The sequence below is a fragment of the Mauremys mutica genome, chromosome 7 (assembly GCF_020497125.1).
Source record: "Mauremys mutica isolate MM-2020 ecotype Southern chromosome 7, ASM2049712v1, whole genome shotgun sequence".
Classification (NCBI taxonomy): domain Eukaryota; kingdom Metazoa; phylum Chordata; order Testudines; family Geoemydidae; genus Mauremys; species Mauremys mutica.
In genome coordinates this window covers 15,913,684-17,067,116 of record NC_059078.1, presented here as the reverse complement: position 1 = coordinate 17,067,116, position 1,153,433 = coordinate 15,913,684, and the positions used below count along the sequence as shown (strand labels likewise).

The 1,153,433-nt window shown below is 40.7% G+C and overlaps 1 protein-coding gene and 2 long non-coding RNA genes across 10 annotated transcripts; 2 read left to right on the top strand and 1 right to left on the bottom strand.

Moving 5' to 3' along the window:
- The first annotated feature begins 162,336 nt into the window (after nt 1–162,336).
- Nucleotides 162,337–185,614, top strand: LOC123373941. Its single transcript, XR_006580945.1, has 3 exons — nt 162,337–162,410; nt 182,203–182,313; nt 185,451–185,614. It is a non-coding gene; the product is annotated as an uncharacterized LOC123373941 (long non-coding RNA).
- A 174,484-nt stretch (nt 185,615–360,098) lies between these two features.
- Nucleotides 360,099–1,150,695, bottom strand: GRM7 (glutamate metabotropic receptor 7). Of its 8 annotated transcripts, XM_045025646.1 has the most exons (13): nt 1,150,675–1,150,695; nt 1,133,533–1,133,588; nt 956,168–956,313; nt 714,197–714,413; nt 625,943–626,084; nt 619,877–620,031; nt 567,450–567,590; nt 539,229–539,429; nt 531,570–531,709; nt 482,138–483,073; nt 418,073–418,319; nt 408,118–408,210; nt 360,099–361,215 (listed from the first exon to the last, which is right to left on the bottom strand). In XM_045025646.1, the coding sequence occupies exons 3-12, from the start codon at nt 956,183–956,185 to the stop codon at nt 408,140–408,142; spliced, it is 2,268 nt and encodes a 755-aa protein (XP_044881581.1). In that variant the 5' UTR covers nt 956,186–956,313; nt 1,133,533–1,133,588; nt 1,150,675–1,150,695; the 3' UTR covers nt 360,099–361,215; nt 408,118–408,139. The 8 variants fall into 8 exon arrangements, with proteins under 8 accessions (XP_044881581.1, XP_044881582.1, XP_044881583.1 ...); XM_045025647.1 differs by lacking the exons at nt 1,133,533–1,133,588; nt 1,150,675–1,150,695 and adding an exon at nt 1,143,098–1,143,166; XM_045025648.1 differs by lacking the exons at nt 1,133,533–1,133,588; nt 1,150,675–1,150,695 and having other exon boundaries at nt 956,168–956,315.
- On the top strand, nt 955,903–959,059 carry LOC123375058. The gene is made up of 3 exons (XR_006581302.1): nt 955,903–956,322; nt 957,000–957,232; nt 958,765–959,059. It is a non-coding gene; the product is annotated as an uncharacterized LOC123375058 (long non-coding RNA).
- Nucleotides 1,150,696–1,153,433: the final 2,738 nt, after the last annotated feature.

Below are 1,153,433 nucleotides of genomic sequence, written 5' to 3'. Positions count from 1 at the left end.
TGGAACAAAGATTATGGTAGTTCATTAAAATGACAATTGCAAGTCCAAACCCTTGACGAAAAATTATTGTTATGGGGGAAAAAATCAAACAGGATGCCTCCTCAGATCAGAAATTAGGTCAGAAGCAGAAATTAGGGATACCAAGAAGGACATAAAGTGCAGTTCTCAGATAACTGGGACTAAAAATCCCTCTGTCACACTTTAACACTATTTACCACTCAGGCACTCATTCTGTCTCTGGCCTACGGGAATACTTCATTTCTTTCTCTGTTCTACAATGAAAACCCATCTCAGTTTAACAAGAGAACTCCTCAAGCTTCATTAAAAATGCACGATCATTCTCCTGGGTCCTAGTCATGGACATCAGTAGAAAGGTTCAAAGATTTCTTTTTCTTTAGTGCCATTTGTATCCTTTACTTCACCTGAGGAACAGCAAACTCTCTTTAACCACTACTTCATTTTTCCATTTGAATCTTTACATTATGTCAGTATAGAGATTGTAACTGACAAGTATCAGTACCATGATTATCTTCAGCAGCACCTGAGATCCAAACCTCTCAGAGGTCTCATTGCTTGACTATCCTCTTATTTGTCCAACTTGAAGTAAGCCTCCCATTGGCCCCATTTGTAATGTTCAACATATAGCACACATACATAAGAAAGTGGTGACTTATTCATGCTAGAAACCAAATCTATAGCATGGCGTATAGGCTGACAATATCAAGCTGTAAAAGCAACAAGATGATCTAAAGTATTGGAACTGACAGAGAGCTGGTAGTATTTCTTTTGAAAGGTTTAGTGGTTTTAGAAATCTCTTCCGGAACTAATGTATACTTTTGGTGAATCACTGCAGTAAGTAAAGTGTAACACTGAAGGTATATTAATCTGTTACACAGGGTTCCTTTATTTCTAAAGCAGAAGGAGTCCTCCGCTGCTTTTATGACTGTCAGCATTATGCAAAGTAGGCTTTTGCAAATTCTTTGAAAACTGATTGTGACCCTGGGTTGCCTTGATTTAAAGGGATAATGTTAAGCTTAGCCTCCAGACTTAGTCTTTTTTTTCTCATATTGTAGAGCCTAGTCCTACAATCTTATTTGTGTGAAATTCCCATTAAAGTCAATGGGAGAGTTGTCTGTGTTGCACCAATGGCTTGCAGAATCCATGTGGGTGTGGGTATGTACCCCTATACGGTTTCCCCCTAAATAAAAGTACTATCTTCTCCATCAAATAAACTTTGTGAGGTAAGTTTGGCCCTCCGATGCGTATAAACAGCTTTCAGTTAGCCAGATGGGAGCTTTCCACTTGTATTTGAAGGCAGAATCGGCTCAGTGACAGCAGTCCCAAGAGTGGTCATGAGCAGCTATGCGGTGACAGTACATACCTTCTACTTCTTTCATTACAAATGATGCAGAAACAATCTTTCTTTCGGGCTTTCAAGGAGTTCTTACAATATTATTACTCTACATGTTAGTGAGAGTCAGTGACTTGCAGGATTAAGTCAAAATCATTATAGACAGAGAATTTGCTGTTTTCATAGCATCTGAGCTACCTTCCAGTGGGTGCCCAGACATCATTCCTAGCAACATAAAGACTTACAAGGAAGATTCACCGGCATTCAAACCAATGGTAAAAAGATCTCACTGTCATAGTAGCAAATATAACATGCTGGTGTCTTGCTACGGGGTATAACAATGAGGAAACAGGGCTTAATGGCTGGCATTACCCGGTGGTGCTGTTGAACACATGCTTTCTTACAGTGCAAGCACATTTTTAGTCTATTGGAGAAAGGCTGCACTGTCAGCTTGGGTTAAGCAAGGCTCTGGAGAGGATCTGTTAGAGGACCAGGAGAGTGCTCTCTGTTTTGGTCTCTGATTGGAGTTAACTGGTGAGACAGAATTGTTCCCTGGTAACACAGGCACTGCTGTTGGGTGGAAATCATCCTGCATGCCAATTGACCATCTTGTTTCAGGACTGGCATATTTGTGTGAATAACACTTAAAGTATACCCAGGCTTAATGTCACTGATTTCTCCTCCCTAACCACCACCTAGCAAGGCCCCAGCTGTCTGCTACCACTCAGCAAGGTGATAACGGGGTTAGAATATGACACTGGTGTTACAAGAAAGGGGAAAATGTTTGAATATATTTAGGCTGGGCTTTTCAAAGAAACCTAAGGACTGAGGAGCTCAAAACCCTTTTGTATTTCCGTGGGAGTTGGGTATGTAACTTCTTTGGGCTCCTTTGAAAATTTCAGCATTGGTTAATAAGACAAAACAAACCAACTACCACAGTTGTACACAGAGCTAAATATTTTGCTGAACACTGCAGGGGCTAGCCCCTGTGTTGTGCTTATTTATGATCTGTCGTATTAAATACCGTGCAACAAGGATTTCATAAAGTTCTAGTACATTTCTATTGAGAAAAACCATGGTTATCAGAGTAACAAAGCTTTTTTTACATTGTAATTACATGATGCGTCTCAGAACTCTTATTTCTGTAGTTAGCTCTCCATTGAGAGCTCACATATCTGGAGAGTATATGCATAATGTGATAGGTGTACTTGCTATAAAGTCTCTGATTCAAATTTAGGACTTAATTCTACAAGCAGCTCTGTATATCAAGGACTGCAAATTCAGAGTTGCTTACAGGATTGGGGGTTTAATATTTTTTTTAAAGGGACAACAGAATTGTTGACTGTGCAATTTCTATTTCTACATTAGCTTTAATATGGAGGGCATCCATCTGGCTGTATGCAAAGTGCCTACAAATATTACAGTCTACTGCTCAAATGGTTCTTTGAGGTATTTTAAACACAAACAATTTTTTTCTATAGGTTTTTTCCTTTTCCCTGGCAGGAAAATTGAAGTAAACATGCATTGAAAGCTTATTTTAAAAGCCCTTAAAGTTAATGATGGCTAATAGAAATGACATGACTTCTGTTCTTCAGTTTATTTCAGTGGAGACAAATATTACATATGTAATTATTTGAATGCCTGCTTCTACTTTTAAAATATTTATAATGTCTTACAGCTGTAAATGCTGGTAGTTATAGACATAAGCATTTCAAGGTCTTTGGCAATAAAGAAAAGGGCACAGTGTCTTCAATTATTAATAACCCTCTGAAAGATACTGTATGGTTTAACTAAGTTTCTTTGCATGATTGGGTTAAAAATCATTGCAGGCAGTCTTGCCATATTTAATTCAGTTTCATGTTTCTATTATATTTTACCAGCATAGACAAATATCTGGCTGGGCATTTCATTTTAACTATAAAAAGCTCAAATCTCCAGAGCAGCTTCAACAAATTGTTGCATCGAACAAGCATGCACCCACTTTCCCACACAATTATGCATTTTCTGCACACCCAGCGCTAGACTGCGAATGCTTTCCCTCTATTGGTGAGCAGTTAATTGCTCAGGTAATCCTGTGGAGGTCAATGGTACTCATGAGGCACAATCAGACCCAGATTTTGGGTTTATTTTATTGAAGACCTAGTTTAAACTTGGTCTAAAGAGTAATAAAAGCCAGCAAGTCACTCAGTGAAGCCCTTGTACAATTCTTCTATATTTCCCCTATCACAAGGTGGCTTGCCCTTTACAGGAAGATGGGTCTCAGCCCCATCTGTGACACACCCAACTCCCTTCTAGATGGGGAACAATGAAGGTTATATGACTGGTGGGTCATGTGATCCAATCAGGCCTCTGGGGTAGATGAGGGAGAAGGTTGCTATGACTGGCATAGAGCAAGAAGGCTCCCGTGGGAGATCCTGAGAGGAAGATGACTCCTCTAGGAGACCCTGAGACACCAGGAGCGAACTCCAGCTAGGTAAGGCATGGAATGCCTTTGACCCTACTTTCTCCCTACTGTGCACCAGCAGGGATAGAAACATAGCTCCTTCCCTCCCTACTCCTTTCTATCCCCTCCTCTCCCACTTACCTTAGGGGCAGATATCAGGTGAAGAGGCTTGATCTTCCCCTAATGCTGGAGTCACATCTGAGAAGGGCCTTTTACCCAAGGCAAAACCAAATGAAGGCGATGCCAGCCTAGTCCAAAATGAGAAGTAGAAGCCCTATTCTTTGTTGCCCTAACTCCCTGTGTCTCAGTTTACCCACCTGCAAAAAAGGTACATTATTTGATTCTCTGAACACCACCACAAATTAGGCAATTAGCATTTGAACACTGTGAGAACCGTAGATAAAGAACACTGCAGAGCTGAAAACTAATTTACTACTGTCTCTCTAGAATAAAAGAATGTAATAACATAAAAGTAATAATCAAGGAAACAAACAGCACCAGAAAGGAATGTTCCTACTGTGGCACCCCATGAGTATGTCATTCCAAATATTCTAATCCTTAACTATAATGTTAAGGAGATAAAATGCAATGGTGGGGGGCAGGGGAAGGGAGGCAGAGGGGAGAACAGTAGGGGGGAACAAGTGAAAGCTGGCTAGATTCTGGAATTGTTGCTTGTATGCCCTCCAGGGGACTGCCATAGACACGAGAACAGCACATTCTGGTACTGATGACATTTATTGGCTTTGACAAGGCATCTGATGGTGTCCATCAGCAGCCCATATAGAACACTCTAAGCACACTGTATCTGGAGTAAATGACAAAATAACAACTAATATCAGTGGTGGCTTTGAGAATGGGAACCTACATGGTGTAACAACAGAAATTTAGCTCAAATGATATGCAGGGAATCCTCTGTCAGAAGGGATTTGTGCATTTTCATAAATGATGCAGTTTATTGCCACTGACAGGTTAATATGCATGTCATTAGTAGACATGTCTATCTGCATTTCATGGGGGGAAAAGAAAATTGCTGGTATACAAGACACGAGATAATGATGTTGCAACTGCTGGGAAATAGGTGAAACTGGTCCAAAACACAATATCTGGAAACAAGAAATTGTGCAATAAAAAAAGCAAAGCACAGTGGAAGTGAACTGATAATAAACAAGGGACCTCCTGGCTGTTCCTTGCTCATAGTTAAATGAAGATGGCTACATCTAGTAGTAAAGTCAAATTAATTGAAGCAACAGTGTACATAGCAGGGAAGGAAGCAATTATTTTTAATAGTATGTAAAAAATTCTGGGCTAGATTTTGCTGACAGGCAAAGGGTGATGAGTATGTGGCACCATCTAGAAGTAGCCCTGTTAGGCATTGTGATGCAGATACTTCTCTGGGGTACAAGTCCCCTCTGACAAGAGTAGGGATTTGTTGCTAGCCTATACCACCACGAGGTGAGCAGTTTTAGCTGGTGTGGTAGACTCCCTACTCACCTGTTCCTCAGCCCTACCTACCTACCTGCTCTAAGAAGCCTGAGCAGGACCATAAAGATGTGAGGACTGTTGTGTGTGGTCGTGTAGTACAACCTTGTGAATAAGAAATAGGAGCAAGCTTGAAGGCAAAGCTAAGCTACATTGTACCTGTAGCTTGAATCTGAAAATTAGTCAACCGAAAAAGCCTATGGGGAAGAAATTGATCTTAGCAGCAGATATTAAAGAGCTCTCTTCCTAAATTAAAATACTATGAACAGTTTATTGTGTGAATTTATCAAAAATACGGTAAAAGTATTTCTTGTTTTTCCAGCTTGTTAGTATAACAAACACTGTAGTATCGGGCTAACAAAAAGAGTCAATAAAAATTACATTTTAAGAAGACAGGCCAAGTTATAAATGGGCCATCGAGACCAAACACTCCTTTCAACACCAAAATTCTCCTTTCAAAACAAAATTAAAAAATGTTGGCAGGGATCAATGCCAGGGAAGATGGTTTCTTCTAAACATAATTCTGTTAATGGGATTTCAATTCCCAGGTCTTCAATACATAATTTACTTTTATTACATAGTTTCTTTTGTTGTCTCAGAAACATTAAATTTAGGCTTTATCACTGTAGATATACTAACGTGGCAGGATGAGTCTTATGTTGATGTTTGATGTTCCGTTCCACTTAAGTTCAATGAAAGCTGTATTTTGGATACAACTCATTGAATGTGTGGCTCAGCTCAATTATTACATGCACCTTCAAATGAATTATAGATTATGGCTATTCTGCTCATGAAGAAAGTGATTTTTTTCACCCACTGAACACATCTAGGATGTGTTGTTGCCACTTACGTTATCTCTAGTGATGCTGCATGTCTTTGTCTTAACAGAGTTGGCTTTGCAGCACAGTGCAGGAAATATAAAGTTTAGTGGAATTATAATCTTCTGAATAAATCAAGGTACAATACGAATTTCTACATACTAGTTGCAGAGGAGAAAAGTATATGTCAAACTTTTCATGGAAATGACAAGGTTCATTCTTTCTCCTAGAAAGAACAAAGTACTAAAAAGTAAAGTTCAGATGTTATGGGTCAATTATTAGTGGCATCTGTTTCTGTAAATAAACCAGTTAATGAGTGTAAAGTCCTCCTGACACAAAACACTTTAAAAAACCAACAGCCAATTATTGTAAGGTACTGAGCAACCTTTGCAGTGTCCGGATGATGTCAGTGGGCAGTGAGGGCCCTCAGTACCTTGTAGTTTCAAGTACTAAGCTTGCAAAGCTAAGCAAGAGGGAGACTAGGAAACAGAATTAATTCGGTGGCAGAACAAAGTTTTGCACACTTAGGACCCAGTCTTGAAAACCCTTACATAAGGGAGCAGCCTCACAGAAGTGAGTAAGGCCCTGATACTGTTCTCTTTGAAGTTAATGACAAAACTCCCATTGACTATAGTCGGGCCTTAAAAATGTAGCTGTGAGAGGGGTAGCACACCCACAACTCCAGTTGAAATCTGTAAGATTCCCAGGTGCTCAGCACCTCTGAAAAAAATATCAGCACTCATGTGCCACACTTTTATCCTTGTAGGGCCAACCACTAGGAGACATGACACATGCACAAACACTGAGCAGGAGAATGATCTAGATTTAGCTGTCTTAGGTTTCCCTATAGGACCTATCACCATACTGTATAAGCCACATTTAAAATTTTATTGTTTCATTTTCAGAAAGACTGGAGAAACTGGTGGCCAGGTTCATCAGGATCTGGTCCTATGTGAGTACTTCCTTTTAACAGAGAATGCAGCAGACACATTCAATGTAAACCTAATTCTGAAAGGACTAAAGCCGGTCTTCTGTTTAGAATATGGGTCTCTGAAATAACTTCAGCTTCAAGAACAAGTGAGAAAATATGCCAAGTATAACCTGGTACAGGAGAATTAGATGACTAGTGGATGATGTAGAATCAACTCAAGGGCAGAAATAGCAGCAGAAGCCTGAACTAATACAGGTCCATTGTCACTCAAACATGGGAATGATTCTGCAAACCCGTATAAACATCTTTTGAAGTAAGTGTTTTGGAGAGGAAAAATAAATCTTAAATTTCCTCTGTAATCCACTTTTCTGTCCTTATTATGTGGTTGTGCATGAAAGAGCTGAGATAGAGCCCGAATGGCTGATTTTATTGTATATTGGAAGAAGAAAACTTTGATCTCTCTCCACCACATTAACACTCAGCTTTGGCACTTTTGCCCATTTGAACTACACAGCTGGAGGTTTCTCCTATCAGTGCTTGAACAAACAAACAACAGCAAAGATGTTTCAATAGATTTACCTTGAGTTTGTTCTGCTGCACTTGACACCAATCAAAAAAGGTAGCTTGCTCTCAGCAAATGACAGCTTTATATATATATATCCCTGATTAGCAAAAAAAAATTACAGTTGTGCTTAAATCTGTATGCCACAGTCTAAAATGGTGTCAATAATATAGCTCCACTGGCTTTAATGGAGCTATCGATGCTGATATACATAAGTTTACATTGTACATAAGTTTTCTGGCTCTTCCTTTGTTTAAAGGTTGTTATTTGTATTACAGTAGCACTGAAGGGCCACTTCTGCAAGGTGCTATACAAACTCATAGGAAGATGTTGTCCTAGATGGTGGTTTGTTGTGGCTGCCTCTTGTCCATTAGAAACAAAATTCTGATCATTGGTTTATTTCAAATATACCACTTTACAATAATCAGATAAAAAATTTGTATTACGGTAGCACCTAGATCAGGGATCAGCAACCTTTGGCATGTGGCCCGTCAGGGGAAGCCGCTGGTGGGCTGGAATGGTTTGTTTACCTGCAGCATCTGCAGGTTCAGCTGATTGCAGCTCCCACTGGTCGTGGTTCACCGTTTCAGGAAGTGGCAGCCAGCACATCCCTCAGCCCATGCTGCTTTCTGCAGCCCCCATTGGCCAGTGGGAGCTGTGATCAGCCAAACCTGTAGACACTGCAGGTAAATCATCCCGGCCTGCCAGTGGCTTTCCCTGATGGGCCACATGTCAAAGGTTGCTGATCCCTGACCTAAATGATCCAACGGAGATCAAGACTCCATTGGGATAGGCACTGTACGAACACAGTGAGAGATGGTCCCTACCTCAAAAAGTTTATGATCTAAACAGATAATGGAAGGTATAAAATAGTAAGTATCCTTATCCAGATGGAGGAATTAAAGTACAAAGAGATTAAGTAAATGCCCATGGTCACACAGGATATTTGTCAGAGCTAGGAAATGAAGTCAGATTTCCTGAGCCCTAGCCAAATGCCTTAAATACAAGGCCTTCCTTACTTTAATGCTGTTTGTGCAGATTACCAATTCAGAACATTTATACTAATGTCTGCTAACTTTTAATATTTTATTACATGGTCTTTGCTCTGCCTTTTCAGCCTGGACATCTCAACTGTATACCCAAGCTGTCTACTGTTCCTTGGCAAATAAACCCTTATGGATAATAAATATCTATTACACATAATTTAAAGTGAATAAATCCCATGAAAGGTAATCACACTGTACATAAATTTACTAACTGACCTCTAAGACAGCACAACTTCTTTCTTGAAGTTTAGAATATATACTTCCACTTTCTTAGGTGCCACATTTAATTTGCTTTTACTAAGCATATTAGTTAAGATATCATCGATTTGATACTAAGCACTTATCAGAAAACCCTCTTCAAAAGTAAGTAACTTTGAAATTTTTATCCTCAGATAAAACAAAATTTGTTGTTGGATTTTCAAAGGCAGCCCCATAAGCTTTGTATTTCTGACAAAATGTGGGTTCGAAAGTGCTATAATTAATAGGGCACTAAACTGGAGGACAAGAAACTTGGCTTATATTCTTTGCTCTGACACTTGCAGGCCATTGGGCCAGTCTCTGTGCTTCAGTTTCTCAGTCTGTAATAGAGATAATGATACTTACTCTGCTTTGTAAAATGCTATGTCAGAGGTAACTATTATTTAAAAAAATATTCGAATACTCCATACAGTATAACTGCATGCCTTATTTTGCCACCGTCAGAAGGTAGCAGAATTAGATGAAGTTTTGATCTCGTGGTTAAGGCACTGGGATGATACTCAAGAAAATCTGCCTTCAAACCTTGGCTGTGCCACAGAGACTTCCTGTGTCACCTTGGGCAGTCATTTGATCTGACTCTTTCACATCTGTAAAATGGGGATATTTCCTTTCTTCCCACCGTTGGTCTGTCCTGTCTCTTTAGATTGTAAGTTCATTAGGGCAGGAACTTTATTGAGTAGTGTATGTATGTACAGAACCGAGTACTATCAGGCTTCAGACTTGAGTGGGGAAAGGGATGAAGGTATCAGGGAGGAATGCCCAGGAGAGTTTCAACAGGGAGAAAGAAAAGATTGCCCACTCCTGTCTCTTCCCCGTTTCTGCCAAGCAAGCGCAACCCCTTCTCTTTACATCATGAGAATAAAACCAAACACACATTACAGTAGATATGGGTGAGGTGCACGGTGATGCGTAACTACTGTTATCTTTCTGGTCTGAGTATATTAATTAAAACAAACACAGTGGACCATATGTTTGAACTGGTCTATAAAATTGAAGACCTAGCTTTGTGTACCCAAGTTCCTACAGATTAAGAAACACTGAGTGGAAAATGTGGTTGCACGTAGTGAGGCCCCCTACTCACTTGATTTGAGTAAACCCTGTTTGTACATCTGCCCCAATGAATGCTTCCAAACATGCAACTTTAGACATGGAAAAACTATGGCCACAATTTTAGATGGAACTTCTGAAAAAATAATCAGATTACTTTAATAGCATTTTTCAAACTCCTGTTGAACATGTCATCATACTGATTCTGTGTTGGTCCTGACACAAGACTAATGCAATTGCATGTGACAGATCAAATGGCAGGAAGAGGTAAGCCCCCTGGCATTTTCTTTATAACTTACTTTAAAAAATATAGATTTTATTTTTAATATCCCCGTGGGAAAAAAGCAGGTGGAATGTTTTCTGTCAACATTGTTCTACATGTGATCTTGTTTAGTGTTCTAAAGGAAAAGAAATCTCCCACCAATGTGTCAGTAGGTGGTCCTTTTTCTCTTCTACTAGAATGGGACTGATGTCAGAATCTGTCATATCGCTAAATAAAATGATCACTAGGAATGAGAAAAATGCTGCTTCTTGATGGGTCAGATGTCAGCTTTGACAGCAGTAGTAATAACTTGCAGACATTGACAGATGAATAAAGGATAAAGCGGGAGAACTTAGCCAGACATAGCAGTTCTGACACCATGAAATGTCACTTTGTTTGATTAAAATGACTGGAACATTAGAAACTGTTATAGTTTACTAGTTACTTTTTTCCTCTATGCTAAACTGAACCAGGAGTTTAGCAGAATATCTCAAGTTCAAAGGGATATTTAGTTTACAAATGCCATCCAGGCAAAATAGCTTTTTTAAAAAAAAAACTTTAATGAAGTTCTTGAGCCAGATTCTCCTGTGTCAAGACTTGCTTGATGCAAGGGGGAGGCTGAAGTAAAGGTCATTATGGAGCTGATCAGCGCTCCATGATTCTCAAGCTGCAGTGGGTTTGGTTCTGTCCCTAGTCTAAATTAGAGGAGTCCCTACATCCTCTAACTTACATCATCTGGCTCCAGTCCCTAAGAAACCATATACCAGGTGAGAATTGACAAAGTGAGATGTATGCTTCACCCTACCCTTGTCATGCTTTCTACATTGAGGTGAGGGAGACATTTGGAACCGTAGCTGTAGCAACCTGCATGGAACTTGGAGGGAGGAATACAGATTGCAGGAAGGGAGAGTTTGGAGAAGGCACCAGGAAGTCATACTGTGTGGACATGGCATGAATGCTAACTGCAGTATCACTGTAAATAATTCTCTTGAGAGAGCTGGTTAATTTTTTAAACATGGAGTCTTTTCATGTTACCTAGTTTGCATTATATGACAAGGAGCTGGCTGTTCTGGCTTCACACCAGCTGTGAACTTTTCTACCTTGGGGAAATTCTCAGCTAAGCAACATGCCCTTCTGCAGCACAAAAAGGCCAGAGCAGAGAGAATCAGGCAGGTCCACCCCTCCGACAGGGACTCAGGGACCCGCCGCCAAAGATCCTGGAGCCGTCCCTTGCCTCGGGCGCAAAAATTATTTGTTACGGCTCTGTTGTTAAGGCAGGTGGCACCAGGTGGCACTGTTATACATAGTCTTCCAAATTCTCTTTCATAATGTATGAGCAAGTTCTTAGTCGTAGAAGACATGCTGTGTTTTTTGGCTATGTGAGGTTCTGGTGAAGACAGTGCTTCTTGGAGCGGTAGCTGTATGAACAGCACAATAACTTGTTCTCTGCCTTTGTCTCTGAGTAAAATCAATCATTAAGGCAGAGTTGCTTCCTTGGAATTGTACCTTGGTATTGGGCAGAGATTCCTGAGAGAGAGGATTGCTCTGCATGCCATTTGACCACCTTTGTGACAGGACTGGTGGTGTGTAAACAAACAACTTACACTTAGGCTATCCCCAGACTCTGCATCACTGACTTCTCCTCAAGTTGGAATCCAACCTCCAAGACCCTAGACATCTACAGATAAGCAACACTGCTGTCAAAAGAATGGGCAACAATATTAATTAATGATGCAAATTGATTGTCCGTGCCCCTGTGCTGGCTAACTGCAGTATGTGCAATTCAGTAGCTCAGGATTTAGGTAATCCTTAAATTTAATTTATTCCTTTAAACCTAAAGTAACGTTACAGGAAACTTGTGAAGGAACTGGACAACTTGGAGTGTATGTTAGACTACAGATTTCTGTGTTCTTTTTCATGCTTTAGCCAATGGAACTAGCTTAAAGATATAAGGAATAATACAGGAACCTACAAGCCTGTATTCTGTGAGGCATGAGCTTAAGCAGTTAGCATAAGATTTTGAGGCTCATGAACTTTGGCACAGATAGATGGCCTGACAGTCATCCTGAGTTTTGGGGAACTGGGAAAGGCATTTTTAATTGGGAAGTTCGTATAAAATAGACCAAGTAACCATAGGAACACTGAACTGGTACTAGGCTTGGATATTTTAGGATAAAATGTTGGCAAATTCTTAACTGCAAACTTACTTTGGAAATGAATTAATTTATATAGTAATAAACTAGGGAAATACAACCTAGATGCAGCTACTATAAGGTGGGTGCATAACTTATTGGAAAACTGTTCCCAGAGAATAGTTATCAGTGGTTCACAGTCAAGCTGGAATGGCATATTGAGTGGGGTCCTCAGAGTTAGGTCCTGGGTTCAGTTCTGTTCAATATCTTCATCAATGATTTAGATAATGGCATAGAGAGTACACTGATAAAGTTTGCGGATGATACCAAGCTGGGAGGGGTTGCAAGTTTTCTGGAAGATAGACTTAAAATTCAAAATGATCTGAACAAACTGGAGAAATGCTCTGAAGAAAATAGGATGAAATTCAATAAGGACAAATGCAAAGTACTCCACTTAGGAAGCAACAATCAACTGCACATATACGACATGGGAAATGACTGCCTAGGAAGACATATTGCGGAAAGGGATCTGGAGTTCATATTGGATCACAATATGAGTCAACAGTGTAACACTGTTGCAAAAAAAAGCAAACATTATTCTGGGATGTATTGGCAGGAATATTGTAAGCAAGACACAAGAAGTAATTCTTCTGCTCTACTCCACGTTGATATGGCCTCAGCTGGAATATTGTGTCCAGTTCTGGGTGCCACATTTCAGGAAAGATGTAGACAAATTGGAGAAAGTCCAGAGAAGAGCAACAAAAATGATTAAAGTCTAGAAAACATGACCTATGAGGAAAGATTGAAATAAAATCTGGAGAAGAGAAGACTGAATGGGGGACATAACGGTTTTCAAGTACATAAAAGGTTGCTACATTGGAGAAAAATTGTTCTCGTTAACCTCTGAGGATAGGACAAGAAGCAACGGGATTAAATTGCAGCAAGGGGAGTTTAGGGTGGACATTAGGAAAAACTCCCTAACTGTCAGGGTAGCTAAGCACTGGAATAAATTGCCTAGGGAGGTTGCGGAATCTCCATCACTGGAGGTTTTTAAGAGTAGATTAGACAAACACCTGCCAAGGGTGGTCTAGATCCGTGATGGGCAACCTGTGGCCCGCGGGCCATATGCGGCCCATCAGAGTGATCTGATTGTGGGCCATGAGCCATTTTGCTGACATTGACCATCTGCAGGCATGGCCCCCGCAGCTCCCAGTGGCTGCAATTCCCTGTTCTCAATAGGAGCTGCGGGATGTGGCGGCCAGCATGTCCCTGGGAGCTGCGAACCACGGCCACTGGGAGCTGTGGGGGACCGTGCCTGCGAATGATCAACATCAGCAAAATGTCTCATGGCCCGCAATCAGATTATTTTGATGGGCCACATGCGGCCCGCGGTCCGCAGGTGGCCCACCACTGGTCTAGATAATACTTAGGCTCCTTGAGGGCAGGGGACTGGACTAGGTGACCTCTCAAGGTCCCTTCCATCCTACAATTCTGATTCTATAAGCTCAAATAATTCCTGTACTAACCTATCAGATAAGGGGACTCCAACACTAGTAGGGTGAGGAAGTACAAATAAGAAGGTGGGAAGAAACCTCTAATGAATATTCATTAGGCATAGTGGCATCAGTGTAACATATAAAAGTGGTATCCCAGGCTGTGTGCTTGAGGAGGGAAAGATGTAGCCTTTGAGAGGTGACAGGATGATGGTCAGTGGTGATGGTGATGATGATCTGAAAGATAATGGCTAAAATTTCAGGTTGTTCTGCAAGGGATGGTGTGAGTATGGATGTTCAGATGTACAGTCTGTATTATCTATATCTTCCTTGTTGGGTTAGAGTGTTGGTGACTTGTAAAGTGTATTAATAAAACTATTACAAATGCAGAAGGGTTTTCCTAAATGAGAGTGTTGCAACCATGCACACGGGGGTTCCCAACTAAACAATACTTTTCATAATACTAGGTCTGATCTTAGGACAAGAACCTATCAAACCTCAGAGCGTTAACAGGGAATGTTTAAGTAATCAGTATACCTAATACACAATCCATAGATCAGGCAACAACACTTTGGTTTCCCTCTCAACTGAAGACTGACAATTAATAAATGGTGCTAAATATGCTACTTTACTTAGACATGGATCCCTTCATGGTGTGGCCTATAAATATGAAGTTCTGGCAAGCGGCTAGAAGGCTATGATGAACATGAGATCTCAGATTTCAGCTCCAACACACCTTATGCAGCTCACTCATTTGTTTCACTCAAGCAAATGAGTATCTGATTGGGATCTATTTTCACGTTTTCTTCACAGAACAATGATGGAGGAAGCTAGATTCCCATTTTTAAAAAATCACTAGTTGCAGCCACCTTTAATCATGCTGACTAATTCCTTACTTTCTGAGTTGTGGGACCACTTGCAGAGTAAGCTCCTATACAATGTAGCAGTTATGAGCAATAATCACCTGTAAGCAGATAACCCAGTGGGGTTCTGTCTGGCTTTGCTCTTTCAAACCAGAGTAAAACTGCACCAGTTCAAATCACAGTTGTGTTTTGTAACTGTGCACTATGTCTACACAAGTGGTTTACACCAATGCTACACTAGTTTAGCTACAGCAGTAGCTAAAATTTCCAGTGTAACAAAGGCTTTAGATGCAAAGGTGATAGGTGCTATCTGAATACTAGATCTATATGGGCTACAGATTTCAGCTCAAAATGACCTAGGCATCTAAATAGTTAGTGAATGTCACTTATAAGATATGGGTATCAAGCTGCTAGGATTCCCATCTACTTGCAATATTCTTTCAGGTGTCTCTAATTCTTCCATCCAGAAGTGGAAAAAAACCTTTATTAAAAAAAAAGTAAGCAAAGAATGGTGACACATGCATTAGATTATATAACACTGTTTGATATGCTTAACTTAATTTAACACAATGCATATGTCATGTTGCTTTAGCGAGTTAAAGACATGGGCTGTATCTTTCCCTGAGGGCTCTGTGTCCAGCACAACGTGACATGAATAACATTAGAAATCTAACGTGATGCAGTGGCTAAGATTTGAAGGGAGATCACACAGCCGTTTTGGATAGGACAACTGCTACCAGCTTGTACATGGCATCTTGGCTTCTTCAAATAGTGCTGTGAAAGTTGAGTAAGACTTAGTAGGATTGTTAGATGCTGCCCTACTTGTAAAGAAACTTTTAATATTGTGCTGCTCCTTTTGTTAGTTGAATTATCTACTGGAACCAATCCTCCTGCAGGAAAGCCCAGTGAAGGAGGCTCAGGGGGAACAAATCTCCATGAGGGTTTCAGTGAGGAGTTTGTCCCTATTCAATCTCAGCACTTTTAGGCTTACCCTGGGATCCACAAGCAGTCCGGGCCATCTGCACAAAAGTCCTCTGCTGCATCTCTAGGCCCCATTATGTCTTTGGTTCCTGGAAGTACAGCAACATTAGAACATACTACCAGGAATTGCCCTAAGACTACTTCTCTCTAATACCAAGCATATCTCCTGGAAACATCTATTTTCAGGGCATGAGGATCAGATGAAAACCTTCAGCCTGAATCTCCTCCCACTTAAATTTGTCCTCCACAGGGTCACACACCATGGGCTCCTTGGGGTAGCTGGTGAGCAGTTGGTTTGGCAGCTCCTCAGTGTAACTGGCACACGGCAGGCCTGGCAGCTCCTCAGGATAATGGGTGAGTGGTAGGCTTGGCAGCGTCTCTGGGCTTGGGCTAGCATCAGGCATTGGCTGATCTGGCCAGTCCTCGGGTCGGCCACCGATCACTGTGGTCTTTCTACCGGGAGGTAGGCCACAAGTGCCTGGTCGCTCCGGTGGCTGAGTTCCAAGTAAGCTCTGGGGTCGGGCTTTTATACTTCCTGTCCTGCGCCTTGACCTCTGAGGGGCGGATGCAGGGTTGCCGGCTTCGCCCACTTTGGTGTCCAGAGAGGCTCGTCCCACTCCGGGGTGGCGGGGAACCAGACTGCCTTGCTACAGGGACCCTGGCAGCTCCAGTCAGCACAGCTGATGGGCTGCTACATGTCTGGTCAGTGGCGTAGTGGGGCTAAGGCAGTCTCCCTGTCTGTCTTGGCTCTGCATGGCTCCTGGAAGCGGCCAGTATGTCTAGCTCCTAGGCACAGGGGCAGCCACTAGGGCTCTGCGCACTGACCCTGCCTCCAGCGCCATTTCCACAGCTCCCATTGACCAGGAACTGCAGCCAGTGGGAGCTGCAGGGGTGGCACCTGTGGGCGTGGGGAGCACACAGAGCCCCTGGCCCCTCCGCCTAGGAGCTAGACATGCCAGCTGCTTTTGGGAGCGCCTGAGGTATGCGCTGCCAAGCCGGAGTCTACACCCCAACCCCTTGCCCCAGGTTGGAACCCCCTCCTGCACCCTAACTCTCTCCTGGAGCCTGCACCCCTGCCTGAGCCCTGAACCCCCTCCTACACTCCAAACCCCCCATATCTGGCCCCAACCCAGAGCCCTCACCCCCTCCCACACTCCAACCCCCTACCCCAGCATGGTGAAAGTGAGTGAGGCTAGGGGAGAGCGACCAATGGAAGGAGGGGGGATAGAGTGAGTGGGGGCATGGCCTTGGAGAAGGGTGGGGCAGGGACGTGGCCTCAAGGAGGGGGCAGGGCTAGGGTGTTCAGTTTTGTGCGATTAGAAAGTTGGCAGTCCTTACTGTAGTCCCTACATATGGCCCAGTTGTGGATGGCTCAGATTTTCTCTGGTATCACTCCTTTCCAACAACTTACTGTATAAAATAACATGCTTGCAGTAATGCACATGCACTTTATTACATGACTAGCATTTAAAATGTAATAAAATCTCCCACTTAACACTACTTCCTAAACTTTTGTTAGGAAACTATATGGATACTGGGATCTAATTATTTAATTCTGGATCAGATCATAAAATCTGAGGCTCATTTTCCTGATTTAGTTTGGGTTACAGCTCAAGATACCACATCTCTTCAGAACATCTGATTGCACCTTTTCGGAACCAAAATCTCATGAGGACAACTCTTCAGACTTCAAATCTGAATCTTTGTTCCATCTCTAGTTAGGAACTCTCATTGATTCCCTTAGCAGTCTGTAGCATCTTTAGTTAATTTCTGTGGCAATTTCGTTGCAACTTTGGGAAACTGTGTACCCTTTATATGTTGTCAAATTTCATAGAACTACAAAATGGCAACTTAGTATCAGGCACATAAATACAAAGTCTAAAATTCATTATTTCATCAAGTGTCCGAGAAACTATTGATGTTAATTTTTGAAATTTCAAAGTACCTATTGGTCAAACATATCTTGGCTTGGAAATTGTCACATTTTCAAGGGAAAGGGGACGGATCACTTTTTAAGATAAATTTACAAGATGTTTTTTTTTGTGAAATTGGCCCAATCTTGACAACCTCTCATTTTGCCTTGTAATTATCTTTTATGTTTCTAGTGGGAAATACCCAGCTGGTCTAATAATCAGACTGGCTGAATTATAATCTCAGAATGTTTTTCAATTCCCAGCATAAGCAACTGTCATGCAGATCGCATTACGTTGGTTTATTCAAATACACAACATTGTGTTCCCTTTATAACAACATCCACGCAGAAGACTAGTAAACAATTGATATCCATGTAGCAGTAATACTAGAGTTACATGTCTTTCGCTGTAAGTATGCAATCAAGCTACTGTTCCCTGTTCTTTAACAGGGCTCATGGTTCCATATTTACACTTAGGAGCCTTGTATGACAACAAGAATAAATAAATCTTTCACTTTTTCACAATTTACTGACATGGTTGATAGTAGAAACACTTCCCCATCCAAACCACACAAGACTTGACATTTACATTAAGTTCCTTAACTCCAGTGGAGTTCAAGCACAGAGATATATGTCTGTGTCACTGTTAGTCAGACAATGCGCTGTGTTCACTGATGCCCTCAGATTCAAAACTCTCTCTGTGCTTTAACTCAGTCGTTCTCAACCTTTCCAGACTACTGTACCCCTTTCAGGAGTCTGATTTGTCTTGTGTACCCCCAAGTTTCACCTCATTTAACAGCTACTTGCTTACAAAATCAGACACAAAAATATGGAAGTGTCCCACTATTACTGAAAAATTGCTTATGTTCTCATTTTTACCATATAATTATAAAATATATCAATTGGAATATAAATGTACTTACATTTCAGTGTAGTATATAAAGCAGTGTAAACAAGTTGTTGTCTGTATGAAATTTTAGTTTGTTCTAGTGCTTTTTGTGTAGCCTGCTGTAAAACTAGGCAAATATTTAGAGGAGTTGATGTACCCCCCTGGAAAACTTCAGGGGTACACGTACCCCTGGTTGAGAACCACTGCTTTAACTCACTTTTCTGTTTGAATCTGAAGAATGACATCAATTTCATGTTGTTGTGCCAGATTGTGGAACCCTTATTCATATCTGTGAGCATTTGTTTGTGAATAATCCCATTAAAGTCAGTGCTCCCCAAGGTGAGCAAAGCTTCTACTGTCTGGCCTATTGATCGTATAACATAAAGAAAAATATGGGGCCAGAGTCTCAGCTGGTGTGACTCCTAAATTTGGCCAACATTCAAGTTCAAGGAAACTTAACCTATAATTTACTGAATCAATTTATACCTTGTTTGTGTTTTTTTTGCTCCTTGTAGGCAATAACATCAAAAGAAACAGGTCTTGCTCTTTGTTTTTTCTAATAGAAATGAAGCACAAATACACTCCAGTAGGAAAAAAAATTCGAGTAGTTAAAGTGACAGCTGAGAAAACCTCCAGCTGTCTGAATTTAGAAAATAGGATCAGATCAGAGCAACCCAGCTTTTCCTTGTATGCATATTGCTGAAGGGCAAAGAAGTCATTGGTGTGCACAATTAAACTCAGTAATTGTTTCTGCAATGATTCAAATAGTCAATGGGCACTGCCTTGCTGTAAGCCAAAGTAAACAGCCAACGCACAATGTTGTCTCTAACTCTCCATCTTACAGAAATGGCAAATAAGAGCTACATGCCCATCTTTAATGGGTAGCAGAGCGAGGCAGAGGCAATTCTTTGATGGAAATTGTGTGAATGGTGCATAGAGCCCATGTGGCACAGAGGGAAGTAAATTCAGGTCTGAAGTGTGGTGTCTCCAGATACTGCTCCCCTCATCCACCCATGAGTCCTTCAGAGCCCCTGCTTCACTGTGTGGCGTCCACAGAATATCTTTCTTTGAGATGGAGAAGGAGGTGGCTTATCAGAGGTGGGGGAGGAGCTGGGGAACAGGCTTCTTGGAGAGCATGCTCACCTCTGAACTCAGCCATCTTTCCACTAGTAAAAGTTGTTGTGCAAATGACTGGTGCTCAGAGTAGTGTTGGTGTCCACTCTGAGCTTTGGAGGTGGGAGCAGTTGTAGTTTGGCTTATCAGTGCAGAAGAGAGCAGGAGTCCATCAAGCAGCATGGAGAGGCTGCCTTTCTGGAAAGATGCAAATAAACTTATTTGCATAGGATAGGCTCAGGCCCAACAGGTGGAGGGCCCATCTCTCTTATACCACCTCCTCAGGGCAGGTTGCAATATCACCTCTTGGGGCAAGGGGGCTTTGTGGTGCTATAGGTGTACTTTTCCTTTCCTTGGGCTTTTCTCTTTGATAGGAGCACACAGACTACAACCATTAAAGGGTCCTAGCTATACTCACCTAACTCACCAATTCAGTGATTGGCATTTCTTTTGAGAAGGTGGTTGATCAACTAAATGTCTTAAAACTCAACCTGCTTTTAAGGTGGGTTGAGTTAGGGAATGTCTGCGGAATCAGTCTGTGGTTGTAACTAAAGATGTCCAATGTGTCTTATGTGGTAAGATATGCCTCTTGTCTAATGAGTTTTGGACAAGTTTCCATACCATTTGATGTTTGCCCATCACCGGTGGGAAATCACAGCATAGAATGAACACTGCTACCAAACCAACAAATAGCATACATCCTTGCCCTTTAAATTTGTCCTGTGCTGCAGGAAGGGAATGCATATAAATAAATATTTGTAAATATTTTAGATACTTAATAATGTAACTCAGCCGGTTGGCCAGAAGGAATTTTAAAGGGGAAGGCTTGGATTTCACATATAGATATACAGAGCAAAATTGCAGATGCCACTCTTTAACATTTTTGCTTTTCCAGTCATTTTCAAAAAAAATCAACAAACTCTGGAAAAGTCTCCCCAGTTTTATTTTGTGCATTACATTTTAAAGAGAGCTGGCAGCAGGGAAAGGTAAGTCATATTTAAGAAACTCATCAACCAAGATTGTAACAATTTTGTGTAAGTCACAGGTTTTTCTTAATGAGCGTGAGTAATGCAGAATGAAAGTTGTGCCCGAAGGACCGCAATCAGCTAGAATATTGAACTGGAAAACAGAATGTAAATTGGGGGGGGGGGTTGTTGTTGTTTTATCTAACATCGTATGGCTATTACTTATTATGGACCATATCTTTTTGTATAGAGAAGGAGTATAGACAACTACTATTATGCAAATACCTTGAGGGATCTGGCCAACTGCATTTCAGTTTGAATGAATCTTTCCAAGATATGTATGTTACTACTCTGTGTACATGGTAAGCTATTGGCTTAAGAAAAAAAAGCTGCTTCCACAGGTTTGAGGGCCCTACCACTTCTCTATTTTGATCACTTATGCAGGGTTAGGTTTGTGTTTTTAAAAAGACACTATGAATCAGGGGCATTGAGTACTTTATTTTATTTAAATGACCCACTGTGCTAGTCTCTGAAGACCTGACTTTTAGAAAGGGTGTAATTTTGCATCTGCATATAACTGTGCCTGAAATTAAAGGTGGAGAAAAATACCAGCACTTAGGGCCTTAACCAATACATTTTGAAGTCAGTGGAAATAATGATGAAAAGAGTACCTCCAATTGCCTTAATGTGTCTGCACATCGGGTTAGCTAGAAGCGCATGTGCTAGCATTTGCACACCAAACTAACGGTGAAAAGTATCCATACAGCTCTTAGTGGGTGAAAAACTACACAAGGAAAAATGAAGGGGAGGTGGAGGCCACTTGGTAAATCAGGCCTTTAGAATTTGATACAAGGCTTTGAAGAAGTTGTCAACTAAATTTGGGTGAAAGATGGGTGGAGGTCTGGGGGTGGCAATATCTAAAAAATCCAGAGCAAGGTAACTGCAAACTGTTACCAGCTGATGACTGTTTGTGGTTTAGTTGACCTCTTCATTCCCGTTCCTAGTAGAGCTATGTCCATTCTATAATACAAAAACCGCTGTAACTGAGGCTTTTGTTGGCAGTAGCCATATTGAGTCATTCTGGAGAAGCTTTCACTGCTTGCTGCTGGCCAGTGAAGAGAATTTCACTTTCCAGTGCTGCTCAGCTGGCACTTCCATAAATACAGAATTATTTTAACACCAAGGCGAAGAAACTGGTAAAGACAGGGGCAAATAGATCCAAACAAGAACATTATACTCGTTTGAGAATTACACAGAGAACTACTACATGAAGTGACATTTTTGTATTTCTAGACAGAGTCCCATCCAAAAGAGAAGTTATGCCCCTGGTGAATCTAGTGTAAGTCCTGTACTGCACTTACACAGCCCTCATCACCATCTGAGGACCCTCACAATCTTTAATGCATGTATCCTCCTCCTCACTGAGGTAAGGCAGTGCCATAGTACAGAGGGGAGGCCTGAGGTACAAAGGTTAAGTGACTTGTGCAAGGTTACACAGGAAGTTTGTGGCAGAGTTGGAATTGAACCCAAGTCTTCCAGCTCCTAGGCTCGTCCCCAAATCACAGGAGAGGAGAACAGTACTCTAGAATGGAATGCCAATTATCATATTCCAGGGAAACATTATCCTCAAAAGTATTGAGTTGTAGTTTCCAACTCTGCTTGAAGCCAATGAGACCTCGGTGTGCTCCACCCTCTGAAAATCAGACTACGGAATGAATCTGCTGTATGCTCTAACTTCCATCACAGATATGAGGAGTCAAAGGACAAAAGGGGCCAAGCTGTGAGTTGCTGAGCATCTTCTGTGAGGTGTTGAGTTCCCTCAATTCCCACAGGTTTCAAGTGGTCATTGAGGGAGTTCAGGGAAATTTGAGGTATGTGTGATCTGCCCATTTGGATACAAGTGAGGGTTCTAGAGTCAAACATACTGTGGCAAGTGGAAGCAGACAAAGCAATACCAGACAAAGGGTTCAGCAGAGCTCCTCTCAATCTTAGGAGCTAACAGTAACACATATTGCTGCAGGGACCATAAGGAAGAAAAAAGAATCCAGGTGATCTAACTCTCCATTCTGAGATTTCGATTAGTATGGCAGTCTTTGTATCCTTGTAACATCCCATTTGTGGTCACTCTAAAGGATAAATGGCTTTGAATGTATCACAAACATTCATATTGTACATGAATAACTGAAAGACTGAAGTGGACAGGTCAAAGATGTAAGAACATAGACACCTTGAAAAAATGTCATTTGATTTTTAAGAGCTATTAACGTCACCACATTTTCAAGTATATGAAGAGCTCATTTTAAACTGTTAATTTTGAGCTGTTCATGATGTTTTTTAAATGCCCAGAAGACCTGTGCAGTAGTTTTACAAATGGGAACTTGACCAGCACAATGATAACCAAAGTCAGCCCTAGTTTTTACTTCTGAATGAACAGTACAGTGATTTAAAAAAAAATACCCCACAGTAAGGGATTAGTTTTCATTTAGTGTGGGAATTGGGAGGAGTTCGCACTTTTAAAATTCCTATCATGGATAGGACTGGAACAATGCAGTTTAGAAAGCACAGACATAATGTCAATTACTACATGGTTAATATTTAATTGCTAAAAAACTCTGCATGATTATTTGGTTTTATAACAGCCCTTTAGATATCACTTTTTGCTTACTGGGGGCCATCACATCTGGAACTGGCTTCCGAGTTCAACCATGAGGCATGAATGAATTTTTCGGGAAGATTCAAGTTCTAGAGCCTAGCAACATTGCTTTGTCCTTTAATTTTTCTGGTGAGGAGCCTCTTTGTACTTCATCCCTTAACTGATGGCAAATACTGAATAACAAAATGTGTACAGCTATTCTTGCATGATCACTGCAGTGTTGGGGCCATGTCCAACATGCAGAAGAGGGTACCCTGCTACAGAGGTTTATAGAGCTGAGGTTGAAGGAAGCAGAGCAAGATGCTAACCATGATTAAGGTTGGAAGATACACTCTTGAGAGATTTAGGAACCCTAAATCCTCCCATAGTGGCTTGCCAAAAGAAGATTTGCAAGACACCATTCAAAATGGAAGTCCATTCTACACACCAGCACTGCTACATCATAGCCATGTTAATCTGCTGCTGCTGTACAGCTATTTTGGGTAAGAACTGAAATGAGAGAAGATTTTGAATTATTTAAGTCTGGAGCTAGTTGGTGACTAATTGTCACTAACATCTCTAAATGAGTAAATACTTTGACAGCAGTTATTTAAAATAAAAGAAATAAAATAAAATGCCTATCGATCTCAATTGCAAAAATCCTAGAGACTTCAATGGGGAGCAGCAACAGGGCATTTCCAAAGGAAGGAAAAAGGAATGTCTCAAGAGTGGTTAACTTGACTGCCATTCAAATAGCATTCACTGAGGTCTAGCTCTTTTGCTTTCTTGGAAAGGTAGAATTCTCCCTCAGCTTCCCTTCCCCCTCACTCCTCAGTCCTGTCCTTGCCCGGATCATAATGTAGGAGCTTCTGTCGGGCTGGGGATAATGGTGAGAGCTCTCACCCTTCCCACTTGCTATACCTGCCCCATGTAAGTTCATGTGCTTCTGCAAATAGAGGGCACAGGGGGAATGATCTTACGCAAAACTGTCTGCATTCTGCTGCCTTGAGACTGTGTAGACAAAAGGAAAAGCTTTCGGGGTAAAGCTAACAATTAGCACTGCTAATCTGAGATCATCTGACTTTGGTTTTGCTCATCCCTACCGTGTTTCAGACTGCCAAAGACTCAATGACAGTCTTAGGAAGATACAGGACAGCTAAATGAAGTTTTAGTGAGTGGCTAGACAAGATGGCAGTGTGATGCCACTGTGAACTCTCTACTCCAAAATTCCATTAGGAGAGATGTCACGGCATTTATATTTAATATACACTCAGTGAACTGTTCTGGCAATAGTGAACTGAATCTGGTGCAGGAAATTAGCCCATTGACAGCTGCATGCCAAGTGTCGAGTATAAATGCATCTCTGTCAGGGAGAGTAGGCAACTTTGTCACCCTTTCATCAGATGTAATTGAATGCCTAGAGAGGTGGTAATTACAAATACCATCCAAACTGCACAGACTCATTTGTCTTTGTTTATCATCAGAGCAAGTGTATTGATCATCCCTAAAGCATTAAATCTCTCTAGAGAGGAACAGGAAGGTCAGATTAATAAGGCCTGACATACATTGTAAAATGCACTTCCCTGAATGGCAGGCTTGGAAGTGGCAAATGAAATTCTTTTACTAGTCACTTAACCTGATAGTGTAACCCTGGAATAAAGCATCCCTAAGACATGCTTATTACCAAGCTCTCGCCTCATCCTTTGCAGCTGTCTGTTGCATGTCATCTGTGTTAACTTTATATATGTCTTGCGATCTAGGGTACTCTACAGATAACAAGCCTAATTTCAATGGACTTACACTAGCATAAAACTGGTGTGCGGAATGGTGAATCAGGCCTGATAAGCAAAACTGTATTACAGACTTGGGGCTTAATTATGGTCTCCAGGCCTGATCCAAAGGCTACTGAAGCCAAAGCCAGTGTGCTTTGAATCAGGCCTTTGGTTATCCTGTTGTAAATAAGGAATAACTCAGTGGAAATCAAGGGACTGGTTCCTGATTTCCGGTGGTATAAAGGAGAGCAGAATTTGGCCCTTGGGCACTGTTTTGCCTCTGTCATGCACAGCTATGTGTCTATGTATCCTCAAGCTGCACAATGCACGATCACACCACATAGCATTCTATCCAGCCTTTGGGTTCTACACCCACGTAAAGGTGGTTGTCTGTGTGTGTGTTTTTGCAGGCTTTAGTGGTTTGTAGATAACATGGAGATTAGACTGGGGACACTTGTTGTCCCTTCTCTTTATTTTAGCTATTCATAGGGAAGTGCCCCAGCATACACACAGTTCATCGCATATGAAATTCTGTTGACTTTGGGGATTTACAGCAAGGAAAAGTCACCTTCTCAATTCCAATGAATGAATACTACATAGAGAAGAATTCATTTACAGTTTCTCAAAAGCCTCACATCTGGATTAGTTCATATAACCATCTAAACATTTGGGTATTAGAGGCATAGGCAAAACTGCTAAGGACCTGATCTCACATGCACAGGGGGCTGTGTAAATTTATTCATGTAAATAGTCTCAATAAAGTAGATGATTCAACTGTCTGCTTCTTTGTATTGTGTCTGGAACGTACATTAAGCCAATGGGACTATTCATATGAATGAAGTTTCCCACTTGCTCTCCACCAAGAATTTTCCTGATTACAGATTCTCATGAACTTTCCAGTATTTTCCTGTGCTTGGCTTTCACCAAGATAGAAATATTGGGCCAGATCATGTACACCATATAGGAATGCCTTTGCGGTTTTTGGCACAGTATCTCCACTTCCTCTCCCCTACAAAACCATGACGTTCAGAACTCAAGAAGTCAGTTTTTACAAGTTCGCAGAATCTTTTTTTTTAGAGCTAGAATTGTTTGGGTTTGAGTTGGCATGAACCGTAGACCAATAGACCAATTGGTGATGTAGCACACCTGTATTTTTTTTTAGGACAAAGGATCACATAACTTTCAGAAATTACGTAATGTCTGGAAAGTTGTTTTTGAGGTTTTTCTCTTGTATTTACCACTTCTGTGAAAACTGAGGGGCAAAATTCAAGCGGACTACTGTTAATCCTTAAGTGCACTTTATACTAACATTGCAGGTGCTTGGTGAGAGTTCAACACCTTTCTGAATCTGGCCCTATAATTGTAACTGTTGTAAGGGTAACTATAGTATCTGATGGTCAAATGTAGTGAAAAATCCTGAAATGCATTCCCTCCCCCGACCAACTGCCTACATGTTGCAGATGAAGATAGATTGGAACAAATGTACCTTTTTATCTCCTGTGAACACAGTTCAGTGAGCAGTTTCTAATAATCTAGACCCCAATTCTTCACAATTGAAGTCAATGGAAGCTTGTCCATCAATTTCAATAGACACGGGATTAGATCCCTAGTAAGGGCACTGCAAGTTGCACACATGCATTTTTGATTTGGTAAATATATTTACCTTATATGCAAAACAGCGGTAGAATCATGAGAACTAAGCACGATCACCTGCCATTGAAACTATCCTTCAAGATTTGATCTTCAATTTCTTAGCAAACTGCTAACATAGTTCTTGGCTTGCAGGATTCCCTGTCAATAATTCTGAGACAATACATCATTAATAGAAGCTTTAAATGAATCTTTAATCATCATAGAGAAAAAAAATCTGCTCTTTTCAGGTACAAAACAAGTCTAGACTACATAGCAGTTTTCAGGTGGTCTTCTTAAATTTCCACAAAGTTATGGGACTAGTCAAAATTGGCTTTATATTGGAAAGGGAGATTCGGTTTTAACGATGGAATAGTTTTCAAACCTTTATAATAAGAGAGAGCCTTTAATCAATTCCTTTTAGCCTCAAATTAGATTTTCAGGCATGCCAATTAATAGAACCTTGTTTTCTAAAGATATAATCTTTCCTGTTTTGAAAGCTTGACAGATCTAATGCTTTCAAATTATTGAAGCTGACACGCCTCCTCAAGAAGACTGTTTAATCTGTCAGATTCTTTTCTCCTTTATGCTCTCTATCATGTAGTGACTTAACTGATTGGGAGGAGAGGGTGGCTTTTTACTTTAATCCATCATTTAAAAAAAAAATTTTTTTTTACCTGTGATGGAATTCATCCTTAGAAAGATGAGAGCTAATTAAAAATGTCCAATATTCTAAAAGATGAAAGGTCTGATGGAATGACGAGCTGGTGTCAAAATCAACTGTGGATTACTTTTCACAACAGGCATTTAAAAAGAGATGATGCCCTTGCATGAAACAGCCTCTTAGATTGTGCTGACCCTTGGCTTACAAATAGTGCATCATTCCAACTCTGCACCAGCTTAACATTCTGACTAGTCAGACATTCATACCTAAGGGCGAGAGCTAACCACTAGCTACCTCTTGGTGGGAAGAAATTTCCCCCATTGGCCAGTTTCCCCATAATTTTCTTCTGCAGAGATTCTTCCTTTTCAGCTTCGGGTATTGGCCATTGCTGGGAACAGGAGACTGGATCATATGAGCCACTTGTTTTATCCAATCTGGCTTTTCCTGTGGGAGCTAGATTTTAACTTAAGCCATAGCAAGTGGGGTGCGCAAGTAGCACAAATGTGCTTGTAAGTCACAGGGAAGACAGAGAAAATAAATATAAAAGGCAAGAGAGTACTATTATAGACATAGGACAGAATTCTCTACTCGGGTTTTGCATCACTGAATAGATACAAAGCAGCCAGAAACCAGCTGCAATTGACCAGCAGAGAATTTCCAGGTCAGAGGGGAACTCCCTTCAGATCCAGAACCTCTGGTCAGGGTTCTGTGCCTGCTTATTCTCTGACCCCAGTCGGTGTAGGAGCAGAAGGAGGTAGGTAGAGGGTATGTCAGGGTGAAGGGTGGGTGGTGGCAGAATTCCCTTACACTATGCCTATCCTTTACTGGTGCAGATCTATTGAGAACCATGTGTCAGTGACAATCAGCAGTTCTAGCTCCCATCAGGGCTAGCCTGGCACTGAGTATTCCCACACCACCCCCATACATTGAGCAGAGCTCTGGCATAAGAGAGACTCAATCCCCTATAATAGAACATCCAGCATGTAATGGGTCTAGGAGAATCAGTAACAGTTTCTCTTGGCCTCACTGATTCAGGATTTAGACATCTTATAAAGGGATCTAAGGAGAACTGGGCCTATTTAAAGAGAGCCAGGTTATGTCATTACAACTTTAATTATCCTGACTGGTTGACTTTTTTAGAAATCAATTAAACATTATTACCCTGTTGTGAAAAAAAATATTGTAAATTTGCCAAGAAAAAATGTGCTAGTTAAAATTTAAGGCTATAAAAGTGCTATAGCTATTTCTAAATCTTTAGTTTGTACATATCTTTTTCCTGCTGAAAATGGGGAAACGTTATGATGGGTATACTTAATAATACAAAAAAAATTAAAAGCAAATTCTGGCAGAAAGTTGGATATAGTTTAGTGGTAACGGTTGGGAGTGGAGAGATTTGCTGTGATGAAAGGTGCTGTGTAATATTTCTAATTCCCTAAGCCATTCAGTACTCCATTAACTTTTTTTGTTCTTTTACCTGCCCACAGGAGTGCTATAAATCATGTCAGGTTTTCAGAGATACTGAAACACTAACTTCCTGTACCATTCTCTAAAGAGGACATTCTGAAGAAGCATCAAAAAAGCATTTGGTGCTTTAGGCAAACAAACAAAAAACACCAAAAAAGCAAGAGTAAAGGAAAGCAGCAAATTATGAGAAACCTGTCAGCTCATTATTTGGTACATTTTAATTTATAAATTGGATTAATTGGTTTTATATTAGTATGTTTCCCCGAGACACCTGCATTCAAGTCTGGATTTCATCACAACTGAAATTTGGTTTTGTTCAAGGCTTGAGATAATTATTCTCTTATCTGAACTGATTCACCCATTCCAAGTTTATAGCTTCCCTGAGCTGAATGAAAGCAGGTTATATAAATATTCATATTTTTCTCAGCCAATGATTTAAAGTCATGTGTAAGTGTTTTTAAATCTCAGCTCAGCAGATCATATAAAAGTGTTTTTATTTCATATTTTGTATGGATCATTATAGCAGTGAATGCTTCCCTTCATTACAAAGAAGTACAGTGGGTACTCCAGGAAGAGATAAAAATATAAACTAAATTATGGCATTTAAATAAAACTGGATTTTTTTCTGCTCAGAATGTTGACTTTTTAAAAAAAAAACAGAACTTTTTGTCTCAAAACAAGCAAAAAAATCCAGTTTTTCTCCAAAATTATTTGGTTTGGGGATTTTTATTTTTGATAAAGTAGTTTTCAGTGGGAAGCAGACACTTCCCAAAGAAAACTTTTAAATTAAAAAGCAGCCTTCTGTTACAGTGGTTTTGATAGAAAACTCATGGCCAATCCTGTTGTTTAATGTAGGATGTCAGTTTTGTCTTCTGTTTAGATCCCACCCTTTGGATATGATGTGAAACTAAAATCTTAATTTTTAGATGTTAAAGATCCCATGACACTTGAAAAAGTATTTTCCCTGGTGACATTTCAAGTTTTGATTCCCATGCATTTTTACATCTCTTCAATCCAGCTGCAGTGTCAGGTGAAAGTGATATGGTATTCTTCACTTCCTGCCCTAAACTAAAGCTATTGTGTAGTACTGATGTACCCAGTTAAATGGGGGAGGAGGCATATACTGCGCCCCAGATGACTGCATTTTAGCTGTGGATAAAATGATCTGTATGTATAGGACATGATTCATTAGCCCTTACTTGTGCAAATTCCCACTGAAATCAATAAACTATTCAAATTCCTTTTACCTTTCATAGTCATTCGCACCAACACGGTGAGTACAAACCACTAGCCTTCTGACTTGCTATTGTTTTATAACCCACTTTGCACTGGTGCAAATGACTACATGAGGCTCAGCCGAACAATGGTGAATCAGGCATATAGTCTGTAAAATTCAGTGAGATGAAAGACATTACATGGATATATGATATTGTCATCACTGTTAACATTGCTTTTCTCTGTGCTTTTGAATATAATTTATTGATTTCAATAGGAGTTTGCATGAGTAAGAGCTGAATGTTTTAATTTATTTTACAGACTGTAATCATAACATCTAAGTGACAACTGAATAAGAACCTTATGATTTGGCTTTAAAATATTCATATAGCTAAAGTTCTAATACCTTATATAACTCTGATGGATAGACATTAAAATAATGAAAAATCTACAGCAGGGTAGCTAGTTCTAACAGGACATTATGCATGATCAATGTAGCATTTGTAATTAACCAACAAACTATGCAAACACAGACAAACCAAAGCTTAATATGCAATTGTTTACTTTGTTCTGCCTTTGTCTCATGGCGGTATTCTTAATCTACAGCATCTGCATGTGCAACAGCAAGTAGATATCCCACAATAAATTACTCAAGCTATAAAAATTCTACTTATATGTAAGGGTTAAAATATATTTTAGAGTGACTTTTTAAAAATATATTTTCCAATTACTTTCATTTCAGAGATACCATTGTAGAATGTAAAATTTAGTTGTCAATTCCCACAACTGTTTGCTAGCTATGTGGTGAATACATTGGCGATAAATAATTCAATAAATTTGCACTGAAATTGCACTCAGTTGCTTTGTTTTTTATCAATCTCCACATGAAGATTGATTCACATTATAAAATGGAACACCTTCAATAAAAATCAAATATGCTTCTGATAATGTCATGGAACAGAATGTATTCAAAATTTTTTTTACTTTAGCTTTCTGAAAAGCTGTCCATTGTGGAAAATCATAAAAAGGTAGGTGCAAAGCTGAAAAAAAAATGGGTATCCAGTTGGAGGGATCAGAGAATGTCAAGTCTTTTATAATAAGGTCACAGGGAGACGCAGCTTCTGGATGTTCTGGATGATAAATACTGATATTCCCATATTTTTGAGATGTTACACTAATTTATCCCTGAACAGAAATTGGAAACAAGAATGGTCATGTGGGTAAATCACAGGTGCTTGATTCTTCTCATATGCTGGTGTAAATCAGGAGGATCTCCACTGAAGTCAATTGGCTTCTAGTGGTGTGAAAGTGAGAAAATAAAGTCCTAGGCCTGAGAGTTAGCCCCCAGCTTGGCACTTCTGAACTCTTGAATTCTTCCGTAAGTTACTGTACCTTGTATTCTTGTTCCACAGCCTCAGATTTTAAACTACGGGAATAGAGCCTAGATGTCTTAAGACAAAATGGCATATCCCCCCCATAATATCTTTATGGAGGGTGAAATTCAGCTGTGCAGAGCAGCAATAAGCCCTTTGACAGGGATTCTCTCTCTTCTGTGTCTGTATAGTGCCCAGCACAATGGGTCCCAATCCCAATTTGAGCCCTTTGGATACTAGTGTATTGTAAATGCTTAACTACAACAGCTACATCTCATGGCCTATGCACAATGTAATTACTACTGAAACCCACAAAATAGGACTTCAGTGATGCATGGACTTTGCGTGAAGGTATCGAATCTGGCACAAAGCAGAGGTGGAAAAGACTTATTTCCAACAACATCAACCAAGCAATGCCAGCAACAATTGCTCCTTATAGCAAAAGAAATCAGTTGCAATTAAACAGTTGCATTGTTTTCTCAAGTTTGCATCATTCATTTCAATGTAATCTTCCAAAAAACTAGTAATTACCATTGTGGCCATTAATAATGGCTTTAATCACTTTTAAAAATTTCACAGGTCTCATCCTGCAATTTTCTAGAGTAACCTTGATGCACTCCTTTACTTTTACTTTTTTTCCAATTAAATTGGCGTGTTCACAAGTGGACTATAATTGCTTTAGTTTACTAGGAAACGGAGCTTTAGGTGACCTGTTCAATTATTACATTTACTAAGCATACTTAGCATATTTTGCCTTGTGTGGGGAGCATTATAAGAAGTCAAGGGGAAAAGCTAAGCTGCTGTCCTCAACCAGACCTTTAACTTCCCTGATTATGCATCTGCATCTAGTTCTGTTCAGCTTAAAGGAGTTCAGGCCCTCAATTATGAACATCAGAGAGCTAGAGTAGATTGCTCTGTGGGAGTCAACCGTGATGGGGTCACAAAAGATAGTTTTTGGGAGTTGAAGGTAGACACATTGAAATGATATCAATACAATACCATGTGGGTAATCCGTCTACATTACTCCATCTGTCGCTTTGTGAAGCATCTGAGGAGGCTGAAATGCTTTAAAACATAGGTTTTATGGTATGTCAGGTTAGATAAAGCTACTCCATCCCTTCACACTGTCATGGAATGTTATTGGTTTTTTAAATAGGTAATACCAGTAATAATAGCACTTTACAAGAGAAATGGTGGGAGTGAACTGACAAAGGAGAAACATTACTGAAGAAAAACAAAATGATCAGATCCTCAGCCAATGTAAACTGGCAGCTCCCATGAAGACGGTGGATACCTATTTATACTACTGAGCCCCATGGAGTTGCACTGACTTTTACCAGCTGAAGTTCTTGCTCAAAATATACATCTGTGTAATGATTTGTGGATAGGCTCCTAGGTACTACTTTGACGAGGGGGCCCTTCTTCCCCTAAGCCACATGAAAAGCACACTCCAATCAATAGAGTTGGAGAGAAAGCAGGTCAGGTTTCAGGAGGGGAATTACTTCAGCTTGACTCAAGGACTCAGGAATGCAAACCAGGCCCAGGCTAGTGTCTCAGCATGCAACATTGGCCACTCAGGACATTTAATAAAGCTCTCCTTTCTACAGCCCTGCCTGGTGCATCCCTTCTTGCTAATAAAGCTAGTCAAAAGTTTTCCCCTCAACTTTTCTGATGGAAAATTTGGGTTTTGTACAAAATGAGTCTGCTTTCCTCTGGTTTTCAAAGAAAACCAAACTGTATTTTTTCCCCAGTTTTCAGCAGTTTGTCTGAATTTTAGATTGTTGGCAGTTTTGGGTTTGGAAATGTATTTCTATTGGGCAATAGAAGTTTTCAGATGCTGTTTTCCCACTTCTCTTCCACCCCCCCCCATTACCTTTGTATGCTTGTGCATTAAGAAACTTGATTAAATTGCTCAGTAAGGGATGATGGGGTGGACCTTTCCAAGTGTTTATACTTGTCTTAGAAGAGAGCTTTGTAGCAGCTGCCCAAGTATTTTATAATATGTGTATCTAAGCACTTGAATTTAGAATCTCAGGCTCCTGGAAGTTGTTAGTCAAACTCCAAAGTTGGTTCTAAAACTATGAACTGCATTATGCGGATGAAACACAAATACCGGTGTGCCAAAAGGACAGTAATGAAATCCCATGTGACTGATCAGCAGCTGAAACTGTCATTGAAGTCGATGGAACTATGACAGTTTACACCAGCCAAGGATCTGCCCCTAGATATATAGAGTACACTTGCTATAGCCAATATACAAGCAGACTCACATCGATTTGCTGCTACACACACTTCCTCTGGCCCCTGCTACTGCATGCCCTCCTGTTTTTATGAAGTGCCTCCTGCCAATGTGGCTCTGTAAAATTTCTGATATACATAATCTTAGTTAATCAAAGACTTTGTTTGTTTTAAAATGTTTCATTTTCATCTCTGTGGGTATCCAAGCCTGACTTTATTCTACAATTTTACCAACACAAGAAGCACTTACTAGCACATTTGCCCTTTGGAAGATCATGTTGCCTTGTTAGTGGAGCTGGACACTGGGATAGGGGCATTTAACTCTATGCCTGTCAGTCTCTGTACTCTCTTAACCAATCAAACTACAATTTACCTGCCAATTGTACTTTAAATTAAACCATGAATGATATGAATGCTAATCTGAGATACACCAGTACATTTTGTGCTATTGTAAGCCAGTTACCAGAATGCTTTTCCCTACTCATGAGTCTCTCATTGAAACAATAGCTAGAAGTTCTTCATGCTTAAAATACTCAAGGGTTTTTTCCCCTTGACTTTGGACTGTGGATTGGACCCAAGATGAATGAGAATTATGTGCCAGATCCTCAGATGGTGCAAATGGGTGTAGTGAGTTACACCAACAAAGGATCTGCCCCTACTTGTTCAAGTAACTGTATTCTCTGTACACTCGTTAAAAAAACATCAAATGTATATTGTGAGCAAGGAATAACACAAAAATGCAGACTAAAATACACAAAACGAAGCTGTGGGAAGAGCATGTACAATGTTTACTCAGCTAGGAAATGTAAAATGATAAAGAGAATGATGGTAGGTGTTTGATGCTTGATGATTACCTGTTCTGTTCATTCCCTCTGGGGCACCCGGCATTGGCCACGGTTGGAAGACAGGATACTGGGCTAGATGGACCTTTGATCTGACCCAGTATGACCGTTCTTATGTTCTTCTTATGTTAACAACTTTATTTGCTATGAGGATGTGAGCATAGCATCCTTGCTGCCTCTTTCTCACCAACAGAAGTTGGTCTAATAAAAGATATTACCTCACCTACCTGGTCTCTCTAATATCCTGGGGTCAACATGACTATAACAACACTGCCTACAATCTTTGTCAAACAGACTCAGGAAGTCTTTGTTCATCCAAATCTTTTTTGTACAGTGTATTTTGTTCCCTGAAATTAGCAAAGAAGTTGTTTTGGTCACTCAGTGATCCAAGATGAATTAAGGATACTATGTTTTTTTTTTAATTAACAGTAATGGGATGTGGGCATATAAACATTCTTTGTGTGCACATTCCTTCTCATGTTGTTCAAGGATTATGTAAGTACTATTTAAATATTTTACAAACATGACTGTTAGACAATGAAAATCTTTTAAAACAGAAATTCACATCACTTTGTGTGTCAGTTAAGTGTCTCTGAATCATCCTGGTTAGTCCATGATTCTGTCACTGGGCAAAGTGCACAAATAAATGTTTTACATTTTTCAGCTCTGGGGAATCAGGACTAATTATACTATGCAAGTTACCAGCGGAAGCGCATAACAGAACTTCATTAACTACTTCAGGCTTGTTCTACTCCTTGAAAAAAAAGCTGTGTCCTATTGAAGTTATCCATGGCTGTATTTGTACATGCTAGATAGTATCCTGAAGTTAGATGCTGCTCATCTTGGGCTTCGAAATTAAAAATCTACAGCCTACTATCAGGCTCTAACACTAATGGGCTGCTCTTTGCATAATTTACTGGCAATTAATTATCAATAATCGTGTTCATGGCATTGCTTAAAGGCCACCCAAGAATGGCACTGTACAATCATGGACTAAAAGGTCTGCCCCCAAATGCTTACAGTGTAGACAGACAAAGTAGGGTAAAGGGATAGAAGACAAGCAGAGTGATCCATATGATCATGGCAAATATGTTAGTTCTGTGCTTGTTTTGGGTTTGGCTTTTACTAGGAGGGGATTAGCTGGTTGGAAGGACAAAGGAAGGGAGTGGGTGGCAGGGAGCTGGAGACCCTATTGCTGGATCAATAGCTAATAAGTACAGTGGATTCCCCCCCTCCCCCCCGACAAAGACAATCAGTCCCTGTTTCGACTGCTTCCTGGAGCTGCTGTGCCAACTTCAATCTCTAGTTGGCCCCTCTCTGGTGTTTCTTTCCCAAAGGCCACATGTCTGGGAGGAGGAGGGACACTGCCTAGGGCCTAGCACCCCCAGAGATCTAGTAAATCAGCAGGTAATCAGAAAAGACTTGGAAGTCATAGCAGCCAATCTTTCCTTAATCTCTACCCTTTTGTTTTTTTCAGTGATACTCTTTGTGAAGATTAGGGTGGTGGGGGAATGATTAGATCCATCCCTCTGGTAAACATGGCTACCCGCCATCGCTTGATACTTGATTGCATTGGCCTCGTTAGCACTACAAAAGTAATTTTCCTCCTTTGATATTCACCCCTTCTTGTCAATTGTTGAGAATAGGCCACTTCCACCTTAATTCATTTAGCCTCATTAGCACTGACCCTCCCTCACTCGATAAGGCAACTCCCATCCTTTCATGTCTGTAATATTTATACTGCTTTCTGTATTTGGCACTCCATGCATCTGATGGAGTGGGTTATAGCCCATGAAAGCTTATGCCCAAATAAATTTGTTAGTCTCTAAGGTGCCACAAGGGCCATGAGAAGTATAGGGCTTATGTCATTGTAATTAGGCCTTCAGCTATTGGCTGTATTGTCAATTTCATGGCGCCTGCTATGAAATTGACAAGAAAACCAGGCAGCTAGAGCCCAGTTGGACCCGGCTCTACTAGAAAGCTGGGCAGCTGGATCCCGCTTCCTGCGGATGAGAAGCCCCAGATGGCTTTCCCCTGCTCCCAGCGGGGGATAGGGAAGCAAGAAGCCCCAGCTTCTCCCTTGCTCCTGGTGGGGAACAGGGAGGCGAGAAGCTCTGGGTTGCTTTCCCCGTTCTCCCAGCGGGGAATGAAGAACAGGGGCCCCGGGAGCCTGTGAGGCAGCTGGGCTCCCAGCAGGAAGCTAACAGTGGAGTAGACATACCCCAATAAGATCCTCAGCTGGTGTAGTTGGCATTGCTCTATTGGTTTTGATGGAACTATGCCAATTTTTACACCACCTAAGGAACGGTCCTACAGTGTTTATTAAGATTCATGCTTCCATCTATAGCATTGAACATGTATTATATGCCTTTTCATAATTAAACTTCTATGTTTTGAGAACATAAAAACTGAGATTATTTGGTGTCACTGCATATTTTTAGTGCAGTGTAAACATATGTATACTCATGACAACGGCTGAGCAAAAGTATGAGCAATGTATCTGGCACCTACTATTATAGGATGAACTTACATTGAAGATGACAAAACTAGAGGGGGCGGGGCGGCTATATACTCTTATTGGTGAGGGATATTGGTAGTGTAAGGAGCAAAAAAAAGTATGGGGTATGAAGATTAGTCTCGTGACAAGAGTTTTCATTCTCCTCTACTACTCCTGATGAGTGACTCTGAATCTCCAAGTAGGATGATGGTTCAAGAGATGTGCCTTTGTGCTCTAGATAATTGTAGCCTCTGGGGGCTAATTGTTCCATAGTCCGTAAAAATAGAGAAAGTGTTGTCATCAATGGCATCCATCCTAAACTAATGTGAATAAATTTCAGGTTGCAGCTTTGGGCAATAAGCAGCAAGAATAATGTTGCCCTCGCTTTGCTAAACCCATTCAGTGAAAACAGCTTGAGTAGCTCTTGAATTGCTATATATAAATAACTTATGTACTCAGCACAATAAACATGCATGACACTTTATAGACAAGCAAAAAACAATATCCCTGCCCTAAAAATCAATCTAGTAAATTGAAAAAGAGGGATGTTGAGAGCCATTACAATAAATTAGCTGTTAGGAAATGCAGATCATTGATAGGGAAAGCTATAGATATCAATAGAAAAATCTGTGCTTAGCAGGGTTAAGGCCTGTAAGAAGGACCTTTTATAAAAGATATCAGGAGCAAAAGAAATCCCCGCAATGGTATAGGTCTCTCACTATAAAGGAAAGGTAATATTGTCAATGATGTGGCAAAGGCATACAGAAATATCTATTTCTGTATTTGTAAAGAAACTGGATGAGGCATTCACATCTTACAGTAATCATCAACTAATTTGTGTTCCAACAGCTGCTAGATTGTTGTGCTGTCCAAGGAGCGGACCAGAAGACAGATTATGATTCTCAATCACAGTGTGACTCCCAATGTATCCCTGCTCTACAAGGGAAATATCTTGTACCAGGCCTATGCTGAGGGCAGCAGACTTCCTCCAGTGCACTGGCATAGCTGTGCTAGTCAGCTCATTTTGCAGGGAGAGGGTACAAGAGGGTGGAACAAAGGCTCTGCCCAATCTCCATCCCATTTTGCCCACTTGCAGCTCCCAGAGGCTTCTGTCCTCCTCATGCTGCTACCCATGAACTGTGCAATTGGAGCGAGGTAATAAAGGGTGGCTTGTGTCCGTTTACTCCCTTGTACAGCCACAGTCACATAACAGCATAGACTGACAGATGGTGACAAAGAAGCATAGACTCACTTTGATATCTGGGGACCAAAACTCATAATCACAACTAACAAATAATTAATACTATGTTCATTTTATTAACATCAGCTGTGTGCTTGGTACTTTACAAGACATAGCCGCCCCAGCTGAGTGAGGAGGAAAGATACTCATGGTAATAAAAGAGAACCTAGCAGCCATCATGTTCTATGTAGTAATTAGTGTGTGTGTATTAAAATTTCCTGACCAATGCTAGTAATATCAATCTCTCAGGATAAAATGAAAATATATTGTACAGTAGATATAGGAGCTCAGATACTGTCATGAATACATCTAGAAAGAGATTAGATGTAATCTAAGTAGGATACAGTACTGTTGAATTCACTACAATATCTTATTTTTGGCTTACCTTCTTCAACTTAACATTGTCTGTGTCTCTGGTTATGAATCATTGGGATATTATGTGATGGTCTAATGTTAGTGCAATACAAAACTTAACAAGAAGTAAGTACCAGCCTGAGATAACAATGAGTTAATGCAGCCATAAGTCATTTAAAGAAAAGAAACACAACCCCATGTAAGAGCTTGTTATAAGATGGTAATTTGTTTGTGACTGTGTCTAGCTCAAAACCAGCTACTGTCTCTTCTGCTGAGGTGTTTTCAGGCCAATTTACTTGATTCTGTTTGTTGTATTCATGTGATTTTTAGGTATGCTTTGAACCTGAGACCCTTATGACAGCCAAAGACACTGCGAACAAGAAGTATGATTAGTAAGTGATTTATTTTCCAATTAATTCTGTCAATGCACCCATATATTACATTGAAGGGCATGGAGAAGATATTATAGGTGGGACGAGTAGCACCACTTTTTATTAAGCTTGCCCAACACTTCCCAGGATACGACCCTGTTCGCATACAGCAATCCTGCAATGCACTGTTCCATGCCACATATATGTAGCACGCAATTGTATTCCCAAAAGAAACAATGTAAAAATGGCAAAGTGAGCATTCTAGGTTAATTGTCTCTCTAGAAGCTCCAAATGACCTCTGCTTCCCAGCAAAGAGACACGTTCTGCAGGCTCGGTTTGTACCCTGGCAATGAGCTGCACACAACAGCTTGCTCGGAAACAGGAGTGGCTTGTAGAAATGAACATCAGAAACTGCTAATGTTGAGTGGCCTCACCAATTGTACAAAGCAGCTAGTTCTTCCTAATATAGTTAATTGATTTGCATCCAAGCACATGCTCACTTAAAGGGTGCCAGAAAAGACATTAATAGATTAATAATGATAATAACAACAACAATAATATAGTATTCACTATTTGTGAAACATCAGCAGTGTGCTGACACAGAAGACACAGAAGAAGACATAGGGGTTGATATCCTGGCCCCACTGAAGTAAAGGGGAGTTTTGCCTCTGGTTTCAAAGGAGTCAGGGTTTTACCCATGGTCCCTGCACTGAGGAGCCAAGAGTTTACGTAGACACAGCACACATCCCACTGAGTTCCAGAGAGATTTCTTTGTTTTTGTTCTCTCTGTTTAATAGAATGGACCAGATGCTGCTGTTATACTAGTTTAGACCTGCACCCCTAGTGCAAAGCTACCCTGAAGCTGACATAATTGGGTTAAGGAGTATGCCTCACAGCATGGGGATCTGTGTGTTGTGTGGAGATGCCACGTTGGCTCCTATATCATTCACCCCCTTTGGGTTGCTGTAGAGGGTACACGGCCATGGCATTTATATGCTTAAGTGATTCCCCAGCTGCTGTGGCAGCTGAAGCAGCTTACAGCATCCCTTGGGCTTGTCTAAGGCCTGGTCTACACTGGGCGGCGGGATCGACCTAAGATACGCAACTTCAGCTACAAGAATAGCCTAGCTGAAGTCGACGTATCTTAGGTCAACTTACCTCACGTCCTCACGGCGTGGGGTCGACTGCTGCCACTCCCCCGTCGACTCCGCTTCCGCGTCTCGCCTCAGTGGAGTACAGGAGTCAATGGCAGAGTGATGGGGGATCAATTTATCGCATCTACACTAGACGCAATAGATCGATCCCCAATAGATCGATCACTACTGGCCGATCCAGCAGGGAGTGAAGACGTACCCTAAGTTGTACTGAGCCTAGGGTGTCTATACATCCTGTCTTGTCCCTTTTTAAGACCCGTCCCGGCAAAAGTGGCCATTTCCTACTGACTTGATCAGTTGGCAAGAGCAAATGGGACAAATGGCCACTTTTGTCAAAAAAGTGGGGTATGGAAGAACACGCGGGGGATGAGCGGCAATGCCAACACCACACTGGGGACAGGCAGGGCTTGGGTGAGCAGCGAGGCCAGCCTCAGCCTTGCGTGGGGCGGGGGGCTTGGACCTGCCCGGGGCGGGCAGGGGGCTCGGGCCGAGCAGTCCTGTTTTCCCTTTGGGAAATATGCTCACCCGAACCCAGCCTAGCACTGATCAGCCCAATGTCAGGGAAATGCAAAGGTGAATTAAAGCAACCTTTGTGATCCACCCCCACCCAAGTGGGGCAGAGTGCTTTTTGGCCACTTGCTAGTTTCTGGACCAATGCATCATTTCAGAGTGTCACAGGGCAGGTCTACACTACGGGGGAAAATCGATATAAGATACGCAACTTCAGCTACGTGAATAACGTAGCTGAAGACGAAGTATCTTATATCGAATTACCTACCGTCCTCACGGCGCAGGATCGATGTCTGCGGCTCTCCATGTCCGCTACCGCCGTTCGGGTTGGTGGAGTTACGGAGTCGACAGGAGCGTCTAGATGAGACGCGATATATCGATCCCCGAGCAATCGATTGCTACCCGCCGATACGGCAGGTAGTGAAGACGTACCCACAGTTAAGATCACCTTCAAAAGGGGGTTTTATGCTGGACAGTAACAAACAAGTGTGACTCTTATTTTTGAATTTTATTAAAAAAATAACGTCCTGTATTTAGATTGTAAGGCCTCTGGGACAGGAGCTGTGTGTTTGTTGTGAGTGTCCAGTTCACAGCACAATAGGTCTGCGGCTGCTATGTGCTACCGCAGTACAAGTAAGTAAGGATAGGATTGAACTGGTGAATATGAACCCCTGGGAGATAGATACCTATACTCCACACTGCATAAAGAGAGCCTGTGAAGGAATATGCAATTTACCCCCTAAAACAAACTGACGTGCAACCTGTCATAAAAGGTCTAGAACCAATAATGCAGCTTTATGGAGAGATGCTCCTCAGTATAAAAAAGTTTGCTTTGCTTCTGGCCGTAAACAATCAAAATAAGCATCTTTTGATGTAGCCCAGGGTGAATGCAGCCTATTTTATTTGCTGCTTAAGAAGAAATCAACCAACCAACCATTGTTAGGGTGACCAGATAGCAAGTGTGAAAAATCGGGACGGGGGTGGTGGGTAATAGGAGCCTATACAAGAAAAAGCCCCAAATATCGGGACTGTCCCTATAAAATCGGGACATCTGGTCACCCTAACCATTGTAGATACAAAGCCTTCAATCTAAAGCAACTGATTCTGTTACTTGTTAGATAATCAGAATAGAATGACAACATTTATGGTATGTACAAAGTCTTAAGCGTAATCCTCACCTAGGGAGGTGTTCAAATTGCAAACGCAGTACTTTGTAAAATAAACATATGCATGTGGTCAGCATCTTGGTGGCTGTTAGTTCTGCGTCTGATCTCAGTGTTTAATTTGGTGGTGTAGAAAAGCTAACTCCTTAGTTGTAAAGAGGCTGGTTGCAATGCCAAGTACTTCCATACAGGCTGCATTTGATTTGAGAAAACGTTATAATTATAGTCACCACCACAGTAACAAATATGAAGGGAAGAGAAGATTGGTGTAGCTCCTGGTAAGAAACACTGAAAGATAATAAGCTGATATGTTGCAGGAGGCTGACAGTCATAGGTTTCACTGCTGGCTGAATGAGCACTGTCTGCTTTTTCAACTTGGTGTGCCTAGGTTTAATGATCAGATGAAATCCACTCAACCCTGCTGAGTGAAAAATGAGAGCCACCTCAATTAAAATAGTTTTTTTCAGCGTTTATTTTGTACATTTTAATACAATGCTATTATTGCTTAAAAACTACATATACATGCAGGGCGGGTGCAAGGATGTTTCATGCCCTAGGCGAAACTTCCACATTGCGCCCCCCCACCGAGCCCTGTGGCAGCTCTCCGCTCCCCCCCCCGCCCTGAGGCGCCCCCCTCCCGCGGCAGCTCCCCCCGGCCTGGGGAGCCGTGCGGCAGCTCCCTGCCCCAGCTCACCTCTGCTCTGCCTCCTCCCCGAGCACGCCGTCGCCACTCCACTTCTCCCACCTCCCAGGCTTGTGGCGCCAATCAGCTGTTTGGCGCCGCAAGCCTGGGATGGAGAGAAGCAGAGCGGGGTGCGTGCTCAGGGGAGGAGGCGGAGCAGAGGTGAGCTGGGGCAGGGAACGGTTCCTCTGCGTGCCATGCCCCCCTTACTTGCTGCAGGCGGCCCTCCCCATGCCCCCCCTGCCCCAGGTCCCTCTGCCTAAATGCCAACAACGACCGGGGCAGCTGAAGTTCCGGCCGCCACAGTCGCTGCCAAAGGACCTGAAATGCCACCCCCCCAAATGCTAGCACCCTAGGCGACCGCCTAGGTCGCCTAATGGGTTGCACCAGCCCTGTATACATGCAAGAAAGATAAGTGAGCAAGTTTCTTCTCCTGGGGAAGAGGTGATTGTCTTCAAATCTCTGGTTTCTGCTACATTTGCCACATATCTTCTCCACTTTCTTGCAGTCCATTTTCAGAATGGAGAAAGGTAAATAATAGTGTCACTATTTAACATATTCATAAATGATCTGAAAAAAAGAGGTAAACAGTGAGGTGGCAAAATTTGTAGATGATATAAAACTAATCAAGGTAGTTAAGTCCAAAGCAGACTGCGAAGAGTTACAAAGGGATCTCACAAAACTGCATGACTGGGGAGCAAATGGTAGATGAAATTCAGTGTTGATAAATGCAAACATAATCCCAGCTATATATATATATAAAAAAGGATGGGGTCTAAATTAACTGTTACCACTCAAGAAAGAGACCTATGAGTCATTGTGGATAGTTCCCTAAAAACATCCACTCACTGTGCAGTGGCAGTCAAAAAAAATGAACAGAATGTTCGGAATCATTAAGAAGGGGATAGATAATAAGACAGAAAATATCATTGCCTCTACATAAATCCATGGTATGCCCACACCTTGAATACTGTGTGCAAATGTGGTTGCCCTATCTCAAAAAAGATATGTTGGAATTAGAAATGGTACAGAAAAGGACAAAAATTATTAGGGGTATGGAACAGCTTCCATATGAGGAGTAATTAATAAGACTGGGACTTTTCAGCTTGGAAAAGAGACGACAAAGGGAGGATATGATAGAGGTCTATAAAATCATGACTGGTGTGGAAAAAGTAAATAAGGAAGTGTTATTTATTCCTTCTCATAACAGAAGAACTAGGGGTCACCAAATGAAATTAATAGGCAGCAGGTTTAAAACAAACAAAAGAAAGTATTTTTTCACACAATGCACAGTCAACTTGTGGAACTCTTTGCCAGAGGATGTTGTGAAGGCCAAGACTATAACAGGATCCAAAAAGTACTAGATAAATTCAGGGAGGATAAGTCCATCAATGGCTATTAGCCAGGATGGGCAGGGATGTTGTCCCTAGCCTCTGTTTGCCAGAAGCTGGGAATGGGTAACAGGGGATGGATCACTTGATGATTACCTGTTCTGTTCATTCCCTGGCATTGGCCATTGTTGGAAGACAGAATACTGGGCTACATGGACCTTTGGTATAACCAAGTATGGCTGTTCTTTTGTTCTCATGTTCTCATTCCATAATTTTGCACAGACTCAGTTTACCGAGTTACCTCATTTGTGTGCCTATATATCTAACCCCCTAATTAAAACCTTCTCATGCATATATCACAACTAACCTAAATTAATACATTTTTGCTTATCCTGCTAAAACTTATTTTTTTCTTATTTTCTGTCTATTTCTGTCAACCCTGAGGGTTTCTTCCAGTTATTTGTTCTTCTTCTTGGTCTGTTTTTGTGGCCTTGAGTTTTTTTTTAATTGTTCGCTTTTCTTGTTAGGGAAGGGGGAAGAGGAGATGGTGCCAACAATTATCTCTTGATACTGTGTTTCACTCTCCTATTTGCATAGACCGAGGGCTTTACAGATAAGGTACACAAAAGGCTTACATAACCCTGAAGCTGTTACAACTAAGTTCTGAAATGCTGCATCAGCAGAGATGCATCCAAAAAGCAAAAATTCCTTCATCTTATAATAAATAATTTCTAACATTTAAAATTATATATATATATATTTGACTAAGACACAGTTCATTAACTTTCTGTCTGCCCTTTGTAGAAATTTACACTGTACATTATGGAGGGTTAATAACTACATGAGAGCAACCTAAATCCAGTCTGTTCTAGATAGTTAGATTATGATAATTAGGAATGAAGACTAAGTGTTCTCACAGCTTCTAGCTGGAGTTGTAATATCTGTAGTGGACAAAATAAAGATTGACAGGGGCTGTCTCAGCATGGAAGCCTATGCAATTATAATGTGAGTAAAAGCTGTAAATAAAAGCATTAAAACTACTTAATGGATTTTCATCTTTTATATTGTAGCTCAGTGTGAAATATGTTGCTGAAAATTAGTTTGTGGAATACTGGTTTCAAAAACAGAAGTTGTGATCAAGTAAGTTATATGTATAATGTAGTCCTAGTTAAACCTACTTTAAGGTTGCAAAGTCAAAGCACTCAAATGTAACAAAATGCCAGAACTAAGGTTGCCCATGCACCGTTAATTTGCCCCCTTGCACATTATGATAGTCTTTAAATAGATCACACACTGTTTTTTCAGTTCTAATTTTCCCACTCTGGACCTATCTGTGACATTCTGTCCCTTGGGGGAGCACCCTGTAACCCCCATATTCCTAATTTTTATCCAGTAGTGATCTTACATATAAAGCATGCCTTTTATGTATCAGGGGGAAGGTTATGATCTGCTGAAAGTCATTTCTCTTTCCATATATGTGTATCATTAATGTTATGAAATTATGACAATTGTGTTGTATGGTTGTCACTAAAACATGCTGTGAGTTGGGGAATCAGCTAGATATTAACTCCCCAGAGGCAACAGCAAGGAAAGTAACCAACATCTGGGTGGGGTATCATTCAACCCATCAATAACCATTGTCCAGCAAGGAAGCTACAGTGCAATGACTCACCTGCATGAGGCCACACCACGAGAATTGCTCAACCTTGCCTGGAGACTCAGCAGTGCCCTCAGATATGCCTTGACTTGTGCTCCCCAAGCACATGGGTCTGAGGTTATAAAACACAGTAGCCACATGTGGGTCCTTTCTCCTGCCCCCACATATGCTGCAAGCAACAAAGACACTAAGAAGAAGACTGAAGACTCCAAATGAGGATACTGGCCCAGATTTAAGGAACAAACCAGTATATTAAGGACTGAAATATCCAGTGGAGTGAGAAAAACTGCTTAATCTAGAGGTTGCTCAGTCAAATATAGTTGAGAGTTTAGACTGGGTGCTTACATTTTCTTTTCTTTTGGTAACTAACTCTGACTTTTTGCCTAACACTTATTGTCACTTCAAATCTATCTTTTATAGTCAATACATTTGTTTTACTGTTTATCTTTACCAGTGAGTTTGTATGAACTGCATGGCAAACATGCTTAGGTTTTGTAAAGGCTTGTGTATATCCACTTTCTACTGAACACCTGGTGAACCAATTAATAAATCTGCACTGCCCACCTTGAGCAGTGCAAGGCAGTATATTCCTGAGATACAGTGCTAGGAGCTGGGGGGATTTGGCTCTGGTGCCTTTCTCTGTGTGATTCATGAGTGGCTCTGGGAGCATTCATGCAATCTAGCTGGGTGTGGGGTCTCCACATGCGGTTGTACTGAGTGATCACAGTGCCTGGAGGGGTTTGCTGCTGGTCACTAGCAAGGCATTCTGAGAGACAACCCAGGCTGGGAGAGAGTTAAGGGGGCACAGCGGTCCCACAGCCGCAGACTGCACCCTGGAGATCCCATCACACTGTCATCCCAGTCGTCCCCTGCACCATAGTCCCAAGTTACAGTCTCTCCTCCAAGACTCCTTAACTAGCTGGTCCCAATCTCCCCACCTGGCTCCTCATTTGATCTTAATCCTTATTCTGAGATTTAAAGTGGAATTTAAGTGAAGCAAAGACATTATATTCGTAATCTACACAGGAGTGAATGTCACTTACTCTTACTTGACATCTTGCATTGGTAATTGTCTTATGCAAATTACCACCCCCAGCAACAGCTATGTAAATAAAGTAACATGAATTGCTGCTTGAGAGCAGTGATCGTTCTTCTATCAACAGTCAGATAGTTGGTTTATATCTCCCTTTTTGAGAGACGCTCTTCCTTTTTTAGCCAAATAGTGCAGTGCTTTAGTCAAACACAAGTTATTAGAACTTACGATGAAGACGTAACTGGGTGAAATTCTGTGGTTTATATTATACAGGAGTTCAGAGTAGATAAGGTAAAGGTCCTTTCTGCCCTGAGAATTTCTCATTCTATGAAAAACCTTCACCCCTCCTATTTAAGGCTGGACATTTCCAAAGGACCTATGGGAGTTAGGCGCCCATCCAAGTGTGTCAGTTGCTTGACATTGAATAGGAGTTGGTTTCCTATTAGCTCCTTTGAAGATCCCAGCCTAAAAAAGATCTGTTAAAATAAATAATTGTATTCATGCATATCGCACCTTTCTTTCCAATTTATGTCAATGACCTTTATATATTAGACCTTATAGTTATGTAACACAACAAAGTCCTGATCCTGTAAGGTGCTAAGTAGTTCCAGAGCAGTGCTAAATAGCCTGAGCTCTCACTGAAAATCAGTTCACAGACTTCAGAGTATAATTATGTGTGAGACACTTGCTAATGCCAAAAAAACCTTTTTTTTCCTAATAACTTCCAAAGACCTAGAACAAAACAAATCATAACTTTGATTTTGGTATTCTACCATGTCCTGTGTATACAACACACTAAAGAGGCTAGTTTGCTCAAGATTATGCAAACACTTACAGAGGAATCCTCAAATTACAGAACTGACCTATGGAGGCATTGTTACTGTGTGTTTGCTGTCGATATGGCCCTCATGCCGTACTTGTTGTTCCTACTATGGAAGGCTCATTAACCGTGCATTACTTCACCCAACATAAGTTCGAGACATTCAGCTCTGCTAAATTTTTATTCTTAGGTGATTAAACTTCTATAAATGAACCCTGGAGGCTCCTTCAATAACATCCATAATCCAGGATTGTCTCATGCCCCCTTTTAAGCAGCATTCTCCATTAAAATCCATGGAAAGTGCTGCTTAACAATCAGTATTATGAGATTGCCAAATATCTCACTAATTCTTAGTTTATAGGTGAGGCATTGTTTTCTTTTGCTGTGTGCCCATAGGTCAAAATCCAGGCCTTTCTTCAAAAGTTCCTGTAAATAGTGGTTTCAAATGAAATAGCTGAAGCAGGGTTACATACTGCTAGCACATTCTACATATATGTCAAGCAGCTGATCCTGAAAACCCTAATTCATGTACATATAGAAGTCAATGAGATTACTTGATTGTGCAAGGTGTATATGTATGGAGGGAGGTTGTGAAAACAGAGCCCCTACCTATGTGGGGAAAATGGTTACTCTTCTGATTATGTTTTCTTTCTTTGTCAGGTGGAGGTGGGGAGAAATGCAAAGACCAGCTGTAGTGCTCTGCAACCCCTGAAACTAACCAACTCATTCACTGGCTTTCATAAATCGTAAAATAAAAGACAGCACCAATGTTTAAATTTTCTTAAAAATTAAGAAAGAGAAAATTTTGCATTTAATTAGCAAAAGTATTGAAATCAAGCTGACCCACCCCAAGAAATAGAGGTCAGACTATGTAGGATGTAAGTCATATGAGACCGTCACCTACAGTATTTTGTTTGATTAAAATCCATATTTGTGATGTTATTTACAGTTCAGTGCTGTGAAATCAATTACTGAGAAGCATTGCAATTAAGACAGGTTAACACTCAATCTAAGGCACTAAACCCATACCGTATAATTTCAGAGTACTAATCATTGTAATGCTAATGGCTATTTGACATCTGTTCAATGAAATTGTGCAATTCTTTTTGGTATCAATTTACTCAGTAATCTTTTTTTTCTAGTTCACAAAGGGTACTGTGCTTCTGATCACAGTAGAGTGAAGCCTGAACAACAATAATGGTGTTTACTTTAGTTCATTCTTAATCGTGCTGTTTCCTGTGTTTTCTGCTCAAATTTGCCATGGATAGAACTAACTCCTTTAAGACTAAGAGAAGATACATTTTTATTAAGTGCTTCTGTTCTTGCCAGTGACTTGGGTTCTATTCTGGCTGTGCCACTGACCTGCTTCGTGAGCATGGACGAGTCATTTCACCACTTGGTGCCCTCCTTACTCTGCTTTGTTCAATGAAGACATGCTGTCTTGTACCCTGTGACTTTGATTTTAACACAACATTAAAATATGAGGAAACCAAACACACATGCACACTAGTGCTTTGTTAGGATCTGGTGGTTTCTGAGTAGTGTAGGGGTACAACGTCTATCAAATGTTGACCCTATACAGACACCAAAGACCACACCCACCTGTCACCATAAGTCCCTCCCCTGGGTATTACTTCTGGGGCTGAGACTGACATGTGACCAGCAGCAAGGAGTGGAATGTGACCTCCTCTAAGAACCCTCCCACCTCCCCCTGCTGACCTATACCAATTGGAGTGGGCTTCAGCACTATAGGCCCTCCTGGAAAAGAAATGTGTAACAATTAACATAGATATAGCACGAGAGTCTAGGCCAGAATCCTGATCCGGAGTTTAATGGTTGACCAGTCAGCACCACTACCCACAAGCCCCATCACTTTCAAATAGCAAGCCTCTGTGTGTGACCCCCCTTATAAATTAAAAACACTTTTTTATATATTCAACACCATAATAAATGCTGGAGGCAAAGCAGGGTTTGGGGTGGAGGCTGACAGCTTGTGACCCCCTGAGGGGTCCCGACCTCCAGTTTGAGAACCCCTGACCTAGACAAACTGTTCAAGAGGACACCGAGTGTGAAGAGTGTTTAGCTATATGGATTTAAGAATGGCCCTTGGCATAGAACTAACTAAGCCTGTCATGAGCATAAAAGAGTTATATGGTCTATTGGATGCATTTCTGTTTATCCTATCCTTAATCACTGTCTTGGGGAGAAGATTTTTGAAAATTGTGAGGGCTATCTTATACACGCACCAGGCCACTGGCATCATGACTTTGTGAATTGGACTTCAGAAGATATAAACTGCCAGCTCTGGGCCCTGTGTGCTAACCTGCCTTTGGAAAGCGTATTAAACATTGTTATTGCCATAGGCTATGCAATTCAATGTCTGTGCTTATCCCAAGAAAACTTAAAACAAGGGGGGAGACCTTGGTAAATGCTGTGCAAAGCACTAGAGACCCTAACAGTGTTTTAAACAAAATTACTAAACCGAAGGATACCCATGTAATGCATTATACTGTCTATCTGATCCACACAAAAGTTACAGAACCCAGCTTAGGAAAAAAATATTTGTAAGAAATCTAAAATGATTAAGTTAGAGAATGGAGAAGGGACAAATTTGATCTAAAATATAATAAAACTTGGAATCTGTAAATAAAAAATATCTATTGAAAAGATCTTTGTTTCTGTTACAAAGTCTATGTGACTCTTAAATAAGATTATTTTTTTATTCAAGGAGATGTAAGTCTTTTAAATAAAAATAGTTTGTGGGAACCTTGCCATTGTGTCTTTAAGAAGAGAGACCTATTTACAGCAAAAAGCTGAATGCATGTAGTACAGTGATGGGCAATGGCTAACTGCAGCCTCCTATGTAGCCAGGTTACCCACGTTCTCCAGCTTGGGACATGTGGCCAACCATGTCTTTGGATATGTTTTAAGTGGATGTTTTTATGTGGGGTGTAATAATTTCTAGCCCCTTCCTCAAAAGTGATAGGGCTTTTCAAAAGAGGCTATGGAATATTCTGCCCATGCCAGCCCTGTATAACATGGAGGCCCCATGATAGCCAGGATAGGCATATCCAGCCTAGGCTTCGTAATAGTTTCTGTAGACATTGGGGTCCCTGTAATTTTTTAGCGTCATCATAACATGTTGCTTTTTAAAAACACTGCTCTCTCTGGCAGTGCAGGTGGCGTGTCTGTTCTGGTCTGTCCTTATTTCAGTGCTGATGGTGTTGATTGTAATGTTTACTAACGGGGGTTAATGCAGTTTATCATGTGTGATGGTGACAAACTTGTTCCTTCCTCAGATGAAGATGCAGCATAACAGGGTATAGAAAAGTCCTTCACAAACTGATGTGTGCTGAGAAGAGAATTTTTTTAACACTGCAATTGGGGCCCCAACCCAATATATTTGCTTGCTCACCTCTGGTAGAAAATGCATAAGCAACATCAGAGGTTTTAAATCTAACTTTTCTACCCATAAAGTTGTATTTCGTGATCACCACAGGCGGTCCTGGATGACTAGCTAGCGGTTGTTCATATGATTCCGTAATTTGTTCCAGCTGTGCAGGTATTGTATTTTCACTTACCCTGCATCCCAGGATCCCGAGAGATCTCAGGGCTTAGCTAGCTGTATTGTAAAGTTGGGACTGGTGTTTTGCGGGGAAAATCCCAGAGCTGGCATTGCAGGGCAAAGTGATGTAAAAACCACCATCTCTCATTTTGATAGTAATTCTTTTCTTTCATGTCTAAATGTCAGAGTTGCGAAGCTTCCTCCCAGTTGTAATGGTTGAGGTGGCTTGACAAGTTTAACGCCAGTAGCTGCTTTTTTCTCCTCTTTCCTTTCTGAGCTAGAATGTTTTCAGATCTGCAAATCCTATCCTGTTTGGGATTAAGTTTTTTGTAATACTTTGGGGTAAAAAGGCCCAGTCAATCCCTTAACTTGTATATTGATTAAAAAATTACATGGGAAAGGCATCCTCCACTATGTATAGCTCAATGGGAAATGTTTGCTCACAACCTTTTTCAAATGCTCAAAAGTTTTAGATATGTGACCCCATGGGGTCACCTTTTCTAAAAGAGGCAAAAATGGTTTTATTTTAAAACTGTCTGCATAAACCATTATCCATGCCTTCAGAAAATGTGAGTGGCTAACATCAATGGGTCTGGTAGGTATAGCTGTGTGAAAACTTTGATTGTAACTCTTCATAAATTCAGGTAACGTGTGAATGTAGTGAAGAGTGTGGTGGGATGTAAAATATTTCCACACCTTAAAATTTAAAGTTCTGTTAAAGTTGGGGCTGTGACTTCATTATTTGTAAAAAAAAAAATGGTGAAGTTATGTCACTTTAACAGTTTGCTTAAAGGTTTGTTTAAAAATTCTTTTCCCAGTTCGGTTTGTAATTTTTGAGTACACAATCTTTGCTGAAAATAGTTTTAAAAGCCTTGAATATTTCACCATCTGTCTTGTCTTGCCCGTCCAGGAATATTTAGGTAAAATGTCTGTTGCTGGTGAGATGTGTAGTGGGGTGGTCACCCCACTCAGGTCCAAAGGGGTTAAAAACAGCCCTAGGATGGGCTTGTGGCTGGAGAAAGCAGCTTTTAGGCTGGGCTGATTGGGGGAAGTGGCTGCAGCTGGGGCCATGCCCCAAACAGACTCAGCTGGCCCTATAAAGGCAGGGAAGCCAGGAGCAAACAGTCTCCCTCTGCTTGTAGTGGGAGAAGGACCTGGCTGCAGGGCACTAGAGAACAGGGTACCTGAGTGGAGCAGGGCTGGGGAAAGGCAGAGGAGCTGGGGAGCTCTAGCCTGGAAAGCCCCAGGCTGTGGCCTAGCATAAGACCAAGAGGTACTGGGAGTTGCAGGGGGCAGCCCAGGGGCAGGCAAAGGCAGCAGGTCCAAACCCCTTTGCCTATGATGAGTGGCTGATACTGCAGTCTGCCCCAGTGAACGGGGGCTAGATGGAGACTGGGCAGTAGCTGAAACTGAGGCAAAGTGGGGATAGTGGGTTGGGGGTTCCCCAGGGAGGGGACACCCAGATTGGTGGGGGACTGCCAGGAGGCATCACCCCGGTTAACAGAGCACCGGGGTCCAGGGAAGGCACAGGGGCAGAGGACAGGAGGATCACTGGCCTGCGGAGGGTGCTCCTGGCTGGAAAAAGAGCTAATTTCCAGAAGTCACCAGCAGGAGGCACCGCAAGGGTGAGTCTGCATGTCTACAAGATGTATTAAAAGGTAATAATTGGAGATATACCAATCTCCTAGAACTGGAATAGACCTTGAAAGGTCATCTAGTCCAGCCCCCTGCCTTCACTAGCAAGACCAATTTTTGCCCCAGATCCCTAAGTGGCCTCCTCAAGAATTGAACTCACAACCCGGGATTTAGCAGGCCAATGCTCAAACCACTGAGCTATCCCTCCCTCCCAACTGCTGTTGTGTTTCGAGAACTGCTGTGTATCTACCAAATCTGCCTGCCGTTATGCATCCACATCTGAAAGGACAATCTTGTTTCTTTTAAAACTTATTTGAGCCTGTTTGTGTAAAATGTATACATCTTGGCCTGAAAGCCAAGCTATTACCTATCTTCTGTTCAAAGTTTTAATATGCGTCTTGGCTGCTTGGGGAAAAAGTGTTCACCTCTCCAAAGCACCCATCTTCTCCCTCCTTCCCCTTTTCAGAAGAGTCACTGAGGTAGCACTTTCATCTCAGGTGGCCAATCATCATCAGAGCTACAAGGAATCTTTTAGTTCTCCTGGAGGTGGTGAAGGAGACCATGTTTCCTTCCAGTATTTCCACAGTTTCTGAAAAACATGCTCTTGAAACAAGATTCCATCTTTCATACAGCAGTCGGGCTTCTGGGGGGTGGTGCTGCCAATGGGCCAATTGTTAAACGCCACAGATTGGTACACAAGGGTCTAGGCAGGAACTCCCAATCAAAATAAATATAGCATATTTCCCTTCAGGGAGGGCCTCCAGGGGTGAAATCCACTGTTGTTGGTGGAGTGTGGTGGAGGAGTTTATAGAGGGGTCACATGACCTTTTTTGGACAGGTCTCCCTATCCCAGATCTTGCCCTAATTTGTCAAACCCACTTTTGGGGACATCCTATGGGGATGAAATCCACTCTGATTGGTAGTGTGTGGCAGGGAGAGTTTGAGGGCTCACATGCCACCCTCTGCTATGTACATCGGCCAAACTGGACAGTCTCTAAGGAAAAGGATAAATGGACACAAATCAGACATTAGGAATGGCAATATACAAAAACCTGTAGGAGAACACTTCAACCTCCCTGGCCACACAATAGCAGATCTTAAGGTGGCCATCCTACAGCAAAAAAACTTTAGGACCAGACTTCAAAGAGAAACTGCTGAGCTCCAGTTCATCTGCAAATTTGACACCATCAGCTCAGGACTAAACAAAGACTGTGAATGGCTTGCCAATTACAGAACCAGTTTCTCCTCCCTTGGTTTTCACACCTCAACTGCTAGAACAGGGCCTCATCCACCCTGATTGATCTAACCTCGTTATCTCTAGCTTGCTTCTTGCTTGCTTATATATACCTGCCCCAGGAAATTTCCACCACTTGCATCCGAAGAAGTGGGTATTCACCCACGAAAGCTCATGCTACAAAACGTCTGTTAGTCTATAAGGTGCCACAGGATTCTTTGCTGCTTATGCCACCCTTTATTTTCAGTCACATGTCACTCTTAGTCCTCAAAATGGGCAGGGCCGGCAAGATCAATATTTGATTGATGTTGTACCTCTTGACTACTCTGTTGCAATACAACATAGGGAGACCCACTAGAGAGCTGACAAACTACTTAGAGATACTATCTTGCACACTATCTGCTCCCCTGCTTCAATGAGTATTCTAAAGCTTGTGGCACTAGATCAACTGCCCTGTATGAATCTTCATTTACAAGAGCTGCTGGCTGAAGTGAAAGGGAGCTGCAGATGTTCAGCACCTCTGCACATCAGGCCCTCAATAGACAGAGGGCAGTTTCCTAAAAATCAGCCCCCTTCAAGGAGTATCAAATTTAAGCACCAAGAAACTGAGGCCTCTCCAAATCACTAGGCACATTAAAAAAGTAAGCCTCCAAGAAAACAATATGATACTGCCTACTCAGGTACTTAGTTAGATACACTTATGAAACTTATTTTTGTATCAAAGGTGAAAAATGAATCATCTGCTTTTTTGTCACTTTATAACTGGCCCTGGGTATTCCTGTTTTAAGGATGGATGCCTCTTTGTTTTTGCAATATGATACCACATTGTCCTTGAGAGATAACAAGCTAAGATAAAGAGTTATTATTGAATTTCTTTGTCAGACTTCTCAAATACTTCTGTACAAACTTCAGATTAAACCTGTTCACTTCCATGGCCTTTCTGCCTCCTTCACCTGGGGTCACTATTACAGAGGAACACAAAAATAGCTCTTTTGATTTGTCTTGTATATTCTCCACTCCTGAATATCGCTATTTGACAGTTTTACTACAAACACAAAAATTGGCTCAGGTTTGCCCAACCTTTCAAAACTTTTGAGCAAACCTAGAGTAAGACTTGGACAAGCTTGGATTGAATTTCAGGCAACCACTGAATGGGAACCATGCATCAGCAGAGATTGTTTGAGTTTGTAACATTTTGGTTTCAATCTGAAACTCAAAATACTGTTAATAGGTGCAGTCCATGGGTGAAAGGTTCACCAAACCCATGTGAATCAAACTACTGAGTTTTGCACAGCTGTAGTCCTAATGCCCTATCTCTCCTTGTTCATACAACTAATCCTGTAGTTCTATCTACACTTTGAAGATCTACCATCTTGGAAGACCCATCATGGTTTGATCTTGCAGTGTAGGTGAAGCAAAGTATATTTTAAACTTAATCATGGAATGTGCCAAAGCCTTGTATTTGGCAGAGATTAGCTAGTCACAAAATTTCAGAATTCAAATGAACTTTCAAAATTTTTGCTTATGAAATTAAAAAAAGGAAACAATGTTTACATTTTTGACCATCTCTAGCAGGGTTAAAGTACAGTAAAATAAAGTTTGGTGCCATCTACTATGCAAGACAAACCCCATATATCATTTTTTCTAGTTTCTTAACTTTGTGTTATCCAATAGGGTAGGTTGTCAAAGGCTTGTCTTAGGCAAGACCAAAATGTGTGAAGCAATTGAGAATGCAGACATACTTTTACCTGCTTGTTGAAACAATTCTCTCATACCTGTAAAGATTCCATCATACCAGCCACTCGGGAAGAATCACAAGATGCAGAGTGATGTGGTTTAATCAGGCTGCAGCTTTATTAACTCATCTAGGAAACACTGAGCTATACATCATACAGTGCAGATTCTGTGCTCAGTCATTCCCACTTGTTTGGGAGGGATGTCGTCAACCCTCCCCTGTCCCTGCCTGTTGCTTTGACCCTCACCTCTGAGGATTAAGAGAGGTTGAGGAAAAGCGGGGAGAGAGGGGGCAGTTGTTCTCCTTACTGTATCTGACATTAGGACCCTTTCCTCAGCTTTTATAGGGGATACCTTCCCCTAAGTCCATTACCAACTCTGGCTTTTCAGGGAACCGGATCCCTATGGAATGAAGACCTGCACTGGATGTTTGCCACAAGGAGGAGCCAGAATTAGCTCTTATGTCTCCTTCTGACTCAGTCAGGTTCCAAATAACGAACAACTTCCCCCCTAATATCAGCCAAAAATATATCAACTCCCCATTTGCAGGGGTGCACCCTATTCTCCCTAAACTCAGGTACCCAATACAATATTTCCTTATGGGTAATTACTGATCTTCCCCATTCACGTACAAGTTTAGCCACATCCTGATTCAAGCACATTCTGGCTTTGTCAACTTGTGGAGTCTTGGCAGCTGTTACCATATCCTCCACTGTAACATTACTGACCAAACTAATCATCTCAGGGAAGAGGTCCTGGGTCTGCCTTAAAATTTCACTTCGCTCTGATGACCAAGTCAACCCCCTTAAAAAATTCCCAAATAGTTTTCATCAAGTTGAACAATTCCTGTGTCTTCCTTCCATTACTGTGTTTTGTTGTGGGAAGAGTTGCACTTCATTCATAATTCAGAATGAAGAAAATGTCCTTAAGGTAGAGAGATAACAGAGTTTGAATTTTGCCAGTGTTTTCTTTGTTCAAGTGAATCATATTTCATTAATGACATGGGTTTTCAAAGGACTTTCCCATATAGTTACCATTTTAGAAGTGAAGCAAGTATCAAAATCACTGATGTCTAGTCAGTTTTCAGCCAACATGACACATTGATGGACACATTTCAAGCTTACATGGAGCTCTTCAGGTCTGGGAAACTTACTCAGAGTGTCACAGCTAAATACAAGATGAACAGATTGTTTAGCATGAGTATTTCAAAGGACCATTCAAGGTGAAGTGGCCAGTCATAGGGAGGAAAGGAAGGGGAGGAGGTGAAAAAAGCAGCTGGGGGGATTGTTAGTGGGGTATAGATTGCTGTAATAAGTCATAAATCCAGTGTATCTATTTGGGCTGTGATTTTTAGTGTCTAGCAAAGTTATGAATTTAAGCTCCCAGGCTCATCAGGATTAAATTCATAACTTTGCTTCCCCCCACATTCCTTTCCTCTCTAGTGGTCTACACTACGAGTTTAGGTTGAATTTAGCAGCATTACATCGATTTAACCCTGCACCCGTCCACACAACGAAGCCTTTTTTACTTAAAGGACTCTTAAAATTGATTTCTGTACTCCTCCTCTGAAGAGGGGATTAGCGCTGAAATTGACCTTGCCAGGTTGAATTTGGGGTAGTGTGGTCACAATTCAACAGTATTGGCCTCGAGGACCTATCCCAGAGTGCTTCATTGTGACTGCTCTGGACAGCGCTCTCAACTCAGATGCACTGGCCAGGTAGACAGGAAAAGGCCCGTGAATTTTTGAATCTCATTTCCTGTTTGGCCAGCGTGGCGATCTGCAGGTGAGTGCAGATCTCATCAGCAGAGGTGACCATGATGGAGTCCCAGAATCGTAAAAGAGCTCCAGTATGGACCGAACGGGAGGTACAGGATCTGATTGCTGTATGGGGAGATGAATCCGTGCTATCAGAACTCTATTCCAAAAGACAATGCCCAAACATTTGAAAAAAATCTCCAAGGGCATGAAAGACAGAGGCTATAACAGGGACCCGCAGCAATGCTGAGGGAGGGTCGACTGATGACACGGCTTACAGAAAATTAAAATCAACAAAGGGGGTGGGTTTGCATCAAGGAGAAACACACACAACTGTCACACAGAATGGCCCCCTTGAGGATTGAGCTCAAAACCCTGGTTTAGCAGGCAAATGCTCAAACCGCTGAGCTATCCCTCCCCACACTATTCCAGGCAGGACTGAATCTCCATTAAACTCTTCAAGGTGCCCCTGACAGACCTCACTGAAATGATTGTCGGCTGTTGATTTCACGGAGGGAGGGATGGGGGGAGCAAATGAATACAAAACAAATCTGGTCTCTTTCTTGTTTTGATCCACTCCATCTCTCTTATACATCTTAGGCTGGCAGCAGACGGTGCAGTACGATTGCTAGCCATCGTCGTCTCCTGGCTGCTCACCAGAAGATGGTGCAGTACGACTGCAGGCAGGACTGAATCTCCAGGAGATGAAACTTAAAAAGAGAATGACCTGGAGTCACTCCCATTTATGTCCAGGCTCCCCTGACTGACCTCACCGAGGTCGGCTAAAAGAGTACCCAGGAGACAACAATGATGGCTACCAATTGTAATGCACTGTCTGCTGCCAAAAGGCAATGAGCTGCTGCGTAGCAATGCAGTACCACATCTGCCAGCACCCAGGAGATGTACGGTAATGGTGAGCTGAGTGGGCTCCATGCTTGCCATGGTATGGCATCTGCATGGGTAACCCAGGAAAAAAAGGTGAGAAATGATTGTTTGCCGTTGCTTTCACAGAGGGAGGGAGGGGGGCCTTGATGACGTACCCAGAACCACCCACAACACTGTTTTTGCCCCATCAGGCACTGGGATCTCAACCCAGAATTCCAATGGGCGGTGGAGACTGTGGGAACTGTGGGATAGCTACCCACAGTGCAACGCTCCGGAAGTCGACGCTAGCCTCGGTACTGTGGTCGCACTCTGCTGAGTTAATGGTCTTTTATACAATCGACTGTATAAAATTGACTACTATAAATTTGACCTAATTTCATAGTGTAGACATACCCTATGACCGGAGGGGTGTTAATGGGTCTCTCTCACCAACAGAAGTTGGTCCAAGAAAAGATATTACCTCACCTGCCTTGTCTCTTTAATAGCCTGGAACTGATATGGCTACTGCAACATTGCATACCTTGATGGGCAGTCAGTGTTTTATAAGTATCTTGTGCTGGTGGATGAGTTCATGCTTAATTATCGACTAATTGTTGGGTTTTTAGGGCATATTGTTATGAATTGAAATAGTTATCTAGGAAAGCAGTTGTGTGTGCGCGTTACCCTAAGTATTTGATTATTTCAGAAAATCAATGAGAATATTCACGTTTAATGCTGGGTATGAACCTAGTGCTTTGCTAGATATGGGGTCTCAGGACTCTACCTTGCAAAATCTCACTCACACTAGTTCTCCTTACTCAAATCAAAGTCAGTTGGAATATTTGCATTGGTAAGGACTCAGGACTGTGGTTTTATCTAGCCTAAGGAACCCTTTATACTATAATTTGAGAACTGATTTGTAATTATACCATATAAGAAGGCAATGTCTGAAAAGAGTTCAACTGCTCTTTCCAGGATAAAAAAAATGTACTGTATTGCATTAAGAAAACATTCAAAGGGCAAAGCATCAAGTAGTGTTTGACTCTCTCATTCTGTATAATAGTCACTTTCTGTTGTCTTGAAAAGCTATGGCTTTGATGTGCAGTGCATAAAAATTCTGCATTACCAGTGTGGCTCCTCTTTAGTTATTTTCCAAGTGATTTGATTTCCTCAATAACATTATAACTACATGGAAGGCTAACAAGTTGTAATTAATGTAGTCAGACACTTTCTTTTGTGACATTCTAGAATGTGAGTGACAGCGGGATGGGGGGAAAGCAGTGTAAAATTGGATGCTCTAGGAAATTATTTTAAACATTAAAAAAACCTGACAACTTCTTGGCTCCCGACTAACGTATTACACTGAAAGGAAAGAATGAGAGCCGTTTCATATAGAAAAATATGGTTTTGCCTTTGCTTTTTGTTGTGTCTGTGGGGTGGCTTTTAAAGGGAAACTTATTAAGACGACAAGTCATTAACCAAATGTTGTCAATATACATAGGATAAAAAGTACACATACATTTCTATTATAGAACAAAGTCTAGCAGGAACAATTCTGATTTACATTCCAGTCCCTGAGATTATGGGCATGGCTACACTTGCAGATGTAGAGCGCTTTGAGTTAAACCAGCCTTCGTAGAGCGCAGTAGGGAAAGCGCTGTAGTCTGCCCACACTGACAGATGACAGCGCACTGGTGTGGCCACATTAGCAGCTCTTGCAATGGCCACAGAGAGCAGTGCTTTGTGGTAGCTATCCCAGCGTGCAAATGGCAGCAAAGTGCTTTTCAAATGGGGTGTGTGTTTAGGGTGGAGTGTGACAGGGAGTGTGTTGTGTGTATGTGAGGGGAGAGAGAATGGGTTTTGGGGGGGCTGAGAGCATGTCAGCATACTGTCTTGTAAGATCAGATAGCAGCAGACTCCCCCTATTTTTTCCTAACAGATCTGCTCTACGAATTATTTAGGGGAAGTTGTATGGTCTGTTATACAGGAGATCAGCCTACATCAGTGGTGGGCAACCTGCGGCCCGTGGGCTGCACGCAGCCCATCAGTGTAATCCACTGGCGGGCTGTGAGACAGTTTGTTTACATCGATCATCCTCAGGCACAGCCGCCCGCAACTCCCAGTGGCCACGGTTCACCATTCCCGGACAATGGGAGCTGCAGGAAGGGGTGCGGGCCGCAGGGACATGCTGGTCACCGCTTCCCACAGCTTCCATTGGCTGGGAACGGCGAACTGCGGCCACTGAGAGCTGTGGGCTGCTGTGCAAGTTTAAACAAACTGTCTGGCAACCCACCAGCAGATTATCCTGATGGGCCGTGTGCGGGCTGCAGCTTGCTCACCACTGTACTAGATGATCAAAGCAGTCTCTCGTGTCTTTGGAATATGTGAATCTATAAACCATGTTTGTTCTATTTGTGCCTCTGGTCCTAGCCCACAGCAGGAAATGCAAAAGCAGACAGGTCCATTTAAAAAGAGTGTACTGAGAGGGCACAGCATGAAGAACTTTGCATAGCCATGAGAGATTTGTTCCATAGATAAATAGAGGACTCCATTCTCCAGGGCTATCAATCGGGCAACTTTTGGCAGGACTAAATTCACAGGTCTGATATGTATTTAAGTGTTTGGAATATCAGAAAAGGTTCTCATTTGGTTTAAATTTTAGGGGAAAGCAATTCAGATTGTTTTTATTTGATCTGTACCTCTTCACCCATTCCTAGAATGGTAACTCAAAGCTTTTACAAATATGCTTGCATTTTTTGCAATGGCTTTCAAAGTAAAGATCCTAATCTAAAATTTCCCCCAAATGATGTGCAGTTATGGTTCACTCTCTTATAGAGATAAACCTGAGCTGGGTAGCCTGAATACAGATCTGGAACCAAAACTTCCCCTAAACAAATCTAATGTCCCGGTTATAAAATGTTTGGTCTTACTCCACTTCATACTTGCTTTATTTTGATAGTCCTGATGTAAGCTGTCCTACTTTTAGAGCGGCCTCATGTGAATGAGCTGCTGTTCATACCACTCAAGCTACTAGAGCTATTTCCATCAGGGTGATTTAGAACACCCATTGCTCTGAGGTTTCCCTGATGGAGAAAAACTCTTTTACTAAATGGGAAGTGTGGGGAGGAAATTAATTGTTTTTCTAAAGCATTTGACGAATTGAATAAATGGATTTAGTTCTGCTAAATCAAGTATTAATATTGCTTGGGCACCCTGATCTATTTTGTTCAGAAGCCTTAACGCGGTGAATAGAAAATTATCAGACTCTTGGGTAAATTGTGGTTTTATGTGCTGTGAAAGGCAAGATATTATGCAGCAGCAGTAATGAAGAGACCTTGTAATTTTTTGGAAGCCATTCCTCCAGGAGTTCAAGGAAAGCACAGGAGCAGTGGATCTGACTACACTGTAGGAAAGGGGAACCTTTTGTGTTGCTTACAGGTTGGCAGGCAATGGAGCCAAACCTCTTAGGCACATCTTGTCTATACCATTAAGTAAGATTATCTCGAGCCTGTGGGAGCAAGAGGCACTGGACAGGGAGAGTGAGGAGCCCTGGTCCACTCTGCACTATGCTGCCATGGGCTACTTATGAGATGGAGCCAGCTGGGTTCTCCTGCAGCCCACTCCCCTTGGAGTCCCAGATGATCAGGAGTTGGCTAGGGGGGCTGTTATGTGACTCCCATGAAGAAAGGGAGGCACAGCAAAAAAGGTTTGGGAACCCCTTATCTAAAGAGATGTAAACCTGACCAGTTTATGTGCAGGTGTTTATGGGTTTCTACTTCATCTACTCGTCCACTTAGAATTTGTACCATGTTTTACCTGCTTTCCCGTTTATGCTCCATGTGCCAAATGAGTCAGAAAGAGAAGATGGCATCTTTTTTTTTTTTTGCCCTTAGTCTTTCTATGAACTCTGTGGCATCTTCACCCATCCTCTGCTTTGTTTCTCCAGGTTAACAGCAGCAGGCAACTCCATCTGCTGCTCTCTGATGACCAGCCCTCTGGCATAGCTCTGTGGGTTGGGGATGTCAGCCAGCAAATCCCTCTTGCTGTTCTTCTGCCTTCTGCCTTCCACCTATAGCTTTATTGAGGTATCTCTAAGACACCCATTTCCCAATCGAATTAGGCCGCCCTGCCTCACTGGGCTTCTCACTCTCAGATTCTCCTTGGTCCTTTATAACCAAGGTGCTGTCCTTCCCTCTTAACTGACCAACCTGGGAGTACCCATTTTGGTACAGGGGAGCTAGACCGTCTTCTTTCACAAGGGCCAGTATCACTCTTACAGGCAGAGCTGGCTCCAGGGGTTTTGCTGCCCCAAGCAGCCCCCAAAAAAAAAAGCCGCGATCGCGATCTGCGACAATTCAGCGGGAGGTCCTTTGCTCTGACTGGGAGTGAGGGACCCTCTGCTGAATTGCCGCTGAATAGCTGGACCTGACGCCCCTCTCCAGAGTGGCCGCCCCAAGCACCTGCTTGCTAAGCTGGTGCCTGGAGCCGGCCCTGCTTACAGGGGTTCTCTGGCACCAGGACAAGAGGAGAAATTCTTGCCCAATCTTTCTGCAACTGGTACTTGAAATCCAAGCATCATCAGTGAGTTATATGGGAGGCAACTTTACAATCCAGAACACAGGCCAGGCAGGGAAGAAGCCATCGTTGATCTATTTATCAGTGGAAGGGAAGAACAGATTGTGAATGTGACAGTAGTGAAGCCTGGTATCAGTGATGACAAACTGATACCAGTGGGGCATAGAGGTGAGTTCATAGTCACAAAAGAACAAGGGAAGTAGATATTATTAAAAAAAAGAGGTAAGCAATCTAGGGCCTGATTCTGATCCCAGTCAAGCTGCTTTAAATCCAATATAATTCCCATGGAATCACTGCGGATTTACTCTGGTGTAATTTGACATCAGAATCTGGTCCCTAGTAAATAAGGTGCAATGGGAAGTACTGCTAAAACTCAAGAGTGAGGAAGAAGATTAGAAAAGTCTAAAAACCACAATAACAAAGGATGACTAGACTGCGGTTCATCATTTAAATTATATTACTTTTGTCACTTCGAATTTTGCTGCTTTTTCTTTTGCCTTTGAATACCATGGTACAGCTTAAAGTAGCCTAAAAAGCAGCATGCATAATTTTTGTAATCATATGTTCTAGCAGCTGCATCTATAACTCTTTCTTAACAGAGGTTTTACCTCCAGTATTTTTTTAAAATATCATATTCTAAAACTCAATAAAAATAAGGTTTAGGTAATGTGTGTACATCAGCAAGGATTCAAGTCCTGCAGCTAAACCCATATTCCCCAAAGAGCTATTTATGAACAGTGTTATTTTAACCCGTAGGTAAAGGTAAAAACAAATGTTTGGCAATATTTATATTTTGCACCCTTGGGAGAGATGATTAAGGGGCTATTAGTGCTAGTCTTTTAATCAGTTTTAAGTTAACACTATGGAACATTTTAATTTCCTAATTTGTGCTTTTAAATGTGACGTTCCCTATCGGTCACAAGAGATTTACAGTTTGGTTGGGTGTGGGGAGGAGGATGCAGGGAGAATAAACAACTACCAGTTATCCTTTTGATGGATCTGATCCAACATCCAAAATGACAGAATAAAATCATGAGCTACAATGTGTCTTCAGAGTGAAATGCAAAGCATGAAAGATTTCACCATAGTCATTTGATCAACTGTTCTGCAAATCTCTATCTGTACTAGAGTCAGAGCTGCGCAAGCCATACTAATGCTTGATTTAGCAGAACTAAATCAATTTATTCTATGCAAAGCAAATTCGTTGGGCCGAATGTACTTGCCTGATGTATGCAAGGAGTCCCCTTTGATTCAAAGAGTTCAATGGAACTGCTGTTTATTATTATTATTAGTAGAAGTAGTAGCATTGTGCCAGTAGTTTACAGAATGGGAATGGAGATCACAGCCTAAATTAGCCATATAGGGTGACCAGATGTCCCGATTTTAATAGGGACAGTCCTGATTTTTGGGTCTTTTTCTTATATAGGCTCCTATTATCCCCTCACCCACTGTCCTGATTTTTTTCACACTTGCTGTCCGGTCACCCTATAGCCAAAGCACAACAAAGGATAACAGAAGTTAGGGTGAGAGGAGATACTGCAATATCCTTCCTTTTGGCCTTGACAAATACAACCTTGCCCCACTCGTATGCATTCAGAATGCTTCTGCAAAGATCATTTTCCTAGCCCATTACTGTGTCCCTATCACCTCTCTCTTTGCATCCTTCTAAGGCTCCCTCTTCTCGAATGCCTCAAATGTAAACAACTTGTCTTTACTTTCAATGCCCTTTAAGGTCATTGTCTGTCCTTCCTATCACCTCTCATTTGCTACTGAGATGTTAACTCTCACCTGCAATTAGCCCATGATGCCAGTCTCCATCACCCATTTGTAAATTTTCTAACAAGCACCTTTGTGCTTTTGCCCATGCTGCCTCCTCATGCTTGTGAGGAGTTCCTTGTAAACATCCACAAAGCTACTTAATTATCCATTTTTAAAACACTTCTCAAAACTCTTCTTCACATTGATGCCCACCAAAATCTTGACATTGGTTAGGCTGCTGGTGTGCCAAGACTACAGTTGATCATGCTGACCAATGTTGTCTCACTTTTTCCTTATACTCTCTTGCCTGTATGTATCCATCTGTTATCTTTTGTCTTACACTTAGATAGTAAGCGCGATTATAAGGTCTTTGGGGCAGGGATCATCTTTTTACTCTGTTTGCACAGTGCCTAGTACAATGGGGTCGAGGTCCATGGTTCCTAGGTGAAACGGTAATACAAATAGTTAATAATTGAGCTGTGGTTTGGTAATAGACAATTTCGGTCCTTTCCTGCTCCCGATGAGCTCTGTAGCAATCCCCTGTGGATTTCAATGACAGCTGGATCAGATTCCTAGTAATATAAATATATTTCCAATATATTATAAGTTAAATCTGAAGGAAGAAGATAGTAAGAGAGGATGTCAGAGGAAGGCTAACCAACAGGAGACCTGAGGATGGTGTAGGGAAAACAGGATGTGGCCCAAAGTATTGATCAGCTATAAAATAGGATTTAGTCAAGCCAGAGATCTTGACCATAAGTTTGCATTTAGTGCTTGACCAGGGTAGAAACAGGCATGATCAAACCCAAACATTAAAAAATATAAACACCTGAAAATGTTTACAAACTGACACACACAAGAAACCATGAACATATTTTGAACTGAACTTGGAAGGGTTCAACTAGCTTTACTACTGAGGCCATTCCAAAAGGATTTAAAAATAAGTACCTGGATATTGGATTTTCTGTTTATTTTCAATGAGTCAGTGACTTTCACTGGGATCAGAATAACCAGGTTAAACTCCAAGGGGACATAACACAGCTTGTATAGCAATTTATATTACGAAACAATGCTTGGACAAAGCCATTTAGTCTGGGTAATATACTCATTTTCTTTGATCTTTCTTGGTACTTCATTTGTTATTCTATTATGTATGTGAGTTCCATGTTAAATACCTTTTCTCTTTATTTGTATCTAGACAGTCTTACCTTCCCCCACAAGAGTGAAATGTTGCATTTGGTGATCTCATTTATGTGCAGCAGAAAGAAATTATTCAGTTTTCATCTACTGCAGAGCCTGTTGCTTTTAAAAAGCAGAAACACAATGGTAGTGGTTTTACTTTGCTTTCTCCCCCTCCAGTGCCTGATTTAAAAGATGGTAATTACAGTATTTACCAAGTAATGTATTACTTGGTATTTATTCGTTACTAAGTAAATTCACCATACTTAGTAGACAGCACTCCATCTTTAGTACAGGAAATAGCATGGTAAATGTCACAGGGTAATAACTGTTGAGCATTTAATTCCTATCTAATTTTCAGCACAGTATTTGTAAGGTAGCTATCATCTTGCTGTCTAAGTGATGATTAATGATAGTAGAGGCCAAAATAATTGCACATAAGGACTGCAGTATGAAGTAAGATAGGTGAACTCTCATGTGATGCTGCTGTAGCTACTTCTTTATTAACTATGGTTAGCAAAAGGTAGTGTGGGGTTTTTTTGTTTTTGTTTCTTTTTAAGAAAGAAAAAGAAAAGAAAAGACCGTTGAAGTTCAATCACTGTATCTACCTGATATTTACAGGTCTGAATTCAGGCACTACATTCTCAATTTCAGAAATGTTAGCTGCCTGTCTCCCTGAAAACAAACTATATGGAACATGTCTTTATATCTTCAGAACCAGGGGCGGCTCTAGGCACCAGCAAAACAAGCTGGTGCCTAGGGCAGCAAAATATAGGGGGCGGCAAAAGGCTGGGGCTGGGGCCCCAGCTCATCCTGCCGCTGTGAGCCGAGTAGCAGCCCGGCCCCTGCAGCCAGGGCAGGGCCGCGCTACCGGCTCCGCTTGGGGGAGAGGACTGGCCCCTTACCGGTAGCGCGGCCCCGCCTGGCTGCAGGGGACGGGCCGCTCCTCCTCCGCTTGTTCACGCGCCGGTCCTTTAAACAGCGCTGCAGCCGCTTGGCTGGGAGGGGGGGTGGGAGAGCTGAGCTCCGCCCCGCTCAGAGCCGCGTGTTGAGGGGGCGGGGCTGCGAGCTCCGGGCCGAGCGGCTCCTCCCCTGACCACACGGCTCTGAGCGGGGCGGAGCTCAGCCCCCTCCGGAGCCATGCGGCTGCAGCCCTGTTTAGGACCCGGGCGCACGGTGAGCTGGGGTAAGCAGCCGGGGCCAGGGGGGTGGCTAAGGGGCAGGGAGTCCCGGGGACACTCAGGGGGCAGGGAGGGGGCACAGGTTCTGGGGGGGGGCGGTCAGGGGCCAGGGATGGGGGGGCTGGATTGGGGGGTCTCAGGTGGTTGTCAGGCACCCCCCAACCCCATTACCCCCCAGGCCCAGCCCTGACCCCCAGCTCCAAGTCCAGCCCCTCTGAGGTGGGCACCCCCCAAACCCATCCTCCCCACCCAGCCCTGACCCCCAGCTCCAAGCCCAGCCCCTCGGACCTGGGCACCCCCCTGACCCCATTCCCCCCACAGCCCTGATCCCCAGCTCTGAGCCCATCCCCTCTGATCCGGACACCCCCTGACCCCATTACCCCCACAGCCCTGACCCCCAGCTCCAAGCCCAGCCCCTCTGACCTGGGCACCCCCCGGCCCCATCCCCCTCACAGCCCTGACCCCCAGCTCCGAGCCCAGCCCCTCTGATCCGGACACCCCCCTCACCCCATTCCCCCCACAGCCCTGATCCCAGCTCCGAGCCCAGCCCCTCTGATCCAGACACCCCCCTGACCTCATTCCCCCCACAGCCCTGACCCCCAGCTCTGAGCCCAGCTGCTCTGAGGTGGGCACCCTCCGACCCCATCCCCTCCACCCCAGACCCCCAGCTCTGAGGCGAGCCCCTCTGAGCCGGACAACCTCCGACCCCATCTCCGCACAGTCCTGAGCCCAGCCCCTGTGAGCCGGGCACCCCCCAGAGCCCAGCTCCCCACCCAGCCCTGGGCAACAGCAGCACCACCTCCAGGCAGTGACAGCCCATTGGCACCAACCATCACCATCACCCAGCGACAGCCCATTATGTAATTGCAAATGTATACAGACCAGTAAAGCATTTAATGTTTTTAAATAATGTATTTGGTGTATTTTCAAATTATTACAAATTAATTTTCACTAGTTATTTTTTACATTTCCAAATACATGTTACTATAGTATTGGGGGCCCCTTCCATAAAAAAAAGTTGCAAAATTGCTTTGCCCCAGGCCCCCTGAATCCTCTGGGCGGCCCTACCCAGTGCGTGTGAGGAGCCGGGGAGGGAGGGAAACGGTGTCCCCTGGAGCCGAGCCCGGGCTGCGATGGCGGTGAGGGGCTCCTGGAGTGTGTGAGGAGGTGAGCGGCCGGCTGGGTTTGTCGGTGCTGAGCAGGTAGCCCCCCAGCCGGAGATCCTCGCCTTCCCTCCTGCCAGGGCTGGGCCAGGGCACCGTGAGGCTGAAGAGCAGCAGGTCCGGGGGGCTCTCCAGGTCCTCGGCCGCCAGCATGTCGGGGGTGAGGGCGGTGAGCGCGAACTGATCCACCTTGGCCACCAGCAGTGCTGCGAAGCCCAGGGAGGGGGCCGTGTTCTTTGCGCCACCCCGTAGCCGCGCCACCACCTGGAAGTACCCCCGCTCCGCGCCGCCCAGCAGCTCCACCCGCGTGGGGACGGAGTCTCAGCTGGGCCAGGGCTCGGCTGCAATGTGCTGGTAGCAGATCCCACATTTGGGGGGGAGCCCAGTGCGGGGGCAGCAGAGGGCGTGAGTGGGGGGGCACTGGTGGGCAGGGGGGTGCTCATGTCGGGGGGGGGGGCAGCCAAAAATTTTTTTGCTTGGGGTGGCAAAAAACCTAGAGCCGGCCCTGTTCAGAACCCTGTATGATGAAAAATATTGATTTCTGCTGCCACATAAACAGTGAGACAAACTAAACTTGAAACTAGGACTCCTTGAATTCCATTTATCTCCCAACCCAAGCATTGCATGGGTAGGCTTTATGTTGAAGTGGGGAACATTTTGAGGTGATAGAAACAAGACCCTAAATCTACTTGCTTTTTTGTTTAAAAAATGAGTTGCCTTGTTGCTGTTCCTTCATAACAATCCCCAACTTTGACTTCTTGACTTAGGCATGGCTCATCCTGCCTATCAGTTATCATGGACACTGGCTACTCATGTCTCTCCACGCTGGTGGTAATTTCTAGTATCCTTTAAAAAACAAACACAAGAAAATTGTCCTGTTTTCACTTATTTTAAAAATCTCCACCTACTTGAATTAGGCCTGTGAAGCTAGTAAAACTCAATATAAATAGGAGCTTCCTGTCAGGGTGAAATTTCTGAAGTACAACCAAATCAGATGCTAACATCTTATGCTAATGTGCCTGGGATTGTATTTACCAATGCCAAGCTTTGAAGCAACCAGTTCAGTATACCTTTACTAATAATACTTTGCTGGTTCAGCAAGATGGAACCGCTTTCTTGAAGTTCAAGCATTATGGGCTGATTACCTCTGCTGTGATACTGTGCTGTGGTATAACTTCAAAGCCAAATAAGAGAGAATCCAATGAAGATGTCTATAAAGAACCCAAATGAAAACACAGTGGTCAATAAGACATTTGAAACACGTGATGAGAAGCTGAAGGATAATGGTTTCTTTATTAGTCTAGTTCTGTTTGCAAGATATTGAAATCATTTGAGATAATAAATAGTTTAAAAAAGCATCACTACTCAAGCAATCACTTTTGTGATTGTCTACATGTCTCAATCTGCCCTCTTAAGGTTTTCTTCATTTAATGCATAAAATAGTAGTCTAGAAGTTATGCCAAATGGGTAATGTCCAGTAAGCACCACAGAAGAACAATTCAGCTTCCTATAAAGCTCAGCATGGAAATGTTTTGCAGCAACTAAATCTGAATTTATTGCTGTTAAGGCTCCAGCTGCTATGGTGACCATCAGCTTCTGCTACTAGTAACAGGAAGTAGAGCTGGATGAACTACTCATTGCAAACATTTGTTAGATATTTAGCCCCATTTTCTGTTGAGCAAATTGTGTATCAACCAGTCTTGACGGTCTTCTAGCTTATTTGTGATATTGGCCAGGATAACTTTCAGACTATGGGTTGTCTGGGATCACTTCTCTTTGACGATTTATGATTATTCATGGTATAGGCTGACTCAACTAAGTCCCATGGTGCTATTTTTGCTTCCTGACCGGATGGCTGAAACTTCTTAAACAGGAGAATGATGAATAATTAACAAATTGAGAAATGTAAACGTGTTTTATGATCACCAGGTGGAAGGCTGAATATTTGCAAATAACAAATACAATCCCCCTATATGACAGCAAATTGAACTCTTACACACTAAAATATGTTAAAATAGTTTTTTTTTCTATACAACCAGATCTAATAGAAGAGAAGAAACATTCTCTTTGGCTTTGTAGGATGCTAGGAGAGATGCTGGGCTTGATTCTGATCCCTTATAGGCCTGACACTGCAGATCCATGCACCCTTGCAGAATCTCAATTTAAATGGGAATCACAGGGTTCTGTGTTAGCAGGATGAGGGCCTCTCACTATTTCTGCACTTCCACTCCATTGACTTCTATGGAGATTCTCCTGATTTGCAGTTCTTAATAACTTTGCTTCAGCACATAGGGCCTATTACAATCTACCCCATAGCTTTCACAGTATTTAGGGATCTTCCAGAATAAAAGATGGCATATACATGTAGGCTGGGATTTTCAAAGGAAGTTAGGTCTCATTTAAAAAAAAATAAAAATAAAAAAGCCCTCCAAGTGGGAGAGATGAGTCCAGAAAATGTGGAGTATCTGATACAACTCACTACATGCTAAAGTGAAGCTAACCTTGCCATTCACTCCCCCCAAAAGCTTTTTATCAAAATCTAAACTTATTACCGGCAATTCACTGTGATCTCATAAATGATTACGGTCATGCTCACTTTAAGTGCAAAACATCTGTCCTCACTTAAGAACTTTTCTGACACTAGTGTGCATTAGAATGTTTTAAGCGTGCACCCCCCCATATATACACACACACACGTTTGCATCAGCACAACTGCACAACTGGAAGGCATGTATTTGCTTATACCTCTTCGTATGCACATGTGCAAAGTTCTGAATGCAACTACTGTATTTGTCACCTTATGTTTATGTAAATTTTGAGTCTTGGGCTGCTAGCTTCAACTCTGAACACAGTGGGCCAGATCCTCAACTGGTATAAATGATGATGTCAATGAAGATGTGCCCATTTATGCCAAATGAGGAGCTGTCCCAGTGTCATCAAGCCCTCACTCATATTCAATATCTTCTGAATTCTTCTAAATGTAGGATGTTTTTTATTAGGCATATTATGGTCTACAAGTCATTCTAAGAAAAAACAGATTGCCTTCACAAAAGGATTATACAGCAAGAGACATGTCCAGGTTCCAGAGTCCATCACACTCAGTGAAATATCCTGGGGTATGTGGTTTGAATAACTTTGTACATGTTATTTTTCAATCCTTTGTCCAATCATACTTTAAATATCCCAAATGATGGAACTTCACCCCCGCCCCCATTAGGCAGTCTGTTCCACAATACCTGTTTAATACACCTTGTGATTAAGTTCCCACTTCAGGTTACTTAAGTGTCCTCACTTTATACCATTTCCTCTGCAGTGGTCAAGAGTAGCAATATATATTTAAATCTTAATGAGTTGTCTTTTATTTTAGTGCATAAATATCCAAGATGTGATCAAAGCAGTCATCCTTCTTTGATTGTATATTGCATAACTGACAAAAGGTTCAAATGTAATTAGAATGAAATGCTCAATGAGCATAACACAGGCTTTCCAGAAGGAAAGAGGCACATTTAAGCAGTTTTGAGAGTTGGATAAGCACTATAATTGTAGTATATTGCATTCATAATTGTTAATTTGACAATTTAAGCATGTTACTCTAACTTGTAGAGACGTTTCACACCAGTATGTGGATCAGTAACTCAGTTGAGTGGGTTTGAACTAAACAGAACAAAAAATAAGTTTATTTCTAAGAAGCTGTTTAGTCCTAAATATAGTAATAAATTGGTGAGTGTGTATTGTGCCTGTCCCTCTACTGGATGGAATCAGAACAACCCAACTGCATCATAGGCCCTGTACTGCAAAAAGCTAAGGAAATTTTTGCTTTAGCTCAAGTTATTGCATCCACTGAATTTGAAGCAGTGAAGTTTTGAGTGGCCACAATATGCTATATTGTAAAAATCATAAAATTCAAGGTGGCTAAGGACTTGTTAAAAATCATAAATTGTTTGAATAAAAGTTGTGCAGAACATTAAATTTAATTTAGACATGAACCCTATAAGCAGGAATCAAGACTAATCAGCTTGCGCGTCAATGAGATTTTTTTCATTATTCATTCAAATCTTTAGCCAGTCTATTTCTGTTCTTCATTTAATAATGTCTTCTGAGCCATGATGTGTCTACTTTTGCTAGCCTTACTAACACTAGTTGAAATTCACCCCTCTGTAGCACAAGGCATGATGGGGCTGAAGTGGGACTTAACTGGTACATTGGCCTTGTGTTAACTCTGCACAAGGACATATTTCACTCACTGAGTAGAACTTTACTCAGGGAGTAATCCTAGTGAAGACAGTGGGACAATTTTGAGAATAAGGTACAATTTATAATCTGATCCATTACTGGCCAAATTTTGCAGCCCCCTAGGCAGATAAAATTCCCATTGAAATCAATACAAGCCATATATTTTTAATTCCAAATACTGCCCTACATGATACACTGCATGAATACAGTGAGTTGGGGAGGAGAGGGGGGAAGAGAGAAACTTAGAACTATGACTATACTGTGAGAGTAAAGAGATGTTGGTATATTATTTTTATACTTAAGCAGTATAAGTGATAGGTATTGTTCAGCCGGAGCCCTTTGATATGCAGTAATAACATTAATTTTATATCCTTTAAAAAAACCTCTTTGAAAATGTCTATTAAAATACTTAATTGCAAGGTGCTTTTTCTTTTCTTTCATTTGCTCTGGAACATAGTGTTCTTTTTCTCAGAATCTGCAGCATTTGTAACTTTGACAGCCCATCCTGGAAAGGGAGACAGTCAAATGGTACAAAAGGGTAAATAGAAGCGGGAGTGAAATCCATTCAAAATCTTGAGTTGGGGAGGTGTAAGTAGGTTAACTTTTATTTATTAGAGGATTTGTAGAACTTAAAAAAACAATTGACTTTCTGTAATTTAGAGTAAGTACTTGAAAGCTTTAAGTTATTTTTATCGATTGCAGTTATGCCTACTGGAGGGCATCATAGCACAATGGAGGCGACTTTAAACCGCACAGAGGAAAGTTAAGTGCCTCACACTCATTGATTTTTCAATGGGAGTTCATCCCCTAACTGCCCTTTTTTCCTTTGAAAATCTCCCCTTAAATGCATGTTTATATTTGCCCTTTTCCTAGCGCTGCCTTGTCCTATGGGCTCAATCCTGCAAAACGTGGAAGTTTCTTGCCCAGATCTAGCATGTGCTTAACTTTAAGCAGGTGAGTAGAACTGAGGAAATAGGGCCAAGTGGACAGGGCATTCACCTACCACTTGGGAGTGCTGGGTTCAAATTCCTGCTCTGCCAGAGACTTCCTGTGTCCCCCATGGCAAGTCTGTGTGTCTCAGTTCCCCCTCAGTAAAATGAGGATAATACCACTTCCTACCTCCCAGGAGTGTTGTGAAGATAAATACCTTGAAGATTGTAAGGTGCACAGATATTACAAACATGGGGGTCAAAACAAGTACCTAAGATAGTCACTTTAACTCAAATTGTTCTAACTTACCTGCTTAAAAATAATCATGTGGGTAATTAGTGTGCTGGATCCGAGCCAGAGCACTAGGCAGTTTGCAGAATTGACCGAGTACATCTTGGATTATATACTTAATGGATAGTCATATTTTAGGAACCTGCTGTATTTTGCAAGATCATTGGATGTTATAATTAAAGCTTCCTCCTAGGACATTGTTGTAAATAATGGTATTATTCTAATGTTTGATTCTGCTGAAAAATTATATCTCAAGGTTTGGGGTTTTTTCAAATGAATTTAAGGGTAATCTGTTGTGGAGAGAGAAAACACTTGTCGTATCTCCTTTGCAGCCTATTTTAAAACTCCTGATTAGGTGCTCTGCTCTAATGATGTCTCATAAATTGAAGACACAATCACATCATTACATTTATATTTTTCACAAGACATCTTACAAATGCAATCCTAGGTAGCCCTTCTGGCTAATTACAGGATGAAAAATAAAAATACTGCAATAGGCAATAACATAGTGCTTCCCCAAAGCTAGTCATTTATATTCACTCTGCAAACACAGCCAAATGGATGCCAGCATTTCAAGTTTTTTGTGCTTCTGTTTGTTTATGGCCCATCACTATTCTTTAGCAAGAATTCCAGTCATATCAGTAAGAGTGAATATCACTCCCATATCCTACATTAGTCAATTCAAATATGCAAGCATTCCGAATAAATAAAGAGAAAGATAATTCATAATTAAAAGAATCATAGGAATTTATATGCAATTTAATGCCAGTTTCTTTAAGGGTGTTCCTGGTCCAAATTATCAACCAGATTCAATCAAGTCTTCAGTTTTGCATGTCTACTTTTGAACATACAAATAATTGTGCACACGAAGTGTGTCATTCATAGACTCCCTGAGATGTGCAAGCAAAATAGAACATGATTGTTTAGATATGCACAATGGGCGAATGCTCCAATTTGCAGGCTCTGTCGGTTACATGAGTCTATGTGGGAATGCAAAAATGCAGGCAGAGGCTCAAAATGTAGGCCCTAATCATCAAGTTGCTTAATCTCATACCTAACTTTAACCATATGATTGGTCTATTTTCAGGGTCTATAGTCTGTGACTGTGTATGTAGTGGGGATTGGGGATGGGGATGGTTGTGAGGGTTGTCTCCCTTTCCTCTGCTAAAAGCAGATGGACATTTCCCCCGGGGATTTGGAAGGAACTCATATTTTAAAGCAAAACACCACCACTATTGACAAGTTTATGATAAAATTGGACTAATTTCAAAAAATTGAAATCAAACTAAAAACTACTCCCCTCAGATATCAGGTTTTTGGTTTCCATTCTAATTACTGTACATAACTTCAGCTGATGGACCTTCATACATCCAGTTGAGACAGACATTAGGCGAGAGGTACTGATAGTATCTACCCTCTGCTGGTTTAGCATTGCTTATCAGTGTCACTGTTTATGGATGCTGAACTACAGAGCTTAGATTCAAGGGAACAGCCCTAGTTAGGGTTAAGGTGGACATGAAACTTTTGGCTTCAGGACAGACGAATTCTCAGTGGGTTTACCTCCATGAGTACGGCTGGTCAAAAGTTTTCCATCAAAACCATTCTTCAATAGAAAATTGGGTTTCTAACAAAGCGAAGATTTTCATGGAATCTTTTGACTTTTCATTTAAAAAAAAGCCAAAAAATTTTCAGCCAAAATCTGAAATTTTGGGGAGGTTTTCACCTGAAAACGTGTTGATATTTTTTTCCAACAAAAAGTCAAAATTTGCCATGAACCCCACTGTGACCGGATACATCTCAGATGGGGGCAGGGTTGGAAGGAAATTGGCTGCTGTGCTTCCCAGCTAGAGATGCTGACAGCTAATGGAATGCCTTCCCTTGTAGGAGGAGGACCCGGATCCTTAAAGAAGTGGAATGAGACTGAGACTTGTACTGAAGCCCCAGTGACTGCTGAAGGGGATTGTAATACTTTCAAAGCCCTTTGAGTTAGATGACAGGTTTCAGTCGCCGTGTTAGTCTGTATCTGTAAAAAACAGGAGTAATTGTGGCACCTTAGAGACTAACACATTTATTTGAGCATAAGCTTTCGTGGGCTATAGCTCACTTCATTGGATGCATAGAATGGAACATATAAGAAGAGTGTATATATACACATACAGAGAAGGGGTGTGTGTGTGTGTGTGTGTGTGTATATATATATATATATATATATATACACTCTTCTTATATGTTCCATTCTATGCATCCAATGAAGTGAGCTATAGCCCACGAAAGCTTATGCTCAAATAAATGTGTTAGTCTCTAAGGTGCCACAAGTACTCCTGCTCTTTGAGTTAGAGAAGCCAATATCCTGACTGAAGTTGTCTACAGATTTTCTTTTTCTTATCCTTTATACTTTTATTTAACCTCATTTGCGGACTGAGGACTGTTTGGTTTTGCTTCACCTTGAAGACTGCTTGGGGAAGGAAACAGCCCGGAGGCTTCAGCTGGTGGGTTGAGCACCAACCTACTAGAGGGAGATGTGCCCATGGCACCTGCTAGGGTAGGGGTAATTGGCATACAGGCTTATGGTCCCCACAGAGCTCCTGAAGTGGCTGCTCAGCCAAGCACAGATTTGTGACACCTCCTCACCCCTGTTTTATGACCAGCTCTAGTTATGAGATTGTTACTGGGGTTTGGAGACAGCTGCACACCAGCTTCTGAGCCAGACCCATAAGGTGGTTCTTACACACCAAGTCTAAAATCACTCTCTAAAGAACTCTTGGGAAGGAAAGGAAGAGATAGCAATGACATATGCCTCTGTTTCTGAAAGATCTGCTCTGAAAGGATGGCCATCCTGTGGGACAGACAAGACTCCAGGATGTAAACCAGGGAAAAATAAAGCTGAGAAGCTTTATTCCAGTATTGCTTTGATGAGTTCTATTTGAATTATCCTGAGGCAGTCACTCTCTGAACCAATCATTGGTAACATAAGGTACAACTAGCAACAAAGAAGTTAGCAGCCTGGCAGGGCTTTATGAATTCATCCAAAAAATAAAAGATAGGTCATTTGCACCATCTGCTGCATAAGTATCAGTCAAAAGGAGGACAGCTGAAACCTGGGGCCATCAATACTGAAATGCAATTTAGAGGTGAAACAGCCAAGTAAACAAAGTGGCTGGGTGGCCAACAGACTGAGACTACTAGCAAGAGAAATGAGCAGACACAGCTGGTCGTATTTTTCAGTTTGCTTCTCAGTTGTCTCTCTTCCTTCTCAGATTTTCAGCACTGCTCACACATGGACATGTTTATAAAAGGAAAAGGCACAACAGCACAGTTTCTAGTGTCATGGACTCTTTGTGCCCGCTCATTTTATGGTACGAGAGGGAAAAAAATGACACCGCATAATTGTTTTATGCCATAAAATGATGGGCATAGAATGACCATTGAACATGTTTTTCCTATTCACGGGGCTGGAGTGAGACCGCTGCAGAAAGGATCAAGTATTTGACCAGCATTGCTCTTTGAGCCCCAGTTTACAAACTTGCACAAAGGATATTGACATGCAAATCGTTATATGCTCATGTAATCAAAAGGGGGCTATTACATGGAATTGTTGGAGCTGTGTTCATCAGGAAAATGCAAAAATGTCTGGGTGTCTTTGCATGTGCAACTATTAAAAAAAAATCTGGTTCTTGGTGTGATAGCCAGGACTCCATTCTTAGAATTCATGGCACAGTGTTGCAGAATAAACTGAGTTGAATTTTGGATGGCAAATATGACAATTATGCATTCATATAGGCATTAGTAAATTTGGGTATTGGTAACTTGTAGTCAGATGTCCACTAAAAGACATCAGGCCAGAGTTTGTCACCTTCACTCACTGATTAGCCCTATTAATTGAAATGGGACTACTTTCAGAGTCATAATTACTCCATTGGTCTGATCCAAATTACAGTCAATAAAAGTGGACTTTGGATCAGGGCTAATGTGAGTAATGGTGGTAGGAGCTGGTTCACACACTTGACATTCTGACGTATGCAGTATTACCACAGAAGAAATTGGGATATCAGAGTAATGTACAAAAATATGATTTTTTTAAAAATTCTTGTTGAGACTGGAAAGCTGAGATTTGTGTAAGCCAGAGAGAAGGGAATTGCAACAGTCAGAGTAAGAGGCGCTAATGCCTGGGTGTCAGGAGAGTCAAGGAAGCTAGAGGTGATGATGGGAGCTAGTGCCCTTTACTGCCCTTATCAGATTCAAATGGAATAAAAAAAATGGAAAGTGAACCTGAAGCCGGTGGAAGCGCTTCTGCAGTCACAGGGGTAGAAAATCAAACTTCCGAGTGGAAGAATTGAAAGAGAGGAATGTGTGGGACTAGAAAAGCTTGCTTGTGTGTTAGCGTCTATTCTGAACGGATATACAGATGAACAAAACGCTGTAGGCCATATCATTGTTATTCTCCTCCATACCATCCTCTCTAGCTTCCAGACCAGACACAGCTCATGAACAGAATGTACTGTACAAGTGAAGAGGGGAGGGGAGAGAAAAGGGAGAGACCGATGAGACCAATAAAGGAAGAGGCCTACTGTAAACAAAAACAGCTGTTCTACTACCTTCATCAAGAGTTGATTGGACCATATCTGAGTCCTTCAGAGAATATGAATAATCCAATTATCACCTACACGTTAAAAATGCAAAATAGGGGTGATGTTTGACAACATACCCCCCTCGATTGTCACTCAAGACTCTTAAAAGACAACCCCCCCAAAAGATAGAGGACTTCAAAGAGCACAAAGTAAAAATTTAAAACAACTAATCAAGGTGAGTGGGAGGGAGGCATGAATGCAAACTGACAAGGAAAACCTGGTGTTCAGAAATAAGAATATATAGCCCCTGTCCACCATTTCTTCTTGTTTTTATTACTATATTGGTGGTATGGTAGCACGTAGGAGCCCTAGTGATAGGCCAGGGTCCCATAATGCTATGTGCAGTACAGCACAGGACAATGTTGTATCTTTGCCCCTTCCTTTATCTATTGCTAGTTGTCTTAGGCTTGGACACAGTCTAGCTCTATCTGCAGCGGAGAAGGAGGGGAAAAGGATGCCTCCACACACGCACACACAACTGCTCAGGAAGTAGGTGGGGAGAGGTGAAGAGTAGGTGCAGATGTGGGTTCCTGCCACCAAATACTGTACAACCACCAAATACTAACTGGGAAAACATGCGACAACTACAGGAAATTACTCCTTCCACAATAAAGCAAGGATGGCTCAGCATGCATTGTTTCACTGAAGCACAGTCCTTCCAGTGCTGCCCCTGGTAATGCAGAGACATCCTGCCTCTACCGTAGGTACACCTCTACCTCGATATAACGCAACCCGATATAACATGAATTCATGTTATAACGCGGTAAAGCAGTGCTTGGAGGGGGGAGGGGTACGCACTCCGGTGGATCAAAGCAAGTTCAATATAACACGGTTTCACCTATAATGCGGTAAGATTTTTTGGTTCCCGAGGACAGTGTTGTATTGAGGCAGAGGTGTAGTTCAGATATCTAAAGTCAGCCCTGGGCAAGCTATTTAGAGTATGGGCTGTCTTCCTTTGTGTGCAACACCTAGCACATGCTGGGCACTGCCATTATACACATAATAATAGTACACAGTCATTTTCTCTGAGTCATTCCAGAAAACAAGACATACAGATCAATATAAATATCTGGCCCTTTAAAATTCCTCTTGGCTTTCAGGTTGAATTCCACTGAAGTCCTGTAAAGGAGACATTGTAGGAAAGGGGGAATTTTAAAGGGCAGAACTGTACACATCCTGTATCTGTAGAATAAGTTTTGAATGACACAAACATTCATACATTTTGTTTTCAAATAATTACATCCTACACTGACAGAATTATCTCTGATTGAAAAACTAGCATGACAAACAGTAACTGAGAGAGAGTGTAATATTTTAGCAGTTCAGTGAACCATTTAAAACAGGTATTGACTTTCTATGTTACCATAAATTGTTATATGCAGTAAAATAGGCTGTGGGATTGGATGATTAATGGTGAGCGCTGCTGCAGGCTGAATTTGAAACTTGGCATCTAGAAATTTTTATTAATATTCAATGATCTTGATAATTGACATCCTTGTTTTTGTGCTTAGATTCAGCATGCACAACAGATGACATGAAAAGATACACACTCTACAGGCTCGTATTATGCAATTACTGATTGGGCAATAGGGCAGGAAATTTAATGGTTAGCTCACTACATCTTTCATCTATGGGTTGGTTCTGAAGCACTATGAGGCAGTATTTGAGATGAAAAATGATGTGTAAATACCCATATCACTAACTTGGGTGATTTTGTAAATTCCCAACTGGCACCTTTCTGCAATTCTAGGCACCTAAATAGGTTTGTAAATCTCGCTCCAACACACTAGACATGGGCAAAGCAGGCACTACTTATAGTTTATTAAAACCTTTTTGTAGCTTTCAGAGTTCGCAAAATGAAGGAAAGTTCTTATCTGAGCCTAATCTTATTCTAAGACTTAAAGTTTAGCAAGACTGTGTGTCAGTGGGGCGAGGGGATGTTCTGATGTCTTTTGGCTGATATTTTGCTGGGTTTTAATGGGCTTATACAGCTCTTTTTATATCTCAAATGTGGTAAGTGAAGGAGATTAAGTGCTACTTATTTTTCAAGTCAACAATCACCCTTGTCTGAGAGGCAGGACTAATGAGGCCATCTCTTTGCTCCCAATTCCCACTGTAACCCTGGTGAGGTTTTGCTGATTAACCTCAATGCTAGACATCAGGCCCACTCTTGTACTTAACTGAAATAACATGAAAGGGTCACTTTACTGCTCTCAGGCAGATTACATTAGCGAGCGTGTTTGAGTGAGTGGGAGGTTTTGGCTTTGCTTATAATTTTTCTATTAGGTCTTGTCTACACATGCAGTGGCTTGTAGAGTTTGTGCAGCTACATGCCATAGTAAAAAGCAGGCTGTGTCCACACTGTGGAGGGTAGCTGCACATGTTAGCAAAAACCTCTGGCATGGGGGTGACAGAGAGGAAAGACTCTGGCAATAGGGAGGTAGCGGGATACCGCACTGCTAAAAATAGCAGCATAGACATTGGAGGCACTGCTTGGGTATGTAAAGGGCTCATGTTCTACATCTGATCAAATCCAGTGTATGGTAGGGATGGAACCGGCCAGAACTATCAGCCCAAACCAAAACCCTTGTGTTTTGGAACCATTTTGACCAACTCTTCTAAAGGAAATGTAACTGATTTAGCTTGATATTGTAATTTTTAAATGCCTATTCTTCATGCATTTAAAAATCACTGTTATTCTCCAAGCTTATTAATAAACTCTTTGAATCTTAATTCTTTTTTATTCCTCCTTTACATAAACACACCAGTTTCTCAGTTTTGAGCTACTCAAGAGAGCTGTGTTGCTAGTGCTGAATTTTTATGTAAAAATCAATGAAGCGTGTACTTTGTTAAACACATATAAAATATGGATTTTATGAACAGGCAGAAGGGAAAGGATGGAGCAAATATGATTCCCTACCAGCCGATGAGACTGTTAATGCAAAACCCTCACCACATCCCTCCCCATAATTTTTCTTTTCATTTCGGCACTGGAAATGAGGAGGAAAGGGAGAGAATGGGAGAGAAAGGTGGTGGTGAAACAACTTGAAAACTAAAAACGGAAGCATTTTCTTCTTCATCTTCAAAATCCAAAAAATGGGGAGGGTGTTTGACTTTTTTTTTCCTTTATCAAAAAATCTGAAAAATCTCTATGAAGAAGGACTTCTTCAAAAATGACAAATTTTTTTTGTTGAAAAAAAAATGTCAAGCAAAAAAAAGATCACAACTAGTGTTATAAAATAGTCCTTGGACTAAGAAATAGTTACTGGAGTCTGAGACAGGACCAAGGAACTGAAATTAATACTTGGAATTTATTTGGAAACAGCTACAGTTTGGACAGAGGTACTCAACCTTTTCCATACTGTGACCTCCCCACCCATCGTGCAACAGAAACAATAAGATTCAGGATCTGCCTCCTCAGGGCGCTGGAACAATTTTTACAGTGGGGGTGCTGAGAGCCATTGAACCAAACTGTAAACCCTGAATATATTGGAAGCTACTTCAAATGAGGGGGTGTGACAGCGCCCCTTGTTCCAGCCCCTATGCTCCTCCTATCTTTCCATAAAGAAAGAGAGGCTTATTTTGACTCCCTGATATCATCTGAATGATGGAGCTTCCTCCCAAAATCAGCCTTCATATGATCTTTCTCATCCCAGGAGGGCTCATACATTCCTAATATAAAGCTTAACCACTGTTCTGTATATAAGAATCTTGGGAGTTGCAGCTCCTGCTAGCAGTATGAGAACTGTCATCTCTTCAGGATGGCAAAAAGGAGAGGAGAAATAATACCCTGCTGTGTTGATCTCTGCCTCGGTACCAGTCTCACATCCATCAGTGGTTGTCACTGCAGAAGCCAGTATAAAGGTGTCCACACATAGGAAAAAAATGTATAAATATAATGAAAACCAGTAAGGGTCCATTTTTCCTACAGAAAAAGGAATTGAATTTCTCAGGCATGTGGCTGGAGGTTGCTGATTAAACATAAAACAATGCTATAAAAGTGGAAGTGTAAAACAGAGCTGTGCTCAGAAAATGTCTCTCTGATGAGATTTTCTCTTGTAAAACTCAATCTAGTTTCATGTATTTTGCCTATAATTTCATTTTCCTCCCTGCTCATCTCATCCCTGGCTTTGCTGGCTCAAGTTATACAGATGAACTTCCTTTGGCACATGCACCACATTAAGATATTAAAAAAAAATGGAAATTTCCTAAAGAGCATGGAAAGCGAGAGACGACTGATGGAATAATGGGTAGCTTGCTCCTCATTTGTACATGTCACTGTATGTTGACAAAGATCAATAGTTTCTTTTAAAGATGGCACCTTTGGGAACTGAACACTGCAGGGTATGAATAGCTGACTAGATTGTGTAAGTGTGTCTGATATCAGGCTGCATTGAAATCATTGAAACACCACCTGGTCTTCTTTATTGTGATGGGTAACACACCAAGATAGAACTATATGACAATCACCCTACAGTCCATCGGAAAACTAGATGTGCAGAAAAATATTTGAAAAATGAGGGTGTTACATAGATATGATTTGGAGCATTTATTTTAATGTTCAGCTCTTGCTCATTCCCTCCATCTCCAAATTTATCTTTCTCAGTCTATTCAGCTGTTTTAATGATGTTGGATACTTTGATTGCATTATTGTATGCAGAAACAGGCCTGCAATTTCAGAAATAGAGCTACCGAACTGCACAGTATTGTCTGGAGTAATAGGTGTTAAGAAAGTCTGGGGGTGAGAAATAACAATTGATTTAGAAGATTTAGTTCATGGCATGAGAAAAAGGGCTAGAGAATCTACTTCAAGCCTGACACAGCCTTTCAGGCTATTCCAAAGAAACTTCACTCACTAAGGTCTGGAACAGGATATATCATAAGAATAATTTCTCATTGTATAATTACCCAGTATTAGACAACATTTGCTAGCTTCTGACAGGGGCAGATAGAAATTAGAAATGAATTATTCAATAGATGCCATTAACATCACACTATAAACTCCCCAAACTGATCAGCATCGTATAACATACATGTTTATTTCTGAAGCTGATCATGTATTAAAAAGGTTTTAGAAAATAAGTATTTCTCCTAACGAGTTTCATTTCAACAGTACCAGAACTTTAAATGGATGACAGTCACCCTGTCCTACATCTACCATTTTGTATTTGCAATTTGAGTCTATGAAGTTATTATAAACCTTTGCCTGCTTAATCAGGAAAAAGTCCCCATTGAAATAACAGGCAATGCACAGAAGTTTAGAAATGGGCCTAAACCAAAACTCTGGATTCCAACACTCTTGACCTATGAAAAAGCTTTAGGGCTCCTCTAAATTATGCCTTGCAGGCCATGGCCACACCCTTCTCCTTCTGGCCTTGCACCTCTACATTACTTGCCATGCCTGCCTGTTTGTCCCTTATGCTGGGGCTGGGAGGGAAGTTGGCTGTCTCTGTATCACTCAGAGAGATTCCCCTTGCAAAAGGAATCTCCAAACAAGGAGACACACCATCTTTCCTTCCCCTGTGCAACATGGGAATATTGCAGAGGGGCCAGAACAGGTCTCAGGAATTGAGAGCACAGTGTCTAAAATGGGATGAATATATTTTGCTCCTCCTGTTGGAAACTTATCATTTGGAACACCTGCTATGAATTTTATGCTGGCTAGGGACCCAATCAAAGAGCATTATTTTTAGAGTTCAGCATTTCTTCACTCTTGTCAGTAGATCAATTATGAAAACTCAGTTTCACCACATGGAGCTTGGGTCAGCAGGTCCTGTCTGAAAAAATGACTGTAGAAAAACAAAAAGGGTTTAAAAAGTAGAAAGTGTGTGTCAAAACCTGTTGAGGCTCCACCTGTGCTTAGGGTGAGAAGCACTTTAAATTCAGTATTCATTTTATTTTATAGGTGGGGACAATGCTTTCTCCAAAAGTTATAATTCTGGGAAGGCAATAATGCTGTGGATCATAGGGATAGTCATCAGAACCAGGTATGTGTGTATGTGAGTGGATGTTTTTGCCCATATGTTTGCTGTGCAAAAAAAAAAGCCTATTGCTTCTTTGTCATTTTTTTCAATTTACCTTAAAGGATCGTTTAGTATAGATTTCTGTAGGTTTGTTGCTTCATTATTTATGTACCAAACATGAAAGAATTTGAGAGGATGGATGGTCTTCTGGTAGAATAAATGGATAGGTCCTCCGGAGAACTCAGGGTTCAATTCTTGGTTCTGCCATAGACTTTCTGTGTGAACCTGGGCAAGTCATTTAATCTGACTGTGCCTCTATTCTCCATCTGGAAAATGGGGATAATAGTTCTTTGTCCCCCACCCCTGTCCATTTGGATTGCGAGCTCTTCAGGAAAAGGAGTGTCTGTTATTGTGTTTGTACAGTGTCTGCATAATGAGGCTATGTAGTCAAAACAAATAATTATACTGATAATATGCACATTTTCAGAACAATTGTCCCCTTTATCTGTCCTCTTTTTTGTTTGTTCGCATATACCTGGCTAATTTCCATAACCCAGTCTCCCTTTTTGTCTCTGCAATTGAGAACACAGTTTAGGCGATTTCAATCATAAATCAGGTACTGAGATGTCTAAACGACCTTAGCTGCACCCACAAAAATTGTGGGGGCAAATTTTGGCCCTTCTGAGATTAAAGAAACTATGAGCATTGCCTTGATGCTTAACAGTGCATCTGAAATCCCAACTGATCAGACTCATTTGCTAGAAGGAGATAGACTAGTTTGATATTCATTTCTGACAGTCCTTAAATCCCCAGTTAAAAACATCACTTTTATTATACAAACCTATAATTCCTCCAGACTTTTTTATGACTTATTTCACTCAAAAATCTGCATTTTAATTAGATATTCTAAGGACATCAAACTCCTAAAACTTTCAGCAGCTCATGAAGATTAGGGACCAAATTATAGCTGTTGAAAGTCCATTAACTTCAGAGGAGTTACACCAGCAGAGAATTTGTCCTAGCTGTTCTCATTAAAAAGCTCTTATTTCTGATTGCTAAGGGAATCTGAGCATTGCAAGTACCTACTGCTTGTTTATCACCTGTGCATATTTGTCAACCGAAGACCAGATCTTTCCATTGATCTGAGGAAACAGGATTATATTTCTAAAGAACACAGCTTCTCAAAGCAGGAGATTTTGGAGTACTGTGATGGGGTATATACCCCACACTAGACAATGAAGGGGTTAAGGAGCTGCTCTGAACTCAGCCAGCTCTGTCCTGCCACACCTGAAAGACATGCACAGGCTGGGAGGATGACCATAAAAGGGGAGCACAACAGCTCACTTGTTGATAGACCAGGGAAGAGAACAGACCTTCAACCATCCTCTCCTGAAGAGAGGGCTGAGGGAAGGCAGGGGCTTCCCAGATGGCCACAGTCTAAAGGCCCCTCACTGAGGGCCAGATCCTGAAACACCCTGAGAAGAGTGTTCCTGTCTATCTCTCTTACCAATTCAGTTTATTTGTGCTCATTCTCCTTGCCTTTTGTTCATGAATTACCCCAAAGGGGAGAGTCTTTAAGTGACCTGGGCAGAGGGTCAAGTTGCAGAAAGAGACAGGCCACCACAGAGGCGGAGTAGCAACTAGAAAGAGATCCCAGTGGATAGAGAGAGCTGCTACTCCATGCCCAGCCATGTGGAGATGTCACCAGTGAGCTCTCAAGTAAGGAAGACATTTATTTGATTTTTTTTAGTGCACTTTATGCTGCATTTCGCATGTTACACCAGTTTGTGTCAGTTGCTGAATATTAAGTAATCTGACATAATGACATCTGACAGGATGCTGCAGGAAAGGAATCTGAAAATTTAAACTGCCTAAAGGGAAAAAAGAAGCTGATTCAAAATTTTGTGCAATATTTTTTCCAACTATACCTTGCACCTTGCAGAAAGATGTGGGATGAGCTTTCAGTAACTTAGTTATTCCACTTGTAAATTTCAGAGGTTGAGATTGTAACTTGGGCTGTACAGATGTGCAAGTGCACAAGTGCCCCTCCATAGGCTACCTGCACACTGGGTCCAGCTGTAGAGGGCTAAGAGGATGCTGCTCCCCTGTTACTCCTTGCTGGGCTGGATGATCGGGCAGTGGATGTGAAATTTACTCCCCAATATACCAGTAAAGCTGAGCAGAATACTTACTGTTCCTTCTCTTGTGGGGCATCACAGCTACACACAGCTTGTGGCAATGCCACCATCTAGCCCTCCTGCTCTCCTGAAGAGTAATCCCAATTCTAACACTAACAATGCTTCTCTTTTTGGCCTCAGGTAATTAGCTCAGAGTTGCTGAGCACTCCCAGCATCCATTGACTTCACCTGGATTTGTAGGTGCTCAGCACTACTGAGTCAGCCCACTTTAATCATACTGTCCCATCTTCCCCATTTGACGAAAACAAGATGACGATATTTCCCTACCAAACAACTGGGTTCTGAGGAGAAGCTGTTTAATATGCTCTTTGAGGATGAACAGAGCTTTGATACAGCAAGTGCTAATTGCTATTTCCCATGTGCACAAGTAAGCTACAAGATGTGGGGCAGAGCATATATCTTCAATGTCTTCACATTATTGAACATAAATCTATAGAGTCTGTATTTGAGGAACTTTGGCTGAATGTGTGTCTGGAGCTGTTTTCCTGAAACCCTCCTGTCATGAATAAATTAATAATAAAAGGGATTTTATACCCACTTTCAAGGTGGCTATTTCTGAAGTCCTTCATGACAAAGGACATTCCAGAAACACAGAGCTGCAGAAAGCAAAGTTGTGATTTAAATCACTGCCCATGCTAGGAGCCGGTGTGGTGGTGCAGTGTCCAAGGAGGAATTCTCAGAGATAGTGTTTCTGAGACACTCCTCTGGAAACAGAAACACCGACAGACCCTTTGAAAGGGTACAGTCTGCCCTTCCTCAGATACTTGGTCCTGTACAGATGGGGGTCAGGCAGGTCCTTTGGGTTTCTGTTGCCTCCTATGACACGAGAGATCTTGGTCCTTCAGCATCAGGGGCCTGATCGAACTCTCATTGAAATCAGTGCAATGACTCTCATTGACTCCAAGGGAGTAGGACTGGGCCCTATGGATGAAATCCTGTCTGATCCCATTAAGGTCAGTGGGAGTTCTGTTATTTTCTTCAATGGAGCCAGGATTTCAACTCAGAAGTTAAAGGACCAGATTCTCTGATGCTCAAAAGGGGAAAGTCTCCTGGTGCCCTTTCCTTCCACTGCTTGTCCGGATGTCAGTGCCAGATACAATTAGTAGATGTTGAATCTGCAAGCACCAGACTGCAGTGGCCCCATATCCTCCAAGATAAAGGGTGTTGAGGGAGTGAGACATTTGGTTAGGTGATTAAGACAAACCCAGATATCATTGTAAAGCCCTACTGCATCAACCTTGTTCTACTCCTTGGAGATTGTGCCACTACACTTGCAATGCTAAGTATGCAAACATTCTGGGAAATTATCAGATATTCCTTTCTTTTCCACTGTACTACTTTAAAATGCATCAACTAAGTCTCCAGACTGCACAGTAGGTATTTTTATTATTATGATCATGATACCTTCAATTTAAATCTTAGGACTGAGTTATCAATTAAATTTGAAATATGATAAGAAAAAACTATAAATTCAAGACTTAAAGTTGATTATTCATAATTGAGTTACAGCTCATTTGTATAAGTCATCTCCAGACCATCTGTATAAAAGCAGTGCTAAGTTCTGACCACACCAAAAAAAGAAAAAAATTGTCATTTCTTTCCTGTTGGTTCATTTCTAGTTCTAGCTTCCCACTCTCCCTCTGAGATATGCATATAGGGAGTAAGCTTTCCCACCTGTCCCATTATTTAATTCTCTGACCCTCGTCCCAAATGTCTGGATGCATGACAGATAATATCCCATCTTTAAATCTTGACAAATGAATACTAATATTGATAGAAAAGCAGTATAGATCTGCCCCAAAGCTTTGGTTAGAGTACGTTGCAGGAATCAGAAGGGAGACGTTGTCTAGCGCAGTGGTGGGCAGCCTGCAGCCTGCGGGCTGCACACGGTCCTTCAGGGTAATCTGCTGGTGGGCCACAAGACGGTTTGTTTACATTGACCGTCCGCAGGCACAGCCGCCCTCAGCACCCAGTGGCCGCAGTTCGCCACTCCCGGCCAAGTCTAGGGATCACTCAATTCCAGGGATCACTTCTTCAGATGAGGTAAATAGTCATAGTTCCATGCCTATGTTTGTTTGTGAATCTAATCCATTAATGGTGTTTATGAATTTATAATAGAGAACATTTCTTATAATTTACTATCGCTACTATCAGAGGGGTAACCGTGTCAGTCTGGATCTGTAAAAGCAGCAGAGTCCTGTGGCACCTTATAGACTAACAGACGTATTGGAGCATGAGCTTTCGTGGATGCCCGAAGCTCATGCTCCAATACGTCTGTTAGTCTATAAGGTGCCACAGGACTCTGCTGCTTTTATAGCTACTATATTTTCCACTATTTGTGTCCTACATTTTCTATTGTATTCATATTGTAATGGGGTGTTTTTATACCCCTAAGTAATGCTAATTTCTGAAATATATCAATTGGTTCTGAAATTACTTTATGGAATTTTACCTATACTTATTGCATTAGGAAAGATCATTTCTGATTATGGATTAGCAGCCTCTGCTGTATTCATATTTCATATGTATATCCATCAGTCAAAAATACCTGATAGATAAAAGCTACAATTGGTAGATGCTCCAAAATGTTATAAATCTTTTAGCAAAATTAAAATGACCGGTGGAAGAAGCAACGAGGGTATTTGGTCTGCAACAGCTCTGTTTCCATGTAGAGTGGTAGGTACTGCTACGGGACTTTGGAAAATACATTGCCAAGCTACTGCTTAGAATATTGAATTAGTTCCTCCATTGAGGTTAAAGGTATTAAGCCAAATTCTGCTCCCATTGAAGTCAACGGGAGTTTTTATAATCACTACAGCTGGACCAGAATTTGCCCTATTTCTTCATGTCTGTGTGTACATTTTTTATGACATACAAGGCCTCCTTTTCCATTTCACCCAATTACTGCTATCCAAGTTGGTAATGGGGTAATTTTCATCACATCAAATGCACTCATAGACATCTCTCGTCAGAAAATTGTGGCACATCTATACTACTGCATAGATAACAGGGTTGAAGTGACCTCCTGTGTCAGCTATTCTGTCCATCTGAATCACAGTAGGATCATTTCAATGCTTGCTAAAGCATCACTAATATCGCTGATTCTCAAGCCTCGCACTGAATATCTTTACTGACATCAAATCTTCAACCTTTGTTGGCTGCTAATTCCTTGGCATTCTCTAATTGTCAGTATGTATCTTAGCTGCATTTATTCTTTAATTATCTTGTAGGAGAAAAAATGAGTTCATGCCATTGTTGATAGGAGCACCATGATATTTACCCTCTTTAGCAATAAATATATTGCAAAGTCCTCAACCCTATTAATTTTTGATGATAGAGAATATTACATTTTGAAGGTTCTAGAATCTGAAACGAATACATTTAAATTCATTACTTATACACAAACCACATCAACAATCTTAACACTGACTTGATTTTTGCTATTACTGTGGCAATAACAATTCTGCCGAATTTCAGTTTACTGACTTTCAAAAATCCAATTTAGGATTAACGTGAGAGCAACAAATAATGTGAAAACTTACTTTGAAATTTTGGAGTTTTTGAATGTTATCTCACAGCACTTAAGAAAGAGATTTCACTGCAGGCTTAAAAAATCCATACATCTCAGAGAAAAGAGGCAAGCAGTTGACTATTAAAGCACAATTTTACCCAACTGTCAAGTTGAACTGGGTATCTTGTTTTATTGCAATCTGATCATTGCAAGCAATACTTTCACATTAATACACTGCTTAATATTGATGGATATGTTACTGGATCCAGAGAAGATAATATTTGTCACCAGTATTCTCTTCTTAATGCTCATTGCAGTTCCATGTTTTTTGGTTAGTTACAGCAATGATTCCACCTTTTTTATTTCCTCAAACTTGATGAACAGTACCAGTGATTTGACCTGGAAAAATGAAAACACAACCCATATGATGGGGAAAAATGATCCAAAACATGGATATTCTATACAAGGGTGAAGTTTGGAAAGCAGCAATGGCAAAAAAGACCTAGAGGTGATAGTGAACCGCAAAAGAGACCTGAGGTCAGATCCTCTGTTGGTGTAAATTGGTGTAGCTCCATCAACTGTGGACTTGTATAGGGATAAGGAGAAAATAGAGGCAAATTGCTCAGTATGGAGAGGAATAAATCCTATCATAAGGGCATGTGAGTGTAACCATTTTTCTCTGGATACCTTTCCCTCTCTTTTGTGGAACTACCTTTCTAGCCTCTGCAAGTCATTTGTCACAGCCACAGAGAAAAACTGGACAAGGCAGGAAGCTGCGTAAGAGGCCCCACTCTGAGCAGCATGCTCTTTTCCAACTTCAGCCGCTCCACCAGGAAAAGTCCTGGAGAGCAACCAGTGGTTCCTCTGAAAAATCGAAGGGGTCTGGCAGTTATTGGCAGCATTTGGCTGTTGACCCTTCTACGCTGCAATGGTTGGTGGGGAGCTGGAAGGGAGAGAGATCAGAAAGCTACCTCCTCACAGTTGGGCAGGATCCACAGAGTTTAGGCTGAGTCTCTGGAGATGCTCTGCCCTCCGCACTCCCTCCATTTCTGGCTGTGGGGGTTGGGATTAATATTCAGCATCCATTGTAGCCCAAGAGATTGTACCTTATTGTTTTTCTTGGCTTTTTGTGTAAAAGGGAATCATGTGAGCTAATGTGATTTTGACCAGCATGAATTTGATCCTGCAATATGCTGAGCCCTTTTGCCCTGATTCAGCAAAACCTAAAGTTATACATGTGCTTAAGAAGTGGTCTGCTGGATTGTGGCCAGACTGCTCAGTGTATTACAAGGCAGACCCCTTCTTCAGAGCAGAGAACTAAGCCTCTTTCAGCTTTGGAAGGGACATGCCCAGTGGTGAGCTGGAGCAGGTTCCCACAGGTTCTCAAGAACCGGTTGCTAAAATTAGACCTCCGTGGAGAACCGGTTGTTAAAGGGCCAGAGGGTGGGCAAAGAACTCCAGTCCATGGGCCAGACCATCCTGTTGCTCCCAGGATTCCCAGCTGGGGAGGCTGAGGCTTCCCCGGCCCTTCCTCCGCTTCCCCCCAGCTGCAGCGTGGCCAGCTGCCGGCACCAGATGGGCAGCTCAGCTGAGCTCTGGAGTCGTCCTGCTGCCACTTTTTGAATGGGCCAGCAAGGTGTGTGTGTGGGGAGGGGAGGAGGCAAGTGGGGCAATTGGCCCAGGCCCCTGCAGGGGCCTCCGGCCCCACGACGATCTCTCCCTGGCCCCTCCCCCGCTCCCCCCTTAAATCAGAACTTTTTATACAGAACCGGTTGTTAAGATTTTGGCAGCTCCTCACTGGACATGCCTAGAATAATGCAGTCCCTTCTGAAGTCCTCATGCAGCTGGAAATATGTAGTCAAATTGGAAGAAATCCACAGATGAGTAACAGGAACAATTAACTGACTGGGGGGGAAAGACTTGCTAAGATTATAAAAAGAACCAAATATGTAGACGGTCTAGATGCTGATTAAAAGAAAAATATCAAGGAAACAATTCCACTGCTGTAAACTCCCCTGAATTACAAAAGAACTAAGCCTTATGCCGAAATATATCAGTGCACTTTGGAGTAATGATTATTCTGTGACTTTGAAATAGCTTCCCAAGGGAGATAGTGGAAGCCCAATCCACTGAAGCATTTAAAAAGTCAGATTTACGCTGTTGTGAACTGAGTGAATGTGTTCAGTACAGTGCTTCATCCCAGGAGTTAAAAAGTATTTACAGGACTATTGAAGAGAGACAGGATGGCCTTGGTGCTAGTACAGGTCTGTGTTCAGTCTTGTGTGGTCTTGGGCAAGTCACTTAGGCTAGATTATGAAACCTTTACTGAAGCTGGTGAGCATTTATTCACATGAACAGTCCATATCTTCCTTATGTATCAGTTTCCCCATCTTCTAATGGGGATTATAACACTGACCTACCATACAGGATACGTACAGGTGTGAGTTCATTCATTAATATTTGCAAAGCAATTTGAGATCCTTAGATGGAATCATATAAGTGGAAAGCCTTATTAGTAATGGGTCAAATTCTTAGCTGTTGACTCACTTTCTATTTGTTCTTTATTCAGGCAGATTCCAATTGAAGACAGTGGGGGATTGTCTGGGTTTCATGTATGCTTGCTGGGTAATATCATGAAGGACTCCATGTGTCTAAAAATAAGCTGGCTTTTTATTACGAGATCAACATGCAGAGATGCTGCAGCTACAAGTATTCTGACCATATGCACACCAACTTCTGGTTCCTCCTCTTAACTCTTCCCTACTGTAACTTGTGCTCCTCCCTTCAAGTTTGATGCAGGTTGCTACAGCATAAATAAGGATTACAAAAATAGAGTGAGGCGTTTAGGACTTGAACAATGATGATGATCAGAAGTAATCCTAGTAATACAAATGACTAGTAAATTCCTCGATATAATAGTTCTGCAGAGTAAAGACCTTCATGATTCTATGTGTTTAATAGTCTCATGTCGGTACAGTACAATTCTGATTTCATTTAGAACCATAGTATGGTTCTATAACAAACCCTCTTCTCCTCCAAAGGACCTGATCCAAATCTCATTGAAATCAATGCAAAGATACCCCATGACTTGGCCTGTGATATTTGTGAGCTATACAGAGGCCTGCATTGTGATCACCTTACACTCTTTGATGAAACTCAGAATGCTAGTTGTGCGATTCATAACAAATTACTGAAGTCACTGTTGGGAGGAGAATTGAATTATCTGAAAACAAGAGAAGTGCTCAGTAATGCAGCTAATGGGAGAGCCTTATTAGCTTAGCCCAGTGTCTGCTCTTTTGAAATTAAATTTCCTGCTGCTACTCAGAGCACCCCAGAGATGAATGGCCAGGATCTGTGATCAGTTACACATTCATTGCATTCAGTGTAAAATGAACACAGGATATGATGTAAATTGCCATTATACTACTGACCTCAATGGAGCTACACCAATTAACATTAGCTGAGATTCTGACTTGAAAAGGTCCAAAAACATGTTGAGAATCACCCGCAAGTTTTTTAAATGATTTCGTCTACACAGAGTAAAATGAAATATGGGTGTTTTTAGCTTGCTTATCTCAAAACAGGAGTCAATACTTTCTATTTAAGAAGGCACTTTAGGAGGAAGGAAAACGCAACCTAAGTTGCCACTGTCTAGCTGAAATTACTCTTGCTTACAAAACATTTCATTTAAATGAGCCTTTATAAACAACTATGGTCTGGTTCTACAAAGATGGACACCATTACAAAACCTCAAGGTAGACACTGATCGAATCAAATGACAATTTTTATATGCTTTGACATTTGTCTAACACTATCTCTGAAACCCTCTTTCAAGTTTTAGAAAGTCACCCATCACCATGATATCTGAGACCTACCACTGGGTATTCAACATCCCCTTGTTAGGACATACCTGGATGTTTCAAAATCTAAACAATGACATAACATGTCTAATGTTTGCTACTATAAAGTGTATCCCATAATCATATGTTTCTATAGTATGATTGTAACAACACAGCACCTTATTAGTTCAAGCTGGCCACTATGCTTTAACATTACAAGTAGACCAAAAGTTTTCTGTTTAAATTATTTTGACTATATTAATATGCGCAAAGAAAAATATTTCAGCCTATGAATAGGAAGTTGTGAAATTAATTCTATGTAGAATTGATCCAGTTACAAATTGTAACTGTCATAAGCAGAACCCCCAAAATCCATTACATCAATTTATGTTGTCACTTGTGTTGAAGACATCTAGTGCTGATGAAAATGACATTACAACATATTACTGCCTATCTAGTCTCCTACTATGAACTACACATTTTTATGGTGATTTAAAAACACTTGAATCTACACACTGAATACATTTCAAAAAGTCAAGTCTTATTCCCAAGGGAGTAGTTTTCTAAGGAAAGACTCTTGGAAACTCTTAGGAATTTATGACCCAGATAAAGCAAGGTCATATACATGGACAGATACATTTATTTAACAAGACTTTGAAGATATGGACATGATCAAAAGTATATACTGCTTAGTGAATGTTAATGTTATTCCCCAGCTTATTTTGACATAAGATCTATCAAATCTCCCATTGACTTCAGTAGAGTCAGGATTTCACCCATAGTGAAATCAGCTGAGTTACAAATAATGGACAAGACTGTTTCTTGTACTATATACCCATCCAGAGGTGTAAGGGGGAGTAAGACCAAATGGTGGAGTACAGGGGTGATGATCTGCATTGTGAATCACAGTATGGTCTCTGTGTGGCTGCTACTCCCTCTCCTATGGTGGGACACTGCTAGGCAAGGCTGGGGAATGTGTATATCCGGGGCTTTGCCTACCTTCACTCGATGCATTAGCCAACAGAACTGAACCAGTGCTGATGAAAAAGTGATCTGCTTCTGGTGCTGTCCAGCAGCAGATTAATTCTCGCTGGAGGAAGGCAGGGAACCAAGGGACAAACTTGAACTCTCAGGATCACAATTTGTTCTCTGATCTGCTTCTGGGACAATTCAACTAGATGTTTCTGTGTACTCAGAACAGGGGTTGTGATATCTAGTCCCATACAGGAGGTTGTTACTCTTCTGATGTGAAATGGAGAGCTGCCAGAACAGTAAAGCAAAACCTAAAGAGGAGCCACTGAAACAGAAGTGAGAGCTGCTTTGGAGATGAAGAGCTCCATGAAGATAAGTTTATCTGGCAATGGTGAAAGAAGAGAGGAAGTGAGGTGTGCGGAAATGTAGATGGAGCTCCTGCAAGAGGCTGGGAGAAAGTGTACTAGCAAGAGTTTGATCCAGTTCAAGGTATGGAGTGGGAGACTCAGCACCATGAAACATAGAAGAAAAGTGGCCCAAATTCAGATCTGGATTTTAACTGTCCCCAAAGTGCAGAGGCGATGAGATCTAGGTTTTATTTCATCTCTTTAAATCTGTTCCCTTAAAGAACATCAATATCCCCTCCAGGTAGCATACCAGGTGGCAAGAACAAAAATGAAACTCAACTAGTGCCTATCTCATGACAGATCCAACACCCCAGCCCCATGGTTTTGACCTTCCATGCCCAGGGCCGCCGAGAGTGGGTTCGAGCCCTGGTGAAAAAATTTTTTCGGGTCCCCCGGCTAAACAGGATGGGGAAGCCGGGCCCCAGGCCCCCTTCCAGACTGCCGGGCCATGGTAATTTGTACCGCCCCCCCACACACACTTGTCGGCCCTGTCCATGCCATCTGTGGGCAAAGCTTAATCGTTTCAGCTGTGGCGAGATCAGATGTGCTGCTAATGATTGTAAGTGGGCCTTTGTGATTCTCTGTTCTGCTGCTGTGGCCTATTAGAAGATGTAGATCATATCCTGCAGGCTGCATCTATTGATAAGGGTTGCCTGGTTCCCTCATGGACGTGCACAATGCCCTTCCCTCTGTCATTGAATGGGTTAAGATATTTTGTCTAACATGTGTGACTTGAATGTCAGTGTAAATGCAATCACAATAATAAAATAAAAACTCATTATAATTTATGTATTTATTATGAGCCATAGTGTTTGTATTTCTGTTGTAGTAGCACAGTGAGGCTCCAGTATTGCGCACACAGTGAAAAGGCAGTCACTACGCCAAAGCTCATCCAGTCAGAGCTGGAGGTAATCAGAATCTGGATTTTGGCACTCTGAAATCCAGAGATAAGAGACGGAGGTTTGGTTTGGTTTCATATATGCAGTGGTGATGCTGCTGCTGCTGTTTGTTTTAAGAGAGAAAAATGCTCAGTTATGGGGGTTTAATTCCATCTTGATTTTTGTGTTAAACCATTTAATTCATGAGAAGTCATGAGACTACCATAACCACTCAATAGAACTTCGTCACAATAACTGTCACTTAGCTGTTTTTATTCTGTGAATAATAAGTGACTGGAGAAATAGCTAACCCATTAAGATTTCACGTTCTTAAATATAATGCACACAAACCTATTGTGTTTATTTAAAGTAAATAATATCTTGATTGCAAACTCTTCAGAGCAAAATCCTTGTGTTTATTTTTTTTGTGGTAAGTGCCATGGCCTTTGTGTGTGTGTGTGTCTTTAAATATGTTAAATAACAATACATATATGTCTGGCTCTCTATTATCATCGCTACTGCTAAGGCATTTCTAAAGTGCCCATTAATGTAGAGTCTAGACACTGGTTGTAATGCTGAATTATATTTCTGTAACAATAGTGAGAACCCAAATAAATCCCTAAAAGGCCATTAATATGTCCTCACATAATATATAAACGTTGAACTATAACATTAAGAGAAGATACTCTAATCCAGCATGAAGCAAGGATAAAAGAATTCAGCATATATCATGCACGTGTTGGTTTTTAAAAAAAAAGGACCCCCTCTTGCAGACATTTCCTGGCACAGCCTTAAGGCATTTCCATACCAAAAGTTAGTGCATAACAAGCTGCAATGTAAATCCACTGTGCTCCAGCATGCTGTGCACTAACTCCTCAGTACAATTTCCCTAGTGTACTTTGTGTATTACTGTGTTTTTTGTAAGGCAGCTTCTCCATGAGCCATAGATTCCATAGTCATCAAACTCATTTCATGTGTTTTTAAAGCTAAAGGGACCATTATAATCCTTGACTCTGCTGTCCCTGTGTAACACAACCCTGTAATTTCTGAATCAAGCCCATACGTTCTGTTTGGCTATAGCATATCCTTTAGAAAGACTTGATTTAAAGTCTTCAAGTGCTCAGAATCCACCACAGCCCTAGGTAAGATGTTAAAGTCTATCTGGATTATATATTTATCTCTACTGCAGTCAGAAAGGAACCAAGACATTTTTGTGTCTGGCATATACACACACAGTCAAATATACAGTGCTTTTTCTCGTGTAATGGAAGTCATGGAAAGATTTTAAATGTATTAAAATTCTCTCAACCTCTTCATCCCCTGCTGAAGCTCTCTGTTTCTCTCTCTCCCCCACCATTCCCACACAGATTCCGTTCTCCAGTGCTTTACTCAATCTTCCTTCCTGTTCAGATAGGTGAAACCATGTGATCAATGAACAGAAACCATACCATCATGACCAATCACACAGTTTTAAAAGCAAATTCCATAGAGAGGCTACTGGAAGGGGTGCTTGTTGCAAACAGTTGCTGAACAACCCATTGGGTCAAGAAGTGTCTAAAAATCCATCCTCCAGCAACTGTGAACAAAGAAATCATTGAAAATCATTGGGTAGGAGAAAAGGTCCAAAGCTGATAAATAAATAATTCAGCATGAATAGTTCAACCAGTTACTTGTCCCTTACTACTATCTTTGGTTCATTTCCCATTCTAGTCCTATTTTGGAGAAGGGCGAGGAATGGATTCGCTCTTTCTTTCATTCATGTGTTGTTACTAGCCTTCTGATGGTCTTTACTCTGGCGGAGTGTGCTTGATTTGGCTATTGCTTTTGATTGCATTGTCAATGTTTCCATCATTAGTGTGCTGTACATATTTTTTTCACCCCTTGAACTGGTCAATAGAGCATATCAGCTGTATTTCACGTAAACTTTAACCTATGTGGAATGCCGGAGGTAAACCGCATCCATCTTCCTCCTAGGGAAAGATGCCTCACTACAGTCCTGGACCAAACACAACTGCTGCAGTACTAAACATGACTGGCCAGCTGGAAGTCTGCTCAGGGGCTAAAGGGAGCTTTCCATATGAACATGACAAGACATTTGCTCAAAACAACAGATCTCAGAGCACCAGGCTGGCTTAATATAGAGCCAATGTATTTCCATCTGTTCTACTTCTATCAGCTTAATTTCAGATTAAACATAATTGCTATCTAAACCTGTAATGGGTTTACCCTCATCTATTGCTCCATTTTCAAGAAGGTGGATCTATGCCAAGAAATCTCTTGCCTTTGGTGCTATTAACTATTGATACATGAATTTTGCTCAGACCCGATTGGGATCTAAGTGGTGATTTCCCTCTGATGTTTAGTCTGAGCAGACTTTCCCTTTGGCTGGTAGTGGCTTACTTCAGCAAGTGATGATGCCATCCAGAATCTCTTCCTGATAAGGTGTAAATGCTACTCTTGATCAGAAAGCTTGCTATGTGAATTGGAGTATGTAGTTTACATCAAACTTAACTTTAGCCTGCTTTGACCTCAGTGACCTCTGGGAGTTTGACATGATTGACTTTGGCATTCAATGGCAAGTACACTGTACTTCAATTTGATAATTCTTGATTGACCTTGCATTACTCATGTAACATCATATTTATGTTGGATGGCACCATTTTATGAGGTGATGTGACACTAAGTAACACAATGTGACATTCGAAATGCAAAATGGTGCTCTGTAAATGTGACATAACTTGTTCAACATAAATATACTCTCTTAGCTAATCAGCGTCCAGAGACATTGTTTCCAGTCTAGCAACTAATGTAACTTAACAGACAGGAAATCACCATAGCAAACAAAAGCATTATTGCCTTCTTCGGCTTGAAGCTAGTGAGAAGTTATGGGACAAAACAAAGTTCGCTCACTCTGATGAAGGAGCATGAACACTTTTAACTGGTTTAGAGAGAGAATAAAACCCAAAACGTGCATTTGGTAGGTCAAGGCAACCTTATTATGCTATTTTAAAAGGCTGCTCTCACTTTCTGCAATTGTGCTCCTATTCTCATCTATATCACAGGACTCATTGAATCCTGAATTAGTGCTATCAGATTTGCAGCATGAGCTCAGAAGATTGTCTGCTGGTTCCTTTCTTTTTTCTTTCCTGAGATGGTCTCTTGTATATTGTTTACTCTGTCTCTATACTTGTATATGTGTAAGTATATGAACAGTAGAGTTGGTAGAAAAAATGCAAATTTAAATATTTTTCTTAAATAAACAGACACATTTTGAAAAAAAAACTTTCAAAATTATTTCAATTTTTGAACATCTATCCAGCGTGTTTCCTCCCAAAAAAAATGAATTTGGAAAGTTTTTTTTTCACAAAATAGGGACACATTAACCCTATGATTCTATGATTTTTCCTGAACATTTTTGCAAAACCATATTCCCACTTTTTCAACCAGCTCGGGTGTGTACTCCAATTGACTTCAAAGATAAGAACATAATTAAATACTATGCTGGATTGGTACCATTAGGTAAAGGCACTCAAAATGCAGTACAGAGTCCTACACAGACATGAATTTATTACCTTCACAACATCTGTATGAGGTACAGCATGTAAGTAAGCCCAGATTTCACTAGTAGGGAAAATGAGGCATGAACACTAACTTTTAACCAGATCTCAACACATCCTCCAATAATGAAGTTGCAACTTCATGCTGTCACTCAGCAAGTCAGAGCTGGAATCATAATTCCAAAGTTCCTACTCCCCAGTCTGATGTTTATGTCTCTAGTTTAAAAGATATTATAGATCAGGGGTCTGCAACCCGCGGCTCCGGAGCCGCATGCAGCTCTTCAGCCTCCTTGTTGTAGCTCCCTTCGGCCTTGACAAAAGAAAAAAAAAGGAAAAAAAACGGTTATTTATTAATTTAATTTTTTTTATATATTATTTTATTTTTGTTTATTTTGTTGCACAGTTATCTTGGAGTTCGAGGTGATTCTTTAACATCGAATTTTTAAAAAGTTTTTATAATTTGTCAATTAAAATATGAGTCACATCCACGTCTATAGCCCTCGCCTTTACCTGCAGGCGGCTTCTTGAGTGTGCGACCCCCGCGGTAAGCTAACCATGAATACATCCCAAAAAAGAAAAATCTCAGAAGAAAATAGAGAGTTTAATTCTGCATGGACAGATTCCTTTGCCTTCACTGCCAACAACGCTGGCTTACCTGTGTACTTGATATGTGGCGAGAAATTAGCAAACAACAAAAAATGTAACGTTGAAAGACATTTTCAAAACAAGCACTCAGCATTTTCTGAAAAGTACCCAACTGAAGATGGGCGAAAGAGAGCGATTTCGGAACTACTACGGAAAGTTGAGCAGAGCAAACATACTTTCAAGAAGTGGATCAACTCTCCAAACTCAACTACAGCTGCTAGTTTTGTGGCAGTCATGAGATCGTAGGGAGGGGAAAGCCGTTCACAGACAGAGAATACATGAAAGAATTGTTCATAAAAATATCAGAGCATCTATTCTCCGAATTCAAAAACAAACAGGAAATTATTCAGAAAATTAAAGAAATGCCTCTCTCTGCAAAGACTGTCAAGAACAGGACCATTAAAATGGCAACAAACTTCACCAGTAAGCAAATTGATGACATCAATTCAGCTCAAGCATATTCAATTGCCTGTGATGAGTCAAGTGATGTAAACGATATTGAGCAGACAGCACTGTTATGCAGATATGTGAACTCTGATGGGCCGCAGGAAGAACTGATTGAACTCATACCGCTAAAGGGCCAAACGCGGGGACAGGACATTTGTGAGGCTGTTTTGAGTTGTCTAAAAGCCAAAGGAATAAACACCACTAACCTGGTGTCAGTGTCTACTGATGGTGCACCCAGTATGAGAGGAGCACAGAAGGGCTTTGTGAATTTACTTCAAAAGTCGCTGGATCGAGAGCTGATGACGTTTCACTGCATCTTGCACCAAGAAGCACTGTGCGCTCAAACATTCCCCCCTGAATGCGTGGAAGTGATGAACCTCGTTATTAAGATAGTGAACAAAATAATTGCAAACGGGTTAAACCACCGACAGTTTTGTTCATGGTTACATGAAGTCGAGAGCGCATATTTGGATCTCCTGCTGCACAACAGAGTTCGGTGGCTGTCAAGTGGAGACGTGCTGAAACGCTTCGCTGCTTGTCTGGAACATGTGAAAACCTTCTTGGAAAGCAAAGGCCTCAGCTATCCCGAACTGGGAGACCTCGATTGGCTGGAAAAGTTTTATTTCATGGTGGATATGACAAGTCACTTAAACACGCTGAATAAAAATCTCCAGGGAAAGGGAAGCACGGCCCTGCAGTTGCTGGAGGAAGTTCTGGCGTTTGAGCGCAAGATGACAGTGTTTGCCAGAGATGTACAGAGAGGTACGCTCTCTCACTTCCCCTCCCTGAGAGAGTTCAAAGAAGAGAACAATCACATAAATTGTGATTATTTACACCGTGCAATTATGACAATGCAAGCTGCATTTGGAGAAAGATTCAGCGAGTTCAGAAAGGAAAAAACCACTCTGTCCTTCCCTGTCACACCGCTGGACATCAACCCATCCCTACTGAACATATCCGCATTCACAGGGATAAGTCAGCCCGATCTTGAAATTGAACTGGCCGACATAGCGGATAAAGACTTATGGGTGTCCAAGTTAAAAAGTCTGACAGCGGATCTCGAAGAAGTCGCCCGTCAGAAGGCCACTCTCGCTAAAGTGCACAAATGGAATGATATTGAAAACCTCCGACAAACTTGTTTTTGAAACATGGAGTGCCATTCCCGACACGTATATGAACATGAAAAAGTATGCATTTGGAGTCCTGTCCATCTTTGGCTCAACATACTTATGCGAGCAAGTTTTCTCGAGCATGAACTTCATAAAGTCCAAATATCGCTCCCGCCTCACAAATGAGAGCCTACAGTCCTGTGTGAAGATCAAAGTCACATCTTACAGCCCCGACATAGGGAAGATCAGCATCGAGCTTCAGAAACAGAAGTCACATTAAACAGGTGAGAACACTAGCATTTAATAGGCTATTATTATTCAGAAAAAAACATTTATTTCAGACCCGGAGCTGATGTAGTTTTTTATTGTATGTTCAGGTGCTTCGGTTGATTGCTGGCCGAGAAAGAAACCCGAAGAGGATGAGAGCACACTGAAATGGACTTGTCAAAAAACGTTCCTAATTTTATGTTTACTTTTTTAAAACTGCTAAGCTGCAACTATATGTTTTTTTATATTAAAGTGGGCTACGTTTTATTTTAATTTTACACAAATACGGGAAGGACTCAAAAAGGCCTGCATAGTTCAGTGTTTAATTTATTTCAAAGTAGGCCTACACATGCACACTGCACTTCTGTTTGTTGTATTCTGTTGTTGTAACAGGTAAAATTAAAAAAAGATTAAAACTTTTAAAAGTTTATAAGCAGTGTTATGTTTTGCGGCTCCAGACTATTTTTCTTTAGTGGAAGAGGGGGCAAAATGGCTCTTTTGATAGTAAAGGTTGCTGACCCTTGTTATAGATTATAAAAAAAAAACCACACCGAACATTGAGTATTTTGTTTTCCTGTAGGGTCAGTGTGTGAATGCTGAAGGTTTTTTTAAGTTATTTTTATTAGAAAACAATGTTAATAAATGCATGCATGTAACCAAAATTATAAAAACAGAACACTTCTCCAGAGTCTCAGTATTACTTATGAAGCTTTCCCTGCTCTGCACAGTCTCTGACTGTGTCAAACAAGGAAGCCTCTGGCTACCGTTCTGTGAGCTGGCTGGGAAGAATCGTATCCCTCTGTCTTTGCTCTGGTTGGGGGAGTCAGGTGCAGATGCTTCATGGAGCACTGTCTGCTGCCTGCAGTTACAATGGGAAGCATTTTCCCCTCCTCTTTTGTGTTTTTTGTGTTATTTTCCTTCACATTCTTTCACTTTGGTGTTGCTCATTTCTCCACAGGCTCGAGTCCCTCTGAAAATTGATTTGCTATATTTTTCTCTCAGCTGTGGGACGGACACAAAATCACTGACATTTCCTTTTCCCCACCCACACTGGCCTCAGTATGTATTAACTTTGAATATCCTTAAACTAGTATTGCTTTTATTGCTGTTTCTCATTCTTGGTACCATTTGTAGGTCATTCTTCACCAGCAAGGCAAAAGCAACCTCCTCCTATAGGCTTAATTTCTGTGCTTGTTTTTCAATGCATTGCTTTTACCTGAGCCTGACCAAAGAGGGGTGGGGGGATAACCAGTATCTTTGTTTACATTGATTTATTTATTCATACTGACAAGACACACACAAAAATCATCAGTAAATTATATTATTTCTGAAATTAAAGCATGAAGAATTCTAGCCTGGACCTAAAGGTAACCAATAGTTAAACTGGAAAAACACATTTTGTTGTGGTAGAAATAGAGGGTGTCCAGTCAGGGGCGGCTCTAGGAATTCCTCCGCCCCAAGCAGGGCGGCGCGCCGTGCAGGGCGCTCTGGCGGTCGCCGGTCCTGCGGCTCCGGGGGACCTCTTGCAGATGTGCCTGCGGATGCTCCACCGAAGCCGCAGGACCAGCGGCCCCTCTGCAGGCATGCCTGCGGGAGGTCCGCCGGAGTCGCCTGCTGCCCTCCCGGCAAAATGCCGCCCCAAGCGCGCGCTTGGCGCGCTGGGGTCTGGAGCCGGCCCTGTGTCCAGTGGAAGACATAAATTGGGAAAGTTCCAGCTGAGTCATGAACTATGATGAGTCATTTAGTCCACCCTCAGCTGAGCACAGGTCAGAAGGATCCTTCTGTATGGCTATATGGCCAATAGAATGGCTTCCAACTTATAAAACTGCATTGCCATTCAATAGTATAAGCAGAACTACAAAGAAACAGGGGGGAGGGGAAGGGAAGATGATCAGAGAATAAAATGAGTGAATCACAAAAGGTGCAGAAGTTCCATTCAGGTAAGGTTGGAAGCTTGCTTATCTGAATAGCTTTGAACTGCAAATAAGGCAGAATATCTTGAATGATTAGGCTTTTTCATGCAATTTCTAACTCTTCTTCTGAGTCAGAAAATAGTTCAGGAACAGATTTTGTTGTGGTATTTTGATATTTCCACTCTGTTTTTCCTGAAACTAAAGTGAGAAGGAATTTTGTTTTTAAATATAAACAATTAAAGGTTGGGTTTGGTTTCTTTTGAGCAATAGGCAGTTTAAGCCAGGTCACTCATCCCTCATGATGAAGTAGAACATAAGAATGGCCATACTGGGTCAGACCAAAAGTCCATCTAGCCCAGTAGCCTGTCTTCTGACAGTGGCCAATGCCAGGTGCCCCAGAGGGAATGAACAGAACAGGTAATCACCAAGTGATCCAGCCCCTGTCTGCCATTCCCAGCTTCTGGCAAACAGAGGTTACTGACATCTTTCCTGTCCATCCTGGCTAATAACCATTGATGGACTGAAGGATGAAATACAAGGATGAAGACATCTTAGATTTATCTGTCTTCTCTTGAAGAGGAATTAATGAATCCAGCAATATGGTGGGATTTGCCATCAGCCAGGTTGTACTTTCAGAAATAAACCAAATAAGATATTTATTTTCCTTTGTAAATGAAGAAGGAGCCCTCTCTGCCTATCATTGTCCATCTGCCTTTAATGTGCCTATCACTATAATATCTATGTGATATACATATAATGAAAACAGCAACATTTCTATCCAAAAGGAAAGTACTCTTCATCTCACCCTCATTATGCTGGTTTCTCTCTGGTGGTTATTTTATTATTATTATTATTTATTATTTGTAGTACAGTAGCTCCTAGGAACCTAGGCATGGACCATGACTCCACTGTGCCTGACTCTATACAAACACAAAACTAAAAGATGATCCCTAACCTCAAAGAGCTTACAATCTAAGTATGAAACAGATGGATACAAACAGACAGATGGGGGAATACAAGAAAACAATGAGACAATATTAGTCGTCATGATAGGCAGTAGTCCTCAGCACACCAGTTGCCAACCATTGTCAGGTTTGTTTTAGGCATCATGGAAAAGGAGAGTTTTAATATTTTACTTTTATTTTATTGACTGTTTCAGTATCAAATGTTGCTGTTATCAGGGAAGCCCTGCACAAAGAAATGGATCTTTCCTTGTCCATTGAAAGTCGCAATAGTTGGATTTTGTTCCACTAAGAAGATCCTGCCTTTGACCACTGAGAGTTTCACCCTGGTCTTGGTTAGCCATGACATTGTTGAGGAGTGCAGATTTTATGGCTGTGTGCTGAGAGAGGGGAAAGCCACTGAGATGCAATGCTTTAAAGATAGGAACCAGAGCATTGAAACAGAGTTTACACCTGTTCTCCAACAGATTGAGCTGACATTTCCTGGGGCACAGCCATTCAAATCAATCTGAATATAGCAAGCTCAGCTGGTTCACTCTATGGACTGCCATGTGACATGTCCATTACATTTCATAGCATGTTGGAATGTACTGCCCAAACTGTGATATTTCATGCTTTATGCCCCCTTAGGGCAACTGGGCTTGTCAACATTTTCAATGACTGGTGATGAATACAGTTAAAGGCTTTGTGTTGACTGAACCATTAAACAGCCACCTTCCCTGGCTTACTGATGTTCAAAGGAATAGCCAATAATTCAACACATCTAGAGAATAGCAATGCCAGAGGTCTAGACTATATTACCTGCTTCTACCTGAGGACTGTGCTGAAATACTGATGGATCATAGTTAAAAAGTGTTATTTTTTGTTGGAATGATTTAATAGCAGTTTTACTGACAGGGACTTTTTTCAAGAGAACCATATGTTTCTGAAATTTCCATGTTCAATATAACCCAGGGCTGATGCTTCATTTCCAAGTATACTAGCTTGCCGCAAAAAGTTACCAATTCAACAAATCCACTGCAAAATCGAATGTTACATTTAGAATAACACAGTGCCCCTTAGTGGTCACTTATTGCCTAATTTCCTTTGCTTGATGGTGTCACAGTTGATATGCAAATAATGTTGGCCACCAGAAGTACATAATCAGATGGCCAATTAGTGATCAAATGTTGGCTTCTTGAAGTCTAGATAAGTCAAGCCAAGAATTGCAGACTCAAAGCAGGGAACAATGTAATTATAATAAACAATTTATCAGTTCTGTTTGTCAACCAAAGTTCTGGACACGGATAGCTCCTGGGAACAGATGCATCCACAAGCTGCTTATTGTATACAGATGTCATCACCTTAAAGCAATGATAAAGAGGTCATACCAATTATGGAAGTGTCAGGCTGCTCAAATTTAATGTTAAGATACAGTGAACCATTCTGTTGGTTAGATTGCATATACAAATACATTTTTATTGATTATCACTGAACCACAGGGCTCTGCCTCAAAGCACCTTAACTTTAGAAAATATCTTTTATTTAGTTTTCTAATATATTAATATAATATATTTAAAAATAAACTTCACACTCACATGAACAAACACAGAAAGGCACGCAAACACATGGACACCCTGAAACGTTGTGTAGGGACCAATCCTCAGCTGGTGTAAATTGGCGTAATTTTCTTGCGGTCAAAGATGCTATGCCAATTCACACTCGCTAAAGCTCTGGGCCCAAATTTCTATACTGTCTCCTCAATGCACAGATCCAGAAAACACTTTCTGAAAAGAGGGAATTATAAGATAAAGAGAAGATGATAGTTTGATGGTGATAGCTATAACAAATTGACATAAGGCTTGTCTGCTAGGCTAGTTAGTGCACAGCAGGCTAGTGTGCTGTACAATCACACCCTAGCTTGCTGCACACTAACTAGCCATATAGACAAGCCCTCAGTGGCAAACAAGAGTGGTGCAGGGTTACAGGTAATGAGGCATTGCCAAGTAGAAGTGCCATGCCACCCGAGCTATGAAAAGTCTTGGGAATGGGGCATAGCAGAGGCTCTAACAGGAAGATGGGAGTAGATAGAAGTGAGAGGTATAGTGGATATGAAAATCAAAAAGGTATGGGGGAAACATAAGATAAAGAGTTTTTAGAACTGGACTCTGGATGGACAGTAAGTCAATGAGGGTGATAAAATGTACTCTCATTATATGCTGTTGGGGATGCATTTTAAAGGCTTTTCCAGCTCTAGAATGTTGTTTTCTTAACTCTCTTTCGTTTAAATCCACTTAAATGTGTCATCCCTGATCATATTAACAAACTCACTGAATATGTTTTTCCTTCTTTATTGTGTCTTTTGGCCCTTTACTTTCCTTTTCATGAGGTGGGCTTTTCTTATTTGTTTGTGGTTTTTCAATAATAATCCAGAGTCCATTACAGTTCATGGACAAAATATAGTCAGGCATAATAAAATTTACTGCATAAAGTAAATATATCTGGGGATTTGATATTATATTTTCAGGCTAAAACTTGATGGACCTATAAACATTTGGATCTCCTATAATCCAAAGACATTTTATAAAAAGATATTCAGAGAATGTCGCCTTTTGGATGCCTTCTGCCAAATGTCAGCCCGGTTTTCATTTCTGTAATGACATACTCTTAAACCTGAAATCTTTGCAGACTCTTAACTACAGTGGTACTACTGAGCATCTATAAAACAATACATTCCCATTTATTGTGTCAATATTAATGGTTAGCCCATGTCTCTGCCAGGCTGTCTTTTGCAATCACTACGAGTAAGCTCTGTTGAACTTTGCATCTTAAATTTAAATACAACAGAGGCCATTATGTTTTACTGCCAGCATAAACAAGTATATGATTTACTTATTTATTTGAATTAATCAGTATTGCAGACAATAACTCTAGTCAAGCAATACATTGCCTTGATGTCTACTATGATTCTGAACTAGCAATTGCAAGCTAAATCGCTTCACAACTAAGGGCCTGATCCTGGAAGGCACTAAGCTGCTGACATGCTTGCTGATTTCTACTAGAGATCTGGGCACTCAATGTCTGCAGGGGAGATGATTCATTCAGTGAAAGAGTTAACTGGGATTTGCTACAATATTCAGTTCCAGAGTTGCTTTAGTCAGTGTTAAACATTGAGAAGAAAGATGGGTTTGTGGTTAAGGCACTGGATCAGAACTCAGAAAATCTAGCTTTAATTCATGGCTCTATCTGTGATGTTTGAAAATGTCACAATCTCTGTGTCTCTCAGTTTTCCTTTTCTCTACACTTTTGTCTCTAATGTACATTTTGATTCTAAGCTCTCCATTGGTGGCTCTTGTATGATCTTTTTGTACAGTACAAGGCCTAGTGTGATGGAGCCCGGATCTCAGTTGGAGCCTCTAGACTCTACTGTAATACAAATAATGAATAATATCTAGACTCAACAGACATTCAATCCATTGCTCTAAAAGCTAATGCTAGGAAGGGGGGAATGATTGATTGCTCGTGTAGCTGGAAAGGTGGGGAATTTTCTCATCTGCAAACTTTTCTTGCACAAGTCAACTGGTCAGCACCATTCACTGGTTGGAGCATTTAATTATATTAGACATTCTCAAAATAAGTGATTACTCGTGATATGTCAACACTTCTGACAGCATTGATCATGATGTAGGTATTTTTTAGTTAATCAGAAAAATACTTCAATCCCAAAAGTCCACATGCAGAGAGTGAACATGACACAAGCAAAGGACATATATTGTAACAAAAGCAGAATTTAGTATGAGATTCATTAGATTGCAGTTTTCCACATATGTGCCACTTCAGTGGTTCACAGCGTGGATGAAAATAAATTAGGAGCTTCTGAAATGTATAAGGGTGCTGTTTGTATGATAAATAATTCAAAAAATTGCTGTGTATCTCTTTAAAAGTTTGTTTACATGGACTTTAGAATATGAGATAAGAATTTTTTTTCAAATTGATTTTATTCTGTTCTTTTATTTTTAACATTTCTTCATTGAAATGAAAATACAAAGTGTAACATACAAATTCCTGTCAAAACAAACAGGACTTAGATTTTTGTAAGCATTATGCCAGCCTCTGCCCTCCCTTATTCCATGAGTAGCTCTGTTGAAATGAGTGGAACTCCTTGTGAAAAAGTCTGACCTAGAGAAAGAAAGTAACTATTTAATGGATTTATACCATTGTATCTTGTCATTTTAAAAATAGTTTAAAATCTTGTTATTTATCCACCTGTAAACTATAAATTTATTAGAAGAACATTATGAAATCTCTGGAGTCCATTCATGTACCTATGGGACTGGGTTTCTGTTTCATATATAACATTGCAAAGAGAAAAAAAAAGAATATGAAGAAGATTCTCCTTGGGAAGGTGAAGAAACTCTTTGATTTCCCCATCAGTATTAATTAAAGGTAGAAAATAGTACAAAAAAACACACCAAAAGACATTTCAGAATATAGATGAAGATAACTCCCCACTGCCTTCCCCTGGAGAAGCATACATGTAATATATCACCAGAATAAACACTTACAAAATCTTAACTCAACATATAGGTTACCCCAGCTAATCAGAGTGGAAAACTTGCTGAGTAGAGCTGGTTGAAAACATGTCCTACAAATTTTTTTAAAATCTGTTTTGTTTGTTTTTTAAAAAATTAAAATTTCAACCAGTTGCCCAACAAATGGGGCAAAAAATTGTAAACGTATCACAGAAGATTTTCCCATTTCTTCTTCCAATGTTCAAATTTCCAAATTTTGTCAAGATTTGAAATTTCAATCAGCTGTATTACTGGATCTCATCTTGGGCTAGTCATTTCAGTAATAGTCACTCTACTACTGACATTTTCCGTGGGGAAAAATAGAATCCAATATTGTTTCTTAAAGAGCTTCCAGAAGCTTATGACATGGTGCCTTTTCCATTTTTTATTAATTTATGTAATATGAGCCACATATTGTGACAGTAGCTTACTGTGAAACAAATGATTTCTAGGCAACAGCGTAACAAATGTACAAATAACGTCCTCTTTTGGCTTTTATGACCTCTTATTATTCTCTTCTGGATTAAATGACAAGTCTCATTGCACTGACTAAAGTAACATATAGCTTCTCTGTTTTGTAATTTAATACCACAGACAAAGGTGAGTGATGTTTCCCTTTTAATACTCAGTATTTGGAATGAAATGTAGTCAGTCAAAAGACATGTGGTAACCTGGCAAACAGATTTGGGGGAGAACATTCCCAGCACAATACATAGCACAGAGCAATACCATAAAGGGATCATTAAAGCACCCATGGGGTCTGTACCACTAGAATTAAGATAGATAGTGCTCAGACTCTATAATTATTATCTGCACTGGAAGTAGTGCCTCTGAAACTCAGTCTTTATCTTTTATATTACAGTAGCACCTCAAAGCCCTAACCAGCATCAGCAGCCCAGGGCACTAGGTGTTGTACAGATATATAGTCCCTGCCCCCTGAAGAACTTACAATCTGAACAGGCAAGACAGAAAGGGGTGGTAGAGAGGAAGTAGTATTATCCCCGTTTTACAGAGGGGCACACAAAATGAGGCAGAGAGTGATTAAGGCCCAATCCGGCCAAGCACTTAACCATGTGCTTCACTTTACATATGTGAGAAGTCCAATTGACTTCAATGGGACTACGCGTGTGCTTAAAAATTAAGTACATGCTTATGTATTTTGACTTGCCCAAGGTCTCGTACAAATTCTCTACTGGAGCCAGGAATAGAACCTAGATCTCCTGAGTCCTCATCCCTATCTTAATGGCATGATCACCCCTTCTCTCAGGATTGTGGTGCCCTTATGCTAGGTGTTGCATAGACACAGAACAGGACGGTCGCTGCCCTGAAGACTCAAAATCTAACTTAAAGGAAGAAAGTCACAACAATGGGTATAGCACAGTAGGAAGAAGTGGGGGAGGGAGAAGGGAAACAGCACTAAGAGAATGTGTTATCATAGACCATCAATGTGCATACCTAGATGGATGATATTGTAACATGTAATTAAACTAGGAACTACCTTACCATGATTAATAATATAATAAAATCCTTATAACAGCTGCCCAGGTCTTGCTGCTATCGTTAAATGCATGCAGGCACTTACACCATCAACCACTCTTTCCAGGGGATATAAATCAGGCATAGAAATTGAGTGCACTGCAGCTTTAAGCAGGGCAAATCACAAAATAGTCGATGGGGCTGCATTTAAGAAAAAGTCTCAAACACATACATAGTAAAAAAATAGTTATTCATGGAAAAGACTCAACTTGTATTTGGATTTGTTTCAGTCTTTGCGAGAAAAAGGTGTTGAAAATAATCCCAAGCACAACAGACATGATAAAGTAATTAAAAACTAAGCCACGTTCAGATTTGACTGTGGATAGACCAGCAATCATCAAATGGTAGGATGTTAAAGCAACAACGGATGTTGTATCCTTAGACCACCATGCAAGGCACATGAACCAGCCCAAATCATTGGGTACTAATGGGGGCAGGAGAGGAATCAGTCCCTCTCTTCAGGCTGCCAATGAACTGCAAAATGAAGGCTGGCATGGGCTCTGCAGGGCTCTTCATGGTGGGGGGAGTATGGAAGGATCCATGTAGGAACAGATCAGGCCAAGAACTATTCAACATGGGCAGCCTCCACTTTGAGATTTCTATTTGCGTGTATTAGAACAACCCATACAATGTGTACGTGTGTCTGTGTGTGTGTATAGGTGCTATTAATCTATTACATTTCGGGGTTAGATTCTGCTTGTGACAAATCAGAGCTGACAACTTAATTCTTTATTACAGAGAAATCGTAGGACAGAAGATGTGTCTTTTTGTTGTTGTTTTAAACTTTGAGTGAGGATTATTAGGTGCCAGGGTCCATCTGTGCTGAATGATACCGCAAAGAGGTTAACTCACTAAAGCCACTGTTTGACTGTCATTTTCAACAGGAAGTCGATTCTGAGTATCTGTAAATTCCATTCCATTAGAGGCAACTTTCAATATGAGCTTCATTCTTGTACTACTTTAAACATTCAGATATAATGATGTTACTGTACATGAATCAGCAGATCTCCAGTACACAGGAGGAAGGATATTAACTTTGAAGTAAAACGCTAATAATGGGATTCAGTGAATGATGAAAAAATACTTAGGGTATTTATGGAACACATAATTAAAGTCTTCCCTTAATGATGTAAACTCTGTAAAATATACTCAGCACCTGTTAACATATAAATCCAAATGTTTTGCTGTTACATTGCACCTTTGGGCCTAAGAAAAGCATTTATTTAAAAGGAAAGTTGCATAATGTGCTGACAGCAAAGCTCACCCACACTGCAATATCCCTTTAGTCAAGGACCAGGGTCAGTGTGGGCAAAACATGTTCAAACACCATCCTCTGGATGGTGAGATTGGAGGGCATACATTTTCAAAGCATCACATGATAGATGTATGTTCAGATGTATGGTTTTATATTGGTTACTATTTAACCAGCTTTGTCTGTTCATCTTTCATGCCTGAAATCTTATATTTTCTAGGAGGGAAAAAAGAATGTTTTAAATACCCTATGATTTCTGTCACAAAAGACTTGAATTTTTTTCCTGATAATGTTGAGCCCTCTATATTTCTAGCCCAGAGAATGTGTTACTCTCTTTAAAACATATGGTTGCTATAACTACCAATCTAATGTGCTCCTGACTTACTATTTAATATGACATATGGGCTTAATCTAGAAGAGAGCTTGTAATATAAACTCATACACATATCATTAAATATACACACTGAGAATAAATCAGCAGTGCTCTATCATCTTCATCTGAAAAATGCTGCTACTGCCAGTGCAGGACCAAGCTGAGGATGGATCTTCACGGATTCTTCTGCTTGGGTAGAAGTCTAAAGAAAAAGCCACGTTTGGAAATGCCAGATCCTGTCTGGTTTGCATATAACTTAAAGTCCTGAAGATGTAATAAAGGTTGGGTTTTGAGACACCTGAAGGAAAATGATTAAAAATGCTTTGCCTAATAATAGTCATAGCAAAGCATGTTCCTGGAAAGTCTCCATTATTGCTGATGTTTCGTTCCAAAAGGAAAGATTTTCAAATGTGCAAGTCACTGCCATTTGTATCTTTCAAAAATCTGCCCTCAAGAACACACTAACTCCAGTATTTGTATGGGGTCTTGACAACTGAACGCATTTCAAGACTTCCATATTTTCATGAAGTGAGTTAATAGTCCTTTGACCCTTTACTTCCAGAACCTTGATTACAATGGGTTTGAGATTAAATTACAATCTTCCCCTCGCCCCCGCGAATAGTGTTATAAAGAAAAGTGTTGATTTTGGTTGTCTGTTATTTGTGGTTATATTATTAACAGGGAGGAGTTTATGTTCAACATTGTTTCATCTCAAGTTGACCACTCAGCTTTTCACTTTGGGCCCAACCTTCAGTCTTTGCTTGTCTAAGACTTACCTTGGGTCAAAGCCTTGACTATGGCCAAAGTGCACCGCAGTACATGGGGGTGGGGAAAGGTGACACAAAGGAGGTTTAAAGTCAACTTTGCTTACCCATAATCCTCCTGCAGCTTTGTGAAGTGCCAGCCCCTGCTCTGAGTTTGAGCAGCTTTTGAGGCACTCTGCAGCTATCCTTGGCGTCAGGGCCGGTGCAAGGAAGTTTCGCCTCCACCCAGCTAACTCCGCCTCCCTGCAACAGCTAACCCAGCCCCCCACCTGGGGATCCCGCCATCCCCCTGCCTGGGGACCCCCCCTTCAGCAGTTACCCCCCTGCTGCAGCTAACCCCACCTGGAGACACCCCCCCCCATCCACGGCAGCTAACCCCGCCCGGGGAGCCCGCTTCCACGGCAGCTAACCCTGCCTGGGGAGACGCCCCCCCCACGGCAGCTAACCCCACCTGAGGAGCCCCCCCACTCTGCGGCAGCTAACCCCGCCTGGGGAGACTAAGGAAGCTAACCCCACCCGGGGAAACTACCCCCTGCGGAAGCTAACCCCGCCTGGGGAACCCACTCCAGCTCACCTCGGCTCTGCCTCCTCCTCCGAGCACGCCGGCGTCACTCTAATTCTCCTCCCCTCCCAGGCTTGCGGCGCTGATTGGAGGAGACTTAGAGCGGGGTCTGTGTGCTCAGCGGAGGAGGCAGAGTGGAGGTGATCTGGGGCGGGGAGTGGTTCCCCTGTGCCCCCCCCACCCGCCGTTACTGCAGGCGGCCCTCCCCGCACGCCCCGCCCCAGCTCATCTCCTCTCCACCTCCTCGCCTGAGCGGGCTTTTAGGCGCCCTCAACCACTAGGTGCCCTAGGCGGACGCCTAGTTTGCCTAAGTGGTTGCACTGGCCCTGCTTGGCATGATCAGAAACTAAAGCCAAGGACAATGTCCCATTTCCCTCACTAAATGAAAGCAGGGTGTGCCACATGAGACTCTTCACTGGCTCTATGCCACCTGATGATCACCTGTACACGGAGTGAACTTCCTGGGTTTGGTTAAGCCAGTTTATATTAGTGTACTTTGTTGTACAAATGCATTTAGCTCATAGGCTTCAATGGGAGTTTTGCCAAAGTAAGTTATTGAGAAATGGTTGTGTCCAGTATTTGCAGAGGTTATCTCCAACTATGGTGTAAACAACATCATAAAAAATATCATCCTATACGTTCATTGTTGTGTTAAAACATTTTAATTGCAATGTCATAACTACTAGGGTATGATTGGCCTGGAAAATCTTAGAAAATGTGCAGTCACTTTCCAATTGCCAAAATATTGTTCGTTAAGACTTATTTGGCTGGAAGTTCCTCTGCCCTGTGAACATATGAAACATTTGTGTTGACCAAAAACATTCTGCTCTAATGGAATGGTTATGATCATCACATCCTGCTCTTTAATGAAGCACTGACCTTTTGCTAAATCGATAGTTGTCAATATTTCCCAGGTTAGTTGTATGCACCTTATGGGTACATTATTTCCTAGTAATTTGTTAAATTAGCTACTGGCTGTATTCCTGATTGTCTCAAAATAGAATCACTTGATGCAATTTAACCTTAAAACCTTGCAGAAAAAAAAGTAAGTCACAAAGTGAATCTTCCCTTTCAGAGATTTCACCTTTGTTAACAACATTAAATTCAGAAGTATAGACTAAATTAAATAACATGCCATTAGTAATCTTAAAGGGACATACATAGATAACCAAAATGTGTGTTTTGGGGGGTGTTTGTTTGCTTGATTAAATACCACAATATATTTTTTAAACCTTTATCTCGTTTATATCATGTAATGTTTCTCTCTGTTTCAATAATGCATTCACTGGAGAGGACATGGAAGCTATGGAAATACCCCTTCCCCAATGCTATGATAGAACTCATGTAGTTTTATGCCTGGACCCATAATTAGTACTCTCTTTCACATGGCCACATTTCTGTATCATACCGTACATCTCTCTCTTAACTGAATCCATTTTCATCATCGACAACATTGCTTGTAGAACACCATTGCTTATCTACAGCCTTACAGATATTAACTAATAAATCCTTTCAATGCCCTTGAGAGGAATGATGGTCTTATGGTAAAGGCACTAGGACTCAGGAGATCTGGGTTTTGTTCCCTTTGTTCTCTTCCTCTGTGACCTTGGGAAACTCAAGTCAGATCTCTGGGCTTCAGTGCCAAATCTGTAAACTGAGGGAAATAATATTTCTTTTGCTTAATAATATTGTCGGGGCAGGGATTCAATCTTATTTTCAGTGGTATCTTACATGCCAGTATTGGTCAGGGCCTCTATGTGTTATTGTAATATATAAAAAGAAAAATAATCCATGAGATAGATAAGTAATTAGATAATGGAATACTGCCCCCATTTTATAGATGGGAAAACAGAGGCAATGAAACTGTGGTGATACCAATTAATCTGTTGCCAAAGCCAGAATTAGAAAATAGGAATTTCTGGCTCTCTTTCCATGCTAAGTCTATTAGCCAGGCAATGTTGTCTCTCCGTGTTTCAAAGCTTATCATTTTCAAAAAGACAATTTCAACCACCAAAAGAGAAAGATATTTAAAGAGCAGTTTTTCGGGCCATCTTTGGATGACACATTGGAGAAATGAGAGTTTGCACCTGAGAATAGATACAGTACAAATGAGTATCTCGTTAATATGTGAAATTCTCAGAAATAAAGATGTCACTCTGGAAGAACACCTACTGAAAATGATTACTGTGACAGGAGAGTCATTTGAAAGCATTCTACACTTTTCAGCACACCTCATGTCTTTACAGATTTACTTGTTTGTTCATGCACACATTCAGAGTTAAGCTGTCAAAATTGTCAAACTGTGAAAGTCATGCAGTGGTAAGCCTTTTTAATGCTTGACGAAGTGTGCAATCAGAATTATACAACATGACTAAATTCTTTCTTGGGATATGTAAATAAATGCATAAAGAATAACTTTATGTTTAATTCAGTTGTTCCTAATAATTTGTTTGTATGAAAGGTAATAAAGTGTAATGATTGTTAAATTCATAAATGAAGCTAATCCCTAGTATGCCAAAAATATGGAAAGCTTTCGAGAGCTTTTGAATCTAAAGCTTAAATTGTAAATATATGGCCATGCTTGAAATTGGAAGGATATCATTCATAAAAGGGCTATATTGAGTCTTTACGTTCAGCCCCGAGTTAGAGTGGTGGGAAGCCCTGATTCAGCAAAACTTTAAACTTCTGCTTAAAGTTAACCAGGGCCCAGATCCGCAAAGGTACTTAGGCACCTGAGTCTGGGTTTCAGAGCCTAAATCCAAGTTTTGGCTACACTGCAATCCACAGATCACCTGCAGGACCCTTTAGAGACCTAAACTCACTAGGTGCCTACGTTTTCAGGGTAAAAGTTCCCTAGGTGCCTATGTTTCTGCCTCTAGGCATGCACACTGCATCCTCCTCCTATGCATCCAGACACTATCTCCTACTTAAGCCCCAGAGCGATGCACAGACTGGGGAAAGATAGATTTTCATCCAACTAAGGGCCTGTTCCAGTAGGCATGCTCAGAGGCTGCCTACTGGAAGAAGTCCCATGCAAAATCTGGCCGGAGGAGGAGATGATGGTGGTCATTTTATAAATTTTAGCCCAGTGATCAGAGCACTTGCTTGGGATGTGGGAGTCCAAGATTCAATTTGCTTCTTGGCCTGGGGAGGGATGGGAAAAGGATTTGAATAGGGGGTCTCCTACCTCTCCGCAGGAGAGTGCTCTACTGAGCTATGGGATATTCTGATATGGGGTTCCCTCAATCTCTCCTGTTGAAGGTGTTCCACTGTGGATGAGTGATGAAAGAGTGGGCAAGAGAGAGAGTAAGAATGTCTCTGTGGTCAGGCCACCCTAGGTCTGGTCGCTGTAAGCCAATCACCGTTACATTATTTATCCACAGCAGAACAGCTTCAACAGGAGAGATTGAAGAAGCCTCACATCAGAATATCCCATAAGATCAGTGTGTATATTACCATCCTGAGACTCCTGTTCAAATCCGTTCCCTGCCCTTAGACAGAAGGGGGAATTGAACTTAGATACCTCACATCACAGGTGAGTGCTCTAACTCTCAGGCTAATAGTTATAAAATTGGCTCTTCCTCCTCCAGCTGTTTTCTGTGGAATAAGGTAGGTGCCTAACTCACGCCCACAAGAAGGACCTAAGCCACCTGACTCCAGGTTCCTGTTCATGCATCACTAAACAGAGATGGCCATCTCCCTGCAGCCTGGACTTAGGCGCTTAGCTCCAGGAGAGGGACAAGGCTCAGTCCCCTCCTTTTGGCAGTACCTCCAATTCACTATGTTAGGCAGCTCCCACCTAACGTGCTGGTTTTTGTGGGTCACATTCTATGGCACCTCTCTCTCCATTCATTAGACAAAGCCGTGAAGGGCCTAACTCAGGCTTTGTGGTGTTACTGTGATTTCCTAGGTGCGACAACGCTCAGTGTTGCAATACCTAGGTCCCTTTGTGGAATTGGGCCCAGGTACTTAAGTCCCACAATGCCATTTGAATGATCAGATTCCATAAAGTCAGGGGCGGCTCTAGGATTTCCACTGCCCCAAGCACGGCCGCACGCCGCGGGGGGCGCTCTGGCGGTCGCCGGTCCCGCGGCTGCGGTGAACCTCCCGCAGGCACGCCTGCAGATGCTCCACCGGAGCCGCGCGACCAGCGGACCGTCCACAGGCATGCCTGTGGGAGGTCCACCGGAGCCACCTGCCGCCCTCCCGCGGGATGCCGCCCCAAGCGCGCGCTTGGCGCGCTGGGGTCTGGAGCCGGCCCTGCATAAAGTGACTAATGGGTTTAAGTGTTTTTCTGAACAGGAATGGCTTTATGCTTGTGTTTAAAACTGAGCCCAGACTTATGCTTTGCTAAATCAGAGCCTTACATTGTATCTGAGTTGTGCTATCCAAGTTTTTATGTGTCCACTCACTTTCTCTAGCTCTATAACAAGGACAAAATTTCCCTATTGCAAGCACTCTGTATACAATAGTAGAAAATCTGAAGACTACAAACTACTACTTGACCAATATTTTTCAGATTTACCAATACATCAGTTGTGCAGAATGTTTTTCTGTTTAAGAAATAACTGGGCATGGTAGGGCTGTAATACTGGTGTCAGTTCTAGCATTGTGATCCTAATTGGTCTGCTTGTTATCCTTCTGTGCTGTGTTAACTTTGCTGGGGAGGCAATTACCAATAGCCTCTTCTCGTTATTAATTATTATTGTTATTCCCATAATTCACTATGTGCTTTCCAAACAGAAAAGAAGGTATATGGCTCCTGCTCTTAGGAGCTCATAATCTCCAGACCGGCAGAGAATAGGGGGAATGCATATTATATATACACAGAGTATTGTAGATATTTTTATGTGCAACAACATGTGTAGAATTTGACAGAACCTAATTAGAAACTGATTTGTTCTTTCTAACAAGAAACAACAGGGATGGTTTGTTGGTTTGTTGGTTCAGGGATGGGACTCTAGAGCCAATTGAGTGGTGGGGACTTAATTTTCTTTCCAACTTTAGTTATTGTAGCGGGGTGAACACCCGCTCCAGCCCGGAAGGGGTTGGAAAAGCCATACAGAGGGCTGGGGCTGCGGAAGGGAGCAAAACCCCGGCTGATTGGCGGAAGTGCCTGCAGCTGGAGCCATGCCCCAAACTGAGCAACTAGCTCTTATAAGAAGGCCAGGGAAGCCAGCAGCTCAGCAGGCTCTCTCTGGTCTGAGGGGGAGCAGGACCTGGCTGCCTGTAGAAAGGCACTGGGTGTGAAGCAGGGCTGGGGAAGGGCCAGAGGAGCAGGGAGGCTGGCAAGCCCCAGGCTGTGGGGCCTGGTTTCAGGACCATAAAGGTACTGGGTGACAGAGGAAGGAGTGGCTTACACTGCAGTCTGCCCCCAGTGAGTGGGGGCTAGATGGGGACTGGCAGTAGCTGTACACTGAGGCAAGGTGGGGATAGGTGGGTGGGGAGACCCAGAACCAGAGAGTGTGAGGGTACTGCAACCCTGAGGAAAGGGGCATTGGAGTCTGAGAGGGACATGGGGCTGATGGCATGTGGGACATCCACCTGCAGAGGGTGCTCTGGAGCTGGTAAAAGAGCTAATTCCTTGTATGACCAGCAGGAGGTGGCGCAGGGGTGAGTCCGCTCTGTCACAGTTGTGAACATATCTTTGTGCAACAGATCTTTGGCATCACATTCAAGGTGGGATAAAAGAATTCCATCAAGGCATCTATCCATCTCCTTAAGGTCTTTGGAAAATTGCAAGGAGCAAAATTGAGCCTGGAACCATAACTTTAGGTTTTATGGGTTCCTAAGGTGAGGAGGATGGATGGATGGATGATGTAAACTACCCCATTTTCCAAAAGGGGAAAAAAATTGTCTATTCAACCTTAACTATGCAGTGTTGGTATAGCTGTGTTGGTCCCAGAATATTAGAAATAAATGGTGGGTGAGTTAACATCTTTTGTTGGACCAACTTCTGTTAAAAAAAACAAGCTTTTGTACATACACATAGTTTTTCTTCAGGTCAGGTCAAATCTGGTGAAGAGCTCTGCATACGCTCTAAAGCTTGTCTGTTTAGCAACAAAAGTTGGTCCAGTGAAAAATATTACCTCATCCACTTTGTCAACCTTAATTACTCATTTAGCCAATGTCTTTTGGCTCAACTACTTAGCACCTGTGGTGGAGATTTAAGTCATTCAATTCCATGGACTATAGTCAATGCAAGCTGCAATTTGGCTGAATGTTTAACCTCATCTCAAGTAGAAGATTTAAGCCTCTAATGGCCATATATGGACTCATCTGGTGTGCTGTATGGGTTTTTGAATAAGAACTCCACTTATAAAGTGGTTAGGGGTGATTTATTGACCATGACATCTCAGAGGCAGACATCAGGAAACACAAAATGCTAGATGTGATAGCCCCAAAATTAAGTAAGAAGGGCCCTAGTATAGAGGAAACAGTGCTTATATAATTGTCATGTTGACAATTAAAGACAATACCATGGGCATGTAAAGATTTACATTGTGAAGAGATTTAGAGCAAACGTATACATTCAATCCTCCCCAATAAATGTTTTGGTTTGGGAATCTCGGGCAAGGTTTAAACCAGCATAAGCAATTGGAGTCAATAGAAGTTGAGACTGTGTAGCTGGAGGCAGAATTTGGCCTTCATAGGTGTAAGCAACCTGGAGGCATTGTTGAGAGAGAATATCTGGGGAATGTGAATTAATACAACTAGTCAGTGTGCTTTAATAAAAGGTAAATCTTGTCTGACACAATCTGGACTTGTTTTTTGGCGGGGAGGAGATCAAATGAGAGAGCTGTCTGAGGGTTTTTCATTTCATTTAGAACTTGGTGTCTGGCTCCTACCAAGCTTATACTTGCACTGTGTATTAAGCAGAAAAGAAAGAAATATATATTGCGCTTCTTTGTTTTCGTCTAGAAAGTTATGTCCAGACAGAGATTCATTTCATTCCAACATATTAATCTGTACTGAGTGCAAGGTCCTATGCTACACTGACAGGAAAGGAGCAGAGTCTTGCTTTTTTTTTTTAAATGCTTCTTCATAATTCAATCTAAACACAGGGGGACTGATTTTCATTTTCATTCCAATGCAAAAATAAATCAATACATAAACAAAAATTAGTTTGCTGCTAGGGTATTTTTTAATGTCCCTTCTAGCATAAAACCACCAGTTATTAGAGATAAGACTGAATATGAATGACCCTAAATTCCAGGGGATATTAAAACTCAGTTCAGTGTCCACTTTCCACAAATGATCCCTTCTCTTCCTAACAGACTGTATCCAACAACCTAAATTTGGGGTGTTGTAAATCTAGACTTGGGTACAAATATTGGATCAGATCTTGCCTCCCCGCCCCAATCCACTCCCTTGTTGGCAATTTGGAAGGAAAAAATAATTGGGCAGGTGGATGTAATGGGGTGTGTACCTCACCCAGGTTCTGAAAGGGTTAGTGTGGACCTGAGCAGCCAATCAGGCTACCTGGCAGTAGCAGAAGGGTGGGCCAGTCTTAATTAAAGGTGGGTCCCAGCTGGGAGAGGAGCTGGATGATTAGTTTAAAGAGGGGGAGTTTGGAGCCAAAGGGGCCTGCAGGGGGACAAGAGGAGGAATTCACTCTCAGGGGCTAGATAGTGGAGAAGAGGTCATGGAGGGAGCCTGGGGTCCTCTCCTAAGTAGCAAAGTCTGGCAAGAGGCCAGGAGAGACTTGGAGCCGCCACAGGGAGTGCAGCAGGCTTTGGTGGTGAGCCTGAATAATAGGGCATGATCTGGACTTCCAGCAACAGAGCAGTAGGAGGTGCCCAACTGAAGAATGGGAGGACAAAAGGGGGTTTGCTTTTGTACTTCTCGTTTGGAATTTTGTTGGATGGGCCATTTGCAGGTGTGAAGCCAGTGAATCCTGGCCTGAGAGAAGAATGAACCTAGAGGGTCTGTAGAGTGAAAGCTTGGAAAAAGGCTATAGTAGGAAGAAACCCAGGGAGGTAGCAGGGGAATAGACAGACCTTGCCTGCTCATTACAGGGCCCTGGTCTCTGATCCTAGGCTAGACCCTGCAGATTGAGAAGTAGGATACATCACAAAGAAGACATAAAGCTGCCTTTGCCCACCCCTCAGCTTCTCCAAGTGCTTCTCTGCTGCTCCTGAGGGTTGCACCCATCTATTTACAAACTGTTTTAAATGACATCATAAAGCCATGTATGCAGTGTCATCGTAGCTGAGCTCTGTGTGGCTTGGAAGCTTGTCTCTCTCCCCAACAGAAGTTGGTCCAATAAAAGATATCACCTCACCCACCTTATCTCTCTAATAAAGCCAAACAGTAGAACAATAACTCTAAATCATTTCCTTGTTTGGCATTCTACAAATGGGCATTAATCACTTTCCGTTACACAGTTTAACCAACCAGAGGCAGTAGCAAGTGTTTGCATTTTAACAATATTCATGCCTATAAATGCTAACTGTTAGTCTCATCTAATCTCATGCTCCACTACAAGCTAAATTGGATGAGTTTTCCCCTTAAATTACAGGAACAGAGCAGAGTCAACTGACAGTCTCCTAGCAAAGCTCAGATCTGCCTATGTGTGTCTGTGGGACTCACTCTGGTTCTTTTCCTCTCTTGGAAACTAGGCTTTATTATGACATTTAAATCAGGTTGTAAATAGATGGGTGAAACCCTCAGGTTCAGAGAAAGCAGTTGAGTTGGGGGCAAAGTTAGCTTTATGTCTTCGTTATGGCTAAACTATGCTCGTTTATCCTCACACCCCGGTAGGTTTTTAGGTTATACCTACAGAATGCTGCATGGTATTGTGTCAGCATAAAACACTCATCACATTGATGGTGCCAGATTGAGGAGAGAGGAATATTCATAACAATAATAATTGGGATTAATGCACCGAATCTGAGTTAGATGGGTATGCTGCTGTGTTCCACCCCAAAGGAGGCTGCATTTCAGTGGCTGGCACAGTGTTCCCTGTATACAGTCTATACAATGGTTTGAGAGCCTTTTAGAGGAATGACTGTAGGTATGTAACTATTGACTATATTATTAACTTGTCCCTTTTCCTTTCCTGCTTAAGTGGCTTTTGTCATGTCACCCACAAGAACAGCACAATGGCAATGCTGGCTATCCAACTATCATACTCCTTTGGATGGACACTAATGATAGTACTTGCTGCTTGTTGCTTTGTCATCCATCACTGAATGAACTCTTCAGAAAAACCCTAGAAACGCTGTTAAGTATTTGAATACCTTCCCACCTTAAGTTATATAAGCCATTACTTCTTTAATCAGCCTTTTGTGTTACTCGAGTGACTGCTTGCACATTCTAGCAAAGTAGAAGCAAAGAGAATCAATTTTGTATGGCTAAGGAAGTATAAAGCTGAAAAGAGGCTTCATTCCAGAAGGTGGGAAGACGGATATATTTTTCTGTAGAATTCCATTAGAAAATGTATCATGCATTTTTAATAGACTCTAGCTGAATTGCTAGAGGAGGTTATTCAGAAGACAAAATAAAGCCCAAACTGTGGCAAGAATGCACTGATAATATGTGAAATATCTTGCATTTATCTGTCACTGTACTGAAATGCCTTACCTGCTTTTCCATTAGATAGAACTTGACTCTCCTGAAATGAATAATTAAGGAATTACTAACTTCATTGCACTTCTTTGTGGGAAATCAGTGACAACTCTGAAAACAAACTGAATTCATCCTTCAAAGTCTGCTCCCACTTCTGTTGACTCAATGGCAAAAGTCTTGCTGGTTTCAAACGGAACAGCATCAGCCCCCCATAAACTGCACAGGGAGACAGGGACATTTGGGAGTTTTTCATAGGCAAAAATAAGCTCGGGGCCTTGCTCTCAAACAGAAACTTGAACAGATGTACTCATTTAAAAAAAAATCTCCTGTATTATAAGACATCTATGTTTGTCTCCCTCTGAAGCTTTGGGTTGTGACAATCACAACCTTTTTCTCATCATGACATTGTTTCCAGTTCACAATTGTTTCCTTTTTTTTTTCTTTTTCTGGCCACCCTCAGGTGACGTGACAAAATGGGCCACACTGATAACTCCAAAGCCTGGCATTTGCAATGTATATAAACCAGGACACTGCAAGCAGCTTCCCACCACACCACCCTGCCAATGTATCTCAGACCTTGTCTTCCCTACTAAAAAAAGAATGTGAGGTAAATAGTTCTATAGACCCTCCATGGTTTGAACTCAGCAAGTGTCTGTTCTTCACTGTGTTTACCTCAACACAGAACGGAGGTTAGTTAACCCAGGTAAAAAAAAATACATATTTTTTAGCAAGGAAGACTTCAGTCCTGATACAGAGGGTAAAGTGATGGCATGCAGTTGGCACAGAGCTGGTGCTAGGCGTAAGCAGACTAAGCAATTGCTTAGGCCACTGAGCAGATCCAGGGGGCCCCCTATTATTAGTATATGTTGAGTGTGTGTGGGGGGAGGTGGTAAAATATTCCTGCTTAGGGCCCCCAGTGGGCTAACATTGGCATGTATTTTCCCCGCTCTCTGATAGAAACAGAGGCAGAGGCAGATCTCTCCCTCCTCTTTGTTGGTGATGTAAGAGTTCCTCTTTCTCATTCAATCTACTTAAACCACCATGTAGAGGTTAACATCTATGAAATCCTCCCCTCACCAGCTCCCTGCTGGGAGACTTCACTGGTCAGAAGCACTGCCCGGGATTCACCCTGGTCAGTGGGAATTTTGCCATTGACCTCAGTGTGGCTAGGATTTCACCCATGGAAGTCAGGTAGAGGTGTATGTGAACAACTACTGTAGTATTTCTAGCCCAACGGGAAGATGACTCTACTCTCATTCTTTCTCCTGCAAGAAGCATCAGCAGTTGAGTGCTAACTATTAGCTATTACAAGGAGAGCATCTATAACTATCTTCTTACATAGAATATGCAGGGGAGATGTTATAGAAAAATACAGCCGTGAACTCCATTCTTTAGCCAGGCTCCTTGCGCTAACTCCACATAATCCAAAGTGTTTATCAATAAAAGTTACAGCAGTGTTGTACTGTTTAAAATATATTTCCTTCCCTTATGTGCAACATTGCACAATTGCCTATTTAAGGGTGTGTGTTTGTCTTTGCCCTCCTCTAAAGCAGCAGCTATTGGACCCAGGTCAGAGGCAGGGTGCTGGATTATATAGATTGATGACCTAATCCAGCATGACAAATCCTCTGTTCTTTTGTGAAGTGACATTTTAAAATGGGCATTTTTTTTTAAATATACACCTGGCTAAAAATCAAGTGACCTACAGCTGGCCTTCCCTGCACCAGTGCCTACAGTTAAAACTTTGCTGCTCTATTTTTAGCAGGGTTCAGGTCAAATAAAAATAAACCCAAATCTTTGCTTACACTTGACCCAAACATGGATTAAATATTCTTTAGCAGGTCTAAAAATTCATCTTGTGTTTACGTGCCCTTGAATCTCAGCTAGGACTGACAGTGGAATAATGGAAGAGTGGAACTGATACTCTTGTTGACAGCCTTGGACAAGCCAAGTCCTGTCCTGAATGATCATGGAGAGTGAACTTTCCTACAGGTAGGTTAGTGGACGTGATGAGATTAGAGACAGTGCATGAAGGCTGGTGCTGCAGCTTCTAGGCTGTATGTGGTCTGTAGATGAACAGTCACCTTCACTCTCCAGGACTGTCAATCCAGCAACACCTTTCACCAATTCTAAATGTACTTACATTTTAAAAAATGGGGGATAAAATATCAAGTTGTTAAAAATGTCACTTTGCATTATTCGTCTATCACTCACAATAAAAATATCAAAGATCAGGAGTCTGAGGCTGCTTTTCCGTAACAGTATCTTGGCTTCACGTCCCAACTTTCAAACCTCTTTCCTGTTCACCCAATTGACTGAGCTAGGTAGCACTTAGATCAGCCAAATTGCTCCTATTGTGTGCATTAAAAAAAAACAACCTACCGAATTAACCAAATAAAACATTTATTTTAAAACATCTCAGAGAGGCTTAAAATAGCTGTTATAGGCAGAGCATCTATTCTTAAGTTGCTATCTTACACTGCTCATCCATTCATAGGTTCAAACCTCAGGTTGTGTGAATGTCACACCTCAAATTATGGAAGTTTATTTCAAATGAGTCACCGAAGAGTTTGATGATGATTACTAAGACATCCTGGGTCCAATAGACGAATCACAGTGCAATAAAATCTTCCTCTTAATGAGTGCTACCAGTTGCCTGGGTAAATCCATCTTTAATGAAAATCATATTGAAGAATACAAAAATATTTTTACTTGTTTCTGTTTTTAAAGTGATTCTACATTATGATGAGAAATCCAGTTGCAACCTCCTTGATTAAACACCACCTGGATTGATCTCTGACTGGAAATTTAGTTTATGTTCACCACTCACTATCTTATTATGCCACCAAAACTTTTGGTGACCACATAGCAGTCCTGGGTAAACCCTCTTCATAATTTGCCAGTCCTTTATCATAATACGTCCATACCAAGAAAGCCACTGAAACTGAACCAGTGTTAATGGAGGTGGTTGCTGGGTTAGGATCCCAGTATCTTCATTTCTGATCTTTTCCTGTTACTCTAATGTGGAACAATTGATGAAGAGGATAAGTGGAAAATGTCAATTTGCTGTTCTTCAGCCTTCCTTAGCATCTGACACTACTGTATGTAGAGTTGGAATGCCCTTGCTTCTCTAGATCTTCAGCTTTATAGCAAGTTTGATGTCACAGCATCTCCAGAGTGACTTCTGTAAGCCTGAAATGTGGCAGCTGCTGGTATAGGATTGTCAGAATCTTTTGATTATCCTGCAGCACAGGACATAAAAAGTAAAGTGTCAGATACTTTAAAAAATGATTGCTAGCTAATGTGTTTAGATTGCTAACTAGGTATGAATTGAATGAACTGGAACAATTAAGAACCCCTGTTGTGTCCATACTCCTCAAATTTGGAAATCTTTGAGGTTCAAAACAGGTGACTAACTTCCTTTCTGTCATATTTATACTTTTGATCATCTCTGAATTTCCATGGTTTTGCTAGGAGTAGACATCTCACTGGAACTATGCTCTCAGAAGAGGATGGAGTTTCAGCACTTAGTCTACACTTGTGCAAATTTCATCTGCACTTTGCTTGTGAACACACTAGCACTTCTGTGTTCCCTAGAAATAACCAATAGCCTCTAACTGTAAAAGTATTTGAATAGCTTGTGAACACAAAACCTAAGGGTTACATGCACAGAGGTGACAGACTATTTACAGTCTAGATTATATAATGTGAGTTGGTGGGTACTCATATAAGGCATTCTATTGACTTCTGTAGAAGTACTCATGTGAATAATTCCTCACTGTTTTCAGTAAGGGACGTATAATGTAGCCTTGTGTGTATACAAGTATCAGCATGCACATATATAAAGATATACCTATCTCCTAGAACTGGAAGGGACCCTGAAAGGTCATTGAGTCCAACCCCCTGCCTTCACTAGCAGGACCAAGTTCTCATTTTGCTCCAGTTTCCTAAGTGGCCCCCTTGGATTGAACTCATAATCCTGGGTTTAGCAAGCCCATGCTCAAACCACTGAGCTATCCCTCCCCCTCATATATTTACTCCTGTCAAGGAAAAATCCATGTTTGCATTTTGCACATAGGGGGTAAAATCCTGGCCACACTGCAGTTAATGAGAATTTTGCTATCTGGCTTCCATGGGTGAAATTCTGGCCCCATTGAGGCCAATAGAAATCTTGCTGAATAGTTACTACAGTGTTTCTAGTCCAACAGGAAATCACCCTCATTCTCAGTCCTGGAAGAAGCCATCTTAACATTCAAGTGCTATTCCAAATTGAACCAAACCCTTTCAAGGGTCTCCCTCTCCCATCTTTAAGGCAAGAGTATTTGAAATGTAAGCATATTCTCCATTCATTAATTTAAACAAAAAAAAATCAATATAAGTGAAACAATTTTGAGCAAGTGCTTAGTGATTCATTTAAATCCATGAAGGCAAAAGTCTGCTAGTAGTTTGAGACCATTTAGTGAATTCAATTACCTGTCACTTGTCTTCTCTTAATGCAAAAGTTTTAAAATATTGTATTTTAAAACTGTGGTGCAGATGCTGAAGGGAGTAGATGAGACAGAAATTCACATCTTAATCAGGAATAAGTCATATACTGTACAAACTTGGCATAGTAAAGATCTTTTCTCCAAGTTAATTAGGTTATCATGGACTAGAGTTAGATGATTGAATGCAGAGAACAGTCTTGAGTCTTTGGTGAATAAAAAATTATCCTTGTTCTCCAAAATAATGAAACTGAGGAAATGACTCCTGTAAACTGGTAATGAAATGAGCTCTGCTGTAATGAATAATACTGGAGTTAAATCCCACGTCATTAGAAAACACTAGATTTAGAGGAGTCAAGTGCCGCTTTCGTTAAGGAATTTATATGGGAGTCAGGATATGAAGTATGTATGCGCTTTAATTTAAAAAATCTGTATGCTAAGCTTCGTACACACACAATGAAATAGCAATGTAGTTCATGTGTAGTCATCTGAAGGCAAACATTTTTCCCCTGGCTTTTACTTTATTTTTGCACTGTTCAGAGAGTAGAATTATGAGCTAACCTGTTCCAGAAGTTAAGCATACAATTGGTATTGGGTACCAAGCAGGATCCTGGCAATAAACTTATCTGGTGATTTGTTTGACAACAGATAACCAATGACCCATCAAAACCCTACCATAAAAGCTAGTGATACTTAATGTCAGTTACTCACTTTGACAGTTCAAATACCCTGGCTCTGAGGAATGACACCGAACGACAATGCTATCCAGATAAAGCAACAAAATATCACAATGTTAAAGTCAAGGATTAAAATAACAAACAGAACTGCATGACCAAGATTCTCTAATAAATGCCATTAAACGAATGTTGGTACTTTAGCATATTTACATAGAAGGAATGCTAATATGGTGTGGACCATGAAAAAAAGAATGACGTATATATACAGTGGAGTATGATGAACAGGAAGAGGTTAGGTGTGAGGGGGGAATGACAAACCCTGAGATTCCAGAACCCTGAAGAATGAGGAAAAGGGGGTTAATCCTTATTCTTTTTTGATGCAAGAACTGGTGAAGTCTGAAACCATTTGACTTGCAGAGCCTGATGTAGTTTAAGCTAACTTTAGGCACCTGTGTTTGAAGATGTTTAGCACCTGAAGAAAAGTGAGGAGATGGCTCATCCAGGGGTTAGGGTGGTGGGACTCTGCTCCCTGCTCCACCACAGACTTTGTGATCTTGGGCATGTCATCTAATCTCTCTGTTCTAATTTCCCCTCTGCCCACAGGGGTGTTGTGAGCTTAAATGCATTATAAATTGTTAGATGTTCAGACACTTTGGTAATAGGGGGCCTTATAAGTACTGGAGCTGGAAAAGTGGCATGATTTTTCTAAGTTTATTGGGTGCCCTTAATCCCCAGAGATGTAGGAGTTATCACTTAGCATCTTTAAAATACAATCAACACCAGTTTCAACATTTTCAAATGGTTGAAAAGTAATTCAAATGAATGAGGGGGGAAAAACAGTGGAAAACCTTCAGCACTCTGGATGCCATAACTAGTTCACAGTGTGCCATGCAGAGTAACATTTAACTCAACAAATATGCTTACAAAAAGTGATCACATTCATGAGTCTTTTCGTTAACTATAGTTAATTAATGTCTAGGTATATACAACAATAAGAAGCCCAGCAATTTTTGGACCACACAGACCTTTTTTCAAGGAAGTTTCTGAGATGTCTCCAATCTTGACAGTAACTGTATGATACATTTTCTTCCACTGCTGAAGTTAAAAAAGAACTGTGTTCAAAGTATTGGTCACAGCTTATGTCTGAAAAGTGACTGGAAATTGATATTCCTTGACTCCTTTGCTGCACTGAAGGATCTGCTAGTGCTTCTCTTTTTGAGACATTTGAATGCCAAATTTCAATGTAGCCTCTAAGAAGTCATCCAAAATGTAAATGTGTATACATGATTCAGACTTTAGAGTTAACTGTCTCATCTGTCAGTACAAAAAAATCCTTGGAATTTCTAAACGTTATAGATGACAATTTTCTAACTCAAAAAGTGTTGCAGCCAACACAGGGGAATTCTATACGTGACCGAGTCTTGACAGATAAAGAGGAACTGATCACAGAAGTAAAAATTAATGGTAGCTTATGTGCAAGTAATCACGGTTTGAATCATATTTATAATGTGCAAATAGAATAGAGTCCAAATCAGTAATGTATACACGTGCTTTAAGGTGGCCAGTTTCACAAAGTGAAAACAATTATCAGCCAAATCAGCTGGGAGGAAGAATTTAAATAAGAAAAAATGTGACTGATAATTGGGAATTGTTTAACATCACTCTACTAGAAGCCCCAAAAGCCACAATTGAGGAAGCAGTCCATTTTGGTTAAACAACTAATCCGGTTTTGGGGGAAAGTGAAGTCAACTATTCTTTTAAAAAAATAATGTAACAAATAGAAGGAAGGGGAAGTTTATAGTAATGAATATAAATCTGAAGCTAGGAATTGTATAAAATTGGTAAAAGAAGCAAAAGGACACAAATAAGTCTATGGCCAGCACACTTAAAGACAGTAAGAAAGATTTTATAAAGTATATGGGGTGGGGGGAGGGAGAGTCTTGACAATGGTATGGAAAATGGTAAGGAAAATGGTAGAATTATCAATAATGCAGAAGGTTTCATATTTCTGTTCTGTATTTGGGGAAATAGAAAAAGATAATATAGTCTCAGCATACAATATGATAACACTTTCCATTCCACTAGTGTCTCAGGAGATAAACAGAAGCTACTAAAGTCCGACATTTTTAAATCGGCAGATCCAGCTAGCCAGCTCTTTTAAAACTCTTGGATGCAAGTTGAGAAGCTTGCTGGATGGTTAATGTTGATTTTCAATAAGTCTTGGAAAATCAGTGAATTTCCAAAAGACTGGAAGAAAGCTAATGTGCCAATATTTAAAAAGGGTAAATGGGATGACCTGGATAATTATAGATCTGTCAGCCTAACATTGATCCCAGATTCTTAAACCTTGGGTCAAGTGCTGTAGCTATCGTAGGAAATCTCACATTGGTACATAAGAACACAAGAACGGCCGTACTGGGTCAGACCAAAGGTCCATCTAGCCCAGTATCCTGTCTACTGACAGTGGCAATTGCCACGTGCCCCAGAGGGAGTGAACCTAACATGTAATGATCAAGTGATCTCCTGCCATCCATCTCCACCCTCTGACAAACAGAGGCTACGGACACCATTCCTTACCCCATCCATGAATTTATCCAGTTCTCTTGTAAACGCTGTTATAGTCCTAGCCTTCACAATCTCCTCAGGTAAGGAGTTTCACAAGTTGACTGTGCGCTGTGTGAAGAACTTCCTTTTATTTGTTTTAAACCTTCTGCCTATTAATTTCATTTGGTGACCCCTAGTTCTTGTATTATGGGAATAAATAAATAACTTTTCCTTATCTACTTTCTCCTCTTTTCCAAGCTGAAAAGTCCTAGCCTCTTTAATCTCTCCTCATATGGGACCCGTTCCAAACCCCTAATCATTTTAGTTGCCCTTCTCTGAACCTTTTCTAGTGCCAGTATATCTTTTTTGAGATGAGTAGACCACATCTGTACGCAATATTCAAGATGTGTGCGTACCATCGATTTATATAGGGGCAATAATATATTCTCCTTCTTATTCTCCATCCCCTTTTTTATGATTCCTATCATCCTGTTTGCTTTTTTCACCGCCTCTGCACACTGCATGGACATTTTCAGAGAACTATCCACGATGACTCCAAAATCTTTTTCCTGATTTGTTGTAGCTAAATTAGCCCACATGATATTGTATGTATAGTTGTGGTTATTTTTTCCAACGTGCATTATTTTACATTTATCCACATTAAATTTCATTTGCCATTTTGTTGCCCAATCACTTCGTTTTTTGAGATCTTTTAGAAGTTCTTCACAGTCTGCTTTGGTCTTAACTATCTTGAGCAGTTTAGTATCATCTGCAAACTTTGCTACCTCACTTTTTCCACCTTTCTCCAGATCATTTATGAATAAGTTGAATAGGATTGGTCCTAGGACTGACCCTTGGGGAACATCACTAGTTACCCCTCTCCATTTTGAGAATTTACCATTAATTCCTACCCTTTGCTCCCTTTTAACCAGTTCTCAATCCATGAAAGGACCTTATCTCATGACAACTTAATTTACGTAAGAATCTTTGGTAAGGGACCTTGTCAAAGGCTTTCTGGAAATCTAAGTACACTATGTCCACTGGATCCCCCTTGTCCACATGTTTGTTGACCTCTTCAAAGAACTCTAACAGATTAGTAAGACACGATTTCCCTTTACAGAAACCATGTTGACTTTTGCTCAACAATTTATGTTCTTCTATGTGTCTGACAATTTTTTATTCTTTACTATTGTTTCGACTAATTTGCCTGGTACCAGCGTTAGACTTACCGGTCCATAATTGCTGGGATCACCTCTAGAGCCCTTTTTAAATATTGACGTTACATTAGCTATCTTCCAGACGTTGGGAACAGAGGACAATTTAAAGGACAGGTTACAAACCCTAGTTAAGAGTTCCGCAACTTCATATTTGAATTCTTTCAGAACTCTTGGGTGAATGCCATCCGGTCCTGATAACTTGTTAATGTTGAGTTTATCAATTAATTCCAAAACCTCCTCTAGTGACACTTCAATCTGTGACAGTCTCTCAGATTTGTCACCTACAAAAGCCAGCTCAGGTTTGGGAATCTCCCTAACATCCTCAGCCATGAAGGCTGAAGCAAAGAATCCATTTAGTTTCTCCAGAATAGCTTTATCATCTTTAAACGCTTCTTTTGTATCTCAGTCATCCAGGGGCCCCACTGGTTGTTTAGCGGGCTTCCTGCTTCTGATGTACTTAAAAAACTTTTTATTACCTTTTGAATTTTTGGCTAGCCGTTCTTCAAACTCCTCTTTGTGAGAGTGTTCTGAAAACTAAATGTGCTGGGTCATCATCCAAGACTGCTATAACTTGAAATACATGCAGAATTGCTGGTAAAACAGAACAGGAGACATGCAATTCTCCCCCCAAGGAGTTCAGTCACAAATTTAATTAATGCATTATTTTTTAACGAGCATTATCAGCATTATCAGCATGGAAGCATGTCCCTGGAATGCTGGTCGAAGCATGAATGGGCATATGAACGTTTAGCATATCTGGCAGGTAAATGCCTTGTAATGCAAGCTACAAAAGTGCCATGCGAATGCCTGCTCTCATTTTCAGGTGATGTAAATAAGAAGCAGGCAGCAGTATCTCCCATAACAAGAAGTAGGACTGAGTGGACTTGTAGGCTCTAAAGTTTTATACTGTTTTGTTCTTGAGTGCAGTTATGTAACAAAAAAAAATCTACATTTGTAAGTTACACTTTCATGATAAAGAGATTGGACTACCATACTTGTATGAGGTGAATTGAAAAATACTATTTATTTTATCATTTTTACAGTGCATATATTTGTAATAAAAATAATAAAGTGAACATTATACACTTTGTATTCTGTGTTGTAATAGAAATCAATGTATTTGAAAATGTAGAAAAGCATCCAAAATATTTAATAAATTTCAGTTGGTATTATATTGTTTAATAGTGTGATTAATTGTGATTAATTTTTCACGGTGATTAATTTTTGTGAGTTAACTGTGATTAATCAACAGCCCTAGTTTTTTATCACAGTGTGGTAGACATATCCTGAAAGGTAGGAGTTACGTAGGAGATGAAGGGGAGAAGATTTGAAGCCTTCTTCACTCTGTTGCTTTACCCAAGGGCCTTCCAAATAGTTGTCACCCATTGCAGATGACCTTTCGGTACCTGTAAACCCAAGCTGTTGGTCACCCTGCTGTAGCATAAGTAAACATTGCAAAAGCAGGTGTTCTGAAATCCAGATCTTCTCTGGTGTTGTGCTAGCAATGAGGGTTATTCTCACCCCTTTATTCAGGAACTTCCTGGAGAAGAGCAGAATAAGAGATGCCAGCAGATATAGCTCTGCCAGACGAATAACAACAAGCATGAAGATGTTTGATTACCCTAGACCTCAATTTCTTCAAACAGCTCCCTGCATTCTTTGCTTTATCCTAGGTGAGGAATGTCACTCTGGAAAATTAGTTTGAAAATGAGGTCCTTGTATAGGGCATAAAACAAAGACTCAGTTGGCTACCTATCACTCGCATGCTTTACTTAACCTTTGAAAGTCATTTTTATTAGTCACAAATAAAAGCTTGCACAAAGGCTTGACATTGTTTTCCTTTCCCCTTTGTTTAATGCCCTTTGGGTACGAAAAGACAACTCTGGTTCAGGCAGAACTAATAGAGACTTCCCCAGGGACAGGGCATTAATTTTCTGACACTGAGATAAACAGCTCAGAAGCCTCAGAAGTTTGAATTCCATGTGGGAAAAGAAGCAATACTCAGTTAGTTTGAATGTGACGTTTGCTGCTAGCTGTACCATTATTGCTTCATTTCCATCCTCCTGAGAGAAAGCTCTACTGGCACTAGCAATGAGATCTGTTCTTCCATCTGCTGCAGAGGGGGTTACAGGAACATCTGTCAGTGTTCCTTCACAGAGAGTTTTAAGTCGGCTTCTTTCTTGTGTTTGTCTTACCAAGGGTATTTGCTTTCCAAATAACCAGACATCATCTCTTCATCCACATCACTGCCATTAGCCTATTATAACAACCCAATGCTGACTTGAGGCATTTTCCAGTCAATAAGCTGAGGATATATGGTGGGGAGACAAATCTGAGTGTGATGTTTCCATTATCGCCATCTATCTGCCTTCCCCTTCCTATAGCATTACAGCCTATGCTATTGTTTTGATTTTAATATTCTTACGGTTACTGCAGTTTGTGCAACATTCTTTTCAGAAAGTTAGCACGTATATGGGCAGCACTGTAAATGCATTTTGCCCTTATGTTCCAGAACCATCAAACGGCACTGAAGCAGACAAAAATAAGTAGCATTAGGTAGCCTCTGATCTTTTTGATTAACAAGTTGTTTCATTTTTTGAGTTCCCTGATATGTTAAAATTGGCACTTCTGTTAGCACAGGAGAATGGGGAAGAAAAGTCATCCCACTGCCTTTCCTCCACATGTTTCTAAAATACTGTCCAAGAAAAGTATATTGTTTCCTATCGCTCTGCTATAGCAAACCTGACATGTCCTCTAGATTGTTATAGTCCTAGAGCAGTGTTTCTCAAACTGGGGTTCCAGCACTGGCTAATTTCCCTATATCATAAAAATTAATCAGTGTTAACAGAGGGGATAATATATATATCTGGATGTCTCCTATTATATTTCTTTGGTTGTGTTGGGCATGTAGATCATTGGCAATTGGTTAATTCTTTCTCCTTCAACAGAGAAATTATCTCAGCTGTTAGCCCTCATTGCTGGAATGCCACATAAACCGGAAGTGGGTGGGCTCAGCTGAAGGGAATTAGTCTATCCTGGAGGCTATAAGATAAGTGAGTTCTGAGGTGTCTCCCACTCTAGATTATGTTGGGTTGAGAACATTTTGGGATGAAAGGAAAATGCTAATGATAGGAAACTTATTTGAAATTCTGTCTAGGAGAGACTCTTTTAAGTTATGGACCTGATATAGGAATTAATGGCTCAAATTCTCTGGCCTGTGTTATGCAAGAGATCAGACTACATGATCATAAGGGTTCCTTTGATCCTTAGAATCCATGAAATAAGTTCATGTTCACTGAATTAATTTTTGTTTGTTTTTTTATTATTTCTTATTTGAACCACAAACCCAAGAGTTCTGTCGCCACCCCTTGTCCTGCTTGAGCTTTCACATAGGTATTCCCCAAAAGAGGATTTTATTTGGTTATACTAATCTATTTTTTAGCATAGATATTCCAAATGGTAGTCTGGCATATACCCAATGTGCCATCCAAATTGCACTGTTTGGTCAGTAATGCATGCTGGCTACACTACACACTCATCATCAGACTCTTTTTTCACTCTTTTCCTAGCCTAGCTGAAACCATTAGAGTATGCTGTCCTTATTTTGCTTTTGGATTTAATAATTATGATGTAGCATTAGTTACCCTAGAGGGACAGTAAACCAAATGGAAAAGCTTTTTGTTGCACTCCATTTCCATTTAATGGCGTCATCCTAATTGTCTGTGGATATTTTTGCCTGACAACCAGTGTGCATCACTTGAAATCCTGACTTGCGCTATGTAACATTGCATCTCATTGTGTTAGTTATAGCCTGATGTGATGAGATGCAACAAACATTACAATTTCTAAATGATTAAATGCAAAGCCATGGTATATGTCATAAATTCAGGGTGACACTTCAGAATTACAATTTGCAGTGTCCTTTTAAGACACAAACCTATCCTGAATACGTACCTGATCCAGCAGATCCTAATGCTATTATCTATGTGCTCCCCTGGCTCCACTGATAATTGGCAGCCTATATATTTCTGTCGTTTGACTATAACTCCTGAACTAAAATTCAGCTAAAGCAGAGATCTCATAATAATCTGAGTAGCTGAAATTACACATCCACCAGAACACATCGGTTACTGGTGCGATAACGTTACTTTTGCACCTAGACTTAATTTACTAGCTGTTCCCTCCTAAATGTATGCTGCAAGTATCCTTGGCCAGTGCTTGACACACACAATCAGTATTAACATCTCACTTTTAACCAAAGTGATTTATTATAGTAGTTACATTTTAGGAGAAAAGAAAACAAGATCTAGAAGTAGCCTTGCTGGAGTTAAGATTTGCCAGTCTTTGCATTTAATAATAGCTGGGGCTTTCTCCACAAGTCTGTCTAAGCACCAGGAATGTACTATTTCCCCATTTTACACCCTGTACTCAAGATCCTATGTCTCTCAGCCACCATCCTTTCAGTAAAAAAACTTGGCTGGAGCCAAAGCTGTTGAATTATATGAGGCATTCCATCACCTTGCAAGAAGTAATCACGGTGTTTCTTTAGGGCCTCAGCCTTCCCAGCTCAATGATTGTCATACCAGACCAAGGAATCAAACCCTGATGCTCATAAAGGAAATACATGAAACAAACCATTCTGTTAATGCAGAGATTCTCAAACTGTGGTCTATGGACCGATGGCGGTGATCCAAGGAGTTGGCTGGTACATAAAAGGTGTTGGCTTTTCAGTTTCCCACCCACTAAATCTCATTAAAGACAACTACAAATACATAAAGTGCTGAAGACTAATATTACAATTCCGTGTAAGTAATTGCTGTAGTTTCCATAGAGGTGTTATGGCAATTGGAAACGGGAGGAGGAAAGCTGTGTGAGAGGAGAGATGTCCAAAGGATAACATTTTTATTGAATGTGTTCCACTCTATAAATTCACCCCATCCCATCAGAAGGTCCAAGAATCCAACTCACCTCTCCTAAATAGCAGTGAAGCATATAAACCACTACGCCACCATGCTTTTTGTATCCATTTGGGGGAGGGGAGTGGGAAGTTCCTATTTAAGCCAGTATTTCCTTTCTAAATCTAATTTGGAAATGATAGGTTACACCATAATCTTCTGCAGAATATGAAAGAGGAAAGTTGTTTTCACCACACTCGCAAAAGAAAGTTATGCTGATGACAGGTCGTTTAGCAGCATCACATCTATAATCTTCTCTTTGAATGTAATAAGTATGAAACCTGAGCCAATTTAATCAGATCTTAGTTTATGAGAGAGTAAGTCGCAATGCTTATGGTTTATGCAGACCTCCCATAACACATGTGTGACTGTGTGATCCTTCTCTCCTTTTGGGAGAGAAGTAGGTGGATGTGGGAGAAGGTCCAGTAGATAGTTTCCAAAGTGAAGTAAGTTTGTGGAGCATTTAAAATCCAGAAAGATAATTTATAATTGAATGTAGAAGTGGTTTAGATGTGACTGTAGATGACAGAGAGTGAGGGATAGCTTGTTCCTTTCCCCATAAGGCTGGTTTCGCAAACTGCACCTGAAAGATCCCCATCCCCTGCAGAAAGCATATGATGGTTTTGCTGCTTTCTTCCATTTCCACTAAAGAGGAAGGCTATAATCCCAACAGAAGCTCCAGTAGAAGCTGCAACAGGAATGATACAATTATAGGGTTAGAAGGGACCTCAAGGGTCACCTAGTCTAACCCCCTGTCAAGATGCAGGATTTGTTGTCTCTAAACCATCCAGGAAAGATGGCTATCCAGTCTCCTTTTGTAAACCTCCAGTGAAGGAGCTTCCACAACCATCCTAGGCGGTCTGTTCATTGTCCTAATGTTCTTACAGTTAGGAAGTTTTTTCTAAGATTTAATCTAAATCTGCTATGCTGTAGTTTGAACCCATTGCTTCTCGTCCTGCCCTCTGTGATTAGAGCAGTGTTCCTCAAACTGGGACCAACGCTTGTTTAGGGAAAGCCCCTGACGGGATGGGACAGTTTGTTTACCTGCCCCGTCCACAGGTACAGCTGATCGCAGCTCCCACTGGCCACGGTTCGCCATTGCAGGCCAATGGGAGCTGCTGGAAGTGGTGCAGGCCAAGGGATGTACTGGCTGCCACAGGTAAACAAACCAGCCCAGCCCGCCATGGGCTTTCCCTACACAAGTGGTGGCCCCAGTTTGAGAAACATTGCGCTAGAGAGAACAACTTTTCTCCATTTTTTTTATGACAGCCTTTCAACTATTTGAAGATTGCTGTCATGTCTCCCCTTAATCTCCTCTTTTTAAAACTAAACGTACCCAATTCTTTCATCCTTTGCTCATATAGCTTGCATTCCATCACTCTGATCATCTTTGCCACTCACCTCTGGACCCTTTTCAGTTTCTCTACATACTTTCTATACAGAGGTGACCAAAACTAGACTCCATCTGAGGTCTAACCAGCACTGAGTAGACTGGTATTATCACCTCCTGTGACTTGCATGCTATGCCTCTGTTAATGCAACCTAAAATTGCATTTATTTATTTTTTGCAACAACATCACATTGCTGATTCAAGTTGAGGTTGTGCTCCACTACAACTCCCAGATCCTTCTTAGCTGAGCTGCTGCCAAGCCAGTTATCCCCCATTTTGTATTTGTGCATTTGTTTTTTCTTCTCTAAGGGTAGCATCTTACATTTGTCTTTGTCAAATTTCATTTTGTTGTCTATAGCCCAGTTTGCACCACCAGCCAACCTGGCCATTCCTTGGTAGTACTATCCACATTTGGGGTTAAATTAGCCTTCTGTGAGTCCTCTACTGAAAAGGCAATTGCTAATATCTTGGGCCACTGTGATCCCTCCCCAGATGCATTTTCCATTTCTAGTGTTCATGCACCCTGGTTTACTCCAGTAGAAACCAACATTAACTAAGAGTAAATGTAGCCCATTATATGTAAAGATTTCTGATTACCATAAAAGAGGTTATTATTACCCATAGTCTGGGTTGAAAGTGATTAAGGCAACAGTGAGGATTGCATTTCGGCAGAGGCAGGGTGAAGGGAAGGACATATTCTGGCAATGGGTTGGAGGTTTTGACAGGCAAACGATCAGGTACAGTAAGACATGTGAGGGGAAATGTTCAGTTCAAGGTAAAGGGTGATTCCAAAGTTTCTGACCCTGAGGATAAATTTGAAATCTGAGTTAGGAAGAGTGAGAGAGGAATCAAGCCCCTACAAAGATAGTACTTTTTAATCCAGAAAACTTCAGGCTTTGAACATATTGATGAGAAGGATGCATCTTTGGAATACAGTTTAGTAGTAACTTATGTCTATAAATACACTAAATTCTTTCCCTGCAGAAATCAGCTGCTGAGATAAAAATACTTTACACTCAGTTCACTATCTTTTCTTATCCCAGGATATCAAAGTGCTTCACAACATTATCTAATTGTCTCACACTGCCCTTGGGACTTACATAAGCATATCTACAGATGCTATATAAGAAGTAGGTATCATTGTTAATATTACTTCATCTGGAGAAACTTGGTGATGAGTCCTATATTCTCACCATTGGAGTATTCCTGAGTAAAGGTCAAAATATATTCTGGTGGAAAACTTTGGGATCCTTTAAAGTGATTGTTTTAAGACAGGGGCTTGCTGAACCGTTAGATGAGAAGGTGGCTTAAATGCACAAACCTCTTCTGTGTTTTCTTGAGTGCGGAAAAAACAGAGTTCCCCTTTTTTATCCATTGTGTTCTGAAGAATACCAGTCACTCTTTCTTCCTATTTGAATTTACCCCATTATAGATTTCAAGAGCTGTATAAGCAACATTCAATGTTTTACACTAAAGAATGTGTTTAGGAACTGTGATTTCTGTGAAAATGCAATGCTATTAGCAATGTACTGTAGAGACGTGGATGAACAAATATGGAGATAGACACATCAGAGAATACAGGCAGTCACTAGAAGAGAGATACTAATTAAAAGTGACAGCCCCACTTCTGCCTACATCCATTCTCATAAAATTTGCTGAAGAGAGAAAGTGAGAGTAAACACAGAAAGATAATTTATCAAATAATATCCTGTATCAAAGACCAAAGCTCTATACCATCAAATGTGCATCACTGGAAACATAAGGGTCCTGATCTTTGCTGTTGTCAATCATGTAACTCCACTGAAGTCAATGCAACTGTGCCAATTTACACCAGCTGAGGATCTGCCTCACAGACTGCAGTAGCATAGCAGAGAATCTGTGCCATTCCTAATTATACTTCACTGAAATGGCAGTGGACAGAGACACAGACACACCAATATACACTTTAAAAGAAAAGATTGTCGATTCAAATTTCCCAATAAATTCCATCATTACTAATGGATTACCTGGCAGCATCTAATAGTAGCTATAGATCCTGTCTGTAATACATTGCCCTTGTTTATTCCTACCCCTTTGTGTTGTACCCTTTTCCCCACCCATATTTCTGTTAGCAGTGGTGCATGTTTCTATGGCTATTGTGAAAGCAGCGGGGAGACCAAACACTTCATTGTTTTCCGTTACCCAAAGTAAGGACCAAGGAAACCTTTCCATTATTGTTTGTGTGTAGTGCATGTCAAGCAGGGTATTTGTCCTCTAGTACATGAGATCATCATAATCATGTTCTTGTGAAGGGTGACCAGATAGCAAGTGTGAAAAATCAGGACGGGGCTGAGGGAGGGCGGTAATAGGAGCCTATATAAGACAAAGCCCTGAATATCAGGACTGTCCTATAAAATCAGGACATCTGATCACCTTACTCTTGTGTCTCAGACCTCAGACTCCATCACTGATCACAGTTGCCATGACAAAGGAGTTAGGACTTTGTTAGTATTGCTGCTGAAGAAAAGTCATGAGGAGAAATAACATGAATAGCAGCTGCCAGAAGCTAAATATCTCCCCTTCCCTCACAAATAGGTCTTCAGCCTGCTTATTGGCAATTCCTCCATTTATGACCCTTTTCCTCCCACTGAGAGGAACTCCTCTCAGACCATCCATAAAGCTGCTCTAACAGTACTCTAGTAGGTAATACTTTCATTTTCCCACACTCCTTCCTGTCCTCACACCATGTCAAGACCAACTGGGCAAATTTATTCGGAATACCTGGGAGGAAAAAAAAAGTCTTTGTGTTTAAAGGAAAGGATCGAGAGTCTCAAATCTGGGTTCAATTCTTAATTCTACCACAGACTTCCTGTGTGACTTTGGGACATCACCTATTCTTTCTGTGCCTCAATTCCCAACCTTCAGCTTGTATGTTGTATTCCTTTCTCCTACCATTTGTCTGTCTTTCCTGTTTTGGACACAAGCTATTCAGAGCAGGAACTAAGGGTTAGAGCCTCTAAGTGCTACATAATTATACCTAGATAAGAACATAAGAATAGCCCTATTGGGTCACACCAAAGGTCCATCTAGTCCAGTATCCTGTGTTCTGACAGTGGCCAGTGCCAGGTGCCCCAGAGGGAATGAACAGAACAGGTAATCATCAAGTGATCCATCCCCTGTCGCTCATTCCTAGCTTCTGACAAACATAGGCTAGGGACACCATTCCTGCCCATCCTGGCTAATAGCCATTGATGGACCTATCCTCCATGAATTTATCTAGTTCTTTTTTGAAACCTGATATGGTCTTGGCCTTCACAACATCCTCTGGCAAGGAATTCCACAGGTTGACTGGGTGAAGAAATACTTCCTTTTATTTGTTTTAAACCTGCTGCCTGTTAATTAAACCTGCTGCCTATTAAGGCAGTTGCACCACTGATTGGGCTTCAAATGCATTCTGCTTTCATTTTCATAAAATTCACCATTTAATAGCCATTTGAGAATCCCTCCTGTTGCTTTCCCCTAGATGCTTCAGGCTTCACTTTTTGAACCCTAAGCCTTGCTCTTATAAAAGGTTCATTCAAGAATTTAATGCTCATAGAGAGACAAGGTAGGTGAGGTAATACCTTTTATTGGACAACTTCTGTTGTTGAACGAAACAAGCTTTCAAACTACATAGATAGACCTGTTCTTCGGGTCTGGAAAAGGTACACAGATAGTCAGGACTAAATACAAGGTGGAACACATTGTTTAGCCTAAACAGTTTACACATATTGGAAGAGACCATTCGAGGTGAAATGGCCAGTTAACATCTCTGCAGTCATAGGACAAAAAAAGGTGGTATGTGGCAGAGGGGTTGGTGGGTAGCAGATTGTTGTAATAAGCCATAAATTCAGTGTCATTATTAAATCCATGATTTTTAATGACTAGCAAGGTTTGAATATAAGTTCCCATGCTTGTCTTTTGGAAGTGTTGTGCAGGTTTCCTTTGAGGACAATGACTGAGAGATCAGATACGGAGTAATCATTTTGAGATAAGTGTTTGCCTGCAGGTGATATGGTGTATTTTATAGTCATTTTTCTGTGTGAGTTCAACATTCCAAATCTTCCTGTATTTTTTTCTTAAAGATGTATTGGTCTTCACATAGGGTGTCACTGAAAACTCCCTTGGATATTCTTTGCTATGTGTGTGAACAGTATACAGTGTCTGACTCCAGACTCATTATTTGTCCTGTGAAAACAAGTACCCTACTTTAAATAACTTGCATCTATAACAGTAAAGAAACATTTTTTGCTAAACATGAATATTCAAGAGGAGAATGATTTTGGAGAGTCTTGCAAATTGACTCAAAAGCTGATATATTGTATATACTTCCATTAGTCTGTTATCTGAAAAGCTTTTAAAACAGTGTTGGATATTTTTATTTGTTTGTTGCCAAAGACCATTCGGTTATTTCTTTATACTCGGGGGATTTTGAAACTGCCGCTGTAAGAGATTACAAAAAATCAACTCAAGAGAAAACAATTTTTTTTTTAATTTCCCTATGTGGTATGATCGTCTGGGCAGGAAACTAAAATTTGTTCAGGGCCAGTCAGACTATGAAATGAATTCCCATAGGAATTAAGGACCATCCCACACCTCTGCACCTTCTGTGTGCAAGGCACACTTCTTCAGCTCGCCTTCTCCAATATAATCACCTAGGAGAATGCACATTAAAAACAAAATAGAACTCTCCCACACAATACCCTCCACTGCACGCACAATCCTCCCTTGGGGAGATGATGAGAGCGAGATTAAACTGCACGTGAGAGGTGCTTGAGTACTGTGTTGATGTGGGTGGTGTAAGAGCTTAACTAGGATAAAATAGTATTTGAAGAGTTGAGAAGATAATTTAAAAAAATGTCCACAAAATAGAATATCCCATACAGGCTTACTGGCAGGAATGTTTACAGACTTGATACATTTTAAGTTAATATTAGAGAATATTTACATAATGCAGATTCTGAACTTGTAAACACAAGTACGTGGGCCAGAAAAGTAAATTTAAGAATTATGCTCGGTAATAAAAATGGTATTGTGTGACCTATGGTAGGTGTCCAATCAAAACTAATCGACAGAGCTTACATTTCAATTGGAATATCAAATATTTATAATGAACTGCTTGCAAACAATCAACAGAGCAGGGATTAAAAAAAAATCAATAGTCTATGAATACATTTGAATAACAAATTTCAGAATATCATAAACTGTTCTGGATAGCAAAAGAGGAAAACAAATCAATGACTAAATCTCTCATTCTTAATTATTTGTTTTGTTCTATTATTTAAGAAAAACTCCCCAAGAATAGAAATTAAAAAAAAATTAAAGAGATCAGTTCTGAAATCACTGAATTTATTTACTGAACCTTATTTTCATAAGAGCTGCCTGATCCAGAAAAAAAATTTGGTTCCCAAAGAAAATCCTGGCTGTAACAGACTTAAAATTATATCTGTCCTCTTGTGGTCCTTACAGTCTTTTCCACATTCCAGAAGTTATGGCGTCTCACATCCTGATGCATTTATCTCCTCAGTTCTTGAGAGCAGGCAATCCATTAATATTGCCAACAATCCTGTGAAGTCTGTGGAAGTTTAGCATAATCCTGTTCCCCTACCAGCTCAGAGAGCAAGATTTTTGTAAATCTCAATGGACTACCTTCTCCCATGTATGAAACCAGCAGGGATAGTTTCAAGGAGATTGCATCATTCATATGCTGGGTAAGGCTGGCCAAGCATACAAAAATTTTGGCCTGCAAGGCTTAACAGAAAATCCTTAATTAGAGTTACTGAAGGCTTTCAACTAATTAGGTCCAGTGAAGCATATCAAAGAAGAGCAACTGTTTTTATCCTGGATTGAATTGGGCAAGTCACTTAATCTCTCTTTGCCTTGGGTTCCCCTCAGTAAAACAGAGACACTTCCTTTCTTCTGTCATTTGCCAGAGCCTGTCTCTTAGTACATGTGCATAGAGCCCTGAACACAATGGGTCCTTGATCTTGGTTCGGTCCCTGGGCACTACCATAATATACATAGTTAAGAACAAGAAGAATCTGGTCATAAAATTCTATAATAATAGCTCTAATACTTCAATATTTTTCTTTAAATAATTTTTTATATTGAACTGTATAAAAATTAGATGCTGTATAGGCATGTAGATAATGTTTTGTTTTTTCTACATAACTCTGGGAAACTTCTCTGAATGCTAGTGAAAGCAAAAGCCATTAATTTCCTTTGTCACATGTATTTTAGTAATAAACCTCACAAAGGATATTTTTATTGGCTTTGGACATTCATTTAATAGAAAAATATGCAAGATTTGATCCTCAGCTGACTCAAATTGTCATAGCTCCATTGATGCCAGTGGAACTATGACAATTTACACCAGCTGAGGATCTGCTCCCTGGTAGTTGTAAGAGTGACAGACTGCATGGAGAAGCTATCTGTATTGATAACACTCCTCCTTGGCCAAAGTTTTGTCTGACTCCTATTTAAAAGAATAACTAAATCAAATTCATTCTCATTTTGTAATCGTTTAAATGTGAGGCATGGAGCAACTGGTTGGAGGAGTTCTTATTTCAAATAATTTGTCTCCCAAATAAAAACTATTTCAAATATTTGCTGTGTGCATATTTAAATACAAAATTGTGTCCGCTGTCCAGACATATACTGTAGGAATGTGCTTTCCCTCTCTTACCAGAAAGAATTTTTTTTATTTAGTTCTTATTTTGCCTGGTCCAGTCCACTCCCAGTAGGATAAATGTCAGCCTTTATTCTCTAGCAACTACACTACACTTTTCACTTGGATGACTCCACAGAAGGGATGTGCTACCCATGGGATAGCCACCATCTTGCAGGCTCATAGACAGAATATAAGTGAAAATAGAGTCATGGAGCTGAGTAAAGCCCACAGAAGCCAGGGAAACTGAAAAATAAGGCTGTTGTTTATCGGTCCCCTTGTGCCTAAGTATCATGTGGAATCTTAGAGCAGTAGTTGATCTGTAAGCAATCTAGGGGTATTCTCTTTCTGCTGCAAAATACCTAACCAGAGTACAAATGGCTATGTGTGGAGTATCCATTTAAGTTCTATGCTTTTTAAACGTGTCTTAACGAGCACAAAATTTAAAACTGTCAAATGACATTGCTTCATTTAACTGGATATGCTGTGAATCAATGGAACCATTAGATTAATACATGTCTTGATGTTGAGCTGTGCTACTTAGGCCAAAGCCACTGAAGCCACTGAGCCAGACACATCTCCTGGCAAGGTTCTCAACTAGGATCCTTTTCTATTGTTTTCAATGGATGTTAATAGTAATAATAACTTGTACAGCAACTTCCATCTGGAAATCTCAGTGCATTTTACACATACATTGTGAACAGAACTTTGCAGCACTCCTGTGAGGCAGGCCAAATACTATCCTCTCAATTTTACATGTGAAAGCAAATGAGGCAGAGAGATTAAGTGAGATAGGGGCCTGATTCTTCTCTCTCTTACTGATCTAAATGAGGTACAGCACTAGCACACGTGCAGCATAACTCTTCTAACACGAGCGCACACATACACACGTATTTTTTTTTGTTTTCAGGGAGAAGGGTGGAGGTAAAGGGACTCGGTTAACAAATCCTGTCCTCTCTCCTTCCTGCATCCATCGGCATCCCATGTGTGGGGCTAGGGGGGACAAGAAATAGGAAGCCCATGCAAGGGTTCCATAACTATAGAGAGGAGGTGTAGGATGGGTAGGCTCACAGACCATCTACTGTCCCCATTCTGCAGATTCTATGATATGGGGAAGAGTAGCCTTTCCCAGTCTCCATTCTCTGTAGAACTCCTCACTACATGACCCTGTTTACATGAGCTGTGGGTGGGGACAGGATTCGCCACATATGGTGTTGCATTATTATTATGATCTCTAGTTTTGATGTGCAATACTTACTACTGTGAATGTCCCTAACTTTAATGATCTCAAAAAAGAGGGTAATTACATTCAGATTCCTGATACAGATGGGCAGAATAGACCCCACTCACTGGTGTGTTAGGGTCACTTTGTGCCAAGTCCAAAGCAGACCCCAGCCTAGCTTAATTGGCCACTGGTGTATTCTCCATGTGTTGCAGAAACCTACTATGACCTTCTGTCCACTGTATGCAGCAAAGGAGGCATGGTCAGGACTCCCTTACCCTGGCAGATTATTGGCTGCAATAACAGCCCCTGGGGGCCATTAGCAACTGACACAGGTTAGAGCAGCCTTCAGGCTGTTCTAATTTACAGCAATTACTGGACCGACACTCTTGCAGCCCCAGGATTGGGGAAGAAGATACAAAGGAAGCTACATTTCCTTCCACTCCTTGCTACTGGGAATTTTCACCAATCCCTTCTCAGCTACACTAGAAAATGTCAACCCATGTCTTTACTCCTTTTTGGAGGCACTTAACACAAATTGGTTGAAAGCAAATCGTAGTAGTAAGGAAAGTTTAGTCCATCGAGAGAGGCTGTCTGTAAAGATATATTAGAAGAAACTCCAAAAAATTAAAGAGCCGGGATTTGCTGGTACCAAACTAGGTATCTGAAAGTATCTTTGGTATGATGGGATCTAATTAGCTCACTGCCTAGTGAAGTAAATCAAAGGAGATGGGTTATATAAGCAATCCTACGCATTGTGGGCCTGAACTTGTGAGCTGCGAAATGTCCTCAGATTCTTTTGTTTTCAGTTGGAGTTGCAAGTGCTTTGCTCAGCATCCTGCAGCACCAGGCCTTGTATCATCAAATGGTTAGTCAGATGGACTGTATCCCTTCATGGTCCTATCACTACCCCTGAGTATAGCAGAAGGGAAAGTCTGTCAATATCTTGGATAGTCAGCAGCTCACTGAATAATATTTCTGAGGAAAGGGCGATGTTTTCATAAGTATTTTATAATGTAGCATTTGTTACAGAGAACAAGGAAGAAGAGAACTCTTGAATTATTTCTCTGCGGGGAAATGTTTTCCTAAACAGTGTATCTGCGCACTGGCATCCTAATGCAATTGTTTCTTTGTTTTTCAAAACAATTGGTTCAGAATATATGGAAAATTTTTGCTCTTTCCTCCAGCAGCAGAACTACTTGTAGTGGGTTAGCGTATGAGAAATACCAGCAGAAAAATGATTGTAATCCAAATCTGATCTTCCCCAGTCTCTTCTCTGCAATAGGCCCTTACTTCTCCAGGAAGTACATCAGCCTCATAGTGAATTCGAGAGGGAGCTAGCATGTGTTTCCCTGAAAACATTAGGGAAAGACATAAAATAAGTCACTGAGCTTCCTCTCCAGAAGATGACTCAAGGCTAAGGAAAGGATGAAGCTGGGATTTGCTAGGAAGTAGTTCTGTGAGGAGGGCTGCTTACAGGACACTTCCTTCTGTCCTTTGAGGCCTGGTGGGGAGACCTTCACCTCTGCAACTGGAGTCCCAAGAAGAGGAAGTATGCGGTGACCTACTTGGGGTTGGGGTAGGGAATCTTCACTTCTCCCCTTTGAAGGTCCCAGGGAGATCTCTTCCCCTCCCCCTGTCCAGCAGGGTCCTAGAGACTGGAAAGATAGGGAACATTCAGCCAGCAGTTGGCCAATGAGCCCCAGCTGGCCAGGCAGGTCATGGCACAGCTAGGAGCACACATCTGTATTTCTGTCACTTCTAACTTGTGGTAGCAGCAGCAAGGGGAGGGAATGAGCAAATGAATACTCAAATAGCATAAAGACTGTACACAATATTAGTCCCTACTCATATATTTGAGTATGGCCAATATTTGTGCTTGTTTGGAAAATGAATTACTGGATGTGCCATTCCCCCAAATTCAGCAGCCACAATAATCTAACAATATTACTGATGCATCCACTTTCTGCAGGCTTTTGGGAACAAATACCTCCATTAATGCCTTGATTAGAGAACCATTCCCCCAAACTATCAATAGCAGTGTAAGTACTAAATAGGTTGCAAAGCGATTACTGAATGCCAATTCACTGGATAAAAGATGCCAGGACTGAGAGTTCTATATTTTATATGCTAGAATGAGATTGTCTTCAAAGCTTCAGTTGGAGCATTCATTTTGCCACTGGAGGGCGTTATGGCCCCAGAAAACAGAAAACTATTTTGTATTGATACAACAATCGAATTAGCAGGATTTATAGAGCTTTAATCTTATTTAGAATGTAGATTACTCCACTTCATTTAAAGTAGGGGGAGGAATGAGGCAATTTACATGTGTTTGTATATTTAGCATGAATTATGCAAAGATAAGAACATCTCGCTGAAGCTTTTGAACACTCTACCTGAGTCTTATTCACAAATTTATTGCAACATTATCAGACACGTTAAAAAATTTGAAGCTCAGCATGGGCCTCTGTAAAATTCAAGATAATGTGAAATAAATGCTCCTTCTTCTCACAAACACATAAGGTTTCTTTATTTTTCTCTTCCACCGGCTGCTTTAAAACAAATATGAGCTGATAATGAGACCAACCATCCATTTGATTTTGTTCAAGCTTTTTGCTTCACTTTTTAGTCACAAAAACCAGACGCTGCTCTCATTTTTGTATTTGTAAGTTCTTTGTGGCAGGGACCATCTTTTTGTTGTATTTGTACAGCACCCAGCACAATGAGGTCCTGGCTCAGGACTGGAGCTCCTACATGTTGCCACAATGCAAATAGCCTCTCAGCACCACCATAATGCCCATACACCAGTTCTAAAAGACTCTGCCAGAGTCCAGGGAGGAGGAGGATTTATCTTACAGAAGGATTGAATTTGACATGTGGACTGGAATCCAATATCAAAGGGGTAGCCGTGTTAGTCTGGATCTGTAAAAGCAGCAAAGAGTCCTGTGGCACTTTATAGACTAATAGATGTATCGGAGCATGAGCTTTCGTGGGTGAATACCCACTTCGTTGGATGCAATTATTGGAATCCAATAATTTCACTCCTTGGGACCCTCTTTGGTTTTTTTGAAAAAAAGGTGTCCAGTTTCTCAGTTGTAGCAATGAGGGTGTGGGGAGAAGGGCTTAATTAGGGAACTGGTTACAATTCCCACACTCTGAGGCCAGCCACATCTTGTTTCTTACCAGCCAAATCCCTGACCCAGATTGCTCTAAACCATGCCACTTGGCAATGGCCACCAAAGGTCATTGGCCATCTTAGAACCATGTTCTGGCAACATCTGCTCACTCCTGCTCCCCTGCCCCAATTCACTTTCTATGGTGGCTCTGCAACCACAGAGGACTTTTCCATGTTGGGGGAATCCCTAGCTAGGGAAATGTGACCACTCTCTGCTGCTTTTGTGACACCTCAGCAGCTCACCAGGAGCAGCGCAAGCTTGAAAATTTGGCCTTTAGTTTTCTTACTCATCCTTTATCATCCTACTCCCTTAACTTGGGAGATCAAAAGGCATGTTATGGATAAAAGTCACTGTAGCAATGAATACATGTTCGATATTGTGAGAGGAATAGTTTGTGCCTTGTGCAATACTGCAACTTGTGATGAATCAGATGCTCTCCTAATGACTTCATTCCGATTTCTCTTAAACAATGACACTGATTATGTTCTAAACCTGTCTGTGAATGCCTGCTCTCCCCTTTCTCATCAAGCCACTTAATTTCACTACATTTTTAATACTATGTATTTATTTTTTTACTATTCCTGATGGGTGGTTCCAAATGCAGTTTAGAACATATTATACCCATTTTGTGGGTTTGCCAACATATCTTTAGTTAACTGTATGAATGGGTTGGTTATTTGCTTCATCGCCTTGCTCAGGTTTGTATGAATTGGTGATAATGCCATTTCTACAGCTTCTTTGTGACACCATAAGGGTTGATTACACATGTTTTATGAGATGAGCCATATGAACCGACCCATGTGTCTGCATATACTCCACTAGACAGATGAGTTGGAGACTAAGGGCTTAATCCTGCTAATTGCTTAGCATTTCCTGCACATACAGAGCACTCTTCACTCCCCTTGCAGCACCTGCTCTCCAGAATCTTGTAAAAGGTCCTCCACACCTTGCAGGAATTAGGCCCTGTGAATGACAATGTCATAATCCTAATGACATCTTAATACTATATTATGAGACTAGCTACTGTAAACGGTTCCATGAGGTATTTCACATCTGGGCAAAATCTTAATAAGGGCATGAAAGCTATGACTGAAGACAACATATGCCTAATAAATGATCTCTGCATGTACACATTGGAAATTGTTGCGAATTTCTGCTATTAAAGGGGGTTAAATCCATATTATCAAACCAATGGCACAATCTGTCAGTTTTCTGTATGTACTATATTTTCCAACAGCATGCACCTCCTGGACTCCTCAAAACAATACCAATATTTTCTCAAGTGTTTTATCATGAAGAAAAGGTAAGCTAGCATAAAGCTGAATTGAATTCAGATGCACAAAACCAAAGGGCTATATTAGAGCCATGAAAGCCAGTGGAGTTATTCTGGATTTATAGTGGCATAATTGAGAGCATACAGTTATCTGGCCAAAGTGCTTAGGGATAGTATTGATTTTAAATAAGAAATTAGAAGTGGAGTAAAATATTATGGGATGAGAGTCTTTACGAGTTTCTGATGTTTTCTGTTTTCCGCCAAGTCCCATTCATTTTGTTTATGCTGAATTACTGCAGGGAAACAGGCATCTTAGAGTTTTATGATCAGATTCTTTGATAGGATCAGTTTTTGTCCTAGGTTGCTGTTAAATATCCAGATAATTCATCTTGTGATGGTTGTCTGTGAGCGTATAGTGAGAGATTGGCTGTTACAGCTGCCTTTGCTTTGAAAAATAAAGTCAGAAAAGGCATTATGAGGGTCACTGGTGAGGTGACAAAGTCAGAAGTTCCAATCTCTCATTTTGGATGAGATCATAATTCATATGCACCTTAAATTTTGACCTCATTAAACAATAAAGCTAAGAAAGACTGATATATCTGGGAGATTTACTGACCACTCTTCCAGAAGATGTGGGCTTTGTCACAGCTTAGTCCAGAAATGCTTCTGTGAACTATTTAAAAAGCTATGTGTAAAAAATAAATGGCAGGTCTCCACCAGTTATCTCTGGCCAATAACAAGTTGACTTTAGGCTTCCACATGAGTCACTGGACTTCCTACAAGACATGATGGGATAACTGAGAATTACTGTTCAACACATACATACACTGTACTATGCCTTATAGGTGGATATTGCCCTTTAAACCATACATTATCAAGTACTCTGTATGATCAAATAAATTACTCTGAGCTTCCTAATACTCTTAGATTACCCACAATAGAAGGCTGATTTTGTTCTTATTTTTAATTATTCTTCTCGTAGTGAGCCTTTGGAAGGCAATAGAGGATGGATACTGCTTTAGTGAAGCACCTCTAGTGATTTTAGTATGATGCTTTTTTATATGCTCACGCTGTAGCATTTGGGGACAGACGATGTGAAGGATAAAGAGACTTTATTAGTACTTAGGGCAAATCATGGCTTTGTCATAAGCCCAGTACATAGACCTGTGAGTAGTTGTTCTGCCCCAATAGCAGATTAGGAAGGAGACTATGACTCAGGGTCACAATTTGTGTCCAATTTCTCCTACCACTTCCTCTGGGGGGAGGGATATATCCATGCTAGCCCTATTCCCAGCAGAGAATACGTTTCTTAACACTCTCGTGCAGCTGTCCGGGCCAGCTCATTGTGTGATAGTGCCAATGCTTCTTCCACGCCCCTTCCTACCCACTCCCTCTCCATTAACTATTCTAATCCATCCACTCCTACTCATGGAGGAGAAGCCAGAACAGAGAATTAAGAGAGTACCTTAATGGGTGTGCAGGATGGGCCATTTTCTGGCCCCTAGAATAGAAAAGCAGCAGCAGTAGATACTGACTGGCAAATATATATAATTTCCTGTCAATTATTTTTGTCAATGGGTTCTTTTTTCCTCAAGAATCAATGAGAACTCATCCAAAGTATTGATATAGCCTGGGTACTTGAGCAAGGAGTAGAATATTTGGGGGGAGAAGAGAGGGTTCCCTATTTCAATAAGGAATATGGCTTTGATGGATATAGTACCTGCTATAACTTTGATCACTTTCAAATCTATTTTACAGGCAGTGTACATCTTGCAAAGAAGTAGTCGTTTACAACTAGGGAAATCAACATGTTTAAAGTGATAGCATATATTTTCTCAGGCATTACAGAAAACTAAGTTACATGAACTCTGGGCCATGCAACTGCCTGTCAAATATCAGGGATTCAAAATTGAAAACTCAACATTTATGCAGAGGTGCTGCTCAAACAGCACTGATTTAAGTGAGAAGAGACAGTGGTGACATAATCCTGAAATGCATTTGCATTGCATTTTCTATATATAGCTTTTTCTTCTCTGAGGAACCAGTTCGTCTCACAAAGACCCACCAGGAACCTCTTACCTTTTTTTCTTTACTCCTCCTGATCCCATCCTCCTTCAATATACTGTGCTTCAACCAGTCCCACAATGACAAAGGTGCAATGAATGAATGATTCAGTGATGATGCTTAGAATGTGTCTAAGCATACATAAGTTGGCACAGCCTTCAAATGTTCTTTGCAATGGACCGTGCAAAAAACGTAACCTTGTATCAGTCATGCTCACCCTTATGTTTTTTTTTAATTCACCAGTGCCCATTTTATCATTCACAGGGGCCACTGTTGATAATTCCCAACCTTTTGTTGACTCAGAAGATAAAAGGCCTGATTAACTCCCATTAAAATCAATGGATCAAGACCTTAAGGATTAATTCTTCTTTCACTGGCGTAAATCAGAAGTAACTACACCATGGGGGTTATACTAGTGTAAATTATAGGAGAACTGGGCCTCTGTACTGGGGATACAGGTCTCCAGCATGACAATAAAGATGGCCTTTTGAAAATTATTTACAGCAGTTAAGGGCCACATTGTCAGATATACATGAGCATTTTCCTACTTCCGATAATTTGATACTTAATTTTTTTCATCTTTGGGGTCAGACTGAAATTGTGGAGTCAAGTAGAGAATCACAGGTATCCTACAAAAATAATACATAATTTATTACTATCTTCATATTGCCATTTTTTGTTGGATAAATTCCACAGACGCAAGATACTTTGCACTGGATCTTTTAAACCAATGAACTTTCTAAAATACACTGACATTCTGCTTCTGAGAACAAAGTGCAAAATAAATGAAAAACCCCCACCTCTGTAAATGCAAGTACTGAAAACTTAATTTACAAATGCAAACAAGATAAGCTGCCAAGTTGCCAACATAGTTATCTAATTTGTTGACACAGAGATCGCAGGCAAGATTCTTATTTAGTTCCATACATCTACATTTGTTTGCCATCTGATCAGAACTGTAATCCAGCTACCTCAATCTTAAAGAAAATTGCTCTACATTCTTCTAATTTTTAAAGCCAAGTTGCAGTGTGTGTGTTTCAAGCTCCATCACTGACATTTTCTGCTGGCTGAATCTGTTTACCTTCAAGGCACCCTGCAAAGACTATTTGTTTTTCCAAGCATTTGGGGAAGGTGGAGTTCTGGTGGGTAGAGTAAACTTGTTTGCTCCGTTGATTTGAATATTAAGTTAGTTGTGTTAGGGAATTATGTATGTCTTTATTTACAGTCTATTATTATCATCCATTTTAAGAAAATTGTGCACCTCTGTAATATTTTAACTGAAGCCTAGATACATTATCTTGATTCTTGGCTTCAGGCAAGAGAGCTTGGCATTGCTCACCTTTGCCATGACCTGATCGAGGGGCTGCCCTGCACTGATCTGGACCCCAGGGCAGGTTTTCCCTCTAGAGGTTATTTATTTATTTATTTTATTATTTTCATATGTTAATGTAGTGTTGAAAAGACCTAATGAAATAAGCACACTCACTCTCATAGGAGCACTGTACCTCACCATTAGGAATTTGGGGCAGCATAAATCTTCTTATGTTGAATTTCATCTCATGTGGAGAGTTATAGCCTTCCCCAACCTCCTTAAAATTGCCATTTGGCCAAGCCACAAAAAATCACTCCTTTTAATCGTCCCTCTCAAGTCATTCTCACCAGCCACTTAATCATTTTGTTGTTTGTCTCTGTATTCTCTCCAATTTGTCAAAATGAACGGCTTCCAGCAATTGGTGGCGTTGAGAAGGTGGAGGGTGTATTTAACATGACAGTTATCTGCTCCGCAGAGAAAACGGATTTGTTTTGTTTTTCAAAGAAATAGGGCTTTATATTTTCATCAGATTAAAGACAAGACTATCCTGCATACTTACAAGATATTACACAGAGCTACTTTCTATTGCAATATTTGTTCTTTGCTTTATTCTTCTGTTGCATGCATCTGATGTGTGTGGCAGAAATATAAGTGTTCGGGTTTTTTTATGTTCTGGAAAGTTATTCATTTCTCCATAGCTTGAGCAAAGGTTTGGCCTCACTATTTGCTATTTTCCTAAAGCCCATCCCATTTATCATCACATTTCACTTTAGATAAATACACCTTGAAAGCATTTTCCAAATTAAATGTCAAATAAAGAATTGCCTCGTTGACTATTGGGGTATAACGCAAATCACTAACATAAATGTGCATCTAGAGGAGTACTGTCACAGTGAAAGGTATTCATTCACTGGGGAGAAGTCTAAAATTATTTTCTTTTCGGAAAGGAAGCACAATTTGAATGATATTCCAATGTTATATTACCTTGACCTCTGGCAAAGCTACGAATTGTGATGAAATGCAGCAACTGTGCATCACACTTTCCTAATGCACCGATAGGCTTCACTTTGATTGATTTATGGCAAGCAATAAATACATTTAGGAAACATCTCTTTTACTAAAACCTGCACAAATAATCATCTTTACTGAGTAGTACTCTGCCTGGAGATCACATCAAAAGGTTGTCCTCCACCTTTATTAGAAGACCATCTGTTTGATCAAATCTCGTAAGTGGTTGCTTAAATCACATTTTACTCTATTGCCATTGACTAAGCAGGCAAACAATTTAATATATCAGTATATAAACCCTCTTTCAATCCTTTGTCTCCATGATATCTGCATCTCATCAGCATCTAATGAATCAACTCAATTTCTTACCTACCTTGAAAGACCTTCCAAAGTTTCCATTACATTAATTTACCTGGCAGGTTGGTTTTTGGAGGCAATGAAGTCACCAAGGGCCTCATCCAATGAAATCATTGACATCTTTCCATTTACTTCAATGGCCTTTGGATTAGGTCCTAATGCATTCCAATCTTTTGACCTCAATTTGGTATTTAATATATTGGGGGAGGGGAAAATAATCCAATCATTGTAATGTATTGCCCTATATTATATTAATAAATCTCTATCCTCTGCACTGGGACACAACATTCTATAATAAGTATAGGATGGTAATACTCATAACCTTCTTCAAAATTCGTAATATAGCAGTGTCCATCCTAATGGCTTTCATTCTTTCAAATATTATAGCAATTTTTAAAACACCCAATCTAATACCAAGTCTGCAAACATTTAAATGACCAAATAAATCTCAGGCAAACCTTCATGCTTTCATTCTCTTCGGTGTCTAGTTCAGTTTCTCATAAATTTCCTGAACTAATCCATTCAGTTCTGGACAAAGGTCATTGCACAGGAACTATGCAGGGTCATTTTAATTTAATTGAAAGCTTTTGACATAGCTTTGGTATCTGAGCTCAAACACCATAGACTTAATGCTGAGTGAGCCCAAACCACAGCCTTGACGCTGTTTCCTTTGTCCTTCTCTCCCACCTCCTCCCGCCCCCCAGCATTTTCAAATAGATTCATTCTGGATTTTCTCTGGGTGAAGTTTTCCCTCTATCTGTTTTTAATGAACCCCCTGAGTTCTGTGCTACGTTTTTCACTTTCCAGCCTTTCTGTTAATGGCACAACGTATCTTTGCAATTTAACATTAACGCATCCAAATGGCATTTTGCTTGTATTTGCCACTAAGTATGTGTTTTTGTCTCTAACACTCTTTGCTCTAAAATGCCATATATGATCATCTGGCTTAGAAATAATATCTCTGTCTCCCAATCTTCATAAACCTGTAACCCAAAGCACCTTTGGGTTTAACATTTTTCTACCTAGAGAAAGGCCTGCAACTAATGACCCCTTAATGAGAAATTTGCAGCCCCAAATCAGACTTCCACTTCCACTTTGTTACACCTAGAGAATGCCATGCAGTAAATTTTGGTATGACTGTTATTCATACAATTTTTTTAAAGCCAAATGCATCATTATAATATTGTCTGAAGGTCATGGATTTTACCCAGCATGAAATATTATGGTTACCCTGAGTCAACAAGGACAAGCTAAAAAAAAGCGATCTGTCTAACAACTGCAGTTCAACCGCTCATTAATACTACACAGAAGTCACACAAAAGATACCCCAAACATACTAAAATATTTGTGTGAATGAGGTCAGAGGAAAAAAGAAGGATGATATAATTCAAAGTTTCTGGTCATGCAAATACTTCATGGGCTATTATCCAGAGGCTCATGTTCATTTCAGTTTGAGTTATGGATGCCTTTGAAAATCAAGCCCATTTACTGTTTGTGTTCTTTCAGCTCCTGATTCAGAAATGATTTCAATGGGATGTAGTCTATTTCCACCAGGTACTGAGCAACCATTGCTTTGTGTGGAAATTAGAGCACTAATCATCTCTCAGGATTTGCTCAGCAACACTTTGCAATATCAAGCCCTACGACTTCTAGATAAAAGCCCTTAGTCACAAATATCCTCAAAGACTTCATCCTTACACTGGGGTATTTTAAAAAGTTCCCCTGGAGCATCTCCATTTAGAAGACCTCTTCTTTGTTTGAATCCCAAGAAAGTGTCTCAGCTCCTAAAAACAGCATATCATTAGCTCAGATATTAGTTCAGGAGATGTATTAGTTTAGGTAGTGGATCGACTAGTCATGTGAAAAACCACAGTAACATGCAAAGTTTTAACAAACTAAACATATTTTGACCGTGTTTTCCCATTAAATGCTTGGTAAATTTAATCTAATCTCTGCACAATGTTTTATGTTTCAAATACAGCATTTGTTGGGTTGTGACTTACTTTTTAATTAAATGTTACGTAGTACAAGGAATATATTTTAACAGTTCAACTCTTTTCACAATGCTAGATAAATTAAATATTAAATTATGATTAGTTTATTATTAAGTGCCTTTCATCCTCAAGAATCCCAAATTGCTTTACAAACACCCTTTAGACATTACTACCCTACTACTGGAGAGCTGCCGCATGCAGGGTGAAAAATGGCAAATACTCAGTACTGGTCTTCACCACTGCTCAGCACTTTAGGACAGGGAGTGATGAATATCTTTTCCAGCGGGGAATTTTATATATGGAGAGTGTAATTATATAAGTATTCTACTTAAAATTGGCTTTCAGAGAATGGCTTGAGAGCTGTGATTTGAGAGGCATTGAATTTTGATTTCTTTCCCGTAGGGTTATTTATCTGTTAGGTTTAGTGTACGAATGATATATCATCATTGCTATATCATAGCAAGATATTTTAGACGGGGATCATTTCTAGACTACTCACAATTTACCTGTAACTTCTATTTTGTTATCAGTTACTTATGAAAGAGCTACTGCATCCTGGCATTTTTTTTTAAAATTGGCATAGATTCTCAACTGGTGTAAATTGTCATTGTTCCACTGAAGATTTCAGTAGAGCTATATGACAGCTAACACTAGCTGATGATCTGCCCTATAAACCCTGATCCAAAGCCCAATTACTCAATGGGAGTCTTTCCATTGACTTCACTGGGTTTTGAATCAGTCCTAGTATTTTTTTAAAAGCCCATTACCATATATTTTCCTTTCCAAGTTTGCTTAGTAAGGAAGATTTTATGTTCAACAAAAGCTCTCTGTTTTGTAAGCTGTTTTCTCCTTCCGTATGATTGATTCAGTAGTCTCAAAATGGAATGTTCAGGATTTCAAAATTCACTACCATGCAAGAGGAATGAATTAATCAGACAGGACAGGCAGGCTAATTATAATGGAGAAAGCCTCTATTTATTTCCAAGTATCTTGTTAATCAGCCATAATGGAAAAGGAAATAGGGAGAAATGACATGGCAGTTAAGTGAGTTTTTGGTAAAATATATATTTAAAAAAATTAGTTTAAGTGTCTTTAAATCACGATAATGTAATTTAATTTAATCCATTAACAATATGTAACTTGATGTTCTTTCCCATTATGTTTTCAACAAAGGAAGTAATAAAACGTATAGTGACAAGTAGATAATGTTTCTGTTGCAGACTTACTACCCAAAGACATGACAGTATTTATTTGTTAGCTTTAGTTTGCTTTGATATTAGATTATTTTTTTTAACTAAAGGAAGACTGGGGGGAACAAACTACAGGCAATGTTTTACTGAAGTCTAATCTAATAGGTTACTCTCTTCCCCCATGAACTAGAAAGAGGTTGGATGTAGTGTAAATCAAAGCAGAATTTGGCCCAACAGAGATATATAGCTGTGACTATTTTCTCACCCTTCCGAACTACTGTGTTGAAACACAATAACTTTGTACATAGATCAACAGAAATAATCAGTTCCATACGGTATATTTTAAAGTTAATTTGGGACAGAAAATCCTTATTTGATACTTTACTGATATTTTACAAAGAGGATTTATTATGTAGGTATGTAAATACTAATACTCACCCGTGTACTCTCCATTCATGGCTTTAAAACTGTAGAAGACTGATACGTATTGGAATTACCTGGGCTTGAGGACAGCATTTGTTAGTTGAGTTGGGGAAACTGCATTGATGCCTCTCATTTTGGAGGAATATGCCCCTCATTTGCAAGAGAGGTGCACAAAATAGATATGGGGTTAGCTCCTGGGCTGCTCCTGGCTCTGGCCAACAGCACTTTGTTCCATCTGCTTACAGTGATAACAGTATAGCTTCTTCCTCTGATGCACACTTTGCTACAATCACCTTTGCCTTTGTCGCTTCAAGACCAGATTGCTGTAATGTGGTCTACCTTGTGACCAGGGGTGGCTCTAGGCATTTTGCCGCCCCAAGCACGGCACAGGTAGGCTGCATTCGGCAGCTTGCCTGCGGGAGGTCCACCGAAGCCGCGGGACCAGCGGACCTCCCGCAGGCAAGCCGCGGAAGGCACCCTGCCTGCCGCCCCCACGGTGCCGGCAGAGCGCCCCCCGCGGCTTGCCGCCCCAAGCACACGCTTGGGGTGCTGGGGCCTGGAGCCACCCCTGCTTGTGACCATTCAGAAGTTGGAACTAATGCAGAATGCTGTGGTCCATTTAATTAAGTGGAGTTGCACACAGAGCCCTGGATGGGCGCCTATTCAGAGTTCCTTTTTTCTAAATTTATAGACATAATAAATAATTGTGGGAAATGAAATGATAGGCTTGTCAGCTGCAATTGGAAAAGTGAGGGGCTCCACCCTCTACCCCCTCACAAAATGTCACCCAAGCAATGAGTGCACATAGAAAAGCCCCCTTTTAAAAAATGCAGGATATTGCAATGCAGTATGTGGCACAGAACCTGAAAGAGGGAGGTGGCAGTAAATAGAGAGCTGCTCTGAATTATGCCATCAGCAGTCATCTCCCAGGGACTATTCTGTCATCCAGAGTTCACCAGAGTACCGTACAATCTGCCCCATATTCCCCACATCCCCTGTTCTGTGTGGGGGCAAGGAGCAAATGATGTGCAGCTGGCCAGGCTGGCTTTATACCACCAGTGGTTTCCCTACATCAGAGCTATCTTGTTACAGAAATATTTGGTTGTTTTGCAGTGCATGAGCAGCATAAATCAGCCCATAGAGCTGAGGATCCAGATATTTGCCCCTGGAGATATTTAACAAACGTTCCATTAGTCTTCATAGCTATTTCCATTGGATTGCTTTCCTGCAGTTACTTTTCCTAGGGTTTTGTGTGTGTGTTTCCACTGGGTCTGCTTCAGACTGCTACCACCACAAAACCTAACTGTACCTATCTTCTTTTATATGAGAGCTGTAATTAAAGAAATATTCTCCACCCATCTCTAAGAAGGAATTTTAAAAAATGAATAAAAATGCACATTCATTCCTCTGTCACTGATTCCAGTAGCAGTTTTTATTGAAAATAACAAAAGTAGGTGATGGGGACGGGAAAGGAAGGGAAATTATGCCAGGAATATTAACAAAGCTGTTTTGTCAGAATTTGTTTTGCACTGTAAAGCTGATTATCCTAGGGTCTTGAATATACTGAATCACAGGTATTGTAGAACATAATTTAATACATTTTATCCCATTCAAACTACCTGCAGGTGAATTATATGATTACCTCTGACAATTCTATTTCTCTGCCCATTTCTGTGTATGGCCAGGGTCTCAGTGGAATTATTGCTATTATTCTATGAAACAGCAAAGTTTGCAATGCCAAGTCCCATCCCAGAGGATCAACTGACTCTCTTTCTCTGCAGTGCTACTGACTAAAGTGTTTCATTATCTTGGCACAGAAAGCAATAATCACAGCTTATGAGAGCTCTAAACAGCAAAACCATTCTTCTTTGGATATATGTTAGGCCCTAATTTTGGCAAAGATTTCTATGTCAGCCAGACTCCATTTCAGGATCAAGCTTTCAGTCTCCACTCAACATACGGCAGTATTTGCTTTTCATTTAGAATCTGTTTTTGGAGGTTTATGTTTATCAGGTGTGATGGAGCAAGGCCGGATGGCTACAGGAAAGTACTCAGGAACAGGTATGTTAGCCGCAGGCTAAGCAAATCCCTAGTACCTTGGGAACCAAAATGGCAGTTGCTCCAGGATAATTAAGGCACCTGGGGCCAATTAAGAACTTTCTAGAAGGCACCAGAGAGAGCTACATTGATTGGAGCACCTGCAGCCAATCAGGACAGGCTAATCAGGGCACCTGGGGCCAATTAAGAACTTTCTAGAAGGCACCAGAGAGAGCTACATTGATTGGAGCACCTGCAGCCAATCAGGACAGGCTAATCAGGGCACCTGATATAAAAAGGGGGAGCTCACTCCAGTCAGGGGTGGAGGAGCCAGAGGAAGGAAGTGTGTATGAGGAGCTGGGAGTCAGAGACACAAGGAACTAAGAACTGAGAGGGTGTACTACTGGAGGATTGAGGAAACACCATACAATCAAGCAGCATCAGACACCAGGAGGATCCTATGGTGAGGATAAAGAAGGTGTTTGAAGGAGGCTATGGGGAAGTAGCCCAGGGTGCTGTAGCAGTCAAGCAGCGGTTACAAGTAGCACTATAGAGACTGCTGCAATTCACAGGGCCCTGGGCTGGAACCCGGAGTAGAGGGAGGGACCGGGTTCCCCCCAAGTCTCGCTACTCCTAAACAGACATAGGAGGAGTTGATCCAGACTGTGGGTTTCATCCAAGGGGAAGACCACTGAGGGGAGGAAAATCCGCCAATAAGCGCCGGACCTACTAGGGGAGAGGAGGAACTTTGCCACACAGGATATATGGAGTTTACTGATTAGAAAAAATGAAGTGTTAAAAATCAAGCTTTGATCCCCTTAAGTTGCATAGCGATATTTACTAATAAGTATCTTATGAGCTGGAAATTTAATCTTACAGTACTTAAGCCAAGCAGTCTAGGAAAATTATGATTAAGGCTGGAATTATGGGGAATCAGAATGAAAGGGTAACATAAAAAGGCTGAATTTATTTCTACTCCAAATAAACCAAACTTTGGTTGAATACAGCATTTCTTTGAAATAATACTTGTGGGAAAAGCCTGGGCATAGATCAGCAAAGGAGTTAGAAGTATTTGCTCACAGAAATAGGATATTAAAACAGATAAGAACAAAGAAATGTTTTGGTTTGGTTTTTTTCGTCAGAGTGCCTGACATTGGAAACTCAATAGGCGGTCCGTTACCTGGGACACAGGAGGATTTTCTGCTGTTTCATGGGGTATGTATACAGATATTTAAGTCACTATTGTCCACACTCCCCACCTGTAGCATCCTGGAGATGCTACACTCCTATCTACTCTACCAAGACAAGTTACAGCAACCTAAAGGAGTGGAAATGTTACCATGTGCCTTGGATTACTAATCACAGAGCTTAAATAATAATTAATGAACAGTCAAAGCAAACAGTCCATGAGCAACCTAGGGGCTGAAATCCTTTGGTAGGAACTATTTGGCTAATCCATATGATACACAAAATATATTAACAGACCTCAAGATTGCTTTGAGAATGAGTCACTACCCCAACCCAGGGGCTACATTTGTAAGCGAGATTGACAAAAGAGAAGAAGATGGTCAGATTAATGAGGCAATGCATGGCAGCTGTCTAGTGTGTGTTTCTTCACCACAGGCAGCATGCTACAAGCCCAGATTCTCCGACCTAAAGATTTTGTGCCTCCCTGCTCTTTGATGCTGCTTGAAAACGCTATAGGAGGCATTTTTTCTGGCTGTTTTCTGACCTGTCCTCTGGCATCAGGCCCTAGCTTTGGTTGGTGAAATTTACTTTACACAGTTGCAGTCTCAGTTACCCCCTCTTCCAAAAACTCTGGAGATTGCATTTGGACCCATTGTGCATCCAAAAGACAGGTCTGATTTGCAAATTGTTGAGAAATTTAGCCCATAACATTTTAGAAAGGTATCTGAAAATTGAGATAGCTCTATTATTAAGGGACTGAAGATTGTTTTGCTTTCACCTCTGCAACCAAACCATTAACATTCATTTGAATTGGTGGTTTTGAATGTGGTTTTTCAGGCATTAATGTCCTAGCTTCTTCCTCATTCACATTTGTGCTGCAATGTTATTCCTAGAAAAATGTCTTTTAGGAGCACTGCTTTGTAGAGTCAACAGAAAAAAAATGATGGTGCTACTGACAAGGGTCCTGAAAAAAGATAAAGTAAAACAAGATTGTGCATTTGTGTTTTATTCATATCAAGCCATATTTTAAAGTACCTAAACATATTTTCTAAATATACACATTTAAATACCCATGATCTTGGTGCCTCAGAACATAGATTTTCATTTAGAACTCAGACAGACACCCTAGTGTCTGGCTTGCAAAGGTTAAACCCCTTTGCATGTATAGTGCTTTCTTTTGGAAAATGGAGCAAATTAAGAGCCTAAAAATACATGTCAAAAAATAGAGCATGTGGGGCCATTTTTGATCATTTTGTTCATAATGCTTAACAGTTATTCATTGTATTGATTACTAGTACTATTAATATTATAGTAGTGCCTACAATGCATTAGCCATTGCCCACACTCCCAGTAAGATTCAAATAATTGGTTAGAAATGAGCAGCTGAACCGTCTTTGATCTAATCATTGTCCATATGTCTTTTAAAAAAATAAATAAAAGCGTGATCGTGATACTCTGTCCATGTTTTGACCACAATGCACCACTTAGGAGCAAGACCAAGGAGTAAGGTCCAGCTTAATACTTCCCCCCAGGAAAGTGGAGCTACCAGCTGGCATCAAGTGTGGCAGCTGGCTCCTACTCCAAATGTCCCACTAGCTGGTGTTGGAGGCTCACTGGGCAGGGCAGAGTAGACATATGCCAATTTTCAGTTAGCTTATGGTGCCTAGGGTACTTTAGTAAGCTGATGTAAATTAGAGAAGTCCCTAGACTGCTCAAACTTCTACCAAGCCCAGTGCATTTGAGAATCTAGTGACTGTAATTGGGTTCCTGACTACTCCTCGTGCTGAGCGAATTGTGGCACAGGGATTAAATCTGAGCCTAAGTTTTTACAGGGCTGAATACACAGTACAATGTCTAGTGTTAAACAACTGAAGAAAAATAAATGATTATCAGCTCCAAAGAATGTTCTGATATTAAAGAATGTTATTGGTTGTGCTTATCCGGACATTTTCCCAAAGCACCAGTGCTTACTTTTCTATCAATTAACTAGATACTTTTAATTGCTGAAACAATCATGACAAAAATCTCAAAAGAAACCATACTTTATTTTTAATTTAGTTTTCAGGCGGCATGTCGAACTGTCAGTTTCTAGTCTTCCATAAAGCCTTCAAACAAGCACAAAGGGGACAGTGGTAATGGAAGTTTCCCAGCACTGCCCCACATTTGGTCTGTTATAAAGGGATCACTCAGCCTCTTAGAGTTGGTGTGGCAACTTCCACCTTTTCATGTTCTCTGTATGTATATATAGATATATCTTCTTACTGTATGTTCCATTCTATGCATCTGATGAAGTGGGCTGTAGCCCACGGAAGCTTATGCTCAAATAAATTTGTTCATCTCTAAGGTGCCACAAGTACTGCTGTTCTAGCAGAGAGAGCCACTATAGTCAATCACCCCCTGTTTCCTCTGCTAACATTGCTAAACATAATAGCAGTTAGGACCCAATGGGGAAGTGGTTTTGTAATATGGAAAGCTTATCCACTAGGGACTGGACTGAGAGCACTAATTCAATTCACGTACACCATCCAAACAGCCACTGGATGGTAATGGATTTCTACTCAGTATTGACCTGGGCTTTGCATTGTAATTACTTTCCATTTATCAATAGCTCTTTATCAGACAGGGACACCCTTTCAACTAAAATGCCAGAATATGTACTAAGAACAGTAATGAACTACAAACAGAGGTGAGTCTGAGCTAGGATGACACAAACTCAATCATAATAGACATTTGAATTGAGATATTTTTAGACAATTTCTGTCATTCAAAACACCTAGTGCATTTTTTTGGTAAATTAATTTATACTGCATACTAAAGACTAAAATGATATTAAATACAAGCAGTATATAACTCCTACTGTTTCAAAGTGATGCACATGAGTTTAGCTAGGCAGATCCCAGTGATCTTTATTTTTATCTTGCATGTCATTTTTTAATTTTAAATGTCCTTTCATAGTTCCTTCATTTGACCTTAGCATCTTTTTTCTTCAGTCTCCATTATATCCAAACAATACAAACCATCCTGAAATGCTGAGAAGCAGTTACGCTGACTTATATTAATGTTGGTATTATCTAGAGGCAATCTAATTTTTTTTCAAATTTTGATGAAATTTAAAATTTTCAGAAAGATCAGGAGAAAATTTGAAAAATACCCCAAATGTGTTTTTTCTGTCTTTTTTTTTTCTGACTAGCATTTCTATTATTAATCATCATTATATATTTATGTGGTACCATACATTTACAATTAATACAGCCCTTTAGAGAAGTATGATAAGACACATTCTCTGCTTGGAAGAACCAACACTTTCAGGGATGGATTCGGTGTGCAGTGGGATGAAGTATAAGGAGTCCCTCACACGCGCACCTTGCACACGGTAAGTGGAATTACGAACTCTTCAGTCAGGAAAGCACAGGGACAAGTGCAAAGTGAAAGCCAGGCCTCCACTGCTTATGCTCGAGCTGGCCAGAAGCAGCCACACCCCAAAATGGAATAGTAGTACAAAGATTCGGAATAACTGGCAAATATGTAATATCCATCTGGTTCGATGTAACAATGTAATGTTACCGTGCTAAAATAAAGGTAAATGCACAAGAAATGAGGCTAACTCTCCTTGAGTTGTTGTTAATAATTCATATATCTCCTACTTATTGTATACACTTTAATGATTGTGATAGAGTTGAGATATATGATACCTTTATTTTAATTGAGAGTGTTTTGTACTAGATGCTGTGAGGCTTTCAAGGGGAAACATCTGCTTAGCATCAGTATCAAAAATAAAACTTTCCTTTTGATGTATTTTACCTCTTTGCTCTCATGGAAGATATTAGATGATCTGCTTTCAGTGAATATTAATGAAGTAAATTATCTCAGAAAATATCCTACTGTGTTCTAACTACAGGAGCCAACATGCCTCATTAGACTGCTGTTGATTAGAAATGTTAAAGTGGCTTTGTCTTTCTTTTAATTTTAATTAAAATAAATTTGATAAGCTATATTAAAAAAAAAAGAAAAATTACAACTGGTTAAATCTCAAATTTTTTTAAGTTAGAAGAAAAGTATCACTTTCTTGTAAATAATTGATTTGGGCTCAGTTCTGCCACCCTTCCATCAAATTGTACCTGATGTGTGAATAGCGCCATTGATTTCAATTAAACTGTTCATGGAGTATGTTACCACTCAGTGTGGATAGGGGTTGGCAGAGTCAGAGACCTTGCTTAGCCTGCTTTTTCTTTTGTTGCAGAATTTCACAGCAGCCAAAACCTTGGTTAAGAAACTTTCAGTTTTGGGGTAGATCCTAAGGAATCAATTTAAAAGGAGTAAGCTACATACTCTTAATCAAAGCTGCTACTTACATAGAAAAACAGACTGGGCTTGATTTTGCAAACTCAATGCATGCAAGTAGTCCCATTGTTTCCACTGGGAGTAATCACATGGGTAAGGACTACTTCCACGAGTAAGGCAAGCAGGGCATGATCTCAGAGAAGTTGTCAGGACATGATGGCTTTTGTCTCTTAATCTCCATGGAGAAGCCAGTTGATATCCATATTTATGAGAATCTGGGTGATTCTAAAGCTGGCACTGTCATTTGAACAAAAATAGATGAATCCCAGTTCTACAAGCCCCATGTAAAGCATGTATGTATGATACTTGCCTTATATATCTATATGTTCAAGACCTTATTCTATTGTTGATTAAGAATGAGCACATCTTACAAGAAAAGCCAAATGAAAACATCATCCAAGAAAATCTGTACCCCCAGAGAGAACAGTCTGGGGCAGAGTCTGTCCTGGAGTCATAGAATCAGAAGCCTGGTCTATACATAGATTCTGTACTAGTATAACTGTGTCACTTAGGGGTGTGATTTTTACTGACATGACTATATCAGCACAATGCCCTAGTGTGGCTGAAGTTATGCTTTATACAGGAATAGCTTATTCCCTTTCCTGTATGGAAATAGCTAAACCAGTATAAAGCACCTTGATTAGGGCCTGGTCTACACTGGGGGGTGGGGTCGATGTAAGATACACAGCTTCAGCTACGGGAATAGCGTAGCTGAAGTTGAAGTATCTTATTTCAACTTACCTCCTGTCTTCACGGCGTGGGATCGATGGCCATGGCTCCCCCTGTCGACTCCGCTACCGCCGCTCACCCTGGTGGAGTTCCGGAGTCGACGGGAGCGTGTTTGGGGATCGATATATCGCGTCTAGATGAGATGCGATATATCCGATAAACCAATCGCTACCCGCCGATCTGGCGGGTAGTGTAGACATACCCAGAGATATAAATATTTCAACAGTAGGAGGGCTGTGCTGATGCAGTTATGCCATTACAGTTAACTTTCAAGAGCAGACAAGGCCCTACTGACATTAGTATATACACAGAGGCAAAACTCACAGACAGACAGTAATGATTCCATTGCGATAACAATAATTTTTTCAAGCTAAGAGAGTATTTACAATTTGCCTAACTCTATCAATGCTAGCAGTCTTTCAAAACACCGCCGGTTCTTTTAGCAAGAATTTTGCTTTCCGATCTCCTTTAAAGCCAGGCCATTTTGTTAAAACAACTTATTCAGGCATTAGGTAAGACAAATTTACTGTACACAATCTTGTTTTAGCAACCAGGGGTGAAAGCTCACTGTAATAACATAGCATTGGCCCCTACTGTCACCAGATGCACAACATATTAGAGCCAATTATAATGTTCTCTGAATCAGAGGCACACAAGGGAAGTGGAGTGTTAGAAAGTATTTAATCACAATTTCCTTTGGGGTTTAGAGACTAGGCAAGGGATAAGATTCATGGCAGATTACATCTTTTGTTGTGGGTGGGATCTAGGCAGATTAAGTACAGCATTCCTTGTGGTTACTTTTGTTCTCAAGATGTAGATTTGGGTCAGAAAGACTCTTTAATGCCCTAATAGAAAAGCATGATATGATATAGGAAAGCTTTACCCATCAGTGGAGAAGCAAGAAATCAAGCAGGCTTGTTCTCTCTCTCTCTCTCTCACCCCTTGTTAAATACATATAATTAGGTTAAAGTAGCTCTTCACATTTACAAACCAGAAGTGAAAGGATGATCAAAGCACAAGAACCAAACTCAGGAAGTCCATGCCTTAGGGCTCATTCCTATGATGTGTGGAACACTCTAGCCCAATCCTGCAAACCACCTAAGCACATGCTTAACTTCAAGCATGAATAGTCCCATTAAGTTCAGTACCAAAAGCCCTCTGCTGGGGATGTTACAGAACTACTGCCCCCCTGGGGAGCACTGGAAGCCATTCTGTCCTAGGGGAGGTGCATCTGCCCTTCATGAGGTGCAGCCTGATCCAATTTACCCACTGGTCTTGCTCTGCAAGCTGGAATGGAAGGGGCCACAATCAGGGCCAGGTCTTGCTAGTAATCTATAAAGATGGTGCTTGATTACGTTTCTGACCTGTGGTGCCCAGGGCAGCCCTCACTGGAAATGTCAAGGTCGGGACAGGCTGCACAAGGGAGAGTAGATACTTCCAAGACTGGTGGGTAACACTGAAGTTAAACTCCCCAACCAGTCACAAACTGTGCTTCTGATCTCCCAGGCTGGTTACCAAGAAGCAAAAGAGAAATCACTCAGCCCCCTTTATTGCATTCCAGTTCTCTGGCTTCCAATCAGCACCTGGGTCCAGAACAGTGAGAAGTTATTTTAAACTCTGCTCACATATACAAAAATGTTCTTCTGACTGCAAAGGGTCAGCCACGTTACCAGGTCAGTATAGGTTTGGATTGTACCAAAAATACCATGTTGCCAGCCAATCCTTTAGTGTCTAAACTAAAGTTTTATTATAAAGAGTGGTTCTCAAACTGGGGCTGCCGCTTGTGTAGGGAAAGCCCCTGGTGGGCCGGCTCGGTTTGTTTACCTGCTGGGTCCGCAGGTTCGGCTGATCGCGGCTCCCACTGGCCGTGGTTCGCCGCTCCAGGCCGATGGGGGCTGCGGGAAGTGGCGGCCAGTACGTCCCTCGGCCCATGCCACTTCCTGCAGCCCCCATTGGCCTGGAGTGGCGAACCGCGGCCAGTGGGAGCTGTGATCGGCCGAACCTGCGGACCCGGCAGGTAAACATACCGGCCTGGCCAGCCAGAGACTTTCTCTACACAAGCGGCTGCCCCAGTTTCAGAACCACTATTATAAAGAAAAAACAAAAAGAGAGATGTTAAATGGTAAAGCAGTCACATGCATACAAAAACTTCAGAGTCCATATATCAAGTTCCTAGCAGTATTGGTGAGTCTGCTGGCTTGAAAGTCCCTCTGGAATACATCCGCAGCTTGGATGGGTCATTCAGTCCTTTGTTCAGAGCTTCAGTTTGTAGAAAAGTTCCTCCAGAGGTAAGAAGGAGGACTGAAGAGAAAATGGAGAAGCAGGAGCTGCCTTTTTAGAGTCTTTTGCCATTCGGCTTGTGCTTCCTTTGTTTCAAACACAAGCTGCCCAGCAGCACATGGCTTGAAAACCTTGGAGTTCTGTCCATAGGCATGCCTTGCTGAGTCATAAGGTGTATCCTTTGCCTTCCCTCAATGGTTCAATTGTATAGCTGCAGGTGAGGCAGTGTGGATGCCAAACTGTCTGGTGGTATCACCCAGAAGCATAGCACAAGTTTTGTAATATATACATATCTATAACCCAAAATATAAAGGTGATACAAACATATACATGAGATTATATTTGGCAAATTATAACGTTTTGGCAGATATCTTACATGGCATATCTGGCATAACTCATTGCAATTTTACAATATTAATATTCATAATATCCTCAGGTGTCACCCAGATTCCATACAGCGTCACGATGTTATATGGGAATGTGTTGAAATGTACGTAGGCCCTAAAATCTATTTTCTAAAAATAGGTTGCACAATAGTCAAGGGAGGCCTGCTAAATCTGAGTGACGTGAAGTGAGACAGCTCAGAGACAAGTTAGAGATATAAGTTAAGACATACCCCCAGGTCACATTGCAAACATGTTTTGGTCCTAACTGGTTATTACAAGTGTTTTAGATAAATAGTTAATGTTTAGGCAAATGCTATCTAGATTGACAGTTATTGATATGGTATTTATGCAGATGCTAATTAAGATGATGTTAAATAGTCAATGAGAAAGTAGAGAATATTTAATTATAGTGAAATGGTGGGTTTAATGTTCATTAATTAAGGGACATGTGATTATAAAAAGCGTAGCACGCTAGTTTTAGAGTCGGTGTGCCCATCTACCATCAAGGCACTGTTAGAGACAGAATTATACCAATTCTCCTCATTTAGACTGATCACCCCTAAGTGCATAATTTCATCTTAGAATGTGAGTATCGATACAGTATGTGGTTATATTGTAATGCCTGTTTGCTTAACTCAGCATTAGATATTAAATAAAGTCTTTAATTTTGTCACTTGTGTTATTCACAATTCTCCACTAAATTAAATTAGCTGTAACCACCTTGGAGGCTCAAACCTTAAAGAATTCAGTTTGGCTTTATTTCTTATTTTAACCATTTAATTGGGAACACACACATCAAAAGTTGCATGCTCCTTCCCAATAGCACATAGACTTCAATTCAGCCAGTTTCTTAGCAATGCCCTGCCTGCACCCCTGTGGAGTAAATAAATATTATTATCCTCATTCTTGAAGACTATCAAACTGAAGCACAGAACACTTAAAGCCACATTTTTTGTAAGTGGACCATATTTGGGGGTATCTCCATTTTTGGGGTGCCTTTTGGAGGCTCCTGAGCCTGATTTTCAGAGATGCTGAGTGGCTCCAGCTGCAGCCAACAGTGTTCAGCAACTCTGGAAATCAAGCCCAAGGTGTGCCAAAATGGACATCCAAAATCAGAAGCTGCTTTTGTAAACGTTGGCCTAAAGTCACACAGAGATGCTGTGGTGCAGCCAGGCATAGAACCCACATATTCAGGAGCCCTGCCCTGCGTTTTAATGACTCGGCTACGATCCATCTTTTAACCTTATTACTTATAGTAGGGTCACATGAGAGGCTTTTCACACAAACAGCCTCAGTCCTTGCACCGAAAGAGCTTATGGAGGCCAACTAAAATTTGTCCCATAGAGGACAGTCATTATGAGGAAGGATGAGCTTGTGGATAAAGCTCTGACCTATGACTTAGGAGATCTGAGTTCAACTTCTGGCTTGTCCATAGCCCGAGGGGCGGCTCCAGGCACCAGCACGCCAAGCGCGTGCCTGGGACGGCAAGCCACGGGGGGCGCTCTGCCGGTTGCCGCGAGGGCGGCAGGCAGGTTGCCTTCGGCAGCATGCCTGCGAAGGGTCTGCTGGTCCCGCGGCTTCGGCAGACCTCCCGCAGGCTTCCACCGAATCTGCGGGACCGGGGACCTCCCGCAGGCAAGCCGCTGAAGGCAGCCTGCCTGCCGTGCTTGGGGCGGCAAAATACCTAGAGCTGCCCCTGCACAGCCCTTATCTGTAAAATGGAGATGATATTATTTCTTTTGTCTATTCTGTCTATTTAGAGTGCATGCTCTTTGGGGTAAGGACTGTCTCTTACTATGTGTACGTATAGTGCTTTGGAGCCTTCTAGACACTACCATAATACAAATAATAAGCAGTAATTCCAAGAGAGAGAATGAATAATGAAACTATTTGTTTACAGCTTCATTTTAACCCTATTTTAAACTTGGTTCATTCCAACAAAGTAGAAACAAATACTTGCTCTTTTATCTCCACTTGAGTATTAACATTTTGGAATTTAGGGTACTCTTGATAAAGACTGTATTCTACTGAGTCCGAGGCAGATGCTCCACTCTCTGAAAGATAATTTTGAGCAGCAACCAGGATGTGAATCCCTGTTATTGTGCTACTACCTTAGTGTTCTCTCTTTGGCATCTCCTTATTGAGATGAAATAACTGTTTAGAGAAATGGTTCTACACCTTTGGTGATTGCATTATTGAACCTCTCAATAGTTTTCCCCTTGTTCCAAATCCTATTCTCAGGCTTTGCAGGAGCTCTGGAGGCAGCATTAGAGTGTAGGCATCTGCGTAGCCAGAATGAGGTTGTTTGTAACTGCAAAGCAAAATGGGCCAGGTGTGAGTCTAAAGGGTATAGCACATGTTTTCCACCCTAGGGCTGTGCAGGGATTTGCTCGCAAGAGTTTTAAACCATGAAAAATGGCTCATTATAGCCCTGAGAGATAAGCACTTCCATCATCAAAACATGCTATGTAAATGTTTCCACTTTCCATCATTTCTTCCGTCCAACTGCTGTGCTCCCTTTTATTTTGATGCTTGCAGGTACTGTCCTGCAGGGATTGAAAACAAATTTTAGAGCTCCCTATCTGTAATAGGATCAGCCCTCTAGGCAATAGCTGTCAATTAACTATACATGGGGAAACAATAAGGCAACATCTCCTACCTAATAAGTAACTATTTATGTGCAACTGGCTGGGGTTCAGATTCTTAACATCAGTAATCGAAAGGATGTCATGTGGCATGCGCTAAATGGTTATGCCAAATGTGTTATAATGGCAAGCCAAAATGCTTATGCAATTAGTGCAGCCTTGGCCAATGGCCACAACCAGCAGATGTCTTGTCTGAATCCTCAATATACTTGGAGGAACAGTACCTACAGAAAAAAATAACAGATTTTCTTAAATAAGAAGGAAATGTTGCATTTCAATAACTTTATAACATTCTGCACATATAGGGCCAGACCTTCAGCTGGCATAAATTAGCATTACTCTTCTGAAGTCAATGGAGCTAGAGTGATTTACAGCCTCTCCTGTATAGTGCCTTTCATAGAGCTTATAACACTTGAATTGATTCAGCTTCACAATACTCATATAAGGAATGATTGATACATATGGGCATGCAGTGTTGAAGTGCCTGGCCCAAGGTCACAGAGCCAATCAAAGGCTGACCTGAGATAGAACCCAGTAGTCCTGAATCTCTTGTGCTACATTAGATTACATGGGTCACAGAGGAGCAAGACTTTTAAGGGAGATGCTACAGTGCATCTCATTACTTTTGTAACCTTTGTTGACAGTTCTGCACATATCCTCTTTCTGAAGTGCTTGCTCAACAACCAGAATCCACTTTAGCTGTACCCATTTGGTAATGCTTTCATAAATGCAGACATTCTCAACATATAGTATTGATTATTATTGGAGCCGGACATTTGCGATGAAAAGAAAAGGAGCCAAATGTGCTAAACGTATTGATGACTTTGTCCTATAATATGTTTGACATATTGCTGGAAAATTGATGTTGTGCCTATTCTTTATTTGCTTTTGCTGCTGAGTTCCAAAATCAACCAGCCGTAGGTATTTTGAGGGTCAATACTAAATAATGGGAAATGGATAAATACAGCTGGCATGAGCAACACTGAGTGGTAATATGAATGGAGAAGAGAGAAGGAAGGATGTGTAAAATAGACTGTGGCTTTTAATGGAGCCAGTGGACTGTTTTTAGGCCCTGCTCCTGTTAAAGTGAATTGTGGAGTTTTGCCCTTGTCTTGAATAACAATATGTTGGTGGTGGGCAGGGTGGAGCGGGAGGAAGAAGAGGGGAAGTTTGTACATTTCCAGTGTTTCTAAATTGAGAGTTCATGGCATTTTGTAACATTTTACATTCTCTCTACAATGTCACTGAAAATGACGTAGGGTAATTCTCATGTTTGATACTGTGGCTGGATGTTCTGTACATAATGCAAATGCGCTGCATTGGATGGTGTATTTACACATTTCATTGGGTGATCTTTGCACATTTTCTACACCGTCTTACACAAAGGGTTAGAGATGGTTCTGAGAACTGCTGGAATAGAGCAATCATCTGTTCAAAGCACCAGATAAAATTCATATTAAACATTGGTGTAATTTATAGACCATCTGAGTTTACTTGTTCATTCTTGGGATCGAAACTAAACCACAAGTAGAAAATTAAAACATATCCGTTCGGTTTTGTGTTTCTTGAAAAGGGAATTAGATGTTGTATAAACTATGATCTGGCTGTACTACAACAGAGTTTGTTTTCATAAAGTGGCTTCAGGGTTTAAGGCATCTTGCAGCTTATAAAGTAGATTTTTAAAAGAATATATTGAGCAGTGATTCTACAGGCAAACAGAGTCACCATTATCGATAACCTAGCTACTCCATAGACTGGGACATCAGACTTACAACAGTGAAAAGAGTTTGCCAGGAATCTTGAAGCCACCAGAAATCATGAATCTTTTCAATTCATGGACATCACGAAAACACAGGAAAGGTTTAAGAACCTGAGCTGAAGTTGTTCACACAGCCCTCCCAACTCACATACATACCATTCCAACTAACACCAGCCCTAGCCAGAGTCCTATCTGCCAGCTAGCCCTGCAAGCCTATCTTCATATTCAGATTGGCTGGTGACATCAGGAAGAGGAAGTCCAGAACTTTTGGTTGGCTTGGTGATCTGACTTCTTTATGATCCATGCTTTTAGGGATGGGTGGCCTCCTAAGCCACCTCCTCTAGATCTTCTCCTTTGGCCTTTTACCCACCCTCCCACCATGAACTTCAGGGTGTCTATCCAGCAAGAGCTGCTGCCTCATCAATCCATAAATGTTCATCAGGAAAGGCCCGTAAATCCCAGTCCAGCCCACAATGCCCATGTAATATCCATTTTTTTCCTTTTCTCATCCGAGCAGTATTGCCAGACATAGATCTGCAGTGCATGTAGCAATGTATGGATTTATGTGGATTCACAGAAGGTGAGTTTTCAGTTGAGTGACTCAGACTCTTCATGCCAAGCTTGTGCTTGGAGATCATTAACTATGACCCAAATATTTAAATATCTGTATTTTCTTTAAATCCCAATGCACATTTTCAAAGTTAGAGTTTTTTGCATATTTTTGTAATACTAGCAGTATAACTAACTTGAAAGCCCTGCCTGAGGTCAGAACTCTCATTTTATATGCAGTAGACGATTTGGAAAGGATTACCATGCCTCTGTAAAGCTCATATTTTCCTGCCATTTGTAGTTGGCATTTAGCACAGACCATCATTACAGTCAGGTTAACAAAAGAAGGTAGTGACTGGTTTTGCCATTTGGATTTTGGCTTATTGCTAGAATTTTAAAGAGGGCCGAGAAATATTTTAAGGAAAATCTGACACACCTTATGCAACCCAGAATGGTGTGAATAGTTCTAAATGTGACAGAATTTGTGCAGTTTTATTGTGTCGGAAAGGGGAAGGTTCCGGATTTGTGAGCCCAGGGAGGATTAATGACCGCAGAAATAAGAATATAAGAATAATTATAAATATCAGTCCAAATCGGTGAAATTAGAGACTATGTTCCCAATCCACAATAAATCAGCATAGTTCCATTGAAGTCAATGGGGCTTCTGTATGTTTATTTGTATTAACAGGATTGGAGTCACAATATTGTGATTTCTAAAACCACTCATATGACCTCCAGCTGGAATGTCAATTTACAGCAACTCAGCAGCTTTCCCTTGAGTCTTTCCCCCTGTTTAAATGTCACTGTAACAGCTACCTATTCTCTTTGACTTATAATTAACTCTTTTAATTAAGCACTTGACGATGGATCTTGTGAAAAATTCTATATAAAATAAACTGTATTGTAAACATGCTTCTTACAGTGATCCTTTAATAAAGGATATTGCAGTGTTTCAAACTCTTCCAGTCTCCTTTCTCAGTTTCTGAATCTGCCACCCTTCTTCTTATTCAGTAGTACCCATTGAAGTCAATGGGACTTCTCATGAATAAAGTACTTCCCAATGGAAGGGTGGCAGAATTGCACAGTTAGGACCCACCCCTACATACTCACCCCTCCTGGACCTATACCATTTGCAGAGTATTATGGCATGCAGTGCCTGTTTACTTCTGCATATCCATCCCCAGCGTCTGCCTGTGTAAGGAAGATTCTTACTTCCCCTGCATACGCATGGGGTTCCACTCACAAACTAACCTTAAGGGATTTTCAACATGGCCGGCTTTCAGCTATCTCAAGGCAGTTAGTTAGCTCTATTACTCATTCAAATCAGACCATGAAGCTGAGGCACTCAAAATTTTAAAAAAAGCAACCTCCCCCACACGCCTATGTTTTTCAAACCCCCAAAATAAGACAAAAACACTTTAGTTACAATTTTGGGAGAAAGTTCAGGAAGCTGAAGGTGTCTCTTTTTTTAACTGAATTGCTTGACTACGCCCCTAAATTATTTTCTGCAGAGTATTTGCAACAAAAGGTCCATAAATAATTAATCCTAGGCCCACAAAAAAGCATACAACAGCTAAAAGCCCTGCATTCTGCCATATGTGTCCCTTACTGTTGGCAGAGTTAGAACAGGGCCATTTATTTAAAAAACAAGTCTCTAATAATGCAGCCACTAAATGTATAAGCACATCTGCTTGCACGGGTCAATTGACCTTCGAGTACCCCACACAATCTTTGGACTCTGTACATCTATCTTCCTATTTGGATGCACTGCTACCTTTTTGTGTGTGCCACTGCCCATTGTCACACACCAATAAAGATGCATCTGAACGTCACAAGCAGTCTTTCTGGGGCCTGCTGGAAACCTGATCCACAGAATTTTACAAAATGATGCGTCTCTCCTGAAAAAATTCTAGATAGAATAATATAAGTGCATTTTGCGAGCAACAAATGATAGGTTTCGTATGCTTCTACTCATTGTATTCTTGCACCTTGGGATGAGGGAATAACATACATTCATCTTCAGAATCACATGTCAGAAAGTTATTTCTTTTATTTTCCCTTGTGCAAAAATATTTATTATGCCTTTGCATCAAAGAAATGCCGCCCCTTTGAAGAACACAAATAGTTAGCGACTGTAGTGTAATGGCAACATGAAATTATTTCTGTAACCCATGAAGACACAGTGACAATGGATATTATTCACTGTCAATTGGGTCTCAGAAAGTACTCTATTAAATTGGCTGCTGAGACTCAGTAATGGGTTTAATTATTTAGGCACCTTCACTTACAATATAACTCAGTCCTTTGGCCAGCAATCTAAAACTCCTTCTGAAGAGACACAAAGATTTAGCAAATCACGTGAAATATCTGTTTAAATAGACACTACACAAATGTATAAAGGATGTGTGGTTTGCAAAGCAGGCATTCAACCTGCTGCAGTGCATGTGCAAAATCTTGTTTAAGTAATACAGATCAGTTCTTCCATTCTTTTTGATATGCAAGCTCCCAACATCCCCCAAGCTTCTTTTAATCTCTGCAAGTTAAAATAGTTAATATACATTCAGAGTGATGTTGTTAATTTTGTTTATTGTCATCATCAGTTTGTGGTTGTGCCACGTGCAGGGTGATGTCAGGTTCCAAGCTGACTTGAGCCAAATGTAAATGAAGCTCAGGTGTTCACAGGTTTAACTCAGTTCAGGTGCTGTAAAACATGGGCAGCTGCAACTGATAGCTGATTGTTGATAAATGGAAATCATTAAAAAAATATAGATTTAAAATGCCACCCGTGAAATGGATGCTAGCTATTTGTTGCTAGTTAATTCAGCAGTGTCACTAGGTAACAAAGAGCGATTGCTCTGTGTGTGTATCATTACATAGCCCGGGGTAGAGTGTAAAACATTAATACCTGCTCTGTGGAAGCCTCACAAAACTATTTAGTGGGCACCTCTTTAAAAAACGGAGCCAGCTTAGTTAGTTCCAACTCACAAAATGACTAGTGATACGGGCTATTTGTTTCCACTCTCTTAATTCTTCACGAGCTAAGCTATAGTCACTGCAGCAGTTCTCATTGATTGCTTTCTAGAACTTCGGATGACTGATGAATGCAGTAATGCCACACTCTCCCCACAAGAGCTCAAAGTGAGAGGGGACCTGCTAAAGGTGAAGAAAAATTAAACAAGTGGAGAGGGAAGAAAGGCAGCTCCTGTTGTTAATGGTTTATTACTGTTTGAATCCTGTACTCCACTGGTTCCACTTTTTTCTTTCAGTGTTGAATTGTTTGCCTGACTTTTACCCTTGGTGACTTTCTCCATACCATGTTGTTAGTCTCACAAACCTATAGCTGCTCCCCTACACATTACCAAAATGCCATCTCGGTGGAGCTTTATTTCATTTAGGATTAGATACAAAATATGTCTTGTGTATTTTTCTTCAGTTTCAATTCATTTTAACTTTATTAGTTTACTAGTGCATCCCAGGTCAAAACAACATCACGTGCTGCTCTATGTAATTATACAATCTAAAGATATTACAGATATGCACATCACTCAGTCTTTGAGAGGAACCAAACGTTGGTCAGACCTTCGACTTGGGAGAAGCATCATGTCACTACACTTCTCACCAAAGTGCCCCAGAAGATTCTTCAGACTACCAAAGAAAATCAATGTGTCTGCCAGAAAAGACCCCAGCAAACTAGAAAAGTTGGAACAGGCACTGGAAACTGCATTAGTAGAGCACAACACAGATATTGAGGAAAACTGCCAGAAGCTCAGAGATGTCACATATAGTATGGCATCCAAGGTTCTCAGTTTTGTAAGATGGAAACTCCAAGACTAGTTTGATGAGAATGACCCTGAGATTGACCAGCTATTGGAGACTATGCACAACACATACAAATCCTACGTTTTGGACACAAAATCAGCAATGAAGAAAAGCAGGTAACATCAGGCCAAACAAACACTACAAACCTGATTAAGTCTATTGAAGAACCTCTGCTGGGAGCAGAAAGCTGTAGAACTGCGGGAAGCGAATGACAAGCATGACATAAAGACCTCCTACAAAGGTCTCCATGATGTGTATGGCCCAAAATCCAGTGGTACAGCCTCTCTCCTCACAGCAGATGGTAACCAGCTGCTCACAGACAAAGGCAATATTCTCTCTTGCTAGTCTCCTGAAATGTCAATCAACTATGTCTGATGGAACCATTGTCTCACTCCCACAATATCCTGTCCTGTGTGGATCCTTCTTTAAACGGGGTTACTAATGTGATCAAACAGCTGTCCATGGGCAGGTCTCCAGGCCCCAATAGCATTCCACCTGAAGTGTACAAATGTGGAGGTGCCCACGTGGTCAGGAAATTCAGCAGCTTGTTCAAAAGAGAAATCAAACAAAGAAATTTCCCAACATGTAGGTCTTTGTTAAGAAAACTATAGTGTATCAAATAACAAAACTCAGAACATGGTTTAGAATTTTATTGTAAGAACATTTTTGAAGATTCCACTGAGTACCTAAAGTTTTGAAACCGTCCATCTTTGGTTATATTTGACTATTTTCCATGGCTCTTAATCCCCTTTCACTTTTCTCGGTTCCTGGTCTTATATTGAAATCCATAGTCCATAAAGTGAGACCAGTTCAGCCCATTCATAGAGTGAAGAAGTTGGAGAGGGAAAAGACCTATTACATTCTCCAGTCCATCTTTCTGCCCAGAATAGACTAGTGCTTTCTAGAATACATTGTGGAATATTTTATCCTAGAGATCAGTAACCTTTGGCACACAACCCGTCAGGGAAATCCACTGGAGGGCCAGGACAGTTTGTTTACCTGCAGCGTCCGCAGGTTCGGCTGATCACAGCTCCCACTGGCTGCGGTTTGCCATTCCGAGCCAATGAGGGCTGCGGGAAGCGGCAGCCAATACATCCCACAGCCCGTGCCACTTCCCGCAGTGCCCATTGACCTGGAGTGGCGAACCGTGGCCAGTGGGAGCCGCAATCAGCTGAACCTGCAGATGCTGCAGGTAAACAAACCATCCTGGCCCTCCAGTGGATTTCCCTGATGGGCTGCGTGCCAAAGGTTGCCAATCCCTGCTTTATCCAGTATTACTTTAAAAATCCCACGCAATTAGTGCTTCTGCCACCTCCCTTGGGAAATGATACCACAATCGAATACATCTCACTGTCAGAAAAGCTTTCCTGATAATCAACCCCTAATTTTTCTCTCTTCTTATTCGATTACTGTTCTCCATTTACATCCCTGTGGGGCACACTAAGTAATTCATCTCCCTTCTTGGTGTTAACGCCTTTGAAATCTCAGTCACATTTTATATTAAGGTTCGTTTCTATTAAGGTTATCTTTACAAGGGGTTAAAAATGATTGCTAGATGTTATAAAAAATTACAGACATGAGTAGTGTGTGCTATAGGTAGTAATAAGCACATCAGAATGATGATTATGAAAGATGTTTGACTCTGTGACAATCTATTAAACATTTATTAAAACGTCTAATAATCATTTACTATCCCTTTACAGGCTATTTATGAATGAAACCTTAATATAACCTGTGACTGAAATATCTACAGACTCTTAACATGTGTCCACTTATTAAGTGCTTAGCCAAGCTGTACATACTTAGGTCTTTAATCATTCCTCATCAGGTGGGCATTCTTTCCTAAATCAGTCTATCCAGCTCATTTATCATTTTTTGTTGCTTTCCTCTAAACTCCTTCCACCTTCTACAGTTTTTTTCCACTAATGTGGTGTCCAGACCGAAACAAAATATTCTAGGTATAGTCACACTTGTATCATTTATGCAATATTCTCTATTCAATACCTTTGAGAAAGATTGGTAGACACAATATATTGTTATATGTAACCATTTCAATTCAAGACACACCTTCATTTATATTTTCTTCGGCACCCTGGTTTTAAGACTATCTCTAATTTGGAAATGTTGATAGAACTTGTTTTCAGTTGTATAAAATCAAATTTTCACTTGTCAAAAGATATGAAGTGACTTTGTTACAAATAAATGTTTCAAAAATATATTCACTGGACCCCCTTCTGTTTTGTACTTTTTGTAGATCACACTAGAACCCAACTGGAATGTTTTACACCTTTTCCTTCTTCTTAAATTATATGTATCAGGTGTTCCTCATTTCAGTATTATCATTTTTTTACATTTATAAGATATCTTTCAACTGAGTTTCATTTGTCAGATACAAGAGAAGTACTATTACAGATAGTGACTCACATTTTTTCCAGCAACTTTTATATTTTGTCTCAACGGGTTCCAAAGACTTTTGGAAGCTTTACATGCCACTGTATTCTTTATGTGTCCACACAAAATATATGACGAGGTGTGCCAAAATTATGAGTCAGTTATGCAAAACCACCTTAATGGTTGCCAGTAAAACTTCTATACCACATCATCAATATATTCAATTCAGCACATGCCACTGCCATGTAGGTTACAGGTATGGACTATTTTCAGAATGGTTTAGAGTCTTTTTAAAAATTGTTATTGGGTCTTAACCTCCAAAACCCTATTTTACTTTAGTGTCTACTAAAGTGTCACAACTTTGAAGTCTAGAGTCCATATCCGGGCTAGAACCAGGTGCTGGGTCCCACTGGGAAGCTGGGCATTTTCCTTTTCGAATCATAATTTGGCTGATCAGAATACACACATATGGCGTTGCCATGCATGTGTAATGTAGGTAGCCCAAACTCACGCCGATAAAACATTTCTGCTACACCTCACTGTCATGAGCATTGCTCTATAACCGCTGGTCCCACAGTTTATCACACGAGTCAGCAGTTTATCACTTGGATAACAACTTCACATGGGGGGGGCATAAAAATGAAAATAATTCTTGTATGTATACCATCACACATCATCTCTTTGATCTTGATCAGTTGTAATCTTGGATTCATGCCTATATGGGGCACAATTTTAGTCCTAGTATTTATTCTAGTGATACGGCAAGAATGATGTTCCATTTAACTTTATTTCAAACCACCACTATGAAAGGCCAGTATACTCAGCCCTGGTAGACCTATTTTTCTTGATCAGTTCTTGGTATGAGTTAAAACATTTAATTAAAACTGCATGTCACTTATAAATATTTATTTCTTCTTCAGAGCATCAGACATTAATTCTGAGGATCACCAGAAAGCTTGAACAAGACCTTCAATAAAAATTTAAAGCTGCACAGCTTACAGTTTCCTGATTACTCAAGAATAAAATATAGGGTAAGTCATGAATGGACATTAAGCACCGAAAACCTCTGAGGACCAGGTTTGCTTGCCTATCTGTGTAAAGAACAGAGGAGACATGTCCATCTTGTAAATAACTGAGATATATTCAGAGCATGCTATGGCAAGAATTGGAAACCACTGCACCTAATATATCTCATTATGCTTCCTGAACTATGAGGTTTGGATTAAATTACATAAATCAGATACTTTGTAGGCTCATTAACATTTTATGATACATATATAAAGTCGTTCCTGTTGGTGTGATGTGTATTATGAATTTGTTTTCTTGCTTCAGCCACAGGCATTGAGATGTTGTAAGACTAATAGATTACTTCATTAACTTCCAAGTTGGAAAGTGCTTACTTTAAACATATTGGTGATCTCTGCTATGGTGTTTTTTCTTCCCAAAGGAAAAGTAGGAATTGGGAACTTGCTTCTCCAATCTATTTATGCTTTACTTTAAGGAATAAAGCTGATATTGTCAAGCAACAAGAAATTCATTCAAAATACTAGTGATAGACAAACAGAAAATCTGTAGGTTCAGTTCAGATAGAGATGGTATTCTGAATTTTGGTTCAAATTTTGGCCAAACTTTTGAAGATTCTTTTTTTATCTGATCTGAAGAAGGGTTTGCTATTCTCCAGAAACTACCCTGTCTCTTTTAATCCCCAGGGGTCTTCCATAACATCCACCTCTCTGTCAGCAAGGTGAAGAATCTTTCATTACTCACATTGACATTCAGCAATACTTGGTAGTCTTCAATAAGCACAAATCTGTGTTCTCCATACGCTGCTCTGCCACAGAAGTACATTCACCCCACCAAGAACAATAATACAAAGCCAAAATGAAAGCTATTTTCCCTGCAATAGTAGACATAAATGTTTATAATTTTTCTAATGAAAGTGAGGTTTTGTGTACCACAGGGTGAGTACATACTAGGAGGGCAAGCATAAACTTGTATGGCACAAATATAAGTACTGCTCACTATTCTGGTCTGAGCTTCAGAGGGTTTCCTTATCTCACACGGTGCTGAAACAGCTGGGGAACTGGTGGTTCCTGCTCATTCCAAATGTTAGGCACATATTAGTATGTTATGTGGCAGGCAGTAAAATACACCTTACAAACTGCCAGACCCAGTCTAGGGTAAGAGCAGAGGCTCCATTGGATTCTCATTCCTGGCCTCTAGATCTTATGGAACCCCTTCCCTGGATCTGGGATGGTGACAGTGGTGCAAGTGTGAGGGAGAAGCATGGAACGTTCTCTGCTGCATTTAGCAGGCCTCAGCTGCAGAAGAGAATCTGTCCATGATATCTGGGCATAGCCAGTCCGCAGTCTGAAGCAGAGCTGTGCAAAATACTTGCCTTGAAACTCAAGCCTGCTCTGATTAACGTATTTCTACACTAGAGCCCAACCTCATGAGAAGTACACAGATATTACGTGAGAATTGTAATCACCACACAACCGAACAACCATCCAAGTCCTCAGATGGTGATGGACATCAGTATAAAACCTAAATTGAATAGATGTGGTTTTCTCCGCCCCACTTGGAGAACTCCTGGAAGGTATTCCTTTGCAGATTCAACTCCAGAAAGTGTTTCCTTTGGTTCTAATCCCTGTGAATCAAATACTGCAGGGTTTGTACAGCTTTGGCCTAATCATTAACATTTTGTGCAAATGCATTGTGCATATTCCTTTTCTTTAGCTATTGCTAAAAAAATCTACATAGTTAATTTTATGTAACCTTTTAAATAAATGAAATAAAGGCATGAGCACGAACAGCTCTATTCTTCAAAATCCCTCTGCCAAGCTATACTAAACTCTGTTAACAGCCCAACTGTTTGATTCACTTCCACCTACAGGCTGTCTGTGTATAGGTTATAGATCAGATGATTTATTTTTCATCCAGTTATTTTTCACTGTGTCCCACACAACTCTGCTTCAGGGTATCACTGAAAAAAACTAGCTCAGCAAGACTCAAAAGGGGATTAAGCACATGAAGTAGAATAACCTCTGAATTTATATGAGCTAGGCTGAACGTTATAAAGGCTATTGAACCTCATGCTGCAAGGCATCAATTGGAGCACAGCTGGGGTCAGGAAGATAACTAGCACTCCCCTCCCCCTTGTAAAATATCATAATGTGTATTGTGATTTATTTTCCTTTCCTTTAAATCTGCATTTATAAGTCACTGTTGAGAAAAGGCTACTGGACTACACAGTCAACTGGTTTCTTCTATTGTAGTTCCTCTGGTCATTCCTTTAGGGTTTTAATTATCAAACTAGCATCACCCCATGATCATTTGAGTTTCTGCCTCATTTCTTCATTAACCATTTTTCAGAAAAAATGTTCAACTTTAGTTTTGGGATCATTCCTCTGTGATGCAGTATGTCACACCTGGTTGGGTCTCTCAATAGCCCCGTGGAATACACGCTTTGTGAAAACAGGATTGGTAATGAGGGAAAAAGAGAACACAGACAAGATCATTGATGCGGGAGGGGGCATGCTCATGGTAGACTTCTTGCTGGTAGGGATCTACAGTGCAGATTTTGCCTGCAGAACAAGCAGAAACCATTGAGTGAAAGAATCTGGGTTAGTATTTACACTTTTTATATATAGGGTTGGATTTTCGGAAGCATTACGCAATGACCTAACTGCTCCCATTGAAACAAATGGGAGCTTTACCATTGATTTCAATGGGATCAGAGATAGGCCAAAGGTAAGTGCTTTTGAAAATACTGTCCATAGTGAAGACAGTAGAGGCAGATTTTCAAGGGTGCTCAGCATCCACAGTTGGGCTGCCAATTGTGCTGGGTCCTAAACTCTTTTGAAAATCTGGTTTTACGAGTATACATTTATGGCTCAGTCTTGCAAGAAAGCCCTCAGTATCTGTGACTAAGGTCACTTCATTACATTCAAGGGAAAGTTTTATGGTTGTCAGGTTCAAGCAGACATTTATTAATTGAGCAATTTATCCTGACCTTGATGGAAACTATCACTAACAATCTAATACATAAATTTGATCATAATATTTCAAGACTAGACTTACAAATGAATTGCATTTATCTGCTTTTGACTGTTTTTCCATGGTAGGGCTTTTTAAATCTTGCACGTTTTCTTTCCTATTTGCACAGATGCATATATCATGCTGAGAACAATGCTACACCTAATTTGCTTCAGCAAATGAGATCAATTAAAAATAACTCAACAAAAATGATACTGAATCTTCAATTACTTCAAGAAGATGAAGAGCCAGACATACAGTAATTGACTTGTTCATCTTCTTGTCCTTTAAAACTCTGACATTAAACAAATTTTATCCTCGGATTTATTCATGAACTGGTATTTGCTGTTTATTATTTGCATTCTGTGAATGGTATCCTAAGTCATGTGTTATGATTTTTGTTCTCTGATTGGGTGACTTAAACTTTGGAAGAGGGAGGAGCACTTTTCTGTTCACAAATGTTACAGAAGTGTTCAATTAATCTAGTATGTGAATAACAAAAAAGGTTTTGCAAAAGGATTATGAGAGTATTATTGGCATGTATAATCTCCAGAATATTTGTTTCATTCCTACATTAATGATGACTTCCATTTGAGCTGCTGGGTGCATAGCACTCCTGAAAATTAGGCCACTTATTAAGTGTCTAATTCGTTACTTTGAGAATGCAAGTTTCAAAATACCTCTTTTATTCTGTCTAAACCACTGAAGGAGTCTGAGAATTTATGTTCAGATGAAATCTGATCTCCTTCCTAATATGTTCTACCTTGGTTGTAATCTGCAAAACGTTTCACAATTAGGGTCCCAGTCCTACTCTGTGCAGTTTGGACTTCTGAACCTATGCAAAGTCCCATCTATTACGGCATGGGTGCAAGGGCCTACCCACAGTCAACAGTTTTCAGGATCAAGACCCCAAAGTTTAGATGTCAGTCTAAAATGTATCTGAATTGGATGGTTATGTCAAATTGTCTGTGAATTGTCATAAATCTTTGTCATGGTCTTTTGGCACTAGGATGTCCATGTTGGCTAGAATTTAGGAATACAGAGTCAATTAAAAATGTGGGTATAAAAGTTTAACCAAAGGCTTTCAAGTTTCTCTATTTGAATAATGGGCGAAGATTACCAGTGTGTGGGTGGGTGGCGGGTAGGGAAGTGAACGCATTGTTCTGATCTGCCTTTTCCTTTTAACCAACTCTTGCATAAGGCTATTGTGCCTTTACCTCTGCCTCTGCTGCATTTTAACACCTCCTTCCTGACAGTAGCATTGTGTGGGTCCCAAGAGGGTATTATGCTAAAGAACAATCTTATAAATATAGATGAAGTAGCTACCCTTCAGACTAAGGAAAGTGTGGGTGCACTATACATTATGCCTCTTTTTTTACATTTGCTCAGACTTATTGGCAGTGCAATTTTTCAATGGAGCAAAGCAACACAAACTATCAAAATAAGCAGCATGGCACAGTCAAAGGAAATATATCTTGAATCTCTAAAATAGGATCCTGCCAAACTCCCTCTGCTAAGTTCATTTCCACCAATAAAATTAGCAACCCTCATGTCACTAATTAGAAGGATTTTACAGAGAATGCACATTTCTAATTAGTGCTATATTACACATGCTACTAATTCACAGTCAAACTCTTTTTGATGAATAGTGAACAGCTGTTCCTGATAACACCACGATATTGATCTTCTTCCTTTTAATTTCAGGAGACATTCTCCATTGGGTTCCTGAAGGGTCTCTACATTAAGATAGAAGAATTAGGTCAGCTTCCTGGAAGATCCCTGAGCTGTGAATTATTTGGGCATTTTATCTTGAAAAACAAAACTCATGAGAAGGGACAAAAGCAAATTACATTTACATACAGTACAGTGGTTTGAGCACGGTAATGGAAATCAGACATTCTCAGCACTGCCAGTGACTTAGTGGGAGTGACTTAGAGAAAGTCACTTTGCACCAGATTCTGAATACCTTCAGTCAGGCTGATCAAATATCTAACTCCAGGATCTGGACTAGTCAGAGTGGTAGAGCTTGTCTACCAGGGGCACTCAGGAAAATTAATAACAATTAACTAAAGGTGTGAATTTGAAGTGGATTAGTTAAACCACATTAAACCCCTGTGTGAACACCCTCATTAAGAATTCAAGTGGCCTTAATTCAGCTCAGTTTAATTCATTTCCAAAGTGAATTAGATGCTATAGGCAGATGTTCAGTTCATGTAAATTGTCATAGCTCCATTGACTTGAAGAAAATCTGCTCTCAATTATTCAAGCTCAGTAACGTTATCAGAATATCACTTAAAGGGCCCATTCTATGAGGTGTTGAGTAGAAATTATTTTTTTCCCATGAAAAATTGATTTACAAGTGTGGTTTTGTAGATATTTTAGTTTACCCACAATTTTTTGAATGAAAACCTTTTGTGTGTTTGTGTGTAAGTTTCCATTTAATCTAAAAGACATTTTCCATCAAAAAGACATACTAATGAAAAACATCCAACCAGCTGAAGTGTTCAAAGCACCTTGGTCTTTAACTTCATTGCCTCTTTGTTCCACCATTTTACATGCATACTTTGTCTGCCATTATGGAGATGTGGCAAAACTTAATTGATGAATAGCTATTAAGGTTTTTGAAGTCCTTGGATGAAAGGCACTTTAAAAGTGCAACATTGTATAATTGTTTATTCAGATAAGCATATTGTGGTCTTCTAATTCTATTCCTAAATTCATGTCTTTTTGTTCAGTTCTAAAGAAACATTTCAACCTTCACATAAAAAGAAAAAAAGAAAAGGCTTTTATATTAGATGGGGGATGGCACACTAATTAGAGATGAACCTTCATCAGAAAACAGAAGTATTTCCACCAGAATAATTGTAAGACTTCTCTCTTGTTGCAGTCAGTGTAATCTCGAGGTCATTGCATATATCTGCTTTCTTTGATCAGACAATTAGGGGTTATCATTTTGATCCATGAAACTTCCAAAGTCTATATGTATTACATAAAACACTTCAATTTATATTCACAAGTCCTAGATTGGATTTCAAAAGCTTCATATGAAAGATGTCTCGCCTCAGAGAAAAAATAATGTGGGTCTAGAGATGTGAGTAAATGAGTTTGTTTTGGGACTTTGATTCTTGCAGATTCTTGTTGGTTTTTTTTAACACTGTTGAATATCTGTCATAATCTCCTATGAGGTATCAGGATCACACAGGAAATCTATTTTTCTGTCTCTTATAACCCAAGTGAGATGGTTGCCTTGTCTTCACTGGTAAAAAAGGTGTATTTTTTTACCTCAGGGTAATTCATGCACATGAGCTATGAAGAAGTAAAAACACAGTTAGGACCAGGGACTTTATTTCTACTATTAATTCACCGAGGTCAATACGTGGAGAGGGGATAGGGATGTTTACCTTATAGTTTACTTCAGGTAGAACTAACATGCCTGGTCTTCAATGTGTTTTTGACTAAGCATAGCAATGAAGACCATGCCACCAGCTCACTTTCATTGTAAGAGACATGACTGTTACCTTCAGGTAAAAATGCATGTCTTTTAAGCAGTGAAGACAAGGCAGGCATTTCAGTCTCACCTTGAGACACACCCACTACTCCTCATGCAAAGTGGAGAGATGATCTTGTGGTTCAGACAGTGGACTTGGAACACGGGGCTGGGGATCAGTTCCTACTTCTGCCACAGACTTCCTGTATGGTCTTTAGAAAGTCACTCCATCTCTCTGTGCCTGAGTTTCCCATCTGTCAAGTGGGGTAATAATATTTACTTTTTCCTACCCTTCCTCTATTATGTCTATTTAGATTGTAATCTCTTTGGGGCAATAAGTTTCTCTTACTTTTGTTTCTGTACACTGGCTATCACAGGGCACTGATCTAGGTATTACTGTAACACAAATAATAAATACTAATAACTGCAATCAGAAGTTCATTTTGATACCTTAAATATTATAATATTCACAATGCCAATATTACCCCATCGGACACCAAAATCAAACATCTTTAACAGGAAAGTAGTCTATTCGTATATCTTCAAAGATATTTTTATATATATCAGAAATGATCATCTTTTATTTCCTTACGAAACTCATACAATAAGTACCTGTGTTTTGTGAAAGCAGATGGTGACTTTTTTCGCTTGAGTAGCTGCAATTGACATGTCGTACCTTGAACTTAATCAAGTGCCAATCTTTGTGAAAGCTAGAAACAATGAAGTGAAACATCATTGTTTGCACATCAGTCAAAACGTTTTCCCCTACTTAATATGCTTCTCCTGAGTGAATGCTTTTGAAAATGTGACTAGTGTAACAACACTTCTATAGCACTTTTCCTGCTCAGATTGTTCTACTTACATTAACTAAATGATCCTCCTCATAGCACCCATGTTAGGTAGATAAGCACGCATTGGTATTATTCAATAAATATTCGTATTGTGGTCACAAACAAAACATAACTATTGTCACTCAAATTTTGTACCTCGAGATAGAGAGGCATCGAGTTTAAGTGATTTGCACCCTCAGATATGCAGAGGCAGCATTGGAACTGTGGAGTTACTACCTCCCAGTCCTCTACGCTAACTACTAGAACCCTCTTTAAAAGATACATGGCCAAATTCCATCCACATTGATGCCCATTTCCTCAGATCTTCTGCTGGTAGTGAATGGCATAGCTACAGCGAATTCAAGGGAGTCATGATCATTTACCCCAGTGGAGGGTGTGCCCAATGTCTTTCTACATGTTACCAAACAGAATTGAGAGATTTTGATTAATCGTGAAATTGTCATTTTCTGAGTTGTAATCCTGTCTAAAATTTAACAAATTACATGGTGAAAGATGATAGTACAGTGGGATTGATATTTTATGTGATTCTTGTCAGATCTTGTATGATCTTGTAATGTCAGACTTTTTTTAAAAAAAGGTTCTGCAATAGTCAGTGTGACCCTGTGGGATATTCCATTGGCAAATGCAATAAAAATCAATGTTATTGTTCCTACGATGAAAATTGAGACTTTTTGAACAAATATCTATTTTCTCCAGAGCTAAGAAGATACCACAACATGTTGAGTCTGGTTACTGTAGATATAATTATGAGAATGAAATGGAGTACCAAAAAAACCACTGCCCTGTGGGTTCCTTTTTGAGGGGGATTAATTTAATCATTTAGGGATATTAAGCAGAAATTAATTTCCCATGGTTGTGGTGGCTTAGCAGATGGAGAAGAATGCACAATGGAGTGTCTTTGTTGATGTTTTTAAAATAAATATACCTGTTATGTGTTTATATTACAAAAGCAAAGTCAAATAAATGCACAGACAAGCTTCACTTGTATTATTGAGAGTTCCATTGTGCCATGATCTTCATCCCAGAGCATTAGACAATCTTTTAGATATCCTGTGACCAGGTGATGGAGTGCTTTGAAGATAAGGAGCAAGACTTTGAACTTGACTGAAAATTATATGGAAAGCATAGGTCTGATGTGCTCACAGTAGTCTGTGTTGCTGAAAAGACACACTGCAGCATTTTTACTAGTTGGAGTTTTCAAGCGCTAAAGGTTTCATGACCAGGTATATTGCATTGCAGTATTCTGGCAGAAAAGTGATGAAGACATGAATAATTGAGGGGAGGTCTTCATCCGCCAGAATGGAAAGGAGACTCCTGGCCAAACAGAGATGATAGAAAATATTATTATTGACTATTGCTCTAGCTCTGCCTCTCTTCATGCTACACTATAGAGATTCACCCTAGAAACTTCTCCAGTTCTCCTTTCTGGTTTCCTACTACCATGTTTAAAAAATACATGTCCTCACTGCACTCTCACCTATCTTTGCATCCACAACCTTTAAATGCATCTCCTCCTATTTCTGTATATGGTTGGGAGCTACCCATGGTCTGAGGGCTAATTCTTTGTTCACCTGAAAGCCCCATTGAAGACAACAGGAGCTTTTGGTATGTAATTGACAAACCTCAGTGGGTTCAGTGCTTCACCAACTCATCCAGTCATTTAGCGGCTTATTCAAATGCATCTAAACTAGATGTCTTTGGATAATAGTGAGAAAATGATTATAGCCCTGACTGAACACTGAAATCCAACATTTCATTGGTTGGTTTAAAAAACTCTTGGATTCTTTTGTGCTTATGTAACATCGACAGACCACCGGTCGTCAGTGGGTGGGATTGAACTGGGGACCTCTGGAGCTTAGTGCATGAGCATCTACTGCATTAGCTAAAAGCCAACTGTCTCTTAGCCAATGATATAGAGCAGACTCCTTTAACACTCTCTCTAAGTGGTCTCAGTGCCACTAGATGGAACAGAACGCCACACCCAGGAGGTGTGTGGGTTACACTTACTCAAATTGTTCCAAGCAGATGGCATCTTACCAAGAAACACTTTTGTATTAAACACACAGATATACAACTAACCATACATGCCAAAATAAAAGATCTAAGCAGTCAACTTGTATTCCGGGTTTTCTCCATTTCACCTGTAATCATGTGGATGTGCTTAAGTTTCTAAGATACCACCAAACTTCATACATTTAATATTTTCTGATCCTAAAATGCTGTTTTGTTCCTGAAGATAGGATTCTTCAGAGTTAAATTCCATATTGAAAATGCCTTCATAATTATTTTACAAGAAGCGGTTAGCAAACAGCTGGAAGGATTTTGTTTGAGGATTTCCAACATTCCAGACTGCCTTCAGCATTTTAGATCATACAGATTCTGCTATCTCCCTGGAAATGACACATCTATTTTTGAGGAATTACTCATACTCCAAGCCTTACTTTTCTGCACTGTTTGCTACGGCCAACAAAATCAATGTAACTCTTGGAACAGTAAGTGACAAAAAATCACTGTAAAAGACAAGTTTATCACCTGGATGTGACTCAATTTCTGTTCACCAAACTAGATTTCTTCAGGTAAATTATGGATAAGTAATCTGTGTGCCAACTTGGATTTTGACATTACTATAATAGTATTAAAGTTGAGTGCCTCAAACAAGCCAGTCAAAAGAATGAAACCTTGCTTCTTGAGAAAACGTTCAAAATATTTGTTAAATGTTACAATTGAAAAAAAAAGACCTTTACATTGTTCTAGTGCATTTATTTACAAAATATTATGTGCAGAGGGACACACATAATCTCTTAGCTAGAAATCTTTACAAGCAGAAGCACAGTCTGTTCTCAGAGGAATAGAGGAACTTTGGCACTATAACATCCATTTGAAAGTTCAATGGATCCTGAATTCTTATTGGATAATGAACATGTGTACGTTATATACAAGCAGGCTTAAAAGGCTTAGATGAAAAATATTTCCATTGTTAATAATTGAAATGGATAGATAGGAAAGTAAGGAAAATGATGCTTGAAAACTTATTAGAGTTTGATTTAAGGCTATTTACATTGTATATTTTAACATATGATGTTGACAATTTGTGTTTTAATGGTTATAAAGCTTTAACTTTTTTAAACTGTCATTAAATAATTATTATCTGGCCACCACCTCTGTGATTTCCCACAACTGATAATTTAACTCAATAAAAATAGGAAAAAAATGCTTAAAAATAAACTTTGATATAATTAGGTAAAATTGTAAACATACTAAAAGTTAATTCTGCCAACCTTATATACAAGGTATTGCTCTTGTGGAGTGATGGACTGTGCCCCACTGACGAACTTCTTGTACCATATACCTTGTCCTAGTATCCTATAAACATTTGAAACTAGATCAAATAAAATTTAAAAAAGAGAGTCACCAGAGGAACTTGCCGAACTTAGGATATGTATTTTTAGCAGCATCACAATACCCTATAGTGGATAGAAAATTGGCAGTGACCATATGGTAGTACCTAAGAAACCAGGCTATAGCAATATACAACAGTAGACAATGAGAGGACAGTATCAGTCATTAGCTACATCACAGCCTATAGTCTTCTAAGATTTCCTTCAGACCTTAAAGGACAGGGTAGAGGGAAAAGGAAAAGCTGGGAGATGTGGAGCTAAATTAAATGTACTCCTATGAAGGAGTATGAGCCCATTTCTAGTGACTAATTGTATCAGTTTTGGGGATTCTCTGTTGCCAGTGCTTAAATTCCCACCCACAAATCACCCTCTAACTCTAGCCTGCTATCCTGTACTCCAACAGTGACTGGGCAATCTATCAAGCAATCCATGCCTGTTATCCAGTGCCAGATTCTGGCAGTCAGAGGTTTGGGAACATCTGAATATGGGGTTGCATTCCTAATCATCTTGGCTAACAGACATTGATGGGCCTATCCTCCATACATTTATCTAATTCTTTTTTTAACCCAGTTATACTTTCAGCCTTCACAATGTGACCTGACAATGAGTTCCGAGGGCATTGCGTGAAGAAATACTTCCTTATGTTTGTTTTGAACCTGCTGCCTATTAATTTCATTGCATGACGTCTGATTCTTGTGTTATGTAAAGGGGGTAGATAACACTGTGTTATTCACTTTCTCCACACATTGATTTTATAGACTTCTATCATATCATCTCTTTGCCAAGCTGAACAGTCCCAAGCTTTTTACTCTGTTCTCATATAGAAGCTGTTTCATAGCCGTAATCATTTTTGTTACTCTTGGGCAACCAGAACTGCAAACAGTATTCAAGATGTGGGAGTATCATGGATTTTTATAGTGGCATTATAATATTTTCTGCCTTATTTCCAATCCCCTTCCTAATGATTCCTAACATTCGGTTAGCTTTTTAGACTGCCCCTGCACACTGAGCAGATATTTTTAATGATTCCAAGATCTCTTTCTTGAGTGGGCAGCTAATTTAGACCCCATCACTTTGTATGTAGAGCTGGATTACATTTTCCAATGTGCATTATTAAATTTCACCTGCCATTTTGTTACCCAGTCACCTAGCTTTGTGAGCTCCCTTTGAAACTCTTCTCATTCAGCTTTGGCCTTAACTATCTTGAGTCATTTTGCATTGTCTGCAAACATTGCCACCTCACTGTTCACCCCTTGTCAGGAGTCTACCCTCACTTGAAACTGGGCGGTTTCAAAGTGAGGACCCGCATGTCTTCCCCCACCCCAAAATCCTAGGGTAGGTCTCCCCTTCGGCTGCCACCACCCGGTCAATTCCGTGGGCCGGGACACCCCTGTTTCCCCCCTTGGGAACACAGATCAATTCACAGAGGAGGAACCTCCCCCCTCCTCCCTCTCTCCAGCCTGCTCTGGAGACAGAGGTGCCTGGATTCAAACGCCTTGAATCTCTACACACAGGGAAGCAGCCCACTTCCCCCTCCCCTTCCCCTGAATTTCCCCAAGGGAAGGAATTAACCAAGTCCAAAGAAAAGAAAAGAATTTATTAAAGAATAAAAAGAAAATACAGAATCTCTATGAGCCCAAGCTGGACACTCATAGGGTATAACCTTATCAATCTCTGGAGAGAATCCCCTCTCCCCTTTTCTCAGTAAAAGCAATATCAGCAAACAGGAATAAAGCATTTCCTTTAGCAAACACACAATTGCAAATATAGAAATCAAATCATAAGACTAATTTGCCTTTCTAATTAATACTCACTATTAATTAGTAGAAACTACTCCAGGAGAACTTGGGGACATGACTGTCCTCTGTTAAATCCAAAAACAGTTCTCTCACAGACAAAGGCTTCCCTCCACAGAGATTTGAAAAAATCTTATCTCTGATTGGTCCTCTGGTCAGGTGGTCACCAGGTACTACATGTTAACCCTTTACAGGTAAAACAGACCTTAACCCTTAACTATCTGTTTATGACACGCCCCCCAAATCGCCAACAGTGGGAACTACTGGTGGTGATTTCCTCCTAGCACTGTAACATAAACAGATAAACAAAACACATGCACTATTACATATACTACTAAGTATGTAAACAACAAGATATTTGACACTGAAGAACACTTTGTATGTATTTGAGCGGACATACTTGGCAACGTCCTTGCCCATCCCCTCCCAGTGGAAGGAATGTTTTTAATCTGTTTTTGCTTTGTTGACCCCAGAATGCCCACTGGGATGTCAGGGCCCAAGCTTAAGAGCTTGTCCCAGTACTTAGTTGGAACTACCAACTGTGTTTGAGGATGCTGGCCTTCCTGGTGTCCACCAGAAAGAATGTCCTTATATAAAAGTCCTTGTTTTACAACAAACTGGAATTGGGTAGAAGAGCGCGGTGGGTTGCTGCGTGCCGCCGCCCAAGCTTTCTTAAGGCTGTCATCGGCTTCCTGCTCAGTCTGGAACTGTTCCCTTGAGGCGGGAGACACCAGTTCCTCTGGGAGCGATGTAGGTGATGAGGTTGTTTTCATTGACTGTGGACCGCTCTCCGCTGGTGCACAAGGTGATATTTCAGGCTCTGGCTGAGCCTCTTGGGTAGAGTTGTCTGCTGCTTCTGCCAGTTTAGGCCCGTTGGCGCCCCCTGGCGGTGGAGTTGCAAGCGCTGGCGTCAGTGCTGGCGCTGGTTCTGCCGCTGGTTGCTTTTCCAGTTCCGGTCCTGGGACTGGATGTACTATGGCTGCTGTAGTTGTTGGCATGGGATCCGGTTCCACCACCTCTGTCTGGGTCTCTGGTAAGACAGGGTCCTGGTGGATGGCTCAGGAACAGGGATGGGAGTGCCTGCTTGTTTGGCCTGGCCGCGGGTGACCACTCCCCCCCTCTTGGCCAGCTGCACATGGTTGGCCAAGTCTTCCCCCAGTAGCATGGGGATGGAATAATTGTAATAGACAGCAAAAGTCCTTTTTCCTGACCAGTCCTTGTACTGGTCTTCAGGGATGCTGTACCCATGGCAGGTCCTTTTAACCTTTTTGAAGAAGGCCTCAGTGTCCTCACCTGCCATGTAGGTGGGAAATTTCTTGGGATGGGGAACAGTGCCTTCTGGTGTTGGCCACACCCCTCTGCAGTCAGTGAATTTTATGTGTGGCTTGCTGGTGTTGCTTTTTGGTGCTGGTCACACCCCTCTGCAGTCAGTGAATTTTATGTGTGGCTTGCTGGTGTTGCTTTTTGGTGCTGGCCACACCCCTTTGCAGTCAGGGAATTGGTTTCCCCAATTCCTAACCCTCTCTATTCCCGAGAGACTGAATAGAAAAGAAACAAAACCTTTTCATTTGCAAATGTGTAGTTGCTGTGTGCTGATATACTGAGAAAACCAAAAAAAACTGGTTTGTCCTGTTTCTAGCACTTGCTAAGTACCTCACAGTGGGGTCCTTTCTAACAAGCCTCCTAGAAAAACTTGTACCTCTTTCCTAGCTGTTTTTAAGCAGACAGAAAGAAAAAAAGGAGAAAAAAGAAAAGAAGAAGGAAAAAAATCCTTTTCTAACACAGCCTGTTAGAAACCTTATGCCTCAGCTAAACCCAGCTGAAAATCTGTTTCAAAGTGTAGTAAATCCTCTCGGAGATTTGTATTGCCTGGCTCCAGAGGATTTGAAAGACACAGGGAAAAAAAATCTGGCTGGAGGGTTTGTGTCTCCCCCCCCAAACCTGTTTTCCCTGTTGGATGGGAATGTACTTTGTCGAGCACTTCCCCCCACCTTAGGAATCCTGAGTGATACCTGATATCACAAAGGAAGGACACACCTCTAGGGAAGAGTTTTTCCTCAACATAGCCAGCAGAGAAAAAAACCTCCTCCTAACCCTGAAAACTGCTTTAACTGCCTTTTCCTCAAGCTGCCTCAAGCAAACAGAAGAAAACTGCTTCCAACAAAGCCTGTTGGAAACTAAATTGCCTCCAGCCAACCTGGCTGAAACTGTAAACTGCCTCTGCTCTGAGTTGCTGTACTCAGCAGCCCAGCTGAAAGGCTGCTGCTAACAATACCCCTGAGAAAAATCTGGTCTATTCCTGAGGGATTTGTGTTCTCCTGTCTTCTGATCCTTTCAAAAGACACAGGGAGAAAAAAAAACCTGGCTGGAGGGTTTCTGTCTCCCCCCCCAAACCTGTTTTTTCCTGTTGGATGGGAATGTACTTTGGCGAGCACTTCCCCCCACCTGAGGAATCCTGAGTGGAACCTCGTATCACAATGGACGCAAGAGGGCTTTGTAACAGAAAGCCCTGCAAAAAACTGAAAATACTTCTAACCCTGAAACTGCCTCAGAGTGCCTCTGGTAGAAAAGCCTAGCCTCTCTCTCTGGGTCCGAAACACCACTGCCACCATGTCAGGAGTCTACCCTCACTTGAAACTGGGCGGTTTCAAAGTGAGGACCCGCATGTCTTCCCCCACCCCAAAATCCTAGGGTAGGTCTCCCCTTCGGCTGCCACCACCCGGTCAATTCCGTGGGCTGGATTCAAACGCCTTGAATCTCTACACACAGGGAAGCAGCCCACTTCCCCCTCCCCTTCCCCTGAATTTCCCCAAGGGAAGGAATTAACCAAGTCCAAAGAAAAGAAAAGAATTTATTAAAGAATAAAAAGAAAATACAGAATCTCTATGAGCCCAAGCTGGACACTCATAGGGTATAACCTTATCAATCTCTGGAGAGAATCCCCTCTCCCCCTTTTCTCAGTAAAAGCAATATCAGCAAACAGGAATAAAGCATTTCCTTTAGCAAACACACAATTGCAAATATAGAAATCAAATCATAAGACTAATTTGCCTTTCTAATTAATACTCACTATTAATTAGTAGAAACTACTCCAGGAGAACTTGGGGACATGACTGTCCTCTGTTAAATCCAAAAACAGTTCTCTCACAGACAAAGGCTTCCCTCCACAGAGATTTGAAAAAATCTTATCTCTGATTGGTCCTCTGGTCAGGTGGTCACCAGGTACTACATGTTAACCCTTTACAGGTAAAACAGACCTTAACCCTTAACTATCTGTTTATGACACCCCTTGTTCCAGATCATTTATGACTATATTGAACAGCATTTGCCCCAGTACATATCCTTGGGGGACCCTGCTATTTACCTCTCTCCATTGTGAAAACTGACCATTTATTCTTACCCTTTTTTTCCTACCTTTAGTCCTTCAGGATTAAGGGACTTAAGTGGGAAGGCAGTTTGAACTGTTTGTTCAGTAAGAACTGGCTTGTTATTCAGGTTTCTGGGATCTGTAGAGTAGCATAATCTGGTAGTGGGAAAATACATTCCTCCTCTCTGGTCTTGTTCCTCTAGCCTGTGCTGACTTAGAATCCTTTCATGTTGTGCCAAATTAAGACAGTGTCCCTCCCGCAGTATCAGCCATATAAGTAGGCCCAATCCTGCAAGGTGCTGTGAACATCCTGAGAGCTCTTGACCACCCACAACACCCTACGGTGACAGATGAGGGTCCCGGCACCTTCTAGGTAAAGCCTTTAAAGTGAATTCTCTAGACATAGCATTTCTTTTAGCATGATGAGTTTCCTGTGCGCCTTCAAATGAAAGGTGTTTCCACTGCACACATCAAGGAACAGTTGCAGATGTTGCCTACAATAAAATAAAGCACAAAATGAGAACAGGAAAAATAGCTAATAAATAAAAACAATTAATGTTGCCCTTTGAAAGGAATTCTGTGGTGTGTCTAATGTAGTTAGAAAGATTAGACCGATCTTGGAAATTCTTCAATACAGGTGGACCACTTTAACTGCATGGACCCCCAGTAAGGTCAATGGGGCTCCATGTACATACAGGGATCCACCTGCATGAAATAAGATGCAAGGGTGGTGGGAAGAATCATTCCTTTAAACTGTTTATCTATATGCCCTCCATCCAGCAAAGCACTTAACGTTTAAGTACATGAGTAATCCCATTGGCTTTAATGGGACTACTTATATTGCTTCAATAAGATTTGACTTCCATGGGACTATTCATGTGCTTAAAGTTAAGCAGGTGCTTAAGTGTGTTACTGAGTCTGTGAGCGCAGCTTGGAACCATAATCACTCACAGATTGCAAGTCCACTCTCTTGGCAGAGAAATCTGCAGCAAATACATTTTTGAGCTCACTGGAGCTGAACAGCTAACTCATGAACTGCTGTTTACAGCGGAGAAGTGTGTATTTTGAATCCCAGTTGTTGACATTAAGTGCCTGTTCTTATTTCTGGCTTTAATCTGTTGTACATGGATATAAACATAAATTATAATGATTTCCAAAGAACTAACATATATTTATCTAGGCAGAGCTGTACGTTCATAGACAGATACGTGCACCCACTAATATCCTGTAAGGGTGAACGCTGCAAAGTTCTGAGTGCATTCAAATCCCAGAGATATTAATGAGATTTGAAGTCACTCAACATCTCTTGGGAAGTTCCCAGTTCCTTGCAGGATTAGGCAATTATAGACTTTATTTGCTTTCTGGAACACTATTATACCTTTCAGACAATGGCTATTCATAAAGAATGTTAAATACAACTATTTCAGCCTATATCAACTGAGCACTAATTCTCTATTTAAATTAATATGAGGGTTTTTGGAAAAAAATTCTTTGCCTTCAGAGATACGTTTTAAGAAATTAAGGATTTTTAAAGCAGATGTTTTCACCTTATCTAATTTTTCCCCATTTAGAGCTCTCAGGAGAAAATATTGGGAACATTTGGAAATATAATGCGTCAGATATACTGGCACTAATTTACTCTGGCAACACATACAATGTGCTCATTTTTTAAGCCTGAAGTTTATGCATAAAGTGTAAGAATGTATTACCAAGCTCATATATACTGCAAATGGATTCCTTCAACTGACAAACTGCGAATCAACAGTACAATACCTTTTCCCTCCTGTGGAGCTAGAGCATATCCTTCAATTGCCTCTGATAATTTCTGATAGATTTTTGCCAGTACAGAACATAGATTTAGCATAGTATTAAGGTACAGTAAGTTATCAGTACGACCATCTCATTTTGTTGCCTATTTATACAGGGTTGGTAAAAAAACAGTCTCGATATTGCTGGAAATTCTTTCTAAATATTTAGGGGTATACATATTTAGGGGTTGCCTGGGTAAAAGATGCTGCTTCTGACTGGAATGACCACAGGAAAAGGTCTTGATTCAACCCTGAGTTATGGAGGCTGCTGTCAGGGCAGCCCAGAAAATAGTTCCCTTGTGGATAGAAAGTCCACCTGGAAGGGAATTGTGATGGTAGCCTCTGCTCAGCTGGGAGGCCTCCAATTAGCCAGGACAGCCTGAAAGTGGGTGATGTTGGATAGAGAGAGGGTATGGATAAGGTGGCTGGAGGCTGCATATTATCGTAAAAGCATGAACATGACCTGACTTCTGCTTGGGAGGAATCACATCCGGACACAACAGCCACCACTTGGTGAACTTTTTTTCCCCCCAAACCTTTTTAAGTGATACCTGTTGTCAGTTGACTTGCATGTTTGTGAGTTCTTTCAGCGTGCTTTCCCAGCTCTGCGCAGATAGCTGGTTCAGCTGAAATGTTGTTGCCTGGGTAGTGCTGTTTAGGCTGCTCAGGGCTTCTGTCCTGGAAGCTTCAATGTTATTAGGAGGTAGTGCAGCATGTTAGTTCAGCAGACTTTGACGTTACTCATAAAGAAAGACCACAGGCATGGTTCAGGGACAAAAGCACTCAGCCAGGTTTATTGCTGTCAAGACACGGTCCTAGCGTCCTGGCTCCATGGTTATAGGTATGCTAACACCTGAGTGCTCTGTGGCAAGAAACAGCTCAGTCAATGACGGGACTCTCCACTGCCCCCTCAGCCGAACAAAGAATTAAGGCAAAGTAGCCCTTCATTTATAGACGAAAACAAATAACTAATATACACAACCTACATACCATCTCACATATTTTATATCATCTGTTTGTTACCTCTCCTTGTTCCTGATATCTTAGACAAAACATCCCAATTCATTGTTTGGTCAAACCATCTTATCTTGTGCTAGATTGGGACGTAGCTGTACTAGCTGGAATATATTTACATAAATATCTAGTGCCTAGTACACTAACAATTTTGCCAAGTTTGTGTACTGGACAGTGAATTTGTAAACATCTGCTTTAATACCTGGCCTGACTTTGGTTCACAGCCTCTGGGTCAGGCCTCAGATCTTTCACCAGGCCAGTGCTCCCAACTCTCTCTCTCTGTCTCTACTATACTACATTAATGATCATCATTTTGATGTTTATGTTTCATGGATTCCATGTCTATATCTTTGATTGAATAAACTCCACACTGCATGGGTGCAGGAAGGGGTTAATTCTCCACATGGGTACAGGGGCCGAAGCTAGCCCTCCCCTGTCCCACAACACCTGTCAGCAGCATAAAGGCTGCAGGGGAAGGCCTTCCAACTGATGCTGCAGCCCTGTGGCAGATAGGTTTTGGAGGATGGACTGGGCAGACCTGACCTAAAAGCGCTAGTAGCAGCAGATTATAAAGGAAGCTTGGATGAGGCTTTATGTTTTCTTATTGTCAATACATTCAAACCCCAGAAACACTGCTCACAGGTGTGTGGCCTCATACAATATTTTTTTGTATTTTGCTTAATAAATCTAGTTTATTCGTTTTCACTGAAAATTGCCTTTATTTCCTAATAAGAGTCAACTACAGACCAAGGAAGAACAAATGTACAGCCTGAGGGGAGAGCCCAGTGTCTGTGCCTCCTTTGTAGTAAGCTGCATCTGAATACAAGATGGCAGATCCCTCTCCAATTAACGGTGATTATCTCTAATCAATGGTGCAGAGAACAAATAATCACAGATCCAAGCCACCTTGTGGCCTCATTTGCCAGGGTTCAGCTATTCTAGGCAGATATCTATAATTGGATCTGCACAAACACAAAGCCAGCACATGTATCTGACACCAGGATTGGAGATGTAACTTTGGACTGAACTGTAGAAATAAAATAATCTTTAGATGATGTGACCTGAGAAAGTCACAGAATGTTCTCCTTATTATGGAGCCATTATTCTGCAGCAGGGTCATTTGCTGGTTATTACAGAGCTGTAAAGATTAAAGAGGTTCAAATTAATTATAGTCAAATAAATATGGAAAAAAACTTGTGAGTTCTTTTTTTTCCTGTTGTTTTTCCAGTTCTTACTCAGAGGAACTGAGATGACAAAAATTATTTAGCTAATGAGTTCCATCCTGTAAATTATGTTGCATTGATTTAAATAGAATACTCCAAAACCCCAATCTATGCACTGCATTTCTTCCAAACTATTTACAAATAACACACACTATATAAACCTGAAATATATGTCTCCTGCATTGGAACTACCATTGCATAACGCTTTATTGGCATTAATAATGAAGAGCCTGATGCTCACCTCCATTGGTGCAGGCAGAAGGGAGCAGAAGTTGATTGGACAATGAGACAGAGAATGCAGGAGATGAGAATCTTTTACTATATATTTCCCAATTTCCTCTACTCCATAGGATCAGGGATCTATGGAACAGAGTGGGGCCAGGAAGCAGCCAATGCCAATGTATATCCATGTGTAGTTAGTGTTGTTCCTGGCAGCATTAGCGCCAACTCCACACCCAGTTGGGGAGGGGCCTATTGCCCCATACTTCCCCCTAGTGGTGATAGAGCGCCAATAGCACCTATTAAAGGAAGCTATGTTCCCAGCAGGAGGAGGGCTGCATCCCTTTTCAGGATTAATGCCTCCTTTCCCCGTGGATTGGTGGCACCTGCAGGATGAACAGTCCTACCTCCCTTGATCCACTGAACGCTCCCTGACCCAAGGAGAAAGTTGGAAACTCTTTTGAGGAACCTTGAAGGCCTACATTACAAAGGGCTACTGTGTCTGAACAGAGTTGTCAAAAATCAACATAGCTGATGATACCAAGTGAAGTTTAGTGGTTGACATATACCAGGACAAACAGTGGTCAGCTTCATGCCAGCTCATTGTGATTGAAAAACTAATTGGTCAAGTGTCCGTCCTTGAGAGCCATGCTCAGACACAGTAAAACGTTGCCATTTAGACCAGGCCAATGAGGAGTTTTCTGACCTGTCAGTCCCCATTTACTATGGGAGGGTATGGTACAGATGTATATTTCTGGCCATTTGTTTTGTAAATGGCAAAACTAGAATTTATTTATTAAAGATATAATATAAAAAACCCACAATCTTAAAACAGGGAGGGATTTTTTCAAGATCTGCCTCTCCACATAAACCTTTAGCCTGAGACCCAATTTAGAATGAATAAATAATCACTGTTAGTTCATTTTCAGTCTTTCCAGCAGATTAACTGCTTGTCTGAACACCTGAAATAGGAATGATGAGGATCTGAAGAGATTAAGGAACTCCGTGATTACCTCATCGGTTTTAGTCTGCTACAGCACAGTGAGAAGTTACTCCTCTGATCACAATGTGATGCTTAGTCCACAGGTGTTGCAGTTGCATTTTCATGCTATATGAGACAGAATAAGCCTGTTGCTCTTGCATTTTCCATTCTAAGTACAGTGTGGAGAAAAGATAGTGATGGTTTAAATGATTAAAAATAGGGCACTTTTAACATCGCTTTTGAATTACAGGCGCCACCTAAACCACCGTGACAATGTCTTGTGAAATGACAAAATACGAAAAATTCTTGCAAATTCTGAAATGTTGAATAGAAGTTTTATGTAATTTGGGTCTCAAGAACACTGTTTCACCACATCTGTCAATAAGGACAGGTTATGCATTCAGAAATTATTAAATTTCACTTAGAGAAAATATGAATTTTCATGACGTTACCTATTGGAGAAATGGTAGATTTTTGGCTGAAGAAATAAAAGAAACTTTTGCACCGTTTGTGTAATGTCTCCTGGAATGTTTCCTTTATTTCCAATGTGATATTTCTCTGGCAGAATGAATGTTTCCATATTTATAGCAATTTTACCATATTAATATCCACACATGAGAAACATGTTTGTTACAGGTGTAGTCTCTCTAGCATGATTTAGCTGCATAGTTTCCCAATTAGCGCAGCAGAAGTCTCAGAAATCAGAGGATATTTTGATGCAGTTTCAATGTTTCTGAAAACTATCAAGACGATATTTTTCACTTAGATTACACGTCATGCAAGTGTCTGAAGGCACTTTAAAAAGTTTAAAGATACAGTGTGAGGGAAGTTCTCTGAGAAACAACTAGGACGGTTGGGTATGAATTATGGAATTAACACAGGATGAGGAGAGAAGAACTCCTGAGTTATACTTCCAGTTTTGAAAATGATTTACCCTGTAGACATGGACAAGTCAATTGACTTGCTTGTGCTAATCTGTAAAGCTGGGCTAGTACTATTGGCTAATCTTCCTCACAGGGCCATTGAGATGAAATAATGTTTGCAGAGCTTGAAAATGAAATGTGCTAAGTATTAAAACCATTATTAACAGTGGTAAATATTGATCAGATTGAAATAACTGTAGCTCTAGAATCTAGCATGAAACTTAACCCTTACTCAGCCCTTTACATCAGGGGGAGACTTTGGCCCTGATTCAATGAGATAGTTTGGTAGGCACCTAACTATAAGCACATGAATAGTGTCACAGGCTTCAGAGAAACTACTCATATACCCAAAGTTAGAATTGCTTGAGTACCTTGCTTTAGGGGCCTTTGGGATTTAATTCTATGTGCGGAAGTCCAACTTAATTTCAAGTCATTTCCTCTGTCCTAATAGTCCTTCTCAGTCTTTTTATAGCCCCTGTGAAGCCATCAGCTGTATTTAAGAACACCCGATTTATTGTTTAAAACAAATCTGGTTTTCAATTCACAGAGGGACTGATTCTGCTCTCTTCACTCAGACTGAATAGTAAATTGCTCTTCGAATAGTCCCCTTAAAATCACCTCACAAACTCACCTAACATACAAATGAAGTTATAATTGCAATTAAAGCTATTAAGGCTTACATTGCTGTGCAATAACTCATGCTCAGGTGTTGTGACTAACACAGCGTATCAGTGTGAATAATTGTCCAATATTTCAAACCCTGGTGTATCTTATTAGTGAATTAAAATATCATTCATGCAGTAAATTATTCCTTGCAAATCTTGGTATTTTGTCAACATTTTTATTTGTTTTAAATTAGGTAGTAGTAAAAAGAAACAAATATGGCAAACTGGTGTTCTTCCTGAAGGTATATGGAACCTGCCTTTGGGATATATAGAAGTTACACACCAAAGAGAAAATAGACTAACTAAGCATTTCCATTTGTACTTTGTATTTATTTTAGTGTTCCACTCCCTTAGTTCCATTTAAGTCAATTCATTCACTGCAGGTGCCACAGATAGAGCACTTCCATGCCAGAATTCTGCATTACTATTCTTCAGCCGATGGCACCGATTGCCACTAGGTTTATTCATCAGCAGCAGTCAAAATCCTATGGTGTACAAACATCATTTTGAGGACCACCAGTAGTGCACTTATAGACGTAAAGATACATTATGCCAATGAGTATGTAAGGCTGTTGATCTGGGTATAACGCACACCTGACTTCATTGTGAGCTTTTCCATTGACTTCAATAGAGCCAGGATTTCACCCCAAATTTTTTCTAAGGATCAGAGTCTGACTTCAGATGTGGATTTGTGGCTATAGAGTTTAATGGGAGTTTCACTTGTTCTCCTCCCAGCCAGCTAGTGTTTTTCACTTTATGTCTTTTTCACATCTTTCACTTGATGCTTTCTACTCTGAGGTCCATTCTGTTTGGCTGGAACAATCTCACACTTCAGATCCACCCATGTCTCTTGTTCTTAAAACCAAATTTTTCCAATAATCTTCTCCTCGTCTCCTCTCTCCCCTCACTAAAATGTTATCCTATGACTTGTGTTTGTCTTGTCTATCTCAGGCCCTGATCCTGCAATGAACTTTGGGCAGGAAAACATAGCCCACAGAGGAATTTGGGACCCAGCATGGGCACGAGGGTCCACCCACAAGTATCTAGCTGCTGGGTGCTGGCTGGTGAGTCTTGCCCACATGCTCAGGGTTTAACTGATCACCACATTTGGGGTCGGGAAGGAATTTTCCTCCAGGGAAGATTGACAGAGCCCCTGGAGGTTTTTCGCCTCCCTCTGCAGCGTGGGGCATGGGTCACTTGCTGGAGGATTCTCTGCACCTTGAGGTCTTTAAACCACAAATTGAGGACTTCAATAACTCAGACATAGGTTAGGGGGTTGTTACAGGAGTGGATGGGTGAGATTCTGTGGCCTACATTGTGCAGGAGGTCAGACTAGATGATCATAATGGTCCCTTCTGACCTTAAAGTCTATGAGTCTATAACATTTTGTTTTTCAGGGAGATGAACATAAAAGTCTTTCTGTCATGTTCTAGTAATAATCAGCGTCTACAGACATATAAACTCCAGGTGTCACACTTTGCTTCTACTTCATTACATGGTATTTCACTTAAATTTATGGGTTCAGCTGTCTAGCGGAATGAAGTGCTTTTTGTTAATATTCAGATACTACCTTGTTTTAGCCTGAAAAAGAAAACTGTGAGGAGAGCTGCCTTTGTAACATTGCTGTTATTTATCTTAAATATGTCTTAAGTGAGTTTTATCATTCCCAAACAACACTGAATATTAAAAGGTTCAAAGAATTCAAGGAGCAGGTTTGAACTAATTCCGACGGGTGAAATCTTGGCCTCATTTAAATCAATGGGATTTTTGCCATTGCATTGACTTCACTTTACTATATTTCTGAAAGTGTTTTGGGTTGGATAGATTGGGCACGATTCTTAGCTGTGAGGTACAATGGGACAGAAAGCTGCCAGATCTGGCTAGCTGAGAGTTCCCTGGTGTGAGAGAGCTCTCATATGGCGCTGGCTTCTGCACCACTCTCTACCGCTCCTACTCAGCCCCAGTGCTGAGGCCTGTCACGATGGGGATAGGCATGGCTGGAAAGTGCTGGGCTCTGGCTATTCCCAGCTGGTATGTAGTTTCTTAGGGACCATAGCCAGTTAATGTAAGTCAGAGAAGCCTCCAAGTTGCTTTAACCAATATTAGTGCAGATTCACTCTGCAAATCAGGTAGTTGTAATAGGTTCCTTGCCAATCCCTTTCTCTCCTGTGCCAAGCTAAAGCTGGGAACATTGGAGAAACAGAACAATTATCAAATAATGCCCTGTGCCTGATTATAATGACACGTACTATACTTAAAATCCATGGGCTTATCTGATCATCAGTCTTCCTTCATGATAATATTGCTCAGAGATATAAGAGTAACCGTGCATTTAGTTACTTCCATATGACAAGCCCAATTATTAAATCATTTCTGCCCAAGTACAATTCTTGTCAAACTTAAATTTAAATGAGATCAAATATTGCAGGAAGAAATACAAGACGGTCAATGAAAGAGAATGATTGTTCCTTATCTGCCTGCTAGGAAAACCAGATTAAAGTTCTGGCAGTTTCAAATTCTGCGTAAATTTTACTGGACCCCATCCATGCTTTTTCAGACAAGGATTGTTGAATTGTAATAAGTGATAGAGTTGAACTCTAGAGGAGGGTGGAGATATAATCAACGTTTTATAATCTCATAATAAACTTACTCACTTTTTGTGAACAAATAGTTGAGGCCTTCATGACTGGGAGAAGCCAAAAATAACATTTTCAAACTTGGGTTGCCTAAAGTTAGGAACCTATAAAAGTCCCCTGATTTTCAGAGGTGATAAGCATCCAGTGGCTCCTACTTAAGTCAACTTGAGTTGTGGGTGTTTGAAAATCAGGTGCCTAAATGTGAATATAGATAACTCATTTTAGGCACCTGCTTTAATAATTTGTGGTGAGCTTTTATGCTGTCCCTGTAAGAAAAAAGGCCCAAGAGGAGAGGGGTAAGTCAATTTTGGGCTGCTGTAGGGATCAATGCAACCTTCATTGTAATTGAGACAGCCATTAGGAGCTGCTTATGGGTGGACTACATCACCTGGGATGCACCAGGGTCTCCTCTCTCATTGAACTGCTGCATTGTGTTATGGAAGTCCTATGATTGTGGTGCATCATTGAAGATATAATCTGGCTGAGGTGCCTGGTCCATAGATGAGAATGGGGGCCTATGATACCGGAAGTGCAGCTCCCATGTGGAAGCTCAGGCAGATGCAGTTCAATGCTGACCCAAAATGAAACATGATTCAGTTTACCAAGTCAAACCAAAACATCAATATTTCTGAACAGAAAAAGTTTGGAACTCTCCATGGTTGACAACTCTGTTCCTCAGGCACAATGGGATGTCCTATTATCAGGCTAAAGCTCATGTGTGCAGGAGACGGTGCTTTCTCAGGGACTTCGGAATGAACTGTCACAGGAACTAAGGACTCCAAATCTTGCCATCTTCAAAGTGCAAGATGCACTTTCACTTTTCCTTGTCAAACATAAACATAGAGCAATGGGTACATTAAAAAACAAAACATATCAACCCCCCTCCCAATCCTACCAAAACTAAATACTGTACTGCACACACAGTTATCCTTCTGTGGAGAATCTGACAGGGAGAATGAACCACATGTGACAGATGCTAGTCCCAGTGCTTAATGCCCTACTGGACCAGGCTCAGATACTATGGTCTGAGAGTAGTATAAGAACTTTGGTGGACTATAATAGATCTTTCAAGACAGGAGGGACATGGATCGAGGTTACCAGACAAAACTTCTTCAGAGTCACAGGCAGCATAAATGACTGAAATTCAGCTAAAGGATGTGTTGAACCTGAGCCTCAGTGGATGTAAATTGGCATGACTACATTGGAATAAATAGATCTATGCTGATCTACCTCACCACATTTTGTTCCCTCCAGACACTCAAGCACCCAACCTGGCCAAAATTAAATTGATTGAATCTGTGAAGGAAATACAAAATTCCTCACAGTGTCACAAATCTTACCACTTGTCTCCTTCCCATCCTGGCTTGACATTCATCTAAGTTTTGGACAATCTTACTGTGACGACATCTGTCTTTTGATATTTTTGTTGTTACTTTTTCCTCACCAAGCTTAGGAGAGAATGGAAAGTGAGCTATTTTAATCAACCCCACTTTCTGATCAAACATGATGATAGACTCCAAAGTACAGAGTGGGCATCTACATTTTGTGAATGGAGCTGCAGAGTAGTGTCTATGGATTTAGTAGACTCTTTGAGGATTTCAGCTCTGACATTCTGCCCCAAAGGACAGTATAATTCAGCTTGAATGTGTATGTTTGACTACAGATCTACACTTAGCACTGCTTCCCACAGAAAATAATTTGCATTTGTATTTTTCTTTTTTTCCTGTGTTACGGGTGACAACATACAGTATCTGTCCTAAGATGAGAGAAATCTGTAGGAAGGATGTGGAGATGAAGATTTCTTCCTATTTATTTTTAATAAGCTCTATATGAATAATGCAGTTTGGAATTTAAGATCAGAGACTTCTTACATTTATATAGAAGGTTTGTAATCCTGTCATAAAGTAATGTGTATATATATGTCACTCATTTTGCAACATTTTGTTCTGTTAATCGGGAGATACATTCTTTATCATCCTTTTCTCTTTACATTAGGACAAATAGCTCAACATCTTATTTTTACAGTGAAATTCTGGGATTTGGCTTTGAACAGTACAAAAAACCTAACAGGTGAAAGGAAATCCTAATGATTTACCCTCAGTTACTCTGAAATATTTTACAGCCTGAACTACAAATATGGGAAATTAGGGCCTGATTCTTACCAGGTATAAATGGGTGTAGGGCTACTGAAGTGAAAGGAGCTGTGCTCATTTACAGCAGCTGAGAATCTTGTTCTTACCCCTCTCTTTGAACCACTACTATTTTTCATTTTATGTTCCTAGTGGTGGCTATTATTTTAATATGGAGAAAGAGATATGAATAAATCATGATAGAAGCATGTCTTTACTATACTGCCTGCGATCTTATATATATATGAGACAGTCGTGTATTTTTTTTGTTTCTCAAGATAACAGAATTAAAAGGATGTTAATATTATTTGTGCTGAGAGACGATCAAAACCAAAACTACAGTCCCAAACACTGTTGTCCTAAGGGAAATTCAGCTCCAGATTTTAACTGTACAACTGTTCCCCAGCTATATAACAGGCCAAATAAAAACCCAGGATTTGAACATCGGGGAAGTTCAGGTGAGAAATCCTGGCCTCACTGAAGTCAAAGGAAAAAGTCCCATTGACTTCAATGGGGTCAGGATTTCACTACAGGTCTTGATCCAATTTTTGCAACTTCGGTCTATCTCTATTTGTGATATAGTCCACCAAAAGCATGGAAACTCATTTAATCCAGTACTTTTTGCAAATCATCTGACACTTGTAGCTCCATCTCTAGTTCTGCACAGCTCCAGTTCAATAACAGGATTGTTATGTATTGAAATTAAAGGGCACATTTTCAAGTCAGATTTTGCTTAGCTGAAGCAGCACACATGCAAAATTATTCACTCACATACTTGTGCCTCTGCTTTTCAAATGCAAAACTACACAAGCATGGTATAAAAATGTCCCTTACTTGCATTTGCTCTTCCAATGGTGGTCATGCAGGAGGCTGAATTTGCACCAGTAAAAGTGAATGGCCTTTCTGGGTACAAATTCAAACTCTTGGATGTCCACACATTAGTTAATATAAGTGTAACCCACTCCTGGGTGTGGTGTTCTGTCCCATCTAGTGGCACCAAGTCCACTTCGAGAGAAAGAGATTGAGTCTGCTCTACAGCCTTAGGTAACAACCAGCTGGCTTTTAGCTCATGCGGTACAGGTTCTCAGGTTCATGCACTAAGCTCCAGAGGTCCCGGGGTTCGATCCCACCAGTTGAGGGCCAGCGTCTGTCAGCATTACATAAGGACACAGGTGGTTAGTTTCCTTCAGAAGCCATAGGTGTGTGCACCTGCCAATGATAGGCATAATTATGTGCAAAAGCAAGGCCGGCCTTTAAAAACAATAGGTCTAATTGTCCAGCAAAATTATCTGTTGTATAATTGATCTCATCTTGTCTAGTGATGTTTTCCTTTGGGTCAGGGCTAGGGGAGCATTATAAACATAGAAATTATCATTTCTGTTCTTATTTGTCCCCAGATTGAAGAGTACAATCAGATGGGCAAGAAAATAGCTTCTAATATTTATGATCTTTTTAAAAATCATTACCAAAAAATCAGATGTTAGAAAGCTTCTAATTCTCAACTGCATTGAGACTGTAAGTTGTCTGTTACTAAGGGGATTTCTATGTCAGTAGCAGGTCATTTCATTTTGTCTTTTTTGTTCATGGTTCCTGTCTCTGGTATCTCTTGTCTTCCTAGAAACCTTTTTTTGAATCTATAAATGAAAGTGGTTTTTTTTTCTTTTATTGCAGGGATAATTTAGAACGTTAATTAAGCTAACTGCTTATGTATGTAAATAATGGCAATTTCTCCCTACCTCCTCACCCATATCTAAAATAATGAATGGGCTTTGTTGCATAGATCTATATACATCCGTCATGCCAGTATGTACTATTGCAGCAGTTCTCAGCCAGAACCCATTCAGGGGGGCCGTGGAGCCCTGCGGCTGAATCCTGGTGCCCCGAGCCCCAGCGCTGAAGCAGACAGCGTCGAGCAGCATCCCCCCGCAAGCAGATAGCGGTGCGGGGCTGATGCCACTTCCCCCCACCCAAGGCCCCAAATCTGGAAGCAGCGTGGGGCTGAAGATGGCAAACCTCCCCCTGGAAGCCAGGAGTAGCAGGGTGCTGAAGCCGGAAGCCCCAGCACCGCCCTGTTGAAGCTGGGAGCCCCCACCCACCTGAACACAGCCCCTACCTCCCCCCTCCCGGCACCCTGAGCTACCCCCCGCCACACACAGCCCCTAGCTACCCCGTCCCTGCACCCTGAGCTGCCCCCCTGCCCGCACACAGCCCCTAGCTCCCCCCTCTCTGCACCCTGAGCTACCCCTGCCACACACAGCCCCTAGCTCCCCCGTCCCTGCACCCTGAGCTACCCCCCTGCCACTCACAGCCCCTAGCTCCCCCTTCCCTGCACCCTTAGCTACCCCCTGCCCACACACAGCCCCTAGCTACCCCCTCCCTGCACCCTGAGCTGCCCCCCTGCCCGCACACAGCCCCTAGCTCCCCCCTCTCTGCACCCTGAGGTACCCCTGCCACACACAGCCCCTAGCTCCCCCGTCCCTGCACCCTGAGCTACCCCCCTGCCACACACAGCCCCTAGCTCCCCCCTCCCTGTACCCTAAGCTACCCCCCTGCCACACACAGCCCCTAGCTCCCCCCTCCCTGTACCCTAAGCTACCCTCCTGCCACACACAGCCCCTAGCTACCCCCTCCCTGCACCCTGAGCTACTCCCCTGCCACACACAGCCCCTAGCTACCCCCTCCCTGCACCCTGAGCTGCCCCCTGCCATACACATCCCCGAGCTCCCCCCGTCCCTGCACCCTGAGCTTCCCCCCTGCCACACACAGCCCCTAGCTCCCCCCGTCCCTGCACCCTGAGCTACCCCCCTGCCACACACAGCCCCTAGCTACCCCCTCCCTGCACCCTGAGCTACCCTCTGCCACACACAGTCCCTAGCTCCCCCCTCCCTGCGCCCTGAGCTACCCCCCTGCCACACACAGCCCCTAGCTACCCCCTCCCTGCACCCTGAGCTACTCCCCTGCCACACACAGCCCCTAGCTACCCCCTCCCTGCACCCTGAGCTACCCTCTGCCCACACACAGTCCCTAGCTACCCCCGTCCTGCACCCTGAGCCACCCCCTGCCACACACAGCCCCTAGCTACCCCCTCCCTGAACCCTGAGCTACTCCCCTGCCACACACAGTCCCTAGCTCCCCCCTCCCTGCACCCTGAGCTACTCCCCTGCCACACACAGTCCCTAGCTCCCCCCTCCCTGTACCCTAAGCTACCCCCCTGCCACACACAGCCCCTAGCTCCCCCCTCCCTGTACCCTAAGCTACCCTCCTGCCACACACAGCCCCTAGCTACCCCCTCCCTGCACCCTGAGCTACCTCCTGCCACACACAGCCCCTAGCTACCCCCTCCCTGCACCCTGAGCTGCCCCCTGCCATACACAGTCCCTAGCTCCCCCCGTCCCTGCACCCTGAGCTACCCCCCTGCCACACACAGCCCCTAGCTCCCCCGTCCCTGCACCCTGAGCTACCCCCCTGCCACACACAGCCCCCAGCTCCCCCCGTCCCTGCACCCTGAGCTAACCCCCTGCCCGCACACAGCCCCTCGCTCCCCCCTCCCTGCGCCCTGAGCTACCCCCCTGCCCGCACACAGCCCCTAGCTCCCCCCTCCCTGCACCCTGAGCTACTCCCCTGCCACACACAGCCCCTAGCTACCCCCTCCCTGCACCCTGAGCTACCCTCAGCCCACACACAGTCCCTAGCTACCCCCTTCCTGCACCCTGAGCCACCCCCTGCCACACACAGCCCCTAGCTACCCCCTCCCTGAACCCTGAGCTACTCCCCTGCCACACACAGTCCCTAGCTCCCCCCTCCCTGCACCCTGAGCTACTCCCCTGCCACACACAGCCCCTAGCTCCCCCCTCCCTGTGCTCTGAGCGATTTTCAAACTTTTTGAGCTGAGTCCCCTCCTTTGAGTTATATTTTTTGGTTGCTCCCCCCTACAACCCAGACAGGCTGGGTGGCCTCCTGAGTGAGTCAGGGATGGAGGTGGCGCGCCCTCCCTGGACCCCACTGTGCAGAGCTGGCTTGAGCCCCGCCAGCCCTCACCTCACCAAATAGAAGTAAAACTATGCCTATACCCAAGGGTCCCGCCCTGGCCCAGAGTCCCGATTTCCCCCCTCCCTGCCCCGTTGGGCCCTGGTATTTTTATAGCACGTTGAGAGGGGCCTCAGCAAGAAAAAGGTTGCGATTCCCCAAATCTAGTCTGACCTCCTGCACATTGCAGGCCACAGAACCTCACCCACTCACTCCTGAAATAGACCCCTGAACCTCTGGCTGAGTTACTGAAGTCCTCAAATCATGGTATAAGGACTGCAAGATTCAGAGAATCCACCATTTACACTAGTTTAAACCTGCAAGTGACCCATGCTCCATGATGAAGAGGAAGGCAAAAACCCCCAAAGGTCTCTGCCAATATGACAAGGGGGAAAATGCCTTCCTTACCACAAATATTGCAATAGGTTAGACCCTGAGCATGTGGGCAAGACCCACCAGGCAGATACCTGGGAAATAAATCTCTTTAGTAACTCAGAGCCCTCCCCATCTAGTGTCCCATCACTGTGTAAGTGTGAAGAGAATCTGACTTTGATAGTAAAGCAGAACTATCTGCCTAATTACTTGGTGGATTAAAGAGTAATATGAATACAAGCAAAGATCTGTTCTTGGAGACATCTGTTTATCCATGATTGGGCAAATGTAAAGGCTAAACTCCCATCTTCCCTTCTCCCCAGCTGAGTTGTCTTGTGTGTTCCTCAGCTGTTGCCAAGGATCTAGACCTTTATCTACAATGTAAAACCCTGATCCTGCAAACAGATGTACTGAAGCATTCTGCATAGAGTCTCACTTATTTTATCGGGACTCTGGGGGGCTTGCCATTGACTTCAATGGGGCTGGTGTTTCACCCTGTGGATGGCACAGGGACCTCCATTAGTACATCTGTTTGCAGTCCCTAGATATGTACTCTGCTTTTTATGCAATTCTTGCATTCACTTGACTTATTACAGAAGCAGCATGAAAGTGTACTGTTGTCTTGATTTTTTTTTCAAATATTAGCATAATTCAGATGATGATGTAGCATCATATTCCTTATGTACAAAAATTTCTGAAAACTCAACCCACTTAAAATACACATTTGAATATTCATTGCTTTAAATCAAATGCTAGAAATTTGCTGAATTAGCAAAATAATTCACCACTGAATTTAAAACAATTATCAGTCTAGGATCCAAGAGCATCTTTCCTCTGCCTTCATGTTCGTAGAGAGAATAATAATGGGCAAGATAAATGTTTAAGATTTTGGGTTAATTTGAAACTCTAAGTGACAGTGATGGAGTATGACCATGAACCCAAGCGGATCAAAACCAAAACTGACCCCATCCGGATTCAACCACACTTACTCACCCTCCTCCATTGAAATCAACCTTGCTTTTGAAGCCCAGGGGACTTCTTGGGTAACAGAATCTGGTCCAACATCTTTGGGTAAACCAGTGGTGTTTGCTCTGCGTGATCTTTATTGCCCTCTACTGAATGGCATATTGACTACAGTAGCTTGTTACATATAACTAAAGGACTTCTCCTTAAGATCAGTGCTAGGGGGTTGTATTTGTGGTGCATAATACAAAGCCCACTAAAGTCAATGGTAGTCTAACTACTGATATGAACGGGCTTTGGATCAAACCTTTTACGTTGAAGGTGTGATCCTTGCTTACAGCCATTAGTTTGTGGACAGTGTTACGTTCATATGAACCCCTATGTTGTGAAACCACTGAGTTTCTCATACTTTTAACAGACCATGACCAAACACCAGTCCCGATTCTGCTCCCACTGGATCATATCAATAAGAATTTTACTGAAGCTCTTTTTAGACAAAGCAGGACTGAGCCAATGTTATACTATTTAGCAGCTATTTTGATTAATCCTAAAATATGAACAAAAACTAAAATGTTAAGGCTGAGATTTTCAGAGATGCCTAAGGGGTCTGGATGTCCAATTTCTCTCAAAATGAACAGGGATTAAGTGTCCAAATCCCCAGAACGACTGAAAATCTCAGGGAATAACCACTACAACATATTGTCTTAATTAAACATGTTATTAAATGTATAAATGGCCTATCCAAGGGTCCAAGTCTCCAAAGTTAAGTAGGATGTCTTAAGTGAGTAAATATTACTTACTTGTGAAAATGTACTTTCACTTAGTTCATGCACATACCTTTCCACCACCCCACTTCCCCTTTCCCCATTATCTGAAAAGATACTAGCAAGGAAAGCAGCTCACTTTCATGTACACCAAGGAAACATTAACGTTATTTTTAAAATGATAAATGAAGTAGGACAGATACAAATTAGGGAGGATTATTTGTATCCTCCGTAGCAAAGCAAAGTAATAGCCTAGAAATCATTATGTGGGGGAGAAATGGATACACAGTAAATACTTGCAACTTCTCAGTGGCTCAACAGCTATTTCTGCCGCTGCCTATAAATTATTAGTTTCAGCCTTTCTGCACCCTCTCTTCCTAACTGGCATAGTATGAACACAAAAAAAATTATTATTGCTCTTTTATGAGTGAACCAAACTCTCTGCAAAGAATAAGCAGTTTTCCATCAGTGGTATTTGCTGTTTATGACATTCAATACCAGTTACTAGAGCTTTGGATGATTTTGGATGACTTGATATATTATTTCATTGGATTAGCTATTTCATGTGCCATTCCTCTTTATTCATATACTGAGCAGCAATACCATGCCCTCTTGCATGGCTGTTACATTCTGATGTAGCCAATTTTGCTCATTATACTAATGCTTCAGACATCTCTGGTGCATGTGTTTCTCTGTCTGCTTAATGGCAGTAGTGCTAACAAGACTGATAAACATGTCCTGTAGAAATAATGTAGCTGAAGCAGGATTCATCAGTAGCAATATTATTGCTATTTATAATTCATATTGCACCAACAATGTGCTAGACACTTTGCCGACAAGTCTGTAAACAAGGACCCAGATTTGAAGAGCTTGCAATCTAAATCTAACAGTTTGCAAGTTCTTTACAGCTTTATGAATTACAGATTATAAAGAAAGATGTAGGGAGTATAATGAGGTTCGAAGCCACACTGTATGTTGCAATGTTTATTTGAGAAAAAGTCTTCTTGAAATGTTTGTTAGTTTACTTCTACCCTTCCTATACACCTGTACCCTGATATAACGCTGTCCTTGGGAGCCAAAACAATATTACCGCGTTATAGATGAAACCGCGTTATATCAAACTTTGTTTGATCCACTGGAGTGTGCAGCCCCCGCCCCGCCCGGAGTGCTGCTTTTCCGTGTTATATCCGAATTTGTGTTATATCAGGTCGCGTTATATCGGGGTAGAGGTGTAGTTGTAACAGAGTCCTTTTTAATTAATGTCACAGATATGTGCAGAAACGTGGCACAGGATGGGTCAAGATTCAGCCACTGGTATGAGGCATCGCCCCTTTATTCATCCTCTGAACCCTTTTGTTAAATGTGCCTAAAAGTCTGTTGCCTGCCTCTTTGGAAGCAAAGAGAATGTGCACAATTGGACTCTGTTAAAGCTAATGTGAATCTATCATTGGGGCTATTACAGTTCAGTTCATTTCAGCACCTTCTCTTTGAGTTAATGCTAAACTAAAGCCCCAGTGGCCGCTAGAGGTGTCATCTTTTGGGAAAGATGTAAAAACAAAGTCCTGACTACATGTTATCAGGGGCGGCTCCAGGCCCCAGCACGCCAAGCATGTGCCTGGGGCGGCAAGCTGCGGGGGGCGCTCTGCCGGTTGCCGCAAGGGCGGCAGGAAGGCTGCCTTCGGCGGCATGGCTGCAGAGGGTCCGCTGGTCCCGCGGCTTCAGAGGACCTCCTGCAGGCACCAGCGGACCAGTGGACCCTCCGCAGGCATGCCGCCGAAGGCAGCCTGCCTGCCGTGCTTGGGGTGGCAAAATGCCTAGAGCCGCCCCTGCATCTTATAACTAAAAATCACACAGCATAAGACTAAGTATGTTAATCCCAGTATCCTGACCAAATTTCAGCTGGCTAATTACACTCTTCCTGCTTGAATTTTTCCTGCCGTTTTTTAGAAGATATTATTATTATTTCCCTCTTGTCCCAGACTGCTATGTATTTTCGCTGTGTGTGGCTATATGCTCTTAAACAACTGCTGTGTTCCACATCTGAAGTAGCTGCATTTCTGTGATGGGGGGAAGAGACCTCTAGATATTTTCTAGACATTGCCAGTTTTCTTAGCAATGCTTAATACCCTACATTGTTATTTTTCCCTGTGAGATACCTCCCAACCACAATGAAGTGTTTTGAACTTTGTTCATTAATGTTAATCACATTGAGATTCTCAAATGAAAGGCACTAGTGGTGGGAAAGCATTATTCTTACTGGGCTAAATACAGGGACCCAGCACCAGCTGTTGGGCCATGTGCTGGATACTTCCATGGGAGGGTTGGATGAGGGTGGGGTTCTGGGAAAGAATGCTTTCCACCAGCTTGGCTGAAGTAGCCAGCCTGGCCTCAACACACTCTCATTTCAGGGGCAGTAAGCCCAAAGAATCTGTGCAGACACTGTTGTCCCCAGCCACCATTCTGTACGCCTCCCTCTTCACCCACTCACTGCTAGAAAGGGAATCCCTTACACAACTGGACTCTGTGCTGTGCAACAGATGGGCCCCTGCCCCCTTTCATGGTTACTCAAGTGCAAACCTCTCTGCACAGTTAAAGTGCATTGGTTCAGATACTAGAGAGACTCCTACAGCCACGGAAGTGAAGGCCAAATTTGCTCCATTATCATTAGTCAGACTCCAAAGAAACCTTTTGCTGACCCCCCCACCCCCACACACACATCACCAGAAAGTTTCAGGTAAAATCAAAAGGTCCATAAATATTAGATCTTTTTCCAAATTTGTGACTACAGGACTATTCTTGGCATGGAAAGGGAGGTTCACATCACTAAAAGGAGAGGAAGCATGTATTTTTGTTCATGATAAGTCCAAGACAATGGCAATTCAATGGAGAAATGAGGTTTTCAGCTAATGAATGATGTGTCCTGACAATTCATCAGTAACACACAATGGTTTGAAAATAAAATACTCATTTGAACCTTAAAAATGAGTGAATGATAAAAAAGATCAATTAAAAGTCACTCGCTATTCTCAGCACTAAATCACTTACTAGATAAATATGTAGGGTGCTTTGTAGTATTGTCAATTGTGTGCATTCAAAATCATGAGTCAGGTATCAAAAATCATGATTTTAGCTTAAAAATCATTCAATTTTTTTCAAATAAATTTTTGGTTTCTTTTTATTTGCTTTCTGTTTTCAGAGCCTTTAGGGTGCACGCGAGCGACATTTTCAAGCTTTTCTGTGCAGCCAAAGAGATAGAGATTTACCTATTTTAAAAATAAAGCTGAGATTCTCACTGTGGATATAATTTGGACTGATGGACAGTTGTGTCCTCTCAATTCTCCAACCTGGAGTGCCTTTTACCCTGCTATGCGGTGAGAGCAACCACTCCCGACTTGCTACATGTTGCAGCAGTCTTACTGGCTGAACCTCTTTCAGTCAGGATCTCCCTCCGAGTCCAATGCTGCTTCCTTGTTCTTCAGGGTTGATGATGCCATGTAGAGAGAGCAAAGGGAAGACCATTTGGGGTGTCTGCCATCTCCTCTTATAGCCCTTTCTTTTACACAAGAATCATCTCCAGCAGATGTTTAGGATATAGAGGGTCAGTGTGGCCAGGAACCTTAAACTGCTTCTTTGTCAAAATGTAGAGCTGTTGCCCACACTCTCTCGCCAGCTGAAGAGAGGCCACTTAATCAGATGATGGTCCCTTTGATCCCATTGATACCTGGCTGAGGAGTTGGCTAAGCCTTTGTCTCTGGAGGACTTGTTTGTGACTTCCCTCCAGAACACGTTGGAACATGTCCTGGGCAATATCATACAGTGAAATCTTATATCTATATATACAATATTGCCACACATATTTTACCAGGACAATAATGATCAGCAAATTATGAATTTTTGAATGACACCTTACATAGTATGCTTTGTACAAAATTTAACATAGTCTTGTACACAGGGGCGGCTCCAGGCCCCAGCAGGCCAAGCGCGTGGTTGGGGTGGCATGCCGCGGGGGGCGCTCTGCCGGTCGCCGTGAGGGCGGCAGGCGGCTCGGGTGGACCTCCCGCAGGTGTCCCTGCAGAGGGCCCGGTGGTCCCGCGGCTTCGGTGGAGCATCCGCAGGCACGTCTGCGGGAGGTCCACCGGAGCCACAGGACCGGCGACCGGCAGAGTGCCCCCCGCGGCATGCCGCCGTGCTTGGGGCGGCGAAATGGCTAGAGCCGCCCCTGCTTGTACAAGGGTGTATCTATTGGGTTCCGGGAAGTGAGCAGGCAGATTGTACAAGAGTGTACCTATTGGGTTCCGGGAAGTGAGCGGGCAGATTGTACAAGAGTATAGTGGGATGGTTACCCGCTCCTGCCCTTTGGGATAGCCCAGGAGGGGGCTTGAACGCTGCAGCTCTAAAAGCTGGGCTGATTGGGAAAGCAGCCGCAGCTGGGCCACACCCTAATCAGGCCACAGCTGGCCTGGATAAAAAGGCCAGGGAAGCCAGGAGCAAACAGTCTCCCTCTGCCTGTAGAGGGAGAATGGCCTGGCTGCAGGGAGTTAGACAGAGGGTACCTGAGTGGAGCAGGGCTGGGGAAAGGCAGAGGAGCTGGGGAGCTCCTGCCTGGAAAGCCCCAGGCTGTGGCCTAGTATAAGGCCAAGAGGTACCAGAGGTTGCAGGGGGCAGCCCAGGGGTAGGCAAAGGCAACAGGTCCAAACCCCTTTGCCTATGATGACTGGCTGATACTGCAGTCTGCCCCAGTGAACGGGGGCTAGATGGAGACTGGGCAGTAGCCAAAAGTGAGGATAGTGGGTTGGGGGTTCCCCAGGGAGGGGAGACCCAGATTGGTGGGGGACTGCCATGGGGCAGCACCCCAGTTAACAGGGCACCGGGGTCCAGGGAGGGACACGGGGGCCAAGAGGACAGGCAGACCACCGGCCTGCAGAGGGTGCTCCTGTCTGGAAAAGAGCTAATTCCCGAAAACAAACAGCAGGAGGCGCCGCAGGGGTGAATCTGCTCCTCTACAAAGGGGTGAATTCAGGAATACAGACTGCCTCCTCACTTTGCCTTCAGAAGTCGGGGCGCCTTAACAAGAACACCAAATATTGCAAGATTTGTACTCCAGCTTTCATGTCTTGGTTGTACCAACAGAGAGAACCATGTGCAGTAGTTTAGTTTCACTTGTGATAATAATTACTTAGATAGTTGCTCAGGGTGTGGATTTGGTGTGGTTGGGCTCTTTGGGATTTAGCAGGCAGATCTGCCTGTGTATGATATATTAACTACATTTTATGAAGACCTTTACAATTCACTTACCAATTAAATGCAATGAAGACACATTCTCATAAAACTGGAGTGACATAGTAGTGAGTAAACCAAATAAAATATAAATGTTTAGATGGCCCCTTTATCATTAACTAAACCCAGGAGACTTTTAACCCTCCACTAAAATCTGTAGTTGTCATTCATTATAACATTAGTACCTCACATGTTGCCAGTATTTTTCTCTTTTCACCACTGCATGCCCTGATACATGCTCCAACTTTGGGTAATTCCAACAATTTTTTTTCTATTACATGAAATACCTTTCCTTGTGCTGGAATCTCACTGTTTTTCACTTATTTATTTTGCAAAATGCCCACAGCAAACACCAGCCTCTTATAACATTCTAATTTATCAATAGAACCATTAATCTGTTAAAAAAGATTCTGAACCCTCACTAACCAGAGATATGTTTTGTGCCAATAATTCTTTGCTTTAGATGTCAGCTTCTCCAACATGAAGTTGAACATAGAAAAAAGAAAAGAATTTAAACTAGAGTAAACTAAAATACATATTCTAACCCTCGAAATCTGGAATCTCCTTATTTGCTTTGTAAATCCTCCAAGTGGCATCAAACATTTGTGACAAAACAGCTAAGAATTGTCTGCAGTTTTAGTAATTTATAGTCACTTTAATTATAATAGAGTGTCTATTATTTTATAGGTAGGTGATTAATCTCTGACAAAGATTAAAGATTGCATCTCAGCACGTAGTCCTATTTTATGTTCTGTCATTTCACTGATTACAAATGCATACAAATTATATAAACAGAAGAAGTGATTTTACTTTATGCTAATTTTGGTTTGGCCACCTGCACATTACCCAGTGTTGGATTTCATTGCTGAAAGATGGCTCATGACAGGTTATGGGAAGTAGATTTCTGTCATTTTTGCAGCCCCCTCCAACTTTACTTGTACTTTGCTATGAAAATACATGTGTGTTCTACATACTAATTAATTATATAGAGAAAGGCCTAAACAAAAACCCTGGATACGAGTATGGATCTGCATTCACTGGTTCAGTCTAACTCTATGAAACTCTACAACTCAAACTTTGGGGAAGTTTGGATTTCAGTGTGGTCTTCAGACTCCCAGTGTAAGGAATTTACTCCTTTAAGGAAACAGGAAATTCAGACCTGGATTTCAGATCTTTCTAATCCATCTCTGCTAATATAATACACATTGTTGGGATGTAGGAAGAATGTCGTCTAGTGACTGAAGCCACAGAATCAGGACTTTTTGATTCTGTCCCTGCCCCTGTCAGGGATTTGTTGACCTTGACTACACTAGATTCATCAGACCTATAATTCCCAGTGAGCATAGTTACACTAGTAGTAACAGCTCTGGAAACTGTAGACTGGACAAGACCCAGGCATTTTTAGCTCTCTGGGTACGTCTACACTACGGGATTATTCCGAATTTACATAAACCGGTTTAGCAAAACAGATTGTATAAAATCGAGTGTGCGCGGCCACACTAAACACATTAAATCGGTGGTGTGCGTCCACGGTCCGAGGCTAGCATCGATTTCTGGAGCATTGCACTGTGGGTAGCTATTCCGTAGCTATCCCATAGTTCCCGCAGCCTCCCCCGCCCCTTGGAATTTCCGGGTTGAGATCCCAGTGCCTGATGCAACAAAATCATTGTCGCGGGTGGTTCTGGGTAAATGTCGTCAGTCACTCCTTCCGCTGGGAAAGCAACGGCAGACAAGCATTTCGTGCCTTTTTTCCCTGGATTGCCCTGGCAGATGCCATAGCATGGCAATCATGGAGCCTGTTTAGCCTTTTGTGACTGTCACCGTATGTGTACTAGATGCCGCTCACAGAGGCGATTCAGCAGCGCTACACAGCAGCATGCTTTTGCTTTTGCATGATAGCAGAGATGGTTACCAGCCATATTGTACCATCTACCATACCATAAATTGGTAATAAGATGATCGTGGCTACCAGTCCTTTTGCACTGCTCCATCTGTTGCTGTCATAAGTGCCCCTGGCTGCTCTTAGCCAGGGGCGCAAAAGCCAAAATTGGGAATGACTCCCTGAGTCAATCCCTCCTTTTTGGTATCTAAAAATAGAATCAGTCCTGCCTAGAATATGGGCAAGTGTACTACAGAACCACTGTATCATAGAACCAGAGAGCACAGCTGCTCTGTGTCAGATCCTGCAGAAATTATGAGCTGTATGCTATTCACAGGGGGTGCTCCTGCAACAACCCCACCTGTTGATTCCGTTCTTCCCTCAGCCTTCCTGGGCTACCGTAGCATTGTCCCCCCACTTGTGTGATGAAGTAATAAAGAATGCAGGAATAAGACACAGTGACTTGTTAGTGAGATATGAGTGGAAGGCAGCCTCCAGCTGCTATGATAGTCCAGACAGGACAGTAAGGAGTGTGTAGGAGAGGAGCCCAGCATCCCTCTGCTAGTCCAGGGGCAATTGAATCTTTTCTTTACACATGAAGGGTGGGGGCTGATGGAGCTCAGCCCCCTGTTGCTATGATGACGATGGTTATCAGCCATACTGCACCATCTACCAGGAAAAATTAGGGCCAGGCGCCCTTGATTGACCTTACTGATGCTAGTCAGCATGGTTACCAGTCCTTTTGCACTGCCCAATGTGCCAATAGCCTGATGATGAGGACGGATACCAGTCGTTTTGTACCATCAGCCATCCATAGCGTGGGGGGAGCAAGGATGTTGGTGTTGAGTGCTGCACCATCGCGTCTATCTGCAGCATTCAGTAAAGATAGGGTGACATGTAAAAGAGTCAAGAGAGGATTGTTTTCCCTTTCACTTCTGGGGGTGGGTGGGGGTGTGCGTAAATTGCCTAGCTATGCCCTGACCCACCGCGGACACTGTTTTTGACCCTAGAAGCATTTGGAGCTCAGCCAAGAATGCAAATGCTTTTCAGAGACTGCAGGAACTGTGGGATAGCTTGAGTCCTCCAGTCCATGAGCGTCCATTTGATTCTTTGGCTTTCCGTTACGCTTGTCACGCAGCAGTGCGCTGAGTCCCTGCTATGGCATCTGTCTGGAGATATTTAAAAAATGATTTTGAGCACTGATAGAACAGATTTGCCTGCCCTTACAGCGATCACGTACGCATGGTCCATGCGGGAGCTCTTTCTTTATTTTGATTTTTAACTGCATCACCACCCGTGCTGATCGGAGCTCCACGCTGGGCAAACAGGAAATATTCAAAAGTTCGCGGGGCTTTTCCTGTCTACCTGGCCACTGCATCCGAGTTCAGATTGCTGTCCAGAGCGGTCAGTGGTGCACTGTGGGATACCGCCCGGAGGCCAATACCGTCGATCTGCGGCCACACTAACCCAATCCGATATGGTAATACCGATATTAGCGCTACTCCTCTCGTTAGGGAGGAGTACAGAAACCGGTTTAAAGAGCCCTTTATACCGATATAAAGGGCCTCTTAGTGTGGACGGGTGTGGCGTTAAATCGGTTTTACGCTCCTAAAACCGGTTTAAACGCGTAGTGTAGACCAGGCTACAATTCCCAGTGAGCATAGTTACACTAGTAGTAACAGCTCTGGAAACTGTAGACTGGACAAGACCCAGGCATTTTTAGCTCTCTGTGCCGTGTTGTTTAAATCTGCTCAAAACAGGATTAGATGACACTGTATTAAAAACATCAGACTTGCTTCTGACCTATTGAAATCAATGGGATTTTTGATGAGTTTAGTAGGGCCAGGATTTCACTCCTAGTGTACATAAGGTCATGTGAGACCTTGGTAGGTGTGGCCAAGGCCAGGGTTTGACACCATAATGATACTTGAGGTACAAAGATGTTGTGATAGTTGATATTTGTTAATTAATTGGGATATTTTAAATCAAGACTGGATGTCTTTTAAAAGACATGGTCTAGTTCAACTACAAGTGATTGAGTGTGATGCAGGAACCACAGAGAATGGGTTGCATAGTATGCGTTGGGATGCATCAGGTGTTGTACCAATATAATAAAAACCAGCAGGATCTTATTAAGAGGGATAAGGCAAAGATGCCACATTTATTGTAAATACCATAACAAAACAAAAGACAATGTTTTCCTACTTGTTTCCATTACTACTTATTCCTTATACACACACAGACACAGACACACACACACACACACACACATATTCATTCACACAATCATTCATTCAGGTTCTGTATAGATGTTATAGTTACCAGCCTAGATGTTGCTCATGCCAAGTTACTGGCCAGGTATCTTGGTCATGAGGATGGAGCTGAGTCTGTGTCAGATGCATCTGATGCTCCTGGAGGTTGGTATCAGAACCATAGACTCAAAGTCCTCAGTCTTTAGAGTCCAGTTTTATAGGGATTTTTCCCTATGTTAGTTCATAGGAGTTGCCTCATTCTGCTGTTGCTAAATCAATCAGCAGATGGCTGGCTCCATTCTGTCAGATGCTTGTTTTTCCTTCCTTTGAGGTGTGGTGGGTCATCTGGTTGATCCCACTTGACACCTTCTTCAGCCAACACTGAATTCTTCAGACTGGTAACTCCCTAACCATTCAGTCACATACATTCTCTATCTTAATCACATCTATTTCACTGTTTCTTTACTTTTTGGGGTGTTACCAATTTATGTGAGACTCCCTGTCTTTTAACAATCAAAGATAAAGTGAGATGAAAACTTACAGAGGGTGGGGGTCTCTATTTATACACTATAACAGCTACTGTTTTGGCTTACTTAGAGTTAATTAATGTTTAACAAGTTTTATACAAAGTATTTCTTTGAGCAGGCTTCACACAGACACAGCTGGTGGCTTGCAGGTTAGAATCACAAATTTACTTTTAACATAAACCTTTAGTTATGAGGCATCAATTAACAATAAGTCATTTTTCATATAAACCATGTCTAATATAAACCTTCTTTAATATCCCTACATAATCCCCTTTTGACACTACGATATACTTATATTCGTTAGTGTCACTTTCTATGTAACCTGTTTAAAAGAAGGTACTGTGAGGCAACATGGGTTTGTGATTCCAATCTATTGTACATTCTTTTTATCCAAAAGCACATGCTAAACATTTTAATAATACAAATACAATTTAATACTAAGACAACTATTAAGGGATGTAGCATTACTGATAGGATGCCAGTAGTGGTTGGGGACCATCCAAAGAATATATTATACCAGTAATAAGTTATTTGTTTAGTAAAAACAGTACTGACATTGCATTTACATTTATGTACTGGGGGCTGCTAACACTGTGCCCCTTGATCTATGATCATTACAGTAGTTGTTGTCATGGTAGGGCACAGGTGATCTGTTGTAAACAAACCAAACAATTATAACCAGGTGAATATAACTAAAACCATTACAATTGACTAAAGACCAGATATAACCTAAACACAAATCCAAACAATTATAGTTATAATAATTGGGAATACAATAAAACCATAACCATTACAATAATTGGGTACATTGACACATAAGATGAGGTCTAAGTTTGATGCTGCAATAGCCATCAAACAATAAAAGTTTCTGAGGTTCTTAAGCACACACAAGAAATAAGATTTTGTAGGAGGACCACAGTTGTTATGCAGGGTTAAGCTGATTTGGACTTTAACATTTATTTGCTAAAATGTTGCAGAATTCCCTATTTTTAACAGTTGTACTTAAGAGGTTTTTGGGGACCTGAAAGATGGGGCCCTGCAATTATGGGCCAAGGTCTTACAGGTTATGGGGACCCAAGAACTACCCTTTAGGACTTGGGGAAGTAGAACCAGAGTGTATAGAGAAAAGTGTGGAAAACCTAACAAAAAATAAACCTGATGCACTGGGGACCAAAGTCTTTTGGACACAAGTGGTGATTGATAAGTTGGATGGACATGGGGGAAGTAGAGAGACATTTGCTCTGTCTAGTGTAGTATATTTTTTCTGGACCCAATGCTAGCACAGGACACCACTAGAGACAGACACAGAACATGCAACAGAGAACATGCAACACAGAACACTGAACACAGACTTTGTCGCGACACTATAACCATGGTATTTTATAACTCTTCAGCTGGTACCAGCTCTCCTGATGTTTTGGTTTTAGAGCCTGAAAGATAAAAGCTTAAAAATAAATTAGCACAGTGCTTCCACATGGCAGACCCTGCTTAGTCTCTGCCACAGTGTGTTTGGTACTTGGGGCTGCACAAATGCTAATTAAGTGGTGCAAAAAAAAATAAATAAATTTCATTTTAAAATCCCCAGCCACTTTGCCATGGCCTGGAGGTCTGAGGCAGATGCAGGAATTCCCAGCCACTTTGCCATGGCATTCTGGCCCTGAGAGGAGGAATCTACCCAAATATCCCCCTTCCCACTCTCCAGAGGGGTCCCAAAAACCTGACCCTTCTGGGGTCTCAAATGTTTTTTTCTGATGTTACTGCTGTTGTAAGATGTGAGAGTGCTGTTTTAACTCTCTGTACCCAACCTTAAGGGCACTTAACTGGGTTTGGGTACTACATAAATTTTTATTTCTCTGCTTTTGCAGAAGAGGCTTTAAATCTTAATGCAGTTTTTTTTTTGTTTTTACATTTTCCCAACAGTTGTGAACAACAACCAACCACAACAAAAAAAAACAAAAACCCAAACTGATAAATATTAAGCACTATAGCCCCTAATTCCTAAAAGAGCAGCTTACAATGGTTGTTTCACATATTTTCTTCCCATGTTTTTTGGGGTCCCAAGCCTCTTTTTCCCAATGTGCCATTACTTTCCAATTTTCTACCCCTTTTTCCAATTGGGATAGTTTTTCTTTTAGAGCTATTTTCTCCTCTTTACAGGCTGCTAGGTGGAGGTAGCTGTCATTACAAGCCTTCCACAGCAGCCAGATCCCTGCAGCATCTCTTTTTACTGCATTTGGGGGTTTGCATATGAGGATATATTGGGCCAATCTATCCTCTAGGTCCAAAATGGTGCAGACTTCTGCAAGGGCTTGTTCAGTCCAAGGACTGTGCCCATATCTTTGGAGAATTTTCTGAAAAGGCGTTATCTCTTTAATAAAAGGTGAGGTAGAAGCTACTTTTGACTTCATTTCTTCCTCTGGGACTGTTTTCCCTTGCCTTTTCTTAAACATTTTAAATTTTGTTCAGCGAGCAGCACTGTCTGGTCCCTGGGACCCTCTTGTTGCTCCTGATATAAATATATATATATTTCTTTTTCTTTTTCTGCTACCTTCACGGAGGCCAACAGATTTAGTTAACAATTTTCCTACTACCCACACGGGGGCCAGCAGTTTTTGTTAATAATTTTACTTTTCCTACTACCCACCCGGGGGCCAGCAGTTTTTGTTAACAATTTTACTTTTCCTACTACCCACCCGGGGGCCAGCAGTTTTTGTTAACAATATTTTCTTTCCTACTACCCACCCGGGGGCCAGCAGGTTTTGTTAACAATATTTTCTTTCCTACTACCCACCCGGGGGCCAGCAGGTTTTGTTAACAATATTTTCTTTCCTACTACCCACCCGGGGGCCAGCAGGTTTTGTTAATTTTATGAGCTCTTTATTTTCCTGCTACCCACACGGGGGCCAGCAGTTTTGGTTAACCAAGAATAGAACCGTGCTCTGTAGAGCCGGTTGTGTGCACACAGAATGGTTTACAATAAGTGAGGCAAAAATACCAATAATCCCCCTTTCGCTATTCTCCACCAAAATGTTGTACCAATATAATAAAAACCAGCAGGATCTTATTAAGAGGGATAAGGCAAAGATGCCACATTTATTGTAAATACCATAACAAAACAAAAGACAATGTTTTCCTACTTGTTTCCATTACTACTTATTCCTTATACACACACAGACACAGACACACACACACACACACACACACATTCATTCACACAATCATTCATTCAGGTTCTGTATAGATGTTATAGTTACCAGCCTAGATGTTGCTCATGCCAAGTTACTGGCCAGGTATCTTGGTCATGAGGATGGAGCTGAGTCTGTGTCAGATGCATCTGATGCTCCTGGAGGTTGGTATCAGAACCATAGACTCAAAGTCCTCAGTCTTTAGAGTCCAGTTTTATAGGGATTTTTCCCTATGTTAGTTCATAGGAGTTGCCTCATTCTGCTGTTGCTAAATCAATCAGCAGATGGCTGGCTCCATTCTGTCAGATGCTTGTTTTTCCTTCCTTTGAGGTGTGGTGGGTCATCTGGTTGATCCCACTTGACACCTTCTTCAGCCAACACTGAATTCTTCAGACTGGTAACTCCCTAACCATTCAGTCACATACATTCTCTATCTTAATCACATCTATTTCACTGTTTCTTTACTTTTTGGGGTGTTACCAATTTATGTGAGACTCCCTGTCTTTTAACAATCAAAGATAAAGTGAGATGAAAACTTACAGAGGGTGGGGGTCTCTATTTATACACTATAACAGCTACTGTTTTGGCTTACTTAGAGTTAATTAATGTTTAACAAGTTTTATACAAAGTATTTCTTTGAGCAGGCTTCACACAGACACAGCTGGTGGCTTGCAGGTTAGAATCACAAATTTACTTTTAACATAAACCTTTAGTTATGAGGCATCAATTAACAATAAGTCATTTTTCATATAAACCATGTCTAATATAAACCTTCTTTAATATCCCTACACAGGGAAGGTATTTCCAGTAGAGATAAGGAGGTGTTAGTACCGTTATACAAGGCACTGGTCAGACCTCATCTGGAATACTGTGTGCAGTTCTGGTCTCTCATGTTTAAAAAGGATTAATTCAAACTGGAACAGGTACAGAGAAGGGCTATTAGGATGATCCAAGGAATGGAAAGTCTGTCTTATGAAAGGAGACTCAAAGGAGACTTGGATTGTTTAGCCTTACCAAAAGAAGGTTGAGGGGAGATATGATTGCTCTTTACAAATATATCAGAGGAATAAATACCAGAGAGGGAGAGGAATTATTTAAGCTCAGTACCAATGTGGACACAAGAACAAATAGATATAAACTTGCCATTAGGAAGTTTAGACTTTAAATTAGATGAAAGTTTCTAACCATCAGAGGAGAGAAATTCTGGAACAGCCTTCCAAGGGGAGCAGTGGGGAAAAAAGACATATCTGGCTTCAAGACTAAGCTTGATAAGTTTATGGAGGGGATGGTATGATGGGATAGTGTAATTTTGGCAACTAATTGATCTTTGACTATTAGAGGTAAATATGCCCAATAGCCTTTGATGGGATGTTAGGTGGGGTGGGATCTGAGTTACTACAGAGAATTCTTTCCTGCGTTTCTGGCTGGTGAGTCTTGCCCACATGCTCAGGGTTTAGCTGATCACCATATTTGGGGTCGGGAAGGAATTTTCCTCCAGGGCAGATTGGGAGAGGCCCTGGAGGTTTTTCACTTTCCTCTGCAGCATGGGGCATGGGTCACTTGCTGCAGGATTCTCTGCACCTTGAAGTCTATAAATTATGATTTGAGGACTTCAGCAGCTCAGACATAGGTTAAGGGTTTGATACAGGAGTAGGTGGGTGAGATTCGGTGGCCTGCGTTGTGCAGGAGGTCAGACTAGACAGTCATAATGGTCCCTTCTGACCTTAAAGTCTATGATTCTAGTAAAATTTTATAGCCTGTTATGCAGGAGGTCAGACTAGATGATCACAGTGGTACCTTCTGGCCTTACAAGCTGTTAATTGATGTTTCTAAAGTATCTTGAGATCTTTCTATGAAGGGTTTAGTACCAGCCTCAGATGAAAGGTGCAATATAATTGAAAATATTCTTTATTCTTCTGTGTTGAATCATTTAATCTTTGAGTCATTCAATTCATGTAAATGTTAATTGTCCCTAAATTCCAGCTAATATAGACAAATTGCTAAAAGTACAGTATTAATATAAAAAAATCCAAAGTTATACAGACATCCATATGTTTGTCCTCATCCAAATGTCTGAACAGACTTTAAATGCCATTAAGATATTTTTGTTTCATCTCACATAATCCAGTGCATGCTGTAAGCGTATAGCTTTTGTATGTAGTCCATGGTTTATGGCCAAAAAAAAAGGCCTTGAAAACCGTTTTTGTATTTATAGCATGGGACAGTTCAATCATTTGCTGGGTATTAATGAAATAAATGAAAATGCCACATGCCTGTCTGTTAAAATATTACAGTTATCCTTTGCTTGTATTTAACTGGATGTGTTACCTCTGCCACGTATACTATCTTGTTTTAGGTTTATCAAATGTAAAAAGGAATATTTAATTTATGTGATCTACATACTATTATTTTTTCATTTATATTTTTATTCCCCAAAGCAGCTTTACTCTTGTGTACTTTAAAATTATTTCAATGCTTTGGAGCTCTTCTAGCTGGTTTTGTTTTAATAAAATTTAATTGACTCTTCCGTCTCTTTAAGATATATCCTCAGGAGCCTTGGACTTTTTTGTATTTTATGCATAATAAAATGAACTGTTTAGAATAATATCAAGGGTGAGTAGAAACTAAATGTAGTATCTTGATTTCCAAGAGAAAGTGCTTTAATGAGGACAAGATACTTTGGTCCTCCATTCTGTAAATAGTCTTTTTATAAATAATGTTTCCTTTTGGAAACACATTTTAGCACTGATGTTTTTGAAAGGTTCTAAACCCAACCTCCAGTTTTGCACACATTATTTTGAACCCCCAATGTGAATTAAATGCCTACAATTCTAATCACAATTCATGAGTCTAACTTACATGATTTATCGTTACAATCTGGAACTGGACTAAAATTCACCTGCTATTTTGTAAAAAAAAAAAGTGGCCTAAGATTTCTGAATTCGGTAATTATTGTTTGTCAAAAGGTGGCTTCCTAAACATTAGTTAAGACTCATAATATGAGGGAGGAAACTACTAGAGCTGACTGAAAAATAGAATTTCCATTACACAGAAAATGCCAATATTTTGAAATTTGCTTTTGTCACAATTTAGGATGAAAAGTCAAAATATCCAAACTTTTGTGGAACAAAAAATTCCAACCCCTGCCCATTTCCTCCCCCCCAAATAGATTCAGAAATATTTAAATGTTTCTTTTTTACATTTCAGATTGAAACTAAACATTTTGAAATTCCCAAATCAAAATGTTTCATCTCAGTTTGTCAGCTCCCATGACACACTGCATAAACTCAACCACAGTTAGAGACTGATGTGCATCATGGGAGTTTTAATTCATTTAAGGGGCTGGGCCAATATGGGTAAATGGGGACAACTGGAACTCAGAACTACAACTCATAAGACAGACACAGAGATTAAATTCAACCAAATCTGTAATTAAATGTTTCTTTTCAGTTCAACAAACTAAACCAAAATGTATCAGAGGGGTAGCCGTGTTAGTCTGGATCTGTAAAAGCAGCAAAGAATCTTATAGACTAACAGACGTTTTGGAGCATGAGCTTTCGTGGGTGAATACCCACTTCGTCGGATGCAAGTAATGGAAATTTCCAGGGGCAGGTATATATATGCAAGCAAGAAGCAAGCAGAGATAATGAGGTTAGTTCAATCAGGGAGGATGAGGCCCTGTTCTAGCAGTTGAGGTGTGAAAACCAAGGGAGGAGAAACTGGTTCTGTAGTTGGCAAGCCATTCACAGTCTTTGTTTAATCCTGAGCTGATGGTGTCAAATTTGCAGATGAACTGAAGCTCAGCAGTTTCTCTTTGAAGTCTGGTCCTGAAGATTTTTTGCTGCAGGATGGCCACCTTAAGATCTGCTATTGTGTGGCCAGGGAGGTTGAAGTGTTCTCCTACAGGTTTTTGTATATTGCCATTCCTAATATCTGATTTGTGGCCATTTATCCTTTTCCGTAGAGACTGTCCAGTTTGGCCGATGTACATAGCAGAGGGGCATTGCTGGCATATGATGGTGTATATTACATTGGTGGACATGCAGGTGAATGAACCGGTGATGGTGTGGCTGATCTGGTTAGGTCCTGTGATGGTGTCGCTGGTGTAGATATGTGGGCAGAGTTGGCATCGAGGTTTGTTGCATGGATCGGTTCCTGAGCTAGAGTTACTATGGTGCGGTGTGCAGTTACTGGTAAGAATATGCTTCAGGTTGGCAGGTTGTCTGTGGGCGAGGACTGGCCTGCCACCCAAGGCCTGTGAAAGTGTGGGATCATTGTCCAGAATGGGTTGTAGATCCCTGATGATGCGTTGGAGGGGTTTTAGCTGGGGACTGTATGTGATGGCCAGTGGAGTCCTGTTGGTTTCTTTCTTGGGTTTGTCTTGCAGTAGGAGGCTTCTGGGTACACGTCTGGCTCTGTTGATCTGTTTCCTTATTTCCTCGTGTGGGTACTGTAGTTTTGAGAATGCTTGGTGGAGATTTTGTAGGTGTTGGTCTCTGTCTGAGGGGTTAGAGCAGATGCGGTTGTACCTCAGTGCTTGGCTGTAGACAATGGATCTTGTGGTGTGCCTGGGATGGAAGCTGGAGGCATGAAGGTAGGCATAGCGGTCGGTAGATTTTCGGTATAGGGTGGTGTTAATGTGACCATCACTTATTTGCACCGTGGTGTCTAGGAAGTGGACCTCTCGTGTAGATTGGTCCAGGCTGAGGCTGATGGTGGGGTGGAAGCTGTTGAAATCGTAGTGGAAATGTTTCATTTTGATTTTCCTGACTGAAAATTCCTCTAAAAATCAGTCTTTTCCTGTTGAAGATTTTGATTTTGACATGTTCTGATAAGAAAATATTTTGTTTGTCTTTTCTACCTGCCCTAGGAAAAGAACAGTTAAAGAACTTCCAGGTCCTGACTCTCATTCCATGGAGTTCACCCCAGAGAGCAATCCCTCAAAATGTATGCATATGCTTCTATTTGTTCTACTTTGTGAGTTATAGTTGTTTTATATTCTAACAATTTGTAGGCTCCACATTATCTCTTAGGAGCTGACATATTTCTTGTTCTTCCAGAATAATAAATCTCTCAAATTTATAGGTTCATTTCCTCTCCCAACATATTGTATATAGTTCAATAGAGGATTTGCTGCCTAATATGAATGTTTCTCTTTAAGCTTATTTCTTTGGATTGCATTTTTCTGCATTGATTTTTCAAACAGATTTTTTCCCCAGGATACAATACAGAATGATGTTCTTATTTTATCATTTTAGGCAAAAGTGTAACTATTTCTTCCTCCTCGTCAGAAAATCTCACAATTTTCTGTTGTCTGTAATTTTTTTTAGCTGTAGTTTTATTAGCTTTTATTTATTTTCAATTTAACGTGTTTTTTGTAACGTTTTTCTCACTACAGTTACCATACCCTGCAATTTTATGAAATAAAATGTAACTGTAAGAGGATACTGTGCACTTTGAATCTCTCTTGGTCATTTTTGGTAGTTACAGGGATATCTGCTGTGTGAATTTGGGCATCACTTAATTTGGGCAAGTCTATTCAACATCTTCATAAATGATTTTAATAAAGGCATAGAGAGTGCACATACAGTTTGCAGATTATAGCAAGCTAGGAGGGGTTGCAAGTGCTTTGGAGGACAGGTTTAGAATTCAAAATAATCTTTACAAACTGAAGAAATGGTCTGAAATAAATTGGATGAAATTAAATAAGGAAGAATGCTAAGTACTACACTTAGGAAGGAATAATCAATTGCAAAAATACAAAATGGTAAATAATTGCCTAGGAAAGAGTACTGCAGAAAAGGATGTGGGGGCTATAGTGGATCACAAATGAAATATGAAATAACAGTGTTACACTGTTGCAAAAAAAAAAGCAAACTTTGTTTGGGGATGTATTAGAAAGAGTGTTGCAAGCAAGACACAAGAAGTAATTATTCTACTCTATTCATCACTGACAAGACCTCAACAGCAGTATTTTGTCCAGTTCTGGGTAGCAAACTTCAGGAAAGATGTGAAAAATTGGGGGAAAGTCCAGAGGAGAGCAACAAAAATGATTAAAGGTCTAGAAAACATGACCTATGGGGAACATAGTCTTCAAGTACATCAAAGGTTGTTATAAAAAGGAGGAAGTGCACAAGGACAAATTCTTCTCCTTATCTACTGAGGACAAGACAAGAAGTAATGGGCTTAAATTGCAGCAAGAAAGATTTAGGTTATACATTAGGAAAAACCTCTTAACTATAAGGATAGCTGGAACAAATTCCCTAAGGAGGTTGTGGAATCACTATCATTGGAGGTTTTTAGAAAAACTGGTTAGATAAACACCTGTTAGGTATGGTCTAGATAATACTTAGCCCTGCCTCAGTGCAGGGGTCTGGACCAGATGAGCAATCAAGGTCCCTTCAAGTCCTACATATTTATGATTCAATGACTTCTCTGGGTCTGTTTCCTTTCCCATCCTTTCTCAGTCATGTCTAAGGCTCTGATTTTGTTGGCGGGGGTACCAGCGAGTGGCGAGCGTATCCTTCAGCTCCTGGCCACTATGGGTGGTGGTGGGACCCCACACCAGAGTTCTGGGCTGCTGTGGGAACCCTACAGCTCCCAGCTGCCTTGGGCACCAGGGGCCATCCAGAGCTCTGAGCCACCGCAGGCTACAGGCATACCTAACTGACCCTGGCCAACACTGGCGGTGAGGGCCCCCCACAGCTCTGAGCGACTGTGGACAGTGGGAGCCCCCGGAGCTCTGAGTGGGGCCTCCACAGTTCCTCAGCCACTGAGGGGATTTTGGGGACCCAAGCAGCTCCCCATGGATATTTTTAGTAAAAGTCAGGGACAGGTCATGTGAATTTTGCTTTATTGCCTGTGACCTGTTGTGGTGGGGTATACAAACCCCACACTGAGCAACAAGGGCTTAAGGGCTCATTTTGAGCTCAGCCAGCCCCACCCCGCCACACCTGCAGCACATGCTTCCTCTGCTGGAGGAATTAAAAGGCAGCAAATTAATTCAGTTGGTGAGCAGAGCTGAAGGTGAGCAGACATGCAGCCCAAAGCTCCAGCAGAGCAGAATGAAACCTAAAGGCTCTGACGAAGCTGCCCAAAGGGGCCCTCCGTGAGGACAGGGAGGACCCTCCACAGAGGCAAGCAGAGAGGGAAGTATCCTGTAGCCCTGGACAGTGGTAACTCCCTCTTGCTTCCTTGTGATCTGGATTTTCTCACCAGGTGAAGGTCTTGGACTGAGGTGACCTCAGGAGGGGAGATGAGAGGAAGAGGTTGAGAGAGGACAGCCTTAAGAAATCTTGGTTGCCAGGTTACTGGTAGTCCAAAGGGCTCTAGGTTGGAGCCCGGAGGAGTGGGAGGGCCCGGGATCCCCTCCCCACAACCACTTTGGCAGTCCATGGTTGTGGCTGTGACCACTAGACCATGCTTCCCAACCAGACCCTGAGTAGAGACCATTACACTTGTCCATGACTTTTACTAAAAATATCCATGACGAAATCTTAGCCTGAGTCATGTCTATTTAGAATGTAAGCAAGGACTGTCTCTTTCTACATACATTTGCAGTACCAACAACTAAGCCTCAATCTCATCTGAAGACTATAGGTACTACCAGAATACAAATAATAATAATTTATTTTATTAATGATTTTTATATTACTAATATTATTAAGCAAATTACATATATTTTCTTAAAATTGGGGTCTTATCAAAAGCCAATTGACTTTCTTCAGTGGGTTTTGGATAAGGACCTTGAATCGTTTAGTACGGTTTAATTACTGTTCTATGTTGCCATGTTTCTGAGAGTTCTATAGAAATTTCTCAGGCAAAATGGTGTACAACAAATTTGTGTCGTATTTTGTCTTGCCTTGAATAAATAAGCAAAGTTCTAATATACTGCATTTTTTTTAATATCGTGTTGGTAATATGCAGGAGATACGTATCCATCCTGTGGCAATGCAGTAGTCATACCCACGTAATACTCCACAAAATGTTTTTGTTGTTTGTCTGTTTTTGTCAGAGCCAGTTCACTGGTTCTTGAATTTGCAAATGTCTTATCCCCTGGTCAGAGCCACATAGCAAATCCATAGATTTGGTCTTGCACTGACTTTCACTTCCCGATGGGAACTAGAATGAGTCTTATGGTATGTCTACACTGCAACAAAACACCCATGGCTAGCCATGGGTTCGCTGACTGAGGCTCGCAGAACTCAAGCTGCGGGGCTATAACATTTCTAGTGAATTTTGAAATCAAAACCAGCAGCCTCAGACGATTTTTAGATATTAAAATAGGGGGTAAAGAAATTCACAAAAAGCTTTGCTGGGTTCAGACATGCAGGAAAACCACTGGTCTATAGACACAGGCAGAAATGACCAATGCAGTCTAATTATGAACATCTTGTGATTGTACAAGTTGCTAAAGCAAATAAAGCAAGTGAGCATTGTAGGAGAATGGAGAATGGAATGTGATAGTTAATATTACCAGCCAAAATAGCATTACATGTAACATACATAATCCTATTTGCTATTCTAAACTGTAGATGCCAAAATGTTAAAATCAGTTATTATGGGCCTGATTCAAAATACAGTAAAGTTAATGGGAGCCTCTCTACTGATTTCAGTGTGCTTTGGATCAGGCCACAAATGGAATAGCCATATGCAGTGTGATAAAAATCTGCAAGTCATTCAAATCAATCTAGAATTCTTGTTTTACATCAGTTAAAAAGAATGAAATAGCCATTTCAGTTTTTAGCAGTGCTATAGATAAATATATTGTGCAGAAACACAAAAGACCTTGCATTGCACAACCTCGCCTGCACTTTAATTATTGAGCAAGTTACTCTCAAATGGGTTTGACATGTGTACAGTCTGACAAGCCTACTCTAAAGTTCAGCCTTTCCAGAAATGTAATTCTATAAGGAAATTGCATGTCATAGCAATTGTGTGACTCAGCTTGGTGACAGCCATCTCACTACAATCGATATGAAAAGAAAAATCAAATATTAATAAAAAATGGTTGTGTCTTGCCCAGGCACTGTATTTCTTGTAAATGCTTTTTTTCCAGTCAGGGTATGACTGGGTATGAGCTCAGTAACACTGAACTCAAAGTGACATTTTTCATTTCAATTACATCCTGAGATGTCCTCCTTCCCCTTTCTCTCGCTCATTGCCAGGGCACACAAGCAACAAAATCAGATACTGCATCAAACGGGAGTTTGGGGTTCACTGAGGAGCTGATGGATTGTTGTTGTTTCTTCAAAGCAAAAAACATTGTCTCACACTCCACAAACCCACCAGGAAGTATTGGGCTTTGTTGCAGCATTGATTTATATGTACACGGTCGGCCCCTAACAACTCTGTGAGCCAAACACCAACCTCCTTAGCAACCACAGGACAGGAGTTTTAGGGCATCTCCCAGTGTATAACTGTAAGGGAATACACAGGGGATCTCTAGCTATTGCATAAGTAGTCATTCTTGCCCTGGCAAGGGCTAGGTTAACCTCCTTTCGAATGCAGCCTCTTCTGTAAAGTCTACACAAGGACTGCTTAGAATAGCAGCCCTGCCGATACTTAGCAGGGAATAATTGGAGCCAGGGATTCTCCTCTTTCTGGCAGTGAATATTATGCTGCAGTCCAAGGGATGTTGCAAATTACTACACCCTCCCTCCCATATTGCCTTTCTCCAGCATAGTAGCAACCAAGGATTTTGGTAAGAAACTAAGAGGTAATTCCCCCACCCCCAATATCTGCTTCAGATGGTAGAGCTCTGCATCACCCATTACTCTGGCCTTTGCCTAATTGGCATGATATAAGTTAGCATTTTGCAGGGGACATGGCAGTTTTCCTGTTAAAGAAACACTATGCAAGACCTGTACAAGACCCTTTAGGATTACACACAACACCACCCCCAAGAGCTGATTGAATGGCAAGTGCCCCCATACCATTCCCTTTCAAATGTCCTATTGACTTCAATTGGATTACTCTTGTGAGTAAGGGCTCACCACAGTAAATAAAGAGCGCACAACTGGGAACTTGTAAGTCCTAGCAATGGGGGTATTAGATGTACAATGATAGAAAAATACAGATATGTAGATAGAGTTTATACAATTGCCTCACTAATTTGTTCCCTTTAAACCCACCTAGCAAAAGAGACCATTTCATAGATTATATGGTACAGTTACTAGTGCTATCGAATGAAAAATCTGCTGGTGATTGTTCTTATTGAAAGTTTATTTCTTGGGCTAAAACAGTTTAAAACCTCCTACTTTAATCAATTATTTCAGCCCTCAGGGTGGAGGTGAGTGTGTTATTTTATTAATCTTTTCTCTGCACTTATATTTGGTTTGTGAGGACAAGTCCAGAAAAAGTAGAGAATCTCTATTGTGCCCTCAAGCTTAAATTTCCTGCACCACTTCTGAAGACCATAAATGAAATTATTTTTGTTTTGCCTAGGTTTGCAAAAGAACAGCCAGCTCTGAGACTGAGGTCAGTGCCATGTTGATTTCACCACCAGCCAGAAAGAGACAGAGTATTGAGTAGCCAGTCTACTCCGTTCCTGCTTCCAAAAAAGTAGGCATGCTAATTCTAGTCAATATATGGAGTGAAACTCCTGCCCATTGAAGTCAATGGTTCAGGATGTCACCCAGGATCCTAACTAACCTAATGTCCAAGATCCCTTATAGGAAGTGATATCTCACACTATATCATGCCGTTCAATAATACAAGTCAAGATGCCTGTCTGTGTATCTAATCTATCTGTCTATCTACCTTATACACAACAAAACCATGTTTATACAAGATTATGAAGGTTTCAAAGTGAACACCAAGTTAGGAAATGTCAGAATTAAGGTTTCCTGGAAACACTTTATCACAGATATTTGCTGACAGCAGAGGAATGGTGAGACTCAGAAATCTTGCATTCCATTCCAGGTTCTGGAGGGGATAGAGGGGATGCGCTAGTGGGCTTAAATTCTCTGCTAGTTTCCCCTGAGTTTGACCCCTACTGCCTCATCCCCTTCAACCTGTCATTATCTTAGTCCTGTTTGTTTTCCACCCCTGTCTCCTTGTCCCAATCCCATTCTCCCCACTCCAACCATCAGTCACAGTTTCTCTCCCCTTTAGTCCCAGTCTTATTAGACTCCTTGTCCCAATCTATTTTTCCCCTCCCCTGGTCTGCTTTTTTCCCTACTATGCATTAATATTTGACAGCTTCCTCCTCTCTGCACTTTCAGAATGTGCACGGGGGTCACTGAGAGCACAGGAGAGACAGACTCCCTTCTCTCACTTTCAATGTCCAGCCAAACCCAAGCCCAGAGAAACCATTAAAAGGAAAGTCTTTCTGAGTACCCATAGCCTTGGGCTGGAGGATGCTCAGTTGCTCTGCCAGGGTTCCTCATGTGTCGTCTGGTCAGCACTAGGAACTGTGAGAAGCTGGAGTATACTCAGAGAGGATGGACTCTTCAGAGGTTTTAGCTGTTAACATCAAAGAAGTCTCTAATGAGATGGAAGCATGTGGTTTTTGAAAGGTTTAAAACAGAGGTTCCCAAACTTGTTCCGCCACTTCTGCAGGAAAAGCCCCTGATGGGACAGGATGGTTTGTGTACCTGCCGTGTCCGCAGGTTCAGCCGATCGCGGCTCCCAGTGGTCGCGGTTCACTGCTCCAGGCCAATGGGAGCTGCTGGAAGTGGCGCGGGCCGAGGAACAACTTACATGAATTGAGTGACTGCAAAGATTAAATTATTCAACATGGAAGAATAAAGAATATTTTTCAATTATATTGCACCTTTCATCTGAGGCTGGTACTAAACCCTTCATAGAAAGATCTCAAGATACTTTAGAAACATCAATTAATAGCTTGTAAGGCCAGAAGGTACCACTGTGATCATCTAGTCTGATCTCCTGCATAACACAGGCTATAAAATTTTACTAGAATCATAGAATCATAGACTTTAAGGTCAGAAGGGACCATTATGGCCATCTAGTCTGACCTCCTGCACAACGCAGGCCACAAAATCTCACCCACCCATTCCTGTATCAAACTCCTAACCTATGTCTGAGCTATTGAAGTCCTCAAATCGTGGTTTAAAGACTTCAAGGTGCAGAGAATCCTCCAGAGAGTGACCCGTGACCCACGCTGAAGAAGAAGGCGAAAACCCGCCAGGGCCTCTGCCAATCTGCCCTGGAGGAAAATTCCTTCCCGACCCCAAATACGGCGATCAGTTAAACCTAGAGCATGTGGGCAAGACTCACCAGCCAGACACCGAGGAAAGAATTCTCTATAGTAACTCAGATTCCACCCCACCTAACATCCCATCAAAGGCCATTGGGCATATTTACCGCTAATAGTCAAAGATCAATTAGTTGCCAAAATTACGCTCTCCCATCATACCATCCCCTTCATAAACTTATCAAGCTTAGTCTTGAAGCCAGATATGTCTTTTTTTCCCCACTGCTCCCTTTGGAAGGCTGGTCCAGAACTTCACTCCTCTGATGGTTAGAAACCTTCATCTAATTTCAAGTCTAAACTTCCTAGTGTCCAGTTTATATCCATTTGTTCTTGTGTCCACATTGGTACTGAGCTTAAATAATTCCTCTCCCTCTCTGGTATTTATTCCTCTGATATATTTATAGAGAGCAATCATATCTCCCCTCAGCCTTCTTTTGGCTAGGCTAAACAAGCCAAGCTCTTTCAGTCTCCTTTCATAAAACAGATTTTCCATTCCTCGGATCATCCTAGCAGCCTTTCTCTGTACCTGTTCCAGTTTGAATTCATCCTTCTTAAACATGGAAGACCAGAACTGCACACAGTATTCCGGATGAGGTCTCCCCAGTGCCTTGTATAACGGTACTAACACCTCCTTTTCTCTACTGGAAATACCTCGCCTGATGCATCCCAAGACCACATTAGCTTTTTTTTCACGGCCATATCACATTGATGGCTCGTAGTCATCCTGTGATCAACCAAAACTCCGAGGTCCTTCTCCTCCTCTGTTACTTTCAACTGATGTGTCCCCAGTTTATAACAAAAATTCTTGTTATTAATCCCTAAATGCATGACCTTGCACTTTTCACTATTAAATTTCATTCTCTATTCACTATTAAATACTATTACTCCAGTTTACAAGGATCTTCCTGTATGATATCCAGGTCCTTCTCTGTATTGGCAATACCTCCCAGCTTTGTGTCATCCACAAACTTTATTAGCACATTCCCACTTTTTGTGCCAAGGTCAGATTAAATAAGATTGATCCCAAAACTGATCCCTGAGGAACTCCACTAGTAACCTCCGTCCAGACTGACAGTTCACCTTTCAATATGACCCGTTGTAGTCTCCTCTTTAACTAGTTCCTTATCCACCTTTCAATATTCATATTGATCCTCATATTTTCCAATTTAGCTAATAATTCCCCATCTGGAACCGTATCAAATGCCTTCCTGAAATCGAGGTAAATTAGATCCACTGCATTTCCTTTGTCTAAAAGATCGGTTACCTTCTCAAAGAAGGAGATCAGGTTGGTGTGGCACGATCTACCTTTTATAAAACCATGTTGTATTTTGTCCCAATTACCATTGACCTCAATGTCTTTAAAAACTTTCTCCTTCAAATTTTTTTTCCAAGACCTTGCATACTACAGATTTTAACTCTGTAGTATGCAGCTTTACAGTCTAACTCATCATGGATGCAGCTTAATTCATTTCAGTGAACTTACTCTGATTTATATTGGCATAACTGAGAAGAGAATAAATCCCTATCATCACAACTGCATGTATAAAAATGTACATGCATTCCCATCCCTCATTTTTGTATGCATTTACAATATTTTCATAGCAGTCATGGTAAATTCATTCTCATGAGCAATTTCCCACCTCACTGGCCATTTGTGCATATAATTACAGTGATTGTGCATACAGGGAAATGTTGTATGCAACTGCACACACATTGTTCAGAAGCAGCCGTGAAAATCTACTCCTGGATGAATATAGTTTTCTCTAATCCCACGAATTAAAGCTACTTTTTCTAATTTGCTTGTAAATCTTGGGCTATTTTTTGCCCTAAATAAAACCCATGTGAACCCACTTACTTCAAAGGTATTGCACAATTTATCCATAGATTAATTTAGCCCCAAATGTTTACTCAGGCTTTTGATGTAGACAACTTCTTGCTATTCCACACTCACAGTGAATATTAGAACCTCCCCTGATAAGCTTCTTCTTTTTTTTCTGCTCCCTTCTGAATTTTAATTCATTCATGTTTCAGGCCATTATTTAAAAGAATGTCCTTTAGGGATTTAAAGTTTTGTTGGCTGTCAGAACTAAGAACCTCTTCCATAATTCTATTATAATGTAATTAATTAGAGAGTCTAATGAATTTTCTCTGTAGAAACATCATAAGAGCACATTATGTAGATACTAAGATATTTATCTTTACCTCTTTTTTCCTAAGAGAATCATTCATATCATTTTCAGAACCCTTAGGATTCCATCTGATATTACTCTCTCTATTAGCATCACTGGTGTTCTCATCCACGGTAACCAACATGATTCCAGCCAAGGACTAGAGATGAAGAGACATTACAAAAATTGAGTAAATTAAGCTACTTTTCTCTGCTACATCTGCTACTTTTCTCTGAAACATCTAGATGTTTCATCATCTTCTGAGACACCCTGGACATTTTGCAAGGGCATCTTGTTCCCAGTAAATTAAATTGATAATATCACCAGAACATAGATTCCAAGGCCAAAGGGGACCATTGTGATCATCTAGTCTGACTTCCTGTATAGCATACGACATAGACCTTTCCCAAAATAATTCTTAGCGCATTCCCAGAAAAGCATCCAATTTTGATTTTAAAATTCCACCACAACCTTTGGTAATTTGTTCCAATGATCGATTATGCTCACTGTTAAAAACGTATGCCTTATTTCCAATCTGAACTTGTCTAGCTTCAACTTCAAGCCACTGGATCATCTTATACCTTTCTCTGCTAGATTAAAGAGCCCATTATGAAATATTTGTTCCCCATATAGGTACTTTTAGACTTTAATCAAGTCACCCCTTCTCTTCATGAACTAAATAGATTGAGCTCCTTGAGTCTATCACTATAAGTCATGTTTTCTAATCCTTTAATAATTCCCATGGCTCTTCTCTGAACTATCTCCAATTTTCTCACGTCCTTCTTGAATTGTGAGCATCAGAATTGGACACAGTATTCCAGTAGTCAAACCAGTGTCAATTACAGAGATGAAATAACCGCTCTACCCCTGCTTGATATTCCCCTGTTTATGTATCCAAGGATCACATTAGCCCTTTTGGCCATGGCATGACACTGGGAGTTCATGTTCAATTGATTATCCATTCTGACCCCCAACTATTTTTCAGAGTCACTGCTTTGCAGAGTAGTGTCCCCAATCTTGTAAGTATGGCCTATATTCTCTGTTCCTAGAGGTATACATTTACATTTTCCATATTAAAACACATCTATTTTCAAACTGGGAGCACAGGTCTGTAGTGTTGGATCCATTCCATTTTCAATCGGTCTTTCAAGATCCAGGAAGTCCTAATTTGAAAATGGGTCATTTGCCCAGCATTACTAACATGCTGGTTACTATCCTGCCTTTACATTTGAGGTACACTATTGACAATTATATGGATTTCCCTGAACTAAATTTGTGATTGCCTTCTATGCCAGTCAAATCATACCTGACCTGCTATTTTTCTCTTCCCTGAGACCATAAGTAAAGGTCATCTTTATTTTAAGATTTCTTGACATTAATGCTGTTGTGTACCTACTGAGTATCAACTGAATTACCTACAGCATCTGCCTTTGAAACATGTAGTGTAGATGTCACAGCTACCAGTGCAATCAAAGGAATGTGAGCCATTGCTATGCTTGGAAATATGGGGTGGAGGGTTATGATACATTTAGAACTTAATCTTATTCTAAGTTTCATGAATGCTGTGAACAAAGATATTGACAAAAGCACCGTAAAAATAAGACGGGCTATTAGATCTGAATACATTAATTATTTTGAATCACAAGCCAAAACTTGAACCAAAGTAAATCAGATATTTGAATGTACACAAGCGCTTGTGACATTTAATTGTGATATAAAAATAGTGCTTGTGACATTTCTTATTAAACAGATTTGCATCTTCGATGTATTTTTAATCTTATCTGCTTACATTACTGTCAAAAAATAGTCTTGGTGAACTAGATCCTTTTCTGGTTCCCTCACCAATAGAATTGCTAGCTGAATTCCCAATGTGAAATCTTTATTACCGGTTATGATGCATGAACCAGGAAAAAGAAAACCCAGCTTGCCTTTCAGATCCCAGGTTATGTCTGTAGATTTGTTAATTATACACAAACCATCCATCTACTTGTATATTGAACATATTTTATCTGAAAGCCACCAAGAAATGTGAAACCAGCTGTTAAGGCTGGGTTAATCTTGTTTGGGGTTTTGTTTACTTTCCATGCCTTATATCAGCTGGCTCAGTTAATATCTCCCAATAGACCATGCATTATTGTCTTGTTTTCACACTCAGCTGAAACTGGGAAGTGCAAATACCACGAGAGCTTTTTTTAACAGTGTTACCTACATTTGTGGTCATCCAATTCCATTACTATACAGGCCCTTCTTCCTGTCTTTTCAGAGAAGCACAAAGCAATGGATGGCTGTTCTGCTGAGCATGAATGGTCTAGTATGGTGCTCCCTTCTAACACCCACAGCATGACTGAGCCTTAAAATCATTCAGACTGAGCAAACAGCATTAGTGGCTAAATGGCTTGATAAAGGCATCTATCAAGTTTGTAGCCTGCAGTACAATAGAGTTTTCTTTTAAAAAATCTGATCTTAAAAAATAATTCTTTGATTATAATATAGATAATATAATATAGTTACAGGAAGGTAAATTAAGGAGTAATGATTGCATGAATATTTTTAATCAGTTAAACAAAGCCAAGTGTTTGGTGAGCGGAACACTGCATCATAATGCACAGTATATTACAAAGCGAAGAGAGTCATTGCTGCTGAAGTATTAGCATCTATTACTCTATAGGTGTGAAAAGGAGAATACAAATACAAAAGAAATAAACACATTCTTGTACGGTCATGACAAATGTGCTCTGCTTACAAGATGATAAAGAAGGACCCTCTGCAATGTAGGGGCAAAGATGACCACATTTTCATGGGTTCTGGTAGAAACATAGATAAGACTGATTGACAGAAACGTATATGGGAACTGACACACAGAATGAATTTGTTGTGAAATTTTTACCTTCTCAGATGTGTGGGCTTCTAGAAAGGCATAAAATGAATCGATCCAGTTAAACTTTTAAATGACTCATTCCTACAAATCAGTTCAGCAGTCAGTAAAGCTTTAGGCCAATACTTGGGAAAGTCTCTGTAACTCTCCAGTGCACAAAGGCACATTAATTAAGGTTACACATGAAAGTGCACCTCAGCCCTTTCTGTAGCTTCCAGAATCTGTTTAATGATACCTTGCTGCTTTGGAATACACCTATTAGAATATGTATGTGCAATTTCAGGTGAAGGTTGGGCTGCCATCTCCTGGATACTTAATTTCATTAAATTAACAGCTCTTAACATAATATTAACCTCTCATTTTTCTAGAGATGTAATGCCCCAGTTAAGGTTCTGGAGGCAAAAGGCCCTCTGGTATCAATTCACTTTTAAGGTGGGTAGCTTTAATTTCCTTGCTCAACCCTTCCCCTTCTCTGAACTGACAAAAAAGATAAGGTGAGTGAGGTAATATCTTTTATTGGACCTATTTCTGTTGTTGAAATAGACAAATGTTGAGCTTACTCAGAGTTCTTCAGGTCTGGGAAAGGTACTCCAAGTGTCATAGCTAAATACAAGGTAAAACAGATTGCTAAGCATAAGGAGTTAACACTTGTTGCAAAAGATCATACAAGGTGAAAGGGGTAGTTAACATCTCTGTAGGACAAAGGAGGGTTAGTGGTTAGTGGGCTTCAGATTGTTGTAGCAAACCATAAATCCGCTGGCTTTATTGAGTCCATGGCTTTTAGTGTCTAGCAAAGTTATAAATTTAACCTCCCTGGCTCATCTTTGGAAGGTGGTGTTTCCTTTGCAGGTTTCCTTTGAAACACATCAACTTACAGTGGCCATAACAACACAAGCAAAATCTGCAGACTTTTCCCCACTCCCACTATGTTCAGTACCCCCCACAACACGCCTTTCAAGACCCCTGGCTCCTACATATGCCTATCACAATGGATGCACCTCATCCAGTGCACTACACTGAAATTAAACACTTCTGACTGGCCCATGTCAGCTGACTCAGGCTCCCAGGGCTCAGGCTATTTAATTCAATATAAGGGGCTATTTAATTGAAATATAGATGGAGCTTCAGATCTGGGACCCCACGAGCAGGGAAAATCCCAGAGCCAGGGCTCCAGCCTGAGCCCAAACATTTACACAGCTATTGAACAGCCCCATAATTTGAGTCAGCTGACACAGGCCAGTCACAAGTGCTTATTTGCAGTGTAGACATAATCTAAATGCCCCAATAACAACTATGTGGGTTAAGCGAGACAATCACTGTACTCACAAATGAACTTACACAGAAAAATGACAAAAGACAAAAAACATATCACCCATGGGCAACCACTTTTCACAAAATGATCACTCCATATCTGACCTCTTAGTCTTTCTCCTCAAAGGAAACCTGCACTACACCTTCAAAAGACAAGCCTGACAGCTTTGATTCATAATTTTGCTAGACACTAAATATCATGGACCCAATCAAGACACTGGATTTATGGCTCATTACAACAATCTGTGACCCACTACCCTCCTTTGTCCTATGACTGCAGAGGTCTTTACCCAATTCACCTTGAATGGTCTCTTGCAACATGTCTCTTGCAACTCCTTATGCTTAGCAATCTGTTCCAACTTGTATTAGCTCTGACACCCTGAGTACTTTTCCCAGACCTGAAGAAGAGCTCAGTTAAGCTCAAAACTTTTCTTTTAACTAACAGAGATTGGTCAAGTAAAACATATTACCTCACCTACCTTGTCCCTCTAAAAGCCTGGGACCAACACAACCAGAACAACACTGCAAATTAAAACAGATGTAGCCAAATATAAAGATGTGCCTTTTATTTGGGTTTCAAAGGAGATATTGTGGCTTTCTAGATTTTATTAGAAAATAACAAATTTGCTCCTTCCTTTCATTATCAGATAAGCATATTAAACAAATTCTATTGGGTCTCTTTTGAAGTAATAAAACGGAGCAATTGCTAGTGAGATTTTTCTTTCTTTTTTAATATTGTCACTCTTGTTTTTCTCCACAATATCTTTTATGGAACAACAAAGATAACTGTAGTATCACATTAAAATGAAAACAGAGGAATGCTATTATCTGTGAAGGAAAAGCTGAAACAAGTTCTTTTTATCTTTTAACATAGAAACACACATCTTGGTAAAGCAGTCACTAACCTAGCTGTATTAAAGCATCTCCTTATTTTTTTAACCTTTCAGAGGTGATGTAGGAGATGACACACTACATTTGCGTAATCAAAATTATAATAGCTACAACAGATGAGTTTAAACCAACAGTACTTGTTTTGCAAAGGTGTGAAGGTAGAAGGAGAAAATAAATATTCTGGGCCAAAGAATATTGATTCAGAAACATTTTGACAGCAGACAATAACCTGTATTGTCTTCCAAAAAGCCGAAGCAAGATGAGTAATTCTATGCAAATCTCTTCCTGTAAAGCTCATCCAATCAGGGAAGAACAGCTTATCTATAATCAGCAGATCAGCATTCATACTTTTACTGCTTGTTGTGAACCACAGAGAAAAGAAGATTTTTAAGGCTTTATGAACTTGTCTCCATCCACTATATGGATGTATTTCCTTGCCATTAAACGAGAAAATTGCAGTGTGAACTATTCATCTAAGCCATGCTCACGCTACATTCAGCTATGGCATTTGTCTATGCATCCTTAACTGTTGTCAAAATCTGAAGTGGAGGGAATAGGCACCTGATATTGGGGGTGCAAAAGATCACCTGGAAATAAATGTTCTTTGTCTGCACAGACAAGATTGGATTTGTGGGGAGGGGATGTTTTAGTGCTCTTGAAAGGTGCTAGATTTGTGTCACTGAAAACTGTGATATCTGCTGTTTAATCACAGAACAATGAAGGGATGAACAATGGAAATATAAGGTCCTCCCTCCCCCACTGATAGCATGTCTAAGGTGGACAAGCAAGAGCGCTTGTGTATAAGTACCTTCATGGGAGGAAAATACTGGGTACTAAAGGGCTCTCTAATCTAGCAGAGAAAGGCATAACCAGAACAAGTGGCTGGAAGTTAAACTCAGACAAATTCAGATTAGAAATAAGGTACACATTTTTATACTGAGGGTGATTAACCATTGGCACAAACTACCAAAAAAAGTAGTGGACTCTCCATCTTTCAATGGCTTCAGATAAAGACTGGATGCCTTTCCGGAAGCTATGCCTTAGTCAAACATAAGTTATTGGGCTAAATACAGGGGAAATCAGCTGACATTTAGTGGCCTGTGGTATAAAGAAGGTCAGGTTAAATAATCTTGCTCCCTTGGTCCCTTCTGGCCTTAAAAATCTGTGAAACTAAGAAAATTCTTAATGTGAGGGGCTTGATCTGGCTCTATGGTTAGTCCTTGGGCTTCATGGATGCCAAAAAGTGCTGTTTTTCAGAATGGCTTTTGTGATGTGGTAACTGGTTTGAAGTATTGCTAATTAGAACCAATGCCAAATGGATACAAAACAAAATCCTATACAGTGTGAAGTCCTGTCCTAGATGAATTGTACCTATCTCTGACAGATAGTTGGTGGGGGCTGGTTTTTCTCTTTCACATCTTGGCCACATTTATATAGCTTGTCAGACCAATTGAGTCATACTGAATTGAAGTGTAAACTCTTAATAATTTTTAAACAAACAGGCCATTAAAGAAACCAAATACTTTTATGAATTTCCTAAACCCCAAGAAACCAGAACTGTTGTGCATAAAAAAATGCCTCTGGTCAGCACTAATATGTGCTTGAACTTCAAGCTGCCTTTTTTTCTACTTTCTATTTTATGTTGTTGTCATTCTTCTGATGAGAGGTAGCCTATATGTGGGAGAAATGACCGACACATGGCCTATGTATCTTCTAAGAATAACTTGTCACAGAGGTGGTCAAACTGTATATAGGACAATCCCTGATCTAAGGAATCTCCGCCCAACACCAATGCCATTTTCCCAGGAAGCAACTTTGCTTCAAGAATTGACTTTACTCAGAGACCAAGTATGAAGGGATGGAGTAGGCCCTGAGGCCCCCTACTGGAGGCCTCGTGGGCCTGCTACACCCTGTCCCAGAAAAGGGCAGTGGAGAGGGTCCTCCAAGCTGCCTAGAGTGTCAGCCAAACAGAAGGGGCTGCAGGGAACAGCCAATCAGGGCCCAGGAGGCTAATATAAAAAGAGCTGCAGGGCCAAAGTGAGTTCAGATCTTGAACAGAGCAGTGTTGGCAGAGACTGGGGGGAGCAAGAAGGAGCTCCAGGCTGGTTGCTTGGACTCAACCAGTTCAAGGCCCTGAGGTAAGAGTGATAAAAGGTGCTAGGTCCTTGGGGAAGTTGCCCAGGGAATTGTAGCAGTAATGCAGTTTATGTAAAGGTATGCAGTGGATGGCTGCTATCTATAGGTCCCTGGGCTGGGATCTGGAAGTGGGTGGGCTTGGATGTCCCCTCCCCTCCATTAACTACTGGGGAAGTGGCCTGGACTTTTGATGCATCCTAGAAGGGGGAACTGAACTCTGTTTGTGGCCAAGCAGTAGAGCTAAGATCCAGAGAGGATGAAGTCATTGCTTCCAGGGAAGGAGCCCCGTGGCCTTGCTTTATACCAGAATAAGGACAATTTGAGAGAGTGCAGAAGGGGCTGAGAGATAGTTTAACCAGGATAATGTGATAGGCCCTGCTGGACTGATTGAAGAAGAATGAGCCCAAGGATAGGGCTGCAGATAAAGAGACGTGACAGAGGGTAATGACAGAGGTCACTGTTGGACTTGTTCCCCAGAATGGGTTTGCTTTTTATTTCACATACAGACTGTGTGTGATTTGGCTGGAGGGCTGAGTTGCTGAAGACTCACCACAAGGCAGAGAGAAAGTGCAGGCACACACTCTGCCAAGGGGGGTACTTGCAAGAGGTGATGCCACCCTATTACACTAAGGCTCTGAGCAAATGCTCCTGCTGCTTACACTACACTGTCCTATCTCTCAGATCTGCCCCTGTAGAGAAACTTGCAAATCCCAGACTAACAACAGTACAGTATGTCTTCCCAAGACCGAACATTTCCTCACACAAAAAGAACTTAAAAGACTATTAGTGTCACCGGATGATGCCTGCCTTAACAGTATCATCATATCTATTGGACAGTGATCCTCATGGGCCGCATAATATTTGGAGATTTGATTCAGAGAATTTCCCAAAATTGTCATGAAATTTTAACTAGCTTCATAATGAAATTTGATTATTTTTTTTTGGCAGGTTCCTTTGTTCTGGAAAATTATTTTGTATAGCTTTCTCTACCTGTAAAAAACAGCCTGATGTTTATAAGAAAATTTCAAAGCAAAGATGTGAATTGTTTGCAAAAATATGAAAACATATTTTAAACTGACTTTGCAAGGGAGGAAAATGTATTTGGACATTAATATAGATAAGTCTTCAGAACTCAAAATCTTAAGTCACATTATATTAAATACACTCTCTCAATTAGAATTCCCTGTTGAAATTAAAAGTTTGTAATTAGTGATATCTCATATATTGTACATGCACTTGAATAGCATCCATTCCTAAAAAGTCATATGAAATCTAATAGCGATGGATCAGCCTTCTATAACATTTTAGACCAATCTATTGAATTCTGTAGCAGGGATAAAATCTATAGGTTTTTAGAGTAATTTTTTCTAACTTCCTATTATGGGCTACATGATCAGTTTGCAATCTGCCCTGAAAAAGAGGCTTCACGTTTCTCTAGGGGGAAGAACTCTGTTGTACACTAGCAGCACATTAGAGTCATCTGTGAGTTGTTCTGGCTGTTGCTTTAGAGGTGGAATCCAGGCTCCGCCCATTCCTGGAATGCCTGCCTGCCCATCAGTGAGCACCTGGGGGAGCAGCAGCCCATGGTGAAGATGTCCTATGTGCTGGCCTTAAATTTCCATAGAACTCAATTAGTTTAATCTCTTTAAATTCCAAAGAGCAAATTCCTTAATGAATTTATGTAGCTGTCTCTAAATAAATATTAGATATTCAGGGCCTGCTCTTGTAACATGCTAACCATAGGAATTTCAGGATTTACAACCTTTCCAGATCAGGCTCTTGCAGAATGCCAAAACCTGTCCACCTTACTCATAATGAGAAATACTAGGGGAAGTGTATGGGTTTGCTCACATGAGTAAGGGAGCAGAATTGGACTGGTAGTTAGATTACACAAGAAAAGCAAGAAATGCCAGGATAGATGTATCCTACTGCATTACTCCACTTTTTTTCAGATGAAACTCTAGCAGATTCAATAGTGACATTGATGTAAAACTGGAGCAATGTGGCAGTGATACAAGCCTAGTGCATTGAATGGCTATTAGAAAACTAATCATGACCAGGGTCAAACTCTGATGTTGGTTATATGCATAGAGCTCCCAGTGAAGGTCTGTGGGAACTACGTTTGCTTCTCTGGTCATACTGGGGCTTATTTACTTAGCATGAGGAATGACTGTATTAAAATGGTTGGATAATATAGATCCATATCTTCTGATTGCTATCTGAATTGTTCTGAGTACATTCGCTGAATAAGTGGACTCAGAATCAGCTAGTGCTTCATTACCTTTTCCACATAAACTTGTCTTCCCTTGGCACATTTTATCCTTTTTATCCTGAATGACTTATAGCAGGTTCCTCTTGTTCCTTTTGGGGTCTTTCCAAGCTGGAGGACTGTGTAAATTAATTTCTTGCTGACCTCATTCTCCCTCACTATTACTTTTCTTTCCTTCTCACCCATCAGCCCTCACATTTATTGCCTTCACTTTATTTAAGCTAGTCCTGGCTCCAGAATGTTTCACATTTTGTTTAGGCTAAAAATAAATAAGTATACGTGTCAAGTGGATTCTCCCACGTCTTCAGAATCTCAAACCTGCCACCAGCTACATTTGGTGTGTCACTTTGCATCACACTAACCACACTTCTCAGATATGAAACCTGCCTGAAAAGGGGGCTGAAAAGGAAAGTGAGCACGTAATGAGGTATGCATAGTTTGAGAGCAGCAAGCTCAATTTGGCAGATAATTTGCTTCCTCCACATCTGTACCTACACCATGATAAAATACATTTACTATTTTTTTTCCTGAAATGTGTGGCAGCACCATCAACTATTATGTTAACAGTAGACACATCTATAAATATTTCAACAGACTGGCAAAACTAGGTTGTGACAGCCTTAAATCGGTAGCCTGGCAGGTATTAAAAAATAATCATCCTCTTCTCCTTTTGTTGCTGGTAATGACTCAGTGATGGTTTTGTTTATTTTTAATATTTCATTATCATCTTAACATGTAATACAAATAGACCAGCAATGCTGGAGTAATCAACATTTTGGAGGAACTAAAAAGTCTTTAAAATATTCAGCAGTTTTAGGAGAATTTCACATGAATTTCCATAGCATAAAACAGCCAACCATGGTATATAATGCGTTAAAAGTCAGTAGGAGCTAAATCCTTGAAACCCATCTCTTCAGATCAAGTCCAGGTAACTGGGCTTAGCATAGTTTGGATTATGCAAGACCTAGGAGAGGTGTCCTTCCCCACATCATGTAACAACAATGTAGGAACTCCATAGGCATGGCTACACCTCTGATGTGACACTAACTCTCATTACTCCTGCATTTCAATGTAGGGTTGATTTGTGTAGTGGCTGCCAACCCTACCTCCCTCTGCTTCCTCCTCAAATCCCTGTACGTAAGGATGTGCAACGAACCTTCAGAAAGAACCTTGATCAGTGACACTATCTTTCTAGGAAGCGGATATTGCTGCAAGATCTTGCATAGTGACTCTCTATGAATTTAGTAGAAAACTTTAGTGAAATCTATGAAATTCAAAACTAATCTCTCGTGGGCAAGACTTTTCTCAATCAATCTACATACCACATTTTCAGTCTAAAGCATCCTTGCTCATTACACAGTTTTTCATGTATGAACAGTTTGCTTCTATTCAATAGTATGCTGCAGAAAACTTTTCCATGTACTGAAAGTAATGTTCTCACCGTTATCACACACCAATTGGTTGCCTTTTCCCCATACTAGATTACAAAATTTGTTTTCATGTAGTACCAAATCGTTACCAGCTTTAAGCATTTAAGCAGCGATTTTATGTTGATCAGGCACTTTGTTACTTAGATGCTTAATTACTTTCTTTATTTCTCCTTCTGAAATTTCTAGCAGTGAAATGTTTAATTTTTCACCTTCTTTGCATCTACTGTTTCGATTTGGTGGGTCTGGTTGGCTGAGCACTTCATTAAAATGTTCTTACCACCATTCCTCTTGTTCTGCTTTCACTGTTAACTAACTTCCATCTATCACCACTATGACTCTGGAACCATGATGACAATTCCTTACATATGTAAAACAGTTTCTTAGAATCATGTCTCACTGATGCTTCTTTGGCTTCCCTTGGTTTTTTATCAAACCGTTCTCGCTTATCTTTCCAACATATCTTCTTCACTTTTTTCAGGACACTGGGTTGTAGACAGTCAGGCTTAATGGTAGTCTTGCCTAATGGTCAGAGTCCAAATGCCAAAGCCCAAGGTCAAAGCAGAGTCCAAAACAGGGCCGAGGAACAGAACCATAGTCAGAATCCAAATGCCAGAGCCAAGGATCAAGACAGAGTTGGAGTCAGGAATAGAGCCAAGGGTCAGAACTGGATGACCTGAAACTGGGTTTGGCAGGAGAAGGGCTGATTACAAGGCAGGATCAAGGCTGGGACTAGGACTGGAATAAGGTTGGATGCAGGACAGGGTCCAGGCTGGAGCAGGGCTTGGAGTGAAGTGAGCATAGGGAGACAGAGAATCCATGGCCATGTGCATTGAGAAACTGCTGGTCCCCTGCAGCTGATTAGCTTAAGAGCACACCTGACTGTCTTAGCCAGTCAGGTGGTTCTGCTGTGGCCTTGCTGCACTCATTGATTGCCTGAAGACTGGTCAGGCATAGCTACAGGCCCTCACTCCTGACAACTTCTTTGAATGTTCTACATACTCCCATTGCAGTGTCCTTTGTTCGTTCTTCAATAAATTTCCACTCTTCTGTCCTTGGTTCAAGTGAAGTTGTGGCAGCTTCCAGTGGTAAACAAGTTTAAAGTTAGCCCATTGTTTCTCTATATCATCACTGCCGCTCTTGAATCTGTTTGAGGGCTGGGTTTTAAAATAAGACCCTCTATGGCAATTATTGGACACTTTCCTAGACATTTTATGTAATGGGAAGCAAACTTCCACAAGGCTAGAATCAGAGACAATGGGTCAATGTTAAGAAGCACCAGGCTAGTAATTTAAAAAAGGACGCAGTGTGACAAAAATCAAAGATAAACTGAAGAAGGATCCCATGGTTTTCAAACAAATTGTTTTGAAACCATTCAGATATTTAAATATTTTAAATATATAAATGTGAAATTATAGTGTGTAGGGGTGGGTATACACTGATTGAGATGAAAATAATGAAACAAAGGACCTCTGTTAGACAAAATGCAAACACCAAAAGCTTTTCATCATGTGATTGGAATTAGACTCTTTTTGGTAGTTCACACTGAATGAAGTGGGCACTGGGGTCAGGACTAATCTTTAGAAGCACAGAGCCCTCATTTTAAAACCACATTTGATTGGTTTAATGGGAGTTCTTGAAATGCTTGGATAAATAATAAATGTGCCATTCAACATATTTCCCATATTCAGATTACTGCATCCCTCAGAAAAATCTGCTTAGATGTAGAGTTGGGAACCAAGAATAATTCTCCAGGGGCTCTACCCCAGCATCTGGGAGTATCTGAGTCTAGCCTTTGGTAGCACTTAGCAAAGAAAAATAAGAAGACGAATCATGAGGTCCTTTCCTTTTTTTTTTTTTTGGAACACTCTTGTTGACTGGACCCACTAATAATGCAGTTCAGATATAGGCTGGAGCCCAGGCTCTGAGACTCTTCCCCATTCTGGGATTTAGAGCCCAATCCCCAATGTCAACACTGCAATTTTTAGTCCCACGAGCCTGTATCAGCCAGATGAGGCTGTGCTGTGGAGCTTTTATTTATGTGTAACGTACCTATTGACTCTATACAGTGAGTGCTCTTAGAAGTAATGTATTACAGCCAACAATGTTCGCTTCAGCCTGTTTTTCTTTAACTGTACTTAAAATTTATTGTTACGCCTCTTTCCTTCTCCTTAACTTAGAGAAAAATGTCTTCTCTATACAACCATCTATGTTGCAAAAGTTTGTTGCTCATTTAAGGCAATCTTGTCAAACCAAATTTCCAGATTTATATGTAAATGCACTATAGATCAATTAAAAGATAAATATGACTTTTTTATGTAGGAATAATCTCAAGAAAAATGCAATTCTCAAATCTTGATACAATATCTAATGATCACCAAGTAATTAATTAGGTGGAAGATGAAGATGGGAAATCCCTGTTTTGTTGGAAATTTTACTTTCTAGTAATTGCCTGGTTTATGGTCTGAGATTTTAGTCTGTCTTCATAAATTTTAAATATTTTTATTATTTTGAATAGATGACATGTTGAATATATGCAAGAAAATGATCAATTCTTCTAAAAAACCCAGACCAAAGATGACACATTGGAAAAAAAACTAATATCAGCATGATATCTAGGTGTATTACATAGTAAAAGCTAAATTAGAAGAACATTGAGGTTGCAAAGTCAAGCACTCAAAGTGGAGACATGCCAGCATCTAGGTTGCCCATACATTGGCAGTAGAGGAGAAGGGATAATAAGTCTCTGATCCTGCAATTAACTCTGTGGGGAACCTTGAAAGGAGCTCACCTACATAGAGTAAATTACAGGACCAGGGACTGAGATAGTATGATTTTTTTATAGTGTGGTGAAATGTTTAGTTATTCAATATCCTGAACACCTTATTGAAGGAAGGGAGTTATAATTTTATGTATAAGTATTATTATATTTTAAGATAGATATGGAGACTGGTTTTCCACTTTGCTACACATCTTTTATGTTGGTTTCATTTCACTGACCCAACATGGAAAACACCCATATAAAAGAGCAGTGAATTAAGTCTTTATAGTGTATTATGTGAGAGTTTAGCAGCACTTTTACAGCAAGAGAAAAGGCATTTTTGTGGTTAAAGCATTGGTGTGGGACTCAAGAAATCTGGCTTCAGTTTTCAGTTCTAACACAGATTTCCCATTTGATTAACATGTGACACTTAACCTCTCTATGCTTCAATTCCCCATTGCTAAAATGGAGGTGGTAATGTCATTGGGAGGTGTTATGAGGATATATTCATCAAGTCTTGGGAGACACTCAGATACTCTGGTGAAAAGAAGCTAGATTGAAATGAGAATCAGGAAGAAGTCTGTCATACATGAGGATAGATTATATCATTCATAATTCCATGGATTATAAAGCCAAAAGGGACCATTATGAACCAATTAAATTTAATAACCAATCTGTAACTGAGGGATTGCAGAGGTGACCTACTGAATTGGAGAACAGTCGCTGACTATCACTCACTGTTGGTTATCCTCCTGCTGGGTGAATCCCGAAGGATTCTGATGAGGATGTTTCGCTTCTCCTTAAGCAGCGAGGAGGGAGGCACAGAGATGGGTTAAAATGTATTCCGTGATTGTGAAATTGCTAGATCAACAACTGTAGACCCTGAAATATTCTAACTGTTATGAAGTTGGTCAGGAGTTAAGTGAACTAAAACTATTGAGTCAGGCTGTGTCCTTGATCATCTAAGACCGCAGTAAATCAATGTCAGATCTGCATTTAGTAAATGACCATCCCCCATTGTTGCAAAGCAGATACAGTTTCAATTGACTGTGCACATAACAGAAAGTTATTGAGCAAAATCTCCAATTCTGGTCAAAGTGGCCGTTCACAGTGGACACAATCATACTTTCTTCCCATATTGACTCCTCACTGCAACCAGGTTCCATTACATTCCCAATAGTCTAAAAAGAAGAAGATAAGACAAGCTAACTCGTATTCAATGGAGTTGCTGAAATGGATCGTGGTGTTCAGACTGAGCTCATTGCCTCAATCTGGTCTGAACATGACTGTTTTTTAAAAAGACCCATTTTTCAAGCTGACTGATGTACGACATTATGGAATAAGACATAACCTGTTTGTGTTCTGAATGCAATTTGAATATGAATAACAGATCATTGCTGTACTATACAGCAGAGCAGATCAGCTGAAAAGGTACGGTGGTCACCCTTAGACATCTTCCAATTTTGGAAAATGTTACCTTGGTGTATTCCCTACCCTTTCCTATGTTTATTATACGGAATGACTAGAGAATACTGCAAGAATGGAGCTAACGTTACTTATTTCTCTAAGGCGACTGGGAGGTTTTTAATAGGTTTTAATTAAAAAGATCATTGTAATCTTATGGCACTGAAATACCACTCTTATAATAAATCTATTATTCCTCTAACAGATTTTTATCTAACTTTTGGGAGGGGGACTAAGCTATAGTCAGGAGAGGCAGGAAGCTGGGGGTGCACTGATTCTGGGAAGTGTTTCAGAATCAGGAAGACCCAAGTGCGCTGGAATCTCTTCTCGAAAACATGGGTTACAACAGGAAGTCAAGTTCCCTGTAGTGGCGTGTGGAATGGTAAAGGGAAGGAAAGAGAAGGGGAATGGTTTGACATTTGCGGGAGGTCAGGACATTGCTCATCTTGGGAGTGGAGACTGGAGTGGAAATGCATTGTGACCAGGACCAGTGCTGAGCAAAGAGCTGAGTGTGGTGGTGAACAGGAAGCAAGCAGCCTACTAAGAAAGGATATATGTGCGAGCAGGGGGATGAGGGGGTGTGGAGTTTGCAGCTGAGAGCTAAGGTAGCAGAAGGCAGGGCCGGTGCAAGGATGTTTTGCGCCCTAGGCGAAACTTCCACCTTGCGCGCCCCCACCCTGAGGCACCCCCCCTGCGGCAGCTCCCCCCCTCTGCCCTGAGGTGCCCCCCTTGTGGCAGCTGCTCACCCCCACCCTGAGGCACTCCCCCGCCCCAGCTCACCCCTCCTCCACCTCCACCCCAAGCACACCGTCGCTGCTTCACTTCTGCCTCCCAGGCTTGCGGCGCCTAAGCTGATTGGCGCCGCAAGCCTGGGAGGCGGGAGAAGTGAAGAAGCTCACCCCTGCCCCACCTCCTCCCCGAGCACGCCATGACTGCTGCACTTCTCCCGCCTCCCAGCAGTGAAGCAGCCACGGCGTGCTCGGGGAGGAGGCGAGGCAGGGGTGAGGTGGGGCGGGGAGTTCCCCTGCATTCCACCCCCCCTTACTTGCTGCAGGCGGCCCTCCCCGCGCTCCTCTGCCCCAGCTCCCTCCATCTAAATGCCGGTGGCGACCGGGGTGGCCGAAGACCCGTCCGCCACAGTCACTGCTGAAAAAAAATGGCTCTCCCCAAATCCTAGTGCCCTAGGCGCCTAAATGGTCGCCTAAATGGTTGCACCGGCCCTGGCAGAAGGGGGTTGTTTGTTTGTTTTGTTTTTAGCTTAGAGAGGACAAAGAAGTTGAAGACAATATCAATCTTCAATACTTCAGTGCAGAATACTAAGAGTAATTATAATAAAGTCAATGCTAATAATGATCCTACATTTATACATTAATACTTTACATTTACATCAGGCCTTTTGTTGCATGGACACTTTTTTTTCCAGTGTAAAGAACTGCGCTCCTAAATTTCCAGTGGATATGAACAAGGGAACCATACTAGCTCTTCTGCACTTCTAATGTGTATTCTTTTTGTCGGTGCATGAGTCAGCAGAGCCCAACATGTTATGCACCAAAACTTGTGAAATTAACTGTATGGAGTAACCTAAGGATGTGGAATGTGTAAAAAGTGAGATTAAGACATGATCAGATCATTCTGCACTTGGGTAAATGACCCCACAAGATACAAGTGCAAGTTGACTGCCTGGCACCTTGAGCCCACTGCATATATTATCACGTACCATGCCACACTACATGTTGCAACACCCCATTTGTCTTGTGTACCATGGTAGCAACGAGTTGACTCTTTCCTACATTTCTTTCCCCCTTCTGTCTGTTGTATCCACTTGTCACTTACATTGTAAATTGCTTGGGATGTTTACAAAGTCTCAATGGAAGGGTTTTTTTCCCAAGGTATTAGCTTTTGTCTTTCAATCCCAGTCCATCAAATGCAATTACGCAGCAGCATGGTAATGGTTAGGATGTGAATAAAAGGGCTAGCTTTCTAATACATTCTTAATGTGATTCTTTCACATTGAGGAGATGCAGTAATAGCTGTCTGTATAGTTTTAAAGCAAATTATGACACTTCACACTTCCTGTTTGTGAAAGAACACTTTGTGCCTGAAAGAACCCCAATCACTGAAATTTGATACTCAGTGTATCCTGTGATTGTGTTCTACCCCATACTTTGCATAGCAGAAAACATTAGCAATTTTTTTCCCAAGCAATTGAATCCAATAGCACTGCATTATGTAGAATGAGTACTTCTATTAAACTCCTCACTGGAAACTTATTAGCCACTGTTGAAAATAAGAGCAAAACTCAAATGATAATAAAGACCTCTGACACCTAATCTATCCAGTAGCTTTATTATATTTAACATAGAGGCAGCTATGTGGAATATAATTATGTATGTAGCTTTGCAATTCTCTTGAACATGAGTGCTTATCTCTGTGTTGTCTAGTACTTATCTCCCTGTTTTAGAATTTTCCATAGGGAGTTCATAACTATAATATCTAATCTCAGAGATGGTGAATATTTTTTTTCCTTTTACTCACCCCTTAAAGGGCCCCAGATACAACACATGAAAATTATTTTTTTTAGAGCAAATAAGTAGTGTAAAGCAGTCTAGACCTATGTCCAAATTTAGATCTAGAACTAAGCATTTGATTCTTCACATACCCATCATAAGTGTCGATTTTGGAATCCTGTTGATCAGCCCTGATGCAATCATCTTTTTAGCATATACCCACAACCGCATTGCCATTCAGAACTTGGATGCACAGGATATAGAGGGTCAGATTTGGAAGTGATTCTAAGTCTTGTGAAACTGTAAGGTGATTTTACTTACCAGTCCCCTCCATGCAGACATTAGACCAGCTTTTACTTTCTCTAGGCTCTTGGGCCAAACTCAGAAGTGGTATGCAATTTCGATCCTCTTCCACTCAGACTAATTCACACTAATTTAGAATCCCTTAGAGCTAGATACACCCACTCCGCTAATGTCTAAAGGAGCATATGGCACTGTGATTTACACAATGAGGAGCCAGAAGACGGTTTAGGCACATTCAGCCTCCTCCCCCCACCAACACACAGACACTTCCTGGACCAGCTTTTGTTTGTTCCTGCTGCTGTGAAAAGAAGGGTGGTCCTGTGGTTAGCGTTCTAGCCTGGATTTGGGAGACTAGTGTCCAAGTCTCTCCTTTGTCACAGCCGACTGTGGGCAAGTCACTTACCTTTTTTTATGCCTCAATTCTCCTTCTGTAAAAGGGAAAGAATAGTGCTTTCCTACCTCACAAGGGTGTTATGAGGATAAATATGTTGGCTGTTGCAAGGTTCTCAGATGCTATAGTAACAGGGGGCATAGAAGTACCTAAAATAGATTCTGGTTTCTCAGTATGCAGGAGGTTATAGCAAGTTAGATTACATTATAGTAATTCTAAGGATGTTTCACAAGCATAAGACACTCTAAGTAAGTAAAATGGCTCTAAATTGCCCATCAATTTGGCCAATAGAATCTAGCATTAGAAAACCAGGGTATTACCCACTTATACTATACTGTAATTACCTTATATAATCTCTGAACATGTAGATAAATCTTTGCAGAGTTGTTATATATTTGCTTTGTAGAATCAGCCTAAACTGTTAACTTCACACACAGTTACCTGGACCATAGCCAATAGGATGCCTTCATTTTTTTGGCTGTGTATTTATATGCATAGTGATGAAATTATATTGAAAATCTAAAAAAAAAAAATCCAAATCTCATCATGGCCTAATCATATAAGCTATTTTTCCTTCTGATTAACACTGCTGCAGGCAAACTAAAGTTTTCATTATCTTTGAACTTCCTATGTGCTGTGGATGTGTCTCAGAATCTAAATTCTTCAACACAGAAACACATGTCCTAGTTGGTAGTGGGAGGGGTTTTTGCCAGAGCAGATTTGCCTGCAGATTTTCTATTGAAGCATGGGAACCTTAGCTGCGCAAGGGAACAATTTATCACAAAGCTAAATGGCAGAATTATAGATAAGCCTTAAAAAAGCTCTCAAGTCATCTCCCTGCATCAAGATGACTCTCCCTTTCTACTAGTGCTTCTCAGATTCTAGGGCAACACATTCTTGCTGTCTCCTGCAGAGAGCAGTGCCATGTGCCCATTTGTTCCCTTGTATTTCCCTGCCTCTTCTGAGAAGGCAAGAACTCCAAAGAGAAGTCCCCAAGAACATTGCTCATCAAAACATGGCACACTTGGTGGTAGGAGGGGAAGAGAAGGAGTTCCTCTTTTTAATACTATTCCCATGTTTGGAAATGTCCATTAATCACATGACAGACTAAGGGGAACATTCTCAAGATCTCTCAAGTCCATTTCACAAGTGATTTAGGCATCTGCCCTGCTTAGGCACTTTTGTAATTCGGGTGTTAAGGGCCTAACTCACATGGGTGCTTTTGTAAATCCCACTAGGCACCTTTGTGCATTGTTAGGCACCTAACTACCTTTGTACATCTGTCCCTAAGAACTTGAGTCCTACTGTTTTAAATGAGATTCAGGGTCCTAAATTTGTGCTTTTTTGAAAATGGATTATAGGCTCCTAATACACTTGGGCACCTTTGACAATTCTACCATAAATTCCCAGGTCAGTGTGCATCCACTTGTGATGACCAGTTAGGGTTGTGATGAGGTGAGTATCCTGCACAGGCTCTGAAAGGGTTAATGTGGGCCTGAGAGGGCAATTATTCTACCAGGTTGCACCTGCAGGCTGGGCCGGACTTAATTAATGATGAATGCCAGCTGGGAGAGGAGCTGGGTGATTGTTTTAAACACAGGAAGTTGAAGGCAGAAGAGAACTGCAGGGAGAGAAGGAAGAACTCTGCAGTCACTAGAATTAGAGACAATGTGGGGAGAAAGACTAGGGGGAAAATCGATCCTGGGATTCATTCCTGGGTAGGGTAGGCAAGCAGCCACTCAGCTGGAGCAGGCTCTGGGGTAAGCCCCGATAAAAGGACAGAATCAGAACATTCTGGGAGAGACCCCTGGGAAGTATTCAGCTGAGGGGGGGGCGGGGAAGCAGGGGAGACAGAGCAGCAGAGAGGGATAAAAGGTGAAGACTGTGGAGGTCAGAAATTGGGTTTATGTTTGTGCTTTAAGTCTGGGATTTCAAGGGAGAGCCCTATGAATCCTGGCCCTGAGAGAAAGGTGACCCTAGAGAGAGGTAGTTGGTGAAAAGGCCTGAGGCTATGGTATGGCATCAACCAGGGAGACAATAGCAAGGAGTTGATAGGAACAGACCTGGGCTGCCTGTTATGGGGTCCCTGGACTGTAACTTGGTGTAATGGGGAAGGCCAGGATTCCCCTACCAGCTAGTAAGGTGGTGTGAGGCTAGAGAACAGTATAAGATTTACAGAAATCTTGAGATAAGGGTGTGAGGACTATAGGGTCCAGAGGTGGTGCCACAGACCTTTTTGTAAGGACCTTTGGACTTGCATTTGTCCACTACAGAAGGAGTGAAAATCAAGCATGACCTGGCCAGAGTTACTAGAACAGAGACCACCTCACGTCGAAAGTGACTGTTGGTCAGGGACACTAGAGAGGAAACAGCCCGATATGCCATGAGGCTAGAGTTGCCAGTTTTGGTTAGATGTATTCCTGGATATTTCATCACATGACATAATCTTTAATTCAAGATTAATCTTTAATTCCTGGAGACTCCTGGACAATCCTGAAGGATTGGCAGCCCTACATGAGGCTGTGAGTCCACTCTTCTACAAGGGTTTATACCTTCTTTGTTATTTGGGAAATCAACAGAGAAGAAAAAAGATACACATGTGAAAATTAAAAATAACCATCAGCCTAGAAGGCCACGATGGAAACACTTCCTTCTCAGGAGAATAGAGAAGAAAATAGAAATTCATTAAAGACATTTTTTAATTTAGACTTGCTAAGGGATTTACTATATATATTTGGATTTGGTGACTCTTTACTATAGATTTTTAAAAAAGCGTACTGGCCTAGTTGCTATAGCAACTTCTGTATGACATGAGACATTCACTATCTCCAATATACCAGCGCCTTCCCAAAGAAACACAAATGCGCTAGCATTATTTTTTTAGGTTTAAGGGCTAAAAATATGTGATAATGCTAACTTTCAACCCAGTCAGATTTCAGAGTGTTTCGTTTTCTTTATTTTCACCTTGTGAGAAGCCTCCTTTTTGGAAGGGTTGGATGCTCCTCTGAAAGAGCAGGAGGAAAGCTTCCTTACAAACATGGGTGTCTTACAAACAAGGACAAAAATAGCAACAGTCACATGAAATGTGCAGTGGCAACATCAAAAGATGTTGATTTCTGTGAAGGAAATTTCAGGAAATCAGGGTGTAACAGATTTCTCTGATTCCTTTTAGGATCCCACAGAATCAGTGTGTCCTCTGGTTTAGGAATTCTACTTTTCTACTCTGTCCACAGCAAATGGAGGGAAAGATTATGATAATACAAAGGGCCAATTCTGCCCTCCAATTACAACATGGTCAGGTGTAGCTCTGAGAGCCCTGTGAAACTACTAATGATATCGGTACCAAAGGTTTGTACACATCCTTGGTGTAAACAAGACCCATGCAAATACCTAACACTTTCATAGTTATGCCATGAGGCATTCTCAATATGCACTACATTTTGGATCAATTTGAAAGTGTTGGGGTTTAGTGGGTACGAATAGGGCATTTCAGATAGAACTGCAAGTTTGTAGACCTGACTTGCTATTGCCCTGCACCTAGTGTTGTCATTTCACTGCATTACGGTGTAAAGTGGGTGTAAAACATTAACAAGTCAGAACGGTAGCGGTTTGCATTTTTCACTGGTGTCAATGGCTACACGAGATGCAGGGTTACTGAGATTCATGCTTTCTGTGTCTAGTCGCAGACTTTGAAATCTTTTTTTTTAGAGTGGGTTATTATAGCAGGTGTTAAATATTTATTCACAATGAATTATGTATCTAATATTAGTAGAGCTCTCACTGACTACTTGGGTATGTAACACAAGTGGAAACTGAGACATATATTAATAAGGACTCTGAGCTGTCCATTTAATAAACACATGAATCTCTGTGCACAGAAGGTCTTTACAAAGGAAAACAAACCCCCAGTTTGTACCTTGGATACCAGGACATCCCATATCTCCTTTGGACATTTTTGGTCTTTAGTTATTTAAACCTGGTGTTTTATGTTTCTGAATAACTGAGCTAATGAGGATGCTCAGGTGAATGAGGCAAGAAGGATTTGACCTCACATCCTCTAGAAGAGTGGTTCCCAAATTTGTTCTGCCGCTTGTGCAGGGAAAGCCCCTGGCGGGCTGGGCTGGGTTGTTTACCTCCTGCCAGGAGCACCACCAGCTTTTTTGGCTCCCTAGGCAGTGGAAGGTCCCTCCCCCGAAATGGCGCCCCCGACAGAGGAGGCGGACGGTCCCTCCCCTGAAATACCACTGACGACCAGAGCAGCCGCTGCACCCCAAATGTTAGTGCCCTAGGTGACCGCCTAGGTTGCCTAATGGGTTGCGCCGGCCCTGCCTCCCGCATCCGCAGGTTTGACAGATTGCGGCTCCCAGTGGCCACGGTTCGCCGCTCCAGGCCAATGGGAGTTGCTGGAAGCAGCAGCCAGTACGTCCCTTGGCCCATGCCACTTCCAGCAGCTCCCATTGGCCTGCAGCAGCAAACTGCGGCCACTGGGAGCCGTGATAGGCTGAACCTGTGAACGCGGCAGGTAATCAACCTGGCCTAGCCTGCCAGGGGCTTTCCCTGAACAAGCGGTGGAACAAGGCTGGGAACCACTGATCTAGAGTCAAAATATTCCATTTAAATATGATGAGGTTTTTGACTGTCCATTTCACTCTAATGCAGTGGTGGACAACCTGCGGGAACAGCAAAACGGGGCCACTGGAAGCTGCAGGCAGCCATGCCTGCAGACGGTCAAGGTAAACAACTATCTCGCAGCCCACCAGCGGATTACCTTGACGAGCCGTGTGCGGCAGGTTGCTCACCACTGCTCTAATGTAACATTTTTAATATTGCTTTCTTTGAATCTCCCCCTGGCATCACACAACTGCCAGCCTGTTCATGGATCTGTATTATTGATGTTGATTCATGGGATCTGAAAGTTCAGTTGGTTCGTTTCTCTCTCAAGTTGAATTTGAAAGACTGGTAGTTTACTGAACAAGTTTAACCTAGAACCCTGAGACAACAAAACTAGAAGCATATCATGTCATTTTTACATGGTCACTATTCAGAATAGAACTTCATTTTAGACTCCGAGATAAACTTTTTCTGCAAAGTGAAACTTGTCTTACATTTACTCCATAAATAGGTACAATAGGCAAAACTTGGCAAAATTAGGTCTGTTTCCCCCCATCCTTTTCTGTCAGAATGATAGAAAAGGTGTGTTTATTACTTAGCTTTGTTCTTTCCCCCCAAACAACTGGAGAACACGGGAGATGAATAGAAATAGAGGTGACATTTTGGGGATAAGCCAGACCAGTAGGGGGTCCTGTCACCACCTGCCTGGTGACTGTGTGCAGCCTTAATGCTATGCTGCTGTGGCTTAGAGGCCTCAGACCTGTAGCCAGCCTACAAACATAGAGGCCTCACTCTGATTTCCACTAGTCTAGTCATCATCCTGGTAGGGTGACCTCAACCAACCTTCTGGTCCTGAGTCTTCCCAAATCTGTCCATCCGGAGTTCTTAACCAGCAGAAACTTGGACTTGCCCCTCTGGTTAGTAGCCCTGAAGGTGTGAAACTTGCCCCCATTTATGAGTTAACTTTGGCACACTCACTCCACACAGTTTGCAAAACAGAGACCTGCTTGGGGGTAAAAATAAGCAAAAGGTTTGTTCAATAGAAAAATCACAGATTCAAAGATAAAATAGCAAGGGAAAGCAAACATATACAAGTTACACAGAAAAAGTTATCTTAGAAAAATTCCCTTTTCTAATTCAAGTTACCTACCGGTAATACCTTTTGAACGGTTCCCCAGTGTATCCCCTGCCATACAGGGGATCCAGTGTTCACAGACAGTTCTGTTCTTCAGTGTCAAACCTCCCTTTAAAGGGGCTTTTTAATGTTTTTTCCCCTCCTGGAACAGTGACTCTTGGCTACTTAGGGTGGAGTAATTCTAGCTGAGATGTCTCAATGTTTTCCCATTAATCCTAATGGCCCATCATGTGCTTTTGTTTTTCCAGAGTTGTACAATGCTAGGTGCTTGGAGCTAGTCTCTTCTGGTTGGAAAGGCAGCCACTCCTTGCCTGATTGCTTCACTGCCCCGTTGTGCAATGATGTTGAACTTGCATCACAGTTACAATTCTGTGTGTGTGTGTGTATGACATACTTTCATACACAATAACATACACAACCAGTTGATCAACAGCTTTGGAGTTCATCTTGTTTTCCCCTTGGAGTGTTTGGACTCCGATTGTCAGACCCCACTTGTGCCTTTCATGCTCTTTGCCATTCCAGTTGGGATTGGGAGGAGTCACTGCCTCTGCACTTACATTAATCTTTTGGCTCCCAATGCCCTATGCAACTGGTGTGGAGAGATAGAAGCAGTATTTACAGCCAATAGGAGTGGGGAGCTGCATAACAGACCCACAACATGGGCCCCACATTGAAAATAGGTTTCACTCCATCCCTATTCCACCCTCCAGAGACCAGTTGCTTGGGAGTGAATTATGCCCCTAATGAATAAAACACTGTTTTAATCTGACTCTAAAGATGCTTCCAACAACCGAAGGGTAAGATTTTTTTTTTATTATTTCTTTTTAGATGACTTTCCTGAGAAGGACAAGATCTGACTCTTCTTAGCAGCAGTCACTAATGCTCTGTAATGAAAGCACTAAGCACTGTAGCAGCATTAGATTATGCTCATTTAGGATTTATTCCAGTATATTGCTATTACTGTATCTGGATCCTGAGGGTCACTTTGCTTGGTTCTTGTATCCTTTCCCTCCCACCCTATGTCTGTTCTTTGTCTTTTTAGATTGTAAGCTATTTGTGGTAGAGATTCTGTCTTCCTATATGTTTGTATAGTACTTGTATAGTATACTACACAATGGGACCCTAATCCTGACTGAGATCTTTGGATGTGATGTTAATATTGTTTGTTTTTAAAATAGAGACTTTGCTGATAGCTAGTTTGCTATGCAAGTAATCGTGACAACAAGTTCATTTCTTGGGGTTTATGGTCTCAAAATATATTTTTCACTGCTGCTTTATGGCTGCTCCAGAATGGAGAATCCAGGCCAAGTTCAGTCATGGAGGAAGCAGGTCTGAGTTACCTTGTGGCAGGAGGCTGCACGTGGCCCAGTAACTCTACAAATAAAAGTGAGGATACAGTGAGTTTCAATTAGCTGCAACGGAACAGGCTCACAGACTGAAATGAAGTCCCAGTAAAGTTGAAAGAAAGATTTCCCATTTACCTCAGGCTTTGGCTACACTTGCACTTCAAAGCGCTGCTGCGGCAGCACTTTGAAGTGCTAAGTGTAGTCAAAGCGCCAGCGCTGGGAGAGAGCTCTCCCAGCGCTGTCCGTACTCCACCTCCCTGTGGGGAATAACGTACAGCGCTGGGAGCCGCACTCCCAGCGCTGGGCCTTTGACCACACTGGCGCTTTGCAGCACCGCAATTTGCAGCGCTGGAGAGGGTGTGTTTTCACACCCTGCTGCAGCGCTGCAAATTTGCAAGTGTAGCCAAGGCCTCAGTGAAGTTTGGGTATGGCCTGAGATCTACCAAAACATCAGATATTCTTCTTTCCCGTCTACTGTAATAAAGTCCTTACAATGGAAAGTGCAGATTCAGCAGAGAAGATCACATTCATGGTTAGCAGTGTCAGCATAGACTGTTACACTGCAGGAGTTCCTAGATGGCGTTGACTTACATTTAATAGATGGCATTGACTTACATATACCTGATCTCCTATCATAGCACAACTCCCTCTCACTTACTTAGTTGCATCAAGAGTAATATTAGTGTAACATTCTGTACACATCTGATGTTTGCTTCTGACAAGCACTGAGTGCTTCTTGAAAATAGCTCAGCACTCCACTCCCTTTAACTTCATCAGGAGATGTCAAGTTATCACTAGGAGGCATCAACACCTTATAGGATAAGGCTATTAATCAATGCCCCTTCTAACTACAACAGAATAGGGGCACAGAATTGCAAGGTGCTGAAAGCCTCCTATGAGATCAATACATTTGGTTGTCCTGCAACTAAATTAGGACCTAATCCAATATCCACTGGTCAATGGAAATACTTCAATGGGCTTCAGATCAGGCCTTCTAATCACCACCACTGCTTTTCTTTTAGAAAATGTATAAAAGAAAACCCATTTCAACTATTTATTTTAACAAGAGGAAGAGGGAAGGGGGAACTGATGGTAGCTAGTCTATTTTTCATTTATGTGGGTTTTCTTTCTACGTTAAAAAGAAATTGCTAAGAAATTTCTTTTAAAATAATTCCTCCTGTGTGTATATTAAAGGTTTTTATATCATGCATATAAATAGTAATATAATAAAAATAACATAATCAATAAAATCATGCAAATAATAGTAATATAATAAAAAAACACCCTCACACTTTTGAAGAGATGATTTGGAACTTAATAAATCAAACAGCTAAATACAGATGGTAGTTTATTTTCTTCACTTTTATTCCACATCAGTCAAAACTAACAAAGCTTTCTGGGAATTAGGAACATGGCATGCCCAACTGTAAAAACACATTTTCAATTATTGCACACCCATTGATCAAAACTCAGCGATCTGTATCTCCAGAACATTTCAAGAGTTCTTTCTAAAGATGAATTAATTTCCTTAAGCTTAATTTATCAGTGTAACAATGTACTTACTTTGCCAAGGAACTTCTAATGTCATGATAAGGGCTAACTTATGCCATGAAACCAATGTTTAAAAAAGAAACTTTTGACAGTTATATCCCTTGTATGAAAACTAAAACCACCTAAATGACATGGGGCCTGAATCCTGTTTCAGAAGCGACTAAGACACTGCATGGAACTTGCATCACTTTTGAAAATGGGATTTAGGCTCCTAAATCACTTAGCTGTTTTTGAAAATTTTACCTTAAGTGCTTAATTCTTTTGACAGTTTTAAGCAGATGCACCAAAGGCTGAATGGGGAAAGAGACTGCGTTGCCTCATCCAACCTGATAGGACTGAAACACATTGGTGGACAGTACAGGGGAGCTGGCACATCTGCTTTGCATGCTGGAACTTTTGTGGATAAAGATACTAATCTACTCACTGAGGATGTCAAAAGTAGCACTAAACCATGGGTGGGGGGAGAGACACTTATTTGACATCTTAAGCACCTAAAGCAGTATAAGAAAACCATCCACTCTTTTTTTTTTCCCCTTCAATGTTTCTCAAAGTGAATGAACTATGCCAGTTCATATAGCATGGAAGGCTATAGCAACATGGAATCATGGCCTATTTTCAGAGTGAAATGAAGGAATGACAGTAACATATGTTAAGATGTGTCCATAATTATGCCTATACCTTGGGTCAAATTCAATTGTGGTGTAGTGTAAATGAACTTAGTGGGATGAATTGGCCTATTGTCAATGACTTTTTTTCTTTCCCAAATTAATATTCCAGTAGCGCATTGCAGCTTCAGCTCTGATTAGCACCCCATTGTTTTTAGTGCCGTTCATACACAAGAAACAGACCTTTCCCTGAGGAGCTTACAGTCTAAGGCAAATACTTATGCACATGCTACTACTCATGAGGAGTAAAGATAAGCATATGCATAAACCTTTGTAGGTTCAGGGACTACATACAGCAAAGGGTATGAGAAGAGGAATTTTTTTTTCTTTTTTATACTTAATCCATAAGATTCCCAAAATGTCAAATATTTGGTTTCAGCAGGCAAGATATGCTCTTCTTCACAGAAAATGTGTTCATGCGATTTGTTTAGCGTTTTCCCCAAAGTAGCAATTGAGGTTTACAGCCCCTTGTGAGGCTCCTGAGAAAAATTCTAGTGAGCCGCGACTTCTTAATGTTGCTATAGTAACCGATCAGCAGTTAATGAGGTTTTTGCTTTGTATTTCAACACACATCCAGGAAACCTAACAACCAGTTAAATTACTTTTAATAAACATCTTATACAATGTACCCCTGAATGTAAGACAGATTTTTTTCAAAACCAAGTTGGGTAAGCTTATTGCTATTAGTACAGTAGACACACATTGCTTAGAACTAACATCTGAACTGTCCCTTGAAGTAGCAATGTCTTTCTTGTTCTACCGATGGTGCATTTATTTTATGAACTGCAGTAACGCATTTATCACTGGGATTTTGGCAGGGTGTGTATCTCTCTGAAGAAGCAGAGGCATTTACAAAAGAAAATGTAACTCCAGAGATGCATAGAGTGGATCACATAAGACTGCTACAAATGCATATCAAAATTTTTAGCTTAAGCTTTGTAAGTTATTGCCTAATGCCTGACTGAATCTGAATCAGAACCCTGCATTTTTATTTTAACCACATATCTTCCATAAAGGTGCATGAATTATTGTCCCCTGTTGGATGTTGCTTCAAAGGGCACACTACATATTCAGAGATTTCTATATTTATTTATTTTTTTTGTGGCACCATTCACTACATTTCTTCTGCATAGCTTCCTCCTACTGCTTAGTGCATTGCCCTAAATAAGCCTTAACATCACATTTCTGCATTTTATTTTATTGTAAGTAGGCATACAGCAGATAGCTTGGGGGAATTGTGAGTACCCTCTGCTAGTCCTTTCCATTAAAGCCAATCATTCAATTTCTGGTAGCAAAGTTCTTGGTCCAAAATGCACAAGCTAAAAACTTCGGTGCAAGTACAAACTATCATTAAAACAATAAAAGAAAGGACCTGCAATTCCTATCCCCACCATATATATCACATAAATAAATGAGAAGTAGGCAAAGTGAAAGTTTTAAAAGCTTGAACTTTTTTTGTGGAAGGAAGTTAATATTTTCAGTTATAACAGATTTGCAACATTCTTCTGTTGCATGGACCTCTTAGTAGGAGTTAGCATAAAGCCACTGACCATTTCCTTCTGACTCCTTTTCACAGGTGCAGCTCTTCAGTGCCAGCCTGATAAGAAGGGGGGCTATTGTGGCTTTTAAGGGCAGAGAGATCTTGTGATGAATAGGGAATATATCCATACAATTGATTAATTCTGTTTGAAATTATTAACCCCATGTACCTCTGAGGCTGCAAACTCCATTTTGAATGTGTAGTATTTTTGCCTTCTCTAGACTGTGTTTGTCTCTATGTTGGGTTGTATGCAGTGTTGTTGTAGCTGTGTCGGTCCCAGGATATTAAAGACAATGTGGGTAAGGTAATATCTTTATTGGACCAACTTCTGTTGGTGAGAGAGAGACAAGCTTTTGAGCTTACACAGAGCTATTCCAAAGGCTGATGGTAAAAGAATAACAATAGAGTGTATCTGACTCTTAAGCACCCAACCTTTGGAAATCTATCCAGTCTAGACAAAAGGCTGGTCCCTGTCCAGAAGAACTAGGTTTTTTTGTTTGTTTGTTTGTTTTTATTTTGGGGGGGAGGAGAAGGAGGTCAGCTTGGCAACAAAGCCATGTGGCAGGGGTTTGTGGGAAAGCTGTCCAAGGGTGTCACCTGACACGGTGCTGAAGGTTTTAAAAAGGCAGAGCCTGGTCTAATTGGGTCAGGGGCCATTTTTGCCAGTGTGTGAGGGAGGAGATCACTTACCATGAAACATGCATAAGGCAGGGGGATACCCCACCTTTCTGTCTTCCTGGACCAAGACTGTCCCCCAGGGAGTGATGAGGTAACTGAGACCCCGGGACATGCATTCAATGTTTATTGTTGTGTATGATCTATACTCTCCTGTGCTTTACATGGTTAAGAATAAACAAGGATAAAGATGTTAGGGCAATGAGTGTGTCTGTGTCTGTGTGTGTGTGTGTGTGTGTGTGTGTGTGTGTATGTGTTGACTGCTTCACAGTGGTTGCATGCTCCTGTGAGAGATAAATTGTAAACCAGAAGCTTCACACCTATTGGGTGGAGTTCCAGGAGAGGGATGTGTTTAAATACTGGGGAATCGGAAGGCTCAGCCCTGTGACCAGAGAGGCTAGGCAACTGGACAGTGAGTTGCAGCATTCAGAGATGGGTGCCAGACACAAAGTCTGCACCCTCAGTGAGTGCCTGGGAACCCCAAGATTGGGGCAGTGGCTGGACTCCGTTCAAACTCCAGCAGCTTCAAAACCTCAGGGATACAGAACAGCAGAGTCTTAGATACTCCTCGCATCAATCCTAGTGGCCCAGGCCAGGAAGGGTTGCCCATTGTGATCTGTGACAGGTCTGCTCATGCTTTATAATGTTGTTGGTGTTTATTGTGTTACTAGTAAAATCTGCTTATGTCAAATACAAGTTATTGAGCTCAATACAGGAGTGGCAGTCTATGGCTTGTGTAATACAGGAGGTCAAACTAGGTGATTTACTGGATCTATCCAGCCTCAAAATCTATAAATCCGTGAAACTCATGGGAGTTTTATCCTTAACTGTTGCAATGAATGAGCCTAGCTCCAATAACTTCACTGGAAATATGTCAATTTTACAACTGAGTCTCTGGCCCTGCGTGTATAGCTTCTGTTCAGAGCAGGGTAAGAATGCCACATGCTTACACTGGTCTATTAAATACTGTCACTTTTACGTTGTTACAGTGTAGTACACCAGCCCCTCACATTGGTCACTTTTGACAAAGGTTTCCAGATTTCAATAGTTAATTAACACCAAAAAAACCAAAAAAACCTCTCTAGTGAGTGGAGCTGTTGTACATGTGATCTGTATTCTAATGTGTTACTGTAAAGCATCTTCTGGGGATTATTTAGTGTTCACCAGTTAGCTAGGCACAAACACTTTGGGTAGATAAAGCCATGTCCCCATCCCCATCTCTTTACCACCTGTGGATGTTATTGTCAATCCAGGTGCAGTATTAATGCATTCTCACCCCTGGTTCTCCAATCCCAGTCTGTGTGTGTGAATCATAACCACACTCTATCTGAGCAAAGAAACATATTACTAGCTCTCTTAGCAAGACCTACAGTAAGATTTTGTTATATGGAAGTTGTTGTTACCCTTTAACATGCATCAAATGCGAGCTGCAAAGGAGATAATATGTAAAACTATAATAAGGAGGAACTGGAAGCCACGGCTGCTCAAATGAAGAATTGGAGAATATCTAAAATACATAGTTTAAATATTTTAATGTTCTTTTGGAAGGCTATCCTAACATATTGCTGTCTGTACCTGAGTCTCTTTCACTGTTAACTCTTTGCTTAGTTTCAGTGGTACACCTCTACCTTGTTATAATGCTGTCCTTGTGAGCCAAAAAATCTTACCGCGTTATAGGTGAAACTGTGTTATATTGAACTTGCTTTGATCCACCAGAGTGCGTGCACACACCCCCGGAGCACTGCTTTACCACGTTATAGCCAAATTCGTGTTATATTGAGTGGAGTTATATCGAGGTAGTGGTGTACTTATATGCTGGTCAAGCTGACAGTCACTTTGATTTACGACTCATTGACGACAATGCGAAAACTCTCATTTACAGACTTGGATCCTTAATGTAATATCCATCTCTCAAACCAGCTCCTCAAATCCCTTGCCACTTGAGCACTTTGATATAGTTTGGATGTATTGCTTTTGTGGGCTAATGGCTCTTGAACACTAATGTACAAAGACAAAGTTCCAGACTACTAAAGATTCAGTTTTATTGCCAGTGCAGCCAATACCAATGGCAGAGAGAAAGTGAAGGTATGGAGGTTTCTCATTGTTGCTTGTGAAAAGGTCATGTTGCCACCCAGGCTCTTCCAAAGGATGACCCATGCTGAGCTTTGTAGTGTTATAGCTGTGCTGGGCCCAGGATATTGGAGAGACAAGGTGAATGAGGTAATATCCTGTAAACCTGAAAAAACAGACACTGGACAACTGGCACCCATATAGCTCCCCCTCTCTCAGCACTGCAGCTGCTAGGCTTCTTGTACTTCCTTCAGCTATTTCTTGTTTTTCTGACATTGCCCTCCCACTACATCACCCAGTATCTGAGGCATGACCTTCAGCTGCTTCCTGCCCTTCCAGACTTGTCCTTTCCCTCCATTTCTGAGGCTCCTCCAATCTCTCCACCATGCACATATTTTTCGTGAGATGGTGAAACTGACCAACCTTTCCAAAAGCTGGTAAACCCAGTGGGTACGATTATACATTTTCTCCTGTCACCTTTTATGGTGCAACCCTCTGCACTTCCAAGCTATTCTGAAGGAGTATACCCAAGGATCTTGGGCGGGGGGGGGGGGGGAGGAAATGCTTTCTTAACCCAGTAGAGTTTCTGATCAACTGAGTGTTGTAACCAAATCCATTCTTTTCTATACACATTCACCCTCATGTGAATGGTTTAATGATATGTGAGCCAGTTTTAAAAGATGTTTACAAATTCATCTGATATCAGTTTGCCTGGCCCGAACATGCTTTTGAGATTAGCACGGAACACGATTAGCTCATTGGCTGTGATCCAGAAAAACCTCAGGCAACAGATATTAAGAAAGATGTTTCATAAATGCAATATCAGTTCAAAAGGAGATTTAAGAAAACATCAAAGCTGTAAAGAGAATGCAAAGCCTTATACAACATGTGAGACAAGCTACAGAAAATAAAAATCATTTAAGCTCCGCTCATTTTGAAGAAGTTAGGGGAAATAAAATAGAGACCTATCAAGATTAAGTTTATAGTAATGGGGGAAAGGGAGATGGGAAAGATTTTTTTAAGGACTTTGCAAGTGAAAAAAAAAGACATTGAATATGTTGCACTCTTTTTAATCATCAATAATTTTTTTAATATGTGAAAAACTAACTTAAAATGAAGCTGTCAAGAAAAAAAAAAGCAAACATGTTTTCTTGTAAGTTACACTCTAGATTTTTAAAACAAAATGTATTTTTCCTGATTTAATCTATTAATTAAATGTTATATTTCATTCAGCTGGGGCAATGAAACACCAGTAGATTGTCATGTTTACAGTACCAAAAAGTATGTGTTTTACAGAAGACAAGGCTCTGACCTCTATTGTTTTGTCATTTAATTCACAAATATAATAATATTTACATCCACAGAATGTAGCACTTTTGTAGTTTTATGTCAGATTCACGATGTTTACTGGTAATGCATCTTCATAAGATCTAAGATACCAAAAAAATTCACTTTTTGATCTACATGATTCATCGAATTATTTATCTGGAATATACCAACCACCAACAAACACTTATTAAGAGCAAAGCACAACTTCCCAGCAAAAAATCTGACACTAATCTGTTATTTGTGCCACAGAAAGGAAATTACTAAATGGCTGTCATAAAGTTCAGAAATGCTGTACAAAAAATAAGAATAATGCAACTAAAACAGAGCATCAAAAGAAACTTTTAGTATCTGTTTGTTTAGTGTTTTGTGGTTTCAGTTACAAACAATCCCTTCCTTAAGGAGACCCTTGAGATATATGCCAGGACAATATGTGTTGACATTGGAGAGACAAAGCCACAAGTCTGTTGTTAGAGGTGGGAAAATCTCATAAGGTGAGTTAACGTACCATTATTTATTATGATCCTCACCATCTTGGGGGAAAAAAGAGCTGACTGTGTATCATCTGTTATCTTGTCTTTTGACTTAAAAGAGTCTCAAAATAAATTTTCTATGAACTAGCCTTAGGGATTTCAAGACCGAATGAATTATTACCAGAGCAGTATGAGCTTGGAGGCACCATATTTGCTTCAAACCTGGCAAAAGCTACTCCAAGTCCCTGAGGCTTGCTTGTCTGCCTTCCTAATGAAGAAAAGAATGATCTGAAACACAGATGGTTCTGTGTGAGCCTGCTATCCTACCCAAACTTATAACATTTATAGGCTGGTGAGTGCATTTAGCCAAGATCTCTAGAGTCCAGAACTGCAGCCTCAATAGCATTGATGGATAGATTAGATGTTAAATATCCATTCTAAATTGGCAGCTACACTATCCTTCCATTTAGTAAATTGAACTGAAATGTTCTTAAAGCTTATTTTGGTTTATATTAACCTTGTGCTCCTTAATCACTTTTAAAGAACCGAGAAGTGCAGAACAGGAATGGAAACGTAACTTCAAATAGCCTCTTAGCTGAGAAAACAAAGATGAATAGAAGAAACGGTTGAAAAAGAAAAAAAACTCTCATACCCACCTGATCACTTTTGACCTATAAAACCCTAAATCACTTGGGACCTCTCTACACGAAATCAAATTACTTATCTGTGCTGGAGCCCAGCACAATCTTGTCCCAAAAGTCATGGCTCTTTGGTCCCTTCTTTCACCATTGTGCAACTCTTGTGTAAATATCCAGAACATACTCCTCGTCCTTTTGCTATTGCTGTGGAATGAATTATAGAAAATTTCTACAGTAGATTTCTATTGGTCAGCAGAGAATGCGATATTAGTGTAAGGCACCGAGGTGCTTGCCTGTTTGCCTGCCACTGCTATAGAGATTTACAGCATGTTTAGCCCCACAACTAAAGCCTAGTAACAATCAACTCTTCAGAACACCCAGCCTAGATAAAGCTACCCTTTAAAATGTGGGTTTTTTTTATTTCAAAGCCCAATTCTTTGGTGCCTTGACACCACCACAGACCACTGAGGTTTCAAAGAGCATGAGGTAACTTTCAAACTGGTTTATAGGTGTTCCAAGGCTGTTCTCAGACTGACTTCTCCAATGTCTTGGGTTGATTGTGTGGTTTGACTATAACCATGATCTTGGCCTGAATGCCGTTATTTTTTTCCAGCTAGGTTGCCATTGCAGTTGCCCTGACACCTTAATAGCATTGTCTTCATGATTTTCAAAAGCTCTCACATAATTCCTGATTGTTCTGCTTTGCCACAAAGTGGAGGATCTACTGCTCCCATAAAAAAGTCACCTTCCAAGCCAGAGATGTGTAACCATGCAAACAATTCAAGAGTTGATGGTTCCTTAATGTTTCTAAGGCTGTAAAGCGGAAAGCAGCGTCTTTTGAATAGGACAAGTTTAGGGTTTTGTATAACCATTTAAACATAAAGTGCCCTTTGAAGACAATAGGAATCTTTCATTGACTTCAGGGGGTCCTGGATGAAGCCTGGAGTGAATGAAAATCCTTGCTTTGATAATTAAGATAACCTTTTGTTGAAAGATCTAGCCACTATACCGCTACAGTATATGTGCATTGCTGATGTGAGAATGTTTTCAATCTGAAATCACTCAATGAAATACGTTGAGAAGAGCTTTAAAGAAACTGAGTCACACATGAGTGTCACACACATAATGTATGCAGTGTTGTTGTTGCTGTGTCGGTCCCAGGATATTAGAGAGACAAGGTGGGTGAGGTAATATCTTTTATTGGACCAACTTGTATTGGTAAAAGAGACAAGCTTTCCAGCTTACACAGAACAGATCCCAGTCAGCCACTTTTGACAGGTGAAATGTGTTGTGGCTTTTTTTTTTAAAGCACTGGTGTCTGAGTAGTACCATATTTTCAGTGAAATGTTCACACAGTAAATGGAGAGTCCTGGAGAGAACATGGCATTACTGATTTTCACATAATGGGATCAATATACATAAAAGTCTTGTGCCAGCCCATTCATTCTGGAATGAAGAAATGAGAATAAAACATTATATCCTTCCAAACAGAGAGTCAAATTCCAGTATCAGGAACAAGATACAAAGTCTCACTCTTCTCAAATAGATCTATTCAGCTAGACAATTTTGCAGAAGGCTATAATGTTTCATGATGATCATATCCGTTTGCAGTTTCCAAGTCCTGTCATCATAAAGCAAGGAGGTCTTTGTGTTACACTACAAAGTAATTAGAACAATAAAATCAAAGCACTTAGTGTTGTAGCTATTTGGCCAGATTATCTTTCCACAGGAATTTGGGGGAAGGCTCAGAACTTCTCTTCACAGTGCAAAATGTAGACAGCAGCGGCTGACAAAACATTTAGGATTTGATTCTCTGACCATATCAGTTTTAGACTGATAATCCCATTGATTTCAGTGAAGTTACTCCAGATTTACACTAGTGTAAGTAAGGAAACAAGCAGGCTCTTGGCCTTTTAAAATGATCTTTAAATGATACTTGCTTCATGTGCATGCCAGGAAAATCCCACTCGCATTTGAGGCATTTTGTCCTAAACTGTTGTGAAGCAATTTTGCTTTCAAACATTTTCTGCATTTGACTCCAGAAGCAGTTGCATTTCAGTCTGGGATGAAATGATTCTGATACATTGGGCCAGTTCCTGTGGCTCAAACAAGGGTTGTGGAACTCCTTAAATTTTGCACAGCAGAATGGCTTGGGGGGGGAATTAGCGAGAGCAGAAGCTATGCATGTCTTGCACAGCTCTGCAGGGATGGCTTCCATGTTGTTGCAGACAGTAATTTTGAAGGAGTCCTGAAACACTGTGCAACTAGGCCACACCGCCTGCTGTGCTGAATGGGGGACCCGCTGTATGACATGGGAGAACACAGCAGTGGAAGGAATAATGCAGCTCTAAGTCTGCATTAGCAACTGTGAAGAGGCTTTGTTATCTCTCTGTAGGCAAGGGAAACGATTCTGACCTCCCCACTGTATGGCTTATTTCTTTCAGCTGTACACTAAAGACATAATATGGCAGACTGGAAATGATCTGGGATCTTTCTGAATAAAAGGTGCAATACAGTAGAAGACATGATTATGTTAATATGGAAAAGGAGACACTTATGGATTGGGGAGAAAAAATAATTTAACTAAACAGGCCAAATTTTCAAAAGAGTACCAAGCTCCAATGAACAGTTCTAAGCATCCTCAACTTGCACAATACAAACTCCAGCGTGAGTGCATGCTAGCCATGGGTCATGCATATCCATCTTTCTTTCTCTCTCTCTCTCTCTCTCACACACTCTCTCTGCAGGAGGAAATCATGCTTTGTGTGCGCAGAGTTTAGCTGCGCAGTTTTAAAAATTTGTCCAAAACTTCCATTTCTTTTGTTGGCTTGCAAAAAGTCACAACCTAATTTAATCGTGGGTCTGCTAATGACTTGACTGTCTGAGGGCACATGGTGCCATTTTATGGCAGCTGCTGATTGTTGTGGTTAATATTAATATAATATTCAATAGATTGATTTTTATAACACCTTTCCTAGACATCAAGACATTTCACAGACTTAGAAACTACACACTTCATTTAGAACTGAAATGCATCCATTCCTGATGAGACTTGTGGTAGCCATTAATACTGTCAGCAATACTACAAAGAGGAGGAAGGCTACTGTATGTAATTGAGGCCACAAGGCAATGCAAATGGAATATCTTTTCTTATGGTGAAATCTGATCCCTTCTGACACTATCTTTCTGCCTAGCACCACATTACACAGGAGACTAAAAAGTGGCAGCAAAGTGCCCTCCCAAACAGAAGGTGAGGCTGTCCCCTCTCTCCACACACCACAGAGATCAAATGCCTTCATCTCCACTGGCTCAGCACTCTGCAGTTTTGGCCCGGGGTGGAGACAGTGGAACCGAGGCACAGCCACACCATGTTGCAGAGATCCTGGCAAGCTCATCAAACCGCTTATTTTCTATGTGGAAATATGCTTGGTAATTACTGCCCCTCTGCACCCTCTATCCCTTTCCAAAGCGGGGCAGGATGCATAGTGTCTTGTGGAAGTAAATCCAGGCACAAGCACAGAGTTTAATGCTCTTTTGCGGTTTGTCTACAATGCAGCAGGGAGCGTGCTTCCCAGCATTGGTAGAGAGACACACACTAGTTCCACTCAAGCTCATGCACTAAACTCGAGCCACACTAGCATGTCTCTGTTTTTCCACATTAGAAAATCATGCTCCCAGATGCTGTTTAGACATACCCTTGTTGGCTGGGCTCCAGGAATCTACTTCACATTTTAATGATTAGTGTAAAGAGCTAATTTGCAGTAGGATTGGGATTCTCAAATTACAACAAAAGGCAAAATCATTAAATTCCTCCCTCAGAGCTTCACAAACCTACAAGTAAGTGTGTGTGAATAATAAACAAAAACAACCAAGATTTTCAAAGCCACTTGAGGGGATTTAGATGCACAATATGAATATGCAAATCTCAGGCCAAACTATTGCAGCTCCGTTAAGCATGTCATATAAGCACTGTCATTATTACAGCCCCATAGACTTTCATTATTGGTCACATTCAAATTCAGGATTGCCATGGTGTTAGAAAGGTCTGCTTTTCAAAGATTCCCAAAGAACTGCTAAGAATGTTGCAGTCATTTTACCATCGATAGCTTCCTGGTGCTTTTTTGCTTCTGCTCATTTTATTTTCTCCATAAATAACCTGCTTGTTTCCTCCTTTGGTGCCTCTGAATGAGCACAGAATAGACGTCAGGATGTATTTATCTTCTCTGTTCTGCCTTTTCTGTGCTACATAACTCTGTCAATGCACATGCTGAGTTTCTCCCAACAGCAGTTTTATATTTCCTTTGTCTATGTTTACCATTGGATGTTAGCTTGCACTCTGTTTCTGGATGCTGTAACCTCTTTTTACTCTTCCTTTTTGTAAATCCTTCACTCAGTTCCTTTGCCATCATTTTAAAGCACTTCCTTTACAACCTGCAAATGCTTGAAGTCTTGAGTCTGTGTTGTGAGAACTATGAGCCGCCAATGTGATATGGCCATTAAAAAAGCTAATGCGGTTTTAGGATGCATCAGGCGAGGTATTTCCAGTAAAGATAAGGAGGTGTTAGTACTGTTATACAAGGCACTGGGGAGACCTCATCTGGAATACTGTGTGCAGTTCTGGTTTCCCATGTTTAAGAAGGATGAATTCAAACTAGAACAGGTACAGAGAAGGGCTACTAGGATGATCCAAGGAATGGAAAACCTGTCTTATGAAAGGAGACTCAAAGAGCTTGGCTTGTTTAGCCTAACCAAAAGAAGGCTGAGAGGAGATATGATTGCTCTTTATAAATATATCAGAGGGATAAATATCAGGGAGGGAGAGGAATTATTTAAGCTTAGTGCCAATGTGGACACAAGAACAAATGGATATAAACTGGACACTAGGAAGTTTAGACTTGAAATTAGACAAAGGTTTCTAACCATTAGAGGAGTGGCATTCTGGAACAGCCGTCTAAGGGGAGTAGTGGGGGCAAAAGACACATCTGGCTTCAAGACTAAGTTTGATAAGTTTATGGAGGGGATAGTATGATGGGATAGCCTAATTTTGGCAATTAATTCATCTTTGATTATTAGCAGGTAAATATGCCCAATGGTCTGTGATGGGATGTTAGATGGGGTGGGATCTGAGCTACTACAGAGAATTCTTTCCTGGATGCTGGCTAGTGAGTCTTGCCCACATGCTCAGGGTTTAACTGATTGCCATATTTGGGGTCGGGAAGGAATTTTCCTCCAGGGAAGATTGGTGGAGGCCCTGAAGGTTTTTTGCCTTCCTCTGCAGCATGGGGCATGAGTCTCATGCTGGAGGAGTCTCTGCACCTTGAGGTCTTTAAACCGCGATTTGAGGACTTCAATAACTCAGACATAGGTTAGGGGTTTGTTCCAGGAGTGGATGGGTGAGATTCTGTGGCCTGTATTGTGCAGGAGGTCAGACTAGATGACCATAATGGTCCCTTCTGACCTTAAGTCTATGAATCTTCATTGTGGCTTCCAATTTTCTTTCCATATTTTCCTTCTTTTGTTCATTCTTTGGCAGGAACGTATTCCAGATAACATTCCTTATAAATGTTGATATAACTCTTTCTCCTCCAGTCCTGCTTTTAGGGCACTATAGTTCTGATAGGCTGTAACACATGGAGGTATGTTGGGTGTCTATTCTCCAATAGTGAATGTCTGACCAACCTGGAGTTAATGCATCTTAGCCGTACATCTGCCAATAGTGGATGTCTTTTTTTTTTTTTGGACTTGGGTTTGAATTTTGTCATTTGTAACCTTGTCTAACTATAGTAGGAAACTTACCCGTTGCTAACAATGGTTATCAATATTTGGCGCACCTGGTCCAGTGTTGAAAAAAGCTTAACTTCATATATAGACAGGACCAAACTGTGTCCAGCATCATTTCAGAAACTGTGGCTATACTTTGTTATGCTCACAGCTCAGTTTTCTCACTGTTTCTCATCGTGGGATGAGGTAACTTGTTCTCTTGGGGAAAGTGCTGTCTGACTGCAGATTTGTCACACTTGACTACTTTTTATCCATCCAGGTTCCACTGTAGTGTTGTGTGGAAGTAAATACAAATACGATGCTACTCTTCTTTGATTAGCAGAGCACTAGCAATCTGTTCCACGCTATCAGCTCCTAGAGAAGATTAATATCCAGCAGTGCTAAGCATCTCATTTTGCTGTACAGTAGACTTAAAGGAACAGACCATTACAAGGCACAAGTAGGAGGAGCCAGGAGAGCAGTACGGAGGGTTGGGAGCTTTAGGGATGTCCAGAAATCTGCAGGATTGTATTTTGCATTTCGTATGTATCCTTGGACTACTCTGAAGTTGCACATCATACTGCTAGCACCATGCAAGAGTCAATCCTCAAAGAATTTAAACTCTGAGTTTGTACCTGTTATTCCCTCCCCCCCCAAAAAGAGCAACATGGGGGCTAGGGTTTAAAATGCTTTTTCGAAGCACTGAAAAATATCACTCAGATCTCCCTGCTTGTCAAAACTGAGGCTGTGAGAAAGGCCAAAGGACCTTCACTGGACTAAGAACATAAAAATGATTAACTGATGCTGTAGTTTTAAATTCCATGGACAGGAGCAGCCTGTTCATTTTTCTTTCTTTCTGGGTCATTCCACTTTTACCTCAGCAAATGAGAAGTGTTAGAGTAGTCGCAAGGCAGATGTCACAGGGGATCAGACTTCAGCTTAGATAATTACATCCTGCCCACCTACATTCCCTTGTTGCTTCAATTCAACATGTAGCAGTTGGCACTAGATTCCGTTGTTGCTTCAGTTAAATACGTCGGGCCAGATTTTCAGAGCTAGCCTCTGATCTTGTGTCTGCATTTTTTGCACTTGCAAATAATTGCATGCATAGATAATTTCAATATTTCCAACTTTTGTGACTTTATCATATTACATGTTTTTTATTACAGACTCAGTGCTTGGAGTGATGGGATTACGTGAGAATCTCAGCTTTCATTTTAAAACAAAAGTGATGTTTTGGCTTGAAAAAGTGGCCCAAGGGCACCATAATGTCTTAGAAAACAGAAGGCAAATGAAAAGAACCCCAAATGTTTTCTTTTTAAAAAAATCTCATGAATTCTAAGCGAAAATGTATCTGTAATTACTGTATTGTCAACCCCAACTGTTCAAAAATCATATCAGGCCTCACAAATCATGAGATTAAAAAAAAAAAATCTGGAGCACACTGTAGTAGGAAGTAGGTGTACTAGCAAAGTGACCTGTACCAAGAGCTTCTTTGAAATAGCCAAGTGCAACTGTAGTTGAAGATATAAACATTTCCTGTGGGCAGTGGTTGGCCGTGCCGTCCCCAAGCAAACCAAGGAACGCATTGAGACTGACAGTTGCAATTCTCTTCTTGCTTCCTGCAGGCAAACTGCTCTGCTGTATTGGTCAGTGCACTGTGTGGGTGAGGAGTACAATCAAAGCTTCTCCCACTCCCTGCCCAGCTGTCTCCCCAGTGCTATGAACCACAGGGGGTATGGAACCTATGTCAGTTTTGACCCCAAGTATGCCATTTTAATATTAATGTACCTGGCTGTTTATAAAGTAGCTGTACTAAGAATGAGCTTGATTTTAACTGGAAAGGAAAGGCCTGAAATGTAGATGAAAACCACCTTCAGATGAATTCTGGATGTTACCACCTCACATTGTCATTTTCCTGTATCCTGAATTATGGACTTTTTAGAACAATGCAATCCTTATTCACCGCTTTCACATTGTTATGTGAGGGACATGCTGTTCCCGTGACATCCTTAAACATTGCAAATGCTTCAGAAAGAGGGAAGAAATGACAATCTATACTCATTTTCCTCCTCCCTTTCTTTGGCAAATTCCTATTTGGGTACATTAGATAGTTAGGAGATGTTGTTTGATCTATTGATTATGTATTAATTATACTGGTTACTTAAAAATTCCCAATTAACACTCTGAGGTTTGATTGGTTCTCATCCCAAGATCAGGTTCAGTATTATTACAATTCCTGTTTAATTAGGAACCCCAATGTGCAGAGTGACAACACTCACATTTAGGAAAAACCTCCTGTCTTTGTAATAGTTTTATTAACACAGTTAGCAAAAATCCAAACACTCCAGCCCTGGAAGGTAGGTAGAGAGAATACAGAATAAGCTGAGTATCCATATACTCATGCCATCCCTTGCAGAACAATTTAAAGTGTCCCCGCACCCTCCTCTTCCCCCTCACCATCACCAGTGGTCATCATCCTGGCATCTCTCAACACACACAGGCTGGAATACAGCTGTTACAATGTGTTATACTGACCCCACCGTGCCTTATGTATATACAGTAGGGGTTTCAGCCCCTTTTCTTTGTTTGTAGTTCCTCACTCTACTAAGGGCACTAAGGGTGCCCTTCTCCCTTAGGTTATTAATCCTTTTACCTCAAGTTCATTAACATATGCATCCATTAGTTACCATAGCATCTCATGCTGATACACATGCTGATGTCCCTAACTTAAAATATCCCAAGCTGGTATAAAGTAGCATCTTGTGATTACCTGTCAGCAGTTTAGCCATTACTGCATTCTATCCTGTGCTATCTTACTCTTGGAGAGCTACTTATTCTAAGGCTTTTGGGGGCTTTGGGCCTTGATTAGTTTAGCTAAGCTATTATCTATAGGCCTCATTGCATTAGTACCTTAACTTACAACCATGCATAGGTCTATGCACTTATACCTATAGGCTACCGATATTGAATGGATACATTGATAAAACTGGGAAATAAGATTTAACCCCCCAAACGTCTCAAAATATGTTTAAGCCCTAAACCAGTAATTTAATGTCTCTTAAGGGATTGCAACGAATTTACCTACAAAGAATGCTTTAATTTAATTTGCTTTGTACAAAAGCAAATGAGGAATCCTGTTACAATTGTTCAGACTCATACTAATGAGGGATAAATGATGCCTATCAACCAAACATTAAGGCCATGTGCGTATAGTTATTGCTGAAAGGAAAGAGATAGTCTGATTTTTTTCAGCGGGCATTTCCTTATCTCTGAACAACTAGGCAACCTGGAGCCATTCTTGATATTTAAGATATTTGCTAACAATTACAAATTCCTGTACTATAATAAGGCATGGAACTTTGAATTAAGTCTAGTAAATTCATGAATATGTAGCTAAATTTATGTACCTTATATTTGTAAGTAGGCATTTATATTAGTAAGTAGGAAAAATAATTAAGTTATTAGTATAAGTGATTGTGCTGAGATGCCTAGTGACATATTATTGAATATAGGAATGTGTATACAAAGATTAAGAGGAACAACTGGGAGAAACAGTAACAGGAAACTTGAAAATGGCAGAGATGCTTAATGACTTCTTCATTTTGGTCTTCACAGAGAAGTCTGAAGGAATGCCTAACATAGTGAATGCTAATGGGAAGGGGGTAGGTTTAGAAGATAAAATTTAAAAAAGAACAACTTAAAAATCACTTAGAAAAGTTAGATGCCTGCAAGTCACCAGGGCCTGATGAAATGCATCCTAGAATACTCAAGGAGCTAATAGAGGAGGTATCTGAGCCTCTAGCTATTATCTTTGGAAAATCATGGGAAATGGGAGAGATTCCAGAAGACTGGAAAAGGGCAAATATAGTGCCCATCTATAAAAAGGGAAATAAAAACAACCCAGGAAACTACAGACAAGTTAGTTTAACTTCTGTGCCAGAAAAGATAATGGAGCAAGTAATTAAGGAAATCATCTGCAAACACTTGGAAGGTGGTAAGGTGATAGGGAATAGCCAGCATGGATTTGTAAAGAACAAATCGTGTCAAACTAATCTGATAGCTTTCTTTGATAGGATAACGAGTCTTGTGGATAAGGGAGAAGCGGTGGATGTGGTATATCTAGACTTTAGTAAGGCATTTGATATGGTCTTGCATGATATTCTTATCAATAAACTAGGCAAATACAATTTAGATGGAGCTACTATAAGGTGGGTGCATAACTGGCTGGATAACCGTACTCAGAGAGTAGTTATTAATGGTTCCCAATTCTGCTGGAAAGGTATAACAAGTGGGGTTCCACAGGGGACTGTTTTGGGACTGGCTCTATTCAATATCTTCATCAATGACTTAGATATTGGCATAGAAAGTACGCTTATTATGTTTGCAGATGACACTATTTAGTCAGTGCAACTGAATGAAAGAAGAATGCATAAAAGAAAACACATGAACACAGATAAGTAGTAGCATCCTCACCTAAAGATCAACAGATCCTGAACTCAGAGTTATCTTGATCAATCCAAAGAGTACCTACTGCAAGCAAGAAGTGATCAATTATTTGATTCTCCTCTCCCAAGGGAGTGATTTGCTTTTAACAAAAAGGAATTTCTGTTGTTCAAGGGACATCAAGACTTGGCCTTGAATAAATTAAAATATTGCTTTCCTAGATAATTGAATGCACTGACATTTAGATTTTTGTTCCATTAATCTAGACTATTATGCTGGTAGGATATAAACATTGAGGGATGTCTGAAATTAGTAAACCCAACATCTTCCATACATATTACTGAGCTATCCTGATTTCAAATAGTAGACAGAAAAAACACACTAGGAAAATAGAAAACAGCATTCAGATTTGGACAACTTTCTCCTAAGAAAAATAATTGGACTGTTATATAATTTAAATCTGACACATTAAAAGAAGTGGCTTTGGTGCATGATTTAATTGCTAGTTTCCAAATAGAGCGCACTGTATCCTTAAGAAAATATTGTCTTCATTTTTCACATTACAGCCGATTTAACCGTCATCCAGTTAACTAACGGTGTCTTCTTTACTACTTGAAAGAGAACTGACACTGCGTTTATAACTGTGCATGTGCATGTACCTGAATCATTAAACTGTACTCATTTGCATCAAAATATCTTTGTGATAGTTCATGGTTTATGGCGATATCTTGTTCCATTGTCCTACCAAAAATAACCCCTAGACTTTAGCACTACTATGAACTTATTAGTATTACCAAACACCACCGTTTTGCTCTCAGCTACGACTAGTTTACCGTCAACCCCTTCTCAGCAGCTGCACTGTGCTGCCTGTGTGAGAAGAAAACTTCAGATTACAAAGTTACACTGTGTGTGAGAAAGGAAGAATACTGGGATGCTCGCTTACAAAGCACTGAAAAGAACAGTGCAAATGACAATTCCAGAACACCAGGTAGGATTTAGACGTCCTACCAAACCTTTCCTTACTGACACATGATCAGATACAACATGATAACAGATAAGACAACATTTAACACTAAGAAAAAAATACAGTGCCATCTATTGGTGGAGGTACTGCCTTCACACTCATCAATACAATACCTCATAACTCTCTCCTTGCTTCACGCTTCATATGTGTATGCTACAAATGATCAGTTACTTTTCTGCATACCTTTTTGAAATAATTGATTTACATTGGTCTTGCATTTCATTTCACCTTGCACATAGACTTGCCATAAGCACGTTATTATAGGCTGTCTCTGAACACCTAGAGATTGTACAGAAATATTGAAGATCACCATAGCTTTGGCTTGAAGCCCAGTACTTTGCTCAGTTTAGTGATCCATGATTTCTTTTATTCATTTTTAGTGTCAATGTGCATTGTCCTTACAAAGCTTATTGGACTTTGAAGTTGCATCTCTGGAATGCAAAGCGCCTTTTTCATCCACAGAACATAGTTTTGCCACCTGCTGATTTCTCAGGCACTCTAGTTCAAAGTGAAAAAGTCCTCCCTTATCAAAAATAATTTTATTTGTGTCATGCTCTTGCCCTTTGCCAGGAACAGACTGTATCACAATCATACTATATCATATTGCATATAGGGAAGTGGTGGTTTGCAAAGAGATGGATTTATTTTCCCCATAGCTATGCTGAGACCATCAGATGCCTTCTCTTAGAGTGACTCCTCCAAGCTTTTATCTAGTAAGTTTTAAGTAAAATGAGCTAAAAGTAGTTTCAGTGGCTAATCTGCTGTTGAGTCCCCCTGCCAGACTTTGCAGTTTTAGAAACACTTTTTCCATATTTTAATTTTTTCTCAGCCCTGTGATGTGTGAATGACCCAGACAAACAATGGTATATGAAATGAATGAATACAAACTGCATATATTTCATTATATCTTTCTCCTAGCCTTTCATATGTCATTTATTCTCTTTGACTTAAGGTCCTTGGGGCAGAGACCATGTTCTCCTATGTGTTTACACAGACCCTAACAAAATATGGACCTGATTTTGATGGGGACTATAGGCTCTACCATAATACAAATAGTGATTAATGATAACACAACTGACTATAAAAGGGGAAATATTAAATTGACTATATATAGTGCTGTCAAATCACAAAGTAAATGAACTAGAAAAATTGATTTTTTTTCCTCGTTTCCTCGTTTTGGTTCTAGTCATCTTAGATGTCACTTGACTTATAACCATAGTAGGTATACAATATTCAGGCTGACGTGTAAGTTTTAAGTTGACAGTGTCGTTCTAAGTAATAAACAATGATTTCTGAACTGTGCTTTCAGTTGCACTTTCGTAAATCCAAAATAAGTATAGTGATTGTAATGGAGTTACTCCAGATCTACTCCAGATTTACATTAACAAGTCAGAATAGAATTTGACCCAATATCAGTCAGGCAAAAGGCCAGAGGTCTGAATGCCCCATTCCCATTTGCGAATGAATTGTCAGGGAAAATATTAGGATTCTAATTTTTACTGTTAGACTAAGCCCTTTAAAATTCTTCCTGTCCTGCAGAAAGGGAGTGTCTTATTTGCAGGAACTCAGTGTTATTCAGTGGAATTCACCCTGCAGGGACAGGAACATTTTCAAGGACCAGGACTTGAAGGACCAGGACCATGGAGCTATACCAATTTAAACCAGTTGAAAATCTGTCCCATTAGTTTTCTGAGTAGGATTGTGCCGATCTGATTTGACTAAGGTGGAAGGACGGAGGACTAAATCTGTACAAAAATCCAGTAAAGCAAATGTTAACCTAGAAGTAACAACTCTTAGGTATAATTTCCCCCATGTAGATGCACTGCTGTATCTTAATTTAATTTTATTTATTCAGATAATTTCCAAACATTTCTATCCCCAAAGTTACCCAAGCTTGATTTTGTTCCACGTCACACATGCCAAAAAACGGGATGAAAATGTATTATAAATGTAATGAAAGGCAGTATTTTAGCCAGTGCATAGTGATAGGTCTCTCTTTTAAAAATAAGCGTCTTATGTGCACATTTTGCCAAAATCCTTGACACTGCAAGTGCTTAGAAACCATTTCTGTGCATGTAGCAGTTTAATCTGGATGCAGATGTATCTCACAATGGATGCAAATGTGTGTGCTGGTGAGATACAATGTAGACTTACTTGCAAAATGAATTTGCCATGTAAAGATGTGCTGAGTTGTACAATAGCAAACGTGCATAGGGGTGAGGGCAGGTGTATTCACTCATCCACTAAAACATAAATACAACTTTATACCAAGGACAGCTGGTAGTCACTCCAGGAAGAAGATCTTTGATGAAATGTAATTTATATGCTGCTCATTGATGCTTAGAAGGTGCAAGGATCTTCCCTGCTGTACCTTGCACCTCCTCACCATGCAGGGGCCAGCCATCATTACAGACCTTGTACCTGTGTGATTGGATATGCTACTATGCTAGACTTGGTTAGCACCACTAATATTTCTAGCCACACAAACAGGGGAAGCAGAGAGGAGACAGAGGTCTGTTCCTTCTTTCAGGGCCAGTGGAGCTGCTGATGACAGAGGGGCATGCACATTACATCCTCTTAATACTATAGCTCTCTGCACAGCTGTGGGCTCTGGGAAGCACAACGCTTCCTGCAGCTCCCACTTGGGCAATGTAGTTCCACGCTGGGTCAGGTCTTTAACAGCATTAGTTCGATTGAAACAGGAGAAGGAGTTCTCACCAATAAGGAGAGTGGTACAAGTATTCTATATTGAAGATGTGTGTGTATGTAGATATCTAACATAGGAACCAATCCAAAGCCCTTTGTAGTCAATGGGAGTCTTTCCTTAGTTTTTTAATGGACAGTAGATCAGGCCCCACATAGAGTGCCAGCAACTGACAAATATAATTGTGTAGAATTGTTCATAGGTTTGTAAGATCAATAAAAAATTACTCTTGGGAGGGGGGCACTGAAAATGGCTACCTGATTACACAGCTCATGACAAAGGAAGATCTGTCAAGCATAGGCGGCAGGTTTGTATAATTTTTGGTGGGGCCCAAAATGGTGGGGCCCCCCCGCTCCCGCCCTGTAAGCCGATATAAAATGAAGCTACAGCGCGTCAGCGCCACAAGATTACAAGGGTCAATTAAAAGTGGAAAGTCAGAAGCAGCACTTGCCTACTTCAATATACGGTATTATATTTTGTTGCATCTGTTGTGATGAAGTGGGAATGTTCTTAATATTTTCTCTGAATACTGTGTGGGTGCCTCAGTTTCCCCTGCAAGATGCCAACTGAAGGTGTTGGGGACAAAGAGATCAGGTGGCCTCCTTGTCCAGAAGAGACACAGAGGAGGGAGTGTCAGTTTGGAGCTGGCTGGGGAAATTGGGAGAGACCCAGAACTTGGTTCTGGGCTCCCCACCCCCCAAGATGGACCTGACAGAGGGGTTCTGTTTTCTGTACCAACAAGCTCTGTTTAAACTGTGTTCCCGTCATCTAATAAACCTTCTGTTTTACTGTCTGGCTGAGAGTCACATCTGACTGCAGAGTTGGGGTGCAGCGACCTCTGGTTGCCCCAGGACCAGCCTGGGCAGACTCACTTTGGAAAGTGCATGACGTGGAAGGGCATGCTGAATGCTTCGAGGTCAGACCCAGGAAGGTGTAAGCTTCTTGCCCTGGAGACAGTATGCTCCGAGAGAGGAGGCTCCCCCAGAGTCCTGACTGGCTTTGTATGGAGTTGTTCCAAAGCATCACAGCATCCCCTTCCACACCGTGCACTTCCCAGAAGTCCGCACAGGCACTGACACCCTCCTCCGGCCTTTGTCTCTTTTCCAGGCATTAGGAGGCCACCTGATCTCTCTGTTCTCCAACACCTTCAGTTGGCACCTTGCAGGGGAAACTGATTTGGGAGAAATGAAGTAAAAGCTGCCCAAACCGAGCTTGAGCACTCCTGAATTTTGAGGTGTTCAAATCTGGAAGGCAGGTGCTGGGGGTGGGAGAGGGCTGTGGGCTCCATGGGGGAGCATGGCAGCAACTGTCTGGAGCTGCATGGAGCCAGATACGCTGGTCTGAGTGGCACAGTAAGCAGTTTGGGGGTTGGAGAAGAGGTAGGGAGTTCCGGGGGGCAGTCAAGGGACAAGGAGCAGGGGGAGTTGGATGGGGCAGAGGTTCGAAGGGGCAGTCAGGGGACAGGCAGCAATTGGATAGGCATGGGAGTCTAAGAGGTTTATCAGGGGACAGGTAGGGGGTGCGGTCCTGGGGGGGGGAAGTTGGGTGGGGTCTCAGGAGGGGGCAGTTGGGGACAAGGAGAAGGGAGGCTTAGATAGGGGCTGAGGTCCCAAGGGGCAGTTAGGGGCAGGGGTCTCGGGAGGGGGTAATTGGGGAACAAGGACCAGTGGGGCTTAGATAGGAGGTTCTGGGGGGCAGTTGGGGCAGAGGTCTGGGGAGGGGGCAATCAGCGGACAGAGGCTGGGATTCAAAGGGCTCTGGGCTGCTGGCAGCCGCGGGGATCCCAGAGCCCTTTGAATCCCAGCCCCGGCTGGGAGTCAGAGGACTCTGGGCTGCCTGCAACCGCAGGGAGCCCAGAGCCTTTTAAATCCCAGCCGGGGCCGGGAATCAGAGGGCTCTGGGCTGCCCGCTGCGGCGGGGAGCCCAGAACCCTTTAAATCTCAGCCGCGGCAGGGATTTAAAGGGCTCTGGGCTGCCTGCAACCGGGGGGAGCTGAGACCCTTTTAAATCCCAGCCGCAGCCGGGAATCAGAGGGCTCTGCGCTTCCCGCTGCGGCGGGGAGCCCAGAGCCCTTTAAATCTCAGCCGCGGCTGGGATTTAAAGGGCTCTGGGCTGCCTGCACCCGCGGGGAGCACAGAGCTTTTAAAATCCCAGCCGCGGCCGGGAATCAGAGGGCTCTGGGCTCCCCGCCGCAGCAGGCAGCCCAGAGCCCTCTGATTCCCGGCCGCGGCTGGGATTTAAACGGCTCTGGACTGCCCGCCGCGGCGGGGAGCCCAGAGCCCTCTGATTCCCGGCCGCGGCTCGGATTTAAAAGGCTCTGGGCTCCCCGCGGTTGCAGGCAGCCCAGAGCCCTTTAAATCCCAGCCGCGGCCGGGAATCAGAGGGTTCTGGGCTGCCTGCTGCAGCGGGAAGCCCAGAGCCCTCTGATTCCCGGCCGCGGCTGGGATTTAAAAGGCTCTGGGCTCCCCGTGGTTGCAGGCAGCCCAGAGCCCTTTAAATCCCAGCCGCGGCAGAGAATCAGAGGGCTCTGGGCTGCCCGCCGCGGCGGGGAGCCCAGAGCCCTCTGATTCCCGGACGCGGCTGGGATTTAAAGGGCTCTGGGCTCCCCGCTGCAGCGGGAAGCCCAGAGCCCTCTGATTCCCGGCTGCGGCTGGGATTTAAAAGGCTCTGGGTTCCCCGCGGTTGCAGGCAGCCCAGAGCCGTTTAAATCCGAGCCGCGGCCGGGACGCCGAGGGCTCTGGGCTGCCCGCCGCGGCGGGGAGCCCAGAGCCCTCTGATTCCCGGCGGCGGCTGGGATTTAAAGGGCTCTGGGCTCCCCGCCGCAGCGGGAAGCCCAGAGCCCTCTGATTCCCGGCTGCGGCTGGGATTTAAAAGGCTCTGGGCTCCCCGCGGTTGCAGGCAGCCCAGAGCCCTTTAAATCCCAGCCGCGGCTGGGATTTAAAGGGCTCTGGGCTCCCCGCCGCAGCAGGCAGCCCAGAGCCCTCTGATTCCCGGCCGCGGCTGGGATTTAAAAGGCTCTGGGCTGCCCGCCGCGGCGGGGAGCCCAGAGCCCTCTGATTCCCGGCCGCGGCTCGGATTTAAAAGGCTCTGGGCTCCCCGTGATTGCAGGCAGCCCAGAGCCCTTTAAATCCCAGCCGCGGCCGGGAATCAGAGGGCTCTGGGCTGCCTGCTGCGGCGGGGAGCCCAGAGCCCTCTGATTCCCGGCCGCGGCTGGGATTTAAAAGGCTCTGGGCTCCCCGCCGCAGCGGGAAGCCCAGAGCCCTCTGATTCCCGGCTGCGGCTGGGATTTAAAAGGCTCTGGGCTCCCCGCGGTTGCAGGCAGCCCAGAGCCCTTTAAATCCCAGCCGCGGCCGGGAATCAGAGGGCTCTGGGCTGTCTGCTGCGGCGGGCAGCCCAGAGCCTTTTAAATCCCAGCCGCCGCCGGGAATCAGAGGGCTCTGGGCTGCCTGCAACCGCGGGGAGCCCAGAGCCTTTTAAATCTCAGCCGCTGCTGGGATTTAAAGGGCTCTGGGCTGCCTGCAACCGCGGGGAGCCCAGAGCCTTTTAAATCCCAGCCGCCGCCGGGAATCAGAGGGCTCTGGGCTTCCCGCTGCAGCAGGCAGCCCAGAGCCCTCTGATTCCCGGCCGCTGCTGGGATTTAAAGGGCTCTGGGCAGCCCTGGCGGCGGCGGCGGCAGCGGCGGGGGGGCGCTCCAAGCAGGGGAGAAAAAACATTGGTGGGGCAGAGCCCCTGCTTGGGATTTATTCATGGGGCTAAAGCCCCAGAGCCCCATATAAGTCGGCGCCTATGCTGTCAAGGAAGTGCTGCTCCCGCAAGCTATGCAGAGGAGGCGAGGGCTTTCCCTTTATGCTCTTTCCTGCTCTCTGTTACTTTAGGCCCTACTTAGAAGGTGTGATGTATTTGAATGTATTGAGCAGAGTGTCGAATCTGTTTATATGAATTTGCAGTTTGTTCTTAAGAAGTTGCTCAGGCTGAATCTGTTGTTATATAGTGCTTACTATGTTTCTTCTTCTCTCTCCGTAATACAGAGTCCATCAGCCATCATGGCTCCAACCATACGTACGCGTCTGTGTTTCTAATCAGGGATTCATGCTATGTTTGCAATACACAACAATTGCTGATGAGAATTTCAAGGACCTTGTGTACATCCGAGTAGCAAAACAAGCTGTGACATTACTTGCAGTCCTGGTGAGAAAAAGAGTCTGCTACAACAATGAGCACTCTGAACTACTAAACTAACAGTAATGAGGTGAATCGGCAGGCAATATTTGCAAAAATGAAGGTCTTTGACAATGCCATGGAAGTCTGGCCTATACAGAGAGTCTGGCAAAGTATTGGAAATAAATTAGATTCCCCCAGGAAAAAAAACAAACAAACCATGTAGCAGCATTACTGAGAATGATGGGAGGAAAAACACAGAGTTTAGTATGCAATCTGATCGCCACAGAGAAGTCATCAGTGCAAATTGTTCAAGTCCACTTGTGAGCCAATCCCTTGATGATAGGCGAAAAGTTCAGGTTTCATAAGTGGAATCAGCTTGAACGTAAATCTGTTTCCTCCTTTGCAACAGTGTTAAAAAGATTATCAGAACACTGTGCTTTTAAGGATGGGCTTAACGAGCCCCTAAGAGACAGATTTGTGTGTGGCCTGCTTAATGAAAGCATACAGAAGAGCCTTCAACAGGGAAATATCTTACCTTTAAACACATATTAGAAATTGGAGCAATGACGGAAACTGCAATAAGGGACGCAACAGAATTGTGTACTGGCATTAAAACAAAAGTAGGAATACATAAACTATCCATAACCCAAGCAAGAGCCGGTTCACTCAGCAAACAGACATGTTATCAGTGTGGAAAAGGGTTCCACACTCCTTGTTAGTGCTAATGTAAACATTCAGATTACAGAAGTTGTAATAAATAAGATCCTATCCAAGTGGTTTGTCGCACTAAGAGAAATAAAGAAGAGGCCAAATCAGGGCATAGAAAAAGGAATATCAATGTATACCTTTTAGACCAGGATCAGCAACCTTTGGCACACGGCCTGTCAGAGAAATCTGCTGTCAGGCCAGGATGGTTTGTTTACCTGCAGCATCCGCAGGTTGGGCCGATCGCAGCTCCCACTGGCCATGGTTCACCGCTCCAGGCCAATGTGGGCTGCGAGAAGTGGCGCAGGCCGAGGGATGTGCTGGCTGCCGCTTCCCATAGCACCCATTGGCCTGGAACGGCAAACCGCAGCCAGTGGGAGCCGTGATCGGACGAACGTGCGGACACTGCAGGTAAACAAACCAGCCCAGCCCGCCAATGGATTTCCCTGATGGGCTGCATACCAAAGGTTGCCCATCCCTGCTTTAGACAAAAGTAGTAGTGACACATACTGTGAGAGTGCAGTAGCCAGCCTGGTTATACTTAGTGTGAGCAAAAATGACAGTAAGTAATCTGTCAAACACCGGGGTGGTGGGAAAAACAGTCAAAATGGAATTGGACATAGGCTTCACGGTGTCTGTTATCTCATGTTTGGAAACTGAGACTTCTAAAAATACCAAACTGAGGAAGACACCGATGCTACTGAAAACTTGTATGAGAGAAAAGATAGTGTCAGTTGGAGAGATGCAAGTGAATGTGGAATATAAAAATAAGTAGTTTTTATTAGACTTATGTGTTGTTGAGAAGGGGGCACTGCCCCTATGGGGCCATTAATGGTTACAAAAGGTTCCTCTGGATTGGAAACCCATAAAGATGCTTCAGTCACTTTCAGAAGGCTCTACTAAAACAGTTGAAACAGCTGGAAGAAATACTAAATCAGGCATCAGGAGTATTCACAGAGGGCAAAAGAACTCTAAACCACATGAAGACTAAAATAATCCTAGCTGAGAATGCTACTTTAAATGGAGTTCTACAATTCACAACAGTGGATTAGTTTTAGTGAAAGAATAAAACCGATTTATTTACTTACAAAGAGAATTTAAGTGAGTACAAGTAATGAGGTATTAAAGTCAGAAATGGTTATAAGAAAAATAAAGATAAAACACTTACAAAACTTACCAAACTAGACTTGGTTCAAGGTGAAGTCCCTCACCACATGTTTCCAGTAACATTGCTGACCAAAGTCTCAGGCCAGGATTTGCTCCTAAAGTCCAATGGCTGCTTCTTTTGTTGTATTAGGTGAAAAGAGAGAAATGGATAGAAAGAGAGAACTTTTTTGTAGTCCAGACCCCCTCTGAGATGTATTTTCCCTCAAAGCAAAGGTTATTCAAACAGTAAGAGGGCGACATGGTGTCTAGTAAAAACTAAATTCCATGCTCTTTCTTCTCACCTGTTTGCTTCAATGTAGATTTTTTTGTCTCCTGTCTTCTCCCTCTCAGTGTCTGAGAACCCTGTTTACAACTTATATATAAATTGAGGTAAACACACAATCCTTTGTTTAAGCCCTTCTTGACCAGTTCTGGCCAATTGGCGCTATGTGGGTTTGAATATGTGCCCCCAACATCATTCAGGGGGAATTAATAGCTTTATACCTAATTCCACCGGGATATTATTGTCCAGCAAGTTATTAGCTTTCAGATGATGCCTTACATGCAATATTTTGTACAGAGGTGCATTTGTCATGTAACTGTACCTTGGGTTGTTCCTCACAGGTACTTCTGAAGTTGTTGTGTTCATTTCATTTCAGGAGGAGGATAGATGTGATGTATTTGAATGTACTGATCAGAGTTTGATCCTGTTTGTGAATTTGCACTGATAGTTTCTTAAGCAATTGCTTGTGTTGAATCTGTTGTTATATAGTGGTTACTACGTTTCTTCTTCTGCTGCTGCTGCTTCTCTCTTTCTCTAATACAGTCAGTCAGCTATCATGGCTCCAACTGTATGTACATGTCTGTGTTTCTCATCAGGGATTTATGCTATGTCTTCAACACACAAGAGATATAATTAAATCTAGTTAGATGTGGCACCACCGGGTAGTCTAACATACACTAAGTTTTATGTTCTGTTCAGGTAAGAGTATGACTCATAGATTGTGGGTAGAATATTCAAAAGTGACAGACATTTAGAAGACTGTCTCATAGTCAACGGGACAAAGGATCCCTTTTGAAAATGGGACTTAAACATTTTTGAAAATTTTACCCCGTCTCCCATCTTAGAGTGTAATCATTATAAACTAAGGCATACATACAGACTGTTTTTATAAGACAAGAACAAACATCAAAGAACAAAGCAAACAACAAATCCAGACAAGGCTTGATGACAAGCTGACTGTGCAACATTGAGAACTCAGGAAAGCAATATGAACTGAGTGACAATCTGGTCCAATTGTAAAACCCATTAGTATTTCATCATCACTTCCAAGCAAGGCTTAGCTAATGTTTAATATAACATGACTCAGTTCCTGGAAGCTGTGTTGTAGCAGTAGGTACAATACTAGGATTGATTGAACCATTTTCATTTCTGGTGTAGTCTCACTGAAGGTATTGAAACAGGGAAGAATTGTTTGTAAATGGAGAATATACCTGAGGTTTGATTCTACTAGCTTGGTGGGGACACTGGTGTTTAAAAATAAATATATCTTCAGACACATAGCCACATTTTGAGCAAACACAGACGCATTTGAAAATCCATGTGGGAAATGAAAACATTCCTACCATTTTAAACATATAATGTCTCCACAATATTTAGTAACTAGTTAGTCCACCTGGTTAGCTGACATTTACAGCAAATCTATAGCAAATTTTCAAAATTGTTTCACCAAGGAAAACTGCTATGGTTTCAGTGTGAAACAGAACCAAAGTCCATTGGAATCAATGGAAATAATGAAATTGATTGAACTGTTACTGAATGAGGACATAAGTCAGAGGAGACTGGGGCCCAGAGTATAATACCGAAAATAGAGATGAATAATAGTTTCACACTTGGTTAATTTTGTCCTGGGTTCAAGCCATGGAGTCCCAACATTCCCCATAGTGTGTACCACATCTTGATAGATATGTCTTCTCCCATTGGTATCCTGGATGTCCTTTTTCACTCATGTCCCCTCTCTCATGATCAAATAACATCCCTGTGGCAACTACATCAATGGAAAGGTAGTATTAGGAAAATATTTAATTTAATATATAATTTTACCTTATTTTAATGAGATCTAGCACCTGTCAACAGGAGGAAAGAGAGAGAGAATACTGTGTGACTGCCAGCTCTCCTTGGACCAGCAAGTTCCATGGACCATAGATAGGAAACTGCTAGTCTAAGCATTTGAGTAGATGGATACCTTCATCCATATATTGTATAAAATTAAACAACATGTCTTTCAAAATCCCAGTCAGGAAATATGTTTCTTACCTCATTTTTTTTCCATTATAACTTTCCATAAGCTGTTAAATGTTTAATGAAAATAAAAACAGTTTACAATCAGGCTACTTTCCATTGTCATTGAATGGATTACTTTGGCATCTGGAGGTTTCTTTGTATGTATTTATTTAAAAATAAATGCACCTGCAGAAAACCACTTAATCCCATTTCTAAATATTACAGATGCAATGTACCCAACTTCAGTAACATATGGTAGATGGGTTGCTTGAGAGAGAAGGTTAATATAGTTCGGTAGAAGAAGTGAATTTTTAATACAGTAGACAATCCCAGGAGTGAGCCATAATGTCTCTCCTCATGGACAAGTAAGCAATCCTGCAGAAATTAAAATAATTCATGGTGTTAATACTGCAAGCGACACAGGTTGAGCAGTAAACAGCACTAATATTTATGAAAAAAGAGACCTATTTAGATCCAAAGGGTATTAACTGGGTCATATTAAGAATTGGTAGGTCTACTTATTTTAGGTATCTGACAAGACTGGTTCAGTCAAAGGAGTTCTTTGCTGCTGCATGACAGGAACAAACATAATTACCATCTGCTTTGTATTCCCACTAGAAGCATAAAGGCTTTTCTTTCTTTTTTTATTTTCTTCCAGAGTCAGCTACATGCCACAGAATTGTTCATTGCCTTGATTCAGAAATCTGTATTACCAGCACTGGAGAATATGTTGATATCTGTTCCAGTTGGCTTCAAAGAACTGAAATGTTACTCAGGGAGATTTAGCCTCCAATTTAAAGGACATTTTGCTGCACTTGATGTTGGTTTTGCTAGATTTGTTGTTTATGTCAAAAGCACACTGATACAAAAGCAGGGGTGTCTGACCCAAACTGGGAACTGATACTTAAAAATATGGATGGCTAAATATTGCACACATTGTAAATGGCAGTTGCACAGATGGTATTGGAGAAAGACTATGTATAAATCTGACAGATGTTAGTGCCATGGTATTTACACATGGTACATGTGTAAACAGACTGGTTATAATGGACACATCTGTTTTCCTAGCTTTTTGCCATTCTTCCATCCTGTGTCCACTTTAGAGAATAATGAGAGAAGAATAGACATGGTGGTCCAGTGAGCTGAGGTATTTAGGGGGATGTAGATTGGCTTGCCTAGCTCTATAATTGTAGACCCCCACATCCAAGGTTTTGAATAGCGTGTCCCTGCCCACCTGAACTGGGGCTGTTGTATGTTTTACCAATCTTTGATTTCCCCTCTCAATCTCCATTTATCTCCAGGTTTAAAAATGCTTGAATTGAGCTGAACAGAAAAAGATCCTAGCAGATGTGAATTCTTAATTCACTGCAGCTGACCAATTATTTGAAAGTAGCTTTTGCATCTACTCTTTTCAATATCCTCTGCCATTCTTCTCTGTTAGTCACTTTTGCTCTCCAGCAGTTGCTAGTGGAAGAGCACAGTGGCCTGCACAGACTCCGTGGCAATGACCCTCACTTACATGGCTGTAACATGATTCTGCATCCTTGGTGCTTGTAGATCCAGGGCCAGATTTAGGGGCAGGCGACCCATACAACTGCCTGGGGTGCTGGCTTGGGAGGGGCGCCAGGCTCAGGGTGCTGTTTTTGTTGTTAGCAACAAACGGGAAATAGAATGTTTGAAATAAAATGTTTCAGGTGATCCATATGTGGATTCATTTTTTCACTAACCTCCTAGAATATTCTGGACCTTTGTAGAATCTCGTGGAACTTTCCAGACTTTCTGAGAACTGCATTTTCCTTAAACCTCCTAGAATATTGTCAGCCATGTCCTGGCGGTACATAAAGGGTGGGGCATCACCAGTTAGTCAGTGAGATATAAGAATGAAGTGAAGTGAAGTGACAGCTCAGCTGCAATATTGTGAACCTTGTTTTGTTGTGTAATTGTGAAAGTGTACTTGTGTTTTAAGACTTTTATGTGACAGGGATAAATCATGCATGAAAGTTCTGAAATAGGCTAGAAATGCAATAAAAATAAGGTATTCAAAAGTTTAACAAATGGGCTGAAATAGGCTAGAAATGCAATAAAAATAAGGTATTCAAAAGTTTAACAAATGGGAAGGGAACAAAGATGCTCCTTGTCTAGGGCACCATTTGGTCTAGGATCATCCCCATGTAGACCTATGCAAGCTGGTCTATACTTCCGGACTACACAATGAAGGTGAAGTCTTATAGCAGTCTGATGCACAATGTTTGCAACAAGATCACTGGTTCTGCCTGGGTCTTCAGGCTCCACACATGCTCTCTGGTTTTGATTTCAAATTTTGGGGCAGGAGTGTCTTTTTTAGAGCTGAAAAAATTATCCATATATTCTTCCAAGTTTTGTCATGATTTCAAAGGAGGATTCAGCTGGGAAAAAGCACTGAAAGCTGCTGGCAGCTCATGGAAATACATTTCAGCCACACCTCACTATCTATATAATTATTATTATTTATTAGGTGTAAAACATTCAAAAGCATCTAAGTTACTTAGGAACATAAATCTCATTGAAAGTCAATGGGACTTAGGATCCTAATTTCATTGGATGCTTTTGAAAATTTTACCCTATACCTAAAGTAAACTAGGTGCTTTACAGAAGACATGTTCTCTACATCACAGAGCCTATGAACTGGATTTAGATATTACAAACATTAGACATACCTTTACATGATAGATCAGAAGAGCAAAGAATACCAGAGGAGGAATTAGAAGGGGGGAAGGAGAGAAGAGGAGGTTTGAGGTAAGGAGAAAGATGGGAATGAGTGAAGAATTGTGACTCTTGGGAAATTGTAGAGTGAAGGTGGTAGCAAAGATGAGGGTTCAAGCAGCTTCATGTGAGGTAGCTTGGCAAAGTAAAAGGGCCTGGCATTCAGTGAAATACAGCATGCACTGCTGCTTGAATGACAAGTTTAATTGGGGCACGCTCTGAGTAAAACTGCATGAAACAGCACTCACTGTGTAAGAACAGCACAATAAATTTATGCTGCAAATATTAGGGACCAGATTCTAATATCCTTTCTACTGTTTAATAGTATCCTACTCTACAATCGTTCTCATTTACTTCAGTAGGGCCACTGATAGAGTAAGATACTGATGAGAATCTAGACGAGAAGTGAGTTCCTTGAACTCCAGTAATTAAAAGGCAGATGGTCGCAGCCTATAAAAAATAGTGTATTGGATCTTTAAATTCCAAGCAAGAATAGCCTTAAACCAAAACAACAAATCAAACAAAACCGAGGTAATGTATAAGGAAAATGAGACAGTCACATTAAGACTTTATGAGCTCTATCTGTATACTCATACTCTAGCTACAGGCTAGGATGCCCAGATCTGAAAGCAGTGCAAAGTACAAAGCCATCAGCACAGCAATGACTTGTTATCCCATAAAATATAAAAAGAGGTACTGGGGAAGTGTCTAGAAGAATGATAGTCCCAAATTCATTGGCCTGTAGTTCAGCGAGAAAGAGGGTGGTGGTGGGGAGAGGAGAACAAGTTCTTTGCAATTTTCTCTAACTGGTTGGATTGAAGGGATGATATTATTATTCCAAGTGGAAAGACATTCAGATGCAGTCACTTACATTATGCATCCAAATACTATATTTGCGTACTTATGTGTGTCATTTTGCATGTCAAAAAAGGAGCTATGGATGTCCTATTAATGTGCCCGCATTTGAAAATTGGGCTCTTATGCTCTAATATCAATTATAGCTGTTCTATTATAAAACACAACATTATCTAGTTAGAAGCAGTATGAACAACTTCTTGGGAAATGTACTACTGTACCGTATTCGCTGTTATTAATTTCACACATTGATGGATAGCGCTCACTTAAACCAAAGCCCATTCTGCCAAATCTATTGCTTCTAACACTACACTGAGTATAACTAGAAATTATGTGGCTGAAGGTAAAGGGTTGCATTGTGTGCCTGTGTCTGCTGTACAGTCTATTAATGATATGATTTCATCTTCATGTTATGTCTTGACTATTTAATTGGATTTTTTTTATAGTGAAGAAACCAATCAATATGAAACTAAACCATCTAGATAACAAATACCCACAGTTGTGAAAGCCGTTTGGTGGTGTGGGTGACTGAAGCATTTACTATAGCTGTGCCTGAAGAATCTACTTATGTACCAACTAAACCTATGTGCTCATTTGCCTCTTAACTGGACAGGTGCATGTCATCGTTATGAACTGTTGATTTACAGTACACAGCTTGAAGCAGTGTACAGGAGCCTTGTTTTTCACGAGGCTTTTGTGATGCTGTTTTACATTTTGTACAATTTTATCCTTGCTTGGAAGCCCTAGTAACAAGAAAAAAATTAAGGGAATTGTACTGATGCTGAGATTGCAAGCAATATATTTGCTTGAATTATTTTCTTCTGTGACAAAGAACCTAAGTGGTCCTGACTCTGTTAAGCTGAAGATTCTTTAAAAGAGGCCTGTTCCGTGGTGAATGAGAAGCAGAGAAAGACTTTACCTCTTCCTTCTGATTATGTAACTTCTGTTACTTTCTGGATTTTTAGACTGCCCTTTGTATCATTTCCAGCAGATCTTGCAACCTCATGCAGGTTTCTCTGAAGTCAAACAAAATGTTATGAGGGTGCTATGGTCCTAAAGAAACCCACTGGTAGATATGATGTAACAAGAAGCCCCTTTTTCCCTCCAGATCAGACTTCTATATTCATATCGTCATAGTTTCCATACATAAAGAGCAACCATATATTGTCATTTCAGGCTGAATGGCTGTTTTTTAGATGAGAGGAAATCACAAAACAAGAAGGAACAAAGGTATAATCTCAGTGAAAGAGCACATTGTGTGCTTCCCCTGTAACATTAATGCATCTACTATGCCTAACAAAATTGCAAGTGCATCTGAAGGCACCATATAAATTTAGAAGTGTAGTACACCAACAAAATCAAAATTGTTACATACACACACATGATACAAATACCAGGGAAGATTACTTATTTTTAATATCGCTTTCATTTTGAAATGTCTTGAAATCTTCTAAAATGCAGAAATTTGTTTCCAGAATTTTGAAATTGTCAAGCAAAGACTCTAGAATTCCATTCTGTTCCAAGTTCCTTCATCTTCCCATAGACTCCCCATGCCTTTTTTGTTTGTTTGTTTGTTTGTTTGTTTGATTGCTTTGGGGTTTTGTTTGTTTTTGTTTGTGGTCCGCCCCTCTCCACTCCCTCATCCCCCAGTTCAAAGCTTTGATTTTTTAATCATTATTTTAATTCCTATTATTTTATATTTATGTGTCTTCCTTTCCAATGATAACATTTTCTCTTTTAAGGAATAAAATTATGTGACTGCTATCCATACAGATTGTTAGTTGTAGCTGATATCTACTCATGTCTCTAGCTGGAATTTCTAGGTTGTCACCTTGTTACTTGGATCCCATATTCTTAGACATAACTTTCTAAATAATACAAATATCTCCTTACTTATGTACTTTCTGTTACTTTGACACGAATGCTTCTTGTTCTAGGTCAGTGAAAATGAAATGTATGACCAGCATTCCTAAAGTTTCTAAATGATAACACAAGAATGTTTCATTGCCTTCATATTTTAGTATTTCCAATATGAATAGTCTTAGGGCAATCAAGCCAGCAAGTTGGGAATGGTGCATGAAATGAAGAATCCTAGAATGGCTATTCAGAAACAACAGTGATTCTGCAGTCAGTGGGGTGCTATTAAGATTGCATTTTATAAATCTTAGTGAGCCTATTTTTCTTGACTGACTTCCAGACTGTTAACATTATATTAATCACAATGTAGGCTATTGCCTTCAGACCAAAAATATATAAAAATATTATTCTTCTATTAATAATTCTGTTTAGCATCAACAGAACTTTCTTTAGAACTCAAGTAATAATATTGACTTAATTTTGGTTTCTAAAATGAAACCTAAGAGGTAAGCCAAATACTGTGTGAATTTCTCTTTGATAGGATACTTTTTTTTAAAACAAATTAATAACAGAAGGAGTGTATCTAGTGGTTAGAGAAGGATACTGCAAATCAAGACGCCTGGACTCTATTCCCAGTTCTGCAAATGACTCACCATGTGACCTTGGGAAGTCATGTCAACCCCGTGCCTCAGTTTACCCATCTATAAGGGTGTTAAAGCCTTATTAATTGCTATTTAGTAAGCAATTTGAGATCCTTAGGTGAAAGATAGTATAAAAGCACAATGCATCTTTATGAATATTAATACAGAGGTCACCATTACAAGTCAACATTTGCCCAGCTACCATATGTTGTTGTTTATTTTTATTGTTATTTGGGTTCTATAATATTATATCATGTTTCAAACATAGTATCTCCTACAAAGGCTGTTAAGTAAATGCAAAGAAACCCATTGATATCAATGGACTTTGATTCCTGGAAATGGAAGTAAGGAAGTAAGAGATCAAAATGAAAGACAATGAATTATATTATTCAGCTACAAAGAACAAATGACCTTATTACAGATTTGTTCTTATCACCAATATGAGCAGCAAGAATGGAAGAGTGAAAATCTGACTACTTCAACTGCAGCTGATGCTCATTCTCCACAATACAGACATCTAAATGGCAACTGTTTTTATATTGTGGAGATAACAGTTTTGACTACATGGTTAAGGCTGAATTGAGTTCCATACTTTAACACATGTGTATGTCAGATTTCTCTGAAGTTCAGCCTTGCCTCTGAATTTCCTGGCTTTGTAATGCTTGGTTCTGGGATAACTACAACATATCCTTTTAATGTATTTTATGCTAAATTACCGATATGTACTCTGAACCTTTACTCCATTTTTGCAAATTTTTTTGTTTGGGAATATATATACGTTTGTAGTTTTTCTGTGTTTGATACAGGTTGGATAAGTCACACACTAAGTCAGAAAGGATGTCACATAGTTATGAAACTAAGAACGTGATGCTCACAGTAAGTCTGAAATTATTAGTAAATCTGTACACACACACTAGGTGTTCTTCACATTCTTTGTCTTGTATGAAAAAAATACATTGGGAGTGTGTAAGGTAAGTCAGTGAGGCTGATATACCTTTCAAAGGAGTTTAGTAATAGGCAGTTGACATTTGTCACCTGCAATTCATTTTGAACACAGTGGATTAGCCTGATAACATTTACCATTTCAAATCTGTGTTCTAAGCTGCTGATGCACTTTGCTTGTTCACTTTATCTACATGGCTACTCCGTTTTCATTTTTCAGTTCCAGGTTAATTTCAGATATCTATTCCTTTTGGTAGGTTTGAGTAACCAAGGAAATCTACTGTACATTTTATCTTCAGAATGGAAGATTTCATTTTGGCTCAGAAATAACTAACTCAGAATGGATATCAACTTCTTGAGCTGATTTGCAAACACTTCAAATGCTGAATCACAGAAGTTGAATCATGAAGATTGAAGTTTGGAAAATTATATAAAGTTATAGCTTCACAGGAAATAATTATATTGCTATCTGAGACAGTATGGAGCTCTATGAATCATTGTAATTATACACTCTATTGCGGTACATCAAGGGCTGTTAGATAGGGCAAGTTTTAATATGCTGCTGACAAACATGTATTTGTTGATCCTTTCTTTTTTAAAGCTAACAATAATTTATCTTTCCTTAAAACTGACAGCCTTATCAGAGTCACACAAAAGCTGAATTACTTTGGGCCCATTTCTAAAGTCTAAAGGCCAGTAAAAATGTCATTAAAGTGACTGAACCCAAACCTGCTCTCAGTTACTCCACAATAACTCCATGGAAATCCAGATTAACACTGCTGTAGCTGAGAGCAGAATTTGGCCAATGGTAGTGTAGTTTACTGTGAAATTACATTAAATGAATATTTAAGGGATCAGGGGCTTTATGGCTGACTATGCGTTATCTTATCCATGCTATATTAAACACAGAGAAACTACAAACATTTTTTGTAAGTATTTCAATAGCATGCATTGTTTCTGAAACTGAAAAAAAACAAATCACTGAGGGATTCTTCCGGCTAGGGTCTCTGAATAGATAACTTGTATTGATATTAATATTCTGAATATTACACAAATGAAATAGGTGCAAATAATATACATAAAACTACTTACCTTAATGCTTAATTAACCTTTTTCTGATTAGAGTTGTTTGAGTATTAATTCCTAATGATTACTTACCAAATATTTCCATAGTTTTTTTTCCCCATGGGTTCAGAAGATTAACATACCCAGGAAACAAACTGAATCACTGAAGACACTAGTGGGAATTGAGTTATCTTGTATTTATAATATGATTGAAGATGTTGTGTCTGTGCCCATGATTAATTTATATTAAACCATGACTATTATGATTCCCTGCTTTGGGTTTTCATTTTAGGCAATCAGTGAAAGTATAGATTATGTGCAAAAATATTCATAATAGCCTTCATTTGGGTTGAAAACACAAGTCTTGGGATCTCACATGAATTTAAAAAAAAAATCTTACTGTAGATATAAAAAATCAGCCTAATTTAATAAGAACAGAAGGAAAGGGTGAGCTTATTGTATTCAGGAATGTTATTTTTGCAATGTCACTATTCATTTAAACAATTTTATAGGCCAAGCATAAAGGGTAAGTATAAAAATGTGGTGTATGTGCATTCGGAGATGCAGTATGACTGAATTAACGTAACATACTCTGCCTGGAACCACCAATAGTCACTACAGGGAAATGTGGTCTAATCTACTCTGGGATAAGAAAAGCATTTCCAAATAACTTAAGAGTAATGATTATATGTACTAGAGGCTCAGCAAACAGTAAATATGTTAGTGTGCAATATAATTTGGATCTAATCCTTCGCTCGAATATGGGAATAATGCAAATGCAATTTCTTAAGTCTGATTTACAAAAAACAAAAACAGTTGATGAGAGTACCCTAAGGGGATGATACAGGGTGGATATATGCAAGAAAATTATAATATTAATCTCTCTCCATCGATACATACAGACATGTACAATACCTTTTGAATCAATGAAATGCCAGCAAAAACTATATATCCTACTCTGATTAGTTAACCAAGAGCTAGACAATGATCCCAATCCATTCTTTTTGGTTCTGTTTAGGTTTTTATGCCACACATCATTCTGTGGTTGCCAAAGGCCTAAATAAAACAAGGATTTTCAAAGGGGGCTAAACGAGTTAGGCCTCAAATCCCGTTCTTGGGAGTTATGTGGTTTAGTGCAGTGCCTAGCACAGTGGGGTCCTCATCTGTGACTGGGGCTCTCCTGGGAACTACAGTAATACAAATAATAATAATAAGGACGTTATGATAATAATCATCATCCCAGCCTAAGTCAACATTTCATAGAATATAAGGGTTGGAAGGGTCCTCAGGAGGTATCTAGTACAACCCCCTGCTCAAAGCAGGACTAATCCCCAGACAGAATTTTGCCCCAGATCCCTAAATGGCCCCCCTCAAGGACTGAATTCACAACCCTGGATTTAGCAGGCCAACGCTCAAACCACTGAGCTATCCCTCCCCCCAAAAAGACAGATTTTTAAGATCTTGGTGAGTAGTTTATCACCTGACCAGGGACATGAGCCCTGGACCCTCAGATTAAGAGTCTGATGCTCTACTAACCAAGCTAGCCAGTTCTATTTCCTGAATTAATGGTGCTTTTGCATGCCATATATTTTTTTCCTTTGTAGCACGTTCTCATTAGCATCTTATTTTCTCTAAGATAAAATGTGCGTAAACTACCAATATCAAAGAATATATTTATTGAATAAAAATATGGAATTCTAAATATGCACATTAATATGAGACCTGAACTAAATGACTTTTGTTACCTCTTCTCTTTACAGCTCTGTGTTACTCAGCAACTTATTCATAAAAGAAAATACTAGTGGGGAAAAATAACTTTTGATAATTATATACTTAAGCAAAATTCAAAAGGTTACCTTTTGCTGAGTGTGTGGGTCAGTGAACAGAATAGCTGCTTATTCAAAACATAGCACAGAAGGAGTTGCAGATTTTTGCTTTAGTGAAACTATATTTATTTCCTGTAAATATGTTTTCAGGCTATTAGTCAAGATGTTTCTATGGTAACTGATATAACTTCATTTCAGTGATGGATTGCAGAAACTACAAGGAAATTTGAGATCACTGGGTTTCATCTGACATGAACTCTGACAGTCTGTTACACTAGAGTTAAGTAGTTCCACTTATATTGGTAGCAAAAGGTATGTAACATATCTTTCAAAAGATAACCAGCACAGTTACTATAAGACCATAAGAATGGCCACACTGGGTCAGACCAATGGTCCAACTAGCCCAGTATCCTGTCTTCCACCAGTGCCTGGTGCCAGATGCTTCAGAAAGAATGAAAAGAACAAGGCAATTATCAAGTAGTCCATCCTATGTCATCCAGTCCCAGCTTCTGGAAGCCAGAGGTTTAGAGACACCCAGAACATGGAGCTCCATCCCTGACCATCTTGGATAACAGCCATTGATGGACCTATTCTCCATTAACTTATCTAATTATTTTTTAAACCCTGTTATACTTTTGACCTTCATAACATGCCCTGGCAACAAGTTTCACAAGTTGACTGCACAATGTATGAAGAAGTACTTCCTTATGTTTCTTTTAGACCTGCTGCCGATTAATTTCATTGAGTGACCCCTTGTTCTTGTATGCAGTGTAGTTGTAGTCGTGTTACTACAGTTTGCTTAAGAGCCTTTGGTAAGGGACCCCACCAAAAGCTTTCTGAAATTCCAAGTACTCTACATCCACTAGATCACCCTTGTCCATATGTTTGTTGACACCCTCAAAGAATTCTAATAGATTGGTGAGGCATGATTTCCCTTTTCAAAAGCTGTGTTGACTCTTCCCCAACATATTTTGTTCATCTATGTGCCTGATAATTCTGTTCTTTACTATAATTTCAACCAATTTTCCTAGTACTGAAGTTAGGCTTATTGGCCTATAATCAGGGGCGGCTCTAGCCATTTCGCCGCCCCAAGCATGGCGGCACGCCACGGGGGGGCGCTCTGCCGGTCGCCGGTCCCGCGGCTCCGGTGGACCTCCCGCAGACGTGCCTGCGGATGCTCCACCGAAGCCACGGGACCAGCAGACCCTCCGCAGGCACGCCTGCGGGAGGTCCACTGGAGCTGCCTGCCGCCCTCTCGGCAACTGGCAGAGCGTCCCCCGTGGCATGCCGCCCCAAGCACACGCTTGGCATGCTGGGGCCTGGAGCTGCCCCTGCCTGTAATAGACATGATTGCCTTTGCAGCCTTTTTTTTTTAATGGCATTACATTAGCTATCCTCCAGCCATCTGGTATAGAAGCTGATTTAAGAGAGAGGTTACATACTACATTTAGAAGTTCTGCAGTTTCATATTTAAGTGCCTTCAAAACTCCTGGGTGAATACCATCTGGTCCTGATAACTTATTGCTGTTTAATTTATCAATTTGTTCCAAAACCTCCTCTCCTGACACTTCTGCTTGAGACAATTCTTCAGATTTGTCACCTAAGAATGGCTCCAGCGTGGGAATTTCCCTCACATCCTTTGCAGTGAAGACTGATGCAAAGACATCCTTTAGCTTCTCTGCAATAGCCTTGTCTTTCCTGAGTGCTCGTTTAGCACCTCAATCATCCAGTGGTCCCAATGAATGTTTGCCAGTCTCCCTGATTCTGATGTACTTACAAAAATAACAGCAGTTTTATTTTTGTTTTTTCCCAGTTGTTCCTCAAATTATGAGACAAGTTGTAGATTTTAGTTGGGTAAAAGCACAATGGTCAGTTCACTGTCTGATTGCTGATGTCATTCTATGGAGTAGAGGGGATACTACAGAGAGCCGTGATTCACCAAGAGTTCAACAATCTTCAAATAACTCAAATTTCCCCCCCAAACAATTCCCACGGAAATGTATTTGTTCTTTATTTACTATTAATTATTCTTCTCAGAAATATTATTCACGCTTTGGTCATAAATAACCATTGTTATGTGACTCCCATTGGGGGCTATATTTTGTGTACCACTGAGTGGGAGCACAAAAGGAACCTTACATCCCTCCACAGGCATCAAGTACAATTCTGGTGCTTGCTGACCTGGAGTTCACACATCAGAACAACCTGGTTCTGTCAGGTGTCACTAGACTCCCCTAGGAATGTAGAGAGGGGCCCACACATAGGTTCAGAGGCAATGACTGGGGATGGCAATCACTTCTCACTCACAAAGTCATAATCAGGCCCTTTATATTTACAATTTTCAAACTGCAGCTATAGCTTTTAAATGTACACTCATCAGACAACACAGCCTTTTTGAATTCAAACAGAAAGCATTGAACTGGAAAAAAAATTGAAGCTGCTGTATGAAATATCACTGTCAAGAGATTAAAAAAAAAATCCCTCCAAGCTGGTGTGGTGTAAACAACTAATTAAGCATTTAAAATTTAAAAATAGCTTGTCAACGGATGTTATACTTATCTACATGATTCTCTTGTAAGGAACAGAGTTCAAGGCTGGAGAGAAATCTTGGTTAGTTTAATTATGTTAGTGAATACAGTCTAGTGCAGAGATTTTAGGCAAACAATCTTCTCATGAGCAGCTGTATATTACTTCCTTTAATTGAAATGTTGTTACTGTCCTTTCCATTTAACCTTATCCGTGGAAAGATGTCTCCAACTTCTCTTTGCTTTCACATGCAAAGCACCGCTGGTATTGGTAGCCCAAAGATAGAAGAGTTGGCCGAGATTTGTGTTAAAATGTTGCCATTCAGTGAAGACTTTTTCTATGTTTTGATTTCTTTTATGCTTTTTATAGACATCAGCTAGTCAGGTCAGGAATAAAGGTCCTTGATAAATTATTTTTTTCCTCAGTCTTCTTTAGTCCCAGAAAATGATCATTGGATCTGTGTTAACATTAAGGGGCAAGAGTTTTTTGATGCTATACATGCATTCATCGTGAGGAAGACATACTTCTTAGCTAGATGTATAACATACTGTACAGCAGGAGAATCCCTTCTAATCTGTCAGCGTGCATGTCATGAGTTAAGGATAGGCAAACTTTGGAGTCCTGATCCTCAGATATGTTCTCGCCCCTTTGTACCAATCCACCAGTGCAGCCCCTGGCGGATCTCCCCTCTATAGGGAAAGCCTCAGCTGGCATAGAACAAGAATAGCAGCTCCTATACCACACCCTGTTTAGCACTTGGCATAGGAGGCACAATCAAGGGAAAGGAGCATGGGCAGAGGAAAGGAATAATGAGGCACAATTCCTTTCCTGTGCTACACCAAGGGAGTGCAGTTCTATCCCTTACACAGGCTAGAAGCAACTCAATCTAGCCATATTACTTAAATAGAACTACTCTGGTGAGAGAGGTCTGCAGGCTCAGGTCCTTGGGTATGTCTACACTACAATAAAAGACCCATAGCATGGCTGTGATTGGCTTGGGTCAGATGACTTGGGAGCTCTGACTTGGTGCCATGGGATTTTTATCACAGTGTAGATGTACCCATAATATATGTTTTTCATGTGTAATTTCTAGACATTACTTATACTGAAGTGGATAGGAGTTATGAGTAAGTAGGGAGTTCAGGAATGGCATGGTACTGAAATTTTTCTGTAGGTCAAACTCTGCTTTCATTTACAAGAGTCAACGATGTTGTTCCAGATTCACACTGTGGCAGTTGAGAGCAAAATTTGTCCATGCATGTGTAGAAAATGATTTTGAACAAAATGTTGCCTCAGCCATCCACTTCATAATTGATTGCCTTAAATTTATAAAATACTTAACAAGCAGCCAACTCTGGGGACTATTACTGTATTCTTAAGGATCAGATATTTCTGTTGTAGGTGTAAACACAGTGGATTGAATACAACTGATTTTCTTTCTTGAGAGAATCAATACTCCACAGCAGGAAAAAAGACATCCATTCCTGACTATGGCTTTATAAACAACATTTCACTATTCTCATTATCATAACAACTCATTTTATCTCCTTTGTCAATATTTGGCTCTATCATGCAGTGTCTTATCTCTGAATCTCTTCTTTTGGAAAAAGGAAAAAAATACAATATCAATGGACAACCTGCTGATTTATAAATGGAGCTTCAGGCCCAAATAAATTGTTATTAAGCCTTTAGATGGAAGAATAGTGGGGTTTGTGTTAATTACGCGCTGGAAACTGCCAGTGCTTTTTATTGTTTGCAGTAAGTCATCATTGTGCCTGTGAGTTTTGGAAAAAGAAGCCTGCAGCTTAACACATAGTTGATATGAGCATGAAAATCAGTCCTTCTTTTTCTGTACCTCAACCAGACAGTGTACATTGCTGACTAAATAATGTTATCATATAAGGCCTTGCCTTCAATAGGAAAAAAGACGTGTTCTGAATTTGAGTTGCATAATGAGATAATTAACACAAGGTAAAATCCTAGTGAAGACAAGGCACTCTGTAGGTTTCACATGAGTTAGCAGGAACTACAGATTGCCTTGTCTTGTCTAGGATTTTACCTCATGTTAGTTACTGTGTGTTCGGAAACTTGAGTTAAGAATACACCCTTTTCCCTAGTGAGGACACATCCTAAAAGGCTAAAATGTGCAACCACTGTTTTGGTAACATATACTCTCCCCCACTGAAAGCCAAAAATGGGCACACTAAGTTTATTACAACTGTGATGTGTATTACTCTATAGACACTGAACAACTGATAGTGTGAATATGCGTGTGTGGCTGTAGGATTTTTAGTGTGAATATGTGTGTGTGGCTGTAGGATTTTTAGAGCCAAATGATGGTTCTGAAGCTACTAGAGTGCTGCAAGGGGCAAGCTAAACTGCTATAAACCAGATTTAAACCAACGTAAGTGTGGTAAAGTGGCACTGGTTTAGCTTAACCAGTACAACACACTTTTAGTTAAACCAATTTAGCTCTGTGTGTATACCAGGCTAGGGTAGGATGGAGGGAGCAGCAAAGGAGCTTTGAGGCAGACATTATGCTGGGAGGAGCTGAGGAATCTCTTATTGTACATTTAGAGATATAGCCTGCAGGACAGCACTTGCAGTGAGATATAGTGTGGAGCTCTTTTGGTCAGATTCACAACTGGTGTAAATCAGTGTAGCTCCATTGGGGGAAGTGGAACTACACCAATTTATGCCATCCTCAGATCTGGCCCTTACTGTTTAATGGCTTTAACATTTGGCCTCCCTTTTCCATTTCCTTCCACTTTCTAACATTCTCCATTGTACCAAAGTCCTAGAATTTTATGATCTCCTACTAACTAACTACCTAAAACAATCATACCTTGGATTAGTCACCATGGAGTACTGAAAGCAGAACATTTCACTGCTGTGATGTTTTCAGATTCCCATAATCTGAATTTTAGGAACCTTTGTCCACTTTTCTTGCTACACTGTAATACATTGTTGCTAGCTATGTCATCTAGCTTATTTAGTTTTGTGAACAGTTTGGTAAAACCTGGAAGAACATCAAACTGTTCTCCTTATAATAACTAATATGAGGTGTACAGTATAAATCTTTCATAACTTGTACAGAAATTGGGTAGGATTCCTTTAGATAGTTTGGGAGCCCTCTAGTGGCCCTACCTGTCTTTGAATGCAGAAGCCACCACAGCCTAACAGAGGAGCTGTGTATGTATGTAAACAAGGCCTTGTACATTTGTATATAATTAGAAGACAAGATTATTTTGTGTTGTGTTGTTTCCTGGCTGTTAGGTACAGAACGTAAACCATACCTCCAATACCACCAATATGATGATAGATGCAAACCAGATTTATCAATTTAATACAAAATTATTAATTATTGACAATTTCAACTTTGCAAAGAAAAAAACCATGCATCTCCTTGTTTGTTACAATATTTTCATAGACTCACAAATAATATTATTTGCATTAATGCAGCTACAGTACATTTGTAGGATGTGTTCTGATTTGGAAATAATCAGTTGCTGACACTAGAAAGGAACATCCTGACAATAACAGCAAATGAATGAATGAATCAGGCTCAGTTTATTCCTGGTGTTGCCCCATTAAATTCATTGTAGGAATGAATTTAGGCTATGTTGTTTAATTACAACAGAAATGGAAGGTGGTGATGTTAATTGTTCATGCTAAGGGGAAAAATACGCAAATAGATTCAAATGTGTATCCCTGTAGAAGTGGCCTGAATTGGTGGAAAGCAGTGTACTGTCTGTGCCTTATTAACTACTAGCAGTGCATGTACAAAACAAATAAAGTTTGCACAATGTACTGACAAGATATGACAGATGAGCAATATGCATTAGATGTAATTTGCTGCAAAGGTGCATGACTTATTTGAATTTTTAAACATAGTGGGAAAATACCACTTGGATATACTAGACAGGTTTGTAGTAAGAATCATGGAAAGATCTCGTTTTACTTTACAATACACATTGTTAGTAATAATCAGTTATATAGTGTGGCAAATGTATGCAAGACATGATAATGATTAAGATATATTCCTTGCTTTAAAGAGCTTCTAAACTAAGGACCTAATTCAGCTAGGTCCCTAGGCACATTCCTGACCTGAATCATGTGAGAAGTCCCATTGAAGCCAAATAATTCTTTAGCTATACAAGCACTATGGCATCAAAGTACCACAATGAAACAGAAAACTGGGTGTATAATGGAAATGAAATATCCTGGATCAGTTTCTGGATACAGTCAAAGAACATGGAATGCAAGTCTAGAGGGAGATGCACAAGTATGTCACCATCTTGTGAAATGCCAAAAAGAGGGGGTGTGGGGGACAGGGAAAGAAAAGAGGTTTAGGTGTCTATAAAGTTGACCTGGTATCTGGTTGACAAGCCAGAGCTAGGCACCTCCCTCCCCTTGGGATCCTCACCCATGTACTTGCTTCTGGAGTTAGGTGCCTAAGGCAGATCAGGTGCTTAAGTAGCTCGTGTCTCATCTCTCTGCTTTCTCCCTGAAATCGTGTGTGTCTCTTTCTCCTACTCACTCTCAATATCTCTCCAATGCCCCTCCACCTTCCCCTAAAACAGGCCCTCCTGCTGTAGCTCTTCCCCACTGAATTGTCTGCTGGACTAAACTGTTTTCTGCCTCCCTCACCCAAGCTCTTGTCGGTGCTAGCTGGCTCCTGAGCTGTTGCACACAACAGAGCCAGCTGGGAGAGGAGGAAGCACAGACACATCAGTGCTTCATTCCTCTCTGCCCTGCCACAAACCAAACTACAAGGGCACTGTGGGAATCATCTGGAGGTAGAGTGGGGGGTTGAATCTGGGATGATGCTATGGCCTGGGAAGGAGGAGATAGAAAGAAGCTGAGAGGGGTGAATAAGGGGAGAAAGAACAGTGAGCTAGGTGGGAGGCAAGACAGTGAGGAAAGGGAGAGGCAGAATGTATGTGTGGATGGGTGGGGGGAACATTGAGAGTACAGCAGGAGAAGGCGAAAACTGTGCATACGATGAGGGTCAGAATGGGACGGTAGGGGGCAAGTGAGAGAGAGACCATGCACGTGAGAAGACTTAACTGCTTGTGCTGGAGAGGAGAGGACGTTTGTGTTTGTGTTTTCTGGGGAAGGAGGCCTGTATAAACAGACCTGTGTGAGCTGGGAAGCCAGTTTGTATTGGTATGACTGGAACTGGGGAAGGAAGAGGAGGAGGAGGAGGAGGCCTGTGTGTGGGAATTCTGGAGGAATCTCCAAGTGTTTGCCCATTCGCCTGATTGTGAAGGGAAGGCTTGTGTGTGAAAGACAGATTGTGGATGTGAGACAGAGGACAGTGTGTGTGATTTGGTGGGTGGAAAAAGAAGAGTGTGTGAGAGAGTGCTTGGTGGGGGAAGTGGGAGTGGGTGGTTAGAGACTGACATTTGGAATAGAGCGAAGTGATCAAGGGAGAGAGATTGGAACACAGGAGGGAAAGAGAAGTAAGGAGAACAATTACAATACACTGTAGAAGCATGATACTGAGGGGAAATAGAATGAGAAACATAAGAAGACAAACATGAAAGCAAAACAAAAAAAGACTGAAAAGAAAGGGGAAAGAACAACTGCAAGGGAGACAAAGTGAATTAGGAAAAAAGTTTTCTATAATAGAAAGGGTAGATGCAAAAAACTTCAAGATAACCGGGGAACATGCAAAGAAAACACAAATGTGTTTGTGCCCATTTTTGCCTCTTTATAGTGTATAGAAAGGGTCTGAATTCATTTTTCCCCATTTCTATTTTGCTAGGCAAATATCAAGAGTGTCAAGACTTGACCTTTGTGTTTTTGCTGAAGGATTCCTTCGAGGATGAGAGACGAGTGAGAATTTTTTCAGCCTTCAATTACAGAGACAGGAGCGTTGAATATTTAACAGAGAGCTCTTCTCCCATTGCAGTTAAATGGGTATTAACAAAACCAACATTCATGCCAGTAAAACTCAATGGTATGAATATTTGAGGAAAGCAAACACAAAAGGGCTGTGAGCATGGCTGAAGCAAGTTGTTTAAAAAAGTCAGAGTGAAAATGTGCAAAAATGTTCTGAGCTATTTCCCCAGGTCTAATTAAGCAAAACTGTTTTAGCGGTCCCCTATTTTCCTATAGAAGTCTCAAATGTTTGTCCACATTCCTCACCTTCTCCAAGAAATAGATAAATAGAGGAGATCCTGAAATGTGCACTGTTTTGTGAAGACCTGCATGCAGTCATATGCCCATGCATATACACAATCTCTGCATTTATATATATACACATTCCTTCTTCAGTTGCTTTGCCTTTGTTACAAACTTCATTTAGTCAGTAATACCCAGTTTCTCTGAAAGAGATAGCACAGTAAGGCAGGTTAAAGAGGTTGTCGCAGACACCATGTTATGTGATTAGCCATTAAAGCATGAACACTTCACAATGCTTTTAATACGATCAGCAATGCCACAAGGTAGCATATAATTCAAAAATACCTCCAGTCATTTGAAGAATTCAATGTTCTTTTCTTCCTGATTGTGAACAGTAATCTTTATTCAGCACAAGGGGTGTTTGATTTTTGTCAACAGAGTCATTTTTCTACTGATATTCACTCTTTAGTCTTAGTTCAGTTACCCTTTATTTTTGTTTTACTGGGTAGAAAGAGGAAAAGCTCAAAAACTTTTATATAAAGTACTTATTGAAGAAGAATCTGATTTACCCGTTCCCTACCTTCCCCTTCCTTGCGGCATGACTCTTCTTGACATACCTTGAAGTCTCGGACTAGTGACTCCCATGGATATTTCCAAATCTGAATCAGGTTTTGTCGTCACTGACTGCACTCTGGGATGTTTTCCTCATTTAAATGAATTTCAAAGGTGGCTTTGTATTTAAAACATAATGAAAAGATAAAGCAGCCTTTGCCGAATTTCCAAGTGCCGTTGCATTGGAAATTATAAGTATGTTAAGCAGAATAAAATGGCACAAACACTTTGTCCAATTACCTTCACAGTACTGACTGCATGCATTTAGACATCTACATTTGCAACTTGAGATGTACTTAAAAAACTGTCTGAACAATCAGAGGGGAAATAGAAAAACTTACTTAATCCCATAATGCCATTCTGTTCAGAGAGAAGCCGAAATTTTATAGACAGAATGCCAGGATAATTTTACAAAAGGATTATTGCTCTTCAGGCCTAATAAGATATCACTTGAAATCAGTTGGCAGTTGATTTCCACAGTGTTACAAGGTAATACACAGAATAGTCCTGGCATCATTGTCTTTTGGCTTTCCTAGGCATTTCCTCAGTATGACTGAAGAAGACCCTTCAGAAGATGCTTTTGCATATGGACCATTCATTTTTTCAACAAAGATGATATTTTTACTTTGTCTCCATGGGATATACTTTACTCTCATTTTACACTCTGGCAACCAAGCAGCTGGGTGTGAAACACAAAGCCCTTTTTATTTGGCAGGGTTATTATTTTGCTACTTAGAAGTTTATTGGTAACATAAGATAAACAAAGTAGGTTCATCTCAAAATATGAGCACGTCCATGAATTTTTGACTTGACCTGCCATTTGAAAGATTAATAGAGCAAATTTCTTAACAACTTTCAAGCCATAACTCTCATTTATCACAAATATAGGAACATTTTGCATTACTAATAGTAGTAGTGGTGTTACTGTAGCACCTAAGAATTCTAGTTATGGACTAGCACCCCACTGTGATAACCTGTTAAGGAGAGCAAGATAGGTGGACTAAGTAGCTAATCAAAGAGGCGAACATTGAAAACCATGAAAACAGGATATATACGTCTGTAAAGCAATGCATTAATGGTAGACTTAGCAACAAACTACCAATAAACTTTAGCAATGAACAAAGAGGACATCTGGAATGCTTTACTATCAGCAGGATCTGATCACGAATGAGGAAGAAGACCTTTCCAGCTTCTGTAACTGTTCTGTGTATAGACTGAAGGACTGATGAGAATTTAGACCAACCCATAATAAACTGTCCAAACAGAGAATTTAATTATCTTTACTTGCATATCGCTTGAAAATTTGAGTTAATTTCCTCCTCAAACAAAATGGATGTCACCTAAAAGTGGATTTTAATGTAGTGGTATCCTGATATATAAACAGGTCTCCTTGTTAAAGTAAAAAAATCCCTTCCTGTTTAGGTTTTCAGTCAGGACAGTTGGTCTGTGATACTAGACTTTAAAAGGGACATCAAGGGCTCCACCAGAAACATCAGTAAACAGCACAGGAAGAAACCTAACATAAAAATAAATAAATAAATAAATAACATTTTAATAAATAAATAAAAAACATAGAGGTTTCCTTTCTAAAATGCTGAAGGGTTTTATGATTCATCATTTCTAATGTCAACAATTTGTAGCAATTTCCTGAAGCCTGGATCACTGACAAATTTTCCCTTTCAGACAATGACACAGTCTTCCAAGCATTCAACTCTTGGATTTAGAAGGCTAATACTAGTTACCATCACTTCAGTCCCTTCTTAAGCTCCCTGTTTCAAAGACCTCATGTGGGTTCAAATAGACCTGCTCCGTACACTGAGCCAAATTCTGCACACAGAGATAACCTACATTATTCCGATAGGCAGCCAAAGCTTTCCTTTGGAGAGCGGATTAGTCCTAGACTAAAGCAAAACTGTAGGTCAGGTGATTCAGTAACTCAAATTGTTGCCACAAAGGGAGAGATCAAAAATTGGTACCTGGAATTACCAGTGTGATTGGCACATGTTCAGCTCCTTGTTGAAAGAGCTAACATCGCACTGTGGTTTACTGAACACAGAACATAAGAAGGGGATGAATTAAGCTAGTAAGCCCTTAGGTAGACTAATTATGAGCTACTGAGATGCTAAAGCAATACTTGTGGATAAGGAAACAAGAGGATTAGGGCATACAAATGTTCCTCTAGTCAAGAGATTTTGTACAGTTATTATGAAAACACCTGTACGTCTTGAAGAATTTAGGCCCGAGCACTTTTTCAACAAATAGTTTTTGCTTGTTTCATGGACCTGAGGGATTGCCGAAATATTTAGTCTTACAAGAAAATAAACGCCAGATCCTCAGCTGGAGTAAATTGGCAAAGCTCCTATGAAATCAGTGGAGCCACCCTGATGTACAAAAGCTCAGGAACTGGCCCAAAATCTATTGGGTACACCAATTATTCCTGTCTCTCTCTCTCAAGCTTAGGAAGGATCCGATAGATTTGGTCTTGACTATTACACATAACTGGATAATTATTGGAAGTGTCTTCCTTCAGTTTAGATGTTTCTAATTTCTATGTGCGTTGGGAAGCCTCCTAGGTACTTTAATTCCAGCACATAAGGCCCTTTTCCTTAAGGATAATAGTTTTTGTTACTGGTTGTTGTTTTTTTTAACCAACCTTTTAGCTGTGTGGTTATTTTTGACCCATATTATTTATATGTCAGCCAAAGGTATAACAAGGAGATGATACCTAGACAACATGGCTTTCTGCTCCTCTAAGCATGGAAGCATGCAAAAGGCACCAATTTAAATAACTGGAAATACTCCTTTTGATTTCAACTGATATTCAATCAGGCCCTAAAATTGGTGCGTAGATACCTCAGCACAAGCAACAGAGCAGCTACAGAGTTGCCCTGCAGAGCCTGCTTCAGCTTAATAGCTGAAATAGCTTCTGTAGACCCTTACACAGACCTGGGATTAGGGCAGCACAGGAGGATCTGCACCTGATGCTACATTAGTTCTGCACTGGCTCAGTTGCCAGCTGCAAGTTAGAGCAGCTTGAAGCCTTCTTTATCTTGTGCCAGCCAGCCACCAACCCAAGAGGCCAGTATTGAGTCAGGGACCACCTGAGCGTAGGCATATCATGGCTCTACTCTCTTTCCTCTAGGCACAATCCATTCAGTGGCTTCAGGTAGCACGAGTGCTATCATGGCTTTGCACTACCAATGATTCCCTCTAAGTTTGGGGAAATATTTCTCTAGACCAGTTAAGCTGGCTTTAAGGGTGCCTTCTGCTAGAGGAGGAGTGCTGCCGGGGAGAATCTGGCCCATCGGTCTTAAATAATTAGATTATTTTATGTCTGCATTTAGCTATTATTTTTCTAATACATTTTCAGACTTTGGCTGAACATTTAAATAACTAATGCCTTTAAAAAATCCTCTGGTGCATAATATTTGGAAGGAATGAGAATTTCACAGAAAGCTGAAAAAAAGAGTGCATGTCATTTGTAAGAAATGGCAGTATCCTAACTCCCCCCCTCAAAAAAATAAAAAAATAAATCAATGTATTAAATGCAGACACGGGCAAATGCTATGCCCTACAAGTTAGAGGTGCCAAGAAATACACAGTACAGTTGTCAACAGATCTGAAGGTACCGATTTTCACAGCTGGTGCTTCCACATACCTGCACAGTAGAAATCAAAAAGGCCACTATACTCACAAGATGGCCAGATGAGAGATAGAAAGTAAATCCACTATTAAAGAATGCTTGCAACAGAACGATGAGGTAAGTGTAACTGATGAATTGTTGCTATCTGGCAAGAGGAGATAAAAACTACACAGACGGGGAAAACAATTCTAAAGAGAGTTTCTACAAAAGTTATCTTGGATCTGGAAACAAAATTGAAGGCCACAGATATAATAGTTTGGCCTAGCACAATAGAACAAACTGATGATAACATCTGGCTGCATTCTATTTATGCAAGTGGAAAGAGGAGATAGTAACAAGAACCACAATATTCAGACTTGCATACACAGATGAGCCCGTAGAAAAGCTGGGTAACTGTTGAATATTTAATTGACCACCATAACTAATCTTTCTCTATACTATACTGTACTCAAAATACTACATTAAAAGAATATTACATGTGCAAAGCCAAGCAGTCTAAAGTTAGGAAATGCCAGAATTAAGGTTACATGTACAAATTTAATTCAGCCCCCTTGTGCCCATGTATTCTGAGACAGTCCTTAGCTCCTGGGTTCAAGTCTAGGTTTTGGAGAGATGTGTCCTCTAGTGGTTATGGACCGTTATGCTCCTGAAGGCTCAGTCTGGCTTTCTCCTGCTTTCTTCCTCTCCTATTGCCTGGAGTTGCTAAGTTTCATATATATTTATATAATGCATAAAAGAAATAGACACACAAAGGCATTTTGTGTTTGTTTTGACTGATTTTTTTTGAAAAGCTTTGAGTCCTCATACTTTGGGAGTTGCTTTGTGTCAGGGATGCTCATTTTGCTATCCCCATGAAAAGCTGACCTGGGTTTGAGCAGAACTTTCCCTGCAATTGGAGCTCTTGGGTTGCTGTGGGCTGTGCCAGGTCAAGGTGCCAGGTAACTTCCAGGCCCAGGCAAGGTGGAGGAGGAAGCTGCCTGATTCAAATGCAGAAGGGACAAGAACTTCAAGGGTCAGGGAAGGCAGATGGAATTGAATGGGACAAAGGAGCCTGGGAACGAGGATGGGAACTGGGACTAGGGGCTGGTGGCAGGGGTGGAAACTGGGAACTGAAGTTGTGGGAGACCGATTAGTAAAGGAAATGGGAAATGACTGGACAAATAGACTCAGATTGGGAAGTGGAGAGGTCGGGGGGGAGGGCTTGGGAGTCAGTGTGTGTATATGGAGGTGAAGGAAGAATGAGATTGGATTATGATCTTGGGGAGAATGGGATTGGCTGGGCAAGGGGACCAGAACTAAGAAGCACTGGGAATGGGGGAGGGGGAGATAGCTCCAACAAGAAGCCTGAATGTGGGTAGGAACTGGGACTGACTAGGCGAGAAGACTGGGACAAGAATCCGGGAGAGGAGATGAAGGGGATACTGAGATTAGATGAGAAGCCTAGGAATGGGGATTGGGACTGGAGGTTCCATTGGGGAGACCTCCAGTAGAGAGCTCAGAGAGGCCTCTGCGGTCAGAGGCCTAGAGCTGGCTGGATAATTAGTCCCACTGCTACACCTGGGAAGAGATTGGCTGATCCCTATAAAAGGAAGAGCAGGAACTGTATGGGGGCTGGAGCAAGTGCTGGGAGGAGCAGCTCTTAGAAACAGAGGGACAGAAAGGTGACTGGGGAAAGTCCTATCCTCAGAAAGGCTCTGAGGTAAGAGCCAGGAACTTTGGGGTTAATGAACTCATGGATGAGGAACAAACCTGGGGAAAGGGACTTTCCCTGTATAACCTTTGAGGAGAGAGGCTGTGAAGCTTTGATCTCCTTTTCATTATGAAGGTTTGAAATAAAACCCACAGCAATTAATTGGACTGGAAACTGCTCTATCTGGGTTCTGTGAGAGGGCTCCAGGCAGAATTTACCCAGAGAGGGAATGAGCTCAGCAGGAATAAGCCTGGGTCCAACTGGAAGAGGATGCTATAAGGTAGGCTCCAAACCTTTACAGGGATGATTTTAGGTTACATGAGCAATCTTAAATCTGGCATTTCCTGACTTAGGAGTTCTTGATTTTTGCAACCTTAATGTTCTTTTAATGTAATTTTGTGTGTAATGCATATAGTATATTATTTTATTTATCTAAAAATGTATGTAGAAATGTAAATGTATCGTCAAATAGTTATAGAAATGTTTGTGTGTCTATACACACACACTCTAAGTTCAGCAAACTAACAAGATAATAATTAAAGGCAACCCATCTTGGCAGTGGTGAAATAGCAAAGTCCTTTCAAGAGGACTGTTTGCACATGTAAGGGTAACTCACATGGGCAAGAGTGCAGTATCAGGTTTATAATCAGGCTGGTTCTCTGAACACCAGGTGTTGTACCTGACTCACTACTGTGGAAGCAGAGAAAGAACTGGCAGGGATTTGAAGGGGATTTCAATGCAAAGAGTCCCCTCTGTGAGCAATTGTCAGGCTAAGCTGTAACCCTAATAACGTGAGATAACCTAATAACCCTTGTAGAAGCGAGGATTGTGTGAGGCGAGTGGGAAAGAACTGTGTGAGAAGTTGCTGCAACCTTGAGTTAGATAAGTATGGAATGTAGACTATAGTTTAAACTGGTGAGAAAAATAAGATATCAGGATGACCTATGTATAAATAAAATGCAGCTGTTGCACATTATTGTTTGTAACAAAAGGTATAAATGCTTGCTGTAATTGTTTGTTTGTCAGAGAGAGACCTGTTTAGCTCTCTCCCTCCATGCAATTGCTAGAGATAATAAAGTATCTGACTTTGCTGCACCCAAAAAGAGAGCGAGAACTCTGATTTTCTCCGACACTACTTGTGCTACTCTCTAGCTATTGGCATACAAAATGCAGACACTAGAGGGCAAGTCTGTATGTGATCTTTTCTTATCTTAAGCAAACACTTCAGTGTTTTGTGCAGTGAAAGACATCAACTCTCCTGGACAATTTCTTTGTTTTCTATGTTGTTTTTTTTCCAAAGACATACCAGATTAGGAGTTAGGAACACAAAATGCTTTTATTGTTAATGGAACACACAAATAAGTCAGAAACCTCTGAGAAAATAGAGCCCCCTTTCTACGCCATGCAAGGTTATTCCCAAATTCTGAATTTAGTCTTAATTCAGCTTTTAATGGCTACTTGAAATTCTCACAAAATAGCTTTTAGCCTCCACCTACACTCTGTGTGTGTGTGTGTGTGTGTGTGTACACACAGATGCAACTATATAATTTACCCTCTGTTATTATTGCTATAAGACAATGCTGGATGGAGAATAGTTAATATCATAGATTACCTATCTCATAGAACTGGAAAGGACCTTGAAGGTCATTGAGTCCACTCCCCTGCCTTCACTAGCAGGACCAAGTTCTGATTTTGCCCCAGATCCCTAAATGGCCCCCTCAAAGATTAAACTCATAACCCTGGGTTTAGCAGGCCAATGCTCAAACCACTGAGCTATCCCTCCCCCCTTATAGAAGACTGTAGAAGATGCTTACAGTGTGAAGACTCTACTTATATTCAATCCCATCAGTTTTCACTGTCCTTCCTTGGGGCTCAAATGCAGCAAAACAAACAAGGTCCTGCCCAGAAGAATTTAGCATCTTATGGTATGTCTGCACTTTATCTGGGAGGGGTGATTGCCAGCTCTTGTAGCGGTATCTGTGCTGAGTTAGCACCTAAAATAGAAGCATGTCTGTGGAAGCATGGAGGTTCCTCAGGCTAGACACACCAAGTACAATTGTGCTTGACCCCCTTGGTGCAGGGGGCGTGTAGCAGGGTGACCCCCTGCTTCGGCCCAGAGGGGTTTAAAAGTGGCCTGGCAGGGCTTGAGAGCGGCGGTTCTCAAGACTGGGCTAATTGAGGAAGTGGCTGCAGGTGACGCCACACCCCAAACTGAGCCACAGCTGGCCCCTATAAAAGGCCAGGGAAGCCAGAGGCAGACAGTCTCTCTCTGCCTTCAGAAGGAGATGGGCCTGGCTGCTTAGGAGCTGAGATAAGTACCTAGGGTGAAGCAGGGCTGGGGAAAGGCTGAGGAGCTCTAGCCAGGAAAGCCCCAGGCTGCGGCCTAGCACAAGGCCAACGGGTACTGGGGGTTACAGAGGGCAACCCAGGGGTAGGCCAAAGCAGCAGGTCCAAACCCAACCCTGCCAATGATGAATAGGCTGATACTGCAGTCTGCCCCAGGGTGTGGGGCTAGACAATGACTGACAGTAGCCACATACTGAGGCAAGGTAGGGATAGAGGGTGAGGGTTCCCTGAGACAAAAGGGGAAGCCCAGAGCGAAAAGGGGTTACTGCCAGGGAGCAGCACCCTGGAGAAAAGGGGCACCGGGTCCAGGGAGGGACACAGGGGTCCTGAGAACAGGTGGATCACCAGCCTGCAGAGGGCGCTCCGGGGCTGGACTGAGCTAATTCCCAGAGTAACCAGAAGGAGGCGCCGCAGGGGTGAGTCCCACCCGTTTACAGGGTGTTAGACCAAGCCACCTCCTGTGCTGAGGTGGACACATTGCTATTTTTTAGGTATTAGCTTGAGCACGGCTAGTGGAGGCACTTCTACACAAGCTGGGAATCACATGTCCGATCTCAAATGTAGACCTACCCTCAAAGCCTGATATTGCAATCCTCTCCCCATGAGCCTTTGCTCGCCCATGTATTTCCATTGAAAACACTGGGACTAAGCAGGTTTGAAAAGGTTTCTCATGTGAGTAAATCCCTAAATGTAAGTCCTGAATGTAGTCTAATATCAGCCATGCTAGGTACTGAGACTCAGCACTAGTCACCTGGCATATCAACCCTGCTGCATTTCTGAGAAGAGGAAGTATGCCTCTCTTGTTGCAGTTTGTTCATTAAAATTCTGCATGTTTCTGACAGCTCTACATTCCCACAGGGTAGAAAGGTAGGTCTGTTCAAACACTGTCCTCAGCAAAAAGAAACACCTACTATATTCTGCACCTTAAAATGAGGCATACATTTTGCTGTCTTCAGGACTGTTAAATCATTTGGCAAACCTGTAGTACTGCTGATTACTGCATTTTCCCCTCCTGTAATATATATTTTAAGTTTACCTGAAATTCTTTCCATTTTCACTCTTGTTTCTTCCCAGAACGCCATAAAGTATAAGTTATAGACACTTTGTAAATTCTCCAATCCTTTTTTGTCTCTGTTGAGAATTTTTCTAGCCTTGAAAACTATCGGTTACTAGAATGTGACAGCTAAAGTTCCCTAATGATTTTGTGTGATTTATCATGTTGTTCCTATGAGAAAATCGAGATATACAGACATAGAGCACCCATTCATACAGCTGTGTATATATAAAGCTTTATTTATAGAGTCACATTAAATAATATGTAGCGTCTAGTGAATGGGCAAGGCTAATACAAGCAAAGGAAGAAAATACACACACCCAAAATATAGGATGATAAAAATACTTCACACTTCCCTATCTAGCTCCTTTCATCTAATGAGCTGCAAACACTTTACAAATGTTAAGGGTTAAGTTATGGGCTTGGTGCTGCCTGGAGGAAGGATACAAGGGTGTGGCTCTCTAGTCACCAAGTGGAAGTGCTCAGAGGGATTATGACTTCACAGGATCAACACATAAAGAATGCTTTAGTAGCCAGGGAACTGGGGGGAAGCATCGTAAAGCACATTTTACCCCCATGGGTGAAAAGTAGTAGTGTGAAGGCCAAGACTATAACAGGGTTCAAAAAAGAGCTATACAAGTTCATGGCGGATAAGTCCATCAATGGCTATTAGCCAGGATGGGCAGGGATGGTGTCCCTAGCCTCCGTTTGCCAGAATTTGGGAATGGGCAACAGTGGATGGATCACTTGATGATTGCCTCTTCTGTTCACTCCCCCTGGGGCACCTGGCATTGGCCACTGTAGGAAGACAGGATACTGGGCTAAATGAACCTTTGGTCTGATCCAGTAGGGCCATTTTTATGTTCTTATGAATTCAACAGCCCATGGGTAGATTCTAGCAGACATGTATGGGATTGCAGCCCAGGCCAAGGTGCCAGAAAAGCTGACTTCATCTCATTGAGGAAATAGAGCAGTCAGCATGGTAGCTCACATTTACATGCACCCTTCTTAGATTCTCTGGTTAAGAGCACATACTGCATGTGCTTTCCTTCATTCACACCAAGAGCACCCAGGACAAGTCTGATTTAGCCCAGAACAGCTCATCCTGTCAACATCCTTGAAGTATCAATTTTAGCCGCAGCTGAAAAGTAGATGCTACACAGCAATAGTGCAACAGTGCACAGCAACACTACACCAGTCTATTGCAAGGAGTGAAGAATAATTTTGTATCACGTCGAAGCTACAGCTGGAATTTAAGAGGGAAGAATTTAATTATCTAAACTGAAATTTTGACCAGGACACTGAGGTTAACACCTTTGCCAGTCTTAAGAGAAGTGCCACTGGATATTTAATGTAAAGATTCTGTGATGTGTGTTGTTAATTGTGGCCCGAACAAGATGCCACAGCTAGCAGCACGTGATCTCCTTATACCGTGTGCAGAAATTAGTTTGTGATTGACTCAGAAAGGGCCACCTTCTAAATCTAAGTCTCCCTAGAAAGTCTGCTACCTAAGTAGTGACCCAGCCCAACCCAGACAGTATCACTTACAAGGTGGTATGGGTGCAAACAAATCACAATAATGAACTTAAAACCAAGAGAATAATATGTACACATCAATGCTAAAGATTCTATTCACCTAGGATAAAATTCTGGTTCCATAGAAGTCAATAGGAATTAGTGCTGACAGTGCGGTCAAAATGTCACCCTTATGGGGTGGGGGTGCAGTAGTCTGTCTACACTAGATGCTTCTTAGATATTTAGACGGCTTGCTTGGGGAAGTAATGTGAAATATAAGGAATTATATTACAAAGAGCAGCTCTATCATCCTTGCCTGATTCCCCACTACATAGCTTGTAAGTAGCCCAATGAAGGGTTTTTGAAGGGAGTTGAAGGAAGGGGCTGGGTGGGGAATCCCACCCACATCTACTGAATTTCATCCCCTGTGCCAAAGAGCTAGAGGGATGATAGGGAAATATGGGGTGGAGAGGGGAAACATTCTTGGAGGAACTCATGACAAGGGAATGTACATGGGAACAGGATTTTCACTCCGATGAAACTTAGACCTAGTTTCTGATTAAGTAGGGTTTTTTTCCTTATTAGATAATCGAAATCATTTATGAAGGGAGGGGGAACTAATACGTCAGAAATCCTCACAACTGCCCAAGATGATATATTTGAATAACTGAGTTAGTGATCTTGTATCTCCAAAACTTTGTTTCTAATTAAATAGTAACTTGGAGGCATGTGGAGCAGCATAACCTTATTTCATCAGTGGTGATGAACAGCTGCTATAACACATTTATGGTGAAATAGACATTTTAAATCTTGAACCAAAAATAATCCCAATGACTCGGTACTAATAGGAACTACTAGTTAATTATGACAACTAATGCAGGCACAACTCTTTAGAACTCATTACTATAGTATCTGGGCACACTGTGTATGGAAACCAAGCTAGACTCATAAAACAACAGTGTGTTTGTGTGGGTTTCTTTTTTCATTCAATATATAGTTTTTAATGCTTCCTTTCCTTGCCATTGACTACTGAATCTCTGAGAGGACAGAATCACTTTCACAGTATCTGATATGTGATGCTATGTTTGGCTAGGAGACGTGGAGTCACGGTCCATTTTTATTAATGATGTAAGTAAAAGAAATATGTTCATTATTGTACGGGCCATATGCTACTCCCTCTTCCGCAGCTATGGAAGGCCCTAAATGAAGCAGAATTGTTAGATTTCTGCTCTGGAAGTGTTCAGGCCAATGGAAAGCCACTTGCTGGGAGACTCCTCTCTCTCTCTCTCTCTCTCTCGCTTCCTCTGAGCTGTACTGAGCATGGTGGGATAGGCTGTTGGAATGGCTGGAAGATCCTTCACTATATGGATAAATAGAGGTGTACAAGGATCCCAGCTGTTGATACAACATAGAGATCTCGCCTTCTAACTTCTCCTAGATCCCCTGTATAAAACTCCTTGGGCTTTGCAGGAGTTATGGGTACCGTTTGGTCTGTAGTTATTAAATCTCTTTAATAAGGCAGAGTTCTCTATATAATGATTTTCAGAGTGTTTTAATCTCTGTCCATGCTCTATCCTTGGCTTGTGTCAGAGGTGGACATGAGGAAATCCCACGTGTGCTTTGAAGATGGTTCTCAGGTGCCTCTGCTCAGACATCTGATGCTCTCAGCTCATTGCCACTCTTGTATTAGTTGAGCTACGCTCCCAGAGGCCTTTGTAACTTCCAGCTGGCCCTAGAAACCAGTGATTTGATTTCTAGATAGGGGAATGAAGCACTGAGAACTTATGCTTCTGTGAACTGCAAGTTTAGGGCCAGGGAGAATTAGGCAGATCTTGGCCCTTTCCCTTATCTCCCTACACAGGAGGAGGAATTGGTGTAAGCCATGGGCCCAATCCTATGGTCCTTACTCATCTGAACATAGGCTGCAGGATTGGACTCATTACTGTTACTGTATTGTTCAAGGGTTATTTCTATTCAAATTATATTTTTTTTCTTTTGTCTTGCAAGATGATGTTTTCCCCTTTTTAAAAATTATCTTTATAAAAGCAACAACCTGAATGTATTGTACGACAGGTGCTGCGGCAGTGACCCTCATGCCAGCAGCCAAACTGTAACGTAAGATATTTTTCAGTGGCATCTGGCTGCTTAGCAGTTCGGATAGTTCTGTGTGCAGCTCCAGGGTTGCTCTTGTTTCTGGGATTAAGCTACCATTGTGCTGCTGCCTATGCTGTTTACATTTTTGGAGGGCATAACTGCCTTGGTTTAAGGAAAAGCTGCTCCGTTTTATTTGTTTGGGATTTAAAATGTTTTAGTTATTGAGAGATTTGTTTGTATGGCCTATTACAAGTAGACCCAGAGTTTCTTTCATGTAATGTATATTTTCTCTACCCTCAAGATATGAACCTTAGCCCTGGAGAGTTCTGGACACATTTCAGATCAGGGCAGGCAGACACTTTACAGATGCAGCATCAAACAGTTGGTGTGGGTACATGTGTCTATGTGACTGCCAGCCTGCCTGATTGGGGTATATATTCAAGCTATTCATTAACATAACAGTAAGCTTTTTTTCAAGGCTGTATGCTTGCTGCATATGCAGTTCCTTTTCATTCAATATTTCCTCCTATTTCCATTTGAATAACATAAGGCTTAGTTCCTTGCTAGCCTTTGAAAGCTCCTTCATGTCCATGCGCTTCCCTATTTGTTCATTCATGTAATCAGAGGACACCCCTCTCTTACCCAGGAAGATACTGAGCTACACTCTTAGGAGGAATGCTGCTAAAATGGCAATTGGAATGTCAGGGTACAAGTCACAAAATAAGCTGATATGTAGGTAAACATGGAAGTACACACACTTTTTGTTTAAAAAAAAATAAGCAAAACTTTCTCCCTTAAATACTTCTGTCTACAGATCGGCCAATGAGACTTAAGCATTAAGTCAAGACAAGTTAAACCATCAATAAATACAAATAAAGCATATGCAGCAATAGCTAATACTGCCAGTATTTTCATTACAGAAAGATAAAGCTTTTTTTGCAAAAGAATTCACTACTCTGTCTCCATAGCCATTTTGTTTCCTTTGAAAATGGTGGTGGTTCAGACTCTGGAGATTGTGTCCACTGCTTTTACTTGTAGCTCTCTCTGTTCTTGGCAGAGGCAGTAAGCCTATAGCGGCTCAGATAGGATAACCTGTCTAGAGTGCAGACAACCAAATCTCCAATAATCCTCCCTGTTTGACTTCCAGTTCCTCTGCCTCTGTGCATTTTGAACCTCCATTCTTAGCCAATTCATCTACACTGCCAGCCTGACCTCCAAGTGGGGGATATGCAACAGAAATTACCGCTCCCAAAGCAACATATGAAGGGGCAGATGTGGGTCTAAAACCTCTTAAAAAGCTTATTAAGACTTAACACAGCAATTGTCATCCACGTTTTATAGGTTAAACAAGCCATACTAGGGATTATTAACTAAATGTCCTTCTTCAAGGGACTCATTGATACAGACATGATGTTCATTGTTATCTGAGATGTTATTTAAGACTTTAATGATAAAATAAAAACTTGTGACTAAGAGTAACTGCTGTCACTTGCTGGATTTAATAAATCTTGGCAGAGACAGTAAACCTGATCAAACCAAGAGTCTATTACTTTAAGGTTATTTTACCAAGAATATTTCTCAATGTACAGGGAAATCATTCTATCACATTGGTTCTATACAATGCATATGTATTCGCCTACAGAACTAGCCAGAAAATACAAAGACAATGCTATTTAATGTTAATGCTCTCCAGCATCTAGGTAACTTGGTGGATTGGTTTGTTATTGGGTGAAATTCTTTTTAAAAAATCACCAATTACTTGTAGTCATTGAACTAAAAACAGTCAGATACATAAATACAATAGAATAGTGCTTTTGGCTTGTTTGTTTTTTGTGAGGGACTAAAATGACGACTATTGGTATCTCTACACTCCAGTTAGGAGGTGTGATTGTAGCACATGTAAATATACCAGAGATCGCTTTGATTTAGCTAGATCACGGTTATTTTTATTCGCACTAGCTTTGAAGTCATGGTGGTACAGTCTAGCCAAATAAGCATGTACCCATGATCCCAGGGCTAGCCCCATGTTGCCACAGCTTCACTGCTATTGTTACTCAAAGCTAGTTTTGATTTAGCTAGATCAAAGGAAGCTTATGTCTGTCTACATGTGTTGCGAGCACACCTCCTGATTGCAGTGTAGACATAGCCTTTGTGTATAAAGATTGGTCATGATCTCCTTAAGCACATACTCATGTACACAACTGTGCACTCCTTACAAAGGCCAATATCGCATTGATGTCAATGAGAAATGTGTGCACATGACACGGCCTATCACATTCATAGAATACATATAGCCTGCAAGTGTAAATTTGGACATAGCAGTGTCATTAAATGTATCTTTCTCCCTGGGACTGAGAATGTTGACTCTTCACTTGGTACCTGATGCAAGTCCCATTGAAGTCAGTGGAAAGTTTCCAGTGACTTCAGCAGGTCTTGGATTGAGCCCTCAGCCCTGCAAGTCAGCTTTGAGAGGTACGTCAAAAATGAATTTACGAATCCCACATCACCTCTGGCTCTTAACTTTTCATTGTCATGAGCATTGAATTAGCCAATGTTAAAAGAGAAACACCTAAGATCTACGTATGTCCAAATAAAGCTTTGGATGCACTTTGAAGTGGCAGTGGAATACTTATGGAGTGAAAGTCCTCCTTAAATAGAAGGACAACATAACGTTTATATGTCACTTCTGCCCTATTCTAAGTAGGTCTGTGCTGACCATCCGCACAGGGGTGAATTTAACCAGTATGGAATAGCTCAAAACATTTGAACCAGTAGAACAAGTTCTATCACAACAATTGGGTCATGCAGCATCTAAAGACATGGGAAAATAGGTACAGAAGAGAGAGCACAGAACAGATGCTTAATGATTTAAAAAAAAATCAGTCAAAAGATGACTCAGATTCATGACTGCATTGTATAAAATATCAGTAATCTAACCCTTAATGAACATCTGACTGTATTATCAGAAATTCCTCTGAACATGTACTTTATCACCATCAAAGTTCCCTGTTACTCTGCCGTAGGTTGACACTGACTCACATCCTTAATTATTTATCTATCCTGAATGGATTCCTATTTCCAAGCACTGCCTGTAAAAAATAAGTAAGTCAAAGCAGTGAAAAGCTTAGAAATCTGTGTGTGTGTGTGTTGGTTTTTCTTTTCTTTTTTTTTTAATCTAAGAAATACTGTGGAGGAAGCTGGCTTTCATAGGAACAGCTTGCCTCTTTCACTAAAATCCAACTGAACTAGCACATTGGTGAAGCCAACAAGTTCAACTTTCATCTGGTTACAATTCCCTGAGAAGGTGCAATGCATGTGACTTCCTTATCCAGAGTTATATTAAAATCAAAGTCTACATTTAATCACAATCCTAAATGACTCACTGATCTGGATGGCAAAGGCATTGTAACCAATTCTTAGACATTTTGAAGCTGTTAACTTTAAGAGTCTTTATTTTTTTATTCATCTGTCTACCCCATGCATATTACACCTCTGCTGCACATTTTAGAACTTAAACAAATGAGCCCATAGATCCATTTAGATTCTTTTGTTTTACTACCTAATATACTATGGGCAATTGCAATGCTGTCTTCATCTTTTTACCATTTCACTCTGCAGTACTATAATAGTACTATTTTGCTGTCTGTCAATGTATTATTATACCTATTAGCCTGAAGTACGCAGACATGTCTGACCTTTTCTTTTCATAAGACTGTACATTTTTTGTCACTTAAAATTATATCTATTGAAGATATAAGAAAAGCCACATCCAGAATCCTTTAAAAAAAATCACAATACCTGTTATTTTCTGGGGGGGCTGTGTGCATTCTCACTATTTTTTTTATTGTATGTAGTACAGTAGCCTTCACCAGCTGCAATCTGCACTAAAGCCCCATTGTGATGGGTTGTGCTATATAAATATACAATAATAAAGTTAGTTGTTAAGGTTTTCATGCAGGAACGAAGGAATGGCCTACACATAAAATGTAGGTTGACTAGCCATGTTCACATTCCTGAAAGACATAGTTAAGCTGACCTAAGCTCCAGTGCAGACATCGCTAGGTTGATGGAAGAATTCTTCTGTTGATTCAGCTACTGCCTCTCAAGGGTGTGGACTTCCTACACAGCCACAGGAAAAAACACTTCTGTCACTGTAGCACATGTCTACACTATGGCGCTACAGTGTCAGTGCCTTAGCTTAGCTGTGCTGCTGTCGCAACTGTAGTGTAGACACAACCTGCAGGTGGATGTAGCATACAGCAAAGTAGGAATAAGCAGAATATGCCCCCAAATTTATTTCAAGAACATGGAAGTTCAATGATTTGAAAATCCTTCATATTTACCTTTAAAAAAACTGGCCTTTAATCCCTCTATGCATCAGTTTTCCATTCCTACTTTGGGAATAAATTGTACTTCCCTATCTCACAAGTGTGCTGAGAGTATAAATACATTAAAGATTGTTAAGGTGCTTAGATGTTATAATAATTAAGGGCATATAAGTTCCTCAGGTAGAAAAGGTTATTAGTTAATCTTATTGCTGATAGTTCATTCTAGCACTACAGTTGCCTGGTCTACTTTCACCCAAAAGTATAATTAATTCAATCTCATTGTTTTGAGGCAGAGCTGGCCTATTCTCTTTCTGCTCAGAAAAATCTAAGGCAATCCATCTCCAGGAAAGAAACTGAAACATGTACGTTCAGTGAGACGGGAAACCTGGAGACCGATCTAGTATAGCAGGAAATATTAGACAAGAGGTTGATATGTGCTTAGAATCTCATGGTGGTAAATATGTTGTAAAAAATCTAAATTAGATAGCTAGATGAAATGTGATAATAAAGGACTTCCTCTGTATCTTTTCTCTTTAGTCTGAATTCTATCCAAATTGGTTTTAGTACTATAATTCCAGATTAATTGTTCATAAATATCATTGTACAGTCAAGCTTCCTTAGAGCTCTATACAATATTTGATGACAATTTTTTAGGCTGAGTCAGAGCTTAGTCTTCATTTATGACATTAATTGCATTTGCTATATAATTAAAGGCACTCTAATTCTTCCATTACAAAATTTATGCATCCAGGCATGTGCTAATCAAATGTATTTATTAATTTCAGAGGGTTTTTTTTAAAGTCTAATGTTTTTGTGTATGGAGGCTTTGTTGATAGGATTTTTTTAAAAATATTGTATTAATTGTTTTTTGGGCTGTGCACTCAATTGAAATTATTTACACTAGTTTAATAAAAAAAAAAAGTCCTGTCCTCAGTGAAGTCAATGGGAGTTTTGCCATTGACATCAGTGGGGTAGGATTTCACCCTTACTCATTAGTAAATCTACAAAAGCAAGGACATTTTAGCCTGAAACCTCGGGTCTAAAAAAGGCAATACTCTCATTGACATAAGTGGTAGCTATGTACACAAAAAGAAAACCAAATATATGCCTTACTCCTGCAAGGAGTTCTTAAAGTGTTTTACTTTAAGTCAATGGGACAACTTATGTGCATAAATGGGACTATTCACGTGCACAAAGCTAAGCACCTATGTCTTTGCAAGATTGGGGATGTAGCTGGTAATGACTTGGCAGGTGGTGAGTGGAGCTCTCTGCTTAGTGTATAGTAATTTTCCCCTTGTGTCTCCTCCATCATCACCATTAATGTGTGTGTCATACAAAAAGAACAGGAGTCCTTGTGGCACCTTAGAGACTAACAAATTTTTTCTCTTACTTAATTGGCCTCTCAGGATTGGTAAGACAACTCCCACCTTTTCACGCTCTCAGTATGTGTATATATTTCTCCTCAGTATATGTTCCATTCTATGCATCCGAAGAAGTGGGCTGTAGCCCACAAAAGCTTATGCACAAATAAATTTGTTAGTCTCTAAGGTGCCACAAGGACTCCTGTTCTTTTTGCGGATACAGACTAACACGGCTGCTACTCTGAAACGTGTCATCCAACTGTCACATCTTGTCTTTACCTAGACTGTTGAGCTCCCCGAGGGAGAGTTTGTCTTTTTACTGTGTGTCTGGCAGTCTCTAGAACTCCAAGACCCTGAGTAGCAGGGCAGTAGCCTAGCCTACACTACAAAGTTAGGTCAACACAAGGTGACTTATGTCAACCTATTTTTGCATGTTTCTACACTCAGCTTTGCCTCTGGCGATCGTAAGTGTCTCGTTACGGTGATGCAGTAAAACCATGTTCCCGACTGGCTTGGAGCCATGGTCAATCAACTGAGTGTAGATGCTGCATGACCTATATCAACCCTAAAAATCCTCCAGCAGCTCTCCCACAATGCCCCATTCCCTGCCAACAGTGATCACTCTAGTCGCAAATGTAAACTCCACTGCCCAGGGATCACAGAGACCGGAAGCCACACACAGCCCCCTTTAAAATCCCCAGCATATTTTTGAAATGCCTTTTTCTGATCGCCTAGCTTAGCAAGCACAGATAGCAACTCTCTTGTGTGAAAGTGCACAACCAACCATACTGGCTACATGCTCCATCTCGGAGTAGACAAGAGATATTGGATTTCCTGTGCTTGTGGACAGAAGAAGCTGTGCAAGCACAGCTATGGACCATCTATGTACAGATTGCACAGGGGATTCAGGCAAAGTGCTATGACAGGGAGCAGCAGCACTGCTGCGTGAAAATGAATGGACTGTGCTAGGCATACTACAAAGCCTGGGGAGCTGTCAAATAATTTGGTGCTGAGCTACAGACCTGCTGCTTTTACAATGAGCTGCATGACCCAACACCACCCTGCTGACCACTGTGGATGCCTTGGAGGAGTCCAAGACAGAGACCTATGCTATGAATAGCAAGTGGAAGGGTGGAGAGGGAGATGAAACAGCAGGCTCCAACCAGTCCATGAGCGAGGACCTGTTCAAGATGTCGCCACAACCTATCCACCAGCTGAGCCTAGATGAGGCTGATGTAGGAGAATGGACATGGGTAATTGTGCATGGATTTTTTCCAGACAAAATTTAAATTGAAAAGATGGCTCCCTGGCCCATCCTCAAGTTAATAAGTTACAGGTATCAACGTCTCATTGTTTTACTCCTATGAGAAAAGGTAGCGGTACAAACAGAGGTAGAGCTGGCATCTGCATTTCACTCCACTGTTGGGTGAAACAGTGGGGGGGGGGAGCATGTGGAGCCATTTGTTTGTTTACATAGGGAGGTCCCTTGTATCCTGCTGAGAGATATATGGCAGCACACAGTATTCAAGGTGTGGGAATACTATGGATTTATATAGTCGCATTATAATATCTACTGTTTTATTATCTATCCCTTTCCTAATGGTTCCTAACATTGTTAGCTTTTTTGACTGCCGCTGCACATGGACGTGTTTTTACAACCATCTACAATGACTCCAAGATCGCTTTCTTGAGTGGGAACACCTAATTTAGATCCCATCATTTTGTATGTATAGTTGAGATTGTTTTCCAGTGTGCATTACTTGGCGCTTTTTAACATTGAATTTCATCTGCCATTTTGTAGCCTAGTCCCCCAGTTTAGCACAATCCCTCTTTAACTCTTTGCAGTCAGCTTTGGACTTAACTATTTTGAGTAATTTTGTGTTTTCAGCATATTGCCACCTCACTGTTCGTCTCCTTTCCAGACCATTTATGAATATATTGAACAGCACAGGTCCCAGTACAGGTTACAAGTTCTACGTGTTATACAGGAGGTGTGGTTTAAGGTAAAACTAGTAAACTGGGGCACACTGATCATGTGGGGGGCAAAGGATCTGGGATTTCTGTAAGTAGCTAGTGTCAGAGGCGAGATACACAGGGAAATGATTCAAAGGGATTCGGAGACTGGGGTGCACCTATTGTTAACCTGCAAGGCAAAGACAGCATTGGCATAGCCCAGAGGTCAGTACTTGATTGGCTGACAGGCTGGTGATGTCAGGAAGCTGATACCCAGTTGGGCACAGGAAAGACTCTCTCATACCAATGTACCTGGAAGGGGTACAATGGCCCTAGCAGTGGAGGCGTAGCTCAGTGGTTTGAGTATTGGCCTGCTAAACCCAAAGTTGTGAGTTCAATCCTTGAAAGGACCATTTGGGGATTGGCTCTGCTTTGAGTAGGGGGTTGGACTAGATGATCTCTTGAGGTCCCTTCCAACCCTAATAATCTATGATTCTACTGTTGATCAAAGCTTGAAGTGTAGATGTTGCCTAAGTGCTGCACCAATACAATTATATCACTTGTCAAACAAATTATTTTACCAATGCCACGGTCCAGGGCTTAAATTCCTATGGAGTATTTCCTAGAGCTCCCCACACCTCCCCCCGACATGTTACGAAAACTCCAGTGGGGATGAGCGCTTACAGATATCCGGTGGGCTGTGAAAGGAGGGTTTGTTCTGTTCTAAGAGCTGAGTTACTGGGTGGGCATTGACCATATAAGTTTATCAATTGTTTACAGTGCCCTTGGCTGAAGCATTCCTGCTTGCTCTGCAGTTTCTCTCTTAGCCGTTAGCTAAATTTTAACTCTTGCCTGACAACTTCAATCTGTGAGCCAAACTTCTTCAGTTGCAAATGTCATCCTAGCACAAACTTCACTTGAAAAGGAAATATGTTCACTAGCTCATATTCCCTTCTCTTTTATTTCATTCTGTCTAAGTTCTTACACTGTGCCCAGCTCCATGCCAGATATGATTTATATTATTTTTTGTGTGTGAGAAAAGAGCTTTGTTATTGCAAAGTTTTACCCTGCTGCCCATCACTGTAGTATCTGAGCTCCACTCGTGTAAAAATCAATAGCAACAGTGAAGTCCCGGATGGAGTTCATGAATTTCTAGCATTTCTTCCTTTATGAGCTCAGAACTTTGCTTGGGGTGAGGAAAGGAGTATTTAGCCAGATCTAAACAACGTATGTTTGGAAGTCTAGAACACACCTTGTTCTCATTCCATCATCACCAAATATAACTAAAGAACACAAAGCGTGCAAAAGAAATTGACTCTCATATAGACATTAAAAAGAAAAGTGTCTGTCCTCAGTGGGCCAGCACTTCTGTCATACCCATGTGCCAACAGTTTTGAAACACCAAGAGATTATATGGTCATAACTGTGATAAGATTACAATAAAGATGGGCCTTTTCCACCCAACTGGCATTAGCTACCAGCAGTCAGTTTCAGTTCTCTCTTGCCCATAATCCCAATTCACTTGCTAGCAGTTAACTAAATCCATGTCACAGTTGCTACTGTGTGGTGAGTACATTATCAAATAGCCGTTTTACAAAGCTAGCTCTGACCCTGGGACACCACTGTGCTCTACCTAAGGGCATTGCTCCAGGCGTACACCGCAAGTACAAAAAGTACATCCATTGCAAGAGCACTTGTGAGTTAAGAATCTTTAAAACTACAAGTTAAAAAAATGAACTAGGTAAGTATCTTGTTCCCTTTAACGACTATGGGTCAGATCGTGACCTTCTATAGTAAAATCCACTGAACAGGGTCAAAACTCCATGAGGTTCCCATTTCTGAGTTACCGCAAAAATTATTCCATTGGGAGCGGGGGAGAGAAAAGAGATTTTCCCCCTTCCCTTCTTTGGAATAAGCAGCAGATCTATCTCCACAAGATTGCAAATTCCTCAAGTTCTACACTGAAGTTACATGGTTTCTTGTTTGGAGGCCCAGTGGAGTTGCACTGGCTTTGTAATCCTCTGCTTGCCTCACATGGCACCAAGGCTCCAGGAGGATCTACTCTCTACTCTCAGGGGTCCCAAGGAGAAAGAAAATACAGTACGGGACTTAATTACCCCTTTGGTGGGCTGTATAGTGGGTGCCATAGATAACAACACTTGTAAGACCTCTGTCATATGCCTCCCCCCGGACATGCCATGTGTGGAGCTATGGAAGTACAGAGTGTTATCCATGACATCAAAGACAGAGGGATATTTATCACACAGGCTATTGGCCACATTACCTTTGTCTTCAGAGGATGGTTGAGAGGCCCTGGAACAATTTGTATGGTGGGGGTCCTGAGAATCATTGAACCAAACTGTAAATCCTGGATATAATGGAAACCATTTCAAGACAGGGGGTGCTACAGCACCCCTGTACCCCTAGTTCCAGGACCTATGGGTGTTGATTTTAAAGTCTGGCCTTACAGAATGAGCCACAGAGAGACGATCTATTTCCCAGTGCACTCTGCCTGGCTAGATTAATATATTCATCTTACTCATTTTCCAGGTGGCAATAAAATCACATAGTGAATATTAATGGTTGTGATTTTATTCTTGTGTTCTTTAAAATTAAAGAAGCAAATGTTTCTTTCTTTATTTTTAGTCAGCTGGAATTTTCCTTTTATAAATATGAATCATTTCCTCCCAATAAGGAAACTCTGTTAGAGGAGAGGGGTTATTGGGGAGATTGGTGAGGAACGATAAAGGAAAGTTGTTGAAAGTCTTGGCATTTCTCCTGAATAACAAAATAACGCTCCACTCTAATAAGATAAGACTGAGAGCAATGCAGTGCTGCACTATTTTACACTGATCTGCTGATTTATTGGCAATGGGTACTTATGTTCAGGCCCCAAGTTCCTAATGCTAGAAAAGTCTGGAAGAACAGTGATACAGAAGTTTCAGAAAATGATCCAAAAGCAAGTACTTTAAGTTGATCCAGAAGTTCATCATTACGGACTATGCAGCTATAAAACGAGTATGTATTTTGTCTTCTGTGTCTTGAACCTTTAAACTTTTAAGCACTGCCCCGAAATAAGAATTCAGCAGCCATTTTTATTCTCAGAACTCAGTTCAGACTGTTAGAGATACTTACCTTGTGCTTTCTCAACATAGATTTAACCTCCCCACTTAGTACGGTGTTCTGTGTACTTTTTGTGGCGGCTGAGAGACCTATAGTTGGGCATGCTAAAGCCTTGGCTAACCGAGTACCTTCTTTTAGCTAAGGCAGTAATGGATCATAGTTTCAGATCCATAAATGCCAGGTTTTGTTCCCTGCTGCCAACAACCCCCCAAGTCCAGGACTTAAGACAGACTATATTTTGCTCTTCCTTTCTTTCTTGCTGTTATTCTCTCAATCTTACATACAACTATTTTCACTAAGAATAATTCTTATGCTCTTTGTGCACAGAGAAGCATATCATCCGCGGTTAACGGGAAACCCAAAAACTGAGTTTTGGGGAAATCTTTGCCAAGTTGCAGATGAGAATCCACATTTCCACAGATTCCAGTAGATTTGTTGTTGCAGTTGAAACCATGGCTGGATTTTTCTTGATGTTTTTCAGGATGTTATGATCTGAAAACGCAAAACAATACTCAGAGGGGACAAACTCAAAAAGAAATCAAACCAAATCAGGTACTTGTTGCACACTGAAACCAGAGTGCAGTAGCTCTAGCTAGAAGCCTTCTGGAGGCAGCATTTTCAGCATTGTTGTGGTTAGATGTCAAGAATTATTCACCTCAGGCTCTGAGTGAGAGCCTCAGATGCTAGGAACAGTTCTGATGGGCTCCAGCCGCAGATGCATCTCCCCTTAATCTAAAGAAGGTACAACATGATGACAGGTTATGGGGGCAGTAGGACAGAAACAAGGAAAACACAGAAGCTTCACTGGCCCCAAAATGAATCAGCCATTTAGAATTCTCTTCACTGAAAACCTACTTATTAGGTTACTACTTTCCCTGTAATGCTTTACAGGCTGAGTTTGGCTGTTGAACATGTGTTAGTCAAGGAGGAAAAGATGAACCCTTTAGGGTGTGTGGGGAGTCCTTAATGAAATATGAATGAATGCATAAGAATCATATATGGAACACGTAAACACTCCTTATTTTGCCCATAGGTAAATGCCTCAGTAAGAGCTTCTGTTCCTTTTGACGTTTTAAGAGAGGAAGATTGCGAGGAAGCTTAGACTAATACTTAATAATAGACTAAAGGTAGGAATGTAGTAAATTGATTATAAGCCAAGTAAACTTCTATTCCCAGTTTAGGATGAATGAATTCTCTTAATGGGAACACATTCTGCTAACACCTGGTTTTATATCGTGTGTCCAATTGTTTTCTATCAAATGGAATTTTTGATTTGCCCAATTTGAGCTGTTAAAATGATGTAGTTTAATTTAAGGAATCTTCATTAGAGCGCAATGCCAGCTAGAAAATAAGAGCGGCTACATTTGTGTGGTTGTGTTTCATTTAAAAATATTTTGGAGAATAATAATTTAGTGAAATACAACATCTCGCCCCAGTTTCTTGCTCAGTAGTGGAATTAATTGTATAAATAATTTGTCCTGAAGTACTTGCAGTGTGCGTAGCGTGGACAGTTGCTGATAGTCAATGAGCAAATGGGTTTTCTCAGCAGCCTAATGATCTGTGTAAAATGTATTTGAGTAGCTTTAGCTATTTTCCTGAACCCATCAGCCGCTATGAAAATCTTTAGTTAACCTAATCATAGGATTCCATCAGTCATAAAGTGTCATCAGATCTGTCATATGGATTCTGTTAGGTCTAAGGCCTTATTTTACAGGAAATCTTCAAGAAAACTCTCCCTCTCATTGGCCCTGATTCAGGGAAACATTTAATCACAGGCGTAAGTCCATCCCTGTACAGCATAGTACTTAGGCATATGTTTAAAGTTATGTATGCACTTAAGTCCAATTTTCTTCAATTAGACTTAAGGATTTAGTTAAGTGCTATCGTGAATATGGCTTTTTTTTTCTGATTCAGTTCTACCATTGGGTGGGACACTGGGTAAACTCCTGGCTCCATTGTAGGCAACAGCTTTTTTTCCATTGACGTCCATAGGGCAAGGATTCATCCCCTCTATTTTGACTTCTTTACATGTAGGGTTATATTATGATACTCTTATTTATAAAGTGTTAATCAGCAAGTAATCCTGTACATTTGAATAGGGCCACTAGTGAAGTAAGATGCTATTCAACATGGATAAAAGGCTCAGAATCTGACCCAACTCTTTTGGTCAGAGTCTTTCTCAAGAGTTCTGTTATGATGTTAGTATCTAGCCTCTCCTATTTTCTAAATCCAGTTGAAATCAGCAGTTTTGTCATATTGGTAATATACAGGACTGAATACCACTTAGTATGAGATCATAGCAAAGTGAGTTCATTCCAGTTAAAGTATTATTTTTTTTTAAATGTGAACAAATGGATCACATAAAGTCAATGTTCTGAGGGGGATCTGAAACAGATTTTTCATGCTGGCACTTATTATGTTTTTATTTTACTCTAACTAGGAATAATAGATTTGTTTTGAATTTTTAAATAAAGCCTGACCATAAGTGTCTCAATGGTACCATTCATATTTTAATAGCTACTTAGGTGATAACTCAAGGTTTCTTCCTCTTTAAGGGGTAACAAGTTTAGTTTAGGCTATATAAACTCGGAGGCCAAAGTCGACTAGACTACAATTATTAAGTTGATAGGAAACACCCTCAGTTTTAATTATACAGAAATATTTAATGCTTACTTATTTTCCAGACATAATTGTAATAAATATAATCTATATATTGAAATCCAGAAAAACTTCTGAACAATTGAAATGCTGTGTGTCTATGATCATACAGACACTGGGTAAATTCAGGCACAGCTGTCGAGAGCCTTTACAAAGCTACAATGGAGTTCCTGCCCTTAAAACGTGTCTGGGCAGCTCCTTGTCTGTCTACAGGGACATATTCAAAGGAGATAGTTGTGGCTTCCTAATCCTTGGACCGATTACTGAGACCTGGCTCAGCCTGAGGGCAACTCTTAACTACGGCAACTGGCTATGGCCCCTCTGACAATTACATCAGACAAGCATGGCTAGAGTGCTATGGGACCCCCCAGTCACAGCCCTGATGCACATGCTGGGGAGTGCAAGGCTCTATTCAATGTGAGATGACTCTCCAGTGTAAGTGATATGCTAGCTTTCTGCTGGTACTTTCAGACCACCAGAATAGCACAGCAGCTTTGGATTATCATAAAGAATCTGGCCCTGAGTTCTGACCACAGACATAAACAAATGTGGAGGGATATGGACACTATACTATTGTTTGTCTGGTACATTTCATTATAACAAATGAATTCAAGGAATAAACAGCCCAATACATAGCTGCCAGTGGGAGAAACCCAACAGCAAAGCTGTTTATTCAGAGCACAGTATACTGTTCATCCATGCATTAGTGCTACTTTATGGCAAACTAAGATTGTTTTAAAAATATTTGTTATAGTCAGAGCAATGCCTGATGCTTTCTATTATCCATTGTTTATAGCTATGCCAAACGTTAACCATTTTGGCTGATAATTTCCAGGCTAGCCGTCTGCCTCAAGCTGAATATTTCAGGAAATTTTCTGCAAAATTGGGTCAGTCTTTTGAAGAAATAAGATATGGGGTAAATATATTGTATTGCCCATGCTTAAAATAAAACCATCTTTACAAATGTTTCATTGAGGAAATTTTAGTACCTGCATGCTTTGGATCAGGGACTCAAAATTTGACAGGAGGGTTGGAAGTCCCCCTAGTATCAGGGATATGCTTTTTTTACTGTTTCTGGGGGAAATACCTACATTTGGCTGATTTATAAGCCTTTCAAAAAATTCTTATTTTTGCACATGCTCAGTGGAGACTTCTTAAAGCTGGGCAGCGAAATGTTCTGAAAAGTATGTCTATGTTGACCAGGCTCCAGCCTATTTCTGTAGAGGCTGAGTGGGACTTTCCCAGCAATTGCTTGTCTGGGATGCTGGGGGCAACTGTCGCGTCAGGTACAGGAAATGTGAGCATATACAATTATGAGACTTTGCTCTATGATTGTTACTGAAATATGTTGTAGGTCTGGGTAACACCCACAAACCAATTTCTCAGAGACAAAGACACACTAACATGCCAGCAAGGTGCTAAGAGGTCATTCTGTGCTTAACTATCCACATTTCAGCCCAGAGATAGTTCGGACCTCATGTATACAGGAGGCTGTTTGTCTAAACCCTGTCAGGAGTAATTCTCAAAGGGAGGAGGAGGGTATAAAAATAAGAGACAGTGACCTCCACATCACCCCTCTCGCCTCCTCCCATCTCTTTTTGCTCATGGCATCAATGAATACCTGAAAAGCATTTAACTGGGGGAGGAGTCCCTGGCTGAAAAAAGAAATCCAGCCTGTGAACTGTTGCAGCTAATGGTGAGAGAGACATTTTGCTTTTAAATTCATTTAGGTATTAGCTTGCATTTTTATCTTTTTAGTTTTTTTTAACCAATCCACTTATAATGCCTCTATACTTGTAATCACTTAACATCTATCTTTCTGTAGTTAATAAACTTTTATCTTATTGTTTCTTAACCCCGGTGTGTGTTTGGATTAAAGTGTGTGAGGAAACTCCATTTGGGATAACAGGACTGGTGCATAATCATTTTCCATTCTTGGCATGATGGACTGTCTATGAGCTTGCACTCGCTAAGAGAATACTGAACAGGGCAAGATGCATATTTCTGAGGAACAAAGCTGGAACTAAGAATTTGCGGGTGTTGCACTGTATGTAGTTCATGAGTGGCTGGGAGAGCATTCATGTATTGAGCTGGGAGTGAATCTACATGCTGAAGGCTGTGTGAACAGACCAGAACTGGCTGGTCTGGCAGTAAAGCAGTGTAAAAGGCCCCCCAGGCTAGTGAGTTCAGAGGACGCCACTGTTCAAGAGTCCAGCTTGTGACCTAGGGAATGTCCCACCCTGTCATCAAACTTCACCCGCCTTGGACACCAAACAGGCATGGGGGTGAACTATACATGGATGTTGCCTTATCACTCAGATCTGACCTAACCACTAGTGTCCATCACTGAAAATTAGGCTCAATCAGATTTTTCTTTAAGGTTTGTTAGGGGATAACTGTTTTTGCTGGTCTGTGATTGGCTAATGCTACTTTTCCGTATAATTTCAATTAATATCAGTGGAATGCAACATTATTGCAAGATAATGGTTTCTGGCTGCTAAATACATGCTGAGGAGAGGCTGACATGTTTTCACAGCAGGAGACCTTGACTCTGTGACAGTGCTCATTACAGTGACTCTATTTCTGCCTCATAAGATCTTTGACGAAGATTTAATTATTTGTTCTAATGAATATTTGTCCCACATGTTGCCTCATATTATACTACTATAGAAGAACTGAATTCAGCTGGGTTTAGGGAACATACCTAGGTCCCCAATACTGCAAACATTGACACACAAGGTAGTGGGGCTGTTTTAAGTGGGCAAGGTTCCATATGCGCATGGGTAGTAGCAGGACTAAGCCTTATTTCCCTAAATCATTCTGTCAACTTTAATGGGAATCATACACAGAAAACGCTGTATCATTATGAAAAAAACCAAAAACCCTCTGATTTGCATCTTTATGTCATACGTCTTTTTTTTCTGAACAGCACTTAGCCATGTGCTTAAGTCTAGGGTAGTCAGTTAAAATGAACTTATCCACACAATGTTTTTTCCTATCAGTTAAAGGATGATTTAAATAAAACCAATGTGGGGCTAACACCTAGAAGTGACTGAAACATTGGCTACTAAATGCAATTTTGCAGAGATAGAGCCATAGAAATGTATGGCTGGAGAGGACCTCAAGAGGTCATCTAGCTCATCCTCCTGTGCTGAGACAGGACCCACTTTAACAGCCCTTAATATACTTGATGAGTATTTTCAAGATCTCCCTGCCCCCAGTCTTCTTTTCTCAAGACTAAATAGAATCACGTTTTTTAACAACCTTTGTTCACAGGTTAAAACCAGATATTATTTTTGTTGCTCTGCTCTGGAGTCCCTAGTTTGCCCTCTTCTTTTTTTTAAAGTGTGGCACCCACATATGACACACTACTCCATCTCTTGCCTCACCAGTGCCAAGCAGAGCAGAAAAAGTACCTCTCATATTCTTGAGGACATTAAGAGGAGTGTTTGATGTAAGATATAAGCCTTTTTTGCAACTTCAGAAGAACATGAAAAGATAAGAATGTTCATACTGGGACAGGCCAATGGTCCAGCTAACCCACTATCTAGTCATCTGACAGTGGCCAGTGCTAGAGCCTTCAAAGGGAATGATCAGAACAGGGCAATTATCAAGTGATCCCAAGGTATGGGGGTTGTGTCCCTGACCATTTTAGCTAACAGCCATCAATGGACCTATTCTCCATGAACTTAGCTAATTATTCTTTTGAATCCAGTTATATACTTTTGGCCTTCACAACATTACCTGGCAATGAGTTCCACAGGTTGACTGTGGGTTGAGTGAAGACATACTTCTGTTCGTTTTCATTGGGTGTTCCTGGTTCTTATGTTATGTGAAGGTGTAATAATACTCACTTAGGCCTGGGCTACATTGGGGGTGGGGGGGTCGACTTAGATTGACTAAGATCGACTTAGATTGACTTACTTCATGTCCTTGTGGCATGGGATTGACGGCTGCCGCTCCCCCGTTGATTCCGCTTCTGCCTGTCGTCCTGGTGGAGTTCCGGAGTCAACAGGGAGTGCGTTCAGGGATCGATGTAGTGTAGACATACCCTTTGTTGCTTTCTCCACACCATTCATGATTTTATAGACCTATAGCATATCTCCCTTTAGTCATCACTTCTCCAAGGCCTGGTCTACACTACACGTTTAAACCAAATTTAGCAGCGTTAAACCAAATTAACCTTGCACCCATCCACACAACGAAGCCCTTTATATTGATATAAAGAGCTCTTTAAACCGATTTCTGTATTCCTCCCCGACGAGGGGAGTAGCGCTGAAATCGGTATTGCCATGTCGGCTTAGGGTTAGTGTGGCCGCAATGCGATGGTATTGGCCTCCGGGCGGTATCCCACAGTGCACCATTGTGACCGCTCTGGAAAGCAATCTGAACTCGGATGCACTGGCCAGGTAGACAGGAAAAGCCCCGCGAACTTTTGAATTTCATTTTCTGTTTGCCCAGCGTGGAGCTCTGATCAGCATGGGTGGTGATGCAGTCCCAAATCCAAAAAGAGCTCCAGCATGGACCATACGGGAGATACTGGATCTGATCGCTGTATGGGAAGACAAATCTGTTCTATCAGAGCTCCGTTACAGAAGAACAACTGCCAAAGCATTTGAAAAAATCTCCAGGCTATGATAGACAGAGGCCACAGCAGGGACTCAGCACAGTGCTGTGTGACAAGCGTAAGGGAAAGCCAAAGAATGAAATGGATGCTCATGGAGGGAGGGGGGGGGGGACTCCAGCTATCCCACAGTCCCCGCAGTCTCCGAAAAGCATTTGCATTCTTGGCTGAGCTCCCAATGCCTGAAGGGTCAAAAACATTTTCCCGGGTGTTTCAGGGTATATGTCGTCAATGTACCCCTTCTCCGCCCCCCACCCCCCCCAAAGAAAAGGGGAAAAAATCATTTCTCGCCTTTTTTCAATGTCACCCTATGTCTACTGCATGCTGCTGGTAGACGGGGTGCTGCAGCGCTGAACAGCAGCATCCTCTCCCCTCCCCGGTGGCAGATGGTGCAAAATGACTGATATCCATCCTCATCATCCCGTGAGTGCTCCTGGCTGGCCTCAGTGAGGTCGGCCGGGGGCACCTGGGCAAAAATGGGAATGACTCCCTGTTATTCCCAGCAGACAGTACAGAAAGAGTGAAAACTGTCCTCATCATAGCAACTGGAGGCTGAGCGCCTTCCCCCTCCTTCATGTCTAAGGAAGATTCTGTATTGCCTGGACTATCATAGCAGCTGGAGGCTGCCTCTCCCTCATTTTATCTCACTAAAAAGTCAGTGTTTCTTATTCCTGCAGTCTTTATTACTTCATCACACAAATGGGGGGATAACTGCCATGGTAGCCCAGGAAAGGTGTGGGAGGAGGGAAGCAACGGGTGGGGTTGTTGCAGGGGCACCCCCTAGAATGGCATACAGCTCATCATTCCTGCGGGATATCTGGGGCTCTGACCCGGAGCGGCTGTGCTCTCTGGTTCTCTAGTAGACTTGCCCCATATTCTGGGCAGGCCTGACTCTATTTTTAGACAAAACATAAAGAAGGGCATGACCTGGGGAGTCATTCCCAGTTTTGTCCATGCACCCCCCAGCTGACCTCAGCGAGGCCAACCAGGAGCACCCATGACAGCAGCAGAGGGTACAAAAGGATTGATAACCATCATCGCCAATTTCCAATTGCAGATGGTACAAAAGGATTGATAACCATAATCGCCAATTTCCAATTGCAGACGGTGATATAGGGCTGGTAACCATCTCTGCTACCTTGCAAAGGCAAATGAATGCTGCTGTGTACCACTGCAGTACCGCGTCTGTCAGCAGCATCCAATACACATACGGTGACAGTGACAAAAGGCTAAACGGGCCCCATGGTTGCCATGCTATGGCGTCTGCCAGGGCAGTCCAGGGAAAAAGGGTGCGAAATGATTGTCTGCAGTTGCTTTCACGGAGGAAGGATTGAGTGACGACATTTACCCAGAATCACTCATGACACTGTTTTTGCCCCATCATGCATTGGGATCTCAACCCAGAATTCCAATGGGCAGAGGAGACTGTGGGAACTAAGAGATAGCTATGGGCTAGCTACTCACAGTGCAACGCTCCGGAAATCGACACTAGCCTCGGTACATGGATGCACACCGCCAAATTAATGTGCTTAGTGTGGCTGCATGCACTCGACTTTATACAATCTGTTTTAAAAAATGGTTTCTGTAACATCGGAATAATCCCGTAGTATAGACATACCTCAAGTTGGACAGTCCCAATCTTTTTACTCTCTCCTCATATGGAAGCTGTTCCATAGCCTTAATCATTTTTATTGCCCGTCTCTGTACCTTTGACATTTCTAATATATTTTATTCTAGAGATTGCATAACCAGAACTGCACACAGTATTCAAGATGTGGGCATACAATGGATTTATACAGTGGCATTATGCTATTTACTGTTTTATCAGTTTTCCATTTCCTAATGGTTCCTAAAATTCTGTTTTAGCTTTTTTGACTGCCACCACTCCTTGAGTGGCTGTTTTTCAGAGAATTATCCATAATGACTCCACGATGTTTGTCTTGAGGTGCAACAGCTAATTTAGCTCCCATCATTTTGTATTTAAAGTTGGGATTACGTTTTCCAATTTGCATTATTTTGCATTTATCATCATTGAAGTTCAGCTGCCATTTTGTTGCCCAGTCACCCAGTTTTGTGAGATCCCGTTGTAATTCTTTGCTGTCAACTATGGACTTAATTCTCTTAAGTAATTTTGTAGCCTCTGCAAACTCTATCTCCTCACTGTTTACCCCTTTTTCCAAATCATTTATGAATCGATTGAGCAACACCGGTGTTAATGCAGATCTCTGGGAGACACCTTTATTTACCTCTCTCCATTCTGACTATTTATTCCTACCCTTTTTGCCCCTAACTTTTAACCAGCTACTGATTCCTGAGAGGACCTTTTTTTCTCTTATCCCATGATTGCTTAGTTTGTTTTGATGGGGACTTTGTCAAAGTCTTTCCGAAAATCCAAGTACACTACAACCACTGGCTCACCCTTGTCCACATGTTAATTTGAGCTCCTCAAAGGATGCTAATAGATTGGTGAGGCATGATTTCCCTTTACAAAAGCCACACTGAGGCTTCTCTAACAAAATGTATTAATTTATGTGTCTGATAATTCTGGTCTTTGCTATCATTTCAACCAATTTGCCTGGTACTGAAGTCAGGCTTACCAGCTAGTAATTGTGTCTGGAGCCTTCTTTTAAAATTGCCATGATATTCACTATTCTCCAGTCATCTGTTACAGAAGCTGATTTAAGTGATAGGTTACATACAACAGTTATTAGTTCTGCAATTTCATATGTGAGTTCCTTCAGAACTCTCTGGTGCATATCATCTGGTCCTAGTGACGTAAGTGTTTAATCAATTGATTAGTTCCAATCATATTGCTTCTCAGATTAATATGTGTTCCATAATAATGCCTGGATTCTTTTCTGTAATAGTATTGCTTACCCAGTTGTTACCATTTAGTATTTGAGCATGTGACCTTTATTGAATTTTAGCTTGTTGATTTCAGACCAATTCTCCAATTCATCAAGGCCATTTTGAATTTTAATCCGGTCCCCCAAATTGCTTGCCATCTCTCCCCTCTTGGTGTCATCTGCAAATTTTATCAACATATCCTCCACCTCATAATCCAAGTAATTAATGAAAATATTGAATAGTATTGAACCCAGGACCCCACTAGATAGGTCCTCCCACTTTGCTGTGTATTGATTTCAGTTACAATTTTGTCAATCAGAAGAGTGTGTGTGTGCATGCGCACACTTCTATGCCAAAGGTGGACATTGTGTCATAATTTGATTTTTGCAAAAAAAAAGTTTGAAAGATTTTGCTGTGGCTCTAATGCAAAACGAAAACAAATTTTGACATCTCAAAAGTTACTGTGCACCTGAATTGTCTTTCTCCAGTCATCACTGACAACTCCTTAAAGGAGCTGAGCCTCTGCACCGCTTAGAAGCTGGCCCATATTTTGTCACTAAAGGGATAGCTATCCCACGTAAATGGAGTAGGAGCACACCCCCACCCGTGTGTTGAAAGTGGATGCCCTAGATTTGAACGGTTGTACCCATGTATTTGAAAAAGAAGTTGAGGCTCACCTCACACCAATGTAAAGCAGAAGTAATTCCACTGAAATAAAAGGTAATACAATATTTTAAAACTGGTGAGACGAGATGCAGGATCTTAGGGCCAGAATCTAAGCTGCTAGAATTAAAAAAATACACCGAGTTATCCTGGTTGAGTGTCAGGCCCATAATTTTTTATTAGACATTTTCTTTCTCAAGTGCTGTTCTCTTTCCCCCCACAATCTCTCCTAAGTGAGATGCATACCCAATTAGTGTAAAATTTGAGGCAAATTTTCCAATCTACAGAGGGAGTGTTCAAAATTAGGTAAAATCAGTTTCCACTTCCTTTTAATTAACTGCAAATACTTTAGAGACTTTTGTAACTATGCAAGAGCTACTAAACTAGTTACCAAAGAGAGAGGGGGCGGGAGAGAGACTCCCCACCCACTCAAAGGAAATAAATCATCATTGGAGCTGATGTTTTTGTCTTGTCAGTGCGTCTGTTAACTGTTATTAAAAGCTTGGGCATGATTCAAGAGGGCATATAGACCTGATTACAGCTACTTCACTCTGCCAAGCACAGGTTTTATGACAATTTCTGATAAAAGTTTTCATGCATTTCCTTCAGCTAAGTGGCTTTTAAGCATTTTTTTTATTGCATTTGAAATCTAATTTAACAGAAAGTTTACAGAGTGTTTAAACATGATTGTTCCTTCAGAACTTCGCTGTGTTTTGGTTCACTGCACTCTGCACCACAGTGACGATTTGGGATTAGCACAAGCTTAAAAAATGTAGGGCGCTGCAACGTTTTTGGCTATTTTTTTAGAACTGTAAAACAGGTGCACGTAGTATATATGATTGCATGCACAATTAAAAACCTTGCAATAACTAAAGCTCTGTCCAGCCAGCTATGACTGAATCACAAAGGGGCTTGCAACTATTTCTGGTGGGGAGGTATCAGCTGCAAATGAGACCCCACTGGTAAACTCAAATCTTCAAGCAAAGCAAGCTCAAGAGGAACCCAAACCATTGATCCTCCAGCTTTCTTCAACTAGTCCCCAACGCCTGCCTCATCTGCCTTCAGCTAGGTTCAGAAGTAGTTCTGGATGCCAACTGAATGACATTAGGGTCGATCATATGTTATTGGACATCAGCAGATGGTATTGAGACATAAAATTTACACATTCCTTTGAACTGACTGTATAGGCACTTGGGTCTGGAAGAAACATCTGGCATTAGGCGTGAAGCACATAAGAACAGCATTACTGAATCAGAGTAAAGGTCAATCTTGCCCAGTATCCTGACTTCCGACAGTGCCCAATCCTAGGTGCCCCAGAGGGAATGAACAGAACAGGTAACCATCAAATGAACCATCCCCTTCTGCCTATTCTTCTGGCAAACAGAGACTAGGGACACCATCGCTGCCCTTCCTGGCAGTGGTGCAGGAACATTTCGAATAGTGGGGGTGCTTAAAGCCAGCCACCTTACCTGTGTCCACCGCCCCACCCCCCGGAGCTGGCAGCTGGGAACCCAGGAGCGGGAAGACAGTTCCCATGCCTATGCATCCTCGCTAATAGCCATTGATGGACCTATCGTCCATGAATTTATCTTATTCATTTTTGAACCCAGTTAGTGTATTGGCCTTCACAATATCCTCTGTCACGGAAGTCCACAGGTTGACTGTACTTTTTTAGAAGCTGTTGTATTTAGTAGTAAAGTTGTCTTTGATCTCTTCCTAAATCTTTCTGACTGAATCCTCTCATAAGTGCAAAGCTGCTGCTATAGCACACCGTGAAAGCAAAACAAAGTTGCATGTGATTTTTCAGAAATATAAACTGATAGTGGTGAAAAGGAAATTCACAGGCATTCCAAGTATACAAACCATTTCAGGCTAAGAAGAATGGGGAGAGTCCCATGCCTAAGTGCCCCTTCCACCTAGGATAATTGCCAAAGTGAGGTGGGAGGCTAGCGGCAACTCAAGTGTTTGCCCACAACCAATTGATGGTGCTGACCTTGGAAAGGAAGGAGAAGAAAATCTGTAAGAAGACAAAGTACCATACATACTGATACATTCGTAGATCCTTTTTAGGTCTATTCTCTAGCCTTGAGTATTACCATAATGTAAACAATGCTGGATATGAATGTATGTACATCATGGGTACCAACTGTTTTGGGCCGTACTTACCTGAGTGACCACCTGTCTTCCCTTATAATGCAACCACTGGCATGGTCATCACCAGAAAGAAGAAAAGGACATGGCTTTTAATCAGGACACAACTTTCTTAGTCAAATTATATCCAAAGTTCTTGTTGGGAAACAGCCCAGTGCGTACCCCAGAGCCCCTTCTTGCCCCACTAGCACTACCATAAATGTCATTGGCTGGGACAATCCCCTGGTGTAGTGCCATGACCCCTGGTTCACAGCTGCACCCCGCCACCCCAAATTGTGCTAAACCCGCTGCCCCCATCTCGTAAGAAGCTGGCCTTGGGTTGCCCACTGTGTTACCTTTTTTTTGGAGCTGGAGTCTAAACCACCGAGTTCCTGACCTGTGCACCTGCCATAAGGAAATGCCAGCATCCATTTGGCTTCCTCTACCCCTTCCACCCAGGCTACCCTGAAGTTTGGCCAAACCAGAACCAGATTGCCTAGGAACAAATTGGCACTTATAGCAGAGCCGCGCACACTATCCTCTTGCTAAAGTTTGGTGATACTCTGGGCTGTGTGTCCATGGCCAATAACCAAGCCAGCTCGAGACCTCATCCATGTCAATATTTTCCAGTTGGCCTTCCTTCAGACCCTTTCCACCTTGTATGGGCATACTGTAGTCCACCAAACCCTACGGTGAATGAGGCAATAATCACCACGCACATTCTTGGACATGGTGCCCGGTGGTGATATGGAGCTTAGGCAACAGATTTGTTGTAAAGTACCTCCCACCCTGCACAAACAAATCACCTTTGGATATTAACCTCAAGCATGGATAGCACAGCCAAATACACTGTGTACCCTCAGCCCTTCATTCAGCACCCTCTACCCTGAACAAAATCATCCCACAAGTATAGTGCAGCCACCTTGTTGGGATAATCTCTTAAACCACCCATGTTAAGGGATTATTGCAGTCATGTTGGCCCTAGCCCCACTCCTCAGGAGTTTGGGCTGCTGCCTATGCCTGGTGGGGAAGATGCACTTAATGTTGGGGCAGACTTCATAGAGAGACACTTAAAGAATGCGCAGGCTAGGGGTAGGGTGACAGGGCCAAGTGTGCATGGGGCGCACTCAGGGCAGTACAGGCACCTGAGACCACAGAAAACTCATCCAACTGACTAGATCATAAGCCAGCTCTGTCTTTCAATGGGGATAGTTTTTCCCAATAAGGATGGAGTGGAAATGCACGCTGGACATTTGAGGCCATTTGGAGGTGGTTTCTTTCCATGGGCAGCTGCTTAGTGGGAGTGGCCGCTAAGTTGGTTGTTACCGTCAGTAGCAATGTTGCTATTTTAATTGCCTGGCTACAAAACATGCTCCAGGAATCACTGGATGACCCCTTCTGGCCCAGGAACACAGGTCAGACTAGGCGAGTACAATAGTCATGTCTGGCCTAATCCCTCCGCCCCAAAATAAGAGACAAAACTATGGATCACACAGGCCAGCAAATGTCCCTCCCGCAAGTGGCAGGCACTAGCCTGACCTACTACATAAGTGTAACAGTCAAACCCAGCAATATGCGGCCAAACTAGAAAAATCTTTTTGAGACAGACACCCATTTAGAGTGTGTGCTACCACATTTACCCCTGCCATGTCAAGTTGTTGGAGTGGGCAATTACTATTAAGACATCACGTCTTATTGCAATTAAGCATCTTTAATGCCCACCCATTTAGCTCTTGCTCAAGAAGGGTTACACCTCCCCGCAGCGCTCAGAAAGCAGCTCCCTTTGTAGCAGATCTAGTCCACATGGTGCTCAGTGCACGCCTTGATGCTCTGACTGTCAGGCAGGTTTGTTTAGATACTCTCATCCCAGTGAGCCTTATCTGAAGCCAATCCCATTTTCCAACATCCTCCTACCGGCTTAGGGCCAAGGGCTAGCACACCTTAAGGCCTGACTCAGCTTAGGGGATGGGCTGGTGCTCACTGGGCAAAGGTGGTATTTTCAACACAATAAAAACAAAGCCAACTTCCTGCCCCTTTGTTGCTCCTCCCGCTGCAAGGATTGGGCTCAGCTGGTGCTGGGACTGGTGGACTTGGGCCCAGCACAGCACCCATAGCCAGCCCCATAGTTCCCTCCAGCCAACGTCCCAGCTCACTGAGCAGCAGATTCCCAGAGGCTGGTGTAGGAGTCGGGACCCGTGCAGAAGCAATTCACCCCAGGTGATGTATTAGCTCAGCCCCATACAGACAATTTTTCGCTATATCAAACACCCTGCCAACAGCTTGACGTGGGGCAGCCACACCCCTCTGAACTCTGGTTGGGCAGTGTCCCAACACAGGGGTTGCCCACACTGTGGCAGCAAGGCAGGGCAGGGGACCCTAGTGGGGGCTCAGCCTTAGGGGGTCCCATTTAAGGCATCCTTGGACTTGGGACCGGCCCTTCCCTGTGAGGCAGGGGTCTCACTGGTGGTGGAGAACACATAAGGAAGGGTGGGGGACACTGGGGCTCAGGTACAGCTTAGGCTTGATGGTTCGTTATTATTGGCTCTGAGATTTACTTCTCCCAGTGGTTTACTAAATTTCGGATCACAGGACATGCTGCTGGTTTTTTCCTGGTGGAAGGGAGTGAGTAGGCATTTGGAAACAGAAGTGTTGCTTGAGGGGAGAGTTATTTTCATTGGGACGAGTTCATGCTTTTAAATGATACGGATTTACACCAGCTGAAGTTCTGGCCTTGTGTTTATGGATTTTGCACAGAGTTTAGATAAGTCGCACTGAGAAGATTTTTTTTTTTTTAAATAATGAACACAGGCTATTCTCCCTTTATTAGTCACTATCCAGATACTCCTTTCCTATCAGTAACTCCCTTAATTGGGATTTTATTCATTTAATTCTGCTATAATTCAATCCACCTAGCTCTATAGTTGAAAAAGTACCAAACTACTCCTCTTATGTTATATGCATAAAGAGTCAATAGAATTGGCAAACAGAGGCTTTCATACCCTAACTGTCTGTTGTGGGCAAAGTACGTTGCAGCTGTCAAATTTTCTTTTGATGCTGATTACCTTCATCAGTGTAATTTATCAAGTTGTCTAGATAAAATGGGACGCTAAATACTTTAGAAACTAATCTTCAAATTGCGCTCAAAATATTGTTGCTTTGCCAAAGGTAGCATGCAGGTGTGACATATTTTTTCTCTTGTGTTGCAATGGAAATGGAAATGAATTGCTTCTCCCCGCCTGTATCACTTTATCACCTTTTTCCTATGCTCTCTCACTCCACAAATGCCCTGCAAATTGACCTTTGATTGTTCAGGAAGATCATGATCTTCACTCATGAGCCAGTTTATTAACTTTGGTATTTTTCAAGACACAGGGAAGATGCAGTCATTTCAGGCTGGCATTGGACAGCTCAAGCTATTTGGCAGAGCCCTTAGTTTACTTTTGTTCTAGATCACAGGAATATATACATGGCTTCTTCTAGGATGAGGATATAGAAGAGTACTTTAGATCTCAACCACCCAAGATCTCAAGAACCAAGGCTATAGTCATACTAACATATCTATAGTAACTATTTCGTGAAGTTCTGATCTATAAAACCAGGTTCTATTAACTCCTTCCAAATAGTGGAAACAAGGAAGCATTTCTTCATTCTTACAGTTACTGGGTTCAATTCTGTTGTCCCTACTCTGTCAAAAAAAAATATTGCTCCAGTTAAGAATATTACCTGCAGTATTAGATGCTCACTTTGTTGAAGAGATACAAGGTACAGATTATAACACCTGCACAGGTCTTTTGCCCATCTGAAGGGCACTGATAATTGTATCATCTTTTGTCATGGTCCCCTGAAGGCTGCTGTGGACAAGAGAGGCTGCAAAAGAGCTTCTGCCGTTAGTCCCCAAAATGTGATCAAATGCCTCCAGTCACTTAGAGCCCATCCAACCAGTCCTAAATATCAGCTTAGCTTCAGAGCTGCTTCTGTGGTGAGACCAAAAAGGCACCAGAGAAGTGATCAGTGTTTAAGTTTTATAAGCCCAGGTTGAAAGTTTGGGAAAAAAGAACAACCAACCCAGTATTCAGGAAGCAAAGAATGTCTAAGGAGCATACAAGTTAAAATAGGCTTAGCAATGACTAATGATTGAAGTGATTTTCAGCTCAGTTTTGATCTTGCCATCAGCGTTCTTCAGGTACAAGGGATGCTCTTGTAGCCACTTGAAATGGGGAACTACTTGTTGAGCTTTAGAGGTTGGAAAAAGGCTGAAACAACATGAACAAAATTCTGCCCATCCACAATTACTGCTCTCACTTTTCAAGGGAATCTGAGTTTTGATTCTTGATCCACATTTGGAAAGTGTGGATCTGATTCACTACTGACAACTCATGTTGATTCCTTCAGTTTTGCATCGGCATCATTCCCCTGAAATTAATGGAGTGACATTACTGACCACTTTAGTATCTCAGTGTTAATCAGGCCTTGTGCCTACATTTTCAAATGTCATTAGTGACTTGGAGAACCTCAATTTTGGAGTGTTCACACTGACACAAACTGAAAGACCTGATTTGAAGAGGGCAGGGGCTCAGCTCATTCTGAAAAAAAACAGGTCCCTCTACATTGCCTCAGATTGAGTGCCCAGTGACTTTTCAAAAATTTAGGCGCAATCTGGTCAAAGTACTTTTACATCTTTTTCAGCTCCACATGTGACAACTCTCATGAATAAACTAACTAAAAGGGGCAGGGGAAGAAACAACTAAAGATATTTATTGCCGTAAATAAAAAAAAGTTAACCAAAACCTTTTATTGATACATTCTTGGACAATATCACAGGATCGAGAGAGAATGGAAAGGGGGGAGGAGTTTGCCGGAAAGATTGTTTTCACTAATTGGCACATAAGCAGCAAGATTAACGAAATTACTTATTACAAACAGTATAAAACATACATGCTTTTTTTTTTAAAGTCCTCATCACACTGGTCAATCATGGTGGGCATCAACAAAGAAAAACCTTAAGACATGTAAAAGCCATATTCCTTCTTCCAAATATTGTAAGAATAATTGAAATTATTGCAAAATAGTCATATATCTTAACTAAAATAACAAAATAGAACACAAATACAAATATCAAACAAATTATTAACATGTACTGTAAAATACATTACTGGCATGCATTCCACATATCAAGACCTCTATTAAAACCAAGCAATATCCTTCTTGCTTCCTCTGCAGCCCATCATACTTATGAAAGGCAGGGGCTCACTTCACCAGCACAGTTTTTGGTCTTTAAATAACTTTTTGTTGTTGTTGTTGAATTTAAAAAAAAATATGGATTGCAGTGATACAATAATAATTATACAAGTCATGTACATAGTTCTTTTAAATCCTCAGATTTGTTTTTAATGTGCTAACATCTGAGAGAATAGGTCTTCAATGCAACTGTGCATTCAAAACAAACAGTGAATCTTTGAAACAACATGGATGGAAATATGCAAAATTCCTCACAAACTGTACAGAAATTTCAAAAACTTGCAGTCTGGAAGTACATATAAAGACAGAATTAGCCCCTGTAAAGTCACTGTCGCTAAATGCAGTTCACCCATAAAGAGCTGGGTACTCATGTATTCGAGCTGGGTACTCAGTTTTCATACTTCCCATACATAGAGAAGGTCCAAGGTCACAGCCCACAGTGCCAGTGACTTATTAAGCCAAGAATAATTAAGGATATTTCATATAGCAGCTGTTCAGAACGCTTGGTCCTCTGACATTGGTCTCCATATTAACTGCCTGGCCTTTAAGCTTCTCCAGTGGTGGATACACTGCAGGTCAGGGAGAGGCATATGGCAGTTTGGGTGACTGAATGGATGAAAATCTTCATCCTTCCTCAACTCTGTCTGAAGAAATGGACTAGATAACCAGGTTATTATAACTGACATACTTCTTTTTTGCAGCAGGGCCTGAAAGAAAGGAGGAAGATGGAAAAAAGTCACTGACCTGGAAATCTGAAACTGTCCTTAAAAAGGTCTACTATTATCTCCTAATTAGTCCACACAGTGATGAGAGAAGATAAGCAGATGGTGACCCCTTTGCACTGATATCTTTACCTGGCAACTACTTCCCCTTAGAAGACATCAGTTTATTAATATTAATCTAAGAAGATTAGTGATTAGATCAATTTAAGTGGTGTCCCCAGTTCTAAATATAACAAACAAAATTACCATAAATTGATTTTTCATAGTTTTGCAGTCTCTGTGTCTTTGCAGCACGGAGACACAAGGACTAGATTCCATTAAGGGTATTTTGTTTTTATGTTTTACGGTAACACATTCTCTTCCTTCTTAACTCTCACAGACTCGTACACTTTAAGGCCGGAAGGGACCATCGTGATCATCTAATCTGATCTCCTGCACTTTGTGGGCCATAGGACCCACCCACCCAATCCTGTAATAGACCCATAACAGAAGGCAGGAGCAGAGGCGGCTCTAGACATTTTGCCGCCCCAAGCACGGCGGCATGCCGCGGGGGGCGCTCTGCCGGTCGCCGGTCCCGCAGCTCCAGTGGACCTCCCGCAGGCGTGCCTGCGTAGGGTCTGCTGGTCCCGCGGCTCCACCGAAGCTGCGGGACCAGCGGACCCTCTGCAGGCACGCCTGCGGGAGGTCCACCGGAGCCGCGGGACCAGCAGACCCTACGCAGGCACGCCTGCGGGAGGTCCACCAGAGCCGCCTGCCGCCCTCCCGGCAACCAGCAGAGCGCCCCCCGCGGCATGCCTCCCCAAGCGCGCGCTTGGTATGCTGGGGCCTGGAGCCGCCCCTGGGCACGAGGACAGCTGGGGAGCAGACTCCTGAAGGAGACCTAGGAAAAGAACCGCTCCAGGAAACATTCGTGGGCTAAATTTCATTTTCTCAGATCTAAAAATAAAATATTTTCTATTCAAGTTTAATGATTGCTGGGGACTTTAAATGTCCACTGTTGGAGATCAAGAAATCTGATCCATTAGTCCCATCATTTATATCTGAGTTTGCAAAATAAATAAAACAAATAAATAACCAGTCAATAAATAAGTTATGAATTATGCAATTTTTTATAGTAAAAAACATTGTGAACATTTGTGCAATGGCAACCACACACACAATTCAATGACATTTGAAGCTATAGTGTTTAACAAGTAGCTCCCATGTGGAACAAAAATATTTGAACTCTGTATGATTCAATATATACGTGTATAAACATATGCTACTTATATAAATATGGGCTTTTCATAAATTACATCCCATCCACGTATGTAACATAAAAATGAGCATTTGTATGAAACAAGTGTCTTGATAGAAAAGTTTTTAAAAACCTTTTGAAATCATATATATAATATAATACCATAAGACTACACTGAACATTTTTCTTTTCTCTTGATATCCCAAAAGTTTAAAATTCTTTTATAATCATGCTTACTAACTGATGCAGTTATTAACTATTATTATTTGATAACTGTGTTCTTTGAGCAACTTGAATTTAACACAAAACAGTAGAAAGGTGTATCATAAAAGACATGCACAGAAACTAACACAACATGTAAGTAAAAATGAGCTTTGATGCATCCTCCTGATAAGAGTTAAACTTGCAAAATTATACAAAAGACACAAGACCTGAGTTTCTGGGATATTTAATATTTGCTGCTCCCTTTGATGTCAAATACAATTGTGTGTGCTTAGCACTTAGGAAAATCAGGAGCCTTTGCAATACTGAAGCTATTTAAAAGCTAGCACTTAAAAAAGTCATTAATACCTGCCCTTCAAAAGAGTTAGACCACATTTATAAACATTTATATATAAAAAACTAATTATTGTCAGAAATGCTCGTCTCCACATATACCCACATCCTTTGAAGATAGTTTTGTGCATCTTCACAAAAGAATACAACTGAGCTGCCACATGTTTTTTAGTCATATAAGCCTAAATAGCTGGGGAAAGGTCCTCAGTTTGCATACATGATAGTTTACCCCTGAGAATCCACTTCCAGTGTGTTTAATCAAGCTAAATTGGGAGGACTATTAATTCTTTCCTCAAACTTTGATATAATGGATTCATGAGTTGCCAAACACCATGGTTTAGCAACTGCGATATTTCGTTCTCATAAGGAAGGTTTTCACCAACAGCACAGACTGTTTCAAGAATATAATGTACAAGGATGCAACCAAATACTCTTGTCAAAATGCTCATTTTCTTCACTAGCTACTTCCCGAACTGCTCAGATCAAGAGAAATAAGGAAACAATTTTACATTTAGGTATTTTTAATGGTGTCATTTAAGAATCTTGAATATAACTTTGCCATTTTATATTATTATTCTAAATCTACATTTAGTCACTTCCAGATTCACTGTAAGTGTCAAAGAAATCTATTCAATCCAACTCAGGAAAAACTAAGAACACCTTCAACATCATCTCTAGGAGTGGAGGGTGCTCAGCATTTAAGAGGATGCATTGTACCTTGACAAATCAGACCAAATGGGGGTAACAATTAATGGGTTAAACAATTTTATTCGTAGAAGATTTACATAGTAATTACCTGTATTATGATCTGACACACACTTTGGCTTTGTACGATTACATTTTCAGGATTTCAAAGAGCAGTAGAGAGTTTATTGCATTTATACCAATAAAGAGATGGAGATTTAGATAAACTCAAATCTTGGTCCGTAAATTGTCATCCCTTTCCAAAGCTTTCAGATCTTTTCCTCTCCCACCAATGAAATAATTATTTTCTCTGCAGCTGAAGCTTTGCTGTGACTGGTTATCCTCCAATATCAGCCTAAATATCTCATTTGTCATTTTTCAGCCTGCCTAAGCACCAATATCAATCAAATACACCAACACAAAGTGAGCTCAAATAAAAATATTTTTTGTGAGTATATATTTCTGTTTGCTCACATTGAAAAGATAGAATACAAACAATGAAATCATAGATCATGAGGTTGTCTTTAGTACATATTTTCCCCATTATATTTTAACAAAATAATGCTTTTCTACAGTTGACAAATACAACATAAGTGATCTGGATAAAATAATATCCCAAGAATCAGGGCCCCCCAGAGGATTCAGGGGGCCTGGGGCAAAGAGGGGCAGCTGCGGCGCTTGTACTCACCCGGTGGCAGTCCGGGTCTTCGGCAGCATTTCAGCGGCGGGGGGGCCTTCAGTCGCTCCGCGTCTTTGGCAGCACTGAAGGGTACCCCCCCACACACACCGCTGAAATGCTGCCGAAGACCCGGATCGCCGCTGGGCCAAGATTTGAGGGGCCCCTGTGAGGCCTGGGGCAAAATGCCCCCCCCCTGGGCGGCCCTGCCAAGAATAGCTATTTATTTCTTAAATTCTGTGGGGGAGGAAAAGGAATTTCTCTTGATCCATCAATTTTAAGGCTAGAGGGACTAGTGAATACCTCCTCTATAGTACAGGCCATATAATTTCACCCAGTTACCTCCGTAATGAGCCCAATAATTTGTCTTTGACCAAAGTATATCTTCCAGAAAGGCATCTAGTCTTGATTTCAAGACTTTAGAGATGGAGAACTCACCACTTTCCTTGTAAGTGATTTACTATTGCTGTCTCAGCTCTTCAGTGTTTTGGGGAATTAGAATGATGAAGCAGGTAGAGATAAAATTTTCTCAAAGAAAGAAATGTCCATGCATAGAGAGTGTGCAAAAAAACCGCTCAGCATCTACCAACAGTTACCATGCTTTAATCTGAGATACTGGAATATTCCCCTGTACTTAGAATGGAAAATAGGTAGAGTATCAAAGATACTGTGCTATGCTGATTGTTCATAAGTAGCAGCATTTTAATGGCAAATACTGACTCTCCTCTGTGTAACTATATGTCTTTCCATCTGTAAGCTAATATACTTTCACACTATATACTATGACATTTTTAAAAACAACATTAAAATGATGTTCTTTAGGTCGAGAGTTGAGAACTCATAAGATAGGAAATGCCAGATTTACAAGTTGCCCATGCAATATTAATTGCCCTCCCACCCACCCCTGGGTGTACTCATGATGATACAGTTTTAAATTACATTATCATATATATTTTTTCCCAAGAGGACTCTTGCTTCATTCAGAATGCAGGATGGACCGTGCTCCCTCACTGAGCATCTATTCAAAACAAAAACAAAAACATTCAAATAAACTAAATAAACTACACGTTACAATTTCCTGCGTAAAGTGCTATCACTACAGAACTGGGCTCCATCCAGTCTTTAACTTAGATTTGCAGGTCCTGATCCTCAGTTGGGACCTGGTGCACCGGCAGGGGCGGCTCTAGGGATTTTGCCACCCCAAGCATGGCAGGCAGGCTGCCTCCGGCGGTTTGCCTGCGCAGGGTCTGCTGGTCCCGCGGCTTCGGCGGACCTCCCTCAGGTGTGCCTGCGGGAGGTCCACCGAAGCCGCGGGACCAGCGGACCCTCCGCAGGCAAGCCGCCAAAGGCAGCCTGCCTGCCACCCTCGCGGCGCCGGCAGAGCGCCCCCTGCGGCTCGCTGCCCCAAGCATGCACTTGGCGTGCTGGGGCCTGGAGCCGCCCCTGTGCACCGGGAACTGTTGATCTACCTATCTGTTTGTTTCTACTATTATGTTTCCAGCATTGTAAGTTCTTTAGGGCAGGAACCAGGTCTTTGTAGGTGTTTTTATTACACTCAGCCCTGATCCTGTTTAAGGCCTTTGGCCACTACCATAATATGAATGTTAAATAAAACGTGTGCAAATTACTGGGGATTTCAATATTCAGCTCAATTCACTTTATGAAGTAAATATCTATATGGACATAGCTTTTTTATCCTTTTATCACTGATATAGACTTTGATTTCTAGAAAAGTGGAACATTTATGACTTTATAGACATCTGCTGATTCAAAAATCCCTTAAATCTAATAAGATAGGAACAAGTGGTAAGCAAGGTCCAGAAAGTATAACTATATTTAAATGGCGTTGGATGTATGCAGACAGTTGCAAGTAATAAATTATATCTTTGGATTTGCCCTTCCAGCTTTGTAAGATTGAAGTGAAATAAAATTTACAGATAGTATATCAAATCTCTAATATATGTATATTGTTGGTGAACATGCAGAGATCAACATAACATTGAAAGTATGGGTCTTGATTAAAGGATATGCACCCCATGAAAAGAATTCCTGCAAAATTATTCATCGCGGAATAAAGTACAGAAGTGCTTTGTTAATAGTGTTACTTTACAATTCTACAGCATCTTCTTTCCAAGATTTTCAGTTATGTGCTTTATTCCAGGAGCACTATAACAGATTCATGTTCCCTTCGCTGTCTAAAAAATCATTAAAACGTTGTTTCCCTGTTAAACATTGTCAAGTACCAAATGTGATGATTGTCCCTGCCCTAAAATGTCCAACTACAGTGCTGTTGGACTGGTTATCATCTTTTTTAGTCCCATCATACGGGGTGTTCTTTACGAGTTATCTCCCTCCAAAGTGTTCTGCTCAATGTCATACACTCTCTTACACCACATGCTAACTAACATGTCTCCCTTTATGACATCCCACCACTTCTTGCTGGGTCAGCTTCTTTGTCTTTTTTCTTCAGTTTTGATCTGAAGGACTGTGTAACCCACTTGTCAGGACTGCACATTACAAGACCAAATCCTCTGAGCCCGCACACCTTCATTTCTTTTTGTTTATGGGTGTTACTTTCAGCATGTCTCTAACATGCACATTCCTCATCAGATCATTTTTTTTCTGACTCCACTCATCCTTCTCAACATTTGCCTTTCCGTGACACAGCTCTTTTGCTCATGTTTCTTGGTATGAAACAAATGTCTTGATAGTGGACTGGTGGACTGGTTATCTGGGTTGTAAAACGATACCTTCTTCCAGTTTCAGTTGTTAGCTTTATTTGTGTATCTTGTTTATTTACGTTTCCAAGGCACTTATTCTCCATATTTACTATCTGGGACACAACAAGATTGAAAGAAAAATCAAACCAAAACTGGAACCATCATAAAGTGAATCAAGTCACTTTCAATTGGGCAAAATAGGTTTCTGTGTATTTCTCTTTCCTCATTTACCCTAATTTTTAACTTAATCTTAACTATTTCTGTACTTTTCGATCACTGCTTTGATTCTCAGCACTATTTTTTTTCTTTAAGCTATATCTTTCCACCATGAGTGATTCCCCCCGCCAGTTTTATTAATGGGTATTGTTGAAATGCTCTATTGAATCATCTTGGTATTTGTAAATGTATTCCATACCTTTTCAAACTTCACTGAGTCATTTATAAGAAGATTTCTTGGTATTTTCACCATCTCACAACTGAAATATCATTAGAAGATTATTTTGGGGTGTGTGGGGAGGAATAATTTAATCACTAGATTTTATTTGTATCATCTTGTCTTCCTTTTACTTAGAGGGTAAGAAATACGGAACTCTGTCCTGTGATGAATCATCTGTTGTCTGATTGCAATGGGCAAAAGAATGAGGCCACACTTATTTTACTTGCCAATATTTTTCAAGTGTATAGTTTGTGATATTACACAATGCTAAACCACTTTTATCAGCTAATCAGGTTTCAACTACAGCTCTCAACACTTTCTCACGACTTCTACTTATAACCAAAAGGCAGAATGAGCCAAAACCAATCTCCAGTGAAATTGGGAAATCTGTGTTTTATTTCTACAGAGAAAAGAGAAAACAAATGCATCCTATGTCCCAAAGAAAACCTAATTTGTGTTATAAGATGTAACACTTCAGAACAATGATTGACATGATTTTAAAAGATTCAATTACAACATGCTTTGAAGTACATAGAGAGAGTCTGTTGTGGAACAACACTAAAGCAGTCTGTGAGATTTACAGTTAACTTCTGGGTAACTTGATTGATGGTGTAATTTAGTAGCATTTTTGAGTGTAGAAAAACCAAATAAACAAATGCAGCAGCAGCAGATTCCTAATGCCACTGTGTTTTTTCAGTTTGCTGAGATAGTTGCAGAACTCCAATTCTAATATGATTATTTTAAAGTACACGGCTGTATTTTAAATTTGGACATTTGAAAGTCACTCTAAAGTACACCAGACATACCAGGAGATCACAGCAACAGGATTACCAACAGCTTTTCTAGTAAATGAGAGTAAAAGAGATGCCTGTTTAGTGGGTGCTGTTTTATAAATTATATACTGGGATTTGGGATTAACCAAATACAATTTGCAGCAAAACCAATACCCCGGGCACATTACTTTTTACAGAAAATACTTTTCCTTTCAAATAAAGGACAATTATATTTTAATAGTTTTACCGTGATATTGCTGTGTAGTAAAAAAGAGAAAATTAAAAGATCAGCAGTAGGAGCTACTAAAACGTCAGCATTTTCCACTCATTCATTCCACACAGTCAACCACAGACACTCTTTATTCTAAACACAGGGGAGAAATTCCACTGGGTGCTAACTGTTGGCAATTGCTTTAATGTTCATCACTGAGCACGTGAAGGTGACTGCAAATATGTTATAGCATTGAACAGTACATATTCTGAGTAAATATTAATCTATTACTCTTTTTTATTTTAAACTCTCATGATTTCTTAGCCAAACATCCCCAAATGTTTTCTGTGCTAGCCAAAGGTGGTGACTAAACGTTAGAGTCTTTTGTTATAGACAAATGAATCTTTTTGTCCTGGTGGGCCTGCACTTTACTATCCATTCTCATTTTACCCTGAACTTTACCTGACTCTATTGTGTTATCAATAAGCTGAATTTTAGCTGGATCTTAGCATGTTAGTAAATAACGGAGTGTGTGTCATTTTACTCTAGCCCTTGACCCTTAGGGAAACGTGTCCAGATATCGAGAAAGGAACTACTTGTAACTGATATGGTATTTTCTGTGCTTAATAAAATAATCTATTGAAATACACACTTAGTTTATAGATTATTTATGTCATGATGACTTGGTTACAGATATCTTTTGGAATGATAAAAATGGATTGTTGAACAGCTATCTTTAGCTTATCAATTACATAAGCAGATACCTTGAAAAGAAGTCCACAATCAATAATTCATTTTCTTTGTCTCTTTTCTGTTCACACACATAGTATATAAAGACAATATTGTTATAGCAATGTCTTGAAATGGACAAAATGGTGTAACTGATAAAGATGCTCATACATTCTCTGTAATTGACAACATGGACAAGGAACATGTGGCATAGCATGTGTGATCTATAATCAATATAACAGCTCTTAGTTCTTAGCCATTCATTCATCCATTAATGTTTTGCTAATTATGGTTACATATTGTCCCAGTAGTGATAATTTAATTACAAATACCATTGGCTTATTAATTCAAAATAAGATCAAGCATGAGAAAGGATTTTTCTTTGTTCTAAACTAGTATATAAAAGATGAGTTCTAGGAAGTTAGTCAGAAGTGAACTAAAATACACTGCCATCATTTCTCTAGTTCCAGAGATCAGTATGTATGTTTCCTTTTTGTATTCTGTATAGTTCAGTATTAAATGTTGCATGACTTTTCTTAACTAACTCCGTTGAAGTTTTATTTAAGTATTTGACATCCTGACTTACTGAATCCGGACTCCCAACAATACCATTCAGTGCGAAAACAATGAAGAATTACTGAAATATGGTCCTCCATCACATGGTTTTCTCTTAAATTACAAAACCCCATAAAATAAGACTCATTTTGAAAGGGTGAAGACTCCACTAAACACTTTTTGCAATGCTAAATATTGATAGTCTGGTCCAAACCAAAAAGATTTGAATCCAAAGAACCCAGATTTTGTGGCAATTTTGATCTGTGCCGAAATTTCACCATGCCACTATCCTAAATCTCTCTCTGTCACACAAAAATTAACCTAGAAAATTCAATTCTTCATTGAAACGCTTGTTTGCCAAATGTCAAGACTAAAATCAAACACTGAATGATAAAACAGTGGAATATCAGTCTTGCTTTTAGTGGAGACTACAACGTGACCTTACCTATGGAGTGGATACTGAGGCCTTCTTAATAATGGATTGAATAAAAAATCCCATGTCTCAGCTCTGGAGAAGCCTGGCTATATTCTGTGGTCGGGCCCACGTCTATTAAATATACATTCATAGACTTGAGCTTGGGTTTTCCCTGCTTGTGGCTTTACACAGGTGTTTCTATTACTGCCACATATATTTTGCTTCCTTTCCCACTCTGCATGAGCTCAGTTCAGTATAACTTGCAGAGGCAGAACCCGTACCACTGTAACAACAATACAAAATCAAACTGTTGCAATCTAATCTTTCAACCCATAAAGTAATTTAGTTCTAAAATGCATTCTATAGGACCTGAATGAATAGCACTCAACAGTTTGATTTTGTATTGTTATTTCTTGCTAAATGTTAGCATAATTTTCTTCTTATTAAGGAGCAATAGTGGCTTCAAACTCAGAGTTAAAACACAAAAGTGACATTCTAGCAGTCTAGCCACACCTACTTACATAGGAAAACAATTCATAACACATTGGACATGTTGTCATGATATAATGCACAGCCACCTATGTTATATATGTATGAGCCCAAACGCCAAATGTTTCTAGCAACTCAGTTAGTACTATTGTTACAACAGAACACACCACCAGGAGTCTTACTGTATTTATAAAATGTGTGTCTCTTTCTTCCTTTTACTGTTTTGCCTCATTTGCCAAAAGAATGTGTGGGAGGCCAGCTAGAATCACAATAGATTCTACTTGTCAGTATGCAGGGTGTCCAGGAAGAAAACTTGTATACATTTTCAAGTACTCCAAATAGGTGCACTGTAATGTCTACCGGAGAGATCCCAGCTCACAAAGTTGCTACTTCAAAGAGAGATAAGAGATTCAACTCATCTTTATTTCCTATACAAAATATGAAAAGTATGACTTTTAAGAAAAGTATTTTTGGATTTGAGGCTTTAAGATAATGCATATTTCCCATAATGCCACATAAGAGACAATGCAATGTAGGTTTATTTACATCTATATAAATCCACTGTATACAAGAATGCTAGCAGCCCATATCAATATAGAGAATTTTAAAAATCAGTAATATTAACTGATCTTAATAAATGCATATGGCAAGATTTTGAATCTTGAGTGCCTACAGCTAAATGCTTAACACTTAAATAGTTATCTAATTTTCAGGGTTGCTGAAGACCCTCAGTTTCCACTGTGGCCAATGTGCTTTAAGAGGTGCTAAGCACTTTTGAAAATCAGTCCATTTATTTCGTTGCCTATCTATTGATTTAGGTATGTAACAGATATCCAACTCTAAACATGCTGGCCTATATATTTAGTACTAAAATATACACCACCAAAATATGTAAACTCATTTCTTGACCTGAATGCAGAAGAGTGAACACACAACAAACCTGGATCTGAATTGATTCTGGTCTGGCATGTTTATTTGTAAATATTGAATACGGATATGACTGGAAGTAGAGTGGGTTGGTATTAATCACCTACACAAGGTTAAGTTTACAAACAAACAAGCCATTGAAGTACACAGCAGTAATGCAGAATTTCTCTGATAATGAACCTCCACATTTACACATAAGAGCTACATTTTGCTTTCAGACTGTCCCCACTCAGTTGACTTGAATGGAGTGTGTTGACTTTTATGGGGTGGCATGCACTTTTACAGTTGTATATTGGTTTTGCATTTACTGTTCTGGAGAGCTGACTTAAAATCCTAACTCAGGTCATATGTGAAAATCAGTTTGCATGTGTTACCAGTGGAAACTGGGCTAAGACATTACACTTTGACATGGGTAGCAATATCTGCTCAAGGGGTTGTTGCATAGACTAACAGAAATGCCAGAAGGTATTATTAATATTAAGATATATAATACTGGCATGGAAGCAAGGCACAACTAGCATATATCACATGCTTGTGATTGGCAATAATCATTACTTTTGGTCTGTAGCTCTTCTGAACATTAAATTTACATACAATTTGAAAATAAACAAGAAGCCTCAGTTTTGCTTTGTTTTCAGATGCAGCTAAACAACAGTGAGGTGGCGAGATTTTACAAGCAAGCTGAAATGGGTCTTTTGCAAACTAGAATTTGATTCTCTGGTGAGCCAGTTTGGAGAAGCCATAATAATAAAGAAGGCATCTTGATCTCCACAAAATCCTACAAGTTCACCATCATGATGTTTATCTTAAGGAGATGATCATGTATCAGAAGTCAACTTTTCTCACTTTCACTGTGAGCTATCAGTTGTCCTCTTAGTTGCATTCCATCCCTCTCCACCATTGCCCAGAGGTTTGTTGTCTGTCCCCTGCCCCTAAAAAGATATTGGCCTTTCACTTTCACAAGAAAGTATCTACTGTTTTACTAATGGGGTCTATTTTAGGATATACTTCACATGCCACTCGACAGACCAACCTAATAGAAAAGTCTTTTTCTTTCATGATAATTAGTGGAGATTGAAGTGAAGATGGCCTGTGTCTAAGTACGTGAAAAACACAAAAGCATTTAGCTCAACTCAGCATTTAATTCAAACAAGTGACGGACCGAATAGGCATCTGTGTGGCACCTTTTCAAGCCAATAGCTATAATGAAAGTGCTAACACCAATGAATGACCCATCATTCTTCCCAGCTCTCCAACTGCTTTAAAGCTGCCTCTGGTACCGATTCACACATATTTCATTTTCTTTGTTAAATTACTTGTAGGTCAACCCACCAGTGGCACAGGTATTTCATGACTTCCCACAGCAGACAGTGGTTTAACAGTCTTTTGAAATAACTGCATCTCTTGTTCTAAAATCATATTAAAAATATGCACAGACCAAACTCCTCTTTGGATATAAAGTTAATCACTTGATTGGTTTTCCTTATCTTGAGCATGGGCCACAAACAAAGAAGCTCCTGCAGAGTCCAAAAGGAAGGCAGATCTGTCAATAGTCAGAGTGAGATTTTACTCATTCTCTCTTCAATTTTATGCACATTTGTTACTTTTTCCAATCCTAAAGAGAAAAGATTTACAGTGCAAAAGATGAATTTTATTACAGCCTACAGGCATCTCAAGCTATTAAAAGTATGAACCATGATTCTCTTAGTATTTCTGACGTTGGTGAGGGCCCCATCATTGCTATGACTACGAATTTGAAATGCCAGCCCTTATTCCTGACACTTGATGTTGCAGATTATCTGTACTAGATTCAGGGGCAAATGAAGCTGCTTCTTGTATCAAATGCTGAGAAGGCCACAGTTACATCTGGGTAGCCCTGTGGATTAGTGATATTGTGATATTCATTTTAACAGTTATGTTGATGACTCTTCCTGTTTTTCTTTACTTTTTTTGTCAGGGTGGGTGGATGTATGTTGAGAGAAAGAGAGATGATAATGGGGGTCCTGAAATGCTCTCCTAATGTTTATTCTAATCTTACAAATTCAAAACCTTAAAATGCTAATGCTTCGGCTTTAATATTTAAATGGAAACATTTTTTACAGATCATACTATGTCATCATCATATTTTCAAATCTACACTCTTTTTTTCATTATGAAAGTATGTCGATGGCTTTTCCAGTACATAAATACCTGAACTAGGATAATCTGTAAATGTGGTAGGAGTTTTTGTTTTGTTTTTTGGTTAGTTGTGTGTTTCTGTAACCACAGTCTGAAGCGAGTGTTGGCTTTTAAGGATATCAGTGTACAGAACCTCATGTTTTAATAATTAAATATAAATATATTAAGCTACAAATAAAATATCACCAAAAATGGTGTTTCTCCTAAAATTGCATTATGGCCGTCTCCTCTCATCAATTACACATTAGCTGGCATGGCTCCTTGTCAGTCTTGGTAAAGCAGAAACAATTAGCAACTCAACACTAAACACAGCCAGAAATAGCAGTGCTGTCCTAGTTGCCTTGGAGGTTTATCAACAGATCAGAACTTGCAACAGGGAATCAGAAGTTGCTAAAAAACGGTTTCTTTTTCCTGATTTCTAATTAATCTAGTGCATAAATACCATAAGAATAACCCGGTGCCAAGTTCAGTGGCAACAACAGCTTTCTTTCTTTTTTTTTTTTTTTTTTAATTACAGCGGCAACACATTTTGTCTTGAGAACTGTTAGCTGAATTATCCCTCCTTATATCACATTGTAGTCCCATTTGTCTTTGCTCTCTGGGTGTTGCTATGCGTACATGGAACTGGTGTGTAGATAACAGCCTAACACATGAGCCTGAGCACTGTACCAAGCGCAGCTCATAAAAATGGGAATATAAAGATAATATAGTTTTTTTAATTAAAACAATGGCAATACATTGAGTTCTTGTGGCACTATAAAAGGAATAGCACTGGCTTGAAATAAACAGAGTGTGGGCAATCACTGAATTAGTTCCTCTAAACACCTGTATTCCAATTCATGCCCTCTCCCATGCATCCATAGTCCCCTCAATATGGGGATCTTGTGATAGGCATAAAGGAGCTGTACCTCATATTAACTTAGCTCAGATTTCTCTTTTGAAACCAAATATAACAGTTTCCATTCCCCTCTTCTGTTCAGTATTTTTCACGGAGGACCAAATCCAATAAAATCCATAAGCAGGGAGAGAGGCAGCCTATATTCTCTGTGTCTTTTATACAGGCTTCCATGATGCTGAGCTGGATAGAGCTTTTGTTAAATATAATCCTTAAACTCTCAATCCAACAATGCACTTCAGCATGTGTTTACTTTTAAGCATATGAGAGTAATCCATAATGTTTACATGATTTGCTAGACCAGGGCCTAACTGAACAGTGTATATTTTTTATTTCTTTTTTTTTTTTTTTAACATGGGACTATAGAATTTTTTGTGGGGAAGTTACATGTGAAAACATTCCAAAGCAAGTATCCCACTGAGATGCACAGAATGACTCTGCATGGATTCCTTACTCTAGCTGGGATCACTGGGTTGGTATTTCCTAGACTTAGCCAAAGTCCCTCCTAAGGTAGGGAAGAGACTGTAGGAGGAAAGTGATTAAAAGAGCAGGTTGTAAGACTGTGCATACAATACTTCAACATTGTTTATAAAACAGGGTTTACAAATTAGAATTAAATAGAAAATCATGGGCCAGCTCCTCAGGTGGGATAAGGTGTAGCTCTACTCACTCCATTTAATTAAACAGGGTAAGCTATGGGTCAGACGTTGTGTGTGTTATTAACAACCAAATATTTCCTATCACGGAATCAATTTTATCTGATTAGACATTGTTACTGTTCTTTGGTTATGTTTGCTACTATCATCTCACCTGACTACACCCCACTTATTTTAAAGAAATAAAGAAGGTAGAGAAGTGTGAGTTTATACATGTGTGAAGGGCATTCTGGAGACTATAATAATGGGGTGGGGGAGAGACCTGTAACAAGGGAGGCATGAGGGTTGATTATTGTTTTAAAAGTTCAGGAAATTGCAGATACCGTAATTAAATGCTGATGAAAGGCTGTGAGTCCTGTGTAAGGATGAGGGGCAAGGCATGGGGGAGATAATGGAGTTATGATATTATAGCAGCAGATTTAGTATTCCACAGGGATTTCAAGAGACAAAAACCCACTCTTTTTATTCCAGTTTCCCAAGGTACAAAACAAAGTGTAGCTTGTTAATAGTGTGATGCTTTTTACATTTCATGTGAATAGGTATCCAAGCTATAAGGTCCTAAATTGTCACTTCAAATAGGATCAAATTAAGTAGCTATAGACCTGGAGTAGAAAGCTGTGAGGGACTAAAATGGCATAAAAGAAGAAAGAGTTCCAGGTTGCCTAGTAACTGCTACCTTTTCTGTGTATTATATGAATGGCGTCTAGATACTTTTGAATTTTTGGTATTTCTTCTTGTAATATGGGGGAGATTTGCCATTTCACTGTGCAACAAATTAAGCTACTTGATGTAGTGTAAGGACCACAAGACTATGCTATAGGACTGAGAGAGTAACCTTTGCTGCCAGCAATGAGAAGTACAGACCAAGACTGAATGGCTCAGACCCTTGTGCCACTAGTAATACTCTTTCACCACAATGTTGCTTGTTCTGATTTACTCCAGGGCAGTAGTTAGTGCAAGTCAAATAGCTGTTCACTGGCATGAGTGAGATGGGTTGGTGGTATCACCAGTGACTTCATTTCCAAAGGAAAGTCACAGGCTGAATGGTCTGGTGAACTAAACTACTTGTTCATGACTAAAGGTGGTCTTTCTAGAGCAGATTTAAGGCTCTTTGGCAAGGCAACTTTGCCAAAGTTTGCACTGTCCCCGTTCTCATCTCTGGATAGAGAACTTCAGCCATACATAAGCACTACATTTTTTGAATTCATTTGCATTCTTTCCTTCGGCAGCAATTCAACGGCAGGTCCTTTCCTCCAAGAGGGATTGAGGGACCAGCCGGACGTGCCGCCCCTCTCCGTTGGCCACCCCAAGCACCTGCTTGCTGCGCTGGTGCTTGGAGCGGCCCTGGTTCAGATGAACAGGCAGCTTCTTGAATGGTTTAAAAACATCCACCTACAAAGTTGCCAAAGCCATCTCTCCATTTACAGTCCTGCTGGTAATTCTTCAAGCACACCCCATTGATTGGTTTCAACTGTTTTCCTACTACAGATGTGTGAAGTTCTCTGTAACTTGAAGTCTTTACAATCTGTATTCAGCCAGAATTCTATCAATTTTCCAGGACTGGTAGTGCTGAAATAAAGGCAGATTCTCAAATTTCTTCCTTAACTTGAACTGGAAGGTTGTCATTATAGTTTAATTATAAATTGGCTCCTGTAACTTGCACCTGTGTTTTAATGGCCCTTATGGGGCTTTGATTTTGCACAGTTGCACAGATACAGATCCATCCCCAGCTCTGACTCCTCTCTCCTCTGGCTCACCTATGCCTTATCTCTGCTCTGGTAGGGGTCTTGCAGTGATGGTGCATCATCATCAGCTGCGCCTGGATGTTGGAGTCCCCTGCACTGTCTATATTCCTTTGGGGGCCTTCAGACCTGTGATTAATAAGGCTTCAGATGTATAGAGCCGAGTAACAGAAAAAGCTGCTTGTTCAGAGTAATAATCAAGATTTATTTCAAGACAATCTTCTAGAAGACAGGTCAATCTCTTCCTGACTACAGTTCTCCACTTAGTTTGCTCACTTGCAACATTTGTGTATTTATGTGAACATTGAGTTTGCCTCTACGTGGCATGTAGACCTGCCGTTTTCATTTTGCGTTTCACATAATGGCGGCATGCTTTTACACACCATTATAACAACAAACACAACAACCATTATCATTCTGCAAATCTAATTTGCAAAGCCTCGGCCTACTGAAATAAAAGGAGTCAACTGGGCTTCTATGGTGTTTAGAGCTCTTGGATGGCTACATATTAGGTCTCCCGTTTCATTCACTGTTGGGAATAATGCAATTTTGGAGACATTCATTTAAGATCCTTCTGTAGAGAGAACATTAAAATCTACTTACATGCTAAACTGATATTTGCCTTCTCAGCTTGAGTTGGTTGCAGAGAACTTTAGCACTATGATTGAGTTTCCCTTTTTTTATTCGATATTGAAAGAGAGCCCCTGAAGGGGTTGCACCTGCTTTTTAAATTCAGTACAGATTTTCCGCCTTCATCTTGATATTAATTGAATGTATTTTCTTGCTGTTTTGTTTATTTAAACTGAGCTGCTGCAGGTTGCCCCCTCCAAAAAAATGAAACATCGCAACCCTTTAGGAAAATCTGTACAAATCTGTTCAATGCAATTGGAATGTTTCCCACCTGTGTTATACCAGAGGTGAATTTTATACCCAAGAAATTACTGAAGGGTCATTTGAAGTTTTGATCTATCTTTGTTGAGTCTGATGGATGAGTGAGTACTTGAGTACTGCAAAAGAGTATTCACAAACATTTGTTTGAACAGCTGTGAACTTCAACCATGTTTGTGCACCGTTTTATTCACTAATAGAGAATGTTCACATATAGCCGATTTTGTTTACACAACTGTTTGGGGGAAAGGTCATTCTCTGAACAAATACCATGTGAGCATTTTCGTGCAGGTGAGAGTATTCATATTCTAAAAAGAATGTTTGTTATTCAATATACTCCTGTTTGAAAAAAAAATCAACCAGGAAACAGCAACAACTCTATCTGACTTATGCAACAAATTAGACTGTTCAAATAAAAAATGGTGCATATAGACAGAGCAAACAGTTCACAAACAATCCATGTGCTGAAGTTTCTTCATGTACACTGTTCAAACAATTAGGAAAAAACAAGATGTGAATAAAAATATCAAATTCTTTGTCAGATAATTCACAAATAGAAATAAAAAAGCTAACTGCTTCAGATAACTTCATAACAATATGACTAGCTCCAACAGATTGGAATTTTGCCTCTTGTGAACATTACTGAGGCAATAAAAGTGCAAGTTTGGAGGCAGCATACTCCGGGATGTATTCCTTGTAATTCTCACAAGTACGTTAGTAATTCATTAGTATGAAGAACAGGAGTACTTGTGGTACCTTAGAGACTAACAAATTTATTTCAGCATAAGCTTTCGTGGGCTACAGCTCACTTTCAGCCCACAAAAGCTTATGCTGAAATGAATTTGTTAGTCTCTAAGGTGCCACAAGTACTCCTGTTCTTTTTGCGGATACAGACTAACACGGCTGCTACTCTGAAACCTGTCATTAGTATGAGTGTCTAATTCTCAGTCTCTGTCTGCTTAAAGATTATGCAGAAAAATACATCTTCAGTTCCCAGGCTAGATTCACTACAGGGATTGTGTTGCTATTTAATACAATAATAAGCTTATATATATACACAAGAAAAAGAGAGCAGGTGAGAGATTAATTCCCACTCTGACTCCTTTACACCATGTAAAAGGGCAGATACCCTAACAGCATTGTTTCAGGCTGTGGAAGGATGTCCTGGCACAGTCACTGTGGAGGAAAACCCTATGGCTCCTGTCATAAACAGACAGTAAAGGGTTAAGAAGTTCACCTAGCCTAGCTGACACCTGACCAGAGGAACCAATGGCGGGGACAAGATTTTTCAAGAGGAAGGAGGGAAGTTTTTCCTTTGTCTGTTCATTAAGTTCTGTGCTGGAGTCAAAAAATCAAGGAACCAACCAGGGTAGTGAGTATTAGAGAAGGAATGAATTAGCTTATGTTTATTTCCTTTTGTGACTTTGTCTTTTTGCATTAGAGGGATAATCAAATTGGGTTTTCTTTTGTGCAGGAAAGGCAGAAAGAATAGTAAGCCAATATGGCTCCATCAGAAGCTCTTTCATGACCAGAAAAAGAGAAAAAGAATCCTACAGAAAGTGGAAACATGGATGAATTGCTGAGGAGTAGTACCAAAAAAAATAGTACAAGAACGTAGGAACAAAACTCAGAAAAGCTAAGGCACAAAATGAGTTACACCTAGCAAGGGACATAAAATGCAATACAAAAAGGTCCTTTAAATACATTAGGAACAGGAGAAAGAGGAAGGGAAGTGTAGGTCCTCTACTTAGCAGGGAAGGAGAGCTAATATTTGATGACATGAAGAAGGCTGAAGAGTTTAATGCATATTCTGCTTCAGTTTTCACTAAAAAGATTAATGGTGACCAAATACTTAACACAACTAATATTTACATGCAATGGAAATCAAAGTAGGGAAAAAAACTGGTTAAATAATATTTAGATAAGTTTGATGTATCTAAGTTGGCAGGGTTTGATGAAATTCATTTTGGGGTACTTAAGGATCTTGCTGAAGTAATCTCTGAACTATTAGCAATTATCTTCAAAAACTCGTGGAAGATGGGTGAGGTTCCAGAGGATTGGAGAAGGGCAAACATAGTACCTATTTTTAATAAGAGGACCCATGGAATTATAGGCTAGTCAGCCTAACTTCAATACCTGGAAATATACTTATTAAACTATCAATTTATAACCTAGAGGGATATAAAAAATAGCCAGCATGGATTTGTCAAGAACAAATCATACCAAATCAACCTAATTTCCTTCTTTAACAGTGTTATTGGGCTAATGGTTAGGGGGAAAGAGTAGTTGCAATATATCTTGAATTTAGTAAGGCTTTTGGCACAGTTCCACATGACGTTCTCATAGGGCAAACTAGGGAAATGTGGTCTAGATTAAATTACTGTAAGGTGGGTACACAACTGATTGAAAGATCACACTCAAATCATAGTTATCAACGGTTCACTGGCAAACTGTGAGGGTATCTAGTAAGGTCCCACGGGGGTCACTCCTGGGTCTAGTACTGTTCAATATTTTCATTAATTACTTGGATAATGGAATGGATACTATGCTTATAAAATTTGCAGGTGATACCCAAACTGAGTGGGGTTGCAAGCACTTTGGAGGACAGGATTAGAGTTCAAAATGACCTTGACAAATTGGACAGTTGGTTTGAATTCAATAAGATGAAATTCAGTACAGATGAGCGCAAAGTTCTTTACTTAGGCAAGAAAAATCAAACACAAAAATGACACTAATATGAAGCCCTATATTCTGTGACTGTAAAGTGAGGTAGTTTGTCGTCTAGAGGTCTGAATAAAGGGCTGAGATGCAGGATGTCCATCCTGTCTAAACTGATGATTCACTGCATGGCAACGGGCAAGTCATTTAACATCTTTATGGCTCAGCTGTAAAATTGATATAACCCTTATGTGCTAACTTGCCTCAGGGGGGTCTGTGTTGTGAGGATTAATTAACGTGTAGATAGTAATGAACTGTAAGGCTAACGTATTAGTGTTGCCAAACAACGTCCAGCAAGATATCTACTACATTCTATTACTGCTATATTACTTTATATGCTAGATTATCTGGAACTGTTTCTGGTACAGTTTTTAACTGTTCAGATCTTGCTTAAAGATCTGCTGACATTCAGCAGATGATTTAGTTCACTTCAATTGTTATAAAAATTTACCAAATTCATAAAAAAATGGTCATTTACAATTAAGAAAATAATTGTATTCACATGTATATGTAATATATTCTGTATGGTATAAAATGCAGCATATATATAATAAGCACACTCGAAATATATGTTGATATGTCAGTCATTTCACATGAATATGTGTATTATTTTAAAGTATTTCTTGACTTATCCATGGTTAAATTTTACCCACATGGCTTTCTTATTAAGTCCTTTAGAAATGGATATTTATCATGTCTACTGTTGTACAACCTCTAAGCAAACTCAGACTGCATATCTAGTGAAGTACATTATATAACTGTTCTTGAAGTGAGCCTGATACCCAGGGGACCAGTAAAATACCGCATGGAACAGTGTGAGTGTCATAAGTAACAATTACAAATATCCAAAGTAATGGTTTCTTTTAACTAGGATTGCTTTGAAGTTCCCAAAAGGATTTAATAGGAAGCAGAAGTATAACCTTGTCTGATCCCCAGAGCATCTTGGGATTTGAAGTAGGCTTTTTCTTTAAATCAAGTCTATTTTTTATAAATTTTTTAGCTTATAGGACAAATTTAAAGCAGCAGCTCTCATCGGATGACCATGTTTTCAAAGTTTGCCAGCTACTGCATATTTCATACTGTATTTAAAAAAAAAAAATAGCAAGGACCATATACCTAATACAAAATTAGAGAGAACAATAAAAAAAGCATTTTCTTGGGTAAATGGCATTCAAAATTAAGATATTAGCTTTTCTGATGAGAGTTGCCACCAACTTGGAAACAGAATTTAGCAACAACACTGCACTAAAGCTAAGGGGATAAAAGGCACAATGACAACTAATTTGTATTGCTCAAACAACATGATGGCATTTTAGGAGATGTATTGGGTAAGCCCGATTCATGTTCTACCCATAGGCCTTCAGTGATATTGCATGAAGCTAAATATTCAGTTCATCTCCTATAAACAAACATATTTTGGGGCCAAATCTTCGTTCCTTCAAGTCAAAGTCAAATCAACCATTAACTTCAATGGAACCAGCATTTGGCTCATATACACATTTGAACACTCTAGATATAAACTTAACTTATATTGATCTAACAATAATTCAGGTGAGTTACTGTATCATTAGAGTCCCTTATGGGAGCTCTCAAGGGCGAATGCTAACAACCTGGGTTAAATGATGAATGTCAAAGAACCTTAGACCCCTCTCCAAAGAGTTTAATTGAAAGAAATTTGAACTGAAGAATTTAGGTCTAAGAGAATAGTGAAAATGGAGTAAAGAAAACTCTCGATAGTAGATAATATAAAGGAAGCAACTATGCTGGAGAGGAGTTGCCACTGCTATACAAAGCCATCAGTGAAATCCTGGTTCACTGAAGTCAATGGCAAATTGCCCATTGACATCAATGAGGCCAGATTTTTCACTGCATGAGTCCAAAGGAAGGATAGGCTGTTTCTCATAAAGATCACAATAAAACTGCAGTCGATTGGGCTGGGAGAAACAAAGAGAGGAGAGAAAAAGATTTGCAATGGATTTATGACAACAAGCATTGGTGGAATTAGCTTTAAAAGTGAAAAAATAGAGTTGCTACTGTAATTCTGTTAAAATAAGTTTTGTGGGGTTACTAATATTTTGACAATACAATAAGCAAAACACTTGCATAAATGAGTGTCTTTTTTTAATCTTAGTACTTCATAACCACTCTGAAGTGGTTGTTGATGTCTTTTCTGTACTGTAAGCAGACTGTGAACCATTTGTAGTGAATGTATACGTTATTATGCCATCTGGAACATGCTAATGTCTGACTGACTCTTTATAACTTTATACACAACTAACCAACGCACTGTAAAGACTCAGTGGGACATAAGCATACTACAGCTGGTATCCATTAATGTACATAATCCCTAAAATAATGTAAAATCCACTTACAGCGCAGAAGAGACATCAACCACTATTATGAGGGAGTTTGCTTCATTAAAATCACTGAACATTTCTTTACAAATGGTTTAGCTATGTCCAGAACATTTTTATTATTACATGGATATCCGTTAATATAAAGTAAATGCATATATGATGGTTGTCAAACTATTTAGGAGACCACTCACTTTAAATTAAATGCAGGTATTAGCCTGCTGGAACTATTTAATAAACATTTCTAATGAAACTCTCAATTCTTGTAATAAAGGATTTTCTAGGGGAGTGAACAGAAACATGAGATCTTCATTGCACATAGGATGCTAGCAACATATATTGGTTCAATAAATAATCTGAAATGAACTGCGTGCTGATATTAACATGAAAGGGCTTGATAGGCCTTTTTTATATGCAGCTCTTTCAGTAAAGGACTGTACTTGTTTGCCATGCTACAGTGTCAACCATTCTAAAAATCACTTAAAAAATTATGGGGCTAAATTCTGAAACCTAGCATAGGCTGTTTACATATTTACCAGTGGCTAGATTGTGCTCTTAGGCCCTTGCATAAGGGGCATTGAGCCACCATATGTGTAGCACCAGGAGTCACAATTATTCCCCTTCTGCTCCAGGGAGGAAGAAACTTACTCTAGCCATTGAAAGGGTGCAGTTTAGCTCTGCCACTGACCCAGATATCTTCACTAGAATTTATTTTTTCCTTCTATGTATTATTCCCCCGAAATGCTATGTTCCGGTATTTTGTTTCCCCATTTTAATTCCATCCATGTATTGCGATGATGGTTCTATCCACTTGGTTCTGGTTTAGGGTTTTCTAATAGTGTCCATCCTTATTGTATCTAAGAGCTCTCTGTTCCCTTTTCAGCTCTATAATATACAGAAAATAACTTAATATGTTCTTCATTGACTGTTCATAATCCTAAACCTTCTATAAGTCAGAGGACATGATCCATTTTTTTAAACCTATTGAAAAATGTATTACCTCTATATTATTCACTACTGATAAATTTAGTGGCATTATTGTTACTAATTATTTACCTTATACTAGCATGTAAAGGCCCCAAAATGTGACTGGGTATGGCTTTGCAAGGCACTGTACAAACACATAGTGAAAGAGAAATGTTGCCTTGATGACCCTAAAAAAGCCAGAAAGACAAAGGGTGGGAAGGGAAACAAAGGCATAAGCAAAGGGAGATAAAAGTGACTTGCCCAAGTCACACAGCACATCAGTGGCAGAGGCCAGGAATAGAACCAGTGTTTCCTGGGTCCCAGTCCAATGCACTGAACACACTAGCTTTTAATATAGCAGCTGTGCACTCACACACTTTTCTAGCTGTACTTTCATCTAAACCATTTATTCACACAGTGACATGGATCACACCTTTGTCAAGATCAAATAACAACAATAAAATTGAATGACAGAAACACAAAATGACTCCACTGCTAATTCTCATGAGACTCTTCCTCATTTATCTCACATCACCTTTAGTCATTAGAATCTGCCCTTACTCACCTAACCAGTATTTTATTAATTCAATGACAATGCTTTCTGCACCATGCTTATTACTCTTCTCTGTTCCTCTATTCTTCAACTTTGCTATACACTCTTTCAAAATCTAAGCAGATTATAGCCCCTGCATCACTCAAATCTGCTATAATGATTTGCAATTTTTTATCTATATAACACCATAAGCGAGCTGGGAGTTTTGCAGGCAATGAAATACTGTAGTATTGCCTTAAAGAGGTTAGAATGTAAGTAACAACATGGCCTGAAAAGAGAAGGTAACACAAAGAGAGATTAGGTGGTGGAAGGTTTCAGCTATAAAATCATGCAGTTGTTATTCATACACACATCCTGAGGGATATGCAGAATAGTAGTTGTTGCTGTTTTCAAATCTTTAAAAATAACAAGAGAAGACCAAAGTTCGTAGTGTTTAAAAAGTATCAAAGACTTCCTGGGCTCTCTTAATTCCACCTATTTTGGGGTTTATTCCCTCAAATCAGTAGGGAATCATGTGCAGGGCTGGCTCCAGGCACCAGTGCAGGAAGCAGGTGCTTGGGGCGGCCAATGGAAAGGGGCAGCATGTCCAGGTCTTCAGCGGCAATTCGGCGGTGGGTCCCTCAGTCCTTCTCAGAGGGAAGGACTGGCCGCCAAAGAATGAAGCGGCACGGTAGAGCAGCTGCCGAAGTGCCGCCGATCACGGCTTTATCTTTTTTTTCCCCTCTTTGCCGCTTGGGGCAGCAAAAAAGCTGGAGCTGGCCCTGATCATGTGCTTAAATTAAACATTGGCCAGAGTGCTCAGCACCTTGTAGGATTGAGACTTTGGTGAGCAGGATTTGAGCATAACTAGATCCAGAACTGCTAAATGTAGCCAGCTTTGGAGTGGAGAGTGGATGTGCACAAAGTCTTTAGGGTTCATGTTTTCAAGCTTTTATCTACAACCAGGAGGGCTAGAAATTTATTTAAAAAAAATAAATGCTAAGATTCTCATGCAAACACTGGACTTCAGAATTTGGAATTTTCATGAAACATCAAATATTGCAAGAGTCAACTATGCTGAATCACATTGGCTTCAGTGCAGTTATTCCTAAATTATGCTCATTTAAATTCGCTCAATCAAGACTTCTGTGTCTTCTTTACAACACATAGAAAATACCACAGCACCGGAAGCATCATAAAAGTTTTCCATCAGTGTGGGCTATTTTCTCCCATATAGCATTAACCATATGATGTAGGAATTATTCCACAAAGTCAGTAAACACATTCCCCTTGAGATGAAGGAAAGAAGAAAGAAAAGTATATTTTCTTTTGTTTATTTGAATGTGAGGCACATTTTGGCATAGATCTCATTTTCCATCTAGTGCACCATCTCAAGTACTGACATCAAAGTCATATCTCCCTAACACAAGGGAGAAGAAATACTATTTTATGTTTGAGAGTTCTGTTCTAACCACACTAGGTAGCAATTTCACTTTTATAGCATCTCATTGATAATAGCAAACTATAGTGGCTTATGCACAAGCAAGTAATAAATTAAATATGAACCATTCTGGAAAAGTCCTATAAAACAATACAAAACATCAAACTTTCCATTTTTAAGCCATCCCATAGAAGTAAATAGAGAATTATATCCTAAATATAGCCCAATGGGAAAGATATTATTCTTCATTAAGTATATGTGTGCAATCTTAGGCCCAATGAAGTTAATAGCAAAACTTCCAGAGACATTTGTGGAACTAGGAATTCACCCTATAGCGTTTTAGAGCAATTTCTATATATCTCCATTAGTTTCTATAGTTTTTTATATATGTTATGGAATCTTTTTAGTTTCCTCCCTATTTCTACAGAACTTTTCTATATGGGAAACTAGAGAAGAAATATACTTTAGTGTCTATTCCGCTGCTTTTCAAATGTTCTGCCATAATGAAATCAGTGCCAATAGTGTCCTATTTTCATAGCCCAGAAAATGGATCATAAACAGAGGGTCTAGATTCTACTCTTACTTAAGCGGTTGTGAATGAGTATCTCCAAGAATACGGACGAGTAGACCTCATACGTAATTAGGGGGATGCAAAACTTCACTTCACAGTGGGAGCAGGGTTAGTCCCTTGATGGGAGCTGACGAAGCTTCTTGCAGCATCTGCCCATAGCACAGGTAATAAATTCTCTAGGGAATATTTTTATATATCCAATAATATCCTCTTAATCAGCAGCTTAATATTGACCCACGAGACATGAGTTTAACAGTGGGACACACCAGCCTTGAAAAGAAGCATGTGTAACTATAGAGCTATTCAAAGCCTGCAAAATATGGTTTGTGGTTCAAGCACTCTTGGTCTCCCTGATTGTTTCATGAACAGTGAACCCTTGTACAAATGAGGTTCTGTCTGTTCCACATATGAAATTGGGCATGGGTATTTGTGTGCAAAATACTCGTCATTCGTTATTCCTAAAAGCTTGTCTACATGGTGTTCTATTTCATAGCAAAGGGGTGTACCTCTTAGGCTGCATGTCATACACTAAGTGGCCCACTAGGTCACTAGGGAACTTTTAGCGTATGCCAGCACGGTTCACACAGGCCAGTTAGTGCACACCACACTAGGGTGTTCTGGAATGTACACCCCTCTTGAGCAGACCAATGGACAGTGTAGACAAACCCTTAGTAAGTCCAATGGTGAGCAAAAATAATGCCAGGAGCCTCAGGCACCCAATTCTATAGCAGTAATACTTAATATAATCACCCCAAAAGCTGATATTTATTTGCTTAAACTTTTCAGCAAATACTTGCAAGTAACACGTGAACTGGTTCATGAAGAACAAATGGGGTTAAATTAATTGGATAATTTATTTACAATATATAATTCAACCAGCTCTACTGCAGAGTGACTAACTCAATTACTAAATTTAATCTAAGTGGTTACAAGTTACAGTTTTGCGACAATTAACGTTTTATCTCAGTGCAGAAAGTCTTGTTTTAAAATCTCCCATTTGATATTAGTAAGTGTGTTGATTTAATAGGAGGTTCTTTAACCCAGAAGCATGATAGGCATTCTGTCAAGTGGTAGTAACTATAGCAACTGTCTTTTTTTTTTCCTGGTGTGTGTGTATTATTATTGAACAGCAAGAACAGATAGCACGTTAGCCAGAGAGTCACGGCTTCTGCTCTCAGGTGAGACTGTGGAAACTCTCTCTATACACTGAGTTAGCACGGGTATAAGTAAAAGCCAAATCTGATCCAGAGAACAGATTCACCCTCCTTTATTTCCATTTGTATTATTTTAATGGCTATTTCTGGGTGTGCAGTGTTTAGCCATTTTACCTAACCCTCCTATATTTTCAAGTGTTAGCACAAAAAAGGAACTGTGTCTCATACAATATATTTATATGTAGATGGAGGGATCATGAACTGCATAAAAGATCAAAATCGTGTTTCCTTGACAAAAATGATTCTTTTCTCTTTATCTTGTCCATTTTTTCCCCTCAGAAAAAACACAACTACATTTTTGTATGTAGCAAAAAGGAAAAGAAAAAGAAAAATCATATTTTCAGAGAAGTTTGCTGGTACAAGAAACAGTTGTACATTTGCAATCAGATAGAAACAAAGAGAGAAAAAGATCAATTTCTTATGTACCATTCTTTGATTTGCTGCTGCTTGAGTGCTGCAAAACAACAGCAATGCCAGAGCTGCACAGACATATTTTCTATTCATTTGATCAGTCTGTCTCTAGGTAAAATATCCTGTCTCCTCATTTTATGGTGTTATTTTGTTTCCATGCACAAATAAAAGCTCATCTGTATCTCTACCCCATTTTAGGTGTATGCTCCCCTAATTCATCAGGACACAAATTTGCAAGAGTGTGTGCACAAGTGTAGGCTGTTCTTTACACGAACTACACAAACAATATGCTAGTATGTTCACACATACGGATCTACTAAAACAGATATTTGCTTTTGGACTGTTAAAAAAAATCAGGTCATTAGCTTCTGTACATTTTCCTATAAACTCAATAGCAGAGGAATGCCCAAAGCAGCAGGTTTTTAATATCTGGCCTCCTTTTCTGGCACGGCAGTTCCCCGCAAGTGTTATGCACAATCCCTGGGTGGGTTGTTAGTAGAAAGGATTGACTCGAGAACCTATGGCTCTTAAAGCCTAAGCCACTGCTGCCTGAGCTGAAAGACCCAGCTGTGTTAGCTACTGCAATTGCAAGCTCAGCAACCTCTGTATAAAGCCAAATAGTCTTTGTGAAAGATCTTTGGCATTAAAAAAAAGGCATTTTGAAATGAGAGCAGAGCATTGTTAAGTTTGAAACCCTGTCATGCACGCAGCAATAGTTGGAAGCACAACATTGCAAATGCTGACTTGAATGTACATATATTAATGGATTTCTCTTCAGCTTGTGACAGGGCAGAGGAAATTCATTTAGTCTGACTTTCCAGATTGATATCTGAACGCCAGCTAGTCGTCCTGCAGGGTTAGAGTAAGCATTGTTAGGTGAACTGTTGAAAAGCTGAGCCCCTGCAATACAAGCCCAAAAACCAAGCACCCAGAAGTGTTTTTTATTTGTATTTCTGAAGGTGTCATCTAATTCTCACCCCTGACACTGCAGAATTCTTGCTTTTCTGGATAGTTCACTCCATTAAGTGTTTTGTCTTCTGGAGCTTGTTTGCTCAATTTTCAGTTTCTGTGCAAAGACCACCCTTTGTGATGAACCAGTGCAATCGGCTCCTGATTTTGGAAACACTTCCATGTCTGCTTAACTTTCAGTCAGAGGCAGATTACAGTTTTGTGGGGCCCTGGGCCAGAACAAGTGAGGGCCCCTCCCTATCCCTTCTGCCTATAGTCTCCCTGCTTCTTGCCAGGGTGCGGGGTCGGAGCATGGGGGCTTCTCCCGCTCTCTGGCAGGAGCGCCATGTGGACAGAGCAGGGCAAGCCCCCATGCCCCAAAGCTGCTCTCCAGCCGGAATGCCAGGCGGGTGGAGAGAGCAGGGGTGCCCATTTTTCTGGGGACCCCTCATTGGCCAGGGCCCCTGGGCACGGGCCCTGTTGGCCCAGTGGCTAATCTGCCACTGCTTTCAGTGCCCCAGTACTCCCACCGAAGATATCACTACAAAGACTTCAGACTGTTATCCTGAACCAGCGAGAAAACATATGCAGCCTCTTCCTTCAAAATAAACACACACAAGAGTCCTTAGCCTTACAAGCTAATGAAAATTTCAGTGAACAAATTTGAGAGCACTTGAGAGAGAAAAAAATGTCCAGAAAACAAGTGGCAATTATTGGCGTGGAAGTAGGAGAGTGAAAACAGAAGAAGGAAACCACAATTTTGTTTTCAATTTTTCCTTATTTAAAAATGTCATCAAAATTTGGAAAAAAAACAAAAACAAAAACAAAAACCTGAACAGCTTTCATGCTGGTAAATATATTTTTGAAAATTTTGTCAAATTTACCTGGTATAAATTTTGAAATGTCATTGATAATCAAAATATGTTTTTTTTCAGTTCAGTCACTGACTCTTTAATGAAACTTAGATTCCTATATGAAAAATTTATATCTGAGAGCTGATACGAAATGAGATTCGTAGCTGGAGTCCATTTCTCAGTGGATAGTTGGCCAATTATGAGGCTTAATTCACTGAATTCAATATGAGTACTTCCATCAACTTCAGCAGGCTTTGAGCAGGCCATATTTGCTAGCATTAGTAGTAACTGGAAGCCTCAGTGACATTCTCAAGAAGAGGGCAAGAACTGAATGTGGGCTGGAGACTGACCTAGTCAGTCTGCCTCAGCTGATCTCTCTAGGTTACTGTTGAAGCACATTGTCATACCAATATGAAGAATCTTACGGTGCACATAATCTGTTATTTAATGTTATTTTGCAATGTCATTTTAGCACTAAATTAACTTAAAAAAGTTGTAAAAAGTAGAGAATGGATTCAATTAAAACCAAAAATAATAGTTTCTTTTGTCAAATTAGTAAAACTACATTTCATAAAATAACTTACTGTATTCTGATTAGTGGACAGGAGGAACAACACACCTATAAAGGAACCTGCATATATTCATGTGCCCTAAGGAAAGGACAAAGCAGAGGTCTCTACCCAGGCAAGATCTGACTAGCTTTTCCTTGGCAAAATAAGCAACAAGACGTAAGTGTTACCTAGGCACTGCTTCACTAGATTTCAAGAAAAATTGTCTGCCTATGGGGAAAGAAAACCACAACTAAAGACCTCTCTCTTACTGTAAGCTGGGCACTCCTGAAATAAGATGATATTTTAAGTAAGCCTCATTTTTATCCAAAACTAAATCCATACCGGCAGAGAGGATTCAGTCAGTTCTGAACAAACTCCCTCTACCCTCCCAAACAAACAGAAAAGTCAGTCATTGCGCTCTTAGACAGCAGGTAAACAGAAATCACAGTCAGGTGAGGCACATCTGAACACAGTACAAAAAACCACCTCACTCCCCTCCCAACCACCTTGTCCATAATCCCAGTCACAAACCTGAAGGCTGGTCCACAAACATTTCAGAACCAGTTTAAATAATTTCAGCATTCTTTTCTCTCCCCAGGGGGGGGCTTCTCATTTCAGATACACTTGTGGGATTTTTATTGATTGAACTTTACTATCATATATGTCCAGTTCTGTTAGCTTCTGTGGTGAATATGAGGAGAGCTTTTCTCATACCTAAGGGGAAAAACAAGTCGCCCATTTGATACAGGTTTTGCACTTAACCTTATCAACTATATTTTTTCTTTCACAATTCTAAACTACTACATTCACACTAGCTGTTAGCCATCCTCAAAATATGCGATCTTTCCTTCCTCAAATATGCTACAGATGTTCTGATACTGATATCCTTAAATATCCTTTCTTCAAAGCAAAACACAGTGATTCTTAATATTTTTATTCAACCAACAACTTGCTTCCGCAATAATAAAAATAAATAAATAATGTTATTACAAGGAATTTATTACTGGTTACAGTTTGGCAAAAATTGGGAAGTCCAATATGCTTGAGATATATGAAGAGAATAGGCAAAATCCCTCACTGATATAACTGTACAGAGACCAATGGAATTACATCATAGATATTTTATAGACAAAGAGTAAGATTCTCCCAGAGGACCAACACAGAACTTGTAGCCTGAGTGTAGGTGTGTGGGTGTGAGTAGATGGGTGTCTTTAATCCTGGGCTGCTCCAGTCTGCTGTAGTCCCCAGAGTAATTTAGGAGCACTCTCTCTGTTCCAGTAGCCTCCCTGGAACTGCCCTATGGGCAACAATGATGACCAGAATTTACACAGCCTTGAGTGCTGTGGCCCATACCCTAACATGCTCTTCCTGCTACCAGCCCCACCCGCTACACCAGGGTTTGCAATGAAGAGCTCAAAGGCTGTCTTATGCCTGTCTTCCACAGTGACTGTGCCAGGAGAAATTCTTCCCCTCCTCCTGCTGGACAAAAGTGGGCTTTTAGAGCTCATTTACTCAGTTTTGGCCCCTTTATCTGGCATAAAGGAACAGGGATGAGGATCTCACCCAATGTATTTAATCCTTAAAAGCAACCAGGTACAAAATATTGCTAAAACCCCTCAGAAATTAAGTAGTTCACAATTTGTTAATGAAAATAAAAGAAAATGATTTCATTATGGTACAAGAGAATGTTACTAGAAATAAGCCCGATTCCAACTTCTGAGCAGCATGCACCTTGTTCTATGTATTATTAAAAAAACAAACAAAAATATTTTACATAGTAAAGCAAACTATTGGGGCATGATATTCAGCACAGCTGAACTAGGGCAGGAACTGGGGGTGGGATTAGTAGCTCTAAATCCCTTTTCCATTCTCTCTTGGCCAGCTGGAGGCCAACATAGTCTCTGGTGAAATTTAGAGCATCCTACATATGCCAACTGCAATGGAACCATGGGGACCAAAGTGCCAGCTGGATATCAGCCTAGTGCCATGTGCTCTGCCATGCCTTCTATACAGAAGCGGTGTAGGCAGCAAGTGCCATAAAGAAAGATCTTCATTACCTGAGGATTCCTTATATCAGACAGGGAATTCTCAGCTGCTCCATTCTGAGTGTACCCAAGATGAGTCCCTAACACATTTTCAACAGAGCTCACAGACCCTAAGCTATTGTCCAAACCCACATTCTTCCTAGAGTTTTGCTTTATTTGTAGCTCAAAAGTCAATAACACAACACAAACCTCAGACTAAATTTTGTCCGTTCTTTCGTTTAGTTGTCCCTGGACACTCTAGCTGCAGCACTTCTACTTTCCTACCTCCCTCTCTCAGGAATCACTCCCACCTCTCTTATCTTCTGGGTGACCTTCATGAGCTTCACTGGACACCATGAGTTAGTAGAACTTCAGTAGGATTCCATAAGATCTCCTAAAGTGGTGGGTCACTGGAAGAGCCTTCTTATCTTATTACACAATCACATGTGCTATGGACCTCAACTTGAATTTCGGTCTAACACTGCTGTATTTGGTCATATTTGTTGTCATAACTATAGTAGCAATAATAATAAAAAGCACATACACCTTGAAAGCTGTGAAAAAATGTAATAGTTTTCAATATGAGTCGCGGGGGGGGTGTAGAAAAAGAGTTTTCAAATCACACAGGGAATGATTCTAATCTCATAAATGTTCTACATTAGGGGTTACTCTAGCAACTTCAGTGAAAGAAGGCTCAGCCTCCACAGTTTTATTTCCTGATCCTGCAACCCTTACTCATCTGATCTTGCCACCTGAGAATACTATAAAGTTAGCTCCATCGAGATGACATTTACTCTGCACAGAAGAAAGAGATTAATTATAAATATCTGGAAGATAAGGGAGCCAAAAGCCTTTGCCTCCTTCATTGATATTACAATTTATGAATTTGACAAATTCTCCCTGAGAGCATGTAAGACCGATAAATTAGTCAGAGAGGTAACTTTGAAAAACCAAGAGTTTATAAGGCCAAAGAACAACAGCAGAACTAGCGTAGAAGTCATACCATATACGCAAGATTTACAGCTTGCTTTTGTTTTGTATCTCCTAGGAGAGAAGAAAACTGACAAAAGAAAGTAAAGAAAGAAACAGTCTAACAAAAAGTGATATTAACATTCATATAGATATCGGGTTTGAAGGAAAACCACAGACGTACCCTTTAAAATGCCAAAGGACTTTAAGGGAAAAAAATCTACATATAAATGTAGTCAAGCATATAATATTTTAGTTAACATGTTGCCCAAATCTCACTATGTAGGGAGATCCTTTAAATACAGAAATAATCTTGGTGCAAGAAAATGTGGATGTTTGCTATATTTTCCCCACATACAAAAGTTTAAGTATAAAACAAACATAAGAACATCTAGGCTGGGTCAAACCAATGGTCCATCTAACCCAGAATCCTGTTTCTGACAGTGGCCAGTGGCAGATGCTTCAGAATTAACAAAACTGGCAAGTTTGAGTCATCCATCCCATATTATCTTGTCCCACCTTCTGCAAGTTGGAGGTTTAGGGACACCCTGACCATCTTGGCTAATAGTCATTGATGGCCCTATCCTCCAGGAACTTATCTAATCCTTTTTCTAACCAAGTTACACTTTTGGTTGTACGTTGTGTGAAGATGAACTTTCCTTTGTTTTAAACCTGCTCCCTGTTAATTTCATCGGGCAACTCCTAGATCTTGTGTTATGTGAAGAGGTAAATAACACTTCCCCATTCACTTTCTCCACACCATTCATGATTTTATAGACTTCTCTCATATCCCCCATTAGTCATTTCTTTTCTAAGCTGAAGAGTCCCCCTTTTAAAAAAAAATGTATCAGGGGGAGCCGTGTCAGTCTGTATCCACAAAAACAACAAGGAGTCCGGTGGCACCTTAAAGACTAACCAATTTTTTTGGGCATAAGCTTTCATGGGTAAAAAAACCCACTTCTTCAGATGCACCTTTTAAAAAAAATCTCTCCTGTGTGGAAGCTGTCCCATATCTCAGATCATTTTGTTTCCCTTCTCTGTATCTTTTCTAATTCTAATATCTCTTTTTTGAGATGGTGTGATCAAAACTGCACACAGTATTTGAGGTGTGGGTGGATTTATATAGTGGCATAATGATATTTTCTGTCTTATTATTTATTCCTTCCCTAATGGTTCCTTACATTTAGTTAGCTGTTTTGCCTGCTGCTGTACATTGAGATGTTTTACGAAAACTGTCCAAGTTGATGCTAAGATCAATTGCTTGAGTGGTAACAGCTAATTTGGATCCTATCATTTTGTAAGTATAGTTTGGATTATTTTTTTCCACTGTGCATTTCTTTTCACATATCAAGATTGAAGTGTATCTGCCTTTTTGTCACCCAGTCTTGTGAGATCCCTTTGTAACCCTTTGCAGTCATCTTTGGACTTACCTATCTTGTATTGTCTGCAAATTTTGGACTTCACTATCATCTTTGTATCATCTGCAAACTTGCCACCTCACTGTTCACCCTCTTTTCCAAGATCATTTGAACAGCACAGGTCCCAGTAAATTGACTGTAATTGACCTAAAATTACAATTACAATTAAAAACCTAAAAGTTGCAATTCTCCAAAAAATACCTTAAAAAACAGACTCCAGTGAGAGACTGCAGAACTAGAATTAATTTGCAAACTGGACACCATTAAATTAGGCTTGAATAAAGACTGGAGTGAATGGGTCATTACATAAAGTAAAAACTATTTCTCCATGCTACTTTTTCCCCTACTGTTACTCACACCATCTTGTCAACTGTTTGAAATGGGCCATCTCGATTATCGCTACAAACTTTTTTTTCCTTCTGCTGATAATAGCCCACCTTAATTGATTAGTCTCCTTAGAGTTGGTAAGGCAAAACACATTTTTTCATGTTCTCTGTGTATATATATCTTCCTACTGTATTTTCCACTGCATGCATCTGATGAAGTGGGGTTTAGCCTACGAAAGCTTATGCCCAAATAAATTTGTTAGTCTCTAAGGTGCCACAGGTACTCCTCGTTCTTTATATCAGTGGTTCTCAAAGCAGGTCCGCTGCTTGTTCAGGCAGGCCGGGACGGTTTGTTTATCTGCCGCATCTGCAGGTTTGGCCAATCGTGGCTCCCACTGGCCGTGGTTCACTGCTCCAGGCTAATGGGGGCAGGGAGAAGCAGCAGCCAGCACATCCCTTGGCCCGCACCGCTTCCCGCAGCCCTCATTGGCCTGGAACGGTGAACCGTGGCCAGTGGGAGCTGTGACCGGCCGAACCTGCAAATGTGGCAGGTAAACAAACCGGACTGGCCCACCAGGGGCTTTTCCTGAACAAGCAGCGGACCGACTTTGAGAACTACTGTTTTATATCACTGTGAGTAGTTCTACAATTTCATATTTGAGTTCCTTCATAACTCTTGATGGCTTATTTTTAATTTATCGGTTTGTTACAAATCCTCCTCTATTGACACCTCCATCTGAAATAGTTTATCAGATTTGCCACCTAAAAAAGAATGGCTGTGGTCTGCAGACCTCCCCCCCATATCCTGTGCTGTGAAGACCAATGCAAAGAATTCATTTAGTTTCTCTGCAAAGGCCTTGTCTTCCTTGCATGCTCCTTAAGCACCTTGATCTTCCAGTGGCCCCACTGACTGTTTGGCAAGCTTCCTGATGTTGATGTACTTAATTGTTTTGCTGTTACTTTTTCAGTCTTCAGCTAGTTCCTCTTCAAATTCTTTATTGGCCTACGTTTTTATACTTTTACAGTTAACTTGCCAGAGTTTATGCTCCTTTCTATTTTCCAATTTTTAAAAGATACCTTTTTGCCTCTAAACTTCTGTTTTGCCATGGTGGGCTTTAAATATCTATCTATTTATTTTTGTTCTCTTACTGTGTATTTTTTTTGCATGGGGTATACATTTAATTTGGGCTTCTATTTTGGTGGTTTTCTAGAGTCACCATGCAGTTTGCAATGTTCCTTTTAATTTAAATTTATCTAGCCTATTTATTAGCCAGTTCCTAATAAATCTTAAACACTCCTCCCTACACCATTATCTCATCCATTCATGGAGACCCCGCAGTTCTGTCTGTTTGGTCCTATGCATGGAACTGGAAACATTTCAGAGAATGCTACCATGGAGGCTCTTGACTTTCTTGTACAGCAGCCAAAATTTGGCCTCCAGGACCTGTCTCCTACCTTTCCCTATGTCATTGGTAAGTACAGGTACCATAATTGCCAGCACCTCCACAGCACTGTACAAAAGTCTTCCTAGATGTCTCAAGAGGTCCACAACCTTCACACTTGGCAGGCAATTCACCATGGGGTTTCTCCTGGTCACCACAAACCCAACTATCTATATTTCTAATGATCAAATACCCCATTACTATTACCTGGTTCTTCCTAGTACCTGAGGAGGGGTAACCTAGTGCAAGAGGATACCACGACATCATATGAAATGAGGGTGCCAACTATGGGATTGTTTCCCTCTGCTGCAGCTTGATTTTCCCCTGCCCTTAGACTTTCATCCTCCTTAACAGCACAGAGACCATCCAACTGGGAGTGGAACCAACCTGGTGTCCCTAAAGTCTCCTCTATGTACTCCTCTGTTTTCCTTAGCTCCTCCAGTTCAGCTACTCTGGCCTCAGGAGCCCATGTTTTTCAGGGCCATGAGCTGCTTCCACACGTGCACACGTAAGCTACCTGCCCAAAAGTCAGTTAATTATACAAGCTGCACACAGTGCAATAAGCTGGATAGCCCTCACTCTGCTGCTGGACTTCTACCTGCATTATTTTTACTCTTGCAAGGCTTTTTGGGGGGAAGGTGGGAGTGGTTATTAGCCTATGTTTATTAGGTGTATCGGCCTCTCATACTCCATTTCTGGTCTCACTCACAAAGTTTCCCTGTTCTCTAGCTCCTCCGGTCACTTAGGAACTGGCTTTTTAAACCTCCGTTCTCCCAGAGTAAGACTCACCCCCCTTGTCAAGCAATCCAAAAGGGGCTAGAGCTCAAAGGATAGCAGGTTAGAGCTTTGTTAGGAATCTTTCAGTCTAGCCTGGCTCAGTACCAAGCCCCCAGAAGAGACTACACTATAATCTTCAAGCAAGCAAGCACACAGCAAGCACCTAAGCCAATTGACAGACATGAATGCTGGGAGGGATTTGGGGCAGGGGAGTGAATTTGGGAACATTCTTTTATTTAGACAGATGAATGCACTCTATCAAAACTCGTTCTTTTCAGATATATAGAGGCCCAATCCCAACACACTGAAATCAATGGGAATTTTACCATAGACTTCAGTGGGAGCTGGGTTGTGCCCACAGTTTGTGAATTCCAGAGGCTTGGTGATATTTACTCTCTCATTATTGACACAGAGAAAACAAAATTAAGTTGTTTCCATGTTTCTATAATAAAATAAATCACATAGTTAATTAGAACCCCATCTATGCTTAATATGACTTGTTAATAAAGTGTGTGTGGGGTGGGGGAGGCAGACAACAAAATATGTACAGTACAGTCATTGGAAAAGCACAGGTCTCCATTTAAGGCCACCTTCACATGATATCCAATGTGAGCAGAGGATGCTCATGACAATCTGCTGCCCTAGGCAAAACTTCAGTGTGCTGCCCTCTTCCTCTACCCTAGATCACGGGTTCTCAACCAGTGAGATGCATTGGAATTTTTCGGGGGTGAGGGAGATGCGGTGAGCCTTCTGATGGTTTGTTGGTTATGGAAGAAGTGGAGAGGGCAGGGGGCAACCACACATTCAGGGTTGGCCTGACTGCCTCCCTCCATCATGAACAGGAGGTGGGGGCAGGGGAGCTAGGCCAAATTTGAGTGAGTGGTGGAGTGACCCGGCACACAGTGTCACAGTGCCACTCAGGTCTGGCCCTGCTTCCTCTGCCAGCATATTCTAAGAGTGTTAGGAGGACAAGTCCCATTAAAAGCCATTGGGACCTGTGCTTCTAACTTAGGTAGGTGAGTTTGAAAATCCCACATGAAACCAAGTTCCATCAAATATCAAGCAAAATTACTATAGTAAAAATGAGAGTGGGCATTATTACAGTACAGCATCAATCGCTGCATCTGACTTATTTATAAGGGACTGTATAAACAAACTTTAAATCATACATTGCTTTTTTAATCACATACATTACTTTGTGGTTACTTGATATACCTATTCTAAAAGTATATAAAGCAGCGATGTGCTGTCTTTCAAACTTAGAGATCTTGTAAGAAAGAACCAAAATTGTACTCAGAAGAGTAACTGCAAAATCACTCGATAACACTCAGATGATTAGAAAAAGAGGGGCTGTTTGACTTTAACTAGGCTACTGGACAAGAGGATGTTGCCATGGATGCATAAAACCTGAAGAAAAACAATGTCTCAAATAGGTACTCAGACCTTGATCAACCAGAGACAATTAAAATGCAAATTCAATGTGCAAATGCAACTGAAAAGTGGGAAAGAGGAATTAAGTTCTTGGAACAAAACTCCAGACTTTCGTTGTTTTTAAATGATAAATCTGAAGCCTGGTTTAATCACCTGTCCAATTGACATAGACAGTAATGACTCTATTGCCTCAATGCTTTCCTGAGATGTAGACGGAAGGAGCAGTTGGATAAAAGAGAGAGGGAGCTGCCTCTTCTACTTATAGTTGTCACAGGCATCGTCAGACTATTCAAATCCTATTGAGAATTTAGTGTTGTTTGAGCTACAATTAATGATATTACATCAGGAACAGCAATAACTGATGATTCACTTGCTTCAGATCAGCGCATACACTATCTCTCCAGCCCATTCATGAGCAAGTTTTCCCCTTTTTAACTGACCTGCTAAAGCCTGTACTGTTGGCAAATGGGATATGGAGAAGATGGCTGAAGAGAGGAAACCTAAAAAAATCTAAGTAGTTCATAAACACACACACACACACACGTCAGATAGACCACACAACCTGCTGAAGTTCACAAGTCACTAGGTTTTCTTTTCCAAAATATTGCCCCGAATGCATTTTCTCTCTCCTTATAGCTTTCCTTTTAAGCCTTGTTTACCCACTAATGTACACCTGTAACTGAACTATATTAAATAGCTTCCCAATAAGGGGCAGAATAGTATGAGTGTATATAGGAACTTGGAGGAAGTATACGTTGAGAGAACCCAATGTAAATGAAGGACAGAATAAAGCCTGAATGTTGCACTGTTTTAGTTCTCCCTTTCTGTTCACAAACAAAACTACCGATATAATTAAAGGGGTACAAGTGGATGCATTCATAGCACTCTAAGAGTGCTTATACCATTATAGCTTAGTCTCATACAGGAAAGGGAATAAGCTATATCAGTCTAAGGCACATTTATAACTACACAAGGGATTGTATCAATTTAACTATTTTGGTAAAATAATCAAAGCTGTAATCAACACAGTTATACTGGCACAAAAATTTGTGTGGACCAAGGCCCAAAAAGGAAATTCCAAAGTACTAACTCTTACAGTGTAAATATGGCAAAATTAACTACTGCTTGACATCCTCAATCTCATCAAATGGAGATGGGCTATAACTCTCATAACATACACTATGGCATAAACAATTCTTTAATAAACACTTACATGAGTCCACCTTCCGTCTGAAGTTTACAAAAGTACAAGCATCATCAGCTACATTATGCATAGAAGAGACCTATTCACATCTCTCAATCAATTTATGCAAGTTAGAGATGCCTCTGAAACAGGTCAAAGATATCAAGTGAACTTCACACTTATTAGCTAGTACTTGAGAAAAAGCTCAAGAAAAATATACATGGAGTTCATAATAAAAGGGAAATAGATTCCCTTTGAATTGTAGATAACAAATTAAAAATGCATCTGAGGTCCATTGAATGGCATATAATAGCTGCAAAACTGAGTACTATCTTTCCAAAACTATCCTAAACAGGGACAGGGAAAAAAGTTTACATTTCTGTCTGACTGAGAACAATTTTTTTAAGTATTAAACAAAGTTTTTAAACCTTATCAGTATAAATGGTGTTCTCTGTTGCATTAATACAGTTTAGCTAATCTTTATCTATGCTTTGTTGAACCATCTTTAGCTTTAGTGCTGAAACAGGAAACAAAAGAAGTCTTTCCAAATTCTTCTCTCTTAAAAACAAGCTGCAGCAGGATTTATGAATCAGATCATTTAGGATTGTGCAATAATAGGTAATAAAAGGGAAACATATGGATGTATCTAAAGAAGCAGTTTTACCCTGGAAAAATATCTGAAACACCTGTGCTTTGATGAATTAAAAGATATTCACAGAGGCTTTAGTGAATTTGCCATATATTTAAGATGAGCAAATTAGAGACTGAGCACACAGAGTTGAGTGTGCGAGAGAGAAAGGACGTGAACAGTAAAACAGAAGGGTACCGTGGTTATTGGGTCCATGTAAATAGCTTGCTAGAGAGAGAATGAGATACTTATTTCCATACCTAGTCCCTCTTCAGACCTGTACTGGAGCACATCAGTTCTGTGCTCCATGCTGTCACTATTTAAGGGCTTGCAGGATCAAGGCTAAAATGTGTTGAAATCAGGAAATAATTTTTCCACCACGCAACAGAATCAAGATGTACATACCATACCAATATTGGGTCCAGTTGGAGGGGGCAAGGAGCAATACACCAGAAAATAAGAAAAAAAATAGAATGAACAGGGGGTACTGAAGGTTCATAAAAGCAAGCAAAGGACAAGAACAACAGAGTAGGTCAACCTCATGTGACCTCCACAGTCACCGCCATGAAATGGGGATGGGGGTTGAATATTAGACATCTACACCACACTGGCACCTGGTAAGCTGATGCCTGGCATGAATAAACCTTTAATCTGAAGATCATTGGTGGGTCACCAGCAAAGTGGTACAAGTGGCTGTGATGATGATCTGTGCTTGATTTACCCTGATACACAGGTGCTTACTGCTAATAGATCTAATAGTAAGTGAGCTGCACTGCATCCGTCAATTATCTTCTCCCGTCTTGTCTTGAATTTGCGGTCTCCGTTGCTGGTCACCAGGATCATCTCCAATACCACTCTGCTTACAGTTATATCACCAGATAAACACACCATTTCTTTGGGTGTCAGTCTTGCACTGTTGAGACATTGGTGTGCATGGAGAAGAGAATAAGGAAACAATTTTAAACTAACCATTTTTTTTTCATTTTCAAACACACATGAGGTGGATTCATAGATTTCACATGAACAGATTCCTTTTTCCCTTGGTCCCTTAGGTGACTATTCATGGGCTGTGTATCACTAAAACACAAGACCCTAAGATACCACACAAAGAGAATGCAAAATAGCATCCCTTTGCACTGGCTCATACACATTTGCTATGTTCATTGTGAAAATTAGACATTTTGGGCCTCTTGCATGTGATGCAGCACAAGTGATGATGGAGATCACAATGTTGATAGGCTAACATTGTGGCATCATCACAAAAGAGCAGCCCAGACTTTATGATGTCTGGGTTCCAATCCCAGCCTTGTAGCTCAGGGCCATTTCTAGTTTTACTATGCCATAAGCATGTAATGTGTCGCTATTATATAGCAGTTTCTTTTTACCACCTGCTCTGCATCAGTTAATCCAATGTAACCATTTGGTAATGCATGTGTGGTGTGAAAGACTCAGCAATGAAAATATACTCCTGATAGGTTTCCTGTTTATTTCTTAGTCCTCACACTATGTGTGAAGCAACTGTAAATAGCAGTTGAAGTGTCAGCTGAGAAACATTGGGAAAATGCTTAAGTTTAGCAATATAACATAGCTGAAAACAAGATTTAAAGCCAACCTACTATACATGAAGAATGAGGAGTACTTGTGGCACCTTAGAGACTAACAAATTTATTTGGGCATAAGCTTTCATGGGCTGTGGGTTTTAGCCCATGAAATCTTATGCCCAAATATATTTATTAGTCTCTAAGGTGCCACAAGTACTCCTCGTTCTTTTTGTTGGTACAGACTAACACGGCTACCACTCTGAAACCTGCTACTATACATGGATGCTATTAGCTAGTTTCTAACCCTGATACCATATCCTACAAGATGCTCAATGCCTTCAGCTTCACTGGAAACAGAGGGAGTTGAGGGCATTCAGCACTTTGGAAGATTGAGTTTTGGTCATCAACAGAGTTGGAAAAATACCACTGATATTTACTCAAACGAGAAAGTCCATGGCCTTCTGTTCATGCACATTGTGTTTGCTTTCAGTGAATATTTTATAGATCAAGTTTAGTGTTAGGAATATTCATGGAAATGGTGATTTTTAAGCAAATATCAGGGAATATTCAAGGGAAATGAATTGTTAATTTGTAAACACGAGTATTTGCCCCAGATAGAATCCTGATTCTGAGGGGTAGCCTCATCCAAGTCATGTGACCTCCATGTCCAAACAAAGCCAATCAACAAAGCCCCAGTGCTGAACTTCATACAGTTTATACTCCCAAAGTACTGTCATTAATCACTACCAACCAAGAATTATGCATACAAATTATGTTGCAAATATTCTCCTATAACAAATACATTCAAATAAAAATTCTTAAACAGTTTGTGGAAAATTTACATAAGAATAAGATCCGTAAGGAAAGATCCCGCCACTTGAAAATCATATTGAATTGTACTTTCCTATTCCAATCTCAGTGGGACTATTTATGGAGCAAAATACTGAGTAAGGGTCGCAGAATCTATTGCATAACTAGGTGAATAAATTATTCACTGAAAATTATTCACTCAGTTCTAGTGATTAGAGTTAATAAACTTGGGCTTTAAATAGAAAATGAATCCATCGTTTTGCTTTATATTTATTGTGACACATATTATTAATCATGTTTATTACAGAGATGTCTAGGGACCAGCTGAGAGCAGGGCCCCACCGTGCTGAGCACTGTACAAATACAGTGTGGTGCACCATCCCTGGTAAGAACTTACAGTCTAGTAGAAACTTGTATTGGTATTATGATTTTGATAAAGAATAAAGCTGAAAGATTTGACAAACAGCAAATATGTGGAAATGGGAGCATCAATGTTGTACAGCAAATAAAAACATTCATTATTTCAATTAACGTATTTTTAAAAGATTTGTGAAATGACTAATGGGGAAGATCTGTGATTTTATCATGTTAATACCCGTATTTCCAAGTTGAGAAATTTGGATATGAGAAAATAATTATTAGGGATTAGTGTTACCTTAAAATACACTTGGAGGGTTCCATACCTGAGGTTTACTTACATGCATATAGATCTAAAAATTTTAAAATATGACCAGGTTAACATCATTAGCATGTATCCATATTAAAGGTTTAGTTTTTCAGCCATCAATTTTAAAATACAAATAGATGCAGTGGAGACTTGTCAAAACCTCTTTATGTCTCAGTTTTGACTGCCCACTTTCATCTCTCATCAGTCTGTGCTGAACAGAAGATCATTTAATAGCGGTTAGAAATTGAGCACTATTTCTGAACATGAAACTAACTTGTTACAAAGTGAAAATAAGGTTTGAATCCAGGCTACATTAGGGTGTCATTATTCTGTTCCAAATAGTCTGATATACAATAAGCTCCGGAACACATAAATTGCTTTAACACATTACTTGTGGCCTGATCTTGTGAAGTGCTGAATGCCCCCGAAAAGTGTCCCTTGTTGGGTGACCTGGCTGAGAGATGAGGGTGTACAGCACATCCCCCAGAAGGAAGAAAGGCAAGAAAAGGATTGTTATTATGGTATAATAGCAGGCAGCTCACAAATAATTTCACTCTTCAACAAAGGACATGTTGGATTAATTCCACTTTGGGGTAAACATCACAAGAGCATCATCTTATTGTGCATAATTTTAAATAACTGTGTAAATGTATTCTAAAAAAAGCTATGCCCATAGTATGGAACAATTTCTACCAGCATGTTGTGCATTATAAATTATTTCAATGCTTGGCAATCACCATAGAAACTTCTGTGCATATAGATTTGTTATTTAGCAAAATTTTTTATTTTAAAGCAACTGAAAATCTGCCTGAAGCAGCATATTATACCCCCGTAAGAGACCCTGCCTTGGATTAAGGCTAAGCTATTGTAATTTCTAATATTATAATTGTTTAATAGTCTCACTGGTGTTAATCATCCTGCTTTGTATAAAAGCTTGCTCTCACAGCTCTTTAGCAATTCTAAAGAAACAGAGCTGCCCTTGCAGAGATATTCAATGATTGGCATTTTCAAATTAATTCAGTTAGTACTGCAGACTTGCTTTTAGTGTAAAGCAGCGCACAAAACAAACTTACTCTAAATTGACTCTAAAAGGAACACCAAGAACAGGGTTCTTCTGGAAGGTTCCAGTTGTAGTATCTGGTTCACGTGATATTTGTGCTGGGTGATAGCCTCAAATATTTTTGTTCTTAACTTCTTACAACTGAAAGCTGCAAAACCTAGCCCAGCTGAAAAAGATCATTGGTGTTTGAACATATGCGGCCAGAACCTCAGCTGGCGTAAATTGGCACAGCTCCAGCAAAGACAATGGAGCTATTCTGATTTATACCTGCTGAGCATCTGTTCCACAAGATGTCATAATTCACTGGAAAACAGACTCAAATGATTAAGGAGTATTAATGATTTGCAGTGTTTTTCACGATCACCTCTGCTGAAGGAACGTGAAATGTCGAAGGACTGCAGGTACAGCCTTGCTGCAAATAAATGTCCTATTTAAAATCTAGGGCAAACTGTATTGCTATGAAGGACTGAAATAGCTGCTTGCATAAAAATTATAGAAACTAAAGTCCTTGTGATGTCAGTACATGTCCAAAATTTACAAGGCACGCACAATAGGCTGGATTTGTATTCCTCTAACTATTCACTGAGGAAAAATGCAAAAGTCTTTACTGTAGGAATGAGTAAACACAATTTGCTGATGCCTAATCCACTTAGTTTGAAATTACAAATAAAACTCAGCGCATCTGAGGTTCTTGTTCTGAAATGAACTGACATTTTCCCATTGCCAGTTGCTAGCAGGCAACACCCGCTTTTCGTACAACCGTACATTTGCACTCATCGCTTCCCTTTCTTGACTATGAGCGGGGGTTTGGAAGGAACATACCACCTCAGTCCACAGGAGGAGCTCTCAGACTGTGGCGAGAGAATAAATAATGCTTCTGCTATAAATGGTCTCCCCTTACACCTAAAAAGAAACCCTTCATAACCCTCAAGGGAGGGCAATATAACAATGGATACTGAACCCCGGTTGACTCCAGAGGCTACAATTTAGAAAGTAAACTTGCTTCTTTCCCTTATCCTCCTTTTAGCTACACAGAGGTCTTCTTCAGGTGTCTGAGGAAGAGCTCTGTGGAGCTCGAAAGCTTGTCTAGCTCACCAACAGAAGTTGGTCTTATAAAAGCTATTACCTTACACACCTTCTCTCTCTCTCTCTCATTATTTCTTTGCATCACTCAGGTAAAGCATAACTTTAACTACCTAGATACTATATAGAGTTTTTTGTGTTTTATCAATTTTAAAAGTAAAGAAATATATATTTTTGTCACTCCTGGGAAACAATTGAAAAGGTTTATAAATACACATTTCCATATATCATTTATGGGAAATTGACATACTCAGGTAATAGAGTAGTACAATAGTGATGTGTAAACACAGATTGGTTAGTAAGCAAAACTAATATCTGTTCACAAGTGTTGATTTCCCCCTCCCTTCTGATAACATTGTGTTTGTTTTTAATACAGCACATGAGGGAATGTAGATTTTCTCCTGTTCTTTTTTGGAAAAGCAAACCAAAAGGTTATAGCATCCAGACAAACAATCAGCCCAACTAGGAAAATACTTCTTGTAGAAGGACACAAATAGAAGAGTTCTACAGTTTGTGAGAGAGTCTCAGGATCAGATCATCGTCATCATCATGCTTAGCAATTCCATAGCACTGTCGGGCTGATATTTTCAAATCAGCTTAAGGGGTTTGAATGTCTTTTAATTTTTACTAGGAATCAAGCATCTGAATCTCTTGCATAGTTTTGACAATACACCTGGACGTGTTGAAAGCAATGAACAAGAATCAACTAATTAATGCCTACTACACATCAGGATAACGATGGTTTTCACAATATAGAGGAGCATTACAAGGAATATTCTGCTTTAGAGCATGCTGTGCCAGTTCCTTATATCTGCCTATTAAATGTAAAAAATGGAGATTAAAAAAAAAGTTATTTCTTTCTAGATTGGCAACCTCATTTATTTATTTCTACCTTTCTAATTTTCTTCCTTGGCAATTTGGCCTTCCTGTGGTTACCTGCTACCCCTCCAATATCCCTATTGTTTGACCTGAAGTAACATCTTGCACGTCCTCTCTGTTCCAGGCACTTGTTCCCCCTCCCCACACTAGTTATTTTGGACTTCACTGATTATGCTCCGTTAGTATCTCTCTGCTTTCTGATCTTCACCTATATAATAAATCTTTCTGCTTTAAGTTAGGATTACATGAACAGATTCAAAAGAAATAAGGACCAATTAGAATGTTCAGCCAGAAGTCAAACTGAATCCAAACTTATTTTCAATATTGCTATGCTGATTTACTCCAACTAAGAATCTGACCCTTTATCTCTGATCTTTCCCTTCGACAATATAGACATAATTCAAGTAATACCCCTGTTAACCGTTCCTAGGCTTGCTATTGTAAGTTCTCAGGTATTCTGGCTCAGCTGACCGGAACTTTCATGATCCTGTAGCTCTACCAAAAAGCTACACAGATTTATTTTCCAGCACATAATACGAGTAACACCATAACAACGACAATGTTTTTCATCTATGGGCAAAATCATAAAGAAAAGGTCAAAACACAACACAAACACACACACAATTTCAGAAATAAAAAATGTTTATTAACAGTATTGTTTTTCACAAAATTATCAAATGGACTCTTATTACTCAAATTCCTCTGGAACACAGCAAGTCCTCCTTGATAAGTCCACAATCACAAAATTGATTCACCTGTCCACAAAGTGTGTAGTAATAACACTCGGTAAAATCAACCCTCTAAAATTGCTCACAAACCCCTATTCCAGAGTAGACCTCAATCCACTGGCATTCTCTACCCTATGAAAATGCTTGTAAATCTGTTTATTTTAACACCATCAGAAAGCTGGCCACATACCAGTGCTATATTACTTTTATGCTCCCAGAGAAATCATCTTGCCAGTTCTTAGACATAATTGCTCTAAATAATTTTTGATAACTTTTTATTCATATTTAATTTATAGTGAATGGGCTAGATCCTCATCAGGTTTAAACTGATGTAGCTACATCAAGTTCAATAATAACATCACCACCTAGCTCTATAGCTATAGCAGTTACATCATCTAAAGTTTTGGCCCAACATTTCTATTTTTTATAGTCTTTCCTTTAAATGTGAACACTTGCTAGTGGAAATATGAACAATTTTTAGGGTAGATTCTTGTTCCAACACAACTAAACCAGTACACAGTTCTAATATTTTTTTTCTTTTTGATATTAATATAAAATATATATAATAAAGTAAAAAAGCTCGATTATTTCTTACCTTCTTGGAAAGCAGGCAAAAGCTATACTGTAGGTGGAATAGTGTACCAAGTAACAGATTTTTGTACACTCTTTCTTACTGGTGGTATGCATTCTACAGGAAAAGTAAATATATTGATATGTACAATATGTTCACAATAGAATCTTTTTGTCCTGTCCTGTCACTGAGATCATAAAATTATTCGATTGAAGATCTGGGACTAGAACAGTAACAGTGATAAGTTTGCAGTATATACAATTTGCTGTGGATTAAAAATAAACAAACCAGTTCACAAAAGTTCAGGTACCTCTGAACATAGGAGCAGCTGCCTACTACATATGAGAGGGACTGGTTGGATACTTCCCATCTGCACCAGCCCTAGAAAAGCTTTGCTTTAGTTCCCCTTTCTCTCAGAATCCAGCCACCCTCATCCATGCAATTGCTCTGAGGTTTCCCAGCAACACCAGCAGCCATTTAAGGGTTTTCTCAGAAAGACGTAACAGGCAACGTTGTGTCAGTGATGTTAGGGTTCAACACAAATGAAGAAACAAAAACAAAACAGCACAGCACAGTAGCATTTGCGCAGCAGTGTCTATAACTCTCTGAGACATGGGATGTTTTCATTTCATATACACCACTCACAGCTTGCTGATGGGAATCAATACAGCCAATATACATTCTTAACACCCACAAAAATGAGGATTGACAAAGTTGTATTCTTATTATCTTGCATTTCTGAGATAAAGAGGCATGTCAGAGTGGGGCTTTCATTTTTGATCTGCTTATACTTCACTAAGAGCAGGCCACATATCTCGGATAACATATAATAAAGAGTTATTTTATAAAGGAAACAAATACATCAAGTTTTGTTTAGTTATAAAAGGCACCAATTATATCTCACTAAAAATTGCAAGCTATATTGATTGCCTAGTAATTTCTACTCAACACAAAGTCAAAGGGAAAGAGAAGAAGTCACTTTGGACAGATTTGTAGAAGTGCTGAGCACCAGAAACCCCCATTTACTTCAATAGGAGTTGCTCAGACTTCTAAAAATCAGGCCATTTTGAAAGTTCTGCCATAGATAGTTGGTCACCCCATTCTTTTTTGCCACATCTCAACAAGCTACAGTCCCTCATCTCCAAGCGAGGTGAAGGGATCCCTAACTGAACAAACTACTCTGTTTTACTTCACTTTGCTTACTATGCCTGGCTTATATCATACTGATATGTCACCTCTGCTACCCACTATCATAAGTTAGTAGACTACACTGTGAGAAAGACCACAGTCAATCACAAAGCAAAATCTAAGTAGGGAAATCACAAATGTGAAAAAAAATTGTCCACAGCTATTTCAGTGGGTCCAATTTCTTGAACATGACAGAGGGTGGCATCTGCAATTGCAGGGCAATCTATTGATTTAATCAATCACAAAAAATCCTTAGTCTGCTCCTGTAAAGAAAACAGCTTGCCAAAACACTGGTCTCAGGAGTTCCAGCTCATTTGGACACTATGTACTATATGCTTGAAAGGGTTTTGAAACAACAAAAAGTCACATAGAAGAAACTTCAGATGGCAAGTACAAGATAAGAAAGCCAGCTGTTCTCCTCACAAGCTATGCACTGGAATCACATTGCCAGGTTAGTTAACATTGTCCACCCAATTTAGAATTCTTGCTTCAGGAGTCAGCTATGATAGTCTGAGTAAATACCATTAGTCTGGTTCTTTTACTTATCTTGCAGGTGCACTTTTTCAACATGAAAATTGCTATGTGAAGGGAACACTGGAAAACCCTAAAAAAGGAGGCAGTTTTGCAGTCACACTGATGGAAAAATACAGAATACTTTGCTACTCAAGGATTCTTAAACACTAGAATACTTGAAAAGCAAATGGCCTGTCAGTAAGGTCTACTATTTCTAGCTTGTTAGAGAGACAATTCTCTCACTACCAAACCACTGAGATCTTGATTTCCTGTTGCTGTATTTTGCAAAAGCCATACATTTATGTAAGTGGCTAAGTATAAGCAGTAATTATACATAAATCCTCACCATAAGCTAAGTATGGGTTGGAGATTTTTATTTTTGTCCAAGTTTGACATTCTGCTCTTGCAGCGGAAACACAAATACATTATGGATAAGGAAGAATGAGAATTCTCTATTCACTCAATTTAAGACATGATGAAGAGCATCTTTTCAAATACTGTGAAATTCAACCAAAGAAACGCACGAGAGAAGAATGAACTTGTTAAAGGAAGAAAGCTGCTGTGCACCAATTTCTGCTCATCTTAAGCTGCTGGAGAACATTTTAAATGCAAACATGTAATAGCAGAACAAAGTTGTTAAATGAGTAAAGGCATGCACATACCAGATGTAATGATTATCAGAATTGTTAAAAATGAAATTATTAAAGATTGAAAAGCTTGGTCTTAAAGAATTCTATTGATCATGAAACCTCTTTCAATTCACATCAGGAGAGCACAGCTTGTGAAATTTCCCACTCCTCTCATATTCCAACCCAAGACTAGTAGCACTCCTTATGTCCTCCACTGGGTGGGACATATAATCATTGCCCCTACATCTTGGGTTGTTTTTCTTCCTCCATGATTGCAGTTCCACTCTTGGCACTCACTTTTAAACTTCCACAATTAGGCTCAGTCCTGCTAAGTGCTGAGTGCTTCTCTACACAGCTCTGAGCACCTTCAAGTCTCATGGGAATTGGGGATGCTCAGCATTTCTGAGGAGTTGCTCAGCACCATGCAGGATCAAGCCCTTACAGAAAGCCAATAATGCTAAGAAACCTTTGGGCTTACAAATATACTGGTGTCAATGTTTTACATGAAACATTTCTGGTTCACTGTGTAATATCTTTTATTTTTCTTTGGATTAAATGCCAGCAGTACACATGGAGGTTTAGTAAAACATATTCTCTTTCTTTCTTTCATTTGGTAAAGTTATTTTATTTTTGATCCTAAGCTTTCGGCAGCTAAATAGCCTGGGCAACCAACATCTAGTTTACTTGGGTTCAGTCATCAGTCACCCCAATGTTTGGAGGTACATGAATCTCATGCTGGTGGTTCAGCACAGAACTACTCTCAGTATGAAACATTCCCCCTCCCCAAAATATAAATGGCACCCTCACCATAAAATGCTTGAACAAATTTCAAAGCAGTAGAGTTACCAGGAAATGCCTTTGAAAATCAAACTTGCGAACAAAACTGTGTTTATTCACTTGAAACAAATAAAAACTTTCCATGTGAAAATAAGACCTGTACCCTAAGGCAGTACTTTCTAATACTGACTGTATGGGCTCCTCCTCATCCTTCAACCCTCTTTCCATTTTTGCCTTCAGATGTAACATACTGTGTAATGATGGAAACCAGGAAATGACAATCTATGTTTGATCATCTTTGTGTTACCTCACAACAATTCAGAACTAAGGGGGGCATCCACTGCTTTTGTCCCAACTCCCTTAGTTTCCTCCACTGATAACAATTAGCTGTAGTCTACTCACTGGAAAAATATTAGAGTGGGTCACAAAAAAAGGGGTGTGGGCGGGGTGTGGAAGAACACTTACAGTAATTTTAGGGGGGAAATCAACTTTTTTTGAAAGTCAATATTTAGAAATTTTTAAAAAATGACCAGCTGATAGTTGTTTGAAAAATGGGGGAGGAGGACCATTGTTTTTGTATATTTTTCAAAATTCTGAAATTTCATCAAATGTTTGTTTCATCAGCGCTAGAAAATACATTTTATTATTGAAACACTGGTAACATTTTCCCACAAACTTTTCAGTGGCTTTTTGATATTTGAAGTTTTTCAACATTTCTTTGAAATTTTTTTTTAAAATGAAACAGTTCTCATCTGTTATAGTTGTCCAAAACACCAAAACAGTTGCAAGAATTCGACCAATATTTCTTTTTAAATATTTGTACATTGAAAAGTGAAATTTCAAAGTTTTTCAACAAAATTATCCAATCTAGAAGTTCACAGAATATGTCCTATGAGTTTGAGCCTACATTCTTTGAAGTCAATGGTAAAGCTCTCATTAACATTAATGTTGCAGGGTAATGATGCTAAAACATCTTAAGCATGAGTTGTCTAGCTTGTTAGATTAGATTTTCTAACAATTTTCATTAGAGCCTATGTTCTATAAATGAAGAATAGTAAATGCCTCTATTAGTATTAACATAGAATAGTATTGCATGTGTATACACACACACACACACACATATATATATATATACTTCAAAGAAAATTTCAGTTTTTTAATCATGTAAAATTACACAAAATAGTATTTGCAGAAAGGCAGAAAGGTTAACACAGTATATAGTTATACTGCTCCTGATGAGACAACTTGAGATATATATGTAGATATTTAGGAATACGATATGCATATGAAGGAGAATACAAAAAACATTCTTCTCGCATATGTAAGTTAGAATTATTATTAATTATTATTATTTGTATTACCCTTTGTAGTAAAAAAGAGATCAGAAATTGGTCCTTGAGGATGAGATTTTCAAAGGAGATTGAGAGAGTTAGGTGCCTAAACCTCATTGATTTTTTATGAGATTTGGACACCTAACTCTGTTAGGTGCTTTTGGAAATCCTAGCCTACAACTGAGGAATGGCTAAAAAACTGTTTTTCCAAGGAAAACTGGATTTTAAACTAGACAAGATTTTTCATGAAAAAGTCTCCTTTTCATTGAAAATTTCAATTACACAAAATTCAAAACTGAATATGCAACAACTGCAAAAGGGTCAGTTAAGTAATACCATCAAGATGCATCATAGGAGATGTAAATCCCAGGACCTCCATAGGAGCATTCTCTGAAATGCTTCCAGTTTCACGCACAGGGCCAGAAAGACAAAACAGATCTTCACGGTCTCAATGCATGGACGCTGTAGAGAAGAGGGTTTTAGCTTTACTAGGGACTGGGTACCTTTTAGAAATAGGAGGGATGGGCCCCACTTTAATTTTACATGCCAGCTGTCTGCTGCCATTTTATTTTAAAAGTTAGTAGAGGATTTTTTTAAAGTAAGGGCTGGAGGAAAGCCGACAAGTGCAGATGAGTACATGGTTCTGGCAGAGACATCCCATAGGGATGGATTTATTAAAGGAAGAACTCTATCTCCTAATAAAGAGGATAGGATAGAAGCTGGTAAAATACTGGTAGGAGCAGTTAAACGTAACACATGAAGGCAAGCAACTGAATATTGACAAAATGTACAAGTGCTTGTATGCAACTACTAGAAGTCTAAATAGTAAGATGGGTGAACTAGAGTGCCTGGCATTAAATGAGGGTATTGATGTAATAGGCATCATGTAAAGTATGTGGAAGGAGGATAATCAATGGGATGCAGTAATAGCAGGGTACAAAATATACAGCATTGACAGAATAGGTCACATTGGTGGGAGAGTGGCACTATATGGGAGAGAAATCAAAGCGTCAAATAAAGTAAAAATATTAACAGAATCCAACTGTACTATAGACTCTTTATGGGTAGAAATTCCATTCTTGAACAATAAGAAGATAGCATTAGAAGTATACTACTGACCTTCTGACCAGAATGGTGATGGTGACTGGGAAATGGTCAGGGAGGTTAGAGAGGCTACAAAGGCAGAAAACACAATAAGAATGGAGATTTCAACTATCCTCATATTGAGTGAGTATATGTCATCCTAGGAAGGGATGCAGGAATAAAATTTCTAGACAGCATAAAATGGCTGCTTCTTGGAGGAGCTCGACTTGGAGCCCACAAGAGGAGAGACAATTCTTCATTTTGTCCTAAGTGGAATACAGCATCTGGTCCAACCAGTGGATACAGCTGAAGCATGTGGCAATAACAACCATAATATAAATTAAATTTAACATCCTTTCAGGAGAAATATGCCAAAGAAACTTACCACAGTAGGATTTAACGTCAAAAAGGGGAACTACAAAAGGCATGTTAACTAGTTACATGGAATTTAAAAGGAAAAATCACAGGGCTGAAATGATGGCAAACTGCATAGAGACTATTTAAAAACACTATAATATGGCTCAAAATGTAAGTGTAAATAATTAAATAAATCATTAAGAGCCCCAAAATAATGCTACCATGGTTAAACAGCAGAGTAAAAAATTTATCCTTTAATAATTGGAAATCAGATCAAATCCTAGTGAGGAAAATAGAAAGGAGCATAAACTCTGGCAAGTCAACTGTAAAAGTAGAAAAAGGTAGGCCAAGTTTGAAGAACAACTAGCTAAAGATACAGACAGAAAGTAACAGCAAAATAATTAAGTACATCAGAAGCAGAGAGCTTGCCAAACAGGAAGTGGTGCCACTGGAAGACTGAGGTGCTGAAGGAGCACTCAAGGAAGACAAGACCTTTGCAGAGAAACTAAACAAATTCTTTGCATTGGTCTTCACAGCAGATATGGGGGACATCCACACACCAGAGCCATTCTTTTTAGGTGGAAAATTTGAGGAACTATTCCAGACGGAGGTTTTGGAAACAACCAATAAATTAAACAGGAATAAGTCATCAAGAATTCTGAAGAAACTCAAATATTCAATTGCAGAACTACTTACTGTGGTATGTAACCTTAAATCAGCTCCCATACCAAATGATTGGAGGGTAGCTAATGTAATGCCTATTCTTAAAATAAGGCTCTAGAAGTGATCCTGGTAATTACAGACTGGGACGCCTAACTTCAGTACCTGGCAAATTGGTTGAAACTATAGCAAAGAATGGAATTATAAGACACCTAGATAAACACGACAGGTTGGAGAAGAGTCACTGTGGTTTTTCTAAAGGGAAATCATGCCTCATCAATTCTTTGTGAGAGTCAACAAGCATGTGGAAAAGGATGATCCAGTTGATTTAGTGTACTTGGACTTTCAGAAAATCTTTGACAAGGTCCCTTACCAAAGGCTCTTAAGAAAAGTAAGCAGTCATAGGATAAGAGGGAGGTCTTCTCATGGAACTGGTTAAAAGACAGGAAACAAAGATAGAAATAAATGGTCAGTTTTCAGAATGGGAAAAGGTAAATAGCAGGCATCCCCAGTGATCTCTATTGGGACTTGTGCTGTTCAACTTATTCACAAATTATCTGGAAAAGGTGGAGGAACAGTGAGGTGACAAAATTTGCAGATGTAACAAAATTAATCCAGACAGTTAAATCCAAAGCTGACTGCAAAGAGTTACGAAAGTAACCTCACTAAACTCGGTGACTGGGCAACAAATTCAATGTTGATAAGTGCATACTAATGCACATTGGAAAAAAAAATAATCCCAACAATACCTACAAAATGATGGGGCCTAAATTAGCTGTTACCACTCAAGAAAAAGACCTTGGAGTCATTGTGGATAGTTCTCTGAAAACAACCACTCAATGTGAAGCAGTAGTCAAAAAAGCTAACAGAATATTAGGATACATTAGGGAAGGGGTAGATAATAAGACAGATAATATCATAATGCCAGTATATAAATGCATGGTACACCTACACCTTGAGTACTGTTCTGGTTGTCCCATCTCAAAAATATATATATTAGAATGGTAAAAGGTTCAGAAGAGGACAACAAAACATCATTAGAGTTATAGAACAGCTTCTATATGAGGAAATTAAAGTCTGAAACTGTTCATATTAGAAAAGAGATGACTAAAACAGATATGACAAAGGCCTATAAAATCATGAATGGTGTGGAGAAACTGAATAGGGAAGCGTCATTTACCCCTTCACATAACACAAGAGGTCATCTGATGAAATTAATAGGCAGCAGGTTTAAAACAAACAAAAGGAAGTACTTCTTCACAGAACACAGAATCAACCTGTGGAACTCATTGCCCTGGGCTGTTGGAAAGTTTGTATCTGGGTTCAAAAAAGAAAAGTTTATGGAGGACAGGTGCATCAATAGCAATCAGCCACAATGGTCAGGGATGCAACCCCATGCTCCTTGTGTCCCTATACTTCTAACTGCCAGGCGATGACTCTCTCAAAATTACCCTTTTCTGCTTATTCCCTCTAAAGCATCTGGCCTTGGCCACTGTCAGGTACAAATACTGGGCTAGATGGACTATTGGTTTGACCCAGTATGACTGCTCTTATGTAGTTCAATCATGGATATTGACCCATGGAGGTCACGAGGCATCTCAGATATGTATCCCATGAGTCACTGTGGCAGTATTTCCCAATTGAATTTTTTCCATTTTAAACCCGAGCATTTGACTGACAATTTTTGTTTTTTCAGCTTTTGATTTTATTTTTTTTTTTACTGAAAAGTCAAATTTTTCCATGAAAAAAAAATTCCCATCAGCTCTACTAGAATGATAATCTGTGAAAATGCAGCTCAATTACACATTCATTTTCTCATTCCCTTCTCTAGCTATATTTTATCTTAGCACATTCCTTCTTCCTACCCTGTTGTTGTTATTGTTCCTCCTTCCCTCTCGTCCCCCATTCCTCATTCAAAAGGCCAATTTAGTTAATCTCAGGCTTGGCTGTGTTAGGTGTTAAAATCGGCGGGAGTTGAAGGTGCTCAGAACATTGTGGGACTGGACCTTATGAGCACAGAAATCACAGCACTGGGATGATTTAAAGAACAGGGATAATTTTGGAGGGGAGGGATTTTATATGGTGAAATAGATAGATTTACTGTACTGAATAATGGGAATTTAATTTAGGGTCAGTTTCTGCCTCCTTAATTCATACTGGGTAGTACCTTACTCGTCAAATAATCCTATCCTGTTGACTTCAATAGCAGTCCTCACGAGTGAGGTTTTATTCAGCCTGAGTAAGAACGTCAGAATCTTGGCCTTGATTGATTATGGTTGTTTCCTTTACTGATTTGTGACTCTACAACCAATCCGTAAGGGTGCCCATCCCTTTTGAAGAAAAAATCCTGGTTTCTCTGTTCAATTAGAACATATTTTTTACAGCTGTATGATACAACCACCCAGGGGAGATACTCAAGGGGAGTGGTGAATGAAGTGGGGGAAATGCTATGTTTGCTAGCCATTTCCACTATGCTTTGGCAGCAGAGTTTCTACTTCAAGGCAGCTATTCAGACCATCATTTAATAGACAGGAAGAGGCAGGGGTTTCAGCAGCAAATGGATGAACTGAATCTGAGCAAAGGAAGGGTATTTCTTCACATTCTGTTCTGGTTTACACAAAAATTTCAGACATGCCTAAACCTTTCCAATATGCTGTGCAGCTGTCTCCCTTCCTGAATTCCATCCAGGTTCAAATACAAATGCAAATAAAATGTGATGGTCTCAGTATGTGATTTCGAGTTACAATATACCATGACATTCACATTAAGGAAATTAAAGGAATTGGAAACTTCCTTTCTGTCCAGATTCCTCTAAAATCAATGGAAAGACTCATATGAACTTCAGTGAGATGTATCTTTCTTACAGGGAGCTGGATCAAACCTTTAGCTGGGAATTCTCTCAGGGCATTTAACAGGGTTTTGTGTGTGTGCGTGTGTGTGTGTACACAAGTATTTGGCTATGCACATCATAAGTAAATAACCACAGCCCAAGTACATTAATGAGGAAAGGACTGAGACAACCCACTGCTCCTGAATACTATGGTTGGAGTCCTGCCTCCAAAGTTCAGACTGGAAATTATAGCTGCAGGGATTAGGATGGAAGTTAGATCTCTTTACATCGCGGTGTGTATGATTGCACAGTGGTGGGGTCAATACTGTTCTTAGAGCAATATTCCCAGAGGAGGAGAAGGAGGAGGAGGAGTTGCTCCCAGCTATCAAGCATAGTCTGATGAGTTTTTCCCAGTAGGCAAGCATCAAAAAGGTGGGAAGAAAAGAGTGAATGTCATAAAAAGGACATCCACGGAGATATTAAAATAAATATATTACATAAAAACTTTAATGGAGGAGATCAGATTATACAAAAGATCTAAAAAATAGAATATTGGTCAACACATTCCCAGAACACACAAACAGCCAAGTAATAGGTTTAGAAATACTTACTGTTTGGGTCTACATTTTCACAAAGTTCTGTTTTTGCTTCCCCATTGGGCCTGTCGCTAGCTTTGTGCGAAAGCCGTGATGACATGGTCGCTGCCGTCACTACGGCCTTGAAGCTGCGTTTCCGTTTCTGGACATTTAGTTCAGGATGGAAGATGATGATGTACACTTTCGGCATGTAAAGCATCCCCAGGGCCACTGAAGCACTTAAGTTCATGGATATTGTAAGTGTGGTAGTTTGTATGTAGAGCTAGGAGACATAACACATGAGACACTATTACAAATAAAATGATTGGGAAATATGCAGTAGCACTTAAAGAGGAGGTGTTAAGTATAATCATGTGCCTTGAGATGGGCTAAACGTCTAGGCAACAAAGCATCATGCTTTGTGAGATGCAACAGAAAGAGCAGAGTAACACTTCAGTGGGCTTTAGTAATTTATTAATGTTCTAAAAAACCTTATATTGAGTTTACAAATAACTACTACTAACTACTATCTACTAGAATCTGATCCAGCAAACTACTGAGAGCTCTTATCTACCAATGGACATCAACTACCATGAAATCAGTAGCAGCTGAGGACACTCAGGATCTTGCAAAAGCTCTTGCTGCTCTGATTTAGGGCTTAGTCTTCAAGTATAGCTTTATTTATTTTATTTTGTTTTATATTTTATTCAGAGTGTGAAGGTCAGATTCTGCTTTCGGTTACACTAGTGTAAATCTAGAGTTAACTCTGTTGTAACTGAAACCAAATTTCCCCATTAGGGAAGATGAACACTATAAATGTAACAGTACAACTTGTTTAGAAATGTTATTAAAGGTATCTTTTACATTTTGGTAACTTTTCAACAACCATATTTCAAATTTCTGCTATTTATTCAAAATGATTAATATAAGTACCCAAAGAATATAAAATGGATTTGCATACTGCTGACTTGCAGTTAAGCTTGTTAGCAAAAACGGTGTGTGCAATAGTCAGAGAATGCTAGTACTGTGAAATATGAATTAAAGAAATCCATAACATGTCCTCCGTTTAAAGATGTTCTGCACGTACATAACTAGAAGTGCTGTAATTTTGTTTAAAATAATCTTTTCAGAGGATACTCAATACATAAAATGGAACAAGGCTTGAGATTCAAGGATTGTTCTAATTACACAGGCTTAGACACAGTATAATAAATATGTGAGTGCGAAAAAAGGAACAAAATATCTGCAGGTGCTCCTTGCATATACTGTATGCCCACATCCAGGAAAAATGTTCACATCAGGCAGTACTACTTCTGGGATGCAATATATCTCACTGCAAACCAATCTCTGCTTATGATGTCAAGAAAAGTGCAGCTGCAGAGTTAAATGCCCATACTGCTCTCATTTCTCCAAATACCTGTTCTCAGAAGAACCTGAATGTTCCCAAACTTGCTAGGCTTTATCTGGATAACAGTTGCTATTATATCGTTTAAGAACACCAGTGGAAGACATAAAATATCTGCAGTAAATGAGTATATAACTATAAAGAAGCACAACACTTAAAACTAAAGTGCTTACTCAATTTCTATTCACTCCATACTCAGACCAAACTCATATTATCTTCAATAGACTTTTGCAAGAGAAAGGACTTCAAGACTGTGAAAATACATGATGGATCAAAAACAAATATCTGTCTATATTTCATATGTTCAGATACGTATATTTATCTCTATTTCTATCTAGATATACACTATATATATTATCTTACTCATATACAACTACACTGCCATTTAAAAGTATGTAAGATAACCTCTGCACAGATTTCTTGGTGTCTGATTCCCTTCTGTGTGACACTAGTATAATGAGGAGAAGCACCACTGATGTCAATGACATTATACTGGTGTACTTGAAAGGAGAAGTGGGTCCCTTAATATCTCTTTTAAAGTGGTGGTAAAATATAATAATTCATAAATAACATAATAATAATAATGGAAAACATATAGAAAGATCTGTTATTAATGGTTTGTTGTAAAACTGAGAAGGCATCTCTAATGGGGTTCTGTCTTTTTATTCATGACTTGGATAATGGAGTAGAAAGTATGCTTATAAAATGTGCAGATTACACCAAGCTAGGAGGGGTTGCAAACACTTGGAGGACATGATTACAATTCAAAATGTCCTTGATAAAATAGAGAATTGGTCTGAAATCAATAAGATGACATTCAATAAAAACAATTGCAAAGTATAACACTTAGAAAGGAAAAATGAAATGCACAGCTACAAAATGGGGAATAACTGGTTATAGATTAGTAATGCAATGGAGTCATGGCCTCCCTCTGGAATCAGGACAGAGTCATACATTCAACATTATGACTTTACAACAGCCTCACCATATGAGAAGCAAATGTTTTGGGGCGGACACAGTGCAAGTTTCAGCACAAAATGTTTTAGAGTCTAAGAAAATAATGAAAAGAACAAAAGGAAATCTATATAGCTGTAACTAAGAGATATTTTTTAAAATCTTACCTAGTATGAAAGTATCTTTTTTTTCTTTTTTTAACATGGATCTTAGGTAAGAACAAAATTAAACAAATAAATAAAGAGGTTCCTGAATTTTTGAACATGCATTTGGAATTTTGTGTTTAATATAAATGAAGGGCAAAATTCTCCTGTCAGGTCCACATGATGGACTCTGGTTCATCTGACTTCCCACTGGTGCCAAAACGTGGGTAGGGAGGACCAGGTATTGGGGTTGAGATCCATCATGCAGGTCAGAAAGCAGAAATCTCTGTTATTCAAGCATGTTCATACCAGTAGCTTAAAATCATTGGCTCCTCTGGCTAGGGGGGAGGGATAGCTCAGTGGTTTGAGCATTAGCTTACTAAACCCAGGGTTATGAGTTCAATCCTTGAGACGGCCACTTCAGGATCTGGGGCAAAAAATTGGTCCTACTAGTGAAGGCAGGGGGCTGGACTCAATGACCTTTCAAGGTCCCTTCCAGTTCTAGGAGATTGTTATATCTCCAATTATTACCTTCTCTACACAACAATATGTCACAGTTTTTAAGAAAAGTCAGTGGGGCTACACCAGAACTAAATTTGGCCCACTGACATAATACATGAGTATAACATCAAACTACTTTTTCTTTCTCTCTGACTAATTTCCTCAGCTATAATGTCAACCGGGCTTAGCCCTTTTATGTAAAAGGTTATCGATAGTGATACTGGCACACCCTGGCACTTGCACTATTTGGGACAGCCAGAAATGGGAGACAAAAACCACCATGCTCTGGTGTGCAACTGTATTGACATCGCTACCTCAGAGAACCTTACTGACTTTCTGGTGGAGATGGGCTTCCGGATGGACCATGAGTGTGTCGCCAAGGACTGAGGAGATTAAAGGTTTTAGTTTTGTATATATATATATCACTATCAAAAACCTCTTATATATATCACCCTTGACATAAATCTATTTACTGCTTCTCTAAGCCAGATCTCACTGACTGTGTAGCTAGTCCATGGCAATGAGTTTCCTGGATTAATAGTAAATTATACAGATCCTTTGTAACCCATCAAAATAAGGCATTCTGATAACAGGAGAGCATAGTGTTTGAAGGCAGCAGGCCAGATTCTCAGTTGTTGCAGAGTGGTGTCGCTCAATTGACATCAGTGGAGCAACACTGATTTACATCGGATGAGGATTTGGTCTAAAGCCCTAAAGCATAAATCAACACTGGTGCAACTGCAAAAGCTGTAATCAGTCTGCATGACATGCCGCTTGCACTCGTTTTCATCGGAGCATAGAATGTCAGTAACATTTTTATTTGGGTGCACAAGGTTGTTCATTTCTATTCCCTACAGTTAACTGGTGATCTTACAGTGATATTTAGTCAACAGTGCCTTTTACAGCATCTGGTTCTACAATTCCAGTGAGGCTCCCTAACTTACGCATTGCAAAATGAAGGAAGGAGGAGAGGGCAGGAGAAGAACCTTTGAAGAACAAAACAAACTGAGCTGTTGCAGAATGAGGACTGGGAACATGGTCCTGCCTCCTTTGTGCTGCATGACGTATTAGTAGGAGAAGTATTGCACAGGAATAGGTCTCCTGTATTTTTGCACAGTGTGAAAGAGCGAGCAGTGAGCTGAAGATCACTGGTTAATAACTTTGGCCAATTGTGCACATGCATTGCGAGGATTTAATTTATTGTCTAGCAAGAAGCATGTGAGAGAATGAAACCCATTTTATTTGAAATATGATGGACACTGTGGTCTCCCTATACTTAGGTATAATGGGAAGGGATGATTCTTATTTACCCAGTGAATTGCAGTATATTTCTGAAGAGAACAAGAGTAACCTGTGCTAAAGTTTGTTTATTTTGGGCCCTGATCCTGCAATGAGATCTTTGTGGACAGACCCCTATTCCCACATGGAACTCACAGCAGAATTAATTAGGGCAGAAGGAAATTGTACCATACCGTATGCGCCACAAAATAACTAGCTTTGCTTCTAATAAAGGACTATTCACATGAATAAGATGTAGCCGGATAAGGCTCTAAAAACTTTACAAATTTTAATTTTGTACAGCTTAAAACATGTCGCGCTGGCATCAGAGATCAGACTTTGAAGGAGCACATTAGAGAAAATTAGGCCCTAAGGATATCATTCAGATGCAAAGGCACCCAGATTTTATCATTTATTTTACATAAAGGATTTTCATCTGAATTTTAGATTCCTATGTTTTCCACATTCTTGTTTTATTCATGCAAATGATGAAAATTGCCTTAAAAAGCTCAAGAGAAGATTAGATTGGTCTTGAATATACAGATCTATTAGCTAGCAATTTTTAAAGCACATATAATATCAATGGCACTGCTGGGGTAAATAGGGATTACTACCATGAGTAAAAAACTGCAGGATCAGGCCCTTAATTCTTTTGCATCCAGTGATTAGATATTGGTGAACACAGTCTGAATCCAGGAGCAAATTGCTTTTTTTTTGGCTGACAAAAAAAAATCATCCACTGAATTGTTTCTCCTTATGATTATGGGAAATTAAGTTTAATACTTTCAAATATTTTTGAATTGCCATTAACTCACAAATGGACTAAAAAAAGATTTTTCTCAGACTTATTTATTTCACATTTATATCAGTATTAAAATCAACATTGGTACACCTCATTGAGATGAATAGGTCAGTTCAAAGCTGTTTCAGATCAGTTATGTCAGGTTGGTTGAAGACAAAACCCTGTTACTCATTATATAACCATAAAGGTGAGAAACATCTTTTTAATGAAAATTTAGATTTAGGAGCCACAATTCCTGGATGGGAATTGTATTCAGTGGCTACAAAATGATGGAAAACAAGAGAACTTAGATATAAATGGTTTATAGATTTTTCTCTTTTGTCTTGGTTGCTATTCCCACCACAAAGATTATCTTGGCATTTTGCAGACAATAAAAAGGGATGGAAATATTATTTTAAACATGCATATTTTTTGTATATTGTTTTTACACCTACCCTACTAAAAAGTACAACTAACTTCTGGATCCAAAGATGTTTAATAATTTGTTCAGTGCCTGAACTAATGCAAAAGAAAAACAATAATCTTCACAAAAAGCAACTCTGCTGCTATCCTGACCAGTGCAGACAAAACCTTCCTTTAACATCTCATGAAAAAAGGAAGAACCTCAAGCAATACATGGATCAGATTAGCACTATTAATCAACAGCACTTCCTGCATCAAACTGAGCTACCTACATGACCTATCTGCATATGCAAATACTCAGATTGAGCATGTACAACATTGCACACGGGGCTTTGGAAGTCAGGCCTACATGTTTCACTTTACTATTTGATACATGCAGAAAGTTAATTAAAAACTTCCTTCTTGGTGGGTATGTACAAAAAGAAAAATAAGCACAAATGTCATGTAAACATGGACAGTCAGGACCTGATCCAGAAAGGCACTCAGGAACCTATTTAAGATTAACTATGTGTTTGGTCCCTTTGATTTGTTTCAAAACTAAGCACATGATTAAGTGCTTTGCGGCATCTGGGCCTAAATGAGGAATTAGTGAGCTGAACCTCGGCACTGCAGTGCTTCCCCTCACCTCAGGAAGACAGAGCAATTCTGTGGGAAAACTACATAACTGAGGCTCCATGAAAATGTTTAGGGGAGAGAGTTGATAAGGGAGGAAGAAATAGTGCCCAAATGGAAGGAGGCAGAGAGTACAGCTAGAAAGCACTTCCTCTTTGTGGATAAAATTCACCACTATGCAGGGGGCAGGACAAGGGCCTCAGATCACTTATATTCCACTTAAGCCTTTGTGTGTGTGCGTGTGTGCGTGTGTGTGTGTGTGTGTGTGTGTTTACACTGAAGTCAGCAGAGTTACACTGGCTAAAAAGTAGAATAGTGGTGATGTAGTGAATAGTCAGGCCCAGTATTTTACACAAAAAGTCTACTCTTCCCCACATGTTTGCCTACATGATGTTGATATTACCCATTGTTAACATTTGTAGTGGGACAGATTGATTTATTAGGCCTGGTCTACACTAGGACTTTAATTCGAATTTAGCAGCGTTAATTCGAATTAACCGTGCACCCGTCCACACCAGGAAGCCATTTAATTCGACATAGAGGGCTCTTTAGTTCGAATTCTGTACTCCTCCCCGACGAGGGGAGTAGCGCTAAATTCGACATGGCTATGTCGAATTAGGCTAGGTGTGGATGCAAATCGAACTTAGTAGCTACGGGAGCTATCCCACAGTGCACCACTCTGTTGACGCTCTGGACAGCAGTCCGAGCTTGGATGTTATGACCAGCCACACAGGAAAAGCCCCGGGGAAAATTTGAATTCCTTTTCCTGTCCGGACAGTTTGAATCTCATTTCGTGGTTGGACATCGTGGCAAGCTCAGCAGCACCGGCAGCAATGCAGAGCTCTCCAGCAGAGGAGTTCATGTAATCTCTGAATAGAAAGAGGGACCCAGCATAGACTGACCGGGAAGTCTTGGATCTGATCGGTGTGTGGGGCGAGGAGTCTGTGCTTTCGGAGCTGCGCTCCAAAAAACGGAATGCAAAGACCTACGAGAAGGTCTCCAAAGCCATGAGAGACAGAGGATACAGGCGGGATGCAATGCAGCGCTGCGTGAAAATCAAGGACCCCAGACAAGGCTACCAAAAAATCGAAGCGGCAAATGGACGCTACGGAGCCTGCCACCACTGCCCCACCAGTGACCGTGGACTCTGACGATGGGACAGTGTCGACGGCCAGTTCCTCGGCGATGTTCACGGACGGGGAAGATGAGGAAGGGTTTGTGGAGGACAAGGCAGGCGACAGCGCTTACAATGCTGGTTTCCCCGACAGCCAGGATCTCTTCATCACCCTCACGGAGATCCCCTACCAACCCTCCCCGGCCGTTAACCCGGACCCTGAATCAGGGGAAGGAGCAGTCGGTAAGTGCTTTAAACATGTAAACTTTTATTCTTAATATTACAGGAATCTGAAGTATGTGAAAAGGAGGTCTCTATATATATGGGGATAGAACAGAAATCCTCCTGGGAGATCTCCACGAAGCTCTCCAGGAGGGAATCGAAAAGCCTCCACAGGAGGTTCCTGGGGAGAGCTGCCTTATTGGGTGCTCCGTGGTAGCACACTTTTCCGCGACAGGCTTTCATGAGGTACTCAGGGAGCATTGCCTCCCCGAGCACGGCTGCATAGGCCCCTGGTTTGTGCTGGCTTTCACGCAGCATGCGCTCTCTATCTCCTTCAGTGACCGTCCTCAGGGTGATCTCGCTCGGAGACTCCTGCATTTAATTAGGGGAATTACTGTAATGTTACGCCTGGTCCAAAGTATTTTTAAAAAATCTCCAGACAGACGGCGTAGCAGAGACTCAGCACGCTGCTGCGTGACAAGCGTAACGGAAAGCCAAAGAATCAAATGGACGCTCATGGAGGGAGGGGGGACTGAGGACGCAAGGTATCCCACAGTTCCTGCTGTCTCCGAAAAGCATTTGCATTCTTGGCTGAGCTCCAAATGCTTCTAGGGTCAAACACAGTGTCCGCGGTGGGTCAGGGCATAGCTCGGCAATTTACGCACCCCCCCACCCCCACCCCCCAGAAGTGAAAGGGAAAACAATCCTCTGTTGACTCTTTTACATGTCACCCTATCTTTACTGAATGCTGCAGATAGATGCGATGCTGCAGCACTCAACACCAATATCCTTGCTCCCCCCCCCGCCATGGGTGGCTGACGGTACAATATGACTGATACCCATCGTCATCATCAGCCTATTGGCACATGGGGCAGTGCAAAAGGACTGGTAACCATGCCGACTAGCATCAGTGAGGTCGATCAAGGGCGCCTGCTCCTAATTTTTCCTGGTAGATGGTGCAGTATGGCTGGTAACCGTCCTCATTATAGCAACAGGGGGCTGAGCTCCATCAGCCCCCACCCTTCATGTGTAAAGAAAAGATTCAATTGCCCCTGGACTAGCAGAGGGATGCTGGGCTCCTCTCCTCCACACTCCTTAATGTCCTGTCTGGACTATCATAGCAGCTGGAGGCTGCCTTCCACTCATTTCTCACTAACAAGTCACTGTGTCTTATTCCTGCATTCTTTATTACTTCATCACACAAGTGGGGGGACAATGCTATGGTAGCCCAGAAAGGCTGGGGGAAGAACGGAATGAACAGGTGGGGTTGTTGCAGGAGCACCCCCTGTGAATAGCATTCAGCTCATAATCTATGCAGGATCTGACACAGAGCAGCTGTGCTCTCTGGTTCTCTGATACAGTGGTTCTCTAGTACACTTGCCCATATTCTAGGCAGGACTGATTCTATTTTTAGATACCAAAAAGGAGGGATTGACTCAGGGAGTCATTCCCAATTTTGGCTTTTGCGCCCCTGGCTGATCTCATCTGGTAACCATCTCTGCTGTCATGCAAAAGCAAAAGCATGCTGCTGTGTAGCGCTGCTGGACCGCCTCTGTCAGCGGCATCTAGTACACATACGGTGACAGGCACAAAAGGCAAAACAGGCTCCATGGTTGCCACGCTGTGGCGTCTGCCAGGGCAATCCAGGGAAAACGGGCTCAAAATGATTGTCTGCCGTTTCTTTCCCTGAGGAAGGGATGACTGACGACATTTACCCAGAACCACCCGCGAAAATGGTTTTTGCCCCATCAGGCACTGGGATCTCAACCCAGAATTCACAGAGACAGACTAGACTGTGTTCATTGTTCGCAAAAATGTATCTTTGCAAGGAATTCACTCCCTTTTTCCCATCACACAGCTTCGATTGTCTCCAGACCTGCCACAGCATCCCCCTCACAGAGGCTGGCAAAGATTAGGCGGCGAAAGAAAAAGACATGGGACGAGATGTTCGCTGAACTTATGGGGTGCTCCCGAGCTGATGCGGACCAGCAGAGCCAGTGGAGGGAGACCCTCTCTCTGTACCAGCGCTCACACAGCGAACAGGAGGAGAGGTGGCGTGAGGAAGACAAGCAGGCGACTCAAACGCTGCTTGGACTAATGAGGGAGCAAACGGACACGCTCCAGCGCCTTGTGCATGTTCTGCAGGACCGCAGGCAGGAGGACAGAGCCCCCCTGCAGTGTATCTGCAACCGCCCTCCCCCACCACAAAGTCCCATACCCCCCTCACCCAAAATAACCAGAAGGAGGGGCGCCAGGGGCCGTGAAAACTGTCACTGCACCCCAGCAGAGTGCTCAAGTACCCAAAAGCTCTCATACCCTAAATTTTGAGAAGTCCTTTCCTTCCCGCCTCACCCAAGCCCCCGTCCCAGTTTCATCCCCTAACTGTCTAGTTGAGAATAAAAAATACTTTTCTGTTAATTACTGTTTCCGTCATGTTCTTTTAGAGGAGACTGTGTTTGAAGGGGGGGAGAAGGGGGTTGGTAATTGGACAGGACAATCACCTTTACCAGGGTACAGACACGGGGGCAGGATCAGCAGCAGGTCACACACACAGTGCAGTCAGTAGGCACCCTGGTCAGTATGGGAGGTGGTTTGCAGGTTCTGTGTGGGTGGGGGGGTACGTGACTTTGTAGCGGGGGAGGGGGGTTACAGATCTCATGCAACGGTCCCTGTCCTGGACCACAGAGCCACGCAGCAGAGGAATCTGTATCCGTCCTCCCCCGCCAAAAGGCCACATAGCCCCCGCACACAGAGTCCCAAAAAGGAGGGATGGCAGGCTCCGTTGAAACAACCAGTCCAGCACTGCAGACCGCTCTGGGAGCAGGAGCCTGTCATTCCTCGAGTTTAGAGGTGGTCTTTACATCACCGCACACCCTACCCAGCACAGTCCGCATCCCAGTTTCAACCCTTTAATGCAAAGTCATCAATAAAGAAACCTTTGTAACATTACAGTGGAACATGTATTTTATTTTTAAACGTGTGTTGGAAGTGGGGGAAGCGGGGTGGACGCGGTATGTAACTGCAGATGCTAGTCAACAGTAACTTGGTAAAGAAACAGGGGCAGGTTCAGCTTCTCTGTAAAGAAACTGAACAGTCACAGGTCACGCTGCTCGCTGGTACTTGAAGAGTTCCTTGTCGCTGTGCAAGGCGCCTGCATAGGGCTTCACGAGCCAGGGCATTAGCGGGTAGGCTGGGTCCCCGACGATCACTATAGGCATCTGCACATCCCCAAGAGTTATTTTGTGGTCCGGGAAGAAACTAACTTCCTGCAGGTGTCTAAACAGAGCAGAGTTCCTGAAAACACGCGCGTCATGAACTATGCCTGGCCACCCGACGTTGATGTTGGTAAAACGTCCCCCATGGTCCACCAGTGCTCGCAGCACCATTGAAAAGTAGCCCTATTTCTCAGCAGCTGACTGTGGAAGAGGTGGACGATAAGGTGCGAGGAGTTGACAACAGCCATAACTGCAGCGGGCTCCGTGCTCGCAGTGCTGTGGCGCCCGCGCTGTCACTGAGCAGAAAAGTGCACAAACAGATTGCCCGCAGGCGCTTTCGGGGAGGGAGTGATTGACGGTTCAATGATGACAGTTACCCAAAACCACCCTCGACACATTTTTCCCCCAGCATGCATTGGGGGGAAATCCCAGAATTCCAATGGGCAGCGGGGAGTGCGGGAACTGTGGGATAGCTTCCCACAGTGCACCGCTTCAAAAGTCGACGCTGGCCCCGTTACTGTGGACTCACACAGTCGAATTAGTGTATTTAGTGTGGATACACAACTTTGACTTCATAAGGTCGATTCCACAAATTCGAATTAAGTTGATTCGAAATAGTCTTGTAGTGTAGACATACCCTTAGTAATGTGCTTTAGAAACAGCAATATGCTAATTAACCTGATATCCTAATTTGACATGAGAAACTTAAAGTGCTTTAAAGTGACATCCCAAAGTCCCAATGATGGTTTTTTTACCCCTCCATGTGACCAACCTTTGCATGTTGCATTTCATAGGTGGCAACAGAAGTGGTAGGTGGTATTGTGGCTAACCCCATCCACAGCAATAGAATTTATCTGACATGCTTCTGCTGTGCTGCCAAGAACAAATACATCCCTTATCTGTTACACATCCCATCAGTGCTTTCCCTTCACTAATACTATAGGCTATTAGCAACTTTTGTACTACAGTACTTTGTGTAGTACCTGGGTCAACATCATATAAAATTTGTTAAAGTGGCACAAAAATCATAAATAAACCTGCATTTTATAAAACTTATCAGCATAATCTTATGTAAGCAAACGCTAAAGTGGAACAAATGGTTTTTAAAAATCCATACTATTTAATTTTGGGTGATTTTGCATGTGGCACATTTCATTTCCCCACAAATTTCTTTTAAATTACTAGTCCAAGCTTTCTGCTGATGTACCTGGGCACAGCTCCATTGACTTCAATGCAACTGCACCCACTGACACCAGCAGAAGAGTTGTCTCATTATATTTCAGTTAAGAAAAAAAAGGGAAAACATTTTTTTGACATTTTCAATGTACAGACATATTTCACAAGCACCTGTAATCAAAACTCAACTTCTATATCAAAACAAGTGAACACAAAAACTAATGTGATTATTAATATTAGTGCAGTATGATCATTTAGAATGATCAATTATTATATTTTCACTAGCATATACATTTATTACTACAGAGCTATGGAATACCAACTTATGAGCATGGTGATATCAGAGATAAAAAGTTGACCCTGCTTATAACTACTTCTTGATGTGCTGTTCTAGTTTTGCTACCTAGAAACATGATCTACTTAGCACACAGTACATCCCAGGGGAGAGAATTGTGAGTTGATAAGACTGAAAAAGATCTGACAACAGGAAATTTTTTAAATCTATCTATTCTTCATTGCATAGTTACACAGTAATATAGGACCACATGGAAAGCATGGGTCCCTTCATGTCTAGAACTGTCTGATAACTTTGTAATTTCTAGTCTACATACACACATGCGCGCGCGCGCACACACACACAATTTTTAACCTTTTTCATGCTGACATGTGGTGCAGCTTTGTGTTTTAGTTGAGAGCAGTACAGGGAAGACAGACTAAAGGTTCATTGGCCTCTTACAAGTTTGATCTGTACTAGGGAGGGGAGAAAGTGCAATCTTAGCCACCTGACATGCATATGCCCATGGTCCTCCGCTCTCTCTCCTCAGATTACTAGCACTGCTTCCCAGATGAACAGAAAAATTATATCTGACCCCTGTGTAGGTGTCTATAGGACTGAAGGTAGAAAGGGCCCCCTACATCCTAGCTTCTCCCAGCTCACCATGCTGAAGCAACCACAACCACTAAACAAATCATTGGCAATGAAAAGTGGCCCTGCACTTCTCTCCACCCCATGATGGAGACAACAACTGTGGGTTAGGATCAATCTTCTCTCCCACCAGGTGGCAATTCGGTGGCTTTGACAGCAAGCCAGTCCTCCTGGCCCTTAGGGCACCAGTGCCATTCCTCATCCACGATCTGCACAATCACAACAGTTGTATGGCAATGAGAAGGTACATTTGTGAGGTTCAGGTTTCCATATTTTTCTGGTGGACATCAGAAACTAGTTGGTGAAGTTCTTTGGGATACCTGATGGTGAATAACCAGCTTACTCATCAGGTCCAATAGAGGGATGAAGGGAAGGCTAACAGGTGTCTTGGCTTACAGTACCAACATTTGAGCTAGGAATAGGGAAAGGAAGAGGCCAAAGATAGGAAAAGGATTGAGTTTGACCTGGTTTGCTAGAATAAAGAAAGCTCTGACCATGAGTAAAGCCATCTGTACTGTTCATTCTGATCCTCCTGCATATTTTTCAGAGCTTGAGATGCAGTGGAGAGTTTCTTTGTGACAGGCAAATGTTGAGGATGGTTTGAAAACATAACTGGATGTCAAAGCAATGTAGGTATTTCTATGCAGATTATTATGTAGCGTGTGAAGCTTTACAAATGACAAGGATGCCAATGCAGGGACATTTGATAAACAAATGGTAGTAGCTATGATGATTGCAGCTATTACGGTAGAAAACAACAAGGCATACAATGGTCTTTCTGAATTTCACTGGCAGTGTCATGGAATCATTCACACCATTTGATTATATAAATTCAATGCCCTGTAATTAAACAAAAGGTGATACTCTCTTCAGGGACAAGAAAATGATAGGAATTTACCATCCGCACATTTTCTTTTTAACAGTTGGTAATTTTGCAAGCTGGATGGAAGGAATACTGATTTGCTATTAAAAACAAGAAAGATCACAGAGGAACTGGATTAATATGTTCTGCCACTTGATAAAATGTAGCAAACTTAGCAAGTTGTGGACTAACACAAACACATTTGAAAATGACTTCTGATGTATTTTCACATTTTCTTAGATGTTGTGGGCCCCATAGAAGTCAATGGCAAAACTCCCACTATGGAGACAAGATTTCACCCCCTGTATTTTTTTTCTGAGAAACATTCCTGGATATGCATATATCTATTTTTTAAAATCTTCCTCCTTTCCAGAATTTGCATTGCACATTATTTTGATCCAATGAGTTCAGAACAAAGTGGTTTTGATTCTAATAAGAGCTATGAGAAAAACTTGTTCTCTCTCTTTATTTTATTATTATTGTTATTATTATTATTTGGTTCACTATCCAGTCTGGAAAAAAAATAAAAAACCACCAACACCTTGGTTTTGGGTTGAAAAGAGTGTTTCGGTTTGGGTTGGGGTTTTCAAAAAAAATATTTAAAAAATAAAATAGAAGGATATATAAAAATGAAAAGTATTTTGAATAAAAAACACATTTTGTTTAAAAAATGTCAAAATGAAATGTTTTTTTTTCTGAGGGGATATGACAAACAATTTGGCCACATGAATTCAAAAAACATTTCAGTCAGCTTGAATCTGCACTTTTCAGCAGGAAAAAAAGTTTCATCTGAAAAATTTTGCCCATCTCTAATTCTGAGCTTGAATTGGTATAAATCAAGAATGACTCCCTCCTCTGCAGTCACGGAGTTGCAGTGTTTAAAACCAGGATGAGATCAGAAAATAGCCTAGGGTTTTGATGAATCACATGAGGAAGACACTTTGCAATCAATAGACCCCTGACATAGACTCCAACATCATCCATTAGTGTCGACAGCAAGCAATGCACTAAAAATCATATTTTATAAATTCCATTGGCTAATGTATACATGCATGATACAATTATGACTAAAGTAATTAATTAGCTGTCAAATGGACCCCAGCAGGATTAAAAGGTGATGAGGGCAGACAGCTATTCTTTGCATGCTAAAACAAAATTCTCCTTCTTATGAATTGGTTTGATTTTCAACCTGATGTGCCTATTTATCTACTTGAAACCATCCCACAAGTTATGTACATTGAACAACTGGTTTTCAAATTTTATCAGACTTCGCAGCTACAATAGCTTGCATGATTTTGCTCAGTGCAATTAACTGGTCTGTTAAGTTATTCTGCTGAACTGATAATTTACTACTAAATTATTACCTCCTGTGGAGATACTCAATGAAAGAGGTTTGATAGGCCAGGAACCTTTGTGAGTTCACCTAGTGGATATACCTTCAAAATGAACAGGGAAGGAGGCAGGGGAAGTTCATTGAAGAGGGAGGAGCCACAGTGTCCAAATCCGGAGAGTGTCTGTTATAAGGGAGGAAAGAAGACCCAACTCCCATGTAAGGCTGCCCCTTTTCTCTTATCTTTCCCTCATGCAACTTGGTTCCAATGGGAAGGCTCTCCGTGTCTACATAAAATCCACCTCAGAGGATAGAGGTGAATTACTATTCTTCTTTACAAAATAAATAAAAAATACTACTACTACTAATAATAATAATTGATAATAAAAATCTACCTCACAACAAAATATCTACTCAGATATTTATTGGGCTACATAGAAAACAAGTGTTGCAGCAACTTGTTGATCAAACCGAGCAACATATGATATAAATAATTGTCTTATGCTGACATCTAAAAACAACAAAAGAAGATGGAATTGATACATACGCAAACAGTCAATGTATCACTGATACTACAATTAAGATGAGAAGCTTGGACAGTAAATTGAGAGCAGAGGAAGCTCAGCTCAAAGCTTATGAGCAGGGGAGGGGGGAGAGGGGAGGGATTACTTTTTCTTTAAAGGTTTTTTAAATTCCCTTCTTGGATTCATGAGAAAACACTTCCCTTGCTGATGTTGGCTTTAAACTAGAAAAAGGAAAATTATAGCTTTTAAGTCCATGAACTGCAAGATCGTGCCATTTATCATGATCAGTCTTGAGTACTATAAAGAAAATGAGTAATTCAGACAACGTGCGTTGAAACAAGAAGCAGCGAATTTCCTTCCCCACTACTTTCCTTCCAAAATATTTGTTAAAAATACTTATTTCTTGAAAATGTGAAATTGTTTTAATTTTTTTTTGGCATAACCTGGTGTTAGACGACTGAGACATTTCCAAGGCTTTGAAGAAACTGAATTTTCATTACTGTGTGGCTTAGGATAATTCTGTTTTCTTCAACATATTATTATGTTCCTGAAGCATTGTATTTGTGGAAAAAAGATAAATACCACAGACCTGTGTGTATCTAGTCTTAAATAGTGATCTCTGTCTGCTCCTTGCTCTCCTGAAATGAATGTGAAATATTCTTAAAAACACTATACACACAATAAATTATTTCTGCTTATACAGCTTGACAAAGGATGTAATAAATATATCATCTCAAAAACAATGGTGCCTGAGTGCGTTTTCGTATGTACTTTACTGTGAGGTGGATTTTTTTTATTCTTGCTAAAATAATGAGGTGGGACTTCAAAAAAGGTTCTGAGTTGAATCACCATCTTTGAAGCAGAAAAATAACACACACCATTTATCTCCCTAGAAAACTAACTGTGCCTCCCATGTTGTACATATAAACATACTTTGGCTTCATCAATTAAGTTTACATGCTTTTATCTCTTGACCAAAGGCACAGATTTTGTTAGCAATAAGCACAATATTTAAGAGTAATGTTCAGTTCTATTGGGAGTAGAAATATAGAAACAATTCACTCTACAGTTACTTCTTTGAACATTGCATTTGGACCACAGATATCCATCTACCATTATCTGATTTAATTACAATGGATTTCACTTAATTCTCTGTAATAGTGTAAGTATTTAATCAACAGACTATGTAGCACAAAATTTGGGGTTATAAAACATTCATACATAAGGTGTCCCACTAAGTGTTTTACAATAATGAGTAAGATATTTGGTACATCAGTGATTATGTGGTCCCGCATAGCAACTACTACATGCTTAGCAACAGTTCATAGACTGGCCAGATCCTCAGATGGTATAAATCATCAGGGTTCCATTAACTTCAGCGGAGCTACACCAATTTACAGAGAGGATTGGGCCCATCATATCTGACATCTACCCTTTTCAAAAAACGCTGATCAGGTTTTTAATTTCTGCCTGAAAAAAGCCACTGAAAATGATCAGAATGGCCTTTGTTTTAATGCTGCATCTAGAAGAGGACATCTCTGACAGTGCAGCACCCCTTTGTCCCATAAAATGGCTTAAATATCCTGTATTAAGGTATTCACTGATAAGTGATATGTGTGTACACAGCAGTGGTTCTTTTTCTTCTTTTTATTTGTTAGAGATAAACTCACAGACTTTCTGTCCAGAAGGTAACAAAGGGACCATCATGATCATCTAGTCAGATGACCTGCACATTACAGGCCATACAACGTCACCTACTCACTCATGCAATAGGTCCATAACTTCTGGCTGAGTTACTAAAATCTTCAAATTTTGATTTAAAAAGTTCAAGTGATGCAGAATACACCATTTCGTCTAGTTCAAACCAGCAAGGGACCCCATACTGAAGAGGAAGGCAAAAACAGTTTGATAAGATGTGATATAATCAATAGCTGTTGCAACAAAATGAAAGTGAATAAAATGATTATGATCTCAAAATACTGATTTCTTGAAGCAATCGTAACTATTCATATAAAGTTCTGGTGTCCTGATTTTCAGAGGTGCTAAGCATCTTGAGGTACCAGTCTATTTAAGTCAAAGGAAGCTACTGGTGCTCAGCCAGTTTGAAAGTCATGCCATGGAAGTATTCTGAGGGTATTAACTCTCTGGGATGCAGACAATCAAAACTCCGATTTTAGGCAGTAACAAGGTACAGATCAAATCAATATAAATATCAGTTTTAAAATGAACTTCTAAACCTCTCAAGCTTATCTCAATTATACCAACTTTTTCAGGCTAGCCTGCCACTCGTGGCCAACTTGGTGACTCTTCTTTGTGACCTATCCCCAGAAACAATCTTGTTACTCTCTAAACATCCCTTCAATAGATCTCCAAATTTTCCTCCCCTCTCCACCCTGCCTCCCAAGGAGAAGGAATAAATCTCACCAGTCCTATATATTGAAAAGAGAATAGCATAACACTGCACTTGGGAGTGTGTCCCTTTCACACACACATGCAGAGTATTGAATCATCTTCACGACTCCAGGCAAACTACAAATGCTAAAAGATTATACAGCAGAAATCAATGTTTGCTTTAAAACACATGGTTCCACTCTGCCCAGAGAAACCCACAGATGTCTAACTAACATTACTAGGAACTTTAATATTGGATGTGACAGTTCCGGCCACAAATCGACTGACTGAGATGCTCTGAAAAGCCACTATAAGTCACATTAAAGAAGAGAAGTTCGGGAGAAGAACATAACCAATATGGTGCTGTGGCTGTGAAATTCCAGTTGGCACAAATATTGCTTCTACTTTTGGGTGAGCTCTTACTCCCTCCTAACAACGTGATAAAACACGGCAGAGAACAAAACAGAGTTAGCCTACTGGGGGAAGAAGAATGCGAGTTTGATAATGATGGTAATGCCTAAATGTGCTTACAGGCATTCATGCCTCCTGTTTTACGGTTCTGGCAGATACTAGCTTTGCAGTGACAACATTAAATACTATAATTATGCAGGTAATGGGTGTGATGAATTATGTTTCAATATGTTGCTAGCAGCAGTAGGGCTTAGATACCAAAGGGAAAATTGGGGTCATATTGTGAAAGATTACCACCTGCAGAGGCCAAGCACAAAGGCAGACAGTACAGAGTAAACAGGTCCACAAGGACTAATTTTCGATTTCCCCTGCCAGCATTGTAAGAACTGTTTCTTCTAGTGTCATAGTGCTGTAGCCATCTTAAATTTTCATGTCTTACATCAGATCACCTGGCACATGGTTGGTTTTTTAGATTGTATTTCACAGCCCTGAGAAAGGCAAAGCAGAAAATGCAAAGATAAACTACTGTATATATTTTCTAAGGAGTTCTGGGTCTCTTCTGAGCTAAATATTTTATGCAGCTTGTTCCATTATAATAGGAGCTTTTTTGCAAAAGGGAGAAAGAGAAATTTGCCTGCTTAAGTAAAAAAAGAATGAATATTTATAGATCCATAGTTTGTGTGATAAATCAAAACAGTTTATTAAATGTTACAGCATTTACCCTGATGATTTTAGTGCAGAGGAATAAACAATTTAGTCTCTCTCTACCCCTACCACATAGAAACTACAATAGCTAATCTGGGAGGAAATTAAATTATTCAGGTAATTGGACAAAGCAATGAAGCAGAAGCATGCAGCTACTGTCAAAGGACATCAAATGGCTAACAGAGAAAATTGCAGCAGTATTGGAAAAAACCACCACCTTCCAAAGTCAAATTGCTGATACAGAGTATGCACCGTATTAACTGTGCATCCATTAGGGAAAGGTGTAGTATGTGCTTGTATGTCAGCTTTATAGCCATTAAAATGGATTCTGTAAACTACTTCGAAGCATTTAAAAATACCCAACTCAGAAATAAATAGCGAAGGCCTTGTCTTAAATCAGGAAGAGATTAAACTTGTCATGAGCCTATGACTTCCATGAACAGACTGCATGCTGTGATATAACATGGATTTCATCATTTCATGGTCTTTTAGAAGCAAAAAGTTTGCACATAAGAATGTTCCAACAAAATAATCTTGCAAGTCTAGTAATATTCTGAATGCATTAAAAAACTCACTGAAACTCATAGAAACTATGGAAAAATGGTTTATATAAAGATGAAAAAACTGTTATATAATATACTAGCCTTTTTTTACCCTAAAATAGAACATAAACCAGCATATCTGCCAATATTTTTCTTTCCTTATGCCTTTTATTAATAGAGTGATTTATATGAAACCAGAGAGAGAGAGAGAGAGAGACCCCTCAGTGGGGTAAATTGTCATAGTCCCAGTTGAAGTTAATGGCGCGAGGACAGATAAATCAGCTGAAGGTCTTATCCAGGATCTTTGATCCTTTGGATTTCGTGTGTTTTGCTCCTGACCTGAAGTCATAGTTCTGGGTGCAATATCATAATCCTTGCCACTGTAATTAACTGAGATACTAAACAAAGAAGATAACCTGGTGAAGTAACAGGCAGTGGAATCAGATGACTATGCCCCTGTTATTTATGTTTTGAATTGTTTATTATTTTAATATTTGTGGGCTAATAGAGGATTTGGGGACTAGATTAATAAAAGATTTAGGCACCTGTCTCTGAGTACCCCTATTGGATCAGTCCCCACAAAAATAGAGGAGAATGAGGAGGTGCTGCTGCCCTCCCAGTACCCAAAGCCCAGTGGTTAAAACATGTGCCTGAGAGATGGGAGCCCTGTGCCAGCATTCAAATCCCCATTCTGTCTGACTCAGAGCACAACCTGAACCCAAATCTCCCACCTCCCCAGTGAGTGCCTTAGCCAGGAAACTATAAATTATAAGAGGATCACCACGACCTCCATTTTTTGTGAGAAAGGCACCTAAGCTATATCTGCCCTAACTGCAGAAGAGGATTCACGACTGTGAATCCCAAGTGGAGAAAGGTGCCTCCCTCCGGTTTAGAGTTAGGCACCTAACTCCCTTTGACGTGCAGGGCTTAGGCCACACTCCTCTCCTTGGCATTTCCTATTGGCTAGCTCAGGCGACTTGCTGCTCAGCATGCTGCCTTTTGTGAATCCCTTTCTCAGGCACCTAACTCTCCCCAACTCTGCCTGGGCACCTAACCTGGGGCTGTGGATTCCACTACGCAAACACAATGAAACAAAAGTTATTTGTTTCCCCAAAATTTAGTATTAAAATAAGGACTTTGTCCACTCCCTCATGCTAATCATATGGCTTTCATTAGCTAAGCATAATTCCTGAGGTGTGATTTTCCCTTTATTCCCAAGGATTACATCACTGGAGGGAATTTTCCAGCTTTTGTTTCATTCTTTGCATCCACTAATGCACCACTAAAGTGACTGACACACAATCTTGGAATTTTACGGTATTCAAATCCACACTTCAGCTACTGTTATAAATCACATTTCTCCACACTTACTGCATTTTATTCATTTTATACATGACCAGAGATTAAAGTTCAAAAGAAATAGATTTTTCTATCCTTCTTATATTCAAAACATTTCTAGTCTAGAAATCTTTAATTTTAGTAACTTTAGCTATTGAATAATTCAACAGAAAAAAAAATAATGCAAAGTTAAGTTTGAAATTTTAAGCACAAAAAAGTGAGAGTTTGACTGCAGCAACTTTATTTCTGTGCCCATATGTGTGTGCATTACTTGGGTCTGTGTGTCTTTCTTAACCAACAGAGACAGTATGGTGTCCCAGATATCTCACTGCACATATGAAACTGCAGCCTGGATGGAGAATAGCTGGCTCAAGAGGACCTAGGAAGGACTGAACTGATGATACTTGGAAGATAGAAATGCTTAATGGAACTAGTTTGGTTCCAACATCTCACCCTGAGTTAATGGCATCTTCTTTCTGGTATTAAGATAATATGGTCATGAAATCATGCGGAAACTTTATTTACAAAGGGACTTTAATAGCTGCAGTCCCCAAACCCAGTGTCTTCCACCTTCAGTTTTTAAGAATCAAAGGGGTAGCCGTGTTAGTCTAGATCTGTAAAAAGCAACAAAGGGCCCTGTGGCACCTTATAGACTTACAGACGTATTGGAGCATAAGCTTTTGTGGGTGAATACCCACTTTGTCAGACGCATGTGGTGGAAATTTCCAGAGGCAGGTATAAGTATGCAGGCCAGAATCAGTCTGGAGATAACGAGGTCAGTTCAATCAGGGAGGATGAGGCCCTCTTCTAGCAGCTGAGGTGTGAAAACCAAGGAGAAACTGCTTTTGTAGTTGGCTAGCCATTCACAGTCTTTGTTTAATCCTGAGCTGATGGTGTCAAAGTTCAGCAGTTTCTCTTTGGAGTCTGGTCCTGAAGTTTTTAAGAAGACTCTCTGCTCCTCTCAGTGCTGACCTAGTCACGGCAGTCCATTTGTTCATCATGTCTAGGACACGTTATTATTATTCACTATTCTTTAGAATTAAAAAACCCCCACAACCCTCTAAGGTGGTACATAACAGACTGGCATGTGCCCTAAAATGAACAAACACAGCATATTACATTATACTGTACCAACTAATTAAAAAAGCAAAAAAAAAAGTCAAAAAAGTCAAAAAAGCTAACACAATGTTGGGAATTATTAAGAAAGTGATAGATAATAAGGAAAAAAATATCACATTGCCTCTATATAAATCCATGGTATGCCCACATCTTGATTACAGCGTGCAGATGTGGTTGCCCTGTCTCAAAAAAGATATATAGGAACTGGAAAAGGTTCAGAAAAGGGCAACAAAAAGTATTAGGGGTATGGAATGGCTTTCGTATGAGGGGAGATAAATAAGACTGGGACTTTTCAGTTTGGAAGAGAGACAACTAAGGGGGATATGATTGAAATCTATAAAATCAAGACTGGTGTGGAGAAAGTAAATAAAGAAGTGTTAATTATTCCTTCTCATAACACAAGAACCAGGGGCTACCAAATTAAATCAATAGACAGCAGGTTTAAAACAAACAAAAGGAAGTCTTTTTTCACACAACACAACCGTCAGTCTGTAAAACTCTTTGCCAGAGGATGTTGTGAAGGCCAAGACAATAACAGGGTTCAAAAAAGAACTAGATAAGTTCATGGAGGATAGGTCAATCAATGGCTATTAGCCAGGATGGACAGGGATGGTGTCCCTAGCCTCTGTTTGACAGAAGCTGAGAATGGGTGACGGGAATGGATCACTTGATGATTACCTGTTCCATTCTCTCTAGGGCACCTGGCATTGGCCACTGTCAGAAGACAGGATACTGGGCTAGATAGACCTTTGGTATGACCCAGTATGGCCGATCTGATGTTCTATGTTCTTATAATGTTCTTATCTGCATCCAGTTTGTCCTATAGATCTATAAAACCCTAAAGGGGATAGGATCACACAATTTCAGAGAATACATATCCTGCTTATCACGTCATTTATATTAGTCCAGTTTGTTTTGATCCCTGGCTCAGGGTTGTGGAGCCCCTTGACATATCCAATTCATGCTACAAAATGAAAGCATTCTCCAAATACACTCTGAGAGTGGGGTCCAATCTAGAAACCATTTGTTTTCATCTTCTGGACTCAAAGCTTCCCCAAAGTTCAAGGTTCTGATCCAAAGCCCACTGAAGTCAATGGGAGTCTAAGATCTGTCTCAAGATGATGTTGCTGGGGGCGAGTCAGATCAGATCCTGTATATACCCTGTTGACTAGCGACAGATGCTTAACCCATATAAGCACCAGGAAGCTCTGAGCAAAATCCTATTAATGTGAAACTTGGTGGTGCTTCTGTGGGAGCACCCACAGGAAACATCCAGGATCACAAGATGCTCTTACTCAAATAGACCCATTCTATTGTGTTATAGAGATAGCTGGAGCAATAAGCTATTGTTTAGGATTCCCAAATTATTGTGCTAAAGTCATACAGCTTCAAACTGCATTTGGGAGTCCCAATCTCTCTTTATCTTCTCCTCTCCTCCCCATTGTTGCTTACCTGCACAGCCCAAGAGATAACCTCTGGAAATATGGCATTCCTTTTTAAAGTGAGAATTCGAAAATATCAAGCTATTGAAAGCCAGAGAGTGTTAGGGTGACCAGATGTCCCATTTTTATAGGGACAGTCCCATTTTTTGGGACTTTTTCTTATATAGGCGCCTATTACCCCCCACCCCTGTCCCATTTTTTCACAGTGGCTATCTGGTCACCCTAGAGAGTGTGGGGACCACGTCCTAAGGAAGATTTCATCAGTTAGCTAGGTGGGAAGGACACAAATTAGTTTTGAGTACGCTTGACTATGCATGAAATGGCCAGCAAGCTACAACGCAGGGGACATATTTTACAGTATTGGTATTGCTGTTATTTTTAATTCTTAGGGGGTGCTCAGATAATAGAGTGATGGGAGACAAATAGAAACCTAGTTAAAACTGAGGAAGAGACCAGGACTGTTACAATATCTGGCTACACACCACAGGACTGTGGTGCCTGTTCCTTTTCTTTTTCTTATTCTTTCTTTTTTTCAGTTATATTGTTAACAATAGTCAATCTACATCATATTCACTCATTTGATTGGTTAATATGTTGTCATACAGACACAACTTCTGTACCTCTAGTGTGTAGCTCAAAAAATGTCCAAAAACAATACTTAAAGTATTTGTATAATGTCACCTGTAGCCACTCATTCTCATCTGCATGTGATGCTGCTATTTATGATCTGTACTTATTGTGATATACTATATAAAAAGTGCTAACATATTCTTTAAAACTGTAAGCTCTTGTGTTAGTTACTGTAATATATTTCCAGGACAATAAATAAATCTGAAGCCTGGTTCACGTCATACCACCTGTCTCCATAGATGATGATCATTATTGTGAAATACAACCCAAGCCCAAGTTTAGAGATAAGATGATATATTAAAGAAAAAAATATTGTTCTGACTGAGATCAATCAGATTTGTGCTGCACTTGTGACTCGGGGACAATGTATAGCTTTTAGTTGACAAATAATTAATTTAATCAGAAATATTATTGACTGTATCATGGAAGACATTGACGGGATATATCATCTCATTAAATAGTTCAAGTAGATATGACAATATTATGTCCAAGCTATATATCCCAATATTCTTGAGACAATGGATATATTTCTTGTTACTGCCACCAATATTCTATTTGGTTTCTCTCCAAGTTCCCTCATGTTGTCAATCAGTTTAAGAGTCCAGGACTAGGCATCTTTTCTAGTGACTTTTTTCCAGTTGTTAAGTACTAATATGAAGACATTCATCCTGCTGATAACTGATCACATGCTCCTGCATAGCCATACAGTGCAAACTCTACAGTTTCATAGAGCTTGACTTATATAGTCTTCTATATTATAGTAAAAGACTTTTTACTCTGCAATTTTCAGACTTGATAAGTGGCCTGATTTTCAGAAGTGCTGAAGACTTACTGCTCTCATTGCTCATCATGTCTAAAAAGCAGGCCAAAGGGGTTTAACTGAGTGACTCCGCTTGGTTTTCAAAAAAGGCACAGCTAAAATTATACATGACACTTTTTAAACAACATTCTAAGACACCCATCATTATAGTATTGTGTTGGCAACCAAAACATATGCAATTCCATTGTAATTGTCCATAAATGGCTCTGCTCTCCTGCACAAATTGCTTCATCCCCTTTTTTCTTTTCTTCTTTCTGCTTTAATCTTTCTGTTCCCTTAGTGTCACCTGTCCATCCTCATAGCTTTATGGTACAATTCTTTGGTGTAAAACCAAGTAAAATTAATTAGCTAACTTGAAATTACACTGTTCAACCTCATCTTAACTGTGAATTACATCATTTTATGTAATCTATCTCTGAAGGGCCACTAAAATGATGGATAATCTGCAAAATTATTCAAGAAAAAACTTTTACATAAATTTCTTAACAAAAATATATCACTTATTTACTCTGGGTTACCAGTACTGTCACCAAGAATTCAGCTGCCAAAAGAAGAAGAGGGGCATGCAGTATCTTATGACATGTTCCAGTGCAAGGACTAAGTTGCCCTGATATGTCACATCTGAAAAATAAGTGGGTCATATAATCCATGTCAATGAAGTAAAAGTGATGAGCCTCAATCATCTCCCATTTTGGGGGATAATTTGGGCCTATTTTGTTCTCTCACAATGGATCATTTAACATTGTTAACTGAAAAAAAATCTGACTAGTTCATCCCTGATTTCTGAGATTTCAAAATACAATACCAAATACAAATTTTTAATTTATACACACACATACGCATGTGCTTGTATATTTGGTATTTAGATGTGTGTGTGTATTTGGTATTTGTATGTATACATACATTTGTATGTATACACACCATATACGTGTGTGTGTGTGTGTGCATGTGTACACACACACACACACACACACACACACACACACACACACACACACACACACACAGTTTGAAACTTGGTTCCCACAATATTTAAAGGGAAACTGTACCTATTTGCTTCAGGTCTGCACGATGGCACTCATGTACTACTGAGATGATGTGAGCCATATAAGTAAGTGTGTAGGTAAACAGTCCAAACTCTGCCTTTGGAGGGGTAAATGGAAGCCAAGTGTACATGCTCTAAGGTTGAATTAGAAATAGAGAAATTTCAGAAGGTCAGAGTACATTTTAATGTGGACAATTTAAGACTGCTTTTGTTACTCATGCCAATTAATTATTGAAAATAACTACATTTGGGGGTTTAACCTTTGAAATTAGATATCTTCCTCATTTGTGCCACTGAAGCTAGGAAGGATTTGAAGGTGTTTCTGGAAGAATATAACAAGGTATTTATTGTCAGAAGCATGCCAGTGGATTGAGCAGGGCTGGCACTAATATTTCATATTTCAACTCCAAAGTAAATAATTTGCCAACTGATGACCTTTTCAAGAAAAGAGTTAAAAAAAAATCAAAGCTGAGTAACCAATACAAAACAGCTAATCACATGAAATTGTTAGTGACAGTCCTATATCTATTCATGCTACAATGTAGCATTGATTAAGAAGTAGATTTCTCTGTGAAGATAGCAATTGCTTTGGGTTCTGACCCCATAAGTTCAAGTACTATGACACTAAATCAAAAAAACAAAAGTCTTGTTACCTGGAAGACAATTAAGTCTAACTCGCACTGGCTGTAGAAACATGCATAAGGAATGAATAATAATGTGCAGGCATGAAAAATGAAGCTGGCGTTACCTGATTTCATTTATGAATTGTATATGTAAATTACAAAAGGTAACAGCTAATGAAATGTATGATTGTGTGAATTCACAGGTATGCAGTAGCATATGAAGAATGTGCAGGAAGTACAGTATTTAAAACTTCCCTTGCTTTAAAGCCACCTTGCCATTTTAAACAGGTTTTTATTGACCTGAATTTGTCCTAAAACGTGGAAATTGGATGTGATAAGCAATCTCTCACTGAACGGCTCCTAATCTAATCTATCTGCCACTACAACTGGGCAAATACTGCAGCCACTCACCATAAATTCACCTTGATGTTACTTCATCTAGTCAACAGGCATGTATCAGTGGTATGTACCAAACTCCACTGTGTAATTCACTTCAACAGCACTTGCAGCTGCTGGGTATTGTATCTCCCAAGAGGCCTTAAGCAGATCACTAGAGATGTAAAACCTTATCTTCCTATAGCATCACAGAAGTGCCAAGGTCAATGACAGCCTCAATAAATAATATATAATAATAATGAAAACATGAAAAAGTATTGAAAAGTTAATAATTTAAATACTGCTCTGGGGAAATTTTCTAATACTCTAACTTTACGTTTGGAGAATTTAGGATAAATGGTGCTATATAAAAGTAAGAGTATTATAAGGTTTTGTTTGTGCAGTAAGCATTTTGATTCTATGGTACTGGGCACTATAACAACTAAGATGAACAGATATTATTCACTAAACTATCAAGAAAAACAGAAAGGATTTGTGATTAGAGATTGTTCTAAGACAAGAACCACTCCAGAAAACACTCCATCAGATGCAATCTTCTCTGATTTTAATGGGCACATTTCATTGAGATGAAACCATGGGAGAAAATATGACTAAAAGTAAAACCCAGGCAGTGGGTAGGTGAGCAGTATTCTAGGCACAATTCACATCTGATACAATTATGAAAGAAATTAACTCCCCCTGTGTAAAGGTGAAATTCACCCCATCACAGCACCAAGCTCAGTAACTGGGTTTTTTAAGGGTTGGATGAGACAGAATACAACTCCTTGTGTAAGCAGGCTATGAGGCTAGCACACAACATTTCTGCAGCCACTTTTCCAGCCTAAGGGATGTAATAGCACCTTGGCATCTCCTTTGCATTGATGTGAAGCAGTTGGATCAAAGCCATTTGTAAGATCAAGGTAAGCTCTCTGTTGTCTGGTCTATTTGAAAGCCCCCCCTGTGCCTGCACAGTGGGTGCAAAAATAATAATACCTAGTCTTATATAGTGACTTTCATGAGTGGGTCACAAAGTACATTATAAAGGTGGTTAGTATCACTATCTTCATTTGACATATAGGGAGACTGAAGCACTCACTGGTTCTATTCCCAGCTCTCTTGAGTCCCAAATCAGTGTTCTATCCAGTAGGTCACAGTGCCTATGTCCTGTGTCCCCCAGCATAGTCTATCCAGTCTCACCCATCAACTGTTGGTGTGTAGAGGGTCCTGGAGCAAACCCACTGTTTCAGGGTGAATCTCACCATAAAACAAAGGAGCTTCTGGAGAACAAGTCTTGGGTTCATATATTTGAACATTCTGTGAATCCCTGAAGGTGGTTCTCAGGGCTGAGATGCTATGATCTTTGATTTCTGAATAGAGATGGCTGACCTTGTAACCCAGAAAACTCCACTCCACTCCACCAAATATTCCTGTCCGTAAAACAAGCTGTAGGGATGTACAGACATACACAACTATAGACAACTGTTCCTCCATCTCCACGATCCTCATCTGAGGAGTCCCACAAAGCTCAATGTTCTATCCAAATTATCCCACATCTACATGAAGCTGTTCAGAGGGTTGGTGTGACAACACAAGCTGAAGTGCCAGTAGTAAACACAACACACAGTTCTACATCTCCTTAACCATCTCTGTTTTCTCAATGCCTATTGAAAATCAACATCTAGATGAAAAACAGCCAGCTGATACTGAACCCAGAAAGACGAAGACGATATTGGGAAGCATTTGGAAGAACTATTTTCCTCTAAACATCCCCCACAATTGAATTCATCTGCGCTCATTGTTAAATTGGTCTGTAGCACTGGGCTCCTTTTGGATTCCCGATGCTAGTGAATGCCCGCATAGAGATGGTAACAAAAAACATCCACTGCTATAGGTGCCTGCGCAGAAGAAGGTGCCACATGCTACCAGAGACCTGGCCTTGGTGATCCATGCATTCATGAACCCCACACTACAATGCTGCAATTGATTATATAGGGACGAAGCCACACACCTTGACATTTTTCCAAGAGGTACAAAACCCATCTACTTTGTTATACAGCTCACCGTAGATACCTCACCCCAGTGCTCCACCCTCTGTACGCTCTCTCTTAACTGAATACAGTCTAGATCATGATCTCCATGTTGAAATTTGAAGAAAGGTCTCCATAGGATTGGTCCTGGCTATCCTAATCTCCTATGGCAGCTATATTCCATTGAAACAATGAAACTATCAAACAACAAAGGGAAACTCAAAAGTGTGGAAGACAGGACTTTCGCAAGAGCTGGACCTACATTACGGAACTGCAGAAGATAAGGGGTGACCAAAGATCTAAATATTACGCTTGTTTCTTCCAACTAGCTTTCCTTAAAAAAGGCCCCAATTCAGAAAAGCACTTCACGCATATGTTTAAATCCATCCTTATAAATAACACTCTTCAGCATGTGATTAACTTTACACCTGTGCTTAAGTCCCACTGATTTCAATGAAACATGTTCAATTGCTTTCCCAAAACAGGGCCTAAATTATTACATGTGCAGACATTAATAAGCAAACAAAGCCTGCCTATAAATTAATCACGTTATTTCTCCTGCAGGCTTGGAAGGAAGAAAGATTAAGAGGTCATTCCTTTTCTTTCTATTTTTGAATTCTTAGGAGATGCTCATGTACCTAGCTAGGAGGAGTATCTCTCTTTGAGCTTTCTTGATCACTGATTCTACTATAAGGCACAAAAATAGAAACAGGGCTGCCCAGAGGATTCAGGCAGCATGGGGAAAAGCAATTTTGGGTGCCCCTTCCATAAAAAAAATTGCAATACTATATTCTCGTGGGGGTCCCTCCGGGGCCCGGGCAAATTGCCCTACTTGCTCCCCCTCACGGGCAGCCCTGGGAAAAATATACCTTCCGCATCTCGGCACAAACCCAGTTTTGAGAAAACTTTTTTACAAGGTATCACTGGTTCTCAGTATCAGCTGGTGCTAAAAGGCACTAAAGCTCATTAAAAGGGTTGGACAAATATTTTCCGTCAAAACTTTTTTTTGATCGAAAACTAGGGGTTTTTAAAAAGCAGAAAAAAAATCACGGACAACGTCTGCTTTCCTTCAAAATTTGTTTTGGTTTTTTTTAAAGCTGAAAAGCTGAAAAGCTGAAATTAGTCTGCCAAAACCTGAATATGGTTTGGGGTTTCAGAAGTGTGTGGCCAAATATTTGCTGCTTCCTGTGTTTGATTGTTTAAAGAAACAATAAAAAAGTCTGCTTAAAAAAAATGCAAAACTTTTGAACCACCTCAGCTTGTGACCAAATGCCTGAGCCCATCCAGTCAGAGATTCTTCCAGGTTTCTGATACTCTGCTGGCTTCCTTGACTCATATCTGTCTCTATAACTTTGTGTTCATTTAGGTTAAAACATAAGAACAGCCATACTGGGTCAATCCAAAGGTCCATCCAGCCTAGTATCCTGTCTACCGACAATGGCCAATGCCAAGTGCCCCAGAGGGAGTGAACCTAACAGGTAATGATCAAGTGATCTCTCCCCTGCCATCCATCTCCGCCCTCTGACAAACAGAGGCTAGGGACATCATTCGTTACCCATCCTGGCTAACAGCCATTAATGGACTTAACTTCCATGCATTTATCTGTTTCCTAGAGACTGGCTCCACGGGGTCCCTCACAAACTGGAGACAGTTATTGTGGGTTTGTCTTTAGTATAGACTATGTACAAACTCCACGAACTGAGTATTTGAGCTTATTCCAGAATCTGGGATGAGCCTATGTTGTGAAAACTGACATGCTCAAAATAGCACATGCATGTGAATGGACACAGGGTGTTAACATTAAATTAAACCAGGGGTTCTCAAACTGGGGGTTGGGGCCCCTCAGGGGGTCACAAGGTTATTACTGGGGGTCGCGACCTATCAGCCTCCACCTCAAACCCCGCTTTGCCTCCAGAATTTATAATAGTGTTAAATATATAAAAAAGTGTTTTCAATTTATATGGGAGGAGGGGGTCACACTCAGGTTTGCTGTGTGACAGGGGTCACCAGGACAAAAGTTTGAGAACCACTGAATTAACCGCTCTGAAGCCTCAGGGAATGCAGGGGAGGGGTCTCCCTTGGTAGGGTTGGGAAGGAGGTAGATGGTGTAGGATATTGCTCTTCTCATGTGATCCCTCCCTCAGTGGCTAATTTTACATGAAGCTTCCCTCCCCTGACATGAATCTCCCTATGGCACTGAAATTAAATATAGACTATAACTTGGCATTTGAGAAGTGAAAGGGATGGTAGCCCTAATGGAAAAGCTAACAGCTTGGCTCTTCTGCAAGCCTCAGACTGCTGAATGAGCTTTAGGGTAGGGAAGGCTGTGCCTCCCAAACAGCCTGGCCCTGCCCCCTATCTGACCCCCCCACTTCCTGCCCCACAACTGCCCACCTCCCTCTGAATCCCCAACCCATCCTGCTCCTTGCCCCCTCACCGTCCCCCAGAGACCTCAGCACCACCATCACCCCAGGACCCACCCCTGCTCCCTGTCCCCTGACTGCCCTGACCCCTATCCACCCCCCTGCTGAGTCCTGACAGACCCCCGGAACGCCCACGATCCAACCGCCCCCCCAACCTCTGCTCCCTCCCTATCCCTGGGACTCCCCTTATCCAACCCCCCGCTCCCCCCTCACCCGGAGCCTCAGCGCGTCGTATCCAGAAGCCTCCCTCAACAGCTGCAGCGTGGCTCCCGCGGGGCTCCTGAGCGTGGTAAGGGGGCGGGGCTGTGAGCTCCAGCGGGGCCTGAGTTCCCTCCGCTCAGCCTGGAGCTCGCAGCCCCACTCCCTCACCACGCGGCTCTGAGCGGGGCGGAGCTCAGGCCCCGCCGGAGTCACGCTGCGCCGCTGTTCGGGGACGCTGCTGGATGCGCTGGGGCGCCCAGGAGAGGGGCGGGGTCGGGCCGGGGCCGGAGCTTCACCCGTTCTCTTGGGGGCCCCTGCGGAGCCCGGGGCAAATCACCCCACTTGCCCTCCCCACCCCCCCTGGCGGCCCTGAATAGAAAAGCCAGGTTGCCAGGCCATTCTCAACAACTCCGTTGCAAGTGCTCCTAGATTTGTGTGCACCTGGATTTGGATTAACACAACAAATTAACAGTGGTATTTACTCCTTATAAAAGAAGCTCTCAGAATGAGATTCCTTTCTCCTTCACTTTTCCCCTCACCCCCAGCCAGAGCCCTCACACCCCCTGCACCCCAACCCCTTGTTCCAGCCCAGAGCCCCATCCTGAACTCTGAACCCTTCATTTCTGGCCCCACCCTGGAACCTGTACCCCCCCCCGGAACCTGTACTCCCCCCCCCAGCCCAGAGTCCATACCCCCTCCCACATCCCAACCCCCTGCCTCAGCCTGTAGCCCACTCCCATACACCAAACTCATGATATTCCATCATAAAAAGTCTGCCTACTGCAGGACACAGTTTTAAAGAAAAAAAGTGCTGTACATGAAGAAAGATTTTCTTTTTCCTCTTTCTGCTGGTTATGTCAGAATATGTCACCCTTTTGATGTAGCAACATTACCTCAAAATAAGGGGTGACACAAAACACTGCAGGATGAGGTTGCCACAGCAGGCAGATTAATATTAACTTTCAAAAATTGGAGTGTGTGCCCGATCTCTTTACAAGGATCATGAAGCAACCGTAAAGTAAAGGGCTTGTTGACAAAAGCCATGTTTTTCATTACAATGGCCAACTCATAGTTTTGCGTGTCAGTGTGTGTTTGTGCAAACTGTGTATATGTATCTTATTGGGATACCTGGACGCACCTGTTCTGCACATACAAACACATTTTGCAGGTGCATCCGGGGAATTCTGTTACCCTGTGGCTGAAACTTAAGCAACAAAGTCTGAAAATTTAGTTCTGACAAACTCACTTGTACCCAAAATACCAAAAGGCTTCTCTGATTACCAGAGGATAGGTGAAACACAAGTACATTGTTTTTAGCAATGCCTGTGATAAATTCAAGACACATTCACTGTACGTGGACAGCAGATCAAAAATCCCTTTGTGCATGCTTTCCTCACTGAGCCATCATTGCCAACAGCTCAGTAAGCCATGCTAAGTGTGTTGCAGCATTTATAGACAGCATGAATCATAAACCGACATCTTTTACCCCAGATGTAGCTATTAAAAATCTACCAGCAAACCTTGACATTTTCCTTTCTGAAAGCAAGATCGGGCTTTCTCTGATTTTAAGACTGTATCTGTGATATTACAGTAAAGGGTCTGTTAGCTTTTTCCATTATAAACCCTCTGCTTTCAGTGGCTAAATGTAGTAGTCAAGGAATTGTGGATTAATCATCTGGTATAATTGCTGTAAACCACACTTCCCTCTTCCTCACTCCCCACCCTAGCTGAAATCTTACATTCTTTATTGGTATGAACCAAGGAACATGTTTCATTGATCAGTGATGTCATACTTCATCCCGCTGAGCACTGTAAAATAAATGAGAAGACATCCCCATAGTAGGACATGTAAGGCTATGAAAGATGTGCTGAGAATCCATAAATATTCTGTTAAAAAAAAAAATCCTGCACCAGCAATGACGTATTCATATTATACAGGTGCATTCCAGTAGGTGCTCATTTCATCTATTATTCCTTTGGCTACGTCCAAGTTTGCATTTAATTAACTAAACGACTTGAGCCATCCAATTCTTGTTGCTACTAATGTATCCCAATTAGAACAACCTGTAACCATGGAAACTGCTAAATCTATCATAATTCATAAACTGAAGTGGGCTTGCTTTTTAGCTTATGGAATCCTTGAGTTTCTCTGACATTCAGATGGGCATTTATTGTCATGCTAAATTGGGATTTGGTAATCTCAGAATACAAAATGATTTATGTGCTCATTTAAATAAGATTTCATCATAAGGAGCATACCATTTTAGATCCTGGTGCCAAGTTTCAGTCATTATACGATCTCTCTGATTTGTGTGTGGTTATGGAGGTATCAATGTGCAACTCTGAAACAAAACCCTTCCCGTTAATTTTCTAATATTGCATTTATGTATTACAGCATATGGATTAACAAACCGATTTCTTTTCTAAATTGTTGTGCTACAGTGGTGATCTCTGGTAATATCCTATCTATTTCACCAGTCCTCTAACTCTGTGACACTGTATCTTATGTTACAGCATGACAGATCATGATTTCTTGTTCCAGATCATGAGGCAACCCAGAAATTAACTCCTGTGTGTTGCTGTAGTAGTACACAGTAGTTGTACCTAGATCAGAGATAACACCACAAGTAAGTAAGTATTACTTGTAGCTATTTCTCACCAGATAATTTAGGGTATTTACAGAATACTACATGAAATATTATTGAGAAGTCAGAAAATGTGTATTTTAAGACAAGATAGTATGTACCCCTCACTAACCCACAAAGTGAATAAAGCTAATCAACACACAGACACTAATCTGCACCTATACATTTAAATATTAAGTATATATTTTAACAAACTTTGCTCCCTGCCTTTATGAGAGACTAGGACACATGCATTTACACCGTTCTGCCTCTGAGTATCAAATACTTATAAATGCCTGTTGAGTACCCTGGGAATCCTCCGTCCCATAGATGAAGAAGCAATTCCATAACACTAACACCAGAAATCAAAATAAAAACTTGAATTCTTGAAAAACTATAAATAAGTCAGAGAATATGAACCATTGGGTTCCAGAGAAAGATAAACCAAACTGCCTATAGTTAACATTTCAATGAGCCTTGCAAAAATGCATTTTGAGGAGGTTATAATCAGATCTGGACACATTTTCTCCTAGACGGAAGTTCACTTTTGTAAGAGTTGTCTTCCCCTTGCTACATTTCTCGAGTCACAGTAATATAACACTTGGCATTCAATTACACTCCACTGTTGCCAAGAGAGTACCTAGGCATACATCTAAAAGATGTATTTTATTTTCTCCCAAACAAGCCCTTGCTTGCTTTCAGATCAGACTGCATTTGCTTCTTGCACTGCCACTCTGTCTGAATGCCAGTGCTCTTTGCTCTACTCTGACTTAATCTAAAATAATGTACAGCATCTTTAAAGGCCCAGGCCATTATTTCGAATTCATGAAATCAGCTAATGAACTACATTGATTTAGCAAGTACTCAGGTATCAAAACACTAGGGTTTTTTCCCACTGAAACTTGCCACAGTCCTCAAAGGATGGTACCAATATAAAACAATTTATTGTTTTACTCGCAGAACATCCCATCCCCACTGCAGATATGTATTTCAAGCACTGACCGTCTCAACTGTGCTAGCTGATTTTTCACCCCATATTAGTGACACTTGACATCAGTTTATGCTTTTGCTTTTAAGTGCATCTTACTTTTCACACTACCTAGTGAATTACCGTTGATAGCTCAGATTGTTATCAGGATCTGCTCCACTACTAAAAAAAGCAAACTTGTCTTCAAATTACCCTTAATTACCTCTATTAAACTGCAGCTTGCTCTGATGTGAAAAATGTAAATTACAGAAAATAAAGGAAAGGCCAAGGCACACTGTTCATGTCATATTTTATCCTCCTACTCTCTCACTAAGTCCTTAAACAAATGGTCCCTCTTAGACCTACAGTTCAACTAATATGTTGTGAACAAATAAAAGGGAAACATGGTTGTTTCTGCTTATGATACATATAGATTTTGTAGCTCTTGCAACACAACCTTCAGATTGCTTTATCACTGGGACTGGATGACTCAAATAACTGGTAATGGGTTACACTGTATATTGCCTTTCTCCAGCTCAAGGTAGGTAATGACTGAAAATGGCTACCGGTTGATGGATGATGAGAGGCTGAGGTGGAATGACTAGAGCTGGGAGAACACAGCACAACATTTTTTGCAAGTTAGCTATTTTAATTTAAAGGGCACATCCCTTTGGTTGCACTCATGCTCTCCATGAGGACACTGGAGTGATGGAGTTTTACTTGCACAAATGCTTGAGCACAATGAACTTTAAACTCACAAGGATATTATATTAAGTGATATACTTGATCACAAATAGAAAAAAACAGCTTGACACGGTGATGGACAGATGTTCCATAACCTCTTCCTGAAGCCCTGAAAATTAAAGGAGTCACAGACAAGGTTTTAATGCACACAACTAGGTGATGCAGTCAGCACAGATTTGGGGCAAGAAGGTACATGCTAGCAAAGGGGACTTAGTACATGGAGTTGCTGATCCTCCCCTTGTATACCTTGGAGGTCCCAGGCAGGTTTCCAGTTGCTGTGCCTCCCCTTCCATGCCCCTAGAGTTCATATTAGAGGAGAGGCGCATATAGGCCTTGGCATCTTTGGTGATTAGAGACTACTGTGACAGGCACATTAGCGATAGCAAAGATAAACAGCTAAGGGAGCTCAATCACGTCACTGTAGCATCTTTCAGGAAAAAAAATGGTACTTTTTATATATAAGAAAAAAATATTACCTTCATCTTGTAATGAACTGTGGCTGTACTAATCATCAGCAGAGATCGAACCTGGGATCTTTAGTACCGAAAGCACAAGACCTATATCTATCTGAACTCTATGCCATAGGTTTCTTACAGATAATCTTCAAATTCACATACACAACTGGAGAAGATGTTGACACAGAACTGCCAGAACCACTCCCCTATCCTGCTTATATCGCTCTCTTTCAGGTGAAAATAAAAACTTTCCCCCATGGCAAAAGAAGAAGAAATGCTCATTGTTTACTCCTAAAAACTCCTGGACCATGGACAAATTTCAAAACTTGGCTATAGAAAATGCCAAAAAATGCAGTATAGTATAGGTATAATGAGTAGGCACTCCAACCACTTCCCAATCACTGCTAAACACACTAACACCCTCCCACCCAGCTACCCATACCAATGCCCCTGATTTGTGGATGACTTGTAGGCGAAAAAGCAGGCAGGAGGAAAATTAAATCATTGGTTGTGGATAATAGTCTGATACACAACCAGATTCAGACACAGAATTTTTCCCAACATCTAATGCTGCCATAAAGGAGGCAAAGACAGCCTATTTCTCCTCTACTGTAGAGGCTGTGAAATCTTGCCCCCAGAACTTTTCCAGGATGCAATTCAATTAATAAATCCAGCCTTCCTTCCCTCAACCCCAGAACACAGCATGTCTCCCTGTGAGGAATGGTTACTTATTACACATAGGCTAGGAAAAACAATAAGCTAAAGGCAGGACTGGAATCAGAATGCCCTTCTTCCCAAGAACTTGGCCTGTTCTCTGAGAAGTAGTCCTGGAAGCAACCACAACAATCAGGGTGTGGAGTAGAGAACTCTTGGGTTATCTCCACAGTAATTCAGATTCTCGGCATCTACTATATGAAGTATTCCAGCCAATGCTTTTTTAAAAAAGTATGTGAGCGGGGATAGGGGAGTGGGGGGGGGGTAGGGGAGTGGAACATGATCATCAGGTCAACACAAACTATCTGTAGAAGCTCCAAGTACTTTAATTTGGATTTTGTTGGGTGCTAGTTGTGCAGAGTGTCTCAATCTCAAGCCCAATTCAGTGGGGAGGTCAGGTTGGGCTTAAATCAATTTGGGACAGGCCACGTGACAATCTAGGTGTCGGAATTGGAATTTATGTACTCAAGTTGATTGTTTAGGTCCCTAAATACAGATCTGGACATCTGTCTTTAGGCGCCCCAGTTTAAAAATCAGGCCCTAACTGATGTGTTTTAAATCTTCTCACATATAAATTGGGAGATGGAAAGGTTTTAATAGTACAGGCAAGATTCTTCTTCTTCCCATTTCTTAAACACACCTACTACAGTAGGGAAGCACAACTAGAATGTCCTGCTTTCCTGATGGCTATTCCACCTGTATTTTACTGGTAGCGAAAGATCAGGTCAGTACTTAAAAGCTGGGCATGATGTTCTTTTTAAACATTTCAATGCATAAAAAGATAATTATTTTTTCCCTTTGCAATTTTGTATTTGTACAGTTTATAATGGCAATGATGACCTCTGGGTCACACATTTCTTGGCAGTTAATGACCAATCTGGATTAAGGTCCAGAGCTTTCATCTCCTATAGCTGGTCATTATCTGGAAAGAAATACCTGATGAGAGGTCAGTGTTGCTTAAGTATAGATTTTTATAAATGAAATGTAGATATGGTCACTTGATTATAACAACTTTCTTGGTAGAAAATCAATGCTGGACAAAACTTGCTTTTCCCCATTCAATTTTGTTTTGTTTTGTTTGCATTCCTCCTGCCCCTTTCATGATTTTTTTTCAAGTAACTCAAAAAACAATACCACCACTTGATTAATATAGCCACCTAAAGCCCATTCATCATCTGGCCATCCACAAAGTATTTCAAAATGTCCTGGCAGCTCAGATCAAATGACCTTGACCTTTACATGGCAGCTTGAGCCATTGGAAATGCATGCACCATGTTCAGTCTTTCAGGGAAAGAATTAGATAAGGATACCAATAAAAATGGCATTGAACCAGACAAAACCAAGTGTTTCCTTTATGAGCCTCTTTTAGGAATTCCTCAATTGCAAGTCTTCTGTTAAAAAAAAGGAAGAAAACCAATATTCTCTCTATTTTCTTAGGTCTCTTCTCATAGGTTTCCTTTCCACTTACAGTTCACTTCTTAACCTTCCTTTCTTATATATGTTAGCATGCATCTCTTTTTCAAAATCTCAGATCAACTTTACTCTTTCTGAAAGGCTTTTAATTTATGATGAGAGACTGGTTCTCTGAAATTGGTTCTTAGATGCTTCATAAGAAATTGAAATATAATATAAACAAAACAATATAAGGGATTTCCAAAGACACCTAGGAGAGATGAATGTCCAATTCTCATAAGTGGCCACAGGATGGTAGAATGAAAATTATCACGAGAAAAAAAGACTTTTCTTCAGGATAAAATTTAATTACGAGCAAAACTGAGGATTCCCAACAATTCTGTTTAAGGAAAAATTTAATGATTTTGGATGGGAAAATCTGCTCCCCCCCTCAGTAAAATGTCAGTTGAAAAATAGAATTCATAGCTCAACTTAAATGTACGTGTTTATGGTGCTTTATATACTGGTAGTTATTCATAGCAATAACAATAAAATGATTAATAGTAATAAAAGCAACGCCATGGCCAGTAGGCATCCCACAGAAATCAATGGCACAGTTCCATTTGACTTCAAGGTAGCAACACTGGGCACCCATTGCATCTAATCTTTTCAGCTTCCATTTGGTTTCTGCTATTCTGAAACAAACGGTAGAAAATCTAGCTATGAATGTGTGACTGCCCCATGCAAGGGCAATGAAAAATATAACTTCAGCTGCCATTTGAGTTAGTATGCTTTTTTGCATGCTGCTTTCATAATCCATTCATATGCAACAGCAAAAATACCGAAGGCCCCATTCTTACTGTTGAAAAGGTTTTATCAAATGAAGCTCTGACTCCTGCATGAAAGTTCAGCAAGAAAATCAAGGAACATCTGCATAGCTTGCTTTGTATTAAATAAGCCCTTCATGGTTTTCTTTATGCTCCTGGATGAGCTTAGAAACAGCAGCCATTATTTCTTACTCAAAATAACATTATTATGTTCTTACAGTACCCAAGGGGTTCAGAAACTGGTTAAGATACGCTCTTACTAAATGCTACTTTAGTCTCTGGCATTCAGCTTATAATGTTAGCCATGTTCTAAAGGATTTCTCTGAAAAGATTATTAATTCTTGTTCAAACAAAGAAGCATTAATGGGAACCAAGGTTTTCCACAGCAATTTCAAAAGCAAACTACACTATATATAGTACGTTTCTGGTAGAATATGTTATTCTTTGGCTAGTCTTTGTGGAAAAGCCCCATAGAATTTAGTATAGAATGCAGACCTTTCTATACATAGTTTAAGCCATCCTACATTTATATCTCTGCAATAGAATTCTCAGAGAAAAAGTTACATTATGAGGAAGTCAAGGTTGAGAGAACAGATCAATACTTAAGGGGCAAATACAATTCAGGGATATTGTAATTGCCTTCTCCCCAAAGAAGTATTACAACTCAAGAAATTCAAAATTCCTGTTAAACTTAACAAAAATCCAAAAAAGTATGGAAATACAAAGTTAGGGCACCCAAACACTTTAACTCTCCTTGTATTGACACAGTAAGCATATAATGAAGGTTTAGTGTTTGTGGTCCTAAAGTGCATGAAACTGATCTATAAAGACATTCTATTTTTCCCCTTCTCAGTAATGTAACTATCTTGCAAAAATCTTTATGTGGTTACTCCTAACTCACACAAGGAGCCACCCTGAGGTGGATGGGACTGTTCATGTAAAAACTACTCATGTACACAGATTTTGGTGGATTGATCCCTTAATGCTGTTAGCACCAAAATACATTAAGATAGAAATTAATCTTCCATTGATGCCATAACCGTAGTTGTATGGCCATTGTAACAGCTCTGCAGGAGAAAATTACACTGTCAATTCAAGAATGTTTGACATTGTAAAGATTTCAAAATGCAAGCAGAGAGGAGAATTTCATCAACAAAGTAATTACTCTTTTGGACTCAAAACACTGTCAATGGAACAGTAATTATTTCATGTTAAGGTTTTGCCAGCTTATGTTGTAGATAAAAAGTGTTATGTAACATTATTGTGTGCATATGCAACAATTGCTTTGCAAATGTAAAACTCCCCTGGCGGTTTTACATTTCCTAAAGAAGGAATACTAAAAGGCACATGTCAACACTATGCATTAAATGCTTGCAAAATTTTAGCTTTTAAAATTAATTTGCTTTTTAGCCAGAGGCAGTTAAATATGCACCAGAAACCAAAAAGGAAAGCTACTTTTCCCCCTCCCTAAAAGTTTCCTTTAGAATTAATTTAGTATGTGTGGAAAGTTCCAGAATGATGTGCGCGCGTACACACACACACACACACACACACACACACACACACACAGAAAACACAGTGGAGGCACAAAACTCTCAAAATATTTGAGTACTTCCGAGCACACCAAATTCCTGACGAGGGTCCACTAGTCAGGAATGTGCGTGATCGACTTTTTTTTGCAGACATGCACTGATTGCTGTGAATGCAGCATGTGATGCTCATGAACATTTGAAAACTGGGGTTTGCAATCCCATGTTTATTCATACAACATGAACTATAATAATACAAGGCTCCCCACACTGTCAGACTAATATACATCAACCTGGAGAAGTGGGTATTCACCCACGAAAGCTCATGCTGCAAAACGTCTGTTAGTCTATAAGGTGCCACAGGATTCTTTGCTGCATCAACCTGGAAGAACCACTTCAGTACGCAAAAAAAACCAGGAGTACTTGTGGCACCTTAAAGACTAACAAATTTATTTTGGCATGAGCTTTCGTGAGCTAAAGCTCACTTCTTCGGATGCACAGAATGGAACACACAGACAGGAGATATTTATACATACAGAGAACATGAAAAGGTGGAAGTATGCATACCAACAGGCAGAGTCTAATCAATTGAGATGAGCTATCGTTAGCAGGAGGCAAAAAAACTTTTTGAAGTGATAATTAAGATGGCCCATAGAAGGTGTGAGGAGAACTTAACATAGGGAAATATACAGACTAACACGGCTGCTACTCTGAAACACTTCAGTACGGTACATCTAAACTGCAGATTTAACTCACATTACCTACACTCAAGTCACTTCTCGCAAGTTAGCACAGCTGCATTGTGAAATAACACTTGAGCTGCTGTGGGGACTTATGGGAAGGCATTGGAGGACTAGTGGCACTCAAGCAGAGCTAGCCTGCTTTCACTCTGCAGAGTGATTGTGTTTGCAACTGACGAGTTGCACTACCTTGAGTTTTAGCCTGTACACCTGACAAGCCAGGCGACTTGAGTTAAAAGCACCACTACAATCAAGTTAAGGGTTTGTGTGCGTGGATGGGACTTGAATTAGGGGCAATGCTTGAGTTATGACGTGAGGCTTGTCTTCACTGCAAAGTTAACTCAAGTCATTTCAGTTCTTTGCTTCTCTACTGAGACTGCCAACAGGGATATCAGTGCCCATTGATTTTTTTTTCTTATGCAGATCCCTGTCCTTTAGAAACTGGGATTGCGGAAGAGAGGGCGATTTTTAAGACATAGGGGACAGTTAGGTGTCCAACTCCCATTGAAGGTCAACACCTATTTGTGCCTTTGAAAATCTACTCCTAAATCAACGACCACAGTAGATTTGAATTGAGCCATCAGCTGGTGTTTGAAATATTCATAACAAAATCTAAGGGCTTGTCTACCCTGCCCTTCGGTGGTGTGAATTGTGGAGTGTACCAAAGTGTTGTCCTCTAAGTGCCCCACATGGACACTGCTGGCACAAACTAAAAGGTACCTAGTTCACATTAACATAGTCCTGTTCAAAAGAGGACATAACCTTCAATACTTGAGGTGAAGTCTTTTTTTCCCTATTTCATTGAAACTGATTTTTTATTCCATCTTCATGAACTGTTAATATCAGGTCTGTAACTTGATCCTACACTCATGACATCTTTTCACAATTTTTTTTCCTAAGCGTGATTGTCTGCATTATGAAAAACAAGAAAAATTGCTGATTTCAACTGTTTCTGTAGCCAAATTTCAGTTTCCAAATAACTTTAAAAAAAACATAGAATTTCTTGGGGTGCAGTTTGCAGTAATAACTAAGCCTGTGTCTACACGAGCATTTTTTCTTAAAATTCCTCATTGTTGCCAGGGCTGTCCCTAGGGGGATGCGGGACCCATTGCGGAAGTGATAAATCTATCACTTCTGGGACCGACACGTCATTTCCAGGACCGACAGTGCCGGCCAATTGCTCCGGCCCGCAGGGCCTCCCAAAACGTGGGGCCTGGAGCAGTCTCCCAAATTTGCCATACCCAAGGGATGGCTCTGACTGTTGCACAGCCAGAGTTGCAGCTCCAGTGGAGTACCAACAGTGCATAGCACATGACTGGGTTTCCTATCCCCTATTGCAATACAAAGAATAAGTATTACACCAACAATGAGAGCACCAGAGTAGACCGGCCACCTGTATTTTTACCGCTGTGTCATCTAACCCTGCTCAGAGCAGACCGTGACAACATAGCATGCAAAGCACAGATGGATGATCTACCTTTTTGTTTTCAGCATTGCTGTGACTGATGAAGCTGCACCAGTGGGAGTGCAACAGTGGGTCATTTTAAGAAAATTGTTAGCCTAGACTAGCCCTTCCTGAGCTGCAGTGACTTTGAATAAGTGGCCTGACACTGGGAGAAATGCTGCATATTCACATTAAAAAACATTTTGATGGACATTTATTTTATACTTTGCAAACATACATGAGCTTGTAGAATCTGTAGGAAATTATTCCATATTAGCCCTTAAAGCAGATAATTGTTATTTATCATTTACAATGTGGTGGCACTTGGAAGGCCAACATGACAGGGCCCCACAGTACTAGATGATGTACAAACATACAGCAAATGACAGTACCTCCAGAGAAACCAGAACAGATTTAATAGTGAAATGGGTTCAAGAGTGATCCATTGCTGTCAACAATTGCAGATGACTAATTACAACATCTATGATGCACAACTTTAGCAAATTTTCATCTGAAGTAGTGACTGTGAGGCTAAAAAAATAATAAGATTCAGACAATGAAGTTCACTGAAGGCCAGGGAGGAAGACTGGTCTTGTGATTAAAGCACCGAATTTAAGCCAGATGACATTTAGATTCAATTTCTGACACAGACTTCCCAGATGTCCTTGGGCAAGTCACTTAATCTCTCTGAGCCTTAGTTCCTTTCAGCAATAAAATGAGGATAATCAAATATTTGCTACCTATTGTCTATTTAAACTGTAAATCCCTCAAGTCAGGAAATATCTTCTACTATGTGTTCATATGATTCATAAAAACATAAGAAAGGTCATACTGGGTCAGACCAAGGTCCATCTAGCCCAGTATCCTGTCTTCTGACAGTAGTCAATGCCAGGGGCCCCAGAGACAATGAACAGAACAAGTAATCATTAAGTGATCCATCCCCTGTCGCCCATTCCCAGCTTCTGGCAAGCAGGACCGCCCAGAGGGGGGGCAAGTGGGGCAATTTGCCCCAGGCCCCGGGCCCCGCAGGGGCCCTCATGAGAGTTTTTTGGGGTCACTGGAGTGGGGTCCTGGGCCCCCGGAGCTTCTTCCACTCCGGGTCTTCGGCGGCAATTCAGTGGCGAGGAGTCCTTCCGCTCCGGGACCCGCCACCAAAGTACCGGGTCTTCGGGGCACTTCGGCAGCGGGTCCCAGAGAGGAAGGACCCTCTGCCATCAAATTACCACCGAAGCAGGGGCCCCCGCCACCGAAGACTCCAGGCCCCCTGAATCCTCTGGGCAGCCCTGGCTAATAGCCATTGATGGACCTATCCTCCATGAAATTATCTAGTTCTTTTTTGAACCCTGTTATAGTCTTGACCTTCACAACATCCTCTGGCAAGGAGTTCCACAGGTTGATTGTGCATTGAGTGAAAAAATACTTCCTTTTGTTTGTTTTAAACCTGTTGCCAATTAATTTCATTTGGTGACCCCTAGTTCTTGTGTCATGAGAAGGAGTAAATAACACTTTTTTATTTACTTTCTCCACACTAGTCATGATTTTATAACACCAGTCATGATTTTATAGCACAATAGCACAATTTTATAGCACGATTCTTAGCACAATGGGGTAGAGATCTTGACTGGGGCCAGTAGGTGGTACTGTAAGACAAATAAATAATAATAGTAATAGAGTTAGGACAATTGTTTATAGTCAGAGATAGTGTAGTTGTTCTTGTGTTCCTTCCTTAGCATTGTGTAATTTGACACTGCTCAACTTAAGAGTCTATCAGTAATTTTGTTTGCATTAATAGTTAGTGAATACCAAAAAAGCTCACAATAACAAGCATCAAAATAGCACAAATGCTTACCCAGGGCTTATTTTCACTTCCTTGGTCTAGAAATAGTGCAGCTATTGTCACAGGGATAAGTTTTATCATGATATTTCCCATAATTTCTGGCTCTGCCTGGGTTAATTAAACAAAGCTCAAAGCAGAGAGGTGAGGGACAGTCAAGGAGCCTGTTATGGCTGCCTCTTAGGGCCTCACCTACTTGTGGCCTGAGGTGATTTAGAGTAGCTTCTAAGCTGCTAAACTGTGCCACTGGTATAAGGCAATAGTCTTTAATGAATCACATGCTAGTGGAAGATTGGCAGAGTTTCTCTGTGCCTCATCCCCTTCCTGACCCCAACGTGCCACCTACACCAGGGCTGGGGAGGACATAGGCTCAGGACCAGCTGTAGCACACTTGAACTAGCTGGTTGCTCCCCTCCAAAAGATGTATTTTCTGCTGGGCATTTGTGGCCAGCTCCTCTGTGCTGCTTGAGCAATACGAAACGATCACATAATACAATAGAGAATCTGGCCCCAGGTCTCCACCGGACCACATTGGGGAACTGTGATTATTCAGGTCAGAGCGTACACTCTCTCTTTGTCACACAGACTCTCTTTCAGTTACATTTATTTTTCTATGTTTTAACTCTGACTTTTTTTGGGGTAGGGGGGAAATTTACTACGTTCTACATTTATTTTTTAGTACAGAAGGGAATGGAAAAAAAGAGGCTAGAATTATCACAGTGAAAATATCCCTCACTTTCTGCATCAAACATCAAAGCACTAATGCTTGCAGGCTTCAAAGAATCCCTCCCTGACTGAAGACCTACCTCCGGGGGTGCTAACTTAAAAAAAGTAATGTCTGCTTAAATGAATACATCACCATTATGAGACAGTTCTGTATAAATATAGATGAAATATTATTGTTCCATTGTGAAGATACCTGATTCAATAATTGAAAAATTCACAAAATGAATTTGTTGTTAATTATCCTTTAGTATTCACCTGTATATTCCTATTAAGAGATTCAGGAGGCTATTACTGCACGAGCACGCTGAGTACATTTCTCATGCCATCCTAACAGCTGATGGCACCTCTTCATTGGAAATGTGCACTCTACTCCTTAGGTAATTATGTACAGCATGATTGTGGCCTTGAGCTCTATCTGTTCAATATTTTAAATTAGATTTTTACCACAGAAGTGCATATTAACATTAAAGGGGTATTACAATGCAGCAAATGTGATAAAGCAGATCAACTTTAAACTTTTGTATGCTTTTTCTGTTGTTTCAAGAATCATAATTCCATTAATTTAAGTCTTCTAAGAGGATCTAATTATACTAATCAGCTCTTACTTCACTCGGAGTAGCTCAGAGTTTTCTGTATTCTAAATTTAAATATGCACCTTGATAAAAGAGCCCTGCAGTTCTACCACCTCTGGCTGTGATCTTGTCAGCTCTTATAAACTAAATGGGGTCAGACCCTATCAATACTTGGATGAGAGACCTCCAAGGAAAAGTCTGTGCTCCAGGAGGTAGTGTGCTGATTCAATAAAGTAGTAATCTTTCCTTTTTCAGAGTATTTAACTGATGACCTGGCATTGTGTTTCTGGATGTGTAAGTCTCTTGAATAAGAAAAGAAGAAAGTTAGTTCTGACTTCTTCCAGTCATTAAAGATCCCAAAGTATTATTTGCAAGAACAGGGGTGCTAACTCCATTATCCTTGTCAAAATTACAATTTAATTGATTATATGTTGCCTAGTTTAAATTCCTCCTGCTACTGTAGCTGGATATGCTCTTCTTAACTGGCTTAATGTACTGCCAAAAGCAAGGTGATGAGCGCAGAATGAGAACCTGTATAGAATATGTGACAGATAAGGCAGTATCCTGCAACATCTTTGGTAGAACTTATTGAAGTAAGTTTAAATAGCTTTGGAGTCCATTGTATTATACATGCAAAATGTGTGAGTTCAATCCTTGAGGGGGCCATTTGGGGATTGGTCCTGCTTTGAGCAGGGGGTTGGACTAGATGATCTCTTGAGGTCCCTTCCAACCCTAATAATCTATGATTCTATTTATTATTGAGGGATTGTATGTACCTTCTCTAGGGAGGCGTTCTGGCCAATGTAAATCCCTGGGAAGTGTTATGAGCTTCAAATAATGTGCCAGGCAAGAAGGAACTTTTGAGACAAACAAACATAAGTGGGTTTTCTTCGGAAATACCTTGGAGAGAGGTCCACCTCTGGAACCAACCTTTTGAAGCTATGCCTAAGGAAAGAATCACTGTGTTACTTTTACTTATTCATGGTCTGTGAAGATCTAAGATCCCAGCTGTATAAAGGCGAACATAAAAAAACTCTTATGAAATGGTAAGCAGATGAAAAAATCCTTTGTGAGGTTTGAAGGGCTGAATCTTACCACAGCCATTGATGGAATCGGGAGGTGATTTCTGGTCAACTTATTGGTATGAGTGTAGGTTCTTTCATTGTATTTAACATGTTTTCTCTGTAATACCTTTCCCTTAAGAATAAATGTGCTTGCTTAGAAAGGGCTGCAGGGTAATTCTGGAGCAGCGAACTGCAGCCAGTGGGAGCCGCGATCGGCCAAACCTGCAGATGCGGCAGGTAAACAAACCGGCCCGAAACCGCCAGGGGTTTTCCCTGAACAAGCGGCGGCCCGCCTTTGAGAAGCACTGGTTTATAGCATCTGAGGAGAAAGCAAAGAGCAGACACAGACCTAATTAGGCCTTCTGACTTGCTGAGGATATCACAGTGTAAGCATTCAACTACGCAGCCTGGAAATACCCCAATCAAAAGGGGGAAAGATGCAAGTCTTCCCTCAAGAGAAGTGACAGCCGAGGAGCAGGGAGCCCAGAGGGGTGCCCTGGGTGGGCCACAGAAGGGGGAAAAGAAGTGCAGGTGCCCTGAAATGTGACAGAACAGAATAGAATTTCCTGCTTTACTCTGTAGTACCGTGTTTCTGACTGCTATTAAGTTGGTACATTTCAGTGGTAGGTGAATGTTTTATATACATTGCATACCGCTTATAAATCTATCTGTAAAATGCTTTAGGGTTTTTCTGCATGCCTGGGAGCCATTTATTATTATTATAGTAGTAGTATTTCTAAAGTATTCTACAATGTCCTCTAGATATATCATATAAATTGGTGATGAGCTATACGGGTCAGGAGGAAAAAAAAGGCCCCTCTGAACCATTACACATTTCTAGAACTAAATTCTAACTGAAATTTAATATATTAAAATATTCAGATACATTTTTTCTGAGTTTCTGTTTCCTGCTGAGACTAGGCATTGAAGTATAAAAAAAATGTCATAAGAAAGTAGTTTCTTATGCAATGTGTAGCCCAGTTCCGCAGATTCTAGAGCTGTAGAGAAGCACCAGCAATAATAATATTTTGCACTTTGATAGTGCCTTTCATTTCAGGGATTCAAAGTGTTCTGAAAATATTGTATCTTTTTTTTTCTTTTAGTTATACTGGTAAACCCCACTGATATTAATGGAATTACTTTAGATTTACTGACGTAAAGAGAGGCGGCTAGATTTGTCCTCCAGAATAAATTTTACAGCTTGAAAAACTGAGGCACAGAAAACTGAAAGGATTTGTTCAAAATTCATAGAGATTCTACAAAAGACCTGAGAATATAACCCAGTTCCTCTGCTTCCCTGTATTACGCTTTAACCACTAGACAGTACCTCCTTGCTTATTCATCTGAACATTGGGATTTGTATGTGAACTGAACTCAAAGGCCAAATATTGTGAGGTTCACTCTGCACAGGAATAAGTAAAAGTCACTAGATATTGAGGCATGAGTGAAGAAACTTACTAGAGTATGTGTGATGGGAGTAGGTAGATGAGAGACAGGGGATTCTCTGGTCCAAAAAGAAACAAAAAGGTGACTAAATGTTTCAATAAGCAAGTTTCCTCATCTATGTCTCTTTTTGTAAATTTTAGGAATATAATTTACAGGTGACTCTAGCAAGATTTAATACATGCTCCCAGCAATAACTCATGAAAACACAATAGATCTTACTGACCCATGCAGCATTATAGGAATATACTTTTCACATGGGTAAACTATCCTTGAGCAGTTTCTCAAAAATAGTAAAGCAAAAAGAGGCTCATCTTCAATAACCTAAATTTATAATAGGATTTGCCAGTTTGTGCTTTTTTGTATAGGTCAGTTAAAGAAAAAAATTACTCTATATTCATTTTTGAGTATATCTTGTACAGGCATTATAAGCATAATGTACGTCAGCTTAGTAAGAGAAGAGAAGTGGGTAGGGAAATTTTATATATGAACTGGCGGAAGGGTTTGATTATTGCTAAACTGAGGGAATATTGGGGAAAAAATTGTAAGCATTTACCTAAATTTAATTTAAAATTCATTTCAGCAATGCTTCAACTTATTTTGCATTTGCTTTCCACAAAGATTTGATTGATCCAGCTTTTCTTGCATACTATACATGCTTTGCAGACACTGAATATTAAGCTTGCACATGCAGTAAGATGAGTTAATGCTTAATTTGCATATATGAGTATTCACAGTGGAATGTTTTCTATTCTATTTAATATATGTTCTTATACTGCTCTCATCATCGTAGTACCTGAGCACCTTCCAGCAGTGTATTAAGTGACATGACTAACATCGGTCACACATGGTTTATTCTTTCTCTCATTCTCTCCCCAGGGGTACAAATGTGTGTGCAGGATAGTGCTTTGTTTTTGTAGGTTTAGGTGTTTTTTAAACATAAACACATACTGTGTATGTTAGAGAAGGCAAAGTCAAAAAGATCTCTCTGCACTTGGAGCAGAATGTTGTGAGGTTTGTGATGGTCCTTAGTCAGTGGGAATTCATTCCACATGTGAGATGCATATTTTACAAGGCATGAGTAACTGTGAAAGAAAGCACAGAGTCAAATAAGGCAAAAATCTTAAATGAATCAAGATGTGCCATAGAATCTCTATGGATAGAAATTCCATGCTTGAACAGTTAGACTATAGGAATAGGAATGCTACTGACTATATGATGAGGATGGAGATGATGATTGTGAAATGCTCATGGAGATTACAAGCTACCACTGCAGAAAACACAATAATAATGGGGATTTCAGCTACCCTCATATTGACTGTGTGTGTGTCACCTCAGGAAGGGATCTAGAGATAAAATTTCTAGATACTATAAATGACTGCTTCTTGGAGCAGCTTGTCTTGGAACCCACTAGGGAAGAGGAGATTCTTGATTTGAGTTCTAAATGGAGCACAGGATCTGGTTTAAGAGCTGAATATGCTGAACCATTTGGTAATAGTGACAATAATGTAATGAAACTTAACATCCTCATAGGTGGGGAAATGCCAAGGAAACAAAGTAGCATTTAATTTAAAAAAAGAGGAACTACACAGAAATGAAGAAACTAGTTAAATTAAAAGGAATAATCACAAGGGTGAAATGCCTGCAAACTACACAGAGACCACAATAGAGGCTCAAACTAAAAGTAAACCCCAAATAAAAAAAAATAGTCAAGGACCAAAGGTTCTTAAGCAAACTAATTAGTCATGGGATAAAATAGAAGGTACTTTTGTGGATCAGTAACTGGTTAAAATATAGGAAGCAAAGGCTAGGAATAAATGGCCAGTTTTTAAAATGGAGAGAGGTAAATTGCAGGGTCCCCCAAAGATCTGTACTGCAACTAGTGCTGTTCAACATTTTCATAAGTGATCTGGAAAAGGGGGGTGAACAGTGAAGTGGCAAAATTTGCAGAACATGCAAAATTATTCAAGATAGTCAAGGTCAAAGCTGACTGTGAAACATTGCAAGGTATCTCACAAAACTGGGTCACAGCAACAAAATGGCAGATGAATTTCAGTGTTGATAAGTGGAAAATAATGCACATTGGAGAAAAATAATCCCAAGTATACATACAAAATGATGGGGTCTGGAGTAGCTGTTGCCACTCAAGAAAGAGACTTTGGAGTTATCACAGATAATTCTCTGAAAACATTCACACAATATGCAGTGGCAATAAAAAAAAAAGCTAAATGTGAGGAACCATTCGGACAGGGATAGATAATAAAACAGAAAATATCATAATGCCACTATATAAATCCATAGTATGCTCACATTTTGAATACTGTGTGCAGACCTGTTGCTCCATCTATAAAAAAGAGATCTTAGACTTGAAAAAGCTACAGACAAGGGCAACAAAAATGATTAGGGGCATGGAACAGCTTCCATACCAAGCGAGATTAAAAAGACTGGAACTTTTCAGCTTGGAAAAGAGACAGCTAAGGGGTAATATGATAGAGGTCTATAAAATCATTAATGGTTTAGAGAAAGTAAATAGGTAAATGTCATTTACCCCTTCATGTAACACAAGAACTAGGGGTCACCTGATTAAATTAATATGAAGCAAGTTTAAAACAAACATAAGGAAGTACTTCTTCACACAACGCACACTAATCTGTGGAATTCATTGCTATGGGATATTGTGAAGGCCAAAAGTATAACTGGCTTCAAAAAAGAATTTGATATGTCATGAAAGATAGATCTATGGATATTAGCCAATATGGTCAGGAATGTAACCCCATGATCCTGGAAGGCCCCAAACCTCCAACTGCCAGAAACTGGGACGGGATGATAACAGATAGATCATTAGAAATCACCAAATTCTGTTAATTCCCTCTGAAGCATCTAGCACTGGTGACTGTCAGAAGACAGGGCACTAGGCTAAACTGACTTCACTCGCTGCACTTAGGACTACACATGAAAAAACTTGGTATCAATGATTGTGGTGAATGCAGTAAATCCGACACCCTTACTATATTTTATATGGGATGAAACAGGGTTTGACCCATCAAGGGCACAGATTTTCCAAAACCCCATCACAGGCAACTAAACAAGGCAGACTAGGATCCAACCATGGTCTTTAGTATATGCACACAACTCTTCTGTAACCAGAGAAAAATACATTAAACTCTGCACCCAACCAATAAATCTCACAGTGGACTTTTTTTTTTCCCTAGAAAAGCTGTCTCGGATATGTCCTACATTGTCCTTAGATCAAATGATTTAATATTTTTCTTAAAAATTCCTACTCCAGTATATCTGCCACCTCACCTTTCACTGAGAGTCCCAGACCCCTTGGGACTTCTTCCAGCCTTCTCTATTAGGAAGGGGTCATGCTCATCTAGTCAGGAAACAGATATACCACCATGTCACAACTAACAAAGCTTGAATTCCAAAATTGAGCATTAAATGTTGCATGTAAACTCAATCCACAGAGAAGAGAAAACAGTGTCAGTAGCAACAACAACCCACTACCCCTTTTGGAATCCTCCAGCCTGTCATCTACCTTTCTATCCAGGTACTGACTTGGCCCCCATCAGTAAAATACTGGAGCAGCTCCCAATAATTTAAAAATAGAAATAACAATTTACATCTGTTTACATGAGTGCACCTGTGTTAGTGCTGATGAAAAACTACTTTGGAGAAATGGGTTTTGCATTTAGCTCTGAATATGCAGAGATCAGTTGTCACTCTCTCTTGCAGGAGTGAGTTCCATGGTGTTGTGAAAGTTCTGTTTTCTGAACGTGTTGTAGAGTAGTTAGATTCCTTCATCAAAGGAAGTGTGGACAATCTCAGCTAGCAGGTGGTCCAGGTTTTTTTTTCTCTCATTTACCATTCAGGAAGGGTTGGGGTAAGAGACTCAATTGGTGGCTCTAATTGTTTTCACCACTTATATTACTTCTAGATGTATGAAAGCATCATTTTCTTGGAATAAAAGCCTTATGTTTCTGATCCTTCTCTTGGCGTGTTCTTTTCATAGCCTATGTGCAACACATGGACAATTCCTTACCATGAGTGGTGCTGTGTCCCAGAGTGGAGTGAAGAGGAGTCACTCTTCCACAAAACAATTTTAGACCAGAGAGGGTCTACAAGGCATGATTTCACACTACAGCAGTGGAAAACTAGGGTTTTTGTTTGTCTCTTTTACAGCAATGCTATAGATTTGTAGAAATGCTGTGCTTCTGAGTCTGCCTGTACCAGGCAGCATTTTCCACCACTGTTGCTCAAATTTGCTCCTTTATTGCTTTCTGTGTCACAGAACATCCGTGAACAAGGTGTGGGCATGGACAGCTGTGGTGGTGCTTACAGCAGTCAGCAAGTAGCTGTAGCACTTCACTAATTCACTTCCAGCCCTCTTGGTTGGGTAAAGTATGCTATATAGAATTTTAAAATGTGATGATCATCTCCACTGAGTCACACTCTGCTGTAGGGGTTCTTAGAACCAGCTGCTTAAAGGGCATAGGACATCTATAGGTGGATGTAGGGATAATTACTGGTTTAGGGGATGAACCCACTGCCAATAGAACAGTGAGAGGGAAACTTGTCCTTTGAAAAATCAGTGACTCCAGAACTTGAAACTCCTATTCAGTTCTGCAGTGCTTACATAATAAACAACATACTTGTAAACATAATCTTATTCACAGCAAGATAAAGCTACTGCAGCCAATTGTGGGGTATATCCCTTTTGTGCTACTCTTGACTTAACACTCCTTAACAACCACCCACTGTGCTGAAAGAAAAATTATAGGAAGAAAGCAATAAATTAAATAATAAGTTTAAGAGCAGTTGCTACGCTATTACTGTGGTGCTATATAATTAAGGATTTTGAGTGGGTCTGAGCACATTTTAAATCTTTGAAACTTTTCTATAGATATTTAATGGTATTCAAAAGTTTATACCGTATACACATTTTTACATAAATGAGGCTATTCTGATAAAATATATAAAATCACAATCCTTTTAATCAGTCCTCTTTTGTAATCTAAAGTATTTAAGTATCAGAGGGGTAGCCGTGTTAGTCTGGATCTGTAAAAGCAGCAAAGAATCCTGTGGCACCTTATTGACTAACAGATGTTTTGGAGCATGAGCTCCAAATTCTTGCATCCGACGAAGTGGGTATTCACCCACGAAAGCTCATGCTCCAATACATCTGTTAGTCTATAAGGTGCCACAGGATTCTTTGCTGCTTTTAAAGTATTTAAATTATTATTCATTTTCATCTGACAGGGATTTGAAGGGGATTTCAGTGCAAACAGTCCCCTCAGTGAGCAATTGTCAGGCTAAGCTGTAACCCTAATAACGCGAGATTTGTAGAAGTGAGGATTGTGTGAGGCGAGTGGGAAAGAACTGTGTGAGAAGTTGTTGCAACGTTGAGTCAGATAAGTATGGAATGTAGACTATAGTTTAAATTGGTGAGAAAAATAAGATATCAGGATGACCTATGCATAAACAAAATGCAGCTGTTTCACATTATTGTTTGTAACAAAAGGTATTAATGCTTGCTGTAATTTTTTGTCAGGGAGAGACTTGTTTAGCTCTCTCCCTCCATGCAATTGCGAGAGATAAAGTATCTGACTTTGCTGCACCTAACCAGAGAGTCAGAACTCTGTTTTTCTCCAACACATCATTTGTGGGTTTTAATTAATGTTTATTTTTTCATTATTAAAAGACAATGTTCCCATTAAAAATAGTCCAGCCTTCAACAAAAAATTGTCATTATATACTCTTTTCTTGAAGGAGCACCAGTTCTCTGTTGAAGGTCCTTAATTGAAATTCTCGATAGATTTTTAGCAATGGTGGCAAAAATCTTTTTCCTTGAGATTTTTTTAAAACGTGGCTTCTCTTAGACCAAATACAAGTGTCAGCTCATTAAATTCCATGATGATCTCTGAAAGATACTGTCTTGAAGCTTAAAATTAAAAGCTACAGCGCCTGAACATGCGGACCACTAACAGCTAGCTAAAAACACAGTTCTGCAAAGACTAACTGATAGAATAATGATGGGGGAAACTTGACGTGCCATAATTTTATACTGCTATTGTCATCAAAACTCGTCTTTATTTGTGTTATCAATTTTAGGGGCTTTTGGTTTTTTTTTGTTTTGTTTTGGTTTTTTTGGTAAATTGTCCCATTGTTTCATATTTGTCATTTTAAAAATGGTTTAAAATTACTTTCTTTTTAAGTGAAAGCTGAGATTCTCCTTTATATTTCTTTGTGCCCCAAATTATGGGAAGTCTGCAGTCACAGGCTGCATGATCTGCAGAAGCTAGTTTTCTCTCTCTCTCATACAATGATATACGTAGCAACAAATGTTTGACTCTGACAGACATTCACAAAGGTATAGTTGCTATAGCAACTGCCATATCAAGCATTCCTCTGTGAGAAATATATGCTTGTTCTACCTGGTTAATCAATATTTATATTGCACAGAATTACAGAGTATCTTACTTTTACCAACTGTACAATATGTAAAGTACCACTGCCATGTAGTTGTTTAATCTGAATAAGAATCCAGTTGGTATGTGCCTGTGAATTATTGTATTTATGTTACATTTTATACAATAAGTACAAATGTGTGCTGCCAAATGTAACGGGTATCCTGACTATTCTATCCATTTGAATGAAATGGCCATCCTCAAAAATGTCAGCAGAAGAGTAAGCAGGAGGGTTCCACAATAAATGGGATTAAGGGTTTCACATTTCGCGCTGGTGGTCATACAAAGAAATGGAAAGGAAAAAGTGACAGAGATTTTTGTAATTTGGGCACAAAAGCAAATTCTTGGCTATGGACAAAGAATACAAGAGGCTGATTGTCCCCGCCCATCTGAATTCATGGGTAAAATATACCCAAAGAAGGGGATCATATTGGGAGAGAAACCATCATTACTCATTTAGAGTAATAGTTACAACCGTCTTATTCTATAAACATCTCCACAGTAGCTTAAAAAAAATCCCATAAGGATAACAGAGCTAGGGGCATGGAGACAATTTTGTATCGGTTTTGAGGAAGTGATGAAACAGAGCAACTACTAGCCAGCACAACAGGGGCTGATTAAAGACAGCCCCTGGGTCCAGCTAGCTCCACCCTGTTATACCTGCAGCCAATGCCTGCCCTCCTGAAGGTGCTTGGGACCGTGAGCAGGCCCCTCTCAAGACTCACAGGAGGACCCTACAGGAAGCAGGCCACCCAACTAAGTGAGAGGCCATGTCCCAAACTGAACAGACATTGGTAGGAAGTAGCCCAGGGCAGCAAATTTAGACTCCCTGCTAGGAGGGCTACCCCTGTTCAGGGGTTGAAAAACACCACGCCCGGGGCTGGAATCTGGTGGAGAGGGCGGACTTAGCTCCCCCTACCTTCAAGACTGAGACCTGCAACTAAGCCAGGGGCTGGAGGCCATGCACTCTAACCACTAGGATGTCTAGCCACCCAGAATGCCCAATTGCAGTATGACTTTGATATTAACAATTACTAAAAACAAAGAGTAATCACAGATATCAGGTGATAAAATTCTCAATACAACATATCTAAACAGAATGATGACCGATCCCTATGTAGTACTTCACTCACCTGATTTGAGAAAATGAGATTTTAGGGGAATAGTCTATATCAGTGGTGGGCAACCTGATGACCCGTCAGGGTAATCCGCTGACCACGAGCAGTGGGCCATGAGACAGTTTGTTTACATTGGCCATCCGCAGGCATAGCCGCCTGCAGCTCCCTGTGGCCGCGGTTCGCCGTTCCCGGAACAATGGGAGCCACGGGAAGTGGCGCGGGCCAAAGGGACGTGCTGGCTGCCGCTTTCCGCAGCTCCCATTGTCCAGGGATCGCGGACACTGGGAGCTGTGGGAGCCCATGCTTGTGGATAGTCAATGTAAACAAACTGTCTTGTGGCCCGCCAGCTGATTACCCTGATGGGCCACGTGAGGCCCGTGGGCCGCAGGTTGCCAACCACCGTTCTACTTGCACAATTCCATTTTTCATATAGTTCCAGGTTATAATATGACCTTTAAACTTGGGGTAACCAGAATTTCTAGTAACATAACATTTATAGATATGGCTTGTTTCCAAATTGCATTTCTTTTTAGAAATGTTAAGAGGGTGGTCACAGGAAGACATATTTCTGTACATATGAAGAAGCTATGCAATTATTCTCAAGTCTATGCAAGCATTCTGAACATAATGCTGAATGTACTAGTGTAATAATGCAAAGGAGCATTATATTTCAGACAAACCAGGATCCGTTTGGTTTGTCTGCTACATAACATAGATTGATATTCAGGATTGCCATTAAACAATCTAATTTTTCATTATTACATTCTAGACATTCAGGGAATTTAATTTAAGTAACAGAAAGTAGATGATAGTTTCTTCCTCTACAGTTATTCAATATCGATTTGTGATTTCACAATGCCTTCATTACGTAGGCTTAACATTCATAGCAGAAGGGAAAAAAGTGCTGATGCTAGGCAGAGATGCATGCAATTCAAAAAAAAATCCTGCCCTGGTGATCTACTTTTATGCCCAACATTATGCAGAAATGTGACTCAAGTCAACCATTGTACTCTGAGTTCAAAACAACATAGGTCTGGGACATTTCCCAGAAACCTAAATTAAATATGGGGTAAGACTGTAGAGGAAAGTCTACAAGGCCTTTGGTATTATGATCAAGGGGCTCTGCCGCAAACAAAGGCCCACAGAACAAAGGAGGTAGCTGTTGGGAAAGAAGACATAGTCCTGAGGTAGCAGGTTTTGGTTGTTTGTTTTGACTTTGTTACCAGATCTCACACTCAGGAAGGCCTGGGTTCTCTGAAGGAAGAAACACACACTAAGAGGTGCCATATTGTTTGTTTAAAAGAAATATGGTTTGATCTGGTCTGCCATAATTGCTGATAATTGGGCAGTCTGACACTCCTAGTTCTATAGTCTGACTTGATACAAAGCCTACTGAAGTCTGTGCATGTCTTTCCAATAACTTGCATGAGCTTTGGATGAAGCCTAATTTTCCCCAACCATCCATCACCTTTATCTTGTTGGGACTAAGCCTTAGCTGAGTCTGTCTCTGCCTGCTCCTTCGAAGATACCATCTCATCTAGGTTGTCAGATCAAAGAACATATTGGTTGCGTTTTTGTGTTTAATTTACTGTATAGAATTTGTGCTGGGTTAGTCAGGGGGTCATTTCTGTAAATATTATTATAGCTCTATGTGAACTGAAGGTGTATTTAAACTAAATATTCTATCTGGATTTGATATGTACATTTTGTATCTGTCTGCTTTGCGCTTTATGTTACTGAAATTGGTAATCAAATTAGATTAAGTGGAAAAACAGAAATGTAAATAAATGTTTCTAAGATGAAGAATTTTGGAAGTTTCTCCTTCCTATGCAAACTGTCTCCAAGGGCTATCAATTGTGATACAGACAAAGTAACCAATTAAACAACTTTAACAAATGGAAAAGTGAGAAAAAAATCTGAAAGACCTACGTACCACAATTAGTTAATTATACACTCATTTTTCAGCTCATATACCGATCTTTGTTTTATTTTTTTTCACCTTTACCATAAATGCATTGCCTCTGAGAAACTTTTCAGTTGTAGGTCTAAAATAAAATCTACATTAGGGTACATTAATAATAAAGAAAGCAATCTATTCTTATAGAATCGTATAATATACATTTCCAAACTACGTTTGCATAATTGCACCATATGCTATGATGTCTCTCTGTACGATTATATCTGTGAATAGAAAACAATCAAAATAAAGTGGACAATGAATAAATGTAACAAGGACTTACAAATTCAATCTGCACTATATCTTTTATGATTTTGTATAAACATCACTGCACTGCCACAGGTACACGATTGTCTATCTAAAATGATAAGTAACTCTATTCTAATAATGTTAAAGGATTGCAATCTCCGATATTTATAACTAGGGACATGAATTTTGGGTAACAAAAGGCTCTTGCACAACATAAGGATTCAGCTACTCAATTGGCGTAAATTGGCATAGCTGCACTTACGCCAGCTCCATTGATACTAACTGAGGATCTGGTCCAATAATTCCTATACTAGATCAGACCAGTGGTCATCTAATTCAGTGTCCTGTCTCAAGTAGCACTGGGGATAATTTAAAGAAAAGCACAAAATCTTCATCTAAAAAGATCATACAATTTGAAGTGCTTGGAATTTCTGACTCCAAATGACATGTTTACATCCAAGAACACGAGGCTACTTACTTCTGATACTCTACCATTTATCTTATGCATAGGACATTTTAATTTACTCATACTGAATGTAAAATTGCTTTCACCACTACCTAACACACAAATGTAGACTGTCCAGTCACAGTACAAGAGAGAAACTATAATTCAAAGTAAAAATTGATTAGCAAATAAAGAGTAAAGTGTCAGGGAATAATTACATTTGATGTTCTGTACAGCAGTCACACACAAATCAAGTTTTTCAGAGGAATACATTGTTATACAAGCTACTTGTATTACTTCTCTCCTTATCTTTTTACTTTTGTAGTTTAAAGTTTTGACTCAATTTAGCTTATTGATTTAGCTGTGCTTTACTTGACCTTACAGATCAGTCTGTGTTCTTTTCAGGTGCCATTTGTACTACTCTAGCATAAACCTATAACTACTATACTTGGCTTATCAGTTCTTTGAGGCTGCTCTGTTTCTGATCAAGGTCCCACACGTCCACTGAGAATTTAAAATAGTTTTGTTGTCAAAACCAATTATGCCAGGAGAGTTGAAACTAATGTTTCTTTTGTACAGCCACTCTCCAAAGGTACATGTTAACAAGCTGTGCTACATTATCGTGCTTAGTTGGGCAGCAGATGGTGTATGAACATTGTCAGCTATCTTGAACCCTGAAAACCCATGAGCACTTCAGTTGAGGACAGCTTTGATCATTAGAAGCTGCTTAAAGTTCAACAGCAAGTGACCCATTATTCTCAGAAGGAACTAGCCAGTGCCACATTTAGGGACATTGTACCAAATATATCTTCAAGAAAGGATGTTTTTTCTTCTAAGATGATGCATGAATGGATACCAGTTTCATTGACATAGTTACTCTAATTCCACCCAAATCAACAATAGATGAGCATATACTGTAATAGATAAAATACAATATAAATCAATTATGTTTATAAATGATATGTAAAGAAGTCAGTATGTGGATACTTCAGTCAAGAACTAAACAGCCTCAAAAAACGGTTAAGCCTGTTACATATAAGGATATACCAGATTCACCAAAAACATAACAAGCCCCATAACAAATCAAACTATAATAATTCACAAAGCACGTGTAGCAGATCAGATATTAAATAGCAAGCAAAAAAATGGTCAATTGTGTAAATGACAGTCTGAACGAGATGTGAATCAACCAAGTTAATGTAATAGCTCACATACCAGGGATGGTCTCCGGATAAGTTTTTAAATAAAATTTTCAGTACAGCCTCCTCCCTCTCTGGCCTTCCTTAAACCCCATACTTCCTCGTTCCAGTCTGTTAAAACACAGCTGTTGAGATCATCTTTCTCGCTCACTGTTTTACTACAGCATTACTTATTATATCATTTTTCTCTGCTTCAGTTGCCTCTCTTTGTCAGAAAGAGAGCGGATCACACACTCCCAAGTGATATTATGTTTGTGCTTGTTAGTAAAAGAATAAGCCCACACAATGAAAGTCACAACACTACACAGAACATCACTTCCCAGTAAGAGTTAAATGTTGCATGGAATTTTGTCCTGACCCAACTCCTATTCACGGCTGATCTTCCACACGGTATGTTCAAGAGGAAACAACTGACAGGAAATCATTAGTGTTCGGATGAAGATCTTTTTCAGACAAATAGCTACCAGACTGATCTCTGCACTGATGGCAGATTTTGTAAGTAAAGAAAAAAGTATGCCATCAAGTTTGGTGGCAAGTCTTGTTACTGTGCCTCTAATAGCCCAGTACTCATGAATATCTGTAGAAGCTGGGCAGAACAAGGACAAAGAGCCACTGGGAACAATCTGTTGAGATGACAGGCAAACTGTAATATTCTGGTTTTGTGATCATACTGCCCTCAAGGCTCTGATAGAGGATAAGGGGCCAACTACTGGCTAGCTAGGAAGATCTCCTTTAGCTCAAGAGGTAGAGGCCTATGTTTTACTAGTACCATCCTCTCTGTTACAAGTAAGATTAAGCTAGTAATTGTCTCTGTTGTCTGCAGTGTATGGATTCAAAGAATTGTGTTTTTAGCTTTGCAATTCTCATTAGCTTTAAACCCCATGACTTCAAAGTTTTGACAATACTGTTTGAGATCAGCTAGTCTTTATATCAGTTTGCTTAAGTCTTTTCAACCAACAGTTTAATCAACACATTTAGCCACCCCTTCACGTGCCAACAGTAGACTCCATTCAACACAGCTCAGACAATATTTGAGCATTGCTATTCTGAACAGGGCAATTGCTAATTAGGAACAAAAGTTATGAATGATCAAGAAACGGCCCCAACACTGTTTAAAGTTGCTTGCACTACTTACTTCTTGTCTTTCCTATCAATGCCTCACTGGTGGAAACTGCACCAGGGATACACTCAAAATGTGCATCCCCCTCCTGTTGAGATAACATCCCCTTTCTCAGCTAGCACTACTCCTCTGTGTGGCTGTGATGGCTGTCATGGGGCCCACTGCAGAAAGGAGACAGTGGTCAAGCTGAGCTGCTGCAATCTTCCCACTGAAGACGTTTGCTGCTGGGGACTCTGCATCCTACCCAGAGCCGGCTCCAGCTTTTCTGCCGCCCCAAGCGGCAAAACAAAAAACAAACCAAAAAAAAAAAAAGGATGAGTGGCGGCACTTTGGTGGCAGCTCAATCGAGCTGCTTCTTCGGCGGTGGGTCCTCCCGCTCTTTGGCGGCAATTCAGCAGCCGCTCAAAGAGGAAGAGAAGGAATGAGGGATCCACTGCTGAATTTCCACCAAAGACCCAGACGTCCCACCCCGATACCGGACGGAGTGCCACCCCTTTGAATTGGCCGCCCCAAGCACCTGCTTGCCATGCTGGTGCCTGGAGCCGACCCTGATCCTACCAGTGTAACCCAACTCTGAAATTAGCCTTAAACTGCAAATCTTAGTAAGACAAAAACTTATGAATTCTAAAGAACCATTTCTTCATTGTTACCTTGCCAGTGAAAACATCAAGTAACCAAAGTATCAGCCTGCAGAATTTAATTTCCATACTGCTGTCCACGCAAAAATGTGTTGTGTCATTGATATTTTTAATGATACTTTAATAGATCATGTGACTTCCTGTATCAGATTTCAGTGGTGCAAATTTTTCATTGTAGCACATTGTACAGTGGGTGTAAAATAAACCATTTTAATGGGGACCTGAACTACCCAGTTGCCCATTCACCTAAGAGAAGAAGAAATTTTGTCTTTATGAGTGGGCTGAGCTGGCTCAGAGTCTGCAATTTTGAGGTCTATGAGGAGCAAAGGAGCAGAATGGATCAACTCTCACTTCTCCTTTAACGGGAGGGGAAGTTGGGAGTAGAGCAGCCTAGACACTAGCTAGCTCTTTATGAGGCAAGGAGAAAAGTGGTTCTATCTGCTACTTTTTTTTTTTTAAGAGGATGGGACAGAGAAGACCAAGCAAAGCAATCCTTGAGCCATTTTTCACAGGATATTGGGAGGCAGTGAGGATAAAACTGGCCTCTGAGCTGCTGCTCCTTTAAGAGGATGGAGGGAGAGCACGAAGCAGGGGACTCAGCTGGACAAGCGGAAGAGGGAGACTGGGATTCTACAAATGCAATAGGAAGGCATCCAGCAGGAGAAATTTTGCAAAGCTCACACTATAGAAACCCTTTTTCACACTCACAAATGGATGCAGTTATGCAATACATTTCCAAAGCTGCAATCACATTCCTAAGCACAATTAAAGTAATCTAAAACTCAAAACTTCACTTAGTCCTGCTCATTGTAGTGGTGAACAAAAGTTTTTTTTGCCTTTTTCATAGTGCTCATGGACCAGGAAAACACAGCTTAAGGAATTTAATAAGGAGAGATAGGTAACATGAAGCCACAGTTAATGACTGAATTTGAAAGGATTCCCTGCAGACACATAATTTTGGAAAATGCATCATTTTTGGACATGCTATCTCTGTAGAGATTAATGCCTCCCTTCTTGCTGTGCATTACTCTGCTGTGTAAATAAAATGGGAAGAGAAGAATTCATTTTTGTTTGTTTAGGGAAAAAGAAAGCACTTAGGCCTAGATCCTCAAAGATATTTAGGTGCCTAACTCCCACTGATTTCAATAAGAATTAGGTGCCTAAATACCTTTGCAGATATGGGCATTCGTGTTTGGGTTGAAGTGTTACAGCAACAATTGCAAACACTAGGCCAAACTCTCAGGTGGAACAAATTAATGTAGGCCTACTGATTTCAACAGAGCTATGCCAGTTTGCACAGGCCGTTTAATCCATAAATTGCACCTTAGAATTGATTATTGATAGTGGCATAGTTCAAGGTTGTCCAACTTGCTCTTGTTTGACTGAGTATCTTTATTTTTAATGTAATGGTACCTTTCCCTCAGATGACTTGTCTCCTATCTTTGTGTGGGAGAAAATATGCAGTAGAGTGGAGTGCAAGTCAATTGCACATAGATTTTAGAACAACAACAACAAAATCAGGTTGGGTTTTATCTAAAGCCTAGTGAAGTCAACAGGAGTCTTTTAATTCAGTTTAGTGGGCTTTGGATCAAGCACGTGGATTAGATCCTAGTGTTTTGATGCCTATTCTGCAGAAATTAAATGGGTCAGATTCAGTCCTGGGTATTAGCAGAATGTGCTCCACTAATTTTAATGGAATTGGCTTATGCCAGGACTCTATTCTGCAGAAATTAAATGGGTCAGATTCAGTCCTGGGTATTAGCAGAATGTGCTCCACTAATTTTAATGGAATTGGCTTATGCCAGGACTCTATGTTGCTCTCGATTATTTAGAATTATATTCTTTGTGAAGCAGAAGACTCATCAGGACAACTATTTGCTGTCCTTAGTGCTGAATTCCAGAAGTGCAGATGTACAATAATTGCCATGTTTTTTTTCCCCACAGATGCTAAGTTTCTATCTCATACTCAAAATAACTTACTTAAGAGTCATCATTTCAGGTAGCATGACAGCTAACCCCATTCATCTTACTGAAAAGGTACAACTGAAACAGACACAACAATGAAACTAATGGTTCAACTGATTCCTATTGCTCACCTGCCAATTTATCAAATGAATGGCCCACCAACTAATTGGAAGAAAAGTAAGGTTATATACTGCTACATGTAACAGTAATATATTTTATATAGCTAGCTCATTTTTGGTCTGTTCAGACCGTAATTTATAGCTTCAATGACTCCTGATATATCAGCCTAACAGTTCATTTTCACCTACCTTTTCAGCTGACTGTGCAGTACCAAAAAATATTGGAATGAAGGCAAGCCATACTATACAGGTAGTGTACATAGTGAATCCAATGGGTTTAGCTTCATTAAAATTCTCTGGGACACCCCGAGTCTTGATGGCATACACAGTACATGTAACCATTAGGAGAATGCTATACCCCAAGGAGCAAATGATTTGTAGATCCGTAATGTCACATTTGAGAACTCCTCTGGCTTGGTCAGGGTCCATAGTCTTCTGCTCATCATAATCTATGATGATGTTGGGTGGATCAACTGCAAACCAAATGAAAACCCCTAGAAGCTGAACTGATATTAAACTCGAAGTGATCGCCAGCTGCGATGTTGGGCTTATAAGCCGAGGTGCTGTCACTGACTTTTTGCCCTGTTCAAATATGCGGTAGATGCGGTTTGTTTTAGTTAAAAGGGCTGCATAGCTGATGCACATCCCCAAGCCCAGGAAGATACGTCGGAAAGAGCATACTGCAACATCTGGTTTGGCAATCATCAGGAAAGTAATTATATAACAAAGAAATATTCCGGTCAACAGGACATAGCTGAGTTCCCTTCCAGAAGCCCGGACGATGGGAGTGTCATTATATCTAATGAAGGTCGCCATTACAAAAATGGTGGCAATAATTCCAAGCATAGCCAAGAAGACTGGTATGACGGCCCATGGAGAGTGCCATTCCAATTTCACAATGGGTATAGGGCGGCATCCAGTGCGGTTCTCATTAGGTCGCTCGTTATATGAGCAGAGCAAACATGTCACCTCATCAGCTTGGTACTGGTATCCATCACAGAGCTCACAGTGCCAACAGCACGGCATCCCTTTCACCATCTTCTTCCTTTCACCTGGTTTACAAGGCAGACTGCAAACAGAGGATGGGATCTCGCGTATTCCTTTACCCCATTGCATGTCTTCAATCTGCGAAATGAGAAATGTGAAATACAGAGGGAGGTTATTTGTATGTCGCTGTTGGGTACTGCTAGGGAATTGAACTCAGTTGTTACTTAGCAAAAAAAATCAAGCAAGCAATAAAAACACAGATGGCTTCATGTGTTTTTGTGAGAACTGCAGATGTCAGCATTTTCACATACAATTCTGCCTGCATGATTGCAATTACTACTGTAATTTACTATTTTTATTAACAACAATCTCATTACAATATACATCATATGGGAAAATAGAGATATTATAGAGAGACATTAGGAGCACAACACCTTCAGAAGGTATAGGAAGCCATTGTTATGAAAATTAATAGGAATATGTCATGGTTTAATGGAATGCAGCAATACCATAAAACGACTATATGACATGCATCTACAACTTGGGGCTTGATTTCATTTCTTACTAAAACTAGAACACCAGATACATCCAGTTCATGAGAAATGCTGGCAGTGATGATAACATTTTGAATGAGATGAAAGACATGTACTTCATAAGGAAAAAGTGGGAATGGAACCAGTGGAAATGTAGCACTCTCTCCAATTCTATCAATCCTATAAGAACCAGAGTTTGAAAGAGTCCATGAGAAACATTTATCAGTGATAAAAGAACAGATAATAGCTAGCTAACATTTCATTTAAGTGACATTTTCTTCTATGTTTGAGAGGCATCATGCATACTTCTGGGCACTAAAATCATAAAAAAATTCTTCTTAAATTAATGGTAATTCCCATTTGATTTCCTTACTTGCACTCTCTACTCTTGCACTCTTCCATGTCTCTGGGATGGTAAACAAAGGATTCAAGTACTAGACAAGATGAGAACTCTAGACATCTTCAAAATATGCCAAAGTAGAACCAGAATCAACCACTTTATAGGTCCTAACAGACATAATGTGAATTTATCAGGCCAGATTCTGATCTTAGTTGCCACAAGGTAAATCCAGAGAAGCTCCACTGTCTTCTTTAGCTAGGAAAGAAAGCTGGTTCCAAAGAATAATGAGTCTATTAGAATGGATATAGATATGGTTAAAAAACAGTACCCTGATAACATTGTATAGTTAATATCAAACACATCTCTCTCTACTGTTTTTTCTATAAAAGAAGATCTCTAAGAACTCATGAATTTAACATTTTTATTACTGAAATTGGCACAAAAAGTGGGAGTGTGCTTATAAAATTTGTGGATGGCACAAAGTTGGGAGGTATTGCCAATACTGAGGAGGACCAGAATATCATGCAAGACTGTCTGGATGATTTTGTAAACTGGAATTATAGAAATGGGATGAAATTTAATAGTGCAATCATGCATTTAGGGACTAGCTATTAGAATTCTTGCTATAAGCTAGGGATGTATCAGTTGGATGTGACAGAGGAGGAGAAAAATCTGGGTGTATTGGTTGATCAAAGGATGACTATGAACCACCAGTGTGATGCAGCCATCAAAAAGGCTAATGCAGTCCTATGACGCACCAGACAAGATATTTCCAGTAGACAGAGAAGTGCTAGTACAATTACACAAGGCACCGGCGAAACCTCACCTGGAATAGTGTGTGTAGTTCTGGTCTCCCATGTTTAAGAAAGATTAATTCAAATTGGAACAGGTGCAGTGAAGGGCTACTGGGATGGAAAACCTACCTTATGAGAGGAGACTCAAAGAGCTTAGCTTGTTTAGCCTAACCTAGAGAAGGCTGAGGGGAGATATGATTGTTCTCTATAAATAAATCAGAGGGATAAATATCAGGGAGGGAGAGGAATTATTTAAGTTAAGCGCCTATGTGGACACAAGAACAAATGGATATAAATTGGCCATCAACAAGCTTAGGTTTGAAATTAGAGAAATGCTTCTAACCATCAGGGGAATGAAGTTCTGGAACAAGCCTTCCAAGGGAACAGTGGTGGCAAAAAGCCTAAATGGCTTCAAGACTGAGCTTGATAAGTTTATGGAGGGGATAGCGTGATGTGACAGCTAGCAGCAAATACCTCCAATGGCCAGTAATGTGCCACTAGCTGGGAGAGGGCTCTGAGTTACTGAAGATTATTCTTTCCAAGGTGTCTAGCTGGGGGGTCTTGCCCGCATGCACAGGGTCTAACTGATCACCATATTTGGAGTCAGGAAGGAATTTTCCCCTGGTTAGATTTGCAGAGACCCTGGGTTATAGGTTTGTTTATTTTTCTGCCTTCCTCTGCAGCATGAGAGTGGGGCACTTGCAGGTTTAAACTAGTGTAAATTGTGGATTCTCTATAACTTTTAAGTCTTTAAATCATGATTTAAGGACTTCAATAACTCAGCCAGACACCAGGTTAGGGGTGTATTATAAGAATGGGTAGGTGAGGTTCTGTGGCCTGCAATGTGCAGGAGGTCAGACTAGATGATCATGATGGTCCTTTCTGACCTTAAAGCCCATGAGTTAGCTTTTTGTAACTATTAATATATATAGGAAGTCTAGGTTTGCAAGTCTTAAATGAAGGATTAGGTCATACTTTGAGCCAGGACCGATTTTGAATTAAATTACCAAATTCATTTCATATATTTAAAAAAATAAATAAAGTCACATGCTGCTCAAAATGTTTAATCTTCTTGCTATGCTACCAAGGGACACTCCTGAGAATGTTAGAAAAATAATCCCACAATAATACATATTCCAAGGGTCTGGCACTGTATTAGAAACTTCATTAATCTTCAATATACACAACTTATATTGGAAGAAAAAAGACCCACGAGTTCTTCTTTCATGCTCTGCTGAGTTAAAGGTGCATAATTTATAGAAACCAAAGGGATATTGACTCCAGTAGCTTAAATGAATAAATACAATTATTTAATTATGATGATGAGGTCTCACTGAAAAGCCGGGCACTAGGCGCCAGGAACTATGGAGTTCTAATCCCAATCTGCCACCAATTTATCAGAGCAACTGAGGCAAGTCACTTACATTCTTTGGGCCAAATTGCCAGACGATGTAAGTGGTGGTGTAAATTACATAAATTGGAGTAAAGTGGTGAGTGTCTACATTACATGCTGAGGGGGCAGAATGAATTGTTTCAGAAGGAAAAGGAAGCAAGAGGGAAATATAAGAAGCAAGAGGTGCTGGAACAATTTGTATTATGGCGGTGCTGAGAGCCATTGAACCAAACTGTAAACACTGTATATGACAGAAACCACTTCAAGCCAGGAGCTTTGGCAGCACCCCCAGTATCCCTAGTTCCAGCACCTATGATAAGAAGTTGAAATGGGACAGGATTTTTAATTGTCTGGGTATACTGCAAGAAGGACAGGAGACTTGTTATGGGTTTTAATCAGGCCGCAACTTTATTTTATAGATGTCTGGGACTACCCGGCAGATAAAGTGTACAGTGCATGCAAATCCATGCTTATTCAAATCAATTCACTGGGGCTTCCACCAGCCCCACTTTGTTTCCATCCAGGTCCCACAGCCGACCCATGGTGTAGACTTTACTATCCGCCAGCCTCTCAAGAGGCTTAAGGAGGGCTATGAGAACGGGGGCGGGGGGTTGGCTCCCTGCCATACCAGTCATGGGAGTCCCCGAACCCCCGCCCCTGTTCTGTTTCTTTATCCAGTACCTCCTTTTAAATCCTTTACCAGGACATTTATCTGGTCACTGGCTGCCCTCCCTATGGAGTACCTGCACTGAACATCCGCCCAATATCAGGGCCGCCCAGAGGATTCAGGGGGCCTGGGGCAAAGCGGGGGAGCTGCGGCGCTTATACTCACCCGGTGGCGGTCGGGGTCTTTGGCAGCATTTCGGTGGCAGGGGCCCTTCAGTTGCGCCGTGTCTTCGGCAGCACTGAAGGGCCCCCCGCTGCTGAAATGCCGCCGAAGACCCGGACCGCTGCTGGGCCAGGGCTCATGGGGCCCCTACGGGGCCCAGGACCTGGGGAAAATTGTCCCACTTATCCCCCTATCTGGGCGCTGCCCAATATTACACCAGAAAAGGTCCATCCTCACACCCACTGTGAGGAAGGTGAAAAAAACACACTCCACCAAAGCCAATTCTGGTGGTGTGGGAAAAATTCCTTCCCAGCCCCCCTTTAAAAAGGGCAACAAGAGTAATGCCCACAGCAGATCCTAACCCAGCATGCCATTCACCTCCACTTGCTGGCTGCTAGGGGAGGAAGGGTGGGTGCTGGCTTTCTTGCTGCTTTCACATAGAGACTTGCCCCACCCAGGTTTTGTACCTTTATGCACATTCCACCGAGCACTTTTTGCAGCAATTTCTGACCTTCTTCCTCTCTCCTCCCCCCCCCAACCACAAAGCAGAGCTGTCCTTCTTTGGGTAAAACCACACACATTCTGCCTCACATTTAGTTCTGGTGCAGTCATTGTCTGGGTATACTGCAAAAGGACAGGAGAGTTGTTATGGGTTTTAATCGGGCAGCAACTTTATTATATAGATGTCTGGGACTACCCGGGAGATAAAGTGTACAGTGCAGGCAAATCCATGCTTATTCAAATCCATTCTCTGGGGCTTCCCCAGCCCTTTGTTTCCATCCAGGACCCCCATCCAGCCCATGGCTTGGACCTTACCATCCACTAGCCTTGCAAAGGCTTAAGAAGGGCTATGAGAAGGTGTATGTGTGTGTGGGGTGGGAGGGGCTGGCTCCCTGCCGTACCGGTGATGGGAGTCCCCAAACTCCCTCCCCCATTCTGTTTCTTTATCCAGTACCTCCTTCTAAGTCCTTTACCAGGCCATTTATCTGGTCACTGGCTGCCCTCCCTATGGAGTACCTGCACTGAACATCTGCCACCAGGAGGCACCAGCCATTTGCTTGGCTGCCTCCCCCCAACCCCGCCGGGTTCCCAGACATCTGCAAATGGCCTCTTGGCTAGCAGCCCTACTGGGGAGAAAGAACCCATTGTCCCATGTGTGATTGTCAAGGGACACCAGCAGCGGCGTTGTCCTTGACCTGGTACTGCAGCAACCGCCCTTAACGGAGGGCCACATAGGCAACCCAGTCTCTGGATCCTTGTATTGACAAGACTCCTTAAAAGAAAACAAAACAAACAACTTGTAAGCTGGAGCCAAAGATCTGCATTTTGCCAAACATGACATTTCGAAGTTCCAGAGAGCCTGCGGCAAACTGGAAATGAGACAAGGCATCTGCTATGCCATTATCCATGCCCGGAACGTGCTTGGAAGAAAAAAACCAAAAAACAGATGTTGAAGGTTAAGCATTGGAGAACAAATGCCCTTACCAACTTTCCAATCCTGTGCGCTCTGGAACTTTGACGATTGATAACCTGTACCACTGCCATGTTATCGCACAACGGCACACCCGTATATTAGACCCAAATTAATAACCATTTGTACCTCCACAATGATACCCTCTTAAATTGACTTCGAAAGCTTTTCCACACCCACAAATCTTATTACATCTGTGTAGTGACTCGTATGTAATTGTGTGGTTTGGCTATGCCAGCCGTTGCTGCTGCCAGCCGGGGACAAAAAGCCAGCCCTCGGGCAACAACCCTGCAAGCAAAGTTCAGCTCAAAGCCCAGATAGGTTAATGTCATGAAAGAGCCTTCTGTTTTGTCCTTCGCTAGGGGTTTCCCCAACTATTTAGCCAGGCTGTGAACTGTGTTCAACAGGTGAAAACACTCATTTGACCCAGCTCACCCTGCGAACAAAACTTGTGCAAATAATGCACTATTTGGTTTAGTCCCACTGACTGCACCAGTGCCCAATGAAACATTGTGCTAAATTTCTGAAAAGCTGCACAGGATACTGAACAGCCCATGGGCATAGCCTTGTCAAAATAAAATTGCCGGCGGTAGGCATCTTAAACAACCACCCTTACTAAATGCCCAGCATTTTATGTACCTGGGGCCCTTTTCGGGATGGTTGTGGTATGAACAAACCCCTGGTGCTCTTGGTGTTATGCCATTGAACCACAGTGTGGGATGCCACCTTATTCCAATTTGTGTTGCTGCCCTGAATGGAAACTGCTTATGACATGTCCCCAAACATACAGGGGCACCTGGCTGTGGCCCCTGCAACGGCCACCCTTTGCCAGGCTGTAAGCCCAGATACCACCTCTGCAACCCATTTCCCCAACCTCTGTGTGGCTTACATTACACTCACCCCCGGGATCAGCATTACTGCCATCCCTTCCCTTAGGTGGAAGAAAACATCCTGGTTTTTTAGGTGACCTTGCGCCCTTTGAAGCTTTGTAATGCTGTGGAGAAAATCTCAGAAACAAGGTCACTGACCATTTGCTGCACATCTTAGCTAACCACCCCATCAATGCACACAGCCAGCTCACCTGAGTGCACGACACTTTCCTGTGATCATTTACTAAGCCTCCCTTAGTCCATGAGGCTGCCCTGGGTTATGCCTTGGGTTATTAAACACACCACCCTGAGCAGTAGCAGTCCACATACTTGTGAGCCCCCTTGCCCCTGCCGCAATACTGTTTGTCTTGGGTTTCCTTCCAGCCCACGGGCTCCCTTGGGGCTGCCCTGCCTGTGCCTGTCCCCTTTTCAGCAAAGATATAGGCAAGTGAGCAGCAAGCAGCACACAGCCATGAAACAGGTACATTTTCCTTGCCTTGCTCTGTCCCTCTTCCCTCCCACCCCCCTTAATTGTCCCATGCCTTGCTCCCTCCCCCTCCCAGGAGATACTCAGCTTGCTCCAAGTGAAATGAGAGGAGAGGCCAAACCCATGCTGATGCTTATAACTCCTCATTCCTAGGTGGTGAGTCATCCACCACTCTGACTACTTTTCCAGCAGCTGTATGTCTACCCTCATCCCACTAGCCAGAAAGCATTGGCCTGATCTCCCGGCCAGCCAGAAAGCACCCCACCCCCGCTTAAAGTGCAGGGTGGTGACTATGAGCTTTCCTTGTTATGTTCTATTTGCATAGTTTGCATCCTTGCCAAGTCCCCTTTCCCGATTGCAGCTTGCAGCCCCTGCCTACCGAAGGATTGCAAGGCCAGCTGGTACATGAAACAGTTACATTTTCCTTGCCTTGCTCTATCCGCCCCCGATGCACACTGAATTCCTTCAAGCCAGGAGGTTCGGCATCACCCCCAGTATCCCTAGTTCCAACTCCTATGATAAGAAGTTGAAATGGTGCAGGATTTTTAACTCTACAAATCACATAAAAGCCAAGACCCCATAAAAAAAGAACCTAAAAGAGCAATGAAAACTATGATAAAGAATAGAGGAGATGTGGTCTGTCTTAAGCTTCACATAGTTATACGCCATTTTGGTTGTATTATAACCATTTAATACTTAGGTAGACTGAGAAGGAGAGATCTCAAGCTAACTTATTTAAGGTTGCACAACAAGAAAGTTGTGCAACAGAATTTACAAGTTCTGATTCCCATCTTCCCTGTTCTAACTACCATAGAGAGTTTCATTGATCTCATATTTCTGTTGTAACCTAATCTGCAGTAGTTGAGGGACTTGTACTAATTTTCTATGTGCCAAAATCTCAAGGAGCCATACAACTGAATCCTTAATGCATTATCATACTTTTCTTCTATTATAAGCTTATAATAGGTGAATTTCCATATTCTCAAAAGTATTCAATAGCATGGCCTGATATTTGAGACAGCCTCAAGGTATCTCATTTTGTACATATACTGTGTGCAGGGCCGGCTCCAGGCCCCAGCATGCCAAGCACGTGCTTGGGGCGGCACTCTGCGGGGGGCGCTCTGGCGGTCACCGGGAGGGCGGCAGGCGGCTCTGGTGGACCTCCCGCAGGCGTGCCTGCAGAGGGTCCGCTGGTCCCGCGGCTCCGGTGGACCTCCCACAGGCGTGCCTGCAGATGCTCCACCAGAGCCGCGGGACCAGCGGACCCTCCGCAGGCACGTCTGCGGGAGGTCCACCAGAGCCGCGGGACCGGCGACCGCCAGAGCGCCCCCCGTAGAGTGCCGCCGTGCTTGGGGCGGCGAAATTGCTAGAGCCGCCCCTGACTGTGTGTAAAGAGATAAACAGCTGATCAGGCAAAATTATAGAAAGTCCTTTATTTGTTGACTAGGTATACACCATGATAGCTCTATATCATTGGCCTCAAAGATTTGCTAGTGTTCTGTCGCTTCTGGCTAAAAAATTAATAATGAAACACTGCCTCTCAGATAAGCCACCTGACAGAGAAGTCTGGCATAGTGAGATTACCGATCTGATTGTAACTAAAGACACTCTCCCCACAAAGAAAAGAACATATCTGAGACATTTTTGTCTTTAAAATAAATTATTGGTTTATAACTTTTTAAAGAAACCCAAACAACAACAAAATGTTTGTTTACAGACTACATATTGTCTATACATTAGGTCTTAGGTATTTCTAAGGTTATCAGTTTGTTTTCCAAGAGATGGCAAATTATGCCTTGGTTTATTATTATTATTATTTATTCTCTCAACTGCCTTGAATCTAATTTTGGTTTTGAAATCCTGCATCTGAAAGAGAATTCTGTTGCCACAGTAATTTCCATTTGTCAAATAATATTTGATTACTGCTTGCACTTATGTTGTTTACAAAACTGGTAGCTCTTTTTATGCCACACTTCTAATATTTTTTATTCACTGCAAATAGGATCCTACCCAGGTAAGATGCAGTATTTTCAAAACAGTTCACCTAAACACATGTGCTTTTAAGACTTTTTTTTAAAGAGGTGAACTGAAATGCTATTTAAAAAATCACTTTGGTTGAGAAACTAAACAGTATTCAAGGACCCTTATCAGGGCCGCCCAGAGGATTCCGGGGGCCCGGGGTCTTCGGCGCCGGGGGGGCCCTTCCCTTCTGGGACCCGCCGCCGAAGTGCCCCAAAGACCCGCAGCCCGGTCTTCGGCGGTAATTCGGCAGAGGGGGGCCCCCGCCGCGGGTCTTCGGGGCACTTCGGAAGCGGGTCCCGGAAGGGAAGGGCCCCCCGCCGCCGAATTACCGCCGAAGACCGAGCTGAACTCGGCGGCGGGTCCCGCTCTGTCTTCGGCAGCAATTCGCCAGCGGGGGGTCCTTCCGCCCCGGAGCGCAAGGACCCCCCACCGGCGAAGACCGGGAGCGTAAGAAGCTCCTGCGCCCGGCCTCACAAGAGTTTTCCGGGCCCCCCGGAGCGAGTGAGGGACCCCGCTCCAGGGGCCCCGAAAAACTCTGGTGGGGGCCCCTGTGGGGCCTGGGGCAAATTGCCCCTCTTGCCCCCCCCGGGCGGCCCTGACCCTTATAATTTAAAAATGGACAGTCTTTTTAAAAACAAAATATTTTTTAAATCTGTTCTTCCTTCACTTACCTGACATAACCAAAACTCAAGGTTTTGCTTCTCTTGTTTCAGTTAACGACACTGCTAAAGTCAAAAGCAGGGTAAGCAATGCGAGGGGGTTAGTTGTTAGAGAGAGCATCTCAGTTGTTACCGGAGAAACACAAAAACTGTGTCTTGGCCAGGGAAAAAGCTTTTCATTTCACTGTTACAAAGAAATGTCATTATTTCTTTTATTTGCCATCCCTTGGAACCCCTTATTCAGGCCAAACACCCATCAGAGTCAATGGGAGTTTTGCTTGCATAAGGCCTGCAGGGCTAGATTGTTTCTTTTCATGTTTTGAAGAGGTGGAGGCTTCCACTGCATTTTTAACTGTTGAGTATTATTTCTTTCAGGCCCCACTCTGCTGCTGATGACAAGCTAATTGATAGGAAAGACACATCAGCAATTAGATTTGAAACAAATGAACAGCAAAGGTGATCAAGCTTCCACTCATATAGCTTTTGCTGAGAGGCCAAAACTGAAGCACAGAGAAATGAGACGGCTTGCCCAATGTCACACAGGAAACCTGTGACCAGGCTGGGATCTGAACTCTGCTCTTGAGTCCCAGTTCAAGGTCTTAACTGCAAGACCATACTTCCTAATGAATTATTTTCCCTACAGTGGAAAGTCCATTTTGGTTCTGGGTTATCTCGAATTCATAATCCCATTCTCCCTAAACTTCTGCCCATCCCCTATTTCAGAAAGGCTCAAAATTAAGATTTATTTAATCAATTTCCAATATGTATTCTAATTATGCTCACTGTGGACAAGACGTTGTCCTAATTGTCCATTTTAATGAATAAAACAACTGTTACTATATGTATATAATATAAACATTCCTTTTTTCCTCTTCAACGTGAACATTTGTATTATGAGATACTTGTACCAAACAACATTATTTCACACAATGTTTAACATAAAAATCAGTTCAGAAATAATTACTTTAGTGTTAATATACTCTGCTAGAAAAAATAACCACTTTCCATCTTTTGGGTTTACCAACTATGCCATAATTTTTATGGACATACTGGAAAACAATTGTTGAGGACTGTTCTCAGCTTTATTACTACCTTACAGATTGGTTGCAGACTCCAGTTACAAAGTCAGCAGTTCAAACAGTTTTTGTATATTCAGCCTTACAGATGATAATATTTACATGATTTAGCTCCTAGGGCTTAGCCATTAATGTCTTCTAATTAATTTCTAAATCCTGGTCTTTAAAATGATAATGGTTTTAAGCTAAGCATATGTCAACAGTACACAGTCAATATATTCAATTGCAATATCTAAACTAAACTTTCTTTTATTAAATAGATCACAACAAGAAAATAAACCAACCTACCTAGGAAAAGATGCAAATCTGCACCACTAACATCCCTATGCATTGCAACTAAAAGGGGTTTTCTTTTTGTTGTTATTTTATTTTAACGTCACTGTCTGCATAGGACTAACTGAAAACAGTTATAGAGGAATGGGAGATTTACAGATTTAAATCTTGGAGATTTCTGATTGTGCCTAATCAGCTCAGGATTGCAGAGTTCTCAAGAAATCATAGAAGAGTATCACTGAAAGTTATAAGAATGTGTAGGTTAACTTTAAAAAGGCTTTTAAAGTTCCTTTTTTTTTTTTTACAATAGCAAGGGACAGACTATATTTGAAAGTGTGGTGGTTGTAAGACAACTGTATTAATCCTTTCCTGGTTTCTGTGAGAAGACTGAAGAATAACTATGTGAGATTCCAGTCCTGGAATCTGAACTGGATTGGCAGGGTGCTGCCCCTATGCAGACACACCATGACTTCAGTGGGATTCTGTGTGGATGAGAGGACCTGCCTGTGTGGATCAGGTTGCAGCATCAAGACCTTGATTATTTTCTACAATTTAAGAGCTTGATCTCCAAAGGTGTTCAATGTACCCATCTCCAACTGATTTTAAATTTCATTGTTGTTAATGGCTATCGTGGGATGGAGCGGGTGCAGGTGAGGTTGGAATTTGGTTGTGTATGTAAATATATATGTATGTATGTAGTTACACCTGGGAGACATTTTCAAGGTAACTAAAAATGGCTCCAGTAAGCGCAGCAGTATAGGAATAAAGTTACTGATGAACTGATGTGCCCTAAAGTACAAGTTGTTCTCCCTTATTTTGTAGCCCTTTAAAATATATATTTTTAAAAAGCAGCTTTAAAATACGTAAGCTTCTTTTAAAAAGTATAATACTCTTAGAAGATATTATAGCACCTGAGAGAGGACAGTCCCATATAACTATTCCTGCTAGTGTTTAGAATCAGTCTTTACATTAAAAGAACAAATAATTTCCATTTAGATCATATTATATCTATAATGTATTGTATAATGTATTATATCTATTATCTATTATCTATATATCTATATATCTATATATATCTATATCTATATATATATATATATATATCTATATATATATATATATATATCTATATATATATAAAATGATCTACGTCTCCAGGTGGACTGCAGTACAGATAAAATCCCAGTTAACAGCAGGGTGACAAAACCAGACACTTAAGGCGGCAGGTTTTTCTTCAGTCATGAATATATTCAGTCGTTCATTGCACTCTTATTCTTCCTGTTCTAGTCTGGTGAGTAGGCTGGTACTAGAGTTCACTTAAAGAGCAGAATGCTGGCAAGTGTCAAAACTTTGACTGATGACGAGAACACAGCAGGCAGATAGAGGTGGACAGTTGCTATTACAGGTAAGCTAGGATTTTCACCTTTAAGGCTGTATTCTCCCTAGCTCTATGTAGATGACTGGGGGAACAAAGAGCCTTCTGCACACTTTATGCACCCGCACAAGGACCATGAATAATCATCATCCCTAAGCTCAGGGGAGCACACGGATGGTTCACCCCTAGGGTGAACAGAATCACAAAGGGAGTAGGGAGGAGGCAGAGTATGACTCAGTGACCAGTTTTGGACAACTGGCAGGGGGCACAGGGATACATAAGGTTTATAGGAATCCCCTGGGTCTGGTAGTTACATACTAGTCCACCAAAAAATGTCATGTAAGGTCTCTAGTGAAAGCCTATATGTCAGAGGTCATTTCAAGATGTATGTATGGAAAATGATGTGAGCATATATATGCTGAAAAGTACATTATCTAGGTCTGCGAGTTAAGGCAGGTCAGCAAATGGTGATCCACATAGTCCTGGCCAGATGGGGGAAGGGACACTTTCTCTCTCGGGCTGGTCATATGAATATTGTGTATTGTATAGTTCACAATGGACAGACATTTACCCCGGCCCTTTAAATCACCACCAGAGCCCCGTTGCTGGAGCCCTGGGGTAGCTGCTGGAAGCCCAGAGATTCAAAGGCTCCGCCCCTTCTGGTTGAGGCCCTGCATACCGGTCTCTGCTCAGGACCCTGGCCTTGCATACTGGTAAGTCCCTTAAGTTACTTTCACCCCTGCCCTGTTTCAAGATAAGAGAGATGAATCGTGCTCACTCTCCTGTTACACGGTCCCTCCTACGGCTCCTAAAAGTCAAGACATTTGATGATTCTGCAAACTGAAACATGCAGCAAGGAATAGGTCCCACCAGATCATAACACCATCCTGTTAATAGCTTTATGGCTTCAGTATACAGAGAAAATGCATTCAAATTCAACTATTTCACTCTATCCTCAAATTACACCCTAGTTCTTAAGTAGGATTGACAAGGATGCTCTCAGCACACTGGGCTTCAGTGGAGTTAGTCTGTATTTACACTGGTTTAACAGAAAGCCAGTGTCTAACCTTACAGAATATTTCTATATGCTTCTAAAACCAGGCACAACTGAATGAGTTAAGGATGCAGCTGTGTCCTTCTCTCATTTTTTTCCTGCTTTTTGTTTTAAATCAGAAGTCTAAATCTGGCTACTTTTAAAATACCCCTTAGAATACTATTGACAATGGCCGAGAGTGTGACACATTAACTAATGAGCTTTCGTGAGCTGCAGCTCACTTCTTCGGATGCATAGAATGGAACACATTCTATGTTCCATTCTATGCATCCGAAGAAGTGAGCTGCAGCTGACGAAAGCTCATGCTAAAATAAATTTGTTAGTCTTTAAGGTGCCACAAGTACTCCTGTTCTTTTTGCAGATACAGACTAACACGGCTGCTACTCTGAAACCTGACATTAACTAATGCTTCCCAAGCAACAGAAACAAGATACAGTGTCTAAGTTGATCACTACTTCCTGTAAGAACATTTCTGTGTTAAGATAAAATGTTTTCTAGAACTCCAGTGGGCACCAGCAGAGCTCTGGGCACTGCTATTATATTCCAAAAGAGTATTGATTATACCATTAGAAATCCGATCATGAATTCTGCAATTGACTGCTGGATTTTCTTTCACAGCGTCTTTTTCTATTTTGAATGTGATTCTGAAGGAACAATTTATCTCCCTTAATTTCCTGAGAAACTTTAATGTTGTGGTCAGGATTTTTTCTTAGCCAGCATGTTTATTCTTGTTTAATGAAAGCATTACTAATTCACAGTATTTCTTATTCACTTCTCTTGGGCTGTGGATCTTGTCTGACACTGTTTTTCTCTCCACTTTGTTGCCAGCCTTTATGGATGGACCTTTCAGCCCCTTCGCTTGATTGCCCAGACTTTCCTTGACACATCTATTAAATCACAAGAGATTCAAACAGATGGGTACCTTATTAGTGATTTGCATTCCACCTGACTCAAGAGGTGACAGAAAATTTTCCTTGGTGAATCTAGCAAGGCTCAGTTCTCTCCATGTTCCTTTTCAACATCTACATGAAACCACTGGGTGAACTAGTCAGATTACATGGATGCTAGTGTCAGTAATATTCAGCTGATACATAGCTTTACCTACTACTATTCTAATAGTGCTCAACACCTCACACTCAGGGCCTGAAATTTAATATACTTATTACTGGGACATACATGAATAAAGTAGTATGCCCTGAAGGGTTTCCAGGATCAACAGATTGGAATAACAGAAACTTGGTGAGGTAACTCACATGACTGGAGCACTGTCGTGGAGGGATATAAACCGTTCAGGAAGGACAAGCAGGGAGAAAAGGTGGAGGAGTTGCACTATATGTAAGAGCAGAATGATTGCTCAGAGCTCCAGTATGAAACTGGAGAAAAGCTATTGGAGAGTCTTTGGGTCAAGTTTAGAAGTGAGAGCAACCAGAGTGATGTTGTGGTGGGCATCTGCTATAGACCACCAGACCAGGAGGATGAGGTAGACAAGGCTTTCTTTGGACAACTAACAGAAGTTTCCAGATCACAGGCCCTGGTTCTCATGGAGGACTTCAATCACCCAGACATCTGCTGGGAGAGCAATACAGCAGTGCACAGACAATCCAGGACTGAGGCACATGACTTATGAGGAAAGGCTGAGGGAACTGGGCTTATTTAGTCTGCAGAAGAGAAGAGTGAGGGGGGATTTGATAGCAGCCTTCAACTACCTGAAGGGGGGTTCCAAAGAGGATGGATCTAGGCTGTTCTCAGCAGTGGCAGATGACAGAACAAGGAGCAATGGTCTCAAGTTGCCATGGGGGAGGTGTAGGTTGGATATTAGAAAAAAACTATTTCACTAGGAGGGTGGTGAAGCACTGAAATGGGCTACCTAGGGAGGTGGTGGAATCTTCATCCTTAGAGGTTTTTAAGGCCCAGCTTGACAAAGCCCTGGCTGGGACGATTTAGTTGGGATTGGTTCTGTTTTGAGCAGGGGGTTGGACAAGATGACCTCCTGCGGTCTCTTCCAACCCTAATCTTCTATGATTCTATGATCAGGCTCCATATTCTTAGGTGACTCCGGAATTACAGTGTCTACAATATTTTGGGGTCACTACGTTTCTTTAGGTGACACTATTATTTGTACTGTAGTAGCACCTGGGAGCCTGACTTATGGACCAGGACCCCCATTGCACTAGGCACTGTAGAAACACAGAAAAAGAAAGATGGTCCCTGCTCCCGCAAATTACACAGCTTTAGGACCTGATTTTCCACTGGCTCACAGGTGGAGATGCCATTCACATCTGTGCTAAGTGGGTGTGGCAGTTCACTAGATGAGAATGGTGGCATTTGAAAACCATTTTGCATAGGTGCAAGTGATCACATGTGGTATGAAGCAGTAAAGAACCTGGCCCTTAGTTCCCCTAACCTTCTTTGCATCTCTCACACCGTATCATCATTTCAAGGTGCAAGGTGTCCTCATAATAGTCCTCTGTGAATTTTGCTAGAGCTAAAATGAAGGCAAACGTTGGGCGTTATTTTATTGCCCTCTCTTTTATCTTTCAGTACCTTTCCTGTTTTGAAATAGATAATAAAACTATATTGACTGAAGACTTGACACACACTTTTGTCACTCACTCCAGAATTTTGTATTCAGTACTCCCTGGTTTTATTGTTATGTCATGTCTCTAATTAGTTAATTGCTTTGTCTGGTCAAGATACAAACATCTTTTTGTGATTTCTTCTTCTTCCCTTAGACAATGCTGCTTTCTGGCACTTGTTTCCCCATTCCTCTCTGTGAACATGAAGGCAAAAGATATAATATTATAAAATAATAATCAGACATTTTATACAATTTTGTGGGAAATTTCACCTCTGTGGGAAAGACAGAAATATTTCTCCAGAGGGTTTTTTTTTTACTAAAACTGTAACCATTTGAACCAGCTCAGGGGATTGAATTCTTCCGTTACCCTAACCACTGTCTCTTGGGGAAGTGGATTACCCACAGCGATAGGAGTACTCTGCACCCCTATCGTCACTGTAGTAAGCGTCTGTACTGAAGCACTTCAGGAGTTCCAACACCACTGTGATACTGTAATGGTTTAAGTGTAGACATAGCCTAAATATCACCTTTATTTCTACACTGTATTTATTTCTACTCTTAATGATCTTCTTACTTCGTGGTAAGTTCTTGGCTAAGGGCTTCTTTGAACATTTTTTGCTGTGTGTGTGAGAACTGTGTGAATAAATGATTTCTTTAATTCACTGGCTGCATACCCCCTCCCAAAAAATAATTGTTTGGGTTTGACTAAAATGTTTTTGGTGGTGTTGTCAGGTTTTTATATATATAGGTGTATGTGTGTGTGTGTATACATATAGATTTCTTTTACGTCTATATGTATATATGTATATATATGTATATACATGTATATATGTATATATATGATATACACATGTATATATCCATTAGTGTGTGTCAGGTATGGAAATGAACCGCTAAGCCACACAAACAATTTAACTCTGCCCATGCAATAACATTACAGTCATGACTAAACCATTTCACTGTTTGTGCTCCAGATGAGATTACACTTATTTTTAAAGATGGATTAGAGTTTTTTTCACTTCTTTCATGGTGACACTATAGGACAGAAATGAGGTTGTTTGGGTGACAATTTAATTTTCTTCCTGACAATTTTCTGGTTTGGGGTTTTGATGACTCCCCACACTCCCAAATTGCATTACTGTAATGTAGATAAGACAAAAACCGTAAAAAGGGAAAGATTTTAAAACACAGAAATTTTAGCTGAGGCAAAATTCTAACCCCTACCTCACATTACATATTTTCTCATCCTCCATCTGACATTGTTATATAAATCAAATTTCTTAATAAAATTTTCCTTTATCCTTTCTTCTCCCATAAATCCCCAAGATTTATACAGATACTCAAATATTGGGGACTAGGATGGGATTAACAACTAAATTTTTGTAGGTCATCAAATGAAGATGCAGATAATGGAGCCACTGCCAAATAAGCGAGGCTGAAAATGATATCTAATTACTGTTCCCAAGGTGTCCAACCATAGCAGCAAAGCCAGCACTAACCACTAACCTTGCTGGCAATCTCAGAAAACAGACGAATAATTAAACAGGCATGGAACATCAAATACCTTCATACCCTACAGATGGTCCCTTCAGGGACTGCACGTAGATTGTGACCTCTTTGGTCAGGAACTGTCTTTTTTGTACAGTGCCAGGCACAATGGGGTCCTGGTTCATGACTGGGGCTATGATAATACAAATAAATAATAATGTCGGTGGTAAGTCTTGCACTGTTCTGTAGATAAACAGAAATATTTTGGCTCCTAACCGGCAAGCACTTAAGCATATGCTTAACTTATAGACCAGGATATCTCATTTTAGATAATGGGACTGCTCCATGATTAAGTTGCTTTGCTGGACCAGGGCCTAACTTCCCATTGTCTTTTCAGCACCTTCCATCAGGACTACATTGACCAAAACACAATCCATTCCAACAAAACCCACAAACAAAACAACATAAGCAAAAGGGGAATGCCTTTTAACCTCATGATTCTCTGATGAAACACACCCATACAGAAAATTACCTGAAGATCCCAAGTGGAGCGCTGTATGCTGCATTCCTATCTCCTGGACTTAAGTTCAGAATCCAGTGCATCCATTTAAAAATGAATAAAAACAATCCGTTTTCTCTATTAGCCGTTCATTGTTTTGCAGTCATATCTTCCCCTCATCAACACATGACAAATATGTTCTGGGAAAAGTTTACCCCTAGGCCCCTCAATAAGTCATGTCGTTTGCTTACAGCTGAATATGTACCCAACTGCATACCTATCTAACATGTGAACATGCATCTTAGCTTTTTATTTTTTTAAAAAACAGTTCTGATTGCACCAGCTGCTCAAAAGAGAGACTATTGCATTTAATTTGAAAGATATTTAAATACAAAATTTCAGCATCATGCAGGGAAAATGACAGCCTGCTACGGATCCAAAACTGAACTCTTTAATCAAACGACATTCCCCCTGATTTCAGTTGGAGTGTTGCCTGAGTAAAGACTGAAGGATTGCTGTTTAATTATCACATAGATTACCTTCAAACCTCTAGCAGAGTACTTTAATGTTGCAGAGTTATCTTTGAGCAACTGATATCAGAAATGGTCTGTATGTTGATTAAATCATTTACTATTTTCTTTTTAAGAGAGTGTGATGTAGTGACTAGAAGAGTTTCTATTTCCACTTCTACTACTGACCAGTTATTTGACCACAGGCAAGTAATTTGTCTATAGTAGTTCTGTTTTTTCCATTATAAAATAGCTGCATGATTAGTACATGTTTCAATAGAATATTTATTAGAGATGAGTCTCAGCTTGTGAATTTCACATCAGAATACCTAGTTCAATGAATAACCTTCTCAAAGTTTGTGGATATTTGGATTTAGGATTTTAATTCAACCCATAATAGAAATGGGAGAGCTGTGAAACTCAGTTCTGGAAACTGGGTCAGAAGCTGAACCTCCTTTAAAATTCTGTGGTGTTGGGAGCTGAGGTTTTGGTTCAGGATTAGTTCTAATTTTTATTTTCCACCTGTAATGACAGAGATCATCAATAGCTGTGGTACCCTACAATGGCAACAGCTTAATACCCGATCTAGGATTTGCAGCTTGATAGGTAAGTCTCTAATGATTAATAGTTAACATGCAAAAAATCTCTCTGTGTCCCTCATTATAAAGTACTTTTTACTGTATTGTGACTGTACTTTGATATGAAAAATAAGAAAACCTGTAAAAAAACCAAACCCAGTAAACACCATTCAGAGATATACAAAACCAATTCTGTGCAATACATTGCAAAACCCGAGACTCTTTTCAATGCCAACAGATCAAAAATATTTGGAAGAAAAGGGCTTGTTACCACATTTCCAGCCAGAATTCTAGATTAAGGGGATCCAGCAAATCTCAAAGTAATTCATGCATACTGAGCTTGCAGCTACATTAAAGCTCACTAGCACTAGCACCACCACGCTGGTTTTGTCACAAATAGGGTGACCAGATGTCCTGATTTTATAGGGACAGTCCTGATTTTTGGCTCTTTTTCTTATATAGGCTCCTATTACCCCCCCCCCACCTCTTGTCTTGATTTTTCACACTTGCTGTCTGGTCACCCTAGTCACAAAGTACTTGCTATAAGAAGGGCACACGTGCTGCAGAATTCTAATTGTCACGGAATGTAACCCTGACAACAAAAACTTCTAGAATCAAATAATTCTGTCAGTCCTTTTAATTCACAAATAACAAGGTTCCATCTTCTTTCTTTAAAATATTTGATTTATAAATGAGAGCTTTCTCGGACAACGTTTGGATGAATTTGGAGCTGCCTGTAATATTATAGCTCTTACATAGTACAATGCATCAGTATATCTCAGAGCAAATGCATCCAGGAATGAGGGTGTTGATCCTGATGTACACTTCCCAGCAAACACTAAAGATGCAATGTAAGAACCATCTGCTTCGAAGTTCCACCTTCAATACCCTACTTTGCTCACCAAACAGACATTGGGCAGCCAGTTTCCGAAAGTGTGGTCTGGGAAAACAAAGACTTAGGGCTCAATTTAGACCTCCTCTCAGAATCAAACAGAATGCAAAGATGAATCCAGAGGTTGAGATTCTGGGTGAAGTTAGAGGGGGAGGATGGATAGACTCTAGGTAAGATAGACTTGTGTATAGGCCTTTTGCTGATTTCAAAACTTTTTCTCTTCTGTTATGCTTTATTACTACTGTAAAAATTAAACAATTACAACATAAGAAGTAGTCTGGTTTGGCCCACTGTATTCATAAGCTCGTAAAGGAGAAAATGGCAGGTACTGAGTCCATTTGGGCCTGCTTGGCAAGCACAGTTGATACTCTGAGTACTGTAGCATAGCACACAGGCTAAGAATGGGATTCCATCTCAGAAAACGGGCCTAACACCTGTGGGGGTGCACTCAGAGAGACCAGAGACGTGGTCAAAAGGTGGAGCTAGCCCTATAACCATGACAAAAGTAATAATATTTGGGTAAAATCCTGATGTCTTGACTCAGGTAAGAGTTACCTAAACTTACACAAAGGTATTTGCCTCAGTAATAATTGAGTAAAATCTGAGTAGGACTTTGGGGTTTGACCCAATAACATTTAGAATGTCTGTACTTATTTACAAATATTATCTAGCTGTCACTTTAAAACACCCCATTTGAGATAGCTAAATAAGCACAACTAAACCTTTTTTATACATGGGGAAATTAATGGAACGGATAAGTAATTTAGTAAAGTTCAGAGGAAAAGTCTGGCATAATTCACACACTTTAGGCTTCAAACAGGAAAATTTGTATTTGTCCGGTCATTTCGCACAAGCTACACTTCTGCCCACTCCTGATGCTTCTCTGATCACATACAAGCAGCTAAAATTCTGCTTAGCTAAATAAGTGATTTCCAGCTTGTCTGGTTAGTGACTCGGACAATCAAACATACCTATGCAAAAAGTGGCCTGAGCAACCCCCAAGTGTTTTATGCTCTTTTGCCATAAAATAGCTTGTCCCTAAGTGTCATGAACTTATGTGAAATACAGCTGAAAAAATGAAAACTGGCATCTTTGATGAATGAGAACACACTCTGTAATGAGGAATCCACTCCATCATAATGACAACAGGTCACAGTGCTTGGCTTTTTGTGACCGCTGCACTGCAACTTAAGATTGGGCCTTTTTTGATCTATACAGCACACATCATCTGATATTAGAAAGACAGAGGAATAGACGGAGTTGTGTCTGCAGCCATGCCTCAACATGTCAAGTACCAAAATACCCAGTATTAGAGGTCTGATCGAAATGGGATTCATATACTCTGTGTGATACAAAAGAGAATAAAGGCAGCAGATGAAACATTCCCTTAAAAATAGCTGGTCAAGTTAGCTGGTACCATTATAAACACACAGTTAAATTCAGAGCGACTGTTCAGAATTTTACGATTTATATTGCATGCAGAAAAAATGGTGCCATTTACGAATATGGATGCGTGAATCAGCTCAGATAGTAAGAGTCAGACTGAACCTTCATTCAAACAGAGAAATTGCTTTATTTTTATTTTATTTTTTGAGATTTGGAAAACTTAGATAAATTTTGTTTGTGTTTAATTTCAGAACCTCTACACTACAACTAGAACAGAAAAAAATAGTGTAATGAGTATAGAAAATAATCAAAGGATAGATTTGGGTTACTCCTTACACAGGCTAAAACAGCAAACACTAGGCAGTTGCACTTTGCACTTCTGTATTGTTTTCTATCCAGGGATCTGAAATGACTAGACAAACATTCATTAATTTAATCATATAGTAAATTAAGGAGAAGGTAGGAAGATAATGTTATGCCCAATTTATAGATATAGAAACTGAGGTACAAGGAGATATAGGCCCAAATTCAGCAAGACAAGCACTTGCGTAACTTTTTAAGTGTGAGAGTTGTCTCATATTGGAACCAGAGTGCTCAGCATCTTGCAAGCTGGTTCCAATATGGCAAAGCATTTAAGCACCTGTTTAACTTTAGTACATTCGGACTGATCATGTACTTACTCACCAAGTTAAAGTTAAGGAGGTGCTGAAGTGCTCTTCTGGATCTGGACCAGAATACTCCGCACCTTGCAGGATCGAGCCCTAAATGACTTGGTCAAAGTCACCTCGGAAGCTGATGGCAAAATAGGAATAAAACTCAGAAATTTTAATACAACTCCTTTTCAGTGCTCCTGCGGTGGTACTGCTAGGCACTGCCTTTGCCCCAGGCTCTCAGGAAAGGATTGATCTAGTTCTTTCTGGTTTTTTAATTTCTGCTCATCAACTGAGATTTTTCTATTATTTATGGTTGAAATATGAAGGTGTCTGCCAAAACTAATATATTTCTTTTTTTTTTAAAGTGGAAATGGTAATAACTAGAGACGTACCAAATGGCATGCATGTAATTTGGACAGCATTCATCTTGAAGTTCCCATCAACTCAAAGTACTTCACCCTATTTATCTCACCAATTCCCAGATTGATTCAAGACCAGTATTTGCTAGTCAAATGATTTAGTCCTGGTTTTCCCTTTTAAAACAGATCAACGTCAACATTGCAGTAATTTTCCTATCAAGTCTAGCTTTACATGTCATCAGCTTGGGCCAGGAAAATATCATTAAAGAAAGTAATATAAAATTCAGAGTGAAATCCCAGTACCTGACTTTTCTAGGACATAAATGGATTGCAGTGGTGTTATTAAAACTATTAAATTATCTTGCTTGAGTTATACTCATCAATCAATCAATCCCTAAGACAACTATAGTTGGTACACAGAAAATTAGGTTTGGCTGATTGGATTTTAATTATACTTCATTTGGGGATAGTCTCCCATCAACACCGCCGTCATGTCCCGCTGATGCAGCACAGAAGGAGAGAAAAGAGAAAATAGCGTGGCTTGTGACAGACAGTTACTAAAAAGGAGGATGGATGAATACTAAAATCACGAGTTACTTTTATGCTGAAGGCTATGTGAATTGTCAATTTAGTATTTGCTTTGAAAAGTAGACAGAAATGGGCTTACACATTACAGCAAGTAGCTGAGAACAGCATGTAAAACAATCCAAGAACATAACTGGATAATGGAGTACAATTTTCTAGACCACTATTTGCGAGTCAAATTATTGCATTGGGTCACAAAAATAGAGTAAATAAGAATAAATAGCTTGGTCATCCTTTATCATCCATCTGGAGAAGATAATGGCATGATGATTGCAATATTGCCTGTTGAAATTCCACTAGAATGTTCTAGTAAATACATCCAAGAAGATTTAATCTTTTACATTAAATTCTCAAAGCTAAAGAATTATGGGCCTTACTGTGTTTTTTGTATAATAAACTAGATCTTGTACATCACTTTCCATCCAGAGATCTCAAAGAACTGTACACAGGAGGTTAAGATCGTTATCTCTATTTTACCAATGGGGAAAATGAGGTGCAGTGATTTGCCAAAGGTCACCCAGCAAACTAATGGCAGAGCAGGAACAGAACATCAATCTCCAGAGTCCCAGTCTAGTGCTTTATCCACTAGACCATACCCATAAAAGTAAATAGTTTTTGCTTCTAGAATGGTTTCCATCTGTATATTGCAAGACACTTTACAAAACTAGTAAATAATTATTTTCCACATGTTATAAATAGAAAAACTAAGGGGCAGAGAGGTTAAATGACTTGCCTGGAGAGTCAAGGTCAGGATCAGAACACAGGTCTTGGAATTCCATTTGCAATCCACTAGACCACAAATGCATTTTCTCAGTGCATACTACTGTACCAAAAGCTCTGTTCATAAAGGGCCTAACTCTGCTTTCCTTACACAGACACCCCCACTGAACATCTTACTAAATCCTGTTAAAAACAGCTTCAATTTCTAGCCACTATTAAAGCTAGGCTTTCAAGCAATATGTTTGATAGAAGCAACTGTGGTCAAATATATGATTTCCATGTCATTAAAGGGTAACAGACTGTGTAATTAATAAGCAAACGTAGGTGTGTCATGTGCATCATTTAATGAAATTCTTTCATATGAACAGGACATCTTCATTTCAATGGAAGGAGAGGGCAGGAAAATAACTTTCCTTCAAATTTTAAGCACAGGTTGAAGATGCTTTACAGCTATTTTCTGGGCTGTTATTGCCTGTCATGTCAATATGTAACTATCAGAGGGGTAGCCGTGTTAGTCTGGATCTGCAAAAGCAGCAAAGAGTCCTGTGGCACCTTATAGACTAACAGAAGTTTTGGAGCATGAGCTTTCGTGGGTGAATACCCACTTCATCGGATGCATGTAGTGGAAATTTCCAGGGGCAGGTATATATATGCAAGCAAGAAGCAGGCTGGAGATAACGAGGTTAGTTCAATCAGGGAGGATGAAGCCCTCTTCTAGCAGTTGAGGTGTGAAAACCGGCTTAGGGTTAGGGTTAGGCCTGCTTCTTGCTTGCATATATATACCTGCCCCTGGAAATTTCCACTACATGCATCCGACGAAGTGGGTATTCACCCACGAAAGCTCATGCTCCAAAACTTCTGTTAGTCTATAAGGTGCCACAGGACTCTTTGCTGCTTTTACAATATGTAACTAGAGACTCATTAAAATGCACATTATATAGCCAATATCAGAGCCTTGCCTCAAACCACTAAGGTTTACTATGCAAATCAGCATTTAGGGATTTCTTTAAAATGATTATTTTTGACCCACTAGCTGTAAGGACTCCTTTGGGGAACACTATGATGCACTTAATACAGTGAGACTTTGTGGATCGTTCAACTGATGCTTATATATGCTGGCCTTATCTTCTAAGTACTCTTTGTTTTTGTCTTGTAAGAAAACAAGATAATACTTTGAAAGCATCATAAATTCTCTTCTAATTCCCTACGAAAAAAAATTTCCATGACACTTGCATGTGTTGGTTTTCAAAATTTCACTTTACAAAACACACAGTTCATGTTTTTTAGGAGTGCAAAAATAGTAAGATGCTAGTAACTACTATGTTAATACTCTCACCTTAAAAATAGTCAACACCTATTTAGCTTGCAGACATGGTAAATAAAATTAAAGACAAATTGGCAAATCTTCAGCTGCTGTAGATTATCACAACCCTGTTAATTTAAATGGAGAAAGGACAGTTTACAGCAGCCAAGGATCTGCCCCAAAGCATAGTCTCTCCAAACAGAGGTCTGCAGCGCCAACTGTGAGCCCAGACTTTTTAATATTTTTTCACATTAACTATCACAATGGAGTTTAAGGATGGAATTTTTAAAAGTACTCAGTGTTGGCTTAACTCTGCTCCCACTGAAATCAATAATATAACTGCAATGGAACAGAATCAAGGCTACTCCTGAGCACTTTTAAAAATGCCATCCTAAAAAAGAACAACAAACTTTTTGTTATAAGCTACTGAAGATGCAGCTGTATTATAGACCTTTCTCTTCTCTTTCCTCAGCACTAACAGTCCTCAAGGAAATCAGGGCCCCATCGTACGGAGTACTGTACAAACACAGAGTAAGGGACAGTCTTTACTCTGAAGAGATTAAAATGTAAAGCAGTGTCTATGCCACATGCTGCAATTGCTTGCCCAGGGTTTGATCAGCCTCTGCTGAGCTAGGCACACCTGCCGGCCTGCATCCAAATAGGCAATAAGGATGTGCTGGATGCAGAGAGGAACTGCATCCAGGCCCAAATGGCTGGAATTCCAAAGTGTTGGATCACACCCCATGGGCAGTTACTTCACTCCTTGAATGACTTCCCTCTCTGTTCTATCCCATGGACTCAGGTCACGTGTGATTCCTTCCACCAGGACCTCCCTATGGAGGGGACACAAGTCTGCAAAGACTTCAGGCTCTTTCTCCTTCTCTCCCCCGATGACTGCATGCTCCAAGCGTGCAATCCCAGGTTTTGCTTACCACCGGGAGCTGGGGCCCTCATAGCCTTTTCCCCCACTGGACACTAGTCTCTAGTTGCAATGAGACAATAATCTAAACCGCATTATATGACCCCAAATTCTATCATTTCCAACCCAATTGTGCCAGGAGGCTGTAAGGAAGGCAAAAAACTCACTGGGGCACAGGCCAATTTGACCTAATCGGGAAAATTCCTTCCTGATCCCTAATATCAGGGAATCAGTCAGACCCACAGCATCATAAGGAACACGGCTCCTAATCAGCAACAAATGAGAAGAAGGGTGGGGCGCCTAACTACAGAGTAGAGAGGCTTTTGAGGAGTCCAAGTCTAGTTTAAATAAGCAAGGTGTGTGGGAGAGAGGCACTTGACAGCCAATCAGCTGGCCCTATTCCCATTGCCCAGCCGATAGGTGAGCAGAGAACCGGCAAGTGGAAGTGGGCAACCCCACTTCCTGCCACTCATGCATTTTGGGCTTCTTGCTATCCAGTCAAAGTCCTTCTACACTAAACCAGTGAGAGGATACTGTATTATATATTATAATTGCAAATACCCATGTAAATGATGTTTCCGATTAGAAAGACTGCATCTGTAGGTATATGGCCCCTACCTGATTCTCTGAAATGGGGCCACCTATGCTTGGTTAAGCCAGATTGGCAAAACTCCTGCCTCAGAGGAGTGCAGATGGAAAAGGAATGAAATATAAAGTGCATCATTTGCTATGATGTAAATATAAATCACTAGATTTCAATTCCCGTGAGCCACAGAACCAGGGCTAGCCCTTGGGGTTTTTTGTCATCAAGGGCAGAAACCTTTTAAAATGCCCCTAACACAAAAGTAACAAGCAAGCAAGGCGGGTGGTTGGCACCCAAGGCAGCACCCCCTGGTTATCCGTAATGACTTCCCAGCTCAGAACTTCAGATGCCTGGGGATAAGGGATTACATTAGAGAGAGAGAGAGAGAGTGTGTGTGTGTGTGGTTACATCCACTGGCTGGACCACAGGGAGGTTAATGGATACACTAGTAGTGCTAAACAATAGAGAACTTTAGCTCAAACGGTAGAAGCCTAAGCTTTTGGAGCTGAAGCAACAGAGTTTTAGTTCCAGCTCTCTGTGTGTGAGCGCGTGGGTGAGAGAGATTTATCTAGTAATTGCCTCAACTGAATGCATCACATGGATTTGTTACGGGGAGGATGGTAGCAAAGGCATCCAGCACATGCAGTGGGTCTAATTGTTTTTATACCTCCAAGCAGACCTCTGGAACAGTTTCAAGAAGCCTGAAAAGACAGATTAATGATCTCTTTTAACTTTAAAAAACATTTAGAGCCACTGCAAGAAGCATACCCCACCTTCTAATAAAGGGTGCCCTGTAGCTGCACAGGGGGCTCCTGGCTCCAATTCTGCTGTGGCAGACTGCAGATGTTATTCACAAGAAAAACTGTAGAAAAGAGAAAGGAAGCAATTTTTCAGTTCTCTCAGCTGTATGGGGGAGTTCAATTTTCCAGCATCAGGTAATATTTCTTTTTACTGATTCTAGGAAGAAAACAACCCACAAAATTTAGGAGCTACATTAGATAAACCAGAGAAATATTTTGTGTGGCAAACATTTAGATGCATACGCCATCCCCTTGCTACCAGTAAGATACTGGGCTGGTGAATGGTACAGAATGTATCACACACAGAGGGTGCACAAATCTTCCCTTACCAGCACAGCCTTTCACCACAACTCCAAAACCCTTCCATGGTGAGATATGTCCTCACACATATCATACATTTGGGCCAGGTAGGCAGTAGGCACAAGACTCACTGCAGTGCGTAAGATTTTTCTTGGGTGTGGAATTAAGCCCCATACCGTCTCGGATGTAAAGGAGTGGGGCCCACCACATCAATGTCAGCAATGGATTTTGCATTGCTTTACAAAGCATAAGTAAAAAAACCCAATCTGTTCCTCTCTTTTGACCTCCCCTCCATGCAACGGCCCTCCTAAAACCCAGAAGGGAGACACAATGAACAAAGTCATCCAAAATCTCCTTTTGAAAGTTAAAACCACAGCACTCTTCTACAGCATAACATGCTCCCTCATCCTCCTTTGTCCCACAGTCGGCTCCATCTCCCCCTTCCTATTTAACCTCACTCCTCTACGGTTCCTATGCTGCCCATAAACATCAGCAATGCTACCTCAACATCCTCCTTCAAATCCCTCCTTAGACTGCAAGCTCTTTGGGGCAGGGATGGTCTTTTTTGTGTTTGTACGGGACCTAGCACAATGGGGGTCATGATCCATGGTTAAGATTCCTGGGTGATATGGTAATGCACATAAACATGAATAGTAAAGTAACATGGCATTAGAATGTCTGCTGTGTTCATGCTGGCTGTTCAATTTTTATTCATATTAGGGCAAAATTCTGAAAGTTTTTCCAAGTATTATATATATCCAGAGCCCAAGGGTAAGAAAGATGTGTTATTAGTCCTTTTAAACCACATATTGTAGATTCTGCTTATGAGCAACCTCTTGCTTCCCAGCAAAACGTTGCTGTTATCTGAAGGCTGACAATAACCGAAAGCCTGGCTTGTGGGGCTGCAGCCAGGGCAGGAAGCCCTGGGCCATGTGGAGTCTGGGCCCCCAGTACCAGCACAGGACGCAGCCTAGAGAGTGCAGGGAGAAGTTCCCTGCACATCCCAGTAGTTCATTCCCTGTCTGCAGCCACACAAACTTGCCTGCAGTTTGGGCTTTTCTTCCAGAAAATGTTGTCAATAAGTGGCAGGCCTGTTGGCAATAACTGAATCCGATTAACATTATACTCAATGGGACGGGACTGGTTTCTGGCAATACATTACTCTTAACGGACCATGGTTAATTTGGGGATTGCCATTAAGCAGTATGGTATAGCACTGCTATTTTTTTTACATGATTACTGAATTACAGAGTGCACATGGGCTCCAACCCTGAATTCAGTATGTCCCCAAGTTTCTATGTTTCTCTATCTAATGCCAGGCCTAATGGCTCCCTAATGAATATACAGGGCTAAAGCCATCTGTGAATGGCTGTAATGCATCACTATGTTCCCAGAGATGGCTGAGTTCAGAGTCACACAGTGGTGCAAGTAGGATGGTACGGTCAGGTACCTCGTACCATTAAGATATTTATTGCTGGTACACCGTACCAGAAACGCACAGAAGCAGAACGTTAGGCTGCCCGGCAGCTCCTCTGGTGCAACCCCCCCAGCCCTTCCACGCAGCTGTCTCTCTCCTGTCTGGGGTCTGTACAGCCCTGCCAGACGATAGGGCTGGAGGCGGTTCTGCTCCTTTCACCACTGTGATTCCCGGGAGAGCCCTGCGGTTCAGAAGTCTGTATCCAGCACAGGGGGAGGACAGAGCCTCCCCCAGGCAACGTGAGATGGGGAGGGGACAGGGAAAGCGCAGGGGGCTGGGGGTGGGGAGGAGTCATGTGGGGGGTCACGTGCCCCTCCCCTTTAGCTGGTGCCCCCTCTTTGTGTCCCTCCCTTGAGTCTCCTATGCACAGCATACCTATTGTAAGTGATCTGAGTGGTCATACACAGTGTTATTGTAGCCGTGTGGGTCCCAAGATATTAGAGACACAAGGTGGTGAGATAATATCTTTTATCAGGCCAACTTCTGCAGACGAACAACAGAATTTGGTCCAATAGAAATGTTACCTTCCCCACCTTGTTTTTCCAATTGTCATCTAAGCAGGTTAGCTGACATGCCCAGAGAAGGAAGTCTCCTGTTTGTTACAGGACAGGTATGTGTAAGCTTCCTAGTACATAGCATGGGTTGTAGTTGGATAAGTAGTCTAATAACCCAGTCTGCTAATGGCAGGTAGGTGCTTAGGCGAATAGAAAAACAGCTGCATTTCTCATACATATTTCCATTTCCAGGTAATAAGAAATTCTCTCTCCCTCTACCCCCCCCAACCTTATTTTAAACAAGTAGCCTAGTCTGCTGATTATCTGCTAAAATTCCAGCAGGTATTTCCCACTAGAATACATTTCTTAACAAAATAATACATTAGACTTGTTAAGAGGAACCCAAGAAGTGGTGTGTAGGTGGAAAAATATTAACTGTTTTAAAAATATGGGTTATTTGTTGTTTAACCTCCTATTACTGTATTTACATTACTTTTACTCATTCTGCCTGCTTACAGGTTGATGGAAATGTAAAAGAATAATCTAGGAGATGAGGCAAAATATTGTGCTATACTATATATTGTATATACACTTCTACCTTGATATAACGCTGTCCTTGGGAGCCAAAACATCTTACCGCATTATAGGTGAAACTGTGTTATATTGAACTTGCTTTGATCCACCGGAGTGCGCAGCCCCGCCCCCTGGAGCACTGCTTGACCGCATTATATCCAAATTCATATTATATTGGGTTGTGTTATATTGAGGTAAAGGTGTATACACTTTTGTTGCATTCTAGCTTGGGTGTGAGCTCCTGAAACTTTTATTTTTTTTTAATATCACTGAAACATATGAAAATGTTTCTCTGATAGTCTCCTAGCCCGATTTCCCTTAGCTTTTATATTCATACAATTTTTTTTTCTTGTGACATTTTTAGAGCTGCAGGAAAATTATACCTATGCTCAGAGTTGCCAAAAGCTGATATACTTCAATTCACTCTGTGGTAGTGCAGCTTATATGGTATACATTACCACCCAGGTAAAATAGGTTAATAATAGTGAACCAATAGTGAACCAATAGTGAACCAATAGTGAACCAATGCATTCCCATCCCTCTACAGCTAAGTCTCTAGCCAGCAAGCTAAACATACCCTGTAGTCCAGTGGTCCCCAACGTGGTGCCCGCGGGCACCATGGCGCCCTCCAGGGCATTTATGTGTGCCCGCCTAGAGCTGCAGGAAAATTATACCTATGCTCAGAGTTGCCAAAAGCTGATATACTTCAATTCACTCTGTGGTAGTGCAGCTTATATGGTATACATTACCACCCAGGTAAAATAGGTTAATAATAGTGAACCAATAGTGAACCAATAGTGAACCAATAGTGAACCAATGCATTCCCATCCCTCTACAGCTAAGTCTCTAGCCAGCAAGCTAAACATACCCTGTAGTCCAGTGGTCCCCAACGTGGTGCCCGCGGGCACCATGGCGCCCTCCAGGGCATTTATGTGTGCCCGCCTAGTGCTCAGCAGGGGAGAGAAGCCGCGGCCCTGCGCCTGCCGGGGACAGAGAACTCAGGCTGCGGGCACAGTGTTCTCTGTTCCCGGCAGGTGCGGGGCCTGCCTAGTGCCCCACAGGTGAGAAGCTGTGTCCCTGTGTCTGCCAGGGACAGAGAGCTCCGGGGCTGCAGGCTGAGGGTGCTGGTGTTCTCGGTCCCCGGCAGACGCGGGACTCGCCTAGTGCCCAGCAGGGGAGAGAATCCGGGCCCCCGCGCCTGCTGGGGACAGAGTACTCCGGGGCTGCGGGCGCCAGTGTTCTCTGTCCTCGCGGCTTCTCTCTTGATTCATATATTATGTTATATTAAATTTTTTTTTGTATTATTTAATGTACAAATCCAAAATAAGCCTTGAAAAATTGTTGGCGCCCGCCACACTCTTCTGAAAACATGAATGTGCTACTGGTCACAAAAAGGTTGGGGACCACTGCTGTAGTCTTTCATTTTTAAAAATGCTGTTTTTCAAGGTTCGCAGGTAGCAGAGAACAACTATAAAAAACTAGGGAAAGGAAGGGAAAATATATCGTTTGGTCTCACTTAAGAATTACATCAGTAGGTGCTGGATCAGGCCTGCATGAATTATTTTGCAAATGGATATAAGGGGAAAAAAAGTATCAAAATTTCAAATCATCCAGCAGTCACTTCATATGCTCACAGTCAATGTATTACAAAATAATATTCTCGTAAACCCCTTTTCTACTGTGGTTATGATCTTTCACAAGTGTGACTGTGTATGAAGATTCCATGGGCCTCCACATACACACACTCTCTCTCTCTCTCTCTCTCTCTCTCTCTCTATATCCTGTGCACACACAGGAAAGATATATGTATTATTATTATTATTGCTGTTTTTTCAAAGTACACAGAGCCCCCTCTTAGAAATGTTAACTTTTTGAACACTTTAATGCAGGGTCATAATGTGATAGTGTATTTGATATTCCTTGCACAAGAAGCAGAAACTCTAGAGCTTGTGAGGCAGATCCCCAGCTAGTGTTACATTTTATAGCTCCACTGAAATCAATGAGGCTATAACAGTTCACACCAGCTGAGGATCTGTTACTATGAGTGAGTGTGCTCACACAAGTGCCAAAAATCTTAGCAAAGCCAATAGTGTATAAAATGGAATGTCAGCATTAGCTTTATAATGTGTAATGAAGGATTACTGTCTTCAGTTTGTCAGCTTTATAATTCTCAGACAGAATAGGCTCCTAACTATTCAGCCAATGGCATTACCACAAAAGCATAACTCTTGTAAGTCATCGGTTAACACCAAAAGAAGTTCACTTTAAGGTATATTTACATTATAGATATCATGAGCAAAATACTGAGAAGCAAATATTAAAAACCCAAATTCCAAGAATCATATGGAATCATTAACACCGCAAGACTTATAGCCTCCAAATGCATTCTGAGAATAGCAGTGTAAAAACTCCAGAAGGCCTCCAGTATTTCAGACAGGAAAGGAAAACATACTTCAGACTCCACTGAAGTGCCCTTTTTAATTGCTAACTCACTGCTCCATCTGCTAATGCCAGCTACTGGTGGTGGAAGTCTGTTTCACTTCTATTGCATTTGGCATTAACGCTGAATGCAAGTAAAGTTGAGCAGACTTACAAAACTAGTCACTGGAACAAACAAAGCAGCAACAATAAAAAGACAGAAGTTATGGGCCAAGACAGGAGAAGATGTAAAGACACGTCGTTTAAAACTGGTGGAGTTCTATAACATAAAGCTCAGGAAAAACTCACACCACCCTTGGTAACAGCAAAAAGAACAGGAGTACTTGTGGCACCTTAGAGACGAACACATTTATTTATTTATTACTATAGAATGGCATATATAGTAAGAAATATATATACACTATATATATATATACTATATATATATATATATATAGTAAGAAATATATATACATACAGCCTATTTCGGTTCTATCTATCTCTCATTAGGGTCCATGAAAACATACCCTAGAGCTCAGGGGAAGTTTGACTGGGTATTTTAATGAACTTCTGTAATTTTACTTCTTGGCAGGGATTTAATAAGACAATATGTTTAATGCATTTAGAATAAAAGAAGGACTACCAAGATATTTTCTATACAGTCCCGCACAAATCTCCTATTTCAATGAGTTGGTTCTGCCCAGAAAAACATGACAGGAAACAGTAGCTGCCTCAACAGTACACCTTAGATTGATATGCTCTGTCGTTATATGATGTTCTATGGAATGTTTATTTATTATGGTTGCATTAACAATACATTTAAAACATACTCATTTTAGAAAAGTCTTAATTTTTAAATGAGAATTTCCTATTGGCTTGGCTGAGCCGTTGCACAAAAAGCTACTCTTATATTTTTAGCAGAAGTCTTTTCAGTTTTATATTTTGTAGCCTTAGTGCCTCGCTCTCTGTTGGAGTTATTTCACTATATCAAAAAAATAGTCCTTCAAAACACTTATAGATATAAAAAACAGCAGTAATGACTGTGTTAATATTTGTTCAACATACAGAGAATGTTTAAATACACCAATTGTTTCTATATTCACCATTTGGCATGTTTTGTTTTTGTTTTATAGTTGAAAGACTCCTTGTCTCATGGATAGTATGCAAAGCTCCATCTACAATGGAAAGAAACAGGAGACAGGGTGTGACCTAATGGCAAAGAATTCTGTGAGTGGTTGGCTACGTTGGGGTTAATTCTACCAGATGGTTACTATAAGCCAAGCATGGTACAGAGACCACTCCAGTAACAGTGGCAAGCAAACTCCTGACAATGGATGAAACTAACCATACCAGAAGGAACATGGGCGGGGGGTCTAATTCTCCACTTCCTTATACTTTGCATAGCCCTTTACCCTTGTACAAAGGGAGTGCAAATCCCTACCATTCAAATTTCGTGGTGTTTTATTCTCTACCCAGTTGTAAATAATGACTCATGCTTCAAAGCAGTGGAGAATCGGAAAACCAGGGGAGAATCAGACCTCATGTGGCTCTCTGATATTGTTAAACCAACCCACCCCCTACGATAGTGTTGACTGAGATGTGTTACTGGCTCACCTATGAATTCTAGCAGGAGCAGATTTGACTAATCTTCAGTGGCTTTGCCCTTCCCTTTGAAATCTCAGAGTAATTGTGGGCAAAGGCTCTCTCATGTGCATCTTAATTTTGTTCCTCCTCTTCTTCAACATGCATCTGAGGCCCTTGTAATAGATAGTGAGGAGACAACAGCTACTCTCCAAGGGTCTGTTTCTGTCATCCCACCCAGTCAGTCCTTTCAGATACCCTACCCAGTGTTTAGATGAAGCACTGAAGAGGTCTAGATGTTGGAAGGCTTGAGGAAGCAAGCAGGAGATACAGTAAGGATTATATCTTTCCTTTTAATTTGAAAACACCCAACATTTGTTGTGGGACTTACAATTCTGCAGTCACCAATGGATCCACAGGTGCTATGGGATTATCCTATAGGAACAGTGGCAAAGAAGGCTTCTTTTATTCCTCATCTTGATTTGATCCAGAAGCTAGGTCTACACAATAGCTTATATAAGCATAACTTATGTCACTCAGAGATGTGACTAAATCACCCCCCTGAGCGACATAAGTTACACCGACATAACTGCCATTGTGGACGACACTACGTTGGCAGGAGAGCTTCCCCCGCTGACATAGCTACTGCCGCTTGCAGGGGCTGGAGTAGTTAAGCTGACGTGACAGCTCTCCTCTGTCAGCTTAGAGCGGCTACATTAGAGAGTTTACAGCAGCACAGCTACATCAGTGCCGCTGCGCCGCTGTGAACTCTCTAGTGTAGTTGTGCCCAGAGATTGTGACAATTTCTTACAGCTGTGAACCTGACCACCGTGATCTGTGACTCCTTCACCCCAAGCTTAGACTATTGCAATGTTCTCTGCAAGGGAACTGCAGCTTAAATCATCCCCCAAACTGGAGCTGGTGCAGAATCTGGCTTTCTGTTTATTAATGGCTGTATCTGGCCATACATTTGGAATCTGTATGACTGCTTACTAGTTTCTAGGTGGTGTTGCAGGTGCTGCTTTTGATCGACAAAGCCTTAAAATGGTTTAGAACATGCCTTTCTGAAAGACAAACCATCTCTCCAGGCCCCTTTGCCACAGAGGCCATCAACACAGACACTTCTGCTGGAGCCCCCTTAATATAAAAGAGTGAGGGCTGCTGAAAAAGCATTTCCCATTAGTAGTCTTCAGTCTTGGGAATTTACTCCCCCAGGCTAGATTTAAAATAGCCCAAATCAGCTGAGCTTCAGATTCATCTGTTTACTGAGGCTTTTGAGGAAGGTGGGGACACAATAAGGGATGGTGTTGGTGGGCAAGGCAAGTTACTGCAATGGTTTGGTTTAATAATAGGAGATATACCTATCTCCTAGAACGGACCTCAAAAGGTCATCAAGTCCAGCCCCCTGCCTTCACTAGCAGGACCAAGTACTGATTTTTGCTCCAGATCCCTAAGTAGCCCCCTCAAGGATTGAACTCACAACCCTGGATTTAGCAGGCCAATGCTCAAACCACTTTAATCTCTGAATGGTTAGCTTCCTAGTCTCTGGTTTTGTGGTGAGGGGAAGGAGCAGCTATCTATTTTTATATTATTTTGTTATGTCAAACTTTTCTTTTATGTCCATTTAACTATGTCAAAGGCTTGTCCAGGACTGTCACTTAAAAAATAAAATGGTCCTACAAATAACCAACTAAATAAATAAGATACCCTAATAAGATTTCTCCTGCTTCTCATCTAAGATGTTGCTGCAGCACATTCTTTTGTTCTACAGTACTTTATCTGTAGTATGAATTTATACTGTCTATTAATGTGACAGAGAGAAAAGTACTGTGTGTGTATGTTATCAGAGTCCATATCTCATTGCTTGGTTTAAATCTGGCATTATATGCAAAGTGTTTGCATGTGGGTGTCCAAGGAAATGCTGAGGAAGCTTGAGGCATTCTCTGGATTACGATGCACATTGGGTGAAATTTTGAAAGCAGCCTCAGGGAAGTAGGAAACTAAACCCTAATAGCGTCTTTGAATATCCCAGCCATGAATTTGATTATAATGCACACATTATTGTTTTGCAATGCTTTGCTCAATTCTTATCTGTGGAATATAGCAATATAGCACATGAGCACTTGCATGGATAATATTGTATTTTCAGGTTTTGTATTTATCGGGGTAGGAGCAGACATGCCAAACCCACGGGAAAAAAGCAGAAATTGGGCTTTTTTTTGGCTTAATTGGCTTGTGAGTTTTTTGCTGGCTAGTTTTTGGCTTGCTGCTTCTTCTTTTTTTGATTGGTTCCTGGCAAGCAGAGGCAAGGAGGGGAGAGAATCAAGGGTGCACAGCAGGTCCAACACAGTCATATAGAGTGTTGGCATTCTTAGGGATAGGCTTATTTTGGCCTTGCTTTGAAATGGGATTAGCTTGATTTTTGGCTTATTGTGAAAGTCGGGGTGCTTATTTACTGCGTGAAAGTTGGCAAATGTGGGTAGGAGCTCAGCTATTGACCTTCTTTTACTTTACTATGGAAGTATGTAAACGTAGTTAGTTAAAATGTCTATTGTGTTACACCCATCATCAGTTTTATTTCATTAAAACTGAAATCAGATCCATAATCACAGCATATGAGTGGGACTTATGTGATTTCTATCCTACCTACTAGTGTACATTTTAAACTATGATTGAAGACTAAGGAATAAGCATACGGACATTCAGCAGCCCAATGGTTTGAAAAATTCCCATCCAGCTGGCTCAGGGAGATTAAGACTGCACAAGTTAAGACCAATTTACGGTATTCATGGCGGTCATGGTTGATATGAACAATGAAGGATAACAGAATCTAATGAGAGAACAAAATATCAGAATAGATATATAGAGCATTTGTGTGGCATCCATGGCCATAATATCTTGGAAGCCAAAGTACTTGTGTGATGGTGATAATGTATTTTAGTGGCACACTAAACATATTTTGTACAATTTCATTTTTTACCTGGATGATATACAATGTGGCTGAAAGCACAATGGAGAAAGCAGAATTCTGAAAAAATACCAATAAATACATGGTGGGAAAAAGACCCTACAAATAGGGAAGTTCAAATGAAAGAGTAACACTGGACAATGCAGAGATGCAGGAGAAACTCAGACTTCAGTTACAGAGAGAAAGAGAGAGAGAGTTGGTGAAACTCCATCATGCTGAACAGGAAAAGTAAGGACAATTGAGATGGAGCAGGATCACAGTGGGGCCAGGGAGCCAAACAGATGATCAGGAAGGAAGAAGTGCTGGGGTCTTATAAAATTAGGCTTTTCCTCTGGGAGTAAGAAGTAGAAGGTTACTGAAAACTACTGTTATGTTTATGTTATGTTTACTTTGGTTAAATAAAAGTTTAGGGTTTTTTTTTTTCGTTTTTTTTTAAACCCAGAAGTTGGAGACATAGTCAGTGGGATTTTGAAGAGAACTCCAGGGCCTTCTAAATAGAGTTAAGAAAAGCAACTAGGATCACCCAATATTCACAGGCAAGTGTCCTGGAAGGAAGTTTAGAAGGATACAGGGCTGTGCTAGAGACCCAGAACTAATCAGTTTTGAATGAGGTTTGTGCCAAGGAAGGGACAGGACCTGATGAAATACATTAATTTAGAAATACAGATAATAAGACAAGATTATTAAGACGTTGTATTTATGCACAGATATTCCATGGACTAATTCCCATATAGCCAGGCATACATCTTTGACCAGAATTTCAGATTTTATGTGGACTCAGAACACCATTACCTTGGAGAGACCAGTGATTCATAAGAACAATGATCTGGCCCCAAAAGCTCATGAACAACATCGAATTACAACTTCATATTTTCTTTTCTTAAAATACAACAAAAATGCAGAAAAAAATCCTCCGCAATGCAAACTGAAAAAAAAAAGTGCCAAAAGTGTAATGCAGACCTAATTAGACAATTAACAAAAGCCGGGGAACTCAACTCAAACTGAATCACCAATCAACCTACATAACTGTTGGTTCTAACTGCTGTGGAATTTACATTACTGAGTACAAACACTAGTGAAAGGGGAGTCTGAAAAGGTTGAAGCAGCACCCAAACTCTGGAAGCTTATTAGAATCTGTTGGGTCAGAAAAGTCAGATTGGCAATTTCAAGAGAATAGACTTTTTTTTCTTGAGGCTTACAAATTTTATGCTTCCAAATGACCAAGAAATAACACAAAACCAGCCTCTCTTTTGGTACGCTAGCGCTGCCACTTCTAGCCCTTCAAGAAAATATATACTCAAGGACACCAATATTCTCCTCTTATAGCTGCAAACACTGCAGTATCTCTAAACAAAGACATCATTTTTGGACCATTACTTTAGGGCTTTGTGTTTGTTTGGTGTATGTACAGGTACACAATGAACAAATAGTGGGGTCTTTCCTTGAGATGCTTCCAGGATTGGAGATGAGGACTGTCTAAACAATAAAAGATATAGGGATAGATAGATAGATAGATAGAATATATGTTTTAATGAAAGACATGAATTAATCAAAAGAGGAATTAAAATATTAGCCATTTCCATGAACCAGGCCTTTATACTTTCCCACAATTTTTTTGTGTGTGCAACAGAAGATAGTGACCCAATCAGTAAAGTGTTTTTGCTGTACCATATATTGCTGAGAAATAATTTAGAAAGTATAGCTGAAGTGTATATAGCCATTTCTAGTTCCATATTTTTTCCATCTATCCTAAAGTTAAATATCTCTAACACAATTACATCTCCAAAGATTTCATTATCCAGTAATTCACATTTAAATAAATATGAGGGAGTCTATGGACTTTATGAATGATTTTAAACTAGTAATTTTTAATGAGAACCATAAGCTGTGTCAATGGAAGGCCTTCAATGCTGTAATGATACTAGAAGAAAGAAAAGATCCTAGTCATATATATAAAATCTTAATTTTAAACAACACTCAGACCTAATTTGCTGAATTGACTTACTAAGGATTTTTAACGCATGAATTATGCATACCATCATGAAAATCTTTCATCTTAGTTACAATCTTAAGGCTGAAATCTTGTAACACAAATGTAGTACCTTTGTACCATCAGCTACTCATTACCCCCTGTAACAAAAGTGGAAAATGGCACTACATGGGCCAATTTAAGTGACAGTAACTGAAATGAAGAAGGAAAATGATGCCAATTTTTTTACCCATTTTGTTGAAATCTTGAAACTATCATTTTAAAGTCTGTTGGATGCTGTAAAATAATATCAGGATCTAAAATAGTCTCAATTGTGTGTGTGTGTCTTTGTGCAGAATATATATGTGTGCGTGCAGGCACAGATAAGTGTGCACACACTTGTCTGTGCATGCACACACACACACACACGTGTAAATTATAGGGTGAGCCTATAATTAACATTGTCTAGCTCTAACCTATTAAAAGATACCATTTTCTTTTCCTTATATCTTTTCCAAATTATACTTGTTCGGGCTGAAATTTTCCATGCTATTTTAAGTTTCAGCTAAAATGGTTCATCATTTCTGAGAACCAAGTTAAGGAAAACTATACAATTAAGAAATGTCTACAACCATTTAGCTGAGCGGCTCTTTTGCCTCCATGCTTTGATGTACAGATATTTTATCTGGCAGGTGGTCTCCCTCCAGATATGTCTTTTCCTGTTCCCATGAAAATTCACCCCAAATTTGACTAAATTGCATGACTTCAAAAAAGCTCAGTTTGCACATGCTCAGTGATGAGTTGTTAGTGTATGGCCACTCAATTTTCTGGAGATTCTGGCTGCACTAAATATTCTCCATTCCAGAGACAGACAGACAGACAGAAAGATTTACTAAACCTGAATTTTTATATCTATCTATCTAAAAATTACCATCTGCTTGTGAAATGTTATTCTGAATATTTCTTCAAAAGTGCCAGGTACATTCAGGCTCCTGCCAGAAGCTTAGACTTTTTATTGCTCTATTCATTGCCCTAATATTCATAACATTTTATTTCCAAATTCGGTAACAGAGATGTTTACAACATTAAACAGATTAGTCTGAGCACAAAGAGATTCAAGAGGTGTTGAAGTACACAGGATTTGCATAAACTGCACAGATGAGTGTAAAGATTTTATAAATTTCTACTCGGGGGCAACAGAATCACAGTATGCAAGTTACATCGTTCCCTTTGTCAATCATTCCCTTAGAAATGACATTTCTGGTTTTATTTAGCATCCGCACAGATGAGATTCAGTCTCTTCACTATCCTTTGCTTTCCATGTTTCTGTGCGGGCGAAAAAGGTTGACCATTAATCCATAAGCTATGCTTCTGTGTGTTAAGACCAGTCAGACACTATAGTACATGGTGTCAAGTACTATAGGAGTAGCCGTGTTAGTCTGGATCTGTAAAAGTAGCAAAGGTGCCACAGGACTCTTTGCTATAGTACATGCATATTGTTTAATGAAAACCTGATTTCTCTTCATCTTCCCATTCCTTTAAAATACTGCCCAAGCCTGTAGTGAAGAAAATAATGCAATTCAGTTATTTCCTCAAAGAACATGGATTCTACTAATAAACAAAGTGATTTACTTGGCCACAAGCAATGCAAACAGGGATTTATTGGGGTGCTACATCTATAGAACGTACATGTTTGTACAACTATATTGATAATTATAAGTACTATTAATCTTCCAAGCACTTTGGTAGGAAGATTGTACTAATTCATCACTGATTGCTGGAGGAGATTCTGAAAAGGAAAGGAATTCTAAGCACCCGGCTAACTCCTGAATGTAAACTGATCCATTTAGTGGCAATCATATTTCAGGCTATGCCCATCTAAGTGTTACAAAACAATTTACAATTAGAGGGTATTTATCTAGAATAGAACAGATTTATTTATACTTTGTATTGCTGTACATAGTAGATTTGGGGCCCTTTACTGTAGAAATTATCTTTCTGAAAACAAATTAAGTGGAGGGAGATCATCCGTTTATTTGGAGAGTAAAATTTAACCACTATTAGTACATTAGAAATGAAAGTTGTTTCAGTGTGGACAATTTAGGAACTCTATAAAGCAGCAATAATGGGCAGAATGGCATATTTTCCATCATCCATCTTTATCGAGCCAGCATATAGCGTCTTCAGTCTTCCTGAGAATATAATGCAAAGTCTGATCAATACCCTCATGCCCAGTAGCACCTTTATGAGCTATAATATTGAACTGGAAGAGTGCATTTGACAAGTTGGAGATGCTGAGGCAATTAAAACAAAATGAAGCAACCTGTAAAGATGCTACCAGGCTAGAAGTAAAGCATTAATTAGATGAACAGACTGAAAAATGTTAGCTGCTATAGGAATATATTATTCTTCAGTGACGTATGTGCAAGTTTTCTGTACTCACCAGTACAAGCATGAATTTGATTATAACTAAATGTCATGCATACCGTGATACTGCAAGTTATAGTAGGAATGTTGTTTACTGCAATAAGATTAAAAACACATATTTTACCGGGTACTAAGCCACAAAATAAAACCACATGGATTTCTTTAGCAGAGCCCCATTCTGAACATCTGACCCAGACACCTCCTCCCTAGCTCAGGTTCTACATGTTCAAAATGCTTAAAGAAAAGCCCAAGGAACTTAGTGTTCAAATGCATCAGTCCAACCTCCTTCCAGACAGCTCTTTTCTGTTCAAATCTGGTTCTAGTGACATATGCACAACCAGAGTAAGTCAGAATCCTAAGGTGCAGAAAACTACAAACAAGCTTCTCCTGTCAGTGACTCTAAGAACTTCTAGCCAATAGGAAACAGGCACACACTTGGGCATGAAATCTTGGCTCCACTGATATCAGCGGGAGTTTGCCATTGACTTCAAAAGGAGCCAACATTTCACCCTGGAACTCTAATTTCACCGATGTGCATATATCTCAGAATTCATTAACTCTAGTTCAGTGGTGGGCATCCTGCAGCCCGCGGGCTGCATGCGACCCATCAGGGCAATCTGATTGCGGGCCACAAGACATTGTCCGCAGGCAGAGCCCTCCACAGCTCCCACTGTGTTCACGGTTCCACCACTGCTCTAGTTACTGGATTAAAATTTGGTGCAAATCACATTTATAACATTCTGTCTATTAGCTCAACTACTTCCTCTCCTCCTGCAATCAACACATCTGATGGTATAGGAGTTCAAGATTTTGCGGTACTTTTTTTCTTCCTTATTTTTTTTTTAAAATAGATAAGAATTTTGAGATTTTAGGATACTTGCATGGAGTTCAGTGAATCTGAAACTTCAGACCCGCACAGTTAAATCCCAGACTGCAAGGAACATATTGTGAGGGGTGAGGGTTCCTAGAGCCCAGACACCAGCATGAGCCTCGATGTCTACATTGCAATTTTATAGCACCGCAGCCTGAGCCCGAGTCAGTTGACATGGGCCAGCTGTGGCTGTTTTACTGCAGTGTAGACGTACCTTAAGAGACAACAGGTTCTCAGTAACAATGCTGAAGTGATAGTGGCCCACAGCACCAAATTCCCAGTGAAAACTTCCAATTCTTCCCTGAGTGATGAGTTTCTACCTCTGCCAAACACTTTAAAATATCTGGAAAGTTAAGTGGTGGTTGAAAAGGTCAGCTGTGTTTGACCAACAATGTTCAATCAACCATAGAGACGTAGTAATGGAAGGGACCTGGAGAGGTCATCTAGTCCAGTCCCCTGTACTCATGGCAGGACTAAGTATTATCTAGACCATCACTGATAGGTGTTTGTCTAACCTGCTCTTAAAAATCTTCAGTGACAGTGATTCCATAACCTCCATAGGAAATTATTCCAGTGCTTAATTACCCTGACAGGTAAGAAGTTTTTCCTAATGTCCAGTTTACACTGCCCTTGCAACAATTTAAGCCCATTGCTTCTTGTCCTATCCTCAGAGGTTAACGAGAACAATTTTTCTCCCTTATCCTTGTAACAACATTTTATGTACTTGAAAACTGTTACATCCCCCATTTAGTCCTTCTCTTTTCCAGACAAAACAAACTCAATATTTTTAATCTTCCCTCATAAGTCATGTTTTCTAGACCTTTAATAATTTGTGTTGCTCTTCTTTGGAATTTCTTCAGTTTGTCCACATCTTTCCCAAGATGTGGCACTCAGAACACACAATACTCCAGCTGAGGCCTAATCAATGCGGAGTGGAGCAGAAGAATTACTTCTTATTACAAAAAAATTACTTCTCATGCTTAGAACATGTGCTTATACATCCCAAAATTATGTTTGCTTTTTTTTTTGGAAACTGTGTTACATTGTTGACTCTCATTTATCTTGTGATCCACTATGACCCCCAGATTCCTTTCTTCAGTACTCTTTCCTAGGCAGTCATTTCCCATTTAGCATGTGTGAAACCGATTGTTCCTTTCTAAGTGGAGTACTTTGCATTTGATCCTTAATGAATTTCATCCTATTTACTTCAGACCATTTCTCCAGTTTGTTCAGATCATTTTGAATTTTAATCCTATCCTCCAAAACACTTGCAACACCTCCCAGCTTGGTATCATCCACAATTATCTGCACTTCTATCATGCTTTCTTCCTATGAAGCTCAACCTTCTTTACAAAGATCACTTAGCAAATATGTACAATGCCCCTCTCAAGTAGGTTAATATTGTTCTTGTACCTATTTTATAAATACAGAAAACAAAGGCACCAAGAAGTTAAATAACTTGCTTACTTTGACACAAGAAGCTTGAGAAAGAGCTGGAAATAGAACACATATCTCTTGCACAAGTACTAGATAACTTTACTTGCAATAAATGTCCTATTTTGTTTAAATGCAAAATAATAATAAAAAAAAAACAATGCCCATGACACTTTTTTTTTTCCAGTTGACATGATCTCTTGGGAGGGTTCCTAAAACATGCCATGACAAAACAACAGGCCCAACAACAGATAATCACACAATCAATAGTTAAATAGAAAAGTATGATAGTGAACCTGAAGTTACAGTGCCAGAAGCTTAAGAATAACCTGATGATAACCTGCTTTTCTGGTGCTGATATGTCTTATGACATTATCATATATCAAATATGATATATTTATGGAAAATGTGTGAGCATCTCTTATTGAAAAAGAAAAGTTAATTTGTAATAATATAATTAACATCTGGAAGACACTATTCCAAGAGGAGCTGTGGCTTTGCACATGTTCTTGCTTTCCCCATCCTCTCCTCTTTCCTTTCAGGACAGCAAATAGCCAATAGGAATAATTTCTCAATTCATGCAGCTTTCTATCAAGAAACTTCAGCAGAATTTAAACATGGTCTTTCCTTGAATTTAAATTTTAATAAAAATCAGAGCCATTGGTAACATACACCTGTGATACTTGATATACTGCACCATATGCATTGACAATCCAACTATCCTATTTTACTGTAGCTGAATGATGATTCATTTAATGCTAAATACATTCAAGGCATTTCTCTTCCTTGCAATGATGCCATTCTCTCTCGATTATTTCATATTATGCACAAGTGTCCCCTCAACATCAGCAAACTGAAATAGAGACCTGTTTTCATATGATAACATTACCATGTTTAACACTTTTATTGTCTAATTACAGTAGCTTTAATCTGAGCAATTTGGTATGTACTGTAGGGCAAGATATTGCATTTGAATGGGTATGGAGCTGGCCTGATTACTGAGTCTAAAATCGAGGATTAGGCATTTCAAGCTGCAGAGAGGAGAGAAAATATAAATATTCTATATCAAATATGTGTTAGGGAGGTCACGAGGGGGGTGGAAGAGATGTTAAAAATCTTCAAGAAACAGTGGGAGGCAGGATGTACTTGCAGGACCTCTTAGTGGGAGGTAGACTGATATTCTTTTAATCAGAACTCTTCTTGACTACAGGGTGTATGCAACATCCAACATTTTTTCAGTAGAATATTGGTCAAACCATTTAAAATTAGACATCAGCTCATTTTATCCTCACTATGAAATGCAGCCAGAGTGTTCACTAAATCGTGATTTATGTCCCAGGAAGAGCCGTTTTAGGTATTAGAAAACAATCACACCATAAGGAGATTTGGTGATTATACTACCCTCTCTCCCCTGTGGAAAATTCATAATTTATGTCCAGGGTTTGTTGCAGCAAAAATGTTACAAGATATTTTCTCACTTGCTTTTCGGTCAGATTCTGATGTCAGAGACAGTGATGTGAATCCAGGGTAACTCAAGAGAAATCTGAGAAGGTATTCCATATTTACCCTGACTGTAAGAGAGCTCAGAATCTGGCCCTGTGAATGCACAGAACAAAAAGTATACATCTTTAGCGCAGTGCTCCAATCCTAAAAAAAGAGGTGCTGCAATGTACTCCATCCTAAATAAAGAAGTGCCGGAAAACACTTTGAGCAAATGATAGCACCAAAACGCCATTACAACCTCCCCCCAGAAAAGTGCCAGAGCATCATTCCAGCACAACTTGAGCCCTGCTTTTGCAAACATTCCTGCCAGAAGTGTGAAATCAAAGGTAATATAAAGATACATAGAAGCAACCAGGCCTGAGAAAAACGCCCAGACTGTCTCAGACACTTCATAAAACTGGCTCTGTAAGTAGATTATGACAAAAAGAAAAACATATACAGAGCACCCAGAGGCCTCCTGAATGTTATGCCTTAAGCCTTTTTCTGTTTATCTAACAGATAGCCCGTGCAGGTGTGCTTCAGAAAAATGAAAGCGCTCCATATTGTAAGGAAAAAAGATTTACTAACTGGCCATAAAAACATACCCTAGAGTTATCAAAAGTGTCAAGAATAAAACTACCCACCTTCAAAAAAAAACAAAAACCAACCCAAATATGAATGTGAAAGTAAACTGCATTTTGTCCTCTTCAACATAAACTGACTATACTACATCAGCATTGCAAAACTGCCATGAACATTTAATAGCAAAATTTATTTTCTCATCCTTTATCAGGGGGAGGTGGTAAAAATGAGGGAGGAAAAAACCCCAAATATGTTATTTATCTATAGCAAAAAAACCCAACAACCCAAAACAAAAAAACAATCTTCGCTATCACATCACCAGTCGGAGAACACTTCAATCTCCCGGGTCACTCGATTACAGACCTAAAAGTCACAATATTACAACAAAAAAACTTCAGAAACAGACTCCAGCGAGAGACTTCTGAATTGGAATTAATTTGCAAAATGGACACTATTAAATTAGGCTTAAATAAAGACTGGGAGTGGATGGGTCATTACACAAGTAAAACTATTTCCTCATGTTTATTTCTCCCCCTCCACTGTTCCGCACAACTTCTTGTCAACTGCTGAAAATGGACCATTTTGATTACCACTACAAAAAGTTTTTCTCTCTCCTGCTAGTAATAGCTCACCTTAACTGATCACTCTCTTTAGAGTGTGTATGGTAACACCCATTGTTTCATGTTCTCTGTGTGTGTGTATATATATATCTTCCTACTGTATTTTCCACTGCATGCATCCGATGAAGTGGGCTGTAGCCCACGAAAGCTTATGCTCAAAAAAATTTGTTAGTCTCTAAGGTGCCACAAGTCCTCCTGTTCTTTTTGTAATGTCTGAGTGCCTCATGTACCATACAACAGCCATGTGAAGTAGCGAAGTACCATTCTCCCAATTTTACAGATGGGAAACTGGGACACAGTTTGCCAAGGTCACACAGGAAGTCTGTGGCAGAGTAGGGAATTGAATCTGGGTCTCCTGAGTTCAAGGCTCGCCACCTTTCACTGGACCATCCTTCTTACGTTTTCCCCTTTTGCACGTTGGTGGGAAGAAGTTTGCAAGACTGATCTAAATCGAGAAACAGATACATCCAGGGAGTCATCCAGAGAAATAAACCTACAAGGCGAACTACAGAATTTGGCAGTTTCTCTTGGGACCTATTTAATAACAGCCAGTAGTCTGGTCCCCTTGGCTAGAGAATTCCTAGCTACTTTTGAAGCTGCAAAAGTTACCTTGTTCTTGAAATGTTCCACAGAGGACTAGCAAACCAATGGTAATTCCTGGAGGCATTTGGCCTGTGGAACACACAGGCAGATAGAATGGAAGTTGCTGTAGTAACTTCACCCACTGAGGAGTCTCATCTTACGCGGGGGTTCCATTCCGCGGTTAGCGCGTAAAGCGAAAACCGCAGAGTCAAAATTACATTGAGTTGAATGGCGGGCGGAATCGCCTGCACTACAGGTACAGTATTAAAATAGTTATTTTTCTCTTTTTTTTGTTTTTGTTTTTGCCAACCACGTAAAGCTAAAATCGCGCATGTTAAATGTGCGTAAGGTGCAACAGACCTGTAACACAACCTAGCCAAGCCCAGAGCAGGAGGGAAAGTGCTTTGTATGGAAACTCTGAACCCAATTGCTTCAGAACGACAAAGGCGCCATAAATTTCTGATTTCAATGATATTAGGTCAGGATGAGTAGTATTTAGATAATAAAATATTGATATTTTGGTAGAAAAGAATTGTAAATTGCAAGTTAACAAGACAGTGTGCTTTAAATTAAACACAGCAGCTTGAATAATGCTGACAAAACACGTCACATCCCTTAATGAGTATGGAATTTAAGAGGAAGCCCAATATTGTTCAAAGAGTGACTCTTGGTTCCCCACATTAATTACTGGTGTTACTTGGTTAAGACACGGACTACATTAATTAAAGTGAGGAGAAAATGTACTAAATTAAGTTACATTTACAAATTATAATATTTCCACCTGTCTAGGAGTGTAAATGTCATAGGATCTGAGAGCCATACAATCAACAACAGACTTCACCCTCACAACTCCCCTCTGAGGTAGACACATGCTAGTCCTATTCTACAGACCAAGGGGCAGGTATTCTTTTTCTTTGTGTGTTTTTGTGCTGGACTTTAGTTTGTAATGAAAAATGTATTAAAAAAGAAAAGACTCAGATGCCACAGATGAACAAAGTCTGCCTTTTCCGGAGGAAATAACAATCATATTCATTCTTTCACATGGGCAACGTCAAGAATAACTGGGAGACATTTGATTGCCTTACCTTTCAGCTAGACTTCATTATGAAAGGACTGCCGCACATGTAGGGGCTGCCTCACTGCTAAGTGCATAGAAACAACCCCTGGGAAAGGAGAGCCACTCGGAAAAAATCCCCCCCCCCAATCCATTTCTTTTGCACCAAGCTGGAGACACTTGGAGCAATTTGCAATTTTAAAGATGAAATCCCAAAGGTTTCAAGCAGCTATGCATTACAGAGAAAAAGCCACTGTCCCAGTTAGTGGCTAGAGAGCTCTGATGAGCAAAAAATAAATAAACAACAATAAAAAACGGCAAGGTCATCAGAACTCAGTATAAATCAGTACAGATAGGGCACTAGGTGAGAACAAACTGCATATAGAACAAAGGAAGATATTGTACAAAAACATTAATTACTGTTCCCTACGCTCAGGGGCGGCTCCAGGCACCAGCATGCCAAGCGTGTGCCTGGGGCGGCAAGCCACCGGGGACAGTCTGCCGGTCGCCGCGAGGGCAGGCTGCCTTCGGCGGCATGCCTGCGGAGGGTCCGCTGGTCCCACGGCTTCGGCGGACCTCCTGCAGGCTGCCGCCGAATCCACGGGATCGGGGACCTCCCACAGGCAAGCCGCCGAAGGCAGCCTGCCTGCCCTGCTTGGGGCGGCAAAATACCTAGAGCCGCCCCTGCCTACACTAGCTCCTTCTTGGTGAAGAAAGTCGACCTAATAACTATATGCTGATAAAAGTGAGCAAGTGAAGAGTAAATTGGACTCACGTTGAGCTGCAAGTCATCGGTCCACTGGCCAATCAGGTGGTAGCCTGGAGTGGTGGTGTTTGTTGTGTGATACTGAAAGATGTCATAGCGCCCCGGTGCATCACCGTTTTTATTAAACATCACTGGAGTGCCAGCACTGCCTGAGGAAGGAAGCAAAAACAGCCAAAGCTTTACAATGCTTGTTTTATTTATTTTGTCATGGCTAAAAGCTTTAGACTGGCATCACAGCTCAGGCAGAGGCCATCCATCATCACAGCAGTTTAAACGGACGCTTTAGGACATAGTGCCATAATCCTATCCCTCTTTCTGTGATTAATTATCATGACTCATACCCACTAGGTGAAAAGTAAAAGTAAAGTAAAGCTACATGAGTCTTGCTTCATATCATGAAATATCACATGGGCTTCCCTCCCCGCCTCTGCCCCGCTCCCCCAAGGGAGTTCTTTAGTGAACATCAGTCCTGTGAATGGAGCCTCTAAATGATTTTTTTTCCCCCAGAAAATGTTCCATCTGCTTCTGAGAGATACTGCCATCAGAACACAGCCCAGGTTTAGTGAATCTTGACTGGCATCCAGAAATAGCTCCCTCCTCCATAATTTGTTCTTATTCCAGTAATCAGCATGCAACTGAGATGGAACAGAACAGAGGACATTATAGGAAAACTATTCCTAATCCCTCCTTGTACGCTGCTTTGTTTAGACCCTAGGACGCTGATATCTGCCGAAAAGTAGCTTAGTCATGAACAATAGGGGCCAGATTCTGGACTGATTCTTGTGAAGCATCTAGGTAGAGTGATGTGAGAGAGGCAAGTGATAGCAGCAGAGCTAAGGATCTCAGAACAACGTTGCTTGGATGGGTCAGGGCCCCGAGTGCAACACACTCAATAATGCTTCAAGCTGCTAAAGTAGCTGAGCGCATGCCCCTAGTGCATCATACATGCAGAATATCCATGGGTCTGGCCACACACCCCAAGCCAGCTCATGGCAACAATCCTTTTGGGGCTGTGGACCAGAACTGGGTATTAGTGTAGCCTTCCACTGGGCATAGGTGCTGGAACTAGGGGTGCTGCCACAATCCCTGGCTTGAAATGGCTTCCTTCATACACAGGGTTTACAGTTTGGTTCAATGGCTCTCAACACCCCCACTATACAGACTGTTCCAGCATCCCTGCCCCTGAGCTTTGTAATATGTGCCTATCCTGACCTTCACCTATCCAGGAGCTTTGTAGGAGGCGGGGGTCTCCAGCACCTAATCCTCTTAGTGCATCCAAACAAGACAGGTAAGAATAAGGGGGCATACCTTATATGACAGACAGGCATTGAATTATGATAGCTAATTATTATGTTAGAGTTGCTGTTGCGAAAAGAATCCCAACCAGAAAATTTGCAGCTCAGTTAACACTATAGGGCTGTATGGCTACTTCTTAAATGAGACTTCAAAGAAATTTAGTATTTTCAGATAGATCTAATTGAAAACGTCCAGGACCACATGAGTTTCAAGATGTATTAAAATAGGTTTCTGTGACAAAGCAATATTGTGTCAAGACAGAAGATCATTAGTATATCTATACTCAAAACTTTCTCCTACCACATTGCTTGGGGAGCGGTATGAAAAATCTCTTCAGTTGTAACACTGAACTTTACGTTTATGGTTTTCCTCATGATTCGTATTCTTCACTGAGTGAAAGAAGGTTTGAAGGAGTGAATTAGCATAGTTTCCAAATTCTAACCCTAGTAAATTATTTCTTGTCTATACTGCAGCCTCTCTGAGATCAGACACTGAGTAAGTTCAAAGACTGGTACAGAAAATCTTCCACAGAAATCTCCTGTCTCTGACTCCTTATGGGTACTAAGCAGATATGTAACTGTTGTATATCGGATTCATGCAGCTGGAATACGTTTATGGTGGGAAAACATTTTTTAGGTGCATAAGGGTGATAATTCATAAATTCCTTCTCAAAGTCAGCAAAAATAGTAAATGGGATTTAGCTAATCATGACTTTTTAAAGCATTTATATGATTAGCCAAGCTACATGTTGTTGCAACTAACATAAAATAATACAATTCAGAGCATAAGAGCCCAATCTGCCCCCCCATAATGCACCATCAATATTTGTGGGTATATCTTTACATCCCAAATAAATGACACTGACACAAAAAATGGGTATTTTTACACAATAGGGGTCAGATCTTCACCAGATGTAAATTTTCACCACCTGAGGATCTATTCTATAAATTGGGCAGTAATGCAGATAGGGTATTAACTCACATACATACGTCTGCATGCATAAAACTATAGGTTTTTTTCTCCTTTTAATCAGATGCAGAATAAACTTGGTGTGTATCAACAGAGTCTAGGTTAAAAGTTGCCCTATGAAATAACAAAGCTCTGTAGCGTCATATCTGCAGATTAGTGTGTTATCTAGTTTTTAAGTGGAATCTATAAATGAAAAAAGACCAAATGACAGCTGCTGGAGGGAGACTGTGTTGGGGAGCAAGAGGGTAGGGAGCCCCTTTTCACTCCTGGGCTGTTAAACATAAGTTGATAGTTTGGCTGCTTGCACTTGCTAGTAGTGATGGTGGACCATTAACGTTGCTGACAGTGTTCAATGCCCTGCAGGGGTGTGGCCCTGTGCAACAGTCAGGGCCTGGCAAGCTTTCCTAATGACAATGTATATTGTCACCAGAATGAACTATAAGAGAGACATGCCTGTGTATGTGTAAATAGTTAACTGGGTAAAGTGCCAGTAGCTAGTGTTCAAGAATATGCAGCGTTATTGGTGGGTTTTGTAGGATCAATACAACTTCTTGTTGTGCACTGAAAACGGCTTCCTTCATGAAGCTTTTTAATGCAGTTCTTAAATATCACTGCTGCTCCACAGGAGTAGTTACTGCTGCTGGTTAGCCTGCTCCCTGATTCATGAAAGCCCCGCTGTTCAAGAAATCTCTTGAGTATGTGATTAACATTAAGCATGTGCTCAAGTGCTTTTCTTAATCTGGTGCTGGATGCCTACTCCTGGCCTCTAAATGCATAATTCTTCCAGACATCATCTATGCAGCTCACCCACCCTACCCAGTGTGGTTCTCTCTCTAGAATCATCATGTGTTATATTCTAAGTTAAGTACAGCAAAATAATTTTAAATGTGATTCTATATTAATATGTATTCACCATTAGTATGTATTTATAGTAATAATTAGCGGCATAATTGATATTTGCTACTTTTTCAGGTTTGTCCTCTTTCATGAGTTTAAATTTACTTCATCTGGAAATCTACCCACACACCAAAAGGAAGTGAAAAGTGGGGGAAGCTATTCAGAGTAAGGAATGGCACATAGCTGTAATCATCTCAGGGTATAATTCAAGCAGATGATTTCTGAGTTGCCTGTCTTTGATCCCAGTGTGGGTCTGACAGCACATTTTGGCGCTCAGTGCCCACCATTGGATTGCAAGGGTCTAACTCTTTCATGTGCCTGTTTTAAAGTTACTACAGTATTTTATTCTGTGCTCTGTTTATTTATTCAGACTATAAGAAACAATGAGAAGTGGTACTAGGAAACCTGCAGGCGGAAGCATATTATTTTCATAACTGGTGCTATTTATTATTTTAATTTTTCTTCTTATAACAGGGAGGGGGAAGATTTTCTTGAGGATACAGGCTGACATACATCTTTTTTTTTTCTTTCATTAAGAATTGTAAGACTCCACCGTCCCATCAGGCAACTTGGAAACCGAGTAACATGCTCTTCCCTGGTGCTGCCTGCACATTCAGTGGTGTTATAAAATATTAATCCATCTGCTCCCAACGAACAAGTAACACACACACTAAATTCAGTACACGATGCCCCTTTCACATGAAAAATCTCACTGCAAAGACACAATTTATTGGATTTTGCAGGATTTGTGTCTCTTAATCACCACAAAAAACTCATCATGAAGAAAAGTGCAATAGGAGAAGGGTCAGAGTCTTGTTAAGTGTGACAAGCTAAGATGTCTTTTTATGACTCACAGCCACTGCAGTTCTGAGGAGCAGCTGTGGTTCATATAAAAATAATCCATCATTTTTCAGGTCATTTTGGAGGGGAGGGGGAACACAGACACTTTGCATCATGAGTTTAATATTCAGAATCTTACTGCATCTGGACTTTTTAAAAAATTATTCTCAACACTGTGAGACAACATTGGAATTCATACTGAGCTCCTACTACAAATCCACAGTCTATTCATTAAAATATCGCTTGAGCGATTTCTTTATGAATGTCATGGTCTTTGTAAGGGGGAAAAAAAATCCCTGAAGCATGCACAGGCAAGAGGATTTCAGCTGCGTAGTTACAAGGAGATCTGTTTGCATACCTAAATAGGATTGGATCACAAGATCATAGGCTTAAAATGCATGAGGATGGGATACACATTTTTTTTCTTTCACACTGTCAGGAGAAAGGATTCATGTTGTGCCATTCTCTGTTCTCATTAGAAGTCTTGTAACAAGAATGAGAGAGCAGAAGTTTAATGATGTATATGTCAAATGGTGACATTCAGCCACCGGCCCTCCCAGAAGCAGTGTGTAGCTGTCCTTCCCTCCCTGGAGGCTACACCGAAAGGGGGCACTCAGCTGAGTGGCTCAGTATGTAGGAGAACAATACAGTTCGCAACACAATTAGGCCAAGGACTCTGCTTTTTCCAGATCCAATTTGGGATGGCATGCACCATCAGAAGCATACCAAGGGATTGCTCTTGGTGCTCTCCAAGTGCAAGGACTGTAGCAACAACAAGGGCTTGGAAAGTACCATGCCATCAGGAAATAGTGTCCTCATGCTCTGCCTTTCCCATCCCCCACCCCTGTGCACTTGTCACAGTCTGGCCCTATATTTTTAGTGAATTATAGTAGTGCGTAAGACATTCACCTCTGATGTGATATCCCAAAGCAGAGAGGAGAAAATATGTCAACAAAAATCCTGTGTATTCACTCTACACTTATGTTCCTGTAGTGTTGGGCAATTGAGTTTCACTCTCACGGATGCAAGAAGAAATGTTAAGCTCATACCAGCAGGTGTTCGTTTGGGAAGGGGTATACTTTACATAGGATAGGACACTGCTTGACTCAGCAGGGAGACAGGGTTCCCAATAGCCCTTCTGCAAAAGGCCTAGCACAGAGTTAGACAAGCCAGACAAACAACTGGCCCTATCCCTTCACAACTATGAAAGCACACACATTTATTGTGACTACAGTAATAGAACATTAAACCTGGTATATTTTATAATAGACGGGGGCATGAAATAGAAAGGGAACAGTGCTCCAAGAACATCTCTCCAGAGCCTTGGCAATGAGCCTCGGATGTGACTGCACCCTTTGCTGCTATGTGTACAAACATGTATGCAATTATTTCATGTGAATGGGCCAAGAGAAAGTAAACTCTGCACATGAATAATACATCTTAAAGACACCTAATGTTTCCAGGAACATTATCTAGGGCCAGCCTTAAATGGCCAAGAGAACAAATAGTTTAAAATTATTATTTTAAGTTCTGCTACCTTCTTGAAGCCTCCATGCTGTTTATGAGTTGTATAAAAAAAATACCATATGGTTTATGTGACAAACCACAACTAAAGAAAAAAATCTTGCAAAAAAAATGGGTGAATAAATTGAAATAATGAATATACTTGAGAAAACTGAAATCCAGGCAAAATCTACTAAGTCAATTATTCCCTCAGCTCTCTTAAAATGATAGGATGACCATTGAACTGCGCTACTTTCCAAATGCCTCCTTGAGGCCTCTGGAGGAGAGAGAGATAAATGATCTGCTACAGGATTCTAGGATGGCCAAATTAGTAAAATTTACACGAATACCATATTTCTCTGAAAATAGGAAGATACGGAAAATCCTATTTCTGGAAAAAGAACACAGAATGTTACAAAGCAAAAAATAATACTATCTGCTCTTTTTATTAGTCCAGCAGTATTTGGCTTCTGGCAGTAGCTAGCACCACGTAATCCAAAGAAGAGGGAAAAATATCTCCTGCATCTCATTTGATACTCTATGCCAGTTATGCAATGCTTTACTTGGAGGAAAAAAATCCTTCCTGACTCTTACAGTGATGAAGTTAGACCATGAAGTGCAAGATTTATCTTCTTCATCTGGGTCTTTTCTTTTTTCTCGCGCTCTAGTTATTAGATTGTAAATTCCTAGGAGCAGAGAAGGTGGCCAACGTTTTCAAGCCTTATGAACCCGAAGTTATACACTTCTACCCATAGGCAGGCACCTAAATAAAACCTTGATTCAGCAAAGCACTTTAGCTTATGCCAAACTTTCAGTTTGTTAATAGTCCCAGTAGGGTCACAAAACTGATTTTCAGAAGTGCTGAGCATCTTTGGCTTCACTAAGAGTTGCATGACTCCCATTCACCGCTTTTGAACATGAGCCCTCATCTAGGCCTAAATATGGATTTAGATGTCTAACTTTAGGCTAACAGGTTTTAAAATGTAAGTCTGGGTCTCCCTCTTGCAGAGTGCTGAGGCAGACAGTTTAAAAAACTCCTGCTACATGTATTACCAAAGTTTATAAGGAGGAAAAAATGTTAGTATTACAAGCTAACTTCTGTGACTGTTCAATTGCCCTGGCACTGGGGGTGGGCTCACAGGAATCTCCTCATGTATGTTAATGAAGCAAATAACCTTTAAACAAAATTTTCAGAGGTTGGGAAATCCTGCTATAGTATTTAGGCCAGATTCATAGACGCTGGCACAGGGAAGTATATATGAAAGGCTATCCTGTACCTCAAGGAAGGGCTGGTGTTAGGGTTGCTAATGTCCTTATTGGGATCAGCGGGAGCACCTTTATTTGGAGGATGAATCATAGGCACCTGAGATGATATACTGGATCAAACAAACTTTAGCTTGTCCACATCCACCTTTGTCTTTTGTGCTGTATTCTCACTATAAGCCTTCTAGAGGAATGGAAGTGGCAACAACCTTCACCACAGGGGACTTTCTGCTTAGCAGGTCTAAATCACTTGGTTTGAAACCTGAAAATGAATCTGTCCCTTACACTCTAAACCGTTGTCCTAGTGAAATTGACAGACAGGCTGAGTCCTGTGTGACAAATAATTACCTTTATTTTTTTGCCCCAGGTAGGTGGAAATGATACACATCAAAGGATATGGTTTGGATGATGCTAAAAAACTATGCATTGCCCATAGTTGCTGTGGGTTTCTTTTTTAAGCCGTGAGGTCCAAATTAAGCATTATATAAATCAGACAGATGGGATATATATATATATATATATATATTTTTTTTTGCCTATCACCCACTTTTGCTGATGAGAGCAAATTTTGAGGTTATTACCAGACTTCAGTGGTTTCATCCTAATTTCCAAGTGCAGCCATCATAAAATGGCTGCACAATTTAGTACCTTTTGCACAATAGAAGCTAAGGACTTGACTAGCTGGAGTACTGCACATCAGAAATATAATCATATATATAAAACTCACTGCTTCAAGGAAAGCAGTACACAATCAAATGAATGCTAAACATGAACTATATAAATGATGGCCACTCCATTTGCTAAGAAATCCAGTGAAATAATAAATAATTGATTGACTAATTAAATTTAAAAATCTTATGTTCTCTGAAATGCTTTGGATACACATTGCTTTGGACTCACCATTAAAGTTAACATTGCGTATATACTTCAGCAATTTCTTGCCTCCTGCTTGTTCCATCTCCGGACAGATCCCAGGGTAATCAGCACAAAGATCCTTGTTCATATGATGGAGGGCATGAGCCATGGCATACACAGCATCAATCACAAACTGAACTTTCCCCTCTTGTTCATAATGGGAATCTTTTCCAATTCTCTCCTGCCCTGCACATAAAAACAAACACACACGCACACACACAAAGAGAAGGATGGTGAGGAACAGAATTCTCTGGGTGCTGAATACAAGTCAATCCACTTCATGCAGCATTAAAGAAATGAAGGTGGTTAGCCAGGGCAGAATTTTGAAGAATGTGGTTATTTCATTTTTTTATTGCATTTTTAAATGAAAAAAAAAAATCTTCAACCCTTGACACTGTGACCATTCAATTTATAGACAAAGAATTCACAATGGCAAATCAGGTTCTAACCAGAGACATGGCAGTACAATCAACAGGGATCCATCTCAGATAGAGAGAGAGAGAGGCTGGACTCTATATGCTGAAAACGTTGGAGTCTTTGAATGAAGAAAGCACATTAAAACAATGCAGTGATGGTATTTTAAAGTCTGATATTACATTCTGCCTTTCATATACCAGTCTCTCATTGAAAGACATAGCCAGATAAAGAATGAAAAGAATCAAACTAAAGGAAGCTCAGGAGAATTCAGTTAACATGCCTACTGTAAATGCCAACCTGAAGCAGCACAGTATGCATGCATTTACTATGCACTTCTCTTCTCTTCCTGTAGGAATTAATGAGTCCTTCAAAATCCATCGATTGCCATCAAAATGCAGAACCTTAGCTTAAAGATTCCAAACGTATACAGTCAAATGAATTAGTGCTGTCACCAAATACCAACAAGGAAATAAGCAGTGATGCTTCAAGAATAATTATTTTAAATGTTTTATTATTTCTTATTTGTATTACGTTAGCAATGGAATTAGGGTCCCATTGTGTTAGGTGCTGCACACATCCTGCACCAAAGAACTTACACTCTAAATATTATCCCCATTTTACAGGTAGGGAACACAGGCACAGAGAGATTAAATGATTTTCCCAAGGTCACACAGGAACTCCGTAGTAGAGCCTGAAATTGAACCCAATAGTCTGATACGAGTATAGTGCCTTAGCCATTGTTCCTTTATGTCACAGCAAATTGTGATAAACAAATAATGTGACTGACAATGGGACTACAAAAATAGTTATTTATTGGATTTTTTTTTTTTAAAAATCATAGTTTAAGTCAAAAAGTAAAGAAACAAAACTAGGGCTAGTCAAAAAATATTAATCCAATATAATATTTGAATAATACACCTCTACCTCGATATAACGCTGTCCTCAGGAGCCAAAAAATCTTACTGCGTTATAGGTGAATCCACGTTATATCAAACTTGCTTTGATCCACCGAAGTGCGCAGCCCTGTCTCCCCGGAGCACTGCTTTACCGCATTATATCCAAATTCGTGTTATATCGGGTCACATTATATTGGGGTAGAGGTGTATTTATGACATTTCTTGTATACTTTATTCAGGGAATATTACCTACCTGTCCCTAAACTATATCTATATACCTTTATCTATCCATCCATCCATCCATCCATCCACATATAAAATGTGTGTGTTTGAGAGAGAGAGAGAGTCAGCATTCCTCATGTACAAAAGTGTACACAGCTGGACACATTTGTGACAGATATGGGAAAACCTTACGAATTCAGTTAATATACCTTACTGAATTTAATATCTCTGGGGTCCATTGTATTGAAAGTATAAACATGTATACTTTTGTGGGAACTTTCTTAGTAGGAAGAAGGATTAATACAATCTTTGGGAGATAATGTGAACTTCAGAAGAGAGTGTTCAACAATATAGCAGATACTGATCACCTGTTACAGGAGGAGAGTTCAAAGACCCAGTCTGGATTTTCCAGGGACCAACAGACAAAAGACAATTTTTTTGATAAACAGTCTGGTTTTAAACAAGCTTAGGGCTGTCTTCCTGATCCATCAAACAGACACCTCTGGGTCCATGGAGGGCCCCAATCCTTAGGGAAGGGTTGGAAGGACTTGGCTTACTGAGGCCCCATAAGACTGCATACTAGTTCCAAGCTAACGCTGTTATGAACTTGTGACAACACAAGAGACCTCTTTTGAAGGAGTCACCTGCCAGAGAACATGATGGAGCAAGTGGGGTGAGTTCTGGTAAGGTTATTTGCTTTTGTGTAGGTTCTTCTATTATTTTTACTATGTTTTCTCCGTAATGCTTATACTCCAAGAATAAAACAGGATTGCACAGGAAGTGTTGTGTGGTAACTTATCATTGTGACAATTGCATCATTTACCATCTCTCAGGAGAAAGACATGTGGGTTTACGTAGGCAGACTTTTGCTGGTGAATTCAGAGTATAATAAGGGAACTGTGCATCCTGAAAATACCCTGGACATGAGGGAGAGAGATGTATGTCTCCACCCAAGAGAGGTTACAGCCAGGGAGCTAGAAGCCTGTGAGTAGGCACCCTGGCTGGACTACAGAGGGGGAATTCAAGTGCAGTTGTTCTGAACTGTGACAACATCTGCCAGTAATAAATATGGGACAATGATGTCTGAGGGGTAAACAAAAGTACAATAGTAGGAGCCAGGACTCCTCAGTTTTATTCCCCAAGTCTTCCACTCTCTTGTTGTTTTACCTTTGGCAAGAAACACTCACATGATTCAATTTGTCCAGCTGTAATAAGTGTTGTTATACTTATCAGTCTCACCAGGGTTTTGAAAAATGTAATTACTGGTTGTTAAGTGTTCCGGGATACTTTGATGACATAATGGTATGGCACTGCAAAATATTACTTTTTGAACAGCTATAATATCACAGTCCACTTGTTCAATTACTTACTATATGACACCTTCTTCCAACCTCAGCTTGAGGATCCTTCTGTAGTTACAAAGATCCCAGTCTTACGATGAGCTATGTGCAGTCAGACCCATGGTACTTATGTAGAGTCCCACTGAAATTAGTGGAGCTCTATATGGACTTGGTTGTGGTATCTGGGTCTAACGAGGAACTGACTCGCAGTGGCAATATGGAAGAATAAATATGCAGGCTTTTAAAGACCCCACCCCCAGCCCCGAACAAGTCCTCACAAACATCTCAGTGATCTTTAATCATTTAGGATGGAGATTTAGGAGAAGAAATTATTTTTGCTATCATCCTTAATTTGAATGGTACTGACAGAATTACAAGCTCTAGCTCATATCAATTTCCACTTTTAGACTGGGGATGTGAAAAGTCACACTGTTAGTGAGTTTTTGGAAAACACATGAATGTGGCAGAGGACAAAATTCACCATTTCTGCTGCAGAAAAGGTTTTGTTTTGTTTTTCCTGATAATAATCAATCAATCAATCAATCAAACAAACAAACATGGCAGAATTCCACCTTGGATTGTGGTAAGAACTTGATTGGGTTAATGAATTGCTTCTCACTCCCACTCACATGGCCAGATTCTCAGCCTTGGACTGAGAAAGCACAAAGCCAACAGAAAGCTGCCCTAAAAGATCAACCAAAGATTTCCCAAAAGATGTCACCTCCCGGGGTGCTCTCAATTACTCAGAGCCATTGAGGTCCCTAGTCAACCCAATATCAGGGTACAGAACCGAGTATTAGGGCCTTTTTTAACCTCAGGGTACGTCCATACTACCCGCCCAGATCGACGGGTAGTGATCGACTTCTCGGAGTTCGATATATCGCGTCTCATCTAGACGCGATATATCGAACTCCGAACGCGCTCCCGTCGACTCCGGAACTCCACCACCGCGAACGGCGGTGGCGGAGTCGACGGGGGAGCCGCGGACTTCGATCCCGCACCGTGAGGACGGGTAAGTACTTCGAACTAAGGTACTTCGAGTTCAGCTACGCTATTCGCATAGCTGAACTTGCGTACCTTAGTTCGAACCCCCCCCAGTGTAGACCAGGTCTTACACTCTGCTCAGCCGCACCTAGAATAAACTCACTGCACCTGACGATCAGGCCCACAGTAGCACAAATGGAGTCTAAATACATCCTATAAATTATGTGCAGTGAATTCTGCTTATATTTTCTATCCTTTTCCCCTGTCCTGTCTCCGTCTTGTCTATTTAGATTGTAAGGGCTTCAGGTCAATCACTGTCTCCTTTCTCTCTGTTTGTATGGTACCTAGCAGAGTATGGCCTTGGTTTTGGTTGGTTTGTAGGCACCACTGTAAAAAAACAGGATTAATAATAGTTAACTTTGGGCACAGGGGTTGTAGGCAAAATCTCCTAAGTTTTTTTTAGATAATTTCTGCACTGAATGCTGCCTATTTTTGTGGGGGAAACACAAAGATTTAACATATGATCAACCCAACTTGAACCAAACACACAAACTGCTTACAATCAATCCACAGTGTAACAATAAAACATAATTGAGTAAATGTTGTATAATGAGGACCGCCAAGGAGATCACTGTCTTCCTATGGGTATTCCATTACCAGAATGAGAGTCTAAATATGTTCCGGAAATTATTTGCAGTGAATCATTCACTCAGTTGTACCTGAGACCAGCAAATAAAAAAAATTCCTCCACATACATTTTCAACATTTGTGCAATTTCCCTCCCCCATACAGGCTGCCAAACTGCAAAGTATCAAACTGCAAAGCTCTGTTCTGCCAACCTACACATTATGATTAAGATATTCTCTGGTGTAAAGCTCAATTATAATTCAAATCTAGACTAGCAACGTGCAGTTCCTTGCAAATAATTCAACAAGGTGAAATAGGTTCCAGGTTTTGAAGATTTACCTACTGTCCTTTTTTATCATTCCACTCTCCTCTCATTGATTACAGACCAGATTACATTTCCAGACACTGACAAGGAAAATGCTTTTAAGTGGCCTTAGCTGAGCTGAGCTACATAACCAAATTAGTAATGCAACAGAAAGGCAAGCCAAGGGAAGTGATCTTGGAATTGAAACTCTGAACACAAACAATACTGATTAAACATATTAAATGCTAGAAGCATATGTGTGGAAACACAGAAGGGGGAAGAAAACCTTTACTAGCAAAATTATCTGTGGAAGGAGACTGAGCAAAAATCCATAAAACGCAGTTGCATGCATGAATATGAAGGCAAATAAAGAGCTGAAAACCTGAGAAGAACTTGCAGTGATCATATGGTTATTTATAGATCAAAATAACCATTTCCTATCTATATACTATATACCCAACACATATGCGTCCTATAAACCCCAGATCTGTACAGCTTTGCATATGCAACTTGTGCATGCAAAAATGTATGCATACAATTTGCATGTGTAATTTCTGGACTCGCACATGCAATCACAATAATTACTTATTTATAAAAGAATACTTAAAAATCCACTCAAAGAAAATTGACATATCTTTGGAATAAACTTTCTATTTCATACCTATTTTAAATTGACAGAAGCCTCTGCAGAACAATGAATTCTTCATATATATACATAGTCTAAAAATTGCTTTTAATACAATTTTATGGTAAATTCATCTAAAACTATATATACACTGTAAGAGTTGAGTGGCATGGACCTTTTAAGTAATTCTCAAGCAAGAGATGGAAATTATTGCACAAAACACTGCACAAATTGTTGGTAACAAAGCACAACTTAGAAAATAACTCAGTGATCATAACAGCGTACACAAAACTTTTGTTTGGTTTTCAGAACTCAGATACCTGTACCGCTCAAACAGGTGCAAGCTAGAAGAGGTTTCTGGGCATTAGTGTGCAGATAGGAACGCAACTTGAATAAGCACTACGTGGCACAACGCAGCAGCAAGGTTGCCCAATAAGCAGCAAGACTCAGTTCAGAAGTGTTTTACAAAAATAATGCCCAGGTTTATTTTTTTTCAAAAACAACAACAAAAGAAAATACCAAAACAACAAGGAATAACAACTCCAGCAGGCCCAGACTGTTTTCAAATGACTACTCCTCATGCAGCTCTCTCAGCCAGAAGCTAAGGAGTTTCATAGAAAGTTTCCCTAGCCAGGATGGGAAGGGAAGTCCATCCCCTGACTCTGAGCGGTTGAGAGCCCAGATGGCCAACCAGCTATCTCTTTTTCACTTCATGCTTCATCACACTATATTCTGATAAATGGACATTTGGGAATTCAAGTTTAATGAATCACACTGAATTTATTACATAAAATCATTCATTTACTTAAAAGTAAATTATACCACCATGTTAAAATTGCTACCATATGACTATAAAACAATTCTCAAGCAGTCAATCTTTGAACATGGAGAGCACTTCTAGAACACAACAGTAAGCCCTGGGCAGCAGCAAAGGAAAAAGGGAGTCCTCGTATGAACCTGTCAGATTTTTCTAAATGGAGCAAAATTATCATTTTAACTATCAGCTCACAAAGTTATAGCCAGCAGCTGTAGGTGGCTATATAATAAACTCTCTATTAATATCTGAGGACTCCGTATACAACAAACTACCATGTCATCTTTTACTTTAAAAAGAAATCTCCTATATAATAAACAACAATTGGTCCATTTTTGGCAGTTTAGGCAGAGAAGAAAATTTGAAGGAACACGGAAAAAGGCACCTCAGAAAAGGGAACTTGAAGACAATTTATAATAATGTTACTGCAGTATTTTAAGTTATTACTCTGAATAGTTTTTGGTGGCATGTGAGAAAGGTTGGGTTTATTCTCACTGCTGTGAATACCTTCCATGCACAGTAAAAATCAATAGAATTTAAATATGTACAATATTGGTAGTGATTGTGCATACTGTCATGATACACTTGCTTTTCACATTTTAAAATTTCATACACAATCCTCATGTTACTCCTCCCTTTTGTGATATTAAGGGAGTGAAGCATATGGACAGGAAGTCCAACTTGAATCTCCTTCTTTGCTTCTATTAAAGCCCTGGATGATGCTGGCTGCTACCTCAGTTAAAGAGAGAAGATGAAGTTGGTGCTGCTTCCATATTGAAGCCTCCTACAGCATGCTACCTAGGAATGGTCAGAAATTCTTTGACAGAAGATGAAGAAATGCAGTTCCCTTCTGTAACAGACAGAACTGCTGTTGATATCAGCCATTGTACAATACTGAGTGCTGTAATGTACATATGCCAAAGTAATGAAGAGGCATCCAAAGTTCATCACTACAGTCAGGCTGGGCTACTTTAAGAGTGACGTGAAAGAGCACAATCAAAGGTTGAGAAGTCGCTGGAGTCTGGTTGAAAGAAGGGCAAGGTTACATGGAAAGCTGCATAGGCAACCAAGAGGAAGACCACCTCTAACACTTATTCAAGCCATAGTCAAGAGACTGATAGTAAAACCAGGAAAGAGTTACTGAGAGCTAAATAAGGAGGACATTTAAAAAGGTGACACTGATGGAACATGCAATATCAAAAAGCATTTCTGAAACTTTGGGAGGTTTTTGTATTACTCTAGCAAGCAAGATGCATTCAAAATAATCAAAGCTGGGGCTGACCCTACAATTATGTCACGTTGCTATGTGATGTCACATAGAAAATGTGGCTTTTAAACATTATGTTTGAAACCACAGGGCTTAGGGAAAAAGATGAAACCCTAAACATTATGTGAGAGAGTGCCTCATATCAATAACTCATGTATTCTATAGCCAGTTACAGAGCATTGTTGACGGCCATTGAATAAAGCCTCAACTAGACTTCTTCAGATAAAGGTTGCTAATCACAAAGCCTTACATAAGAGCTGAAAGGGAAGAAAAGTGGTAGAGATCTCAAGAACTAGGTCAAAAGCCCCTCATAGAAAAAAGCATAAAATCTGTTAAGAGAGATCTAAACATGGGTATTGTAAAAGTTCTACCCACCAAACTTCTGTGCAATTTATCTTGTTACTAACATGCACTATGGAGCCAAAAGATAATACAGAAAGTATCCTTAACATTCATTCATTTAACCACCATCGGGCCTGAGTAACCTCTGAATTACTGCAGTTTACTCGGTTTCTATGGAGGAAAACCAGTGTAACACTTTAGTAACAGAGGTAATCTGGGCCCATTTTTTGCTTTCCAAATCCAGTGTCTGTGAAGATATCCTAATCACTCAGTCAGTTGGGGGTAAGGGCAAGTGATAGCCAAGCACTCCAACCCCATCTTCAGCATCAGTCTTGCAGATGCTCTCCCCTTTCATGCCCTCTGAAGTAGCTAAGCAGAATGTTGTATCCTGCTGTACATATGGCTCCAGAAGTAAATTCACTTACATGCTCTGCCTCCCACAACTATTATTGTTAAATATACCTGGAAAAAACAAAAGCCATTAGAGTGTTACAGATAACGATTTTTTCTTCTTCTGTAGCTTCAACATCATACATTTGTGTGTCTGCTGGGAGAAACTCTTCTTGAATCCACAGCTAGAGAGCATTAAGATGTCCCTGGAGAATCTCAGAAGAGTAAGGATTGACATGATAGAGAACCAACAGATGGGCTCAAATTTCAGGTATAAAATGAGAAGCCACGACAACTCTCCATGCTGCCATAAGATGCAAAAATAGAAGCAAAACATAAAGCCCATTCCCATTGTGATCTTGAATCTATTGTTGTTTCTATCACACAGCTGTTTTTGTTTGTTTTTCTAGTTAGAGATATATTCCTGGTCATGCACCAACTCTATTTCCTGCACTCTCACCACACCCGACAGCTCAAATTTAAAGACAAAACATGGTTAAAGGAGAGTGCATTATTGTCCCATTGGGTTTGAAAAGGAATATCTAAGTACAGCAGGAGAAGGAGAAAACACAGTAGCTATTTATGGACCAAGAGTGTGAGTCGCTTCCAAAAGATTTATCTGCAGGTGTTGACAGAAAGTTTAATCTCACCTCCCACTATATTCTCAGCTGTACATCATTGTGATTCCTACAGAAAAGTAGTAAGGACATGATACTCCTATCAGTTTCATGCAATTCTTCTGAATAGGACAAAACTGGAACACAGAAGAATGGAAAACAAAACAGCGAGGAAGAAGGTCTCTTGTATGAGCAATTCTAGACGATGTAGAAATTGAACACTGGTTTACATTTGCTCATTCTCCTTTGTCTCTTCATATAGCAACATTATATGTTTTCTGTGAGAAAGTAGCCAACTGGATGATTTCTACACCTTCTCTTTCTTAAAATCTCTTTCAGTTTTTGGTCTTTCGTATTCAACCTTTGGTTAATCCAGGTCTTCACATACTTCAGTCTGGCATGACATGCATCATGTAGAATACAGCAACTGTAATTTTCATGGCATGCAACTCTCATGCTGGGCAAGCATCAATCTTGTTTCAATGGCACTTTCATTATATTAATTCAGAAGTCTCTTGTGACAGATTTCTTGTATTTCCGAAGAAGTCATTAAACAAGCCTTCAAAGGGTAGTCATAGAACACTCAACATTATTAAGAACTGATAGCAATTATTAAAAGTGATTTAATTTAAAAAATGCAGCATGCTTATCGTCTCAAATAAGCAGCCATAATTTATGTAAACAATATTTCAGCAGCTGGCTAAATGCTGACATCAAAATATTCACTCCTCATATGTTTGTGAATCCAGCATATATGGTAGAAATTATAGTCACAGTCTACATATCCATAAATTCTGTGAATGCTGTCAAAATTCTTCCTATTGCCTGTATACCTTCTTCATCTGTAAATGGCACAGTCCAGACAGGATACAATGACATAACAGCATTTGTTACTGGTGTCAGGTATTTCAAATATATTATTCTGTAATGACATTCAGAGTTATGTAACACACACTATATACAAAGAAACCTTAATCTGTGTAATTGCTTCTGCTCTTCTGTTGGCAAGAATACATACCTACATGTAGGACAGGAAGAAGGAGACAAGTGTGACACTGATCTATCCTGCTCCCTTGAGATCAAGTACTGTACATATATTTAGGACATCAATCCTCTCCAGGGTAATGTTAGAGACATTACTTTCCTGTAACCCACAGTTGATATAGACACAGCTATAAATATCGGCAGTGCAGGGGGTCTGAAGACCAATTCTTCTTGTATGTCAAAGAAGCTAACTCATATGATTTATAGCTCTGTTTAAAATGTAATAGAATACCCCTCTGAGCTCTAGACATACTAACAAACTGGGGAGTGAATATAATTAATTCAAAATACTAAGGATCTGACAACCAAGCCACTTTATAATATAATCCTGTCACGGGATGCTCTGCTCACTGCTGGGTGGCACCCCTTCCTCATGCTTTGGGGGATTAGCGCTGCCGAGGTCAGCACCCTCTTTCTGGTCTTCCAACATCGCTGTTGTTCTGCTCACAGAATCACAGTATGGCTGCTTCATGACTTAGCTCTCTGGCCAGGTCACACTGTAATTTCCCCTTCCAGGGACATGCTGGCCGCCGCTTACTGCAGCTCCCATTGTCCGGGAATGGCTGCGGGTGGCCGTGCCTGTGGACTTTCAATGTGAACAACCATCTTGCAGCCCGCCAGTGGATTACCCTGATGGCCTGCGGGCTGCCCATCACTGAGTTAAACCCTTCCCTTATGAGGTTCTAGCCCTTTTCTGAGGGGTTCCCATCACCCCTTCTGTCTTCCTTACCTCAGGGGGAGAAACTGCAGGCTTCCTCCCTGCCTGTCCCCTCCCACTTTTTCCAGCCTTCTGGCATTATAGAAGCCCCGCCTTTTCCATCACAGGTGAGCTTCCTTCTAATTAACTCCCTCCACTCACCCTACATCTCCCCCATTTGCACTTAATTAGCTGATTGGGCTCACCTGGCCTAATTCCTCACTCTCAGGGCCAGTGTGAGGAATGCACCCCATCACAAATCAACACGGGATAAGATCGCATGACACCACCATATCCCATAACATAACTGCATAGTAGAATTTATATATCAATCTAAAGTCACCATAAAATAATAAGACCTTTCGGTCCCTACCTCAAAATCCTCACTCCACTCGGTAAGATCCAGGAGAATGCTTTCAAGTTCCTATTCAAAATTAACAAAAACATCTCTTTCAGACCAAGGGGGGATGCCAGTTCTACTCAAAGACCCCACCTTTCTAGTCCAGAGGAGTATGCTCAGGCTGTACTATAACCAGGGAAAGAGAGAGACAATCCCTCAGATAGTCAGTACCCAAACCATTTGTGGCTTAATTGTAATGACTGAACAAGCCTCTCCTCTAATCTGTTCTGCAGGCAACCTTCAACATCAAACTAAATCTCCAAGGTACCATTACTCTAATAAATAGAGATAACCTCATATCTGAAGACAAATTTGGAAATCACCATGATTGCCCTATATAAATGATGGGCAGGAATCTCTTTTATACTGTGGAATTTGCTAGTTAATGTCCATTTTTACTGGTTTTCCTGTAGGGTATATGCAATAGTAGACATTAAGAACCTGATTCTACTCCCACTAACACTGAGGTAAATGAGAGGTAACTCCACTGAAAATGAATGGAAAACTGGTATAAGTAACAAGAGAATCAGGCTGTAACTATGCCTTACAACTTATTCCTCCACTGAAATCATAAGGAAATGTCCTGTACTGTAACTGGCCTTCACAAATTACTAATAAAGTTAACAACCATTCTGGAGTTATTAGCACTGAGTCCTCTAGATGTTATTGCTAACGTTACCAATATTCTGTAATACAATCATCTTGATTATATTAATTTATAACAGCACCTTAACCCTGAGTGGAAGTGTTCCATATATCTAGCTTTACCTTACCCATTTGGTGTAATTCACCTCTCTGCCTCACCTGAATCCTGTGACGGGCCTGCATGGGAGCATTGTGACCAGACAAAACTTGTAAAGGAGTGGGCTAATGCATGCCTCACATGCTCAGTGAGAAGGATAGAGGAAACCCCCCAAAAGTCCTAGCTTTGGGATGGATGAAGCCACAAAATCTCCTTCTGGGGGGTGCAAGTGGCAGCAGCCAATCTTCAAGCCTCTGGGCTGGAGCAGTTTGCACAAAGCCTTGATGACATGAAGCTTTCATCCATTAGGTCACTTTCTATTCTCAGTTATGCTGATACATCACCAATATGCCAGCTGCTGCACTTGGTTACATGTGTGCATGTATGTAATATGTTATAGGTTAGATATAAGATAGACCTTTTATACTTTCCATCAGTTACAGCCTGAGCCATATTCAATACACTTCATATTCCTGTCTAAACATCCCATGTAACACTGAGAACCAAAGCCATGAATATTGTTGGCATGTTAATAGATTCAGCATGCTCAAGGAACAGTGGACTAAGCATGCTATACTACAGAAATCTAACGTGGGCAAGCAGAAGTTTCTAGTGAATGGCATCAAGGATCAACAAAATAAATATAAGGAACAGAGTCGTGATTTATAATTGGACCTACGACACTAGCTTTATATTTGTGTCATAGGAAAAAAAATGTAACATAAGTACAAATGGTCGCATGACATGTATAGAAGAAAGCCAAACTACAACTTGGTTTTGTTGTTGGCACGTCACTTCTGGAATGTGGAAAAATAGGCAATGCAACAGCTTGCGTTTCAGGAAGATGAACAATTTTATAACCACAGAGAACTTTTACATTAAAAATGGACATTTCAAGCTTGGTTAAATTTTGGATGCATCTACCTTGGCAGTGTCCTTTTTGAAATTAAGACATATATTTGAAGTCACATAACCCTAAAAGAGATTTATTTTTTAAAATGAAATTTCACAGGTCATTAGTCATAATGCAGGATTATTCACTGGGGTATTATAGAGAAAATATTTTGTTTAGAAACAGTTGCACATAGCCAGTCAACTTTCAGACTAGGGTATTACACACTCCACTTATTCCTGAACCAATCCACATTACTTTTATCGGAGAAGCTGACTTTTCATTTCCGTGATGATGTATGTCATTCGTATGGGCACATTAGACAACAGTGAAGCAGTAACAAAATAAGGTAGAGTGCAATCTAGTCTTAAAACCATGGGACTGGACACCAGGACTCCTGGATTCTATTTCCCACTCTACCACTCTCCATGCAACCAAGTACAAATCAGATAAATTAATTCCCGGTGAAAACAGTGAAGTCATTGGACTTATGTCAGGGATGAATTTGATCCAACAGGATTCAGTTAACTTATTTCTTAGAAGGGTACGTTTTAGGGTTGCCAGCCCTCTAGGATTGTCCTGGAGTCTCCAGGAATTAAAGATTAATCTTTAATGAAAGATTATGTAATGTGATTAAACCTCCAACAATATATCCAACCAAAATTGGCAAGCTTAGTATGATTATGTTTACATATCTCAAAGGAGAGCTGTTTGTAAAACACTGGATATCTAAGTAAAAGGCAGTATTTAAGTGTAAATGATTGCGATTGTGATCATTATAGTTGGTATGGCAACACCTATTTTTTCATGTTCTCTGTGTATATATATCTTCCTACTGTATTTTCCACTGCATGCATCCAATGAAGTGGGTTTTATCCCACGGAAGTTTATGCCCAAATAAATTTGTTAGTCTCTAAGTTGCCACAAGTACTCCTGTTCTTTTTGCTGATACAGACTAACACAGCTACCACTGTGAAACCTGTGATTTTAAAGTCGTTAATCAGCATCAAATTTATTAAAAAACTTTATGATCACATTTGTGTTAAAGATTTAAAGTGAGAATGAAATTTAGAGAGAAGAAAACAAATGCAAAAGAATGTCATCCGTAATATTTTATTTTTTATATAATTGAATTTTTATAATACTTTATTTTCCTATCATTTCCTACTTGAAATGATTGATTCAGCTCCTGTATTTCTAGTAGAGCTTTACATTAACAATATTTTGGTTATTTGTTCTCATAATTAACAATGGTTCCAGCACAACTTTGAAAATTGGCTCTGCTAGGCAACTGTTGCTGACAAGTCACCAGGTGGAACATATGAACCTGAAAACATTTTTTTCTTAGGCCCTATATAAATAGTGCTTATTTTATTTGAATATTCACTAATTCAGAAGTAAATTCCAAATGGTATTAGAATTTCAAAGACTTAAAATACATAATGTTATAATGTTTTTAAATAGATGAATATTGCACCTAAAGAAGTCAATGGTATTCTTTTAACTCATCAGTTGCACCTTTAATTTTTCATAGGAGCATAACCTAAATTAAGAAATTGGTAACAAGATCAACTACCACTCACAAGAACTATGCAAACAGCAAACAAAGAAATAAAAAAAATGACAGCAAATATAAAAAAGAAATACAAACCAACCAAGTGTAACACCCTGCACAGCACGCCAAAAGGTTAACATAAAATGCAATTGAGTTCCTATGTGATGCTAGGCAAGGCATTTAAACCACACTTTTCATAAGCGATCACTAATTATATGTTCCTCACTTTCTGCGTGCTCAACTGCTATCCTGGGGTCTGATTTGTACAATTGCTGAGCACTCACAACTGCAGCTGAAGTCAACGGGAACTGTGTTAAGAAAATAACACACATATTTTCTGTGTTAAGAAAATATGAAGTGCTATATAATGCTAAGTATTCCAAAAAATGAGATTCTAGGCATCTCAAATTGTGTATCCAAAACCAGTGGAAATTTTTTACCTTAATCTGTGCTTCAGCTCCTCACCTGTAAAATTAAGATAATATCACCTCCCCTTATAGGGAATTGTGAAAATGCATTTAGATTGGTTGTAAAGCACCCAGATACATAGTGATGAGCAACATAGAAAATCTCACGAGAAAATTAATAATTCGGTCTCCAGAGCAGAATTTGAATAGTGTGCAGGAAATAGTGAATGGGTCCACCCACTGAACAACGAGGAGAAAACAAAACATTGAATAACTACTCATTAAACGATCACTGTTCATCTTGTGCACTGAATGAGGCAGGGTTCTGTGGGGAAAAAAATGGTATGTGATCATGTAATTAAAGACTGTATTATAATGCATACGCACAAAGGAGGCTGAATTTAAAATTGCACAGGCAACCTTAATTTGGCATTTCTAACTTTTGAGTGCTTGACTTTGAAACCTTAATAACGCTTTTATAACTTAGTTTTTGCTTGTGTAATTAGTATCGATATTATTGGATTGTAAGCTGTTTGGGCCATCAACCATTTCTTTGGTCTGTGTTCATACAGCCCCTATCAGAAGAGGGACCTGGTCCATGACTGGGGCTTCTAGGTGCTACAGCAATAAACAACAGTAATAGCAATAATGTTTTTACTAACAATTTATTATTATTATTATAATAAAGTGCTGAGAATGGGTTTAATGCTATCCTAGGCAGCAAATGAAGATGGTCACTGCAAAGGCTCTGAAATTGCAATAGGATCTGCAAGGCTGGAGCTCTTCTCCAGTGTGGGGCAAAATGAAGGATTAGGGCCTCAAAGTGTGAAACAGAGAGAACAGGATTCACTGGCAGCCCAGAGGAAGAATAAACTTAGAACACTTTATTTATCTGCATCAGAGCACAGGATGTAATTGAGAAAATAAATTTCACACCATGGGCTGCCCTTTAACCTCATTTATAGCTATCAGAGCAGCCAAAGACAGACCCATTTTATTTTTACACTCTCTGCAATGAAATATTTTGTATTTTACATGTATACACACAGAAAGAGCTTCATTTAATTCATCAGAGTTTGGAAGAGAAATAGCAAACAGCAATCTTTAAGAAAGTTCTAGTCAAAGGATTTCTTGTTCCTTTTAAAGTCATCAATCACAGAACACATGCTGGGACATAATCTTCCGAGATATGTACTGAACTCCTGCTGAGTTCAATGGGAGTTGTGTATGTGTACCAAAGGGAAGAATTTGACCCTTTCCAAATTATTCTACAATTTTGCACACAAGATCAATACCGTCAAGCTCAGCTAGACATTATCTTAACTATTTCTAGACGTAAAGACCTCAACTAACAGACATTATGATGTTTAAGTGATCAGTCTTTAAGGACTGATGTTTAAATAGAATTTAATTATACCAAGTACCGAAGATCTTACTATGATGGGCACCAGTGGATAGCAACCGCTATAGATACCACTCGGGTTACAAAACAGTTTTCATGTAGCTGTTTAGGTCCCACGATATTAGATAGACAAGGTGGGTGAAGTGATATCTTTTATTGGACCCAACTTATGTTTGTAAGAGAGACCGCACACCCCTAGTTGTCACCTACCATCCTACACAGGAACCCATACAGGGTATTGTCAAACAAGTACAACCCATACTTGATGGGGACCCCATCCTGAAAGAAATCTTTCCTGAACCCCCACTTTTGGCCTTCAAAAAACACCCAAACGTCTCCAAGCTCATCATCAGGAGCAAGCTCCCCACAGATCAAGACACCAACTCAAAGCAGCCTCAGACCCTGTCAGAAAAACATGGAAAACCCGCAGACAGAATCTCCATTGCTGCAACAATCAACACCCCCTACAATACACCTTTCAAGATCCATGGATCCTACACATGCCTGTCATTACATGTTTTATACCTCATCCAGTGCACTAAATACCCCAATAACAACTATGTGAGTGAACCCAGACAATCACTACACTCTAACAAACTCAGGGAGGAAAATGATAAAAAACAAAAACACCTTATCACCTATGGGTAAGCACTTTTCAGAAAGTGATCACTCTATTTCTGACCTATCAGTCCTCATCCTCAAAGGAAACCTGTAGAACAGTTTCAAAAGATGAGCCTGGGAGCTTAAATTCATAAATCTGCTAGACATTAAAAATCAGGGACTGAACAAAGACACTGGATTTATGTTTTATTACCACAATCTATAACCCACCCACCCCCTTTTTAAACTATAACTGCAAATGTGTTAACAGGCCACTCTCCCTTGAATGGTCTCTTAGAATGTGTGTTAACTGCTTGTGCTAAAAAAATGTTCCATCTTGCATTTAGCTGTGGTACTCGAGTCCCTTTCCCAGACTTGAAGAAGAGCTCTGTGTGGCTCAAAAGCTTGTCACTTTTGGTCCATTAAAAGATATACCTCACCCACCTTGTCTCCTCATTTTAACCCATTATTTTAGGTGCTTTTACTTTAGGAAACATCTCCTCGTCAGCTTAGTCTAAGGTGAATTGTTATGGAAAGTTTGAGCTAAAGGTGTTTAGCTGTTTTTCCGTAAAAACAAACGGAGTGCAAAAAAACCCCTACACTTTCCCCATTTCAGGTAACTTTTTACAATTTTCCATGGAAATAATTTTCTTTAAGGAGTAATAATATAATATTGGTTTAGACGAAATGAGTATGAAATGACCAGTGATGAACATGTGAAAAATCATGTACATTTACAGTAGAGATTTGCTACTCGTGTTAAGGCCGCAACCCAAAGCCCATGGAAGTTAATACGAGTCTTGAATGGGTTTTGGATTGAGCATTAAACATGCAAGCAGAGCCTAATCTGCACAACTGAGTCAACAGCAACTGATTTCACTGAGGACTGGATTAAGCCTCCAGTAAATCATATGCTGCACCACTAACTTAACTTTACCATTTATCCTATTTCAGGGTGGGATAACTCAGGTACAGAGATATTTAAGGCACTTGCCATATTGAAAATGTAATAGCTGGTAAAAAAAATTACATTTAGTAATTTTCGGTCAAAATTCCTGCATTTTTTAAACACTTCTTCTACAAAGGAAATTTGTAGCAGAGATGGGAACAGAACCTAGACCTCTGAAGTCTTATCCACTATACCAGAGTGCTTATCAGGCACATTGCTTCAACTCTTATGTATGCATCATGATAATAGTGTTTTTTCATCTCTATAAAGCACAGCTGTAGAAGAAAAATGTTTGCCCCATTTTACACTTGACACACATTTGCTGTGTGACATTGAACAAATGTCTTGATCTTCTTTTTCCACACCTAAAGTTACACAAAAACTGCATGAATCTAGATTATTTGAAAAATATACTACCTCACAATACACATGTAGGAGAGGATACAATGAAATTTATTTGGACAACCGTAATTTTCACATTTCATTACTTTGGTGTACTTTATTGCGCAACCTTAATTTTGCACAAACCTGGTGTATTCATTCAATTACTTACACTTGGGCTTTCCCTGATGTTGCAAAGAATACACAATTTTTAAAATTAAAGTTACATGACCAATTCCGGGAACTATGCTGATTTACATCAGTTGAGGATTCCCCCCCCCCAAACACATATACAAACACCTTTCCCAAGCATGCTGCAAGAATTTATTGGTTTCCCTACATAATGGATTTTGACATGGTTATCAAGAGATTTTAAAAGTGTATAGAAGTGGATGTATAATTTTCTTTAGAAACTTTTAAAGGAGGCCATTTACTTGAAGTCAGTGGAAGCTTTTCCATTGACTTAAACAAGCATTGAATCATATCTTAAATGATGGACACAGCTGTTTTACGGCATCGGAATTTAGAATAAAAGAACAGTTTGCTTCACCTGGATATGGAGCCTCCAAAACCTACCTTTTCTGCGGGGTTGATGATATTTAATGTAGGATTCTACCTCAGTATCTCTATTTATCATCACAAATGTTATGAGTAAGGGCAAATGGGGGCAAATGAAGAATCCACAAGACTTCAGTACATTGCTGCCAATATTATCCGTAAACTAACGATTGCTTTCTTGTAGCATTCAAAGTCTGTCCTCGTGTTTCACACACATGAAACATTCATTTGTAGAAGGCTCTCAGCCCAAACTTTGAGAAGATCTTGAAAGGGAACACCACCTGCCTCTACACCTTCAATAGGAATCAGTCTAAATTTAGACTTTATGACTGACATGATTTAATAGTTCAGCTTGTCAGGCACTCTGGAAGTCCAACAAATATTCATGCTAATGAATATCATAAATCTAGACTTAAATGTGTATCAGACACATTTGGCTCTTGGTATTTGTTAAAAAGCTGTTCCAGATTTTGGCCATGGGTCACAGAGTTGCTTGAAACATCTCAGTTATTTTTTTCTGAGATGGAATATTCTGATGGCATTTTACAAACTAAAGTTTTCTTTCTGTAGTAAATTGCACACTTTACTAATGCACCAGATCACTTTTTGTGGTTCAGTTTATAACTAGTATTCTTGTATCCTCAGGCTGCGTTATTTGCCTCATCTTTTGTTTCTCATTTCTCTCTAACACTTAGAGATGGCTCAAAATGGTCTCCATAGCTTTTGTTTTTGTTTGCCACACCATTTAAAGGTAAAGATGCTCATGAACCAGAGCTCATGATCTAGGGCTTTGGGAAAGCTTGGAGACCCAAGAGATTTCTATGAATGGTTGAAACAAAACTTCAGGAACTAACATCTCTGTGCTTTGGGGAAATTCAAATAAAATGCAGCTCTTACCACTGTGGTTTGGACTTCTTTCTACTAAAAACTTTAAAGGATGAAGCGTTTTTTCTTATATAAAAAACACGGATGGCAATAGCAATACCTGCAGTCTGCAACCTTCCCTACTATACTGCCAGTTAATCAAAATAGGCTGAATTCTGCCCCACAATATGTAAAGCTGCTAAACATCACAGACATTAAAAATATCCATAATCCATCCTTCTCATCGCACTGAGGCTCAGCAGTGTCACAATGTGACAAAGATTCAAAAGGAGGGACATAGCCCTATTTATGCAGGAAATGTAAAGTGCTGTGGGGTTCATTGATTTATTGTCAATAAAGTATTCCATAGCTGAGATATTCAAGTTATTTCTGTTGTAAATTATTTTTACACTAAACTTATGCGGAATGTAGGTAGCCTTGGGGCTGAAATGAGTGGCACCCCTCAACACAGGGTAAATTTGAGAGGTACTGCAAGGATGACACTTGTTTGTGCATAAGAAATGGCATTCTTGGGGGATGGTTCAAGATTATGGATTTTACTCTCACAGGAGCTAGTAATAATCTTAAATGCTGGGGCCTTACAGTCCCAATCAAAGCATTCCTCTTCCACATTGTCTTCCCAAACACCACCACATTAGGGTTTGTTTTTAAATCACATTTAATTTTTCTTCATGTTGGGAGGAATCAACTACCTGTGACAAATGTTAGTCACTGTGATTGTCTTATATTTGGAACCTACTCAGACATCACAGTGATAAGCGATGTGTGAAAACTGGATTGCCATAGGAACAGAGCACACAGATTCTCTCCCCTATTGGCCTACCCTGTAGATATTTAGCAGCACTCTCTGCTGAGAGAAAGATAGGGACTGACCTGATTATTTCAGATCTCAAAGGGTAGTGATTCTAGAGTCTCATCAAGATACATGGTTTCCTAAGGAAGCATCATGCAGGACATCTGAAAGATTACTACTGAAGGCCTGAAAAACACGTTTCTAGTCCTAGTACTGATATTAATGTGTTTATTCATTTACGTTATCAAAAACATAATGTAAACGGAAAGAAAGAATCCAAAGGAAAATTCAAAGTTTAGACTGTAATCTGGCTATATAAATTAGTATTACAAACGTGCCATAAAAGAGGATCCTCTTAATCTTTATAAACACACACACACAGACACACACACACACAGACACACCCCACACACACACAGACACACCCACCTTCTTTTTAGACAGTTCTGAGTAACTCAATGATAGATTTGTGGGCATTTAAGGAGATGGGATTGGCAGATACTTCTAGAAACAGATACAGTAAATTCTGCTGAGACACATAGCAGGACATTTATATTTTGTCTACAATTTTATTCTCAAAATGAATGTGCGTGAAATGAATTCCTTGACAGTATAACTAAAGTTCTCTTACACAAGGGAAAATTCTCATCTTTCCTTACTCTTCCCAAACTACAGGCAGTAAACTAGTAACATGGTAAACTATCCACCACTATTGCACTAGTTCTCTGAATCTGTTTTAAAGGCATCCATTTTAAAACCCAAGTGCTTTGCTCCAAAGGAATGTTACAGACAAGTTCAAGCATATGCATACATACACAAACAGCATTCCTATTACCCAGGCCTTCCTTGTCTTCCACTGCTTTTCAATCTCAAACTGAAAGGATTTTCAAATAAGTGTATGTTGTGCTCTGTACTGCAGGGACAGTTGGAGAGAATATACAAGCACCAAAAGGCTTGCTTCAGCTTCTGAACAGAACTTTGTCGCAATGAGACTGTAATGGCCATAACAGTAACTTCTAGTTGTGCTCTTTACCTGCCCAGAGCAGGGCTCTCCTTTCTGAACAGAAGTCTTCCACATCTTCATTTGCCCTGAACCTCACCTTTACGATTAAGCTTCTCTGACAGCTTACCCAATAAAGTAGAAAATCTTCCAGTCCTTCTGAAGAGCCACATCTTCCCCACATCTTCATTAGTCCCTCTTCTTTTCTTTCCCCTTCCACACATCCTTACATTTCAGAGCAGCACGGCTGGTCTGTTGGATGAACACTATAATTCATAGCTCCTCCAATGATCTGGTTTGGATATATACATCTCATTTCAACTTGCACTTTGAACAAAACACTGGATTTAACATTATTTTAAACATGTTTCTAGGATATGGACATAAGCGCCCTTAGCATAAACAAACACCGAGATTAGGTGCAGGGGCCTGATTCTCATTTATACCAGTGTAGATCAGGAGTATCCCTGCTGAAGACAGTGGGGTTACACTGGAATGAGAAGGGAATCAGGTCCCTTGTAGATATATTTCTGGTTTGGATATTATGTCTTTTCCAATTCTGTCTCTAAGAACGTACAAAAACTCAGCATTTTACAAACCCTCTTGCTAAATGTCTGGCCTTTTGCTATGCAAGGACCTTCCTCCAAACAAGTCCTTTAGAGCAGTTTACTGTATGAACCATCATCTAGGCTGCACCTTCAGACCGATTACATTTCCAGATAATTAGAAAATCTCTCCAAGTAATAGACATTCTGATAAATGACATCCAGGGTGGCATAACCCTTATATCACTTCATTATGTCTTGTCAAGTGGGAGGTAGGCTAAATTAAAACCTATGTTTAATGAGTGACAACTGCTACACCTACAGTCAAGTGTTGGGATTTTTCTTTTCAGCCCTTACTATACCCAATAGGCATAGTTAATTAAAACGTACAGGTGTATTTGTAATATATATATTCCTTCTTTGCTTAGATCTTCTTTCAAAATAAAATAAATAAAAGAATCCCACAGCCACCATATTAGCAGTGTGGATCTCATGTAATTGGAAATATGCTGCTTCTTCAGGTGAGGCTATATCTCAAAACACCAGCAGCAAGAAATATTCCATTCAAAAATTCAGAGGTTAGGTTCTGGGAATATTCTCCTGTGTTGATTTAAGATTAATGGTTTTCATAGATTCAGAGATCATAAAGGCAGAAGGGACCACTATGATCATCTAGTCTGACCTCCTGCATGCCACAGGCCACAGAACTTCCCAGAAATAATTCCTGCTTGAACTAGAGTATATTTTTTAGACGTTTCTGTGAACATTCTTGCCAGTAAACCTGAATGCTAATGGATGTGTGTAAAAATGCTCTAATAGGGCATTGAAAATAGGGTAATAAATTCTGCAGTGCATGCTTGATTTCAGTCATCACTTTGGAAATCAAAGAGATGACAATATATGCCAGTATATCTGGAAAGCACTATTTTATCATCTATTAATTCTAAGAAATTCCATAATTAAATCTTGATGCACTGGCTGATCAATAGAATCTTAGTGTAATGTATATTAACTCCAACCACTATTTTAGAGAGACATAGCCTTAATTATTCTCATTTCTATCCCAGGCTATTCATTTCCTCTCTCTTTTATTTTTTGGGCTTAGTATCAACGATTGTAGTAGAAAAATGTTCTATTGCAGTAGTAAAGTTTGAGCCAGATTATAGCTTAGAATTGCAGGCAGCTTCATTTCAGTGAAGAAGTGACCCATATACAGACATCAGACTATATGTGTTGGCCTCAAGCCTGCAGACAGAACTGCAGATCCTTGTACCAGTGTGGGTCTCTTTGCATAAATGGGGCCACAATCTGTAATGGGCTCATTGTAAGGGATTATTATCTTCACCTATTCAAAGGCTTTTCTATGCAAAATAATTATCATCATAATTATTGTTTTTATGTACCACTGTCCACCTGGTGATTCCAAATTGCTTTTTTGAAGCATTACCAAATTAAACTTCAACAGCCTGCTGTGGTAGAGCTGATGCATAAAGATGCATAAAATCAGCCATCAAGAGGTTAAGTTACTTTCCAAAGCAAAATAGTAAGTGATTTTAAATACTGATGCCCTGCTTCAGCAAAGTATGTGTTTAAACACTGTGCTGAATCAGGGGTTAGTTTACTTTAGATGGCAGGAAAAAAAGGGATATAATCTAGGAGTGCTTGTTTATAATCCCTTAATTGAAGCACCTGATTGGTTCCTCATCGATACCATAATAAATCAATTTGAAAGAAAGGATGGAAATTACTATTATTAATAAATAATACATTGGACCTAATGTTGTCTAGACATATTTCATGCATGTGCAAGTGTTCTATTTTCCCAAATTTTAACCGTATCTATCACAATCAAAGCAACTTTCCCACGCTTAAATACATCTAAATTATATTCATTCAAGGCTCTGAAACAAATGTTTCAAAATATCAGGATACAGAATGCTGTGGAAAATATATAACAAAATTCCATATTAGAAGTCAACTAGTTCACAAAAGTGCGTTCTTAGAAAAACGTTTCTTTTTTTGCTTAAGATTGGAGAACCACCTCCCCAAAAAGGATGAAGAATGGGGACAGGCTTAGGGAATCATTTTCATAGGTTAAATTAATACAGAAGATCCTAAATATATGGTTGGTATCTCTAGCTAGATTAATGGAGTGAGGTAGAGGTGAGTAATATTTTTAGCTGTCTACAAGCAGATTGAGATTCACTGTTGGTTGGGGTAGGGGGAAAAGGAGGAGGAGAAACTTTGGAGTTCTTCCTGGGTGGATCATCTGGTCTATTTCAGGGGACTACTAGAGAGATTTGAATATTAGTCAGGTGCATCATTCATTTTCTCTACTGGAATGAAATTCACTTCTCTTGCACACTGCCAGAGTAACTCAGCTTTATGTAGGTGAGCTGGAGGGTGCTGAGGAAGCAAAATCCTATGCCTGTCAAGATGAAATTCATCCACTCCCGGAGACAGGGCAATGGGCTACATGGTCCCCTATGGCTGCTACTCTGGCTTACTCCTGCCCCGGGCTCCCAGACCAATGCTTCCACTTGTGTTCACCTGCATGGGGTTGGCATGGAGATCCCTGCACAGCTGCTCTGCTGTGGCCTCTTTCCATAGACATACAGTGGAATTGTGGAGGACTTTGGACAGCTTCTCTGTGCTGGGCTGAATTTGCCTTGAAAAGAATGTGCAATGAAGAGGCACATTTGGCTGAGTCTTTCCCTGGCTGATATCTGACACTGTACGGGGAGACTTTGGCAAACCAGTAAAGTGCCTAAAACCACTATGGCTTATTGTTAAAAAGCAACCTAGGCAGCAAGCTGTAAATTGATCATTCAGTAAACTCAGCTTGACCAAGGCAGGAAGGGGGGTTTTGGGTGCCACAGAAAGGGCAGCTTGACCCCGCGTCCTTCCTGATAAGACTCGTCTTGAAGTTGTTGATTCCTGCTCTTTTTAAAATGCATGTATGTTTATTGGGGTCTCAGAGCTGCAGACTCTGGAAAACCCACACCTGGTTAATCAATAGCCAGAAGGAACCTCTTGCTTAAAACTGCTTACTTAACAAGGTTTCTTTAAGGGATATGTCATTCTATTACTATTGTATAAATAAGGGGAAAAAGCTTGAGATAGTTGGACTCGTTTGGACTCTCCCTCTGGATACATCTTGCAGTCCCCAACGGCAGACGGAAGATTTGGCCACCGGAAGGCTGCCGCTGTGTCACTCGAGAGCCACACTCAGCTTTGGTAATTATCAAGGGTTGGGGGTGTTTTACTAACTTGTTGCGGATGTGTGTAAGTGCTTGAGACTAAGTAAAGTTTAGCTTTAAGTGAAAGCACTCTTGTGTTGTCCTGTTTGTGCCAGCCATCGGTCGGATGGCTGTGTCTCCCCTGATTTATTTCCTGACACCTCCTCACACAGAGTAAAGTTACCAAGAGCTTTGGGTTGAAAGAACCCCGGGTAACAACACAGCCTGGCTTACAATTTTCAGTGCAGTTCCTAAACATGTTCAGAGGAGTCCTATAGTCATGAGCACCAGCTGTCTGTATGATAGTCGTCATATGGCAATGAAACCAAGAAGTGCAACAGGCTCAGAGATGAAATCGGAGGCAGCATGGAATGCCTAATGTGAACTCTGAATAGTTTCCACAGCAATGAAGCCCAAGAGGCCTATGGAGCTCTGCAGGTCAGAAGCAACACAGAGTAATCATTTTCTGAACACTGCCTCTAGAAAGCCAAGGCTATATTACTAGCATAGGACAGACTCCTGTTCACTTTAGTTACATGAAGAGTCCCACTGTAATCAGTGCTCTTATGGAAAAACTTCATAGAATTTAATAGAAAATGGTAACTTCTCTATTTTGTTAAGGATCCTCTAGAAATCAAAAGCATTATATTCCTTGTTACAGAATGTGTCAAAAATACTGCAGAAAAAAGGTACCAATAGCCAACTACAATTTTCTAGGATTTTAGAACAGTAGTTGTATAGAAGCCTACAGCTTTTTATCCCTGTATGAAGTTTTCTTCTAGAAGAGTTGGATTGCTCACATGAGTAAGATTAGCAGGATTTAGCCCTAGAGCTATCAATAGTACTTACATGGCCCCTATCACCCTTCAAATGTTTAATGTATTTGTCCGTGCAACAACCCTGTGAGATATGGAAGTGCTATTATCCTCCTTTTACAGGAACACAGAAAGACTAAGTGTTTTCCCCAAGGTCACACAGGAAGCCTGTGGCAGAGCAGGGAATTGAACCCTCCTCTCCCAAGTCCAGGCTCATATACTAACCATTGGACCAACCTTCCTCTTGGAAGGTCATTGTCTGCAGTCTAACATCTCACTTGTTCACAAAGTGTCATGAATGAAGGTTTAGAAAGAACAACACAGGAGACTATTACTCCAATGTGACTTTAAGAGTCTCAATGCTGATGTGCTGGCAAATCATTTTAATAAATTACCTTAAAGATAATTTCTTAATTTGTGGCCAAATTCTACCATTGGATGAGAGACTCAGCGTCTTTCTGTTTAATGCCAACATTTTCCTTTCAGACCCAACTCTGGCATTTGCTTTCTTTCTACCTTCAGGAGTTCCACCGGCATATGGGACACGAAGCAGAAGATCATGGACAAGATCTGCCAAATGAAAGTAAAAAGTAGTATTTTGCCCAGGAGAAGCCTCATATGCATTAATTTCCCTTGGACCAAATTCTGAGATCCTTGTATCAAGCCAAATGTCCATCATTAACCACACCTGTCAAAACTGAAAAGGAAGATCTTAATGGCCACACTAAGGAAACCTCTAGCACAGAGATGACTAAGGTGAATGGGAGGTCCATTCTCTCAGTCAGTGCTTATGTATGTATCAAAACCAACATGTGATACTCTGCTTAGCCTATCGAACAAAGAGTTAAAGGAAAGGAATTATGAAGAATGTGCACTATATCTATATATAACTTCAGGGATAGCTTGTGGCTCAGCTTGACACAAGTTATAGAGCTGGCAAACCACTTGTCTATCTCTGAAGGATATGTTTGTGAAACTGGGTGACCACTTTAGGAAATTTGGGACTGTTTTTGCAAGTGCAGTATTCAGATCAATAGATTCATCTGATTTTGCATTACTCTTAATGGTATGTGGAACCGCAGCCTAACTCAGCATAAAGTAATCATCCTGTCAATGCGAAGTTGTCCCCACAGAACATTCCCCAACACTTAGTTAGGCCCCTGTGTGAATAATTCTAGGAATGGGCATTTTTTCATGCATTTCCTTTAGAAAAATATATTATTGTCCAATGTACTGTATCACTACATACAGCATGGACCATTTGGCCTCCTAAGTTTAAAATAAAGAAGCTACAGTTATATTAAATCAAAAGACCACTCTCAAAGACTTTAATTTTTCACTCCATGAAACACCACTTGCGTCTCCAAACACATTCCAGAATTTCTTATCACTGTATTTTCAAAAATAAAAAATAAAACTGATCTCACAGCACTTTAAAGATAGCTCATCGTACCTGATCCAGGGTTCCTCAGTGTGTTTTAGGAAGTTACTGAAAATGAGTGTCAAAACTCATTTCAGTGGAAGACTAGAAACGGGACCCACAACCCCTAAACAATCCCACTGAGGATGGAGAACATAGTAGTGGAGAAATGCTGGATCAGTATGCTCTTGTGAGAGATGGGAGAAGAGGAAGGAGGTTATGAAATTCTTATCATCATCTTAGCATCTTTCTGATGAAAATAAATCTCCTGAACCAGACTTTAACCATGAAGAGACCCTCCAAGAAAACATTACACTTTAAATGCCCATTAAATTTTTCAAAACCAAAAAATGGGAAAGACATAAAAAAAGGAAAAGGGCGATAGATCTGACAGTCACAGCTGACCCATAGGCCCACCAGGCAATACAGGAAAGATGGCTACAAAGTTGAGGCTTTCTGTATTACTGGGGCAAAACTAGAAGAACACTTTCTTATTCAAATGAGAATCTTGACAGCAGAGTTATAGTAACTAAAATTAGAATACATGATACCAAATTATCACAATTTCCTCAAAAGCTGAGTTCAAATACAGAACTTATTGTAACATTGCTATTTAAAACATTCTTAATCAGGAACATACAGTCTGTATATGTCCAAATGTTTTATATTTCATGGCCAGATGACAAACCAATATTTATGAAGATATTTGTCTTAAAAAAAATCAAAACAAAACAAAACCAAAATGCAACCCAACCAGCCACCATATATTCCTCTGAATCCACAGAATCAATAGAAAATGTCAATTATTTCTGGATAGACAGCAGAAAAAGAAAATGAAAGAATGTATTTTTGCCTCTCGCCATCTATTTCTCCTGTCCTGCAAGGCTTATGCTCACGTTCCATTTTCTCTACAACCTATTAAAAAACAATTTATTTTTTCAATTTGTCTCCAACTAAGCTTCCATGCATCAGCTATGCAGACATTCCTATATGGACCACATACAACAGAAGAAGAAGGGTGAAGTGAATGAAATTACCTGTGCATTTACGGTCTGTGTCTTCTTTTTTTGATCCGCTAATCGTTAACTTGCAATTGAAGTTTTCCTCCCAATACTCTGCAAACCACACATTTCTTCTGTTGTTCTCCAGGGTGCGTGAGGTAAAGTAGGTATCAAATCCTAAAAGGAAATGAGCAGAAAGCTGAAATAGGGAAAATGTTTTTACTGGAACTACTGAGACCCTAAAAATAATACATGGTTTACATTTTCTTGAATATAGAGCAGACATTTACATAGTTAGCGGAGAGAGACTAAAGGAAAGAATGGACATCAGTTTCATGTCTTGTATTATCAACTATGCTTTGTAAGTAGATGATTCTGTTGTAAGTTCTCAAGTCATATAAAATAATTGTAAATTATGAGATATTTATTAGATTCTATAAGCAGCAAGTATGGATTAAATATAGATTGATAAAGAGAGAAATATAGAGATCAATGAAAATATGCTGGGAACTATGAGTGAGATCAGAGGAATTGTAATTCTGTAATTAACATCTCCAGCCCTCAAGAGGACATAATTTTACTGTTATGCATTTCTCATCCATTGTCCACTAGGTACATAACCTATTTTGGCTTATGTTCTCTTATTACATATTTTCTGCTCATCTGCTTCACACAGGTATTGGTCAGGGGATAGAGGAAAAACTTCTGCAAGGCAACTATAAATCACCTCCAGTTACCAGACTCTTGAATTATATGTCCTAATGTGAAAACAGGAAAAGTTTCTCAGGTCAGACTTGTGAGAGTCAGTTATTAAACCTAGAGAAAAATCTTGCCACAGGCAGTTTCCTGGGCTGCAAGAGTCAAACAGCTTTCCTCAGGAAACCTTCATGCAACATTATTCTGTTATCAGAGGGGCTGGTTCAATAAAAAAAAATGCAGTGGAAGTTTGTTCAAGATTTCAGAAATCCTGATATTAAGGCTTCTATGGCTGAGATATGTGCAGCCTTCCACACTTATTGATTGTGCATAGCAATTACTCTACTCAACTCTTTCAGTTTTATCATGAGTCTCATGACTTTGTTTGCCTTTTCTAAAGCTTCTGAAGGCATGTGATGATATGAGAATGTCAGCTTTCCTAAAAAAAATGAAGTGTATAGCCTACGTGATTCCAGATAAAAGCTTGAAAATGTGCCCCAAGTAAACCCTACAGGCTCAAAAACAAGAAGAGCAAATAAAAAGAATTAAAAATGTCATATTGTTTTCAATGCTTGGGGCAGGCAATATTGTGTATGTGGAAGTAACAATTTCTTATTACCTCACTGTACTTATGACAGAGGCATAAAAGAAAAAAAATTGTAGGAAACCTGATATTTTCCATAGTTGGCAATTGTTGAGTATTCTGATGATAAAGAGATAGCCATGATGTATTGGATTTCTCATCCCACAAAACTGACATTTCAAAAAGGTTCCTGGTCTGCAATGGGATGAAATGGAGACGTGTCAAGTTTGTAGGTGTGTTTTTGTTTTTGTTTTTTTTTAAATCACAGAGAAAGAGAAATCCCATACCAGAATAGCCGATAGCCCAGGGATTAAGCCATTCACCTAGCAAATCAAAGACCCAGGTTCAAGTTCTACTCTACCTAATTCAGACCAGGGAGTTGAACCCTATTCTCCCACATCCCTAGCCACTGGCTTATTTTGGAGTCTGAATCTCTCTCTGCTTTTGACCAGAAATTCCACCCTGGACCTGAGAAACCTGTCCTGACAAAATATTTTGGTTCTGTCCCATCAGTGTTTTCTAACCAAAACAAAAAGTTTTGTCAGAAACTATGCAACCAATATGAGTCACCTGAACCCAGACAGAGAGTGTGTCTGCTCATTACTAGGTCTCACCAGCCACAAATGGGGCCAGATTTCCAAAAGAATCCAGTATGTTGAGTGCTAAGCACCTCTGGAAATAGGGCCTTTATTCAAGTTCCTCAGCAGGAATGCAGCTCTTTCAAAATTTGGCCCCAACTGTGCAAGCTAAACACTTGAAAATGTAGCATATAGTGCCCCAACATGTGCAAGATCCCTGCCAAAAGACTCTGTGTAAGGGCAAGTCTACTACAGCACTACATTAGTGCAGGTGTAGCGTGTCTGATGAAGATGTGTTATGCTGACAGGAGAGTGCTCTCCCATCAACATAGTTACTTCACCTTGGTGAGAAGCAGAAGCTATGTCGGTGGGAAAGCATCTCTTGCCAACATAGCACCGGTATGGGCAACGCGAAACTTGTGTCGCTCGGGGGGAGGCTTTTTCACACCCCTGAACAATATAAATTAGATTGACTTAAGCTGTAGTGTAGACCTGCCATAAAGGCCAGATCCAGTTCCTGTTTCAGTCAATGGGAATCTCTTGATTGCCTTAAATGAATGGGGCCATTAAATGGCAAAACATACACAAACGCACACAAAGGAAGGGATGCAAAACAAGCAAAACTGTTTTTTTTCCATTGATTCCCCTCTCTTCCCTCCTGTTTTATCTTCTCTTGCTGCAGCCCATCTATTGGTTTGCTATTTCAGGTTCCTATAAATCATACACAATAGAACTCATTGCATGGAGGAGCAAATACAAAACGTTCAGTTTGTGCCCATAGCTCAAACAGTCCTGCAATGAAACTGTTGTGAGCTGGAAAAGTATTTTGGGTACTGACGAACTTAAGCACCATTCTCAGTATCCCTATTTCTGGCATTACTATTTTGTGTTTACATGAACTGAACAAGTAAGCAGTTACAGATCATTTGTCATCCTGTTAAGGATCATCAGACTAATATAGTCACTTAGCCTTGGGGTTTGAAATGTCAAAACTAATGTACAGTTTTATTGCTATATTGTTTTTGTTTTGTTTGTTTTTTAAATCAAATTGCAACCTTCAAATTTACAAGCACCATGAAAAACAGAAATTACTTTGCCAGTATGAACTTGTGAACAAATTAATGCAATTTTTAATTCAGGTCAAATATCCTCTAATAATTTTCACAATTCACCTTTTTTTTAAGCAGTGTTGCTATAGCTGTCTTGCTCCCAGGATATTAGAGAAGGTGGGTGAAGTAATATCTTTTATTGGACCTACTTCTGTTGATAAGAGACAAGTTTTCAAATTTACATAGAGCTCCTCTTCAGGTCTGGGAAACATACTCAGGGCAAGTCTACACTACAAAATTAAGTCCACCTAAGTTACAATGACATACAGCTGCTGCAATAATTAAATCACTTTGCACGTCCACACTATGCTCCTTGTGTCAGCGGTGCATGTCCTCACTAGCAGCATGTGCATCGATGCAGAGAGCAGTGCTCCGTGGGTAGGTATTCCACCATGCAACTTGCCACCATTTGGCACTGGCTGTTTTTGGGAGGGCTTGCAAAGCATCATGGAGGCAAACGAGTTGCACAGAGGTGACTGGGAACATGATTTCAATGTCCCATAATTCAGTTTTTTCCATCCCCTAATATCTGCAACCCATAATGGTTTGTGCCTCTTTTCAAAAGCCCCACAAACACATACGTTCGCCATCTCTGTGAGATGCATGCTGCTCTTCAGTATTGTGCTGACTGTTACCAACACAATGTACCTGGTCCTTCAGTACTGACAGAGCCACCAAAGGAGCACTCACGGAGCAGTAGCAGATGATGGAGTGCCTGTTCCGGACTGAAGAAACAAGCACAGACTGGTGAGGTCACATCATTATGCAGGTTTGGGATGACGAGCAGTGGCTGGGGAACTTTTGGATGTGCGAGGCCACATTCATGGAACTGCTTGCCCCAGCCCTCCGGCACAGTGACACCAAAATGGGAACTGCACTTACGGTGTAGAAGCGAGTGGTGATTGCTGTGCAGAAGCTGCCATGCCAGATTGCTACCGATCAGTTGGGAATCATTTTGGAGTTGGGAAATCCACTATGGGGGTTGGTGTGATGCAAGTGTCCTGCTACAAAGGACTGTGACCCTAGTTTAGTACCAGACCACCTTGACAAAGAGTACATCAACAGAAAGGGCTACTTTTCTATGGTACTGCAAGCACTGGTGGATCACCAGGGATGTTTTACTGACATCAACATGGGATGGTCAGGAAAGGTGTACAATGCATGCATCTTTAAAAACACAGGCCTGTTCAGAAAGATGCAAGCAGGGAATTTCTTTCCAGACTGGCAGATTACCATCGGGGATATGGAAATACCAATAGTGATCTTTGGAGACCATTTACTTCCATGGCTTATGAAGCCGTACATCAGCCACCTCAATAGCATCAAGAGGTGCTTCAACTACAGCAGTGGTGGGCAACCTGTGGCCTGTCAGGGTAATCCGCTGGTGGGCCACGAGACAGTTTGTTTACATGTGCACAGCTGCCCGCAGCTCCCAGTGGCCACGGTTCGCCGTTCCCGGTCAATGGGAGCTGCGGGAAGTGGCATGGACTGCAGGAATGTGCTGGCTGCGTCGCTTCCTGCAGCTCCTGTTGGCTCCTGAAGGCAAACTGCAGCCACAGGGAGCTGCGGGCAGCCATGCCTGTGGACGGTCAATGTAAACAAACTGTCTTGCAGCTCACCAGTGGATTACTCTGATGGGCTGCATGCAGCCCGTGGGCCAGAGGTTGTCCACCACTGAACTACAGGCTCAGTAGGTGAAGGATGACTGGTGAATGTGCCTTTGGCCATTTGGAAGGGTACTGGCGCTGTCTACTCACACAATTAGACTTTAGTTTAAAAATATCTCCCCAAGGTTATAGCTGCCTGCTGTGTGCTTCATAATATCTGTGAAGCAAAGAGGGAAAAGTTTCTGCCTGGTGGAGCATGGAGGTGGAATGCCTAGCTGCTGATTTTGAGAAGCCAGATACCAGGGCTATAAGAAGAGCTCAACAGGGATCTATACTGCTCATGAAGGCTTTGAAAGACCATTTCAATAGTTAGCAACAGTAATATGTCTTATTGTAGTGTGATCTGCTTGGCATTGTTTTTAGTACCCTGCTATGAACCTTGTAATGAATTCTGTGTGTGTGGTAATATAGCATTGCAAATACACCTACTGCTATTATCGTTGAATGATGTCAGCCCCAGACATCTTATCTTGTGAACTAATAAAGATGAACTAATTTTCCATAAATAGACTTTTATTCCAAACACATGCAAACAAAAATAATTGATACTGTAAATGAAACTATAAATACAGGGAAAATAAATTTTGAAGGGGAAAGAACAGTCATTTTTATTTCAAACACACAAAACAGCAAGCGTGTCTCCCAGAGGTGAGTGTAGGTGCAGCTGTGATTGTCTGTACTTTCCCTCGGGTTGGAGTGGTATGGGTACTGCAGCAGCCCCAAATATTTGTGGAATATTCATAGAATCATAGAATCTCAGGGTTGGAAGGGACCTCAGGAGGTCATCTAGTCCAACCCCCTGCTCAAAGCAGGACCAAACCCAACTAAATCATCTCAGCCAGGGCTTTGTCAAGCCTGACCTTAAAAACCTCTAAGGAAGGAGATTCCACTACCTCCCTAGGTAACCCATTCCAGTTCTTCACCACCCTACTAGTGAAAAAGTTTTTCCTAATGTCCAACCTAAACCTCCCCCACTGCAACTTGAGACCATTGCTCCTTGTTTTGTCATCTGCCACCACTGAGAACAGCCTAGCTTCATCCTCTTTGGAACTCCCTTTCAGGTAGTTGAAAGCAGCTATCAAATCCCCCCTCATTCTTCTCTATTGGGGGCGGGCTGTAGGGAGGTCCCAGAATGCAGTTATTGATAGGCTTCAGCGGGAGGTGAGTATGGGTGACTTGAACCTGAAGATCTATAAGAATCTCTAGCATGTCCATCTGGTGCTTGAGAAGTGCTGTCATGTCCTGCTTCGTGTCCTTTTGCTGTATGTTTCTCCTCTCTGCACTTTCCATTCTGTCCACAAGGGTGCTCCTCCAAGCCCGCTGCTTGGTATCCGCAGGATTTCTTGGAACACGTCATCCTGCATCCTCTTTCTTCTCCTTCTTATCTGGCTGAGCTGCTTCCCGATGGTGGATGGAGGGACACTCACGGCCATATCTCCCACTGCAAAAGACACAATGTACAGAGATAATATTGTGTGTATTTTCACAGCCCTTGATCCACACAAGCTACAAGCACTACATTCTCATTTCAGCTTGGGATTCATAGAGCCTGGTGGCAGTCCCAGACGCGGTAAGTATGGTCCGGTGGGGTAGGGGGTGATTTGGGACAATGGGGGACCGGGGGGCACATGGCCATCAGTATATGCAGATAGGGCAACTGAATTGCACTGTTTTCCACAGACGGTGGTGCTTTTAGCTTACATCTCACTCCTGAGAGTAACAGAGGCTGAAAGGGAACACCTCCAGCACACATCTGGCTGCAGACTGGGTCCATATGCTGCTAGCCTATGTGCTGCAATGGTGCCCACTGAAGTAATTGCTGATTGGTGTGGGAAAGTGGAAGAAATAAGGCAGCCCTCCCCAGATACCTTCAGCACAGGATTGCAGCAGACTACCCCCAGGGAAGTTTCCTCAAGATCTCTATGGGGAATTCATGGGACATCTTGATGCACATAAACAAACTGTTCCCCAGGGCCCCCTCTGCCTACCTGTACCGGGGAATAAGAAGCAGATAGCAACTCTTCCTCAATTAATTATTTCACTACCTCTTCTAGACTGATTAAAAAGTAGTAAATGATGTGTCCCTGCAATATCAGAACAAACTGTGTACTTACCAGAGGCTCCTTCACCTTCATCAGGCTCGCCAATGCTGGACAGTAGGGATTGGCTCATCTGCTCCGGCATCAGAAAGAGGTCCTGTCTGGCCACACCACTGGATCCCCCAGACCCCTGTCCACCTCGTCGTCCCTCACCTCCTCCTCACTATGCACTGTAGGGGCCTGTGACTCCAGTTCCCCCAAAGTATCCACGGGGGTCTTGGTGGTGGTGGTGGTGGGGTCTCCTCCCAGGATGATGTGCTGCTCCTTGTAGAAGCAGCATGTTTTTGGCTCTGCTCTCCCTTGCCTTCTGGTACACCTGCCGCAGCACCTTGATTTTCACACAGCACTGCTGTGTGTCCCTGTTGTAGCCCTTCTCCCACATGGCCCAAGAAATGTGCTCATAGATATCAATGTTTCTACAGCTGGATCAGAGATGTGCCCGGACAGCCTCCTCTCTCCACAGACCTGGGAGATCTACTGCCTCTTGTATTCTCCAGGCAGGAGCATGTTTTCTGTGTGAAGTTGGCAAGGTCAGCTGGGCAGTTGCTACGTGAGCTCTACATGCCGAGCAAACAGGAAATGGAGTGGAATTCAAAATCGTGACCAGAGCAGTCACAATTGGGCATTGTGGGACACCTCCTGGAAGCCACTAAAGTCAACGTAGGTAACGCAGTGTCTACACTGATACTGTCAACCTAACAACATCAACCTAAGTGCTATGCCTCTCATGGAGGTGGAATTATTAAGTCGGCATAGTGAGCAAGTTACATCAGCGGGAGCAACATTTTAGTATAGACGCTCACAGAGTTGGAGCAGCATCAGCTGCCTTGCATCGACTTAACTTTATAGTGTAGACCAGAGTTCAGTGTCAAAGATGAATGCAAAGTGGGACAAATGTTAGCATCAGCAGTTAACACACATTTCAAGGGGCTATCCAAGACAAAGCGTCCTTTTAACACCTTTCCAGTAATGCGGGGGGAAGAGAAGTAGTTTATAGATTGTTGTAAAAAGCTTTAAATCTAGTATGTCTATTTAGTCCATGATTTTTAAGTGTCCAGCAAAGTTATCAATTTAAGCTCGCGGGGTCATCTTTTGAAGGTGTTGGGCAGGTTTCCTTTGAGGATGAGGACTAAGAGGTAAGATATACTGTGATCCCTTTGTGAAGAGAGTTCACACATAGGCAATATGGTGTTTTTGCCTTTTATCATCATGTTTCTGTATGAGTTCATTCGAAAGTCTCATTCACTCACCTAGTTGTGACTGTGCATTTCAGTCTGGTATGAAAACAAAACAAAACAAAAAACAAGAAGAATCAGAATATCAGTGTGGTTCAAATGCCCAGACAACAGTATCAGTTTGGGTGATACTACACTGACAGATATTAATGGGACTTCATGCAGCATGAGAGAGCAATGACAGCAGTGATCACTACACTCTCAAAACAAGTCATGCATTACAGGATTAGAAATCTCTTGCCCAGCTAAATGGTGCAGTGTGCCTCAGGCTTATGGCTGACTGGTCTCTGAATAGCCTGCTTCAATCCATCTCTTTATTTTAACACTAACCTTTGTTTGTCTGTTTGTTTGGTAAAGAAATAATCTGTATGGAGCCAAATAAAGAAGGACAGACACAATTACTAATCTTTATTATTTTTATAGCTAAGGGATAATCCATTTAGAAAGATGTTAACCAACATGAAAATGTGAAAGACAAAGAGATCAATACTCTCTGACCTCCTTTCAAATATTAATTGAAGATAGGCTGAGATAAGGTGAGTGAGTAAGGTAAGTTTCTTTTACTGAAACAACTTCTGCTGGAGAGAGAGAGACAAGCCTTTGAGCTACACAGAAAGCTTCTCTCTCTCTCTCTCACCAATGGTTGTTCCAATAAAATATATTACCTCACCCACCTTCTCTGTCTAATATCCTTGGACCAACATAGCTACAACAACACAGCAGACATTGAAGATAGGCTGTAATTCAACTACCAGCATGCACCTGGGTATCCCCCTGCTCCCCAAAAAAGGTAACAGAATTCATCACAACAGCCAATCACTGTTTCTACTGCTTTTATTTCTTTGGCCATACTACTTTGTGACTAACTCCATTTAGATCTCAGAGGCTAAGCTGGATAAGACTAGGTCAATACCTGGATGAGAGACCTCCCAAGAATATGATGCAATACATGCTCTAGGAAATGGTAATAGTGGTGTGGTGTTTTGAGGATCACTCAGACCAATAAGGAATTTTGTCACCACCTGCCCTGCAATCTTGGGCACCTTAATACCATGCTGCTATAGCTAAGATCCTTAATACCAGTAGCTAGCCCATAAGCATAAAGGTCTCATCCTGGCTTCCACCAGCCTGGTTGCTCCTTGCATGGTGACCACATCAACCCTTGCAGTCCCAAGTCTTCCCAAATCCATCTACCCTGAGTTCTTAACCACCAGACACTAAGACTTTCCCCCTCTGGTCCATCACCGCTGAAGGAGTGAAGCCTGCCCCCAATTAGTTCACTTTGTGACCCACACTGCACACAGTTTGCACACCAGAGACTTGGTTGGGGTAAGGCAGAAAGGAAAAGCAAACACATACAAGTTACAAGGAAAATACACAAAGCCACAGCTTCTGGCTTTACACTTCTATACTCGCTAAATTCTCTTTTCTAATATGTCCACTGCCTCTAAACAGTTTCCCAACCTACCCCCAAACACAGAGAGGACCCAGCCTCTCATGGACAGCTTCCCACCTAGAGGCTGTCCCTGCCTCTCAGTTTCTGGATGTTCTTCACTTCAAACCCCTCCTAGGGCTATGTCTACAGTACTCAGCTTTTAGCAACAGGGCTGTGTCACTACAGCTGTGTCGCTAAAAGGCGTGCAGTGTAGCCACTGTCTGTCAGCTCTCCTGCAAACAAACAGCTGTTCACACTGGCACTTGTCCTTGGCAAAACGTGTGTCTTTCAGGGTGTGTTTTAACACCTCTGAAAGACAAAAGTTTTGTCCTTCAGTTGCCAGTGCAGACCTAGCCTTAGGGTTTGCAGTTTTTTCCCTTTCTCTCAAACTATGGGGATTCCTGGGGTGGGAAATTCCCTCCTCCTAGTTTTCCAAGACAGGGGTTCTCTTTTCAGTTTCAAGTGGTTTCAGTATTTCCCCATTAACTCTAATGGTCCACCATTGTCTTTTCCTGGCTGGACAATAGATGGGTATTTGACGTTAGTTTTATGTAAACAACTGGCATGGGAGCAGCTCCTCCCTGCTATGAGGTGTACTTGGAATTGTAATACAGGTCATGAGCACAGTATTCTGTATACATAAATACATAGATTCGTAACCACCGTCTGCATACATAGCTAATAAGGACCATCAAATTCAGAACATTACAAGTTTTCGTAAAAGACCTTGGTATACAACCAGTTGATAAAATGCTTATTCTTCAGGGTTCAAACCTCCTGTGCTTCCTTTAGGGTGTGTGGACCCTGACTGTCACAGGTGGCTCAGTTGGTGGCACTCTGCCTTCTGCCGTAGAAAGAAAGAGCTTAAATATGGGCTTGGTTCAAGGTCTGAGGCCTGAACAAAAGTCAGCAAAAGTTATGCTATGAGCAACAGTCAAAAAGCAGATGCTTTCCTTCAAGTCAGCATCTGGTACCTGAACACCGCGCCAGTATGGCTAGCATTGCTTAAACACATTCCAGCAGGCTAGCACAAGAACACCGCAACCTAGCGCACGATAAAATGTTGTGACAGAAGTGATGAATAGTGATATCTTGTCTGAAATACCAGGAGAAAAGTTCAAGGGGAGGTAACAAACATGTCATGAAACACGTAAGGTGATACATAAGTTGTTTATCCCATATTGTCTCAGTCTATAAATGTCTGGATACCTCACTTTAACCCTTTGTCCAGCCTATAGGGCAGTGGAAAATCCTATCACTGACTGAGCTGCCTCCATAGTCACAGGCATACATGTATTAAGTGTACCTGTAGCAAGTACAGGGCGCTAATACTGTGCTTCATCGACAATAAACTGACCGAATGCCTTCGCTACTAATGGATCTGTGGTTATTGGGCAGTTCAATTGGAGTCTGCTGTACGGGCTATCTGGCCAGAGCCAGTGTAGCATGCAGAGAGAACACACGCATGTAGCCCAACATCTGATAACAAATATACCGCGGGAAAAGATAATCCAGACATAGTGACCAACATTCCCTCTCAATAAAACAGTTTGAGAAGCTGACTTAATCTGAATATAAGAACAGCCATACTGAATCAGACCAATGGTCCATCTAGCTCAATATCCTATCTTCTGACAGGTACCCTATGCTAGAAAATGGAGTCAGAGGCAAAACATATGGCATAATTGAGTTAGCATACCAGTTCAATCATTTTAGGATAACAACAGAGAACAGGCAAATAGATGTTTTCAAACAAAAAGGTGGATTAAACAGGGATGGCTCCTCAGCAGCAATATAACTCAGTACGTCATTGACCTAACTGCAGTACTAATTCATTTACCATTCACTAAGTGTAGAGAAAAGCAACATCATGATCTTGCAAAACTATCCTGAAAACAAAGTCAGCCTTTACTTCACGGGCATAGAACTAGACCACATCATAAACCACACAATAAATGTCTAACAAGAAATGCATCAGGATGTTCCAGGATGGCTATAAAAGCACTAAAGAAAAAGCACTACCAGCTTTCTGTGCCTGAGATACCTAAAAACCTCCAATCAGAACCCCGCTCAAATTATTTGATGGTATAATCCAACCCATCCTATTACACAAGAGTGAAACTGGCAAATGTAACTGCACACTCCAATATAACAAATGAGACAATGCACCAAGAGAAATCTTACACCTGCGGTTTTGCGATCAAACACTGCATTCAGAAATTCTTCGATTTATAGCACTAGGGCAGAACTAAGACAATTATTCTTGCTCATCTCCAAACAGAAAAGATAATAAAATATCTAGTGTAACATCAAAGCACTATATTCTACCACCACCAACACAAGGTGTTAGAGGGCTAAAAACAAGAACAAGACATATGAGTGCTATGTATTATTGTATCAGCAACTCCTCAGGATTTAACTATACTAACTTCTAAACCAGTTGAGCAAATAATCCTGCTGAAAATCAAACAATGCTCAGTGCTACACAGATATCTAGGTTCTAGAAGGAACAAATAGCCCATTGAAATCAATGAAAAAGACTCCCATTGACTTAGATGGGCTCTGCATGAAGCCCTATGGGTAAATAAGAGACTCTTCCATCCAAAAGCAAGAAAGAAAACCTGTGTAACTATAGTAGAAAGAAGAGGACAGGACAGAGATAATATCGAAACCCTAAAATATCCTGCCACCAAGTGAGATATGGAAAATAGCATCAAATGAATAACAAGGGATAAAATCTCAGTTATTTATTTCTCTGCTAATATGAAAGCTCAGTTCTGGCTGGATACTTGATGTATTGAGCCAGTGCCAGTCAGAGGCTCAATGTGATTGCCATTTACAACTTGGCACCACTTGTACATCTTATGCCAATAATGGCTTTTGATGCATTTTGAAGTTTAAGACAGGACCGGAGTTATATTTTTCTATGCAGAGTGGCTCTGCTTGTACCATACTTATTACTGTAAAGTTCACAGGGATATCTCCAGGAAGAAAGGCACTATGTTACCCAAATTCCATTGTATTTGGCAACCAACATATGTAGCCTCTAACACTACAACAATTAGTTAAGATTAATTTGCAACCAGCAAGACTTTCTGGAGAGTGGCAGTGGCTAGCTGGAAGCCCAGCTGTGAAGACAGCACTGCCACCAGCAGCAGGACAGAAATAAGGGTGGCAATGCCCCCCATCAATAGTCTTGAGACACCCACCCTGCCACTCTCAATACCATTTTGGGTCAGGTCTCCCATGGTTATAATAGTGTGAAATTTCATATTTAAATATCTGAAACTGTGAAATTTATGATTTTTAAAATCCTATGACCATGAAATTGACCAAAATGGACCATGAATTTCGTAGGGCCCTACACCTGATATATATCCCCCCCAGATCCTGAATTGTGTTGCTGCCCTCAATCAAAACTGTCCATCATAGTTAAACTAAACCATGCTCCCCCAAACATATTTTATATTCACTTGCTTGTATCCATATATTTGAACAATGCTGGGCTTCTGTCCGGGTAAGCCTCTGCAATAATGCCTGCATAGATAATGTTTTTAAGTTAACAATTTGTGGTAACAAGTGCACAAAATGCAAACTTTCAAAGGTACTTTAAGGGCTGTGATGTTATAAAATTTGCTGCAGGCTTTGAGGTAAGAGGAAAATGGAAGGAAATAATACCTGCAGGTACTAACCAAAATATTTCTATTGAGAATACCAAGATGTAGGTTAGCCAATTTCAGTACACATAGGGTGAAATCCAGTCCCCATTGAAGTCACTGGCAAAACTCCAATGGGGCCAAGGTTTCCTGTAGAATCTTCATTAGGAATAGTTAAGACATCAAAGTTTTGTTGCTTCAGAGTGAATTCAGTAAAGATGAGCTTCAGTAGCTGCAGCTGTTACTTATTTATAATGCCCACAGGTCATTATCTGACACTCTTACATCCAGCTATCGGGGGAGGGAGGGAAAATGAATGCAATGTATAGGCCATCCTAAAGTATTAGCCAAATATTGACTGACTAGAATATATATTTATGAGACCATATATAAGGTCACCTCTTACACTGTGAGACCCTAGTCCTGCTATGCTATGTGGGTGGATATCTGTGCCCCTGCAGAGTTTCACTGTCTTCCCTGGGGTATTAGAAATGCACAGAGGATCTGTCCATACATTGCATGATCCAGGACCTAAAAAAAAAAAGTTAAGGATGGGGGAGAAATGTCCAAAATTCCAGTAATTAATTACATTTTTTTCACCTACTGCCCATAATTTTCCATATTACTTTTTGTTATACTTTCTTTAGAAATGTTGGTATTTCCTGAAACTGTGATGATGAGGATTAAAAACCAAACCAACCACAGGCAGGCAATTTTTGTAAGTATTCTCTTTAGAGGAATTTCACAAATCTCATAATGACTAATATTGAAATGTTAGACGACATGTTCAAAGCTGGATTCAAACTAACTTGTAATTTGCTAACCCTTGGAAAAATGCCAGCTTGTAACTGCTCAAAAAATATACAAGAGAAGAAGTTTTCATTCAAAATGAATTAGATGAGAATGTGAAGTAATGTCCTAAATCTCTTTTCAAATATTCTATTTTTTCTTAAGAAAAACAATCAAAGTACCGTCAGTCATCACCATTTCTAATGAATTTTCCATAGTTTGGGAGGAAAGTTTGGGTACTAGCCTAGGACTTGGGAAATCTGGGCTCAATACTCTGCCTCATTGGTTTTAAAGCTGGCTACTAAAAATCCGCCAGTAAAATAGATGTGCTCTTGGGTATGAGCCTGAAGTTAATATTTACAAGATGCTGTCCACGTAGCTGTAAAAGTAACTGACGTACAAATATAATACTTCACAGACAGGCTTACTGGAAGTCCTAGTATAGTCTGCTTCTGTCAGTTTCTATTCTATTTAGTCAATTAGTTCTACACTGAAACAGTCTAAAGGCTGGAACCATTTAAAACATCTTTCACATGTGTGTTTAAGATTCGGGGCTTAGCTTTTGGCTCACACAGCATCTCAGGGAGCATGCTGCACCGGACCTGTGTCTTCACCATCCTGGCATGTTTGCCTGTTTCTGCAGTACAATGAAGAAAGTGCAGTGTCTGACACTGAATCAGACACTTAAGGGATCAAACTACACACATCATCCATAAATAGCTTGAAAAGGGCATGAAAAGTTCCAGTACTAATAGTAGTACTAATAGAAAAAAAATGGAACAGATGGAGGAGGAAGGACAGTAAAATGGTTCAAAAGTGGTTGCTACTTTAAAGAGAAGTAGGAGAGAAAGTGAGAAGACAGGAAAAGGAAATATTCTTCTCTCTTCATTAAATGGAGCACTGAAAACATTAACTAAACTTGGCAGGGAGGAGGACCTTTAGGTTAAAAGAGTGACAGAAGCAGACTATAATAGAACTTCCAGTGAGCCTGTGTCTGAATCATTGTATTCGTATGTTGGTCACTTTTACAACCACGTGGACCGTGTCTTGTAAATATTAATTTCAGGCATATAACCCAAAGCACATCTATTTTACTGGCAGATTTTTAGTAGCCAGCTTTAGACTCTACTGTCATACTATAGACAGATCTGCTGTAGCAGCAGTGCTGAGTTTCTTTGTTCAGAACTTTAAAAATTAGACAAAGTGTACTGTACCTGTTCTGTATCTAACCGGTTATTTGATTATGGTCATTTAAATTAAACTATACTGAAGACTATAGTGTGAATGTCAAACACTGGATAATAAGATAGTAGTGAAAAGTCATTACCATCTGATGCCTCTAATGTGACCTAGCACATATGTGTCAGTCTTGCTCTCTGATCTTAGTCTGGTTCAAAGTGGATAAATATTTACCTCACAAAAACACCACTGTATCAGCTGCCATGCTATGCTAGTCAGTAGTTTCAATGAATGGCAGTGGCAAATGATCCATGCTCCCACTGCAAAGGGAAATTTCATCAGAATAAGCATGAAGTATTGTTGTAGAGCCAATATTGCACAGCATCCACATGGATCATAGAATGTCAGGGTTGGAAGGGACCTGAGGAGGTCATCTAGTCCAACTCCCTCCCTGGTCAAAGTGGGACCAATCCCTAGACAGATTTTTGCCCCACATCCCTAAGTGGCCCCCTTAAGGATTGAACTCACAACCCTGGGTTTAGCAGGCTAATGCTCAAACCACTGAGCTATCGCTCCCCCAATAGATTTTTCCCCCAAGGGCAGTACTGGGACCATGACCTGCATCCTGTTTGAGGAAGGTGACTTCCAGCTGGGGAGAGGAGCTGGCTCAATTGCCACTGAGGAGCCAAATCCCCTCTCCCAAGAGACAGAGGTGGCAGCAGAGCAGGCCCCCTCAGACTCTCCTGCCCAGAGGGTGACAATAGTACCACAACCTCCACTTCTGTCCCCACCTCCCTGTGCAGCCAGTGCCCCCTGGGACATAGAGGTGTCACAGAGTGACAGGCCACGTGCAACAGGACCATGACCCACAGGCACGATAAATAAGGGGCTTTAGTCTCCTGTACTGTAGATCAGTACCACCCTTCAGAAGCCCATGAATTCACTAAAAATAATATATACCCATAATTCCACCATCACTTTTGACTCATGAAAGATCTGGTGAATTCGCCAGGAGCTTTTAAACTACTTTGACATTCTGGCATCAGAGTACTCCCACACCCCAACTGCAGCTAAAGAGTGGAAGTGGAACCATGTAGGAACAGTGTTACCTTCTAAAACCAAATGAAGATTAAAATGCATGTGTGTCTTGGTTATCTTTCTTCTCCATAGATACCCTTTCCTGCCTACTTCTCCCCAAACCAAAAAAAAAAAAAAAAAAATAAGATTATATATAAGCACGGTTATTTCATCTTTAACATCTATGATCAGGGCTTCAAATTTAAAATCAAGAAAACCAGAAAATACCTACCTATTTCCCCTTCTAGACCTTTCAGGCATTGCCCTGCTTTCCTCTGAAAATTAGAGCAATGCCACAGACTTCTTATCAGTTGGCACAACTATTTAGAAATTTCACACATGATTGCTGTGTGAAATGAACTAGGAAATAGACAGAGATGGTGATGAAGTCTTGACAAAAACCATCTGAAATGTTAATCACCACAATAGCTTAACACTAAACTGGAAAACTAGACCTGCTGACTTTAGTTGTTTTCAATGCCCCAAAGATTATTTATCTGAAATGGTAAACTCATGTCTTTCCCTCCAGCTGATCATATTATATTTTGCCCATTTTCTGCCTCAGAACATAACGCTCAGCTTCCTTGGCAGAGATGGAGGAAGGAATTGTACACCGTTTAGAGGATAATATGGGCTTCACAAGTAGGAATGTAGGTTTCCATGGACAGCTGCATTATGGAGAAAAGGCAAAGGTTCACAAAGGAGCCATTCATCATGGTGAACCTGTCAAGCACATGCGAGTAGAAAAAGTACAGCCTGCAAATGAGAAAAATGGACAACATGCTCTGTGGAGCCAGGAATGTGCTGCTGTACTTATATTCCATCTCTGCCTTGCTGTGGCAGCTCAGTAGCGTCCCTGCTGGCCCCATGCTTCTTCTCAGACGGTCAGAGTGGCAAATAAGAGGTGTAGGAAAAATTGAATAAATTCCAATTTTTTTTTTAATTGGGCCAAATCCTCATCTGGAGTTAACTGGTGTAGATCCATTCAAGGCAGAGGAGAAGGCCAGTTAGTGAAGAGGGCTAAGGAACAGGATTGCTGAGTTGGAAAATGAAGAGGTACAGCAGGCAGTAACAAAAGGTAGCAGGGCAAAGAAGAAGAGAAAAGCAGCTAGTCCTACAAGAAGAGAAGAAAAGTCAATGGAGATGGTCAGAGTTTGGAGTCCCAGGAGAACAGAAGATGACTCAGAAGATTGTAAATGAGAACAAAAGAGAAGAGGACTTGCAATCAGAAAGAACAGAGGGAGGAAGGCTGGAGAATTATACAAACACCAGGAAGAGGCAGGTCTACATGACTGGGGACTCCCTGTTAAAAAGAGGAGACTGGCCTGTCACCAGAGCTGATCCAGAGAACAGAAGGGTACACTGTCTGCTGGGAGCTAACATACGGGATGTGGACCTGAGGCTGAAGAGGCTCCTAATGGGGGCAAGATAGAATCCACTGGTTGTCCTGCATGTAGGAACAAATGATACTGATATATTCTAGCTGGAATGCACTGGGGAAACTATGTCAGGCTGGGGAAGACACTTAAATAAATGGAGGCTCAGGTCATCTTCCATGGGATTCTGCTGTCCCTAGGGGAGGAGAGTGAAGGCTAAAGAAGATTATGATCACTGAAAGGTGGCTCAGGCACTGGTGCTATCAGTAGGGCTTTGGGATGTTCAACCACTGGGAGGCATTCATGGACAGAGGACTGTTCTCATGGGATGGACTCCACCTGAGTAAGGAGGGAAATAGACTTCTGAGATGGAGGTTCATACAACTGATTAAAAGAGATTTAAACTTAGAATTTGAAGGAGAGAGTTGGGAGATACTCATGTAATCTCCGTGTCTGATTCTACTATTTAGTGGGCAGAAAAGTAAGTAAGAGAGGATACAGTAATGGAGAAAAGGAAAAAAAAAGAGATGGTAGGAGAATGGATATCAAGAGAATGGTGCCAGTAACAGTGACACTAATAGTCAGGTAGGCGATACCTAAAGTAAAATGACTATACCTAACTGAGCAAGAAATCTGGGCGAAGCAGAAACAACTAAGATCTCTGTACACCAATGCAAAGAGCCTGGGTAACACAATGTAGGAACTAGAATTACTAGTGTAGGAACGGAAAGCAGATATTGTAGGGATAACAGAAATATGGTGGAATAGTAGTCATGCCTGGAACACAGGTATTGAAGGGTGTGTGCTGTTCAGGAAAGACAAAAATAAAGCTAAAGGTGGTGGAATATCACTTTATAATAATGAGGTAGATGGTAAAGAAATTAGAAGTGACGGAATGGATAAAACAGAATCTGTTTGGGTCAAAATCACTTCGGAGAAGATAACATAGGCTCCACTGGGATAATGCTTGGGGTATGCTACAGACCTCCAATATCTGATTTGAATATGGATAGAGACCTCTACAATTTTTAATTAAATAAATATTGCTGGGAATTGTGTGATTATGGGAGACTTATTTCTCAAATATAAATTGTGGGGACACGTGCTGCTAATAATATTAGGTCCCTGATATTCCTGGATGTGATAGCTGACAGATTTTTTCACCAAATAGTCACCAAACCAACAGGAGGTGATGGCATTTTAGATTTAGTATTGGTAAGTAGCGAAGACCTCACAGAAGAACTGGCTGTAGGTGACAACTTTGGTTTGAGTGATCATGAGCTACATCAGTTTAAACTGAATGGAGGGATAAACAAAAATAAATCTGCAACTAGGGCCCTTGATTTCAAAAGGGCAAACTTTAAAAAAAACTGAAGGGAAGTAGAGAAGTGGAGTGGACTGAAAAACACAAGGATCTGAATGTGGAGGAGGATTAGAATTACTTGAACTATCTGAAGCCTGCATTCCAAGGAAGGTTTAGAGACCAAATTGGATGAACAAGCAGCTCTACCGTGTTATTAAAAGAAAGCAGAAAACCTACAAAGAATGGAAGAAGTGATGGATCAGCAAGAAAAGCTACTTCTTGGACGTCAGAAGTTGGAGGGGAAAAGTGAGAAATGCCAAAAGCCAAGAAGAGTTGGACCTTTCAAAAGAAATTAAAACCAATAGTAAAAGGTTCTTTAGCCATATAAATAAAGAGAAAACAAGGAAAGAAGAAGTAGAACTGCTGAAACGGGGTGAAGATTAAACATAATCTAAGCATAGTCCAATGCTTATATGAATACTTTGCCTCAGGTTTTAATATAAATAATGAGGTTAGGGATAGTGGCAGGATGCCTAACGGGAATGAGGGTATGAAAATAGAAATTATCACATCTGAGGTGGAAGTCAAATTCAAACAGTTTAATGGGACCAAATTGGGGAGACAGAGTAATCTCTATCGAAGAATATTAAAGGAACTGGTACATGAGATTGCAAGACCAATAACAAGGATGTTTAATGAATCCGTAAACACGGCAGTCATACCCTATGATTGAAGAATTTAAAAAGTGATCCACAGAAAAATATGGACCTATTATTTTAACCTCAATTGTATCTAAGGTTTTGGAACAAATTTTGAAAGAGAAAATAGTTAAGGATAGAGAGGTAAACTAATTGGGATAACATACAACATGGTTCTACAAAAGATAGATCGTACCAGACCAACCAGATTCCTTTCTTTGAGAAGACAACTGATTTTCTAGACAAAGGAAATGCAGTAGATCTAATCTACCTGGATTGTAGTAAAAAATCTGATACAGTTTCACATGAAAAAATATTACTTAAATTGGAAAAGATGGGGATTAGTAGACGAATTGAAAAGTGAATTAGGAACTGGTTAAAGGGGAGATGACAATGGGTCATACTTAAGGTTAAGATTTTGTCATAGTTATTTTTAGTAAGAGTCACTGGCAGTTGTGGGCAATAAACAAAAATTCATGGGATCCGTGACCTCTTCTGACTTTTGCTAAAAATAATGGGGGGGAGAGAAGGCTATGGTGGGGGGTGGGAAGGAATGACAGCTGGAGTCTCCTGGGGAGGGGGATTGACAGTCCCAGTCCCACCACCATGGGGCAGGGGGGCACAGCCCTGGCTCCAGCCCCACTGCAGCCATGGGGAGGAAGGGTGGGCACACAGCCCCAGCTTCAGCTCTGGCAGAAGTAATGGGGTGGAGACACACAGCAGCAGCTCCAGCTCTGGCCCCAGCCAAAACTGTGAAGTGCTGTGTGGGGGTGAGAGGGGGTTACATAGCCTTGGCTCCGGCTGCAGCTGCAGGTGACTGGTGAGGGGAGGGGCACAGCCCAGGCTCCAGACACAGCCATGAGGGTGGGGGGAGAACATAGATTCGGCATTGGCCAAAGCCATGGGGTGGAGGTGCACACACAGACCATGCTCTGGCCACAGACGCAGGAGGGCGCACATCCCTGGCTGTAGTCCTGGATGAAGCTGTGGGGTACACAGCCCAGTTCCAGCTCTGGCCACAGCTGTGGGGTGCAGAGCCCAGGCTCCTGACACAGCTATGGTGGGGAGGGATAGCTCAGTGGTTTGAGCATTGGCCTGCTAAACCCAGGGTTGTGAGTTCAATCCTTGAGAAGGCTACTTAGGGATCTGGGGCAAAAATTGGTCCTGCTAGTGAAGGCAGGGGGCTGGACTCAATGACCTTTCAAGGTCCCTTCTAGTTCTAGATGATTGGTATATCTCCAATTATTATTTATTTTTTAAGTCAGTGACATACAGCTCCAGCTATGGGCGGTGGGGGAGCACAGCCCCAACTCCAAAGCCGTGGGTCGAGGACGCACAGCCCTGGCTCTGCCCCTGCCGCTGCCAGCTGAAGTCAAAGCCAAAGTCACAGAATCCATGATTTCTGTGACTTCAATGACTAAATAAAGATGAATTCAAATGGGTACAGGAGCAGAGATGGGTTACTAGAATGATCAGATGTATGAAAAACCTATCTTATGAGAGGAGATTTGAGCTTGGCTTGTTTAGCCTAAGCAAATAAAGGCTGAGGGGAGATATGATTACTCTCTATAAATACATAAGCAGGATAAATACTAGGGAGGGAGAGGAGCTATTTAAGTTAAGCACCAATACTGGCACAAGAATAAATGAACATCAACTGGCCATCAAAAGTTTAGGCTTGACATTAACCAAAGGTTTCTAACCATCAGAGGAGTGACTTCTGGAGCAGCCTTCCTAGGGAGCAGTGGGGGCAAAAAAACCTAAGTGGTCTCAAGACTGAGCTTGATAAAGGTTATATTGGGGATGGTATGAGGAGTTGCCTGCAATGGCATGTGGCCCATCTACAATTATTAGTTGGCCAGAAATGGGGCACTAGATGGGGAGGGCTCTGAGTTACCTACGGTGAATTCTTCCCCAGGTGTCTGGCTTGTGGGTCTGGCCAACATGCTCAGGGTATAATTGATCACCATATATGGGGTCAGGAAGGAATTTTCTTTCAGTTTGGATTGGCAGAGACCCTGGGATTTTTCATCTTCCTCTGCAGTATGGGGCAGGGGTCTCTTGCAGGTGTAAACTAGTGTAAATTGTGGCTTCTCTGTAACTTGAATTCTTTAAATCATGACTTGAGGACTTCAGTAACTCAGCTACAGGTTATGAGTCTGTTACAGGAGTGGGTGTGTAAGGTTCTGTGGCCTGAAATTGTAATACTGACAGACCCTGGTCATTGGCAGATAGGATTGAACTGGTGATCTCTGGAGCTAAATGCAAGAGCCTCTACTACATGAGCTAAAAGCCACATAACCTTTTGCTAAGGCTGTAGCAGATTTATTAATCTCTCTCTAAGTGGTCTTGGTACCACTACATGGGACAGAACACCACACCCAGGAGGTGTGTGGGTTACACAATGTGCAGGAGATCAGACTAGATGATCACGATGGTCCTTTCTAGCCTTAAAGTCTATACACCTATGAAGTTATTGGGAGCTACACAAATTTAAACCAGGTGTAATTCTGATGCGCTATTTAAACCACTTGTAATCATCTCATCTTGCTTTGAACTGCAGGCTTACTTTGGACATCTATAACACAGTGAAATCACTGAGGCAAATAAACCTGATTTTTTTTTAATTAAAAGTTCTGCAGGGCTTATTACTCAAAATATTCTTGATCTGCACTACCAAGCATCTTTCTTTATGAGTCAATCACAATTTATGGGACAGTGTGCTAGAGTCAGATATTACATAAAGAAGACAATAATATGGTCAAATTTAAAAACAAAATTGTTGACCTACTTTATTTCTCTTGTGCCTAAAGTAAAGTGTTTTCATTCTCAGGCAATGTGGTTTATGTCTAAATATAACATATTAACCCAATTTCAAATGATACTTTTTTCTTACGCTCTTATTTCACCTCTGCTCTTCTGAAAGTAACTAAAGACATTCAAACTGTCATGGACTGTGATCAAAATACAAACTTTACTTATACGTCCAAAGGTATTGCTCTAGTAAATCAGCACTTCCTACTGGACTCACCTGCTCTCAAATAATTGTCTGATTTCTTTAGCACTCAAGCCAAAGTAGTTTTATTTAATAAGATTAAATCAGAGATGAAAATGTTAAATGTGGAATGACTAAAGCGATCAATGTTAAGGTATTCACTCATTTTTCCATTTTTATTATCTTGTCTGAGCAGTAGACTACATATTTTTATGGAACTATTAAGATACTTTACAGAAGCTCTCTAGACCTCTTTGCCCAATAAAAAAGGGAATACTTCTGAGTGATTTTAATAACTTACTAGCATGTATAATAAAAATGCTTTCAGATTGTCAAAATATTAAAAAATAGGTACTCTGGGGAAAAATGGAAAAAAAAACTTGTTTGACATGTTTTTGATGTATAGAGGTGAGATTGTCTAAAACAGATGCAGGTTCTTGTTCTTAGGGCAAATCAGGAAAATTAAATTATTGGCATCACTATTTTGGGAATCGCTACATAAGTACTAAGTACTATTATCATAATCTTATATGGTTGTACAGCACATAGTACAATGGGATTCTGACCTGACTGTCCTCTAGACACTACCGCAAATTAAAGGTTAATACACTAACAGATTATTGATTATTCTACATTTTAGGGCCCTAAAGCACTCCTTACTTTGAAAAAAACTCCCACTGGTATCAATATAAAGAGAGAAAAATAATCTGAAATTATTACTATTTATTATTTGTATTGAAGTATCAGCTAGAGGAACCAATCAGGGATCAGGTCTCTATTGTAATAAGCACAATGAATAGATAGTCCCTGGCTCAAAAAAGTTTATATTCTCAACAGGACTTCCTTACATCCAGAGGAAGGCTTCAGGCACAATATCCCACAAGGTGTCACATTTTTCAGTCTGAAGGAGACAGGACAAATATTTTCTCTATAGATGATGTACCAACACCAAGCCTCAAAGCGTCAACAGTGTTCTAGGAAGGAGAAGACAGAAGGAGCTGTGTTCATACTCCACAGGACCTCAACACCTGAAACCACAGACCTGGTCATTCTCGGTAGACATCAATATGAGTCATCTGTGCTGTCTTGTGCATGCTGTGTACCTCTCAACCTGACTACCCCCGTTCTCATTCAAATGACCCGTGGCTTGAGTAATATTAGAAAGGCACTGTGCACAGATACAGGGCCAATTTAAGTATTGACTCTCACTGCTTTAGCTAATGGTTGCCAAAGTCTGTCCTAAAACCTTTATTGCCTAAATCTGGCCAAGTGTATAAGCTTTAAAAACATGATGGGGAGAACAAATTCCCCCACAACTCATCCTTCCCTACCTGCACTTTATGGTCTTGGCATCTTTCTCATCTGGTATATGCATTGCAAACTCTCATTTGCCTTGTCTTTATGGTCACTAAAAAGTTGCCTCTGGCACATCAGTCAGTGATCAGTCTTATCTTTTTCTTTGCAGCAGGATCATTCTTGGATTTCAGCATTTGACCTTGTTGTAATGATCTAATGTTATTTAATGTTGACAAACAGATTCATCTCTGCTTTCCTCATTTATGTCAGGATAACTTGAATAAAATTAATGGAGTTTCCCCCAGTGTAAAACTGGAGTAAAGCAACGATAAATCAGGCACAGAGGCTGAATGCCTAGATTTCAGTTACCACCCTGTTCAGCCGATAACACTCATCCGCAGCATCCAGTTGTTGCTATGGCTGTTCTTTTGATATAGCTCCTACTTTTTCTATCTAAGCTATTTGGGTTATTTGTTTTTTTTTGTTTGTTTGTTTTTAACCATACTCCCTTCTTTGTTCTGGTGTGATGTTGCTCATCTTGGAATCTAATCAGACCTTACAGTGCTTGGCCTGTGGATTTTTAATAACATGTGAAGATAAGATCAAGAAGGGACACTAACTTCTAAAGTTCTTTGTTATCAACAACAGATAAAACATCCACAGCACCTCCTATCCCAAGTGAGTAAATACAGAGATACCTTTACATAGTAAAAACAGCAACCCGGAGCCAACATTAAACATGATCAAAAGCTAAAGCAAATCAATTAACACACAAAATGAAAGTGTCAAATTCAATGGGACCCCAGGTCAAAGTATTACATTAAAAAGAGGAAATGTTGCCATCACAAATCCCAACACCTCAGCTGAGGAAGAACTGAGGTTAACTGATATGACCTGTTTTAAAAGAATTCTGCAGAAACTTAAGAGAAGAAAGTGAACATGAATACACACGTGCTGTAATTTGGGCATTAGGGTAAAAAATGATTGAACATGAAGATTGCTCAGGGGCTGAAGGTCATGCCACTTGAAAAGTAATTTTCCATTGTTTTGTAATAAGTTGTCAGACTTAAGTTATGGGCTTGAAGTCAATAGGGAAATAATTATCCTCCTGCAGGTAAGTGTAGAGACCAACAGATACACTTTTTTTTGATAGAGTTACTCAAATGTTACCAATTTATGAGAACAAACTCCCTGCTCAATTGTGCTAGTTAGGCACAGCCCATAGGTACTCCTCTCAAGATGAGCATGGCAGAGAGGCAAAACATCTCCTGGAGTTCCCCGCCTTTACTGGGGGTAGGAGGAGTAGTGGTTACACCTCCCTTTATAGGGAGAAGCATACTTCAGCTCTCCTGGCTGGAGTGTAGGAGGGACGATGCTCCTGCTCCACCTACCTTCTGCCCTCCATTTGGTGAGTTATTCTCTTCCCCACCTCACTAAGGGCTATCGACAATCAAGGCATCAATTAGCAGATTTTATTCATTTCTAAAATGTTACTTATTTATGCTGAATGTGTATTCTTTGAATAGGTAGGGCACACACTCTTTTTCGGTTGATAAGTAATACCTTATCAAGAGAAAAAAATGATGTCTATAAACATACCGGTACATACACACATCAGATTGGAGATTGATAGATAAGATAGGCTAGATAGATAGTTAGATACCAAAACTGTTGACATGGAAACACTTCAGCTAAATTAAACAACAATTTGAAAGGAAATAGTTACACAGTGCCTCCTTTTTTCAGCTGCAACATCAATTACACAGTGTGCATGGTAGACTTGTGCCAGTGGGTTTTGTGAACTGCAGTCAGGTAAAGCTAACACATAAGTAGACACAGTAGTAGCAACCCACATGGTGACTGTATTGGATTTATTATAATTGGTTGTGGCTACACAGGAAAGTAATTTCTCACTGTTTTTGAGGCTGCTCCATCCACTATCAATCTTACTTTCAAATTCTCCCGAGATAATGAACTGAGGAAAAAAAAACAACCCTCAAACCATAGTTGCTTTGCTTGCTCTAATTTTTGACCATAGATTTTTATTTAAAATATTTTACCTCCTTTATTTTTGGCAATTGATTTATTTTAATTGAAAAAAAGTCTTTAAGAATGGCATCCAACTACAGTATGTTGTGATGAAAGGCAGTTCAATATAATTATAATATAATTATTACTGTTCTTTTCCTCATACTATACAGCTCACACAACAGGAGCTGCTAAAAGTTTCAGCTTTCATTCATACTGTGCCCATTAATCATAATAAACTACAATTACTATACATAGAGGTGATCGGACATATTTTATGTGGGGAAAACATATAAAAATGTTATAGAAACATTTCTAAGACCAGAAGGGACCATTATGACCATCCAATCAGATACCCTGCATAGCACAAGGCAAAGAATTTCACCCATTAACTCTTACATTGCACCTAATAACTTTTGATTGAAATACAATGCGTCTTTGAGAAAGACATCCAATTTTGATTAAAAGCTCTCAACTGATGAAGACTCTACCATATCCGTTGGTAGGCTTTCCAATGCTTGGTTATGTTTGCTGTTGACATTAACCAAAAGTTTGTAACCATCAGAAGAGAGAAGTTCTGGAACAGCCTTCCAAGGGAGCAGTGGGGGGCAAAAACCCTAACTAGCATCAAGACTGAGCTTGATAATGCCTACAATGGCATATGGCCCATCTGTGACAGCTGGTAACAAATATCCTCAATGGCCAGAGATGGGACACTAAAAAAGGAGATCTCTGAGTTAGTACAAAGAATTCTCTCTCAGGTGTCTGTCTGGTAAGTCTTGACAACATGTCCAGGATCTAACTGATAGCCATAACTGGGGTTGGGAAGCAATTTTTCTCCAGTTCAAATTGGCAGAGACCTTGGCCAGGAGTGGGGAGGGGGAGAGATCACCTTCATCTTTGGTCGCCGGTCATGTAGTATTTTTTGTTGTCAGAAGGGGGTTACAGTGCAACAAAGTTTGAGAACTGCTGCCTTAGTAGATGCTTCTGCAGATGCTCCAAAGTGAATCACATTGATTCCTCCTTAGCCAGAAGTCCTGTGTGTGCAACAGATGACTTGAAGAACAAGGGATGATGTGGAATTCACAGGAGTCATGCACATGAGAGTAACTGGAGAGAGGGATTCAGAGCTCTCAGAGATTTAGGAGACCTGCCCCAACCAGAAATGTATTTATTACTGATGAATAAAGCACTCTAACTAGAAAGTTTTAATAGCTCTCTAGTTGTAAGATAATTTGTATTCACCTCTCTTCATACCAACACATTAACTAACTACATTATTTCCATAATGAGTAGATGAACATCTGTGTGGCTTCCCAAAATTTCAAGTGGCAATACTTGAGTCAAGTACACTCACCTTGGGGATTGATACACCAGCATTTTAAATAATTGCAATAGCTAAAAACAAAATTGAAATTATGAAGACACTCTAAATGAAAGAGTTCAGGTGCGGATGAGATTTTTGGATTTTGTATTAATACAGTGAGTTTTGTTATACAGAAAACAAATGTAACAGGTTAAGCACAGAGAAGTGGCCATAACTAGTCTGACTTTGTTTCTTTTTGTTTGCTTTTGGTGGTATAATATCTGATATCTCCAGAGAAACTTTTCAAAATATCCTAGGTCTCATTGCCAAATCCTCATTTAAGTTTCATTTAAGTAGCTGCTTATTGCTCTTGGAAAACACTGAAATCCATTCTATTTGGAAATACTCATGCTTATTTACAATGTGGGTGTGTAGTTCAGAGATGTGTATGCACAACATAGCTAATGCACGCCTACTGGTCTGTTAATAACTTGACCCTGCGTTTGTAAACAATTATCCCACCAGCTGATTTTTTTTAAATTTAATGTTCCCATATCATGTAGCTAGGTATTTGCATGAAAACAGAATCTTTCAACATCCCTAGTCCTGTGTGCCAAGCATTCTTCTCCCCATCTTTAAATCCCTCTTTGGTGACTTGGCTTTACAGTGGCTGTGAAAGTGATTAGGATGCTACGGGTATTATGAGCAAACCTAAGGAATAAGCATGAAGAACAAATGGTACATTTCAATGCAAATATATTTAGCAATAAGGGCTCGGTGAAAAATACACCCAGATTTATATGATATATAAGAATTATTGCTACAGGATTTCAACAGTTTCCAGAAGCCATTAGCAACTCCTTAACTGAGATCCGACGGCGTTCCCTTATATTCCCTAGGGGTTTGGACAGCTGGAAATGGTAATTAAACAAGAAAACACTTATTTAAATTTCAAAATAAAGGTTAAAATCACTTGATCATTAAAAGAATAATTAAATAATATGTATACCATGCTAATCATTGTAAATATTGCAGTGAAGAAAATTGAAGAAAGAAAGAGAAACAGAAAGAAAAGTTTGGTTTGCTGTAGCTATAGGAAATATTTGATTAAGGCTTATTCAGCCGAAGGAGTCAATGGAATTAAATCATTTTTGCACAGTAAAGAACCAGGCCCAATATATTCACTAGTCAAGAGATAGAGGGTGTGATATTACATATGGAAAAAGAATATTGAAGTCAAAGTTCTACCTGCATGATGACTTCAGGATGAAGCCTTAAGAGGTAATCTTCATAGAATCATAGAATATCAGGGTTGAAATGGACCTCAAGAGGTCATCTAGTCCAACCCTCTGCTCAAAGCAGGGCCAACCCCAACTAAATCATCCCAGCCACGGCTTTGTCAAGCCTGACCTTAAAAACCTCTAAGAAAGGAGATTCCACCACCTCTTTAGGTAACCCATTCCAGTGCTTCACCACCCTCCTAGTGAAATAGTGTTTCCTAATATCCAACCTAGACCTCCCCCACTGCAACTTGAGACCATTGCTCCTTGTTTTGTCATCTGCCACCACTGAGAACAGCCTAGCTCCATCCTCTTTGGAACTCCCTTTCAGGTAGTTGAAAGCAGCTATCAAATCCCCCCTCATTCTTCTCTTCTGCAGACTAAACAACCCCAGTTCCCTCAGCCTCTCCTCATAAGTGATGTGCTCCAGCCCCCTAATAATTTTTGTTGCCCTCTGTTGGACTCTTTCCAATTCTTCCACATCCTTCTTATAGTGTGGGGCCCAAAACTGGACACAGTACTCCAGATGAGGCCTTACCAATGTCGAATAGAGGGGAACGAGCACGTCCCTCGATCTGCTGGCAATGCCCCTACTTATCCAACCCAAAATGCCATTAGCCTTCTTGGCAACAAGGGCACACTGTTGACTCATATCCAGTTTCTCGTCCACTGTAACACCTAGGTATTTTTCTGCAGAAATGCTGCCTAGCCATTCGGTCCCTAGTCTGTAGCAGTACATGGGATTCTTCCGTCTTAAGTGCAGGACTCTCCACTTGTCCTTATTGAACCTCATCAGGTTTCTTTTGGCCCAATCCTCTAAGTTGACTAGGTCATGCTGTATCTTATCCCTACCGTCCAGCGTATCTACCACTCCTCCCAGCTTAGTGTCATCTGCAAACTTGCTGAGGGTGCAGTCCACGTCATCCTCCAGATCACTAATGAAGATATTGAACAAAACCGGCCCCAGGACCGACCCTTGGGGCACTCCGCTTGATACTGGCAGTCAACTAGAAATGGAACCATTGATCACTACCCGTTGAGCCCAATGATCTAGCCAGCTTTCTATCCACCTTATAGTCCATTCATCCAGCCCATACTACTTTAACTTGCTGGCAAGAATACTGTGGGAGACTGTATCCTGAACTCGAACATTCATGGTCACTGCCTCCCAGGTTCCCATCCACTATTGCTTCCCCTACTAATTCTTCCCTGTTTGTGAGCAGCAGGTCAATACTTAATACTTGGCCATTCCGAAACAGCCAGCATGGACACAAATCAGTGTCCATTGTAATGGTGACTAAGTTATGTGGTATGCAGCTGACACTTTTTGACAAACAACTGAACCAAGATCAACATCACAAACTCATTTTCCATAATCCATCTAGCCATTAGGTGGCAAGTACTTATGGTAACTTCCCCACTGCAAGGGATTCATACCAGTGCCTTCAAAATGTTCAGATAGCATGGTGATGAATAGAACTGGTTGACAAATACCAATTATTTTCCTGGAAAATCTGAAAAAAAAATGGTTTACCTTTTTTTCTGCTCCCCAGGAAACCCAAACTGATTTTTTTTAAACTGTATTTTGAAAAAACGTCGTATTTTTTTTGAGGGGGAGCATTTTCAATAAAAGTCTGAGCTTTCAAAATTGTACATTTTTAAGTACTGAAATTGAATATTTTTACTGAAAAAACCTTGGTTTTCATTTTCCTGTTGTTGTCAACAAGGACTATTTTCTATAACACTATTTTCATCTAAATTACTTCTTGACAACAAGTATAAAAATAAAATCTAACCACTCTATTGTGCAGTGTGAGAAAATACTTAGGTAGAGTAGAGAGATAGAACCTTTCACTATTATCCCATTTCCTGTGACATCTAGATTCAAACCTCTTGTAAGCAGAGATTTTCAGGTACCTTCATTAAAGCATGTTCAGAGCAACCTAACAAAAAGACCTCCTAACACAAACCAAAAAAACAACCAACAAGGAATGTCATATTTCAATTAAGTCAGTACTAGGTGCCACCCATGGGGTAAAGCCAAAGGCTTAACAGTAAGTGCAGTAAACATTGAGAACTGTTCTGGGCCATGAATACCACTAGAGTTGACGTTCTCTCTCTAATGCAAAAATATTGTCTCACTCTTATTCACAGTCAGTTATTGTGAGGGGTTTTCAGTAAAAATAACCAATTTGGCATCAGCCCGCTCTGTCCCACACTCTTTTGTAAGTTCTGTCATAATTAATTTTTAAAAAGATAAAATAGATTACGAACATACCTAACAAATCTCAATTGACTATAAACAGTTGTGCTGAAACAGGTTTGAGATTTTTACATTTTTGTATGGGTTTAGTGGAAACTTTTGGGTTTCCCAGTCCCTTCCTCACTAAACAGCTTATTGAAATGGCCCACATTATGAAACCCGAACATTCTCTCTGCCTTAAGTAAAAAGACTTAAGATGTAAAAGCCTTTGCTTGATTTTGGACTCGATTCCCTGTTTAGATTGCAGCCCTTGCCCAGCTAATACTGGACCGCACAACGTGCAAATAAACACCAACATCAGCATCATCGGAGTATCTGCAGCTCTGGTAACAGAACTCACAGCATTTGGCTCCTGAAAACGTCCACGCCCAATGACACAACAGAACTGTTCTGGCTCAGCTACTAGAGAGAGTGGATACACTATAGGTGGGTTTTGCATATTAAATTCAGGAGACGCATACCTACAAGCTAGTCTACCTCCCCACTTCCTCCTACCGTGTAATTAGAAACAGAACTGATTTCTAGTATCTGTGCAGATAAATTTGTGTTCAAAAGAGCCAAGTCTAAACCGCTAGCAAGCCATTGATCTATAATGACACCTACTCCTTAGACAGAGAGAATAAACTTTCTAGGAACATTAGCAATGTAATAAAAGAAGGGAGACACTAGACACAAATTAAATTGTGGGTACATATTTCTTAGAACACTCATTGACAAATCAGACATACCAGTCCATACATGGAGTTTAAACAAGAACTACAGAGGACCTGTAGCAGCCTCCCCACTGGTTCCAGAATTAAAACACTGTGCTGTCGAACGTACCTTGAGGTCTTTAAACCACGATTTGAAGACTTCAGTAACTCCGACATAGGTTAGGGGTTTGTTACAGGAGTGAGTGGGTGAGATTCTGTGGCCTGCATTGTGCAGGAGGGCAGACTAGATGATCATAATGGTCTCTTCTGACCTTAAAGTCTATGAGTATATGCCCCAAATACATTACATGCATCAAAGCAAAACAAAATTCTACTCCACCGGCAACTAGGGTCTAGCAGAGAAGTTGCTAGAGATGCTGTGCTCCGAAAAGATTTCTCCCATGATTGAAGAAGAGCTATGTCACATAAGGGAGAGTATTGGTGAAACAGAAAAGAGGGTTGAGGGGTTAGAAGTCATTTTATTGACAGCTCTTGCTAAAACCACATTAACTGCCAAAGGGAATGGAAAATAAGACAAAATTGCCTGAACTTATCTATGTTTAAGAAATCTTTAGGGAAATTAAATATGGATATCTATAAAGGACAGGTGTCATTGAACCTTGAAGATAAAAGGGATGGGTAGATATCTCAGTCAGTTCAGATAATCTGAGGGATCAGAAACCCTAGTCCTGTTCCAGATAACGAACATTTTTTATCTCAATTGACATCTTTGCATGGAAATGAAGCAGTGACAAACAATTCTGAGCTTCATAAAAAACTACTGAACTAATTTTACTATCAGGTCAGTATGGAAAAGTTTAAATTGCACATGGTGCTATCTTCATTTACAAACAGTTTTTCATCTGTGCTGAAATTAAATTCTAACTCTGATGAGACAAAATGGTTGTATTTACCTTACTTCTCTCAGGATATCAAGTTTGACACCTACCCTTTATAGCTCTTGATATTTAATTTCCCTAAAGATTTCCTAAGCAGATATACCTGGGCAATTTTTTTTCTCAGTTATATTCCATTCCCTTTGGCTCTTAATATGCTTTCAGCAATGACTGTCAATAAAGTGAAAACATTATTCTCTTAAGTAGTTTTGTTAACCCAGCACAAACAAGGTTTGCACTTTGACATTCACTAAATGAAAATGACAACAGGTATTCTTTCCTAACATATCATTTCAAAAGCCTGTAATCATGCCAACATTAACAATGCAAACTTACAAACAAAACCAAAAACCAACAAGTCTCTGTTCATTTCCTGCAATTCTTCAATTAGTATTATTTCATACTTGATTTTTCACCCCTTATTGCATCTTCTCCACTTACGCTCAGCCTGTTTCAGAAGCAGACAACTCAGACAAAATAAGATGTGTAAATTTAGCCCAGTATTCTGCTGGTTCGATTCTTTAAGCCTATTTTCACATTTCCTGCTGCAGCAGATGCTGGAAGTTAGGAGGTTATCAGCATACTCCACCTCTGGTGGGAAAGGGAATGAAACTTCATCTTTCAAACCTGATCTCTTTGACTGAGGAAGGAGAAGCACTGACTGATTGTAAAGCAGATTTGTGGTCAGTGCTTTTGTATTGAAAGTTACAGAATGTGATTCAGATCTCAAGGGTAACAGAAGAAATGGTGGGATCCTCAACAACTCAATAGAAATGCCAAGGATCCATGGGGGAAAGAAATCAAAACCTAAGGACCATTATACAAGGGGTGTGCAAAGGCTGTTGAAAGGCAAAGAATGAAACATTTGCTATAATAAAGTTCCTTGGAAGAAAGTTTACCTATATGTTCAGCAGTATATCTGTCCTTCAAAATCATTCATGTGTGAAGAATGGCATTCACCTAAACTGCAAAGAAATGTATCATGCAAGAAATCAACACAGGTGACTGGAGCAGCTGGGATACCGCTGATGAAAAAGAACAAGCACTGCAGAGTGTGAAGTAAAACTTTTTAAAATTCCCATTTTTTAAAATATGTGAACATTATAGACCAAATTTTCAGCCTGGACCTCCATGTTTCTCCAGTAGAAATGAATCTGCATCTACTTTGTACAGACAGCTAAACAGATTCATGCTATATTTAGCAAATGGAGTAGAAATGGCCATAAACAAGTAAATAAATAAAAGTGGGCAGCTGAGCATAGAAATACCTGATTTGCCTGAAAAAAATATGGGTTTGTATGTGCACTGCTAGTGTATTCATAATTTTGTGAGTGCATCAGGTGTACACCAAAGCAGAGGCCAGATTGAGACTTGCTGAAAATTTGGCCCTGGGAAGACAATATTTATTAACTCTTCATTTATGATGACCTTTATGAAGAAGGAATAGAATACCACAGTTTAACTTGAGCCCTCTTCCCCAAAAAATAATAATTCCAGCAACACAAATTGAAAACTTGTTGCTTGAGCATTTCAGAGTAACTATTTGCACTCTGGTACTTTTCAAAGCTGAGCAATTTGTTTCCACATTTCAAGGCAGATCCCTGACCTCAAAGATTCAGAATTACACCTAAACATCTAGACAAGAAAACACTTACCAGTTCTCATACATTGCAGGAGGTGTTTGCTTGATATCTCTGGGCAAATTAATGTGTGCAAGAGTTTTTAATTGGAGTGGCCCACACCAGTATGACTCAGACATGCTGTGCCAGACTTAAGGGCTTTAGCTATATTTAGTCATACAGGGAAATGTAGGAGCTAACAACAGGGAACACATTTTCAATGTGAATGTGAATCCATGTGGTTTCACATTTGCAAGAGCATAAAGTGTAAATTTAGTTGTAATAAATGGCTGGAAGTTTCAACTTTTTTTTCTTTGAGTGAATATAAAGTACTGCTGATTTGCTAATGCAGGAGAAGAAGAATAAGGTGTATCAAGGAGTTCATATGCTTATTTAAAATTACCTGAATTTCTTACTTGGATATTTGTATAGCTATCTCATGAGATAAGACTTTCATGAAAGATATTTGCACTTCTAGTTTCTGACTAAGGGGTCAGAAATACCATAAGAACACATTTTCTTGTGGTATTTCAGTGGTAAGTTATTTCTGTGCTTTCTGCTTCCATATCTGCCAAAACCAAAGAGGTATTAAATAATACAACAGTACTGAAAAGCAATAATTGTTTATTACTGTTGAAAGAAAGAAAGTCTTTCAATAAATATATTACTATCATTAGAAAAGATCTCAGTGCATGATTTTAACTAGTTTAGTCCACTTGGTCCAACATTCCTCAGTTCAACTGTTAACCCAACAAACTAACTTAGCCTTGTATGGGTATGTGTATTCTTTGTATTACCTTAGATTAGCAAATATGATGAGCATTTCAATATAACTAAAAGGGCAATCTGTATTTATAGGACAGTCAGCTAGATGTGGATGACAGGTCACTTACAGCAAAACATTTTATTTAGAGGTAATGCCATCCTAATAAAGTACAATCTAAAACTGACTCTAAGTCTCCTGTTTGCTCTGAGATGTAACTGGATGTTTGTGTGTTTAATTCATTTAGATTTCACCCGGCTAACAATTAATTATCCTAACTTAACGTTTTAAATACACTATCCACTGACTTAAAAGTAGTACTATACTTGATATGGTTTGTTACTGTATGACAGTGAGACAAGGAAAAGGGGTATTTTCTAGTGCCCAGTGACCAAGAGATTCTCTCTAGCTTGGCTTCCTCCTTCCCTTTCACAGATGCTCAGCAGAAGGGCTACCAGGGTGACTGCTTGGCAGATGGAGAGGAGAAAATATCTTTGGGAAGGTCTGACTTTAGACTCGAAGGACTGAGTTTAACCACAAGGTCAGGGACGTCTTCTCCTTTAATTTTAATTTCTAATTCAATTTTAAATTTATTTGTTATAAAAATTAAACCCTGGAGGAAAAGGCTGCCAATTGGAACTTGTATTTTTCCTGTTCAGACATTCGATTAGCTTGCAGTACAAACAGACTTTATGTGCACACTATATTTTTACTATGGCCACTTGAAATAAAATATAACCAAGAACTATAGATGAGATGAAACAACTCCCTGTTTTCCCTGACCCAATCCCAAAGTCCTTATTGGGTGCTTTTTACTGAACCAAAATACGTGCTAATATGAAATCTGAGTAAATTTCTTAGGACCATCTTGGCTCCAATAAGATATATTTGGTCATGGATTTTGTGATGTGCATAGTTTGTTCATTAAGCGTTGGGCTAAAACTACCAACTTATGTCACATAAAACACCAGACAGCTGTTTATTACTGACCTGGACCAGATCTGAAGCAAAATCCGTGATTCAAAGGTCTCTATCCCATTAGGAATACCCTATGAAACCTTCGTAGAACTCTATTTTTAAAATCTAAGTAAATTGGATCATTTATGGACACTTCCATCTAACAAATAAATCCAATTATTTAGTCTGATATACACAATTCTGACTAAGGAGTAAGAATTCTTTGTCTCTTCTCAAGTGTGTTAGAATCTTCCCCATTTGAGGTACAAGAGAATAAGGATATGTGCAATGTGAAGGGAGAATGTGCAACACTGGCAATGTGCTTTTCTTCCTTTCCTGTAGGTGAAAAAGGGGAGTTTTATATTCAATCTTGTAACAAATACCCATTAAAAACTAGCTATTTTCACACTTCTCTATGGTCTAAGGTTTGGTTCAGCAGCCCAGAAATTCCACTATTTCAGGGTCAAGTGATTTATCCATTGAGTTCCATCATTCCCTCGAAGCACCGAATCTCAAAAGGAGATTGATGCAAATTCAAATCAGCCAGTGATGCTTTGACATTTTGGAAGTGTTTGAAAAATGGCTCAGATCATCCACGATGGAATTCTCCTTTTCTGCAAGTCAAGTTCCAGTAAAGAAGGGCTGATTGCTGACACTGCCTATTGCCAAACCTGGAGGGCTTCACTATACACAAAAGCTAACCCAGTTTCCGGCATTTGTTGACACACAGCAGCATTTTATTGAGTCATTGTCTATCTGCAAAAATACCACCTTTCAGATCACCAGATGGCTGAGAGCCTTTTCAGTGCATTCATCCGGATTGCTCTTTACTCTTGGCTATTATTATGTAACAGAGACTCCCAAAGGGGTTAAATAAAACACTTGGCTCCTAAATCCTTCTAGATGAGCATACCCAATCCCAGTGGGAAGTGTAGATTCTGGAAACTCTTCTCCTTTTATTACCAGACTGAAAACGAACTCCCATCAAGTCAATGAGTCTTACACCTCTGAGCCATTCTAAAACCAGGAAGGAAGTGTATTGCTTGAGTAGCTGTGCCTGCAGACCTTATGCTTTTCTAATGGGCACTGGGGCTGGGTGTAAGATATGCTTTTGGGCTTGCTGTACCTGTAGCAATCAATTATTTGGCCTCCCAACCCAGCCCTCCATCTGTTAGCTAATGTGTAAAGGCCACTACCCACCGACATTCTTCCTGGACACCACCTCACAGGGATAGAACATTTACTTTGCTGTTCTCCGCTCTGCTTGCTCCCCAGAATGCTGGAAAAAAATCTATAGTTGTCCCCTGTGGAGGAAAAATGATCTCCTGGTGGACACTCCCTCTTGTAGCATACCCCTGGAATCCTTCTGTGTGGGCTAAGGTCTTTTATTAACTATACTACAGCATTCCTCCCCATAAAACATCCCTAATGAACCATCATATTGATTCTTCTTACCAGAGAACCTGCAGATCTGGAATTCTCTCAGGATATCCCTATAATACGCTCTCTGTCAATAACATCTTTGTATTTGTTGATGGAAATATTCTTTCTGAACATCACGCAGCAGACCCCATCTAATATTAAATTGGTGCAGGATACATATAGGTTAACAGATGGGATTTAGGATAAATGAAAACTATCAGCTCCAGCATCCTGACAGTGACCCATCATTAATGTGTCTCCCCTGTAGAATAAGTTCTTGTCACTATGCCAGTCATACTATTGGTCACAACTACATACACACACTAGCAACAGCAGCAAACCATGTATGTCAAAGAGAATGCAATTCGAAAGGCAATACCCTGAAAAGGAAATATCCCTAATATAAATAAGGGATACATCTTAGTCAATAAATATCTCTAATGTGAATATGCAAATTTCTTCTATGTCTTTGGCAAACAGTTTCTTTCATTTCAATGAACTGAAAAGGAGCAGCTTAAATCTTTGTTGTGTGGTCCAATTTGAATCTTATACAGAGTTACTTTTTTCATATGGCAATACCCTCTAATAAAATCCCCTTTTGGTATTGTGATAGTACTGGTTAAAGCTCATTGCTTTGGATTGTGTGTGGGGGGGGAATCTTGATAAAGCCATTCCCAACACTAATCGTCTCATGCATTGATTCGTGGTAAGCAACTCTCCACAGAGAGTTCTACAAATATCAGTTTTGTAAGCTTTTTCAGAAAACCTAAAAACCTAGTCATGGAAGATGATCAAAGACCACAGCGATACAAAGCATTTAGCGAAATTTAGTGAATATAATTATTCTGCCTCTGGCTTTCCATGTAGGAAGTTTATTCTTATATATGGCAGCTCAACACGTAAAGACGTACAAAAGAAGTTCTGATCACATAATATGGAATCACAGATGTAGAGTTTTAAACATGAAGGCATTTGCTTTGCCACATTCAGGCTTTCAGTGTGCAGCAAGCTAACGATTAGCTCTGATACTGCGCCTCTTGGTGACTTTTTCTGTTCAAGATAGAGGAGATCTTAGAAATAAAAGAGAAGAAAGGAAGCTGCACTGCCTTGAACAAGTTATTAGGAGCTGAGAAACTACATTAAGTTGATAACACCTAACTTTACTGTTGTAAAATTGCATTTCCTAGCCTCCCTATAGCTGCATATCAAAAAGTAATACTCCCCTTAAGCTCCCGGCTCTCTGAAGGTACTCAAACTCTCCCCAAAGCCTTCTTTTCAACCTTTTAAAGTTAAGCAGTGTACTGCTCTGAAACTCTGCACCAAGTATGCAGTTTGTATATGTAAATTGGGAATAGACCCTGTCTGTTTGGCTGGATCTCAACATCATTACCATATTTATCAATCTCCTGAGACTGTGCATCACTGAAAAGTGGCAGTAAAGCCACTATTTAATTGCACCGTGTTTTTCATGATGAAGCTGCAAACTAGCAAACCGTGAAAGAATACAAAGGGGGAAGGGAGGAAAGTGTCATATGATGTCTGGCTCACTAAACGTTGCCCATAATACTGATGGAGTGCATTATTTTATGGTGCTCAGATCTGCCCTCCGTCTGGCCAGTTCTAAACATTTATATGGACAAACAGAGCAGGCTTATGGTCCTTCCTTTGAACACTGCAACCCAGGCAAGAGGAAACAAGATTCAGGACTAAGTGAGGGGGAAATCAAAGTAGACCTTAACTCCCAGAATGACTTTTCAAAATGTTTAAATGGATATGCAATAAATTTCTGGATGGTACAAGTGTTTCTCAAATTTGTAGGTAACTGCAGTATTAACTAAAAATCAATCAAAAGGTTCCTCAGCACTGCAAAAGCTATATTCCCATCAAGTTGGCAGACAGAATGACTTGAAACACTGCACTGATTGAGAAAGAAAGAACAAAGAGCCAAAGTCTACCTGTATCTGCATACCTCAGTGGTGTCAGTAAGGAATAAGCAACTTCAGCTGAGAGTAGGTGTTCATTAGAATGTACTGTGGATTAAATGACTGGATGAAAAGACACAACAATTCATTTTAAAGGTAAGAACACTAATTAAGCATGAGCACTGAATGCTGCTAGTAGGTGGACTCTATACATAACAAGGGCAATGTTCCAGGGGGGAAAAAATACAAATAAGTACATATTTATTCACATTGTATTTCAAGCAAACTTCACCTATAACCAAAAGACAATATCCTAAGTGAGATAAGCACCGGCTCTCAAACTGTGGGTCCTGGATGGTATTTGAGTAGGGCCTGAAACTCTTTTCTTATCTTTTCAAAACAATTGTATCCCTTACATCCGGACAATAAGAAATGTAAAGCCATTGCATAGAATTGCCCAGCTCCAACCGAAGCCTTTCTCACACATGCAGCAGGGCAGGGACAACTGGGTGAGGTTTCCCAGTGACTGAGTGAAAGCATCTAGGATAGGGAGATTCTCTCTCCTGCTCTGCTTTGAGTTAGCATGTGGCTGCCAAAGAGGACAGAATTTGGGTGTTTCAGGACCTTGGCAGCACTGAGCAGAAGGGGACAGAACAGCAGGGAGAGTGTAAGGGAGCCCAGGCTGGGGTAAGAAGGTCATAAAAGTGCCAGTGAAAGAAGGAATAGAAGAGAGAAGGCTTCTCCAGGATCCTTCCCAAACAACTCATTGCTCCTCATGCTCTCTCATCTTCCATTGACCACAGACTCTTCCTTCCACTGCCCAATTCCCACCCAGTAACCTGCTCCCCAATCACTTCTTCCACTGTTGCAAACTCTCACGATTTTATTGTGAGTCTTAAGATATTTGGTGTATTGCTCACCACCCCAGCTGGTGGAATCAAGAGGCCGCACGTTAATCACAGCTGCTATTTATTTATTTTTAAAGTAAGCTTCTAGCCCTCCTGGCTGCAAAGAAAACATTGAAAACCTGAAGGGAGCGCACCCTAAAGGCTCAAAACCATAAAACAAATTAAAAATAACCCCAAATATATTATTTTACAAAAGACCCTACATGATTTTTAAGCCAGTCTCATGATTTTTTGGGGGGGTAGGACTGAATCACTTGGTGTTGTCAGTACTCATCTCCTCCCTCATTCTCCCTTGCTCCCCCCAAAAAATCCTTTTACTGATGGATAAGCTGTGCACAGAAACAAACCCGTCCATCTCACTGAAACATGTTTGTGTACAGGTAGTTCTAGATGTAGATAAGACAGCATTTCAGTATTTCACTACCAATGGATATAGCTATCTAGCTGGATATGGTTTCTACCCTGTGGGAAGGTGGAACTTGAACTGTTTAGCTTTGATAGGAGTTGAGTATTCAGATAAAATATTTGAGGACTGCAGAATTAGTGCAACGCTGACTTACATCTGTGAAAGAGTCATCTGTATTATTCTAAAGCAGTATTGCCAAAGATAAACCAAACATATCACTAATTTGAAAGAAACTGTTCCCACCCCCCGCCTTAAACCAGCTAAAGACAATCCTGAAGTCCTTGCCCCAGAGCAATCAACAGCAGACTTCCCAGAGTATAATGACTAGGTAGAAATAAGGACAGAACTTCAGGATTTGGCCTTACAAGGCCCATTGATTAGTGAACCTTCATTTTCTAAAGCTGATTAAACTGTTTATTCACAAAAAAAACCTCTTTGCCGCTGTTCAACAGAAGCTAACATTTTTAATTACAGTAATTATCTCATATCAAGGATGTGTTTCCTCTTTACCGTGGAACAAGCAAGGAAGCAGACACAAAGAGAGGAGATGCGTGTTTGCATATGTATATAGTTTATAGAGAAGAGACACTAGAATTACTACATTAATGTGTTTTTAAGAAATGAATGTTTGCAATAGTCTAGAGCAATGGACACTGAGTAGGCCTTCACTCATAGCTTTGTTTAAGTAGCTATCCTTTCATTGCCTAAAAAAAAAAAAGCAGAAAGCAAAAATAATTGGAAATAAAGAAAAGCAAAATAAAATCTTGAGGCCTCAATCCACCACCTGTTTTGAAGACAAACAAATGGTAGATAAAGGGACAACTAGAAAAGTCAGGGCCAGCTTCCCAGGTGGTGTATACCGGCATAGCTCCACAATATAGCTGTACTAATTTATACCAGCTGAGGAGATGGCTCTCGGCGTTTAATAAATGTGTGCCCAATTCTGCTGAGTTTGTCACCTGTAGCCTCATATCTGAGAACTTCATGGGACCACAAACATTAGTCACATCCATGCTGCTAGCTGGCTTGAACTGAATCATTAATCTTAAATGTGTTTGAATCCCATTGTTTACTTACATTAGGCTTTGAGCTCAGACAATAAATTATATTTTCTCATTACTGCCCAAAGTATTTCCAGACACTTAAAATAATCAATTTTGCATTATTTATCAGTCTCTAGCTTTCTCCTCTTCTATCTGTTCTCATCCCCTCTCCTCCACTTCTGGTCCTTATTTCACTGTGACTGAGTGTCCATTAAAAACCGATCACAGATAAGTAAGAATGAGAAGGAGGATTTTTTTAAAAAAAAGAAGAACAAGACATCTGGGAGTGCAAAGCCAGTAGCCCAGCTAATTAAAAAACAAGAAGAAATGAGCTGTAACAGCCCCATAAAACATTTTATGACAGAAAATAGGAAGTAAATCAAAAAGGGTGTCGGGGGGAGGAGAAACCAGAGGAAAGTCAGCAGATGAAGAATAATTCTATTAACATTTATCTTTCTCCTGATTCAAAGGCAGAAAGAAAGTCAGGAATCACTTAAACTACCTTCGCTTGGGATGGTACAAGACAAGTATCTGACAAGGGAGTCTATCTTAGTTGCATAAAATTACATTAAAATATGTACATTAAATACATTAAAAATTAAAAAAACATCTTGCAGGAGTTATTGGAAAGTCCATTTGATTTAAAAACACTAATCAATTTACTTGCAGCTCTCGATACTCTGAAAACACCAGCCAAAATTTTTTGGGCGCTCATTTTTTGCATGCCTCCCTTGAGGCTACTGGAAGGATAATGATTCTCACTGGGTGGGAACTCAACACTTTCTGAGTGTTAGATCCACTAAAGGTGACTTGGATTGGGCATCTCAAACTTGAGGCATACATAAATCACTTTTGAAAATACTGGTCATTGCTACCAGATCAGTTTCCCATACACGATACAATAAATCACAAACCCCTGTCTGTGGGTCAAATCCTAAACACCTTATCTCAGAGAAAAAATAGCCTTTCAACTGCAAAAACTTGAGCAAGAAAGTTGGAGAGGACAACCAAGGAAACCATCCCATCTAGGGACCGTGCATTTTGGAAACTCTGCCGAAAGCCCACTCAATGGATTCTAGGGATCCATGGTAGAAGGACACATTGGAGGGGAGAGACAGGGGCTGCCTTGAAGGTATGGTTGTTGCTCTGCTGGTCCCACACTGCAGCTAGCCACACTGCCATTGCTGATAAGATTAGAGGATGATAATACAACACTGAGCTGTATAATCTCCCACGTGGATTGCTCTCCATAGACACAATCTCCTGTTCCACTCCCTCCTTTCCTGAACTCCACAGAGACCCACTTAAAATCAAGAAGTCAAAGTCCATCCTTCCTCATCTTGTCAATGATCACTATTAATTTCACAGTGCCCATAGAAGTTTGTTGGGTCCTTTACAGAATAAACAAAGACCCACGGCTTGTCATGGAGAATTCACAATCTACATTTCAGAAACGCTAATCAGTGAGACCAACAAACCATAGAGAGGGGATGAGGTGAGGACAAAAGAGCATGTGGCTACTCATTTTGACATATGGCTATGTACAAACACATATATTGACTCCCTTCTTGTAGATGTGACAGAAGAAGCGAGCTTCATGGGAGGTGAGGAATGAGAAGCAGAAAGAGAGTCATTTTTTGATACTCCATATACCCAAGCCCATCTGCATAGTGTTTTATTGGGGCTGAGATTGACCAGTATGGATGCAGCAGCCTTTTATCACTAAGGATGTGCCATACTTAATTTAATAAAGCATTGTAAATCTATTCTAATATGTGGTCAAATCCACTTTTCCCTCTTTCCCTTGTGCAATGGATGCTTTATGACTGGCACGCACTTTTCCTCTAGCAACAAAATTTAGGAAGTCCTTGCTTAAAAATTATTATCTGACAGGAAGAATTTAAATGGACATCAGGACCAGCAGTGTTATCCTCTTTAATCAGAGAGACATCCTGTTAGCTCCCCTATATAGGTATATGGCAGCATGAAGATAGCTACCCCAGGCAGTTAAAAAGTATAATTAGATTTTGGTATCATAGTGATAACAAGAAGACAGAAATGCTTTAAAGTTTATTAAATCTAGTGCAAAATGAAGAAGTAAAGTGGCATTCTTAAAGGTCAGCGTGTGATTAAAAAGGATACCATGGAAGAAGTTCATTTAAATTTATAAAGGAATAGCAGTGAAGTTGTTAGTCCTTGAAGTAGTGGCACTTGGACTTCTTCTCAAGAATAGTACAGCAATGGTAGGACCTATAGGAATCCAGTGTGGTGTTCCCACACAGTATTGTTTTTTCTAGTCCTGCTGCTTTGGGAAGTTCAAATAAAAATGTTGCAGATGACATATTCTCCTGACTAGCATGCTAAGAGAGAAGATACCCATGGATAACCAACCATTTGTAAGGTTGAGGGCACAATGCCCAGCTGAGCTGTAAAAACAAAACCTTCAAACAAAACCATTCACCCATTTACACAAAGCTACCAAAATCCTTATGCTATTTGGACAGATTTTATACATTGGCCTGGATATCTCTTATTTCCCCTGTGACTGTGATCACATTTTCATTTCTAAGTCCTCCCACCCCCTCTTCTCCTACTTCACAAACATTCCCTCTTTTCTATTCCTTCGTCATTCCGTTATCTAGATCAGCACTGGCTTCTCTCTGCTCTTCCACAGAATCTTGCCATGGAGCTAGATTCTTTGATCAACAAGGCCCATCTTTTTGCCAAGCATCTGAAGACACTGGAGCAGGATGGGGGGGGCTGTTTACAGAGGACAGAGCTGCGGTGGGGAAAATCCTGCCAATTGGGTTGGGGGTGGAGTTTTGCTGCTGTTTTGTTTCTGTTTAATTGTAATTTTAATTAATGTCAAAGGCAACCAGAGCAGCAGATGGGCTGTTTTATCATAAATTGAAAAAATAATAATAATGATGAGTATAGATCTCATACCATCCCAAATTTATTTAGAAAATACCTCTCTCTCTCTCTTGCCTAAACATCTTAATTTCTCTTACCTTCGGTCACCAATATGCACTTTACAATAGTATTACCTCACTCTGGCAAGTATTTGGGGGGATATCATCTGTGTAAAATATTATACAAAATTAAGCCCTGAGACCATAAACTCTTACACACAAGTATTGTGCTTGCAATATCAAGGCCTAATGTATTGCATGCATTCCTGCAAATATACACACTGTATTGCAGGACTGTAGCTGTTTTTTCGTGTCTCCTGTGACAGTGAGGACAAAGTTTTTTACCCAAGAGTTCAGGACAATGATAACCAGTGGGTGTTCCAAAATAAATACATTAAAGGAAAAAATATAGGGTTGGAAAACATGTAAGTGAAGAAAATCAAGTTCTGCCCCAAGTTCTGATTACTGGTCCAAGTTGGGTATGAGCGATTGGTTACAAACACCTAGTAGCTCTGATTAAAACTTTTCATATTCAACTTTTTATAAAGTGATTACTATTTAAGTGTTTACTCCCTCTTTGTCCCTGTGATTATATAAATCAGATGTGACTTTATCCTTTCATTTACATCAAACCTGACTGGGGAATATTAAGGCTGACTTAAGCTGACTAAATTCAGTTCATGCAATAAGAACAGGAGTACTTGTGTCACCTTAGAGACTAACAATTTATTTGAGCATAAGCTTTCGTGGGCTACAGCCCACTTCATTGGATGCATAGAATGGAACATATAGTAAGGAGATATATATATATACACATACAGAGAATATGAAAAGGTGGGAGATGCCCTACCAACTCTAAGAGGCTAATTAATTAAGATGAGCAATTATCAGCAGGAGAAAAAACTTTTGTAGTGATAATCAAGATGACCCATTTCAGACAGTTTGACAAGAAGGTGTGAGGATACTTAACATGGAGGAAAAGATTCAGTGTGTGTAAAGGCTCAGCCATTCCCAGTCTCTATTCAAGCTTAAATTGATGATATCTAGTTTGCATATTTATTCAAATTCATCAATTTCTCGTTGGAGTCTGGTTTTGACGCTTTTCTGTTGCAAATTTGCCACTTTAAGTCTGTTACTGAGTGACCAGGGAGGTTGAAGTGCTCTCCTACTGGTTTTTGAATGTTATGATTCCTGATGTCAGTTTTGTGTCCATTTATTCTTTTGCGTAGAGACTGTCTGGTTTGGCCAATGTACATGACAGAGGGGCATTGCTGGCACATGATGGCCTATATCACATTGGTAGATGTGCAGGTGAATGAGCCCCTGATGGCGTGGCTGATGTGATTAGGTCCTATGATGATGTCACTTGACTAGATATGTGGACAGAGTTGACATCAGGCTTTGTTGCAAGGATAGGTTCCTGGGTTAGTGTTTTTGTTCTGTGGTGTGTGGCTGCTGGTGAGTATTTGCTTCAGGTTGGGGGGCTGTCTGTAAGCGAGGACAGGTCTGTCTCCCAAGATCTGAGAGAGTGAGGGATCATCTTTCAGGATAGGTTGTAGATCTTTGATGATGCACTGGAGAGGTTTTAGTTGGGGGCTGAAGGTGACGGCTAGTGGCGTTCTGTTATTTTCTTTGTTGGGCCTGTCCTGTAGTAGGAGACTTCTGAGTACTCTTCTGGCTCTGTAAATCTGTTTTTTCACTTCATCAGGTGGGTATTGTAGTTTTAAGAATGCTTGATAGAGATCTTGTAGGTGCTTCTCTGCCTGAGGGATTGGAGCAATTGCGGTTGTATCTTAGAGCTTGGTTGTAGACAATGGATCGTGTGGTGTGTCCTGGATGGAAGCTGGAGGCATGTGTTCCCTAAGTCAACCAGTGAGATAGTAACCAAGAAAATCTTGTCCCAGGGGTGATGTCAAGCACCTGAAGAAATAATACCTTACCTGGCCCCTGTTCCTGCAAGATGCTGAGGGCCCTCAATTCTGACTGAAGCCACAGGGTGTTGAGAACACTCGGAATCTCAAAGTTTAGGGCATTCAGAGCAAGATGTATTTAAGCAAACGTCTAGGAGGATTGTTTTCATTCTATAATTTGAATTGAGAAGCTACAATTTTGGGGAGAGGAAAATTCATTTGAAAATATTTTTCAGAAAAATGATGCATCATTTTACTGTATGGACTATGTGAGTTGATATTTTAACAGAAGCCCTTACTCTATAAAATGTTGAAAACTCAGGAAGCATATATTTCATATATTTTAGTATGCAGCCACATTCAAGTGAGATTTAACATTTGCTCACTAGCCTAATACTTCTTAAGTGTGAGTAGAAGAGGCTGGCAGCATCACACCTTTAAGAAGAAGAGATGTTATTCTCACATTATCAGCAAAAACACTCCCAGGGAAAAAAAGCTGCTGAGATTGAAGTTTCCATTTAAGTCTGTGGGAAAACTTTCTCTAATGTGGCACAAATATAACTTGCCATAGTGATAAGACGAATTTGAGGAGGGATGATATAGGGTGCTCTTGGGAGTTAAAGTAGTTACCCAGGAAGAAAAATCTGAAATGTAAAGTCCTTTTCACACCATTAATCTGGCACAAGATGTGAACATCACTGAATACTATGTAGGCAGCATTCAGAGCTAGCTTGTAAAGTAGGGATTAGTGGAAAAAGTTGGCCATAAACAGTAACTTAAAAAGACATTATTCAACTCTTGTGTATTCTTAACACACACAGTGGGACTAGATCCTTGAGTATATTTATACTGTGTCCAATGCAGCCTAAGAGAGGGTGTGGCAAAGTTGATTTTGTGTCACTTGTGTTTTGCCCTGATCTTGGAGGTCAATCTGCTCTGAACTGGACCTCTGGTTTATATCAGCTTGGATGCTGCTCTACTTTATATTGACAGCTAAAAGTCACAAAGGACCCTACCAGTAAACCATCTTTTCCCTTGATATGGCATTTGCACCAACAGCCCAAAGAGGATAGGTGTTGGAACCACAGGAGCATCACACCACCCAAGCATTTACAGAAAAAGGGGAATGTGACGGTGCACCCCATAAGGCTTTATGGAAATATGCTTATGAATGCAAATATGACATAACTGGAATGTTTTATGCTACATATGACATGTAATATATCTCTGTAAAGGTTGTGATCTACTGAATCTATTCATCCTATTTGTATGCATGTATCATTGTTGTATTCGAAGTTATGAATATTGGCTGTATACTTGTTTGATTTTCAATAGCCTTAGTAATGTATTTGGTCAGCTTCTTTAGAAAGGAATTTGCAAGTTAAGTGCAAGAAGCACTTTACGGACAATATATCTTAGAAGGCGCAAATCCACATAAGAAGTCTACATGAGGATGTTCAAGGTAGCATGTGAACCATGGCTGCTACCTGTAAGTTCTGAGTCATGCGTGGACATGTGACTTGCCCATGGGACTCCAAAACTCCATCTTGTAGCTGGAATTCTATACAGGGAGAGGGAGGGGTATCTACCCACAAGAGAAAGTCTATTTAAACCCCTGGGTGACTCCTCCATTTTGTCTTCAGCTGGCTCAAGAGATAGCCTCTCCAAACCCAAGGATACCGGAAAGAAACTGGAAAAAAGGACAGTAACCACAGGGGATGTGAGTAATTGCTGGACCCAGACTAGAAGGAAGCTGGGAAAGCTTACTGGAACTTCTCAGAGGGTGAGGTTTTTCTGTATTCAGTTTTCTCACTGTAGTAGGCATAGACTTGTGGGTTATATTTTATTTTACTTGGTAATTCACTTTGTTCTGTCTGTTACTACTTGGAACCACTTAAATCCTACTTTCTGTATTTAATAAAATCACTTTTAACTTCTTAATTAACCCAGAATATGTATTAATACCTGGGGGAGCAAACAACAGTGCATATCTCTCTATCAGTGTTATAGAGGGCAAAATTTACGAGTTTACCCTGTATAAGCTTTATGCAGGGTAAAACAGATTTATTTGGGGTTTGGACCCCATTGGGAGTTGAGCATCTAGTGTTAAAGACAGGAACACTTCTTAAGCTGCTTTCAATTAAGCCTACAGCTGTTGGGGGATGTGGTTCAGATCTGGGTCTGGGTTTGCATTAGACTAGCAGGTCTGGCTCAAACCAGGCAGGGCACTGAAGTCCCAAGCTGTCAGGGCAGGAATGCAGGGGCAGAAGTAGTCTTGGCACATCAGCTGGCAGCCCCAAGGGGGTTTCTGTGATCCAACCCGTCACAGGGGAATGCTAATGTGGCTCATTAAGATGACTTTAAATGCATTGCCTTAGAATGCACTGGTGGATCAGGGTGTAATATTTATGTAGCCAAATGAAAGTGATCTATATGGGAAATTCTGAAGCACATTTACTCCACAAAGTAAATATAAATTTGAATGTGTGCATATATCTCCATATATGTACATATTTATACAAGATATGTATGTATGTATTGTGGCAAGGCACCTTCTCGGTCTCACCAGCCTCAGATGCTTTTAGCCTTGGCAAGACAGGCTTGGGTAAAATAGTCCCTCTTGGTGGCACAGGGGAAGTCCGTCCCTTCTCTCCACCAGTCTTTTTAGCTTGTTTTTCTTCCTTATGGGAGGGAATGCAGCCTCCCCTCCTGGTGAGGCTCACTGTCTTGCTGCTACTAACCTACTGGCGGAAGGACTCCTCCTCTCTCTCCTTCTCCTCTCTTCTCCCAACAGGAGAGGGTTTAAAAAGGTCTCTGGCAGCCCTTAGTTGGAATCAGCTGATCCTAACTGACCTCAGGTAACTCCCTCTCAGCTGATCCTAATTGATTTTCTGGTAACTCCTTCTCAGATGACCCTGATTGACATGTAGTTACCCCTCTTCAGTTGACAGGGAGTAGGGTCTTTTAAACCTCTGAGACAGTCTTCTACCTCCCCCACAGCAGTCTGTCCTGAGTTTATCACAGTACGCACATACTTTAGAGGGAACTGATTTTGAAAAAGGCAGCGGTATCTGCCTTCTGAAAATCAGACCCCTTTGAGTGTCTCAAGTTAGGTATCCAAAAGCTAAGACATCAACATATGTTTAATTTAAGAAAATGTAAGCCAACACAATTAAAAAATATGATTAAGGAAAGTCTACAGTAATATATACTTTTCCAATTAATTCAGCTTTTGGTTATATGAAATAAAGCAGATCATCAGTTGCCCAGACCAGAACTACAGTCTTTGTGATCTACACAAGCACTTCCTAGCATATACAAAGGGAAGCATTTTATGGCATTAAATCTATAACTTTTGAATCTCTAAAAACTGGCACATGGAATTTCATGTGATAGTAATGGATGGGGAAAATCTGCCATGCCTGAGCAAAGCCAAAGTTAAAGACCCTTCGGCAAGGCTACTGCCCAGGCCAAGGGATGGTATCCTCTCCTACAGAAAAGAGCTGGCAGAACCATAACTTCACCAATATAACTGTCCACTGCCATGGCCCTTGCATTTGACTTCAACCCCTATGAGGCACAGGTGATATCTCAGCACCCCATTAGGGCTGTCCATCATCTGCCACCTCACGTACTCTCCATACCCTGCCCATTATGCAGTAAAACTGCACTGGGTCTACTGCTATCCAGACTTTAAGACCCCCATTAATCAAAACACTACATCCCTATTGAGCAAGGCGCTTATAACCATGTGCTTAAGTGTCATTGACTTCAGTGGATCTTAAGTAGATGTTTAGGTCCTTTATTGAATCAGTGCCTAAGAGCCCAAGGCACAGAGTGCAGCATTTCTATACAACACTCTATTAAAAGTAGACTATACTAAGTTATGATACTGTAGAACATAAGACCCTTCAGGGGCAAATTCACTTACATTTTATCGATTTCATTTCCTGTCTATCAATTTAAATGGAAAATATAGCTTCTTGTTTTATTTATTTATTTTTGTCAGAAGAAATGTGCTGGTAAACTTTTGGGAGCAGATGCTTCCTGCTAGATGATAAAAAAAAAATGACATTAAAATGTCTGTTCTCATTTCACTTAGCTTCATAACCAAATGATAAGAAAGAAAACACAGCAGTCCAATTTACAAATCTGGAAAGCTTTCATGATAAGATACACACACACACACAAAAGGTAACAGTTTCACCAAGCAAAAAATAATACTACATAACGGTGATTGACATTCTATAATTAACAGAATGCTCTGAAACTTTATCATCAGAGATCAAATAAGATGGTATAATTGGTCTGAAACAACATTCTTAGCTATGGAAAACATTTTATACCATGACTATTATTCACTGTGAACATTTTGAAAATTGTTTAGAAAGAAGGTGCACACCCCGAAGAAAAATGTCCTCCTTCTCCTTACCCATCGCCCTCTCGGTAGGACTAAGCAGATGGCAAATACAGATGGTAATTACGGATGGATGAAATGGTTTGAATGAGGCAAGAACCTTTTCATGTTTAAAGAAAGTTCAGGAAACATTTGCTGTTTTTTTTTTTCTGCCACAATTTTTTTTTGCTTTCAGATTTGAAGCAAAATTATCATTACAATGTGGGCAGGGAAGATCTATTCTTACAGTATTTTTCATGCAGCTTACACCAAGATGTACTGGAAATCTTGTGAGAACATGTTTTTTCTTCCTAATGAGACACTCAGACCAATTTCCAAACAGAAGAAGTTCAGAAAAGTTTGACTAAACTCCAAAGCTCCAAATGCTTATCCTAGTATGAAGGTGCCTCTCCGGTCATACTGATGTTCATCCATAACTAGTATTAACACTATTAGGTTTGAAAAGCTAGGCCATCTTACCATGCCTTCCCACTATTATCAAGCTCTTAGAGAAAATGTACATGTACACCTTATTGATTATATTTGAAATATGACTTTAAAGACCACAGTTCCAAGTGAACACGCAAAATGGGTAACTGCAGATCAAATTGAACTTAACTAACTTTATGGTTAAACACTGAATTCCACATTGAGAAGTAGGAATTAACTGGCTCAGTGGACACATTTTTGGAGATGCACCCATTGTGCTGACATTTGAAATGTCGCCGCAAGAGTTTAATTTATAAAGTATATACCTTGACCATGTCCCTGTGTCAACCGAACGTACTGCTTGCAACTGAATACTCAATGTTTTCCATTATGTATAATGTATAGAACATGTTTAATACACAGTAAAGATATTGTTGGGAAATATTGTAGAAGACTTTCATACAAGTTACCACTGGTCCACCAATTTATTTGTCTATATCTGTGGTGAAATTTTAGTATCTTTGATAGAAATGCCCAGGGATGCAATATAGACAATATGATGGTGACAGAAATTGCTTGTTTTTCCACAAACAATATCCCAATATGTTCTTTAGGTATTTATAGGAAACTGAGATGTAGTGCATTATAGTTCTGAGAGGAATAATTAATGAGGCAGTAGTGTAGACAGAGTAAAAAGGAATGCAAATATTTGATCTTCCTTTCAGTGAAGATACTGGAGCTCATTTTAATGTGTGAAACATGTTCTGCGGATTCTTTGGAGATCTGGCTTGACAGACAAGAACTACAAAATGACATACCAACAGAGGAGGTTTTTTCTTTCCATAGTGTCTCCTTTATAAAGAGCTTTTCTTTACAAATTAAATGAGAACATAAATTCTAATCAGCAAGTTTTATTACCGCAGAAGGATGCCAATTAGGTTTCTAAACATCTGTACAGACACAAAGGGGCTAACTAAGAGAAGCAGGATTAAAATGTAAAATCATAGGAAAAAAGAACAAAATAAACAAAAGTTGAGAAAGGAAAAAAGCATTAGCTGGAAACCTGTGTGTGTTTGTGTTTAGTATATATCTACTTTCTAATATATATACTTTTTATACAAAAGTGTGTGGGGGGGTGTATGTATGTATTACAGATAATAAACAGTTTGTGTGTGTGTACACACACACACAAATGGTGTTTATCATATATATCCCACTACTAGATAACTGATGTATAAAAACTTACAAATAATTTTATTCTTGCAGAAAATGTACCACCACAAATAGTATAGAATAGCATAGCATAGCATGACAGCTAGGCAGATAGGGGATATCCAATTTTAGGAGAACCTCAGGGTGTTTAGATTTAGCTTATTTTATGTTGAACTGATGTCAAGCCTCTGAATCGTACCATATATACATTTTTGTACATGGTCAGTGTATTTGTCCACCAGTGTATCAGTTAGATATCAACAATGTTCAATGAAATGAGGAAACATAAGAAACTGTGACAGAAAGACTATCAGAATAGAATTCTTACCCTCTATGGTTGCTCTCTTAGGCAGAATGGTGATTGCTCCCTCAGCAATGTCTTCTTGCTGAATTAGCGGATTTATTTTGGAGCCCCAAGTGTCTGATCCCACCCACAGAAAATGACCGACTTGATCAGCCCTTTTTGCTGCTGCAAGGATCTGCCTGTAGAAAGACACATATAATTCACACATGAATGCAAGATGACTGGAACAGTACTTAATCATCCAGGAAAAACAAGAAGGAGAGCAAGATAGCTGAATGAGCAAAATAACATACCAGTAACTAACTTTTATCTCAGAAATTTAACAATCCACACGATAATGACGATCTCAGAACAGTGTATCTTTCTCTTTGTTTTTTTTATTCTAAGTATGAACTCCTGGCCCCATTTAAATCAGCTTGAGTTTTGCCACTAAATTTCATGGAGACAGGATTTCTTCTCAACTTTTTTGTGAAATCTTAGTAACAATTGGCATAGTTACACTACTATAAATTGACAGAACCTTCACAACCCTCTGATAATTTAGAAATTACACCACAAATGACTCTGGAATAAGAAGATGTATTTCTGGTGAAGGGTAGATAGGGGATTTAATTGCTTTTCAGTTAAATTATTAAAATAGCCTGAAAAGCAAATGAAATCTGATCAGTGCAGGTGCTATTGAACGACCAAGTCATTTTATCATTAACAGCTGCAATTAGCAACAGCAAATATATTGTTTATTAATATAAGCATTTATAGGGCGCCCATCAGTGCAGTGTGTATAGCAACTTCCAAGAAACTCAAATGTTTTCCAAACATTGAATAATGAAGTCTCACAATCTCCCAGTGAGATAGGTTAGTGTTATCATTATCCTCGAGTCATAGAACTTTAAAGCTCTGAGCCTGCAACCCCTTGCACACTAGTGGAGTGCTGCTCCCACGCAGAGGCCCCCACTGCAGTCAATGAGGCTCTGCACATATGTAGCTGTCTGCCTGCACACAGAATGTTCAAGTGATTAGTAATTTGCCCATAGTTGCAAAGTGAGTCAGTCACAGAGTGAGGAACAGAACCGAGGAGTTCTGATTCACAAATCCTTCCCACAGCCAGCTTATATTGAATTAAAACAAAACACTATCTGGATATATTTAATATTTTGCCATAATTACATCAGTTTTGTTTACACACACACACGTTAAAGTGAAGTTACTAAAATGAAGAAATATCTATAGATTGTAGGATGGGGTCAAATTTGGGGGAAAACAAAATGGTGGCACACTCTGCACTCTACTGCAGCTCAGTCCCCACCAGTGCTTAATTTGTAATGAACGAGGTGCCAGGGCAAGCTCAAGAGGTGCCGGGGCTCTGCCCTGGCACAAATTAAGCACTGGTCTCCGCCCACTCAAAACCAATGTGCTCATCACTAGGGTGATGGCTAGAAGCTACTGAGGCATAGCCGAAACAATCAGATATCATAGAAGAGCAACATCAAATTTCACAGGTACCAGTGATGGTGCACGGGGATCACTTACTGGGACTTCAGGTCCCTCTTTGGGGCCCCACACTAGGGTACGGCACTGGTATGTTCAAAGATCTAGGATCTCTGTTGTGGCCCTGCACCAGAATGAACTAGGCTCAGGATTTTCTCAGTGGGGACCTACATAGGGTCCGGGAGCTCTCACTGGAGTCCCTGCACTGGGAGACGATGGATGTCTTACACTGCATCTTGGGGTCCTGCACTGGAATGTCCTAGGGTCCCAGTCTGGAGTCCTGCACTGGGGTGTCTCACCAGGGTCTTTCAGGAGCTCTGGCCTGTCTACACTGGGCTCTGGGGTCCTGCACTGGAATATTGTAGGATCCCAGTCAGTAGTCTCTCACATGTGAGTGCTAGAGTCTCTCATTGGTGTCTGGGGTCCTGCACTGGGCTGTGCTCCTGCTGCAGCAGCAACAGCAACAGCTCCTTGGACCTGTTCCTCTAGCTGATGCCCAGGAGGGAAGGGACTCTGGTAGCAATGGAGCCTCCAGCTCCTGTACCAGCAGAAGCTCCAGATTCAGTGGTGCTCCCTATGCTCCAAGCTGGTGGGGAAGCAACTGCCTGAGCTGAGGTTCTTATATTAATGTCTCACAGCTGCATTGCCAAAGTTTCATCCCATTTCTCATACAGGCCAGTGGAATCAAAAAAGTTGGGAAGGAGTAGAGCAAAATGTTGGTAACTCAGCATGGTTCTGGTATGGCATTTGCTTCTAAGCCCTCGCAAAGGAATGAGTGCTCTGAAAAGTATGGATGGCTCTTGCCTCCAGGTCAAGGCATTCCAGATACTATTGTAAGAATCAATGGCCTTTCCCTACTATTTATACTAGACGGAGTCCTTTGAGCAAAAGTCCACATCTGTCCAGGTGAAAGAGTAGTGATATTCTTGCTTAGAACAGTAATATATGAAGGTTTAAGATATGATTGGAAATCATTTGTGCATTAACTAGTCACTCTAAGACACAGGTTGGTTAAACTCAGCCCTTCATCCTTCCCATGTAGATAAGCTGACTTTTGTGAAGTTTATTGAAGAGGGTGGTGTCTTTCAGATGAATCTTTAAAAATGAATATTCTGTCTGCTATGTGAAAATATTAATGATCCCTTGATGTTATTTATAATACTAAAGATGCGGTCTTGTGACCTTGATCAAAATTCCTTTCCCCCATCCTTGTTATGCAGAATTCTGTATTTGTTGTGTGGCTTGCTACCACTTTCCTATAGCAGAGGTGGCTGAATGTCAAAGTTGGATAACATTATCCTGTAGCCCTTCCATGAGGATAACTTCCATTTAGATCCAATGGGAGTTTTGTATTCAAAGCAACTGCATAATCAAACCCTCAGATTGTAAAGAGCTTTGGGACCACCTGGGGTGTGATAGGATATAGAAAAAAAATCAGGACAATATTCATTTTAGACTGATTTTGAAATTGTAACAGTTATGCACATCTTATATCCTTTCATTATGAAATGAATTTCTTATCATAAGAGTAAAAATGCCTACCAAGAAATCCTTTTCCCATATAGGGTATAGCGAAATATAGAATCATAAAATCATACAACTGGAAGGGACCTCTACCCCCCCCCTCTTCTCAGGCTGCCTCCCTGCTCTAGAGGGAAAGAATAGCTCTCAATGGCTCCTGGTTCTTAATACCTCCCAACCGCTGCCTACCATGTCATAGGTTTATTCCCCACTTTGAACTTTAGCATCCACAAGATGGGGACCTGCATGGACTCCTCTAAACTTAAATCCTAGTTTAGATCTGGTAAAGCTGCCACCAACTAGAAATTCCAGTGTCTAGTACACTCCCTGTTCCCCCAAACTTTCCCTGGGGAACACAGATCCCAACTTCCTTGGATCTTAACACAAAGGGAAATGATCCATTCCCCCCACCTTCTTCCCCCTCCCCTTGTCCTTGGGAGAGATACCTTGATTCAAACTCATTGAATCAAACAAAGAGGGATTCACTTTTCCCCCCTCCCCTTCCCCTGAAAATCCAAACAAGGGAAGAAATCAAGCAAGTTCTAAAAAGAAAAGATTTTATTAAAGAAAGAAAGAAAGAAAGAAAGAAAGAAAGAAAGAAAGAAAGAAAGTACACTATCTCTGTAATACCAGGATGGAAAAATTTACAGGGTCTAACTTATAAAAGCTGGAGAGACTGCCCCTCCCTCCTCCTCAGAATAATCAAAGTAACAGCAAACAGAAATAAAGATATTTCTTCAGCTAACACACAATTGCAAATGTAGAAATCAATTATAAGACTAAACCGTCTTCTAACACTCACTATACTGAAATAGAAGAAAATACTTCAGGAAACCTTGGAGAACTTGAAAAATATGTCTGGCCTCTCTTAAGTCCAAAGAGAGAACGACAACTCAAACAAAGAACACAGACAAAGCCTTCCCTCCACAGAGATTTGAAATTATCTTGTCCCCTGATTGGTCCTTGGGTCAGGTGTCCATCAGGTTACTGAGCTTGTTAAAGTCTCTTTTACCTGTAAAGGGTTAACACTTAACTATCTGCTTATGACACCAACCTAAACCGTCCTTGCTGCAATTTAAGCCCATTGCTTCTTGTCCTATCCCCGAGGTTAAAAACAATAATTTTTCTCCCTCCTCCTTGTAACAACCTTTTATGTACTTGAAAACTGTTATGTCCCCTCTCAGTCTTCTCTTATACAGACTAAACAAAGCCAATTTTTTCAATCTTCCCTCATAGGTCATGTTTTCTAGACCTTTCATCATTTTTGTTGCTCTTCTCTGGACTTTCTCCAATTTGTCCACATCTTTCCTGAAATGTGGCGCCCAGAACTGGACACAATACTCCAATTGTAATAATAATCAGCGCAGAGTAGAGTGGAAGAATTACTTCTCACGTCTTGCTTACAATATTCCTGCTAATACATCCCAGAATGATGTTTCCTTTTTTTGCAACAGCGTTACACTGTTGACTCATTTAGCTTGCGATCCACTATGACCCCTAGATCCCTTTCCCCGGTACTCCTTCCTAGGCAGTCATTTCCCATTTAGTATGTGTGCAACTGATTGTTGCTTCCTAAGTGGAATACTTTGTATTTGTCCTTATTGAATTTCATCCTATTTACTTCTGGACAAACTGGTGACATGGTCTGATCACTTTGAATTTTAATCCTACCTTACAAAGAACTTGCAGCCCCTCCCAGCTTGGTATTGTCTGCAAAATTTATAAGTGTACTCTCTAGGCCATTATCTAAATAATTGATTAAGATATTGAACAACACTGGACCCAGAACTGATCCCTGTGGGACCCCACTTGTTATACCCTTCCAGCATGACTGTGAACCACTGATAACTACTCTCTGGGAACGATTTTCCAACCAGTTATGCACCCACCTTACAGTAGCTCCATCTAGGTTGTATTTCCCTAGTTTGTTTATGAGACAGTCATGCAAGACAGTATCAAAAGACTTACTAAATTCAAGATATACCACATCTACCACTTCCTCCATCTACAAAGAAGTCATTAAGCTCCTCTGCCATTTCCACATTTTATTACTGTCTTTCCTGCCTCATTGAGTAACGGGCCTACTTTGGCCTTGGTCTTCCTCTTGCTTCTAATGTATTTGTAGAATGTTTTCTTGTTTCCTTTTATGTCCCTAGCTAGTTTGATCTCATTTTTTGCCTTGGCTTTTCTAATTTTGTCCCTACATACTTGTGTTATTTGTTTATATGCGTCCTTTGTAATTTGACCAAGTTTCCACTTTTTGCAAGACTCCTTTTTGAGTTTTAGATCATTGAAGATCCCTCAGTTAAGCCAGGGTGGTCTCTTGCCATATTTCCCATCTTTCCTACGCAGTGAGATAGTTTGCTCTTGTGCCTTTAATAACGTCTCTTTGAAAAATTGCCAACTGTATTCAATTGTTTTTTCCCTTGCTTCCCATGGGATTGTACCTACCAACTCCCTGAGTTTGCTGAAATCTGCCTTCTTGAAATCCATTGTTTTTATTGTGCTGTTCTCCCTCCTACCATTCCTTAGAATCATGAAGTCTATCATTTCATCATCACTTTCACCCTAGTTGCCTTCCACTTTCAATTTCTCAACCAGTTCCTCCCTCTTTGTCCAAATCAAATCTATAACAGCCTCTCCCTTGGTAGCTTTCTCCACCTTCTGAAATAAAAAATTGTCCCCAATACATTCCAAGAACTTGTTGGATAATCTTTGCCCTGCTGTTTTATTGTCCCAACAGATGTCTGGGTAATTGAAGTCCCCCATCACCACCAAGTCCTGTGATCTGGATGATTTTGTTAGTTGTTTAAAAAAACCCTCATCTATCTTTTCTTCTTGGTTCGGTGGTCTGTAGTAGACCTCCTACCATGACATCACCCTTGTTTTTTTAACCCTTTTATCCTTACCCAGAGCCTTTCAATGATATACTATGTATTCTTCTGCTATCTCTCTATAAAGTGATCCACAGGTTCCTACAAACAGATCACTCCACTCCATTGCTCTGTACAGTCTTATTTACTTCGTCTACTCCATAAAGCCAGCAAGCACAAATGTATTAATTTTCTCAGTCACACTTACTTTATGTCCTCGTCGTTGGCAAAAATAACGACGGCCCTGGCATTAGGAGTGTCCAGGAGCTGCTTGATAATTTTATCAAAGTCGATGGCCTTCTCTTTGCGATCCTGGGGAATTTTCAGTGACTGGGCAATGCAGAGGCCACCTGTTTAGAGAAAAAGAAGAAGGAAAAAAATCTGTAAATGAAGAGCAAGGAGAAGAGTGTGGAAAATACACAGAAGTTAAAAATTGGAGGAGAAAAAAAAAGAAATCAGTATTCGATCACCATCCTGAGGAAGTAGTTAAGCTTCATGTTAAGCCTAGTCAGCCCTTCTTGCAGGTTTTGTTTGTTTGTTCTTTTTTCTCTTGGAAAGTGTATACTATGACAGGATACATACAATATGTGTGGATGGATAGAGTCACAGATGGACAAAAAATAAACCATGCAAAAGAGAAAAACAAACTAACCAGACAGTAAAGAGATGATGGAAATGGACAAGATAAAAAAAAGACTGAAATTAAAAAGTAAACTGGAAGGCAATACAGGTTGATAATGGCATAGACAAAACACACAAAATACTGAGCAACTTTATTTGGCATAACAGCTTTATTTTTTTAACAGCATAAATAGAAAGAAAATCCAAAGAAACTGCTCTGAGAAGTTAAATCAAAACAGGAATAATACAGAAGTCCAAATATTGTGAATACACAGAGCTCAGTCTCACACATGCTCGTTCATGCAGGTGTCCACCTTTAAATTGAACGTGGTTACCCCATCTGAATAAAAACTCAGAGTAAATATTTGCAGGATTTAACCCACAGTTAGTAACCAGAAGTAAAGAACAACAATTGTAGCCAGTATAATGGTAGCAAGATAGAAAGCCCTGATGTAAAAGCTACTCAACAAACATAATTCATATAATTAGGTTTAATTTACTAATCTTGTTTTAGAAAAATAGTTTCATTTACTATTTTACATCTTCTGTGGGGTTCTTCACATCAAGGGGCGATGGATTCATACTAATGTCTTTCTTCTTTTGTTACCTAATTATAGTATCTTTCATCTTTTATACCATCTTAGATACAAACTCTCTCCCTCAAAATACTTCATAGTGTTAATTAATACATTCTCAGTGATGCATAATAGGAAACAGCAGTGAGGATGAGTAATTAAGTAGCTGAAGCAAAAAAGAAAAGAGGTATTTTCAGATAAAATCTGTTTCATAGCAAAGGAGCAGCGGAGGAGAAGACACACACCGCCATGGGAAAAATCTCGGACTATATTTCTCACTGCAAGAGAATAACTCCCTCATGTGGAAATTTTTGTGTGGGTGGGGACCACTAAAGAGAGACTAAATACTCAAAGAAAAACCCTCATGTAGCCAAGCACATCTGTGAACAAATGTGTGGATTTAATACAGACAAAGACACCAGTACATGGGCCCTGCATTGAAGTGGACAGAGAAAGCAATTAATATCTACTTGCCACTAAGTGACTTTAGCTTGATGACCAAGCTTGCTTGCTCTCCCTCTGTCTCTCAGAATGAAAAATCTCTCTGCCTAAGGAGAACTTAAACTTATTAGCTGTGACTTTAAGGCACTGTTACTTTAAGGCCTCTCTGGCACTCCATCAAGCCATACTTTCCACTTCGTGTCTCCCTCAAGAGCTTCCCATTTCTCCTGTAAGTAAGATTTGGGGACTTGGGAGAATTCATTGAGGAAAGGGGCGGGGGAGATAAAAGCAGATTGCTGCAAAGTGCCAGACCTGTCATTTGAAAATATATACCCTCCTGCTACAATGTTCTTTCAAGAGGCTCCTACTCTGACATAGCAGTGAACAGAAGTAGGCATATTTCACAGTGTCAAGACTAAGGAGCCTTAGTGTCCTGGATGGAACCATTATTTAAACATCTCTGAAGCTAGTACTGAGGTGCTCTGTAATCTCTATAACTTAGATACAGAGATAAATCAGCAAATCTCCAGATACCATCAGAGGGGGAACCAGAGACGTGCACAGAAAATGATGGATGTGGACAATGAGCATATTTTAAAGCAGGTATCATGAAGAAACTTTAATATCTCTTTAGGCTGTGAGGGAGGGAAGATTGCTTTACAACGGGCTTTCCTAAGGTGTGTACAAGAAGATGCAGATATTGTAACTTTTCCCTGCTTTGCAGGTTGATGGGAGGAGAGAGTAGCGATAAAGACACAGAGGGAGGTGCGGGGAGATGAAGTTGAGAGCTGTAATCAACGACAAAGGCATTTCTGTAGTTAAGGCTCCAGCTGCATTAAAGATTGCTTGAATCCATAGAAACATGATTCTTCAGATAGACCAGCTGATATACTGTTATGACAAAGTTGGTAATGAAATTACTACTTGATATTGAATAAATGGGTTATATTTCCTATATAATATTTCCTATATACTTGATAGAAAAGCTTAAATACTAAGGCAGGGGTCAGCAACCTTTCAGAAGTGGTGTGCTGAGTCTTCATTTATTCACTCTTATTTAAGGTTTTGCGTACCAGTCATATATTTTAACGTTTTTAGAAGGTCTCTTTCTATAAGTCTATAATATATAACTAAACTATTGTTGTACGTAAAGTAAATAAGGTTTTTAAAATGTTTAAGAAGCATCAGTTAAAATTAAATTAAAATACAGAGCCCCCTGGACCAGTGGCCAGGACCTGGACAGTGTGAGTGCCACTGAAAAGCAGCTCGCGTGCCGCCTTTGGCACTCGTGCCATAGGTTGCCTACCCCTGTACTAAGGGCTTCAAATGTTGCAGCCACACCCCAGATAGATATTATGTATTCTGTGAGTCACACACTTTCTGCTGCCTGCAAGCAAGAGAGGTAAAATCCAACTGCAATGGACACCGGTTAAACCTGAATGTGTCTGAGGAATCTCTTTGTGTAGAGCAGCTGGGTAGAGGAGAACTATATCCAGGCCCATTTGAACTAGAACCAAAGGCCAGGCCTATGGTCAGTACTGAGAATAAAGGATTTGGGACTAAAGGAATTTCTAGGTGATAGTACCGAGGCCAGAAAGCCCTAGGGTTCTTAAAGCAGGATAATGTCTGAGTGTGCTGCTTTCTTTGGCTACACACAGAGGTACACACAGCGGTATCTTAGCTGAACTGGCCATTCAGTTTTCAAAAGCATCAGCCGTCATTTTTGCTACCTCTGTTCAAGGATAATAGGACTTATGTACATTTTGTGAATATAAACAGCTAAGGGGAAAATACCCTAAATTTATATCACCAAAGTCTCTTCCAATGAGAAAACAACCCACCAACAAACAAACAATCAATCAATCAAACAAACAAAAACCCAAATCTGCTACCATTCTGCAAAGGGGCAACAATATTATTTGTTTTCTTGGCCCTTCTTTGTCTCCCCCCAATCCAAATAGACCAGCACACTGCAAGAGAGCGCACACTATTTTAAAGTAACAGCAAGGTGACACACACCAAACACAAGCTAATGCCATTAGTCTAGTGTTTCCATTCAAGCTTATAAACTCATTCCGAAGAGTTTAAATCTATATTGAAGAGCTCATTACAGATAGAGTCATGTGTCATTTTTAATTCTGTAACAATAATATATTCCTAATGAATTGGATGGGGAATGCACCACAAATATGGCTTACTGTTACAATTTGTCCAAGTGGCATATATAGAATAAATTTCACTTTCTTGTACTCAACTTGCACTCCTACAACAAGAGGAAATGCACAGTTATTTAAACTGTCAAATGAATTCACAGTGCTCCTGAGGTAAAGCCCTCAGAAGGAATTAAGCAGTAAAATTGAGAAAGTTGCAAATTAAGGATTTTGTCACAGGACCACTGAAGTAATATATCACCCTTCACTGAAGAATAACTGGGAAATGCTCTGAGTAGCTACTAACTGCCATAGCAATTAGAGTGAATATCAGAGTTCTTCAAGTTAAACTGATCCTGGATCATTCCGCTGATAAGTAACTTCCTGGCATACCCATAGCAGCTGACAATCTATAAACTCAGCAGTACCAAGGAACCTCGGAGTCATCTCACAGATTGGTTTCACTAAGAATAATGTTCTAGAACCATTGATCCATTGCTGTTTTTCTCTAGTGACTTAAGAGGGAAATAATTGACATTTTGCAACCTAATGCAGAAGTCTTTTATAGTGATAAGTGGCAAATGGAAGGCATCTGAAAAGATCTGGATTGCAGTACATTTGAGAAGCTTGCTAGCTTTCAAGCAATGCTGCAAGCAGACACCATGCTCCCCGCATCTTGCTATCCTCAGTACAGTATATTCATCTGTGACGTTATTGACATAAACTGTGACCATATAGATCATTGTTGCCACCACTGTTACATATTTGCAGCAAATATTGTACAAAGTTTGTCATGTGAAGTGTCCATAAAAAGGTTATGCTTTGCTGGTTATGATTATGCTATCTGTATGTGTGTATCATTTTTGTATTTGAAGTTATGAACATGGGCTATGTACTTGTATCTCAAATATATTTGAGTCCAAGTAGCCTCAGTGAAGCATTTGGTCAGATTCTTGAGACGGGACTATTATCAGTAAGTGCCCAATCAATAAACACTTAACTGACAATGGACTTTGGGAGACACCAATCTAGATCTGAGCTTTCCTGGGAACATTCAAACTAGCATGTAAACAATGGCGTCGGCCTGCAAACTGAGTCATGCATGGACATGTGACTTGCCCATGTGACTCCAGACTCCATCTCGCTGCTGTGATTTTCTACAGTAAGAACAAAGTGGTGTCCTTCCATGGGCAGAAGATATAAAAGTCCCTGAAAACTCCTCTATCTTGTCTTCAATCCTGCTTCATGCCTCTGGAGGGACTTTGCTACAAACTGAAGCGCTGAACAAAGGACTGAATGACCATCCCAGCTCTGGATGTACTCCAGATACTTGATTTAAACCTGCAATTTATTCCATCACTGCTACAAGCCTGAACCAAGAACTTTGCCATTACTGTATGTAATTTATTCCATTTAACCAATTTTAGCTCTGATCTATATCTTTTTCCTTTTACAAATAAACCTTTAGATTTTAAAGGATTGGCAACAGGGTGATTTGTGGGCAACATCTGATCTGTATATTGACCTGGGGTGTGGGGCTTGGTCCTTTGGGATCAGGAGAACCTTTCCCCTTTTACTGGGGTGTTGGTTTCCATAACCATTCATCCCCATAATGAGTGGGACTGTTGGTGATACTGGGAAACTGGAGTGTAAGGTAATTGCTTGTTAGCCAATGGGGTAAAAACAAAGTCCTCTCTGTCTGGCTGGTTTGGTGTACCTTAGAAGTGAAAAAAACCACACCCTTGGGTTGTAACTGCCCTGCTCTAAGCAATTTGTCCTGAATTGGTACTCTCAGAAGTGTCCCACCAAGGGCATCATCCCAGAAGGCAGATCATGGATACTCATATTTCCATTACGTTTGGAGAGAGGGAGATATAGTGTTCTGGAAGCATAAACATGGTCCCTTTTTATGTTTGTACAAGCAGCTGCATCATTAAGATTTTGATTCTTTTTAGCACTAATGACATCATCCAAATATGAAAGGGGAGAGAGTAGAATTGGAAGTGTCATGGAAACATTGAAGGGCATAATTCATTCTCCCTTTGATGTGTACTGAGTCTCTCCCATCAATGTCAACAGGAGTTCTGCAAGTACATCAGCTTGGAGAATAGCGCCTTGATTAATACAAGTATATTTTTATGTTTTTTTCTCCCCATAGGAGATGTTGGAGAAATTTGTGGCTAGTAATATAATTTATCTTTAAGAATTCTGTCATTTTCCTGACATAGTCAAATAGATGGTTAAGAGGACCACAGTTCAAGATGGGTTTCTGATTGTGTCCTCAAATATTGGTACATGGCCATTTTGCATATGTTTTTTGGATAGCAAACCTGATTCACATATATGGAATCTGATTCACATACATAGAATAGCTGTATGCCTTAGTGGAACAAGCAGTTGCATTCATGAAAACAGGTGCATTAAAAGGAAGGTTGAGGGTAGCAATTTGACACACATTGTCTATTCCTAAAGTTTCCCAAATCATCATTCCAACAGCCAACCAACACTTACATAGCCCTGATCCTTGGGAGACCTGTTCATGTGTTTGCAGGATGATGGCAACCACCTCTTGAAACTATTTATTTTCTCTCCCTTGCTGTTCATAGAATTCTACCAGAGTCTTCTTTCTGGCATCTTTTTTAACCCCTTCCCTGGCACAACCAAATAGTTTTGTGATACCAGAAATAGACCTGACAGAGACATTCTCCAATTATGCCTTTGTTCAGCTTATAAGGTGTTAGGATAGTACAGCAATCCACAAAAAGGAGAGAGCATAAGACAAACAGTTTCCCCCAAACAATAACTTGAAATTTGCTTGGTTTTACAGTTGCTTGCTTTCCCAGTGGTATGCGCCTGTAAGGCAGACAGACCCACTTGTTTTAAATTGTTTCAGTCATTACATTTCCCCAAACTGCAAGACCCTGGCAGTAATGAGAGCAAACCCACAACAACATTTAGACTGAAACTCCAACAAGATCTCCCAAACTTTTTTTTTAGAAAACAAAACATAAAGCAAAGCTGGTCTTTTCCGTTTTGACTGGAAGAAAATACAGAGGGCTCTGATTAGCCACTCTGGGGAATTCTGACACAAGTAGGGTTAGTTCTTGGGAATCTTGGTAACAAGCTCAAGCACATGGGAAAAGCTGGGGGCTGTGACATTTCAACAGTTCACTCCTGCTTGGAGGCCTGAGCAGTAACAGATTATGGGACTGATCAAGGTATCTGTCCAGGTTATGGATCCTTTGCAGGTCATCACGGGGTCAAACTGAGTAATTTTTAAGACATCACCTCTGTTTTTGTGCATAAAATACAGAGTGAATGAATACCAATCACATAATTTGTTTGCTCCCTAAACCTTCTTAATCAGGTCTGTTTTCAAATGCTCCAATGTAACATTCTTTACTTCATAGCACACACTGTGTCATCCTGCAGTAGGTGTCGGTGTGCTATTTATTTTGCCATTCTCCGCTGGGGAAAGGCAAAGACATTAACATCAGCACAACTATACAATGTCACAGTTGGCTCTCCGAGTGGTGACTGCAACATGTAAGGCCATATCAAATCTGGGTGAGACATGAATTTTAAAACATGAACACAATAGCAGAGCCAATGCCAGTCATGTCAATGCGAAGGAACAACCGCTGGTGTGAAAAGGATTTTAAAGGTCTCTTAACATTCAACTAAGTGTATTCAAACTGGAGCGAGTCTGCTATGTGCTGTTATTTAAGAAATTGACATCTATGTGATTCAAGCTTAATTCCTGTGAACCCTCAGAGATAAATTAAAGAGCATCTTAGGAATTACTCTGTTACACTGCCTCTTCATTCTGCGCAACCTCTCTCTGGCTTTATTGCTTGTAGTTTTCCTAGGTCACTTATTGACATTGGTGCACCTGAAAGAACCTACTTCAGACTGGCAAAAAACCTGGCTTAGCCCATTTGAAACCACGTTTGAACTTTGTAACCATTGCAAATGTTCCCCTTCCTTTTTTCCCTAAAGTATGCCAGACAGATGCCAGAAATATGAGGAAATAATTTAGGGGGGAAAAAAAAGTCTGGCTCCCATAGGTATTTATTGATTTTGATTTAAAAACAAAAACTCCAAACCATGTATCCAAGACTCTGAGCATCCTTTTCATATATTTAAAAATAACATAACATAGGGCTTTACAGACCACATAGGTCTAAGCGCTAGGGTGGTCATCTCCAGGACCTCCTTCCTCAGGCAGACAGTGCTGTCAGAAGATAAATCAAGCCCTTCTATTGTAAAAAATAAATGTAAAACCTAGGCATTTGGAACAGGAAAGAGCAAATGGGCATCTGCTATAGACCACCAAACCAGGAGGATGAGGTAGATGAGGCTTTCTTTGGATTACTAACATAAATTTCCAGATCACAAACCCTGGTTCTCATGGGGGACTTCAATCACCCTGACATCTGCTGGGAGAGCAATACAGCAGTGCACAGACAATCCAGGAAGTTTATGGAGAGTGTTGGGGACAACTTCCTGTGCACGTGCTGGGGGAACCAACTAGAGGCCACACTCTTCTTGACCTGCTGCTCACAAACAGGGAAGAATTGGTAGGGGAAGTACAAATGGTGGCAACTTGGGCAGCAGTGACCATGAGATGGTCAAGTTCAGGATCTTGACAAAAGGAAGAAAGAAGAGCAGCAGAATATGGACCCTGGACTTCAGAAAAGCAGACTTTGACTCCCTCAGGGAACTGATGGGCAGGATCCCCTAGGAGGCTAATATGAGAGGGAAAGGAGTCCAGGAGATCTGGCTGTATTTTAAAGAAGCCTTATTGAGGGCGCAGAAATAAACCATCCTGATGTGCAGAAAAAATAGCAAATATGGCAGGTGACCACCTGGGGTTGGGGAGGGGAGGTCTCTAGGGCTTAGTGTAATGTGTCTGTCTTTTATATCCTGAATTCAAGTTACAGGGATTCACCGAGCAAGTGTACACATCTGTAGCGCTGTGGAGCTCTGAGGAATAACAGTAGCTCCAGCATCCAGGCTGGGCTTCTGACAGATAGGAAAGTATGGTGTTTCTGTGCTGTTTCTTCATTAAAACTGGCTGGAGTCTCCATCAAAAGGAGCAACCATCCACAACAGAATAATTTTCATGACACTCAGGTCCCCCAGGAAGGCCTACACAGAGTACATGGACTTGGGTAGCATTTCTAATTCGTCTCAGTTGCTCGCTGAATGTGAAAGCTTGTAGATTTCCTTATAGTGCTTAAAGGTGCCTTGTAGAATATAGCATTAGCTGAGTCTGACTGGCATTGAGATGCTGTTACACATGCAAAATACATGTGCTCTATCTTATTTAGAAGGGGAAATTTACGGGTAGAAATGAGCATGCACTAACCATAACATGCTAGTTATTGCTAGGCTAAACTTCACATACATGCCCCAAAACCTTTCCCTCTTTCCTCTTCCAAGTCATTCTTGTTCCCCCAGCCTCCCCTCCCTGGCACACACACCGAGCCAAACGTACACATGCATTACCTGCACAAAGCTCATCCCCAGACACATGCCCACATTGCTCACTCCCTTCAGCTAATCACCACACCCTCTCGTCACCCAAGAGTTGTCTAATAAAGCCTTTCAACCGCACTAGCATATATTCAGTATACACTACATGTGACAGAGAAGCTACTTTCGGAATGCGGGCTGGGGTCGGGGTGAGTGCTGGATTCCTTTGGGGAGCTAGGAATCTCTCCCTTCCAGCTGTATGCAGATCCTATTTTGAATCCCACTAGGTCACAAATTATTGGACCTTTAAAAAGTGACACTATTATGTGTTTAAGAAGCTCTCTCTGACCCAAGACTGAAACTCACCACCCTGAGCCTCGGGCTGTGTTAATTTGATGGGATTCCCATCAAACTAGGGACTTTTTAAATATCAAAACCATAAATCCTACCCTTAAAGCAGGGTTATGACCCCACAGTGAAAAGTACATTAGACCCCATGAAGTCCACTAGGGACTTTATTATTAGTACTAATTTTATATAGAACATGCTCAGATACCATGGTGAAGAGCAGCACTATGGAATGAAATAAAACAAAACTAAGAAATATGCCACATTTGGGAGGAGGAAGGAGAAGAGACTTCTCTAGGAGCTTAATTTAAGAAGCTTTTCACATGCTTGGAATATCACATGCAATCCAAGGAAAGAGAGATTAGTTGGCAGAGGGCAGGCAAAGAGGTCAAATGTGTACACCTATGTCATGATTCCGCAGTTTATCACATCATTTTCAAACATGTAGTACAGGCTTGTATACTATGTATGCACAATCAATTTTGGAACTAATTTCAGCATTGTTCCTTGTATATTGTACAGCAGAACTACTGTTCTATGGAATACAAGACAAAAATCATTGTAGTAAAGACAAATCTTAGTAAGTGTAGTACTGCATTTAGTAGTTCCAAAGACTGACATTAGAGAGATTGCACGGAGGCGCTTAAACCACAATTCAGGGTGCCGTCTTTGGAAAACTGAGCTACAGAGTGAAGGAACTAGAATGATAAAGAGTACATCATAATCTTGACATAGAAGGAAGCCCTGCAACTCAGAGACAGAGTCATTTAAACTGGCACAAAACCCACAAACTACCCTCAAAGCAATTATTGAAAAGTCAATACAGAACTCAACTGCCTGTTTGGGAGAAAGAATAAAAGTTATGAGGCACTTGGTCAGGTATGAAGAAGAGATTTTAGGGTGATTTGCTTGGGATATGTCGGGCTAGGTGGGGGCCTCTCATTCACTAGAGCACTGGTTTAAAAAACAAAAAAACAAACAAACAAAAAAACCCAGCCTGATAATCCTGATCAGCAGACCCAGAGCTTCAAATCTGTCCAGAAAGGCAAAATCTCTCCTGCTCTAGGGACAGCACTGCAATGCAAGCCTCATGGCTACTGCTCCAGCCCATTGCCTACAAAACTGCCTGCACCCTCCCTGTTTTGCTGGTCAAGGTGTTGGGGCCACTGCCCTCCTCAGCCTGCCCCCCAACACCGCCCATCATACTGGTATATTTAGTGTGGGACCCTTGTCACTGACAGACTCTCCCTGCCTGGGATCTCACCACAAGGCTTAAATGGTGAGATCAAGACAAGCCGCCTGCTCCTGGCTGATCTTTCACCCTTGTTGCGTATGTCAGTGTGTGAGATAAAAGACCCCACAACTAGTCTCATGACTTTCACCTTCTAGGAGAGAGAAAAAAAGTCTCCAGAGTAAACAAAATGAAGATGCTAAGTTAGACTATAACTACCTTGGTTGGTGAGTGTATGATGACCATGCATTTTGCTGGTCAGTCTTCAATCCCACCTCTTAGCGGGTACATCACAAATTGAGATGAACGTGTGGAAAGCCAGCAAGTATTTGCCTGTCATTGCACCATTTGGCCTCTAGAGGCCACCTTGGCATGAACAGACAGCTCAATGTCTCCCCTTCTGTATCACAGCACGGAACCAGCCACTAGAGGCAATGACAAGAATAGGCTGCAAGGGCGGTAGAACAATTTCCGGGTCCCTCCCTCTCCCATAAGCTGGAGCTATCTGCACCAGCTCCCTCTCAGTCATTCAAACAACCCCCTGTCCTCCAGCAATCCCCTAAACCCCAGCATCCACAGCCCACCTTGCAGCTCCAAGTCCTCTCCCTGCTACACACACATTGCTCAGGGCAGGGTGTATTGACCATGAGCCTGTGACTGTGTGCAAATTATTTGAAAATAAGCAAATTAAATTATTTATATTTAAATAATTTGCATGCAATGTCACCCATGGAGCAGAACAATCCTTGGCAATTATGAGCACCACAATAATTAATGTTGTTCTTGGATAGAGGTGCAGTCCAACATGGTGCAGATGGTTTAAGAACACTGGGTTTTGCAATTGAAATAGCTCATCAAAAAGCAGGGATAGTTCAGATCTGGGTTCCCTATTATCTGAACCATCAAAGCTCCTCCTCATCAATCCACAGTCAATGCCCCAGCCTCAATGCCCCTCCTTCATGCTACCTCCTTCCACTGAATCAAGACACATCCTCCCCAAGCCCTCTGCATCAGAGAGAGCCTTCGCTCTCTGTTGTTCCCTTCCCTTCTAAAGGGACCACCACTGCCAACCCATCCCCGACAGCAAAACATGCATGAAACCTTTACAGACTGGTAGAGGGGAAGGATCTAACACGACTCCCCTTCCTTTGAGCCTCCCAGTGTGTTTTGTTGTCTCCATTATAAGATAGTTTTTCCCCAAACAGTCACAGGATGGGTTGTGTGCCTGGGTGCTGAAAGGAGGTCCAAGTGGGAAGGACCGACCCTGCAAGCAGTGGCTCTTGAGCCACAGGGCTGGGCTTGGCTCACCACTCCAATGTTGCGATTTGGTACATGGGGTCACCGCACCACTTAGGTTTGGCTCAGCTACCTCTCTGTGGTGCTGTGACCAGGCAGTAATGCCCAGAGTAGCGATCTGGGCTTAACTCCATGGGACAGGAGCCACTACTGTGTGGTTAGTGTGGGGCAGGCTCATTTTCCAACTCCCCACAACTGCCCAGGTTAGGGTTGTGGTGCTGGGGCAGAGAGTGTCTCTACAGCTGGTCTGGGTCCCCTCCATGGCGTGAGGAGCGCAGCAGAGAAAGAGAAGAAACCTTGTGTACGATTATCATTTCCCAACATGCACGTGCGCGCACACACACACAAAAATTGAACCCTGGGTGAGTCGCCGAAAAAATAAAAAGAGACAATGCAGTTGGTGGGTTGCCTTAGTATCGAGTAAAGTCTCCAGGACATGCCTCTCTCAATACACCTGTTTTGTATAGTAACATAGTATTGACCTTTCATAAACATAACAATTAATAATTATATGACTTCATAATGACATGATCATTAACAGCCCTGGATGCTGTCATTCTCTTTATCCACAGGACAGGTTCAGCACAGGCATCAGTGCTGCAAAATTTTGCATGCTGCCCAGCCACTGTGCCTCAAAGTCTGGTCTGGAGCCACCATTTCTAGTGGAAGGAGTAGTCCTTTTCAACCTCCAAATTATTCAGTCTTTGGCCTTTCTGCCAAGACTGCCAACTATAATTCAACAGCTAGTGCTTGGACAGCCATTTTAAGAAGTGACAAATGGCATTGGGTGCTTTTGTTTTTGGTTGCTCAACTTGAGACATCTTGAAAAGGTCTGATTTTCAAAGAATGGAGGTAGAGTACTTTCTGGCGGGTCCCTTGAAAGTGCCTCAAAGTTGGGCACCGAAAATCACTAGTCTCTTTTGAAATTCTGGGCTTAAGAGCTTTACACAGAAAGATAAACATCTTCACCCCATTTTACAGAAGTTACATGCCAGGTTTTGTAAAGGGACTGCTCAGTGCACAAGAAACAAACTTTACTTACAGGACTGCAGGCAGAGAATGTGCTGTTTCATTCAGCTACATAATGATTAGGGAAGTGGAGAAAACACAGATTAACTAAACAGCAAGGGAGGTAGGGGCATAGCTCCAACCTATAACATTCTGAGTAATCTAGCTAATACCTTGATGACCACTTTACTACACAGAGTAACACACAGAAAGTGAGTGTTAGCTAGTCTATGTTATTCCTAGTGTATACCACATTAATATGTACTACAAATCACATTAATGTTTCTAGCAATATGAATGGGAATTCAACCCACACTAGTCTAGAAAGGGTTAATGAGGCTGGGAAGGGGCCAGACAAGCTGATAGTCCACACCCTGAAGAGAATTAGGTTTGCTATACAACACCAATTGATGATGGAACCCATCTGAGAAGGAACAAGCAGAGCAAATATAAAACAGACTGGGCGGGGCTAATCCCCAGAGCAGCCAGGAGGAAGCATCTCTAGTGGTGATGAAAAAGCTATTAATACTTCATACATTATATCACATATGAATGCTGGGTAGCTGTGCTAACTGAATTTTATTATGCTTTCCCAGAATAGTGTTTTTTCCTGTTCACTCATGCTCAGGTATATATCCCATAACACTTCGCAAAGCTGAATTCAGCTCTTGGCATGGGCAAATACAAAACCTCTTAGAGACAAAATACACGAGTAGTTTGTCCTGGAACAGGTTGGGAGGTACTTCCACAGCCCATTGGTACCTGGAAAGCAGTGTTCAAAAGAAAGGTACAGAAAAACAAGACAAAAAGCTGATTGGCGGGTTAAATCTTGAATAGCATATTAAATGTTATCTAACTTGTAAACAACCATGCTATATACTCAGCTAGTTTTGAATACATATTTCAGAAAAAAATTGAATTTTGTGAAGCTCTGTTCTCCAGATCATATTGGTAAAGTATTAATCTTTTCCTTTCTGTATTGTACTGCTTTGTCTTTGACTAATTTTGCTTATTTATTTGGACTCTATAATTTTGAGCTGCAAGTATAGTTAAGCAATTGGCTGTTAGCATTAAAACTTTTAAACAGTACTTGTAACCTCTGATGCTGGAGGTTCTCCCATCCCTATTTGTGATGATGGCTTTTGTAAGGTGGACACAAGTTGTGTGGGAACTGAACTGAGGACACCCATGCACTTCATTTAAGCTACCTGTCATCCGGAGGCAAAGAATTACACTTACTACTAATCCATCTTGCATTATTAGCCTTTCAACTGTACATTACTGGTTCTATGTATCACAATCCCAGCCCTCTGGGCAGTTCAGTCTACGATGTCACAGAATAATTTTCACAACCAGCATGAACCACAATTTGAATCTAATTGTATAGATTAGCTTGTTACTACTAACACTGTGTGGCATTCTGTCAATTCATGAACTGTTTGTTGAATTTCTGAAATGAAAAGAGACGAATGCTTTGGCTACGATACACTGTGGCCAAGACTGGAAAGAAAATATGAATGCAGCTTTCTTTGTGTTGCCCTCTGATGAGGACAACTGTGGAGCTGACTCTGCTTCAGTGTTTGCTGATGTAAATTAGGACCGACTACCACTGAAATCAACACATTATAAAAGCAGAGAATCAGGCCTTTCCTGGACTCAGAAAATAATAAAAAATGGGACCACATGTAGAGAATGTGGAAGTTTTGTGGAAAAATCTGCAACTCAAACAAATATTGAATAGAAAACCTTCAGAAATGACACTCAGGTGTAATCCCAATCACAGAATCATAGAAATGTAGGGCTGGAAAGAAACTTGAGAGGTCATCTTGTCCAGCCCCCTACACTGAAGCAGGACCAAATATACTTAGACCATCCCTGACAGGTGTTTGACTAGCCTGCTTTTAAAAAGAAATCCACAACCTCCTTTGGAAGTCTATCCCAGTGTTTAACTATCCTTACAGTTAGAATTTTTTCCCCTAATATCTAACATAAATCTCGCTTGCTGCAGATTAAGCCATTATTTTTTGTCCTACCTTCAGTGGATATGGAGACAGTATCTTTGTGACAGCCTCCAAATGTGTTAAGAGCTATTATCAGGTCCCATCTCAGTCTTCTTTTCTCAAGACTGAAAATGCCCAGTTTTTTTAACCTTGCCTTGTGGTTCAGGTTCTCTAAACCATTTATCATATTTGCTGCTCTCCTCTGGATTTCTCAAATCTGACCACAACTTTCTTAAAGGGTGGTACCCGAAACACAGTAATCCAGTTGAGGCCTCACCAGTGCTGAGTAGAGCAAGACAATTACCTCCTGTGTCTTACAGATGACACCCCTCTTAATAAACCCCAGAATCATATTAGCCTTTTCGCAACTGCATCACATAGTTGACTCTCATTCAATCTGTGATACACTATAACCCCCAGATCCTTTTCATCAGTACTACCACCTACACATTTATTCCCCAATTTGTATTTCTTCATTTGATTATTCCTTTCCTAAGCAGGGCCGCCCAGAGGATTCAGGGGCCCTGGGGTTTTGCCGCCGAAGACCTGGAGTGGAAGAAGCTCCGGGGGCCCAGGCCCCGCGAGAGTTTTCTGGGGACCCTGGAGCGAGTGAAGGACCCCGACGAAAAACTCTCGTGGGGGCCCCTGTGGGGTCCGGGGCAAATTGCCCCACTTGCCGCCCGCCCCGGTGGCCCTGTTCCTAAGCGTAGTACTTCATGCGTGTCTTTATTGAATTTCATCGTATTGATTTCTGACCAGTTCTCCAATGTATCTAGGTCTTTTTGAATTCTAAACCCGTCCTCTGAAATCCTTGTAACCCTTCCCAAATTGATGTCATCTGCAAATTTTACATGCATATTCTCCACTCCATCACACAAAAGTCATTAATGAAAACACTGAACAACACTGAACCCAGGACAGACCTCTGAGGGACCCCACTAAATACACTCTCCCAGTTTGACAGCAAACCAAAAATAACTACTCTTTGAGCACAATTTTTCAACCAGTGTTGTACTCCCCTCATGCTGATTTCATTTAGACCACATTTCCCTATTTTTTTTTTATGAGAATGTCATGTAGGACTCTCTCAAAAGCCTTACTAAAGTCCCATCAAAGGCATTCAAAAGAGTCCCATTGGCTTAAGTTAACTAGGGGACTGATCTAAAACTATTTCAGTTGAGCTCTCCAAAATGCATTTGTGAGCACTGTCTAGAAGTCCAAGGAAATCTCCATTTTATCAGACATCTGTTTGTAAAGGTTAAAATATGCACTAATGGTTAAATAAAGCTGAAACCAACTCTTTCTTTGAAAATATAAATTCAATGAGCATTTGAAGAAACATTATATAGTTCAATGAGATCATGAAAAACATCTTTGTGGATGAAAATGAAGCTTGTTTTGGAAAGTGTCCATAACGATTCTTTACATAAAATATTTTTTAATGTATTTTTCTTTTCATTTATTGATTGGGTTTCTCGCACCCCCTCCCCCTCCGCCCGGGGCAAACAATCAAAACCAAACAGAAGATGCAGTAAACAAATTGGAAGAGAAACTAAAATTTCTAGCACAGATTAGTTAATTAAAACTTTATTCAATTAAAGTTGTCATTATAATTTTTAGTGCATTTTAATGCAGCTCCCTAGTGGATTTTATCATCTCAAAGACTCCTTTATTATGACAGTTAAATCAGACTCCCATAATATAGAAAAATCAAGACAGTCACTGGAAGACTAAATTAAAGGCTAAGAATGGTATAAAATGATAATTATGAAGAGATGGGAAAGATAGCTTAGCTGAGTTTGATGAGCTGATTCTGATCTCAGAAAGCTGTGGGTTTACAGTGCCTTGTATCTTATTAAATCAACTACCTGTGCTCATGAATTCACATTTGTTCATTTCTCAAGACACTCAGTGTGTCAGAGATCACAAACAGTCTAAATATTTTGTTTTACAATGAAGGAACGTATTTGGCCAATCCCAAGCTCCTGTTTAATAGAGAATATATATAATAGATTTAAGCCTTATAACATAGGTATAATAAGAAACCCCCTAATTTTAGGTTTAACATTAAATACATTATCACTATTGAGTCTATTTGTATTACAGTAGTGCCTAGTGGCACCAGCCAAGACCTGGGCTCCACCGTGCTAAGCGCTGTGTATAGAAAGAGATAGCCCATCCCCTGAAGAGCTTGCAGATCTAGGTCCGGGTTTGGATTCTGAACACCCCAAGGTTTGGGATTATTTGGACCTACAGTTGTGATGCAGGCCCATTTCCAACATCCTATTTCAGCACCCGCATTAGAAAACTGGGACCCTAGAGTTCAAATATTGCAGAGATGCTGAAAAAAAAATAGTAAAGGATTCTTGGGTATATGCTCTGGTCCCCTGGGGGAGAAATCGTGATAATACAAACCACTTTGTGCAATCTAGTACATTCCAAATCCAAAAATAATGCATTTCTCCCTCTTCCTGCGGCAATGTGAATCAGACTGTCAGACTAAGATTGACACCCCGTGCTATGGATCCGAATGCACAAAAATAGCTAAGGTGAAGTTCTCGGAAATGGTGTCAGAATGTTTTACAAACTAAATCCCCTAACTCTTTATGAACCACCACAGCTGCCTGCCATCAGAGGCAGAAACAAACAAATCCAAAATATAATGCAAAAAGCATGCTGTACATCCAGACAGCAATACAAATTAGAACCCTGCCCAACCTACAACTCCATTTCAGGATCCAGCTTTTGCAGAAGGCCCCTATTTCTATAGTGGGTTGAAACCAAACCCCTCTGAATGTTGGGGTGTTTGAAGACCTAATCCAAACTTTGCAGCTCCCTCTGTAATATAAAAATAAATAATAATGCCCCAATCCTGCACCTGGGCCCTTTCACTGATTAGGACCCTATTGACGCCAATAGGGCAGGATTTTCCTGCATAGATCTGGTTGAAGGATTAGGGCCTAAATTAGGTTCCAAAACAGTATATCACCATGGCAATCAAGTTACACAATAGTTCAGTGCAGTATGTCAGTTCATATGTTGCTTTCTAATTATTTTCTTTTACGTAAGTGTTCCTATCAAAATACAAGTTTATGTAACTGCCAGAGTTGAGCCATTGTGGAGTTTGAAAATAATAGAGCTGTTACCTGTCAAAAAAAAGTTTCCAGCTGAGTGCTTGTCATCACCCAGCATGATGTAAATGTGTGCAGTGGGCATCCATGCTCACCCATTTCTAATTTTCAGTTATTTGTTTGCTGACTAAAATGTCTGGGTGCAACACTGCTCACAAACAATAGCTTCCGAGGTTGCTTTGGCTACCTTGCAAAAAGCAATTTCCTGCAACTTACACACACACTAAAGAACATTATGCTCTATGATACGGTTTTATTTGTCTGAACCACGTCTTGGAACTTCACCCTGTAATTGAGGAGATTGTTCAGTGCTGTGCTATTCTTACAAGGATTTTTGCCCACTAGTAATAATGATACCACCTCTGGGTGGGTGAATCATTATAAATTGCAAGAACAAAATGATCTCAAATGGTGAGGCTTTTCTAACTATGTTTTGGAGTTTTTCAACTTTATTTTTTCTTGAATGTGCATAGCATTTTAACCTTTTCGCAGTAAACTGTATTTTCTTTGGTTGTTGTTCATCCATAAGGCTAAGCAGAGCCAGGCATTTACCAATCAAAAATAGTAGTAAATGCCTGGCTTGCTGAAGATCCCACAGTGGATTAGGAACATCAAAAAGGTAGGTGGGGACTTCTGGCAGAACAGGTCTTGGGTTATGAAAGATGGGAAGATCAAGACATAGAACCAGAGAGCATAAAGAAATGGAAAGATAAGCACCCAGGGTGGACAGGACAGGACGTGGTACTCGTTAGAGCAGCACTAGGAAGATCAGGAAGTGTGCTTCTTGGCAGGAAAACAGGCCAGGGGAAGTAGAGGGGCAGAGAAGACTGAAAGATACAAAAAAACAAACAAACAAAAAACACCACTTATCTGCTTTGGAAGGAGGACAAGGTATAGTAACAAAAAGTATGTTGGTAAACATCCAAATTGTCTCATTTTTATCCAAAATAAACCTAATTCCCAAACCTTTTGAGATTTGCTTATCAGTCCTGTATACTTAAAACAGGACAAGAAACTCTTCCCCATGTTCTACAACCTTCTCAGACATCGACCTTTGGATGGGGTAGTAAAATAGTAAGAGCCACTCTTCCCCTGCGTTACAGCCAGCGTAGCCAATGGAGCGCATTGGTGTGTATGATTTACTTTAGCAGAAGATCTGGTTCATTGAATTTTGTGGGAGTTTTGCTGGAATAAAGACTGAGCTCAACAGTGGGCTTGTCTACACTACCGGGTGGGATTGATTTAAGATACGCAACTTCAGCTATGTGAATAGCGTAGCTGAAGTCGGCGTACTTAGATCTACTTACTGTGGTGTCTTCGCTGCAGTAAGTCGACAGGGAACTCCAGAGCAAAAATATCTGCTACCAGTTCACTTAAATAAATCAGATTTTTGTAAGTCAGTGAATCAAAATGTGTGTGTTGTAATAAAGAATAGAAAGAAAAATGCAAGAACAAGTTTTCAGCATTTCTACGATGATCTCTGTCATGCCAGGGGTAGTGGAACTTTTCTGAAGCAACAGTAAAAATACTCACATTTTCTTAAAATGGACGCCGTGGGCAAAATATCAGGCAACTGCTTATCACAAATCATTCCTTGTCCAGTAAGTTTTAAAGGTGATATGCAAATAGGAGTATGATAACGCCATTGACATTAAATTAATATATTGAATGCCCCAAAGGGGAGAAGGGTGATCAGCACGTAATTAACACTAAAGGCCTGATCCTCCTTTTTCTTACCCTGTTATACATTGGACTCTATTGACTTACATGGATTTGATCCTCATGCAAGCAAAAGGAGAATCGAGCACAAAATGTGCCTTCTCCATTTTGTCTTTCAGATCCTGTGAAGTCCTGATTCTGTGGTTCCTGCTTCTTATGTTGTTACAGTGTGCTAAGAACTGGAAGAATCACACCCACCATAAAAGTTCACTACAACACTATACTAGCCTCTTGAAAGGTGATTTTTTCCCCAAAAAGTATTCTTAGGGGAGTTGCAAAATGTTTAGTATCTGTGTTTTGCTATCTCCCATAGTATGACATGAGCAGTCACAAAAACTCTGAAGGCTCTATAACATGCACTAGTTTAGCAGCGTTATTATCCAGCGAACTTCTATGGTGACTTCACTACTATAGTGCATCATGGGATGTTCTATGGAGTGGAAACCAGTAAGTCTGAAATTCATGTTTTATTCGTGTAGTGTAAGAATTCTATTCGTTTTCAATCATTTAATCCTTGGATTTTGGTACTAAGTGACTGCAATTGAAAATGCTTTCCTTAAAATTTTTGTAAATGGTGGGCTTTCAAGGCCTGTTGAAGTTAATCAAATCTTACTGGGCAGTTTCAGCAGCCAGGGAAGAGAAATAAAGCTCCAAGCATTAATCCTTTTAAGGCCCTTTTCTTAAGGCTTGTTTTATGATCCAAAAACACAGAACAAAAATAAATCAGCTGAAAAATAATGAGCACTAGTCCACAGAGGTTTTCCCTGCCGCAGCCAGCCATGAAGGAAGAGGACACAGCGTCTCTTTGATCCAGCTTCCCCTTCCTTTTATGCTCTGCCATGAGAAGCCACGTGAACAGCTGAGACCTGTTAAGGCTTTAGCCCCTTTACCATGGAACAGACATTAAATAACTTGATAAACTCATAGTGCTGCATCATCTCTCTTGGAAGACCCAGACCCATTGCATGAGTGAAGGAATCTAAGTGACATCTTGGGTAAACAGTCTAAATGTTTGAATTTATTGTTAAATTCCACTTTTACAAAAGAAAGAGTTAACTTTGCCTCCTGAAAAAACAGATTGGCTTCACTTATTTTTTGCTCACTTTGTGGCTGGGAAGATTACCAAAGGAAACCTTCTCTGTCATTTCCTACCTCAACATGTGTAGGAGAAATTAGCATCGAGATACCATTTCAAATGTTCACCTCCATTTCAAAAGGTCTTAATTTAAACATTCTTAATCATATTTTGAAATTCTAGTCATTCATGAGGAAATGTGAGAGAGTGGATTTTTTTTTTAAATGATTTGCAGAAGAGAGCTCACCACTATTTTAGAACCTCATTGCAATATTTTATGCACAGTCATTTTAATGGCTCCTTTACCAAGCACAAAATGCTATCATCAACCTTTTTTGAACTGAGAATATTTAATTTTGTATATAATATTTTAGTTCTTGAAACAAGAAAAAAGTATCAGATCACTTCATGGTCCACATTCCGAGGGACATCATAATATTTGCATACTTACTGCTCATTTGGAAGTTTTTCAATTAAAGTCAAGGTTAATCATTAAAGTCAATAGTTAATCATGCCAATTTTTCCTGTGATTAATACAGAATGTTTTAATCAGCAAATGTCCAGAATAAGTTGGGGACTCTTTATATATTTGTGAAGATGAACTTTAGAGTCTTGTTTTAACATTAATGTGGGCATGTCTTGTATACCCAAGTCTCCGAGCATTGAGACTACATAGTTAATGTCTTTAAAGATGGGGAGTATAAATACAAACACATGTTGCACACTATTATACCTGGTAAATAATGGTATCCTAGCCATACAGAGTAAGTAAAATGTGTCTGAAGTTATTGTAATTAGATCCACAGCTACCTAGTCTTGGATGGTGATCTCACAAGGTATTGTCAAGTGTTTTGTAAAAATTAGTTATATAATCCATATTTGAATAGGAAACTTGCAGGGAAAAGACAAACTGCTGCAAGCTAACCTGACGAGTCAGAAGTTTGTGCTGAATGACCCCACCTAGAGTTAGGGAATGTTGTGATGATGGAGATACATGGCTTGGATAATCCGTAAAAGAGGCATTTAACATTCATGGTCTTCAGAGATACCATGGCACTGGTAGCCCTACAAAATAATATTTGTTAAATTCACTATGGAGCTTCCTCTGCACACAGTATTCTTCCTTAGCTTTCCTCTTGAACAATTGTCTATTCCTTCTGTGAATTTTTAAAACATATTTTACCCCCAAAATGCCGCATTTCAATGGTGAGAGAAATTATCTTTGACCTATCTCAGAGGAGTGCTTGTGGGTTAGCTGAAGAGTCTATTCCTGCTGTCATTTTCTACCATGAAACCCTATTGAACTCAGAGTCACACAGGAGTAAATACAGTAACACAATCTGGTCTAGTATTTGACTCAGAAAAAAGTACAAAATAAATGCATAGAGCACTGATGAATATATATATATAAAAACAATAAATTATAGGCCATATTGTGACCTGGCTAGTGGTGCTGTCCCTTAAATCAATGTTTCAGATACCCATATCATAGGTAACAGGCCTGGAACAGAAGCCCAAGCTGCATGCAGTTCACTCCCTATGACTGGGACTCTCTGGGCTGCTCCAAGGGTGGTGTGAAAATATGCCACATCTTACTCAGATATTATGATCGAGCTCATAATGAGCAATATACAGCAGTAATAATTTGTATGTTAAGAGGAGATTGCTGACTGGGAACTTGATTCCCCACCCCATACACTTTTCAAATTGCCTTTGATGCCAACGGAGAATCAGGTCTGAAGGAAACAATACAGACTTACCATTCTGTTTCCCTAGAAGATCTTTGACGTTAATTAGGGATGGATGTTCAATAACCAGTTTAGACAGAGAAATGCACAATTAGAAATGCTTCTTTTCTTTGCTGTCCTTTAATACCATATTGTCCTTATGAGTGAATTTTTCTTCATGACATGGCAGGGATGCCGTACACAGAGGAGACCATATATAATCTCATGTTCTTGCAGGCACTGTAAGTCACCAAAAATCTTATTTATTGTTTAACTTTTCCTTAGTTAAAGATGGATTTTTTGTGGGGAGGGGGAAATCAGACAATCCCTCCTCTTTTCTTATATCTTCATACACATATACACACACAAACCACTTTTGCTAATTTTCAAGACATTTGTGCTTCATCTAGGACATCCTCTTTCACAGTCTGGCATCCTCTCGTCTGACCCAGCTGTGAAATCACAACAATACGGAATCTTTGACATTAAAATGGCATTTCCAAAGCAACAGACTGATATCACAAATACCACCTTAATTTCTTTTTCCATGCAACTGGGAGCAGAGGGATATAAAAGCCAGCGAAATACAGAATGGGACCGGTTAATAAAGAGTTTGTGCTATAACTGTTCTTTCCTCCTCTCTTCTCAAGTTTGATCCACAGTTAAAGTCACACTTTGATTCAAAACCTCTATTTTTTTCTCCCCCTGGTCAACTAGCTATGGTCACGTACTAGCCATTTCTCCATTCAGTTTCCAGCAAAAACTCCAACAGGAATGTCTATACTTTCCTAAACATACTGTTAGAGGAAATAAAAACATTCATTAACTTTTCAGCCTAAATAAATATCCTTCCCCTTCTCTACAACACTCTTTCCACTTTCTATGAACGACAAGAATTCATTATATGTGACCAACACCTTCCACCCTTACTCATATTGAATTACATCTAATTCCACAAATAGTTCAACTGAAATCAGTGAATCTACTTCACAGTCAGATTCTACTAAGCACAAGTAAGTGTGGCAGAATCTGGCCCACTGAAAGCAAAACTACAGAATGTGTTACTTATATGTATTAATATGCCTGAAATACACCTCTACCCTGATATAACACGGTCCTTGGGGGCCAAAAAATCTCACCGCCTTGTAGGTGAGACCGAGTTATATCAGCTTCAGTCCAGTATGCCGTGCTGGACTGGACTGGCTTCCCCGGCGGTGATTTAAAGGGCCCCGTGCTCCAGCCGCTGCTGGGAGCCCCTGGCCCTTTAAATCACCACCGGAACTCTGGCAGTGGGGCTCTGGTGGGAATTTAAAGGTCTGGGGCTTCCCGCAGTGGCTGGAGCCTCTGGCCCTTTAAATCACCGCCCGAGCCTGGCTGCCAGAGCCCTGGCGGGGATTTAAAGGGCCCGGTGCTCCAGCTGCTGTGGGGAGCCTCGATCCCTTTAAATCACTGCTGGAGCTCTGGCAGCGGGGCTCGAGCAGTGATTTAAAGGGCCCGGGGCTCCACATGAATTTGGATATAACGCTGTAAAGCAGTGGGGCTCGGGTGGCGCTTTAAAGGGTCCGGGGCTCCCCGCTGCTTTACCGCGTTATATCCATATTCATGTTATATCAGGTCGCATTCCATCGGGGTAGAGGTGTATTCGTGTTTATAAATAACTGCAGCTTTAAATTCTAGGAGAACCTATATAAGGAGAATGGTGGTTCTAGGTCAAAATTTGAGTGGGTGCACTGTAACTTGCCTTGGGTGTAATGCTAGCTCCATTTAAATCAATGGCAGAAGTCCCATTGACTTCAGCTGAGCCAGGATTCCACTTACAGATGTGCCCCTGAGCACCCTCATAGGCTGCCAGGTTGTACAATGCAGCTGTTGCTATTTCGGAGCCCTCCTCTGGAATGTACACTATAAAATGTGAAGCAATGCAGCAGCTGCCCCTGCATGGATCCTTCTATCTAGAAGAGCTACTCCATTCTAAGCTATTAGAATAGAATATTTGACTCTTACTGGAGTATCACACAGGTAGCTCCTCCGCTGCTAGGGAAACAGGTACTAAAGAGAGGAATATGTAAGTAAATTCAAAAGACTCGTGCTTTTTTTTGTCATTTAGGTTTTTACTTAAATTTGTTCCTTTTGGGGGGTGAGTGCTTTTAAACTAAGTTGACTGCATATCTGTTTAGCTGGATAGGTATTTGACTCAAATACTTTGAACGGCTCCACTTCATTCAAGTGCCATATCTGCACCAATAACTTTACTGTGGTAAAGCAATTTGTTGAGTCATGCTCTTTTCCCCTCTACATCGAATATCAATTCCCCAGACAGTGTCAGTTCTCAATTTGTTAATCCATATTTAATTTTAAAATCACAAAACACCGTGGTTTTAAAGATAAGCTTTTAAAATGCCCTCCTACGCAGTCTTTCTTGCTGTCTCCCAGGAGATCACTGATAAGAAGTGAAAATCATACGTTTCAAATATTAATAACGAGGCTGTTATTGCAAACCAGGAGAATCAAGGCAATATGTCTGTGGTGTACAGATGGGATTCAAACTAAACAGATCTGTCCATGAATATTCCAACTTAGCACTGTTTCCACATGTCTAAAAACTAAGAGTATTACAGGAAGTCTCACAGCTTTTCAGTATCATCTGTGGCTGCGTAAGGGAAGACACCCAGTTGACAATCAAAGAAAACTGTCAGTGTACAACCTCTTCAGCTGAATCCCCAACATTTAGGGTGGAAAGCTCCATGAATGCCCTGGCATCTTTCATTCCATAGGTTTATAGATCTGTCGGAGGATTCAGAAAGTGTAAGACTCATTCAGTTACTGATTTCAGCAGCAGGAGAGGAGGATGGGACAGCTTGGGATTTTCAGCAGAGCACAGTACCTTTCACTTCTAGGTCATGCATTCAAAACAAGCCTGAATTGGTACAGATTAAAGTTGTTGAGAAAATATTTGCAACAAATATGTGCGTTTTTGGTGAACTTTCATTTGAGTGGTAATTTCCTGATTAACTCAAGTAGTGACTGCAAGCTATCGCTATCTGATGATGGCTGTTCAGTAGCCTGACATGAGTGGGTGATCTCAGCTCATTTCCTAGTGGACAGGTATTGATATGACTTAACATGCTGGGTTCTCATTTATGCCACTCTGGTGGTAAAAGGGATTTTCAGATGGGTGTAACTAATTTATACCCACTTTAATGCCCCTTTACACTGCCAGAAAGGGGTAAAAAGAACCTTAGTGTGAGAATCAGGATCACCATCTTTGTATTCTTAGCAGAGGCCAAAGTACAGCATGGACATGGAGACTACACTGCAGATGTGGTCTCTGCAAGTCATGTTTAGCAAGGTGTTGTTGGGATTCTTTCCTCATCTTTCAGTGTGCTATACCTATTCTGTGATTAGCTAAACATCTTTATTCTCCAGGATTGTCAGCCAGGCACCTTTTAAAAGTACTGTGTTCACTTAAAAACACATTCTGTGAGGTATAAAGGGATGCCATGGGCTGTAGAGTTCAAACTATTATTTTAGTGGTCGTTGAGCACAGCATAGAACAGCTATTCTCAAAGCTAAAAACTCACTGAAGATTTTAGTAAAGCCTGTGAAGATGAACTTTGATTTTTGTTACACTGTAAAAATATGTGTAAAAATTAAAATCATTTTGATAAAAAAAATAGTTACCTTGTGCTTTCTCATAGCCATGAAATAAGTTGGTGGATAAGGTAAAGTGAGTTTAACAATTGGCAGATATAAATCCTATAATTCTTTAACAAACATTAGAAGCAAACTTAGAAGTGTATCCTCTGTTTTTAATTTCCTAGATTTAACTGAAATATTTTAGGACATTTCATTATTGTTAATTATTATTGTTAGTAGTAAGATACTATTGATTATGAAGGATAGACAAAACCCATTTTTTTAGCACTATAGTGTGTTAACTGCTAGATTGTTTGGAGATTTAATCTATTTTTTCCCCCTTAAAGTTAAGGTTCATTTGTTCTTTGACATGGCAACTACCCTTGGAGATGTGGGGGGAAGTGGTAGATGTGGTATATCTTGACTTTAGTAAGGCTTTTGACACTGTCTCGCATAAGCAAACTAGAGAAATACAGCCTAGATGGAGCTACTATATGATGAGTGCATAACTGATTGGAAAACTGGTCCCAGAGAGTAGTTTTCAATGGTTCACTGTCAATGAAGGGCATATAGAGTGGGGTCCTGCAGGGATCATTTATGGGTCTGGTTCTGTTCAATATCTTCATCAGTGATTTAGATAATGGCATAGAGAGTACATTTATAAAGATGATACCAAGCTGGGGGTGGGGGTGTTTGCAAGTGCTTGGGAGGATAGGATTAACATTTAAAATGATCTGGACAAACTGGAGAAATAGTCTGAAGAAAACAGGATGAAATTCAATAAGGACAAACGCAAAGTACTCCACCTTAGTGCACCATCAGTTGCACACATACAAAATGAGAAATGACTGCCTAGGAAGAAGTACTGCAGAAAAATATCTGGGGGGTTATAGTGTACCACAAGTTAAATATGAGTGAACAGTGTAACACTAACACTGAACACAGTGAACAGTGTAACACTATTGCAAAAAAAAAAAAAAAAAGTCAAACATAATTCTGGGATGTATTAGCAGGAGTGTTGGAAGCAAGACATGAGAAGTAATTCTTCTGCTCTACTGTGTGCTGAATAGGCCTCAACTGGAGTATTGTGTCCAGCTCTGGGTGACACATTTCAGGAAAGATGTGTACAAATTGGAGAAATTCCAGAGAAGAGCAACAAAAATGATTAAAGATCTAGAAACATGACCTATGAGGGGAGATTTAAAAAAAAAAGGGACTTGTTTAATCTGGAGAAGAGAAGACTGAGGGAGGACATGATAACAGTTTTCAAGTACATAAAAGGTTGTTACAGGGAGGAGAGAGGGTTGTTACCCTCTGAGGATAGGACAAGACACAATGGGCTTAAATTGCAACAAGCGCAGTTTAGGTTGGACATGAGAAAAACCTTCCTAACTGTCAGGATGGTTAAGCACTGGGATAAATTGCCTATGGAGGTTGTGGAATCTCCATCATTGGAGATTTTTAAGAGGTTAGACAAACACCTGTCAGGGATGGTCTAGATGGTCCAGATAATACTTAGTCCTGCATTGAATGCAGAGGACCGGACTAGATAAACTCTTGAGGGCCGTTCCAGTCCTAGGATTTGATGGTTATCACTGAATACCTGTAATTATTTTCAAAATATTAACAGAAGGGAAGAAAGTAATCCAAAACACTGGGTTTCTTCATTAAAGATGACATACTTCTTTTTGTAAGAATGAAGGTGTTATTCCAGTATCCATTCAGATATTTATATGGCCCCCAACACTGTAATATCTGAGTATCTCAAAAAATTCATCTTCACAATACCTCTGAAAAGCAGGGACATATTATTATCAAAATTTAGAGACAAGAAATGAGGCAGTCAGAGGTTAAGTGACTGGTCTAAGGACACATGGAAAATCTGTATTTGAGCCAGGAATTCAGCCCAGACATCTTGTGTTCTGGGCCAGTGGCTTAACCACAAGACCATGCACCCTTTCAGTGCCCTGGCACAAAAACAGTTGGACAAAACACTCCAAACCATATTATCGCCCCCCCCCCCCTCAGCCATATGTGGAGGGGAAGAAAAGCACTTAGATCCTGATGGGAGCGACACCGAACGGGAAAGTGGACACCCTCTGTGACGCCATTCCAAGCCACTCCATATATGTGCTCATCTTTATCTTTAACTCAGTTACCATTAACTTGCCAATCTCTCTCTCTCTCTCTCTCTCACACACACACACACGGACCCTATTACCACCCTGAGCCAGGCTGCCAAGGGACTTGCAGGGATACAGCATGAGGGCCAGTGTGTAAACCCAGGACCTCCACACAGATTCTCCTTGGTCACTGTGAATCCTTGGAGATATGGAGCTCAATTTGTGGAGGAGGAAGTGCAAGCCCCATCCTTCGGTGAAAGCACTTGTAGGAAACTAGATGCATGAAACCAGAGTTGTTTGTTCCCCAGATACGAGGATAATCCAATATGGCCCCTATAATGTCAAGTGGATATGGAATACCCGTCCTAAATTGACGTATGGTGTTGCTGTGCACTCTTAAATAGCTGTCATATTATATCCCAGAGGCAGCTTCATTTCATTGGTAAGTGAAGCAGTTCCTATGTATGTTTGTAAAGTGCTTTGGGCTCCCGCAAGATGTAACTATTACAAGTAATATATGCTAATAATTATCATTACTGATACTCCAGCCTTTCCCCATCTCCTTTCCCCCAACACCACCTTTCTAGAAAAATGGCAAGCAGCTCTATTATTTTTAAACTGTACTCGGTAGTTCAGAAACATGATGAACTGTACATTTTGTGTAGTGTAAATGCACATAGTTCAAAGCCTTTCACTTTATCTCACTGGATTTACTGAATATTAATGCACTCTACGTTTCAGGGCATTGCGTTTGTGCAGCAGAGGAGATTACAGTAAAGAGGAAATTTTGGGACATTTCAACTGCATAATGAATGTTCCCACAGGCTTTCAAATAAGAAAAATAAAACCATTATTCTTACTAAGGCACTTCCTGTCAAGGAACTAGGGGCACGGTACGCCATATTCAAAAACATGCTTTCGCTTCCGAAACCCACACTGAAATGTCACAAACAAACAAACAAAAAAACAGGTAGAAATCAATTTCTGTGTCTGAACGTCATTAGCTCCCCCACCACTTTGTAAAGGATATGATGTTCTCATGAATTTGATATAGCGTACAGTCAAGCATGGAAAGCGCTATAGAGATAATACATTCTCCAAGCTGATTTATAGATCCTCTTCCTCTTTGTCATCAGAGACCATCCATTGAAGAATCACTCCCCTCCCCACAGAATCAATATGCAGTGGGAACGTGCTGAAAATTTTTATTTTTCTTTAGACAAATAAATGGGATTTAAAAATAAGGTTTCAAATGAATTACTCCAGGCAAGTAAAACAGTGTATTAGAAACAGGAAATAATATTGCAATGTTTAGTCTTATATTCTTAATACTGTCTGATAAAAACATGTTTTAAAGGCTCATCAAATCTCAGTTTTCAAATGTGTCCTTAATATTTCAGTTCAAGTTCATTAAAAAGAAGGTTGGAATTCATGACAGCATTCAAATTCAAAACACAAGCCGCTTAAACCCTCTCTTACATGTATACTGACAGCACTAGAAATATACTTCAAGAAGATAAACAATATCCTTTGTTCATACACAATCTATAATGCTGTTGTCATTTACGTCATCATTTCAGATATAAAGCCCTTTTTAAAAGCAGTTTTAAAATCTCAGCTATTAAATTCAAACTGGGATGAAACTTGTTATAAGGTTTCATATGGCGTACCGTTTGAGTCTTCGGCTACATTTGAAGGGCAAAGGACAAGGGAAAGGTTTTTTGGAACAGTTTTGAATCATTTTTTGTTATTGTTTAGCAACTGCACACACAACATTCACACACATTGTTTGCATGTGAAATAAACATGATTGTGTGCACAATTGCAACCATTACACATAAAACATGAGCAGAAAGGAGTCTAAATGATCATTTTCACATGCATTTGTTTCATTTACACCTGTAAATGTGGTGATTTTGCACACAAGTTATGTGCATACATTTCTGAAAATATGTCCCTCAGACAAGAATCGTAAGTGCTTTGAATTCATTTTTAGTAAGCCTTGTGTTTTTCATTTTAGGCCAACATAAAAACTGATCTTATGTAATTAGAAACTGCATTCAAACTGCCCATACAATCCCTGTTGATATCATTGATATTTGCAAGCAGTAACTAAGGGCAATATGTGGCACTGTAATAGTTCTTTATAAAAAATAAACCCTGCCAGCCATGTAGGGAAAAATGTTTGCAAAAAACCCCCAAACTTTTATATCAATTTTTAGCCAACAAACCCCTTAGAACAGACATACAACAGCAGCAAATAGCTTTTGCAATAATGCAAATAACTAAGAGAAGTGAAAAGATTAAAAAAACGTATTTGTAACCTATCTAAAATTTTTGCATTAGAATCTAATTTATAGCTAAGCATTTCAGGTTGCTTCCCAGGCCTCTCTGTAATTCTCTTATCTACCCGATACCTCTGAGACTAAATGAAAAGTGTGTACATTTACAGAATGACTAGATATACCAACTGACACTCCTCTACACTTTGATTCCAAGTTTTACTGCAGAAAAACTTGGAGGATGACAAAGACTTTGGAAAAATAATAATTAAAATAAACCATTTAAAAAGAGTTAAGCCCCACACCATACTGCAACATTACCCAGTGGGATCATAGATGGTTGAATATTTTCATCAGACAATGACTCTGCAGACAAGTGTTCCAACTGGACTTCCTAGAATTCTCTGAACCTTCCTACCATTCCCATACTACCCTCCTGCTATTCTCCAGCCTTCTCACCTGTCAAGTGTCGCCTTAAGAGAATTTTCCCAACAGGATAAAGTGGGAATAGTTGCTGTCAGCACAGAACAAACCACAGATGAATATTTGTCCAGATAGCACTCTGCTGTAGTGTATCTCTGTCATGAGAGTACTCAAAGAGGTCAATTCAAAAAAGAGGCAGGACTGAATTACATAGCTTATTATTAGAGGGCTAGGGGAGAAATAGTTGTAGAACTTTGTTTTAAATTAAATTAAGAAGCTACTCTGTTTGAGTGCTTCCTTCCTTCTTTCTAGCCCTGTTTCCCTGCAGCATGTCTCCTCTATTTGTTAGAAAGGGTGTTTAAATGGCTTGTAAAAGATAATTTAAAAAAATAATCAGGAGGACAGCAGAGAACACTGCAACTGAGGTCAACATAGGTTGCTTGCGCTCTGAAGTGGCCCACGAGGAATCCTCAATCATCATCCCCTAAACCCCACCATCCAATCCCAAGAAATATTGGGACGGACTACTGGAACCCTCAAGATGCCCTCTAGCTCCGCAACTTCCTCTCTGAATCCAAAAGCCCCAAAGAAACAGGGGATCTGCCTCTTCCACTTCCATGACAAAATGGTGCCTGAGTTTGATGGAATGCAGCTGATGACTGTGCTACAACAGATGGCTGCAGATACTGTTAAAATTAAATCTAGAGTTTACACCCTACAGACCACCATGATTGAGATTCAGAGTGCACTACAAGCTCTGTCCAGATGGATGGATGAAGCAGAAAATGATTTCTGAAGTGGAAGATGATTTCAAAGAGAACAAATTACAGTTCATGAATAAAGTTAATGATATCAAAACTATTAAGACCAAGCTAATGCATCCAGAAAGCAACTCAAGATTATTGTGGGTGTGCCTGAGGCAGAGGAGAAAGGTAAACCACCTGAATATGTTATTAAACTACTAAATGAACATAAGAATGGCCATATTGGGTCAGACCAATGGTCCATCTAGACCAGTATCCTGTCTTTTGACATTGGCCAACTAGTGCTTCAGAGGGAATGAACAGAACAGGTAATCATCAAGTGATCCATCCCCTGTCACCCATTTCCAGCTTCTGGCAAATAGAGACAAGGGACACTTCAGAGCATGGTTTTGCATCACTGCCCATCCTAACTAATAGCCATTGATGGACCTATCCCCTAAGCCAGCTCTGGGAGGATGGCCTAGACCTAGAACATTGATTGTGAAGTTTCTGAAATATACCACCAAGTAGCTTACATTGCAGAAATAATAATAATAATAATAAAACATGGAGTTGTTAGGGGAAAATCAGCAATTGAAATACTACTCTTTCAAGATTATGCCTGTAATGTGGTTTCAATGAGGGCAACTTTTAACCAATTAAATTGGCCAGGAAGATGGTGTTGAAGTATTGTATTAAATACCTGGCACTGCTCCATATTAGGAATGGTGAGAAGATAGCATCATTCAGTTCTCCTCAACAGGCAGAAAAATATGTCAAAAATATGCAAGCTCCTCCTTCACAAGAGGAGACATCTATGGAATGATCAGACCACATGGAATTTACTAATTGCTTTCTGAGATCTGACCAGGTTACTCTAAACAAGTTGATGGGTACTAACTGATATTGATATGTCAGTTCCTTTTTCCCCCTTTTTCATTGGGATGCAAGGGTTAAAGGATTATCAATTTACTCCCTATTGTCTTAACTCATGGGAAAAGAGCATCAATCTGTCATTTGATTAGTTTTATATTATACACATATATATATATTATTAGATGGTGTTATCTTGTAGAGTAATGTATAAAGATTCTATCGATAATGTGTGATTACTATAGTTGTACTGTCTGGGAACCCAGAGGCTGTGAGGATCTTCAAGTTTCACCTGATTCGGCTGTCCACTCGGTGTCAAGTATGTATTTTTGGATATTTAAAACAGATTCTTCCTTCATTTTATCTTGATTTTATGGTACCAATGTGTATTTCTATCCACTCTCTTCTGTTTTGTTTAATTTATTTAATTCCTCTTTCTGTCTCCCGCCCCGTTACCCTCCTATGCTGGGAATTTCCTTCCCTCTCATGTAGAATATGTGCTGGGAAGTGAAACCCTATCCCTGGATTATATAACTTTGGCTGCTTGGCTATTCAAGAACTATATGCTGCTCTGGGAAAATTGCAATTTCTCGTTTATTCACAAAGTGACTTTATATTTTATCCAGTATATTTTAAACTGGATGTCTCTGATAATTAAATGTGTCACCTGGAATATAAAGGGTTTTACTAACCCCATTAAAATAAAAATATATACTTAATGTTTAAAAAAGAAAGAGAGAGAGAATGAAAGTTGGTGTTGTCATGCTCCAGGAGAGACATCTGACAGAATTTGAATATGGTAAACTGAATAGAGATTGGATAGGCCTCGGTTTCTAGTTGCTTTAATTCTAAAGCAAAGGGCATTGCTATACTGATACATAATAAGTTAAATGTTAATATTTTGACCACAAGGTCTGACAATGAGGGCAGGTTTACTGTCCTCAAAGCAGAAACTGGCAATTCTGTAATCAACTTTGCATCTCTCTACAGGCCAAACCAGAATGACCCCAGATTTTTTCAGATTTGTATGTGTATAAAGGACATGGGCCATTATCCTGTTACTGTAGCTGACATCCAGTTCTTGATATTTCCATCTTGATATAAAAACACTAATATTGATCAGGTACATACATGGTTGATTTAGGCTCACAAGGTGGGTGGACATTAGTTAATCCTACATTTTCCAGAGACTAGAGGGTGTGGGTATGGTGTTTCCTGTAACTCATTCAACATAATCAAGTTAGGACTATTTCTTACTCTTTCAAGACTTGATTAATTCAGTAATTTGATTGTGGCATTGGTACTATTGTTATATCTAACCATACTCCTATACACATCTTTTAGGACTCCAGGGTGCATACCCCCAACTAAAATCCTTCTCTGCTGTTTGATCCATCATTCGTTAACTCTATCCAACAGGAGTTAGAATTAAGCAATGTCCCTAACGCTTCATCAGATGCTACATTTTGGGAAATCTTTAAGGCCTTTATCAGAGGCTGTATCAACTGTTATGCCACCTTTAAAAAGAAATGGAGAGAACATAGAATTGATACCCTTGCAGAGGAATTTAAGGCCTTGGATGTAGACTATGATTTCTCCCCACTCCTCAGAGAAACTGAGAACCCTCATCAACCTAAAATAAGAAATCAACAAACTTCTATCCCAAAAGGATGAATTTGCATTATTCTGTTTGAAGCAAAACTACTGGGAATCTGGAAAGATAGCTGGCAAGCTATTTGCATATAGACTTAAGCAAATGGCTATCAGAAATAACATTGCTGCTATTCATCATAGTAGCAATAAATTATATACAACAAACAATTTCAGCAGTTTTATTCAAAACTATATTTAGTGGAAGAGGGAATCAGTAAAGATGCCCTAGATCTCCTTTTTAGTGGATTGTCTCTGCCACAGATCTCTGACTCTCAGAAGGAATTTTTAGATACCACTCGAGAAATCGCAGGACTGACTCAGGCTATAAAAGAAATGAAGATTGGAAAGACTCCTGCTGTAGACGAGTTCCCAATTGAATTTTACAAAAAAGTTCTCAAATTTTAATACCTAGTTTGAGTATGTTCACTGAGGCAAAGAATGGCTCAACTCTACGTCCTATTCTAAGAGAAGCTGTAATTTCACTCATTCCTAAACCTGGGAAAGACCTTGAACTATGTGGTAATTACAGGCCAATTTCTTTAATCAATTGTGACTAAGATTTTAGCTAAAACTCTTGCTATATGATTGGACAAAGTTCTCTCACTGTTATACACATAAATCAGGTAGGCTTTCTTCATAATAGACATGGCTCAGATATTTTGTATCAACTGATTGTTATTATTGCTGCTTTGAAGAGATTCTAAAGAACCCTTAGCCATCATTTCTTTAGCTGCCGAAAAAGACTGACTGTACAGCCTGGGAATATCTTTTTAATATGTTAGTAAAATTTGGATTTGGTAACCAATTTATTGCTTGGATTAAGCTTTTATACTCTAACCCGACTTCCAGAGTAGTTACCGATGGTATTGTTTCTGCCTCATTTCCATTACAGAAAGGTAAGATGTAAATTAATGGAATTCATGTTTACACCAGTTTAAGTGAAAACAGATTATAGCCCATTGTCTCCAGGAAACAAGGCTAGATCCTGCAAGTTATTTTGTGTGGATGACTCCTGCACCTCTGGGGAATCCCACTGACTGCACTATATTGACCTCAATGGGAGAAGAGGGTCTCTGCGCAGTGCAGGGTTTCATCCATGTATGCAGAGTAACTTGCAGGGCAAGTGCCTTAGTTTGTTCTGATATGTCAATTGCTACATTCAAAGGTTTAAACTACTTATTTGCCTCACAAACCAAAATGTTTTATTGCCCTCCTCCCTAATTCTAGTCTGACACAAACAGGCTTCCTTAAATAGAATGGTCACTGCACATCCCCAGTGGTGAAAATGAGATTCTGATGAGATCTCTCTACTTCAGGTGTCAAGAGATCATACATCTGAGGCACACGGAAGATTCAGTGGGTGGTAGGAGGTATGAAAGTACAGCTTGACAGATGACGGTTGTCAGAAAGCTGAAGCAGCACACAAGGCATATAAGAAGACAGCCTAATCTTTTTGTAAGCAGTAGCCGTATCAGAAGAGTATGAAATCCAATGCAATACAGATTTGGAAATCAGGTAATGCTATAGATGGCTACATTGATTCAAAGATCAAGAATCTCTTCTTTTGTGATGGGGTAAAAGCCCCAAGGGAATTTAATCTTACTTTCTTTCAAACAACAGACTTGGCAATCATCCTGCACTAATCTTATTGCTGAGATTTTGCCATGACCTACATAGTATATACATATTTACTCATACGCGTCTTCAGCTCTTTTCATGCTTAGCTCCTCTTCCTTTCACAAGCACTTGGTACTAAAGCTCCTCCCCTGCAGATGAGTTGCATGCACTGCTGACATTAGATTAAATCAGTCAGTAGCACACTGCAAAGTGGAGATATCCCTTATGACTAGGGTGACCATCCGTCCCATTTTTAAAGGGACAGTCCCGTTTTTTGGGATTTTTTCTTATATAGGTGTCTATTACCCCCCACTCCCATCCCATTTTTTCACAGTTGCTATTTGGTAACCCTACTTAAGACATACGTCTGGATGAATTGTAAACACTGCATTCTCTGGGGAACAGTCATAAAACTCAAAAACTCATGGCACCCAAAAATTAGAAGAAATTTTAAAAATTGTTATATAGCTGACTGAGAGGAAAAAATTCTAAACTTTAAATACCTAGCGTATCTGTGAAGACAAGGAATTAATTACTCTAGACTGTAATTATTTTTCATCTGGCTCACAGTTATTTGAGCCACATAAACTCAGTAATCAGCCCCTTCTTGAAGAAACCTAAACTAGCATGAAGTTCACATCCCTGTGCAAAGACTGGTTACATAGACTCCGCACACGTGAGTAATGCAGGGGGATTGGGAGGGACAAACCTTACTCGCCACCTAAAGGCAGGGATCAAGACATCAGCACAACTAAGTTACAATTGCTGTTACGCTCCATGAGTAATGCCTATATGGCATACTATTCAACTGTACATAGGGGTGGAACCACAGAGTTTATGGACCTCTGACCATCCCTTTGACCAGTCTCCCCGCTACACACACACACACACACACACACACACACACACCCTCTCCCTCAGGAAAGAGCCATTGCTGAAGTGAATTCCATAGTGACCAGGGAGCTGTGAAGTCCCCCTACATGATCTCACTGATTTCCAGTTGTTCACTACTTGGCTGTGCTTGAGATAGAAGGATTTTACTCCTAGAGTTGTGTAGTCCAACACACATGTACCTGCCTAGTTAAGTGGGGCTGTACTGTGGGTGAGACTTGTCCCCACTGCAGAGGGCCTGTAGTAGATCTATATAACCACGTAAGTCCCACAGAGGCCCTCAAAACAGGATTTTGATGGTGCACACGTCTATCTCAGGCTCTTGACTCAGGGGTGAATTCCACTGCGGGTAATGAAATTGCGACTAGACAGTGTGAAATATATGCAATGAAATTTGAAAACATAAAAGACACTCAGAATTGGAGGTTTTTCACATTTTATTTCAAATCTACAAACTGGCCAAATTTCATGAAAAATCTGACTTTTCTCAGTTGAAAACAAAACCATTTTTGAGTATTCTACTTTTGACAGAACATTTTTAAATTTCCAAAAGGACTAAATTAATACTTATTCCATCAAAAAAAATCTGTGTTCACTTCATAAGGAGAAATTGAACAATTTGATCTATTTAAAACAAAAGCTAGCAACTGGCAAAAAATTCTCTAAAAGCAAAAATTTGGGGCCATGAAATAGCCAGCAATGAAAAGTACTTACTTTTTTTTTAAATTAATTCTTACTTTGCATAAAGCTGGGCTTGTCTGACTAATTTGTATAACATACTAGAGGTTATGAGTTAAATATTCTTTTGTTTTTAAATATCAATTGTTTGCTTTACAACAAAAAAATATTAGAATGACCGTACAGGGTCAGGCCACTGGTCCTCAAGCCAAGTATCCATATGCTCCACAAGGAACAAATAGAATAGGGCAATTATCGAGTGATCCATCCTGTCATCCATTCCCAGTCAGAGGTTTAGGGAAACACAGAGCATGGCTAATGGCCATTGATGCACCTATTCTCCATGCACTTATCTAGTTGGCACTTATCCTATGGCAATGAGTTCCACAGGTTGTGAGAACAAGTACTTCCTCATATTTGTTTTAAATCTGCTTCCTATTAATTTCATCAAGTGGCCCCTGGTTCTTCTGTTACGTGAAGGAGTAAATAACTCTTACCTATATACTTTCTCCATACTATTCATGATTGTATAGACTTCTGTCATGCCCCCACCCGTTAACCGTCTCTTTTCTAAACTGAAAAATCACAGCCTTTTTAATTTTCCCTTTTATGGGAATGGTTCCATACTCCTAACCATTTCTGTTGCCTGATTTTCAAAACTACATTGACAAATAGGTGTGGCATTGCTTTGTGTAGCAATCTGCCACCATGTCAGAAAAGGAGAGTAATGACAAATGGACATGGGAACAAACCCCAAATCAATGCATAGCCCTGCCAGGGGTAAATCTAACCTACCAGAATACCGGAAAGTCTGTCTCTTTTCGTAGTTGTACAGTTGGTCATACCCATATAGTTTACCTTTTTCCTATTTTAATATATCTATATGTTTGAGATGGGGTAACCAGTATTCAGGGTAGATACACCATGGATTTATACAGTGCAATATAATATTTTCTGTTTTATTAGCTGTCCCTTTCTTAATTCTCTTAGTTGTTTTGACTGATGCTGCACATTCAACAGATATTTTCAGAAAACTATCCACGATGACTCCAACAGCTCATTCTTGAATGGTAACATCTAATTTAGACCCGATCACTGTGTATGTATAGTTGGGATTTTGTTTTTCAGTGTTCGTTACTTTGCACTTATCGACATTGCATTTCATCTGCCACTTGGTTGCCCAGTCACCCAGTTTTGTGAAGTCACTTTGTTAACTCTTCGCAGCCAGTTTTGGACTTAATGGCCTTGAGTAATTTAGTATCATCTGCAAACTTTGCCACCACATTGTTCACTTTCTTTTCCAAATCATTTATGAGTATGTTGAACAGGCCCTAACAGAGATTCTAGTCATAGATATAATGTATTCCATCCTGCAGCTCCACTAATCAAGTGGATCTCAGCTTTTTTGTACTAGTCACAGCTCAATGGTCAGTTTAATGCAGCAAATGATATATTATATGCTTCAGAATAATACATTGGTTGATACGTTTTGAGGGGTTTTTTTTTCAACCAAATTTTATTTTGATTCTTTTTAATTTAAATAAAACACAGGGAGAGATATAGAAATAAAAAGAAGTGTTTAACTGTCAGCGATAAAACAGGAAGAAACTCTTTAATCTGAGTGTAGTTGTAGTGGGGCAGCTGCATAGGCAGGCGGACAATTGGAGAAGGACTTATTGGGAGCCAATCAGGGCCCAGATTGGAGGTAGCCAATCAGGGCCAGGCTCAGCCCTATAAAAGGCTGCTCAGGGAGATGAGAGTCGGTCTGTCCCAGGCCTTTGAGAGGGGAAGGTCTATCTCCAGAGTGGGGAGACTAGCACCAGGGACAGCGCAGTGCTGGGCAGGCCTAGGGGAGTAGAAGGAAACTCCAGCCCGGTGTCTGCCAGGCTGCAGGCCCTGAGGGGAAGGGCCTAGCCGGTGCAAGGGGCCGAAGGGGAAGCGCTCAGGAACGTGGACAGACGGAGGGAGAGAAGGAGGGTAGGACACCTGCCACCAGAGGGTCCCTGGGTTGGGACCCAGAGTAGTGGGTGGGCCTGGGTTCCCCCCTTTCCCCCTTGCCTTACACCCGGCCGACGGGAGTGGCTATCTAGGGCTGCACCAGCCCCCTGCCAAGAGGGATGTGACTCTGGGGGAGCAGTGGCCCACTTTGGCTAGGGTGTAGAGAGACAGCTGCCTGACCACCCCGCCCCGGAAGGGGGTGAGGATGGACTAAGGGGCACTGCCAGAGGGCAGTGGCTTGAAGAGGACGCCGCAGGTTGGGAGCAACGCGGGTCCACACGCCAACCGAGGGCGAGACAATGGACAGGACACCACCAGGAGGGGGTGCTCCATTGAACTGAGCTAATTCCCAGAGCAACCAGCAGTAGGTGCTGTGGTGGTGAGTCCCAACCTTGTCACAGTAGTCATATCCTATTGTTTTGCCATTAGAGCATGAAGATGACTGGGCAAAACATGCACAAATCAATGAATCTGAAACAGCTAATATGTCCCATATATCCCATATTATACATTCCCAGATGTGTAACAGGGGCCCATTTGTTCTCCTTTATATCCGCCATCAGCTGCATCTTCTCCCCATGCCTCACAACTTGTCAACCATTTTAAATGAGTTACTTCTGCTACAGTTAGGATCAAGGGAATTTCCCTAGTACTTCTAACTGCCTAACAATAAAATTCTGTTTCACACAGCACTAGTAAGCTATTTTAAAAAAAGAACTGAATAAACTTCTTAGTGTTTAAGCCCCAATGGGGAAGTCTCTATGGATTGTCCATTTCTGCTTATTACACCTTTTTAATGTTGGCTGTCTTGTATTAGTCAGCAACCAGTGATGTATGGAATTGCTGTCATTTGAAAGATATTCAGAAATAATGATAAACAACCCTTGGTGCTTGATTTTCGTTTAGCTGAACCTGCACATAAAAAGAGCTACCAAAGAAAGCTATCCATTACTTGCCAAATCACAATGACTTCAGAAAACAATCCCCAAGTCTCCAATGATATATGTCCAACAGAACCACCTCCTAATCTCTGCAAATTGTTGGTAAGAACTCCATTAAACCAGCCAGTCATCAATCCTTGTTCCCCTTGCTATAACTCAACTAGATGTACTACCTATGAACACTTTGAAAAAAAAAAAACAATTGCAATAAACCACTGTGGTACAAGGTTAGCAACATGCTTTAGAATTTTATTTGCTGATCTTCAGTACCTGCATTAAACAGTTATCACACACATTCATATCTGGAGCATAACCAAAGAATGTAAATAAAAGTAATGTTAGTATTTGTGAGACAAGGGGGATGGGGTAATATCTTTTATTGAAGCAACTTCTCTTGGTGAGAGAGACAAGTTTGCAAACTAAACAGAGCTCTTCTTCGTGTCTGGGAAATATACTCACCATATGTCTACACTTGATGTGCAACAAAGGCACAGCTAGCAGTAGACACTACCTATGCCAACAAAGAGACAGAGGGTCCTCTCATCAGTGTAAGAAATCCACCTCCCTGAGATGTGGAACCTAGGTCGACTGAAGAATTCTTCCATCAACCTGGCATTGTCTACCCCAGGGGTTACATCAGTATAGCTATAGCCATGTCTACACTAGTGAGCGTACAGCGGCACAGCTGTACCGATGCAGCTATGCCATTGTAAGATTGCTCATGTAGCTGCTCTATGCCCAGGGGAAAGAGCTCTCCCATCAACATAATTAAACCACTTCCAACGAGCAGCAGTAGCTATGTCGGCTGGTGACATAGTTATGCTGATGTAAGTTCCCAGTGTAGATCAGCCCTCAAGGTGAAATAGATCATTTAGCAGCCGTAGTTACATATTTCGAGGAACCACTCAAGGAGAAGTGGCCCATTCGTACCTTTCTAGACACAGAAGGAAAAGAGGGAAAAAAATAGGCTTAGGGAGGGTGTTTAAGTTGGTTACAGAGCCTGGTAGCTTAAACTCATTACTTTGCTAAATACTAAAAAATCATGGACTTTGCTAAATACTAAAAAATCACAGACACACTGGATTTATGGCTCATTACAATAATCTGTAACCCACTTAAACCCCGACCCCAGCCTCCTTTTTTATTTGTTCTTCTTTCCTCCCTGTGACTGGAGATGTGTTAACTGGCCACTTAACCTTGAACGGTCCCTCGAAATGTGTGTTAACTATTTAAGCTAAACAATCTGTTCCATCTTGTATTTACCTGTGACACTCTGAGCATATTTCTCAGACCTGAAGAAGAGCTCTGTTTGGCTCAAAAGCTTGTCTTCTCTCATCAACAGTAGTTGGTCCAATAAAAGATATTACCTCACCCACATAGTCTCTCTGATATCCTGGGAGCAACACTGTGTACAATCAATTAAGAATTCATTGCCACAGATTTTCCATACTCACTGCTATAGCTACTAAAATACTGTGTTCACCTTACATCAACATTTAAATGCTTACCCAAAAGACTAATTCATTAAAATAAGAAAAATCCAAAGATCCTCTGACACTGGCAGACCAGCCAACCTGTGTATGACCCATAACAATGTAATGAGAGGCACTGAAATTGAAATCAGGACAATCCACTTATGCATGGGTATCAGAGAAACGTTAATTAGGCCTGCTCTACACTACGAGTTTAGGTCGAATTTAGCAGCGTCAAATCAAATTAACCCTGCACCCGTCCACACAACGAAGCCATTTTTGTCAACATAAAGGGCTCTTAAAATCGATTTCTGTACTCATCCCCGACAAGGGGAGTAGCACTGAAATCAACATTGCCAGTTCGAATTAGGGTTAGTGTGGACACAATTCGACAGTATTGGCCTCCGGGAGCTATCCCACAGTGCACCATTGTGACTGCTCTGGACAGCAACCTGAACTCGGATGCACTGGCCAGGTAAATAGGAAAAGCCCCACAGACTTTTGAATTTCATTTCCTGTTTGCCCAGTGTGGAGAGCTGATCAGCATAGGTGACCACGCAGTCCAAGAATCAAAAAAGAGCTCCAGCATGGACTGTACGGGAGATACTGGATCTGATCGCTGTATGGGGAGACGAATCCGTGCTATCAGAACTCCGTTCCAAAAGACGGAATGCCAAAACATTTGAAAAATCTCCAAGGCCATGATGGACAGAGGCCACAACAGGGACTCAACACAGTGCCGTGTGAAACTTAAGGAGCTGAGACAAGCATACCAGAAAGCCAAAGAATCAAACGGACGCTCTGGGTGTCCACTTCTATGCTGAGCTGTAACCATTTTTGCCAACTTGCAAAGGCAAGGAGCAGCTGCTGTGTAGCACTGCAGTACTGCATCTATCAACAGCACCCAAGAGACGTACAGAGACAGTGAGCTGAGTGGGCTCCATGTTTGCTGTGTGGTATGTCGTCTGCACAAGTAACCCAGGAAAAAAGGTGAGGAACAATTTTTTCCCGTTGCTTTCACGGAGAGAGGGGGAGCTGACATGTACCCAGAACCACCCGCGACAATGTTTTTGCCCCATCAGGCATTGGGAGCGCAACCCAGAATTCCAATGGGTGGCAGAGACTGCGGGAACTGTGAGATCGCTACCACAGTGCAACGCTCCAAAAGTCGATGCTAGCCTCGGCACTGTGGATGCACACTGCCGACTTAATGCCCTTAGTGGGGACACACACAAATGACAGTATCAAATCAAATTCTAAAAAATCAACTTCTATTAAATCGAACTAATTTCATAGTGTAGACATACCCTCAGGGTAGCAACCCCGAACTCATTCACTTTGTATTGATAAGAATCTAAGAATAGTTGCTAAGTTTATTTGTCTGTGTTTATCTGCATCTTGTTAGAAGTTTACCAATGTAACCCAATCAGCTTTTAGATGCGAATTCCCTTTCATATCTTAATTGCCTTATATTATGTACGCGACTGTGTTCGGTTAACCTTAAGATCAAAGATGTGAGATAGTGCAGGAAACTAATATTATGTGCATTGTCTTCAGCTTAACTATCTCTGTTATAATGAACGACAAGCTGTCTCTTATAGTGTAACTAAATTACCTGTATATGCATAGGAAATAGAAGATTAACTTCAAAGGAATGGTCCACAAACTATCTACACTGCCTATTCTTCCCCAGAGGAAAGTCCTACTGTGACAATTTGTGTGAGGAGGCGCCTCAGCCTGCTAGGGAGGTATAAAAGAGAAGCCTCTGGCCTGATCCTGTCATCTCTAATCTGCTTAAGCTTTGAACAGGGAAAGTGTAAGTTGTAGGAATGAAACCTTCCATATAGTTATTTGGAATACTTTGGAAAATGCATGGAAAGACTATCAGACTCTACATCTAAGCTTCATTTTGGATTTGAACCTTTTGGGATGATTCCAGAGAAACTTTTACAAATCAGCAGCCTCCCCATCTCTGCTATAAAACTGACCTAAGGACTTTACACTCACTTGTATGTATATGGACCTCTTACCCATTTCCTCTTACATTTCCTACTTAGGTAAGATCTGAGATTCACATTGACCTCAAGGTAAGTGTCCGATCCTTTGGGATTGGTAGAACTTGAATTATGGTGAATATGGTTTTTTAGTAACCTCTCACCATATTTGACTTGTTTGTCTAGATGGGAACCAAAGGCTGGGATGCCTAAAGGGGACTGTATTTGGCTTCTTGTTAACCCGTGTGATCCTACAGAAGCTCTTTTGTTGCTGGCTTGGTAAATCTATTTATAGAATAAGCCACCAGTTTTGGGGATTGTCTGCCCTGTTCCTTGCAGTCTGCCATGAGCATGGCATCCTCAATGTAGCCCATCCAAGCCTCCTGTCATAGACCCATTTATTATAGGTCACTAATTGAAATCCAGCCTATTTCATCAATGTCTGGTTACTATCTGATGACTTTTTAGTTCTTCTGTGAACGGGCTGGTAGTATAGTTCTTCCACACTGACATATAAGCTTTGTAGTTTAAATAGATTTATGACATATTGATTATACTCAGCAGAATTCTAGTTTATTTCTTCTGTTTTATGCCTGCCACTCGGAAGATGATGTATGTTAAGATACTGCCCTCCCACTTACTCTGAAGAATGATTCCCAAAGGTTCCCTCATGCTATTTAGAACACTTTCATTCATAAGATAACTTACTTGATCCCTATTCCAAGCAGGCACCATCCCCAGCTATTGGGAGGACTGCACCTTGGCTGTATATTTTTAGCCTCTCTACAAATCTAGTAATAGGTATGATTGATCGTAACATTTAAAAAATGTTCAAGTGATGAAAATAAATTGGCAGCCTCTGTTTAGTCGTCTGAAGCAGAGAGATTGAAGATTGACGGACACGGAGTCCGAACTTCCCTATAGATATCACTTCCAGAACAACGATGGGCAATCTTAGTGGGACATTGCTAGGGAGGCTGCACTGCTTCTACCCAGGATGAATCTTTTTCTCTAGATAAAAAGAGGAGTGTCCTTTTCTAGTGTCACCATTCTGTTAACTTACACAAATATTAAGTTCCCTTTCAGTATTGTACTTTATAAAGCTATTCCACGTACCAAGGTGTTTAGCAGGAAAGAGTGCTGGATGTCGTAGCGAGTGAAGAATGTGATTAGAGTTGTGCAGAAGGGATGGGATACCCCTATGCTAGTCCCTTTTCACATTCAAGATACATGACATGAAATTTGGCATATTTTTGCACTGACTGATTTGTATGAAAGATATTTTGAACTTACAGATATGAGAGTTTCACATTTTAATATTTTTGCTAGACAATGAGGTTATTTTAGAGAGTAAGAAAAATCCCAGAGACTTCATGCAACTGAGGGATCTCAGCCCTATCGCATCCCCTGGCTGTCTGCTGTGGTTATCCCTGCCTCAGTTTCCCTGAGTTGCTTCAGTGATGGAACAGCTATCCCTCAATCCTCATCTATAACTCCAGTCATCTGACTGAAAGGAGTCTGGCTCCCACCCAAAGTTCTACAGGTCCCTTTTTTTGATCTTTGCTCAATAGTCTCAGGAGTTTGGGCTTTTACATGAAGGCCTTTCCTAACCCTTTTCCGGTGCTGCTCCCTTTACAGGTTTTTCCCCCTCTTCCTTCAAGAGGGCAGAAATAAAGTCTGTTAAAGCAGGAACACAAAGGCAAAGTGAAATATTCCTTTTATTGTTGCAATCCCTGGTCTGGGTTCTTGGCCCTGTCTACTGCTATCTGTGTAAAAGATGTGAGTGAGGGAACCCAGGCCCACTCTCTCCTTTGAGTCCCAGCCCAATTCCCCTGGGTGGTGCAGTCAAGGACTTATTTGTTTAAATCTTCTGCTGTTTCCCTGGGCTGCTTCCTACCTCTGGACCTTGCCGGTACTGCCTACCTGACAATCTTATCTGATTCCTTCTTGCAGAGAACTACCATAGTTTCTCTGGGAAGCTCTCTCTGGTCTGACCTTATGGAGCCCTTTCACTGCAGCTCTCTGTCTCTTCCACAGCTACCCTGTTCCGGTGGGGCTGTTAGCCTGCCCATAGGCTGCAGCTGGGGGTGGGGTGGTTTGTAAAATTGATTTGATTCTTTATTTAAGATTTACCTAGAGTAAGAGCGCAGAATTTGGTCCTCCTCGTCTTCACTACTTAGTAAAAGTCTGCCAGAGGCCAGAACAAAACTTTCAAATCAAGATGAAGACAAATCTTTATATGACTTCCTATTACTTTTTTTGATGACCAGTTAGCAGCTCTGGTAGAAGCTCTCTTTACTTAAGTGATCATTTCATGAAGATTTGAAAGATTACAGGAAACTGGCTCTGGCCCATACATTTGTGTAGCAATTAAGTATTTAGAGATGTGATCAGTGGAGCTAAATTAGTTCCACAAACCAGTGAAGGTTACTGGTTATTTATGAAGCATTGAGAAAGAATGGAGCAGAGGTCCTTTTAGACAAAGAAGTCTCTTTAGTATGTGCTATCCTATTAAGGCTCATGAAATGACATTTTAAGTATGATACTTAAAACTTTTAATCTCTCATTAAATGTGGTATGAATATTTAGAATAATCACTTGCAGTCAGCCTGGAAGCATGAGTTCCTTTATATTGGAGCTGGTATTTCCCCATTTGTACTACCATATTCTTCAAAGAAATGACACTTGAGGAACCTTGTCTCTGCATACTGCTGAGTATAGTGGTTGTAACTAAAGTACCAGATCTAAAAATACTGTCACTTCCCATCTTTGGCTATGATTAGAGGAAAATAAAGGATTTACCAATTTCCCATCAACCATAATAACTCCATGCACATTAGAAACTTCCCCTGAAATGTCACTGTTTCATGTCACAACTGTAGCATACAGTAAAATATTTCAGTAGGATTTCTTCTAGCCCTTAATACAGTGGAAGATTAACATCTCTTCAGCGAGGACTGATTCTGTTTTGCATGAACCATTAATATAAACCGACAATGCTTTTAGGGTAAGAGTCAGAAGGAGAAAGAGGATCATTTCTACAAGATCCTTCTCCTTAAGCGATAATGTTCAAGACGAAGGAGTGTACAAATCAATAGTCAGCTTTAGAATGCGATTCAAATCCAAATCCAAGTTGAGTTTGTTGATAAACGTAAAAGCTGCTTATTGAGAACTTGCTCCAGGAGCATGAACACAAACAAGTTTAAAAAAAATCCTCTGTTGCTTCAGGAAAGATGGAAAAGTCTGAATTATTACCCTCTTGAATCTTCGACTGATTTTAATTTCAATGTCTGCCATGTTCACAAAACACTATATGCTGGTCCAATAACGCTCAAAAGGAATTTGTCATTGACTATGAAGGAACCAGGATTTTACCCAGTCAGTAATTGCTCAAGGGAGTAGTCTACAGGGAAAAGAAATGACAAGAGGGGTGAGAGAGATTGTTTGGCCCATCAGAGTTTGGTGTTCAGAAATTCTGCTTATTGTAAGGTAACTGAACAAGGTATCTTCAAGAATTTTTTTTTGTGAAAACCGACAGCTCACATATGAAAGAATAGTTATCTGGCTCAGACCCCGTTCTGTCTTTGCTCTCTACACAACAGTAAAAGTCTGAGGAAACCTTGGACACAGCTGAGTTCCAAACAATATTTTTACTAAATTGATACAGGGCTACATATATACACTACTGCTCTGTTAAGTCCTTGTGGCTTCTGCAACAGAACATAAGGAGGTCCACTAGACAGCTCCCCAACTATTTAAAGGGGGCACTAAGCAATTCTTCTATACTACAGATTTTAAAAGGTTATCTGTAAACAGTAAGAGTCAAAGAGATATTTGACTAACACCTTTTTTTTGCCTACTCCAACAGATTCTATGTAAGAAAAAAAAGTTGTAAATTAAAAAATAGTAAGTTCAGTTAACTTTTTACTCCATGTTATTTCATCATACATTTTGCACACTCAAGATCTGGCTGAGAACAGATGTAAACATTCCAGAAATACAGATGTGAACATTCCAGAACACTCCACATGGACTCCTCCTGACGGTCGAAATGACAGTCTGGACCTATACATTGAATGCTTCCGCCGACGTGCACAGGCAGAAATTGTGGAAAAACAACATCGCTTGCCTCATAACCTAAGTCGTGCAGAATGCAATGCCATCCACAGCCTCAGAAACCACCCTGACATTATAATCAAAGAGGCTGATAAAGGAGGTGCTGTTGTGATCATGAACAGGTCTGACTACCAAAAGGAGGCTGCCACACAACTCTCCAATACGAAATTCTACAGGCCACTTCCCTCAGATCCCACTGAGGAATACACTAAGAAACTGCACCATCTACTCAGGACACTCCCTGCAATACTTTAGTCTAAACTAGGTTATTCGCCTCAATGCCAGGTTAAAACTGGGTGGAATTCAATGGCCTGTGATGTGCAGGAGGTCAGCCTAGATGACACAGTGGTCCTTTCTGGCCTTAAACTCTATGATACAAAATGTAACTTGACCGTTTTCTCATTTTCATTTTTCTTCACATGCTTTCCTTAAAGAAGAAAATACAGAGAATGAGGAATGTCCTGTTATCATGGCTTTGCAGATATATTGATCTTAGAGAGCAGCATGGTATGCAGCCCTTGTATATACACCTCTACCCCAATATAACGCGACCCGATATAACACAGATTTGGATATAACGCAGTAAAGCAGTGCTCCGATTTGGCGGGGCTGTGCACTCTGGTGGATCAAAGCGAGTTCAATATAACGCGGTTACATCTATAATACGGTAAGATTTTTTGGCTCCCGAGGACAGCGTTATATCGAGGTAGAGGTGTAATTTTGAATGACTATTTTCTTTATCATTACTAATGTGTCTCTATTGTATTAATGGAACTATAAAACAATTTCCATTCAATGGCTAATTTAACATTGGCAATCATTTCTATAGAAGGAAATGAAATCTAGACTAGTTCATAAGGAATCTATCATTTGCTGAAAAATGAAAAGGTGCAAGTTTAATGCATTTGTTTGTATTTTCTAATATAATTTTTTTTTTTGGTATCTGAAAATGCAACTACACTTAACTTGAATTTCAAGTTCTTGAGATATATATTTGTTACTCTTCTCTCTAAATTGGCATATGCCCATACAGCATGATGTAAGTTAAGAGATTTCCAGTAACATAGAAATCCCACAGTACAAAAGGCATGGAGATATAAATTATATTTCAGTACCCTGCCTTCTCACAGAAATGGGTTAGGCAGGAAAAACAGAGTGGTGGTGAGGCCTACAAATACTCAATTGCATCAAAACAAAATACAGTTGACAGATTTAGCAATCTTGACAATGTCCCTTTAATACTCAAAAATCTCCAAAGGCCTACTAGTTATTTTCTTTTATATGCATCATTTTATTAGGTGTTAGCGTATCTTTAATGGCAAACTGATCTTTTTTTCAGAACTTCAGTGTTCCTCTTTTCCTTGGAGTCCTCTATATTCCCACCACCATCCTGAGAATCTCTCCATTTCTCATCAGCTTAACTCTTCCTTAATCTAAAAACTGCATATCATAAACAATTACCGGTATTCCTTGATCCAAAGGACACAGGGTAGGGGGTCCCTTTGAAACCCATCCATATGTCCAATTCCTTAGTCAGCTTCAGAAGAGGCCCCTAACAGTCAGAGGGATTATGTTCTGGAGCAGCCTCCCAACAGGAGTTTTGGGGGCAAACAGACAGAGGTGGACAAATGTATGAGTGTAATTGTGTGATGCGATTGCTTATGATTGTAGGGGGCAGGGCTCAACAGCCCTGGGTCTTACTTCCAGTTGATGTCTTATGTTCCTAAAAGCTCATACTTCAGGTTTCAGCCAACCTCCTAAAGGGGTTAGGACGGAATTTTTTATGCCCAATGTATCCTGGGTTTCAGGTTTTGATCTCCTTCTATGAAAGTATCAAGGGGTGTCTATGGGCTGGATATGGGACATTGGACAGGGAGGGTCAGGGATTTGAAGTGGCATTCTTTCAGGTACTTCGCTGGCTGGTTCTTGCTCTCATTCTCAGGTTCTAACTGGTCACCATATGTGGGGTTGGGAAATTTCCCACAGGTCAGATTGCCAGTGTTATTTGGGTATATCTTGTTTAACCATTTAACTGCGATTGTGGGGCCTTAGGCACTGGTGCATCTTGATTCCTCCTATTCTCTGCCTGTGGCAAATAATAGGGTTGTAATGCTTTGGTATAAGTTCAGTTATTGGGTTTAGCAGGTGGGTGCTGGATGGTGTTGGGGGCCTGGTATTTTTTATTATTATTATTTTGGAATTGGAATGTAAATGTAAGCAGTTTGCTTGGGTATCATTGCAGATGCCTTTGACAAACAACAAATATGTCATTTTAATCAAGCAGTTCAACAAATGTAGCAAACCAGTTAAATTTGTACAGCCAATGAGTTCCTAAAATTCATGTACCTATTTTCTTCAAAAAAAGAAATCGCATGCGCCTGTATACACACACACAATTCCGCTACTTCAATACCTTGGGGCTTAATATTTCCTAACCTCTGTTTTGTTTTTAATACCTTACACCCTTAAGACTTTGCAACAGCCATCTCTGGTCTGAGGAGAGACAGAGACACAGCAGCTCTAGACCAGCACACAGCAACATTAATTAGTTTAGCACAGAAAGTAAATCACCATAATGTATCAGGCAAGCTGCAGGGGAAATTAAAAGAGAAAGAACAAAGTTACCCAAATTAGAATGTTTAGAATGTGGAGGCAGCACTCTACATTAGCAAAATATCAGATGTGATTTTTTTAATGACCACAAATGGTCAGTATCCTGGTGTTAAATCACATTTAAAACACAGCATAGCGCCAACAACACTGCTGAGTTTCTAATACCATGCTGGGGTAGTACGGGCCCAATTTAAAGCTCACTGAAGTCAGTGGGAACACTAATTGACTTCACAGGATCAGTGTGGCTCAGTAAAGGCTCACGGAGAAATGTACCACATATTGAATTGCCATCACCATCACTATTTTCTGCTGCACTTGGAATTATCTTTTGAGGTGTCTCAGCCAAAACACAAAACATGCTACTCTTCTGAGACCTGAGAGACCACAGCCCAATGTGGTCTCACACTTTTGAAGAGAAAGCTGACAGTACTTACCCATTGATCAGTGGTTAACTAATTTCAAGCCTTTTTCTATCATTGTATTGCCTATATCAATCATTTTTTCACCATCAATCACCCTTGTAAAGTGACACCCATGTAGCCTATAGGCTAGCCTGCTTGCTTGCCTATATATATTTTCTTATAAGTTTCTTATGGGTTTGATTATTTGTTTTATTAATAGCTTTATAGGAGTATATTTTGGCTGTAACACAAGGGACCTGCAGGCCACATCCTGTACGTTGAGCTAGGGAAAAGTTAGCATGCATATGTTTGGGACCTTTCACGTAGATTTAAAGGCCACACCTCTTCTGGTTGAGGCCATGTCCCTGCTCAGGACTCTGGCGTACTGGTAAGTGCTTTAACTTAGTTTCACTCCTGAGTAAAGCATAAGGTCCATGTATTGCTGCGACCTTTAACATAGAGGATGTGTAAGCAGGTTGGCACAGGGGCTTTCCTTAGTTCATACCCTTTAAACTTATCAGGCACACAACAATTTGCAACTTGGAAGGAACTGAAATAACCAGTTAGGACAGAAATAACAAATGTGATAGCTAATCACAAAAGGGCCATGCTAACGAATTGACATATATGATAATAAGTTGAGATGATTGATCTACTAGAAATACAAATAAGGAAAAAGGGGAAAAAATCCCTACTGAATATCCATCAAACATAACTGCGTCAGCGTAACATATTGTAAAAATGGCAGCCCAGCCTAGGGGCAGTAGGAGTGAGATGTAGATCTTGGGAAGTGCCAGAATGATGGCCACTGGTAATGATGAGGAAGGTGATGGCTAACATTTCAGGTTGTTCTACAGGAGAGGGTGTGAGTATATGGAGGTGCAGATGTACGTTATGTAGTAGTTCTATTTACCTTACTGAGTTGGGGTGTTCGTGACTTTGCTAAATGTATTAATAAACTATATTTGTAAATATAAAAGAGTTCCTATCGTGTGAGTGTTGCAACTATGCACATTGGGTATCCCAACTATATAACAATTTAAATAATACTGGGCCTGAGCTTGGGACAAGAACCTGTCAACCCTCAAAGTGATGAGTAATATATATAATTAATACACAATCGAAAGATCAGGCAAGACTCCTGATCCTTTCTTTCTGCTTTTCCTTCTCCCTAAAGTTTAAACAAACTTAGAGGTAGAGCCTCTGTCTGGCACTTCTGTAACAACTGGGAACTGGCTTCCAGTTCCATGCTTTTAAATCTCAGTCCACAAGGACTATGGAAAGTGGCTACTGCTTAGCTCAGTTGGATTAGCTCTTGCACACTAGTGTGCAGAAATGTTAGGATGGTTATACTGGCCGTCTTACAATATGCTATTTGCAACAAATATTGGTATTATGTTGTCTTTATTTAGCACCATTATTTTCACAAAACCCCATTTTCATGTTGAAAAATATTCTGAGTGGCACATTACATAAGAAATCCAAGCTAATGCCTTTCTTTAGTAATGGAGGGGTAGGTAATGGGAATTAGCTTTATCATACACAGCACAATTGTGGAGTGTTGTGCAGACAGGCACAAATTACAAAAGGAATGAACAAGATCAGGGGAAGCTGTATCTGGACTACCGAGAGCACTATGTAACCACCAAATTACTCCAAATAGCAGAAGTAAGGCCAACGAGGGATCCATGAGTATCTCATTTGGATGCTGAAGATAATAAATTCTTTGCCCCTTCTAAGCCTACGTAATTGCAAGTGCAAACAGGATCTGAGGCATATTATCTGTCCGTGCAGGAAAGTTTATTTGCATCATGTTTAGTGCTCAAGTTTATTTGCATCATGTCCATGTGAGGGTTTCTAGGACCAAAGCCATCACCAGGAGTGGATTGCTCTCCACCTCCCTGACAGACCTGAAAACATCTCTATTTACAAGAATGGAAAAATCTGTAGAGCAAGATCACTCAGAGGCGCAGCTCAGGAGTACAGGTCTGCTCTGGCAACTGGAAGTCAAGCATCTTTTGGCTATTTGACAGAAGAGCAACCACATCATAGTAGAAGTACATCTCCCAGTGGATGACCTATGCAGTGCCAGCTGGAGTGCCATGAAGTTACACACTCATTAAATCCTTATTGCTGGATATGCACTCTAAGAACAGAAAAGAGGAACAAGAGAGATTAAAATGTCAGGATAAGTAACACTATGATATTACAAACACTAGGTCGAAAAGGGCCAGCTTGAAGCTCATCTCTGTATTGGCTGGTGGTCTGCTTGCATCCACATTTACTGGTCTGCAGAGCATGGTACAAGGCATATATTTTTGGATCATCCGCGGAGAGGATTTCCCACTGATGGATCATACATCCAAATGCCATAGAGATGGGCACAAAAAATGACTAAAATAGACAAATTAATAAAAAAATTGAAACATTACTGAAGAGGTTTAAAGTTGTTAGGAATGCATCTTGACTGGCTGAAATTATAAAGAGACAGATACCTACTGTTCAGGGTTCTTCTGATTGCAGCCAATAGATGTCTATTACTATGATTGCAAAATGACTTCAGAAATGTGGTTGAGCAGAATCAAGAATTAAAAGAAATGGAAGCAAATGACTGCCAATAATAGCTGAACAGCTCAACTCTTTGCAGAAAGATGAGCCAAATGGGATGAACAGATTTTTTTTAATGGATTTGCTCACAAAAAAAAAAATATTATATACCTACTGTAATTAAGAATCCAGGACCAGCGGACCCTCCGCAGGCATGCTGCCAAAGGCAACCTGCCTGTCGCCCTCGTGGCGACCAGCAGAGCACCCCCCATGGCTTGCCGCCCCAGACACGCGCTTGGTGTGCTGGTGCCTGGAGCCGCCCCTGGCCAAAGCTCTTCAGTATTTCCTGATATACTGTATTTTCTACCTTCTTTTAATACTTATGGGGTGAAATAATTTGTGCTGTCACAAATCTTGTTTATCTCTAATGGAAAAAAGGCAGTAACTAAAAAGAAAATCCTGAGGAATGTGAGCCATGATTCCCTGCAACTAATAAAAAGCATATAGTGAGTCAAAAACTAAGCAAATTCCCCATATGTTAACATTTCAGTATTCTCTCAATGTACCTGATTCAATCAATACCGCTCAAAAAGATAAGGATAAACTACAAAGTTCTTTTTTAAAAAGAGAACGTTCACAGTTAAGGAAAGGTCATTTGTACGTAGGAGAAATATCTGATGAGTATGGTCTATCTGAATTAATTAATTGCTGTAAAAATCTAAAGATGGCTAGGGAAATTTATCAAACATCAACTGACCCAAAATGATACACAATTATCAAGGCACATATTGACTTATAAAAGGTTAATGTTTTTTCACTGAACTCAACTGTGACCAATTAGAATATAGTGATTTGTATATGCAAGCTGATTGGTCACAGTTGTTCCAGACCTCAGCACTAATCACCATCAGAGAGACAGATACAAAATTACTGCCTTGCATGTAAAAATATAAATAGGATAGCAATAGACAACATTTAAAGAAAAAGGATTGTAACATGCAAGCAGTAACTCTTCCCTTATATATTTAAATATTTGTGGCATTGAGATTATACAAACAAATCTTACAAATCTGATTGTCTCTCTAACCTGTTAGCGAGTTCACAAATATACACCACATTGACGCAGTTGAGTTCATGACTAGCAGAGGCATAGCATTATTTTCAACTTCAGCAAAAAAATCAATGTACTTAAACTTACACAGAAAGATGTTCTGAGCTGCAGGCAATTTAATGTTGATTAATTTATTTTTCAGTTATTCAAACTGGTTTTTAAAAGGAATAACTCTGCAGAATCGAAGGAACCATGCAAGTCATAACAGAAAGCAGTAAGACTGGAATTACAGGGGGCTAGATTCTCACTTAATTTGCATGGATGTGTAAGGTTGGGGAAAAGATGCGAGTAGCATGCACCTTATGCAGTCTTGGGAATAATTGCATTCCTGTGTTCCCATGTATGCAAGGACTCTGCAAATAACTCACAACAGCACTAGACTCCACAAAGTGGAGAATAAGTGACAGGGCTAAGGCCAGTGCTGTTGGTCCCACTTACGGAGAGAGTGCATAGTACAGGTTTGTCAAAGGTAAGTATAGCTGTGCTGCCTACCGATGATTCCTCCTCTACTTTTTTCCCCTGGAGCCATGTTAGGCTACAAACAAGTTTTTTAATATAGGGTGTGATTTAATAAGTACTTAAGCATGTGTGTAAATTTAAGCAGATGAGTAGTCCCACTGAAGTTAATGAGGATATCCATGTACTTAAGTGTTTTGCTGGACCAGGCCAGAGCATTCAGCATCTTCTAGGATCAAGTCCTTAGCTCTTCAGCTGCTGCTATTTTTATTCTGAGTTTGGATTTCAAAGAGTATCCAGAAGCTTCAGATATGTGGGAAAATAAGTTAAAATATTGTTAATCAACATCTACAAATATTATTTTGAAAGCTTTGACACAGTAGGCAAAATCTGCCAACAGACTAATCATTTTTTGTCAATAGTGAATGGGGAAAATAAGCAAATAAAGCTATGGAACATTCATCCACCCCTTTCCTCCCTCCCTCCTTTTTTTTGTTTTTTGTTTTTGTTTTCACACCACCTCTTTTGATAGACCACATAAGAGAGGAAAACTGCTAAAAAAAAAAATTGACGTGAAAAGAAGCTTCTCTTTTGGTTCAGCCAGGCAAGGAAAGAATTTGGATTCCCTTCCAAAGAATTTACAGAATTCAGAGAGCAATTTAGTCTTTCAATACAGTCCTTAAAGCTCCCTCACCATGAAACACCTCTTGGCCTTTTGCTCAATGGCTCATAAAAGTATGGTTAAAAAAAGTAACCATTCACTAGGATATGAAGAGAAGATTCAGTAAAGTGAATGCAGATTGTTAGAACTGGCTCAGAGCCAATCCAGCTAGGTTTGTGGTTTTTCGAAGTCTGAATACAAACACAGCGTGACAACATGTGTAGTGATGACAAGACTTGGACAGACTGGTCAATTCTTAGAACGAGTATTTGTAACAAATCACACAGAAACATAAAACTTGCCATTCTTGCGGTTTTCTTTGGGTTTATTGAAAGTCCAAGAATATTCGAAGTTTACCCTGACCCCTGTTCAAGACAACCTCGGCCAAGTTATGATTCATGTAAAGTTCAGAGTCCCTTATGATTTTCTCCCCAAACCAGAAGAAACTACATATTTTTGGATGGATTCATTTTAAAGTTAATGAATATCTAAAATGCAAAATGGTAGCCAAGGTTAAAAATCCACATAGATCGCCACTGAAGAAATGGTTTAGGCAAGAACCATTGTGCAGAGTAATAACTGAGTCTTGTATAGGCCTGTTAGCATTTGTTGGAATAGTACCTACTGTGCTACACACTAGTAAAAATATTAACAGCAATGTTGTTACATTTCTATAGTGCCTTCTGTGAGGATCTCAAAGCCAGTTGTCAACATTTAACTTAATTGTCACAGTCCCAATATGTAATAGGTAAGTTGTATACCTATTCTACCATCAGGAAAGCTGAGACATGCTGGTTAGGGGCCTCATACAAAGACCATAGAAGTCAAAAGATCTCCATTGACCTCATTGGCCTTGGAATAGACTACGGAAGTTGGCCAAGGCCAAACATTTAAACAGTGGCAGAGCTAGAAATACAACCCAAGCTCCTTACTCCTATCATTGGATTCTTAGGGATATTCTGAACATGTATTATATTACTTTAAATATATGGAGGTGGAGGGGTGGGGGAGCAGCTGGTTAGAGAACAGTAACTACACTCTCTAAATTTTATTGAATGATTATTATTTTTATTATTTTATTATTGTTTTAAACATCAGAGTAACATCTACTCAAGGAAGCTGGCCAGACAGTATATTTAACCAACTGGGTTGTCTGCCTGTCTGTTAGCCCCTTGTGTGTATAATTTTGATAAAGAAATGACATATTCTTACAGCTCACGTACATCTTTACTCAGCAGCTTGTTTCTAAAGATTTCATATACCAAACAAATCGGTTAAGGCAGCCCAGTAACAAGCATCTACTCAACTCGCTCCCTTTCATGTCCACAGGCACTCCATTTCTCTGCATCTCCCTTCCTATCTTATCATGTTCGTTTAAAAAACGAACACCTGACACTTTCAATGCTATCGTCAGTTCCCCTGCAAAATCTCCACTGTGCAGACTGATCTCCCGCTACCTGTGTGCAATAATGAGACAAAGACCGAGCTCGATAAAAGTTGCCATTTTTGCTTCATGAATTATTCACACTGAAAAATACAGGGTTTGGGTTTTTGTAAAATTGGAGGTGAACAACAATGGCCAATATTTGCCAGTGCAACTGCTCCACTGACTAAAAACTTCTCAAGAGTTAGGCTATGGATACCACACCTGTATCATGTACAATCTCTATGCAATTAACTAGGCTAATGCCTGTGTACTAACACACACATAACCTCACCAGAAAACCACAAAGAGAAAAAAGATCTGGGCAGTTATTAAACCTTATCCTTGTCTTAACTTTTCAGCCCAAATACACCTCTTCTGTGATTACGCCATTAATCTGAGGCACTCAAACTGGTCTGGAATAGCCTAATGGGATGATGTTTAAAGACACATTATGAAGCCCATCTCTATTTTGAGGTTTTAGAGAAGCAAGCTGGGAGCTGAATGCTGGGGATGTTTTTGTGTGGCTGGGAACTGTTGTGAGGGGAGGAGCTTTTTCAATCTGTGTTGGTTTGGGAACATGGCTGGCTTGATTTCTGTTGTTTACGGTGGCATTGCCCTTTTTAAATGGATGTCAAAGGTGGATTTCTATTTTTGTAAAAAGTCCATTAAAATAAATACAGAATAAATAGGTAACATAGAAGCAGACAGTACTATAACTCAGGATATTTTATTGTTTTATACAACAATCAATAACTTGCTTACAAAGAACACCAGCTTCTGGTATTTTGTGCTGTTTCTCACTGAAAACAATCCCTACTACAACTCAGAAAAAGACTTTAGGTTCCTTGTAGCTTTCCTATGCCGAATGCCATATTTTATATTCCCACTTCCTTGAGTTAAACACTGCATTGTTCCACAGTATATAGTTTACTCAGTGCAATATTTAAAAAAGCCAAAACCAATAATGTATTTTCCTAGAGTCACTGGACTTGATAGCAGGTACCCAGAAGAAAAGTGGAGATTTTTATTCCACAGTTATGTCTAATACATATTCAGCACTTTAAAATGCTTTGGTTTCCTGATCCCCATGCTACACAAGGTCTGGATCAGACAACTTGAAGAATCAGTTATTGTATCCCCCTGAGGAATATTACTACCAGGCAAAACTGTCTACAGTGGCAGATCAGCGTCTAGTTCCAATGTAAAACTAACTGATGATGTCTCTGGGTAACTGAATCTGGGACTTTTCTGTTTCTAAACTGAGTTGAAATTGTCTCCCTGTTATTCTCATTTGCCCACTAGACTTCCTTTTTATCAAAATGCAACCTGTGTGCAACTTCTGCTTTGTTTCACAGCCTGGTGAACTGGTTTGAGAGCTAGCCACTTAGGATGCATTTAATCCTTTTGAGTAGAAACTGGTGTGCTATGCTATCTCCCCATCATCAGCTGTGCTGGGCTATGCTTAGCAGTGTTTATTGGAATTGGTCACTAATGGAGTCAAGCTAGAAGTGGATCATCTTATTTAAGAGTAGTTTAATAAGCTGTCTCGGACTTGCCATTAGCTTGAGAATAATAGAGGTCTGTTGTATTGTGGAATAAAATATACTTGCGCAAAAATTAAATGAATTCTTCTGCCACAAATTGTGGGCCACTATTGTCCGTGCCTAGTTTGTTTGGACTTCCCTACTTTCCAACAGGCTGTTCATGTATATCTGCGTGATTTCTAACTATCAGTCAATTGAAGCCAAATACCTCTCTTCCTGTAAACTACAGATGTCAGCTCCCATGCTCGTCCAGGGTCTGTATGGCAGCTAAAGAACTGTTTAGGTTTCTTACACTGGGTAGGCTTGGTTTCCTCACCGCACCTGGGTGTTGTAAAGACTAATATTTGTGAGGAGGAGTTAAATCACTGTTGTGATAGGATCTATATTAGTATGTATTTTAGACAGACAGTAGTCTGCATGGATTTTCCCATTCCCTGGCTACCAGGCAGACACATTTGTTGGTTCATGACATTTATAAATCTTCAAATGGTCATCACAGAATCTTATAGGGTTATTTTGACACTATCCTGTCTCCATGACATACAATTCCCTTTGATTCTACAAGAATACTTTGAGAAAAGTATCTGGACTTCATTCCTGGACTACATTTCTAATATATTGAGTCTAGCCATTTTCCCCAACTTCTAACGCTATCTGAAGTTCCAGTTTTTCTATAGTGGCCTGTCTGATGTGTTGTAACAGTGAATCACATATTGATCTTAAGGTTTGCTGTGTGTTTCCATAAGTTTCCACTTTCTCTGCCATTTGCTATGTTTCTGCATCAGTCACAGCCTAAGGCTGAATTTCCCCAGCAGGCGTAGAAAAGGTATAGACCGTTGCCTGCACCTTGATATGCACTTTCTTTGCCTGTGGGTCATAGGTCATCATATACAGATGTTGTCTAACATCTGACAGGCACATGATGTAAAGCTTTGCTGTTTAGCTATGGCAGTAGCAGCTTATGACTGATCACACAGCAGTTTAAGAGAAGTTTAGCCAAGTAGGTGTTTTACGTGTTTGTTTGCATGCCTGGGCTGCAACGAGGCATTCCTCAACTTGAAGACAATGGGTCAGGTTCTCTGGTCCACTCTATGCAGAACAGTGCAAAGCTACCAAAAACCAACTTCTTCCCCAGTGGGCAGAGAGCTCTTCACAGTGAAGCCATGCTGGGGCAGAGAGAGATTGTGGACAGATTTCAGTGCACTCCAGCAATCTTTAGCTGATGGATATCTTCTTTGGAGCTATTAGCAGCCAGCACATATTAGAGTACCCTACCCCAACCTTCAAAAAACAATTCAGTTTTGAGTCAGGCTTTGGGAAGAAACATTTCTAATCACTAATCAAAGTGCAAACTAATGTATGTATTTTTCAGTGGCTAGATGTGCACAACTCACATGACTGGAAACCCTGGACTGCCTGCCAGGGTGTTACATGTATCTCATGTACCTAACCCCTGTGAACTGAAGTTCAGTATTTATGCAGTTAAAATGCTCCTGCCCCACCTTCCATCTGACACTGGTGCCCATCCACTAAATCCTTTTCAGAATATCATCTGCAATAACTCGCAGTATTAGAATACACGTGCGAACTATAAATGAGCATTCTATTTAGCCTATTAAATGCTCGTGTTATTTATACCATGCTTTTCCTCCTGGTGTCTGAACACTTAAAATACTCTCAAGTCACTTTCCATATAAATTCCAGCAGAAAATAATTTTTGAGAGCAATCAAAAACAGTTGGTGAATTCTGTCATTGGAAAAATCTCTCTCCTCAGTAACTGGAATTTTCTAATAGGCAGAGAAAATTTAGGGACAGTTGATAAGCTGTGTTCAATTACGGAAGAAGGAACTCAAGACATAAGAAGTCCAGAAAGAAGAGGTGAAAGTAAGCCGGTACGCCCCCATGCGGCGTACCGACAAGAGCCCCAGCCCCTTTAAATTGCTGCCAGAGCCCTGCTGCTGGAGCCCTGGAGTAGCAGCAGCAGGACTCTGGGGGCTATTTAAAGGGCCCGGTGCTCCCGCTGCCTCTATGGCCCCAGCCCTTTAAATAGCTGCCAGAGCCCCACCACCACTACCCCAGGGCTCAGGGGGCTATTTAAAGGGCCGGGATGGTAGAACCAGGGGAGTCCTGGGCCCTTTAAAAGCCCCCAGAGCCCTGGAGTAGCGGCGGGGCTCCGGGGGCTATTCAAAGGGTCCGGGACTCTATGGCCCCGGCCCTTTAAATAGCTGCTGGAGCCTGCTGCTGGAGCCCTGGGATAGCAGTGGCAGCCGAGGGCTCCAGCAGTGGTTTAAAGGGCCCGGGGCAGTAGCGGCGGCAGCCCTGGGCCTTTTAAACTGCTGCTGGAGCCCCCGGCTGCCGCTGCTACCCCGGCAGGGGAGGGGAAGGGCATTTACTGGTACAGGGTGGGCCGGGGCTGGCTCTGACCCCCCCATCCCTGCCCCTTCCAGGGGCCAGAGCTGGCCCCAACCCAGCCCCATACCAGTAAGTCCCTATTTCTATTTTCACCCCTGCCAGAAAGCAGCAGATGGATGAACAAAACTACATAGGATGAGATTTAATTTATGTTCTTTTTCCTTTTAAAAACATTTCCTCATTTTAGCATCTAATGCATTTTCTGTCTCCTCTTGTAGAAAATGTATGCTTGAGTGTCTATGATGCATATGATTTAACTGGTGAAAGAACACATTTCATCTAGTTTAAACAAAAGGGGAATGACCATGTTTTATTTAAATTACATGAAACAAAATACACTGTACATAAGTGTTGACTAAACAGGTCCCTCTTACATGTATTTGATTTGTGGCTTGATATGGAACTGACAGCATCAAAAAGCTTATCTCACTGCAAGTATGTCATTTCTACAAAAGAGTTAATTTTTCAAGAAAGACATCAACTGCCAAAGCAATGAGACATTTAAACTTGATCAGGATATTTAGAGACTTGCAACAAGAACTTTAGCCATTCAACAATAATTGGATTAGAAATCCCTTGGCAGGCTAGACCAGCTGGAATCCTGCCTGAAACAGATCAGATCTGCATATCTTGCATTACCATGGACCACGTTAAAGAGACACAAGATAGAACTTTCAGATATGCATAAGTGATTTAGGAGCTGAAGTCCCATTGTCAAAAATGACTCATTGAGAAAGTTGGCGAGACTTAGGCTTCTCAATACCAAATCCAATTTTGAAAACATGACCTAGGCTCCTAAGACACTTAGGTGCTTTTGAAAATCTTGCCTGCTGTCAGAAAGATTAGTCCCATCATTCAAGTTTGGTTTTTACCAAATATATTGAAAACAAGTTATTTTTATGATTAAAAACAAAAACAGTTTTTACAGATAAACGAAAAATCTGCTAAGTTTAAATGTATTTGTGGTATTTATAGCCCATATCATCGCAGCATGAAGGAGGATCCAGTGATAGGGCATTAGCTTAGCACTGGGGTGACCTGAGTTCAAGTCCCTGCTACGCCATGGACTTTCTCTATGACCTTAGGCAAATTGCTTAGCCTCTCTGTGCCTTAATTCTCCCATTTGTGATATGGGGATACTACGACTCCCCTACCTCACAGGGGCATTGTGAGGATAAATACATTGCACACTGGGAAAGGCTCGGTTATTACCATTTCAGTAACTTGGGCTGTGTCTACATTATGAGCTAGGAGTGTGATTCCCTTGCTTGTGTATTAGCACTAGCTCTCACCGAGCTAGTGAGTGTAGAAATAGCAGGGTAGCTGTGGAGTCATAACGGTGGAGGTGGAGGCACAGCTGAGCCACGCCAAGTACATACTCACTGATGTCAGGTAGGTTTGTTCTTTTGTCTCTGCTGCTGCTACCTGTGCTACCACAGCTGCTCTTTATCAGGGGTGACAGTAACTTAAAAGACTTACTCCAGCGTCCTTAGGAGAGAGCGGGGTCTCAACTGGAAGAGGCACGGCCCTGATAGTCTATGATTCCCCTCCAGTAAATCCAAAAGGCCACCACCATTAAACTCATCTTCCCCCCTAAGTCAACCCTATCAATGCCTCTGTTTCCCATTTTGCATCAGTTGCAAGTTCCTTTTCTCCTCACTTCAAGCCTCTGTCCTTGCCTACATCCCTTCACTGGCCTCCAGCCATTCTTCTGTTTGGACCTTGCATTTTACCAGTTCCATCTTTATCCATCTCAGCAACTTGAACGTCCTCCCTGGCCCGATAAACAGCCTCATCTCCTCACACCCCATTTCCCATAATTCCTTGAACATCCTCTGATTCCCTTTATTTATTTTAATTATTAAAATGTAATTGGAGAGAATGACAGAGAGGAACTAGAAACAAATATGGACCACCATTTTAACATACGATCCAACCCTTAACCTTATTCTGTGTTTTTCATCATCACCTCCCTTCATTCTCCTGCCCTGTTATTCCCCTTGGTATCCTGTCTTGTTATAATAAATTCAGATTCTAAAGCTCTTTGGTGCGGAGACTGTACACCAAATTCTGTTGCACAAGCTTAAATCTGGAATAGCTCCAATTAAGTTAATAGAGTTACTCCTGATTTATGCTGGTGTAATTGAAAGCAGAATTTGACCATACTTGCCATGTAAAGGATCATGAATATTTACTACACTAAATGCAAATATAAAATAATAATAATGTGACCTCCGGTATTGCAATTAAAGCACTTGCCCAGGACATATTCAGTAAAAGTAATGAATAGAGCTCTCTTTTTAACAGAAGTAACACAAAATATTTTTTCAGTAGTACATGTAAAACTGGAGGCTGTACCACACTAACCGATCTGATCAATATCTGCACTTCCAGTGTCAAAATATGTATGCTATATGAACACACGCTGTGAGTACAGCTCCAGCTTCTGCATTCTGCCAGCAAAGGTATCTAATCTAAAAGAAATATCCAGGCTTTTATTCTCTTCCCTTAGATCCTGTACATCAAGGGTTTTCATGACTCTACCCTTCTACCTAGGGATATCACTGGTTGTCATCAGGTCCAAATAGTACAGTGAAATGGCTCAATAACAAAGCACCTTTTTCCTGTAGTCCTCATTATGTACTCTGTAAACACTTAGGGAGAGTTTGCCGTTACAATGCAAGGGCCCATCTTCTTCACCACTGAGTGTTCTGCTTTGGTAGTCTCATGCATTTGCCTTTTAAAGAGGGATTTTAAACACAAATTAGAGCCAAAGCAAAAAAAAATTTGATTGCAGAATGTAAGTGGGCAGAGTTCCTCATCTGCTTTTAATATAGAGGCACATACTGAATTAGTGTCCAGAACTACTGCCCATTACAGACCATTTCTGCAATTTTTTAAATTTTTTCATCTTAAGTACATCATCATAAAGCTTAGCCTGAGTTTCCTCCTGTTTCTGTGGCTTTCTTTGCAAAATCCTCTTGTTTCACTCACAAGCCAGCTCACTTCCATTAAAAACTCAACCAGACAGTAAGGTCAGATGAGTCAGCAAAATAGCCCTGTATTTCCAAGCACGGTTCTAGAACCCTCTTGCATATAGTTAAAGGAACTTAAATCCAGAATCTAGTTTCTAACAGAACACTTTTATGAGAAAATAAGAAGCTTCTCCAAATTTTCCATGGATAGTGATAGAGGGTAACATTTTCGGTCATTTAGGGGCCTAATTCTATGGGACTTACTTCATTGTGAGCAGGAATGCTCTTGATATTTAACATATCATAGACCTGAGGAATAACTATTTGATAGGCTAGATCTGCAAAAATTCACATGCAGCTGGGTGACTCTTTCTAGAGAAAATTAGACAGTGATATTTACGTAGCAGAATGATACCTAAGGTACTGCTGTAATGGCCATAAATCAGTTACTTGCCTTGTTTTCTGATAATTATTAAAAAAGAAGATCATGTCACTATCATCTTTCTGCTGGGTCATTGCCATTTGCCAAAAATATTCTTTCAAAAACCAAATCAAATCTTTTGTTCATAAGATCATCTTCATTAAAGTTCAAAGATTATTAATTTAATAGGCAGATTTCCTTCCTAGATATGATATATATGTTGACAATAACAGTTGTCTTATCAATTTTGCCTGGCAACCATTTCATCTCTGGTTGTAATGCCCAGCAGTTAATCATCTGTTTTGTGTTAAATCTTACTGATGTACTGACATTACTGATCTTTGTTTTAAAACCACTTTCCCCAAGCCCATATACTGGATCATAGAAAGTGAAAGTTGAGAGGATAATTTGTTTTTTTTCTCACTCATGCAGATTTAGCTACTCAGAAAAAAATGTTCTCTCAGGCTGTTCTAAATATGGGTCTTTGTTAAAATAATGTGACTCTTTGTCTGATCATGTCATTGTCATACATTTTGCCTTTGCATATTTAAGATTCTGCACTTTCTTGATCCATTTTTCTAGATCTTTGGATTTCTCTATGCGACACTGTTATTTGCATATTTTGAGCTGTCAACCAGTCTTTTGCTAGATTAATTCCCTGCTAATGCTCTTGTCTATAACTCAACTCGTAATGAAATCCACTACTGCAATAAACAATCCTAGAGGCAGAATGTAGCCTTGTTAGCATTTTTCTTTTTTATAATGGGGGCCAACTTTGTTTCCCATAAAAATACCATGGCAAGAGAACTGAAATTTGTCCTTCTGGTCCATATTATTACTTTGAAATGTGAACAGTAGGATGTGCGTCTGAGAGTCACAGCTGTCCTTTGGGTCCTGCACAGCCAACGTGCCCTGGGAGCCTCAGTGTGGGAAGGAACTAGAAAAGAAGTAGTAGTTCTGCTTTAATCCACACTAGTACATGATTTCGCAAAGATAACCTTGAAAATATAAAATGATGTAATCGTATCCCAAAAGCTGCAAGGAAAAAGTGACTCTATTCCTATTTGTAACTATTGTGCTTTGACAAGTGTTGCACATGTCCATTTCACTTCACATGTGTGTATGCCAGTGCACTGTGCACACACATGAAGTGGAATAGACATGTGCAAACACTCTAAGAACTACCAACAGATAGACTTCACTTCTGCACCAGAAGGTGGGAGAGAAGGAGAAGGGGGCAGGCAGTAATCCCACCTACCCATATTTTTTAATGGTATAGTTAAGTTTGAATTGCATCCCAAAGTATGATCTTGCTGACTCTGCCCAACATCCCTAGTCCACCCCCCAGCCCTGTGCCCAGCAAAATGATAATAGTGGACATGAAGTGGTTATATTTGGTGGGTGGGAGGGGCAGTTTGATCTCCAATTAAATGTTTTGTTGGCATGCCTAAAATTGCTAAAGGCTGTCCTGTTGACAGCTATAGTCTTGACCCTGCAAAGATAACATGTGGGTGCAACAGTCTGCCCAATCTAGCATTATTCACTGCTAGATCAGGAATTTAGCTGGTGAAGGATTTTCATGTATGTGTTAGCCACGTTAGACTCCGAATACTTTTTTCAGATCTAGACAAGAGCTTGGTGTAGCTTGAAAACTTGTCTCTTCCATCAACAGAAGTTGGTCCCTTAAAAGATATTACCTCACCCACCTGATCCCTCTCTTAGCTGCATAAGGCAAGCTCCAAAGGTATAGACATGGTTTGTTGTTTTTTTTTGGAGGGGTGCAGAGGGGATGTAGGAAAGAAGAGGAGCTCATTCTGGGTGGAGCTTACTTTACAATGATCCAAAGAAATGTTCAATAGTCAAAGACATCTCTAAAACTAGCCATATAATATTTGCCAATTTCCAACTACTTCTGATATAGAGGTAGGGTAGGCAGAGTCTCCACTCTCAAAACTAACAGCAGTCTCGTCAATGTGACATAGAGCCCTGATGATGTAATAGAGATAAGCAGCTTATGTACTAATGACATCCAAAATACATCTTTCCCAACTTTAATGTCTACGATTCACAGCATCATTTTTTTAAAGAACGTGTCACAGCTTAATCAATAGCTCTCTGCTTTAAGGAAAGCCTTTAATAGCTGACAAGTATAATGCAGGTTTTGTTGTGAAACCTGTTCATGTTAGAATATGAGAATAATCTGTTTTGCTTTTAATATAAGGCAGGTCATGTAAATGTATCCAAAAAGGCCTCTATAAAAAGTTATTTTATTTTGCTTTGCTTACATACAATGCAAACCAGAGAACCATGCAAAAAAGAGGTGCACATGCTCAGAATGAACACAATTATATGATAGCTTGAGGGTATTTCCTGTCTGCCAGGTAATGTATCCTGAATGAGGGGGTAGGGGAACCAAAGGCCAAAGATCAAGGTATTAATAGGAAATAAAATAAATTGTTTGGTTAAAACCAGGGAGTTTGTTATCCTGGGACATAGTTATTACATTACTCTGGGCCAGATTATGTCACCTCTTACTTCCATTGAATAACACCTTGCTGTGAGAGGAGACCCACTGATTTCAAAACAAAGTTCTACTCAATGTGATAAAAATGGCAGAATCTGACTTTTTAAGATTGTAAAGCTTTTCTGGGCAATCATCATCTGGGTCTGGCACAGTGCAAAGGACACACTTACCACTTCAGAAATACTGAAGTAGCAGGACCATGCAAGGGGATAATGGTGTGATGGAGACTAAACCCCCAGCTTCTGATCCAGCACAGTTTCCTTGACCTTTGTCTATGGTGTGGAAGGCGCAAAGGATGAACTCCTGATACTACCCCTCCCTCTGCACAGGTGGGCAGAAATTGGGCAGAGAGCAACAAGGAATGGGTGGGTCCTTGGCTCAGTCCCCCCAATCATCTACTAAAAAGGCCCATTAGCAAGGTTACTAGCACCCAGGAACAAGGGAGGAATTGTACCACTCTAAGGCACGATTCCTACATTGGGATGATTTTGCTGCACTTTGGGGTTACAAGTAAATGCACAATCAAGCCCAATGTAAATAATTCCTAACCCTGCTTTTGCAGGAGTGCCATTGACTTTTACGTTTTCTCAGTGAAACGTGCCATTGCATTTGAGGAACTAACAGCATCTGAGATACTTCATTCATTCCTGTGATAGAGAAACCTTCTTTCCTCCATAGCAAAAAGTCTCTGCTGCCCTTAACCCCTATATTCTTGGAGAACCACAGCAGTGCAAGAAACGAGGAGAAAGGGGTACAGTGCCACTTTAAAAAGAGATGGCGTTCATTTCAAAACCCATTAAAACAAGAGCTAGGATTGTAAACAAACTCTGGATTTACTGCACTGTAACTTCATCTCTTTTTTATTGGAGAAGACAGAAAAAAAGACTGCATCAAAGATCTTCAGTGAAACAGCATTATTTGTAAGAGCCTCAAGAGGCACAAAACTAATAAAATTTTGCAAAGCACTCAAAAGTGCTAATTGCTTTTTTAGTGCATCTAACGGAACGCTGGTACAATAGAGCATCTAAGTGTGAAGAGCCAGAAAAAAGCCATAGCTTCCGCCTGCTTCTGTGGAGATGTTTCAAAGATGTTTATTTCAAGGAGCAACCTGACAGCTTGCGTATTCTATTCTTTAGTTAGCTTGCATCTTGTGCAATGCTTTTCCTCCCTCGAGTGCTGAATTCCCCTTGATGCTACTAAATTCAAGTTATTTGATTAAAATAATTGGCAACGATGAAGTGATGTTTGTAGTGATAGTTCTGAGCTTTCTTGTAAGGAAAGGACATGGGAGGCTAGATAGTTAAGGGAAATGCTAATGGACTATTGAAACTTTCACTGATTGGTCCCAGGTTCAATTGTGCAAGACAGGCATTGCTCTGTAAAGACTTTTCACCAATATGAAATGAACGAGTGGTTTCAGTGCAATTCTTAATGGCCAACTTGCGTGCATCACAAAATAGACTCTTGCCATAAACCAGCACCCTCAGTGAATAGATAATGTATTTATGGATATGGATAACTGTTTTTCATCCCCAAAGAAAGTTCTGTTTGGACAGTTTCTCTGTTGATGTGCATCAGTAAGGGAGCATGTGAAAACTTGTCCTATAGATGTTTATACTGTACCTTCCCCATGGTTAGAGGACTTCACTTCCCAGGGGTGCCACCTTATGCAAACTCTAAGGCCAAATTTTGAAACCCAGATATGTAAAGTTAGATCCTAAATAAGCATCCTGATTTTCAAGGGTGCTGAGCACCTGAAGCTCCAGTTCATTTCAATGGAAACTGCAGATGCCCAGCATTGCTGTCAGCCAATACATTTATATCCCACATATGGATTTAGGTGCCCAAATGTAGGCACTCAGGTGTGGAAAGTATTTTTTAAAGCTATGTAATCCAATATGAAGAAAGCTGTACCAAGCAGTAATAAAAGCAATCTCCAAGTTATGCTGAGGCACGGGTTACAATTGAGCATCTCTTAACAACATTCCATATACCACTCAGCAGAGACATGTCAGGAGTAATATCTAAATTGACTAATACATGTTTTTAGACATTCAGTCTACATTTCAGTTGCCTCAATATAAAATTGGGTTTAACACCCCCGCTCCCACTCCTGGCATCCTTCCTCCCAAAAACCTATCTAAACAGCCATGAAAAGTGTTCTTAGTGGAGCTGTCCAATTTTTTTTCAAATTGCTTTTTGCACTTTTTTTTCAAAATTAAAACGAAATTTAAGATTCTTCATATAATGAAACATTTAATCGGCACTGAGTGCAAGTACTAGACTAAGAGACAAACGTTTTTCATGACTATACTGTAGGTTCATAATTAGATTCCAACTTTGCTAAACTTTAGTCCTACAAGTGGACCCTGCTCTGACGAAAAAATGTTCACGTGGGACCTTATCCAATGCTAGAGGGGTCTGGGATGGACAGCTTTCGGTTGAAGGAACCATAAGAACAGCCATCCTGAAGAAACAAAACTTAGGAGAAGCCAAGGCTAGGGAGAAGTCTTAGTCTGTGTTTCAAATAGTGTTAGCTTTAGAATGGTTGCTATTAATACAATAAGACTCTTTGTCACTATGAAGAGTATAGATGGGGGTGGGGAGTGGGGGGAGCAGTCCTCCAGGTAACAACAAAAAGGTTAGAGCTTTACTGCTGGGAAAAGCTGCTTCTGGCTCTTTCAGGATTTGAAGAGAAGTTCAGAGAAGGTCCCACCTGTTCTCTGGGTTAATGAGATGACAAAACAAATGTTCCAAGTAGAAGCCTGCAATTTGTAGAGGGGGACAGGTGAAGCTAGATCCTGATTTCCATGCTCACTGACCTCAAGAGAAGTTCTGCCTGATCAACGCATTTTATATTTTTATATTATATATATATTCATTCAGAAAGCAAGCCAGCAGAGTATCTAAAGAAAGGAATCAGTTATTTTTAAGTAAAAAACAGGCTAGAAAATAAAACAAATTATAGATACAGTATAAAATGAGAGTTAATTAAAAAAAGGAATTAGACACGGGGATTAGTGAAATTAAGGGGAGGAACAAAATACATGTAGGGAATTAGCTGAGCAAAGTGTTGATAGGTAGTATTTCATTGGTAATAAATTCAGGTAGTAAGTTCCAGCTCTTTGCATGCGGACAGCCTTGCTCCAAGAGTAGCTTCCCATGAAAGGGCAACTGCACTGTAGATATGTACAGGTGGTTTTTGCTTCTTCTCCCAGTGTGGAGAGAGGTACCATTATCAGCAAAGTATAGTTAGAGAAACTGTTTACTGAAAAACAACACAATCTGGAAGTTTCCTCTGGATTCCAGTGGGTCTGAAGTAGTAAAGAATCCCTCACCCTGCGTCTTGTCCTATCCTCAGAGGGTAACAAGTATAATTTGTTTCCCTCCTCCTTGTAACAATCTTTTATGTATTTCATGTCCCTCCTCAGTCTTGTCTTCTCCAGACTAAACAAACCCAGGTTTTTTTCAATCTTCCCTCATAGGTCATGTTTTCTAGACCTTTCCTCATTTTTGTTGCTCTTCTCTGGACTCCCTCCAATTTGTCCACATCTTTCCTGAAATGTGTGCCCAGAACTGGATACAATACTCCAGTTGAAGCCTAACCAAATCTGCATGGAGTAGAGCAGAAGACTAACACTACTTCTGCTAATACATCCTAGAATGATGTTTGCTTTTTTTGCAACAGCATTACACAGTTGACTCATATTTAGCTTGTGGTCCATTATGTCCCCCAGATCCCTTTCCACAGTACTCCTCCTTAGGTAGTCATTTCCCATTTTGTATGTGTGCAACTGATTGTTCCTTCCTAAATGGAGTGCTTTGCATTTGTTCTTATTGAATTTCATCCTATTTACTTCAGACCATTTCTCCAGTTTGTACAGACCACTTTGAATTTTAATCCTATCCTCCCAAAGCACTTGCAACCCCTCCGAGCTTGGTATTGTCCGCAAACTGTATCAGTGTACTCTGTATGTCATTATCTAAATCACTGATAAAGATATTGAACAGAACCGGACCCAGAACTGATCCCTGCGGGACCCCACTTGTTATGCCCTTCCAGAATGACTGTGAACCACTGATAATTGCTCTCTGGGAATCGTTTTCCAACCAGTTTGGCACCCATCTTATAGTAGCTCCATCTAGGTTGCATTTCCCTAGTTTATTTATGAGATGGTCATGCGAGACAGTATCAAAAGCTTTACTAAAATCAAGATATACCATGTCTACCACTTCCCCCCCATCCACAAGGCTTGTTACCCTGTGAAAGAAAGCAATCAGGTTGGTTTCACGCAATTTGTTTTTGATACATCCATGCTGACTGTTACTTATCACCTTATTATTTTCTAGTCGTTTGCATATTGATTGCTTAATCATTTCCTCCATTATCTTTCCGGGTACAGAAGTTAAGCTGATGGGTCTGTAATTTCCTGGGTTATTTTAGCCTCTTCTGATCCTACCTTATTTTCACTGGCATTCACTACGTTAGACGTCCAATCACCACCAACCTACCGAAACAAAGAAGTCATTAAGCACTTCTGCCATTTCCAAATATTCTGTTGTTTTCCACCCCGTCATTGAGTAACGGGTCTACCCTGTCCTTGGTCTTCCTCTTGCTTCTAATATCACAATTGTGTATTCATATGACAATACTAATTTAAGAAATACAGGGAAACAATCCAGAATTTGAAAAGTAGCTCCCAGGTCTCTCACTTCCATGCAGAACAAGGTGAACTCTGAGCTGTTACCTAGCTGCTCTTTAAAGTGCTAAACCAGATTGTATGCTCAGAGACCTGCATCTCTTCATAGAAAGAGATAGAAGGAAGGAAGAATATCCATTGAAAGATATTCAACTTACAAAGTTATATAGAAATAACACCCCACAATGGTAATGTATGGTTGTAAACCTAAACCAGACCATCTAATTCTTAGTTGGGATTTTGGAGGGTAAATGCCCAGTCTCTTCAATATCTTGATTTGTATGTGATTTTTAGGATCTGGCAAGCAAACAGCAATGTAGGAAAATCTATTGCCATTTATCAATAGCATGGCAGTAGCTGCAAAGAGAAAGACAATTGAGGTGCTTATTGCAACCCTTTTGTTCCTGAGAGTTGTCCTATGCAAAGACAAAATACAGGGGTTGATTCAGGAGTTGAGCTGAACATCAAATGACTTCTGGTTCTTTTCTGTAAGTTCGAGTTCAGTCCAGATTTAACAGCATGGCTAGTCACTTCTCCAGTGACACCAAGAATAGGACACACAACCAATGTTTACTCTCAAGATAATCCTCACACTGCAAAATTATGCACTCAAAGCACTGTACCTCATCAACAGCTTCACAATTCAGTCATTTGCAGAGCTATGGTACTTAAATAGAAACAGAACTGCTAGAGCAGATGCCAGCTCTGCTACCACAAGATCATTTACAAAATACAAGAAAGTTATCATTTACATTCAAGCTGCCAAGGGTTTACGTTCATGATCAAACTGTAGATTTTAACAGATCATGGTCTAGATTAACACTTTGCTCCTTGCCCATAGCAAGGGGTCACACAAAGCCTGTGGTATCCTGCAGATTTATGCACATTATATGTCATTGGCGGGGGCAAGGGCCCCCACACTGACTGGCATTGTGATCTCCCATGCAGGGTCAGGTTTGTCCCAGTGAACCTTGACAGAGGGGCCACTGGGCCAAACCTGAGCAGTGCTGCAATCCTGTGTGTCAGGTCGCATTGCTACTCACCGAAATTTGGTGAGTGGTGCTGTGATCTTGTGTGTCGTCTTGAAATGCCACTCACTGAAATTTGGCTCAGAGGCCCCTCTGTCAAGACAGAGGGCCCACGGACCACACCTGAGTGGCACTGAAACTCTTCAAATCAGAGTTGTTCAGTTATGCATACCATGTGAAAAATTTCTGGGGATGCGCCTCTGCACAAAACATAATGCTGTTAAGCAATGCAGGGATGAAGCTGTGACTAAATTCTCTCCTTGTAAACATAATGGAATAAATATTAAACCTGCACCATTATTTAAAAAAAATTATCCTCATGAAAAATAAGTGAGTTTAAGATGAGTAAATGGCCTGTCTTGATGTGGATATTTAAAGCACCCTGCTTGGCCCTCTCCCTTTTCATTCCTGATTTCAGGTAAAAGCCCCAGCCTAATATAAACATCTACATCATCATAAGATGTGGAGCCAACTGGCGCAGCAGCAACTGTCTAAAAAGTAGGGAGGGACTCCTGTTATTCCAAAAATTTTAGAAAAGAGATTTGTTTAAAAAAATGAAAGTAGATGAGAAGTTAAAAGAATTCTATAGCCTGTGTTAAACAGGTGAGTCTAGATGATCTAATGGTCCCTTTGGTCCTTAAAATCTATTAATCTAAAAAGATCAACAGGGAAAAAAGGGGAAAAGAGAGAACACCCCCCCACACACTGTCCATGTGTATTTTCTTCTCTTCGCAATGTGTGCAAACCACTTGAGCTGTACGGTTGTGGTTTATGTTTTCAGCCAAGAGCCTTGCTAAATATACAACTGTATGCTGGAGCAGAAAAGCCTGGTTATTTTAAATATTGTCACAAAGAACCACTTTTGTATGAATATATAAGGAAGGAACATAAATTGCCCCAGTCAGAATTTATGACACATCTACTGTAATTCTGTAACACGGGAAGCATACACTGGGGCCAGAGGTCTTTTCTTTCTCTTTTGCTAATGATGTATTTTATTCCCATGGAGGAAGTTAGAGAGGCAAGGACTTAAACAGCTTCAGAGCTGGTCAGCAGCACTCATGGAATATTTTGGGCATGCTTATTAAATCATCAGCCCCATAGAAAGCCATCATCCAAAGGAGTGACGAGGGTTAAGTATTACCGGCACTCTGTAATACAAGGAAGGCTGACAGATAAAGGAGGAGCAAAAGAGAGGAGCTAAAAGGGATGGAAATACCAGTGTTGCCTACATGCTGCTTTTCTCCTGTGTTTGTGAACAATTTTCCATGTATCCCCACTGTAAAGACGAGTGTAAAGAGACACTGAAAGTGTAGCGGGCAGGGGATGAGGAAGACACTTCCTGTTTCCTGCTGGACTACAACAGTCAGTCTCAACAGAAAAATGTCTTTTCCTCAAAATTTTCTATGGGAAAATAAAATTTTGCCAATAAGCCTAATTTTTCCCTTAGGTAAACAAATGATAGCACCCTAGCTGCCCACCCGGAAAACTTGTCTATTTCACTTTCTGCCTGCTGAAAAATTGGGGTTTTATTTCCCCCAAACAGATTTTTTTTTAAGTTTCTGTCCCTCAGAAAGTTCAAAGTTTTTATTTTTCATCCCAAATAAGGATGAAAACATTTCCAAAACCTCAACATTTTCCATGGCTGAAAATTCCCATTTCCAGCAAGCTGTACTGCAATTCTTCCTTTGTATCAAAACCTTTTCTCCCCAGCTCAACTTCTCAACCTAATCTGGAGTACACTACCCTTCCTCCTTCTCCACTTCAGCTTCCGCAACCCTTAATCCCCTTCCTGCCGTCAGCTAGCTCCAAAAATCGCTCCATCCTTATTGCCCCGTCTGGTTATCTGCCCCCTTTTTCCACTCAAACAGCACCCATTTTTGTACCCCATCACTTGTGCCAGTTGCTATCCACCACACTCCTCATATTTGCTTATTCTCTCCTCACATCACACAAAGGGCCAGCTTCCTCCAAGACAGTACCGACTTCCTCCAGAAACTCCATATCAGCAGCAGCCTCACCCAGAACAACATCCTTGTCACCATGGATGTAACCTCCCTATACACCAACATCCCTCACCATGGTGGCACTGTTGCCTGCCTCAAACACCTACAAAATAATGTCGAATGCTTGGAAATCCACCCTGAACATATCACTAAACTCATCCATTTCATCCTCACCCATAGCAACTTCATATTTAACAACACATTATCCAAACCTTGGCAACATCCATGGGTGCTAGGATAGCTTCCCTATATGGTATCCTCTCTGTAGGCCACCTCAAGGAAGAATTACTGGAAAAATGCACTGTGAAACCAATGATATACCTGACATACATCAATGGTATTTTCATCATTTGGACAGATGATCTAAATTCCCCTACTGATATCCACCACAATTTCAACAACCTCCACCCATCCATCAAATTCTCTCTAGAACACTCCCACCCCAACGTCAACTCCCTTGACACCACAACGAGCTTAAACAATGGAGCCCTCCAACAATTATATACAAGAAACCCACGGATCACCATCCTTGCCTCCAGAGATCTAACAACCACCCCACGCATACCAAGAAATCTGTTATCTACAGCCAAGCACTCTGATTTGGTGAGAATAGTTACTAGATTTTCTCTCATCAGTTCTTCGTGTATCTATTTAATAACCAAAAATTGCCCCGAGCTCTGCTAATGTGAACACATAATTATATGATGTAACCTTTTCAATTATGTCCTTATATGGCTTCCACTACTGAGATATGAGGTTCTGATTCAGGAAAGCACTGAAGCAGGTGCTAAAGTCCCATTGACATCAGTGTTTTCAAAAATAGGGCTTCAGTGTGCCACAAATATTAATGTATTTATCTTCATGATAGTCATGTAAGGTAGGGAGATTCCATCACCTCCCCCCACTTATTTTTTAAACACACACGAGGAAATCTGACACTTGGGGGCCATATTTTTAAATGTATTTAGGTTCTGTTGTGCTTGGTGTTGCAATGCCCAACTGATTTAGGAGCCTCCATTTTCAAAAGGGATTTAGGCATTTAGGAGCCTGTCCTGAAGAGGACTGTCAATGGGATTTAGTCTTATAAGTAGGGCTGTCACGAAGTTAAAAAAATTAATCATGTGGTTAATCGCATTGTTAAACAATAAAAGAATACAATTTATTCAAATATTTTTGGAAGTTTTCTACATTTTAAAATATACAGATTTCAATTGTAATGCAGAATACTAAGTGTACAGTGCTCACTTTACATTTATTTTTATTACAAATATTTGCACTTAAAAACAAAGGAAATAGTATTTTTCAGGTCACCTAATACAAGTCCTGTAGTGCAATCTCTTTATCATGATAGTTGAACTTACAAATGTAGAATTATGTACAAAAAATAACTGCATTCAAAAATAAACCAATGTAAAACTTTAGAGCCCACAAGTCCACTCAGTCCTATTTCTTGTTTGGCCAATTGCTCAGACAGACAAGTTTGTTTACATTTGCAGGAGATAATGCTGCCTGCTTCTTGTTCACAGTGTCACTTGAAAGTGAGAACAGGCATTTGCATGGCACTGTTGCAGCTGGTGTCACAAAATATTTACATGCCAGATGCGCTTAAGATTCATATGTCTCTTCATCCTTCATCCACCATTCCAGAGGACATGCATCCATACTGATGACAGGTTCTCTCGATGATAATCCAGAGCAGTGCAGACTGACGCATGTTCATTTTCATCATCTGAATCAGATGCCACCAGGAGAAGGTTGATTTTCTTTTTGGTGATTCACGTTCTGTAGGTTTTCACATCAGAGTGTTGCTCTTTTAAGACTTCTAAAAGCATGCTCCACACCTCGTCCCTCTCAGATTTTGGAAGGCACTTCAGATTCTTAAACCTTGGGTTGAGTGCTGTAGCTTTCTTTAGAAATCTCACATTGGTACCTTCTTTATGTTTTGTTCTTAAAATGAACAGCATGTGCTGAGTTATCATCCGAAACTGCTATAACAGGAAATATATGGCAGAATGCAGGTACAAAAGCACCAAAGACATACAATCCTCCCCCAAGGAGTTCAGTCATAAATTTAATTAAAACTTTTTTTTTTATGAGCATCTTCTAGAATGGTGGCCGAAGCATGAAGAGGTGTATGAACGTTTAGCATATCTGGCATGTAAATACCTTGTAATACCAGCTACAAAATGTATCATGCAAATGCCTTTTCTCACTTCCTGGTGACATTGTAAACAAGAAGTGGGCAGCATTATTGCCCATAAATGTAAACAAACTTGTTGTTTTAGCGATTGGCTGAATGAGAAGTAGGACTGAGTGGACTGGTAGATTTTTTTTTTGTTACATAACTGCATTCAAAAACAAAACTATGCAAAACTTTAGAGCCTATATTTGTAAGTTGCATTTTCATGACAAAGAGATTGCACTATAGTACTCTTATGAGGTGAACTGAAAAACACTATTTCTTTTGTTTATAATTTTACAGTGCAATTATTTGTAAAAAATAATATAAAGTGAGCAATGTATGCTTTGTGTTCTGTGTTGTAACTGAAATCAATATATTTGAAAATGTAAAAAAAAATCCAAAAATATTTAATAAAATTTCAATTGGTATTCTATTGTTTAACAGTGTGATTAAAACTACGATTAATCATGATTAATTTTTTTAATGGCAATTAATTTTGAGTTAAACATGAGTTAACTGCGATTAATCGACAGCCCTACTTACAAGTGTCTAAATCTCTTTTGAAAATGACAAATACTTTTTAAAATCTGCGCCTGAGAGTTTAAGGGACAAATCTGTAAAGGTACGCACTTAAAGATGCAGATAGATATCTAGTGGAATTTACAAAGCACCTGAAGAAGTCAATGGGAGGCACCTATCCTGTCTTGCCCAAAGTCAAACAAGTCTGCGGCAGAGCCAGGAATTAAAACCATGTTTCCTGAGTTCTAGCCCAATACCTTAACCACAAGATCATCCATCCATCTAAATGGATAACCACATAACATTTCCATTTAAATTATGCAAGAAGCCACAGCATGGTGGGCAAAAGCATTAGCAAGCCCAGAAAAGGAGATCATTAGTTTTATTAGTAGCAGGCAGTACTTCAGTTTTGTACACTCTTTTGTCTTTTCCTGCCTCAGAAGTAACTACTACTACTGAATTGCTGATAGAATCCAAAACAACCTGGAGGATAAAGTGTGCTATATCTTCTACTAGATCAGTAGCAGCTTAAAGGAAACCCCATTTAAACTTTTAATAGTTCTATCAACAAGATGTAAAATGAGTCTACATAAATATGTTATATTATCAGCCAAGGACAAATAAAATACATTTCCACTAGATTCCAAAGTAAATAGGCTGATTAGCATTTCACATGAAAGTGACAAGATTTCAGCTGGGAATGCTGAATAATCTAGAAATGTTACTGCCATTGTTCTTTTACATGCTAGCAAAAAAGATCTTGGTGAAGATTTCTCCATGGCTTTAGCACTGTTAGAGAACACAGAATATGGATATTGCTTGTGCTGGCGGGAAAAAAGGTTAAATGTGAACGTTGAACTGCATCAATGTGACATTGATGTTGGTGCAACACTAGGAAGCATAGGTTTCAGTAACACTGATTTTAAAATGAGAACACCAAAAACATCTAAATGATAGAACTAAGACTCCACATTTAACATACTATCATAAAACATTTAAAAGGACACCACTGAAAATGATAATTGAAGTAAACACCAAAAAGGAAAATCTGCATTGAAAAATATTTTATGTACAATAAGATGCACTATAAGATAAAATAAGATATACTATGTTATGTAGAAGCAGCAAAGAATCCTGTGGCACCTTATAGACTAACAGAAGTTTTGCAGCATGAGCTTTCGTGGGTGAATACCCACTTCTTCGGATGCAATTCACCCACGAAAGCTCATGCTGCAAAACTTCTGTTAGTCTATAAGGTGCCACAGGATTCTTTGCTGCTTCTACAGAACCAGACTAACACGGCTACCCCTCTGATACTTGATACTATGTTATGTATTTCTTTTTACTGCATTTTTCCCATGAGATAAAATAGATGCACTAAAAATGAATATAAGTCTATACCATGAGAAAACAAAATCATTTATCATGGTCAAAAAAGCCGGTGCATAAATTATGCTTCTTACTAGACAAATGTAGCATTTGCAGCAGCTGAGTAGCTCCTGCATCACTCGGCTGTTTTTCAATACATAAATATTGTTCTTTCATCTTGTCGTGATTTATCAGAATGGAGACTCAATGGATGCCAAACCCCAGGGCTATATTATCTACCCACTAATAAGTGTGTATAATGCAGGTAACAAGTGACGAAGGGGCAAAGTCGAGCCCAACTTTGTCCCTTCTTCCTCCCAAGATGGGGGACACCCCTTTATGTGAACACTTCACAATCCAGAGTCAATGTGAGCTCAGGTGATCTGCCCAGTCAGGTGAGAGATCTGAGCTGGTACAGCCTCTCTGGGCATTACTGGGGGCAAGAGGTTAGAAGTATCACTGGAAAATCCACTGAATGTTGATACTGATGAGAACATCATTAATGTGATTCCCATACTTCTTACCTGCATGAGCCAACACTGCTAGGCCATCAGCACCATCCCCACTCACAAATCAAACTATCTGCCAGGGAGGAGGCAGGGCTGGGGAACAGTGTTTTGGGGCCAGAACTCCACCAAGATGCACTGAGATGTGTAAGTATAGGACTGGGACTTCTCATGAATTCATAAGATCTGCTTGTGTAGGAGATCAGGACCCCCGACTCTCTTCGAGGCTAATCATCTCGGAGGCAGTAATTCTTCTTCCCTATGCTTTTACACCAAAGGGGATGCTATTGACCCAAAAACTTTCAGGAGTAGTTCCTTTACTGTCAAGAAGGTGAATAGAAGTAGATTATACCAGAGATGCAAGCCTAGTATTGCAGAAGAGAAAAAAGCTGGCATGCTTGCATACATCTAGAATGTAATAAATAAAAATCAAAGGCTGCCCAGATATTTAATAAAATATGCAACATGGGGAATTTCTAGGTTCTTTGAAGATAGCCTATGTTTAAAAACGTGTCTACTATACCAGCTGTATAGTATGATCAACAGGCTCCCTCACACAACTAGATGGGTTTATTTGGGTTTTTGTTGCTGCTGCTATTGAATTTTTTTCTTTTTTCTGGTTAATATTGGAAGAGGACTAAGGACGATTGCAAAATAAATAAAATGTTATCAGGTCAGATAGATCATGTTAGCTCAGCTTCTCCCAGAAAGACAAGTTCTGATCAGTAACATTTGCAAAGTGATTCTTTTCCATTTAGGCCTTTGTAAACTGTAACACAGAGCATGAAACGCTATTGTTTCTCATGAAAAGACTGGGATGGGTCAAAATACCTTCCATAGACCTTAATGTACAGAAATTCCATTCACATATATTAACAAAGTGATTAACAGAGTACTGGCTCAGTCATGCAGAAATTTCCTTTCCTGCAAACTGCTAACTACAAGAGGACAAATCTTGGTTCCATCTATGTCAGTGGAGCTAGGATTCCGCTCCAGGACTTCAGTGGGACCACAAGACCAAAACAGTATCCTCCAACCTCAGTTTAATGTGATTTCAATAACACATTAATGCATTGTTTAATATCACATTGTCCAACAGAGAAAGCATAATAAAAACAGCAATACTTTCCCAAAAATTTAAAATGGCTAGTTCCCAGAAATAAAGCTAAGTAAGGTGTTATCCTAGATTAGCTGGTCTTTAAACAAAAACAAAAAAAACCCACTACCTACACACTTTGATCTTTTCATTCATTCATAGGAACAGCAATTTATTGTACTGTATTTATCTGTGATCCACATTGCTTTCCAATTATCCTGTGCATTGAACATAAAATGTTATTACCATTGCTTCCAAAATCCCGCGTTACTCAGTAAACCAGTGAATTTTGGTTCAGCACTTCATGCCTTCCCGAGACCTCTTTCATACCACGCTAAATTACCTCAATGTTCATTCCTTTCACAAATCTGCTTTTTGGGTAAGGAACTTTTAATTTTCTGTCTCCTGTCCTCGTCACCTTCCTGTTTCTTTATTCTCCAAGTTTAAACCATTGCTAGGTTTTCTTAACCTGGAGCTTTATCAGAGAGAGAGTGAGTTTATCTTTATTATAAAATACTCCAATACAATTGTGCATGTGTACTGCAGTCCATTAATAGAAAGTTCCCTTATTACACTACAAAAGACAAAAACCATTCTCAAACTAAACTTTACTCAGATTCTGGTAGTTCTGGTTGAACCTACAAAAGAATGTCACATATCTAAAAGCTTTTGCATATTACAGCTTAAATTGCAAAGGTACGAGGAACACCTTCCTTCCTCTCCACTTGACACCAAATATTGATGACTGAGTACAACTCCAGATAAACAGTGATGTCACCCTCTCCTGTTATCTAACAATAGCTTGTGCTAATGCAATTACTGACAGAGCACAAAAATCTGCTTCCATTAATAAACACAGATGTTAGAATATGGGGGAGAGAAGGTAGGTGAAGTAGTATCTTCTACTGGACCAACTTTGGTTAGAGGAAAAGACAAGCCTTCAAACTTCAGAGAGTTCCTTCCCTAGGTCTGGAGAAAGTAAGCAGAGTATCTGAGCTAATCACAAAGAGGGACAAATTGTTAAACAGAAGTGGTAGGAGACCACTTAAAATGAAGTGTGGTTATAGCTGTGTTGATCCCAGGGTATGAGAGAGACAAGATACGTGAGGTAATATCTTTTATTGAAACCACTTTTGTTGGTAGAAGGAAGATTTTGAGCTTCACAGAAATCTTCCTTATGTTTCGAATTGTACTGGAAGACCTGATGAAGAGCTCTGTGAAGTTTGAAAGCTTCTTTCCATCAACAGAAGGTGCCCAATAAAAATATATTATCTCACCTACCTTACATCTCTAAAATGGACAATTAAGGGTTGTCAGGCAGTAGGGTGAGTTGCAGACAGTTAGAAAGACTTAGAAGAATGTGTGATTTCTTGATGGATGGTTTGGTGGTTCTTGTTTTTTTCCAGGCATGTCCCATAGCTGATAAAAAAGCCTAAAGTACTGATTTAAAATTATTTATTATAATATGCTTCTCGTTAGGGTTTTACAGAAAGTTTGATCAAATGATTCCAATCATTTCTTGTAATCATTAGATCACAGGCATTTTCAGGAACATAAGTCCAGTGATTGCCTTCAAGAAAACAAACACGGTGCTGTAAAAGTGCTTCAATCTTTAGGGAGCCAGCACTCCCCTTCCAACTCCAGCCCATCCACAGAAGAGAGCTTTTCAGAGGATTTAGCTGCATTCTCACAACTCTGCAGCTGCTGCCAGGAAATGTTCTATCAGGTTCAAAATGATATATAATTAAAGTAATTTTAAAAACACAGTTCTGTTATTGTAGTGACAATATATGTGGTACATACATGCAAACCTTGGATTATTTGCTTTATTTGAATGAGTGAGATACTATTTAGTCTATTAAGCATGAGTATGAGATTGAAATGCCCCGTTTATATAGAAATATTCTACTGTCATAACTATAAGGAGGGGAAATTTGAGAAGTGTTACTCAAATATAACTTGGGGAAAGAAAAGGACTCTGATTTTACTAGAAGTTTGATATTTTAGTTGGAAACAGTGTCTGTTTATTAAAGCAAGGAACTGGGATTCAGGATTTCCAGGTTCTTTTCCTCACTCTGTCAAAGACTGTCATTTGAGAAGTCACTTATGATCGTAAATGTCTTTGTCTGCCCATCGACAAGTGTATATAAATCTTACGTACTGCACGATGGTGCTGTGAGGCTAAATTAAACAAACATTTGTACAGTGCTTAAAAGATTCTGAAAATAGAAGGCACTAATATAATGAATACTTGAAAACAGTTATCCTGAGCTAATCTATTATTCCATCCTGAAAGACGGACAGACAGTACAGCTCTACAGTCGCAATCCACCGCCTTTCTCATATAACCCCAGCCTGTGCAGTGAGCACCAGAGGATCTGTGCAGTGTGGGAGGCAGTCAGGATGCCTTTTGCAGGGAGGGTGAATCCAGAAATGTGGAAACTGGAAACAGGGAATTGAATATTTAGAAAAAAATATTAGAAATATTGAATATAGAAATTAGGGCCTGTTAGGAGACATGTAAAGTACAGCTGTGATGTCTGTCCCTAAAGACGTCCATCCATATATTTCTTATACCCAGCAATTAACCTTGTGGTACCAATTAAGCTTTTAAAAATCAAAGTTGAAATAATCTTTGAAATTTTAAGTATTCATTAATAACCTGAAATTGTCCTTTTGATATTCCATAATTAGAGTGTTCTCCTAATTTAGTAATCCCACAGACTTCAGAGTGATTCAAATCTTCATCTCCTATCACAATGACATAACCAAACTGCCTTGAAGCACTCATAATAAAAGTCACTTTGTGGCGAATTATTAACTCAAAGGATCAGGTGAAGTCTTTATATTTTGAAGTAATCTCTAGTCACTGTTGCAATTCCTATGATGATGGCTGAATTGGCAACCAGTCTTGGTGCAACACAGAATTTAAGGTAATTTGCCACAAATTGGAGGTAGAAGATGAATTGGTTAGCATCTATCAACCAGATTCCCTTTTGCATTAAAATGGACTCACTGTGAGGTGGTTTGAGGGGATGTCCACGAGCCAGTTATGGCTCCCAATTTTCAAACTCTGCCAGCCCTGACTAAGTATAGCAGTGGGGCTGCTCTGAAGTTGAGACCACTGACTGTGGTCCCTAATTAATACAAACCATCTGGAGAATTGACAGTGAACTGGAGCTCTCCTCTGCATGCTCCCCACCCACTTCATCCCTGTATGTCTCCTATGCCAGATAAGGAGAGGCCACCTGGCACAGGCCCTGGCTCTGGCTCTGCCAGATTTACACCAGCTGAGAAATCCCAACTGCCAGGAAAATTCTCAACTGGCCAATTGCAGCCAAATCACATCCTTTTATCGCATCTCAGGCAGCACAAAGTGAAAGGAGCTGGGACTGCGAATCTGGGTCTCTATATGGATGAATTTGCGAGGTACACAGCTTGCTCTGCTTCTGAAAACACATTTAGGCAAAGATACACACACACACACACACACACACACCCTTATTTATTGATGCACTTATTTATACATTGGGTATCTGATTTTTAACGGTGTATGAAGAATTAATCTGAATGAACAGTACGATTTTTATGTTATTTTAATTAATGTAGTGTAAGAGTTTTAGTCATAGACAATGACCCCATTATGCTAGGTGCTGTACAAACACAGAACAAAGAGTCTCTGCCCCAGAGAGTTTACAATCTAAATATCTATAAGTGTGCGTAGACCTATTGTTTGTGTAATGAATCTGTTGAGTCTCTCGCTGCTATTTGGGGTGGAGGGGACGCAAATACCTGGGCTGAGCATGTAGTTGCACTATTTCACATGAGCTAAGTATGCAGTTGGGGAATAAGGCCAAATCACAAGAAGTAAATCAACAGTTCAGTATACATACATAATGTAAACCATCCCAATGAGTATTCCTTGCCTTAGTTCAGTAGCTCTCAACCTTTCCAGACTACTGGACCCCTTTCAGGAGCCTGATTTGTCTTGAGTACCCCCAAGTTACACTTCACTTAAAAACTACTTGCTTACAAAATCAGACAAAAATTCAAAAAAATGTGTCACAGCACACTATTACTGAAAAATGCTTATACTTCCTCATTTTTACCATATGATTATAAAATAAATCAATTGGAATATAAATATCAGTGTATGGTATACGGAGCAGTATAAACAAGTAATTGTATGAAATTTTAATTTGTACTGACTTTGCTTGTACTTCTGGGTAGACTATTGTAAAACTAGGCAAACATCTAGATGAGTCGATGTACCCTCTGGAAGACATCTTTGTACCCCCATGGGTACACGTACCTCTGGTTGAGAACCACTGTCTTAAATGATCATATAGATGACTCACTAGAAATTGGGAAAACTATAGCTAGCATTCCATTTAGGCAACCACCTCTCTCCCCTTGAAACATCTGTCCTATATAACACTTGGGTTGGAAAAGGACAGGTAACCCTGAAATGTTCCACTTTTCCCAGGAACCAACGATTTTTTTACAAAGGGGCCAAGGAAAAATCTTGACCTAAATCCTCATCCTCATTTTGGTGGTGTTTTTATTCCTGATAGCATTAGTTTTTCTACGGGTTTCCCACCTGTAGCTTCAGCTTGCTAGCCTTTTCAGATCAGTACTTCTCTGCACAATGTCAACCCACTCATACAAGATACTAGGGGCAACCCAATAGTGTCCCTTCCGCTGTTTCGTTCTTACCAGAATAGGATTTCTCATCTTGCTATTATCATGGCATCACATATTCTATCTGTGCTTGAGTACGTTTTTGAAGATATTATGCATGATCTATTCTTTTCAGGCCATGGATATTTGATCATATTCTAATACACTTACTGTTCTAAGTGCATATCCTTATGATGGCCCTTTGATACCAAGATGCATTTCTCACTATCTACTGTTCTTTCTGTACTTCTTTATTACAGTGACTTGTTTATTCATGAGGTACGGCTTCACTGCTGTTCACCTGAGTGCTTTCTAAATCGTTCAAACTAACAGATACAAGAAAAAAACCTCACCAACTCAATAAAAATACTTCCCTTTATCACCTCTTCAGATGGCTCATAATGCTGATATCACAGTGCATAGCCAAACATGGCTGGTTAAACATGTATGTTTTACACAATATGATGAAGGCAAACCACCAGAGGGAGTAAATTCCATACACACAGGCCCACAGCTAAGTTACGAAGTTTGGCCCATTCTGCGTACCTACCGAGGAGTAAGGGACTGTTTTGTATCCATAAGGATGGATTTTAAGCAACAGGCTGCAGCTTCTGCCCTTAACACAGGGGAGGGCTACCGCCAGCCCCATCACACATACTCCCACATACCAGGCATTTTAATTGGTTCAAGTATAGGGGTCATAGTACTCACACCAAGTGACTCTCCTAAGCTTACCCCTCCCTCAACTGGTCAATGAGTAGAGACAGATTCTAGAAGGGGAAGTGTCACCCCAGCATCCCTCCACGTGTGCTCTCCTTCCCCTTTCTACCATTGCTGGTACCATCAAGGTTTCCACCCATTGAGGCGGGTCAAAGGCATCCATTTCATTGCATGTGATTACTGTGATCAATATCTGTCGCCAGTAAACTATACCTGAAAATTTGGTTCTCATCGCTGTGAAATATTTAGGAAATGGGATCACCTAGGATTTTCTTTTCATTCTAAACTTTTAAAAGAAGCCAGAGAAATGGTTGAAAGGTGTTAAATACACGGAATACCACCTAAGCTGTTTCAGGTATCAGTGCAACACGTATCAATTCAATGCAATCTTAAGAAAAAGATGCCGCACAGTATTTGAGGTAGCACTGAAGATGATGAGTTCCAAGACAAGACAAGCTGCCTATATTAAAGAAAGTTTATGCACGATACCTGCCAGATTCTTAATGTTGTAGGAGTAACCTACATTACTATGCATTTCACATTGGTTTTAATAGGGTACCCATGCAGTTATCATGCTTTCTTTTTAGGTTTGTTTGTTTTTACACTCATATGTTTCATTTCATGTTGATTACATGAACAACTTTCCACTAAGTTATTTCTGTAGTGCATCTAAAGCACGAAATTATTACAGAACTATAGCTTGTCCTTCATGTGGAAAACACATGCTCAGTATTATGTTGCAAGAGTGTTTGTGATTCATTTCCATTTCAAATTATAATGAATACTGCATATTGTCACTTCCTGTGGTATTAAATCCAAAATAGTTTTAATACCACATAAATATGCATTCAAATGAACAGAGGAATTTATGCAAATTCCATCTTCTTCAGCAATATCCACCTAATGAAACAATTCCAGATTCCCTCTTTCCAAGGCCCCAAAGTGCAGCAGCATCACCCCTGCAATTTTTATATGGATTATGCTGACAAACGAAATGCAGTGACTTACTCAATGACAGTTTGGGGAGTGAGCAAACAGGCTAACACCCTCCGACTCGTGGATAATACAGGCAATCTGCAAACGCATGACATATGCTTCTGAACCAGTTTTATAATAATGGAGAATACAAACCTCAAATGGTTGTTTGAGAGCACCATACCCCACTATAATCTCTGCGTTTCAGAATGCTTTCTCCTTAATGATATGGAGAGAGAATTATGCTTTCAAGTCCTGCAGTGTTTACTCCAGTGCAAGTCAATGGACGTTTTACTTGCTTACAGATGGTAGGCTCAGACACTGCTCTCATAAAAATAATGAAATGTTCATAATGAAACATTCACTTCTATTTCACATGTTAACCCTTGCCAGGACATATCACCATATGTCTATAGAAGTGAATTTTATTTAAGGGCACTGAAAGTGAATAGCAGCTTCTGAGTACCCTACCCCTAACTGGCACATGAGGGATCCTCAAATATTTCAGCCTAGGAAAACCAAAAACAATTACTTCCAAGAAGTTAACTTGTGGTGGATTAATTTTCCTATGCCCACAGATGCCTCCCAGGCCTATCTGGGGAAATCTAAGCCAGTGTGACATTTTATTTCCCTGATTGCTTAGAACATCGGTATTACCCAATAGACATGTTGAAGTATTTCTTCCTTGAAGTATTTCTTAGGAAGGCTGGACTTGGGGGAAATGTGATTTCATCAGCCACTGAAGTCATAGGCAATCCTAGCATCAAAATATCATCACATGCCCTGGGCCCCAAATACTCCTATGCCATGAAGTATTTTTTATTGAATAAACGTGTTTGACCTCTCTCCCCAGGCCAGCAAGTTTCCTCCCTTCAAATAGAAGAGAATGGATTTCCTCAGTGAATTTGCCAAAATAAATGACGAAGAAGAAAATTGATACAATATCTCATAACTGCTTGAAAGGTGGACAGGTATAGTATGACATGAGTCAATGTCTAATAATTTTCTGCCTTCAAAGAACTTCTAGCTGTATAGAGATAAAAGCTCAGTATTTCAAAATCTGTCTTGTACCATGTCATCATAATATAGTATTTTCCACTAGAATACCAGAAGCAATTCAGTATTTTATATTTTCTCCAAGAGTGCATGAAAACCATTCAAGTTTCAAACCCTTGAATACTTTGTTTCTGGAACCCCATGAGCAGTTTAAGAATGAGAGTATAAGGGAGCCATTACTGAGGAATTATGAAGAAGTCAAACAATTTTAGAGTCAAATTTCTGTTCAGAGAAGAATAGTACAATGTGTAATACATAAATATCTATCCAATCCACACAATTTTTTTTGACTACCTGCTTCTCTGGAAATCTGCATGAAGGACTCCACTCCTTTTTCTCCATAATTTCCTTCAGATGCCAACGTTGACACGTAATTCCACCCCAAAGCTTTTACAATGTCAACCATTGCCTGTGCTTGGAAGGAATCTGGAGGGACCACTCGTGAGAAGAAATCATAGCGCCTGTCATCACTTAACTCTGGTGCAGTTGAGGCATAACTGATCTGGGGAATCTGTAGGGAAAAAAACAGTTGGTAAATAATATGTTCATAAATTCACCAAACTTCTGGCATTAGCTTTAGCTGAACCTCTGTTAGTCCACCATATATCCATCTGTTATTTTCTTTCTCCTTCAATACTTCAGTGCAAGTCAAATAATCCATCTCTTAAATTACTTTTCTTGTAATTTGGTCACTCCTGAAGTAATCAGTGAATTAAAATATTTTCAGTTCTTTCTGAAAATTCTCTTGCCCTTTTAAGGGAATGATACTCAAAAATGTCAATTGTGCTATTGAATGACTCGTTTGCATGCAGAATTACTGTTGTTGCATAGCGAGTGTAGCATATACAAATGGACAGTTGTTCATCTAACTGGTCATTTACACCTACAGATACTAATTTGTAAATGAAGCCATATTAGTATGCACAAATTGTTCATGCAATTGCACAGTTTTGCACCCTACATTTTCAAAACCAGGCCCTAAATATCCCAGTCTCGTATTGACAGTTTTGTTCTCTCCTATGGTGGAGGTTTAAAGGGTGACACTTTAAAAAAAAAAAAAAAAAAGCCATGATCTCCAGCTTCCAAGTTAAAACAAATAGCTCATTCGTAAGAAAACCTTAGTAGAACCATTTAAAAATAATTATTCTTCCAAACTCCCCTCTGAGTTCTTGTATCTTTTTGAGATTAAGCTATTTCAAAGCAAACTATTTATATCTTCCCTTGAGGATACCATGGCCAAACATAGCAGTGAACAGAAACCATCTGTGTACATGTCCATTTTACTAGTAATCAGATTGTATTAGTATCTAGTCATTTGGGATCCTGAAGTTCAGCTCAGAAGCTGAGAGAGGACGACTCACCACATGCCCAAGAATGATAATACATTTAAGATAGTTTCAGCCTGTGGAAACATCAATATTCCATGCTACAGTACCGGTATATTCTGTATGCTCAGAGTCATCTTCTATCTTAACAAAAGCATCCCTATCAATGTATATTGCTCTTTTCTCCCTCTCCAAGGAGGGAACAATACTATACACCCCAGGGCTCAATCCTGGAAAAGTCTCTGTTCCTTCAACTCCCACTGAGATCAATGGAAGCTGAGAATTACTCAACTTCTCCAAGAATCTTGCAGGATAAGGGCCTAAATATGCCTTTAGATAATTATGGAAAGACAGCAGCACAACAATAAAGTAGCCCAGCAGATATATACATTTACTGAAACTACATAAAGTGTTAACAATCCCAGCCATTGCTGAAACATATAATGCTTCAAATACCTCTCTAATGTAGCCCATTATGAGGTCCATCACTTAATGAACAGCCATTTAGTTCCATTCCACAAAAATTTGGCCCTGATCCTACTTATGCTCCTCATGCAGAACCATCACAGAAGTCAGTAAGAACTCTGTGTGCAGAGAGCTTGCTGAATCTTACTCTTCGTTGCTATAAATTATTAACCTAAAAAAATACTTAAACTTTCCACTGGGGTAATAGAAATTGCGGTTAGAGAAAGGAATTCTTCATTGTAGTATTCTGCCTTTCATTTCTGTTATATTGAGTTTTTGGTCACACACTTTAAAAGACTAGTTTCAAAAATCTGAGGCTGAGTATGTTGAGAGCTAGGATGCTGCAGATAGTGGTCACCCATAAAGACTTGCCAGGGTTTCCTTAGATCGATAGATCTATTGCATCAGTTTCAGCAGTATTCCTTATACTGACTATAGGAGATACCTACAGGCAGATTCTCTGCTGACATAAATTGTCATAGCTTCATTTATGACAAATTTACACCACTGGAAGATCTGTACCCTAATGATTATTCCAGGTACCTGCTTTGATAGTATTGTTAAACTTACAACTATTGGCAATGTTTTAAAGGTGACCAGAGTGCTCTTTTTGGTTTATTAAGAGGGATTTTCTTTTCCCAATCTGTAAAATGCTGCAAACAGAGTTTATTTGGTTGGGTATCAGCTAATAGGATGGTATCAGGAGAACACAGTTAACCATGGATAATGGTATGGCATTGCATACACACTACTAATTAGATTAAAGTCTGGTCCAATATGCAATATTGTGTACTGAACAACTGTGCAATGGGCTGAGTGCCATTAACGTACAATACATAGAAGTTAAAAAGTGTATCTTTCATAATCATATATGTGTGAACAAAAGGAATCCTAATGTATGTATCAAATTGACTGTAAATGTTTATTAACTAAAATCAAAGGATACACTTTTCACTCCTATATGGAGCAAAACTTCACTGAATTTTGCCCAATGCTTTCATTATTTAAAAAAAATGTTTTGCTTTCAAAATCTTTTTTCTCACTTATGAAATGTTAATCAGACCTGTCTGTTTCAATCTGCTTGGAGCAGTTACAACATTAAAACCAACCCTGTTGTTCATAGTTTCCTTCAAAATGTCTAAGGATGTTGTACAAAGACATGAACTTTAGAAAAAATTTCTTAACGTAGCAGGAGAAAAAGCCAGGTCTAATATGCACTGCAAACCTTGCAATTCAACTTTGTACAATATGTCAGAGCTTCTATTCCATTACTGGTACCCCGGAAGGATATCTGCTATTCCCATGCCCCCTTCCCTGCACACAGTCAGCATCCCAGATATACAAAGTGAACATCTGTTCAAGTCAAGTGAAACCTATAGGATATTTTACTTCTTTTTCTGCTGAATTTTTTAAAAATTCAGGCCTATCTTATTAAGATATCAAATAATTAAAAAGGTGACAGCTGTAGGCCAGACAGAACTGGACTCTTGAGAACTACAAATTATCCCTGGAATAACAGGAGATGCTTAACTGTTGAAATAACTGTTGATAGGTTTATGGACAATATTCTGGCTTCAGCTAAGTGGACACATCCCTCATTAACTGAAACAGGAACCCACTGTCGTAGTGTTATTGTGCTGTTTTGAGGGAAGATGATATTAAGATGGAAAAATAGAGAGCCTTATGTAAGAAATAATGAAAATAGAACATTTAAGTTTCTATTTTCCTCTTTGAGATGTCTCCATTGAGTTTAAACAAACTTTTTGGGCTCACAAGATTAAGCACATACACCTCTACCTCGATATAACGCTGTCCTTGGGAGCCAAAAAAATCTTACTGCGCTATAGGTGAAACCACGTTATATTGAACTTGCTTTGATCCACCGGAGTGCACAGCCCCGCCTCCCCCCCGGAGCACTGCTTTACCGCGTTCTATCTGAATCTGTGTTATATCGGGTCACATTATATCGAGGTAGTGGTGTATTTCATTTTGTTTTGAAGTTTTAATGACAATTCATAATACATTTTTTCCTCATTGGAGATGCCCCCAGAAGGTAGCATTTAGAGTCAAATTAGGATGAGTCTAAGCTTCTACTCCGAGACCAATTCAGATGTAGGTTTCACATCTGGATTCAATTAACCTGTCCACATCAGATTGCAGATAAAAATGGCAGTGCTTTAATGAAATCAGCCATTCTCTACCATCTTGAACTAAAATATTGTGAGATTTCAACCATGCCTAAACCAGAACAAGAAAAGTTGTATATTCTGGTTTTGGAACCAGTATAGAATAGAATAGTATAGTGTGTGTGTGTATATATATACACACACACACACACAGACAGACATAGAGGGCAGAATTCTGGTCCCACAGAAGTCAATGGGAATGTTCTCATTGACATCAATAGGGCCTTAATTTTAGCCATGAATCCTGAAAATCAGATCTACCTGCTCATTGAAAATCAAGGGGATTCAGATCAAACATTCCAATAATGGCCATTTTACTTCCTATAAAAGGAGATTCACAGCAGTCAAAGTTTGGTAAATGTGAATTTACTGTTCAGAAAAGATGCTAACTTGCCAGTCCTACCATCCAAAGTCTCCTATTTATCCCCATATACAATACAGAATAACTCAGACAGTGGCAGTGTAAATAACACTGCAGCATTACTGTTAATGAATCTTGATCATTAGGGACAACATTTCAGAATGAGAAAGTTTATTGTGCATGATACAATCAGTCCTTAGCCTATTTTCTGAAACTACCTACAATCGTATCACTAAGTGTTATGTTTTGTGATGTAGACCGACACCATTCACCTATGCCACTAAGAGCCATTAGATGGTAACAACGAATGTGCACTGGATTCTACCTGAAAATCAAAGGGAAGCTTTTGTATATCTTGACCAATCTAGATTCCTAAAAAATTAGCACTACCCTCTCCGCCCATACGTCACTTTTAAAAAACATCTTTTAGAATTAGAGTTTTCTCCCCCTCCTAATGCATATTTGTTGTATGTTTAAGAACACAAAAACGGCCATAATGGGTCAGACCAAAGGTCCATCTAGCCCAGTATCCTGTCTTCTGATAGTGGCCAGTGCCAGGGAATGAACAGAACAGGTAATCATCAAATGATCTATCTCCCCTGGTCCCTATTCCCAGCTTCTGGCAAACAGAGGTTAGGGACATCATCCCTGCCCACCCTGGCTAATAGACATGGATGGACCTGTTTGATCCTGCAGTGTTCCTAGGTTAGAAACATCACACCCTGCTGCACTGGGAATGATTGCGATGTCAACAAATCCAGCATTACAATGACTTCTCTGAAGGATTTAAGAAACAAGAGAACGAAGGTTGAAGGGAAGACAAAATTTGTTTAAGCAAAAATGTATCAGATAACTCTCAAAAAAGGCTCATAAATCTATTTTATAAGCCATGTAATCTATATGTAACACCATCCCAGCATTAGAGCCCAATCTTAAATCTATATGGTATGTGTCAGCTTAGCTAACTTCAAGGATTCTCATGCAGAACTCTTCTAAACAGGGATAAAATGGTGCATATTTATCAAGTAAATAACTACTCTGCATTTTTTCCCTCATCCTAACAATGTATCAAGAACAGCTAGAGTCGCATTTCATTCTAAACCTGCATTTTAATGAAAAAAATGTCAATTCTAATGAAAAAATTCAATTCCCTGGAAAGAAACAGTGAACCAAAACTTATAGTTTTAAACAGCTATTTGGAACCAAAGTGATAGTATTCACCTCATTATGATGGTAACATGTCTTTTTTTTATTGCTTTAAAAAAAACAAAAAAAATAGCATTTTATGCCAAAATGTCAATTCAAAATGACAATTTGGTTCATTTTGATCAAAATTATCACAACTTTTCATTCTGGACTTGAAACTTTTCAGAATGTTTAGTTTCATTACACCCCCCCCCTCCCTTTTTTTTTTTTTGGTTGGTGTTTTGACTTTCCATTGTGATTCAGAACAGAAACTAATTTTCAAATGTCAGTATGTCCCACAGGATGAAAATTCTGTTCTCTTGGTAGCAGACTTGCGTTCTGCAAGCACAAGAACTTCAATTCTTGCTAGTCTTTGCAGAGTCTGGAAAAGCGGGGAGGGAGAGTATTTTTATACCTTCCTCCATATCCCTCAGTGTGCACCCCTGGAAGAGACAGGCACAATCTAACCCAGTGTTTCCCAAAGATAGCGGGCACAAGGGTCTACTGTGATGTATACAATAAGACACGCAGGCCTTTATCAGCATCATATGCGAAAGTGGTAAGGCCGTACAATTGACTTCATTTTTCTGAACTTTTCAAAAGTTTGAGAAATGCTGATCAAGCCCACAGTGAAGTGTCAAATTTTATAAAGTCACTCTGTATTTGAGGTGTTATATACAGTAACTCCTCACTTAACGTTGTAGTTATATTCCTGAAAAATGCAACTTTAAGTGAAACGATGCTAAGTGAATCCAATTTTCACATAAGATTTAATGTAAATGAGGGGGTTAGGTTCCAGGGAATTTTTTTTTTCACCAAACAAAAGACATTATATTATATATATATATAGACACACACACACACAGAGTATATGTTTTAAACAAACAATTTAATACTGGTACACAGCAATGATCATTGTGAAGCTGGGTTGAGGGTTAACTGGTTGTTAATGTACAAGGCAGCAGGCATGGAGGGAGGGGAGAGAGCTTAGCAGACAGAGACACACACCCTGTGTCTGAGAGCTAGAGATGCACATTTCTCCTTTAAGTAGCTGACCCCAGTCTTAAGTACACTGCCTTGTTAATTAAATCAGCTTGCTGAGACCGCAGCTGCTGCCTGAAAGCTCTATCCATCCTCGGGAATGGTGACCTAAGCAGGAAGGGGCATATGAATGTTTAGCATATCTGACATGTAAATACCTTACAATGCTGGCTACAAAAGTGCCATGCGAATGCCTGTTCTCACTTTCTGATGATATTGTGAAGAAGAAGCAGACAGCATTATTTCCCGTAAATGTAAACAAACTTCTCTTAGTGATTGGCTGAACAAGAAGTTGGACTGAGTGGACTTGTAGGCTCTAAAATTGGACATTGTTTTGTTTTTGTGTGCAGTTATGTAAAAAAAAATCTGAATTTTTTAGCTGTACTTTCACAATAAAGAGATTGCACTACAGTACTTGTATGAGGTGAATTGAAAAATACTTTCTTTTGATTATCATTTTTACAGTGAAAATATTTGAAATAAAAATATAAAATGAGCATTGTTTACTTTGTATTCTGTGGTGAACTGAAATCAATATATATGAAAATGTAGAAAAACATCCAAAATATTTAATAAATTTCAATTGGTATTCTATTGTTTAACAGTGCAATTAAAACTGTGATTAATTGCAATTAATTTTTTTAATCACAATTAATTTTTGAGTTAATCACGTGAGTTAACTGTGATTAATCGTCAGCCCTAATTAATGTATTTTTAATGGTTTTTTAGTCTGATAAGGGTTCACTTTTCCTCTTCATTTCATCTCCTCCTCACTTCTGTTATGTATCTCCCAGCTGGAAGCAAAGAAGAGAGCCAGTACCATGAGATAAGGAAGCTTTCAGTGGAGCATCAGTGAGGGCTCACCGAATACAAATTAGGAATTTGTTTTACCGTTCCTGACACTAACCATCCAGATTCTGCATAATCCCTCTGAGCCTACAACTTCATTCACTCACTCTCATTTTTCCTCTCACCCCTTTTGCCTCTCCCATTATGCAAAGAGCTGTGCATATTAATGGTGGCATTAAAAAAAATATTACAGCCATGCTACTTTAAGTGTGACTGAATTATGCCATCCCCTTAGTCACACAGTAAATGTTTAATCAAATGATGGCACCTGACATAGGACAGCTGTCACAAAACTTCAAAAAAGGCATTTTCACCAAGGATCATGTGCAATTCAGATAATGCGTAAGCGTACCTATTGAGCTATTAATGAGCTCCCACTGGGGCATTATTAAATTCACGGTTTGTTGTAATTTCACTTTCAACTTCCTAATAAGTTTTATTGATATGATTTCCTGACAATAAAAAAAAATCTGATAAAGTCTCTTGATCTTATCTTATTTGGAAATGCAGTGTCAGTTTCCTTGCACCACACAACTCTGCCAATAACTGCTTTCCAAAGTGAGACACAGTGCAGAATTTTCACTTGGTTGTAAAACTCTTTGGTGTGGACTGATGCATGACTAACAGCCGTGAATCAGTTTTGCCCCTGGATTTTACTCATGTAGAAATTTCTTGTGTCAGGACTTAATCAGTTAGTACAACTATTCTTTGTTCACAGTTTACTTCTCAAGTTGCATAAGAAATGGTTTCAGCATCCTGAGAATTGTATATAATCATTTCATTCCCATAAATTAAAATTACATGAAGTTTTGTACTAGCTATTTTCTGCGGGCCAAACTCAGAAGGCCTTCCTTGGTTTTTACTGATTCTTAGTCATGAGAAAAACTTTCACCAGTGGGAGTTTTGCCTGAGTAAGGACAGAGTAAAAACAGAATGGACGGACCTGCCAGTTACTGAGTAGCCAGAGTTTCTAAGCTACACAGATACAAGACCAGAAGGGTCCATTGTAGTCATCTAGTGTGACCTTCTGTGTAACACTGGCCATAGAATTTCCCCAAAATAATTTCTAGAGTAGATCGTTTAGAAACACATCCAATCTTGATTTAAAAATTGCCAGTGATGGAGAATCAACCAACACCCTTGGTAAATGCTTCCAGTGTTTAACTACCCTCACTATTAAATATTTACACCTTATTTCTTGTCTGAATTTGCTGCGCTTCAATTTCCAGACATTGGAACATGTTATCGCTTTCTCTGCTAGACTGAAGAGTCCATTATCAAATATTTGTTTCCCCCTATAGGTACTTACAGACTGTACTCGAGTCACTCCTTAGCCTTTTGTTTGATAAGATAAATAGATTAAACTCCTTGAGTCTCTCACTGTAAGGCTTGTTTTCTAATTCTTTAATCATTCTTGTGGCTCTTCTCTGAACCTTCTCCAATTTATCAACATCCTTCTTGAATTGTGGACCCCATATTCTAGCAGTGGTCACATCAGTGCCAAATACAGAGGTAAAATATTCCTACTTGAGAATCCCCTGGTTGTGTGTCCAAGGATCTCATTAGCACCACCCCCAGGATAGAGTCTTCCATTGTATCAGTATGGCCTGCATTCTTTGTTCCTAGATGTGTACATTTAGTCAATCGAACCAGATTGCTCTATATCAGTGACATATCTTCATTATTTACTACTCCTCTAATGTTTGTGTGGTCTGCAAATTTTATCAGTGATGATTTTAGGTTTTCTTCCAGGTCATTGATAAAAATGTTAATTAGTGTAGGGCCAAGAACTGATCCCTGTGGAATCTACTGGAAACACACCGCATGGTAATTTCCCTTTTACAATTATATTTTGAGACCTATCAGTTAGGCAGTTTTTAATCTATTTAACATGCACACTGTTAATTTTATATTGTTCTTGGGTTTTTTTAAATCAAAATGTCATGCAGTATTAAGTCAACTGCCTTATAGAAGTCTAAGTATATTATGTCAACACTATTAACTTTCTCAGTCAAACCTGTTATCTCATAGAAAAAAAAATATCAAGTTAATTTGACAGGATCTGTTTTCCATAAACCCATGTTGATTCACCACTGAAAAAAGTTTAACAGTCTACACACACACAAAATTCACCTGTTTTACATATCCCTAACATACAATTTATGCTGTTTATATATGGAGATCTAGTTGCTATGTCAAAGTTAGACAGAGAAAATCCATTAAACAAAAGCAGGACCTAAGGACCATCATATAATGGCAAGTTTTCAAAAAACAATCTATTTACAGATCACATATTTTCCCCTTATTTTTTCTCACTATGTTTGCCAATTACCAAAGCTATTTGTGTTCAAACATGATCCTGTTTGCTCACATCACAGCCTATTTTATCCTTGCAGTGAATTCATAATGGTGAATTAGAGATTTCACACAATCATCTAGAATCACATACAGAAAATGGATAGATTTCACAAGGTACAGGAATGCAAATATAAACAAGATCAAACTCAATGAGAAGCTAACTTGGGAGGATGGAGGAAGCATTTAATAAACCATAAACTATCTTCAACAGCAACAATATAAATACTAAGAACACAAACCAAGTACATGATCAGTGTGTGTGTGTGTGTGTGTGTGAGTGAGAGAGAGAGAGAGAGAGAATGTTCTATAAAATAGTTCTACAGTATAAATCTCCTCCCCCTGCATGAGCTCACAAATAAACTGCCTATCAGCACATGTAAGCTAAGCTTTCCCCTAGAGACTAAGACTGATATTGAGAGATCAAGTAAACAGTCCATTCCCCCAACTGTGAAAACACCTGAAGTGCTCAGCGCTCACAATTGGAAACAGATTGTCAAAAAGAGCCCGGCTCCCATTTAAGCTTTTTATTGTTCTGTGTTTGTACAGTGCTTCCTAGAACAGAGTGCTCCTGGTATACGAACGGGGCTCCTAGGAACTACTGCAATGTAAGTAATACTAATTTAGGGTTACCAGATAGAAACTGTGAAAAAACGGGACGGGGGTGGGGGACAATAGGCACCTATATAAAAAAGTGTCCCAAAAAATGGGACTGTCCCTTTAAAAACAGGACATCTGGTCACTAATTTATGTACCATTTTATTACAATATGTACAACTCTCGAAAATTCAGATCTACTTATTGAACTCCCCTCCACGCCACCTCAGTATTGCATGTCTATTGGGATCCTGGATTTTAGTTAAACTAGAACATAAATAGGGACTAGCTGTGAAATTAAGATATGGGTCCAGGTTTAGATTCCAATCAATACACACTCATGCTTTCCCCTGCAACTCAAGAACACCCAGATTTCAGTGGAGGAGGAAGGGCTTCATGTTTCTCTACAAATTATTATCTATATGTAATGTTTTACCTTCTGTAGATTTGGGTGCGTAGCTACCCAGCAAAAGTGCTGATCTGTATTTACAAGTGAAGTAGCTGTTAGATTGTCTCACACAAAGGAAAATATGCTATACATACAGTGTATAGCATATAACACTGTACAATACTGTATATTGCTATACAGTGCTAGACAATATACAGTTTGTTGCTTAATTTGGTTTTGTACTTTTCATTCATGCAGCACTCTTTGCTAACTTTGCATGCATCTTCCCATCAGTCTACACTAATTAGGAAAAATTAAATTGAAACAAACTATATGATGGATAGGATAGAAAATAATTTCTGTGTTATTACTTGTTATTTAGATGGTACTATGATTGTGCAGGGCATTTTATACATATACAAGAAGAGAAGGTCCCCGCACTGAGGAACTTCTAGTCTCAGAAGAAACAGGAGTAAGACAGCACAACATGTTGGTGAGGGGATAAAAGGGAGAATGTTGAAGAAGTGAGATGACAATGCATGGGAAGAAGAGGAGAGGGGGATTAGCAGGGACTTCATTACCTGTATCAATAATTTGCCTTTTCTGAATTGTCTTGCTTTGCAATTTTTAGGTCAGCTTAAACACAGCATTGTTAGATGCTGGAGTAGCCATTGGGATTCCACACTGGAGATTAGCTGTGGAAAGCTCGCTATAATAGAGAAGCAACTGTAATAGACAGATACAGTAATAGACCATAATAGAGCTGTTATGAGATAGCGGTGCTCCACTGACCTGACCATCCTGAAATGATCTGACAACTAGTGGTCTTGGTGCATTAGAAACTATTATTCTGGTTAACAAGAGCTTGACAAAATTTACATGCCTTCCAATCATGATAGTACAATTTATGCACTATGTACTAGGAACAAATAATTCACTCTACTTAGGTTTCTCTCTGTCTGTGGCATTAGCCTTGAAGCAGAACTGTTCCACACAAATGTGCCCCAAAGTGCACTTTTCTTTTTTAACCAAAACATCTGCAGAGTCTAAGAAAAGAAACCACCTCCTGGTATATAAATCAAGCTTCATGCTCTAGCATAAACTGGGGCAAGCTCAAATGGAAAAACATCTTGACTAATAGTGGTCCAGCTGGGAAACGTCGTATATGTATAAGTTCTCCTCTGCCTCCCTCTTTCTAGAGAGTGAAAAAGTGTAACAGTGAATTACTGAGGTGACAAATCACAGTAATTAGTACTCTCCATACAGCTCATAAGAGTGCTTTATCTGCTCAAGGAGAACTAGGCAGGAGAGAAATCATAGCTATAATATATAATAAGAATCAGAGTTTTCAGCTATTTCATACTAAAAAGCATGTTCAGAGTGAAGTCCCCTCACAACACCTATATATTTATAATTCAACTTTGGCTTGCGCATTTGCAAAACAGCTGGTGACCAAGAATAAAAGTTGGGTTTGGTCTTTCAGTTCAGTGCTTTGAGATCCCTGGATCGACAACCATTATGGCAGGATTGACATAATGGAAATATGTATTTAATACTATCACAAAAGCAAACACTTTCTCTTTATTATTAATAAACATTTTAAATAGTACCATAGGTAGGCAGAGATTTTACATGGCAAACCGAGACATGGTACACGCCTCAAAGAGCTTACAATTTATGCATTAAGATATATTTATGATTTTATCCCTTATGTTTTTTGTGTACGCATGCAGGACTGTTAGACACTTGTGTCTTATTGAAGCTAACAAGATGACTAAGACCTAGCAAATCCTTTAATAGGGAGCAGTTTATAAATGAATTTACAAAATCATATTCCTTCCCTCTCAGTTACAAGGCAATGTGTTAAAAATCTCTCCCGCTGCACTACATTATACTACTGCCCTCTGCTCTTCTTTCATAGCAATATCCTTCCATTTATTGCAATGACAGCTACTATGACCTATTCCCCTCTGACCAATCAGCTAGTCATGGCTCTTGAACACTGTCATAAAACACAGTAAAAGTACCTGGAGCAATAAACTACTACTCATTTCAGAGAAACTGAGTGACACCAGACACCCTATATATTAGCCAGGTGGGACTTGGTGCAAAAGAGAAAAGAGCAGCATGAATTATAAGTTTGAATTCAGAATTCACATTCTCAACACAAGCCTTCCTTTATGAGCTTCAAACAAAATATCTGGCCTTAGAGAATTAATCGAAAACCTGATACACACACAGCAGCTAGCAACAGACTGGAACAAAACAAAAAGTCCATGTTTAATTACCTAGAAACAATTGTGAAACCTATTGATCCAAAAGGGCCAGAGTCTGCAGCCCTTATTTGTGTGAGTACTCCTGTTAAAATCAACAGGACTACTTGCTTGACTAAAGGTTATTCAAGTGTGGCAGCATGTCAGTACCAGACCTGGACTCAGAAGACCTGGGTTCTAGCTGGCCCTCATGCAAGTTATTTCTGCTCCCTGTGCCTCAGTTCCTTAGTCTGTAAAATGGGGATAATGATAGCACCCTTGTAAAGTGCTTTGAAATCCATGGATGAAATGCTACATGAAAGCATATAAGTAGTATTTGTTGTTATTAAGAGTATGAATTGTAGAATAGGCTATTAGTCTTTCCCCTTATAGTGAGGCAGAGTGGCTTCCCATAGACCTGGAGAGGGAGGAATCACTCACTGAGCCCTGTTGGGCAGAGCCAGGCTCTGCTTGCCACCCCCACCAAAAATCACTGGGCAGGACCGGAAGTATAAAAGGCCGGTCTGGGAGCTCAGTTCTGCTGCAGCCGCCAGAGGAGCCAGATGCCTCCTGCTTGCTCCCGAGCTGGGAGACTGCCACAGGCCCCCGTGGAACTGAGTGCTGGCCAGAGCCGCATGCTGACCCACGCTGGAGGAGTTGCCAGGATTGTCGCAGGCCTTCTACCCTGAAGATCTGGAGGACCCTCTACCGATCCAGGTAAATCCTGAGGGGGAGTTAGGAAGTGGCCCAGGGGCAGTCGACCCTCATCTGGATGCAGCACTGCTAGAGATTAGGTCAGCATGTTGCAGTCAGGATCCCTGCTGACCCAGCGGCAGATCACTCCACCACTTGTAGGGCCCTGGGCTGAGACGCAGTGGAGTGGGTGGGCCTGTGTCCCCCCATCATCTCAACCCTGGGGGAGGGTAGTCTCCCCTTCTCTAGGCCATGGAGCCAGTGTTTGTCGGCCATCTGCAGGAGATAGGATGCCTGAACCCCTTGCTGCTCTGCCCTGACTACAGGCCTGAGATATTTACTCTTATTGCCCCGCCCTGACTAGGTCCAGGCTCCGTAGCTGTTTGCTGCTCTGCCCTGACCCTGGTTGCCCCACCTTGACTAAGGGATGAGGCCCCTAACTGTGTGTATTGCTCGCCCTCTGAAGGTAGGTCCAAGCTGGAGACTGTCGTCGTCTTGCTAATTCCCCATGATAGGCGACACTCAGGGACGTGGTGATGCAGACTGGCCTCCCACGGACCCCAAGTGGGAGGAACTCCGCTGCCAATCCACTACATCCCTATTAAAAATGCATTCTCTCTATAGATTTATGTGGAAGATGTGACCTGAACTTTAAACTCAAGCCAAGGCTGATTCAATCTCTATTCCTGCACCAGCAAAGATCAACCAGGATTTTGCAGTGTGTTTGACGTGTGTGTTCAAGCTTTTGAAGAGCTTACATTTGAACAGGATACGAGCATAAATCATATAGCTTTTCCTGCTATACTTTGAGTACAACCTATACTAGCTCAGAAGGGACAAGTCAAATGTGGATCTCTAATATGGCCCTTCTTCCCATTTCTAATTCCAGCAAAATTAAGCAAATCCCATCTGAAACCATGAAGACCAGAACATACAACTTCCATATGAGTTTGCAATGAGATTCAAGCATAGGAATGGCCACACTGCACTAGACAATTAGTCCATCTAGTCCAATATCCTGTCTCTGGCACTGTCCTATACCAGAGAAAGGGGCAAAAAAATGGACAGAAGTATTACACATCTACACACCCTCTTTCATGTCTCTATTGTGTATTCTTCTCTCTATAAAGCACAGTCCTAATAATTTCAGTCTCTTCGCATATGGAAGTCTTAGGAAATACATCTCCCTTTGAAGAAGGGTCTGTGACTATGGCAGGCCTTGTACCTCGATGGCCCCTTAAGTCAAGGTGGCAGTAGATAACCCAGCCTCTCTATGCCCAAGTCCGTGTTCTAAACCCCGCTATAGTTAGCACAGTGTGGCCCAAGGGCCAGAGTCCATCTAATTTCCCTCTGGTGGGGTAATGTGACCTAGCGGCCGAAGTCCATACAATGTGCCCCTAGGGCAGTGCAGCACAGTGGCCAGAGTCCATCTAATTCCCCTCCTCTGGTGGGGTAATGTGGCCTAGTGGCCAAAGTCCAACCAACTCACTGTGTGGGGCCACCTCCTTCAAAGGTGGGTGTGAGAGGTAGGGGGAACCGGTCCCACCTCCTGTCCCAAGTCTCAACGCAGGGCCCTATTGGTAGCAAGTTCTCCTCACCAGTGGTTTGGCGGGGATCCTCCTGAAACACGCCCGCCTGAACGGTCTTCATACCCTTCCCCTTTAAGGACTCCCTGGGTCACTTCCTACCCCTTCCTCAGATTCAACCAGACCTGCGGTGTTCTCTGCTTCCCCTCTGCCGCGCATCTGGGCATGTCTCGTCTCTGCATCCTGGTGTGCAGGCCACTCTTCTGCTGGAGAGAGTGAAAAGCCTCCTTCCTTTTCGGCGGTCCGCCCTGACTGAGCAGCTCTGCAGGCTTTTATACCCGACTTCCAGGTGGAAAATGCCTGGCAGAGCCTCAGGGGTAGGGCCCCGTCAAAGTGACCCAATCCAGATTGATTTTTTTTTTTTTAAATATCAGAACCAAACACACATACACCTTTGAACCAAACTTGTAAGGATATGCACAACAAAACACTTTCTAATGTTTCTATTATATGTACAAAAACTGCAATCGATGCTTTTGAGGAAACTGGAAAATAATGTTGATGTTGTTAAAAATGTTGCATATTGTTTCAGAAAGAGTACATGTCCAAATGGAATTAAACTGTCTCTCACTTGATGTCCTTTAGGGAATTATGTAAAAAAACAAAAACAAACCTAAACCCACACTGTAGCTGGACATGGATGACTCATTGAAAATCATTCTGTTAGGAGGCTTTTGAAAATGGGTGATCACCCACACTATTTAAAGAGCCTGTCATATTGTCTTACATTTCAATGGGCTCAATTACCACACTACAGTAACAGACACAAGGAACATAAATTGAATGCTTCCATTCACTCTGAGGTCAGTAAAATCAAATGCATTATTCTCAAACAGTATTTTTTTCCTCAGTACATAATTAAACTTATTCATTAAATATAGTAAACACTGGGTGACAAATTTTCAAAAGCTGACTCTGAAACTGCACTCCCAAAATTATGTGCACATCCAATTTGTATTTATAATGAGCACTTGAGCATACAAGTTAGATACACAATTACCCACTTTGTGTGTGAAAATTCCTCTTTGGTTGTAAAGTTTCAGGTGTGCAAGATTTCAACAGCTTAATTTTCAAAAGTAGTTTAAGAATTATTTTAACCGCTAATAAACTATGGAGGAAGAAGGGGCTGTTTGAAGATCAAGATTAGGAATCAGTAGCGTATATCTAGATTTCTAATCTATAAAACTACTGTCACAAACATGAGATTTCATGCTGCGCCTCTAAGATCATAGTACAGAATTCACAACCTGACAGGAGGGCAGGCTAAGGTGGCTTTAAGCTCTTCTGATCCTGTGCTGCTCTGGGAATTGGAGCAGCCCCTAGTGACAGCCCTTGGGAGCTTGCCTGAGTTACAGGAGGCTTCTCAGCTGCCACAAAACAGCCTAGAATTTCCACAATGTGGATAACAGAGTGTTACACTAAACCTCTGTTCCTAGCTGCAAACAAAATTATTCCTCCACCATAACAGATGCATTCTTGATAATTAAGTTAAAAAAGTTTTATCATTCAATATTTTAGACTTAAATATTTATAATGGTGCAGTATTTTAACAGTAAGATATTGAAGCTCTACTGATTTGTATCATCTTATAAGATATGGTGCATTTATACAAGATATGATCAACACAGAACACTGGTATGTATGCATTGATTTTATAATATTGACTATGTGATTCTTCCTTGGACATATCCGTTAAAATATTAGTGGTGATTGCCCATCATTTGTACTGTGAATATGCACAACTCTGCAAATTTTAACTCCAACACTGACAGAATGAGAGTTTGAGAACAGCATTAAAATAATAGATGGCACTGTGCTAAAGATAATTTCAAATCTCAACAAAGCTTCAAAAGCACTTGTCTATTTTGAGCTAATACTTCAAACCAATCATTAACTTGAGCTCACATATGGTTGTAGGTGTACTGGGAACCCCTTCACCGTTCTAATTAACACCTTTTTGTAATTACATGTTACAACAAAGTTGCTTATACCGTGACTGTTTTTTATTCCCACATCAACATTTCGATTCAAATTCAGTCTGTGACATTATATATATATATATATATATATATATATATATATACACACACACACATACTATATATAGTATGTATACACACACACACACACACCCCACAATGTAAAAATGTAATGATGCAGTGTGGGGGAGGAATAGAAGGAAGGAGCAGAGGAGGGCCCTACCCTATCTTCATTCTGCTTGTATCACAATTAAATGTTCTTTGCCAGACTCTTGCTTCTATCAATACCTGCTTCTCTAAGGAAAGCCTAATAGATTTCTCCAGCTCAGACACTTGGTGAAGACATTTCAAAGAATGAAGAAAATAAAGCCTGGTCAATGAATGCTGTAGAATCATGTGTTTAGTGTTAGAGATGTGTCATTGTTCGTAACAAATGCTTAGAAATTAACTTAATGTTAACAAATCTGAGAAGCTCATGTACATACAACTTGAAGGAGAGGATTGTATCAAGATTTGCCATGCCATGCACAATAAAAAAAATAAAAAGGCATTTCTGACTGTTGCATCATTTGTACCATACATCCAGGCTATTTCAGTAAATATGTATTCTGAACATAGAAAAAATAATGAAGATGTCTAAGTGAATATAGTGTATGGATCTTTGCCAAACTTGATACAATCTCCAAAGACATTTTCCAAACAGGGACAGTTATGCTGCAGAGAGAATAAGAGGAACTATGCATCCCAACCTAAACTTTGCTATATTTATTCTCAGCCCCCTGATCAACCTTCTACACATACTGCTCTTGTGTGCTAAAATCTACCTACCATGAAATTGAGAACACCGAGGGCACCACACTTGAATGAATGCATAGGTGAGGTTACATATTTCAAGAATCTTGAATACACAGTAGAGTCAGAAACCCTAATTCCTTTGAATAAAAATCAGGACCAGTGGACAAATACAGCAAGCTAACCTAAGTTGTAGGTACACATATGCATTTTTCCAGCCATCGTAAACATAATATTATTGCATATTTTATTGGTCATGCATATTTTTAAAAAGATGTTTTCATCTGCCTGTATAAATTTGATGCACTTTAAAAGTAGCCACACAGACCTATCAACAGAAAACAAATGTAATAGTTTATGGGTAGCTGGTTTGGTATGGAGGAAAGCATAAAATGTAACAGTTTTCTGAAACTATATACACAATTTCAGTAGAAATAAAACATTAATGTGGTATAATGTGAAACATAACTATCTTTCAAAGTACAGTTATTAGACTAAATGAAAGCGGTCAAGTCAGCATATTGAACACATCGCTGCATTCATAGTTAAGTGTCCATATTCCAGTGGTGGACATTAAGTAAATCTGCAGGTTGTGATTTCAATATTTACATATGCTAGAGTATTCCAAACTGGCTTACAGTGAAGATGAATGAAGCCAAAACCTTCTTATACTTAGCCAGGTGTAAAGAAGGGAAACATTATACCTAAAAAGTGACAAAAAGTGTGCATCTGACAAAGTGGGTATTCACCCACGAAAGCTTATGCTCCAATACGTCTGTTAATCTACAAGGTGACACAGGACTCTCTGTTGCTTTTTACAGATCCAGACTAACAGAGCTATCCCTCTGATATTATACCTAAAATCTGTCAGTACCAAAACATTTGCTAGAGTTGACTGACATTTTTAACAGCAAAGGCCCACCTTTTGCCAGCATGCGGTTTTTCGCTATTAGCAAATCTAAAAGTTCCAGACAACAGCTTTTAATGGTCAGATTCAAACTCACATTACTTCAGTGGAAGCAGGCTGAGGCTGGCTCTTTCAAAATGAGACATTTCCCCCTCAACTTTCTGTGTAATGGCCAGTTATCTACAAATTGATCCCAAGAGTATATGCTGTGCTTTTTAATAGTAATGCATAATGTTGTAACAAGATTTCTGGTGTTCTCTTTATATCTCCTTATATCCCTCCAGCAGAGTCTTCCCATGTTTTTCCCACTTAAGGAAACTCAAGTGATTTTCGGTGGTAAATGATGACAGTTGGGTCTCTGTTCAAGAAAAAAACAGACACTTTAAAAACCTGACCAGTGCCCAGTTGGGCAGGATTTAAGGATTCCTTTTTTCTTATGTGGATTCATGAAGCATAGGCATGATCGGACTCCGGTATAACCATCACATATTATTGCAAGAAACTATAGGTTTTACTCATTGTGTCGGTCAAACCTTTAAAAGATTATTTGGGTATAAAAGGTTGAGCTGTTCACTGCCTCAGGCTCCATCTATACTAGGGACCATTTCTGTTTCTCACTGTTGCTTGTTCAGCAAAGAAAGAAACCGTATGGTAGACATGGCGCTGCAGGCGTTTTTAATACTGCCATGTAGCAGATCTAATCAACAGAGTATTAAAAATGCTGGCAGCATCCACCCAGCATCTATATTACATCTCCCAACATCACTAACCTCTGCAGAACTGAACTGGTGTTAGCAGCCATGGGGAATTTTACATCTGAGATGAGTCTCCATAGAGGAATGTGAGGCAAAAATGGGCATGTTGTCAAAGCATGCTGTGACCAGTAAATCCACACACAGGACAGATCCAGGAGGCCCAACCCTTACATAGGTGCTGTTCACCGCCAATATACAGCAGTTGGCAAGGGTGGGTCAGATATGCAGGTGACATATGGCTTCTGAGCCCTATTGTGTTTTTGGCATATTTTTGTCTAAGTAAAGCACTTTTACTTGGGATTTGCTCATTTTTACAGGCTTATCCCTACAAGAAAAACATAGGCATTGAGCGCTGTGTTGATGAGACTTAGTGAAAGATCTGCCTATTCTGGCCATTTATGGCTACCTGTTTTACCAGTCCTTTCACTGAAGGCTCTTTCCCCCGCCTCCCCCTTTCCCATCTTCTTCTTGGCCGAGTAGCTGCTTTAATCTGGGCCACGCTACTTACATTATTTGGGTGTTATTTTTTTGTTCAGCAGACAGCTTTATGCCAGGAGTCACTACACGAATAGAAAAGATAAATTAAATCATTTATATATCCCTCTTGGACATATTCAAAGGGAAAATATCCTCTGCCCTCAAACAGCAACCTTTATTCATGGGAGTAATCATTACTCCAGCAAGAAGTCTCATTCATGTGAAGCAGGTGAATGTCCCCTTAGGGTACAGGCTCCTCAATACATATAAGGGTGGGTCCTACATACTACAGGAGGACCTGGTAGTAACTCATTCAAAAAGCGATTGAACACTTATATGGATAACAAGAATATGAAGAACTATAATAGTTACTAACAAAAATTTTGGAAAGGATATTAAAAAAAACCTCATGCTTCAGGGCGTAAGCCAATATTTAATTGTTAGGATGAGACCTTATATGCAGGGCAGATTATCCTACATCTGCCTACTGCAGCAATCTTGTATCTGCCTCCAAAGCATCTGGGGATGGCCGCTGTTGAAGAGACACTGGACTAGATGGACTTTTGGTCTGATACAATGTAATAATTCCTATGTTTCTTATTTAGGGTGCCTAACCACTTTCCATTATTGAAAATACATGCATCCTTTTTTCAGGAAGATCTAACACCATCATGGTTTGCAGCAGACCTCTTAAATCTGGCAGGGAGAAAGCACTCAGATTAGAGAAGTGCCTTTACTTTGTTCCATTCAGGTTTAGCTAAATTATAAACCATTAAAAATGGCCATTTCCGTTCTCTCAATTGCATTGCTCAGAAAAAAAATTGGCAGCATAACAAAACAAGAACTGAACACAAACATTCTAAATTGCTGGGACCACACTGCCACCAAAAGCAACAACAAGATGCAAACCCTGCACTGAGAACGTCCAGGAGAGCCATACCTGGCACATGACCACAGCATCTCATGATCTTTTTGGAGCACCACATATGGCAGGCACCCTCCACACCTTACATCAGTTCTTAATAAATATATCTCTTTATATAAAGAAGGTTGATTTGCTACTGTCTGAATATTTTTTTTAAAAAGTGCAGTGGGGCCAATTAAAAACTCATCATGTAATGTTACACATAGCTGTGCTAACAACCGTGTCTCCTGTACTTAGAATAAGAGATGTGGTGTCATTAAAATTAAGTGTTACATTATGAGTTATAGTGGCAAACGATATATATATATACACACACACACACACACACATATGGTAAATGGCTATTTAAGCTCTGTGGGGTGACAAAACAATTAATTGGGAGAAAGATTACAAAACACTAACCTGTCTTTTAATTGTCCTTTATTTGCCTTTCCAATTCTTTGATTAATAGGATCTCTCTAAACATAGTATTTAAATTTTTCTAACCCTATTAGAAATATTCTGGCAAAACTGCAATACATATGTAATCCAAATATATCAAACATTTGGAGCTAAAGCTCGGTCTATTCAAGGACAGTATCTGAATGCCTTCAAATCGCTGAAGCATTAGTCTGGAATATTTGAGTTTGTCTGCGTGTCACAAAATCCATCCAATTATTTGCAGCACTCTACTAAAAGCCATCCCATGATACAGGAAAGACAGTATTGCATGGGGAAAAAAATCTATTAAACCATAACCAGACAAATATAATGTAAGTGCATTTTACAGTAGATAAATGAGATGTAAACTGTAACTATGAATAATTTTGAATTATGAACTGTATACCAAGATAAATAGGATATTAACATAATATAACATGCTGAAAACAGAGAAGACACCTCAAGAAATACAAGAAAAGCTAATTTAAAAAAAAAATTAGATTAGATTACAAACTAAGGTCCCATTTCAGCATGTGCCAACTTTTGAATGGGAGAATAGTCCCTGGGACTATTCACATGTTTAAAATTAAGCACATGCATAATTATTTGCAGGATTGGGGCTTGTGTGATTAAATTTAGTTTAAGAAACAATGGTCTTCATCCTCCCATCACTTACACATATGAGTAATCCATACGCTTGGTGAAATTCAACCTAGAGTATTTCAATCTAGAGTAAAGCGAGCCATAGAAGGCCTATACTCAACTTAAGTCCCATTTAGAAGCTCAGTGCAATACTTAAGTGGTGTTTAAATGATGCATATGGCCTGTGTACGGCCTCAGCTCTGCAATGAATTTCACCCAACAGTGAGAAAGTGGAGTTACTCCTGATTTTCATTGGTGTAAATGAGAAGAGAATCAGGTACATAGTATTTAGCTCATGGCTTTATAAAATGATTTGCGGTGTCAAAGGCACCATCTGCTGAAATTATTCTATTTCAATTTTAATTATTTTACATTAGTGTTGAATGAATTTGATGCTCAGAAAAGTGAGGGGCTGATAGAATTAGCAAGAATTGGGGATTTAGCCTCACCTTGAAAAGCACAATTAACTCCCATTAATGCTAATTATAGAAATGGATCAATAGTGACCGATCAAATGGATCAACAGAACAGATTGGAGCCGAGTGTAATCTTCACTCATCTGAATTTTGGGTTTCAATACAAAATGTGGAACCTGACCCCCATCCATCAAAAGACTCATGTTCTCATACTTTGTTCCCAGTAACACAGGGCAAACTTTGCATTTGCATCAAAATTATATGGGTGTGTGGTTTTTCCGTAGTTTTGAAGTGAAACCAGATTAAACTTGCTGGTTTCAAATAAGTTTGACTTTGTAATGTTGGATTTCTTTCAAACGAAATACTCAAAACAAAATTTCACAAATGGGGCCAGAGGGAAAACTCATGGAGACAAAAAACAAAACAAACAAACCCCCCAAAAAAGCTTTTTGGAACCCCTATGAAATGAACATGCCACATTTGGCACAGCTCCACAATAGACCCCAGGGCGTAGGTATGAACTCTCCCATCTCTAGCACACAGCATCGGTTAAAACATTAGAAAACTGGAGAGCTTAATCCTTGCCTCTGCAAAAGACTCTGACTTCAGCAGAGTAGGTACAGGTGGTTCTGTCGGCTGCATGACTGGGACAGGATGTTGTGATGCTGCATGGAATCATACAAGTGTAGGACTGGAAGGGATCTCAAGAGGTCTTCTAGTCCAGTTCTCTGTACTCAAGGCAGGACTAAGTATTATCTGGACCATCCCTGACAGGTGTTTGTCTAACCTGCTCTTAAAAATTGCCAATGAGGGAAATTCCACAATGTCCCTAGGCAATTAATTCCAGTGCCTAACTACCCCGACAGTTAGGAAGTTTTTCTAAATCGCCCTTGCTGCAATTTAAGCACATTGCTTCTTGTCCAAGCCTCAGGAGGTTAAAAGAAAACAATTTTTCTCCCTCCTCCTTGTAACAACCTTTTTATGTACTTGAAAACTGTCCCCTCTCGGTTTTTTTTTCCCCAGACTAAACAAACCCAAGTTGTTTAATCTTCCCTCAAGGGTTATCTTTTCTAGACCTTCAATCATTTTTGTTGCTCTTCTCTGGACTTACTCCAGTTTGTCCATATCCTTTCTTGAAATATGATGCTCAGAACTGGACATAATGCTCCAGTTGAGACCTAATGAGCATAGAGTAGAGCAGAAAAAAATTACTTTGTCTCTTGCATGCAATACGGTGCTGGAACTGGGGTGCTGCCACACCCTCTGGCTTGAACAACACACCCACTATAAAAATTGTTCCAGTACACCTGTACAACACTCCTGCTAGTACATCCCAGAATGTTGTTTGCTTTCTTTGCAACAGCATTACACTGCTGACTCACATTTCAGTCCTGGGGGAATTCTGCGCACAAATTAAAAATTCTATGCACAATATTTTAAAATTCTGCAAAATTCTGCACGTTATATGTCAAAATAACACAATATAATCATACTAGGTTCAATTATTTTGGTAATTTATTTCAAAATGCCTGTGAACAAGTATGTCTTTAGCAATACAGACAAAAAAGACTGAGGAAATGTTTTTGACAAATTAATTCCTTACTAGGCATATTAATACAGAACTTTGAGTAATCATTCATTTAAACTAGAATACAGAAATGGATTTTCTGCACCCCTCATAAGCAGTGCAAAGGCTTGCGGGAGTCAGGGGTAACGGAGGAGTTGAGGGATAGAGAAGTAATTGCTGGGGAAGAGCCTGGGTATGGGTCGAAGTGGAAATTTTGTTTTTTTTGTTTTGGTGGGGGGGGGATTGGTAGGGAGTCTATGGTATCCATGCCATACTCTATGATATTCCCCTCTTAGTCGTCTCTTTTGTAAAGTGAACAGTCCCAATCTTTTCAATTTCTCCTTGTCTGAAGCTGTTCTATACCCCTAAAGAATTTTTGTTGTTCTTCTTTGCCCCTTTTCCTATTCTAATTTTTTTTCTGAGCTGATCAGAACTGTACACAGCATTCAATGTGTGGCATTTATATAGTGGCATGATGATATTTTCTGTTTTATTATCTGTCCCTTTCCTAATGGTTCCTAACATTCCATTAGCTTTTTTGACTGCCACTGCACACTGAGTGGATGATTTCAGGGAGCAATCCACATTCCCTTAGCATTAACTTTGCCAGCTAAACACTTGCCTTTATTTTTATCTAACTTATGGGAAAACAAATTTAATAACAGAAATACAGCTAGAAAGACAAATACTTAGGGGAGAATAATTTTCAGACTTAACTTCACCAGCTACATAGATATTCCAGACACTGGATAATTACTAGCCACGTCTTTATCTCAAAAGTGCCCAAACATTCTAATTAATTCAAATTGCTTTCTAAGAGCCATGTTATTAGAAATAGGCAGAAGCAACTTGCTACAGAATAGCTGAGCCCTGTCTTATAATTTCAAAAAAAAAAAATTATCACTCACAGATTCTGTCATTCTATATCCTAACAAAATCCAAACTACTAGACGCAATCAGCTCCTCTACTCTCATTACACAGTTATAAAGTCTGATGCAATAGAAAGAAAGGGGTAAAATAGCAGATTAGAAAAATTAGAAACAAAGCATATTAGGCTGTGTTGGAAGTCATGCAGCAAGAAAAAGGCATAACAGGTCACATTTTATTTTTATGTTGTGATTTCAAAATTGGGATATCAGGGCCAAATTGTACAATCCTTACTGAGGACAAAATTATGTCCCCTGACAAAAATTGTTGTGCATGGAGAACCTAACAGATATAAAGTAAGGAATCTGCTTTACTTCACTGGCCCCAGTTATATGGTTTGGTGTAGATCAGTGGTTCTCAAAGCCTGTCCCCCGTTTTTTTCAGGGAAAGCCCCTGGTGGGCCAGGCCAGTTTGTTTACTTGCCGCGTCTGCAGGTTCGGCCCATCGCGGCTCCCACTGGCCAATGGGGGCTACAGGAAGCAGTGCAGGCCAAGGGATGTGCTGGCCGCCACTTCCCGCAGGCCCCACTGGCCCGGAGCGGCGAACCACAGCCAGTGGGAGCCATGATCAGCTGAACCTGCGGACGTGGCAGGTAAACAAACCAGCCCGGCCCACCAGGGGCTTTCCCCGAACAAGCGGCGGACCGGCTTTGAGAACCATTGGTGTAAATGATACAAGCTGGTGTGCTTCCACTGCTACATGGGTTGTAAGAGTAATGGGCCCCTATGCACCTTCAACACAGATAAGAGTTGGATGGATGAAGGTGTGGGAACCCATGCACTGTTCTGGAGCCTTAAATTCCACCCATCCTCTTACGTGAATCCCAGTTAATTAGTACTGTGTTCCTGCAAGTCAGATGGAATTGTAATGGCAACTCCAGTGGCAGACCTGCGGTCACTTTCTGTTTTAAAGCATTCATGACATGTCCTCAATAATCACTTGTGTCATATTATAAACATAAACAAACTAGGGAAATACAACCTAGATGGAGCTACTATAAGGTGGGTGCATAACTGGTTGGAAAATCGTTCCCAGAGAGTAGTTATCAGTGGTTCACAGTCAGGCTGGAAGGGCAAAACGAGTGGGATCCCACAGGGATCGGTTCTGTTCAATATCTTCATCAATGATTTAGATAATGGCATACAGAGTACATTTATGAAATCCGCAGATGATACCAAGCTGCAAGGGGTTGCAAATGCTTTTGAGAATTGGATTAAAATTCAAAATGATCTGGACAAACTGGAGAAATGGTCTGAAGTAAATAGGATGAAATTCAATAAGGACAAATGCGAAGTACTCCACTTAGGAAGGAACAATCAGTTACTCACATACAAAATGGGAAATGACGGCCTAGGAAGGAGTACTGTGGAAAGCGATCTGAGGGTCATAGTGGATCACAAGCTAAATATGAGTCAACAGTGTAATGCTGTTGCAAAAAAAGAAAACATTATTCTGGGATGTATTAGCAGGAGTATTTTAAGCAAGATACAAGAAGTCATTCTTCCGCTCTACTCCGCGCTTATTAGACCTCAACTGGAGGATTGTGTCCAGTTCTGGCCACCACATTTCAGGAAAGATGTGGACAATTGGAGGGAGTACAGAGAAGAGCAACAAAAATGATGAAAGGTCTAGAAAACATGACCTATGAGGGAAGATTAAAAATATTGAGTTTGTTTAGTCTGGAGAAGAGAAGATTGAGTCGGGACATGATAACAGTTTTCAAGTACATAAAAGGTTGTTACAAGGAGGGAAAAAAAATTTGTTTTTAATCTCTGAGGATAAGACAAGAAGCTATGGGCTTAAATTGCAACAAGGGCAGTTTAGGTTGGACATTAGGAAAAACTTCCTAACTGTCGGAGTGATTAAGCACTGGAATAAATTGCCTAGGGAATCTCCATCATTGGGGATTTTTAAGAGCAGGTTGGACAAACACCTATCAGGGATGGTCTAGACAATACTTAGTCCTGCCTTGAGTGCAGGGGACTGGACTAGATGACCTCTCGCGGTCCCTTCCAGCTCTATGATTAGCTGCATGCGGCTCTAGAGGTACTGAGATACTGAGATCTTTGGAGAGAGGGAAGAATTTATTTTAGCTTAAGTAATATTTGCCAATCGTTATTGGTTGTAAGTCTCAGTGTGTGCTATGCCTTGGACCCTCTGCAGTCCCATGAGTGCATCCTTTCTAGTGACGGACCCTCGGCATATCCAGGGGTGTCTCAGCATTCTGCCAGCTCTCAGACTGGGTCTTTAGGCTTCAGAACCCTATTTCACACTATGGCTCCTTTAGCAGGGCCAATTTGGCTTAGCTCCCTGCAGGAGTCTTCACTCTTGAGAGCTTTGTAACTAGTTCAGTCTTTTCAAACCAAGTATAATTTCATTGTCAACAGGAGCACAGTAGTCATAAATATGGATTAAAATAAAAAAGAAGGTGACACACAGGGCTTGTACCTAACCTTTTAATTTCTCCTTGATTAGTTAAGTAGGGCCTACTTTGTCCAGGGAGTCTTCAGTCTAGGGTTGCAGGAAAGAGACTGCAGCTGCTACCTCCAACTCCCTGAAAGCATATCTCCCAGTCTCTCCCCTTTTTCAGCTTGTCTGTCTTTTAACAGAACCAAATCCATTTTTTTACCTTTTCCACCTCAGTGATTGACCTTTCCATATCCCAAGCTAAGAGTGTGTGCCCCGCTGGGCCAGACACATTACATTACAGTCCTTATCACCTGTGTGGTTGGGGAAGTATTAGGTGATTGGGTTAATTCAGATAATTGTCTCTCTTCCTGGTCTCCTAGGTGGAGAGCTTCTGGCAGTAGTTAACCCTTTGACTCCATGTAGACTACAAAACAAATGTAGGTAGGCAAACTGAGTCATACATTCATAAAAATAATACAGAAGTTCTTCATTGTATTATTTTGTTACCCTTCCCCCACCGGTATTAAATTTGTTTAATTCATATAAATTAACCAAATATTGGTTTTATTTTCAATGCAGCAAATACTGTCCCTTTCAGAGCAGGTAATATATGCAATTCAGTCCTGTGGCACCTTATAGACTAACAGACGTATTGGAGCATGAGCTTTCGTGGGTGAATACCCACTTCTTCAGATGCATGCATTCCGACGAAGTGGGTATTCACCCACGAAAGCTCATGCTCCAATACGTCTGTTAGTCTATAAGGTGCCACAGGACTCTTTGCAACTTTTACAGATCCAGACTAACATGGCTACCCCTCTGATATATGCAATTCAGTACAGTTACAGTTATATGTTCAAAGACAGCAATAAATTTCTATCCCACAACTTTGAGTTCATACACAATGATACAGATGACAGAAGTCTGCATTATGTAATCTTTGCCACCAACACAAATCCATAATACCCACATAATTATACTGTATATAAGAGTCTCTCTTACACTAAACCTGCTATTTTCAGTTTCTCAAAAGCAACGCTACCATGGAATGGCTTCTATTAATACACTCATGGTGGCTAATGGGTATCATTTAAAAAATCATCCAAAAATTAAACGTTTGCTCTCCCTCTGCACACAATGAGTTGGATACACAGACTAAGGGATCCAGTACTGACGGGGAAGAAACCCTCGCTTTATGTGGCAGAAATAAAAAAAGACAAAAAACATATTGTAGTACTTGATGCTGTATAGACCTACTAACAGTGTTGTTAAAATAGTGCTGGGGGAAAAAAAGTAAGAATTCTCCCCAACATCATCTCCTCCCACTTCTACAAATAAAGTAAACTTTAAAATAAATAAATCAATAATATCCAAGTGTTCAGAGTTGCCTAATCAAACATATGACTCCTTCTTGTCTTCCCCCTTTTCCACTGCCTTGCCTGAATGTGACAAAATATGTCGTCTGTGTCCCGTGTTAGTCTTGTCTCCATATCATTTGCTATTCTTCAGAACGTATTCAGCATGATGTGCCACTGTCTCATCATGTACAACTATGCAAAGTAGGTTTGAAATGCTACCAAAAATAAGAATGACACCCACTTTGTACTGGTGTAAATGTCTATACAAAAGTACACAAGAGCAGAAACTGGGGGCCATTGTATTTCCCCTTTCAATACATAAAGGGCCAAATCCAAATCTCCTAAAATACTGTTATATGAGCACTTCTATACGCTACGTTTTGCACATTGACACAGTTCTATGTATTTGTTTTTAACTTGAAAACAAAAAAGGACAGTACATTAGTTCAGCTATTAAGGTGATTTCAGTGCAAATTTGGTAGCCTTCCCTGCACCATCCTTCCATCCCTCTCCTTTCGTTTTCCTCCTCTAGCTGCGGCAAAAAAAACTCAGAGTACTGAGGAAAACATAGATTAGTCTGGCAATCACAGGACCCAGATGACAAACTCTGAAATTTATTTTTCTTCAGCAGAATGACATGTGGGACTTTTGTTGGCTGTTCACTTGCTTTCTGGATTGGCTTTTTGGCTGGTTCGCTGCGGTGGCTGCAAATTGTCTCTAAGCTCTTCAGGGATCAAACTGCTAATGGGCTGACTGGGCTGTCTTGTACTTTTGTAACCTTTTTTCCTGTTTGACTCATGTTCAATTGGGAGGATTTTGCTGTCAGTTACAGTCTGAAGTTTTGCATAATATTTTTCATCTTATCCGCACGCAGGGCTAGGAGCCTCTGTTAAGATGAAAGAGCTCATTCTGACCCCTAGCAGCACCCAAGACAAAAGGTGAAGCAGCTGATTCTGGAAAGTGCTTGACAGTTCAAATTTCTGTTTCAAATAACCTATTTTAGTGTTAGGTAACTTTCAACAAAACGTTTTTTGCTCCCAACTTCTCACTAAGCAGTGGTGAAACATTCTTTGAGCCTCACAAGCGGTGTACTTTTAGAACATGCTGACATTTGCTTGAGGAGTGGGCTCTTAAACGTGAGAATAACTGAGGCCTGGTATACACTACGACTTTAGGTTGAATTTAGCAGTGTTACCTCAATTTAACCCTGGACCTGTCCACACAACAAAGCCCTTTTTTCAACTTAAAGGGCTCTTTAAATCGATTTCTTTCCACCTCCAATGAGGGGATTAGCGCTGAAATTGGCCTTGCCAGATCGAATTTGGGATAGCATGGACGCAATTCGATGGTATTGGCCTCTGGGAGCTATCCCAGAGTGCTCTGGACAGCGCTCTCAACTCAGATGTACTGGCCAGGTAGACAGGAAAAGGCCCGTGAACTTTTGAATTTCGTCTCCTGTTTGGCCAGCGTGTTTGCAGAGCTCATCAGCATGATGTGCACATTGCCGGGGCACATTGCCCGGCCCATACGTTGTGAGAAGTCTATGACCATGTCCCTCTCGTCACCGCGCTGCCGTCGCTGCCTCGCCTGGTTTTGCACGAAACAATCGTCTGCCATTGCTCTGACGGAGGGAGGGGTGACTGACAACATGGCTTACAGGAAATTAAAAATCAACAAAAGGGTTGGCTTTGCATCAAGGAGAAACAAACTGTCACACAGAATGGCCCCCTCAAGGATTGAACTCAAAACCCTGGGTTTAGCAGGCCGTTGATTTCACAAAACAAATCGGGGCAATTTCTTGTTTTGATCCATCTATCTTTTACATCTTAGGTTGGCAGCAGATGGTGCAGTACAACTGCAAGCCATTGTCATCTCCTGGGTGCTCGGCAGAAGGCGGTGCAGTACAACTGCTAGCCATCGTCATCTCCTGGGTGCTCGGCAGAAGATGGGAATGACCTGGCTGAGTCACTCCCATGTCTGCCCAGGTGCCCCTGACTGACCTCACCAAGGTTGGCTAAAAGAGCACCCAGGAGTACGACGATGATGGCTACCAATCATAATGCACCATCTGCTGCCAAAAGGCAATGAGCTGCTGCTGTGTAGCAATGCAGTCCCACGTCTGCCAGCACCCAGGAGATGTATGGTGACAGTGAGCTGAGCGGGCTCCATGCTTGCTGTGGTATGGCGTCTGCCCAGGTAACCCAGGAAAAAAGGCATGAAATGATTGTCTGCCATTGCTTTCACAGAGGGAGGGAGGGAGGGCCTGACAACATGTACCCAGAAACACCCACGACACTGTTTTTGCCCTATCAGGCACTGGGATCTCAACCCAGAATCCCAATGGGCAGTGGAGACTGCGGGAACTGTGGGATAGCTACTCACAGCTACCCACAGTGCAACGCTCCAAAAGTCGACGCTAGCCTCAGTACTGTAGACGCAGTCTGCCGACTTAATGCCCTTAGAGCATTTTGTGTGGGGACACACACAATCGACTGTATAAAAACGATTTCTAAAAAAGACTTCTATAAATTCAACTTAATTTCATAGTGTAGACATACCCTTATTTGAAAGGTCCTCCCCTTGCCCCCCTCCAGAGATTTCAGTTAATGATTGTGAGACTCAGGCTTGCTTAACTGGCAATTAGTTGAGCCATTGCTATTATTTGGGTTTAATGTGGATGGAGGAAAACTCTGGATAACGGTACAGCTCACTTCTCTTCAAACTGCCTTTTGACTGTTTTTGTAAAGGAATGAAATATTTGGATTCTCTGCTGCTGTATGTGTTTACTACAGAAATAAATGAATTTGGTGAGTCTTTACATAAAGTGATATTTGAAAAAATGGAAAGACATGTGCCAGTGTGTTGCTACAAAGCGCACACATACTCATTCCGGACTTGATCCTGCAAGGTGCTAAGTACCCAGGGCTCTGATCCAGCACAGCACTTAATGCTTCATTTTAAGCAGCATTGAAGTCAATGGGACTACACGGGTACTTAAAGTTAAAGCACATAATTAAGTGCTTTGCTGGATCAGAGCCGGCATACTGGGCATTGCAGGATCAAGCACTTACTGCTGAAGTATATTCAGATAGAAGTGCATCAAGTACAGTTATAACAAACAATAGAAGTCAAAGATCAAAACACAGTCATCCACAGAAACTAGATTGCATGGAGAATATTTCCTACCTAGACAACATTTCCCCATAAGGAATCAGCTGTTTGTAAACCAAAGTGCAATGTCATTTTTCCCACTAATTTTGAGAACATATTTTCATTCATATTTTAGCATTTTTATTTGTTCCTTTTTTAAGGAACTGAAATGTTATGCTTAATTATATCCTATCAGCCCCCAGGTCAGATGATGATCTAAACTGCAATATGCAAACAACTTCTGCATGTTAGAAATCTTCCCCAAGTTTTATTGGGAAAAAAAAAAAGAAAAAAGATACACTCACGCAATAAGGAAGACTGCAACTGAGTCGTTTAAATGTCTTTCTTCAAACAGACAGGACACTAATCTACAGAAAACAGGACAGAGAGCTCAGGGAGTTGGTAACCTTTCACGTCTAGGTCAGTATTTCTCAAACGATGTCCAAAAGAGTTGATTCTGTCTCAATGGTGTCATTCTGAACTGTAGCAAGGAACTCTGTCAATTATTAAGCAGCGACACTTCCTTCTAGTTGTAGCCCCATCCAGTACCCTTCTAACCATGCTGGACTGTGCTGGAACTAGCAGGAAGCGTTACTTCTTGAAGATCCACAGATGCTTCACTGATCAACTCAGTCGATCAAACCCAAACTTGTGGGGGAACAAAAGCAAGAACAGTCAGAACCAAAAATTAAAAGGGTCCTGGAGAGAGATAAGCAGTGAAGTCTGCAGGCAGCAAGGAGAAATTTTGGTACTAATAAATGTCAAATTCTACCCCTCAGGGACAGAATATGACACGACACAGGGTTAGACCCTCAACTGGTGTAAATTGTCAGAGACTTTAGATGATCGTAATGGTCACTTCTGTCCTTAGTCTGACCTCTGGCATAGTGCAGGCCATAGTACCTCACCTTCCCACTCCTGTAGTATGGTCAAAACTTCTGGATGAGATACAAAAGTCCTCAATTTTTTATTTAAAGGTTTCAAGTTACAAAGAATCCACCATTTACTCTTCTTCAGACCAGCAATTGACTCATGCCCCACACAACAGAGGACGGTATATATCCCCCAGGATCTCTGCCAATCTGATCTGAGGGAAAATTAGTTCCTTACCCCAAGCCTGGCAATCAGTTAGGGCAAGACCCACATCTCAGAATGAATTATCTGTAGTAACTCAGATCCCTCCTCATCTAGTGCCCCATCACCAGCCACTGGAGATTTTTGATAATAGCAGTCACAGATGGACCATATGCCATTGTAGGCAATCTCACGATACTATCCCCTTCATAAACATATCAAGCTTAGCATTGAAACCCCTTAGTTTTTTTGTCCACAATGCTTTGTTGGAAGGTTGTTCCAGAACTTCACTCCTATGATGGTTAAAACTCTTCATCTAATTTCAAATCTAAATTTATTGATGGTCCATTTATATAAATTTGTTCTTGTGCCAACATTGGCCCTTAACGTGAATGATTCCTCTCCCTCCCTGGTGTTTATCCTTCTGAGGTATTTATAGAGAACAATCATATCTCCCCTCATCCTTCGTTTTGTTAGGCTAAAAAAACGAAGCTCCTTATGTCACCTCTCCTAAGGTAGGTTCTCCATTTTTCTGATCATCCTAGTAGCCCTTCTCTGCATGTGTTCAAGTTTGAATTAATCTTTCTTAAACACGGGAGACCAGAACTGCACACAGTATTCCAGGTGAGGTCCAACCAGTGCCTTGTATAAAAACATTTCCCTATCTCTGCTGAAAATACCTCATCTGATGAATCCTAGGATTGCATTAGCCTTTTGCACACCTGCATCTCATTGGTGGTTCATAGTAATCATGTGATCAACCAATATGTCTAAATCTTTCTCCTCCTCCATTGCCTCCAATTGATACAGCCGCAGCTTATAGAAAAATTCTTGCTGCTAGTCCTTAAGTGCATGATGTTGCACTTTGCACTATTAAATTTCATCCAAGTTATATTACTCCACTTTTCAAGGTCATCCAAATCTTCTTGTAGGATGTTCTGGTTCACCTGCATTTTGACAGTACCTCCCAACTTTGTAACAGCTGCAAATTTTATTAGCACACTCCCACTTTTTATGCCAAGTGTCCCAAGACTAATCATTGAGAAAGTTCACTAGTAACTTCCCTCCAGCCTGACATTTTACATTTTGGTACGACCAGTATAATCTCCCTTTTAACCAGTTCCGTACTGACCTTTCAATTCTCGTATTAATCCCCATCTTCTCCAAATGAACTAATAATTTCCCATGGGGAACTGTATCAAATGTTTTACTTAAATCTAGGTAGATTAGATCTACTACATTTGCTTTGTCTAGAAAATTGGTTATCTTCTCAAAGAAAGAGATCAGGCTGGTCTGGCCTGACTTAATATGTTGGATTTTACCCCAATTACTGGTTACCTCTATGTCCTTAACTACTCTCTTTCAAACTTTGTTCTAAGACCTTACATACAAGTGAGGTCAAACTAACAGGCCTGTAGTTTCTGGACCACTCCCTTCCCTTCTTAAATATAGATACTATATTTGCAATTCTCTGTCCATACGGTTCGACCACTGAGTTTACAGATTCACTAAAAATCCTTCCTATTGGGCTTGCAATTTTATGTGCTAGTTCCTGTAATATATTAGGATGGAGACTACCTAGGACTCCTGATTTGGTCTCATTAAGATATTTGAGTTTGGTTTTCAACTTGGATAGGGTAATTTCTACTTCCATATCCTTGTTCCCACCCTGCCACAGAGCTCCTCATTACCCTCGTGACACTATACCCCATATTTTTCATAGTAATATTATGATATGAATATGGCATAACTATGATACATACAAGATGGGTCATGTAAGGTGTCATTGGAAAAGTTATGATTTGCAGAATATGGTTATCCTATTTGTATGCATCTATCATTTTTGTATCTGAAGTTATAAATATTGACTATAGATCTGTATTTCAAATGGGCGTACTCTGGAAAACACTCACAGCCAGCCTTTCAGGTACAACAATGAAAAAGCCAGACAGCTAATGGCTCATCAACAAATACAATGGGCTGTGGAATAGCTTAGCCTTCCTGTGAATGTTTCTGTCAGCCTGTAAGTAATGGCTGCTATGACTCTGCAAGGGCATGTGACCAGCCCACATAACTCTGAACTCCTGTATTTTTCTACAAACTGGTCTGGGAAGCAAGTTTGAAACAAAAGAGTTCCCACCCTTTGGAAAAGCTTTATAAGGCAGGGAATGACAACATCTGTTGTTCTTCAGTCCCTCACAACACAACACTTGAGAGAAGCTCCAGAGGGGGGGGGGGGGAGAAAAAGGAGTTGGAATGCGGGTGGGGAGCTCAAGCAGCAAAGCAAGTGCAGCTTGTGCCTTGAGAATCTGCAAGCCTCCTTGTATCATCAGTCAGGGTGAGAAATTGCTAATTAATATTCAATATTTCTAGTATCTTAGGCTTAGTTTGCGGTTTTGTTTATTTACTAGGTAATCTCCTTGGATCTATTTGCTATCACTGATAATCACTTAAGATGTATCTTTTTGTAGTTAATAAACTTGTTTTTGCTTTATCTAAACCAGGGGTCTCAAACATGCGGCCCGCGGGCCGCATGCGGCCCGCGGAGCTCTTCCCTGCGGCCCGCGGAGCTCCCCAGGGGAGCTCCGCAGGGGCCCCCAAGAGAAAAGCGGAGGCTCCCGCCTCCGCCCCTCTCCTGGAGCCTCAGGCGCCGAGTCTCCGTCCGAGCGCCTGAGCCCCGCCCCGATCCGAGCCGCGTGGGGAGGGGGCGGGGCTGGGAGCTCTGGGCTGAGCGCTGCGCTCGGCGTGGAGCTCCCAGCCCCGCCCCCTCACCACGCGGCTCTGAGCGGGACCGCCGGAGACGCGCTCGGGTAAGGGGGGGGGGGAAAGCGGGACCCGCCGGGGCCGGGCTGGGGGGGGGGGGGGAAGGGAAGCGCTCAGGGCTGGGGCAGAGGATTAGGGTGCGGGGGGATGAGGGGTTCATGATGTGGGGGCGCTCAGGGCTGGGGCAGAGGATTAGGGTGTGGGGGGATGAGGGCTCTGGCTGCGGTTGAGGATTAGGGTGCAGGGTCCTAGTGCCTGCCCTCCGCCAGTACTGGCAAGGCAGGCTTCCCTTACCCTGAGCCTCTCCAACCCCAAACCCTCAGCCCCAGCCAGAGCCCTCATTCCCCCCGCACCCTAATCCTCAGCCCCAGCCCTGAGCACCCCCACATCATGAACCCCTCATCCCCCTGCACCCTAATCCTCAGCCCCAGCCAGAGCCCTCATCCCCCACACCCTAATCCTCTGCCCCAGCCCTGAGCGCCCGATAATGCTGAACCCCTCATCCCCCCGCACCCTAATCCTCTGCCCCAGCCCTGAGCGCCCCCACATCATGAACCCCTCATCCACAGCCCTCACCCCACACTCCAAACCTCTTCCCTAGCCCTGAGCCCCCTCGCATCATGAACCCCTCATCCACAGCCCTCACCCCACAGCCCAACCCTCTTCCCTAGCCCTGAGCCCCCTCGCATCATGAACCCCGCATCCACAGCCCAACCCACCTCTTCCCTAGCCCTGAGCCCCCTCCTGCATCATGTACCCCTCGCCCTCAGCCCCACAGCCCTCACCCCTGCACTCCCTCCTATCCCCAAACTCCGTCCCAAAGCCTGCACCCCCACCCCCTGCCGCAGCCTGGAGCCTGCATCGAGCACAGAGCCTGCATCCAGACCCCCTCCCCCACCCAAACTCCCTCCCAGAGCCTTAGGCAGTAAATCTAAGTGCGTGTTTTGTCCTTTGAGTGAGGTGCATTACTGAGTGTATATATTTATTAAAACTGCGCGCGCTTAGGGGAGGAGGTGGAGAAGAGACAGGGCAGGGGCGGGGCCTCATGGAAGGGGTGGATTGGGGGTGGGGCCAGGGGCAGCAAGGGGGCGTGTCAGTGATGCGGCCCTCGGGCCAATGCACTAGTCCTCATGCGGCCCTCGGGGTCATTTGAGTTTGAGACCCCTGATCTAAACCAATATACCTTTGAGTGAAGTGTCTGGGGAAAAACTTCAGTTTGGTTAACACAAGCGTATTGTACATATCCTTCCAACATTGAGGGGAGGGCAAACGTTACGTGCTTACATTGTACAGATCCCCGTGCGGTGCAAGATCATACAATTTTGGGTTTATACGCCAGCAAGGGTACAAGGTGGAGGAGCTGGGAAATTGGCTGTTGTCTCCTGCCTGTTTTTGAGTCAGGCACTCAGCTAGCTCTGGTTGGGTGTGTGGCGCCACCTGCTGTCGTGTTGGGTGATGACAGAGCCTGAAGAGTGAGTCACCAACAAAACAGGGTAGGAGAGGCCAGCCCAGCTGGGAGGTTACAGTGGCGCAGCAATTGCCACAGCTCCCAGACTGCACCCTGGGATGACAACCCATAACAACCCTATTAAAAACTTAGGCAAAGTATTCGTTGAGGTGTTGGGCCATACCTAGATTATCCTTAATCTCCACCCCATAGCTCTATTGACTTCAATGGAGCTATGTCAGTCAACAATTTGAGGATTCGGGCCATACAATTGATTGGTACTCTACAAAATCGATATAGATACTATCAAGCAGTTATACCCATCATATTCAAGTGAGCTTTTCATGTTTTTACATCATCCATATGTATATACAGACACTCTAAACAACATTTTCCATTTCTCGTTGAAACTATTTTTCAGTCACACAGCTCCTCAAAACATTTGATATGCAGTTGAACATACATGTCTTCATCAGTTACAACCTGAAGACAGAGAAACTGCTAGAATTCTATTGATCGAGGTTTTTAAAATATATTATTTGACAGATCTTAAAAAATTGATCAATGTTAACATTAACTAGGACAGCTTATTTAGACTGAATTTAATGCTTTGCATAATTATTAGAATCTTCAGAATAAAATGGAGCCAGAGAATTTGATGATTAAACGATCACTCCAAATTACAACTGTTAAAATGAATGCAAGGTTAGTTATGTGTAAGGTATCATTATTTGACATGACAATTGAGCCACTTACCTTCTCTAAATGCAATGTCTTATTAAGGTGTGTTGGGGCCAATGAGTGCAGAAGGGTGGGGAGCTGGAGTGTGATGCTCCCTGCCAATCCCTGGCTAGCAGACCAGCCCTTATTGGATTGTTGTCGCTGACCTAAATTAGGGCCGCCACAGGTTCCTGGGAGATGTAAAGAAGTTTTAGAGCAGGGGTTCTCAAACTGGGGGTCGGGGTCCCTCAGGGGGGTCACAAGGATATTACATAAAGGGTCGCGAGCTGTCAGCCTCCACCCCAAACCCTGCTTTGCCTCCAGCATTTATAATGGTGTTAAATATATAAAAAGTGTTTTTAATTTATATGGGGGGGTGGGGGCTGTCACACTCAGAAGTTTGCTATGTGGAAGGGGTCATCAGTACAAAAGTTTGAGAACCACCGGTTTAGAGCCATCTGAGACTTGATGAGCTCCATTCTTAGTAGCTAAGGATTTGGCTGCACTCCCCTTTTGGCATATGGGGAGAATTATTCTGACCCTCCTATGTGACGTTCTTAGAGCTTGATGGATGAAAAAGCAGTGCAAGTGCCAAGAGCAAGGGCCGACAAGCTTGCCTACAATGGAAGCTCACTGGAGCTGGGACTCTTTTTGTGTACCGTACAGCAACAAAATGTTGGTGATACTCAAATAATAATGAAGATATGTTTATTAAACATACAGCATGGGATTTTTGCTGCTCTTAGTCCAATTTTTGCTATGATTCAGCCACATCTTTACCTACCTACTAGTATCAGAGGGGTAGCCGTGTTAGTCTGGATCTGTAAAAGCAGCAAAGAATCCTGTGGCACCTTATAGACTAACAGACGTTTTGCAGCATGAGCTTTCGTGGGTGAATACCCACTTCTTCGCTAAAGCTCATGCTGCAAAATGTCTGTTAGTCTATAAGGTGCCACAGGATTCTTTGCTGCTTTTACCTACTAGTAGCATTTCTAATGCAAGCCCTTTTATAGTTAAATCTTGCAAATGCCAGTCAGATTCCCAGGCACCAAGCTGCCTAAATAAAACATGGGCTTTTTTCAGTTCCCTACCCTCCAGTTATTTATTCCTCCAGAGGGTAAAGGAACAGGTCCCCTGTGCATACTTCATCAAGATCTGTCAACTTGCTACTAATTACTGCAGTCACAGTTATCAACCTTACAAGCAGTTCAAAAGGATTAAACTGTAGTTCCTTCACTGAAGCTCAGTGGGTATGCTCACCCTGCAGTTTACTGAGGCACTGCATCAAGCCACCTTTTCAAAAGTTGTGAAAAACAGGCAATTCTGAAATGCTGTGTTCTCAGATCAGGAGCAACCAACAGGAAAATTAGCATTGTAAAATGGCAACCTAATTTAGATAAGCATTATATAAATCTGTCTAATTTGTATACAGAGTCATTATATGGTCACAACTGGGTGACTCAAGTCAACCTCCCACCCCTCACATTAACACTGCTCTGCCAGTAGCTTTAGATGGTTATGCATTACTGTTAGTGACAGAGCACTGCCTGTTCAATAGCAAGAGTAAGTGGCAGACATCATTATGAATAACTCAAGACAACTGTCAGTCTGAGGTGAGTTAGGTATGTAGCAGATCTTATCAATTTCTGTATAGCCATTCAACAGCAGATAAGGATTCCCAGCAAGTGTGCAGTTGTTTCGAATTTTTAAAGCAAGTGTCAGCTTGAAAGTACTTGTGAAGGATGCCAGTCATTGCAATGTAGGATGCCAGCAATGCCCCTCTGCCATGTACATTGGCCAAACCGGACAGTTTCTACGCAAAAGAATAAATGGACACAAATCTGACATCAGGAATCATAACATTAAAAAAACAGTAGGAGAACACTTCAGTCTCTCTGGTCACTCAATAACAGACCTCAACGTGGCAATTCTTCAACAAAAAAAACCTTCAAAAACAGACTCCAACATGAAGCTGCAGAACTGGAATGAATTTGGAAACTAGATGCCATCAGATTAGACCTGAATAAAGACTGGAAGTGGTTGGGTCATTACAAAACCTAAACTTAATTTCCCCAATACTAATTTCTCCCTACTGTTACTCACACCTTCTCTTCAACTGTCTGTAATGGGCCACTCTCTTATCACTTCAGAAGTTATTTCTCCTCCCTTGATATCCTGCTGTTAATTGATTTACCTCATTAGACTGACCTAACATTTGGTAAAGCAACCCCCAGCCTTTCATGTATTTATACCTGCTCCAGTATTTTTCACTTCATCTATTTAAATGTTATATGCTTTCAGTTTTATAAACGTATACAAAAGTTTACAAAATGTATAAAAAATGTAAGTTTAAAAAATGTACAGAAAAATCTTAACTTTAAATGAACAAAAAAGTACTGTATTTTTTTACATTGATGAAGTGGGTTCTAGACCACGAAAGCTTATGCCCAAATTTGTTAGTCTCCAAGGTGCCACAAGTACTCCTTGGTTTATTTATTTTTGTTTTGTTTTTTGCCAACCTTTAGTTAGATCAGATTACATTTCCCAATAAACTACTCTGCAAATGGCTTGCAAAGGGTGTCTGCTTTAATCATCAGCTATGGATTTCCACCAGCTACTTAAAATGACAATCAGCTACTCACCACTACATTTACTATTAAAATCTCATTGCCATGTATTTGGCCGTCAGGCAGGATGAGGCAGTTACTGGCACAAAAGACATACAAGGTCCTCAGTCATTTAACACTATCTGCATCTATTTGGAACCTTGGTTGTTCGTGGTGCCTTACTGCCTTGCCTGCGGTTCACTCCAGCAACCCTTCCAGGCAGCCAGTACTATTATGCAGTTGTCGATTGCCAACTGAACTTGGAACTAAGTATGGAACTTGTTTATTTGAGGCTTTGCTTTCTTAACAACTATTTTATAGCCATACACAACAGAAATGCCAGGAAATTTTAACAGCCATGATGACAGATTGGAAATCAGAAAGTTTAATAGCACAAAGCTGTGGTGAAACTAGGTACACAGACTATTGCATGACTTTAGAGGAGGTATTTGATCCCCTTAGACAATGGAAGTGGAGGTATTAGATATTCTCTACTCTCTTTTACTGTCGAGGAACAGCAGTGTTCAGAGTAATATCTTGTGGCTTTGATTGCTGCCAGTGTTTCCATGACTACCACTTGAATGGCCTAAATTCTTGGAAAGAGGGTGCTGCTTTTGTGGTCCTGCTTTCTTGCTGTTCTTGGTGGCCTCTGAAGCCACTTAGCTATGGGTAATCTTCTGCATGAAATTAAATCATTTCTGAGCTCAAGAGGTGTTGGGTTCTGGTATGAGTGGACGCAACAGATGAAGATCACTCCTTGCTCATCTGAATATCTAAATATGATTAGATACCACAGAAACAGCTAATATTATATACAGAAAATATCAGATCCAAAAAAAAAAAATAGAACTACTGGGCCCAGGTTTTAAATTTGGACATTCTGCCTTTATGTTTCCAAAACTGGCAATTGGGTGCCCAAATATCTACTTAGGCACATACGTGTCAGTTTGAGCACCCAAAGGTGGAAATCAGGTTCCCTAAATTAGGTGCCCACATTTGAACATTGAAGAAAAAACTATGTTTAGTTTCAAGTTATTTTGAATTTGCAAATCATTAATGTGCAGAGTCAGCCCACAAATCTGTTCACTTTCTTATTGGTAAGTTTGCATTTTTTTTAGCCCAAATACAAGATACTTAGTCAAAACACACTCTGAAATCCATGGGGATTTCTCCTGAGTAAGGACTGAGTAAAAACTTCAAGGTATGGTCCACTAAAAATTAAATAGTATAGGAGATAAGAAAATATCGTAGTTTTTCCTCCTGCATTTGAAAAAGTTACAAATCCTAACTATTGTTTACTGAGGTAAAACAAGAAATCTTAAAAAGGTACCAGTTTGTATTTATGCTGAATGGTTGCTATAGAGCATTTCAAGTTTCACTGCTTTTTTGCTGTCAAACCAAGTCTTCGGTCTGTGACACATTAGAACATGATGCACGTTAGTAGATGTCATGTAATAAGGCTGATTCTGTTTGAACAAATATGGCATTGATGCATTGAAATCAGATTCTGGGTGTGCAGGCAGCATTTTAATTGAAGCTATAATGAAAGTGAAGGTGAAGCTAGATGAACAGACCACTGCATGACTTTAGACCAGTTGTTACTGGATTCCCTAGCTCAGTAGTTCCCAACCTGCAGCCCACAGGCTGCTTGCAGCCCAATCAGCACAGAGCTGCAGCACACATCACATCCTCCGGGCCATACAGGTAGTATTGGATGCGGCCTACAATGGTAAATGCATTGAGAACCACTGTCCTAGATAATGGAAGTGGAGGTCTCAGGTATTCTCTCCTCTCTTTTACTATCTAGAAACAAGTAGGAAAAAGTGAGGGGTCCTGCCTCATAATCCTATGAATCCCAGTGGCTCACGTGTCAGGCATGAACACCTGACTTCACAGTGGGATTCCACTCCTGTTTCCGGACATGGTGCAGCTCTCATGACCTACAGAGACACATCCAGGGAAAAATGTATTAATGGAACCAAAGTGATGGCTGACTCCACATCTGCCCTTCCATATGGGAAGGAGTGATCTGGCTATGTTCACTTACAGCTCTCACCCTGACAGAAACATTTGGTGAGCAAAGCACATCATTTCCAATATGAGAAGACGTATCATTCATGTTTAGATACATTTGGTTCCATTTAATGAAAAGCAATGCTTTAAAATGAATTATGTGAAGGGGAAGAATTTGTAGCTATTTACCTATGCAATATTAGTGGAACTTTTCTTTTCGATGGGTGTTGCTTGAAGAACAAAAACTTTCTGACCACCTTTTTTGGGCACTTTGTAGATATATAGAAACTACAGGTAGAAGAGATCTTTCAGGCCATCTGTTCTATCTCCAGGCCAAAGCAGGGGAGTATTCCTTGCATTAAATTTACAACAGCTTTACCACACCTACTGCTGAATAACATGACTTCTGCCCCTTCTCAGGAACAAGCTTCCATTGGCTCTTTGATATCTAGGCACTCGTATGGTTCCCATTGCCTTAGTCCCTGAATGTCTCTATAATATGATATTTCAACACGGATAGAGCTTAAATGGGCACCAGTGAGATCAAGTGGTATATCCCAAACCTGCGACCAGAGTCATTGTAGACTCTTACCCTCTGACTTGCACTATTTCCTACTGCCACCATAAAAGGGGGCAAAATTACTAGTTAGCATGATGGTATTGCAGGAATGCATAGATATTCATGTAACTATCCCAACTCATTTCACCAATTACTCCTGTTACTTAAGCTCTATTGCAAATTGTAAATTCATCATTGATAGGAGGGTAATTTTTATGAAAAAAAAAGAGTGAAAGCTACTGGCATGACATTCTACTAAAGCTCCAATAGCAGTAAGAAACATTTTTAAAAGCATATATTAATAATAATACCTGAAAGTGTTTGTTTAAACATAATATCCATCACATACACAGAGTAGAGACCTCAAAACCTAGCATCTAAAAGGAGCCTTAGACTAATGGTGAGATCTACCGTACACGTCCTGCAATTTATACCAGCTTTGGTGGCAAGTGTCTTAGCAACACAGGTCCATGTTTGGGTTCATCAGCTAAGCCAACAGCAACAGTGGTTTTTTTTGACTCAAAACAATATTTAGGAAGGATATTTTTCTGTGAACAAGTATGTACAGAGCTTCTATTACTGCAAAGTGAATGGAGATAAATTTGTCATCTCTTCTTGCCAAATTCTAGTGCTGAGAGTGCTTCACACTGGGCCATAATGAGTAAGTCTTCATTTCACTGGTTTAATGGGACTTTATAATTTGGCACCTTTGTTCTCTTTCTAGATTTCACATTGGTACTTTCCTTTTAAAGTATTTGATCGCAAACAGGTTTCAGTATACAAAATGGCTGATTGATTGTACAACATGTTAAAGCTTAAATGCTCTTTTATTGTAGGTATAGAAATATGCTTATACATTTATTTCCTTTCGTAATGTTTTCTCACCCACCTCCCACCCCCAACAAATGGAAGTTACAAGCCTGGAATCTACTGAAAACAGAGCAAAATTAAACCATTTCATGGGGAAAAAATATGATAATATATACTTAGCCAGCATTAACTAATTATACTGATTCAGAGCAGACTGAGAATTTTCACTTCTATTCACAAACTGAGGATGACCATTGTTTTGCAACTGCCCACACTGCATTAAATAATGAGCACTGATGTATATTCATTATATACTGGGAATCACAAGCCGTCACCAAATGGTTGAGATATAAAGCAGATATCTAAAAGAGTTTAGCTTACCGTGAAGAAAGCAAATGTTAACTGCTAACTCATCCAGTAAACATATACAGTAAATTAAGTGTTTCTAGCTCACCACACATTAATCATGATTCAAAAGTCAAAAATTGCCACCAGTTACCACAATGCAGCATGTAAAATATGGAGTATGTGATGGTGTTTTTTCTGCTTTTCTAGTGACACACAGCACTGCTATACCAGACAGTCATTATTTATAGTACAGTGGCCCCTACAGGTCCCTACTGAGAATGGGGCTCGATTGTGCAAGGTGCTGTACTGCATCTGGTGAAACTCAGTCCCTGCTCTGAAGAACTGACTGTGTAAATATGCAAGCGAGACAAAGGGCAGGTGGGGAATAATAAAAAGAGGAAGTTACTTGATGACCACCAGCAGTTTTTCCCCTATGGTCTGTTAAAGCTACAAATGAGGATTACTGCTGCCTTGAACATCTATAACTTAAGGGGCATTTGGCATGGCAAGTGGTATTGAATTTAAAGGGAATTTAAAATGGGACCACACCAACTGAGTAGCTGTTCCCAATTCTACCCCTTTGCTCTCCACTTCATCATGCCTTCAATCACTGCATGTAACTGAGCACCTGTGTTGCAGCCACAGTGAGGATGGAGTGAGGAGTGATGGAGTGACTGCTTACATATTTCATCTGTGTGAAGCAACACTCCACCTCACAGCACCGACAATGCTGTGGGCCTAAATTAATACAAATTTGAATACCTACACAGCGTTTTTTTAAAAACACACATCGTTGATTTTTTTCTGGAGCCTGTGGAAAGATAGATAGTTACAGTGATAGCACATGGGCAAATATCTATATAGTAAAATTATTCTTTATAATAATGGGGTGGGTGGGAGTTAAGCAAAGAGTTTGGATTCAGTGCTCATATAATCTTTGCAGAAGAGGGGAATGGAATACTAATAGAATCTCTGTGTAGCCAAGATTGTGGTAGATGAGTCACTGTGATGTATTATGGTTCTGGAGGGCAGCAGCTTCATTTAATAAATAATAAACAAACCACAGAATTTGACTGCAAACTTGCTTTTTCCATTGTTTATGGTGCATAGAAAGTGAAAAAGAACAGTCAGCTGTTAAAAAACACACACTAGGCTGTTAGAGGCTGGTAAGGAAATTCACAAAAGTTATACAATGTAGTTCATTCACAATTTTAGATGAAAAATGGGTTTTGTTTTGTTTTTTTATAGACAGTGTTGATACATATTTGAATTTCATTTTTTTCTGCTTCCACCTGCTGGTCAGATGGTTACACTGATCAAATTGGGATGGGTGACTTCAGATGCAGTTAAAATCAGTTGTGTTCTGGTTACAGATGGGCCATGGTTGTGGCAAAAATACAGATCAATGCATTGAACTTTGCAGAAATTTACAAAGCAAAATAGCAGTTCCTTATGTGGCTTTTTTCCCCCCTTTTCAAATTTTGTGAATTCATCCATAGGGTAAAGTTTTACCATTATATTATGAAGAGCAATGCAACTGTTCACGTTTTATCTTCATTTTAATAATACCTCATGAAAGAAACACCACAAACAACCATATATACACACACACACACATATATGTACACACTATTAGATATATAATAAGTCAAAATGAAAACAAATCCATTGTCAAAGTAAGTCCATAAATTCAGTGGAGTCACAAAAGAAAGGAATTTAGCAAATGGTCATGATCTGAAAGAATAGCTTTCAGATATATTTCAAGAGGAGCTTCTCTAAGGCATTAGTCTGATGATTTTATTTATGACTTTATACAAGAATAAACATTCAGCTAAGACCAAATTCTACATTGATGCATACCCCTGCCCACACACACATATACCTCCTCATTGCCACATGATTTACACCCACAACGAGGGTGTAAATCAAGGGAGAATTTAGCCCTTTATGGATCCCTGAGTAACCTCTAAAAATCAAGTTTCATCTGCCACTAATTGGATCTATGGTTGTCACCATCCTTAACATTTCTGTGTCATTCTCTTCTACCCTTAAACTATCATATGTCATAAGAGAAATAATGTGATAATCACATTAAATTAAGTCCCCAAAAGACTGCCACACAATGAATGTAGAAGAAAAATAGTAATAACGAGATGAAACAACTCATTTCCCCCCAAATAAACCTCATTTTTAGAGTGCATATACTGCAATTTGAAGTAGTCTTGCTGTATCACACTAAACCTGGGATGAACATACATAAATCTGAAATGCAGTACACTCTGAAGCTACAGAGTAGAATGCCCATATAAAATATGTTATAAGATAGCCCAAGAAACATGCATGTGTAGGTAATATTAGGACAAAGTCTGTGTTGGCTGCATTTACCGGATGGCAACATAACTCTCATAGTTTGAACCTTGTGACACTTTCCATTGAGCAGAACTCAGTGCGACATGAAAACAAATTGGTCCAATCCCAATTCCCAAATGGTTCCGAGTTTCTGAAAATTCAGTTGACTTCAGTGTTTGTGTTGAAAGTGCTCATCACCACTAATGATACGACCCACTGTGAGAAGACAGACACAGGTCCAGCATTTGATATAAAAATACTTGATCAGCCCAATCTAGCCCTATATGTGACTTATTTGTACAAGAATCCTGCAGCCAGAATTGTTCTCAGGGGCGGCTCCAGGCACCAGCGTGCCAAGCACATGCCTGGGGCGGCCTGCCAGCCGCTGAGAGGGTGACAGTCAGGCGGCTTTTGGCAGCATGCCTGCGGGAGGTCCGCCGGTCCCGTGGTTTCGGCAGTAATTCGGCGGTGGGTACACCAAAGGTGCGGGACCGGCGGACCTCCTGCAGGCATGCCGCCGAATCCGCATGACCAGAGGACCTCCCGCAGGTGTGCCACCGAAAGCCACCTGCCTGCCTTGCTTGGAACAGCAAAATACATAGAGCCACCCCTGATTGTTCTCATGCCTCTATACACAAATAGCTGGAAAACATTCTCTCTTGTAAAATATTCAGAAAAAGCTGCATAAGAATAGCCTTCTAGAATTTATAACACAGACCTGCTTGTTAGTTAATTGCAACACAGATCAGGAAATACCTGTTGTGTACAGTAGCTAAGTGAGAACCCCAAGTCTACAGTTATATTACAGCTGAACCATTCAACACCTCTTCAGTAATTTCTAGCTTTTAACTCCACTCTGCTCGATTGTTAAACAAAACCCAACACATAATTTGTCACTAAGTGCCCATTTTAATTAAGAGTTATGACCTATTTATACAGGTCTGCTGCCAAATGTGTTCCTATAAAAGGTTGGAAAACATCAAGAACAAATAAATGATGTAATTTTGCTATTCGTACAAGCCTTCCTTCTGCTGTACACAAATGACTTAATAAAATAATGGGACTCCAGATGTGCATGCAAGTAAAAATGGGAAGAGAGGCTGCCAAAAAGGGTCATTCCTACACCAAATAAACGATGTTATGTAAGGAGGGAAAGGGAACACTTCAAAAAAGGAGCATGCTGCTCCCTTCAGGGGGTAATTTTATTTTGTTTCCTAGTCATTTATAAAGGTATTTTAGATAGAATGCTACATAGCTACACTAGCTATTAAAAATTCTTTATGTTACAGGGAATGCATTGTACATTACCAGCAAGAAAAAATAGATTTGTTTATTTTGGGGGGGCCAGATTCTCAGCTCCTTTGTGTCAGTTTGCCACCAGAAAAGGGGTATTCTAGAGTGGGCTGGGAGCAAGGAGCCCCTGGTGCTCCAATGACAATGGCCAGAAGAGAAGATCTCAGGGAGCTGCTATCCACAGATGCAAGTTATTTCTGCTCTGACTTGCACTGAGGATGCAGCAGTCCCCCAGGATCAGGGGCAGTAAGATGGCAGAAAACCACCAACGAATCTCTATCTCCTGGGGACACAGAGTGCTTCTTTGGCTTTTCAAGATCAACACCTTGCATTGCATTTTATACTGAGAAAATAACTAATTTAATAATAAACTATATATTTTCAGAAAAGAAACAAGAAGTACTGACAACATTTAGGTTAATACAAAAGAATTAATCTTTATGTATCAGACTTTCTTTTTTCTTGAATGCCAAGATATTACAGCATCGGAACTGAAGTGGCAGCATGCTATTCCATATCACTGACTATGGCGTTAGTGCATTAATGGCTCAGAGTCCAAGTGTCCTACACAGAGATGAGCATTTCCTGCAATACCTATTGGTCCCAGTCACTAACTGCCTAGGGAACAGATGAACACTACATAGGTCTTATATTGAGAGTGGTTATATTATATAACTATTATCTATTTCTTGGCAACACAGGCAATGGATTTATTTAGATTAAGGAAACATTCCCCCCACAGTGACATAGCTAATATCGTATATAGGTATAAGGTAAAACTTTCAAAAGCACCTAAGTGATTTAAAAGCACAAGTCCCATTAAAGTTAGAAATTAAGCTCCTAAGTGACTTTTGAAAATTTAATAATCTTTCCTTTTAAAAATCAATGACTGACTTGTTCGGTTTTTTTGCTCTTCTCTGAATTTCTCTAATTTCTTAACATTTTTCCAGCATTGATATACCCTTAATGCACAGGATACGAGGGTGAGTTTTCCCCAGTGCTGAATAGGGAGGACTATATTTCATAGATTGTTCATATCTGTGTATCCACAGCCCTAAGTCATGCTATATGTTTGCATGTCCCATTTACTAGAGGTGATGCAGGTCGACAATACCATTTCTCAGAAACAGTCAACATTGGTTTTTGTTCCAATGTGGAACAAAAAAATCTGACAAATATTTTTTTGACCAAAATTTCATTGAAATGTCCATTTTCTATCAAAAATTTCGGATGGGTCAGAGAGACTAAGGCCTTGTCTACAGAGTTTTGTCTATGCAAGTTATGCTGACGCAGAGCCACCTCTGTAATTAAACCACTGTTGCATATCCATATATGCTCCTTGTGTTGGTGGAGCGCATGGACACTAGCAGCTCTTGCATCGACAGAAAGCAGTGCATGGTGGGTAGCTATCTCACTGTGCAACTGGCCGCAGGGTGCTTTGGGAAGGGTTTACAATGCCTCATGGGGCAGGTGCAGCATCACATGATGCAGGTTTCTCAATCCATCTTTCCATGGGCATCCTGCTAGATTGCCAGCTGCTTTTCAACTGCCCTGGTAACCTGCAACCCAGCCATCTCTGTCTGAAAGTATGGATCCTGCACTACTGTTCATGTGCATCATGAACATAGGCTGTAAGAGGAGTTCAACAGGTGAGGGGCGTGGCTGTTCAGCAGGGAGATGCCTTGAAGGAGCCTATTAACATGGAGCCACAGTAATGTGCATTGCTGTTGTGTGCTGAGCCTGGCATTATTTATTTGCACCATGATATGAGCCTTGTAATGACTGATATATGTGCCCACAAAGTAACACATTTTAAATCAACACTGGGTAATATGACAAAACTCAGATTGTTGAACTGTAACACAAGAAGCCCACAGAAAAGAGAGAGAGAGAGAGAGAGAGAGGATGCATGAAAGAGAGTATGTGTCGGGGGAGTGAGTGTATTGGCAAGTTGTCTCTAAGTTCAGACCTAAGTTCCTCTAAGCTGCGTGGCCATGCAGGCAGGCAGAGGAGCCTCTCCCCGAGCCCCGGAGCTGCCCCAGTGGGGATAAGCACTCTTCCCCAGACCTGGGCTGCTGCAGTGAGAGGGGCCTGGGGGGGAGTCCTCTCTCTCCACCGCAGCCCCGGGGCAGCCTGTACCCCAAACCTCTCATCTCCAGCCCCACCCCAGAGCCTACTCCCCCAGCCAGAGCCCACACCCCAACCCCTCGGCCCCACCCCTGCCACATATCACCTCCATATTGGTGCACATAAAATTCATCCCACACATGGACGCAAAAAATTAGAGGGAACATTGCTCAGACAGCAGCTGGAGCAACCAATCCTGAGGCAGAATCTGGTGCAGACAGCTGGTGTGCCCCTGTCCCTCCACCCCAGTTCAGTGGAGACCAGTACACCAGCGAGGGGAGTGGGACACCCCGACATCAGCCACCACTTCCCTCCTTGGCTCTGCAGAGCACCAAGGAGTCTCTTCCACCCCATCTGCCCAGCAGCAGTCCATCCTGCCTGCCTGCCACTGTGGCCCTAGTGCTGGGGAGAGCAGGATTCTGTATTAATGTTCTGATTCTCTGATTCCCTCTGAGTTCACCTACAGCCTCCTCTCGCCACAGACAAAGGAGATCCACCCCGTCCCCTATAGTCCAGGTAAGAGTGCGTTTGCTGCTTGGAGCCGGCCTGCTTAGTCAGGCAGTACCTATGTGAGCTCTCCACGCTGAGCAATTTCGAAACTTCCTGGGGCTTTGAAAGCAGAGGTGCACATGCCTTTGTAGCTGGATGCAGGGCAGTGGAGTTCAAAACAATGAGCAGAGAGGTCACAGTGGTCATTATGGGATACCTCCTGGAGGCCAGTTATGGTGATGTAATGAATGCAGCGTCTACACTGATGCTTTCTCGATCTAACGTTGCCACAAAAAGCTCCATGCCTGGTTTTATTTTGTCAGCATAGCAGGAGAGTTTTGTCGACGGGAGGAGCACTGTAGTGTGTACACCTCCACTGTTTTGTCAACAAAAACTGCTTTTTACCAACAAAACTGTGAAGTGTAGACAAGGCCAGAAGGGACAGCTACTCTGACCTCCCGAATATCACAGGCCACCAACACCACTCAGCACCCACTCACTAAATCCAACAACCAAAATTAGACCAAAGTGTTACAGTCCACAGGAGATTAGTCTGTTATGTGCCATATGCAGAGAATAGGAGAGACCAAAGTGCCCTGGTGTCCAAGGCCCCTGCAATGGCAGGGAAATGATTACGTGAGATATACTCAGATAATTCTGCCAAATGACACACCCATATGCTGCAGAGGAAGGCAAAAACTTCTCAAGGTCACTGCTAATCTGCCTTGGGGAGAAATTCCTTCCCAGTCCCACATCAGATAGACCCTGAGCACATGAACAAGAATCAGCCTGGCAAGCACTTCAGAGAGCAAAGACTCAGGGCCACCTCAAAGCTCTGTCCTACCCCACCCACTTTCCCATTCCATCCCTGATGCTTCAGAAGAAATTGTGGGGTTTTTTAATCTATCACCCACAAAAATTACTTTTGTGGGGAGAGAAAATCCCTTCCTGTGTGCATGTCCATCCATCCCTTCATGGATGGGGCACTGGCCAAGGAAATAGAAGAGAAGGACTTGAAGCTGGGCTGCCCAAGTCCCACTCTGATTCAGAGCAGAGATTTTCATCTTAGACCACTCTAAATCCAGCAGAGCATGGTCTTGCACCTGGATTTCCCACAGCCAAGGTCGGTGCCCTAACCACCAAATTATAAAGAGAGACTCTCTTTCCAAATGCAACCTTTGTCAAAACTGATGTCTCCAGAAAATGTTGTGATTTCAACGAATCAATATGAAGTATTTAGATAAAATAAAAATTTCATCCAAAATGTTCCAACCAGCTCTACAATTTACTTTCCACGTTTAGGTCTTTTGGGCATTGCTACTTTCCAAGTATCTCCTTCCCACAAATGACCACTAGTTGGGATACTTTTCCCCTTCATGAGTGTTAAGCTTTTATTTCTCCAAGCTGAACTTCTATATCTCTGTTACGTCTCTGTCCTCTCTGGCATTTTCAACACTTTCCAATTTGGATTCGTCTGCAATGAATTCAGTGACAGCTTCAGAAATACAGAAACAGATGCTTTAAACTACATCTTTTCCACCTTTTGCACTTCTGGAAAAGAAGGGAGCTGTCAGTATTTTCAGTTCTGTGTTTTGCAGAGGAATACTGAAAGTTCCCAGTCATTGGCATGTATTAAAGTTAAGTGTGGCAGGCTTGCTTTAGGTCTATGGGTGTGATAAAAGAGCCCCCATTTCCATTTCCATTCCCACCCCCCTTTTCTCAACAAATTGAAAATATAGGGAGGTTACTTACCTGTAATTTGGAGGTTCTTTGAGACATGTTGTAGGGTTGTAAATAACGTGTAAAAACAGTAACCATGTAGCCTATTAAAATTCTATTGATAAAACATTTAAACGTTTAACCAGGGAACTAGGAGTGCAGGGAGTGCCCACCCCCATGTTTTACGCGGGATCCCCACTGCTGGGCACAGCGGCAGCAGCGGAGATCCCTGGGCGGCAGTCGAGCTCTGGGCACAGTGGCGGCAGCCGGGACCCCAGGTGCACCGGGATTCTGGGTGCAGCTGGCAGTGGGGATCCCTGGGTGTGCAGGGCCAGCAGCGAGGATCCTCGGGTGTGCAGGGCTGGCAGCAGAGTTTAATAGTTAACTGAAAAGCATCAAGCTTATTGGTTAACTGGTTAAACTTTTACATCCCTTATGTGTGGTCTCTATCTGTATCCCACTAAGGGTGATTAAGGAGCAGTACCTAGCTAGGAAGGAGGTGCGAGGAAGATGATAGAACCGTGGAAGGGAGGACTGCTACACTGAATGAGCTGTCTGTTGCAAAATCATGCACTAGACCCTAATGAAAAGAAAGGGTGAGTACTGCCATGGTGCTGTCAGAAGCCTCTGGTAGTCATTTCTTCGTAACAGAAACAGTGGACCATGTGCAGTATCCAAATCCTCAGACTCAGGGGAACTGGAGTCCTGTACGAATGGGGGTGCCGATGGGGCTGACGGAATGGAGCATGCTGTAGGAACATGACCAGAAGGCAGCAGATCTAAAGTAGAAGAGGGAGCTATCATAGCAGGCGAATGGACCAGAATATGTGGAAACCTCATCTGTTCCAGGGCAAACAGCAGGGGCGGCTCTAGGGATTTTGCCACCCCAAGCACGGCAGGCAGGCTGCCTCCGGCGGTTTGCCTGCGGAGGGTCCGCTGGTCCCGCGGCTTCGGCGGACCTCCCGCAGGCACGCCGAAGCTGCAGGACCAGCGGACCCTCCACAGGAAAGCCACCGGAGGCAGCCTGCCTGCCGCCCTCGCGGCGCCGACAGAGCGCCCCCCGCGGCTTGCCACCCCAAGCACGCACTTGGCGTGCTGGGGCCTGGAGCCGCCCCGGCAAACAGTTTATGAGGCCCAGGAGCACATCCAATTCTCCCTGCATCAACAGCATCCGGTTCATGGATGGAACTGGGGCCAGTAAGGGGGCCTGCCTCGGGGCCAATGATTCACACTGCGCTGGTTCAGGGACTGGGACCAGCAGATCCGGCGAACAATGCGGCTTCTTCTTGCTCTTGTGGGCCATGGATTGCGCCCCCGTCCCCTCTGTGGCCAGGACTCATGGACAGTGCAGCATCTTTCTTGGATCTGGAGGAAGACTTATGGCCATGCTTATGCACATGCTTCCATGTTTCATGGTTCAGCCCCGGCACTGGGTCCATAGTGCTGGTGGTACCGGAGCAGGATTCCGCAATGGGAGGCACACTCCTGGGCTGCTCAGGCAGATGTACGGGGATGGGTTTTCCCTGGCCAGGATCAGACTGTGGCCCCATTGCAGTGTCCATGAGGTGTTTCTTAAGGCATAGTGCCCGGCCTTCCTGAGTATGGGCAAGGAAGGAGAGGCAGATACTGCACCTGGATGCAACATGGGATTTCCCTAAGCAGTAAAATATTGTTGATGCTTGTTGCAGAGTGAAAATGAGAAAAGATAGGAAGCGCAGACCTAGAATCCCGGCATCTTCACCATAATCAGTATCCAGACATGTGCTGGGGGATGGGGAGAAACCTCCAAAGCGGCATCCCAAAGTCCTTAATCCTACAAAAATTATTACGAACACTAAAACTACTACAAAAACATCAGTAAAATCCTAACTAAACACAATTAAAACACCCATTTTTTCCTGGAAGTTTGAAAAGTGCATAACCAAGGACAAGAGAAAGGCTGAATCTGACTGACTCGGACCATGGAGCAGCACGAAGGAACTGAAGACACGGTCAGTCCACCCCACCCTTTATCACCTCGGACAAAAGCACAAGGCAATGCAAGGGCACGTGCACGGACCAACGAACACTATTACTTTGCAAACTACTACAGGCTCTGGGTGCACAGTGCATGTGCATATCCCTCAGTGGAATACAATAGGGAACATCACTTGAAGACAGGGGCGGCTCCAGACATGCCTGCGGGAGGTCCACCGGAGCCGCGGGACTGGTGACCAGCAGAGCGCCCCCCCGTGCCGCTGTGCTTGGGGCAGCGAAATGGCTAGAGCCGCCCCTTTTTGAAGAACCACCCTAGTCTACACCATCTTCGTACTACCCTGCAAACAAAACATGCATCTACTCTTGTTTTCCTGATTATCTGTCATCTCTGCCCCACTCTTCATATTTACCAAGTGTGTCTAGCCATATTCCCTTCCCTCTGACCACATCCATTAGCAAAGGGCAAAAGTGGCCACTAGGTTCTTTGTGCATGGGTTACTTTCATGGCTGTATACTCCACAAGCTGCCAGAATCAGGGCCTAGGGGCAACAACTAGCAGATAGATAGGGTGACAAGTCACTGAGGTAGCTGAGTGCAGTATATACCCACGGTGTATATATTTTTAAATAATATCTTCACTGATCACACAAATTTCTAGTCACAGGTTCACAACCACCTACTCAGTATATATGTCATGATTTATTTAACCAAGCCAATTTCCCTCTTTATCATTGTTTCCTTTCCATCATTATGAGTATTGCATTTTATGCTTTTCACACAACTACAGTATGACACTACATCTATAATTCAGAACAGAGCTCCAAAACTTGCTCCTGTTTATAATTATGATGCTGTGTGGCATTATGAGTTTAGATTCTCTTAATACTGTAAAATAGAAAAAGAACTAATAGTCCCCTCTTTTCTAATGTAGATATATATCTGATAGTCCAGTATAGTTATGAGACAAAGTCTTGCTAATTTTTATGGTACGAATAGAAATCAATCTCCCTTGTCCCTGCTCCCCAACTTCAAACCAGGCAAACAAAACAAAGCCAAACTTCCTCTGCAACAAGTGCCAGAATGCAATTTGAATATTAACAAGAAGAAATTATACACATCCATGCAGCATAACTTCAGGACTGGGGCTCTTCAGAATTCAAGCGTTTTGTGCAAATTAGGATTTACAGACTATGACAAGGACTGATGCAGAACAGATTTCACAGACAATTAGAATCCCCTAGTAGTTTCTCCATAAATATGCCACTCTCTATGGACTTCTAAAGCAACCAGCCCCAACAGGAAGCTATTCAAACAGACATGTTAGCAGAGGATATAAAAAGTCCATGACACCTTTGTCATTTTAGATAAGAATGATTTTAATTGCTTAAACCATTAAAACACATTCACTCTTTTCTTAAAGGGATCCTATTAGCAGATCTTAAGCATATAATACGAAGGAAAAACATTTAAAAAAAAAAAGTCTCACCCGCCCCCCTTCTTGCATTAATTTTTAATAGATTGCTGTTGATAAATCCTGTAATCCCCATAGGTGGCCTTACTATTTATACCCTGTTTAAATGAAAGGCACAACATAATTAACATAGCTTACACAGACAAACATTTAAGAAACCATTCTAAATGTACAGTTAATTTTGCACAGAATCTTCCCGATGTTGTGCTCTACAGTGTAGACAGAGCCAAAATTTTGTTTTCTGGCCTGTCTTATGTCCAAGAAGAAGTGTACACATGCCAATATGTTAACCCCTCTTTAGGTCTGACCCAAAGCTCATTTAAGTCAACAGAATGACCCCCACTGATTCAAATTGGTTTTAGACCCAATTCTTGGGCAACCATTTAATCACTACCCAGACACCTGGCACGTCTCCTCATGCACTAGACTGACCATCCTGATGAAGAGGCCAGTATGGAGTTACTCCTGCATAGTCCAAGGGGCATTACAACCCATCATTCCTGCTTCACACTGTTTTGAACCCTTGGAATGTATTCCTCTCCCACAGCACAGTGTGAATTTATTCATAAGCATAACTGCAGTGGCACTAAATAGGTCACAAAATCGGTAATAAGAGCCTTTCACTTCTAGCTCACCAATTCAAATCTGGCCAGGCTCAGGAATGACTGGAAGTTGTTACTATCAGAAGGTTCCCCAGTAGCTTACATACAAGTGGTCTCAAATCCTAATAAGTAAATCACCAAACCATCACTATGATTTACTACCTTACTGACAGCCTTAGCAGTGAGACCACAAACTGAATAGGCCATTGAAACTAGGATATTTTCTCAGCCCTGAAGGTGGTCTCCCCAGCTGAAGGTGGAGGCATATTTCTGAGGACTACTTTGGGAAGCTTATACTGCCACTATTTGTGCTTTACATGTTCTCTCCAGAGCCATTTGTTTGTCATCTTTCATGGGTACTAACTTCACTAAACATTTAACAAGTGAAAACACAGCATGTGTAAAGCAATCCACTAGTATTTCAGAGCATTAACAGAAAGGCACAGCTAATCCAGTTACAGAAAATAAAATTCTGCAAAGAACCTACTCCATGTACAGTATGAGAAAAATAAATCTGAGCACATAAAACAATTTAAATTATGTGAATAGCTTCAACATACCCTAAGGTAAATGGAAGCATATCTTCTAAGATCAGACACTGCACACAGCGGCTAATTGTGCAAGATGTGTGAATGTTGCATTGTGTACTTCAATACACATTTAAAGCTTTAAAGGGGGGGAAATCACACAATTAAAAATACACAATGAAATACATTGCTATTCTGAAGAACATCTTTCATATGAACTTCATCCCAAAATGCTTCACATATAATTAAATGACACAGTTAATAAAAACAAAGTATTAAAAGAGAAACAAAAAATAACATTTGTAAGCTAAGAAGAAGAGGGCTGTTTTCAGATGTGATCTGAAAATGAATGGCGACTCAATGAGCTGGAGGTATTTTAATCTTACAGAGTATTGTTGAGAGAAAATGAGAAGAGGCTTGTTCTTCCATAGTTCCATTATTTAAACATAAAAAGCCACTTAAAATAAAAAGAAATGGCTTGTTACAAAGACCATCAAGATTCAGGTGAGCTACTTTCAACCTGGCTTGTTGGAATTTTGAGCAAAGCTGCAACTCCTGGAAGGTTCCACTCAAAAAGTTCATTACCTAAAAATGAAGGAGCATGTTTTGATTAGTATAGGGAGGAAAATAAATTTACCACTCAAACCACCTGCTGAGACGCAAAAATTATTGCATATTCCAACTCAAGAAAAAAATTAATCTGGTCTCTCTGTGAACTGAGCCAACGAGCACATCAGAGTCTATTTCAGGCATGGATTTTATTCATAGTGAATTAATTGGTCAAAGGTGTCATCTGCCTGTTGGCTGCCAATTCTGGCTTATTGAGCAGTCATATCATTGCTGATCTAATACAGTCATAGTTAAACCCAGCTTGAAATTTTAAAGACATCCTAGAATAGGTTCAGCTCCTGCCATCTCATTTTTTCTTTAGGAAATGGAAAATAAGTTGACATTTACCATAAAAGTTTATGGGTACAATACAAAAATGTAAGGTGTTTGCCATCCACAGAAACTGATTATAGTCCAAAGCATTCTATGATCCAGAATAATGTATTTGTTTATTAACTACCTTACAAAAAAGAGACACAAAATGACTGTTTATTGACCGGTCTTAACTCTTCTGGACCTGTATGCAGAATTCCCATTAACTCCAATAAAACCTCTGCTCTGGAGCAAGGGAAAGCTATGTTTATATAGGAAAGAAGAGTATTTGTCAATATAAACATTGCTCCTTGTATAAAGAGAAACTTGTACAAGGACAACAGTGGCATTCAAGGCAAGATTATAAAGTATTATATTGTGTTCACAAGATGAGCTGCAAAAAATATAGTTTTGATACCATTACTATGTGTTCTGTAGATCTAGTCACCCCAAAATGCAGACAGTAAGATTCTATTAATAATAGGTATTCTACAAAGTATTTTCTGGAGAAGGGAAAATTGTGCGGTGAAATAAAGAGAGTGATGTTATCTTTGAAGTAACAAGTATATATCCAGAAGGCCTTCTCCCATAAAAAACACAAAGTGTTGGGGTTTTTGTTATTACCTTGCGTAAGTACATTTTGAACATGCCTGACCTTTCTTTGTATAAAAAGAAATATGTATTGTTTCTTAAACTATCTTATTAACTTCAGTGTTCTGTGATCACTATAAATGATAACTGTACATTTATATAGTAACGTTAATCACACATGAGCTTGACCTCTGCCTTATGCACCTGACAGTGCAGGAAGAATGAGGAGGAGGATTCATCCCGCAGCACTTCACAGCTGCAAAGACTATATAAAGAATTTACTTTACCTGCCACTGAAAGGCAGCCAACTACAAAAGGTGACACCTTCAGTATCAGAGAGAGCTCCCCACCTCCTACCGTCATGTTGGGATATTGCACCACTGTTAAACAGGGAGGGGGGGAATGTCATACAATGCTTTCTGGAGCAACCTGAGACCCTTTCTGGAAGTTTTCCATCCGATTGCTGACCAGGCCTGATCCTGATTGGTTCAAGAGATCTTAGCCCACGTTAGTTTAACTGCAAGTTTAAGAATTCTATGGCCCAAATATACAAAAATACCATTAAGTAAAACAATTATCACAATGATCTTATTTACACGATGGGACAAATTTTTCTTTTTAAAAAGTTATATTTTTAAATGACAGAAGCACGTAGGCTGTAATTCAGTGAGATACTTAAGCATGTGTTTAACTTTAAGCACGAAAATTTCATCGAACTGAATTGGATTATTTGCAAACTTAAAGTTATGCACATGCTTCTGTATCTTACCTTAAAAGGGCCATAACTAGTCTATATAAATTATTCAGTAAACATACACCATACTACAGAGATAGAGATAACAGAGAAAAATCACTAATTCTCTCCTGTTTAAGATCCTACTATAGGTAGGGGGAAGTCAGGTAAAAATTCACACACATTATTTAAGAAAAATAAATGTACATCCCTCCCCCTACAACCCACACCTGCTCTCCAGGCCACAATCTAATCTGCCTCATTTGGTCTTCAGTCAGTGACTGCTTAGAACAAATGGTATTAAAAATAAAGAATATTCTATTAATTTATTTCAGATTTTAGGACGTTCAGTTTCTTTTTCTTTTTCTATCTGTATTTAAATGTCAATCACAGTAACAATCCTTGCAAGTTGAAGAGAACAGCTATGATATGAGGAGGCCTCAGATTGTAAACTAGTATGAAACATCCAACTAGTAACACCTTTCTATCCAAACAAACAGATGCTGCCACATTTTATCCACTTTAAAATGTTTTGAGTCTGTTATCAAGCCAAAATTTCCCCTGCAACTACCATGTATTTTAACATTCCCAATCTTGCAACCTTGGGGTGAGTAGTGGATGTTTAATTAGTTACGCTGGAAGGCACTTTAAGAAATAATAAAAGTCTCACTGCAACTAGAAATGACAATGATTATGGCTCTAATCCTACTATGTGGTCTGCATGAACAGACCCCTACATCCATGCTGACCCAATTGTTTGCAATGAGGCTCCATGTGGGTGCAGGAATCCTCCCGTCTGCATCACATTGCAAAACTGAGGCCTATGCATGTCATTTCCAGATTACTACCAATCAATACCTTTGTTGCAACAACAAGTGCCTCTACACCACATGACATGTCAGAGCCAGCTGGAACCCGGTTCCAGGAAAAAGGAAGAAGCAGCAGAAAACAACAAATCAGGGCCACTCTTCTGCAGAGAAGAGAGGTATTGTTTCCCTCAGGCTTGGACAGCCTGCCTGAGATGAAATGAGGCAGCAGCTAAGACACGAAACAATCTGCATGGGAGGAGATGGTATACCCCATCCCAAAGAAACAGCAGCAGAGAGAGAAAAATGGCAGCTCCTGCAGAGAAACTGGGCTGTAGGTCCGGAAGAGAATTGCAACAGCAAGGAAACTCACAGCCTAGGCAACAGAAAGTGGGAGGTCCATCTCCACAGGACCAGAGAAAGACAGACAAACAAGCTGCCTTAAAAGCATAGAAGCATCAAGGAAAGACATTAAAACAAAGAGCGCTATATCCTCACTTGGAGTAAACTGACATTGCTCTAGTGAGCTCACTGGAACTATGCTGTTTCCTCCAGCTGAGAAGCTAGCCCAGAGTTTGTAAAGGACAGAAATTACTTTTTTTTATAAGACAATAAAGTCAGTTATGCCAGCTCTCAGGATTTTATCACAAGTCTCACAAAAGCTGCTGTTTTTCTCAAATCCCCAGCTCCTGGAATCAAAAGATCACATGAGAATCTCAGCATTTTTTAAAATACATCTTTAGCCCTCATGATTGTGTAGAAAAATCTAGGGAACATGACTGAAGTGTACCCTAAAGCAGGGGCAAGCAAACACTTTGGCCTGAAGGCCACATCGGGTTTCCAAAATTGTATGGAGACTGTGTCTCCTCAAACAGCCAGACATTGCCCAGCTCCCGTCCCCTATCCGACCCCCCATGCTTCTTGCCCCCTGATGCCCTTCCCCGGTCTCCTGCCACATCCACCCACCCAGCCGCTCCCTGTCCCCTGATCACCCTCGGAACCCCTACCCCTGACTGCCCCCGGCAACCCCATCCAACTCCCCCCCCTTCCACTCCGCCCCAATTCAAACCCCCTGTTTCATGCCCTCTGACCACGCTGCCTGGAGCACCGGTGGCTGGCGACACTACCGCTGCGCCGCCCAGAGCACCAGGACAGGTGGCTGTGCCGCCTGGCCAGAGCCAGCCATGCCACCATGCAGCACAGAGCACCGGGTCAGGCTGCAGCTCTGCAGCTGCGCTGCCTGACAGGAGCATGCAGCCCCGCCAGAGCATTGTGCCAGCGGTGCGGCGAGCTGCAGTGGAGGGGGAACAGCAGGAGAGGCGCCGGGGACTAACCTCCCAGGCGAGGAGCTTAGGGGCCGGGCAGGAGAGTCCCACGGGCCGGATGTGGCCCGTGGGCCATAGGTTTCCCACTTCTGCCCTAAGGGTACATATAAACCCAGGGTTCAAACTTCAGCTCAAGCCAAGCCCCCCCCTCCACCTTTATATCTACGCACAAACTGTGCAAACCTAGGATTCAGACCAGGGTCCCAGGATCCCACAGGGTGGAGGGTCAAAACCCTCTATTGCTTTGCAGTGTAGAGACAACCTCACTGGACTCGTGCTCTGGGAGTCCACCAAAAGTATTCCACACTCCCACGGGCTGACTTTCCGAGTCCTCTGGATAGTCAAATTTTCCCACACTGCACCACGAACAAAGGGCTGGAGCGGCCACATTTTGGGAGGCTGCTAGAAAGTCTGGGATATTGCTGTTTGGACTCATGCCTGCGTAATGCAGTGTAGATGCTAGAACCCCAGGGTGGGATCCAGGGTTCAACAATTCCTAACCTGAGGTTACATATGAGTATAGCCGCTCAAACCATAAGTTAGCACAGTGGTTCCCAAACTTGTTCCGCCGCTTGTGCAGGGAGAGCCCCTGGTGGGCCGGGCCAGTTTGTTTACCTGCCGTGTCCGCAGGTTCGGCCGATGGCGGCTCCCAGTGGCCGCGGTTCGCTGCTCCAGGTCAATGGGAGCTGCTGGAAGCGGCAGCCAGTACGTCCGTCGGCCCGCGCTGCTTCCAGCAGCTCCCATTGGCCTGGAGCAGCGAACCGCGGCAACTGGGAGCCGTGATCAGCCAAACCTGCAGACGTGACAGGTAAACAAACCGGCCCGGCCCACGGGGGCTTTCCCTGCACAAGCGGCAGAACAAGTTTGGGAACCACTGGGTTAGCAAATTCAGTGTCTGCTGACTTGTGTGCTGCCACCCCTGGGTTTATGTTCAGGTGCAGGGTAGACTTTCCCTGAAAGGCTCGAACACCAAAAGGGAAATAAAAATGTATGTTTTTTTTAAATCTCATGATTTTTAGGTCACTCATTATTTTGGGAGCCTGGTGTGTAATTTTTGAACGCTTGGGGTTGGCAATACTGTATAGTCAATATTTCTTCTAATCGCTCTAAAAAGAGTTAACTTTGCTGATAAATCAACCTGGCCAAAATGCACAAGCCATTCTGAGCAGTGCTGAGTTGCATCAGGGTTTACCAGTACCAAGTAAGGTCTCAATCCTGCATACTTTACACAGGGTTGATTTCCAACTCAACTACTTATTTATGTTGTGGAAGTGTTTATGAACCTTACACATGAACCAGGACCCCACTGTGCTAAGTACCGACAAACACAGAACAAAAGTTGGTCCCTACCCCAAAGAGATTAGGCCCAGAACCTCAAAGGTATTAGGTGCCTAGATCCTCAACTACATACCTTTGGGGATCTGGGTCTGGTCTAATTTGCATCAAGTTGTCTATGTGCTTCATTGTTTGCAGAAACAGAGCCTTGATTTTTTCATCAACTCCAAGGAAGATAAGGCTGCTGACATCAGGTCTAACTCCAGATTAGAACATGTACAAAAGAGTGGAGAAGCTGTTTGACATATATTTAATTGTGAAACCTGGACAACAGTAACGGAAAAGCCATAAGGAACCCGAAGGTGCAATTTTAAGTGTAATGGGGTTCAACCAAAAAAGTCTAAAGAAACAAAAGAAAAAAAAAAGTTTGACAGAAAACTTAGGGCAGGGTTTCTCAAACAGGGGTTGCCGCTTCTGTAGGGAAAGCCCCTGACGGGACGGGATGGTGTGTTTACCTGCCCTGTCCACAGGTCTGGCCAATTGCAGCTCCCACTGGCTGCAGATCGCTGCTCCAGGCCAATGGGGGCTGCTGGAAGCGGCGCGGGCCGAGGGACGTACTGGCTGCCGCTTCCAGCAACTCTCATTGGCCTGGAGCAGCGATCTGCAGCCAGTGGGAGCCGCGATCGGCCGGACCTGTGGACGGGGCAGGTAAACACACCGGCCTGGCCCGCAAAGGGCTTTCCCTAAAGAAGCGGCAACCCCTGTTCAAGAAACCCTGACTTAGGGGAAGAGAAAAAAAATGGAAAACTACAGGCGGAAGTTGTTGTCAGAGACCCCCATGTTCCTGGAAAATACGGCCAGTTTGAAAGGCTGAATGCCATACATGTCAGAAAGAGGGGCACTATGCAATATTATGATGCTTTTCAAAGCAGATGGGAGGTTTAATGCTGTGAGAAAAGAACCAGAGGAGGAAAGTTGGGGGAGGGAAAAATCAAGGAGGTGAAGCGTAGCACACACAGGCTTGCTTATGTCTGATGGCAGGAATGCTAAGAATGAAGGCCCACCATCCTTTATGGCCACATCCTGCAGAGGAGCAGTTTACAACCTTCCACAATCATAGCTCAGGAGCAGACTGAGCAGCAAACCTAACAAAACAAACTACAGAACTCTGATGCAAGCCAAGCAAACTAGATTTTACTAATGTGAAAGTCTTTCTGTGCTCCTTGCTCTTCCCGGTGACTCAGCACAACACTTAGCCCTCCCCTCCCCCCTGCCCAGGGTGCCTCATCTCTGCACATATTCTGGTTCTAATTTGCTAAGAATGCTCCAAGTTTGCTGTAGTTATCAAGAGGTGGCTAATCATACTATTTAGTAGGCAAGCCTGATGTGGCTCACCCCTACCTACATTTAATCTCATATGAGCTACAACAGTGAGTTCAAGGAGAGATGGGGACAGGTTAGGCAGTGAAATAAGCAGCTGAAAAGTAATAAGTAATTGTTCTCCACAGCACTCCCATGAGGTGGGGGTATCATCATAATCTTCACTTTAGAGATGGGTAATGGAGAGATGAAGGCTCTAATCCACTAAACACTTGCACATGGTGTGTAATTTTATGCATGTGAGATTATGCTCCCTTCATATTTAAACTATTTGGGGGGGGTTTTCCAGAAACTGCCTTTGTTCTTGTACCGCAAGTAACACAATATAGTCCAAGTCCATGACTGGGGCACCAAGGTGTTACTGCAAATAATTAATACAATGACAATAAGAGACCTAAAGTGATGCATTTAAGCCATAGAAGGCATCAGAGGCAGAGACAGGAACACAGGAGTTCCTGCCTCCCCACCCAGCTACACGCTTACATGATGCTTCTATCTCAAGTCAAAGTGCATAAATAGTAAGGGTTAATATCTGAGAGATCACTGTGATCATTACAGGTGATGCAGTCACACGTGTCACACACAGATTCCAAACATCTGTGATCCTTTAAAGGAATAACTTTCCAGGGCAGCAGGCTTAAAATATAAATGTGATTTTTTGCCCCTCCCCTCACCCCCAAATTTACCAAGAGTGGGCACAATCCAACAATCAAGAACTCACAAGTATTGTTATATCAAGTGGCAACGGCTGGTGCTGGTATTTATTGTCTTTCCAGTATCTTTTTCCTCAGCACATGAGCAAGTATTCAATATTTGGAAGGCATGCTGTGTTGCTCTTTTGGCTTATGTAAAGTTCTGGTAAAAGCAGGGTCTGTGAAACCGGGCAGTGAGAGTAGCAGGAGAGTTTGCACTTTGCCTTCATCCCTGATAAGAATTTACTCTAAAGACAGAGTTGCTGTCTGGAATCCTAGCATGTGTGTAGAGTGACCAGACAACAAGTGTGAAAAATCGGGACGGGGGGTGGGGGGTAATAGCAGCCTATATAAGAAAAAGACCCAAAAATTGGGACTGTCCCTATAAAATCGGGACATCTGGTCACCCTACATGCGTGTTAGGCTGAGATTCCTGAGAGAATGGATTGCTTTACATGCTGTTTGACCACCTCTGTTTCAGGATGGTGCGTGTGCCTAAATAAAACAAGTAACACAAACTATACTATGCACTGCCACACTGATTTCTTTACAGGGAAGCTAACCAATAATGCCACAGACATCTCAGTCATTCAGCAGAGGGGCAATACTGGCAGCAGAACAGGATAGTGGTATCAGAACAAGGAAGAGACAATAGTATTTTATTTCCTTCATCTTAGGGAAGTACCTATCCCTAGATACAGATGCTTTTTCATATTGAAAAATGCATGTATTACCAAAAACACCTCCCCCAAACCTGATGAACTCACCATATCCTAGCTACTCCTATGGCCCCCTTCCCATAGTATCAGAGCACTTCACAACCTTTTATGGTATTTGGCCTACAATTCTCACCATTTTATGGATAAGGAAATTGAGGCACGCTGTAGCCCATAGGGCTAGCATGTCTATTATATTCACTGCTTTGCCTGCATTATATTCAGCAGTTATGCAAGGAACCTACAGACCTGTAACCTGTAAGACATTAGCTTCAGCAGTTAGCATAAGGCTTGAGACCTATGAACGTTGGTACAGATGAATGGCCTAACAGTAACCCCCAACTTTTGGGAAACTGAGACTAGTGTGTGTAATGGAGAAATTTGCCAGAATTTATAGGAATTTGCCATCGCACCACCAGCCAACCACAGGAATATAAGCTGACATCCACAGATGTCTGACCACAAGAGTGCCATGGCAACAAATTCAAGTATATGGTAATAAGTTGAGATCATTAATATACTAACCTATAGGAGAAGGGCACCTCAACATTGGTAGGGTGAGGAAATACAAATAAGGAAGAGGGGAGAAACCCCTATTGAATATGCAGTAGACATAGGAGCATCAGCGTAACTATTATAAAGCTGTTCCAACCTTTGTGCGGGAGGAGAGAGAGAGAGAGATGTAGCCCCTGGGAGGTGCCAGAATGATGGCTACTGGTGACGAGGAAGAAGGTGATGGCAATGAGGAAGATAACGGCTAACATTTCAGGTTGTCCTGCAAGGGATGATGTGAGTATGGATGTTCAGATGTACAGACTGTATTATCTCTATCTACCTTACTGAGTTAAGAGTGATTATGACTTCGCAAAAATGCATTAATAAACTATTTTAAATATAGAAGGGTTCCTATAGTGAGTGTTGCAACACCTGGGTTCCCACCTATACAGTAATTTTAATACTAGTAGGTCTGGATTTTGGGACAAGAACCTGTCAACCTTCAAAGTGATAACTGAGAATTCTTAAGCAATCAATAAAATACATACATAAACTATATCTCAGGCTGCATCAGGGAGACTAAGTGACATGCCCAAAGCCACACAGGAAGTTTGTGGCAGAGCAGGAAATTGAACCTTCATCTTCTAAATCCGAGGGTACTACCCTAACCATTGGACTATCCTATCTCTCAAGGTGACTACAAGCGCAATACATAGTCCATGGAAATATCAATAGCAACCCTACATCTGATTGCTCCATATACTTTTGATGACTCTGTTTCCAATTTCAAGAGGAACAAAATGAGCTCTATATATCCAAACCATCTTTTTGACTCTTCATTTATTGAGCAGGTGATTCATTGAAACTAAGATTCCTGGTGGTTGAGTGTTTCCCAATACTATGAGTTCTAGCAATGGCCTCTTCCAGTGACCACCAGTGAAACATATTGTAAAACATACAGCACATTCTGCATAATGAAATACTGAGTACAATTATGTGCTGCTGAAGATCTTAAAAGGCTATCTTAATTTTAAAAAGGGTATTTTAAAACAAAACTGAGCCAACTGTTTTAGAAACAAAGGCAATGGATTGAACCATCTCCTGCTAAGTGGCTTCCCAGTAGTGACGAAATGGAAGTGAACAGAGATTTTGTAGCATATGTATATATGCCTTTCCTAATTGTGAAGCAATTTGTATTTACGGGGGAAAAGACAGGAATCATTTAGCAAGAGACTCACACGTTGTGTTTTTAAAACATGAAATGTAGTTCCATTTATAAAGGCAGCTTGTCAAGACTGCAGCTGCTGTAATGGAAATACAATACATAACAGAGTCTAACACCATGACAGCAGATCTTTTCTACATTTTACAAGGGCAACTGCATTTCTGAAAGGTAAAACGTAAGAGATGACTGAGCAATGATGGAGGTGAGATTTTGGCTACCCGCTCACTGATTCAAAATGAACCCACCCAAATATCCATCAGAGGATAAGTTATGCCACAATGAAAAACTGTTAGAGGTTTCAATGCATAGGAAGAGAAATGCGTGTGTATGCACACGTCCTCCCCGTACTATCTGGTAAACAGAAAAACGAATTGCTCAGGATGACTACTCACTTGTAATACTGTGGAGACTTTATACTTTCCTGCATTAAGGATTGGTGAAATCCAAACAGTTCCGAGAAATGGTTTAGTCTCAGTAAGAAACTCATGTTGGATAGTTCTGTGAACTTTATCCAATCAATCTGAACCTCTGGGAGAATGTAATATCGGGCCAGAAATCTTTGAGAACAGCATCTCTCACAGTCTTTTCCACTTCCCCTTTGATTTCTCTTGCAGTTCCCAGAGGAATAAAATGGTCAGATGCTGTGGTGACTGGTGTGATGTAGGAGCTCAAATAAAGCGCTCTTTTGATTCTCTGAAAGGGCTTGAGTCCCGAGTAAGGTCTCTGGTCACTATTACTCCTTGTTACATGCTGGCACTGCAGAAGACATAGAAAAAGACAAGAGCCCCCACACCCTAGTGCTTTGTCTGCCTGATGATTTTTAGAAATTCTCTCACCAGGTCTCTCTAGAACCATTGTGATTGCTAGACTGCTGTGGAGAGAGCTGCGAAGACATACACAGACAAAGAACTTATGTCAAAATGAATCCTCACACAAGCTTCAAAGGGAGATTCTATTTCACAGGAAGAAAGGGGCCACTCGTTTTGCATAGCATAGAAAAGGGAAGTCACGGCCAGAATTGGAGGCAGAGGTGAGCAGCTACCAAGTTGCTTCCCCAAGACACCAACTTACCAAAGAGGGATGGGGCAAGGTGAGTAGACAAAGCTCTTGCTCCGCCCCTTCTGTGTGTCAGCAGCTGTGTGCCTGCCTGGAGTAGGGAAGGAGCATTCTGCACCTTTAAAAAGCAATGTAGCAGACTGCGCTCCCTTCAGCACAACTGGGGAGCTCTGGGAGGAATTTCTAATGCTCCCCTGATTCTGTTCAGCACTGCCCATCGTGGGGCTGCAAGTAAATGAGGGTGGCCACTGTGAACCCCTAGAACATTGAACAGGTACAGGTACTTCTGTAACGGAATGACCGCAGCTCTGCTGGGGGGCGTGCAAAGTCAAAGCGGTAAAGGTGGAGCAACGCACTCTGATATCATCAAAACTACGTTCGGTACCAGATGGGTTCTAAAGTTACCAAAACCAGGACTACCTGGCTGAACCCTCAATGAATGGCTTGTCTAGCCACAATCCAGCTCTTATTCATCTGCTGTTTCTATGCCAGAGAGGAAAACCTCATTCTGAGATGTTAGAATGAGCTTGAAAAATGTCCAGACTTTTACACTTAAAATCCAATAATATCAACCAGATCAATTTGTGTGTTACCTTTAATAATAATAAATTTTAAAAAAAAGGATTTCCCTTTAGAGCTTAGACAATTAAAATAAAATAAAATAGTAATAATAATGTTGGTCTTTTAAAGGGCTTTTCATCTATACTTTTTTGAGAAGTACAAGGGGCTTCTTAGAATACTTCTCTGCAAAGACAGACAGCTTTGAATGAACTCTTACAAATCAGAGAAGGTACAAGTTCAGATTGAGATCAAACTTGTATATTGTAATAAAAGGCAGTCACTGCTAAAGAGGGAGGGAGGGAGGGAGGGAGGTCTAGGGTGCTAGCCTGAGATTCAGACTTCCTGTGTTACCTTGGTCAAGTCACTCAACCTTTGTGTGCCTCAGCTCCCCAGCTGTCAAATGGGAGGAATAGCACTACTCTACCTCACAGGAGTTGTGTGCACATAAGAACGCCATACTGGGTCAGACCAAAGGTTCATCTAACCCAGTATTCTGTCTTCCGACAATGGCCAATTCCAGGTGCCCCAGAGGGAATGAACAGAACAAGTAATTAAGTGATCTATCCCCTGTTGCCCATTCCCAGCTTCTGGCAAACAGAGGCTAGGGACACCATCCCTGCCCATCCTGGCTAATAGCCATTGAAATACACTATATACACCCATAAATACACTAAAGAATGAGACACTCAAATACAATGGTAATGGGGGTCATATAATTACCTAAGAGAGATGATACATCTATTTAAATATGCCCTCCAAAAGTGAGGATTTCCTATTTTCACATATGGTGTAAACCTACATGCTCAGACTCTAGAAGTGAAAAGGAATGATAGAATCTGAAAGTAGTTTTCTAAAAAATAAAGAAATGAAATGACTACGGTTTTTTTCCCCCTCTTCTCCCCAAAACCTCCTTCAATTTAGACTGTATTGGGGTGAAGACAAAGGATGTCTGCTTATGAGACAAGAGGTTTTATCTTGCCTCTAGCACCAAGTATTAAAAATTAATACACAAATATATTTTACAGTTCAGAGAGTTAATTAGATTGAATGCATTTTGTTTCAAACTATTAAAGTTTTTCACTGATTTATAGATTATAGGTTGATATCTCTCTCCTGCTTTCATTGCCCCCATTGTATCCCCTTTAAAATATTATTTTGTCTGAAATCAATAACTATCCTTGCAAAGCAAGAAATAAATATTTTAAAGGTCCCAAACCTGGACTTTCAATCATTGGGGTTAATCTTAACCAGAAAGCTTTTGATTGATTTTTGTTGATTTTCTCTATTGGAAGCTAAGTGAATGGAGCTCAAACTAATCACCTGGAGATACTCTAAATATGCCCTCAGTGAGGCTGCTACTTATTAGAGATGGTCAAAAATGAAAAGCTAGTTTCATACAAATGTTTGAAATTTTGAAGTTGTTTTAATTTCACAGTACTGGAAACTCACACATTTTTGTTTTTTTTCTGATTTTTGTGTGATCCCTCCCCCATATTAAAAACAAACATTGAAATGGTAATCACTATTTTTAATGTACCAAAAACCCCTGGGTTTTGGCAAATGACATTTTTATATTCATTTCAATAATGTTTTCAATTAAAAATGTTTATTTTTAGAAAGACCCAAAATACCTACATACAGTGGGGAAAAAAAAATCAACAATTACAATTTTCTGTGATTTTTTTTTTGGACAAGTAAACTTTCGGTTCAAAGAATTTGAATGACCTCTAATCCTGATGACTCATTGGGCTACTAGGAGATCATCAACACTGAATACTTTACGTTATTTCTACCTTCTTTAACAGGATTCAATACTGCAAGATGCAAACCAACTTCAATTCTAATATGATACCCAGAAGCGGTGAGAAATGAGAAATTCATGTCTTCCAGGAAGTGCTCAGGATCTGGTAGAATTAGATTCTTATTCTTGGGTTCTCCTGACACCATAATAAAACACTTACAAAAACGGTATGTCCCAGGCTACAGCATTTTTCATCAAATGCAAAACCACAAAAAAAACTAGAAATTCATTTTCATTAGATTCATGGGGGCAGAGCCTTAACTAGTGTAATCAGCTCTCTCTCTACTGACTTCAGAGAGAGGCTGGTGAGGATGCGGCCCATGGAGTTAAAGTATCTGTACAAATAAGAACAGCAAATATTTCCAGTTCTTCCTCTCTGATTCCACTGCCAGTTAGCAGCAGTGTGCTATTTCTTGCACTGCTAAGAACTCTGCCAAGGCTGTTCCTCCCTGCTATTTCCTGCCCACATGCCCTCTCTTCCAGCATGCTCACTCATGCACTCCTTGTCTCCATCGCAACAGGCGATCATCACACTTTCTGCTGGTGGGCAGATTGGCAAGGTGGTGATGGCATTTACATTGCAATTCCCTATTGCCTCTATTAGAGGCATCAACATTAAATTAACTAATACTACTGTGATTTTCAGACAGGCTGTATGTACGTTGCTGGAATAACCGGTTTCAGTGGATGAGCACACCTTTTAAGCAAGTGGTAAATTCATCCCATAGGTCTTATGCAGTGGTAGGTTATTTTAGGGAGGATGTGAAGACACTATGATGCTGTTGTCACTTAAATCAATGCCAAAGGAAAAGATAACATGTTTTTCCTGCATCATCAGGGAAAGGAAAAGCAAGCGTATTACAGGATAAAACCATAAACTAGAGTCCTGAATTAATTCAAATTCACTCTGTATTATTAGTTTCTAGGCAATCATGTTCCCATCAAGAGTACTCTGGCAAAAAGAAGTTTCAATTAATAGCATAATCTCTCATTTCACTTAGCTGGACAATGGCTTCCTAGTAAGTCCGAGATAATTAAACATACAGGAAATCAAACCATGGCAGAGGATTTTTATATTAGAAGAGCGGAACTCAGGAGATCTGCTGGGTTCTGGAATGATGAATGCATCATGGGGATCAACACTGCAGTTTAACTGCTTTCATGTCATGGGAAGTTAATTAATATTAAACCTCTACAGTTCCAGTCTATTTAACCAATATTTTCTTGATGATAATTTGATTAATTGCTTATTAAGAGAGTATCTGTAATTTGCTGGGTATATTTCTATTTTATTTTAGGAAGAGAGATTTCATCAATAAATAGAGAAGTTATTTGGAATGGAGGCACTGACACCTTTCCAGCAGGGTGGAGGAGTGTCAGTAAGAAAGGAAGAGAGCACCCTAGCTGGGGCCTCCCGAGTTCCTCTTCCCTACTTCAAACCAGGGACTGCCTCATCTCTGTGGACATATGCCCCTCATGGCCTCTCCTCCTCTAGCCACATGAGCAGCAGCATATGCATTTCCCTTGAGTGGCACAATGACTTCTCTAGCTGTAGGATGAAGGAACACCAGGTATCTTCATAACCCTTAGACACCAGCTATGTCAACAAGAGACTACGTTACTCAGTCACTTTCTTCACCCTCTGGTGATGGCTGGTTGCTCGGAGTTTCTCCTGACCTTCTACTATCAGAGTCCATCTGCTGCCAGCCTTATTTTTCATGCCAAGCTCAAAGAATTCTAATAGGTTAGAGATGCATGATTTTCATTTACAGAAGCCAGGCTGGTTTTCCCCTATCATCTCGTTTTCATCCAGGTGTTTTACAATTCTATTTTTAATCATTTCAGACAAATTCCCCATAGTGAAATAAGGCTTAATGGTTTGCAATTCTCACTATCTTCTCTAGCACTTTTATAAAAAGTATGTACATATTTAGTTACATCTGGAACCAGCTTCTGTCTGTTGCTTAAGATTAAGTTGAGAATACTCTTTCCTCTTGTGAGTTCTTGGACTAACTGTTCCAATAAGCAATTGTTTATGTTGTCAAATAAATCTTGTCTTGTTCTGACATTTGAACTAATCCATTATCACAGTTTTATTAGAACTTTTCGCCTCTGGAGCTTCCTTCAACATTGCACACTCATTACCCTTTTCCTGATTAAGACGCCAGCAGTATAACTTTACTAATATGCTTATTCTTATAAATTGGTACTTGTATTTACACAGATTCTACTATAGACTTTTCTTCTCTTTAGATTCTAAAAAAATTGTTTAGATCCAGTTCTACTACCCTCACCTCTTCAACCTAGTCTGGCCTTCTTGTGTATTTTATGATCACATACAACAGTATCCTATTGATTTTGTCATTCAACCATGATTCTCTTATGCCTATTATATCAAGTTCCTCTTCCATTACTAGGCATTTTTGTTCACCTATTCTTGCTTTTAAGCTTCTCACACTGGTATATAGACATTTAAAACTTGACAAATCTTGACACATCTTGTTTTTCCAGAATTTATGTCAATTAGCAAAGCCAGCCTCTCTTCCACTACAGACTCGGTCTCTATCCTTTTCTTTACCATAGGCAGAAGTTCTTTTGTGTTGCTGACCTTGTACGTGTCCAGAATTAATCAACTTTCCCATCTGCAATAAATTCCCCAGTGCCTAATACATTTTATCCCCATTCTTGTTTATACCATCTTCTCATCCACACATGGAGACAGAAGTTTCTCCTATTTAGATCTCTCCACTTGTGCAACTCAGTGTACATCAGAGAAAGCTTCCTCATACTCTGCAGCACAGTATGGGGAGGAGGTAACCACCTCTCTGTGGAGAAAGAAGTAGTTCGGGACTATTTAGAAAAGCTGGACGAGCACAAGTCCATGGGGCCGGATGCACTGCATCCAAGGGTGCTAAAGGAGTTGGCCAATGAGATTGCAGAGCCATTGGCCATTATCTTTGAAAAATCATGGCGATCAAGGGAGGTCCCGGATGACTGGAAAAAAGCTAATGTAGTGCCCATCTTTAAAAAAGGGAAGAAGGAAGATCCAGGGAACTACGGGCCAGTCAGTCTCACCTCAGTCCCTGGAAAAATCATGGAACAGTTCCTCAAGGAATCAATTCTGAACCACTTAAAGGAGGGAAAAGTGATCAGGAACAGTCAGCATGGATTCACCAAGGGCAAGTCATGCCTGACTAACCTAATTGCCTTCTATGATGAGATAACCGGCTCTGTGGATGAGGGGAAAGTAGTGGATGTGCTATTTCTGGACTTTAGCAAAGCTTTTGATACAGTCTCCCACAGTATTCTTGCCAGCAAGTTAAAGAAGTATGGGCTGGATGAATGGACGGTAAGGTGGATAGAAAACTGGCTAGATGGTCGGGCTCAACGGGTAGTGATCAATGGTTTCATGTCTAGTTGGCAGCCGGTATCAAGTGGAGTGCCTCAAGGGTCAGTGCTGGGGCCGGTTTTGTTCAATATCTTCATTAACGAACTGGAGGATGGTGTGGACTGCACCCTTAGCAAGTTTGCAGATGACACTAAACTGGGAGGAGTGGTTGATACGCTGGAGGGTAGGGATAGGATACAGAGGGACCTAGACAAATTAGAGGATTGGGCCAAAAGAAATATGATGAGGTTCAACAAGGACAAGTGCAGAGTCCTGCACTTAGGAAGGAAGAATCCCATGCACTGCTACAGACTAGGGACCGAATGGCTGGGCAGCAGTTCTGCAGAAAAGGACCTAGGGGTTAAGGTGGACAAAAAGCTGAATATGAGTCAACAGTGTGCCCTTGTTGCCAAGAAGGCTAATGGCATTTTGGGTTGTATAAGTAGGGGCATTTCCAGCAGATCGAGGGACGTGATAATTCCCCTCTATTCAGCACTGGTGAGGCCTCATTTGGAGTACTGTGTCCAGTTTTGGGCCCCACACTACAAGAAGGATGTGGATAAATTGGAGAGAGTCCAGTGGAGGGCAACAAAAATGATTAGGGGGCTGGAGCACATAACTTATGAGGAGAGGCTGAGGGAACTGAGATTGTTTAGCCTGCAGAAGAGAAGAATGAGGGGGAATTTGATAGCTGCTTTCAACTACCTGAAAGGGGGTTCCAAAGAGGATGGATCTAGACTGTTCTCAGTGGTAGAAGATGAGTAGTAGAGTGGTAGAAGGAGTAATGGTCTCAAGTTGCAGAGGGCGAGGTTTAAGTTGGACATTAGGAAAAACTTTTTCACTAGTAGGGTGGTGAAGAACTGGAATGGGTTACCTAGGGAGGTGGTGGAATCTCCTTCCTTAGAGGTTTTTAAGGTCAGGCTTGACAAAGCCCTGGCTGGGATGATTTAGTTGGGTTTGGTCCTGCTTTGAGCAGGGGGTTGGACTGGATGACCTCCTGAGGTCCCTTCCGACCCTGAGATTCTATGATTCTATACACCCTGGTCCAAAGCCTTTTTCTGTATTAAGCTACATTTTAGCTTCTAGGACTTTTCTCCTACACATCTCTGGTTTATTAGTGTCCATTTGAACTACAGTCACTGTCGGCTTCACCATTGCCTCAAGTAGACAAGTCACCAAACAGGTGTCATGGTCACCACATATTCAAGCACCTATATCTGGTAACCAGCATGAAAATCATAAATGCACACAGGATTTTCAAGTAAAAAATGATTAATAAAAGCGATTCTGAATTAGATTTTTAACCAGCTGCCCACCGTCATTAGAGTCAGGACTTGAAGTATGCCATCAGTGCCAGATTGAGACATAAGGGTTGGCTCACAGTGGCACTGCCCCAGCAGCAGCCGAGGGAAGGAACTAAGTTAGGGAAAAAGGGGGATATGATCGGCTACTATCTCTGACCAGGATCTGATTTATTCAACTGTATCAGCTTATCTTTACTGGCTGGGGCATTAGTGGGCACAGAGCCAAGTCTCCACTGTTTCACTCTTTTTCTCACCTCCTCCACCAATTTACCGCTCACCTAGGCAGGGAAGAGTTGCACAGAGCCCACTCCTTTTCTCACACCCAGCACATGCAGCAGCAATGCTCAGGAGATTAAAGGGGTGGCTTTATGGCCTTTACTCCTTGGTGAAGGCACACAGGGGAAATTACAACCTTAACTACTTATTGAGAGCAAGTTAGAATGACTCACTCTGTTTTGCACCTCAGAGACTGCACTTACCATTTTGTTATAAATGGGAAATACCTTGACTATTTTGTCCTCCATCCAACAAAATGGTACCAATGCAGCATTAGTATTACGCACTTCAGCTCAGCCTAGCTAAAGAGGAAAAATTATTAGTAATTCCCATTATAATGAAGGGGTTTTGTATATTTTTTTTTACTTGAATTCGCTTCACTGAAAGAATGAAATCATAAATGGTACTTTTCATCTAAATAGTACCTTGTCAGAAATATATATATACATACACACACAATAAATAACTGTTCATTTAAAACAAAATCAATTTGCTTTCTACTGTACTCCTTGAGGGATTGATTTCTTCAAAAAGTGACATGCAGCATTATGTCAATAGTGTGGATACCGAGACACACAGTAGTTTAGTAGGCCTAAATTTTCATAGTGCTCTGAGCCGAGTCTTTTCGACGTTCTATTAGGGCAACCCCCTACCGATCACTCTATAATTATCTATCTTGGATAGTTCTTAAGGACCTGTTACTTGGTATCTAAAAGTTGAAGATGGCTCTCTGAAGGCCCCCAGAAATTAAGCTTTTGTGGTACAAAATGTGCTTCTAGAGTTTCATCAAGCGAGGAGAAAATTAACCACGGTTTTTATATTTAAATGAAGATAAATGAAGTTCGGGTGGCTCGGTCTAAACCTGGGACTGGAAGCCAAAATATTCTCATGGCTAATCACAAGTCTCACAGTTGTTCCCTCTGTGGTCTGCAGTAAGTCATAACTTCTCTGCCTCATCTGTACAATATGAATATTGGTATTTCTTTCACATGGCTGCTATGGAAAATAGTTAGCTAATGTTTGTAAAGCTCTATTATGCTTGATTTTTCTTTATTTGTTTGCTCAGATGATTCCATTCTATTGCGAGCAACAGTTGCAAGGATGATTGTTATCACTCCTATAATGTCTCTGACAATTAGACTCCCTTTACATGTAATGGGCTTGATTCAGCACCTCAGATCATCTCCACCTGTGCATAGTAGGTATAAAATGCTACCAAATCTGAATTCCCTACTTCCATGCACTGCTGTTATTGTTTCAAATCACCATGAACAGGTGGAAGTGATGACGCAAGGTGGAAGGCCATGAAGAAATGTGCATTTCCTCAGCAGTCACACTTGTGTATTTACCAAATTTGCATTAGCTAAACGGATCAGACTCATTACTAGATGTATTCTTTATACTTACTATAGAAGATACTAGTGGAAGGTACAGATATTGCAGTGCAATTATGTATGGCTAATTTGTGCCAGAAAGATAAAATTAAATCTGTAGTACAGGGCAGTGCAATACTGCATGACCCCAAGAACATCCCAGGGAAGGCAATGTCTTCTCTTTGGCAATTACTCCCCTCTTCCTCTTTAGCTGCAGGGTGAGAGAGATTTCCTGCTGGTCTGCACCAGCAGCAAAATACATCATCATCATACCAACCCAGTTCTGCTGGCCAAGGTGTGTGCAGTGGGGGTTGCCCATCTCATGGGGTTTGAGGGGTGGAGAGAAGGATGGTTCTTATTCATCCTTAATAGACAAAACCACAATTTTGAAACTCCTTACTACATATTTTCTCACTGAGGATTCTGTGACTATCCTTCCTTTTATTATGAGGATTATATTAGAGCCATACATCACGCTTTTATTACAGTTATTCTTTCTCCCCCACCCCACTCCATCCCCCGTTTCTCAGGAAATTTCCAAGTGTTCTACTCAATGTGCTCTAGCCTACATTTTCATATAGGCATTTAAAGGGATATTATACAGATGCTTGTCTGTGGCAAGCTTGTTAATTGCCTCCAGTCTTTGACACTGTCCTATTTTAAGGATCCTCCACATGCTGTTGTTGCTAAAGCACACGCACTATAATCTCTGAGCCCCCTTTGAATTAAACAACTGGTAAAAACAATACACAATGAAGCACACATTTCAGACTGACAAAACAATTCACATCAGCTGGCATGAGAAACCCTGAATTATCACATCGATTCAAATCAGATCCTTGTTCGTGCTATTTAAATAAATAGTCCCTTTCAGTGGTGTTTGCTAGTCAGTGGCATCTTTTAAAAAAAGGTCTATTGAGTAATGCTTGCTGAATCTGAGATTTCACTGTGCAATTAATGTAGCTCATGATTTCAAACTTAAGAAAGGTACAGGTGAAGCATGCTATTTAAGGTCTTCGCATAGTATTCGAGGCCCTGATTCTGCAAAGCATTTAAACACATGAAACTATAGATTTCAAAACGTTTTACAAGGGATGGTAAACACAAACAAGCCAAGAATACAACACAGGTGTCATGAGTACCAGGGTAATGCTCTATCCACTGCTCCTATACTGCCTGGGCTATGTAAACAAAACTGGTGTTCAGAGGAACTGTAACATGGGAACCACATGCACACCTGGATCACAAAGGAATCATGACAAATCTATAGACTAATCTAATCTATCCACAGTATTTATAAAAAGTGTCCATCAGAAAGATTCTGCTTTTTGGCTTCAACTGCCACACTGAGAGTCAAGAATTTAGACTGTTTCTAAGAAAAAAAAAAAGTAATTTAGTGGATCAGTTTAATGGTGGGGGAGAGGAAGCAACTCTTGGTAGGTGTGAAATTGTGCAGATCAAATGTCAAAGAGTAATTAAAAAGAAACGAGGTTTTGTGTGGAATTGAATCTATAATTAGGAAGGGAGCTATTGTTAAACTGACACTTGGCTTAATAATCTCATTGTAGAAATAGATAAAAGTTGCATTCAGGGGAATTATTTTTAAATTATTTGGAAATGGCAGCATGAAAATGAAATTGAAAATGGGTGCTTGTACTATTAAATGATGTACAACTCTTCTGAAAGGAAAGGTTCTCAATTAATATACTTGCAATATAGTGCCATTACTTATCAATTCAATTGCATTCTCACTGCTGTTCTCTTAGGCGATGCAATTTCTCACTGAACTGCGCAATTAGGGGTCTGAACCAGTGAGGTGCTGAGCACCTCATATCCCAAATGCAGGACAAGGCTCCCATCACTTTTATGGGCTTTGGATCAGATTCAGGCCTCAGATGGAGATTCTTAATATGGGAGTGTGGCATCCTAGCAGGACTCTGGATTCCTTAAAGCCATATGATGTCTTTTTTTCCTTCTTCCATTTCATACCCTTTTGGATATAGCCCCACAGAAGTTGGGTGTTGAATTGGGACCTTAAACAGGTCACAGAAATGATTTACATGCAAATTTCCTGTCAATGAACAGAAAGCCCCGTGATTTTCACTGTGAGCAGTATTTTAGCTTGTCTACATTTTAATCAGATAATCCATAAATTTTACTCTCAGTCTTTATCGCCTCGATGCAAGCAGCATTCCTATTGCGAGTTCAGGGCATGGCCATACTCTACGGCTGGTCCTCAAAAACAAGAAACAGAGTACTGGCCTGGTGAAGATAAGAACTGACGAGGGGAATCCCAAACACAAATGAAGGTCTGTGGTTCCAAGAAAACACTGCAGCAACAGCCAGTAGATGAGAAATTAAATTGCTGTGGGTGCATATTACTAATTGCTAATAAGTAGGCACACAATGGTATTAAATTACATATGATTCCAACATTAGGGTCTGATCCTGAGAGGTGCTGAACATCTATGCAGTGAAGACAATGAGAGCTTCAGGTGCTTACCACCTCTCAGAATCAGGCTTTTAGCAGGAGAGTAATGACATTTAATATATCCACATTAGAAACTACCCTTTTCAGTTAAAAGGATAGTTGTTGATGCAGTGCTGTAGGCAGGGATCTACTTGACCTACCAAACCCACATCATGCCCCTTACATCCATCCATGGAGGAGGGAACCTCCCACACTTCCACGTGGCCACTTACACAGCACCCCCAGCACCTTGGGCACTATGGAAGCTTCTGCTTGTGGTCTGGGTTCTGTGTTGAACAAGAATCGGAGACTGGGTGGGTCTGACGGAGAACAGGATGGAGCAGGGATGCATATCGTCCTCTCTTCCAGCCCCACAGAAATGAAGCTAAAAAGAGAACACAAACTGAAGTGGTGTTACCTTTTTTGTATAGCCACCCAAGAAGGATCAGGGGCATGCACAGAAAAGGAACTGGAAGTGAGTGGCACTTTGCAGCCTTAGCTAGTGTGGAGGCATAGGTCCTTTTCACATATGGAACCTAGCCAACCCCAGATCTGCAGACTGGGGGTGGGCCCTGCAGACTTTTCTGTGTGGGAATGGAGGAAAACCCCACCTCTCAAAGGATAATGGAGGGTGATTTCCAGAAGCCAATCACCACAGAGATTTCCTCCTTCAGAGAGCTTGGACCCACTTTTCTTTTCCATGGAAGAGGGTGATCCATGCACCAACCAGGAAACTCACAATACTACGAGTGTATAGGTCACTTAGCCTGATGGCATTAAACTCTAACTGTGTTAAAGTTTTGCTGTATAAAGTCTATGGGCCAAATCATCACCACCTTATTCCCATGAGTAAGTAGCACAAGGACGTTGAAAGTGGTGACAGGTTAATATGCTATATTGATCACTTAGAGCATTCTTAGTGCAGACATCCCAGAACCTACAATTCTTAAAAAAAAAAAATACAAGAGCTGGGTAGAGACTCAGACAGAAATCTAGGCCAGCCTGAACCAGGTAAATTCAGGTCTGCTGAACTGAACCCAGACAACATGATTGTGGTTCAGAAGGATCATCACTGCTTTGGCATTGTATCTATGTAACATTTCCTTATGCTGCTGGCTCCCAATAGCCTTACCCTTGGAGATTCCCACCAGTGCAGGTTTGAGTGCATGGTTATTACATTTGAGTTTGTTATTATTTGTATTAGACTAGCACCTAGAGGCCCCATGCAGGATCAGGTACCCAGTTTGCTAAGTCCTATACAACATAAAGGCCTGGTCTACACTATGGGGGGATTGATCTAAGTTACGCAACTTCAGCTATGTGAATAACGTAGCTGAAGTCGACGTACGTAGACCTACTCACCACAGTGTCTTCACTGCGGTGAGTTGACTGCTGCCACTCCCCCATCGACTCTGCCCGTACCTCTAGCGGCAGTGGAGTACAGGAATCGACGGGAGACCGCTTGGGGGTCGATTTATCGTGTCTAGACTAGATGTAATAAAATCGACCCCTGCTGGATCAATCGATCGCTGCCCTCCGATCCAGTGGGTAGTGTAGATATACACAAAGACACATACCCTGCCCCAATAAGCTTATGATAGAAGAGCTCTTTTGGGTGTGCCCACCCCAAAATGTGCAAGGAAAATTCTGCTCTCTAATGAGTTTACCAGCTGTTAAAGACATCAGAAGGAAATGCACAGCCTTTAGAGAAAGGCTGGCCACAGCCATCATTCAGCAAATCATTTAAGCTGGTGCTTAACTTTTAAATCCATCCATTCCCCTCTTTAGCTTTAAGCACATGCTCCACTTCCGTTGGCTTCAATGCTTAAAAGTTATGCACCAGCTTAAGTGTTTTGCTGAACTGAAGCCTAAATGCACATTACTGGCACTCAGAAACTATTTCCAGTTAATATTGTGACTCCCAGTACTAAATAGTGTCAACAGAAACTCACTTGTGGCACTATGATGAATTGAAAAACGCCAGTGAACATAACACAGAGCCTATTCCCGTCTCAGTCTCTGTCCATAACTCCCATTAATGCCAGTGGGAGTTGCAAACAGTGAATCAAGTGAAGATTAGTTCAGCTCAGTATTTTTCTTGGCAGCGTATATACCTGAGAGCTCCAGAACAAAGAAATACTAAACTCTCTGCTAGCTGTGTTTCTCCTTGTCCTTGCACTAAATTATAGATGTTGGACAATTCTAAGATAGGAGTGTTAATTATTAACGGGAATTATTTGAATTGATTTTCAATTACAGAATATTATTTTCTATCACATTCCTATAAGACTGTAAGAATTCCATTAAATCCAAAATGATTATCATTCATTTCTATTAAGACACATGTAAACCAACTACCTTGTATCTGTTGAAGTCAATGCTTTCCATTATACATTTCCATTCACTTGAAGTGATTCCATTTCAAATGAGCTAAAGTAACTTATCAGTTTCTGGGCCCTCTAATTTGACAGGGACACAACCTAGCTCCCAGCACCAGTTTCTGCAGATTCACAATGTAAAAACCTCTATTGGGCTTCAAGATTGACTGAACCAGGCAGCCAACTCATTTAGATTGTTGTCTTTGGACAACTGAGACTTCTAGGCTTGCATTAAATGTCACTTCGGAACCCTGACACCTAAAAATCAAGGCTTTTTTTGCTGCCTAGAAAGGAACTGTGCTGTGTTTTGTCTATTTTACTCTATAAATGCTTGATCCAAAGACCACTGAAGTCAGTGGCTGAGGCTACTCAACAAAAGCTGACACTCTAGACAACACTTCAGCATGCCACCGTCCATGCCACTCAAATTTGGCCCAGCCATCCCTTTCTCAGGATAGCAGGGCCAACTCTACCCCCTAGCCAGCTGCCCAGAAACCTGCTCCCATAGGCAGCAGACTAGCTTGCCTCTATCTATAGAAGCCTCTGGTCAATGGCATAACTCCCATCTACTCCAACGGTGTAAGGTCAGGAATTAAAGAGCCTGATGCAAAGTCTAGGGTACTCAATTGAAGTCTTTCTACTGATATCAATGGGCTTCAGATCAGGCCTTATCAGTATCAGGTCTTTTTCTATATTTTGTACAAATGTACATTTGCCGTATGTAAATGTTTATTAACAACATAATAATGCAGAGTTTGTGGGAAGCACCACAAATAAATCAGATAATTTTCATAGATCCTTATTTGCTAGAAAGCATGACAGGAAATTAAAAATTAAAGAGCCTCTTAATCATTTATTCTAATTGCCTGCTTTTAAAGTATATTTATAAAACATCCACTTTCTGAGAAATCCCTACATTGGTAGGAGTTCCGCTTAATATTTACTTTGCTTTATATGCTCTTCAAAACACAGTGGGCCAGATTCTCCCACTGTTACTCATGCTGAACAGTACCTTAATGAGTGCCCAATCTCACTAATTTCAATGGGACTACTTTACAATTTACTGGGATTAAGGTGCTACTCAGCATGGGTAGGGGTATCAGACTCTGAACATCTGAAAATATTTGCAGGACATCACTTCACTTTTGTGCATTTATATTTACATATAAATATATATGGATTGATTTATGGGCCATTTGATAGATTACAGCATATGACTACTGTATTCTAACACAGGAGATATAGAAAATGCTTACCTCTCTGAGTCATTCTGTTTGTAGCTCTTAGAGAATGTGATTTGGACATGGGGAAAGAATGTTAGCTTCATTTCAGCCTCTAGTTACCCTCAAGCTGGGAATGTGAACACTAATGATGTTCATTTGACTGCATTTCTTAAACAACAACCTGGAGATCTGTTGAACTATCAGCCATTAAGCCTAGGTTCAATGACCACAGGGTGCCTACCAAGTTGCAGGTAGCATTGTTATTTATCTATCTCCAATGTCGCATACCTACAGTTTTCCTTATAGATATAGATATATATTTGATGCAGTGTGACTCATGCACCCAAATGCATCAGGTTATGTCAACCTGTATTATGCCATATGTGACAAACTATACTGACATGACCTATTTGCTCCTTTCTATTTGAGTAGAAGCAGGTGATAAGAAATGAAAAAAAAAACCAGATGCTTAGTCATTGTCTGGGCCCAGAGAAGTAGGTGGCAGATACACATATAAAATGCATATACAGGTGAAGATTATGGGCCTGAGTTTTGGAGGTGTTAGGGGCAATTGTGGATGATCAGCAGCTCTGGGGAAAAAAAAAACAACAACAACAACAAAAAGCAAGAATGAGAGAGACATAGGCAGGAAGGCAAACAGAATCAGAGATCTATACCAGTGAAAATGGAACAAATAGATTATATCAGCACCGCATGCCTTAGTAGGGCAGGACATAAATATTTCAAAACTATTCACTTATTATTTATAATATTAATTTATGATCATTGATTTATTATTTGTTATTCATTTACGTACATGCTCAGTAACTTCATTCAGTGCTGTTACTTTGGAGCAGGAAGGAATTATACAGTAGCATCCAACTTTCACAGCGATCAGTAGCAGCAGGGGATAATATAATGTTCAGAAACCTGCAAGACTGAAGTTAATCTGTAAAACCAGAGATCAAAACAGAAGGGAAAAAATCATACTAGTCCCATGTACCCCACACAAACCACTTTGCTCCAGCACCTGGCTTCCAGTATTGGCTACTATGTACACAGTTCTGCTTCGCCGTCACTCTGTTCTGCTCTGCTCAACGATACAACAAACCTCGATCTTCCCTGCCAGCCTGAATTGCTCTATCCCGCTAATGAGACCCAATCTGCTCCACCACAGGGAAGACGCAGTCCCCCTCCATCATTTTAAATTGCTTTACACAGATCATCTTAATTCTATTTCTTTTTAACTCACTGTGCTCACCAACTACACATTCATATTATTTTTTTAAAACTCCAGATAAAAATGAATATTCTAAAAAGGAGTAAGAAATCTGTTTCATCTCAGAATGACCAGAATACACACAACACCTGTATAAACAAACATGTAGAGTTAGCCCTAAGTAATATCAATTTGATTTATTTCTATTCTCTCTGGCTACATAGGACAACTCACTGAAAGTTGACAAAAATGTTTCTAATTAGAGTTGGCCAGGAATTTTCTGATGATGAAATTTGGTATTTTCAGATGAAAAACACTTCAAAAACCCAAACTTTTTGTAGAGTCTTTTTGGTTTTGTAGACTCAGGATAGAATTTCTGGTCAAAAGGAGTAAGAGAAAACACCCCTCTCTCCCCAGGGCACTAACCCTGGCACTCACCTGGGATGTTGGAGAACCAGGTTCAAGACTCTACCTCCCAAACATGGGTCGCCCATGTAGATGCCCCACCCACTAGGTTATTCTGGAAGGCGGGTGTCTATCTCCCCCAGAAAAATTTCAATAGTTCTTAGTCTCATCCCAATGCAGAACAGGATTTTTTTTTAAACTCTTGAAAATGTTTCCCACCCACATCTATGTCCAATGCTTCTAACAAGAAAATAGGATATCCTCAAGGGCACAATCCATCCCTACTGTGCAAAGTGCTCTACAGTCATAGCTAAAATTATCATAGACTCATAGACTCTAAGGTCAGAAGGGACCATTATGATCATCTCGTCTGACCTCCTGCACAACGCAGGCCACAGAATCCTACCCATCCACTTCTATAACAAACCCCTAACTTATGTCTGAGTTTTTGAAGTCTTCAAATTGTGGTTTGAAGACCTCAGCTGCAGTCAGAGAATCCTCCAGCAAGCGACTCATGCCCCATGCTGTAGAGGAAGGCGAAAAACCTCCAAGGCCTCTGCCAATCTGCCCTGGAGAATTTACGGTCTAAATGGCAAAACAAATGAAGTAGGACGGATAGCATTATAGCCCTTCCATAATGAGAATTATGTAGAATAATTTAGGAGCTTTGCTAACATACTATATTAGATACAATAGTTAGAAGTCACAGGACAGCATCCAAAGCCCATTGAAGTCAATGGGAATTTTAGCTCTGACTAAATCACTGGAAATGTATAAAAAAAATACACTACTTCATTGTTCAGCCTGTTGTCTTTAACTGCAGTTTTGGCTCAAATTTCGAAGTGTATGAATTTGAGAGTTGATCCAAAGCCCAGTGAAGATGCCAGGAAGCCTCCTGCTGACTACCGTGTGCTTTGGACTTTTATGCACTGACTTTGCAATGTGAGAAAATAGAATTTAGTAGACAGTTGTTCCACTGCAGCATCCACGAGTTTGTTGGAGAAAGACTTTGGGTCTATGCCATGTTTTTACTGTTAGTTTCTAAAATGACTGATCTTGTATTGTTTTCATAAATATAAGGAAATGCTGAATAAGCACAGGCATGTTGTGTGACCAAATAAAGAGAGAAGTATCTTTACAACAGCACTGGTGTTTGTCTGCAGAGAATAGTTAAGAAGCAAGAGTGGGAGACAAGCACTAACAAAGTATTGTACTGCTCTGTTCTTGTGATTTATATATCCATGTAATATACTATAGGTCATTGAGGCCTGGTATGAATGACGCATGCTTGACATGAATGCGTGCATTGCAAGTTAGCAACTGAAGCAAGGTCAAGACTATTAGAACTCTTTGTGCAAAAACAATCTTGTGTTCTGAGAAAAATACAGAAGATCATCAGAAAACACCAGCTGGACTGATATAAAATTGTATGAGAATTGGAGGAAATGGCACGCCTTGGATCATGGGAGCCCACCCAGGATTGTCTCTTTGGAATTGTATGGGAAGAAGGCTAGTAAACAAAGGCAAAGAACCAACGATGCAACGGAATGGACTATAAATGGATGCCTATGATTTCTGCAAATCGGATTCATTTATTGATCCACACATCCAGATAGTAAATCCTGCCTGTTTTAATTCTAACTGTTTGTGGAGAGAGAGAAGAAAGAGGACTGAACATGAAGCGAAGGTTGTGAGCCTGGTTGGAATTATCAATGATTATACAGAAGTGAGGAGGCCTTTGGTGGAAAAAGGAGGATGAAATCCTGGCCAAACTAAAGTCCATGGGAAAACTTAATGTCATTGACTTAAATGGGGCTAGAATTCTATCCCTGGAGATCAGCTTCTGCCCTTTTAATTTGAGTTGAGGACAGATTATCTAACAACAGAAACTGAGGAGGAAGTTGGAGATGCAAGACTAAACAGAAAATGTTTGGAGATGTGGATCTGTGAGTCTATCAAGGAGGTGGTAACTGAATCTATGGGTGGATTAAATTGCTCAAAGGATAAAGTACAAGAGGAGTGGCAAAGAACAGAGCTTCGAGTGACAGATAGAGAATGAAGATTGGGGGCAGGGGTGGTGTTAAGAAACTACGAAAGGAGGAGACACTAGAGGAATTGCCTGAGAGACAGGGTAAGATCCAGGAGAGCTCAAAGCCTTGGAAACCAAGGGAAGAGAGAGAGAGAGAGCTTCCAGGAAGAGGGAACATCAATTGAGGCAAAACCAAGAGAATGGAAGTGTCATGGCAGGCATTTTCAGGTCATCAGATGAAAAGCACAATATAAGCACAAATAGTCACTAACAGAAAAGTCTTTTAGAATTTAATAGGGATGAAATTGATAAGGTTTTATAGCAATTATTCTGATCTTCTTGAATATCAAATTCTTTAGTAGAGATCTGATTCTATATCAAGTGGATGGTTTGTATAGAATAGTTATAATTCTTTTGAATTTTGTAAGAATTTTCCAAAGGGGTAATATTTCTCTAAAAAATTTAAAGTACAGTGCAATCAAAATTTTTAAATCCTAGAACACACGTCCATTTTCTGGTAAATTTTTCATCAAGTCATCTGGTATTCATTATGATGTAACAACAAAGTGTCAAATATATTATAGCTGAATTTCTATTCAATGGCACTGGGAGCTTAAGAAAATGAATTAACAAAGTATGTCTTCCTTGTAAAATCAGTACCATCAAACTTTTTTTTTATTGCTTATGTCTTTTTGACATGGCGTAGGTGTTATGCAAGAAGGTTCCATACCTTGCCAAAAGAAATAGCTATGAAATCCTGTTTGGCTTTGAAGTGGAATTACCCTTAGCATAAGAAATATTTGTTTGTGTAAATAAAATGAAAAGTTATATTCAACAAAACATTATTCTTTCTGTTGTATGAATATGACATGCAATGCACATTTCACACTCAATTCCATACAACTGAAAGAGGTAATATATGTTGTGTGTAACCTATTACTGAAAAAAAACAAAAACAAAAAACCAACCCCCCCCCTCCAAAAAAACCACACCACATTATTCTTCAGGAAAAACACATTATGAAGGGGCATTAATTTGCAAGACTATATGATATTACAGTGTATACACAGCATCAAATTACTTTATTCTGCATGTCACTTTCTTACAACTCCTGTGCAAGACTGCAGCTTTCAGAATATATAAAATAAACTGGGAAAACAATATATTACTTTCTCTATTTATTGCCCATATAAATAAATAATCCTTCTATTAATATCCTTAGCTTGGTGGCTTCTGTTGGCAAAAATAGATCGCAGAATCCAGATGTCCTTTAAATTTGGAGAATGATTTACTAATGGCTTTATGAGGTTTCTTAACTTTCTTTTTGGAGATAATAGAGTTCGCAGTCAAGACAACATTTGCACTAACCTTAGTAAGACCTCAGTAAATGGAAAATACTAGATAAATAATATTTCTACATACTACCCATAATACACAAAATTGAGATTAAATTTACACGATTACTTTTAGTATTTTTATTACCTTTAGTCCTGACAATAGGTCATAATTATTGAAACAGAAAAGATATGGAAAATACCCAAATCTTAAGCTCCCATCAGTAAAGACAATATGCTATGGGCAGCATTCACATTTTTTCCTGGCTCTATGGCAAAGCTGAAGAGCTGGATCCACTGCTGGGAGTTTACATGGAATAAGTCCTGAAAGATCTTCCCCTCGGCCCCTGTTACAAAGAATTTACAAGCAAGGCACACTACAACAAATGTGAGCCAGCGCAGTTGACTGGGACAGGATAGCGGTGTTGCAGACTCATGTGATTTTATCATGAGCCTTATACTATTTGGTGTTTTTCTTAAATCCTTGGCTCCTAGAGTCATGTGATTATGGAAATCACACTTTATTTTTTTAAAAGTAAACATCTAGCCCTGATGGTTGCAAAATATTATATATACATATACATACACATATACATATATATACACATACACACACAATTACAGTAATCAGAAAAATAATCTCAAAAACCTCAAAATGTAATATTTTTAAAATGTCATTTTTAATGGAGCCAGACTCCTGATTTTTGAATGCTGGAAGCTGACAATATAAGGATAGGCAGAGGAAGTCTATAAAAATAAAGTAGCTTAAGCACTTGCTTAAGTGCTTTTCTGGAAAGACATTTAGTTACATGCAGATCTTATGTCAAAAGGTTCCTACAACATGAAAATCCACCTCTGGCCCATCCTCCTTACATAACCAACTACTCTCTCTCCTCAATCCACAGGACAGCCTAGGATAAATCATCCTGAAAACAATCCACAGGTCTCCCAGGCAATACACACCTCCTTCAGCCAGGGCTGGCCCACAACATTTTGGCACCTGAAGCAGGGAGCTCAAATGACGCCCCCATGCCCCCTCGCTTGGGCCAAAACTTTGAAAGGTCTCAATTCTGCCTTCTTCCTGTTCTACTCCTCTCATGGTACTTCTCTGCTACCTACACCAATAAAGGAGAACTAACAACTTAAAATGCCTTGTTCAAAAATTGTACCTAACACTTTATTTTAAGTAAGACAACTTTCAAATGCCTGAACAGCAAATGCTCCCGACGAAGTGGGTATTCACCCACGAAAGCGCATGCTCCAATACGTCTGTTAGTCTATAAGGTGCCACAGGACTCTGCTTGAACAGCAAATGTAACTTTTCTTGTCTGCATAGTAAACACTGGCATTTTTATCTGTTTGAATAATCAAAGTGGTGCTTTCCGTGCCTTCTTGGTTGCAAAGATTTGAACTGCTTCCTGCTGCAGGTCCACAGTCTGGGCCAGCTCAGGATCTATTGAGATTGTTGCAAGCCTCTCCCGTGTCATTGTGGAGTGTAGATGTGTTTTTATTAACTTCGGTTTGGAGAAGCTGCTTTCTCCACTGGCAACTGTTACAGGAAGTATTAGAAGTATGCGCAGAGCAACATACTTGGATGTTGGGTGGTCATCTTATTTGTGAACATATATTCCAAAAACAGCCTTTGCAGTTGATCTTGCTGAAATGTATCTTGAAAGGGCTTTCAGTTCATCACTCGCATCAATATTGTGCATATCATCATGTGTCAACACTGTCTCTAGTGCCCTGTATTGCCAGTGTAGGTCTTCTTCAGGTATAGTGAGGAGTTTTGGAATATCCTACATCATCACAAATATACTGCTGTGTTCCTTGAGCTGCATAAAACGTTCAGCTGACTGTATTGCACAATCTAGCACATGGTTAAATAATTCAACTCTGAATTGTTGTTTGGGGTCTCATGGGATTATCCCGTGCCTTGTAATCAAAATGTCTTCTTCAGTGACTCTTGTATTCTGGAATGGGTGGGGAAATAGCTTCAGTGTAAAGTTCCTCTGCTAACTTCTGTGCTCTCTTCAGAATGTTTTGAAATCCCTCAAAGGGTAAGACTGTAGGTATGACTTTGCTTTGTCCAGTTGTTCCATTGCTCCACATATATATAGGTCAACACCTTGGAGTCTCTTGCTTACAACATTTATTTCAAACAGTATGTCATGCCACAACACTAAGCCACACAGAAATGTGAAGTTATATTTGTTTCTGGTGATTCCATTTCCCTCTGCCACTGTTCTCCCATGAACAGTTCCTGTCATAGCATTATCCTCCATAATGGCAACTATGGCATCATCTATCTTCCCAATTTGGTGTTTGATAGGCTTTATTGCCTCTACTTGACTTTCCCATCGTGTGGCACTCAGTGGTTTCAGTGTCAGAGAGGATGTTCCCAGATGTTGCTTCAAAGTTTGCCATTGATGAGTTGATGCAGAGAAAAATACACAGATGCTTTGAATTACATTAAAAAATTCAGCAGCCTCATTAGAAGCTGAGGCTGCATCACTGACCACCAAGTTCAACGAATGAGAACTGCATGGGACAAAAAAAGCTCGAGGGTTTAACTCTCAGATCCGTGTCTGCACTCCTCTGTTCTTTCCTCTGATGTTGGCACCATAATCGTAGCCCTAACCTCTCGTGTCAGCTATCGTAATTCTTGCATCTTCCAGCTTTTTTAAGAAGCACATTTGTCATACCAGCTCCTGTAGTATCATCAATGTCAATAAATTCTAGAAAATGCTCCCGTACAGTCACTATTGCAGGGACATTTTCACAAAACGCACCATTAAAGTCATTTGTTCCATATGGCTGATGTCAGGTGTGCAGTCCAGAAAAACAGAGTAATATCTTGCTGACTTCGGATCTGCGACAATCTTCTGTTTGACTTTTGTTGCCAGTAACTGCATGATCTCATTTTGAATTGTTTTTTCCAAGGTAGTGCTGGGTATACATTTCTTGGGTGGTGACTCTTCTTAAATGCTCCTGGAGTACAGCATCAAATTCAGCCATCAGCTCCACAGTTTTAAGGAAGTTTCCATTGTTTGGCCCATACAGCTGATCTGAAGTGCCATGCAATGCTAGGTTTTGGGTAGCAAGCATTCTCACAATGGCAATGAGCCTTTTCAGAACATTTTGCCAGTAAAGAGACTCTGATGCAATCTTCTCTTGATGCTGATCATCTAACCTTAGTCTAACCTTAGCCTTGAACCTTAGTCTCATCTCGAGCTCTTTCCACCTATGGAATGCTCTCTGGTGATTTTCTGTCTTCTCATCAGATTTCTAGGCAGATTTTTCCAGTCCTTTGTTCCTGCAGAACCCAATGTGGCTGGAACATTAGACTAGAAGAGTTTGCAACAAGTACAGTATGCAGCATTCTGGGTTTTTGAGTACATAAGCCATGGCCTCTCCATTTGTCACCATTGGGGATTTCATGCCAGTAATGTATTGGATGGAAACTTCTATTTTCATTGTCTTTGGGGAACATGAAGTTTTTCACTTGCTGTGGCCTATGCAGTACAAGGAAGTCCCTCAGGCTACTGCTCAAGTGGGTCCACAGTCCTGGATCATCTAGACTTAAGGAACTAAACTCAGCAGCAGCTGTTTCTTGCACCTCCACCACAATCTTCTCTGATCTACACTTTTCTTCAGGAATATGCATGGTTACATCTATTTGAGATGGAGATATGGATGCTGCAGTAGCTACCAGGTCACCTGCACTCTGACTAACGAAGATCAGGCATCTTCTCACCACTCACATCCTCAATGGGGCGGGAAGGCTCACCGGGAACATGTGTGTTTATGCATCTCAGGAGAGCTCCTTCCTGCTTAGATAGAAAAGCTTCCTTTGCTTGCTTGCTTTTTCTGAATGCTGCCCCAGAGGGACATTTTCTTCTTTCACTCATGACTGCTGTTCTGTGCCAGCTATAGTGGCTCTCAACACTCAGTTGAAGGGGACAAATAAGCAGGCTGATAGGGCTTGTGTGAGGGAAGATATCAGCGTCTTAAGGGCTTAACTGGCTCCTACTACTTCAGTTGACTGCCTGTCCTCTTCAAGTGGGTTCAGGGAAGCAGCAGGAAACAGGAAGCTCCCTGAGAAACTGGCGTTAATCAGCCCAGGCTCCTGGGGGTGCTAGAGAGGTACATAAGAGGTACATAAGAGGCTCCTCCTCCTCTCTCCCTGCTGCTTTCTGTTATTCCCTCTCACCTTTTCTCCTGCCTGCCTGGTATGTCTCTTGTGCCCTTCTTCCTCCAGCACAGCACTCCACCATCTCTGTGCATCTAGAGTAGAGAGAATACATATGCACCAGCAGCAGACACAATTTTCTACACTCTGGGTCCTAGTGGTGGCCCCACACAGTCTGGCACCTGAGGCGGTCGCCTCAGTTCACCTCGTGATAAGGCCAGCCCTGCCTTCAGCACAAGTCCGCATCCCCTCCACACCATTCTTGACCTCAGGGATTCCCATAGTTACAACATCTACTCCCCCATTCCTCTCCAGCTACTCACCAAATTGCCTATATGAACAGATAGGTGGCAATATCTCAGGCAAAGTCAGCCCACAGGAAGTGGCAGGAGAGGACAACAGCCTTATGTGTTGTCTAAAGGTCAAAGCTATCCTGATGCTGTCCAACCCCCCATGCAAACATTGTCATAGTCATCAAGTAACAAGACATTATATGGTGTAAAGACCCCAACATGGCCATATTCATCCTTGTTCTACTTGTGAGACAGTTCTGATAAATGGTGCAGTTTCTAGATACATGTTGAGCATCCCTATTCACCTGCATAGGGTCTGTTATTGTAAAGAGGTCAGGCCCTTCACCTATAAGATTTTCACAGTCAGCTTACTTTCTATAGGACTCAACTTTTCTCCTGCCAAATAATATCACTTCATCTGCATCAAGCTAAAATAAAAAACAGCCCTAAAGTTGCTGCTATCCCAGGGAATATATCTACACAAGGTTTATAGACTTCTTTTTCCATAATCAGCAATAAAGTACATTTAAATGTGAATTCTCCTCCAAAGAGTAGACTTTCCACACATTGTCCTCCATAGTGAACTGGACAAGAGATTCCTGAATTATAACCCTATAAACTAGTGCCATTGAACAAAAACGCTAAGTGTCAAAAAAGTGTCAAAAGACTATTTCTCAAATAAAATATAGCTTCAATTAAAAAGTTAATCATCATAGATTCTGTATATGGAGATATATTTCATTAGATGATTCCTTATGCCTCAATACTGTATTCCTTGGAATCAACAGTAAAATTCCTATTGATAAAAAAGGTGCTGGGCAAGACCCAGAGTTAGCAAATGTAGCCTTATAGCTAAATAGTTTTAAATAGATACTTGCATGCACTTGCATGCTATTTTCTTGTAATTTCAAGGTATCCGGGGTCCACACGGACAGTTATCACATTATAAAACATGCAGCCCCGACTCTATTCTGCACTGCTTATATGACAGGTTCCCTTGCAGCTTGATGAAGCCTTTTATGATCTGGGCTTTTTTTTTTTTAATGAATATGCAGTTTAGATGATTTCCTTCCTGTGAAGCTTAGATTATAATGTAAATGGGTAAAAGCAAAACAGACGTCCCCAAACTTCTGAACATTCAAAACGGATCCAAATCTGAATACCCAGCAAAAGCAGCCAGAGAAAGAGAATGTTATCAAAATGTGGCTACACTGATGCACTACTATTTGTTTTAAATTACTCAGCATCTGTTGCCAGTTTTAAGTCTCCCCTCCATCATCACACTCAGAGAGAGTGTGGGTGTTTGTAAGTATATTTTGAAGCAAGCTTTGATCTCAGACGTGACACACTGTATAAAATTTAGGAATAATTGTGGGTTCAAACTGGGGCTATGCTGATTTACACCACCTGATGATCTGGAGCAGCATTCTCATTGTCTTTTTTGAAAGACATGCACTGCACGCTCCTCCTATGTCACCATGAGGCTTATTTCCCCTCGAGCCTACAAAATCATTTTTAAGTGCTTTGCAACTAAACATAAAAGGTCACAATTTAAATATTAGTAGTGTGTAATGGAGAGACAAGGTGGGTGAGGTAATCTCTTTTATAGGACCAACTTCTGTTGGTGAGAGAGACAAGCTTCCAAGCTTACATGGAGCTCTTTGTCAGGTCACTGAAGACGAGCATGCGGTGTGTAATCTAATCTTGGGGTTCTGCTAGAGCTCATAAGAGTCCCCAATTTTCCTTCTGGAGTTCAGGACATGAGCAAATCCGCTAACTGCCTTATGTCCTTATACTCATTTAAAGATCAGGCCCTATCCCACATGCAGGGCTGGCTCTAGGCACCAGCATTCCAAGCATGTGCTTTTCAAGGGGCGTCATTCCGGCCTTTTTTTTTTTTTTTTGCGCTTGGGGCGGCAAAAAACCTGGAGCCGGCCCTGCCCATATGCTGTACTGTAAGTTAATTAATTTATTCCCTCAGACAAGAGAGGTGCATGAGACTAAGAGCAACATTTCTAGCTCAACCAAGTACAAACAGTGGTGAAGATTAAAATAAAAACTAAAGGAAAGAGGAGAAAACATGTACGACTGTTACACAAAGGCCCCTTTATACAGCTCCAGCAGCATTAAGCAACTATAAAGAGCGTAGATATGCACCTTCCCCCAACCCCATCCCTGGTAATATTCTAGGTGCTTAGGACTTCTCTGGCTGGTGCAGAATTGTTATACAGGCTCTATGCCACCCCAGGGTCCAGCCCCATGGCATAGATTTGGGGCCTGTCAGGGTGTATAATCAGAAAGCACTACACTGCACCAGTGTTCTCCTTCCTGGGACCTATCATCACTTGTATCATCTCAGAATATAGGACGCATTAAAGTGACTTAAAGATTCAGTTTTCATCCCTGTCCCAGTTGCAGGAATGGAATGAATGTAAAATCAGGCCCAATGTATTTCAGATTAAGCCTCTGAAAGTGGCTTACTAAATCTTTCCAAGTTCAACAATCATTATCCCTTATGTATTTCTCTGGACAATCCATGTGTCCTCCTGAAATATGAATCTGATAGCAGCCGCTTCAGGAACACAAAATATTTTACTGAGTTTTAGAACATCTATTTTCTCACCCTGAACAAAAAAAGGAAGGTCTGTTTACAAACTGTTAGGAGAATACGCACTCATTAGCAAAGTCAAGTCATTCTTATGCAGCTTTCTTCATCCACCTTTTTGATTTAATAATTTATTTATTACCCATCTCTCCCAACTCAGCTCACCAATTTTATACTTCTCGTGTCAAGAGAACATGTGGCTTTTCTCCCTACCTTTTTTTTTTTTTTTTTTTTTTTTTTTTTTTGAGTACGAGGAAAGCATAGTTACCTGGCTCCGTTTATGTTTTTAAATCACATCCCTTTTTCATTGACGATTTTTTTTTAGAATGAGAAAAGAGGCTCCCTCTTCTATTGCTCATATAATTATAGATTTATTACTACCAATTTCTGATTTGACAGACACCAGCCGCTCTTGAGTTTACAATCTAGAATATTTACTGTTATATTTTGCTACATGTTGGATAATCCTGTTCATAGAGTGAATCAATATTATAACTCAAATTTAAATCCCACAGTACTGACAAACATTTCCTTTGCACTTTGCATAAGCATGACATGATGAGACAAACTTGTACAAGTTACTACTGATTCGACTTATGTTGTCCTTCTTGTTTACAGATGTTCTGATAATCTTCTGTAAGAATACAGAAATATGTCTTGACAAATTTCTCCAGAAAAATCTTTTCACTAGGTCCCGGTACACTGCTAAGCCCTGTAATGAGCTGCAGATTTTTTTGGCCTTTGCACTGATTCATTGGGGGTCTTTACTATTGCAACGCACAGACATAAATATGAAGGATTTCACCCAGCAACTATTAGACAGAATTATAGATTGCCATATCCACAGAGAGTAAATCATCCACCCTTTTTCAGTCATATCTACTATAGACTGAGAAAAAAAATATGACTCATTCATCTTTTATAATACTTTGATTCTTGTAGGTGTTGTGAGAATTGATGGAAATCAGTGAGCCATAAAACCAGATCCTGACTCTCTGTAAACTGGCAGAGTTGATGTCAATTTCAAATTAGCTATAGTGGCTCTCAACACTCAGTTGAAGGGGACAAATAAGCAGGCTGATAGGGCTTGTGTGAGGGAAGATATCAGCGTCTTAAGGGCTTAACTGGCTCCTACTACTTCAGTTGACTGCCTGTCCTCTTCAAGTGGGTTCAGGGAAGCAGCAGGAAACAGGAAGCTCCCTGAGAAACTGGCGTTAATCAGCCCAGGCTCCTGGGGGTGCTAGAGAGGTACATAAGAGGTACATAAGAGGCTCCTCCTCCTCTCTCCCTGCTGCTTTCTGTTATTCCCTCTCACCTTTTCTCCTGCCTGCCTGGTATGTCTCTTGTGCCCTTCTTCCTCCAGCACAGCACTCCACCATCTCTGTGCATCTAGAGTAGAGAGAATACATATGCACCAGCAGCAGACACAATTTTCTACACTCTGGGTCCTAGTGGTGGCCCCACACAGTCTGGCACCTGAGGCGGTCGCCTCAGTTCACCTCGTGATAAGGCCAGCCCTGCCTTCAGCACAAGTCCGCATCCCCTCCACACCATTCTTGACCTCAGGGATTCCCATAGTTACAACATCTACTCCCCCATTCCTCTCCAGCTACTCACCAAATTGCCTATATGAACAGATAGGTGGCAATATCTCAGGCAAAGTCAGCCCACAGGAAGTGGCAGGAGAGGACAACAGCCTTATGTGTTGTCTAAAGGTCAAAGCTATCCTGATGCTGTCCAACCCCCCATGCAAACATTGTCATAGTCATCAAGTAACAAGACATTATATGGTGTAAAGACCCCAACATGGCCATATTCATCCTTGTTCTACTTGTGAGACAGTTCTGATAAATGGTGCAGTTTCTAGATACATGTTGAGCATCCCTATTCACCTGCATAGGGTCTGTTATTGTAAAGAGGTCAGGCCCTTCACCTATAAGATTTTCACAGTCAGCTTACTTTCTATAGGACTCAACTTTTCTCCTGCCAAATAATATCACTTCATCTGCATCAAGCTAAAATAAAAAACAGCCCTAAAGTTGCTGCTATCCCAGGGAATATATCTACACAAGGTTTATAGACTTCTTTTTCCATAATCAGCAATAAAGTACATTTAAATGTGAATTCTCCTCCAAAGAGTAGACTTTCCACACATTGTCCTCCATAGTGAACTGGACAAGAGATTCCTGAATTATAACCCTATAAACTAGTGCCATTGAACAAAAACGCTAAGTGTCAAAAAAGTGTCAAAAGACTATTTCTCAAATAAAATATAGCTTCAATTAAAAAGTTAATCATCATAGATTCTGTATATGGAGATATATTTCATTAGATGATTCCTTATGCCTCAATACTGTATTCCTTGGAATCAACAGTAAAATTCCTATTGATAAAAAAGGTGCTGGGCAAGACCCAGAGTTAGCAAATGTAGCCTTATAGCTAAATAGTTTTAAATAGATACTTGCATGCACTTGCATGCTATTTTCTTGTAATTTCAAGGTATCCGGGGTCCACACGGACAGTTATCACATTATAAAACATGCAGCCCCGACTCTATTCTGCACTGCTTATATGACAGGTTCCCTTGCAGCTTGATGAAGCCTTTTATGATCTGGGCTTTTTTTTTTTTAATGAATATGCAGTTTAGATGATTTCCTTCCTGTGAAGCTTAGATTATAATGTAAATGGGTAAAAGCAAAACAGACGTCCCCAAACTTCTGAACATTCAAAACGGATCCAAATCTGAATACCCAGCAAAAGCAGCCAGAGAAAGAGAATGTTATCAAAATGTGGCTACACTGATGCACTACTATTTGTTTTAAATTACTCAGCATCTGTTGCCAGTTTTAAGTCTCCCCTCCATCATCACACTCAGAGAGAGTGTGGGTGTTTGTAAGTATATTTTGAAGCAAGCTTTGATCTCAGACGTGACACACTGTATAAAATTTAGGAATAATTGTGGGTTCAAACTGGGGCTATGCTGATTTACACCACCTGATGATCTGGAGCAGCATTCTCATTGTCTTTTTTGAAAGACATGCACTGCACGCTCCTCCTATGTCACCATGAGGCTTATTTCCCCTCGAGCCTACAAAATCATTTTTAAGTGCTTTGCAACTAAACATAAAAGGTCACAATTTAAATATTAGTAGTGTGTAATGGAGAGACAAGGTGGGTGAGGTAATCTCTTTTATAGGACCAACTTCTGTTGGTGAGAGAGACAAGCTTCCAAGCTTACATGGAGCTCTTTGTCAGGTCACTGAAGACGAGCATGCGGTGTGTAATCTAATCTTGGGGTTCTGCTAGAGCTCATAAGAGTCCCCAATTTTCCTTCTGGAGTTCAGGACATGAGCAAATCCGCTAACTGCCTTATGTCCTTATACTCATTTAAAGATCAGGCCCTATCCCACATGCAGGGCTGGCTCTAGGCACCAGCATTCCAAGCATGTGCTTTTCAAGGGGCGTCATTCCGGCCTTTTTTTTTTTTTTTGCGCTTGGGGCGGCAAAAAACCTGGAGCCGGCCCTGCCCATATGCTGTACTGTAAGTTAATTAATTTATTCCCTCAGACAAGAGAGGTGCATGAGACTAAGAGCAACATTTCTAGCTCAACCAAGTACAAACAGTGGTGAAGATTAAAATAAAAACTAAAGGAAAGAGGAGAAAACATGTACGACTGTTACACAAAGGCCCCTTTATACAGCTCCAGCAGCATTAAGCAACTATAAAGAGCGTAGATATGCACCTTCCCCCAACCCCATCCCTGGTAATATTCTAGGTGCTTAGGACTTCTCTGGCTGGTGCAGAATTGTTATACAGGCTCTATGCCACCCCAGGGTCCAGCCCCATGGCATAGATTTGGGGCCTGTCAGGGTGTATAATCAGAAAGCACTACACTGCACCAGTGTTCTCCTTCCTGGGACCTATCATCACTTGTATCATCTCAGAATATAGGACGCATTAAAGTGACTTAAAGATTCAGTTTTCATCCCTGTCCCAGTTGCAGGAATGGAATGAATGTAAAATCAGGCCCAATGTATTTCAGATTAAGCCTCTGAAAGTGGCTTACTAAATCTTTCCAAGTTCAACAATCATTATCCCTTATGTATTTCTCTGGACAATCCATGTGTCCTCCTGAAATATGAATCTGATAGCAGCCGCTTCAGGAACACAAAATATTTTACTGAGTTTTAGAACATCTATTTTCTCACCCTGAACAAAAAAAGGAAGGTCTGTTTACAAACTGTTAGGAGAATACGCACTCATTAGCAAAGTCAAGTCATTCTTATGCAGCTTTCTTCATCCACCTTTTTGATTTAATAATTTATTTATTACCCATCTCTCCCAACTCAGCTCACCAATTTTATACTTCTCGTGTCAAGAGAACATGTGGCTTTTCTCCCTACCTTTTTTTTTTTTTTTTTTTTTTTTTTTTTTTTGAGTACGAGGAAAGCATAGTTACCTGGCTCCGTTTATGTTTTTAAATCACATCCCTTTTTCATTGACGATTTTTTTTTAGAATGAGAAAAGAGGCTCCCTCTTCTATTGCTCATATAATTATAGATTTATTACTACCAATTTCTGATTTGACAGACACCAGCCGCTCTTGAGTTTACAATCTAGAATATTTACTGTTATATTTTGCTACATGTTGGATAATCCTGTTCATAGAGTGAATCAATATTATAACTCAAATTTAAATCCCACAGTACTGACAAACATTTCCTTTGCACTTTGCATAAGCATGACATGATGAGACAAACTTGTACAAGTTACTACTGATTCGACTTATGTTGTCCTTCTTGTTTACAGATGTTCTGATAATCTTCTGTAAGAATACAGAAATATGTCTTGACAAATTTCTCCAGAAAAATCTTTTCACTAGGTCCCGGTACACTGCTAAGCCCTGTAATGAGCTGCAGATTTTTTTGGCCTTTGCACTGATTCATTGGGGGTCTTTACTATTGCAACGCACAGACATAAATATGAAGGATTTCACCCAGCAACTATTAGACAGAATTATAGATTGCCATATCCACAGAGAGTAAATCATCCACCCTTTTTCAGTCATATCTACTATAGACTGAGAAAAAAAATATGACTCATTCATCTTTTATAATACTTTGATTCTTGTAGGTGTTGTGAGAATTGATGGAAATCAGTGAGCCATAAAACCAGATCCTGACTCTCTGTAAACTGGCAGAGTTGATGTCAATTTCAAATTAGCAATGAATTTGCACCAGTTGAGGCTCGGGCCCATTACTTTTTGGGAGTCTAACCATTTTTAACTTCGGCTCACTACCTGACCAGTTGTTCTGTTTTGTTTTAACTAGACAAGACCCAGGCTGGTCTTAATACACTTTCACTATTGTTCTGATGGAAATGGGTAGGGAAAGAGAAAAACCTCACATGATCATTTACTCTATATTGCCAGTATCAATATGTGTAACTGTCCATTGAATTATCCCCCCTCCATCCCTAAACCACATACAACACCTATGCCACAAGAACCAAAACTTAATAACTTTGCCTCTTGAACTCCTGTCACTGCTTCATTTACAGCTATTGATAAAGCATGACCCATAGGCCATTTCTGAGAAATTGGCAGGACATAGTTGAAGCATTCTTAACCTTTAAGGAAGCAACATTTTCTAGGCTGTCCTTCAGGACCTTGTTCTTTCAATGCATGTATTCATTTGGATGTTCAAAGCAATGTGTAGAAAGTGAACAACTTCCACATTTTAGTGTCAGAGGAAAAAGTCTGCAACAGCTTCAAAGCACCTATAAAGGTGTAGTGCTGGCCTCTTGTGATAAAATATACATCTTTAATTTTAATTCACTGCCTACTATTTTGTGGGGAGTGGTTGGTTTGGGTTTTTGTTTGTTTGTTTTACGACAGGGATTGTATCTTCCCAATTGGAAGAACTACATACTGTCAGAAATCAGAAACAAAGACATCCTTCTTTGGCAGGAAATTCACTACAGGCCTCTATTAATCATTTAGGCCACCATGTAGCTATTCACACCTACAAAGATGATATCCTTCCATCAGGGGAAACAGCATGGTATCAAATAATTATACACAATGCAATTTTAACTAACAGATGCAGGGAGCGGTGATCTAGGCTAACTTAAGTACCAATTGACAGACAGCTATTCATAAAGGATTCTTCATTACCCAGGAAAGAAGTGAAAGGAATTTCCAAAACTCACTCTAACACTACAAAGCCCACCGCATATGACATGAGCTACAGTCCACAGTGGATGTCTTTGTTCTATTTGGGGATTATTGGTAGCTTCAGGGAGACAAACATTTACATGAAGATAAACTGAAACCTTCACTTTGTGATAATGTAGCTTCTTGGGATTACAGGAGGTTGAATATTTCAAAGATGGTAGTAGGAAGTTTCACAGAGTGTTTCAAACATCTAACAGTGGTTAGCAGACCCTCCATGACATTCCTATTCTTATAGAAATAGTGTTTAAGGAATGAAAAGTAGAGGAGTGTCACAGAGTCTGATCCTTCGTATAGGCAATGGATATTACATAAAGGAAAAACTGCCTTGTACTGAATGGGATGCACTTAGATACTATAGTGATGGGCACTTATGTTTGTCCACATAGGTAAAAAGAATGCATGAAATTTGGGCTGCCAAGTCCCAAAATGTGGCCTGTGTGTCCTGCTTTATATAGAACTGCAAAATTGCCCCTTGCGCTCTGATGGAGCAACAGACAGAATGTCAGACCTTGTAAATTGTATGCAATCATGTCTTTATAATGTCTGGCGTCTTACAGGGCTTATACGCCTATATGCCTAAATACAAATAAAGAATAACTTTTGTTTGCTGTATCTCAAGTGGTCTCAAACATCTGCACTAATATGATACTGTGCCCAGCAGAAAACATTATACACATCAGGACATTCTACCTACATGGTCATTTCTCTCAACCAAATTTGCAACTTGCATGTTCTGAACCATTAACCCATAGTGGCATCTCTAGTTCAGTGTGCTTTGCTTTCTTAAAGTGCAAAGATCAAATTGGCCTGATCAGCCACTCATGTGTTCAAAGAAACCAAACCAACCAGTGATGTCATGGTCATCTTCGAACCTGAAGAACAAACAACCAACATCATCATCATCTGGTTGCCAGGCTTCTCAATGAAATGCAGCTGACTTGCTACTGCTTTGGAGACCCCCTGCCAGAACAATGGAGCAGCTTTGCCTCTATGGATCATTTAAAATAGAAGAGCTACATTCACTCTAACTTTGACAGATTTGAACTGGAATGCAGACACTTGCATTGTGTTTTAGTTTTTAAATGTTTTAGGAGTGCAATGGGAAGTCCATGACACAACTGCTCCGACCACCATCCTTCAGGCTGAGAGCAGGTCAGGATTCCTTTCAGAGTCCCCAAAATGCCTCTACTCAGCCAGCAGTGTTGATGTTGAGCAATGCCAAGTACAACCAACTGCTCTAGGGGCTGGCTGCAGTGATTTCCTAGCACTCAGAGTCCCAGCAGCATCAGAAGCACAGAAATCCAGCTATCAGACATGTAGGGCTGGAAGGGATCTAGAGAGATATAGTCCAGCCCTCCATACTGAGGCAGGACCAAGTATACCTAGGCCATCCCTGACAGGTGTTTGCCTGAACTATTCTTAAAAACTTCCAGTGATGAGAATTCCATAACCTCCCATGGTAACTTATTCCAGATCTTAACTACCTTTCTAGTTAGGAAGTTTCTCCTAACATCTAACCTAAAATCTCCCTTGCTGCAGATTAAGATGATTACTTCTTGTCTTACCTTCAGTGAACATGGAGAACAACATATCACCATCCTCTTTATAACAGCTCTTAACATATTTGAAGACTATCAGGTCCCCTTCAGTCTTTTCTCAAAACTAAACATAAGTTGCTTTAATGTTTCCCTCATAGCTCAGATTTTCTAAACCTTTTATCTGTTTTGTTGCTTTTCTCTGGACTTTACTTTGTCCACCACTTTCTTAACGTGTGCACCCAAAACTGCACACAATATTCCATCTGAGTCCTCGCCAGTGACAAATAGAGTGGAGTGGACCAATTACATCTTGTATTTTACATATGACAGTCCTGTTAACATACCCAGAATGATATTAGCCTTTTTTCACTATACCACATTGCTGACTCATATTCAATTTGTGATCCACTAATCTCCAGATCCTTTTTTTTGCAGTATTACAGCATAGCCAGTTATTCCCTATTTCGTAGTTCTGCATTTGATTTTTTTCACCTTAAGAGTAGTGCATTTCACTGGTCATTAGATGAGCCCAAGCTTCCTGCCTGGCAATACAAAACACTTATAAAGGCTACTAATCTTCGACTAACTCCCATTTATTGAACGTATAGCCTGTTATGACATGAAAGTCTTCTGGGTTCTATAAGAATGTGTGACATCCTGGTTTGACTCATCATTAAACACTAATTCCATTATTGCATTGATACAAGATTGAAAGAGGTTTTGATTAAACATACACATGATCATTTCATTCGATCTTTCAGCAAAGAGCACACACAGGTCAAGACACAATCTACAAGAGCTGTTGCATACTGTGTTTCAGCTTGGGGGTTGTTTCCTTTTCTTGGGAGAGGATATTATAAAAGAAATGCATGCTAGAGGCCTGGTCCTGGCCCCTTTGAAGTCAATGACAAAACCCTACTCATTTTAATGGGGTAGAATCAAGCCTAAAGGTTCAGAAATATCGAGACAAGTCCCTCATCCAGTCCAGTCTATTGCTGTTACACTGCCCACAGAATAAGCCCTGGCCTCTGGCAACATTCTTTACATCACAACCCCAGACACTCTAAAGAAAGCCTGGTAACAAGCAGGATCTTGTAATATGCACTTAGATACGCATTCTTACATAGCCCAACTTTTGTTTGGGGGCTTATACATAACTTCTGGTTTATTTAAGAGCACAGAAACCAAGAATGGAGAAACAGAGGAAAGGAAATAAAATAAGTAGTGAGAAAAATAAATGCTGCCCAATAGCTTACAAACCAAATCCAAACACATTTCTGACTGAATATGTTTCATCCTATTGTATAGGGATATGAATGACACAATAAGCGTGAAGCAAGGTAGTTGGTAGGGCCTCCATTATCAGTATCGAATTTCACATAAACAGTTCTGCCATATTTGCCATGAAGATTGTAGACCTTTTGCCTCACTCTCATCGTGACATAAGAATCAGTATACGGCGTCTCTGAATATAATTTCCACTTACTTATCTAATATAACAAAAGCCAACCTGGACAGCCCTTTGAGGAGTCAGTAAAACAGGAACAGCACTGATACAAACTGACCCCATCTTGGAGTGATGAGATATTCTACTCTCTCTCCACTGAGGAAATGTAGAGAGCATTGAGCTGCATGAAAGCAGGAAACAGAACAAGATTTCACCAGAAATGCTACTACACCTTGGTAAAAAGAACAAAATGGCAGTACATTTTGATATTCCACGTTATCCAAGAGAACAAGATGCCTGAGATGTAGTAGAAACCTACAGTGATAGCTATACCAAAACCAGGAAAGGACCGTTCCTTTCTAGCTAGCTGCTGGCCAATGTCACTTCCGAGCTGGGCTTACAAACTTTTGGAACCACTATTTCTGCAAAGAATCATGCCTACAGTAGAGCAAGGTCTGAGTGATGACGAGACAGGTTTCATACTTAATAGGAGCACTTGTGACCAAGTTCTTCCTCTTATCACCTATATGGAAAATGGTTTGCAAATGAAGGAAGACAGGAGCTGTGCTGCTTGACATGACAACAGCATAGGATACCAGCTGGAACACTTGCCTTCTGGTCAAGATGTCAATGATGTTACCTCAGTGGGTTGTCACAGCTACAGAAATGATTATTTGAAACAGAAAATTCCATGCAACATGAGGCAATAAACAGAGCACGAGGGACCCAAAAAAGCAGACTCATTCAGGGAGGTGTTCTTACCTCAGTATTTTTCAACAGAGTTATGAACAATCTGCTTCCAACAATCTCAAGACCATTCAAGTATGCAGATGTAATGTGCTCAGCTTTAAGAAGCAGAGACTTCAAAAAGACTGACGACAACTGGAACCAAGATGTGGCACCCATCAGTGGCTATTTCAAGAAGTGCAGACTTAAGCCCTGTGTGTCGAAGACTGTGTTGTCATGCTTTCAGCTCAATCCTGCTAATGTTTCAGAGAACTAAACATCTTCGCGAATGGTGAACTACTGGCACGTGAATCAAAGCCAGTATATCTAGGAGTAAATCTAGTTTGCGCTCTTCCTTATAAGGACCACCCCACCATAAGATTAAGAGCAGAGAGGCTTGTGGGCTCAATGGAGGGAGCCAAGGCACAAACATTGTGCATCTCACCGTTAGCTCTCTGCTACTCACTTGGACTCTCCGCACACAAAGTTAATTGACGTGCAACTGAATCAAACAATGAAAACAACAATGGGGACTATGAGACTAACCAACACTGAGTGGCTACCAGTCCTTTCTACTATCTTGCATCTAAACATCAGGCATTATATTGGACCAAAGAATCACCATGACAAAAACCAGGAGATGCCCTAGCTGCTGCTTTTCAAAGATATATGGGTTGCACCTACCATTGACTCATCAGCAGAAGACCAATCTGGACTATGTTACCAATTGGTTCCATGGTAGATGCTGTCACATTGTGGAGAGCAGAACTGGAACAAGCGGCTTCCTGTGTAAGAAACTTCTTCCTCATCGCTCAGCCAAATGAGCAATTGCCTGGCTTTGTACTACCATGCTATCTCTGGTGTAAACTCAACCATTTAAGGTGTGAGGTGATGACCACATCCAGGGACTCAGGAACTGTCTTCTGTGTAGCTGCAGTGCAATAGATGATGCTGTCAGGGCCGGCTCCAGACCCCAGCGCGCCAAGCGCACGCTTGGGGCGGCGTGCCGCGGGAGGGCAGCAGGCGGCTCTGGTGGACCTCCCGCAGGCATGCCTGTGGAGGGTCCGCTGGTCCCGTGGCTCCGGTGGAGTATCTGCAGGCGTGCCTGCGGGAGGTCCACCGGAGCCGTGGGACCAGCGGACCCTCCGCAGGCACGTCTGCAGGAAGTCCACCGGAGCCGCGGGACCGGCGACCACCAGAGCGCCCCCTGCGGAGTGCCGCCCTGCTTGGGGCGGCGCAATTCCTAGAGCCGCCCCTGAATGCTGTACACCTACTGAACGGCTGCTTGTCTCATGTTGCTCCATCAGGATGACTTTCCAAACTCCGCGTTGCTGATCCTGAAGCACTTTTGGCATTTTTTGTCTTATACATCTCTCTTTCTCTCTCTCTCACGCTCCTTTATATTTTGTACTTTCAATCTTTTCCCATCTTTATTGCACCATCTGTGCATTCACTAATAAACTACTACTAATACGCTTTTCAAACCAATTAGATTCCCAGACGGCCTAATTCTCTGCTGCCTTGCAACTTGTGTAGTCATTGTACCCAATCTTTGGGTCTCACAAACAATACCTTCAATCTGTGGGGTTGTTGGGGACCAGATCAGCCTGTGGAGTAAGTTACAGCATCCCCAGTGCTTCTCTAACTTATCTGAAAATATTTCCTTTTGGGATGAGCTCTGAGGATTGTGACTCCTACCAGACTGATGGGAAGCTAGGAGCCCAAAAGCCCTGGGAGCCAGGGTTGAGTCCCCAGCCCCAAGGCAGTTCACATGGCAGGGCTGCCCCAGAGCCATGGACCCTGAAAGCCCAGGCTCGACAGCAGCTTGCCAGGAATTCTGCCTGTGTCTCATAAGTTTGTCAAACCCAAAACATTCCTACTAAACATTCCGGGTTTGACAAATTGTTGGTATTTTCCAACAAAGCCTTATTTTATCAGAAATTTTTTTGCTAGCTCTAGATGAGAATGCACTCATTCACTGATAAACTTGTGCCAAATGAGAACAGAGTGGGTTTAAAATTGACCCCGCTCATCTGCCTAAGATCCTCTGTGCATAAGTCTCCATCTGTAGGAAGAGGGCTCAACGACCTCCACAAAGCTGCCTTCCTATACCTCCCACTCTCCAGAGGCCTTTCACCAAGGTCCAAGTCCGAGGCAGGGGGACATGTGCATCATTCCTTTTCCCAGTTCTGCAGAGAATTTCAGAAGATATAGCCCCATGCTCTATTATTTTTCATTGAGTCTTCCCAAAGTAGTGTTGGGGGGCTGCCTCATGGAAACTGATTCCCACCACAACATTCCCCCCTCAACTTTACCCTGGGAGTTTGTGATCTGGGCCGTTCTGATTGGTATCATTTGCATACAGATAAACACCAGAAGATTCAAAGCAGCAGGGAGCCAGAGACAGCTGTGGAAAATGAGAACTCCTTTCAAAGCTTTTCTCCAGGAATTCTTTTTTAAATACGTACTTAAGCCTTCACCTGTTCCAAACAGTAAGCTGAAGATAAAGAGAACACAACTCAACGCTCACCATGGGAAAGTGAGGTTTCTGTCTCTCTCTTTGTCTCCTGCAATATTTTAGCCTCTTAACCATTGGGTTTTATCATATTTTAGCTGCAATGCTCAGCAGGATAGAGCTTTCAAAGGCTCAATACTTACGCTGACTCAGGAGAGAGAATTTGAGTTTCATCTGAGGTGATTAGGCAGTACCTGCACTGACCATGGAAAAAAATAAAGGAGAAGCATTAAGAAAGAGAGTTGGCCGGCCTTAGGAAGCTAAGAACAAATGAGATATGGAATTTGATTGTCTACTGCCTTGCACCTTGGGTCATCCTTTATCCCTGCACAAAGAGGGTGTAAAATTTATTCTTTTGATTCAGTAGCATCTTTGCACTGACTTTATCTGACTGTAAATGGCAATGCAACGGACTGAATAAAAGCCTTGTGAGAAAGGTGTATTCTAGGAGTTAATGAGATCTCTCAGAAGACCTCAACTTGTGGGGCACAATCCTCAGCTGGTGTAAACCAAATGTAGATTCATTGACTTCAGTGGACCAACTGAGCACTCGCCTTCCCAGAGCCCACCCTATCACATAGTTGATCATATAGTCATTGCCATTAATAGAAATCTTGCCTGAAATCTGTCCAGTCACAGAAACCTATGTCAATAAGGACCTATTGGAGCAGGAGGGAAGGCAATTCAGCTGGATTTGAACAGGTCTTCTTTCTACAGGAGAGTAACAAAGACACACCCTGAAATGGAAAAGTAGATGGGTGTCATTTTCAGTCCTACCCAGTAATTGCTGTGCCTCTAGTTATTTTAGCATATGCCTGATGGTTTGCTACTTTTAGATGCTCGTCTAAGAAAAATCATGACCATTTGCTTTTTAGATGGCTGCAGAACAAAATTGTCCTGTCTTTGTATCCTTCAGACTGCCAGATGACTTCAGTTTCATCATGACCCAATTTAAAAAACAAACAAACAAACAAAAAACCACAAATACTTTTAGAGGTGGTAATGGACTGAGCAAACTGGTTTGGTTAAAATAAATCACAGTCTGAATCCAAGCAGAAGCTTTGAGGTTAATAAACTCCCCCGCCCCATCTAGTTTTAGGTCAAGGCTTTTGTTGCACACGTTTCCTACCAGAACCCAAAGCACAGATGCCAAGATACTATAAGGAGAAGGGCTATCCTTGTAGGAATTTTCAGCCTAGTTGTCTTCAGGAAGCACTAGGAACCTTCTGAGAAGGCTCACTTGATTTCCAGATCAATACAGCATTGCAGATGGGAAGTACTGAGAGTTTGGAAAAGCAACAGAAATTTAGGCTGCTTATCCAAAGCAAGCAAAAAGCTAAGCCTTTTGAAGTTCGTCCATCACTAGAAATTAGCCTTAAGTGATAAACATTTGCAGAGCCAGTGGATATTTTTGCAGCCAAAACAAGATTGTCTTTCCATTTATTTTCATAACAAAAGGAACAAAAAGGATTTCAAAACCAAACACATGAAAGTAGCTGACTTATCAAATACTTTCATTTAAAAAAAAAACACAATTCAAAGAAAAAAAGAATTGTACAAAATACAAAGCAAAACATTACATTAGCACTGTGTGAAAACAACAGGCACTGAGAAGAAGTAGAAGTGACACATGGAGTTTTGACATATATGAGATCAGAACATGTTACACAATAGTTACTGTCAGCTTTCTTGAAGAATCAGTGCTGATGCCCTGCATACTCCATTTTACAAACAGTCCTTAGATGCATTAGGTGCATATTATTGCAAGGGCTCCAAGAGAAATGAACTATCATGTTCATTAATCACTAAACTCAATTATTCTTTATAACATCCCTAATGTGAATAATTAGTAATATGGTCCTATTATATTTTAGTTTTTCCAGAAAACAAAATATTTGTTTTTCCTTGTAGGCATCAGAAACAAAAGAAAATTTAATTCATATGAAAAGAGAGTAGAGTACCTACTACTGGCTTAAATAATGCAGTTAGTAAGAAGACAGAAAAGGTAACATTTTCAAAACCATCCAAATGACTTAAGAATGCTTTTGAAATTCCCTCCCCTCCAGAAATACATCAAAGCTGAAATTCTTTAGACATGGTAACAACCCCCCCCCCCCCAATATTTAGTGTTTTGGAATATAGCTGTTAAATATACTACTGGTGTTATGATTATGCTTAGAAGCACCAGTTAGGATCAGGTCCCTATTACACTGAATGTTGTACAAACACAAAGCAAAAGACAGCCCCTTTCTCACATAGTTGACATCTTAGGCCAATTTTGTTAGCTTCTGTACATGGGCAGAGCATCGCTGGTATTTCATGTGTCTGGAGGCCACCCTCCAAAGCAGCGTGCAGGTTTGGGGCCCTTGATATACTCAGTTATCGCTTGCTGTGAGCAGAACTATGGAACAGACGTCACCTCTCCCTTTGAAGCAGCATTCGACTAATGTAATGGTAAGAAGTGGTTTCAATAAGTAGAAAGCTCAATATCTATCTAATGCAGGGGCAGGATGGGGTTCCCTTCTTTGAAAGATGTTTATCTTAAAATAAAAGTTTTCCTATTATCTGGTAGATTCTTTTAAATCTTTTCTTCTACACCTGCTGATTATTTCCAAAATGAACAGATTTGGCAGAGAAAGCTTGGGCAAGTTATAAAATAACCAAGTTTAATTTCATAAGCCACACAGCTCTCTCCCTAAGACACTGTTATTAACACAGGAGTTCTCTACACAAGAGAAAGTGTTCATACTTCTAGAAAAAAATAAATGCTGTGACTTGTTTATTTTCACTGAGATTACATTTACTGTACATGCAATCTAATTTAATATCCATTCAAAACCCTGAACCTACAATAATAAATACCACCACCACCACTCAACCTACTGACTTCATTGTTAAAATTGACCTATTAGTAGGGTACAAACTGATTTTCAGTAAATCTCATTTTAAAATGCTTTTTCTGTCAAAGTAGCACTTCAAATTTCTGTAATTTATAACAATAACTAATCATGCCTTTTAACTCTATTTCTCCTTTCAATGGAAGGCTCTCAAAGTGCTTTACAACCATTAAATAATTTGGCTGTGCAATACCAGGTATGAAGTAGTTTACTGATATGATGTAGCAATCACTTCATCCAGTATTAAAATATCGACATTTCTGGGGTAGAACCCAACTATTAACAGTACACAACAACACTACATAATGTAAGACATCAAGTGAAGAATGATGTGTGCAATATAAAAATGCAAATGAAAAATACTGTTTCCAAATCAGAGAGGAAATTTAGCAAGGGGGCATTTAATTATTTGAGTTGGGATGTGATATAAGACACCATAATGAATACATCTATTCTTTGGAAAAGTGCCATGGAGTCTTTAATGGCCAGACTGGTAAAGACCATAGTTTTATGTTTCATATGAGCGATAATACCAACAGCATAATGTCCATAATACTATGCTGGTGCATTAACTTACTACTGTCTCAAAGCATGAAACCATTAAAACCACATCCGTCAGCACCTAAATATTCTTTGGTAATCTCCCATTGAATACAGACCTGGCAGCTCCATAAAACAGGTTGCATTGCTTCCATACTGGAAACTATGTACAAGTCTGAATCAGATCCTCCTTCCAAGAAAATGTACTTAAATGTAAATGTGCCCCAACAGGAATACTTCAAAGCACATGTATCCTTACCAATGTTAACAGAGTCAGACACAAAGCTCCTATATGTTAGAAATAAAACCTTTTACTCTCTCAAATTCAGATACATCATAGCCAGCTAGAACCATTCTGTTGACTGCCTAAACTAGCAGTAGAAATTTAGTAAGTTCATCTCATTAGTTAAGACGGTCAGCCAGACTTAATATGGCCTCCATTTTAATACATCCACTTGGGTGTCCGTAATTCATTGCATGTGAAAAATCTATGTGTGCGCAAATTGCTCACCGTTGCTGGGCCCAGAGTCAGACTGGCAGTCTGCTTTCTACTTGCCATTTATCTATCTAACTTTCTGGGCCTTGAGGATTAAAGGGGATGAAACATGGCTTAGATCTATGAATACTGCCTATAGCACTTGCCAAGTAGAAGAAAAATGTGTGACTGTGTATCATCAATATGGATGTCTGCAGTGCAAGAAATTGAGAATGTTAAAAAAAAGTCTTTGATTCATTAGCTTGTATTTCAAGAATCAGCAGAGCCAGGAAGAATATAAAATGTTCTGGTGTCATTGCAACTTACATACGACTCTTCACACTTGTGGCGGTGGGGGGAAGGGGCAGGGTTGTTATATTTGCTTTCTGTGCTTGGAAGAAGGAGATTATTCCTGTGTGCCAAGAATCCCTCATCTCCTCCCTCAGACAGCTACTAATCCACAAATTTCACTTCGCCTACCGTGGCTGACTTCAAAAGAATTGTTTCATTCCACCTGCCCACACCTTTTAATTTGGGAGGAGGAGAGCAGGTTTGTCTGTCAAAATTTGTTTGTAATGTCCTCAGGTCAAGCACAATGTCTGATTTTATCCATACAAGATGCTATAGGCCCCTACAGCATTATACAATAAAAAGTAATAATTGGCTAGATTGTACCACTCACTTCTAGGGGACAGAATCTGAACTGTGTGTCATAGGTCCTATACTGCAGACAACTAAAGGAGATATGCCTTTTAGCTCAGGACTTTGCTTGGTGTTTAAAGTTCAGGTGGGGCATAATATGTAGCATAATAAAAAAGACAAAGGTAGACATCAATTTGTAACAATATTTCACTTGCAAAACATAGCTAAAGATTTTCATTACACAATGCTATAGTGACAACTTCCTCAATCTATAATTGCTCCAATTATTTTGTCAAGTAGTAAGCAGGACTAGCAGGCCAGCTGTGAAAGTACAAATTAAATAATAAAACTGTATACAGACAGCATTTAGATCTTGTCAAAGTGCTCTACAAACACTAATTAAGCAAGGCACAGAACAGCCATGTGAGGTGGATAAATGGAGTCACAAAAAACTTGGTTGGCTGTCCCTACCCTCAAGTTTACACACAAGTCAATGTTAAAGCTAGAAGTCAAACCTGAGTGTCGGCATTCCTAGTTCCCATTTCTAAACACTAAACCATGGTCCTCATCACAATGGGGAAGGATGGATAGCTCAGTGGTTTGAGCATGGGCCTGCTAAACTTTACCAGGGTTGTGAGTTCAAGCCGTGAGGGGGCCACTTAGGGATCTGGGGCAAATATCAGTATTTGGTCCTGCTAGTGAAGGCTGGGGGCTGGACTCAATGATCTTTCAGGGTCCCTTCCAGCTCTATCAGATTAGTATACCTCCATATTAAATTTAAAAAAATACATTCATTAATTTGTTAAACAAATGGGATTTTACACTACTTTAAACTGCACCTGAAACACTGAAAGGTTCATGAACCAATTTTAAAAACTGAGGAGTTATCTTCCATGCTTATTTTTCCTCACAGCAAAAATTTAGTTTTCCACAGGCTGGAGGTTCATAACCACTTTCTTATTCCTATTCTTGTTGCCTGGGTTTAGAATGGTACATGCCTTCACTTTTGTTAAGAAAACACATGAGACCTTTTTCTTTTTATATTTTTGATATTGATGTTGTAGCTCTGGATAAAAGAAAACAGGTACATTTTGGATATAGAGATGAAATCTAAGTATTAATTAATGTTGTAACAGGGCCTCAGGCCTGTAAGCTTAGCTAAACAAGGCCTCAAGCCTAAAGATATACGGTCATTCATCATGTCAGCCTATCACAAGATGAAACATTTACACATATAGAAGTATTAACTGCTGATATTTAGAAAATGTATATTGCAATATACAAGTTAATATGGTTAGAATATTTTGGGAATTTTCCCCAGATATAGGATGTCAGCAATGTATTAATCACCAGTTGTTATGATGAAAGAGTGACAAACAATAATGACTATAAAAGGAATTAAGAAGTTAGCCTCATTTTGAAAAAACAGGACACCCCAAATTTAGTGAGGTGTGAAAGTATAAATAAGGAAAAGGGGTTAAAACCTTCATAAATACATATGAACCCCAGTGGGTGTCAGCCTAGCACATTATAAAAACTGTATCCTGTCTTCAGTGCCCTGGGATACATCAAGATGACACCCACTGGTGATAGACAATGATGGTGATGATGAGGGAGATAACGACTGACACTTCTGGGTTCCCCGCAAGGGACAGAGAGAGTAATGCAAGGGCTGGCCATTCTGTATTCTCTCTTCTCTTAGGATCACATGCTACATTGTATCAGTTTAGCTTGTTAAATAAAATGAATGAGAAACAATCCAATGCCTTTATTCTTGTGCACTGCTTGGGTCTCTTATTCTAACAACATTGGTGGTAATCTTCCTGATGCTGTAGCAGCTAAGAAGACTAAACCCTTATTGACCTCTGTGGTCTAAGAGATTAATCAATATCCCAATCCATCAATTAGGGTACAGTGTAAATAGGTATAGCTCAATCAATTTCAATGAACTCATGCCAATCTACACCTGCTGAGGATCTGGTTCAAGGTTTGGGTCAATTTCCATGATATAGTTTGCAATCCAGCATGGAACCTGGCCAAACTTTATAGGTATGCTGGGTAAATGTTTGATGAGGATGACCATATTTCCCTATGCTGATTATAGGACAACTGGTAAAATTACTCATATTCAAGTGAGTTTAATGACAATCAATCAAAACTATGCAGTACAAATAGTCAAATTAACATCAAGTTGACTGAGTTCCCGTTAAAAAGAAATACTGCGTAGTTGGATTCTTTTTATTTACCTTCTTATCTTTAAGGCTTCAGAGTTCACATGGGAGAGGTGACACACACATATCCCTCCCTCACATGGCGGGGGTTGACTGACCCAACCTTCCCTGCCTGGTGTTCTCTGTCCTCCATGCCTGGCTGAGCCCCCGGGGATGGACCCACCTCTCCTGGTACCTGGTGCCACATCTTCCCCAAACACATGTTGCCTTGGGGAGGGGGGGAGGAGAATGTGCTGGCCACCGATATAACCCAGCCGCCTCACGCCCTCTGGCTACAGCGCAGGCAGGAAGGTGTTAAGCTCTAAGGATGCATGATGCACCAGGGCCCAGGGAATCTGATTGCAGGAGCTTCAGCAAACCCAGCCAGAGAGGCGGCTCAGCAGGGAGGATGCCTAGGGGACAGAGCAGGGGGTAGGACCCAGGGCAGGTGAAGAGGGTGCTAAGGCCCGGTCCAGGGGGCTGCTGTGGAGCCTCCAGGGTGGGAGTGCGAACAGGCTGGAAATGGCTTCCTCCCCCTCTTGCCACTCCAGAACTTAGCTGAGAGGCTCCCCCATGTCAGTGCTGTGCAGGACTTTGGCACATGAGGGGCTTGGCTCCTCCTCGCCAGCGCCCCAGACTGGAGGGTCTTGGGCTTTCTCACGGCACCAGCCCAGCCAAAGGCAGTGGGGGAAGGAAAGAACCTGCCAGCCAGGCAGTTGGTGAGCTGAGCACTCTGACCAGGTCGGGGAAGGGCCCCACCATGGGGGGAACGTGGAGGAGCAGCAGGGCTGGCAGGGGGCAAAGCAGGGAGAGGACAGCGAGAGGGGAAGCATGTAAAGGGCTGATGGGAGAGCAGCAGAGGCGACATATAACCGGCTGCCGCCTGCTCACACTCACCAACCACTGCAGCTCGCAGCCCGTGCCAGCCAGAAATGGGCCGGGGGTGGGGCCCTGCTGGCCGAGAGCTGACGTGCAGTGGGGGCTGCACTGACAGACCAGCAGGGAGAGCGGCTGGCGCTGTGCGCTGCATCTTTGCCCCACCACCAGCCTTGCACACCCACCCCCCATCATCAGCCCCTGGTTCCCCCATCCCCACTCAGTGCAGGTGGGTGGGAGGCTGGTGAGCAGGGATCCGGTCAGCAGCAGGACCTGCCAGTCCTGACGAGGAGACAGAAAATACAGGACAATTTGCCCGTTTTTAAGAAAAAGTCAGGATACTTGCAGGAGGGCTTAAATTGAGCCTGTCCCTTTAAAACAGGACATCTGTCACCCTATGTTTGCTGTACATTTTGATAATGAGCATGAGTAATTTGGTAGGTCTCATTCTAGTTATGCTGGATAGATTATAAAACACTCACCACCAGAGTTAACAATAATCACAACTAGGGCTGGCAGTTGCAGAAGAGCATCTTAAGATGTGACGGATATTGAAACTGAATTCTCAATGAACTACCTCTTAAGGTAGTCCCTCCAGAGTAAGACTGAGGAATTTGGGTAATATGAAGAGGAAACACGTACAGTTAGTGTACACTGTACCTGGTCCTTGGATATATTGAGATCATTCCCCAGCTTTCGTTATCATAAAAATGTATAGATGCGGAATCTTTTTTCCAGTAGAATCACTGCCTTTTACCCCTTGGTACACAAAAGGTTATATGATTTTCTAGAGCAGCACACTGACGTAAATGTTCAAGGTTTGGGGGAAGAGGAATTGTCAAAAAGTCCCTGCCCCCCCATGATTTACTGAAGTTTCTAATTTTGGGAGGCCCTCTTCTTTAATAATTTTGCTTTAAAAATTGATGGTTTTAATTGTGCAAGTTTGGATTTTAACTGAGTTTTCACATCCACAATGGAAAGCACCAAATCAGCATTCATTCCACCCCCCCCCGCCCCCCCACCAACAGTTCTCCGTTAGATTTCATCTCCAACTCCAATATATACACTGGTAAATAATCTACAAATAATTCTTAATGAATGATATTCTAGATCTTACCACCAAAATTACAGAGACTGAAAATCTGCTAATAGAGAAACAATACTTCCATCCAGAATTACGTACATCTATAGTCTCAAAATGTGTTGATGCTTGCTTTGAAATAAAAACACCCAATGGGTAGCAAAATGCTGACAACTTAAAAAAAAAGGAAAAAAAAAGATAAAAACAAGCCCTTTAAAGGGCAGTGTGGGGTGTCAAGATGTATTGCAATTTTATTTAATTACATAGCACAGTGGACCTGTCTTAACATGGGCCCTTTGGCAGGTTTTTTGGAATAATGATTTCTTTCTCTCTATAGTTAGCCTTAAAGAATTACTTCTCCATAATCAAATTGTGACTGATAATAGCAAAAGACAAAGAAGCTGATCACATTTGAACAGTAAAATAATAATGGTTAAAAATTATTTTTCTGCATTATTATAGCATTGCCACTGCACAGTGCTTAAAGCACAGGATCTTCCAGTGTTCATTATAACTGCATTGCTCTGCGGGGGGTTTACGATTTTGCTATGGAATTTTCCTGTTGGCTAAGATCTTTGGTCCACTCCTAGGAGACAAATTACCTTGGCTGTACTTTTGAAACTATAAATATTTAAAAAACAGGTTCTTACAAGTTCTTACAAATTCTGCAAAATTGGTTTCATTTAAATGAAACAGGTTGGCAAAAAATACACTAGTGTGTATTAGAATCACTTATTTTTTTGCACTGCACTGAAAGTAAAGACAGCTTTTGTGTACTCTGTAAGAAGATGAAGACTCCATGTTTCTAAAACTAAACCGGCTTTTTATTAAGAACTATTTACAGAGATGCTGCAACTGCAGCTATCAGTCAAACCATGGGCAAACAGACTGAATTCCTGGTGTGTCCTCCAAACCCTCCTGCAACCTGTGCTCTTCCCTCCAAGTTCCATGCAGGTCGCTACATATACGATACATAGATAACATTGCAACTCCAAATCAATTGCAGTCTTTGTCTTGTAAACTGTGGGCCAGATTGTTAGCTGGTGTCAACCAGTGACCCTCTTGGCTTCAATGGAGCTACACAAATTTACAATAGCTGAAAATTTCTCAATTAACAAAAAAAAATAGTCTTGTCAGATATATCAAGGTCACATGAAAAAGTTAAATATTCTCTGCAGAACATTCCTTGGGGCTTTATAAATTCAGAAAATAAATAAAATGTGAATCTTATGGAAGAATTTGCAAGATACTTTCCTCGTTAACAAAAAAGGCAGTAATTATTTATATTTCAGAAGCAACCAAATTGTGACTTGTGCTGTAGAAACATACAGAGAAATACTAAAGGGAATGTGGTTAGTCATTCTGTGTGTGTCTATCAAGTGAGATAAAACAGTTGAAACAAATTGCATACGACTAGCCTGGTATCCTGTACAGTAGGTGAATGGGGAAGAGGGATTGTCTTTCTTTATGCCAAGCCCATGAGGTTCTGGGTGCCTTCAGGACACAGCATTTTTCATGAATGAGTCCCAGGGAGTTCTGGAATTACACCCTCTCAAATTTTTTGCAGGAAAGGCAATACAATGGGAAAGGTAGTTGGTACCAGAAATGACTGAGAGCAGTGAACTGTGGAAAACAGGGATGGATTTTGCCCAACCTTAAATGCTGCCAAAGCAAGGAGAATGAAGCACAACTGCAATGAAAATTATTAATACATGGCATTTCCCTTGGGGATGCTGCACACTTGTAATTGGTGTGGGGTCTGGGAAGGTCAGAAAGGTCTACAATAAAACCCTGTCAGAGAAAAAAAGATAAGTTAGAGGTACCATGATTCATAATTTTCCCCTCTAGAAATTCAGATCGAATACACTGTACATAGTTCCCCACCCCTCCCCACACACTTGTATTCATATAAGAATGACTGAATATGGTCCATCCCTGCAATGTAAATTATATTCCTTCTCTTAAATCCATGAGGATTATTAAATGCCTACTGAAAGTTTAAAGTTTCAAAATAAAGGACTGAACTTCATAGGTAGTGCACAATGGATCTCTGACAACGTGGAGAAAGCGTCATCCTCTCCACACACGCTCTCTCTGTTGCTAGTTTATATTCTCCATCCTCTCTAGGGAAATCAGGTGACTGCTGCCAGTTAGGGTGAGCAGACAGCAAATGTGAAAAATCGGGATGGGGTGGGAAGGTAATAGGAGCCTATATAAGAAAAAGACCCAAAAATCAGGACTGTCCCTATACAATCAGGACATCTGGTCACCCTACTGCCAGTTAAGCTTTCCCATATCTCCCCCCAAGGAACTCCAGCTGGTTTATTAAGTTTAAAGGCAACGCTGGGAGCAGCTGCAAGGCTACAGATCGTCCGAAGTCCAGGGTTGGGGTTTTTTTTTTTTGGTTTTTTTTTTAAAGGAGCCCCTCATTACTCCGGCATTTTGTGGGCAACACCAACTTGCCACAGTAGGAGTGGGATTATTACTCACACTTCCTCAATGCTAGATGCTAGTAAATACTTCTTCTCAGGGTAGAGAAGGTGTCTTCTATAATGACAAGCTTACTGAAGCCAATGGATACACCTCGTAACTCCAAAGAAACATTGCATGTGAAGAGAAGAGAAATATGGTAAGCATATTCCTGAAAGTGCACAACCAATCCTTCTAAACAGAGTCACCAGATACAGTTAATGTATTCTCACCCAGAACTAAAAGCTTAGTCAGTTCAGCAGCTATCTCTTACTGCCCTATATTACAGAGCAGCTGCTTCAGTCTCCAGCTAAGGTTTTCATTTTTAAGCCATTGAGAAATGTGAAGGATAGTTTTGTTTTCCTTCTTCCTCACTTCAGATATTCGAATCCTAGAGAATAAAATGAGTGTTTTCCTTAGCAGCACAAACATTATCCTGGGTTCTTAGGAATAAATATTCTACTCTGGCACTGCACTGCCCTGCTAATGACACCAAGAGCAGATCTTTCTGTTATTAATTGAAGCCACTGCAGTAATTGTTTTCATTTCGGCTACAGTTAATCAGTCTCTGAAATCTGCAGTGGAAAATGTAACGCTCTTCCCTGCCCTCCCCCCCCTAAAAAATATAATAAATAAAAACACTTGTATAAAGCATCTTTATCTTGAAACCTAATGGAGTAAATGACAAATTATGGTTAAAAATGAGTGACACGTAGGCTGATGCTTCAAGACATCAGTGGGGTGAGTTACACATACACAAACCTCACTAGAACTCATGATATATTTTATTTATATTAAATATGTTTTTCTACTGAAATTATCGCTGATTTGGCAATCGTTCAAGAGCAGCAGCACTTAAAAGTTTATGATGAGCCACACAAATTAGATAATATAGGGCAATCCGTTACACAGAATTAACGTTTTACTCCTGACACTTTAATTTCAAATATCTGCAGCCACATTTCCTTCTACAGTACATCAATCACCATTATGAAGGGCAATTTGATGCTGCAGAAAAATAGGAAGTGAGGCTAATGAGAAGAGATGCATAGAAAGCTTGGAAGAGAATCTTAGAGAAGGCCATATAAAACTTTTCGGAAAGCCATATTTCTCAAGATTCATCACTTGCTAATAATGCAAGAGAAAAGACTGGAGGGACATATGAAAAAGGCCAGAGAACATCTAAGAAAGCCAGTAGGAACATCAAATTCTCTTATTATCTTGGACATATTTCTAGAGTGGACAACTTGTCCTTTCCTAGATGCCTCGGGCTTAGTTTATGTACATATGGAATAACTGAAGGATCTTATAAATTATGCCCAAGATTTTCAAAGTGAGAGCCAATCACTGTCAAACCCATAGTTAGGCACCCTCCTGATTTTCAAAAGCACAAAGGACTCAACAGCTCCCACTCAGCTGGAAGCTGTTGGTTGGTTAGGGCTGGGATATCCAAATGCACTTAGTTGACTTTGCAATCAAAGAAAAGCATGGAACACGGATTCCTCAAAATTTAGGCAATTTCAAAAATCTGACTTTAGAAGCCTAACTGTAGGCTTCTATTTTTTTGAAAATCTTGGCCTTAGGTGCCACATGCATCTAGCATTGCAAAGCAAAAAGGATGATTCTTCTGAGGCACAGTATGTAATTCCACCAAAATTAAAGTTGATCAAAACCCCTCTCATTCAACAGCGTTCTTAATCTCTACAAGAGACAGACAGAGGATTCTGTTGGGGTCCAGGTCTGGATTATGCCGAGGCTAGATTGTAGGTTTAAGGCCTACGATTGTTATTCAAGACCAAAATAATGATCTGTTTTATTTTTGATATTAAAATACTCTCTGGGAGCCCTTTTCATAAGCCCCCATCAGAATAAATATATTTTCAAAAATGGGTTCAGATTTGATAGTGCCAAAATCTGATGAGCTATTCTTGTAGGCTTGTGTCCTCAAGTAGTGGATTGAAAGAGCTCAAATCACAAAATTCCAACCATGGAATTCCCACGAGAATGGCTGCACTCTAAAGAAAACCATAATGGGCCTAGTTTTCCAGTTATAGATCTGGCCAATAAATAAAACTGTAGAATGGATGGTTGGAGTGATAGGACTGCACGCTAAAGCTCCCACATTTCAATTAAGAGTTCTGACCAGAATTCTAGCTCCAGCCACTTCAGGTGGGTCATGCAGAATGAAGGTGTAAATATCCTTCCATTTACCTACCATGGTTATGTTAGTTCAGCAGACTGTAAATGATTGTTTGGGCTCATGGAAGGCACAAAAGTGATGTTACCCATCAGGATGCAGCTGAACTTTCAACATAGTTCTAGTCTGGTAAATTTGATGGTGTAAAAAAATTAAGTTTTGCTGACATATACCCATGAAGAAATATACCTAAGCTGTCTAATAGTCAGAGAAAGGGACTGCTGGGACTTTAGACAAAAATCACTTAATTGTTCTGTGCATCAGTTTCCCCATCTTCAAAACTGGGATAATTTACTTCCCATAAACATTTAGAAAAAAAGTAATGTATTCTGTAAATCTGTGTGCTTTTCTCATGAAAACGACAATAATAAGAAATGCAACTGTGAATGACAGATCTTAAAGAAGCCCTAGAAATGATCAGGGAAAAACTACATATACAGCAGAGTTCCCCAGCTTTTAAGAGATAGCTTAATTTGTATGTAATAATGGTATCTCTTCTTCATTACTAGCGTTCCACTCTGATGTTCCTCCGCAGGTAAGAATGTCATCTTGACAAGCTATGATGAGCTAACACAGTGAGATGCAGCTGAACAGTTCAGAGGCTACACGCAATTTTACATGTTGATCAACCAGAGATTGAGGCATGACCAGCATATTATTAAGCAGAAAATCTGCATAAGAAATAAAGGTTTAAAAATGTGACAACAACAAAGACATGTTGCAGAACAAACTTTAGAACATGTAGGATGATCAAGATTTGCAGAGAGGGCAAAAGGAGCCTGAATATTAGTGCTTCAGCTATGCTCACCGGTACACCAGAATATTTGGTACTTTCATTACATTTGTTTTATCTATATAAATCTTAAGTGCTGGGTCATATTTTGCTCATTAGCTTAATGAGAATGCTGCACACACAGAGATACGATGCCTGTCTGTGACTGAGGCTTCAACAAGTTGTTACCGAACATATGGGGGGAGATTCATTCTTAGACTGTATATACTGAATTTGTTACGGCAAGGTGATGAAAGCAAATCTGATGTCACTGGAGCCTAAGATTTACTTTAATTTTTAATGTAATCTACTCAAATCCTAAACACACTATTCTACAGCGCCTTGGTTGTTTGTCAAGCTGATGATCTGCTCGAGTGTGGGAGATACAAGCATTTGCCCCCTTGAATATGCTTCAAGGCACTACCCACTGAAAGCAGCAACTGAAGATGGGGCTAATTTCATATAGGTTCAAGTCAGCTGAGCATGAGACTTCCAGCAAGGTCTCTGAAATGCCAAGCATACAAAAGCTGCTGAAATAAAACATACCTTCTCTTTGGTTTCCTGCCAACCCCAGGATTAAATGACAGAATTACTTTCTGTTAATGTCTTTTACAGCCATTCCATTTTTCCTATATAATAGCTAATTGGTGGTATAATCAATAGCTTTTCCTATCCCCTTCTGTTGTCCCAGGGTGGGCTATTGGCCCCATGCCTCTGCTTGCCTTTTGGATGTTGGCTATCATATTAATATGCCTAAGAAACAAATATTTAATTCTTATGGGCTTTGGATCAAGCCCATTAAAGACAACTGGAGTCTTTTGATTGACTTCACTAAGGTTGGGATCAGGCCCTATATACAGGGGAACAATCTGATACGGGAAGAGGGATTTACGTTCAGGACTCTACATTGAGGGCTGGTAGTTATGGTGGTGATTAAAGTGTGTAAAAGTGTTCTTTTTTAATTTGTTTTCAACACATTTTATTCTAATTAGCACAGAATCAGTTTGGTGTCAGAACTTCTAACTTAACTCCTAAGAAGCCAACTAACTAACATAACATTTAAGAAAAAAGGTAGAGGGTTCAAATGACACATCCATATCAAGTACTTGACCCTACAAGATGCTCAGCATGATTGGATACCTATGCTGAGGCAACACTGAACTGACTTCAATCCACCTGGGCACAGGATTCATCTGTGTGAACCAGGACCTAATTTTCTGTTTTCAGTATATATTTCACAAATGTTTTAAAGCTTCCTTCACTTTTCTGTTCTACCTGGGAAGAGCAGAAATTACATTACATCTATAAAGCCATTAGTGCAGATTCTGTCTCACGTGATTTCCAGTGCAGTGAACTTTTAATACTCTAAAGTGAGACTTTATACTGGAGAGGGAGAGGGGAAGAGGAGAGAGACACACACAGAAATATAGGAGGTTTCTAGCCTATTCATCGGGGAAATTGAAAGTAATTTGGTGTCCAACAAGCACCTTTCACTTGCACAAAGGATAAAATAAAAGATGACAGACAGGGGAATAATATATATTGCGTACCTATATGGGTGTGAGTCTGTACCCCTACATTCACCCATTTTACAAGATTATGATAAATTTTGTACAAAGTATACCTTGTGAGATATTACTTGAAGATTCAATTTCCTGGTCATTATTGTCCTGGTACAATGTGTGGCAACCTTGTATGTAAAGTTATAAAATTCTACTGTATAATATTAATAAGACATGGTCCAAGTCTGGAGATAAGTCACAATCCAGTACCCCAGAGACAAGAGGCTAGCTGACACTTCAGCCAGGTGTCAACAAAATCAAATGCACCATCATCTGCTTAAGTGGCCATTCTTTGGCAGGAAAGAAGGGGTCAGTGAAAAAAAATATCTATATATTGAAAAACAAACAGGTTGGGGTTCCCTTTCACAAAGACTTAGTGTCCTGAACTTCAGCTGGACAGGATTCTTGAAGAAGGGAGAGCTGATACCCCAACTTCGCTCTCCTGATCTCTCTACACACAGCATGACAACACATGAACAAAGAAAGCAGCATTGGACTGAGGGAGGGATCACTGGCTGAAAGAAATTCAGCCAGTAAGACTGATGAAACATTTGGTGAGAGAGACCTTTGTTTTGAATTAACTTAGTTGCTTTTTATTTTCTTGTAACCAATTCTGACTCTTATGCCTCATAACTTATAGTCACTTAATATCTATCCTTCTGTAGTTAATAAATTTGTTTTAGTGTTTTATCTAAACCAGTGTATTTGGGTTGAAGTGTTTGGGAAACTCCATTTGGGATAACAGGATTTGTGTATACCATTTTCTATCAATAAAATGACAAAGTTTATGAGCTTGTAATGTCCAGGAGAGAGCTGGGTAGTACATGATGTACATTTCTGGAGGAAAGTCTGGGACTGGGCATTTGCTGGTGTTGTTCTCAGTATAATTGATGAGTGGCTGGCTATAGCACTCATACAATATATCTGGGAGTAACGTACATGCACCAGGAATGGTCTCTCTCTCACAGTGGTGCAGTGAAAAAGGCACCCCAGGTTGAAAAACTTACAGGACACAGCTGTTAATCAGTCCATATTATACCCTAAGTCATGACACTGAGTGTAGAAATCACTAGAATGGTTGTTGGACATTAGTTTCTCTCAGCAAAGCCATTGATGGCCTTATATATTCTACTTTAGGAGATAGATCCTGGGGAAATTATTTCAAGTATCTAAGGCTATATCTACACTGTGGACTTTACAGTGGCACAGCTCTACCACTGCAAGGTCTCCTGTGTAGCCGCTCTTTGTCTGCAGGAGAGAGCTCCCCTGCCGGTATAATTAAACCACTCTTAATGAGCGGCAGTAGCTATGTCAGCGGGAGACGCTTTCCTGCTGACATAGCACTGTCCACAGTGGTGCTTTTGTCGGTCAAGGGGGTGTTTTCATTCCCCTAACAAAAGCGCTAGTGTAGACACAGCCTGAGACCTGCAAACCTTGCTTAAATCTTTCACTGTAATCTGGGGCAGTTGACATGTTGTTGAGAATAGAAAAAGCTTAACCACTCAGTGTTAAACATAATTAAAGACCTAGAACATCTGATTTACTTGCCTGGGTGAACTGAGCTTGTCCCTGCTTAGACCGTTCATATATAAAAGTGATGTATGGTCAAATAACTCCTCATCTGTGAGGGAAAAAAATGGCATAAATCTCTATTTTGTGTATTCTCTCCTGTTACCATGGAGAGTACAATTATATCACTGAGCATTATATGTTAAGGTGATACACTAGTCTCCCATTATAGCACTGATATTGACACACAGCCAATGCCCACATAATGAACACATCTCATATTCTTATCAAAGATAAAGAAATTCATATTGTATCACAACCTCCTTAACTGTAACCCAATGCTGCTAATTCACCAGTAATCAGAAAACCCTTGCAAAATGTAAATATAAAAATTATACATGAACACATCAATTACATATCTTGATCAGCCACGAATGCAGTTCTACATACATACTTTTCCTGTAAATTATTATTCACTTTGTTAAATTATATATAAAACATTTCCAAGAAACAGCAGTTGTACCTCTATAATTGATGTTGGAATATTTTGATAATAGTAGCTGCTCAAATTTTCCAATTAGCAGTAGCCTATAAAAGAAACCTTTTATTTTGGTATCACAAAATAAGAAAAAGCAATAAAATAAAATTTAAAAAAAAAAATCTATGGGTCAGAATTACAGTTGTGTTGTGATGAAACAGGCATTTCTCACCATACTATAATTGGGATGACAATGTGTGTCTTATGATTACTTAAAAAGAGGGGGAAATAAATCGTTCAGAGTTTAGGTTTTGTAAATTATGGGATAAGTAATTACAGTTTTATCACTTTGCAGCGTAACTGGTTTTTGAAACTTTTTTGTTTTGAATAGTTTACGCTGGAGCTGGTTTCGGCAGCATAGTTGAGGCTGGGAGAAAGGGTTCAGTCTACTAGGAATTTAAAAAGCTTTATTTTGTAATAACCTCATAAAATGAAAAGTTTGTTTATGAATTTTTCATGGCAATTTGATAAAAAAAATGGATCAATAGAGAACAAGAGTTCAAAAACCACCACGATTTGAAATTTCTACTGAAGTATCTCACCTTCCCCTCCCCCCGCCCCCAAACACACAACTTTTGCAAGAAGTGAGAGACATGCTGAGCTCCATATGCACCTCAAACTGCACGGTCAGTTATAATTGGTGTTTATCTAACAATGTGAGAGGTTTTCAAAATCACTGAGCCAACAATAACTCACCTCAGGGAAATTAGAAAAGACCCCAAACATCTCAGCTGAAGTCTCCCCTCCGATTCTTCATTTTCCCAGGCATTTCACCACTCTTATTATTGATCAAGACATTGAGCTCCAAGCCTAGAAGGCAGTTGGAGACGGATACCCAGCTCCCCCATTTTAGGAAAAAGGTTCAGCGAGATTAGCAGTACATGCCCCAGTTTCAAACAAACGTTCCCATGCAGAACTTTACATAGCAAACTCAGTAACATTAAGTCAAATTAGCCTCCCAAATGAATGGGCTGTGTGACAGTCAATTGTGCTAATCTGTCAATACAAGGTAACATAAGTTGCCATTAAGGTTTTGTGTTAGAGTGAAGCACTGGATGAAGTTGGGTTGTGCTTCAGTCTGTTGGCAATGCAAGTGCCTTATGAATCACTGGAGTTTATCATCAACCGATGTGTCAGCAATGTGACAATGACAAGGGATGCAAGAGACTTTCCCCTTCACTTCTTATTTCCAGGCTTTCAGGCTCTGGGTGAGTGCCCTGATGAAACCTTGTCCTTACCTATCACTAAAAAAAAAAGTATGTGTAAACACACCCATAAAATGGCCCAGATGAACAAGAAAGGGAACACAAATAATTGAAATGGGTAAATCCACTTACAACCACAGGGGGAAAAAAATAACCAAACCAAACCAAACCATGCTGCTAACATTGCAGGAACACAACAAGCCAGGAAGATTTCAGTATATAATTTCAGTTGTATTCCTATCACTCTGATTCTGTAGGTGCTTTTCAGTCACAGCATTACTAGTATGTTTCTGACATATAAGAGGCTATTCAGAATCTGATTTGCATTTAGTATATTTTTGTTTACCTGCAAATGTTCCGCTCAGGCACCTTGGCTGCATGGCATTCTTCACCGCAGTAACAATATGCTTGTGAGGAGAGTGGGAGACAGTAGAATGACAAGTTTATTCAGTTAGTACTTGTGTATCTCTCTCTCTCATGATTTGGAAACATTCTCTGAGGTCAGATTTCTAGATCCTTGCTTACTTTGAGTAGCAACTTATTCCCCAAGCAATTCTACCAGCTACTGGAAGTTGCTGCACATCACAAGAGGATCACACTCTAGTTAAGTACCTGTTTAAGATTTAATACTTTGCATTTACAGTGTCTTTTATCTAAAGCATGAAATAAACCTCACAACATCTCCGGAAGGTGGATTTTATACCCAGGTTACAGAGAGATTCATCGATTTGCCCAGGGTCACAAAGTGAGTCAGTGGCAAAATCAGGATTGGAATACAAGAGTGCTGATTACCTGCCTCTCATCCAGCCAATTAGCTAGAGACTTTCTGTGGTTAAATATTTACAAACCAACTTGTGATCTTTGTGTGACAGCAGCTACAGAAGTGAAGATAATCAATTTTTCTTAAATAAAATCCCTAGTCCTTCAGAAACAACACATGGTCAGAGTGTGATCCTCTCCCCTAGCCTCCCTCCATGGCAGCATTAGCACTCCCCTCATCAGAGCTGGAGTATGGGGGGAGAACAGGGTGGTTGTGTGGTGCTCCCAACAGGGAGATAGCAGAGCCACAGCATTGCCTCCCCCAACCCAGGCTAGCAGAGCTGATCCAACACAAAGGTGAGGTCATTAACTTGCATCCATTCAAGGGCTAAAATGAGCTATTTCCTCCAGGGCCAAAAGGGAAATAAACCACTAGAGGAACTTCTGAGCCACAATTCCTTGCAGGTCTCCTTCTGTGGGTCAGTCTCCCCATAGTTACTACAGAGTCAGAGTTCATTACAATAATGGGTGATGCTGACAAGGACGATCCATGGAGAGGAAGGACAGTCCAGTGGTTAGGACACTAGCTTGAGACTCAGGTGACCCAGCTTCAACTCCTTGCTGTGGCACAGGACTTTGTACATGACCTTGAGCAAATCACTAAGGGTATGTCTCCAATGCAATTAAAAACCTGCACCTGGACCATGCCAGCTGACTCAGGCTCACAGGGCTCTGGTTAAGGGGATTTTAAATTGCAGTGTAGACATTTGGTTTCAGGCTGGAACCTAGATTATAGAAGCCTGTGAGAGAGAGGGTCCCAGAGCCTGGGCTACAGAATAAGCCTGAACATCTACACTGCAATTAAAAAGCCCCTTAGCCCAAGCCCCAGGAGCCTGAGGGTACGTCTACACTACGGGATTATTCCAATTTTACATAAACCAGTTTAGTAAAACAGATTGTATAAAATCGAGTGCACGCGGCCACACTAAGCACATTAATTTGGTGGTGTGCATCCACGGTCCGAGGCTATCATCGATTTCTGGAGCGTTGCACTGTGGGAAGCTATTCCGTAGCTATCCCATAGTTCCCGCAGTCTCCCCCGCCCCTTGGAATTCTGGGTTGAGATCCCAGTGCCTGATGGGGCAAAAATCATTGTCGCGGGTGGTTTTGGGTAAATGTCATCAGTCACTCCTTCCTCTGGGAAAGCAACGGCAGAGAATCATTTCGCGCCCTTTTTCCCTGGATTGCCCTGGCAGACGCCATTAGCATGGCAACCATGGAGCCTGTTTTGCCTTTTGTCACTGTCACCATGTGTGTACTGGATGCCGCTGACAGAGGCGATTCAGCAGCGCTACACAGCAGCATTCATTTGCTTTTGCATGATAGCAGAGATGGTTATCAGCCGTTCTCTACCATCTACCATACCGTTGTAAATTGGCAATGAGATGACGGTTACCAGTCCTTCTGTGCTGTATCATAGGTGCCCCCGGCTGAGATCAGGGGGCGCAAAAGACAAAAATGGGAATGACTCCCCGAGTCAATCCCTCCTTTATGGTACCTAAAAATAGAATCAGTCCTGCCTAGAATATGGGGCAAGTGTACTAGAGAACCAGTGTATCAGAGAACCAGAGAGCATAGCCGCTCCGTGTCAGATCCCGCAGAAATAATGAGCTGCATGCCATTCACAGGGGGTGCCCCTGCAACAACCCCACCTGTTGATTCCCTCCTCCCCCAGCCTTCCTGGGCTACCGTTGCAGTGTCCCCCATTTGTGTGATGAAGTAATAAAGAATGCAGGAATAAGAAACAGTGACTTGTTGCTGAGATAAAATGCGGGGACGGCAGCCTCCAGCTGCTATGATAGTCCAGACAGGACATTAAGCAGTGTGGGGGAGAGGAGCCCAGCATCCCGCTGCTATGATAGTCCAGGCAGAACAGAATCTTTTCTTTACACATGAAGGGCGGGGGCTGATGGAGCTCAGCCCCCGGTTGCTATGATGAAGATGGTTACCAGCCGTTCTGTACTATCTACTGGGAATGATCAGGAGTTTTTTACCCAGGCGCCCCCGGCCGACCTCACCGGAGGCCAGCCAGGAGCACTCACGGGCTGATGATGAGGACGGATACCAGTCCTACTGCACTGCACCATCTGCCACAAGGCTGATGATGACGATGGATATCAGCCATATTGTACCATCAGCCACCAAGGAGGGGGAGCGAGGATGCTTCAGTTCACTGCTGCAGCATTCAGTAAACATAGGGTGACATTTAAGAGAGTCAAGAGAGGATTTTTTCCCCCTTTTACTTCTGGGGGTGGGGAGGGGGTAAATTGAAGAGCTATGCCCTGAACCACCGCGGACAATGTGTTTGACACTACAGGCATTGGGAGCTCAGCCAAGAATGCAAATGCTTTTCGGAGACTGCAGGAACTGTGGGATAGCTTGAGTCTTCAGTCCCCCCTCCATGAGCATCCATTTGATTCTTTGGTTTTCCATTACGTTTGTCACGCAGCAGTGTGCTGAGTCCCTGCTGTGGCCTTTGTCTGGAGATTTTTTAAAAATACTTTGGAATTTCGTCTTCTGTAACGGAGCTCTGATAGAACAGATTTGCCTGCCCATTCAGCGATCACACCCGTACGGTCCATGCTGGAGCTCTTTTTGGATTTTGATTTCAGACTGCATCGTCACCCGTGCTGATCGGAGCTCCACGCTGGGCAAACAGGAAATGATATTCAAAAGTTCGCGGGGCTTTTCCTGTCTACCTGGCACTGCATCCAAGTTCAGATTGCTGTCCAGAGCGGTCAGTGGTGCACTGTGGGATACCGCCCGGAGGCCAATTTGCGGCCACACTAACCCTAATCCGATATGGTAATACCGATATTAGCGCTACTCCTCTCGTTAGGGAGGAGTACACAAACCGGTTTAAAGAGCCCTTTATATCGATATAAAGGGCCTCTTAGTGTGGACGGGTGCGGCGTTAAATTGGTTTAACGCTCCTAAAACCGGTTTAAACGCGTAGTGTAGACCAGGCCTTTGTCAGCTAGCATGGGCCTGCCACGGGTGTCTAATTGCAGTATAGCTATACCTTTGGTGTCTGTGTGCTTCAACTCTCCATTTCTAAAATGGGATAATGGTACTTTGTGAGGACAAATACGCTGAAGATTGTTATGAAACCTGAAAACCTTGGGCCAGGCGAATTTGTATTTAAACAATGGACGCTACTATGAAAACATTTTGTTTTCTTGGTGAAGGGCAGCCGAGCACTTAACCGTCCAGCTGGAAAGTTAGCACAAGATGGTATAAAGCAATAGTTGTAAGAATGGAAGGAGCAATAAGCCATAAGAAACCTCTGTTTTATTGGCAAGTGTTGTATAATGGAAGATTTTGATTTAACCATTACGTAACTGTTACATGCAGAGGACTCGTTACATAACCTCTCAGAAGACAGCATCTGGTGCCAGAAGTCCAAAGACAATAGTGTAATGTGATTGTAAAATACTTTACCCTGCAGTAGAACATAAACACTTGTGAATACTTTGAAGTGATGAACAATGGTCAGGCAGCAACTACTTGACTTTTGGTAGTTTGTCATCACTGCCCTTCAAGCTTTTGTGCTTTAGTATTTACATCACGGGAGAGACTATGGGAAACCTGTGTAACCAGAAAGACCTGAATATGGCCAAATGTGTTCTTATATAAAGTAGATTAGATCCATGGGTCATGGTCAAGCTGTGCTCAGCGAAGGACTCAATGGGGAAGATAAGATTGCCCTGTTTCTGGGGCTAGCTAGGAGCCGGTTCAGCTCCCACACAAGCCTCAGGGCTGCTTTAATTTGTACCTAGTTTCAAGAGCCACCCCCTCCCCCTGCCCTGTTCTAGTGCTAGAGCACCACACCCTTCTCTATGGTACCATATCCCATTTCAGGAGGGAACCAGGAAGGGTGAGCAAGAGCTGCCTTTGCTGACTGTCACCACATGACTTTCTCTACTCAGATAATCTTCAAGTATGCAGCTATGGCTAAGGATGCTTTTGGCTGTTTTGCGCTAGTTACAGCAAGGGCCATGATCTAGCTCAGAGAGGGTAATTTAGAAGAGACAAGGGTCACATACTCTGATTTCTTGATGTGTGATCTGCTTCTAAAGTCTGAAGCCTCCAATTCTTAATCGTGTGTCTACTACAGGAAAGCACCCCAGGAGCATTACCTCTTAATCTATTGCATGCTCAAAAAAGTTCCAGCCCAATGAAAATGTGTATCATTTACTCACGCTAACCTAGACTGATGCACAGGAGCACTTTAATTTTCAATTTCTCATTCCATTTGCAGCGCTCCCATCTCCTACCAAAAATAATTCACTTCAGTTCTTTGGTCTGGGAGAGTGCCAAGCATTTCAGGTCAGACACCAAGTGTCCTTCAAGAAGGGCAATCCTTCATATGAAATACCAGGAGGCCTAGTTCTAAACTAGATACGGACCCCTCCATTGAAAATATATGCATAATTTCATGGAGTAACAAGGGCTTCTACACATGCCCACCATCTTCAGGAAGGGATATGCTCCCCTACACAAAGATTCAGCAAACTCCTCTAAAAGGAGCTTCTGTTGCTTTATTATAATTTGTCAGTTTGTCTTTTGATATTGTTTGTCTTTCAGAGAGACGACAGGATGAAATTTTAATCGATGTTTGTACCTGCTAAAGGCTTAGATAGATGGGGTGGGGGAGAGCATGTTGTTGATGGTGATGTTTTGTGTTTGTATTTACTAACTTTGCTTATTTTATAAGGTTCATGAACTTGGATGAATATTAGGTGATCAAAGCATGTGCAGGTCTTATGTCAATTTCTTTCTCAGCCATAAATAATAAATAGGATTATAACAAAATTGTATAATGTATGTTATGCTGGAAGATGTTAATGGCTGCCAGCAGGGGAGTGTTGGATCCAGAGTCACTCAGACTTCTTTAAAAGCAAAGCCTGTGCCAAGCATTTTTCAGGCTCAGAGGGGCCATGAAACACTCTATATTGTAAAAACACCTGGGGGTCTACTGTCTGAGGCACTAGGCTGAGCTGTGTAGACTGTGTGTGTTGGAGGCAGGGGAAATTGTTACACGTGATCCTGAGAGGAAGCAAAGTAATGGGTTCTTCAGCACAAAGCATGCTGGATTGTCAGACTTAAGGATTTCTGAGCAAAGCAGTTGTCTACTATTTTTTGTTTCTACTGTATTCAGGAAAACAGTACTTTATGTATGTTTGTAAATAGCATTACTCCAAGAATATACCTGATTTATGTCACTGATTTCTCATTCTAATAGAAACATCCTAGCACAGACCCAAATTTTGGCTAACTATGTGGTCCAAAAAGGGAAACATGCTATGATGCTTCTAATTTACATCATCTGTAGGAAATGTATGATATCTGTAGGAAATCTGCTAGCAGGCTGATAACTCATAGCAGGAAGCATGACTCTACAAACATTGTGTGCAAGCTTGGGCCACTGATTTGCAAGTGTTCATATGTAGACTTAACCCTTTTATCTTTTGTTCCTCTCTGATCCGATTTGTATAGTCACTAACAGTCTGTATGCAGGAACTGCCTGCAAGGATGACATCAGTCCCCAGTTATCTTCACAAAATGTATTTGTGTCATTTTAGAAGTGATCATTCTGGGACTATACAGTGCTTGATGAGATTTTACAGCAAGCAAGACAAATCCTACTTAAAAAAAAAGCATATCTGCAAATGCACTTGAAGGAGAGCAAAAGTCATTATATATCCATCCTTGAATGCTGGCACAATGTTCTTTGCTTGAGCTTTCCTTTAGACAATACTGCAAATTAGTCAGCATCGGTCTAAGAGCAGTGCCACAGAACTTGTGTAGGTAATATTCTTTCTGAGGCTCATGTATTCTTCCATCCACTGAGGTTATGACTCCAAGTAATCTGTTAGTTTAAAAATGTGGAGAGAGACACCCAGTAACAAGGTAAAGGAAAAGCTTTCTGTTAATTAAGCACATTTAACTTCCAAAGATGGAGTCACTATTTTAGAAATGTCATAGGCCACAAAAAGCACTGCAAGAGTTACACAGATTCATAGACATAAGGGCAGAAAGAACCATTATACTCATCTTGTCGGACCTTTGGTATAAAACAGGCAGTAGAATTTTACCAAGTGAGTCTTATATTCAGTTGGTGAGATGCAGTTCTGTAGGGTGTGAGTAACTAGCTCATGGGATGCACAATAACGAAATTTGGTTTTACATCGTAACTTGGGGAAGAAAATACTATATATTTCCATAAACCTAAAATTCACAGCTGGCAGGATAATTGTAATTCATGTCAAGTAAAAAAATATATACACAGACAAACCTAAAATAATCAAAGGGGGGGAAAAATGAACTGCCACACAAATGCCCACAACTTTCCAGAGTCCTAGTTTTCTTTAGGTTATGCTTGAATCTGGCACAGTTACCACATTAGGTGAATGTTTGTTTTGCCTCGAAGCAGCACCTTCGGTAAATCACATTTTTTAATCACGTTTGAAACTGCTAGCAGCTGTAACAAATTATCCTCCTTAACTTCAGACTAGCTCAAACTGATAACTACTATTTGCCTCTAGGTATGGGCCTTAAATAGATGAGAACAGATGGCTCTCGAAACAATAGTTTTTCTTATCCAGCTCTATCTGCCACAGAAAGAAGTGACAGATTCATCTGCACTGCTTCCGGTCCACATTCTCTTCCATACCTGTCCCCTGCCAATCACAATGGGGATTATACCAGTCTGCAAAAACTGCTTTATTAGAAGGTACAAAAATAAGGCCCTGTGGGGTATGTCTACATAGCATTTTGGACTGAGCAGGAGCAGGCATCCCAATCTAGATCAATAGATTCCGGTTAGTGGAACTCACGCTAGTACTCTCTATACAATCGTATAGACAACACTTTGAAGTTGTGCCTTGGGCTGAAGCTCAGGCTCTGAAGCCTAGGAGGGAGGTCAGCTTCAGATGTGCTGTCTATACAGTTATCTTTAAGGCACTAGCACAACCCCCACTAACCTGAGTCTGTCAACGCAGGCTGGGAGGCTCACTCCTGTTCAGTCTAAAATGCTGTGTAGACATCACTGCAGCAAGTCTAGATTACAGGAAAGTCTAGCATAGGTATGGAACAAAGCAAATTCAAGAGACACTATACATCTGTTTTTTTTTTAATGTAATTCGGCCATTTTAAACAAATATCAGTCCTTGGTGTCAATATTTTATTACTGTGTATACTGTTGATTGTTTACAGCTTGATCCAAATCCCACTGAAGTAGATGGATATCATTCCATTGATTTTAATGGGCTTTGGATCAGAACCTTAAACTCTGCTGCCAACTCTCTGGTCTCACCCACATATAATACTATCTATATTTACGTATCGGAGGGGTAGCCGTGTTAGTCTGGAGCTGTAAAAAGCAACAAAGAGTCCTGTGGCACCTTATAGACTAACAGACGTATTGGAGCATGAGCTTTTGTGGGTGAATACCCACTTCATCAGATGCATGTGTATTCACCCACGAAAGCTCATGCTCCAATACGTCTGTTAGTCTATAAGGTGCCACAGGACTCTGTCGCGATCTATATTTACATAATTCATGAGTATTTCTCCCCACACCCCCAACATACAAAGAAATTGTGTCTGTGGTGGTGGGGAGGAGAATGGGCTATATCAATGCATCTATTTTTAAGCAGAAATTCCAATGACTACCAAATTGATGCTACTATATTGCCCATAATTTGTTGACTTTATAAGCCAACCTTACCCTGAAGTTGCTGTACAGTAATATGCAATGGTAATGTCTTATGTTCTGTCTTTGGTATAAATTAAGTCCAATCAAATTCATTTCAACCAAATACAGAAAAGATCAATCAAATCCTGTTGTAACTCATCATATGAGCTCCTAATTTCTTTTAGCCTAAAACTCAGTCCAGCTCTGTTTTGAATTAATTGGTGTTACTAATTACTGGGGAAGTTTGTTAAATCACATACTGTATTGCATTTTCAATTTATTCCAAAATAGCGTATGGGTTTTTTGTTGTTGTTTGTTTTAACTCTCTCGTCTTGTAAATTACTTTGAAGAGAGATATTCACATAATTGAGGACGCTACACAAATTAATTTTGGAGGGTGGGGGAAAGCATAGTTTATGGAGAAACACAACATTTCATCACAGACAGATTTGTTTATATGGATTGTAGAAGAGCTTACAAATAAATCAAACTGGCACAAAGTTATTTAAAGATGAGTCCAAGGAAAATAGTGCCCAATAGATTAAAACAGCCATTGTGAAAGCCAATCTGTTCAAGAACTACTGAACACAACTGTCTGCAAAGCCTGCCAATGTGACAGATGTTGCTAAAAGATTCCGTAACTTAGCATCTGGATTGTGTGTTTGCTGTCTACAAAGAAAGAAGGAAGAGTGACAAAGTGCCAATGAAAATGCTGCTCACCTTTTCTTGCCGTAGAATTTAGTATTAGCGTAACTGGATAGTAAAGTACTTCACTGGATAGGACTAAGGACTGGCACTCAGGAGACCTGGTTTTTATTCTTAGCTCTGCCACTGAAATGCTGCATGACCTTGGACAAGATACTTCACCATTCTGTGTCTGTTTCACGTGACCTGCGTGACTGTCTCTGTATTCATAGAGAGCCTAGCACAGGGGTCGGCAACCAGTGGCTCGCGGCTTGCCAGGGTAAGCACCCTGGCGGGCCGGCCCGGTTTGTTTATCTGCCGCGTCGGCAAGTTCGGCCGATCGCGGCTCCCACTGGCCGCGGTTCGCGGTCCCAGGCCAATGCGGGAGGCAGGAAGCCGCGGCCAGAACATCCCTCGGCTCGCGCCGCTTCCTGCCTCCCGCATTGGCCTGGGACCGCGAACCGCGGCCAGTGGGAGCCGCGATCGGCCGAACTTGCCGACGCGGCAGATAAACAAACCGGGCCGGCCCGCCAGGGTGCTTACCCTGGCGAGCCGCGAGCCACTGGTTGCCGACCCCTGGCCTAGCACAATGTGGTCCCGGTCTCAGCTAGGGCCTCTATATTATAGACTTATAGAAAGAGACCTTCTAAAAATGTTAAAAAATGTATTACTGGCACGCAAAACCTTAAATTAGAGTGAATAAATGAAGACTCAGCACACCACTTCTGAAAGGTTGCTGAGCCCTGGCTAAGATAATCTAATATTTCCCTACTTTCTGTCCCCCCGAAAATCCTATTGAGTCAAACTGAACTAATGACTGAGGAGTCTTTACAAGCATATTGCCTCACTGAGCACAGGTCCTTATGTATAATTTTCAGACGTACAAAAAGGACAGTAGCAGTCAGTTTTGTTCAAATGATTAGAGATATCTTACAGCTGTTCAGTATGATGAGAGAGATCTCTAGGTAGGTTACTACTAAGATAAAGCCTGCACTTACACGACCAGACTTCCCAAATGTATTTTGCCCCTGTTTGAGATATTATACCAAACAAATTGAATTATTGCTGGGAGGCCACACAGTCTAGTGGTTATCACAGGATGGGGGTCTAGCAACCTGGGATCTATGCTCAGCACTGCTGCTGATTTTGAGGAAAATCACTTAATCTCTCCGCCGTGTGTCTGTAAAATATAGGAAACAATGCTTAGCCACCGGCGCTAAGCAATTTGAGATCCCTGGGTGAAAAATACCATCTATATTTATTATTGTTGTTTTACTATTAAAGATGGGTAAAGCCATTATAATAAAATAGGGAGCAACTTTTGTTCCAAAATCCAGACCGAACCTTGAGAGGGTTGAGGAAGTTAACATTTATTTATTAATGTCTTGAGGGCGTTTGTGGGGTTGGCTGATTTCTTGGCTTCAGCTGACACCTAAAGTGCAAGACAACAAAAATATTTTCAATTCAGCCAGAACCGTGAAGTCCAAAAAACCTTCTCCAGTGATATTTTCTTGACATCTAAGAGTCAGATAAATGTGTATGAGCTTCATATGGGCATTTGAACTTTTGTCTTTACATAAAGAGGAAAATAAAGTTTACGTCTCAGCATTCAGGATTATAAAATCTTGTTTTACCACATCGGAATGGTAGGCATATAACATAAGATACAAATGTCTACTAGGATCAGTATGGTCATGACTAAGCTGCACCATGGCTGTTCAGAAGTTCCCAGCAAGAGCAAGTATCAAATTCAGAACACTACCTGCTACAAAATGCTACTTGAGCTAAAGGAGACTTTCCTTCCACTGCTAACAATACATGGCATGTGGAACACAGTTGAGCAAGTCAGATTCAATCCTGTGGAGTGAAGTGGAGCACACAGAAATTTTTTTTTTTATTTTATTTTAATTTTTACACACAGGAATAAGAATGTTTAGAAGAATTAATAGCTCACCCCTCTCCTTCACCTCTACATGCTCTTCATTGACCATGAAAAATACATGTTCTTTACAATAAGCTTATGTATTTTTCTTTCTTGGACATGGTTCCCATTTAGAAACCACTTACAAGCTATGATTTTAGCTTTACAGGACATCTTCATTGTTAATAATATCCACTAGCCAGGTCCTATGACCCTTACTGAAATAACAAAGGCTTTTTTCTTTCACAGTTCTATATTCTAGCAGCAAGCCCTCCAGTTATCTCTTCTCCTCTGGGTTGGGAATAGAGGAAAAAGTCTCCTTGTCCTTCAACTTCATAGAATCATAGGACTGGAAGGGACCTCGAGAGGTCATCTAGTCTAGTCCCCTGCACTCATGGCAGGACTAAATATTACCTGTCAGGGATGGTCTGATGTTTGTCTAACCTGTCATACACAATTCCTGTAAGGCAAAGCCTAATTAAGATAGTAAGCATTTTTCTCCATGGCATCTCTTCACCGTTACCTGTGCCCCTAAATCATAGCTACTTTTCTGCACACCTCTATATTTACTGCAGAAGCAAGAGTCCTCAGGTTGTACACCCTAAAAGGCTCAGAATTTTTTGTATGAAAATTATATTGGCAAATCATGATATTCCACCCTGATAAGTCTAACCTCACCCCAACACAGTCCTAGTGATCAAAAGCTGGGGTCCACAGTCAGGAGCCAAGATTCAGGCTGGGGGTCAGGACACCAGGAAGTCAAGCCAGGGGAGTGAGAGTAGGAGCAGGAAGCACAAGGTACACAGTCCAGAGCAGGGTGGATCCCAGTTATTTAGACAGTTTTCTGTTCCTGACTTAAATAGGGCTAGTGGGCCAATCAGCTGCTCTGGAACTCTGACAATGGGACATGAAGGATGGAACCTCAAAATTGGGCCTGGGCCAGCAGTTGTCAACAGGTTGTCAAGTAGAAAGTTGATGCATGGCTGTTCATGTGGACCCAGGTTCAAGGCCCATGGGTCATGACGGTACACTGATGAGTGTCCCAGATTTCTTTTATAAATAGTTTATGAGCAGCAGAGTTCTCCTACAGTGTAAGGGAATAACAACTAATACGGCTCTCAACTATATGAAATTGAACTTCAAAAATGCATTTGATTTTAAGAATCCTGCATTGTCTTGATAAATGTGATGTGTCTACATTATAAAACCTATGCTGGGATGCCCTGGTATAAACAGAGTAAGCCAACAGGAGGAGTTTTTTCTGGTGGCAAAGTAACCTCCCCAAATGACATTTTCTATGCTGACAGCAGCACTCTGTTGGTAGAGTTGAATCTACACTAGGGGTTTTGCTGCCCCTGCCATTGTTTACTCCTAGCTGACCTAGCTATGCTGGCAAAACTGAAGTGTAGGCCAGGCCTGTTTCTCTCTCTCTTTCATCCTCCATTCAAAAATGTTTTAAAAGTTTGTAGAAATGCATTATGTACTCCTGCACCTGGCTAAGGACTGAACGTTTAGCCCTGCGAAAGGAGATGTGTAACTGCACCATTTGAAGTCCTTTTTTGGCTCCCTTTTGCTTCAGGGGAGAAATAAGTTACTGTAACCCTTTATAGGGTGCAGCTTACTTCCTCCTTGTGCTGTTGAAGATCACGTCGAGTAAGTGATTACCTTTTTCTCTAGTCCTTAACTTGGACGGTCACTTAAAACAAGTTTCAGTGTATTCCTACTTGTACATTGGGAAAAACAGTGGACAGGAAGAGATTTTCTATACCTAACTAGACTGACTCAAGTATCTTTAGTTCATTCTCATCTTCTTGCTTACTTTTCACTGCATCTTTCACAAGTAAAAGTGTATTGACTCTAATTTTAATAGAAATTAGAGTACAAAGACTTTCCAACAGTCCTATGCATCACTTAACCCCAGTAACACATGGGATAAATAGGGTGTGTGTGCAGGGGGGGCTTATGTGAACTTTCTGCATGGAATAAATTTCACTGACTCATTCTCATCAATTTGAAGGCAACATATTTCATGATATGTGCAACCACGTACCTGAAGTATTTGTCTGAATTCTGATTGTGCCTCATGGATTTGAGTGGTGGGAAACTACTCTAAGATTAGAAGTAGGGAAAGGGGGGAAAACAAACTAGAAGAGGAAACAAATGTGGTGTCATATAATCTACATGTATTTGTCTTGCTCAATTTATTTGTTTGCTGTTACTCCCCCCTTCCCATTTTTTTTTTTAAGCATAAGAAAATGTTTTGGCTTGGAGCTTTGCTTGCAAGAACAGCACCAACTATTAAAACTGGTATTAGGTATTTGTAGAGAACCTGTCACTGGTCCATGAGTTGGCTCCTACATGCCATTTGTAATATGCACACCCACACCTCCCCTGCCATGCCAAAAAATGAATCCATTTGGCCTTCCAGTCCAATTTTGGCCCTAATTTTCCCCAATACCTACACTGATTTGCAGTAATATTTCATTTATTTGCTATCAAAGGCAATAGATCCTTAAGTGCTCTCAGTGAAATCTAATCACATTTTTGCTGCCAGACATGTACAAAGAAGCTAGAGCCTTCTGCAATCATTTTAATAGTATGGCATTTAATGCCAGTGAAAGTTGCCAGTTCAACAAGGACCCTATTCACAGGGACTAACAAACAAGCACTCAAAAGGCACTACTTATTAGTACAGCATCTTCCACTTAGAGACTCTCTAAAAGTAAATAGATCAGAAGGCTACAAGTATGAGCTTTAAGTGGCTACAGTTCATAATGAAAAGCCATTTAGGAATATATGGGGTGGGGGGGGAGAGAAGAGGGAGAGAGTATCACCTGTTTGATCAAAGCTTCATCAATTCTATGAACATTGGAAAAATTGGAATTCATCCCAATATTAATTATGTCTATTGCATAAAGAGTTCCCAGACCCATTTCACATAAATCGTGACTATTAACAGTGAGGCTGTTGAATGTACACAGGCACAACCTAATATATAATTTTTATACTCAAAATTTATAAATTTGATGAATACTATCGGTAACGCCTAGTAAGAGTCCTGGCTTGTTTGCAGTCTCTCGTGCAAACATTTCCTTCAGTTTGGTTTTAAGTGGGTTCACACTGAGCTTTGCTTTAAGTTTCAGATAAATCCTAAAGATCAATGCAAACTGCAATAAATCCTATCGATTTCACCAATTTCATGTATGAAGCCACAAATTTGCACAGGAAAAAATGTGTGCAAACAGATCGACCTAAGTTCACCCAAAAGGATCACAGCACTTTGAGTGAAACCTCAGCCACGTTAAGTTTGTAATATAAACCACAAAAACAGGCACATTTCATTTGATTTGGGTGTTTGCTTACAAACCCTTTGATGTAGTTCCAGTCAGTCAATGGAACTCTGAAATAAACAAGGTAAATGAAGTCCTAGCAAAACAGAGTTTATAGAGTAAGTGTTCACAATATGTGATTTAACAATCTGTGCAGAAAAGGATAAGAAAAAGCAAATTGCAGGGTAAAGCCAATATCAGTCACTACATTTAATACAAACATGAACACAGAAATTCACTAATTGGATATAAAGTTATTTCAAAACAGATACTGCAAGGATGAAGGATCATATATCCAAATCTCCTTATTAATTTGGAGTTCTCCATAGTGATTCATTGGGAACCCTGCTGGTTCAGGAGACTGGTCATGAAGTCTGGAGCCTTTCACCTCCTGATCAGGCATTCAACTCCTTCCATGCTGGTAGCATCAGCCATTTCACTGATTCCCTGCTGGTAATTACTAATTAAATCTGAACTCAACCATAAATATCTAGAAATCCACCCCTAATAAACAATACATAAACAAATACAGAGTAAACACAGACCACAATGGAGCAGGGAGAGGATGCCAAGTGGGCATTACACAGAAGAAAGCAACAGAGACTCTGGGGAGCACTGAGAGGTGTGGGAAGAGCATTACATGATTTTGTGCTTTCTGTGGTGAAGGCCTGTGCCCTATTTTAAGATTGTACCTAAGGCTCATTCATTTTACCAACCCTGCCACCCTGTTGCCATTGTTCTACGTAACACCCATACGCACAGCTTTTGGGTCCATGAAGATAGGATTAGAAACAAAGTCTAATCACAATTCTGAAAAAGTGTCTAGCCCTTTTCTGTGTGAACATGACCTTGAGAATCTGACTCACCTATGATGCAAGTGGTACTGTAACAGAGCACTTCACTGCTTGTCCTAAAAATCAGTCAGAGACCACTTGATATGCAAGCTCCAGTGCCCTTTTATTCCTTGTGTCAGTTCCCACCACTGTTTATACACAGTCCATTCCAGCCAGCTCCCTGGAAGACAACTAGCTGCTTCTTCAGCCAGCTGGTAACTCCCACAGGCTCCTCCCTTTCATGTTCCCCACCCCCCACTTCCTTCCAGCTTTATATAGCCTCCTGGCTAACAAGGCCTGCAGGTGTTTTTCCTTAAGCCCTTTGGCAAGCCACACCCAGCCAGCACCAATTAATACCCCTTAATTGGAGCTAGGCTAGCAGGGGCCTGGCTAGAACCTTTTTGGCCAGCACCCTGTTACAGGCATGTAGGACAAAACTCTCCCTCTCCACAACATTTTCAATACAAGGACCCCCTTGTGTGAAAAGCCAAGTATTTTCTTCTATCGTTGAAATGACTTGTCCTTAAGTAAAAGTTCCTATCTTGTTTAATATACACATAGTATAGCTTAAAAGCAACAAAGAGTCCTGTGGCACCTTATAGACTAACAGACGTATTGGAGCATAAGCATTCGTGTGAATACCCACTTTGTCAGACGCGTGTAGTGGAAATTTCCAGAGGCAGGTATAAATATAAGTATAGCTTATTTTGCAATTGTCATCAATTGACAATAGAACTTTTGGATACATGTCTATTCTGAGCAAAAAATATGGAACAGTTTAAGTCAAATATTTTTGCAGGTTGTAATACTAGCAATCTAAAGACTAAACGTGTGACCCAGTGTGCAGGTTTCAGTGAGCTGTCTCTTTGTATTGTTACATTGTCACAGAAAGAAACACAGTCAAGCCTTCACGCATGTCCTTTGATGTATGCAAATCTGCTCAGGCCGATATAGCATTCTAAAAAAGTGTATTTCAAAACACAATGTATCTCTCCAGGATGGGGATTCCTCACACATGTAAATCTTGCTTTGACATTTTCCTGTGACACATTGGAACTTGCAGAGAAAAAAGACTTGACTATAATAAGTTCAGTGGAGTTACACCAAGGATGAATTTGGCTTATGGTTTCAGTGGGAATGTCTAAATTGCAATTAAAAACCCACAAGCTGATGCAGATTCACAGGGCTCAGGCTAAGGGGATGTTTAATTGCAGTGTAGACTCTGGAGTCTTCTTACCTCACAGGGTCCTACAGCCTGGGCTCCCGCCCAAGCATCTAAGCCATAATTAAATAGTGCCTTAGCCCAAGCCCCATGAGCCTGAGTCATTTATTTGAAGTGTAGACATACCCTAAGTGACTCTAAATGGCAATGGGTTGGAAAAAAACAGTAGGTCGAATTCATCCTGGGTACAGTACTATTGGTATTAATACAGTTAAACCAGGAATAAATGACCTAGTATCTGTATGCACTTATGTACAAAACTTCATGTTCATTGCTCTCCCAACATGTCAGATTATGTTTCGAACCATGCTGCTATTTGTTATGATGTTGCTTGAAAATGCTTCACTTTGTATAGATATCCAACCAAACATGTTGCCTTTAGGCTGGCTTTGTTCCTGCTTGAGGCAATAGCTGTATTGTACCAATAAACTGAAATGAGGATGTAAGCATGTGCCAGTTGTCTGGCTTATGAAAAAAAGTTGACTTTGAGCAACTTAGATTGCTTAAAAAAAAGAAAGAAAGAAAAAAAGAAAATACTTGGTGTTGCAGATTTTCACATGGATTCCTGTTTAAGTCATATATGAGGTTACAACTCTCACCCCCACCATTATCAGTGCAATATTGATTAGTGGGCCCCAATTCTACCCTCAAATACGAACATGCAAGTACAATTAAAGTCAGCAGAGATTCTGTGCATATTATACACAGGATAGGGCCTCTCTCAAGTCCATAAGTGTCCTATTAAAAATGTCACGTCTATGGGAAAAGGCTAGCATAATGGTTCAGGCAAAAAGAAGACCTGGCTAATTTTCAGTGAGAAATTTGAACAGAACCTATTTTGAGGTTCTGAAGAGAGTTTTCATCCCTTGAAGCAGGAGCGGTTTCATCCTCCTCCCTCCCACTCCCACTCCCACCCCACTTCATCCCTCTAAAGTTAATAGGACATGGACAGATTTTTTTTTTGAGGGGGCATACTAAGGGAGGGTGGGGGAAATCATAGGAGCTCTCTGCACTAGCTCCCAGTCTCCCTCATCTGTGGTGCCAGGGGCTCTGCCATCCAGCAGCTGACCTTAGAGCCTCACTCACCATGAGGGCTGAGTCTTTTCCCCTCCATTCCTTGGCGTGGGAGGGAAATGTCACAGTAAAGTCATGGAAAGCACCTCAGCCCCATTGCCTCCCACACATACACAGCTCTGGAGGGTTGGGAGGAAGTGAGTATGATGCTACCTTCCCCCAGCAAATCTATCACAATCTGATGCCTTAGAGGACAGTATAGTCCCTAAGGTCCTGCTACTAGCAATCCACATATAAAGGTCTAAACATGGTTTGGGGCTTTTGCCATGATTAATGTGATATTACTTCTCTGAGGTCTCAAAACACACACACACAGACTATTTTATTCAGCATGTTGTACATGGGATGCCATGTGTGCTGAGATGGCCATATTTACTTTTGAATACAAGTGAAAATTCCTCAGTTTTCTCAGGCACTCCATACAGGCCACTGGGCAGACCACCCACCACACAGATAGGGTTGCCAACCCTCCAGGACTGGCCTGGAGTCTCCCAGAATCGACATAAAACTCCTGGTGACTATTGCAAGCAACCCAGGAAATTTTAATATTTAAGAAAATGACATTATGTCATATTGAGAAAAAAATAATATTCTGGAATAGCTTCAATCAGAGTTGGCAACCTTACACACAGACAGATCATGAGCTTGGAATTGGATTGGTTTACCTCTGCTCTAAATAAACAAGTTGGATATTTATTACCAGTAACACACAGTTCATTTTTATTTTACTCAATAAGTGTAGATTTATTTGAATTATTGCCTCATTTGGAGAATGCAGAGATATTATGAAATGTAGTTTTGAAGGAGAGAGCCTTTCTGTGGATGAGTGAGAAATTCATGATGACAGAACACTGAATTCAATAGCCTTGTTGTAGAAAAAACCGTAATGCATCAGTTTTTGATCAATCATAAAATGGCTTGAATGTATCTTATTTATGGCCAATTGTCCTCATGGCACTTAGCTAATAGAACAATTCATGTTTAGTTACTCATACAAAAGTAAATTTAATTATGGACTTCTTCACAAATAAAGTTGCTCATTAAAAATAAATACTGTGCAGTTAGGAAAATTTTCTGGAAAATACTTTGCAAGCTGGAAGAGAGAGTAAAGTCTTGAGAAAGATACATAGAGATGCATGGGGGGGAATCCATATTTTTTTCACTGGGGCAGATAGAATGCAAGGCAATAATAAATTACAAGAATTATCTTTTATTTACTTTTCTTCACCCTAAAGAAACCTGAAGTGTTTTTCCCCCTCCCAAAAGAGAGAGATCAGGCTGTATATAGAGATCACTTCACACACACACACACACACACACCCCACTCAAAGACAACTACTTCTGGGTGAAAAGCAGTTGCTGATCAACATACTGATTCTATGCTCATTCAATCATCCTATTCACTTCAATAGGCACAAAAGGAGACTCCAGCAAAATTACTCAACAGTTTAGAGCAGGAAGCAGAGAGGAATACTGTATCAAACTAAACTTTGTTCTGCTAATTCAGGTGGGTTTAATGTACAGGATTAGTTGGGTTCTAATGAGCAGGATATCAAAGAAATTACTGCAAAAACACTCACATTCACAGGTACTTTATAGCAATGGGGGATTTTTTCTGAGACTGTGCTACTTTCTTTCTAATCAGTTCAACTCTCATCAAGTACTTTATTTCTCAGCATCAATATCATTTACCCACAGGTGAAAAACATTCTTAAAGAAGAATTGTCTTTGGGAACTCTCAACCTTTTCCTACAAGGACATTTGAGAAATCTCTGGGCAGGAAAATGAAAGAACAAATGACTTCTGAATTTTCTCTGGAAAAAAATATTTACATGCACATACGGTATATATTGAATGGGTTTGCTTGTGAATATTCATCTTCTCTTTGTAGCAACAGCAAATACGTTGTCTGACTTTTTTTTATTGATTTGATAACAAATGCATGTTTCATCAATATTTGTGTTTATTTTTTCTTTTGCCAGTCTTACTCCCTCATCTATCCTCTCTCCCCGCAATCTCTTGTTTGGCCCATTCTTTTCCAGCTGGATCTCGTGTCACTGTTTTCCATTCATCTTCACTTTGTGCTATTTTGTCTTTGGTTTTAAAGTATAAATTCCACCATGTGTTGCATTTTTAACAAACTGGTAGTTAATTTTTTCTCCTCTTGACATTTTGATGCCTGCTATTTAATATATCATTTGAGCACAGTAACAAAATAACAGGACAGAAAACGAGGTGATTTAAGGACAAAAGTATGCTCTCAGATCCATACAACAAATATCAGCCGGTGATTTGCTGTCCTTACTGCAAAAAAAATCTGACAACAATGATGATGATCTGGGCACACTAGGAGAGCAAATCATTGTTGTCAAAACCCACTACTGATCTGGGAGCAGGATTTTGCCTTAGAAAGGAGAAGCGCTTAAAGAGACCAAAAGGATGGTGAGGAAAGTATTACATGGATAGCCAGCCCACAGATCTTTTTCTTGGATCTAGGCCTTACTGTAATGAGCCAAATTCTTCCTTTACAGTCCAGGAGAAGAAGGGTGATCTTGTGTTTAAGACTCAGGATATCTAAATTCAATACCCAGCTCTCTCTCACACTTCCTATGATCTTCATCTCTCGATCTCTCAGTTCTCTAGCTGACTGAGATAATACAGCTTTCCACCTATCCTTTATCTTTTTCATTTATATTTCAAGTACTTTAGGGCAGGGACTTTCTATATTAGTACAGACTAGCACAATGGATCCCTGATCCTGGTTGGGACCGTTAAGGGCTATCATAATACAAAAAATAGTAAACAAATGGGCATCAAGGCACAATTCTGTCTATTTTCAGTATCAAGTGGAGCCCAAGCTGAATTGGGTGGAAACAGATTTCTCGTCCTGTGAAAAATTGAGATATTAAAAATTTTCCCATCTCAGACCAGGTCAAAAAGTCGAAATCTCAAATTTTTGGAAACCAAAAGTCCAAACAAAGTTTCCTTTCAGGTCCATCGGAATGTTACATTACAGTAATTTGAGTTCTTTTAATCTATAATTGGCTTTCAAAAGTGTCCTGAGAAAAATGTTATGACAATTTCAAACAGTAAAAAAAAATTGTATTGCAAAAAAAAAAAATCAAAATTGACCCTTTCTTGAGAAGAATTTGGTTTCCACGAGTCAGTATTTTCCAACAAAGCATGTTCTATTGAAAAAATTCTGACCAACTCTAAATCCAAGTTGTTTTATTCATTATAGTGGTGTAGCAAATAGCCAGAAGTCCAATTTTGCCCACATTATAAATAAACTAGAGCCATCTTGAAAGTATGTATATTAATATTAGTCAGTCTTTTGTATCTGAAATGTGTCCTGAATTTAATTTTGCCCTGAAATGCTCTTTGGGGATTTTTCTAGTCATTTTAGTAGTCTTAATTTTAAATTCATTTAAATGTATTTGTTCACCTTTAGACTAAGCTTATTTAAGCATTTATACCATAGTAATGAATTGTAAGACATCTGTGTCTACACAGAAAGAACCCCCTGACTTTTGTCAAGCATGTATTAGCACTCATTTGTAAATTCAATAGTCAAGTTCATTGGCATGCAGAGAGGCAAAGGACCTTTGTTAAACTAGGACATTTGATGAGGTCTGTTTGAGTAGATGCACAATAAGGAGTCCTTCCTACTTTAATGTCAGGAAATTAGAAATATTTTAATGAATTCCACTTGTTCATATCTATCATAGCTTTTCAAAAAGGTCGATATTAAAAACATTTAAAGCCATTTGCCTGGTTTTTTGTAAATACAAGTAAAGTTCCCCAGGTTACAGAATCAAATCAATCCTATGGGTCATTTTCCATGCCTAATTGTCAACAAATTTCAGCATACAAAAGGAAATAATTTCAAGCCTAATGAATGTGGATGTCACAGTAAAATTACTCAGTATTTACCTTAAATGAGTACTCCTTAAAACAACATATTCCATGTATGGTGATTCACAAATCCCTAACCAATCCAGTCTACACGAGTATGTGGGTAAACAAACACAGGAGGACTGGATGGCTGGGAGACTGATAATTAAAGCTGTGGAAATAAGTGGCCAAAAACCATAAAAATAATACAAAACAAAAAATTGTTTCAGGTTGATCCTAAACAAAAAAGTTTGTTTTTTTTTAATTTTATTTTCTTGCGGGAGGGGGAGAATCTGCATTTTGGTTGAAATAAAATATATCATTTAGATTTCAGGCATTAACCACTTTTTAAAAAAAAAATTAAAAGTGAAGGAATTTTAGAAATGCCATTCACAAAAAACAGAGTTGGTGGTGCTCCCCTGCCCATACCTTATAGCCCCATGGTTAGACCACTAGCATGTTGGAGACTGGTTTCAAGTCCCCACTGATCTGGAGCAGGGATTTGAACCTGGGTATCCCACATTCCAGGTAAATGGTACCACTTTCTCCCCTAGTTTTGCAGATGGTGCCTCTAAGTCTCCTACTGAATCCAGACCCCCATATATTTTAGGCCCTCCAACCTATTTGGCAAATTCATGATGAAAATGAAGTGACTTTCAGGGAATAAACGCGTAAAAAAAAATAAAAAGTCCAGCAATGGGATATGCCTGCCTTTTACCTCTGAGTCATTTGTTCAAATCTGCCCAGAGTGGTAGTAATTAAAACTTGTTACTAGCTGATGGATGTTTGGTGGCCTATGAGAATATTTTGTTCAGGTGGGATAACCTCAGCATTCAGTCTTCAGAGTTGTCACTTTGGTAACTTTCATGGCAACCAAGTTCACTCAATAATGAAATACGTATTTCTGTATAAAGTAAAACTATGGTAACAGTAGGCCACCACATCCAACAATCCTGGCTCAGAGAGCTCAGTCTATTCTGCTATAGGCCCTGCCTGCCACATACAAGACCTCTTAGGATAAAATTGCAGATCTCTTCCTAGCCCTTTTCTGTAAGCTTAGCACCACTTGATTCAGGGGCGGCTCCAGGCCCCAGCACGCCAAGCACATGCTTGGGGCGGCATGCCGCGGGGGGCGCTCTGTCCAGGCATGCCTGCGGAGGGTCCGCTGGTCCCGTGGCTTCGGTGGAGCCGCGGGATCAGCGGAACCCTCCGCAGGCACGCCTGTGGGAGGTCCACCGAAGCCGCGAGACCGGCGACTGGCAGAGCGCCCCCCGCGGCATGCCGCCATGCTTGGGGCGGCGAAATTTCTAGAGCCGCCCCTGACTTGATCTATGGATTTTTTGTTCTTCCCATGAGGGTGGAACCTCTTTCATTGCCAACAATGTCCTGGGACTATGGAAATGAAGAAATTATACCAACAATCCCAAATCAAGTATACAGATATACTCCCCCAACCAAACCAATTCCATTACAATAGCTGTCAACCAATGTATACTTATTTAAGAAAGCAGTGCTACTATGGACTGGGAAACTGCATGTTACAAAGAGGAACAGATGGTAGAGGTATTTTTAAACACTAACAATGGTGATCTGATTCAGAGATGTTCCATGATGTGGACAATTTCTTGTTTACCTGATAGCTGTGTCCATCCATCCAGGAATAAACTCTTCAAAAGTCAAATGCATCCCTTAGTCCTTTTTCAATAATCTCCTTCTGTGTAACCCTGGGAAGGCCTTATCACAATACACATCCTATCTAGAGCTGAGTTTAAACACTCTGAGTTTAGGGAAAAATAAACTATTCATCTGGAAAGAACAGATTATCTAAAAATAACTGCCAGGGAATATATGCTATATTATAAATTCTGGGTTCTTTAATAGGTAAAAAATTATTCAAGTGTGACAAATAGCTGATATATGCAGAGAAGCATTTTTATCACATTTTTGCACCTACAATTACTGTAACTTATTGCAATTAATCTAAAAACCAATAGTCACTTTTATAAACAGAAGCAGCTTTTTCTCTATCTGGATTTTAGACCTTGCATAAAAGATTTAAGAACAAGTTTCCAACTATCATTCAAGTTAATTAAAAACAAAACAAGCAAAACGCCCTACAAGTCTCTAAGGTGCCTCATTGTTTTTACAAAACAGTTGTAACCAAATGACTCTGTTAAAGCCTGAAACTTTTTCTGAAAAGGAAATATACAGTTTCTCTGTTTAAATCATTCTTCTAGGAACATTTAAACAAATAAATGCAGAAACTTTGTCTTTTAAAAGCTATTAATCTCAGGTTTGATCTACACTTAAAAGCTAGGTTGACATATCTCAGACAGGGATGTGAAAAAACCCACAGCAATGGCATTTTAATGTCCAGCATATATGCAGCTAAGCTGATTGAAGAAATGGATCCATCAGTGTAGCTAACTTCCTTAGGGGAGGTAGGATTCCTACACAAATGGGAAAACCCCTTCAAAATCAGTGTCAGCTGCATCTGCACTATGGGGTTAAACCAGCATAACTAAGGTGATGTAGTTATGCCAGTACAGTCTCTGTAGTGTAGCTACAGCCTCAAGACCCGTGTGCATATGAAATCAGACTATTGGAGCAGCTCCAAAGAGAAAGTGGGTGGACAACTTAAATGCAGTGCCTCATTAAGACAATTACAGGAGTCAATAAGAATTGGCAAAATTGAAAAAGATTCATTAGGCTGTTTGGTTCAATTTCCCTTTAATTTGAAGACAGATAGGTCAACTACAGCCTGCAGTCATCTCAGTGGATTCCTGTGGTGCAGAGAACATTATGAAATTGGTAGCTACCTCTGTTTGCCATCTGACTGTACAGCTTAATGGGTCATGACAGAGTTTTGACACCTCACTTTCATTATAAATAATATAGCTATGTCTATGCACATACAATGTGGTTTTAATTATCTTAGTTAGAGACGGTGACAGATAAGTGACAAACCCACAATTGAGTTATGCAACACTTCCCAAGTATGAGTTATTAAAATCTTTATGCCACACCACCATATATTCTGAATATTCCACGTGTAGCTAAAAACAGTTAGAAGTTGACAGTTTAAAGTATTGGAAATATATTCCGTACCCCTTTTTCTGAAAACCTGATGTCTTTTCATGCCTCAGGGGAAAACCTAATGTCTTTTCATGCCTCAGATGGAAATTTCAAGTTATCAATTTTAGAAGCATTTATAATTGACCATCAATAGGTTTTCCACACATGTTGAACACTCAAGAAAGGAAAAATATTTGGGGAGGGGAAGAGAGTGATAACAGATTACTGGGCCTCTCCGACCCAAAGGAAAGAACTCCAGGAAGACAGAGCCTGCTGGGAGAGAAGGATAGTGTAACTTTGTGGGGCACTGTGACATTTTAGGGGCCAGCCAGACTGATAAGAGGCTGCGTTTCCTCTTCACATAGGCCAGTATGGAGACCAATTCCATGGTTTATCCTAAGGCAGCCCTGGACTGGCTCTGAGCCATCTGACACCTGGAATAGATCCAGAGTGACGTAGAGGGCCTTGCACCTGCATTGACACCAAGATTAATTTAGTCCTCAGAAGACAGGAGATATATGAGCAGGATGGGTAAAAATAAATAAATAAATAAATAAAAATACTTAGTTAGTAAAAAGTCCAAATGCGGGAGGAGGGGAAATCAAATCCTGGCACAGCTACCATAGCCTGAATAATGGAACAAGGTCAGACGGCATATTTACAAGACTTCAAAATACCAATGCGTTGTGTGCCTTTTACCATTTGAATCCCTCTGAATATGTATAATAAAGATAGAACCAAGTTTAACACACAGCAAACAGGATCATTCATACTCAGTTGTTGAATTATTCCAACTCTATTATTTCCTTCTATTTTTCTCTCTCCTTTAAATGTAAAATACTTCAACAAAAATAATAAAGATAAAGTAAACTATAGGCAAGCAAAACCCAAACACTTATCAAAAAGGGAGTCATTAAGTGGTACCCCTTTTCCAACCTCTACCTAATTTTTCCAAGTTCATAAATAAACAAATAAATAAACAAATAAGCGCATAAATGTCTTTCATGCATCCCAATTTAAAAAGTGCCTCACACAATAAAAACAGAACAGATGACAACACTTCTCTCTTGGTGCACAGACAACGACTATAGCTCTGAAAGGTAGGTGTAGTCTATGGGCCAGATGGTGTAACACTTATTCCCAATGGTAAGTGCTTATTCACGCAAGTAATCTTTTTGCCTATGATTCAGCTCTGCCTGTCAACAATAATTGTATATACAAAATGACCAAAACCAGAAGTATTTATTAATACTTAATCCAAACATACATGAACATCTTCCCATGATCCTCCATGTAATGTGACACTCAAGGGAGGAGCCACTAGATTAAGAGTTGCAGTCCTGGTAGCCAGAGGTGTCTGGGCAGTGGGGGGTGGGAAGGATGACAACAGAAATTGCCTCTACTCTAGATGATTTTCCTTCTCTGTTGGGTTTCTCTCTTTTGCCCAAGAAAGTTGGAGGGGGGGGTGAATTGGTTTCTGGGAGGGGTTAGAGTTGTTTGCTTGCCTGTTTTTTGCTCACCTCTGAAAGCCAATGTGCTAGATTCTCATATGGTGCAAATCAGCATAGTGCCACTGACTGATTTACATCAACTGATCATCTGGTCCCTGTCATTTCTGGGTATTTATCATTATAACTATTTGTATTACAGTAGCTTCTAGAGACCCCAGCTGAGATTACATATGCATAGTATTCACTAATCACCGTACATACACACAAGCAGACAGTTCTTGCGCCAAAGAGTTTACAATCTAACAAATTATTTTAATTTATGCTTTGATGTCTATGAAAGGGTGTATTTTATAAATCAAAATTAAATAGTTACAAATAGTTTCTTCACATGTGTTTATAATCTGAGGCCTGAAAAACAAAAAAGAAATGGGACTATATACCTTTAAATGAATGCAGGGAGCTACTTACCTCCCCCGCATCTGTCAAAGAATTCAGGTTTAATAGTATGTGCCACACTTTGCCAACTGTTCAGAAAAACTGATTCTAAATGTAGCACGCTTCAGTTAATTTATATGAGAGCTCTGAGAGCTTGGGAAAAAACTCACCTGGAGAGCAAGCTTCTCTCTTCCCCCTCTCCCCCCGATATAAAAAAGAAAAGATTGCCAGGTTTGTAAAGGTTGGAGAGCTGCTTTAAATTTGGAGGAGGGAAAACACAGCCAGATTCTGTTCAGATACACACCATGGGGCCAGTTCACTGGTATTTTAGGGCTGCTTTGCACCAATCTGTCATCACAAAGAAGCTTTAAGGACAATGTAGCTGGCCACAGTAGGATTCCTGGATGAACACAAAACATCAGGGGAATGCCTGTGCTCTGGTGATCCCAACCCACCATCATGGCCCCTGGCAGCTGCTGATAGAGCAGATTTTTGGTAGATCTCAGGACTGGGGGATAAAGGAGCATGTAGAGGTGTCAAAGTCAGGCTTCTGCCCTCTTCTAGACTGGCATCAAATGCTTATCTGCTAACTCAGATAATTTGGGCCATATACTACAATCGGATCTTGTAAAAATACACAAAACAGACCCAGTGATTTTATAGGATGCATGTTTTTACAAAGAATCAGTCCTATAAAGATGTGGGGTTTTCCCCTTTGAGTTACCATAAAGCTCTGTAGAGTAGTAATTATCTGTGACCCAGTGTAGCATGGAAGGTCACAGAGCTCAATTTCAAGGACAGACAAGCTGTTCAGCACATGGTTACATGGCCAGGCCAGGGTAACTCAATGGATCAAGGCTGTGCGGATTCATGAAAGGCCTGAGGTTGTTGGGGTTTTTGTTTTGTTTTTGTGTCTTATCAGAATTAGAGTTGAGAAAAGTAATTATGCTCCTTGTTTGGAGATAGCCCCTTGATGGATCTCAATATCTGGTATGGGAGAATGGTAGCCAGATGGGGTTATCTCTAGATGCAGGAGTGCTCTGTACCTCCAGTCCATTTTCTTTTCTCATTGCTATTTTTAAAATCACTGTAGTTTTTAAGAATATTGATGGCTCTGGGCAACAACCTAGCTTTCATTTGGTTAGGGTTTGTCCCTTCCCTGCAATAAAATATCCAGGGCAGTTTATGAAGCATGTAGTCAAAACTTTTGACAGTAGTACTAAAAGTCAGATTCTGGGATTTGAATGGAGTCAATAGGACCAATTGTGGGCCCACATGCTACTTGTGATGGCATAAAGGGAATATTATGGGTTAAGGGAAAAATACCCAAGGTGCAGGAACAGTATAGAGTGAATCTGCCCATTTTGCATCCCCTGCTGCATAGGCGACATGCCTGTTGCCTGGAGCCCTATAGGGGATTCTGAGCTGCAGAGCAGCACAAGTAAAGTTGTCCTAATTTAGAGTAGCTCCTACAGGTAGAGTCAGATGGCATAAAGCCATGCATCCACCCTCCCTCAGACATCTGGACTCTCAAGAGAGAAGGAGCACAGAATCCTTTCCAGGAAAAACTAGAACTGAAGGCCTATGGGACAAAGTGGACACCTCTGGGTTTTTTTGGAAGACTAATCCCAGTCATAGGCCCAATCCTGCTGATTTTACTCAGGCACAACTTCCACAGACTGCAATAGGAAGTTTGCCTGAGTAAGGCCTATAATAGTAGCTACTGGCAGTGGATACCAACTCCTGCCATGTAAACTGGCATATTAACTTTTGTGACCCTAACTTGTGGCACATGACTGGGGCCAGAATATACAAGCTGTCTACTAGCATCCCACTTATAACATATTCTTGTTTGGTACCCTCCTCCCCCATCTCTCTCTCTATGACTGGTCTCAGATACAGTAACTGAAACAAATGTAAAAATAGCAGATGATTTTAGCTTGTCTTGCCTCAGAGCCCTCCTCCCCAGCAAACCAAAGGACTGACTCTGCAAACCTCCATGAGTGTCATTTTTTTCAGTGGGACCAATTCATACAAATAAGGATGACTTATGTGCATATGGGGTTGTAGGATCAGGATTTAAGTAAATGAGGCTTTGGAGGACATTTTCACGAGAATGGATCTGTTTTGAACAGCTCACTGCTGCGCTAACTCACATCATTGCCAAGACTTCAGATATCAAGACTAATTAAGAAAAAATGACCTATTAATCTTATGTGCATATTAAATGCAATGATTTATTCATCAAGTTTAGGGGGGAAATGAGGAGAATTGAATGGGATTTTTTTTAATACTCATGCTAATCAACTTATACCATTTAAAACTATTTGCTAGTTGTGTCATAAGCTAGGTTTCTGCTACTGTGCCAGGTAATGCCACCAACTTATTTATGATGCCTACACAGCTTGTATTTTTGTTTCTAAGAAACCACTGCAATTCTATTGAGAAACATACATGAGCCTCATGTGCATGGCAAGGCATGAGGCAGAGAACCAAGCAGTAGCATTCTCAATGCAACTCTGGAGTTTAATACTACATTTAACAAAACAGGTTTTTAATTTGGTTTCACAGAACATATTCACTGTTGTGACACAAAAACTCAAGGATGCCGATGTCAGTAAAGGTACAACAAAATTAAAAATAAGATCAATTTTCTCCAAAACATCTGCCTAGCTCTTATATCTATCTTCTGTTATTTTTAAGGTATGCCACACTTATTGTAATTTATGCTGAATAAGGTTTAAATGGGACAGAGTATGAAAGAAGAAAGAGCCGTTTGCTTTCTTAGTTATGTCAATGATACCTTTGTACTAGCACAAGCACATTTTTTTTCTTTTCTATGAACTACATAGCATCTTATCTAAAATTCACCCTGGAGATTTGGATCAACTGTCAGATCAATTATCCAGACTACTTAGGAGTTTTAAGGGGAAAAAAAGAAATTTACCACATAAGAATTAAATCCAGAAGCAGCAAAAAAGGGAAGAAAAAAAATGCCACGAAAACTAGACCATACTAAACACCAACAAACAAAATCCTGTGCATGAAAGAAACATCCTTGAACAACAACTCCTGCAAATGAACTGGTTTACATTATGAAACGGTTGATATTTTTGATAAGCTGTTGCAACATTTCTTGTAATCCAAAGAATGAATGGTGCTTCAGCTGATTTACTGCTGTGGAGTTTACTCTCTTATTAAGATGTGACTGTAATTTATTAGCTTTAATGGGAGTTCCACCCCTATATCAAAGACACGCAGAAGCACTAAAACTGACAGTCTTATTCTAATTCTGAACATGGCACACTGGAGCCAATGGGAATTTTGAGCACAGAACAGCAGCATGGTTGTGGTAACTAAAATAATAAAGAAAAACAAATGTTTGAAGTTATGGCATCACCCAGCTGACATGTAATACCACACTCAAAAACATGCGCCTCATATCTCTTATCAGGGCTGTCCCTAGAACGGTATGGGCCTGCCTGCCACTTGCCTCCCCGCTAGTATCCTTGCCGCCTGCCTCCTCATCCCACTCCCGCTGGGCCGCCTGCCGCTCACCTCCTCACCCATCCGCATCTTCAGTCTGATGAATAAGTTTGCATTATTCAACTATTGAGGAAATAATTAGAAAACACTTGGCATATGAATTGCAGAATGCTGTCTTGAGAAAAATGAGAAATCCAATACAGAGAGGACAAACCTACAAGGCACAAGTCCCCTCTCTGGCCACTGACCCAGGAGGCACTGACCATCTTGCAGCACAGGTCCCTAATGCTGTTTGAATAAGCAGCTGTGCTGAAACACTCACTGAAATTGCCATTATAATGCACCAGCTGAGTTGCCGCTCTGTAGTCCATGCACAAGCAGGTGCAGGTACCTGTAACACCACTTGTGATCAATGTTCTACCCCTACTCAGGTGAATATACCCCATCTTCAGGCGTAACGATGCATGTTTTCCATAGCAAGTTTTCCAATATCATTTCATTTCCTTTTTCAAAATAAACTTAGGTCAGACATTTGAAGGAATATGGGCCTGATTAGTTGATTTCAGTGAGAATCAGAAGTCCTGCCATTCTCTCATTGACACCAGTTATATGTCAAGACCTAAGGACTTCAGGTGAATCCATCACTTTGCGGGAGGACACTGCACCTTCCATGATCAGGCCCCTAGCTCAACCAGGAGGAAATTCACTCCACCCGCATAAAACCTGAGTACTGATTCTCTCTCTATCCAGAAGGTGAAGTTCTCCCACACAAAGGCAAGGGCTGACCACTGCTGATACCCCAATTTGTAGATTGGAATAGCAGCCATATCCTCCCGCAAGTGTGGCACTGCAGGGACACCAATCGGAAAAACAAGGCTTCATGGGCCTCCACATGACCCCCCTTCCACATTAGCCCTGCAGAGGTCATCACAAAAAGACTAGTTCTGTGGTAACCTGATTTGTGTTTCAGGTGGCTAGCTCCCATAACCGCCTCTCCACAGAGTTTAAATTGAACAGAGGGACCTATGCTATTCTGCCACACTTTGGGCTAAGTGAAATCCACCAAAGAAACTTTTGTGGGCATTATGCATCACATAATTTTCATATTTGGGGCTTCATATTTATGCAGGCCCTCTCTACAGGGGTGGGTTTCCTCCACGAACAGATGTGAATAGTGGTTCTTGAACCTCTTGGCACGTGAGGTTTTAATATTGTAAACAGGTTTGCTTCCATGTTTATTATTGCTACCTTTATTTCTAAAGCCAAGTGGAACAAGAATAATCAAAAGAGTTGCAGATAATTTTATTACTCAATAAGAATGACTTCTCTTACCCTGGAATGGCTTTTTTTAATGTTAAGCGTTAATGGCATGAAATAGAAGAGAACAACAACATCACAATCAGGGGCGGCTCCAGGCACCAGTGCAGCAAGCGCGTGCCTGGGGCGGCGTACCGGTAGCCATTAGGGATGACTGCGGGAGGTCTGCCATTCCCACAGCTTCGGCGGCAATTCAGCGGTGGGTACGAAGGTGCGGGACCGGCAGATCACCCACAGAAATATGGCCGAATCTGCATGACTGGTGGACCGCCCACAGGTGCACTGCCGAAGGCTGCCTGACTATGATGCTCGAGGTGGCAAAAAACATAGAGCCGCCCCTGATTACAATAGATGTTGCAGGAAGAATCTTGTGATAATGCTTGAGGGTCAAATTCTTTCCTTATATAAGCATATGCAACTCCCATTAACCTGAGGACAAGCTTTGTGTGGACAGAGAAGGGAAGGTTTGGCCCAATGAATGGTTTTAAATTATCAGAATTTTTGACCATTGGCATAAAGGCCCAATTCTGATCCCACTGCAGTCAACAGCAAAACATGCATTGACTTCAAACGACACCAGAAGCAGGATCAAAGAAAAAAAAATATACTGAGCAAACATCTTATGGTAAGTAACATTTAAAGGTTAGAACTAAATGTAGAACATATGCAATGCTGTATAATGCATATGGTACCTAGATAATGTATCATAATAACTAGGTAAAAACTGATGTGTTAAGTAAAATACCTCAATTCCAAACTTAATGACTTTTGAAGGCTTAGGTCTTCTGACTCTTTACTCATTAAAAAAAAATGACGTGAATATTAAGCCGTACTAGATTTAAGTTATATTAAATCCAGGATTCTGTAGTCCCTATGGTGACAATTGAAGCCATCTTTATCTGGCTTAGCGAGTCCTGATGTTGTTACTCAAGCAAACAGGAGGTTTGGGGCATTGGAACAATAGACCAGACAAGTGCTCCATTTAGTCTAGAAATTTCTCACTGACAGCAGCCAGTACCAGCTGCTTCCAGCAAAGATGCTGGAAAATCTGTACTAGGCAATTATGGAGTAATCTACACATGAGGATTAGAAAGAAATGTCCCCTATCTTTAAGGCTTGTGTCCCCTAAAGCATTAGGATTTAGATCCATTATTTATTTTCACCTGGTAAGGACTTCAGGGATAGTGCCCATATGTGGCTGCATTAGGAAACTGCTGCTGTAATAATTACACGTTGCGTTCCATATCCCTTCTTTCACCATTATTTCCAGACCAAAAACTTGTAAAATCTTTGTAATGTTGTCAGAGGCTGCTCACAGCCAAGTTTCAGATTGTGGGTTGAGTTTTCAGAGCTAGCTGGAAAAGCCATCCATTGACTTTTAAAATAGCATTTAGTGATGCAAAAGACAATAGAATCCCAACTTATTTTACAACAACATATGGACTCTGCAGTGTTAACTGTAGTAAAGACTATTTGAGTCTGATAAATAGGCACTCACCACTCACATGTGCTGCAAACATTGAGTGCTTAAGTACTGCATTTTAAACAGGGCCAAATTTTGCTGTTAGCAAAGCCAGTGGACTCCCTCTGCTGAAATTAGCAGTGAATATAGATTTGTCACCATTACTGAGAGCAGAACTTGGACCAAAGTGGTGTAGTAATTTTTCAGTTCAACTTCAGTTTAAGGTTTTTAATCAAATGGGCATTTATCAGCTGCCAGCTGGTGGTAAACCCACATCTGAAAAGCCAGCATGTGTGAATCTTAAAACCTGTTCTTTAAGATTTGGCCAAAAATGAGAGGACTCACTTTAAGCACTCTTATCCTACCAGTTCAAGAAAGCAGCATTCATCTGGTGATACCTTTTAATACAGTGACTGAGAACTTCTCACATCAGCATTTTACAAACTTCTTCTTGTTACTTTATAACCAGTGGCTATGTTTCAGTCATGAGGATCACTTCTATTTTATTGCTGCATTGCCATTTGTATACATTCTCTGTGGCAAAGTGCTCCCTTGCTCAATACAGTGAGGTAATTTGTACAGAGTAACAACTGTGTGACCACTATACATTTCTCTACATTTCCAAGCCGTTTGGCACCAGCTCCACCTTTTAATGGGTACCTGATGTCAATCTCCGCCTTCTCTCAATTTTTTTGGCTCTTCTGAGGCCTGATAGAACATCTACAGAGAAAGACAGACAGACAGACAGACAGACACACACACACACACACACACACACCACCATCTCAGGAATCAGTAAACAAATGAGCCAGCAGCTGACTTTTGAATTTAGGTACTGCACTGATAAGTATTTTCCCAATGGTCTTGACTTAAAATTAGAGTGGAGCTGTTTTTAGTCAGATTATAAAATCTACCTTAGTTCATCAGAAATTTATTTTAATGGGGGAGGAGGGCAGAAATGAAATAATCATATAGTAGAACAGAACTAGAATACAATTCAAAACAGACTGATTTGATTTACTCATCTTATGTCTAAGAGACCAATCTGAACACATCAAAAGAACAATATTTTAAAGCTAGTGCTATGGCTCCTATGTGCAGTCATACTGACAGTTTTCAGGTGCAAATGAGGTGTCAAAGAACTCTCACATATTGCACACTTCTCTCCAAAGAAACATCTGCGCACACATTGGAGGTGTAATTTCCTGCTTGGGAAGACATAAGATCACTAGCTTTGATCTAGCTAGCACATTAGAAATAGAAGTGTAGCCATAGTTGGGATGGGTTAGCCACCCAAGTACCTACCCAGAGTCACAGATGGGATTATATTTACGGCAGTTAGCCCATCCCTTGACACACGCCACCATGGGTACACTTTTATTTTTAGTGAACTAGCTCAGTCAGAGGTAATGAACATATGTCTGCCCATGCTGGAAATTACCCCAGGTCAGCATGAAATCAATGCTAAAGAATGGTGATAGGGAGCACTACATGGCATCTTCCAGATCCATTGTAAAACTGAGGTTCTGACCATTTGTGAAGAAAGATCCAATGGTGCTTTTTACAGTACATAAAGTACTTCGAAATGAAAAAGTACTACATAAAAGCATAGATTTCTCTCTATATATAGCTATAATTTGTATATAATGTTATGTATGTAACATGTATATGATATGCCCAAACATATTTATCCCTGTGTAAGGGGTGATGTGAAGCGGCAACGTCACAGAAGTAGTCCTGGAAGGAATTGTGATTCTGAAACACACCCGCCCTGCATCATTGTTCCCTGGGGCAAGAGTAAGTTGACACACCCTTCACAGAACACAAATTTACTTCTCACCTTGTGCTGGCCCAACTCGGCCAATTGGTATATTGGGAAAACAGAGCTATAGCCGACCTCCTGTCCACTCCATCCTTGCTGACATGCCAATGGGGGACTTACAGACTCTACTCTCCCCTCCACATTCAGAGAACTGGGGAGGGGTTCTTACCAACTCCCCAGCCTTATTTCTATGAGTGACCTTGTTAGTGCTATCCTTGAACTAGCCATTAAAAAAAGCATGTCAACTTACCATGTTAGCATATCATTTTATTTATTTATTTCACTTCACTTGTTCAATATATTTTTCATTTATCATAGATGAGGGTTGTAAGAGAACTCAGGAGGTCATCTAGTCCAACCCCCTGCTCAAAGCAGGGCCAACCTCAACTAAATCATCCCAGCCACAGCTTTGTCAAGCCCAGCCTTAAAAACCTCTAAGGATGGAGATTCCACCACCTCCCTAGGTAACCCATTCCAGTGCTTCACCACCCTTCTAATGAACTAGTTTTTCCTAATATCCAACCTAGACCTCCCCCACTGCAACTTGAGACCATTGCTTCTTGTTTTGTCAGCTCCCAGACTACTGCACTGGGCAGCACAGCGTGGGGAGGAGGTGACCAGCCCTCTGTGGAGAAAGAAGTGGTTCAGGACTATTGAGAAAATCTGGATGAGCACAAGTCCATGGGGCCGGATGGACTGCATCCAAGGGTGCTAAAGCAGTTGGTGGATGTGATTGCAGAGCCATTCGCCATTATCTTTGAAAACTCATGGCGATTGGGGGAGGCCCCAAATGACTGGAAAAAGGCTAATGTAGTGCCCATCTTTAAAAAAGGGAAGAAGGAAGATCCAGGGAACTACAGGAGAGTCAGCCTCGCCTCAGTCCCTGGAAAAATCATGGAGCAGGTCCTCAGGGAATCAATTCTGAAGCACTTAGAGGAGAGGAAAGTGACCAGGAACAATCAGCATGGATTCACCAAGGGCAAGTAATTCCTGACTAATTGCCTTCTATGATGAGATAACGGTCTCTGTGGATGAGGGAAAAGCAAACTTTAGCAAAGCTTTTGATACATCTCCTACAGTATTCTTGCCAGCAAGTTAAAGAAGAATGTATTGGATGAATGGACTATAAGGTGGATAGAAAGCTGGCTAGATCATCGGTCTCAATGTGCAGTAATCAATGGCTCTATGTCTAGTTGCCAGCTGGTATCAAGGAGAGTGCCCTAGAGGTCGGTCCTGAGGCCTGTTTTGTTCAAGATCTTCATTTATGTTCTGGATGATGGGATGGATTGCACCCTCAGCGGGGGAGGTTTAGGTTGGATATTAGGAAAAACTATTTCACTAGGAGGGTGGTGGAGCACTGGAATGGGTTACCTAGGGAGGTGGTGGAATCTCCTTCCTTAGAGGTTTTTAAGGTCAGGCTTGACAAAGCCCTGGCTGGGATGATTTAGTTGGGGATTGGTCTCCTTTCTTCTTTTTGTCAGGATCCTGAACTTGACCATCTCATGGTCACTTCTGCCCAGCTTGCCACCCACTTCTACTTCCCCTACCAAGTTTTTCCTGTTTGTGAGCAGCAGTTCAAGCACTTGCACCAGGAAGTTGTCCCCAACACTCTCCAAAAACTTCCTGGATTGTCTGTGCACTGCTGTATTGCTCTCCCAGCAGATGTCAGGGTGATTGTCTGGGCTTATTTAGTCTGCAGAAGAGACGAGAGAGGGGATTTGATAGCAGCCTTCAACTACTTGAAGTGAGGTTCCAAAGGGGATGAAGCTAGGCTGTTCTCAGTGGTGGCAGGTGACAGAACAAGCAGCAAGGGTCTCAAGTTGCAGTGGGGGAGTCTAGGTTGGCTATTAGGAAAAACTTTCACTAGGAGTATGGTGAAGCATTGGAATGGGTTACCTAGGGAGGTGGTGGTTTTTAAGGCCCGGCTTGACAAAGCCATGGCTGGGATGATTTAGTTGGGGTTGGTCCTGCTTTGAGCAGGGGGTTGACTACATGACCTTCTGAGGTCTCTTCCAACCCCAATTTCTGTGATAGAAGCCCCCCATGGGAATCAGGGCCTGTGATCTGGAAACTTGTTAGTTGTCCGAAGAAAGCCTCATCTACCCATTCTTCTGGTCTGGTGAATCACACTTGTTCTCACCTCTAAAACTTAAGCCAAAGATTCTCAACAGGCTTTTCTCTAGTTTCATACCAGAGGTCTGAGCAATCATACTGCTCTCTTACATACAATGCAACTCCTCAACCTTTTCTCCCACATCATTCCTGAACAGTTTATACCCATCCATGACAGTGCTCCAGTCATGTGAGTTACCCCACCAAGTCTCTGTTATTCCAATCACATCATAGTTCCTTTACTGTTCCAATTCTTCCTGCTTTTTTCCCAGGCTTCTTGCGTTCATGTACAGGCACTTAAGATAACTAGCCAACTGCCCTGCTTTCCCAGTATGAATCAGAAGGCTTCCCCTGTTGCACCCTCCTCTTTGCCACAAGTATTACTCATTGTTTTCGCTGATACATACCAACTCAGCGACCACTTTGAAACCTCCTCCATGTGTTTTCTCATGGTGTCCCACTTACCTCAGGGCTTAGGTCACCATCCTCCAGTGAATTTAGTTTAAAGTCCTCCTTACTATATTAGCAAGCCGACCTGTGAAGATGCACTTCCCTCTCTTCATTAGGTGGATCCCATCTCTTCCTAGCAATCCTTCTTCCTGGAACAACATCCCATGGTCAAAGAATCCAAAGCCCTCTCTCCTACACCACCTGCATAACCATGCACTTACTTCCACAGCTCAATGGTCCCTACCTGGGCCTTTTCCTTCAACAGGGAGGATGGACGAGAATACGACTTGCACCTCAAAACTTCTTTATCCTTCTTCCCAGAGCCATGTAGTCTGCAGTGACCTGCTCGAGGTAATTCTTGGCAGTATCATTGGTGCCCACATGGAGAAGTAGGAAGGGGTAGCAGTCTGAGGGCTTGATCAGTCTTGGCAGATCCTGAATTCTAGCTCCAGGCAAGCAGCACACTTCGAGTTTCCCAGTCTGGACGGCAGATGGATAACTCTGTCCCCCTTTGAAGGGCGTCCCCGACCACCACCACCCGTCTCCTCCTCTTGGGAGTGGTGGTCATGGAACCCCCATCCCTAGGACATGCATCCCAAGCCTTCCAGTCAATGGGGTCTCCTTCTTATCCCTTCCCTCAGATGACTCTTCCAAATCATTCTCGGCCATAGTACCTGTGCAGAGAGCCTGAAAATAGTTTCTTACCTCTATCTGCATTGGGGGTATGTACATGGTTTCTCCTCTTTCTTCTTCTGGAGGTCACATGCTGCCAATTTTCTTCCCCATTCTGCAGTGCCCTCTCTGACTCTTCAGCATCCTTTGCCTGCAGTACCAAATGCTGACTTCTATCCAGAAAACCTTCATTTTCCTATATGCCACACAGTGTTGATACTTGGGTCTCTAGTCCTTTAACCTTCTCTTCCAATATGGAGACCAGCTTGCACTTCATACAGACTAATTCACTTCTAACCTCTGGGGAGAAAGAGAAACATGGCACATCCTGTGCAGGTCACATCAGCCGATCGCTCACTATCCATATTGTCTTCCTTCTAAGAGCCTCTTCAGATGTGGCATTTTCTGCTCACAGAAGCCTGAAAGGCAAAAAACTGTGGAAATTCCCCCAAGGTGAACTCCCTCTGTTTGCCTGTTCTCTGTTGGCCGCTCACTCAGTTTGCAACTGGCTGCTTTTTTTATAAGGCTGCTGGCTTGAATTTTCTTCAATTTATTTAAAAAACAAACAAACAAAAACACAACACTAGCCACTAGTATGCAGTGTTGGTCCCAGGATATGAGGAACAAGTTGGATGAGGCCTTCAAACAACCCTCTAGCCTCTGTAACCTCTCATGAGCTCATCAGAAAGCTCTCCGCAAACCAAGACCACGAACTCAAAGAGGCACCAGATCCCACCAAAACAGGCACGAGACCCCACCAAACCTGTAGAGATCTCTCTACTGCTGTGATGATCAACACTCCCCACCCCAACTCACATTTTGTAATCCAGGGGTTCTACACATGACTATCACAACCATATTACCTGAGAGCAAACAATTCTCACAAAGCAAAGCCATCACTCTATATCCGACCTCTCAGTCCTCAAAGGAAACTTGCACAACTTGAGTCTGGCAGCTTAGATTCATAACTCTGCTAAAATGGAAAACTCATGGACTGAATAAAAAAAACTTGATTTACGGCTTGTTACAGCGATCTATAAACCATTGACCACCCCTGCATCTTCTTCCTCCCCCCCCCCACCCCCAACTGGAGCAGGGGGTAACGGGCCACTTCACTTTGAACAAGCCCCTGAAATGTGTGTTAACTACTTATGCCAAACAATCGGTTCCACATTGCATTTAGCCATGACACTGAATACATTTCCCAGACCTCAAGAAGGGCTCTCTGTAAGCTTGAAAGCTGGTCTCTCACCAACTTCTGTTGGCAAAATAAAATAGATTGCCCACCTTGTCTTTATAGCCACAAAGATGCATTTTCCAACAGCTTAAGCGTAGCTAGATATAAACAGAAATACCTTTCTAACTCCCAGAACAATCTTCCCACCCACTCACTCTACCCTTGGAGAAAACTTAGCCCTTGCTGTGTGCCCTAAATGGTAAGAGATTTTATCTGACAGAGCAAGCAGGGGAATGAGTTTCAGAAACAAGTGTCTCCTGCTAAAGCCACAGCTCCCTTCCCATTTAAATCAGAAACCTGTTAGTTCATGTGCCTCAGATGATCACAACACAAGGAGAAAGGCAATCTTCAAGTAAGAGCACTACAAAAGCATGCTTTTTTTTTGCATAATTAAGTATTCATTTTAAAATACTCTGAAGACTTTTGCTTGTAAAGCCCCTTCATCCAGAAAGTCACTAAATACTCCCTTTGCAACACATGCCTTAATATAATATGCTAATTCTTGTCTTAGTGACCTGAAAATGACACAGCAAAAGTATCAATGGTGAAAATATAAGCTAAGCTATGTTAGAGAAGAGTCTGGTAGCGCTGCTGCTGCAGTTAGAGTCTATTTAAAAATTTAACATTAAACATCAAGATATCAAATGAAGTGCTCACCCTCTGAAGAACTGAGATATGGCCCCAAAAATCTATGACCTCTCTACTGTTCTTTAACAGCCTATTTTAGGAAGCAAATTCCTCCCAGTCCAACACACATACTAAGGATGCACACACAGTAGCTAGTGTCAGATCACAGCACACATGTGCATTGGTGTCTATCAGGTTCTGTAATTATAAAGCATAACACTCACAAGCCTTGGACATCACAACCTCACACAAGTGCTAACATGCTCAATAGTCCCTGAGTTACCAAATAAAATAGGTCATGGAAGCCCAGCCTCAGCGAACGTCAGCTGTGCAAAGCCATCTGTGCAAAGATTCTGCACTACTTCACTGAGACTGAGAACTGTAGTAGGAATTAAAGGCCTGTCGGTGAGCAGAGGGGGTTTCAGAGAAGAGGAACTTCTAACCCAAGCCGGTTATTTTTGAAATCACAGTCAGCATGAATCTTTTTCCAGCACCGGTTCAGCCACAAATTCACCTTTTCTCCCTATCTCTTTCAGAACAAAAGACCTTCCTGCTAATAGCTGCAAGATGTGAGCACAGTTGTGTGGGGGCGAAAAGAATGGCATTGAAATAGAGAGAATTGCTCCACACAACTAAGATTTATGGGAGATATTCTGTGCTGGGTCTCTAAGATGCCCAACAGGTGACATGCAATCCAGAACAGGGCCGCCCAGAGGGGGGGGGGAAAGAGGGGCAATTTGCCCCAGGCCCCGGGCCCCACAGGGGTCCCCACCAGAGTTTTTCAGGGCCCCTGGAGCGGGGTCCCTCACTCGCTCCGGGGTGCCCGGCAAACTCTTGTGCGGCCGGGCGCAGGAGCTTCTGCCGCTCCCGGTCTTCGCCGGCGGAGGAGGGGGGGGGTCCTTCCGCTCCGGGGCGGAAGGACCCTCCGCTGGCGAATTACCGCCGAAGACGGAGCGGGACCCGCCGCCGAAGCGCAGCCCGGTCTTCGGCGGTAATTCGGCGGCGGGGGGCCCTTCCCTTCTGGGACCCGCCACCGAAGTGCCCCGAAGACCCGCGACGGGGGCCCCCCTCCGCCGAATTACCGCCGAAGACCGGGCTGCGCTTCGGCGGCGGGTCCCGCTCCGGCGGTAATTCGGTGGCGGGGTGGCCCCGCCGCGGGTCTTCGGGGCACTTCGGCAGCGGGTCCAGGAACAGAAGGGCCCCCCGCCGCCGAAGACCCCGGGCCCCCGGAATCCTCTGGGCGGCCCTGATCCAGAACGAGGAAGGACTAAGGCACCTTTGCACCTTCCACATTCTGAATTGTTCCGGGGGCTGGCCCCTGTCATAATTTAGATCTTACTGAAGAGCTGTCTAAGTTACAGCAGCTTTCTCAGGCTCCTCAGGACTTCCACAGCACTGGTTGTGAGTGTCCTTGACATTCTCTCCCCCCTGCCTCCTAGTCCCCTGTGCCAGGACTTGCAAGGAGGTCTTCAGAGGATAGTCTACATGACTGCCCTTCATAGCTCCTGATCTGGTGGATCCTTGCTCAGCTGGAGCCAGGACTTTCAGAGCCCCTTTATGCTGCTCCACCCCCTTTACCTGGCATGGAGGGGCCAGAGTTTTGAGTGAAGTGTGTTCACAATTCCGCATAGGGCTCTGATCCTGAAAAGACTTACTCACCTGCTTAACGCTATGCAAATGGGTAGTCTCACAGAACTGAATGGGACTAATTCATGCTTACAGTCAAGCATGTGAGTAAGTCTTCGCAGGATTACATGATGCTACTCCTTTCCCCTCCCCCGTTACACTGGTGAAAATCCAGAGTAATTGTTGTCTTCAGTGGAATCAGTCCAGATTTACACTGATGTAACTGAGAGCAGAATCTGTCATTATGAAACAAGTATGATTTTCCTCACAAAATTCTACTTTTTTTCTCAGAATGCCCACCCTCTGCCCTATTACTCTGAATTTATTGGATACCTTGCTATTCAAATTGCTCTAATTACATGCTTCAGATCTTCCAATATTATGATCAAATTCATCATATTCCTATCCCTGGGACACTCTATATTGTCACTGGTTGAGATTAATTTGCACATACTATAAATAGAAATAGTGGCATCTGATATGATTCAATGTATTTTGTTAGAAGGCTTTAATGCCTTCAGGCAAAACTGATATCCTAGGATAAAATATGAAATGTGTTTTATACAGTTTTATACTGTTGGCACTGTGGGGCTCAAAATGTGAATATTCCTTATGAAAATTAATGTTTTAAAATGACTCCTGCTACATGTCATTTCAAATTGGTCACTTTACTAATGTATTCTTTGAAGTGAAGAAATTGCACAATTTTGTTTGCTGAATATATATTTTCACTGTAGGAACTGCTGCCTTCTAATTCCCACATCTCCATCAACAACGGATGCCCTGAGTCTGCCAGTGATGTCAGTCTTAATCAACCGCTTGACCTTGTCTCGTGCAAGCACCATCATCTTTCTTCCATGCCAACCCTTATGCATGCAAGGTCCCCCCTGAAAAAAATCCTCTAAGGCCACTACTATATCTTCTCTCAAATCCCTTCTTAAGACTTGTTTTACCATGAAGTCTACAGACATCTGTCAGCTGACAACCGCTATGCTAGTGGCTAGCTGAAACTACTGTTACTGATGTGCTTCTTTGACTCCATTAGCAAAATAAGCTTTAGCTCCAAAATATTGCACATAGCTAGTCTATGAAAAAATATGTTCATGTTACTTTGACCCTAATCTCTGTCCCATCTGTTAATTTCATCCACCTGTAACTTGGTATCTAAAATTGCCAACTCTTTGAGGGCAAGGATTGTCTTTTACTCTACGTCTGTATAGCACCTAGCAAAATGGAGTAAACAGTAATAGAGTAAAATATGTTTATTACCTCACCTTGTTAAAATTAATTTAGGTAGAACAGTAAAAAACAAGGAAAAGCACTTAAGATGATAAACTCATTGTTGAAAAATGAGAAAACCATTTGATGAAAAATGGCAAAACGTTGAATTTGTTTCCATTTCACAAGCTTTAAAACTAAAATATTTTCATGGTTTTGCCAAAAAAAACCTTTATTGAAGTAGTTTTGAAATTATTGAATTTTCTCATTTACAAAAATGTCTGGAAAGAGTTCTGATCTGCTTCCAAACAAATCTTGATTAAAAATAGGCTAGGTACTTTCCAGTCAGAGGATGAGACAGTCCCTGCCCTGCAGAATGCATAATCCAGTAGATTCATTCAAATTAGTAATTTGGTATATTATTTGTATGGTTAACTCCAATCTAATCAGATGGGACTGTGCATGCATGCAGGGCTCCCTGTGTGCAGATCTGATTTCAGGATCAAAGGGTATGGACCATTATCATGTTTTCCCTCTGGAAATGATGAGAAAGGCAAAGATATGAAAGAAAACTCAGTTTCAATTTGTGAAGTTCCAAATACTTCAGCAATAGGTGGAAGGGGCTTCGTGAAAGCACATTAAACAGGCACTATACAATCTAACTTAAAACGAACATTAGAATCATCTTTCCAAACCACACAGATGCTCCAGTATCTGAGGGGAAATTGTCTGGAAAATTAGCATGTTCTTCAAAGGGCCAGTCCCTTCCACTTAATCCCCAGAACTCCTAAAGGAGCCATTATACCACGCTTTTCCCACCTGTTCAGGATGGGGGCAGCAAACATACAACGGGAACTCCCTGACTGGGTCACCATTACGTCGCACAGGCCAAGAGCTCATAATGAACAGAGTGGTCCTTCCACCCAAAAGCCTCCAACCATACCTCGTTCATGCAGAGCCACTGCCAGTTTTCCAAGGAGTAAGTTGCTTTTAGATTTCTCTCTTCCATTTTTGATGGATCTCTCTGAACTTATCATCCACAATTCTTAAACCAGTGATAATACCACGAAGCAGTAGTCAGACGAAGGAGAAAAAGCAGAAGAGGGACAGACACTGCAGAAGTTGCCATAGGCCTGATCCAAACTCCATTGGAAAGACTTCTATTGACTTTAAGAGGCTTTGATTCGGGCACTGTGTGACAAGTTAAGCTGATGCTTAATACTTTTACTTCAAAAAGAAAAAGAAAAAACAAATAAGTTAAACTACCCTTCCTGCTATTCCCACTCTCACCTTAGTGTTCCAGTTGAGATGTATTCCTAATCTTGTTATAGTTTTCCTTTCCCATAATCCTGTTAAGGCTTTCTTTTGTCCGTGTACATATCCAAATGGTAAGCATTACAACATTGGTCTCTCTTACAGAGCAGTGAATTATTTACAGAAATGGAATATATTCAAAAGCATATTCAAAAGGGACTTAGGGGTACAAGTCTCACTGATTTTCTAAAGGATTGTGCTCCTAAATCCCTTAGTGATTTTGAAAGTCTCCCCCTTTTAGATGAACATTTCCAAAAGAATTAACATTGGTAAGGAAAGACAATATTTAGATAAAGATAACTGTCTATTATCCAGGAATTATACATTCATAATAAAATAAATTATATTACCTTGTACAATTAGGGCTAAACAGTAGTGTTGTAATGCAACATTAGCAGTGTAAATAAAAACACTGTTTTGAAATCCATGATGCATTTCAAAACCGCTTTCCAAACTGATCCTCTTATTTTTAAACTGGAAGTTTAGTTTACAATTGCCATAATCTTTATTGGCATTTCCTAACAGAATTTTAGGCCCAAATCAATAACATATGCACTTATATTTACATTCCCTGCATCAGGTATACCCATTCAATTATTGTTCAAAGTTTACTAAATTCTTATACTATATTAATGTTTACTGTCCCTACCAAAGATAAGGGACCCATTGTGCCAGGGACAGTCACACAGTAAGAGACTGTGCCTACCCCCAAAAAACTTACAATATAAAAAGCCATTATAAAATACGTCCTCTCTCTCTGTGTATTCACTGGACAGAGGAAATCCAAAGTGCAGAGACTAACCTCTTCAAAAGTGCCTAAGTGATTTAGGAGTCAGTATACTATTTTCAAAAAGTGATTTAGGCACTTAGGCTCTTAAGACATACTGACTTTGAATGACAGACTCCTCTGTTTCTAAGTCACTTTTGAAAATGGGACTTCAGCACTTTTGAACATTTTGCCCTAACCCAAGGTCACCCAGGAAGTCTGTGGCAAGCCAGCAAGTGAACCCAGATCTCCTAAATTCCAGGCAAGTGCCTTAACAACAAATCCATGTTCCTTTAATGGCTACATTTGCGTGAGAGCAACTGATTGCATCTCTCAAAACTTGATGCAGAATTTGGCATGAGAAATCATAGAAGGATGTGGTCCTATGGAACATATACTGCCTTTATTCCCTGTGCCTGACTATGATCCATCTCAACGCATGATTCAAAGGGAGTGTAGTGACCCAATTTTGACTAGTGCATCACTCTCTCTTCCCGTGAGAGAGCTTCCCTTCATCAGAATGAGCATATTAGCCCAATATGTTCATACTCTGGATTTGAGCTGCTTTTAGACTTCTGAGGGATCTGTGCTTGGATCTGGAATAAGAACACAGCTCATAGTAAACATAAAATATCCAGATTATTCATACTATGGTTCTAATGATGGTGTAAATTAGTGATAGATGAACTGTTGTCTACACATGAAAGTTAATGCAGGATAAGGTATGGTGACTTTAAAGTAGATTAACTATTCATTAACTCTGTGTGTGGCTGCTCTTATTCAAATTAGTTAACTCCATGATGCTAACATGGATTAAATCAGGAACAGCTATTGCAGAATAACTCATGAGGTAAACAAGCTTGTAGAGTGGTATGCAAGTGGGGGAAAGGAGCAAGTTAATTGCCCATTGTATGTACCCACATTATTTTTCACAAAATAGCATCCTCCACCACAGTAACTGCAAGGGTGAATTAAAAGTGAGAAGCATACAAACACTGATGCACCTGATGGTATCATTTGTGATGTTCCCAAACCTCTAGAGCAGATACCACGCTCAGTACAGAAAACTGCATCCTAAACCTTTATTCACCTCTTTCCATGTATAATCTCCTCCCAGGAGGGATGGGGGGGACCACACTCACACACAAAATATAGCTCACTGGCGTCATTAGTGATATGCACCAAGTTGTGCATAGGCTGCATGAATATGGTTCTAATATAAAGGGTGAAATACAAGATCCTCTACTCTCCCCTAAGGTACTTGAGGGCAATGGAAACATCAATGAGTGAAATTTTCTTTGCACTAGCCTCAACAGATGGAAAGAAAGAGCTGATCTGCATGATGTTGAGGAAAAGCCTGTTTGTGCCTACTGCATAAAATAAATGTTCAAGAACCATTCATCCATGTTAAAAATATAACCCCTGTAATGTTGCCAAGGTCGAAGAAACCTACGGTGATCTGTGGAGTACATGCTGACTGCATCTGCTAAAGCTGCTTGGAGAATTTATACAAGTTTTCCCCAAGATAAACTTTCTCCCCACCCAATGCTAGTTTGCATATTTACGCTATTTTCCTTCTTCCAACCCCCTTTTTAGATATCTATCTTCCATTCTATCCTCTCTGCACGAGATGTTCTGAAATGCAACAAATATTGAGAGAGAGAAAATGGATAAGGAAAGCAGAACCACTCTGTAAAATATGTAGTCGGTACAATTACATAGCAATATTTAGAATTTCCTGTTTTCAGCATGCTATAATTAAAGGACAGCTTTAATCATGTTATTCTGGACATGTCTAAATATTTGTAATATGTATGAGTAAGTTAGATGTTATTGTATGTATTCAAACTCAGTTACATAACAATACCGGAGATCTTACAGACATGGGTTCCCTACATAGAAGGAGCACTGTGCCAAGATTTGCTTTGGAATGATATATCAAGTAGGCTGGTTGATTTTGATACAGTTGCTTGTGAGAGCCTAAAGCAAATACCGTTTAACTAGGGCCTCAGCATTTTCTAATGTGCATCCTCCACATGAAGTGTTTCACATTTGTAGTTCGAATATAGCATGAGATCATTTATTTTTCACAAAGTCCCTGTTATAATTCAGTAAGACGCCTTGAATGCATTAACCCCCACTATCTCTCTCTCTCTCTCTCTCACACACACACACACACACACACACACACACACACACACACACACTATTTGTATTTCTGCCAGTTGTGTGCCCGGCCAGTTTCGCCCAGGTCTATTGTTGCATTTACAGCTTTAATGCTGTCCTGTATTTAAGAAGTGGTACAAAATTGGATTTTATATTTGAGCTGGGGGGGGGTGGCTGCAGAGGAGAATCCCAACTAAAAATTGCTCCTTGATGTTCTTCCAGGGGTGGCAAAAAGAAGAGGATCCAACTCTCAATCCATGGAGCGGAGAAGGAGGGGCAGGGCCACCAGTGATCAGTTGCTCAGTTTGTGTCTTGTAGGTGACACTGGCAGGCGGATGGTAAGAAAGGAGCCCCGGTGAGTTCTTGAAACAGAACAGTGAATTTGTCATGGCAGGCCTAGAAGTTCCCCCGTTTGTAGCCGGAGGGGAGGGGGGGGGGATTGCCTGTTGCAAAACAACGTGAGGAGGGTTCGGGTTGGGGCGCGAGAAACCCTGGTACCAGCCATGATGTCTCTGGCTGGGGGCGGGTCACTGTCACTCCCTGGGCGCTCACGGGCTGGCAGCACTTCCCGCTTCCCCGGTGCAATCCCGTCACGGAGGAGCTGCCACCTCCCCCTACACAAGGCCCATTGCGGGACGCGCCGGCGAGCGACCCCCGAGCCAGCCGCTGGCACTTCGGGAAGGCGCCTCCCTCGCTTCGCTTTCATTCCTTTCCCGCGGGGTGGATCGGATGGAAACCACTCTGAACCCCGGCGCGATCCGCACCGGGTTGGAGGCGAGCTCCGCTTCCCATCGGCCCCGGGCGCCCCCTTCCCCTCTGCCTGGCGGGGCACAGCCCTGGAGCGAGGCGGGCGCCTGCGGGCTGCCTGCGTTACGCTCCCTTCCACCGCCACCACACGCTGCCATCCCCACCCTCTTTCTAGGCCGATGCCGATACTCCTCCGGTGCGATCTCGGAGGGCTGAGCCTGGGAAACGCAGGGGCGAAGGAGGAGGTGGAAAATACGAGAGAGCGAGTAAAAAAACAACGCGAGGTGCTTCAGAGAGCCAACCTGCACGCTACAAGTTGATGCATCTCCTCTACCTGCAGCCCTGGCCCCTCGCTTGCAGCGCGGCGGGAGCGCCCCCACCCCGATATTTGGCTCCTCCGCCCTGGGCGAACAGGGGCAATTTGCAAATTAGACTCGAAATGAGAGTGTGCTGCACTTGGCGTTTTGGCTCCACCCTCCCCTGCCTAGCTCTGGTTTGCGCTTTTCTCCCTGCCGCTCACGCTCCCAGCTCCCGCTAGCCTCCCCGGCCCTTTTCCATTCAGAGAGAAGGGGATCGCCCAGCCTCCCGTCCGGAAGCGGCTCCTCAGGATGGAGATGCTCCGTGGGCCAGATCCCTTCCCAAACTCTTTGGCAGAGGCTGTGTTTTAGGTTAATTAAAATCACTTGCTGTCTTCCCCCCGCCAGCCCCATACACACTTCGCCGCAGAGATGGGGTGATTTCAAAGAGGCAGGAGAAAAGCAACTGCCTGGATACGAGTCTAGAAGGAAAAACTTGGGGAGAGACTTGCCTGTTTGAATCCTTAAATACCGCAGCGCATGGACCCATGCAGGGGGATTTCAGTGCCGGGACTAACATAACGGGGACATATATATGAATGAAGCGGGGAGGAGAGAAACAGAAAGCACTGCAGCAATACACACACCCCCCAATCCTTTAATCCGTCTTCTCAACTCATCCTTTAGCACTTGAGAGGAATTAAAGCCTGAAGCAACCCAGCAGCCGCTGTCCCTGCAGCCTCCCACCTACGTGTCTGGACAGGGTTTTAAAGAGTCTGAGGTTGAAATGGACTAAGGGTTTCAGGTGCTAGGGCTGGGTTTTTCGGGAGTAGGTTACTGCAATTTATCCCCCCCCCCGGGGGCGGGGGGTTTACTGCATTTCCTCCCATATTTGAATCTCGCTTAGAACGAGATGATTTCCGAGCTGGAGTTCTGGTTTATCTACTGCCAGCTGGGAGGAGAAAATGTCATTTAAAGTAGATCAAACTGTGGCTCATCATTTAGATGGATGAAGATGTCTAAACACAGATCGACTTCTGCAGCTGTAAAGTGGAAATTAAAAGGCAAGTGAAATAATGAAAAAAATCAAATGAAAAATGTACATATTCTCTCGCTCTCTCTCTCTCCACACACACACACACACACACACACGGCTGCAGCGATGTGCACCCTAATCCCAGTGTAACTAATACTAAACTAATCGAGGGGGCTGTTCGGCGGAACCTGCGGTACACAAATGTGTCCTCATCAAAAACCTTTAATATTTCATGTTTGAAAACATTTGTGCTCGCGCCCCTGTTGCCTTTCACAAGCGTGTTTGCCGAGCCATATTTCACTCTAATGCAAACCCATTTAAATCACAGCCTCGTTTTTTCCCCCCAGATTGCTTCTTGTAAATGGGGCGATAAATCCAGAAAGTGTCATGCACGGTGGAATAGAGAGGGGTGGGGCGTTGTTAAAAGAGAGAGGTAGGGGGTAGGAGGGGAACAATTCTTAGGGGGATTAAATGAAAAACACCTAAATGAAAATGGAGAGAGTAAAAATTGCATCGCAACTTTGCGAGCCCCTGCTATCCCTGTGCAAGTGGAGAAGCCTCAGTAGAGTAGACACGACGAAGAGAGCAATAAATCCATCCGTTTCAATGACAAAACCCCAAAATAAGCCCCCCTCCCCTTCCAAACAACCTGATGACTCTGGAGCCCCTACCTGGAAAAGCCTTAAGATGTTCGCTACCATAATGGACACTGAACTTCCAGATGCCCCAATCACTCCAACTACTTTCTCTGGCTTGACAAAGACCGGTGGTTCCCCATTGGTGCACCGCACGTCGGAGGTGTCCTTCTGGATCAGCGCCTGGACAAAAGTGAGCGACTGCTCCAATGCATAGGTGTCCCTGGAACAAGTGTCCAAGATCCGAGCCCCGAGCGTCACGTTGGGCAGCAGCTCCGGGTCGCTGTTGATCTGGTCCAGCGCGTACAGCATCGCCTCGAGCCGGTGGATGCCGTTCTCTTTCTTGATGTCCCCGCAAGGCACTCCGGTGGGTCCCTTGGCGTGGACGGGGAAGAGCCCCCCCAGGGTGATGTCCCCCTCTATCCGGATGGAGTGGGGGGCGTACATCTCCTGCCCGTGAGCCACCGCAGAGAGGAGAAACTCCAGCAGGCAGCAGGGCAACTTAATCAAAGTCAGGAGACGGAAGAGTCTCCCCAGCCGGATCATGGTGCTGCCGCTGCTCGGGCGCCGGCCAGATGTCCTGGCGTGGCCAGCGGGGCACCCCTGCGCCTTCATGGGAAGAGGAGGGGAGATTCCCTTCGGGTGTGTGGGGTGGGGAGGGGACGGGGTGGGGAGGTCCGGCTCCTGCCTTCCGCCCTCTCTGCTGCTGCTTCTCTGCCGCGCTCTCCAGCGGCACAGCACTGGGGAAAGGTAAGGGTTTGCTATCGCTTTAAATGGTCGCTCGGCTGCTCTCCTCCTCCCACTCTCCCCACCTCCTGCTCTCACCCTCCCCATCCTGGCTCTCCCGTTCCCTCCCGGCGCGTCATTACGCAGAGATGCGGGCTGAGGTAACGGGAGGCAGGCGGGCAGCGAAGGAGGGCTGGGGATGGGGGGCTCCCGAGGCTGGGTTAGGTCTCGCTGCAGCCTCTCCCGCCTGTGCTCTTGGTTTAATTCCCCCGCGCCGCCAGCTGGGACGCGTGCAGCCCGTTCACTGCCCTCTCCGGATCTTCAGCGCGGAGGGTGTGTGGGTGTGTGTGTGTGGGTGTGAGAGAGAGAGAAAATATGCAGCTGGCTTTACCCTGCTGGATCCTCAGTTTTTGGCCCCAAATGGTACCATGAAAATAGAGAACAAGTCCAGCCACTTCTAGGTCACAAGAAAGAAAGAAAAAAAAAACAATCCCGGCCCCGATGCATCTAGTCACACACATTCTGAATCTGGCACTCGGAGCTGCCCAATTATGGCTCCTTCCTAACCCCCACATTCTAATGCCTAACTAGAGAGCACCTCTAGCAGCTGCGAGCGCATTAAAAATAGCCAGATCTCACCACAAAACCCCCGATCGGGCACCTGATCCTGGCACAGATTCCAGGCTCTCTGCTCCCAAGGTGGCCAAAACCAAGTGCTGATATCAAAAAACCTGGATCTGATAGTTGAATCCTGCCAGTTTCTGGCAAGTGTAGCTGCTTCTACTGCAGACAGAATCTTGACCTTGATGCATCCTGGCACAACAGCACCACAAAAACCTGTTTCTGGTACCTTGATCCAAGTAGCAAGTTTTGGCCCTAAAGAGAATACAAGTATAGCAGCTTCAACTTCACTAGGAGAAACATCAGAACGCTGATGTATCTCAGCCCAACAACTTGCGGGGGGGAGGGGGGAACACGACCCACAGCAACACAACATACACCTGGTACCTGGATCCTACCAATATTTGGTCCCAATACTTCACATTTTGCTGTCCAAAAAGCAAAAATATAGTCACTCCTATTGCCCCAAAACACCTGGCACATAGGGTTTGGGTTTTTTAAAGTAACCTCGAAATTGAAGTGCAGCTGCTCCAATGTCACATAAGAAATCCAGAGCCTGAGGCATCCCTGCTCCACAGTCGCCCCCCCCACAACAAAAAAAATCCACCCTTCCTCCCCCATATCCAGCACCTGGAGCCTATCATTTAGGTGCCCATCCCTTAAATTGTCAAAATAGACACATGTCACCACTCCTCCTAAACCAGACAAATCCATGCTCTGACACATTCCCAGTGCAAGAGTGACTGAAAATATATTTAATAGCACCAGGGTCTTGCCAGATTGAGAACATTTTTTGCCATAAAACTCTACAGTCTATTGCATAATTAAAATACAAGTATAGCTGCTTCTAGTCCACTACAATAACCTGGCCCAGATACATCTTGGTACAAGAGCACTTGACAAATCCAGATATGGCTGCAGAGACAGCAGGGTTGTGTCCATTCTGCCCCCACCCCCGATCCCCCAACTTTTACCTTTATTTAGCCAGCAGATAAATCATATCCAATACACTGCCTTTCACTGAAGCCACAGCAACCCATATCTGACATCCCTCCCATCCCTCAGACATTGCCAAATTTCCTTCCATAAAATTGAAATATTTCAGTAAAACTGGTCTAGCAGATGTGGATGATCATATTAAATGTGGTTTTAGCCAAACTCTTGATTGATATTTTAAAAGCAGTCTAGGGGATTCAGACATGTCTTTCATAAATTTTAAATGGAAGATCTGTTTCTACACCCCTAGATGCCTTGGGGCGGGGGGGGGGGGGAGGGGCGGAGAGTCAATGCACCGAATACAAGCATTAGATGAACTGAGGTCTAGATCTGAGACTAATTCTGAGATTAGATTTCTGAAATTGAGAGGATTTGGATGCTGAATACATGCACTAATTTGGAACATGGTCTGCATTTTTGGGTGCACTAGTAACTGCTACATTTTTACTCTATTTAAACAGTAACATTTAGCAAAAATTGATGAATTCAGGGGCTAGATATATATGTAGCTGATGCTGTTGAGGGGTGAGAATTTCCAGTAAAGATATATTGCTCTTTTCATGTATCGAAATTTGGAAAACAGGGTCAAAAAGGGTAGGACCCAGCAGGATTGAGGTGGATTTTTTGAATAAGATGTTTGGGGCTAAAATCTGGGAGGATCCAGATTCTGGGACAAATAATTTCTTGTGATTTCACTTTATCTGGTTACGATTTACAAAAATAAAATAAAATAAAACGCACACACACACACACACACACATCCCTAGACCCTCTGACTCAAAAAATTATACAGTGACTAAAATGCTCAATATTCATCAGCTGTATGTCAGCTACTCCCAGATTTACAATATTTAAAAGTTTGGTTTGTTATTAAAGCAAAGTCAGCCCCCTCAGACAAAAAATGTTAACTCATGGGGTGGTTCATGTGTGGGATTTTTTTCCCTCTTCTCTTTCTGTTTATATGTAGTTTAACTATTGCTCATCATCACGTTGACACAATTGGGACAAGGTGTCAGCTTAAGTAGAGGAAGCATGAGCGCCTGGGATGGTGGCATAAACAGTTATCCAGATCTGGTAAGAGATGAGGCCAAAAGTGTCAGTGGGAATTTCACATCTCTACAGGCAACTCGACTGCTTCCCACAGTTTCTGACATGTGCCCACCTCCCAAACAAATTACAACCCACCTACTGCCCCTTCATCATCCCTCACTCATATAACCTAGCTTATTAGTCAGTTCAGATGTTTCTCAATCAAATGCCTACCTTGTTCACCTTCACACTATTACACACACACACACACACACACACACACACACACACACACACACACACACACACACACACACACAAACACACACACACACAGTTAACATCAACTGCTACCTTCTTATGCCCTCATACCTATTCCCACACAGAGTGGGACTACTTTAATGATGATAACTAGTGTTTTACCTAAATCTCAAGCATTCGGAATCAATTGACTATGTGAGAATCTCAGCTTTCATTTTTAAAGGGAAAAAATAAATTTCTAGCCCTTGCAGCGGTGGAGAAAAATCTTGAAAACATGACCGAGCCCTATCCTAAATACTCAAAAACCAGAGAGCAAATACAGAGAAACATTTTTCAGTCTTAATTTAAGACAATAATTATTTTTGAATACTTGTAGTTGGAAAATCTGCAGCTACAGTCACCATACCTACCCTCACACAGATACAGTAAGACCATCTGCTGCCTACCTTATGCTCCTTTTCCCTACAACCTGTCATCTCAGAAAATAGTCTACATAACCTTATATGAAATGCCCGATACCCAGTCATAGGAACATAGGAGTTGCCAGACTGGATCAGACCCAACGTCCATCTGGTCCAGTATTCTATCTCCAACAGTGGCCCGCATCAGATGCTTCAGAAGGAGGTGCAAGAACTGCACATCTGGAAGATGTGGGATAAGCAGCCCCCATGATAGTCTAGTTAGAGATTTGCTTCAAAGTTAAACCAGAGATTTAATATCCTTACCACAGATTGTTATATTAATAACTGGATATTCTTGAGATCCATTTAAACATCCAGTTCCTTTCTGAATCTTAAGTCCTTGCCTCAATGACTTCCTATGGCAAGGAGTTCCACAGTTTTATTACATGTGAAGTGGATATTTATCAATTTTGAGTTTCCCCATCTTTAATTTTTAACCCTATAGTCATTATCTAGCTCATCCTTTTCCTGTGTTATTCCCATTGACCACGTGCAGTCAGCCTCCCTCACCCAATCATTTATTGTCCTCTCGGACAAGGAATGGTAATCTATGGATGTAGCACTTCTACTCATTTCATGTACTTGTAAGGAGCCTTTCATCATGGTATTGAAGCACTGTACATCACCAGGTGATACCACTTTGAATAATGAAGACCAGCATGAGTGTATCCCCTCTGCAGCTACACACCCTCCACAGGTTCACACTCCGCTTCCCCACTGGATCATTTACAAAGGCCTTTAACAGATTAAGCTCTGACTGTGCCAGAGACCATCCCATCATTTATGACCATCCACATACCGGTGCTATAAGTACAGTGGGAAAAACCCAGATTAAGACGCAGAGTGGTTTCCAAGCCAAAAAAATCAGACTGTGTCCAATGGAAAAAAAAATCAAGACTCATTCCTCCTCCACCAGTCTTTTGGCAGAAGTTTAGGATCAAAATATCCCAAATCATGTTTAAATTGTGTCTGTAATCTGTACCAAATGGCTGGCAACATTACACAGCCAAAAAACCAACAGCCGATAGGATGTTTGTACCATTTGATAACAGTATTGATTTAAGTGGTGGAAAGAGCAAATTTCCTTCTCTTCTTCAACATAGGATGAAAACAAACATAGTATTGAAATGAATATCCACTAGTCATTTTTGTGCTATACAGTGTCCTGGGAAAGATTACAGCCCTCGACTATCACTGGATATTTTCTTTACAAGTCTTAAATTGGCATAGCTGGAGAATTGTGCTCCCAGCACTAATAGATTTTTGACTCAATATGATGTGAATTGAGCCATTATTGTTCCTGTTACTAGGAGGAGGATATGCTAGGGTGGGATTTTTGCATTTCCATTTTTAATACATATGAACACACAGCTACATATAATATTAAAGACATACAGGGAACCCACAAAGGTCAGTGCATTTTTACACCATGTATTGGCACACTTGACATTTTACCATGGTTTTGCATAGCAGGAAAATGAACTCATGATGCAAAACCTTGAGTGCATGAGACATATCTGTGGGGGTGTTTGTTACTGGAAGCTGTGGATGCCAGTCGGTTTGGCAGCTGAAGGGTGAGTGTACGAGGGGAAATCAGCTTTTCATAGTAGGGATTTCCAGAAGATTTGGCATCTGAAAGGAGGTTGAGATTGAACACAATAGGGGAGGCAGCAAGACTCAGCTGACAGTTGGAGGCCTCATCACAGTGGGGGGATGGGAGATGAGAAGAGCTGCAGGAAAATGGTTCCAACTGCAGATGATTGGAGCCTAAATCCAGGGTTTTCAGACCATGCACACAGGAGGCAGGGAGACTACATGCTGGGAGTCAGACAGAGGTGGCTGAGCTGCAGCCAGAGAGGAGCAATGGACAGGAGCTTGGGGCCAGCAGGCACAGATGAATCCAGCCCAGTGGGACAACTTACACTTAATGCGGCTCATGCAAGACTTGACAGGTCTGGGAATGCTGTTTGACACAACAGTTCTGTACTGGATCCTTTGATCTCTGATGAAGAAATATCAAATAGGTGCTAGTACGCATTAAGGATTAAATGGCTGCAAATGCTCAAGGTCTTTTTAGAAAAAAGTGCTATACCTTTAGGATTGCCAACTCTGACTGAAGCTATTCCATGAGATTTCCCCCCATCCCCCTACGATGTAATGTCATTTTCTTAAAATATCCTATTAAAATCTCCCTGATTGTTTTCAATAGTCACTGGGAGATCAATGACGATTCTGGGAGACCCCAGGCCAAACCTAGAGGGTTGACAACCCTATATATCTTTTATATACAAGAGCTCAGAAAACTAATTTTGTACAACTGATGTACAACTTAACTGATGAGATAAATGGAAACTAATGTCTCTAAGTCACAGATTAAAATCTGTCTCAGAGTAGTAAATTTAGGTGATCGAGGGAAGGTTTGTCCTGCCTGAACCCTAAAGCAGTGACAAGGTGAAAAAAAAAAAGGGCTTCATTGGACAAATAAATGAGTCTTGCTCTGGTAGAGCCTAAATGAACCTGAGCCTTATATATGGAAAGGGATATGGTTAGGAACATTGGGTAGCCCTAACCCCATAGCTGCTGATTGATGCCCAAGTTGAGAAAGAACTCTCTAGTCATTGCTTCAGCCAGAACTTCAGAGCAGCACTGCTGCTGAGAGCTATTCCAACTCCTGAAAGAGGTTTAATCTTCTTTTAAATGGGGATGAATATACTACGGCACTGCGTAGAGGCCAATAAAATTCACCCCTGTTGTGCTAGGCATTGTACAAACATAGTAAGTTGTATTCCCTTCAATCTAGAGTAGATCTGTGGGAATGCTCATGTCTACCATATAGAGAGGATGAACCCTTTCTGCTATGCTAGTGTAAAAAAAATGAAAATCAGTGTGAGAATTTTTTTTAGGAAAGACAATTTAGAAACCTTAAAGCTGAAGCTGAATGGTGAGTGATGAGTTAAACATATAAAAAAAATGGGCCCTTCTAACTTGTCTGTCAAATTGGCTGAATCTATCATCCCGTCTCTATTGGATAGGTTCAGACGTTCATAGAATCATAGAAGAACAGGGTTGGAAGAAGCTTCAGGAGGTTATCTAGTCCAACTCCCTGTCCAAAGCAGGACCAACCCCAGCTAAATCATCCCAGCAAGGGCTTTGTCAATCCAGCCTTAAAAACCTCTGAGGATGGAGATTCCACCACCTCCTTAGGTAACCCATTCCAGTGCTTCACCACCCTCCTAATCAAATAGTGTTTCCTAATATCCAAACTAGAATCCCCCATTGCAACTTCAGACCATTCCTTCTTGTTTGTCATCTGCCACCACTGAGAACAGCCTAGCTCCATCCTCTTCGGAAACCCCCTTCAGGTAGTTGAAGGCTGCTACCAACTCCTCCCTCACTCTTCTGCAGACTAAATAACCCCAGTTTTCTCTGCCTCTCCATATAAGTCATGTGTCCCAGCCCCCTAATCATTTTTGTTGCCTTCCTCTGGACTCTCTCCAATTTGTCCACATCCTTTCTTTAGTGGGGGGCCCAAAATTGGATGCAATACTCCAGACGTGATCGCACCAGCACCGAATAGAGGGGAATAATCACTTCCCTCAATCTGCTGGCAATGCTCCTACTAACACACCCCAATATGCTGTTAGCCTTCTTGGCAAGAAGGGCACACTGTTGACTCATATGCAGCTTCTGATCCACTATAATCCTCAGGTCCTTTTCTGCAGAACTGCTGCTTAGCCAGTCGGTCCTCAGCCTGTAGCAGTGCATGGGATTCTTTTGTCACAAGTGCAGGACTCTGCACTTGTCAAACCTCATCATCTCTCTTTTGGCCCAATCCTCCAATTTGTCTAGGTCATTCTGGACCCTATCCCAACCCTCCAGCATATCTATCTCTCCCCCCCTTGCTTAGTGTCATCTGCAAACTTGCTGAGGGTGCAACCCATCCCATCATCCAAATCATTAACAAAGATCTGGAACAAAACCGGCCCCAGGACCAGCCCTTGGGCACTCTGCTTGATAGTGGCTGCCAACTAGACGTCAAGCTGTGGATCACTACCGGTTAAGCCCGACGATCTAGCCAGCTTTCTATCCACCTTATAGTCCATTCATCCAATCTAAAACTTGCTGGCAAGAATACTGTGGGAGACTGTATCTAAAGCTTTGCTAAAGTCAAGATAACTGGACATGGGGAAATCAGGCTATCTCGTCACAGAAGGCAATCAGTTGCCAAAAAGTCAGCATAACAGCTGGCATCTTTCAATGAAACTACAGATATGAACCCTAGCCAAGGATCTGGCCCTGTATCTGTTGCTGAAGATAGAGTTTAAAACAAAACAAACTCTAAACACTGTCACTGGTTTTTATGCAGCTAACCAGCATGATCCATATAAATAAACAAACTAATAGACTAGTGGAAGCAAAGAAGATCATATAAATAAAACAATATTTTTTAAAACTGGTAGCGTAGCATGACAAAACAGCTGGAGGTAGTTTCATACTAAATGAATGGATGTGGTACAAGCAATTAATTTTTTGGTTGAAGTCAATGGTAGAACTTGAGCCAGGACTCCTGATTATCTGGCATCAAGCAAATAATGATTTTGGCATTGAAGCCAGTAAAAAAGCCTCTGATCCTTAACTCAGAATGAGTTACAATGTCTGTTTATGGCCTCTGGTGTTAGAAAAAGCAGCAAATTCTCTGAGGAAATAACATCTATGGGCCTTTTGATAGAGCTTATTTTTATTGGATACAATATTAAACAATCAATAATAAAAATCAATATTAAGGATCTATCTTAAATCTACAGAAGAAGTGAATGTATACTTATGCTGAACCACCACTTAACCTGGGCCAATTTTATATTGCTGCATATGGTCTATGGTACTATATGCAAGAATATAATAGATGTATGGACCAGTAAGAACCAACCTCAGCTTTGCTTAGAGGTCTACATTTATCATAATGTTTGGATAATTACATACATCTCATTTTTTCCATCTTCTGAGCTCTTGGATTCCATGTCCTATCCTATGTCCCAGAGTTACAATAGTTATTGCTTAACCAAAAGCAGCATTCAAAGGGATACAAAACCTCATGTTTCAGAGATTAAACCAATCTCTAAGCATCAGGGACTATGATGAGATTTCCCTTCTGGACAAATTATCTTATGTCTGCCTCCTGTGGCATTTTGGCAACTTCCTCTGAAGCATCAGTTGCTGGCCACTGTCAGAGACAAGATATTGGACTGAATAGATCACTGTAGGAACAAAGGACTTAACATATAGGATCAATCATGCGATCAAACCCTTGTGCAGAACTCATTGCAACGTGGGGCTTTAATCTACTATTTTATCTGCTACATTTCTGCCCATATTCAAGGCCTGATTTTCAGACCCTTTGTGAATACACAAAGCCCTGACTTTGCATGCATATATGGCTGAAGAGGATGTCATACACACAGGGCTGAATAGTCTCAAGAGTCAGAGGGGTAGCCGTGTTAGTCTGGATCTGTAAAAGCAGCGAAGAGTCCTGTGGCACCTTATAGACTAACAGACGTATTGGAGCATGAGCTTTCGTGGGTGAATACTCACTTCGTCGGATGCAGTCTCAAGAGGTTTGCACATGCGTGCGCAGAGTAAATGTGCATTTGGCACAAGGGCAGATATGCACATGCCCAAGGATTAAATATGAGGCCCCAAATATTAACTTCTGAAAGTAAACTCAGTAGTAATATGCTTCATGGAAACAGACCCATTATTAAAGAAACAGTTATAACACAGGCACCACAGTACAATAATAGTGGATGCACTTACAATGTAAGTCATCTCCCATACCAGGATCTCAATGGGCTTTGGAAACATTTCTTTAAAAAAAAATTAAGCTAAAAATAAGAAAAAAAAGCCCTAGAGTGTATACAAAGAGACTGAATTTTCAACTATTTTGATGAATACAGGGCACTTATAAAACAGCACTGGTCTGGTATTTAGTACCATGCAGGATAAATAGGAAGAAATAATTTAACTGTTCAAAATATTGGGCTCTTCATTTTATATTTGGTCAGTATTTCAAGCCACAAATGCTTCTGCTAGGAGGATAGTTTCAGTAACAAATTACACGAACAAGACAAAATCAGAATGTCACTAAATACAGGCAAGCTATTTTAGTTGTGAGAACCAAATTGCATACCAGACACATTTAGGAAAATAAAAGATGTGCCACAAACAGTGTACATCTATGTAGCATATATTTAGAAGAGAGAGACCGTCATACATCTGTCATTCAAGCCATTAAACTTAATGTTGACTTATATGGTCAGTATTGCCAACCCAAAGTGTTCAAAAGTGAGTCAGACCCATGAAAATCAGGAGTGACTTAAAAATAAGAAGATTTTAAAAATATATGGTGTCTTTATTTCTTTGAAGCAAGGACTTTGTCCTTCCTCTCTTTAAAAGAGCCTGCTCATTCATGGTGCTGCTCATTGAAAACCACCACAAAAATGAATGTCTCACATCTTCATGTATTCTGTCCTTCTCTTGCAGGCAGGAAGCCGGTCTGTCATAATCACTACCTCCACCTGATCCCACTGAAGTCTCACTATGCGAACAGTGGGAATTTGAGGACTTTTCTATGCTAAGGCTTTCATTGGCATAACTCTGTTGGGTTGGGAGGAGGGGGGTGATTTTTTGATGCAGTTACGTCAATAAAGGCCCTAGTGTGGATGCAGCCAGCCTGCTCTTAGAGTTGATCAGGAATTTTTTTGATTAAGCATGTCATTAAAAACACCAATTTATCAAAGCTGAAACTTCTTTCAGGAAAGAGTCGATTTAGTCTAATTTCTTGACTTGAAAAATTGTTTTGAGGTTGTCAAAACATCCTTACGTTTTGACTTTAATGAAAAAATTGTTTTCCAGTTCAAAACAATAGTTTCATATTTAAGCTAATATAGTAAAATGGTTGAAATCAAAACAGAACATTTCAAAATTATTGAAATGAAACATTTTGGTTGAATGTTTCCCTTCCCTCGCCCAATCCAGATTTTAGGTTTGGAAAATTTTCACTATTTTGATTTTTGTCTCAATTTTTGAAATCTCAATTGTGTACGTTGTGAAGACAATTTCCCACCAGTTCATCGAGCTCTACTTGATGAGATTCATTATGCGGACATGGTTTATTTCACTTTCCACTGGAATAAACTGTCAAGGTGAAACTGTGTTCACGTTAGGGGAGGTGTTTGCCACTTTAACTATCCTAGCATAATTAAAATGACAAAACTTATAAGAGTAGACAAGCCCACAATACTTGCAGATTTAAAGGGTGTAAATGGACAAGGGGGATTTTGCTGGGTCACAACTGCTGTAGGTGGTATTGAAAAGTCTTCTGCAAACCCAGAAGATATCATCAGAAATTAACAGAGTTGATGGTAGCATTCGTTACCATGGATTACCACACTACACTCCCAGCTACTCAGTGTCCTCGGGGAGTTACTAACAGCCTGGCTCCAGATCGAAACTGGTTTCCAGAGATCTCAGAATAGAATGGAAAGTCCAAGACACACACACACAACTCAGCCATTTCTGGAGTCCTAGAAATTTTCTGGATTTTTCCAGTGGATCCCAGGAAAGTCACAAGGTTGGAGGGCCTCACATCCTTCTTACATCCTGGATTAGTGAACCCTGCTCTTTCTCCTTTCTTCCTCTCCAGCTTCATGGTTCCTTGAAAATTTTGCAATTGGGACAAAACCAATCAGACTGTTGCTTTTGCCCCTTTAAAAACTGGTATTCTATGAGAGGACATAATAGGGATTCTATTGTCTTTCCCCTGAAGGGTATGAAAGTCAGCAAAGGATCTAGAGATTTTTTTTTTAAATATCAATCCCTACTTCAAAAAAGCAATTTGCAGTGTCACTTTCCTAAATGGGAAATCTATTTACCGCATCTATATATCTGGGCATCTCTGTAGTCATTCTCCTTGCAAGAGAAGTTTTTGGCATTTTTTCAGACCATGTAAAACACATGTCCTCCTCAAAGTCACATCAATGCATGTCGCATTGCTTTGAAAGCTATCCAAGCCCTTAAAAGGAAGAGATCAATCAATTATGCAGGGTAAAAACTTTAAAACTGTTCCTTTGAGATAGCAAATATTTCAAACGAGCAGGTATATTAAAGGAGCGCTCAAGCCAAATCAAAATCATTGCATTCTCAGAGAACATTTCCACCCCCACCCAAAACACACAGTAAATTGGGAACCAAGATTATTGTAGGAACGTTTGGCATCAAAATTATTCACTCCTTACTTGAAACACTTCCTTAGTTGCTGAAGAAAGCAGATTTATGTGTGTGTGTGTATATATACACACACACACACACACCTCTACCCCAATATAACGCGACTTGATATAACATGAATTCAGATATAACGTGGTAAAGCAGAGCTCCAGGGAGAGGGGTGGGGCTGTGCACTCCGGCGGATAAAAGCATTGTCAATCCCTGATTTAGGCCTAGTCCTGCTTTCCATGCACATCTCAAGCTCTCCTTTAGTTCAATGGCAGTTTTCTATATGCAAAGAGTAGAGGGGCCTTAGATTTTGATCCTCCAAACTGTTGAGCGACTTATCCTCATTCATGCCAGTAGTTAGTATTGGCAGAAATGTCGATGCGACCAATCACTGGAGTACAATCTACTTACCCAAGACTACTCATATGGGTATAAGGATTTTCAGGATCATACAGGCTGCTATCTGATCAAATCTTTATGTGCACATGGAGCCCAATTCATGTCAATGCTCATTTGCATGGATTCAAGCATCTACCCACTAAGATTAGCTTTGGAGGATCAGGGCTTTAGATGATAAGCTCCTTGGGTTTGAGTCCATGTCTCGGTAGTATGGTTTTCTGGAGATTTAATTTCAGATAAAAAACAGGTTTTATATAATGCTTTATAAATAAAGGACATACAAACAACAAAACCTCTGCTCACTGATTTTTCAGTTCACCTGGCAGGCCCACAATTAAATCTCACATACCAAGTCTTGCAACTTCCAGTCCCATCCCAGCCTCAACTTAACAATCTCTTCCCCTGCACCCACCTACTTTTTAGTTTTATGTATTTATATTTTTGAAGATGTGCCCTTCCACAAGACAAAGGGTGCATAAATGCAATGTAATAAATTTCATGGATAGATATTCTCTACTATTTTTTTTAATAAGAGCAAAAAAAGGTTCCGTTCCTCACAAACAACCCATGCCCCTCTGACCTCATCTCACCTCACTCCCTGAAGCACATACTTAAGGAAGCATATGCCTTAAAAGAAGCTCAAAGGATTGATAACTGGATACACAGCTTTTCACCTTTAAGTCACCTGTTTAAGTCAGGCTCACCTTAGAAGCAGTCAAAAGTCACCACCACCTAAGTGCTACTGAATAGTTTCAGTGTAATGAGTTGATAGTCTAAACTGAGTTCGCAGTGAACCAGAGGCCAGATCACAAGACACCAACATCACTGCTAGCATTCTTGCAGTCAGTCTTAATCAGTTCTTAGACTCTCTACTATGAAAGAATTATCCTTTTATCAGGATAGGAATCAAGTCTAAGGCAAGTAGGAGTAGTTTGAGGAAGCATGCACTGATAGTATCCGTGTCACTCTTGTTCTATGGATATCCTAATTCAGTCTCCAGGGTTGCTTTGGCACATTTCATGAAATGATCAGGGAATTTTTTTTAAAGTTAATTTCTAAAAATCCTCTTGTAGCTTTGTACTTACTATAATTACAAATTCAGATTCTTCCACATTGCAAGCTAATCCTTTTACTTTCTCCATTAAAAAAAACCCTATTAAAAACTTGCTGTTATATGATTTTATTTCTCATTTTTAATGTATATGTTGTTAAGAATGTATGTTCAGACTCAAAACACAAGGACATTACTTTACCCTTATCAGTCTCACTTCCATCCACATGGGTTTAAAATGGAGATACAGAGTTTTACTTTTGTACCTTTATATTGATGGGGTAATATTATACATTTATCACCATGTATGCTTCCTTTTTTATGGTTTAATATCAGCTATTTTGCTTTATGTCAAAGCTGATTGTCCCATAAGGTGAATATTATCCTTATCTTCACCCTGCCAATATTCAGTTTATGAATCAATAAAGTTGGCGTTAATCTCAACAGAAGTTATCATCTGGTAATTCCATGCTAAACCATCTAGTGCCTCCAGCTTGTCTATCCTACAGTTGCTCTTGTATAGAGTGAATGATGTACTGAAGTACTCAGCAGTATTCCGAGTTCAATTTAGTATCACTGGGCAGGTATGGAAGATTTGGGGAGCAAGCAAAGGGAGAGAGTCAAGCCTTTCCTGCTGCAGAACACTGAAGGGAGGAGAAGACAGGAGGTTCAGCGCTCCTAATGCACATCCAATGCTAAATTCCCTCTAAGCTGCATGGCCGTGCAGCAGACTATTAAGTGCCACAGAGGCACTCAGGACCATGGCCCCAACCCAGCCCTGCATATTGGTGCACATACCAAAATTCATTCTGCACATGTATGAGAAAAAATAGAGGGAAAACTGGCAATGCATTTGGGGTTTATATTATGGTCACAGAGGATTTGATCCAAAACCCATAGAAATCCATTAAGTTTGGATCAGGCTCAGAGGGAGGAGCAAGAACAATGGAGCTGTTGCTGTGAGGATCCTCTAGCCCAATGTTTCTCAACTTTTTGATACCAAGGATTGATATGTTAACTTCTTGAACAATGTTTGGGAAATCTCAGGGACCGGCACTGGTCCATGGATGGGTTGTTGAGAAACACTGCTCTAAGCCAGCCTTCTGGCCCCTTGCACGAGGTGCCTTGGAAGTGGGAAAGCTGGAAATGTCCTGGAGTGCATACTCAAGCCCCAAGGATGTAGTGGCTACAGAATAGATTAATTGCAGCTACCAGTTGTTGAGGTGGCCAAACTAGCTCTATGAGAACATCACTTTTATAATGATTGTTGTCTGACTGTGCAGTCTCCCAACGTATTTTCAATGCCACTGTGTTTTAGAGATCCCAAGGAGAGAACATTCTCCCCAATCCACTCAGACACCTCCCCTCTTCATTTCACTTACAATTGTCTAGGACACAGTTATTTGAAAGCACTTTTTAAAATGAAGATGCACTTCAGGCTATGCTCATAAATCGTTCTCACATATTGATATTTCCACATCAGAAGAAACAACCTAGCAATTGTTGTTGTGGATGTGCTGCATTTCTGTATCAAAAATGTTTATCACTAATTGGAAAGGTCTCTGACCTATGATTGTTGGAGTATTTTTTTTCCATTGGTTGGAATTTTTTTTGTTAAATGATCAAATGAAATGAATCTAACTTCATTTGAAAACAGGGAGAAGAAAGAAAAAAAAAGCAAATTTCCTGTCTTAGAAAGCTTTGTTTATGGGTTGTTCAAACTAAAATGGTGTGAAGAGGAATTTGAAATAACCCAGGCTGAAGTTACTACAGAACAAAAAATTCATTAGTAGCACTCTTCCCACTACAAATAGCAGGATAGATACAGCTGATTTAATGTGATTAGGTAACATCAATTCAAGACCACATGGTCTGAGCTGTTGGACTCAATAGGTGAACTATTGTTAAATCAAGTGTCAATTGATATAGCTATTCAGAAGCCCATCCTGCTTCCACTGAAGTTAATAACATTCTCATTAATTTCATTCAGAGAAGAACTGGACCTCAAGTTTGGGTGCCACTAAAAAGGAAGCTAGAATGAACTTGAAGAATTAAATATGACTAAACCAAAAAAATCTTTAGTCTTTCTGAGTGTTGCAAAATCCAATATGCATCAGAAATCCTGGGGGGGAAAACAGGGAAGGCTAACATCCCCAAGAACAAGTATTTTTAGTACAATATCTGATCCTCTCCCACTTCACCCCATAATGTTTCTGCATTCAGAAAGACAATGGGTCTGATCCTCTTCTAGTGTAAGGCTATGTCTACACTACACAGCTTTTAGCGACACAGCTGTGCCGCAGTCAGCAGGAGCGCGCACCTGCCGACAAAGCGCTGTTCACACCAGCGCTTGTCAACAAAACTATTGTCTTTCGTGTTTTTTTTTTAAACACCCCTGAACAACTAAAGTTTTGTCTTTCATTTGCCAGTGTAGACAAAGCCTAAGTCAGTGTAGCTTTATTGACTTCAGTGCCACTACACAGGTTTACACTAGTAGAGGTTCTGGTCTAGTATCTCCAACAACATCACAGTACCCCGCAATGGCAAGTTGATGAACTGGTACAGCACAGACTCAGAGGGAAGAGTACCACCTACTGAATCAGCGGCATTACCTCCAGCACCCAGTGGACTCATTTTTGGACAAGATAGTTGTTGGCATTGACACATCTGGAAATAAGACACAGCCCCCACCCTTAAATAAAGTTAAAAGAAACCCGCAACTTAATAACTATAGTATGCACAGACTTAGGGAGTGACTGTGGAACCACTCACCATTGTCCACACACAGCTGCCAGGCAGAATGAGTCCACTGCAATTCTCTGACAAACTACTAAGAAGGCCAAGCCTAATCCCTACAGAACTTTGCTAAATCAATCCAGGACCAGTATGGAGGTAGCCCCAACATCTCCCTTACTTCTATTAATCTAGAATCTAGGCAAGAAGAGCAACTTTCTGCAGACATTAAGCCCTCTTCTCATCCTGCAATGAAAAGCACAACCCCCAATGAGATGCCACCTAGCCAATATGTTAGAATGCAGCTGCTGTTGACTCCCCCCACCCCCCATTATCCTGCCCTCACCTGCAAAATGGTGGTGACAAACAAAAAGCACCCCTCCTCTTCCCACGTGAAGCTAAACCTCTTGGGTGTCCTGAGGAAGGCAAAACCCCACACTGTATTGCATCAATTCTGAGGTGAGGAGAAATTCTTACTAGCCCTGAAAGGAGCATTGGTAGAACCCAGAGCAGAACAGGAAGCCACTCAGAAAACAAACTCTGATAACAAACGGAGGGAGGGGAGGAGTGAAGGGGGAAGGCCCAGGGAAATGGAAGGAGAATAATTTGCTCACAATGTCCTACACCCATGAGAAGCTTTTCAAGGCAGCTTTTCTCTTCTTCCCCTTTGGAAAAGGGGACTTAACCAAAAGCAGCCCCCCTGAAAGTGGGGCAGTCAGATCACGGGGGAAGGCAAGGAAACCCTGCCCACTACACAAGGCTGCTAGAGGGAAAGCTCATCATAGGTGCTGGAACTAGGGGTGCTACCATATCCCCAGCTTGAAGTGGTTTTCAGGGTTTGCAGTTTGGTTCAATGGCTCTCAGCACCCCCACTATAAAAACTGCTCCAGTGCCACGGAGCACCCCAACCCTAGGAACCCAGATATGGCCCTCCCCTACAGATCCATCCAAACCCTTGGGAAGGGAGCTATATTTGAGGGTGCTGTATGGTGATCAGCACTAATGCATCCCCATATTAATTCCTATTTTCCCTACTCCATTCAATATTTTTTCAAGATGACTGTTTTTATGATGTGGTTGCCATTACACTGCTGTAGATAATACAGCTGTGTCTGAAGCAACACGTTTTCAGTTTGCCAGTCTTGCAATGCAGAACCTGGAACATACACAATTTAGTCTCTCTCAAAATCTTGATATTTTTAATAATATCAGGGGTCAAACTGTGCTAAGGTTGCCACAGCTTAATAAGGCTGGTGTTTTTCTGTGGGGGAGATGAGGTGCCACAGGAGAAGGAAGGGTGTTGTGCTCTCAACTTTACATCCAAACAGTCCAAGCTTTAAATTATATATATCTATATCTAGATATAAAAGTTTATGTCCATTATAGTTGCAAGGAAAAGCTTCAAATTCTCAACCATAGATAATCAGATGCAACAATGCCTGGTAGACAATCTCAAAACAAGAACTCCAAAAGCTCAGCTGACCCAGTTCATCTCCGTGTCATGTCACTCACCCCACTCAATGGCAGGTTTAACTATTTCACTGTTGATCAAAGCAGGAAGAAGGACAATGTTCAGCTAATATCAATTCTGGTCAAAGCATGGGACACAGAACAGGGATGATCATATTACAAGATCAGTGAGGCTTGTTTTTGTGGGCAGCGCTACTTCTCATTTCCGGTTCAGCTTCTGTTCACTACTTTCCCAATCTCCACATCTATTTTGCAATTTTTATAAGCACGTGTAGAAGAGTCAGCTCACTGCTGATATACCCCCACCTGACTGGGCACAACTCAGGAGGCTCTTTTCCTCTAGCACCCTCTGCAGACTGTTGATCCAGTGTAGGGTGACCAAAGTCCTGGTTTTATAGGGTCATGTCCTGCTATTCAGGACTTTGTCCCAATTTTTCACACTTGCTATCTGGGCACCCTACTCCAGTCCCACGGTGGTCTGCCTCTTCTTGTGACTTGGCTAGAAAAGACAGAAATAAAGGCAAAGGTGGTGGAGTAGCATTGTATATCAGTGATTCGGCAGACTGTAAAGAAATAAGAAGTGATGGAATTGATAAGACAGAGTCTGGGTAAAAATCACATTGGGGGGAGGGATAGCTCAGTGGTTTGAACATTGGCCTGCTAAACCCAGGGTTGTGAGCTCAATCCTTGAGGGGGCAACTTAGGGATCTGGGGCAAAATCAGTACTTGGTCCTGTTAGTGAAGGCAGGGGGCTGGACTCAATGACTTTTCAGGGTCCCTTCCAGTTCTATGAGATAGGTATATCTCCAATTTTATTTTTTTTTAAAGTTACTAGAGCCACCCCTAGGATAGCCCTTGGGGTGTGCTATAGACCCCTGGGATCTGATCTGGATATGGATAGAGGCCTCTTTAATGTTTTTAATGAAGTAAAAGCAGCAAAGAATCCTGTGGCACCTTATAGACTAACAGACGTTTTGCAGCATGAGCTTTCGTGGGTGAATACCCACTTCGTTGGATGCATATAGTGGACATTTCCAGAGGCAGGCATATATATGCAAGCAAGAAACAAGCTAGAGATAACGAGGTTAGTTCAATCAAGGAGGATGAGGCCCTGTTCTAGCAGTAGAGGTGTGAAAACCAAGGGAGGAGAAACTGATTCTGTAGGTGGCAAGCCATTCACAGTCTTTGTTTAATCCTGAGCAGATGGTGTCAAATTTGCAGATGAACTGAAGCTCAGCAGTTTCTCATCATCAGGGATCTACAACCCATCCTGGACAATGATCCCACACTTTCACAGGCCTTGGGTGGCAGGCCAGTCCTTGCCCACAGACAGCCTGCCAACCTGAAGCATATTCTCACCAGTAACTGCACACCGGACCATAGTAACTGTAGCTCAGGAACCAATCCATGCAACAAACCTCGATGCCAACTCTGCCCAAATATCTACACCAGCGGCACCATCACAGGACCTAACCAGATCAGCCACACCATCACTGGTTCATTCACCTGCACGTCCACCAATGTAATATACGCCATCATATGCCAGCAATACTCCTCTGCTATGTACATCGGCCAAACTGGACAGTCTCTAAGGAAAAGGATAAATGGACACAAATCAGATATTAGGAATGGCAATATACAAAAACCTGTAGGAGAACACTTCAACCTCCCTGGCCACACAATAGCAGATCTTAAGGTGGCCATCCTACAGCAAAAAAACTTCAGGACCAGACTTCAAAGAGAAACTGCTGAGCTTCAGTTCATCTGCAAATTTGACACCATCAGTTTAGGATTAAACAAAGACTGTGAATGGCTTGCCAACTACAGAACCAGTTTCTCCTCCCTTGGTTTTCACACCTCTACTGCTAGAACAGGGCCTTATCTTCCCTGATTGAACTAATCTCGTTATCTCTAGCTTGCTTCTTGCTTGCATATATATACCTGCCCCTGGAAATTTCCACTACTTGCATCCGAAGAAGTGGGTATTCACCCACGAAAGCTCATGCTGCAAAACGTCTGTTAGTCTATAAGGTGCCACAGGATTCTTTGCTGCTTTTACAAATCCAGACTAAGACGGCTACCCCTCTGATACTATAATGAAGTAAATACTAATGGTGATATGGCTGTGAAAAAAGCTAACATGGTCTTGAGATGCATCAGGTGAGATATTTCCAGTAGAGATAAGGAGGTGTTAGTACCATTATACAAGGTACAAGTGAGACCTCATCTGGAATACTGTGTGCAGTTCTGGTCTCTCATGTTTAAGAAGGATGAATTCAAACTGGAACAGGTACAGAGAAGGGCTACTAGGATGATCTGAAGAATGGAAAACCTGTCCTATGAAGGGAGACTCAACGAGCTTGGCTTGTTTAGCCTAACCAAAAGAAGGCTGGGGGAAGATATGATTGCTCTCTATTAATATATCAAAGGGATAAATACCAGGGAGAGGAATTATTTAAGCTCAGTACCAATATGGACACAAGAACAAATGGATATAAAGTGGCCATCAGGAAGTTTAGACTAGAAATTAGACGACAATTTCTAACCATCAGAAGAGTGAAGTTCTGGAACAGTGGGTGCAAAAGACTAAGCTTATGGAGGGAATGGTATGATGAGATAAAGACCAATTAATTGCCAAAATTAGGTTGACTATTAGCAGTAAATATGCCCAATGGCCTGTGATGGGATGTTAGATGGGGTGGGATCTGAGTTACTACAGAGAATTCTTTCCCGGGTGTCTTGCTGGTGAGTCTTGCTCACATGCTCAGGGTTTAGCTGATCGCCATATTTGGGGTCAGCAAGGAATTTTCCTCCAGCGCAGATTGGCAGAGGCCCTGGGGATTTTTCATCTTCTTCTGCAGTGTGGGGCAGGGATCACTTGCTGGAGGATTCTCTGCATCTTGAAGTCTTTAAGCCACAATTTGAGGACTTCAATAGCTCAGACATAGGTTAGGGGTTACATACAGGAGGGGGTGGATGGCATTCTGTGGCCTGTGTTGTGAAGGAGGTCAGACTAGATGATCATAATGGTCCCTTCTGACCTTAAAGTCTATGATTCTATGGTTCTCTGGTCAGATCATGTTTAGTCCTACCCCTTCCAACATAGGGGACAGTCCAGACAAACATACTTTCCCTCTGAGATCCACATTAACCCTTGCATTGCCTGCAAGCGGTACACACCCCATCAAAGATTTTTAAAATTATGTCCTTGTTTGGAATGATTAGTGTCTCTGGTTGTGAAATAATAAGGAATTTCAAACCACCATCAACTAATTCAATGTGTTTTACTAATGAAGATGTTTGCTGGTTTTATGAGCAAACAGCATTGGTCCATTCTCTCTGCATACACACACAATTCCGTTCCTTGAATTTAAAGTTTCTCTTTAAATGTATAAAGCACAGACAAAATAGAGTGACACTAACTGTAAGAGGAGAGATACACACGATATATAATTGCAGGTATATGCTATTCATATATACAGCATCAGTTACAAACATTTTTTAAAGAGTTTTTATGTAGTCATTCAGAATTTTCACAGAAAAATATTGGTGAAAAGATCCCTTCATCTGAATTATGTTAAAACTGTGTGAGACACAAATAAAAGAGGCCAGTCTTGTTTATCCTCTGGACAGAGAACCGAGTGAAGTCAATGAGAGTTCCATGCATGGAAGACTGGCAGGACTGGGCCCAGAATGAACTGGGTGGCATATGGATTGTATTTGTACAGAAATGGCTTAATAGCTGAAAGTGATTTCGTATCTGCCTTCCAACCTAGGGATCATTCCTGTTCCCAGTGAAGTCAATGGCAGGAATCCCAGTGACTTCAAGAAGAGCAGCATAAAGCCTTGAAGTTAAAACATTTAAGACACTTTTGTTTCAAAAATTACCTTTGACTTTGGGTTGCTCCATTTCTGTGTGCTCAACCTGAGATACAATGGTGCTGGTGTTCAGAAGTACAGAACATCTGGAATTCCAGCTGAAGTCAATGGAAGCTGTAGGTTCTCAGCAACAAGCTGAGCAGCTAAGAATTCTTGCACTGCATTTGACTATTTTGGCATGATTCCTTTGTTTAGCCCCAGAAGTGTGTATCTATGGATTAACAGTGGGGTAGGTGTTGAAATTCTAGCTTATTACACTAAAGCTAGTTGAATAAAGAAACACATTTGGTAAATATGCTAGCAACTAGCCCTTTCACTAAAAAGTAGTTCATTCATGTAAGATATTCAATTAAATTAAATATGCCTAATTTTACTGAATAAATTATTCCTACTGAATATAAGCAACTTTAGCCTCCATAGAATTGACAACCTTTAAAAAACACCTTATTCAAATGAGAAAACCACTAATATTGCAAGCTTTGAAGTCCTATCCATGCTTTCTTCTACAATGTGCAACATTTAAGAGTCAACATCTAACCACGCTGTTAACACACTTTATAGTAAATCTGGATAAATGTTGGCTTATGTATTACATTTCTGTTATTATCTCCACCTGCATTTTGATCAATACAAACTATAAAACAATTTGAAATAGTTTGCAAAATCTAAAATAAAAAAAAGTCATACACTGAGAAAGGTAAAAACACAAAGTACAAAATGCAAAGATGACAACAAAGCTAGTCAGTTTACACTGGGATCCTGAAAGAGGCCTTCTGTGCTACAGGCACCGATAGACCCATCTTCACCTGTGTGAGTAAATACTTGAAGCAAAAGTCCAAGAAAAAATAAAGAGACTTTCACAGGCTGCCATTGAAGTTTAACCTCTATGAATAGAAAACTAAGCCATCCCACTAAGGGATACGCTATCAGACCCTACTAACAAATGTAACAAGATCCCTTGCGAGCAACTTAGTACTATGCTAGAGACAGATACAAGGAGAATCCAGGCATGTCAGGTTGAAAGACAATATCAGATATCTCAAAGCGTCTCATGCTTTTGTATATTTTACTCCCATTGCCAAAAACAACAGTTGTTCAGAGAGTTTGTATATATATATATATATATATATTTTTTTTAAAAGGTACCTTTTCCAGTTATTTGATATTATATCAGCAGCACACATGTAGAACTTCTGAGTTCTGTGGCTTGAATATAATTAAGGTCCTAGGCTTCCTGATGTTGCCTGTGGTGTGATAATTCTGCTTTAACTGTCTACAGAACTGCTTTAAAGTGAATTCATTAATATTAATGAAAAGCATCAGAACTACAGAACTGAACATTATATGAATTCAGTGATCAGGTAAACATGGCCAGTTGAGTTGCAAGGCAACCTTTCAATGTAATACTGTTGTAGTGTTCAACTCTGCCTGAAGAGACTCCTTTAAGAAGGGCGTGTCTACAAAGCAGCTGCAAGCATGTTTCACCATCCCAGGTGGACAGAGATGTGACTGCTGTGTTTGAGCTAGTGCACTAAAATTAGTGTGGTTGCAGTGGCACGGGCTAGCACCCGAGTACACATCCAGAGGATCACGCAGGTTTGTACTCAGGCAGCTAACCCAAGCCACTGTTCATGTCACTGCAGGCACACTATTTTTAGCATGCTAGCTAGAGTAGAGCTAGCATGTGTCTAGCTACCTGCACTGGGAAGCATGCTCCCAGTAGCTGGGTAGGCATACCCCAAGAATAGGAGTGCAGTTCTGCCTTTGGGCTAGATCCTCACCTTGCATAAACCTCCATAGTTCCATTGATGTCAGTAGAGCGACATCAATTGGCATCAGCTAAGGATCTGGCATTTTATGTTGATTTTATCCTTGGCTTCTCAGCTGAGACTGCCAACAAGATAGCTAATTAGTGCCAACTGTGATCATGATTTTTTTTTTGGGTGAGGTGAACACTTTTCCCACTAGGGACTGCACTGAAACCATCAGTATAGTCCTGCTAATAAGTTTGGTTCATCTCCAGTTTTGATAAAACTAGATTGACAGAGTGCGTTATTAGGACAATCTACATCTTAAAGGGAATATAATTGCAGCCCTGCAATTATATTTGCCCCCAAAGAAATCCTTGAGATAATTAAGGTTGCAGGTCTATTACCTTTCAAAAAGTTACCATTAAAAAAGAAAAACCCCTCAAGATTTAGAAACCCAGCAGAGACTGTGATAAGGTTGTACTTCAACAATGCACCCAAACGATCTTCTCTCTTATCTGACACAGATCCCAACCTACCATTTTCTCTTCTTTGTATGTAAGCTATAGACTATGAGCATTTCAGATCATTTTTATTATTTGCTTATTAGACATGCATGTACAAACCATGATGATTGGTTGATACTGTAGCTTTTACTGTATTCATGCACGTTCTCCAGTAGCATGATTTGGGCATATGATGTTTACAAACCGCTTTGCTCTATATCTAGTGACATTTCGCTTGTTATTACCATATAACCAAAAAATGAACATGTAATCATAAGGCCCAATCCTGTGGCTTAGTTTAACACCTTCTCTGAGATATCTGATCACATGCTCACTGAAGTCAATAGGAGTCTGTCAAGTGGCTTTAGAATCAGGATTTTACTGGACAATAGGGAAGGATTGCCTTCAAGATGCTTTTCTTCATCTGACCGGAAATTAGCAAAATTCTTGTATGTCTTCTGTGTATGACCATAGTCACCTAATATCTAGGAGGCTCAGATTGAGGCAAACTGTTTTGTGGGCACAGATTAAACGGCCGGTTATGGATGAATTGCAATTTTTTTTCCAAGAGCGGTAGCCATATTAGTCTGTATCAGCAAAAACAACGAGGAATCCTTGTGGCACCTTAGGGACTAAGGAATTTATTTAGTTCATCGGATGCATGGAGTGGAAAATACAGTAGGCAGGTATAAATACACAGCACATGAAAAGATGGGAGTTGCCTTACCAAGTAGGTTAGTGCTAATGAGGCAGTTCAATTAAGGTGGAAGTGGCCTTCTCAACAGTTGACAAGAAGGGCCAGAACATTGCTAGAGGCTGAAATATGGGATGCCTTGTTTGAGGACTGTAACTTTCTGTGTGGGCATTTCCTTAACTTTGTAAGAAGTCATTCTGTGGGGCTGGATAACTAACGGAAACATAAAGGGTGTGCATAGGATACTATTTTCCACTTGTTCTATCTTCCTCCTGACTTACCTCACTGATGTTCTTAAGAAAAGATCCAGCTTCCTCTGGGTCATTGCAGTTTCATTCCCCAGTGGGGCCACACACATGCATCATCTCCCCATGCTACTCTGGAAAATTAAGATTCCTTCCTTTAATGCAACCTCCCTAAAACAAAAATATCCGGCAGGTCTATGTCCAAGGGACTATATTTTGAAGTCCAGAGGAAGAATTTCAGCTAACTTATTTAATAAAAAATGTAGTGATAGAATTTGTACTAGATTTTCGCCACTTTAGTATAATTGATCAGTTTGCTTCCTTTCAAAGATACTGGAAAAGATCCTATATCAAATGCCTCTGTAAATTGCCAATAATCTCAGTTCTGAACTTGCACGTACATATGCATGTGGATAGTTGCATTAAACGTGCATAAGTAGGTGCAGGACCAGGGCCAAAGGTGTTATTTTAGAAACTCATCACCACCTGAAGATAATTCACATCTGTTATCTCACTTTCCAACAAGACAATTTGCAATCGCTTAATGAACCTCATTCATTCGAGTTAAATCTAAACTTTTTAAAGTATTTCTTAATTTTAGCATCATTTTTCTTGATTTCTCTAACACTAAAAAAAAAGCTATTAATGGAAGCACTCTTGTTTTTCCCCTATTGTTTAATTCCCAAAATTGCGAGGTTCTCCCCTTCCCTTTTTAATTAACTAAGCCAATAATGTCCCACTATTATCTCCATGTTCATAAATTATCTTGTATTCTGTTTTCCTACATGCCTTCTGTTAAAGCAAAGTCCAATGCTGGATACAAGTGTTGTTGATATTTTTCAAAACACAAACAAATGGAGATGTGGGATTGGCACTTGTGGAGAATAATTTCTGGCTCTGCCACAAGTTTCTTGTGAGACCACTTTTAAAATGAGGATCCTACTTTTTCTCCCACTAATTGTCTATCATGTCCATTTTGACTGTAAGCTTTTGGGGCAAGGACTATCTTTATCATGTACATTTATAGCAGCTGGCACAACGGGACCATAATCTTGACGGAGGAATCTAGATATTGTTGTAACACAAATAGACAGTCACAGGTCCATGTATGGATTTCTCTCTCCCATGCAAAAAAAGGGGGAAGCTGCCTTTGTGGCAGCACTTCTCTGGAGGCTGTGGAAGGCTGTGGAATTCTCACAGGACAGGGAGTGAGAAGGCCAAGGCGGCAAGGGTGCACATTGTCCTTCCAGCAGCCCTGTACAGACTCCCCAGAAAGACAGCACAGTCCCAGACTGTGTTGAATTTCTGTATTCCATTCCTTAATGCCGAATCATCCTTACGGAGGTCCTGAAGGGCAGTTGTGGAAGACATATCAACGCAACACATTGGAGTGGTGCTGCACACAGTGCCACTGTGAGAGCTTCAACAGAAGAGACTGAGGGAGCCCCACATCAGAATCTCTCATAGTGTGGTGGTTATTGGACTTATTGAGGAGATGGCAAATACCTGCTCTAATTTCTTCTCCCCCTCAGGTGGAGGTATGACTTGAATGAGGGGTGTCTCTCATTTCAGGCGAGTACCTTAACAACTGGGCTAAAAGTGATAGGGTAAGTCCCTCCCTCTTGCCCTGGCTGTTTTTTTGTCACTTGCCTATTGGATCAGGCCCCTCAGGCATGGTCAGAAAGTGCCTACCAAATCGAGCCCCGCATGCAACTCAGATGCTTGAACACCTATCTTTCCCTGCTTTGTGAATTGCTTGGGGCAGCGTTTCTCAAACTGGGATCCATGGACCTCTGGGGATCTGCGAGAATACTACATGGGGTCCGTGGGCCCTGCTGATCATCGCCTTCCCCTCCCTCCCAGTGCCTCCTGCATGCTGGGGAACAGCTGTTCAGTGGCATGCAGGAGGCACTGGGAGAGAGGGGGATGAATGGAGATGAGACAGAAAGAGGCAGGGAAGAGGTGGGGTGAGGCCTATGGGAAGGGGAAGTGTGGGGGGTGTAGCCTGGCACTTGGGGGTCTGAAAAAATTCAAATCAAAATCAGGGTCCTCGGATTGCTAAAGTTTGAGAACCGCTGGTTTAAGCAGGAGATAGGCTTCCAGACACCTAGAACGTCTATGCCCAGAGACGGAAACATAAACGGCCTATTGACTCCCCCGCCTGAGTAAGTTTTAGGCACCTACAGGGTTCAGCAGGAATTTTGGGCATGACAGTGGTCCCAAAACTGGGACTTTGAGGCCTTAAAAAAAAAAAGGGACTTGGGTGCTTAACTCCTTTTGTGCATCCAGGCACCAGTGCATATGAAAAGCAGGCCCAGTGTCACGCTAAGACTGGCACATGTCAAGGTTTAAAGAAAAATCTCACAGAAATATGATGGGGCTAGTCTTGCACTGTCTACTCAGGAGGAAAAAAACAAAATAAAAAAAAACCTCCCTTTGAAATTTCAATAGGAAATTATGAAGCATTTCAAAGACTGCAGGCCTAATTTTTCACTGGGACATATACATTACAAGTGGAATGCAGGGTTTAACTTGGCACGAGCATCAACTTGTGTGCACTTTGTTCCCTGCCGTATCTACCTGCTTGCTACATGCCTGCATCACAGCCGCGTTGGGACAGATGAAGTGTGTGCATGTGTTAGTATACACAAGTTGTGCATGAACAGGAGCCTGCTGAAAAATGAGTCCCCGTAAGACTCTTAGGCCTGCTCTACACTGGGGAGGGGGGTTCGAACTAAGGTACGCAAGTTCAGTTACGCTATTCGCGTAGCTGAACTCGAAGTACCTTAGTTCGAAGTACTTACCCGTCCTCACGGCGCGGGATCGAAGTCCGCGGCTCCCCCGTCGACTCCGCCACCGCCGTTCGCGGTGGTGGAGTTCCGGAGTCGACGGGAGCGCGTTCGGAGTTCGATATAGCGCGTCTAGATGAGACGCGATATATCGAACGCCGAGAAGTCAATCGCTACCCGCCGACCCGGGCGGGTAGTATGGACGTACCCTTAGAAAGGATGTGCTCAAAACAGAAATTGGCCAGACTGGAAACTCTCCTGAAAAAGCTCTCTGGAGCACAAAGTCCTCCTGTAACTACTGGCTACAATTTTCAAGTCTAATAAGCCTCTTCCAAGTACATTTATTGATCAATTGGTTATAAAGCTGGATCTACATCACACAAAATAGATGGCTTAATTATTACAGAGAGTGGAGAAAAATATTTATTTAAATGGAAGATTTGCCAGAGCATAGGTGCAGGATCTGGTCCACCATCTGCCAATATATTCACATCAATTGCTAGAGGTCAGCAACTAGACAGTCTGCCTTTTATGATGCAAATCTACCTTTATAATCTCTTGATCAACCCAAATGTAGCTATAAAAGGTATATCAGACCTAAGAATTGTGATGAACACTCATTACTGAATGAATTATATTTTTCAGAGAGGACTTTAAGGACAGATTCTAATCTGGGCAATTCCTATTTCACACTATGAACTCTAAGATTATGTTTCTATTACAAAGAATAGCATACAGAATAGTTAGTATTCCCATAATGTCTTTCCTTTATAACAAAGCAAATCAGAATTCCATCAGGTTACATCTGAGCCAAATCCTGTATGGCGCTAGACAGTCTGGATCTAGTCCAGCAATGCATTCAAGTTGGTGTTTAACTTCAAGCATATAAGCAGTCCCATTGGTTCCAGTGGGACTAGTTAAGCGTTCTAGCTAAGCATGTGCTTAAGTGCTTTGATGGACCAGGGGCAGGGTGCTCAGCACCTTACAGGGTTTGATCCTGCATTTGAATTGAAAGATGTACACACAGAATATACATAAATTCTAGATGTTTATAATGTATAATGAGTCCTATCTTGTTAGCATTTAGACTTCCCAGTCAGGAACAGAGACCCCCCCCCAACAGTACATTGTACATACATATAACAAAGTCTCTGCCACAAAAAGCTTGCAGGCTGAGTATGAAAGGCAACAGGAGGATGCAGCAAATATAGAAGGAAAAACAAGATGACAGTGAGAAGACTCTAGAATCTATTAGACAGAAAATTGTGGGACAGCGAGATAAATCATAGAATCGTGATTGAGTTTGAATATCTTTGAGTTCTATCTGTCAACTAATCCCTCCCTGTAGTTTCCAAGTTCTTGTCTTTCTCCATATTTGTACTTTCTTTGAATTACATCCAACATTCATAGACTTTAAGGACAGAAGGGACCATTGTGATCACACAGTCTGACCTCCTGCATAATACAGGCCACAGAGATCCACCAAGCAGCTCCTGCATCAAGCCCATAATGCGTGATTGTGCTACCGTATCTCTTTTAGAAAGATATTCAATCGTGATTTAAAATTTTCAAGTGATGGAGAATATCATTGAAACAACTTACCTAGGGACATGATGTAAAGGGTAATAAATACTCAGTATTAAAAAGTAGGCTTTAGCTATACTCTGAATTTGTCTAGTATCAGCTTCCAGTAATTTAATCTATCAGACAAAGGCATAACAAGATCCATGTGCCCTCAAAAACCTTCTCCAAATGTATTTACTTATAGATCCTTATCAAGTCACCTCTTAATCTTCTCTTGAATAAACTAAATAGATTAAGTTTCTTTAGCCTCTCACAGCATGACAGGTTTTCCAAGCCTTGAATCACTTCAGTAGACCTTTTATGAACCTTTCTAGTTTATCACCAGTCTCTTAAATGTCTACTCACCCTGCTATTGAGATCATATGAAGTGGATTTAATGTTTCAAATATAGCTAATAAAACAAAAACATTCAATTAAAAAAAATTTTTTTTTAAAAACAGAACCCAAACATGAAAAAAAATATTCAGTTTTTGAAGCTAAATACTGGTTTTCTTTTAGTTGTTTCTTCCCCACCACCACTCCTTTGCCCCTCCCCTCCCATTTTCAGTGGCAAATGGCATTAAAAAAGAGTGGTGGGGCAGGATTCGAAGGGAGGAAAGGAACAAGAAAAAAAGGACAACGGAACAGACTTTTCTGGTTTTCATTTTTTTAAATTTGAAAACTGAGGAAAAATCAGTGAACATTTCACTATTTTACCATTTTAGAACTAGTGAGTTTTCAGTACAGCTATATAGGGTTCCTTCCTCTGCTATGCTGTATATGCAGAAGTAGAGCATCAGGTAATTTTTAGCTTTTATACCTCACTGCAATGAAACTGTGCCACTGTTATTGTATCAGACCTGAGGGATCTGTAGATCCAATATACTGTGAAATGAAGATTAAAAAATAGTTTCAGTATGTGTATCAACCCAATTAGGATTTCAAGAAGATTTTTAATTATTTTTTTCCTTTCTTCTAAACTTTCAATAATATCAGATCCTTCAGGATGTCAACATAAGTACCACACATTTCATATTTCCATTAAAAATAAACAGAGTGAAACAAAGAAAACAGGCTACACTAACATTAAGGGGAACTTAAATTTATAGGTACAATAGAGCAGTAAAAATGTATAATATCCCATAGAGTATATTCATTCTGATTGCAATTACACTTTTATCCCATAGAATAAGTTTTAATTGTTCCCATTTGCCTAGATATAATTGTTTTTTATGCATTATTGGGTCTAAATTTAATTTAACTAATACATTTTCAAAGAGAGGTGGAGATTTAAATATGCTACTTCCATTAACGTTAATAGGAACCGCATGACGTAGGATGTGATCCAAAACCCACTAGAGTCAATGAATCTTTGGTAGGCTTTGGATCATGTCCATAGTCCACTGAAAGTGTATCCATTATAATTAATAAACTAACCACCAAGAAAATTCAGTGTTACATGTTATCACTTCATCCTTCACTTATATATAGTGCTTAAGTATTTAAATAGTGAATATTGCATACAAGAAGCAATAGGAGTCAACCCCTGGCCTGTTTGTCCTCCATGAAGCCAATAGAATTATTTAAGCACACCCTGCAACTCAGGCAGCATTCCATGATAGCTCCTCTGATCAGATCAGAAAATTTGTAGGAAAGTTCACGATTTTGTATTCATTTAATTTTGCCAATGCACTTTATTCTAAACATGAATTCTGTTTCAAAACTGTGGCACATTGGTTTATGATCAAGAAGCATTTTACAGTAGTCAAGATTAAGATGCATTGAGCATTAAGGCTACAAAATTAGGAACCACAAGCAATTCTTCTGAAAACAGAGCATTACCTTTGCCTTATATTACAAGAGAATGTGCATTTTCAAACTAATAAAATACATATCTCCCTGTTTTTATGAAGTGCAAGTTATGAATGCATTTGAAACAAAAAAATTCAAACTGCTTTTTCATTCCCACTAGAAAGACTCAGACTTGCTAGATCAAAATATTTTGGAGTTCGTATCTGTATTTATAAAGTAAGACTTTTTGCTTGTGGTTTAAACATTTTCAGTTTTAAGGCAATCAGAATAATTAAGGGAAGGAAAAAGATAGCCAGTAATGCAATATATCAGACTCTGCTGAGTACAAACTTAGCACATCACATACTTTGACCTCTGACCACAGTTTCCTAACAGAAGTTCATGGTAGATCAGTAATACCTCACATTTTCAGTCAATTGTGCTAGTTTTCCATTTTCTGCACCAGCAATACATATGCCCTACTGCCAGCAATTTTGGAACCCCGTGGTAGGAATTGTAGGTTCAGACAGCCAACCCCTGTGCAACACGTAGCTGTCTTCTAACCTTCAGTTCTGTTGCGTGCAATCTACCTTACAAAGAGCATGAACTGTTCCAGATCTCAAAACACATCGGGTCACATGGGGCTAGAATCTTCAGCAGACGAATCACCATTGTGTGAGAGAGACTGCTGTTTCTGTTTAAAAATGTGCACAAACAACTATGGTTCTCTCTCTGATAGGTCTCAAGTTCAATAATGAAGGTGGTTTGATGAAGGAGAGGGAGAATGGACAGGCAATAGGTACTGCACAGTGACAAGGTAAAGTCCAGCATGGTACTATCAACAAAAGGCAAATGCCTATACTGGTTTATATAAAATTACACACACACACACACACACTTTTAATGTTGGACCTGATCCAAAGCCTTTTGAAGTCATTACTCCAAAGCCTATTTTCAAGGACTTAAATGGGATGAGCTCATGTGATGAGCAAATACATAAATGCTGCTAGCAATTCATCAGTTTCACATCAAAGCTCTTTTTGTTTTAAAGCTGTGGTTCTCAAAAAACAAACAAACCAACCAAACACCATTTCTTCCTATTTGGTTTGCAATCCATGTACTGCTTGCCTTGTCTGAAACACACACTTAAATATAACTGATGGAGGAACGAAGGAAACTTAAATCTGAAAATAACCGCTCTAAAAAGGTCCAATTTGGGGTGCTTCCAGCAATCCATCTGTTGCAGAAACTTCCAGTCTATTTCTTTGTGTGTCAAAGGGATTTGATACTTTCATTATCGATCAAACGGAAGCTTCAAGGAGCCAGGAATTTAGCAGCAGTTTGAATCCACAAAGAAAAAGCTGAATGTCTTTTGGGCCCTCTTGAGAAGGTTACCTACATATTACCTGTCTCAAAGTTTGCTTTAATTGAGTTTATAAAAGTCAGTCTGGACAGGTAGATTTCTGGTCTGCTGTTACGCGGTTCTTTTTAAGATCAGAGAAAGGATATAGTCTAGTGGTTAGGGTGCTGGCTTCAGTCACTGGAGACTAAGGTTAAATTTCCGCCTCCACCACTAACTTCCTGTGTGATCTTGGACAAGTCATTTAGCTCTGTGCCTCAATTCCCCATCCATAAAAAAACAGAGATAAAGGTACTTCCCCCTACCTCATAAGGATGTTGTGAGAATAGTTACATTAGAGACTTGGAATGCTCAGGTACTATGGTAATGAGAGTCTACGGCCCGGTCTGCACTGGGTGGGGGAGGGGGGAGAGAAATCGATCTAAGTTACACAACTTCAGCTATGTGAATAACGTAGCTGAAGTCGACATACTTAGACCTACTCTCTGCCAGGGCCGACTAGAGGGTGGGGGGTAAGTGGGTCAATTTGCTCCAGGCCCCCATGAGAGTTTTTCAGGACCTCTTGAGTGGGGTCCTTCACTCGCTCCGGGGGCCCCGGAAAACTCTCGTGGGGCCCGGACCCCTGGAGCTTCTTCCACTCCGGATCTTTGGCAGCAATTCGGCGGTGGGGGAGTCCTTCCACTCCGGGACCTGCTGCCGAAGTGCCCCAAAGACCTGCAGCGGGGGGTCCTTCCGCTGAAGACCCCAGGCCCCCTGAATACTCTGGGCAGCCCTGCTGACTGCCATGAGTTGACTGCTGCTCCTCCCCCGTCAACTCTTGTAGCAGTGGAGTACAGGAGTCGACGGGAGAACACTCGAGGGTCGATTTATCGCATCTAGTCTAGATGCGATAAATCGACCCCCGCTGGATCGATCACTGCCTGCCGATCCGGCGGGTACGATAGACATACCCTAAAAGAAACAAGAGACGGGTAAAAAAACAAAACAAAACAAAAAATAAAAACCCAACCAACCAAGAACGGATAAGTAAAGCTGGGTCTTTCTTTTGAGTTTACACAATCCACATTGTACTGAACAGGTTTTCACTTTCCCTTCTTCCACAGTCCCAATTTATGTTGTTTTCCCCACCCTTAAAAGCCATCCAGTTAATTTACATATGTATAGCAGCTCTAACCTCAGACCACTATTCTGTTATTACTAACTTCTGCATAACACTAGCAAGCTGCTTATTTGACCAGCTGATGCTACAGTTGTAACAGCACCCATCTACAACAGAGTGATTCTCCCTTAGCAGGAGGCTGCCCCACATTTCACAAGGTGCATTTGATGCCCAGCAACATTTTGGCGATACTATTGCACCTTTAAGATGTAAATAATGGCGCAGTTTTTCAGAAGCAGCCTCCTACGTGGTGCATGCAAATCAATTCATTTAAGTTAGCTCAGGTAGCTAAATGTCTTAATGGCATCAATTGTTCCAACACAATTTAGCTCACAATTATTTACTAGTGCAAATTTTCAGCCACAAAATGGGAGGCTGTGTAGCAGCCATTTTCAAAAACTGGCCTAATCAAATTTAAACACACCGTCTGCTAGAAACTTTGCTATCTAAAAAATCTTTCTACTGAACAACAGTCTTGGAGACGAACACATTCCTCCACTGTATACCTGATTCCATAGCTTTGAGATATATAACTGGACAAATTGCACCCCATCCCCACCCCCAGTATCTGGAACAATTTCCAGAGGATAGAGACATGAGATACAATTCACTAACCTGTAGTGAAAAATAATTATCCCATTAGGCTGATCTCAGTAATAATTCATGACATTTGAATTATGTTGTCAATGGGGTGTCTTTTATCAGCTTTATTTCTGCTGGTAAATAACAATTCACTTAATTACAGAAATAAATCTGGCGTGGCATGTATGTGTCATTGAAAGTGATGAAAATGTTTAATAAAATATGTCCCAGCAATAGAACACAATTAGATGCAACATTTTGGCCACAACTGTTCTATTTTTTTTATTTGCTGATGGGAGGTGGGGCATCCCCAGTGACCTTACAGGGTGATTCCACAATGATTCTACAGGATGGCAAAAAGATATGGAAAATCATCATTACAGTAAGCATGTGTTTCTGACCTCTGTTCGATGTTTATTACTTTGGCTTTCTATGCCATCAGTGCCATCACTTGCATTCTTTGGGGGTTATAAAATTCCTTATGACTTCTAGAACAGGGCACACATTGTTTACGCCACCGTCATTTGGATGGCAGGCCTTTGTAATTATTTTGATTTTTAAAGGAAGCTTTAAGAGACATTGTTTCCTTTTGTTCCACTTAGTGTGACACCTTTTTGATGTGATTAAATTTTATATCTGTATAATAGCCAAAATAAAAAACCTGCATCTAAAAAAAAAAAGTACTAATGAGTTAGATTATTGTTCCATCTTGATTCCAGCTACATTTTTTCCCCTAGAAGCTATGCATCTTCATCTGAAAAGGCTTTTCTTTTAGAACGTGGTTTGTAAGACCATGGTTTGTTTACCACAGTGTTTTAGTGCAGTTTGTGAAATTCATTGGTAGTTCTTTGCTTAACTCCAGGCTCAGCTTCACCAAAAACCACTAACACAACTGGCACTAATTCACACCTTTACTGAGTGTGGCTTAGATCCAAAGCCAAGGGAAAGACTCCCACTGACTTCAGTGGGTTTCAAATCTGGCCCTGTGTATGCAGAGGATCCAGACTGGACACACTTTTTACCTTCAGGTGACGGTGAGTCAGCTCCGAAGTCCATGCAAGCTAGGCAGTGTCTGCCTGGTTTTATATCTAATATATCACAATCTTTACACACTGCTGTAAATTCAATCCAAAAATACAGGCCAGCTTTACCTTCCCACTTTCAGAAGTCACTAGCCTCTATTGGGTCATGTTGGTAAATCATGGTGGGGAAATCCCAAGAATTAATTAAGTTAATTAATTAAGGAAAATTATTATTTTATCATAGGTATTTTAACACCACAGTAGGGCTAACTTCAAATTTCCAACTCTAATACCAGCTCATCAGGCACTATTTTGGCCTGGTTTAATTCCTATTTCTTTCATATTATCACCAATGACTAAAGTATCACTATTATGATCCAAATAGTACTTGTGTCTCCCCATGCTAGGGATCTTTTCTGGGTCCTGTCTTATCAAGAAGAGACTTATAGGTACAGAATAACATTATACATTCCTATAAACATCAATGTTGTATGAATGCAGCTGACTATAAAGTAGTTTTCTGTAATTTATGACAACCAGGCAACAACTCTGTGTGTTGCCTGACTTCCTTTCTTGATAGTCAGCTTTGATTATCATCCAATTTCTCTCAAAACAAATATGGATAAAAATGGGACCGTTGCTCCTTAAGTCGGTTCAAATGTTGTCGCCTCTTTCCTCTGAATATTCCCCCCGCATGACCACCATATCTTTCTCCTGTTACCATTAGCTTCTAACATTGGGGTCAATTTTGACTTGTTTTCCCTTGGAGGCTCACTCTAGTCAGATTAAGGCTTCATATTGCCATCTTATAGATGTAGGCTGAAAATTAAAACAAATTGTTTCATGGGGATGCAGATATTCTTATATTGCCTGTGACATTCTGCCTGAATTGTTGTAACTATATTAATCTTCCTTCCTCTTTGCCACACCATTTTAGCTGAATTCACTTACTAGAAGTCTTAGAGCAATCAAGATACCCAGTCATATCAGCTATTTTACAGATTCTCTGCTGTCATTCTAACTACATGCGCTGGGCCAGGAAATTTCCTCCCCTGCCATATTAAAGAGAGCACAGAAGCAATGAAGTGGACAATGCTAGGCCCACAGAAATGGGAAATATTGTTTAAAAAGACAGGAACCAATGTAAGCCAACCACTACATGGTCAAGAAACGTGACTGATCTCCACACTATAGCCCAAGAAGAGGACTTTCAATGCCACTGGGAAATTGCCAAGATATTATGCAAGTTCTACAGGAATCCAGAGGTGAAAAGCTAGAGGAGGACATGTAATTGGTAATAGCTTTTTATAAACTAAAGGGTCACTGCTTAGGGCTACAAGCATCTTCTAAGCAGTTGTAGCTTCTTTTCCTGTAAAATCATTTCTACTGAATGGAACTTAGGGGAGAGCAGTGGAGGATCAGTCATCTTAAGGCATTGCAGGCAGAAGTGGAGACTAGAGTCATGTAATGGAATGCTGGAAAGAAAAAAAATCTCCTTCTGGACTCCGTGGTTAGCAAGCTAGTCTTGATTTGCTATTAAGGCCGGGTCTACACTGTGTGTGTGTTTGGGGGGAGAAATTGATCTAAGTTACACAACTTCAGCTACGTGAATAACGAAGCTGAAGCGACGTACTTAGATCGACATACTGTGGTGTCTTCACTGTGGTGAGTCAACTGCTGCCACTCCCCCTCGACTCTGCCTGGATTGATCGCTGCCCGCCAGTCTGGCCGGTAGTGAAGACATACCCTAAGTGTTTTTAAAGGGACTCTGAATCAATAGTGCAAAACAAGTCTCATTCTGTAGGTTCAGGGGATTCTAAAATACAAGTCTGAAGGCCTATAAAAAAAAAGAGGAGAACGAATGATTTTTAAATGCATAGATGATACAGCATGCTAGATTTATTTTGTTGGTATGTGGTCAGGGCATGGAAATTTGACTCCTAGTACAAGATCTCTAAATTGCTTCCCATAAGAAAATCATTTAATGTTATCCTAGTTTTGATTTAGGATCAGCCAGTATTGAGTTATGGAGTCTTGAAGAATAATAAAGGATCAGTTCCTGTAAGTGGAGGAATCTGCTGAACTAATAGCAAACCGGAAACAGTACCAGCCACTCCTCGTACCAAAAAGGTAGTTGCTAAAACCTCACAGGTGCGGACACTGCAATTTTAACCCTCCTAACTTTTTAGGGTCTGACCCCAACACACAAAAATGTAAATAAAAATTCTCATGCCTGTGTCTCTTCATGTATTAAATATACTCAAACTAGGTGGTCAATTTTTCTGCATTGGATTTATCTTATGATGTTTTTTGCACAGTAAAAAAGTCACTCAAAAGGTATTAGAGTTAAACCCCAAATTATACAAGTCTTCTAGCATTTTTTTTTTGGAGGGAGGAGTTATGATTAGACGCATCTTTCAGCGTTGTTTTTATCATCATAGCCACAGTGTCCTCCCCCAGAGTGCACCAAAACTGAGTTTCTTTGAAGATAACACATCAGATTGATTTTTTTGAAACCTACACTTGCTAGGAGGAGATTCCGGGGAAGCCACAATTGTCAGATACATTTTCTGGCAAGCCCACACTTGACAGATGCTGATGCTAGGGAAAGACTCGCTGTTTCTGGGGCAAAGACTCACTGTTGCATTGCACTTGCACATTGCATGTCTGAATGTATATATTGTTTGAATTTTGTTAAATTGCACATGGCATAATAAACCTTTGAGTAAGAAACACATGCTTCTCAGGGGCCTGGGTACAGACGTGGTGAAACCATTGGTACAGGAAGAGAACACTGCAGCCTTGTCTCAGGCTTCTAGGGCAGCAGCATCTAGTATGCTGGGTATTGATCCAGAGTGAGCTTAAGAAATGGGGAAGATGTTACATCTGTTCCCAAGTCACATATTTGTGCCATCTGTTTAAAGTAATAAGCCATGTACTGCCACTTTACCACTTTTGTGACATTTATATTGCGGCTCTTGCTAAGTGTTTTCATTGTCTAAATATAGGGGTCAAGTTCGACCTCCAATGTACCTTTCTAAAACAATGTGTTTGATCCTGGTGTCAATTACACCCAACACAAATACTGTGTCATGTGCTTCTGAATCTAGGAAAGTTTCAACTTGTTATTTACAATAAAGTCAATTTTAAATGCATTCCATGTGTTCCCTCCTCTCCCCAGTTTTGACAGATATCACCCAACTATTTCCCTATTGGGGTCTTTTTGATTTAATATGAGGGTTAAAAATAAATTCTTTCGACTGGGTACCAATGAAGATAAAACCCCTTTATTGGTTTAATGAGGAAACTTGAGAGAAGAGAACAACAAACATCAGGGCTGCCCAGAAGGGGGGGCAAGCGGGGCAATTTGCCCCAGGCCCTGGGCCCCATAGAGGCCCCGCGAGCCCTGGCCCAGCGGCGGTCCGGGCAGGGGCGGCTCTACGTTTTTGGCCGCCCCAAGCAGTCATGCACTGGAGGCGCCCCGGAGCCGCGGGAGCAGCGGACCTCCCGCGGGCATGACTGCAGAGGGACCGCTGGTGCCGCGTGGCTCGGCTGGACCTGCTGCGGCTGCGGACGGTTCGCGGGTCCGGTGGCTCCGCTTGAGCTGCCGCAGTCATGCCTGCGGGAGGTCCAGCCGAGCCGCGAGACGAGCGCCCCCTCCGCAGTCATGCCTGCGGCAGGTCCAGTCGTCCCGGGGCTCCGGTGGACCTCCCGCAGGCATGACTGCGGCAGGTCCGCCGGCCCAGCCTGCCGCCCCCCCCGGCCGCAGGGGACGCCCCCTAGATTTTGCCGCCCTAGGCACCAGCTTGTTTTGCTGGTGCCTAGAGCCGCCCCTGGGTCCGGGTCTTCGGATGGCATTTCGGTGGCGGGGGACCCTTCAGTGCTGCCAAAGACATGGAGCGACTGAAGGGCCCCGCACCGCCGAAATGCCGCCAAAGACCCGGACCGCCGCTGGGTGAGTACAAGCGCCGCAGCTCCCCTGCTTTGCCCCAGGCCCCCTGAATCCTCTGGGCGGCCCTGACAAACATGCTAAAGAATCCTGAGCTGGGTTGCAGTTTTGAAATAATAGCTTAATGTAATTCAGTTCTTATTGGTTGCCTAGAAACTAACTTGGAAAAAAAAGTAAAAGCACAACTATAATGGGTACAGAGGGCTTAATAAGAGAATTACTGATGCCACCAAACTTTTAGGCCACCTGATGCATTTCTTGTTAAAAACCAACCTGAAATGCTTCTTTGACATCCCAAACAGCAAGATTCTAGGCCAAACAAAGTGAAATTACATAATGCTAGCAGTTAACACTGGCAGAGGAGCTTTTGACATTCAGACATTTTCCATCAGTGCTACACTAGATCTAAACTTACTTGTCAAGTGGTCTCTTTAGGTAAAATTTTTGTAGTAGGATACAGCTGCTGCCACAGCTATTGCAAAGAAACCAATCAATTTCATTATAGTCACAAAAGATTTTGCATTAGGCAAGTGGAACAGGTTGCAAAACCAGAAGCAAAGAGCTTTAGAGATGCTTCTGATAGATTAAGATTCAATATATAGAGAGAGTCCACGGACTACAAAAAGCAAGGACATAGCTTTGAGGCTGACTCAAGTTGAAGAGGAACATTTTGGGATGAGATTTTTCTGCAAGCTACAGTCTATTAAGTGGTTATGAATATCATTTATGTTGTGTGTGTGGGGGTCGGGGGGAGACACATCAAAAGGGCCTGAGCCTGCAAACATTTCATCATGTGTAGAAATGTATGCACCACTATGCTGGCCAATGCTCATTGAAGCCAATGGGAAAAGATTCCCAGAATTTACTTCAATGAGCATTCAGTCAAGCCTATTGTGCCTAAAGTGTCAGTGGGCCTGAAGCTGAAGTCCTTATCATTAAAATGTTTGACCTGCAGGGTTGGGCATCTGGTACTGATCCAAGATCTGCTCCAAAATGAGTCACACAGCGTGTATTTATACAGTTAACCATACAGTATATAGCTCTCAAACATAAAACAATTAGACCACAGACTATAGTCTGCCCAGTTTTTTGTCTTGAAAGAGTTGTTTAGGGAGTACATTTTTTTTATCCTAATTATTTGAGACAGGAATTAGGTCACTTTAATTATTTTAAAATTCAGCCACGTCTCTGCTAATTACTTTTGGGCAAATATGTGATTTATTTACAATAGCAAAGGAGAAAATACCATAAAAACTAGTTGCAAGCCTTTGAGAGTTAAATCCACAAAACATAGTAATGTGCAAATGCTGAGCTTAAAACCCACACATTGCCAGTGTTAATTTAGGTAAGACTGATCATATGTTAAAAATAATCTTTAAAAATGTGATTCTCTTCCGTCAACATATTGCAATGCAAGTAGTCTTGTTTTGTAATGTACAACAATATTAAACTCAGGAATGGTGAATGAGAGACAGATTTACCTGTTAGATACCTATTACATGCATAAATGACATTTTAAGTAATCACTAATTATAGGCAATCATTTGTTATTATAAAAATTAAGATTTCTGAAAATTACTAAAAATAAATTTAATACTACTCATTTAATTCATAGAGCTCCTATTCCTAGTGCTAGGATAAGGAAAAACATACAAATCAACAGCCCCAAACCAGCTGATGAATGGCTCAACATACACAGTAGAGCCTGAGGTTTTAAAAAAAAGCCATTCAAGACTATAGAAACAACCCCATTCAATCAATCATGGGCACTGACGGGCTTCACTGGAAGGTCAGAAAGTGAACAAATCAGAGGTCCTCTAAAGAGCATCCTGCTGTCAGCTGCTTTCCATTTAAGGCTCTGATTTTGGAGAGCACTTAAAGTAAAGGATAGTCTTAAGCATGTGCTTAAGATCCATCAAAGTCAAGAGGACTTGAGCATCCTTCCTGAAAAATCAGAATACTTAGCTCACTGAAGTCAATGAGAACACTCCCATTGACTTCAGAAAGCACTATACTGGGGCTTGAACCTGCACTTACCCAAAGCAATGTAAAGCTCCCATTGACTTGAAATGGAGCAAGATCAGGTACCATTTGAGCCCTCAATCAAGGCAGCTCTAGCTGAGAGTCTTGGCTGCCTGACCTCATACCTCTCGAAAGAGAACGGGTGTTAGTCATTTCAGACTCAAAGCTTCCAGTGTTCCACGCAAATTTGCTACCTTTACTTTTAATCACTATTTACCAAAAAAATAATGAAATTACTCTGAGGTTGTAGAAAACATAATTTACTCGCAATGTGACCAGAGATTTTGCCTCAGTTGCCCGAAATGCCTTAGAACACTTTAAATTGGAAATTTGTAGAAAAAAATCTCAGGATGGGGTTTAAATTCGGAAAAAATTATAAACTGCTTAATTGTGTTGATAGTATCAGGACCTTTTTAAATGCTCAGAACAGTAATTAGTTTTAGGAATAAATCTGTATTAAAAAATAAGAATAGTTTAAATTAGAAAAATCTAGTACTGGTGGCTATAGAATGATGTAATATAGTGGAAGATCCTGTTTCTTGGTTACATATGGATCCATTGCCTATGATGTAATGAGTCCACTTCTTATGGTGCAATGGTAAATTCCACTTCTTGTGAGGAGTAACTCAGCCAAATCCCATAGATGCACATTGAAGCCCATAGTAAACAGGAAGTAGCTAGAGTTCAGCCAAAGATCAGCTGAAAAACTCCATAGGAATAATTTGAGCCCATAGAAGTCTATGGGAGGAGGAGAAGATACAAAGACATGTGGCTAATTAGCATACATGTATGGTAATCTCTGGAAGCTAGTTAGCTAAGCTTGAGTGTCACATGTTGGTACACGTGAAATTAGCATATGCAAATCCTTGAAAGCTGATTAACTATAATTGATCATCATAATTAAGCCAATGAGCTGTAAATCATATATAAAGGCAACAGCCAGCAGGCTAAAACCTTGTAGGGGACAGGGACCTGAAGGAGAGCAGAATGCTGCAGGACACCTAGAAGAAAGAAGACACTCACAGAGCTGCAGCAACCACACCAGTGGAACCCAGCTGGGTAAGAAAGCTAACTATTGCCTTCCAGCAGCAGAGCAGCTAGCTACCCACGATCACAAGCATCGACAGTGCTCGCTGGCCTCAGACAACGCTCACTATCAGCCATTGCTAACAAAGCAGGTACTACGGCAGCAGCACCACAAGCCACAGCAACGGCTTCTGGTAAGCAGCTAACGGCCTTTCCATCCTTGCCAGGCCTCACAGTTGCACCGTAAGCCATGCTTGCTAGCATCCTGCCAAAGCAGCCCTCCCAGAAGCAGTAACAGCAGTCCACCCAGGGGTCCAAGGTTGCCCTTGACAATGGCCATTTCCGCCAGCCAGCCAACAGGAGATCACCACAGCAGTTACGTTACCAGCAGCCAAGCAGGCTTCTGTACCTGCTACCTGAGGAGAAACTTCACCTCAGGGGAAGCAGGCAGCCTCCTGAGCGGCAGCACAGCATAGCCGCTCCACGCCAGCAACCCACAAACCACACTCCCGAGCATCAAGGCAGAGCAGAAGGACCAAAGACGGTCTCAGGGAGATTAAAAGGAAGTTTCCTGTAGCCTAATCTTTCTCTTTACTCATTTATTCCTGACATGTATGGGTTTCAAGCGTAAATAAAGCTGGATGCTTGTGGTCTGAGTGAGATCTTCTCCTACCCATTTAGTAACCACCAGGCCAGCGCTTACTACATACTTAGTTTTAAGTATTTAATATGGAATGTTAACTTAATATATTGTTATGTTTGATTGTTATATTGTATTAAAGTACAGAGTATTATACATAGTGAATGATTCTACTATGCCAGAGTTAATTGAAATAGTTATTCTAGTGTTGCATTTTTATTTGCCACGCCGCTTCATTCCTTAGCTGTAATCCTATTTTCTCTCTACTTTTTTACTGTAACCACTCACTTCTAAATAAATAATATTTTTGGTTTTGAATAATTTGCTGCTTGCTTGACTATTCTTGATCGGAAGGCTTTATCCCAGTACTGTCAAGGGAAAGGTAGCAAGCTGTGGCTTTCCCTGGAATTTCCTTTAGGGCGGACCACAACCTTCATTATCAGATTCGAAAAGTTAGTAAAAGTGATTACAAATCTTCCAGTAACATCAAGGTATAAATCCCACAGCATTTAAAGTATCCTTCATGAATCATGTTGTGTGCCCTTTATTTTAAATCTGTCTCTCACTGCATTCCACACTTGGGACTTGGGAGATCTTGAGGCATGACTACTGTAATATCATACAGGGAGAGAAGTCATTTCCACATTATGGACCCATCTATGGACCAAGGAACTGGATTTTTAATCTGCCTATCACAGCTTTTAACAATTTTGTCGGTTACAGTCTGAATGCAGAATCTTTATTGCTCATTTAATTTTAGGAGATGGGTCAAGGTTCCCATAGCAAAGGTGTGGGTGGATGGAGAATGTTAAATCAATCAATGATGGAACAAAATATACTACTAGTCCCTGGATTCTTACAGGGATATATTATTATTATAGATGTGCACAGCTAGTGAATATTTTGATAGATATTTTAATGACGTTGACTTGTTATTTGTCTGCATTTTGAAGAATTCTCACAGATCCTAAAGTAAATAGAATCATAGAATCTCAGGGTTGGAAGGGACCTCAGGAGGTCATCTAGTCCAACCCCCTGCTCAAAGCAGGACCAAACCCAGCTAAATCATCCCAGCCAGGGCTTTGTCAAGCCTGACCTTAAAAACCTCTAAGGAAGGAGATTCCACTACCTTCCTAGGTAACCCATTCCAGTTCTTCACCACCCTCCTAGTGAAATAGTTTTTCCTAATGTCCAACCTAAACACATGCGACAACTGCAAAAAAAAAAGTTATTTTGATGCATTGGGTAGGTAATATGCATTGCAAAAGTTGTCTGAACTTCTATATGGGCAAGAATTTAAAAAAAAACAAAACCCCACAAAGATAAACATTGTGGCCCTAATGCCCCTCTCAAAGTCAATGAGGCTTTAATCATCAACTTCATTGGAACCAGGACTGGTCCCTCCTGAGAAATACATACAAGTTTCTGCCCTCAAATACACCACCCACCCCTCCCATTGAGCTCAATAGGAGCTGTAAACATGTTTGAGGGTAACATCTGACCCAGTATGATGAGTACAATATACAGCCACAACAATGAAAGCTATGGGGCTAAACAGTTGCTCCTGCCTTTGGCCCCTTGACTCCATTCCAACTGCCCTAGAAGGACAGATGGACATTCCCCAGGCTGAGGGGAAATCTGCTTGAGCAGAGTCTGTGTAGCTGGCTCTGCACCACACACTCCTAGTACAAGGGAGGGAGGAGGCAGGACAGGAGCTCCTTATGTTCTACTGATTCCCACTGACAGAATGGCTTCATGAATGGGGTTCACTTTGGATAGTGTAATCCAGGGATGCCCTGGTTTACACTAAAAGGCAGCCTGTCCCTCTGATTCCTCCTCCTTGAATCCCTCACTGTGTACAGCTGAGACAGACTCAAGAATTTGGCCCATGCTTTATAAGGGCCCAATTCTACTTACACTGCCTTCAGCACAGCAGATCTTTAAAGAGGGAGCTCTGGTTTACAATCCTTCCTTCAAATACACCTTCATAGCTCTGACGGCAGTCCACAGGAGTTTGGCACATAGCTACAATTTAGGCCATGTTGTTTATGACTGTCCCAGTCATCTGTAATTTCTACTTTCCATTTCTTCATTCTGTTTCTTTGCATGAGGAACCTGTATATGAAACTCAGCATCTGTATTTCTTTACTCTGTTATTTGGAGTTTGTCCTCTGAAAAGAAGATTACTGAACCTGAGAATCAGCACACTTGTTAGTGACATTGAGTTATTTTTACTGAGTGTCTTTAACATGTGTGCAGAAATTTTATTTGCATTTTTATTAAAAATCTTGAATGTCTCTGCACCAATGTAATCACATATTGTTTATCTGGTTGGTCAGCACGACTCAGTTGTTAACATGTATCAAGTCAAAATGCATTTAAGGCTTCTAAAGTTGTTACATGTAGTCAATAGTTATTTGGACCAAAATAAACAAGTCTTTTAAAATGCTTGATAGGCTACAGTAAATTTTTCATAGCTGTCTTGATTTGATGGTTAAATACATATTTTATATTGGTTAAGCTATTTCTCTTTAAGAAGAGGTGCTTCAGAGTTGTTACAACATATACATAGCAATAAATGCAAAGAAACTTTTTGCAAATTTGATTCTTGATATGATTGGCCACACCAGTTCATGTAATCACTTAATATTTTGAAACATTAATATCAAATAATTCAGATGTGCTTAACGTCAGTTGTACATCTGCAGTCTAAAAAACCTTTTTAAGAGGTAATGTAAAATTGAACAAATGCTAAAGACTTGTAAACATGTATGTCCACAGTGTGTATCTTTGTCTCTTGGGTTAGGATGTAATACTGGACACCAAACTTGGAAAATATTGACATGTGCAAATGTTTTATAAACCACACACTTCTTTTTATCCAAAACATACCTAAGTTTAAGTGAATCATTTAGGATACATGTAGTTATCTTATTTAAAGCATGTTTGCATTCAGAAAATCATATATGAAAATGGCACCTTCATATGAAACATCTGTGTCTTCCATACCTGAGACATTTATTTTACTGACAAAATGAGGTTTGATTACAGTGGAGTCAGACAGCTAGAAGATGTCAGGTTTTCTGTTCTTCCTCACAACATTTTTTTTTAATTCAGAAAAGATGTAAGAAGCAGAAAGAATTCAACTTCACTTTCATATCTGACATCAAGTTGAAGGGCTTGAAGTCAGACAACTTTTTACCTCTAAACTGAGCAAAATGGATCCGCAAGTCCTTGAGATGGAATACTTGACAAATATGAAAGCTCAATACTATTTTTAAAGATTAATTTTGCTGACTGCCGAAGCACTTGAAACTATGGGAAGTGTGTGTATGTAGGGAGAAGACTTAGGCTGAAGACTTTATGCCACAGAGTATGCCTTCAAAATTACAGTTAAAAAAAATCAGAATCTTAACTGGTGTACATTGGAACCTCTCTGTTGTAACTCCATTGATAGCAATGATTTACAGCAGGATTGTTCCTTGGTTTTTAACTTATAATTAGTAGGCACTATAAAGGTATTTGTAAGCCCTGTCTTCTGGAAAGAGGAAGATGTCCTTTTAGATCTGAAAAATGAATACCGGTAAGTATTTTATGTTTGTAGCTGTTGGAATACAGAGTCAATTCAGGATTAACACTGTGCATATTAATCTTTAGCCCAGAATTACTGTTTAGAGACAAGATGAAAAATCATAAAACCTAGTGTTTTTAGTGGGAATGGTGACAGGTCCTTTATTACAGCAAAGTGAACAGAATTTTTATAATTCAAATACCAAAAATTTTGACCACATGATAAACGAATGGTGAGATACTCATGTCATGCCACTTCCTCATGCTTTTTAATGTAAATTATTGTATTGTTAAAAAAACCTTCAATTTTCTCTTTTCCTATTGTTTAGCTGATTTTTAGAATTAGTTGAAGAAATTAAAAGATGAAAAAATGAACCTAATTATAAGTATGGAACATGAAAAGTGCCTACACACTGAAGAGCTTTTTGCCTTTTACTGTCTTGACAAAAAAAAAGGGAGAGAACATTATTCTCATTAATAAACAAACTTAGAAACTGAAGCATAAGCAGGATATTGATCTGGCCATAATGACATCCATAAATTAAATGCAAATACAAAACGGTTGAGGTAGGGAGGAAATCCCTAATGAAGTTTATTGAGAACTAATCAATAGTTATGATACACAATTTATCTTTTCCATTATGCTGCAAATAAATTTGCAGCAAGTATGCTGCTCGGGCAAGTAAGGATCTCATTTGCTTCAGTCTAAAGCTAGTGTAGACTTATTCTCTTGGGATTATTTCAGATTAAGATTAGTGTAAAAAGAGTAGGATGTGTCTTTAATTTATTGCTTACTAATTTTAGAACTAGAAAGTTTTATATATGATCTTTGATAAATTAACTTGGATATAACCCTAAAAAAAAATCACAACATGGGATCTTAATGATGTTAATGGAACAAATGCTCATGCAGACAGCCAGAGAAACATATTGACAAAACATGTACATATCCAACCATCAATTATGCTACACAAATGTGACATGTATACTATAACTTGAAACCATAATCCCCAAAACATAGCTTTCTACCACTTGAAATTAATATAAACTTTCTTTAGCTGCTGATACCATATTCACAGACAAATTTCTTCATTAAGGTCAAGGTGTTTGTATCCTGTTACATGAACCTAGATTGTTCTCACTTACCGTTGGGGCATCTCCTTGTGGCTGGCTTTCAGGATTAGCTTTTACTAGTGTGACCAGATGTCCTGATTTTATAGAGACACTTCCAATATTTGGAGCTTTTTCTTATACAGGCACCTATTACCTCCAACCCCTTGTCCCAATTTTTCACACTTACTATCTGGTCACCCTACCTCTTACAGGGTCTGGTGCCTTCATCTCTTTAGCCAAGTTACTATTTAGTCCTTCTGTTGTAGAGTATCAAAGTCCCAGTGGACAAGCTGTCCTTAAATCATGTCAGGCAGTCTTCCAGTTCCACTTATCCAGTGGCTAGTAGAGTCCCTGGGCTGGAACCTAGAATAGTGGGCAGACCCTATGCCTAAGGACCACCGTCTACTCAATCTAAGACCCTGTTGCTATTTTCCAGGGCTCATTTTTACCTCATTTTTATCTCATGGGTCACCTCTGGATTTACCAGACCAAATTTCCTCCTCTCCCAGTGGCTATGCCACCCCTCTCAGCTTCTTGCCAGACTCTGTAGTCTAGAGTAGGATCCCAAGGTTTACTCTCCCTCTAAAAACATCTTCTTACCCTTAGCCAACTTCCCACCTTTTCAGGGTATGACTACAGAATTCCTCCCTACAGACACTGTCCAGCTTTGTACAAGCTCAATCTGCCCAGCTGGGCTTCAGCTTCAACTAGATTTGATCAGGCCCTGGCTCTCCTCCAGGTACAGCCTATAAAGTTAACTGGTCCTTTTTAACCTGGTTTGGGAGAGGGGGGGGGGGAGACACCATCACAGTAGAATATAGTGCCAGGATTAGGGAAGAGCTAAATGAGAGCAATGAAAGTAGTCTTCAGTTAATACCAGCCTTCATTATCACTGTACCTTACCATATTTGATTTGATACCCACACTAACCATCTCCCCCACACATCAGGTACTCGGAGTCCTCCCCTTAATATCATGTGAGAATATCAAAACAAATAAAAGCAGATCCTTGGGATGTAGGCTCTGTGCTAGAAGGCCCTTAAGTTTGCCAGCAGAAGGCACTTAGCTGATTAGCAAGCCAGCTGCCTGAAAGACTATATTCAGGACCCAGGTGGGGAAGTGAGTGTTTCTTTGATCTACCCAGCTCTTATCCAGTGAGTTGTTTTTTGAGCTGAATGGGCCACTGGAGGTTAGGATAGAAAGGGGGGGATTGGTCTAAGATAGTAATTATATACTGCTTGAAGAGAAAAGAAGCTGGTAAGTAGGATCTACTCTCCAATGCTGGCTTTTCTCTTCACTGGGAGAGGGACAGAACTCAAGCCCCTAGCCAGCAGATCAATAATATCATGGAGTCATCTTGGGTCTGTAGCCAGAATGTATAAACCACTACTACTCCTGTGAATTGTATCTGGAGAATAGAGGCTTGAATCCCTGATAGCAGCATAGGCATAATATCAACTCTGTATAAGGTAGATGGATAAGAGATTCTAAAGTTCAGTGGTAATTCAGATGAAGAAATCTTGCAGAAACTTAAGTATTGGTCATAAAAATGGGAACATGGTTCATTTTAAATCTAAATATGCCTGGAGTCCCCTGAATCCCTTAAGGCAATTGAGTAGCACACTTGTTTGGCTTTAGAGCACAAAGCACTCGAACAAGAAAGCTGATTTACATAGCATCTATATCAGAGAATGCTCCAATAGTTTCACTACTGCTGTTTGGGGGACGAAAGTGCAATAATTACTTATCCATGCTTCTTGTATTAATCAACAAAAGGTACCACCATGGTGAAATTAAAGCATCAGCCTTAAATATTTTGGCATTATATCAACCTAGTTTATTTGCTTTGATCATCAAAACAATAGTTTAAACATGAAATATTCCCTTACTCTTTTCATCCCATATATACTTAGTGTACTGTTACTGGCTTGATTGAAATAACCCCTAACCCCCTACAATCTCTCTTAGAACTGAACTCAGAGTTTGAGTGTTGGAAATATTTAGATTACTCTTTCCTACCCATCCCTCTTTTTGTCTCTTTCTGCTTCTACATACAGTCTGGAGCCCAGGGATGATGGAATACCAAAAGAAAGACTGTTCATTGTGGTATTTCTGGTTGGTAGCAACAGCATTTCTAGACTGAGTCAGTTTTGATACCACTAATAGCCTATTGACCAGGTCACAAGTCTGACGGAACTGAACTTTTTCAACCTTACAAAAAAAGACATCCACACTGATGCTTTTCAAAGTATTTTTTTCATGTTTAAATATCTCATATGATTGTTAAATTTTCATTAGTGAAAATACAAAATATCAAAAACAAAAAAACCCCAAAGGAATTATAAGGTTTAAAAGTATAAAGGCCTATATCCTAGCCTGTACAATGAAGTTAAAGGGATGTTTTCAGGACAATATTGTGCCAGTCTTTGGTAGGAGTATCACATCAGACCTTTACAGGGAGCTTGACACACTCCATTAATAGATAAAAGTAGCAGGAGAAATAGGTTTGCAGGGTTCTCACAGTCATTAGATACCGTGTTTTTCTTCCTTTATATGACAGATTTCTGCTAGTTTGATCTCAGATCGTGTGTAGCAACACACTTGGCATATGACAGGCATTAGCAATAAGTGATTTCTTTTCACTTTATATTTTTGCTTTGGATGGAGACTTTCCCTTAAATCAAAAGTGATTTTATAGTTAGTTATCCCATAGAGTACATAACCTGCACATTTGTAGTAGTCCATATAACTAGAAACAGGATGTAGCCATTTACCAAAATACAATACACAAATTGCTAAAAACTTACTCCTTCCACTATGCCCATAAGGCTTGAGTTTACACTGCAAGTATGTCAGAAATAAAAAAAACACTAACAAAAAAGTGCATTATTTCCACACCTGAATTATTCAGTATATCGTGACTTCTATGAGAATGAGGGGGCTAGACCCAAGAAACTTAAAGGGACTAATCACAGTGCATACAATTAAGCATCAGCAAAATTTTTTGCAGGATTGGGCTTTACACTGGGATATGCACTTTCATTATTTTTGTTTTCTACATTTGAGTACATTATTAGCATTAAAAAATAAAAGTAATAAATTAATAACCTCAGGCTAAAGCTATAAAACATGTTTACCTGGTCTACTCAGTAGGAAAGTTAGCTGTGCTGATTATGATTATTTTTCCTTAAATTTGAGTAGAAGCATGGACCAGTGGTTGCAACATTGGACTGGGAATCACTAGACTTCTGGTTCGAGTCCTGTCTCTACCACTGATTTGCTTGGTGGCATTCGGCAAGGCACTTTGCCTCTCTGACTCACTTCTCCTATCTGTAAAGCATGACAAAGTAAGGGTGCTAGGAGGACGGATTGATTAATGTGTGCAAAACACTTTCAACATACATAGTATTTATTGGGAATTTTGTATTAGTATATTAGATGTTACCAAACTTTTTGTTTGTTCCTTTTCTTCATGGAATCATCACAGTTTGTTATTTTGTTCAATTCATTCAAGTTTATTCCTGTAGCATAAAAATCCATTTTGTTTTCCAAATTTGTACATTTTGACCTCAACATGTAAAATAAGAAAAGCATATAAGTGTGTGCAGAATAAAAACATCATCTTTTCTTACTAGTACATGCATATATTCTTCCTCATAAAAAAGACATGAGTGGTAACAATGCATAGTTAGCGATAAATACTATACTGTAATAAATATTTGCACAAATCAGCATTTTTTAAAAGAAGTTTTACATCTTTGAAACCGTGTGGAATATCTGACTTATTAAAAACTTATTTATTAAAGACATGCAAATCATAAATGTATTGATAGCAATCAATGAATAAACACAATTACTACTGTCAACTGAAACCACTATATGAAATACACATACTAGCCAGTCAGAATGTGTTTTCTAGTAAAAGCACAAGTGTGCCCCCTTCTGAAGAAATTGATAATGGCAGAAGTCTCTGCTTCGGTTGAAGATACACCTTCCTTTTCACAGATTACTGATGTGGAAGCCATTTCAAAACTATATTTAGTTTTAGCCAATATTTTTCTGTATGTATAGGTTTAAAAACAGTTTATTATTATTATGCACACATTTATATTTCCTCTATCTGAATCCTGCGTGACAAAGTACAGGAAGAATATAATTGTAGAAGGCCTTTTCCCCTTTTGCTGTTTGAGAATGTTAAATAAATAACATTGAAAAGGATCACCGACCGGATACCTATAAGTTAAATATAGGTTAAATTTCCCATGGTTTGATGTTAAATACATTGGTAAATCTTTACAGCAAACTGAAAGAGTCCTCCATTCTCTTGGCCAAATCCTGAGGACATTATTCAATTTGTATTCAGGACTTCACTCAGGCAGCGCTTGCATGGACTTCATGGAGAAGCCCATGGTAGATTGCCTGAGAAGAGACTTCAGGAATAGAGCCTGGTACTGGTGCCGGTGGGTGGCGCAAGAAAAACGGAACCACATTTCCACTCTGGATGCTAGAAATTAGCATAGAAAAATTAATATTGAATATTAAAGGAGAAGATTATTATAGTAAAGGTAGAGCACATTTGAGGCAATCAAAAAACAGAACTATGATGCCGATGATTCCACAAAACATGAGACTAGTTGCTCCCCATCTTAGTTAGGCAGAGGAGTTAGTGGCAGCTATGTGGGAAGGGGAACAAAGCACCTAACCACTTTATTTTCTTTGTGCGATTAAGTGCCCCTTTCTTCCAAATAAGAGGAAGATAAAATGCAGCCCAAGGTTTATTAATAGAGTGGGCATAATTAATTGTTCTTTATGCTAATCTTTACATAGAAAGACTGTCTCATTTTTAATTATTCTCTACAGATTGTATTTATTGATAGTGGGTGCACTGAGGTTTAAATCAGTACAGACCTTCATTTACTAGGGTTTTTGTTGTTTGTTTTGGCAGTGTAGTTTGTTGAAGGGAAAGCAGTTGCTGTTAAGAATAGGGAAAATTCAGAGGATTAGAACTTCATAAAAAATGTGGGAATAGGTATTGCAAGATTTTAGATTTCAGACACATTGCCCCATACACTTTTTACAAGGAAAACTCCCTGTCTGGCTCCAAATTCTATTTGACAGAAGCTTAAAGTATAATTATTTTCTCAATTTAACTAAAATGGCATTATGATCTCTCCAAAAAGATCCCAGGACAAATTTCCTCCGTGGCCAAGTGAAAAGAAAAATGGTGTGTTTGTTTTGTTTCATTTCATTTTTGCTTAAAATTACCCATTCTACAAATTCATGAAAAAATCAAGTTGTATGTTTTCTGCTTCTTACTGTATCCTCAGAAATAATGATTCTCCAGTCAGAACTCAGGGACAGAAGATGCATGAAACAGAACAGGACATAATTCCTTTCTCTATAGCTGTTACATGCCAAATTATTTTTTTTCCCTTCAGCAGGTTATGAGATTTGACTTGAAGATACAGATAACACAGACTTGTGCAGTAAGAAACAGCCATATTTCCAGTGTCACTTTTCAGACATTAAAAAAACTCTTATTCTTGAAATCTTAGAATGCTAACTTCATAAAACCTTTGGATTCCTTTATCATTACAGGGCCCTGCTTTAAACGTTTCATTATTGTAAAAGTTACACTGCTCCCCCTCCACAACTACTGTCTTCTAAAGCTGTGGTTCTCAACCAGGGTTACACGTATCCCTGGGAATATGCAAAGGTCTTCCGGGAGTAAATCAACTCATCTAGATATTTGCCTAGTTTTACAACAGGCTACATAAAAAGTACTAGCGAAGTCACTGCAAACTAAAATTTCATAAGACAATTACTTGTTTATCTGGCTCTATACACTGAAGCACAAGTACAATATTTATATTCCAAATGATTTATTTTATAATTATATGGTAAAAATGAGAAATTAAGCAATTTTTCAGTAATAATGTGCTGTGACGTTTTTCTATTTTTATGTCTGATTTTCTAAGCAAGTCGTTTTTAAGTGAGGTGAAACTTGGGGTACACAAGACAAACCAGATTCCTGAAAGGGGTACAATAGTCTGGAAAGGTTTACCCCCCAGTAAAGTTTAGACTAAGCATGAGCACAAGGTTAGAATGGAGTCAGGAACTACAGAGTGCTAATCTCCGTCCTGTCACTGACTTGCTATGTCGTTTGAGCAGGGGTGGCTCCTGGCCCCAGCACGCCAAGTGCATGCTTGGGGCGGCAAGCCGCGGGGGGGTGGGGTGGCGGCAAGCCGCAGGGGGGGGGGCGCTCTGCCAGCGCCGCGAGGGCGGCAGGCAGGCTGCCCTCGGCGGCTTGTCTGCAGAGGGTCCGCTGGTCCCGCGGCTTCAGAGGACCTCCCGCAGGCACGCCCCTGCATTTGAGCAACATTTCAACACTATGATTCAATTTCTCAGTTGCTAAAAATGAGGAAAAATATTTCTTTGCCTTCCTCACATAGTTAAGCAGCTATTTGAAGGAATGAAGTGTTGTATAAGCATTAAGAATTATTACCTTCCTTCCCTTCACTCCAATTCCTACTATCTACTTTGTCTTGCATTAAATGCATACATGAACACAAGTACTCTCACAGAAACGAGGAAAATAAATCCTGGAAGAGTCTATAGACCACATTCATCCCTGACATGACTCTTTAGATTAGATTGGAGTCTTGCTGCCTATTAAGGAGTTGTGGGGATAAATATATTTAAAGCCATGAAAAATATTCCACATTCAAGTCACAGGGACAAATCCTGAGAGATACTGAGTATCCTGCAACAGTTGCTCAATGCCACTCAGGGTTTAGCCCATAAAGTTTGCAAATATAAAATGAAAAATCCTCTCTCAATATTTTCCCCTTCCCAGCAACTGGATAGTTTCTTTCAGCTTATTATTGTGAAACTTTTCTTCCTGGCTATGTAAACACACACATTTGCAAACTAATAGCTTTGCTTTGGAGTCTACATTTGGGATAGATGCCCAGCACTACTATAGGGTTATCATTTAATGAATTATTGAGTAAATGTCCAGATGGTTTTCAGTAAAGGTTGAGGCATGTAGAAGTCATTTTATGTACTGTGACTCTAATACAAGGCTTATTCTACCTCCCCCCCCCACTTTTTTAAAGGCTTATTATATCATGGTATCCATACACCTCACAAACTTGAGCTTATTCTTCCAACAGCCCTTGGAGGTAGGGTAAATTTATGATAGTGCTGGGAATAGAATACAAATCTCCTTATGCCTAGTCCAGTGTCGTAACCACATGGCTATCCTTCCTCCTTTCCAACCAGTGCTGCCGTTTCCTAGAACAGCATTTACTTCAGAAATGTTGATGCAATGGAAACTCCTTTGAAAGTATAGCAAATGCAGGGAAGTAGGCTTGCATCATCCAAAGGGAAAGAGTGTTTGTTCATGGCCAATCCTTCCTCTTTCCCTCACTCTAAAGAGAAGCAAGTTGACTTTTGACCCAGAAAAGAAAGGTGGATAGGAAGAAAGGCTGATGTCGCAGCTCTGTCTGAAGGGTAAAGGATGAACAAACTGAAAACCTCTTGCCCTATTCTCCTTCAACTGGAGGAGAGGTCTGGAGGGACAGATCCTTCCTCCTTTTATGGGAAGGTAGTCTCTCAGGCCTCTACTTTCTGACTGCTGGCGATAACGTCCCCTTCCCCAGTGATCTGTGATCAGCGTGAGTAAAGGCCAAGTAAAGTGAAATAATAGCTGATGTGAAAAGGGACCAAACAAACAAACATATGTCTCTGCTAACTTAGGCTTGTCTACAGAAAACGCTAACATGTGGTAAGCCCAGGTGTGAATTGACAGTGCACGAGCTTGCTACACAGTAACCCACTATGTTACTACCGTGCAGTGCTTTCAAGCAGCAGAAGCTAGGCTGCACTGTAGCAGTGTCCACATGACGAGTTACTGCACAGCAAACTGATGTATTTTAGATTCACATCCTGGCTTGCTGTGCAATAGCTTGTCCCATAGACAAATCTTTAGAGGGACATTTTAAATGGAAGAATAAAGGTGCTGAAAGGAATTAATACTATCAAGTGCAAACACACTAAGCACCAAATCTTCCACCAATAGATAGTTCTGCCCAGAAATGTATTTAGGCACCCCCATTTGCCTCTGCAGATCCCCAGGTCTGCACACATAAGTCTGCATTTTGCTGTGCAAATAGTGACTACACGAATATGTGTGTGTGCAGTCCCCTGATTTGTGTAAGCCAATGTGAGGTTTGGTGCATTTAAATGATCTCTACCAGTATTGCAATTGCAATTAAATGAAGAACTGAAAAATGTTAGACTCCCAATAGTTCTGAGAGCACAACAATAGCATTGCCTCAAACACAGAAGAGCAGATCCCAAAATAGACACAACTTAACTGTGAAAATGCTGCTGCATATGATCGAAACTCACATAACTGTTATGGAAACATGTATGAATGACCTTTTGTTTATCTTCTAATGATTTCTCTGTAACAGATGCTGAGAATAATTCTTTTAAATGAGTACTTTAAACCCTACAGCTAAAATAAAGGAATATTGCTTCTGTATCCAGAAAATACTCTAAAGAAGGACAACACTGGAAACTGACTATATTTTGAGGAGGACTTTTCAAACTACGTTCCTCCCTGAATTTTAATCTTGTTTTGCCTGTTCCCTAAGGCAGTTTCTATTCATGCACTCACAAGGCTGTCATTAGGAAGTTTCTAGAAGCTCTGATAGATAAAGTCTAGTGCTGCTGCTGACTCCAAAAGGTTCAGTTAGCTTGAGTGCTGTATGAGAGAGCACAGTATGGTTTGCATTCTCCCTCTCAAGCATATCACATTTGTACCATGCTTAAGATACAATGGACCAAAATCCAGTATCACAAGTCTATGTTTGATCTAAGTTGTAGTCAGATCCAATTCCATGTTTCCTCAGCCACCTTAACAGCAGGGGCTTAGGAAGAAATTTTAATACAAATAAAAATAATATTGTTTTAAGATCACACAGCCTTCCAATAACTTATGCGCTGTGTAAGGCATATTATAATAAAGTATTCATCCATTCACCACCAATTTATACTTATTAGCATGCAACTCAGGGGCTCATGTCAGCTTGTCTGATGCAAAACTGCCCCAGAGACAGAGATATCGTACCTGCCTCACATACTGAGCTACAGAAACATCTATTCGTGGGCTATAATTTTAGATCTTGACCTTCACTTAGATCTTCTCTAGCCTTAAATTGAGTAGGATTAACACAGCGGTGCATTTATGTGATTACCCGCTCTGTCAGTCTACGTGGCTTTTTTTGTTTTATTTTTCCCCATAGCCTTCCTTCACAGCAACACACACACACACTGTGTGTGCTTAAGAATAAGTATGTAGCAGTCACTAGAGACTAGTTATCACTGTCTTTAACCCTGATGTCTGATTGACTCACTCAGTTTTCTGATCAGTGTTACAGCTTGTTTGGATTGGGATCCTAAGTAAATATCAATTATGGAACCCATCTTCCCTCACCTCTACTGTTATTATACTTATGGTGAGATCTCTGTCTACTACTGCTGCTCACTAGCTACTGGCAATGCACTGAACAGTATACTTAGAAAACCTCAAAGATCCCATAGAATAGGGCTTAACAGACTTGCTTTTGACATTAATCAAGAGAAAGTCCCAGAGTGCATAAGATTCAACATGGGCCAACTAGGACAATGGAAATTCTCCTATCAAAAACTGCTGTGATGAGGAGGAAGACCCTGAGCCTACCCACCCTTCAGATGAAAAAGTGGGCTGTCAAACTTTCTCTAGCCACAAAGTGCTGCTTCTGGGACAATGAAGTCTACCCACAACAAAAGGAGGAGGGAAACAAAGAACACATCATGGAAGGGGAGCACCTCAGTGTTGGGATGAGCAGTCAAACTTAACCTACAAAACTCTTGAAGTTTGCCCATTCACAGGTTTTAGACATCCCAGTTATACAGCTACCATAAAGCTTATCCACAATATCTAGTTTATCTGTGTAATGCAGGTATTTAAATCTGGCCTAAGATTCAGACAAACATCTTATTGATGTCAATACTATAGGAGTTTCATGCATGCTGGCGGTATCCATATGTGATCTCTATGTATTAGGTCTTACATTCTAGAGCAGTTGAATGATGAAATTCATCTCACGTTATAACTATAAAATCCCTGAACAATTTTATTGGCCTCTGAGTTTTAAGTCAGTGCATATTGCTAACAAAGACAGTAAATGAGTCTTCACTTGTACAGTAACTAAACTTGTTGCAAATCTAAGTTTTGGGGCACTTATATCACTTCTTCATTTAAGACCCCATTGGGGGCTAATCAATCCATTCTCCAAACGCAAACATTAGGAGAATCACGATATTCCATTTCCAATGAGGATATTATGATTTCATCGTTATCCCATTGCTAGTGATATATTCCTGGGCAGTGCATCTCCCCAGTGATGCCCCCCGTAGATCTCATTTGCACATTTTTATTACATCAACAGAAATTAGCTATTCGTGCTTCTGTCTTCATTTTTCTTTTTCCTACATAGTAAAAATAAAGCCCTGTCAGACTCATAAATATGATGCAACTAATATAATCTTTGAACCGTAGACAACTGATGCATTTTATTGGGAGACATTTCACAGTATTTGTATCAATTCTGCTTAAGCAATTAAAATAATATATATTGAACTTTTTCCAGTCCTATGAGAATAAGAAATGACATGAGTACAGACAAGCAATTCTAAACCATGCAAAAAAAGGACTGAGCTGGAATGAAGACTGAGGCTCTCTAGATGTTAATTGATGAACTTTAATGACTGGTTATCTAAATAAAGTGCAACAGAGATTGTTGGTGGAGCATTGTTCTGAGAGAAATGCTAGTAATTAAAGGCTCCAATTCTGCAAAGACTTGCATGTGGACTTGATTTTAAGCAATTGCATAAGTTGTTGCAGGATTGGGGTTTAAGTGTTATGCATTCCTAATGTCTGCAAGCCATATTGAAAGTTTTTGCCTTTATGTCAGATGCAAAACTAATGAACTGTGCTTGCATTTTGAATACATGCAAGAAGCTACTGCAAACAGTCTATGGACAAATAATATTTTTGGCAAAAGAATGTGATCAACACGTTTTCAAAAAAATCACACAGAGCTTGTGGACGCTTTGCAAACAGAAAAAAATGCTAAATTCAATTAATTTTTTTTCCCTCTGGATTTTTCATTCAGTTCTAATTTTTGTCTGGAGAAGTTTTTGAAAAAGTGCTATCATGGCCAAAATTTTCAATGGGCCTCTGAAAGCATGCTCACAAAATGTGATGTCAGACAAAGGGGGTTGATCCTACAAAGACTTAAGTGACTGCATCTGAGTGACTTCATGCACATAAAGCCTGCTGGGGTCAATATGGTTATTCAAGCACTTAGTCTTTGCAGCATAGGAACCCAAGTTTTGTATGCAGCACTTTTTTCACATGCTAATAATCACATCTGCAACCACAGCCATGCTGATCAATATTGTCACATTGTTTCCTTGCACTCCCCTGTCAATCTGTCTACATCCATCTGCTGTCTCTTGTCTTATATTTAGATTGTAAGCTCTTTGGGGCAGGGACTCTCTTTCTGGTACGTGACTTGTAGGAACTATAAAACAAATAATAAAATAAAATAATTAATAATATTTTAGGTACTACTGTAGAGGAGGGCTGGTTTAAAAAAGAACACTCTAAAAACAGAACAGGTTTTCCCGCCAAACTATCTGGGAAGTATATTTAATTATAGCAGTAGTAAAAAAAGTAGTGATAATAGTGACAATAAATGCTAGCACTGTTTGAGAAATGGAAATTCTTTAAAAAAGACAAAACAAAAAAACAAACCAACCCACTCCTCTCCCGCAAATTCCAGGATGTGTTCCTTCATTTTTCATCCAAGTTCCAAGAGCTTGTGAATTTTACAACCAGCTCTAAAAAACTTTTCTTTTTTTGTAGTATTTTAAACTTAACACAGTACTGTGCTGTATTTTGTTTTTTTTGTTTGTTTGGGGGTTTTTTTGTGTCTCTGCCGCTGCCTGATTGCATACTTCCGGTTCCAAATGAGATGTGTGATCAGTTCATAACTCTGAGGTTCTACTGTAGTTTCAAATCATTTTCATTGTTAAAACCTTTCCTCCGAAATACATTTTTTATTTCAGACTTTCATCAACTGTTTAAAGACCATCTGATGCTTGTGAAAGACTTTGAAAACCGTTCTATTTAGAGACAGTTTTGCCTACATATCATGTTTTCTGTCTCTCTCTTCCCCTTGCATCACTTGCATGAAAGCAGGATCTTTACTGCTTCACAGTTCATCTGCTCCTGCCACTTAGTCTTCATTCAAAGTCATAATTCCCAATTCATGATCCCACATTTAATGGAGATGATTATGCTATCATAAACAGAGTTAGGACTTCAAATGAGGGGAAAGCAGCAGGAGTAGCTTAGTCCAATCACTGGAGTCTCTCTTTTAATGCAAATACCTATAGTATTAAAAATATGAAGGGAAGAAACTGCCTTATACATAGTCAAATTTTGGATCAAAATCCATGTAGGCATAAGTACAAAACTAATACACTAAATCAAGTAGTTAAATTCTGCAGAATCTACTATACACTGTTGAAATGCAGTGCCCAAATTCTAGGCAGCTGATGAGCACTTGTAAATACAGAATTGCAGGCACTGCATGAGTTGCAACAAGGAGTGGAGAAAAAGATGGAAGAAGGCTATATGGTTATGGTGAAGAACAAAACTTAAAACAAATGAAAAGGACCTAAGAATTCCATCAACTCCTATTTAAATCAAGGTCACACTATGATTACATTGCGATATACTGTAATTACCATGGATATTTGGTCTTCAAAATGTAATTAACAAGGATTTTTATAAGCAGAAGGTTAACTGCATGACTGAGTTACTTATTCCCCCAGTTGCATTCTTTTAATACATATATTGTTAGAATCTGGATATTCAAACCATTGAAAACTATTTCCATTGATGATGATTGAAATTTGAGAAAGCAAAGTAAGAAAAATACTGCTTGAGAATTGATTAGAGTTTGATATAAGGAGATTTATTTTGTATATTTTGACGTGATGTTGACAATTTGTTTAACGTGTATAAAACTTTACCTTTTTAACCTCAAAATTAAATAATGAATGTCTGACCCATTCTTTCCACAGCTGTGAAAATTTAAATCAATAAAAATAGAAAAAATTCTTAAATCCATAATTTGTGCAACTGTGAAAAAATGCTTAAAAATAAAACATTGATATTATCCATCAAAATTATACAAAATAAATATAGAATTTTTCCAAGCTTGATTATATATGTGACTGCCTAGTAGAAACCTCCTAACCATGTTGCTATAGATTTATGCAAAAATATTTAATCTGAGCTCACTCAGAATACAGACATTGATTATTCCCATTTTATGCACATGGGAATACACCTATTTTTTGGATAATTCATATCTTTCCCTATTGAACAACAAGCAGAATTTGTACCACAAGATGTATCGGAAGAGTGATCTTGCCAAAGTTGTCCTTGAGGCATCAGTAACTTTTTGGTTTACTAGTTTGTTGATTTGCAACTTGGTCAGTTTCTTATATCATTAGATTAGTCATGGGTTGATGGGGAGTTGTTTGTATATAAAGCATTATAATTAACTATTGTACAATATCTGACTTTGGTATTTTTTAAATATTTAATGAGGTCTCTTAGAAGTAATAGGAAATTCAAGTTAATCATTAATTAAAATCTGTAAAGTCAGTTTTTTTCCTCCCCCTTGAATGAATAAAGCTGTACAATTAGCCCACTTTTATAAAAGTTAACTGATATATAGAAAGTGCTTTTTCTAATGGGGAATTTTGTCATGTAACTTAGTTTTGTACTGAGGTCATTGCAAAGTTATAGAATGTGTGAACTGGAAGAGAATGAACAGTGGAATGTTCAGATATTTATATACATTACACCTTTCCTTGTTACCATGACATCAAGACTTCCAGACCTATTTTCTCAACATATACTGTATCTTGATTTTCATCTCTTTCACAGAATCACGTGATCAACGGATCCATTAAGTACTAAATATATTGCACTGATTTCATATCAGCCATAGTTACTAAATTATTTTCAATGTCAACACAACCTAGTATTTCAATATTCCAGCACTGCAGCACATCCATACAGCTACTGTGCTTGATTCTTAATTGTTCAGTATAGTGTAGGTTTTTAATAAAAACAGCATTCAAGGAAGTGAAAACTAAAATGTAATCTCAAAATGATTAGCACTGTAAGGGATCTCTAGTGAGTGTGATAGTCCTCCCACTGGATGATTATTTTTATGCTGTAATAGAAGAACATTAAAAATATGCATCAGCACTAAAAATTCAGTACAAAACTTGACCTTTCGATTGACTTTTCCTTGATGGGGGGGGGAGGGGCAGGGAGGCAAAAGATAGGATACAGCTGCCTATTCATTAGTGTTTGAGATCATTTGTGTTAAGTTGATGCCAAAGGACTCTTTTTCCTGGAATTTTTTCTATCTAAGAAGTTTCTGCAGGCTGTATGGAGGTGCGGTCTTTTATACAGTATAGTGGTCTATGTTCTAAGGAGATGCAATTGACCAACTTTTCCCTTGAAAGCAAACATTCTATCTTCCTGAGAGTCTGCCTCTATAAGCAATATAGATTAGTTTCAGGGATTCCTGGCTTGCGGCACAGTTTCTTCAGGCTGCTGGCAACTGGCACAATTTAGAACAGCTTGAGGGTTTCTCTACCTCTTGTTGGGGAATTGGAAGATGCAGAGTGAGTCCAGGGTGAGGGGAGCACAAATAATGGCAAAGAGACACTTCTATAAACACGCATTCCTCTTGAATTGTGCTGTGAACTGCTTCCTTCTAGCCACTCAAGTGAGTTGCCAAGATGGATTCCAGACTCTTCCCCACTGAAATAAAATGCCTCTATTATAACCTATTTCTATGGTAAATAAAGTCAGAAGATGATTTAAGTTTTCTTTTTCTGATTTTTTAACATTAGTCTTATTGTGATAAGCATACTGTTCCAGTCTTTCCAGGCTCAATACTTTCCCCCTTACCTAATATCTGAACAAAGTAATGAAAGTGCTCTCAATTAGAACTATTACAACAATTTACCAAGACTAATAGTTATACCTGTATTATTACATAATTAAAAACTTTATTAGTCTTTCTGTTAACTCCCATTACAACAAAGCTGAGATTCCAAATGGGACAATCACTCATGGTACATATAATATATATTGTTTGTTATATATAGTGTATACATTTTAAAAAGGGCCCAGCACTGATTTAACACACAAAATAGAACATTCGTGTCACTTGCATAGCAGGATGAACTACAGGAAGATATTTCAAATAATGCTTAAAGTAGAAATTAATCACTCTGTAGGTTGAATTCTCACGTTTTTCAGTCAGAAACCAGCCAACAGTAGCAAGTGGAAACAAATGTATTGTCATTACAATCTCATATTTCCCGGCCAGTGTTCTGGAAGAATGGTCTCTTTTAGCTGTTAACACAGCCCCATTGTCCTAAAGATGTTAAAATATGCAAAACTAAGCCATGTACACATATATGAATGATTATTTTTATTTAATTTAGGCCTTAAAGGTGCCACATTGACACCTGTGAAAACTGAACTCCTCCATTTAGAGAACAAATACAGGAACAGAGAAAGTTTCCTCAGATTAACATAATAATTTGCCTGAAACCTGACTTGAACAATCTAAAGCTGAAATTTGCCTTCCTTTATGAGTCCAATTCCCTTCCACAATCATCCTGTAAAAGCATCAAAAAGAGAGCATTTCCACTTCAAATTTTGTATGGACGCTCTGTGATTAGGACTTTTGGCCCACCCTTTAGGTGTTTCAGAAACAACATTATTCTGAGATAGGATGGAGAATCCACCAGAACAGTTGGAAAGTTGTTTCAGTGGTTATTCTCAGCATTAAAAATGTATGCTTTATTTCCAGTCTCAATTTGTCTAGTTTCAGCTGCTAGCTATTGGATAGTGTTATATACCTTTCTCTGCTGGATTGAATTAAATATTCCCCCCCATGTAGGTACTTTTAGAGTGTAATCAAGTCACCCCTTAACCTTCTCTTTGTTAAGCTAAATAGAATGAGTGCTTTGAGTCTATCACTGTATGACATCTTTTCTAATCCTTTAATTATTCGCGTGACTCTTCACTGAACCCTCTCCAATTCATCAATATCCCTGTTGAATTGTGGGCACCAAAACTGGACAGTGTTTCAGCAGTGGTTATACCCAGGCCAAATATAAAGGTAAAATAACCTCTCTAATCCTACTCAAGATTCCCTTGTTTACTCATCCCATTATTTCATTAGCTTTTTTTGGCCACTACATCAAACCGGGAGCTCATGTTCAGCTGTTTATTCACACAACCCCCAAATCATTTTCACTGGGACCAGACAACTGAAAGTGTCTGATATGATATGTTCTTTATCCTCAAGACCCCCATCATTGTTTCCCCTTCACATCTTTTTGCATAGAAGAGGATGCTCTGACCTTTCAATCTATCTGAAATAGGATCTTTATATTGCCAGGATTTGACTAAACAACATTAGAATAAACCCAGATTTAAGCAGTTTTAAATACATTTCTTATACATAAAGGGATTTCTTTAAAACACTAGATATACTGCATGATTAAGCCAGATTTTCTTATGACCATCTCCAGCCTTCATCTATATTTTTGACTGTTCATTGTTCCCAAGGAGAAAGGAAATAAAAATAAAGTGATTTGTATACAGAACAAACCTGGCAGCATTTTTCATGCACCATATATGGCAGACTAGTACACAGCTGAGAGAATATAAAACTTTCCCATTAAATCAAAAGGTTCACTCTTCAAAACCAACAATGCAGATTCAGCAGCAGAAACCCTGATGGAATCTATATAAAATTCAAATGGCCAGAGGTACAGCTTGAATAGTCATATTCCCTGCAGAGAACCCTACCACAGGAAGAGCATTTTTCTTACTTTTAGATGTTTAGATAGCAGAGATACTGAATTACCCTTTAGAAGTGGTCCATGCAGGGCCAGGGATGAGGCCTGTTGGTGCGTAAGTTTGCAAGAAGATGTCAATACTTCACCTGTTCTGTGACCAAATAGAGGAACTTGGCATCGAGTGCTGCAATGGGCCTTCCATAGTCAGAAATTTAAAATGTGGCAGAACTCAGTCTCCATTTGGAGACACAAAGTACAATGTAACTGTTAAGGGCTGCTGCCTTGACTCACAAGTAGCCCCTTTGATTTCCAACGGAAGTCATTAATGGAGTAAAGAAATAATCAGGATAAGTGGCAGAATCTGAACCTACATTATTAGAGAGCAACCACCACCTCCATTTTTGTGGTTTGAAAACTGCTTTTATTGAAAGTATGAAATCCAATTAGCTTGTGACTAGTACTGAAAGAAACATCAATTCAAGATATGGAGCAAAATAATGAGCACTATTATACTGTAGAGTTACACAACATCCACACTCATATTTGCAGCCTTTGTATAATATTTCTGTGATATTAGCCTTGGAGGTCATAGACTCCTAGAGTTTCAGGTCAGAAGGGACCACCAGAGCATTTAGTCTGACCTACTGTATATTATAGACCACCCACACCAAATACGGCACACTAAACTCAGCCACTAAAATTAGACTAAAGTAATATAGTCCACAGGAGACTAGACTATTATGTGTGGGTACCAAATTATACTGCATATAACTCACTCATGTAACTATAATGTGAGTAACTTGTAAATCTGTGTGTAGCATCTCCCGAGGCGTGACTCAAGCCTCCTTTCTTCTCTCTCCATGGTGCTTGCTATCACCAATATTTGGAGGAGCTTCTCCCCTCTCGTGTCTTAGGTCCTAGGTTCTTTTTCTTGGGCCTAGTGCCTCCACTCAATGTGACTCCTCAGTGTACCATGCAGAGTGGTGCTGTCCTTTGAGAAAAATCAATACAACTAGCTGGCAAGGAGTATAAAGCTCATTATACAGAAGGACAATGAAGTACATAACAAAACCCTAGCAAATGAGCGACATGCCCAAAATAACAGTATAACAAAGGGACAGGCTCTCGAGAAGGAAATGGTTAAGGTTAACTAATAAACATTAAATAAGCCAATTCCCTGCCTCCCAAAAGTCACAAACTCCTCCCAACCCCCCAACAATCTGCCTGACACCTTTCCTGAAGAAGATGACAGTCTGAGGTGCTGTCTACAGAGACAGAGTGTTGCAGTGCAGTGGTGATGGTCAGCTTAAATACAAGGCACTTTACTTTATTCTACACCCTTGTGTTCGGATAATTAAAAGTAAGAAATACAAAATGGAGTCTGTGACGTGTGACTTCAGGATTCAATCCTTGTTTACCTCAGGCACTGACTCAGAGCTAGCCCCAACTGGTTAGAACTGGATTTTCCCACCTTTGGGCTCCGGACATTTCCTCTGTTTTCCTGTCCAAATCCCTGAAGGTTCTATTACCTCAGACATGTTTGGCACGGCCATTTGGAACAGTCCACTTTTTCCTGCCTTGACATCTAAAAGGACTGACTCCTGTGTGAATGAGGCTGCTGTCCATCTGAGCGGCAGCCTGTGTGTGGTACAGGCCTCATCGTGGTTCCGACCATATTGATGAGAGCGACACCTATCCCGAAGACACCGGAGAAGACCTTCAGCACCTACCTGATCCTGCTGTTCCATCTCCAGAGGGCTTCTCTTCCACAGAGATCACCATTCATCCGTTGGACTCCTCAGAGTTCCTCCTTGACAGCTTTTCACTAGCTCAATAGTACAGGTCCTGAGCATCACCACCGCACACAACCCAGCACCTAGACGGAGTAGGAAGACATCTATTTTGTTCTAGGGTATTTGGCCAAGGGAGGGATTTATCTGGGTCCGGGCTTCATGCCCCACTGAAGTCACTGTCACTATTGTTATTGTCACTGGTTCTAGTGCTGTTTGCATTTGTGGTTTTCTTCCCCTTTCCTATTAATTGTATTTTTATCCCTGATACATATCTCTTTGTTTTTACCTTACTTACCTGTTTGCTCTTCATTTTACACAACACTATACCTGGGGTATTGGTCCACTGGGTGATCAGATACCAGAGTGGGTCATATCTGCACCTCTGAGTAAAAGGAGTATCCATTTTCTTTCCCTCTACCACACCTGATTTATTTTAAGGGTTACCTTTTTCCCCTTTTGAGGCTACACTTGGGTGAGGCAGGGTCCTCTCCTGACCCCTACCAGACTTGCTGGCTCCCTGGTCTGGAATCCTCCTATGGTCTTGGCTGACACTTTTTAGCTGAGGCAGGGTAAAATCTCTCTCTCTCTCTCTCTCTCTGCAGGATGCTGGTCACTGCAATGCTGGAACTACCTGATCCTTGCAGCTAGAGTCTCACAGCAGTGCAAAAATTAACTTTTGGTGGGGGAAATTTAGCAGGAGCTCTGAGCTTGCCATCTGCCTAGCAGCTTCTAAACCAAAATCTAACTAATCTCTTTCTCATTTGCATAGAGTCAGGCTGTCTGCTCGCTGGGGGCTCTGCAGCCCTGGCTAATTTTCAGTCCCCACCCTGACTCCAATGATGCTGGGAAATGAAGGTCACCATTGCAGTTGTAATACCTTTTGGTAGGGCCCTCTAAAGGATCAGTCCAGAGTGCCAGGAGCTGGCAAACTCCAAATGGAGGGAACACGCCACTGCATACAAACACAATCGATGTGCCTCAGGTGCTTTTCATGGATACAGTGTAAGTAGTTGATGACACAATATATAGTATTTCTAATGATCTTAGACTGGGTCAGTAAGGCATTCAGTCAGGCCTCAGTCCTATAAGATGCTGTAATTAGTGGAAGTTGCCTTTGCAGAGTGGAGCCCTAAATAAATCACTATGGCATTTAGAGGTTACTACACACAAAATTTTTGGGAATTCAGAGACCGAGGATCCTACACTTTCCTTGGATACTACATATCTCTGCAAGTGTCACTGAATTTAAAGGGTGTTGTTTACATGTGTCTGAGGGCAGGAGAAGGCCCTTAACCATATACCACACAGATGTAAATTACAGCTTAAGATACCGCTATAAGATCACCCTCAATTATTTTATTTCATCTGCCATTCAGGGAACAGCCATCCTGGAGTAATGCACTGTTCTCTACATAGGTTTTTGTCTGGGTATACAAACAAGAAAATAACAATCAGCCATATTGCTGTCGACTTGTATATAGATGACCAAATACAAAATTGACACGGTCAGAATCCTGCATTCACATAACTGCGGTTAAAAAAAAAAAAAAAAGGAGGGAGGGAGGGGAGGACCTGTTCTTTAATCCCCAATGAACCTGTTTTGTGTAACGCAATTGTATATATGTTTAAGTGAATTTCAGTGATCATGGGTTAAAAGGGTAAAAACTGAGTTAGGAGTATCCTGCAGCAAGATCACCCTTGTCCTCGCCCAGAGCTGCCCATGGAGATACTGAGGTAAATATCCAGTAACAACTGGCCTCAGTCCTCCCCATGTGATTTGAGGTCTGTTCACACAGGGCCAGGAGAGGAAGTAAAGATGGGCAGGAGCCAGAGTGAAGTGACTTGGGTTGGGGATCAGATCCTTTTGTCACTCAGTTCCGCTGAGGTACTCTATACATAGAGAAATTCCTCTGCTATGGTAGGACAAATTCCCTATTTACACACTGCTGTGAGGAGGTCCTTGCAGGGAATTCAGCCCACATAGTGCCTTCCCATGTGTGTTTATGTGGGGTGGTTTGATACTGCATGCTTTAATTGAATGGTCAACAGTTTTCCTTTAGGTGAGAAGACAAGTACAGAGCATAAAACAAGCAAAAGTGAACTAACATCTTGTATCCTTTTTTAAAAAAAAATATTTTTAATAATGTTTGCTCCTAAATCCATGAAATCTTTAAGCAGATTTACTACACAATGTGTACATGTATCTAATTAAAAAAAACTCAGCATAATCAGTTGCGGATTATCTGATACAAGTTTAGCCCTCTTTTTCTCCTGCTATTTTTGTGAACAATGTTATTAAAAGAAAATCAAATTAAGGTTGAGAAATAAATGCATAATGTATCAGAGTATGAAACAGACAGGTGCACCGAGTATATAGCTGTAGGAAAAAGACCAAAAATATGGTAAGAAAGAGCTTCAAAGAATATCTTATATTCATGAACATGTTTATCTTTTATTCTTCCTTTTTATTTTTTTTATGTGAGACCAGTCTTAAAACGAGAAGATAAAAACAAATGTCTGTCTTCTTTTTTCAGATATGACGCGAGTACCTCAGCCTCCCTCAATATGTAAACAACTGAATTACTTTCCTTAAGAGTATCTCTTACCAGAAGACAGTATGACTTAAAGAGAGAAAAAAACAATAGCTAAACAATCATTTTTAATTTACCTCAGAATGTTTCACATTTCCCCCCTCCTGTATGTAAACTGGCTGTCAAAATAATTGTAGCCCACTTTGCAAAGTATATTCAACCATCAGTTCTAGATATTTTTAACCAGACACTACAATAAAATGAAGGGGTTTCAAAACAAACAAAATAAAACACTGGCTGCTTGTAATCACCATTGGACAATGCTTTGCTGTTTGTAAAAATGAAACCACAATTGTGATCTCAGTGATATCTCACACACATCAAATGAAGTTGGTTTGACACCAACTACTTAGTAATAAATGCAACATTTCTATAGTACCTTATGAATGTCTTCTGTGCTGTTCAGGGAATTGATGTAAGATGTCGCCACTCACATCATATATGTCATATGTATGGTGAGGCTTTGCAAGAACAAAGAAGGAGGAAAAAGAGGTCAGTCCCCCAGATCAGTCAACTCAGCACAGAAGCTGAGCATGAGCTAGGTACACTGATCTCTGTTAATGCAGACAAATATTTTGAGTGTGATGATTACTTAGGTCTACTGCTTATTGTCATAGCCCTTCTCAAAGGTTCTGGCTCCTTTTTTTAGATTTGGGTCCCACATAAAAAAGATCCTTTTCACCCCCCCTTATAAATACAGCTACAGTAACAATGATAGAAAGATGACATTTACCAGTACACAGGCAATCCTGCAAAATAGCTTAGACTAAGTTAGATAAAATATTTCCCATTACCCAAGTAGGAATTTGTCAGCAGTCTAGGACTAACACCTTGACACTTGCAAAAATAGGGCTGTTAGATTCTATATTTGCATAAATGGTTGGGACCTCAGTTTTATGACTCATGGGTGGCAGCGGCTAAAGTGACAAAGTGTTGAACTTCTTTTATGCTTAATGTCACAGTGCATCACTCAGAGTGGGCAAATGCCTTCTCTAAATATGCTTGCAGCTGTATTTACTTGTCACACGAGACAAAAACATGCACCCAGCACATTTTAAAATAAAATTGTATGTACATTTTATTGCTCAAAAAAGGTATTAGATGATATCATGCAAGAATGAACAAGTATAATATAGACAGTGGAAATGCAAGCACTCTTATTTTGCCTTAAGAACATACCTAATCACAGAGCTATTGGAACCATATTTATGGGTTCATTTCCCTTGACTGTTCAAAACCCGACTGTCTACTTTGAGCAACAGTAATGACAACTGTGCTGATATTTTTAGTACTATAACTGGATTGACATTACCAGCCCACATTGACTCAAATCAGGAAGACAAAGAATTCACATCCAGTCTAAACTTCAGCATCAGCATTTCAACTAGAGGTGGTCAAAAATTAGGAAAAGCTATTTTGTGAAAAGTTTCAAAACGTTGAAGTTGTTTCCATTTCATGGCGTTCAAAATGGACTAATTTCCCCTTTTTGCTCTACCCCTTTTTTGACTAAGTTTTCCATAATATTTTTAAATCAAAATAATGTTTGCAATTGCTTTTGAAAAATCTTATTTGCTGAAAACCCAGTTTTCAGTAAGAAAATGTGAGTTTTGGTAACCAAAATATTTAAATAATGATGTCCATAATCTGGCTTAAAAACTGGAAATTTGGCAAAAAATGGAAAATTTGATTCTACTGACAATTTTGCACAGAAAGTTTTATTTTTGAAAAACACTATTTTCCATTGATACAATTTTGTGAAAAAAACAAATTAAACGCACTGGAATTTCAGCTATTTCATTTGTTTCATTTCTGTTTCAACTACATGCAAGGAGAAGCTGGTATACTGAAAATAATGCATCAGCAATTATAGAACCCAAAAGGCAACATATATCATTGAAGATAAAACCTCCATTTTTAGAGCCCGCTTTATCCTTTTTTTTTTTAAAGCTCAGTAGGAGGAAGAATAAATGTTCATGTTTTGTCAAAACAACAACAAAAAACCATGAACCAGGACAAAGTAGTGTCAGTAAGACCAACATGAGCTGCCAAACTATCTACAATGTGAAATCATCCAAGGTTTCAAAAATGAACAAAACCTGCTGAAGACAGATTAAATAGCAAGTCAAGAACTGGGGCGGGGGTGAGGGCGAGGTAGAGAGAGAAAAAAAATCCGTGCATTGAAAATCTTACACTAAGAGGTTCTAATACACAAGTAGCAGAGGCAGTCAAAACTAAGTAAGGTTCCTCTAAAATTAAAATGTAAAGGCAAAAGTTAACAAACATAGTTGTATTGTTCGGTAAAAACTTTCAGCATAGGAAACTAAAAGAGAGGACAAACCTGATTCTGATATCACTTACATTGCTCATAATAGAATTACCATCATGGATTTAGATGGAGTCATGCATAGTTTCCTTCAGCATAAAGGAGATTAAAAAAAAAAATCAAGCCTTTATAAATACACTGTATGTTGAAGTTTGCAGGACCTGCCACAAAAATTCCTAAAAACAGAAGTTTTGCTGCTAACTTACAATTCAACTTTTTACAATATTGTGGTGTATGAACATGGAAAAGGTGGACTTTTTATTGACCTCAAAGAGAAAAAAAAATCTTGATGGCTGATCACAGTAGAAGATTGCTGAAGAACGGGCAGTTCTAGTTTGTGTAGTTATTAAGAAAACTACTTTTTTCCTCCTTTCATTCTTGCTTCAAGCAATGGTTCAGCACAATTTAAGAGTTTCCAATTCAGTGAGTGAAAAGTTCAAGTTTCTTTATTTTTCTGGGGCAAGAAGGGCAAACTCCAAAACAGAAACACCCTCCCTTCAACAGATCATGATATTTGTCTGATATATGAGCTCAAATTCTGTGTTTGTTTAAAACTAAAAAGCATCACCAGGACATAGTGCAGTTTAAAAAATGAGGCAGCCCCTGACCTAATCATAAAATTTACAATACAACTGTTAGAAATTATGAAGCTTTTGTCAGAGCAAATAATGTCTAATTGCAAGACATGGGGCCTGATACCCAGACTTGGATGAGCTTCCCCAATCTTAGGACCTGCTGGATGATAGATAATGCTAAGCCTGAAAGGAGACTAAACCAGCCACCAGTGTAACTTCCAACAACGTAAGGGCCATTCTCAATAATGGCAGCTATAGTTTTCCGCTGGTAACTCCTAGTGGAGCTCGTTGTGCATGGGCTTTGTGCCTTCCTGTCACCATTCCACCTAGAAACATCATGCAATACCCCACATATGTGCCTGAGAAGGCTGGAGTGGGTGGTAGAAAGATGGCTATGCCAGCTTCCCGCCACATGGAGATTCCCCCTTCATCAGGGGAATCCGAAGGCTGCCCTGCTAAAGTAGGTTTCTATCACCCTTTTTTTGGCTAACGAAGCCAGAGGTCGAGATTGGGTCCATGATTCTATTACTAGCCCATGGCTCAAAGATTTTCTTTATTTAATCAGTATTATAAATAAATCATTAAGTCTAACTGATAAAGAAGAGTCTCACACTCAAAATAGCATATTTTCCTTGAAAGCTGCATTTTTACATGGATGAAACATGCCTGTGACAGGGTGCTCGGCAAGAACTTCTGACTCAGCCTTCTGTCATGCCAGCTCCCATTAAGAGAAGTAGATTACAGCTGGCCAGAGAAAACCTGCACCTAATTGGGGAATGGGAGACAGCTGCCCGCCCGATTAGCCTGGGGCTATATAAAAGGCTGGGAGGAAAGAAGACAGGAGAAAAAGGAGCGGAAGCAGAGTGATAGCTCTTCCCTCCTGGGTGCAGACACTAGAACCCAAGCTATGCATAGTGAAAAGGTGGTGGGAGCACAACCTGTAAATAAATGGCATCAAGATTCTCCAAGTGACTTTGTCAGCAAAGCAGAGGCAGGAGCCAAGAGGGCCCTGCAGCGCTCTCTTACAATGCTCAATAAAATACCCAGCAAGATGACAGAGGGAAATTCCTCCCCCTGCCCCAATGGAGTTCCCTGAGTGAACAAGTGCCCAGGACTAAATTATCTCATATAGTAACAAATCACAAGGGACCCAAGGAGGCTTGACATCAGTGGTCTTTGGGTGATGCCCTTGGAGTGTCCCAAGTACTCTATTCATGTAAATACAGTTATCATTATAATAACGGTATTAGAGTTTATGATTTTGCCATAACTGACCATTGCTCTCACCTCAGTTTTCTACTGCTTACTGTCACTGCTATCAGCCTAATATGATGTACTGAAGGCAAGAGTGCTCGCATTGTGGTATTTTCTCTTCTCACCTCTGAAAAATAAAGAATCTTGAACTTTTTCACTCACTGGAATTGAAAACTATTTAATGGTGCTGAGACATTGCTTGAAGCAACAGATGGGGGGGGCAAAGGAGGGGAGAATGACTACACAAATTAGCTGTGCCAAGTTTTACAGTAGCTTTCAGCTGGTAGCATTTATCAAGAGTTTTTCTATCTTAGATTTTTTTTAAAGGAACATTTTCTCTCAATGCTAAAATATTTTAAAAGTTGCATGGTATTTTAATTGGCATTATAACTCTATTTCATTAAATAGCTTTAATTTTACTTTTAAAAAAAGATGTTTTATTAAAAAGAATAGTTTAAAAGTGTGTGGGGAGAGGGGTAATGTTAGGGGTGTACATGGACTGTGTCCTTCTACTAGTTAAAGTAGTTACTCATAGAATGATAAGAGAAGGGGAAAATGTTATAAATACATTTTTTCTACTATTGTGAATGTTTTCTCTCTTTTAAAGATATCTGGACAATTTAGATACTTTGCATTTTTACAGCACCTTTTGTCAGAGGAACCATAACAGTTTACAAAGGAGGATAACTATTATACACATTTCACAGATGAGGAAATTTAGGCACAGAGAGGTTAAAAAATTTGCTCAGGCCACACAGTGAGCCTGGAGCAGAATCAAGCTGGCACTCAAGTCTCCATATTTCTATTTGTTTATTGCCTTTATTTAGACTCTCTTGCCTTCAATTCCAACTCTTTAAAAGCCCTTTTAGCAGTGGTCCGATGGTCACTTTCAGCTCACATTTATTACAGAAGCGATGGCCCTGATTCTGCAATGGGATCCCCACATCTGCAGTTAATGTCGATAGGATTCTGGGTGAGTGTAAGAATCTGCCCATAAGGTCCTGAATAAAGGATGGAGACCTACATTTGGAAAATAAATAAAAACAAACAGGCTAAGACTGGAGATCGGGCTCTGAAGCCAACCCCTTTCCCTTGGCGGTAGAGCCCAAGCCCCAGTCTGAGCTGCAACTCTTGGCATTGGCCACTGTCGGAAGACAGGCTACTGGGCTAGATGGACCTTTGATGGACCCAGTATGGCCGTTCTTATGTTCAAAAACTGTCTATCCAGATTTTTTTTTAAGAGCACTAGAGTGAGTTCCAACTAACCGAAGTCTGTCAACCCAGGCTGGGAGACTTGCTCCCCTTTGCTCTGAAATGATGTATAGAAGTATTTTTTGATGCTAGTGTGGATGACTTGGGTCCATGTAAATTGAAAAACTTAAAAAAACAAACAAACAAAAAAAACCAAACCTTATGATTCGGCATAATACCACCAGTAAAATGTTTTTTTGTGGGTTTCTGTTTACCATTTTCACTTTTGCTTCCTCCACCATTTGGCAACATTGTCAGTATTGTTTGTTTTTTTGTGGGTAAGCTTAGAAGTTCTGTTATCTCACTAAAGAATAGTTTGGGCTTTCGGAGACTACAAAAGCTTGGCAGGTTTTCCAGGATGGCGTGACTTAAGCTTGTTGTTTCTATTTTTAAATTAAATACATTGTTACAGGAGAGGTTAGGTATGACCTACTCTATTCATATGAAAGGGGTGTTAACTTTGCACACAATATGATGGCTCTAAAACAAGATTAGCGTTCATGCTCAGGAAGGCAAGACTGCCTGATCAGGTCACCTTCAGGTTTTAGTTTGTTCAACCCTTTTGTTAACTGATCTATTTTTTTTCTCTAGGATTTCTAAGGACAAGGTTGAAAGGAAGTTGCAATACTAAAGATTATTTATTAATCTGCAATGATCCGAATCACATCTATACAGGATCCAGTGCAAGCAATGAGTCCAAATCAAAACTGTCTCCAGAACAAGATATTCTAGTATTAGAGACATATTTCCCTTTTTCTGGCTCCTTGCCTAGCTGTGTAACTATGAGTCAGCTTGAAATAATTTGGAGATCTGTGTCTAGGGTATACAGCATAACTGAAGGGGATTCTTCCTGATCCCTTTAGGTCACATGTTGGGGAATGTGATATCTGACCCAATAGCCATCTTGCAAGCTCAAGTAAAGAGGAAGTGTCTGTAGACATGTAACCAATAAAACAGTGGTCCCCAACCTTTTTGTGACCAGTAGCACATTCATGTTTTCAGAAGAGCGTGGCGGGCGCCAACAATTTTTCAAGGCTTATTTTGTATTTGTACATTAAATAATATAAAAAAATATTTAATATAACATAATATATGAATCCAGAGAGAAGAGAGAAGCCGGAGAAAAGCCGCGAGGACAGAGAACACCGGTGCCCGCAGCCCTGAAGTACTCTGTCCCCAGCAGGCGCGGGGCCCCAGATTCTCTTCTCTGTTGGGCACTAGGTGGGCCCCGCACCTTCCGGGGACTGAGAACACCAGCGCCTGCATCTCCAGAGTTCTCTGTCCCCGGCAGGCATGGGGCCACGGCTTCTCTCCGGCTTAAGCCGCGTCCCCGCACCTGCCAGCGACCGAGAACACCGGCGTCTGCAGCCCCAGAGTTCTCTGACCCTGGCAGGTGCGGGGCTGCGGCTTGTCTCCCCTGCTGGGCACTAGGCAGGCCCCGCACCTGCTGGGAACAGAGAACACCGCAGCCTCAGTTCTCTGTCCCCGGCAGGTCCCCTGCTGGGCACTAGGCAGGCACACATAAATGCCTCAGCAGGCGCCATGGCGCCCGCAGGCACCACATTGGGGACCACTGCAGTAAGACATCAGTAGAGCACGCTAAAGAGTCTAAAGTAACCTGTGCAGTGTACCAAGAAGAGAGAGAGTCAGAAGAGGAAACTATAAAATCTTTATGGAAATTGTTTTTGTATGGTTCGAACACAGGTTGTGTATGCTGTGAATGCATAATCTCATTCTCACCTATGTCTTCCCTCCATGCGTCTTTCTATCATTTGTAACTCACTTACACCCTCTTATACTAGATTGTAAACTTCAGGGAAGATACCTTTTCTTATTTTGAATAGCACAGCAGGGTCCCTGATCCTTTTTGATGTAGGCATTACCAGATATAACAGTAAAATAGTAATGGGTTACATATTATACATTTATTTCATGTATAGTTTGGAATCTATAGGAATTCCAAAGTATGCTCAGAGCTTCAGCAGTAGATGTTTTTTGTGCAACTAGAAAAGGATTCACACACAGGGATACTACATATTTACATTCAACTGCTTCACAATGGAGCAATGCACTTTCTGCAGGACTATGCCACAAGCAAAATATGTTATCTGCATATGCTTTATACTTTTTCCTAAATGATACCTGCAACTTCTAAAACCAACATTTAGAATTAAATATCTGCCCAGGCAGATAAGATATGGATATCTTACAGCCTCCTAGATTGTGATCATTTTGCCAGAGACTATGGAAGACCAGATGGTCCCAGCAATTTCAGATAAATATATGCAATAACTTCTGACATGTAAGAGGGATTTAGTGAGTCCAAGAAAAGGGTCCATTCCAAATATAGTTATGTAATATGGTTCTTTAGAGAAGGCTAACATTTTTTGAATAAAACTTAATTCGGTAGAAAAATGAAAGTTCATGAAAAATCATCAATACTGTAAAAATATCTAATTTTTAGCAAATTGTTTTCCCAAAAACGTTATCAAACCTTGTTATAAAATGGTATTGAACTGTTGCTGAGTCTAACTGATAATGAAGTAAACAACTAGAGAACAGATACATCAAATAGTCTGAGTCCAGTCAAAGATAACTCACGTAGCTAAAATTTCCAATGTCAAGAATGCTCACAAACTATTTTCCAAAATTATTTGGAAATTAACTGGAAAAAAATCAAGACAGTCATATACACTGTTCATTTAGCAAATGGGAAAATGAGGCAAAATTCATTAAATTATTCGCTGCAAATTATTCATTCAACTCTATTTCTATTTCATTGCTGACTCAGATTAATGACCACTATGGGGATTTTAGCCTGCTATGAATATTCAGTGTATGCTATTTCCTTGTAAGTCTTTAGATGGAAAAGCAAGCATATTAACTGATGGTGAAATGTTTATTAGGAGCCAAATATATCACAGAATGTGTACTGGGCGTGGCCCTGTCACTTAAAGGCATCACCTTGATATGCAAAGTTATGATGTATTATGAAAAAGTTCCCCCCACTGAAAATTTAGAGCAATAGAAAGTTGTTAAAACAATGAAATCTTCTAAAACACCTAGTCATGTGTGGAGCATGGCCTGTGGAGGTGCGTACAAGTCTCCTCCATAGAGCTCACATATTTCCTGCTTTATACGTTATAAATAATAGATATCTGTAAAAAGTCCAAAAAAATCCATGTTTTGTTTGGCTTATTTTGTCGATTCAGTGAGGAACTGTTTGCCAGAGAAAATGGTTCTGTGCTTAGCAAAATGAAAATTTGGGAATGGTGAGTACTGAAAGTTAGGAAATAGCTTCTAAGTTCTATAAAACATTTTATAGTCTTACGAGCTGAATTTACTTATATAATCAGCACCTTTTAGACTCGTAAGAAGGAGAGGGTTTGGAGAAGGTGAGAATACTAAGTTTCTCAGGAGAAAAATAAAAAAAAGACATGACAAAAATGGCACTCGGTGCCCAAATTGATAGAGGAATACAAGAATTGCCAAATCAGTGATCAGTTCTCCACTAACAGCGCCTGACAGTCAGCAGTAGATATTTCAATGGAAGAGTCAAGGAATCCTGTAACAGAGTTATGGAAAAGCCTGTCCATAAGGGAAGTTTATAAGGGATATAAACTAACAACTGAGTAATGACAGAAATAAATTAAGTTTACCCATTTTAATTAGACCAGCTTTCTCAGCTGGGAGAGGATGAGGCCAGCCAGATCTAAGGTAGACCTCACTCTACAATGTTCCTTCAGACACTCTCTATAAATAATTCTCTCTCTCTATCCTCCAGTTCAGCCACTCTGGTCTCAAGACCCTATGGTGGCTCTGAAGGGAAAGAATTGTTTATGCTGGTATTAGAAGAATCCTGAATAGAGTTGTCCTGTTGGTAGGAGATGTATTATATCAACAATTTTTGAAGGAATCCTAAAAGATCTATATTTCAAAGGGGAGGGGGAGTTACATTTCAAGAGGTGGCTAAATGTTACTTTGGACATTTAATTTTTTGATAGTTTAATGGAGCAGAAGTCATTTTTCCCTCTCTTACTTCACAGTGTACATAACTATCCCAGTGCCAGGATTGTATGTACACAGATAACATCTACACAAGTAAGGAAATCAACTAGTGAATAAAATGCCCCAAGAGTATAAAATCTCCACCACTGCAAGATTTATTTGGCTGCAGGAGAAAACCTTGCTAGCTTTCCAGGGCATGCTGTTAGGCCCACATCTTCAGTGAAAAATGTATTAAGTTCCTAGGTTCCTTTGGATGTGGCTGGAATTTTCAAAAGAGTGTAAGGAACTTAATACATTTTCCATTCAACTGGATCTTTCAACACACACACACACACACACAAAACAGGCGAAATGACTATCAGAGCCACATTTGTGGCCAGAGCTGGCTTACAACAAGAGAATTTTGTTTTGACTTAATTAATCTTTGTGATAAATTAGCTTTCACAAGCTGGAGTACTACTTATCAATCATATAGTGAGAACAGACTATGGGAAATTTTGGTGCTCTCGCCTGATGATACACAGTTCTCAGCAATCCTACATCAAGTCATATGTGGAGCCAAAGCATGTGCTCAGTTGCACCACTGACTTCGCTGCACTGTGTTTAAACTATCCGACTTCCAGGCTTACAAGCTGCCTTGCACCTGGCATACTTACTACATAGATGACAAGCAATGAGGGGTTTCCATGAGCAAATCTGAGTAACATCTGTTCCTCTATGACAGCAATGGTGCTTCATCTAATTGATTGTATCTGTTGGCAGTGAACTAAATACACTATTGGCAAAGGCAGCTGCAACATCATTGCCTAGTGTGACAGGGTGCACCACTCGCTGCTAGTCTGAGACCTCCTCCTGGCTGCTCTGGGTATTATTTCATCAGGTCAGTGCCCATTCCCACAGTTGCACACCATCACTCCGTCTCTCTCTCTCTTTCTCTGGTCTGCAGCCCCTCTCTCACTCCAGTAACTGCAGCATCCTCTTCATGACACCCCTCTGGAAAGGACACTCAGCATTTCCCCCTTTCAGCATATATCAAAGTCTTTCCTTCAGCAGCCCAAGGAAGTCTTCCCATTCACTGCCTCAGGTGCCACTCCTGCAGTGGCTGGTAGGGGAACCCAGGCTCATCCTCTACTCCAGGTTCAAGTCAAGGGACCCACAACCCAGGCGCTACTCTCTCAGCTCTCACTGTTCCTTCCCTAGACTGCTTCCTACTCATCTGCTCTGCACTGTTTTCTCTGAGTATACCAGCTCCAACTCCCTTCTCCCATGAAGTGACTGCAGCCTTTCCCAGCAGCCCTACCTCTTCCTTCCCAGCTGAGCCTGCTTGTAATCAATTCCCTGCTCCCTGGCTCTTCCTCCAAGTGAGCCTATGGAGTTAACAGGCCTATCTGGCCACCTTACCCCTTTCCAGCCCTGTGTTGTATGGACACCTCACCATAGCTAGATGTGTGTATGTAAATAGTCTGAAGAAAATGTGGGTGTTTTGGGATGGTGAGGGAACAAACAGAGACATATCTGTGCACCTGGGAGAAGCAGAGAATTGGAAATAAGCTTGAAACACTGAATATTGATGTTGTACAAGACTGGAACCAGCAGAGAATTGCACATAGATTGGCACGATCTTCTGAGAAGCTGAATATCGATGTCACATGAGGCTAAAATCTGAACTCTGCTCACCCTGTGGCCTTGCCAGCACTAAAATATTTTCCCCTTAAAATTCCTCCTCATTACCACCATCAAGTATATATCCACAGGTGGTGGGAAAGCTGGCATGAACGTTCTGGTATTTTAACCACCACACTATCCAGACTTTCTCTGAGCTTGCGTGACATGATGGTTAGAGTGTTAGTGGCTGGGCTACTTTAGCACTCCCACCCCTTACACTACTGCTGAAACAGCATTTGTACGAAATGTTTAGGGGGGAAACGGTTAGAAGAGAGACAGCCTTACAGATGAAAGGGTGTCCAGTCTAAATTTATATGTCACTAAGGAGCAGCAAAAGCCAAGCACAAGAAAAGATGGTTTTGCTTCTCAGTTCATGTTCATTAGGTAGCGTCTGATATCTCCTGCTGCCTTCCTTCCCTCATGGGAATTGCTATTAATCAGAATATGTTCATGTAGGTTCTTTTGAAGATATCGCTCTGGTCTCTCTCATACTGACACATTCACATGATAAATTAAATTTTGATACACAGTAGTCAGGCATGTTTTTGTAGCCCAGATTTGCAGTCTAGCTGAGGTCATGCCAAACAACATGCGGGTATAGAATCAGATTATCCCTCATGTGGGCATAACCAAAGAAGCATAATGGAATCTATGTCCAAAAGCACAGAAAACAATCTTGACTAAGACACAATCCTTCCTTTTGATTTAAATTGCCCTACATAAGAATAGCCACACTGGGTCAAACAAATGGTCCAACTAGCCCAATATTCTGTCTTCTGACAGTGACTGGTGTCAGATAGTTCAGAGGGAATGATTAGAACAGGGCAATTTATTGAGTGATCTATCCTCTGTCATCCAGACCCAGCCTCTGGCACTCAGAGGTTTAGGGATACTCAGAGCATAAGGTTGTCTCTCTGACCATCTTGGCTAATAGCCATTAATAGACCTGTCCTCCGTGAATTTATCTAACTCATTTTTGAACCAGTTATACTTTTGGCCTTCACAACATCCCCTGGCAATGAGTTCCATAGAGTCATAGATTATTATTAGGGTTGGAAGGGACCTCAGGAGATCTTCTAGTCCAACCCCCTCTGCTCAAAGCAGGACCAATCCCCAAATGGCCCCCTTAAGGATTGAACTCACAACCCTGGGTTTAGCAGGCCAATGCTCAAACCACTGAGCTATCCCTCCTCCTCAGCTGATTGTGGTTTCTGTGAAGAACTACTTCCTCATGTTTGCTTTAAACCTGCTCCCTATTAATTTCATTGGGTGGCCCCTGGTACTTGTGTTATGTGAAGGGGTAAATAACACTTCCTTATTCATGTTCTTTACACTATTTATTATTTTATAAACCTTTATTATATTCCCCCTTAGCTGTCTGTTTTCTAAGATGAACAGTCCCAGTCTTTTCAATCTCTCCTTCTATAGAAGCTTTTCCATACCCCTAATAATTTTTGTTGGTCTCCTTTGTACTTTTACCAATTGTACTACATTTTAACTTGAGACGGGGTATCCAGAGCTGCATGCAATATTCAATATGTAGGCATACCATGGACTTATACAGTAGCATTGTGATATTTTTCATCTTATTCTCTCTCTCTTTCCTAATGGCTCCTAACGCTGTTAGCTTTTTTGACTGCTACTGCACACTGAGCAGATGTTTTCAGAGAACTATCCATTATTACTCCAAGATCTCATTCTTGAGTGGTAACAGCAGTTTAAATATTTCAAGGGGAAACGGAAGTGTACCTTGTGTAAAACAGTTTCTTAATGTTTATGACAGGTTTCAGAGTAGCAGCCGTGTTACTCTGTATCCGCAAAAAGAACAGGAGTACTTGTGGCACCTTAGAGACTAACAAATTTATTTCAGCATGAGCTTTTGTGAGCTACAGTTCACTTCTTCGGATGCACAGAATGGAACACACAGACATGAGATATTTATACATACAGAGAACAGGAAAAGGTGGAAGTATGCATACCAACTGGAAGAGTCTAATCAATTGAGATGAGCTATCATACACCATACTTGGTATGCATACTTCCACCTTTTCCTGTTCTCCTGTCTGTGTGTTCCATTCTATGCATCCGAAGAAGTGAGCTGTAGCTCACGAAAGCTCATGCTGAAATAAATTTGTTAGTCTCTAAGGTGCCACAAGTACTCCTGTTCTTTTTAATGTTTATGTTTGGCTTGTAAGCACAAATACTTTGGGACACAACTCTAATTATGTATGCATTATAGACCCAATTCACCAAAAATTGTGACCTTAATTGTGATGTATTAATGGAAATAACAGTGTTACAAAAGAGTAGTTCTCAAAGTACTTTGTACTGGACCCTGGAGTCACCACTGAAAGCCTCAATGAATCATGCCAGCTGGCTTTCACAATGTAATGTGTTTTAAGCAGAACAGTCTGTTTTAACAATTAAGCGAACAAGACACATAATACTTGAAAATAGGGCGACCAGACAGCAAGTGTGAAAAATCGGGATGGGGGTGGGGGAGTAATAGGAGCCTATATGAGAAAAAAAACCCAAATCAGGAATGTCCCTATAAAATCGGGACATCTGGTCACCCTACATGAAAATAGTGTCCAGGTATGACATGAGAGACTGGTCGGGCAGTTAACGTATAGATGTATGTGATATATTTATTTTACCAAGGCATTAAAATACCACAAGAGTTGACCTTGTGATATAATATATTTGTGATACTCTAATCAAAGCCTAGCACAAACTGCTGTTATTCAGACTAATGATGCTAAAAATGTCTTTTTTTGAATTCTAAATAAACTTGGCAATTCAATCGATGTTTTGTACTCATTAACGTTGAAAGGGCTTATTGCATAATTTGGGATTTTACTGCCATTAAATATTAGGAAACCATTGCATATTTTATTAGCATAAACTTGTAAGGCAATTACCTAACACCATACATTACACACCTCTTTTGAAAGCTTGGTGAAATTCTGTATCCAACTCTGAGGTTAAACAGACTTTCACCCCAAGATCTAAAATTTCATCTGAAAAAGCTTTTCCTTTATTCTTTCCTGCTGTGTTTTAATATTACTCTTTGGTAACACCACTGCCAAAGGATGCACAGATGTGAAACACAGCCAATACAGTGAAGTATCTGTATTGAAATACATTGCTATATTATGGTGCACCCAATACAGTTAAAATAGGTTTGTGCCCCTTTTGGGTTTGTTTTGTGCAAACAGAGTAGCAAATGAAATCAGAGCCAATAACTTTCACCAAGACAGTGAATTTTAAGTGAATATAGAAGAATATTATGAATTTCTAAGTATGAGTACTCACACCGAAACCAGATTCTAAACTTTATTCTGGATCAATCATGGAAAATAAATATTCTGGAGAGATACAGGTCTAATCAAAAGATAAGCAATGGCAAATGCTTGCAGTGAATGGCTTATGAACAAGCTACAAGGAATTATTTGCAGAGATCATTTGGAAAATTATTTTAAATAATGAATAATGTCAACAAAACAACGATCTAACAATGCCCTTCTGCTATGTACATTGGCCAAACTGAACAGTCCCTATGTAAAAGGATAAATGGACACAAGTCAGATACTAGGAATGGCAATATACAAAAACCTGTAGGAGAACACTTCAATCTCCCTCGACACACAATAGCAGATTTAAAGGTAGCCATCCTGCAGCAAAAAAACTTCAGGACCAGACTTCAAAGAGAAACTGCTGAGCTTCAGTTCATTTGCAAATTTGACACCATCAGCTCAGGATTAAACAAAGACTGTGAATGGCTAGCCAACTACAAAAGCAGTTTCTCCTCCCTTGGTGTTCACAACTCAACTGCTAGAAGGTGGTCTCATCCTCCCTGATTGAACTAACATTGTTATCTCTAGACTGATTCTTGCCTACATATTTATAGCTGCCTCTGGAAGTGGGTATTCACCCACGAAAGCTTATACTCCAATATGTCTGTTTGTCTATAAGGTGCCACAGGACTCTTTGTCACTTTTTACAGATCCAGACTAACATGGCTACCCCTCTGATACTTAACGATCTATTTGTGGACAGTTAGGGAGCAGAAAGACAGCTGAAGTTAATTGATTAGTTAGCATGAATTATTTGCTGACATGGATGGGAGGAAGGATGATCCAGTGATTAATTTAGGACTTGGAAGGCACAGGTTCAGGTCTTCTTGTGGGTATGTCTACACAGCAATGTAAGCCCACGGTTAGCAGAACTTGAGTTAGCAGGCCCTAGGTTTGTTATCCTAGGGCTTGAGCATCTAGGTTTATTTGTAACCTCGGGTCAGCAATTTTTGACCCTTGGGTCCCAATCTGGGGCTCCATTGTCTAAACTGCATTATGTGGGCTCAAATCTGACCACCCATATCCCTTATTTCCTAGCACTATCCCATAATGTGGCTGCTCTAGCCTTTTGTTTGTGGTGCAGTGTGGGAAAACTTCACTGTCCATCAAACTTGATTGTCCAAAGGGCAAAGGAAATCAGCCTATGGGATACTTTTGGCAGACTTCCTGAGCTCAAGTCCATTGGGGCTGTCTCTACACTGCAATGCAATAGGGCTTGTACCCTGGGTCCCAGCTTGACTCAGACTCAGATACCAGTATGAAGTATAGCTACACTGCAATAAAAATTCATAGACTGGCCCATGTCAGCTGACTTGGGCTCATAGTGTTGGGGCTATAAAACTGCAGTGTAGATGTTCAGGCTTGGGCTATATCACAGGCTCCCTGGCCCTGCAAAGCAGTAGCAGTAGTAGACCCTAGGCTCCTGCCCAAGCCTGAACAATTTTATAGCCCTGCAGCCTGAGCCCCGCAAGCCTGAGTCAGCTGCACAGGCCATCTGGAGGTGTTTTATTGCAGTGTGGACATACCCTCTGTGACTTAGCTTCTGTGTGCCTCAATTCCCCACCTGTAAAATGGGGATAACAGCAATGGCCTATCTCACAGGGGTATCATGAGGATACATATACACCGCTACCTTGATATAATGCCACCCGATATAACACAAATTTGGATATAACGTGGTAAAGCAGTGCTCCGGACGGGGGCGGGGCTGCGCACTCTGGTGGATCAAAGCAAGTTCAATATAAGGCAGTTTCACCTATAACGCGGTAAGATTTTTTGGCTCCCAAGGACAGCGTTATACCAAGATAGAGGTGTATTTGAGACTGTGAAACTCTCGGATCTACCTTTACAGGGGCCATAGGTACCTACGGGGTACAAAGAGATCTACTCATTACTTTATAAAGAGGGAAGGTGCATGACATTCTGCTCAGTCCCCCAGTCCTCTCTTTCTGAGGTGGCCATGCTTTGTCTCTCTCCCTGCAACATCCCTCCCCTTCGCAAACATTAGTTGCCAGCTTCAGATAGCAAAAAGATGGACAGAGTATTTAGTGTACTCTCTCCTGGGGCAGTATAGTTTATCCTCAAATACCTATGCTTTACTATAACGATGCAGCCTCCTGACTCCTCAGGGGGACAGTTCCATTGTCTTTCACTCCTGGATAAGGAGGTTAGGTCCTAGAGGCAATGTGGGGTGCCTGGTGCATGCCAGTACTTGACATACCAATCAGCCAGAAACTCACCTACTGTCCTTTTAAAAACTGCTTTATCATGCTCATGAGAAAACTTATTTCTTTTCCAGTTTCCCTCCCCTGCAAAAGATGTAGAGGGCAGTTTCCCCTTAGGACACTTTCTATGCCTTTATTTTAAGTTCAGTATAAAATTAAATAAAATGTAAAGAATTTTTTGTTCCAGTCCTTGCTACTTCTTTCTCCAGACACATTAAATTCTTTTAAGCTTCTCTGAAACTAGGTTGTTCTGTCTCTAGGGTTCTTAATAATGTCTAAATAGATGTTCTCCTATTAGTTTGTGAAGTGCTGAGTCAAACACTAAAGGTAATTTATTCCAAAAAGTTGTGTTTTACAGTGATATAATCAGCCACCATAGGGTATATCCCATATACATATCACAAAGCAATTAAAGATATCTGTGTGTGTGTGTGTATGTATATATATATATATATATATATGGTAGATTCTTCTTACATAATTGCTCTGTAGCATATACATATTTAATATAAACAGATTTTTTTCAAGTATTTTACTTTTATGGGTTTGTGAAACACATTATTAGTTACAGGATATCCACAGTGTCTTAAATGTACAACCTTGACTGCAGCACGGTGAAAGTTGTATCCACAATAACTCCTGAATCCTTAATTTTCTCTTTAGTTTCTTCTCTATAACTTGTAACTTTGAATTTTGTTTGTGTGGGGTCTAATAATCATAGTAAGGCACTGGGAGCCAATCAGGACAGTCATTTCCCCCTCTTTCCCTGGCTCGATCCTTTCATCCTTTAAAATTTACACCAAATAAGTGTCCTACTTTTCTCACACCATCCATGCGGCTCAATAGATAGGGCAGCATATACCCCAGAAAGCAACCTGTGCTGTGGGAGGAAACAGAAGGAGCACATGATAATCATAGCGAGGTGGTGGGACTAACTGTTTATGTTGGCAGACAATTCATAGGGATGAGAAGAAACAGGGAGGTTCAGGTACCAAAGTGGGATTTGAAGGAGAACCCCTAGTGTCAACAATAGTGCACATACACTGGTCTTATTACCATAGTTACTGCCTCTGGGTGCTATTAATCTGAACAGGATTGTTATAAAAGTATTGCCTTGAATGTAATCCTCTGAGATGCTTTAGTCATAGGATTTTTTTAGACCAACCTGTGAGCCCATGCAGATTATTCTTTCCTCAGTCATAATTCCCCCACATAATTCTCTGATAAGTGTCTTTGGTAGCTTCCCTATGGCTGAAGTGTCGTTTACATGTCTGCAGTTTACTGAATCACTCAAAACTTTTCTTAAGCATGTAAGTGTCACAGTAGGTTTTCATCCTCTTTCACAGGAATTTTACGTTCTGTTCCACAGGCGTTTAACTTCTATAGGTCAGCCATTTACCTCTTTTGCAGCTGCCTTTAACATTCCCAGACAGATCTTTCTGGCCCATGAATTGTCACACTTTGGTCATATTCACCCACGAATATTCACCCACGAATATTCACCACGAAAGCTCATGCTGCAAAACGTCTGTTAGTCTATAAGGTGCCACAGGATTCTTTGCTACTTTGGTCATAGTTTCTTGATCACCTGTTCAGACACTATCCTTATTTCTTTCAGTGGTTCATTGCCTCATTCTGTAGGGAAATTAATGTCTGTTTTTGGCAAATGCCTCCCCCCATCCCCTCTTTGTGGGCAAGGAACACTAAACTCATTGACAAAAGAGGTAGTTGTGGCTAAAAATTAAATCAATTATCTCCTTACTCAATTATCTCACTCACCTCTTCCTTCTCATGTTCTTGAATCTTTTTAATCCTGTACTTCTTGCCCCAGATTCCTTTTCTTCTGTCAATGACCGTATAGAACACAGGCCTTATGTAAGGCAAACCGGCAAACTGTTAACAGCAGCTTTGGGTCGCACAAGGCTCTTGGAGCTCCAGAAAGTCCTGGACTCTGTCTTCATGGGAAGACAATTTACTCATTAGAAAGGCTGGCTCATTTGAGAATCAATCTCTGACCTCATACCGCATGACACCGAGTGAAAAGCAAATGTGGACATGTGGCCAATTACAGTAGGCCACATTCAACTTTGGGTTAAGCAGCCAAAGCTTCATTGACGTGAGACGAGAATATGGCCCAGTCTTTAAAAGATAAGGCTGGAATAAACACCTGCACGACCATGAAAGGGAAATATAGATATGTATGGCAGCTCCCCACACACAAAGAAATACAGCCGAGGAGGAGGTTGTTCTCTGCGTGCTGGAGCAGGGTGTCAGTGGAGTGGGAGGACTGCTGTGCTCCCTCAAACTCTCTTCCCTGGCTAACAAACCCTCTGATCCCAAGATCATTCAGCCAGAATATATGAGCTATTTCATTCTACTACCACCTTGTCCTGAGGCAGAAGAAGAGTCAAATAACTGGCATATATTATTCCATGGCTCACCTCAGGAATGGAAATGTCATAGCTCAAAAGCACACAGGTTCCACAATTTGAGACTGCAGAGGAAATTCTTTGCTGGTGTAAATGGGTGAAACTCCATGGAAGAGAGTTTAACCATGCATCTTGAAAACCTCTCTGGCTCACTTCACATGATGCCTGATGTCTGGAGACTCACTCAACATATTAATTAAAGCCTTCACATGAACTGCCAAAACAATTTATGTACTCTGTGACCCAGAGCAGCAGGCTGAGTCCTTTAAAGTTGTATTTGATAATTGAATTGGTAAGACTAGGGATATTTTTCAATTTTCCCTGAGTTTTGGAGATTGCTTTAGCCCTCAGTACTTTTGTGGGGGAGCTGCAAAAGCTATTCTTTAAACAGAGCTCATCTTCCTCATCTTGTCTCTCTCTGAATCCTGGTCTTCCATTATTCACAATCCATATCCTATTCTGAAAGTACATCTATACTGCACACGTCTTTCAGTGGTGTGTAAAGTATATATGTGCATAAGTCTCCTAGCATGGGTATAAATAGTAGTATAGCCAGTGAGATATGGCTTAGGCGAGTAAAGACACACCGGATGGGTATGGGTATGTATGAGAATACACTGCCTACACACTCTATTTGCCCAAGCCAGCATGGATGCAGCAGGCTTTTCACTGCAGCATGTAGCTACATGTACCCTACATGTGCTGCTAGTGTACATAGCCTTAATTACCTCCTACAACTTCCTTCTTTGGAGAAGCAGCATGGTCTAGCAATCTGAGCACAGAAGCAGCAGTCAGGAACATTTCTGCTTCTGACTCTCCATAGAGACTTGGGCAGGACACATAACTTCTCTTCCTCTGTGTGCCTTTCTATAAAACAGGGATAATACTTACCAGACAGCAAGATTGGGAGATTAATGCTTGTAGAACATTTGGAGTATTACCATTTTTTGGCTTCATTTTAACTCCTCAGAAGGCAAGAGAGAAATCATTTTTCACATTTTCATAGGTATGTTACATTACACTTATTGCTGATGCATCCTTATGTTACTGTTTCCTTTTCTAATTGCATTTATTCAAATCCTTTCTGACTAGCATTGTAATATCGCATCAGTCCATCTACATACTTGCATACAGTGGGTGGTGTGTTGTTTAAAATACAAAGGTGTTTTTGTCGTTTTTGGTTATTTTGTCAAGTACACACTGTGGAGATGAGACCTGCTTAGGCAAATTATCCCACACTCATTACAATTTCACAGTCAGAGCAGTAAGCTCCATTTCATAGTAACATAAAATGAAGCTATAGACTTAAAAGACCTGTATTTGGGTGAACACACATTCACTCCCTGGGAACTTCTCTCTAGCAGCTGTGGTGACAATTGAGACAAGTATTCCTGACAGGTTTAAATGCAAAAGATAAAACTAGAATATTTTCACATGCTGAAGGCCAACATTAAAGCTACATATTTTTTATAGACATCCTGTTCTCTAGAGGCCTGAACCTACACCCCATTAAATCAATGCAGTATTACCAATCCCAAGCATTCAAAAAAACCACCAAATGTCATCAATCTCATGATAAAATCATGAGAAATGGAAACAGTCAGTCAATGACAAAACTCCATTTATATTTCAGTGGTGTAGAATCAGGCCTCGCACACTCATTAATGTCAATATACAGTAAAAAAAATAAAAAAAAATAATAAAAAAAGCATTTATACCAGATTGTCTCCTAAGAAGAGCTGTGTGAATACTTACATTCAAATACAAACCATTGATTCACACACTGATGGCATCTGTGACCTTTTGCACTGAACATTCCTATGAGCAAAATACATTTGTGGAAAGAGATAGATGTATGGATGTATGAATATCGATTACATGGGCATGCATGTGGAATAATTCACAAGGCCACGTGGAAAGTTCTTTGTGGGCACTTGAGGCCAAAGCAAGCACCAAAAAATAATGCCCATGGAATTCTGGTCAAGTAAAAAAAACCTCCTCCTCAGAGGTTTCCTTTTCCCCAGTATTTCTCCTGGTATCAGATATTCTTTCACAGATTGAATTTTTCCACAAAAAGTAAGAACAAAATTCATCTTCCTAGAGTTCCCTTTTCCCAGGTTTTCCTCAAATCTGATCTTACTATCAGCATAAACTGAATATGGCCAAAACTACTTGGGTGCAATACTGCCCCCCTGAAAGTGAATGGGAGTCTTCCCATGTTTTCTAATTTTTGCAACATCACAGTATTCCCTGTCACTCAGCCTGGACCCCGTGCAATCTGTTTTGGACTCCACAAACTGCAAATTTAGAAATAAAGATTTAACGCAAAAGATTGATGGATGGCAATTCACAGAAATTAGATCAGATTCAAAACACCTGCTGTCTGCCATTACTTGTTCCTTCTCTGGATAATACTGCCATATCATTTGTTCCCTAGTATTCTCTCTCTCTCGGTCTAGATGTATTTCTAGTGCACTGTTCTTCTGTTTCTTAGAGCATCTTCTCTTCCTCTTTTCCAGATCATCATATTGTCTATTTCTCATCAAGCACATAGTTAATACGCCCCTCCTTTCCTTCCACAACCACTTCCCTTCTCAGCAATTTCTCCCTTTTAGAAAAGGATATTTCATGTTCAACTAAAAGATATTTAAAAAAACCACAAAACAGTTACCTTATTTTCAGCAAAGTGAAATAGCAGTTAATGAGCACCCTGATAAGGAGAACATAAATGTCAGATTTTTGCCAAACCGAGCCTCCCTCCAGACAAATTGAATTTGAATATAAAGTTTATAGCCCCCATGATTGCAGAGAAACACCTATGTGAACCAAACCCTAAAAGCTTAAAACCCAGAAGGAAAATAAAAAGAATGCCAAATATATTAATTTTAAAATAGAAATGGATCATATTAAATGTTCATGATGAGAAACATCTGCTTACTCCTTGTGAACCAAATCAGAATTAAAAGCAATAGGATGCCAGCTGACGTCAAACATTTATATGAAGGTCAACACTGAACTGATTTCTGCAAGATTTGGAAGATCTCTTTTCTTCAGAGATAAATCACAGATTAATGATAATTTCATCCACGTATGAATTATGCGCTCAGCTACCTAGCAACAGTTGAATAGGGTATGAGAGTGCATTTTATTTCTACTGCATGAAAGAATGGAACAAAATACTGCAGAAAGCCCTGAAACAAGATACAGCATAGAAATCAAGGCAAACAGAGAAGAACTCAAATTCTAATTTATGTTGCAAACATTTTTAGCTATACAATCTATGGTGCATATGAGAAGCCTGAAGATGTAAATATTTCAGTGATGGGTTGCCAATATTTTAAATAAGGGCTCCTGTGAACATTGTACGCTTGGTCGGTGATAAATCCCAGAGTCCCAGGGGCACATCAGGTTCAACAGAAAGCAGCAAAAGGGGTAAAGGAACCTATTTATTCATATTCTCATTTCAATAACAATGCTCTCTTGTAATCATAACCAAGGTGTACGGAATATATGAAGGGGATGAGTACTATAGAGAACCATAAAATTACACAGACAGGGAAGAAACAATCTTATACTAAATGCATTTGCTGGAAATGTTTTTTACTTTGGTTCCTAAAAATCTGACTTGAGTATAGTGACAGAGCAGCACAGTGCTTTGCTTGTGTAATTTCAAGAGAACTGATGAAAACCTTATAGAGTCTAGAGGCTTTCTCCTCTAGCAAATTTTGAAAATACCTGCCATTTGGTGCAATCTGGTGCATTCCAGAGACAAAACATCTGCTCCTTAGAAATATTTATATGCAACTCAGAGACAAATTGTCTCTAGTAAGGATGGTTTATCAGCATCACCCCAACTTTTCCTTCAACTGCTGCTGAATTTTAATACAGAGATCCAAGAAGCCCCAAGAAACCCTTCCACGGTATCTTTTATAGTACTTTTATACCTTTTTATATAGAGTATTATGTGTTTCTATTAACACCATTTAGAGAACCCTGCCTTTCAATACCTCAGTACAGTAGTTACTCTAAAATACTTTTCCAATTGCCTTTATAACTAAACTACATTACCAGGTTAGTCCCTCCTGCAAATACAATGGCAACCTTTATCTAATTATGAAAGGCAAATCTGGGTTTCCAGGGTGATTGCAGTGTGCAAACAAACACAACAGAAGAGATTTTCAAAGCCACAAGTTTAGACAAGGGGAGTTTAGACAAGGGGAGTTAGGTGCATACCAATCTTTTTTGCCCCCACCCAAATAATAAAATCCTTCCCTAGAATAATAAAAAGTATATCACTAAAAATAATGGGCTGAAATTAAGAAAATGAATGCTTATACTGAATATCAAGGGAAAAGGGGCTTCCAGACAGTGAGATTGATTAGTTTATAGAGAAATCTATCAAGGAAACTGACAAAAAGCCCAAGCAATTGGTATATTTAAATTACACTGGCCAAAAATTAGGAAATATACAATAGGTATCAATCCTGAACTGGAAAGGAAATGGACTGTACTGGACTCATGTGCGAATGGCTGGAAGTTGAAGCTAAATGAATTGAGACCGGAAATTAACCAGTGGAACAATTTACCAAGTGTAATGGTGGATTCTTCATCAGTGACAATTTTTAAATCAAGATTGGATGTTTTTGTAAAAGATCTGCTCTAGGAACTATTTTGGGGAAGTTCTACAACCTGTGTTATATAGGAGGTCAGACTAGATTATCACAATCATCCCTTCTGGCCTTGGGATCTATGAATACATTGTTTTCCATATCTACCTTCTATTATACATTTCTGTGGTACAAAAGAGGCTGGAATAATATTGTACCTGTGCCTAAACTGTTTTTCTTTAAATGCTATTCCAATAATCTCTAATTTTAGGAACCATGAATCATGGTTCATGGTACAGAAAAAAAACAAATTAGCATATAAAATTGATTTAATCTATTCAGGTACACTACTGTGAAATATGATACACAACACAGTGGACCCATCGAGTCATAAAACTTGCCAAGAGTACTAAAAGTTTATTACCTTGGAAGATTCGTGTAGCAATATTGGGAATATTTGATTTAGATATAGACAGGGTTTTATAATTCCCGTAGGCATGCAAACATTTCAGAAGATTTAAACACAAGAAATATAATTTAAGACAACAAAACAGCCTTCTCTCCTAATCAGATGAAATTGAAAAATTCAGTCCTGAGTGGCTTGAAAGATTTTTTTTCTCTCTAATTGTAAACTACAACAAATCTTTTTGCATAAATTAATCCCTTAATGTTTTTACCACAATTAAGATGACCATTTCTACGGTACTGATGTTAAAGCAACACATACATTATACATAAGTGACATCCTTACATATATCCTATAAACTGTAGATTCAACTTCAAGCTGTCAAAATGCATTAGCCTCTCAAGTCTCAATACAGTATATATAGGAATTTAACCATATTCTTACCATAAGAATTACATTAAATTAAATCCATAGGGATTTAACCATATTGAAGCCAATGGACCAGGGCCTGCAGTTCCATTGATATCAACTGAAGTGCTGATTCTATTAGGACTGATGCACACAGCTCATAGCTACAACCTCATACAGTTTATTGGCATAACTTTTGATTCAGGCTCATCTTTAATTAATATACTGTCAGTATGGACTGCAAATGACATTTAACCCTGACAGCTGCAATCTTAGTCAACAATAGGAATGAACATTGAATCAGAGCTAAAAGCATGAGTCTCTACAGCTTGAGTTAGAGAGACAGGCATTGTAGCTGAAAGCTGGAACAGACTCACGTCCCTGTGTATGGGACACAGAGGAGGACACATCCATAATTCACACGGACTACCTGCCTCACACTGGTTTTAGGTAATTCTTTTTGCTTTGAAAGGTTTTCCAGTCCAAATTTAGCCAGACCAGGCAAATTTTCAAACAAAAAAGTTAGAATTACTGAGGTTTGTTTCTCAAAGCAGAAACACAACCACAGATGGAATTTCTTGTGGAGGTATTTATTTGTCTGCTCAGCAAATTCAGAGATGGAGATGCTGGAGTTTTAGTGCTGAAATTATTGTATTGCTGTAGAAAAAAATAAAACATTTAACTTTAAGCAAAGTGATTTCCATAATTCCATACTTTGGCAACTGTTAACACAACTTCCTCCATATTGGGAAGTTCATAAACTCATTGCTTAATAAGTAATGGATTTGATGTTCAGAGCTGTATTTTGAATATACAAAGAAAAAAAGTGATCGTGTCTATGTTGGTTTCATGTTGAGACATTAGAGAAGGAGGCAGCAGTAACTTTGGGACTCAAAAGTTTTTTTTTTCCCTGTTCTGATTTGAAAGAATGTTGGGTGCTTAGAACTTCTGTTTGCAAACCAGTCAGCAGAGGCTGCACACTATTCTGTTTGGAAGGAAGTGTGGGTCTTAAGATTACTCGTACTGTATATAAAAATCTTGAGACTGAATGATTTTGGGTACACATATGGATGATAAATGGCAGCCTTCAGTGTCCACATCTCTGAGGAGTTGCTGTGCAGCCATTGATCTTACTGTCCTTGCACGCACACACAATATGCCTACGTACTACATCATTATTTAACTAAGAAAGTTTTATTACTATTTGCAGTTAAATGCAGAATTTAATTGAATATACCTAGCATCCTGTAATGTTAGTGAAAAGTCACAGGGGACAGTGTTAAACCTGGGAAACTGTTCTTAAAAACAAGATTTCCCCCTTTTACCTGCTACAACTGATTAGAATTTTACAGAGTTTTCAGATGAAATGAGATTTTGCAGCTAGTAAAACATTTTCAGACTAGGCTGTACCTTTGTGAGACAGGTGTCACACCCCCTACCCACATACTGTCCTAGAGCCATCCCATTGTCAAGTGAGGATAAGCCAACGTGGGCCAGATTCTCTGGTGCAATGTGGCTGTTTTACACTGCCATATTGGCAGAATCCAACCCTGAAGCAGATTTAACCAGCCCAAAAGTATCACTCCAGCACAAGGGTGATCGTCCCATGGCACAGAGCTGACATAAATGCTCCCATATGACACTCCCCCAAGAAGGGAAAAGGGAAATGGCTAAGGTGATCCAACGCCATACTCATCCTGGGCAGTACTTTTGGCCCCTTGTGACCATTTGCAGATGGCATAAATTAGAACATCCCTCATTATAAGTGAGTCCCTCGAAGCTAGATGAATATATCCTCACAATACCTCATGAGGTCAGGAAGTATTCATGCTATTTCCCCATTTTCAGATGCCAACCTGAGGCACAGAGAAATTAAAATGACATGTCTAAGGTCAGAAGAGTTGTAGGTAGCAGAGGCAGGATATAGAACCAAGATTTCCTGTGTCCTGGTCCACTACCTCAATCACAAAACCATTCTCTCTCTGGCAGCAGTCCCCTGCTTCCTTCACTATTCAATGTCTGCAGTGACTGATGGACAGCCACCTCACTCGGGTTACACCATACCATTAATGCAGTGAATAGGTCTGCGCAATTAGACCAGTTTGTTGATACAAACCTGTGTTAGTCACCAACCTACATGTGCAGTGAATGAGGCATGGTCTTTAGAGGGAAAAATACTAAGTGACCTTTTTTCCCCCCATCTAAAACGATGCAACTTTGAGAAAGTAATAAGCAACTGAAAATAGGAATTTATTATGGAAAGTCTTTGGCAACCACAATTACTCCACATGCCATCTATATCACCACCATCACCTGGCCAATAAAGTTGCCAATCTAGGAATTATCTTCCTCTTCCATTAGTTTCAACAAGCCTTTAGCCAAACCAAAATTCAAGGTGCTATTCTAACCAGGTACATTTCTTTAAGAATTTTAACACAATAGAAAACCTTCTTAGGTGCATTTATATTTTGAAATATAGCCAACCAATATATTGGAAAAATGATGCATTTTAAAATGCATACCATTTTACAATTTTCTTTTAAAATGTTACACTTTCCCCTACACTGAGTAAGCAAATTAGTTTCTATTGTTAGTAATTGCCATGAAAAGCATTAGAATCTCATTTCTATTAATTATAAAGGAAAATATGAAATGGTGGCAATTAACATTTCTGCATGTTAATAGCAAGAAGTTATGGCTGAAGTGTTCTGTGTTTATTACTCTAAAGGAAAATCTGTGGTAACTGTGGTGAATATTTTCTACCCTGAGCTTGGTTTAGAAACTGAATTGCACAATTGTGATTTAACTGTTCAGTGAAATACCATTCACAAAACTAACTACTCAAAGTTCCAATTTATAGTGAAATTGGAATCTTGGGGGGGGAGGAGTCTACATTTTATCTTTCCTCAATGTATACACAGACAGTGTAATTAAGAGACAAAGGACCCTGTCTGTTCTCACATGTGCCGATTAAAATCCATTATATCCTACTGAATATCAGTGGAAGCCCTGCAGATTTATTTGGCTTTTACACAGAAGAATTTGGCCCACAAACTCTGGCTTTCTAGTTCAAATCACAAAGTGTCCCATTACTCACAAAGCACCACATTTTATCACATAGGGATAGTTTTTAAGGATATTTAGCTGCCTAAAGTTGCAGCTAGTTACCTAATGGAATTTTCCACAAAGTGCTTAGGTGCCTACCTGCCTCTCTAGGTGCCTAAGTTCCTTTAAAAATATCACACATACTCAATGGGAGTTTCGCTACACGCTTCAACAGCCCACTGGAATAAAACTCGCGCCTTTAGGACATTGATGTTATATAGGCAATTTCGGCTGCAGATGAATTAGTCTTCACCATTGTCAGCATTAGAAACATATGAGCAGATGCTGAAATTTTTATGTTCAACAGATGTATAAAAAATGTAAGGGATTGCAGTGTATCATATTATAAATCTGTGCCGGCATTTGTGATGAGGCCAAGTTCTGGCAAGAAACTGAATCCCACAATATTTTGCTCAAGTTATTAACACAGATTTAAATGGAGCAAGACTAGCAGAAAGGTAAAATGCAAGTAAATAGGGAAGGAAGCAAGAGTAGAGGTAGGAATGGAATTTCTCTCTCCAGGCCCTGGACAGGCAGCATACAACCCATCTACAGTCACTAGTCCAGTCAATATAGACGTTTTGGGACCATGGTTCCCAAAGCACAAAACCAATTGATAATCAATCCTGATGAACTATTTGAAGCTGCTGAGTGCGGAAAACTCTTCATGTAGTCACCCCACTCCATGTCTCAAGTGTCACAGAAGGTCTTGCAATGGCTCGACAACTGGGTGAGTTTACCCTAAAATGTACAGCCACAAGAAGCCCTATGAATTTCTATGTCTTACCATCACCACACCAATGTATCATTTCTTAGGATTGCCAACTTGGTATCTTGTACTGTAAAATAGAATATACTATAACGTAAATATCTTTATTCAAGATACAGAATGCAGTATCTTCATACATAGTCTAGTATATCTTGCCTTGAAATTCTCAGACAACAAATAAATGAAACCAAGCTACCAACTTAGGGCTGGTCCACACTAAGAAGCGGGGTCGAACTAGGGTACGCAAATTCAGCTACGTGAATAGCGTAGCTGAATTCAAAGTACCCTAGTTCAAACTACTCACCCGTCCAGACGCCGCGGAATCGAAATCCGCGGCTCCAAGGTCGACTCCGCCACCGCCGTTTGCAGTGGTGGAGTACCGGAGTCGACCACGGCGCTTCCGGAGTTCGAACTCCGAGAAGTCGAACTCACCGCGTCGACCCGGCAGGTAAGTGTAGACTAGCCCTTACTAAAATGAAATACCTATCTCCATATAGAAAATGCTCATATTAACATAGGATTAAAAACTCAGATATTGTCATGGATTTTCCACATGGGGTAAATTGGTAGGAAGATAAGATTATGTAAGAGGCTCGTGTCTCTCTGTTAGTGAACATCTGGGGACAGAGCCTCAGCTGGCATTAAGTTGTCAGAAATCCATTGAAAACAATGGACTTTAACAACTTACATTAGCTAAGGATGTGCCGCTTGTGGTTTAACTAGAGAGGAAATTGAGCTGCCAAGGTAGAATTAGAAGTTCAAGGGATGTTTGACTTTAGGGTTTTGGGTTTAGGCTCATGTCTGGTTCTTTCAGGCAAAAAGCTTCAGCATCAAGTATGTGGCAAACATACTCTCTCGAACAATATTCTGTCATAATTTATAAAAGTAAATCCCATCTTCTCTGTCAATCACATCCTCTCTCTTTCGCCATTTACACTGAACCATATTCTGCTATACATCAATATTTCTACACTTGGGCAGACATTTACTGTAATGCACTAAAGGCACAGAAGCATCATTTTCAATAGATTTTAAAGGATGCTATGGATCAATTAATGTGTGGATTTCAACAGGGACTAGAAAACCAATTGTTTCTTTCCTTCAATATATTTTATCTGAATAATAATAAACTTTCCTCAATACCAAATGTCAGTTGATGTCCTTGACCATCACTAAACAAGAAGACATGGCATTGTGTCCTATTCTTGTCTGAAAGGACATGCATGAAGCTACTAGACATGGCACAACACCACCACAATCTCACATGCTCATAGCAAGAGAGAAGGGCAGCTCTTCACTAAAGCCTTCCCTGAAGCAGGCTACCAGGCTCTCAAAGCTCCATTTTATTTATACACATCATAGAATATCCACCCTACAGAAGTGCCTAGATCATCAACCTTGGTCCTTCCACTCTCTTCAGAAACATTCAAGTTCAGTGCCCAAAGTGTTCATCAGTTTGTCATCTTCAAAACACTCCTCCCCAGAAGGCCTCGGGTTACAGTCATTAACATCCAAATGCAGGGAAAACTGTTCATACATGAATCTTGATGGGAAAAAATGATAGCCTTGTGGTGAAATGACAGGCCTGACAACCAGGAGGTCAGGGCAGTAACATGGGAGACAATACAGACATCCTGTGTGATCTTTTGGAAAATCACCTATGGCCCAATTTTCCAAATTATGCACATATGAATGTAGGCCATACCTACAGCATAGAGGATGCTAACCTGGGAAGTAGTGACTTTGATAAAGACTTGAGGGTCATGACAGATAATCAGCTGAATATAAGCTCCAGGTGTGACACTGGTTAAAAGGGCTAACGTGATACTTCGATATATAAACAGGAATATATTTAGTCAGATTAGAGAGGTTATATTACCTTCATATTTGGCAGTTGTACAACTACTACTGGAATAGTATGTCCAGACTACTTGCATGTATGATTATATAACTATATGTGCATTCATTTTGCAGCTGTTGCCATCACAGTTGTGCATTCACAGTTTAGAATATCTGACAATCACTTGGTGCCCAAGTTTATTTCCAATGACAACTTATTTACCTCACAGTGGTGTTTGGAGTTTAATTTAATTAAATGTTTGTCAAGTTCTTTGAGATCCTAACATGCAGTGTACTAAATACCAGAAGTGTAGAGTATTGTAATTATTAATAAAGAGTATGTTTGGCATCATTGTCTTTCTCCCTCCGCTTCTGCCTTTTTTCTATTATTCTAGGTGGCATTTCCTTTAGAAAATGTAAATCTCTCATTTCTTTAGCAGCTTAATCTCCATATGTTTATCAGCTGTAATTGCAGCTTGGTCGCAGTAATTAAAACATACGACACCTACTTGTTAATGTAGGCAAGGGAAAGTAATTTTCTCTGTCATCACTTCAAAACATTTGTTCAAATTGTAGCCACAAAGAATATACAGGAATATATTAAGTGTATGCTGATATATTAGTTGCCAAAAAAGAAAAACAATAAATTTCATTATGAATCAAGAGGAACAAATATCCACTTATTCCAGTAATGAATTTGACCTAAAAACAAAATCACATTAAGAAAGAAAGCAAGTGTTCCTTTGCCTAATAGATATAACCATTGCAAGCTTATATTATTTCTATGTACAAACGAGAAAAAAAAGCCCACCTGCCCTAAGAATATGAGGCAGATTCGGTTACTTTAGTTTGAGATTAAGGCCCTGATCCTGCAAGCTGTTCTATGCAAATAAAACCCAGCACTCAGAGAGACCCGACAAATCATTGTGCATTTGACAGTGTAATTCAAACTGGCTCCACTTCAGTGGGGTTCCTTGTAGGTATAGGGCACTGCCAGTGAGAAGAAGCTTGCAGGGTTGGTCCTAAATTTGTTGCAAGGAAACCCAAGATCCATATAACAGAACAAAACAGTACAAGTATCCTGGATACAAATAAATTCCTGAACTACATCTGAATATTTTATTGTCCTTATGACAAGAAACTCTTGTTTAAAAAGGAGGCATAGTCCTGGTTCTTTTAAAGAACTCCTGATGTCTAACAGAATGGGAACTGCTTTTAAAAATAATCCAGAAACTCACCTTTTGCCATTTATACTGTGGCCTGGTGTTAGTGGTAGAGACTTGCAGTGAGTTCATTTAGATGCTTTGGAATCTCCATGTCTGTCAGTATCATCCAGAGAACTCATGGATGGATGATATCAAATATTTTTGAGTAGCCAATGAAGCACATGATCATTGGGTGACTGTATTCTGCGTTTTTCAGTCATGTGATGGATATTTGTGCTTTAGTCATGTGTGCTTTGGTCTTCTCTGAAACCAGCTTCTTGTTCTTGTAATTCTGGTTTTGCTACCAGCTCAAACAACTTCTCAGTTAAGCATGGTGTTGTCCGACATAGTTTTCTGGAATATATGTGCAGCCCAAGAAAAAGGATGGACTACTCCAACTATCATAAAGAAAAAGATTTCAGCGCCTAAATCATGTGTGATCAAGGCTGACAATGGAGAGTTCAACAGAAACCATTGACATCTACAGTGTATTCCTCAGAAAGAACAATGAACAGAACAAATTCTACAGGAGGCACACGCAGAACAAGATGACCAACCACAGTCAGATGATGAAGTTTCTATATGGTCAGGTCATGTAATTAGAAAAACAGACACTTAGGCTGATATGTACTAACTTCGAAGACAGAATGATAGTGTAAATATCATAAATGGTAGGAATATAGAACTTAAAGGGGGAGATGCAATGGAATTCTAAACTGTATTAAACGTTCTGCCACTAGGTGGCACTATGTGTAAAATACCTTATTTAAATGAAATTCAGCCATATGTGACACAGCATTAAAGGATCTTATGATGAACACATCTGGAATGCATAAGGAAGCTTTGTGACCAGTCCATATCTGGTACAGCAGCATAACATAGTAGTGGCAGATCATATATGTTTAAAGTGCTAACTAGTAAATATTCAAACACAAAATAAGGAATCTCTACAATTTGGCTGAAGTGTGGTGACGTTGTTGTTCTCACAAAATATATCCCAGCCATTTTGCTGAACATTACAATCATTACTCATCTAATAGGTCACATCACATTCTCCATCTTTTTAGGTAGTGCCTTAGAATTATTGATTCAATGAATCATACTGACTTGGAAGTACTGGATGCTGCTAAGATACTGTTGGGTATACTAGACTGCTGGAAAAGAATGAGACAAATATATTTGTTTTCAATTGACTCCTAAGGGGGAGGAGGAACCAGCGAAATTGGTGAATGTTAAGTATTTTTCTAAATGGCTGTCAAGTTGCTTCCAAAAGGCACATCATAAAGTAAGTTCCCCATAGTTTTCTCTCTCTAAGCTGTATACAAGTGCACTCGTACTTGAGATTTTTTAAAAGCTCAGCAAACTCTGTGCATGTGGGTGACTAACTGCTTACAATTCTAGCACAATAGAACAAAGCTTAACAGTTATTAGTTAATACCATATCCTGTCCTCATTACACCACTGAACCCAGATTTGTGCATATTTTAAACAAAAAAACATATTGGGAGACTTTAGAATTCAAATTATTGGAAATAAGGATTGTGACATCATTAAATTGCCTGTTGCAACACTGGCATCTTTAGTCTTATGGAAGGAAGTGCTCATAATTTATAATTACTAAGAAAAGGTGAGAAACATGGAAAAGAGCAAGTTATATGTGATTCCCTCTTGGTAAAAGCAAATCTGAAACAGAGGTAAGTTAATTTGAAACACACCTCTACCCTCCAAATTTAGTATAACCACATTAACTTCACCTGCAATTAGATATTCTTATCAGCTCTAAAAGTAGCAAGGCAGTTGTATACATCCCTATAAATACATGTCTCATGGGGAGGCAGTTAAATTCCTGTGTGTGTTTACCCTACAGTACTACAATGAAATCCTTGATTTCTTATGTGTTTACACAACATTCAATGGTAGTTATCAAAATATTTATATTAACAGATGGAAGGCGATTTTGTTAATTTGACTAGAAAAGCAAAACCCATCGTAATGGGCTGTCTATGATTAGAAGAATAAGCATAAACAGAAAAATCACTAATGAAACATTCTGCAGTTTATTCAGGCTCTGATCAGTGAAGAATCATGCATAATGTAACAGTGCAGTGGCTAATAATAGCAGGCTCACAAGAAATAATTTAAACTTGTTTTAATGGACACGAGCAACCTTCTGCCTTTTCTTCATCACCTTAAAAGTATCCACAGTAAATACTCTCCCCCTCCACCACAGAACCTTCCATCTCAAATTCTCCTTCCCACTGAGCCCTCAAAACTCTTAATTCTGCTCATCATTGTGAACAGGCTTGGTAAACTAGCCTCAAGCAGCTGTACTGGTGGGATGCCTGCCACCTTGCTTTACAGGAATACTAACTGCTTCTGTTGAGTACTACTTGCCCTCACTGCTACTTCTGCTACTACTGGTCTGCACAGATGTAATAAATCCAGTGCACATTCTCCTCCCATACAAACAGTCTGAACGGGTCCTGTAAAGAATGCCACTTTCAGGAAGTATCTCTTGTAGTATTTTTTTTTTATTGGCATGCAAACATTTCTTGTATTTGTATATATAAAAGCACCATTGGAATTCCAATGCCATGCAGATTCCAATGTGAGGTAGAGACTAATCTGAATACAAAAAGCACACGGCTATCAAGCATACCACACAATGCACATTGGCAGTGAACTGAAGATAGACAATATATTTTGACAGCTCTCACAAATGTATACCCTGAGGGGTTTCAGAAGAATTGACTGTTTCCTTACAACAGAAGCATTTTATCTACCTGAGAAGATGCTACATGTTGAAATCTCATTAGGAAATTAAACATGCTTCAGTTAGGTGGCAAAAGTAGATTTGCGGGGACGGGGGGGCAGTTATTTTCCTTTTCAGTTCTGTTTCCTTGTAAATCACAGGGGTTCCTTTCTCCATTGTTTGGATACTTCCAAGAATGAAGTGAAGTTTGAGATCCTCAAATATTAAAGTTAAGCAAGAGATCATGACAATTTATAAGCAAGGGGTCGCAATGAATACCAGAAAACCTATTTTAATTTATGAATGAAAATACATCGGGCAAGCACCTGCTGCTAAGAAGATATCTATTTGGGTCTTGGCCCTATTGTGTGTGTCTGAATTTATTAACAATTGAGATTCTCAAATAACAGGCTCAAATGGAATTATTTAATCAAAGATTATTAGTCAGAGATTAGTACAGCACCATGACAGAATGCAGAAAGAATAGATAACCTTACACCAGTGGTGGCAATGTAAGTGTTTTCCTCTGTCTCCGGCGAGATGCTGGCAGTTTTGCTTTCTCTACATAAGTCTCAATATCTCTGTCATTTTATAGGGTACAAGATAGAGAAAAACCAAGATGGAAGAATACTTTCCCATTATCAATCTCACTATATGTTGTGTTTTAAACATTTTTGTTAACCTCTATTGAAGTTCCATTATGGTATCTGTATGTTACATGACTGATAAGCAAAAAAGGGAATTCTAATCTGGTCACTATCTCTAACAGCTGGGCGAAGTGGCAGTTCTCCAAAAACATCTTTTAATGGATCTCCATTTCATCATTACAGAAAGCATCTGCAATAACTCTGGTTCTTTATCAAGCACTCCTGCTTATATCTTTGTAGATACTTTTAGTAGATGTTTTACTGAACATCTGTTTTCCCACAGACTTGGAGGTGCCAGCCACAATGGATTATGGTCCAATACTCAACCATCTGAAATTCCTGAATAGAGGTCACTCTGGCCTTACTATTCAAAACACACTCTTTGGTAACACCATAAAGATTTTGGGAGAATATATAAATGAAATTAATACTCAAAGATGACGACTAAAGTGGCCAATATTTATTAATGGGTACAAACAATCCAAAGCCCATTGAAATAAATGGAAGAACTCAGTTTCACTCTGCTTTGAGTCAGGCCTTTGATTGTTAAATATGAGCAACCTCATTGTACATGGTCACAAATGGGAGACAAAAGATCATAAGGGTTTCAAGTAGATACACTTCATGGAGTTTCCCTCAGTTGTTCCTCCCAGAGTTATCTAGGACCATGGCTATGGAACATACAGGATGCAAAGGACTGGAAAACTGTGGAGCTGAACAATCCGTAGAAAAATCAGGTCAATTTGATAAAATTTCAAGCATACTTCTTCCTGTCCTCCAAGTCCCACATCAACTTCAGAAGCCTTTTGATATCCCTGTGTTTTTAACATTAATCTAACAATATTTATAAGCTGTATTGTTTTTTACCCAAACAGCAGGGCTTTATGATGCTGATTTTATGAAAAAAATGTATGCTTCTATAAATTTGCTTGAAGTACCAGTTACCATGGAGCATCTTTCTCTCAGGAGATTCTTGAAAATGAAATTGTTCATCTAAGGAGGTTAATTTCCGGATAAATGACTTTTATTAATCTGGTTTCCCTTGAGCCTCATCACTTAGACTGCTCATGATATTAACGTTCTAGTTGGTCAGCTTCCTCCAGGATACACAACTATTGCCTGAAGCAGACAAATCATTAGCAGCTAAATTTATTAAATTAATATTTTCATTGAAAATAAAAACATTTTAAAATATTAACGATGATCATTTCTAAGCGATATTACCTCTTCCCACATCCCTGAACTGCTTTAATGCTCTATGGCTTAGAGTTACAGCTTGGTTTGTAGGTTTTATAAATCTGGAAGGCCCAATTCTGACCTCAGTCACACAGGAGCAGCTTCGTGGATTTCTGATTGGATCCTAGTCCTCTTGAAGTCAATGGCCATTTTATCATGGGAACAGGGTGAGAGTCACACACTTGTAATCAAGTGCAAAACTGGGCTCTGACATAATAATGTTAAACTTCAAAGTATTGGACACTTTCCTTGAAATCACTGGAGTTTTGCCATTGGGAACAGACTCTGGCCCAGATCACAATCTCTAATTTACAAAATGTAATAGATGAATTTCAAGTATTTTTTTCTAAAGACACATCAGTGAAGTTGGATTATCTGAAGTTAACATCCCATTAAAATGTTATAATTCACTCTTAACCCTTATGATCTTAAGCCCTGTAGGGGTATCCACAGTGTGTCTTATGATATATCTGAGCAAATACAAGCCCTGGAACTCACTATGCAACCAATTTTTCAATAAATGGGGCTTTCATGCTACACTAACACACAGCAGGGTCTGAAAAAAATAACCCTCATTTATTTTACAAGTGTGAGGAAAAAAAGCAGACTGGGGTCTCATCTTAGACCTATCATCATTATAGACATTTTAGCAAATGTATTTGAAATGCTAAGCTAGTTCTTTACTCAGGAAACAGCATGGAGGTCTCTCTCACTGATGGCTATGCAGCATCTCACTGCAGGCACTAAACCCAGCATATTAGCTCTGCAGCTCCAGGAAGCTGTCTACTTAATTACTTCACAAGAAATCTCAACTCCTAGGCCTTGTGCAATATTTATTAAGAAGTTTCTTGAAAAAGAAAACTAAAACTTTGTCACTTTAGACCAGAAAAGTATCAAAAAAAGGAGAGATATTTGAGTCCAAGGAACAATTTGACCTTGAAGCAAGATGCAGTGGGGGGTGGGGGGGAGAAGATAATAGTAAAACCTATGATTAAACCAAACACCAAGGGATTGGCAACCTTTAATTGAATTTAACAGCCTAATATTCTAAGGAACTGTTGTAACATTCTAGTACTGGGCATTTCTTCTCAAGTACCTCCTCTCCCCACACCACCTGCCCCCTTTATTTTATTTCCTCTAGGACTTCCAGTTGTACATAAGAATGGCCATACTGGGTCAGACCAAAGGTCCATCTAGCCCAATATCCTGTCTTCTGACAGTGGCCAATGCCAGGTGCCCCAGAGGGAATGAACAGAACAGGTAATCATCAAGTGATCCATCCCATCGCCCAACCATCAAGTGATCCATCCTCTATTGCCAATTATAGTTGTGGCAGCTGAGTGGTTAAGGTATTTGACTACAATCCTAAAGGTTGTGTGTTTAAATCTCACTCAGTTTCATACTGCCAGAGCACTTCCAGTTCACCTAGCTGCAAAACGGGTACCTGATCCATCAGATGAGGGAAGTCAAAGGTGGTTGGATGCGATGCTGGCCCCCTCACTGCTTGTGTACTGCTGGATATGAAACTGCTGTATGTTAACTGGGTCAGCGTGTTAGCTTGGGGAAACTTTGACTTCCAGTTAAAATGATGCAAAACCTTGATATTTCTCAGCATAATATGTACTCTATTGTGCATTTTAGGGAATTTGTGTCATTTTTCTTGCCTTTTTCCTTAGTCTAAAAAAAAAAAAAAAAAAAAAGAAAGAAGGTTGAGGTTTTGTTTTTGATTGTTTGGTTGCTTGATCTGGAGAAATAGAGAAGGGGCATCTCCCATGATTCATTAGTATTTATTAAAGAAAATATTAATATGACAAAGCGCTGTGTGTATAGTTTGATGTAGCTTAACCTTTAATTCATAATGAACTGTAATCTTTTAGAAGTGTTTTGCCAGCCTTCTTTTTGGAAGAAAAATCTGTTGTGCAGCCAAAGTTATACTTGATTTGTCAAGGGGCCTTAAACCCAAATTTGAATATTGTTGGTGCAATTTTATAATTTCAAATAATTGCACTCACGGTTATTTGCCAGTAAAAATTATTGAATTTTTCTTATTGCATCACATGGGTTTAAAATCACTGTATATCATTTGCACATTTAATCAATTATTTGTACTCTCAACATTGAGTTCAGATTCAAAATAGAAGCATCTAATCAATCAAAAATGGCGATAGTAGCTACTGCACGTATATTTGCTATAACAAAGACTGGATGCCTTTTTGGAAGATATGCTTTAGTCAAACAACTTTTGGGGCTCAATACAGAAGCAACTAGGTGAAATTCTCTGACTTATATTAGGACCTTCTGCCATTAAATATCTGTGAACTTTTATAAACCAGAATTTTAAAAGGATTGTTTGCTACTAAAACAATTCTAAATAGAGGTAGGCTTGAACTGATAACCCATATTTGAGCAATTTTCATTCCAAATCAGATCCAAATGGAACTTTTGTACAGAGACCCCAATACTATAAAGGACCAAACCCCCCAGATCCAAATATCTTCACCTCATCTCCTTCATCTCCCTAAAAAACCTACACACAACTTCAAATTCCCAAAGCAGCAATTTCTGGTGCATTTGAGATAAAAATCTGGATACAAATTATGCTGCTTGAGCTCATCTGTAGTTTTATAACATTATGTTACTATGGTTTGTGTTTGTCTATCTATTGCAAAAATAGAAACAGACACAATCTTTAGATACACAGCAAAGAAAGGCAGCTACACATAAACTAGCCTCTTTAGCCATTTAGTTACCTGGTGGATATATGCAAGTCTTGTAATTTTAAAGGGAATAAAACGGATTAGCCCATGAAAATACTTAAATCATCATTAGGCTGATTACAGTATCTTGCACTGACTAACTTGCTTCATATTTAAGATTTAGGCAAAAGATACCTGTTGCAAGAATGGACTTCTTTGACCGTAAAAACATTATAAAAATGCAATTAAAACATCATTTGGCACATTCAGTGTCAGCAGTAACTTGGCACCAACACTCCAGCATCTTGTGTTCATTGTGCACCCTCTTTTCATTTCAGTGTTGTTTGTTCGAGCATCACAGCCAATGCCAATGGCCAAAAATAAGCTTGCTTTGGCAGCTGCAGGCAAATGTTTGCATTTAGGGCAGTGTTTCATAGCTTTGTATCTTAATTACTTGTTTGGGGTATGGCTGAGAAGTTGTGTGGTTGCTACACTTGCACTGTTTTTTTGGTCTTGGAAATTGTTCTGTCAGAGTCCAAACAGACATACCCTGGCATCTCTGAACATACTCAACCTTACACAGCTGATATCTTAATACAAAGAGCTGCCACAGAACAAACATACAAGGAATTGCCCTTCTATTTCCCACAAAAAACATATCTTTATGAACTGAAAGGATATTTGGAGCCAAAAATACTGTTGTGCACAAGAGTTGAAGACAAAAAACTGAACTGAATTTTAGCCACAGTTAAATTGTGGGCACAAATCTAAATACTTGAAACTCTGATTTACTGACTGGACTCATAAAAGATCATTCTAGGTGGAAACACTCTGATTTGCATGCACAATTAATTTAAAGATAAAGATGTGAAGATGCATATTGTGCCTGAAAAGAGAGGGGACAGACAAAAATTTACCCCTGGATCCTTTCTGTAATTTTATTTTTAATTTTTTTTAAAGTGAGCCTGTTGATTATGTACAACTAGTTTATGCCCATGTATATAATCACCTGAAATCATATCTCCTTTTCCTTGTGTTTTCAGGGGACCCTGCCTACAGCAGAACCACTGAGGTTCCATTGCACTGGGGAAGGAAGCAGAATTTAAGATGTATACAGATGTTGGATACACTGTGTGAAGCATGGATTTCAGTTATGTGGGAGTTCTCACTGTGTGGATTGGAGAGGATGGTTTGGAGGCAGGAGAGAGGGGGCATTTGTATCACCTAAGGACAGTGATAAGCTGCCAGAATGTTAATAACCGGTTCTCTACCAGGTCTTCGGTGGCACTTCAGCGGCGGGTCCTTCGCTCACGCTGGGTTTTCAGCAGCACTTCGGCGGTGGGTCCTTCAGTGCTGCCAAAGACCCAGAGCGAGTGAACGACCCGCTGGCGAAGTGCCGCCAACAAGCCGATAGGGAACTGGTTATTAAGAGCCGCCCAGTGAGTACAAGCCCAAGACACCCCCCCAGGGCCCCATCCCCTACCCAACTTGCCCTGCTCCCTATCCCCTTACTGCCCCAACCCCATCCACCACCACCCTGACAGACCCCCGGAACTCCCATGCCTACCCAACCCCCCTGTTCCCTGTCCCCTGACTGCCCCCTCAGAACCTCCGCCCCCTCCAACCGCTCCCTGCCTCTTATCCAACCCCTCCTCCCAGCCCCGGCCTGCCCCCTTACCATGCTGCTCAGGGCAGCGTGTATGGATGCCGCGCGGCCCACTGGAGCTCACAGCCCCACCCCCTTACCATGCCACTCAAAGTGGCAGGAGCTGCGGAGCTGCCCAGGAGCAGTCCAGAGCGCTGGCACTGGGCTCTGCCAGAGGGGGAAGGCAGGGGAGGGGCAGGGGGAGCCTCCCCAGTCGGGAGCTCAGGTGGGCTGGGCTGGGCAGGATGGTCCCACGGGCCGGATGTGGCCCAGAGTTTGCCCACCCCTTTGAACAACCAGTTCTAAACCGGCTTTTAAATTTAACAACCGGTTCGTGTGAACTGGCTCCAGCTCACCACTGCCTAAGAACCACTCTATGGCTTAGAGGATGGGATGGAGGAGGACAGCTCTTATGGGGACCACCTACCTTCAGCCAACCGTAGCCATTGCTGGTTTTGTGTCGTTTTATCAAGAGGACAGGCGAAGATGAAAACAGAAAAAGGGCATAGATAATAGAGCAAACAATAATACAGAGAGCTAGATAAAATGTGATATATAAATTACCAACAATAAGAAGATGGGGCACCAGGCACTATAGATACAAAGCATGCATAAATACAATAGTTTCAGTCTGATGTATTGGACTATACATGAATCTTTTGATCTTCTGTTGCACTTGTTTTTGGATATATATTTAAGGAACTATTTCAAGAAGGAAAAACTTCCTTTATATGTGCACAGGAAGTGATTTTGATTAAAGGCAATAGTAATAATAGCATTAGTAGCAGTTTGATTCACCAATATAAGAAAATTTTTAGCCATAGAGCGATATGCACCATCCCAGACATTGAACCACAGGATCTGAATCTATGATACCAAGGAAATGGGAAAAAGCTACATAGGAACTTAAAGAGTTATGGGAAGTGTCAGTTAGGTAGAATGGTTATATGATGTAAATATACAGTTATCAGGACATGAAATTCTTAATGTAAAATGTGCTCTTGTTATTGGTTCCAGGGGAGTTAACCACAATTATCACATGGAAAGAAAATGCTATTACAAACAAAACATTACAGCAACTGTGTCATTAATAACACTGCTGCTTTTATTTTCTTAAAAAAGGAAGGAGGAACATATCTGTGAAAAATTTCTAATTGAAACTGTACATTTTAACTTAGTTTTTCAAATTCTGAACTATTTCAACAGTTCTGGCCATTATTTTATGTAACTAATGGTTCTGGACATTAGTTCCTCATACCATTTGTCCTATTAAGCAACTTTTTTTTAAAAACATGGTAACAGAGTTAGGTATTGGAAATATTGTACCATCCTACACATGCAAAGATGAATGTAAATGCCATTTTTACACTGGAAAATATGAGAACAATCTATTCTCTAGCATGGCATAGATTATCAACAAATTAAAGGTACTTTCTACCCAATGCAACATTTCCTTTGTTCTTTTTCTTTACCTTCTTGACCACTATTCTACACTCCTGTTTTGATTTGATGGGCCTGACTCTACTTTCACTTCAATGGTGTAATCAACAGTAACTCCATTAAACTCAATAGAGTTACCATTGTAAAACTGGTGAGAGAGCAGAATCACATTTTAGAAGATTTCTTCAGTCATTTGTCTCTAATTTGCATCTTTTTTCTCCGAATGTTTACAAGGGATAAGAGTCTGAACAATAAAATCATTTCCTGAGTTTAAGAAGATTTATTTTCAGAAATACTGGACCTCCCAGTTGAATACTTTTAATCAGTAACCCCATTTTCTTAAGTGCCATCTTTTAAACTAGCAAGAGCAGAGCCATCTTCCCCAATCAATTACGGTGTACAGAGAGATATCGTAAGCAGAGCTTCCACATCATTGTAAAGTCCCTTTATCGCTGTCTACTAAATTCCAGCAAGTATATTGCCATATGTACAGGGGAAAGAATTATGGACAAGAAGTTTTATAGCCTATTTTAAAACTATTTTACATTAAACTATTACACACAGTAAGCAATGAGAAGATTTATTTTATGAATGTTACATAGATGGATCTGAACCAAATTTGATGCGATATCAAATTTTAATAAAGTGTTTAAATAATATTTTTCCAGTCTTCTACTTTTCCTCCCTTATTTGCAAGATTTTTGTTATTTGATTATAACATGCCATCTGTGAAGGAAGCTGAAAAATGTTTTACCAATGTTATTTCTTCTTACTGATTTGAACTGCAATAGGAAAATCAAATTTGCCTAGTATGGAAAATTGCTAATGTTGTCAGTATTGTGCAATATTTTTGCTATAATTTGAGAGATGAGAATATTGTAATAGGAAAGACTCCTGCTTTAAGCTTATCAAAACAAAAATTCCCTAAACACCACATGGAAGTTTTTTCAGAATAACTAGAGGCTAGACCAGAGGTTCTCAAACTGTGATCCATGGACCACCAGTGGTCTGAGAGCTCCATTCAGGTGGTCTGCGGATAGTTCCCTCTAAGGTGCATGCCTGGGCCACTGCACAAAAGAAAATGAAGTGCCACCCACCTAATTAGTGGAGCCATGCAGGTGTGGCTCCACCAATTAGGTGCCTGGACCCTGGAGAAGATGTACATGTAAGATAAGGTGGTGGCCATGTGGGGACTAGGGAGTAGGTGGGAGGGGGCAGTGGAGTGAGAAGAAGGGGGGGGGAATTTGGAATGTGCAGGGCTGCAGTGGCCAGAGAAAGAGGTGACATTCCCCAGCTCCAAGACTGCGGCTGCCGGGGAGAGATGGCCCTCCTTCCCCAAGCTCAGGGGCTGCCACAGCAAGAGAGAGAGAGGGCACATCCATCGCATTAGAAAGGTAAGACTACTGATATTAAAATATGAGTTGTGTGCTTTTATTTGCAGAACAAAAAAAGATTAAAGGGTTTTTTAAATATAGCGCTTTACAATAGTTAGCTAATGGTACAAACAACATTTGAAAAGATCATTAAATGGTCCACCAAGATCTTCAGCAGTTTTCAAGTGGCCTGCAAAAAAACCAAAAGCAAAACAAAACAAAAGAAAACCACAACATGAGAACCACTGGGCTAGACAATGCCCTGATTGACCTGTCCATGGTGCTGAAAACTGAAAATTAATGAAGAAAAAACTAATCCAAGTTGAAATGTATGGGAATCATGCCACTGACTTCAATGGGAGCTGGATCAGAAGCATAACAATGAGGTATAAATGGTAAAATGGAGCAGGTCTCCATCTTTCCTGTACTGTTCTTTATAAAGCTTGCTCCTGTGAACCTCATAAAGGAGTGTAAATAAATATGAATATTCTGATTACCAGGGCTGGACTATTACCCAGTCTCCAAAGGCACCCAAATCTACTCCCTACCACAATCGCTCTCCCCCCTCAATATTTATGAGCAGATTAAGATATTTTCATTAGACTGCTTTTGTCTGAGTGTTTGTTATTTCCCAGGAGCAGTAACTGTGAAGACAATCTCACAGAAGGATCAAAAAGATAATCACTCATTCTTGAGCAGTAGGACAACTTGGGATTTATGTGCCTCTCTGTGATTGCTTTATTTTTAATTTGTGCTTGTTTTTATCATTTACATTAGTATTTTGTGGCTTGTACAGTCATGGAAATGTATTGGAAAACAGTCACCTGCAAACTGCTGGAATAAAAATACTTAGTAAAGTAAGTACTATATGTTTGCAGAGTAAAGCATCCAGCTTGCTTGGTAAGCTGGGATCCCTGTGAACTAGAATCCATCATGTGTGATACAAAGTATGTGAAGTTTCAATAGTTTTGTGATCTTGTTAAAAAGAAATCAGACATAACTGGGCGTGTAGAAAGAATAATAAACATGGCAAGTGACCACATTGGCTTAACATTGAAATCCTTGGTGATCTTAAACACAAAATAGAAGCTTACAAGAAGTGGAAGCTTGGACAAATGACCAGGGAGGAGTATAAAAATATTGCTCAGGCATGCAGGAGTGAAATCAGGAAGGCCAAATCACACTCAGAGTTGCAGCTAGCAAGGGATGTTAAGAGTAACAAGAACTTTTTTTTACAGGTATGTTAGCAACAAGAAGGTGGTCAGAGAAAGTGTGGGCCTTTACTGAATGGGGGAGGCAACCTAATGACAGAGGATGTGGAAAAAGCTAATATACTCAATGGGTTTGTTTTGCCTCTGTCTTCACGAACAAGGTCAGCTCCCAGACTACTGCACTGGGCAGCACAGTATGGGGAGGAGGTGACCAGCCCTCTGTGGAGAAAGAAGTGGTTCAGGACTATGAGCACAAGTCCAGGAGGCCGGATGCACTGCATCTGAGGGTGCTAATGGAGTTGGTGGATGTGATTGCAGAGCCATTGGCCATTATCTTTGAAAACTCATGGTGATCGGGGGAGGTCTGGGATGACTGGAAAATGGTTAATGTAGTGCCCATCTTTTAAAAAGGGAAGGAGGAGGATCCGGGGAACCACAGGCGAGTCAGCCTCATCTCAGTCCCTGGAAAAATCATGGAGCAGGTCCTCAAGGAATCAATTTTGAAGCACTTCGAGGGGAGGAAAGTGATCAGGAACAGTCAGTATGGATTCACCAAGGGCAAGTCATGCCTGGCTAACCTAATTGCCTTCTATGATGAGATAACTGGGTCTGTGGATGAGAGGAAAGCAGTGGATGTGTTATTCCTTGCCTTCAAAGCTTTTGATAAGGTCTCTCACAGTATTCTTGCCAGCAAGTTAAAGAAGTATGGATTGGATGAATGGACTATAAGGTGGATAGAAAGCTGGCTAGATCATCAGGCTCAATGTCTGGTTGGCAGCTGCTATCAAGCAGAGTGTCTCAAGGGTCAGTTTTGTTCAATATCTTCATTAATGATCTGGAGGATGGTATGGATTTCACCCTCAGCAAGTTTGCAGATGACACTAAACTGGAAGGAGTGGTAGATATACTGGAGGGTAGGGATAGGGTACAGAAGGACTTAGACAAATTAGAGGATTGGGCCAAAAGAAATCTGATGAGGTTCAACAAGGACAAGTGCAGAATCCCATGCACTGCTACAGACTAGGGACCGAGTGGCTAGGCAGCAGTTCTGCAGAAAAGGACCCAGGGGCTACAGTGGATGAGAAGCTGGATATGAGTCAACAGTGTGCCCTTGCTGCCAAGAAGACTAACAGCATTTTGGGCTATATAAGTAGGAGCATTGCCAGAAGATCTTTGCCCAGGGACATGATCATTCCCCTCTATTCGGCATTGGTGGGGCCTCATCTGGAGTACTGTGTCCAGTTTTGGGCCCCACACTACAAGGAGGATGTGGAAAAATTGGAAAGAGTACAGCAGTGGGAAACAAAAATGATTAGGGGGCTGGACCACACGACTTATGAGGAGAGGCTGAAGGAACTGGGATTATTTAGTCTGCAGAAGAGAAGAATAAGGGGGAATTTAATAGCTGCTTTCAACTACCTGAAAGGGGGTTCCAAAGAGGATGGATCTAGACTGTTCTCAGTGATATCAGATAACATAACAAGGAGTAACGGTCTCAAGTTGCAGTGGAGGAGATTTAGGTCGATATTAGGGAAAACTTTTTCACTAGGAGGGTGGTGAAACACTGGAATGGGTTATATAGGGAGGTGGTGGAATCTCCTTCCATAGAGGTTTTTAAGGCCCAACTTGACAAAGCCCTGGCTGGGATGATTTAGTTGAGGACTGTTCGTTTGCTTTGAGCAGGGGTTGGACTAGATGGACCTCCTGAGGTCCCTTCCTACCCTGATATTCTATGATTCTATGAAAAGATTATGAAAGAACAATTTGTGTTAAAGGAAAATTTGCATCCTTAATATAGGTTATATGTGTGAGAACTACTGTTAATGGTTTAATTTTCTATTAATAATTTACTATGGACCCCAAGCATGCTCTCCCATTTCTAACACTATGATACCTCTAGTGAATGGTTGCTGCCAGGAAATTCTGCAGTACCTTTGCAGAGCTTAAGAACCCCAGTTACAACCCCACGTAGGCTGGATTGAAATGTGAACCTTCCCTAAACCACCCTGCAAAAGGAACAATAGTTATGGGAAAGAAGAGTTACTGACATGAAATTAATTATATGCAGAATTCTCCTCAGAAATTTAATGAGTTCAGAGTGAGCCACGCCCCCTGGATCTTGTTGCCCCGGAATCTTGGAGCCTCAAACTCCTGAGGCTAAGAAAGGGATCCCTTCGACTCAAGACAGGTGATTCAAACCCCAGCTGCTACAGCCCATCCCAATTTTGTGTCATGATGTCTACTTACACAGCTTAACTCCCTTCCATCAACGCAAATGGAGAGGAGCATCCCATCCTACATTATGAAACAAGATCTCTGACAGCAACAAAACATAGTGGCTTTTCTAAAACTAGAAATTACTAGCTCATCCAGGATAAATAATCACCCAATACCCTATCTAACAAGAATACTACTTTACCTGTGTGTGTGTGCACACTTATATGTTTATATTATTACTGATGATCACTCACTACTAGGGTGACACCATGATCAGCATCCTGTGGGCTTAAGGGTTTTTTTTTCTGCTTATATAATCCTCCACCATGGGACCACTTTATTGCAGCTGGAACATTGCATAGTGAGATCTGCTATCTTCATGGGCTTTTACAGGCCGTACTGTAAAATTTCCAGAGTCATATTTAATCCATGGAGCACACTTTGGCCAACCACAGTTAGTGGAAAGCAAAGGTTAATGAATCAAGCAACACACGTACAACACACACACAGGGATGAGAGCATCCCATGAGGCTCATATTTCTTCAGTACAAGTTAGGCAAGGTCTGTGTGAAAAAATGCAGGATTTTCTTAAACTTGAAAGCTAAATGTCTTCTTCTAGCATCATTCAGGGATGTAGGAACATTGCAATGACAGAATCTGAGCAATTCATAAGAGAGTAAGTTTAAATATCAGTTATTAGTAAACCTTCAGATAGTCCTAATTGGTACCACTGGCTGTCAAGCAATTAAAAAACTAATTGCAATTAATCACGCAATTTAAAAAATAATTGTGATTAACTGCACTGCTAAACAATGCTATACCATTTATTTAAATATTTTTGGATGTTTTCTACATTTTCAAATATATTGATTTCAATTGCAACACAGAATACAAGTGGACAGTGCACACACACACACACACACACACATATATATATATATTTACAAACATTTGCACTTTAAAAATAAACTTCAGTTCACCTCATTAAAGTACTGTAGTTCAATCTCTTTATCATGAAAGTTGAACTGACAAATGTAGAATTATGTAAAAACAACAAAAACCTCTACACTTAACAATAAAACAATGTAAAACTTTAGAGCCTACAAGTCCACTCAGTCCTACCTCTTGTTCAGCAAATCACTCAAACATGAATCCAGTGTTGGGGGAAGTCAGGGGAGGAGAGGAGTAAGCAATGACTTGTGCAGGAGTAGAGTCTGGGAGGGCAGGGGTGACAATTGGGAGGAGCAAGCAATAACTTGTACAGGAGGAGAGTGAGGGAGGTGTCTTGCTGCTGCTTCTGGAAGGGTGGTTTCTGGTAATGGGCTTGCCAGGCTCTCCTCCTTTTACTGAGCTAGGTGGGCTCCTTTTGCTGAGTGAACCCTTGTTTTCAAGGGAGGGTGGATTTTACCTCAGGGACTCATCATACTGCAGGGGAGGAGACGCTGGTGCAGGGATGTGGAGATTACCAGGCCCATGTTCTCTATGGGGTACCCCTGGAGTGAGCAGCTGGCTAAGGACAATGGTGCATGACGCAAGGGCATTGGTCCTGGCAGTGACAGACCAGCTGGGAACAACAGGCCCCGGCTGGCTAGGGTGATGATACATCCTGGTTTGGCCAGAGCAGTCCCATTTTTCAGCTTTATCCCAGCCCTCCCTAATTTTTCACCCAAACTGGGCATTTGTCCCAGCTTTGAGGCAGAGCAGAGAGTGGAGGCTGCTGCCAGGGGTCAGCTGAAGGCAGCACTGCCTGCTAGCAGGAAAGCTGAGAAATTTGCTGCTGGAGGGCAGTGCTGGCTTCAGAGCTGACACCTGAGCGGCGTGGAGCTCAGGGGGAGGGGTCAGCCTCAGCCAAGGGAGGTGCAGAGCTGGGTGGAGGAGGGATCAGCACCAGCTGCGGGCATCATGGGGAGGGCAGCTTGAGTGAGCCCTGCAAGGGGAGGAGTGGCTCGGGTGAGCCCCTGGCCATCCTGTTTTTACTTTTAGAAATATGGTCACCCTGGGTGGGGAGGTGTTAAGATCTCTACTTCTCCGCTGGAGCTGAGATGAGAACCACATCTTTCTCTAACCTCTTCTCTTCCCACCCTCTGGTGATGGGTTGCATTACTGTGCCTGACCAGACATAGGTTCTCTGCAGCAGGTGATGCTGCCCTCACACGCAGAGGGTCTACAACTACCATGCATAAAAAAAAATAATAAAAAACCAACATTAATTATACTGTGTATTAATTGCATGCGTTAACAGTGACTAATTGGCAGCCCTAGTACCAATGCTTTGCCACACTGCAGCTGAAGTGTACTGTTCCAAGATGGGCTTTAAGCCAAAATTCTGACAATTTAAGAGGAGCAGGGCAACTGTATAGCATATCCCCTAAGAGAAATCCTGTCCTGATTGGCTGGCTTTGAGACCCAAAAGATTCATAGATTCATATTCATAGATTCTAGGACTGGAAGGGACCTCGAGAGGTCATCGAGTCCAGTCCCCTGCCCTCATGGCAGGACCAAATACTGTCTAGACCATCCCTGATAGACATTTATCTAACCTACTCTTAAATATCTCCAGAGATGGAGATTCTACAACCTCCCTAGGCAATTTATTCCAGTGTTTAACCACCCTGACAGTTACCAGACTAACACGGCTACCTCTCTGATACCTGACAGTTAGGAACTTTTTCCTAATTTCCAACCTAAACCTCCTTTGCTGCAGTTTAAGCCCACCGCTTCTTCTATCCTTAGAGGCTAAAATTGAAAAAGTTTTCTCCCTCCCCTTCATGACACCCTTTTAGATACCTGAAAACTGCTATCGTGTCCCCTCTCAGTCTTCTCTTTTCCAAACTAAACGAACCCAGTTCTTTCAGCTTTCCTTCATAGACCTTTAAACATTCTTGTTGCTCTTCTCTGGACCCTCTCCAATTTCTCCACATTTTTCTTGAAATGCGGTGCCCAGAACTGGACACAATACTCCAGTTTAGGCCTAACCAGGACAGAATAGAGCGAAAGAATGACTTCTCTTGTCTTGCTCACAACACATCTGTTAATGCATCCCAGAATCACGTTTGCTTTTTTTGTAACAGCATCACACTGTTGACTCATATTTAGCTTGTGGTCCACTATAACTCTTGGATCCCTTTCTGCCATACTCCTTCCTAGACAGTCTCTTCCCATTCTCTATGTGTGAAACTGATTGTTCCTTCCTAAGTGGAGCACTTTGCATGTGTCTTTATTAAACTTCATCCTGTTTACCTCAGACCATTTCTCCAATTTGTCCAGATCATTTTGAATTATGACCCTATCCTCTAAAGCCGTTGCAATCTCACCCAGTTTGGTATCATCTGCAAACTTAATAAGCGTACTTTCTATGCCAATATCTAAGTCATTGATGAAGATATTGAACAGAGCCGGTCCCAAAACAGACCCCTGCAGAACCCCACTCGTTATACCTTTCCAGCAGGATTGGGAACCATTAATAACTAGTCTCGGAGTACAGTTATCCAGCCAGTTATGCACCCACCTTATAGTAGTCCCATCTAAGTTGTATTTGCCTAGTTTATTGATAAGAATATCATGCAAGACCGTATCAAATGCCTTACTAAAGTCTAGGTATATCACATCCACCACTTCTCCCTTATCCACAAGACTCGTTATCCTATCAAAGAAAGCTATCAGATTTGTTTGACATGATTTGTTCTTTACAAATCTATGCTGGCTATTCCTTATCACCTTACCACCTTCCAAGTGTTTGCAGATGATTTCCTTAATTATTTGTTTCATTATCTTCCCTGGCACAGAAGTAAAACTAACCGGTCTGTAGTTTTCTGGGTTATTTTTATTTCCCTTTTTATAGATGGGCACTATATTTGCCTTTTTCCAGTCTTCTGGAATCTCTCCTGTCTCCCATGATTTTCCAAAGATAATCGAAAGATTAAAAAAACCCAGCAATATCAGAGCTCCAGGAAAATGAAATTGAATATATAAGCTGCCATCATGGGCTAAATTTTGTCTTCAGATATACACATCTCCTGCTTACATCAAGTCAGAGCTGCATGCCACTACATGAGGAAGCATTTGAGAATTGCTGCTGTTACAGTTTCCGGCTAACTGTACCTGTATTCCCATGATCCACCAAGGGCAGCCACTTTTAGACTCCCAGCTCCTAGCTGTCACCTCTCTTGGGCAAATACCCATGTCTCACTCCAGGGCTGTCCCTAGCTATTTTGGTGCCCTACACAGTCCCCTCCCCCCATGGGGGGTTTGTGTGGGGCCCCAGGCCTCCACAGGGGGAATTGGGGAAGGGGGGGCTGTCCCCAGGCCTCCATAGGGGATGAAGGGAGGGGAGCTGGCCACTTCCTGCAGGAAGTGGAGTGACCTGGCCCCAGCATGCTCTGTTCCCCTGGCTTCCAGGCTTGCGAGGAGGGAGGAAAACCATCCCCCAGCACTCACCAGCAGTGCAGCTGGAAGCCAGAGGAGTGGAGCAGGCTGCGTCTGGATCGCTCTACTTACCAGTGAGTGCAGGCCTGACCATTTCTGGAGTCCTCAGGGGAGTGGGGGCGGGGCTGGGGCGGGAAGAGGCTGGCCTGGGCTGGGGTGGGGAAGAGGTGGGGCAGAGCAGGGGCAGGGCCCTGGGGAAGAGCCAGAGCAGGGGCTGGAGCAGCACACAGCTGCACAGGGCACCAGGAAATTTGGTGCCCCAAATTTCCCGGTGCCCTACACAGGTGCATACTTCGCATATGGGTAAGGGTGGCCCTGTCTCACTCCCTCCTGACTTGGGTTGTAAGGCTCACAGCTCCTTGGATTACACTGTGACATCCCCAGCAAGCCAGAGTGCCTGAACAGGCCAGTGCCTATGCTCTGCGTTTTCTCCAAAGGCTATGCCCAGTCACAAGTTACCAAATTGTTCCTTCTAAGCAAGCACATTTATTCTTAAGGTGAAAGCATTACAGAGAAAGCATATCACACCAAACATTTACCAGAGGTCATTCATCAGTCTTATGGGTCTATCATAGGTCAAGTCCTTCCACCCTTTATAAGAATTGTTCCACATCTTTGGGCAGAAAGTCCTGTCCATTTGCTGGATTGGTAAGAAGGCACTGGGTCAATTGAAACTCAGGCTATTTATCGAAAAATCATCTAGTTGTCTGTTGGCCTCTGAAGAATCTAGTTTGAACTAGCATATGATAGAATCTCCTCAGGAGCTTGTTTTTTTTGTTTGTTTGTTTGTTTTTTGGTGGAGGCACAGGAGGGAACAAGAGGTTAAACCTGGCTGAATCACCATCCACTGTTTTTAGTTCCTGGAGGAGCTGTGGTAGCCCTCCTTCATGGAGTAGAGCATATTCTTACATAAACCATTCATTTAAAACAATGGAGACAAAAGGTACTGCATGGGGTTGCAATATCTGTCACAGCTACATGCTGGCGTTTGAACTGCAATGGAAAGCACCTCTCAGGCCTGGTCTACACTAGGACTTTAATTCGAATTTAGCAGCGTTAATTCGAACTAACCGCTCAACCGTCCACACCAGGAAGCCATTTAATTCGAACTAGAGGGCTCTTTAGTTCGAATTTGGTACTCCACCCCGGCAGGTGGAGTAACGCTAAATTCGACATGGCTAGTTCGAATTAGGCTAGGTGTGGATGGAAATCGAACTTAGTAGCTCCGGGAGCTATCCCACAGTGCACCACTCTGTTGACGCTCTGGACAGCAGCCCGAGCTTGGATTCTCTGCCCAGCCACAGAGGAAATGACCCGCGAAAATTTGAATTCATTTTCCTGTCTGGGCGGTTTGAATCTGACGTTCTGGTTGCACATCGGGGCGAGCTCCGCAGCACCGGCAGCAATGCAGAGCTCTCCAGCAGAGGAGTTCATGTAATCTCTGAATAGAAAGAGGGACCCGGCATAGACTGACCGGGAACTCTTCGATCTGATCGGTGTGTGGGGCGAGGAGTCTGTGCTTTCGGAGCTGCGCTCTAACGAACGGAATGCAAAGACCTACGAGAAGGTCTCCAAAGCCATGATCCAGACAGAGGATACAGCCGGTATGCAACGCAGCGCCGCGTGAAAATCAAGGACCCCAGACAAGCCTACCAAAAAATCAAAGCGGCCAACGGACGCTACGGAGCCTGCCACCACTGCCCCACCAGTGACCATGGACTCTGATGATGGGACAGTGTCGACGGACAGTTCCTCGACGATGTTCACGGACGGGGAAGATGAGGAAGGGTTTGTGGAGGACGAGGCAGGCGATAGCGCTTACAACGCTGGTTTCCCCGACAGCCAGGATCTATTCATCACCGTCACGGAGATCCCCTACCAACCCTCCCCGGCCAGGAACCCGGATCCTGAATCAGGGGTAGGATCTGTCGGTAAGTGCTTTAACCATGTTAACTTTTATTCTTAATATAACAGGAATCTGAAGTGTGTGAAAAGGAGGTCTCTGTATATATGGTGATAGAACAGAAATCCTCCTGGGAGAACGCCACGAAGCTCTCCTGCCGTTAATCGATAAGCATCAGCAGGAGGTTCCTGGGGAGAGCTGCCTTATTGGGTGCTCCGTGGTAGCACACTTTTCCGCGCGAGGCTTTCACGCGGTATTCAGGGAGCACTGCCTCCCAGAGCACGGCTGCATAGGTCCGTGGTTCGTGCTAGATTTCACGCAGCATGCGCTCTCTATCTCCTTCAGTGCCCGTCCTCACGGTGATCTCGCTCGGAGACTCCTGCATCTAAGTAGGGGAAGAAATGTTACGTTACGCCTGGTCCAAAGTATTTTTAATAAATAAACGGACAGACGGCATAGCACAGACTCAGCACGCAGCTGCGTGACGAGCGTAACGGAAAGCCAAAGAATCAAATGGACGCTCATGGAGGGAGGGGGGAACGAGGACGCAAGGTATCCCACAGTTCCTGCTGTCTCCGAAAAGCATTTGCATTCTTGGCTGATCTCCAAATGCTTCTAGGGTCAAACACAGTGTCCGCGGTGGGTCGGGGCATAGCTCGGCAATTTACGCAGCCCCCCGACCCCCAGAAGTTAAAGGGAAAACAATCCTCTGTTGACTCTTTTACATGTCACCGTATCTGTACTGAATGCTGCAGATAGACGCGATGGCTCAACACCAACATCCTTGCTCCCCCCACGCTATGGATGGCTGATGGTACAATAAGATGGAAATCCATCCTCATCATCAGCCTATTGGCACATGGGGCAGTGCAAAAGGACTGGTAACCATAACGACCGTACCAACTTGCTTGGAACAGGTCGGTCAAGGCCGCCTGTTGCTAATTTTTCATGGTAGATGGTGCAGTATGGCTGGTAACCGTCCTCATCATTGCAACAGGGGGCTGAGCTCCATCAGCCCCCACCCTTCATTGTAAAGAAAAGATTCAATTGCCCCTGGACTAGCAGAGGGATGAGTGGCTCCCTCCTCCACACCCCTTAATGTCATCTCTGGACTATCATTGCAGCTGGAGGCTTCCTTCCACTCATTTCTCACAAACGACTACCTGTGTCTTATTCATGCATTCTATATTACTTCATCACACAAGTGGGGGGACAATGGTATTGGAACCCAGGAAGGCTGGGGGAAGAACGGAATGAACAGCTGGGGTTGTTTCAGGAGCACACCCTGTGAATAGCGTTCAGCTCAAAATTTATGCAGGATTGGACAGAGAGCAGCTGTGGTCTCTGGTTGTATGATACAGTGGTTCTCTAGTACACTTGCCCATAATCTAGGCAGGACTGATTCTATTTTTAGATACCCAAAAAGGAGGGATTGACTCGGGGAGTCATTCCCAAATTTTGCTTTTGCGCCCCTGGCTGATCGACCAGGGGCACTTATGACAGCACCAAATGGCGCAGTGCAAAAGGACAGGTAACCATGACCATCTTATTACCGTCTTCTTACCAGTTCATGGTATGGTAGACGGTGCAGTATGCCTGGTAACCATCGCTGCTGTCATGCAAAAGCATAAGCATGCTGCTGTGTAGCGCTGCTGGTCCGCCTCTGTCAGCGGCATCCAGTACACATACGGTGACATATACAAAAGGCAAAATAGGGTCCATTGTTGCCACGCTATGGCGTGTGCCAGGGCATTTCATGGAAAACGTGCTCGAAATGATTGTCTGCCATTGCTTTGCCGGAGGAAGGAATGACTGGCGACATGTACCCAGAATCCACCGCGCAAATGATTTGTGCAACAGCAGGCACAGGGGTCTCAACAAAAAATTCACAGAGACAGCCTAGACTCAGTTAATTGTTCGCAAAAAAGTATCATTGCAAGGAATTAACTAACTGTTTCCCATCTCACAGCATACGACGTTCATGTTGGTAAAACGTCCCCTATGGTCCCCCAGTGCTTGCAGAACCATTGAAAAGTAGCCCAATTTCTCAGCAGCTGAATGTGGAAGAGGTGGACGATAAAGTGCGAGGAGGAGAAAACGGCGAGGATCGCAGCGGGCTCCATGCTTGCAGTGCTGTGGCGTCCACGCTGTCACTGACCAGAAAAGTGCACGAACAGATTGCCCGCAGGCGCTTTCAGGGAGGGAGGGAGTGAGGGCATGATTGACGGTTCAATGACGACAGTTACCCAAAACCACCCTCGACACATTTTTTCCCCCAGCAGGCATTGGGGGCTCTACCCAGCATTCCAATGGGCAGCGGGGACTGCGGGAACTGTGGGATAGCTTCCCACAGTGCACCGCTTCGAAAGTCGACGCCGGCCCCGTTAATGTGGACTCAGAAGTTCGAATTAGTGTATTTAGTATGGATACACAAATTCGACTTCATAAGGTCGAATCCACAAATTCGAATTAAGTAGATTCGAAATAGTCCTGTAGTGTAGACAAGGCCTCAGATAAGAATCAACACCACAAAATTTAGCTCGCACCAGTGGTTTCGTCTATTTTGTTCATATTATCTTCTGAATATCTGAAGTTTCCTTTCTGAATTCTAAAAAAAGCCCACCGCACGCCATGCTTACAATAAACTATGTGGCTTCTACATATGACTGAGGTACTTGAACTGATCTGCTAAAATTCAAATCCAGCTAGTGTGAAGATTTGAGTGTGAATCCTACAATTTGATTTTTGAAATATTATAAATGGGAGGAAGAGAAAAAAATAGCAGCAGGTATGAATTTTGGCTTCTTCTGGAGTAGTTAGGAGTATTGTCATTGTTTGATGTGTGAAAGAAAAGCAGTGATCACTTTGAGTTTACCAGGCTTGTCTTAAATAATTAGATAACATTACTGCAGCAGTAGTGTCTTACCTATGGTTAGCACAGATAATATTGCAAATGTTGAAGCTAAAGTATGTAGTTTTCTAGTTGAGCTATTGGGGTGGGGGTGGTGCAGGAATCATGAATAATTTTGACTTTTCAGTGAAAACACAGAAGTTTTTGTCCCAAACGTTTTTTTTTATAAAGTAAAATTCTAAATTTTCCAAAGAGAAAACACTTTTCACAAAAGTTAATTCACTAAATAATGAATAATTTTCCACTGGAAAAAAATTGTTTGGACAGGTTTTTTTGATCTATGTTATTTTAAAAAAAATCAAATATTTCTATTTTCCAAACACCAGCAAAAAAAATAAATACTGAAATGGAAAAAAGGATTTGGTACATAGTTTCACATGTAATCACTAAAACCCCAAATGTATCCCTGTTGTAACTGTATAATGTATCCATAGGCTACAACAGATACAATTACTAAGTGAATCACATATACAGGTAACAGAGACTATAATCTGCATTATTTATATAATGGTAGTCCCTAAAAATCCCAATCAGGGATCAGGACCCAATTTTGCTAGATAGTATATAGACCAGGGGTGGCCAAACTGTGTCTCAGAGCTTCAGCCTTGCAGGCCTCTTGAACTTCCGAGGATTGTCATATGTGCCTCAGAGGGCCAGTAAATTTGGCACCCCGGTATAGACATCTTACAAAGGAGGCAGCTCGTGCTCCAGAGCACTCAAAATCTACATTATAGACAGGACACCATAGGAGGTCAAAACAGACAGATTGGGTGGGAGGCAGAGGTAACAAAACCAACAAGGCTCAGCAGAAAAACAGAAATCACAGCTTGTCATTTGCCCAGCCAATGACACTGGGGAATGATTTGTAAGGAACACAGCAGATATACATTGTAAGGAGGGATTAAAAGGAAGATTAGTGAACCACTTTACAAAAACTGATTTGGAGTTTTCCCTATCTATAAGGGTGTGGCATGGTTGGAAGTACAGAGATGCTTGAGGGAGAAGTGGTAAACAGGTGATTGAGGCTCTCATCACGGGCAGGAATCAACAGCTCAATAAGCTAGTGGATGTGATAGAGTGGGACTAAATAGTGCAGGGGGACGCTAGTGAGGTATGCAAAGAGTGGAGTGATGTGGCTGGAGTGACAAGCCAGAAAGAGGATCCTAGCAGCAGCAGATTGAATGGATTTAAGGGGAGGGGCAACATGGGTGGGATCAAAACCAAAGGAACAGATTACAGATGTTGTGCTTTCTAGCACAGTCCGACAGCTGAGTGGGTCTTCCTTCTGGTGTGCTGCAGCCTCCATATCTCAGGGACCAGGGTGAGCCCTGGGATAGAAAGTTTAAACCACATTTCTCTTTATTAAATACATAACAAGATGGCACCTACAAATTCTGAACATGCAGACCCTGAGTGTGCCTGCCTCAGATGGTGGCCCTCTGGTGATTACACAGGGGTCAGTACCATACTATAGAACAACAGTCATTGAGGCAAGAGATACTGAAGACCAGAATAAGAACTTTAGTAATCTGAACAGACTGATTAGTAATTATGAAGCTGCAAGTGTCAGGACTGGGATGCACCCTCGATGCGTGAGTCTAGAGGAAAGGGTGAGCTGAAGATGAAACCTCTTCTACTTGCGCTATAGAAGAACTGACACCTGCAGTAGCTATAAACTGCTTATCCCCTGGGTGAATCACATTGCTCAGTCACACCCACAAAGCCTGTACATCAGAACCACACCAGGAATTAAATGGGCCCATTTCTTTTTTATGTTTAAGTAGTGAAGAAGTCCAGTTGTGTCAGAGGTTTTGAATGCTTACCAAAGAATGGATGGCAAAACCTAGAGATGGAAAGACCTAGCACCAATGTAGGCTTGTTCCCTACAGAACATTTAGGCCCCAAATCAGCACGCACTTTGGTATTCAAAATAATCAAATAATAATGCATAGTCTAGTGCTTTGTCTAATCTTCTTTAAAATATTCCTGCTTCTGTCCCTTCCTTTTAAAGGACACAATCCTGTGGGGGTACTTCTTAGTCAGGGAAGTCATTGTCAAGAAGTTCCCCAGCATTGTGGTCTAATGTAGGTACCCAGATCTTGGAAAATTAGAATAATGTATTTCCAAGACTTCTGGAGTTTGAGCATAAGTGGTCCCACATAAAGCCAAAACACTGCTTATTATTGCCTAATTATTTTGGATCATTGTTATAGAATATTGTAACATTCTTTGCTTTGTGTTTTTAAGTGTTGACTTCATGCAAGACTATTTTGTCAGTAGCAATTCCAGTTCATCCTTCTATTTTAAAAAAAAGAAAATAATGGCTATCAATGAATTGACAAATACTATTAAGTATGCAATCAAAATATTTGCCTACAAAACAAGTCAGACAACTCATTCTTTATGTGCGCTAAGGAGAGTAACGCAGAGAACTGTCACAATATGTTGTCTTTCTTAAGTTCACTGCCAATGTGGATTGTGGTAAACCTGATAACCATCTGCTTTTTTTTGTAGACCAATTTGTCCCAGCTTAATGTTGGGAGCTGCATGGCAGTGTCACTTAATTAATTATGCATTTGTTCTACAAATTCAAAGCAATAACATTTTTATGCTTATAAGAATTTCACAAGTCATTACAACTCGTGCTGGTATTAGTTGGGGGATTAAATTGTATTTTTATTTAGTTATGATATTTGTGTTACACTTTGGATGGTGGAGGGAAGTGTGGGAGTTCACACACAGTTCTTTAATTGGAATATGTCATTTTACGACAGAGAACCCAATGTGAGAGTCATTTTGAAATATTCAAAAGAGAGGTAGAATTGTCTTGTAATTCAGACACTGGACTGGGACACAGGCAGTGAGAGTTCAATTTCACCCGCTGCTACAGACTTCTTGTGTAAATTTGATCAAGTCATTTAATCTCTGTGCTATATGAAAAATTAAGGGAATACTTTTATATTTTTCTATATTGGCCATTTGTGTGTTGTCCTTTGTCTTCAGAGCAGGAACTATCACTTACTTTGTGTTTGTACAGGGCCTATCACCATAAAGCTCCAATCTCTGTTGTGGCTTATAGGTATTAGTGTAATACAAATATAAAATAATAATTTCCTCCAGAGACAAAGCTATAAAGTATCCTTCCTGTTTTCCTCTTTTCTTTATTAAATTCTCTTCTCAGACATGTCCCAAAAAACTCCACTGCCGCAGTAATTTACAAACAAGTGGATTAAGTTTAGGATCCTTCAAAATTCTGCTGGCTCTAAAATATATTCAAGTGTTTCATATTCTGCCATCTTTCCTGAACTGACTTGGACCCAAATTTAAGGTTTGTGCATTACTGCTGATTTTACTAAGATTAAGTTGTATGTATAAGGCTTCTCAGAGTCTAGCTATGGAATTTCTCAGCTTTTACACATACAGACTAGCAGTTTTAGAATTTAAGATGTTATTGTGTCTTCTGACAGAAGCTCATCAGTGATTACTGATATACCTAATGTAACAGGCTATAGCTATAAAAATTGGAGTGTACTTCCTATATTCCTGACTGGATTAGATTACTCCATTAGTTTTGCAATTTCCTCTGTGAAAGATCTAATCTTTTATTGCCCATTTTCTACAGCTATTTAATATCACAGTCTGGGAGAGTACACCACATGAGAATGGAAATTGATTCTAGAGACTCTTGTAATAAAAAACATGGCAGGTAAACTGTGTGCCCAGGGTTTTTTGCTCTCAGAGTGGTCCTGATTAAGATCAGAGTCATCAGAACTCAAAAGTGTAAGGCTGCTAGGCATGAGATCACATCAGTGGATGGGTGTCACTCTGCAGTTCACAAACTAAAAAAAATAAATAAAAAATGCAGACTTCTAAATTTCAGACTCTTTTTTCTTAAGTGACATAATGACCAAAGCTTATCTGAAATAGCCCTGTCCTTCTTGGGAAATGACTAGCATTAGGTCAGAATTAATTAATTTTTGGTTTAAACTCTAGGACCAAACTGTTAATTAAATCACAGGCTTTCATGTGTTGGATAGAAAGTGTTTCCTGTTTCTGAAACTAAAAGCAAGGAGTTTATTAGCCTTAGATATTGTTGTTGCCACCAAATTAACAGCCCACACAAGTTATTCTACTGAAATATGATCTTCATTCCCCTCCCCATGCAATCTGATTGGCTATTTCTCTCAAAATCCCTATTCATATGCCAACAACAAATATGGCTCTCTCAGCTTTTGGCACCTTCCCCTTTAACATCCTGCTTCTCTTTGTTCCTTGGAGAAATATTAATCTTCGCTGTGAATAATTCATTTTATAAATTATATTAAATACAAAGAGATAGGTAGGGTGACATAATGGACATTTATACCTCTTGTTTTGAGTTGTCTGTCTTAGATTGGTGCAGGATACGTTCTATAAAGAACCAAGCACATCTATTAATTGGCATAGGGTTGTTGGTTTTTTGTTTTGTTTTGTTTTAAATAGCATGCCTGGGGCCTGATTCTTCACTGCCCTGCACTTTGTGTAGTCATTTACACCCATGCAAAGAGGGTACAAAGTGTTACCATTCTGATCTGGTAGCATTTTATACACACTTGGCACATGTGTATGTGACGATACAAAACACAAAACACTAGAGAACCAAGCCCATGGAATTTTCGAACATTATATATTAGCCCTTTCTAATAATACTCACAATGTGATGAGCACTCTGACAGAAGGAAGGCACAGCACTCACCCTGTACAGCTTCCAGTCTGAACAGACAAAGGGAAAAGCTGTGCCAGGTACGCTTTGGCACATGCAACAGTCATTTACTATGCACGCATTAATTTAGGTGTTCTCACAACCAACAACTCTGATTATATTCTGCCAAATGCTGTCACTCTAATACTGTGGATCAGGACTCTGTAGAGCAGTGCAGGATGACCTCTTCTACACACAGCTAGTCTTTCTTATTTTATTCAGTACACTGGAAGCAAGAGGGAATATATACGATTAGTCTTATTTGGGGGCTGTGCATTTAGATTATGTTTCATTGTTATCGGATGACTCAAGCACTAAAGGGCATATATTGATAGTACAAAAATATTCAGAGGGTGTTAACCTATGCCTCCTAATGGAGGCTATCTTGTCAACTCTTTAGAAGACTAGTTACCATTTGCCTGCTTTCTGGGTTCCTCCTCCCCCAAAGGAGTACACTGAAAACAAATCTATTTGTCTGATACTTAGCTAACATTCTGCTTTCCCCAGAAGTGCTTTAGCAGCAACCAACACCCAAGTCAGTGTGATTCATTGGATCAATAATTCTAAGGTCTCCACCTAAAAGGTTGAAAAATGTGATATAACCTGGCAGAAGAGTAATGATTGTAAGGTTCAGCAAAATAGTTAATGAGGCTTGGGGGAGAGAAATATGAACAGATTCAACCTTGCCCACCAGCTTCAGCAAAGCATTCTGTATTTTGTGTTACCTCTGAAGTCTCCATGGTTTAACAGCATTACAAAGGCATCTTTATCTTCCTTTTGTTTTTATTCTTTTACTGATTAACATTTCTCATTACCCCAATTTCTCGTATTGACTAATGTAACAGAGTAGGGCTCCAGTGCCTGGAAAGGATAGCTCTAATTGTGCCTTGCTAAATAGCTAATTGATTTAGGCAGCACTTTTTCCATTAGAGAACAGAAGAGGAGTATACTCATCCCTCTCCACTAATTAGAGTTTGTCTCATCCCTTTTTTTAAATCACTATCCCCTACAAAAGAGGACAAAATCCTTCCTCATTTTTGTACTGACCCATAATTCAACCTCTCCTTGCAAAAAGAAAAAAAGGCTCCCCTCAAACACTACAACAATAGGGATACTGCAAAGTTTGAGGCTACTAATTGTAGCTTTTCATTGCGGTAAGATATGAGGACCCAGGCAACCACCCTTTCCAACCCTAATACATAGTTATGACCTCATACTCCACATCTCTCCTATTTGCAAGACCCACCTGCTACATAGAACCACTCAAGCTCCAAGCTGGCCCTCCTTCTCTGAACCGGGCTTGAAATTGGCAGTATGACCTGTCATGGTGTGTCAGATACTAGCCCAAAGAAGGAATGAGCTATTGGTGACATCATCAGACCAGGAAATGGGAAATTCTGGATAAGTTGGAACCCAACCTGCCTCCTAGCAGCCAAAACCCCTCCTTCTTCCCCAGCACAGAACTCCACTTTAATTGCCACCAATAAACCCTTTAAACTTAGTTGGTTTCTATTTATAATCTTCATGGGAACTACTTAATTTTCTAACCCTTGAACAAAGGATTTGTACTTCACCACCAACTCATTTCACAATTTCCCCCTGTATTTGTCCACCTGGATTAGCAAGTAGTCCTTAGGCAGAGGCTAAGTGGTGTAATATTTTGCTATGCCCACTTGTATATACCACACCTGATACCAGCCAATGCTGCTGTGTAAGCCCTATGCTCATCCCATAATGCTTTTTTAAAGCATTATATCCATGGTGAAGGCTATTAGATGTATTCAATCCCTTTTGTGTGGTACAATTTCTCATCTAACCAGTAAAGTTGACATAATGAACTTTCCTTTGCTAGTTGAGACTCAGCACTTTTTCCTCTCTAGTGTGAGACAAAGAAGAAACCAGTGGCAAGTGGTATATCTAAATATATTTCATGAACTAGCTTCTTAATACCACACTTTAATTTTAAAGCTGTTTTATAATCAGAGCAAATGTCAGTCAAAACAGAAAGTGAAGACTATAGATTCATCTGGAAACACCCTTTACTATAGTAAGTCCCCACTGCCATTAGGGTGTGTGAATGCAGTTACATGTGATATTTCTGTACCTTTGAAGACATTAGGGTGGTAATTAGGGTGTGTTGGAGAAGGAATATTTGGACCTAGCTGAAGTTACGTGTAAGGTCTCAAGGGATTTATTAACCTTGAAGTTTGGTTACCATTTAGAGAAAGAAGTAAACCAGTCCCTGTAGTTTTTCTTGGACATATGAATTAATCTATGCTTGAAGTTCCACCGTCAAGCTACTCCAGATGCTCCTTCCCACCAAGAAGCTTCAGGATCTTTCAGACATTTTGAGGGAGGGTCCTAAGAGATGGTTGGCTGCAGAAGGAGACATGCTGCAGTAAGGACAGAAATTCAGTAGGTTGCCAGTTCTGTTCACAATCTCAGCTCATATTTGCTGAATTTTCATTAACCAGTTCCAAGGTTCATGAATGCATCTAATCCCAGAACCAAGATTCAGTGTGAGCAGGCTTATAGTTTCATACAGACTTTGAACAGCTGTAGTCTTGGCCCTTTTTTGATTTCAGGTACATATTTTGCAAGTGAAATATCCCAAACAGAGAGCAGGGTATTAAAAAAAGAACTATAGCTGTCACTGGCTAGACAAGCTTAAAATCAAACTTCTTGTAAATACCAACAGCCATTGCTAACAGTTCCCATAGCTTTGCTACTTCATGTTGGGGTTCCCCCAAGACCTTTTCCACTCACTTCCGCAAGAACTCAGTTTGACTCCAGTCTCACCACTCAGGTTCCTTTGTTTGGCATACAACAACGCTATGTCAAGTTGATTAAAGTCAAGCACAGGGGGTGAGTATAAGGCATACCACACATCCAGTGTACATAATCACAAATCAGCTTATAGACACACTTGCACCTAATATTATGGGTTAATGCATCATAAAACACACTTTATGAGCGGCCTACTAATGTTGGTAACCAATCCCTGTACAGATGATGCAGCTGCAAGCTTATCACACATTACTTTCTGACGATTTCTTTACTAATTATCTGTTATCTACAAGTCTACTTGTGAATTTATACTCTGCCCATTGTTAACCTCTGTTCCCCTGATTCTGTTTTCTTTTATTGTTCATGCAGGGCCTAGAGTTCATCTTAAGGAGAAATTTTATTTGTCATAAGCAGGGTCGAATTAATGCAGGGGCTTTAAGGGCTGCAGCCCAGGCCCCCGGGCTAAGGGGGGGGGCATGGCAGCAGGGATCAGGCAGGCTGCCTGCATGCTGTGGCCTCCATGCTGCTCCTGGAAGCGGCCGGCTGCTGGCACATCTCTGCAGCCCCTGGCAGGGGAAGTGGGAGGCAGCTCCATGGGCTGTCCCTGCCCTCAGCACCATCCCCACAGCTCCCATTGGCTGCGGGCATGCGCAGCACATGGAGAAATGCTGCCCCCTCCCCCTAGGGGCATGCAGAGATGTGCCAGCAGCCAGCTGCTTCCAGGAGCAGCGTGAAACCAAGGCATGCAGGTACCTGTGGTATCGCCTCCCAGCCGGAGCCTACACCCCTCACCCTCTCCTGCACCTCAACACTCTGCCTCAGCCTGGAGCGCCCTCCTGCACCCAAACTCCCTCCCAGAAATAAATTAATATCACAGCTGTTCTAAGGGATGATGTAGGCTATTTTGAATTAACTTCACTATATTCTACATGATTTTAAGACTGAAATGTAACCACAGAACAGCTTTATGTTAATTAAAAGGGAAGCTTAGTATAGCGTTAATAGCCTCAATGCCATAATTCTGATCATTTTGTTTTAAATCAGGAAAAAGACGTGTATCCAGGGGCCCCACAAAATCTAATAGCCCCAGGCCCACAGGAGAGTTAATCCGTCCCTGGTCATAAGGGTGGAAGTAGCAACAATGATGATGTTCAATTCCTCCAAAGCTCCCTGAAGTGAGCTGGGAAATGTGCATATCTTCCTGCAATAACGCTGTTTTTATCCACTGAATTTTAACAATAAGGATCAATTTTTCATAAGAAAATCACAGAAAGACAGAGGCAATAAGTGTCTGTTTATAGATTTCAAGAGAACAACTTTGCTAAGGTTTCTGTTGTGGGGTCAATTCTGCAAAGCATTGAATGTCCCCAAATGCTCTGAATGCAATCGAGTCTGGAAGTATCAAGCCGCTGAAGGATGAAATCCTGTGTCCCTTACAACCTATATCTTTATTGCTTGTTCTAAACACAAATGTGCTAAAAAGCCCCACCTAGGAGAATTCCTCTTCCTTAAAGCCTTCTCTATATTATGCCATTCTCAAATACTGTGAATCACACTCACTGCACAGCTGTGTGTAGCTGAATGATTATGTCAAAGACATTTTGATCCACGTAATAGTCATAGAATTTAGATACTATGGGTGTGGATTCTCCCCTCGCTTTTGCTGATGTAAACCATTAGTCATTCTTTTTCAAGTCAATAGAGATATAAGGGAGAAACCATTCCAGCTCTGTATGAGGCTACAGCTGGTGGGAATATTTTTTTCAGCCACCAAATATTTGAGTTTTCAATGAACAATCAAAAACTGAGATATTTTTATTCTAAATTCTGCCAAGGTGCTTCATGAGAGCTGGAGCTCAGGTGCCTCATGCACCTCTTCTCCCCTATTGGCCTGACACAACGGTTGGACTATGTCTCCCCTCTTTGTGAGGGGAAGTGGTGCAAGATGACAGTTCCATGGCAATAGTGCATCATGGGCGATTGGGGCATTTTTAACCAGCCCTATACAGGCTACTAAATTATCCATGGAGATGAATTCACAGTCAGAGTTAGTCACCTCCTGTTTTTCCACTAAGAGCATCAGATACGGTAACTTATTGTATTTATGATACAGTATCAGGGAGAATACTTTTGGCCACTTATATCACCTGTAATTGTAATGGACTGTGTCCTGAGCAGCATCATAACAGCATTTTCCCTGAAAACGCTCTGAGGGAAGAAGTACTGTGCTCTGCTGGCAGGCAGCCAATATATTGGCCTGGCAAGGAGACATACAGTTTGTCTTTCCTAGCCTGGATGTGCCTGTATTTAACACCAATCCCAACTTGATTGTAAAGGGTCTGCTTAAAAATAACTAGTTAATATTCTCTCTGAAACCATTCAACAATGGTGGAAGAAAGTGGTCACTCCCAAACCAAAACACATTTTTTCTTGCATCTCTCTCCCCTGTGAAAAATTCAAGTACAAATTGAAATATTTTTATTTTAATCAAAAAAAGTTTGTGTTTATTAAAAAAAAATGTTTGACAAAAACAATTTTTTCTGAAAAAACAAAAACAAAAAATATTTCAACTGAACAAGTAAATCTTAGAGCTCTTTGAAAATTATTATAATGGACATCCATCAAGGAAGCAGAAAATAATAGAAAGCTAAATGCACTGCAGACATTAAAATACTATATTAACAATAGTACAAATATTAAAATTGCTGCTTGCATGTATTTGCCCACTTATATTGCTGTCTATGACATGTTTGATTAGGTACAAAGACAAAAATAAAGAACATTTGTTCTAAAACAGCCTCAATTGCCTGAAAAAAAAAATCAAGGAACAGAGGAATAATAATGGAAGCAGAGATTCTATTGGAAGAACCTGCAGGGGAAGAACAAAACTGTAGTACAAACATCAAGCACAAAATAATTAAGAACACTGAAGAGGAAATACTTGAGGGAGTTGTGTGTGATTGATGGTAGGCCCCTTATACTACTCAGTCAGTTTAAAAAGACATGTCCTTTGAAAAACAATTATTTAAATTAAGAGGAAGAAAAAATCTTTTTGTGAGCCTCAGTAAGGAAAGTTTAGCAACAGCCAGAATCTTTTGAGCTTTCCAACAATCCTGACCACCTCCCAAGGTCTAGCCCTACTTCCTGGTATAAAAACGACACAAGCATTGATATGCAGGTGGCTATAAAGCTGAACCCATGAATCTGATAAATGCTGTGGTTCAACTGATTTTACTTCCATGAATACTTTTCTGCACAAATACCTTTATTTTTGGAGGAGAATGACTTCTGGCAGCCCTTCTCTGAGAGAAAGGGTGGCTCTGAATCACCCATCTGCTCACTCCCCTGAGTCTCAGCCCAACTGGGGGTCAAATTGGCGATCCCCTATTTGGCTGGGCATTGCATTCTGGCTTCTGTCCCTCACCATGCCTACCCAGGAATGCCCTGCTACACCTAGGAGTAGTGGGGGACACATTGGCTTTACATTACCTGGGAATTTCCCCTTCTGCATCCCTTTTGGTCAGGGATCAAACCATGGGCTAAATCAAAGAGAATAACTGAAGGGTAAGGAGGATAATTTCACTCCATTTCAAGGGCAAGAAGGAAATGGAAGATACATTAAGGAGAAATGGCTAGGTGGGTTGCAAGTAGAACACAACGGAGAAAAGCTCCACCATCCAACATCAGACAGTAGCGTTGAGAAAGTTAATCAGACAAGCCTACCGACAGAACACGTGTAAGCATATTCCCATTCAGTGCCAACTGACATGGGAACAAAATCTCGACTACTCCATGATCGTCATAGCTTGCTGCGTATCTGTCTAAAAAAAAAATCAACATCTGCCTCAGTCAGTGGCATCAGCTTTGAGAAAACAGATGTTTCTCTGTCTAGATTTCACAAGGCTCACAGAGCAGCTGACATGTTATCAAAGCTTCAAGAATAAATCAATGTGTGATTTGCCTCACTATCTTCCCTCTAGTTTTTTATTATTACCACAACCAAGCCAAACGGACAAAGTAACAAGGCAAATCAACCAGCTCCCACCCTGCTGATAATCCATTAAATAATGATGAGGGTGAGTCATCTGGCAGGAGTTTACCAAGGACCAGATTGTGATCGACTGCTCTCCAAGGTGGGATGGAGGGAGATTTGGAGTAGCCCTCCTTCTCTTGAGCCCCATACAGCAAATGGGCAGATTCCTACTTACAAAGATGTTTAGTTTCTCATCAGCAGAGTGTGGGAAACCAAAAGTTGAGTCCATTCTCAAAAACTAAGCATTTTTATCTTTAGCAGACTGAATTAATACAAGTGAATTTTTCAGCTCCTTTGGAAGAACACAAACCTGCAGACAATTCACAAGATTGGCAAATGCTAGTGAATCAGTCACACGGACAACCGCTCTCTAGGCCTTCCCTGGCATTCCGCTCCCCCAGGCCTCCTCCTTACCATTAGATGTCTCCAGGAGCCATGGCCTGCCAGCATCTTGCCTCCATCCCCTAGGTCCTAAAGCAGGATCTGTGTCCCCCCCCATTCTGCAGGTCATCAGAAATTACCAATCAAGGGTACTCACTCGTTAAAAGTCTTCTTGGGGATGGGAAATTCCCACTCCTTCTGCAGTTATGTAGAAGGAAAAGTGTTACCTAATAAGCCTCACTATGGTGTGATTAGGGATTCTTGGGTATTCCCTTCCAACAATTCAGTGGGCAAGACAAGGCCCATCGGTTTACCCAGACTTATTGTTAGAGTTCGCCTTTCAGTTAATACTTCTCTGGCTTATTGGGCACTTTTTATAGGCATTATACTCCACAATAATGAAAACAAAAATCTCTCCTCCTATAAACATTAACAGTAAAGGGGTCCTCGCAAGCCCTTAAATGCCATGAATGTATTTGTTCCCATTGTAGTAGGAAGAGAGCCTGAGACATAACCCCTTGTATCAGGGGCATGGTATGAGGCAGGTCCTGCTCACAGAATCTGGCAAGAATGGGGCTGAAAATGCAGAAATACGCATTCCTAAGAAGTGCTAAGCACAGAGTACTCACTCAAACACATCCCGATATCAAGTGGGACCAGAACATCCCAATATCAAGGATGGTACAAAAACATTCCCCAAAGATAACAGGAACACACTGACCTCCCCCAAAAGATAAGGTTAGGATGACAGTATGTAATAGAGATGTTTTGATCAAACCAACATGTACAAGGTGATGGATAATAACTAGCCATATCAGGGGGCAGTAACTATGTCAGAGGTAGTACTAACTTGTTTGTATCAGGGTATAAAGATGTATCTCAGAGGAAGTATCTTTGTCCAGCTGAGGGGGGAGTGGAAAGTCCAGCCTTTCACTGAGCTGTATCCATTATCACGGGCATACATCTTAGTATCCTCATAGAGTCTGCTGGGTGCTTTGTTGACAATAAACCTGGCTTGGTGCCTTCATACCTTAACGGATCTTGTGGTCATTGGGCAGTCCGCTCAAGGTCTGCTGTGCTGGCTGTCTGCACAGAGCTGGGGCAGCACACAGGGAGAACACACACAGCCGAACATTTAACCACACCCATGACCACTTTACCTGTAGCGAGTAAGTTTTGTTTTAACTATTTTTTTTAGATGTCAGGTACTCTTGTAAAAATACCGTAGTGGCTAGAAATATTTCATTAGTGCATTACATTACAGACAGGAAGAGTCTTCTTTCCTTAGGACTGTACTGGTATCCTGTGGTGGGTGTGATACAAAAATCTTTTCTAGAAAATAAACAAGACAAGGACCTGTAGTCTTCTCTCAGTCAAGATTCCCGCTGCATCCAGTGCCTAGATAGGAGGGGGGGAAATTACTCTCTTATACAACTTCCTCAAAAGACTGAAAAACAGCAAACAAAGTATTGGGAAATTATGTTTAAAGGCAGGTCTGGATCAGGCTTTTAGAAGGGGGAATGTAATCCTCACAAGCTACATATGAACTCATTTTTTAAAGAAAATTAACTCCCCCTTCACTCTCTGATCTGTTACTGCCAAGCTGTTTTATTAATTTCAGGTATACTCACTGATTTCCCCTTATTCTTACTGTAGAGCTCTGGGAAGGGCTGAATCTTTACCTTATCCTCAAAGGATCACACAGACAGAGTTTGTACCCAAATTCACTCCTGTCCCCAGACTTTAGCTGCACTGGTAGCTCAGACACAACACAACCATCAGCCAATGCTTTATCCCTTGGCATGCCCGGCCTTCAAAGCTAACTCCTCTCTTAAGAGTTAGTTACTCCCATCTGCTTCTTATCCAAAATGGATTAAATGAGCCACACCTGCTGCTATGAATCAGCAGGTTTCTCTCACCTGCCAGCAGGCAGAGTTGACAAATGAGCAATTTGCAATATTACCAACCCCAAGAATGGGGGGAGGGGCAGACCCAGGTTCCCCCAAGGACCAGCTTACACATAATGAGATTCTAAAATAATAAATTGGGAGGGCTTTTCATTTGAGCCTTTTGGCTTCACATTTTCAAGTTCTTGCCAACAACCACGAAGGCTAGTAACTTTCTTTCTTAAAAATGAACACTGAGATTATCACGTACTCACATGACTCCAGGAGCTGCAGCTTTAAGAAAAGCACCAAATATCACAAATGTTGGCAACATTACCTCTGGTACAAGCCCCTTGGTATAATGTGTACTGCATTACTAACATGGATAATTTAGATAGCACTTTTCATCTACTTCAAGGTGTTTTCAAATATGGGTCAATATCATTACCCGCATTTTACAAATGAGGAAACTGAGGCACTAAGAGGTGCTCAACATGGCACGGTGAATGAATGGGAGCATAGTTGTCTGTCTATCTAAGGTACTGGCATGGTCCCCATTACGTTGTATTGGGGCATCTCACACTTTTTAATGTATTTGTTCTCCTATCACTCCTGCAAAATAGAGATGTGTGATTAGATCCATTCTACAGGTGAGGAAGTGAGTCACAGAAAGGCCAAGGTTCCACAGTAAGTCTAGGGTGGAGCAAGAACTTGAACCCAGATCTTCCAGGCTAGTACCCTAACCATTGGCCTATCCCTTCCTTCTCCTGATTCCCAGTTCAGTGCCCCTTTTAAGGGATCATGCCGCCTTCCGGGCAATGTCTGAGAAGCTCCATCCCTTATATGGCTCCTCATCTGGATGACGGAAGGGCTAAGCTGCCAAGTAGCACACTTTCTAATTTTTCTGAGGGGCACTGGATCAGCTTCCCCAGTGTAAAGCCAGTTTAAAAGCCTCAGGGAGGATCATGATATCATTGGCATGATCCTCTGCTGTCACAGAGCTGATTTTTCCTCCTATCCAGGTTCCTCTGAGGAACCTAAATAGGGGGGAAAAGCGGCCATAGCTTCAGGAAAGGGGAGGTGGCGAGGATGCCCTACCTTTCTGTCAGTCTTCAGCTGTGGATTCAGCCCTTCCCTCTGTTGAAACCTAGAGCAGCCCTTTAAGCTGCTGTTCCATATCATGGCAGGAAAAGCCTGACGAGAGCAGCGGCAGAATCAAGGGAGTGCAAATGTGAGTTTTATGCCATCGTTGTAGGTGATGTTCCACTTGCTCTGTCCCGGCTGTGTCTGAAGTCCTGGCCCTATATTTATTAATTCTCAATAATACTATTACCCAATGTAGGGCTAGATTGTGACAGCCTATCTGCCCGTGCAAAGGAGTAAGATAGCTCAAGAGTTCTTCTTACACTCCTGGATGGTCTAGATAGATCTTGGGTCCAGGAGCATGAGACTAAGCAGGTGCTGTGTGATGTTGCCCCCACCCTACCCAGAAGGAGTGGGTGAAGTGGTGAAAAAAATTAGGACACTGTTGGCTCCACCCCTCTACTTGCTGGACAGCACATCTCAGCTAATATGGAAGGTGTCAATTTGCTGGAAGTATCAGCCAGCAATAAATTACTACCTTAGTGGAACAGGAAAGAATTATGACTTGGGGGGGGGCGGTATTTCTGAGTTACAGAGATCCCTTCCCCATCCCCTCCATTGCTACTCCTGAAATGGTGAAGACTCTGCCTATAGTCCATACCACACATTGGAGAAGACTCTGCCTATAGTCACAGTCTAGCCTGAATGCTTTCAAAAGTCAGCAGAGTGTAAAAAAAAAATAATAAAAACTAATTTCCACTGAGGGCCTAATTCTAACCTCTTACATATATATGTGAGTAGTGCCTTATTCCACGAGCCGTTCACTGATTTCAACACAAGCGAGGTTGCCTTATCTGGGCCCTTACTGTTGCCTTCCACATACAAGAAAATCCACTGATACCTAAAAGTTCAGAGGGTAGTTACACTTCACAACTGTAAAAGCAAATACCCAAATGCCATTGCTAGCAACTCTGATGAATTATTTCTAAGCAAATTCGAAGCTGGATATTAACTGATAATATAAACACAGTATCTAGACAAAGAACAGTGCTCAATAATTTTAGCCTTTGGAAAAAAATTACAATGCAGCTAAAAATATATATTTTCCCCCAAGTCGTGAACATAACTACCCGGAGAGCTAGAGATTCTCAGGCTAACCAGAAATCAATACATTTTCTTTCGAGTCATTAAAATGTTTGAGGTAACCTATAATTTTTCTTTTTGAAGAATTTCTTCCATTTTGACAGGTAAATAAATGTCTAACTCTCCTACTCCTTTTATTGCCAGAAACAAAAAACAAGAAATAGCGTGTAAGAAGCCACAGTAGGTTTGCTGTATATTAGTTACTCTTTTAATGAAACCCAGCAAGGATATTTTATAAACTAATCCTGCTTTACAGTGACCAGAAAGCTGGAGAGTGCCTTCGGTTTTGTGTTATTGGATAATTTGTCAGTTCTGGCATTTTGGCAAGTAATAAAGTAAAGTACAACTACTGGAAGCATAAGCAAATTACTCAGTCGGATTCCCTTTCTTTTTCTTTATTGTACTCCATGAATAAGCTGATTTTAAATAAAACGATTCTGAGGGGAGCAAAATGATCTTTAGTACTTATGAAAGATACTGTAATAAAACAGGTTGATTTGGTTGGGTTTTTTTTAACACCAAAATAGAGAGCATTTTCTCTTAAATGCTTTGACCTGAAGCAATAATGAGCTGTACTTACCATTCCAATCCTGTAGTTCTTACTCATCTAAAATGTCCATTGGCCTAACTGGGATCTTTGACTGAGGAAGGACTGAATAAGTACTAGTTCCCAGATGTGAACACTGGAAATAGTTACATAAACAAGGCTGTAGCCTTACTATATAATGAGCTTTTTTCTACCTTATGTTATAACCCTATTTAAAAATATTCAGATATCTTATGTGCCTTGTTGTATTTGCTCTTGTTGATATAGAGGTTGTCAATGAGCAACACATGATATCCCCATTCATCCCCAGAGGAACCCACAAAGGCAGAGCCTATTAGACCATAAGAGGTTGAGCCTGGGACATGTTGAGAGCATCCGGTAAGGTGTTCGGTGCTTCCATCTCCCACTGCAATGAATGCAAGTTGGAAATATATAAGTAATTCCCACTGTGGCACATGATTATAGTGTTTGTACAATGTGAAGAACAAGATGATTTATTCAGTGTCAAAGTCCTTCTGATTAGGTATGTATTTATTACATCTTCACGTAGTTAATTCTTAGCGCTTGGCGGCAGAGTTTTTATTCTTCAGTTTACAGCATGCTAAAGCAATGAGAGAGGCCACCAGTGCTGGAGCCAAGGCATTAATGAACTCAAAAGACTAAGAATTATAAATTAGTTCTACAAGAACAAAAACCAGCAAAATATTAAATTAACGCTCCCTCTTTTAGTGAGGTACATATGTCAGTCCTCACTTCGGGGGTGGGGGAGGAGGGTCTTGATCTCACCAAAATGCTAAAATGGCAAAAAAAGAAACACAAAAATACTAAAAATACATATTTTGCACATTGAAATATGCTACTACAGGATCTAGATAAAAAAAACCTCATTACTGGGACTGACTGAAATATATTAAGGCTTATAAATAGGCAGCTGTTTAAATGCTATAGATTTTATTTAGCTGCCAAGGTCCTGCTGAATTAATGTGCACTAGCATTCATTAATATCCCTTTCTTTTATGGCTTTCATTGGGAATGGTGAGCAAATAGTAGGAAAGATGTCTACAAACATGTATTTTAATTCTATAACTGATTTCAATTTACCCATCTTTGCAACCCAATCAGAGAAACAATAGATCAAGACTTATGTAACTACCCGAGGCAGCTCATATTCAGAAGTGTGAATTTTTGTAGTTAACTATTCATGCTAGTTAGGGGCTGACCCAGTCAGTGGGAGTCTTTCCACTGATTTCATGGGAGTTAAATTGAGCCCTGACTTGAGACAGGATACAAAGACCAGGGAAGATTCTCATTTACTTGAGGCTTTGAATGAGGCCCCACAGGACCTGATCCTTCAATGTGTTGCTGCACCCATAACTCCCATTCACTTCAACTGGAGTTGAGAGCACTCCAAACTTAACTGGAATTCCTTAATACCTCGCCGAATTGAACCCACCAGCAGGAAAAAATTGTGACTATGTTGGAAAAAATCCCTATCTGTGAACACAAAAAAATGGTGAAATCTGTCCAATTATTCATGATTATCTGCACAATCAATAGCATTTGGAAAGAGACAGCTGCCTAGGATGATATTATAATAGATGTTCTCAACTTGTCACACCCCACCCATGACTCAGAGGACTTTGAAATGTCTGTTGAGGACCCCACATTGGGAACGAAATTTAGCAAAGGCAAAATCTTGTATTGATGTGAGGTTCATTCACTTAGCACTAAGTTTTATGTGACGCCAGTTCTGTGATTCATGCTTTTCTGATCTCACTAAATCAGAGTAATATCAAGTAACATAAGAGCCGAGAGCGGGTTCGGGCCCTGGTGAAAAAAAAATTCGGGCCCCCCAGCAAGGGCGGACTGGCTAAACAGGGTGTTAGGATGTAGCTATTCAGGCCTGTCTGCAAAGGCCTATACTTTAAGAATTTAGATGTATTTTTATCACTTAGCTAGTTATAGAGGTATAAAAGAAAGAATAAAAAATTACTGTCTGTCTGTGTAAAGGCCTTCTCTTACTGAGACAGTCTGAGGCCTGGTTCTTCAGCTAAGCAGCAGAGGCCAGCCATAAACTGGGAAGTGTATGGTCACATCCTCACATTCCAAACCAGTCACATTGAAATAAGGTGCTACTGGGCTGTTAGGAATACAATCCTGTCCTGATATTCCTATCACCTCCAGAGAAAGGGAAGAGCCTAGAAGATGTAAAAGGAAACTTAGTTTGATAGCATCCTGTCTAGCAAGAACTCACTTACCAATAGCTGGGATGTGAAATCCTCATTTCTGTATTGTTCTATCACTGTAGTCTCCACTTCCCTGTTGTTTGTCTGTATAATCTCTGTTTGGTTCTGTGATTGTTTCTGTCTGCTGTATAATTAATTTTGCTGTGTGTAAACCAATTAAGGTGGTGTGATATAATTGGTTAAATAACCATGTTACAATATGTTAAGATTGGTTAGTTAAATTTCAGTAAAATGATTGGTTAAGGTATAGCTAAGCAGAACTCAAGTTTTACTATATAGTCTGCAGTCAGTCAGGAAGTGTGGGGGGGATGGGAACAGGGACTGGGTATGGAGGAATTGGGATCATGTTTTGCTAAAGCAGGAAAAGGGAACAGGGGATGGGGAAAGAAACAGGGAGACAGGCAAGGCTCTGTGGTGTCAGAGCTGGGAAGGAAACTGGAATCATGCTTGCTGGAAGTTCACCCCAATAAACATTGAATTGTTTGCGCCTTTGGACTTAGGGTATTATTGCTCTTTGTTTATGCGAGGAGGACCAGGAAAGTGAGAGGGTGAAGGAATAAGCCTCCTAAAACAGGGCCGACGAAGCCGGGCCCCGGTAATTTGTACTGGCTTCCCCCAGCTCTCGTCGGCCCTATGTATATGGGAAGGAGGGAAATTAGGGAAGCCATGCAATTGAAATAGGATATGAGGCAAACATACTTTCAGGGCTGAACAATAAGCATAAACAGCACTAAAGGCCTGATGTGGAGAGCTTTTAGCACCGTGCAGGAGGTATGTGGCAGCTTATAGAATCAGGTCCTAAAACTAGATCTCTTTATGGAAAACATGTTACAGATTTTCAAAGCTTCTAAATATACTGAATTATTTGAATGTAGGCAATGCCAGACCAAAACGCAAATGCGTGTTCTGTGTTTTACAGAAGGGAGGAAGAAAGGAAATGTCTAATAGGTAGATTAAACTTTAATCCTATGGTCTTATTCATTGAGGAAGGTACCTCTCTATGCCTCATTTCCCCCCATATGTAATAACAGACACTGTACCTATTTCATGAGAATATGGTGAAGCAATTAGGACTGTATTGTAATCGTGCAATCGTCCCAAATAAGGGGCAGTATGTAGTTGTGTTATCCCAGGAGCAGGCCAGGGACAAAACTGTCTCCTAGTGCTTTTTTTTTTTCTTTGGTGAGGAATAAGCTGTGCTAGCTCTCCTCCTGGTGTAACTTACTTCCCCACACCTGCACCACTCAGCTGTGCTTGCCAGCACCCTGATGAAATGGAGTTAAAGCTCCATACACTCCCCACCCACCCATATGGGAAGGGGATTAAAGACCCAGCCACAGCTACACATGATACAGGCAGCAAGCACAGGGGAGTGAGGGGGATCATTAGACTTTACTACTTCACTGCATGAGCATGCAACAAGGGATATGATCTGGCATGGCAGTGCTTGAGGAGGCTGGAGATTTTACTCAGAGGCTCAGTTTACTCAGTTTTAGCATTAGCTGTTCACTTGCATGTTGATGATTTCCTCCCGCCCCCTCACACTAATTAAAAAACTAAATCTTTGCTTAATAGCCGTTTTAAAAACTAAATCATGGATTTGACATGAAATATTTCTGGCCAGTCCCTTAAGCAAGATAGAGCAAGAAATGCAGAATTGAAGAATCAGTGCTCCAGAGGCTGGACAATCCATAAACAGATGGGATACAGTTTCACAGTCATTAAAAACTACTAGCTGTGAGACATAGGAAAAGAGCCTATAGCAGACCAGGACACTCAGGAAGCCAATTATACACCCAGATACCATACATTGTCAGGAAATTATATTCCACAGCTTGGCACCTGTGCCTGACAAGCAGTCGCTACATGGACATTGACCAAGAATGTCATGGTTGCTGCTAAATCATGTGGAGGTGGAAATGGAGGTGAATCATTGCTGCAAGAAATGTGTCTATGTTCTGACAATTTACTAATAGAATTGCATGAAGATGATGACACTGTATTTGCTTTTCAATTCAATGATCTTATGAAAAGAAAAGTTTGGTTTAGAAAATGTGCCTGTAGGTGTGAATCATCTAAGAACTCACAACTTGGCTAGTCTTGCACCTTATTTTGATGATCATTTATTTTAAATCCATTGTCAACTGTTATCCAAAAATTACAGAAAAAACATCATGTAATTTTCAAATCAATTTCCACATAAAGCCAGATCCAAAGACAAGAGTGAGAAAGGACCTGAACAACACTTAACTAAGTTTGCTTTATTTTAGCAACTTCTGATGACTCCCAATTATGGCTTGCTGGAAAAGAATGCTGTTTTGTGAAAAATTTAGAGGGTTTGAAATTCATTTTTGTTCTCCATTGGAATAAAAATGAGAGAGAGATAGAGAGAGACCCACCCCAGAATAGCCTGGTGATCAGGAAACTCAGCTCCCACTGACTCTATAGCCTGGGTCACTCTCTCACCTGAGAAACTGTTTCGTCTAAATTGATATATTTCCACAAAAAGTTTCAGTTTCAACCAACCAGCACTTTCTGACCCTCCCCCCCCAAAAAAAAGTTTGGTTGAAAAATTCCTGACCAGCCCTATCCCCAAAAGATCTCTCAATGTAGGAAAGTACAAGTACCACCCATTCAGTAGTAGTTGGGTGCTTTGAGTTAGACGCCTTTGAAAATTCCACCCAGTAATTTGCTCAAGGTCCCACAAGAAGTCTGTGCAAAGATCGGAGTTGAACACAGATCTCCAGAGGCCCAGTTTAGTGCCTTAACCACAAACGCCCTCGCTACCACTGGTCTGTAACTATGTGGCTGTTTAGATACTGCCTGGTGTCTCCTTCCTGATAGCAGAGGTCAAATCGAACCATATTTCTGAGGACTTCCTTTGGTCACAGCTGCTATGGGATATGCTTAATGGGGGATTTCCCACCAAGGGGGAGGTTCTGTGGGAACCTTTCACGGAAGGAATGTCCCTGAGGCTGGACAATATATTATGTCCAGCCACCAGATCCTGCTCCCAGTCAACATGTGGTTACCTATTCTGCACCCCTAGTCTCCCTGCCCTCTCACACCGATTCCAAATCCCTTGGAGGTGGGAAGACAATGCCACAGCGGTGGCTGACTCTCCATGTGGGAGGAGAGAGATTCCTGCTTGGAACAGGTGTAGCATTGGAGGGCACAGTCTGGACCCATACACTTCAACTCTGACTTTTTTTCATACATCAAATCCTGCTGCACCCACTCCATTCTCATCCCAAAAATCCTATTGAACTTTGGGGGAAACACTTCCCATGACTAATTTTTTGTTAAGTATCAAATTGCTTCTAGGCTCTAATGTGTTAAAATAATCTAATGTCAGAGAGAGATTATCTTATTGTGCATCATGAAACATCTGGTTAGATCCGGGTAATATAAAGGTGCCTGGTGAAACTGAGCTACAAGTCAGTCATGCTAATTAAATGGAAAAAGCTTTAATTTTTCATTGAGAAGAAGAGGCAATCTCTGGCATCTCTGTTAAAATAAACCCATATTGTAATTAAATGCATTTGAACATGAAATGCCACAGTGACACAAACAATTTGCAGTTGATTTCCTGCAGAGCCAAAAAAGTAAACTGGATGGCATGCCAAAGTAAGTTCTGTATAAGCATTCTAGCACAGCATGCTGCGGAGTTGAGAAGCTGGCAAGACACCTGCAAATAGCTGTTAGAACAGTATTGTATTCTCCACACTCTGTGGGTATGTCTACACATGGTTGATCAATGCTAGCTGGCTTGGGCTGTGGGGCTGTTTCACTGCAGTGTAGACTTCCGGGCCAGCCCAAGCCCCATGAACCCGAGTTGGCTGGTGCTGATTTTTCAGTTACCGCTGGCAGCATAAAGGGGAGTTAAAATGGGAATAAATGGCCCCTGATCATACGCCCTATACAAAAGACTGTTTTGGCCAGTGTAGAGTTGGTAAGGACTATACACTTGCACTACACCCAGACCCTGCAGAAGGAGGGCAGATTAGGGGTGTGGTCAGAGCACACTGCACTACAGCTGTTCTCTGCTTCCCAGGATCCATAGGGATCTAAAAGCGGCTCTAACTTACCAGGCCCCTCCACAACCCCAGAAGAGGGAGTGAAAAGGGGCTTTGACTCCTATCACCTCCATCTCTGCCTCGAGCACAGAAATGGTGTAACTGAGATTCAAGCCCTTATCTCCTGTTTTGTTTGCTAGTATAAACTATAAAGGACAAATCTGGCATCTTCCACAACCGCACTGGACCCGATTCGTCGTTGGTTTTGCATTATGTAGTCATTTACATGAGTACAAAGCGGATGTACAAAGCTACCCAATCAGAATGGTAGAGTTTTGTACTTACAAGGTGCAAGGCAATGAGGAACTGACTTCAAGTAATGGGGTTGATTGGGATGTAAGTGAGGGCAGAATTTGCAGTTTTAGGACTGGATTTTCACTGGCCACCCACAATTCCAATGAAAAAAAAATCAATGGCAGGCGTGTGGTCCCCGCCACCGCAATGACTTCAGTGGGAGTCAGGCCGCAAACCTGCTTAGGTGCATTTGTAAACCCAACTAGGTGCCTATTCGCATCTTTAGGTACCTCCCTACTGTTGTAAATCTGGCCCTTACTGTATCAGGGATTAATATGAGTTAAAGAGAGTAAGCTCTCAAGTGTCTCTTCATTTATTGTCCTTGTTTTTGAGAGTTCAAGAAGTTTTTGGACTTACTTCCTTGTTGGGAAGGAAATGAGAAAATCCAGGCTTGGGATAACCTTTTAGGGAGAGCTCTTCAAAGACATAAAAGGCAGTTAGGTGCCCAACACTGAAAGTCAATGAGTGTGGAGAACTTAACTCCAATTATGTCTTTGAAAGTCTTTCCCATTAGTGTATGTTTATTTCTAGTGAGCAAATTCTGCTTTTGTTCACAATGGAATACATCTGGGGTAGCGCCATTGACTTTGATATATGTTACTAATTATTATTAAATGTCAAGCAAGAGAGGTTTCGACTCTGGGTGTCATGAAGTTCTTCCTACTACATTCATATGGTTGGAAAACTAAAAAAATGTGAAATGGGTCAGCTGCTGCAGGCAGAATTCATTTGAACGTCCTGATAAATGTTGTCCTCAAGAAAGTCCCAGATTGAGAGAGATCCTATTCAGTGTGGGTAAGAGTAGCATACTGTGACTCACAAACAGCTATCAGAGCTAAGAATAGGTAGCATGGCTTTACCCTTGACGATAATAGCCACTAGAGGGAGCCATGATCACATATACACACAGCCCAATCCAGTAAATACTGTATACAATAGACCACAGAGTTCATTTATAAGTACAGATGCTCCCCGACCTACGCAAGCGTTCCATTCCGGACTCAAATTTTGCATAAGTTGGAAACGTATCTCCAACTATTACACCAACCCCCCCCCCCTTCCTATTTCTAGCTTACAGAACTTTTTCCATAAACTCGGATTTGCGTATGTTGGGTTTACGTAACTTGGGGACCGTCTGTACAAATTAGTAACTAACTAAATAAATTGCAAGTGCGTAATGACTACTGATAAATGTTACAGGAAGATCCAAAGTGTACTTTGATTGTCAGCTCTTCGGGGAAGGGACCATCTTTGTGTTCTGTATTTGTACAGCACCTAGCACAATGGGGCCCTCATCCATGGCTTGGGCTTATAAGTGCTATGGTAATACATATAATACATAATTATTAATGAAGTATCAGCACTGAGTGCAAAGAGCTGGTGTGCTGTATTATCACAACCTATATTTAAATAGCATGGCTGAACATTATTAGGAGAAGGTTCAAATAACCAGGTACCCCAACTGGCATTAAGACTCTGAAGAAGTAAGTCTATTAGAAAAGAAACTTGGTCATGGAGTATACGCTCAGGATCAGCTACATAGCTTAAAGAGATTCTCTCAAAAATAGGAGGCTCCAAAATTTGACCTAGCTTTTTTTTTTTCCAGTTCCAAAGAGTTATTAAAAATTAAACATCCCTTTAAGGAGACTTGAGGAAAAGTGTTAAAATGTAGGACATGCTGTACTGTATGATTGGGGATATACAATATTTTGATAGGAAGGGACAAGATCGGCCCCACTGCAACTCCTCTGGAGTGACACCAGAAATGGCATTGGTTCATATTCCAGTGACTTTTATCAAACTTTATTATACTGGGGGCCCATTTTTCATGTACGAAAAACTTCTTTCTAAGCTGTGACCTTTTAAGCATGTTATTAACTTTAAGCACATAAATAGTCCCAGTGGCACCACCTGATTGCATGTGCTTTAAGTGGGTTGAGGCCTAAATCCATTAGTTTCTCAGGTACTGCAGGATTAAGCCTAAATTTAAATTGCAGCGGGTCCTGCAAACAATGATAAATATAGTCCCCATTTCATTCCTGTGCTAGAGCTGACCCTGGCAAAACAACCAAGGGAGAAGGCAAAGTGTGTCCCTTATCCTGCTAGCTTGGCCACCTATGGGACATTGTTCACAGCAGAGTAACTGGAGAATGATCAATATCCCAGCTGTAACTACTTCCACTCTCAGTTTGTCCCTTTTGTCACCTAATTGCCCAAGGTACAGGGGACAGTTGTGCCATAGCTTAGTGCAGGGACTATGCTGATACAGTGGGGGTGCAGGCTAGGGCTGAATTCATGCCACTGAACCCATTTCTGCCTTCAGATGTACGGGTACAACTTCAATAGGAGCTGAAGCGTTGTGCCTCAGGGCAGGATCAGACCCACTGAGGCTGAAGGAGCAACTATTAGGAGAGCAAATTGCTGAAGAGGAATGAACAATACAGGAACTTTTTGGGGTAACAGCTGTGAGGAATCATCAAATGCATATTGTACTCTAAACAGAAGCTTACACCTGAATTGTAGCCCATTTATTGTAATAGGTTGGGTTTATTTTACAAATGTTGTTTGAAGATTGCATACTTATCATTAAGCTTCCAGGCAAAAGTCTTGTTAATTTGCTAATACAGCTCAACCATTTTCTAAAATTGTTCTCCCTTTTCTCCTGTCTGCGTATGATAAATTGCATCCAAAACGGTGCAACCATTATCAATGAGCAGATAAATTCTGTAGACAATGGACTTAAAGTACTAATTTATCCATTTCTGCCAAGTACAAGCTGTTTCTTTCCAACCATCTTGCAGCAGTTTTTAAAAATCAATACCTTAGCCCTGTAAAATGGCAGGAGCCAAATGGAAGAGCAGCAGCTGCTGCTGCTGCTGCCCCAGCATTCTAGTACAGTAAATTCTTAAGTGTTTGATTGTACCACATGGGAAGATATTGCTGGAATCAGCAGGCATTTCCCCACACATGATTAGAACTGAATGGGGGAATGTTTGAATCCTAGCACATCACTCATTTTAAATCACTACATTCTCATGGGCAGATTGTCAGAAGGTTGTGTGGGAGTGATGTGCACAAATTCCATTAATCAATAATGGGATTTGTACGTGAAACTGTTTCACACTGCATTGAAATTGTAGCCCCCAATTTCTCTGCTGCTTGGCAGTTTCTCTAGCTCATCTCCTCAGTCCTTGATTTTAGGATCGTAAAACCACACAGGTTTTCTGGAAGCTATTGTCTCCAGAGTAGCTGGATAGCATACACTTTATCTAGCGAGTAATCTAACATGTCAGTAAAAGATAGTTATAGGCATAAATATTGGGTTCTGAGAACTAAATACATTGGATAGGGTACATCATTCAGCATCCAGGTGAGCAAAACTCTGGACTAGTAAAGGATTCTACTCTACTCTGTTCTCCATCTTATTCTGCTCTGCATTCTTCCTCCCTCCATAAACAGTTTTTCCAGCAACTTTCCCCATTCATAAAATATGATGCAGCCTTTAGAGATGGATTTTGCATACATACGCACCATTTGTTGTATGTCCAAGTCAGACTCCTCTGTTGGCTAATGTAGTCCTAAGGGAGGCAGTTTCCCATTAGATACACAAATCCTTTTTGCATAGTGTAGTCACATTGTATATGAATGTGGTTCTTTTTACGGCATTCAGAAACATGTGGTTTGACAACTATGAAAAGTAAAGTAGCCTGTAACTTTAAGCCACAAAATATAAGTGCTTAGATGCTAAAGTGTGTGAGACGTGGAAGGATCTACATAGATAGAATTGATCTGTGTGCTAAAGTATATACAAAATGGATCCTTGATGGGCGAATAGCTTGAGGAAGCCCACTGTGGTCTTGCAGACAGATCTCTGGGAGACAAAAGACCTTTGTTCTATTCCTAGCTCTGCTACTGAATCCCTTTAGGCCTTGGGCAAATCATTCAGCCTCTCTAGGCCTCAACTCTCCCATCTGTAAAGTGGGGATAATAATACTTACCATCCTTTGTGAAATGGTTTCATATTTACAAATGAAAATTGCTGATGGTGGCAGGTATTTATATATTATTAATACTGTTTTATTAATTGTCGAGGATCTCAACTTTGGATCTCTTAGGACTAATATTACTATAACTGTTAATCCTACTAAAAAACTGCAGTAGTCAGCCTTTTGGGCATTCAATCCTAAATAACTAAAATGAGTGGGAAACAAGCACTCACGACCGTCTAAAGTCTAGAAACTAAACCTTTTTCATAAGGAGCTTACAATAAAGATGGCCTGAAATAGTGACTGCTCATCATTGTCTATTTGAGACTGGGCATTATATTGTTTGCACTGCACTGAAGTAGGCCTGAGTTAGAGTGTCCCTTGGCAAACCACACAAAAAAATCTGATGTATATGAGGGAGGCTATCCCTGAGAGGCACATTGTTTTCTTAAATCAAATTAAGACAGTTTGCATATGTAATGATTCTGATTATCTCAGATAATGAGGATGAGGTCATTGATATCAAGTTATGTTCCTAAGGGAAGATGGCCCTCCCTTTATTTATGACTCTTATTTATTCATTTATGCTTTCACAGCAAAGATGTGTGCTATCTGTGAGATGCCATTGAGGCTGGAAGATATTTCATACTACTATGTTTTTTTTCCAATGGGAGTTGGAAGCATTGCTCTCCTTTGTGCGCTTGGATATCTCCCGTTTGTACATCATGTTAAATGTATGAAACAGGGTGCAATTGTACTCCTTGGTAAACAAGGAGTTAACTCCAGTTTGGCTTCCCTTGCACAGGGACTCAGAGAATGGGCTATAGGCGTGCTCCTATCAGAGAAGGTCTTTAAAAAGGTCGGGCTTCTATTCAAGTGCAATGGGCCCAGCCTCACTCTGGGAAGATTCTGAGATTACTTCCCGGCTATACTAACTTACTTTGCTCTCATAATGTAAAATAAGAAAAGACCTTATTGCTTTTTTTGTTTTGTTGGTGGTGGTGGTTTTTAATCTGCTGTCATTCCACCAGCATAGAGCATGATTTCACATTCACAAGTGGTCATGGCGAATTAATGTCGGCCATATTGCAACATCAGATCATACTATGAGCAGATCTCCTTGATTTCAGTGGGAGAATGCTACTTACAAATTAGCAGCACAATGTCTTCCATTCTTCATCCTGTAGAATGGGTAGAGGTTAGCTCTATATGAAGCACAGATGTTTAAATAATTGGGAAGTTAAGAGCCAGATCCTCAGTGGCGCAGGCACACCGTTGTGTAATATTCTTTCAGAGCTTGTAATATTTATCTTCTCCTCATTTCTCTTGAAAAGCCTGAACTGCGGGGGTTTTTCACCTTGGGAAGTATTTTTGTTAACGCACTGGTTTTGTGTTTATTCACGTAGGAGGGCAATATTTCCTATTGAGTCAGCCAACAAAACACACATACTCTATGAATTACTTTTCAGAGCCAGATCCTCAGCTGGTGTAAATCAAAGAAGCTGCACTGGCTTCACTGGAATGACACTGATTTACACCAGCTGAAAAGCTGGCCCCGATAAGCTACAAATCAGGGTCCAAAAAAGTCCACTTTCTAATTTGCCTAGCCATCAACAAGAAGTTAGAAAAATGTCAACGATATCGGAGGATGTAAAAGTAGTCGACGAAATGGATTAGTTCCTTGGACAGTGTAGGAGGAAAAGCGAACACAGCATCTCCAAGCCCAGGAATCATCAATGTTTGTCTGTGGCAAAACAAGCAGTCAATTTGATGTATGACTAAGACGAAGAAGGAAAACCTTTTCAGTCATTCCATTCACCATCCTCGCACAGCTGAGTGGGAGATGGGCAAAGAACTGCAGTTGTGTGTGTTTTCAGATGACTTACAGATTTAATAAAATAGAGAGAGAGCCAATTTACCCTCTATCTCTGTGCCTAGACTGAAATATAAAAGAGAGAAGCCATCACATATTCTGCACAATTTTATTTAATTTAATTGCTTATAAAAGGTGCGTTTCTTTGCATCATTTCTCATGCTCCACCTGCTCTTAACTGCTTGTTTCGGGCAAAAAGCTGGAGAAAGTGTTGCTTCAGAAATCAAAAAGTCACTCTTTCTAATCCGATGCTGCCATAGAAGTGAATCAGTCTGGTAGTGTACATCGCTGCTAGGATGTGGAACAGAGAAAACGCTGATAGCCAAATCTTTGGGCTTAATTAAATCATTTTGGAGGATCACACATTTTGCAGAGGTATATTCTAAACTTGAACCTCAGCACTTCTTGTTCAGGGGGCCACCTCCACTGCAATAAATGAGAACAGCTCTGTTGAAGTTCATGGAGAATTATAAAAGGTGAGGATCTGGCCCCAGATCACTAATTGCTTAATGTGTTAAGTATATACATCTGTTAACAAGGTCCTGCAGTTCTCTGCCTGGGGGCCCCAATAGCCCAGAGGTCATGAGGCAGGGTGGTCAACTGGATAGCAGCCAAGATCTCTTCCTAAAAACTATTTGAGACAGCATTTCAGAAGGCAGCACCCAGGATCCAGCAAGAGAAGAGACATTCACAAAATCATAGAAATGTGGGGATGAAAATGACCTCAAGAAGTCATCTAGTCCATCCCCCTGCACTGAAGCAGGAACAATATACCTAGACCATTCCTGACAAGTGTTCGTGGAACCTGATCTTAAAAATCATCAGTGATGGGGATTCCAGAGCTTCCCTTGGTAACCTGTTCCAGTGCTTAACTATCCTTATCATTAGAAAGTTTTTCCATAGCTGACTTAAATCTCCCTTGCTGCTAATTAAGCAGATGACTTCCTGTCTTACCCTCAGTGGACAAGGAGAACTGATCATCATTCTCCTTATAAAAATCTTTTACGTATTTGAAGATTTGCATTCCCTACTCCTCTCTCCCAAACCACTCCGCCCCCTGCCTTCTTTTCTCTGGACTAAAAATGCGCAAAACTTTAAAAACATTTCCGCATAGGTCATCCATTCCCTGTAGCTGTCAATCATCTGTACCGCGGTCAGCTCGAGGGAAGCATGGCTAAAGGAAGAAGAGAAGCTGGCTGAATGTCATGAGAAATTAGAGCCCAGGCAGATGCTTCCACACTTGGTACCTCCCTGTATCTAAACGTGGCACAGGCAGGTAGGAAGGAAAGGAGGAGGGAGTGAGCGTCTCCTTCTCCAGCAAGCAGTACCCTGCCCTCCCACATACACACAGCAAGTGCATCCAACGTGAGGCTCCTTACCTGCATCTCCCACCAGGCATTCCCTACTCCCCTTATTCTCCTCTCATTCAGCATTCCTTCAGTCACCCCACCCTCCCGACAGCCAGCAGCCCTTCCACCCCCACCCCCCAAAGTCTGCACTTGCTTCACGCCACTGCCCAATTTCGTGGGCCAAAGGAGACAATAGGATGTGTCCACAATGGATTATGGATTTGGGGTCATTGCAAGTACCAGCAGCTGGCAGAGAACAAATGTCACCTCCTGGTGGGATCCTTTACCATCCCTGATGGACCTTAGCATCAGTAAGAGGTGTTGTGTCATGAAGTCACGTTTATTGGACCAGGCCCCCAGATGGGCACAAACAAGAATGAACAGGGACCAAGAAATCCCTCCATCCCTCTGAAGCCCCAGTGCAAGGCCAAGTCCAATGGAACTCTGCACCTTGAAGTCTTTAAACCATGATTTGAGGACTTCGATGGCTCAGAAACAGGTTTGATACAGGAGTGGGTGGGTGAGATTCTGTAGCCTGCATTGTGCAGAAGGTCAGACTAGATGATCATAATAGTCCCTTCTGACCTTAAAGTCTATGATTCAAAGGGAAAGGGGATATCCTACCAGGGCCGTCTCCAGCCACCAGCATTCCAAGCAGGTGCTTGGGGTGGCAATCTGCAAGGGGTGGCAGTCCCTGTGTTTTTGCCCCCAAGCAGCACACCAAATTGCCGCCGCAGACGGTGGGAGCAGTCCATGTGCCGTTAGGGCGGCAGGCACATTTCCGTGGCGGCGGCAGCGATTTGACGGCGGCTTCTATGTTCAGCTGTCCGCAGCAGCGCAGCTTGTGTCTTCCGGCTGAAGACAGAAGCTGCCACTCAACTGCCGCTGCCGCAGAAACGCGCGAGCCACCCTAACGGCACACGGACTGCACCCGCCACCATGGAATCTTCTAACTGAGCACTGCAGCGACGTAAAATACTTTCTCTACACAGAGAACCAGCTCTTGTCCTTAGGTTTATACAATGGGGTTACACATCTTCTTATTTGAAACACTGCTTTTTGGACCTCAGTATTTAAAGTACTTTGAATACAATAGATGTCATCAGCAGGGAGATTAATATAGCATGTAAGTAAAAGGCAATTGCAGTAGATTTATAACAGACAAAGTAGTAACCATCATCTGTAGAATGAGAATAAAGTGGATTAGCAACTATTTGTTTAATGTATTCAAATGATCTACAAAAGATCCCAGTATCTCTAGAGATGGTATATGTGAGTAACTGTGGATAATATAGTGTAATTACAGGGATTATCATACCCTTGGGACAAAGAGTGAAAGCCAAGCATTCTTTAATCTAGCTGGGACATAATGAACTTGGTGATAAGTCTATTGAACAAAATATGGTTATTTGTACTAATTGCAAGATGAAGGTGGAAGTTCAGAACCCATTTATGGTTGTCATTTCAGACATGCTGCCTGGTTTTACAAACATCAAGCTCTTCCTCTAAGAAAGTCGCAATCAAAATGCTCTCTCAGTCCAAGCAATGCAATTCGTACTATAAATCTACGTTTACCCAACTGATTACTAAAGTTTTCTTTTATGCCCTCTAATAAACCTAGCTTGCAGAATTTGTACTTGGTGCCTCCAATGAAATGGAATTTCTTTAGTAATGTAAATATTTCTGCAAGTATACTACATATCTAATAAAGTCACAAAAGTTTGCAGAGATACACTCCTTTTATTGGACCACAAAGGCCAAGGGCCAGATTTCCAAAGGTAGTTAGGTGCTTAAAGACACAGATAGGCACCAAGTGAGATTTTCACAAGCACCTAAGCAGGTTAGGTGCCTAACTTCCGTTGAAATCCCACTGTATCTTTTAGGCACCTAAATACCTTTGAAAATCTGACACCCGTCAGTACATGGGTTAGAAGAGAGTTATTGAGCTATAGCTAGAAATGTGTAAGATTCTATGAAATGATTGCTCAGTTTGATAATATAATGACTGCCCACTGATACTAGGCTGTGTTGTTCCTCATGCCAAAACTAATGTTTTCTAAATAGAGTATGGTCATAAACAGTGATGGAGATGGTCATGCATAGTGGTCAGAGCTGTAGCAGTCATGCCTAATAGTTGGAGCCAGGGGTCAGAGACAGAATCCGGAATCCAGAGCAGAGCCGGAACGAGGCCAGAATGAGAGCAAGGCTGGAGTAGGACGAGGAACAGGGTGGGAGCAACAGCAAGGCTGGAGAGGGCTAAGGCTTGGGGAGTCTGTTGCCACTGTCAGGCAAGAAAGAGTTCCAACCCATGGAGTGACATTGAGCAGACTGAGGTGCTGTTCCTCCTGCAAGACTTATATACATTCCCTGAGAGTCACCAGAGCAGTTCCTGTGGATTGGCTGGAGACTAGCACAGGGGTGACTCATTACCTTATAGATATTTGGAAATGCAACGTAACACAACCATGCAATATGTCATCATATTTCACGAGGCCCTGATATAAAGCCGTAGAAGGAAGCAGGGTCTATACCGTTCCGTGTAGATGTGCATATATAATGCTATATTGACACGGTTGAAACATTTTCTACTGTATATGGTTCTCCCAGTAAAAGCATCAATATGCCAACATTTTGGAGTTGTTCTTATTCAAACTCCCATTAACACTAATGGGAGTGATCCTGAAAGCACTGTGAATGGGGAACTCCCAATAACTTCCCTGAACTAGCTGATAAAGCCACTACCCTATCCTCTTTTCGATTTCTTCTGAAGACCCACGTCTATCCTGATGCTTACAGCAAACTGGCCACTAACAATGGCTAGGAGAAAGCTCAGAGGGTATTGTTCATAATTACTTACTTTTATACATGTAGAATTTAATTGAATAGGTTTATTACACACTTTGTACCCTCTCACCAACATGTTCTCATTGCATTCCCTTCCACCCCACATCACCATCCTGCTGTTGCTTGTCATTTTTCCTTTTTCGGTCTGGTCTTAAATGTCCTGCAAACACACTCAGGACAGAGACCTTGTATAGCTCTTAGCACAGGAGAGACATAATCCTTACTGTGGCCTTTCAGCCATACTACAAAATATCTGTAATTTATAATAATTAAGGGAAATTCTGAACATGGATCCCTTGCAGGCAAGGATACTATATCCTTAAGCTTATGGATCACAAGAGAAACATAAATTAACAGACTATTTAGGTAACATAGCATCTTGGGGGAAGGCAAAAGTAGCCAGCATGGGGAACAGACATGGTTAGTACCAGTCCCTACAAGGCAGACCACATATACTGAAGTCACAGATCCAAATTGCAACAAGAGTCAGTAAGTTTCAACTAAGGAGCTTACTACAAACCTATAATGCCTAAAGGGAATGGTAAGACTGAAAACACAAACTTTTTAATGTCATGATCACAGGGCTCAAAGGCTGGACTTCAGACACTCCATTCCCTAACAGCACAAGTTAGTATGGAGCCAGAAAATTTTGAGCAGGGAAGCTGTCTGTACCACTTAATAAAATTTCTCCCTGCTAAAACAGATACATCACAGGAGTCCAGTTTTGGGGAAAAGAAAAGATTCAGAATCACCATTGCTAAAATAAACAAGGTTGTGCGGCTCACAGGACTAAAAAGCCAAGACTGTACATTCAAACAAAATCTACACTGAAAGGAAAACTTCTCTCATTAATCCAAAGGAGGACAAGGCACTGTAAGAAGTCTTCTGTCCACAGATGTGCTGTTAAAACATTGGATAATAAACAACAAGTTACAAATAATTTGAGTTCTTGGGATCCCCCCAGGAGTGAAAGGGTCTGCTGCAGTTATCTTTGGTAAAGAAAAATATTGTCTAAAATTGTGGTTTCTGATTTAAAATGTGAATCCATCCATATTGACAGGTGCAATAGCATTCCCATGAGAGTGCTATAAAACATATGTGAGCCTGGTGGAACATTGACCCTAACTTTATAAAAATTCAGAGACAGGTACAACATCCTTGAAGCTGTCAAGGAAAAAAAAAGGGGACCTCCTGTGGGTGAGATTGTTTGCGAGTGGGACGGGCCCAGGAGGACAGAGACAGACATCAGAATCTTTTTGGCCAAGTGGCAGCCACTTTATTACACTTTTAACTTGAAACAAGATAACTCCCAAATGCATCTTTCCTGGCAGCTGTGGAAGAGAGAGAAAGCAGCCTTTTCTCTGCTCAAATCCAGAATATCCTGGGTTGTCCCACATTTAACCAGTACCTTTTGAGCCACATCATTGCATGGGCAAACTAAGGCCTGCTGCCCTTTCATGTCCTATGCCTCTCACATTTGGCGATATGTCGTTTTGAGTAGTTTATAGGCAGATTTTAAAAGGAAAGGAAAACAACTAGTATTCAGTTGAAAGAAATATTTAAAATAGGTGGACTAAATATGGACAGCAATGAAAATTATTAGACCTGAGTGCATCACTCAGAGCAAATATATTTGATTAATTTTTGCTATTTTACCTATTAATCTATGTTGGATTTTATAAGATCATCCATCTGAGCACCTGTTCCCATTTTTAAATTCTCTGAGAATCATTTAACATTTTTTTGTTAATTTGAAATGATTTGCCAAATAATTTCCATGTGTAATTCCTGGTCCATACTTTATAACCAAATCTGAGTTATGTTTAGTTGGTTTAGAATGGACACCTAGATCACATTATAATATTGCTGTTACCTGCATGAACCCGTGTAACTCTTAGAAACAGGCTTCTGTTACTAATATTCATGTTTGAGTTCAAACTTCACTTTCCACAAATATTCTCTAATATTTGCTGTGTCTACAAATATTCTTCCTAGTAATCATGATGGCTCGAATAGTCACAGAAAGTAAATTCAAAAGGAATATGAAGAGAGAGAAACTAATTCATTTTTTTTATTTGAGCAAATATCCACTGAGTGTTTTGAGATACTCACCCAGCTCTAACAGTGATCATCTATAGCTTCTTGTGTGCCAGGGGATGTGCTGGCTTCATGATTTGGAAAAGGAAAATATCCCAAGGTGGATAAACATGCAGAGAGATGTGATTAAGCCATTTTCTGTTCTTCTAACAGCAGTTATTAGATAACATGATCTTTAAAGCTACTTGATCCTTAAAGCTACTTATCAAGCTTTTTCTGAGTGGGATAAATCATACAAAATTAAACTTTGTTGTTTCATAGAGAGCTGTTCAGAATATCCCTACTTGATTGACTGGAAAGATATTATCTTGTTGGGATACCTGACTACAGGCAGGTGTTACCCAAATATTTTTTCAAGGTCAAATGTAACTCTTTGAAAGGAATTGAAGTATAATTTATCCTGAAAATATTTATTTAATCACTTGTAATTTACAGATTTGTGTATCTCAGTCTGAAAGATAAGGCCATCACTGTAGGCGAGGCTGATAATACATAACTAAAAATAAAAAAGATTGTGTGTGCTTGGGTCACACAGAATCCCACTTTCATAAACCATTTCAAGCAGCAGGAACAGAATCATTATGGGATTGCCGTGCCGGCATATCATTGTCTCAAGATCAATGGAACGAAGCATGTTCCTGCATCCTCAAAGCATTTGGATTTACATCTCAGCTTTTTCTTCCATGCTTCTTGTTAAACTGGATTCAGCTAGTCTAGTTAAAAGGGATAATATATCCTGTTTTTAATAACTGTGAAACAGGAAGTATTGCTCATTCGCCATAGCAGTTTGCTAAGAACTTCTGATCCCAGTTCTGAGACTCTCAGAAGAACTAAAATTGGTGTAGGTTTGAGATAAGAACCATAATAATAAAATCAGCAGCCTTTCCTAGGATCAGATTCTGAAAGTCTTACTCAAACTGAGAGCTACCTTACCTTGAGAACAGTCCCCGTGAAGTCAAGGAGGAAGGTGTGTTACTCATGGAGTAAGATACTAACTATTGAGGTAAAAATGTCAGAAAATGGACCCTAGTAATGTTAAGCCTGAAGCTGCTCCCAATGATTTAAATGGAAGAGACCCTATTGACTTAACTCTTCTATGGGTGGGGAACTGCTTCTCAGCAGGTCCTGGTGGCAGGAGAGCCGCCAGCTTTTTTGGTGCCCGAGGCAGCAGAAGGTTCTGCCGCCGAAATGCCACCCCCGACAGAGGCGGCAGAAGATCCCGTCCCTGAAATACTGCCTCCCAAACGTTAGCATCCTAGGCGACCGCCTAGGTCACCTAATGGGTTGCGCCAGCCCTGCCTGGTGGCCAGCCATACCCTGGGGAGGTTTGGTACTCTGGCTGCAGTGGAGTCATGCTGTCAGGTAGGGTGACTAGATGTTCCAATTTTATAGGGACAGTCCCAATATTTGGGGCTTTTTTTTTTTATATGGGCTCCTATTACCCCCCACCCCTTGTCCCGATTTTTCACACTTGCTATCTCGTCATCCTACTGTCAGGAAGCATTAGGGCTCTGTACCTAGTGCTTTGCGTGGATGGCCCTGGCTTCTTGCAAATCCCTCATGACTCGTAAGGTTTCTGCATGGATCTATAGCCTAACCCACCTGAAAAGAGGGCTATGTCCACTCCCAACAAAATGATTAGTGAGGAACTCTGCGAAAGAATCCTCCCAATTTCCCTCCCATTGGCTTTTCTGTGGGATGTGGCACTCCAGCCATTTAATTTCTCTGATCATGACATTTACTTTTTAAGCATTAGCTCCATGAAAGGTTGTGTCATACCCAAACCTTTCCTAATTCTTTGAAATCCCGTGGTGTACATGAAGTTGAGTATCTATTGCTTTTTGAATTCCATTTTCAATCATATTTTAACTTCACTCTATAGTGGGCAAAACTCTGGCCTGGTGGAGGAAATGGGGTTAACTCCTCCAAACACAGTGCACATATATGCATTGCACAAGTGATAATGTGCCTCTGTACTCATCCTGCCAACATCTTATGCATAGTCTCTTTCTGCTGAGGGCAGAAATAATATGTGCTGATCTATGCACAGGGATCATGCTTTACCCCAAACATCTGCATATATGCATGCAGACCACACCCTCTTCTTTGGCCACAGCCTACTTCCCCTTTAGAGAAGTCAGTCATGCTTCACTTTCTCCATGACTTTACACAGGAGGTAGAACTCATGGCAAGTTTTCACTGCAGTCTTTGTGCATTGTCAGCCAGAATTAACACACTGGTCACAAATGCATATATTAAAATAGCTAAGAACTTTACATTTAAGGTATAACATTCAACTCAAACTGCTGAGAGTTATTTGAGACCTCAGGAAAATGTCTAACTTATACTTTAGTTTGGACAATAGGAGTTTATGCAAATAATTAAGAACATACTAATGTGTTTGCTTTTTAAATGAAATTTCCTTCTTCCTTCTACCCCCCAATACAGCCGATTGTGCCTTGTTTTAAATTAATCATGGTGAAATCTTCTTTTGAATGTCATTTTTCCCGGATACCATTTATATTCTTCATTGTACTCTTTAGACTTAGTGAGAAATGTTCCATTTATTTGACTACTCTGCCCTCTATTAACCCAATGTTGCCTAATTAGCTCCATTCTTAGTAGTAGTTTTCTACACTGCATAGCACAATTGAGTCCAATTAAAATGCTGAAAGGCATTTTTGTTACAGCTAGTTTAGTTTTTCTTTTAATTTTTTTTGTTTCCTTTCTCCATGCAGAGTGTTTCCACAAAGTAGATTTGTCCTTACCGATCCCCTTCAAAGGTGCAAGCAAGCAAGTCACCCTTCTGACAAGGAAGATGACCAGGGCACTAGGGAAGCTGGATTTTCTGGTATGTGTGTGTGTGGTATTCAGCTTGGGTAAAAAGACCAAAAGTAGTATTTTCTGATAGCCACAGAAAAGCAGCAGCCCTAACTACCTCTTTAAGAGCCTGTCCAGTGAATCATGTTATCAGGCACATGACCAGGCTCTGAAGATGCAACAGAAAGAAAAAATGAAAGCCAAAGCTAAAAATACTATCTGGGCAAATGAGGGGGTTGTGTGTAATGTGTCTAGGAAGGATTTAGGACTGAGGGCAGATGAAGCTCTGAAAAAGATGGAAGAGAAAGGAAATAGGTGAGGAAGACAAGTGAGGAAGAACTGAAGAAGAGGAAAATGATGAGCATTTTATAACAGGACACTTTGGTCCTGGTCCTGCAATGAGCTCTACACAAGTGGACCTCTGCACTACACACAGCCCCGTGAATAAGGGTTGTTGTTTAATTCAATGCAATGAGATACATAGCTACAAAAATCCAAAATAAGACAAACACAAAAAGAAAAGATCATGAAGGTCAATAACTGCCCAGATATTTGAGATTATTTATGAATGATTCAAACAAAAATGCCTGCCAGGGTGTTTGACAGGAATGGACCAAACATTCTGCAATCTGAAAGGAAAGCAAAGAGGATTCATGTAGATGGCACCCTCTCCTCCGCCTGAGATAAAATACTTGCATGACACTTGAATGGAAAAGAAATGAAATAGGCTACGTCTGCACTATAAGGTAAGGGTGTGATTCCCCTGCCCATGGCCAGATACTCCCGCTAGCTCTCATCGATCTAACATTAGCATAAATAGCAGTGTTGCCACACTAGCACTGGTAGTGGGAGAAGAAGCATGAATCAACTGTATCAAGTACAAACCTGCCTGAAACTGGTGAGTATGTACGCACTACAGCTCAGCTGTGCCCAGAGCCAGCGCTAAGCATAAGCAGAATAAGCAATTGCTTAGGGCCCCGAGCAGCTCAAGGGGCCCCCATTCACTTTTCCAGTATGTTTTGTGTGTGGGTGGCCCTCAAAAATATTCCTCCTTAGGGTCCCCAATAGGCTAGTACCGCTTCTGACTGTGCCTTTGCTGCCACTACAAGTGTTACTGCAATAACGCTGCATTAACCTTGCTCTGCTCCCAAGATGGGTTGGCCCTAAAACTGGGATCAGCACAGTATCGTGAATCACAGCGTAATGAAATAATTCGGCATCCTACATCACCTTACAAAGATTTTGAATTAGAAATCTAATCTGTGCTCTATGACTAATAATCTCTTTCTTAGTATGTAGAGTACTTTGTCAATGTATGTAAGCCTCATAGAACGGGAAAAATTCCAAGGGGTAGGTAAATCATTCAGGAAAAATCATTTGAGCCCACTCAGACATTATGGTCAATAGTCTCATGATCTTTATAGAAGTTCCCAGCTCCAATTTCCTATTTTCTCTATACATGGAGCTCTCTGATTAATGTAAATTGGAGAACCAAAGGTGTAGAAAGAGTAGACTATTAGAGTCAAGATTCACCATGAAGATCAGAGCAGAAAACTGTGCTCTATAAGTAATTTAAACTGAACTAAATAGGTCTCAGTTGGATATCTGACTGAAGGCTCCCAAAAGGAACATATGAAATGTTACTGGGCTATTAATAAATACATAGCCTTTCCAATGGACTTGGAGTCATCATGCAGGGAACTATATACTCACAAGATTTCCTTTACATAGTTGTATTGGTTAATTTACTGAGATGACTTTAAAAGAAAACTTTTATTTTTGTGTAAACTTTTCACAGTTTAGCTAAAGCTTTTTCACATGGTAAACAGTGAGTAAATGTAAACACTGGATTTTGAAAAGAGCAGAAAGTGAGATAATTGTGACATTGAAAGCACACAATGATGTATTATTATATCTATGTCTGTGACAGAACCTCCTTTAGATTTTAATTAATTCCACTTAGCATTTAAGTGTCCTATATATCTGCGGACATGAGTTTAATTCCTAGTTGGTGTTTATTAGCAAGATAATTGTGCTTATTGCTTAAGCATAGTGCCTATCTGGCACTCAGCCCAGACGGGACTTTCATCTATATTATATCTGCAGAAAAAAGTTGGATTAATTTCAACAAAAGCAGATGTTTTACCAATTAGGAGGAACTTCGCAAAATCTTGCAGCCACAAAATAAGTCTGCATCTGCACCCCACACACATTCAAAGACGGAATGGCCATGAATGGAAACACAAGAACTGGCAGAGCCATAATGTAACACAGTGAATTTTCTCCTCTATTATTTGTAAAATGAAGCGCATGAATTGCACCTAACAAACACCGCTGTACATCAACGGTAGCTCTGTTGAAGTCAATGGGGTTTTGTTAGTGTAAAATCAGTGTGAAAAAGGATCAGCCCTGAGAAGTCCTTGGCTGTGATTTTTCATTTTCCATATTTTGGGGGTGGGGTGGGAAGAGAGAGGTTAGTTGGCTGACATTAAGGAGTGAAAGCTCTGCTAACAGAATTCTCTCTTAGCGTACGTCGACCCTGCATTTAAAAACTCATGGCTGGCTTGTGCTATCTGACTCAGGCTTGCGGGGCTCGGGCTTAGGGGCTGTTTAATTGCAGTGTAGATGTTTGGGTTCATGCTTCAGCATGAGCTCTGGGACCCTTCCACCTCGCAGGGTCCTAAAGCCCAGGCTCCAACCTTAGCCCAAACATCTACACTGCAATTAAACAGTCCCTTAGCTGGCACAGGCCAGCCGCAGGTTTTTAATTGTCGCGTCAACATACTTTTAGGGCCTTATCCAAAGCCAAATGTCATCTTTCCATTAACTTCAGTAGTTTTGGATCAGGCATTTTTAATCCATAAAACAAATGCAGCAGCCCCTGCTCCCTCCTCCCACTAATATGCCTAGGTGTTGATCTGGAAGGACCACTTCCAAGGATGAATCAGGGATTTATCCTGCCCCAGTCCTTTGGGCGTTTAGCACGTATTTAAAGTTAAGCACATACTTAAGTGCTTTGCTGAATAGGAACGGACTGCTAAATTGCAACCTATGTAGTTTCCACAAAAGAGCCACTTTTATTTTAAACAGAGGGAAAGAGTATAGGATGGGAGGCAGGGGAAACATCTGGTTTTGGGATAATCTTCAATTGAACTCACCACTGTAAAAATCAATGGGCTGTGAATATAATAATTTTCCTTCCAGATATGTGACTGACCATGTCCCATCAAAATAGCAGATTTCAACGATAAAGATAAATCTATTTCTCTTCTTTCCTTATCTACCTGTGCCCTCTGACTCACCTCAAAAAGCACTAAACAAAAACCCCTTCCAGAATGTTGGCAAGAAGTCTTCCCACAACTTGCACAGCATTTCCACAGGATAGAAAAATACTTTCTCTCCTCATGTCTTTCTTTCAGTGCAACCCTTGTTTCTACCTCTCTTCTTCATGCCTTACACAGCAGGTGAACTCCCCCTTAACTTTTTTTTTTTTAAAGCTCAGTACAAGCTTTTTTCATGAGATAGGAACTGTCTGGCATTTCTATTCTCTATACATTTTATCTAGAATCAAACACCTGCTCATTTTTTCTAGTTTCTCATTTTTCTGTGTATTTTCAAGTATGCAGCTGAATTTATTTCTATTGTAATTTTTTATTTTAGCAAAATTGGCTAAACCTATGTGGACAACTGCCATCTGCTAGACAGCATCAGAAATGCTCACCAATGTGATACATCTCTTATAACGTTAAGAACAAATGAAGTTTTTCATTCTCATTTAGCTCTAGCTCAAGTGGCATGGGCATATACACTTTTCAACTATAAACAATTTGGAAAAAGGCGGTAAACATGAGATGGCAAAATGTGCAGATACAAAATTACTCAATACAGTTAATTCCAAACCTGACTGTGAAGAGTTACAGAAGGATCTCACTAAACTGTGTGATGCGGAAACAAAATGGCAGATGAAATTCAATGCTGATAAATGCAAAGTAATGCACATTGGAAAACAATCCCAGCTATACATACAAAATGATGGGATCTAAATTAGCTGTCACCACTCAAGAAACAGATCTTGGAGTCATCATGGATAGTTCTCTGAAAATATCTGCTCAACGGGCAGTGGCAGTCAAAAAAGTGAACAATGTTAGGAACCATTAGGAAGGGGATATATGACACAAAATATCACAATGTCACTATATAAATCCATAGTATGGCCACATCTTGAATACTGCATGCAATTGTTGTTGTCCCATCTCAAGAAAATAAAATAAATAAAGGGCAACAAAACTTAGTTTAAAAAGCCTGGGACTGTTGAGTTTAGAAAACAGAAGTCTAGTAGGGCTATGATAGAGGTCTATAAAATCACTGTCTCCACATCATTCGGGAATGAGGAAATGCTATGTACCCCGTCACATAACACAAGAACTGGGGTGACCCAAGGAAATTAATAGGCAGCAGATTTAAAACTAACAAAAGGACGTATTTCTTCACACAACACGCAGTCAACCTGTGAAACTCATTGGCAGTGGATATTGGGAAGGCCAAAAGTATAACTGATTCAAAATATAATTAGATACGTTCATAGAGGAGAGGTCCACCAATATCTACTAGCCAAGGTGGTCATGGAGACAATCCCATGCTCTGGATGTGCCTAAACCAAAAAAACCCCCAGAAGCTGGGAATGGATGAAAGGGGATAGATCACTCGATAATTTACCCTGTTCTCTTCATTCACTTGGAAGCACCCAACATTGGGCACTGTCAGATGACAGGATACTAGGCTAAATGAAATACTGTTCTGACCCAGTGTGGCTGTTATTTATGTTCCAAATGGTGTGATATGAATAACATCTCAACTATCATTGTCAAGTTTCATATGGTCATAGTGTGCAGCTGTATTGGCAACAATGAAATCCTAGGTTGTACAGTATTATGTAACACAGTTTCATTTAACATTTTCCCCATCCCTGTTTAATGCCTACTGCCACAACCTGAAAATAATCCATTTGTTTCCCATTTTCTTGTATTGTGGGAAACCCCCTCCCACCAAAGAATTGATATAAAGCATGGCTCTACTCTGAAAAGAGACTATAAAATAACATTATGGTGTTCCATATTTATTGGAACTATAATTTCTATATCAAATATACTCAGTTTACAAAAAAAAAAGTACTGCTGGTTAAAAAATGGAAAACAGATACGTTTGTGAAATTTCCTTCCATTTTTCCCAAAGTTTGTCTGAAAAAATCATCGAAAAAGTAAAAAACAAAACAAAAATAAATACATAAATAAATCCATACACAGCTTCAGTAAAAAAAGTATTGTAACTAGTGCTTCAAACTCAAACTAGTGCTTCAAACTCAGACTGGCATCTGAAAGTCGTTGATTCTCCGCTAATGATAATAGCAACAATACATGCCTTCTGTTAAATTAAGACTCTCTCGTAAGGTGAAAACAGTAAGGGCATAGGTGCTGGAACTAGGAGTGCTGAGCATGCTGCCGCAACCCCTGGTTTGAAGTGGTTTCCATCATATACGGGGTTTACAGTTTGGTTCAATGGCTCTCCATGTCCTCACTATAAAAATTGTTCCAGCACCCCTGAATAATGGATATGAAGGTGTTTCAGTAAATGGGATTCATCTATATAATGGATTACTGTATTTGTATCTTGAACACTTCCAATCATAGCAGTGAAAAGAGAATGTGATAGATGCAAGATTATAAGACAACAAAGACTTAGGTGAAATCACGCCAATGGACAGAGACCACACATATCTATGACCATGTCTGTGGAAATAATGCAGGAAGGCAATCTTTGAACAGCAGTCAATTGCAGATGAACCAACAACCCTAGAAACACTGGAGTTGGCCAAAACATTCTCAAGAGGAAACTATAGATGGGTATTGGTATATCTCTGCTCTCACTGACGTTAATGGTCACAGTTAGTCTAATGCCCAATGCTTTTGAAAATCCCACCTTATACAGCACCTGGCAGGATCCAGACCTTGAAGCGGAGTGACCTACCCTTTACAAACAAGGATATTTAGTGACTCCGTTTAAAATTAAGATTCAATGTTTCTACTTTATGGTGATTCATCTTCCCCAGCTTCTAAGAGTGACAACATTTAAGCATGTTTAGGGCCTGTTTTAGTATTATAATGCATAGGTTTCATTGCAAAAACAACCTTGGCATGCCAGATTGTGAAATGACACTTTTCCATTGTGCTGGGACATTCTTTTAATTGTTCATTACTCAAAAATAAACAGCTACAGTAACATTAGCTTCCTGTGCTAGTAGGTCTCAAAATACATTATGTGCACTATAACACCGCTTTGTGGTAGAAATAAAGTTGTCAAGTGGCATACATGGAGGATTCGTTACATTACTTTAACTATCTTATTTGTATTATAAACGGTTTGTATCTATGATATTTTCATGAATGTGATCCAGTGCCATAATAAATTTGTAAGACAACTGTGGAGTCTTATTTTCCCCTCCCATAATCCTACCAGATACTATTCTGTTGATCTGTCATGTCATATTCTTGAAATTTCTATCATCAAAGACTCTTTGGTTAAGTCCAAGAATAATTATCTAGGGTTCCAGTTGGGTTTGCAACAACCCATGCTGATGCTTATGCTGCTGCAGCTTCACTGCTGTAAATACATGAAAGCCCTTATATATACACAACTACTTAAAGTGCTGAAAGCCAAAATGCCAGCTGACAGGCAACTTGGCCCAAAGTTGTTACTTCCTAAAGTACTTCTAAGGGAAAGTCGTGAAAGAGACTCTCAACTTTATATGAAATTAAACCAAAATCTTAAGTCCCTTCAGAGCAAACCAGCATAGGGTTTCTCACTGGATCACTTCAAAATATTCTTAGATGCAAAAGTAACAGTAATGGAAAGACTCCTATTAACTTTAATGAGCTATGAGACTTGATTTTAGACAGAGCTACAAATAGACTATGTGAGGCATTTAATATGTAAGCTTTCTCCATGCTATATATGATATCTATAACTACCGAAGTATTAGATCACTATATTCTTCATATTCATTTTTATACATATTTTCTCCCCTTGTACTGTATATTTTTCCTTGCACAAAATCATATCCCCATTAAGTATTGTGGAATTGCAAGATAACGAGGAAGTGGCCTCTTCTGGCTTCCATTAGTTCTTACATTAATGATTTTTAGTTATGATTGTCATGAGAGAGATGAGGGCAGTCACAGCTAGTGGTCGGGGCAGGAGTCAGGCCGAGTCAGGTACTGGGAGGTCAGACTGAGAGATATGCCAGAGGACAAGCCAAAAGGCAGGCAAGGTCAGGTTACCAGGAGATCAGGGCCAGGCACCAGGTTATAGACAGCAGTTGAGACATGAAGACAAGGACAAACCAGGGTTGGAAACCAGAGCCCAGGGTTTATAGCAAGTAGGATCTAGAGCAGAGACAGGCAGGCAGGCTCTGTTTTTGCTCAGACAGCTCCCCTTCCTGGCTTAAGTACTGGTATCAGCCAATCAATCAGTGGGCTGTAAGGGGATGCCAGTGGTACTTCCCGACAAGCCCAGCCTCACAGCGTCCTCCTGTGGGAGCCCAGCCTAAGCCTCCAGTGGCATCAGCATCCTAGAATACCCATGGCCCCAGGTTCCAGCCCTGCAGGCGGTTACAAAAATAAACACACGCAGCATGGCATGCAAGTAGTAAAACATATAGAATCAGGAATGTATTTAACTTGCACCCTTTTGTTTTCATTGTTTCAATGATCTGTAAGACTCTGCCACAATATTCTATCTCAGACTAACAGCTAATGCATTTTCTACTCCATTATTTACATTCATTCTTTTCTCAGCTCACATTATTTAGGCAGCTCATGTTGCTCCAACCCCAATGTCCTCATTACTGCTCTACTGTTACCTTTGCATCTGGGTTGGGTTTGGCATTTTTTGGAGTTAAATTTCTTCGTGTCAACTTCTCCTTTGATCATTATGCTGCTTTATGCTGAAACAGATAGTGAATAGTGGAATTTTTTTCTCTGTGAATCCCTGAAGCACCTGATGGAAGTCTTCTGTGATTTGAAAGTTCTAGCTGCCAACATTTTAGCTCATCTAATAGAAACCTTTGAAGGACATGGCACTACATGCTTTTATTCACAGGGCTAGTCTCATGCACAAAGCGCCGCAAGAAACTGCTTTCATCTCATCACTTTTGTCCTGTGCTTATTTTGGAACTCACTGAACTGACTGATTTTCACATCATCATGAGGACCAGAAAGAGAAGTAACACACACTTACTGAGAATCCCCACTTCATCATGAGACCATCGGAGGAAGCAATTCAGAGGATGCTCTCAATCTGGCTCTTTGGCAATTCGGAGCATTCAAAAAGCATTCAGAAGGTATTCCCTGCTGTAAACGGGCCGAACTCACCCCTGCGGCGCCTCCTGCTGGTGACTCTGGGGAATTAGCTCAGTTTCCAGCATGGAGCGCCCTCTGCAGGCCAGTGATCCGCCTGTTCCCTGACCCCGAATCCCTCCCTGGGCTCCAGTGCCCTTTTACATGGGATGCTGCCCCCCCGGCAGTAACCCCTTTCTCTCAGGATCTCCCCTCCTTGGGGAACCCCCACCCTCTCTCCCCACCTTGCCTCAGTGTGTGGCTACTGCCAGTAACTGTCTAGCCCCACGTCGTGGGGCAGACTGCAGTATCAGCCTATTCATCACTGGCAAGGAGGGTTTGGACCTGCTGCTTTGGCCTACCCCTGGGCTGCCTCCTCAACCCCCAGTACCTGTTAGCCCTCTGCTAAGTGGCAGCCTGGGGCTTTCCAGGCGAGAGCTCCCCAGCTCCTCTGCCTTTCCCCAGCCCTGCTCCACTCAGGTACCCGGTCAAGCTCCCTGCAGCCAGGCCCATCTCCCTCTGAATGCAGAGAGAGACTGTTTGGCTTCTGGCTTCCCTGGCCTTCTTATAAGGCCCTGTGGATCAGTTTGGGGCGTGGCCACCCTGCTACACCTACTTTTTCAAACCTTATATGAAAAATGAAACATGGAATTGATTTTTCCAGTCATTAAGGGCCTGATCCTCCCCTCATCAGAATGACTGGAAGGCTTTCCATTGACTTTAATGGGATTTGGGTCAGACCCTGAGTCCCATATGTAGGACTCAGTTCTAGTTAGCTGCATAATATAATTTGGAGTTGCACCATTAAATGAATATACAGTAGGTTCTGCTTGTTCTTAATCCATAACCATGAAACTGAATAGACTCGAGCAAAGTTTGAAATTGGGGTTCCATTTAATGAAGAATATTTTACATGCCTCTGAAAGCACAAAGTAGTCAACGTTTTGGCTGATTGTGGAAAAAACTGGCCCCGATGAAGGTTCATTTCTATAGAAGAATATCACTATTCAAGATATAAAAACCTGAGTTCATCATCATCCTTGGACTTTTTCAGAAAGCCATTTATTTTAGGTTCCTTTACCAGTGGCAGTTTAAATTTCAGTGACATCTGAAAAATTGCTCATAGAAAGGAAAAGAAAAAAATAACTAAAATAGATGAAAAAGTGTAAGTCATTTTTTCTTCCACTGACATTTGATCTATTTTACTCATACTTACTAGGTGTGACGGGATCCCCGGGGTACAACCTGGAACTGTGGGACTGCTGTGCCTCCTTAAGTCTCCAGCCTGGATTGTCTCTCACAATGCTTTGCTAGTGACAAGCAGCAAACCCCTCCAGGCACTGTGATCACTCAGCCATCAGCATGTGGAGCCCCTCACTCAGCTAAATTGCATGAATCATAGAGAGAGAGGCCCCAGCCAATCACCCCAGCCCCCAGCCTTGCACCCCAGAAATATACCGTCTTACATGGCTCAAAACATACTTGAACAGTGCAAGCTCATTACTTAGCTTGCCATTCTGACAAAAGGGTAATGGATGTGCAACAGCCCTTGTTAACCTGGGTTGAGATTCCCCAAGCACTTTAACCAAAACCACACTGTTTTGTTAATATAAAATGGATTAACTACACAAAGATAGATTTTAAGTGATTATAAGTAGCAGGCACAGAGATCAGAGTTGGTTATGTAAGAAATAAGAGTAAGTTTACAGACTAAATTCTATGGACTAAGCAAGATTTGAATCAAGCAGTCTCTCACCATAATAGATGTTACAGGCAGCTCACAGTTCTCAATACACAGGCTGGATTCCCTTCCCAACCTGGGACCAATCTCCCGGTTTAAAGTCTTTGTCTTCCAGACAATCTTCCAGGTGTTGTGATAGGGGAGGAGAGAGGCCAAATGATGATGTCACTGTCCCTCTTTTATACTTCCAGATGCTAGAAAGATTCTTGCTGTGACATGGGGTGGGGGGGATGAGGCAGCCTTTATTGTTTACGTGCCCTCTCCAAGGATTCTCTGGGATAGTGGATTCTTCTTGATGGACCAACACCACCTTTCTGGCCAATAATAGTTTCTCCTTTGTCACTACTGAAAGGCCAGTTGTGGGCGTCTCCAACCTCCCAACGTATTTCAGTAACACATATAGCAATACTTCATAACTTCACATACAATGATAATACATACAATTAAACATGATATTTAGGTTCAACAGATCAAGACTTTTAAAATGATACCTCAACAAGGCATGTGTTGTACAAAACATATCATAATCCTATGACAGTGGTGAATATGGGGGCTCCAGGATGCTACTTTGAGGTACACAGTGTCACACTAGGAGCTCAGTACAAGTTACAGTTGGATCGCCCAAATGTAAAAATACTCTGCTTCGCTGTATCGAAAAGGTGAATTAAACATGCAGAAGTGTAGCCAGTTTAGTGACTGAATACACTAAGCTGATGAAGCACGGAGACCATTGCTCTTGAGATATTTATGTAAAATACATGCAAACTGGAAAAACTGAAGAGTGCTGGTTACAACAACAACAACATTACATATTTTAGGGGTCTATGCACATTTTTTTCTCAAAAGCAGGTTGCTATGAGAGAAGGAAAACAAAATAAGTTACTGGACAGGTTAAAGAGAGGAAGCTGGGAGAATTTTAGTATTCCCTGTCATGGAATTTGATAGGTATGAATCCAGTTGTATTCTACAGAAATTAGTCTGTAATATTTGAGTCCTGATTCTTATTTACACTAAGTGTCCCTTTATACCATTCTGGCAGTGTCAAGGGGCCTTAAAAAGGACATACATTTATGCCCACTTTAAGGCCTCCTTAGTCTACAAAGCACACTGATGTGGACCCAGGAAACAATGAGAGACAGATGTCACAATATCACTAAATGCAGAGACTTCAATGTTATTTAAAACTATTATCTCACTGGGCTAACTACCACAAAACTACCTGGCAGGGTTGTTCCATTCTGGATCTCAAGTGGCAAAAATGATTCCTGGTGGACTATAAACCAGAAGATGAGTACACCTTCAGGCTTGACAAGGAACCCTAAGTGAAAGTCAGAGTCCCAGCCCACTCCAGTTCTCCTAACTGGAAGTAGGAGAGATAAGATAAGGGGAGCCACAACCTGCATGAGACAGAAGCACAGCCCCTCACCTTGCAATGGCGTGCCCAGGACTATGCAATGGCGTGCCCAAGCAATCCACTAGGTTATAGGAAACTCAGTCTGACGCTTTCTAAACCATCAACTGCATTGTAACCTGCCAAAGTTGAGACGCATGTTATTTAAACCATCCAAACCAGACCTTCAAGATGTCTAATGGAGGGTAAAACAAACAAACCCCACACAGCTGTTTGCCAGTTTTGCCCAGGGCCACCCAGAGGATTCAGGGGGCCTGGGGCAAAGCGGGGGAGCTGCAGCGCTTGTACTCACCCGGCGGCGGTCCGGGTCTTCGGCGGCATTTCGGCGGCGGGGGGCCCTTCAGTCGTTCCACATCTTCGGCAGCACTGAAGGGCCCTCCGCAGCCAAAATGCCACTGAAGACCCAGACCGACGGAAGGGCCCCCCCGCTGCCAAAATGCTGCCGAAGACCCAGACCGCCGCAGTGGCCTGGGGCAAATTGCCCAACTCGCCCTCCTCCCGCCCCAGGCAGCCTTGGTTTTGCCATATGGGAAAAATCTCTTCCAGGCCCCAAAGCTACTTATTCACCTAGTTCAGCCTGACAAGAAGTCCAGCCCAGATTTAGAGTGGGACGGATGGAGCTCAAACAGGCAAATGTGCAGTGGCTCCCCCTTAGAAGCAAGCTGTATCAGCCCTCTCATGCTCCACTACCAAATGGAAGCCGATCACCCACCCAGTGGCAGCAGCAGAGTGTGGGACAAACCCTAGAGCCCAGATGCAGCATGTAGCCCCCTTTTACTCCTCCCACCACTAGCATGAGAAAGGAAGAGGCAGTAAAGGGGCAAGGGGAGAGAGACCCCAGATGCTGTCTGAAAAAAAAGGGGAGAAGAATGAGAAAAAGTGTGTGTGTGGGGCGGGGGGACGTAGAACACTGCCTCAACTGGTTCCAGTTGAAATCTGCCCTTCCCTTCCTCCTCCACTACCCAGCCCTATAAGGCACATCCATGGCTCCTAGCCCCATCGAAGGTGAGGTGAGGATTAACATCCACTGAAAGGCCCAGAGCTACGTAAAGCAGCCTTAGTGTAAATGAGAATCAGGCCCCTAGAATTTAAAACAGAGTGATAACCTTTTGATGGGGTTTTTGAATAATTTTGTAGAATATAAAAGAGAATTATATTCCTCTTGTAGGTTTTAAAAACACCTATAGAATTCTACATAGTGGTGTAATCAAAGAGGATTGTTAAAAAAAACCCTATAAATATGTTCTCTTTTAAGTTCTGAGACTTTCCACAAGGGATAATACAAAAAAAAGTGGGTTTTTTAAAAGCATGGTATTAACAGTTCAACTTCTTATGCCACACAACAGGAACTATATATATTTTTTCTCCATAAGACATTTAGAAGCAGCGCTTGCTTAAGATATTTTCAGTTATTTCCATCCATCAAAAGGAGTGGATGAAAAAGTCAGACAATTAAATCCAGGCTCTGAATCAGTTCGGCTGAGAAAAAAGTGACCTTTTTGGGCCATTGTGGTAGCTTTGCCAATTTTAAGCACAAAATTCACGCAGTTTGAGGAAAATCTACTCATTACCGTTTTCTTATAAATGTTAAGATCTTAAAAGAGAAGCACCCTCTTCTCTCCTAATCATTATATCCAGGTGATTAAAGCGCATGATTCAGTCTGGTCTATAAAGGGGGGGAAAGCACTTGGATACCCAAAGATTACTCATCCACCAGGAAGCATTTCCTTGTAATTCACTGATATGCTCACTGAGAGTAATACTATGATGAACTAATCTACAGATCAAGAACAGATGTCACTCATTACTTACATTGTTGTGATACAGATTTGTATTGTGTGTTTGTATAAAGTAACTAGTATGTCTCCAGCTGGTTCGCATTAATATTTAATAGAGTCTGTGATAAAGAACATCCAGCAGCCAGAATGACAAATGAAAGCGCCAATTGAACTTTGCCAAGCAACTGCTGCTCACCAGAGATTTCACAGTTGCAGAGATAATTTCATAAATCTCTGTTGTCTCTTCACTCACCTATGACCTTTTGATCTTAGCCCATTTCCTACAGGATAAATGTCCACATTATAAACACGCTCTTCTTCCTCTTATCTCAGCAAGAAGGTCAAGGACTAAATGGAATTTGAATGATTCTCTCAACCTCTAGAGGTGGTCTTGCAAAATCAGGATTAAGGCACATCAGTGGGGCAGGAGCAGAAACTGCCCGTAGTTAACAAGAAGATTAAAATCCCTACAGCTCTGAGCTTTTCATGAGAGACTTATTTTTTTTCTATTTAAGGGAAGGGGAGGTTAATTTAACTCTTTACATAAAATAAAAACAGACAACTAATAAAATTTATTGATGATCTAGCCTGAACTGTCAGTATTCACTGAATGTGCCTTTATGAGGTAAAACGTAGCATGAGTTCAGGATGGTCAGGTTACTCAGAAGTACTGAAGCCATGAATAAGTTACTTAAATGAGTAAAGGTAAAATTTTACACCACACCATCATGTGTTTTGCATACGTCCAATATATTGCAGAAAAATATTATATATATATAGGTTTCCATAGCCTCTATTAATATCATATCTAAATGTTGCCTAGGTAAATTAAATCTGCATGGCAAGGCTTCATAATAGAACTTATGTCATTTTCTGCTCTTCTGCCTTTCCTAGTTAAGGGAGTCTTTGCTTGGCAAATAATAATGCTAGGTGCTTTGTCAAAGAGGAGGGAATGAGTCAGAATCCTGGCAAAGTGTTTATACAAACACATGTGCACTCACACACTCATACTACAGCTGCTCAGAAAATGAATTTTTTTCTTCAGAAAACTGACTGAAAATCAAATTCATCAATTTTCTGAACAAAGTTTTTACTTTATAACTGAATTCTTTGGTTTACAGTGAAAATTCTTGGGTTTCATCTATATACTTACCTAATGAACAATAAAGAAATTCAAGGAAAGCATTTCAGTTTTCATTTGCATAGAAAGTGACTAAAAACCCAACTTTCCATTAAAAACCAGTTTTGATGGACATTTTTGATCAGCCCTCACATACACACACTCCAAAAAAATACAAGTGAACGTCCCCTTCTTTAAAGGGATAATGCTTAGTAATTCTATATACAACTATTTTAATTGCCACTAAAAGGAGAGGTTTCACTGCATTGTTTAGAGTGGGTGCTGCATGTAACAAGTTGACTCCTATTTTGTGTTTACCAATAGTTTTCCTAAAAGTGAGGTGGGAAAGCATCAATTGATTTGTAACTGGAAATGAATTCTATGGGAAAGCACTCATAGCTGGTAATGGACAAACCAAAACTGACAGTGCTCTGTTAAGAATGTTTAGTTCAGCCAGAATTAACGGTGAAATTAGGGAAGATGGTCGATAAACTATGGAGAGGCTTCTATCTAATAGGGTGGTTTGAAAGTCTAGAACATTTTTGCTAATGAGCAATTAAACACAATAGAATGATATATAAAGCATATATATCCACTTTTATAAACAAGCAATACGACCTCTGAAATAACCTCCCCACACATTAAGCAGTGGGGGGGCTGTTGTCTGGCTTGTTGGGGATTCTGACTCATTCCCCGCCCACCAGGTGACCAGAAAGGTGGCGGGAGACTATATTGGTCCATGCTGGTGCAGGAAAAGCCTTCTTTTACCTGGACCAGTGTAATGAGAGTCAGAAGAAAAACCAGATCAATCAAGCTGGGTGACATGATTTTTTTTTTAAATTACACTACAACAGAGATTAAGCAGTTAAATTTGCACATGAAGAGTTGCAATGAATTTTCTTCATGTAAGGAAAGTTACTCATATGCTTAAGTGTTTGTAGAATCAGGCCCTGCAGGGACTTACTCTACCTTAGGTCCTGAATCACCAAAGCACTTAGGACCAGAATTGTAAAGATATTTAAGTATATAAAGATTCAGATAGGCACCTAGTGGGGTTTTCAAAAGCATGTATGTGCCCAGCCGCCATTGAAATCAGTGGGACTTTGGTGACTCAGGATCTTGGGGTATGTCTACACCGCAATATAAGCCCAGAGTTTGAAATCAAGTCAAGCCTAACCTCCCCCACTTCCATCCACACACAAATTGTGCCAACTCAAGGCTCAAAACGTGAGCCTTGAGACTTATGTGGAGGGTCTGAGCCTGAGTCAAGCCAGGACACATACGGTTCAAGCCCTATTACTTTGCACTATAGATGCAACCCCATTGGACTTGTGCTCTGGGAGTCGACCAAAAGTATTCCACAATCCTATGGACTGACTTCCTTTGTTCTCTGGACAATCAAGTTTGGTGGACTGTCAAGTTTTCCCACACAGCAACAAAGGGATAGTGCAACCACATTTTCTGAGGGCACAAGGAAGTCTGGCATATGGGTGATTGGACTTGGGCCCACATAATGCACTGTAAACACTGGAGTCCCAGTTTGGGACCCAAAGTTCAACAATTCCTGACCCGGGGTTACAAACGAGTGTAGATGTTTAAGCCAATTAACAAACCCAGGATCTGCTAACTCAGGGATGGGCAAACTTTTTGGCCTGAGGGCCACATCGGGTTTCATAAATTGTATGGAGGGCCGGTTAGGGGAGGGGGTTGTGGCCTGGCCCCCACCTCCTATCTCCCCCCCCAATCCTGCCCCATCGAGGCCCCCGTTCCCTGACGGCCCACCCCAGGACCCTGCCCCATCCATATCCCCCCGCTCCCTGTCCACTGACCACCCCCGGACTCCCGACACCCCATCCAACACCTCCTCTCATTCCTGACAGCCCCCCCAAGACCCCTGCCCCATCCAACCACCCCTTCTCCCTGTCCCCTGACTGCCCCCAGAACCCCTGCCCCCAACTGCCCCCTGCCGCCCCATCCAACCCCCCCCTCCTTCCTGACTGCCCCCCCAGGATCCCTGTCCCCATTTAATCCCCCCATTCCCACCCAACCCCTATCCACACCCCCGCCCCTGACCACCAGCCTGTACTCCCCTGTCCTCTATCCACCCCCACCGCTCCCTGCCCCCTTACCGCGCTGCCTGGAGCACTGGTGGCTGGCAGCACTACAGCTGCGCCGCCCAACTAGAGCCAGGATACGCCACCGCTGCCACCACGCAGCTCAGAGTACCGGGTCAGGCCAGGCTCTGCAGCTGCGCTGCCCCAGGAGCTCACAGCCCCACCATCCAGAGCATTGCGCCGACGGTGAAGCAAGCGAGCTGAGGCTGTGAGGGAGGGGGGACAGCAGGCGAGGGGCCGGGGGCTAGCCTCCTGGGCCAGGATCTCAGGGGCCAGGCAGGACAGCCCTGTGGGCCCTAGTTTGCCCACCTCTGTGCTAACTCAAGTTCTACTAACCCTGGGCTTACACACTGCAATGTAGACATGTCCTTAATGACTAACTTCATTAGCTGTTTTTCATTTTAAAGCTGAGCAAAGAATTTACTATAGAATATTTATTTATTTATTTATTTTCCCTATTCTGGAATACACAAGAAAATTATCAAATGCATTCATTACTTTTGAATTTATTCAGTGAATAATTCTTGGCTTTCTAGTGTAGCAAGTGCAAATGGTTACTATTACAGTCAAATATACAACTGCAATTTATGTAAATAAACTTGAGTTATAACTTGCTGAATTAACTTGCAAATTATTCACCACATAAGTTAATTTATAACTGCATATTAAAAGTGTAATATTTGCAATTCACACACCATGGGTTAAGTAATCAAGTCAACCAATCATGGAACAAATGCAATACCATATAACATATAGAGGTAACTACATTTTGAAATTTCCTTTCAGTGATTATTCAAGCACAAGTGTAGGTACCAATAAAAAGCTTAAATCCAGAGATATTCACAGACAATGAACTCAAAAATGAACTATGAATAAATTCAGACTTGAATTCACTTACAAATTTCAATGACTATTCTCTGAAATTTCATTCCACTATCCCGTCTAGCCAATATATACTATTAGTTAGATGTTGTCACCTTGTTTATCACATTTATAGAATCATAGAATATTAGGGTTGGACGGGACCTCAGGAAGTCATCTAGTCCAAGACCCTGCTCAAACCAGGACCAATCCCCAACTAAATCATCCCAGCCAAGGCTTTGTCAAGCCTGACCTTAAAAACTTCTAAGGAAGGAGATTTCATCACCTCCCTAGATAACCCATTCCAGTGCTTCACCCCCATCTTCTCATGAAAACGTTTTCCCTAATATCCAACCTAAACCTCCTCCACTGCACATTGATTAAGTCAATCATGTGCACCTTTTAAAAGAGTTGGCTTAAGACCTACAAGCCTGTTATGTCATTTTGGAATCACATCCTTTATAATCATTCCCATGACAGCCAAGATAATACATCAAGTTGAAGATACAGCTGAATGGCAAACCTGTAACATTCTGAGTTTCACAATACTAATAAGCTTGAGCAAATGTTGTGTAAAGCCATTAGTCTGACCTACTTGGTGAGTGTTGTGATAAGAATTTATGGATAAATTACTGACACAATACAATACAACTTTATTCCACATTATGTATTTCATAGAAATTATTTCCAAAAATGATTTAGAGTTATGCAATGCTGTTATAAAGTTAAAATAATAGCAGAAGAAAAGAGAAATGAGGAGACATGATCACTGAGGAAGAAATATGTTCAGACGTGATTTGAAAACCGGTGGTGAATCAATGAGGAGGAGACACTGAATATGTGTACTTGTAGAGGGAAAGTGGCCATGGAATGAAAAGTGGGGTGTTTGACAAGACTTGCATACTCAGTTAAACTACTATTTTCATGTGTATGTCTGCAAGTAGTAATCTGTAAATTATTCATTACTGGATCCAAAGATTGCTCATTAAGTTATCACTACTAGGATGGATTTTTGCTGCTTCTAACGACTGTGAAAATCCAGACCAATTCATATATGATGGGCACAGAAGGAAGTATTAGCCAATGTAACCACCTGAAACCACAAAATGGCTGAGGTTCTGTCCTGATCTCATAGTCATGTGAGGTAGAACTAATCAACCTACTTCAAAATTCATTTAACATGCATCTTGCTTGCACACACATTCTACAGCATGAGGTCTTAACCATTTTCTTTCTGAGCCCGCCCTCCTCCCCCAACATGTTATAAAAACTCCTTGGCCCATCTGTGCCACAATAACTGATTTTCGGCATATAAAAGCCAGGGCCGGCATTGGAGTATAAGCAGGGCAATTGCCCGGGGCCCCATGCCACTGGGGAAACAGCAAAGCTAAGTTGCTCAGGCTTTGACTTCAGCCCATGTGGCAGTGCTCAGGGCCCTGGGCTTCAGCCCCATGCGGTGGGGCTTTGGCTTTCTCCCCTGGGCCCCAGTGAGTCTAACACTGGCCCTCCTTGGAGGACCCCCTGAAACCTGTTTGTGGCACCCCAGGGGAGCCCCGGACTCCTTGAGAACCACTGTTCTAGAGTGCAGATGTCATTCATTTCTTGTAACGACTTGGCTTTCGGGTACACAGTTCAAAAGAATAATTATGCACCTTTTGTGTGCAAGAATGCATTTCGGAATTACGTTTAGGGTTTACCCATGTATGCCTCTTCCCTTTAATGCATAGTGAAAAGTCTGAGATGGAATATATCCACTACATATTAAAGAGAGAAAGGCAGGCAAATAAGGAACCTGAGACTTAATAGGGATAAGGAGAGTTATATAGATAATAGGATTAGTTTCAATGAATCACATACACATTACAGAATTGCTTCAACGGTGATGCAGAAAAGAAGGATATAAGTTAGAACAAATTTAAGACCTATTTAAATTCCATGGGCAGTCTACTGAATGTTATCAGAATACAGCAAAGTAAAGGACATCTTTTATTCTGTTACCAACAGCTAAACTTTAAAAATGTGCTCATTGTTAGACACTAGACAGTACTAGGAATAATCATGCTTTTTTCACTCTGCAAAATACTTCCTTCTGTACATTCCTTATGGCTATTTACTTAAACGTTCACTTTACAAACACATAATAGAATATTTTGTTCCTAAATCATGTGTCAGTTGCTCGTTCTGTCTTGTATTCTCCAGTCAAAGACACCTAGGGTGAAATCCTGATCCCACTAAAGTTAATGGCAAAATTACCACTGATCTCACCCCTAGTGTGACAACACAGTAGACAATCTGATATGACTGTGCAATAGAGGCTTGTCTGACCGAACTCTCTGAATCTGAATCTCCACACAACTGGATAGGTTTGAAATCCAAACCCAGTTTTGAATTTTGCAAATTGTCATTCTAGGCTGCCTCAAAACTCCAGTTTCTAACATCGCTCAATTTAGGGGTATTCAAAAATCTATGTTCCGATACAAATTGTCAGCTTGAGCTCATTTCTCTGTCACAACTACATGTTCTCGTTAAAGCTACTTAAATAAAGCTACTTTGTGGGCTGCCTATACAGCTACACAGATGTGTGACACACAACACACCCACAGCCCTTTGCAGTCTTCCTGGACGATGGGTCCAAGTGTGTTCTGGTAAAGCAGGAACGGCATGTTGATACTTTTCCCCTCAATAAGTGGGCAAAGCTTTGGCTCTGCCCCATCTAAAGCAGTGTGTCTCAACCAGGGGTACACGTACCCCTGGAGGTACTCAGAGGTCTTCCAGGGGGTACATCAACTCATCTAGATATTTACGCAGTATATAAAAAGCACTAGCAAAATCAGTACAAACTAAAATTTCATACTGTCATAGGTCTCACCCCCACCTAGAGCTGTTGGGTTCCAAAATGGGGACCTGCATTGGTTCCCCTAAACTAAAATCCTAGTTTAGATCTGGTAAAAGCTGCCACCACCCAATAATGTACGTGTATTGGGACACAGTCCTTCCCCAAAATCCTTGGGGATCCCAAGAGCCCCAAATCCATGGAGTTCTTACACCTAGGAGAAATAAACCATTCCCCCCTGCTTCCTCCCCCCTCCCTTTTCCTAGGAGAGATACTGGAATCCAACTACAGAGGGATACCTCCCTTCTCCCCTTTCCCTGAGAATCCACCCAAGGAAAGATCAACCAAGTCCTTTACAGAAAAGATTTATTAAAGAATAAAAAGAAAGTAACTGTCCCTGTAACCAAGATGGAACATTACACAGGGTCTAAACTTATCAATCTCTGGAGAGAATCCCCCCTCCTTTCTTTCTCAGTAAAAGCAATAACAGTACAGAATTAAAGAAATTCTATAGCAAAACACAGAATTGCAAATACAGAAATAAAAGTATAAGAATACTAGTTCCTTGCTAATACTCACTAGCTTGAATAGAAGAATTTATTGCAGAAACCTGGGAGGACTTGATTAAGATGTCTGGACTCTCTCAACTCCCAAGAGAGACTCTCTAAAAAAAACAAAGAACAGGAAAAAAAAACTTCCCTCCACAGGGATTTGAAATTATCTTGTCCCTGATTGGTCCTCTGGTCAGGTGTCCACAGGTACTGCTTGTTAACCCTTTACAGGTAGAAAAAAACCTTAACCCTTAACTGTTTATGACACATACAGACAATGACTTGTTTATATTGCTCTATATACTATACCGGGGGTCGGCAACCTTTCAGAAGCAGTGTGCCGAGTCTTCATTTATTCACTCTAATTTAAGGTTTCACGTGCCAGTCATACATTTTAACATTTTTAGAAGGTCTCTTTCTATAAGTCTATAATATATAACTAAACTATTGTTGTATGTAAAGTAAATAAGGTTTTTAAAATGTTTAAGAAGCTTCATTTAAAATTAAATTAAAATGCAGAGCCCCCCAGTGGCCAAGACCCGGGCAGTGTGAGTCCCACTGAAAATCAGCTCGCGTGCCGCCTTTGGCACGCATGCCATAGGTTGCCTACCCCTGTACTATATACTGCAATGCAAGTACAGTATTTACATGCCAATTGACTTATTTTATAATTATATGGTAAAAATAAGTAAGCAAGCAATTTTTCAGTAATAGTGTGCTGAGACACTTTTCTCATGATGATTTTGTAAGCAAGTAGTTTTTAAGTGAGGTGAAACTTGGGGATATACAAGACAAATCAGACTTCAGAAAGGGGTACAGTAGTCTGGAAAGGTTGAGAGTCACTGCTCTAAAGCACCATCCAGTGCAGGTGACTGGTAATCTGCTGATGATAATGGTCAGTAGTGGTTTACTTTGCCCCTGAAACACGTGACAAGGTAAGGAATCATGCCTTGTGCTACTCCGGGGCTAGCATAAGCTAGTATATATGCACCATCTAGCCCTAAATGAAAAGGAATTCCATAAAGTTCTTAGCTGTGATTTTATGTCTGATGTCACTCCAGTGACTTCGTCTAAGTTGTAACAGGGATGTGTTTGTCTCTCAGTCTTTTCATTCCCTTGATGGTTCACAAAAGACAAACCTACTTCAGTCCATGAGGACTGCTCAGAAAGAGGTCCCTGACAAAAAAAAAAAGCATACAACATGTTCAGCAAAATTTTCTTTTGGGCAAAGGTGGCTGTTATTCTAGTCTATAAGACTAAAATGGTGAGCTTGCCCTCTTCCCCCATTCACTCTCTTTGCCCAAGACACCTGTTTTGAGGATTCACTTCACAGACATCTTTTAAACCTTCCGTATCCTCCATTTTCCTCACTTCCATTGAAGAGGTATATTTTCAGTGCATTGGTCATTACTATTAAGGGTTCTGTGTTCAGCTCTCACCAACAGCACTGAGAATATGTGACACTGACTAAACTCAAGAAGAAGTCTTCAGAACAACATTCAGTTATATATATATATATATATATATATATAGGAAGAGAGAGGTTGTAGGAAGTGAACAACTCTGAAAAATGCCTAATTTTTTTCCAAACCCTTTCTACACTCCACCTATATATATATATATATATATATATATATATATATATATATATATATATATATATATATATATATATATATAAACTTCACTTTAAACAATACTATAAGCTGTTGCTGTGTCAAATAATAACTCTCCTATGTGCTGTGCTGAAAATGTATCTGAGTGAGTCTATTTTTGACATCAGACATTTTGTGAATAATCTGATGTGTCTGAGTGTCTGATATCTAGAGGATAATGATATAAAAAACTTCATATTGAGAAAGGAACTTAATAATCGTGAATATTTTTCCTGAATTACTCATTTCAGGAGTGGAGGAAAAAAGATATCAAAGGCAAGAACTACAATTATATCAGAATTAGATTAATGGGAAACTTGCTTTTTTGCTTCAGATAATTTATTTGGTTTGCAACTATGCTTCTCTTGGAGTTTGAATCTGAAATTCAAGGCAAAACTGTCAAAAACTCTGATTTTTGCTTGGTTTTGATGGAAAACCTTTCTTTGAGCAGCAGTGGGTTCATCAAAAATAAGTGTTAGTTTCACCAGCTTACAACAACCAGAAACAGATTATGTGTGCCTGGTGTAGTTACAAAAATTTTAATCATGATTCACTTACCTTGGAACAAGCCATATATTGAATTCAAGCTAAATGCAGAGAAATAATAAGCCGGATACATCTCACCGAGGAGTGTATAAAACTCTCTCAGATGCACTGAGCTATCAATGGGATAAAAATAATAAAGATTGATCTCAACTTCTGACAGACAGGTCTCAAATCAAACAGACATGAAAAACTTGGATATTGATGTAAAAGAAAAAAATGCCAATCCATTCCTCCACTCAAAAGTCACAATTAAAACTGGTTGAAATTTGGAATTTCCAATTCAGGAAATTTTGAAATTTCCAAGTTTGTTTGTAATAGAAAAGAAAAGGTATTTCTGAAGTAATCTGAGAAACAAAAATTCTGAAATTGCCATTTTTTAAACATTGTTTTAGAATTTAATTTAATTTTTCATTTTTTAATTTTTATATTATTTCACATAAGTAGCAGCAGTACATAACACATCAAATCATGATATGATATTGTATCATATTATGCACATATTGACATTAGCTACTGATATCATAATGACAGTTGAAATGGTCAATTTTTATTTTATTGTTCAAATTACTTTCAATTTGCACATCATTAAGGGCAGACCCTCTCAGTTTTTAGATCAAAGTGTCTGCCATTTGCATTGCAATGTAACAGTTTGACACTTTGAAACAAAATCAGATAAGCAGTCTGTGTGTTAATTGGAGGAGCAGCTGTTTTCAATATCCTCATGTTAGTCTGGAACCATTTTTCTAAGTAATAAACAGTGAGAATAAAATATTAGGGGTTTCTACATCTTTACCTGGGAGCAGGTTATTCTACAGATTATTCTGGTATTTGTCATTGTGTTTTATGATGTTGTTACTGTATGTAGAAATAGTTGCATCATTTCCTGACTATTCAGGCAGGGGCTACAAACGATGCTTTATAAATAAAGCTATATTTTTTGTTCTTTTGTGGTTTTCCATTGGTTCCGATTCAAGACGAGTCTGCTCCTCAGTGTTCAGATCCAGATTTTGATCTGTCCTCATTGGCAGGCTGTATGAGATCCTAGGTTCTGATCAGCACCCATCAATGGTTTTGATATATATTATTGAACAATATCTTCTTTATAGCTTACTTTGGCAAAAGGAAAAGTTCTAGGTTAAACAAAGTGGATTTATAAGAGGGGAATCATAACATCAGAGTGATGCCAGATGTGACTGTAATAGCAGCTTTGTGAAGGCATGAGAGGTTTCTGTGGCATTAAAAACAACTTCCAGCTGCATAAAGCTGAAGTGTAATATATAATTTTAAAAATAGGTGTTTCGGTCTGGACAAGGTGAGACCTTTGAAGTCAAATGCATTTTTACACATACAAGGTTAAAACTGGCATTAGCTGCTCACAGCATAACCCATCCTTTCACCGCCCTCTCCAGCAAGCCTGTGGTTGTTCAGCATGAATCACCTCCATGGTGATTCATGCAATAGCTCGCATGCGGAGGTGGCAGATAATTCAACTGGTCTGTTTGAATTCAGAGCTGTCTTTTATCGCAGTAAGGCAGCATTTGGAGCTACAATACTTTCCTTTGACTCTTGAAAAAAGGAGCTTCTGCATAATAAAAGCATGAGTGGTCAAAATAGAACAAGTGGCATTTATTAATTGGATTATACAAAATGGCATGAAAATGTTATCAAAGTGAGAAAACAAAAAGTACAGCATGTGATGCTAGAGCAGAGCATGAGAGCCCCACCTGGCCAGCAAGCTATTTTTAACTAGAGTCTTGTGACACTCAAATATTTTGGAACTCAGCTGAGCATGCATTCTTGGGGCCCAATCCTGGTATACTGAAATTAGTGGCAAATGCTATTAGCTTCAACTGAAGCCAGATGGATCCCCTTTTTAGCCCACTTTGATTCACATGAGTTCCTCCTTTCAAGTTACCTTACTGCCACTAAAAGAAATGTGTGAGGTAAATTTTTCAAAAGTGCCTAAGTGACTTAGTCACCCAAGTCCTTTTTTTTTTTCAAAAGTGATTTATTTGGGATCCTAAATCCCATTAGATTTTAGTGAGATTTAGGTTCCTAAAGGCTAAATTTACAAAGGTATTTAGGCACCTAAAGATACAGATAGATGCTTAATGGGGTTTAAAAAAGTGTCTAAACAGGTTAGGCATCTAAATCCTATTGGACTTTCAATACGAGTTTGGTACCTAACCTGCTTAGGCACCTTTGTAAATTCCACTAGACACCTGTCTGCATCTTTAGGTGCCTAAATACCTTTGTAAATGTGGGCGTGAGGGCCCAGATCCATAAAGGTACTAAGGAGTCACAACCCCTACCTTTCAGGCACCTAGAAAAAAACCATAGGAATATCACTGCAATCCATCAAGCCAGCGTTAGGTGCCTAGGCGTCCTATATAATGAATGGGGAGAGATCAGTGTTTTAAAATGGGATCCACAAAAGCCAGCATGCTAGGAGGGGAGCCGCCTAAATTAGCCAACGGAAGATGTTGAGAAGAAGGGTGTGTCCTAAACCCCACCCCTTTCCTGAAGCTAGATGCCTAAATCCAGAATACAGGGAAGGGACTCTCTCTGCTAGAGATCCACAACTAGAAACCCATCTCCTAGAGCAGGGGTGGGTAAATTACCGCCAGCCATTTTAATCCAGCCCTTGAGCTCCCATTGGGGAGAGGGGTCTGGGGTTTTCCCCGCTCCGGCGCTGCAGCCGGACAGCAGGGTCGGGAGCCGCTCTGCGTGGCTCCCGGAAGCAGCGGCATGGCCCCCCTCCAGCGCTCCAGCCAGGGAGAAGGGTCGGGGGACATTCCATGTGGCTCCTGGAAGCAGCGGCATAGCCCCCCTCCAGCTCCTATGCATGGGGCAGCTAGGGCGCTCCACTCTGCACACTGCCCCCACCCCAAGCGCTGCTCCCGCAGCTCCCACTGGCTGGGAACCGTGGCCAATGGGAGCTGCAGGGGTGGCGCCTGCAGATGGGGCAGGGTCGTGCAGAGCTGCCCGGCCATGCCTCCATGTAGGAGCCAGAGAAGGGACATGCTGCTGCTTCTGGGAGCCGCTTGAAGTAAGCACCGCCCAGAGCCTGCACCCCTGAGCCTCCTCCTGCACCCCAAGCCCCTACCCCAGCCCCAACCCTGATCCCCCTCTGGCCCTCCAAACCCCTCGATCCCAGCCCATCCCCAGGCCCACCGCAGAGCCCACATCCCCAGCCAGAGCCCTCACTCCTTCCCCGCACCCTAACCCTCACACCTGCCCCAGCGCGTCCTCCCGCACCCTGAACTCCTCATTTCTGGTCCCATCCCGGAGTCCGCCCCCCAACCAGAGCCCTCATCCTCTCCCGCACCCCAACTCCAATTTTGTGAGCATTCATGGCCTGCCATACTGTGACGTTGCACCTCATAAAGCTTTATGGAAATATGCTTATGAATATGACATAACTGAAATATGTTTTATATGATGATGTAACATATCTCTGCAAAGGTTATGATCTACTGAATATATTAATCCTATTTCTATGCATGTATCATTTTTGTACTTGAAGTTATGAATATTGGTTGTGTACTTGTTTGATTTTAAGTAGCCTTAGTAAGGCATTTGGTCAGCTTCTTTAGAAAGGAATTTGCAAGTTAAGTGCCCAATCAAGGAACACTTAATGGACAATGGCCTTGGAAGACTCCAATCTGCATAAAGAGTCTACCTGGGGACTTTCAAGGTAGCATGTAAGCAATGGCTGCCACCTGTGAAGTTCTGAGTCATGCATGGACATGCGACTTGCCCATGTGACTCCAGAACTTCATCTTGTAGCTGGGATTCTACACGGGGGGAGGGATGGGTCTCCACCCATAAGAGAAAGTCTATTTAAGCCCCTGGGAGACCCCTCCATTTTGTCTTCAGCTGGCTCAAGAGAGATCCTTGTGGGGTGGAGAGGCTACTTGAAAAAAACTGTAACAAAGGATTTGAACAGGGGTATCCCAGACCACCCAGGAGAGCATTCTAACCACTAAGCTATGGGATATTTTGATGTGAGGCTTCCTCAAACTTCTCTTGTTGAAGCTGTTCCACTTTGTGTACATAAATTAAAGAGCATTGGAGGAGGGGCACTGGACCCTGGTTCACCCCATCACACACATACCTGGTGGGAGCCCTAACCACCAGGCTATGGAGTCACTCTCATTTGGCCAGAGAGAGAAAGGATGCTAAGTATTTATACACAATCATACAGCATTAGAACAGCAGAGATTGAAGGTGCCCCCAGCAGAATACTTGATAGCTCAGTGTCTAGAGCTCTCGGAGGTATGGGAGATCCCTGTTCAAATCCTTTCTCCCCTCTCAAGGGGAAGGAATTGAACCTGGGCCTCCCACATCCCAGTTGAGTGCTCTAACCACTAGGCTAAAAGTTGAGGTAGGTGGTACCCCCCTCTTCTACCAGATTTTGAATGGGATCTGATTACGATTAAGCAACCTCTGAACCTGCTTACTGCTCACAGGTAGAGGGATGAATGCCTATCTTCCCCCACTGTAGGGGTTAGGCGGAAGACAGGTGTCTGGATTCATATAGTGGAGAAGCAATGTACATGGCCAGATGCAGAAACGTAGGTGCCTAGGGACCTTGTACTGCAAAAACTGAGCCGCCAAGTGACTTTAGGCAGCAGTCATGCAGGAGTTTTGTGGAGCACGGTGGGGGTTAGGCGCCTGAATACCTTTGTGGATCTGGGACCTCCATGCCTAAATCGGTTTTGAAAATGGGATTTAGGAGCCTGAAATGCTTTTAATAATGTTATCCACTGCCCATTTTAGTGCATGCGGCTGTAGCTGCTGGTCGTTCAACAACATGTAACTTTCAAACACACCATATTTTTGCATGTTATTCTTTCAGTCAGAGTTCTATGGCTCAGCATTAGGCTCACTGGCAAAATATGCCTGTGCTGTGACTATGGAAATGGAAACTTTCAAAATGCTGAAGAAACTGTCCAAGACTGATGGTTACTAATTGTCCCATTCTTCAGTGTCACATGTTCTGTGCCAGAACAGGTCCTTGCTCATCGCTATGTACTTTGAGTAGAAAAACAATAGGGAAAAGTACATGTTGGAACGAATATGAAAGTTGTCAGACAGTTATCAAATAAAGCATATCCCTAACCACATTATCCTCATTATAAAGTATCTTTATATGCAACATTACCGTGCATTATTCCTCATATACAGATTTCGCTGGAGCCAATGGTTCAAACATCACATTTATTTCAATTGTGCTCTACCACTTGTAACAAAATATACACTGCATACATCAAAAGTTTCTTTACTCAGTAACAATGTTAGACACTGTAAGAGGAACAAATGAAAAAGAAAGTTTTAAACTAGAGAGCATGTGTTTTGCAGAGATGGTACCCATGTGACCACGCATGCACATTTTGCCATAGGATCAAAACTGAATACTTCCAAGTACAGGACTTGATCTTGCAATGAGGCTCTGAGCAGGGGCCCTCTCATAGAGCTGATGGCTTTCAAGTGAATTAAAGTGATGTGAGTTGAGGAAGGTGTAAATGGATAAAGGGGAATGTCAGTCCTACTGGGCTGGATGGGATAAGTTTGCAATTTAATCTTGGCTTCGTGTGTATGTTTGTTGTTATTTTTACAATGGACATGTGACACGCACATTTTTTAAACAAACAAATAAGGCTAGAATCAGTTTGTGGAGAACTTATGGAACCGGGCACTGTGCTGCGGTATCTGCCCTTGTAACAGTGCCAGAAGACCATCCATTCCCCACCTCCCCAGGAGGGTTGTCATCTAATGCAGTGGTTCTCAAAGCCGGTCCGCCGCTTGTTCAGGGAAAGCCCCTGGCGGGTCGGACCGGTTTGTTTACCTGCTGCATCCACAGGTTCAGCCAATCGTGGTTCCCACTGGCCGAAGTTCACTGCTCCAGGCTAGTGGAGGCTGTGGGAAGCGGCGTGGGCTGAAGGATGTGCTGGCTGCCCTTCCCGCAGCCCCCATTGGCCTGGAGCGGCAAATCGCAGCCAGTGGGAGCAGCGATTGGCTGAACCTACGGACGTGGCAGGTAAACAAACAGGCCCAGCCTGCCAGGGGCGTTCCCTGAACAAGCGGTGGACCGACTTTGAGAACCACTGGTCTAATGGATCAATACAGCTTTGCTACTCCACAGCCCTCTCACAATCCTCTTTCCCATTCCCTCAGCACAAGCTCAGCACCATACTGAGAGAGTCCACTCTGCTAGGCCTTCTGCTTCCTGAGCTCCAAACACAGCAGAAATGTGACATTTGCTTTATGTGTCAGGGAATGCACAACTAGGGAGTGGGCCCCAGGACCTGCCCTTTCTGAATACTTGGTAATACAAGGATGTGTGCAAAATATTGGGATGCTTTTTCTATCTCAGGTTTTTAAACTAACTATATTCAGAATCCCTCTACTCTATAGATTAAAGTGTGAATTTCCTGGGTCAAATAGTTTTCTCGCAAAACAATATTTTTCAAGTCATTATTATATTTAATACAACTGGAATGTCTGAATGCTATTGATCAGGGTTCTGTCTGCCGGTATTTTTGTCTGCAGAACTAAAGTTTTCATCTAAAATAAAATTCTGCTTCTATCCCTTTTGGTTGTAAAGATAGACTTCAACTTATAAGTCAATACATCGTTGTCTTCATTTTTCAGCAAGCCAGACAGACCAAATCATCCAATTTCATGTAGCATTAAAGGGGGTGGGAACTTACCTATCTTAACTAATGAAGCTTTTGCCATTTAAAATCTAACATTTCAAACGACCATTCACTCAAAATAAAGCTTTAAAATTAATCATAAAACATTTTGTATTGCTGAACAACAGTGGATTTTACAGTTCTTTTTACTGCATATTACACCAATTGTGGAATAACATAAGCCTAAGAATCATGGCCAATGTTTTCAAATGCATACACCCAAATTCCCCAAAATGCACACACATATAGATGAGACCAAGAGATTTGTGAAAGTCTGGTTGAAATTCTCGGCCTTGATATTTTTTCCCCCTGTATTAATGACACTAGATGATCAAAACATAAAAAAATTAAAAATCTAATTTAATTATTATAACTGGTTTAGCTCTTCATTTCTGGCTTTGAATCCAACTGGAATCAAAATTGAAAATTCAAATCCAGAAGTGTGAATCTACCTTCTGGATTCAGGCCCTGATTCAGCAAATTACTTGAGCAGGAGCTTAACTTTCACCATGTGAGTAGTTAAAATAAATATTATGCCAATTATTTGTACTACTATCAGTAAAATAAATACCACTCAAACTATTACAGTTGCTCATTATTAAAATATTATTCCTGATTAAAATCTGGCCAATGGTTTAGACTCTCATATTCACAGATAAGATGTTCAGTGAGTTTTCTATGCAGCTTTGTTATAAAACAAGGCTGGATTCATGAATAAGCAAAACCCCTGATATTGTGATGAGCTAACAGCAGAAGATAGGATATTGCAGACATATCATTCCTGACAGGGCTAAGCAATAGGTGATGGAGATAAGTAGGGCTGGAATAAAATATGATTAAACCAGTCTTTTCCATTCTGTTTTGATTTAAAAGTACACAGAGCAAACTATTCATCTTCTGTCTGGAAGCAGTAAATCAACCGATAAAGAAAAGTGAAATGTAAGTGGGGTGCCAGGAAAGTCAAATCAGCATGCATTGGTAAACTGCTTATGCAAAGGAGGAAAACGGGATTAAGTAACAATGCAGAAGTGCTACCCTATCTTACCAAACATACGAATTTATGCAAGATTAGCATACACACACAAAACAACAATAATAATAAAAAGACAAGAGGGAAAGAAAGCAAAAGGAATTGACATCAGTACAGCCATGGTATTATGCCCCTGAAGAATTAATGTCAGCTGAGGGTCTAATGTAGGTTGGCAGTTAACTTTTTCTTTTTGACTGAGCTAGCTTATTATACAAGTGATACATTTTAAGGAGCATTTAGAAAGCTCTGCAAAAATGTCAAAGAACTGCAGTCCCACTGGAGTATCTCTGTTATGAGACACTCTGAAACTGTGCCCTGAGTTATGGGCTACCTCCAGGAAATAGCCTAATGATGCCTGTTTCCTGTTCTAGGGAGAACGTGCTAATATTATATGCCCCCAACTCCTTTGATGCTTGATTGTGTAATTATAACTGCAGAGCCAGTATGTTTCTTACTCAATAACGGAGTCTCCCAAACTGAGCGCAAGTAAAATGAGATTAGCGTTAACTAATTTCTTCAAGTGTAATTCAACAAACACCCCTTGCCAGCACAAAGTCCTACACTTCTTTTGAGATCCACATTGAGAGGCATAGTGGGGAGACAGTGTGTGTGGGGAGGTTTCTGCATTCCTTATGAATCACAGGAAGTTTGCCACACAACCAAGGTGGCAGCAGGTTGGGTCAAGCAGTATGTCAGGAATGCACAGCTACATAGCTCAAGTGGCCTGTACATTTCATACAAATGGGATGGAAGGGCTACTGCCCTTGGGGGGTCAGGAGTCTCAGGACTGGAGTAGCAGCTATAGGGAGGCAGAGGTAGTGAAGCTATTCTGCAGTCCCATGTCCTGGCCCACATGCACCTCTCCCACAGAAAGCCTGATAACGCAGGGTACAGGGGATTTCTCTCCCCCAATAGTAATGAAAATTAGAGCCGGTTGGAAAAAAAAATACAGGGGAATATTTTCAAACACATATTTTGATTTTTTTTCCAGGACCCCAAGGTTTCATTGCAAGCTCTGCCACTGAGACAGTCGCTGGGCAAGTCTCTACCTCCTATTATCTACCTCCACACACACTTGTAATATTTGTAAAGAAAGACCTTTGAGATCCTGGTACAGACACACACACAGGAGATCAGAGATAATAATACATAAATAAATAAGTCCAATTCACTAATTAGAACATACTTTAAGATTTCATTTATCTTGACTGTGACATCAAAACATGAATTTGGTGAATCCTGTATCCAACCAATGCTCCCAATCCTATGCTGACAGAGAAGATTTTTCCTCTTCCTTTGGAAAGGGTTTTAGAATTTGGGAGAATTGGCATCCATATTGTTTTAAGAAACTTTGACACCACATTTGAATTGCTTTTTTCCTTTACCAATATTTTAACCCAATAATATTATGAAAAGCCCTTAGGTAGCACTTGTTCACCAGAAGATCGCAAGGAATTTGACAAAGGTAGTAAGTATTATTATCAACATTTTACAGATAAGAAAACTGGGGCACAGAATGGTCAAGTGACTTCCCCAAGGTCACACAGCAGGCCATTTAAAGAGCAAGAAATAGGCATAGTCTCTTAAGTGCAAGTCTACTGATCCACTAGGCTACACAGTCTCTCCAATTCCAAAGGAATCATCAAATCAAACCAACTCTAAAATGAATGATCAGAAAAATAAAATCAGTTCTATTTTACTTACAATCATTAATGTAAAATTAAAAATGTTAGGGGCAGATCCTCTACGATGCTCCACTCCCTTTGTGCTGCTTAAGAACTGCAAAGAGAGCAGAACCTGGCCTGCAGCTGGGGATTCCTTTGAATCAGGGAGAGTCTCCAGAATGTGTAGAATCCAACAGAGCTGGCTCTTATCCCTAATCCCCCACAGGCTCAGTGCGGGGAGCATGTCAGGTGGAAGGATTTGACAATTTCTTAGAGATCCTTGCCAGGTGATGCTGGGTCTAACCTGCACCTTGTGCCAGTTGTAGGATTTGGAAGCCATAGCCAGTCCTCTGATCTCATTGCTCTCTGCTATATCCACTGAAAGCTGGACATAGCAGAGAATCTAGCCCTTACTATTTTATTTTATTTTTAATATGGAGTTTTGGAGCTGTCATGAACTTTCTGCTGAAGATGTAGACTAGTGAGGTGAGCAAGACTCCTTCAGGCTAATATATGCAATGTCATTCACCCTTTAGGTCTGTCAGACAAGACTGCCATTGCTCCGACACTCCGCTGAAATCAGAACAGAGGTGCAGCAGCCTGCTTTGAGGCAGAGGTGACAGAGAGGAGCTTTTCTGAGGCATTTTTGGTTTAAACACAGGGGAACTCAAGTTAGGATGGGTATAAAAACTAGAAGAAACCATTATACTGTAAAATAAATTTGGTCCCAGTTCTGCAAACGCTTGATTCACATGCCTAAAGGTGCATGTGAATAGTCCCACTGAACTCAAACACTTGGTCCCTATTCACTTGGCCCTGAGGTGTGTACAAAAGTGTTTACAGAGTTGCTCACACCTATAAGTGTTTGCAAGATCAAAGCCTTGATTTGTTAAAAGTAGTAGCAATACCTAGGAGCTGTAGTGTTTTTATGTCCAAATCATATTACAAATATTTATTCATGAGAATTACCTTTCGGTCACTTTATTTTAATGGGACAAAATCTTAGGCTGTAATCTCTTTGGGGGCATGGAGCACATCTAGTACCACGATGCCTCAATCCCCCTCCATGCATAGCCCATGTTATGGCTGGCCAGAATTGCAGTGTATGCACTTGCAGGACAGCAGAGGCAGCTACAGATTTGTTTCCCCCAACAGCACCTTGCAGAAAAGACACCGGGAAGGGGTGAAGAATAGGTGAAGTCATAGCTCCCGCACCCTTCTTTACCAAATAGTGTTGCACTTTGTATGCTCCCCCGAGCATCCAGAAGCTCCACAAAACATCTCTGAAGCAGAATATCTCCCCATGTACCCCCTGGGATAGTACAGCTCTGCAGAAGGCTAAATACCATAAAAGAACACAAACCACAACTATTCCAGCCAGCTCGCCCAATGTAAAACAAAATAAATATGCTTTGAAACTCAACAGACTTGAGCTGCAGCAGCATGGTGTGAGGGGTGAGTCCAAAGGCAGCAAAGCTTAGATGAGTACACCTGGCAACCAACCTCACAGTTTTACTCCAGGAACTGAGAAGGAAGAGCATTCCAGCTGATCTCTGCCATCTCAGTGGGGTCTGAGGAAAACAACATCTTACAGAACCAGCTCTTTAGACCCAGTCACCGATACCTTGAATTGCACAGATACGGCAATCACATTTAAGTGAATAAAAGCATACAAACCAGGGAGAGATTCTGCATGGATAGATGCTTATGTTTCTCAATTGTGCTCATCAAACAAGTGTGAAGTAGGATGGTGTTATTTTTAGCTGTTAAATTAGGTTTTTGGAGAGAGAACAGAGATTTAAGGGGTTTTTTCCCCTCCTTTGCAAATCAGGAAACTTCTGGTTGAATAATCATATCCTAAAGCACAGTTTGCAGAGTGCTTGGCATTAATTCTACAGGCACATTGCCATGAGTATTCAATCACACTGTTCAATTACACAGTAACCGAATGCTGACACCTACTGACATACGAAACTATCAGACTATAACAACACTGTTGAAAGCTGATTGATGTCCATCACACACATGTGGTCCACCCTCCCCCCCCAGCAACGTTGGCTATAAAAATGGTATGCTGTGCATTGCCAAAGGAACTGTCTAGTTACAGTAAAATAACTGCAGTCCTTTAATCCTTTAGACCAGGGAGTATTATATATTTTAAAAATGTATCTGCTTAAAAATCCACACTACAGGGCTGGATTGAGAACTCCTCACTTATATTTTAATACTCACACTGACGTCACAAACAGAGTTACCCATGTGTACATGCTTGCAGGATCCTATAATCTACTCATGAGAGTAAATGTTCACCAGTGGGAGTCTGGCCCCCTCAGTGAGCGGTTATGGTAGAATGTTAACAAATTTTGAGGTTCAGCCACTCAGTCCATTCAAAGCTTTGGAGGCTCAGAATAATGACATAATTTAAATGCTCTTTCAAAATACACCACCTTTTACAAACACTGTCTTAATGCAGTGTTTCAGCAAGAGCTTACTGCAAGCACCATTGAACCAGGAACATTTGTGTTATGAAGGGGCATATTTCAATTAAATTGTTATTACAAGGATGGAACAGAATAGTGCAGTATTTTGCATCATCCAGTCTCTCTCACCATATTTTCCCATTAGCCATACATCCAACAATCACACTGGAAATTTTCAGTGAAACCCTGAAGTCTTTACTTAGTTTTACTCAGTTCCTACCAAAGCAAAACATCTGTTGGCTTCATTCTACAATCTCTCTACTACACTGGCTTCAGAGTGGGTTTTGCATCAATGAAGTCTCAATAAGAAGTGAGTAAAACTTCAGAACTTGGATCATTATGAGAAATATCTTTCTGGTTTCATTTTGGGTCAGAACTACTGTAAAAATATCTTTTTTTTTCTGTATTTCGTCTTTCAGACAAACTCAGAAAATGCAGAGATGCATAATTTTTTTTTTTTATAAAACAACATTAAGTTTCGGCTGAAAGTTGGAGTTGATTCTTTTTATATCAGAAGCGGTTTGTTCATCCCTAAAAATGAATAGCAATGATTTCTAGTACCATGCTAATACCATTGCAGTAAAATTATGGGACTGACAGAAAATTATGTATCCTGTTTAGGAGTCAGTAGGGCTTCTGGCCTCTTCAGTATGCATCCAAACATTTACTGGGACATGCATTATGATTTATTGTGAAAATATAGAGGAGATGAAAAACACTCTTGGGTCATCCTGTCCAGCATAGTACTCTTTCCTTCAGAATATCTGCCCATATTTTGTCTACTCCAGTTTAAATTGTGAAAGTGATTGGCTTTCCAATCCTGGCCTTCAGCGAGTACAATGATCTTAACATTGAGAAGTTTTTCCTGATAAACGTTAAACTCTCCTTAATAACCTGATTCCTTGTGTGGCCATAAACAATTCCTGAGTATTTCTTGAGTTATGTTTAGACCCTCTGTGCTCTATTTTTCATTGCTTTCCCCCGCCCCTTCATAATTTCTCCTTAGTGGAACAACAAACCCAATGGCATCTGATCCAAATAAAACTTTATGCAGAGGTTTAATGAGTTTCAAATTGATCAAATAAGAGCCCAATCATATGGTCACCCTTGTGCTTGAGCAAAACCCTATTGAAATCAGGCCCCAAGTTAGACCATCCATAGTCACAACTGGCTTCAACAGACAACTATGAATGGCTAAACTATAATTCCTTCATGCAGCATTTGGGATGTTCAAAGACAGGACTGAGCTTTATTACTCCCTCCGAGCTTGTACACTAAAAGTGTTTACTTTTTAAAAAAAAGTATTTACCCGTCATGAGTAGCTTTAAAATAAAAAGGTGGCATGACCTTAACAAGGGTTTTACAAATTAATACACTGTAAAATATGGATTACATGTCATCCCACAACAGCAAACAGCTTCAGTCATGTCTTTTGAAGTTCCTGTATGATTTCAGTGGAACAGTGCAGGAGAAAAGGTTTGTAGGAATAGACCCACAGACAGTACCACCTAAGTGCTATAATGAAGTTACAAGCTGTTTTTTAGTAAAAATATGTTATTTGATTAATGTTAAAAAATTTTTTTTACAAGGATTCCACGTATGAATATTATTAAATGTGGCCGAATGTTTCTTTATGTCAGGACAGTCACCTGAAGTGAAAGAATTGAAGCAATGCAAATAAATCTGAATGTATTAACGTCATTCTTTTCAGACCTAAAATCTCTCTTAGTCAATAGGATGCTACAGCCTTTAATGTTGCTGTGTTAAGAAAGCAAGTATTTACAAACTGGAGGACACATGCCAACCTCTGTCTTTTAGTTGTTGATTGATTGCTTCTGAATTACGTTTATAGTCATTGTATGAAAGGCATTAAAATAATAATGGTTGTTATTATCAGGAGCAAAGAATTGTTTGTCAGCTCTTTACCCACTTCTGGCTGCAATTGCTTATTGTTCTATAAAAAAAGCATTTGCTACTACAGTATGTATTGAAAGGAACTTACTGTGGTAATTATTCAAAAGGTTTTCATACAAACAAGACATGAAAAACAAAATTATACAGCTATTTCTACAGGTTCTTGATATTATTATTCTCAAACACCAAGTCTTACCACAGGTAACTATGCACAAAATAAAGTCTGTGTGTTGTGAAGACCGCTATGACCTTCTGCTTATGGGGGAACCCTCAGCAGAGTTCTTTTACTCTTCTCTAACATCTCATTAGCAGATGATGATGTAAAGGTTAAAGGGCATCCCACATGCAATTGAAACAGAAGAGGCATGTTAGACAAAGTTTGTCTCTCTCCCATGTTTTCATTACATTCACGTCAGTACTAGTAGAGCAAGATTGAAGGTTAGCAGTTTGCCTTACTTTAATAAGAAGGACAACCTCTTGACATTCCTTCTTGTTAGCTGTTGGAGACATCACAGTTAGGTTTTTTCCTCTTTTGGGATGACTTCATAGGTGACCAAGTCTAGCTGACATCTTCATTAGGGGCCTGATGGAAAGGCCACTGAAGTAAATGAGAGCTTTACCACTGACTTCAGTGTGTTTTGGATCAGGCCCTCTCTTCTCTACTCCACTTATACAAAACAAGGTAGGTCTAAACTTTTCTTCTTCTTCTTCTTCTTCTTCATCTCCTTTATTACCATCCTGCTGCCAATGTCCTCTCTTCCACTTACTGCCAGATGTAAGGAGAGAGTTTTACCCTTTTACCCATTCACCCCTTATGAGTTTTTGTTCCTTTTCATAGAATAGTATTAAAAGTTCCAGCTATTTTTCATACTTTCAAAACTCTTCTGCACTGGAACTCATTTGAAAGGAGCCATGCATAGTGGCAATCAGCCTCTTCCATACCAGGACCCAATGTTACAAACAAATACATTTTCAGGATACCTCACCCATACAGTGAGGAGGTCAGGGCCTCTATGGAGATGTTAGAGATACCTCAGCAGTAAGAACTCCAATATTGAGAACCCATGAACTCTATATATTGTGGTAAACAACATGGCATTGCTGGGTGGAGTCAATTTAAAAAAAAAAAAAAAGACTTGTCAGCCATATAGATCTTTGTTTCACTAACTGGGTTGAGTGAATGCATACTACCCACTCCTAAACCACTAATAAAAGTAAGAAAAATAGTATAGTAAGAGCACTATTTGATCCTATAAAAAGCACCAAGGTAATTGTGACAGATATTTCCCTTCTTTGCATAATAAGAGTGATCTGTGAAGAAGCAAAATTCACTTTATTTTCCATAAGTATATGGGTCATTTTCTATTTATTTATTTGCTTTTTTTATGAGTCATGAAGTTCCATAACATTCCAGGAGATTCCAATTTCATATGCATTTCTCCATTTTGTTACTAGTAATTTTATACCTTCCTGGAGATATATATTTAAGAGAAAAAAGGAGACATACAACACAGTGATAACTACCAAACTATTAAACTCATTAGCCACATGATGAAGATTTGGGAGAAAGTTATCGATAAGAGACTACAAAAAGAAGGAAATGTCAGTTGCAATCAGTTTGGACTGACGCCACACAGGTCAACAATGGATGCTATCTTTGCATGTGGAAAAAACAGAGAAAAGAGGAAAACTCAGCACATTTCATTCATTGATCTTGAGAATACTTATGACCACATTAGAAGAGAAGCCACCTGATGATGTATGAGATTGAAACAGATACAGGAAGACTATATCAGATTTGTCTAGAATATGCACAAGGGTGCTGTTGCCAGTTAGAAAGCCATGTGGCTTGATGCTAAGCCACTTTTGGACACATAGGTGCTCAATGTACTTACAGAAAACATCCAGAGAGTAGCACCCTGGTGCCTGCTTTTTTTCAGATGATGTATTGCTTGTGGGGAAGAGCAAAGAGGAAGTGCAAGAAGATTTAGCGATGGAAGTGCACACCTAGAAGGAATGACATTAATCAGCAGAAACAGATTATATGTTTGGTTGATTTGATGGTACCTTGCAGGAAGACAACAAGACTAAGTCAGGAGGGGAAAACCACTACCAAAAGGTACAAATGTTGTGGTACCTAGGTTTAATAGTACATGATACAGGTGAACTCAATGATGCACTTATAAGCACAACAGAAAAGCCATGGAGTAAATCATAGAATGTCAGGGTTGGAAGGGATCTCAGGAGGTCATCTAGTCCAACCCCCTGCTCAAAGCAGGACCAATTCTCAGACAGATTTTTGCCCCTGATTCCCTAAATAGCCCCCTCAAGAATTGAGCTGACAACCTGGGTTTAGCAGGCCAATGCTCAAACCACTGTGCTATCCCTCCCTGCAAGAGATCTGTGATAGGAGAATGCTAGCCACCTGAGTAATTACCCTGGATTTCAAGCCATGGCTTCATTATTCTAACACCTGAGCAAGTGAGATTAAAGCTAGCTCAGATATGACTACATGACCTGTAATCACACCCCATGACTGCAGAATGAAATCCTTCAAGGGGGCTAGTATTTCACCCTCAGAATTTTGAGTTTCAGGTTAGAACAAACCCAAGGAGAAACTCACCTTCAAATAGAACAAGTCATGCCTGGTTTTAAATCAGAACTGTGCAAAAAGTGTCCTGGTTTTTTACCTGAAAATGGCACCTTTTAAATGTTGCTCAGAGGTATGGAAATTCAGCATATGCTTGGGGAGGAGGGGAGGCAGATTGCAGGTGGCAAAGGTAATAAATTAAACTGATTACATGGCTGTGCAATGCATCTATAACCATATCCTTATAGTGAAAGAGGATGCTGCTGGTAGTGTATTCTAAGTGCAGGCCTGTGACAGAGTGGAATGAATGGTTAAGGACTGTCTGTCATGTGATTCAGCAGGGCTTTCTAGGAAGGGGTGTGTCCATTTCTGGGAAAAGGAAGAAGTCTTTGGGTCCTGGCGGCCTGCCTGTTCTAGAGGAATAGCTTTTGGTTTAGATATTCCTGTGAGTTTCTGTATTTATTAACAACCTGTGTCCTCAGGATAGGACTTGAAAAGAGACTTGGGCATAGCAATGAAATCCTCTCGGGCTGGTGAAGAAGCCCACCATCTTAAAGGGCTCTTTGGTTCTAGAACTTGCTCTCCCCTCCCCTGGTCCGCAATAGCACACACATTTGTTGAACAGAAAAGCATGCTGCAAAGACCATCTATTATCCAGTGCTTGAGGTAGATTGAGAGTATGAGTTTCATGGGGTATATTTTGCTGCTTGAATTACTGTCTGGCTAGTTTAATGTTGATGCTTGGGGTCCTCGCTACGTTGTTCACTACTAATCTTTGTATGGATTGTTATTATAAACATATTAAGGTTGAGAATAGGCTTATTATTCATTTTAGCTGAAGTATGTAAATTAATATGCACATCTTAAATAATTTATTAATAAACTTAGTATTTATATATGTTCAAGTGAATATTTCCTGGGCGCAGACCCCTCACCAACATTTCATTTACTAGTTTTGCTTACCTCTTGGTTTTAGAATAAAGATGTCTTTTATCAGATTATGACAATAAGTTCATTAGCTTGCTTTTATAACAATTACAAATAATAATACCTACCTTGTATAAGTAACCTTAACATTTAATGCTTGCCGCTGCTGCTTCGTAGCAAGGATTCTGCACTGATCAGTAATTGGACATCAGCTACAGAGCATTCTGGTCAATAGAAAGTTATTCTCTTGGCCAGTTCTGATAGTCAATTCAGAAGGCATAGAACCTTCCCACCTATTTAGGTTCTTCCATGATTTAATCTCCAGAGTGAGTAAGTGTATTAATACCTTAGTAATTACTTAAATCATGTACAAATATGAAAGGCCCACAGGGCCCAATCCAACTTCCATTTAAATCCATGTGAGCTATTCCATTAAATTCATTAAGAGTTAGATTTGTCCCATAATGCATATTAATATGCTTTTTGTGCAGATATACAATAGCCCTAAAACAATCTCCTCTCTGAAACAGATAACCCAATAAACACTGCTAATTAATTCAGACTTTGTAACCTTTTTGGATTTTTCCAGGGCATGACTTGCCATTTCCCTTTTTCCAGATGATAAACCTGATTGTTGTTACTGTAAATTCCAAGGAATAATAGATTTTAATGTCAAAAGGAACCTTTGAGATTGTCTAAATCTGACCTCTTGCATATGACTACCCTGAATTGATCACTGCTTCAAGTCCAGTAGCTGTGGTTAAACTAAAACGCATCTTTCGGAAAACATCTAAACTTAGTTTCCAGTGATGGAAAATCCACAACATCCCTTGCTATGTTGTTCCAATGGTTAATTACCTACACTGTTAAAAACTTGCATCTTATTTCCAATTTGAGTTTGTCTAGCTTCAGCTTCCAGCCATTAATTCTGTTACATCTTTGTCTGATAGACTGAAGATCCTTTTATCAAATTTCTGTTTCGCGTGTAAGTACTTATAGACTGATCAAGTCACCCCTTAATCTGCCCTTTGATAAGCTAAATAGGCTGAGTACACGGCTTTCGCTATAAGGCATGTTTGCCAATCCTTTAATCATTTAGTCAACCCGTTGACAAATTGCCTTCTCCCAATCCCCACTGCATGTGCACACAGAGGCACCCCGAGGATCTGCAGCATTGGTCTCTCAGTTGACAGTTTTATTTTATGTTCTACCTTTCATTCAGTCCCCCCAGAGATGGATACAATTCTTTATGCAAACTTAATGCTCTGTTTTACACATCCTATGCGACAGAAGACTCTTGTCTACACACCTTAGAAGCTGCACAGATTTTACCCTTCTAACTGTGCACTGAAATGAACCTGAACAGCTCAGCTTACTGATTGCTTATGTTACTGAATGAAGCTCCTGCAGGTCTTGTCTCCTTGGACTGTGGGGGCACCATATACGATGTGCTATGAAGGGGAGAGGGCATTCAATAAATTCAGCATACAGCATGCAAAACATAAGCCTCAGAAATTGACATTTTAAACATGTGCACCTTGAAAACACAAACACTTTATAGTATATGGCTCAGTCCAGTGCACAAAAACATATATAGCCCAATGCACATTTTAGGATATTTGCATTGAATGAGATAGGACTGCAGTGGACACCTACTTCATTCATCATATTCTCTTCAACAAATTCACAGAATGAATGAAAATGATAAATCATTCAATCATTGAAGACACCTAACAGACTGACTTCCCTTGTAAATTATTTAAAATATGACTATATAGCCACGTTTGCTCACCTATATTGTTTCTGGGAAAAATCTTGGGTATTCGAGATGTGGTATTATCACAGCCTGATTTTACTGCTGGATTTATGCCATAAAATACCCTCTTGGAAGGAGGATCCGGGGAACTACAGGCCAGTCAGCCTCACCTCAGTCCCTGGAAAAATCATGGCGCAGGTCCTCAAGGAATCAATTCTGAAGCACTTAGAGGAGAGGAAAAGCATCAAAGAGTCCTGTGGCACCTTATAGATTAAAAGACGTATTGGAGCATGAGCTTTCGTAGGTAAATACCCACTTCGTCAGGGCCATGCATCCGACGAAGCGAGTATTCACCCATGAAAGCTCATACTCCAATACGTCTGTTAGTCATAAGGTGCCTGTCATAAACAGATAGTTAAGGGTTACTGCCTCTTTACCTGTAAAGGGTTAAAAAGTTCACCTAGCTTAGCTGACACCTGACTAGAGGAACCAATGGACTAGATGATCTCCTGAGGTCCCTTCCAACCCTGATGTTCTATGATTCTAATGGGGGAACAGGATGTTTCAAAAGGAAGGAGGGACGTTTCCTTTGTCTTGGTCAGTTTCAGTTTTGGCGGGACTGGAAAAGGTCAAGGAACCAGCCTCTTATCAGAGTAGTGAGTATTAGAAAAGAATAAATTGGTTTATGTTTATTTTCTTCTGTGACTTTGTCTTTTTGCATCAGAGGGATAATCAAATTGGGGATTCTTTTGTGTACTAAGTTTTTGCCCAGGGGAACATCCTCTGTGTTTTGAATCTGTTGTCTGTGTTAGTAGCTGGTAGGCTACTCACTCCCAGAGGTTATTTTTACCTTTCTTTTCTTTAATTAAAAGCCTTTTTTAAAGAATCTGATTGATTTTTCCTTGTTTTTAGATCCAAGGGGATTGGATCTGGACTCACCAGCTGCACTAATATAGTAAAGCAAGATGGACCTGTCAACAGCAGTACCCAGATCAGGGAAGTGCAAAATGTTAAGCCATCAGCCCCCAAATGTACATTGGGCACATTTAAAAAACTTTTTTTTTATTAAATAGAAAACCTCTAAATATTTAAAGATATAAATTTAAAGTACACAACAAAACTCACAACTTATCCAGAGCAAGGCTCTCCATAAAACCTTCATCCTCAAAAGTTATGGAACTTATTGGAACATTGGCCTGCAGCCCATCATAGGAACCTCTTTAAGACCCACTTCAGAGAATTCCAGCACGTGAAGCTGCCTCCCCTTGATGGTTCTTTGTTACTAATTTCAACCTCCCTGATTTATACTCTGGCCATGATTCTTTGGCCAGAAGAATCCTGATTCCCCATCAGAGATGGGGAGAACCCAGGCTATTGTGAGAAAGAGAAAAAATATTGTTATGTGTGAACAAACTAATATTTGAATGACAGTCCTCAAAACCAAAGTCACAGATGTGTTTGGTATCTCAAGTAATGGGTGAGATTTGTGTCTTTGGCACAAGGATTGTATTTTCCTCTGTGTTGGTACAGCACCTACCACACTGAAGGCACTAATGCAATGCAACTAGTAACACAACTTCCATATTGTGTAGGACCCAAAGATGGTAATAAACTATCAACTGTTTGCTATTGATGCATGCCATTGGTACTTTCTGGTCCTAGTGAACAAGGAATTTTAACTCAAACTCTTCCTCCTCCCCTCCCACAGATGCTTGGACAGAAGGCAGGTGACTAACAGAACTAAACAAACTGTACTAAAGAGCAAAAAACAAAACAAAAAAAAAACCCCACACAAACAAAATGCACTCTTCTGTTTCTGGCCAATGTAGTAGAATCTATTGGACAAAAACCAGGACACCTAATGTGAACTGATATCTATATATCTAGATATAAATATAAAAGTTGAGCAATAGTGAACTGTATCACACTATGTTATGTAAATTCTCATCACCATCCTAAACATCTTGCAGTATAGCTCTGTGCACACCCATAACAATGCATACATCGCATTAAGATGATCTGTTAATCATAAATAAAATACAAATGCAAATGGGGGGAAAGATGAATCACAGAAGATATTCTAGAATCTGAACTAGTATTAATCTATAAATACTACAAAATATCTGACATTTAGCTATGCTGTTTGAAGTTTCGAGTTTTAAATGTTTCCTAAGCCAGGGAAAATTGGATGGATAGACTAACAGATGGATGGAAAAGTCCATTGAGTGCATTGTTGGCTGCCATTCAGTGAATGGCAGGCAGCTAATAAAGCACTCAAAGGAGTTTTCCAACCATCTGTTCTTAATAAAAATAAATGATGATGATGTTCTGAATCTAGTTGTTTTGATTTTTTAGCTGCACTGTTCAATAATATAACTGATAAACTGATCCTGAAAAGTCCTTTACAGATTGTGACCAACCCACCAATATTGTTTCCTTTGGACATGTCTGTGCAAAAGTGTTTTCTCTCCTTTCTTCTGATTTATAAGAAGAAATTATTATGCTTGGATAAACTTAATAGCTTAGAAGTTCCATTGTTCTATTGCAAGTAATGAAATTAGATTAGTGCTGCTCCATTTAGTGGCATGAGTCTTTGTGGTTCTCTTATGTTTGTGGAAATATATGTTTATGAAACTCTCCTTGTTGCCCAAGAAAGCACAGCATGCTACATTAATAGAAAACCTCTTCCATTTATTTTAGCACATTTTTAAAGTGGATTTTATTTCCCTACAGCAAACAAATGTCAGAAAGAGAAAAGTGGATATGCATCTTTCCTACTATAAAGTATTTGCAATTAAAAAGAAAACACTCAATTACCTTTTCCAAGGGACAAATTCTGATATGCTACTCATTATGAGTAAGTGTCTTATTCTACAATAATCCCTATGTGAGGTAAAGTATTTTTCACCCAATACTCCTGAGGGAATTCTGCACACACACACACATAAAATTCTGTGCATAATATTTTAAAATTCTGCATATTTTATTTGTCAATAAATAATCTGGAGGCTCCAGCATGGCAGCGGGGAGCACAGGTCACTGGCTGCATGGAAGTGGGAGATCACTCTGTAGCCCCACCCTACCCCTGAGACACAGGTTTGGCAGTGAAGCTGCACCCAACCCTAACACAGCACAAGACTCAGACCTGCCCCAGAAACACCCTGGGGCTCTGGCCTTGCCCCTCCATGCCAGGCACACCCAGGTAGTAAGCGAGAGGGACAGAGTCTCACTCACATGCACACCCAACCCTGGCCCTCGGTCCAGGTGTGGAGCATGAAGACTCATCCCAACAGGATCCAAGTGTGGAGGGGCTTAGTGTGGGGAGATCCAGGTGTGGGGTGAGAGGGTTCTGTGTGGGGCAATCTGGGTGCCTGGGTGTGGGAGTATCTGGATGCACAGGGGTGCACTGGGGGGGGTTGGGTGCAGGAGGAATGGGACTCTGCAGGGGGAGTCTCGTGTGAAGGTCTCAGTGGGGGAATCTGGGTGCTGAGGGAATGGGGCTTGGTGGGGTGGGGATTCAGGTGCAGCAGGTTGGGGCTCAGTGGGGTGATGGCCAGGCGCAGGGGTGTGGGGATTTGAGTTCAGAGGATTCTGTGGAGGATGGGGACTCCAGCTGCAGGGGGTGGGGATGTATGGGGAGCAACTTCCTGTACAGTGATCCCTCACCCTGCAGCTGAGGAATGATGGGGCCAGGAAGTGTGGGAGGGGTATGACTTCCTGCAGCCAGGGGAGATTTCTGGGGGTGGATCTGACAGCCTCTGCCCCTTGTAGGGGAAGAGTAAGTCTCATCTTCCCCTGCCCTCAGCCCATCAGGACTAGCATCTGAGCCTAGTGTGGAGTAGGAGCCTCCAGTTGGGTCATCCCCATCCCCACCCCTCTGCTGTGATTTCTCTCTCTGCCAACTTCTCCGGGTGCTTGAAATGATGTGCCCGCGCTGCTGGGGAGGAATGCATGACTGCTCTTGTGGCTTCCCTTTGCTTCCCTGTCACAAGTCATTTTCTGCAGGAAAGCAAAGAAATCTGCGGGATCATGAATTCTGCGCACACATAGTGGTGCAGAATATCCCCAGGACAGGAATAACCCAACGTGAGTTTACTATCAGAATCTGGTCAAGTCATTTCCTGTTTTCTCTCAGATACCACTGTGTGACCAATCCTGACTTTGTAAGTGGTGATCACTGTATAATTAACATAAACGTAACATAAACATGCAGCCAAAGATAGTAACTTCAGCTACTGTGCTCCCAAAAACTTTTAGAAAGTCCATTATCTTTAGTAGCAAGCTTTAGAATGTGTCACTGGGAGATTGCTGGGGAAAGATACAAGAGTTTTAAATGTCTTGTCCTATGGAAGTACAAGGAAGTTCCCAGTAATATTACTTTCTTTATTTTTCCACTCTTTAATTTTGTTTTTCAGTGTCATCCTCAACAAGAGAAATAGCTGATAATAATGCAATTTAAAAGCAAAGAGCACACAAAGAAACAGTTCAAAACACCAGGTTAATGATTTTCACTTTGAGACAATTTTCAAAAATGGTCTCTCCAATTTTGTGCACATAACCAATTGTGAGCATACATGACATCTAGCTATCTGGTTTGCAGGCAAAAACTACAGAATGCTCAGCATGAGAGGCCAAGGTAAAGAGCCTTTCAAACCTTGGCCCTATACGTTTAGATTGTCTGTCCTATAAAAGCAGTCTATTAAAACAAACAAATCAAGCTATTATTTGTTTACAGACACTAATGTCTGTTTGGGTGGAAAAAAAGAAACCCGCTGACCATGTGACTTCAATGAAACTATGCCAATTCACATCGGCTGAATTTCTAGCCCACTGCAGACCATGCACAGTGTGTGCAAAGGCAGCGGGGATAGGAACCTACACAACTTGAAGGGCATCAAGTCCTCCCTGACCCACTTACTTAATGCATTGAAAGAAAAACTGGCTCACAGCTGGCATTACAACCTATGTTTAGTAGTTGCAGCCATGGCCTACATCTATGAATTTCCATCAGGCTTTGTGGTGAGTGGATTTATATATTTGCAAATACCTAGGTCCTCTAACCCAGTGGTCCCCGCCAAGGCGCCCGCTGGGACATTTATGTGCACCCACATAGTGCCCAGCAGGGAAGAGAAGCCACAGCCCCGTACCTGCCAGGGACAGAGAACTCCAGGGCTGCAGGCTGCGGGAGCCGGTGTTCTTGGTCCCTGGCAGGCGTGGGGCCGTGGCTTAAGCCGGAGAGAAGCCGCGGCCAGAGAACTCTGGGGCTGTGAGCACCGGTGTTCTCGGTCCCTGGCAGGCGCAGGGCTGTGGCTTCTCTCCGGCTTCTCCGGGGCTGCAGACTGCAGGCGCCGGTGTTGTCTGTCCCTGGCAGGCGCAGGGCCCGCCTAGTGCCCAACAGGGGCGAGAAGCCAGGACCCCGCGCCTGCCGGGGACAGAGAACTCCGGGACCGCAGGGGCCAGTGTTCTCTGTCCTCCTGCCTTCTCTCCGGCTTCTCTCTGCACTGCCCAGAACTGGCACCAAAAAAACCCCAAAACCAAACCAAACCAAAAAACGCTCCGACTCTGCAGAACGGACAGAATGTTGCCCTGTAGCATGTGCTGCCCCAGGCATGTGCTTGCTCCACTGGTGCCTGGAGCCGGCCCTACAATGTGAGTAATTGTTGGTGCCCGCCACACTCTTCTGAAAATATGAATGTGCTACTGGCCACAAAAAGGTTGGGGACCACTGTTCTAACCACTCCTCTGCTCTGATCTAGTCACAAACCTCTCATGCGCTTCTGTACTGCTCTTCCATGAACTCAGCTCTGTGCTGTGCAGCTCACATAGATGGAAAAGTTCTAGGAGTTAATAAGGATTAAACCAATAGAATACTATGGAAATGTCAAATGAAAAGGGTTCTCTAGAAAAAACTCTAAAAACCATGCCATAGAATTTAATACAGAATGATATTTCTTCCCTAGGTTTTCTTGAACAATCGTATAGAAATCTGTAGCAGGCTAGAATATTGTGCTTTTCCATAAAGTTGAAGACTGTGCATTACCCATACATGGCCTCCTCACTTCCCTGACACCGCCACCGCCTCCCCCCTCCCCCCACACACACACCATGAAGGACAGCAGCAGTCTCACAATTACAGTGTGATTGGGGAATTGCCTCGTAGAAGATCAAAAATATAGACTGCCCTTGAATAAATGCAAACACATCTTAGTGTCCATGTTATGTTCATCCGAAAATGTCACTGATACTTTGTGGTTTTTTTCCCTCAAGAGGGGGGAAAAACAATAGCCAGACACACATTCCTCTTTAACATACCTCTAATCTGAAATAGCTGAGATATCACAACATGAAAATTGAAAAGTTAATACTTGACAGATTAAGACCGAGGTTTCAATTTGGCACTGATGCCTATGAAAAGATTATGAAAAGAAGGAACTGCACATGCTCAGAGGTAGGTTTTCACATTTAAATCATCAGCTACTGCAAGGTTTTTTTCTTAGAAAATAAATACATAAACATTGGTCAATATTAAAAGACTTAATCCTTGTAATGTTTCATTTCAAGCTTTTTTTTATTATTATTAAAACATTCTAGATGGCTGAAGCCTTGACTATTTCTCTTGTAATATTGTTAAAGACCAATCCTTTTTCCATTGATGACAAGAGAGTTCTCTGCTATTGATTTCAATAGGATTAGTAGGTTTTAAATATGTTAATTTAAAATGTATGCTCTTTGGAATTAAGATTTATTTTTTGTTTATTGCCCCTTAATTCCCATACCAACGTGTAATTTTTGCTGCAGTACAGAATCCTCCTGCTTTTTGTATCTGGACATGTGTGTCATGCAAACATTGAAGATCAGAGTTCCTCCTTCACCATTAAAAAACCCCCACCACCTTGGTGAATTTAGTGTTAGTGGATGGTGACTGTGCAGCAAACAGTGAATTTCTCTGGTTCTCAGACTAAAGATAATTTCTCAGAGGAAGAGAAAATTCTTTGCGTTCTAACACTTAATAAAAATCAGCAGTATTTTATATCAAAAGCAACACATTTACAGGGGTGCTGGCACAATATGAATTGTGGGGGTGCTGAGAGCCATTCAACCAAACTGTAAACCCTAGATATGATGGAAACCACTTGAACTGGGGAGGGGGGGCAGGGAGCTCTCCCAGCCCGCTTAATTCCAGCACCTATGCACTGTTAAGTGAAGATTTTTGTTAGCCACAATCTAATAAACTTAGAATTTCAAACCACAGCCTTTTTGACTGTACTGTTATGCAAGATGTAGCACAAATCAATATCTTGTGTGATGTTTCCTCTCACCTCTAAAACTCAGAGTAAGAAAAGCTTTCAGCATATTTCAATACACCAAGTACCTCACCCTCCTGAGGACAGATACATTGCACATTTGACTGGTTACTGTCTCTGAATCATTCCTCAGAGATTTTGCCATCCCATGCAGCTTTGCAATTTATTCTGATGGAATCTCATTCTAATGTTGGAAGGATATCACATTCAGAGACACTGACACAGACCATTTGGATTAACAATAGGATTTTGAAATCGAGGTGCACCGATGACTATCACACTAAATACCCAGCCTGTGGAATACTTCATGGAATGGCATCACCACTTAAACCAAACCAATGAGAAGCTTCCAACAGTGCAAATACAATTTCTCAATGTTCTGCATTCAGGGCAATGCTTTCAGTAACATACCAAAAAACCCCGCCAAGGTTAAAGTGAACACTGATAATTTAATAATATACCTGACCCACTCATCTAGCACTAAACATTCTTTGGTAAGAGGAACTCGTTACATTTTTAAACCTCTCTTTCTATCATCCTCCTCCTCCTTCTGGACAGGGACCAACACTTACTATGTGTTTGTGCAGTAATTAGTACAATGGGTCCCAATATCCATTGTAACCTGTAGGCGCTACAGTAATATGAATAAAATAATAAATGCACATGCAGGTATGGTGGTGGTGATATCTGTGGTAATATTGCAAAGCCTTCTGATAAATTAGTTTAACATGCACCTTTGACTGCCTCACCTGTTGTGTGCCCACTAATTCATCTCCAGCACAAATACTTGCAACATTCCAAACCCCGTGCGCTGGGTGTCCCTAAACCGCTGACTGCCAGAAGTTGGGACAGGCCGACAGGGGATGGATCACTCAATAATTGCTCTGTTCTGTTAATTCCCTCTGAATGATCTGGCTTTGGTCACTGCTGGAAGACAGGATACTGAGCTAGATGGACCACTGGTCTGACCCAATAAGCCAGTCGTATGTTCTGGTATATAAACCTCTGAGTTGTACTAACTGAAAAACAGGGAAATATTTTTGTGATTTTTTTTTATAAGTGTGGGAAAATGTTTTTGAAATTTCCAATTTTCAATATATTCTGACCTGTTCTAACTCTAAAAATTGGTACTTGTTTGACTATGCTTAATTCTCTTTTCCTCCCATTTGTAAAACTCATCTCAAAACCTCTTTTCTCTTTAAAGTAGGATTATTATGCGTAATAAAAATGTTAATATGGAAATAAAATGTATTGCAAATATTGCTTAATTGCACTAGTAATATCACACTATACTTTTCATGTATTATTTGATATGTACATTTCATATTTTTACACAACAAATTGAGGTCATAGCATTGATAATTTTGCTGAGTAAAGTTCCAGTTGCCATCTGATATGCTATTTCTATGAAGTATATTTGCAGGCTATACAGAATTCTAGCAGTATTATTTGCTTCTGCACGCTGTATTATAGTGTGTCTCAAATGCCGCTAACTTAGGGAACATTGGAGCAATGCCCAGCATGATAATCCCTGCCCAAGTGATGATATATTTGCATATGCCAGAGAAAGCGAGCGTGTGTATATATGTAAAACATTCTAGAAGGTCTTCCAAGTAGCTTCATTTGTAACCATTAGGCTGTCACAGATAGAGTATTTAGCATTAATAAAACATATTACTTATACTTTCCTACACACACATATACATACTCCAGACCCATGAGTGGGTGTTCCTTGCAAATACAATAGTTCGCTCCTGGGGGTTAATGCATATTACTTCCTCTGCCAACTTAGCTGACGCTGACTCTGATGTCTGTGCTACCCTTATGGTTTTTTCTGCCTTCCTACTTAACTGGTACTTCTGCCAGCTTGGCTGATCCAGGTGCTGATACCTGCTGCCCTCTGGTTTGGCTGGCTTATCTGCCAGCTGCTCTCCTGCTGTGATCGGGCACCAGCACAAAGCTTGATGCCTACTATCCCCCACCATGCTTTCCTGGCTCTAGTTCCCTGTGCTCGCTGTCCTTTTGCTTGGCTGGTCTCTTATCACTGTTTACTGAGATGTCTGCTGACTAGGGCGCTTGCAGCTCCATTCAGCCTCTTAATTAACCAGCTTCTTACGCCCAAAGAATGACAAGCCCCTCTTTCTCCCTCCTCCTGATGGAGTCTATTGTGGATGAAGTTTTCTACTCTGCGACCTCACCTCAGTCATGTTCATCATCATTTCAACCTATTGAAATCCTTTACTACTATAACTCAAATATATCCAAACCTGGATGGACCACACTCACTTCAATGTCCATCCTACATACCCACACTGCTATAGAACACTTGGCACTGAGACTAGGTATTAGTATGCCAATGCAGCAATAAGCACAAATGCTCCTTCCTTGTACAAAGTCATATGCTCAGGTCAGTACAGTGAGTGGTAACAGGTATGCATATGAAACTATCAAATGGTCAATTTTTTTCCTATGTATTTTCAAACAACAAATCATAGTTTATACGGAATTATTAGTTCTTCGTATTTATTCAGTGAAAGTTTTGTGTAAACACATGGATTTCTTATGACCTGTTCACTAAGAGGATTTGCAATTTGATATTTGAGCTGTGGGGTCAGTCGTTTGAAACCCATTTTGGTGTTATGGTATTATTTTTGTTCACTGATTGGGTGATCATTATTTTTAGGACAGTAGGAAGTTCTAAATAAGTCACTGAGGCTCATCAGATACTGTGAGGAAGGAGTGTGGGATAAATATTTAGAAGGAGTTAGAGAATGGAAGGATTTTAACAGGAGTTAAGGAATTTTAGCATATGACTATTTTTTTTAGTAAACACACTTGCATTGTTACAGCTACATACATGGACCCAGATCTAGTTGGTAGTTGAATTGTTTTGCTTCTGGCCAACCCTCATGAACTAATTAGCACTTACTCCATGAAGCTGGCATTTGGACAGCCAGCTGCCTGTGTCTGTTACTGTTCCAGGAAGCACTGCAAGTGACAAGTCTCTGTGCTAACAGGAGAAGTTTAGAATTTTGTCAAGAGGTCACTTCCGTTCTCTCACTTTGTACTGCACTGAGAGATCTAGAGTAAGACTGTTCAGTTATCTAAAAGTGCAACAAAATGAGACAGCTAGATCACCCTCCATAGGACAAGAAAAACTATTATTGCATTTAGTGAAAGAAAAGTTAGTTTAGTGTTTAGAACTGATAAGTTGAGATGGTCTTGGATTCAGAAAGTAAGAAGGGGGAAGAGTCCTTTAGAAACCCATTTGAGCTACCCATTTTTAGACTGTGGGGAAACAAACAAGGAAAAAAATATACAAAGGCCCTGATTCAGGAAAGCACTTAAATGCATGCTTAACTTTAAGCATATGCGTAAGTCATTCTCTCAAGCACGTGTTTAAAGTTAAGCATGTGCTTAACTGTTTTGTCGAATAAGGGTCATTGACAGTATGTAGCATTTACTGAGTGTAAAGTAAGCAGTTACTATGTACCTTTATTAAAAATAAATGCCACAAAACATGCTGTTTTTAGTTAAACAGTTAGAATATATGCTTTAGTTAAAATGATTGACTCAAACATCAAAGTCTTGCACTAAAAGCTGTGTGAATGGAAGAAATTTGTCATCCTTCTATTATAATCCCTGAGTGATTTTTTTATTGCAGTATCTGAAGAATATTGGACATCAGAAGATAGAAATACTGAAAAGACTTTGTAAATTTTTGAAGGTTGGGCAGTTTCAGTATATTTTCCAGATATTATATACAATATTTATAAAATATTAACATAACTTACCAAAATGCATGTACAACTCTTAAGCTCTAATAGTAAGACTTCAAGCTACACAAAAATAAAGGAATGTTTTAAAACCACCTAACCACTCTCTAACTTATCTGGTAATAATCAATGAAAACGTGTAGATCATCATATGAATTTTTCCTGTTATACAATAACAACGTAATATTTGTTGTTAGATTCTAATCCACACTGCAAATTTACAAGCCACATAAAGTGATCATCTTTTCCCACATCCCCCATCCTGAAACTGAAACAACTGAATAATAGCTAATAGCTATACTACCCAGTAGCACAGGATAGAAAACAATCAATACAGTACCCTTTTGAAACTACAGGGGTAATGTTTGAGAAGGGAGAATTAATTATCTCCAGTTGGAACCGGGTCAGGATACCAAGATTAAACATCCTTCTTGTTAAAAACATTAACAAAAGTTCTATGGGAACTTTAATAACTGGTTTCTCTCCCTTGGGGTAGCCCTCTAAGGGCATCTCTAGTATTCTTTAAGGCAAAATCAGATACATTTTTGAGGTGGTGGTGTGCAGACATGGGAGGGTGATAAGGAAGACAGGTAGGGGAATTATGTCTGTGTGTGAGTTTCTCTACAATTGTACATTTTAATTTTTTTTTGGCCACTGGAAGCCTTGGGCCATGTGGTACTGAGAAATAAATGAAAGTTATTTACTGGTAACCAAAGTTCTTCCAGACAACTCTGCATATTCCAGTTCTTCCAGATGACTCAGCATATTCACACTTGTGGGTATTGCACCACCTGATAGCGCCTAACGGTAGAACCTTCCCCAAGCTGTGGAGTTTGAGCACACAGGCACCTGCCCCACCCACTCCTTTCTCAGCATTTTTGAGCATTCTGATAGCACTACACCTTTTACTGCCTCAATTTCTGTAATCGCTAACCTACAGAAACCATAATAAAACTGAGAAAGAGGGGAAGGTGGGTGGGAAGTGTGACTAGGCAGAGTTATATCAAGAAACTGCAATTAGACATAAGTTATCATCGAGTAGCTCTGCATTTTCCCCACTTATGGGTAATTGGACAAGCAACGTTGAAAACTCAGGAGGAGGGAACAGAGTCCTAGTTAAGTAATGACTGAATCGCTACTCTGCCAAATTGGACATCTGCTCTCCAAGCAGAATCTAGAGCATAATATTTAGTGAATGTATGTGCTGATTTCCAAGTAGAAGCCCTGCAAATTTCCCCTAGAGGAACACACTTAAGACCAGCAAAAGATTCTACAAGAGAGATAGCAACACTAGGTTGTACAACAGCAGGCACAGGAATTTCTGATAACTCATAGTATTCAATGATAGACTATTTCTAGATGAGTTAAACAGTGTGAGCAGACACTGAGCAGAACCCATAAGATTCTTAGCATAGACAACCAACCAACCTAGGTCATTTTCTAAAACAATTTTATTAAATTTGTAAGCATTCTTTTAGCATCTAAAATATGTAATATATGCCCCTTTTGTTAACACGTGGCTTTGGGAAAAATACTGGTAAATTTCATCATCTGAAAGTCAGACACTATTTTTGTTAAAACCTGGGAGCAGGTCTAAGAACCACCTTGTTCTTATGAACATTTGTAAAAAGCGGATCAACCATTAGAGCATGCAATTCACTCACCCTTTTGGCTGACATTATAGCAATAATGATTACCATTTTAATAGATAAAGAAAATAAGGAACAGCCTGCCAACTGTTCAAAAAGTGGTTTCATAAGCATAAATAAAACCAGATTTAAGGTTCCAAGAGGGAACTGGATTTCTCAAAGGAGGATATTTATTAGATAGCCCCTACATAAACCTTAACTGTATCATGCACGGTAATCTACTAGTCACCAAAACAGTGTTCGAATTTCGAAAAGAAGCTAGGGTTAACATACATAAACAGAACTTCCAAATGTATCTGCATAATTTTCTTAAACTGAACACTGGACTGAAACCCAATCTCTTTTTCTGTACCAGAAAGTATCTTAAATAAAAACCCTGACCCCACAGACATTGGGGTACCTCCTTGACAGCTGCTATCTAGAGCAATTTCCATACTTCTGAAAGTAGAATAACTTCATGAGGAGCTTCCTTGAAAAGGAAAGGGTAGGATGAATTGAAAGGGGGCAGTTTTTCAAATTGAGTGGCTTATTCCTTCTCTATAATTTCTAGTTCATAGAAGTCTGATGTAATAAGCCTCCTTTTGTTGAAACACTGGTCTAGCTGGTTTCCAAATAAAGGAAGGGACAGGTCCTCATTGATTTGTCCACAATTCATGATCCTCACATCATATCTGAGGCCAGGTATTCAATGGAAATGAAGAGGAAGGAGCTCACTACTTCACCCTAGGTAGGGATCTGAAAGACCTCTTTCTATGCTGACTCCAGAACAAAAGACATTTTGGGCCCTCCTCCAGGAACAGGATGTAATTGCCAATTCTTGATGATCTTTTGCAGCCTGCTAAGAGTATTTGGTTGTGCAACCTTAAACAAGCATGTTCCCTAATTGATCAGCAACGTAACAACGAAACAACGTTAGCCGGGACAGCTAAGTGAGGAGTTACTGTATTTTATGCTTCAGATCTGACAACCATCTGGAACTGGAGGGTTTAGAAGCTAGAGCTTCCTTAGGGAGAAGGATCTCAGTGTATTCTGCCTTTCTTTGCATGCTCTGAGAATCAAAGTCTGGCAATGGAACACCCAGAAGGAGAATGATCTTCCCCCAAGCACTTTAGACACATAATGTGGTCATCCCACACTGAGAAGACAACTGATCATAAAGCACATCTCTTAAATCCTGGTTTCTTCTTCTTCTTCTTCTTCTTCAGTTCTGTCATGGAATCACAGACATGTAGGACTGGAAGCAACCTTGAGAAGCCAACACGTGCAGGTCCTTGCACTGAGGCAGGACCAAGTAAACCTGGCAGGTGTTTGTCCAACCTGTTCTTAAAAAACTTCCAGTGATGGGGATTCCACAACCACCCTTGGAAGCTTATTCCAGAACTGAACTACTCTTATAGTTAGAAAGTTTTTCTTAATATCTAACCTAAATCTCTTTTGCTGAAGATTAAGCCTTTTATTACTTGTCTTACCTTCAGTGGACATGGAGAACAATTGATCACTATCCTCTTTATAAACAGCCCTTAACATATTTGAAGACTATTATCAGGTCCCCTCCCCCCACAAGTCTTTTCTCAAGATTAAAACACCCAGTTTTCATAACTTTTCCTCATAGGTCATGTTTCCTAAGCTGGACTCCTCAGTTTCTCCATCTCTTTCTTGAAATGTGGCACCCAGAATTGGACACAGTATTAAATCAGAGGCCTCACCAGTGCTGACTGGAGCAGGACAATTACCTCCCGTGTTTTACATACGGCACCCCTGTTAATGCATGTGTAATAGGTCTTTTGTGGGCCAGGTGGCCTAGTGGTTAACACCCACCCAGTGTGGGGGCATTGTTAGGGGAGCCCAGGTCCACACACATCTCTGGGCTCTAACCCGGGGCCCTAGGAGGATCAGCAGCAATTGGCGTGCAAGGGGGCCCTCTGAGTTACCCTCCCTGGATCACTTCTTATTGCTTTCCTTCCATATCTTCTAGTCCCAGATAAGGGAAAAAGAAAAAGGAAACCAAACCATCATCCCCAACCAAGCTTAACATATAGTCTTATTCCCTCAAGGAGCCTTCTCCAGCCCCTTTCTCAGGAGCCTTCAGAATAGGTCTCTCTTCCTCCCTTGCCCCCACTCCCTTCTGAGCTGGGTTGCTTCCTGTTCAACCCTGTCTCCAGCTGGAGTATGTTTGCATGGTTGAAGGGATGAGGATACCTGGGCCCAATTCTGTCCTTTAACACTTTCTGTCCCAGTGTGCGGTTTGTATACCCTATCACGACATCCCAGAATGATATTAGCCTTTTTTGAAGCTGCATCATGTTGTTGACTCATATTCAAGTTGTGATCCATTAACATCTCAGATCCTTTTCAGCAGTACAGTCACCTAGCCAGTTAGTCCTCATTTTGTAGTTGTGCGTTTTTTTTCTTAAGTGAAATCTTTGCACTTATCTTTTGATTTCAGGCCTACGCTCCAATTTGCCAAGGCCATTTTAAATGCTAAAACTGACTTCAAAAGTGCTTGCAACCCCTCCCAGCTTAGTGTCATTCACACATTTTATAAGCATATTCTCCACTCCATTATCCAAGTTTATTTAATGAAAATATGGACTAGTTCTGGACTCAGAATTGACCCCTGTGGGGCCCACTGGATACATCTTCCCAATTTGATAGTGAACCAGTGATAACTACTCTGAGTATAGCCCTTCAACCAGCTGTGCACCCACCCTATAGTAGTCGAGATAAAATTACATGTCCCTAGTTTGCTTATAAAAATATCATATTGGACAGAATCAAAAGCCTTACTGAAAATCAAGATATATTGTGTCTCTTGCTTTCCCCCATCCACTAGGCCAGTAACTGCTGCCTATTCCTTAAAACACTATTATCCTTTAGGTACTTACAAACTCTTTGTTTAACAATTGCTTCCTGTATCTTTCCAGGTATCCAAGTTAGGCTGACTGGTCCATATTTCCCCAGTTCCTCTTGGTGCCTATTTTTAAAAAGGGGAACAATGTTTTTTGTTTGTTTTTTTCTTTTCCAGTGCTCTGGGACCTCATCTGCCCTCCATGAGTTCTCAAAGATAATTGCTAATGATTCCCTAACACAAAACCAAACCCACCAACTATAGTAAACTATCTACACTTACTACAATATTTAAACTACACTACACACAAGTAACAAACTACAAAAAGCACCATCGATGGCGCGGGGGAAAAACAGATCTGAATGTACTGGAGCAGTTCATTTCCAGCTGGTGCAATCGTAAGAAGGAACTGAGGTGGTAGAGGATGTAGCACCCCCTTATATAGCAGTACCTTCAGAACATTAAAAAATTCTGAGGGAAGGACCAGGAAGGGGATTCTTGGAGAAGGGTCTACTGTTAGGTGCCACCTGGTGGCACAATGCCCATAAATAATAATATACAGAGCCATGCAAAGAACAATGATAATGTTAATATCTATTAATTGCATAACAATTACAACACCCCCAAATAAGTTACGCCCTAATTCCACAATTGACATCAGAAAACATATCAAGCCCCTGTGACTCGTTTTGTCTCATAATATTTTTGCAAGAGGTGGGGCAGAGGCAATCCTCCATAAATACCCTTTTAAATCCATTCTCATTAGCCTACACACTTCCTTCCAAGAGAATAGATCTGGACAGAGCTCCCTGGGGTGCCCGCCAATACCACTCCTAGGTTGGTCCGAAGCGGTGACTTCAGTGCAATACAAAGCTCTTGACCTCCCTGAGGACTGAGGTCAGGGCCCAAACTCTGAACCCCACATGGCAGCATGTTACTTTGCCTACAGACGCCTGAACAAAGAGCATAAATAGAAGACAAATATAACAATATTGCCTGTCACGCCACTCTCCTACTGGCAGACAGTATTGTTCTAGATGTGATTTGAGGAGTATTAGTGCTGAACTTACATGTTAAAGAGTCAGTCAGTGCCTCAAGCACTGAAGTGATGGCTGAACATAGAAACTTATATGTGAAACAGGCAGGCTATATAAATAACTAAAACCAACCAACCTTGGGGTATAGCTTTTACTAAAAATTCTGTCTAATTGTGTTGTTCAGAAACTAGCTTGCTTTAGAGAGGTTATTAATGCAACTCAGTTTTAATAAAGTCGTGTCACAGGGGCCAAATATTAAAATACAGCGCTCCAGGAATGCAAAGCTTTCTTGGCTGTTCACATGAAGTGTTATAAAAGGCTTTGACAAAAGACACCTTGCTGCATTTTCTTCTTAGGTATACAATCTTCTTCAGCATGGAGAAGACACACTTATTTTCCTGCTTTTTTTTTTACACTTCGACTGCTCCTCAACCCACTCCCCACCCACCCACATTTCACAATAGGTATTTTTAAAATCTGCAATAAGCACAGACCAAACTAACGCATATATATGAATAGGGGAGAGAGACTGTTCAGAGACAAACTGCATGTGATAAAATGGAATGATTCTAATTAGTTTTAATTGGAGATCTGCACTGAATTTTCCATGAATTATTTAAATTTTCTCAGTTTGAAAGATACCCAGAAAGTGTTTTTAAAAAGCCTTTTCTTCTATATTCACTCTCCCCCCATTCAACATAAATTGCATATATCTGATCAAAAGCAGAGATATTTTTAAATGGTTTGTTATGTAATGCTAGACTTTTTCAGACAGGGTTTGCAGGGCTGTGTGGCACTATGATTAATGAAATGCAAAGCTGAATAATTTAGTTTAGCAAAATGTACATTGGTTTCTAGTCTAAAAATCAGAAAATAAGTATCTGATGAGGCTGTGCTGGAGTAGATACAATCAAATCTCAATATAAAATGGCTACAATACCCCAGTGCCTGGTGCACAGAAGTGGTAGCAAACCCAGAATCTTGTTCACTGGATCCAAATTAAAAGTGGTTTTCTAGCCAACAGATCTTCATAGAGTTTATAACTAGAAGATCATGTGGGAACAAAAATGGCTGTTTAGTGAATAAGAACTCCCATTAAAGTACATAAATTTAAAAGTGAAGCCTTAAAATAAGCACTGGCAAGTACTTATGTATGAGAACAGCATACCATCCAACTGATTCTTATGACAGTGCACTCTGCTTCCTAGACATAAAACCACATCCTGAACAGGATCATAAATGGAGTATGCAGTGAACTAAAGCTACACATTAAGGATGGGATTTTCAGAACCACAAGTCCCCTAGAGGTTCAAGAGGAAGCATGCATTTAAGTAACTGAGGTGACTTTGAAAATCCCATTCTTAAGCCCTGATTTCAAAACTGCACCAAAATTTAGGCGTGCAAGTGATGTGCAGGCAGAACTCAGGCGGCTAAATAAGTGCACTGGCAAATTGTGTGTACATGTTTGATTCACATATGAAATGGCAGGATGGGTTACAGTTACTCCCACACAGAGGGCCAGCACAAGTATCACTTATTGCTCCGGCACAAGTCCGCGAGCACCATCCTTTCTGCAGGCATTTTTTCCCCATGACTGAGTTATGCAGTCATTGTCACAGACAAAACAACTGTGCATTCTTCCACTAAACTTTGTACTTTGCATAAAGCTCAGACTAGTTCACTTTCTATATAGGTTTTTCTTTACTGCACTCATCACCCTGGTATCCGAGCATCTTCCAGGAGTGCATTAAGCAACATGATTACACATCTGTCATGTTTGTTCTCTCATCCTCTTCCCTGAACAGTCAGTGTACTGTCTTCTTTTGGTAGAGTGCATGTGTTAAATATATCAAATTGCAATATGTATGCTAGAGAATGATATGTAAGGATATATACTTGGAACAGAAAGTGGTGACGTTTTTGATGGTCTTTAGTTCATTTCACAATCTCCCACACAGAAGAACATTACTCTTATTGCTGAGAGTATAATAACAGTATATTTGGAATGGGCAATATATTTGCCTATATTTTAAGTACTCTGATTATTCAAGTTTCTGGGGTGAATACTCTGAAGAACAGCATCTAAACTTCAGATTGGTATAGAAATAGCCAAACTATGCTAATAGCCAATACAGTTAGCTTCAGTAGCAACCAGCACATGCAGATCATCAGAAGCAGATCAGGAAAGTTTGCATAATCTCTTTGGACTCACAAGAATCAAACAACATGCTCTTAAATGAAATGCACTGTATGTCTCAGTGCCACATGCTCAACGTATCTAGATACCTTAAGTACCATTTTAAATGAGGATGCATGTCCACCATTTGTTGACTGGGTTTATAACATAAGGGTCTGATTGGACTCCGAACGGCTACTCCAAGTTCATGTAGCTGCTGTGGCCAGGTTGGCTTTTTAATCATTTACTGATGGTTGCAACAATTCTTTCTAGATGTCTGTAGATTTCTGGGTGATGTTTAAGGTATTGGTTTTGACGTACAAAGCACTCAATGACTTAAGACACTATCTATATGATAGAGACACTCTTTGCATATATACTATGGTCAAGATCAGCTAAGGTGCTGGATCTGAGGCTCCACGGTATACATAGCTGCATATTTCCTGTGAGGGCCCCGTGGAATTAATTCCCCACCATGATCTGAAATAGTCTGAAGCTGATGAAATTCAGGGCATATGGTAAATTTATTTTATCCCTCATCTGCAGATGAAAGTGGAAGGGGAGGGGACTACAAGGATGGGGAATATTATAACTTACCTGTATCGCTGCACTTCAGTTATGTTTGGCCATTAATATTGTGGTGGTTTTGGTTAGGTCAGGGACACCTATGGACCATATGGCGTAGCGCTCTTGGTTACATGGGTGTGTATATCTAAACAAATATATAAAATAAATTAACTGAGTTGATATAACGTTACATCTGCAGCAGAATATGCAATTGTAGCCCCTGTTGCCACTCTACAGAATGTTTTTATTGTTCCCTTACAGCCAAATCTGTAGACCATTGGTCAATAAGCTTTGTATCAGATCTTTATTCTTTACTAGTCTGCTTAGAAGTCTTGAGACTCCTGGTGGAGCAGCCTCAGTAAAACTACTCAACTGCTTACACTGATGGTGACTTGTGATAAACCAGTTTGATAGGGCTGCATAAAGGTTTAAGCAAGGAGAAGGAAAAAGCAGTATTCTTAGTCGTGCACAATGTGCATCCAACAGGTATAACGTAAGCACGGGCAGACAGAAAATAATCTAAATGTCAAGATATTCCTGGATGTCATCATTTTTTTTAAATGAAAGTGAAGTGTAAGCTCTGCAGGTTTACATGACTAAGTTTATGTAAAAATAGATTGATATATAATAACTAGGCTACCCTGACACATAGGTATAGCTATTCCTAACTATTAGACTAAGATATGACACTGGTTTGAAGTACATGATGCCCTCAGAAGAAAAGCTAATATCTCCTCGAAAACACCTGCACAAGACAACTGACAGTTGAGTTTAACAGACTGCAAAAGCAGAGTCAATCATTTATAGCAACAGGCTAGAGGCAGCGCTTACCTGCAGAAATAAACCAGGTGGCTTAAAGATGTTGCCACCCTCTTTTCGGAGAAAGTCAACGGTGCAGATACACACACTTTGCACACATTTCCAGGGTTTTTTTTTTAAAAAAGGCACCTTACAATAAATCAATTGGGAAGAAAGGTATCTCGGGCCTACAAATATGAAAGGGTAACCAGTAAATATTGCATGTCTTCTGAAACCAACACAATAATCCATGTGACAAAAGGCCTCCACAAAGACCCTTCTTACATTGTCCAAGAAGGATTACAATAAATCTGTCTAAAGTTTCCAGTGAGAAGGAGTTCACTTGGCACCTTTTGCATTCTCATTTGTATTCAGTGTCTCGAGAGGAGATTAATCTTGAGCCATTCTCTGTTCGCATTATTATCTTTGTCACACAAATGAGAGTGCTGTCCTACTTTAGCTTTTTTTCCCCCATACATTAGGAATGGGTGGGGATGTGTGCAAATACATTTCTCAACCCCTCAAATTTAATCACTTGGATTTTTATTCATGGAAAGGAACCTTTTGAAAAAACGATCCTTTCCCTGGTTGAGTCTGAGCCCCAAGGGAATGGGGTTAAACTGCATTGGTGTCCCTGAAAGTCCTTATAATGGTACACAGACTTTGTTATAATACACTTATTGCCCAAGGGCCTGGCCTCGAAATGGGTATGTTGTAGCATAAATGTTTTTTAAAAGCAATGAAGAGTGGCATCAGCAGCATTAGGAAGACAATCAAAAACAGGTAAAAATGACACTGATGTGTCCAGGAAAACAAACAGGGTCTGCGGAGGAGAAAAGAAAGGAAGAGGCAGAGAGAGATAGAGAGAGAAATGGAGGATGGAGGGAGTGTCCCTAATGGTACGTGTACATTGCAGCTCGGAGCGTGCTTCCCAGCTAGACAGATACACGCTAGCTCCCTTCAAGCTAATGCTCTAGCAGTGTAGCTGTAGGTAGTTCAGGCAGCGGCTTGGGCTAGCAACCGGAGTACAAACTGCTCCGAACCCCTGTTTATGTATTGAGGGAGCTAGCCCAAGTTACTGCCCATGCTGTTATTTTTAGAGAGCTAGTGCGAACGGAACTAGACCATGTCTGTCTACTCAGACTGGGTGGGTGGCATGCACCCAACTACAGTGCAAACATATCCAAGAGTGAGTTTGAGCAGGCATGGGGAAAAAACCAGACTGAAATATTTAGCTAGATCTGAGTACTTAGGAAGGCAGGTTGGGACAGGGGCCCATCTTCAGGTTAGTAACCCAATACAGCAAAGCACTTAAGCACATATTTATAGTTAGGGCCATGCCTCAATGTTTTCCTGAATCAGAATAGGCTTGGAAAGAGGCCATAGGGAATATACGCCCAGGCAAAGAGAAAAAGATCTCTTGTGCTGGGAGCCAAGACTGAGCAGGAACCTTCATACGTTTCTTCTGTTCTATAAAACAGAACCAATATGTGCCAGTGCCTTATCTGCAGAGCTTGTCATCTAGCCAGAAAACAGAGACAAATAGTACCAGCAAAAGGATAAGAAGGTGCTCATTCTCGGACTGTGCACAGAAATACTGGGAAAGCAGGAATGGGACCCTTTGGACTCCAAAGGTAAAGAAACTTTACCAGAACACAAGGGCTTTCCTTTTTCAGCAAATGGTAAAGTATTCATAATTTCGAAACCGTTGACCAGTTCTCAGCTGATGTAAACTGGCATGGCTCTATTGAAATCCATGGTACTAAGTTAACTTACATCAGCTGAGAGGAGCTGGTTGTCTTCTTTATTTAAATCAAGACTAGTTCAATGATATAAATCAGACTGAAAAAAGGGAAAAAAGTGAGTGTTAGTAAATACGTGATCTCTTAGTATGTAATCTATATCCTAGTTATTAAGTGATTATAAGAATACTAATAATACATGCATACATTGTGGGCACAATCCTGCTCCCTTTGCAGTTTGTGTCAAAATTTCCATAAACCTGAATGGGAGCAGGATCAGGCCCAACTGGCATATCAAGTAATTATATTAAATATCTGTTGAAGATACTGGTTAAATGCCAGAGTAAGGAATGACAAGAACAGAGTATTGTTCAGACATTGAGTATCTTGAAGATGGTTGGGGAGGCAAATGGAAAGTATAACATTAATATAGGCATATTTTACCTAACAGATTTAGGGCAAGAAAAACCAAAGAGGGATCAGATAAAAAAAATCAAAATCTTGTATTAAATGTAAATGGTACAGTGATTTATGGGCATAGAAAAGTGATAATCCGAGGCAGTTCATTTGGAAGGATAAATAAACTTAAGTAATATGAAAATTAAGGGTACATGGCATTCCAGGCTGCAGGAGCTTCTCTTGTAATGGATTATCATTAGATGCACAAAGGCAAATGAAGCTGACAGAGGGTAGATACAGTAAGCGATAAGTAGAAAATTATCTTTACATATCAGTAATACTGGTTGGTGAGAAAGCATGGCTTCTCACATTTACTGAAATACTGTACCGTAAAGGATACCTAGAAGCATAAGCCTTTCCGTTCTGCTACAAAGAGTATCAATCACACAGAATGTTACTATAACAGTATTAGATGCTACTTAAATCCCACCTAGATTATGAAGGGCCTAACTTTTAAAAGTGCTGAGCACCACAGCCTGGCTGTCATTCAAGATCCAATTGTTGGCAACTGCCAAGTACTGAGCACTTCTGAAAATCTGGCCACAAGTGTCACAAAGGGAGCTTTTGGTTGCTGAGCATTTTTATGGGTGCTCAGTGCTTGAAAATCTGACTGAGTTCGACAATTTGGCCTCATTTGTTCAGATTTAGTCACTGGCTCGTGGAAAGGATAAGATACAATGTCCAGGATAAAGCAGGCACCTAGGATGATCACATAGGCTTTAAAGCCTACTTTTTAGATGTTGCAATTGTTCTCAGCAGAGAAAGCAAACTGCATAGCAATGAAGTAAAGGCGTTCCTAATTATTAAGAGGAATGAGAGGAACTAGGAAAAGCCATTTAAAACATGACACTTTGGGTAAAACATGGAATTCAGGCCATTTTACTAAGAGCAGTAAATTTTAAGGCTCCAGTCCAGCAAACCACATAAGCATGTGAGTAGTCCTGTTGAAGTCAATAGGATTTCTCATGTACTTAAAATTAAGCACATCCTAAATTCTTTGTTAGATCTGGACCTACGCGTATTACAAGATAAGGGTTTAAAATGTCAGATCTGTGGCTAGGGCTCCAAGGCTCTATGATAATACAGATAAATACTAAGTTGTTTCAGCAGCTCTACAACAGGTTTAAAAGATGGCCAGATAATGGCGTGTGCGTGCACATGGCAAGAATACATGAGGACCAGTGACTGTGTCAGAGATACAAAGGAAGGCTCATGTGTAGCGGTCCACTTGCCTTAGATGCTGCTTACTGCCTGGAGAGGGAGTGCCAGGCACTCCTCTGGGCTTGCCATCCCCTGTTGACACCATCCCTACCCTCCAGTGGTCTCTCCCCTTCTGTGATTCAGACCTGGTGGCCGGGCCACAAGTTGTGGCCACCCCTTCCAAGGTACATGAAGAGTCTTCCTCTGGCTAGCAAAAGGCTTCAGGCCACCCAGCCAAAGTCCCAGAGTCAGGACTCCCTGGGATATGAATTTTCTTAGCCCTGGGTCTCTGGTACCAGTGACAGGCTTTTTGCCTCCAGCCCTATAAAGGGGTAGAGAATAGAACCCAGGCCACCACCTCTCCTCCAGGGTCCGATCCAGGCCCTAAAAGGTAGGGGCCATGAGGTCCTGCACCCTGCAGTGCTATGCAGCTGCCTCCCTCGATCATTTCCTACCTACCTCCCCCCACAAGTCAGGACAGCAAAGACATGTCAACAAAATCAGAGAATAAGCCTCCATCCTTGCAAACGTCCAGAGTCCCTTTTCCTCAGCAGGTGAGGCAGACCACCAATCATTAGGGGCCCAGGGAAGCTGAGCTCCCCACAGTGCTTCTCTTGCAGAGCATAGGTCTGCTAAACTCCACTGGCTGCCTGTAAGCGAGCTACTCTGTTCCCCTTTAAAGCGCCTCCTCCAGCCTGTGCATGATTGCAGATCCTTAACCCTTTCCACTCCAATGTGGGGTTTGTACAACCATCACAGGTTGCTTTAGGGGTGATGCAAATTGAGGTTTAAGAAGTCAGAGATGGAACACATCTGAAAAAAGAGGTCAATAGGAAGCTATAATAAAGAGGAATAAAAGTTTGGGGTAGGGAAGCTATGTCCTCCAACGAGTTTATTCATTCATCAACGATGTGTGCTTTAGTGTTAGCTCATGAAGACTTGTATTGTTTTCTTTCATTCAGAAATATTAAAGTCTCACATCCTATAGAAAAAAGAGGAATCCAGAGAGGAAGCATTTAACAGCCAAATAAGTTATTGCTATAGATTTCATAGGAAATAGCAATATTTTGCAGTGTACCAGCCACCACTTTCTTTGCCACTATATTGTTCTATCTGCTCTACTAAAAATAGTTTAGAAATTACTGAAATTTACAGTGCTACTACCAACAGCTGTTGTGAAAACAATGGTTCTTAAAATATGATATAGGCTCCTAACAGACATCAAGTTAGCAACTGCTTTTTATTATAGCATATTCTGATTTTTCCTACCAGTGTACAAATTACTTTCCAAACTAACACTAAATATTTTCCTAATATACCACTAAACATTAATTTTATAGGATTAGCTGAATAGTTGCTTTAAAATATGCAATTAAATTTTCATAATATATTCATGGCTTCATTAACATAATATTTTTGAAACATAACAATTTTCCAATGAGAAATTACTTGAGTAATCTTCCATGGGTATGAGAGGCTTGTTTACAGTTTATACTTTCTATTTATTGTATTAAAAAAAATTCCAGACAGAGCTGAGAGATGAACTTGCAGTGAATAACTTATTAATTTAGCTTATTTTCATGATCACATATATACTTGTAGTACTAAATATTCTCTAGTTTTCTAGATTCAAAATTGTGTGTGCTGATGAACTAAGTCACTATCCTAACCCCCTGTTTAGTGACCACACCATTGAAACAATGATTTACTAAAACATTCTCTTCCACTCCACAAACACAGACCTTTAAAATAGAATAAAGCTCTTTTACCCACAGGCTCTGTATTAAACCCACATTTCTTTTTCTGCACCACCCCTTCCTCCCTGCACACGCTCCCAAGCTTCCCCTCTCGAGAGCCTTTTTGAGTCTTTGGTCTCTATAGGTTTTTTCATCCCAGCGCTCTTTTTCTTCTTCTAATGCTGTACATTGAACAGTGCAATGTTCCTACAGAGAGGGCACAACTTTCCAACAGGTGCCCTTTTTAATTAAATTGGGAACCTGTGGGGAATGTACGCCCACTCCCTAGGAGTCCTGTATCAGCTATTGGCACCGTGTCTGATCATTCCTTTTCTGCAGTTAGTTTCTCTCATCCTGGTGCTTTTCCTTTCTCCTAATTCCTGCTCATGCTGTTGAGTTTATCTGGTATTTGTTGCTATCATGTCTGATGTGCAGTGCTGCCCCCACCTCACCACCCTTTTTATTTGACTGCATTTTTCTCTCTGGTTATGTTTTTCAATTTGATTTTTTAGTAGATTTAATGTCCCTTCAGAGATGCCACAGCCTGTTTATGACTTTCCTCTCCTGCTCATTTACTCACGTTAGAGATTGTACATTTCTCTCCTTTCTTCATTATGTTTCTTTTTGTTTTCCAGAACTAAGCTTTTAAAGGCCCCAGAGAAGGATTTTTTAAGGCACCTAAGGGAAGTGAGCTGCCCAACTCCCATCTACATTCAACACAAGCTGGGCATCTAACTCCCTTAGGCATTCTTGAAAATTATTTTTCATGTGCCCAAGTCCTGTTCTATGCAGCTAGACATATGGCCTGATATTCAAAAGTAGTGAACAGATTCTTGTGTTGAAGTCAGTGGGGGCTGCTAGGTGATCAGCAATCTTTAAAATTAACCCACTTTATAGTTACCTAAGTAAGGGCTTAGAAACCAAAAGGTCCTGTCCTTATTTTTCCATTCTGTCTCAAAGAACTGAAAAAGATGACTATGATTTTGTGATTGAAGCGTAGAACTCAGTTGGGTGATTTTCTGAATTGGGTATGGCAGGTAGGTCAAGATTCCAGCTCTCCTTGCATGGCCATGCAGTGTGCAGATGGGAGGGGGTAAAAAGACATCCTCTGCCTAGTGTAAGGGGAGGCAGAGAATTTAAGCAAAGTGCAGGTCTGAACCTCCACATCTTTTAAAGTTCACTCATCTTTATTCAGCCTTGTCATTATACAGTTTGACTCAGACAATGATGGTGAAACCCTTGGGGTGGACAGCAGCTCATCTGTCCTTCCACATCATCACTGATGTCTATAGGTTTGACAGCCTCTAATTATTTTATTTAGTAAATATGAAGCTGTATTGTCAGAGAGACTTGCAGACATTTTAGAAAAGAAAAACTATAATTGGATAGTCTTGCTGAAAGAAGCAGGTCCTTATGCTTCCTGAAGGCAAAACATATCATCCACAAGGGGAACTCTAATGATATCACTTGAGCTAGTCAGTAAAGGGTAAGAATTCTCAGCAAAAAAATTCATATTATATTTATTTATTTAATAAATAAATAAAATATTTGGGGGCTTTCTCCCAACATTTTCATGGAAATTTTCCAGTTTCCCAGCCAGCAAACAAAGAAATTTTGGCTTTTGAAAATTGATTTTGGTTTAATTAAATAAACAGAACATTTTTTAACAATATGAAAATCTTCCACACAAAAAAATGGTTTTGAGAAAATGCCCTTTTTTCCTTCTTTAAATGTCAACCAGCTCTAGACATCACAAAACAGACAGTAAACTACAAACATGATGATCACCACACACTGGAACCTATGATCACTGCAATTATACCAACTGTGCCAGTTGCTGTCAACTTTCTATGCTATGCAATACACAAACCTCACAGTTGCTGCCTATGGTAGGTCAAGGTTTACCATAGCATATTGAATCTTGTTTTGAAACATTCACCATGCCTGCAACTGTACAACAATGCACTCATGCCAAACAAGACTAGAGGCAGAGTGTGTGCACACCTGCATGAACACTACACTAGATTCATTTTACAATGGACAGTGTTTCATCCTGAAATATACCGGCCTCAGACATTAGTAGTAAGCTACAAAAAAGAAGATTTTTTTTTACATTTACACAACAGCCAAGATATAGATTTGGGTTATTCCCCAACATCCTTATTCTCATTGGCAGTTGAGAATTTCTTGCAAGTTGACATCTTCCTACACTTTATGTGCTTTGCACACCATCTGACATGCTATTAAATAGTTTTCTTTACCATATTATGAAACATTTAAAAAAATCCATACCTTCCAGGTAAAGTCCTATACAATTCTTGGGGATCTACTGAAGAAACGCAACTGGTTTGGCTGGTGGTAGACAAAGAGCCACGAACACAGATAGTGAGATGTACAAAAGCAAAGGACCAGCTGCAAAAGATTATACATTCTTTGCAGAAAGTCACACTCATACCAGTATAATCCAGGATGGATTCCACACACAAAAAAAGCCTTTAAAATTTAAAGGTGAGTTTTCAGTAAGAACTGTACATGTGTCTATGCACATGTCTAACTGTGCCATAACATTCATATTGTCCACACTTAAACCCCAGAACGTGTGTCTGAAGGCAAGTGGAGGGAGAGTAAGCCAGCACACCTGAGGGTATGGATATGTACATGCCTCATCTGTGCCTCAGCCCATACCCGTGCAGTATGGACAGAGGGAAGAGGCATGTACCAACTCCTGAGTTTCAATAGTACTCTACCCTCATTCCCACAATGCACTGAATGGTTTTCTCCCTGACCCTTACCCAATCTAGGCTAGCCACTCAGAGCAGCTTTCTGCTGCACTCTTTACAGATCATTACAAGTGAACATGGATGCTGCTCCAAGAGCTGACCACACCTGGGTACTGATCAACGTGTGGTTAGAGTACACCAGCCTCCATGACTACCCCATGTCCATACTGCAAACTGCTCCCCCCAGTCTTGGCACATGTCTGGTAATACCATACAGAGGAATTCTATAACTTTACATGCCACACATTTTACAAGGACAATACTCATCAGCACATTGTTCGTTTTCAAATGATACCTCACAAGGCATATTTTGTACAAAAAAGTTATCATACTCCTGTAAAAGGGATGAACATAGGGGATACAGACTGCCACAGAAGGGTTCCAGCACCAAGCAGAATCATCAGGAAACCCAGTGAATATGAGGTGTCTCTCTGTCTTTCCCTGTCCATTTCACTATGTTAGCTAGGCATAGGGCCAAGATTTTCAGGTAAAGCTGGGTTGGATGAGTGCGAGAGGCTCATGAGTCAGATCTTTTGCATGAAACTTCCCTGTGCTATCTGAGAATGTAGTCAATTTCCAATGGAACTGCCTCCCAATCCTATAAGCACATACCAGCAAATTTCTGTTGCAACAAAAACCCCAGCTGGTTCTTCAGGTTCACCAGTATTGCAAATCTGCTTATTCACCTTCATAGCTAACCAAACCCATCCAGTCAGCAATATGTAGAAGGATGACCATTAGTAGAAACCTGTTGCTGGCATAGATTCCAGTCTTGCAGAGGGGATCTGGCAAAGCCACATCTTTTTCCATTCTGGTACTTTGAAAAATGCCATATTCTCCAAATGTTGGCCAGACTTAAGGAAAGAAATTGTAAACTGGTAACACAGCCTATGGAAGAAATTACCCCACCTCCCCTCACTCCCATTGAGACATTATGGACATTGTAAACTGTTAAAAACACTAATGCACTTTTCTTACCATTATTAGCCCCTGCTCCTTCCTCAAGGGCTGCAAAAGTTGTTTGAGATGCAAGGATAGTGAGGCAGCCACATTCCTGGAACGATCAAGAGTATCAAAATTGTGGTCTTCTAATGCAAAATTATTTTATGTAGGTGAGATTTCTCAGCTTCTTCCAAATATCAAAAATATAATGTTCCTTTGCTCTTTGAATTGGCGTGACCTAAGGCTCCCAAGAACAAAACCATGCCATCAAGAGGGCAGGAGCAACACTCCAGAGACATCAGAAGCAGACAGAAAAGGCTCCTTGAGGAGCAGCTCATAGGGATGGACAGAAGAAACCAAGGGCTATTTGTATTCTTCGGGGTATGGAAGGAGCTGTCTCTTCAGCAGGAGGAGACATGTATAAATCAACACATGGACACTTAGACACAACATAGGGAATGGGAACATTCATTCAATTAGTGGCCAAAAGAGTGCAGTGTGGCCCTAAAACCAGCCCATCAGTCACCATCTCCTCCTCCCCCAGCTGCTATCCAGGGTGCTGCAAACCTGGAGGATCCTATTGAAAATGCAGCAAAGAATCCTGTGGCACCTTATAGACTAACAGACGTTTGCAAAACGTCTGTTAGTCTATAAGGTGCCACAGGATTCTTTGCTGCTTCTACAGAACCAGACTAACACGGCTACCCCTCTGATACCTATTGAAAATGACACTCCCCTGACCAGCCAGAAGGAGAATGCAGAGCCTGCAGGAATATCAGACCACCACAATATACTGCTCCGCCCAAACCACTCACAGGAGATGCTCAGTGAGAATCGGGGACGTCTTTGTCCATGGTCATTCAACCCTTCTGGATGACAAGAGGAAAGAGATGAGTGCAAAAACATTAAACTATGGGCAGTGTTCTCGATTGTGAACCGTTACTTCCATAACAATATGTTGTAGTTCTGATATCAAAATATTTCTGTTAAACATTCCGCTTCATACTTTTAATAAATGTCATGCTTTGTTTCATTGTGTGGGGGTCCTCCTTCCTAATGATGAACTGAAGGGGTTTTTTGGGTTCTTGAATAGGCCTCAAGCTTCCTACCTCGCATAACAGAATGATGTGTAAAAATCACATTCCATCAAGTATACTCGAATATTTTTGAGTCTCACCCACAAAGTCATTCAGATATATGGGAGAGATGGGGAAAGTATAGTGTAAAATGTTTTTAAAAAGCACTACTATTTTTCTACGTAGCAGATGCCTCACACACACAAAAGAGGTCAATCGATGTTTTAAAGGGCTTTATTACACTTGTGGAAAATCAAAATCCAAGAACAACAAAGAAAGGGGAGCATACCAGCAACATCAGTGTCATTCAGTACATGCCCTTCCTCGCAACCTGAAGAGGTTTCAGCCTTATGGTTAGTGCTCTCTAAGACTAGTAATTGCACTTAGCACAGCTGACAATAAAAAGTCAAAAACCACAATGGTGCCCTCTTTCCCACCCAAAGAAAACTGTCATAAGCTCATTAAAAGAGTGCTCACAATAACAGAGCTGAAGAAGTGTGAATAGTGAAGACAAAAGCATTGCGAACAACAACTTGGCTGCTACCCTCCATGGCACAAATCAACCCCAACATAATAGGGCACCTTCATTGGGTTGTTATAATTGTTTTTCATGTGCGTAATGTCACATGCAAGAAGGGCTAATGATCTTCGGCTACAAAGGAACAAAAGCTTCACAAAGCAACGTAGCCCCACAGATAGTACCAATGTTTGCTCATGTGCATTTCCAGCAGCTGTACAGGATGTGAAGGTGTCCCTCAGCACAGGCAGATGTCATCCTCTACCACCCTGCTGTGCCAAGATGTGTGCACATATGGCATCCCTTGCCTGCTGGGATCCGGGACCCGTGTGCCTGTGAGTGGGATCTGACTGCCTTCACAGAGTTTGTAGACCTGACTTGTCCTGAGCCCACTTCGGATGGAAGCACTCCCCTTATCCCTCACTAATGTTCTGCAGTATGCAGCAGGGGACATTTATATGAATGATGTTTCCCATATTGGTATCCAGATAGATGTGTAGGCAGTGCCAAAGAGCTTTCAGCCTACCAAATGCACACTCCACAACCATTGTGCAGCTATTTAACTTGTGACTGATTTCATTTTTTCAGGGTCACTGATGCTGGGGTACAGTTTCATGAGCCAAGGCAGGAGTGGGTATACAGGGTCTTCCAAAACAGTTGACACAGACATGCAGAATCGTACAGAATCGTATCACTTCTGAGGAATAAAGTCCCTTCTTCCCACTTCAGGTACAATCCTGATCTCCTCAGCATCCTGAATCTTTCAAGTGTTCCCCATATTTGTATTCAGGATTCTGCCCCTGTGGTCCATTAATCCTTGCAGAACTGAACAGTAACCTTTTTGGTTCACATACTCACTTGCCTCTTATGGCAACTACCCATAGGGGGAAAAAATCATATTGTTAAATGTTTCACAAATCTGCATACCCCAAGTGATTTGCAACAGACCAATAGAGGTCTGCTATAGCCCCCTTCCACAGTACAATAGCAACCCACTTCTGAACCGGCATAGCTTCCCTGAATCAAATGTTTTACAACAGGAGGTTTCGTGCAGCCTTCTCACACAGCTCCATGAAGGTCTATTACCTCACTTGGACATTCTGAAGCCACTGCTGGTCATCCCAGCATTATCCAAAATGATGTGATCCCATACCATGCTGGTTCTCCTGCACCAGAATTGATAGTCAATAAAAGGGCATATGAGGACAATACTGGCATTCACCATATCTGTACAGTGAGAGCTGAATGACAAGTCAGATAATGCTGCCCAAATTCCAGCCAGCATTTTGCTGCACGTGTTTCTCAATAAAGAGCAAAACAAAAACATGGCTGATCATCAGGGTGATGTGATCAAGAACTGCCATTGGCAAAATGTGTGAAGGCAGGGGACGATGCCAACACCACACAGCTAACCACGGGTCCTAGTGTGTCTCCCTGCGACACAGAAACCTGGGCTACTGCCCCCCAAATGGTAGCTCTAATGTCGCATATTAACAGCGGCAGCATGGATGCACGTATACACGTGCACACACAGTGTTATACCTACGTCCAGCACAGCACACATGGTCTCTTGGGCATGTATACGGGAAGCATTTGGGAACATTCTATGCTCCGCTACTCGGGTATGTGTACAAGTGTAGATATAGCTTTAAAAAAAAAATCAACCTGACTCAGAACTGGAAGGACTGAAATCTTTAGGCATTTGGAATCTGATGAAGGGGTAAATTAGAATGTAGAACAGTTCTATAAACAAAAGTTAAACATGGAAACTTGTCCATAGTTTCTGACTCCACTATGGGTGAGGGACAGCAATTTACAATCAATTGTCTTAAAATGAATGTGATGACATCATGTTATAACTGTAAATTATTGCCAGACGACTGTCTAAAACAGCATTTGATAGTGACAGTGCTACAAAATACCACTCAGATCTCTGCTTCTCTTGGAATTTCTGTATTAAGTTTAGAGCATCAGCCTGAAAACCCTTAAATCAAGTGAATAGTCTTGATTCACACAAATAGCCTCACTGGAGCCAAAGGTTTGATGGTCTGGTTGCTTAATTTGGTAGAAGGAATGAAGTGTTTGATGACAGAAACAAAGCTAGCACCCAGGAGGGCTTCTCATTTAGACAGTCAGAAAGTGAGCATTCTGTTTTTCATTTGAGTGGCTTAGCCTTGCTTCAAGTTTTATGCTGCTTTCCTGTAGTTCCTCCCTCGGCATTTTACATCCTTCAAGCAATGCTGCCTCTGGCTTCTGCTGGGCTTGGGCCAAGAGACACTATTTCCTCCTTTTTCCTGCTACTTTAATTTCGTATTAACAATTTTTTAAAAAAATAATAGGAAGTGGAGGACATTGCTTAAATTTAGTGTCTTCTGTTTTCTCTTCTGTCCTCTCTGCTGTCTTTTCCTCTGTGCTTTACTGCTGTAAATTGCCTATCTTCAAATGGCTCCCTAGTTCAAACAGCACACTAAATCTAAGCTATGTGGGAATCAACTGCCAGCTCATCCATGACATAGCACATTTCAGGAAACTGATGTCTTCTAAATAAATTCCCACATAGCTAGAGCTTGCTAAAAATCTCTCCCAGTCTAATGTTTCAGATGGCGGAGAGAGAAGAAAACTGAAGGCATGAACTTAAGTCTTATCATAGGAAAGTAAATATTCTGCTTTAAGTAGGAATGTAAATGTGTGACTCAGTCATGCAGACAGTATTGTGTGGGGAAAGAGAGACCACTGTGGGAGGATCCCAGAGGCATTCCATCTGTGTGAGTCAGCCAGAGCACCTGGGGCTCCTGGGGAGCAATCACTGAAGGAAAAGCTCCACCATACTTTGGATGAGAAGGGTGCACCCTTGGCTATCCACCCACCCACCCTGGAACACCTCTGACTGGTAAAGGAGGGAGTCATAGCCCCACTGTTACATTCCATCCCACCTTAGGGGCAGCCAGGCACATCGAGCACCCATGTTTCCCCACTTCAAAAGTGGCTGATCTTAGGATAGGAGTCAAACAGGTGTGAGGAACCCTACTTGAGCTGCTCTCCCATCTCCTTTGTGCACCGTCACAGAACCAGCCAGACTGGCACCCAGTGGTTTACAACTCATTATTTCTGGGCCGGTAGCTTAAAGGGCTAACTTGCTTGCTTGCATAAATATCTTTTCTTATAGGTTTCTTATTTTCTTATGAATTTGATTGATTGTTTTATTATAATAGGTTTATCGGTTTATATTAAAATAGCTTGGCTGTAACACAAGGGACCTACAGGCCACATCCTGTATGTTGAGCTAAGGCAAAGTTAGCATGCATATGTCTGGAACCTTTCACCTAGATAGATAGTGATGAGTTAAATCATAAGTCTATATATGGCTGCAACCTTTAACATAGCTAGATAAAGTACATGTTGAAGCAGGTCGGCATAGGGGGCTTTCTTAAGTTCACACCCTCTGTAAATTTTACAGGTGCGCCTCAAGGGAAGAAACAAAATAACCGGGAGGACAAAAATGACAAATGTGAGAATGATCTAATGTCATTAATATGCATGTATATATCAATATGTACAAACATAGCTGCCTATGGAGTAAGTGTACCCCAATATTTTGGTGGGTGAGGAAACTAAGTTTGGACATAGAAGGAGGGCTCAGGTACTCATGCCCTATAAGAGGGGTGACCCACCTTGCCAATGAAGTTTGTTTTCTAAGCTCCAAGCTTCTTCGTTCTTAGTTCTTTGTTTATTAGTCTATTAGTCCACTAATTGTAAGTTTTAAGTCAATCAGTAAGTTTGCTTCAATAGTGTTTTAGCTTCTCCTAAGCTCTACAGCTCCCACTCAACAACTGAGGAACCTGAACCTCAACTCTCTTGGCATGCCAGAGGCCAGGCTGGTCCTTTGTCTCTTACCACCAGGTTATCAAAGAAGGGTGTGAGCACTATACAGCTTTTGATTAATATATGAGATCACATGCATCTCTAGAACAATATTATTGCATTTGTAACTATGATTATTTTACCATTTGATTATAATTCCATTTATCTCAATAAAAGTCTTTAAGGCTATACTTGTATCAGTGAGAGCATCCCATCATACCCAAGGGTCCTTTGCAAACTCTGTGTGGCCTTGATCCTGGGACAAGAACTTTATCTTCTGATCAGAGATTAATTGGTGAGCCTATAACCCATACTATCCAAATTAATAATATTAACCTCCGAAAATAAGGCAACAGGCCCTAAATGGTGGATTCCCATTAAGCAGATTTATCATCTCTACTTAATCTCTAAGATTTAAAAACTGATGGTTCTATTCCAAATGCTAAAAAGAAACCTCCCCCCAGCCCCTCTCCACATTTTTTCTCTCCTTGCACTTTCAGAATAATCACTCATCTTTTCCTCTCAATAAGTTTTGCTCTGATGTTAACCTTAAAGGTGAGTCAGTACAAAGCATCTAGTAAAACTTGCACTGGCCCCATTACCCTTCTCGATAGATACGGAGTTGCGTCTGTTGCTTTTCGTTTTGGATTCTCATGGTTCAGTCAGTACCAAGTTTCTGATGTATAATCTTGGTCCATAGTTTTTTATATGCAGCAATTCATCAAAAAATCACCTCTATTTTTGCTGAGATTTCTGACGCTATTGAGCAAACACAACTTTGATAACAAACGGCCTAGTGGGTTGGCAGTAGGAATCTGTGCTGAAGTAGAATACATCAAGATACAAGCCTGATAGGGTCTGAGAACTCTGCAGACGTAACATGCTCAGTACAACAACAGCATGGAACTTGCATTACATCCCATACTCCAGCCAGGATGATTGCAACATTTGCTATGGTTCAGAGGCTTTCAGGTCACCTAGGTCTAGTAACGCAAACTCGTTAGCACAGGCTATCACTGAGTTTTTATGTATCTGAGCCTGGAACTCTAAGGAGAACTTCTGCACTTTGAGCCCACAGGAACTGATTTTTTTTAAAAAAGGTTTGAACAGATATTACAGATATAACTCTTTATAAAGGCACAGAACAAAAACAAAAATACAACAACTGATTGCTATGTATAACAGATATTCCTCAGAGGATACTATAGTGCATGTTACCCAAAAAAAAAAATTGGTCAAAATACTGCAATGAAATAAAAATAGGTTCAGTACTAATTAGTCCACACTTTCTCCCTTTGTAGATGTCCAACTCTGCAGATGCAGTTATTTGCACATGCATTTTCACAGCTGTTGTATATGCAGATAATTGCCTCTAGAGTTTGTACATGCAGGCAATAAAATCTGTAAGTGCCAGTCCCACTTGGGACAAACTTGGAGAGATCTGAAACAAGTGACAGTGCTTAAAGTGCATATACACTTATCCGTGTACAAAATTACAGGTGTACAAATGAAACCTGAATAAGGCCTCCTTTAAAATTTGGCTCTGAAGAAGCATAATTTCATATGGATTTCTCAAACTTTCCACAACTATAAACAAACATTTTTTCAAGTATTTTGCGTAAATATACACACACACACACACACACTTCCTTCTAGATATGGTTATATAACTAACCTATATAGTATATTAAAGCGGTCAGATTGTGATGAATGGGAAGGTTGTAATTGAAATGTATTTTTTAAGCTGAATGGCATTGCTAAATGTTATCAACTCTGGAGACTCTGACTGACACATTATTAAAAGGACCTGAGGAATACTTGATGAAGTACCACAGTTTAAAAGTATAGTACAACTTCTGAGATAAAATTGCATAAATAGGTCTTGCAATTTGCAAGCATCAGAAAGGAAATAATTCGTCAGAATTTTTAACCAAATTTTCAGATCTATTTTTAATTATTGTTGCAGTTTTCTATAACTATATCTTGCAAGATAAGTCTTTCTGCAACTGCGAATTGACAAGCAAAACTCAAGGCTTTCTTAAAACTTCAGGTCGGAAAAAAACACCAAAATATTTTAACACCGGGCTGAAATACAGTAACCAAAGCTTATGTGGTCTCTCTTACTTTACTATTACTTACTTACTCATCTTATTATTTTTTCAGCCCCAAGTCAGCAAAGCTTTTATGTATGTGCTTAACTTTGAGAATGTACTTAAGTCCCATTCGGTCAATAGGACTTAAATAAGTATTTAAGTGCTTTAGTGAATCAGGGCAAATAAGACCAATTGCATTCTTCTCTTTATCCCTCAAGCCCAACCATTTCTTCTCAGCCCTGATGCCATTCTACCTCCTTTCAGATGCTAAATATAAAATACATTATCTATTGGTGCCAATAGAGCTGGCCTTGGCACAGGTGGGGAGCTTGGAAAAGATTTCTAAATATATTTCTATTATTATTATTTATGGGGCTAATATTAAATGCTTGTGTGCATTTATTCATACAGATTCGAAATGGACACTTAAACAAATCATTATGTCAACGAAGCCTCCCTGCTGTAGATCAGATGTGATTAAAAAGAACTTTTTTGCCAACGTTAGATCATTTTTCCATCTTTGCTGCTGGCAGCCTTTGATCTAGGGACCTCTCACTGGTCTCCATTTCATCATAAATTTAGCCCACCTTCTATTTATTTTTCCTTCCTACAGCATCACTATCCCATTGCTGCTTTCAAGATGAAGGATGCCTCTCTCATGCTCTCTGGTGCAATTACTATTTAGACACAGTGGAACAGGAGAGATGGAGAGAAACCTGCACTAGACTACTGGTAGTTAGGGCATTCTCCTGGGAGGTGGGAGACCCATGTTCATGTCTTTGCTCCTCATCTGGCAGAGGGAACATTTGAACCTGGGTCTCATATTCTGGGTAAGAAACTCTAGCCACTGGGCTAAGAGTTATAAAGGGGGCACCAGTTCCTTTCTTGAAAAAGGAATGACTTGGAACAGGTACCTAACTCTAGGATGGGATTCACAGCTGTGAACAGGGGTGGCTCCAGGCCCCAGCACACCAAGCGCGTGCTTGGGGCGGCATGCCGCGGGGGGCACTCTGCTAGTTGCCGGGAGGGCGGCAGGCAGGCAGCCTTCGGCAGCATGCCTGCAGAGGGTCCGCTGGTCCCGCGGCTTCAGTGGAGCTGGGGGACCAGCGGACCCTCCGCAAGCATGCCTGCGGGAGGTCCACCGGAGCCGCGGGACCGGCGACCGGCAGAGCACCCTCCACGGCATGCCGCCGTGCTTGGGGCGGCGAAATGTCTAGAGCCGCCCCTGGCTGTGAATCCCAACTGGAGATAGGTGCCTCCCTTTGACCCAGCTTAAGGCACCTAACTCCCTTTGAAGGGTAGGGTTTAGGCCCCACTCCATTTCATGCGGCTTCTGTAAATTCCTTTTTGAAGTACCTAACTCTCCCTATGCATTGTACAGGGATCCTGGGTGCTTAATTCAGGGTTGTGAATTCCACTAGGTGGCAGAAAACCTAAAAGTTAAGTGCTGCAATGCTCCTAATAGCAGCACCTAAATCTCCCCTGTGAAACCCACCCTTAGCCGGTCTGCCGTTTTGCTCTGCATATAATACCTGGCAGAATACAAGTTTAAAGACTGAGGGTGTAAACATTAAAAGCGCTCATTGACTTTACAGGCATTGAATCAGGCGCTCTGAAAGTCATCCATATGGGGAACAGAAACAATAGTGTACTAACTCGTCACCAATTATCAACAGTTTGGGTGTCAAACATCAAGAAGTGAATATTACCAGTGAACTATTGGTGACCAGTCTATAGAGTAAAAAAGAAAACTCTTTATAAAAAAGGGGCATACAATTGTAAAATCCAAGGAAATAATCTGCTCAGATACATTCAGAGAGCAGAAAAATAACACACAACTAACAGTGGCCTCTTGCTCCTATTAACTCCACTGGCAATTCAGGTCACTATACCAGTTCATGAGTTCACTATAAACCTATTCAGGTTAGGGACTAGTATATTTGGCATTATATATTATAATTCTGGCAATGAACAGGAAGCACTTTACAAACACATGAACGAGATATCTAATAAAGACTCACTGGCTGCCACTTCATTTCAATCCCTTCCAAGAACGGTCTCCTTTCTGCACTTGTGTCTGAAAACAGAAATGAGTATTTATTACATTTTGGTTGTTAAGGAAAAGGCAAATCTGGAAAGCACACCCAGTTGGAGCAGATTATAAGACCCATGTTGCTAAACGTAACCCTATGATAGCCATGGTCACAAATGTGCTGTATCAGCCACAGAAGGGATGAAGGAAAATGTTATACAATATTCAGTAGGCTATAAAGGTGCAAATGCAGAGCAACTCTTGTCTGAGTGCAGGCACTCAAACTGAAGTGACACTCCCGACTCGGTGCCTTTGAAGGAAAGGTAAGAAAGATCCCTGCTCACGTATGAGAAAGATAAGAATACAGTAGAATTGGACCATTCTGCTTTCTCTTTCTTTCTTCTTCAGTCTCTAAGTCTAGTAATTGATTTGACATCTTTCTTTTGTTGCACATGCACAAACAATCCCTTGTAAGAAGATACATATCCCCTGAGGTAGTAGATATAGGGATAGCCCATCATTTATTTGTAAGGCCTAAGAAATAAAATAGGTAAGGATGTTTTCAGAATGATTAATAGGTTCTCTTTCCTTTTTAGTTAGGAATGTTCAGAACAAAAGACACATTGTCTTTGCTTTCCTGCTAATCATGTTGGCCAATTCTATTTTAATTCAAATTGTTGTCTAGGAAAGCTCCTCATTAGAATACACGGTGGTGGGGTAAATAGTTTTTTTCAATATTTGAGGATATCTGCAGGTGTAATGTAGGATATTCAATAGCTCTAGCAATTATTTTTCTTAGTTCAAAAATAAAATAATTACTGTATTGAAGCGCCACTTAGCCTGTCAAGATATGTAGTGGTATCAGAGATGGGAAAATATTTCTGGCTTGTTTTCCTTTGTTGAACTCCAAGATGATCTTCTTCAGAGCTGGAAACACTCTTATTATCCTTTTGCCACTTCCTGTTCTCAGTTTTCACACTTTTAATGTGGTTTAGAAAGAGAGGCCCCTTTGTAAACAAGGGCTAAATCATTCAGGACCGTTACTTGGAAATGAAATTCTCTATATTACGTACAATACAGTATGAAATCTACATGCTACAAATTAAATTCATCTGGATTTTGGAATAGCAAACTTCTAAGCATATACAATGATGACTAAAGGTAAAAATCTATACTACTACCCTTTTCTGTAACCATGTTACACCATTTGTTATTAGAAAAAGGAGCAATATCTGAATGTATTACAGCTCATAATTTATAAGGAGGTTAAAGTCTGAAGAGGAGGTAGAATGAGGAACAAATTAAATATAGACTAATGTAAAAGTAAAAACAATTTTATAGACCTCTGTTTCCGAGGATACAATGTGAATGATATCAAAAGGTTTATGGTTTTATTTTCTGGACACAATTATAATAAAATCAAATGACAATATGGAATAAAAAGAATCTGGTGACAATCCAAATCACAACAGCCTGTGGGTGGAATTTTCCAAGCACTAGCATTGCCCTAACTCTGCTGCCAGTGAAGTCAAAAGTAATATCAGCTTTGTCTCTAATCCTGCAGTCCTGACACAGGCAAAACTGCTGTTGATATGATAAGTACAAAATCTGGTCTAGGGATTTGTTTGTGTAGGACCTGAGTAAGGCTTTGTCTACACTGACAAGTGAAAGACAAACCTTTTGTCGTTCAGAGGTGTTAACCCCTCCTCCCCCTGAAAGGCAAAAGCTTTGCTGAGGAAAAGCTCTGGTGTGAACAGTGCTTTGTTGGCAAGAGCACTCTCCTGCTGACAACCCACCACTGTTCATTGGGGTGGAAGGTTTTTGTCTGCAGGAGAGCTCTCTTCTGCTGACAGAGCGGCTACCCAGCATGCCTTTTAGCGGCACAGCCGTAGCGGCATAGCAGTGTCGCTAAAAGCTGCATATATCCTAAGGAATTCGAGAAAATAAAATGGGTAGGTTTTATTTTACAGGAATATCCCTGTATTAACATCTCCCAAACAGCCACACTTTTTCAATAGACTTAGTTCGCTAAAAAAAAAACAAAAAACACCAGATGGAGGCTTTTCTTAGCTGCACTTTAAAAAACAAAGATTCCCTTTTAACTTTCCAGTTGACATATGCTGCATTGTGGTGACTTACTTCAGGTTGCATGAGTAATCAAATAACATAACACAATATGACTGAGGCAACCTGGTGTGAAGTAGTCTAATGGGTTGGACTTGATAAGATCAACCTGACAAGTGACTGTAAGCACCTTAATCAACACACAGATAATAAAGATCAAGAGGCCATTATTGGCAGAGAAAGTGCAGAAATGAAAGCTGCTTGACCTGCCCCACCTCACCAACTTCACCTTTTCAAGCACCAAAAAACATCTTAAAGAGACAGTTACTTAAATGGCAGCACAAGAGAGATGAGAACGGGTGATCTCACAAAGAGAACCCTCCCTCTATGCAGTCCATTACAGTAGGCAGCCAGAGTCCTGTTTGCATCTTGCAGGCCTTGAAAAAGGGAGAAGGGGCAGAGGAGATGTCATAGTACCATTAGTAGTGCAAGACACCCAAAAGAGGGGCCTAGAGTGGGTTAGTAATATGGCCTTATCTCCTTCCCTCCATCTACAAATGGAGCATCCCAACCTAGATGAACAAACAGAATATGAGTGGAAGTTGAATGAGGGATTGAACTTGCCAAACTATTTCAGTCTCTTTTCTAGTAAGATGGAGGCTGCAAAATATGCCATATATAGTATTTTTTTTTGTTCCTCAAAGAAAGGCACATAAAGTGAAATCACACATCCATCTAAATGGGCAGCATGACTGAACATGTTCACATGCCAACTCAGACCAAACGAGATAAAGCCTGCCGCCCTTATTTGTTCTTTAATGAAGACATTCTCTCAAGAGATAATACAGAAACAACTACCACTAAATTGCAAAGTAAGTGAGTACCTGGTGTCTATATTTAGTAGAGACTAGGAAATCATGTCCAGAATTTAGCTAACTCATTTCTAATATATTTATACTCAGGGAGATATTGGTACTTCATTATGATGATTACATATATCTTAAGCCAAGGGTAGGCAACCTGTGGCATGCGTGCCAAAGGTGGCACACAAGCTGATTTTCAGTGGCACTCACACTGCCTGGGTCCTGGCCACTGGTCTGGGGGGCTCTGCATTTTAATTTAATTTTAAATGAAGATTCTTAAACATTTAAAAAATGTTATTTACTTTACATAAAATAATAGTTTAGTTATATATTATATACTTATAGAAAGAGACCTTCTAAGAACATTAAAATGTATTACTGGCACGTGAAACCTTAAATTAGAGTGACTAAATTGAGTAATTAAATAAGTGACTCAGCACACCACTTCTGAAAGGTTGCCAACCCCTGTCTTAAGCTTTAAGTTACCACCTTAAGATGTTTACTTAGAAGCTGAGATTGTTGCAATGGTAATGATGGCCATTTTGGAAACATATGTTGAACAACCATGTCTTCTTATTCTATGCATTTTTAAGGTCTTAAACTTATCAGCAAAAAAATGTCATTGGTAATAATAATAATCCTATTTCTTTGCACTTTCACATTTCCTACTATTTAGGAACACCAATGAGATTTACAAATCATAATGAAGTTACACAATTCCTATTTTATAGATGGGGAAACTAAGAGGTCAACAGACACACTGAAAAACTGTCGCAGAGCAAGAAATCAAACCTATTTCCATCTAATTCCTAGCTACAAAGACCATCGTTTCAGAATTCTGTTGATCATGGTATTTCATCACTTCTGCTTCTAGCTGTAGTCATGCCATGCAGACATGGTTGAAAGTGATGCAACACTGCACCCCATATTCTTTACAGTTGTATGATTACGATATGATTATGACATAATTATGATGAATTTTGTACAAGATACGTCTTGTCAGGTATCTATGGAAAAGTTATGATGTGCTAAATATAATTATCCATTTGTATGTGCATATCATTTTTGTATATGAAGTTACAAATATTGACTATGTATCTGTATTTCAAATGTAGTTACACCTGGCTGACACCCACTAGGCAAGATGCTTCCACTAGACAGCTGGTGTGAAGGGCCTATTCAAGGTAATGGGCCATTATTGAAAACAATAGGCCTTAGGAGAAGCTTATCCCCCATCTGGTGAGCCTTCCTGAGAATGCTCCAGACAGCCGATGGATAATGGCTGCTATGACTCAGCAAGGCATGCAAGGGCATGTGACCAGACCACATGATACTGAACTCCATTTTGGTACCCGTATTTTTCCACAAATTGAACTGAGAAGTGAGTTTGGAACAAACGGTTCCTGCCATATAGAAAAGCTGTATAAGGTGTGGAGTGAAATCTCTTGGCCTCACTCCCCACACAAAAGAACTCCTGGAAACACCAAACACTGAACTGTGGGAAGTGCTGATCCCAGGCTAAAGGGATTTCTAGCCTTGTATGGAAACTTGGTGGACTGCTTGTATCATCAGTGAGGGTGAGAAACTGCTAATTCAAACCCTATGCATCTAGTATGTTAGACTTAGTTTGCGTTTTTGTTTATTTCTAGTTAATCTGCTTTGATCTGTTTGTTATTAATAATAATCACTTAAAATCTATTTTTCTGTAGTTAATCAGCTTGTTGTATGTTTTATCTTTACCAGCGTGTTTTGAGCGTCTGGGGAAAATCTCAGCTTGGTTAACACAAGCTTGTTGTGCATATCTTTCCCACATCGAGGGGAGAGTAAACTATATTAATGAGCTTACTTTGTACAGGTCCCTGTGCAGTGTAAGACGGTATAATTCTGGGTTTATACTCCAGGGGGGATGCAAGGCAGGGGAGCTGGAAAATTGGCTGTATGTCCTAAAGTGGCTTAGGTAAAGCACTCAGGTTACTCAATTTGGTGTGTGGCACCACCTGCTGTGCGGCGATAACAGGGACTGGTTAGGCTGGCTGAATCTCCGACAAAGCAGTGTGAGAAAGGTCTGCCTAGGTTGGGGGTTAGAGCCCACAACACCTCCCATGGCTCCCAGACTGCACACCGGGGTGACAACCCATCACAAGCGAAAAATATATTTTAAAATTAACCAAATATTGTGAACTTAAAAATATTTATTTTAATTTTGCAGCAAATACTTCCAGCTGCCTGTTGTTTTTCCAAGCTAATTTAATACCTAATTACAATAAATATTTGAAGGTTCCTGACTATTTTCTAGAGCAGTGGTTCCCAAACTTGTTGTGCTGCTTGTGCAGGGAAAGCCCTTGGTGGGCCGGGCTGGTTTGTTTACCTGCTGCATCCACAGGTTTGGCAATTGTGGCTCCCACTAGCCGCAGTTCGCTGCTCCAGGCCAATGGGAGCTGCTGGAAGTGTCAGCCAGTTCGTCACTTGGCCCGCGCCACTTCTAGCAGCTCCCATTGGCCTGGAGCAGTGAACCACGGCCACTGGGAGCCGCGATCGGCCGAACCTGTGGAAGCGGCAGGTAAACAAACTGGCCCAGCCCGCCAGGGGCTTTCCCTGCACAAGCGGCAGAATAAGTTTGGGAGCCACTGTTCTAGAGACATGGCAGACCAAGATTCTCAGGCCATGTCTAAACTATGAGCTAAATCGGCTCTGCTGCGACTGATGCAGTGGTGTCAATTTAACGGCCTGGTGAAGACACGCTAAATCGATGGGAGAGCATTCTCCCACAGATTATGTACTCCACCTCCCCAAGCAACTGAAGTTATGTCAATGGGAGTGCATCTCCCGTCAACATAGCACAGTGTAGACATCTCTGTAAGTCTACCTAAGTTACGTTGACTTCAGTTACGTAACTTACATAACTGAAACAGTGTAAGTTAGATCAACTTACAGCATTAGTGTAGACCAGCCCATCATCTTGCTATACCACAGGACTTTTAAAGGTGTATAAAATTTAATATATCAGGAGAAATTGTGGCCACATTTATGTCAAATGGGAAGTTTGAAATCCTGGCCACTGGCAACCATTGTCCCTTTCATTCCTTTCTCTCCAGCTGCTCTGGAAGGGGCAGATTTATAATGGGACAGAATGATTAAATGGGTCATTTTGTTATGATACCTGTACTTGCCATAACCACAGCCATTCTGTGGACTCAGACACCATAAACAGGAAGAGGACACACCACAGTCAGGAATAATTTGACCTTTTGCTCAGGAAGACAAAACACCTGCACAGCTGCACAGACTTGCTAGTAAGAATAGATAATGTAAAATATCCACGAGAACGGAAGAAAGTGTGAATAGCTGACCTTGGATCTAGGTGTCTACATCTTTTTTTTTTTTTTTTTTTTTTTTTGCTGGGAGTTGCTTTACTGATAGGTAGATTTTCTTTATTGATTTTTTTTCGCTGTGGCTAGCGAAGTTGTTAGTGAAGGGGTATTGTGTGTTATGTGCTTTGTTCTGAGAAACTTATATGAGGTTAGTTAGAGTGTGCACTTTGGAGAAGCTTGGGAGAAGTCAGAGAGGATTTCAATGAGCTAGGAGACTAACATCCAACTCCCCAGTGGCTAGGAGGAAGGCTGGCCACTGGAAACCTGCTGCTGCTGACCACTTGATATCATCTCAAACTTTGGGTGACTATATCTGGGATGCTCTAAACTACTGCTGTTTTACATGTGTGCTTTAGACTCAATAAAATCAAGGATTTGGGGTAAAAGCACTATTGTGTGTACCAATCATTATCAACCAGAGGAGCTGTGTCCCCATTGATTGATTTCCTGCCACTGCCTGGAAAACAAGGCTTCATTACCATAGTTTTCGGTTCAAAAAACCCCACTTTGTTAAAATCAGGACAGAAATTGTTGTTCACAGAGTTGATGTGGCTCTGATATCTCCAAAATGGAAAGTATGATCTTCTGAATACCCATTAAGGACACTCAGAACGTCACAGAATCAACCCATTAGTGTACATGCCATATGAGCAAATATTGTGCAATGTTATTCATTAAAACTATGATTACATTTAGGAAGATAAATACAGATCTACAGCAAAAATATGGGACTTAGCAACGATATCTTCCTTATAGTTACATTTTTTGGCCAAGTTTCTGTGTATGAAATAGGAAAAAAAAAAATCACATAACAGACTCAACCCTTCCTGTTGCTTGAAAATTCTTCATTAACAAACCCCAGAATTTCTTGTATTAACGAAATCTAGTTCCATGACTCCTTTGCTACAGTTCACACACAGCCAATATATTTGAATTACTTGTTCTTCCCAGAAAACCACGCAATAAATTTCATTTAATTAATTAGTAGTGGAAAAAATTACAATTTCATCAGTATAATAGAACACTTCTCCATCCCAGAAGGGGCCATGCTGAAATATAGATCTGGTCTCACACAGTTTCCAATTCCTTATTCTAAATGAAATTGCACCATGCACAGAGGACTAGTACAAGACCTGTGCAACAATCATATGACGCTTCAGCTTTCAAAACAAGGCTTACATGGGACTTGCATGTTGCAAGGCACTTGTGATGACTCTCTACACAGGGACAAATTTAGTCCTCATGGCATTGTGTGATGTAAGGTATTTTCATACAGCATTGAGCATGTGTAATCCACATAGGAAAACTAAGAGGAGTTCATTGCTAGTCTATATAAAAAAATTGAAATTGTAAAGACAATAGTCTACTAGTATCCCTCCTGTCTATGGTGTATCTCTCATTACTGAGATAAGAGTTTGTGATTTCACTCCCTCTTTCTCAAGCTTTAGAATACTCTGCCATACTCTGTTATGATGGTGAGATGTGACAAATTATTCATTAAGACATGCTGATTTAGTTATCATGGACAGTAGCATTTGAAACCAGGACATATACCAAAACACATTTATGTTGTCTGCCTAACTCTCTAATGGTTTTGGATATCAAGAAAATAAAAGTTTAGAGGCAAGCAAAAGGCTTGGGAGTCTAAATTAAACTCATAAGGTTCCTAAAACACAACAGACAGCTGGGTGAGTTGTTAAGCCAATAATATGAGAGTGGGAAAAACTGATCTCCCTAATTCAGATATTTCGTGGTTTTGTTATAGATTTTTGTCCATTTCACATAGAGGTTTCACCGGACACTTTCCATGATCATCATGCAATCCCTCTAGGAGCTGACAAACAACTGTAGCTTAATGGAGGTAGTTGTCCATTAAAAAGTTGAATAGAAATTTACTATGTTTGGGGCAGTCTCTTAAGTCAGGCAGTTACCTAATAAGTTTTGTCACTCGTATAAGTATCCCTGTGCTTCTAGACAGACTTTCAACGATGCCTACAGGATTTGAATGCTGTGGGAAATGAGTGTCCAAATCCCCAAAGTGATTTTTAAAATCTAAGCCCTAATTAAGAAGGCACATTTAAGATGGTATCTTCCAAATATACGGATTATTTTTAATGGGCTTTCTAGTGAAAAGGATCTGAAAATAGTTTGAGAACATAAAAGATGGTTTGCCCCCAGAATCCCTTCAGGCTCAGAGGTGCAGGGAGAGGCTCAGGGGTTCAGGCTACAAGCGGTGCGTACCTCAAGCGGCTCCTGGAAGCAGTTCATGTCCCTTCTCCAGCTCCTAGGCAGAGGCATAGCCTGGCAGCTCTGCATGCTGCCCCGTCCACAGGCACCACCCCTGCAGCTCCCATTGGAGCACGTAGTAGCCAGAGCAGGGCCATGCCGCGGCTTCTGGGAACCTGCATGGTGCAACCCCCAACCCAGCGTCCTGGCTGGAGTGCTAGAGCAGGACAAGCCCCAGATCCCGCTCTCCAGTGGGAGCTCACGGGCCGGATGCAGCCCGCAGACCGTAGTTTGCCTAACTCTGCACTAGAGTGAGCTAGAAAAAGAATCCAAAAGTTCTCAACCCTAAATACCAACCTTCTAAATAGGGTTAAGTCCTGAATTTCATAATTCAGAACAGGGTTTTGTGACGGGTTGAATCACAGAAACCCCCTTGGGAGCTGCCACCTGATGTGCCAAGACTACTTCTGCCCCTGCTTTCCCTGCCAGCTCAGGACCCCAGCACCCTGTCTTGCTGAGCCAGACACGCCCGTCTGCTCCAACACAGACCCAGGGTCTGAATCAGTTGCCCCACAGCTGCAGGCTTAACCTGAAAGCAGCTAACAGAAGTGTTCTTGTCTTTAACACTCAGATGCCCAACTCCCAATGGGGTCTAAACCCAAATAAATCCGTTTTACCCTGAATAAAGCTTATGCAGGGTAAACTCATAAATTGTTCGCCCTCTATAACACTGATAGAGAGATATGCACAATTGTTTGCTCCACCCTCAGGTATTAATTAACTCAGAGTATGTATTAATAAGTAAAAAGTGAATTTATTAAATACAGAAAGCAGGATTTAACTGGTTCCAAGTAGTAACAGACAGAACCAAGTAAATTACTAAGTAAAATAAAATAAAACACGCAAACCTATGTCTAATACATTAAGAAACCGAATACAGATAAGATCCTCACTAGTTCCAGAATGCTCCCTTTTACACACTAATCTCCTTTATAATTTCTATAAAGCCATATGTTACCAAATATGTTACCAGCAATCACTCAGACCCCAGCAGTCACTGTCCTTTGTTCCAGTTTCTGTCTTTGGGGGTGGAGAAGCTCTCTCATTTTGAAGACAAAATGGAGGCGTCTCCCATGGGCTTAAATAGACTCTCTCTTGTGGGTGGAGACCCCCTCCTCTCTCCTATGCAAAGTCCAGCTACAAAATAGAGTTTAGGAGTCACCTGGGCAAGTCACATGTCCATGCATGACTGAGTTCCTTACCAGCCAAGCCACATTCCTGTGAAAGCCCAGATGTGGATTGGTGTCTCCACGTTCATTGTTGGCTTAAGTGTTTCTTGATTGGGCACTTACTGAGAATAGTCTTTTCTCAGGAAGCCAACCAACTGCTTCACTACAGCCTACTTAGAATCAGACAAGTATGCAGCCAATATTCATAACTTTGAATACAAAAATGATAGATGCATACAAACAGGATTAATGGATTCAGTAGATCATGACCTTTACAGAGATGTGTTACATGGCATATGTAGCATAAAATAAACACATTCTGGTTATGTTTTTATACACACACACACACACACACACACACAAGCATATTTCTATAAAGCCTTATGGATGGCACCATCACAGGTTTGAATATGGATTTTAAAACCCCATTGTGCCTGCGCCCACCTACCCCACTCTGCTTCCTACAACAGTTCAAGGATTTGGGGATTCAGCATTTCAGTACATATCCGTCTCTACGACCAAACATTTTAATTAAGTAAATGTTGAAGTGAAAGGACTACATTAATCTGCAGAGAACTTTTCTATATCAAGTTTTTGTTTTGGTTTTGCTCAGATGGATTAAAGAAGTCATGTTTAACGCAGCTTGAGCTTATGATCACTAAAATTCCTGGAGATAAATTAACCAAAATGTCAGTACCTCTGTCAATCATTACTACCTCCCTTAGGCTGGGCAATCATGTCTCCAGCATAGGAATCTGTGTAGTTTCCATCTCTCTGTTTATTTACACAGTGAACACAAATGTTTGCACAAAGCATACTGGGTTAAAGAACAATTTACCTGGATGTGTGAAGGGGAATTGCCAGGAACAGGTGAAAAATATTATTTGCTTTTTCCTAAATCCAAGGGGGAGAAAAGAACAACAAAAATTCATGCACTGAGCGGTAAAAGATATACCTTGAGGTATAAATATTTTCCTAAGGCGCCCCCATTAGTATAACGTAAGGCCAAAAAACAAAACATAGTTTTATAAAATTACAATGTTTTCTGTTCCTGGAATATTCATGCAACTATTTTCACCAACCGTATTCAGTTTGTATTTATTCCACAAATATCTTAGGGATTTTTTTTAACTCTGTGGAATGATCATGATTATTTAGCCTTCAAGTGATCTTTCAAATCACAGGGCATCATTTCTGTTCCCTGACTGGATGAACATACAAGCACTTCCTGCATTAATTCCTGCACGTGCAAATTTAAAATTGTACAAGCACTCTTGTACCAGAATATAAATGTTTCCACAAACAGAACAATTAAGTGGATCAAACATTTGTGGAATATAATTCAAGTATTGCTAGAAAGCAACACTAAAGAGGAAGAAGCACAAAGCACATTAGTTGAAAAGTGTGAAGACATTCACACCTATCCAGAGTGAGTACAGAGTGGGCATAATATGTTACCAAATCCAAACAGTACAATCCATCCCCCAGTACCAGCCTTATCCCCACTTAGCACTCCTCTTGCACAGGTGGAAAGGAGTATGTGATATGCAAGACACCAGAGAATCAATCTCTTTATACTTAAAATGAGCCCTACATAGACAAGTGTAGATTTGGATATACATTGCAGGCACGGCAAACTGTATCATTAATAAATAGAAATGGGCCCGAACTGCAACTAAAAAAATTTGCATCCAGATTCAGATCCGAATGTAGAGTGGTTTGGATCATTACAAATTAATACCATGTTGATATACTGTAATGTAATCCAGCTGCAGACACATGGGGCCACTTTCTTACACCACATAAATTCACTGCTTTCCATGGGAGCTGTATGCATTCCTCCAAGAATAGACTGTACAACGTGGCTGAACTAATGCTGATGCAGAAGCCTTGATGCTGATATTTGCTTACTGTTTCAGATTTACCCTGTGAATCCTAGACAGTGCACAAACTCTCTCTTACTACACATATTAAACAATTTACATGCAAAGGTGTAAATAAGTGGCAGCAACTTGATTCAGAAATTCTATTTATGGATGAAGCTAGCCAAATCTGCCTCTTCAGACAATTCTTTAAACGTTGCCATTAATTTGGGATGCCAAAGATCTCATATGTAGAGCACAGAAAAATTGAGACACCTAAAGCCAAAGGTCAATTCTGAAAATTGTTCCTGTAATGCATGTCATAGGTTTATTCCCCACTTGGAACTTTAGCGTCCACAAGATGGGGACCTGCATGGGCGCCTCTAAACTTAAATCCTAGTTTAGATCTGGTAATGCTGCCACCAGGTAGAAATTCCAGTGTCTAGCACACTCCCTGTTCCCCCAAAACTATCCCGGGGAACACCGATCCAAACTCCTTGGATCTTAACACAAAGGGAAATAGCCCATTCCCCCACCTCCCCCTCCCTTAGCCGTTGGGAGAGATCACCTTGATTCAAACTCCTTGAATCAAAACAAAAAGGGATTCACCTCCCCCCCCCCGCTCCTCCTCCCCTGAGGTTCCAAACAAGGGAAGAAATCAATCAGGTTCTTAAAAGGAAAGATTTTATTAAAAAGAAAGAAAGTAACACTATCTCTGTAACACCAGGATGAAAATATTACAGGGTCTAGCTTATAAACCTAGAGGGACTTCCCCCCCCCTTCTCAGAATAATCAAAAGTAACAGCCAACAGAAATAAAGATATTTCTCCAGCAAACACACATTTGCAAATACAGAAATTAATTATAAGACTAATCTGCCTTTCTAATACTCACTATACTGAATAGAAGAAAATATTTCAGGAAGCTTGGAGAGCCTGGATATACATCTGGCGCCTCTTAGATCCAAAGAGAGAACAACCCCCAAAACAAAGAACGCAAACAAAGACTTCCCTCCACAGAAATTTGAAATTATCTTGTCCCTTGATTGGTCCTCTGGTCAGGTGTCTGTCAGGTTACTGAGCTTGTTAACCCTTTACAGGTAAAAGAGACCTTAACCCTTAACTATCTGTTTATGACAGCATTATAGATGCTAATCTCTTAACAAGGCTTAAATTATCTTCAAATTTAAATAGGACAAATAAGAGGAAAATTGGTTTTGTGTTTAATGTACTGGACTGGAACTCAGGAAATATGAGTTTAGTTCCCAGCACTACCATCAATGTCCTGTGAAATTTTGGGTAACTCTCTCTTTGTTTCTTGGTGCCTCATTTCCCCTTCTATAAAGCGAGGATAATATTACTTCTTTTGTCCAGCTTGTCAATTTAGATTTTAAGCTCTTTGGGGCAGGGACTCTCTCTGCATTTTTACAGTTCTAGCATAATGGTGCCCTGACCTGTTGCTGCTGTTGTAATAGAAACAACAAATAATAATGGAAGTACTTTTGGGGACAGCACTTAACTGGATCAATTAACATTATTTGCCCTCCCCAAATTACAAAATATTTACAGCAAATACAACTTAGATAATGTTTTCACCCCTCAGCCACAAAGCCGAGACATCCTAGCAAAACACCAATGGTGAGTGTCTCACATTTACAAATCTAACAATTTCAATTATGTTGCACAGTTAGAAGACAACCTACAGTCGCCTGTGAAATATGCCAATAATCTATTTTACATCTGTACTAAGTAATTAATAATGGGACTAACTATGTAAATTGAGATGCAGGAGATAATGAATACCCATTAATTTTCACAATAAAAAATCCCCTTCTAAATCTACAAGTCAGATGGAGAAACTAGCTTAGGTTTTAGTGATCACTTTTTTGGTCACAAGATGTAGTTGCTGTTTAATAAGTACAAAATAGGAAGATAGGAATGTAATGGAATGAAGGCAGGTTGAAGAGCAGTGGCTATTTATAGACTATAGGATGGGAGCATAAGCACATAATGGTATGAAATCAGGTTAAGAGGATTGTCAAGTTTTACCTAGCTAATATCTGTAGTTACCAGTTATGAATACGTCTGGGTGGAATAAGACATGACAGGGTGTGAAGTGTGTTATATTAATTCAGGCCTAGTGAGTTGTACAGTGAATGCAATTAGGCATGCATTAATAGTGGACAACATTCATATATGAAGAGAGAATATTATAATTTACTGGGAGAACTCAGACAAAAGTCTGGCTGGTTTATGAAGTGTATTATAAATCCAGCACTTTAGTCATCCATTTAGAACTATCACCAATGTGTTCTAGTCTCCCATTAAAAAACAAAAACAGTATTTGTTTCCTTTTATGAAAATAGCCAGACTATTCCTGGTGGTTTCTTCATTTCTTTCTATTATACTTCCCAGGCTAATCAGCAGGTCTGTATTCCATAGACTGTGACTATTAAATACTTGTTCTCTTGAAACACAAACTTCATAATTGTATACTTCACTCACCCTTAGTTGAAACTCAGAAGCTGCCATCTGCATCATGCTTAAAGTGCTCAGCCACAACTTAATGGTCATGTTATAAATACACAGAAAGAGAGTTCAAATTCTGAACCCTTACATAAAACCTGGATCAGAACCCTCATTTAAACTTAATCTAAATCCAAATTCCCTAAACCAGATCACTAGCTGGTGTAAATCAATGTCATTGACTTCAATCAATCTACATCAGTTGAGGATCTGATCAACTTTCTCTAGTTATGCATGTTTAAATCAATGTTATTATGTTTTGAAGACCTTCAGATGGAAAGCACTGTAGAAATGAAAAATAAATATATGGAGACATGTCCTAGAAAGCATAATGCAAATGTACAGTGCTATATCACTGTTTTATAATAATAAATATTGCACAATTGCTATTATCATCATTATGTCATCCATATTGGTAACTGATTTATCCATCCCTCATTATAATGAGATAATTACAGAGATAATTACTTTGGAATATATTGTAACTTTCATTTTACATAAAATGAACCAATGTTTGTTAAAGGACTTTCACTCTCAGAAATGCAACTGCAGAACTTTTAATGAGATCACACTGAATAGAAAACAGTCTCCACAAGTTATTTAAACAAACAATTTTCCCCCATGAAATTGCCAAATAAAGCTCTATGGGAAAGGACCACAAAGGCTGAGATTTTTATAAATAGGAACCTTACTTCAGGCTAACCCCTCATTAAGGCAGTGACCTGATTTTCAAAAGTGCTGAGCACTTCGCAGACGCTACTTGACCAGGTTTTCGCACCTAAACAAAATGCCCAGATTTTTTTTTTAAATGTGCACTTATTGGAAGTTGCTGGGTATGGAACACTCTTGGAAATCTGGTCAGTCCATGTAGGTACCCATATGGGAAATGGGGCCAAATTTCCAAGACCGCTCAAAGTGTGGTTGCTGAACACTGGCTTGATTTCAAAGGACATTTACCTGCCTAAAGAAGAAATTAGGAACCACTCAAATTTGAAAACCTTGGTCCAATACTTCAAGTCTGCAACTGGCCCTTTTAACAAATGCGTGCCCCATGGTTAATTAAAATTGGTGAATATATAAATGTGCTTTATAGTGTTTTTTTTACAATTCTGACATTGATTCCATTCCACAACCAATGACATTAGCAAGCTATTGTCTGTTACGTGAGCCAGTCCAGGCCATTTTTTTGTCACAAAAGATAAAAAGCATCCTGCTTTCTCTCAGTATGCAAGTTTCTTTTAAATAAATGGGGATTATTTTTTGCAACATTTCATAAAACAAAGAACCATTGCAGAGATGTTAGAAGAAAACACGGAGCCATGAAGCAAATTACAGTATGTATACAAAGACTTAGAAGATTATCACCTGAAGGAGAACTACATGGTTGCCAGTAGACACTGCTGAAAATGCTAATTGCGTGGAGGTAAAATTCCAACTGTCAAACAATTTGTCAGCAATGCCACAAGCACCTAATAAGTTTAATTAGAGGTTATATATTGGGCTACTTTAGGTTAGAAATACAATTAAAACTCTACTGGATGCCATTAACTTCAATGAAATGCTTTGACGTTAAGAAATGCATAATTTTTTTTCCAGCATGCTGTTTACATGTACAGCCGAACACTCCTCTATCACCCTTCCTAATAAAATCTTAATTACAGATATACTTTAATTATAATAAATGGCATCATTTTCCCAGGAAGGGGGGCATGGGGGCTTACTGCCATTGAAAGAAAGGTTGATTGACAAAGTGTGATTTACAATAATTAGCAAGCTTAAGAATCACTATTACAAGCAATTAAACAACAGAACTTAATGGGAAAAAGTGCCGTGCCGTGAATAATATACTGGTTGATGTACTTTCATGTAGCTGGGGAGCAGCAGGGATCAACAGGCCAGGTCACAGGCTAGGATATTCTTCTATGTGTACAAAATGCATCCATCAGGAAAGGGTGTAATCCGAATAGTGTGATTTTTAAATTCTGATATTACATGACACATCAAAACCAGAAATTGCTATGCACCATTGGAAAGCTGAAGTCCCCCAGTGTTCCATTGTTGTATAGCATTAAATTTATATCCATGGTACCTCATGAGAGGAAAGGGTAACCAGTATCTCAGACCAGGCAAAAACATAGGTCATTTTCCAAACAGAACAGGATATTTTCCAGCAACTCACATCCTGGATCAGTCCATCCTTGCAAGTATATATTTTTCCCCACTTCCAGCCTTCCTTCTCCTCTAACAATGGCTGCAGTAAATGAAAACATATCCCTTGTGGTCATTTTCTCTCTTCAACTCTCTGCTAGTTCCTGCCCTCCCATTTCCAGTCTTTCTTTCACCCAGAGATCAGACAGAGCCAGGATGAGCAACTAAAGTATCTTCAACTGCTACTGCTTTCAGTTCCATCCATTAACACTGAATCAGATCAGCCAAGTTAAAAGAACAAAGGATTTTGACCCTGACTGAAATCCTCAGAGTAAATTCACTAATTCATTATGCTGTGGCTTAATAATGGGGATAGAGGGGGGAGAAAAGCTTTATGGAGTTTTTGCTTCTCTCTCTTGAAAATAATATTTTGAATTCACCTAGTGCAGGCTGAGATCACTAAAATGGAAGGAGAGAAAAGCCAGTGGATCTGGACAGGGACGTGGAAGGGAAGACTGTAACCTCTCTGGCTTTATTCACTCCTCCGTCTGTCCCCATGGACCTCCTTCAGTGTATGGTCTATGGAGTCCAGAACCACCACTTGGAACGACTGGGCTGGGGGCAGAAAAAGGTCAGGCTAGGAAGAGAGTGGCTTCTCAACCCTATTGGGATACCCTAGCTAAATTGACATTAATTTAGGCTGATTCTCCCACGTTTGGAGGAAGCCAACAATGAGGTAACTATACTGTCCTATGCTGGTGTATTATAATGGAGGCACAGAAGAATTGAGATAGGTACACAGTAGACCCATATTGTGGCATGCAGGTTCCCTCAGCTGACTACCTTTGCCAATTCTGCTTGAAGGGAGGAAGGGGCAGGAAATCGGTCCATGGAATAACGTGAAGGACATTCCTTGAGTGAAGATTCCCTACAATCCCTTCATGGAATTAATCTGAAAAGTAAAATAAAAACCACATTCAGAATTCTCTCAGGATAGGTATTTTTCTTTTCCTTCATCACAACTGGCTCCTTTACTGGCCAAAACCTGAATATCATGACAGCATGGTGGTGCAATTTTCCTTTTAGGCTCATGTTCATCTTGAAATGCTCAGTGTGGGTATTCAGGCTTGCAGAAGAGAGCAAGATTACAAACAGCTAGTAAACTTCTAAATTTTGAACAGCTCTCCAGCTTGATTTTGCCAGTAGGACAAAAACTTTTTGGAGCTCTTCTCCTCTCCTCATAGGTCTTGAATGATGAAAGAGATATTCTGAACCAGATGTCAGAGAGACAGCCTCCTAGGCAGTGGGTCTAACAAAAACGTACTGACTCTTTTCAGGTCCAAGGTAAGAGTAAGGCCAGGTCTGCTTAAAATGTAGTCAAAAGCTTAAGCAAATTGATCCCTTGTTCAAGAGACAGAAAGGAATCCCCTCCCCTCCTCCCCCAAATCTGGCAGATGGGTCTATGTTCTGCCCACCTCTGACAGATTAGGGAACCAAAAAGAGAAGAAGTTTAAAGAAATTTCGTCAAACTTCTTTTTTATAAATCAAAATGGTCTGAACCACACTGAATAGTCAATTCCCAGTATATGTCTCATATCAGGATACTTAGAAAAGGCTACCCTATAATCAATTGGAAGTTGTTATTGAAACTCCTTTTAAGAAGCAGAAAAAGTCCTTGGCTTTCACACTTGCAATCAACAGACTAGTAGCAGGAAACAGCAGTGGTAATATTTTACTCCAGCCAGTTAGAACAGCATTATCATTTCGTGCCAATTTTGCTGGCAATCAAAGATAGTCTGGTTCAATTATACCTTCAAGTTAGATGTTTAATCCCTTTAAAGAAATGCTTTTACATGCAAGTGACCTTGCAGCTCACAATAACAAGCTTATTAAAACCGGTTCCTTGAACATAAGAAAAGTACTGGAAAACACATTGTAGTGAATAATCTTGCACTGGGACATATGTGCTAAATAAACTAATAGGTCTTTTACATCTCAAACCTCTATCACATTGTGATCATGATTGGAGAAACAATTCCTGATACAAACTCACACATATTGCTCAGTGTTAAAGTTTGTTAACAAAAATATGATCCAACTGTATTCTACTGGTGAATTGTATGGACATCACAATGACTCTCTTTCTTCACTACTGCGTTTTTGAGGTCAGGTCATATAAAGCATGTATCAACTAAATGTGACCTCACTGGAACTGCACACTTCTGACATCTGATCCTGCATTTCTTGCACACTTAAAACTCCCATTGACTTTGATGCAGACAAGTATGCAGACAAGTCTGAGGGTGGTTGAGATGCCAAAAGCAGATCCTGACCCATCAATTTAATGGCCTGTGAACAAGGGATAATAGGTTATAACCCTCCATGGAAAAAACAGAACGCAATAATTGCAAAACTAGAAATCCTCGCTTTCCAATGCTGCCTGGCACACCCTCCTACCTTTGGTGGTTCATGTAATATTGAAAGTTTAAGAAAAAAAATAACATTCACATTACAGAATACAGCAGATATCCAAGAGCGTATCAGTACGCTAGCATTTTGGCTTGTAAGTCAGCTAATCAATCCCTATTTCAATGAGAGTTTTGGGTGATCAAGGAATTCAAGTTCATGCTGATAATTGTATAAGTTCCACCAAAAGTTACTCATGTAATCGAGACTCAAGACACACTAGCCTGCTCCCAAGATTAAATTCTGACTTTAGTTACATTGTGCAATAGATTGGCAATTTTTACCTAGTAGCTAGGTAAATATATAATTTATCTCACTAGGAAAATATATAATTCTGATTTACTGGGGATGGCTATTTATTCAAAGTGGAGGTAGTAGCTCTACCAGGAGACAATCTAGAATATGAGCTGAATGTTTCTGGGGTAGGAACCGGTAGCAGTGAACAGACAATAACTTTAAGTAACCTTATTTTTTGTCAGTTTCTTTCTTTAAAAAAAAAAAAAGCCATGAAAAAAGAATTTGAATTGGAACCTCTTGGGAAAGTCATCTGCTCACATACCGATTTAATCCTGTGCATCTCTACTAACTTTAATAGTATTTTTCTGGGAGAATCTGGTCCATAGTATCTGGACACAGTCATGCATTCCCACACCAATTACATAATCAGGTATGATGCTTGATCACAAATATCTAGCTACTGATCTGATCAGTCAGTTTTGGAGCCTTCATTTCCTTTCCAAAATATTCCAGCTTCAGAAGTCATTTACACATGTGAAAAATGTATTTTTTGTGTAAAATGTTTTCTCCTTTGCAATAAAAGAATGCAAAATAGTATTAAGAAGTCAGTCTTTTCTTTAGAAATTTTAAAATACCAAAATTACCCATAGGAACATGGTTAGAAATGCAGAGCCTGATCCAAAGCTCAGTGAAATACATTAAATGAATCCTATTCACTAAAGTGCAAGGGATCTCATCTTGTAACTTTTCACAAGGCAGAGCTTCAGAAATCCTATGAAGTGATGAAAGAAATGTAACAATATTCCATTGAAGTATAATATTTCCAGGTCTACAGTCTCTAGAAGTAATGACTTTCTTTGACTTTCTTTTTCTAAGTTGTGATGCATCCCCTGAAGATT

What these genes read in the sequence shown, in the direction of transcription:
- GRM7 (XM_045025644.1), bottom strand. Translation starts at nt 890,273, where the DNA reads ATGATCCGGCTGGGGAGACTCTTCCGTCTCCTGACTTTGATTAAGTTG. An exon ending in CTGCACAGTCAGCTGAAAAG is followed by an intron (nt 418,320 to 482,137) that starts GTAGGTGAAAAT and finishes TATGTCTCCTAG; the next exon opens with CTCTACATACAAACTACCAC. An exon ending in TGAAAATGTAGACCCAAACA is followed by an intron (nt 408,211 to 418,072) that starts GTAAGTATTTCT and finishes CTTTTCCTGTAG; the next exon opens with AATGCATACCACCAGTAAGA.